The sequence below is a fragment of the Meriones unguiculatus genome, chromosome 17 (assembly GCF_030254825.1).
Source record: "Meriones unguiculatus strain TT.TT164.6M chromosome 17, Bangor_MerUng_6.1, whole genome shotgun sequence".
In the NCBI taxonomy this organism is placed as follows: domain Eukaryota; kingdom Metazoa; phylum Chordata; class Mammalia; order Rodentia; family Muridae; genus Meriones; species Meriones unguiculatus.
This window is the reverse complement of record NC_083364.1, coordinates 67963266-69116698: the sequence shown is the minus strand read 5'-3', so window position 1 is coordinate 69116698 and position 1153433 is coordinate 67963266. Positions and strand designations below refer to the sequence as shown.

The 1153433-nt window shown below is 36.1% G+C and overlaps 2 protein-coding genes, 1 long non-coding RNA gene, 1 other non-coding gene and 1 pseudogene across 5 annotated transcripts; 4 read left to right on the top strand and 1 right to left on the bottom strand.

The window, feature by feature from the left end:
- The first annotated feature begins 80207 nt into the window (after nt 1-80207).
- Nucleotides 80208-104647, top strand: LOC132648587 (uncharacterized). The gene is made up of 5 exons (XR_009587017.1): nt 80208-80308; nt 81229-81341; nt 96396-96522; nt 102825-102898; nt 104554-104647. It is a non-coding gene; the product is annotated as an uncharacterized LOC132648587 (long non-coding RNA).
- A 132570-nt stretch (nt 104648-237217) lies between these two features.
- Nucleotides 237218-1003682, top strand: Cadm2 (cell adhesion molecule 2). 2 transcript variants are annotated; one of them, XM_060370623.1, is made up of 12 exons: nt 237218-237899; nt 243340-243412; nt 488463-488504; nt 685992-686018; nt 766511-766660; nt 849195-849347; nt 852412-852549; nt 875263-875433; nt 886883-886973; nt 906572-906750; nt 994050-994175; nt 996009-1003682. In XM_060370623.1, exons 2-12 carry the CDS (start codon nt 243409-243411, stop codon nt 996125-996127), a joined length of 1200 nt encoding a protein of 399 aa, XP_060226606.1. In that variant the 5' UTR covers nt 237218-237899; nt 243340-243408; the 3' UTR covers nt 996128-1003682. The 2 variants fall into 2 exon arrangements, with proteins under 2 accessions (XP_060226606.1, XP_060226605.1); XM_060370622.1 differs by lacking the exons at nt 237218-237899; nt 243340-243412; nt 488463-488504 and adding an exon at nt 923152-923271.
- Nucleotides 366713-368347, top strand: LOC110554596 (actin, cytoplasmic 2-like; annotated as a pseudogene).
- On the bottom strand, nt 373099-373892 carry LOC110554590 (STING ER exit protein). Its single transcript, XM_021647264.2, has one exon. It carries the CDS (start codon nt 373765-373767, stop codon nt 373099-373101), a length of 669 nt encoding a protein of 222 aa, XP_021502939.1. The 5' UTR covers nt 373768-373892.
- Nucleotides 1003683-1089699: 86017 nt separating the features above from the next.
- On the top strand, nt 1089700-1089829 carry LOC132648844 (small nucleolar RNA SNORA17). Its single transcript, XR_009587245.1, has one exon. It is a non-coding gene; the product is annotated as a small nucleolar RNA SNORA17 (small nucleolar RNA).
- The last annotated feature ends 63604 nt before the right edge of the window (nt 1089830-1153433 follow it).

Genomic DNA, 1153433 nt, shown 5'->3' with positions numbered 1-1153433 from the left:
AAATGGTTTTAAGTGTTTTTGTAAAGAGTAAAGTGTCTTTACATGCAATGTAGATAGGATAGGTAGAATTTATTTTTATAGAGAGTGGTAAACGCTTTACTTTTGATATTAAGTTAAATTGGTTCACTGATGCATGCAGTTAGGCTATGAAGGTAAATAATGAGATCCATGAGTTCCTATCTTTCATAAGTAGTTCATAATCTTATACAAACCTCATTTGCATAAGAAGTGGTTTGTTTTTTGCAAGGTTATCAGCTATTTTGAAATTTCTTTAAACTGAGTATAAGAACAATATTTTCAGATACAGTATTTTCTGATACTAATCAAAAATATTTCCCATATTTTTACCTAGTTTTTAGATTGCCTCAAGATTTTTTTTTTTAATTTTAAAAGCTAGGTTACTCATTCAGGCTCTTGATTGGTAAATTGGTGCTGAAAATTTTCTATTTTGATACTTATATAGTTTTTTAACATCTTTATAAATTTGGTTGTTCATCTTATACACAAGACTTTCATTTCCTTCAATCGGGTGATTTTAGAAATGGCCAATTTGTCTAATATAAGTGTCTTTTTAATTACAATAACAAAGAAAATCTTTTACATGAAAAATACTTTAGCAATATCCCTTGTATAAGACTCACTCAATATGTTTGAAGAAAGCTCTGATTCTCAAAGCTTCCTTATAAAAAAACATTACATTAGTTGATAGGGAGAAAAAAGAGAGAACAATTAACTTCAAGAAAATGTTTAGAAGATACACATCTTGAAAAATATTGGAAACAGTATTAACTGTGTGTCAACACTGGCACCTCCCCCAGACAATGAGAGCAGTTTTCATAAACATCTTTGGATCACAGCACGACACTACCTCATAACTATGCAGCAGAATTCTGCCTTGGAATCAAAGACACAACATTTACAAATTCTTTTTATCTTCACAGTATTTAGAAGATGCTATATGCAGGGTGTTTGCTCAATAAAACTTCAAATTGCTTTACTGTCTCCTGGGATAGATTTGACATCTTGTAAGGAAATTCAGACTGATGTGCCCATGTTGAGATTTTGCACAATTAAAGGGTGTCATTCTCTCTCTCATCCTGAGAGTCAAATGATGCTGAGAAATCAGAATTCAAGCACATCATGATTTTTGCCTGATTTCCCCACTTGTTTATTTGTTATTTGATTACAAATTATTTTCTGTTCCATGTAGAATGTATTTGGAAATTGGAAAGTATTTTTCTTTTAAAAATATTTCTAATTTTATTTTTATATTTTGATATATTATTTTTACTTCTTAAAACATGTACTATATAAACTTTTACACCTTCCTCCTGGATATTAGAGAAACCATTGGTTATAGTATATAACAGAGAATGAGGAGTTTAAAATGTTTTTAAGCATATGAGCATGTTCCTCTGCATATGTTCTTTTGATATTATTCATGCTATATATGATTTTGAGGATTATATGGAAATAATTAGAATTTATATATATTAGTATCACATTCTATGGTTTTAGTTTCTATCAAATTAATTTTATATAATAGTATCAAATACCATTAGCAATAACAAGTGATATGAAAAATACCCCCATCATTATGCCTTTTAATGATAATGAAAAATGGATCATTCTTGGTTTATTTTCATTTGATAATGATAATCCCTGCTTCTGAGCAGTGGCTGGAGAGAGTGGCACTCCCAGCATGAGAAAGCTGCTGTTGACAATTAAGGCAAGCCTATTCTGAAACTCATTTCTTTGGTTGTCATTCTGATGAACCTCATGTTATATGACAGTGGAATTAATTTTTTCCCATGTAAAATTGAAAGCAAACATTTTACTTGATTTGTTGGGCTTGGTGCTTTTGTAAATGGGCCTTGTCTTCTTTTCTTTGTTCATGATATGAAATGTTGACATGTAGAATTCACAACAAAAATGAAATCTTACCATGTCGTGTTTTCCTGTTTTTCTTCATGAATGCTCATTTCTACTGTACTTGAGAACGCTTTTCTTTCTTTCTTTCTTTCTTTCTTTCTTTCTTTCTTTCTTTCTTTCTTTCTTTCTTTCTTTCCTTCCTTCCTTCCTTCCTTCCTTCCTTCCTTCCTTCCTTCCTTCTTTCTTTTCTTTCTTTTTTGTAAGATTCCAGTGACTAAATGGAGATGACTGTGATAATCAGTCATGTTCATGATAATAATTTTCTAAGAGTCATCTTTCCATTTTAGTGGCCTTGTAAATTTAGAGAAAATTTTGCATTTGTATTTTAAAATGATCTTTTAAGTTTATTATTAAAAAAAATCTGCTAGTAGTTGTAGTATAGAAAGTGTGTATTTTGGGCTCAGTGACTCCAAAACAATTTTAAGCCCTTCAGTTTTCCATGTTAATGTCTGTCCTTCACAACTACATTGCAAGCATTTGATGATAAGTGAAAATTTTAGAAGAACGTACCTTATTACTCTATAAGCATTGAATGAAATGCAGTGTGGAATGTTAGTGTTGTTTATAGCAGGAGTGTGGATTCCACTTGCTTGTAGCACAGTAAACATTTACAGCAATTTTGACTATTGGGAGTAATGCTGACAATCCTTTAGCAGCCCTTCGCATTTTGTAGGCTGGGTAACAGCAGTGTACAAAGTTTGGCTTAGAGGTTTCCAGGAACAGACGCAGAGAAGGGCATGTTTTCTCCTGTGATAGGGGGCATGCAGCCAGGGGCTCAGATTTGCTGTTTTCAGCTTGGCACTGGTAACTCTCCACCTGGTTGGCTGCTAGTTATATATTTCACCACACAGTAGTGAACACACACACAACTCCCAGAGGCTCTTCCCTGTAGAGCCAGATTATTTTTTTGTTTTCTTCTATATGCTTTTCTTCTCTCCCTCTTTCTTTCTGTGTTTCTTCTCTTCCTGTCTTTTTTCTCTCTGTTCTCTCTCCCTCTCTCCACACACACTTCCCTTTGCCCACACTTATGTCTCCTGCATGGGAGCTTCCATGGCCCTATTCCTATTCTGTGAACTGTTTTCAACAAGCCTGCATTTAAATGTTTTATCATGTCTTCAATTAGCAAATTTCACCTGTGGGAAGAAAGATAAAGTATAACCTTATATATTAATCAGTGGTCGAAATTAGTAACACTGAATAAATATGTTAATATGTTTCCAGTCTTAATTAATAATTTCTGTTTTAACCATTATGTTCTCTTTTTTCTTTAGCCCCCTATCAGAGGACTAGGGAAGGTTCACAGGGGGAAATGGGAAGGTTGGGTGGGAATGGGTGGAGATGGAAAGGGATACAGCCAAGATACAAAATGAATAAATTGTGATAAATAAATAATTAAAAATAATTTCATTTACAAAAAAAAAAAAAAGAAATTCTGTCTCTAGAAATTTCCCCAGCTATTTTCACTTAATATTGTGAATGTACGAAGTTGACAGTTCTATCAGAAGGGAGAAAAGATGTTTTCCTTCTCAGAGCTAGAACCCTTTGTAAGCATGAGTGCATTATCAGTGTTTCATAGGGAACATTCACAATAAGAACACCACGCCCAAAGGTTTCTTTTTGTGAAGCTAATTTGAACTTCAATCTATCCCTTTCTAATTGTGAGCAGTTATAGATAGTTGTAGGTGTTCATTATCATTAATGTTCTATGGTGAAATACAATCAATTCTTGCTGCATTCTAAAAAGTTTCTGGAATGCTGAAATGAGTTTTGGACAGCACAGAACATGGACTATTTTCCTGATGATTGTATTTATCAAAAATATATACTCTGTCAGTTCATATTGCCATCTTTCTTTTGCCTGTACCATGTTCTATCTGTCCTTTTGTGGGTACTCGTCTGTCTGTGTGATGTCTTGCTGTTAGGCCTTGGGTATTTCTCAGACTTGTATCTCCTGTTGCGCACTAGTATATGCATTTCTGTTGGTGAGTGACAGGAGAGAATTTCCTACAATCTTAATCTTGTTAGAGTCACTGTTACAAAGATCAGAATTAGAGTCAGTTTCACTTTCTGTCTATCACAGTCAGGAGCAAACACATTGCAAAGGCATACAGAGACACTCAGAGGTGTCAGGCTGGCCAACTCCAAGATCTGTTTTAAGGAGGTATTGTTTTCCAGAGATTGAAGGTTATTGTAGATCACCACCCTATGCTGTGTGTGGAATGTGTGTGTACGTGTGTGTGTGTTTCTTTTCACAAATCAGGATTTTTAACAACTTGGCAGTGGATATGTCATAGTTAGAAAGTGGAGAGTCATTTGGCAGAATGTTTAGGAATGTTTTTTTTTTTTCTTTTTTTCTCTAGTTTTATGGAGAAGGCTGTTGTCTCACTCCCCTCCCCCCCAAGATGGAACAAAGGAGCTAGAGACTAAAAAAATACTGAAGTTCTCAGAAAAATAGTTTCTTTCTACATTTAATTTTCTTCTGCTCTCAGTTACTTAGTATGAGATCACATGACTTCTAAAACATAAAGGAATCTCAATTTGTTCCTGAGGAGAAACAAATACAGCATCATACTGCAATGCTATTTAGATTATTGGAGTTTGCAAAGATGTGGGTTTTTTCCCCTTAGGATATTAATCATTTGAGGACTAGACATTATATGGGAAAACACCAGAATTATAGCTGAATGCATTAAACTATTAGATGACTAGGAAACAAAATTCACCATACTTGGTGAAAGATAAGGATCAGACAGAAGTGGAATCTATTTTTGTAAGCAGTCTTTTGTTGCAATCTGTTAGGCAGTAAGAGTTAGCACGTTTCATTATTACCATTCTGTTAAAATTTGACTACTTAGGGAGGAAAAAGCTGAGTTTTCTGCTGTGTTGTATATATTTTTATAAGTTATTATGCAATCATGAAGGACTTCCAAAGAAATCTTTGATGTATTTTTACAAAAAAAAATAGCTTCTTGTCTTATTGTTGAAAATTTAGACAGAAGATATAACTGAAACAAAATTTTAAGTGCTTGCCTTGGAAAGGAGTTTGGAATTCAGGCTTTAAAGTTTTTGTGTCTTAAGCTTTTGGCTTTGGAATCGATGGATTAATTTACCTGTGCATGTATGTTTTCTCATCTATAATAAACTATTCTGAGTAGATGAACTAAACTTATAGCTTCTAAGATATAAAACTGCTATTCTCTAGAAATATTAAGGTGATTTTTCTGTAAAGCATTTTTTTTTCCTTTTGGCTGTCATGTTTTAGTTTTGAGAGGTAATTGAGTTCCTATTGATGGTTTTTAACAATTTTATGTCTGGCAAACTAATATCTTATATAAGCGATTATTGATTGCTAAAAATTATGAATGAGACATTTTTAGCTGTTTTTTTTTGTTTTCTACTTAATATATTTTGAAAGTTTCTAAACTATTAAAATTTCAGGACTGAGAAGAAGAAAGTAAGAAAAGTTTGTCAGATAGCTAACAGAAGATGTGGAGAAGAATGAGTAGGTAATTCCAGTGTAAGGTCTTGGTGCTGTGATGGAGACAAAGAAAGAATGGTTCTGAGTCAGGGGAATGCCTGACATACCTCAGCCTATGTGAATGATATTTCTGTGGCTCTGAATCTTAGCTGGTATTTGAAACAGTGATTCTTTACACAGAGAAGGGTGAGAATATGAGCAAAGCGCTTGAAAGCCCTCAACAAGAAAGGAACTATGAGTAGCCATTGGAAGCGCTCAGGACTTGATCTCTCTCGTGAAGATCATTTCAGTCCTTGTTAAAGTAGTCTTATTTCATCTCAAAGTATAGTGATGTTGCTCACAAATTTTAAGTGATGGACAGACATGAATGATAAACTTTGTCTTTTACACCGCTATTTGGCAATGATGTGAAGGATTTCATATAGGGTCGTATTATGTGGTTTCTTTTGACTAACAGTCCCAGAATGTAGTGTTTTTCTGGTGGGTAAGTCATGGAAACCAGCTATTGAGGCAACTAGTCACTTTACATCAGGAAGCAGAGAAGCAGGAAGCAGAGAGAGATGAATGTCACAGTTCAGCTTGCTTAATAAAGTATTAAGTCTAGGACTCAGGAAACAGAATCCTACCCTACATATTTAAGGTGGACCTTTCCACTTCAGTTAAGCTAATCTAGGTGATCACTCACAGGCTTCCTGGCACCTCATCTCTTAGGTGGTTCTAGATCCTTTTCAGTTGATTGTCAACACTTAGCATCTTTATGTACAGAAGCCAAAGAACTTTTGATGTTTCGGTTTAGCCAACTTGAGCACTTGAGACTTAAAACTCATGAAATTGTTAATCAAGCAACATGAGAAACATTTTATACAGGTAGTAAATTTCAGACCTCTCCAATCTGGACTGATAAGTACGGTGAACTTCTATAACAGAACATCTGATGGGTGGCTGACACTCTAGGGTTTTGGAGTTGAGTTAGGTATAATAATTAAGTGACCACATAGGAATCATTTTAGGTGTCTTGGCTCTTCACTTTAAGTGAGTACTACTCAACTCATGTATTACAGTTGGAGGAAGACACGAATAATATGTGCAATAAATGGTGGGAACTTCTGTATTCCCATTAGACTCTATCCATAAAAGAGCGCAATGGACCTCTGACTATAGTTTTCTTCATGGAATATCTCTTGTAGAATTGAAATTGCATGGTTCATTTATCTCATAACATTCATTGGACATTTACGGGCATTTGACTTCACTACATATACTAATAAGAAGAAAAGCCTCCAGTATGCTGTATTTAATTACAAACAGCTTCATTGAGATTTACTCCATGAGTCATACAACTGCTCCATTTAAAATATATCATTCAGAGGGATGGAGGAAATTATGTAATTATATTTTAATTAAATTTAGAAATATGAAAATGTATCATCCATTGGTTCTCAGTATGCTCACAGAGCTATGCAATATTATCATAATCACTTTTGGATCATTTCACTACATCCAAAAGAAACTTCACCATCTTTACTACACATTCTGATTCCTCTTCTTGTTTTCCAAGTTCTCTTCCTCTCACAAATGATAGCACTAGATTACTCACTCACTTGTTTTCTGCTTTTTTATCTTTATATTTATCTATACCATACAAGTAATTAAATATATATAGCTTATATATCATGCACATAACTGTAATGATATATCTGTTGGTGAACATCCAATACCACAGCCTCAATAACTACCCACACATTTAGCTGCCACTGTTTACACTGTATTTTCTTTTAAGTTCATCTTAGTTAGATTTTATAAGTGAGTGAACTGTGGGGTTTTTCATTCTCTGTCTAGTTTTTTTTAAATAAATATAAATTTATCTAGGTTAATCCATGCCAACACACACACACACACACACACACACACACGTACAAACACACGCACACTCTCTCTTTCTCTGTCTCATTTTATTTTAAAGATTAAAATCACCTACCACATATACGTAGTATACAAGTGCTGCTTTACCCATCTATACTAAACAACATCTGCAGTCTGCTTGCCCATTAGGTTATATTCATATGCTCGTTGTTGAAAATAGAAGCACATTAAACAGTTTTACTGAAAATAGAAAAAGTCCATAATAAATGATGTTGATACAGGGCACAAATAGACAATATTGGACATAATGTGAAAACACGTCCAATATTATGACTCATAAGGGCAACACAAATGAAAAGTGCAATGTTAGAAAGTCTGTTACAAAGAAATTTTAGGAAAAGCCACAGATAACAAATGCTGGCAGAGATGTGAAGAAAAGGGAATCCCTGTACATTATTGTCAGAAACTTATATCAGGTAAACCAATGTGGCCAAAAAAAAAAAAAAAAAGAGTGGCAGTTCTTGAAATATTGAACATAGAACTTCAATTTGACTCATCCTACACACAAATAGAATTAATATTTTCAAAGATATGTTAAGACTATATACTTATCATGTCATGGTGTCCCATCATGCCAATATCAGTGGTAAGAATGAGCAATCATACCTTCAGTTGAAAGCTTAGAATAGTGACTGTAGTCATGATAGAGCGCTGGTTATCTCAACCTTTTGTGATGACACTCCTCTTCCACAGTCTGTGAGAACACTCTTTTCACGTCTGTTAATTCTTACAGGTGATTCTCCAAATATGGACATTTTGTAAATAATGTTTATAAGGCTGTATCTTCCCTTTCAGATCTGCCCATTTTTTTTTAGTCATTCATACATATTATGGTAATGGACTGGAATGATTGTTTATTTGGTTCAATTATCTGTACAAACAGCATGTTAGATATTTACCAGTTTTCTGTTACCATTTAACAAATAAAATTTATACCATTAAAACTTAAAAAAAGACTATATTCTGTTTTTCATATTATAATGGGACACAGTCAGTTTGAAGTATAGATAAAGAAATCAAGAAAAACCTGGAAAAATTAATAATGATAGATAGCATTTGGGAACTTATGTGGCTGAACTGTATGCTGATAAGTCTGCAAATACTAAATGCAGAGGTGGAATGAAAACTTTTATTTTTTAAACAAGAAATAAAACTAATAACAGTAAAATCTATAAGAAATTTGATTTTAAAATGTGAGTTTTTTTTGCTGTTGTTTTTATTCTTGTTTTGATTGTGTTTTTAAACAGATCTAGTTCTCACTTGCCTGAATTGCATTAGTTCATAGATGTGGGGATTTTTGTTATTTTCATGTCTTTCTAATGGTATTGTAGGCTTTATTTTTTTCAATTACCAACTCTGAGTGATTTAGCAAAGAAAAATTTAATTCCTCAACTTTAAAATGGGATTCAATTATGATTTTACCATTAAACTTCTTATGGGATTTTAACTGAGTAGGAGCCTGATATTAATTCTAATTGCAGTTCTATTAATAAAAAGGAAAGAATATGTTCTTCTAATAGAGCGTACAGATGTGTGGCCAGGAGTAACTGCAAACACTCACAGGCAAGGAAAGGCTTTTAAGACATTATCGGAGCACAGACACAAACAATGTGGCATAGCTGGATGGCAGCGCAATCGAAGCATAGAGCAGATCAGTGGTGCGAACAGCACTCAGGAATACCCTTGGCTTAAAAAAAAAAAAAGAAAGAAAAACTTAAAGCAGAGTCTGAGTCGAAAAGAGTTATGAACAGAGACAGGCCTTTGAGAAGGAGGCTGAAGATTAGAATCAAAGGGCATATTTTGTGTGTGCCCAGTGGGGAAAACACTTTGGAAACCACACTGACTGTTTGAGCCACACAACCTTAGATCACATTCACTGTCAGATTTTCTGAAAACCTGAAGGAAAACATCAAAAGAGTTCCTTTTCTCCCAGTGGCAGGTGAGAGAAGAAACAAATAGAACACTGAGAATGTTTTACTTGAAATCACAATTAAACATTTGAGGTATTCTAGTACAAAGAAAAATTGAAATTACTCCTGGCCTAACATTACGGAATATCCTTCCAGGATTTGGATCTTTGGTTATATCTAATAAAAGTATGGATGAAAAGAGAAAGTTTTGTTTGTTTTGGTGTCCTGGTTACCCTGCTCAATTAATATTTGTAACAATAATAGTTACTGAAATATATATATATACAAACACACACACACATACACACTCACATTGTAGATTATCTTCTCATTTTTGCTGCTGAATTTCAAGGTCAGTATTGATGAATTTTTTAGAAAGTATATTATATTAATATCATTTAGAAGATAAAATAAAAAAGCACTCATCGCTTTTTAATTATTCTTTATTTAGTTCATATGACCTAGTGAACCCTATGTTTCCATACTGAATAACTTATATTCTAACAATTGTTTCTCAATAAATTTTATTCAAATTTTTAAAAGTGTAATCAAATTATTAGTATTTATTTATGTCCTTAATTAATAAAACCTATGTATTAAAGTATTATATTCTATTTTTTCAAGAAAGTTAGCATAATATTAAATTAAATGTTTATATACATATATGGAAATATTAAAAAAATCAACCAAAATTTATTACCTTAATGACAGCATTAAAAGCCATACTCACATAGGAATCCATTTTGCTTATGTACAGAATAAATATGCCACATGATGTATAATTTAACTAGTCACCTTCTAATTCAGATTACAGTAACTTTTCTCTACAAAGGCAGAGAAAGAATCTATTTCAGAATGGCAAACCAGAAGCATTTTTGGAATTGTGTGATTCTTCTGCTATGTCATTCTGTTTTTCATAAACAATAATGTGGAAACAGACTATTGAGATACAGACTATTGAGATTGTTTTGTCCATTAATGCTCAGTTTCTGAGGATGTAGTTTTGATTTATCTGTGCAGAACTAGGAATTGTGAATGCATTCTTGGATGGGTGTGCAGAGATCAACAAGCTCAAGGAAAAAAAAATATTATGTTTAAAAAATCTGAAACAAACACTGAAAGGAGCAATGTTAACATAGACCTTCAATCTGCCGTTAGACCACAGGTTACATTTCTATTATGATTCATGCAATGCTGGGTTCTCCCAAAGATTCCTAAGACATACTGGGACCTCCTACAGATACCTAATGCACTTGCCATTCATTCATCGAGTAGCAGAAACATAGCTCTTGACATCAGTTGGTTCAGTCATTTAAAGATTGCCAGTCCAGCAGTCTGTTCTGTTTACTCATGGTACCAACTAATGCTTTTTTGAAAATATTTTTTATTTTAATTTTTATTAATTAAACTTAATTCACTTTGTATCTCCCCAAAACCCCACTCTCCTCCCCTCCCAATCCCACTCTCCCTCCCTCTTCTCCACGCATGCTCCTCCCCAAGTCCACTGATAGGGGAGGTCTTCCTCTCCTACCTTCTGATCCTAGTCTATCATATCTCATTAGGAGTGGCTGCATTGTCTTCCTCTGTGGCATGGCAAGGCTGCTACCCCCTCAAGGGGAGGTGATCAAAGAGCAGGCCAATCAGTTCATGTCAGAGTCAGTCCCTGTTCCCATTACTGTGGAACACACTTGGACACTGAACTGCCATGGGTTACATCTATGCAGGGGTTCTAGCTTATCTCCATGCATGGTACTTGGTTGGAGTATGACTCTCTGGAAAGACCCCTATGCTCACATTTTTGGGTTCTGTTGCTCTCCTTGTGGAGCTCCTGGCCTCTTCCGATCTTAATATTTCCCACTAATGCTTTCTACTAGCTTTCAGGTAACAGAATGTGATAAGGATGCCTCAGCTAACAACTTGCTAACTGTATATGACCTCTTGCTAGGAATTGTGTTCATGTAATATGAAAGTTTGTATTTCCTAACCTTAAATATGAAGGTGAGTGCACTAACCTTATTCCCTATTGCATATAATCTCATTTATTGATGATATATCCACCCTATTTTTAATTTAGATGCTGGATTATTTTGAATTGTCTGTTTAAATTTCCTTCCTTCATGTTTATTGTTGGGGTACTTATTGTTAAGCTAAAAGCTGGGACTATTTATTTTTGGTATCTTGTTGCATTATAATTTTTTAAGCCCCATTAAAAATTTTAAAGGCATTTTTATTAAACAGGTGGAAAAAAATAAAAAGATGAAAGGAGAACAGAAAGGGGCAGATGTCTAAACCAGAAGAAAAAGACGAAACATATACAGGTCATGTGGCAAAAGCAATAAAGTGATACCAATTGTTGAACATATAGGAGAGCATCAGCAAGCTTGGGTTTGAGTAACTCTCACTATAATGGTAAAAGAATGATGAGACAAGAAGAATTTTTTTAATTTTTTTTATTAATTACACTTTATTCATTTTGTATCCCCCCATAAGCCCCTCCCTCCTCCTCTCTGATCCCACCCTCCCTCCCCTTTCTGCATGCATGCCACTCCCCAAGTCCTTCTACAGAGGGCTTCTGAAAGCCAGAAGTAGAAAACAGAAACAAACTAGGAACCTACCACAGAGGGCCTCTGAAAGCCTCTGCCCTGCAGACTATCAAAGCAGATGCTGAGCCTGATGGCCAACTGTTGGGCAGAGTGAATGGAATTTTATGTAAGAAGTGGGAAATAGTAAGAGCTGGAGAGGACAGGGTCTCCACAAGGAGAGCAACAGAACAAGACAATTTGAACACAGGGAACTTCCCAGAGACTCATACTCCAACAAAGGACTACTCATGGAGATAACCTAGAACCCTTGCACAGATGTAGCCCAGGGCAGTTCAGAGTCCAATTGGGTTACATAGTAATGTGAAGAGGGACTGCCTCTGACATAATCTGATTGGTCTGCTATTTGACAAGAAGAATTTTAAGGAAAGTAATTGAAGGCTTTCTAAAAACGGAAATTTATGCAAATGATGATCACACATTTTAGAAAGTTAAGTAATGTGCTGAAATTTTATCAATAGAGAACCTAATCCCAGTATATCACCACATGAAAACTTAATGGAAGTTTGTCCCCTCAAAAACAAACTATGAACCATTGAGATAATACTAGAGTCAGATGGAAGGGGAGCAGGACCTCCCCTTTCAGGGGACCCAGGGAAGGGCATAGGAGAAGAATAGAGAGGAGGGGATAAGGGAAGGGGCTACAGCTGGGATACAAAGTGAATAAACTAATTAATATAAAATAAATTTAATAAAAAATAATAAATACCCTAAAAAATACAAAAAGATAACAGGACAGCAATAAAATTGAGATCCAATCAGACAGTAACTACAGTAATTAGTATGCATGAGCCAAAATTATATAACAACATATGTAGTGTTGTGCTCAAATGCCAACCCTAAGCTGAAATCCATTATTCTTCATGTTTGGGACTGAGACCATCCACCTGCAATATTCCATGATCTGCTGACAATATTCTCAGACTGTAGCTGAAAGAAAGTGATTTTGTAAGTATTGATTCTAGACATTTTAGAACCCTACTAATTCACATCATTAAATCTGCCTTTAAGATAATCTGCCCTTATGAGGCTTCAAAGTATCTTGCCTGAGTTTCACTTAAAACTCCTCACTTCTCACAGCCTATATCATGTGCTTAAGGATTATCACATATGTCTTGGGTAAGTGACACTTTCCTTTCTTAATGTGCTGGTTAAAACATTCTAGAAGACATTGAGGAATACATTTTTTTTCATAATTTTCCCAAATCACTTTTCCTATGATAAAACTTGGCACTCTGACTTAGTCTGAAAGTATGCTTTCACATTTAGATTGCTTCTCTGCCATCATTTATAAAGTGTATGGATTTATTCTTTCCTCTGTTTTTCTGTGCCACATAGGGGGAGGTTTTGGTTAAACAATGCATTTTAATGGTTACTTTTTATTAAAAATTTTACATGCTATACATTTTTTATTATATCCTTCCCATTCTTCCTTCCCAGATCCTTTCTAATGTCATGTTTAGTTTTCTCCTCCATGAATAAAAGAAAGTAAAATAAAAAAGAAAAGAAAACCACACTAAAAGAAAACCAACCAAAAAATCCAACCAATCAAAAAATAAAAACTAAAAAAATAAACTGGACCAATCAAAGCAACAAACATTAAGTTTGTTGTGTACTGTTCTTCCTGTTCATGGGGCCTTCTCCAGAATGTTCCTGTTATACCAGTGACAATTTAGTAGAGAAAATAGATTTTTTTTCTTTTCCCTGGAGGAATCAGTTGCAACAAGCTCTTTGCTAGGGTTGATACTGTGTCCATTTTTATTTCTCCATGCTGGCATTCCAATGCTTTTCTTTTCTTTTTTAATTTAGGTATCATGTGCGGTCTCCCACGATTGAGATTGATTTCTCCTCAGAAAAGTGTTCACAAAAAAAAAAAACAACATTCTTTTTCTAGACAAACTTTTGTACAAATTAAAGAATCTTAGTAAACTTATTTAGTGCAAAATCACATATAGTAAAATAATTCTTTAGATTCTTAAGAATAAAAATATTAACCCCACATAAACTATAAAATTTGTGAATTATTTAAAAATCAATATATGGAATAAAAATATAAATATTACACTTGTTTACCAAAGGGTTAATAGAATTTAGCAATCATCTAGTCATCAGAAGAGAAAAAGAAAAGTTTGAGAAATGAATATCTCGCAGGGTCTTCAGCTCTTTCAGCTCTTTCTAAAACAGTGTTTATATAAACACTTTTCTTGTCATTGCTTTGAGTCTGGGTTTTGACCCTACCAAGAAGATCCATTCAAACATTAAAGCACAAACAATAATTGCTTATTTTTTCTTTATAGTTTTAAGGATATTTTGCAAATCATTAAAATATTCAATAAGGGCACTATATCTTTGCAGTAGTCATTTTTAAAAGATAAAGAGGGAACTGTAGAGAGCTGCGGAATGCTATGCCTTAAAGATGGAGCTGGTTTCCGCCTTCCACCTTCCCGATGGTGAGTGCTCTCTGTCACAAACAACTCCACATTTGGCTAAGGCTGAGGATCTGGCTTGCTTCCATGTATGTGGACCTATCTGCATTGCCCACGTGGCACGCTGGGGTTGGCTACCCAGAGGCTATTTAAGCTGTGGGCTGGCTTTCTCCAGGGTCAGATGATTGTTCAAGGTTCCTGAATAAACTGCATTGAGAAGAAAAAAAAAAAAAAACAAAAAACGATATATTTGCTGAGTTCTTAGGTCTTTGCTTCTGACAACACTAACCCCCAGGGAGGAGGGAGGAACAGTCCTGCTAGGCCACAGAGGAGGACTTTGCAGCCAGTCCTGAAGACACCTGATAAACCAGTATCAGATATAAGGGGAGGAGGCTCTCCCTTATTACTGGACTTGGAAAGGGGCAGGGAAGAGATGATGGTGGAAGGGTGAGGTTGGGAGGGAAAGAGGGAGTGGGATACAGCAGGGATACAAACTTAACAAACTGTAACTAATATTAAAAAATAAAAATTAAAAAAACAAACAGAGAAACTGCCACATTTTCTAAAAGGTTAGGCCAGAGAGTGGCAAATTTTATTCATGTGAAACATAAACACTGAAAAAATAGAGGTCTGTCTCAATATAGGAGGGAATTCTGTCACCAGGATGGTGATAGTAAGAATTAGGCAATATTGGCAGACATCTGTGCCTGCAACCATTTGATTTCATTTTAAACTCTTAATTAAAACACAAAATATTTTTTAATGTAACAGGAGGAGAAGCGTTCAATGTTCCCTACTTTCTTGGGACTTTGAAAGTCTATCATAAGTGTGGATGGCATTACTACGCATGCCTCTTGGCATAAGAAGGTATGCTATGAAGGAGGCAGGAAAGGGCATTTCTGTTAATTACTTATTTTTACCATTAAATCATCATTCTTACTTCCTCAATATAAATATGCTTCTTGATTTTATAACAAAATTCAAGTTTCTTACTATCTGATCTACATTCACATAGAAGTTTTTATTTATCTATATGCAAACATTTGTAACATCATGCTTTGTTTTTAATAACTTAATATTCACAAATACATTTTTTGGAAAGTATAAAATATTCTCACCAGCTCTTACTATTATTTCCCACTTCTTTCATAAGATTCTCTGCATTCTGCCCAAAGTTTGGCCCTAAGTCTCAACATCTGCTTTGATAGTCTTCAGGGCAGAGCCTTTCAGAGGGCCTCTGTGGGAGGCTCCTAACTTGTTTCCTGTTTTCTTCTTCTTCTGGTGTCCATCCTCTTTGCCTTTTGGAGTGGGAATTGAACATTTTAGCCAGAGTTCTCCCTCTTGATTAGTTTCGTTAGGTGTACAGATTTTAGTAGGTTTATCCTATATTATATGTCGACATGAGCGAGTATATACCGTCTGTGTCTTTCTGCTTCTGGGAGAGCCACAAGGAGAGCAACAGAACCAAAAAAAATGAGCACAGGGGTCTTTCCTGAGACTCATACTCCAACCAAGTACCATGCATCGAGATAACCTAGAACCCCTGCATAGATGTAGCCCATGGCAGTTCAGTGTCCAAGTGGGTTCCATAATAATGGGAACAGGGACTGACATAAAGTGATAGGCCTACACTTTGATCACCACCCCCTGAGGGGGGAGCAGCCTTATCAGGCCACAGAGGAAGATAATGCAGCCACTCCTGATGAGACCTAACAGACTAGGATCAGAAGAAAGAAAAAGAAACCCTCCCCTACCAGTGGATTTGGGGAGGGTATGTATGGAGACAGAGGAGGAAGGGCGGGATCGGGAGGGAAGGAGGGAGAGAACTAGAGGGGTGATAATGTATAATTAAAAATGAAAAAAGAATAAAAGAAAAAAATATTCTCAGTTATTAAAGGAGAAAAAGATGATGAATATATTGCCAGTTCGCAAGATGTCATGAGTGTGTTTGGGAGAAAGAACTTACAGGAGTCTCCATTTATTCAACTTAGATAAGCATCAAAAACAAAATTGCAAAGACGTTGTCGTTTGTTTTAAGGAAGTGAGTCATCAAACATCCTTCAAAAAGAGAGAGAGGGAGCAGAAGAGAGAGAAAGAAAGGCATTTTTTCATTGATGCTCAAAGTGCTAAATAATGATTAAGGTTTCCAAAAGATACACTGTATAATTCAAGGTTGAGAGTTGAAGCATTAAGGCAAGCTCTAGTATATCTGTGTAATTCAAAACACTCTTACTTGGGAAATTAATAGTGATGTAATATAGAAATGTCTAGAGAATTATGTGAAATGATAGTTTGAAGAGTTACTACATAAGTGTAGAAGAGTTGGGAATACCTCTGGAACAACTGGAAGATAGCAACATGGTCTCTGTGTGATTAATTTCATATATTTGAATCTCAAATAAATTCCTATAAATTTATGCATTAAGGAAACTTAGACATAAGGGCAAATCAACAATTTAGAATTGAGGAAGAGAATATATAATTAGGGATGAATAGAAAAGAGATGAGACTGCATGGAGAGAGTTTAATGAGATATCTTCAAGGATTATCCAGGACCTGAATTCAGATTAGAGACAATAAAGAGTGAACTAGGACATTCCATGAAATAAATTATTTGTAACATAGCTGACATTAAATATAAGAACCAGAAATTTTAGAAGAATCATGTGATTAGAAATTATTAAACTGATTTAAAAAATTGATGATTTTAAAATTGTGAGAAAAAAGTGACCAATATAGACATAATTTGAAAATACAAGTAATGGGTTGTGAAGATCTGGTGAAGAAGAGTGCAGAGCATATGGATTTAAAGAAGAAATTTCTAGTGTGTAAATTGATTGTGGGCGCTATATGACTCTTGGAAGCAATGAAAGAAGAGAAAATGTGCCATCTAGGGACAGCATAGGGAGAAGACTTTAAAGTCAAAATTTGAATTTCATTTTGATGTTTCCAAATATGGGAGAAACTTATTTAACAATATTCCTAACTTGAAGCATATGAGGCTGGAGTTATGATGGGATGAGACAGTATATTGTACATTTTTTTTCTCTTTTATCCTCATGCTCAAGTAAATGTTTCCAAAGTTAAATTCTCATTTCAGCTATAGGAAAAAATAACTTTTATCCGGATGTAATTTTGCTAAATGTTAATTTTTAAACATTGAGATTCAGTTCTATATTTTTCTTGCTTCATTTTTACAACATCCTGCCAAACAAGTTTTCATATAGCTTTTCTCGCCTTGTCTTGCTTTTAAAACATATTATTACCACTATAACACTTTTTAAGTTATGAATATAATAAAGTTCTTCTTAAAACAAACTTGTTACCTCTCAGGCTTTCCCCTATGATATGAAAAAAGGAGTATTAGATTACTTGAGACTTACGTTACTGTAAACTGAATTTAAGTTCAGCGATAAACATACAACTATAATTAGCATTTGCAGTAACTCTCACTTAAGACCAAGAATCTGAAAAGCATAAAAGATTCATTTTTTTTTTTTTTTAGGAAACATTTTTGTTTAATTACATTTCCCTTTCATTTATAAAGACACGTGATTTTCCAATATAGCAGCAAGCAAATTGGCCTTGTAACACATTTCTTTTTTTTTAAATTAAAATGTTTAAAATTATAGTATAAGTACTTTATTTTCTCCCTCCCTTTCCTCCTACAAACGCTCCTATAAGCCACTCCTTGTTCTCTTTCAAATACATGATCTCTTTTCTTTCATTATTTGTTGTAATTCAAATGCTACGTAGTCAATCTACATAATGTTACTTGTATGTGTATTTTTTTCAGAGATGCGTATTTAGATTAGGTAATAAATTGGTATGTTCTCAGGGGAAAGTATTTCTCCTTTGCTTATATCCATTATTTGCATAGAGTTTTTTGTGTAAAGTTGAATCTTTTACTTTCCGCCATGCCAAATGTCTAATTTTGGCATCCTTGCTCAGTTCATGTTTAGGTACTCTTGTTGGTGACTATGTGTGCAACTCCCGAAATCCCTAAGGAATGCAATCTCAAATAAACTTGCTGTTTCTCTAGCTCTTACAGTATTTATTCCCCTTCTTCCACAATGATGCTTAAACCTGGGATGCCAAAATTATATTATAGATGTATCCTTTGCAACTGACTTCCACAACTCTGAATTTGATTGATTGTAGTTTCCTGTGCTGGCCTCCGTTTGTTGAATATTTCCTGTTTGTGCTGATAATGCCCTCTTAGAGCCATAGACCATCTAAGGAAAAAATAAATAAATAAAAACAGCAGAGGGCATGAAAAGCTCTCTTTTGGTCAGTGTTGCCCGAAAGACTCCAAAAACGTTACAGTTACTTGGTATTTCCCTTGGTTGCTTCCCAGAGGTGAAAATCATGTCAAACAAGATGTGACCTGACATATGTATTTTATCATGTATTTCATACACAGGGCCCAGATGCCCCTAAGCTTGAAGTGAAATGAAAGTCTCCACTCTAAGGTCCAGCTTTCATGGCATCATGAAAGCTTCCAAAAGAGAGGAGCAACCAACAGTCCTACCTAATTATGATTATGAATACCATGCCTATGAACAGTTATGCCTATGAACAACAACCATGATCATCACAATACAAATATCCTACAGTACTGCAGCAGCACACCTAAGTTGGTGGTAACAGCTCCCTAACTAAACTTAATATAACACGATGGAAATCATGTCTTGTACTGAAAAGCTAGCCTATTACCCAGGACTTGTGAAGTTCTGGGTATTAGTGGAGAATCGATATTTACCACTTTACCAAAACGGCATAATCCTATATTCCTTAAATTCAATCTAAGTATTTGTCTTTATACTCACAGATAAGTATATTCCCCACTATTCATCAATGAACGATCGTAATATAACTTGAATGCTCAGTGAATGTTCTAGAATACTTAATATTAGCAGAATGACTCTCTGTTTTTATTATTCTGCAGTAAATTTCTGGTGGATAGCTGGCACTATTACTTAAGGGCCTAACTGCCCAGTCAGCCTACATTCGTTACTTTGCATTGCAATCAAAGTGTTTTGCATGTGGCATACACATATTATTAAGCGTCTGAAAAGGAAGATACATTGGTGTATGTCAATGGCTGTTTCACATTGTATGTCAAATTTACTGTTTAGCATGCATTTATATGGACATTAGTAAAGTAAAGGATCCCCTAAAAATGGGGGAAAGGTTACTTCTTGACTGTTAAATTGAAATAAGACAAAACCTATGGGGAATGTGAAGTTTTGCATCCCTAACTGGCTTTTTCTTGCAGCAACTACTTCTAATGGCATTATACCCCTTTGTGGGTCTCATGTGTGCTGTTCTGGCTTGCACAACCCACAGATTACATTCGCTTCCACTGTTATTTTTTAAGTTATGTATTTTTATTTTAATTAAGATGTGTTAATTGGTACAACGAACAACTCCTATATATCAATGATTTAATGTGATGAAGTTAATTTTCACTCATTTCTCAGTCTGGAGAGATATGGAAGACTTTCCTCTGCACATTTGGGACACCAGGATACCTCCAGCTCTTTAAATTATCATGTGCCTTTCTTTAGGAGTCACATTGCCCATGCTTATCAGTAATGGATAAGAAGAGTTTGGGGAAATTTTTGAGTATATTTCATTACTTTGTTATGTTAACACATAATGCTACAAGCCAGGACATATTACAGGATCCTGCTATGATAAATTATGTTAGACATTTTGTTTCTGATTAAAATATGGTTATGGGAAATATAATTTGGCATTTATCACAAAATACCTGGCTTTTGGTCACACCCCGAACTCCTCACTTATCATTGAAAAATGCATCTTGGGTAATTCACTCAATCTTGAGTAACAAAGGAGAGTTGGTCGATGTAACATTTTAAACTAATGATACCACAGTTTGGAATGACTACTTTATGAATATATATTTGCTATATTTTTAATTATGTATCTATTTTTGATTATTATAATTTATTCACTTTGTATCCTAGCTGTAGCCCCTTACAGTCTTTGTTTTTAATTGCTGAGTAGTAATCCATTGTATAAATGTACAATTTCTTCTCTATCCATTGTGGGTCTTCCAGTCCCACCCACTGTCTCTCTTCTCCCCCTATGTCCCTTCCTAGTCCTCTGATAGGGGAGGATCTCCTCCCCTTCCATCTGACCTTAGCCTATCAGGTCTCATCAGGACTGGCTGCATTGTCTTCCTCTGTGGCCTGGTACAGATGTACTCCTCCCAGGAGGAGGTGATCAAAGAGTCAACCACTGAGTTCATGTCAGAGATAACCCCTGTTCCCCATTTGGAGACTGAGCTTCTATGGGCAATATGTGAGCAAGGGATTTAGGATATCGCTATGCATGGTCCTTCGTTGGAGTATCAGTCTCAGAAAAGACCCCTGAACCCAGATTTTTCAGTTTTGTTGGTCTCCTTGTGGAGCTTCTGTCCCTCCAGGTCATTCTACGTTCCCCTTTTTTCACAAGATTTTCTGCACTCTGCTCAAAGTTTGGCTATGAGTCTCAGCATATGCTTTGATACCCTGCTGGGTAGAGGCTTTCAGTGGTCTTCTGTAGTAGGCTCTTGTCTTGTTCCATGTTTTCTCCCGCTTCTGATGACTATCACATTTGCTTTCTGAGTGAGGATTGAACAACTTCCCTAGGGTTCTTCTTGTTTAGCTTCTTTAGGAGTATAGATTTTTGTATGTTTATCTTATATGACTAATATCTACTATAAACAAAACTAGGAAAACTAAGTCAAAATATTATCCAGGCAGCACAATTTAAACATGAAACCACCCTTACTATAGGAAATGATAGAAACAAATGTTTTAAAATTTGACAATAATATATGGCCAAGAGTAAGACATGGCAATTATAAAATATCACTTCACTAAGAATAAAACACTTTAAAGTAAGTAGAATGTTCCATTTAGATTTTAGAACCTGAAGTAGAAATGTCTTCTCCAAAATCACTTTGTGACTGAAAGTAGGAAAGATTTGTTTAAATCCACAAATGTTAGATAGTATTTTCATATAACTGATCTCCTGTGATACGTTATACACGAACAGTATGTGTAAATGCAAATCTGTGCACAAACACATACTTAAAATATATTTTATGTAGTGATTTAAGAACATATCAATATAGTTCCAGGAATATAGCTATAATTGTCTTCTAAGCAAAGATAAAATGTATTTGATAAAACATTTTTTGAGTTATAACTTTTTGTTTATTATTATATTTAACACTTAATTGGAATGAGTTCAGTTGTCTTCCTCAACCATACAACAAGAAAATTTGCTCAACAATGTTCAAAGCAGCTTTATCCATAACAGCCAGAATCTGGAAACAACAATCTTTAGTTGAGATGTCCCTCAACTAAAGAATGGATAGAAAAGAAATTGTACATTTATACAATGAATTACTACTCAGCAATTAAAAACAAGGAAATCATGAAATTTGCAAGCAAATGTTGGGATCTAGAAAAGATCATCCTGAGTGGGGTATCCCAGAAACAGAAAGACACACATGGTATATAAGCACTTATAAGTTGACTCTTAGCCTTATAATAGAGTATAAACATACTACAATCTATAGTTCTAAAGAAGCTAAATTACACTGAGGACCCTAGGGAAAAGGCTTAATCCTCATTCAGAAGGGCAAACAGTATGTAACAGGAGCCTTCCACAGGGGGCCTCTAAAAGACTCTACCCATCAGGGTCTGAAGGCAGATGCTTAGACTCATAGCCAAACTCTGGGCAGAGTGCAGGGAATCTTATGTAAAAATTGGGAAATAGAAAGAAATGGAGGGGACAGGAGCTCCACAAGGAGAGCAACAGAACCAATAACTCTGGGCTCAGGTGGTCCTGCCTAGAATGATGAATAAACCAAAGACCATGAATGGAGTGGACCTAGACCCCATGCTCTGATGTAGCCAATGGGCAGCTCAGTCTCCATGTGGGTTTCATAGTAAGGGGAACAGCGGTTGTCTTTGACATGGACTCAGTGGCTGGCTCTCCGTTCATGTGGTCTGCCACTCTTGTGTGGCAGTCAGCTACAACCTTGGGTGTTATTCCTCACATCTGCCCTTCTCAGGCAATATCTCTTAGTCACCACCTCAAATGCCACACTACTTCGCATGTGAGACACATGCTACAGAAAATAAATGAATAAAGATCAAACATATTTCACCTAACTATCTTTTAAAAATGACGTGTATCTTATATATAAATAAATGTGTAAAATTTATGTGTTTTTGAGCATGTGTGTGGGGATCACAGGCTGATCTCACATTCCCAGTAGCATGTGGCTGTCTTTGTTTTAGCCATTAGTAGTGGTAGCCTTAGTTCAAGTTCTTATGGGTGCACTTGAGCCATCACCCATAAACATTCATAATGACCCAAACTGTTACACCCTTCCCTTATCATATTATATAAAAGCATTTCAAAACCCAAAATATTATATACTATGTGGATGTATATCGCCTAAAATTTATATTTTAATCTCTTCCATGAAATTAACATTTAAATCTCTATAAAGTAAAAAAAATTCCTTTAGTTGCTTAATTTTTATAATAATTCCTATTCTAAGCAAAATAAAAGTATTTACTGAAGAGTTTGGGGCTCAGTACTATGATGCAAAAGAGAACTACTGAACTGCTGTATGCTAATATGGATCCAGATAAGATTGTAAGAAAAATAATATACCAAAGATTTTACTTAGGTTTCATTTTTGCTTCTTTGATTTTTTTTGTTGTTTTCTTTCTTCTGATCCTGTTTCAGCTAGGATCTGCTGTCAATCACCCGTCCTCATTACCTCAGTAGGACTGGGTTCTGGGCTTCTATGTCTTATATGTCTTCTATCTTATCAAGCATGCTTTTTGTTTGCGATTTCCTGGGCAATTTTTCTTTTTCTTCTCTTCCAGAAACAGGGTTTTAGAGATTGCACCAATTTTATGTTTTCTGGTTGCCTGCCCCACAAATTTTCCCACTAGGTTTATTACTGCTTTTATAGTTTGGATTTGTAGTCTCTTGAGTCCAGGAGAAAAAAGATGTCAACCTCTTTTCCTTTCCTTTTGTTGGAAGTTTTAAAAACCAAACCACTGAATGGAGAGGACCTAAAACCCAGGCTCAGATGTAGCCCATAGATACAGTCTCCAAAATGGGGTCCTTAGTAAGGAAAACAAGGGCTTTCTCCAGGATGAACTCAATGGCAGACTCTGATCATCTCCCCGTGGTGGTGGGGTGTGTGTGCAGTATTGCCAAGCCACAGAGGAAGACAGTGCAACCAGTCCCATTGAGACATGATAGGCTAGAGTCAGATATAAGGGGACCTCCTCTATCAGTGGTCTAGGGAAAGAGCATGGGAGTAAAAGATGGAGGGAGGGTTAGATTGGGAGGAGCCGAGATAGGGGGTCACAGCAAGGATACACATTGAATAAATTGCAATAAATGGTAATAAAATAAATCAAAGCACTATTCTTTTCAAACCAAGAATAGGAAGCATCTGTTACTAGGTAAAGTAATAGTCTACAGCTTGAACCTTTCAAGGTGCAGTGCAGATTGATATTCCAACATAGATTAAATTATTGTTTATTTTAAAAGAATGCATGTATTAAATCCTAAGTCATTTTTATTTACCTATTTTTATCATAACTCCGTACAATTAGTATTTTAAAATTAGAAGATTACGATAGGAACATTAAATTTTCTCTGTTACACTAAATTATTTTTATACTTAAGAACATTTTCACTCTCCCTTGCAGATTATCGTACACAGAAGCACTAGTCAGAGCTTGCTGTACTAGTCACATTACACACATGCAATGTTTTCAGATACTCTCCTGAAAACAATAAGCACTGCTGAATTATATATTTTGTGCATGGTAAATATGAAGGTAACAAAAACATCCATTTTCACCATTTTTATTATTCTTACATTTTAAGAATTTGGTTGTTCTCTTGGATGAGAGTAAAGACAATTTTTGTTGTATGAGCCACAAATATGTCATTATTTGTATTGATCAAAGGACAAGTACAAATAAAAATAACTCCTTTAGTGTTGCACACTGGCCTTAACACTGGCCTCTGCTGTCTCTCATTCTGTTTTCATATGATTTTTAGTATGCGTCATATTATATTTCCTGAATAATACATGATCAAGGGAAACATGGAGTTTAAGCTCACTTGCCTGAGACTATATAAATATTGACTGTAGGAAGTAGGACTCAACATTCAAGTGTGGTTTGGAAATAATCTCTTTAACCTTTTATCACATGCTTAAGACTCAACAAAAAATACAGAAATTTCTGATTGCTTATTTAGTGACAAAAGATTATACACAAATACCCATGTGTTGTATTCTCTGGTCAAAATTAAATTATCTTACATATATTTATATACACCTATACAGATATAATTATAAAATTATTTTGAGATGCTGATTACATTTAAATTTGTAATAAAGCACAGGAAAAAAGGGTGTGCTAAAGTAGTTTTATTTTGCTCTTTTTACTGATTTACACACAATCACATTCACATATCTCTGGAGAGAGAGAGAGAGAGAGAGAGAAAGAGAGAATTAGTCTTGAAATAAATTAATTCGGCCATTACTTTAAAAGAACTAAATCCTTGAATTAGAACATATGTGTTTCAAGGTTATATGAATGGTTATTAAGATAAATATTTGTTTGAGAAAGGAAACTTTATTACATGGTACAAAGTAGGTTTATTCAGATCATCTATATATTGTTAGATTGTGATCCTCAGTTCCCAAGAGCTATGGAATCCAATAATTATATTAACCTATCAGTATAATTTAGTGCAAACTTTCATTTTCCCGCTTTATTCATCATATAATATAAATTTTGTTAAATATCATTCAAACTGAAAACAGTGGTATTTAATCCAGTTCTTTAAAGAACTAATAAAAATAACTTTCTCTTTATCGTGAGACCAAATAAAAGTAATTATACCTTTTAATATTTCCTATTCAGCTATTCTTTTCAAAGTACAGAGATGCAGTGACCTGTAAAACCACGAAGTAATTTCTGTCCAAGTGAAATAAAGTTCTTTCACATTCCACTTGAGTCAGTTAAAATTATTTTTAGTTCATGCTATTTGTTATCTTACTTCCAACTGTGTTCCTATGGTTCCTGGGAGGTTCTTTGAGGACATCTTGAAGCAGTTATAATCAAGGAATTTGTTGCCTCAAATGTGAGTTTTTTAATCACATGGATGTTTATTGATAAACATGAAAAGATAAGGACTAGGGCAGTTTAGAACCCAACGTATTAGGATAATGTAATTTGTCTTTTTAAGACAGCTATATATTATTAAATACAGATAATATTTCTTAAACTTTAGTCATGGAAACAATCAAATGACTTCTGGTTCTATAAAAATAGGGTTTATTTGAACTTCCACTAAACAGTTAATTAAACTGAACAGACATCCTTCTCATTGGCTTTTTTAAGCACTGCTACACATACAGATTCAACAGCTTTATGAATTCTTTTCTGTAAACATGACAGGATTCTGTTTCTAACTGTGTTTGTTTCATGCCTGAGAGATGAGTCTCATATCCCATGAATTTACCAATTGTAAGCACTTTAACTTCATTATGTTTTATAAAAACCGCATTGTTCTAGAAATCCAGAAAGACAAAGCTTTGTAGCACTGACATCAAATCTCCTTTACTGGGTGAAAATAATGGGTCCATAAAAGTAAAGTGACTTGGCTCAAAGATCTAAATTTCTTCATCCCACAGTTCTCATCCAGCTTCTGCTCCCCATTCAACAGGACTCGGGGCCAATGAAGTGCTCTGAGGTTAGGGCAGTGAGCGAATGAGCACTAAATAAACTGCAAGGGACGTGGTTTTTATATCAGTCTCAGATCAGGAAGAGTATTAATTTGATAGTGAATAGTTTAACTGCTCTCTAGTTAAGTATTTTATAGCACATTAAAATTTCTTGTGAATTTTCTGTAATTACAATTTAAATATTTCCACCACCATCCAGTGTACAAAGGAAGTATCACATGTTGATGCACTTGGATAAATTTGTTATTTATAAAATATTTTATAGGCAGTTGGTCACTTGTTGAATTACAATATACTGTTTAAATATTAATGCATTTTTATAAATATATGCAGATAACAGAGCAATTTTCAATTGCATCCAGAATCATCTCAATGAATCCCCCAAAAAACAAGTTTTTCCAGCATTTTATTTATGCTTTTGCTGGGTAGTTTATCAAATATTGAAATTAATCCTCTAGTAGTTTTTTTTTTTCAAATTGTGTTAATTTTATCCTAGGTATGTACTACCAAACCCCATGATTCATTATAGTAATTTAAACTGTAAGAGAAATTGAAAACAACATGCCTGGCTGAAGCATGCCTTCTGTATACCCCAAAAGGCAATGTACCAAGAATTGTAACAGTCCTTGAAAACATCATTAATTGAGTAAAGAGGTTGCCTGAGGGGAAAGGAGCAATAAGTTTCTTATTGTCATAGTTGGCAACTCTTTTAAAATAACTGCTTTCTGAATCAGGTTGAGATTGTGACAGGAATAGAACTACAGTGCCTGCATTACCCTACTTTGTTGAAAACAGAGATATTTGATGCTCCTTTAAATAAATATGAATACTTTATAAAAACTTTTGGAAACAACTCTTTACTTTTTAAAAATCAGTTTATTTTGTATTGTTTTATTTTTGAGATTATAATGTAATTTACCTTTCTTCCTTTCCTCTCTCCAAACCTGCTCATTTACCTCTCCCTATTCTCCTTCAAATTAATAGTCTGTTTCTTTCACTAATTATTACATGTATATATGTATATACTATATATAACATATGTTTCTAAATATAACATTTCAGTCTATATAAATTTACTTGTAATTATGTTTTCTGTAATTATTTTTTGGCATTGAACAACCAGATGTGTGGTCTTCCCTAGGAGGGACCACCCTTCCTAGCTTTGCTTTGTAGCCCTGTAGTTCCTTGTGTAGTGTTGAGGTCTTGTGGGCAACTTTTTTCTGTACTACTGTGTTTTGGGGAATATTAATGAGAAACTAAAGAAATTGATACATCAGGGATTTTTGTAGGTACCTTTCCCTTAATGCATCCTCTTTTACTTAATGTCTCTATATTTTTTCAGATGGCACTTTCATTGTGCTATTATCAGCTCCCTTTAAAAGGAAGTAGGCAGCAGAATAGAAACGCCAACAGAATCATTTTCATGTTATAAATACATGACTGTTCTTTAATAACTACCATCCTTTTACATGACTTATGTTCTTTAGTAGTTCATAGTGTGTTGTAATTTAATATTTTAAAGTGTAAAAAATGAGTAAAAATAAATTCTTTATAATAGTCAATTTATTTTTATTTGAAAATCAGAATATCAGAATAATAGTTTAATATTTTGAAGTAAATTGCCTAAAGTGAGAGATTGTATAAAGATCTTTACCTAAAATGTTTTTACTTAATCCTTTAATGGAACATTGGGTAAATTTTATACACCAGCATAGTGAGCAGGATAAGTATGCCCATGGTTTGATCAGATCCTAGCACCAGAGAGGTGCACAGTGTTCAATGACATTTTGTCCAAATCATATTTAACCTTAATTTTAATATCAAACATAAATTATCTGCCTTAAGAATCATGTTATAAAATTGTCCTATTTATACATGAACAGACAGAGTTCAGTTACCTCTTTCAAAGCACTTTGCTGTTATAATTCCTAATCAAACCCTAAGTGTAAAACCACAGTTGCTGTTCTATGTTCTTGTGGTAAAAATATTTCCTGATACAGGCTAAGAGTCTGGTTCTCAAGGCTCTTCTTTAGAAAGGCTTTTACTTCTTAGTAAAATAGAGGCCAAGTTTCCTTTGCTTCATTTTGATTTACTCTGCTAAATTTAAGTGACCTAGGAGTGTGTGATGAGCATTTTACCCTGAAAGAAGCATAGATTCGAAGTAGCCAAGTGTCATAAGGTGGTGAATGATTGACTCCATCCAAACAATGGACAGTGAGTTTTTTACCATTGCAACTGGGAAATGTTATGCTCACTGTTCAAATTTGGTTTAAGAATTTTATTTTGAGTATTATAGTCCCAATCAATTCTATATTCTTTAGATCTGTTCTCAGCCTTCCCATCTCACGTAGAACAACCATCTCTTCTCTCAAAAGCTTCTGTTGCTCTCAGAGTAAATCTGCACATGAAAAATGATGGTTCAAGCTAATTCTTATAAATGAGATCTTTAATCCATATCTTCTTTTAGACTTTTTGCACCGAACAGCCGATAAAGCTGATGTATGAGTGTTTCTTTACTTCCCCTAGTTGAGTTCTTACTCCAAAGAACTTAGGCACTTCAGCAAACTAGATTTCAAGTTGTTAATCTTCAGTGACAAACTTTTCTTCTACTTGTGGCTACAATACACCTTGGCAATTGACAGCATCATCTATACTTCTCTGTTTTTTTCATCTCTCTCTCATTCTGCCTCTCTGTCTCTTTCTCTCTCATCTCTCAATCTCCCTCCCATTTTGTGCTGTTGTGGGTGCATGTGTGTATGTAGTAGTGTTTATTCCAGCATGCAGTAAAGGACGCTGCGTGTTTTCCTCCACCATTCTCCAACCTACTGGTTTAAGTCCCATTCTTTCAGCAAAGTAGAAACTGACAGGTGCTTCATTTTGGCAGGCAAGTCAGCACACTCTCAACACATGCCTATATTCAACCCAAAGGCCTGGCTTTTAATGCTAGTCATGCCTGGCATTTGACAGGGATGGTGAGAACTTTGGATTAGGTTCTCATGCTTTCAGAACAAGTGTTCTTGCTTGTCACTGAGCCATCTTACTAGCCTCTGAACTTAATATCCTGAGCTCCAAGACTCATGCTCCCACTGAGCTTCTCAGTCTTAGTATAATTGCTTCTCTTGTCTCAGCTCTTAGAACACGTAAGCTATTCATGTCTTCCTCCTGTTCTTATCCAAAACTGAAATCTCTCATACACTAAGTTCTTTTGCTAGGTCTCTTGTACTGTATGCTAGAAGAGTTCTCTCCCACAAGAAATTTCTGTTTTCTTTGTTCACTTTTTTTCATCCGTTTCTTCTGTCCCAGTAGCTAAATGGTAAAAATATTTGTAGAATCTGCAAGAGAAAGTAACAAGCTATATAAACAAGAATATTTATCTATGGATAACTTTTATCTTAGACTGACTTTTTTATCTTTATCATGGTTAATAATAGAGTTCATTTTTTATTGTTAATAACAATCATACTTATTTACTGTAAATATTTAGCCTATCATCTCTTCTCTAAATAGATCTAGTATTTCCAATCAGTCAAATAAATAAAACCATTCAAATGTCACTTTCTGTGAATTTCTTCATTTTTTTTTTCATTTTGTATATTGGTCAACAAATTATGTGAGCTTGGTTGATACAGGTAGCTTACTCACAGAGTAATTATCTCCAATTAATGCCCAGTACTCATGTCTTACTTTTTTAAAAATTTTTATTTCTATGTTTCTAGGGTTTCCATTGTAAATCCACCAATAAGGGAGAGACAAGCAAGGCTAAGGTGCCAAACTTGGAAACATTTAAAGAAATTAAGAGAATAAGAGAACTTGAATCTCATTGGACAAGTGAAAGCATTCACAAGATACAAAACTGTTTGCTTTTCATAAATTTCAACCCACTTGTAGAGCTTAAGTCACATTATGAATGGCTTCTTCTCCTTACAAAACATCCCAAACTATTATGAAATTAGTTTAATGTATTGTGACAATACATTTGGGAAAAAGAAAAATACAATATGTAACGAAGACTTTTTTCCAAATGATTTTTTTCATTATTATTATTATTATTTATTACAATTCACTTTGTCTCCTCACTGTAAATCCCTTTTCCATCTCTTCCTGGTCTCACCCTCCCTCTGTTGTCCTCCTACCCCATCCCTTCTCCCAGTCCACTGATAGGGGACGTTCTCCTCTTACTATCTGACCCTTGTCTATCAGGTTTCATTAGGACTGTCTGGATCCTCTTTCTGTGGCCTACAAAGGAAGTTTATGAAAAGCAAGCAACGGAGGTCATGGCAGTGACTGCCCCTGCTCTCCTTACTAGGTAAACCCGTAAAGAATGAGCTGCCCATGGGGTACATCTGAATAGGGGTGTAGGTCTTCTCCATGCATAGTCCTTGCTTGATTCATCAGTCCCTGAAGACTCCTGAGCCCAGATTTTTAGGTCTGTTTGTCTCTTTAGGAGCTCTTGCCTCTCCAGGTCTTTCTCTCTCCCCCTTTGTCTATAAGATTCCCTGTATTCTGCCCCAAGTTTAGCTATGAGTCTCAGCATTTGCTTCAGTACCCTCCTGGGTAGAGTCTTTCAGAGGCTCCTGTCCTGTTCCCTGTCTTCTCCTACTTCTGATTTCTATACTGTTTGCCCTTCTGAATGAGGCTTAATCACCTTTCCTAGGGTCTTCCTTGTTGCTTAGCTTCTTTAGGATTATAGATTTTAGTATGTTTATCCTATATGGCTAATACCCACTTATAGTGAATATAGACATAATAGCATCTATTAAATCATCTACTGTGATATGAAAAGATCTTCCTTTCTGTTAATTTAACTCAAGACACCCCATCCACTTTGTATTAATAAGTATGAGAAAATAGAAGCTCTTTTTTATTAATAAATATTACCTTGTTTTTTTGTTTTTTCGGTTTTTAATAGATATTCAAGTTTTGTAAAGATTAAGAAAAAAATCAGGAAACTTCTACTATAATTGAAGTGCATACTTTTTGATTTTGTTTTTATTCATGCCAAATAAAAATATGTTTATTTTTCATGCTATAATTATTTTTAGGTGATAAAGTCATTTTGTTTTAAGAAAATGTGAACCTAACTCCTCATTAGGATATTATATTCTACTCATAACAGTAATTAGACAGTGGTTTTATTCCCTAACCACACATTTCTTTTCATATGTCTGTTATTGGACTTTCACTCTCAAAGAGCTCACTGAATGGGAATTTAAAGTTTATTTTTAGGTCGTCCTTTGCGTTTGCACCATTTCCTTTCAAATTCGTAGAGACAGCTATAACTAAATACCATTGAAGAATTTCTGGCATTAATAGTAAAGTTGTTAGGTTATTGAAATATACCTGAGTTGAAGCAGTATTCTGTCTGTAGGGTGAAAAATACTTAACATTGAATTCCTATGATATCTTTTTTATACCGATCAAATTATCTTTATTTAATGGTGGGATTATAATGGGTGATAAAATATGGAGCATATGAGATTAGACAGGTGACAAGTCATGCAGAAAGTGGTCCTGTGTGCTAAAGACAGAAGAAAGACAAGAAGGTGTGGAACAAATAACAAACTGAGATTTCATGTAACTCTTCTGTGGACATTTCAAAGCCATGTTAATTTTAGTAGGGGAAAAGAGAATATAAGAACATGTCTGGATATGAGTCCTCTGTCAGATAAAGGGTTGGTGAAGATTCTTTCCCAATCTGTAGGTGGTCGCTTTGTTTTGATGACGGTGTCCTTTGCTTTACAGAAGCTTTTCAGTTTCATGAGGTCCCATTTATTGACTGTTGCTCTTAGAGCCTGTGCTGTTGGTGTTCTGTTCAGGAAGTTTTCCCCTGTACCAATGAGTTCTAGGGTATTTCCCACTTTTTTTTCAAGCCGATTTAATGTGTCTGGTTTTATGTTGAGGTCTTTGATCCACTTGGACTACAGTTTTGTGCAGGGTGACAAGTATGGATCTATTTTCATTTTTCTACATGTAGACATCCAGTTAGACCAGCACCATTTGTTGAAGATGCGATCTTTTTTCCATTGTATGATTTTGGCGTCTTTGTCAAAGATCAGGTGTCCATAAGTGTGTGGGTTTATTTCTGGGTCCTCTGTTCAGTTCCATTGATCCACCATTCTGTTTCTATGCCAGTACCATGCAGTTTTTAAAACTGTTGCTCTATAGTACAACTTAAGATCAGGGATGGAGATACCTCCGGAAGATCTTTTATTGTAGAGGATTGTTTTAGCAATTCTGGGTTTCTTGTTATTCCATATGAAGTTGAGAATTTTTCTTTCCAGGTCTGTAAAGAATTGTGTTGGTAATTTGATGGGCATTGCATTGAATCTGTAGATTGCTTTTGGTAAGATGGCCATTTTTACTATGTTAATCTTGCCAAGCCATGAGCATGGGAGATCTTTCCATCTTCTCATATCTTCTTCTAATTCTTTCTTCAGAGGTTTGAAATTTTTTTCATACAAGTCTTTGACTTCCTTGGTTAGGGTTACTCCGAGGTACCTTATGTCATTTGTGGCTATTGTGAAGGGTGTTGTTTCCCTAATTTCTTTCTCAGCCCTTTTGTCTTTTGTATACAGGAGGGCTACTGATTTTTTTGAGTTAATTTTGTATCCGGCCACTTTGCTGAAGGTGTTTATCAGCTGTAGGAGTTCCCTGGTAGAGTTTTTGGGGTCACTCACATATACTATCATATCATCTGCAAATAGTGATAATTTGACTTCTTCCTTTCCAATTTGTATCCCCTTGATCTCCTTCAACTGTCTTATTGCTCTAGCAAGGACTTCCAGCACTATGTTGAAGAGATATGGAGAGAGTGGGCAGCCTTGTCTTGTCCCTGATTTCAGTGGGATTGATTTAAGTTTCTCTCTGTTCAGTTTGATGTTGGCTATAGGCTTGCTGTATATCGCCTTTACTATGTTTAGATATGTGCCTTGTATCCCTGATCTCTCCAATACTTTGAACATGAATGGATGTTGGATTTTGTCAAAGGCTTTTTCAGCATCTAGGGATATTATCATGTGGTTTTTTTCTTTCAGTTTGTTAATATGGTGGATCACATTGATGGATTTCCGTATATTGAACCACCCCTGCATACCTGGGATGAAGCCTACTTGGTCATAGTGGATAATATCTTTGATGTGTTCTTGGATTCGGTTTGCAAGTATTTTATTAAGTATTTTTGCATCAATGTTCATAAGGGAGATTGGCCGGAAATTCTCTTTCTTTGTTGAGTCTTTGTGAGGTCTAGGTACCAAGGTGACTGTGGCTTCATAGAATGAATTTGGTAATATTCCTTCTGTTTCTATTTTGTGGAATAGTTTGAAGAGAATTGGTGTTAGCTCTTCTTTGAAGGTCTGGTAGAATTCTGCACTGAAGCCATCTGGTCCTGGGCTTTTTTTGGATGGGAGACTTTTGATGACCACTTCTATTTCTTTGGGGGATATAGGACTATTTAGTTGATTTACCTGGTCCTGATTCAGCTTTGGTAAGTCAAATCGATCAAGAAAATTGTCCATTTCATTTAGATTTTCAAATTTTGTGGCATATAGACTTTTGAAGTAAGTCCTAATGATGGTTTGGATTTCCTCAGTGTCTGTAGTTATATCCCCCTTTTCGTTTCTGATTTTGTTGATTTGGGTGGTGTCTCTCTGCCTTTTAGTTAGCCTGGCTAAGGGTTTGTCGATCTTGTTGATTTTCTCAAAGAACCAGCTCTTGGTTTCATTGATTCTTTGAATTGTTTTATTTGTTTCCAATTGATTGATTTCAGCCCTGAGTTTGATTATTTCCAGCCGTCTACTCCTTCTTGGTGTGTCTGCTTCTTCTTTTTCTAGGGTTTTTAAGTGAGCCATTAAGGTGCTTGAATGAGCTGTCTCGAATTTCTTCTCGAAGGCACTTAGTGCTATGAACTTTCCTCTTAGCACTGCTTTCATTGTGTCCAACAAGTTTGGGTATGTTGTGTCTTCATTTTCTTTGAGTTCTAGGAAGACTTTAATTTCTTTCTTTATTTCTTCCCTTATCCAGCTGTCACTTAGTAACAAGTTGTTCAGTTTCCATGTGTATGTAGGCTTTTTGCAATTTCTGTTGTTGTTTGAGGTCCAGCTTTATTCCACGGTGATCAGACAGGATACAAGGGATTATTTCAATCTTCTTGTATCTGTTGAGGCTCGATTTGTAACCAAGCATATGGTCTATTATGGAGAATGTTCCATGAAGTGCTAAGAAGAAGGTATATTCTTTGTGTTTGGGTGTAAGGTTCTGTAAATGACTGCTAGGTCCATTTTATTCATGACCTCTGTCAAAGACATTGTTTCTTTGTTTAATTTCTGTTTTGTTGATCTGTCCTTTGTTGAGAGTGCGGTGTTGAAGTCTCCCACTATTAATGTGTGGGGATCTATATGTGCTTTAAATTTTATCTATGTTTCTTTAACAAATGTGGGTGCCCTTGTATTTGGGGCATAGATGTTCAGGATTGTGATGTCTTCCTGGTGGAATTTTCCCTTGATGAGTATGAAGTGTCCTTCCCCATCTCTTTTGATTAATTTTGGTTGAAAGTCTATTTTATCAGATATTAGAATGACTACTCCTGCTTGCTTCTTGGGTCCGTTTGCTTGAAAAGTCGTCCTCCAACCCTTTACCCTCAGGTAATGTCTATCTTTGTGTCTTAGGTGTGTTTCTTGTATGCAACAGATTGCTGGGTTTTGTTTACGTATCCATTCTGTTAATCTGTGTCTTTTTATTGGAGAGTTGAGTCCATTGATGTTGAGAGAGATTAATGACCAGTGGCTGTTAGATCTCTTGATTTTGATGTTGGCTGTGGTCATCAGGTTGTGTGCTTGGTTGCTTTTTGTTTTACTGAAGTGAGGTTATTTATTTCCTGTGTTTTCTTGAATGTAGCTAGCTTTCTTGGGTTGTATTTTCCCTTCCAGTGTCTTCTGTAATGCTGCATTTGTTTGTAGGTATTGTTGAAATTTGTTTTTGTCATTGAATATCTTGTTTTCTCCATCTATGAGGACTGAGAGTTTTGCGGGGTATAGTAGCCTGGGCTGACATCTGTGTTCTCTTAGGGTCTGCATGATATCCGTCCAGGCCCTTCTGGCTTTCATAGTCTCTGTTGAAAAGTCAGGTGTGATTCTAATGGGTTTGCCATTATATGTTACTTGGCCTTTTTCCCTTGCAGCTTTTAGTATTTTTTCTTTGTTCTGTATACTTACTGTTTTGATTATTATTTGATTTTCTTTTCTGGTCAAATTTGTTGGGTGTTCTGTAGGCCTCATGTATTCTAATTGGCCTCTCCTTTAGCTTGGGGAAATTTTCTTCAATGATTTTGTTGAAAATATTTTCTGGGCCTTGGAGAAGGGAGTCTTCTTTTTCCTCTATACCTATTATTCTTAGGTTTTGTCTTTTCATATTGTCTTGCATTTCTTGGACGTTCTGTGTCAGGAATTTTTCGGATTTAACATTTTCTTTGACAGATACATCGATTGCTTCCATTGTATCTTCTACACCTGAGATTCTTTCTTCCATCTCTTGTAGTCTGTTGGTGATGCTTATCTCTGTAGTTCCTGTTTTCTTCCCTAGATTCTTCCTTTCCATTATTTCTTCCATTTGTGTTTTCTTTAATTTTTCCAATTCTACCTTCAGGTCTTGAGTTGTTTCGTTAACTTCCTTCACCTGTCTGATTGTACTTTCCTGTTTTTCTTTTAGTTCCTTCAACTCTGTTTCTATCATTTCATTCAGTGTTTTAAGCATTTCCTTTCTAAAGGCCAGAAACTGTTTGGCAGCAGCTTCCTCTATTTCTTTACGGATGGCAATATTCTGTTTGAGTTTCTGTCTTCCTCTATGTCTTTACGAATCTTATTTGTTTCCTCTGTTATCATCTTCATGAGCATACTTGTTAGGTCATCTTCTTGGATTTCAGTTATGGTGGGGTGTCCAGGGCTACTTGCCCCTGGGTAACTGGGTTCTGGAGATGCCATATTGCTCTGTCTTTTGTTGCTTGAGCTTTTACGCTGGCCTCTACCCATTGTGTTGTATTAGGTGTTTGGGGTTATTTTCTGGTGGTTCCTGGGGATCCTGTGGTGGAGAGAATCCCCTTTGCAGAAAGCTGGTTTTTCCTGAAGGATGTCTTCTCAGCTTTTTGGGTATAGTCCCTGGATGGCTGGTGTTTTTTCAGGAGTTGCTCACCTCAGGGATATAGACCTGAGTGGTAACTGTGGTCTTTGTTAGTCAAGAGGGTTCTCTCACCCAGGGAAGTCCTGAGGGCAGCTGCCCTGTTTCTGGGTTTCTTGTTGTAAATTTAATGATCAGCTGCTGTGACCCAGTTGGACATCAGGCGCGCCTCAACTGTTTGTGCTTGTGTCTGGAGCACAGCTGAGTGCTGGCGCCTCGGCCCCACTAGACTGCTAGACATTTTCTAGGGAAGGATTGGGTGATTTAGGTCAGTACAGTTTCCTTCCTTCCCCGTGGATTCTCTGGAGACAGGGACTCCCAGTGTCTTTTTTTGCCCTGGTGCACACTGCTCAGTGTCCGCCAGCTGACTGGCCACAGAAACTGCCTGTGCCTGGAGCACAGCTGTGTGATGGCGGCTCAGACTCTGCCAGCTGTCTGGTGTGCAGAAACTGCCTGTGTCTGCCTTTGCGGCTTTTGGGAGCCTGAGTGCCTCCCTAAGCTGGATAATTTTCCGCGACCTTTTCAGGTTGGGGGTGAGCTGAGTGCTCTGAGATCAGACCCGCCGTTTGCGCAGGCAGGCAGGTCTCTGTGCTGGAACCTGGATCCCCGGCTCTGGCTCCAGGCTGGCTCCTGGGGTGCCTGTGGAACCCGCCCGAGTCTTTTCCAGGGGATGTCTGGGTGACCTAAGGCCGGTCCCAATCGTTTCCTGTACCCTGGGGTTATCTCTCGACTGAAAATTCCAGTCTCTGATAGTGTGGTGCGCACGGTTCAGTCTGGGACCGTGACCAGAGACACTGGCTTGTGGCTCTGGGCTGGGGCTGGGGCTGGCGGCAGGCAGCCAAGCGTCTGGAGGAACCGGGATCTCTTCTGCGGTTTAGCCGGGTGAGTTAAAAGCTGATTGAATCCCCCACCTTGGGGTATCCTCTCACCTGGGAAACACAATGACTGTGTTTAATGGCCGAGAGTTCTGATTGCTGGTCACTGTGCTGATCCTGCTGTGCTGCTGCTCAGAATGAGAGTCCTCCTGGCGCCGCCATCTTGCCCCCCGACCATTAGTCAGCCTAAATATTTTTTAAAAGTAAGTTTTTTTTTTTTTTTTGAGTTTCAATGTATTTATTTAATGCTTTGCTTGTTGATGATCTTCCACCTTCAAAGATACTTCAGTCTTTCCTCAGGGGTGAATCTTCCCTAACAACCTGGCCTCGAGTCTTCTTCTTTCCTCAAATGAACAAGCTGAAGGACACAAGAGGGAAGAGTACAGGAGCTAGACCAAGAGTATGTATTAGCTTCAGACACATCACCATTTTCCTTAGCTATTATTTGTTACCATCTCAATAATTCTTTTAAGAATTGAATGGAGCTCCTGTCCTCTCCAGGTCATACTAACTCCCCCTTCTTTCATATGATTCCCTGCACTCTGCCCAAGTTTTGGTTATGAGTCTCAGCATCTGCTTTGATACACTGCTAGGTGGAGTCTTTCAGAGGCCCTCTGCGGTAGGCTCCTGTCCTGTTACTTGTTTTCTCCTACTTCCAAACGTCTATCCTGTTTGTCTTTCTAAGTGAAGATTGATGCTCTACAAGGACCAAATATATCTAGGCACAGGTGTCTTTCCTGAGACTCTATCTCCAACCAAGGACCATCCATGCATGAGATTACCTAGAATCCTTGCTTGGATATAGCCCATGGCAGCTCAGTATCCAAGGGGGTTCCATAGTAAGGGGAACAGAGACCATTTCTGACATGAACTCAATGGATGCATCTTTGACCCCCACCCCCTAGTAAGGAGCAGCCTTACTAGGTCACCAGAGGAGGACATTGTAGCCCTCCCAGATGTGACCCAATAAGCTAGGGTCAGGTGGAAGGGGAAGAGGACCTTCCCTATCAGTGGACTTAGGGGCAGAGTGGAGATGAGGGAGGGAGGGTGGGATTGGGAAATAATGAGGGAGGGGGCTACAGCTGGAATACAAAGTAAATAAACTATTATAAAAAAATAAAAATTTAATTTAAAAAAATATAAAAAAATTGAGTGTTTTCTTTGTTTTTTTTGTTTTTTGTTTTTGTTTTTGTTTTGTTTTGTTTTGTTTTGTTTTTCTACCCTCAAATGTGTGTACTGGAGCCCTAATCCTCCATGTGATGGATATTGAAAATAAATCCTAGAGAGGCAATTACATTTAGAGGAGGTCCTAAGAATGAAGTTTCCCCTTACAGGATTAATGTCCTCACAAGGAAATGCAGAGGAAGAGGAGTCAGGTAGATCAGTATTCTCTCTGTCTCTCCTTCTCTATTTCTCTGTTATCTTTGTCTCTGTGCCTTTCTATGTCTCTGTTTCTCTCTCCCACTCTGTTTATCTCTCTGTGTTCTGTCTCTCTGCTATGTGAGAACACAGAGAGAAAGGAGCTGTTTATTAGTAAGAAGAGGAACTTCAGCCAGGTATCTAGACACCTGACCTTGGCCTCCTTACCTTCAGAATCTTAAGAAATAAATTCCTGTTACTTTAGCACCCAGACATCCTTAGTTTACTGATACACTGTAAAGACACTGCAAATCAAACATCTGCCCTCAGCTCTGGTGCCTATCCACACAAGCCAGCAGGACAAAATCGGTACAAAATAGGCCCTTCCTTGCTTCCATTTCATCATTTGTCTTCTGCTTAGGAAATGCATGGAGGAGTGGGGGTTGATTTTGTAGGTTTGGGATCAAATTCATGCATCTGCTGAGACATCTGTCATTGAGCTACAACCATCAAATCCATCCCTCTGCAGCATACAACTCAGTGGCTCTTAGGTAGAGAGTCAAACATCTATCACCACAATAGAGTTTAGAACATTTTACCACCCCAAGAAGTTGTTTTAATGAAACTAGTTTTTGGCATTTCTTTGTTTTTTAACAAGGAAGCATTGCTGCCCATATCTGTGTTCTTTTGTATATGCTGTTATTTCTCTGATGCATCTAGGCATTATATTTATTTAATCTTTTCAAGTAAGTTTTCTCCAGTTATTCATTTCAGGAAATGTTTGTTGCTTTAAGCAGTCTAAAGTTATAGAATGACTAATAGTCTGCTATTCATATTATTTCACTACATGCAAGATAGAAAGAGTATGGGTCATTATTTCTGGCATAGATTATCTATCTCCTTACTGTTAAGGAGGATGTATCCCTAGTTTAGAAATCACACAGAAGACAAGTGATACAGCCAACATGGGAAGGTAAGATCACTTTCATATAGCTCTTTTGCAATACTTATTTTTATTTGCTGTGTAATCTATTTGTGTGTGTGTGTGTGTGTGTGTGTGTGTGTGTGTCTCCTTCTGTGGCTCAGAAGCGCTGTTGATAGCTACAGGATGAGACAGACACATTTCCCAGAAAAACCTGGAGGAAAAGCAATAGAATTCAAACTAAAGACCTATATGAGCAAAATGGTTGTTCAGAAAAGTGTTTGAGGGTTAAAGAATAACTGAAAAGGAATTAGGGTAAGGAATTGGCTCACATGCAAGGAGAGAAAACAGGACTTCAGCATGTCAGAGCTACTTAAAAGCATGAAGGTAGTAAGGAGACTTCTACCAAATGGGTCTTCAGGATTGTAGCTTAAAGGACACTTAGATTTTCTCACATCTTTCAGTTATTATTTTCATAATCTCAATTTAAATTAGGGCAATTTGAGACTGGTTCTACTTCCACTGTAGAACTGATTAAGGTGTTTCTCATAAAAGAAATCGTGTGTGGCCTTCATTGGGGCTTGGTCCTGCTTTATTGTCAATGGCAAGATGGCTGGAGACAGGAGTTCAGTGTGCTGTATGAATGGCTTCTCTTAGCCAGGCTCTTGCATGTTCCTGTTCCTGGTCTTCTGATTCACATTTTCCACTTCAGAGAATAGGCACGTACATTTGCCAGATGAATGCACGTGTGCTGAAGCTGTGAGGACGCTAAGTACTTCTGTGTGGAGTTGCCCCAAGTTCACTCTTAAAAGCAGAAGCCCTAGGCCTAGATTAGAGAGCACCGTCTATATATTACTGCTGCCTTTTCTATTTCTGTTCTTAGTTGCTTTGTACAAAAATGTTTTTTTTTATTCCTATTCAAGTGCTGCAGGAGGTGCAAGGATCCTTTGTCACCTTTTCAAATGATATCTGTGGTGGCCTAGAGGGCGGGAGTCTCCTTCTATGTCTCTCTTAGAGAACATCATCCGGTCAGACTGCATGGTAGCTCTTTTTCTCTTACTGAGAAGGCTTTCTAAAAAAAAAAAAAAGTTTTTTCTTTTATCATCATACATCATGTATGCCTTAGGACAGAGCCTTGCCTATGAGCCTTAGAGTTTAACATTTTAAAACACAAGACATGCACAGCCTTAGCATATACAGACATGATTCCATTGGCTCTCTCTTGGCTCTCTCTGCTGTTCTCTGTTCGTTCTTTCTTTGCAATCATTTTTTTTAATGGGTCAGCGTTTCTTTCCCTCATGATTTACTCCCGATTCTTAGTTTTGAAGATATTCCTTGGATTAATCTTCAATGATGGCCTCCAAAGTTGAAAACAATGACATTCTGTTGTTTAGATGTGAAAAACGGGGCATATGAAGTTCCTCGAGTTAGCAAGTTTAAAAAGCAGAAACATTACAGGTTGCTAGGTAACAGGTACTAAAGTTAGGGAGCCTCAGTCAGGCCTTCACGTTTAGGGCTTTAGGTAGCAGCCCCACGCAATCGCGTCTTGTAAAAGCGTGAAAACTCAGCTCAATTTCAGGTACCAAATATAAGTAGGAATGAGAAGGAACCCAAAGAAGACAAAAAATGGATGATGAGAGACTTTAATTTATGAAATCTGAGTCCTATTTTTCTTCATGTTGTTTCTTCAGATGCTAAGGGGAGAGTGTTTATACATAGGAACAGAAAGTATAAGTTATGTGGGCCTTGTTATTCTTGAAAAGAGCATTAAATCCATAGGTAGTTTGGCTACCTTAGTGTCTTATCGTTACTGTTTTTAGACCATTTGAGTATATATTATTAATACTGTTCCTAGAAATTATGAAATGAGCTCTCTAGGTCCGATGTGGAATCTATGGATAAGTATATTGGTCTCTCTTAGATCCCTTGTGACTGTGATGCTCATGGAAGACATACCTCAGGGATGAGCAGAATTGCCTTGGAGTGTGTGTGTATTCTTGTGTTCAAACTAATACTGCTTTTTCTTTTTGTCTGTTACAGTACTGGATTTTTTAATTTAATTTTATTTTAATATTAGTTACAGTTTATTAACTTTGTATACCAGGTGTAGCCCCTCCCTCATTCCCTCCCCATCCCACCCTCCCTCCTCTGCTCCCTGCCCCTCTCTAAGTCCACTGCTAGGGGAGGTCCTCCTCCCTTTCCATCTGACCCTAGCTTATCAGGTATGTTCAGGGCTGGCTGCAATGTCCTCCTCTGTGGCTTAGCAAGGCTGCTCCTCCCTTGTGGCAGGGGGGAAAGGAAGGGAAACAGGGACTATTTCTGACATGAACTCAATGGCTGGATAATATTGCTTTTTAGTAGCAAGAAAATGTCACTGAGTCACGTAAACATCATGTGTGCTTAATCTGACTGCCTGGCATACAATAAACTCTCAGCAAAGCTCAAACTTAGAATTCAATAATATTTCTGCACAAGAAAATAATTTCATGAGTTCTCTGGAGCTGATTTTATACAGAGATTAAAAGAGACATGATGTGTTGTCAGAGGATTTTCTATACTCAAGTGGAAATTTAATTACTTTTTATACCTACATCTTTATAAATCTACAGTGAAGTGAACAGAGATGTTTGCATCAAAGTTGTCATTTGAACATTCTTTCAAAATCCTCCATTATTTTGCACATTTAATATTGTTTTCAGTATTTTCCATAATACAAATAAATATGCACAAACAAGTTGCTGGGAAAGGGAAGACTAAAAACTAATTTCAAATGGAAGAAATATCTGAATAGTTTCATAGAACATTTCTAACGGTAAAGAAAGCATATACCAATAAGTAATGAAATATTTTTCTATGTATTTTTGTGTAATAGTCCAACAAGATGCTTTAGTTTCTAAATAAGCTACACAAGAAAACACTGAAGTCCAATGCCTGGGGACCCTCTAAAGGTCAAAGGAGAGAACATCGTCACTGTTACTTTTCTGTCAATTAGATGGGTATCATGGCATGAACATGACCCAGCTCATACAAATCACACACTCACACACACACACACTAATAATAATAGCAGTGATAATAAAGATAATATACTTTGAGTTGAAATATATAGTAGTGAATGAACTATTTTGATATATTTGCTCTACCTAATAATTCATTGTCCATATATCTGGTGAAAGAAATTGCTCCACCCTTAAGCTCAGAGTGATCCTTTCATTTGCAGCTATTCTTAGTGGATAATAATATCCCTCTCCCTCTCTCTCTCTCTCTCTAATGCTCTCTCTGTCTCTCTTTTTTTCTGTCTCTCTGTCTCTCTGTCTCTCTCTCTCTCTCTCTCTCACACACACACACACAAACACACACTAAGCAAAGGAGAGGAAGTAGGAGAGGGAAAGAGTGAGGAAGGTAGGGAGGAAGGAGAGTTTACCCAACAATAGCATTCACAACCAGAACTTTGTATCTCCTACAAGTTTAATAAAAAGAAGAGGATCCAAGAGCCACCCCATGAGTTCATGTCAGAGATGGCCCTGGTCCTATTATTGGGGGAGCAGCCTTGCCAGGCCACAAAAGAAGACAAAGAAGCCAGTTCTGGTGAGACCTGATAGACTATGATCAGATGGAAGGGGAGGAGGACCTCCTTTATCATTGGACTGGGGGAGGGGCATAGGAGAAGAGGGAGAGTGGGATGGGGGATGGGGGATGAGGGAGGAGGCTACAGCTGGGATACAAACTGAATAAACTGTAATTAATAAAATAAAAAAGTAAAAAACAAACAAACAACAACAACAACAAAAAACATCCCAGCACAGGCTGTATGCCCAGAAATAGCTGGCTAACACAAAATAGATCCTATGGTTTTTTTGAGGTGGGGGACTTTTGTTTCATTTTGTTTTGTTATTTTTTTATTAGTTTTTTGTTTGTGTTTTCACTGCTTTAAGAGAGAGGAAGAGGGAGAAGAGAAAGGGAGGGGAGGGAAAGAGAAAAAGGGGGAGGAAGAGGTTAGAAAGAGAGCATGGCATCCTTCCACAGCTCAGTTGGTAGAATGGAGGACTGTAGAAAGAGAGCATGCATGTATGAAGTTGGGTGGGTAGGGAAGAGGGAAGGATCTTGCAGGAATTGGGAGAGGAGAAATAATATGATCAAAGTATATTATATAGATTTTTTAAATAAAAAAGAGTGGCCCAGCTACTTTGAGCTATGCAAAAAAATACAAAACCAATGTATACTGAAAATATGATTAAATCTTGGAATAAAGTGGGGAAAAAAAGAACAGGATCCACATTGAACATAAAATTTCAAATGGCTGATCCCAAACTTTGGGGCATTTGGAATGTGCTGCCATGATCCTCAGTTCTACTAAGGTAAACTGTCAATAAAATTGGATTTGCTTTCACCTGACATATATACTTGCACATATTAAACCTCGCTATATAATAATGAATCCCATAGTAAAGAAACACTTCAGGAAAAATGCTTTAGGACAAATATAGGTTATCTCTGCAAGGATGAGACAACGTTTGGTTTTGCACTTTCTCTACGTTTCATTTACAACTGAGACGTTATTAAATGTATGAAATCTTTTTGGTTACGAAATATTTGGGTCTTGTAGCTTGTCAGAAAATCAAATATTCCTTTTGTGAAATATCTTTTTTTAAAGTAAGTCCTCTGTTTTTTTGCCCTTGTTAGCCACTGTGTCACCTAAAACTTGTTGAGTAGAGAGATTCATTGATGGAGATTAGAGTTTGAGAGTGTCACTTATGGAAATTCCCATTCTCCTTTTCAAATATTGTTTTGACTGAAGAAAAGCCACTAGGATAATGGCTAGGGGAGAATCAAGGCACCACATGCAAACATACCACAGGTGTAATCCTTCTATGGTCCTCGGTTGTAAGGGAGCTGACTATAGGTGATGGAATGGCTGTTCTTCAATGTTGCATTTTGATTACGGTAGATGCTAAGGGTAACACACAAGCAGAGTTCTTACATTTAACAAGAAATATGCATATTTTAGTTTTTTACAGAGAAAAATCATATATATATATATATATTTTTTTTAACCAGAGTCAGCATGTTAATAACTGTTGAGACAGCATACCTCTATCTAGAGGGAAAATATATAAATCACAATCAATGTGCTGAGAGATTTTGCTGCATGAACATTTTATTATATGATGGAAAAATAATTTTACAAAGGTTTGGCATGATGTCAAATCCCATTGTACAAAATCAGATTTAAATATAGTATCATATTTTAATCTAGTTTTGCTTTTGTCAAATTGACAGTCATCTTTTGTCATGTAATTAAATATCAATTTGGACCCTCAGGCCTCTGAGACAAATTGGTTGTATTTTTATATGTTAAACACTGACTTAATTCAGTTCAATCTTTTAATTCTTCTTTCTTTAATTACTTAGTAGCGAAAACTAATAACTGGTTTTGTTTCTTTAAACTTATTACATAGTCTTGCCAAAGCAAATTGCTATATCTGATTTCATGTGGATGCCAAGTTGCTTAGCAACTTAAATTTGCCTTATATTTCATCCTTTTTCTTTTTCTCAAATCTCAAAATCTTTATCAGGATGTAATTTTAGGTCCATGTCTATATTCAGATTATTTTTTATTCATACAATAAAGAATTTGCTCTCCTTTGAGTTTTCCATTGTATGTCTGTGTGTAACAAGTGGTGAGGGGAGAGAGATGGAGGAGGGGGAGAAAATTGTCCAAAATAGAAAACAAAGAGAATGAAGGAATGCGTTCATCATATCCTATTTTCTATATTGTTGACTTTAAAAATCTAACTACTTTCCCAATGCATGTGATTTAGTCTGCCTTGTTTCATCTTCCAGGTATCAGTGCTCTAGTTCTGAACCTCAAAGAATGAGGATTTAGGCATCTATAGCAGTTCCTGCACAATTTCATGCATAATTGGCATTCAGGCTCAGAAGACTTTTAAAACTGATCCTATTCAGAGCCCTGTATGGCTTTATCCCCAGAGAGAAATTATCCCTTTGGGAGGTTTGTCATCTTTGGCAGGAAGAAAATGGTGTTACTATTTTGTACTTTCATGTCCATGGCAGACAGGCAGTGACTTTTCAGCCAGGTCCATAAACTAATTGTAAAAGTGATGGAAAATGTCAGCATTTAAAGGGGGAAAAGTCTTAGAATAACTGACAGTTGTCACTTTGCTTATTTTCTGCTCTTTGCTGCAATAGGTACCAATCTGTAAAGGAGAATTTGAAGGAAGAAAAAGCTGTGTTTCACAGACGCATAATATTGAAAGTATATGTGTTTTGAATATTGGTCTACACCCCTTCAGCACGTAATTACTCTACCTTACCCTATCAATCACACTTATTCATCAGGGACCAAAAATAATTTTTAGTGGCTATTTATACCCATTCTCATATATACATAGTCAGAAATGTGCGGATCACAAATCAGGAAAACAAATGGTGACAAGAGAAGCATTCATACATTCATTTCATGCTTTCTTTCTTGGTAAATGCTTCAAGCTAGCTAGTATATCACTGATTATCTATTGAGGGGGTTTCATTTATCTGCATATATATAGTTTGTGAAATATAAAAATAATAGTCTCTTACTGCTTATGGTTTAGAGATGATGGCGTCTGAATATATGTTCCCTGTATATTAAACTAGGGTTCTAGAGTATTATCAGATGCCTCTTAACTTAATAACTTCCTAAGCCATCCATTCCCTGCTGATCTGAATAATTAGCTAAATGAAAGATGAAGATGGCCTTTACATTTACACTTCTGTTGTATGACATTTCCTAGTAAAACATGGTCAAGCGTCTATTCACCCCAGATAAGGCAGTAAACCAAATATTTTACTCTACCCAAATTTAAATTGCTGTAATAAAATTTTATTATAGGCTTTGTCCTCCAGCTTAGATCACTTAAAGCAACTACATCACCTAAAAAGCGACTCGAGCACGGGTTATAACAACAGATTAGTATCCCTGACCAACCTTATGGGGCCTGTACGAAGGCTTCTTCATTATATCTGAACATCCACGTGCCCTCCTTGCTCTTTTGGAAATCCACAGCCTCTTTTGTTCATTAAATGCTGTTTCATGCATATACCTAAGTACAACTAAGTGAGTCTATATTATATTACTTCTATGCATATTTTCAGGGATGACCATTTGTTGTTTATGAACAATAGAGTTCTCCTTCTTGGGGTGGACACTTATTCTTAGCAACAGTCACTGGTTATAAGTTTCTGTAGTAACCATCACCTATTGCAAAAATGAGTTCTCTTCCACAAGCAAGGTTGACTACAGCAGTAAACTGTGGTTATTTTGATGAACATACAGCATTTGATTAACAACAATAGCAGTGACCCTCCTACTGTAGCCTATGTCTTCCCCAGAAGAGACCTTTGCCCGCATTATAGTGCCACTCACTGCATTATATTACGCTATGCTATGCTCTACTGCACTATACCGTACTCACTCTTATGGACCATAGATTACTCATACAGTTGGTTGTACCTTTAATAATTATGACACTATTTCAAGCTACCCATCTACATACGTGTAAGGGGCCTAGGTAGAGTCCATACATCATCCTTGGATAGTGCTCTGTAAACCCACAACCCCAGGCCCAGGTTCACTGGCTCTATTAGTCTTCTTGTGGAGCTCCTGTCCCCTCTGAAGCCTTCTATTCTACCCTGGGATGGGTCTCAGGTTGGGCTAGAAAGGGGATTGGGGGCTGTCTCTAACATGGACTCTGTTGCCTGCTTTTCAGTCACTATTCCCTGGCTGGGCTGACTGGACAGGCCACAAGAAAAGAAGATGTGCTAAGTCCTGGTGCCACTAGATGTGTTAGTCTGAGTTGGTAGGAGGGGAGGCTCCCATTATCTGAGGAGTAAGGGAGGGGAGATAAGGAGAAGTGGGAGGGAGGATGGGAACAGGAAGAGAGGAGGGAGTAATAAATTAATTAATTAGTCAATAAAAAATACCAAAAATATAATATTAACTATGTCAGCAGCAAGCGAAATTTTCTGTCACATTGTATTTTCCAAAGCAGGGTTGTGAAAACTGGCCCCTAATAGCCTTTCATTACACCTCATGTCACTATGACACCAGTTAGGGCAGAACTTTTAGATTAAAGTCATCCTAATTTCTCTATATTCATTTGAATATAAAGAACAGTGAATCAGTGAACAGAAGAGCATGGATCTACTCAACAACAGTGGCAATAGTCTCTATGTTTTGTAGGGCCTCAAAGACAACTCTGGCTAACAGCATGTAGGGAGGCAATCTACCTCGACACTGGGATCTTTATTCATTCAATCATCTTAGGGCTTTTGAGAGTGAGAGTTCTGTTGTCTTTCCACCCACATATGGAACTTTCGTTAAAGCGCTTTACTTATCGTTGTTTTTATTCTACCAGAATTTTTTAAAAATCTGTAATAGAATCCTGGGTTAGCATTCTACTCTCTACGTAGTAAAGCTTTTTAGAGAAGGTGGAAAAAATGCCCTAAAATCCACAGCTTCTGCTCAGAGCAGATGCTATATGGTTGTGAGATTCTACTAAAAGTGAGACATTAAAAGGGTCGATATGTCATCAAAGAGTTCATCAGCTTTATTGTTTCATTAGAAGGAAAATGCCATGTATAGTGGAAAGAATCAGGTGCTGCTCTAAGCAGCTCTCTGTAATTCACATTGGTTCTCCATGTGCTACCTCATTTCCTCATTGTGAGGAGCTAGAGTCCTTTACACCATCCCACAGGGTCAAGGGGAAACTCTGTCAAGCCCTTCATTTCTGACAACACCTCAAGAGTCCTGATTCCATACCCAAACAAGAGGAGTATTTTCCTCTTAACTTTCTGCCATCCTATATACCTCAGCTTCTAAACCGTTCAGCATAAAGAGGTCTTCGCTAAGCCAACACAGAATTGTTTAGAATTTTGCCCACTTTACCTCAAATACTCACCACCAGAGAGTATGGTCAGGTTTCACCCCCATTTATTATCTTGCTCTATCTTATTTTCTTTGCTCATCCATTTTATACTGCAACATATTCTGAACCTCTTACCCAAGATGAGCAGATTCAAAGGTTTCTTCTGTGTTTCATAGAGATGAGGCCAGTGGTGTTTTCTTGTAGTAGCATCTGGTCAAAATTCAGCTGACTACAGGAATTTGTTCAGCAGTAAATGGAATTAATAAAGGAATGCTACAGATATATGAGACTTAAAATATAACCCCTAAGGGAGCTAAGGCTTTCTCTTTGCCCATTAGAGCACTGAGTGATGAAACTCAGTTTTGGCAAAGGATTTCAAGTTAGTTGGAAGGATTTGTCCTGTCCCCATTGTGAAGGGATACATTCCAGAAGAAATTACATGGGGTTGGCAGATCCACTTTCTAAAATTGTGACCTCTCCACAGTGAGGATATTTTCAATCTAAGATATTTTTCATTTTATAGATTCTGCCAAATCTTTTCTGAGCTATGATATTATATACTATTTTACCTTTTAGGAAAGACATACCAATGAGACAGGGAAGCTTCCAAGAAAGGCATTTGCCAAGAAAATCAGTGAAATTCTTAGGAAGATACTTGGCATCAATGTTAAGAATATCCCATTTGAAAAAAAAAATTAACAAGTTTTAGTGTCTCTATTTTGTGAAAGAAAAGCCAGTTAGTGAATGAATCTGCATAAGAAAAAAGTAACTCATCAAACTGATATATTTCTAAACCTTTTCAAAAGTGGACTCATACAATTATCCTTTAGCTCATTACAGCTGTTAGTGCATACAAAACCTGGTACTTTCTGAAATGCTGCCATGCCTCTATGCTATACATGGAATTTAATTCTTTCTCTCTCTCTCTTTTTAAGAGTTTTATGTGTTTATGTATTTTATTTTTTAATTAATTATTATTTTTTTATTTATTATACTTTATTCACTTTGCATCCCAGCTGTGGCCCCCTCCCTCATCCCCTCACAATCCCACCCTCCCATCCCTTCCTCTCTCCCTCTTCTCCTCCCATGTCCCTCCCCAAATCCACTAATAGAGGAGGTCCTCCTCCTCTTCCCTCTGACCCTAGCCTATCAGGTCTCATCAGGACTGGCTGCATTGTCTTTCTCTGTGGCCTGGTAAGACTGTCCCCCCTTGGAGTGGGGGGGTGATCAAAGAGCCAGCCACTGAGTTCATGTCAGACACAGTCCCTGTTCTCCTTACTAGGAAACCCACTTGGAGACTGAGCTGCCATGGGCTACATCTGTGCAAGGGTTCTAGGTTATCTAGGTTATTTCCATGTGTGGTCTGTGGTTGGAGTTTCAGTCTCAGAAAAGACCCCTGTGCCCAGATTTTTTGGTTTTGTTGCTTTCCTTGTGGAGTTTCTGTCGAAGCCACATAGCCATATCTCTCTCACTGCTAAAGTGGGTTACTTATATTACTTATATTTATTACTTATATTTAGTAAACATTTAATATTTACTAATATATTATATTATATTGTATTATATTATAAATATTTACTAAATATATAATATTTACTGAAATATTTAGTATTTCTTTAATCATTTGTGTATGTATCTTTATATCTGACTTCGATTATGTTAGGTTCACCCATGATACTCTAGCAGAAATATCATAGCTGGGTATATTTTTTTTTGCATGGGATGAGTATTATTTGCCCTAGGATTTGTAGGAACACGTGGCTGACGTTTAACCTAGAAATTTTATAGTAAATGTTTTCTATTATTGAACATTTTTTTAAAAATCAAAATTTTCTACCTACAGAACTCTTCAACATAGAACCATGTTTTTTTTCTAGCTTGTTTATAAACACACATTTCCCACTCTGTTTTTTTTTTTTTACTTCTGGATACTTGCATGTGATATTCTGCAATGTAGGTTGGGAACAATCTGTTATGGTGTGAAAAAGTTATTAGATTTCTTATTTTTACCACATCATAATTCAAATGAGATTATGCTTTACATTAAAGTGGTCCTAATGAATGAATAAGGTAGTATATTTTATAAATAAATGTGTTCATATGTAGGGAGGCTACATAATCCTCACCATTTTTATGAATGTATGTCCTAATTAATTGCATGTTCAGAGACATTTTACTGAGGGCATATGTTGAAAAAATTTTAGGTCTCACCAGATGCAAGAAAATAGGTTTTTAGTTTCATGAAATGTGAATGTTTTTCTTTTAAAATTATATACTAAAATTGTTGGCATACTGTAAATAAATACATGTGTCTATAATCTCTTGCGTGATTTTAGTATTGATCTACTCAGCAGCATTACTAAATAACCATCTAAGAAACCTATGATACTGTCTTTTTCTAGTTGAATGTCCCTTAAGGAGAGAAGGATATAAGGAACCAAGACAGGTGGTTGTGTTAATTAAGTGTATTATCTGCATGCTAATCATTGGTGGTAGTTTCTGCATTAGGAAACTAACAAGCGATCTTCAGAAATCTCATTCCTGAGAGGTCTAATTATTATTAAAGAAGTTTAATGATTGCCACTAAATTGTCTATCATGATTGTTGAAGATGGCTCTGGCATCGATTTGTGTAAAATAATCATAGGAATTCATTATGTTACATTATTCCAAAATACACACAAAGATTCACTGAACCAAAACTTCACTTATCCTTAGTTAATTGTCATACAGTTTCATTCATTATGACATAACGTAATGTTTTAAGAGATTGAGCCTTTAGTTCATTGTGACCAAAGAATCCAACAGGAAGTAAAAATCCTGGGGGGTCAATTATAGGTATTGATATTTTCTGTTGATTATGTCTTCTAAAGGGTAAAGTACAGTTTGTTACCTGCCTAAATTTTTTTAAATTATATTTTTAAAAAATTATATTTTTACCTTGAAGTTAGCAAAAGAATGCAAACTTGCTTTGTCTCCAAACTAACAAATCAAATAAATTTATACATTTAAAAGAGCCACAATATTAAAATAAAACGTTAAAATCCCCAAGCATCAAACAATTACAGATGTTTAAACATTGCAGAAAGTATTAAATTAATCTAAAGCTTTTGCTGTTGTATTTTAGCTGAGGTGACTCATTTGGGTAAGGAAATTTTCTAAAATGTTTTGGTAGGATTATATAAAATATTTAATAACATTAGCATAATTTGTGGTTAAGATGTATATTTACTTATGATATCTGCACCTCACTAACAGATGAGAATTTCTTCATGACATCAAATGTATGTTATTAAGTATAGACAAGAGCTTAGGGTAGATGGAGAACAAGAAGACAAGAGTTCTGGAAAGTTCTTTTTTTAATTAATTACACTTTATTAATTTTGTATCCCCCCATAAGCCTCTCCCTCCTCCCCTCCTGATCTCACCCTCCCTCCCGTTTCTGCATGCATGCCCCTCCCCAAGTCCACTGATAGGTGAGGTTCTCCTCTCCTTTCTGATCTTAGTCTATCAGTTCTAGTCAAAAGTGGCTGCATTGTCCTCTTCTGTGGCCTGGTAGGACTGCTCCCCCCTCAGGGGGAGGTGATCAAAGAGCAGGCCAATCAGATTATGTCAGAGGCAGTCCCTCTTCCCATTACTATAACATGGAGTCATTTATGTTATTTTGTTAGGGATGCTTAATGAACACTGGATGAGCAACAATTATTAGGCAGCATGTTGCCATGTTCCACATTTTGTGACTTTGTATGCTATAGTCCTTCTACAATAAAGTCTGTTTATGGTCTTTCACATTATGCTTTTGCTACAGCTCTTTCTTTGTATGTCACCAAAGGCACTGATGGAATTTACTTCTAAAGTAATGACGGTGTCTTTTCTGAAATCTCTCTGATCATATTTCTGTTAATTTTTTGTTTTGTTTTGTTTTTGTGAGCGATCAGTTTTTGATATACAAATGAAGTTAAAAAAAAAACGTTGCTAGGAAAAGATGCTTCTATGTGTTCAGTGTTACGAAATGGAAAATGCAATTCCAATCCTAATGATGGCTTTGTTAATTGTAGTGGTTTGCACTAAAGCTTTTCAAGAAAATTCGTAACACATTCTGAAAGTTCATGCATGAATTTGCCAATTATTATGTCAAAATTTGTGTAGCTGTGTATAGACCTTTTCCCCAATGGATGCAGATTTAAGAAACAGAAATCTACCATAAGAACTTAGATGAAAAAAACAATTTTAAAAATAAAACAATAAACTCATTGAAAATAAATTCTGTTACAGAAATTTCACTAGTATTTTATCCAAATTGTATATTTATACTTCATACATGTTTTAACAGCTAAGTAGAAAACTTTCCTTCTAGCTAAGTAGAAACCTAAGGCTTATTCATTTGCCAGAGAATATAAAATATTTTAACTGTTTATTAGAATTCCTACATTTCATCATTATAAATTAACTTGCATATAGTCAGTCATTACCATCTTTGATTTACCAAAATATGGCATGTAACTCTGGCAGATATCTCAAAATTAGCATGTTAAATCCTAAAAAATGCATAGAGAAGCAGTTTTTAGTATGCAAATGAAGAAATAAATACACAATACTATGGCAGTAAGAGGATTTTGTTTGTTTAGTTGAAGAATTCGAACATGATTCAAAAGATGAATCATAGTTGCTGGAAAAGAGGGTTGGAAATATTATTACAAAATATATGACAAATTCAAGAGGTATAATATATAGTTCCAAATCTTTCTTTGTATTTTGTAGTACATATGCTTACATTAGATATACTCTGAACATTCTTGGAATTTAGCATGCTGAACCCAAGTTACTTTAAATAATGAGTTAAGAGTTTCTGGAAAGAAATAAAATTTTTATTTCTATTTCCCTGTGAACAATTCTAGATGTAGTATATGAGTCTCATATGTATTTGTATGGTAGATTTTCATGAATGGAAATATGTGTGATAAGCTTCGAATGAAATATGAAACTCAGTAAAGCCAAATTTCTTAGAACTTTAATTTCATTGTAAAGCATTTGATCTATAGAATGAAGGTAAATTCATAACTTCTGCAATAAACAAATATTATTCAGAAAGTAAATATAAAAGCATATGTAAAATACAGCTTGAGAAAGTAAATAAAAATTAAATTAAAATTAAAAAGTAAATTAAAATTTTGTGCCTAAGGATGTGAGGTAAATAAGCCTTCTGTCAATTAAGTACAACCTAACACTGTAAGGACTTGAATTTGGACAACTGAAGTCAGTATGGATCAGAAAAATACAATGTTATTTAGAAATTTAAAGTGTATAATTATGAGAATTTATATGTGGAACAGGGAAGCAGAATTCATTGAGGTTGTACACAAGATTGCATAGGAAGATAAGGAGTTGTATTTGAGGTAGCTGATTTGGCCAGAAATGTGGCCTAAATTGTGGTACAGAGAGCAAAGAGACAGTTCAGATTTGACAGTGATGACCCTATGTTGGATTAAAGAGTTTTCAGAGAGAAGAGAAATAAAATGACTGTGGACTGAATATGTGGGAGTACAGATCTCTTAAGGATAAATGGGGGGCAGTGACAGGGAAAGATCCATGAGGTCCTAGTAAGAATGAAGGGATAGGATAAAATCAGTTTTGAGAGAAAGGAAATGGTTAAATGATGAGTGGGATAGTCAATCATTTTGATGAGGATAGTGGGTACATTGCTTACTGAATTTGGCATTAAGATCATCTTGTCACAGACCTTCATAGTAACTAAAAATTTCTGTGAAGCTGGAGTCATAACTCAGCTTCCAGAAATCTGAAGGGGAAAGAGTAATTTGGTAAGTGTAAACTGTCCTTTTAATAATCTGACAGGCGAAATGAGGATTGAATGTGCACAGGATGCGAGTTTAGTTCTCTGCTGTATTTGCTTCCTTGTGATCTGAGTGTGTTCTTTGAGATTATATGTGGAATCTTTATTTATATAGGAGAAAACAGCTTTAAAAAATACATATAAACACCTTGATGATGTGGTGTTCCCTTGTTCCCGAAGACTAATGATACTGTGAAAGTGAGCTAGATAATTAAATTTCCATCCAACTTTTTTGGCAGCCCACTTTTCGGTGATGTATGACGTGCTTTTCTCCTACTGTATTCATACATCTCAAAAAATTTAATTAAAGGGAGTGTTTCCATAACATAATTTTGCTTTTCCATTTTAACCTCTTAAGATAGTATCATCCTTTATATTAAAAATCTCATTCCAAAGTGAGAGAAAGTTCATCAGCTTCTAATGTGTATAATAAAGTCATGTATTGCAGCATGTATATAGTACTAGTCTATGAACTATTTTCAATAGGAGAGCGGAACATCATGTGTTATGCTTATCAGAAACCATGGTATTTTGATCCTGAATATTTGATAAATATCTTATTCAAATCCTGGATATTTCACAAAAAATATATACCCCTTATCAAGTACTCTCAACTCATTGTCCTTCAACCAAAATACGATATTAAATTAAAATTGTTTTAAACACACTTTCCAAGGTTAAATAAATATTTACGTGAAAGATCTACAGAGTTCCGGAAAATAATATAAGCTTCATTTTCTTTTATTTTTCTTTTACATCACAGCAAAACACTTGCATTCTAAATTACAATTGGTTCTTTTTTTAAAAAAAAAAAAGATTAATTTAAAGAAAACTGCTATTATAAGAGCCTTGAGACAATCATGCCATCTAATTTCTTTTTTTTTTTGCTTTGTCTTTTTATATTTGTCTAAAAATGCAAAAATAAAACATCAAAATGACAACTTACAAGAATACAAACATGCAACATTTTCTTTTTTATTTACTTTGTATATTAATTACAGCTTATTAGTAATTAGTCCACTGATAGGGGAGGTCCTCCTCCCCTTCCATCTGAAACCAGCCTGTCAGGTCTCATCAGGACTGGCTGCATTGTCTTCCTCTGTGGCCTAGTAAGGCTGCTCCCCTCGCAGGGGGAGGTGATCAGAGAGCCAGCCACTGAGTTCATGTCAGAGATAGTCTCTGTTCCCCTTACTAGGGAACCCACTTGGACACTGAGCTGCCATGGGCTACATCTGAGCAGGGGTTCTAGCTTATCTCCATGCATGGTCCTTGTTTGGAGTATCAGTCTCAGAAAAGAACCCTTGGCCCAGAATTCTCAATTTTGTTGCTCTCCTTGTGCTCTCCTGTTCTTGAGTTTTTGATCTTAGCCATTCTGACGGGTATAAGGTAAAATCTCAGGGCTGTTTTGATTTGCATTTCCCTCATGACTAAGGACGTTGAACATTTCTTTAGTCATGAGGGAAATGCCATCTAATTTCTAACAGAAGATGACAAAACATAAATTTTGAAGATATTAACTAAAACATTGTATCTCACATGTATCTCAATATGGGTTGAGTATATCTGATCTACACACAGAAGAAATACTATAAAACTAATAAATAAGAAATCCATAAAACCCTTCTGAAAATGCAGCTTGTAGATACATACATACATACATATATATATATATATATATATATATATATATATATATATCCATCCATCCATCTATACATGCATACATCCATATATAAGTACATACATATCAGAAATGTCAGGACTAAAAAAATTAACAAAATTTCAAAAATTAACTGAAATGAAAGGCAACTACTATAAGAGTTTTTCCCCATGAACTATTGAAATGGATGAAAAATCATATCCAGATTGGTTTTGTAATGATTTAGTCTTCTTAAATACAAACAACAATAAGGTAATACGAGAATTTAACAATTGTGGAAATAGAGAAAAGAAAGACAATTAAAAGAATAGTCCAGAAATTAAATGACTATTTAGAACATTTAAAAAAAAAAGTGTATGTAGCAGAGACACTTCTAGGATCTGGTTATCTAGCTAATCACAGTTTTTCAATGCATTTAGGCAAAAAGCTGTCACAATTTAACCATGCATCCACATACTTCAACTTAGTAATGAGGTATTCAAATATAGGAAACTATGGTTAATTTTCCTATTTGAATCTTCTTTCAAATTCTTCTAAAAATACAACTATCACATATAATGGCTGTCTGATGAGAAATGAGGGGGCACTTTGATTTCTCGAGGGTAATTATTTGCAGGTGTGCAAGGTGATAAAGACGTGCTGCTTCCTCGCTTCCTCATGTCTGTTTAGAGGTGGTGTACATTATCAGAACTTACTCCAGTCATGGTGAAAAGCTTGTCAGACTGTTCACATTCGGTTTAATGCAACAAAACTTTCCAAAGTTTATATGGAGTCTTTCCAGACTTCTGGGATTCAAAACGGCTTGACGTCTTCTTTCATCTGCCCTCACATTCAGAAACTTTGTGCAAGTCATTCTGTGTATGAAATTAAGGTCATTAAGTGACTCTAAATATGGTTTGAAAATTAAGGCATAGCGTGGTAATCTCCCCTACACAATCTATAATCTATCTTTCTTTTGTTTTTTATTCTTTTCTCTTTTCTTTTTCTTCTTTTCTTTTCTGTTCTTTTCTTTCTTTCTTCCTTTCCACTATGACTAGAGGCTTTTTATTCAATATGCATATTGAGACTATTTAATGGTATATGTCAGAACAGATATTTTCCTCATATAATTGTAACTTGCTTAAAAAGTTTGTCTTAAGGTATATGCATCTAGACAATTTGGTTGGAATAAAGCGCTATTGTTTATTATTATTATTTACTACAATTTATTCTCTTTGTATCCCAACTGTAGCCCCTTCCCTTGTCTCATCCCTGTACCACCCACCCTTCTTCTTATCCACCTATGCCCCTCCCTTACACGCTAAACAACAAGGAAGACCCTAGGGAAGATGCTCAATCCTCATTCAAAAGGGCAAATGCGATAGACATCAGAAGCAGGAGAAGCAAGGAACACAGAGGGCCTCTGAAAGACTCTCCTGATCAAGATATTGAAGCATAGGCTGAGACCCATAGCCAAACTTTGGGCAGAATGCTATTGTTTTTTTAAGATATGAAAATAATTTAGAGTGTCTCTATCTTTATTAAGAATCTCTATCTTTATGTCAAAAGTACATATGGGCAGGGAGTCTCCAAACCTCATATTGTCCAAAGGAAATGTTAGTGTCGTTTTGACATCTATTTAGAAAGGCCACTCACAGTAATATCACTACCATGGAATTCTTAAAATATCTGTAGATATATAACTTTGTCTGTGATTCGTTCTGAGCCTCCCGAGAACTAACAGTAGATGGCTGTGTCCTCTGTATCTTTCTTTTATTTCTCCTTGGGACAAAATTCAAGGAAATGTTTTTACAATGATGTCTTGTTTCTCTTTCATATTGCACTAAGTATTTGCTTTAATTTGATAGCCTTTTCAAGAAGATAAAGAAAGCAGGTGGTTCAGGATAAGGGAAGCAAGGCCATTATATTATTTCTGTGAGAGCCAGAGCATAAACTCCTTGAAATATTTTAATGAAATGGTTTTAATTTTTAACTGTACCATATACTTTCCATATCAGAATAAGGTCAAGTTGGGGAGGCTATGCTTTCCAGAATTTGAATGTAATTGGAACATATAAATTGGATCTGGAACTTCAGTATAACTGGCTAGCATATTCCAAACTGAGGACATGTCATTACCTGCAAGATAAGGGTCTCCATGCTAACTCAAATTTCCCCTCCACCAAAATTATACCAGTAATATAGATGTATGCAGTGAGATTCCACTTTTGGACCATATTTGGAACCCAAAAAGATTGAAAAGACTCCTTCTGTCCAGTCAGTTTTGAGCTTATATAGGAATGGTAATCTTCAGTAGCATGGATGGGACTCTGGCATGTTTCCAACTCCCAGCTCCCCCTCTCAGTTCAGCAATGGCTGACTCAAGTCAACTTTTGCCATTGATCTAAATACTTACTGTATTTTCATTATAACAGTCTACCGTAAATTCTATACAGGGGCTCTGAAAATATTTGCTTGAGAAAATTAAATCTGATAATTCTCAATCTCTTCTGGGAAAGATTGTTGACTTTAGCCATTCAGGTTCATTCTCTCTTTCAAAATATACGACACTTCTGGTACTCAGTGGCTCTCCATAATAGAATACAAATTTTATAGAATGTTGTTTTAAGTCAATGCTATTTTATTCCAATTGGAACTCAATTCATAATTTGAAATGACAGAGAAGTTTATATATATATATATATATATAAAATTTATTTATGTATAAATGTACACACACACACACACGCATATATATATGGAATTTTTGCCCCTGTGTAAACAATTATGGATTTTTCAGTCATTCTCTTGAATTTCTAATTCATATAACTTGTGATTTAGAAGCCATTTTACTTTTTTTTATCTGTTACATTTTATTAACTGTATCCCACCTGTATCCCAATCCTTCATTCCCTCCCAACCCCACCCTCCCTCCCTCATCTCCTCCCTGCCCCTTTCCAAGTCCACTGATTAGGGAGGACCTCCTCCCCTTTCATCTGACCCTGTTTTATCAGGTATCTTCAGGACTGGCTGCAAAGTCCTCCTCTGTGGCCTAGCAGGACTGCTCCTCCCTCGGGGGGGTGGGGAGGTCAAAGAGCCTGCCATTGAGTTCCTGTCAGAAATAGTCCCTGTTACCCTTACTAGGGAAATAACCAATTGGTTACTGAGTTACCATGGGCTACATCCAAGCAGAGGTTCTAGGTTATATCCATACACGGTCCTTGGTGGAGTATCAATCTCAGAAAAGACCCCTGTGACCAGATATATTTGGTCCTTTTGGAGCTCCTATCCTCTCCACATCATACTAACTCCCTCTTCTTTCATATGATTGCCTGCACTCTGCCGAAGATTTGGTTACACAATGGAATACTACTCAGCAATCAAAAGTGAGGAAATCATGAAATTTGCAGGCAAATGGTAGGATCTAGAAAAGATCATTCAGAATGAGGTATCCCAGAAGGAGAAAGATACACATGGTATATACTCACTTATATAGACCTATAAGATATGATAAATATAATGAAATCTATACACCTAAAGAAGATAAACAAGAAAGAAGCCCCGGGGTAAGATGATCAATCCTCACTTAGAAAGACAAATGGGATGGGCATTGGATGTAAGAGAAAACAGGTAACAGGACAGGAGCCTACCACAGAGGGCCTCTGAAAGACTCTACCTAGCAGTGTATCAAAGCAGATACTAAGACTCATAGCCATTTTACTTTTAACAATGTATTTCAGTTAGTTTAGATTTGCAGAATGTTTATGTTAAGTATACCCACCAATGTCTTTTATATTATTGAAACCATATAATTTCATTTTTAAGACATGAAAAATGAATTAGTTCTGTCATATAAGTGGTGACAATTTTTTTCTTGTTGGTTCTAATTTCACTAGCTACCATAAGCATCCTTACTTATACTTGCTCCTTTGACTATGAATAATGATAATAAAAACTTTCCTTAGTGTGAAAAGAGTGGGTCCTTGTGAGGGAAAAAATCCTCCTTTATGATTCTGAAGATAAACACTAGTGCTATGAGTTCAACAACTCCTATCCGCCTCCCTGCCAAACTGTTCTCCAAAAACCTAACAGCCCAAAGAGGAAGCCGTTGAAGGGAACTCTTAAAAATGCGATAAGGATGCTGAAGTTAGCTCTCCAAACTCATGGCTTCTGGTGGGGGTGCAGGAGAACAGTTCAGTTCTCATGAAGGGCCAGGCCACGGAGAGTTTGCCCATGCTCCAATGAGCATGAAAATAACGCAAACTGGACTTCTAAAATATTTTACGTTTTTATTTTTATGTGGGGGAGGGAGGCAGCACAAGGGTGGGAGGTGGACGTAGAATGACTGGGAAATAGGTGTGATGGAGTGCGCGATGTACAACTCCCAATGAACCAATACAAATATGATGTAAAAAAAGTTTTCTATAGAAATAGTTAATCATAGGTAACGTACAATCCTTGTAAATCTAGAAAATATATTTATTCTATATAATTCAGGCTAAATTTTTAGAGCTAAAGTCAAATTTGGTAATAGAAGAGGGATAAAAATGTAATATCTTTTCACCAAACTGAATATTGCCGACTTCTGTTTTGTTGTCTCTTGATTCGTGGATTCGTGACTGCTATTAGACTACTTTAACAATCATACTGATGAACTGGAAAACATTTTCAGGAAGTTGAAAAGACCAAATCAGAAAAATTAACTGTTATTATTAAAAAGGTTTAGTTAGGAGAAGATATAACTGATGAGGAACAAGACTACAGTCTTCAAAGATTAGAATGCTATTGAGAAAAAAGCAAATGAGTTGGTAACATACAAGATAATATTAGGGAAATGAATATTAGCATAGTTTACAAGGAAATAGTATATAGAAATTAAAGCTCTTTTTCAAATTAAGAAGGACAGTTTTGTAAGTGGAAGTTTCCAAGGCGAGGAGAAAACTCAGTGTAGTTTGAAATCATTTAATTGTTTGAAAAAGAAATGGTTCAAATATTGGCTTAAAGTCAATGAACTTAAATGTCCTTCCTTACACTGAAGTTCTCTGACTATGTAAAACTTTTTATAAATATGCCTTTACCATCTGGAATGGCTGCCACCCTCATGTTGAGTTAGTACAGCCAATCAAATCCTGAGGTCTCTGTTCAGATGGAAATGTTTTTAGTTAATTGAATTTCTTATTTTAACAGAACAGATTCCTTTAGTCCTCATGATTGCAATAAACCTTCTGTGATATTTCTTCTGTTAAAAGAGCTAAGTGAATTTCAAAATGCTTTGTCTGCTTATCACACTTGCCATGAACAGTAAGAGGCATAGTTATGTTTATTTGCCATCAGTATTAGCAAGATCTATGCACATGTAAGGGACATATAGTAAACATTTTTAAATTAGAAATAGTGGCTGAGTTGGTGGCTCACAATCCAAGCATGGGAGTTTGAAATAGGAGAACCCGAAATTCAGAATCATCTTCATCACAAAGGGATAAAAGGTCAGCTTGGGCCATGTGAATCTTCACTCTACAAAGGAAGCTGGGAACCCTGCCCTGCTGTCTAAGAACTTATCAAACTGGAGATCAGGAAAACCTTTACTGGTATCTAATGGAGAGTTGGTATAAAATGATCAGGATCCATGTATACTATTTGAATGGACAAAGACACAAGAGGCCTTCCAATTATCGGAAAGGTTGCAGGAAATGGAAGAGGAAAACATAAAGCCTGTAGAAGATTGTGACTTGAATAAACTGAGAAATAATTCTCAAGATATGACTTGAGGATGTAGGATGCGGTTTTAAAGCTTAGACATTTTGTACTTAATCTCACATGCAGCAAGGGATAAGCAAGGGCACTGGGAAGGCAAGCCAGAGTATTATCGTTAAGCAGGTTAATCTTATGAATTATGTAACAGGGAATAAAAAGGTGGCAATCCTAGACTTAGTATAACCAGTTACAAAGTTATTAGCATTGGCTGGTGTTACATGAAAAAGAGAAATGTGATCTTTTGTTCTTAAGTCATGTTTTGAAATTCTTGAGGCTTGTTGGTTAGAACCAGCCAGAAGAGCTCTCATAACTATTTGACAACCAAATATACAGATGTGGATTTTCACAGCAGAAGGATGTACAGGAACTCCTGATGAGAAATGACACTTGCTTAAAAACAAAAACATGCTCTTCTTTGTGATGCTTCATGTACTTGAGTAAATAGCCTCAAGTCTATTCAGATGGCGAGAAAGAAATATTTATTAAGTATCTGAGAGGCTTTAGTGCTGTGAACAATGATTACAAATACCTCAGCAAGCAGTGGAAGGGGCCCATAAAGAGAATGTTTAATGTACTTAACACCAAGTGCTGAAAGGGTTTTCATTTTGTCCCTAATGCATTGAAAGTGTTTTAAACTACTGAGTTTGATGGGGCCTGTCACTGTACCTCTGCCATGACCCCATAGGACAATCACACTGTTCATTTCCAGTCAATGCATTTCTACTTGAAATAATGAACTTGAAAGCAAGCAGAACAACTGGAGGTTCCTCTAAATGAAAAAGGACTGTGTACTTTTTAAAACTGAGAGTTCAATTGACTATTCACAGAACTATAAAAACTAATGTGACAATGTGCTTTAGGGCTTAATCACTGCACATGGATGAAGGACACAGAACTATTCATGTGGCATGCTTTTCATTCCAATAAAGCCCTCAGAAACTTTCTTCTCTAGGTCATGAGAAATCTGTTTTCAGACATATCAAGTTAATAAAATTAAATTGCATGCACGCCTTACTTTTTCCCCATCATCATCCACATTATTAGAAAGTGGGTTTCATCAAGTAGGATTTATTAAAAGCTTGCATGCACTAAGTGCTTTCATTTGAAATTCAACTGAGGAATCTCTTACATATTTTATATGCATATTTTGCCAGTATGTCCATTATTGAGCTTTTATGACAGATTTTAAGAGGCTGATGTATGTCCTGAATTACTCGCTTTCGTAGCATGCTGAGTCCATTGTGACAAAATGGTATAGCTTCTAGCACTTCAGATATGTGTTTGCATCCAATTGATAGCTTTACTTTTCTGTTAGAGAAAATTTTACAGGGACTTATAATGAATGTAAATGTGTACAAGGTTGGCATGCTTTTGTGTTTAGCACTGTGACATCTATAGTGCACACTTCTTTGAGTGCTCCTGGCATTCTTTGGATGCTTGTTAACTGGGCACTGTTCTGTCTCTTCCCTTATTTATTAGATTGGATTGTGTATTATCTAGAGCTCTATGTAACACTTACACATGATAGTTGTGAGAATACCACTACTCTGTAGGATTTGTGTATTTGGTTTTATTGAATCCTTCATTGAAATGAAATGATTTCATCAGTTTTATTAGCAAAAAGCCAAATAGGGGCCTTTCTGTGAATATAAAATAAAACTATGTCAATGTGAACTTAAGAATTGAGTATTTTAGGTGATTTTTTTGAGAAAATTAATTAATCCTTTTGTGATTGTTCCTGGGTACATATGTAGCACTATCTCCCCTAAATATCCTCTGAAGCTCTCATTTTTCAAATTGTTTTAAATAAGGTAATGTGTTAATCAGATGTAGTACTGATTCATTATAAAGAAAGGGGGTCATTACGGGACCACAGAAATTGTGGAGAGGATGGAGCAATGAGGTTTCATAGTCTTCATTCTGTATTTCATTATACACGAGTAATCAAACAAAATTTAAATATATTAGAATGTATCTCTGATTATTAGCTTTCAAGATAGGGAGTAGTTTGAAATACATCACATCTACAGCATGTTATTTTTTTCTGTTGCTGTTGATTTTGCTTACGGTTTCAGATAATTAATAATAGCAGGGACAGCATAGCAGAAGGCAGCAGGAATGGCAGCAGGGGCAGGAAGCTGTGGTCTCACATTTCCTAAACTGCAGCACAAAGAGACAACAAACTAGGAGTGGCATGAGTCAAACAACTTCCAAAGCCTACCTCCAGTGTCATATGTCATCCTTCCAGGTCATATGCCTCAACTGTCCCAACTAGCACCATCAACTGGGGATCAAGTTTTTAAATATATGAGTGTATTGGTGACAGTATTATTCAAATCACCACATCCACTATTGTCAATTATCGATGCTAAGAGAAATATTTTATTCATGTTTTATTTTCAATACTATCATTTTTCACGGTGTTTCACGGACACAGAAAGAGAAAAGATTTAAAGATACGACTTTAAGACATAGGCATACCTAGTCATAATACCCAATCCTGTCTCTTATGAAAACTTGCTTGACACAAAGCAACTTAGCAAACATTTTCACCTAATACCTACACAATGATGTGATGAGAATTAAATGACATAAAATTTGGTACATCGTGTTGTACAGGAGTATATGGGAGATAGAATTAGTGACTGGTTATTTTAATACTTCATAATTTAGCTGACTGAAATTGGAAAATCACAAAAAAGTAATTCTTAACATTGTTTTGTGTCTGCTATATGTGGCTTTCACTGCTTATATATCACAGCGTTATCATACATAAAACATAGCAGGAGTAAAGTACTTCATAGCTTATAGGAGAATAAAACATATACTTCAATATGTTGCATACACTGAGCATACCTATTTGATTTGACTTTTTCATAATTTATAGATTTTTTTGTGTTTCCAAGATAAGTAACTAAAAACAATGCATAGGTGTCTTGTTTTAAATATTGATTTCTTATTATCACCTGTAAAAGTTTTGAAATCATTCTTGAAGATTATACTTGCAGAGCTTCATAATAAACGAGTCTAGTGCAATTTCTACAAATCAGGTTTTAAAAACCTTAGTGTAGATTTAGTTTGCAACTGTGGTTACAAAAACATCTCCAGTCAGACAATTTCTCAGATTCCTTGCTGAAAAATGTTATAAATGAACAGAATATATTGACAGATTTCTTAAACAGATGAAATCCAAACGCTGTCAACAACTTATATGAGTACACTTATGCATAAACACATCCACTCATCAGCTCCAAGGAAATATTTGGTAAGACCTAAATACCATATTTGCAGTTAAAAAAATAACTATGCTACATCAGTGAAAGTCACTTAAGGATAATCATTAGAGGGAAACTCACCACTTCCTCAAATCCTTTACTGTTTTGCACTTGGTTCACAAGATGTTATAAAACCTTCATTTATCAACAGATATTTATACCATTTTCAGTCTTACACAAAATCAAAATTACTGATTGTATTAAATCATTTTATTGATGTAAAGTTTGATTACAGTTAATATTTAGAGAAACAGGTTTCTTAGATAGAATAACATTTTGTCTTTTGGACTTATGTTGTTATCAGCATGTGTTTTGTTGTCTATAATTGATTGTCTATACTTCAGTGTTCAGCACTGGACAAGATAATTTTGCTTACAAATAAGCATGTAGAAGAATCTGCTACATTTTTATTAAAATAACAAGGAGAATAAGGCAATTGTTCTATAGCAACATATTCTCACTACTGCCTTTTAAAGTGAAATAACTCAACCACCTCAGCCTGGGCAAACTGAGGACTATTGTGCATCATGAAGGTATTTCTTTTCGTTGCAGAAGACCTGTCATTTGTGTGTCTTCCAAAACATACAACTTGTATGTATGGTTTTAGAACTGACCATTTTTATTAGATAAATAATTGGTGTTCTCTTCCTGGGGAACACTTTGTTTTCCCTCGCCTAATATTTTTTTATTTGTCACTAGTTCTTCGTGTTGTGTTGAAGCCTCATTGTCATTCCCCTGTGGACATTGGCATGGCTACTGTTATCATTGCTCTAGCCATTTTTATGCAGTTATATTGGTAAGACGTTTACTAAAAAACACATTTTTCACAGCAAACTCTCTGTTTCTCTGGCTTTTATGATCTTCCTACCCCCACTTTAGAAATGTACCCTGAAAGAAAACAGGGAATAGGACAGGAGCCTACAACAGAGGGCCTCAGAAAGACTCTACCCATCAGGGTATCAAAGCAGATGCTGAGGCCCATAACCAAACTTTGGTCAAAGTACAGGGAATATTATGAAAGAAGGGGAAGATAGTGAGACCTGGAGGGCACAGGAGCTTCACAAGGAGAGCAACAGAACCAAAACATCTGGGCCCAGGAGTCTTTTCTAAGACTGATACTCCAACCAAGGACCATGCATAGAGATAACCTAGAACCCTTGCACAGATATAGCCCATTGCAGCTCAGTATCCAAGTGAGTGCCCTTGTAAGGGGAATAGGGGCTGTCTCTGACATGAACTCAGTGGCTGACTCTTTGATCACCCTACCCCACCCATGATGGGGGAGCAGCCTTACCAGGCTACAGAGGAAGGCAATGCAGCTAGTCCTGATGAGAGCTGATAGGCTAGGGTCAGATGGGAAGACTACCTCCCCTATTAGTGGTCTTGGAGAGAATTATGGGAGGAGATGAGGGAGGGAGGGTCAAATAAGTAGGGAATAAGGGAGGGGGCTACAGCTGGGGTACAAAGTGAATAAATGTAATTAATACAAAAAATGGAAAAGAAAGAAAGAGAGAGAGAAAGAAAGACAAGAAAAGAGAAGAAAAGAAAAAAAAAAAAAAAAGAAATGTACCCTGAGCATTAGGTGCAGGAATACAATTATGTGTGGATATAAGGACAAAAAAAAATTAACTAAGAGATTTTCTTACATAAATAGATACTGATCATTTTTCAAAAGAGTTCTTACTCTTCAAATTAAGATGAAACGATTAGTGTGAAATTGTTTCGGTAATATTAAATAAAAAGCAACTACAAGATAATTTAAAATAATCTGAATAATGTGTTTTCATGAACTTTCATGTATTAGTAGTAACAAATGTTAACAACACATCACAATTTATTAAATGTCATAATCATAATTTAACTGATTTTTTACTAAATAGTATTTTAATTTCAATTTATTATTTTTATTGAATAAAATAATTATATATAATACAAATTGAAAAGACTAATATACCATTTTTTAAAAATTCAAAACATGTTGGTTCTTTAAAGGGCTTTTAGTTCGTGATGTATTCTGAAACATTTAGTTAATATCATACCTGAAATCTAATGAGAAGCATTCTAAGTTTAAAATTTTACACCAGGTACATTATTTTATGTCCTCTCAGGCTTTGCTAATGAAGAATTTTAAATTGAAAATTAACCAGGGTTGCTATGACATGAAATTTCAGAAGTATTTCATACCCAATAATAATTGGCTGTTGATTGTAGGAAGATTTTAAAACTGAATATGAATAATATATTCATAGGTATTATTTGTGCATAACGGTCATTGTTAAATTGTTCTGAAATGATTAGACATTAATGGACTATTTACATTGATGTTGAAGTGTCATTAGTACATACATAGCATTAAAATTAAACATTTAAATCTGGTAAATAAATATATGAATTAATAATGAAAGGATATTAGAAAATATCTTGTTGACCTTATTTAACCTCCCAATATATTTTCAATCATAAACTACAATTGAATTTAGCATTGTACTATCAATCAATACTTTAATTTTTTTATGTGGTCACAATATTAATTAGCAAATGCTTTAAAAATATTTTGCCTTCTAGAGTAAACTAATGACACTGAGTCAAGGAAAAAAAATATATATATATATTTTAATAACATTCATTAGCCTTGGTGGAGATTCAATTACATTGAATTCCCTTAACTAATAATTTAGATCATTTTAGACAGTTTGATTTAAATTAAATTTGCTTTAAGTCAGGATACATGTTTCCTGATTTTAATCTCTAATGATCCAAAGACAAACCTTTTATAAGGCTTAAATAAAATCCTCAGCCACAGAGCAGATTACCAAACACTGAGCTGATGACATGCTAAATGTCATAGGCACGGGACATATGAACTGATGTAAGTCTCACTGGCTATGAAGCTTGTAAACTTTGAAACACCCAAGATTTGGATCATAAAACAAGAGATGCTCTAAATTTGAATAATGAGTGTGAATGAAAGCAAAGGGGTCTAATCATGTGACCATCTTGCACTTGGCTCCCTTATTTCAATCCTCTTTAGAAGGAAATTAATGAGAGCCCTTTAAGATAAAGGGAATTGTATTTGAAGTGGACTATTTTATTAATATTTTGAAATGGATTAAAGTTTTTTCCCCCTACAACTAGTCAATTATCAGAAAATGAGAACAGAGGTTCCACCTTGACAAGCAGAATGTCTTAAAATAAATACTGGGGGTGTATTAAAACTCATTAGAAAATGCTTGGGAAAAATTTCCCGGTTCACTTGACAGCTCACTCTAACGCATTAGCAGCTTCCTCCTGGGTGTTGGAATTAATTCTGCCACAAATATATTTAGTTCCTTTCAGGTCCCCTCCGCAGTAGGTTTCCACACTTCATTCTTCAAGACACTGCTTCCTTTCCTTCATCTCATGCTGTGCTGAGAAATGACAAGATATTGAAGGAAAACTGATGACTTTGGATAGTAGACATAATATCTTCAAATGTTTTGGGTACAGTTGTTTCTTTTTTTTTTCTTTTTTGTCAAAGGAATTCTGTGGGCCTTGCTTGCCTTTGTCAAGCTGGCTCTAGGCAGCAGATTTGTATCGAGTGTAAAGCACTGTTTACAGTGCCACATGCAGTTGTGCCACTCTTTGAAAAGGTGTTGCATACCAACATGGATAAAGCAAAGAGGAGCAGTCTTGCCAGGCCACAGAGGAGGACATTGCAGGCAGTCCTGAGAAGACTTGATAAACTAGGGTCAGATGAAAGAGGAGGAGGACCTCCCCTATCAGTGGACTTGGAGAAGGGTATGGGAGGAGATGAAGGAGGAAGAGTGGGATTGGGAAGGAATGAGGGGGGGACTACGACTGGGATACAAAGCGAATAAAATGTAATTAATGTAAAAAAATTAAAAATTAACTAAAAATGAATAGAATTATTCTTTAAACAAAAACATTTGTGCAAGCATTAATTTATTCATTATTATTTATTACAATTTAATTTATTACAATGTATTTATTTTGTATCTTGACTGTACCCGCCTCCCTCATCTTCTCCCAGTTTCAACCTCCCTCCCTATTCTCCCCCTATGTCCTTTCCCTAGTCCACTGATAAGGGAGGCCCTCCTTCCTTCTCTCTGACCCTAGCCTATCAGGTCTCATCATGCTGGCTGCATCATCTTCCTGTGTGGCCTGGCCAACATTTTTAAAGCAAGCAGGTTTCATAATTCACAGACAGACTTCTTTTCTCACCTTATGTTTTTGGGCCAAACTCATCAAATAATGTACGTTTCCCTGGTGGCCATCTATTATTTCCATGACAGGAATTTTTTGATTTATGCTTAGTGAAGAAAAATGGAATCTTTGTATACAAACGAATAAAGGAGGCTTTTTGATGTTATGCCGTGAACTATGATTTGTAGTTGCCAGATAGTGCTATATGTTTTTATAGGTTTGGAACATAGTCACCATTTTTCTTCATCTTGTGTCCTTTCATTTTTATTTTGTTTATAAGGAGGAAGGACAGTTTGTCTAAAAGAACAGATTTCTGCCTCAGAAACTTTAGAGAAATGGTAGTTTGTAAAAAGTGTTTCAAGCGAATGTGGATGGCAGATATTTGATTGCTCATTGCTCAGAGTGAGTACAACTCATTGAAACCACTACTTCATTCTTCACTCAATTCGGTAGGAGATGATGGCTGCTCTCCCGGAAAGGTGAATTTTACAAGTTTGCCTTTTAAATTATGATTGTCTTCTAAGAATTTAACAGACAGTGTATACATGTCCAATTCAGTACGGAACGTCATTTACTGCATGCTAGCCACTGACAGTGTGGTTGAAAGAACACCCATCTTTCTGCTCCGCAACACGGTATTATAATATTTCTACAAAATAGTAGAAGTGTGACTATTTTAGTAGAATGACCATTAACAGCGCATAAATATGGAGTTAAAAAACAAGACTATATCAACAATTTCCTTTTTAAGCCAAGTAAAGGTTTACTAATTTGTAGTTTCCTCCTCATGGATTGATGAATGAATTAATCTAACTTTTATTGTATCATGAAAACAAATAGGGCAGTGATGGCTACTGTTTAAAATGACCTTATCTTCTAATTTTGCTTGTGCTGCTTGCATTGAATATAGGTATTTCATTTTATTTACATATATCTAGCAAATGGAATCAAGCTGTCTTCATATTAGAATTCTTAAAAATACTCAGTGCTGAGTTAAATTGTTTCATTTTAAAACTTGATAGGTCTGTTCGTCATTTTAAATTTAAAGTTACTTTAAGTAGTTCTTGGAACAATCAATGTTTAACCATTATTTTTAAGCTTTGAAAATCATTGTTCTTTCTGGTTCTTAGAATCCTCATTTGTTCAGTAAATAGACTGATAAATATCTTAAATGTACCTTCCTAGTCTAAAATTCCTTGGTTATTATTGTGGTTATAAACTATATCAAACTCATAATTAGCATTTGTACTCTTTACTGAAGAAAAAGACTTCTAAATAGAGTTGGAGTTTTGATTTTTTTAAAATTTTGAATGTTTTAAACTGATCTTAAATTCTTTGTAAAATTGATGTTAATGTTTTTTTTTACCACTTAAAACTATAGGGATGTCACTGTACACTGTAGCTGTATATAATTAATTTTTCCCATTTTCCTAAAGGAATTATTTGCTCCGTATCAACCTTGATGGTTGTTACTGTGGAAGTGGACACAGAACTGTGGCCCAGATACTATATTCAATTTTAACATCAACAACAATTTCAAATTATTAAACTTTAGTAATAACTTAATATTCACTTGTGTTAGTGCTGTGTATTAATCTGAAGGAAAGTAAAATAAGCAGCAAAGAGAGTCAGCCTTTAAATTCCATTTAAGTACCTGTAGGTGTATCCCAGAGCAATAAATTGAGTAATCAAGAGATGAAGTAGTATAACTAAATAGAAAAATTTTGCTGGTGTATGACTCAGCGGATGGCAGTGTCACCAAGCCTAATAACCTGGGCACACATATGATTGCAGAACAGACCAGGTTCTGCAGGTTAAACTCTGATTCCATAAGTGTGCCATGGCTCGCAAACCAATACACCTGCCTACATATGTATAGATCAAACATACAAACACACCAGAAATAAATGAATAAATAAGCACAAATTTATTATAAAACACGCACACAAAATATTAGCTGTAATGTATGTAATAAATCTCTCTAATGAAACATATCAAAGCTTTGGCTAGGGAAGTCACTTAGTCAGTATGAGGACCTGCTTTGCAAGTGTAAGGACTTGGATTCAAATCTCCAGCGCCCTCCTGAAGGGTAGGCTGTACATGCATGCGTTCACTGTCTGTGTACTGGGACAGAAGGTGGTGGGCCTTTCTGGTTTCCAGACTTTCCCATCTCGAGAGTTGGGAGTGTGAAAGAGCCAGACAATGAATGTCTTACCTCTGCCTCCTCAAGCATGGGCATGTTGGTCACTCACTCTATACAAGATACATCTTACAAATATATGTATGTTAAAGTAAGAAGAAAATCTTATGGCAGGGACTAATCAGAAAATTCCTTAGGGTAAGGCAGTCTTGGAAGTCCTGAAGAAGTGTTTTAAGCTTTTTTTGTCAGATGCTTGGAAGGAAAAGATAATTGCAAGGTTTCTCAGACACGAGTGTAAGCTTACCAGGACAAGATTCTCATACACATACATACACACGGTATTTTCACTTTCTATTGATGAATGCCTGTATCAAGTGTTTACAAATTAATCCAATGGTAGGCGGAGTAACACTAATAGATTCCATGCTTGGGAAGAAACAGTGGAATCCATACGTAGAGAATTCTGAAAGAGAATCATAGTAAGGGCCAATATGGTGTGCAAATGGTTGAATGATGTCATGATTGCTCTCACCCCATTCATGGTTTCAGTACCACATAATATATATAGTACCCCTTTCCCACATGCACACCTTAGTGCCACGCAATACCAGCTACTAAGGTACGTCGACAGAGTACTTTTGTGACTTGTCTGTGATCTCATTGTAGGCACACTCCTCTCCTTCATCTCACCTAACTTCACTGCCCACGTGACCAGGTTGCTTTTCCTCCCTTTTCTCTTTTGTGGTATCTCATATGCAACCCAGAAATTAAAAATCCAAATTTGCTCCAAATCACATATTTTGTTGCATAAATTTTTATTAAAAGGTTTGTTTTCTATCATGTTAATTTAATTGATTCCTTGAATTAAGACAAATAAAATCTATTTAACTCAAACCTAAAGGCACCTCTACTGGAAACCATGACAGTACAGAGAAAAAAAATTTTTTTTTCTGGTGTGCTTTGAGAATAGCAACTTCAAAGACTTATAATACTCACAATGAGCTTTGGCACAAGAGGTTTATTTTACTAACTACAGATTATGGCAGAGCTCAATCACAACCACATCTAATTTTTACTTAATAGTTTCTGCCCATCTGCTCTAGTAACACAGTTGGGCAAGTAACCAATGTACTAGTAAGTCATTTCTTGAAAACAGGTAAATATAAAAAGTTTAATTAAAACAAATTAATGCATCATTTTATGCAATTTTATTATAAAGTTATTACTTGATATTTTGTATATGTTTAATAGGTTCCATAAGATTACCTACACTCATTTATTTAAGCTACAGAGAATGGCTGAATACTTCTTACCACCCAAAAAATGAGGCTACTTTTGCATTGCTATTCTTCAATGTAAAAGCCTATAATTTACATTTTCTGGCCAAAAGAATATTCTGCTGCACTGGCTTGTGAACAGCCCTTTTGGTACCTTTATTTGAAGTTAATTATGAAGTTAAATATTATAGCCTGTTTTTTCTTCTCAATCAAGTCAAGCTGGATTGTAGTCATTGGTTTATTTATTTAAAAATATATATATATATATATTTTTAAGGTAAATCACCTTGGCGTGTGTGCTGTAAATTTCCATAATCCACTTTTATCCTTGATCATGAAAGCTATTTTGCATATTAGGAATTCCTTTTTTTGATTGTTTTGTTTTGGCTCTCTTGAAATAGATTATAACTAATAAGTAATACAACTCAGGCTGACCTTTAACTCAAAATCCTCCTCTCTTTGCATCCCAGTCCTTGGGATTATTGGCGTACATCACCATGCTTTAATAGCTGTGCATTTCTGTGACAGCTCATTCTTGTTTCTTCTTGTTTGCTCTGATTCCTCTAAGACTGTGCATTATTATGGAACAAATTAATTTTAGTATCCAACAGTTTTTTTATCAGTAGAACCAACATATGTAAGATTATGCATTAAGCATTTGATTTGTGTTGATATACATGCTTCCTTAATAATGTTTAATTGAAATAATCAATTTTTTCATTAAAACATTAATTTATTTTGAAATTTTATCTACTGGAGCTGAAAAGATGGATCTGTGTTTAAGACCACAGGTTTAATTCTTCAGGGATCAGAGTCTGGTTCCTAATGCCAAAGTCTGAAGGCTACAATACCCTATAATTCCAGCTCCAGGAGTTCTGGCAGCTTTCTTCTGTTCTGCTGTGCACTTTCACTATGTGCAAATATCCCCAACACAAATACACATAAAATAAACACAAAATTAAAATTTAGTCTGTTTAGTTCCTTTAAATTTTCTTGAATTAACAACTGCTAATATTGTCGCTTTTGGGTTAATGTTTTATAAAACTTTTACTGTCATTAGGAAATTGTCACTGTCTTAGCTTCTTTTTCTGTTGAAATCAAAATGTAATCTTTCCTGGGAAGAGCAACATAAGACAATTTGCATTTATTTTGATTCATAGTTACAGTTACGGTTTATTCTTCATGGAAGTCACAGCATCAGTAGCTTGAGATGGCTTCACTGCATCCATAGTAAAGAATAAAAGACAGACTGTGACTCCTAGAAATGGTGAGAAAGTTTCACAAATGACTCCTCAATAATTTAACTATTTAAAAAAGACTTGATGAATAACAATATCAACAGACATGCTAATACAGAAGTAGGAAATCTGACAAGATCCCAGCCTTAGACAACAAGGAAAGAAAGAAAAAAAGAAGAAAGAAAGAAAGAAAGAAAGAAAGAAAGAAAGAAAGAAAGAAAGAAAGAAAGAAAGAAAGAAAGAAAGAAAGGCAAGCAGGCAGGAAGGCAGGAAAGAAGGAAGGAAGGAAGGAAGGAAGGAAGGAAGGAAGGAAGGAAGGAAGGAAGGGAAGGAAGGAAAAGAAAGATTATATGCAATTACTGACTGCAAACAGGGACAGAATGGGCCTATATGAATATAAGCCAATCTAAATAGACTCAACAGTGTGTGTGTGTGTGTGTATTTAAGCATATTATGTAACAGCATCAATTTGAAAAGGGGTGGGACATGGGAGGAAGGGACAAGGAAGGACAGGAAGTCATTTAATTATATTTAATTATAAATTAATTTAATTTAAACATATCTTTACACAAACATGTTTTCTCTGTGTGTGTGTTTGTGTGTATGAGGGAAGAGTGAGTAAGTAAGGAAGGAGGAGGAGAGAGAGAGAGTCGTAAAGCAGCAACTGTCTATTGCTACTCAGCTATCTTTCTTTACATAGACAGTCCAGTATAGTTGAAGTTGTGAAACAGCTCCACCCACAATGGATAGGTGTTTCCACCTGTATGAACACAACCTACATAATTTCCTATAGGCATGCCCAGGGGCTTATCAACAATATGATGCTAGCTTGATCTTATCACATTGAAAACACTAACCATTAAGGCAACAGATATTTACATAATGTGTGCTTAGAGGCAGGGTACGTGGCACTAGTTTTGTCTGCATGTGAGAGATATGCTAAGTGAGATCCACTCTGTGTATGTACTTTTGAGAGGAGAGTTTTTAAATGACTGCTAATTATAATTTGTATTGTATTATTAATCTAATTGTATGTTGATAGTTTTGATAGAAACCTCCCTACTTTGTGAATTTATTCATAATTTTAGCTTATCTTAATAAACATGTAAATAGCTTATTTATCCTAATTTTAGCTTATCTAAATGAACATGTGATTACGCTGACCACATGGAAGGCTGCTTAAGGTAGCTGTTATTACCTCTATAGACAGGAATGGCCAGTCACATGATAGTACCTTTTACATTGTTTTTCTTCAGCATGTTTGTTAATAATTTCCCGTTCTCACTTATCTCTTTTAGGATTTAGTACCAAATAATTCATCTCCATGTAGGAAAATGGTTCTGGGCAAACATTGTACATAAATAATATGGATTTCATTTGATTTTGAAGATGAAAAAGTTCTATAGTTTCTATATTAACAAGTTTAGTTATCATATTTAATGCAGTTGAAAGTAAATAAAATACATGTGGGCCATCTTTGGCTACATAGCAAGGTAATGTTTAAGATAGGTGTATTTATTTATTAAATCATTTATCAATCCTTTTATATTATGTATGAGTCATTTGTGTTTTCTTCTCTCTCTAGCCCCATCCCTCTGTCCCTTCATATTTTGTTTTTTTTTTTTTTATGAATGGGAACAGTGACTCAACTCAGCTTATAAGCAAACATAAAAATGATCACAGAAGCCTAGGGAAATAAAACACTTTCTTTGACTTCTTAATCAATATTTTTGAAATACAAAAAATATTTTCTCTACCTAGTTACTGAGCATGACATCAACTATTATATTTTCATTTCAACTTAACAGTGGAGGCATGTGACAGATTACCTATTCACACAGAACCCTTCTGTCAGCAAAAGTAGGATCACATTCAGACTCCTGTTCCTGTAATTCCTTGTTCCATCATTAAGACATCTATTATCTCCACTAAAAAGGTACTGAAGCCAAGGGAAAAGGGGAACAATACAGAAAAGGCTGTACCATAGACAGACAAACCTGGGACTTTAGTTCAAGGGATCCATCCATGTTGCTTATAGGTCTTAAAGTGAAGAATGTGATCTCTTGGTGGAAATCTAACCTTGCAAAGGTACACTTGGATCTAAAATACCAAAGAAATAAAATCTAATGCCAGAGCCAAAGTGAATTATGAAAACAACAAAAGGATGCTTATCTTTAGTTTTCCAGGTACTGAATGATCTTATTCAAATTCAAATTTTTTCTGGAAATGTGTGCTGTTAGTGATTCAGCCATTAGCCAACAGTCTCAGGACAGAACACCTTTTGTACCAGATTTATATTAAATATGTTCTGAATACTAATAATACAAAATGGATAGGGTAGATGTTTTATATAGTAGGTTTTTGATACACACACACACACACACACACACACACACACATTAGTTAAAAGGTTGCATGGACTTGCTCTCCAGCAGACAGTTCTCTGAAGATAGTTTTTTTTTCTGCTATATTTAAATTCATTTATTTTATAGGGGTTTGTTGATATTAGACATTATAATAATATACTCATATGATTCCAGAAGAAATATCCTCTAATAATTCCAGTCAGCAGAAAAAAAAAAAATGACCTGTAGAACAAAAGAACTTTCTTACTTCTTTTTTTTTTTTTAATTTTTCATCAATTACACTTTATTCATTCTGCATCCCCCTATAAGCCCCTCCCTCCTCCCATCCCAATCCCACCCTCCCTCCTCCCTCTGCTTGCATGCCACTCCCCAAGTCCACTAATAGGGGAGGTTCTCCTCTCCTTTCTGATCTTAGTCTGAAGATAGTTTTATGGTAATGAATTAGTCACTTTAAATGTAAGCTGTCCTCAAGTTAGTGATTTGCAGTAGCAAAGACTTTGTCTCATCAGTCTTATGAACCATTTAGTCCTCATCTGAAGTGCAGTTTTAAGTCTATTTCTGAATGTGTATTCTATTTTTATATTATGCCAATCAAATAGGCTCTCAAAGGGAAGCGGAGTGAATGGTTCAATTATGGCCGTGTATGCCTTTCCCCTCTATTTCAGAAACAGTGCTTCTAAATTACTGTGGGCAAAACTTGGATATTCCCTGTGGGGCAAAATAATGGAAAACGGGGAGTGAGGGGGTTGATACTTGAGACATAGAGTTCACTCTTTAAGTTCTAATCCTATTCCCCTGGCTATACTTACGGGGTTGTATTATTCATTTGTTACATGGTTACAATTTCAGGACATCTCGTGTGCCTTTTGCCCATTTAGAAGTTATGTATTTCCCTAGATAATATTTTTTGCCCCCAAATACACTGACACTCTAACATAATATATATATAAGTAAATATATTACATATCAAACATTGCATGATATTTCAAATGGTATTGTACACAGAAATCAACACACTGTTCTTAGCATAAAGAAAACATGACATGTTATCTATTAAATGATTTGAGGTTTTTCACAAACACCAAACATTGTCTTTGCTGATAGTTCCTAGAAAAAAAAATCCAGGAAGATTATCTATGAATGAACATATGTGGTTTTGTTTTTCAATTGAATCTTAGCACTTAGAATTTTCTTGGTATTTTCCTCTTAAACTTTCAATTTGTATTTCATGTATGCACACATGTTCCCAAGTGTGTGGGTATATACACATACATATATGTATATAAACAGATGCATATATGTGCATATATTCCAAAGTTTCATGTTCAGTGTCTTCCTCAGTGGCTGTCTAACTTAAATATTGATGCAATGTGTCTTTATGAAGCAAGAGCTGGCATTTAGATGAATACGAATAGCAAAGCATTCTCTGGAGATTCTTTACACCCAATCCTTACACACGTGGTTTACATCTTAGTTACTTTATACAGATACAGCTTTATTCATGGCTTCCAAGCTGTGGTCCTTATGCTTGATGAAAAGAGTTTTACCCACTGAGCCATCTCCTCATCCCTACCGATAATTAATATCCAATAAGTAATATACCAATAATTAATGATTCATAGCCTGAGAGTAAAACTACATATAAATGAGAAACCACACATGTGATTTTTCTAAATGATCAGACATGGAGTAGCTATTTTCATGTTACTTTACTTTCCTGGCAGGGACGGTGTGTTATGAGAAAATAGTATGATTTCCTTGTATTTTTATTGCTGAGTAATATTCCATTGTGTAGATATACCACAATTTGTGCATCCGTTCCTCCACTGAGGGGCATCCAGACTGTTTCCAGCTTCTAGCTATTACAAATAAGGCTGCTACAAACATGTTTGAGCAAATGTCCTTATTGTGTACTTGAGAATCTTTTGGATATATGCCTAGGAGTGGTATAGCTGGATCTTGAGGAAGCACTATTCATGAAATTTGCAGGTAAATGTTGGGATCTGGAAAAGATCAACCTGAGTGAGCTATCCCAGCAGCAAAGGGATGCACACAGTATATACTCACTCATATAGACATATAATATAGGATAAACCAACTAAAATCTGTACACCTAAAGAAACTAATCAAGAGGGAGGACTCTTGCTAAAGTGCTCAATTCCTATCCAGAAAGGCAAAGAGGCTGGACATCAGAAGAAGGAGAAAAGAGGGAACAAGTCAAGAGCCTGACACAGAGGACCTCTGAAAAGCTCTGCCCTGCAGACTATCAATGTAGATGCTGAGACTTATGGACAACCTTTGGGCAGAGTGCAGGGAATCTTAGGAAAGAAGTGGGAAAGAGTAAGATCTGGAGAGGACAGGAACTCCATAAGGAGAGCAACAGAACCAAAAAATCTGAGCACAGGGGTCTCTCCTGAGACTGATATTCCAACCAAGGACTGTGCATGGAGATAACCTAAGACCCCTGCACAGATGTAGTCCATGGCAGTTCAGTATCCAAGTGGGTTCCATTGTGATAGGAACAGGGACTGTCTCTGACATGAACTGATTGGCCTGCTCTTTAATTACCTCTCCCTGAGGGGGAAGCAACATTACCAGGCCACAAAAGAGGGCAAGGCAGCCACTCCTGATGAGACCTAATTGACTAGGATCAGAAGGAAGGAAAAGAAGTCCTCCCCTATCAGTGGACTTGGGGAGGGGCATGCATGCAGAGGGTGGAGGAAGGGAGGGATTGGGATGGGAGGAGGGAGGGAACTAAGGGGAGGAATACAAAGTGAGTAAAGTATAATTAATAAAGAAAAATAAAATAAAATAATAAAAAAGAGAAACTAGTATGATTATATTAACTTGACTATGTCTATTGTATTTTATCTGGGCTATGTGTTGCCAGAATTTTTATTTTATCAGCTATTTTAGGCTAAATTTAATAATTTCATACTTATTAGATGCTAGTATTCTCATAGAGTCACATGACATTTTTCATGTTTTTTAAAAACATTTTCCAAGTGTATATATTGCCAGTAGGCAATTGCCTCTAAACATATTTTGTGTTATGTAAATGATTATTACATGTTAAACACCAACATTTAATTATATATAAATATATTTTTCATTATACAGTCTACTGGTTTTATCCACCGGTTGTTTTTATTTTCTCATCTAAGCAATGGTGTTTAATATTAAAGTATGGTGGACAAAAATGTTTTCAGCATATGACAAAATGACTGAATTTGAACTGTGATGAAAAAAGAGAAAATCAGAATGAAAGTCTACTTTATGCACTTAACACATCTTCCAAAATATACTAGAGTAAATCAGTCTTTTCCAATTGTCTGGAAACCATTGCAATTTTAACAGAAAATTAAAGCAACAGTGCTCTGGCTTCCCTCTTTTAGGGATTGTGTATGCATCTCTGGGAAGGCTCTTAGTTCACAATCATTTCTGTTGGCAAAGATATATTCAATTAGCAAATATCACTCTTTGTCTAAAAGCATTTTTTGCTTGTTTGTTTTTTAATCACCATGGTATGAACACTCAGGTTTCTGTTTCCTTCAAGATTCCAATATTATAGTTATCCATAAAAATATAACTATATGCTATGATATGAATATTATATAGTGTCATTGTTAAAAAATTATAACAATTTAAAATCCATAAATTATGATCCACATTTGATAACCTGAAAATTTTGTTTTAATTTACAAATAGTCTTATTATAAAAGTAAAATATTACTTTTATATAGAATTATATTAAGTATAAAACTGTATTTTCAAGAGTTGGAAAAACCCTCCTGAATATTGAATGATTTATAACACCAAAGTGATATGTCTTTGAAAGATTAATATATTTTTTGTCCTCTATTTGTCTAATAGCTTACACTTATTAAATATTCTCTGATGAGAAATTACTGCTTTTACCGTCCAGGATCCTATTTTAAAAACTCTACATCTCAGATATTAGAGGAGATCTAAGTAAAAAATAAGCCTGCGAATGGCTGTTCAATTAGGGTGTAAAACCTTTTTAAGTGCCATTTCAAAAAGTCAGACTATGTTCTTGATCGAACTTAGCGGAGGTTGTGTGCCAAAGAATTACTCATAATGATTTAATTCCTTCATTTTATACATTACAGCTTCCGCTCTTCTATTGATGCACAATGGATTTATGTGTTTAACTCCCATTAACACTAATAGAAGCTTTGTGCATTAAACCAAAATACAGTTTTTAGCAGGTCTGTTTTCATATTTCTTCTCTGAGCATTCATAAAAATTCAAAATTAGATACATTTAAGAATTTCTATGATAAGGATATTTGAATTATGCATCATTTATTCAGAGGGATTTGTTTCTCGTGTAAAACCTTGTAAGAATGAGTGCTGTACAATCACAGAGTGGCATGTCATTTATTTGGGATTAATTTTGAAAGCTGATGTTGAATTACCATAGGGCTTGTAGGTCTTGGAACTGACAAGTACTCTACTTGTAAAAAAATATATTTTATCACTTGCCCTCTCAGCTTTCTATTGGTAAGCCATTTTGATGATTGTATTTTATCACTTGCCCTCTCAGCTTTCTATTGGTAAGCCATTTTGATGATTTTATGGGTTGATTCCAGATTGATAGTGGAATGCAGAATAGCTATGTAAAATGTCCAGGTTAATTTTATCTGATACATGGGTTTTCAAGGCAGGTTTTCAGGTTTTGACGTATGTTTGATGTTGGTATTTGGGAATCAGCATAGCATTTCTGAGTTTTATTTCTAGAGATAATAGGCATGTTTTGGAAAAAAAAAAAAAAAACTGAGTTACATAGCTCAATGGTGGGTTCCAGTGGTATAATTAGTAGGTTTCATGTAGTTTGTCCTTCTTGTCCTGTTTATGAATATGAATATTAGATGAAGCAGATTTGAAGAAAATGATTATTACATATCTGAGTAGTTAAATGATGCAGTTACGCTGCAGTACACATTGGGTGTACATATAGAGTGCATAATATATATTAATTTATAATGAAGACAATTGATAGCTACACAGCTACACAGAAATTCCTGAGAGAGAAAAAGCTGAGGCTCGTGACAGACTAATGAAACCAGCCTACCAAAATCCAGAACTAGCGATTTATGTTAGTCTTACTTACAATTGTCTGCCTAAAGGGGTACTTGCTGGAGCAAGAATGAAATCAACAAAAGGCCACCCCAATACAAGAAGCGACTTGCGAAAGTTGCCTACATCTCTCTGCATGAACCTACTTCAGGCTGCAAGCATGGTGAGTTTCCTGCAGTAGTTTGCTGCCCCCATCACATAGAGCATGTGCTCTAGAGAGTCTTGAATGTTTCAGCTTTCCTTGACAGTGAAGTACTTTTGTTTTCTGAGACTCTTGGGTCTTTCCCCTCTTACCTGGAGAGAAAAAAATTAATTCCATGGACTGCTATACCACAGCTATACACAAACCTATAGCATCAGTATTGTGAAGGACTGATGAGAACATCACTGGGGCTTGCTAGCTTCAAGTCTGTCTCTAGGCTCAGTAAGAGATTCATAGTTAAAAGGTGAGGAGTAGCACAGGAATCATAAAGTCCTCCTGTGGAGTGTCAGTCTCATAAAAGACCCCTGCGCCCATATATATTTGGTCCTTGTGGAGCTCTTATCCTTTCCACGTCATACTAACTCCCTGTTCTTTCATATGATTCCCTGCACTCTGTAGAAGGTTTGGTTATGAGTCTTAGTATCTGCTTTGATACACTGCTAGGTAGAGACTGACACTCCACCAAGGACCATGTATGGATAAAACCTAGAACCTCTGCTAGGATGTAGCCCGTATTGGCTCAGTAACCAATTGGTTTCCCATAGTAAGGGGAACAGAGACTATTTCTGACAGGAACTCAATGTCAGGCTCTTTGACCTCCCCACCCCACAAGGGAGGAGCAGTCCTGCTGGGCCACAGAGGAGGGCTTTGCAGCCAGTCCTGAAGATACCTGATAAAACAGGGTCAGATGAAAGGGGAGGTGGTCCTCTCCAATCAGTGGACTTTGAAAGGGGCAGGGAGGAGATGAGGGAAGGAGGGTAGGATTGGGAGGGAATGAGGGAGTGGGATACAGCTGGGATACAGAGTTAATAAAATGTAACTACTAATAAATAAAAATTAAAAAAAAAAGTCCTCTGTGGATTGTTATTTCCTCAGCATAAGTATGCAAAGAACTGTGCATCTGCACACACGTGGATACACACACCACACTCACAGGTGCACATAAACAAATAGAAATGTGTATGCATTTATACACACACACACGCACACGCCTGCGCATGCGCACACACACAGTGAAATTCAAACAACTCTACTTATAAAATTTACTTAAGAAATAAGAAATTGCAATCACTCTTGTTGATCTATCACTGAAAATCTTTCAATGAATTCTTATTTCTCTGATATCAATAAAATTTTAATCATCATTGCTTACGGCACCGCAGCTGAAATACAAGAAAAGACACCTGAAAAGAAGCATATTATTGTGGTTACCTTTATAAAGGGATAATTCAGCTTTATACTTTAATATGCTTTGCTATATTTTAATTAAGTCAATATATCCATGCATTATAGCTTTCATATATATTCAGTGAGATTCATCCATGCTTATTATTCAATTATGGATCCTTTTCACAATTATAATTACTACCAATTTCAAGTGTAGATTTTCATTGTAAAGAAATTAATAAATTAAAAAAAACAAAAAGAGAATAATTGATCTTTTGTTATAGTAAATCAAATTAACAATGTAACAAACTTTTTTGTTATTTTTCCTCACTTATTTATTTTATTCAATTTACATCCTTATAACCCCTTTCCCCTCCTCCCCTGCCAGTTCCACCCTTCATCCATGCCCCTCCCCCTATTCCTCTCCTCAGAAAAAGGGAGCTCCCTTTCCCATCCAGCCCAGCCCATTGAGTTGCTTGAGGTCTGAGCTTGCCCTCCTCCCCTGTGGCCCAGCAAGACAGTCCCATCAAGAAAGGGGCAAGGGGAATCTAAAACAAACTTTTATTCTAAAATTTCCCCAAAATGAATAATAGACTACAAATGCCCTTTAACATTGCCCTATAACATTGTACACACAGTAGTAAAATCCTCTGTGTTCCATTATCAAACTAAAAATCTTGAGGTTTAATTAAACAATTCTTAATTGTGTTATCTATATTGTCAGTGCTATGTGGAGTTTTGTTGCCATATTTCACAATGAAGTTCCCTTTAATCACCTCGCTTTGTTTTTCTCACCTGATTCTCATTTTTCTCCAGCCTCCTTGCTTACCTAACTCTAACATAAGCCTTGCCTAGACTCTTCAGTCACAGTCCTTTCCCTTTTTCTTTCTTTTCTTTCAGTTTGGACCTTGCTCCCTCCCAAAAACTCCTTCAAGTATTCGAAATTGTTATTCAGATTTAAGCCTCTCAATATGACTTGCCCCAACCCTGATTTTGAAAAATCATGCCACTATTTTTACATTTATCCTGTACCCTGGTGTGCTCTTGTTTTTCTTCTGAAATTTATCGTTTTCAAATATTATTTATATTCATTCTCAGACAATTTAACATCATCTTTATTCACTGATATATATCAAGCAGATAAATAGTATTTATTGGACACATAACTTATGATCAGTATTTTTGTTTAATATGTAATTTATTTTACTTTGGATTTTAACCTTCTTAGTTTTAAATATGTGATGTTTGTGTGTGTGTCTGTATGTGTGTTTATAGATTCAAGGACACACAGTAGCCATGGATGTCAGAAGAAGGTGTTGGATTCCCTAAACTTGATGATGAAAAATTGAGTTGTAGGCAGTTGAGAAACTCAAGAGTTCTGCAAGAGGAGTACATGTTCTTAATGGCTGAGCCATCTTTCCAGGCCCAGATTTGTAATCTAAGGTAACAGTCTGTGCCACAAAAAATGAGGCTATAGACCAGGAAATACTGCACAATCATTTAGTTTAAATCAGGAAGCTATCTCCAGTATTAAATGTCTATCAGAGAATAGAAAACCCCAAGACAGTGTTGAAAATAAAATTTGCAAACTGAATTTATGCTCTCTTCTCTGTCACATGTAAACAGAAAACAAGTCATATATGCAGTATTAAAAAAATTTTCTTCAGTATCATGAGAAAAGCAAAATAAGTACTTGTAAATTTCTTTCAATTTTTACAAAGCTATTCTTCTGAGAGAAAAAAACTAAAAAGAAAAACTATATCTGAAAAGATTTACAAAAAGAGTCTTAACAAATCAATCTCCTGGCTGCAAAGTGTAATTTAACAGAGCTTGGTGAGCAGTCTGATGCTGTACAGATTTACAAGGTTCTTCACTCCAGGGATCACCATAAAAGCAGAATCTGTAATGAAGAAACAATGAACAAATAAATGAGAAGGAACTGGCACAGCCAATACATAAGACTATAAACAGGGCATTCATGGTGCTGAGGCAGCTCATGTTTTAAGACCATGGGTGCAAAACCTCTTACCAGAAGTCTAATTCAGTCATCAGGCACTTTCGTTACATAATGAGGGATCATAAAATCCTTTGAATGGGCGTAAGCTTAGTTATGCCTGGGAATATGACTGTGGAAATAGATTTATGAAATATACAAATTTCTACAGCATTCAAAACTTTAAGAATATTCAAATAAAAAGAAAAAAGAGAAAAAGTTCACTTCAAGGACTTTGTCTAATTATTTATAATAGTGTGTTACATTTACTTAACATTCCAAATTACTTCTGTCCTCATTATTTTAATATTTCATCTAGTGTAAAGAATTAGAAGAATCTCTAAAATTTATGACTGAGGGACTAGAACCAACTTCTGGTTTTATAATTATAACTATATCTCATGTATGAACATTATATTCCACGTGTTTAAAAACACATATATTACATACAACCATGTGTTCCTTTCCCCTGTAATTTGTGCTCATAAACTGTCCTATATAAACTGACGATAAGCTAGAACTCTTATCTTTAAGCAAAAGATAGTTTAATGGTAGAGAATAGAGAAATGTAATAATTTATTGATTAATGAATCTTACTCTTTTGAAAACATGGTGGAATTAACAGGAAGATAATAGATTTAATACCTGACTTTAAATATTTTAACTTCTGAAAATAATCATCCATAAAAAACATGCTGTGTATTCTGTGTTTTGCAGTCCTTCCCAATATCACCAATATATGAAATGAAATATTCTTTGAAGATAATGGGTAGTGTCTGTCCCAGGCAAACCTTCAAGAGGGACAAATAGGCTACATTTTACAGTTGGCTTATTTGGTCATCTTTGATGTATTTTAACTTAATGTACAAAATGCTTGTTTTTTAATTTATGCTATCTTCAACTTATGGTATTTTCCACAGTATGTTCATTTTGATGCACTATAACTAGGCCAAGGATCATTTTTCTCAAGACACTGAAATTCATCTTTCCTCTAAAATAAGTTATGTGTGCTTTCAAGAGAAAAGCATGTTTCTAGGATGTAGTAGTTATTCTCAAGGCAATGCATATTTTCTGTTTTGAAAGCACTTCTATTTTTGTTTGTGATTCCAATTTCTAAATGCATACACGTTTTATTGTTTAAGTATCCACTATTCAAAATAATCGTATGTGTTGCTGTAAGGAAACACATCCTCTTACAGGTAGTTTTGTTTTGTCTACATATGTGAAGTACACTTTAAGTCAAGAATTTTAAGCCTGTTTAAACCTCAAAATAGTAATTATTTCTCAGCAGTATAGTAAACTGTTTTTGTCAAAATGATGTCTAGCAGTAATTAAGTTTTATTTTACATTTTGCACATCCACTGTATGCTTCCACATATTTCATTAATAGTATCACAGATACGTACAGAATGGTACTTTAATATAAAAGAGTTAAAACTGACTTTAATTATCTCAATAATAGTTACAAGTGCTTACAAAAAAAGGTGGAATGCAATGTTTAGCTGTTGCGCAACAACAACAATGAAATGTGACACAATCTCAGTGTTAAAAGAAGCCAAATGTACTGCCTCACACTTGTAATCTTGCAACACCTGAGAAGTAGAAGCTCTGTGAGTTTCAGACCAGCCAGGGATGCACAAGTTCCAGGCTGGCCTGGACTGTAGAGTAAAATCCCTAGCAGAGAAATAATTAAAATAAAGATTTTAAATTGATTCGTGCCACAGGTTTAGCCAACAGAGCATATAGAAGGGAAAAGTCTATGAAAATGGTATAACTTCTATGAGCAATTTCATCGAATGTTCTGTATGTCTTCCTGAGATTTCTTATATGAAAGACCTTAAGAAAACAAGAGTAAGCCACTTAATATAGCTTCTGCATCTATTCCCTATGCGACCCCTCAGAACAATGAATAGATCCAAAGGCTCCTTGTGAGGAAGTTGTTTATTGCATCTGGTTCAATGCTCAGTGATTAATAGCTTAGGATTGTTTGACACATTCTTCTATTATAAAGCTTTTCCTTTTGTTTGAAAAGAATTTATTGGAGAGAGTGAAAATACTAGTTTTCAGTAATCTGTAAAACATGTTTTTATTTTTGTTTGTTTCCTTTCTCATTGCCATATCTTGTATTTGGAGTCCAGATATTCATCTCAATCTCTCTTATTGTTTAGCTGTCATAACTGTCACAAAAAAGTGTAGGTTGTTTGGTGTTTATTATCTTACATATGCAGTGTGGTCTAATAATGATCATGAGTGGACACTGTGATGAATAGCCTTACAAGTCAACTTACATTACAAATTGTCCATTGATTTGTTCAGCAAATATGTATTACATAGCTATTAAACTTTTTAAAACAATCTCCCATAACCCCAACATACAATGATCGAGCATTTTCCTATGTATACATATATATATGCTTTCAGTGTAATCATTTAAAATGTATTCTCCAAGTAAAAATAAATGAAGTAAAGGGATTCTACTTTACATACATAAAAGGTATTTCAAGGCCTGCAAGATGGTTCTTTGTGAAAAAAAGAAATGAAAGAAAGAAAGAAATAAAGAAAGAGAGAGAGAGAAGGAGTGGCAGCTCATGACTGAGGAACTAATTTCAAGTCTTGGATACTAGCAAAGGAAGGAAAAACCAACTTCTGAAAGATGTCCTTTGGCCTTTACTTGTATGATATGTAAAAAAAAGCTTGGTCACATTCATGAGGATGCACACACACACACACACACACACACACACACACAGAAATAGAGAGAGAGAAAATAAAAATAAATTTAATTCAAGTACAACCTCAAAATTTACCCCCTCAAAAGTAGATGTTGGCTACATATACAAACTGTGTTTTCCTGTGATACATATGGATAGATAGATAGATAGATAGATATCAAGCACCATAACAATTATTTACTCAGAATGTGTGTAATCTTGAATGTTGTATGGAATCTAGAAATGTATGAAGGGTACAGGTGTATCTGAATAATAATATGCAAATGTTGATTATTTTTATGTTATAGATTCAAGCAACTATGAGGGCACCTTTATGCCCTCAGGGAATTCAGGAAGTAACCGCTGCTGATCAACTGTATGTGTCTAATGGAATTTAAATACAGTCATGGAAAGTTTAAAAGTTTAAATAAGGTGTAGTTCTTTAGTTGTCTTGCTCAAGGACCACTGGTTCTATGAGTCAAAATAAACAATTTTTTAGTATCTGACAAAAGGTATAATAAACAAAGTTACACAAAATAAATCTGCTCTAGAAAACACCACATATGTACATACTCTTGGTATATGATATATTTTGAATCATTCTACAAAAAAACCCAAAAAACTTTACCCCTCAAAAATAATTTATCTTCACAATTTCATACTTCATTTATGATGTTCAAAATTTCAATGCAGATACAGGCATCTTTACATCTGACATAGAAATGTTCTGTAAACATTGTTCACACTTGTGCTGCCAGTTATCTTACTTGCATAAAATTATTTAGCCAGGGATCTGTAGAGATGCCTTAAGTACTTTTAGTTTATTTTGCCAGTAGCTTTCTTCCAATGATCCTATTTTTATAGGCTGTCTTGCAGAAAGGGGGGGAAAAAACAACAACAATGAAACAAACAGAAAATCCATATTTAGTAGTCAACAAATAGCACAGCCTTCATGTTGTTGTATATCTTAGAAAACAAATCTTACTGAACTACCTGGCATTAATACAAATAGGCTCCCTTTTCCTTGCTGCAGCAAGAAGGCTGTGGCTGTGATTTAGGCTCACACATTATCCTTTCAGAGATATGAGGAAAGCAAAGATACTCAAGTTTTAATTAACGATGCCTGTGATGCATATACAGAGTGGATTTCCATGAAGCTGTATAGAAATTTAGGGTAAAGATGCTTTGTAGTGTTAGATCACCAGGGCGAAGTTTTACAGGAATCAATAAAACAAAGAGCATTCATATGCAGATTTTTTTTATCTGTTGAGAGGCCAAAGAGTCTTGTTCAGATTTACATTGCTAACTTTCACCCACAAGAACTTAGTAAATAAATGTTCTCTAAAAAGGGTCCCATTATTTCTCTGTTAAAGTGAGCCTTTTGCAATCTATTAGAGGAAGATATAGCCCCCCTCCCCCGGGCATGTTCAAGTGTATGCAGGTCATTACATAATGCTACTTGTAACCCTATGTTTTCCTTTTCTGTTAAAAGGATTTTCCTTTCAATTTTGTCAAGGGGCTTGAAAAATAAACTTCCTAGAGTCTGCACTTCTAGGGTGCCTAACATAACACAGAAATGTTAACAACTGAATTCACAGCAATCTATACAACAAGGCAATGTTCTAAGGGGTTTGATTTTGTAAAAAAAAAAAAAAAAAAGACTTATTTAATTGTTATATTGTACTACAGGTATTGAGAAAATGTAACAATTATAAATGAGGTGATTTTAAATTTGATTTTATGTCTTGCCTGATGCGTCTAAAACAAAAAGGGGGAACTGTAGAGAGCTGCGGAATGCTATGCCTTAAAGATGGAGCTGGTTTCCGCCTTCCACCTTCCCGATGGTGAGTGCTCTCTGTCACGAACAATTCCACATTTGGCTAAGGCCGAGGATTTGGCTTGCTTCCATGTATGTGGACCTATCTGCATTGCCCCCGTGGCACGCCTGGGTTGGCTACCCAGAGGCTATTTAAGCTGTGGGCTGGCTTTCCCCGGGGTCCGAGGATTGTTCAATGTTCCTGAATAAACTGCATTGAAAAAAAAATTTTGATTTTATGTTAAAATTAAATTTTTATTATCCACAAGAAAAAAATCCATTTTAGTGATAATAAAAATAAATCTTTTCTAAGTATATCTACTTAAAAGAATTCGTATACATTTATATTGAAACATTCTTAATTCAATAATTCAATAAGATAAGGTAATTTAATATACACTATACTACTTCATGTACAACAACATTCACAAAATCAAACTAAGATATTTTATGTCTTTCTTTGTCTCTGAGGCCTGTGTTTATTTTTTACAAGATTGATTTATTAACTATGGTACATATCACATAAAGCCTTTTCATTTTTTTAAAACACCATTCCCATTGAGACAATTGCAATACTTTTTAGCAAATATATGATTCTTTTTTTAAAATTTTTATTTTTTTCCCTTTTTTAAAAATTTTTCATCAATTACACTTTATTCATTCTGCATCCCCCCATAAGCCCCTCCCTCCTCCTCTCCCAATCCCACCCTCCCTCCTCCCTCTGCATGCATGCCACTCCCCAAGTCCACTGATAGGGGAGGTTCTCCTCTCCTTTCTGATCTTAGTCTATCAGTTCACATCAAAAGTGGCTGCATTGTCCTCTACTATGGCCTGGTAAGGCTGCTCCCCCCCAGGGGGAGGTGATCAAAGAGCAGGCCAATCAGATATATGATTCTTAAAGAAACACTCAACATCCTTAGTCATTCCAGAAATGCAAATCAAAACAACTCTGAGATTTCACCTCACACCCATCAGAATGGCTAAGATCAAAAACTCAAGGGATGATGCATGCTGGAGAGATTGTAGAGAAAGGGGAACCCTCCTCCATTGCTGGTGAGAATGTAAACTTGTACAACCACTTTGGAAATCAATCCAGCGCTTTCTCAGAAAATTAGGAATAGTGCTTCCTCAAGATCCAGTTATACAACTCCTGGGCATATACCCAAAATTTGCCCCACCATTCAATAAGGACTTTTGCTCAACTATGTTCATAACAGCTTTATTTGAAATAGCCAGAATCTGGAAACAACCCAGATGTTGCTCAACAGAGGAATGGATACAGAAATTGTGGTACATTTACATAATGGAATGCTACAGTCCTGAAAACACCTGACAAAAGGGAGTCATATGAAAGGGGAGGAGGTCCTCCCCTATTAGTGGTCTTGGAAAGGGGCAGGGAGGAGATGAAGGAGGGAGGGTGGGATTGGGGAGGGAATGAGGGATACAGCTGGGATACAGAATTAACAAAATGTAACTAATAAGAAAAATAAAATTATGGAGAAAAAAAACGAGGAAATCATTAATTTATTAGGCAAATGGTTAAAATAGAAAAGATAATTCTGAGTGAGGTAACCCAGGAGCAAAACGACACACATGATATATACTCACTTATAAATGGATATTAGCCATGTAATATAGCATAAACATACTAAAACCTATGTTCCTAAAGAAGTTAAACAACAAAGAGGTCCTTAGGGAAGATGCTTAATCTGCATTCAAAAGGGCAAACAGGATAGACATTGGAAGTTGGAGAAGACAAGGAACAGGACAGGAGCCTTCCACAGAGGACCTCTGAAAATTGTACCCACCAGGGCATTGCAGGAGATACTGAGACTCAGAGCTAAAGTTTGGACAGAGTGCCAGAATCCTTACGGAAGAAGGGGGAGATAAAAAGACCTGGAGGGGACAGGAACTCTGCAAAGAATAACAGAGCCAAAATACCTGGGCGCAGGGGTCTCTGCAGAGATTGATATTCCAACTTAGGACCATGTATGGAGAGGATCTAGACCCCTGTTTTGGGAAGCCCATAGGGGGCTCGGATTCCAAGTTGGTTTCCTAGTAAGGAATACAGGGTCTGTCTCTGACATGGACTCAGTGGCCAGCTCTTTGATCACCTTTTTTTCTGGGGAGTGCAGCCTTGCCTGGCCACAGAGGAAAACAATACAGCCAGCCTTGGTGAGACCTGATAAGTCAGGGTCAGATAGAAGGGGAGGAGGTACTTCCCTATCAGGGAAAGGGCATTGAAGGAGAAGAGGGAGGAGCTGCAGCAGGAATACAAAGTGGATAAATTGTAATAAATAAATATATAAATAAAAAAACATTCTCTCATCATGTCTCTCTGTTGATGTTTTCTAGTCCAATATTTAAAATTTTCAAGAAAATCCCTTTAAACTACTATCACAAAACAAAATTTAAAATTTTCTTAAAATTAAATATGCAATTTGAAACCCTACAGTTCAGATTCTCTTTATAACAAATCAATTGTAACAACATTTGGGGTAAATGTAATATCTGTGTAGTACAAAGAAATTGTTACGTTTTATCATACTAAGAAATGTTAAAAATGTTGTATTTAAAGAATATGAGTTTCTATCCACATTGTATTTGACATATAATATTTATAACTTTATAATTCTTTCCTTTCCTTACCTAAAATGACCACATTTGGAGCTAGACTGTTTATTTTGAGTGACAAAATCATTTTCATGCCCAGGGCCTCAGAATACAAATTCCCCAGTAAAGAATCAACGGGAAACAATTCAGTTTTTATTATGATAGATGAAAGTGTCACTAATGTTGATTAGGTTGCACTTTATGTTAGGACTGTTTCACCTATAGCCATTCATATTTCAATTAAGGCCTTATAAACATGAGTGGAAAAGCATCACTTGCAGCTATGTGGTAACAAATACTGCAGAAATTTTCTAGGACACGTTTCTTTATATCCAAAAGCAAAATGTGTTTCTTGTCGTCTCCAGGTCCTGACTGCTTCGCAGCTCTAGTCACCTGATGGGGAGGGAGTATGTTCTGCACTATACTGGGGCATTTCGTCTTGAACACTTCAAGCATTTGAAAGTACTCTTCGCTTATGCCAGCTGGAGAGCTTATCAAGTTTAGCACAGTTAGTTAACAAATATAATAATTACTGTAGAGAGCTGCGGAATGCCGCGCCTTAAAGATGGAGCTGGTTTCCGCCTTCCACCTTCCCGATGATGAGTGCTCTCTGTCACGAACAATTCCACATTTGACTAAGGCCGAGGATCTGGCTTGCTTCCATGTATGTGGACCTATCTGCATTGCCCACGTGGCACTCTGGGGTTGGCTACCCAGAGGCTAGTTAAGCTGTGGGCTGGCTTTCCCCGGGGTCCGAGGATTGTTCAAGGTTCCTGAATAAACTGCATTGAAAACAAAACAAAACAAAAACAAATATAATAATTACTTCTTATACTTTTCATTAAAGATTTCTTTCTTTTCTTTTCTTTCTTGCTTTTCAAAGAGAAAAACAGAATCATGAATCTACTCTTCCATACATAGCAATGTCATTGATTCCCTCTGTTTTGGGGAAAATAAGAAATCCTCCCACGGGTACAGAGAGAGTGATCTGGTGTAGCTTTGGCATAGTGGTTCTATCCTGAACAAGGATGAGGCTGGTAAACTACCTGCTCATCAATGTTGACAGTGACATATGATGGTGAAATATGACTCAGAGTGACTTTAACATATACCATTGTCCGCATCACAGATGTGATTTCTGGGTATAAATAGAAAATATTTTTCAAATATTTCTTAAATAAAAAAAATAAGCCAAGTACATAGAAAAATATATTTCACCTGTCACCTGTATCTTTGGAAAGAATTAACCAGCTGATGAAGGACAGCTATGAAATGTGAACGAACGTACATCAGAAAAAGTTACACATACATCTCATTATTTTTCCACAGATTCTGAGATTATCCACAATTAACAGAGCATAAAGAATAGGAGGGCTAAATTCTTTCTTCAACTTTGTCCAATCTGTAGAGAACAAATTGAGGTCACAACCAAGTCTTGTATCTGCTGTCAGCTATTTATCGCATGTTTCTATACACCAGGCAATTCTGTTAGGTTACTCTTGAGAATCTTGAGCAGAGCAGAAGCCTTGTGAAGTGTGAAATGGGAAAATAACGATGTTCAACAAGAATAACATACTTTGCTAAAGATGTTATTGAAAACCATGTGATATGTTTTTGCATAAGCGATTCTACTTTATGACCAATTTTTAAAGAATTTGAAAGATTTTCTTTGTACTCAGTGAGCACAACATATTATTTTGTGATACTCGGATATAAAGCAGCTCTTTATGAGGGATGGAGTTACTTCACAGTTGTAAAGGCCGTGGTCTTTCTTTAGAACAGTGACTACAGATTGAAAAATTCAAAACCCTTCACTCTCGATGGTTATTTTTCTTATCTATTAATGCCATAAGTCAGTGAACTTTCCTGAAACTGCTCTTGTTATTGACCTACAACATGGAGATGACTCCATAGCATGTTGTTTGGGTGTTTGAGTTTTTAACAATGATGATAGATAGATAGATATTACACACACACACACACACACACACACACACACACACGGACATGAAGGTGAGTAGTTATCTTTTCACAAGCACTAATCTCAAGTGCAGTAATTTTTCAGTAAAATCAGAAACAAGAGTACATTTCAATAAAATGGTCAGGAAAAAAAGAGTTTGAAAGAAAAAGCATATGTGAGTATAAGAATGTGTGTAGAAGTCTTGCAACAAAGAGAGCATTTCCTTCCCCTTTAATCTCTAGCCATTCAGAAGAATCCAACTAACTGAATACATTCTAAATATATTTTTTTAAATCTTTTCACACAAAAATTTCCAAGTTGGTGGTTTTGTTTTTAAATTATGATTTTATAACACCAAAAATTCTGCAGTTATTAAATTTTGGCTACCTATGTTTCCATGACCCTGGAATGAATACTTTTTTAAAGAAACATATATATTATTTTCTGAAAAACATATTAAATATATAAATTGCTGATAGATACTACATATTTACAACACAGTGTCTATCATCTAAGTATTGATGTTTTGTCAAACATGTAGATTACAAGCATCATTTCTCAACCTTGGTAAGGCTCAGAAGGAGCAATTTTATCATGGCATATGAAAATGCTTCTGGAGCAAGATTAAAAATGAGACTCCCATCTTTTATTTCTGTCTCCCTTGAGGGTATCTCAGACTGAATCAGGAACATAACATAAATAAATTCATTTCACTAGTAAATTAATTCCATTAGTAAAATGTTTTTTTCCTATCTAGTGTCTTTCCCCTAAACTTTGGTAAGGGCCACCTGCAAGGTCATGTGTTCTAGAACACTGTGTTCTTCACTTAATCTGTATAATCTTGAAAATCACATCATTATTTTTTAAAATGAAATTTATATTTCCATACCTTATTTTATGTGTGTGAGTTCTTTGCATACATGTATGGGTACCATGTGCATGCCTTGTGCCCAGAAAGGTTACAGGAATAGTCAGATACCCTAGTACTAGATTTACAAACTGAGTTAGGTAACATCTGGGTGCTGGAGTTTGAACCCAGGCCCTCTGCAAGAGGAACAGATGCTCTTAACCTTTCTACCAATTCTGCAATCTGAACTCAAATCCTTAAAAATAAAGAAAAAAGAAAGAAAGAAAGAAAAAGAAAAAGACAATTATAGGGACAAGGAGATGATTGAGCCTTTTATAGCCCCTGCTGTCAAGCCTGAGAACCTTTCTGATCCCTAAATTTCAGAAGAGACAAGGCAACTACAAGTTGTCCTGACTTTCACATGCTTGCCCTCATACCTGTCCACCTCACTCACATATATAAATAAATCAATATTATAAAATAATTCCAAAGAGAAAAAGAGACAGTAAGTGAGGACCTTCTTTCTTAGACACCCCTCCCCCCAATTTAGTGTCAGATAGCATAAAGATTTGCAGAAATCCAATTTGGTCGGCAACCAAAAAGAAGGATCAAAATGTAACTTTGTATTTTTTGTTTGTTTGTTTGTTTGCTATTTACATCCAGGAGAAGAAACGCTTTTTAGAAATTTTATTTTTCCCTTCCTTTATATTTCTCTTTTGATCCTCAACAGTCCAAGTAAACTATTAAGGAAGGAAAAATTAAGCATGTGAATGCAAACTTTCATGGGTGTATGTTATCCACTGGCACACAGTGGCACAGCATGTGTTCTGCAGAAACAGAGAACTGTGTTAGAATTCAATTTAGGATCCTATGAAAAGAACTAGCCTGTTAAAAATAAACCTATAATGATCGATCGGGTTTCTGCCTTCCTTAAATACTTTTGCTGTTGCAGTGGCTTAGTCATTAGCATGCAATGAAGTCCCCAATTATTATCTGCCCTGCTGTTCTCTACTCTCACCGATTGTCAGTTTTCAGTTTTGAAATGTACTGCATGATGTGAAAGGCGTCATTCTTTCCGCCACTGGTCTGCTGAGCTGCTACGCTCTGTGACTTCCTCAGGCTTTTCTTGTTACAAAGTTAATGCTAATAGCAAGGCTGTACTTTTGGTTTTCTAAGCATTCACACTGCGAAAGAATTCATTGAGGTCTTTCTTATGTGTACCAGAGTTTATTTCTTTCTGTTTTCTACTGAAGTTGTTGAAAATGCCTATATTAACATTTGCCTTTAGCCAAAAAGAAAATTACGTTTTGTTTTGTTTCTTGAAAATAGAGCTGCTTTTGTCCCTATTGAGACTCTTGACTGGCACTGATTTTTATTTCCCTTCATTATCCAACTAGCATCTTAAACAATTTATTTAAACTAAAGCAAAAGAACCTCAGGTTTTGAGCCTATAATTCAGGGCTCCGTGACACAGCAGCCACCAGTCACACAAGCCACTCAACTGTGGCCTTCCAAAGTTGGAATCTGATGGCTAAAACAAAACAAGAAAGTGAACCATCTTCTACAAAACTGCTATATTGATTATGTTATGGACTGATAAGATGCTGCAGTAGATTAAATACAATATGCTACTGAAAATCAATGGAGGTGTCATTTTATATGTTAAATTAGGACTCCAAGATAATTTCTAGTTAACATATGAAGCTTGTTAGAAAGGCTTGTGTGAATGTGTACTATGCATGAGAGAAATAGGGAGGAGTGCATTTTATTGGGTGTGTGTTATATCTGTGTTCAAATGCAAGTAGCCATAGATATATGCATTCTGTTCTTGAGAATCTGTGAAAAGAATGTTTCTTATCCATTCTCAATATTATCCTATGGAGTAGTGTTCTTTGTGTATTTGTGTAGGAGTCTGCAAGTAACAATGCATTCATGCTTGATCCTGGAGGACAGAGACAATGTCTGGTGTCTTTCTCAGGAGTTCTCCACCTTACTATTTAAGTCAGAACCCAGAGCAAGCAAGTATGACTGACATGTAAGTACCAGTGATTGTGATTTCTGGGCCCCTTAGCCCTGTACTGGAATTACAGACAGGAACTGGTCTGCCTTGCTTTTCTTTTTCTTTTCTTTTTATTTTTTTTAGGTGAAAATACATTTATTATTATCATTGTTATTATTATTATATTTACAATTTATTCACTTTGTATCCCAGTTGTAACCCCTCTCTCATCTCCTCCTGGTCCCACCCCAATCTTTCTCCCACTTTCTTCACTATTCTTCTTCCCTCGTCCACTGATAGTGAAAGTCCTCCTCCCTATTGTCTGACCTTACCCTATCAGGTCCACTCATGACTGCCTGGATCCTCTTCCTCTATGGGCTGGTTAGTTCGCCCCACGAGGGAGAAGTGATCAAGGAGCAGGTAACAGAGTTCATGCCAGAGATTGTTTCTTCTCCTCCTACTAGGGAACCCACAGAGAGACGGAGCTGTCTTTATACTACATGTGAGCAGGGGTCTAGGTCCTCTCTACATATTCTCTAAAGGTCTAGGTCCTCTCTACTTATGCTCTAAAGATCTCCCATGCTCATAGACTGATAGGATTAACACAGTAAAAATGGCTGTGTTACCAAAAGCAATCTACAGATTCAAAACAATTCCCGTCAAAACACCAACAAAATTATTCATGACCTTGAAAGAATATTTCTCATATTCACATGGAAAAACAAAAGAACCCAGAATAACTATACAGAATCCTGTATAGTAAAAGAACTTCTAGAGGTATCTCCATCCCTGATCTCAAGTTGTACTATAGAGTAACAGTAATAAAAACGGCATGGTAATGGCATAGAAACAGACTGGAGGATCAATGGAATCGAATCGAAGACATACAAATAAACCCACACACCTACGGACACCTGATTTTGACAAAGAAGCCAAGTCCATGTAATGGGAAAAAAAAAAAAAATTCACAGCACCTTCATCAAATGGTGCTGATCTAACTGGATGTCTACATGTAAAAAATGCAAATAGATCTATATTCACCATCCTGTATAAAAGTAAAGCCAAGTGGATCAAAGACCTCAACATGAAAACAGACATGCTAAATCTGTTAGAAGAAAAAGCAGGAAAGAGCATTGAACTATTATTCTCTTGCTTTTCAATGGGTCCTAGAGATCTTGACTCTGATCCTCATACATATAGGCAAACACTTTAGTGACTGAGCCACTTCTTCAGTCACAAAACAATGTGTATAATGTATATCTACCTGTCAGTAATATTTCTGTGACTTCTTAATATAAAATGATTAAACCAACCTAATTAATGTTCATTTCATTTATATATAAGTATTGATTAGCTTTATCAGATCTATGTAATTTTTAGATCACATGCATTTCACTTGATTAACTATAGTCACCAAGTTACATCATAGACCTCCAGGCTTAAGTGCCTTACTAAAACTGTGCCATTTGTCCACCATCTCCCCTTCCTACATCTCTTTGGCAACTTCCTGTTTTTATAAGCATGAATATGTTATGTAATGTGTGTGTGTATATATATATATATATGTGACATCTTGCAGTTAATTTTCTGCATATTTTATATATGTTATATGTTATATTAGTATTATGTTTCAGGTGCTACATCCAACTACGTTTTCTTTCAAACGCTGTAATTCTCTTACAACCCAATAACCACTTCTTACCTCTTTTTACACATTAGAGCTTTTCAAATGCATGTGTTTTAGGCTTTAATAAGAACCAGTCCAGGAGTTAGAGGAACAGTGGGTAAATACTTCTATCCAGTATTCTTACAATTAACTCCTCCTTATTTGTTAGGTTTAATGCCTTTGTCCCCATGTATTCATAGACTGCAGGTAACAACCCCTTCCCTCAAAGGTTTGGAGTAAAATCTCTGAAAATTGCAGTGTCAGTCTGTGACTGGTAAATGTTCAGATATCAAATTATTTTAGCTCAAAAATATTTTCAAAACATTCTTCTTTCTAAAGACAATTTTTTTTGCCATAATTAAGGTTTCAAAATAATAAAAAAAAACTATTAAATAAGAAAATACTAAAAAAGTATATGATACGTCTTTTTATTCTCTCAAGAATGGGCTTTTTGTCCGAGAAATAACTCAGAGACAAAATGTAAAATTTGTTACATATCTTATATGTATTTTTTCATCTAGAAGTCACTTATGCATTCTATGTTTCCCAGTAAACATATTTTTCGGTCTCAGAGAAATCCAGGAGCTCCTCTCATGGAATGAATTCAAATCCCCTTCCTGGTCTCCACTGGGTCTTTCCTAATTGGAGATCGGGATGATCTATGGTGTTCTTGATCAGTGAATTACATAATGTTTATTTCCAAAGAAAAACATGCACTCATTTCCAGTAATTAAGTATGAGGTCACTAAAGATATATTTCATTAAAATATCTTGAATAATCACTTTATGAAGAACTATATAAATAAGATTTTTATTGAGACATTGTTATATTTTGTAGCAGTTTTGATGTGTAGTTATAGTCAGAGTTCAGGGAATCTTACAAATGAAGGGGGAGATAGAAAGACAAGGAGGGAACAGGAGCTCCACAAGGAGAGCAACAAAACCAAAAAAGCTGGACACAGGAGTATTTTCTGAGACTGATATTCCAACCAAGGACCATTCATGGAGATAACTTGTAACCCCTGCACAGATGTAGCCCATGGCAGCTCAGTATCCAAATGGAAATCTGTAGTAAGGGAAACAGGGACTGTCTCTGACATGAACTTGGTGGCTAGCTCTTTGATCACTCCTCCCTGAGGGGGGAACAACCTTACCAGGCCACAGAGGAAGACAATGCAGCCAGGCGTGAGTAGACCAGATAGGCTAGGTCAGAGGGAAGGGGAGAAGGACCTCCCCTATCTGTGGGCTGGGAGAGGGGCATGGGAGGACATAAGGGAGGGAGGGAGGGTAAGATTGGGAGGGATCTAGGGAGGGGGCTACAGTTGGGATACAAAGTGAATAAGCTGTAATTAATGAAAAAGAAATAAATTAAAAAGAAACTAAATGAATATACAATCTTTGAGAGTCATAAAAATATAAAGTGTTTTCAAAACCAAGAGTAGGATGAAATATTGGTTTAAAAAGATTCTTTGCAACATATGCATGTAAAATATAAGATACAACTGGTATTCTAGAGCTGTTTCTCTACTGAAAAGCAGAAAGGTCAGATACTCCTCATGACAGGAGAAAAAGGTAATCCTTTCGTAAGATCTAAAAGATGACCCATACAACAAAAATTTCAATTAAGAGAAAGGTTAGGAGGAGGTTGATGTCTCGAAATTTTCAGTGACGTGAGGCCAAGAATCGCATTTCAGGAAATTTTAGATGATGGGCATTGAATAGGAAATCATTTATATTTAATAATGGAATATTTATCTTACATCTGGAGGAATTTGGCATATTGTAAACAATTATCATGTAGCATGCAGACATAGCAAAGCTATTCTATTTATATATTACCAAGGAAACAGAGGTATTCTGACTCAAAGGTTTGTGAGCTTTTTGTACATTTTAGGGAATCATCTGATAACGTATCAAAGAAATATTGGAAGTTTTTATTTGCCTAAAAAACTAGGATATTTTTGATTCTTGCCACAGAACTTAGTTTGAGATATAAAGGGATGTGTGAAGAGTAGGCTTCTTGAATATATTGCTTTGATGAAGAACTAATTATTTTCTAGCATTTGTGGACAATGTGTTTGCATCCTCTCTAGGTATTTGAAAATTTTCACATATTTTGTGAATAATTTAATGATATTCACCACCACCAAAGAAAAACTTTTCTTCAAATGAGTGATATCATCATATTTCTCTTACACATTTTCAGTATATAAAGAAGCCAACCACAGAGCGCTTCTGTACCCTCTGCAGCTTTTTCAGATTCTGCTTAACAGTTCTAAACAGTTCTGCCATGTCTGTGTAACTATGTTTTATTTATTGTTTATGCCTCTTTGACTGCAGAAATTGTGCTCTCTCGCTTTTTCTGTCTTCACTGCACACCATGTTTCTCAGCAAAAATATGCTTATTGAGTGATGATTATTCAGTGAAAAGACAGAAGAATTTCAAAAAGAGAATTGTTCTAGTGAGGGGGCAGATAGAGGAACAGAAATTTCTAGCTATTTTAGTGTAGCCGTGTCTAACTACAGTATATTTTATCCTAACAGTTTCATCTAATAATTCTGTGTACTTCCTTTATTTGATTTGCTTGCTTATCCAAATGTTGAATTTATACTAGTTCCTGACACATCCCTTTCCCTCTAAGAAATGACACAAATTAGCTGGGACACATTCATCCAAGGAATGAATAGCTTAATAAATGTTCAATTAAAATGTCCTTTAGGACATTAAGTGTACAAAATCAAAGTTGTTAATAAACACTGTTGAATAGTGTTAAACATAGTACTTGTGATGATCAAAAATGTTATGTAAATATTTGGAAACTCTAAAATGTGCAATTTTTTTCATAGTAGATAGTTTTTCAGAAATTTCCTGTATTTATGCCAGCACATAACGTCAAGGTCTCATCTAGAGAAGAGTAAGGGTAGAATTAATAGTCCTCCTAACTAGGTAGTAAATTCACAAATACAATTGCAAATGTGTCTGTATTTGGATTTAGGTTATGAGGTTCTATCCAAGACGCATGTTTAAAATTATAGCCAAGATGCATATAATATTAAATGTATGCAAGAAGGCACATTACGAAATATTAAAAAAAATGAAGGCATGGTGATTGGACTTTAAATTATCTTTCAACAGCATCTAGCCCTGCATTACATAGAGCTATGTGTCTATTAAGAGATAAAATTGACAGATAATTATTCTCTCCACTGACGATTTCATGATTAGTGGTATTTTAATTGGTACTCTCAACTGCATTACACTTGTGCTTCCATAGCATCTTAATCCCAAAGCCATCATTTGGAGATGTGTTTAGTAAGCACGGGAGATGCATAAGTCAGCCAGGGAAACTTGTCATGAGATGGAATCTGGTGGTGACAACTTTAAAAGGTGATTTATAATATAGAGCTCTTGACTACCTGAAGTGCCAACCATAAAACTGAATATTTTCTGTGTAATTACACTGAATAATTATTAATGACAGATTTATTTAGCAACAGTTAGGCTAGCCTTCTGGGTAATCTGACAACAAAGTGATGGAGGTTGTCTATAGTCTAAAGGAACCTGATCATACAGAATCTTAGAATCTGAAAATTAACTTAGTTCTCAAAGAATGGTTTTCCATGTTTTTAAGAGCTAATTTCTCTCCTCAAATTACAGACCTCTCTTGCTTCTCTGGAAAATTACCCCATTTTCCTCTCTTGGATATTTTGCAACAGCACCACAATGAAGTAATTTGAGCATTTAAAAACTTGATACAATGCCTCATTCCTCACATCCAAGTCATTTAAATTCTTTCCTCAGCGCTGTTTTCCCCCAAATTGTGTCCAAGTTTAGCAGTTGGGACCCAAAGTTCAGTGATCAGCTGAACTTTTGACTCACATAAATGGCTTTCAATAAATTTAATTAAATTTATATTAACAGATTAGACCTGGTCAGAACTATTTCCATTTCTGTTATTAGAAAATATTTCAAGTCTAAGGATGGAAACCATTTTTACCTTTAATTGGAACATGGTTTGCCTTAATTAGAGCCCAACTATTTACTTTTAGGCTTCCAGACTCTCGGTGCTGAAAACAAAGTTTGGGTTTGAATTTTTAATCCTCCAAAGAAAACCGAAAACGAGGACAGCATGAGTTGTTCTTGTCCACACTTCTTTTCTGCCTGTAACGTGTTTGTCTTCATATATTGAAAAGCATTCTCTTTTTGGCAATGAAATGTAGAAGGGCCAAACAGTTTGAATTTCTCATTCCTTTCACAACCTTTCTTGCCAAACCTAGAACTGTCTCTGAAATCTGTGTTGTAGTTGTTTATCAGGGTCTTTTTGTCTAGTGAAATGGTGTAGCATTGCTAAGCTGTAATAATTCTACCTAGTTTTATTTTATTTCAAGAAAATTTCAGTATATATATATATATATATAGTTGATTTATAGATAGATAAAGTAGCTTCTCAAGCATGTAAATAATGCTCTTTGTACTTCATTTCTGTATTTTGGAGATCACTGAAAATTGGAAGTACACACACACACGGATTGGGTTTATTTTTAGCAGGAATAATATGTGGACTTTCATTGAGCCAGTTTGTCTCTAAAACAGTTGGCATATTTAATTCTGTTAGTTAATAATTAAAAAAAAGACAAGAAACTTTTGCACTTTAACTTTTTATTCTTTTAGTCTTATGGATATTATGAAGTCATCATGGATATTTTCATTATCGTGAACAGTTTTCAATTGGCAAAATTATTTATGTAAGTATACTTAAAAGTCATTTGTTATTTTGTTATGCTGCATCAATAATTTCATGATTTTAACTAGGCAATGAAAGTGACCATGAACATTTACATATTTGAAATAATATGTGACAATGATAACATTCCCATGTTATTTTGTTTTTGTATTTTCTATGTTTATTAATTTAGAAGTAACATTATATGCTAACATATATACTAATGAGGGTTATGTGTGTTTAAGATAAAAACTGTAAGGGAAAAGAATGTTATCTGATTTGTAAATTTTATTTCCATAACATTTCTTCAACTATGGTCAAACATACACTTGCCATCAATTAAAATAACAGAACAACAACAACAAGCAAAACAAAACACTGTTTTTATCGGATTAAAGGATGGCTGTCTCATGACATAGTGGAAACAGAACTTTGCAAATGTGTCTGGGTCATCCTTAGCAGCCTAGGATGCCTGTCAAAATACATCCTGCAGGGAATAAAGGGGATCTATGCATGCTTTCTGCAGCTCCATTACAAAAGTACGCTCTTATCACTGACATTACCTGATAGGCTAGGGTCATATAGAAGGGGAGGAAGTCCTTTGCCATCAGGGGACTAGGGAAAAGGAAACAATATTTGCTATAATAATGACTAATAAATGTATTAATTAATTAATTTTTTAAAAAAAGAACACCAGTCTTCATGTATCTCATGGATGATACTGTCAATACTAGGGTACACAAGATCATAAAAACTAGTTGAACATTTGCTAGTACACCAAAGGCACCAAAAAGGTCAAGTAGCTGCAGGTATATTTCTTTAAGCTCATCACCAAAAAAGAAAGCATCTAGTTGTATGTAAATTGGGAAGAAACTTTTATCTGTTTGCCTGTCTTAAGTGTCCTTAGGGACTATATGTTACATTTAAAGCTAAATAATACATTTCATCATGTATTAGCACAAAAATTTAAAAGCATGCTAATTAAACGTTGCATACAAAGGGTATCATGAGAAAATATTTCAAAAATTGAGTGCTATTATGAATATTAAAATCTCTGTAATTCAAAAAATTGAAAGTAAAAATACCATTACGCTCTTTAAAATACGACCAGTAATTTGCCTATATTGCCTTAAAAGTCCTATTATTAACTGTACTGAAATTATTTTTAAATTCAAATATACTTAAACTATCTTTTGATAGTTCATCATAGCACAAAACAATATTCGCTATTTTAATGACTAAGAAATTCAATATACTGCATCCCAGCATTTTACTATGTTGTAACCAATGTTACAGTGCTTTTTAAAGATGTTTCCACATGAATGCTGATTGTAGATTTTACTTCAGCCAATAAGTTCCAGCTAATGAGCATGCATAAAAATATTTAAATACCAATTCAGAGAACTGATTGTGTCTTTTAATCTTAGGACGCAGTGATTATTGAGTAAATAGGAAATATATGTGAGAAGATTTTAAAAATCTGACCTGTTATTAGATCAATTTTTATGTTACTAGATATAAATGAGATCTCTGCTATAGTATTCAAAATAAATACACTATATCACAAATACATTCATGGTTATTAGAAGTTACTTTTATTGTTCTTATTGATTTGTGGCTTGATAAAGTCCTACATGCCATGATCATGTAAATAATGAAATCTTTGCTATATTTCAGTTTTTTGGTGATCGCTAAAAGATGAAAGTTCACCTGTGCATACCCAATCTCACATACTTTGCATGAGTGGCAGAGTGGCTGTGCATCTGTATGGGGTTAGTATACAAGTGTCTGTATAGCCAGACCTTGAGGCAGGCTCTCTCAGTGAATGTGATGTTTACTGTTTGGGCAAGGAAAACAAACCCAGAAATCCTCTTTTTTTTTTTTTTCATCCCCACAGCTTTGAGGTTACAGGTGTATTTGTCACAATGGTGACAAATGGTGTGGGGAATCTGATATTAGGTCTTCAAACTTCTGTAGCTTGTGTTGTTGCCAACAAATCCATCAATTCAGGCCTTTCAGGTTTTTGTTTTGTTTTGTTTTGTTTTAACTGAATAAGATTTTTTACATATAATATACTCTAAACATGTTTTTAATTATTTTCTCTATTTTTAGTATTCTCTCCAACTTTACGTTCTGACGGGAATTTCTCTGATCTATACAACCATAACACATATGTAGAGTACCCATGTCAAACCAATACAGAGCCCCTGATTATATATATTCAGTTTCTGTGAGCCCCGAGAGCCCTGCTTAGTTTATTTGGTGGACTATGTTCTTGTGGTGTCCTTGACCCCTCTGGATCATACCATCCTTCTTCCCTTTCTTCTGCAGAAGTCCCTGATCTCAATTTAATGTTTGGCTTTGAGTTTCTCCATATGCTCTTATCAAAAATGTAGTAGAACATTATTAAAAATCCATTCATAGACTTTTTTTTTCCCAGTCATATCTGGTTCTAGAATAGATCTCTGGGATATCCAGACTCTGGTTCCTTTCCCTCTAGGCAATGGAATGGGTCTCCCATTGGGAGATGGGAGTCATTGGCTGATGACTCCCACAAGTACTGTGCTACGTTTACCCCAGCACATCTTGCAGACAGAAAAAACTGTAGGTTGAATGTTTTGTGCTCAGTTTTTGTCCCAATTTCTGTACTGGAAGCAAGATGGAAGGTACATGCTCCATATCCATTACTAGTACTCTTCTCTAGGGTCACTCTAGTATAATCTTTGGAGTTTCCATTGCACCAGGTTTCTACTTGCCCCTGAAATGCTCTCCTGTTCCAGTTATCTATTCCAGTACTCTCTCATTCCATCTTCCTAAACCTTATCCCACCTGTTCCCATTCCCACCCATCACAATCCACCCACAAAATCTACACTATTTATGCTGTGAAGAGATGCGTGCATTCGTGTCATGAGCGCTCCTTGTTCCTTTGCCTTTCTAGACCTGTGGATGGTAGGATGATTATACTTTACATTTAATATCCAGTTTAAAATGAACACATGCTATGTTTGTTTTTCTGAGTCTGGGTTATCTCACTCAAGATGAGATTTTTTCTTTTTGTATTTTAATTTTAATTATTTATATTAATTACAGCTTATTCATTTTGTATCCCAGCTGTAGCCCCCTAACCCATTCCCTTCAATTCCCACCCTCCCTCCCTCATTTCCAAGTCCATTGATAGGGGAAGGCCTCCTCCCCCTCCTTCTGACCATAGCCTGTCAGATCTAAAATGATATTTTTCTAATTCCATCATTTGCCTGCACATTTCATGATATCATTGTTTTATCAGCTAAATAATACAGCATTGTGCAAATGTATCACATTTTCTTTAACCATTCTTCAGTTGAGGAATGTCTAGGGTTGGTTCCAGTGTCTGGCTATTAGGAATAAAGCTGCTGTGAACATACTTGAAAATGTATTCTTGGGATAAGATGGAGCATCCTTTGGGCACATCCAGGAAAGGTAGAGTTGAATATTGAGATAGATTAATTCCCATTTTTCTGAGAAAGCCAAGTTTGCAATCCTACCAGCAATGAAGGATGTCACTGTCTCCATAAGCTGTCACTTGAGTTTTTGATCTTAGTCATTTTGACAGATGTAAGATGGAATCTCAGTTATTCCTTGATGAATAAGGATGTTAAACATTTAAGTGTTTATTGGCCATTGAGATTCCTACTTGGAGAATTCCTGTACACCATTTTTAATTAGATTATTTGATTTGTTTATATCTTGTTTTTGGAGTTATTTGTATATTTTGAAAATCATTTCTCTGTCATTTGTGGAGTTAGTGGCATCTTATTTTGTATGCTATCTTATTTCTGTTTACTGATAGGCTTTGCCTTACAGAAGCTTTTCAGTTTCATGAAGTCTTATTTTTTGTTGATCTTAGTGCCTGCACTATTACTGTTCTGTTTATGTAGTTGTATTCTGTGCTAATGTGTTCAAGGCTATTATCCACATTCTTTTCTATCAGGTTCAGTGCATCCAATTTTATACTGAGGACTTCCGGCCACTTGGACTTGAATTTTGTGCAGAGTTATAGATATGGATCTATCTGCAGTTGCATTTTTCTACATGCTGACATCTAGCACCAGTTATTGAAGATGATTTCTTTGTTCCATTTTGTATTTCTTTTTTTTTCTCATTAGTTACATTTTGTTAATTCTGTATCCCAGCTGTATCCCTCATTCCCTCCCCAATCTCACCCTCCCTTCCTCATCTCCTCCCTGCCCCTTTCCAAGTCCACTGATAGGGGAGGACCTCCTCCCCTTTCATATGACTCCGTTTTGTCAGGTATTTTCAGGACTGGCTGTAAAGTCCTCCTCTGTGGCCTAACAGTACTGCTCCTCCCTTGGGAAGTGGGGAGGTCAAAGAGCCAGTCATTGAGTTCCTGTTAGCAATAGTCCTTGTTCCCCTTACTATGGGAAACCAATTGATTACTGAGCTATCACGGGTCACATCCGAGCAGAGGTTCTAGGTTTTATCCTCTCATGGTCTTTGGTTGAGTGTCCATCTCAGAAAAGACCCTGTGCCCAGATATGTTTGGTCCTTGTGGAGCTCCTATCCTTTCCACATCAAACTCTGCTTCTTTCATATGATTACCTGCACTCTGCCGAGGGTTTGGTTATGAGTCTTAGTATCTACTTTGGAACACTGCTAGGTAGAGTCTTTCTGATGCTTTCTGTGGTAGACTCCTGTCATACTTTCAATGCATATCCTATTTGTCTTTCTGAGTGTATTTCTTATTTATTAAAATTCTTGTGAATTTATGTCTCTTTCTTAAATTCAATTCCATTTCTCAACCAGTCTAGTTTATACTAATATCATGATGCTTTTATTACTATAACTCTGTGGTACAGCTTGAAATTAAGGATGGTGATACCTCTGAAAGTTCTTTTATTGTATATGATTATTTTAGCTACCTTAGGTTTTCTTGTTTTTACAAATGAAATTGAAGATTGTTCTTTCAAGTTCTGTAAAGAATTTTCTTGGTATTTTGATGGGGATTGCATTGATTCTGTAGATTGTTTTTGGTAAGATGATCATTTTTATTGTATTAATCCTACAGATCCAATGGCATGGGAGATTTTTAAGTCTCTGACAGATATATAATTTCTCTCCAATGCCTTTTCAGTAACCTGGCATTCTTATCTCCTCCCCTAATTAGATTGATGGACACATGTAATCAACTGGAAATATAGATATCAAAATTTAGGACCCTATTAAATTTCTATCCATCTTATCTAGTTATAAATTATGGTCAAATGGAAAGATATTTCAACTATAAATATTTGTTTACTGTGAGATGTTTACAACTCTTAAACACTAGATCATGCCAACTGTCCTATTGAGTCTATTGAGAAGGCTCACACATTTGTCCTTCATTTCATCATTTCTTTTATCATTCTCACATTTTTAGCAAAGTAAATATTTATCTAATTTTTGAACTCTTGTTATTTTCATCTTTCATTTGAATATGGTTGGAATATGTGTACATTTTACAAATAAAGAAAATATATTTTCAAAATTTTATAACATATTGATTGCCAACTAATTCATTGTTCTTTCCGTAATCTAGTACACTGTGATTAATAAAATGGCTACCAATGTAGGTAGTAATCCAAACATCTAAATATGAAGTTTACTACCCAGTTTTAGCTCCCTTGTTACAAGTTCCATAATGCTGGCATGCCCACAACTAAAAGATAGAAGCAATTTGGGGCTACACAGATGCATATGTGGTTATGTGCATTTAAAGGATCTTGGAGAGAACCAGTTTCAGTTGGTGACACAAACTGGTCTGGTCATCATTTTTTATATTTACAGTTCTGGGAGTTCTCACTCCTCCTTCTTGCTTTGTGGGCACCTCGTGAAAATGGTGTACATAGAAACATGCCTGCAAAATGTCTAACACATAATAAAAGTAAAATTATAAAAGAATAGACACAATTTGAAGAATATTTTATAATCACCCCTTCTCATATATAAATGTTTGGCCATATCTCTGTGTTGCAATCCTAGTACTATAGTTTAATTCTCACTTTTCTCTTGTTTTTGACATTCTAATTATTTTATGCTTTCAACAATCTTCATTTAGAAAGAAAAATGGGAGATGTATTGGATGGAGGAGAAAACAAGTAACAGGACAGGAGCTTAGTGCAGAGGGCCCCTGAAAGACTCTGCCTAGCAGTGTATCAAAGCAGATAGTAAAATTCATAACCAAACCTTCGGCAGAGTGCAGGGAACCATATGAAAGATGGGGGAATTTGTATGACATGGAAAGGATAGGAGCTTCACAAGGACCAAATATATCCGGGCACAGGGTCTTTTCTGAGACTGACACGCCACCAAGGACCATGTATGGATATAACCTAGAACCTCTGCTCGGATGTAGCCCGTGGTAGCTCAGTAACCAATTGGTTTTCCATAGTAAGGGGAATGGGCACTATCTCTGACAGGAAATAAATGGCAGGCTCTTTGACCTCCCCACCCCCCCGAGGGAGGAGCAGTACTGCTAGGCCACAGAGGAGGACTTTGTAGCCAGTCCTGAAGATACCTGATAAAACAGGGTCAGATGAAAGGGGAGGAGGTCCTCCCCAATCAGTGGACTTGGAAAGGGGCAGTGAGGAGAGGAGAGAAGGAGGGATGGTTTGGGAAGGAATGAGGGAGCAGGATACAGAGTTAATAAAATGTAACAAAAAAAAACCCTCATGAAATATATTCATATTGCTGTTGGGGAAAAAAAACCTTTGGAATAATCTCCCATTTTTCTAAATTCCATTGTCGTCTCTTTGTTTTGTGTATTGATTTCATCTTTCTTTGTACAGTACAGTGACTATACTTTTATCCTCCAAAGAATTTTTCCATGCAGTGTTTCTAATATCCACAGAAACAAATATTTAATAAAACTGATTACATAGTTCCATTTTTTAAAATGATTAAATTTCATTAAAATACCTTCCCTATAGGTATTTTTTAGGATTTTCAAAAGAATATCTCTTGTAAACTATGTATTGTAGTTACAGGGAGAGAGAGAGTCTCATCTAAACGTATGTGGAATCATGACACCTGTAAGTCTAAATATACATCCAGCTGAAACTCTACAGTGAATTTGAATTTTGGCCTCTCTCTGGGCTAGGAATACCTGTTGGTTTTGCTCTCTGACAAGTCATGTCATGACAGCTAGGTGCAACCCCGCGTCAAAGCATAGTCTTCAGGGTAAACAATGTGCTCGGAGTGCAGTGTTGCATAGCTCTCGGGTTGAGGTTTTGATAGCCATGCGTAGCCATGCTGTATTATGCAATATTCTGCATTTGGATGCTGTTCACTAACATTAGGTTAGTATAAGAATTTTCAATATGTTTCAGGTGTGCCAAGATAAACTGTCGGGTAGGTTAAGTGTAAATCTTCAATTTATGACATGGGCATGATATATTCAAATTTGGATGGGCTTATTGGGTTTATTTCTATCATAAGCCAAGGATCGAATGTATAATTTTATAAACGTAAATTAAACAACCCTTTATGTGAGACCTAGGTTGGCCTCAAATCATATGAATATAAGGATACGGTTGTGTTCAACTTCACATCATTAGCCTCTAACACTTATACTGAAACCTGGCATTAGGCAATGTCATCATCTCCCAAGATTTCAATTCATATGGGTCAATGAATGAAAGAATGTCAGAACTGTCACTTCAGATACACAGCTGATTCTGGACTGAGCTTCAGGTGTCATAGTATAATTTGGAGATTTAACCATCTAACTCAGATTTAACATGTTTTTCTAAAACATAACATGGACTCACACTCTTTATGTAGTAATAATTCAGTTTGTTTCCCTTAATTATGAATCAGTTATCTTCTCTAAAACCCCATTTTTAAAAAGCTGTAACCTTTACTATGTCATAATCATTCAAGTTTTCCTCTTGTCTTAAAAATTAACCTACTCAGATAATTTATCATGATGGCGATTTATCATTGACTTTCTTTAAAATCTACCTCTGTGACAGGCTATACCTTTGTGGTTCATGCAAACAATGTTCTTTTTGATACTAAAGAACTTTTTACAAACATTGTTAGTTTTATTATCATTACCTTAATATTTATCCCTCTATAAAGTTAAATTTTGCTATATTCTAAGATAATTTCTGTTGGAATTTTCTATTACCAGTCAGCATTATTTCTACTTTAATTATGATACTGAGTTTAATTTGACTAAGTCACTGTGTTGACAAAATTACAGAATTTTTAAGAACATTCATAGAAGGAAAAGAATCTTCACTTAGGCTATTGTGTTTTGTGAGGGTTTTAGTTACAAGCATAATTAATAAAAGGATATTACAAATTAGAGGAGAGAAAAAGAGTCATGGAATGTTTGGAAAAGCTATAGCTATCAAAAGGTTAAAATTTATAAAAGTTGGACTCTTTACAAAAAATAATATTTCTAAATCCTAGTTCAAAAGTATTCCTGTGATAGTTATTACAAATTCTATTAAATGGAATATTCAGCATGTGATATATTAAATCATGCACTTTATATATGGTGCTCATTTTTTTTTCTTCTGAAAGAAGCAAGAGCGTGTTTGTTAGTTTCTGTTTTTTTTTTTTAAAAAAAAAATATATATATATATATATATATATATATATATATATATATATATATATATACACTGTTCCTGACTAGGGTAAGCAATAGGAGAGTTGATTTTTTTGTGGGAGGAAGAAAAAGAGACACTTACTGTGGGAGTGCTGTCAGGTGAATGATTGAAGGTGAGGCAACCGGCAAGGCGCGGTGGGAGGACTGGTGCTTTCAGGACAGTTTCTCTGATGGATGTGTAACTGATATTACCATTTTTGCGATGGAATAAGTGGTTTCTATTTAAAATGAAATTAAAATATAATGAAGCAAATGTGACGGCTGTCAAGTTCATTAAAATAAAGTCCTAAATTTATTCACACTTCTCATCTTCTCTGATAAAATGCTTAACTGCATGATCAAGAGTGTGCTGGTATTTCTGGTCCCAATTTTAATAAAGACACATGTGTACATGTGTGTATACATGCATGTGGGTATATAAACTCATTCAGATCCAGTCTATGGAATCAAACATTTGCCCACATATAATAATAATCAGCTGAAAGTTCGTTTTAATGAATTCAAGTAGGTGAGTTAATGCCTACCTTCAGCATTATGATATGGTTCAATTATGCAAAGAAATTAAACCATTTCTAGCCAGTCTTTTTACCAATGTTTTCTTTAGTCACACGTATATAAAACCACACAATCTCATAGCTGCATATATACAACAGAAATGAAATGTGACAGAAATCAGTATTGCCATGGATTATTGCAAGACAAATATAAAGAACTATATAAGATGTTGTCTTTTTCTTTTTTATATTTATATTGAATTTTCTAAAAAATTATATTAGGCATGGAATCCACAAATGCACATAAAATATTATTAGTATGCCTAGGAACTTAATGCTCATTTGACTTCAGAAATTTATTTGAAAACCTATAATAAAGAAACTTGATCAAATTTGTTTAATTTGGATTTCCAAAGTAAGCAAACTTCTTTTGTCTAGACTGTTTTTGCCTTGGCATACAGCACCAAGTATCTCGGGCTCAGCTGGGAAGCCCTCCTGAGTAAGGCTAGTGGCATTAATTCCCTGGATTACAAAGACATCCAACATTCATTTAAAACCTCACCAACGCCACCATCAGCACATGTAAGATAGGGATGGAAACTTCCAAAGGCCCTCCCCAACTCAATTTTCCCAACATTTGAATCAGAGGGTGAGTAGGATTTCTACACTGCAGAGTTCAATAGATCTGGCAGAAGACAGGAGACTGTTAATGGCTGTCTACTCTGTATTGACTGCACAATGTTTAAAAAAAACAATATTTCTAACAGATACTGACTACTTTAACTTCTCTTCCTCTTTATCCTGCTGTTCTTTCCTTATCATCAGAAAATTTGGACTGTCTACCTTTTAGGATATTGATTCCACATTTTGTCTTTGTAGTAATAGGGTCTGTTTGGAGATGCTAAGTGTTTGGGCAGACTTGAATTTTAACGTGTTGTTGATGTGTCTTGATTGTATCTAGGGCTGTACTTGACAGATTTTCACTCATAGTAATCACTTCTCCCACCACTAGCACATTGTCATTTCTTCATTATCTGCTCTGTCAAATTGATATCACAGTGACAAAAATAAACATGAAATTGTCTAATTCTTTTTTCCTTTTGTCTCACCATTGATGGTGCCTCTTTTGTAATCTCCAGAAACCCAAAGTTATTAGACTATTAATTTTATTTTCTACCAAATTAAGGAAGGTGCATGATTATAGTGCTACTACCTAGACTTCAGTAGTAAAACTTCCCATTATTGATAGATAAATTATACTCCAGGTAACTGGAACAAGCATTTCCTTAAAAAAACATACATGGGTCAAAAGAAAATGATTTCTGCCCTTAAGAAACTATTTTGAACTTAGTGAGGCAGGATATGCCACAGTACCACTGAGGTAAACTCATTGACTTCTGATTACTTGAGGCTCAGCAACACTGTGTTCTATAGCAAACAGGAGGAAAAGCTATAACAAAATCACTCAATTCCTTGCCCCCCCCAAGGAACATCATCCACCATCAAAAGAGTAATTTTTAAAATCTTTTTCTTAAATTTATTTTTGTTTTTATTAATTATGGTGTATTCACTTTGTATCCCCCCTGTAGCTCCCTCCCGCCTACCCTCCCAATCCCATTCTCACTCCCTGCCTACCCCACCTGTGCCTCTCCCCCAGTTCACTGATAGGGAGGTCCTCCTCCCCTTCCCTCTGATCCTAGTCTTTCAGGTCTCATCAGGAGTGGCTGCATCCTCTTCCACTGTGGCCTGGTAAGGCTGCTCCCCCCTCAGGGACAGGTGATCAAAGCCAGGCCAATCAGTTCCTGTCAGAGACAGTTCCTGTCACCATTACTATGGAACCCACTTAGACACTGACCCGCCATGGGCTACCTCTGTGCAGGGGTTCTAGGTTATCTCCATGCATGGTCCTTGGCTGGTGTATGAGTCTCCGAAAAGATCCCTGTTTCCAAACTTTTTGGATCTGTTCCTCTCCTTGTGGAGTGCCTGTCCTCTCCAGGTCTTACTCTCTCTCACTTCTTTCATAAGATTCCCTGCACTCTACCCGAATTTTGGCTATGTGTCTCAGCATCTGCCTCAACACCCTGGAGGGTAGAGCCTTTCAGAGGCCCTCTCTTATACTCACTATAAACGAACTCTAAAAGTAAGAAGATATAAAGTAAAGAGCAAGGAGTCCTAGCATTTTCTCTCTAATCTGCCACCTAGAACACTTCATGTGTTAATGCTACTTTCAAATCTAATGAAGGGAATAGATGATTTAACCTCACACTCAATATACAATGAATTTGGAAGAGACATTACTTACTGAAAAATATTACTAATTTGATGAGTTCTACAACTACTCAAAATTTATGTTTCTCTGATTCTTTTTCAGTGAGCTATTGGCAAACATTTCATTATTATATACACAGTCTAGCTGCCTGAAACACTCTTCAGGTTATCACACCTTGGAATACTATATACATTTAAACAGATTATTAAAAATGTATGTTCAGAGTCTCACACTGTTGAATTAGAGGCCTATTCTGTTTTTGCTTTGTTTCAGCAGCCAATATACGATTCCATCATACAAAAATGACACTTAGAATATTGTTTTAAGATTTCATAGAAAAATTAGCATTGATTATTTTAAAATCAAACATTTATGGCTAATAATAAATATATAATAAAAGCCTCATAATTTTCCAAGAGTTTTTATTTTTATTTTGGCTTTGAGTGTTTTAGCTGACTCTCCTGTGCGCCATGTGAAAGTATTTTTAACCGTTGAACCATCTTCCAAGAAAATATGCCTCACACTTTTAACTGTAGGTGTTAGTTTACCCACATTTTGTGAGCTCTAGGACAGTTATTCATTTTATTCATCCAGGTAAGAATTGTGGATTTGATGAGAAATAGTTATTTTTAAAAGTGGCATTCCCCAGTAAACAACATGCTTATTGGTTGTCCATTGCAAAATTATCAGCCATGAAAATGTCTATAGAGTTAGCATTATGTGAACTAAGCAGGCTACCTGGATATGTGTGTGTGTGTGTGTCTGTAACAACAGTGAGTGCAAAAGGGGGCCATCATTTGAAGGAGGGTTCTGTATAAGGCAAGGTTTGGATGGAGGAAATGAAAGGGAGAAATGTTGTAATTATATTATAATCTCAAAAATTTACAAGAGAAAATAACTATTTTCAATTTGAGTGCTTTTATTAAAATATCTAATAATGACAAAGCTTCACTTTTATGATCATCTTATGATGTAGTACAATTTTAATTATTTAGGTTTATAAACATAAAGACTTATTTTATGCTCATTCTGCTTGTATTTATACACAGAAATAATTTTCAGTAAATTTACAACCTTAAATTAAGATTGATAAGGTATTAGGAATAATTGTGAAATTTTTATATTTATCTGTAGACTCATAAAATGACCTAGGTAGGAAATTATTGTTTGCCAAATAGAAATAACTTGGTATTTAAAACATGTGAGTTCACTCCTGTATACTCACAAACATAACCATATACTCACAGGCCTCTTACTCTGTCTAGACTTCATGCCTCAATGAACCTCAATCTAATATTGATAGGATGTTTCTCAGGGATAGTACAGTTATTTCTCACTAGCACAGTCTTTTTTTTTTTTTTCTCACTTGTGCTATCCTTGAAAAGTTTATGGCACTCTTTCTGAGAAGAATGTGTTAGTGAATGTTACTTTTATGAAAAAAAAAGGTTGTTTAATTTGCTTGTACTCATTAAGAAATGTTTTAAGATGACAAAACTACAAGTATTTGATTAGAAATGAAAGGGAAGAAATATTACTAGACAATGTGTTAGGACACAATAAAATGTGAATCAAGAAAAGATTCAGAATGTTATAAATTCCATTTCAGTCAGTTATTATTCTTTTCTTAATATTTTTTATTGTTTTAAGACTAGAACTCTGATGACAAATGATAGATCAAATATGATATTTCTTTGTATCCAAGGCCATATCCTGACATATCCTGACATAACTGGAAGACTTTGTCTCAAAAATGTTTACAAATTCAGATACTTTTTTTTTTTTTCTGAATGAGCTTCATTGAAGCCCATGGACTTATGCCTAGCAAAGTTATGTCTTGAAAATGAAGAGTAATAATTATTAGAAGATCCAAGCAGTCCTGATGGGAGCTGACAGGCTAGGGTTAGACAGTCCCCTATCAGTGGGCTGGGGAAGAGGGATAGGAGAGAAAGAGAGAGGGAGAGAGGGATTGAGAGGAGATGAGTGAGGGAGCTACAACTGGGATACAAAGTGAAAAATTGTAAAACATAATAGTAATAATATAAGTGTTTAAAAAGGTTTACTTTGAAATTTTATTATAGCAGAGAGACTAAATAAAATATAACTATTGTGTTTATAAAATAAATTTAAAAATAAATATTCAACATTTAAAATTTCATATTCTTGGTTATAACAGGATATAATTTTATGAAACATGAAAAAATTGCTCATTTTCTATTTTTCATCTTTATTTCCAGGTAAATAATTGTTTATCTTTGTTTTATAAAGACGTACATTTAATATTGTATATTTGAAGTTTCTTCAAATACTTGTGTGTATTTAGTACCTTAAATTAAATTGAAAGATTGAGAAATAATTTAATATCATTGATATGCAGTTTTATTGGAAATTTATAACAATGCTGATTCCTGTGTAGTTACTGTAGCCGTCATTTCTTAGCATAAACAAGACGGTGTGTGCACAAATGCGTTATTCTTTCGCCTTTACATATATATCTATTGAATGTTAGTCACAAGCAAATAAACCCTGTTTCATCTCTTCACTCTCTCACATTGTCACTCACTTTCTGCCTGAGAAGTTGGTCTCCTATATCCAGGCTATTGTTTTATTCTCTTTTATTTCATTCTCTTAAGAATCCTACGGTATTTATATTTTAATATTTATTTCCTTTTTGTAAATTATATTCACACATGTGCCCCTGGGTGAGTATATTTCTGAGTGTAAGTGCCTAATGAAGCCAGAAGAGAGCACTAGTTCTCATGGAGTGGAACAATATGACAAAAGTTTAAGCACCTTACTTTGAGGACTTTAGAAAAGCCCTTTGTGCTCTTAACTATTAACCATCTCTTCTGTATCACCCCCTGCTCAGAGGAAGCCATGGCAGCTCAGTTTCCAAGTGGGTTCCCTATTAAAGGGTGTAGGGCTTGTCTTTGACATGAACTCAGTCACAGGCCCTCTGATCACCTCCTCCTGGCAGGTGCAGCCTTGTCAGGCCACAGAAGAAGATGAAGCAGCCAGCCTTGATGAGACCTGATCAGCTAGCATAGAATATGAGGGGAGAAGGTCCTCCCCTTTCAGAAAACTAGGGAATGGGTATAGGGGGAGGAGAGAGAGAGAGTAGGTGGGACTAGGAGGAGAGGAGGGTGTGGGCTACAGCAGGAATAAAAAGTGAATAAATTATAATAAATAAAAGAAAAGGAAAGAAGAAAAGAAAAGAAAAGCACTTCCCTTCTTAACTATTGAACCATCTCTTCGAAATCACCTTCTACCTGAGTCTCAATTTTTTCTTAATTTTCTTTCGTTTCAAATGGGAAAACAGTCGTACTGTTAGATACTGACCAGTTTATGCATATAGTCTGCCTAAAACAATACAGTGCAATTACATAAGAATTCTAGAATAGTTTTCCTGCAGGCTAAATCTCATTCATGCTTTTAATAGCTCTACAATATTGTGAAATATAAAAAAATAATTATGATCCTGTTTTATGTAAGTTATTGCCAAATGCCATTCCTACTGTGTTCAGGTCAAAGTTATACTGCTTTATTTTCCATAAGAGCAAGTTAACATTACTGTATTAAATTCCCTCTTGCTCATCTGTGCCAGGCAATCCATTTATTTTCATTTTTATTCTGCAGTGTATTTCATAAACTAAAAATCATTCCTCTCATGAGTCTCATGTTACCCCCGAAATTGTATTAACCTCTTCTGTCTCACCTAAATTCCCTAATAATATTTCTTTCCAGCCTCGTTTCAATGAATTTTGTATATTCTTTCTCTCATCCAGTATCATTATTCAGGTTTCTTTTTTATATATATTTAACCCATTAACACATACCAACATTCCCTGATGCTCTACTTATCTGTTGCCTTCACTCCTCTTAAAATAATTTAAGAAAGAAATCATGAAATAAATTATAAAGATAATAGTTAGGGCCACTGCTTTCTTGTTTTATTTTAAAACTATCATAGTTGAACAAAATGGTAGGTTTAGTCCTGCTGTTTGTAATCCACTTATCTCATAGACTTTTTTTGATATTAGGCCCATTGGTCTTCAGTGTCCTCTCCAGCTCCAGTTCATCTTTTTCCCCTTCCCCAAATCAAGTTATCATAGCCTTCAGCCTTAATAATGTTTTAGAAGCTATTCTCACTGACTGACTGTTTCTCAGCCTAGGGTTCAAAATTTCTTACGAAACAGTGCAGGTTTAGTAGGCTGAGAATCATGGATGAAGCAAGCCAGAGCAATGGTGACTTTACATTAACACCTGTCTACCACGTCTCATCCTTGAGGCTCAAAATTGAATTGTGATTTATTCCATACTGTTTTTCTTCTTGCAGCTGATGCTCCTCTGCTTTAAGGCTGACTGAGGAAGCTTGAACTACTCTGATCTGGCACTGAGTTTAATGAATATTGTATTAGCTCTTTTAAGACATCTATTGTTGTTTATTTTACCCATGGCAATACACTATACTGTAATTTAAAAGAAAAGAAAAGAAAACAACAACAAAAGTCCAGTAGTAGCTCCATGGTTTTCTTGTAAACTCTATTATTCCATGTCAGGATGCAAATGTTCTTTCAAAATATAGCTGTAGTGCTAATGTGATTTTGTTGCTGCTTTAAATCCCATTTGTTCTGCATGTCTAAATAGGTTCTGCTTGTCTACACAACTGATCAGTTGTAGGTTACATGTTAAACAGGGCAAGCCACTCATTCACATTTGCAATAATTAATATAATTATGTTTTCTTCTTTTATAGTGCTTTTCTTTTTTATCTTGTTAATCATTAAAAACTTTCAAAATACATCGTATATGTCTTAACCACATTTAAAAAGTGGGGTTTAATTTTTTTTCTGAGTGTGACAGGTTAGGAAATAAATTAAATATTTTGGAGATATTCTTAGTTTTTTATAGCACATATTTTTCAGCACTACAGCATACATGTGAATACTCTATATAGCAGTATAGAAAAATATTTATTATTACTTCGTCACTTCAAGTTCTTTCATAGACAAATCAAGGTAAAGGAAACACCTGTACTATGTGACGATGCATTAGTTTTATATATAAGCCTTAACAAAGATAAGGAAATATAGACAAACCCTAACCAGACTTATTTAGATCAGCATTTTAAATGCTATAATTTGAATATTTAGAAATTACCTTATTCAGTCCTATCTACAGCAAATTGTTTTTACTTAAACAAGGTAATTATCATGGTCTCTGAAACACAATTAATTTGAACTGCTGAACAAAATTAAGAAAATTCTCAGACTTAGAAAAATATTATCTGGATTAACAACCACTGTTAAATGCTATTTTATTTTGCTTTTTTTAAAGCTATACATAAAATATTATTTGATGTCATTGTGTCAGGTTATTTTGTCCTAGCATATTGCTCTGTCAAGGTATGACATAAGATGTGCATTATTATGGAAAATGAAATTTTAATCTGTTCAGTTTCTTGAAGTTCAGCATGCTTCATTTTGAACCTAGATTTTCTCTTTTTGTGTGTGTTTTTTATTATTAATTAATTATTGCAATTCATTCACTTTGTATCCCCCTGTAAGCCCCTCCCTCATTTCCTCCAGGTCTCACCTTCCATCTCTCTGCCCTCCCTATGTCCCTCCCCTATTTCACTGATAGGGAAAGTTCTCCTCTGCTGCTACATGACTCATCAGGTATGTCTATATACTTTTTTTTTTCTGTGGCCTAGTAAGACTGCCTCGCCAAGGGAGGGGTTGATCAAAGAGCCAGCCACTGAGTCCATGTCAGAGACAGACCCTGCTCTCCTTACTAGGACACCCACTTGGAGACTGAGCTGTCTATAAGCTTTATCTGAGTAGGAGTCTAGGTCTATTCATGCATTGTCTTTGGTTGATCCATCAATCTCTTCAGGGACCCCTGAGCTCAGATTTTTTTGGCTCTGTTGGTCTCCTTTTGGAGCATCTGTCCTCTCCAGTTCTTTTATCTCCCCCTTCTTCCATAAGATTCCCTGCACTCTGCCCAAAGTTTGGTCATGAGTCTCAGCATCTGCTTCGAAACCCTGATCAGTAGAGTCTTTCAGAGGCCCCTTGTGGAAGGCTCCTGTCTTGTTCCCTCTCTTCTCCTACTTCTGATGTCTATGGTGTTTGCCCTTCTGTATGAGGATTAAGCCTCTCTCCTAGGGTCCTCCTTGTTGTTCATCTTCTTTAGGACTATAGATTTTAGAATTTAACATATTATTCTAATAATATTATTAAGTGCTTTTAACCTTAAATATATTATCCTATTAAATTATCAAAAATAATGAGTTATCATTTGTGAATTGTGTTTGTAAATGCATTTCTATTCAAAATAACTCAAAGACATGAGATATTAACTAAATATTAAAAATTACAGAATTTTATTTTAAGATCTTATCCAGTATTACAAAGAGAGATATTAACTGACAGATTTTAGATATACTTTTTCTTAAATCAATCTTCTAATTATTTTTTTTAAAAAAAACAATATCTTCTGATATGGTCAAGTCTTGAATTGAGGTATTGATCTCAAACAAGATCATATATCAGTCCACTAAATATCTGGGAACCCAATCATGCCCCCACTGTATTTGGTGTTAATACACTTAAATAAAATATTTCTGATTTAAAGGAATGTTTGTAGAAAGAAGAGAGAGTAAGAACATAGAGGAACATTTTTTTCCCTTTTTTTTGGAAAATAAATACCATCTGTGATCTTTTTATATTTTGGTATAAAAGCAAATAATGAAAAGATGTGATTTGTCAATATATACATAATAAGATGCACAGCTTTGCTAATCATTAAGAATATGCATAGCAATGAAAGCAGTGAGTGGTGATGCATGCTATGACAAAAAAACTCTGCTATCTGTCTCAGGTAGGAGGATCAGAATTACAGGGCTGTTCCAGCTACATGGTAATTGTATCAAGATCACACTTAGCGTCATAGAAAGTCCTGGTGTGAAAGAATAAATGAAGGAAAGAATATGCAGAGAAAACTCACAATGAGATGCCTTCTTAACCCTTGAAGATTATTATTGTAAGTTAACAGACGTTGTTGGGGAAGATGTTGAGAAATTCAAACCTTTAAACCTTGTTCATTAGCAGAATATGAATATAGCATAATCTCAGTGGAAAGCAGTATCACAATTCCTAGTCAATTAAATGCACAATTATCACAAAACTTAAAAATTCTACTTCTTAGGATATATGTAGAACATATCAAGTCAGAAGTCAGAAACATATTTATACATCTGTGTACTTGGATCATTATGTACATAACAAAATTTAGAAAATGACCTAAATATCCATGAAGGATTTGTTAAAATTACAATGTAGAAAAAATGAAATCTATATCCCCCTTCTTCCATAAGGTTCCCTGCACTCTTCCCAAAGTTTGGCTAAGAGTCTCAGCATCTCCTTCAATACCCTGAGGGGTAGAGTCTTTAAGAGGTCCCCTGTGGAAGGCTCCTGTCCTCTTCCCTGTCTTCTCCTACTACCCTTGTCTATCCTGTTTGCCCTTCTTATTTTTTAATTAATTTTTTGTAATTTTTTACATTAATTCCATTTTATTTGCTTTGCATCCCAGCTGTAGTCTTCTCTCTCCTTCCCTCCCAATCCCACTCTCCCTCTCTCTTCTCCTCCCATGCCCCTCTCCAAGTCCACCCATAGGGGAGGTCCACCTCCACTTCCATCTGACCTAGCTTATCCAGTCTCAACACGACTGGATGCAATGTCCTCCTTCTCCTTGCCAGGAGTCCTGGCAAGGCTCCTCCTCCCTCAGGGGAGAGAGGTGGTCAAAGAGCCAGCCATTGAGTTCATGTCAGAGTCAGTCCCTGTTCCCCTTACTAGGGAAACTCTCTTGGGTGCTGAGCTGCCATGGGCTAGGTTATATCCATGCACAGTCCTTGGTTAAAGTGTCAGTCTCAGAAAAGACCCTTGTGCCCAGATATATTTGGTCCTTGTGGTGTTCTTGTCGCTCCAAGTCTTACTACCCCTCCCTTCTTTCATATGATTCCCTGCACTTTGCCTAAGATTTGGTCATGAATTTCAGCATCTGCTTTGATACACTGCTAGGTAGAATCTTTCCAGAGGCCCTCTGTGGTATGCTCCTGTCCTGTTTCTTGTTTTCTCCTACTGCCAATGTCCATCCCACTTAGCTAAGTGATCATCTTACCCCCAGGACCTCCTTCTTATTTTGCTTCTTTAGGTGTATAGATTTTAGTATGTTCAACCTATCTTATAAGTCTAGTATCTACTTATAAGTGAGTATATATTGTGTGTGTCTTTCTGCTTCTGAGATACCTCACTCAGGATGATCTTTTCTAGATCCCACCATTTGCCTGCAAATTTCATGATTTCCTTAAGTGCTGAGTAGTATTCCATTGTGTAAATGTAACACAGTTTTGTAACTGTACAGAAATTGTTTGCCCTTATTGAGGAGCTTCCTAGGGTCCTTCTTGTTGTTTAGCTTCTTTAGGACTATAGATTTTACTATGTTTATCTTATATTATATGGCTAATATCCACTTATAAATGAGTATATACCATATGTGTCTTTCTGCTTCTGGATTACCTCACTCAGGATGGGGTCGGCAAGAGCTCTACAAAGAGTCCAACAAACAGAGTAAAAAAAAAAATGGGGCCAGGGATCCTGCAGATACAGATAATCCAAAGAAAGAACTATGAATGGAGAGGACCTAGACCTCCTGCTCAGATGAAACCCATTGACTGTTCAGTTTTTAAATGGGTACCCTAGTAAGGGTTACAGGAGCTCAGTGACATGAACTCAGTGGCAGGCTTTCTGATCATCTCCCCCTGGTGGATGCAGACTTGCCAGGCCACAGAGGAAGATGATGCATCAAGTCCTGATGAGACTTGATGGGCTGGGTCAGACAGAAGGGGAGGACTCCTCCTCTAACTGTGGACTAGGGGAGGGGCATAAGGGGACAAGATGGAGGGATCTACAGCTTGGATTACAAAATGAAAAATTTTGTAATAATAAGTAATCAATTAATTAATTAGAAAATAGAAAAACTGAAATCTAGTCTTAATTAGAATTACAGCTTAATGCCTAATACCACATTGATGAATCTTAAATATATTGTGATAAGCAAAATAAAGCAAATGCAAAAGTACAAATGTATGATACTTTTCAAATAAAGTAGCTAGAAGGGTGTAATTTATTTAGTTAGAATGCAGGCTATTATTATCAGGGGTCAGAAGGAGGGTAAAGAATTTCAGGTTCAGGATGAAAGCTTTAAGAAATGAATAGTGGAAGTGATTGTACAGTCATGAATGTGCCTCATGTCATTGAACTGTGCACTTAGAAATGACCAAATGAGTAACTCTGTATCATTCATTTTGTCACAGTGAAAAGAAATCAATTTAAAAATAAAATTTAGATAATGTAAATTTAGGAGGGGGATGTAATTCTTTTAATCCAAAGGAAAATGATATAGTTTTAAGGGAAATGATATTGTAAACACCCATTTGCACACATACAGAGAGAGAAATGGTGAGTTGTGTATCTGGAAGAAATCAAGTCACAACCAAGAAAGCATTGTTCAAGCCTTGCCTATTGGCGTCCTTTGTTGTTGTTTTGTTTTGTTTCAAGACAATTTCTGTCTGTGTAACTCTGGCTATCCTGGACTATATAAAGCAGGCTGGCCTCTAAGTCACAAAGATCCACCTGCCTCTGCCTCCCAGAGTGCTGTGATTAGAGACACTGCCACCACACCGCTGTATTGGTATTTTTCTCTTTTATTGAGACAAGCTTTGTATGTGTGGCCTTGGCTATCCTGGACTTGCTTCGTGGAGCAAGCTTGTCTCAAACTCACAGAGATCTGCTGGCCTCTGCCTCAGCAAGTGCTGCAATTACAGGCATGTGCCACCATGACATCTTCATTATTAGTATTCTTTTTATTAAGTTTTAATTTTTTTGAGTATTACAATTTATTCACTTTGTATCCCAACTGTAGCCATATCCCACATCCCCTCCCAATCCCAACATACCTCCCTTCTCCTCTCATGTCCTTCCCCCAGTTTACTGATAGGGAAGGTCCTCTTCTTCCAGCTGATTTAGCCTAACATGGCTCATCAGGACTGGCTGCACAGTTTTACTCTGTGGGCCAGGTAGAGCTGTTCTCCCCACAGGAGGAGGTGATCAAAGAGCCAGGCATTGCATTCATGTCAGAGATGGTCCCTGTTCCCCTTACTAGGGAACCCACTTTTAGCTGCCATGGGCTACATCTGAGCAAGGGGTTTAGGAGAAAACAGGGAACAGGATAGGAGCCTACCACAGAGGGCCTCTGAAAGACTCTACCCAATAGGTTATCAAAGTAGATATTGAGGCTCATAGCCAAACTTTGGGTCAAGTGCAGGGAATCTTATGAAAGAAGGGGGGATAGAAAGACCTGGTAGGGACAGGAGCTCTAGAAGGAGACCAAAGGAACCAAAAAGTTTCAGCCTAGGGGTCTTCGCAAAGACCAATACACCAACCAAGGACCATGCATTATTAGTATTCTGAAGGCAACGTGAATTTGATCCCTGGTACTTTTACACTGTAAGGAAGAACCAATTCCCTCAAGCTGCTCTGTGACCTCTATTTTCATGACTTCTACAAATGAATATTAAAAATACCAGTATTTAAATTGTGAAATTACATAATCACTCTTTAATGTTCTATATCAACCCTACTATGTATATATGTACATTTATATGTATATTGTATGTATATATGTATATTTATGCACATATTCATGTGTAATACATATATCTGTATATGCATCTACACATATATATGTATATTCACATATATGTAAAACATACATATATGTGTATAGGTACATTATATACACATTTATATAATTTTAGAAATCTTTATTTTATAAGATTTTAAGTTTATTATATATAAATATTTTAATATTATGGAGAAAAATACTAGAACTTTGGACACTGAATCACAGAAGGAACTGGAGAAAGGAAACATTAGGCAAATCAACTTTTATAAATAGCAATAAGAACAACAAATCCCTGAAGTCCTCATACTTCTGTGCAAACAAGTAATTTTTTAAGCTACCTTCACCAAATGTTATTCCTCAATTTGATAGCAATGTTGTAATTTCTTTATCCTCAATATCTAAAATACCTTTATAATTTCTTTTCTAATTAAAAAGTTACAGAGATTATGAGAGTGATACAGATACAACTACTACATACACACACAATGGAGCCACAAAGTATTTAAGTCTCTAAAAAATTAGATTCCATACTATGTGAGTCCTGTTTTGATTGCGTAAAATTTTAGAGGAAGAAATATTCAAAGGGATTTCTGCTTGAAAACTGTGGCCATGAATTAATTGATCCAACTTAGTGAATCCTACTGTGATTATGTAGGAAGAATGACTGCAATTGGAGTGCCACTCCGAACACAATAGGATCATTTAAATTTTTTGTTATGAACAGATTGAGTTCTAAGTAATTCTGATTTGTAGAAAAATATCAGGTTATTTTTAAATTTCTTTAAACATACATATAATTTTCAAATAAATACAATTTGCAATACAGTAGCATGATTGAGAACATGGTTTGACATCCATATTTGTATAATCAGTCAGTTTGAGTAGCTGAATAGGTCTTATAATGTGATTGATTATTATACTAGATTCTTAACCAAACTTTGGGTAGTTTACAGTTTATTCCCTTTGTATCCCAGCTGTAGCCCCTTCCCTCAACCCCTCCCTTATCTACTCCCATGCCCCTTTCCAAGTCCACTGATAGGAGCGTTTCTCCTTCCCTTCCATCTGACCCGAGCCTATCAGGTCTCATCAGGACTGACTGCATTGTCCTCCTCTGTGGTCTGGCAAGGCTGCTCCCCAGCAGTGTATCAAAGCAGATGCTGAGACTCATAAACAAACTTTGGGCAGAGTTCAGGGAATCTTATGAAAGAAGGGGGAGATAGTAAGACCTGGAGAGGACAGGAGCTCCATAAGGAGAGCAACAGAATCAATGTATCTGGGCACAGGGGTCTTTTCTGAGAATGATACTCCAACTAAGGACCATTCATGGAAATAACCTAGAACCTCTGCTCAGATGTAGCCCATGGCAGCTCAGTACACAAGTGAGTTTCCTAGTAAGGGGAACAGGGATTGTCTCTGACATGAGCTCAGTGGCTTGCTCATTTCTTAACTTGATGTGTCTGCAAGTCCTTTACAATTGTCAATTCCCTTTTCAAGAATACTTGCTGCTCTAAAATCAATGAGAAAGGCTCATAAAGAAGGAAATATATAAATTAATTAATGATGGGAAACAATGTAAAAATGGACATGGATCCTTTACAAAAGGTTTTATAAGTCATACTTTGCTTTAAAAGGTGGTGATGATGGTGTATCAAAAGAAAGACATGGTTAAGATAATTCAAAGAGATTTCTATGTTTAGTTTGAAAGACAGACATATGCCTTTTTAGATAAAAAAAAAAAATAGTCATCTGGGCTGAGGTATGGGAGCTAATTGCACAACTCATTATTTTGGTAGCACAACACTGGAAGCAGAAGGATATAATAGGAAGGAAAAAAAGAATAAGAAATACTTCAAAAGATATTTATTTTTAGATACTTTCTTAGAATGCCCCATATGGTACACTGTGTCTCTTCAGAGTTAATAGAGGATGATGAATAAGCTAGTTACCACATATAACTATTATTTATCTATATCAATCATATATTTCTAATACAGAAAATTCTAGGTATAATGAATATTTTTGTTGTTATTGTACCTGTATGTCTTTGTTATTGAGTTTCTGCTTTATATCTTGTTGATGGTTTGTGAATTGTGACGTGAAGTAAGCCCCTTTCTCGGTAAGGTACTTTTGGTTAATGAGTTTATTCATAGTAGCAGAAAAGCTGTTTAATGCAATACTAAAGCAACTGGAGTCACAAACGTCTTCATGTATTTTACTTACTTACTTAGCTTACTTAGTTTGGTAGCACAATTATGGTCTATAAATTATTTCATTTGAGGTCATCTTCCTGTGTTCTCTCAGAGGTAACACAAGGGGAATGAAGTAGATTTAACATTTTAAAGTGAATATCCTTTTTAGGTCATTTACTACTTCACTGTATGTTTCTTTTAAACCTTCAGACTTTCAGTTTTGCTAAATAATATGTGAGGATATGAGAAGAGACCAAAGTTCAATCCCAAATAGTTGGAGTGTTTTCTGCTCCAAGTAAGCTACTAAATAATGAAGTTTGAGATTAAAAGCAAGAAAACATGGAATTTATAGGCAAACGGTAGGAACTAGAAAAAACCATCTTGAGTGAGGTAACCCAGAAACAAAAAGACACACATGGTATATACTCACTCATAAGTGGATATTAGCCATATAATATAGGATAAACATACTAAAATCTATACTCCCCAAGAAATTAAACAAAAAGGAGGACCCTAGGGAACATGCTTAATCCTCATTCAGAAGGACAAATACGATAGACATTGGAAGTAGGAAAAGACATGGAACAGGACAGGAGTCTACCACAAAGGGCCTCTGAAAGACTTTACTGATCGAGGTATAGAAACAGATGTTGAGACTCATAGCCAAACTTCGGGCAGAGTGCAGGGAATCTTATGGAAGAAGGGGGAGATAGAAAAACCTGGAGAGAACAGGGGCTCGAAAAGAAGACCAACAGTGCCAAAAACAAAAACAAAACAAAACAAAAACAAAAACAAAACAAATAAAACACAGCTGAGCTCTGGGGGATCTGCCAAAACTTATACTCCAACCAAGGACCATTCATGGAGAGGACCTAAAATCCCTGCTCAGATGTAGCCCATAGATTCAGTTGTCAAGTGGGTTCCCCTATAAGGGGAGCAAGCTCCTGCCTCTAGTGTGAACTCAATGACAGGCTCTCTGATCACCTCAATGACAGGGGGTGATGAGAGCAGCTTTGCCAGGCCACAGAGGAAGTCATTGCAGAGAGTCCTGATGAGACTTGATTAGCTAGGGTCAGATGGAAGGAGAGGAGAAACTTCCATATCAGTGGACTAGGGGAGGGTCAAGGGAGAAGAAGAGGGAAGGAGGGTGGGATTGGGAGGAGATGAGGGAGGGGCTTCAGTTGGGATATAAAGTGAAAAAAATTGTAATAAATGATAATAATAATAAGAAAATTATTATAAAATAAAAACAAAAAATAGTTAAGCTTGATATGTGTGGAGAAATGGGTATATTTTGGGGTTAAAATCTCTCAGGTCTTTCCATAGTTAAGGTTATATACTTAGTGTGTGAAGAGGAGGACAGTGGTTGGTGACCATGGGAGGGTGCAACACCTAACTGATTGGTCAGATGTTTGGAACGTGCAGGTGATAGCCATCTAGATTACAAACAAACAAACAAAAAGATGTAAAACCTGGGAAGAGTTGGTTATGAATCAGGAAAAGTTAAGTTCCCCTGAACATTAAGTTTGTCTGGTCCTTCTACTCTGGCTTAGTGTATTAGAGAAGTTAAGTCATGGATGCAAAGTGTCTTCAAAGATGGATTCAGGACAAGGAAATTACAGGAAGAGTAATCAGCCAGGCCAGACAAGGCTCCTGAATTCTTCCTTCTGAAAATAACCTGGGTACAGTGTGATGAATTGGCTCTTACATTGTGGAGCTGTAGTGCTTGCTGTCGATAATTGGCCTAAGTAGCTCAGGGAGCAAAAAAGCTCCTGTGAGATAAATTTGTGTTTAAAAACCTGCTCTTCCACCTATTAACTGTGTGATCCCAGACAAATACTTTAACCTTTCCAAGACTCTGTTCTCTGATTTATGGGACTGGAATTGCAGTGATTTCTGGTTAATATACAGCTTGACATAGAAAGACACACCACTTGTTTTATACCCCAATACATTTTGTTTAGTTAGCAATGGATTGGAAGATCTAGATCTTGGATCATATAAAGAAATATTCACATGGAAGATAGTCACAAAATGAGATTCACATGATCATGATGGAACATTTTACATAATAACCTTTCACTATGTTTAAACATTCTGCAAGTGCTCAGTCAGTCTTAAATGCTATTTAATTTTTATCTACCTTGAATGCTTTAAATTTCAAGTGGGAGAACAGCCAATGATGAATTAATAGCCAATTTATTTCTGATAAATTTCAACTCCATCTTTAACTACTTGAATGTTTTTTTAAAAAATTTTTATGATGTCCCACTTTCTTGTACCCTGAAAGGTCTCATCTACCTTTTCTGGTAAATGACAGTCAGTCTGAGAAGGAAAATGCTTTCAGTTAATAAGCAGAATTTTAAAATGACCCTTGAGAGCAGAAGATGAATTGCTAATTAGAATTATCACTGTTGCCCTGATAATTTTGTTCGAAGGTCTGGATTCTTTTAGGACATTAAAGGTAGAAAGTTCATTAATGTTTTTAATGCATATCTATTATTTATGAAGCAAGAATGACCTAGGAGGATAAATATGAATACAGTGTATGTGTCTCCTTGCCTTGATGAGCCCTGATAGGCCAGGGTCAGATAGAAGGGGAGGAGGTCCTCCCCTATTAGTAGACTTGGAAAGGGGCAGAGGAGAGAAGAGGGATTCTCTCAACTTTGAATATATGTTTCAAAGTTGAATATGAATATACATATATGTTTCTTGCATATATATATATTCATATACATTTCTAAATATAACCTGCTCTGTCTGTATAATGTTACTTGTATGTTGTATGTTATTGTTGTTTCAGGGTTGACCATTAGGTATTGGATATTAGGTATGGTTCCCTGTGAAAGATTATTTCTCTCTCTGTCAACAGTTATGACTTTGGAGATATTTATGTATTATTGAAGCATTGTGAGATTTCTCCTAACCACTTTACCACTCTAGCATATCTATTGTTGGTGTCCTTTTTCAGGGTATATTTAGACAGTCAGGTTAGTGAGCCTCTATATGGGTGTAGCTTCTGACAGTCCTAGGAGACAATTTGTTTGTTATTGTTATTATTATTTACAATTTATTCACTTTGTATCCAGTTTCTAGCCCCCTCCCTTATCTCTTCCTGGTCCCACCCTCCCTCCCTCTTTCTCCCCTATCCCTCTCCCCTTAGTCCTCTAACAGGGGAATACCTCCTCCTCTATTATCTGACCCTAGCCTATCAAGACTCACCAGGACTGCCGGTTCCTCTTTCTTTGTAGCCCAGTATGGCCACCATTCAGCGGGGAGGTGATCAAAGAGCAAGCAACCCAGTTCATGCCAGAGACTGCCCCTGCTCCCCTTACTAGGGAATCCTATGGAGACTGGAAACTGAGCCGCCCATAGGCTATATCTGCGCAGAGGGACTAGGTCCTCTCCATGCATTGTCCTTAGTTGATGCATCAGTCTCTGCAGCACCCGACTTCCCTGTACCCAGATATTTTGGCTCTGTTGATCTCCTTATGGGGCTTCTGTCCCCTTAGGGTCTTTTTATCTCTCCTTTCTTTCATAAGACTTCCTGTGCTCTATCCAAAGTTTGGCTGTGAGTCTCTTCATCTGCTCTAATCACCTGCTGGGTGGAGTCTCCAGCAAACTCACTGATCTTCTGGATTTTACAGTCTTTCTCTCTCTTCTTCAATGTTCTCTGAGGCTTATGTATGGGCATTATTTTGTAGATATATGCAGTGGAGCTGAATTCTACAACTTTGTAATATTTTTGGTTGTGGTTTTCTATAATGGTCTTTTATTTTCTGTATTTTTTCTTGTTTGTAAAGCTGTAGTGTAATAGTACCTCATGTCTTTAATGTATCATTTTTCACAATATTAATCTACATTACAAAGGTCTAGATGATTAATATTCTTCATATGGTAATGAACTTCTGCTTGTTTCGGACAGTGCCTGATTTCTTTCTGAAGTATGTCATTTTTACTTTGTGGCTGAATGTACGAGAAAAGTGGTGTGTGTGTGTGTGTGCACGTGCCATGTGTCTGGATGCTGGTGGAAGCCAGAAAAGAGTGTTTAGCTCCCAGGAACTGGAATGACAGTCTAGTGAACTTACCAGCATTTAGATCTGATGGATGATTAGCAAGCACTCTTAACCACCCAGCTGTCTCTCTAGCTCCATGCTTTAACTTGATCTTAATCAAAATCTTCTCTTTCATACCAAGATAACGGTAAGGGCCTTGTTCAGCTGATGGTGATCACAGAAAATAGCCATGTGGGTGCTGCAAGCCAGTGATCATTTGTGAGCACAGTGGAAGCCACAACCCCTGAACTGAAGGAAGAGTAAGGTGGAAGGCACAGGCATCCCATGAGACAAGAGGTATGGGGACTCTGAGTGTAGGTGGATATTATGGCATGTTTGAGCAGAAATGAAATAGAGTGATGGAAAGAACAAGAGACATCGTATCCTGAACCAATATGACAAAAGCCCTTTGAACTTCATTTATGTGATTTTTTTTTTCCCCACAAGAACCAATCCAATCCACTGATGAACCTTGGCTGCATAACCCATAAACATGTTATTTCATAGTGGTTTTTTTATTTTATTCCAAACATGTAGATTAAATTTCAAGTTTCTGTTACCAGAGGTGTACTGATCTTCATAATCACCAGTAAAGAATCTGTGGAGATGGGAAGGCAGTTCAGATAAGAAAGGATACAAACATGATTAACTGACTTTGGAATTGGAAATCCATGTAAAAAGCTGGATGTGGTGGTGGGTGCTGTGTAGGTGGGACACATTATCCCTATGGCTGGCCAGCTTGCCAACTGGAATACTGGGAGAGCTTCACTGAGAGACCCTGTGTCTTAAAAAGAAATGTGGATGTTTCCTAAGACACCCAAGGCTGACATCTGCCTTACACACATACACACAAATAATAGAAGTCTTTATATCATATGAGTTTTAAAATAAATTAAAAGTAAGCAACAAAATAATTTACATCACAAAATGTATGACCTTTCCCTAGGCATTATTTTCTCATGAATGTTATAATATAAACATATTTTAGTACTGCAGGGCTAAAGATATCAGATTTCACAATGTTTCTCTTTGGCAAATTATGGCAGATCTGAGGTCACAATTACATTTTTGAAAATAAGAAAGCATGCCTTAAAATAGATATAAATGAAAAGAAGCTCAATAAACGTCATCAGCCTGGGAAAGAAAGCCAAATTACTCCTAAGTATGAATATGGCTAACTTAATTAAAACTCAATTAACATTGTTATTGTGTAACTAATGGCTTGAAAATGGTAATGTCATAAGTCATCAATTATAGATTAGTGTAAAAGAGAGTAGGTTCTGTATCCTGGAATGTCACAGTAGGCCTCAGGGTGCCTTTAAAAAAATAAATTTGTCTGAATTATATTTGTCAGATTATAGCATGGCATTGTATTTGATTAAAACTGACAAACATAATGTCACTAATGAATTATTTTCTTCCAAAAGTATGTTTGTAGAGTGCTAATAGTGATTAGGACACTTTTATCACTATATATCTTCTTAAGGAATTAAGTAAAGAATTAATTTCTTTAGCATAATTTTAGTAATTGGTTAAGGAGAAAATTTTAGTTAAACATCTTCAAATAATTACTAAAATATAATTTTAAACATTAAGAAATAATAGATAATAACTTTCCTTATTTTCCTTCTGTATGTGAAGTTAGTGGTTATATCCTTTAGTGTTAAGAAAATTATGTTTATATTCTGACATAATGTTTAATTTGGCTTCTTATGAACATTTTAGATAGCATTTCATGGTTCAAAATCTGCTATCTCTTTTCAAATTTGTTTTCTTTCCTTCCTACATCATTTTTCATTTCATCTTTGTGTCTGTAATCAGGAGTTTTTCTTGGTTGCATCTTTCTTCCCTAAAAATGATCCAAGCCCCCCCCTTTTTTTGGGAAATGCTGATATTTTAGTTTAGATAATTTTGTCTTTTCTTCTATTAATTATCATTTTCAAAGATTACTTATTAACCTATTTAGATCTGAATTTCCTTAATGTTATATGCCCATGAAAGTATAAAGCATATTCTCTTGAAGCTACACACTGAAATGTATTGCTTGAAAATTCATAATAATACAAAAGTATAGATTTTATATTACTTTTTTAAATTTGTGTTTTCTTTTTTCTAATTTTCTTTTCTAATTTTTAAATAATTTTATACATTCACTTGTATCCCAGCTGTAGCCCTCTCCCTCTTTCCCTCCCATTCCTCCCCTCCCTCCCTCATCTCCTCCCTGCCCCCTTCCGAGTCCACTGAGAGTGGCCGTCCTCCTCTCCTTCCATCTGGTCCTAGTTTATCAGGTATCTTCAGGATGGTTGCAATGTCCTTATCTGTGGCCTACAAGGCTGTTCCTCCCTCGGGGGAGAGGAAGCTCATGAGTACATGTCAGAAACAATTCCTGTCCCCCTTACTAGGGAACCCACTTGGATACTGAGCTGCCATGTGCTATGTCTGAGCAGGGGTTGTAGGTTGTATCCATGCATGGTCCTTGGTTGAATAAACAGTCTCATAGAAGCCCCCTGTGCTCAGATATATTTGGACCTTGTGGGGCTCCCTGTCCCCTCTAGGATATACTAATTTTTCCTTCCTTCATATGATTCCTTACACTCTGCCGAAGGCTTGGTTATGGGTCTCAGCATCTGCTTTGATACATTGGTAGGTAGAGTCTTTCAAGTGCCTTCTGTGGTAGGCTTCTGTCCTGTTATTTGTTTTCTCCTATTTCCAATGTCCATCCGCTTTGTCTTTCCAGATGAGGGTTGATCATCTTACCCCTGGACCTCTTTCTTGTTTATCTTCTTTAAGTGTACATATTTTAGTATGTTTATCCTATCTTATAGGTCTATATAAGTGAGTATATACCATATGTGTCTTTCTGCTTCTGGGATACCTCACTCAGGATGATTTTTTCTAGATCCCACAGATGCAAATCAAAATGACCCTGAGATTTCACCTTACACCCATCAGAATGGCTAAGATCAAAAACTCAAGAGATAACACATGCTGGAGAGGCTGTGGAGAAAGGAGAACCCTCCTCCATTGCTGGTGGGAATGTCAACTGGTATAACCACTATGGAAAACAATCTGGCACTTTCTCAGACAATTAGGAATAGTGCTTCCTCAAGATCCAGTTATACCACTCCTAGGCATAGATCCAAAAGATGTTCATGTACACAATAAGGATATTTGTTCAATCATGTTTGTAGCAACCTTATTTGTAATAGCCAGAACCTGGAAACAACCCAGATGTCCATCAACGGAGGAATGGGTATAGAAGTTCTGGTACTTTTACATAATGGAATACTACTCAGCAATTAAAAGAAAGGAAATCATGGATTTTATATTACTATCTTTATTTGTAGCGTTGAAACGTTATAATGGTGTCATTTCTTTACATGAATGAAAATAACCCTGGCCTGTTCTTGTAAATATATGGGGTGTTTTGTTTGTTTGTTTTGTTGTCCATGCCACCATGGCAGTACCAGTATTCAGTCATTTTATTCAGGAGAATTAAAAGTTCAAGTCCAGATTAGGCATCAGCGTGAGACTGTCTAAAAGGCAGAGGACCAACCAACTAACAAACAAAAAGAGAAACCAAAAATGTTTCTTGTTTAAAGTTTAGAGCCCTTTTGATGCTATTAGAATATTCATTCTTTTATATAAAACAAACCAATTTATAGCAACAGTGTTCTGTTAAATTGCCTTAATTTTTCGTTTTCAATATCATTTCTGTGAGAAGCTGAGTTCATTTGATTATTTACTTAAAGTTGATGCATTTGGGCTAAGAGGCTCCCTGGTGCAACCACAAAGCTGTGTAAGATGGATGGCCCTGCCTCTCCCAGAAATCTCAGCTGGGAACAGTCACTTGACAAATCTTTATAGTAATAAAGAGACAATTCTACTGAAACATACTGTGAAGCAAATTCCAAAGTGAATTTTCTGGGACGGTGTTTAAACCCCTTGAAGACATGTCCCCTAGAAGTCAGAGGCACTTGGAAATGCAAATATTCCACTTGAGACAAGGGAGCACCTGTTGTTCTGCTTGATTACGTCTTCAGGCCTCATTTTCAAGTAAATGGGAGAAAGGAAGAAGAAAAAAGATGTCCTTTTGGTGAGTAAGTTCTTCAGGAGAATAAGGCCCAGGGAGAAATGCTAGGTGGTACCCATTCATAACGTCTTCCTGGCCTGGAGTAATTATGAACCACTTACCATCATTTGTAGACGAGGGAAGTTACCATATGTTTTCTACTTTCCACAAAAAAAAAAAAGCAAAAAAACATATTTGTGTTTATTTGGAGGAAGCATCCATTGTACTTCCACTGACCATTGAACAAAGTTTTGTTTTTTGTTCTTTTGGTTTTTTTTACATGTGCCTCTAATAGTACCTATACAACAACAAATAAAATATTTTGATAATTTATTCTGCCAGTTAAGGATAGTTATTGAAGAAACACACAACTGTAATTACATGACTCAGTGTCTGGCAAAGACTGAAAATCTGTTTTAATCAATAAATGCTTATCAGACTGATTTTATGATACAGACTGTATCAAAGATCACATATTCAAAAGCTTTATTGTAGTAACTCTTAGACTGAAATTTAAAAATCCATAATATCCAAAGGAGAGAGTTTTTGTCAATAAATTAAAGGTCATATACATTATATTTGATGCAGTTCTTCAGTTTTTATTGGCAAAAATAAAATGTTTATATTAATTCTTATTTTTTAATATTAATCACGGTTTATTTACTTTGTACCCTAGCTTTAGTCCCCTTCCTCATTCTCTCCCAATCCCATCCTCCCTCTCTCATCTCTTTCCTGCCCCTTTCCAAGTCCACTGATGGGTCAAGTTTTATCTGACCCTAGCTTATCAGGTATCTTCAGGACTGGCTGCAATGTTCTCCTCTGTGGCCTAGCAAGGCTGTTCCTGGGGGGTGGGGGGAAGGTAAAGGAGCCAGTCACTGAGTTCATATCAGAAATAGTTCCTGTTCCCCTTTACATTTGAAAATTTTATATACATTATAATATTTATTGGTCAAGGTACTTTAATATCATTTATTTCTCTTTATCTTAAAACATCAATATAACAAATTCTACAAAAAGTAGTAGCTACAAAGAGATGACTCCCAAAGTAACGTGACTGTTTTCTGAAGAAATGGATCTATTTAGATAACTCAAAGTGACCAAAGTAATTACTAACAGGAATTTTAAAAATGTCATGAATTTTTAAGAAGAGTTTTACCTAAAACATGGAGAAGTTATCTTGTTTACTTCCTAGTGGAAATGACAAGGAATTTTGGAAGAAAGAAAACACATTCAAGAATGTAGAGAGATGGCTCAGACATTAAGAGCAAGGGCAAGATCTGGGGAGGCAGAGGAAGGTGGGTCTCCATGATTTCAGGGACAGCATGGTCTATAAAGACAGTCCAGAACAGCCAAGGCTACACAGAGAAACCCTGTTCAAAACAAAAACAAAACAAAAAAAAACACAACAAAAACCCAGCAACAACAACAAAAAATGTAGATAATGGTGAGCTGCTAGATCAGGCTGCCAAGAAAACTGGCGTTGTGTCCGTAGTAGATCTACGGTGGAACAATATTTTGTACCTTTGACACAGAGATTAAAGTGACAAAAAGAAATATTGCGCTAGATTGACTGGAATGACTTATGTTTTTTAAAGCACTTTCCTCTTTTTAAACTCCTTAAAAGTGTACTTCACAACAAGGCGACAGAAATATTAAAAGAAAATATAAAATTATCAGTTTGAGCTAGTATTCATGATCATACTTATACACAGTTTTGAATATAAGGGAGTGATATTGAATCACCATTAGTGTATTTTTTTTCTTTTTTTTGATATAATTCTATTTTAATTACAAACAAGTTTTAAAAGTTTTTAAAATAAGAAAAAAAATTAAGGTTATTTTTAGAAATGTAGAAACCATAGACATTTCTTTTACTGGTGGGAAAAATAGAGAAAACTATTTCACAAGTTTTATATTTTTATATAGATTCAACATGATTTACTTATGTAGAAGGTACACTATACAAAATGGCAAATAAGTGGCTTTGTGCCTGATAGAGAAAAAAACCTTCTTTCACCCTGATGGTATATAATTGCATTAGAACACAAAGTTTGCTGTGTGTCTTTTTTTTTTTTTTCAATGCAGTTTATTCAGGAACCTTGAACAATCATCTGAACCTGGGGAAAGCCAGCCCACAGCTTAAATAGCCTCTGGGTAGCTAACCCAGGCGTGCCACGTGGGCAATGCAGATAGGTCCACATACATGGAAGCAAGCCAGATCCTCAGCCTTAGCCAAATGTGGAATTGTTTGTGACAGAGAGCACTCACCATCGGGAAGGTGGAAGACAGAAACCAGCTCCATCTTTAAGGCGCAGCATTCTGCAGCTCTCTACAGTTCCCCCTTTTTGTTTTAGATGCATCAGGCAAGAGTAGAGGTCTGATCTCTGATATTAGAAATAAATTGGGACTTTGTACCGATGTTCATTTAGGTGTCATCCATCCAAAGAGCATCAGACCCGTCTGATACCTTTTTCTCAGAGGCGGGACCTGGGGCATCAACCCGCATGCAATCAGACATGCTCTTCTCTGGGTCCAAAGCGGCTGACCCTGAGTGGGGTGCTTAGCCTCGCATCCTGAGCATAACATTTTAGCTTTTTATGGTAGCCAACCATGCTTGGGGAGACTGTCCTGCTTCAATGGCTGTAAAGGCCTGAATGGTCATGGCTGCATTACTCTGTTGTGAGACTCTAATCTTGCATTTTTACCACAGGCAAACCAAGGAGACCAACACCAGAAGGCCTGCTAATGCTCCCATGCCCGCCCATTCCTTCAGATGATTCATGGCTGCAGCAATCCATGATGATAATCCTGTGGCTAGTCCTGCGTCCACTCTGGTAGAATTTACTGTGACAATGGCCACTCACAGCTGCTCCATCGTAGTATCGAATTCTCCAGTCCAATTACCTAAAATATAGCTAGACAATTGTTTAGACAGATTTGCAGCAGGGGAAAAATTCTCATATTGTATGCTAGTGACACAAAGTCCAGAATACTTCCATTGACAGCCAAGTTGAGCGATTTGCCATAGGATATCAATTTGCTCCTGCACGAGGTCATTCCTCTGATTGAACACCATCAAGCCTCCTTTTAGTTGAGCATTAATTCCTTTTTGTACATCAAAGGCATGAGCTACATTGGCTAAAAGATTATTCAGGGTCTGAGCAGTCTGCACAGTATGACTCCTGGCTAATGCCGCAGTGGTAGCTCCAACAGCCGCCAATGAGATGGCAGTAACAATGGTGGCTGTAGTTCCAAGATCCCTTTTCTGTCTGAAGAGAGTCATAGCGTGAGGGGCATCAACGGGCACAGGCATCCAGCGAGGCATGCAAGTAACTAGGGCATACCTAAATTCACTAGCATTCCAGCATTGGGCAAAAAAGCAAGTATCATTACCACAATTACTTGGTTGTATCTGGCTAATAATGAATAAAAATGGGGGATATAAACAAACAGGTGTGGGTTTATAGAAATATTATGAGAAGCCTTAACCCCCTCGTTGGAACATCCTGCATCAGTTCTAGAACTAGCAGTGGTGGAGTCCGAGGTCTGAGTAGGTTCAGGAGACCATTGCCCCCAGGGGCGAGACGTGCTCCATGTAAATTGACTAACTCCATGTTTTCCTCCACTTTTGAAAGTCCTTTAAGGTTCTTAATTATTTTTCCTTTTTTTTTAATTTTTCATCAATTACACTTTATTCATTCTGCATCCCCCCATAAGCCCCTCCCTCCTCCCCTCCCAATCCCACCCTCCCTCCTCCCTCTGCTTGCATGCCACTCCCCAAGTCCACTGATAGGGGAGGTTCTCCTCTCCTTTCTGATCTTAGTCTATCAGTTCACATCAAAAGTGGCTGCATTGTCCTCTACTATGGTCTGATAGGGCTGCTCCCCTCCAGGGGGAGGTGATCAAAGAGCAGGCCAATCAGATTATGTCAGAGGCAGTCCCTCTTCACATTACTATGTAACCCAATTGGACTCTGAACTTCCCTGGGCTACATCTGTGCAGGGGTTCTGGGTTATCTCTATGAATAGTCCTTGGTTGGAATATGAGTCTCTGGGAAGTTCCCTGTGTTCAAATTTTCTTGTTCTGTTGCTCTCCTTGTGGAGACCCTGTCCTCTCCAGTTCTTACTATTTCCCAGTTCTTACCTAAAATTCCATTCACTCTGCCCAACAGTTGCCCATCAGGCTCCGCATCTGCTTTGATAGTCTGTAGGACAGAGGCTTTCAGAGGCCCTCTGTGGTAGGTTCCTAGGTTGTTTCCTGTTTTCTTCTTCTGATGTCCATCCTCTTTGCCTTTCCGGATGGGGATTGGACATTTTAGTTAGGGTCCTCTCTCTTGCTTAGTTTCTTTAGATGCACAGGTTTTAGTGGGTTTTAAACATGTATGGGGAAGGAACTTAAAGACAAAAGAGGCCTTAAGAATTGTTTTAAAATATACGTTTTAAAATATGCATGTACATTTTAATATAAAATATATTTTATTTATTTATTTATTCATTCACTTTGCATCCCCTCTGTAGCCCCCTCCCTTGTCTCCTCCCAGTCTCACCCTTCCTCCCTTTCTTCTCTTATGCCCCTTCCCTAGTCCACTGATAGGTAAGGACTATGTGTGAGTCTTTGTTTAGGGAAAACTTCAGTGGTATATAGAGTGATTGATAGATGTAACATTTTGTGACTAGAGTATAAAAGAAAGGAGACTAAAGAAAAGCCATATTACATTTTAAGCTCTATGTCCAAGAGGATAGACAGGAGTTGGTAAAGGGTTCACTAGAAAGGATTTTAAAAATGAACATTAGAAAACACTTTCTGCTTTGAAGATTTATGTGGGACTTCTGTGTTTTGATTTTAATGTGGTCTTTATAGTATGGTAGAAAGTGTGCAGCAATTTTCATTCTCTTCAATTATCTGAATTTTGTTTTAATTATATTTACAGAATTACCTTTAAAAATTGCTGATATATTACATTTTCTTTATTTCTCTCTTAATTTTATAACATGAAACATCATCATATACTATGACAAAATTACATTGTTACTGGCACATTCGATACAAACAAAGCTGAGATTTATTAGTTATAATATTGTTCATTACAATATTCATTCAATATTGTGCTACTCTCAAATCTGTTGTTGTTTTTAGATGCTGATATCATACTGTTGTCAGATATTCTCGTAACGTTTTTCCTCTAGTGTAGAGAAAACACCTGGTTCCAGAAGTAAAAAAAAACTAATTTCATTATGCAAATGGTTACGTAGTATATGTAGGCATTGCTTGTTACTGGATAGTATCTGCCAAGAATATCATGGCTTCATTATGCAATTCATAGGAAGATTTAGAGAACATTATTTATAAAGTTGACTTTAGTAGGTCCATGATGAGTTATAAATGATATGAATTATTAACATGTTATACTTTTAAAAATGTGACAATAGTGATATTCATTATAATAAATCTATATCCAGTGCATATTATACCGCAGAAAGACAGCTGTATTTATTAAATATCTTTTGACTGGTAACACGAGTTGGGATAACTGACATATAATTGAAAATTTAAAACTAAGTTCATTTCATTAGAATTTTCATTCTCATAGGATGATCCTAAACTACTAGATATTTTAATACAAAATATTATGAGTATGTAAGAGATGCTTAAAAGTGTTTCTCCAAGTTGTCTATAGTCCAAACTTTTTTCTTGAATGAAAGAATCATGTGAGATGTTTGGCTACTCATGTTTTTTTTGTAGGAACATAGCTAGGGAAGAAGGCAGATTTTTATGCAAGCCTTGCTTTAAAAGTATGAAGACATAGCTATTAATTTTATATGAATGTAATTATTTACATATAATTATTGTGTTAAATTAAGCCAAACATCATCGTTTTTTATGAAAAAAAGAGCTTAGCTTTGACATACTATGGTTTTGTTTTCAAATTAATCCTTGTACCTAGTTTAGACTCATTTCCTCATGAACTAGGAATCTTTTTGGGGTCTATATAAACTTTAAGGTTGATACAGAGCTTTGCTTTCTCCTAATGTGTTCATTGATGTGAAATGTATTTCAAAAACTTACGACTACTTCATTATCCTAACTATTACCAGACTTTTAAAGTTCTTCAAAATGCAGTCAGAAACTATCTATTGATACTTGTACTATTTAAGAGAGTGTCAAAATGAGTATTTAAATTCATATTTGATTAGATACAACTGGATAGACAAATTTTTTCCCACTCACTCAAATCTCATTTCTAAATATAAAGTATTATAAGTAGTTTTTGATTCCATTGACATAAACAGGCATGCAATATTCCACTACTAAAGGAACTTCTGATGCAAATCACTTATTTTTATTGAATAATGTAATTCATTTTAATATAAAAGTTTGTCTAAATTCTTCACAGTGCTATTAAATAGCAAAGTTAAAGCTAGAGTCCACATTACTTAAGAATAAGTAACATCTTCCCTTTAGAATTCTGCTGCTCAGGGACCACAGACCTTCTAAAATGCTCAGCATTTTATCTATTGTTTTATTTTTCTTTCGTGAATGTTCTAACATGATTAAGGAAAGGGTTCAGTCAAGTTCATTTATAAAGGGATGATAATTAGAAGTTCCAGAAGTTACATCTAATTCTTGGATTTAAAAGCTGTGCATGTAGATTCCTCTATGTAGAGTTAATATTTAATGATGTTCCCTAAAATATCTGCATCATATAGTGTGTCTCACAAGCTTTGCGGTGCTAGTTAATAAGGTATGTAAGCAAAGTAGATCCAATTTGGGTTTAATGGACTTAGAGTATTCTTAGTAACCTCATGACTAGGCAGAAGCAGATGGCATTGTTTAAATACATCACTTGCAGCTCACAAATATGTACCACTGTATTCTTCTTCCAGTTTTCTTGTGAGTTAACTAATTCTTGTGGAATTAGTTTCTACAACGGTCAAATGACAAACACCTTAAGGATAAATACAGTAGAGGAAAATGTATTACCACTATAAAATGGAGAAAAACTTGAAATGTTCCTTTACATTGTGCATAAGTTTGTATTGGAGTGAGAAAGGGTATTTAATCAATTTACATATTCTCTTCCAAACTGTATGGTTTGAACATTATCATTTTCTGATATTGACTTAAAAATACATCAATACATCATTAGATATGGAATTCCTAATTTGCATGCTATTTTAGCCCTAAATTAACTTTTTCCCCTAATGCTTACAGTAGGATACATTTCCTTTTTTTTAAATTTATTTATATTTTTATGAATTACAGTTTTTTCACTTTATATCCCTGCTGTATTCCCTCCCTCATTCCCTCCCAATCCCACCTTATCTCCATCATCTCCTCCCATGACCCTCCCCAAGACCACTGATATGGGAGATCCTCTCTCATCAGGACTAGCTGCATTGATTTCCTCTGTAGCCTGATAAGGATGCTCCCCCATCAGGGGGTATAAGCAATGCAGTTGTGGCACTTGGATCTAAACTGTCTATTATACATTGTATTAAAGCTTTTATTCATGGGAGATTAAGTTGGGGGAACTTAAAGATATACAAGGAGAATGTGGCCTTTTGTGATTAATTTTCCTGGAAGTTATGTTACATCTTAGAATAACTTAGTTCAAATACTACACTAAGAAATAAGCCATGAAGCTTTCTGATATTGTAATCCATATTTTAACTATTTTCTCCTTTTTAACTTTTCTCTGACCATTTTAGACTATTTACTACTTGTTATTTTCTTTTGCTTTCACACTTTAATTTACTTTATTTATGCAGTTATAAATGTAAAGTAGCCAAATCACCTAAATTTCCTTAGAATTGTTGACTTTATTCATCTTTTCATCTTTCTTATAACTCTGCAAATTAATTTGGAAATATTCTAAAATAGTTTGTCATATTAGAACAGTAGTTTGATTCAAATCAAACATACCTTATCAGTCTTGTACTTTATTTCTCATTACTCAGTTCAAAAGTCTAATAATACTATTGGCTTGTGATCAACATATGCACCCTTATCCCCTGAAAACCATTATGAAATGGTGAGTGATTGTCTATTTACCCAGTACACTTAATAAATATATCCATGAAGTATGATTATAATTTTTCTTTGACTACTCTTTTCTAATTCTCTTAGTACACTATGTTTCCATAGTTGAAGCAATGTGGCCAAAGCACTGAAAACATTGCTAATCAATTACTTGCATACACATCCCTCTTCATGCTATATTTATTATGTATATATGCATCTATCATCTATCACTTTTCTATATTCCACTACTATCTATCTATCTATCTATCTATCTATCTATCTATCTGTCTGTCTACCATTTATCTATATCATCTACCTATCTCAATCATTTATCTCCCTTTCTGTGTTTTTCTATCTATCTATCTGTCCACCTATACTATCTGTCTGTCTGCTTCCCTGTCTGTGTATTTGCTGTATATGTTTGTGCTCCAACACCCCAACTATAACTAGTACTGGGGAAATTTCTCAAATAAATCATGGTTCTTGTTTCAAAAGTATGTAAAAGTGTTGCCGTCTTTCAGCTCTTGAGTACGTTTGTTACCAGGAACCAGGTTAAATAGAAAATGAAGCAGATCCTGCAAGTCTGATTTAAATGGGGTCCCTAGGCTCGTGCATATGGAAGCGTTCCTGGGTACTTATGAATCCTATCAACATTTTCACTAGTTCTGTGACATGCAGGACACAGTACTGTGTTGTTTGTTACAGGATTTATGGTCATCAGCCTTTAATTCTCAGTCTCAATGTGGTGTTGGTCAGGGATTCCCAGAATGCCTTTTATCTTCCAACTCAGATTGATTCCTTCATTCACAAGCTAAAAAAATCTAATTTTAAGTGGACTGCGTTTTATCAAGACAATTGTACAATGTATTAGCTTTTAAAATGCATAACATTAATTTCTTCTTTGTAAAAAAAACAATAAAAATATGACAAATTTAAAAAAAAAAAGAAAATGAAGGACAGCTGATATAGCAGAGTAAGCCATCAGGAAACATGTCTAAGTGTTATTTACTTATTCACTGCTCTAAGATTCTGTAGGTTAAGTAAAGAGCAAACTTACATTCAAAGACTAATTGAGTTGAGAATGATGTTTTATACTGATAGTCTTATAAGCACACACATCTTCCTTCATGACTCTTTGTCTATGAAGTAGCAGCAGGCAGGAAATATATTGAAAGAAAAGAAAAATTCACACCAGTGTATTAAGTATGCAGTTATATCAAGTCAAATTATCATTGTAAACAAATTATTTACATTTTATCAAATTTTTTATTTCTGACTTGCATGACACTTTTTTCCTTGCAGTGGCTGGCATGACACTGAATACTCTGTGTCATATATACTTTAGATAAAACTTATATAAACAATTTATTTTAAAAAGCTAAATGTTAGTTTCTCCAGTTTTACCAACATTTTACCTATGTTCAACAAACAACAAACTTATTGTCAGAAACATAAATTATCAGGTTCCAGAAAATTTGTGTAAATAGAAATAAAGGAGTCTTCAAATATCTTTAACAGAATGTCCAAAATCTCTAATTAAGGTCAGTTCCTAAGTAAAATGTAAATTTATTCAATCTAATATTGATGAAGTTAGATACAACAGTGATTTATTATGCAGAATTTCTACAAAGTTTTCAAGTTAAAGAGTGTAAGTGCTGCTGTATAAGTAATTGGTATGTGTACAAAAATAATTTATTTCAGCCTTAATAACTGAAGGAGTGATAAATTAATTATAAACTCACAAAGTCAATTGTTATCATAAGCATACATTTTTTTCTCTTCTTCTCGCTTACCTTAAATAGCCTATGGAAGTTCTTAGCAAATTTTTATGGATTATTAACCAATTTATAGAAAACCTATTATATCACCTTATTACTTTTCAATAATAATTTATTGTGATTTTAATCAGAAACTGTAGAACCTGGTTTAGATAAGTTTATATATTAAAATTATAAACAGCAATAACTCAGTGAATGTTTTAAAAAGTAGAACTTACTGTTAAGCCTTGGAAATTTTCGTTTCAATATAGAATGTGAGAATATATGACTGTGTTTATTGAGTCCAAACATTATATTTTTCTTTCTGACTCCATTAAATAACTGTCTACCTTATACTTATTGTATAAGGGCATTTTTCATTTATATTTTACAATTTATATTTAAAAATACTTAAACTATGCTCAAAATACTAGTGAGTGAAGAAAGCAACTATTGGGTAAAACAAGAAAATGACATCGGCACCCTTCTCCTTATTATCCAGCTAACAAACCTGATGAGACCTGATAGGCTAGGGTCAGAGGGAAGGGGAGGAAGAACACCCCTATCAGTGGACTAGGGGAGGGGCATGGGAGGAGAAGAGAGAGGAAGGATAGGATTGGGAGGGCATAAGGGAGGAGGCTACAGCTGGGATACAAAATGAGTAATTAATACAAAATAAATTAATTTAAAAAATGTAAAAATCTCAATATAAAATTACAAACAAATTAAGACATTATCACTGTGCTGGCCAGTTGCAGTCACCTGACAGAACCCAGAGTCACTTGGGAAGAGGGAACCTCAGAAGTGCTTCTATCATCTAGACTTCTGGGCATATCTGTGGAAGATGCTGCTGCCTGATGATTCATATAGGAGTACCTGGCCCATTGTCATCAGTGAAAACCTTGGATGCCTATAATATGGCTTGGGGCCCTGAGCCCTGCTTACCAGTGACTAAGGAATGAAGAACAAACAGATACATAGACACATTAACCGAAAATGTGTTTATGTACAATTTTCTAACTGCTGCAGTTACCTACTGCTATAGCCTGAAACCTCATCTTGTTCTTATTAGGTACAGCACAGTGAGAGGCCTAAGGTCTCTGTAGGCTATCAAATTAAGGCTAAGAAAATAAACATCTGGCAGGAGGAAGATGTAGGTTTTAGTCCTTTGTCCTACAAACTTTCATGAAAATGCATTTCTGAAATAAGAATTTGCTGCAATATTAATGGTTTAAATATCATTACATAACTATTTTTCAACATGATTATGAACAAGCTCAAATTGTATTTAACAATTTAGTAAAAATAAATAATTTCCAGGCTTTATTGAATTGATAAGATTATTTTTATTTTAATTTTTCTTCACAATTTATTCATTATATATCCCAATTGAAGCCCCCTTCCTCAACTACCTCCTGTCCCAATCTCCCTCCCTCTTCCCTTCGTCCCTTCCCCTGGTCCACTGAAAGGGGGAGTTCCCGACTACTACCATCTGCTCATAGCTTGTTAAGTCTCACAGGACTGCCTGGATCCTCTTCCTCCGTGGCCTGCCAAGGCTGCATCATCAGGAGTGAATAATCAAAGAATAGTCAACTGAGTTGATGATAGAGGCAGTCTCTGCTCCCCTCACTCAGAGCTCCACATGGAGACTGAACTGCCAATTGGCCACATCTGAGCAAGGGGTCTAGGTCCTCTCCATGCATGGTTCTCCATTGGTGCATCAGTCTCTCTCTGCAGGACGCACTGGGCTCAGATCTTTTAGTTTTATTGTTCTTCTTGTGGGGGTCCTATTCTCTCCCTGTCAATCTATTCCCACCCCTTTCTTTCTCCATAAGACTCCCTGCCTCTGCTCAAAGTTTGGCTATGAGTCTCAGCATCTGCTTAGATTCCTGTTGGGTAAATAATTTCAGAGGATCCTCTCTCATGGGCTTCCCTCTGGTTTCCTGTCTTCCACTGCTTCTGGTGTCTATCTTGTTTGCCAATCTGAATGACATTTATGCATCCTCCCTATTGTCCTCCTTGTTGTTTAGCTTCTTTAGGTGTGTAGATGGCTATCCTACATTATATGGCTAATATCCTCTTAAAAGTGAGTATATGCCATGCCTGCCTTTCTGTTTCTGGGTATGTCACTAAGGATTATCTCTACTAGTTCTATCAATATGCTTGCAAATTTTGTGATTTCCTTGTTTTTAAAGCTGAGTAGCAGTCCATTGTGTAGATGTACCACAGTTTCTGTGTCCATTCTTCAGTTGAGGGACATCTAGTTTGTTTCCAGATTCTGTCTATTAGAAGTAAAGCTGCTATAAACATAGTTGAGCAAGTGTCCTTATTGAATGGTGGTAGGGCATCTTTTGGGTATATGCCCATGAGAGGTATAGCCAATTCTTAATTTTATCTTCTTGCTTGTCTTTAGAAAACCTCTAATAGCACCTGATCCTCTAATATAAGAACAAAATGTTCTATCATTATCTAACAAAAAGTGAGAGCTGAAATCTATTCTAGTAGAATTATTGACTGATTTCATGGAGTTTTACACAGAGTCTTAAGTAAGTGTGTTCTGGTGGGCAAGCAAGGACCTGGGCTTGAGCTATCAGATTCTGTTTGTGGACATAGTCCATTATACACAGTTAGCTATGAAGTACACTGGATCTATGGGGAAGTATAATAATAATGGAGATTATCAAGTAGTTACAAGATAGTTAAAGAAACTATAAATTAGTAAATAAAAGCTAAAGAGGAATGAAAATACATTATTTAAATTAAGGATGAGTTAGTAAGATAATGTTTATTAAATAATACTTATTTAATACCAGAAAAAATTTGATCCTGAGGGACAATTGGAATTTTCTTTTTCTGAATAGCCAATGTTATTTGGTATATCAGGCTGTTTGCTTTCTGGGCTATGCTCAATATCAAGTGCTGTAAAGCTTCCATGGACTGATTTCCTTATAGAAAAATTCTCTTATAATCTTAAGAGAGGTACTTGAATATTATCAATATATTTATGTTTTGTAAATTAAAATAAAACCTTCATAAAACATAAAACCTTGGAATTTCAATTACTTGATTAAAGCCTTCCATTAAAGCCTCTTTTCTACATCTTATGAGTCTCTCTCTAGCTTCCTACCTTCCAGCATCACTCACACATGCACAAACATTCTTTCAAAACATGAGATTTTTTCACAAAACCTTCCATTGCCAATGAACCTTTAAAAAAATCATTGGTAATAACAATGTCTCTACTAGGCATCTGAAGATACTATATTTTGATTGCAAAGTGACAATTTTGTGTGAAGACAAGTGTTATTTAGGGGAATGTTAACTAATCCATAATTTATTATCATCTAGTAAACAATAACCCCATCTGTGATTTACTCCAATTAAGCTATAGATCTCATTTGGAATATGTAGGTAAATGTGCCATTTGCCATTTACCTACTGGTATATTTTACTGTACAAATTTTCCAAATATGTTGTTTGTGTATTTGAGTAACAGGAATTTAGATACAGGTAAGGAGAGAGTACTTTGACAGTGAGGAATGCTTTGTATCTTTCAGGAATTGTCTTTTGTTTAGTTAAAGATTTGGTGCATCATGAGGAGCCATTTATTCTAAAGGTTAAGGAAATAAGAAAACTAGATTGAGGCTAGAATTGATAGCAAAATGCACCCTCAAAATTAATTGTTTTTTTCTTATTAATTTAATAACAATTAGGTATAAATAGTGTTTGTGTACAGAATTATGTTTTCTTCCATGTTTTATGAGAGAAACTTGACTGTTTTGTAGACATTTAATTTAAGCTACACACTGTCAGTAAAACTTAAACTTATTTAAAATTGTGTTAGTCATATTGTACGAGTAATCTTATCATGTCTTTCCATGTCATTCCAGAACTATCCTTAGTATTGTCATTAGAAAAAAAATTATCCCTTAAGTCCAAATGAAAAAATCATAACCATATTATTTGTTCATACAACTCTTTAATAAAAACATTAATTTATTAATTTTTTTATTAATTTATTACATCTATTGTGTGTGATTGTGTCTGTAGTGAGTGTGTTTATGAGTGTGTATCTATGTGAAAGTGTGTGTATGTATGTAAGTATGTTTGCTATTGGCACATTCCTACCACAGCAAGTATGTGCAAATCAGTTGACAATTTGTAATACTCAGTTATCTCATTCTACATTGTGAATCCGAAGGATATAATTAAAGTCCTGGAAGGAGGGACTTTCACCCATTGATCCACCTCACTGTCCTCACGTCAACAAATTCATGCATTTTAAAGACTAATTAATATACAGGAACAATTTTATATTTTAATTGTAGACCAAATCCAAAACTCACTCTATTTCAACTTAGTTTCTTTCTATTAAGAAACCAAAATATTTATTTCAGTGTGCTACCTTTTGGCATTTTGTTACTTGTAAGAGTCTCTTCTAATGGTGGTAATATTAATATGCTGGCATGCTGCCACATTTTGTGTATTTTATAAATATTTTGTATGCAACATTTTGCATGTTTTCAAAATATGCAAATAAGACAGTTCCCAGTATTAAGTAAGAGCAATTAAAAAAATAAAATATTTCTTTTCTCCCAAAACCCAACTGTGGGTTCTGTTATCGTATCATAACTTATTAGCATGAATAATTAATCTAATCTACCCAGGATATCTTAGGATTAGTTTTGATTCTGCTTTCCTGGGGGTATGGTCCAGCATTAAAACATCCTTTCAATCAGTGAAGCAAGTTTCTTTCAAGGAAGTGAGTTTCTTTTAATCTATATGCTCAAAGAAATGACAATTGGGACTTGTTAGTTTCTGAAACTAAGAAATTTTAGGTATTTTTATTACACAATTACAAATAAACTTTATTATGGATATTTCGGGTTTTTACACTCTTGAGATTCTTAATTTTATTGTTGTCAACACATTATTCTAAATTTCATAAGAATATATTTGTTGGAAAAATATAATACAAATACTCAGAAACTGTTTTTATAGGTTGAATAGCATAAAATGTGTTTGCTCATCAATCAAGTGCTTCATAGAATTTGAGAGCAATTTTATTGGCATTTGAATATATTTTGTAAATACTAATTCTCCTTCTTAAGGAGTTAGTATGACCACTCATAATTATACTATATTAATATATGAATGCATGGAATTTTATGAAAGAAGGGGGAAATAGAAAGACCTGGATGGGACAGAAGCTCCAAAAGGAGACCAACAGAGCCAAAATAATAATAATAATAATAATAATAATAATAATAATAATAATAAAATCCAAACATGAATGCTGGGGGCCCTGAAGAGAATGATACCCCAACCAAGGACAATGCATGGAGAGGACCTAAAATGCCTGCTCAGATGTAGCCCATATAATCAGTCTCCAAGTGGGGTCCCTACTAAGGGGAGCAGAGGCTTTTTCTGGCATAAGCTCAGTGGCTGGCTCCCCGTGTGGGGGTACAGTCTTGCCAGGCCACAGAGGAAGACAATGCAACCCTATCAGGGGACTAAGGGAGGGGCATGGGGGGGAAGACAGAGTGAGGGTTGGTCTGAGGGAGGGGACCACAGCTGGGATACAAATTGAATAAATTGTAGTAAATGATAAAGAAACAAACAAAAAATATATTCCAATTCATACACCTTCCAGATTTTTTCATGTTTTGCCAAAGTTTTCTAAATGATTTAATATTTCTGAGTTTAATTGGCATAGCTCAAGTATACAACCTGAAATTTATTAACTGAAATAATTTATCTTATTGATTAATAAGGCATTTGAATTTAACACTTTCATAACTTTAGTCCTGGCAATATTTCAATATGATTTTTGAATACCAAGATAATTTTGGTTACTTCCATAACAAAATGATTAAAAATATTTGTGAACGTATTTGGTTAAATATATGTATTAATATTTTATTTCAGAATTTTGGGTTTTGGTATATATATTTAAAAGGCTTTCTTTGATAAAATGAAATAGCATAAAATTTTATAAAAATAGAAGGGACATTTGGCTTGTTGATCCTTTTCTATCTAAACATGGAGAGCAAGCAAAATTTAGCTTTATAATATACAGGACAGAGTATTATTTTTATTTCCATAACTTTGGCACCAGGGACCAGAATTCATCAATAATTCAGGCCACTGTAATTTTTTTGTTGTTGTATGTTTATCATCTATCTCTTAAGCCTTTTAGGGTCTTCCTAATCTCTTTTCTGTGGTGATATCTGAGTCTTAGGAGGGCAAGGTGTGTTACTTATCTTAGGCATATCTTAGCAAACTGGTCATTATTGTAGGTTGCAGGCTCCCAAGGTAGGTAAGAATGGTGATTACTTTTCTCCTTCAGTAGAATTAGAGCAACTTTGTCCTTTTACAGTAGTAAGCACATTTCCAAATGACTTTTCAAAAATTCTTCAGTGTTAGCTATTCCTCCTCATATTAGAAAAAGCAATATTTGAAAAAGTTAATAGTAAGTATCAAAAGTATCACACCATGAAGTTTATTTCCTTCATATTTTTCTGTGTAGTTGATTCTCTGTATCCATTAGCTGTGTATTGTTTAAATTTTTTTTATTAATTATTTCTTACAATTTATTCACTTTGTATCCAGCTGTGGCCTCCTCTGTCATCAACTCCTACTCCCTTCCTCCCTCCCTCTTCTCCTCTTATGCCCCTCAGCTAGTCCACTGATAGGGGAGATCCTCCTCCTCTTCTATCTGACCCTCAGCTATCAAGTCTCATCAGGACTAGCTGCAATGTTTTCCTCTGTAGCCTGGAAAGCCTGCACCCCTGAGAAGGAGATGATCAGAGAGCCTTCCCCTGAGTTCATGCTAGAGACAGTCCCTGCGCACCTAACTAGGGCACCCACTTGGAGACTGAGTCTGTGGGCTACAATCTGAGCTGGGGTTTTAGGTTCTTTCCATGCATGGCAGATAAACACTTAAATGTTCAACATCCCTAGTCATCAGGGAGATGCAAATCAAAACGACCCTGAGATTTCACCTTACACCCATCAGAATGACTAAGATCCAAAACTCAAGTGACAACACTTGCTGGAGAGGATATAGAGAAAGGGGAGCCCACCTCCATTGCAGGTGGGAAGGTAAACTTGTACAACTGCTTTGGAAATCAATCTGGCACTTTCTCAGAAAATTATGAATAGAGCTTCCTCAAGATCCAGCTATACCACTCCTAGGCATATTTCCAAAATATTATCTACTATGCAACAAGGACATTTGCTCAACCATGTTCATAGCAGCTCTGTTTGTAATAGCCAGGATATGAAAACAACCTACATGTCCCTCAGTGGAGGAATGGGTACAGAGAGTGTGGCACATTTAAACAATGGAATACTACTCAGCAATTTAAAACAAGGAAATCATGACATTTGCCGGCAAATGGTGGGAACTAGAAAAGATCATCTTGAGTCAGATAACCCAGAAGCAGAAAGACACACATGATATATACTCACTTGTAAGATGTTTTTAGACATATAATATATGTTAAACATACTAAAATCTATAGTACAATGGAAGCTAAACAACAAGGAAGACCCTAAGGAAGATGTTCAGCCTTCATACAGAAGGGCAAACGGGACAGACCTTAGAAGCAGGAGAAGATAGGGAATAGAACAGGAGCCTATCACAGATGGCCTCTAAAAGACTCTACTGATCAGGGTTTCAAAGCAGATGCTGAGACTCATAACAGAACTTTGGGCAGAATGCATGGAATTTTATGAAAGAAGGGGGAAATAAAAAGACCTGGAGGGGACAGGAGTTCCAAAAGGATACCAACAGATCTCTTACCCCCCCCAAAAAAAACTTAGTCCTGGGGTCCTGCAGATACTGATACCCCAACAAAGGACTAGGTCCTTCATATGAATCCAAAACTCCTAGGAGGTTGCACACCATGATAAAATGCCCAAGGAGTTCCTTCATAAAACAGATTCATATTCCATAGGCATTCATTGCTTATTTTTAGGTTCTAGGCAATTGGTACAATATAAGATTTAATTATTCTAAAGGCAGCCAAGCTGCCATTACTTTAGTCAGTATTTAGGAAGCTGAAGCATATAAGGAGAACTGAAAATAACATGGCAAGTTTCAGTTCTGCTCATGGCAACAAATGAATGTATGTTGGCCAAATATCTATGAATCTGACGCTAAGAGATAAAAACAGGATACAGAATAAAAAAAATGTTGCTAACAAATGTAGTAATGATATTCCTGTTGGTAAGGAGGAATGCTGCTCGATGCTATATTCCAGGAGTGAATCAGTCTTTGCAATCATGATCTCATAGCAACTGCAGTTACCTCTTCTAGGTCAGTCTTCAGTCAAGCACCAATTGATTAGAGGCTTATACAGGGTCACTAGTCCCTACTGGTTGATTCTAGAGGTTGGGTTACTATTGCCTTCAGTTGTACAGATATGTAATAGCCAGCCACACCCTAATGGGCTGTTTCTAACTTACAGAATCAGAAAGCTTTAGTTAAACTCAGTGGGTCACAACACAAAGCAAAGGACATGTATGTGAGAAAGTGACTTGCAGGGGAGAGAGGGGGACAAGAGAAATTTGGGGGAGGAGGAGAAAAAGTAACCAGAATGCATTCTATTCATGTGTAAAACTGTTAAAGAAAAAAAAAAACGTAACAAAATTATAATAGAAAATAGCCTAATAAATTTAGAAACCTCTTATAAAACACGAATTCACAAAAATAAAGAATTTCCATTTTAACTGTCACAAAGGAAATACACACACCTACACCCATACACATCTGTTTTCTCTTGTGAGTCAAGAGAATAGGATTCTTAGAATTCTGCTCAATTGTCAAATATCACACTCTAGAAATACATTAATATAATTTAGTTTGGGAAGAGTTTTCTTTTTTTTTTTTTGAGTGCCTAATTATGTATATTTTAATTAATTACACTTTATTCACTTTGTATCCCCCATAAGCTCCTCCCTCCTCTCCTCCCAACCCCACTCTCCCACCCCCTTCTTCATGCATGCCCCTTCCCAAGTCCACTGATAGGGGAGGTCCTCCTCTCCTTCCTTCTGATCTTAGTTTATCAGATCACATCAGGAGTGGCTGCATTGTCATCTTCTGTGGCCTGGTAAGGCTGTTCCCCCCTTAGGGGGAGGTGATCAAAGAGCAGGCCAATCAGATTATGTCAGAGGCAGTCCCTCTTCCCATTACTATGTAACCCACTTGGACACTGAACTGCCATGGGCTGCATCTGTGCAGGGTTTCTAGGTTATCTCCATGCATGGTACTTGGTTGGAGTATGAGTCTCTGGAAAGTTTCTGGTTCTGTTGCTCCCCTTGTGGAGTTCCGGTCCTCTCCAGATCTTACTATTTCCCACTTCTTACATAAGATTCTATGCACACTGCCCAACAGTTGGCCATAAGTCTTAGCATCTGCTTTGATTGTCTACAGGGAAAGGTTTTTCTTAAGTGCTAAATATCATCTAACGTTTGCTTTCTTATATTAGCCCATTTTTCATGATTTTGCAATTGTATTATGTACGTAGAACCTACTATGTTATTTGAATACACAGTTTCCCAAGGTAAACAATTAAGTAACTTACGCATTTATTTTGAATTTAATATTATGAGGTTTTCTTTACAAATTTGATTGTTTAGTTGCTACACAAATCTATTACTAAGAAAAAAAACTAAATTCTTGTCATAGAATAAAGCAACAGATGAGCTTAAGAACTTAAAAAATCCACATTGTAATAGATAATGAATATTTATTTGTCAGCTAAGTAAGCTGTCTAATATTAACAAATGAAGAATTGCCTTCATTTTTATGTGGTTTGAAAAATTTAATATAAAAGAGAGACAATGTAGGAATTCAGTATTTCCTCTGAAATGAGTGATGGTTAACATTTAGTTGCAAAAGGGTTTTCATACGGTTAACACACCTTGTGTTACTGAAGAATCCTCAGAAGGGATAGTAGGGTTGTGGGCAGGGTTAGCAGATGGTGACAGACACATAATTAGTAATAATGACATGCTATTAGCCAGGAGAGAGCTAAGATTCAAAAACTGGACAGAAAGAACAAGGCAGAAAGCATCAGAGGGTTATATTTCACCTTCCCCAGTTTTGCTGGGCCACGCACTCTAAATATAAATATATGTATGCAACATGAAACTTAACCCGATTCAGTTGAACTGAAAGTCACTAATTTCCTCTGAGAAGGAACAATTAGAAAATGTGTAGGTAGTAATTTCATATATATTATCATACATTACATTCATTATTAGCAAACACTACCCTTTTCTGTAGAAGATGCTAATAACAGATTAGATGTCTTTTTCTTTTTAATGGCTATTTAGTGGTCATAAGGAAACCAAAGGGCCAGTGGTAGTAACATGACTTTCAGAGCATGATTGGGATGCATTAAAGAAGCAGTATGACCCAGAATAGTATTTAACCACGGCTGCATTCTCAAGCGCCTTCTTAACAATATCCTGGTAAATCCTCTCATCACTAGTAACATGTTTGAAAATGCTCCCACTGCCACCATTATCTCACTTAATTCCACATTGATCCAGCAGTAGCATTATTGTCTGCAGTTGGAAGATCAGGTTTGGGTGTCTTAAAAGGTTAAGCAACTCACTCACACACAGCCAGTGAATGAAAAGTCATTTAACAGGTAAAACATGGACTTAGAGCCAACACGTTACTCTGGGTCTTATGATTTATAAAATCGTGGCTGCTTTTTCAGTGGCGTGTCAGCCTATCACAGCTTGTCTTGAACCTGGCAGGATTCTCAGTCTTGCTTTTAATTAGCTAATTATAGATTTTAGTTATCTAAATTAGCTGTTCTCATTCCTTAGGGGTGTGGAGCCCAGGGACTTGTCTAGACTCTGCTCCCGAGAAATCAGGTCCCTGCTGAAACCAACTCACAAAAAAAGTTTCAAGGCTCAGTCCTCACAGCCTTTTTCCTTCGACCACAGGTCATGGCAGCAAAGGGGCATTTGTGCTAGAACTAAATAAATACATGATTAATGGTGTGCAGTGTGTCACTATCCTATGTCCTGTTTTAGTTTCTGGGAAGCCCTGCAATTCATGTAAGAACAGATCACTTTATTTAGCACTTTGAAACACAATGTTGACAAGTACAGGGCAACTATGTTGTGTTAGAAAGCAGCAATTTCTGGTGTCCTATGTGTATGGCTCCGTGAGTAAATGTGTTTGTTGCGCAAGGGTTAGTACCAGAGTTTGACATGGAGCCATGACTTGTTAGCTCACAACTGTTAGCCCAATATTCCTATGGTAAAATGAAAGGCCTAGGTATTCCCAGGAGTTCATGCAATAACTACATGGCATATACATCAGCAGAACAAGAGACCCTGCTTTTTTTATATTGATCATAGTTTATTCACTTTGTAGCCCAGCTGTAACCCCCTCTTTCCTCCCATCCCATGCCCACCTTCCCTCCCTCATCTCCTTCTATGCCCCTCTCCAAGTCCATGGACAGAGGAGGTCCTCCTCTTCTTCCATCTGACCCTAGCTTATCAGGTTTCATTAGGACTATCTGCATTGTCCTCCTCTGTGGTCTAGCAAGGCTGCTCTCCCATTAGTGGGAGGCAGTCAAAGAGCTAGACACTGAGTTCATGTCAGAGACAGTCCCTGTTCCCTACACTGGGGAACCTACTTGGATATTGAGCTGCCATGGGCTACATCTGGGCAGGAGTTCTAGGTTATATCCATGAATGGTCCTTGGTTGGAGTATCTGTCTCAGAAAAGACACCTGTGCCCAGATATTTCAGTTCTGTTGCTCTCCTTGTGGAGCTCCTCTTCCCTCCATGGCACCAAGTTCATGTCAGAGACAGTCTCTGTTCCCTTTACTGGGGATCCTACTTGGATACTGAGCTGCCATGGGCTACATCTGGCCGGGGTTTCTAGGTTATACACATGAATGATCCATGGTTTGAGTATCAGTCTCAGCAAAGACACCTGTGCCCAGATATTTTGGTTCTATTGCTATCCTTGTAGAGCTCCTGTCCAGCACAGAGGAAGGTGAAGATCAATATCAGCTTTGCCTTGTGACCTTTACAGGTACTTCAAGGCTCACACAGACTACACTCACATGTAAACATGCTCACATACATACACATATGCACAAAGATTACAAATATCTATTGCAGTAATCTTACTGCCTCCATAACTCTGGGAAAAGTACATAAAAAATTTGATTAAACCCTTATTTCTTAGTATGCTGTATCAGAGTAATACCAGTTCACTCCAAGTGGAATAAAATTGTTGTGAATTAATTATTTAACATATGTAAATTGCTTTGTGTCGGATGCTGCACATTTTTAATGTAAGATGCATTAAAAATCATTCGTTCTATCACTAGCTAGGGAGGAGCAGCAACAAAAATCATTTCAATGATGCTAACAGAGACAAAAATGCTTTCTTAAGAACCACTGATAAGGGCCTGGAGAGATGGCTCAGAGGTTAAGAGCACTGGCTGTTCTTCTAAAAGTCCTTAGTTCAATTCCTAGCAACCACATGGTAACTCATAGCCATCTATAATGAGATCTGCTGCCCTCTTCTTGTCTTCATGTACAAATACAGGCAGCATACTATAAATAAATAAATAAATAAATAAATAAATAAATAAATAAATTTATTTTAGAGATCACTGATAAATGATCATCAGAATATTTTAATTGTTCCATTTCATTAAACATTATTAAATGTCCTATTTCAAATATAATCACTATTTTATCCAAACATTTCAATAAAATCTATAGTCAACTTCCAACTAGTTACTATCCCAGAATCCTCTTTATAATTATAGTTGAAAGGAAATATTGGAAATTCTAAGAATTTGGCATAGACCCAAATTATATTGCATTGTTTTCAACTTGTGTACTATCTTGACATATTGGCACATTTTTACAACTAACAGCACCTTTATTTTCTACTCCTGTTGCCACCGGCTTCTTCTATTTCATGATGTAGTTACTTGCCATCATTAAACCATTAGCCTTTGAAAATCCTAATGGCTCAACCAGTGTAGATGTAATTGCTGCTCATGATAGCCTGCCCAACAGTGTTCAGAAGTTGCCTTTCTTTCCAATTCAGTACCTGTCAGATTCCTGAAAATCTTCCAGGAGCTTCTCATTCAGAGCTAAAGAGTGGTGTTGATTGTGATACAGGTGAGGTTCCTAAAGCTAACCATGAGAATACAGCTCATGATACTCTACCTTTTTATTATGTTTTGGGCTGAAGAAAATCAGACTCACAAAATCCCATTTAGTGACAAAGAACTTCTCCACCCCCTCTCCTGCAAGCACCCATCATCACCTCACATGAGAAGTAAACCTTAGGTTACATTTTAAATTTTTTTTAAATTATTTACTTATTACACTTTATTCACTTGTATCCCAGCTGTACCCCCCTCCCTTGTCTCCTCCCAGTCTCTCCTTCCATCTCTCTTCTCCTCCTATGCCCCTCCCCCAGTCCACTGAAGGGGAGGTCCTCTTCCCCTTCCCTCTGACCCTAGCCTATCAGGTCTCATCAAGACTGGCTGTATTGTCTTCCTCTGTGGCCTGGCAAGGCTTCCCACCCCCCTCAGAGGGAGGTGATCAAAGAGCAGGCCACTGAGTTCATATCAGAGACAGTCCCTGTTCCCATTACTAGGGAACCCACTTGGAGACTGAATCTAACTTTAGGTTACTTTTAAAACTGTGGCATTAGCTACACAGCCACTGACCTTACCATAGTTATTTTTTTAATCAAATCCTAATTTGAATATGTAATGTTTGAAGTGCTCGGCTGACTGTTCCAAGCATGCTTAAAGTTGAATGATATGAAAATATAAATGAACAATGAAATATATCCAACATGATTTGGTTCTGGCAGAATTTTCGGCATCGTAAATGTGCATGAGTAACATTGAGTTACCCTTGTCTGTCGTATGTACATAATTACCATGGACGTTTGCAAATTATTATTTCATTGAAATAGTTTAAATGTTTATAGCCTTATAGATATTTTGAAGAAGAGAAGGAACTAATGATTCCCAATGATGCAAAATTAGTATAGGTTGCATCAAATTTAAGTAATGATCTACTTTTCATCCTTAAAAAATGAAGAATCACAAGCTCTGCACCTATTAACCAAGTCTCTTCATGGAAAATGAACAGGGCATGGCAGAGTCAATCTGTTAATTTCTGCCACATTAACCAGTCGAGAGACATCCTGTACAGTCTCTCAGTGTCACTCTGTATCGAGACAGCAGCTTCAAAGAATAATTTGTCTACCAGTGAGTGGTATTCACTGAGGCACAAAGGCAAAGCTTGTTGTTTTGAAAGTATCTTTCCAAATTGCATCGTTTCATAATGTATTGACATGCATTTGAAAATGCGCTTAGAAAATAGAAAATGCTCCTAGAAAAATAAAATATATATTTTATTTACATATGGGGTCAAGGAATCTTACTAATATTAAATAACAAAACAAAACAGGCAGGTGCTGATAAATATTAAACAACACTTTCAGTTGTTTTGTTATTATACAGTATCTTTGTGAAAATACATTCAGTGACCTTCCATTCTAATTACAAAAGTTATTGAATAAATTTTAACTGCTTAGTATCTGACAATTTTTTTTACATTAAAAGTAATCAAACGTTAAATTATTACTAGTTCCAAGAATAATTCAAAACACACTTTTACCTACTAGCTACATAATTTAAATGTTACATTATCAGTATTTCTGTTCTGGTGCAGAATTTCCCTAGCTTACTCCCAGTCTTAGTTTTACTGATGCCACTTGAACTTTAATCGCTAATATGTAGCTCATACTATGAGGGCTACCACAGCTTGCTTCCTGATCATCTTTTCCTTGGAGATGCAGCCTTGTCAGGCCACAGAGGAAGATTATGAGACCTGATAGGCTAGGGTCAAATAGAAGGAGAGGAGGTCCTCCCCTACCAGTGTACTAGGGAAAAGGTATAAGGGGAGAAGAAGGAAGGTGGGTAGGAGGTGGGAGGCTGGGGTAGGCAGGGGCTGCAGCTGGGATACAAAGTGAATAAATTGTGATAGATATAGATAGATAGATAGATAGATAGATAGATAGATAGATAAATAGATAAAATAGTGTAGCTCATGTTTCTGAAAACATAAGTCAGAAAAGCCCATTCCATAACTAAGGTCCAAAATCAAGCAAACACACTAAATAACTACAATTTTTTTGAATGCTTTCAGATGGTGTGCTCATGAATTATTGTAAATTTTGAGTACCGAATATCAATCAGAGGTCTTACAGGATCAAAGGCCAACATTAGAACCTTGAATTTTCAGGGGCCCTCTGCCATAGGCTCCTGTCCTGTTACTTGTTTTCTCCTATGTCCAGTGCACCTCCCATTTGTCTTTCTAAGAGAGGATTGATCCTCTTACCCCGGGTCCTCTTTCTTGTTTACTAGCAGTGTATCAAAGCAGATACTAAGACTCATAACCAAACCTTCGGCAGAGTGCAAGGAATCATATGAAAGAAGGGGGAGTTAGTCTGACGTGGAAAGAATTGGAGCTCCACAAGGACCAAATATATCTGGGCACAGGGGTCTTTTCTGAGACTGACACTCCACCAAGGACCATGTATGGATATAACCTAGAACCTCTGCTCGGATGTAGCCCGTGGTAACTCAGTAACCAATTGGTTTCCCATAGCAAGGGGAACAGGGACTATTTCTGACAGTAACTCAATGGCAGGCTCTTTGACCTCCCCAACCCCAAGGGAGGAGCATTCTGCTGGCCACAGAGGAGGACTTTGCAGCCAGTCCAGAAGATACCTGATAAAACAGGGTCAGATGAAAAAGGAGGAGGTCCTCCCCAATCAATGGACTTGGAAAGGGGCAGGGAGGAGATGAGGGAGGGAGGGAGGGTTTGGGACGGAATGAGTGAGTGGGATGCAGCTGGGATAGAGAGTTAATAAAATGTAACTAATAATAATAAAAAACACATTTTTTTAAAAAAGAACCTTAATTTTTTTATTATTATAATTTGTTACAATTTATTCAATTTGTATCGTGGCTGTGGCTCCCTCATCTCCTCCCAATCCCACCATCCCTCCCTTTTCTCCTCCTATGCCCCTCCTCTAATCCACTATTAGGGAGGTCCTCTTCCCCTTCTATTTGACCCTAGCCTATCAGTTCTCATCAGGACTGGTTGCATTGATGGCACATGAATTGGTGTGTAGTCTCGCTGGTTCTTTCTGATGTTGTCTGCAGCACCTCTCTATGTGAATTTCCTGACTTCTGCTGTGCTAGAAAAAAGCTTGTGCCTTTTTCTTATTTTTTTAAAGTTTTTAAAATAATTTATAAATTTGTTTTTAATTATTACAATTTATTCATTTTTTGTTACAGCTGTAGCCCTCTCCCTGTCCCCTCCCAATACTATCCTCCCTCCCTTTTCTCCTACCATGGCCCTTCCTCAGTCCACTGGCAGGGGAAGTCCTCTTTTCCTTCTATCTGACTCTATTCTATCAGGTCTCATCAGGACTGCCTGCATTATCTTCCTCTGTGGCCTGGTACAGCTGAATTATCCTTCTCCCCCCCCCCCAAGTGGGAGTGATCAAAGAGACAACCTCTGGTCACTTTACTATGGAACCCACTTGGAGGCTAAGCTGCCATGGGCTACATCTGATCAAGGGTCTAGGTTATCCCAATGCATGGTCCTTGGTTAGAGTATTGCTCTTTGCAAAGACCCCAGGGTCCAGATTATTTTGGATCTGTTGATCTCCTTGTGTACCTCCTGTCCCCTTCAGGTCTTTCTATCTTCCCCTTCTTTCGTAAGTTTCCCTACATTCTGCCCCAAGTTTGGCTATGTGTATCAGCATCTTCTTTGATACCCTGCTGGGTAGAGTCTTTCAGAGGCCCTTGGTGGTAGGTTCCTGTCATGTTCCTTGTTTTCTCCTGCTTCTGATGTCTATCATTTTTGCTTTCTGAGTGAGGATTGAGCAACTTTCCTAGGGTCCTCCTTGTTTAGCTTCTTTAGAAGTATACATTTTAGTATGTTTATCCTCTATTATTTTTCTAATATCCACTTATAAGTGAGGGTATACCATGTGTGACTTTCTGCTTCTGGGCCACCTCACTCAGAATGATCTTTTCTAATTCCCACCATTTGCCTACAAATTTCATGATTTCCTTGTTTTTAATTGTTGAGTAGTATTCCATTATTTAAATGTACCACACTTTCTGTATCAATTCCTTCCTTGAGGGACATCTGTGTGTTTCCAGATTCTGGCTATTGTGAATGAACATGGTTGAGCAAATATCCTCCTTGTATACTTGAGTCTATTTTGGATATATGTCTAGGGGTGGTATAGTTTGATCTCGAGGTAGCACTATTCCTAATTGTTTGAGAAAGCACCAGATTCATTTTGAAAGTGGTTGTACAAGTTTACATTTCCACCAGCAATGGTGGCTTCCAGAGGGCTAATATCTGGAATATATAAAGAATTCAAAAAGTTAAATAGCAATAAACCAGGTAATCCAATAAAAAATGTGGTACACAGATAAATAGAGAATTCTCAATAGAGGAATATGGAATGACAGACAAACACTCAAAGAAATGCTCAATGTCTTTGGTCATCAGTGAAATGCATATCAAAAGGACCCTGAGATTTCACCTTTTACCCATCAGAATGGCTAAGATCAAAAACTGAAGTGACAACACATGCTGGAGAGCATGTGGAGAAAGGTCTTATTTTTGGTTTTTTGTTTTGTTTTGTTTTGTTTTTGTTTTCCCCACGCATTCTCCTACCTTTCAAAATGCCTATTCATTTAGTTCTTCTAGACAATCTTCCCCCCTACCTCTTACTTGCCACCGTGTATTTGCTCTAGCTCACACACACACACACACACAGAGAGAGAGAGAGAGAGAGAGAGAGAGAGAGAGAGAGAGAGAGAGAGAGAGAGAGGGAGAGGGAGAGGGAGAAAGAGAGAGGAGAAACACATAAATGCACAAGTATTTTTACCGACTTGTCAGTATATAAGCTTCAAAGGAAAAAAAAATATGATGACCTGCTATGTTCAATCTTTCAGTCTCTTTTGAGAATATCTGTTATGCAGCTCATGCTGACTTTGCAGTGTCTCTCTCACCACTTCTGCCTCCAGCTCTCCTTCTGTGCCAGAGCATATTGTTTAGCACTGGTCATAAGTTCAAGTGTACTACTGAATAAGTGCTGTTCCTTGAGGAATCAATATTTAGGGATATTTTTATCAATTGTTTCAAGGCTTTATATTTTAACATACTTGAAAAATTAATTTCATACAGTAAAATACAAATAAAGTTAGAAGATAAATGTAAGGAAGATGGCTTTGGGGGTAAAGTTATGGTCATGAAAATATAAAAACACAATTTTGAATACCTAACCACATGTAAATGGTGGGTAGTTGAGGAAGGCGATGGAAGATCCTTGAAGAAGCTGCCAAGCTTGGTTGGATAAGTTCCCAAACTATGACTTCAAGTGAGGGAACTCAGCTGAGCTGATACTGAAAAATACTGGAGATACTGAAAGACACTGGATGTCAACATCTGTGTGCCCTCCCTCCAGGCTTTCTTCCTTCTTTCCTCCTCCTCAGTGCTCTAAAGTTTCTTGTAATAAATAAATAAATGAATCTAGTTTACAGTAATATTTAAATTGTTCTCTGAGTGAGAGAGCCAGACATTTTGTGCAGAAATCTGGACAAAGATTAAAGAAAGCAAAATTATTTTGGTCACATATTGACATCCAGTACAGTAATGCAGACATTTTTTTCTAGTTTGAATTCCTACTTTGTTACTTCAGCGTTAAGACTTTAGATAATATTTTTATCCCTTCTAACTCAGTTTCCTGATTTTTTTCAAATTAGATTAATATTCATATATATTTAAATTACTTCAATTAAAGGGTAAAAGTGTTTTGAATGGCATATACCATGTTAAGGCTGGACTTGACATTCATGGGTTAATATTCCTAAGAAATCAGATAGGGATTAATCTTGATCTTTTCTAAAATTATCAGTAATTGTATTATAGTGTTTCTGTGTTTTACATTGGGGTGAAAACACAGTTTTGTGATAGTTCTTGTTGACAGCTCACCTAAGAATCACCATTTTTTCTGATAACTTAATGAGGTTATATTATTATTTTTCAAAGGCAAATAAAATAAATATAAAAACCCATGCAAATTCTTTAATAAGTATTTTATATCTGTTACAATTCTTTTGGCTATTTATTTACATATAATTAAAACACTAATCTTATTTCAAGGATAATGTTAAATATTTTTCATAAAAGTAATTACTGATTTATAGATACGGAGATGACCATATTGTCACAGTAATTTATTGCACAAATTTCATTCACTTTGGGGAAAATATCTAAATAAAACTCAGACTTGTAACACTTCAAAAGTTCAAAATATGCCTTTTTTTTAGAGAATATGCTATTTTACAAATAGCTTGTGTGGGATCTTTTTTTTTCTACTATATAGACAAATAAAATGCAAACACTGAATTCAATGCATTATTTTATGGAGGATGGAAAAACAAATGTATTCATGACACTATAATTTATATTCACAAAGGTTTGATTTGTCAGTTGTTATTTCTTCTATACTATCCTGCAATAAAAGAATGGGAAGACTCTGAAAAAAGGAATTGAGTTTGAATAAGATAGTGTGATGGGAAGAAAGAAAACATGGGTAAGAGTTGCATGAAGTGCTATGTGTAGAGCAATAATAAATACTATTAGTGTGTGAGAGGACTGGTTACACTGTGACAAATATGTGTAGCAGTTGAAGCAAGAACCAGGGAATGTTTTAATGGAAGAGCTCTAGAGTGTTATCTTTGAAGTTAAACTCTTCTGACAATCAAAATTTATAGAGGAATATCACCTGGAAAACTACAGTCTTCTATAGATATTATTTAGAGTGTGCAGCAATTCTGAATATTATGGTAGTACTCTCTTTACATTAATGACCTCGATTTGCATTTGTTAGCATTCTCCTCTTTTGACAATGTTCCCTTTTCCTCCTCACTATGAAGGTCAGGCTGATCTCTAAATCTTGGCCCCTACCTCAGTCCTAAAGTATTCAGATCACAGATGTGCAAAGTAATTTTCTTATGATGCAGTTTTGAATTATTTGAAGCTTTCAGAGGTAACCTGTGCATTTGCCAAAATGAGAAGGCAATTCAATTAGACATATACGTAGCTTCAGTTTCTACCTTTTTATAAATTTGCTCATGGCATTAAATTATAAGAATTTCTTTTAAGGAGATACATAGTGAAAACCTATATAACTGAAATGGCCTTCATATATGTCTTATATATAAACCGTATCACAAAGTATAAGTTAATATGCGTATAAAAGTAAAATGGCACTGCTATTGAGGTGAACAAGCATCATATCTAGAAATTCTTCCCCTCTATATAGATGTTGTATTGCTTAAAACTCTATTGCTAGATACAAGAACAACACCAACCACATTTAGCAAATAGACAATCAAATTCCCGAAAGCATTACTTTAAAATTATTTCAACATAAGTTGATTCTATAAACTACACAGGCAGCGAATCTCTCTGCAAATAATATGTGAAAAACAGCAGATATCAGACAGTCCCATGCTACTAACCAGTAACTAAAAAAATTTCCATTCAACTTATAGAAGGAAAGTAACTATTTGCTTATCTCAAACTCGAAGAAAGTGATGAATAAACAGAATTTTAAGTACCCACGTTAAAAATTCCAACCTTCAGAAATATGTGAAGCATAATTTGGATATGCATATTTTTCTCAGGTAGCAAATATACATCTTAATTTTTGGCTACATGCCTACTGTTTAAGAAAATGCATACCATTTTGCATTAGAATAATGCAAATATAAAATATATGAATTTTCCTAAAATTGAAAGTTATTTTACCTGCCTACAACCACTGTCTCAGCGTCGTGTCTGAATGGTTCTTTCCCCTACTCAGCTGCTTGTGATCCTCAGGGATTCTTGTGTATGTTCCTCCTAGGGCTTCAACCTTGCTCAGGTGATCAGAACAAGTCCCAGACACAACAAAATCTAATCACTACAGCCAAGAAAGCCATCTGTTTTCAAATAGATTTATTTACCAAATAAAACACAAGTTTGATGTGTCCTTCTTGTTTCAAAAGCTGGAGTCACATGTCCATTCCATTCTTCTGTGTCACACAGGGCTAGAGAAAATATTGTGTTCTTGCAGGTACCCCCTTCTTTTTGTATCAGCAAAGCCTCAAAGAATGTTTCATGTACCTTCAGTTAACTATCCTGGAACATCTGATAAGCTTACTTAATGGAAATAAATATTCACATTCCAGATAATGCAATACTTAACATTATCTTTTTAAAATAATGCACATAAGAGTAAGTGTAATTAGTGGATTTAAAGATGTGTTTTATTTAAAAAAAAAAAACTCTTTGGCCCACCTTATTAAAATTACCTATATCTTGCTATTATTAATGATAGTCCCAGTGTGTTAAAATACCAAATCAATTCTTGAATCCACTTTATCAAAGGATCACAATTCTCTCAATCACACTATTTTTCTCCTTTACTTTCTGTGTTTTAACAACGAATACTGGTCAGCTGCATTTTTTGATAACTAGAAAGAAGCTAACATGGTCTTTTCTGTACCCTGGCGTGTATATCCAAGTGAAGGTTAAGGTTAACTTAATTTCTCACTTCAGTTGAAAATCAATTCTTCTACTCTTTTGTCATAATCCTATCAACTACACAGAGAAGCCACTCTGTTCTTGAGTTATATTTGAATTTGCACAGGGAATTAAATTTTAGCTTTCAGAAACTGAAAGGTTTTATAGGATGACAGGACCTTTTTGTCTGTATTTACCGTAGTAAGTAGTGACCCAGGAGCACTAAAGGGGTTTTCATCAGGGCCTTTCCAAAGAATAAAGAATATTTGAGTGAGGAAGGGGTGAATATCTGGGCTGCCTGCCTTCAGATAGATGGTGTACAAAAGCTACAGCCAAGCTTACAGAGAAAGAAACAACTGTAATTTAAGAAAAAAAAACATTAAAAATGTTAGCAATAAAATAATACTTTAAATTCTTATAGTAGTTTTCATGAGTAGGCAATGATTTTTCCATTTGAAAATCAAACATTCTTCTTATTAAGTTATAAAAGCCACATGTGAGTGACAAGAGAAATTGCCTTCCTTAATTCCCAAGTTTGGGTTTCAAATGGGTTTGTTTGCTAAAATTCACTCTACTGTAGCATGCCAATCAAATTGCAAAGGATCATTATAAAAGGTAACGTAGACATGCCCACCAAAGTGTATGAAAAGACAATGTGTTTCTTCGTGGACTGTTTCTCATTGGAACTGTGCTTCTGCTTTCCATGAGCCCAAACATGGCATACTTGGACATGGGAATATGATGAGCAAATGGTGTTTTGTACTCAGTTTCCACTTTATTGCAAAATTTATGTTGGTTTTGATTTTTGGAGTGCCACAGAAACTTCTTCGTTATTGGAAAAGTCCTCTAAACTGTGTATTGGGATTCTTGTACTCATGCATTGCTCTATCCACAATCTACCTTGTCTATAGATTATGTGGCAGAATCCATGTGTAACTCATGGATTTTTGTTTCACATTCCTCTTTTCACTGGTCATATCAATTGACATCTTTCTTCAAGCATTTCCCCTCTTATTATAACTAATCTTACCATTGATGAAAACTTAAGAGTTTCATTTAGTTAAGAATCCTTCATGATTTCAATGAAAACATAAGACAAATACAGTTGTTGTTGAGAAGTATTAAATTACATTCCATTACTAGACATTGTACCTTATCTTAATGCACTGAGGAAGAAAATAAAGGTCAATTTGAACTTCATGTTTAAAATTCTACACAATGACCCACTTATTTCTTTCTGTTGTCATCATTTTCTGTTATTTTTGAGACATATATTTAACTTTAGCCAAAGCTTGCCTCAAACTCATAATCTCTTTCATATGCTGCATTTGCTTGAAATATTTCATCTTGTTCTCCAGAGCATGCATTCATTCCGTATTTTCTTATAGAATAGGAACATTTTAAATTGTATACTCCTGTATATTGTTAGGTTCCATTTTATATGCCGGTAATGGTTTATCATTACTATAACTGAGTATCTTAGAATGAAAGGAAGATTTCAATTTAACTCATTTTTTTTTTGTGGTTATGTCTTTTTTTTTTTTTATCAGTTACATTTTATTAACTCTGTATCCCAGCCGTGTCCCGATCCCTCATTCCCTCCCAGTCCCTCCCTCCCTCCCTCCCTCCCTCATCTCCACCGTGCCCCTTTCCAAGTCCACTGATGGGGGGGGACCTCCTCCCCATTCATCTGATCCTGTTTTATCAGGTATCTTCAGGACTGGCTGCAAAGCCCTCCTCTGTGGCCTAACAGGACTGCTCCTCCCTTCGGGGGTGGAGAGACCAAAGAGCCAGTCATCGAGTTCCTGTTAGAAATAGTCCCTGTTCCCCTCACTTTGGGAAACCAATTGGTTACTGAGCTACCACAGGCTACATCTGAGTGGAGGTTCTAGGTTATGTCCATACATGGTCCTTGGTTGAATGTCAGTCTCAGAAAAGACCCTGTGCCCAGATATATTTGGTCCTTGTGGAGCTCCTATCCTTTCCCCATCAGACTAACTCCCCTTCTTTCTTATGATTCCCTGTACTCTGCCAAAGGTTTGGTCATGTTAACTCATATTTTTAAGATTTTTATTATTATCATTTATTCAATTTGTATCCTAGCTGTGGACCCTCCCTTGTCTTCTCCCAAACCCACCTTCCCCTCCTTCTTTGCCCCTATAACCCTCCCTCAGTACCCCCGTATACTGACAGAGGAGGTCCTCCTCCCTTTTTATCTGACCCTCACCTTCAGGTCTCATCAGGACTGGTTGCATTGTCTTCCTCTGTGGCCTGGTAAGGCTGCATCCACCAGAGGGAGGTGATCAGAGAGCCAGCCACTGAGTTCATGCCAGAGACAGCCTCTGCTCCCCTTATTAGGGAATCCACTTGAAGACTGAGTCTATTGGCTACATCTGAGCAGGGGGTTTTAGGTCTTCTACACGCACTGACCTTGGTTGGGGTATTATAGTAGCCGGAAGCTGGAAACAAGCTAGATGTCCCTCAATAGAAGAATTGATACAGAAATTGTGGTATATTTACACAGTGGAATACTAATCAGCCATTAAAAACAAGGAAATCATGAAATTTGCAGGCAAATTTTGGGAACTAGAGAAGATCCTCTTGAATGAGGTAACCCCAAAAGTGGTATACACTCACTCATAAGTTCAAATTAGCCATATAACATAGAATAAACATACTAAAATCTATACTCCTAAAGAAGCTAAATAACAAGGAAGATCCTAGGGAAGATGCTCAATCCTCATTCAGCAGGAAAAATGGGATGGATATTGAAGGCAGGAGAAGGCAGGAGAAGACAGGGAACAGGAGAGGAGCCTACCACTGAGGGCCTCTGAAAGACTCTAGTGATCAGGGCATCAAAGGAGAGGCTGACACTCAGCCCAACTTTTGGCAGACTGCAGGGAATCTTATGAAAGAAGGGGGTGATAGAAAGACCTGGAGGCAACAGGAGCTCCAAAAGGAGACCAACAGAGCCAACAAAACAAAACAAAACAAAACAAACAAACAAAACCTGAGCCCTGTGGGACCTGCAGAGAGGGATACCCTTAACTCATACTTTTAGAGGCTAAAATCTACAATCTGTGGTTTAGAGTCCCACAAGGTTCCTTCTTTGCTAAACTCGTTAAGGCTGAACTACCCCTGTATACCATTCTGATTTTATGAGGTGTCTGTTATCCTCTGCAAACCACCACAATTATTGTAGGAGCTATGGTCTCATCATTGATCTGATGCAGTTCAACATAGGGAGCCTTTTATGACATCACAAACCTTTAATTTCTAACCTAAGGACTTCATTAGCATAATCCTAAGAAGAAAGTAGAATGGTCAGCACCATCTATATTAAAACCACTGCATTTACCCAGAATCTATGTGTGTCTTTTTCATACACACACTACAGTTATTTCACTTTCATAAAGTACCAGGTTTTCCTTTCAATCTAGCATGAAAGTCTAGTTTAAAGTCTGTGTGTCACTCAGGCAAGCAGTCTCTTGTTCTTTCTGAAGTAGATAATTAGATTATTTTAAATATTCAATTAAAAACAGGAAGTGTTAAAATGTTGATCTCATAAATGTTGAGATGCTAGCAGTGCTGTAAAGGTTTCAAGTGGAAGTAAAAATTTGGACAAGTTGGTGTGTATGTAGAATTCTACAATTATAAAGGAGGAAGATAACAGAATAGTGACAGCACCATATATATATTTTTAACTGTTCAATGTCAACTATACACTTCAAAACAGCTAGAAAAAAATTCTGAAAGCTCTATACCAAAAAAACTTTTAAATACATATTTAAGGTGTTTGGAATATCCGTTATTCTGATTCTATGGTTAAATAGTGTATATATGTATCAAAATATATTGTATCTATATAAAATATTGTGCTTTCCTAAAATATCAATAAACTTAGGAAGTACAAAATTGATATTGTGTCTAAGCTTACTCAAATCTAATATAAATTTCATTGAATTGACATTTATATAATAATTAGTTTTCTCCTGTAGGACGGAGACTCTGGGGAATTGTACAATTAGCTAAGGAACTTAATAATTTGAGAGCTTCATATCTTATGGGACATGGAGGAAATAAATATTACTTCTGCTTCTGAATTTCAATGGTAAATGAGTGAATAATCTATATCCAATTTTTGACATGCACCCTAAATTATTTCGCAGTTGTCTGTTTCTGGGGAATAACACAAAGTGAGTCTGTAAAACAAAAGCATTTTTTAAATCCAGGTATGTTAAATATAATTAGAGTAAACTTCTCATCTGTTCTAAAAATGGTGTGCTATATTTTCTAATATTTATCACCTTAAGGGAACCAAAAAGCATTTTGTCACAGAACTTACTGGTTGAGTTTGCAACAATAAATTTCTGAATATTAAAGTTTTGAACATTCACTTTAGAAGCATCAAAGTTATGGAATAGTTTTATTGGGACACAAAGTAAGTAAACTGTAATCAATATAAACAAATAAAAAATAAACAAATTGGTAAATTTGGTGCCTGTGTTTGTGCTTGTGCATGTCTGTCTGTATCCATGTGTGTGTGTGAAATGTGAGTCAAACAGCTCATTCTTAGTTGTTGCTTTGTATTATGGAGACCAGTGACTTGTTTTCTCTTTCAGGGTCATACTATTATTCAGTTATATTCCAGATATTTTCAGTTGCAAAGCTTACAGGTAGAACAGCAACAAAAGCCTAGTTAATCTGCAGAGAACCTGATGCCAGTAAATTTCTTCTTACTATAAGACAGACAGAGAGACAGACAGATAGATAGATACCTCAGGAGGTGGATAATTGCATTCATTGTTTTCCCTGAAAGAGAAGACAAGACTCATGTTAAGGATACAGGTAGGAAAGCATAATGTTGATTTAGGATGTTGAGTGAAAATTAACACTGATATATATATATATGTGTGTGTATGTGTGTGTAACATACATTTATTTATAAAGCTGTATATTTATATATTTATAGCTATATATTTATAATTTAGGCATGTTTTAAGTTCTAGGTACTTCACATTCAATAGGCAAGGGTTCCAAAATACAGCCTACAATGTGAAGCATTTCTATTTTCTAGTCTGTTGATACATATCAAAATTTGTGTCAAAAGTGATAGATTAGTAAAGATTTTATATATATATGTATATATACATACACAGATGTACAGGTGACAGAAGAAAAACAAATCATTGATATATTGATAGATGAGTGATAAATGGCTAGCAATATAGTGATGATTGGTAAATGATATAGAGATGGAAAGCTAGACATATAATACATAGAGTAGATTACAGACAAGTAGACAGAGGCATAGTTTATACATAGGTAGATATGCAGTAAGTATATAAATGGATGATAGAGATAGAAAATAGATAATAATATAAGATTGTCACATTAAGAAAGAACACAATAACCTAGAATATTTATATATTTTGAAGACTTTCATGCCAATGTCAGTGTTTAAAATTGAGTCCTATTATTGTGTCATTTTACTCTAAGACAGCACTAATGTGAACTGAATATTCAGAATCCTTTTATACTTGGACTTCTTTGTTTTCTTATCCTGTTTCTCTCTAATCCTTTCCATATGGAATTTTGAGTTAGCATCTGAAGGCACACTCTCTTAAAATGAGAAAACCAAACCTTCATTAGAGGCTCCTACTTCTTTGAATTGTGATATTTAAAATATTTTCCATTTTTTTTTCTAAAGAAAGATTTAGGTATATGTCTCCTGAGACTTGCTCAGAATGCAATCAGGCATGTCTTGATTTGTACAGGCAAATCCCTACAAATGCTTTATTTCTTTTAGAGTGAGAACATGTCAACCAATGAACAGACACATTAAGATTTACTCGTATTGAGAATTTGTATTTCACATGTTTAAACATGATAAATTATTATTCTGTGAATTGGTAAATTCAATATAGGATATTATTTCCCATTTTTAAATTTAAATCTGTGTTTCAAGCTTCATAGAGCCATTGTGACTTTCTCAACAGATAATTTTATAGGAGTAGTCAACTTATATCTTTAAAGTTAAAAAATTCATTTAATTCATTTAGATGCATATATGTACACATATTATATATGAATAATATTTAGTCTGAGCAGCCATTTTTGTTTATTTTGTTTTGTTTTCCTTTTTATTGTTTATTATTATTAGTTACATTTTATTAACTCTGTATCACCGGTTGTATCCTGGTCCCTTATTCCCTCCCAACCCCACCCTCCCTCCCTCAGCTTCTTCCTTCCCCTTTCCAAGTCCACTGATTGGGGAGGACCTCCTCCCCCTTTGTCTGGCCCTATTTTATCAGGTATCTTCAGGACTGGCTGCAAAGTCCTCCTCTGTGGTCTAGCAGGACTGCTCCTCCTTTGGGGGGCGGGGAGTTCAAAGAGCCTGTCATTGAGTTCCTGTCAGAGATAGTCCCTGTTCCCCTTACTATGGGAAACCAATTGGTTATTGAGCTATCACGAGCTTCCTCCAAGCAAAGGTTCTAGGTTATATCCATACATGGTCCTTGGTTGGAGAAACAGTTTCAGAAAAAATCCCTGTGCCAAGATATTTGGTCCTTGTGGGGCTCCTATCCTTTCCATGTCATACTAACTCCCCTTCTGCCGAAGGTTTGGTTATGAGTTTTAGTATCTGTTTTGAAATGCTGCTTGGTAGAGTCTTTCAGATTACTTCTGCAGTAGACTCCTGTCATACGTCCAATGCACATCTCAGTTGTCTTTCTAAGTGAGGATTGATTATCTTACCCTGTGTCTGCTTTCTTGTTTATCTTCTTTAGGTGTATAGACTTCATTATGTTTATCATATCTTGTAGCTCTATATAAGTGAGTTTATACCATGTTTGTCTTTTTCCTTCTGGGACACTTCACTCAGAATGATCTTTTCTAGATCCCACCATTTGCCTGCAAATTTCATAATTTCCTCAGTTTTGATTGCTGAGTAGTATTCCATTGTGTAAAAACACCACAATTTCTGTATCCATTCCTCCGTTGATGGACATCTGGGTTGTTTCCAGGTTCTGGCTATTACAAATAAAGCTGCTACAAACATGGTTGAGCAAATGTCCTTGTTGTGTATTTGAGCAAATTTTGGGTATATACCTAGGAGGGGTATAGCTGGGTCTTGAGGAAGCATTATTCCTAATTGTCTGAGTAAGCACCAGATTGACTTCCAAAGTGGTTGTACCAGTTTACATTCCCACCAGCAATGGAGGAGTGTTCCCCTTTCTCCACAACCTCTCTGGTATGTGTTGTCACTTGAGTTTTCATCTTGGCCATTCTGATGGGTATAAGGTGAAATCTCAGGGTCGTTTTGATTTGCATTTCCCTATTGGCTAATGAGGTTGAGCATTTCCTTAAGTGTTTCTCTGCCATTACATATTCCTCCACAGAGAATTCTCTGTTTCACTCTGTTCCCGATTTTTTAATTGGATTACTTGGTTTGTTGCTCTTCAGCTTCTTTAGTTCTTTATATATACTGGATATTAGCCCTCTGACAGATAAAGGGTTGGTGAAGATTCTTTCTCATTCTGTAGGCAGTCGTTTTGTTTTGATCAAGACAATGTTCTCTGTGTAGTCTTGGCTGTCCTGGAATTCACTGAGTACAGTAGGCTGGCCTTAAACTCACAGAGAATCGCCTGCCTCTGCTTCGCGAATGCTGGGATTAAAGACATGCACCAGGACAACCTGGCTGAGCAACTGCTTATAATGGGGTATATTGCAAGTTCCCTAAATCCTGAGGCTGTCAATAGATGTAAAATGAAGTTAACCACAATAAAAAGAAATCTATGTTTTTGTATTAAGTATATCAAATTTGAACTGTACAAATATTTCAATTTCACAATGTAATTTCTGGTATATATATAATCTAGTTAGTAAGTTATATTGTACTTTCTAATACAGAATGCATGGAAATGATAGATGCCTAATTATTTCACCACTTTTATAAGATGATATCTATTCAATAAAGCAAAGATGTTTTTATCGGGAGATTGTGACGCTCTCATGGATGAGGAAGTAGCTCTTTGCAAGTTTAAGTGAGGGCAGCCTGCTCTGCAATGGACCAGATAGCCAGGTCTGCACAAGTCTGTTTAAAATATAAGCAAACAAAAGCAAACACATAAAACTTTCTTCTAGAAAAAAAATGGTAATTATAGTCACAATTTTATGGCACAATACTTAAGTTAATGAGCTTGGAATTAAAGAATTTAAGAAATAACTTAAGAAGTATTATTTTAGAAATTACATTTAATACTATTCTGCTTTAGGCTTCACTTAATAAATTTGCAAGAGGGAAATAAATGCTCTTTCATGCTGGTGTAATGTGTGCTTAGGGGTGTAGAACTATAATATGCATTTCTTCATAGTGACAAATTTCTAATACTAAAGATGAAAAACTTCTAAATATTTAAAGATCCATTAATATATTTTAGGGAGGGAATAGATGTGATGAGTTTCTGATAAAACATGTTCCTGAAGATATAGAAAAATTTTCTTCTTTTATTTAAAGAAAATATAGGGTCTATTATTAAAATGTCTGAATGATATTTAAAACCTTTTTTTTTCTAAGAAATTAAGTGATACAATGTTTACAAAAAATTGGATTAGTAACCAGGATTATTGTTCTATGCATGTAATATACTCAATGGACTTATATAAGTTATCTTGGTTTTGGCATGTTAGATACAGTACCAGAGATACACTGTGAAATAAATAAAAGTCAGTTTGATTGGGTTCATCTTGTCTACTGTCTTTGTATACATTTACTATGTTAATCTTTAATTTCAGTTCCATACAATGTATATTCTATTTACACAAAGTATAATTATTTAAGTGAAGAGAATTTTATAAAAAGTCCAAGATCATAGCATCATTTATAAAACAAAAATAAAATAAAATAAAATTTGCATTATATGTTCATTGAGCGTCATTCTTTCATATTGCAACTGCCTTTATTCTTGATAAACCAAACAGGAAGGTGACATAAATGAGAGGTGCTGATCTGAAAAGGTGTCTACTTTCACAGCACAACTGCAACTTATGCTACAAGTTTTATCTTTTCATATACTATTATCTTATACACTGAAGTATGAAATATTAATTAAAATATAATGAAAAATAAATCTAGTACTGTATCTAATATTTTATGATTCTTTTAGGAGATGTTATCTGAAAATCTAGACTGTGAGTTAAAATATTGAATTTATTTTGCACAGTTTAGATTAACAATGTTAGCACTTGAAAACTCATAAGCAATGAAATGCATATTTCTGTTGAATAATCTTTTATTTCGGTACAATATACCCAAGGAAGAATTTGTGTCTATGGAAAACAAGACAGCAATAGTCACAAATTACATTTAGTACTGGCTTTTGAAGGTTTAAATTAATATTTCAAATTCTGAATTTCTTTAAATTTTAGCAATTTGTAAATCTCGCGAAGTCAAGCTGTTGTTTGTCTACTTGTATCCACACCAATGTTGAAACAGTATTTTTAAATAATGCCTTCTTTACGGAAAGTCTTTGTTTTAACTTCTTGGGTTTTATTGGTAAATATATTGGTACTGGAATATATTTTAAGCAAAATATGTTTGCTTTGACTATATAGTTTTGTGTCTTTTCATATGGACATGTGAAAATAAAAGCATAACTCACCATATCTACTTAGTTCCATATGTTAAAATCATATTTTTTACTATTCATACATGTGCTTGCTTTTAAAACAAATAGAAATTGAATTATAAGATTAATTTACCTTCATAAAATTTTGTCAGTGTTTTCCAATTTGTAAGTAACTGTATTTTTTTTCTTTCTTTCTTTTTTTTCAATGCAGTTTATTCAGGAACCTTGAACAATCATCTGACCCTGGGGAAAGCCAGCCCACAGCTTAAATAGCCTCTGGGTAGCCAACCCCGGCGTGCCATGTGGGCAATGCAGATAGGTCCACATACTGTATTTTTATGAAAGTGTTTCTAAAAGAATATTTTTAAAGTTTCCAGAATTGAAGGTAACTCCAATTAAAATTTGAAGCCATTACGAAAACTGGTCATTCAACCATTAAGCAAAAAGTGGAAGATTACAATATAAAGTTGGAAAGATAGCTATAGTATTACATTTCTCTTAAATGTTGAGAAATATTTTAGTGTCAAAAATAATTATTGTTGTAATTAGTTTACCTTAATTAAAAATGAATGCAGTAAGATGTGCAGGAAGCATTGAAACATCTAACCATTTGTAGATAATTCATGTTACAAATCTGGCATTTTATCTTAATAATAAAACATTATCTGGATGGTTTAGAAACACATGGTAATCATTTCATGGGGAGTCATAATCTCCTCCCTAACTAGAAGAGAGTTGGACCTGAAATTCACACAGGTTTAGAAATACATGACAATCACTTCATAGTGATATGATCTCTTCACAGGGATATGATCTCTTCCCTAGCTAGAAGAAAGTTAGAACTGGAATTCAGACCCTGACCAGAAGAATTCAAAGTTACTTTAATATATATTTTATTCTGCACCTTTGCCCGATTTTACTAAATCATATTAAACTATGTGCATTTTCAAAGTTTTGTTTGTACCCAATAGTGCAGAACACCTTTCTTTTAAAAAGACTGTCCTTTTTATGGTATCCAACCATGCTTGGGGAGAATGTCCTGCTTCAATGGCTGTAAAGGCCTGAATGATCATGGCTGCATCACACTGTTGTGAGACTCTAATCTTGCATATATACCACAGGCAAACCAAGGAGACAAACACCAGAAGGCCTGCTAACACTCCCATGCCCGCCCATTCCTTCAGATGATTCATGGCTGCAGCAATCCATGTTGATAATCCTGTGGCTAGTCCTGCGTCCACTCTGGTAGAATTTACTGTGACAATGGCCACTCTCCGCTGCTCCATCGTAGTATCGAATTCTCCAGTCCAATTACCTAAAATATAGCTCGACAATTGTTTAGACAGATTTGCAGCACAGGAAAAATTCTCATATTGTATGCTAGTGACACAAAGTCCAGCATACTTTCATTGACAGCCAGGTTGAGCGATTTGCCATAGGGTATCAATTTGCTCCTGCAAGAGGTCAATCCTCTGATTGAACACCATCAAGCTTCCTTTTAGTTGAGCATTAATTCCTTTATGTACAACTAAGGCATGAGCTACATTGGCTAAATGATTATTCAGGGTCTGAGCAGTCTGCCCAGTATGACTCATGGCTAATGCCCTGGTGATACGCTCAGGATGCGAGGCTAAGCACTGCACTCAGGGTCAGCTGCTTTGGACCCAGAGAAGAGCATGTCTGATTGCATGCGGGTTGATGCCCCAGGTCCCGCCTCTGAGAAAAAGGTATTGGACGGGTCTGATGCTCTTTGGGTGGATGACACCTAAATGAACATCTGTACAAAGTCCCAATTTATTTCTAATATCAGAGATCAGACCTCTACTCTTGCCTGATGCGTCTAAAACAAAAAGGGGGAACTGTAGAGAGCTGCGGAATGCTATGCCTTAAAGATGGAGCTGGTTTCCGCCTTCCACCTTCCCGATGGTGAGTGCTCTCTGTCACTAACAACTCCACATTTGGCTAAGGCCGAGGATCTGGCTTGCTTCCATGTATGTGGACCTATCTGCATTGCCCCCGTGGCACGCCTGGGTTGGCTACCCAGAGGTTATTTAAGCTGTGGGCTGGCTTTCCCCGGGGTCCGAGGATTGTTCAATGTTCCTGAATAAACTGCATTGAAAAAAACAAAAAACAAAAAACAAACAAACAAAAAAAGACTGTCCTTTTCTTAATCATAAAAGAAGCGCAAACAATCACGTGTAAAGGCTGTTAGTGAAGAAGTTAATTGCAGTAGTCAATCTACTCTTTTTATTACTTATTTTCCGTACATTCAGTGGATATTCTAACTTACATAAACATACAGTTTGCCAGAGTAAGTAATGGATTTCTTGTGTTCTTCTGCCTTTACTTTGGGCGGCCTCCAACCTCCCCTAACTCGATTATTCTTCCTATATCCCGCCACACACCAACTTATCTCTCTGCTCATGTTCACATCTGTCCACCTTCGTGTCTGCTTGCTGAATCCCTTCTTCTCATATTTTCCCCAAATCCGTTTTTAATAGAAAATCCCACCTCCCACTTACTGCCCAGATATTGGCTGTCAGATTTTTATTAAAGCCAATCAGAGTATGCACTATGTAGTTGAGGAAGGACAGGGGCACGTCTTCACAGAGTCCACCCCGACATCTCCCCCTTTTAGTCCAATAAATGGCTTTTCTCTAACATCAATAAACTATACACAATAAAAACAATTATGAATACTAATCAGCTAAGAATGACATTTACAATGCTGTATTTGGCAACCATGGAGAAAATACTCCATTATCTGTCCTAGTCAAGCTTTTACATCCTCTAACTTTTAGAACTCCCATTTTTAATCTTTGAAAAATGAATAAAGTGTAATTAATAGTAAAAAAAAAAGAAAAACTTCCGAACTTCCAACCTTTTCTTTTCATTTACACTTTGTTTGAATATTAAAACATTATCAGTGTATGTTCATTAGAGGGGGCTTTCATAATAAAAAAAATAATCATAAAAAAGGAAAACTCTAAGACTATAACTATCTCGTCTTCAACTATCAAAGACCCAAAAAGGATAGATATTACTTGAGTGAACAGGAAGTGCAGAACAAACAGCTTCCGAATCTAAAGGAATGACAGAGACTGCTGCCTGCTGCCTGGACCATCACCAAAGTTCTCTGTGTCAGTTGGGCATGCAGTCTTCAGCCAACAGACTCAGAATATTTAACAGACTTATCTGTGAAGCGGGAATTTTGGAGGACTGGCCTAAATTGTCTCAGCAAGGTTGGACTGCCAGCATTCCTATGTCCTGCTTGTCCACAATTTGGACAGCATGCAGTCAGCAACAAAGGCAAGGAGGAGTTTTTTTGTTTTTCTTTCTTTCTTTCTTTCTTTCTTTCTTTCTTTCTTTCTTTCTTTCTTTCTTTCTTTTTTTGTTTTATTTTGTTTTGTTTTGTTTTCCCATTTGGAGCTTTGCCACATAAACTCCAGGTGGAAGTTCTTCAGTGCCCATCATCTTCTTTGGAGGAGCATGGTGGTTCTGCCAAGAGAAGACCTGTCTCTCTGTCAGCAAAATCTTTTATTCTTAGACTATCTTAAATGCCATACTGTGCAGATCTCTGAAGTATTTGAATACCGCCTATATCAGAAATACAAGTGACAACACGTGCTGGAGAGCATTATCAGTTTTGATCTGTAAAGGCTTCTCCTAGATAGCCATTATCTCCAGTAAACGTCCAATCTCAGAATCATCTTTTTCAGAACTCAAGGCAAAAGCCCATTGAAATCCTGAAGAGGTATCAGTTGTATGCTGTAATAACACATGTACATACTTTAATTTTCCAAACTCTACAAAACGAAACACAAGCTGCTGCAGGACATTGCTCTAAGGTGGCATTATCAAACAGAATCTGTATTCTTTTTTAATTAAATTTTTATTTTTCATACTAATTACATTTATTCACTTTGTATCCCAGCTGTAGCCCCCTACCTCATTCCATCCCAATCCCACCCACCTTCCCTCCCTCTTCTCCTTTCATGTCCCTTTCCAAGTCCACTGATAGCAGAGGTCCTCCTTCACTTCCATCATCCCTAGCCTATCAGGTCTCATCAGGACTGGCTGTAATGTCCTCCTCTGTGGCCTGGCAAGGCAGAATCTGTATTTTTTTTATTCTTTTTGTTTTTAAATTTTTTATTTAACTTTTATTAATTACTTTATTCATTTTGTATCCCCCCATAAGCCCCTCCCTCCTCCCCTCCCTGTCCCCCCCTTTCTGCATGCAAGCCGCTCCTCAAGTCCACTGATAGGGGAGGTCCTCCTCTCCTTCTTTCCGATCTTAGTCTATCAGTTCTCATCAGAAGTGGCTGCATTGTCAGGGTTCTAGGTTATGTCCATGAATAGTCCTTGGTTGGAATATGAGTCTCTGGGAAGTTCCCTGTGTTCAAATTTTCTTGTTCTGTTGCTCTCTTTGTGGAGATCCTGTCCTCTCCAGCTCTTACTATTTCCCACTTCTTACATAAAATTCCATTCACTCTGCCTGACAGTTGGCCATCAGGCTCAGCATCTGCTTTGACAGTCTGCACGGCAGAGGCTTTCAGAGGCCCTCTGTGGCAGGTTCCTAGGTTGTCTCCTGTTTTCTTCTTCTTCTGATGTCCATCCTCTTTGCCTTTCAGGATGGGGATTGAACATTTTAGTTAGGGTCCTCTCTTTTGCTTTGTTTAGATGTACAGATTTTAGTGGGTTTATCCTATGTTGTATGTTTATATGAGTAACTATATACTGTGTGTGTCTTTTTGCTTCTGGGACAACTCACTCAGGATGATCCTTTCCAGGTCCCACCATTTACCTGCAAATTTCATGATTTCCTTATTTTTCATTGCTGAGTAATACTACATTGTATAGATTTACCACAATTTCTGCATCCATTCTTCAGCTGAGGGGCATCTGGGCTGTTTCCAGCTTCTGGCTATTAAAAATAAAGCTGTTACAAACATGGTTGAGCAAATGTCCTTTTTGTGTACTTAAGCCACTTTTGGATATAGAATCTGTATTTTATTTTATTTTATTATTATTATTATTATTATTATTATTATCATTTTATCAGTTACATTTTATTAACTCTGTATCCCAGCCATGTCCCGATCCCTCATTCCCTCCCAGTCCCTCCCTCCCTCCCTCATCTCCACCGTGCCCCTTTCCAAGTCCACTGATGGGGGGACCTCCTCCCCATTCAACTGATCCTGTTTTATCAGGTATCTTCAGGACTGGCTGCAAAGCCCTCCTCTGTGGCCTAACAGGACTGCTCCTCCCTTCGGGGGTGGGGAGACCAAAGAGCCAGGCATTGAGTTCCTGTTAGAAATAGTCCCTGTTCCCCTCACTTTGGGAAACCAATTGGTTACTGAGCTACCACAGGCTACATCTGAGTGGAGGTTCTAGGTTATATCCATACATGGTCCTTGGTTGAATGTCAGTCTCAGAAAAGACCCTGTGTCCAGATATATTTGGTCCTTGTGGAGCTCCTATCCTTTCCCCATCAGACTAACTCCCCTTCTTTCTTATGATTCCCTGTACTCTGCCAAAGGTTTGGTCATGAGTCTTTGCTTTGAAAACACTGCTAGTTAGAGTCTTTCAGATGCGCTCAGTAGACTCCTGTCATACGTTCAATGCACATCCCATCTGTCTTTCTAAACGAGGATTGATCATCTTACCCCATGTCCGCTCAATTGATTATCTTTTTTTAGGTGTATATATTTCATTATGTTTATCATATCTTCTAGGTCTATATAAGTGAGTATATCCCGTGTTTGTCTTTCTCCTTCTGGGATATTTCATTCAGAATGATCTTTTCTAGATCCCACCATTTGCCTGCAAATTTCATGATTTCCTCCTTTTTGATTGCTGAGTAGTATTCCATTGTGTAAAAATACCACAATTTCTGTACCCATTCCACCGTTGAGGGGCATCTGGGTTGTTTCCAGGTTCTGGCTATTACAAATAGAGCTGCTATAAACATGGTTGAGCAAGTGTCCTTTTTGTGTACTTGAACAAACTTTGGGTATATACCTAGCAGTGGTATAGCTGGGTCTTGAGGAAGCACTATTCCTAATGGTCTTAGAAAGCGCCAGATAGCTTTCCAGAGTGGTTGTACCAGTTTACATTCCCACCAGCAGTGGAGGAGTGTTCCCCTTTCTCCACAACCTCTCCAGCATGTGTTATCGCTTGAGTATTTTCATCTTCGCCATTCTGATAGGTGTAAGGTGATATCTCAGGGTCGTTTTGATTTCCATTTCCCTGATGGCTATAACTTTTATTAATTACATTTAATTCATTTTGTATCCCCCATATGCCCCTCCCTCCTCCCCTCCCGGTCCCTAACTCAACATATAGCATCTCTATGGGTTGCTATTAAGCAGTTCACCTCAAGGTGGTATTTTACCTTCCATATGGGATTCTTCTGAAGATTCCTTTTTCTGATCCAAAGGATTAGTCAATAACTGTCTATTGCTTGTAAACTAGCATTCCATTTCTTTTCTTTTATCATTTATTACACGTTATTCAATTTGTATCCCAGCTGGGGGCTCTCTGGGCTGTCTCTTCCCAATCCCATCCTCCCTCCCTCCCTCTTCTCCTCCTCCTCCACTAATCCACTGATAGGGAAGGTCCTCCTCCTCTTCTAACTGACCCTAACCTATTAGGTCTCATCAAGACTGGATGCATTCCATCTCTTAATCCTTTCCTTATGTAAGTCCACTTTATTCTGATATTTCTTAAAGAGAATATATAAGATTGCAACACTAAAGATATAATTATTTCTGTGTTGACAGCTGATACAAAATTATACAGGATATACTTGCCCTCTGCCATTTTGCTTTCTGTGTATGAATACAGAAGACATTTTTGTTTTTAATCCCTCTAACAGTGTCTTTTCTTTAGAGACTTCATATTATTTTCAAAGTAAATATTTCTTCTTTCTTCAGCACATAAGCACATTTCAAAATGTTTCTATTTGTTCAAAGTTAATATAGTACAAGTTTTAGGAAGGTGCTCTTTACCTGTAGCTCTCTGTGAACTGCTCCACCTTTTTCCACTGTGGCTTCCTCTGCCTGCTGCCTTTCTTTGCTGCATGTGCCAAGCGTTGAAGGGCGGTACTGCCCAATGCAGACAACTGGATGGGAAGATGCTGGCCTCTGGCACTAGCCAGCCTTCCATAGGCTGGTGCTCTCATAGGCAGCAGTGGAAGTGTTCTGGACTTCTCCTTCCGGGCCACAGCAGCCCACCAGTCCACTGAGAGGCTTGGTCTGTAAGGGGTCAAACTTTCCAACACCAGGCTGACAGTGCTGTAGCAGTCTGCCAAGAATGATGCACCACTTGGGCAACCCTCACTGTGTTGGCTGCTCAAAGTCCACCACTCAAGTGCCCCTGGACTTTCATCCTACAGCCTAAGCTCAGATTGCATGCTCCATGTTGGCGCCAATTGTAGCTGAACTTTCATAGACTTGTCAGCTATAAATAAGCACAGGGAAACCTTCCTGTAGTTTAAAAGCTTAGGCCATAAATATGGGCTACCTCCCAGCGCCTCTAACCCCACTCTGTCCTGCCTGGTCAAGCTCTCTGCTCCTGTTCACAGCATGCACCTTCAAATCTGCTAGATAAATTCTGTCTTCTTACATTTTTTCCCTCTTGTCCCTTTCTCTCTACCAGGAAGTCCAGGCCTTCACTTTCTGCCCAGACATTGGTTGTCAGTTTTTTATTAAAGCCAATCGGAAAATGCCTTACATTGATGAGGCACACCTTCACAGTGTACCCTAAAATTGGTAGTTAGCTGCAATGAATATATGAATTTTCCCTTTAACGTTATACTGTATGTGGCTTTCAAATTTGTCACTTTTTTTTTCACCTTAATGACAATACCTATACGCTATTTAGGTAAATATGTAAGTTTTTAATAATGGTATTTCAATTTTCTATATCTATATGGTATATGGAGAAAATATTGCAGATAATTTAGAATCCCATTTTTATATAAAGCAAGATACAGTAATATATATGGTTGCATTTGTATTTGCCAAAGCAGTGCTTTTTTTTCTTAAATGGTAATCTGTACATTTGCATTTGTGACATTCATGCCAAAGCCAACATATTGTACTTTCTCACTAATATATTTATCAGTTTCCACATAAATATAGACTCTGATTTAACATTTCATGAATATTTCTCAGATTCATCCTAGATATTTCTTTCATAAAATAATTACATTCATAGTTTCCTTACATTTCTTTAAAAGTGCAGCCTATGGGGAAGCAAAATTTCACTCTAATTCTTGTAAAATAAAGCAAGCCCATGATATATGTGAAAAAAAAAATGAAAGAGTACAGTAGCATTTGAAAGTCTTCCTTATCTGTCACATTTTAGTATTTGTTTCAATTGACTGTTGTTTCTTGAGACATATGACCATACATTTACATTTATTTATATGGTTGTTTTTGAGGTCGTATCTTAGTTTAATTCAGTTTGATGAGTTAAATATATGATAAATAACCTTCATATTTGCAAATATATAAAAACATACATATTTACATTTGTAGATAGATATATATGTTAAAAATCTAGCAGTTATTTTTACACTTTTCACAAAAAATAATAAAGTATAAGTTTTCTGTTGGAAACAAAATGTACTAATATTCATATTTTTGTTTTTCTATAAAACACATCTAAAAATTTTTAAAATAACATCATTAGAAAATTCTAATGATTCCAAGTACCTTTAGAGTGTATTGGGAAAGATCATGAGAGCACAATTTATAGTGAAACTTTTGAGACAGAATTATCTCTTCACTGAAACTTCAGAAAATTAATTTTTCTTGCCATGGAGAACTAAAAAGATTTTTGTTTCCCCACACCCTCTGCTAATAGTGTGTTATTGTTGCAAATTAAGTGCTTTCAATAGAAAAATAGGCAACAAGCTACTGTCAGACATTATAATGTGAGATCAAGTATCTAAAAATTAAAAGGAATGTTTTTTTCAGCTTGTCTCTCTCTCATAATTGGAATCCACCCAAAAGCTCTAAATATAGTTCAAATTATTTACCTAGAAGTACTTTGAAATCAATTCATCCTGGAGCTTTCTAAAGTAAGTTGTGCTGCAGAGAATTAGGTGTCTCCAGGGTAAAGCATTGTAATGATCTCAATGACTATGATGAGAGATTGGTAGCATCTGTAAAAATTATTCACCTTTATCTGCAGTGCTGAATTTTGAGTGTTTGTGTGTTCAACCTACCTTAAGTTGGCTGAAGCTGGCCCAGGTGAATATTCAGAGAAAAACAAGTTGGCTCATGAAGCCATCTCTAAACCCATTGCCTGATTAAGGTGGAACTCAATCAAGAATTTCACTTATGTTCCTAAATAGAGAGGTAGATTTGAATGCTCTGTTGAGCTTTGAAGTATATATAGCATCATTTATGCCAAATATCAAAAACCTGAAAATTGTGTTCATTTAATTTCTGTAGCCTGTCAATATTTAGTTCTGAACCAAGCTAGAGATTAGATCAGTAAAAACATTTGAGGTTGGGCTGTAAAATATTTTTATATTTTTTATATATTGATAATATATAAAAGCAAACTTTTTTAAAAAAATCCAAACTTACAGAGGCCACTATTCCATCAAACTTATTTGAGTCACATATGTTTGTAGAATAATTTCCTTTACTCTATAGGGAAACAGTAGCATTTTTCTGTGAATAGTTTTTAGAGTAGCTGGGTTTGTGGTCTTAACTGCTGAGCCATCTCCCAAACTCCTGTATCTTCCTAAATATGTACTATCCTTAAATGACTTTTCCTAAAATGAAATTAGTATCAAACAGTCATTTTATTGATCAGACACAAAAGGATTACATACTTTTTATGCATAAATGTAGATTTGAACTTCAGATAACTCATCTTTGTTTTATTATGTGGTAGATAATATCACTTCTATCCATAGTTATTTATTCTATTATTAAATTTTACTAAGTATGTATATATTTATAATATTTAAAGATTTTTTTAAATTGATACCTGTTGGTCTAAAATTTATTCTGGTGGCCAGGGTAGTCTCAAACTTTTAGTAATCCACCTGCTTTCATTTTGTAGTGCTAGGATTATAGGTTTGTTCTTGGTTACTTTTGAGGCGAAATCAGTCTTCCATAATGTGGCCACTGGTAAGTTGCCCAAACTCCAGTAAATAGTCCTCATTGCATGCTCATGCAAGCAACTCCAATTAAACTCTTCAAGCCTCACCCTAACACATACAAGTCTGGGGAGTAGAGGGAGTGCTAAGAAGAGGGAGAGGAATAGGAGAAGACTTGGAAAGTAAGAGTATATATACAAAATGGTCAATGAACAAATAAAATGACCATTTTACAAATGTGCAGCAGAAACTGTTTGTTTGAAATTATTTAAAGCACAAAGATGGATATTTTACTCAAACATCTGGGCATATTCTTACAATAAAACAACACAGAACAACCTTGTAACTGAATATAACCATAACAATGACTACTAAAAATAAATTCTATATGTTCCACCAACATACATCCCTATATACTTGTAATTTGTCTGAATTCACATGCCAAAAAGAGCATATGATTAAGAAAATGAGTAATAAATTTCACTTAAAATTTAACAATATTCAATTATTACCCTACTAATGCAATTTGTAGAAATCTAAATAAAAATAACAGTCAAATGTATTAGCACAATAAATTAGTCTCATGTTGTCACATTAAGTTTTTATTTTTGTACTGCATTTGCGGTGAATTGCCTACTGTCAAAAAAAAATAGGGGAAGGATATTCACTAATGATGAGATTGTCAGACTGCAGACCTGGGTAAGACCCAGTTCTATTCCTGGAACCCATGGATAATACTCAGCTTAAACGTCTGCCTGTCTCCTTAACATTGAGTACTTTTATTTCTTCTTTTTTTTAAATCAGAGGCTAAGTCGATTCAAGATTTGTATTTAATCATTTGCCAGGGATTAATAAAGGAGCAATATGAGAGATACAAAAACAATGAAGTGGAATAATCCCTTTAAGAAATGAAGCATCTAGAGAAGACATCGCTAAGTAATTATTTTAATAAAATGTATTGCTTTTCCTTTGGGGGTAATGGTGATTGAACCTATACCCTCATGAAAGCTAAACAGATGCTCTACTACTGAGCTATATTCCAATCAAAATCACTGCATCTTAAACTTTACTCGGCAGTGATTTCTCTCAGCTGGTGAACTCTCAGGGGAGGTTTCTATTGGAGTCAGTGGGTGAGATGGTATTTAGAGTTCGAGTATGAGAATATAGTGAATAAGAGAGTGGTCCTAGTAAAACTGAGGGTTAGAAAGCCTGAAATATATGTACAAGGATGATGTATATGATATGAACAAGGATGCTATTCTGGACTTACTTTAAGAAGTAATGTACACTGATTACAAGTTGAATAATTATAATTTTATTGTTTGTGGTCAAAAAAAATCTTGTCTTGTACATTTGCCACATTTTTCTTCATCTTTTGATGGATATCTAGGTTATTATGAAACATGGACATTGTGCCCGGTGCTGCATTAAACACGCATGTGTCAGCATGTCTCTAATATGCTGCCTTAGATTTCTTTGAGATCCTCAAAGAAATCGTACACATATGTGCACAAAATGCAATTATTAAAAAAGCTATTTCTAACAGGAACTCAATGGCAAGTTCTTTGACCTACCCATCCCCCAAGGGAGGAGCAGTCCTGCTAGGCCACAGAGCAGCAAGTCCTGAAGATACCTGATAAAACAGGATCAGATGAATGGGGAGGAGGTCCCCCCCATCAGTGGACTTGGAAAGGGGCATGGTGGAGATGAGGGAGGAAGGGAGGGACTGGGAGGGAATGAGGGATCAGGACACGGCTGGGATACAGAGTTAATAAAATGTAACTGATAAAAAAATAAAATTAAAAAAAAGTACAATTATGTATTATTTAAAATAATTCTGTTGAAGCATAAGAATATGAGACATTTGATCCCTTCAGAGGTATGATCAATTCAAATTTTGAGGCTGTCATTATGCTTTGATTCTGTTTCCATTCCTTTTCATTCCTGATAATGCCTGATTCTTTTGAACAAAGCATCCAGGCCTATGTACTTTATCTGTGTTGCTGATAGCCATCATTTTGTTTACATCGTGATATCATTAGTTCCTGAGGATAAGACATTTGTGTATTACACACACACATACACACACACACACACACACACACACACACACACACACATATATATATATTCCAAATGATAGTTAGTAAAGCTCTGAAATCAAGAGAAATGCAAACATTTAGGGGAATCTAGAAGTTATCATTCACTATCACTATCCTCCTGTCCAGAGAGAACATATATGATGCCCTTAGTTTTTCACTGTTGGAATACACTTGAACTTCTCCAAGTGCCTCTCTTTCTTCAGTCTTCTCTCTTACCATACAGTAAGTGTCAGAATTAAAGAGTTCATCTTTAACTTGAGCTGAGAATTGCCTCTGCCTTAACATCTACACCTGTTTTATAGTTTTCAAAGAAGCAAGCAAATCAAATCATTCCTGCCTATAATAAATAAACTTTCAGTTATTCGATATATTCTATTGTTATCTGTAAGTGTAAATAATACATGAGCAAGTAAACTGTCAGATTTGTGTACTCTGTTTCTTGCTTATTTGTGTACTCTTAGACTTTCTTCTAACAATCCTTAGAAAACCAAGACTTCTTATTTCCTATGTTCACTATCTATTGTTTTCACTTGCAACTATTAGGATCAGCTGCTGACTCATCTCTTGACCATTTTTTTTTCAGTGTATCCCAGTTAAAACATGAGAGTAGACCCATTGTGCATGAACAAGAGAATACAGCTGTTACTCAGTTGCTTTGCTTTTTCATTGGTCTTAATTTAAAACTGGAATTTCAATAGAAATTTATCGACTGTTATAAGATATTTCATTATTAAGATTACATTTGAAGGTTATCTATCAGATCTTGTGATAAATTCTAAATTTAAGAGCTTTTAAAAATATGGAGAGACTGATATATGCACTTTGGAAATTCTATGCTGCTATGAGAATATTAAATATACAGTTACTATAGAATCAAACAATCCATAGCTGTATAAATGTATTCCCCAAATAAATTAAAATAAATATTTCATCACTGTTTGCTACCATGCAATTAATGATGACAAGAAGGTAGAAAAAAATTTTACTAAGTGCCAAAATTAATAAATATTTATATAAATATAATAAGGCCTTGGTCATCTTAGAAAATAAAGAAGCTTTGACAAACGCAATGTGGATGAATTGTGAACAAAAACTAACATAAAGATGATTGCCAGAAGCTGAAAGAAAAAGAAATGAGGAGTGATCAGTGGTGCATCATTTCGCTTTCAGTTGAGAAAAACAGTTATAGAGGTGAATGGTTGTGGTGATTGAACAACAAATTGATTTTTTAAAATTGCTTGATGGTTAATCTCATTTTTCAGTTGATACCCAGAATCAGATTGGAGAGAAACAAAGCCTCTGTGTTTGTATGTGGGAATGTTATGTTATGTTATGTTAATTGAGTTAGGAAACCCTGCCCACTTTTGGGCCTTGAATGCAATGTGGACAGTTGCTTCATGTATTTGCTACACTGAATACCAGATCTTGGTGAACTCTACCCTGAACTGTGAGCAAAAATCAACTTTTTTTTTCTCCTTTAAGTTGCTTTTGTCAGGGTTTCCCTAAAATACAGCTTCCAAATATATCAAGTTGGAAAATTTGTGTTGACTATATTTCAAAACAAAGAGAGATAATCAGTCATTTACATGTAACAGTGAATTAATACAATAAGAAGTGACATGAGAAAATAAACTAAATAAACTTCCTTTGGAAGTATGTATTCCGTGTGTCAAAATTATCAACAGTTACAAATACAACAATTTCCCTGAGTCATTAGTCTTCCTGTAATGAGGTATGGAACATTATGGTTAGAAAGAGAAATCAATAACATTTAATGGTACAGGCCAATGCAGGGCACCATCTTCCTTTAAAGCTTTTAGAAAGTATGCATCTCTAGAATGAGCATGTCTAGAATGGCTGTCTCCACTTCCTCAATAAACTACAGGCTATTCTGTCTTTTGTTATACTCCATGCTCCTCTTTGAGATCAGCATCTCAGCAGCTTGTGCATATAACCTACAGCATTTTACTGAGCTTCCTTGATTTTATTTTTTTCCTGCTACACAAGTATTGCGTTTATTTTCAGACTGAATGTGCTAAAGCAAAAATTAGGTCAATTCTATTAGGTGTAATTTAAAAAGTGATATCTTTGAAACATTTTCATTCAATGAGCTTCTCTTAGTTGAATGTCAGAAAGCTCACATTTTATTTTTTTCTATCAGAACTGTGCAGTTTGCTGTGGGGTTTTATAATTTTGTGAAACTGACGATTTGATAGCTTTGGGGAAATTCAGATGCAGATTTTTACCTTGAAGAGTCAAAAGCATCTCTAAATGATGGATCAAGTGTAATGGGATTAAGGATTTTTCCATCCTTTTTATATTAATTACCCATCCATAAAGAGGGAAACTAATCACCCTGTCCCTGACTAATGCTCTGTAGGCTTTTGATATCTGTTTGATGAAACTATTACAAAAGATAATGCTGGGGAAATTATTTTCTACTTTAGATACGCATAGAGCACTAGAATTGGCAGGGTTTAAGTTTCAGAGTCTAAATGAATATGAAGTCATAAAATTCCACTCCACATAGGGAAACAAAACTTAATAGCTATCTTTGATGTTAAAAACAAATGTGATGTGTGTATTAACATGCTAGCTGCCCATTATCCAAGCTATATAATGACAACACTGTTGCAAATTGAACTTTATTTATCTGGGGCTGCCCTAACAGTTCAGGGATAATGAAAAGGACTCATGCTCTGTCTTTGGCAGAAGTATGTTCATTTAGATCTTCCTAAGAAATAAGAATTACCTTAATTATCATTATGAAAGGAGTTCATCAGTTGTTAATACGCCCTATTTAACATGTCATTTAATTTTTCAGTTATTTATTTTTCTGAATAATACCCTTTTCCTAGAAATAAGTTAGTCAAATATAATAGGTACTGATGGAGAGAAAGTTGCATTCCACAGAAAAACAAAGAATCCATACTAACATATAGAAGCAGGTAACTAATTTTAAACCTCATTTGAAGAATATGATACTGCTAACCACAGACATACACACTATACAAGGATATATAAATAGGCAAATAAAATAGACGTTCTTTATATACCGATGAATAATTAAATGTATAAAACTGTCAAAGGCATATTTGTAAATAAATTAAGACTATTTACCTAGAAGGCTTTATTAAATTCAATTTGTAAAATACATTAAAATTTCTTTGAATTTTCGTAATTGATATATTATTTATAAGCTAATAAGGAACTATTATACAATGTCAATAGAAACCATCAGAAAAACACAAATTCAGACACCTGAAATAATTTGCTTGATCAATTCACTTTAAAAATAGCAAAGACATAAACACAGTGGCTGGCTCATTGACCACCGCCCCCCTGAGTGAGGAGCAGCCTTACCAGGCCACAGAGGAGGATAATGCAGCCAGTCCTGATGACACCTGATAAGCTAGGACCAGATGGAAGAGGAGGAGGATTTCCCCTATCAGTGGAGAGGGGAATGGGAGGAGATGAGGGAGGGAGAATGGGATTGGGAGGGAATGAGGAAGGGAGCTACAGCGGGGATACAAAGTTAATAAACTGTAATTAATATAAAAAAACAAAAATTTCATTAAAAATAAAGAATCAGAGATTAGAAGAAGATAACAAAATGGGGAAATTTGTCACTTTGTTACCTTTAAATTAGGAATAAAACAATTTTAATGATCATTTTACTATTATATTAGTATCTAACATAGAAACAGTATACACAATATAAGCAACCCATCTAAAATATCTTTTCATTTTTCTCTCTAGCCTAAAATTCTTTCTAAATAAAACATTTTCTATTGCCAGTTCTGTATTGTTAATTAGAATTGAGGTTATTTTATTTCAATTTTAATATTTTAAGGTTAAACAACATAATCCATCCCTATGCAAAAATCAAATGGATACAATTAAATTATGTAAATTATTACATGACGATGACTTTAAAATTATGCTATGTATAATTATAATTTACACAATATGCACTATGAGTACTGTTTTCCAGATGACATAAATAAACAAAATGATATTCTCAAAATAATTCTTAGCTCTCTAAGGTTGGCTCAGGGACATGGAGGAACAAATTAGGAGGTAGAACTAAGAACTACCAAGTATGGTTTTGCATGTTTGATTCATTTACTGAACCATAAGCATACTGCTTTTTTTATACCAAAGAAAAATCACCAGTATATATATCTGTTGCAAATGAGTACCAATACCAACATGGATATCGATAAATCCTGTTACAGTTAGAGATTCTACTTTTTTTTTTTTAGAGATTTCCTGAAGCATTAGAAGAAAACATGATCAGAAAATAATGCTGCAAGTTGATTTAAAGAAATCACAGATTAATCACAACACCATGCGATATTTTCTATCTCAATTTATTATGTACTCTAATGATGGCAGAAACCAGGTGATAGTAGTATTCTTACAAGAGATATTTACTACCCTGTTGCTGATGAGTCTCATCCAATGCCTTCAGAAAGTTCTGTATTCAATTATTATTTTGTTTTTATTTAGCTATGAAAACCTTTTTATAAATTATATACATATATAAATTTATGTATATGAGTATATATTATATTTATATATATATGTATATATGTTTATATATATATGTATATATATTTATATATATGTAATATTATATATTATATTTATATGTATATATGTCTAATATATTCCTCTTAACTATTGATAGTAACAATGTCATAAAAACTCAAATATCTGTTAGGTGAGTTGTAATTTGAAGAATGAATTCTAAAGTAAGAAACGGGTATTTTTCCCTATTTTTAATAACAAAATTGTGAAACTCAATGCAATTAATTGTATGAAAGTTTAGCCTCTTATATAAAATGTGTAAAGTAAAACATCTTGCGATTTAGAAAAAAGATTAAAATAGTTGAGTATTTTTATTTTTTATGTAGCAGTATCTTTACAAAATAGTAACTAAGATTTGAGGAATGACTTAAGCACATAAGATGCTAACGTCAAAGAACTTAACAATGAAAGTGACCTCTGGAGTGCATACATCAGTCTGTGTCTAACGTGGAAACTCACACAGAAATCCTGTTATATTTGTCTTTAAGAGGCTGTTACCTTTGATCCACAACTCTCAGTACCTTTATACATGGTTCTCAATTATCTGTTTTTTGTTTTGTTTTGTTTTTAATAAAAAAATATCTTTTCGTATAGAATGTCTTGTAAATGTGGTTTTTATTTCCTTCTATGGGAGAGATGAGAGAAGAGCCATACACAAGCTTTATGAATACATGCCTTGAGCTAAGCCCAGGGAATTTCTATCTAAGTGTCCCTAGGCCCAGGCCTGGAAGCTTCTAGCCTCCATACAATCTAGTCTCCTGCAAGTCAGACCTTGAAGGCTTAGCTTCCTGCCTCTGTCTACTCACCTACATCTAGAATGTTTTCAGCCTCTGAGACTTACTGCTGAATAAGCTCAATCTTTCTAGCTCTTTCTGAACTCTGGCTGTCTGGTTCAACCCAGCTGTTCAGGCTAAAATCTCCTCTCCAAACTGACTGATTCAAACTGGTTTCTCTTAGCTTCTGACTGAATTGCTCTGCTTGGAAAAACAGCCTCTGAACTCCATGAACAGAACTGCACTGACTGCACAAATGTAAAAAAAGAGAAGTGAATGGAACTGCAGGGACTGAATGAACTGCACCAAAGTCAACTCTTTTCCTGCCTTTCCCTGTACTGCTCTTAAGTAGCCTCTCCTTCCTGTCTGTTGTGGTGAGAGTTGGGGGTATCCTATCTCTGGTGTACTTTGTAAAAAATTTTTCTGATTCTTCACTTGTCTTCCCCTCAATTAAATGTCATTTTGGGGGGATGAAAGGTGTGTACTAAGAGTGTGTCTGTATTCTAGCCAAAGGGTTTAAAGGTGTGTCATTCCAGCCCCATCACACAGACACTAGGTTTTTGGATGTGATTTTTTGGGGGAGTGAAGGTACCTCAATCCAGAAGCTTGTTGCTTAAAAGCTTAAAATTTATTTGTGTTGTATGACTCTAGAGAACTATCAGCCATAAAAATAAAGACCTTTTAATATTTTAAATCTTAGGCCTTAGTTGTGCAGCCTCTCAGCATGCTCACCCATCTAGCCCCATCCTGCCATATGGCTAGCTATACTGTCCAGGCCCATAGTCAAGTCTTTTTCCTGTCCTGTCTCCTGGAGAAAAGACCCTCCTTTTTCTATTTTCCAGAGTCCCTTTCTCTGCCTGTAAATTAAATTAGGATTTACCAAACAGGAGGTGAGTAATGGGTCATAATAATGTAATGACAATTCCACACTCTGTTAGCATTTAGCTCACTCCTAGGCCAGCAATTAACAATTGAATATGCTGAGACAAATGTTAATACAATATGAATGAAAGTCACCTCTACACATTTACATATCATGACTACAGTTTTTTTTTCTTTTTTTTTTCTATATACTTCTCCTAGTTTTCCCCCACCTACACTTCCCTCTGATCCATTCTTCTTTCTCTCATTAGAAAAAAAAATCATAAATTTGGGTATGTTGTGCCAAACCTTCGGCAGAGTGCAGGGAATCATATGAAAGAAGGGGAGTTTGATGTGGAAAGGATAGGAGCTCCACAAGGACCAAACGTATCTGGGCACAGGGTTTTTTTCTGAGATGGACACTCAACCAAAGACCATGAGAGGATAAAACCTAGAACCTCTGCTCAGATGTGACCCGTGATAGCTCAGTAATAAATTGGTTTCCCTTAGTAAGGGGAACAAGGACTATTTCTAACAGGAACTCAATGACTGGCTCTTTGACCTCCCCACCTCCCAAGGGAGGAGCAGTCCTGTTAGTCCACAGTGGAGGACTTTGCAGCCAGTCCTGAAAATACCTGACAAAAGGGAGTCATATGAAAGGGGAGGAGGTCCTCCCCTATTAGTGGACTTGGAAAGGGGCAGGGAGGAGATGAGGGAGGGAGGGTGGGACTGGGGAGGGAATGAGGGATACACCTGGGATACAGAATTAACAAAATGTAACTAATGAGAAAAATAAAATTATGGAAAAAAATAAATAAATAAAAAAATAAAAATAAAAAAAGAAAACATGAGAACATAAAAAATAATTAGGATCAAGGGTTGAGGTCAAATATGGATTTTTATGAGTCTATAAGAAGCATAAATAAAAGCATAATATTTTAAAAAAAAAAAGAAAAAAAATCAGGCTTTTAAGAGAGAAGAACCAAACTTGGCATAATAAAATATAAAATAGAATGAAACAGAACATCAAATTGAGGATGGGCAGGGCAGCCCAACAGAAGAAAAAGAGCACCAAGAGCAGGAGTCCCATAAAAACTCTATATTGAAAATTAAAATACATATGCAAAGAACTAGGTTCAAACCCATGCAGGACCTGTTTTTGTTGCTTCAGTCTCTATGAGCTCAGATGAGTCTTCCTCAATTGATTTAGAGGACCTTCTTTTCCAAGTGTCTTCCATCCCCTTTGGCTTTTACACTCTTTCTGCTGCCTCTTCTTCAAGTGAACTGCTGTCAGTGGGGAGAGATTTGATGGATACATCAAGTTTAAAGCTGTATGTTCAAGGACTCTCTATCTGTATAATGTCTATCTGTGGATCTCTGTATAATATTCCTGTCTGCTGTAGGAGGAAGGTTCTCTGATGATAATTGAAGATGGCATTGTCTAGGAGTATAGCAGAATATCATTAGTAGGAATTTTTGATACTTTTTCTTTAATAACAGTAGAGAATATATAGGGCATTCTGCTGAGTCCTTACATGGGAAAAGCAGGACACATAAGTTTCCCTAGGGAAGTCCTCTCTCTCTCTTTCTGTCTCTCTGTTTTTCTCTGTGTGTTTCTCTGTGTCTCTCTCTGGGTCTCTCTGTCTCTGTCTCTGTCTCTGTCTCTCCCATGCCCACATACTCCCACACATGAGTTCTCCAAAGTAGAAAGACTGGTGTTCTTAGAAAGAATCATCTATATAATGATCCACAAACGGACTATTTATTTGAAGATTGGCTTCTAACTACTCTTTCTGCTCCTTAAGAAAAGGAGGGAAAACTATGCCCCATCCACCTTTAGAAATAGAAGCATATGTCTGAAATCATGGAGTAGACTTTTTAAAGACCATTTAATCCATTAAATAACTAAAATATAACAAACAAATCATATTCTCTTATTCTTCTAACAAGCATGCACTATGCATACAAGGATATATAGAATCATAAAGGTAAATCCACACAATCATATAAATATATAAATGAGCTTCTATAATTGATGGGCAGTGATTCATAATTAGAGACACTCAGCATACATCCTATCAATATAATATTGGTATTTTCTTGACAACATAAAAAGGGAACACATTAGCCTCTTTCATGTGTGATAGAACATGAATTTCTGCTGCAATGGAGCCTCTGAGGATTTGGTAAGAGCAATTGAAGAGCTGCAAACTGCACTCAAGCATCTTTAATAGGTCTCTAATAAATGGGAGTTGTTTTGCTTCTTCAGCTGCTCTTAAGGATAACAACCCATAAAAAAGATAAAAGAAGACTTAGTGGATGCTTAATAAATATTTGTTGAATTGAATTGAGTAATTGATTATTCTTTCACCACAATATAAATCTTAGAACTTTAGAAGGAGATACTGTTGTAAGTTAGCTTGATCTGAGCAATATGTACTAAGTGGATAGTAGCAGAAGGTCCTAACAATTGGGTAAGAGTTATTGGCATGAACCTGATGTAACAGGTTCATGTTTATATTTTAATATTGTGGGCAATAAGGAAGACTATAACTCTAGAATATATATATATATATATATATATTATAATTTACTCACTTTGTATCCCAGCTGTATCCCTTCCATCTCCACCCAGCCCCACTCTCCCTCTCTCTTCTTCCCCTAGTCCCCTGATAGGGGAGGACCTCCTCCCCTTCTATCTGATCCTAGCCTATCAAATCTCATCAGCGCTGGCTGCATCATCTTCCTCTTTGGCCTGGCTACACCCCACAGGGGAGCTGTTATGAACAGTCTTTCCATGATAAAAATCTTTGTCATTTTTAAGTAGCTATAATGACACACAGAAATATATTTTGTAAAGGAATCATCGTTGTGTGTTTATTAGAAGTTATACTTTATGTGGTACAATGGCTGGTAAGAAAAAGAGAAGTAAGCATGATTCTGTAAATAATGACTAGGAAGTGTGGCTAGGTAGTCCATTGTTCTGAAAGTCTACTATGCATCTTAGAAAGCTTGGCAACTTTCCTATCTGGCAAGGTAGATGCTTCTATGAAACCCTAATAGTTTAGACAATTAAAGCAGCTTCCAAAATTACAGTGCTCCCTGAGAAACAACGCTGCTTCTGACTAAGCAAAACTGGCTAGGCTGACTGACAAATTACATATATGAAGCTTTACTAAATTTTATAAATTTATACACTTATCTAAAAAGGACAGGTAATTTTCCTTGGACTATATTGATACTCATGTTTCAATATTTTAAACATTCTTTGAAAAGCTCAGTCAATCACTCTTCTGTTATCATTTATTAAACAACTACTTCAGGAGTTTTAAGAAATAAGACAAATTTCTTTTGGAAACACAGTTAACCTTTAGGTATTAAATTAGAATCCCTATATGATTGTTATTAATTAGCATTTCATATGTAAAAAACAGTATTCTGGAATCTATATCTCATGGTTAAAGCTAATCTTCATAGTTCTCAAATTGTCCACTCGAAACAAAAAACAACCCATTTAAAGGTTTCACTACAGAATTTTCCCACTGGTTTAGGAAGTTTAGAGAAAAAGGCTTTTTTTTTTATTGTTACATGTTGGAAGCTTCTGATATAAATGCAGATTCCTATATTTTTAAAATTTTTCCTTAATATGATATTTTCCACATGTTGATATGAACAAAATTAAAAGTTAAACAGAAATTATATCCTCTTCAAGTTCCTTTCTTAACCTTCAGAAACTTCTCTACTAAACTATTAAATTAGTGTACTTGAAGGAAAACACTGGATCTTATTAATAATCTTATCAATGTCTGCCTGTGGATCTCTGCTTCTATTCCCATCTGCTGACAGAGAATACTTTTCTGATGATGACTTGAGAATGCACTGATCTATGAGTATAACAGAATTTCATTAGGAATCACTTTATTTATTTATTTTTTTCACATTTAGTGTGGTTTTACCGTAGGTATCTGAGATATCTAGTCTCTTGATTTTGGGTACCCTAGCATTTCTCTGGGACTCCCAACTGTGAGAACCAGTGGGTCTCTTGACTCTTCTGCCTGCTTGTGGGACTCCTCTTGTTGGTTTGCCATGTTTAATTTCAACATTATAGTTTTTGTTTTTTCATTTCTGATTATTTTGTTGTGTTTTGTTGTTATTCTTTAGAAGCCTGTTCTTTATTAATGAGAGATAGAATTGGGGCATATTTGGAGGGGAAGTAAATTGGTAGCAACTAGGAAAATTAGAAGGAATAAAAATGTATTAAGAAGATGCCCCAGGTCCCGCCTCTGAGAAAAAGGTATCGGACGGGTCTGATGCTCTTTGGGTGGATGACACCTAAATGAACATCAGTACAAAGTCCCAATTTATTTCTAATATCAGAGATCAGACCTCTACTCTTGCCTTATGCGTCTAAAACAAAAAGGGGAAACTGTAGAGAGCTGCGGAATGCTATGCCTTAAAGATGGAGCTGGTTTCCGCCTTCCACCTTCCCGATGGTGAGTGCTCTCTGTCACGAACAATTCCACATTTGGCTAAGGCTGAGGATCTGGCTTGCTTCCATGTATGTGGACCTATCTGCATTGCACACGTGGCATGCCTGGGTTGGCTACCCAGAGGCTATTTAAGCTGTGGGCTGGCTTTCCCCAGGGTCAGATGATTGTTCAAGGTTCCTGAATAAACTGCATTGAAAAAAAAAAAAGAAAAATGAAATGATTTTCAATATAATAAAAAAGAAAACAAAAAAAATTTTTTTGATACTATATATTTTGTTCATGGATTCTCCTATCCTAACTCACATCAGATCCTTCCAGTCTCCCCACCCACTCAACAACAGACCCTTTCTTTTTCTCTCTCTCTTTAGGAAATGAACAGACAAACAAATAAACATCAATAACAATAAAAACAAAACAAAAAAAATTTAAAAATATAGAAAGCACAAGAAGCACACACACACACATACACACACACACACACACACACACACACACACCATAAAAACACAAATTCAGAAACCAGAATACACAATCAAAAGAATAGTAAGACAAAAAAATTCCTAATTTCCCAAAAGAAGCAAGCTAAGACAAAATCATCTACTAAAAATTCTACTGACTTTGTTTTCTGTTAGCCATTCACAAATGGGCATAGGGCCTACTCTTAAGAATGTTTCATATATCCAGTAAGACTCCACTCTAGAAAACTAATTTTTCTTTTAGAAATATAGATACTTGGAGATAGATTAGTGATAAGGGGTGAGAGCGCTTGTCCTTTTTATCTTCTCAGTGATAGGACCCTATGTGGCTTGGACGTGTGCAGGCCCTGGGCACTCTGCCACAGTCTCTGTCAGTCCAGATATGCAGCAGTTCTGTTGCGTCTGGAAGACAGTTTGGTAGATAGCATTTATCCACTCTGGCTCTTACAAGCTTTCTGTGTACTGTTCCTTGAAGTTCGCTGAGCTGTGATAGGAGGGGTTTGATGAAGATATCTTAGTTATGACTGAGTGAGTGTATTCTATATCAGATGTTAATTAGGATAAGTTTAGGTAGGTAGATAGATAGATAGATAGATATAACTAAATTCATGAAAGTTATAGATGATGATAACTTACATTAAATAATTTCAGAGATGTAGTATGAAAACATGCCAATGAATACAATTTTGATGCTATAAAATATCAATTATATAGTAAATATTTTATGACAGTAATAATTGATATTTTTCATGGTGTGATTTCTATGACAGAAACCCCATGGAAGACAGATAACTCTAAACTATTTTCAACTTGAATTTTAAATTGTCATTATTTAACATGTTCTTTGCTCCTTGTTTTTACTTGAATGTTATTTATCTACACAAATCTTTTTAAAAATGTATCAGACATGCCGTTCATAAGCAAATATCTAAGTGTCCAGAAAACTGATGTATTTATAGCAAATAAGCATTTATGTTCTAATACTTTTATTTGTAGTACCACATAGATAACTTAAATTATTACATTGAAAAACTAAAATTTCACATAAAATAACATAAATATGTTATGGATATTTTTGCCTAAGAAATATCTTTATCTTATAATCAACTACTAATTGAATAGTTTTGTAGTTTATCTCTCCTCAACTGCCTATAGCTCTTTGTCTGTGGTTGAATATTCTTAACCTTATTTCCTCGCTTGTCAGCAAGTATATTGGCATCCCTGCTCAGTTCAAGTTCAGGCAGCCATGTTGATGAGACTTTGTGTTTATAATTTGTGTTTGATGTTTGTTAATGACATAGTCACAAAGCAAAATCTCTGATTTTCATGCTCTTACAAATGATCTTTCTATGCTTTTTTCCAAAAATGATCCCTGAGCTTTAGGTGCAAGAGTTGGGTTGTAGATGTATCAGCTTGGACTGTGTTCCATAACTCTGCATTTGATAGGTTATGTTTTTCTGTGTGTTGCAAAGAGAAGTTTGTTTGACCAGGGGGTGAGACTTGAACTTATGTGTGGGTTTTAGGAAAGATCATTAGTTAAAAAATTATGCTGTCTTAGTAAATTTAAATAGTAGGTTCTCCAAGACCCGTGAATTCACTAGCCATACCAACTTCCAGTAACATGCATTTTCCTCTTATTGATTGGGTCTTAAGTTCAATTAGAGAGTTATTGGTTATACAAAATATGTGTACCACTGCTGTACTCTTAGGGTAATACATAAAATTATTTCTGTTGTTCATAGGCATCATAAATTGGTTGGATTGTTAGTCGCTGCCTTAAAAGAGAGATGTTCTACTCTAACAGTTTTCAAAAGTTTTGTTGTTAGCCTCTCACATGTTAAGTTGAAATTGTAATTTGTATATGAGGAGTAGAAAGAGTCTTAAATTTAAGTGACTAATTTTTATAACTTACAATGTAAAGCTAAAATGAAGCAAAGATTCAAAGAAATTACTCAAGTAAGTGAATTCAATTCTTCAGAGAGAGAGAGAGAGAGAGGGAGTGAGAGAGAGCAAGATCATGTAAGTGAACACATGGCATAGCAAAGTTGTGGAGGTCAAAAAATATAGCCCTTAGTGTTTGTCATTTCCTTCCACTTTGAAATAGAGTCTCTTAATTATGCAGTTACCTGTGAGCTTCCTAGGATTTTTTCTGTTTCTGCCTCCCTGTTGTCATAAGATTCTTTGAAATACATGCTAACATGGCCATCTTTAAAGGATTCTAGGAATTAGTATTCTACACCTCACTCTTCCTTGGCAGGCTGTTTACGCAATGAAGCAGTTCCACAGTTCACCAAAGCTCATTGTCACCGAAAGTTAAATCATTATGCTTTTGAAAAGAAGGCATTGAATTATGTACATACCTCTGAAAATACTCAATGCACAACACATAATGGGGATCAATGAACTAGCCTGTAGAATCTTACTGTCCTAACAGTCTGCCATGCTTTGGAAGAAGAGAGAGAGAGACAGAGAGAGACAGAGACAGAGACAGAGACAGAGAGACAGAGAGACACCACAGGCTGCAGAAGAGAAATTGTGATCCCTCTAAACAGGAAGGGCATAGTGACTCACAATTTGATCTATAGGAATCTAGAAAGGCTTTCAGAGGGTCCTCCAGTTCAGAGGTTCTCACAAAAGTGCACCACAATGTGTCTTCTGCCATCACCTAGGCTCCACTTCAAAGTTAAGACACTAGCAGTTGCCACCCTCAGACCTTCTCTGTCCAGAAATAGCAGTGGTTCTTTTCTACCTGAGAGCCTACCTGAGTAGCTAGAAATAGCAGGCATCTGGTGTCCCTCAGAACAACAAGAGAGAAAGAGGCACAAAGTATTTGCAATCCAATCTCAGAAGTGATATAAAATTATTTTGATGTAGTCTGTTTTTTTTTTCTTTTTTCTTCAAACAAGCCCTGAGTTCAGAACACAACCCAAAAGAAAAGACTACAAAGAAGATACAAAGCCTAAAGGAGCAAAGACCACTGGGGTTAGTTTTAAAGAAAGCTACTCATCTCCAGCTCTCCATGCAATGCATTTCTCTTTTTCAAACTTAGACAATTTTTTCTGCTTTGGACTGTGTCAGGCTACGACATGATAATCTCAATTTAGTTACCTTCACAATATCTACTTTACCATGTTATGGAACTTATATCACCACATCTCTCTAATGTACAGCTCAGTAGTTAATTCTCATTTTTGAAATGGATACTCTTGCTTGGCCTTGTGTGAGGAGAGGTAGTGCTTTCAAATGGTAAGGCTCCGTGGCAGCTGTACTTTAAAAGAACAGACAAAATTAATAAGTAAAATTTACCCATGCCATTATTATATTCCCTAAATTCACAGAATTAATACCTGCAGAGGTTTAAATGGAAGATGATAATGTTGAACAGGGCATATTTAGAGATGCCACGAAATAGGAAGTGATAAGAGTCTGTTAAGTCGCTAAACATTACATCAAATCTGAATCTCAGGGTACACCAGGCAAATGTGCTCTATCTGGCGCTGTCCTCCACATCCAGCTTTCAGTGGTTATTATGTCATAACATCTTCCAGAAGTTTTAATTTCCCTCGATAAACTAGGATTTTTTTATACTCATGAAGTTTTTCTAATAAATACAATTAGATTTGAAATTGTACCAATTAATTAGTCAACTACATACAAAACCCATATGTTGGCTTACTGTCATCTTTAAAAGGAATCAAAATATTAATATTTAAAGAAGCATAATGTGTAAAATGCTTTTAAAATAAAAAATCTTTAAAACTATGAAATATGTTAGTGTATTTTATTATCAGTTGGATAAATGATATTTAATACCAAAATATTTTATGAATACCCTCATAGCAAATAAGACTAGGATGCTAAGAATTGTCTTTGTAAAAAGTATTACCAATTACAATTACTTCCATTTTTAATTGCTTATTATTTACTTTAAATACAAACTAAAGCAAGTCCTACTTCTTGTTACTGTTCTATTCATTATTTTAATCTTGACTCATCAACATTAAATAACTCACTGTCATATTTAATATACATTATCCATAAAAATCTTAAGTATATTTAGTGAAAGAAAGTACAGCAGATTTTGATTTTGAGACAGATAATTTTCTAAATATTTTATTAATATTAATATTTTACCATTAGTACAGAGACTCCAACAAACTGTAATGGTATCATTACAAAATCTGGAAATCAAATACGAAATCTGAAAAATACAGATAAAAGACCCAGAAATAAACCCACACACCTATGAATACTCGATATTTGACAAAGAAGCTAAAACCATTCAATGGAAAAAAGACAACATCTTCAACAAATGGTGCTGGACCAACTGGATGTCTACATGCAGAAAAATGAAAATAGATCCATATTTATCACTCTGCACAAAACTAAAGTCCAAGTGGATCAAGGACCTCAACATAAAACCAGATACTCTAAATCAGTTGGAAAAAAAAAAATGAGGAACAGCCTAGAATTCTTGGCACAGGAGACAACTTCCTGAACAGAACACCAACAGCACAGGCTCTAAGAGCAAAAATCAATAAATGGGACCTCATGAAACTGAAAAGCTTCTGTAAAGCAAAAGACACCGTCATCAAAACAAAACAACTGCCTACAGATTGGGAAAGAATCTTCACCAACCCACTATCTGACAGAGGGCTAATATCCAGTATATATAAAGAACTAAAGAAGCAGAAAAGCAACAAACCAAGTAATCCAATTAAAAAATGGGGAACGGAGCTAAACAGAGAATTCTTGATAGTGGAACATCGAATGTCAGAGAAACACTTAAAGAAATGCTCAACCTCATTAGCCATTAGGGAAATGCAAATTAAAAAAAATACCCTGAGATTTCACCTTACACCCATGAAAATGGCCAAGATCAAAACCTCAAGTGACAACACATGCTGGAGAGGTTGTTGAGAAAGGGGAACCATCCTCCATTGCTGGTGGGAATGTAAACTGGTACAACCACTTTGGAAGTCAATCTGGTGCTTACTCAGACAATTAGGAGTAGTGCTACCTCAAGACCCAGCTATACCCCTCCTAGGTATATACCCAAAATTTGCTCAAGTACACAACAAGGACATTTCTTCAACCATGTTTGTAGCAGCTTTATTTGTAATAGCCAGAACCAGGAAACAACCCAGATGTCCATCAACGGAGGAATGGATACAGAAAGTATGGTATTTTTACATAATGGAATACTACTCAGCAATCAAAAAGGAGGAAATGATGAAATTTGCAGGCAAATGGTGGGATCTAGAAAAGATCATTCTGAGTGAAGTATCCCAGAAGGAGAAAGACAAACATGGTAGATACTCACTTATATAGAGCTACAAGATATGATAAACATAATGAAATCTACACACCTAAAGAAGATAAACAAGAAAGTGGACACAGGCAAAGATGATCAATCCTCATTTAGAAAGACAAATGGGATGTGCATTGAACGTATGACAGGAGTCTACTGCAGAAGGCATCTGAAAGACTCTACCTAGCAGTGTTTCAAAGCAGACACTAAGACTCATAACCAAACCCTCGGCAGAATGCAGGGAATCATATGAAAGAAGGGGAGTTAGTATGATATGGAAAGGATAGGAGCTCTACAAGGACCAAATATATCTGGGCACAGGGTCTTTTCTGAGACTGACACTCCACCAAGGACCATCTATGGATATAACCTAGAACTTTTGCTCGGATGTGGCTCGTGGTAGCTCAGTAACTAAGTAGTTTTCCAAAATAAGGAGAACAAGGACTATTTCTAACAGGATCTCAAGGGCAGGCTCTTTGACCTCCCCACCCCCCAGGGGAGGAGCAGTCCTGTTAGGCCACAGAGGAGGACTTTGCAGCCAGCCCTGAAGATACCTGATAAAACAGGGTCAAATGAAAGGGGCGGAGGTCCTCCCCTCTCAGTGGCCTTGGAAAGGGGCAGGGAGGAGACCAGGGAGGGAGTGTGGGGTTGGGGAGGGAATGAGAGAGCAGGATACAGCTGGGACATAGAGTTAACAAAATGTAACTAATAAGAAAAATAAAATTAAAAAAAAATTGTGATCTATCTTCATTACAGAATGTGAAGTTTTGAGGTGTGCAAACTGATTTTATTTGAAGTGGATGATGACTGAGTTGTACTTATGGCTCTTCGGTCATCAGCACATTAGGTGGAAGGGGTTTGTTATTTCCCAAAACATACTCATGAAAGTGCAGACACAAAAAGTGAGTGAGCACAGCAGCATGAGTCAGATCTATCAGTTCAGGGATAAATTGTCACTAAATGAAGGAAATGCAATAATGTTCTAATTTACTCAAATAACAGTCATCAGGAATCAATATCTTTAAATTTCTGGACATGGTTATTTTGAAATTCTTCAAATCCCCTATGATTTTGAGAATGCTAAGTTTTGAAAAGTCACTTTCTCCTTCTTATGAGAGAACAACATTTGAATGTGGAGGGAAAGGACACTAGCATTTTTGTGTAAAGTTATATATTTGTTAAAACTTGTCATGATTTATACAGAAAAATAAGACAACACATTGTACACACAGGAAGGCAGTGTTAGAAGCCCACCACATCAACTGTGCAGTGCCCTGAAAGCTCTTATTAAAAAAAAAAAATATGAAAATTGCAGGCAAATGGTGGGATCTAGAAAACATCATCCTGAGTGAGCTAACCCAGAAGCAGACACACATGGAATAAACTCACTTATAAGTGGATATTAGACACGTAATATAGGATAAACATACTAAAATCTGTACACCTAAAGAATGAGGAACCTGGGTAAGATGTTCAGTCCTCATTCAGAAAGGCAAAAGGATGGACATCCTAAAAGGGAGAAAACAGGGAACAGGACAGGAGCCTAGCACAGAGGGGCTCTGAAAGACTCTACACAGCACAGCAGGATATTAAAGCAGATGCTGAGACTCATAGCCAAACTTTGGGCAGACTGCAGGGAATCTTATCAAAGAAGGAGGAGATAGAAAGACCTGGAGGGGACAGGAGCTCCAAAAGGAGAGCAACAGAGCCAAGAAATCTGGGCCCAGGGTTCTTTTCTGAGACTGATAATCCAACCAAGGACAATGCATGGAGATAACCTAGAACCCCTAGAACCCCTGCACAAATGTAGCCCACGGCAGCTCAGGGTCCAAGTGAGTTCCCCAGTAAGGAGAAGAGGGACTATCTGTGACATGAACTCAGTGGCTGGCTCTTTGATTCCCCCCCCCCCATCCCCTGAAGGGGGAGCAGCCTTACCAGGCCAAAGAGGAAGACAATGCAGCCAGTTCTCATGAGATCTGATAGACTAGGGTTAGATAGAAGGGGAGGAGGACCTCCCCTATCAGTGGACTAGGGAAGGGGCATGGGAGGAGATAAGGGAGGGAGGGTGGGATTAGTAGGGGACTAGTAAGGGGCCTACAGCTGGGATACAAAGTGAATAATAAAAAAAGAAAAGAAAAGAAAGGAAAAGAAAAGAATAGAATAGAAAAGAAAAGGAAAGGAAAAAAGGACACATGGTTTAATTTTCAGGACATGAAGTAGTTCTTTGCTGGGAAATTCTAATGCTTCTCTCTACACTTAAATTTAAAGATCTTTTCTTATTCAATTATTTGGTAATCACAGTACTTACTCCTTTTTTTTACTCGGAACTGGATATCTATGTCTAATATTGATATTCAAATAAAAATCTGTTTGGCTTGCACTTAAATTTTTGTTTGTCTTTTCTTTCTTCATTTATATACTAGAGTATTTATAAATTATTCTCTTAGTCATCACTAAGTTAAAATTGCACATTCCTGACATATGTTAAGCACCTTACAATATGCCTTGCAAGATAACAAGAATCATAGAAGAAGGAAATCCAATGACATTAAAATGTGAAAAAAAACATATAAAAGTTTAAAAATAAGCGTGTTATGATAAATGAAAAAGTAAAGTTTAGTGCAAAATACAAAAAAGGTTAGATTGTTGAAGGAAAGAGCAATTCAGATTTTTCTCACACAGTTGAAAGACTAGGCTGACATGGAGATGTTTAATGTGTGAGTCCCAGTGAAGCTTCAGTATTAATAGTGCAACAGAGCCAGTCACTGAGTTTTTGTCAGAGACAGCCCCTTTTCCCCTTACTAGGAAGCCCATTTGGAGACAGCTGCCATGGGCTAACTCTGTAAAGGGGTTCTAGGTTATATCCATGAATAATGCTTGGTTGGAGAGAGGAACACTATGAAAGACAATCCTGATGAGACATGATAGGCTACGATCAGAAGGAAGGGGAGGAGGTCCTCCCCTATCAGTGGAATGGAGAGGGAGCATGGGGGATGAGGGAGGGAGGGAGGAAGGACAGGATTAGGAGAGGACAGGGGTAGGAGTTACAGCTGAGATACAAAGAGAATAAATAAAAATAATATTTAAAAAATTTAAAAAAATAGTGCAGCAGAAACCAGAGCCTTCAAACCAAAGCAACGCCTGCTTGCAATGAACATTTGCAAGTACAGATATATGGACAAAGGGCTATACTATGTGATACAATGTTACCCAGTAAAATTTCCACTGCGAGATGGGCTTTTGGGTGTGTGTGTGTTTATTTTAATTTAATTTTTATTATTATTATTTTTTTCATCAATTACACTTTATTCATTCTGCATCCCCCCATAAGCTGCTCTCTCCTCCCCTCCCAATCCCACCCTCCCTCTGCATGCATGCCACTCCCCAGGTCCACTGATAGGGGAGGTTCTCCTCTTCTTTTTGATCTTAGTCTATCAGTTCACATCAAAAGTGGCTGCATTGTCCTCTACTATGGCTTGGTAAGGCTGCTGCCCCCCAGGAGGAGGTGATCAAAGAGCAGGCCAATCAGATTATGTCAGAGGCAGTCCCTCTTCACATTACTATGTAACCCAATTGGACTCTGAACTGCCCTGGGCCACATCTGTGCAGGGGTTCTGGTTATCTCTATGAATAGTCCTTGGTTGGAATATGAGTCTCTGGGAAGTTCCCTGTGTTCAAATTTTCTGGTTCTGTTGCTCTCCTTGTGGAGGCCCTGTCCTCTCCAGCTCTTACTATTTCCCAGTTCTTACCTAAAATTCCATTCACTCTGCCCAACAGTTGCCCATCAGGCTCAGCATCTGCTTTGATAGTCTGTAGGGCAGAGGCTTTCAGAGGCCCTCTGTGGTAGGTTCCTAGTTTGTTTCCTGTTTTCTTCTTCTGGCTTTCAGAGGCCCTCTGTGGTAGGTTCCTAGGTTGTTTCCTGTTTTCTTCTTCTTCTGATGTCCCTCCTCTTTGCCTTTCCGGATGGGGATTGGACATTTTAGTTAGGCTCCTCTCTCTTGCTTAGTTTCTTTAGATGCACAGGTTTTAGTGGGTTTGTCCTATGTTGTATGTCTATATGAGTGAGTACATACCTTGTGTGTCTTTTAATTTGATTTAATTTATTACAGTTCTGCCTGCATACCAGCAGAGGGCACCAGATCTCATTATAGATGGTTATGATGCACCATTTGGTTGCTGGAAATTGAACTCAGAACAGAGCAGCCAGTGTTCTTAACCTCGGAGCCATCTCTCCAGCCCCTTATTTTTATTTTTATATATTTATGTATTTATTTATTGTTTCCTGGGGGGATGGTGGCAAGTATGGAAGGTAATTTGATGAGACAGGCAGATGATTGGGGTTTGGGTGCATGATGTTAAATTCACAAAGAATTGAATTTTAAGATATGTGTGAGGAAAAGATTGATATCATTCCTGATTGATGCCAGATAGTAGAACTAGGGTAGGTATATATCCTAGCATCATCAGAAAAATACACTTGATCTAAATGTGTATGACAATAGAGAACAATGTACACAGTCTATTATAATTAAAGAAGCATGTGAAGAGATTCATCTGGAAAGAGCATGAATGGCAGAAGAGCAGCAGGCACTTTCCAAACATGTGATGTTTCGACTTGTTATGGCTTAGGTGATGCTGGACTCAGATTCCAGGAATCGTTTTAAAAGTCATAAAAAACATGTGGCTCTGTTTCCTAGTATCTCCTGATATGGAAAAAAAGCAAGCCTTGAGATACAGGGTATTGCCAATAGTAATCATCAATTTTCTGTATGGATCCTTTATATAAATGATTTTCAACCTTCCTAATGCTGAGACATTTTAATAGAGTTTCTCACATTGCGGTAACCATTAACCATAAAATTATTTTCATTGGTAATTTATAACAATAATTTGATACTTTTATGAATCATAATATAAATCTCTGTGTTTTCTGATGGTCTTACATGACCCCTTTGAATGGATCATTTCACTTCCAAAGAGTTATGACCCACAGATTGAGAAGGACTTATTTAGATTAATGTGTGTAGGAGGCTGAAGAGATGGCTCAGCAGTTAAGAGAACTGTCTGCTCTTCCAGAGGTCCTGAGTTCAATTCCCAGCAACCACATAGTGGCTCACAACCATCTATACTGGGATCTGCTGCTCTCTTATGGTATGCAGGTGTACATGCAGAAAGAGCACATATATATATATATATATATATATATATATATATATATATCAACCAACAAACAAATAAGCTACTTTTAAAAATGTGTGGGTTTGTTTAGATCCATTAAAAATGGTTATGAGTCTCAGTATCTGCTTTGATACACTGAGAGGTAGAGACTTTCAGAGTCCCTCTGTGGTAGGCTCCTGTCCTGTTTCTTGTTTTCTCCAACTTCCAAAGTCCATCCCATTTGTCTTTCCAAGTGAGGGTTGATCATCTTACCCTGGGAACTCCTTCTTTTTTATCTTCTTTAGGTGTACAAATTTTAGTGTGTTTATCCTATCTTATAAGTCTAGTATCCACTGATAAATGAATATATACCGTGTGTGTCTTTCTGCTTCTGGGATACCTCATTCAGAATAATCTTTTCTAGATCCCACCATTTCCTGCGAATTTCATGATTTCCTTGTTTTTAATTACTGAGTAGTATTCCATTGTGTAAATGTATGACAGTATGTGTATCCATTACTCTGTTGATGGACATCTGGGTTGTTTCCAGGTTCTGGCTATTACGAATAAAGCTGCTACGAACATGATTGAATGAATGTCCTTGTTGTGTACTTGCGCATATTTTGGATATATGCCTAGGAGTGTTCTAGCTGGATCTTGAGAAAGCAGTATTCCTAATTGTCAGAGAAAATGCCAGATTGATTGCCAAAGTGGTTGTACAAGTTTATATTCCCACCAGGAATGGAGGAGTGTTCCCCTTTCTCCACAACCTCTCCAGCATGTGTTGTCACTTGAGTTTTTGATCTTAGCCATTCTGATGGGTGTAAGGTGAAATCTCAGGGATTTCAAAGTAAATAAACTGTGATTAATATAAAAAAATAAAAATTAAAAAAAAGAACAACCTAAAAATTGAGGTTATGGTAATTGTTTTTTCTCTAAAGGCCTATTTTTATTCTCTTGGTATTTGGTTTTGAGTAGCAGATTTTGCCATGAAAATTATCAAAGCTTCTTGGGGTTAAGTCATTCTTTCCATTCATGTGCATTGATATATATATATATATATATATATATATATATATTCGTTCCTAAGTTTGTTGCATTTTTAACTTCCATATCCATTTATGGATTAAGTATTCAACCATGTTAAACCTAGTTCTCAAAATACACCAGTGGATGGTCAACAGGAGAAATCTCAATTCTCCTAAGACATAACACAATCTTATATCATTTAATGTATCCAACATATGTAGGCACTAATGACTTTCAGTACATTACATGCTGATTTAGAGATTTCAAAGAGGTCAAAAGATGGTTTGTTCTGATCTTTGAAACTTAAAACATATTTGAAAAGACGGACAACAACCTAATCATTGCCTAAAATTTCAATGCTTTGGGAGTGTGAACATTTTATGAGGCTATGATGAGATTTTATGCATGTAACATGGTTGCAGGGGACCTGAATAAAGATAAACTGACAAAGGTAAGAAGGGTTACAGAGAAGACCACTGTATGTGTAAATGTGCTTGGAAAGAGTGAGCACCACAACCGGCAGATGTAGCCTGTGGTAGCTCAGTAACCAATTGGTTTCCCAAAGTGAGGGGAACAAGGACTATTTCTAAAAGGAACTCAATGACTGGCTCTTTGGCCTCCCCACCCCCAAAGGGAAGATAGTAGCAGTCCTGTTAGGCCACAGAGGAGGGCTTTGCAGCCAGTCCTGAAGATACCTGATAAAACAGGATCAGATGAATGGGGAGGAGGTCCCCCCTATCAGTGGACTTGGAAAGGGGCATGGTGGAGATGAGGGAGGGAGGGAGAGACTGGGAGGGAATGAGGGATCGGGACACGGCTGGGATACAGAGTTAATAAAATGTAACTGATAAAAAAATAAAAATAAAATAAAAAATAAAAAAAAAAAAAAGAAAGAGTGAGCACCCTGCTTGGTTTGTTCCTCAGAATATTTCGGAGAAATTTCAAGAGAAAGCACAAGTAAGGAAATAGAATATGCAGAGATTTCTTGACTATAGAGAAAGTATTGAACACATTGAGAAGCAATGGAAAATTGGTATAAAACTTTAAGTCAGAGGTCATTTTAATCAGAATACTTTTGGAAAGAGCATAGGAGGCAAATTGTTCAAAGATAAGACTAAGGTATTCCCCATAAACTACGCAAACTATATGGATAATACTGCTTTTCAGAGCAGTTATAATAATAGAAACGGTTGACCAAAGAAGGTGGAATAAATATTTAATGACTGAAATATTGTAGATGTCTATTTGTAGTAACGCTACCCATAAAGGAAAAATGTGGGTATAGAATTAAATATCAGCTATATTCACCCATGGGAAAAAAGGCTGAAGAGGCTATTGTGTTACACGTTTTGAGAAGCATGTGGCTCTGTTGCTTTTATTCTGGGTAGGGAAGCTGATGGCTGAGCATCACATGGAGCGTAGTTAGGAAGAAAAGAAGGAAGAGAGAGGGCATACAGTGTGCCATAGTCCATTCTATCCTTCACCCCTGGACCTCCTACAGGTTCCCATCTATTATAGGGCCATAGCACCTGTCAAAACTGACATTCTTGTTTGTAAGCTTTTAAAATGTGGACCTAGAGAGGTCATAATCAAATGGTGAACCAAGCAGACACCTGAAAATTTAAGTACTGGAACAAAAATGACAGCAGATGAATTGGAAGCAACAAGGTCATTAGAGACTATAATCAAAATGTATGACTATAGAAATTGAGGCTATTATAGTCAATATGCTTGCTAGGAAGAAACCACAGATTTCACAATAGTCTTATTCCATAGCTCAAGAAACAATATAATCCTATTAAACCAAGAGTGGGAATTATATTATATTTTCTAAATATTTTCTTGAGTTATATCTGAAGTGGAATCCCCAAATATCAAGAAAACTTGGAAAGGAGCAGGGAGAAGCTGAGGGAGGGAGGGTGGGATTGGGAGGGAATAAAGGAGCGGGATATAGCTGGGATACAGAGTTAATAAAATGTAACTAATAATAACAAACAATAAAAAATATTGTTTTAATTGGAACATAACCTGAACTTGCATTTTTTACAAGTACTGCTAGTTACTTCGGTAAAATCTGAATGATAAACAGTGAAAGCATATTGAAGTCTAGATTTAGTGTCACTGGTGCTCAGTAGTTTCACATGTTGCAATGCTCCTGTTTACTCCAGGTCAGGAGGAAGCTTGAAATATTTAAAAGTATCACCTATAAGGAAAAACAGATGGTTTATGTAACTTTTGAGTTGCTACATGACATGAGATTATGTTATTCAACCATTATAAATTCTAGTTAAAGATGCAGATGTCGGCTTTTTCTATAGTAGAGCTTAAGTTCAGAGATAGAGATACCTCCAGATCTTTTATTGTACAGGATAGTTTTAGCTATTCTGAGTTTTTTTGTTTTTTCATATGAAGTTGAGAATTATTCTTTCAAGGTCTTTAAAGAGTTGTGTTAGTATTTTGATGAGAATCACACTAAATCTGTAGATTGCTTTTGGTAGGATGGCCGTTTTTACTATGTTAATTCTACTGGGCCATGAGCATGGGAGATCTTTCCATCTTCTGATATCTTCTTCAATTTCTTTCTTCAGAGACTTGAAGTTTTGTCATATAAGTCTTTTACTTGCTTGGTTAGAATTACAGCAAGGTACTTTATGTTAAATGGGAGTTGTTTCTCTTCTTTCTGAGCCCTTTTGTCTATTGTATGCAGGAGTGCTACTGATCTTTTTGAGTTTATTTTGTATCTAGCCAAGTTGCTGAAAGCATTTATCACAGGTTTATACATAAATTTTCATGAAAAAATTTTGAGGTCTGTATTAATGAAATCTATAGATCTATGTGTAGCAGCAGCAGTTTGTAAATTTGCCTAAAATTCTGATGCTAACAAAGTTCACTTATTTTCTATTTGTGATAATAAATATGTATTATATATATGAAAAAGTAAAGTTATTGTTGCTAGGCTGTAACAGTGAATTGTTCAGTGCCTAACAGAATGTAGTGGAGAATGAAATACAATCTTGGTATGCTGAAAGAGTTGCAGTTTAAATGTAGCTATTGTAATACTTGGAAAAAAAGCAAAAAAATATTAATTTTATTTATGAAATTAATTAATAAGTTCAACAAAGTCACCTTGCTTACTCTTTTTTTCAAGAATGAAAATTCCATCTGAGACTAACAATTATGCACTTTGAGAAACTTTATGCTGGGTTAGAGTGTCCCCAGAAGGTGGTTTACTTACTTATGATTAATGATCTATAATTTCTGAATATTCACACTGGTAAATTTGCTGAAGATTTTTAATTGCCTATTCTTTCCAACCATCAGCCTGCCTTATGACAGCTTGCTTTTAATTTAACTTGTTGTTGTTGAACGTGATTTAAAATTAGTTCCAAACGTAAGAGATGGATGCCTGCAAACACCATGGACAAGTTTTTTTTTTTTTCCATGTTAACAAAAAATAAAAATAAATTATAGTTTTCAGTTAGCCTGCTCAGTGTACTCAGTTTTTGAAGAAAAGCAGTGACTACTGGCATATTGGATTTATTCCATCAATTTGTCATGAGTTATATCTCAAAATACATTTTAGTTTCTGTCTCACTGTAACCAACGGGAAGCCTATAATGTTAGAACTTATCCACAAGATAGTTTCATTTCATTATTTGGCCCAGCTTAAAAGTATGCAGATTATGGGTGAAGTTATATTTGTTTACTCTGGAAATGAAAAGGTAGTGGAGTTCTGAATTTCATTCAGATTACTTGAAGATTTGGTTTGGTTGATGGCGGCCATTAGAGACTACAGGCAGGCATGGTGTAGAACTATCATTAGAAAACCACCATGACTAAAACTTACCATTTTGGGAAAACGTTTTTAAATAACTATATTGCTTCCACTATCCTACCTTTTTTAATTTTTTTATTAATTACACTTTATTCACTTTGTATCCCCCCCCCCATGGTTCCCTCCCTTCTCCTGTCCCAAGGTCCCAAATCCCAATCCCTTCCTTCCTTCCTTCCCCCCTCTGCACGTATGCCCCTCCCCAAGTACACTGATAGGGGAGGTCCTCCTCCCCTACTGTCTGACCCTAGCCTTTCAGGTCCCATCAGGACTGCCTGGATCCTCTTCCTCTGTGGGAATTGTTTTATAGATTGTCATAAAAGGGGATATTTTTGTTTAGCCTAGAGAAAACATTCTCTTTCTTAAGACCATCATTATCTGTTACAGTGGTGATTGTAAAGTTTTTATTGATGGTGGTTTGATTTTTGTTTTCTTTTGTCTTGCAGAATGCATTAATTATCTGTTTCGTACATGGGACAGTTTTGGTTGTTAGTTTCTGAAAGTACAACAACAAACAAACAACAAAAACAGTAAGATATGGAATTTGTTCCTAGACAGAGATGGAGGAATGGAAATGTAAAACTATCCAAATAGGAAGTTACAATTCTGATGTAATTAATGTGCAGAGAGAGGTTGACATGATAACTAGTCACGTTTTAAATTTAAAAGCAATATATCAAGAATTTTTTGTTTTTTTATTAGCAAACTTTTATTAATTCCATACTTTCTCTTACTTTATTTGACAATACAATTATAAGCATAAACTTGAGCTGGAGAGTTAGATTAGGTAATAAGAGCACTTGTAACTATTCCAGAGGACCTGAGACAGGTTGCTAGCATTCGCAACCACTTTAACTCTAGTTCATGGGATCTGGCATGCTCCCATGGCCTTTACTGGCACTTTCAAACACATATACACTTATATATACTCAGGTATACAAATACACAGGCAAACAAAGTAAGCAGTCACTGTACGGTATCAATAACAAAACTCATTTAGTTTCCACTTATTTATCAAGAAATAAATGCTAAAAGCAGGTGTTTTCCTAGCATCATTCTCATGGTTAATTTCCTGGGACAGCATTCCAGGCATGCTTGAGTTTACTTAGCTGGTGTTTCTCGTTTATGCACACACACGTTGGGAGTGTTACTTATAGTCTCCTACATTTTAAGGATCAATATATATTTTGTAAACTATACAGGTCAGCCTATATACCTCTGAATTATATGCCTTTGTTTCTATGTTTTCTAACAATACTGTCTATTTATTTCCTAGTATACTATTGACTTATATTTCTTGTTTTATGTTGCTACACTTAACAGTACACATAATGTGTTATGGATTTAAAATTCTAATCTGCCCATGAGTCTGCTTTCCAGGCCTGATAAATCTGTTGTAGCCTGAAACATGTTTCAGATTCATCAACTTGAAATCTTTTTTCTTTCATTGTTGTTATTAGTATTTTTGTTATTAATTATAATTTATTCACATAGTATCCTGATTGTAGCCCACTCCCTCATCTGCTCCAGGTCCCACTCTCCCCCAAGTCCTTCCCCTAGAGCACTGGTAGAGGGGGACCTCTTCACCTACTATCTGACCCTAGCCTATCAGATCTCATCAGGACTGTCTGGATCCTCATTCTTTGTGCCCTAGTGAGGCCACCTTGCCAGGGGGAAGTCATCAAAGAGCAGGCAACTGAGTTCATGCCAGTGACTTCCCCTGTTCCCCTTACTAGGAAACCTCCATGGAGACTGAGCTGCCCATGGGCTACATCTAAGTAGGTTGTATAGGTCCTCTCTATGCATGATCCATGGTTGATACATCAGTGTCTGTAGGGGTCACCTAGGCTCTTTTTTTTTTTTTTTTTTTGCTATCTTAGGCTTATTGTGGAGCTCCTGACTCTCGAGTTCTTTCTGTCTGCCCCTTCTTCTATGAGATTCTCTGCACTCTGTCCAAAGTTTGGCTATGAGTCTCAACATATACTTTGATACCTTGCTGGATAGAGTCTTTCAGAGGCCCTCTTTGGAAGACTCCTGTCCAGTTCTCTGTCTTCTCCCACATCCAGTGTCTATCCTGTTTGTTCTTCTGAATGAGGATTAAACATCTTCTCTAGGTTATTCCTGTTGTTTAGCTTCTTTAGGACTATAAATTTTAGTATGTGTTCTCTATATTATATGACTAATATCTACTCATAAATGAGTATTTACCATGTGTGTCTTTCTGCTTCTGGGTTACCTCACTCAGGATGATCTTTTCTAGTTCCATCCACTTGCCTACAAATTTCATAGTTTCCTTGTTTTTAATTGCTAAGTAGTATCCATTGTGTAAATGTACCACATTTTCTGTATCCATTACTCCACTGAGAGACTTCTAGGTTGTTTCCAGATTCTGGCTATTATGAATAAAGCTGCTAGGAACATATTTGAGCAAATGTCCTTTTTGTATGGTTGAGCATCTTTTTGATATATATCCAAGAGTGGTATAGCTGGGCCTTGAGGTAGCCCTATTCCTAACTGTCTGAGAAAGCACCAGATTCAGTCAAGTAATCCAATTAAAGAATTGGGTACAAAGCTAAACAGGGAATTCTCAACAGAGGAATATCGGATGGCAGAGAAATACTTAGGAGCTCCACAAGGAGAGCAACAGAACCAAAAAATCTGGGCCGAGGGGTCTTTTCTGAGACTGATACTCCAAACAAGGACTATTCATGGAGAAAACCTGGACCCCTTGCACAGATGTAGCCAGTGGCAGCTCAGTCTCCAAAAGGGCTCCCTAATAAGGGGAACAGAGGCTGTCTCATACATGAACTCAGTGGCTGGCTCTTTGATCAACTCCTCCTGAGGGAGGTGACCAGCCACAGAGGAAGACTATGAAAGACAGTCCTGGTGAGACCTGATAGGCTAGGGTCAGAGGGAAGGGAAGGAGGACCTCCATTATCAGTGGATTGGGGAAGGGGCATGGGAGGAGATGAAGGAGGGAGGGAGGGCAGGATTGGGAGGGAAGGAGTTTGAGGCTACAGCTGGGATAAAAGTGGATAAATTGTAATAAATAAAAAATTATATTAAAAATTAAATTAAAATAAAAGAAATGCTCAAAGTCTTTAGTCACCCAAGAAAGGCAAATAAAAATGACCCTGAAATTCCACTTTACACATTTTGGAATGGCTGAGATCAAACACTCAAGTGACAACACATACTAGAGAGGTTGTGGAGAAAGGGGAACCCTCCTCCATTGCTGGTGGGAATATAAACTTGTTCAACTTGAAATCTTCTCTTTACATTATGACATTTTGTTTTTCCTCACAATGATCTTCATCTGAGACCACAGCAATGCTTACTTTTATAGTTATTTCCTGATAGTCACTGAGTTATTTAAAGCAGCTAATTACATATTTTATTTAATTCTGATTAGCATTTTGCTCGTCTTTTTTGTATTAGTATAGTGTGTTGAATAGAATACTTCCAATCAAAATATGTTGAAAATACTGGATTCATTCATAGAAACAGTGATTTTATAATTATCTGTCACTGCCAGTATTTAGGAAAGCCTTGATATCCTAAAATACCCAACCATTTCTAAACAAACATCTTGTATCTATTCACTGGCAAAACCTTTACATTAATTTTTAGTGTAGAAACTGTAGCTTGGAAGAATTTTTTGTAGGTAAAAATATACCTTCTTTTTATCTGTTGTTAATTTTCTTTAATTCTTACTTTATATGAGCAGTACTTATTTTTTTGTTGAAACAATATTTCTCAATAAATTTTACATGGAACTTCAGCTCAATTTAGCAGTTCACCATATGAATTAACTAACATAATGTGGAAAATCATAAGAAAGTAAGTTCATTTAAATATATGATTTATATTTTCATTATATTTCATGTCATGCTTGTATATTTAATGTACATTCATATATGTTTAACTGAGAATGCTAATCAATAGTCACACTTATAAACTGTGAACAACGTAATTAATATCCAATTTTCCTTTCTTCATTTTTGGTTTTCCACATCTGCTTTCCAGTATTAATTAGCAATTTTGGTGTTATCTACTTGCTACTTAGTGATTCCTTTCTCTTGCACTCTCAATAAGCCATTGTAAGAAAAATCACACAAATATTAGTTCAGGTATGTGGCAACAAGAAAATAATTATCTGTAATATACGTGCTCATGTAGATTTCATGATGTTTTATGCACTGAATTCCAAAACAAAATACTATGAGGAAAAAAGACAATGTGGTGGTAAGTAGTGTAAGACAATCTGTGTAATAACAAAGCAGCACATTACAGTGGATCCGTAATGATCAAGCAATGGAAAGCTAATAGCAGCAACATCTTTGAATAGGCTTCATGAAGTAAAGAATAAAAATATGCACATGGCAATCAAGGAAGGATGAAAGTGACATGTTATACACGTGTTGGGAAACAAGTGAACTCAGGACAGCCATGGCTATACAGCTATTTTTGTCAAAAAAAAGAACAAAACAAAAACAGAAAAAAACAAACAAACAAACAAAACCAACCAACCAAACAAACAAACCATGCCTAAAATGTATCTGAAGTTCTGGATACTGAGAACACTACAGAATCTTTTATTAAAGAATATCTGGCTTCCTGCTATTTATGTTGATTTTTATTAAAATAAGTGAGTATTACATTACTACTAACTGTAGAGGAGTTTTAACTCACAATGTGGTTGTTCTGGCAAGAGACACACGCAAAGACCTTCTAGGTTTGTGTTATCTGGCTGGAATACAAACATGATTATAATCCAAGAAACAGAGGCAAGGAGACCTGAGTTCAAGGCCAAGTTTCAGATAAAGAATAGCTTATTAGGTCCAGGCATGGTGATGCACACCTTTAATCATAAGCAATGAAAGTAAAGTCAGTTTGTGAAAGTTTGGAAGTGATGGAAGTGTTTGAAAGTGATGTTTAATTGAGTGACATTAAAAAAAAAAAGCGATGAATTAGAGATACATTTGAGAGACTGGGATACGCCCAGCTCTTATGAGGAGAAGTAAGGGAAGCTCCCTAAGGGAGAAAAACAGAGAGTAAGAGAGGAGCGAGGCAGTTTTACTCGGATAGCTTTACAGAGAAAGGCTGAATGTGAGACCAAGCTAAACACAGATGAAGACAGAATGAACCATAGAATGAGGAGCCAGAAGATTAGAAAAGATTAAAGAATGCTCAAGTTAGTTTGAGGCCATGCACAGCAATTCAGAGGCCCAGACAAACAAAAAACAAAAAACAAAAAGCATTGAATAAGTTAGCTGAGAGAGAAGCTTGAGCCAGAACAGCTGATGTTGAACCAGCCAGCTTTGAGACTAGAAAAAACAAAAAGGTGAGCTTTTTAGCAGTAAGTCTTAGAGGCTAAAAAGATTCTAGGCTTAGGTTAGTTTGTGTGGAGGCCAGAAGCTTTCAGGAATAAAACTAGGTTTGCAGACAGAAGCAGTAAGCCTCCAAGACAACAACTGAACCTAGTGAATAAAAGTTCTTTTTACAACTTACGATTTACAGTTAGTTATGCAACCATGTGCTCTAATATTTTATTTTTCAATATTCCTGTGATAGTAAATATATGTGTTCTTTTTGTGGCACTAGTGAAGGAATCTAAGGATGTTGGCAAGCTAGGCAAGGGTTCTGATATTATGCTAATAGTAGCATAAAGTCCTAATGCATGCATGAAATATAGAAAATATGTACTGTAAATACAATGGATGTAAACTATTACTGCCAGTACCTTGTTTCTTTTATTCTACGAGGTTCTAAAAATAATAAGGAAAAACTATTTCTGAGAATTGTATATCCGAACATATCAATGGTTTCTATCATAGCAATCACCTACAACAAGTGCTTGACTGCTAGTATTCATAATTTTATTAGCTCCAAAATGTAAAACAGGTTATAAAATGGTTAACTTATTAATTAATTTGAATATTCTTAAGAAGAATATAATTCTCTTTCTTAATCTGAGGTTGTCAATAAAATATCACATAATGCCCATTTACAATGTATTTTACTAGTTTTATTTAATTGCTGACATAATGGATAATGAGTGAGAAAAATCATCTTTATTAAATTAAAAATGTTTGTAACAGTTTTAATAATGTCATTAAAATTCAACAATATATTATTAAATAATTAAAAGTGATAGCTCCAGTAGATAGAAATGGCAAAGGATTTGTCTTGCATATTAAATCATGGGATGCTGAATATTAATTTTGAAAACTGTTTATTTCATATCATTCTAGGCACCCTTTTACATTTGGGCAATTGAAATCTCATTACGCTATTCAGAACGTTTATCAACATTTAGGAGACTGTATGAAATAATCTAAGACTTTTCTTCTTGATAGAGATGGTATTAGATTTTGATTTGGAAATAGATCGTGGTAATGGCAAATGACAACTGATTTATGAATAAAATAAAAATATAACATTAACACTGATGCTAGTAGTTTTTCTTATAAATATAAGCACGCTATTGAAAACTATTTCAAACATATTTCAGGAAAACTTCTTCAAAAATTCTTGCCTTCAGGTGAGCTGGTTAAGAACTTTCTGCCATGCCTAACAACCTGAACTCCTTCCCTGTGACACATAAAGTTGGAAGGAGAGAACCAATTTCCAAAAAGGTGGAAGAAACAATCAACTTCCACAAATCATCCTCATCTGAGTTCCTTGAATAATTTTTGGCACATACATACACACAGACACATTCACAACACAAATAAATTTATGTAATTTAAAAAAATTCTTATCTAGATCAGTAGCTACACATTACCACAAGAGGTAACCTAAGTCTTCTGTTTATCTAGTTGAATTGCACAAAGATTTGCATTAAATTTTATTGATGTACTGATAAATTAAAATATGAAGTAGCATAGTAAAATTGAAATATTTTCTTGTGCTGAAATGAGAAACCAAGGTTCCTTATAAAGATAATACCTTAATAAATTTAAAACAACAATTGAACAAATCAAAGAATATATATATGATTAAACCTAATAAAATAGTGATGTTTGTGTAAAAATATATTTACAAGCCCATGGATGTTAAAGGTATTACGTTTATTTGGGATATTTTACTACTTAAGCACTGGGTTTCGAGATCAGTTTGAATATGCCTACGATATTTCTCTAACACCTTTGTTCTTTCTGTCAGTAATAACTATGTAGATCCATGAAGTACAGTAATAACTATGTAGATCCATGAAGTACAGTTTTCATTGCATAGTTATTCGAACTAATAATAAGCAAACAAAATAAATATCTAAAATAAACAACAGCAGTAAAAAACAGTGATAGCAGCAGCAACAACAAAAAATTTATAGATCAGAAATGATTATAAATAAAACTGAGTAAAATAGTTTAGTGTTTTTACTCAGAACCATTTTGGATTTTAAGTCAGTCTCTTTTTAAGTTCTAGTGATTGTTTGTGGTTCAGAAAATTTTGCTTTGGTGTAATATGCGCTATTACTTATTTTTTATTAAATAATTTCCCCTTCCTCAACTATCAAAACGGATTTTTTTTGAACCCTAAAGTCTAAATTAACCTTGTTAAATCATAGAACCAAATCATACTAGAATACTTCTGGTTATAAACGGGTCTGATGCTCTTTGGGTGTATGACATCTAAATGAACATCGGTACAAAGTCCCAATTTATTTCTAATATCAGAGATCAGACTTTTACTCTTGCCTGATGCATCTAAAACAAAAAGGGGGAACTGCAGAGAGCTGCATAATGCCGTGCCTTAAAGATGGAGCTGGTTTCCGCCTTCCACCTTCCAGATGGTGAGTGCTCTCTGTCACAAACAACTCCATATTTGTCTAAGGCTGAGGATCTGGCTTGCTTCCATGTATGTGGACCTATCTGCATTGCCCACGTGGCACGCTGGGGTTGGCTACCCAGAGGCTATTTAAGCTGTGGGCTGGCTTTCCCCAGGGTCAGAAGATTGTTCAAGGTTCCGGAATAAACTGCATTGAGAAGAAAAATAAAAAATAAAATAAATAAATAATCTGAAAGAGATGTCTTTTTTTTTTATCCTGTTACAAGTTGGTAGAATTATTTTTCTTTTTTATATTAATTACAGTTTATTCAGTTTGTATCCTAGCTGTAGCCCCTCCCTTATTCTGTCCCAATCCTACCTTCCCTCCTTCATCATTCTTTTAAATTCACTTTTTTTCCTTTTAAAAAATTGAGAATATGTTATTTGCTTACTATGTCTCCTTTGATGTATGAAAATGCTTTTTAATAGCTTAGTTTCTTTTAAAACAGAACTATTAAATGCATGAATCACTGAAATACTGAGAGGCCCTTTCTGAGGCAATTCAGTGAGTTTCCAGGTGAAGTTGACTCCTTCAGTTTCTTGGCCTCTTCTAGGAGAACATCATAATCAAAAGCATACATTTTTTTGTTTGTTTGTTTCAAGACAAGGTTTGTCTACATATTCTTGTTTGTCCTCGGCTCCCTCTGGCACTGGCCATGAACTCACAGAGAACTGCCTGCCCCTGCTTCAGTCAGTGTCGGATTGAAGGCATGCACTATCACCCCTGGCTTGCAAGAGTGTACTTTTACAGTACCAGGATACTTCACAGTTCATAATCTTTAGTACCTGCAATTAAGTTCTCACATGAAACATCACTTTATGCAAACACAGGATGACCTGTCAGAGCAATGTTATCATTCTTTTTATAGGCTGCAGTATCAAATCAGTGTCTCTCTAGTCTGTTCTAATTTTCTCGCCATACTGAAAAATGGACAGGTTGTCTCTGGCTACTCTTTCACCCTCCCTCTTAATTTTCATTTTTAGATCTATTTCTGCTTTGCTCTTAGTAATTGCCCAACTAAAACACTATAATTCTCTTTCAACGTGTTTGATCTCTTAGAGTTCTTTTCTACTTATTTTTATTTTTTGTTTTATTTGGATCAATTTCCACAGAACAAACTTTTCTTCTTTTAGAAAAAAAAATATGTAATTAATGTCACAATTAGTTCTCTAGCCATTGGGTTAGTGGAATTCACTTGTAAATTATAACAATACGTTTCATTAACGTGTTGTTATCTGCTGGTTTAATGGGTTATTTAAACAATGAAGATTATAATTGTATTTTTGAAGTAGAGTCCGAAGAGCTTCCCGCACAGTTTAAAATGTGTAGTTCTCCTACAGAGGACCCAGGTTGATGTACAGCAGCCATGTAGGGTGGCTCACTATTGCCTGTAACTCTCAGCGATGTCACTCCTTCATCTGGCCTCCAGAAGGGTCCATACTCGTGAGCACAAACTCACACGTGAGCATCTGCACTTGGGAACAAATCTTCACACCAACACACATATATTTTTAAAAAATAACCTTATGGATTCAGATTATATTCAGAGCTTTTTTCAAAGCAAGATATGTAATTTCATAATTTGAAAATCGTTACAATGAAGGGATTAATCAAAATATAGTTAATGTCCTTTTTGATGTTATTTATGTTTTCAAAATAAAAACAATCATAAACCTGTACTATATTATAAACTCATGCAGTTCTTCTACCAGAATGTAGATTCTGTTTTATGATTTGTTATTTATTTTTTGATTTTCTTTTATTATTAATATAATTTATTACAATTTATCCAATCTGTATCCTGGCTGTGGCCCCCTCCCTCGTCTTCTCCCAATCCCACCCTCCCTCCCTCTTCTCCCCCTACACCTCTCCCCTAGTCCACTGATAGGGGAGGGCCAGTTGTGACATCTCAGGCTAGTAGGATTTGCCAAAGGAGGCAGAGGCAGGAGGAGAAACCAGACTCTTGTAAGGACTACTCTTATTCATTTTCTCCTGCTTTGGGATAGGTCACAAATAGGGAATTTCATATTGTTTGTAATGGAGTATTTGTATGAGTCAAATGTCATTCAAAAACATCAAATATTTTGATATCACAGAAGTGTAATGCCTTGTTCTTTTTTTTTTTTTTTTTCAATGCAGTTTATTCAGGAACATTGAACAATCCTCGGACCCCGGGGAAAGCCAGCCCACAGCTTAAATAGCCTCTGGGTAGCCAACCCAGGCGTGCCACGGGGGCAATGCAGATAGGTCCACATACATGGAAGCAAGCCAGATCCTCAGCCTTAGCCAAATGTGGAGTTGTTCGTGACAGAGAGCACTCACCATCGGGAAGGTGGAAGGCGGAAACCAGCTCCATCTTTAAGGCATAGCATTCTGCAGCTCTCTACAGTTCCCCCTTTTCGTTTTAGACGCATCACGCAAGAGTAGAGGTGCCTTGTTCTTTTTATAGGACTTCATTGAGTGTTCAGAGTTTTCTGTCTGTGATGTATGTTTTCCACATTGTTGATAATTTCACAGATCTTGCAAGCCAAAATTTAATTTTATTTTTCTAGAGATAGTTTGCATTAGCATCCTTTTAAATGACATTAATAGAAATATTTTCCTTTTTATATTTATTATTATTATTTTCAATTTATTCACTTTGTATTCCAGTTGTAACTCCCACCATCATCTCCTCCTGGTCCAACCCTCCTTTTCTCTTCCCCTCTCCTATCTCTCTTCCTGAGTTCAAGAGTACATTAGTTATACTATCACAGAAAAAATAACATTTGGCCTCAAGTAAATCTTACCATTAGGAAAAGCAGAGCATAAATACATACCTAGAGAGAAAATATGCAGAAATAAAATTGGAAAGTTTTTCTCACAAGGTGACCTGAGAAAAAGATACTCAGTTGAGGGGTGAGAATATTTCTGATTTTATAATAAGTAGGTATGTATAAATAATTGGTTTGTGACGGTTTTAACGACAACCCGGCCATGGAAGCCAGTGAATCTACATATTGAAGAAAGCAGTTAAAAATGTTGACTTGAAGAATGACAGAGGTAGGGAGGAAGCATTTATGTGGAGACAGGCAGCTTGTCTAAATATGGCTAATATTAAATACAGGTGATTATAGCATTTGAAATTGAAATTAAAAATAATCTCTGATTCACTTATTTTAAAATTGCAAAATCCTCTCAGCTGCAGATTTCCCCAGGTGCTGGTACAGTTGAAACAACAAGCACATCCAATGATTTAAAAATAACATCCACGGGTGTCACCTGATGTCACTCCAGACAAGAAGTGATGTTCCCAATCAGAGCGAACACTCCGGTATTCATCCCTACACCTCCTCAACCTGCGCTACACATTTATATCATGAATTTTAAAATCATCTTCTGGATCTTGAACATATTAAATAGATTAAACATTGCGAAGGTTGTAAACACAGAAGAGAACTGGAACCACTTTCATTTTAGGAACTGTATGCTTGCACACAGCTTCGTTCAAATGTGTTTAAAGAAAATAAGGTGCTTGGGATTTTTTTTTTTCTTCCAAAATACTACAAGCATGTTTTTATTCAAAAAAGGGGGGGGGGGATAGTAGCCATCCTTTCTTTATTTTATTTTATTTTGTTGAAAATAAATTCATCTCTCATATAATATATCCCAACCACACTTTTTCTCCCTCCACTCTTTTCACCTTCCTTGCCACTATATCCACTTTCCCTCTGGTTCCTGTTCAGAAAAGAGCAGGCCTTATTTAATATATACAATTCTAGGCTTCTCAAGTGCCGAGCCTCCTAAAATTCATTAGTCAGAGCAGTTGGGCAAGTGTATGTGTGCATTTATTTTGTCCAATAAAAATCCATGAGGGAGATATTAATCTATTCATGTATTACATAACTAACATTCTTAAAAGGTTCAGTTTGTTTTCTAAGATAAAAAAGCATCTCTAATTATCTACATGCCCAAGTATTTTTTTTTCCATTTGTAAGCTTAACTATATATTTGCAGAGATCATTTTTTAAAGTAGGTTTGGAATGAAACTGCAGGCTAACTTTAAAATGGGATGGTTTCACTTCCCATTCCCTGCCCCTCATTTGACAACACCACTGCATACAGAAAGCCCTTAGTCACACACACATTTACTTGTGTTAGTCCCCTCATAGATTGGATTCCCCTAAATGTCTAGACATAAAACTGCTTCCTTGAAATATATTTATTCGGACTGTCTTAACTCCCAACTAAAATCAAACAAATATCTCATTAGATCATAACAGGAAATGTCTAAAATTATCAGACTTGACTGTAATGAACTGCGGTTAATACAACATAAAACACAAAGGGAGAATAAATGCTAACAAACTATTGGAAAACCTATCATCACCTTTTCCAGATTTTCAACATTTTTCATGTATTAGCTTACGGAAGTTCAGGAGAGCTTGATGTGAACTAGAAATGGAAACGAGAGTAGATGGGTCAGCAGATTCACACACTGCTTTCAGTGGCTACATGGTCGTGCCACTCAGTGGAGTTGCATGCAGCCATATTATCCTGATGTGTGGAGAGTATTCTAGTTCATCTTCCCAGCAGATAGCACACAATTAGCCTGATTTTTCATTCATTATTAATATGTTAAACAATACAACTAATTGATCAATGATAAAAAAAAAAATCTTCAGAAGTCAGCCTCTCCATGAGTTGAGCTGTGTCCTGACAGTGGAATATCCTATGGTTGAATTCTTTGGGTTAAGTATATTTTTATATCAATTCATCCACACCCAAGGAATATATCTCCTAGTTTAGTAAACAGGTTTCCTAAAGAAGTGTTAAATGTATATCATTCTATCTCTGTATATTTATATCATCTATATCTATATATCTGCAAAAAACACAAAACTAAAGTATTTATCCGCTTAATCCTCTCACATTTGATTATTAATATTTGGATACTTCTTATAGGGAGAGAGAAAGAGAATGTATATGTATACACACATATACATATATATCTTTCCTGCAAAAAGGTGGAAAAACAGGAATAGGTAATTCATTACTGAACAAACACATAGAAATACTGAGAACTCAGTTCAACTTATATTCCATTAAGAACTGAAAAGGTTTCTATGATGCATTTACCGATCACTGAGATATTCTTGCGTTCTTAATTATCATACAGGAATTAAGTCCTTTTCAGAAAATCACCAATTATATATTTGTCCCATGGAAGACGTTAGATGGTTCTGTGTCTCTTGAGAAGGATACATGTCCTAGTGATATTTACAACTAATTTTCTGGAATGAGGTGTAAATGAGAAGAAATTGTGTTTATTATGTCATATAACCAAGAAAATTCTGAATGTTATTTTTCTGAACTCTTGTAGTCCTTTTAGTGATTGAAGTCTGAATTTTAAAGGTAACAATACAACTTAAACAGAGGTATCTGAAGTCATGAGAACCCTTCTACATTATTGTTTTAATGGGGAATTATTCGTTGGAACTCTATTGAATAGACCTGTGAATCATTTTAAATTCAAAGCTTGCCAATGTTTGGAATTTTTTTAAATTTCTTTTAATATTACTTACAGTTTATTAACTTTGTATTCCAGCTGTAGCCAGCTCCCTCATTCCCTCCGAATCCCACTCTCCCTCCCTCATCTCCTCCCTGCCCCTTTCTAAATCCACAGATAGGGGAGATCCTCCTCCCCTTCCATCTGAACCTAGCTTATCAGGTTTCTTCAGGACTGGCTGCAATGTCCTCCTCTGTGATCTCCCTCGGGGAGGGGGGAAAGGTCAAAGAGCCAGCCATTGGATTCATGTCAGAAATAACCTTACGTCCATCAGAATGGCTAAGATCAAAAACTCAAGTGACAACACATACTGGAGAGATTGTAGAGAAAGGGGAACACTCCTCCATTGCTGGTGGGAATGTTAACTTGTACAACCACTTTGGAAATCAATCTGGCGCTTTCTCAGACAGTTGGGAATAGTTCTTCCTCAAGTTTCAGATGTACCTCTCCTAGGCATATAACCGAAAGATGCTCAAGTACACAACAAGGGCATTTGCTCACCTATGTTTGTAGCATCTTTATTTGTAACAGCCAGAACCTGGAAACAACCCAGATGTCCATCAATGAAGGAATAGCTACGAAAATTGTGATACTTTTACCCAATGGAATACTACTCAGCAATTAAAAACACGGAAATCATGAAATTTGCAGTCAAAGTTTTTAAAACAATCCATATAAACATTTTCAATCTTTTTATTTTTTTTAATTTATTTATTACAATTTATTCCCTTTGTATCCCAGCTGTAGCCCCTTTCCTCATCTTATCTCATTCCTGCCCTCCCTCCCTCTTCTTCTCTCATTTTTTTTTTTCTTTTTAAACACAGTTTTTCTGTGTAGCCCTAGCTGTCCTAGGCTGGCCTCTAACTCACACAGATTTGCCTGCATCTTCCTTTGCCTCCCAAGGAAAGGATTGCATGATAACCATATAAAATTTAAATGACTACATGGAGCTTGAGAACAGCCCAGGGAAAGACTGATATGAGGACAGAATATAGATTTTGCTCTAAGTCCAGTGACTGCAAAAAAGGTTTCAGCAAATAAAATCCACGGAGCTATCAAATACTAATGCATTGCCAGTTATTTAAATTATGCATTAATTATTTTTTGTCCCAATATCTTTATTGCAAACCTTTATTAAACTACAAATATGTTCTTTCAGAAGATTTACTGAGCTTTTACTATGCAAATATTACTATTACAACTGTGAATTCTTAGCTTTTTTATACTATTATGCAATATAAAGATAGTTTTACAGGGGTGTTCAGCAGTAATTAATACATTTTATATACGTGTGAATGTATAGGAAAATTAGTAATAGTCATTATAATAATAATTTCTCCAAACTGCAGTTTTATATGTGTACTTGCTCCTTAAAGTTCTACTTTTTCTATGAAAAATATTAATAGAGATTAATTAGGAACATCTTATTTATTATAACACATTGATAATAGTAATAAATATTAGTGACCCGAGTTTAACATTATAATTATATAAAATATGGGATTGTTTTTTGTCAAATCAGTGTGTTTCTAAAACAGTAATAGAATCCCTTCTTAGGGAAAGGAAGTCACTTAGCTGTTCAGTTCTGTCCTTTTGACACCCATAACATTAACATAAATTGCAAAATGTTACAGCACTGTAGAAGTAACACTACTGATGCTCATTTGCACAAATTCATAAAATTAGCAAAGGAAGCTCCAAAAAGAGAGCAACAGAGCCAGAATAAATACCTGAGCCCTGGGTGCCTTGCAGAGACTGATACCCTAACAAAGGACAATGATTGGAGAGGACCTGAAACTCCTGCACAGATGTAGCCACAGACTGAGTATCCAAGTAGGTTCCCTAGTCAGGGGAGCAGGGGCTTTCTCTGGCATGAGCTCAGTGACAGGCTCCCTGATCACCTCCCCCTGGGGGGTACAGCCTTGCCAGGACACAGAGCAAGACAATGCAGCCATGATGAGAGGTGATAGGCTAGGGTCAGAGAGAAGGGGAGGAGGACTTGCCCTATCAGTGGACTGGGGGAGGAGTATAGAGGGATAAGATAGAGGGAGAGAGGAATGGGAGGAGATGAGGGGGGCACAGCTGGGATACAAATTGAATAAATTGTATTAAGTAACAGTTTAAAAAGTTTATAAAACAATAGCAAAATTAATTTTTTCAGTATAGTGAGAGAATTAAATTTAAAATGAAAATGTGTTAGAATGTATATAGCAGTACAAAATCATGTAAACCAGTACTTCCTACACTTATAGTTTTAAGACCTTGGCTACCTGAGGTCTGACTTTGGATCCTATTCCCTTAGCTGGGCTGCATTATCTGGCCTCAGTGTGAGAGGATGATTCTGTTCCTGTAGAGAATTAATGTGCCAGGGCTGGTCAATACCCATGTGAAGTCATTCCCTGCTGTGAGGAGGAGAGGGAAAAATGGGGGAAAGAGTGTATGAGGGGAGAGACTGGAGGATAATGGGAGGGCTTCTATCAGAATTTAAAATTAATAAATATATAAATTCATGGAGAAAAACTTATAGCTTATGTATAAAATTTATTTCAAGATTTCTAAAACTATTTTTTATACTTTCTATATCTCAGGATTTGTAAATTCTTTGTGTTTAGTTTAAAACTGTAAAATCATCAACAAAATTTGAGGTTAAAATTTGAAGAAAAGTTATTGATAGCTAAAAAACTACAGCATGCTTCTGTGTTTGTATTCATTTCATATGTAGAAAGCTAATCCTGTCAGAGCATAGTGTACATGTTACAGAAATACAATTTTTGTTTCTAGAAAATAGAACTTACTAACATCAAATGTTGGACCAAGGTTTAGAAATTCCTAAGGTCATAGGTGTCTATTCAGTTTAAGAGAAACTGACTTAGAGATGTATGTCTATGTTTATCAGTGTCTAAAAACCCACACATATCTCTACTAACTGTGGTCAACTCTAGGCTTCTTGAAAATCTTAGGTAAGGAACAGTGGATGGTTAATGACTAAGGTGTGTTTTATAAATTTGGTCTGTTGGAGGTTGTTCTGATGTGTGTTACTTGCCTTCAAGATCTGGTTACACCTATCTTTGTTTTGAAATCCTGCCTATGACAAAACTGATTGATTAAATGCCCTATACCTGGGCAGGGAAGAATGGGTTAGGCATGGCAAAAGTTCCTGAGCTTCTGGGACAGGAGAATTATGGGAGACAGATAGCAAGGAGGAAGAAGGATGCCATGAAGGGTTAGTGTGGAGAAGAGACCATGTGAGCTGAGGAAGGACTCTAATAATGATATGAAAAGGCTCAGATGAAGAATACTAGCTTGTACCATGGGATTATAGATGGAACGTGGAGCAGAGGAGGATTAAGTGGATGACATTGGATGGGGCCTGGGATGGTGATGTTATTGAGCCAGCAGAGGTGAAATATTTGTCTTGCCCAAAATAAATAAGGCAAGTAAAAAAAAAGAAATTCATTTTAAGCATATCTTACTTATACAATACATTAAATAATATATGCATATATTAAATGATGTCCATTTACTGCAATTTAATCCAGGAATACTTCGATTTGAAATTATTAATGTGTTTTCACCTTTATTTAGTATTACATCTGTTGGAACTGACTTGTGAATGGAAACAAACAAATTGTCTTTCTCTATTAATATTAGAGTCATTAGTAGCAACTTGATGTGTTCCAGGAGTTTAAAACATTGGAACAAATATCAAAAACATTTGGAAAGCCACCTGCGGCAAATTATTCATCTGTGTCCTTACAAATATTTTTGATTATTTCCTCTTTTTTATGATTATGTTCCACATATTTAAAGACCATGGCAAGCATAATTGGAAATTAAAATATAATTAAAGCATAATGACCACAGAATGTTGGAGTTGGCTCATTTCAAATCAATGACAAACTTATACTTTTTGTATTTTAATTCCTTTATTTTCTAACTTTTAATTTAATTTAATTTCATTCATTATTTATTACTATTTATTCTATTTATATACTATTTATTACTATTTATTCACTTTGTATCCTGGCTGTAGCCCCTCCCTTGTCTCCCTTGTCTCCCACTCCTACTTCTTCCCCTATGCCCCTCCTCTAGTCCACCGATAAAGGAGGTCCTCCTCCCCTTCTATCTAACCCTAGCCTACCAGGTCTCATCAGGACTGGCTGCATCATCTTCCTCTGTAGCCTGGTAAGGCTGCAGCCCCCCAGGGGGAGGTGATCAAGCCACTGAGTTCATGTCAGATACAATCCCTCCTCTCCTTACTAGGGAACCCACCTGGAGACTGAGCTCTCATGTGCTATATCTGAGTAAGTGTTCTAGGTTATCTCTATGCATGGCTGTTTGTTGGAGTATCAGTCACTGCAGGCCCCCCCCTGGGCCCAGGATTTTTGGCTCTGTTGATTTCCTTGTGGCACTCCTCTCCCATCCAAGTTTTCTATCTCCTTAAAAAATGATCATTTGTTTGATCCAGTGTTGTATATTTTAAGTTTGATGATTCAGATTCATTTCAAAATTCAAATTTTAAATATGTTCCTATGAAAACTGCTTTTAGAAGGCTGAGATTGCAATTTAGTCAGACAGTGCTTTTCTATAAGCCTGATGTCCTCATTTCAATCCCCAACACTGTCAAAAACTCAACCAACATAATGATGCTTTTGGAAATAAAATAATAGCTATTAAACTTTATCATTAAATAACAAAAAAGGTTAGTTCATATGTAATGTAGTTATTTGTTTATTAAATGACGCAATAGATTATAAATAGTTCAAAGTGTGATGTCAGCTAATTTGTTATAAATGTCGCTTGAAAGTTATTGAGTCAATTTCTAAGCCCAGACAAATCTACTATGAACCGCAGTATCACCTGAGTGACATAATTATTGAAATACTGTAACAGGCTGTAAGGATGCATTAACAAGGGAGCAGAAGATAGCCAATCACCTCAATGGTGCACCCAGCACTCTGCTTTCAAGGGGTGCACAAACACCTTGCTTTGAATTCTTTTCCCACATCCTCTGTCTACTGTACGCTACCACTGGTAATGATCAAGGATAATTGTCCTGATCTCACAGTAAGGCCTAAGAAGTTGGACATAGACAAAGATTATATATAGATATATAAATATAGATAGTGATATATAATATAGGTATTATATTATGTTATAGTGATCAATTTTCTAAATAATCTCTTCTCGATTTTCATTAATAACAAAATTTTAATTTTTTGTGTTAAAGAAGCCGAGTCTATTTATCTCATTTTTGAGACTTCTGCGCAACAAATGTATTTTTTTAATTGAGAAGGAATTACTGTCTTGAGTATATTTGATATTTTTGTTTGACATATAATATTGCTTTACATATATCTTGAATACTTAAGGAAATGTCATATTAGTGATTATTTTGAATATTTAATAAGAACAGTTATTTAATAGAAGAATTACAAAAAGTTAATAGTATTGTTGAGCATTCCGCTTTTAAACAACAAATGTGCTTACCTAATGGAGAAATGTTACTTACTAATCAAAGATTTCATATTTTTTTTTAAACTATCTTATATTTCAGTGAAAATTGAGTGAGTTGAAAATTCCAGCCGCTATTGCATGCAATGCCCTAGGAAACAAACTACAAAAATACACTGACCTTGTCACAACCTCCAATGCTCACTTCTAAACAGTTCAGCTAAACTGAACAGCACTTGCTATATCACAGAGGTACTAATAGTAATTTTAGGTAACTGTCACTTTAAAAGTAGCCATCAACTCTGCCTAAATGTACATTATTTTTATATAAAAACCCTAGTATCATCTTTCAACATATATTTCAAAGGGAGCTGATACGGCGAATAAGCCTTAAAAGCTACTACATTTTCTTGTTATGCTACTGTGAAAGAAAATTGTAGTCATTAGTCAAAATGTGAATAAAATTGGTTATATGCTACATAGTGACCTTGATATTGATTTTTAAAGAAATATTCTTATAACCTGCATGATACCAAAACAACTACTGTTTCACAACCTCACCTCTATAAAGGAATTATTTTCCATTTGAGAACATTATATGTTTGACAGTTAAAGAGAGAGCATATTGGCCAAAAACATTTTAGTAGATGGGAGTATAATGGAGGTAGAGAAATAATATTATGGTAATGTATTACATTACCATAATATTACAACTTGAGGTACATGGATTCTTGTACATTTATCTTAAGCTTTATGGAATATTGAATGAGTAGCCCTGCATATGAAATAGCATAACTAGCTTCAAGTATTAAAACCACTATTAGAGACTGATAATGTTTACACTGTAATAGGCTTGTTTGTTTTATTACATAGTTTTCAATTTATAGTTATTTATTTAAATGCATGCACCTGTTTTCCAAGTTCGTCAAATAAACTGCAAGTCTACTGTAGGTTTTCTAAGCAAGCATTAGTATTTTTGAAAGATAATACCCATGAGCCTCAGGCAATCTCTAGCTGGTTTTGGTACTGACAATTTCAACAGAGAAGAGTGTCAATTAGCTCCAATTTTGAGGATGACATTCATGAAGTGGCCTCTAATGTAACATAAAATATTGAGGGAATTTTGTGACATGTTTCCTCGGGATATGTATAGAGGCCAGTGTATGCAGCATTCTACACCACTGTCTAAGTGAGACAAAGACTGCCAATGCCAACGCATTTCAATAGAAAATGAAATCTCAATCTTTGAGTTTGGCTTCACATACATTTCCAATCTTTGGAAGGCTCTTGATGTCTGACTAGTTGAACACTTAGGTCTTTTATTTGTAAATTTCATGTGTGTGTGTGTGTGTGTTAGTTATTATTTACCAGCTATACTAATAAAAGTGATAGTTTTATACAATATTTTATGGAACAATTTATATATGCAAGTAATGTGTATTTTGATCAAATTCACCCACTGTCCACTTCCCACAACTCCTACTCTTTCTCCTCATATTGTTCCTTCCCAAATAAACGTTTGTTCTTTCTCTTGTTCGACTGGCCTCCCTCCTCATTCCCCTCCTGTTTTGTTTTTTTTTTTTTCTGTCCCGAAGGCCATTTAGTATTGTTACTATGTGCATAAGTGTGGAATCATGTAGTTTAGATGTGTAGACTCTCAAGTACCCAGCTCTGAAGACAAAAACAAAGCAAACAAACAAACTTAGATTTTCCTTCACTAATACCCATCAGATGCTGGACGAACTCCATCAGGCACTCTTTATTCCATGATAAGATTTCAGCCAAATTGATCTTGTAAATTATTATGCCTGCTGTCTCATGTACTATGAATTTATCTGTGTCAATGTGCTGTCATTTCCACACTCCTCTTCAGCTGTAGCTATATCCTCCTTTTGGTTCTTACATTATTCTCCCCCTGACCCATTTGTGATGTCCCTTGGGCACAGGGGAAAGGGTGAGTTTTAGATGTCCAATTTAGAAATAACATGCAGTTTCTTGTTCCCTGAATGTTGAACAATTGTGAGTATTTATATTGAATGTCATCTACTTCAAAAAATAATCTTCTAATTAAAGTTGAAGGATGGATTAATCACTGAATTTAAAGGTAAAAGGTTAGAGAGTAGGTTACTACTATGTCTGTTTACTAAAGTATAATAGTAGGCTATTCTCTATGGCCTATGACCTAGGTTATCCTAGAATTTTGCTCAGTTAACCAGATACACATTTCTTGGTAGAGTGGTCTTTTCATCCAAACAGAAAGTAGATGGTTACTACCTTAAAGTTTGTGTCACTATGACACTGGCATATCTGTTCAGGCAAGTTATTATTTCAGATTTTAACATTCACAGCTGAGAAGAACTGCTGATGAATTTCCTTTTCTTATCTAGTGTTATTCAGAGGACCTTCTACTTCTATGAAAACTACCCAGTAGTTTTCAATTTAAGCCTACACATGGGAGATGTGTTAATTATTGCTGTGAGTCATTCAACTAATGTATTAAGAAAAATACAAAAAAAAAAAAAAAAAAGACATACGCATAGGACCAATGACCAGAATAGTGAAGGGGGGGCAAGAATCCTATAAGAATTCAGGTCAAATTTACTGAAAAGTTCAAATTTAAAAGGAGCTTAGTTGTTTTAAATGTTGATATCATTGTCCTACAAATGATACTAAAACTTGATAATGATTGGATAAGATTTACTACCAATGTGCAAAGTTACTAAATGCATAACAGGGATTAAAGATTGTTAGAATTTGATAAGAATGTCCCTGTAGATTATGCTATTTTGATGTTCTGTGAATTTAAGATATAAAACATTAATTTTTTTTTTCTTTTTTGTTCTTTTTTTTTTTTTTTTTTTTTTAATGCAGTTTATTCAGGAACATTGAACAATCCTCGGACCCCGGGGAAAGCCAGCCCATAGCTTAAATAGCCTCTGGGTAGCCAACCCAGGCGTGCCACGGGGGCAATGCAGATAGGTCTACATACATGGAAGCAAGCCAGATCCTCGGCCTTAGCCAAATGTGGAGTTGTTCGTGACAAAGAGCACTCACCATCGGGAAGGTGGAAGGCAGAAACCAGCTCCATCTTTAAGGCATAGCATTCCGCAGCTCTCTACAGTTCCCCCTTTTTGTTTTAGACGCATCAGGCAAGAGTAGAGGTCTGATCTCTGATATTAGAAATAAATTGGGACTTTGTACAAAACATTAATTTTTTGAGATAAAAAATTCCCTCAAGTTTTTTAGCGTTCTAAGTATTCAAAACACAATCTTTTCAGACAGATTGTACAAAAATGTCAGTTAATCCAAGTTGGTTAAGGCACAGGAGTTTTATGTGTTTATCTTTGTACATAGCATCGTAAGACTCTACTGAAATGACAGAAATGAGGAGGAAAATTAATCTCTTTAGCCTACTCGGTGTGCATTTAAAATATAATTTAAGTTAGATGAAGGAGACTTTATATTTCCCATAATTAGTAGGGATGTATAAAAAATATAAAATGAAAAAAAGGGAACGCTAACTGGCATTGTGCTAGATTTCCTTTACCTACTTCATATGTTTGGGTCTATAGTAAAAATGAATAAAGACAGAAAGAAACAGAAAATAAAGAAAGAAAAGAAGAAAGAAAGAGAGAGAGAGAGAGAGAGAGAGAAAGAGAAAGAAAGAAAGAAAGGAAAGAAAGAGAGAAAGAAAGAAAGAGAGAGAGAGAGAGAGAGAGAGAGAGAAAGAAAGAAAGAAAGAAAGAAAGAAAGAAAGAAAGAAAGAAAGAAAGAAAGAAAGAAAGCAATCCATGGAACCAAATTCAGATGGTCTGATAATATGTGAGAATTCTATGAAGATCAAAATTGTCAAGTTGAAGAAGGTATGCTTATCTTTATAGATAGTAGTTTTATACAATTGTGAAAAGGATAAGACGTGTGAATTTGTAAAAGTAGTATAGAGTAAATACAACCAAATGAAAGGAAAAAGATGGTGATGTTATGGTGAAATATTGGCAAACATCAGTTTGAGTGTATGAATGGCGAAAGCAAATTTGGAAACCAAAGCTACTAATAGAATGGTTGTGTGGTAGGATCGATGTGCTGATAGTTGCTTTATTTTGATGTTTTAATTAAATAAATTGAATAAACTGGATTTGAAGGCCAGTTAAGCTTCATTTTAGGCTTGTTATTGTGGTGGCTTTTAGAACGGGCAAGTCTGATGGATCAATCTAACTGCCCCATGCTTGGAGTTCCCCTTATCTCTGTATCCAAAGCTGTGGATACAGTGATACATTTACTACTGTAAGTCAGTTGTTGATGGTGACAGGTATTTTATGAAAGATCTATTTACTCTTTGGATTGAAACACCATTGGCCCAGGCAAAATCTCTTCAGAATGTGCTGCATTTTGAAATACGTTTTTCTCCTTCCTTTCTTTCTGGGACAAGTCTGCCTCCCCGTCTCATTATTCCCTTTTCTAGTCTTCAATCTCTCTGACTGACATTTATTTCACTAATCAGTTTTTTCACATGTAATCTTATTATGGGTTTGCTATGTGTAAGAACTAGAATAAACTGACAAAAATCTCTCTTTATATTTGCCTTATTTGCTTATCTACAAATTGTGGATCATATATAACTTATTTGACAACTGTAAAATTAAAGGTTATAAATAGGGTTGAGTAAACTTATCAGATATATCTTGTATTCAATATTGTGGTGTGGATAAATAGGAAAAATTATCCAGTGCATTTTTGTTTCATCTTTTGTGTTCAAATTTCATCCATAATTTAAATATAATCTGTACATATAAAATTACTTCTCAAGTATTTGTTTTAATCATCATAAGAAGCATTTCCCTCATTGACCTTTTAAATATACTAAAAATTGCCAAGGACAGACATTCTTTCCTTTAAATAGTCAGTGTATTCCACTTTGATCTATTAGTATGATTGTACAAGATCTCTGTCTTACACATAACTATATACTTATGAATCTGGAATTCAGAAAATTCAATAAGCGGTAAAATGATCAAACAAAATTTAAGTTAATTTACCTCAGAATTCAGATAATGCATTAATTAGCCATTCGACATAGATAAAGCTCAGACAACAACCTTTTCTAGTAAAAAAGAAAATAACAAAATATGCTGAAACTTTAAAAACCTATTACAGTAGAATCTACTGAATAGATATTCTACATAGAAGATACTGTGACTAAGATTTAGAGTCTGTTCTACAGATAAACATTGCAACTGTTACACATACTATTGCTATGGCTTATAAGTGATGTGTTTTCCTATCTAGAAGTTAATCCATAAACTAATCTGTGATAAGACACATATGAGAAAAACGGTTAGATCTTAGGAAACCATGACCTTACTGGTACAGACTGAAGACCATTCTAATTGTAGAGAATCAATTGACTAGTCATTAACTGTGATGATGTAAGGCACATTTAATGATGAATACTTCATACCTGAGCTCAGTTGTGATTTTTCAAAACGGTATATACAATGCAAATAATGCAAATTTTATCTGTGTGAAATGAATAAATATTTCACTTGTTAAAAAAAAAGGTTTAGAATTTGCTTACTTCGGGTTACATGGTGTGAAGATCTTAGGCAAAGTTTATGGTGATAAGCTTTAGAGCTTGCATATTTGTTTTAAACATGATAGTTCAATTATTTGGATGGGTGCACGTTTTTACATTATCAATCATGAAAGAATGAGGACACAAAACATAATCCATTGTTAAACCTAAAGGACACTGTCTGTGATTATGAATGGCTCTTATTCACTCCATTAGTGCAAGTAATCGAGTATTTGAATTTCAAAGTGCACGTTTATCTCATTGATCCATTACAGGTAATAAAAGTGACCTATGTGAGGATGTTGGATTAGTGGCTTTACTTAGTGTTCACCTTATGTTTAGAAAGTGTGAAATTGTTGACTCACTCAAATTAAGTCTTCATCCAGTTATGTAACAAACAGATTTATGCTTAAAAGGCTTAACAGTGCAGGTGCAGAGAAGGGAGCACCTCCAGCAAGTGCCTCCAGAACCCTCTCCACTGCTGTTCTTTGTTTTTATGTCTCACTACCAGCTGAATTAACTATTATATGTTGAACACAGAGGAGAAATTAAGCACTCTGCATAATATTTGCATGCATTATGTGGCATATATTTGAGTATTTTTAAATAAAAGGTAGACTTCGGACCTGGCCATCACTGATCTATATGAGAAGCGAGATCTGTATTAGTTTTTTTTTTTTTTTTATCATTGTGTTCAGTAATATATGAAATATATCTAATAGTATGTAATAATATACTATTATTCCCATATGACTGACTTTTTTAGATTTTTTTACAATTACATGTAAAATTATTGTAATTAACAGCAACTGTGATCACAAAATATTTTCATCTAGTTTAGCATATCACAAAGTGAATACCTTTATTTTTCTCCTTTGTTTTCAGATCTAACTCAGTTTCCCAGTCAGGCTGGGCTTTATGATGCTCTTCCTTCAGCCCCTGATGTAGCCCTGATCTCTTACAGGTGGCACTACATACCCACCCTATTCTATATTCTCTGTCAGTTTTGTTTAATAAATTATCTACATTTATATTATTTTAATTTCTACAGTAGAAGAAATTACCTTTTTCTAGTTGAAGACATGTTTGATTGCTAACTATGAATCTGTAAGGGAATAAAATCTTATAATTTTGTTTTTTCCTGGAAGAACAATGTGTGTGTGTTTATTTATGTTTTTATCATACTCAACGATTATACCTGATAGAAGTTTTATTATACTATTTTTACGCACATGTACAATGTTTTATATTATAATCACCTACATATCCCTCTATGGTCCTCCTCTGACTTTTTTTGTTTGTTTGTTTTTTGTTTGTTTGTTTGTTTCTGACTTGCCCTTAGATTACTTTCACATCTTCTTTTAGTGATGGAGTGCATTTCACTGAATTGTTTTCCAGGGTGTGAGTGATGGTTGGTTTTCTGGTGTGAAGGCAACAGTGGCAACACCACTAAAGACAATGCCTCTCCTTCCTCTCTAGATATTAGGAACTACTAATAAATCTTCATGGAATGGCAGAGCTTCATGAATCCCCTGGTGCCTCTTGTGATAGGATTTTGATATGTGAAATCTTGTTTTCATTATATTTTCTGAAAGGTGTTTATATGAAGGTCTGGGTGGCCCATTTTCCATGGATCTCTGGGGGAAGGAGGGTTCTGAACACTTGCAGGACTCTGTTCTCTCCTTTCACCACGGGAGTCCTTGGAATCCAGTCTAGGTTATCAGCCTTACTGACAAGTGACTTTGACCCAGTGAGCCAACTACCATTCTACACATACATTGTTGTAAAGATTTTGTGCAGGTAGTAACAACTGCTGTGTGTTCATGAAAGCAAAGGGCATGCCACACTCTGAGGAGTGCACAGCACTCCTCCATTTTTTTTATTATTTTATTTTTGCTTATCAGTTACATTTTATTAACTCTGTATCCCAGCCGTGTGTGTCCAGATCCCTCATTTCCTCCCAGCCCCTCCCTCCCTCCCTCATCTCCACAGTGCCCCTTTCCAAGTCCACTGATAGGGAGGGACCTCCTCCCCATTCATCTGATCCTATTTTATCAGGTATCCTCAGGACTGGCTGCAAAGCCCTCCTCTGTGACCTAACAGGACTGCTCCTCCCTTAGGGGGTGGGGAGGCCAAAGAGCCAGTCATTGAGCTCCTGTTAGAAATAGTCCCTGTTCCCCTCACTTTGGGAAACCAATTGGTTACTGAGCTACCACAGGCTACATCTGAGCGGAGGTTCTAGGTTATATCCATACATGGTCCTTGGTTGAATGTCAGTCTCAGAAAAGACCCTGTGCCCAGATATATTTGGTCCTTGTGTAGCTCCTATCCTTTCTGTATCAGACTAACTCCCAATCTTTCTTATGATTTCCTGTACTCTGCCAAAGGTTTGGTCATGAGTCTTTGCTTTGAAAACACTGCTAGTTAGAGTCTTTCAGGTGTGCTCAGTAGACTCCTGTCATACGTTCAATGCACATCCCATCTGTCTTTCTAAACGAGGATTGATCCATCTTACCCCATGTCTGCTCTCTTGATTATCTTTTTTAGGTGTATAGATTTCCTTATGTTTATCATATCTTATAGGTCTATATAAGTGAGTATATACCGTGTTTGTCTTTCTCCTTCTGGGATATTTCACTCAGAATGATCTTTTCTAGATCCCAACATTTGCCTGCAAATTTCATGATTTTCTCCTTTTTGATTGCTGAGTAATATTCCATTGTGTAGAAATACCACAATTTCTGTACCCATTCTTCCGTTGATGGACATCTGGGTTGTTTCCAGATTCTGGCTATTACAAATAAAGCTGCTACAAACATGGTTGAACAAATGTCCTTGTTGTGTACTTGAGCAAATTTTGGGTATATACCTTAAATTATGTCTGTCTTCTTTTCCCCCAATGTGTCTTAAGCCTCAGAATTGGGGCTTTAGAGGTCCTGCTAATGTCTGAGGATTCAGCCTTGAGTTGTTTTCAATAGTTTGTCCATACATGAGTCTCTGATGTTGGTACTGCTCATTACAACAACAGCAAAAACTTCTTTCATCAAAATATTATTTTATCAGTTTGTTTTATTTTTTAAAAAAATTGTAATTTCAGCATCTTGATTGAGACCTATGCTTGGTAGGCAATTAAATCCATCACTAAGCTACATTATTATACCCTTGCAATCTTAATTTTATAACTACATGCTAAATTAAAATTTTCTTAATTTTCATTTTATGTCAGCTTTTTCTATTTTTCACTCTAAGTCAGTCTCATGACTCTAATACTTGTTTATAGCAATAAAAAATATGTAGGAAATAGTCTAGAAAGAAAGCTGTAGTCTCAGACCACTGAAGTATAGCAACTTCTACTGGTTCGTCTCCCAGAGGCTGGCAAAGTGAAGTTTTTGGTTCCCTTGGGATTACCTGTCTTTTCTCTGAAATCTTTGAACGTAGGAAAGAGCCCAAAGGGAACAGCCAACTAGCCATATCAACAGCTCAGATGACAGGGAACAAATGCCGGACTGTGACATTAGTTTTAATGAAGTTATTAAATAAAATACTTTATAATGTAGTGTACACACAGTATTAAAATGTTTTTCTCAGGTAGGAAGGTGGATTTCTCTGCTGATATGTTTTATAGTACTTACAAAGGAAATGTTCTTTATCTGTCTGTGTACAGTGTGACGCACAGGCATTTTTCAAATTAACAATGTACTTCTTTTCTCCCCCTGTTTTTGTCTTTGTAGGTGAGTAACTGAAGGTAAAAAAGCAGAAATCACGGATATAAATATTATATGCTCCTTTATTAATGCCCTATGGGTAAGTAAAGGAAAAATAAAAGAAAATTGTGTAAAGTAGCAGGATAAGCGCTGAACTTGCAAAGATACAAATTATCAACCTGTAGCATTCTAACATTAAAACTCTCTGGTATATTTTAAAGTGATTTGAATTTAGATACATAAGAATCAAGAATTTTTTCTCATTTGTTAATGCTTGTAATTGTCTCTTTCAAAATTTGTAAGAAAATGTGTCTGCTTCATACTTTAATACATACATTTAATTTCATACATTAAATAACTTAACACAGGTATTGTTAATGGATATCATTTTGAATAGGTTGTGTGGCAAATATGCATGGAGATATGATTTTAGTTATTTCAACGTTATTAACATTGAGACATTAAGATAGTAAATGACACAGTTGCTTTAAATATGGGGTATGTGGGCAGTAATTCCAATTTAGAATATTTTAAAAAGTAAAAATAAGAATTTTAATTTTTAGCCAAATTGAAATTTTGATACATATTGTCTTCGTCAGGGTTTCTGTTGCTGTGATAAATACCACAGCCAAAGCAAATTTGGTTTATTTCACTTACCCTGAACGTCCTAGTTCATTACTCAAGGAAGTGGTAGTAGAAACCGGAAGGCTGGAGCTGATACAGAAGCCACGGACAGGTGCTGATTACTGGGTTGCTTTTAGGGGTTTGCTGATCCTGTTGTCTTATAAAACCCAGGACCGGAGCCCAAACATTGGCACCATCCACAATGTACTGACCCTCCCACATCGATGACTTGTTAAAACAATGGCTGCAGGCTTTCCTGCATCCAGATCTCTGGAGGCATCATCTCGGTCAAGGTTTCCTCCTTTCAGATGGCGATAGCTTTTGTCAAGTTGCCCTAAAAACAGTCATTACAGATGACAAATGAAAATATTTAGTTTCATAACTAAATATAATTCATAATGCTGAATGCTTCATAACACAGTTTAGGATAGCATAGAATATCGTTATTAAAATTGTATTAGATAAGCTTTTATAGGTTTGTCTAAAGATATGTGTAACTAGCAAGGGAGTTCTTTTGTTTCATATTCTTTTAAATCAATCTTATTTTATGTATGTAAAAACAAGTGTTAGAAAATATTCTTAAATGCTTACTATAATGTATCATTGAGATTATACATTGATATTTATAACCTGAAATTTTCCTTAAAATTAAAATGAGAAAGTTCTCTTGTCTTTCTCTTTATTTTTTCAGGTTCATTATTCAAAGAGAGTTGTTCATTTTTAAAAGAGATGAGCATTGTACTGCTCATGCCACCAGAATATACTGTCAAATGATGACTGACATTTTAAATAATTCCATAATAACTTTACATTGTTTTTGCTTGACTGTGTTCGTGTGTGTGTGTGTGTGTGTGATGAATTGTCTCTAGGTTTATATTCATTACATTAAGGACTCTTAATTGGGCAAATATTTATATTTAAAAAAAAATGCAATATCTTGGCATTCTCTATTTGATCTAGAACTATGTGTTTATTTTAGCAAATGGAAAATATTTAAAGGTCATGGATACTATCATAACAAAGTTAGAATTGGTATTATATATTAATTTTGAAAACACTAGGCATAAAATGATTAATTAGGTTAATACCAATAATATTTTCAGTTTCATCAGAATACTCTAATGGCCTCTGTTTTGGAGATAATTAGTATGATGTGAATTCTTGGGGACAAATTCCTAGGAAATTCTCTTCTATGTTTGCTTTGACAATAGATATCAATATCAGTCATCAGTGTCGTGTTCATGCAGCATTTTATTCACTTCCTCAATTAGTAGAAAACACTGCAGAACAAGGGAGCATTTGTAATTTGATACGACTTTGTAATTTGTCCCCATCTCAGTATTATCAGAATGCCTATTCAGAGACATTTGTGATTCAAATCTGAACCTAAGAAAGTAGCATAAATTTTGAGTCCATAGAAGAGTAAATCATGTGTTAAAATCAATCTTTGTTTATTATTTGAGATTGAGATCCAGGGCAATCGTGTGTTTAATTTTATAACTAATAGATTTTACCTGCTCTTGACATTGGCAGAGGAGCTGCAGTAAACTTTTATTAAGCACCATAAACCAAAAGTATGACCTCTGGACATGGTATGTGAAGTCCAGCAACTGAAAAATTGACTGTACTACAAAGTCGATTAGCCAAGAGGTTGACTCTGTATTGCCTGTAGAGCAAATGTACCAGGGGGCTATGATTTCACAGCACTTTCTTGCCTATTGATGAGAAATAGCTTGAGGACTATAATTGTACAATAAGCATGTGTTTTCAAAAGAAAATTTGAAGAATAGATGGAAAAATTAGAAAAATTTAGATAATCCATGAAATGTAAGTGGATCATAATATTGGCTTATAGTATTAGAGGCTAACTTAATGTTTTTCATGGGGTAAAGTGAGAAGAAAATTATCATTTTAAATGATAATTTGATCAATGAGTAAAAATAATATGATAAGATAGTTAAAATTAAAACAGCAATTTATTATTTGATACAGAGCCATGACAGTTATTTGAATTTATACATATTACTTATAACAATGACAACCAGGAATTCTTCTAAGATAAAGATAATTTCTGCAGTTGTGTATTACTTATATTTAATATTTTTACAAATATATAAACAAGTAAAACTCATTTCATCAATATCTAAACAACAACAGCAATTCCTCAAAAGTATTTACAATACAAAAAAAATCACACACACACACACACACACACACACACACACAGTTTCATCTCCTTCTGTGGCTTTTCCCATCAGGAATCTTGTATGTAATAGATGCTACCCCCACCCCCACCCCTCAGAGGGAGGAGCAGCCTTGCCAGGCCACAGAGGAGAACATTGCAGCCAGTCCTGATGAGACCTGATAAGCTAGGTCAGATGGAAGGGGAGGAAAGGAAGGAGGACCTTCCCTATCAGTGGACTTGGAGAGGAGCAGGGAGGAGGTGAGGGAGGGAGGGTGGGATTGGGAGAGGATGAGGGAGGGGGCTACAGCTGGGATACAAAATTAATAAAATGTAATTAATGTAAAAAACTGAAAAAAAAAACAAAATTTAATTAAAATAACAAGATGCTATAGTTGGTATTTGTAGAGTGCCCCTGTGCCCACTAAGACAATCTGAATCAGAGCACATCAGTGATTAAACAATCAGAAATTCAATTTTTGACATTATTTATATTCAATTGAGAAATTAGATGTTTATATAATTACACCCAAGTGTTCTTATGAAGAACTACAATGTATTGGAATAAAAACAAAAGTTGCTTTATAGACCCTAAAATTACTTTAGGAAAATTAAAACCAAGACCATTTAATTTTTGTGTAATTTTGGAGAATTCTTAGACTTTTGAAAAGGCTTTATCACTCCATGTCTTCACTTTATAAACATCTTTGTGATTCTCCTGCATTATGACAACTTAGAAATGCATACATACCATACTTCTCTTTTTGGGTCTGAGTTACCTCATTTAAGGGGATGTCCTTTTCTAGGTCACCCCTTTTCTCTGTGAAATTCATGATTTTATTTTTTTTTAACACTGGAATAACATTCCATTGTGTATATGTATCACTTACTGTACATCCATTTTCTGTAGATGTACATCTCGTCTTTGTCCAAACTCTGGCTATTTTGAATATAGCAACAATGAACATGGTGGAGCAGGTGTCTCCATGGTGGGATGAACTGTCCTTTGGGCATATACCCAGAGTACTAGAGCTGGACTTTGAAGGTAGATCAATTCCCAGGATCTTGAGCTACTGACACAAAGATATCCAGAGTGGCTGTACAAGTTTGCACTTCCACCAGTGATGGTCGAACATTCCCCTTGCTCCACATCCTTCCCAGCAGGCTGTAGTTTATAGTACTAATCTTTACCATTCTGACAGGCGTAAGATGAACTTTCAAAGTAGTTTAATATACCCAGATTACAATGAAAAAAAAGGCAGAAAAGGTGAATCTTTTTAACTTGTTGTACCTTTTTCCAGAAAAAAAAATATTTTAAAAACTCATTAATTACACTTCCTCTCAGGCAACCTCTTTAACCCCAGTCTGCGAGTCTTTCAATTGTGTACCCTTGACAGCTTCACCTTAAATAATATTATATAGTATTTTAGTTCCATTGTTTCAGGCAATTTTATAAGCTTCTCTCATTCTCTCACATACACACACAAAGAAAAACAGAAAATGTGCTGTAAAAACAGTGTTTCTACAGCAACACTTTCAGTTGTCTGAACAATTTAACTATTATTTCTCATTAGCCATTATTTACTGTTTTCTAAGCTGTGATTTAGAGCGATAACCTAAGTGCAAATCTGCAGATACAATTCAATTCCTTTCCACTGGAAGCTGCTATCTGAAAGTACTGCTTTTATAGATCCCTAGGGATGTTGGGCAATTTTTAGGTCATTGATTCTATTATATCTATTTGTTGAATAAGTCCTCCACTCTGACCCTTAGCAAAACCCTGCAACCAAAGCATTAATTTGTTATAATCTGAAAAACTATAGAAAAATATTATGAAGCTCTGATTATTCTTTGTAAAGTGTAGCCACGAGTTAGAATTTGATAGACGCTAACAAATCATGATGATTTTTATCCTCCGCCCCCACACACAAAAAATGTACTGGATAAGAGACTATTATTTCATTTTTTTTTTACAAAAGACAAAAATGCTACCTGGAATAAAGTAGTGTTTTCAAATCATATAATAGCTTTCCACATGATTATTTCCAATCAGGACTCTTGCCAGGAAACCAGACAATCTGCTAAGAAGCTGGGGAAAGTCTCGGCAACAAAACTGAAGTTGCCATGTGTACCTTCAAAGGACAGAAAATCCCAGTATGCCTTTCATAAACCAGGGCCAGCGCTTTGTGGAAGTCAATAAAAAGCAATATTACCTAATTACTTGTACAGAAAGAGCACGAGTTAGTGGACAACTCGTGTGAGGCTATCCTTGCCAACTTTTTCCTTCACTATGTCCATAGGAGGTCTCTTACTGGAATTGACTACCTCATGCACCAAGTGACAGTATTTACTACCCAGTCACTACTTATCTAGTTTCCTTCCTTCAATATGATGTCATACAAATTCCTTACGTCTAAAGATTACTATTAATAATTGCAATAGTTATCACATAAATCACTACAGTGTAGAGAAGTGTGCTGTTCGCTTAGACTGCCTACTACTCAGAATCCTTTGAGTCAAATACAGTGATGTTATCACCTTGCTTAGAAGGATGATGACTTGTAGAAGTGCAGACAATGATACCTTTCTGTAGTAAGCTGCAACAAGAGAAAAAAAAATTCTGGTTTCCTACTTCTCATGTCCAAGCTTTCATCATACATCATAAATATGTCTAGTTGCTTAATGCACAAGTAGATATAGTGTGTGACTATGGCTGTTAAATCTTTTTTTAAAGCACTTTTAAACTCTTCATATACGTTGTTATTAATACAGATACACATTGAGTAAAATCAACAAAAAGTGCATTGTTACAGTTCATGGTCTCCAGACACTGCTTATTTGGTATGAAGAAATGCCCTTCAAAGAGATGAAAACATATTCATTTGAAATTATTGTTAATAAGCAATAAATGAGATTTAAAACAGTTACCCAGAATGTTAGTAAACATTCTTAATAAGAACTAAAATTACTGTGATTGAACTGGTTGTTTTAATTTCTCAAAACTATTTGTGAAGAAATAGACTTCGAAATCTTAACTCAGTAGTTTTTAGGCTCAAGGGAAAAAAAAGCGATTTAATGACTTTTACTCAGAATACTCTTCAGAGATCTAAAATTCTTTGTGGTTCAGAATTATGTTTAGGTGAGGGAGCTAACTTACAGCAACAACTTTCTTTCGGTTCATTTAACTTTGTGTTTTATAACTACATTATTAAAAATCATTTTAACATATTTTGATCTCTTTATGATACATTGAACTTTAGTCAAATCTAATAATTGATTACTATCACAAATTAATCAATATTATATTCAAAATTAGAATGATTTCATGATTACAGTGTTGTATATAATATTAAATACTATGAAATGAAGGTAAAGGCTGAAAACAAATTACAAGTCATACTGTAAAAAGTTTGTATTTGAGATAGAAACAATAATAGCTACCAATATTAATATAATTCACCCACAGAAAATAACTTACAGAAGAAGCTAGTGACAGATTTTCATAGACATACTCAAGAAGGCAAAAGAAAATAGCAAAGTAAAGAATAAAATTTCTAGCTATTACTATTATAAAATATATACACATGTAGTTTTTAAATATTAGTTACAGTTTATTAACTTTGTATTTCAGCTGTATCCTGCTCCCTCATTCTCTCCCACTCCCACCCTCCCTCCCTCATCTTATGACACTTTCAAACTTCCCTAATAATGCCCTGACAAGAAGAATTTTTTTAATTATAGAGTGGTCTATATGTTGATATGATTTTCAGAAGTATTATAAATATTTCCATTTTTTAATTTTTGAAAAAGTATTACCTATGAAAGACTAAATAGAAAAATTTTTGATTCTCATGTCATGAATTCCTTCATACTGGAATTAGAAAAGTAGTATAATGTGTACCTAGGGTTAGCTCTTAAGTATGACAAAGGATGGGATTAATAAAACATTAATAAGATTTTTTAATATATTTTAAATACAATAGTATCGTGTGTGATATTTTCTGCAAAAATTAAATATTTCTGTAAGTGCCTTAGACCAGTAATCTCCAATGATAATACAATTTTATTTTTATATAAATTAACCACTATGAAATTTATGAATTATGTTTACATTTTCATTACTTCCATTTTAAAAAAGCAGAATTGTATAAAAATATGAGTATAACCATTTTACTTAATCCTTTATCAAAAGAGGTAACAAAAATGTGGAATAAATTAATTTTGATTCAACCAAAAGATGTAGTACATGAATAACTATGTAAATGAAACTAGATATAATAATTGTTATTAGCTCATTGTCTTTTAAAAATTGCATAGATTATGACTGAGTATAGTTGATAATATATACTGGTTTTATTCACTAGAATTATTAAAATCATCCAATGTTCACTTTTTCTTATATTCGAAAAACCATCCTTGATGATACTTTTTCATTTTTCTTTTATAAATATGTTTTAATTAAATAATTTATTTGTTACAATTTATTCATTTTGTATCCCTGCTGTAGCCCCTTCCCTCATCTTCTCCTAGTAACACCCACATGCCTTCTTCTCCCCCTATGCCCTTGCAATAGTCCTTTCTTGGAGTATAGGTCTCTGAAGCCATGCTATTTGGCTCTGTGGTGTGCGTGTGGAGTTCCTTTCCCCTCTAGGTCTTTCTATCTCCTCCTTCTTCCATAAGTTTTCCTGCACTCTGCCCAAAGTTTGGCTATGAGTCTCAATACACCTATGGTGGGTAGAGTCTTTCAGAGGTCCCTTGTGGTAGGCTCCTGTTCTGTTCCTTGTCTTCTACTTCTTATGTCTATCCTGTTTGCCCTTCTGAGTGATGTACTTAGAATATCTACTCTTTTATTCTCAGTGAATGAGTAGTTATAGACTACTAATTTAATTTGGAAGGATCAACAATGAAATCAGGCAACCTATTTTATATGTAGTAGATATTGTAAGCATAATAAAGTACATAAAATACATTTCTATATTGAGTAATTATTTTATTTACACCATGAGAAATAATTATTATCCTGTACAGCTAATCTGTTTCTTTTTTTATTAGTTACATTTTATTAACTCTGTATCCCAACTGTATCCCCCTCCCTCACTCCCTCCCAAACCCTCATCTACTCCCTGCCCCTTTCCAAGTCCACTGATTGGGGAGGACTTCTTCCCTTTTCATCTGACCCTGTTTTATCAGGTATCTTCAGGACTGGCTGCAAAGTCCTCCTCTGTGGCCTAGCAGGACTGCTTCTCCCGGGGGGGGGGGGGAGGTCAAAGAGCCTGCAATTGAGTGAGTTCCTGTCAGAAATAGTCCCTGTTCCCCTTACTATGGGAAACCAATAGGTTACTGAGCTACCACAGGCTACATCCTAGCAGAGGTTCTAGGTTATATCCATACATGGTCCTTGGTGGAGTGTCAGTCTCAGAGAAGACCCCTATGCCCAGATATATTTGGTCCTTGTGGAGCTCCTATCCTTTACATGTTATACTAACTCCCCCTTCTTTCATATGATTCCCTGCACTCTGCCGAAGGTTTGGTTATGAGTTTTAGTATCTGCTTTGATACACTGCTAGGTAGAGTCTTTCAGGGGCCCTCTGTGGTAGGCTCCTGTCCTGTTACTTGTTTTCTCCTACATCCAGTGCACCTCCCATTTGTCTTTCTAAGTGAGGATTGATCATCTTACCCCAAGTCCTCTTTCATGTTTATCTTCTCTAGGTGTATAGATTTCATTATGTTCATCATATCTAATAGGACTATATGAGGGAGTATATACCATGTGTGTCTTTCTCCTTCTGGGATACCTCACTCAGAATGATCCTTTCTAGATCCCACCATTTGCCTACAGACTGGGAAAGGATCTTCACCAACCCTATATCTGACAGAGGGCTGATATCCAGCATATACAAAGAACTAAAGAAGTTAAAAACAATAAATCAAATAATCCAATTAAAAAATGGGGTACGGAGCTAAACAGAGAATTCTCTGTAGAGGAATATAGAATGGCAGAGAAACACTTAAAGAAATACTCAACATCTTTAGCCATCAGCGAGATGCAAATCAAAACGACCCTGAGATTTCACCTTACACCCATCAGAATGGCTAAGATGAATAACTCAAGTGACAACACATGCTGTAGAGGTTGTGGAGAAAGGGGAACCCTCCTCCACTGCTGGTGGGAATGTGAACTGGTACAACCACTTTGGCAGTCAATCTGGCATTTTCTCAGACAATTAGGAATAGTACTTCCTCAATACCCAGCTATACCACTCCTAGGCATATACCCAAAATTTGCAAAGACATTTGCTCAACATGTTTGTAGCAGCTTTATTTGTAATAGCCAGAACCTGGAAACAACCCAGATGTTGTTGGAGGAATGGATACAGAAATTGTGTTATTTTTACACAATGGAATACTACTCAGCAATCAAAAACGAGGAAATTTGCAAGCTAATCTCATTCTAATAATATAATGCAAAAAATTATTTATGTCAGACACTGAAAAAATAAACCTTTGGTAGGTAGTACTGTGTTTATGTGATTTTATTTTAGAAGTGTATTCATACTTGATTTAACTTAATTAACCAAATCTTCATCTAAGGATATTTTCTGTCATAAAACACATTCTGAAAATTTTACAATTTTTCAAATGTTTGTAATTGTTTCTATATAATATCTCATATGTTTGATAATATAGGCTGATAAAATATAGGAACTTAATAGCTAGGTCCCTTCTAATTTTATAAAATTAGCTGTTAACTTAGAATACATTTTCTTTCTGGAATCGCTCATAAATTTTGAACTGTTGGAAAAACAGAAAATTTCAGCACCTTAAGTTTCTGATGGCTTTCATGAGTTCAGCTGGAGCAAAGTCCATATTTACATGAGTGGGTGATAATTCACTCAGAATTAAAGTAACTCAGTATTCATTACTGTGACCAAAATATCATATCACCTTTTAGTTGGAAAATGTAAAACATATTTGAAACTCAAATAACTTATCTTAGGCCTTCTATAACTAGGGATAAAATTCAATTGCTGTATATCATATTTTTCTTCAAAAATTCTTGTAATTTAAATGTATTTAATGAATTTTTCTGACATCCTTAGCTCTGTCCCTCAATAAGTGCTCAAAAAGATAATTGAAAATTATTAATGCATTGTGTAGACAATCTTGATTAGTGTATTCAGAGTTATTAACTGCAGCACTCATTTAGATTGCTTACAAATGAAATAGAATAGCTAACTCTGTACAAAGAATCTTTGTGAAAATTTCCCATTAAATTTTAATGAATTCTACCAAAACCACATCAGCAGTAACATGAAATAGCACACATGAAATAAACTTGTTGTAGTTGAATGGTTCAAATCAATAGTATTTCATTTTATTCATATTTCATTAATAGTATTTATAAAGTAAATATGGCTCATATATCAAAGTATATAGTTTTTCTCCAATCAAACCCACCACTTCTTTATTTTTTTATATTAAAACAATATCATTGCCAGTGTTCTGTAAAAACTTTCTTTCAATGTTAATCACCAACTCCGGAAAAAATAACTCAACAATCCCTGGGGAAAGGAAATAATTATTTTAAACTGGTTCAAATATAAAAGGTATATACATATATCAACAATAATATCATATATTATTGTTGATGTCAATAAGTGACATCAACATGTCACTTATTTCACACAGAAAGTGTTAAAAGTCTAGTTCACATCCTGGAATTCTTTAAGGGACTTTTTTCATTAAATTATTCTCTGGGGAGGTCAAAGAATTACCCGGTCAAATTGAAAGGTCTTTTCTGCTTCCCTTGAGCATTTATTTTTCTTTTCATAGTACTTATACATCACCCAGCATAAGAACAATTTGTCATGTTAAATTCCATGCACCTCTCCTCACAGTACAATATGTCAATGATGTCAGATTCGGGAAATAATGTTACCAAAATCAACTCATAAGGAAACACTGTTCTCCAATCATATCATTGAAGAGAGTCTGATCTTTTAAAGGGCTATACTGCTCTCATCCTGTGTCATGTATCTCACCAGTGTCCCAACTTTTGCTAACCATGGTATGGTTATACAGTCAGACTGCTTTTAAAGACACAACATAGCCTTAAATTAATTACTTTATTATTATTGAAAATCTGTACAGGGTTAAAAGAATAAAGATACATTTTCTAAAATTTTATGTTAGTCAGCACAAGAATAAAATAATTATTTTACTTTTATAATACTGTAAAATGCTTTAGGTTACTATAGATTATAGCTAATCAAAAAAATAATATTAATCCCAGACATCAGAGGCAGATTGATTGCTATGAGTTTGAGGCCAGCATGATCTATACTGATTTTTATACCAGCTGGACCTACATGATGCAATCTTGTCTCAAAAACACAAAACAAAGAAAAATAAGAAACAGAGACAGGAAGCAAGCCAGCAAATAACCAAAACATCAAGATAAGAATGAAAAGAAAACACCAAGATAAGAATGTAAACACCTAGATATGAATGTAAAGAAACTCAGTCTATATTTAAAATATTGCTGCCATTCAAGCTTCTTGGCCCTGCACATTCTAACAGGATCATCATGTGCACTTAGCACAGTTACCTGCTACCATGTCCCTAATTGATACATATACAAAAGCTGCATGACTGCAGGGAAATGAATGCAGATGTGTGCATACATGCTACTCTCTTAGAAATCAACATTATTGTTTGATCATGATCTGTATTTGTGAAGACAGAAGTAAATTTTCTGCTCACGGAGAGTTATGCTCTTGGAATCCTTTCTCAATTTAGTTTCTTGATGACAGAAACTTTCTTGTCGTCACATGTCTTGCCGCATTTCCTACCGTTTTACCATTCCTGATTCCCTTAAAGTGGTAGCAAGTATCTATTTGTAGTTTCCTCACTTTCCTTTTCTTTTTTTCATTTTCTATTGCTTTTTCAGATGGCATCTTCTCTATTATGCTTTTCAGCTATATTGAGCTAAAGGCATCCTAAAATTCACAGGACACCTCTGTAAAACTTTCCATGTGCCCAATACTTGCTGTCTCCTCTTTTGCTTTGCCTCACATACATGACTGCACTCATCAAGTTGAGTAGTCCAGTTTCCAGAGGTGTATACTTGAAATAAGGAAAATGAACAAGCAAACCTTCTTTCCAGAGCCAGATACATTAGTTAGGACAATCCGTCTAATTTAATAACAATCTAACTAAACTTTTAATACAGCTCTTATTAGATATACTGTGGACAGTAACTGAGAATCCTATAATTCCATTATGACATATTAGTTGGAATACTCAATGACAGTATTAAAGCTCTGAAAATATTCTGTGCCATGTCCTAGGTTATGCCTACTTCAGACTGCACTGGAATATCAAAATCTCCTATGTTCAGTTAAACCATTGACTCTCCATGTTATAGTGTTATAGTGTTCTTTTTTTTGTGGTTAATTTGGTGCATGTTAGAGTTATAGGAAAGGAAAATCCCAAAAGAGAAAACTTCTCCATCAAATGGCCAGTAGGAAAGTCTGTGGGGGTAGTTTTTTTGTTTGTTTGTTTTGTTTTGTTTGTTTGTTTTTGATTGATTGCTGATGTGAAGAAACTAGGCAGTGTGGGCTGTGGGCTGTGTCAGCCTTGGGCAGGTGGTCCTGTAGTACATACACAAATGAAGCAGGCCACAATAAGCAACCTTGTAAGCAACATTTATTCTCGAGCTCTGTGTTAGTCCTGCCTCCAGATTCCTGGTAGACTTCCTGCCTGGATCTCCACAGTGGTTGTGAGTGACCCGAGAGCTGTACTTTGAAATAAACCCTTTCCTTCCCAAGTTACTTTCAACCATGGCAATTTATCACAGCAATAGAAAGAAAATGAAGATACATGGATATATTTTATTTACTTTTGTTTATTTTTATTAAAGCTATTGCAAAAGATGTACAATAAGCTGGTAAGGTGTGGACAAGAGTACAGGGTTACACAGTGGCTTTGAGTCTCTCTGGTGTTCAGTTAATAAATGATCGCTTTGCTATGTTCTTAGAAGCTTCATTAGTTAGGCATGGTTAATTACCATTCTTGACTCATAATTAGATCAACCTTCAGCCTGTCTGTCTATTATCCTTGGAGTTGGAGAACACTGTTTAACCCCCAAACTACCTTGCACTGGTTAGTCAAGTATGATAAGTACTCCCTAATCTGAAGTTATTTAATGCCATGTGTTATCTCATTTTGATAAAAAAAAAAATCCATGACTTCTAAGGTTGTGTTTTCTCCAAGAGCTATGTGTCAAGAAATAGAGGTAATGAAAAAATATATTTCAGAATATTGTAATTAACTTATAAATATAAAAAGGTTGTGATGAGATAAGGCAAAGAATGGCACAGTTAATAACAGTAGAGGTTCTGATCATTCCTTTGCTAAAAGGTGGAAGGATGGAGAATATACAGAACACAGACATGGAGGTGGACAGAGTCAAACCTGAGTCTTGAATTTTGATTAATGGAGATTCAACTACCTGAAAAAGGGACCGTCCCACCTCTCTGTGTCAGTCCTTTCTTTCTGCTCTCTACTAGTGCTTCCCATTAGCCAGTTTCTCCAAGAGTTACAGCCAATATCTGACATAATTCACACAGTAGGCCTCTCAGACCTAAAGCAAATATTTAAAGGTTGAAGGAATATTTGTACAACTAATTGTGAGAGCATCTTACTTATTAGTAACAATATAAACTATGTATAAGCCTCAAAAACATTTTGATTTATTCATCATAGCTAGTACATAACAGTAACATGGTATTTCCTTCTTTAGTAGGAATGTGGCAATCATTGTTGCCTGCTCACACTCTTCAACCCTCATATATGGTATATTTAGCATGACATTTAAAATACAGTCCAGTGTTAAACTCCCCAAGACCATACCAAACACTATTGTTATTATCCCAATAGATAATTTTGTGCTCTTAGGAGGAGGCTTCATTCACTGAAAGGTTAGGCACAGCATGACTCAGCTAGACCAGATCTGGCTTTCAGCTCCACTGACACTGCTGACCATTTCTCTGGGTAAGTGAGTGACAGACAGCTGTGCATGAAAGTTCTGAAGTTCCGGGTCCAACCCTTCTCAGCTAGGTGATTCAGCTTAGTTCCACGTTAAAACTACTTTCTGTGAAATCAAGGAAGTACCTCTCGCTGAAACCATGTGAGAACTGAACAAAATAAAGTCCTTGGCATTGATCTGACATGTAGAAGCTGTATAGATATCATTTCACAACCCAAATCTCACCCAAAATTTGGCCTCATCTTAACTGCTTGGAATAATTTTTTTTTTCTGTCAGTGAAGATAATTTCTTACTTTTTCCGTGTTCATTATTTTTTTAGATATTTAATCTACATGCCAATCACAGCTTCCCTTCCCATTTTTCTCCCAGTCTCTCTCTCTCACTTCCTTTCCTCCACACCTCCCTTTCTCCTCAGAGAATAGGAAGACTCCTATTTATATCAACCTGCCTTGACATATCAAGATGTAGTAGGATGAGGCAAGTCTTCTACTTAGCAGCCCAGTTAGGAGAAGGAAATTTTAAGGCAGACAACAGAGTCAGAGACATCCCCAGCTCCGGTTGTTAGGGGACCCACACGAAGACCAAGCTGAGCATCTGTTACAAATGTGCAAGGAGTCTTGGTTCATCCAATGCATGTTCTTTTGGTGGTCCACTCTCTATGAGTCCCTGTTAGTTGATTCTGCAGCATTTCTTGTGGTGTCCTTGACCTCTCTGGCTCCTTCATTCCTTCCTCTCCTTCTTCCACTAGATTTCTGGGATCTACCCAATGTTTGGCTGTGGGTTTCTGCATCTGTTTCCATCAATTGCTCAGTAAAGCATCTCAGAGAAGAGAGGCTTGTCTGCAAGTATAGCAGAATATGGCTAATAGTGTTAGGGGTTGGCTCTCTCTCATAGGATTGATCTCAAGTTGGGTGTGTCATTGGTTTTTAAATTTTAGCCATTCTGATGGGTGTAAGATGGAATCTAAGATTTGTTTTGATTTTCATCTCCCTGATGACTAAGGACACTGAATATTCTTTAAGTGCTTCTTAACTATTAGAAGTTCCTCTGCTGAGAATTCTCTGTTTAGCTCTGTTCCCCATTTTTATTTGGGTCATTTTGTTTGTTGGTGTCTAATTTCTTGAGTTCTTTATATATTATGAATATTAGATCTTTGTAGGATGTAGGGTTAGTTAAAATCTTTTTCCATTAAGTATGTTGCTTTATTATCCTATTGACTGTGTTCTTTATGTTATAGAAGCTTTTCAATTTCATGAGGTCCAATTATAAACTGTTGGTGCTAGAGGTGTTTGTGTTCTGTTCAGGCAATTGTCTCCTGTGCCAATGCATTCAAGGTTTTCCCCTCTTTCTTATCTATTAGATGTACTGTATATGACTTATATTTTCTATTATTTAACCCTTTGGCCTTTGACTGTAACCGTATAGTTAATTTCAATTAAGTAAGTAAGTAAGTTTGTACTGTAAGACAGTGTCTCACACTACCATTAATGTTGATCTACAAGCTCAACAGATAGTGCAGTATGGCCACAGACTTTGACATTCCTCCTGTCTTAACCTCCTGGGCTCTGAGTTTAGAAGAATGAGTCACCATAACCTGCTGTTTCTGCTCTGTGAATCCAAATTCCCTATACAGAGAATATTGTCCAAACTGTATCTATTTTTCATTATACACAATAAACATTCTAGAAAAAAAATCTCCTCATAACGTTTGAAATGCTGACAATATTTTTTGAATTAAGTTATTTTTTCTGAACCACTCAAGCTTGGCATGTGGAAATACCTAGACTGTTCTGAGAACTGATATGCATTATCAAAAGGACATCTAAACATAAAATGTGTGTCAACGTGTTTTCCTTTCCACTTGGGCTGCAATTTGATTTCTTTGCTCAGTTTTCTAGCTCAGCATCCCAAATCCTATGAATTCCGGCCCTGAGCCCTTCCTGCCCTTTAGCTCCTATTTAGCTACTCTCTCTTCTTCTATGGGCCTCTACTTCACAGTTTTTCCTACAGTCCTATTTTCATTTGAGTTTTTCTCTTGTGTCTTTGTACCATTGTTCTGTCATTTATACCAACACTTTCTTACAAGGGAAGTGTCATTTTCATCTTTCAGAAAGATAAAGTAAAGCTTCCTGATCATCAGTACCTGTAGGATTGAAAGTCTGCATTTATGAGCTACATAAAGCTTTTATGAGGAATATAAATCTGCCAGAGGTAATGCATCCGTGGAAGCTGTGAGTTCCTATTCTTGGAGTGGTACAACTCTGAGGCCAAAGGCCAATCTAAACAAATACTAAAAGAATTTTTAGATACTGACTTTTCCAAAGTTGTATGAAATAGTTTTGCTTCAAAAGGGAAAGCTTTGGATCTTCAGCACTCTCTCAATTATTTTTATCTCTCCCAGGAATCTCATTATTCTTTTAGTATTCAAAAGGTATATGTTTGATAAACACCAAATTTTAACAAATTGTTAAGTCTCATCACAAATGTATTAAGAGCTTACTTACATATTTATCACTCAACCAACTTTGTAAACATTCCTCATGCTCTATTGCTTTTCTGGTATTGAGCCAATATAAGTGGCATTTTACCACATTGTAAAAACCTGTTTTGTTTATTTTCTGTGGTTTGGTTTTGATTTTCCCTCTGCCACTTATCTTCTTGGGAAAATTAAAAACGGTGCATTGTGTCAGGGCTTATAAAATATCACCTGAAAATGCATTTTATTTATCCCACTTTTATTGGAGGTTTACCATATGTTAGATATTATTTTAACCATCTTCCATATATTGAATGGTATTTTTCTAGCTTCTGTAAGTGCCAGATACAACCAGTCACATTTTATTAATTAGAAAATTAAATAATTTCTCAAAGTTCATGCAGCCAGTCAATGGCAAGCTGGATTTTAATTACAGGAATTGTTCAGATTCAGTTTCTTAACTTTTCCTGTAAACTTAAAACATTAAACTAAATTTCAATTTTGGTTCTTATATTATTTGTGTAATAAATTAACTAATATATAATTAAATATTTTATATTTATATATATTATATATAATGTAATTAAATATTATACATAATTAAGTATTTCTGTTATTGTTATTTATTAAATGTTAATATGATTATGTACTTCTACAGCCTGAAATAATGCTACTTAGAAAAAAAGAGAAAAGGAGAATTTAGTCATTATTTTTCCCTTTTATTAATGCTATCATTCTTTTGTCAATTCTGTTAGGTTTGTAGGTAGTTGAGAATTATATGTAATATGTATATTATTTTGAATTGTTTTTTTTTTTCCTTTGCTTAGAAAATAAAATTGACATGTAGGTGTTCAAAGTGAATAGTCTGTATTAGCGTTCTTTCTTATTGCCTGATGGGTGTCCTAAAGGATGTGGAAGTGACTAGAGGGAACCTGTGTTTTCTGTTCAAATTTCTATCTAATTGTCTTCTTATGAAGTTCATTTCATTCTAAATCTTTATATATTGCAGTTTTGATAAAAATGAACAGAATGAATTGACAAACTACAGATAGTTTACAAGTATGTAACAAATGAAGTATTTACTGTAGGATTTAGAGAGTGCTCAGTCATATATTTGTCCTCAAAAATAATTTAATTCCATAGGTTCACTTATTATAAATATACATGGGTGTGTACAAGGAACATGAGACAGCAAATTTAGGCATTTCTTTATTTCTGATGGCATGGGTAAAAAAAAAAATCCATGAACGTCACTATCAGGTATAGGAGGGCACATATCTAGCGCCCTTCTCATGAGTGGGGTAGACTATTAATGACATGAAGGGGCTGGAGATACACTGAGCTTAAAATGTATTGTGCTTGCACTGGAAAACTTGCCACAGCACTTACCAATGCTTGGCAGACAAAACATAAATGACCTTTGCTGGTTATTAATGCCCTAGTAACGACCAGGGCCTATCTTGATATGGTGCTGCTGCTGTGGTTCAAAGGCGTTTCCTTCTGACACCTTTTTTTATTTTCTCAGAATCTTTCTTCTTCAAAGCATACTTACTGACTACCAAAATCAGGCCAGTTCACACCTTCACTTTTCCTGGCAAGCTTTACTGTTCCATAGAGAAAGACAATACTCTCAGAAAGAGTAGAAAAATGAAAGGAACAACATTAAGCCTTCCTCATTCAAAGTATGTATATATGGGGTGAAATTTTAGCCTCCTAGTTTGCAGCACAAAGCCAGAAGAAGTAGGGAAAATGTTATCAGATATGCCTTTGTAGAGTGAATAAACATACCTTACACAAAAGGATTTATAAGGGCTCAGAAATAGTGCCTTTGGCTTTTTTTTTTTCTTCTCCATAATAAAACACTGTTTCACCTAACGCTTTAAAATTTGAGCCATCCCAGCTTTGAAGTTTTCTTTGGCCACTCTGTTCTAAAGGTTTATACTCTGTGTGAGTTGGAACAACAATTAAAAGAAGAATGAAAGATGGCAGTTTGTGTGTGCCAACAAGAGGTTTTCTCCAGACTTTATTATTTTTCATTTTTCTTTCATATTAGAAACAGAGAGATACACAGAACACTGTTCCAAAGCAAAAGCAGTGGAGTGTGGAAATGCCTGGCCCTGTCAAAGTGATAGAGTGAAGATGCTGTAGAGATAATGGAAACTTTCTTCTCTTTGAATAAAGAAGCCATTGCTAGTCATTCATCAGCATTGATTGCCTTGGTGTTCGTGGTGTAGATAGGAACTTTGTTCTTTCAAAGGGAGAATGAACAAGCACAATGATCAACTTTAGGGAATTGCTTTAGCTTCTGTTTACTACTAATGCATAGCAAAAACATGTGGTGACCAAAACAGTTAAGTCACAAGTGTGATTCAGGAGGATGAGAGAAACTGTTATTCCTTCATGATTTTTTAGTTATGTAAAATGTAGTGACTGGAGTATTCACACAGTGAATATAGCTTTCATAAGTCATGATTAACTGATTAATGTAAAATATTTTTTTTTATTTTACTCCTAATCATTTGTGCTTATTAAAGAATAAGAATCATGGCATTCTCAGTAATAGTTTAGTGACAAATAACTTCACTGAAACACAATTTCCTGAACACTTGTGAGCCTGCATACTGTAATTTATTATTTTAAAGGTATTCAGAATATGTAAATGATGCTGCCAGTAGTTTCCCGTTTTATTTTCCCTTAAACATTTACAAATTTTATATGCCATAAAATATGTACATATTTTCATTGCTTTGAGTTATATGGGAGCTCAGATGTTTGCTTTGGAGAATTTATACAAGCAAGATGAAGTGGAGAACTGAGATAATTATCCAAATCACTCACACCAAAGGAGTACAGTGGCCCCAATCATTTAGATACAGAATTTCAAATCAAAGTGTTTCTTTGGCTTGAATGATATGGACAATTGCCTCAGTGCTCCATTACTGCTGACTATAGATTTCCAATCTGATTATGGGTTTAACATAAGATTGGCAAAATAATAACATGCATTTGTGCTTTGAGAGCTTGGCTCATTCTGAACTCATTGTCCCAATGTCCCCTACTGCAGACACAATCAAAAGGGTTAGTCATCCTTTGAAAAGGAGTGACTTCTTAAAGCCACTTGAATGTTATTCAGACATGAAGAGGAGAAACTTCTTTCTTGTTCATTTGTCTTTTCTAAAGTCCTTTTGCCTCAACGTATCTTGAATATTTTTCTCTCTTAAATCAACCATGTTGCTTTTGTCAGGGCAATGTAACAGTGTGATTTTCCCAAAAATGTGCAATATGATTTGACTTAAATTAATTTTGCATAAATGTGTGTGATTTGCCCCAGCTTTTTACTCTTTCTTCATCCTTTATGTAGCAAACCATAGTATTCACATAAAAATTGTTACGTTTAGTACTGACACAGGATAAAAAATATCCCCTCAAAATAAGAATCTATCACTTGTTTTGAAATTTGTAGAAAAGGTTCATGTTTGGCTGAAGAACATATTAATGCTTGTGTGCATATCTTCTTCTTAGAAAAAGAAAATTTAAAAAGCAATACACTTAAGTTTTTGGTGTGCTGATGGTTTTGGCCATTTTTTAAGTAATTGTGATTGCGTTGGTATCACTTCTAAATATTCCCATCAGATGGGCCTTCAGGTTACAGGAGTGGATGTGCCCATGGCTCCCTGTGATTTCCAGCCTTTGACATACCACATATAAACACCACACTTTTAAATAGAGTAAACCTACTACAACATATCTGAAGGTTATGTCCAATTGGTTGGGCACAGTCTTCTTTTCTTCCTCTTCCCTCATCAAAAAGCCCAAATGCAGGGTCACATAGAAGGGGAGGAGGTCCTACCCTATCAGGGGACTACAGAAGGGGTCCCACAGGAGGAGAAGCGGGAGGGACTGTGGGATTGGGAGGAGATGAAGGAGAGGACTGCAGCAAGGATACAAAGTAAGTAATTGTCATAATTAGGTAAGTAAGTAAATAAATAAATAAATAAAACAGCCCAATGAACACAGTGATATTTATGATCTTAAAGCTACTGAAATTGATGAAAAATTAAAAAAAAAAAAGCTACTGAAAGATCTGAATTAATCGAAAAAGTAAGCAATCAGCTAATTACAGGTTGCTGTTGTCGTTGTTTCCTGCAATTATTAGTAAAGAAATCCTTCCTAAGCCTATTGGTCCCAAATTTGTGGCAGTTGAATCCATTTGCTCAACCATATTTATAGCAGTTTCATATATAATAGCCAGAAGCTGAAAACAACTCAGATGCCCCTCAGTTGAGGAATAGATAAAGATGGAATATTACTCAGCAATAAAAACCAAGGAAATCATGAATTTTGCAGGCAAATGGTGGGAACTGGAAAAGATCATCCTTAGTGAGCTATCCCAGAAGCAAAAAGACACACAGAGTATATACTCACTTATGTGGATATTAGATATATAATATACAATAAACATACTAAAATCTGTACACCTAAAGAAACTAATCAAGGAGGAAAGAGGCTAAGATGCTCAATCTCCTTTCAGAAAGACAAACAGGATGGACATCAGAAGAAGGAGAAAACAGGGAACAGGACAGAAGCCTACCACAAAGGGCCTTTGAAAGGCTCTTCCCTGCAGGGTATCAAAGCAGACGCTGAGACTTATAACCAAACTTTGGACAGAATGCAGGGAATCTTATGAAAGAAGGGGGAGATAGTAAGACCTGGAGAAGACAGTGCCGGGAGCCAAAGCTATCTATGGAAGCCAAACTCAAAGCTATCTAGTGGAGACAAAGGTATCTGCTGAAGCCAAAGTCAATTAGTGAGCCAAAGCTATCTAGTGGAGACAAAGGTAGTTACTGAAGCCAAAGCCAAGTAGAGAGCAAAGGTCATTTAGTGGAGACCTAAAGCTATTTAGTGATAGAGTTATCTAAGACCCTAAATCATCGGTGATAGATTGTGAGGACATCCGTTTGTTACAGCATCTGTAAGATATTTTAAGAAAATATCCTTATGGTATCTTGCAGGTACAATATTTAACCCATGAAAGCACTCTTCCTTTCTCCTGCAGCAGTAAATTAACCTTCCCCCTTTCCTACCTTCTCCCTATATAAGTTGGGTAAAAATTTCTAATAAAGGAGGCTTGGATCAGACAAACAGACTTGGCCTTCATTTCTTGCGCTTCTCGTCCCCCCCCCCCATTTCCTTCCAATCTCCCCCTTAGGAAACCCGTTGAAGCCCCAAGGGTAAGGACAAGACAGGAGTTCCACAAGGAGAGCAACAGAACAAAAATATCTTGGCACAAGGGTCTTTTCTGAGACTGATACTCCAACCAAGGACCATTTATGGAGATAACCTAGAACCCCTGCACAGATGTAGCCCATGGCAGCTCAATGTCCAAGTGGGTTTCACAGCAAAGGGAACAGGGCCTGTCTCTGACATAAACTGATTGGCCTGCTTTTTGATCACCTACTCCTGAGGTAGGAGCAACCTTGCCAGGCCACAGAGGAAGACAATGCAGCTACTCCTGATGAGACCTGAGAGACTAGGATCAGAAGGAAGGAGAGGAAGAGCTTCCTTATCAGTGGACTTGAGGAAGAACATGGGTGGAAAAGAGGGAGGAAAGGTGGGACTGGGAGGGGAGGAGAGAGGGAGCTACAGGGGGGATACAAAGTGAATAAACTGTAATTAATTTTAAAAAGTTAAAAAAAGAAAAACAAAAAAAAAATAAATCTCTAATCAATGAGTTTGCAATCCATTCTCAGTGTTCTGACAACAGAATTATCACTTCAACTATTGAGTGAATTATGCTAAAAAATAGTTTTGGTAGGATTTTTGTTTCATTTTTATGAAGAATAGTGTGTCTTCTTTCTCTCCTACTATTTGGGTCATTTTAGTCATGTTTGTCATGACTGATTTCCTAAAGTTTATTCCTACATTAACTTGAATGTGATGACTCTTTTGAGTCATGGATTGTTTATCCATCTAACCAAAGTTGCCATATTGTAAAATGTCTACACATTCGGTATTAAACACTGTGTTGTATTTCCTATAACACAGTTAATTTAATGTTTACACACCCAGTGCTGTTATAGTTGCAGAGCTTAATAGAAAAAAATAATTGCAATATCCAAAGATGGCATTTATCTACAAAGAAGGTAGATGTTTTTGATTTTTATTAAATTCACTAACAGAGGAGTGCATAAATTTATTCAGCAATTCAAATACAACTGAAGACAGTTATTAAATATTCAGTTAGTTCAGTATGAAGTGGTTACATCAGTGATACCACAATCTTTTTATAAGATTTTTAAATTATCTTTTAAAATGTGCTAATATTTTTATTATTACATCATGATATAAGATATGATATTTTGAAAACAAAATTCAAGACACTTGTAAGAAATCACTTAATCAGTTCAAGCCTCACCAAAGCATAACAAATTATGAAAGAAGTTCACAATCACAGGTGTCTGTTTTCATTTTCTTCATGTAGCTCCGTGGCTTTATGAACATGACACACCTGCTATGTCCATAAATAAACAAATAAAGCATATGAGTGTATCTGTTTTTAGAGTCAGGATATTAAAATGTATCAGAGTTCAGTGAAATCAAGCTCCGTATATTCAAACCAAGTCAAATTACTCTCAACTGAAATGACACATTAAATGTCTAATATACTTTCAAATTTTAATATGATTCATCTTAGATATCATAATTTCCTATCAATAGCTGAGAAAACATTGAATTTTTGGTGTTGGCATCCAGCAGTCTAGACTCGTAATGACAGGTCTTTTCTGACATCTGTCAAATTATTGATTAAATATTCTGAGGAGAATAGACATCAAATTGACATAAATAGCTTGTTCAATGGCATTAAATTTTGTTTACTTCATGTAGCCAAATTTATCTTACTCTTGGAAAATTTCATAAGACAGCCATGATTAGTAAAAAATTATTACAATATTTTTGTAATAAAGTGTTTTGTAAAGAGGCTGTATAGTTTTTAGTTAGTATTTTTAAGAACTCCAAATCCAGATCTGAAGCACACATGTCAGTTATATGCATTGTTTGACACAGTCCAGATATTTGGAAATTATTAGTGAGACTTGCTCACACCTGAATTGCATTCATTCAATAATTTTTTTCATTCTAAAGGTCATTAGTCAGTCATACGATAAATTAAATGTTACTGCCTCATAGAGTGTATATGAATGAGTTGAAAATGTTGTACTTATAAAGCCATCAAACATGAAATAATCTCTCACTTCTATGAATATAATTCTCTGCTGACCCAAGTTAAGTTTTGGATTCTAGTTTGCTTTTAATCTTCAGGTTCTTCTCCTTTGGGAGTTCTAAATTTTTGACTTGTTTTGCTTGACAACTCATTTAAGAAGTGTTCATTTTCCATGATTAATTTTTAAACCGTCATTTTGTTGCTAGATATGTAATAGCTTCATGGCTTCTCATGGAGTTGTATATACAATCTCTCAATTACATTGAAAGGTTGTTACTGAACCAGAAAGTGGCAATGACTGTTTTTTTCTTATTCCATTATTAAAGCTTTAGTCATCCTTTGATGTAGTGGTTTCAAGTACAAACTAATAAACATTTTCTTCTCTTGACAGTCTACTAAAAATTCTAGTCTATTTGCCATATCGTTATCCATTTTAAGTCGGCCTACTGTTTTTGTTTTTGAACAAGTTACTGCAGCATTGTGAGAAGCATGGTCTTGAGGGAAAACAAAAATGTTTTAAACAACTACAACTGATCCTGTACAAACAATCTTTCTAGGGTTGGCAAGCATCTTGCCAGGTTCAGGCGTTTGAAACACTAACCCGCTGGCCTGAGATTAATCTCTGGAGCAATGGTAGATGGAGAAAACCAAGCCTGAACATTTCTCTCATATCTCTACATGTATGATATATACACATCTCCTCACTGTACACATACATTTTAAAGTTTAAAATGCATATTACAATTACTCCAGTGTCATATATTTACTGATACAGAAATTCCCTGAATATATTTTCAAACATTTGGTATGATATTATTTACTTTAAATTGTATAAAATCTATTGGTGTGTATAAAACTTCTATATTTTTTCTTATTCAATTTACTCTTATATTTTTATTTAAAACCTTCAAAATGATATTTCAGACTTGATTTATGTTTGCAGAATTTTGCAGTTGTCAACACACCCTGGTTAGCATATTTTAAAAGCCCCAGTAATGTTCCTAACTTCCAAATATGAAAGATTTACCCAAGGTCAAACAAACCTGTACTCTTTCAAACATCTGGCTATGATGGGGATATATAAGCCAATGCAAGAAACTGCATATTTCCATGATTATGTGAAAAGTAGCATTTACATTTTCCTAATGTAATTCAATATTAAAGAGCATCTACAATTTATAATAAATTAACTACATTTCTAAATGATAATTAGTTCAAATGAGCCTACATAACCTATTTTCAGTATATAACTAAATAGACTGAACCCTGCTAAGCATAATGTGAAATGTTATTTATTATATAATGTTATTATATAACTGTGTATTATGATGTACTTCATCAGTGCAAATTTGTTAAAGCTACACATGTAACACTGTCAGAAAACAATGAGAAATGAGACAGTACTGGCTGGCACATAAAATTTCAATGGATCTCAACTTTTTAAAAATACCTAACCTAGGTTAATCCATTCAAACTTTAAATTATATTATAGTTGCAAAGATACAATTTCAAATTGGTGGTATAATTTGAAAATATTTTTTTAAAATTATGCATGTTGTCTTATGTGAGCTATTTACTTCTATTTGATGCTTTCAAGAATTGTTAGTTTTTCTTACAAATGATATTTATGAACTTTTCCTATTGAAGCACTTTAAACTTCAATGCCTGAGAAGAAGATTCCAAATTATAGTGTATTGTGTAGAACACTCTGAAACTTTAAATGGGAAAAATAATTCTTATTCATAGCTTTCAGTTTTGCCAAACTACTTTCTTTGTATCATATAATAAATATATGTTTTCCCAGCCTTTTTTTTTCTGCCCTCCAGTATTAAGTCTAAAGAGACTTTATTATTCATTCACATGTTCGGAGGTAGATGTTTCTACCTTAATAGAGCCAAAATTGTCAACTTTTCAAACAGTAACTTGTTTTCTATGCCCTAAGGTTTGAAAGAAAATAGTCTCATAATGGAAAATAGTAAGCAGACTTTCTGAATGCATAAATTCTTCAATTCTTTACCAGGCTGTGCTGTGCTACCTGGTTCAGGTTGGTGAGTTGTTCTTCTGAGAATGGGGCATGTGGATGAATATCCATAAATAATCATATTTTTTCTCAGCAAGTTTTTTTTTTTCAATCCCAAAGCTGCCAATCAGTTACATATGTGTCAGGAGCCTAGGTCCAATCTATGCATGCACTTTGTTTGGTGCTTTAGTCTCTGTGCATCCTTATGAGCCTAGGCTAGTTGACTTTGTTGGTCTTCCTGTGGAGTTCTTGGTCCCTTTGGGACTGTCCATCCTCCCTCACCGCATTCCACAAGACTTACTGAGCCCTGCCTAATGTTTGGCTGTTAGTCCCTGCATTTGTTTCAATCCACTGCTGGGTAGAGCCTTTCAGAGGACAGTTATGCTAAGCCATTGTCTTTAAGCATAGTAAAGTATCATTAAAAGTTCCAGAAGCTGGCTCTCTCTGCTGCGGTGGGTCTCAGGTTGGGCCAGTCATTGGTTGGCCATTCCCTCATCCTGTTCTCCTTTCTTATCCCTGAACATCTTGTAGACAGGGTAAATTTTGGATTGAAGGTTTTGTGGGATTCATAATTCTGTAATGATTCCTTTCATGCTTCAGGTTTTCAGGGACAAAGGGAACTTTGAAAATATTATCTCTAAACACTATTATCAATAGCCAAGACTAACCTAGAACCTCCACTCAGATGTAGCCTGTGGTAGCTCAGTAACCAATTGGTTTCCCAAAGTGAGGGGAACAAGGACTATTTCTAACAGGAACTCAATGACTGGCTCTTTGGTCTCCCCACCCCCGAAGGGAGGAGCAGTCCTGTTAGGCCACAGAGGAGGGCTTTGCAGCCAGTCCTGAAGATACCTGATAAAACAGGATCAGATGAATGGAGAGGAGGTCCCCCCATCAGTGGACTTGGAAAGGGGCACGGTGGAGATGAGGGAGGGAAGGAGGGACTGGGAGGGAATGAGGGATCGGGACACGGCTGGGATACAGAGTTAATAAAATGTAACTGATAAAAAAAATAATAATAAAATAAAAAAGAAAAGAAAAAAAATAATTTTAAAAATAGCCAAGACTACCAGGTTAATGGTCTCTACAAATGTCTCAAAAACACCTGGATAAAAATATATTAACTTAGAAATAGAAGAGCAGGTATGAGGCATTTAATATTGAATTATAATTAATGATCTGTTTCCATGGCACTCCCTTGGGTCATCTGCAATTCTATTGCTCTTACAGTACAGCACTGTTAAGTTATTTTTGAAGAAGAAATAGAGGAGAAAGCAAATAATGGATCAATGACTTGACTTTGCCACTCAACCTAAAGTATGAACATTCTTTTAAAATGGAACTTGTTGTTCCTTATTAGTAACAAGCAATAACACTTTAATAATGTTTAAGAACTGTCTAAGTTATGAGGTAATATATCCTCACCAAGTAATGAGCATGTGGCGTTAACAATATAACCTAGTCAAAAGACCAAAGAAGATAAACACATCTATAGAACAATTCAAACTTTTAATTTTAAAAATGAATACAATATTTTATAAATGTATATCCTCGTGCTAAAACCTCACTCAGTAGTATCTGGAACATTACAAATAAAGTAACTTTAAAGAATAATAAATTCATCTACATCAAAATGTTTTGTAATTATCTCTTAATTTTGTACATAACACCCCCATGAATAATGGTCAATTAAATAGGTAAGCTTTTCCTAGGAGCTCTTGGAAGGCATCCCATACTTGTCACAGCAGGAACTGGACATTTCTGTTCATCACCAATCCTGAAATATATCAATATTACCTGCAGAATATACTTAAAATATATACTTAAAGTTTCTTTTGTGTACATGACTCCAGAGATGACCATTTGGTATTGGAGCAACAATTAGTGTTAAGTGAATTAGTAATTTGTGTGGTATAACCTGAGGAAGTTTTTTTTAATTTCTTTATTTTTGGTGGCATAGGTAAATATAGTTATCTCTCTATATCTCAATTTTTGCTCTTCTAGACCAAAGCTACTAAAGATTGGAAATAATTTTCAGAAGGCTTTATCTGTACAGATACTTGATTTTGTCAATATTCCTAAGACAACATATGGTATAACAACAATGCTAAAAAAGTACCAGGGGCATTAATATTTCACCCAACCAAGTTTATTCAGAGACTGCCTCTTCTCCTCTTATCCTTGATCACTTCTCCTTGGTAGGGCAACCTAGCCAGCCCACAGAGGAAGAGGATCCAGGCAATCCTGATGAGACCTGATAGGCTAGGGTCAGATAGTAGAGGAGCAGAACCTCCCCGGTAAGTGGACCAGGAGTGAGGGATAGGGAAGGAAGAGGGAGGGAAAATGGGACAGGTCAGAGATGAGGGAAGGGGCTACAACTGGGATACAAAATGGATAAATTGTAAATTATAACAATCATAAGAAGAATAAGAAGAAAAAAGAAAGTTATAACAAATGGTAGGCATATATATGACTGTGTTTGCACTATAAGCAAAAGCTTTCCTGAGAAGGTGATTATTGATCTGATATGGAAGATAATACTGGTTACCACTCCAAAGTAATGATTGATCTGGTATCTAGGAATTATTTGGTTACTTGAACAGGGAGAAAACACCAGGATAGAATAACAGTCAACAGGGAGGACATGTAAAATGCCAGTGACAACTTTGGAACAACTTAATACAAAGCATCATTCTTATGAATACACATAGGTTCATTGGATTTGAAATACATTTACATTCAAATTTTAGTAGTATTTAACTAATGTAATATTATTCCTTTTTATTAACAGTAATAAAAAACAGAGTACATATAGAATTCTTTATTCCAAATGGAAAACATTAAATAGCGAAAATTTTATTAAGTTAATGAATCTTGGTAAAGCAGAAATATATCCCCCACATGTTAATATCAATATTAAATTCTTCAATTTTTCTTTTTTAGTTTCTTTGAATGTACTTGATGAAAGCATCCCATTGAAGCAAGCTGCTGTATGTCTGTGATTCATTTAAAAATAAAGCTCAGAGTTATATATATTTATTGACTTGCAATCCTGAAACACAAAAATACAGTTGGTTATAGATTAATACTTAGATATCAGAGTGCTGTGATTATTTTGATGCAACTCCTTCCACGTGTACTTATAAACATCACTGAAGGTAAAGATGAAATTGTCTTGTCTAAACACCAGGACATTCTCTTTTCCCTTTTGCCAATTTTATTTTATGAAAAGTTTTAAATAACAACAAAGTTCTCTAAATGAGCACATCCAGGAAGAAAAAGAATGAAAGAAAAAAGTAATGAAGTTGATCATTGGTGTGCCTGACCTATGTATTCCGACTCTCATTTATGTTTTTCAATTTTCCATTTTAAGCTGGAGAGGTTAATTGCCTTTACCCTTGAATGTTTCTTTTTACACAATCACCCTGATTGAAACACCATATGAAGCTTTAGAACCTAGCAGTGTCGGGTTAAAAGTCACCATGTCTAAAGGGACGAATGATTAGCAGTTGGTCTTAGAAAAAAGAAAAAAAAAAAAAAAAACACTTTCCGAATAGAAAATAATTTCAAATGAGTTCATGCTCTGACTTGAATATTGCTCATTGTAAAACACTATGTACAGCATTCTGTTTTATGATAATATCATATTTAGGACTATGAATTTATTTAAAATATTTGTTTTTATAGAACAATATGAATTTTACTGTGCTGGTCAATGAACACATTTATGAAAGAATGTATCATCAAGATGACTTAGTAAATTTTCAAACATGAGAGTATAACTCAATAATTGTTGGAAACATCACATTAAAAGGCTATATGGTATGACTCAGTCATAAATTTTGAAAGTAAAGTCAAATTTAGGATCCTCTATTTTCTTGGTCATAGAAGCAAAATTAGAGTCACAGAAAATATAACTGTTTTTTTTTTTTTGGTTGGTTGGTTTGTTTGTTTTTTTAGTGCACAGTTGCTGAACCTAAAAAATAAAACCAAGGTGTTCAAAACTGGGATATCTTTTTTCTTAACTTTAAAAAATGTTTAATATTAATTACAGTTTATTAACTTTGTATTCCAGCTGTATCTCCCTCCTTTATTCCCTCCCAATCCCACCCCCCTCCATCCTCTCCTCCTTGCCCCTTTCCAAATCCACTGATTGGGGAGGACCTCCTCCCCTTTCATCTGACCCTGGTTTATCAGGTATCTTCAGGACTGGCTGCAAAGTCCTCCTCTGTGGCCTAGCCGGACTGCTCCTCCCTCTGGGGGGTGGGAAGGTCATAGAACCTGCCATTGAGTTCATGTCAGAAATAGTCCCTGTTCCCCTTACTAGGGTACCCACTTGAATACTGAGCTATCATGGGCTACATCCAAGCAGGGGTTCTAGGTTATATTCGTACATGGTCCTTGCTTGGAGAAACAGTCACATAAAAGACATCTGTGCCCAGATATATTTGGTCCTTGTGGAGCTCCTGTTCTCTTCGGGATATCTTATCTTTTTTCCCCCTAAGTCCTCCGTAGAATCTGAGACTTGATACTTTTGGAATAAATAAGTAAGTGAATGATTAAAACCTGGAATGTTAAATATACTTCTCACTTCTGTTTCACCTAAGATCAAACAAAGTGCTAATATGCAGAATACATAAAGAACACAACAAATTAAACACCAACAAATCGAGTAATTAAATTTAAGAGAATGGGATATAGAACTAACAGAATTCTCAACAGAGAAATCTTGAATGGTGGAGAAGCAGTTAAAGATAGTGCTTAGTCCTTAGTCATCAGAAAATGCACCCTCCTCCCACACTCCCAGAAAATGCAAATCGAAAGGACTCTGAGATTCCATCTCACACAAGTCAGAATGGATAACTTCAAATAGTCAAGTGACAACGCATTCTGGAGGGGATGTGAGAAAGGGGAATACTCCACCACTGATTGTGCATTGTAGTGTGTGCATGTAGTATGTAGTATGATTGTGCACTGTAGATGGGCATGTAAACTTCTACAACCTCTTTGGAAATCAATCTAGTGCTTTCTCAATAAAATGGAAATAGCTGTACCTCAAGACACAGCTATACCACTTCTGAGCATACACCCAAAAGATGCTCCACCATACAACCATAATATTTGCTCCACTATGTTCATAGCAGCCTTATTCATAATAGCCAGAAACTGAAAACAACTTAGATGTCCCTCAAACAAATAATGGATAAAGAAACTGTGGTTCATTTACACAATGGACTACTATTCAGTCATTAAAATCAAGGATATCATGACATTTGCAGGCAAATGAATGCAACTAGGAAAGATCATCCTGAGTGAGGTAACAGAAGCAGGTAACACACATGGTATATACTCAGTTAAAAGCTGATTATAGTTATATAGTACAGGATAGACACACTACAATGCAGAGACTTCAAGAAGATAAGCCTAATGGGCATCTTGGGCTTCATGTGGGTTCACTAGTCAGAGGAGTGGAGAATATCTCTCATACAGACTATGCTGCCTGTTTTGTTTGTTTTTTTTTTATCACTTGCCCCTGGTGGGACTTCCCTACACAGCCACAGGGTAGAAACTCAGTCCTCATGTGAATAGATTCACTGGGGTGTGTGAGCTGGGGGGTGCTCCCCTATTCTGAGAAACAGGGGAGAAGGGATGTGGCCAAGAGGGTGGGACTGGGTGGAGAGGAGGGAAGGGCCTGTGGCCCAGACATAAATTGATTTAATTAATTTAAAAAAAGCAAAAAAAATTAAAATAAAAAATAAAATAGAAAATAACCACATTCCACTGATTATCCTGCAGTACACACATGTGATTTCTGTAGAAACAGAAGGAAATGCACAACAGCCAATTAAAGAAAACCCCTTTAAATATATCACATATTATCCTAACAACACAAATCTTTTTTTTTTCACACTTGTACTCATACCTCTGCTTAATTCCCAATAACTGATAATGTGTTTTCAACATTCAAGAACTGTTTCTGAGTCATTTGACCTCAAAACTGATATTGAGAAATTTTTACCATGGGGCCCACGTTTTGCAGGTAAAAGATGTTTCAGTGAACAATCCAAGTAGCCAGGCAGAAGCTGTAGAGTAAGGCATAACATGACGGATTCTAAGTTAAAACCTAATGTTCTTTCCCGTGTATCAAAAAGCTTCACAAAGCAGAACAAAGTAAATAGCTTTCTCACTTTAACAGTAAAACTTTTTTTAAATGAGGAGAAAATATAATATAAAAAAGCAATCAGACATAAAGTCATCTTGGTAGTAAAGAGCTTATACAACGTGTGCACATTTTTCTTGATGAAAAAGAAGTATGTTATTATATACCATTTTAAATCACATTTACTTCTATGCTGAAAAATATTTAAAATCATGTTATTGTTAAGAAAAAAAGGCAGCTGGTTATGTGGTTCTATTCAAAAAGCTTTCTGTAAAAATGTTTTTCTCCCTCAAACTTTAGATAAAGGTTGAAAAGCTTATATTAAATGGAGAAACTTAAATTTATATCAGATTCATAATTATGTGGTGATACAAATGACATTTTGTCTCTTCAGTGCCTGAGCAGTAAAGGGAAACATCAGAATAAAAGTACCAACTGTCATGTGATTACACTTCACAGCTCTGCTTACAATTACAGATTCATAGCAGTTTACTAGTTGAGATGTGTGTCCTTTTCATTAAACAAAAAACAAGAGTTTCTCTTGGGCTCCCTCATTCACTTATTATTTCAAGAAGCATTCATCAGCCCTTTGTTGTTGTCCAGACTTTGGAGATAGCACTGTGAACAAAACACACACACACACACACACACACACACACAAATTCTCATGTTGCCTTCCTTTCAGCACAGAACTATTAATACTATTAAAGTAAATTAATGATTTTTAAAAATTAATTATGCCAAAAATATGATGACTACAATTATAAAAAATTATCAGGGATGATGTGAGGTGAAAAATTTTCAATTTAGAAATGGCCTTATTACACAGGAATACTTGAACCAAGGGTATGTGCTAGATTTGCATATATTTCTGATGAGATTGACATATTTTGCAAATATGTCCTCTACATTTAAATTTCTTGATTGGACATTGAATTATGTATATTTTTCTATCTGGCTTTAGCACTAAAATTATTTTATTTTTGTATATTTCTGTTTTCTGTTACCTATATGTGCTGGATTTTTTGGTGGTTTCTCTGAGAGTGAAGTCATAATTATATCATCTTCTGTTTCATTTTGGTTAACTTCAAGATATATTACAAAAATAAATTAACATAAAATTGACCCTAATTTTATAGTTTGAAAGCTACTTTTCTTTTTCAATCTCAAGTACAGGGCAGACTCACTTTTTTACAAATAACATTTAATGTAAAAGAATAAGCCTCAGGGTCATTACGTGTTTGCTATAGTATTATAAAAAAGCGAAAGCAATTATAGTTATTTCTGAATAATTTAAAATTTCTTTGTTAGTTAGTGTGACACTTGGCCTAATATTTTTGTCACTTAGTCAAAGCAGATCACTATATTAAAAAATAGGAAACAAGACACTTGTTTTCAATGAAATCAGACAAAACTGTTACTGTTACATGATGAACTAAAATGCTATGTAATTTACTTTCTCATCTGTCTCCTGTAAACAAGCATAATAATAGCAAACTGCACAAACACTCAAATGCCAACATAGATAACTCATTTCACCTTGATGTTCACTTGCGTTTTGTTTCTTCCTTGATTATACTTGAAACACCCATTACCAAATGACATAACACAGCACTTGATACCACTGTCTACCTTCAGCACTTTGTGATTCTACACATATGCAGTACAATGTAACTGGAAGTCACAGTTTAACATTATTTTTTAACTAATGCTTTGAATCAATCATGGCATGGTTTAACAGCTTCTGTCACATTTCTGTCAATTGTTCAGCCAAACCCAGTTTCAGCTTCTTGAAATTCAGAAGTTTTAATTATTGACCCTGCACCTTCAAATTTTTACATCATAGACATTTATCCTGTTACCTTTTGTCTATTTGTAATAGTTTTGCTGGTGACATAACATGATGCTTTGTTTTTAGGTCTCATCCCTTTTGGACTGTACAAAATTAACAATGCTGGGAACACGAATTTTGAAGTAACGTAACAAAAGCATGAGTAAATGCTGAGAGGTTCCAAAACAGTGTGATTTAAGATTGATTGTTGAAGTGAAAAAGCCTAGAGTGGTTTTTAATATAAATGTGAAGAATGTGTACTAAGGAGAAATAGTGGAATTTGCATAAACATGTGACTGGATTGTCTTTATCATTTGTCCAAGTGTGATGAGCAAGCCAACCTACTTCACCTCTTTAGAATGAGTTGGGGAGCAGTGTAGCATTAGCTTTGAAAATGAAGTTAAAGGGACATAGTGGACAACTGTTAACATTAGATGAAGCTTTGGAAATAAGTGCAGTGCAAGGTATAAATCCTATGAATAGATGCAGAGAGACATAATAATTACAGAAAAGGCACAAGGCTTACAGGAAAAAGAAGCACACACTGTTTAAAGCTGTAGAGATATAATTGAAATTAGAGTGAAATTGCTTCCTGTCACATGGCTTACAATACCTAACTCAGATCATCAGGTTTGGTGGTAAGTGCCTTAACCCACTGTGACTTCATTCCTGGTCCATAATAAGGTTCTTACCTCTGCTCTTGATAGTTTAAAAATTAGAAATGTTCTGCAGACTTAGAGAAAGCATCACATTTTCTATATCCATAATTTGTAACTAATTACACACAAATTGTTTAAGTAGCAAGCAATGGTGAAAATTCTGCTTATTATGTGTTCTAGGAGTGAAAAGTATGTTAACTTTGAAAACCTACAGGAAATGATTAGAACAGAATGTGTTCAGCTGGTTCTTGTCAGTTATGTAAACATTAACCCATGAAGTTGTGGTTGTAAATTACTCCAATAAGAGTGTTAAAAGGCATCTGGATTATCTTGTTGTACTAGTAACTTTTACACAGCATCATGTGAACCTGCTGCCAGAAACCTGTAAAAGAAAACCAACTGACTCTTCATACACTTAGGATATTATTATGTGTTCGAAGTGTTTGAGATGAAAAATCAAATCATCATATTACTGGGTTAAACACCTTTCAAAGGAATTCCATCAATATTTCTTAATATTTATACTTTGGAAATGCTTATTTTTATGCTTAGAGTATTTTAACTAGTTATCCCCAAAAAATATAATTAAAGCAATATATTTGAATGTAAGCCAATGTATTTTATTCGGACAAACCTCCCAACATTTTGCTTTTTTCTGTTCTTACCATCATATTCTGTGTCTGCTATTAATTTGCTGCTATTTATTTCCATCTATAGTTATTCTGCATATAAAACCCTTTTCTTTGGAAAGACACTAGAATAAGAAGTGAGTTTCCTTCTCCAAGTAAATATAGAATTTGTCTGCTGTGCTTCTTTTAAAGTGAATTTTATGTTTCCTGCACTATTATGCCTCTGTTCATTGTCCATTTGAGAAAGTCCCCTCAGCAATTCTCCTGTGTCTGACACAGTAATCTTCTCCTGCTGTCTTCAACATAATAAATCAGACATGTAACAGTATGAATATGACATTTTATGAGAAAACTTTTTTAAAAACTTATTTGAGATGTTCTAGGTTCCTGAGTCCCAGAATTAAAATGTTTTATGCATTTATACTTTTAATTTAAACGATGTTCTTTTCATATACATCTTCCTACTGAGGTTCCCCAAATGATAAATTGTTCTGAATTATTGTTGTCATTAGTTCATTAAGTTTACTTCATATTTTTACCTCCTTAGACTAAACACCTTACAATGAAATTTTAATGCACCTGCTACCGAGAACCTCTTGTCAAACTTAGTTCAGTTACCCAATTCTTCAGCTCCATGGAGTCTAATTGGTGGTTTTTAGTGTGTTCTTCCCCTGAAATTGTTTCTGTCAGGCATTGTTCTTCTGCTTTCGTGAGCAACTCTGATAGAAACTGCACAGTTCATACCAAGACATTTTGGTTTTTTTCTATTTCATTTGGAACATTCTCGGAGGAGCCTCCTCCTTACTGTAGGTGACATTTTACTCTTTCTTCATTAACTCACCAGGCTGGTGCTGCCACACTACAAATACCTGTCACTTCCTTTATCTTCATAGACTGTCTTCCTACAGAAGAGAGGTTTATAAAATTTTGAGAGATTATGGTGGGTTTTTTTTAAACCTTGTAGGAATCTGACTCAATTATTGTGGCTTCTGTGGCCTCCAGCAGTGTACAGTGGCTGGACCTTCTGGTTTTCTGCATCGGGTAAGACTATCGTGTCTCTGGAAAGGAAAACACCGTGTTTCTCACCATTATCCCTCTGAAAGTGCAAATAGTGTTTGGGATGTGTTGCCTTTAAATCCACATTGAACTCTTTGGGAAAAGTTGTGGCAAAGATAAATGTTAGATAAAACTACCTCTTAGGCCTCGGATAAATGGTGGCTAGAATGTTCTTTGTTTGGCTCATATTTGGAATTGACTTAGACATACATAGTTATTTGGAAATGTATTAAACACACAAACATGGTGTACATGATATTATGTTCTGTTTTCAAGGAGATGCATTACGGTGAGGATTATCTTCCTCTTGATCTGCAGGGTTCTGCTTGGTGGTAAATGCTAATCATCACCGTATACTTTGTGGTCCCCAAGATGTTGCCATGTACTGTGTTCTAACAGCTCCCTCGGTTAGGATGACAGGACCCAGGATCTTGTTAAAGATCCAGTTTTTCTGACAGGATGCTGCATGCGTAGCATAGCTATATAGTTCTTTGGGTGGAAGATAGAAATTTGAGGTTTCCTTTTGGTTGCATTGTGCTGAGCAGGGAGAGGGAGTTATTGCACAAGCCTGTGCTTCTTTTCATAGTAGCCCCAATATGTCTGGATTTACTATTGCCAGAATCCTTTCTGCTAGCTTATAGATTGCTCATAAAAGAAATTGACCTGCATGATACTCTTGAATTGGCATGTTTATGTCTGTGATGGGTAGAAAAGTACAGAGCCCTAACACATCCTTTTTTTATAGTATCGCTTACATTGGGAACGACTTTACCTTAAGTCACCTGACAATATAGCAACAAAAATTTAACAATGTCAATTAAATTATATATATATATATATATATATATATGTCTATTTGAATATTTGGTTGTATGACACTCGTCTACATATATATATATATCTACAAATCTAATTCTGAAAGGGAGGAAATCTCTACTACACCTTTAAAAGGTAAGGTTTCTGGTTTTCTGATAGTCCCAAGGAAATTTCTGATAACACAAGCTTTGTAAGACTGAGAGCATACAATTAATAGAAATCACATGAAGAGTAATGTAGAAAGTTTAAAAAGTGTAGTGCCAAGAGGATTAGTGTTGTCTAAAGGGGTTCTACAAAAATTTCATTACACAAGAAATAAAATTCAAAGATTTAGGGAAAAAAGTGCTTAATACCTAGACAAATGCATGGAACTTAATACCAAACTTACTGGAACATCTTCAAACCAAGTAATTGGGGGTTTTCCTTAGCCAATTTTAAACAAGAGTTGGCTTATTAGACTGAGGTAACATCTATATGATCTGTTTGTACTGTAAATGGTTTGTCATGGGATAGAGAGTCAGGCGCAAAGTGTTATAGTGATAGAGTATACATTCCAGGCTGGCCTCAATTTGCAACAATTCTTCTGCGTCATGTTCTTAGTTTTAAGGTTAGGGTCATGCGCTCCGTATTTGGCTTGAAATTCACAATTTCTTGTAAAAATTATCTGCATTAATACTTGTAAAAATGAAACAGTACAAGACACAAGCAAAAAGATTCACGAGCAAATAGACACGTTTTAAATAGAAATAAAATCGAAGGGGGAGATAGAAAGAACTGGAGGGGAAGGAAGCTTCAAAAGCAGACCAGCAGAGCTGTAAAAACTGGGCCCTGCAGGCCCTGCAGAGACTGATACTGCAGCCAAGGAGGATGCATGGAGAGGGCCTAAAACTCCTGCTCAGATGTTGCCCATTCACTCAGATTCAGTCTCCAAGTGGGTTTCCAGTAAAGAGAACAGGGGCTATCTGTGGCATGAACTCAGTGGCTCTCTGACCACCTCCCTCTCAAGGGGAGTTGCTTTACCAGGCCAGTGAGGAAGACAATGCAGCCAGTCCTGATTAAACCTTATAGGCTAGAGTGAGATAAAAGGGAAGGTTGACCTCTCCTGTCCGTGAACTAGGGTAGGGGAATGGGGAGAGAAGACAGAGGGAGGGTGAAACTGGTATGAGACAAGGGAAGGGGCACAATTGGGATACAAAGTGAATAAATTTTAATAAATAATAATAACTAAAATTAAAAAATCGTTACCATGGAAATACAGCAAATTTTAGCAACAAAATAAATTTAGTCAAACACAAATTCTAAAAGTAAGATTAAACTCAAACTTAAAGGAGACCATGAAATTCTCAAGGAAATATTTTTAATGACAACTTTAAAGACAGTTTTACTGTAAATTTACTTTCTTAAAAAAGAAAACAAACAAAATACCAAGACTTCTAAAAATCGTTGAATGACTGCAGATTCTGCATGGCAAAGCTCACGTGTCTAAAATCTTAGTCTCATTATGTGAAAAGTCATGAATAATCAGCTCAAGACAGTGCACAAAGAAAATTACCAGACTGTGAAAACTAAGGGAAAGGCCTACTAAGCACAGCTGCACACCTGTTTGCTCATTTCACATGCTAAATGGTTTGTCATTCTACCTATAAATCCCATTAAGCTGATGGCTCTCATTGAAGAAAAATAAAACAAATGGAAATAAGTTCTCCATAAAAGTAAGACATCTTCATCTAAATAAGTCATGGAATCTAACCTGTCCACAGGTCATGATGTATGTGAGATCTGATTGAATGTTTATATATGAAGATGAACTTTTAACACATATAATTAATATATATTAACATATTTATTTGAATAGTTTACCATTCAACATCATCACATAAACTAAAGCCCATGATCATCAAAATATTTATTCCTGCCTAACCATATATAACCTTCAAGCATCTTAATATTCTCAGCATAGATTTTAGAAGAAGTTTCCAGGAAATCCTACTGAATTTTTCAAAATACTTTAATTAAAATGTGTTTTGATAGGATAGTACTTAAAAATACAAATATTCTTTCTTTTGCTGCAAATTTCCAAATTATTGAAACGATATGAAATAAATGTTTGAAACTTTTGAACAGGTCCTGATGCGACTTGTTAGGCTGGGGTCAGAATGTATGGAAGGAGAGCTCCCCTTTTCAGTGGACAAGGGCAGAGAGAGAGGGGGAAAGAAAGAACAAGTGTGGGAATGGGAGGAGATGAGGGAGGTGCCTACAACAGGGATACAAAGCGAATAAATTTAAATAAATAAATATTTTAGAATTCATTTAATCAAAGAAGTTGAAACATATTATTTCATGGCCATGGGTTATCATTGTATATTTTATGCTTTACATGGTGTAGTCCTATTTTACATGAATATGCAAAAATTTGGTTGAATAAAGACACTTAACTGTAACTTTTCTTGAAAGCCTCTCTTGCACGTATCTGAAAGACTCTAACTAGCAGTGTTTTCAAAACAAAGACTCATAACCAAACCTTTGGCAGAGTACAGGGAATCATAAGAAAGAAGGGGAGTTAGTCTGATGGGGAAAGGATAGGAGCTCCACAAGGACCAAATATATCTGGGCACAGGGTCTTTTCTGAGACTGACATTCAACCAAGGACCATGTATGGATATAACCTAGAACCTCCGCTCAGATGTAGCCTGTGGTAGCTCAGTAACCAATTGGTTTCTCATAGTGAGGGGAACAAGGACAATTTCTAACAGGAACTCAATGATTGCCTCTTTGACCTCCCCACCCCCAAGGGAGGAGCAGTCCTGTTAGGCCACAGAGGAGGGCTTTGCAACCAGTCCTGAAGATACCTGATAAAACAGGATCAGATGAATGGATAGGGGCATGGTGGAGATGAGGGAGGGAGGGAGGGAGGGACTGGGAGGGAATGAGGGAGCGGGACATGGCTGGGATACAGAGTTAATAAAATGTAACTGATAAGAAAAAAATAAAATTAAATAATAAAAAAAGAAAAAAGGAAAAGAAAGCCTCTCTTGCAAATGCTGTGGCTCTTCTGAGACCTCCTCCTGAGGAAAATATTTAATGTATGTGTCTCAAAGCTCATCTGAATAAATCTACAGTGCATTGCTAGACAGATACAGTGAGGACTCTGTCCGTTTAAAACAAAATAGAATGGAGGACAATCAAAGATAATCTAGAAAAAAATCACCATACTTGTCAAGAGAGCCTGGACTTTGTAGAAGAAACTACATATATGTTATATCTACATAGCAAGTTCTAGGACAGCCAGAGCCACATAACAGAGACATCCTATCTAATATATATATATATATATATATATATATATATATATATATTTGATGAAAAAGAACTTTTTTTTAAACTTACTAAGCTTTTGGTACAATGAAAATGGAACAACATCATGACTATAGTAACTTAGCAAATTGTTCATCTAATGAAAAAAATAAACTTTCTGTAAAGCTAGAAAGCACTTCAACTCTATCTTAAAATCTATCATTTTGTTGTTAAAATCTAAATCACTTAATTGGTACTAATTAGCCTACTCTTGAAATCTTACTTTCTGAATACAAATTAACTTTTCTATTGCAAGGGGGTTCAGGCTAGAGATGGGGTATATTATCTGTGTTAATTAATGATTAAAGATAGCAATGCACACATTTTATAAATTCACAACTTGCAGTTAAGCATTATTTCATATTGGCGATTTGATGTCCTGGAAATTTGTTCTGATCAAATAGTTCAGAAAGATACAGATATATTCTCAGAAGCCTCATTGTACAAAATATAGTTTTAATTGGGCTGTTAAAATTCACTATTCATTACATATTTTGCATAGTGGAAATATAATATATAATTAGATAAATTCAGACTTAACATAATCTTTCAGTAGAGGTGGCAAAAATACTAAAGAAAAAAAGTGAAAATATAATTAAATCAACAAGGTATTAATTAAATTGGTGCTGCAATTAATTATTGAATTATTTTCCATCTATCCCTTAGAGATATTCAAAACTGTAAACTGTTTAACAATAAAATTTTGTCTACTCTGTCCTTTACAAACCATCTGATAATGACAGTTCCACAGAACAATACCATTTGATCTGAATAGATAATACAAACTTTATCTTAGTTATGGATAAAAGGTTATATTTATATTTTTCAATAAACCTAGATGGGTGCATTTTATATTCTACATTTCTCAACATTTATCTTCACCTAGAAATGAATTATTTAATTTGTTAACCCATACCTTAATAATATTTCAAAGTTCTCATGTTTTTCCCCTAAAACATATTCAACATGATTCAATAAAAACCCTTAGCTACAAAGTCAGTTATAGCTCAGTTGGTAAATTACTTGACTAGCAAATCTGAGGCTTTGATTTCTTCACATAGAATTGTATGTTTCTTCACCCTAAGCCTCACAAATCAGGGAAGATGGTACATGCCTGGAATCTGGTCATCCATTAATGTTTTATAACAAATAAAATAAATAAAACAGTGTCAACAACAAAACCATAATACATTTTGTCTATTAAAATATGCATATACTTCACTCTTTTGGATATTTTCCATCATTAACTGTTGGGAACTTCAGAACTAGGTATTTCACAATTAACAATTCTATGACATAGCTGCAAGAAATATTTAAATTATTTTTTAGGCACCTTAATAAAATTATTTTTATGTTATGAAAAATTATAAAATAATTAACCTTTAAACCACAAGTCAGGTTCTTAGAAGTAACAGGACTTAGTCAAAGCACAGAGAACTAAAATTCTGTTATCTTTGCTTTGAAATGGTTTGATTTTTCACCTTGGAAAGCACTATGAGAATTAGACACTTGCAAGAATGGACAGCACAAGCTGGGTTACAAGTAGAAGTGGCAATAAGTTAATCAGTAACCATGACTATTTTCAGCTCATGAAATATAATCTTATTTCTGTCTTTTTCATGTCTTACTTGCATTGGCTTGTTTTGTTTTATGGTGGACATTGTACTCAGCACCTCAAAAAGAAACTGTGTGAAAAGAGCATAGGCACTTTTAAACTTGGTAAAAATTGTAATTATTTTGGACAAATTGATTAATATTTTAAAATTAGAGAGATGTATTTTTCATGCTTGGCATCTAAGTTGCATCTGCAGAATTTGTAATATATTCAATTACATGCATATTTCAAGTAATTGCATGGTGAGACTGGGAAGCAAGCCGGTTTGTACCTGATGTATATGCACACACGCATAATTCAAAGATAAGATTATAAGGCAAATGTGACTGTGGCAGTTTAGGTGTCCGTTTCTTTGAGGATCCCATAATTAGAGTCAGTTTTATTTCCTCTAGGTCTCTGCTTTACATTTCATTCTTTTCTGTTATGGTTAATTTCCCAGAGATGGATTAAATTGACAACCCTGACCATTACTGTTTGCGGGATCATATATTTTGGTTCATTCTAAAACTTGCGTTCAGTATTTAAACAAACCTCTTTATATACTGGCACATCAGAAAATGAATACAGACCAAATTTTGATTGGTTATTTTTTTTGAAATTGTATTTCAATTACCACAGTTTTCTCTTCTCTTTTCTCCCTCTGCTTATTCTTCTTCATGGCCTACTTATTTACATTTTTATCAATTGTTTTTGAAGGTATCTCTATATTTTCATATACATATATATTCCTAAATATAACCTTATGAGTCTATAAAGTGTTTCCAGGGCTGCTTGTTGTGTTCAGACCCCTCATTCTCATGTATAAAGGTGGCACATTTGATTGTGTAAACAGTGGTCATATCTGTAGGTGGTAATGTAAACATTATCATGTCACCTAAGCATCTGCTAATATGACAACTTTTTTACTCTCTGGGGTGTTTACTTTATATCCTGAAACCTCTGTTTATTTGTACCAGCAGAAAAAAAAAAAAAAAAAAAAAAGCACTAAAAGTGCATGCTTATGAGTGTTAAGACAATAGGTGTAGTTCAGCTTCCATTCATGTGATAGCAGTCTGTCTCTCTGTTACTAACTACAGAGGGGAAAGCACACAGAGTGTATTTCCTTTTAATTATACCAAATCTCTATGGAGTTTCTTTTTTAAATGAGGTTAGTGACAGGAATGTCAATGGGTTAATGAAAGGGAAAACTACTGCACATTTTGCTTCAAATTCACTTTAGGTTTTAAATACTGTGTGGCACTTGAGTCTAGAACTTCATTCTAAGCTAACAATAAACTGTTAAGATAAGAAATGCCAATTATCACATTAATTTGTTAGTGTAGACAGCCAGTCGAGCCCCGACATGGACCTTCCTTATTGTGTATGATCTCAGTTAACTCTGGACACAGTCCAAATTGATTTGTTGACTGCCTACTTCCCCACCCCTTTTTTTCTGTACAGTTCACTCACAGAGAAGCTATAATTTCACTACAATATGCAGCTTGTTTTCTTTCTTTCTCTAATTATTGTCTGAAGTTTAAAGAATTATTCTCAAATTAAATTGGCCTTGGAGGTACCTTGGATACATAAACGAACACACTTCCTAGAAATTATTTTTCTACCCCAACATTCCAAATCCTGCAGCCATTAAATAACCACTCAGTTCTAATGCCCTTCAAAGTGATTTGCTTTTACTAACCCATTCAATTTTGCCATAAAGGCAATAGAACCATTTCCTTTTAAATATCAGGGGATAAGAGAAGTGAAATAAATGAACCAAATTATATATCTAGAAACTGGTAGGTCCAGAGTAGACTTCACAAAGCTTTGTGAAGGGAGTAGCTAAGGATAAGTATAGAATTCTGTATAAGATGTCGCTATTTGTGTATTTACTATAACTAATATCAAAGGTAGATCAAATATATTAAATATTTTAAAATCATAAAGTTCCTGAAATGTGTAATCAAGTTGGGTATATCAACATAAGCAGTAGTAAATACAATATTGGTCTTAAAAAAATAAACTCAAAGAAATATGTCAATAATATAAATTCATGACATTTTAGGTACAGCTAATACCTCAGTTATAATGCCTTAAAGAACAGCCAAACTTCATTTTGATATACTATGAATCATTTGTAAAACATAATGTATATCCCAACGTAATAAGTATAAAATCCGAAGAGTTAACCTCATTAAGAAGGAAACAACAAACATTCTAGGTTTATTTGTTGTAGGGAAAGTTCTCCAAAGTACGTATGTACATATATATATATATATATATGTATTCTGTACCTGAACAGTAACATGTTTTTAGTCAAATATTTGCACAAATTTATTTTTTCACTATGTTCTTTATTGATTCTTTGTTTCACGTCATGTACCCCTAAACTCCCCCGTGTTTTTGCATTCTGCCCTTCCAATGCCTCCCTCCCCCCAAATCCCCACACAAACAAAAATAAACAAAACAAAGCATGGAACATCTTTCAGCATGACACGGTAGTGTGCTTCAGTGTTTCTCACAATAAGCCCCTCTGTCCACACATCTTCACTTGCAAATGTCCATTGAAATTGAACCATTGCAGTGAGGGGAGGCTCTGGCTTCTGTGTCAGCATCAGTGTTGGCTTCTCACCGGGACGCCTCCAGGTGATTCCTTTGTTGCTCTGTGTGATGGAGATCCTGCAGCTTTGGATCAGCAGGACCTCAGTTCAGGCTCTCTCACATGTCTCAACATTTCACAGAAGATGTACATTTCCAGGTGGGCAAACTCAAAACCCCAAATCTGGGCCTGGGTAGTGGCAGAGTTGGTCAGCCTGCTGACTGTCTCTTATCTGCACCAGGGGGGCACTCTCTCCAGCATTGCTCTGGTTAGACCACCCAATGCTGCTGTCCGCAGGAGGTATGGTCAGCTTTTTTTACTACAAGCTTCCTATATACAGAAACATGATTCTAGCATTCAAAGATGCCTTCATCTGTTTAACTAAAAAGTGCAACATTTCTGCATTCCTATGGAAGAAAATTTGGTATTTTAGATTGATTTTTAAAATTCATTCCTTTAAGTGTTTTTACATAAATATGTGTTATATAATATGATTAAACTTTTCTCCAAAGCCTTCTAACCTCTAGATTTTCTTCCTTTTCCACAAGCCTAATTGTCTTTCTCTGCACTTTAATTTCTACTGTCATATTATATAATAATTTCCACCTCACATTATCCTCCATCCAATATCTCCAGTATTCTCTTCATTTTTCTTCAAATTAATGACCTCTTCTTTTTTGACAACTGATCTGAACTATTTGATATACCCAGTGTCATTCCATTGAAGAGAACTGATTTTCCTTCTCCAAGCAGGTAAATGATGGTCCTGTTATTAACCTTTACCTTAGTGGCTTGTTTACTTTAATTAATTTATTAATTAATCCTTTACAAATATAAAGATAAAACAAAAAACTATTATATCAAAGTTTGACAAGACATAAGAACAGAAAGAAAAGAGTACAAGAGAGGGTACAAGATTCAGAGACTTACACATATGTACACATAGTCATCCAATAAAAACACTAAACTGAAAGAAGTGATTCATATGCAGAAGACTTGGTGCAGAGTCCTGCAGCCCTGTGAATGTTGCTTCAGTCTCTATAAGTTCTTAAAGCTTTGCCCATGTTGATTTGGAGAGTCTTGTTTTATTGGTGTCCTCCATCATCTCTAGCTTATACATTCATTCAATCTCTCTTCAGTGGGGTTCCCTGAGTTCTGAGGGGAGGAATAGCCTTAACTCAAGACCCAGCTGTAACTTGGGTATACACTCAAAAGATGTTCCTCCATACAAGGAAGCTCCCTCAACTATGTTCATAGCGGATTTATTCACAATAACCAGAATCTGTAAAACAACCTCGATGCCCCTCAACCAAAGAGGGGATAATGGAACTGTGATACATTTACACAATGGAATACTACTCAGCTTTTAAAAACAAAGAAATCATGACATTTGCAGGCAAATGCATGGAACTAGAAAAGATCACCCTGAGTGAGGTAGCCCACACCAAGAAAGACAGACGTGGAATGAACTCACTTGTAAGTGGATTTTTAGCCATATAGTACAGGATAAGCATACTATGAGGCAATAACCCAAAGAAAATAAGTAACATAGATGATCCAAGGGATTATGCATAAATCTCACTAGGAAGGAGAGATAGAATAGAATTAGGTAGTGGCTGAAGAGAGAGAATAAGGTAGGAGAGGGGGCACAGTAAGTTAAGCAGGTGGAGATCAGACCTGGGGAGAGCTAGGGCAAGAGGACAGAAGGCCTGTAGAGAAAAAAGAAAAGGAGGGTCGGGTTATCTCTGTGGCAGCTGGAGACCTCAGTCAGCGTAGGCTCCTGGGAGGATATGAGGGAAACTCAAGCAGAGACTCCTTGTAGCAGAGACCTTGGAGAATGCAGAGGACTTTCTCTCCCTAGGCTATTCTTCTAGCAGAGGGAAGGGAACACTAACCTCCATAAAACTTCTACCCATATTTTTCCCTGCTTACAAGAAGTGCAAGGATAAAGATAGAACAGAGACTGAGCAAATGTCCAAACAATGCCTGACCCAACCAAAGACCCATCTCATCGGAGAGTGCCAGCTCCTGACACTTTGAATGATACTCTGATAAGCTTACAGACAGGAGCCTGGCAGAGTTGTCGTCTGAGGGACTCTACATAGCACCGCCTCAAAACAGATGGCAAGACTCAAAGCAAAACATTAAGGGATGCTTAGTGAGCACTGTAGAAAAGTGGGAGAAAAAAGAAAAAGAGGTGCAAGGAACTCTACAAGAAGACCAAGAGAGCCAACTAACCAGGGCCCAGAGGGACTTGCTGAGATGGAAGGATCAACCAAGGACCATTCATGAACTGGACTGAGGCTTCCTACAAAGATGTAGCAATTGGACAGCTTAGGCCACATGAGGGTTCTCTAGTAAGGGAAGCTGGGACTTCATGGGACAAGGACTCACGTGCTTGCTTTTTTATCACTTCCCCGTGGAATGACTGCGTTTCCAGACCACAGGGAAAGAAGACACAATCATTCCTGATGAGCAGAGGAATTTGAGAGACACATCCCATTAAGGACTGGGTGTTCCAAAGTCTCTCACTTTCTGTATAATGCCTAGGTATGGGTCTCTGTATTCATTCCCATCTACTGCAAGAGGAAGCTTATCAGGTGAAGGAGGACAAGGCGCTGATGATATTTGTCTTCTTTTCTCATCCCTGAGTGGTCATTTCTCCTGGAACTCCTCACTTCTTTCTCGCCCCCCGTCTCACTCACTTATAGGCTTGCATTCTTTCACACAATTGTTATCAAATCCCAATAGGATCCTTATGTCCTCTTTGCATTATGCAGTTTCCAGTGAAACAACTTACTCATTTGTTTCTCTTCATGAAAATTAAATAATTTTCTCAAATGTAATTCATACTTATGAAAACATGACTTCCCTATCACATATAAGCACATATTGTCCCTCTTTGTAAAATGCTGTTATGCATGCTAAATTTGATTGGTGGTTGCTTAAACATTTCATATGACATTGTCTTCTAGAAGCAGAGATTCCAAACTGAATGGGACATAGAAAATTGTTTAAGGGAACAAATAAAACTCCTTGGAGCCTCTTAAGACCAAAAAACTGAATTTCACCATCTAAATACATGATTAAATTGAACATGTGAAACAAACATAACATTTAGCCAAGAGTCCCACAAACAAGGAACTGCGCATGGCAAAAATAATTTTGAAACTTTATTTAATGAGATTATGTTGAAATAAGAAATCTTTGATTAGCTTCTGATGAAAAAGTTTAATAATTATAGATGGTGTTTGATGAATTATATGTCTAAAGAAGACATTTCAGTCTAACTACTTTATTTCAAATTCAGGATTAGAACTGTGTGTAAACTGTGAATGAATCAATGGTGTTTTGATTTTTTTAAAATTATCTCAGAGTAAAAATTTCCACATTTATGAAAATTGAGAGGATTGTTTCAATTTTATCCACCAGAAAACTCAATATAACATTATAATATTTTGGCACACTATAACAATTTTCATGCATCATTTACTCATTTTAAATCTATTCCTATTTCCCTTTCTTTTTGTATCTAAAGAACTTGGAGAGCAGTGGAATTTTATATTTCTTTATAGGAAAAAACTAATTACTATACGGTATATATAAAAACCATCTATAAACTCCATTTCTTAGAAAAGAATTAAATTGTGTGTGAGTTAACAAATGAGTATATAAATAGGCCAAAACATAATCTAATTATAACTTCTAGGATTTATTGCTTTTATGCTATTCTTTTAGATCAGATGGCATCACATAGAAATGTCAAATATACGCATAATTCTGGTTTCAAAATAAACTGGGATTCTTAAGCTTCTTTCTGTTCTGTGAGGCTAATATCTGCAACTAATAACATGCTGTATACTGAGATGCTCAATAATGGGTAGATCTAAGAGATTTACATATCGTGATACTTACCAGGGTTTGTCAATATTTGACTTTAAGCATCCTTGTCTATGTGGTTCTTTTGCGGTGTTTTCTCTATTACAGGGCAGTGCTAGCAGCTCTTCTAGCTTGTATTACTTTCAAGTTTGGGAGAAGGTGTTGTAGGATTGGAGGACTACTAATCCAGAGCAATCGCCTCACTGCTTTCGGTCTGGTCTGTGCTGTTGACTTATGATTGTTTCCAGAAGCCTATGGGAGCTATAGCTCACAAAACATTGGTTATTTTGAAAGATGGAAGAGCAAATAGTCACTGGGTTGTTCCCCTTTCTATGCAGCATTCCTATGACTGAAAGAGAGAGAACCTGAAGTAAAGAAAATAATTTCATACATTCTCTTCCAAATCAGCCCCAAAGCCACAAAACATGTATTTTTCAAACATAAATAACATCTTCATAAGTACCTAGAGATTGAAAGGTTGTTTATCTTAATTTTTTTCTTCTTTATTTGCTTTTCTTAAATGCATGCATATATTGTCTGCCTGTATCTCTGTGTACCATATACAGATAGAAAGTATGACTGATAGTAAATTAAATCCATTTTCAAATGAAAGGATAGATGTTCATGACTGAAGCATTTTGAGGTTTTCCTAGTTTCCATCTACCATACTATATAATATAACAGAATATATTTTCATTTAAATATTTTCCTGCTGTGTAAGTTTAACACTCTATATAAAACATGGTATCTGCAGAGTACTGTGGAAAATTACAAGTCACAGGTGTACTTGTACAGCAGTCTACAGCCTGGGATAACTGTTTTATATGGTACATTTACGGTATGCTGGTACTTTATTGAAAATTACATTTCTGCTTAATCTTCAGAAAATGAAGGTTATATGTGGTTCTTTGATATCCAGATTTTATGTGGTTCCTTTTCTTGGCCTGAGTGTTTCAAGAGATATTTTGTTCTTTCCATTTAAGTGCTTACTTAAACGTTTCTCTTGAAAATCAGGTGTGATGCAATTTCTGCCTGAACAGTGTATTTTATTATGTGTTATTGTCATGCACACAAATAAACTGCTTAACTAGAATTTGTATAGCACAACATGAATGGAGTCATTTGCTCTCTGCTCTGATCACTCTTTGTTCTGGTCATTCAAGTGTTTTTTCTTTCTGTGTTATTCTGACTATAGTTATACCAGAAATTACATCAAGCATTTTTCCAATATTTGTGTCAATTTTGTTTTCCATATTTTATACTGGTGCCAAAATGCCCACCGATTTTCTACTGCCCCAAACTTGTTATTAAAAAAAAATGATTCTTTCTATATATGTAAAAGGGATTAATGAACAAGGAGGCTGTGCATTTGAAAGAGAAAAAGGAAGGGCATATAGAAAGGTTTGTAAGGATGAAAAGGAAGGGATAATGATGTCATTATATCATAATCTCAAAAAAGAATAATTTAGGAATGACTGTACATATCACCACATTTTAATGAATTTTCTAAGAAAACAATGTGTTACTCAACATATATGTAATGTGTTTATTTTAAAATCCAATGTCCATTCTGGATAATATTATAGTTGAAATACTTACATTTTTTCATTTATATATGTGCTCATTAATCTCCCGACATGATTTTCAAACTTTCAATCCAAAGATTAAAATATGTGGAATAGATTTTGTTTGAACTATGTTTATGAAATATTTTAAGAATATGTGTAGAGAGATTGGCTTTTATACTAATGCTTTCCTGAACCGCATTCCACATTATTTGCAGATGTATATCTTGAAAAACAAGTGTTAACTTATTATGTATTAAGAAAGTAATTCATATTCTTTCACAAGAATCTATACAATTCTATGTAGAATCTGTATACTTCAATAGAGATACTGGATTTAAAGATCAGATGCAAGAACGTGGTTCCTGCTCAGTCCATCCCTACACAGACCTTGCAATTCTTTTCAGGGTCTTGTGTTTGCTAGGAAAGTGTTCTACCATAGAGATACATCTGTAACACCTTTAGAAAAGATTTTCCTGAGCAGACCAGGATAGCAATACATTCATGATATTCCTGCCCTGGCTTCCTCTGCAGCTGAGAGAACAGTTGTGTACCATCAGGTCTGCCTGTGATAAATGTTTTCATTCAAAACCAGACAGTTTTATGTTAGATTAATCATTGAAACATGTCAAGTTAAATTTAATAATGAGTCAGGTGGATCTTAGAGGTTTGTAAAATGAACTAAAAAGGGAAAGGGCCACCTAGTTCTTCAGTAGCTGTGGGCAGTTCTATAATCAAGCCTACCCTTGTCTCTTATTCATTGATTTCTGGAAAGCACTTCTCTGTGTTTGTATACATGTAAAAATACATTTCTCGTGGCTGCAACTGTGCATTGCCCAAAGGCTTCCACAGCATGACATTGTAGAACTCGACATGTACACTGGAGCTGTATACACTGCCAGGCAGGGAAATGTTCTTTCTACACAAGCATACATTTTATTTTTCTTTCTCTCTAGCTCTGCAGTGGTGTAAGTGTTAAAGCCTGAGAGGTTTCGAAAGCTTCAGCGAATGTGTTAAGACTGTTAATGAAGTTTCAGAATCTTAAGGACAAAATTAGCTCTCACACCCACACTGCGAAAGTACACCAACTGTCTGATAGAATTGCATCATGACTTTTACCTGGGGACACGGGTATTATATTCAGCTGAATTGATGAAATTGGGAAGACAGATGTGCCCAAAGGACATTTTAAGAATCTTGTACCTACATAAATTGCTTGTGAAAAAATCTCTAACATTTGAATAAGAAACCAATGTAAAATGTTTTCTGCCTGTAAACTTCAGGTCACACGATATGCATCATCTAGAATATTCTTTAAGAGGAGGGAGCATTTGACTTTCTCTTGGTAATAAGTGGACTATATAATTTCAAGTCCAGTGAATACCCCCTGTGTTTTATACATAGATGCTGAAGACAGCAGAGTTTGATGTATGGTTTTTATTCTGTACATTGTTTGAAAGCATTAAGTCCAGGTTTCTTTGCAGTGTCACTGGGATACAAAATGACGTGAACACTCTAATAACTTAGATAACTAATCACTTAGCACATACAGTCACAGACAATGAGCACCTATATCAATGAACACCTCCCAGTACAGTATAACAGACAGCTTCAGATGCTCAGACATTACTACTTGAGGGATAGAACATCATAATTGCCACTGATAAATCTTAACTGTTAATTAAAAATATATATTCCTAGGATTCTTACATATCATTTTTAAGGGCACTGATAATTCTTTCACACAATTAAGAAATATTTCATTTGCAGCTCTAAGTAAAAAGTTCTTGGTAATTTTCAACATAAATGATTATTTACATTTATTTGTTTTTAATAAAACCGATATCCAAAAATACAAATATTTTGGTTGCTAGCACTTAAATAAGGGGGATAGAAATAGTACATTGCTGTTCTCACCTTGTGCCTTTCCTGTCTTGGAAAGAAAATACATGTTCTTATATTTTGTTCAAATATTTCATAATTCATAATTTCAGAGAAAATCATTTTAGTTACTTGAAAAGTTCCAGATACTAAGATTCTGCCTACTCCAATGGTGTAAAACATAAGCCATTTAAAATTGTAACTAGTGACCTTTAAAATTAAAAAAAAATTATCTGACACAGCTGGTCTCTACTTCTAACGTTTGGTTACTGACATTATCATACATAGAGCATCTTGTTGGAAATTCATAAAGCAATCCTGTCCACAAGAGGGCTTGGGTATAGGAAGGCGGGGCTCATCGTTATAATGAGTGGCATGTTTTTTCATTGGTTACTGTCTTAACTTTGTTTATTATGATAGAGTAATTTTAAAATAGTGTCAGTGGCACACTTCATATTCATCATGACTACAAACTTCTTTTGTCTCCAGAGTGTATTACCTTCTCCCTTCCTTTGACAGTTCACGTATACAGCTCTCACTATGAGTCTTTCTTTTATATACTCTGTCTTCTTAATTATACTGTAAATCCTTGAAAGACCGAGAATCTTTTGCTTGTGGCGCTCCATGGCTATGTATAACATACCTTGTCCAAGACAGGTGACAAATGATTAATTGAAAATGAAAGGAATAATGGTTTAAAAGTAAAACAATTTATTATAGATACTGAAAAGTAATGTTACCATAAAAATTGGGAGTTTGCAACGTTTTTTTTTAATTTGTTATATTTAAAATTTCTAAATAAGTACTTTTCTAATTTCTATATTGGGCTTTAAGCATATTTTTATTTTATTTTCTGGTAGAAACATTATCTGTATTACATGAATTTTAAAATGGCTTTCAAGGACTACCAGAATGGCCCAGATTTAGGACAGCCCACGACTCTTGCAGAGAAGCTGAGTATGGTTCACTTGCACTGATGCTAGAGCTCAAAACTACCTGCAACTTTAGCTTCAGGGGTTCCAAACTCTCTGTCTTCCATAGGCATCTGCACTAATGTGCATTTGCCCACACATAGCATATAAGTAATAACAAACAAAAAGTCTTTCAAGATGAAATGTCTGTTACAAAATAGCAACCACCTACCTGATTCTGAGGGCAAAGTCCCTTTTATTATTATTATTATTATTATTATTATTATTATTATTAATTATTTACATTTTATTCACTTTGTATCTTTGTTGTAACTCCCTCTCTCATCTCCCCCTGATCTCACCCTCCCTTCCTCTTCCTCCCCTATCCCTTGTCCCCAGTCCACTGATAAAGGAAGTCCTCCACCCCTATGGTCTGAGTCTAACCTATAGGTCCTCTCAGGAGTGCCTGGATCCTCTTCCTCTGTGGGCTGGCTAGGTTGACACACCAGAGAGAAGTGGTCAAAGAGCAGGCAACTGAGTTCATGTCAGAGACTGTCTTTTCTCCCCTTACTAGGGAACTCACATGGAGACTGAACTCTCTATGGGCTACCTCTGAGCAGAGGGTCCGGGTCCTCTCTATACATGGTCTTTGATTGGTACATCAGTCTTAGCAGTCCTCCCTGAGCCAAGCTTTTTTCGCTTTGTTTAGTTCCTTGTGCAGCTCATGTCTCCTCCATACTCTTTTATATACCCCTTCTTCTGTAAGACTTCCTGTGCTCTGTCCAAATTTTGGCTGTGAGTCTCTGTATTAACTACATTCCCCTACTGGTTAGATTATTTTAGAGGCAATCAGGGGTAGGCTCCCATCCTGTTTTCCTTCTGAATTAGAACTAAGCATCTCCTGTACCAATGAGTTCTAGGGTATTTCCCACTTTTTTTTCAAGCCGATTTAATGTGTCTGGTTTTATGTTGAGGTCTTTGATCCACTTGGACTTCAGTTTTGTGCAGGGTGATAAGTATGGATCTATTTTCATTTTTCTACATGTAGACATCCAGTTGGACCAGCACCATTTGTTGAAGATGCTATCTTTTTTCCATTGAATGGTTTTGGCGTCTTTGTCAAAGATCAGGTGTCCATAAGTGTGTGGGTTTATTTCTGGGTCCTCTGTTCGGTTCCATTGATCCACAATTCTGTTTCTATGCCAGTACCATGCAGTTTTTAAAACTGTTACTTTATAGTACAACTTAAGATCAGGGATGGAGATACCTCCAGAAGATCTTTTATTGTAGAGGATAGTTTTAGCAATTCTGGGTTTCTTTTTTTTTTTCAATTACACTTTATTCATTCTGCATCCCCCCATAAGCCCCTCCCTCCTCCCCTCCCAATCCAACCCTCCCTCCTCCCTCTGCATGCATGCCACTCCCCAAGTCCACTGATAGGGGAGGTTCTCCTCTCCTTTCTGATCTTAGTCTATCAGTTCACATCAAAAGTGGCTGCATTGTCCTCTACTATGGCCTGGTAAGGCTGCTCCCCCCCCGGGGGAGGTGATAAAAGAGCAGGCCAAACAGATTATGTCAGAGGCAGTCCCTCTTCACATTACTATGTAACCCAATTGGACTCTGAACTGCCCTGGGCTACATCCAACATCCATTCATGTTCAAAGTATTGGAGAGATCAGGGATACAAGGCACATATCTAAACATAGTAAAGCTAATTCTGGGTTTCTTGTTATTCCATATGAAGTTGAGAATTTTTCTTTCTAGGTCTGTAAAGAATTGTGTTGGTAATTTGATGGGCATTGCATTGAATCTGTAGATTGCTTTTGGTAAGATGGCCATTTTTACTATGTTAATCTTTCCAAGCCATGAGCATGGGAGATCTTTCCATCTTCTCATATCTTCTTCTAATTCTTTCTTCAGAGATTTGAAATTTTTTTCATACAAGTCTTTGACTTCCTTGGTTAGGGTGACTCCGAGGTACCTTATGTCATTTGTGGCTATTGTGAAGGGTGTTGTTTCCCTAATTTCTTTCTCAGCATATATCCAAAAGAGGCTCAAGTACACAAAAAGGACATTTGCTCAACCATGCTTGTAGCAGCTTTATTTGTAATAGCCAGAAGCTGGAAACAACCCAGATGCCCCTCAACTGAAGAATGGATGCAGAAATTGTGGTACATCTACACAATGGAATATTACTCAGCAATGAAAAATAAGGAAATCATGAAATTTGCAGGTAAATGGTGGGATCTGGAAAGGATCATCCTGAGTGAGTTGTCTCAGTAGCAAAAAGACACACATGATATATACTCACTCATATAGACATACAACATAGGACAAACCCACTAAAACCTGTGCATCTAAAGAAACTAAGCAAGAGAGAGGACCCTAACTAAAATGTCCAATCCCCATCCGGAAAGGCAAAGAGGATGGACATCAGAAGAAGAAGAAAACAGGAAACAACCTAGGAACCTACCACAGAGGGCCTCTGAAAGCCTCTGCCCTACAGACTATCAAAGCAGATGCTGAGCCTGATGGGCAACTGTTGGGCAGAGTGAATGGAATCTTATGTAAAAACTGGGAAATAGTAAGAGCTGGAGAGGACAGGGTCTCCACAAGGAGAGCAACAGAACAAAACAATTTGAACACAGGGAACTTCCCAGAGACTCATACTCCAACCAAGGACTATTCATAGAGATAACCCAGAACCCCTGCACAGATGTAGCCCAGGGCAGTTCAGAGTCCAATTGGGTTACATAGTAATGTGAAGAGGGACTGCCTCTGACATAATCTGATTGGCCTGCTCTTTGATCACTTCCCTCTGGGGGGGAGCAGCCTTACCAGACCATAGTAGAGGACAATGCAGCCACTTTTGATGTGAACTAATAGACTAAGATCAGAAAGGAGAGGAGAACCTCCCCTATCAGTGGACTTGGGGAGTGGCATGCATGCAGAGGGAGGAGGGAGGGTGGGATTGGAAGGGGAGGAGGGAGGGGCTTATGGGGGGATGCAGAATGAATAAAGTGTAATTGATGAAAAATTAAAAAAGGGAAAAAATTTAAAAAAATGAAAAAAAAAAGAACTAAGCATCTTCCATATGGTCCTCCTTGTTGTTTAGCTTCTTTTAGTCTGTAGATTTAAGTATGTTTATCCTATATTATATGGCTAATATCTACGTTTAAGTGATAAGTATTATATATGTCTTTCTGCTTCTGGGATACCTCATTCAGGATGATCTTTTCTAGTTTCACCCATTTGGCTGCAAATTTCATAATTTCCTTGTTTTTGATAGCTGAGTACTAATCCATTGTGTAAATGTACAACAATTTTTGTATCCATTCTTCGCTTTAAGGGACTTCTAGGTTGTTTTCAGATTCTGGCTATTACTAATAAAGGTGCTATGAACATAGTTGAGCAAATGTCCTTGTTGTGCGGTTGATCATCTTTTGAATTTATGCTCAGGAGTGCTCTAGTCTACCTGTGTCTTGAGGTAGCACTTGTCTCAGTTTTCTGAGAAAGCACAAGCTTGATTTCCAAAGTAATGGTTGTGTAAATACACCATTTTTTTTCACTGTCATTTATCAGGTTATGGATGTCTTGCCTGCTTCCAATTTCTGACTGTTATGAATTGAGCACCAATGACCATAAATGAGCATGTGTCTGTGTGTAATAAGATGTAGAGTCCTTTCACATAGACTGTGACAGCATGCCGGAGTTTTTCAAGTTCAAGCCGGAGGAGGACTCAACACTGAGAGTTTGAAGTGGACATGAGGTCCAATCTTAAACAAAGCCATTTGACACCAGCTGGCAAAGTGGAAATCTGCCTTCCTTTGGAAATAATCTATTCATGTCACTAGTTATAGCAACCATGCTATAAAGGAGACTAATGCCAGGAATAGGTGACTAACACAAAACAATGACTATTTTATTAATAATTTGTTTTGTTTTATTCTGGGTATTTTTTTGCCAATTAGTTTTTTTTTTTTTTGCTTTGATTTTTTTTGTTTTTTATAGTGTTGAGAGAGAAGAGGGAGAGAGGGACAGAAAAGAGAGACAGAAATAGGATAGTGAGATACAAAGAGAGAAAAAATACAAAGAGAGAACATAAAGTTGGTAGAGAGCGAGGTAGGATTAGGATTAGGATTTGGGAGATATAAAAATGTACTATATGGAAAATAGTAAAATATCAAATAACAAAACATAGTCACGTTAAAGCCACAAACATATTGCTATATTGCTACAACAGTTCATGATTGTTTCACACAAGAATGTTTCCCCATGATCACTGGTCAGAAACAGAATTAAAGTACATGTACATTTCTGAAAGAAGGTGCATTTTCCATAGGTCTAATTTTTATCAAATATTGAGCAAAGGTAAATTAACATAGGTCAAAATTAGCATTTCAAATTGTATTAACATAAATAAGCATGACGGTTTCCCTCAAATACTTTGTAAACATTGGGAGGTAGAATATTTTAATTTGATTTTGATATAAAATTAGGCTCATTGAGAGTAAAATTATTTCTCCATTAGTGACATCTTTTTTTTTACATCGAAGATAAACTGTTGAGTAGGCTGTTCAAATCAATAGCATTGAGTCATTGCACTTTTCTGATGCTCAGCTGTACCTTAGAACCTGCAACTGCTCCTAAGTATCCTTGCTGAAATCTAAATAGATTGCAGGGGACAAAAAACAATGCTTTGATATGTGTATTTTATACACCGAATACTTACATTTCATTTTCCATACAATATAATTTCATACTCTAAACACCCAGCTTAATTTACTAACAAATCTCATAGCTGAGTAATTACAGACTCCATGTGCCAGCGCCATAATGCTGTCATACATAGACTTTCCTCATGAAGATATAATTAGTCTTCTATCCCAGTAGAAACATGGGCATTTTCCTATATTTCAGATAACAGTAATTATTTTTTAATTTCCTAATTTTACTGTTTTATTCAATCACATATCATATGAAACATTTAAGTATGTGACAGAAAAGATTCTGAGATTCTGACAAGGACTGCTGCACTTATATATGGGAAATGGTTTATTCTTTGTGTTCTAAAATTTTAAGAAATTAAATAACTTCAGAAAATGTAGCTATCCAGAAATTTTGGACACTATTGCGTGTAAATTCAAGTGGATTTATACTGATAATGGGAGAAAGTGAGTTGTTCAAGCAAATGCCACTGAAACACATGGTTTCTGATTCATAGTCTTGCAGTGAATACAAGACACTAGAAAACAGTTCTTTAAATTGTCTCTACACAGTCTATCCTGATCTGAAGAATAATTGCCATTATTATGTGGGGAAAAATCAATGCTTGCTTCTTGTAGAGATAGTGCTTTGTAATATAATAGTGAACCCTCTAGTTTACAAGGTCATGTAGTTGCTTTATTCTGCCCCATTGTGAGAAAAGATAGGTGACTTCCTATCATGAATTTTGCATGCATTTTGCAACTCACAAAAATAAGACACTTGTAGAAAAACATTAAAAATATGTCAATTTTTAAATTTGCCATTAGAATTTAATATGGCCTATTTATTATTAAAAAAATCTGACACTAAAATTGTTTTCTTGACTAAAACATGTATAAATATATGAACATTTCAATGTAACATATTTCTTCACTGTGTTAAAAATTCGTAAGTCTTACTTTTTTAACTTCAGTAACCTGCCTTCTCATTCTGAGCTCTTTGCTCCCAGCAACACCTACGTATATAAACTTTATACTACATTAATTTAGTAAGGAGGTTTAGTTTATATATTACTTGTACTCATAATTATCTTCATCCTACAATCTCCAACCTACTATTAAAGTCCTCTCAAAAACCATGAGAAGGCAAGACCTTCTTTTTGTAATTCTCATTTTTTTAAGAAATTATTATTTTTTATATTAATGACAGTTTATTTACTTTGTTACCCAGCTGTAGCCCCCTGCCTCATTCCTTCCCAATCCCACCCTCTCTCCCTTGTCTCCTCCCTGCCCCTCTCTAAGTTCACTGATAGGGGAGGACCTCTTCCCCTTCCATCTGACCCTCGCTCCTTAGTTCTCACCAGGGCTGCCTTCAATGTCCGCCTCTGTGGCCTAGCAAGGCTGCTCCTCTCTCAGCAGGGTGGGGGGAGGTCAAAGAGCCAGCCACTGAGTTCATGTCAGAAACAGTCCCCTTTCCACTTACTAGGGAAACCTACTTGGACGTTAAGCTTCCATGGGCTAAGTCTGAGCAGGTGTTCAAGATTATATCTATGCATGCATAGTCCTTGGTTGGAGAAACAGTCTCAGAAAAGACCCCTGTATAGTTGGTCCTTGTGTAGCTCCTGTCCTTTCCATGTCTTACTAACTCCCCCTTCTTTCATATGATTCTCTGCACTCTGCCCAAATTTTGGTTATGAGTATCAGCATCTGCTTTGATACACTGCTAGTTAGAGTCTTTCAGAGGACCTTGGTGGTAGACTCCTGTCCTGTATCTTGTTTTCTCCTTCTTCCAATATCCATCCCATCTGTCTTTCTAAGTGAGGGTTGATCATCTTAACCCAGGAACTCTTTCATGTTTATCTTCTTTAACTGTACAGATTTTAGTATGTTTATTCTGTATTATAGGTCTAGTATCCACTTATAAGTGAGTATACACCGTGTGTCTTTCTGCTTCTGGGATATGTCAGTCAGGATGATCTTTTCTAGATCCCACCATTTGCTTGCAAATTTCGTGATTTTCTTGTTTTTAATTGATGAGTAATATTCCATTGTGTAAATCTACCACAATTTCTATATGCATTCCTCCGTTGAGGGACATCTGGGTTATTTCCAGGTTCTGGGTGTTCAAATAAAGCTGCTACAACATGGTTAAGAAAATGTCCTTGTTGTGTATGTAAGCATCTTTTGGATATATGCCTTGGAGTGGTATAGCTGGATCTTGAGGAAGTAATATTCCTAATTATTTGAAAAAGTGTCAGATTGATTTCCAAAGTGGTTGTACAAGTTTACATTCCCACCAGCAATGGAGGAGGGTTCCCCTTTCTCCACAGCCTCTCCAGCATGTATTGTCATGTAAGTTATTCATCTTAGCCATTCTGATGGGTGTAAGGTGAAATCTCAGGGTCATTTTGATTTGCATCTCCCTGATGGCTAAAGACATTGAGCATTTCTTTTAAGTGTTTCCCTGCCATTCTATAGTCCTCTACAGAGAATTCTCTTTAACTCCATACCCCATTTTTTAATTGGATTACTTGATTTGTTGCTTTTTAACTTCTTTAGATCTTTATATTTTCTGGAAATTAGCCCTCTGTCAGATATAGGGTTGGTAAAGATACTTTCACCAACTTTCTGGCCCTGTTTTTATCGTTTTGTTCTGATGACAGTGTCCTATGCATTACAGAAGCTTTTTAGTTTCATGAGGTCCCATTTATTGATTGTTGATCTTAGAGCTTGTGCTGTTGGTGTTCTGTTCAGGAAATTGTCTCCTGTGCCAATAAGTTCTAAGCTCTGCCCCAATTTTTCTTCTAATCTATTTAGTGTGTCTGGTTTTACCTTGAGGTCTTTGATCCACTTGGACTTTAGTTTTGTGCAGGGTGACAAATATGGATCTATTCTCATTTTTCTGCATGTAGATATACAGTTGGACCGGCACCATTTGTTGAAGATGCTGTCTTTTTCCCATTGAATGGTTTTGGCTTCTTTGTGAAAAATCAATTATCCATGGGTGTGTGGGTTTCTTTCTGGGTCTTCTATTCAGTTCCATTGATCCTCCTTTCTGTTTCTATGCCAATACCATGCTGTTTTTATTACTATTGCTCTGTAGTACAGCTTGAGATCAGGGATGGAGATACCTCCATATGATCTGTTGTTGTTCAGGATCATTTTAGAAATGTTGGGGTTTTTTTGTTTTGTTTTTTCATAAGAAGTTGAGAATTTTTCTTTCAAGTTCTGTAAGAATTGTTTTGGTATTTTGATGGGAACTGCATTGAATCTTTAGATTGCTTTTGGCAGAATGACCATTTTCACTATGTTTATCCTACCGATCCATGAGGATGGGAGATCTTTCCATCTTCTCTTATCTTCTTCTAATTCTTTCTTCAGAGACTTGAAGTTTCTTTTCAAACAGGTCTTCCACCTGCTTGGTTAGAGTCACACCAAGGTACTTTATGTTTTTAGTGGATATTGTGAAGTGTGTTGTTTCCTTAATATCTTTCTTTTTGTCTTTGGTATACAGGAGGGCTTCTGATTTTTTTGTTTTGGTTTGGTTTGGTTTGGTCATCAGAGAGGTACCTTCTAGACATTTTTATGTAGCTTCCTTCATAGATGCCTTCACAGAATGATGATATGGCATTGTGCCCTTGGTTACTTATCAAAGGTCAGTGTAAGAAATGGCTGTATGAAGAATGCCTCTTTTCTTTCTGTTAAAACCGCTATTCAAGATACTGTCTGTTCCAGTATGTAATGTCTCCTAGACAAAGGCTCTTGCCATAAATTCTTCTTAGAGTTAACTTTGGTGATTTTGCTATATCTGTTCTCTTGTTTTAACGTATCCCATATTTTAAAGAAACAGGAAGGGCTACAGTAATAAAGAGAAAATTCCTTTCAACATGTGTAGTTCTAGAGAATGTTCTTAGCTGCTTTTCAGTCTCTTATCACTGAAGAGCAATGCTCTCTGAATTTTTTTTTCTTTAAACTTATAATGCTTCCTAGTAAAAAAAAATATTTGGATTAAAATGGTAGCTTCAGTTGGAGATAGTTGTATTGTTAATAAAATTTCTGAGCACAGATTCTGTGGAGGGCAAAAGGTTGCATAGTTTCTGTCAGTTCACACTTTGAAATCAAAAGCAAGGAAGTAGCAGACTTTGACAGTTATTTGGTATGCATAGCATTTTAAACAACACTGTGAGAGATGGGGATTTCATTTAGCTAGATGCAAGTATCCTAGCATATGTTGTTATACACATCATTTTCATGCTAAATTCATCTCTAGAATTGGGGTCAAATTTATAAATGGAACACTTTGACATTAATAGTTACTACTGCATTGCTTTAGGATGACTAGGAATCTCTCACACATTTACATAAAAGTTTGTAAACCTGGAGCAGGTACAAGATACGGGATTAAAGAGAGAATAGGGCACTAGATTATAAGCATCTTTTGATCCCTGGTGCTCACTTTCTCAAGAAAAAAAAATAATCTCCAGTTTTCCCTTCCTTTTACTTAAGTTTAATTTATTTTATGTATTTAGTATGATTTATTCACTTTGTATCCCCGCTGCAGCCTCCTCCCTGGTCTCCAACAAGTCCCACCCACCCTCTCTTTCCCTCTATGCCCTTTCCCTAGTTTCCTGATAGGGAAGGACCTCCTCCCCTTCTATCTGACCCTAGCCTATCAGGTCTCATCAGGACTGGCTGCACCACCTTCCTCTGTGTCCTAGAAAGGCTCCACTTCCCCTGGGGAGGTGCTCTAAGAGCCTGCCACTTAGTTCATGTTAGAGAATAGCCTTTGCCATCCTTACTAGGGAACCAACTCGGAATCTGAGCTTCCTCGGAGCAAGGGGTCGAGGTCCTCTCCATGCATGGTTCCAGGTTGGAATACTGGTCTCTGCAGGCCCCCTTGGACCCAAGATTTTTAGCTTTGTTCTTCTTGTGGAGGTTTCATTTCCATTTAGTATCACTGTGAGCCTGAGGATCATCCTTCCAAACACAGAGCATTACTCAGAACTGATTGTATCATCACTTCCTTCTTAGAAGCTGTTCTCTCCAACATGAAATGGGAGGGTTGATGAGCAATGTTCCTGCTAGCTTGTACATAGAATATATGTTCTGTATCACACTGGAATTATTATTTTTATGATGAAGGGAGACTTTTTAATTAATTTATTTTTTTACTTTTATTAATTACACTTTATTCACTTTGTATCCCCCCCATAAGCACCTCCCTCCTCCCCTCCCAATCCCACCCTCCCTCCCCCTTCTTCATGCATGCCCCTCCACAAGTCCACTGATAGGGGAGGTCCTCCTCTCCTTCCTTCTGATCTTAGTCTATCAGATATCATCAGGAATGGCTGCATTGTCATCTTCTGTGGCCTGGTATGGCTGCTTCCCCCTCAGGGGGATGTGATCAAAGAGCAGGCCTATCAGTTCATGTCAGAGGCAGTCCCTCTTCCCATTACTATGAAACTCACTTGGACACTAAATTGCCATGGGCTATATCTGTGCAGGGGTTCTAGGTTATCTCCATGCCTGGTACTTGGTTGGAGACTTTGGAGACCATGAATAAATAAATATTTTATAACTACACTGAAGGCATATACCGTGAACAAGCACAACCAGGTGCCTGCTAAAACTTTCAGGAGACAGGAGTATCCGAAAGAAATTTTCTTTTCATTTGCCTACCCATCTATTTTAGTTGTCCATTCCATAAAATTTATAATTAATAAGCATATACATAATAGCTATTAAATGTTTACAAAAATCATATACACAAAGAGATACAGTTAAATACCATGAATGATCATGGGCACAGTGATAAGTTAATCTAAAAAAAAATCTAAAACTTAAGCTGTATCTTAATTTTAAACATGCTACTTTGCCTTTTAACATCGTTCACTTACTCTTGATATAAACAGAATATATATTCCTGTATTTACACTTGCTTGATAAATGCTCCTGTTTTAACGTTTTTATTTACAATCAGATTTGGACTCTATTTCTAAAAAAAAAAAAAAAATACAAATCATTACAAATTCTTCTGCTCTATCACAATATACAGAGCATGATATCCTGTGGTTTTGATTCCCAGGAGGTATTTTAAATTTTAAATTATTTTCACCATAAATCTCCCTGCAGTGAACAGCTATACATGTTAAAAGTAGTAAAAGTTTCATGCTGTGTTTGTGACTTGAGGATTGAGACAATAGTCTACTTCACAAAGAGGCTATAGCAATGTATTTGTCACTAAAGGACACCAGAGATCTTGAGTTCTATTGCTTGAAACTGAATGATGTACAAATGCTGTATAAAAGAGGCAGTTGGCTCTCTTGGAGTTTAAGGCCACCATGGTCTACATAGTGAGTCATAGGCCAGCAATGGGAACATACATTGGACTCATCATTCATACATTCCTTTCCTCATTCATGCTTCATGAGGTGAAATGCTATCTTCAGCTTTAAATAGTGATAGTCTTACCTAGTGTCCTCCTTTCTTCTTCTTCTTCTTCTTCTTCTTCTTCTTCTTCTTCTTCTTCTTATTCTTATTCTTATTCTTATTCTTGTTCCTTTTTGTATGTGTGTATGTCTGTGTTTGGTAAAATTCCAATATTTTCCTGGACTAGTTTATACAATGGATAATGTTTTTTTCTGAAATTTAGTGGCTTATGACTTAATAATAGTAGTTGTTTTAAAAGTCAAATAAAGCCATTTTATTTAATTACTGTAATGCCATTTCATATTTAAATTCAGCTAATGGGTATTCATTGACCTATGTGTTAAATATGAAGCTTAAAACTGCATTAATTCCCATTCAGGGTCATAATTAACTACACTAATAAAGAATCCTCATCCTGGAAGCCCTAAGTTTTTCATTTTTACTTTCTGAAAAAGTGGGTAAATGTGAATGACATTAAACATGACTTGTCTTCATCATTCTACCTCTGTTGAATTATCCGAGTAATGCATTTTTAAAGATACTCCCTACATGTTCACGACGATGCTCAGGCTAACACAGGGAGCACATGCACGCTTCCAAGGTTTAAATTTTATAATGCTATGGATATCTAAGAGGAGGCTTGAATTAACATAATTATCAAGGATTTAAATAAAATCAGAACCTTGACAGGAACTTCAAACATCATGGGAAAGAAATCAATTTATAGCAACAGCTATTTTAGAAGAGATAAAATGAATTATAAGAGTACACACTGGCTCTAAAACCTCAGGACATTATTAATAAATATTGTCTCTATCCTAAGGTTTCAAGAGCTATGCAGCTAGTGCTAAATAGTATGTATTAAGAATTAATTTAGTTTTCAACCAGGATTCCTACAGGAGGAAGATTTATGAAATTGTTCTGACTGTGTCTTCCCCCTTATGATATTTGATCCCAGAGGCACATTTTAACTAAATTTGACAGCAGGAAAGAGCATCCAGAGCTAAAAAGCATCACACAAGGTTTTGAAACAGGTGACAGCTAATGGCCTAAACAGTTCCCATTAATAATCAAATGCTGGCTACCCTGTGGATCACAACCGCGTGCTAATGAGGAAAGCCTTGCTTTCTCTCTAGGCAAGCAGCTCTCCATGAAGGTTCTAACATTTCTAAAATCTGATGGAAATGTAGGAAGGGAAGGCCATGGCAGCTGCCAGTCACAGTGCTGATAGGAATAAAATTTGTTTGTGTACATGGCGCTTCATTTATATTATTTACTTAAAACACTTTGATAAGACTTCCTTTTTAAGTACTGAAAATTTTGAAATACCTTTCTGATTAGCTGTGGTAAATATTATAGCAGTTATTTCTTCCCTTGATCTCAGATTACTTTTTCGATTTTTTAAGTAGTTTTTCATTTATTATATGGGGTGAGCCAAACGTGGCACAATTGCATGTGTGCATGCCAGAGCACAACTTTGGTTTTCTCCTTCCACCCACTGTCACAGGGCTGGAAATGAGGCTATCATGCTTTTCAACAAGATTCTTGCTGAGCTCCGTCGCTGACCCTAGATTATTGTTTTGTTGTTGTTTTCTCCATTTTGCATCTTTCTATTTTTGTCGTTTTGAGAAGGGGTCTCACTCCAGAGCCCTGGATCTCCTGAAGCTTACTTACTATGTAGACCCGGAACTCCCACAGCTCTTCCTGCCTCTGCCTCTGCCTCCTAAGTGCTGGGATTAGGTGTGTGCCGCCGCCACACCCGCTGGTTTTTTTCTCCTCCTAAATGAAAAAGAGTTCACTGTTTTTTTTTTTTTTTTTGTTTGTTTGTTTGTTTGTTTTTTTAGGCCAGATGTGTCACTATGATGGCAATATACATAAGTATCCTGCTATCTTGATTGAAAGAGATGACTTTTCTAACATGGTATATACATGAAACAAAACATGCTACGGGTGAAATAGTGGTCACCTCCGAGCTTGGGTTGTGTCTCCATGGTTCAATGTACATGTGTGGCCTCACATTGAAGTATGATGGACCTGTTTCAGTCATAGGGCCAAAGGCATTTAATCCCAGCATTGCAGAGCAGAGGCAGTTGGATCTCTTGGAGTTCAAGGCCAGCATGGTCTACATATTGGGTTGTAGGGCAGCAAAGGGAACATAGTGAAGCATTATCTAAAAAACAAATAAACAAACAACAAACAAATAATAGCAAAACCTGATGGAATTTGTTCTTCATAAATCATAGTCACTGATGGATTTTCTTGGATGGCTTTCACTTCCCTGTCTCTCATAAAAGATAGCCAGTATCTTATGACAATAAAAGATATTGGCTGTAATTTTCTTGCAGCTTTCATACAGGTTTAGGACACTGCAATTTTCTATTCGTTCCTAAAAAAACCTAATTGTTCCTATACTACCATCATTACGAATTATTAACAACTGATGACTTTTGCTAATCTAAATGGCTGTTTTATAGCTACATTATAATAAATTGCCATTTGTATTGCTGGAGAGATAGCTCAGCAGTTAAGAGCATTTTTCATTCTTGCAGAGGGTAGACATCTGGTCCTTATAAGCATCCATAACACTAACTTTAAGTGATCTGTTCCCAAATCCTGAGCATTGTGTGAGCCACAAACATAGTATATATACATATATTCAAATGAAACACACATACTTAAAAATAAAAACAACAAAAATAACCCTAAAACTTAAAAAAAAAAAATCACCATTCAGACAGAACACCTAATAAAAGCAGTAGCTGACCAACCAGAAAGTTTCAACTATAAGGAGTAAATGGACAAATTATGGACAAATTGCTGATACAGCTGATAGCAGCTGGTAAATACTGCTACTATGTATTTGTATACTAAAAGTATATTTTTATTGATGTCTCTTAAAGGCTTTACATTTTTTTCAGGAAACATTTCTCCTATTGTTTCCTCACATTAAGTGCCACCTGTGATTACATGTAAACACTGCTGTTAAGTGACTTGGATTTAGGAGGGAACTGTACAGACCAACAATCAGCTGAAGATAAACACAACAATGCAAAAGTAAAGAATGACACATTCATTTATACCATTAATAAAAGCAGATGTGCAAATAATGTTCTCTTTCTCAATAGTGTCGCCTTACAATGCAAATAACCTTATAAGACAAATAAGATATATTCACTTTATCCTACTTTATTACCAATTTTTTGCTGAAAATTAATTAGAAAAAGAAAAAAATGGCACTAAAACCATACTGTTATGACTGATATTATATTAAAATCTGATAGTTAATTGATATTATCAGTATTTCACACATGGAATTTTCAAATCCGTACCATTACCTATCCTACACCAATTCTACAACATTATTTATTTCAAAATGGGAGTTGTGTGCACTGTGGCATTCAATAGGTTTAGCTGAGGATCCAGCTTTAATCCTGCAAAGTGTAAAAGGTGTCTGGATAAAAGTTGTTATCTGTTCTCCCATATCAATAGTGCTTCAGTTGATGATAATCTGACCTTGCGAGTTCTCTCAAATATTAAACACAACTGTGAATGTGGACCAGTGTCAGAGCATCTGCCTGGTGTATGCAAACTCATGGATTGGGTTCCCTGAACTGTTTCCTCGAACAGCCCCATAACAAGAACAACAGCAAACAAACATACAAAACAAACAGTAAAACACACAACCATTGGTCAAATAACAAAATCACAAATTACTTATTGTTGTACACATCAGTGAACCAAGGGTATAACGTTTCTTTCTCTACACTATTCTCTGAGCTTTGAAACCGACTGGCATTTTCTCGACACCGGGCAGCTCCTCGGAACAGAAGCTGAGGGTGACTTGTTCTCTGCAGGCAGTCTCCATAGAAGTATTTTCTGAAGTTGCTGGCAGTTGTCCCCGGAAATCAGTTTGGTTCAAGGAGACAGCCTTGACAAGGTAGCAGATGCACAACAGGCCAACAGATTTCACTTTGCTCTCTCTAGTCTCGGTTTCACATGCATTTAGAGAGAGACAAAAAATATAAAATATATTGACATGCTTCCCTTTAAGTATTAATGCCTGATGTTTTCCCATGTCAGCAATCCCTCAGTAATGAAGCTTGCTTGAGTGCTGATAAAGCATTTGCTATGTTTTCTATAACTTCCTTTTGGGGTCTAGCTCATTTATTTTTAATTCCCACTTTCCAGGATTTTTATCCCATTGATTCAGATACCAGTTATCATGGTCTCTATCTCTAAAATGAAGTGAAAGGAAAATGAAATTATGTTTCCTACACTGGCATTCATTTCCGTTCCTTTGCCTTCCAGTTCAGTCATCATTTGCTATGTTATCACTCTGTCTTAGGAATTCCCTATTTAAGTTGTGAGATGATAAAAACATGCCATTTCAATGAAAGATTATTTAACTAAGCCAGGCTAGATAAAAACCAAATTGTTTAAAGAGCATTCATGTTTTATCTTTAACCAGTATCATAGAGAGAGAAGAAGTTTAGATAACTTTCAATACAATGTTCCATATTTCATCTTTCATGTTTGGACAAAGACAGTACTGGAAACAATATGAACTGGCCCTATTAACATTTTATGAATTGGACTCATGACTCTGAAGATCTCTTTTTTTTTTCTGATATGAACTGTGCTACATATGAAGCTTTGATCAGTTCTTATATGAATAAGTAATGTTGCTTTCAGAATTAAGAGGAAAAGAAGCCTAAGAAGGTCCATTATAGAATAGTAAGTACTAAATAAATCTAAAAGTCTTGGTGTTTGATTTTCTATAAATGTTACGTAGCTTTCAACTGAAAAATTGTATTCTTAATTTCATTTTAGTTTAATTAACTATAATTACATACTTTCTTTTCTATTTGGCTCCAGCCCTTCCCCTAACCTCTGAAATCCTTTTCAAATATATACCCCCTTATTTTTTATAAACTTACAATTAAAAAATTAAATGTAGGAGGTTTTTTTTGCTTATGTATGATAACAGTGTTCCCCTAGAGAAATTTATTTTTTTTGTTTTTTTTCCCCTAGAGAAATTTAAAACACATTATCTCTACTATGAAATGATACTGCAGTTATAAACATATGAAATCAAATTATGTAAGTATCAAAGCCACATGTCATTGTACCTTGTAGTCCAAATCTAAAGGAAACTTGATTTTAGAAGTCTTGGAAATAATACATAGTACATTCCACATGCTATAAGAGACATGGCTCTTTAATTTATCCAGTGTTACCTGCCCTCCAGAGTTATCTGTCTAAAGTAGCATGCCTTGTTCTTTTTATGCCAAGCTGTCATTGTAGCTACTGTCATCTTTAATCAGAGCTGCCTCTTTCTGTGGGAAATTCAAGGCATGAATTTTGAGTTCTTGAGTTGAACACATGTTTATGCAGAGGAATGCTATTTAATTCACAGCCTGTAATGCTTCTCACAAGGAATCTCCACCTTTGGTGAAAAGTGTTTCATTTTTACCTGTTGGCAGCCTGATGACACAAAGTATTTGCTCATAATACCACAGTCCCCTGCCTGTGAATTTTCACTGGGCTCAGGAAATTGTTAGTAGAAATGTCCATCCTGGAAGTGTAAATAGACAACTATGCAAAGCCAATAGGAGATGATATTGTGTTGGTTTCTGTCCTGCATAAGATATACTCAGTTTTAAAAGAAAGATCTTTTTGTTTGTTTTTAATTCATTTCCTTTGAGAAGGGATTTCTGTCTTCAGCGGAATGCTCTATAAGAATTCCCTCTCCCTGACTAATTATTTGTGTTCTTTCTGTGTTATAGATAACCAGGTTAAGCCTAAGTCGAGTCACACTATCTTAGCCCCAGCTGGAAATTAAAAATAATAATAATAATAATAATAATAATAATAATAAAGTGTCCAGTAAGACTAATATGGACAAATAAAAAAAAAAGATAAGACAGGACCACTTGTTAGCCTGACCCAGTGCTTTTGAAACTAGTAACACTCAAAGTTGTCATTGTCCCATTGTGACGTGTTGCTTCCTAGTCACTTCTCTAAGTCCATGGATAGTAGCTACTCATAGATGCACTTTGGAAACTTTGCCAAAGCTCTTTAGCCCTTTTCCATCACCCTTTTAATCTTCTCATACTAATTTTTTCAAAGCTATGTTTTTATTTTTGGATATTTGTTCATACATTCTTATTTGCTCATAACTCTAAAATCTGGTGCAAACTGTCTTTTTAAATGCTCCCCAAAATTTAGATTTCATCAAGAATTTTCTCCTGGCTGAAAACAAATGAAATCTCCATAAACTTGGTCACACAAGAAATACTGAGTAGAAGTTTTTAAAGCGTATCTATGTGTCTTTCTTAAATCTCTCTCTTTTCAAATCTTTGTTTGCCAGATGTTTCCTTCCTCCTCTGACCACATTTACGAAGCACTGTCCTCTGCTTTGTTAGTGTTCCGTGAGATTGTGTCATAGCTGTCATTAACAATTACTCAGCACGTCAATCGTGCACAGCCTTATGTCACGCAGCCTGCTTGATAATCCTACCTGTACACATCATGAGGACCTTAGGGATATATTTCCAATAAAACACTCTGTTTCCATCTTTTCCTACATCTCATTATTATGTAACTTTGTGGTTCACGAGAATTTCTAAGATTTCCATAAAACTTCTCCATAAATTCTTCTCCTTAAATATTTCAATAGTTAGTCTTGTTTTGCACTATGGAGAAAAATAATCTCATGTCACATGCGTAAAACAAATTTAACATTATCTTCTTCATCCTACTATCTTATTCTGCAAATTTTGTATTTCTAAGAGTCAGTAATTTTTCTGAATTACATATCTAATGAGGCTAGCTTTTGTTTTTTTAAAACAATGTATGTATGGAAATAGAAAAATATTATTGGTAGTTAGGTAATAAGGTTACATGGAGTAAGTAAAATTATGAACATGGTAGTTAGCATAAACACGATGATTGATTCTACTGGCTCCAGTGTTCTCACATAAGTGATTAGAAAGCTCTTTCTCTCTGTACCCACTGTCATTCTGTACCAGGAAACCAAGGACTAGGCTATTGGATCCCTCTTGGCATCATGGTGATAAAACATAAATTAACACACTCTCTGTCTTCTGCCCTTATCCCTTTCCCTAGTCCCCTGATAGGGGAGGAGGTCCTCCCCTTCTTTCTGACCCTAGCTTATCAGGTCTCATCAAGGCTGACTGCATAATCTTCCTCTGTGGCCTGGCAAGGCTGCAACCCCCAGGTGGAGTTGATCAAAGAGCCAGCAACTGAGTTCATGTCAGAGACAGTCCTATACCCCTTACTAAGAAACCCACTTGGAAAATGAGCAGCCAAGGGGCTTCCTTTGAACAGGGGTAGGGTCTAGGTCCTCTCTATGCATGGACCTTATTTGGAATACCTGTCTCTGCTGGACACCCTGAGTCCAGGTATTTTGGCTCTGTTGTTCTCTTTGTGGAGTTCCTTACCACTCCAGGTCTTTCTAAGATAAACATACTAAAATATATAGCCCTAAAGAAGCTAAATATCAAAGAGGTCCTTAGGAAAGATATTAAGTCCTCCATCAGATGGGCAAACAGAATAGACATCACAAATAGGAGAAGACAAGAAATAGGACAGGAGTCTTCCATAGAGGACCTCTGAAAGATTCTACCCCCTAGGGTATCGAAGGAGGTACTGAGACTCATAGCCAAACTTTGGGCAGAGTGCCAGAATTCTTATGGAAAATTATCTTTCTAAGTACTCACTAATTAATAATGAGTCTCTCTTTAGATAGAGTATGGCTCAATGTCATGTGAAAAGTTCTGATATTTTATAAATAAATTTGCTGTAGCTATATGCAGTATTTTAGTTATTTCCCGGCATTCTTTTCCTTATTATACAATCAGGAAACTTTTACTTATTAAAATATTTGTTTACAAATTTATTTTAGGTTTTATTTACTGATTCCTTGTTGCAGACATGATCATGAGAAAATATCAGCATCAGCAAGAGGACAAGTGGCCATTTAGCTCTCAAAAGCAAATTATCACATTTTTATCTATTGTGAAAACATAAGGAAAGTGATTTATGAAAATTTAGGCTATGGGATCTACACATAGTAAATATTTATTATTGTTCCAAATGATGCTTAGGAAGAAATGATAAAGTTCCCTCTTGACCTCTCTGTCATTCTTGATCTCATCCATTTAAAACAAACTTGTAAGGATGAAATAGGTTTCAAAAAGAAAGATGCTTTTAACATTGAATAAACAGTCCTCATCTTCATTTTTACCTATTTATTTAAGTGATTATACAGACTACATTGTAGTACTAAAGAAAGTAATAATTTTAGAAACTAAAAAGTAGAAAGTTTTCACTTCTAAATGGTTATATTTGCGATAACACAACAAATATTCACAGAAATGCTGACTAAGAAGAGTCTCACAGACATTGGCACCTTATAATAGCTGTCTTTTATTAGAAAATATCACAGAGTTCTTTTTGAGTAAATTGAGTTTATTTCCAATAAAGTCACAGAAATGAAAGAATTGTTGAAATATAAAAAAATCTAGTTTTGTAAAGTAATTAACTAGTAATATCCCAAATACAATGATGATACTCAACCTTGAATTTTCTATCTTATTTATTCAAAATTGAGCAAACTGAAATATATATTAATCTCTTTCACTTATAAATAATTAAAGAAAAATATTAACGCCCATCTACTCATTTGAAACATCCCAGCATGATTAAAAATTGTAGGTGTGAATTTCTACATCAAAGCACTGAGATTTTAATATTCAAACTATGCATCCTCACCAAAGTCCAAATCACATTGTTTCTTCAATTGGTGGTAGTTTTAGTTAATTCTAACTTGTAGACTTAGTTATAGAAACATAACTTTCACTAAAATTCAGTGGAAATCGCAAATAATGGATGATTAAGCTTTCACAGAACAAGTAGCTTGATTCTTTTAGAAACAATATATTATTGTTGATACCTAAATATCTATTATTTTATTATGTCATTCCTAACTAATATCACAGGAAAATTGTCTTTTCACTTAAAATTTAATATGGTCTTGATGCAGACATTTTTTCCTCTTTTTTTCATTTTATTTTTTTCTTCAAAATTTATTCATAATATATCCTAAATAAAGTTCCCTCTTGACCTCTCTCAACTCCCCCAGTCCCTCCCTCTTTTCCTCATCCCTTCTACTAGTCCACTGAAAGGGATAGTTCACCACTATTGCCATCTGCCCATAGCTTGTTCAGTCTCAACAGGACTGACTGGATTTTTGAATCATGGCTTAACATTCTATGTTTCTACAATTTTGAGATCTACTAATTTTGATGTATACTAACATATAAGTGGATAATAGACATATAAAATAGAATAAACATACTAAAATCTGTACTCCTAAAGAAGTTAAACAAGAAGGAGAACCCTAGGGAATGACACTCAATCCTCATTCAGATGGGCAAACTTGACAGGACATCAGAAGGTTGAAAAGACAGTGAACAGGAAAGGAGCCTACCACAGAGGGCCTCTGAAAGACTACTCATCAGGGTATTGAAGCAGATGCTGAGACTCACAGCCAAACTTTGGGCAGAGTGCAGGGAGTCCTATGAAAGAAGGGGGAGATAGAAAGCCCTGGAGGAGACAGGAATTCCACAAGGAGAAAAACAAAGCTAAAAATATGGGCCCAGGGGAATCCTGCAGAGGCCAATGACCCAGCTGACGACCATTCATGGAGAGAACCTACCATCCCTGTTCACATGTAGCCCATAGGCACCTCAGTCTCCAAGTAGGTTTCCTAGTAAGGGGATGTTTCTGACATGAACTCAGTGGCTGGCTCTTTGATCACCACCCCCTGAGGGGTGCAGCTTTCCAGGCTACAGAGGAAGATGATGCAGCCAGCCCTAAAATGAGACTTGATAGGCTAGGGTCACATAGAAGGGGAGGAGGACCTCCCCTATCAGTGGACTAGGGGAGGGCACAGGCGGGGACTAAGGAACATGGGTGGGAATGGGAGAGTCCTACAGCAGTCATACAAAGTGAATAAATAATAAATAAGAAAAAAAACATTTAGCAATGGCAACAAAATCATGATCAGAAAATAAGTTTAAAATTACATTTTAGCAAATGACTTCAGAATCATTAATTTAAAATACTTATTAATTTAAATTATGTATGTATGTATATGACTGCATATGTCCCAGGAGACTTGAAGTGTCATATCCCGTGGAGATGGAGTTACAGGCTACTGTGAGAAACCACATGGTTTCTGAAAATGGAACTTCCTCCTGTGGAGTTGTAGCAAGGACTTGTAGCCATGGAGCTATTTCTCCCTCCTCAATTCAAAATTGTACAGTTCATACTTAAGCATGTATTAGTGGTATCTTTTTTGAACAAACGTATTAAATATGTATTTACAGCATTCCAATTGTTTTTAAAATTTATGAATGTGTTTGTTTCTCATTGAAATGTATCTTTCAATATATAAAATATTTGGAAGTTGTTAGAATAAACTTCGCGATTGTTGATTCTAAGTGAAGTGTTTCTGTACAATATCACACCACCATGACAGAGAGTAAAATACATCCTCCAGAATAAAAATAACGTTGAAACACTTCATTAAGATAAATATTAATAAGGAACTTAGAGGTAAACCTTTATTTCACCAGGAAGAGTCTTGAAAGTATTTTTTTTTTTTTACCTTTAAAATGAGCAAGTAGTCTTAACCTAACCTTCTGACACAGTCAATCTTTGGTTCTTAGTCTGCATTGATCACCACCACACACAGATGCACACCTACATTCATTTAAAAAAAAAAAAAAAAAGAAGAACCTTTTAAATTTAGATGAAAAAGTAGCAAACTTTTTACATTGTCTAATAACTTTTATTTTTCCTGTACTACAGGGAGAAGGAAGCACTCAAGTTAAAATATGGGTTGTTCTTGCGGGTTATGCTTAAGGATATCAGAGCCGATTAAACACATTTCAGAAGAAAGCATCAATGTGATGAGAGCCTCAGAAAACGATGGTGGCATGACCTATTTCAAGTAACGGTGTGACACCATATGGGAGACAGAAAATTAGTGTAACTCAGTTATCATAGCACCAGAGTCTCCGAAGTTATTTTCTTAGCATATTTAACTATATTACTTCATCTTTCTCTTTTACGAAAAAATAGGAGTGAAGCATACATAACTTATTAAAGTGAAAATCACACTTTCCAAGTAATTAAAGTCTGATATAAAATATGCACTCTGAAGTCTTATAAGCTGAGTTACAACATTCTGGGATTTTCTATTATAAGAATGAAAAAAAATCAAACTTCCTGGAAAAATTATTAAAGGTGGATAAAAGAATTGTTGCTAATTTTCAAGTTGATTCTTTAAGATGGTTTGACTCCAAACTCTGTAATTAATGCTCTTTAATTTTCGTTGATTCACAAATGATTGTTACATAGAAATTCATTGATAAAGATGTATAAATCATTGCATTAGTTAATGAATTATTCCTATGGTCTCATATATTTTCAAAACTTTGAGATTTTACTTTTATTTTTATTTATTACAATTTATTCACTTTGTATCCCAGCTGTAGCTCCCTCTCTCATCCCTCCCATATCCCTCCCCTAGTCCACTGATAGGGAGGTCCTCCTCCCCTTCCATCTGACACTAGCCTATCAGGTCTCATGAGAACTGGCTGCACTGTCTTCCTCTGTGGCCTGATAAGGCTTCTCCCCCATAAGGGGAAGGTGATCAAAGAGCCAGTCACTGAGTTCATGTCAAAGACAGTCCTATTCTCCTTACTAGGGAACCCACTTGGATACTGAGCTGCCATGGGCAAGGGTTCTAGGTTTTGGCCATGCATGTCCCTGGTTGGAGTATCAATCTCAGAAACGACCCCCTCGGCTAATAATTTTTGGTTCTTTTGGTCTCTTTGTGGAGCTCCTGTTCCCTCCAGGTCTTTCATTTCCAGGTCTTTAATAAGATTCCCTGCACTCTGCCCAAAGTTTGGCTATAATTCTCAGCATCTGCTTAGATACCCTGCTGGGCAGTCTTTCAGAGGCCCTCTGTGGTAGGCTCTTGTCCTGTTCCCTGTATTTAGGCACTTTAATTTTCTATTTCTTAAGCATCTTTAAATAATATAGACTTACATGTGTAAGTGATCCATGTGTAATCTATATTACTCTTCTGGTTCAGAACATATTTCTGTGAATTGTATAATTGCATTACACACAAGATAAATGCTTTGCTACACAGAGAACTCAACACTTAATGAATTCTTTATGACAAATAGAAATGGAAGATTGTATATATATAATATATATATTATATATATGAAATAATTATGGCCATACTATATTTGTTGTAGACATTATAACAATATTTCTAATGCCCTTTAACAATGATATCATTATTCCTACTGGTAGAATAATAATATATGGAAGTTGTAAATGGGGGAGCATTTTCAAGAAGACAATTAGGTGAGCATACATTCTATAGTTTGGTTACAGGCTTGATTTCTCATCTTTATTTTATATAAGAAGCTTAGGAGCAACTTTTTTAGGGATAAAATTTCGGTTATGTGCATGCAAATTGGGTAATCGTGTATCTAATTGGCCACTTAGTTTGTAGTTGTGTAATTATTGTCATCAACTGCCTGTTTGCACACTAAATGAAGACCAGGTGAAAATGTTAATCAGGTTAATGATTTTAAATATTTTTTGTTATTGAAGAAACATGTTTTCCTGCTCTAGCTGCAGTTTTTCAATTGCTAGTAAAAAAACAATTTCCCCTTGGCCTTTTGACATTGAAGCCCAAGATTACAAGATAAATTCAAACAGTTGATTGGGTCAGTAGCCCTCATTAAGAAAATCATTGCTTAAAGGCTCATCATTAATATGTAAAATACAATCTTGTATTGAGATAAGTTTGAGCTCATTATGTGAGACAAATGTCTATGATATATAGGAGACACTTGCTTGGTATAACCATTTGATTTGCATTTTTAGCCTGAAAATCTTGCCACATATATGAATTTTTTACAAGTATGCTTATCATCAAAAGGCATACTCAAATATATAATATAAAATATAAAACTATCTAAATAATATACTGAGAACTTTATTCTATGTTTAAAGTTGAGCAATTTTATATTAACAGTAGTAATACCAAATATTTACTTTTGAGACACACACACACAGTTAAAGGCCAAGCTCCCTCCATTTCTCTCCTAGGGTAGCAAAATGCTTTTGCATACAGGCTTGATTAGTAAACAAGTTGATATCACATCTCTCCTGGAGCAAATGCTAGTTCATCTTCTACCAGATTTTCAAGTTACCAAAACTGCCTCAGGTAATTGGGTCATTAAATAGCAAAAGGTATCAACAAAAGCATTTTCACATCATTAGTGCTAATGATGCCTCTCAACCACATCTAAATACCCACATAGGGATTTCTAGATAATTTAGGTTGGCTGAAATGAGAGGATTTAATCCATGGTAGTTTGCCTCTCAGCAGGTACCACCAGCTCATGGGAGAGGTATCTTAAAAAGGACTCAGCAAAGTTCTTGGATCCCAGTGTAAAAGACAGCTTTCATTGGCCAACTGACTTTCATGATGACGACAGCACATGACAGAACAACACACTCAGTGAATCACCAAACTGACCACGAGTACATAATTTATTGAGAAGCCTGGCAAAACGCCTGTAAAACTTAGCAAAATTTGTGACATTCTAAGAAGGATCAACTTCCATGTGTTAGTACTAAGTGTACATTCAAAGCCTTTCATTGCCTTATTATATGTACATCCAAAGAAATGGTTAGCATTTAATTTGCTTTAATTGTAACTCATATATATCTCTCAAATATGGCAACTGGATTGGAAACAAAGTATAAATAAACTGTTAGAGTGTGGTAGTCAGCCAATTCCCGGTATTGTCTAAACATGAAGAGGAATGAAAAAGTTCCCGTTTTTAATAGCAAACAAACAAAGATATAAAACCTCTATATTACATTTCTATGATACATGTTTTCAAATTTTAATGAACAAATTAACTAAAAATGGAAAGAGATTTAGCTGAAATTGGAAATCTGGAAAAATAGCTATTGTTATTTCTGAATTAACAAAAAGGCAGTAAATATTTTCTAGTTCACACCATTTGCCTGCAAATTTCATGATTTCCTTGTTTTTAATAGCTGAGTAGTATTCCATTGTGTAAATACAACACAATTTCTGTATCCATTCCTCCATTGAGGGACATCTAAGTAGTTTCCAGATTCTATCTATTAGGAATAGAGCTGCTACGTACATGTTTGAGCAAATATCCTTATTGTATAGCTGAGCATATTTTGGATATTTGTCTAGGAGTGGTAGAGTGGCAGGCTCTCTGATTACCTCCCCCTGGGGCATACAGCCTTGCCAGGCCACAGAGGAAGACAATGCAGCCAGTCCTGATGAGACCTGATAGGGTCAGATGGAAGGGGAATAGGTCCTCCCCTATTAGTGAGCTGGGGGAGGGGCATAAGAGGAGAAGAGGGAAGGAGGGTGGGATTGGGGGGACTGGGAGAGGGACCACAGTCAGGATACAAAGTGAATAAATTGTAATAAATAACAATAATTAATAAAAAAATTAAAAAGTCAATAAAATTGGAAAACATTTCCAAATCGTCAATTAATAAATAAGTAAATTTCTCTAAACAAAAAAAAATATTTATTCAATATTCTGTGCAAACAAGGTTCCCTTCCAATCCATTATCTATTTCAACTGCTGTGGTATATTCATTGTGATTGACAACTAATTGCATTTCAACTGGTCTTCTGTTCTTTAACTAATAAATAAATAAATAAATAAATAAATAAAATAAACTTTTCTCTAAGCTTTGTAATGATCTCCTGATTGTTAAAGCCATTGACCTCTTATTTAATATTCCATCAAAGCAAAAAATACAGCTCTCATCTCCAAGGTAGAAGAAAAAAACTCAGTTTTCCATGTAAAACCTTATATTTTATACCAGGTATGTGTAATAATACCTTTCTAGATAGCTTGTAACATTTTCCCAAAATTGTCCAAAATATAAGCAATTTCTTTCTACTGTGCTCTTACATTGTCACTTTTTATTTCTACACATAGCAATTGTAAAATAAAAAAATACTTATTTTTATTAAAATTTAATGTGTAATATATATTAGACTATGATAAACAAGTTGATTAAAATTTTGCAAATCACTAATTAGTTCTTTCTGATTTCAGTACTTAATAAACTATGATGGTTTATTAAAAGAGAAATGAAAATTTTTTTATTGTGAAATAGGAGTTCTCTGATGTAACTTAAACTTGAATTAACTAAATTTTAAACTTTACCTAAAGTTTATTCTATCAAACAATTAACATTACTTCTTTCTCATTCAGGGAAGATATGAATGTACTGAAAAGCCAAGTTTTATGTAAATGAAAGCTGAATAATTTTCCCGATTACTAATTCTTCATTATTTTTTTTCACTTTGCAATGGTATGGTTCTTGTTAATGTTTATTTTTACATTTTGAACCCTTAATTTTTAAATATTAAAATATTTATTTTGAGTGAGTTTTGGACACATGGTATTGGAAGTTTGGAGGTTAATCTTCCAGAACGAGTTCTTTATTTTACCATGTGTAGGTCTAGGGTCCACCTATGGTTGTTAGGTTTGACATCAAGACCGTATGTACCTTTCCTCCTCCTTTTATTTTTGTTTTTGCTTATTTATGTTTGTGTGACATGTATGGTCACATGAGTGATGGCTTGCGTTTAGGTAGACCCCTGTACAGGGAAGGAAGTTAATGTCAGGTGTTTTCTTTAGCTGTTCTTCCTTTTATTTATTGAGGTGTGAGTTATCAGGAACCTCAAACAGAACTTTGCATCGCCTCTTCCCATGAGCCAGCTTGCCCACAGATCCCAGGGACTGCCTCCTGATTGCTGAGAATGCAGGCGTGGCCCTGCCTCAAGGCTTTAAGTGTGTGTTGGAGACTGAAATGCTGGTCCTCACATTTCCATATTGTGCTTGTCATCCACTAGTCCATCTCCCTAGTCCTTACAGACACGATTTTAAATCTTAGAATTTTAAAATAATGAAAAATAACTATGGGTTATCTATATGCTTATGCATATCTTGTATGAGTATGAATTCATTCAAGTGCCATATCCAATTTGACAACTGAAGTGAAAACAGTCTTTTTTTCTTCTCTATTTTGTTCAACAACAAGCACAATTCTTTACTATGATAGTTAACTGTGATTTTTAAAATTTATTTTAAAGAATTTTTAAGTTTAAATTGTAATAAATTTATTACAATTTATTGACTTTGTGTACTGGCTGTAGCCCCCTCAGCTCTTCTCCTCCCAATCCTATCCACCCTTCTTCTTATCCCCCTTTGCCCTTTCCTAGTCCACTGATAGTGGAGCACCTCCTCCCCTTCTTTCTGACCCTAGATATGAAAAGTAAGAGAAGACAAGGAAAAAGACAGGAGCCTTCCACAGGGGGCCTCTGAAAGACTCTACCCACCAGGGTATCGAAGAAAATACCGAGATTCATAGCCAAACTTTGGGCAGAAGCCAGAAACCTTATGGAAGAAGAGGGAGATAGATCAGGAGGGGACAGGGATTGCACAAGGAAAACAACAGAGCCAAAAAACCTGGGCCCATGGGGGCCTGCAGAGACTGATACTCCAAGCAAGCACTATGCATGCAGAGGTCTTAGACCTCATAGGATGAGCTCATAGGATGCTCAGTTTCCACGTGGGTTTCCTAGTAAGGGGAACAGTGCCTGTCTTTGACATGAACTGCGTGCCTGGCTCTTTGATCACCTGCCCCTTTGGCATGCCGCCTTTCCAGGCCACAGAGGAAGATGAAGCAACCATCCCAAAAGAGACCTGATAGTAGGGTCAAATATATAATTTTTTTAAACCAAAACAACAGGCCAATTAGATTATGTCAGAGGCAGTCCCTCTTCCCATTACTATGTAACACACTTGGACACTAAACTGCCATGGGCTACATCTGTGCAGGGGTTCTAGGTTATCTCCATGCCTTGTACTTGGATGGAGTATGAGTCTCTGGGAAAACCCCTTTGATCACCTTCCCCTGAGGGGGGAGCAGCCTTACCAGGCCACAGAAGATGACAATGCAGCCACTCCTGATGTGATCTGATAGACTAAGATCAGAAGGAAGGAGAGGAGGACCTCCCCTATCAGTGGACTTGGGGAGGGGCATGCGTGAAGAAGGGGGAGGGAGGGTGGAACTGGGAGGGGAGGAGGGAGGGGCTTATTGGGATACAAAGTGAATAAAGTGTAATTAATAAAATTAAATTAAATTAAAAAACAACAAACAATGAAAAACAAGAACAAAACTTTGTAAAACTCAGATTAAGCAATATTTTCATAATTTAAGTGATGCTTTATTTGAATTCTAATGTGTGATAGTCTAATAATAATGCTTAAGTCTAATTTGTAGCATGTCTATGTTTAAGTAGTTTACAATATTAAATATCCTTCTAAATTTGCCAATTGTCTCAGGTACAAACACTCTAAGAAACAAGTCCGATATAATCGGAAATGTTGATATATAAGATGTAAGTAAATATATTTCCCCACATTGTGTTTAATAAGAATGAGAAGATAAGTCTTAAAGCCAAGGAACTAAGAGCTGTAATAGAGTCATGGTATTTGACTTCCACATAGCTATTTCTCACAGGATTCCTGCATTCAGATCAACCTAGATTTTGTATTTAGCAAGTGAATTAATTCCTGCTTGCTCTGAGTAAATACAGTTTGCCATTTTGTCGATTCAGACTTAGAGTAAGTAAATAAGTCAAGATCTAAGTATTTTTGACTTTTTTTTTTTTCAATGCAGTTTATTCAGGAACCTTGAACAATCCTCAGACCCTGGGGAAAGCCAGCCCACAGCTTAAATAGCCTCTGGGTAGCCAACCCAGGCGTGCCACGTGGGCAATGCAGATAGGTCCACATACATGGAAGCAAGCCAGATCCTCAGCCTTAGCCAAATGTGGAGTTGTTCATGACAGAGAGCACTCACCATCGGGAAGGTGGAAGGCGGAAACCAGCTCCATCTTTAAGGCACAGCATTCCGCAGCTCTCTACAGTTCCCCCTTTTTGTTTTAGACGCATCAGGCAAGAGTAGAGGTCTGATCTCTGATATTAGAAATAAATTGGGACTTTGTACCGATGTTCATTTAGGTGTCATCCACCCAAAGAGCATCAGACCCGTCCGATACCTTTTTCTCAGAGACGGGACCTGGGGCATCAACCCGCATGCAACCAGACATGCTCTTCTCTGGGTCCAAAGCGGCTGACCCTGAGTGCAGTGCTTAGCCTCGCATCCTGAGCGTAACATTTTAGCTTTTTATGGTATCCAACCATGCTTGGGGAGAATGTCCTGCTTCAATGGCTGTAAAGGCCTGAATGATCATGGCTGCATCACACTGTTGTGAGACTCTAATCTTGCATATATACCACAGGCAAACCAAGCAGGCCTTCTGGTGTTGGTATTTTTGACTTTTAATGAGGAATTTATAGACATGAAAAGTCGCAGTCTGCATCCTACCCCTCAGAGTGTTCTGTCTGACATGGATTATTTGTTTTAAAAGATTTTTTTTTTTTGCATTTAGTATTTTTCTTCTTTTGTAAATTTTTTTTGTCCCCACTGATAGTCTTTCTAGGCAATGCTGTGATGTTTATGTAGAATCCACATTTTTAAACTCTAGAAGCAATTTTCACATTAGTATCTAGACATTATACCGTAGGGACATATTTACACTGAAATATATTTCATTTTATTACAGTCATTTAGATTACTGACTTAAACATCATTGCCTACATCATACCCTCTGCATTTGCCAAATTCTGGAAAGGTCTGTTAGCAGATGCCTGTTTGCTCTAAAGTGATATTAACATTCCTTAGCAGGCTGAAGTAATTGATTAAGTAAAGAAGAGTGACTTTTCATAGAAGATGTAGTATGCCTGCAAGATCATAAAGCTTTATCAGTTACATATCAAATTTTTGCATTATACATGTGTTCCATCTCACAAGCAATCAGATCTAGTAGTCTTTACACGCAAAAAGTACTTATTAGACAGATATTTAAACATTTTCAAATTCAGTGGGAACACTTTGAGTATTTGCTTAACCCAAGCCATCTTTCTAGTAGATTTCTGAAAGTACAGTATATATTTATATTCATTTAGGCATAATATTGGATAGGTACAATCTCATATGAGGAAATATAATTAAAGGCCAAATAGGTAAATGGCACAGTGAAAACAGCAATCACTGGAACATATTTTAGTATTGCAATACCTTTTTTGTATATTCAATTTTATATTAGTTCAGTAAAAACATGGTGGGGTAGTAATACCTTCCTCTATAATAGTCATTTGAAAAATAACTTTCTATATCTTCATATAGATGTTCACTGGTATTTTATGTGTGTGCATGATATGTGTATGATATAGGCATATATATGTTTGTGCATATAACTATTTGTGAATAATTCCTGTGGCAGTAAGAGGAGAAATTCAGCTGTCAGTCTTCATTTCTTTCAGTTTGCAATCACTGTCTTTCTTTTGTTGTTCATAACTTCCTAAAGCAAACAAGCTGGGCTAGAATCTTCTGGGGATATGTACATATATAAACACACACATATATAGAAAGAACTAAATATATTTATGTATATGTATATTTGTAAACACACATTATATATACATAATGGGAAAGAGGAGAGAGAGAGAGAGAGAGAGAGAGAGAGAGAGAGAGAGAGAGAAAGAGATGAGAGGGACATCTGAGGCTGACCTCTGTCTTCCACACAAGAAAACAAAAGCTAGATCCTCTGTAACATGTATATACACACATACAAAGAGTTCACAGGAAATTTAAGTTTTTTAATTAGTGTAAGCAGATCAACTGGTCTGAAGATTATAGGTATTACCCATAGGTTGTACATAATCAGAACCAAAAGAGGTAGTAATTGTAAACCCTTGTTATAAATGATATTTTCTAAAAGTTTATTATTATATAAGGAAGTAGGAAAAGAAGTCCACATTTTTTCTTTCATTGTTCTCCTTTTTCTTTTTCTTCTTCTTCTTGGTAAATCAGAGCTAATTAAAAATATCCTTGTACTACTCTCAAAAGTATGAATTGAATAAGCATATGATAAAGAAATGAACATTATTAAGCTTTATGATTTTTACTAATTATAGATGTGCACAGTGGCGTTAATAACTCCATTTAATAATATATTTAGGAGACTATATACTTTTTTGATGAATTGTGATATCATGCATCTTAGTTGATATAAAAAACTAAAAATTGATTAAGCTAATGTATTTTAATGATAAATATGTCTGTAGCCCTAGCTAAAGCAAACTATACTGTGAGACATATCAATGAAGAATGTTGTGACTTTACAGAGCAAGGGTATTGCTTCTAACTCCATTTAAAAGAAAGAAACATGTCATTTGTTTACTTTCTTCTTTATTAGAAGGATGATCTTTTAAGTGCCCTTCTTGGTTTCTCATGAACTATTTCTATGGCCTTTCCTTCATTTCCTTTGATTTCACTCTCATTTCCTTTTATATTTTTTTTCTTGTTTCCTCTTTAGTCTTTTTTTTTCTGGTTTCTCATCCTTTCTTCGGGTATAAACACTCATTGACATTATCACAAGGAACAAAGTTGATTTCAAAGCAATGAGTTTCTACAGTCCCTATAGCAGCTACTGGGGTTCTTACTAAACGTGATCTTTTCAAAGGTCTCATCACATTTATCACTGTGGAAGGGATTATCTTCGTTATTGCTCCAGTAAAGTAATGGGAACACAACAAGATACAGAAAACTATAAGCAACATGTCATAAGCTTTCAAAATATATGGAGACGTGCATAAGCAAGGAGTCATGAGTTGTCAGTAAATATGGGTCCAACTGACAGACTATCCTGTCATTTTGTGTATTTCTGAAACCTTTCCTGATCATTTAAAACCCTATATTACAAACTAAAACACACATATAATATTTAACAATAAAATGGAGAAACACAATTTTCAGAGCTTAATAGTAAACACACAAGCTCATAAACATAACATGCATTTCAGTCTTTCTATAGACAACGAATGGAAGCAATACATGAGAAATAAGTAAGTTTGTAATTTTCACTGATTTATGCAAAAACTACAGTAAAATTACCTGGAATAACTAGGCCTTAATGTTATATGTCTGTTACAAAGATCTTCATGTAACTGAAAATTACTGAGGAAGTATTGATTTTCTTATTGTTAATCCATTTGGCAACAATTTTTCATAAAGAAATAAAACCACTAAAAATTAAAGTCTATGGTATGAAATGTTAAGCAGGAAATTTCATTACTGCATAATGCTTTCTGTAACTTCCCCAGGAAGATATTCTAGAGAATTTGAAGAACATCATTTTTCTTGTGATTGTTTATAGATTAAGTACTAATTCAAATGAAATTGATCTCTTCTTCATAGTTATGTGCAAAGATGATCTTGAACTTCCAATCATAATGTGTCCATCTCCAAGTGCTAGAATTGCTGGTTTATGCCACCTCATTCAGAGTGTGTGAGATGATGGGGATATAATCCACAACCACCAACTGAGACACATTGCCAGCCTTTAGGTTTAGTTAAATTAAAAAATATATAGAAAAAAAGAAAAACAGAATAACAGAACTTCTAATGTTTTAGACTGATAAAAATGAATAGAATAATATTTAGGTTTTACTATTTTTTTCTCAAACATTTTATTTAGTTTGTGTGTAGGGTATGTGGTCAAACGCTGATTTACAGATGAATTAAAGCCCCAATCCAATACCTCTAGAGTGACAACATTTCTAAGAGAATTACAGGTCTTAGTTATTTAAATGATATGATCACCATCAGAAATGTCTACTTACAGGGTCATTCTTATTTGAAAGCCAGTTTACTGGTTGTCTGAGGTGACTGAGTCTGCAATCCCTACTGAGTAACCATCGAGTTCTTTGGAGATTAATTATCCTGTCATTTCCTGTCATTAACTGAACTTCTGAACTTATACTGTGTATATTGTTTAAACAACCCCCCACTCTCAAATTATCTTAAGTGAAAAGCTCACAGTGAAAAAAAAAATCACAGAATTGATTTAGAAAGCTAGAAAGTTTCATGGTTGTGATTTTAATGTCTCCATCATTGTGTTGCAGGACTCATACTCCAAGTCATCTATGATAATGAGTATTTATTATTCTAGCTCCATTTTTAATACGGTTGATCTTGTTGGTACTTTTATATATTTGCTATTGGACTGCTTTTTGTGTGTATGTGAGGTGCTTGGGACTGACCCAAGGACCTTCCTCACTCTATGCAAACACTGAAATATAACTCTCCTTTACTTTCCATTTCTACTTTATATTTATCATCTTTTAAAAAATACTTGCCAGAAATAAAACTATGAATAGGTCAATGCAAATAAAAAATATGAATAAATTGATAGCATACCTAACCCAAGTCTGCTATGTGATAATTCTAAATAATAATAAAGAATATAAAATAATTCTTTTTTATTGATTTATTTTATTTTATTTTATTTTTCTTTATTAATTACACTTTACTCACTTTGTATCCTCCTCCCCCCCGTGGTTCCCTCCCTCCTCCCATCCCAAATCCTCCCTTCCTCCACCCTCTGCATGCATGCCCCTCCCCAAGTCCACTGATAGGGGAGGACTTCTTTTCCTTCCTTCTGATCCTAGTCAATTAGGTCTCATCAGAAGTGGCTGCCTTGTCCTCTTCTGTGGCCTGGTAATGCTGCTTCCCCCTCAGGGGGAGGTAATTAAAGAGCAAGCCAATCAGTTCATGTCAGAGACAGTCCCTGTTCCTATCACAGTGGATACTGAACTGCCATGGTTTCTCAAGTACCCAATAAGGACATTTGCTCAACCATGTTTGTAGCAGCCTTATTTGTAATAGCCAGAAGCTGGAAACAGCCCAGATGCCCCTCAGTGGAGGAATGGATGCACAAATTGTGGTATATCTACACAGTGGAATATTACTCAGCAATAAAAAACAAGGAAATCATGAAATTTGCAGGTAAATGGTAGGATCTGGAAAAGATCATCCTGAGTGAGCTCTCCCAGAAGCAGAAGGATGCACACGGTATATACTCATTCATACAGACATACAATATAGGATAAACCTACTAAAGTCTGTACACCTAAAGAAAATAATTCTTTTAGGAATAATTTTCAAACAAAATTTATAATTTGTTGGTAAATAGAAGAGAGTAGTGTAGAGGAAGTAAAACAGAAGTTCAAAGCTACTGTTAAACTTAATATTCAATGGGACAGAGAGATTCAGAAAACTATTAGTACAAAAGTTAGGCATTACTGAAAAAAAAAGTTAAAAAATTCAAATTCAAAAGTCTCCTAATGAGCTGTGTACATTGTTCTCATTGGAAGACAGGAGCCAAGCATGACAAGGAATTCATTTAATAGGAAAATAAAGAAGCTATCTGTCTAGAACAAAGTGCTCTGATAAGAATAATCATTAATGAAATATAAGATGAATGAAGGATATAGTATTGAATTGCATTAAACGAAAACACAGAAGGAAATGAATTTAGCACCAAAGGTGAGGCAGTATATCTGGAGAAATCAAATTTACCAGATGCTAAAAAATGCAAACAGTTATCTAAAACACAATTTTGAATTGTAATCTAAGTCCAAATTATTAATAAAAATCTGTCAAAGAAGTTTCAGAAAATGAATAGTACATTAGTTGTAAATTTCCTCCTCAAATTAGGCAATTTAAAGCTCCTTTACCTATTTTCCTTATATTTACCTTATGTTTCTAAGTTGTAAGGACAAATATGTGAAAAAAGTGAAGTTTGAGCTGTTAAAATAGTGAGAGATGAGGGCTGTAGATAGATAATTTATCTATAAGTAACCTGCCTGATAAGAGATGTATTGATATTCTCCTTTTGTACAAGGAACAGAGGGAAATAAAGAGAGACAGAGAGAGAAAGAGAGAGAGAGAAATATTAGTTGAAGTGATTTTGCATTGGAAGACCAGTGGTTGTATTTTGCATATACACAGGATCAAAAAATATTTTCAAGAACTGGAAGGAGTATATTTCAAATTTCTAAAAAAGGCATGATTCTGTGTATGTAGAACCAAGCATTTGACTTATAAGACTGATTCTACACTTTTCAGTTTGTCACTTAGTTCTTTTGTTGGGAAAGGTGTATGAACGGTTGATAATTACATGTGTTAAATCTGCTGACTGCTTGTTGAAACATATTACAGGGGCTTACTCAAATGATGTATTTCTAAACAGAACATCATTAAGTTGAGAAAAAGGAGTCATCCTTGTTGATTGAGCATGGATTATTTACATTTTAAGCTGGACTTCTCCAGAAAAAAATATATAACCAAATGGAGGAATCATTCACATTTTTGAAAGTAAAAGGTATTTACCCAGGAATGGGACTATCAAAGTGTCACATCAAAATTATCAGCAATGTAGACTGAAAGGAAATTGCTGGAGTGTCTTTAGGTTGTTCAGTAGGGTAACCAAGTACAGAGTTGTCACTTGGTTTTTACTCTAACTCCACAGTTTGGCGAACTACAATAAACCTTGTCCCTCAAGTGACCTTGAATATTTAACCACCTGCTCCACTTCATCAGGGGACACAGAGGCTCCAAAAGGCTGCTGCCAGAAGACCAGGAGAGGGTGTGCAGCTCACATATGTAAAGTTTACAGCTCAGCCTTAGGGAATGATGGAATTGCTCAGCTGCTTGAAAGGGCACAGATTCCTGAAATTTGGAAGAACACTTCCAAAAGCTAAAGGTGTCATGGCCTCTGCCTGGCTTTCCTTGGGTAGTGCCATTTTAAAGTAAGATTTAGAACATAGTTCCCTCACTGAAATTCTCTCATTCTCTCTCTCTCTCTCTCTCTCTCTCTCTCTCTCTCTCTCTCTCTGTGTGTGTGTGTGTGTGTGTGTGTCTTTGGTTTGAAATGGTTGAGTTTTATTTGCAACCCCTTTGTTGAAGAAACTTGAAAATATACTTAGATTCTAGGACAAAGTCTACTCCTTTTTGTAAATGGTGCAACAGGGATTGAACCAAGATACTTACTCAACTGATGTACACAGAACCATTTGGCTATATCCCCAGCCTACTGTTTTCTAGACTTGTAGTTGGGGTTGCTTATTCTTTTTCTTTAATTTTTTTAGAATTTAAATTATTATTATTGATTACAATTTATTCACTTTGTATCTTGGCTGTGACCCCCTGCCAACCCCACCCTCCTTCCCTCTTCTCCCCCTATGCATCTGTCTTTGTCCAATGATAGGGGAGGACTGCCTCCCCTTCTATCTGACCCTAAGGGAAACTGTGTGAGAATTTTAGAGAGGCAGGTTTAACCAACCTGGAAATACCTGATTTCTTTGTATTTGCTTTGCTCCCTAAACTAACTGACAAGAATGAATTTCGTGTGTGAGAAGCAAACAACACATGTGACCAGGCAAACACACACAAACACACAATATGTTGTATTTTCAAACATGGATGGCCAAAAATCCTGAAAATTATAAAATAAATCATTATTATGGATTAGCCACAATTTGAAGTTGTGTTCAATGCCTTGCATATTTTTATGTATAAAGTAGATAAAGACTGTGATATTTTATGCATTGGTTAAAATGTGCATATTTCATATCACCCACAATTTTGGGTGGGTTTTAACTCTTATTAGAAGATCAACTATTAGAAACCTACCTTTTACCTTATGAACATATCTTATTTTGTTTACATTTTCCCATACTATGTTTGATATAGTATTGAATTGCATTAGATGAAAACACAGAAGGAAATGAATCTGGCACCAAAGGTGAGGAAGTAAATCTGGAGAAATCGAATTTGGCAAATCAAATTTGCCCCCATCTCTCACTATTTTAACAGCTCAAACTTCACTTTTTTCACATATTTGTCCTTATAACTTAGAAATATAAGGTAAGTATTAGGGAAATAGGTAAAGGAGCTTTAAAAATCTTGTCAGGGGTTGGCTGTCTCCCATGTGGTGGAGTCAGGTTGGGCAAGTCATTGTTTGGACATTCCGTCTATCTGTGCTCTATTTTTGTCCCTGTACATCTTGTCGGTAGGTTAAGTTTGGGGCTGAGATTTTTGTGGGTTGGTTGATTTCCCTCTCTCCATTAGGTGCCCTGTATAGTTAGAGGGTGACCTCTTCAGTCTCCATGACCTCTGTTACTAGGAGTCTCAGCTAGAGTCACTCCCATATCATCCCAGGATCCTACCCTGTCATAGGCCTCTAATTTATCACAGAAGTCCTTCTCCAATATTTCTCTTCTCTCTGCCAGCCCAACCCCCTAACCCGCCCTCCTCAGGTCTGATATTGGCCCTTATTTCTGTCTTACCCTGTACCTTCTTTTCAACCATTTCTGCTGTCTATTTAATTTCTACTTCTGAGTGGGAGTTAAGCATCCTCCCTTGGGTCCTCCTTGTTACTTAGTTTTTTGGGAGGTCTGTGAGTTGTAATATGATTGTCTTGAACTGTGTGGCTAAAAAGCCAGTTTGAATTAATCAGCTTGGAAATGAGTTCGAGCCAGAACAACTGAGATGAACCAGCCAATCAGAGATGAGAAAGAACTCGAAAGGGCAAACTAATTCAACAGTTAAATTTTGTAGGCTGAAAACATTCTAGGCTGCCTAGTTTAGCATAAGCCTTCAAGGCCAAGGTTTACAGATTAGATTGCATGGAGGATAGAAACTTCCAGGATTTGGCCTTGGGTTATTTAGAAGGAAATGTTCTGTGCTTGGCTCAAGCCGTGCATTCATAAAGAGTATGGCTCACTCCTCATCCCCCACCCATTCTAAGAAAACTAAAACCACATTTACAGAACAATATATGTATTGTAAATAACACCAGATGAAATAAAAAGTTATAAAACATAAGTGTTTTACATTCAAGTAAGGTGTTCTGTCTTGCCAGCTAAAAGCATAGGAAAATAATGGTGATTATTCAAATTAACTAGTTAATATTGACGTTGTAGTTATGAACAGCTAACCAATTTCTAGCATGATGATCACATTGTGAAGTCATGGAAAAGTTGGATTTATTTTCAAATTTAGGTTTTACATACCTTCAAATTTCAATGTTTGAGGGAGGAAGTGTGTTGTTGTTGTTGTTGTTGTTTCTTTCTTAGTTGTTTCCAAGGTAGAGTTTTTGCTTTTTTAAAATATGATCTACATGTTACAGCGAGGGAATGGAGAATAGAATATCAAAGTTTGCCCCCACAATATCTAGAATAATGCATTGGTGTTCTTAATTTTATGTTTTTGAAGGGAAATCACTTTCTCAGATGATTGAATAACATGTCTACTCGCCATTAGCTTCTTTAATAAGGTTTCGTTCTCAGTGTGTACAGCACATGTGTAGTTTGAGCTACTAATGGACTGGAATGCTCCTCTTTTAAGGAGTCAGACACAACGATGTGCTGTTGTTCATATCTGAGATTTGGAGAGATTTATGTTTAATGCTAGGACATCCCTAAGTGGAGGTTTCTCAAGCCAGTCCACCATGAGTTATTTTACTTGTACCCAAGGCTGAATTTCATTTATCTGTATACGCTCTGCACATATTTGCTTGATATTCAAAAGACTAAGAAATGATCTGTTCCTTGGGCTCTTCTAATGAACTAATTGAATGCATTTGTCATTGTTTCTGTATAATAGTGTGAGGTTATTCCTTGTTTATGTTTCAGGACTTAGAATTTAAGTAAACAAAAATATTCCATTGAGGAAAATAACAAACCCTTAGGAAAGTTGAAAACAGTAGCTTTTACAACTGATAAGAGTGGAATAGATTCCCTGTACACTGCCAAAGGTTTGGTCATGAGTCTTTGCTTTGAAAACACTGCTAGTTAGAGTCTTTCAGATGCGCTCAGTAGACTCCTGTCATACGTTCAATGCACATCCCTTCTGTCTTTCTAAACGAGGATTGATCATCTTACCCCATGTCAGCTCAATTGATTATCTTTTTTAGGTGTATAGATTTCATTATGTTTATCATATCTTATAGGGAATCATAAGAAAGAAGGGGAGCTAGTCTGATGGGGAAAGGATAGGAGCTCCACAAGGACCAAATATATCTGGGCACAGGGTCTTTTCTGAGACTGACATTCAACCAAGGACCATGTATGGATATAACCTAGAACCTCCACTCAGATGTAGCCTGTGGTAGCTCAGTAACCAATTGGTTTCCCAAAGTGAGAGGAACAAGGACTATTTCCAACAGGAACTCAATGACTGGCTCTTTGGTCTCCCCACCCCTGAAGGGAGGAGCAGACCTGTTAGGCCACAGAGGAGGGCTTTGCAGCCAGTCCTGAAGATACCTGATAAAACAGGATCAGATGAATGGGGAGGAGGTCCCCCCTAACAGTGGACTTGGAAAGGGAAAGGGGCATGGTGGAGATGAGGGAGGGAGGGAGGGACTGGGAGGGAATGAGGGATAGGGACATGGCTGGGATACAGAGTTAATAAAATGTAACTGATAAAAATAATAATAATAAAAAAGAGTGGAATAGAAGCCCATTGTACTAGAACAGTTCACAAAAGAATTATAGATATCCCAAAATTTTGATGTAGGAAATCTAAAAAAATAATTACAAGTGGTGCTATGATTTTTCTGTTTCTTTCATCTCTTTGTTTTCCAACATTCTACATTTCTTCTTTTTTATTAATTTTTATTTTTATATTAATCACAGGTTATTTACTTTGTATCCCAGCTGTAGCCCCTCCCTCATTCCCTCCCTATCCCACCCTCCTTCCCTCATCTCCTTCCTGCCCCTTTCCAAAACCACTGCTAGGGGAGCTCCTCCTCCCCTTCCATCTGACCCTAGCTTGTCAGCTATCTTCAGGACTGGCTGCCGTGGCCTAGCAAGGCTGTTCCTTCCTTTTTTACATGTAAATTCACATCGCTTAAGAGATACAGGGGTTCATGTTGTATTTGATTTTTCCAGTTCAATGAATTACCTAAGGATTCCTCTTGTTAAAGTTTTGTTTCTGTGTTTGTGTTTTCAGTGATATATTTTTACTATAAATACATTATGTAAGGCTTCTTGTTAGTTTTCTCTTGGATACATTTGTCCTAAGTGCTCCTCAGTTCTTCTTGGTTATATAGTATTGCTCCAGAAATTGATTTCTCACTCAATAGTAAACACATATTCATTAGATACTGTGTTTTGTCTTCCACTCCACTCAACAGTTTCACATTCCCATTTCCAAAATCAATACACTTAAAATTCTTGAAGGATTAGATAATTATTTATCCCTGCTTTGTGAATTTTTGAGCATTTGAATTATACATGAACATTATCTGTTTAAAAAAAAGAAGAGAATAGTCTTCTTTTAATTTTAATCAGGTAAATTTTTGGCATTGAGGTATGCACACATAAATACCTATGTATATTTTTGCTAACTAAGTTTTAATCATGAATGTTATCTTTTACATGTTAACATAATTTTAGGGAGAAATTATGAATTAAGATTTTTTTAAGAGTACTAGTGTCTGGTATGATAACATTTATGTATATAAATTTTGTATCCAACCACTGGAAACAAATAAAATGTTTTTTTTTCTTTTAGGATGGATGACAAGATGATATATAGAATTATGTCACAATATTTATATGAATGAAGATATTGAAAATGATCAGCTATCATGTGAAATTTTAAAAAATCTGTATTCATCATTCAAAATACTATATATTGAACCCAAAATATATGTATATCTACATGAAGAATCATGCAATATATATTCCAATTCGTTATCTTAACTTTTACGGTACTGATATTCTGGCAGGATAATTTATTACAGAAGAGAACACTATCCATTAGACAACAAAAAGTTTATAGCCCTTAACTAACTAAATGACAATATCAACAGGTCCTTGCATAGGGAGAAACCAAATATGTGCAGAAAATGACAAATGCAATGAAAGCCATGGCTGTACACTATTCTAAAAGTGCTTTCTTCCAGTTTAATTCTAACCAACTCTTGGGCAAGCCAAGCCCAGGTTTACCTACTGGTGGGATGTTTCCAAAATAGCTAATATAATTCAGAACTATGGAGATGGCTTTTTTAGTGTGCAAATTCAGTTTCATTAAGTGAAGAACAGCAAACAAGGGAGATTATCTAGGAGTGCCATCACTAGGTGTGAGTGGGTCAATTAAAAGGATGTGAGCTGAATATGCATTTTTCTTTGCCTACTTATTTCTGAAATTTATTTGCTATGATGCATTAGACTAGGCAATCTAAAGAGTGATTGACCAAAAGAAATAAATTTCATAGCCAATAAAATTGATAACAAACTTGGGAGATTCAGAGAACCAGTCTTAGACAAGCTGTTTACTGTAGCATCTGCAAGAAATACTGATTAGCATGGCATATTCACTGCACACTGTTAGGTTAGTTTTAAATAAACAATATAATATGCATGTGGTCCAGAAACAAATAATAACACCAGCACTTTTTAGTGCCTGGTTAACCAAACATTGATTTTAGTGAAAACCACTGGAGCTTTAAATAATAAAGCAGTTGTATGTGTTATTCTATACTTAATATAAAATTGTGCAAAATCAACAACTTAGTAGCAATTGGTATTTTCTGAAACACTTTATAATGTGACAATAGTTTTGTGTAAACTCAAACAAATATAATCGTTGTCTGATGAATCCTAAGGGGCCTGGCACAGGCTTCTCACCAGCACATCTTTTACAGCCTCATTACACTTGCCAGTGATTCATGGGCGTTAGGCTTGGTTGAGAAGGGTAGAAGAGGCAAAGAACTCAGTATGCTCTACTTCAACCATGCAAATGAGCAGATTTCCCAGGGACAAGAAGGCAGATTGTCTAAAAGAAATTGATTAATCTCTGTCTACTCTTATTATTCTCTGGTTGAGCATCTCAAAATAATTCAAGCACACTGGAGAACATTCTCAGGAGAGTATTACATTGCACCTTTAAAGGTGGGGAGAACAATTTTAAAGACAATCAAGATATATTAAGATGAAGGGGAACATGTGGACAAAAGAGACAGGGAACCTGCTCTTGTATTATTGTATCAATTAAAGACACAATTTCATGGACAACAAAACTCTGCACAGATGTGTTTAGAGCAGAATCTTTGAACAAGTTATGAATCTGTGGTAGGATTTTTTTGTTGCTGTTGTTAAACTGGGACAGATCAAGGCACAAAAGTCAAGACCACTTGCATGTATTTCTGAAAAAGCTTGGGAAACACACTGTATTAGTCATGGTTACTATTATTGTGATGAAAAACCATGACCAAAGCAAGCTGTCAGGGAAAGGGTTTGTTTGACTTATATTTCCACATCACAGATTATCAACAAGGAAGTCAGGACAGGAACTCAAACAGGGCAGGAACTTGGAGGCAAGAACTGATGCAAAGCCGTGGAGGGGTGCTGCTTGCTCACTTGCTTCTTGTGGTCTGCTCTCCTATTTTTTAATAGAACCCAGGACCACAATCCTAGTGATGACATCACCCATAATTGCCTGGGGCCTCCTCCGTAAATCACTAATTAAATAAAATGCCCTAAGGATTTGCCTGCTGCCAGATATATGGAAGCGTTTTCTAAAATGTGACTTCTGTCTGTTTTTCAAAGATTTTTTTTTAATTTTAATTTCGACAGCTTATTTCCTCTAACTCGTGTGGACACCTTTTCTCTAGCCTTACTCCTACTCTCATATATTTTGTTGTTCACATCATGTAAAGGTAGATGAAGGTATTGTGTGCTCATGATTAAATTAGCCAAGAGGAGAGCATTTTGTAGCACTCTTCTTATCTTACTGCTGTAGAAATATTGGTATAACTTCTCTAAGCTGTTTCTTAGGTCCTTGATAGGTGAAGAGGTTTATATACGATTTTGGGTAGCACCAGACTTGGGAGGCTTTTGTTTGAACTTACAGAAAATTTCAAAACTTTCCCAATGAGATTAGGCATATGGAAAATCTTAGTTTTTCCTGTAGTAATTATGTCTCACCTTCTTACAACCAGATGTTCTTAGTACAGGGAGATCTGTGTGTTTGCTGAAGCAGGTAGCAGGTGGGGTGTCTCCAAATAATTCTACCTATCTATGTGAAAGGAAAAGGTCATATTTCTATCTTACAGGTTAGTCCTCAAAATTTGCTTATCAAACACATCTTCCTTTTGAGGAAACGACTAGATTTCTTCATGTGAAAAATAAATACCTATGACCGCAATTGCACAGTCTTCCCCACTTGAAGCAGCTGGAATTAAATGAAAAATGTGCTCAATGGAGACAGGCAGGTGCTATAATAACACATCTGTAGGTCATTTAGAAAGTACTCTCATCGCTCTTTTCATTAAAGTGACATGCATATATTTAGAAGCCACTTTTGAAAAGCCTAATGAAAGACTGTCCTTGATAACTTCTCTATATGTTCACCTATAAATCAGCATTAAACTCCTTTACATGATGAGTTCTGTTGGGAGAGGGAAGAAGTTTGCGTTATTATTTTTTTTTGTAATAAATGAAAGTTTCAACTTCGTCACATTTGCTTATAACATTTGTAATTTTGCTGTTTTTGCATGTGTTCAGCTGTTTTTCTCCACATGTTAATTTTATTTTATTTTTATTAATTACAGTTTATTCATCTTTGAATCTCTTCCATAGGTATTATCCTATATAATAGTACTGCTACCTCTAAGAGGATAATTTTATAGTGTAGAAAGGAAAGCATACAGACATGTCACAGTTAACAACTTTCATCTCTGATTGTAACTTTTTCATGGAATGAGTCTTTGTGAATCACTTATTGAGCCTGCTGCTTCATTCATTAAGTTGTTTATACCGACATGGTGTCCTGGGTGAATCTCACATTTAGAAAGTTACAGCCGTAGATTTCCGCCTAGAGCCTTTTTCCAGTTCTGTGTTCATGAATTCCTCAGGCTGTGAACCTGTGGGAAGGTGGGCACAAAATATTGTTATGGGAAGAATGTGTTCCTGTAATCAATACACAGTGACCAAACTCTGCTTACATACAGTTTTATGTGAGGTGGCTTTATATTGCATGTATATTAAGAATGATAATTGGTTTGTTTAATTTTCTGAAACAGACAGCTGTCAGTGATATCATTAAAGTTATTTCTATATAGAAATCTCTACACAAGTCCATTCAAACCAAATAAAATGCAGACAAAATAGCAGCTTCTGAATAAAACACCTGTGGATTCATTTCATAACATTTCACATCCAGCTACACTGAAATTAAAAGCCTAAAACACTCCAAGAAATTCTTTGTGTAAGAATGTCAACAGTTTCAGAACAGCATTAGAAAGGACAGTTAAAGTTTACATAAAGTATGAACATCTGAATACATTGGATTTTACTAATAATAGGGAAAATCTGTGTCTCTGGGCATCTACCCACCTGGCAAATAGCATAAACACTTGAACGACTTCATATGTTGTATCTTTGAAACATTTGCTCTATATTGCCTTATGCTTATATTTGAAATAATAAATAATGACAGATATATTAAAATGATTCTTAGAATGAACTCTAAGCTTTCTAACAAAATCAACATTAAAACATGGAGATTTATTTATGCTAAAATTCCTAAGGTACTTATGTCCAGTTCATTTTCAATATTTTAATTTCCTAGCTTTATTTTTTTTTCTCTGTATTTTGGACTTTGTCCTCTAAATCAGAGTGAAATCTACTGTTTCTTTAACTTTGGAGGGGTTTTTTTTGTTTGTTTTGTTTGGTTTGGTTTGGTTTGGTTTGGTTTTTTGTTTGTTTGTTTTGTTTTGTTTTTTGTTTTTTTTGTTTTGTTTTGTTTTGAGTTCTTAGGTTTAATATGGGCATCTGTCTGCTTGAATCTTTAATGATTTTTTAAGGTAAGACTATAAATTTTTTCTCAGATTTCAACTTTCTCATTCATTTTGGATTCTGTTTTAGGGGACTTGGTTTTGTTATGGGTAGAGGATATGTCCTGAGTTGGCCTCTTCTGAGTCTGTTGTTACCTCTGACTCTGCATGAGGCTTAGCAATGAGGGCTCAGAGAGAAATGTGGCGTTGCTGCTGATGTGACCCCTTGTTGTCTCTGTGTTAATAGGTTCTAGTAATAGGTGGGCTTCATGCTGAGTACTGGGGTTGTACACCCACATTCAAAGGAACTTTGTGTCACATGAGCTTAGATTCCTAGTTCTGCATTGACGAACAGGAACATCAAAAGTCAAAATCCTAACCACATACTGGCCTTTGAGACTCCTGGATCGTAAGTCCCAGTTTTGCAGGGGACCTTAGCTCCACTGGAGCTGAATATCAGTTGCAACCCTGACTTCTCAGGCCGCTTTGACTGAAGGTCCAGCACTGGAGGTCTCTGGTCTCACTGAGCAGGAGCTGGATGCCCAGACATGGTGCTTGTGGGAGTGTTCTCCGGCAGAATCTCTGCTGCAGTTCCCGTGCCCTCTCCAGTCAGTCCTCTCCATCTTCTGTCATTCATACTCTGCCCATGACCCATGTGCATTCACTCACTTCCATTCTGCTCATCCCCTATGCTAAGGCATTAGTTTTTTTTTTTTTTTTAGAATATTAGAGAATGTGTGAATTTTTTTCATTACGAAAACATCACTGTGACAAAAAGGATGGTTTTAAGAGTACATAGCCCATGTAAAATTCTACTGTATGAAGTCCTTTTTGTTCTATAAGCATTTTCATTTTTCCAAAATTGAATCTGGAAGTACAAAATGTTCAACACATGGGGGTTAAAATATGCGTTCATTTATTTTTGGTTGATATTTCTCTTATAAACTATACTAACTACGTTTGAAGGTGAAAGTACTAGCTGTTTTCAGGACATGATTTTCCTCAGTAGAATTATGTCATGGGAAAACTCTGTGAATATCCATCAAAGTGAACCCTGCAAGGACATGAGGGGCCATTATTAGGGAACATTGTTTGTAACCTTCAGATCGTTTCAGCACTTCTGTCACAGAATGGCAAGAGGAATGGGAGATTAAGGTACATCACCCCTCAGAATTAACATCACTATATAAATGATGGCTTCTTGTACAACCTAAAACAGTCTACTTCTTTCATTAAAACAGTGAGTTATTATAGCCTACCATCTTTGTACTAAAATGTCACAGCGGGTTCAAGGTCAGTCAGGTCAACACCCGCTTCAAGTTAACATTATTGATTGAAACTTGCTAAAGCATCCTGGCTGAGAGATGCCACGGCAACTTTGGTCAGGAAACTAGGCTGCTGAGCAGATCCAAGTGTTTCTTGTGCTGCATGTGGATTGCATACTGGTTCCCACAACAACAACAACAACAACAAAAGCTTCAAGAAATTAGTGATAAATGAATTTATGTCCACCAGCTTTTGCATATTGTGCCACAGTACTGCACAAGCATTCTTCAAATGTTGGTAGCACATTTCCAGTTATATCTTTTACACTTTAAGAATATTTCGTGACTCATTCATATCCTGAAGCAAACACTTTAAAATATTAAAGTTTGTTACTAGATTTAAAAGACAAATATTATTTACAGATTCTTTGTTGGTCAAGAATTGGGGCAAATGTTTCTTCTGTGTTTTTTTTTTCTTTTTAATTTTGTGTTTGTCACAATTACTTCTCCTTTTATAGTAATGTGTACATCTGTGACCCTATCTGTTTTCACCAAATATACCTTGGAATAATGAGAAACGATGCATCAGACAAAATATTATAGCAATAAAAGTCTTTGGCCTTTAAATTGGCTAAAAATAATAGCCCATTATTTGCTTTATTTCATTTCTGTTAGTAATGCAATGCTTGACAAATTAAAAAATATGAAAATAATTAAAGATTAAAGAAACAACCCACACCTCAGTGACTTCATGCACAACATAATATTTAGGAGATATTCCTTTTTGGTAGTTTGCTTGTTTGAAATGTTTATTTGTGGAACAGTAGATAGCATTGAGAAGTAGGTAAGTGGGTGACTGAAAAAAATGAGATAATTTGCATGGTATTCAAGCATGCATGGAGACATGAGTAACCACAAAAAGGGGAAAACTCACGTTTAAAAACTGAAATAGAACTATTGAACTTTCTCTGTGAATAGCTCACGGGAAAATGAACATTCCTATAATTGAAATGATCATGTGTTTTCTGACCCTACTTGGGTAAGTTTTATATTAGGTTCACATCAAGCAATCACTGAAGCAATTATGGCCACTTGTCCTGGGGCTGCCATGGCCACTAGCTGACACCTGATTGTCATTTGGTAATTACCTTGGCACTTCGCAGCAACTCCCCAGCTTCAGTTAAGCACTGCAGCAACTACAAGGGAAGTCTCCTTGGCAGTACAAGTAAATACCGACTACTCCACTGCTTCCAGTAGTTGCTGCCAGTACACCTGGAGTATAGAGATGTATGGCGAAAGTGGCTTCTGAAAGGCCCGCACAGAAGTCAAATTGGAGATGAAATCTTCTCAATTAGCCATTCTGTTCCCTTTGAAATCTTCAAAATAAAAATCACTAAGTAATTGTGTTGATAGAGGCATTGCCAACTTTTGGAATTTTTCAAGTCTTTGAAGTCTGACTTTGCAGAACAGATTGTAAGTCTCTGGCCCATTACACACCTGCAGAGATTCTGGAGTTTTATTCCTCTTGGGTGAAACTGCAGAGGCCCAAACTCTGTTAATCACTGTCAGAACCAGTTGTATAAAATGCCAAAATGCAGCGAACCAAGCGTTTTATAATAAATATGACAACACAGTCAGAATGTTGTTTTGTTGCGCTTGTTATTTGTGGTAATTTTTCATCTATAATCTTTGAAAGAAAAGCATTCCAGGGCTTTACTCAGAAAAATGTTAACCTTGAGGTGTGTAAAACACCATATTGTATAAATGAGACTTTAAATTCTTATATGAGACTTTAAATTCTTAGGAATGAATTTAGGCAGAGCTAACAAATTCAAAATTAATGGTGGAATTTACTTTCAATGCCCTTAAGATGGGTTATATAAAAAACTAATTTCAATGTCAATATTTCCACATCATTTTATGAATATATGATAAAGAATTACTATTATCATTTTATTATTTTGTATCATTGGTGTATTAACATTGTTTTTTTATTATTATAGTAACTTAGAATTTTTTTATTATTATCATCTTTTACCTTTTATTCAATTAGTATCCTGGCTGTGGCCCCTCTCTCATCTTCTCCCAACCCCATTCTTCCTCACTCTTCTCCCCCTAATCCCCTCCCATAGACTACTGATAGAGAAAGTCTCCACCCCCGTCTGTCTGATCCTAGCATATCAGGTCTCATCAGGACTGGCTGCATTGTCATCTTCTGTGGCCTGGTAAGGCTGTTTCCCCCTCAGGGGGAGGTGATCAAAGAGCAGGCCAATCAGATTATGTCAGAGGCAGTCCCTCTTCCCATTACTATGCAACCTACTTGGACACTGAACTGTCATGTGCTACATCTGTACAGGGGTTCTAGGTTATCTCCATGCATGGTACTTGGTTGGAGTATGACCCCTGTGTTCAAATTTTCTGGTTCGAATGGCAGAGAAACACTTAAAGGAATGCTCGTCATTAGCCATTAGAGAAATGCAAATCAAAAACACCCTGAGCAGGCACTCTGTTGTAGCCTCTATGGGCAGCAAGTGTGCACATACATACCAACAGCTATTTACTCACATATAAAACAAAAATTAATACTTAAACATCAGTAAAAAACTGTTATAGATAAGTATGTTACTTGCTGGCCTTATACTCCACTCAAACATGTATTTTCAATTAATTTCTGAAAGCAAACATGCTTGTCACAGGGAATAAATATACCATAAAATGAGTACTTTTGAGTATCTTTGTAGTCCCTCATGAAATAAACTATAGAATGTGTTAAAGAGCCAATTTTAAAAATCTAAAAACCTTCAAACTTACTTGAAGTAAACATTTATTTCTACTAACCAATTAATAAGAAATATATCTTATTATTTCAGGTCCAGAAATATTTATTTGCAACAATGTCACACTGAGGAAACACACAGAAGAGCTTCAAAATAAATAAAAGGCATTTTCAAGGTTGTAGAATTTGACACATCAATACAGTTATAACACAACTATGTGAAACCAACATTTCTATGTGCTCCATAATGTTCACACGGTACTAAAATAATCTGTTTCATAATTTTTCCTGTGGTGCCAAAATGGTGACCCTACATATTTGCAATTATATTATTTGTGCCTAGGCAGTTGCCTAGAATATACTATGGGATCAGTAAATTTGTATTCTGAGAGATATATAAGAGAGAAGATTGAAGAAGTAATTGAAATAAAAAACTCTAATATAAAATTAATTTATGTACCTTTCTCTACCTTCTTAGCAAAGGCACGTCTTCCATTCTTTTATTGCAACACTTAAAGCTATTATCACCTGAATTTTGTATGTGGCATGAACACCTGAAACTCATAACTTCTCAGTTCCATGCCTCTGGGTTGTAGATCACTAACAATTGTGCAATGGTGATACAGTGACATTGTGTCCTTCACAGACCACTGGCTGCTGCTGATCTGATTTCATCTTCGACAATAGTTACAAGGAAGGGTAAAAAGTACAGTGTTGGAGGTGGCACTTCAGATATTGGACACAACAATGATTACCGAGGACTGGGTTAGCACGGTGTGGATTTGTAGTATTTTCAGATAATTTCCTATAGTAAAGTTTTAATTTTTTGTGGTAATATGATAAGTAATTATATCTCATAGCTCATCTGATAGATGAGACACACATACAAGTTTGGAAGAGGGCAGCTACAATGAAGAACTTACATTTATATCGTCTACTCATACATTTCACAGATATATAGCCATGCATTATAAAAATACTAATTTAAAAATGCTTAGACATTGCTCTGATAAGGACAATATTGAGTGACTATTATACTTAATCTTTGTGACAATAAGATTTACCAAGATAACAAAAAAGTTGTCATTTATTTTTTTTAATACATACTTCCCCCATTTTAAGTCATTTTTATTAGTGTTTTTTTTTATTCTTTGTTTTTTTAAGGGTTGAATTTTTATTAAAATAAGGTAGAATTTTCAAATATTTTGATTCATCCCAAAGCCAACTCATGACAATAGAACCCTGAATACAATTAAATATAATATTCAAAGGGAAATGATGCCAAGTTAGACCCAGTGTTTATCAAATTATTTTTAAATGTGTGGATGTGTGTGTGTGTGTGTGTGTGTGTGTGTGTGTGTAGTGTGTACAATTAGCTATTTTGAAAAACACTACTCAAGTCTTTGAACTTAACTTTTTTTGTTTTCCCTATCTATGGAGCAGAAAATACTATTTTTTAAAGAGTCTGGGGAGGTATCTGCATAATCCAGAGATTTCCCCCCATAAATCTTTCACATTTATTACGTCACATTTTCAAGGAAAAAAATTCAAGCTCAGAGAAGCAGAGTTCTGCGACAGGCTCATACCAGACTACCAGACCCTGTAACAGAAGTGGGCTTTGCAACATAGTTTATGTGGTTATAATCAAAGTTTATAGTAAATAAAATAGATAATATAATATTATGTAAAATTATTATAAAATGTGATAATAAGGATAACAACAAACATTTCGAATCTGATATACCCTGAACTAATTTCTGGGTTACTATAATTGAATTTGGAAAACTTTCTACCTTTAGCAAGGTAAACAACAAATCTTGGTTTCTTAATTCTTTGCCCATATAATTTAGCACATTAACCCTCTGCACTATAAAATATTCAGTTTCTTATTTCCTAGACAATTAATTATGTGGCATTTATGTACTACATTTACAATAGCTGAAAAAAAGTGCTTCATAAATTTTCTTGTTATTTATTTTATATACTTCAATAACTAATTCTAAAGTGAGCCAATTAAATATAGGCCAATAACTGAATACATGTTTTCAGCTTTTATTCTAACAATCATATATATATATATATATATATATATATATGATTGTTTTCTGAGAAACAGACAGTACTCAAAACAAACCCAAGACTTCAGGACTGGATGATCCTCATCAGAGAGTCCAGTCTTAAAGGACATGGTCTCCTTAGTCACACATGTCTTCTGAACTGCATGCATGTTATCTAGCTGCACTTGAGATTTAAGATAGCGCTACCAACAGTGTCCGCATTGGGATGCAGAAACACAAGTCTCCATGCAAGATTTTGAAAGGATTGCACAGCAGGGACCACAAGACAAGGCTTTTGTATAATTAGTAGCTGAGTTAACTAATTGGTTGATTAATTTGAGCTTCTTGAAACATTATTTTATTAATCTCATTGGAAATTGTAGTAGAAGAAGGAAATTGCAGTAAAACAAGTTAGGATTGTTATCTAAAAAGAAAAACTCTAACAAGAAAATGAGGACATTTACATAATAGAATTACTGAAGGATTTTGGAAAGCAACAGATCTTAAAGAGCTAAAATGTAAATGAATATTACACAGTGTTCAGAATAATTTGTAGGCTTATTAAAAGTATACATTATTTTAAATTTATGTGATTCATTAAGACAATAGATATGGAATACTTGTAATGTTTTTAAGGGAACGTAAGTTTGTCATTCACCGTATAATATATAGAAGATTTTTTTTTCACATTTACCTGAATAATGTGGGACACACCCTAAAATTTACTCACTAATAAAATTTTCTTTTAGAAATTATAAGCATTTCATGAATGTTGGAAAACATGGTTTACAATGAAATAGAAAAAATATTTTTAATATAATATTTTTTACTATCCCATTATTTGTAAAAAAGCATCTTTTGATCAAATAAATACTTTCTAGTTTTAAAACATTAGCTGGATTTATATCTTTAGACAAGAGATACTTTCTAATAGAATCCACTCATGTTTCACTAAAGTTTCTGTTATTCTGCTTGGTTTTTTTTCCTTAGCTATAATAAAATTTTATAATAATGAACATGATATTTAATGAGGAATGCACCGAATATTTAGAGATCTACATATTTATGTGACCTTCTTTTGTTCATAAATGCTAATATTTATTGCTCTCTTGTTGAGATTTTGTTTTGTATTTTGTGACAAACAAAAGTGTGATTAGTGAAGCTGTAAAGTTCTCATGGTAGCTGCCTGCGTTCCCAAGATAGCAGCATTAGTGCCTACAGAAGCAGTTAATACTGTTTATCATTAGTGACACAGGCTGGGAAGGACCTTTGCTGGCTTTTATCTTTCACCTTGCCAACATTTAGTTGATGAGCATTCTGATTTAAATTCATGAGTGATGCTCCAGGATTTATATGCATTTCACATGAACAATCACACAGGTAAACCTATCCTGCTGATGGAGACTAATTAAAATCACCCTAATGTTCTAATACTGGACCTCCTCGGGTAAGCCATTGCTTTATATTTAATGTCAAAGCGCCCAATGAAAATCTGAACTGGAATGCAGCTTATTCCATTCTTGTGTTGGAAAATTCTTACTGCATTACTACGCAATTTGTCTAAAGCTTATAACAAATAACGAACATAAGGTACATACCTATGCATATTTAATTTTAAATTTTAAGTTCCTTGAAGTTTGAACCAAGACAACTCCAATGATGTAGCACAGATTAAATGAATTAATTACTTCTTCATACATATTTATTTTGGGAAAAGAGAATCCAGCAGAAGATGCCAAAAATATTAAACACCAAATTTTAGGTCAGATTTATTTGGGAATTTGAGTAAAAAACCTTGATCTGATTTTTGGTGTTGGAAGATGTTTTTTGTTATTTACAATATGTTGTGACTGCTATAAAGAACGACTAGGCTAGCCTAGTGTGCCTTGCCCAGGCATCGCAGAGAAGCTTCCTCATGCAGCTCATGGGGACAGAATCATAGGCCAACAGGTAGACAACGTGCAGAGAATGAGAGACCTTCGAACACTCACTAGTCCTAAGTGGAACTTCTCCATCAAATTCCATCCGTTAGGGTTCAGGGAAACCTGTAGAAAAGAAAATGGACCAATTATATGAGCCAGAGGGAATGTGAGACACCACAGAAAGAAGGCCCTCCAAGTCATCAGTGATAAAGCTTAAATAAACCCAAAGAGACTGAGCAGCATGTTCAGAGTCTGTTCAAATCTGCACCAGGTCCTTGGTGTATACTTGATTTCCAGCTTAGAGTTTTTATGGGATCCCTAAGTGTGCTACCTAGTGTGTCTCTGTTTCATGTGCCTTCTCTTGGGATTTTTTCTTCTCTGATTTCAATGTTTTAGTTTTTATATTTTATTTGTTTTGTTTTATTTAGTATGTTTTATTTTATTTTTATTTTATTTTTATCTCTTAGAAACATTTATTTTCTAATGACGGACAGAAAGGGAGTGGCTCCAGAAAGGGAGAAGAAGTGGGAGGAATTGAGAGGAGTAGAAAGAGGAAAACCATAATCCTGATATATTATGAAAAGAGTATTTTATTTCTTTTTTTATTATTGTTTATTATTATTAGTTACATTTTATTAATTCTGTATCCCAGCTGTATCCCGCTCCCTAATTCCTTCCCAATACCACCCTCCCTCCCTCAGCTTCTCCCTGCCCCTTTCCAAGTCCACGGATTGCAGAGGACCTCCTCCCCTTTGGTCTGGCCCTGTTTTGTCAGCTATCTTCAGGACTGGCTGCAAAGTCCTCCTCTGTGGCCTAGCAGGACTGCTCCTCCCTTGGGGGATGGGGACATCAGAGAGCCTGCCATTGAGTTCCTGTCAGAGATAGTCCTGTTCCCCTTCCTATGGGAAACCAACTGGTTATTGAGCTACCACGAGCTTCGTCTGAGCAAAGGTTCTAGGTTATATCCATACGTGGTCCTTGGTTGGAGAAACAGTTTCAGAAAAAAAAAAAAAAAAAAAAAAAAACTTGTGCCCAGATATATTTAAATACAAGGAAAAAAAAGAATAATGTGATATCTAGGACTTTAGAAATCTTTACATGATACCATTTTTTCAGAAATTATCCTGTGGGTATATTCCTAACATGTTCATGTTCAATCACACAGGATAATATTTTGTGAAATAAAAAAATAATAGCCATAAAATCATCCAATTCTTTTATAGGACAGATAGAGGAAAGATTGACAGAATCCCCAACCAATGCTTATCCAAAATAGACCCACCTTATGAAAGATTGCCAACCCCTGATACTATGAAGGATACTCTGCTAAGCCTGACAGTGTGATTCTCTGAGAAGCACTACCCAGCAGTGCCTCCAAACAAATGTTCAAACTCATTGCCAAACATTGGATGATGATTAGGGAATCTTGTGGCAAAGTAGGAGGAAAGAGAAAGTACCTGGAGGTGACCAGGAACTCTACAAGAAGATCAACCCAGTCAACTAACCAGAGCCCAGAGGGGTTTACTGAGACTGAAATATTAACCAAGAACCATGCAGGAACTGGACCTAGGCCCTCTGTAAAGATGGACAGATGAGCAGCTTAGCCTTCATGTGAGTCCTCTAGTAGGTGGGGACTGCATCTGACAAGGGTTCATTTTCTAGCTTTTTGATCACTTGCCCCTGGCAGGACTGCCTTGATGAGTCACCGAAGAAGAGAATAGGCTCAGTCCTTGTGCAACTTGATGAACTGGAGTGGATGGGAAAAGGACCTTCCCTTTTCTGAGAGATAATCAAGGAGGGAGAGAGGAAAGGGGATTGATGGAGGGTAGGACTGTGAGGGGAAGAGGGATGGGCTACAACAAGAATTAAAGTGTTTAAAAAATACAAACGAATTAGAGAGAAATAACAGCAATGATGGGCTACAACAAGGATTAAAGTGTTTAAAAAATACAAACGAATTAGAGAGAAATAACAGCAATCATTGAAATAACTGGATGATTCTTGTATTTCTCTGAAAATGGAGTCTGCACTCTAGACTATCCATTGTATTTTGTTAGTTTCTGTGTATAGAGTTATCACAGTTATCAATATGCATATGTTGTATATAATATTGTCCTGATTTGGACTCTATGTATTCATGGTAAATGATCTTTTAAACACTTCTGTTGTCTCATATTTGATGAGTGTTGAGAAGCTTATGTTTGGGTGAATTTAGCAGTGAGCGCAGTCTGCTTTTATGTTTATGTTAATTTATTTTAATGATTCAACAGTTACGTATTTTAACATTATTATCACTGAAGATTATAAAATACAACAAAGCAAAGGATTAAAGTATAGGTGTGTTGCCAAACAGTATAACTTACATATATTTATAATAATCCTAATGTAAATAGGTGCTTTGAATATCCAAATGTAAAAACAAAGTGACATTGTAAATTCATGTGTGTGTACCACATGCTATAAAGACTGCTTAAGTGTTTCTGACAAAAATAGTTTTTAGCTAAAATATATGGTAAAATTAATCACCCTAGGTAGCACTACACCCATCTAAAATTTATTTTTGAAGTAGTACATTCACCTAAATGGAATGCCGTTTGTTCTTTAGAGTAACTTAAAAATGAATGTTTTAAATTTTCCTAAATTACTTAAGAAAATACTCTTTGATAGTGAAGTCAGGTGTTTCATTTCCTTTTGAAAATTGATCTGCGTTTACTTAAAATATCTTCTAGGCTTGTGAAATTTACATGAGGGAGGCAAAATCATTGACTTTCATGTTCAACTCTCAAACACTGCATTTTAATGCAATTTTGTTCTTACTTTAATGATATCATCTGGATAATCTCATTTCTTTTTTTATGAAAGAAAAGCCTCATGGTGAAGGGAATAGCCTTTCTTAATAACAAGACACTTCATAAATCAATATAATAACCTTCAAAGAGATCTGAATTCACGGGATCAAAAGACTGTGACCCACAAGATTGTTTTCTTTTTTTTTTTTTTTTTCATCAACAGAAATGCATTTTATTCAAGTTGTTATTTTTGGGGGGCTCCATTAAATTTATTTTCTGTTCTACTGGCAACACTTAAACTATAAAGACAAAAACATTGGCTTTTATTCTGTAACTGGAATTGAGGCCATTTTCAGCTTTCATTCTTTACTGCCACCCATCCTATTCTCTGACATCTTTTGAAAAATGCACGTTCTATGCAAGAAAGCTTTGGCAAACATTTCTATTTTTCAATCTGTTTGCAGAAGTCAGTAACGGCTGAATGAATGCTCTCAGAAAATGTGTTCAATGACAAACAAGGTGTTCGATCCCTTTCCAAAAATAAAGAGTTAAAACTTCTTCCCATTTTACATGAAGTGTCTGTTATCATATGCAAATTAACTTAGAATAGCAAATATTGGTTATAACTGTCAGAAGTATTTCTGTTTAAAAGGAATAAAGATTTAATGAGTAAAAATAAGAGAGGGGAAATATACCAGATAATGTAGACACAAATATTTAGAATAAAGACTTATTTGCTTGAAATCATTAAAATGTAAAAGGTAACCACAGCATTCTCACACGTAATTTCATGTACAGTTTTTTATGCACAACACAAATTATTAGGCTTTATTCTTTGTTAATTTCATACAAACATAAAATTTGCTGAATTAAAACAATCTATATAACTTTGAACTAGAATATCAGCAACAGAAACAAGAATAACATGATCTGGCATTTACAATTTCAATTTTCAGTTTATTCTTCACATCATACAAGTATAGTTTTTCATCTCTAAATATTTATTAATTCACTTTTAAATTTTAAATTATTATGCTAATTAACGGGGTTACTTATGGCGTTTGCACGAATGCTGAGATGTGGTTGTGTGTGCCTCTTAACACGCTTGCCCCTTGCGCTTACATCCTTGGCCCATGTCTGCATTGTGGAATCCCACCTCAGTATTTCAACTCCACAGATAATCAAATGTGTCTCTTTACTCTCCTCATGGTTCAACCTTAAAGTTTCTTTTCTGCCATTTCATACCTATAAATATGCTATATATATAAATTTGCATTTATTGTATAGTTCATATATTATACATACCCATATATAAACATTGATCCAGAATAAATATTAACTCATTCAATAACTGACATTTATTCAAAGTACTGAATTTTCCTCATAGTTCAGTCCATAAGTCTATTTCACTTCTTTTAATAATAACTATTACTGAAATTGTCAGATGCTTATGTATTTGTTTTAAATACAAGTTTTGAAGACATTATATAGCTTTTAGTTTGCATACATACATCACTGTACACATTTTAGTACAAATTTACTTATGGGATCATTTTTCTTTCATGTTTTTTTTTCTTCATTCAAATGATCTCTAGAATTAAAATGTGTTTTTGACTAATTATTGAAACTTAGCACTTTTGTTTGACTATCATGTTTATTTAATAATTATTTCTATGTGTGTTTTTGTGCTCTTGTTCCCTTTCTATTATTGAACACCACCTCACTACAAAGCCTACTCGAGCCTTGTGATGCACATAAATATGGTGCTTCCGTACAAGCTAAAATGTGGATCAAAGACCTCAACATAAAACCAGACACACAAAATTTGTTAGAAGAAAAAGCATAGACGAGCTTTGACTTCATTGGCACAGGAGACAACTTCCTGAACAGAACACCAACAGCACAGGCTCTAAGATCAACAATCAATAAATGGGACCTCATGAAACTGAAAAGCTTCTGTAAAGCAAAGGACACTGTCATCAGAACAAAATGACAGCCTACAGACTGGGAAAAGACCTTCACCAACCCTATATCTGCCAGAGGACTAATTTCCAAAATATATAAGGAACTAAAGAATTTAAAAACCAACAAATCAAGTAATCCAATTAAAAAATGGGGTACAGAGCTAAACAGAATTCTCAATAGAGAACATCTAATGGTAGAGAAACACTTAAAGAAATGCTCAACATCCTTAGTCATCAGGGAAATGCTAATCAAAACAATCCTGAAATTTTACCTTACACCCATAGAATGGCTAAGATCAAAAACTCAAATGACAACACATGCTGGAGAGGATGTGGAGAAAGGGGAACCCTCCTCCATTGCTGGTGGGAATGTAAACTTGTACAACCACTTTGGAAATCAATCTGGCACTTTCTCAGACAATTAGGAATAGAGCTACCTCAAGATCCAGCTATACCACTCCTAGGCATATATCCAAAATAGGCTCAAATATACAACAAGGACATTTGCTCAACCGTGTTCGTAGCAGGTTTATTCATAACAGCCAGAATCTGGAAACGACTCATATGTCCCTCAACTGAGGAATGGATACAGAAATTGTAGTACATTTACGCAATGGAATACTACTCAGCAATTAAAAACAAGGAAATTTGCAGGCAAATGGTGCGATCTAAAAAAGATCATCCTGAGTTAGGTAACCCACAGGGTTACCTCATAGCATATACTCACTTATAAGTGGATATTAGACATATAAGATAGAATAAACATACTAAAATCTGTACACCTAAAGAAGCTAAGCAAAAAGGAGGAACCTGGGGTAAGATGCTCAACCCCTGCACAGATGTAGCCTATGGCAGCTCAATCTCCAAGTAGGTTCCATAGTAATGGAAACAGGGACTGTCTCTGACATGAACTCATTGGCTGGCTTTTTGATGACCTACACCTAGGGGAAGGCAGCCTTTCCAGGCCACAGAGAAAGACAGTGCAGCCAATCCTGATGAGACCAGATAGGCTAGGGTCAGAGGGAAGGAGAGGAGGACCTCCCTATCAGTAGAATTGGAGAGGGGGATGGGTAGAGAAGAAGGAGGAAGGATGCAGTCTGTTTTTCTTTTGACTATTCATAAACTTAAAGACCCAGATATAACTTAGCCTGTAATTTTATAAAGCATAGACATCTATTTTTGTCAGGGGTGTGGTTTCATTTTGTATTTTTAATAGATTTATAAGATATCCTTTGAGAAAAAGAAGTATTAAATTATATGTAGAAGATTTATCCATCTTTTTTCTGCAGGAAAAAGAAAGGCAGAAGGAAAAGGGGTATAGCAATATTTCCTGTGTTCTTTACATGAATCTTAAGGTTCTTACTATCATGAATGCTAAAAACTAAAAACAAACAAACAAACAAACAATGATATGCTGCCTATCCTAAAACTAAACATACTTTGCACACATTTGTGCTGAAAGTGAGCAGCAGGGAGTTTGCATACCTTCACTCACAGGAGAGAATCACAGACATGACCCATTAGACAATGTGTAAAGTGCACATTCTATGATTCTATGCAAATAAATATAACTTGATTGTGGATGTGTTTTTGTAAATAAGTTGTTCACCCATGGTTTATGGGTCTGGAGTACGATGTAATAAAATCTTTCAAATGAGTAATAGCACAGGAAAGAATTGATTCGGGGCCACTTTGTTATGAGCTATTTATTTAGGTGTTTCAATATTTTTTTAACCCATTGGAGAGAACAATTTCCTTAATTACATAAAATATTGAGGTTTTTATATAACTGAAAATATCTTTCAAGAAATACTTTAAAATTTTACAGGTATTTGCCATTATTTTCAGAGAACAACCTTGATATCTAGATGGCCTATAATTAAATAAAATGAAAAATTTTCTAATTCTGAGTTAAAAGTAGATATGTCTATTCTGAAAAGATTTCTACTGGGGTGATGTACATAACTGGCATAATGAAGATTTTTGTTGACGATGGGGGATACATAAGGACGTGACAGTGGAAAGTGCTGCTGTACTGGTTTAATGTACAACCTCATGGAAACTATTTTGACATATTTCACGTAAGTACAACCAATGAAAGCATGCTTCTTTATTTTCAGCCAAAATTTAAGAGGCAATATGAGAGAGGACGAAGTAGCCTCTACCAAATATGCAATAGAATACTTTCAGAATATCTAGAAATTCTTCATTTAGTTATCATCAACTTGGGCTCCACTCTATCAGCACAAATCGGCCTCTCTACAATCTGTTTTTTGGTTTTTTTTTTTGTTTTTTTTTTCAATGCAGTTTATTCAGGAACCTTGAACAATCATCTGACCCTGGGGAAAGCCAGCCCACAGCTTAACTAGCCTCTGGGTAGCCAACCCCAGCGTGCCACATGGGCAATGCAGATAGGTCCACATACATGGAAGCAAGCCAGATCCTCAGCCTTAGCCAAATATGGAGTTGTTTGTGACAGAGAGCACTCACCATTGGGAAGGTGAAAGGCGGAAACCAGCTCCATCTTTAAGGCATAGCATTCCGCAGCTCTCTACAGTTCCCCCTTTTTGTTTTAGACACATCAGGCAAGAGTAGAGGTCTGATCTCTGATATTAGAAATAAATTGGGACTTTGTACCGATGTTCATTTAGGTGTCATCCACCCAAAGAGCATCAGACCCATCCGATACCTCATAGACGGGACCTGGGGCATCAACCCGCATGCAATCAGACATGCTCTTCTCTGGGTCGAAAGTGGCTGACCCTGAGTACAGTGCTTAGCCTCGCATCCTGAGCAGTTGTTGCTTTTTTTAAACCTCTAAAGCAATTAAGAGTTTGTTCATTATAGGGCCAAATATTACTGACCACGGCCCAGGATCAAAAATGTAGGTTGCCTCCAATTCTATGTTTCTTATGGGGTCACAACTTCATGAAACCCCTTCTCTCTCTCTCTCTCTCTCTCTCTCTCTCTCTCTCTCTCTCTCTCTCTCTCTTTCTCTGTGTCTGTCTCTCTGTTGCTGTCTCCCTCCTACTTTTCATCTTTCTCCTCCTCCTTCTCCCTTTCCTGTTTATCCTCTTCTTATTCTATTTTTCTTTGTTGCAACTGCACAAAGGAAGTCATAAATGAACTCGTTTTCAAATACGTGAATGGGGATATCAGGTTGGCAGGTTACAAAAAATCAAGAAATTCCGTTCTGTAGATCTCAGGTGTTATATGATGAATGGTGGGTTAGTGAAAGGTAGGGGCCTGTTCACATACTCTAACATTTATTTGGGAGACACAGATTTTAGATCACAATAGAAATAGGCTGTGAATGGATATTCATGGAACTGAGTAAAATCTAAGGCACTTTGGTATTGTACACTCAGCATCCTAACCTCTATACATCTTTAAAGTTATACATAACCAGCCTTGTCACAGCTTCTTTTAGAAACTTTTGTTCATATAGTGTAGGTGTTTGGAAATATGCTTTACTATGAAATTACCCATTTTTATCTGATACCCCATTCTAACTGACTTTTTTTATTCTTAACTTTCTAAAGAGGAGATAATACATACAAACAATGTAAATTTGTATGAATAAGATACAAATCTAATGTATTTCTTTAATTCATGGTAAATTATCTACTATATTTTCTTTCCTAAACACATAATGCTGTTAAGTGATCAGTTTCATGGCTTATATTTAGCTACAAAATGTTTGTATGATTTTTAAGTAGTAAATACAAATCGTTTTCAATATAGGTTTGTCTTTTCCCTAATGGAAAAATGAATAATTGTTTAAAATATTAAGAACAATGTAAAACTTCAGTGCTCAGTGCTAATTAGGATATCTATATTAATCCCTCAAAAGTTCACAAACATGACATAAGAGTTTTATGACACTTTGTCTTCTGGACCTGCCACGGCCATTTCACTTATAACACATACAAGTCATGCACAAAACCAAGCCAGGAAGTATTTTCAGCATTAGCTGGAGAGGGACTCATGATGCTCCACCTCTAGATGAAGAGGTTCTGCAGATGATGAGTCTTTACATTACTTGTTGCTCACTACAAAAGAAGCTTCTTTGACAAAAAATAAAACAAACAGCACCAATCTAGGGCATAATTATAGGTACTTAGAAGACCAATGTACTTAACCAAATAGCAGTAAAAAGTTTGACTCTGGGGCCTGTGTTTTCCTTGGCCATCAGCTTTTGACTGGGTTTAGAATTTCCAGTGTGAATTCCCTATGTTAATCGGCTTCAGGTCCTATCAGAAGACAGTTGATTATCCAGGTAATAGTCATGACTCTATTTACTTGCCTGTACATCTTTCATGACAGGTTGGCATTGTACCAAGCAAAATCGACTATCAGATGAGTCAAACTGATAACTTTTTAAATTAAATTTTTATTTTTTATATTAACTACAGTTTATTTACTTTATATTCCAGCTGTAGCCCTCTCCCTCATTCCCTCCCAATCCCACCCTCCCTCTCTCATCTCCTCCCTGCCCCTCTCTAAGTCCACTGATAGGGGAGGACCTCCTCCCCTTCTATCTGACCCTAGCTTATCAGGTCTCATCCGGACTGACTGCAGTGTCCTCCTCTGTGGCCTAGCTAGGCTGCTCCTCCCACAGGGGGTAGGGAGGTCAAAGAGCTAGCCACAGAGTCCATGCCTGGTTACCTGCAACTTCCAGCACAATAAACAGTAAGTTTGGTCAGTAAAAAGGAAGTCTCTATGTCAGGCCAGCAACAATGTCTTACCATCTAATTACCATCTAATTGGGGTTGGTAAGCAACAATGGGAATAAACTGAGTTGTATTTTGTGGTTTCTAGCATGTACCTGGTTAATAAATCAGAGAGTTGTATCCCACATGCCATTGAGAATTCTATTTAATAGCACTGGTCTTCTAAGAGAAATACTGTCCACCAATTCAGGGTATGTCAATTCAAGCATCTTTTTAAAAATTATATAGTTTTAAATGAGCTTATAATATAATTGGTTTCAATAAAATATTCTCATGCATCCTTACTTGACCATTAACTCATTTCTGCACCTCCTCTTCTTTTCAGCCCTTGCTTCTATCCTTTATAAATCCTTTAACTCCTAGTATCTCCCCTCCTACTTTCTTATCATATTTATTTTACTATCATTTCTCCACCAAGAGCCTTTTATTCTTTCAGCTATTGTGGGCCCTTTCTTTCTTCTTGACCTGTAGAGACATTTCAAATTGAATACACAATTCTAAAAATGTTTAAGATCAAATGAAGATCTATGGCATTTCTCAATTTTATGATTATTTCTGTCAGAATGTTTGGTACAAGTTTTTACACTGCATTCTAACATTTTGACTAATAGATTTTAACTATAGTGGCTTGACATTGCTTATAAACATCTTAGATAACCAGTATTGGAGCGCTGTATCTGTATACCTGGAGAGCAGTGCTACATGCCTGGGCAGCATTTTAAGATAACACTATTTCTTTTTATATTTTTCATAAAGTTAAGGGAAGCTGTGTAATCTGCAAGGCATTCAATGGCTGATATGATCGGAAATACCATTTGTTAGTCTGATTGACATTTTACTCTCCCTCACTAAACCCACAACATTCTTGCCAATTAAGAAGGAAAGGGTAGAAATACCAACCAAAACAAACTGACAAGTACCCAAGTGCCATCATCAAAAGTAGAAAAATCATATATATTCATTTAGTCATATTTTTAAAGTAGCAAATGTAATGTTATTTTTTCCTATGCATCTAAATAAGAGTTAGGAAATATTTAACAGTAAATTACCTTCTATATAAGCAAGGTGTATATTTAAGTAAAGAACTTAACCATGACAGGAAGGAACTAGACAACCAAAGTTATGACTTGGAGAGGTGACACACTTCCCAGGTTATTGATGAATGTTCCTTCCCAAGTAGTATCCATACATCTATCTATCTATCTATCTATTTGTCTGTCTATCTATCCATCCTTCTTTCTTTCTTTCTTTCTTTCTTTCTTTCTCTTTCTTTCTTTCTTTCTTTCTTTCTTTCTACCTATCATCTATTTTTCATCTATCATCTATTTATATGTCTATAAAATGTCTATCTTTGTGTGTATATGATGTGCATGTGCAGAGTTTGTGTGTGTGTGTGTGTGTGGACATACATGCCATAACACACTTTGAAAGATCTGATTTTAATTCTATGGAGTTAATTTTCTGTTTAAACATTTAAAGAAATTCACGGAATCAAAATCAAATGGCTAGGCTTGGTAGGGAAGTGTCCTTACTTGTAAAGCCATCTCACAACTTCCTTATGTACTCGGTAGTGCTAAAAGGAATATCCACAAATTCACATTTATGCTGAAAGTTAAACTGTTAATTCCTTATTCAACATACAATGTGTCACTTAAGGGCATATGTCTGTGTGGTGATGGGTAGTAACCAAATATATCAATGATTCTGAAATAATACTACATGATATATTTTATGGTGAAGAACTATTCAATCAGAAGTCAAGAAGTAGTAGAAGTTACCGTTGCGTCAATAAATAATGTCATGCATAATATATGTGTATTATAACATGTGCAGTGTCTAGCAGGACTGGACAATAAACAATGATCTTCACATCTTAAAGCAGCTACTACCTGCAGCAATTATGAGTGAAACTTAAGACCTTGAAGGTTCAAGGCATTTAAGAGGCAGTGCATATAAACTGTCAAGCAGCAAGCTAGTAGTTTTTATACTTTAAAAGTATTTACTATGTTTCAGATTTCAGATATATACATATACATATATATATATATATACTCTAACATAGCCACCGTCACAGCACTTGTGCCCTGAAGTCTTCCTGTTACCAACATTTTTACAGTTTTTAAAGTCATTTTTTGAGCATTCTTAACATTTTTTCTAGTGAAATACTTCCTGTATGATTTATGCTGGATAAAATTCGAAATCTTTTGTAATGTGTGTGTGCAGTCAAATAGAAAAACAAAAGGTTGTCTTCAGAATTTCAAGGCCATGCATATAGCACTGACTACTCATTTGATATTTGCAAAGTACTTTGACAATAACTGCAATTCATGTTATTTCTGCTCTTCCTATTTAATGACTTTTTCTGGAGAAAGTAGTGGATAAAAGGGCAAGTAAATGTTAAAAACATATGCATGCTTTAAAAATTCTTGCAGAGGAAAAGTGTGAGTCAGCACCCAGCCAGGAAATCACAAGTGAAACAACGAGTCAAATATAAAAATAGATCTATATAAAGTGGCAAAAGAATGCTAGGTAATATATTACCTCAAAATGAATATAGCATTGGATTTGTATATTCATTCGTTAGGAATCTGTGCTGTGACAACTATACTTGATAATGTCATGATATGCTCTGAAAATGTGAAAGAAAATGTAGCATTCCTCTTCACTACCAAAACAACAAATATGGCATTTTAATGATGACTTGCTTTGCCAATGTCTTTTAAAAAACACTGCTCTCTCTCTGTCTCTCTGTCTCTCTGTCTCTCTGTCTCTCTCTCTCTCTCTCTCTCTGTGTGTGTGTGTGTGTGTGTGTGTGTAGGAGAGAGAGAGAGAGTCAGAGAGAGAAAGAGAGATGTGGGTACTTTTGTGAGGGAACACGCACGTGGCTGTAATGGTACATATGTGGATAATGGAAGGCAGCTTCAGGTGTCTGCCTTTGCTTGTACCTTGACAAAGTCTTTTTGTTGTTCTTAGTGCTGCTTGTGCCAAGCGAGCTGGCCAGAGAATTTCTGGTGTTTCTTAGTTTACACTGCCCATCTGGCCACAGGAAGACTGAGTTTGTAGACGCCTGCTAATTCTGCCTGGCTTTATATGGGCTCTGAGAAGCTGAACTCAGGTGATTACACTCACACAGCAGTGTTTACCCACTGACACGTCTACCTAGCTCATTTAACCAATCGAACAGCAATGAGGTACCACCCAACAGTATGATTTTTCCGTTCTAGTTTGTGCTAGAAAAACAAACAAACAACATTTTGAGTGTTTTCGTTATACTATCCATTAATCATCTTGGTTTTCGAGAAGTATAATACAATCTCCATTTATTTTTCATCTCTCTGATTATTCTACTTTATCCCAAATTTAATAGGTCATATATATATATGTATAATTTCTTATATCTAATATATATATAATTAAAGACTTTTATAATATATCATAATATATATAATGTTAAAGACTTTCTATGCCTATTCATGCTTAACTGTGTTGTGTAAGTTTACCTGGAAAGAGAGGATCAAGCAGGTATTCATCTTAGAGAGAACAAAGAAATGATAGAAAAAGTAAGGGGAACAGGGACTGTCTCTGACATGAACTCAGTGGTGGGGTCTTTGATCTCCTCCCCCCTCTGAGGAAGGAGCAGCTTTGCTAGGATACAAAGGAGGATATTACAGCCAGTCCTGATGAGACCTGATAAGCTAGGGTCAGATGGAAGGGGAGGGGGAACTCCCCTATCAGTGGACTTATAGAGGGGCATGGGAGGAGATGAGGGAGGATGGGATTGGTAGGGAATTAAGGAGGGGGCTATGGTTGGGATGCAAGGTGAATAAACTGTAATTAATATAAAAAATTAAAAAATTTAAAAAATTATGAAAAAAGAAATGATGCCACTAGTATCTATATTAATGAACTTAAAATTTTACTGGTGTTAAATGAAAGACTATTGTAGAGGTACTTACAGAAGCATGTGACTTAACAAAATCCATGTTAGCTGAGTGATGTCACACAAAAGTTTCAACCCTGGAGCTCCCTACATAACATTCCAGTCACTTAAACTTGGGAGATTCTTCTTTCTTGTAGCTGTTAATGCTTGTGCTTCCTCTGGGAGGATCTGCCTTCTGAATTTTTCAGGAACTTCCTGGTCCTTATCTGTTTTGTGAACTTCCTAAGCCTTGTCCATTCCTCCCTTCCTTCCTTCCTTCCTTCCTTCCTTCCTTCCTTCCTTCCTTCCTTCCTTCCTTCCTCCCTCCCTCCCTCCCTCCCTCCCTCCCTCCCTCCCTCCTTTCTTTCTTTCTTTCTTTCTTTCTTTCTTTCTTTCTTTCTTTCTTTCTTTCTTTCCTGAGCCTTACCAGTTATTTCTTTCTTCCAGTTGTTTGTTTCTTCTAAAGTGTACACCTTAAAGAAAATAGTTAAACAGCACCCTTTACACTTCCCAGGAATAATCCTTAATAAATATTTTCTGGATTTAATACTCTCTGTTAACTAATCTCTTCATCATTCCTAAAAAAAAAATAACCATTAACCAGAGGTAATATATATATATATATATATATATATATATATATATATATTATATATGCAACATTATACAATTTTTAAAAAAAACTTATTTTTTCATATATTTTTTTTAATTTATACTTAAAGTAATTGATAGTTAATCTTAATTGTCAATTCGAAACAGTCTTGATTTACCTCAGAAGGAAGTCTTAATGAGACATTGTCCACTTTAGGTTAGTATATGGGCATGTCTGTAATATATTAGCAGAATTACCCAACCACTTTGGCTAGCAACAGGTCCTGTTTAGGGGACCCTGGACTGTTTCCCCAATTCACTATTTTACCTAAACTGTTATTGTTTTGTAATTATGTTACTTTTCTATCCTGTTGCTATTTTAAAGTGCCCTGAATGTTGACAGACAAATCTTTACTTGACTCGGAATTCTAAAATACAACTGTCATTGTGGAAAATCTTTGTAGCAGGTACTTGAAATAACAAATCATTGTACACCCACATTAAAGAGCAGGGAATAGCGAGTTAATGCACATATTTTTCTTTTATTTTTGAGATTGTAAGTAAATCAGTTCTTCTTTCTCTTCTAAACCCTAACATATATCAAATTTCTTTCTTTTTAATTTGTGCTTTCTATATTATTATTATCATCATCATTAGTATATGCATATCTGTAATATATACATATATATATATATATATATATATATATATCCAGGTCATTTTGTATAATATTTTTGTATGGATGTTTTAGGACTGACAATTTGATATTGGAGAACCTGTAAGAAGTTATGTATGCATGGACTTTACTAGAAAAAATTAAATTAGGATACAGAATTTTAACTGAAGTTTTACAAAATGAGAAAAATGGCAGAAGACTTTTGAAATGAAATAAAAAAAAAACTACTGTCTCATTAGCAAATGGCAGGTGAAGTATTCTAGACTTGACAAGTCAAAAGATACCCAGAATTAGATTAGATCCCACACTTTAATCTTTGTTTTGATGAGAACACTAAAAGTTTCTTGGTGTCAATTCCACATTTATTTTATTCTTTGTCTGAGGATGAGAAATGTCCAGACCAGATCTTTCAGAATCCACATACTCAGGAGGAGGGAGATGATAATCTCTTCCTTAAAATTAGAGTAGCTGATTCAGTAGTGATCAAAACACTGAAAAGTTTATGCCAAATGCACCTCTATGGAAATAATCCCCTATGCAATGAATCCAAGAACACAAACAGCCTTCTCTGTCTGTATAACTGCAAATGACAAAGAGAATTTACCAGCTTCCCATCACATTTATAGTGGGAATTACATACTGGGAAACTTTTAGGAGATTAAAAAAATAGGAAAGAAAGAAAGAAAGAAAGAAAGAAAGAAAGAAAGAAAGAAAGAAAGAAAGAAAGAAAGAAAGAAAGAAAGAAAGAAAGAAAGAAGAAAAGGAAGGAAGGAAGGAAGGAAGGAAAAAGAAAGAAAGAAAGAAAGAAAGAAAGAAAGAAAGAAAGAAAGAAAGAAAGAAAGAAAGAAAGAAAGAAAGAAAGAAAGAACATGTTTAGTTAGAACATAGTGTTTTATTCCTAAAGATTTTAAAAAGAAAAACAAAGACCTCAGCATTTTGGAAGTTTTAAAAACTGATACGGGCTTAGGAAGTAAGCTAGTTAGGTTGCCTTGAAAGATTGTATTTTAACCTAAGAGGAAATGATATTGTATGAAGGATAAATCTCATTAGCTGCAGATTGAGGAAAGTGATTGCAAAAATCCTGTTCCCTCATGCCAATGCATGTCCTCCTGTCTGCTATAATTGAATTACTGTCCCCAATAGACATTTGCTGGAAACTTTTCTATCAACATAGCCATATAATTGTGTGACACCGGCTACAGAAACACTTAAAATTGCTAACAAAATTTATCTCATATTGTCACAAATATATTGCCAATATAATAGTATGTACTCTCTCAATCCTATCAGATAAATGTAATTTTCTTCTCCAGATAGCCTTTAAATATTTCAGCTGTCACTGTGAGTCCCTGTGTTTCTTTTGAGGCAAAACTTATATCATTCAGATTTTAATGCCACATCTACTGATGATCATCCATTATAATTAGATTTTTTCTTTTCTTTTTATCATTTATTACAATTAATTCAATTTGTATCCTGGCTGTTTCCCTCTCCCTCTTATGCTCCCAATCTCACCCTCCCTTTCTCATCTCCCCTAATTCCCATCCCCTAGTCCACTGATAGGGCAGGTCCACCTTCCCTTCTTTTTGCCCCTAGCCTATCAGATTCCATCACGTCTGGCTGCATTGTCTTCCTATGTGGGCTGGCAAGGCTGTACCCTCCAGGGGGAGGTGATCAAAGAGCCTGCCACTGAGTTCATGTCAGAGACAGCCCATGTTCCCCTTACTAGGGAACACAGTTGGAGACTGAATATATGGGATACATCTGAGCCAGGGTTTTAGATTTTTAAAATATATCCTCCAAATTTAAGGTAATCATCTGGATATATTCTGATCAGTACAGATAAGAAAAAAGTTATGCCCCTGGACATAGTGATTATATTAACCTCTCTGTGTGCCAGTTTTATTTTCAGGGATGCTTAACAAATTTAGAGTTAATCTGAATTGTAGGATATTTAACAAAGTAAGTGGGACAAATTGTGGGTTCTTCTTCAGCAAGGATCCATTTAGCTGAATTATTTTTTTTCATTTTTTATATTAATTACAGTTTATTCACTATGTACCCCAGCTGTAGCCCCCTTCCTCATTCACTCCCAATCCCACCCTCCCTCATCTCCTCCCATGCTCCTCTACAAATCCACTGATAGGAGAGGTCCTCCTCCCCCTCCCTCTGACCCTAGCTTATCATGTCTCATCAGGACTAGCTGCAATGTCCTCCTCTGTGGCCTAGCAAGTCTGCTTCTCCCTTGGGGTGGGGGTCGGGGGAGATGATCAGAGAGCCAACACTTGAGTTCATGACAGAGACAGTCCCTGTTCCCCTTACTAGGGAACGCACTTGGAGACTGAATTCTTACAGGTGATATTTTTCTCATCTGTATGGATTGTCCATATTTATCTTCCTTAGTTATTAAAGTTTTAAATTTTGCATCATCCTTGTATCTCCTTGCAGAATTGAATGTTCTGAACATTCCCAGGCATTTTAGGACAAAATGAATTGAAGTAGAGAAAATCTGGAAAAGTGTAGATCACTAGAACCCCTTTGGTTGAGTTGTAGTTGGCAGTGGTGGAGGAAACCATAACAGGATATTAAAACTATAATGGATTATTTTAAATATATTTAGCAGACCTGTCACTAAAGAAATTAGTTACAAAAAGGAATTCGTCAAAAAGTAATGACTTGAATGTGGGTTTTTAGAACTTGACACTAAATATGTAAGTATAATGCGGCCCTAGAGCAAAGGTAATTGGGAGAATCATGGTGGTTTTCTCATGGATATGTGATTTTTGCAGCAATGGTCACATAACCAATTATGAATTCTGAAGTGTATATTAACAATCACAGAGCACAGGTAAAGGTTAGAATTTTAACTGAAGTTTTACAAAATGAGAAATGATTAGTCAGTTGTGCAGAAATGATTATTAAAGACTCAACAGAGGATCAAAATGTTCTTTGAGACATAGTTTATCAGAAAATTATCAGTTCAGGGATAACAGATGCTGTACATTAGAATAATGAGAAAACACAAAAGAAAATCTTTGTGAAAGTGTTAACATTATAGGAAAAAAAATTAATTGTTTAAAATCAGAAAAGTTAGGCCTTGTATTTCCAATGTTCTTGTTAATGAAGTCTTCCAATGAGGATATAAAAGATTGGTAGGGTTTCTACACTGCAGGGCTGCTCAGTACATCTATTTTCTCAGTTGCCCTATGCTCCGCTGACCAAAAGTTTAGAAAAATAGCCCTGCTTATCCTTGACAATACCTCTGTCATATGCAAAGTTGGTGACAATGTTTCAGGGCCACACCCCTCTCGATTGTTTTGGCAACAATCATGATGGGCATGAGCTGGAAGGACTCCTACAAAGGCCATGAGGCCAATAGCAAGAGAAGCATGGTGATTCTGCAGTATCCAACCAAGCAAAGCTCTGTTTTCGATGGAATCACATGGAGAAGATATAGCATCACACTTTTTAAGATGAATTGTTTGGACCTGGAGTGCACCCGGCGCTTCTGATTAATGATACCCTGAATCCCCAGGTTCACAGCGAGAGGATGAAGCAGGTAATATTTGAAGCCTACAGCACCCTGCCATGTGTGTGACCATTCAGGTTATGCTAACTGTGTATGCTTCCTGGGGTACCACTGGCATTGACTCTACTAATAGTGTCACACATACAGCGCCTATATACAAACACTTGCACATGCCATCTTATGCCTGAACCTGGCTGACTGGGACCTCGCAGACTATTTCATGTTGACTGAGCCAGTCTACAGTTTTCCTACTACTTCTGAATATGAGTAGTAAGTGATATTAATGAAAAGTTCTTTTATGTTGCCCTGGATTTTGAGCAGGAATGGCCACTGCTGTAACCCCTTCCTCCTTGGAGAAGAGCTATGATCAAAACTACCGTCTGCCTGAACGGCTGGTGATCACCATTGGCAATGAGCAATTCCAGTGTCCAGAGGCGCTCTTATGCCCCTCCATGAGACCACCTAAATTCCATCATGAAGTGCGATGTGGATACCAGCAAGGACATGTATCCCAACACAGTGCTGTCTGAAGGCAACACCATGTATCCAGGCATTGCTGAGAGGAAGCAGGAGGAGACCACAGTCCTAGCAGACAGCACAGTGAAAATGAAGATCACTGCTCCCTTTGAGTACAAGTGCTCAGTATGGATTGGTGGCTCTATCCTGGACTCAGTCTCCATCTCCCAGCAGATGTGGATCAGCAGGCTACAGTATAACAAGTCTGGCTCCTCCACCTTCCACCTCAAATGCCTCTAGATGGACTGATCCTATGCAGAACATCAGCATCACGAGCCAATTCCAAAGTATCTGTTTTCCCTGGTGAATGCAAGCTTCATGAATCTGGAAAATACTAAAAATTTCCGTTGACTTTTATGACTGTTATTAGCAGTAGGTTGTGTAACTTGTTGCTGATTTTTGAAATTGAGCTCAGGTTAACTGTTCAGTTTGTTTATGTCTAAAGCCCTGTGATTTAACCATATAACCTGGTCACTTGGTGACTGCAAACATGCTAAAGAAGAGAAATTCCCAGGGGTGAGCACCATACAGTGATCTGTGCTGTCTTTTAACCAACAGCTGAGTTTTCCATGAAGCAAATCTTCATGACCCACCTACAAATTCTGTCTTTCCTTCTAACAGTGTGAGAAAGACCAAGTCTTCAGACCAAGTTTCTGTTCTGATATTTGTTTCCTCTCGATCATGGTGGGTTGTTGTTGCTTTGAGTTGGGAATGTTTTTATTTACACATATAAGTTTATTCCTCTTTTTTATTTAAGCTAGGGCTTTTGTTCTCAATTCTTTAAGAAATGACACATTGCTTTTCTTATTTTAAATGAGAAAATCAGGCTCCAGCAACTTGTACTTGTGCAAAGAAAAATAATAAAAAAGTGTTATAGTCATTGTGAAAAGAAAACAAAGACCCACGATAAACATAAACACTTATTATTAATGTCTCTATTTTAAACAATGTATTTTAAAGGAAGTATATTAAAGAATGTCCTACTTCTATATAGTCATTACTAGAATTTTTTTACTCAAATTATTTTTTTCATTTTTTTCAAGGAAATAGGAGAAATTAAGAAACAGGACAGGAGCCTACCATAGAGGGCCTCTGAAAGATTCTACCTAGCAGTGTATCAAAGCAGATGCTGAGACTCATAACCAAACTTTAGGCAGAGTGCAGGGAATCACATGAAAGAAGGGGGAGTTAGTAAGATCTGGAGAGGACAAAAGCTCTACAAGGACCAAATATATCTGGGCACAGGGGTCTTTTCTGAGACTGATTCTCCAACCAAGGACCATGCACAGATATAACCTAGAACCCCTGCTAGGACATAGCACAAGACAGCTCAGTGTCCAAGTTTGTTCCCTAATAAGGAAAACAGGGACTATCTCTGACCTGAACTCATTGGCTGGCTCTTTGACCTCCCCACCCGCCGTGGGAGGAGCAGCCTTGCTAGGCCACAAAGAAGAACATTGCAGCCAGTCCTGATGATACCTGATAAACTAGGGTCAGATGAAAGGGAAGGAGGTCTTCCCCTATCAGTGGACTTGGAAAGGGGCAGGGAGTAGATGAGGGAGGGAGGGTGGTATTGGGAGGGAATGAGAGAGGGGGGCTACAGCTGGGATACAAAGTAAATAAGCTGCAGTTAATATTAAAAATAAAAATAAAGAAAATAAAGCTTTTGTTTAAGTTAAAAATTAATTTAAAATGTAACACTTAAGAATTGCTGTACTGTGATAGCTAATATAAACTATGACAGTAATTTAAAAATTGTAATCTATCTTCAAAATGCATGCTTTATTTTAGTTTTAAATTTTATAAAGATTTATTTATTTGTTATTTATATAGTATTCTGCCTGCTTGAGTGCCTGCAGGGCACCAGATCACATAGATGGTTGTGAGCTATCATGTGGTTGCTAGGAACTGACCTTTGGAAGAACAGCCAATGCTCTTAACATCTGAGCCATCTCTCCAGCCTCCTAGTTTTAATTTTTTTTTAAATGTTCATTCTTGACTGAAATTTGTGCAATTCAGATATGGGCTTATTCACTATTCTCATATTCTTTCCTATAACTTCATTTAGCTATCGTAATTTACCTTTATCTCAATAAGCTATTTTATGTATCTGAGGGAAGGGAAGAGTTTCAGGGAAGACACAGAAAGGCTGAAGGTGCCTCTAACTAGTAGGCTGCTTAATTAGCAGCTGTGGAATGCTGGGTAAATACCCTTGTATCATAGTTAAAAGAAAATAAGACGGTGTAAGGTTGTTGATCAAGTCTTTATTCCTCTTCAGAATTTGTAGATGCTTACTGAAACAAAAATGTATAATTATAAGATTTTGTTCTAAGACCAAAATACAGTCTCTAGCTATCATTTTCCTATCCTAAATGTCACACCATTTCTTTCCTAAAGCTGTATCCTAAGAGACCTTAACATTTGGTGTATGACACACTGCTTTGACAATTCAGTGAAAAGACAATTGTGTTTGATTATTTTTCAATGTCACTTTGTTGCTAAAACTGAAATTATAAAAATAAAATGAATATATTAAGGGATACATGTATGGATATTGAAAGTCATGAAAAGTTATGTTTTTCATTGAAAAATAATCAACTCTAATATAAAATTACTATTTTAAATAGATTGATTTTAATACATATTTAAATAGAAAATTTAAAAGGCATACAGCAATTCAAAATTGATAAGTTATTTTTTTTTCATCTTATACAGGAAGATGATGGTCACCCTAAAATATTCTACATAGCCACAATGACATATTCTACATAAGGTGTGCCAAGTGCTGATGAGGTGGCTCATTGATTTGGCATACCTGATCATGACACTGACGATCTAGGTTCATGACCCAGAGTCCATGGTAAAACTGTACAACCAGCAAACAAAAACTGTTTTCTTAGTCTCTATATTTGCATCATGGGCACATTTATCCACACTTTGAAATCACACACACACATGCACACACACACACACACACACACACACACACACACACACACACTTATGAGCAGTAAATAAAATTTTAACAATTAAAATTAAAATATGTCAGTTTTATAAGTTCATGGATTCTTTTTCAGAAGAATAACAAGGTCATATGTAAACTTCAGAGTATTCAACTTGTAATTTTTCCATACCGGACAGAGAATTTTTATAGATGTTAATATTTCCAAAAGATTATAAGACTATGATATTTATACCCTGTATTGCAGATGTTATAAATAAATGATTTAAGGCAACTCTTAAACTTTCTTGTTAAATTTCAAATTATTTATGAGTATTCCACCATCTGTAATTCATTTCAGAAAGATAGACTATGGTGGATAAAACATGCAATATACACGGGAAGCCCATAGACAGCATATTGATTGATTTTAATCATGGTGCTGCAGCAGAGACAGAGCTCACCAAGATGTTAAGCCTTCAATGTCCAAAGGAGCAGAGGGGTTCAGCCTTGGAAGAGATTGACACCCAGCTAGCTCACTCCAGTTACTTTATTCAAACATTATATAAGGTTAGTTAGGACTGGGCAAGTTCCAACTGCCAAGTTATCTTGCCGTAGCAGATAAACCACCTAAATCTTGGTTCTTTTTTGACCATGGTTAGCCACAATCAAAAGTAAGAACTCCAGGTTTGTGAGAGTGTCTTAGAACCAAGGTCAGTGCAGCTTCAAGCCTTCACATAGCACCAAGTGCAAATTCTCTAGAAAGACAACATTTCTTCCGCGTTCAGACAGTCTGAAAACAATTTCTCAGCCTTTGCTGATTGACCCACCTATAATAAAGGCCCACTGAAACATTTCACCTAGAGCCAAACGAAGGTTTTACTGTACATTTCACCACATGTTCTTCCTTTCTGTTTTAAGTGGATTTGTTAGGGAAAACAATCAGAGGCCGTGGCCAGAGAATAGAAACCTAAATTTCCAAGGTGATGGAGGTTTATCTAAGCTGTACACATGGGAATGTAGAGATAAGTGGAGTACAGGTAGAGGTCATTGTGTGGTGGGCACAGCTGGTCATTCACACAGTGTTGATTCTGTCTCACAACCAGGACAGGGAATGATTTGGAGAAGAAATATCTATAGAAAGACCCTCTTGGCTGCAGAATAACTGGGCAGGTGGCAACATAACCCCACCCTTCCCATTCCCAGAATCCACAGTCCACTTTGGCCCAGTTCATGCTAGCCCAGTTAGTTACTCTAACCTACTTTCCCCTGAAAATTAGAAAATAACAGAAATTAGGAAGAAAAAAAAAAAAGGCAAATAAAACTATTTCCTGGCAACACCTCACAGGCAAGCCTTGAGTGATTAAAAAGTGCAATCTGTTACAGAAAACAGGAGGAGGGCAACACACTCCATGCTTCTTCATGCCTTGCAATACAAGCAAAGAGATACGACTATGGGAGCAGTCACGTGGATACTGACATAATTGAAGAAGAGTGACACACTTAAAATGTTCTTCTGCAAAATGCAAATGTAAACCAAGACACCCCACAGATAATGAAACCCACTATGGCCCCTCCTGTCTACTGAGCTGTGTACACAGCGGAGGGTATTCCCTCAGCTGACTGGCTAATCCTTTGGGTTACTTAGCAAGGCCACATTTTCATCCTGTCCTTCCCTACCCCTGCTTCTGCAATCTGGCTTCCTTTTATTTATCTATTTAGTACTAGAGATGTCCTCACACATGCTAGCATGTGCTCCTCTACACCCCCAGCCACATGGCTTTTCCTTCTTTAATTCTGAAGTCTGATATGGCATGGTTCACCTGTAACTTTAATACTTTAAGTAAAGAAATACTTCTGCAGGTTTGTGTTTCTACCTGATCTCCTTTGACAGTAACAGAATGATTCAAACCATAGTCAATTCTAAGAGCAGTTTGAAGATCGGAGACTAGAGTTTCTAAAAAGCCTCCACCTGGCTATAACTTTAAACTTAATTATTGCCACTCTCCTCCCATACCATATTATTTTTTAAAAAAAGAGAGATCTTTAAACAATGTATTAATTTTAAGGAAGAAATAAAAATCATCTATTTCAGACACGAGACACTCAGACACTTACTATTCCTAAATACATCGCAGAAGTAGTGTACTTCAAATGAAACGAGGACTGGTAGAGAAAGCAGGAACAGTGGTGCAGTCCTGTAATTACAGCACTGAAGAGGCAATGACAGGAGGATCACAAGTTCAAGGCCAGCCTCTGGTGTGTAACAAGACCGTGTCTCAAAGACAAAAAAAGACAGAAAACATAGATATATAAAAAAATTGAAAACAATCTATCTCTTAGAGCACAAGTGAAACAGAGTTAAGGACTTGAATGAAACAAAACAACTGCAATGTAGGAAAATGGGATGGTTTTCCTCTTGGGACATAAATAGAAACTAGACTGAAATCATGAAGTTATTCTTCCGTTCTAAGCGTCGGCCTCCTGTCAGCTCTCAGGAAGATCTTGATTATTTGAACTGGTTGTCAATCAGGGTCCCCTTCATTTTTGCTTTCTTGGCTTCCAATTCAGCCAGCTCTTGCAGTCGCCTCTTGCTCATGCCTTTGCGCTCCAACTGTATTTCAATCACCTTGGCATTCTGTGCGTAGGAGTCAGCAACTTCCCTTGCTTCTATCTCCTCTTCCTCTTCATCAATGGTAGACACAGTGACGGAGCTGAACTTGCCCATGTCTTTAGTCCGCTTGGTCATCATAACCTTCTTAGGAGGCTCTTGTTTCTGCGTGTATATGTTAGTTTTCCCAAAGCCTTGGCCGAATTTCACCACCGCTCCATCTACAATGAAGGTCACGGGAGCGTTCTTCGTCTGGGACTGGTAGAAAAGTGGCAGTCCACACTTTGAACACTTCTTCCTGTACTGGCGTTCAATGCCCTCAGGCCTCCGAAGGTAGGTGGTTTCCTCGTCTTCTGTGTTACAAAACTTGTGGGCATGTTTGGCCGCATCGATCACGCGAGACCGGTCCCGGGGCCTCATGGGTAATTTCTCTAACTGGCAATCCAGCACCAGGACCATCTGGCCGCACAAACAGTAGTAGACGTGGAGGGGCTTCTCGCCGTCATCGTACTCCTCGCGGTCCCGGGTGTCGGAGCAGACCACCGACCGGGACACGACTTTCGGCATAGTTCCGGTGGAGCAGCCGGAGGATACACCAGGACCGGGAGAGTCGGGCCAAGATGGCCGCAAACTACTTCTTAAATAGTGGAATGCTTTACTCTCGGGGAACCGATGGCAGGCCTTTAAACGTAGTTCCCCTTTGAAGTAATAAATAAACAAATAAATATAGCCCGTCAACAATCAAACAAAAACAATTACCACTTTGGGGATGCGGCCGTTTTCTTCTCTTCTTACCAAGCAGTGTCAGAATCATTACGTCCCACCTTAAAGAACTTTAAAGTCCTCCAGGGTGCTCTCGGGTGATTACTTTTATTTTTCTCAATAGGTGAAGACACTGGACTTGAGTCACCAAGGCAGAAACAGTCTTCAGTATAGAAAAGGAGCTCAGAGTCTCAGCTACAGTCTTAGGTACAGAATTAGCTTTAGGTGAAAGCATGGTGACTCCCACAGAATCCTAAGTCTGTTGGTGACTTGGATGATCATCTGGGTAGGCGTTTCATTTGTAGGCATATATTGAAGAAGAGAAGACTGCAGGGGTAAACAAACCAAGACCTTTTTATCTAGATCTGAGGAGTACCATCTCCATCCAGGAACACTTAGACGGAACAAGGACACACTCTGTACAGAGAAGATCCGTCAGCCTTAGGTGTTCAGGCTCTTTATGCATTTAAAGTAAAACTGTGCCCCATTACTGTTGAAAAACCTCACAGAAGAGAGAAAAAAATGTCAGAAGCATGAGACCTCTCTGACCAGTGACTCCACCCCAAGAAGGAGAAAGGAAACTGTGAAGGCTCAGAAATTCTGGGATCAGGCAGACTTGAAACAGCCTTCGCCATCACTGACCCGAGCAGACACAACTCCAGAAAGTCATTGTGTTAAAGTAACCAGTGCCTGAAGAGCGCTAAATCAACAAAGTGCTTACATTGCGAGCAACAGGACCTAAATATAAGCCTCAGAAATCGTATGTAAAGAAAAAACAAACAAACGAAAACCAAAAACAAACAAACAAACAAACAAAAACAAAAAAACGAATGGCATGTGTCTGTGACCCCAACTCCAAGAAGGCAGAGACAGACAGATACCTACTACAGCTTTATGTTGGCCAGTCTACCCTGTCTGGAAAACTGTGAGACATCCTGGCTCATAAAGGTAGCTGGCACCAGGGGTTGACCTCTAACCCCCACATGTTTATGCACACATACATACACAGGAGAACATACGACTTGTGCCTGCATATGTAATATACACTGACACACCTATATCATACACAAACAAAACAAAGGCAAATATATATATCTTTAGCTTAACCTCTGTCACTTAATTGTATTGTGAATGATTTTAACACTTTTTAGTGCCATAATACCTAATTTTTCAAATATAGACAATATAATTCTTGTAACGTGAGTGACAACAGTTTTGAAAAAAAAACAAACAAAACAAAACACTAGAGCGATGAAAATGGTAGTTGTTTCGATAGGCTTTAGTTCTGTTGCGATATTATATATGTGAGGGACAGATGTAGTACAATGTGCTGTATGTCTGCTTCCGAGTTTCAATATCTTCTCTGGGCAATGACACGGCACCGAAGGCAGCCATTTTGCAGGTGAAGTTAGATAGATTGTTGGTATCAATTAAAACATTTCCAGTAGCTTATAACATAATACTTGGAAGCCTGAATTTTGGAAACCTAGGTACTGTTAGTTGTAATCTTTGCAAATACTGTAAGTTCAGTCAAAATTTATAGTCCATTCAAAATTCTTAACTGTTACTTATGGCAATTTTCAACTATTATACAACAGCATACTTGATGGATAAATCTAGTACTATCTGCTGGTGATACAAGCACAGATTTAATTATATTTTCCTCTTCTTAAAATGTGCTGAAATGTTTGCATTACTATGTTCATTATTAACCCTACATTGCTTCTGAGATCTAGGCAACCATAGTGCCCCCTAGTGGTTGGAAAATAACTTGCCATCCAATGGCTCAAATTTAAATTGTTAATATTTTATAAGACTTCATTGACTCAGAGACCTGATAGGCTAGTGTCAAATAGATGTGTCCAATGATAGGGGAGGAGGACCTCCCTATTATTGGACTAGGGGAGGGGCAAAGGGGTAGAAGAGCAAGGGAAGTTGGTATTGGGAGGAGACAAGTGAGAGGGCCACAGTTGGGATACAAATTAAATATATTGTAATAAATGTTTTAATAAAAACGTATATTTAAAACATAGAACAAATCATCAAAAAATTCAAAAAGAAACTGACTAAAATACAATTAAGTCGAAAATTATTCAGCAAAATTCAAGAATCAATTATTCTTTACCCAATGTTGACTTTTCTCAAAAGTAATAAAGAAAGTAACATTCCTATAGAAATTATAAAGTTTGTAATGGTTATCAAGTAGAAGGAATAATCCTTAATGTTCTATATCAACTACTCCATCTTTCCATCTATCCTCTATTTATTATATATCACCCTCATATATGTCATTTCTCTCTACAAATCATATATATAAATGCAAATACATACAGAAAACTATATTTCATAAGTTTTCTATATAAAATGGAGACTTTTTCACAAGCAGAAATAATTACAACATGATTTCAGTACAAAAATTTCTACAAATAATTTTTAAAGTACTTAGTCCCCAGGCATAATTTTCTACTGTGTTAAATGTATCAAGTTTCAATTCTGGATTAAATATTTAAATGAAGCACATATTCAGGCTCCATCTTCTATGATTATTATTCTATGATTATGATTGAAATGTTAAACAGAAATATAGAAACTTATTTGATATAAAAAGGCAGTTATTGAAACAATTTTAGGGAAAATACAAGGACTAATATAGTCTGGGATAATCTTTTTTTCGAAAGGCTGTAATAATATAGTTTAATAATTTATATTTATGCTTGAATAACCCAAGACAATAAATGTAGTTACATGCAAACAACAAAATAAAAGCTAAAATTAAACATTCAACTTGATAAAATACATAGGACTATTGATACTAAAGCCAGTCCTGGAATAGAAAAGACATTAGTTATGGAATGAAAATCAAAGTTGTCATTATAAATGCAGAGCACTTTCACAGACACCAGTGGATCGATGACTTCAGAATTTATGTGTCTTTATATGGAGTTTACATGAGTCATAAAACATTGAAAGGGATATTTTCTACCATACAATCTTGACTTCCTTCAACCAACTTAGAAACAAATTGCCCACAATTCTTAGTCCCTAATATGTAAACAGTGAACATGTTTAGTTAATAGTTTTCCTTGACTAAACACTGTACTGAAGTGCCAGAAGATTGTCTGTAAGCAGAACACTAGACCTGTTTATATTTGATTTGCTTTCCCAGTTTTTCTTTTCTTATTATTTTGTTCTGTATTCCATAGAACTATATTAATTTTCACTTTTCATCCCCTCAGAAAGAGAAAACAGAATCAAAAAACACACATGAAAGAACCTCTGTCCAATAGTTGTTGCCATCTTTTTATTTGAGGAACCTAAAATATAAAAAAAAAACAGACAATATATTTTGGTTGAGTTTTAGAAGAACACAGAAAGGCTAGAGAAAGGGTTTAGCAGTTAAGAGCAATTTCTGCTCTTTCAGAGAACCTGGGTTAAGTTCCCAGCACCCGAATGAAGTCTCACAACCACCTGTAACTCCAAATCCAGGGTATTTAACAACAGTTTCTGGCCTCCAGCATTAGGGTTCAGCAGCAAAAGTACCTTAAAGGGTACCAAGGTGTGCTGAAAAAAGACTGCAAATTGCAACAGATCTCCCACGAGAGGTTAATTGGGGAGAGTATATAGGGGATGCCTCTGAATGAACGTGGAAAGGAAAAGAGGGTGAGAAGAGAAGGCACTGGCATTTTATAAGATGGTATGTTGCATTAAGGTGATATACCACATGCTCATAGGGAGATAGTGGAAATGTTTCACATATTGGCAGCTGCTGCTGCTGTACTACTGTAGCTAAGTTATTGAAGTGAGCTTAGTGGTAGGGTATTCCAATATCCCTCCCTTTTATTTATTATGAAATGTGAGGAAATATTTAGACTTGACTGGTGAGGCAGGGATGAGGGTGCTAGGCTCTAGACTGCTTCCTGCTTTCTAGGGTGTAGAAGGGCATTGTTGACTTTCACCTACAGGGCATATTCAGTAGTCATGAATCTCCCTGTCTGTAGCTAGTGGTTGATTGTCATGTAACAATAACTGATTAATCTATTGATTGGGTAGTTTTTCCACTTGTCTGTGGAGCAACATAGAGAAGAAATTGCTGAATCAGGATGAAATTAGTAAAAACAAAACAAACAAAAATGAGGGGGGATCAGAAAGGGCAGGATCCATTTCCATGTGGGGTTCTCAAAAGCCCAGAGGCTAGAGGCATTGAGTTGTTGCTTTATTTTCTGTAGGTCTATTTGAAGCTGATAGATTTTGTTGTTTACTATACCCAGTTTTTTGATACAGAAGCAGCATTCTTCTTGGAGAAAAAGACCAAGGCTATCTCTTTCAGCTGTACGAAGATCTACTCCTAGTTGACTTTGGAGTACTACTGCCAAGGAGTTAATTTCTTCTTGAAGGGTTAGTATAGTTTGGTCCACCGGCTAGAGGTTCTGGAGCTGGGAAGAAAACTGGTGATGCAAAGTCAGGGAGGTGATTAATCCTACTGTCTTGCTGGCATCAGCAGCAGTTATTCCTGTAACAGCTGGAAGGGGCAAGATTTGAACCTCACTTTTATTATGTTGGGTGGCTGTTGAGTCCACAATTGGGCTCAGCAGAGACTCTTTTTCCATGAGGTAGAGTGGTAAGTGTTAAGCTTTTGTTGCAGTCTAAGAACTATAATGCCCTGGATGCCTTAAAGTGCTTCGCCATGCCAAAGAGGGAAATATGAAAATGGTAGGAAATTGAAGCAATGCTAGTCTTAGGACAGTTAGTGAATGGCAAGGTAAGGTTTGATTACGTTACAGGGGAAACTGTAAGAGGCACTTGTGAGCAAGTCCAGTAGAAACATAGCCAATAATCTCCAAAGCAGCAAAGTTTGATGACATTAAGGAGCCAGTAGGCTGAGGTCAGAGTCTGAAGCAAGAAACAAAATGGCATTTTTATCTTACTTAGGAGAAGACATGTTAAAGAGATTCCTTGCCTTGGAGGGATGTTGAGTCACCTTCCCTATCTCTCCTCTCTAAGGGTTGAGTAATAGAGATATATTTTCTCTGCTTCTTAACAGTGCTCATGGGACACCAGGAGTTGAGGATTGAGCTTACGCACAATGCCCGTTTCTCACCTGAGATACCATGGGTCCATGATAGAGGTAGAGGGCCCCATCTTATTGATAGAGGAAATAACTAGAGTGAGGATGCACAGGTTGCAAATGGTACTAGTACGATCATTATGGGCAGCTTCCATATGTCTCCCTCCCTTAGTCTTCTTCTCTGGTTATCGAGGAAGCAGCTGAAAGGGTCAATGCATGAAAGAGGAGGATGGGTATAGGGGTAATGAAAATTTCATTTTGCTCCTGACAGCCTGCTATGGAAAAAATTCTCCACCCTATTTGGAGTGATTGTTTTTATGAGTGAGGATTTTTTGAACATAGACTTTACATATGTAAGAGTTAGCCTAGACAGAAGCAAGCAAAAGGGAAGGGAGAAAAAGTCTATATACAATCCAGTAAAGTTTAGCATGGCTGCCAGGGTGAAGCCTCATTCTTCTGTTGGTTGAATCCAACATTTTCTGAAACTTTCAAGGTGGAGGGTTCTGTTAGGGTTGATTTTTAGGAAGATAAGTTATCTTGTGGTAGAGGAGTAAAGGGCTTGAAGTCAGGTAGGTGAATATAGTGATGGAGACCTTCAAGCTAAGCAGCTGCAGGTGTTACAATAATTACTTTAAAAGAGCCCTGACATTTAGGGGAAAGGATTGAGGGATATTAGTCCAGAGGGCACAGTAGTACCTGATCTCCAATGTTGATTGGACACGGACAAAGTTGGCATATGACCAGGCAAGGCAGAAGTCTGTAAAGTTTCATTGGAAAGAGCAGAGATGAGAGTGTAAGGGGTGATCAAGTGATCAGGGAGAGATAAGGGTTTGGGTGAAAGATCAAGGCATAAGGTAAAACAGTAAGATGGAAAGAATTACCTTGAGGAGAGCCTATAGCCTGTGAAGGGCTAACATCAGGGGATTTGTTCAATCAAGGTGATGTTCTTGTAATAGTTTGATAAGGGTGATTTTTTAAGAAGAAGTTAGTTCATTCTATATTTCCTGAGGTCTGAGGACTGGGGATGGTATGGAATATAGAAATACCAAGGGGTGCTGAGGGCTGTGGATAGGGTTTGGGAAACCTGAGAGGTGAATTTAGGACCGTTGACCAACCGGAGGGAGGGGAGCATTCCAAAGTAGGGAACAATCTTCAAAAGAAGGATGTCAGAGACTGTCTAAACCCTTTTGTTGGTGATGGGAAATGCCTCGACCCACCCTGAGAAGGTGTCCACCAAGACAAGGAGGTAGCTAATTCATTTGACTGTGGTCAAGTCACCTGTGGGTTCCAGTGAGGGAGCCCCTGGCCTGGTGAGTAGGGAAAAGTATGCTGCGATAATTGGAGTTGGGGGTCTGACATTTGGAAGATTTTTACAAGCCAGTAATAGCCCTTAAGAAGCACAAATCCCCAGGGTTGGGCTGCAGGTGGGCCTTAATTAAGGGAGACAAGGCTTGGCTGTTAGGATGAAACAGCTTGTGGAAGGAGAGGATTTGTTGAGTGTTAGAGGGTGATAATGGGGGTGTGGGTTATGATGCAAGGATGTCCTGTGGTGGATGAGAGGGGTCTCAGGCTTCAAGGGCTGCAGCTTTAGCTGCCTCGTTGACTTGGTTATTTCCCTTAGAGATGATGAAATCATCAGTCTGGTGTGACTGACAGTGGACAATTCTTATAGTCAAGGGGAAATGGGAGGCTTTTAGAATGGTCATAATTTGGTCCGAGTAGGTTATTGATCTTCCTTTTGCTGCAAATAGTCTGCTCTCTTTCCAGATGGCAGGGTGGGACAGGAGGATATGAACGCCATATCTAGAGTCAGTATAGATGTTTAAGAATTGTCCCTGTGACAACTGAAACACACTGGTGAGAGCTATCAGCCTGCTGATTAGTAGTGTGGGCTGGGAAAATCTGTGCCTCGTCACACTGACACACTGACACTGTGACCTAGCTGCTTTCAATGCCTCCTGTAGAAAAAGAACCTGCTGTCTGTGTGCCAGGTATGGTAGGGCTGAGGCAGTGTGCCATCCTATATGTGAGGGTTGGACAAAAAAATAAAATCTTCTAAAGTTTCAATGCAAGAATGAGATGGGGAGTGGACTGTGTTTGGTCAGGAAGATTCAACATGTTGAGGGGTGGGAAAGTAAGTGTGGCATCTTCTACTAGTGCCACCTGGAGAAAGAGAACGAGAGAGGGAGGTATAATTTCATACATTAAGAGGTAGGAAGGATTGTGGGAGGAGAAGATAGTGGTAGTTGACCTAGAAGTTTTTTTTTTTGGATTTGCAACTGAGGAGTTTGGCAGCTGCATAAGCTCATATGCAGGCTGGCTATGCTTGGGTGGTAAGGTCCATTTTTTTTTAATGGTATGCTATGGGTACAAAGGAAAGTCCCAGTTTGTGGCTTAGTACCCCAAGAGCATTTCCCTCTTTTTCTGTTACATAGAGAAGAGACAGGTAAAGTTCAGGAGGTGTTGCTTTTGAAGAAGAATCAGTTGGAGCTTCTTAAAGCACTTGGGAATGAGTGTAAGAAAGTGTTCATGTGAGGGGTGAAGGGCTGCTTCATATAGCAGGTGGGTAAGGAGGGAAAAGGAGGAATGATAAAATGATAAAATCTCTTTGGTAGAGAAGAACACAAGGGACTGGATTAGGTGTTTTCTATCCATGGTAATGGCATTGTGGATCAGGGAAATACTTAATGGGATAATTAGTCACAAGCACATGACCTAGGGGTACACAGATAGACTTTAGATAATGAGATTCTATATCCTCAGATGGACAAGAAATTTAGTAAAGCAGCGGTGTTAGTCTGACTAATTTGTAGGGACAAATTACAAAGGACAAGTTTATCTACAGAGACAATGAAAGTAGATTAGAGGCCAGGACCTAGATACTAGGTGACTATCCTGGATCCCGTGGGGTAAGGTAGTCCAGCTGAGATGGGTAGAGAAGTCAAGTGTTGAGGGTAATAGAGAAAATGGTTTATTTGAGGTCTAGAACTGAGAAATGTGATGTTCCTGAAGAGTTAGTGGAAAGGAGTAAAGGAAGGGTTAGCTTTTCAGGGTAGAGCAGGACTACTGCAGAATTGACTACCTGGAAATCTTGAACCAGGTGGTAGGTCCCTTTGGCCTTTTAATTGCAAGTATAGGGGTGTTGAAGAAGGAAGATATGGGGTAAGGTAGAGCTTTTCATAGTAGGTCACAGATTCAGTCCCTGAGGCTCTGGAGTGTGAGTGGGTTCTCGCCTCGGGTGACATGCCTGCTAGGATCCTATAATTGATGATGATGTGGGACTGTATTTTGGCACTCCAGACTTGTGAGTCCATCTGTGAGACTGGCAAAGGGAACCACATGTTGGAACCAGGTTGGAGAGCAGGGAAAAGGAGGAGAGGGAATGCTGTTAAGCTTGGGATCAGACAAATGGGAAGAAGCAAAGGAAATAGAGGCTCCCACTTTGGCTAGAAGATCCCTTCCAAATGAGGGATGAGGCAGGATGGTACCACCAAGGAAAGATGAGTGAGAGAGAGGAGCACCCTAGAAAATGCAGTTGAATGGTGGGATCTGGCAAGACTGTCCCTCTATCCTGACAATTGGGAAACAGAGATGTGGATTTCCAAATATTCATCAGGACCAAGTAAGTGTCCCTAGTCGCCAAGAGGAAGAAAGTGGGTCACCTGAAACCCTATGACTACCCAGTGCTCTCTGTTGGAGATGACAGTAGTTGGGTCAAGGGAGGCCAGGTCTCCCCAGTCTTTCATGGTCAGACCTAAGAGATCAGCTTGAGGGCAAGCTGGGTTTGATGTCCCCATGCTCTGAGGCAGTCAACAGCCCAAAGTTCTTGATGGTACTTTGGATATGAGAGGGGTGACCTAATGGGGGTTAGGACAGGCCCAGGCCAGGTGATCCTCCTGACCACATTTGAGGCAGGAAGCCAGTGGTCCAAGAGCTGTAAGAGGCAAAGCATCCCAGGCACTTGCTGAAGCTGGTTGAATGGCCTTGGCCAGCTTCTGTTATTTTTGCTTATAGATTTTTCATTTTTCCCACAGTATACCTAAAAGGTCAGGATTAAGACTTCTGCCTGTAGGCTTAGGGTCACTTCCACAATTGCTTAGGCCCTAATGTTGGAGAAACTGTGGGAAAAAAAAATAAGTCACAAGAAGTTGTATATCATTTGGGTTTGGGGGCATCTAGATTGGTATATTATACCTTTGTGAGATGTTCTAGTAATTGAGATGGGTTTTCATGTTTGTCCTGAAAGACTTCGTGGAGTTTCTCATGCTTTACTCCTTTAAGGTCAGCCTTACAGATACTGGCTAGGAGGCAGTTTGCATATTGATCTCCAGCTAGAATGCCCCCTGTGATATTGTACTCCCACTGGGGATTCTAGTCAGGGACAACCTAGCCCCAGCCCTTTGGGTATGCTGTCTTACTTTGGTTTATTTCATCTGCATATACTCTAGCCTGCTCCCAAGCTACAGGGATCCTATCAGGGAAATAGATTGTTAGTTAGAGTCATATACCTGTCATGGAAGGTAAGACTATAGAATAGGTTAGCACATTGGAATTCTTCAATGAAAGTAAAGGAGTTAGAAGCTCATAGTAGCTCAATAACCAATTGGTTTTCCATAGTAAGGGGAACAGGGACTATTTCTGACAGGAACTCAATGGCAGGCTCTTTGACCTCCCCACCCCCCAAGGGAGGAACAGTCCTGCTAGGCCACAGAGGAGGACTTTGCAGCCAGTCCTGAAGATACCTGATAAAACAGGGCCAGACAAAAGGAGAGGAGATCCTCCCCAATCCGTGGACTTGGAAAGGGGCACGGAGGAGCTGAGGGAGGGAGGGTGGAATTGGGAGGGAATAAGGGAGCGAGATACAGCTGTGATACAGAGTTAATAAAATGTAAATAATAATAATGATAATAATAATTTTGAAAAAAAGAAGTATATGTCTCCCCCCCCGCCCCCTTGGAGAGACTTCACTTAACGAAAACAGGACATGTACCTTGTCCATGCTGTCCACTCTGGAAACTCCCATAAAAGGAGAATTGAGGTTGGGCTTTGCTGGGTGAGGAGAGAAAGAAGGGCATCTTGTGGAGCTAGAGTGAGTGGAGCCAGAGTGAGTATCCAGGGGACTAAAGGCTTCCGGTGGGGTGAAAGTGGGTAACAGGGTGGGATTGTTAGAGCAGTTTGTTGCTGGAGAGGAACAAGAGGACACTAAATAGGGTGGAGGAGGAGAAGATGCTGTGAGTGAGGCTGCTAAGTGGAGGTGAGTGCAGGGGCAGGACAGACGGTTGGGGAGGACTCTTTAGCAGTATTGAAAGATAAAATGTAATGGACTTTATAACAAGATGAAAGGTTTGGATCTAGATAAGAGACAACTTGGACATAGGGAACCTCCCTAATAATATAGGGATTTCTATAGTTACTAAATTATTAGGGATTTCTGGGTCCTATATTTTTATTCCTTATAAATTCCTCACATTCCATAGGAGTGGTCTCTGCAGCAACTTCTTTCTCTTTCCATTTGAATGATTTCTTCTTTCTGCATCTTCCCTGGTTCACTCATCACTGCTTGATGTATAAAATGGACAGAGACAAGGACTACATGGTACCAAGTTTGATCCAATGGATGAAGGACGCAGAGCACAGGCATCGCAATACACTTTCTGCTTTCAACCCCCTGCTAAAAGGATGAAGTCCATAAACATGTGCATTCATATGCATCCCACCCTTCAAGCACATCGTCCTCCACAGCTCATGCGTTGAAATTCTCACCACATGATTCTTAAAGAATATTTATTTATGCTTTTGCCAGGGTCATGCTAACCTAAAACGATGCTTATTAGCATTGGAGAAACATTTAGGTTAGACTACTGTGGAGCATTCTACATGACTTGAACTCATTTCTATTTTACACCTAACTCTTTTGTTTTGGCAAGACAATATATGCTGACATTTTATTTTACTCGCAGTTCATTTTGCATTTGCTATTGTTAGAAAATTTATGTATGTAATACTCTTAGACAAGCTTCAAAATTCACATTTTTATTTTAATTACACTTTTTATTTTAATTTCTAACTTTGGAATAGAAAATATATTTTAAAAAAACAAAGTCATTTGAAGTTTGAGTTTTTAAAACAGTTTAAAATGGTTAAAATCACTTGCATACAAAAAGCAATAGCCAACCATGCTGGCTACCTTCTGTTTTTAAATAAGGCTGATAGCTGAGCAAGGCAGAGCAAGCAAGCATGTAAGCAATTTTCCTCCATGGTCTTTACCTAAGTTTCTGCCTTAAGTTCTTTTCTGACTTTTCTGGAAGCGAGACTCTAACCTGTAAGATACAGTTATAATAAATTATAATCACAGTGAAACCACAGAGAATGACTGATCCATGGATAGGAGACACCATAAAATCTTTTTATTATGGATATAAGAGAGAGGGAGAGATGGGGCTACGGGGATAGCCAGAAGGATGTGGGAGAGTCCAGAGCAAACATGGCTACTTCTGGGAGGGGAAGGCAGAGAGGGGAGGTGACTGACCCATGCCAGGGCTATTCTCCTAAGTAGAGAGAAGAGCCAGATGAGGAAAAACCTCACAAACGACAGGTAGCTGCACATGGTGGGGTGCTGCTGAGGAAAGGGGGAGGAGTCGGGAGCTCGCATGGTAGAGAGAGAGGCAAGAAGGGCATGCACTTTAATATGCTGGGATATACTGCAGGTAAGTGTCAATAGAGAACCCTATACCCCTTTTGCAATAAGCAAGGGAAGATGATATAAATGGCTCCATCTGGAATTAACAATGATAATAACCCCGTTGTGCCCTAAGCTGTGTTCGGACACTGTATTATCATAGTAACAGGAAGCAAACTAGAACAACAACAACAAAAAAATAGTGTTATTCTGAATGAAGAAGAGAGAAAAAATATTTTAGAGATACTAAATTAAAATTTAAACTTTTTAAATGATATTAATAAACAAATAACTGCACAAAAGAAATAGAAGAACTATGTGTTAATCCCAAAGATTAAAGAAGAAAAAATACTGGTCCAAATCAAATGCTCAAATTAAGTAAAGCAAGCCATTAATGAAAGCATTTTTTTTCCTCATGTATATGAGCTGTTTCTGCATTAGGGGCAGGCAACTTTTGCACAGGAATAAATGGGGTTTATTTATTTATTTTTTAAAGATTTATTTGTTTGTTTGTTTGTTTATTAATTATTCAGACAGTGTTCTGCCTGCATGTGTGCCTGCAGGTCAGAAGAGGGCACCAGATCTCATTATAGATGGTTGTAAGCCACCATGTGGTTGCTGGGAATTCAACTCAGGAACTTTGGTAGAACAGCCAATGCTCTTAACCTCTGAGCCATCTCTCCAGCCCATAAATGGGGTTTATGATGTCAGTATTGGACTATATGTGAGGAAGACAAAGCTTTTATAGATCAGGGGTAAGGGATTTCCAATTGGGGATTTGGTGGGCAAAATGGGTGGGTTTACAGGAAGAGAACATAAGCATTACAGGTTAGTCCTACTCAGGCTCCTAAAACAAGACATGTTTGAAAGGTGGTCTTGGTCCTATAACCTTTTGCAATAAAATTACAGTTGCTAAATGGTTATAAACAATGCTTTGATATAAAGACATGATTGCCAACAGGAAGTACTGAAACATTTATAGCTAAATTTACAGGTGGGCATAGCCCAATTCATCAGAAGCAGAGGTTTAATTGTGGAAAGGAATGAATATAGTTTGTCCTTACTTTAAAGCCTAAGGTCAACTCAGGCTGGCTTTGCACTATAGGCCTGAAAAAATTTAGGAAAAAATGAGAATGAGTTCTAAGAAAGGTGGCCTCAAACAACATATCTCATACATATATTGGGCATATTCTAATGACAGGCAAGGTGAGGTAGGCCAAAGGACTGACAAAAAAAAAATCAGACTCATTCAGAGGATACAAGAGTGCCATTTTCAAGTAAACAAGTGTTCAAACAGTCTTTTGATAAGGGCACCATGAAATGTGCTAATGCACAATGTCGTTAAAAATGTGTTTTGACTTGGTATGAGGAAGACATGTTGTTGTAAACTGATGTATTGAGTAACAGTAAAAAAGATAAAATAAAATAAAATAAAAAATTGGAAAAGAGGTTGCTCTGTAGGTCTTACTAGATTATACAGGATTAGGGTGCTAACTTAACACTAGAAAAAGGATGAATTTGTACTCAGCTGCAGCAGAATTCACGAATACTCCTGAAAAAAAAAATCCAGAAAAGTTCGTATGCATTACCTAATGGACTGAATGTTCATAGAAATTTCAGTTATTTTTATACTACTCATGAAATTTGTTATGATACATAAAAGTTAAGTGAACTTTAACATGATAGTTCATGTGTTTAATTATAATATAACCAGTTAAATAGGGAGGATCACTCTTCCCAGGGAAAGTGCTCATCAGACTGCAGCTTGAGCTTAAATATGTAGGAAAACAAAGTGCCCTAGATTTCCCTACTGAACGGCATAACAAGCATAATATAGGTCAAATCCTAGCATTCTGTTAGGAAATTAGTATCAACTGGCTCTCTGGGAAAAGAAAGGTCTTCCTGTGCATCATATTCCTTTCTCTGTAGCTAAAGATCCATCAACTCTGACTGATCATGCATGAGTTAACAAATTGACCTTGCTGATGATGGAGCTGAGAACCAAATGCAAGCAGTAGGTTCTCTTAATGTCTCAGGTGCCAGACTTATTTGAGTGATGCCCTCTGGCTTATTTATGTAATAATATATGTTGGGTCAACAATTCCCTATTTCTGGAATGGATTATTATATAAAGTATATTTAATATAAACTATGATTATTATTATAAATAGTATTATTAATACTAATAAATTGTAATTTTCTCTTTTAAACATGCTTTCATACATTTTGTAATTGGAAAACCTGCATTGGTTCTATTGTCAGGCATCTGAAAATAATTAAAAAGCATATTGAAAATTTTATTAATTTTTAGATTTTTTTAACAATATCTGTATGTGAGTGTGTGGGGAATGTACATCTGGTAGTATATGTGACTAAAAAGAGGTGGTAGGGTCTCTTAGGGCTATAGTTAAACACAATTTTTTTCTTTTAATTTTATATTTATTTATTAATTATTATTATTATTTAATTTTTATTGTTATTATCATCTCTTACAATTTCTTCAATTTATATCCTGGCTGTGGCCCCTTTCCTCATCTCCTCCCAATCCCACTCTCCTACCCTCTTCTCTCCATATGCTCCTCCCCTACTCCACTAATAGGGGAGGAATTCTTCCCCTTCTATATGACCCTAGCCTATCAGGAATAGCTGTTGGAACCTGAACTCAGGTCCTTTACAAGAGTAGTATGTATTTTTAACATACAACTTTTCAGACCTGTGTAAATGATCTATAGAATATTAGAATTTGAGATTCTCTAAGGATAGATTATAAAAGCTGTAGGGTGAATTTTCTCACCCACATCAATCAATAATTAAAAAAGAAGGCACAGGCTTGCTTACAGGCTAATATGGTAGGTGCATTTTCCCAAATGAGGTTCCCTCTTCTCACATAACTCTAGTTTATGTCAAATTGACATAAGACTAGTGAGCATAGCTTGTAATAAAGGAATAAAGATAGATTTTATATAGGTAAGAAGTATCTATATAAATAAAGAAGGAATCACAATTAAGATAATAAAATAAAAGGTAATAAAATGTTCAAGTAACCTGCTCAAAGTACCTCACTTTATAATTGTGTACAATTTCGGGAAAAATAGGCACATTTTCAGAAATCTGTGGGGATTTTGTTTGTTTATTTGTTTTGTTGTTTTTATTCTGAATACTGATTTGAAAATATTTGTTTAAAACATCATTCTCTGAGTACAAAATTTACATGTAATGCTTAGTAGAACTAATAATTTACTCATTGGTAATAATAAGACATTAGCTAAAAGATAAATTTGTAGGAAAACAGACATGAACAAAGGTAATGAAAGCAATGACAGAGGATTCATTTTATGAATATTTTTGTTAGTGTAGAAATGCAAACCTTTGGGGCAAACAGGATAGATATCTAAAGTAGGAAAAATAAGAGACAGGACAGGAGCCTTCCACAGGGGCCCTTTGAAAGACTCTCCCCATCAATATATGGAAGGAGATACTGAGGCATATGTGTGTGTGTGTGTGTGTGTGTGTGTGTGTGCCTATATGTGTGCTTTTGTATTTATAATACACAGACACACACACACACACACATATATACACACACACACATACATAAATTAAACTAGCTCAGGGTTGGAGAGGAAGAGCAAATATGAAAGAGGCCAGTTGATAAAGGAGATCCACAGGAAACAATTTTTACTAAGAAGCTGTCAGCTTTCTGCTGAGGTGACAAACACCTAATTCTAACAACTTAAGATGAGGGACTGGTTTTGGCTCATAGTTTCAAGTCTCTGCCCTATTGTGATGGCCTGTGGAGAACAGTTTGTGATGAAACTACAAGGACCTAGAAGCATGTGTAAAGTCCAGAAAGCAAATTAAAAGAAAAATAGTTCCCAAGGTTCATATGTTGCATAGGTCACAGTGCTTTGTGAGACACTTCAGATCCAAATCCTAACATCACTTGCCTCTTCTTCCCATAAAAGAGATTTGTACACACACACACACACACACACACACACACACACATACGCGCCACATATGTTTTGCTATATGAATACTGTTCGAACCCCTCATTTCAGCTCTTTCTGCTGGCTAAGCAATCCAGAGGCAATGTTGATTTACATTCTTATCATGGAATTTTTTAACCTGATAATTCTAATAAGCACTTTACCAGTTCCCCTAGGGATTATTGCAACCACCGAAAGGTTTTTACATTTTTATTTAAACTTAACTTTACATTGCCTGCCATTTCTCATGAATTTCTGAAACTTTCCTCTTCCTATGTATGTGTTATTGAGGGAAAACCGGGAGTGGAAATGCTATTTCTTTTAAAGTATAAATTATTGGATTCAGATACTATAGCCTTAACCCTTTCATGAGAAACTATCCAATTGTTCTGGCTTTTTGAAATGAAGCTTTCAAAAACTCAAGAATTATAAATCCTGCATTAGATTGAAAAAAGATAAAGAATGAGTTTTGTAAGTCTGAAATAAGTTCAAATGTCTAATATTCTCAGATAGTGTGGGCAGGCCATTTTGATATGAAAATAATTTGAAGGAACATCAGTTTGAAATATTGATGAGTTTGTGTATGTAACATGTCCATATATCTCCTATCTACTGTATTTGCATGTTTAACAACAGCCTAATAAATCATGGTTTTCTCATCTAGGAATCCTTTACAAATATAGCCTAACAGTATTATTCTCTGATTATCACATGTGAAAATTAACAAGGATTTTGCATGAATGTATTTCCAGAAGCCTCCATTCAAAAATTTTGATTGAAGACTAAAAGGTCTTCATAATTAATATTTTCACTTTTAATATGTCCTCTGAGTGATTCTAATAGATGTGCAAAATTCTTCTAAAATAACAGCTTAGGAAAGAGTAAAAATAATAAATGTAAAAATGTATCAAATAAGCTATTGTACTATAAATAATTGCCAAACATGTAGTTGATAAGATTAACCCTTTGTAGAGATTCAAATACTTTTTTTTTGAGTTGCTTCTTAAATTAGTAGTGGGATATGTTAAGATATTTTAATAAAGTTACCTATATTTTATTATATTGAAAATTAATAACATAACTTGACAAGTTTTAAATGCATTTCTGATTATAAGACATCCACTACAAGCAAAGTTTTGGCCAAATGCATTAATTTTAATGTGATGATATATAAACAAATTGAATAATGACTGATTAGAAATAAAATCAAAACTTATATGGAACAATTTATGTTGTCAACATCAAACATTTTCTCCTAGGGATTAAGAAACAAGAATATTTAATTACTTGAAATTTGTAGGGGAGAAGTGTATAATATATTATTTATTGTGACATTTCACGCCAGATTAAGCAACATCATAGCAATGCCAATGTCATTCATAATGTACAAACTAATAGTTTTTACAGGATATTCATCAGAATCTTGTTTTCTGTCACAAAATATCTATAGAAATTTAACTTTTCCTATTATTTTGCCTAAAAAGTCCAAATAAACCATATGAGACAGTATGTTTTTTTCTTTCGTATTATGAAAGATATTCTAAGATCAGATATCTAAGATCTATATTTTTAATAAAAATACTCCTATAGTTCCAGATTTTCCCCTCTAAAATTGTACCTCTAGAAAAAGTGAAATTCTGCATGTCTACATTCTTTAATAGCATAGAGCATAGAGTGTTTGCTCAAAATTGGCACAGAATTCACTTGTCAAGCTCCTGTTTAGAAGTCAGGCATTTTAACACATTCTTGTTTATTCATTACTCACTCTATTTTCTAAGCTATTATTTTTATAGCTCTTGAAATACCAACTCAGTACAAGTGAGCACATACAAAAACATTTTAAAAATAAGGTAGATACAAAATACTAGCATTTTATCATCATCATTATTATTAAGTAAAATTTATTCAGTTTGTATGGGGCGATAGTGCCCTCCCTCATGTCCTACTGTTCTCACCCTCCCTCCCTCCTCCATCCCCATGACCCTCCCTTATCCCACTGATAGGGGAGGTCCTCCTCCCCTACTATCTGACCCTAGCCTATGAAGTCTCATCAGGACTGCCTGGATCCTTTCTCTGTGGCCTAGTAAGGCCACCTCAACAGGGGGATGGTGATCAAAAAGAAGGCAACCTAGTTTATGCCAGAGATTGCCCCTGCTACCTCACTAGGGAACCAACAAGGAGGCTGAGCTGCCTGTGGGCTGTTTATTAACAGGGAGTTTAAGTCCTCTCCATAGACGATCCTGGGTTGATTCACCAGTCTCTGCAGGCCCCTGTACCCAGGTTTTTTGGCTCTGTTGGTCTCCTTGTGGTGCTCCAGTCTCCTCTAGGACTTTCTTACTCCTTCTTCCACAAGATTTCCTGCACTCTTCCCAAAGTTTGGCTATCAGTCTCAGCATCTGCTTCAATACCCTGCTGGGTAGAGGCTTTCAGAAGCCCTCTATGGAAAGCTCCTCTCCTGTTACCTGCCTTCTCCCACTTCTTATGCTTATCTTGTTTTCTGTTCTGAATGAGAATTAATCATCTTTCCTAGAACTCTTCTTGTTGTTTAGCTTCTTTAGGACTATAGATTTTAATATGTTATCTTATATTGTATGGCTAATATCAACTTATAAGTGAATATATACCATGTGTGTCATTCTGCTTCTATGTTTCCACACCCAGGATGATCTTTTATAATTCTATCCATTTGCCTGCAAATTTCATGATTTCTTTGTTTTTAATTTCTGAGTAATATTCCATGTATAAATGTACCACAATTTCTGTATCCATTCCTCGGTGGAGGGACATCTAGGTTGTTTCCAGATTCTGTCTATTATGAATAAAGCTGCTATGACCATAGGTGAGTAAATGTCCTTGTTGTACGATGGAGCCTGGCAAGGCCGCATCACCATGAGTGTGTGAGCTAAGAGAATGCAACTGAGTTCATGTACAGGTATTTCCTGGTTCACTCACTCAGATATCCACATGGAGACTGAGCTGCGAATAGGCCACATCTGACCAGGGGCTCTAGGTCCCCTCCATGCATGATTCTTGGTTGGTGCAGCAGTCTTTGCAGGACCCCCTGTTCAGATCCTTTAGCTTTGTTTGTCTCCTTGTGCATCTCCTGTCCCTTCCATGTACCTCTGTCCCCACCTCTCTCTTCTTCCATAAGACTTCCTGTCCTCTGTCCAAAGTTTGGCCTTGAGTCTTTGCATCTGTGTCAATGCCATGTTGGGTGGAGCCTTTCAGAGCTCTTTAAATCTCATTCATAGGATAGAGACACCAAAAGAGTTGGAAGAGAGGAAACAGGATGGGAGCATACTATATAGAATTGTTCTTTCAAGGTCTGTAAAGAATTATGCTGGTATTTTGATGGGGATTGCACTGAATCTGTAGATTGCTGTTGGTAGGATGACATTTTCACTATGTTAATTCTATTGATTCATGAGCATGGGAGATCTTTCCATCTTCTGATATCTTCTTCAATTTTTTCAGAGGCTTGAAGTTTTCTTCATACAAGTCTTTCACTTGCTTTTCAATAGTTACACCAGCGTATTTTATGTTATTTGTGGTTATTATGAAAGGGGTTGGTTCCCTAATTTCTTTCTTAGTGCTTTTGTCTTTTGTATACAGAAGGGCTTCAGAATATTTTGAGTTAATTTTGTATCTAGCCACTTTGCTGAAGGTGTTTATTAGCTGAAGGAGTTTTCTGGTAGAATTTTTTGGGTCACTCATATACACTATCATATCATCTGTGAACAGTGATACTTAATGACACTTAGATAGGTCCTAAATCAGATGGACCTATAGATGTCTCAGAACTTTTCACCTAAACAAACAAACAAATAAAAAATGAGTATATCTTCTACTCAGCACCTCACAGACCCTTCTTCAAAACTGGCCATATAGTTGGGCACAAAGTAAGCATCATCAGATATTGAAACAATCCCTTGTATTATATCACACCGCCGTGAATTAAAACTAGTCCTTAACAATAATAAAAATAGCAAAAAACCTACACGTGCATGGAAAAAGAACAACTCTCTTCAATGACAGCTGGGTCAGGAAAGAAATAAAGAAAGAAATTGAAGACTTCCTAGAATTCAATGAAAATGAAGGCACAACTTACCCAAACATAAGGGACACAATAAAAGCAGTGCTAAGAAGAAAGTTTATAGCACTAAGTGCCTTCATAAAGAAATTTCATTCAACCAACTTAATGGCACACCTGAAAGAACTAAAAAAAATGCAGAAGCTGACACACCCAAGAGGAGTAGACAGCTGGAAATAATGAAACTAAGGACTGAAATCAATAAATTAGAAACAAAGAAAACAATTCAAAGAATCAACAAAACCAAGAGCTGGTTCTTTGAGAAAAATAAACAGGATAGAAAAAAAAACAAAACAAAACAAACAAACCTTACCAAACTAACTAAAAGGCAGAAAGACACTATATAAATCAAGATAATCAAAGAAATGAAAAAGGGGATATAAGGGCAGACACTGAGGAAATTTAAAAAAATCATTAGGTCCTACTTCTAAAGCCTATACCCAACAAAATTTGAAAATGTAAGTGAAACAGACAATTTTCTTGATAGATTCCATTTACCAAAGCTGAATCAAGATCAGATGAATAAATTCAATAGTCCTATATCCTTTCATGAAATAAAAGCAGTTATCAAAATCTCTCATTAAAAGAAAAAAAAAAAAAAAGCCCAGGGCCAGACAGTTTCAGTGCAGAATTCTACCAGACCTGCAATGAAGAGCTAATACCTAATAGCAATACTCTTCCAACTATGCCACAAAATAGAAACAGAAAGAACATTACCAAACCAATTCTATGAGGCCACAGTCACCTTGATACCTAAACTGCACAAAGACACCCTCCCCCCAAAAAAGAAAGGGAATTTCAGACAAATCTTGCTTATGAACATTTATGCAAAAATACTCAAGAAAATACCCACAAACCAAATCCAAGAATACGTCAAAGTTATGATCTACCATGACCAAGAAGGCTTTATCCCAGGCATGCGGAGGTGGTTCAATATACGGAAATCCATCAATGTAATAGTATAAACAAACTGAAAGAAAAAAACAAACACATGATCATTTCCTTAGATGCCAAAAAAGCACTTGACAAAATTCAAACCCATTCATTTTTGAAGTTTTGGAGAGTTCAGGGATTCAAGTCATGTACCTAAATATAGGAAAGGCAATATGCAGCAAGCCTATAGCCAATATCAAAATAAATGGAGGAAAACTCAAATCAACCCCACTGAAATCAGGGACCAGGCAAGACTGGCCACTCTCTGCTTATCTCAAGATAGTACTTGAAGTCCTACGTAGAGCAATAAGACAGCTAAAAGAGATCAAGGGGACACAAATTGGAAAGGAACATTTCTTTCTTATTTGGAATTTTCATCTATTCTACTTTAAAATAAATGATGATATTAAACCCTACCAGAAAACTCATAAAACCTAACCATATCTAGACTGGGTTTTATGGTTTAGACTGCTAAAGACTCTATACATCTGTTTTAGATTATCTGACTTTATCACTTCACCTTTACTCTTACTGTTCTCTAGTTGATTGTTTCTGGGTGCTAATCAGAAAAAGAAATATAGACCTGTTTATTTTCTCAAGGAGCTTTAAGTACATAACAACGTACACAATAAATAATGCCATAGTCATAAAACATGGACATATTTTTTTTATTTTTAAGACTTTTATATTTAGTTTTTATGGGAATACCAATTATGTGAATGCCTTTGCACTCATTTAGAAAAATGAAACATAGCTACTCAATGGAATTCTAAAGAATGGTTATACATTACATAACATATATTATTATGTATAATATATACAGGTATTATGCATTGTATTTGTATACATTGTAGTAATTGACACTAACACTTAGAACTCTGAAACCAGACATATTTTTTAATGTTCTCTGAAGCCTTGAAAAGTGTTTTTAATTCATATGCCTTCAATGCATACTTTCAACTATCTTAGAATTTAGAAAATCATGGCTATGATTGTAGTAAGTTATCTTTTAAACTTTTCGGAGTTTGCCTTAGCACAAAATTTCTTGTCCTATAACATGATTGAGGCAAAAATAAAGAAATTTATGTGAAAAAATGGAGCATTTGATGTTAAAAATGCTCATCGGTTATTGCTTTTTGCCTTCATGTATTTCTCTACACAAGTGTTTCTATTTTTAACAGTGTAGGCAATATTTAGGAGCTAATTTAAATTATGGTTGTCATCTCTTCATATTAATTATTTAACATGTAGAAATTAATTCATGCAGAATAATCATGTTTTCAAAGCTCCAGCAGGATGGGAAACATTTATTCTCTTACATTCTGTCTCAGGTTGAATATTGATTACTAAAAGTTACTCATTTGTACTAAGTTTGCCATATGTCTTAGAAATGTACATGCAAGCTAATTACCTATCACTGATGGTCCTGCAGCTTTTCTTTTTTGTGTGTCATTCATTGTAGTTGAAATTCGGGACACTGAGCACTGTTATTATGGCGTTTTGCTTCATTTACTGTACTTACTCTGGTATTGCTTACAATTGAATAATTACTTCATGTAGACTTTTGTATAGGTGAAGTTGAGCCGAACAGCTTACAATGCAAATAAAGAAAAGGATGACAACCAAATGAATAAACACAGCATGTGATTTCCTCTCTGTTTAACCAGTATTTAGGCATTAAGTATCAAAACAAAGACTTGTTTGATCTGTTTTCTGACTTCTCTGTTGGTCTGATATTACAGAAAAACAAGAGCAGAAAAAAACAAACAAAAATACCAATTAAGTTTGCTTATCACTTATTTGTGACAGAAGAAGTTTTGACTCATATTTCCCCCCCAAATCTGAAAGTATAAGTACATGTGAGTTTGTGTGCAAATAAGTAAATATGTATCATGTATAATATATATTATTTCTACCTTTAGACTAACAAGATTCTTTGATTTTTTTATGCAATAGAAAGAGGCATATTTGTGACACCACAAATAGAAAATTCCACACAGGTTCTACTGGGATGAGATACATTCAAGGGAGGGTGGAATTGGGAGGAGACAAGGGAGGGATACAAATTTAATAAATTGTAATAAATGATGATAATAAAGAAAAGACAATACCCAGAAGGTTATTAAAACAGATACTGATATTCATAGCCAAACTTTGGGCAGAGTGCAAGGAATATTATGAAAGACGGGAGAGATAGACTTGGTGGGGACTGGAGCTCCACAAGGAGAGACTCTATACCAAAAAATCTGGGCACTGGGGTCTTTTCTGAGACTGATATTCCAACAGAGGACTATGAATGGAGATAACCGAGAACCCCTAAACAGATGTAGCCCATGGCAGCTCAGTGTCCAAGTGGGTTCCCTAGTAAGAGGAACAAGGGACAAGAGACATCTGAGATGAACTCAGTAACTGGCTCTTTAATCACCTCCCCCTGAGGGGAGAGGGCAGCCTTACCAGGCCACAGAGGAAGACAATGCAGCCATTCCTGAAGAGACCTGATAGGCTAGGGTCAGATGGACAGGGAGGAGGACCTTTCCTATCAGTGGACAGGGGAAGAGGCATGGGAGAAGAGGGAGAAAGGGCAGGATTGGGAGGAGATAAGGGAGAGAGCTACAGCTGGGATGACAAGTGAATAAATTGTAATTAATTAAAAAATTAAAAAAGGGAAAAACACATCTATACTGGAAACATTGTATACATTTCTGAAGCTATGTGTCAGTTTTATGTGAAATGTAAATGAATAGTAATGCCTAGACTTGCATCCCATTCCCAAGTAATCATTGTATTATATGTATTTAAATGTTCCAAAAACCTTGAAACAATTACAAAGTCCTAAACACTTCTTGTCCCAAGACATTTAGAAAGGGATACTGAAGCTGAACTGTGATGTACACAAGCTTGGCACAAACTGCATTTACCAGACATGCTCTGTGGGTGTTCTCCACATTACTCACTTACTGTTTTGCCTTGGTTTGTTTTGTTATAGAAAAGTAGATCTCATTATTATTTTGAATGACAAGCTAAAAAAAAGTTATTAATAAACTCATATTTGATAATACTGTATAGGGTTTAATACACATGAGGCCCAATAAAAATATTTTCAGAACATAAAAAAAATCTAATCACATCTAAATGGGTATAAATGTGATTAAATTTGAGTAGTGTACTAACATAGATCTTTTGAACATTTGCATTAATTTTTCAGATAAAGAAACCCAGGCCTGGTTTAACCAGAGTTATATAAATTATCATGCCACTCCTGTCAAACATTGGTTATCCTCTTTAACTAAAAGTGCTCAATTTTTTTTTCTCTTTTGTACTGTAATTCTGAAGTTTCTTACTATTTTAAGAAAAAGAGTACAAGAACTTCAGGCTTCCCGTTATATAAAAATACACCAACATATATGTGAAATTATAGTAAGGCATCTTCCTGTGTTTCATTATTAGAGGAAACGTTCAGGAGATTAGGAGTTAAGATTCTTAATTAGCACCTGTGAAGACATTGCTGAGAAAGGCTCTAACATTTCTGACACATGCCCTAACTCCGTGTCCTTTGTTGGGCTATACCTGGTTTCCTGAATGCATTTTGACACCTTGTCTACTGTTCAAAAGAATGGTAGTATATCTTCTAGAATCCAATTATGATGAAATGGCTAGATACAATGGAAATGTTAAATTGTTAAATATACTAAAATGCATAACTTCTTTTTTAAACTGGAAATAAATATATTTTTTCTAAACCTACTAAAGTAGCTTGGCTTGCCTATTTTTTATACTATTTGAAATGCTTAATTTTTTGTGACTTAAATGTTAGTTGATAACTCATATATTTTAATAAATAATAAACATTTGATCAAAATTATTTCAAATATTATATATTTGTTAATATAGCATTGATTCTCTATGAGAGTGCTGATAAATTTGATAAATAATAAATTACTTATGATTCCATTAATAATATCTATTTCTACTTACATGTCTCAAAATAAAGGATATTTTGTGTATAATTAAGAAATAAAAGCAAGATGTTGCAGATACATTTACTTACTAATTTCAAGCAGGAGTGCATTTCTAATCTGAAACTCAGCCCTTTGGCCCACTTTGTCTATCTTGGATCCTTACAAAAATTAATTCTAAGAAGACAAAGTGATACAGAGGTCAAAAAAAGAAGGCCCAGCTAGAAATTACGAGACTTAATGATTCTCTCTTGGGGAGAGCAATGCCTCATATGCAGAGCCAAAACAATAAACTTCTTTTATCTTGTTCTTATGCACAATTTTGAGCTTGTGAAAATTACTAGGCACAGGCACAGTGCAGCAATGAGATCTTGCTATCAGATTATCTTTTATGAGTTCAGTGAAGTAGGATTTCTAGTAAGATAACTGCAGAGCAGAAGATGGCTGGAAAAATATCCAGAACTACCTACTGAATGAGGATATAAATATAGTTCTCAGAGAGAAGTTTATCACCATGTGAGGTTCATAAAAAATATGCTGGAGATCATGTTTTCAGTTGTGGTAGATTTTGTAACTTTATTCACAACATTGTTTAAATTTTTTTAAAGGGCCATGTCATTGAAATAACCCACCAGACTGCCTAAGTTATTTCTAAAGTGAAAGTGGGTGGTATATGGGGTATGTTCATGTGTATGATCATTAATGTATCAAAATTGATACAATAATTTATCATTAATCTAAATGTCTGTTCTAAAAACTATTTCAAATCTTAACTTTTGGCTTGTATGCAACAGTTGCATGAATTGCATGTTTTAATATAGTTTGACCAGTAAGAAAATTAAGAGGTAAAATACCTGTTTTGGTTTTGTATTGTTTATTAGATTTTAGATGTTCATTATCAAAACCTTTCAATGTAGATTTTATAAACTATGAAAGATAGCATCTTACTAAACAATCCATTAAACATTGCAAATGTGAACGTAATATATGATAAGCCCTTTATAAAGATAGTCAGTTTAAAAATCTTCAATTTCTGAGCTCATGATAAACTATTAAGTAATGATTTAGCAGGTATTGTCTATCTGCAATCCTTCATTTGGGATTCAGCAGCTGTATTTTCAAATCATCCTTGGAAAGTGCTTCTATCTTTCAGCAGTTTATGGAAGTTATAATAGCCCACCATTATCTCCAACAAAAATCATTCCATGCAAAAATATGTCTTTTTTTTAAATCATTTTAAACCTCCATATGAAGGATATTTAAAGCAACTTTCTTCTAGAAGTTAAGAGCCTTTTTCTTTGATGAATTCTAAATTTAAGTAAAACATCACTTTTCAGTTCTTAGGGATGCAACGTGGAAACCTTTGTCTTATTGTCTTGTTCTTCTAAAGTTTCGCTGGTATTGCAAGGTTTGTGATAAGCCTTTAAAATCAAAGCGATTTTGTCCCCATTTTTTCTCTGAGTTTGGATAGTTTTAACATTAGCCATATCCACATTACAGATGAACCCAATTATACTGTTCTCAGTGAGTAATTTCTAGGTTATCTTGTAAAATGTATTGTTATTAATATGGTAATTATCTGACTATAAAAACACGGAGGGCTTTCATCCAATGAATTATAAAGTTCATATTAGCCATAGATTTGTAGATCATTTATATATAAATAGAAATAAAAAGGTGCTAGAAACATGGTAAAAATAAGTAATGAAAATGTGTTCATATGTTTATTTTGCCATCACAGCTGAAGAATGATGCCATATACAGAATAATACAAAAGCGGAAAGTTATATATCAATCTTACTAAAGGAAAGGGTGTTCCAGCATAGTACCTAAAGGCATGTACTAAACTGTCTCCATTTTTCACTGACTTCTGTTTTCTTCAGTTCTAAGTTTCTCCATAGTGTTCTTTTGTTTCTTTAGATTATTTCGTTACTAACGATATTTTAACAAACCTAAAGCTTAGTCCTAGCAATTTTTCTACTTGCTGAGTTGAAAAGAAACTTCAGGGTTATTAACAGTAGTTAAGTTCTCTGATGAATACTTCAAACTATAACTGGGAGAAGAGTATTCCATGGGGAGGGTTCCTAAATTGCTTTTCATTTTAGCAGTAAAATGCCATTTAAATTTTGAAAGATCTTTATTTGGGAATTCAGTAGATGTCTAGTTTTGATATGGAAGAAAACGGTTTACAATGAGATCTGGTATCTGTGATCAGAAAATAGAGACAGTGTTCTGAGTGTCATGTTCTAACTTTGTTATCAGATAAGAGAAGTCACATTATTTTTCCAAGCTCAGTATTATAATCCATAATAAATCATTAATTTTACAATGACCTATTATATAATAACAAACTATAAAATAAATTATAAAATACAGTGACATAAAATTTGCAAGGAAGCATAAAACTCCTATCCGGCTCAAAGCAATAGCATATTTACATGTTATCTTTTGCAGGATGGGGTTTTAGACAAAGATAGGAACATATTTGCCTCATTAAGAAACCAATATATACAGTTTACAAAATAGTGCATTACTCTAACATAATTAAACAAAAGATATCATAGTTATACTTAGTATGAACTTTGGTAAGCCTCTTTAGTCTTTTTGTAATCTACCTTCTACCTAAAATGTTGGTTATTCTGATTGTTTGGACCAGAATTAAATATCATCTAGTTTTTCTTACTGTTAGTTCACAACTAGTAAATGGCTATTGTGTATCAAACATTGGAATAGTCACTAAAAATAAAAGAAGATCCAATATCTAGAGTCACATAATGAATAGGAGAGATAGAAGAATAATAAAAGAGGTATAATATTTAAAATCATTGCATGTAATGTTTCATGTGTCAAAACTGTGCTTCTGGTGTTTATTCCAAAATTCTAAGTATTTTATTAAATGTCAAATAATGAAATCATTGTTAACTATTTTGACATAAAAATAGACATGACTCTCCATCTAGGTGCTTAAATCTAAAGCACTATGTGTACTTTTGGAAAACTTTGATGAACTTTAACTGTGAAGTATTCACAATTTGCTTTTTTAAGAAGCAAAGTTCAATAAACTTATAATGAACATAATATTTTTATGAAATGTGAAAGATGTTACCTGAGATGGTATTGAGAAAGAGATAGAAATAAGAATATGACATAAACAATATATTCAGAAGCAAGAAGTTTTGATTTTGTACCTTTCAGACAATAAAAAGGCTGAATGTCAAGATTCTAGCTGGTCATAGTGCATGGGATATGAGAGCAAACAGGTATTAATAGTAGCTAATGATTTTAAGAATATGTTTATTCTGAGCTACCTCACTCAGGATGATCTTTTCTAGATCATATCATTTGTCTGTAAACTTCATGATTTTCTTGGTTTTAGTTGCTGAGTAGTATTCTATTGTGTAAATGTACCACAATTACTGCATCCATTCCTCCATTGAGGGACATCTGGGTTGATTCTAGGTTCTGGCTATTACGAATAAAGCTGCTACGAACATGGTTGAACAAATGTCCTTGAGCACATTTTGGATATATGCCTAGGAGTGGTATAGCTGGATCTTTTTTTTTAATATTTTTTAAAATTTTATTTTTTTCTTATCAGTTACATTTTATTAACTCTATATCCCAGCCATATCTCGCTCCCTCATTCCCTCCCAATCCCACCCTCCCTCCCTCATCTCCATGGTGCCCCTTTCCAAGTCCACTGATGGGGGGACCTCCTCCCCATTCATCTGATCCTGTTTTATCAGGTATCTTCAGGACTGGCTGCAAAGCCCTCCTCTGTGGCCTAATAGGACTGCTCCTCCCTTGGGGGGTGGGGAGGTCAAAGAGCCAGTCATTGAGTTCCTGTTAGAAATAGTCCTTGTTCCCATCACTATGGGATACCAATTGGTTACTGAGCTACCACAGGCTACATCTGAGCAAAGGTTCTAGGTTATATCCATACATGGTACTTGGTTGAATGTCAGTCTCAGAAAAGACCCTGTGGCCAGATATATTTGGTCCTTGTGGAGCTCCTATCATTTCCCCATCATACTAACTCCCCTTCTTTCATATGATTCCTTGTACTCTGCCAAAGGTTTGGTCATGAGTCTTTGTATCTGCTTTGAAAACACTGCTAGTTAGAGTCTTTCAGATGTGCTCAGTAGACTCCTGTCATACGTTCAATACACATCCCATCTGTCTTTCTAAACGAGGATTGATCATCTTACCCCATGTCCGCTCTCTTGATTATCTTTTTTAGGTGTATAGATTTCATTATGTTTATCATATCTTATAGGTCTATATAAGTGAGTATATCCCATGTTTGTCTTTTTCCTTCTGGGATATTTCACTCAGAATGATCTTTTCTAGCTCCCACCATTTGCCTGCAAATTTCATGATTTCCTCTTTTTTGATTGCTGAGTAGTATTCCATTGTGTAAAAATACCACAATTTCTGTACCCATTCCTCCATTGATGGACATCTGGATTGTTTCCAGGTCCTGGCTATTACAAATAAAGCTGCTATAATCATGGTTGAGCAAGTATCCCTTTTGTGTACTTGAGCAAAGTTTGGGTATATACCTAGCAGTGGTATAGCTGGGTCTTGAGGAAGCACTATTCCTAATTGTCTGAGAAAGCTCCAGATAGATTTCCAGAGTGGTTTACCAATTTACATTCCCACCAGCAGTGTAGGAGGGTTCCCCTTTCTCCACAACCTCTCCAGCATGTGTTGTCACTTGAGTTTTTCATCTTGGCCATTCTGATGGGTGTAAGGTGAAATCTCAGGGTCGTTTTGATTTGCATTTTTCTGATGGCTAATGAGGTTGAGCTTTTCTTTAAGTGTTTCTCTGCCATTCGATATTCCTCTATCGAGAATTCTCTGTTTAGCTCTGTTCCTCATTTTTTAATTGGATTACTTGGTTTGCTGCTTTTCAGCTTCTTTAGTTCTTTGTATATACTAGATATTATTCCTCTGTCTGATAAAGGGTTAGTGAAGATTCTTTCCCAATCTGTAGCCAGTCGTTTTGTTTTGATGATGGTATCCTTTGCTTTACAGAAGCTTTTCAGTTTCATGAGGTCCCATTTATTGATTGTTGCTCTTAGAGCCTGTGCTGTTGGTGTTCTGTTCAGAAAGTTGTCTCCTGTGCCAGTGAATTCTAGGCTGTTCCCCACTTTTTCTTCTAACAGATTTAGAGTATCTGGTTTTATGTTGAGGTCTTTGATCCACTTGGACCTTGAGGAAGCTGGATCTTGAGGAAGCACAATTGCTAATTATCTGAGCATTCTTCACTCAGAAAGGTGAATGGGATGGACATTGGAAGAGGGAGAAAACCCTGAACAGGACAGGAGCCTAACACAGAGGACCTCTGAAAGACTACCCAGTAGGGTATCAAAGCAGATGATGAGACACAGCTAAACTTTGGGCAGAATGCAGGGAATCTTCTGAATGAAGGGGGAAATAGAAAGACCTAGAGGGGACAGGAGCTCCGCAAGGAGAGCAACAGAACAGTGTCCAAGAAGGTTTCCCAGTAATAGGAAGAGGGACTGTCTCTGACATGAACTCATGGGCTGGCTCTTTGAGCACCTCCACCTGAGGGAGGAGCAGCCTTACCAGTCCACAGAGTAAGACAATGAAGCCATTCCTGATGAGACCTGATAGACTAGGATTAGATAGAAAGGAAGGAGGAACTCCCCTATCATTGTACTGGGGGAGGAGCATAAGAGAAGAAGAGGTAGGGAGTGGGGGATTGGGAGGGGATGGAGGAGGGGCTACAGCTTGGATACAAAGTGAATAAAGTATAATTAATAAAAATAAAAATAAAACAAAAAACACTGAAAAAAGAAAAACAAAATTGTTTACCTTTACTTCAAAATTATAATTATACCTACCACTAAAAATCATTAATAAATAAGACAATTCAATTTTGAAAATTGCTAAACTCTGTAATAGTATAATTGCTTCCTTTTATTTCAATGTATTTTGTTTGCAACACTCAAACTATTGTTTAAGGTACTGGAGATATAGCTAAATGTGGCTTCTTTGGGATGTAGAAGGCCCTGAGTTCATCCCCACCATTTAAAAGATGAAGAAAGTAAGAATAAAGAAAGACACACACACACACACACACACACACACACACACACAGAGAGAGAGAGAGAGAGAGAGAGAGAGAGAGAGAGAGAGAGAATTAGAATGTTTTGGAAAAAGAGCTGCAATTCCTCAGTCCTGGCAAAGTGATAAATACATTTAAAAGGGGAAATCAAGAACCAATTGCAGAGTAAGCCACTGGAAAAAATATATCTGTAATTGTTTTAATAAGAAGCATGTTTAGGCTTTCACAGACATGCATGTGAAGATGCTGTAAAAAGGTTGCTGCTCAATTATTGTAGCTAAAAATGTACTTGTTTACTGGAAGATATCAGAGACATGTTAGAGACATCTTTAATATTTAGAATGAACACTGAAGAAATGGAAGAATTCACTTCACCAGAGAAAACAAATAATGGCTTAAACTCAGACAGTGATGATAAGAGTTCATTAGTAGGTGATGAAGTTCACCTGTTTTCAGGTATGGGTGACTGTTTGTTGCTGAATCATTGAATATTAATGAGTGGGCAAAATACATGATAATACTTTTGATCAAGGTTCAGCTTACCTAAACATAGTAGATTTAAATTACTTTCTTAGCTTTTTTGTTCCATTCACCTTTTTTTTTTTTTCTGCATGCTCTTTCATATTTGCCTTGGGATGAAATAGGCAACTAAGAGACTGGGAATCTATGTGAATTTGAAAAACTTATTACTGACAAATTGAGGTGTGTAGGTATTTGTCCCAAGTGCTGGTGAATGACTCTAAAGACAACAGTAGAAGTTTCGGATTCATTCTGCCATCTGACAGATTTTTTTCAATTGTGTGTGTGTGTGTGTGTGTGTGTGTTTTAATTTGGTACAGAGCCACATAAAATTTTATATATATATTTGTGGAGAACTGTGACATTTGATACATGTACACATTGTGTAATATACAAGTAGGGTTAAATATATTTAAATTCTCAAAGATTTTATCACTTATTTATGGTAAAACTTTGAAAATCATTTCCTTCATATGTTTGGAATGTATAGCATACAATTGTTGTCTATAGTCATAGGCTGTTCAATAGCACACCTGGATTTCTTGCTTCTCTCTAATTAACCTTGTACCCATTCATCAACCCCCGCCCCCATGGCTCTCTGTCCTGACCTTCCCAGTTGTTAAAGTCTACTCCACACAAACAGAATTGGATCACATGCTGCTACTTGTCATTCTGTGGCTGGCAGATTTCATACAATGATCTCCAGTTCTCATTCATGTTGTCACAAATGATAGGGTTTCATTCTTTTATGGCTGAACAACGTTTTGTTTTGTGTATTTATAACATTTTCTTTATCCATTCATCAACTGATAGACACTTAGGTCTTTCTATTTCCTGGCCACAACGATTGTGAGTGAACAGCTATCCTTTTAACATATGGATTTCATTGAATTTGGGTGTGTCCCCACTACGAGGATTTCTCTGGGTCATAAAATAATTCCGTTTTTATATATCCCAAAAAACTTAAAACGTCTGAACAAATTTACTGACCCAGAACAATGGGTCCTCATTCCCTAGCCAATGCTTTAAGTACAGCCAAAGGTACCGTTTAGTGAGCTGTGCTGACAGAGGTATCAGGAACTGTGACAGAGGAAGGCAAGTGACTTGGGAATATCGGACTGAAAGATTTCATTTTGCAAAACAGTCAAAGATTAATTTCTGCAAAAATAATGCTCACTTCATGTATGCAAATTGAAATTTGAAGTGTATTCCTCCATCCACAAGTTATGGGATTGCAGTAATTAGTTGAAATCAATAGTCATTCCATGTTATAAGAGGCCTTGTATTATATTTCTAACCATGGCTTGTTATTATCATTCAGTGAGGGAACAGTTGATCACTAGGTAGGTTGTATGCTCAGATGATGGTAGAGTAGATGCGTAACTTTTAGGGTATGAGAATCAATATCTAACACGTATATTGAAATACAAATGACAGAGCATAGTCTTGATAGGGGCTTCAGTGTTTTGAAAGGACCCTAAAATATTTTTTAGAAATAATTTTTCATAGCAACTAATACATTCACAGATAATAATATTGAAAACAAATTGAGTCCTTAGATTGCTAATATAACATTCTGGTTTTTTTTTTTTTCCTTTCATTTTGTGTCCAAGGACAAAGTCACCCCTACTCTCCAGTATCATTTGACATGTGGTGAGAAAATGATCATTAAGTTCCAGTAATAGTATTTGCTGTTCCTTGTGAGAGACAAAAATCAGAAAATAATCAATGAATATATAGTAAATAGGTGATATATTTTATTGAAGTAAATTAGAAGAATTTGAGGATTTTAATTTTTATTTATCATGTGGAAATTATATATATATATATATATATCCAAATGCATTGAGATCATGTTTTAGAAATAAACCATACATTTTTATCTGAATAAATTCTTCCTTTACACAATAGTTTTTAAATTAATTATAATACATACATATATATGTGTGTATATATGTGTCTGTGTGTGACAGCAGTAACTCTTGAGGTCCACACTGAGCAAAGGTCTATTAACATATAAATGGCCTATACAGCTTTTTATTTAAGATGGTTCATGCACTGACTTTCTTTCAGAACAAGGGGTGAGTTTGTGTGTGTCCAGACATGTGTGTGTGTATATGCATGGGTGAGTGTGTTTGTGTGTGTGTGTGTGTTGTGTGTGTGTGTGTGCATACATTGAAAGTGTGTGCTTCTCCTTAGAACAGGCTGAAAGAGCACTTTTCCCGCTCTGATTGGAGAAGCAGCTCAGCTAGGAAAACTATTATGGATTGCCTCATTAGAGGACTACTGAAATTGCTTATTTGAGACTACCTGCTGGGAAAGCAACCTCTTCTCTTGGACCTTTGAAAGAGCCCTGGAGAAGTGAGGTTGTTGAACCCTCTGTCAAGTAAAGAGCTTGCAAATAAAGACAGGTTACACTGAAAGAAATCATAAAACTCCATTGTGAAGATGCATTCTGATTTGCATATTGCCCTCTAGACCCTGAATGGAATTGTTTTCTCCAATTACAAGTTACATAACAATTAGGGCTTGGACTACAAATCAGTTTCACTCAGAACAGTACTTTAGAGAGAGTTTAACTACTTCTCTGAGGATATCTGCTTCTTCTCTTCTTCTTCTTCTTCTTCTTCTTCTTCTTCTTCTTTTTCTTTTTCTTCTTCTTCTTCTTCTTCTTCTTCTTCTTCTTCTTCTTCTTTCTTCTTTTTTTTTATGAATCAAAAGAGAATTTCACTAGGAAATGATGCCTAGAATCATATCAGCACACAGAGAGCAAGTAACTTAGAGATTACAACTTGAGGAGAATCAAATTTATTCTCCTGCTAGAGGCAAAGTTGTTCCTGGGCACTGAGTTCATTCCTTATGTCCCCAAAGCCTGCCATAACCTTCATGCATATAGGTAATCTTTGAACACTTGCTTATAAACAGTGGTATGAAACAATGTATATGTTAATTTTATAATATTTCCTTCCCAATTTTACCTGAATCACACTTATGAAAATTTCTGCTATCTTCTCTAAGTGTCATTTTTTATTTTCTCCATCCCTGCAATCAAGACACATACCTTCTAGATATTTTTCATTTATTTGTCTATTCTTTCATTACTACTTATTATGAAAAACTTATTCCCATTACTTTCTTAAAATATTGATAATACTGCTATTGACTCGCAAAAAATTAGTGTTTAACTAGGTTAATTTTTACCTACATGTAAATTTTTAAATAACTTGTAAGACTTCTCTTAAACTAGCTTAAACTTTTTAATATACATATTTTATTCATTTCTTAGTTGCAAATCACATAAGTGGCAAAACCATGCATAGAGAAAATCTGGAACCCCTGCTCATGTAGCCCAGTACAGCTCAGTCTGCAAGTGTATTGCCTAGTAAGGGGAACAGAGGCTGTTGTTGGCATTAGCTCAGTTGCTGGCTCTTTGATCACCTCCCCCTGGAGGATGCAGCCTTGCAAGGCAGAGGAAAACAATGCAGTCTGCCCTAATGAGATGCGTTAGGCGAGGGTCATACTGAAGGAGAGGAGGTCCTCCCTTATCAGTGGACAAGGGGGAGGGTCATAGGGGGAGAAGAGGAAGGGAGGGTGGGACTGGGAGGAGAAAAAGGAGGGGACTACAGAAGGGATACAAAGTGAATAAATTGTAATAAAATAAATAAATAAATATAAAAAATTATGTCCCAGTGAGGACGATTTTTCAAACTTCAATATCATAGCTTAATTATCTGTGTACTCATCAATTTGAAGTAATAATCTAGATATATTAATTTTAGTGTTATGTTACACACATGAGAAATACAAAAATACATATAAAAACAAATTTATTGCCATTATTTATTGAACATCTACATTTTTACAGAAATTATCCAGTGTCCTATTTGTATATCACACTCCTTTGCTTGGGTCCATGTCTCTTGTTTTGTGTTTCTGTATGAAAAGAAAGTTTGTTATCCATATTATATACAGTCAAAAGTCACTTTGAAGTATAATTTTATATTATCTGAGATGCTAGACATTTTACTTAATTTAGCATCATCTAATAACAAAAATAAAACTGCTGAGCCAGGATCGCTGAGTGCTAGAAGTACTTGTTCATGTTAACGTGACCCATTTAATAGCTGAACAGGGTCTTATTGTTTTGCTGAGTCTGCATCCTGCCTGGTGACATTTTCTCCCCACTGAGTGCTCCAGATGATACATAGTGGAAATAAGATTCAGTAGGATACAGGGCTGTTGATAAGTAGACAGTAATGTCAGTTTGGAAATAATTCAAATATCTGAATTTTAAAAATCTAATTTTGAGTTCTTATTTTAACTCTGTTTTAAAAGTAAGAACCAGCAATTCAGCACTTAGTTTTCATATTAGTTCTTTATAAAATATGCCTGTTGTTCTTAAAGTCTTCACAACTGCTTTTGTTAGAATAAAGAATTAAGACCACATGTTATGAACAATTCTAACAATAATCTCTTTCTGGGTCTTGGTGTTTTTATCTGTATAAACTCTATCTGACACTTGCCCTCAGAGTGTCCTGAGAGTATGATTGTGTACTTTATTGTACTCACGATATGTCATTGGTAGAGGTGATATTTAGAGGAATCTTATTATCTTAAGCCTTGTAAATAATGTTTTGTAGGAAAATGGGGTTTTCAAACAAATAGTATGGTTAAAGATGGATTTTAACCTCACTTTGATTTAAAGTTATGAGATGATAATTTATAATTCAATAGAAACAAAGAATATACAACCTCGGTATCTCGGTATTTTCAGGGTTATACTGGACTAAACTATGAATATATGATGTGCTTTTATTTCACTAATTGAATATACAGATTCTGAAGTGTGATGGAATGGGATAGTTAAAGAGCAGTGATTGATTTAAAATGATGTTAGAAGACTAGAATGAAATTAAACAAATAAATTTAATAAACTGTATATCCACATGTTTTGTTTAGGTTGGTGTTGTTTTACCTTGGAAAATTTGAGATTCCTTTGCATACTTGTTTCATGCTTTCTGAATATTAATTTTAAAAAAGTTTGGTACTATCGTTCTTTCCATATTTTTTCCTTTCCTGCTCTCATTTTGTTATTCTTTGTTTTCTTTCTGTCCTTTATATTTTAAATGTAATTCAATATAAATTATATATATATATCATATGTGTATATGTATATATATAAACATATGTGTATGTATGTATATATGTACGTATAAGGCAACAATGCATGATGCAATTAGTATATTCTCATGTAATTTAGTAATTAGTTCATCTGTGGTTGAAACAGAAGCTGACAATAAATGTGTTATCATCTTTATGATTTACAAACAATTTATAAAAGACTGAAACTATGAAATTATTTGCCAAAAATGAATATTTATTAATAATTTAAACTTATTAAGCTACAGAAATTGAAGGTCATACATATACCTGAAAAAAATTTTATCAACCTATCTGTCATTGTGATCCACATGATTTCTTTTAAAATTTTAACAAATAATTATGCAAATAAAATATGAATGTTAAAAGAAGTAATTGCATTTTCAATTTGAAAGTCTTCCTATGTTTCTTTCCTTCTCTGTGCCTATTCAAATCAGATATAAGGGTTTACTATTCTGCTAAGGCTGAAATAAATCTTTTTGTTTCAGTTTATTTTAATGTACAACGAATTTTTCCTTTTTTTAATTTATTACAATGTATTCACTCTTTATCTCCACTGTAGCCCCCTCCCTCTTCTCTTCCTAGTCCCACCCACCATCCTTCTTCTCTCCCTCTTCCCCTTCCCTAGTTCACTGAGAAAAGACCTCCACCCTTCTACCTGACCTTAGCTTATATGTTCTCATCAGGGCTGGCTGCATTATCTTCTTCTGTGGCCTGACAAGGCTGCACCCCTCCCTAGTGGGAGGTGATCAGAGAGCCTGGTACTGAGTTCATGTCAGAGACAGCCCCTGATCCCCTTACTAAGAAGCCCACTTGGAAAGTGAGCGGCCTATGGGCTTTCTCTGAGCAAGGGGTCTAAATTCCCTCCTTACATAATCCTTGGTTGGAGTATCAGTCTCTGTAGGTGCCGTGCCCCTGAGCCCGGGGTTTTTGGCTCTGTTGGTCTCCTTGTGTAATTCCTGTCCCCTCCAGGTCCTCTATCTCTTCCGTTTTCTGTAAGGTTTTCTGTACTCTGCCAAATTCTGAGTATTAGTCACAGTATCTCCTTCAATATCTTTTAGGGTAGAATCTTTCAGAGATCCTCTGTGGAAAGCTCTTGTCCTGCTCCTTGTCTTCTCCTACTTAAATAACTAGGAGGACCCTCAGAAGCAACTGAAACCTTACTCAGAAGGGCAAAGAGGTTAGACATCAGAAGTTGCTTCAGTTTTTTTTTTTTTTTTTTTTTTTTGGGGGCAAGATTTACAGGTAGAAATTTTCTAATCAGAACATTCAGTTATAGGTTAAATAAAGCAGAAACCTATTTATAATTCTTTTTTGTTGTTGTTCTTTTTTATTTTTATTAATTATACTTTATTCACTTTGTATCCCTCCATAAGACCCTCCCTCCTCCCCTCCCGATCCCACCCTCCCACCCCCTTCTTCACGCATGCCCCTCCCCAAGTCCACTGATAGGGGAGGTCCTCCTCTCCTTCCTTCTGATCTTAGTCTATCAGATCTCATCAGGAGTGGCTGCATTGTCATCTATTTATAATTCTTAAAGTTAAGATTCGCAGTCATCTTCCCACTTACAAAATGTAAAAGCAAGAGTACCTTATTTAATGTAAAGCACTGTTATGAATCAAAGTAATTATTTCTTTTTAATATGTTACTTTTTGGGAACTTCTTCTAAGTAATGAAATTCCATTAGAAGAATTACTTATGTGCAATATAATTTAAGATTAAAGGACCAATTTGCTATTTTATATTTATGAGGGACATGCCATGGAGTAATGCATTTTCTTTAGATTTCTCAAATGCCCTTCATCCAGATATATGAATGAAAAAATACTAGAAACAATTGCAAATCATCACCTTGATTCTGAGTTGAAAGCAATTAATGGTTTCATTGATGAAAAGTACTGTGTTCATTTTAGCCACATTTGGAAATGTGGCTAAAGAAGACTGTAAAGGGCCAGTGATGACCACCAAGTAACTTAATTTTCAGTCTCTCTACCACTACAGAATATGCAGTCATTAGCATGTCCATGATCATAATGCACTTAGGTCAAACACCACTTCTCTCAGGAACATTTTTCTTAACTCTAAATAGCATACTGAGCAGGAAATTGCATTCAAATTTACCTAAAGGTAAAAAGATAAAAACAAATTAATTAAAAATATTATGACCTGATTAGAGTCCAGGATGCCTAACTCTGAAAATGAACTTTTGTGGCAAGAACATTTATAGTCTCCTCACAGTCTCTCAGTCTTATTCTTGCACTGGTTAGATAGTGCTGTCATTTGGTTCTAATAGAAAGAAAACAACTGCTTAAATGATTTGTCTTCTATTAATTGACATAACAAAAGTTTCTCTGATTTTCTTAAGAGCACTACTTAAAGAGTGCACACTTTAGCTTGGTGTTGCCTAGAACTTTTCATATTTCATGTTTTGCATGACTTCAATGCTATTTTCCTCTTCAGTTTTTAATATTTACACTTTTAAATTGCTCTGATAATCTTGTAATAATTAAATAATCTTAATATCCAATATCATGTCATTGCAATTTAATAGTATACAGAAAAATCTAATTTATAAAGCCATTTTACATGGTTATGAAGGCTCATGAATCAATGTATTTATCAATGTAGAGTCAAAGTATGAACTTCATTACAATTGAGATTTTTATCAATATTCTGAATGCAAATATACATAAACATTATGATTGAATTTGCTTCTAGATTTATACTGTCATTTAACAATATTAACACTCACTGAATATTTTGCATTTTTATGAACTTACTTAGATGGAGTTACGTTTGAAACATTGTCTACCATATTGAATTTCCATCATTATTTTTAATTTCACTGTTTTCAACCTTAAAGGTAAAAATTATACTCATTTACTCTTTATTTTCATTCAACATTACCGGTCAGTATAAAGTAGTTAAAATATGACAAAACAAATAAGTGTAAAAGATCAGATTTAGAAAAGAGGACAAATAATTAATTAAAAGTTACTTGGTTTCATTGAATACATTACTATATGTTGCTATTACATAGAATTTCATTGCAATAAATGCACCCTATACATTTGTTAAACTTTTATGAACATTAAACAATTCCTTCACTTTAATAACTAAAGGTGAGAACTGTACTCTAGATAGTAAATATAGTTAATCTTTATTTCATGAAAACATCTTTGTATTTAATCTTATTCTCTACAGTACCCTAAGGTCATTAATTCAGTTACTTCTACTGTTTAATTTGTGTGTGTGTATCTGAGTATTTGCTCACTATACAAGTTTTTAAACCTGTATTCAATGGTATCATATAACACTGATCTGGCAGAAAGTTAGACATCCACTCTGCTTTGAAGTTTCCTTATTTGTAAAGATATAGCATTAAAGATAAGGATGCTCTTACTATTTCCCACTTCTTACATAAGATTCCATGCACTCTGCCCAACAGTTGGCCATAAGTCTCAGCGTCTGCTTTGATAGTCTGCAGGGCAGAGGCTGGAGAGGATGGGAATCACACAAGGAGAGCAACAGAACCAGAAAATTTGAACACAGGGAACTTCCCAGAGACTCATACTCCAACCAAGGACTATTCATGGAGATAACCTAGAACCCCTGCACAGATGTAGCACATGACAGTTCAGTGTCCAAGTGGGTTCCATAGTAATGGGAAGAGGGACTGCCTCTGACATAATCTGATTGGCCTGCTCTTTACCAGGCCACAGAAGATGACAATGCAGCCACTCCTGATGAGATCTGATAGACTAAGATCAGAAGGAAGGAGAAGAGGACCTCCCCTATCAGTGGACTTGAGGAGGGGCATGCGTGAAGAAGGGGAAGGGACGGTGGGATTGGGAGGGGCCGAGGAAGGGGCTTATGGGAGGATACAAAGTGAATAAAGTGTAATTAATAATAAATAAATAATTTTTAAAAAGATAAGTATGCTTATTTTTGTATTTTAGAAAAGATTCTTCAGTACCTTTTCAGCAATATGTTTATACATTACTTCTCATAGCTAACTTTTTAGATAACTTAACATTTATATATATTTAGTCAGTTTCACACTTGTAATACAAAGACATTATAAAATATAAATTTTTTCTTGAGTTGATTTGTTTTTTTCATATTGTCATTTTGATCCTAAAGTAGCAGTTTTATGATTCAAGCAAAACATTTCAAATGTTCAGGACTGTTTTGGTTTAAAAAAAAAAAAAGAATCTACATTATCTTAAAAGCAATTTGGTTGCATTTTATTCTTCTGTGGCCTGGTAAGGTGGATCCCCCAGGGGGAGGTGATCAGAGAGCCAGCCACTGAATTCATGTCAGAGATAGTCCCTGCTCCCCTTACTAGGGAATCCACTTGGAGGCTGAGTCTATGGGCTACACCTGAGCTGGGGTTTTAGATCCTCTCCATGCATTGTCCTTGGTTGGGGTATCATTCTCCTCAGGGCCCCCAGGCTCAGGTTTTGTGCCTTTGTTGGTCTCCTTCTGGAGCTCCTGCCCCCCTTTCTTCCCCTTCTTTCATAAGATTCCATGCACTCTGCCCAATGTTTGGCTATGAGTCTCAGCATCTGCTTCGATATCTCCATTAGTAGAGTCTTTCAGAGGCCCTCTGTGGTAGGCTCCTCTCCTGTTGTCTGTCTTCTCCTGCTTCCTATGTCTATGATGACACCTGCTAGGATAGTTAGAAGGTGAGGAAGATCTCCCTATTAGTGGACTAGGGGAGGGGCATGGGGGAGAAGAGGGAGGGAGAGTGAGATTGGGAGGAAACAAGGAAGGGGGCCACAAATTGAATGAATTGTAATAAATGATCATAAGGAAAAGAAGAAGAAGAAACAATTTGGATGGCACCAAATGGAGTAGATGAGACAGGAGAGAAGAATTTAAAATCAGTTTTATCTATTTATCATTTATCCATCCATCTATCTATCATCTATCTATCTATCTATCTATCTATCTATCTATCTATTTTAATTTATTCATTTTCTATCCCTGCTGTGGCTCCCTCCATCCATTTTCTCCCAATATCACCCACCTGTCCTCTTCTCCCCCTCTGTCACTTTCCTAGTCCACTGATAGGGGAGGAGGACCTCCCTTTCTATTTGACTCTAGGCTATCAATTTTCATCAAAGCTGGCTGCATTATCTTCCTCTGTGACCTTGCAAGGTTGCACCCTCCATGGGGAGGTGATCAGAGAGCCAGCCACTGAGGTCATGTCAGAGACAGCCTCTGCTCTTTTTACTAGGGAACCCACTTGGAAACTAAGCAGGGGGTCTAGTTCCTCCCCATGCATGGTCTTGGTTGGAGTATCAGTTTCTGCAGGGTTCCTTGGGCCAGGTATTTTGGCTCTGTTGGTAAACATGTACAGTTCCTGTCCCATCCAGGTCTTTCTGTCTTCTCCCTCTTTTTCAATAAGGTTTCCTGCACTCTTCCCAACATTTGGCTATGAGTCTCAATATCGCCTTCCATACCCTGATGTGTAGAGTCTTTCAGAGTCCCCCTGTGGAAGGCTCCTGTCCTGTTCCTTGTCTTCTACTTCTGATATTTATCCTATTTGCCCTTCTGAGTGAGGTTTCAGCCTCTTCCTTAAGGTACTCTTTGTTGTTTAGCTTCTTTAGGTGTATATAGATTCCAGGTATATCACTCTGATAGATGCTAAACCATTCAACAGGACATTTGATCAACTCTTTTCATAGCAGCATTATTCATAATTGCCCGAATCACAACCTGGGTGTCCCTCAGTGGAAAATGGATACAGAAATTGTGGTACATTTACACAATGAAATACTACTCAGCAATTAAAAACAAAGAAAACATAAAATTTGCAAGCAACTGGTGGTAACCAGAAAAGATCACCCTGAGTGAGGTCACACAGAAGCAGAAAGACACATATGGAATATTCTCACTTGTAAGTGGATACTAGACCTATAATATAGGTTAAAGTCAGTTCTTACAATTTGCATTTTAGATATTGTAGGTCATGGCTCCCCCACTATAATGTTAATTCTATACATAGTGTTTGAGTTTAGTTTCCTTTAAGTATTTCCATTTACTAAGCTTTATGTTTAACTGATTTCTAATGGAGTTTTTAAAATATGATTGTGCTGTACAGAATAATAAAATAATAAAATTTTGGCCCTTATGCATAATAAACAATGGTTTCCTCTAGCCTACATGAAGAATGATAAATCAATGGTTACCCTTCACATCATTCATCTTGTTATTAAATATTGCATTCCATCCACAGCACAAATGGAGACCACACACACACACACACACACACACACACAAAGGCTGCTTAACCATTTGTATTTTTCAAATATGGTCATGGATTTTTTATTGCCTACATGCCCCTTTGCTGTGAATAACAAATGATATTCAGTACTATATCACAGGCTGTTTTGCTTAACTGAAAGCATTTCTGTTTCTTGAGTTTCTTTCTTTCTTTCTTTTTATTTTATTTTTTTATTATTTTTATTTTTTTTTATCAGTTACATTTTATTAACTCTGTATCCCAGCCATGTCCCGATCCCTCATTCCCTCCCAGTCCCTCTCTCCCTCCCTCATCTCCACCGTGCCCCTTTCCAAGTCCACTGATAGGGGGGAGCTCCTCCCCATTCATCTGATCCTGTTTTATCAGGTATCTTCAGGACTGGCTACAAAGCCCTCCTCTGTGGCCTAACAGGACTGCTCCTCCCTTCGGGGGTGGGGAGACCAAAGAGCCAGTCATTGAGTTCCTGTTAGAAATAGTCCCTGTTCCCCTCACTTTGGGAAACCAATTGGTTACTGAGCTACCACAGACTACATCTGAGTGGAGGTTCTAGGTTATATCCATACATGGTCCTTGGTTGAATGTCAGTCTCAGAAAAGACCCTGTGCCCAGATATATTTGGTCCTTGTGGAGCTCCTATCCTTTCCCCATCAGACTAACTCCCCTTCTTTCTTATGATTTCCTGTACTCTGCCAAAGGTTTAGTCATGAGTCTTTGCTTTGAAAACACTGCTAGTTAGAGTCTTTCAGATGCGCTCAGTAGACTCCTGTCATACGTTCAATGCACATCCCATCTGTCTTTCTAAATGAGGATTGATCATCTTACCCCATGTCCGCTCAATTGATTGTCTTTTTTAGGTGTATAGATTTCATTATGTTTATCATATCTTATAGGTCTATATAAGTGAGTATATCCCGTGTTTGTCTTTCTCCTTCTGGGATATTTCACTCAGAATGATCTTTTCTAGATCCCACCATTTGCCTGCAAATTTCATGATTTCCTCCTTTTTGATTGCTGAGTAGTATTCCATTGTATAAAAATACCACAATTTCTGTACCCATTCCACCGTTGATGGACATCCGGGTTGTTTCCAGGTTCTGGCTATTACAAATAGAGCTGCTATAAACATGGTTGAGCAAGTGTCCTTTTTGTGTACTTGAACAAACTTTGGGTATATACCTAGCAGTGGTATAGCTGAGTCTGGAGGAAGCACTATTCCTATTTGTTTTAGAAAGCGCCAGATAGCTTTCCAGAGTGGTTGTACCAGTTTACATTCCCACCAGCAGTGGAGGAGGGTTCCCCTTTCTCCACAACCTCTCCAGCATGTGTTATTCTTTCTTTCTTTATAAAGAGACAGGATGAATACTCTTTTGAGGATCTTAGGGAATGTCCTGTCAAGGCTAAATGCAGTAATTAATTATGCCAATACATGTCACAATGTGATGATTCATATTCATTATTAGTTAAGACAAAAACATGAACCTTTCTTTTTCATATATCATTTAAATTAGAAGATGACAAAATAAAATAACATAAATTACATAGTTCCTACTTAATTGTGCAGTATTCTAGTAAAAATATCTATGTCTGTTTCAACACATAAATGCCATTGTTATAGATAACTGTACGGATATTTATCTTGCTGAAAATGTAGTAGCATTACCTGACTTACTAGGTATACAAGAAAAAAAAATGTATTTCTTCCTAATAGAAAAAAAAAAGAAAGGATTTAATTTAAGTCTCAATCTATATGTGTTAACCTATGAAGTTTTCGGTTGTTGTTGTTACTGGAGAGCTGAAAATTCAAAAGTAACTGCTCCTTATTTACAAAGCCACACAACCCAGGAACCCTCCCACTTTATTGGTTATAAATTTGCTAAAGAACAGAACTTGAATATCTACTGACGGTATCAGATTTAGCAAAGAACAGGGCTTTTATATCTACTGAAGGTATCAGGTAGATTTCCTGAGTTTCAGGAGCCTTCCTCAGCTTTGTGAGGGAATATCAATTATCCTGATTTAGTGAGAATCTCATTCAGATAACCTCAACCGCTCTTTCAAGATGCTAATGGCTATGGCCAATATAAAAAGCACAACAAAGACAACCTATATTGTTTGAATACCATTATTATTTTAAATAGTTAGTTTTAAAAGTTTGAGATTGAACTGACATAATTCAAATTAACAAAATAAAATAGAAAATAGAAAATTTCCACATTTAACTTCTTCATTTTGTAAAAGTTAAGATTTTTTTTTTTTTTAAAATTATCCTAACATGTTAAGAAGAAGATTTGTTCCTGGGTGCTTTTTCCCTGGAAATGTTACTATGACTGTGGTATGTTGACATGTTATTTATATAAATCATACCCTAGGAAAAAAAAAAGTCAATAGTATAAATCAGTGTGACATTACTTACAGCCCAGCCAAATCTAAGACTGTCCCTTTGAAGTCCAGTCAGTGTCTGCCTGAGGAGCTCAAATGCTTGTGGTCTTGTCAGAGCTTCCTCAGTGCAGGCAACTTTCACCTCTTTTATAAAAACCGACTGAGTGCTCAAGATTCTCTTAGTCTATTAGGAAAGGAAACAGTGTGTGTGTGTGGGGGGGTAAGTTAGGCACAAGGGACATAGACATGATTAAAGCAAAATATTTTAACATAGCAATGTGATATAATGAAAGCCATTGGTTGGCATATATGGTGGATGCTAATAATTTTGCTGATAAATTATTGATAGAAACAAATTCTGCAATATTCTTTTCCACAGCATACTAACATGAACTTTTGCTGAAAATAGGTAAATTGTTTTTATCATTTATATATAACTTGTCATCAGTATTACCAAGTGCTATTAAAGAAAAAGTTACCTCAATAGTACAAGTATTTTATAATAAATAACATTGGTTTGTAAGGTCTAAATGATGAGAAAAGAGAAAAGATAGCTGTGAAATACTCCATAGTCTGATAGAAAACATCCCTTTTATTAGGTAAAATTGCATATACGATTTTAGAGTATCAGGAGAAGGATAAAACAGGGCCAGACGAAAGGGGAGGAGGTCCTCCCCAATACATGGACTTGGAAAGGGGCAGGGAGGAGCTGAGGGAGGGAGGGTGGGATTGGGAGGGAATAAGGGAGCAGGATACAGCTGGATACAGAGTTAATAAAATGTAACTAATAATAATAATAATATTTTATGTATAAAAATAGTCTTTAACACACATCATCTTGAAACTTTCCAATATCATTTCAGTCTCTCTGAGTTCTAAGCCTTACATAGCACATAGTGGAGTACTGTAACAGTCTTTTTGCTTCCTGAGTCAAAGATGTAAAAGAAATGTTGATTAAATACTAAATTTACGTTAATGTATGAAAAACAAAGTCTCAATGCCTAAAGTCATCCTATTTTCCAAGACCATTATAGAACCAAAGAAACTATAACCATCAAATATTACAGATGTTTCGGTTCACAAATCTAAGAAGAAAAAAAATGTATACAAGTAGATACCTGTATTATTCCATCTGGCTGGCAGTGAGATTGATAGCAGACACTTTTGTCCCAGTCCAGTGACCTGGCTATCCCTCCTAGGGCCTCACATCTGATACAAATTGGTTCTACTGGATTAATTTTTGAATGAATACTTGTCTTGTGGATGTCAGATAAAGGGATAGGAATTCATAGCAGGGTTAGGAAATGGTAAACGGAACAAGACTACAATGTTGTTCCCATCAAAATAAATGAGCTGTTCCCCTGGTTCCTCCGAAAAGGATGGAGGATTAGTCTTTCTGTTCAAGGAAACTGGAACACCTAATCAGTGAAGGATAACTGATCAAGCACGCACTACAGCTCTGCAAATCTGGATTCCATTTAATAAGGGACATAGCAATACATCTGGAGCAAGATTTAAAAACATATCACAGCATAATTTGCCTTATAAATATATTGATATCAACAAATAAAAAAAATACAAATCTACATAGTGGAATACAGGAAAAAGTTGTTTTAATTGACCCTGTGTATCAAAACACTGAAAAACAGTTTACATATGTGTACATGAAACATAAACATACATGTGAGTTTTAATCTCGGTTGCAAAAATGTATATTTAATATTAAATTTAGGTTTACTATAGATATTAGCAATTAATTTAGAATTTTGACTCAAAGGGGACAAAGAAGACAAATAAACTGAGCAAATGCAATGCATGAAATAAAAATATAACTATAAGTGAGATACAGAAAATTACTTCTAGAATAGATACAGATTTTAGTATATTCCATAAAATTATTATGTATTAAAATCATAATTAAAAAGCGGTATTACTTAGGATATTTGAAATATGAGTACATTAACATACCAGAAACCCTATAACATTCATTTTACTTTAATATATTAAAATCTTGTGACATAAATATATTAAGTTTAAATAAATGTCTTAATTTTTTGTAACCACAGAATTATTAAAATTTGATTTTATAAAACCATAAAGACACAGTATTATGAACATAAGAGTCAAACATATTGGGACTTGAATTAAGAGTATACCACCTGAAAAAATAACCTTCATTTTCTTCCCTAGGTGTATACAGATGTATGAATAAATGCCTGTGTGGATATGTATGTATTTATATATTCATGTGTGTACCATGTGTGTGAATATACACGTGTGGGTATGTGTGCAAACCAGAGGTAATCTTCTAGCATCCCTCCTCGGGGCATTATCTGCTCTGTTGTAAGACAGACTTTCTCACTGGCTTCATACGTTGTCTAGGCTTTACTACAAAGCCAACCACACACAGGGTTTCTCCGGTGATGGAATAACTACCATGAGACAGCGGGACCAACTTTTTAAATGGCTTCTGGAAATCAAACTTCTCACACTTACTCAGTGTATTAGTTACATTCCTTGTTGCTCTGGCAAAATACTCGATAAAAGCAGTTTAAAGAAGGACAAATTTATTTTGGCTCACAATTTGAAGCTAAAGTCTAGCATCCCTGGGAAAGCGTGTTAGCAGAAGTGTGTGGCAACTGGTCAAATTGAATCCAGTGTCACGAAGCTTGGAGAGATGAATGCTTGCTCTCAGCTTTTGGCTCTTAGTTAATGGAATCGGGCGGTCCATAAATATGTTCTTTCCTCCCACCTCAATTATCCCTTTAGAAACTGCCTCATGGATTTTGCTAGAGATTCTTCTCTTATTAATCCTAAATCCCAAGTTGAAAATCAAGATGAATTATTATATGCAGGAAATATTGATCTATGTCTCTAGCCAATGAATCACTAACAGATTTTTTCCTTTTTTTTTTTTTTTTGTTAATTGTTAGAATTAGGGTTGCTCATACTTGATAACTAAGTTGCATAATGATAAAAATCATTTAATTATTAATGAGTACTATTTCAGAAAAGGATGTTATGTAAGTCAGTTTCAGTGTGCCTTTTTATGAATGTTTTAGAGTGTAGTCCCTAATTCCCTGTTGATTCACAGGAGAAATAACAACTGACTTTCAGTCCTCAGAGTGATGTCTCAAGACATCTTCCTTAGAGTACCTCATTTGTTTGTTATACGATTGTGGGAAAATTCAGAGATCCTAGTACAGTATCTTCTACACTGTGGGTTTATGAAAATTTACTAAATGAATGAACTAATAGAATTTGTTATGTTCTATTCTATGCACAGAGTTGATGTCCTTAAAGTGACATTATATTTAAACTATTACCTAACAATGTTATTCTGAAAATTCTTTAAATCCTTTTTGTATTTAGGAGCACATTAACAGTGGTCAATAATTTAGCTGTTAATGTGAAGTGTCATTTCATTGGGGATCCATCCTGTGAACTGGATGATAGGGGAGCATTTATTTAGAGGAATTTTAAAGTACTTATATGCAGTCCAAAGCACTCAATTTCTGAATGAAATGCTTCAGTAGTTCAGTCCCTGGCAAGTCTATATGACTTCGGCTTTAAATAGAGAGCTATGCTTATTTCATTTCCAGCTTGAAATATCATTTACATTCTTCACCATTTCACATCAGACTTCATTCCTTAATAATATAAAGCTTTATCTTACCATGTGGCAGTTTCAAAGTTTACCTCAAGCACTGATTTCTGTAATTCTTAGAACATTGCAGATATTATTGGTACAAATTTAATGTCTGCTAAAATATTAAAATTCCAAGTCTCAGAGCATGTCATGTCATTTGTCCAGCTTTTCATATACTAAGTGACTGGCAGAATGTTGATTGGTACTTAAAACTTCGAATAACAACCCAAGTGTTTTGACCTTTCTTCTCTTCTCTGTGAAATGGTATCATAACAACACCATGGTAAGAGTAACAGCAAATGGATGATTAAATATAGAGTGCAAAAGGAATAGCTTGTATTGAAAAGGGAAACTTGACTCTCAAATGGAAAAATCTAGATTGTTCCAATTTCAGTAATTGTCTTTTTTACAATTACTGTGATTTATTGTACTTTTATTCTTAAACAATAAGCATTAAGAAAACTGTTCTTTGATCACCTCCCCCTGAGAGGGGAGCATCCTTACTAGGCTACAGAGGAAGACAATGTAGCCACTCCTGATGAGACCTAACAGACTTGGATCAGAAGGAAGAAAAAGAAACCCTCCCCTACTAGTGGACTTGGGGAGGGGAGTGTGTGGAAAAGGGGGAGAAAGGGAAGGGTTGGGAGGGGAGGAGGGAGGGAACTACAGGGGGATACAAAGTAAATAAAGTATAATTAAAAGAAAGAAAATTAATAGAGCAATCATAAAAAAAATTATCTGAGAACCATGACAGTGAAAGCCTGTTCACTTTTCTGAAACAAAGTCTCATGTTCTTGTCTGCGCATCTGAAGACATGCAGATTTCAAAGATATTAGATTTTTGTTAAAATAGTAATTTTCAACTGAAACTAAGCCAAAACAAAACTTAACATTTAAAGTTACCTCTTGTTTCACAGATTTTAAGAATGTCATTGTTCACAAAAGGTCAAATGGCTAACAGCTTTCTACTGTGAAACAATTGAAATAGTAGTAAGTAGATAAGTTAAATGTATGATTATATATATGAAAATATATAGGCATATCAATTTCAAATTTTATACAGTGTGTTCTGATTATATTCTTCCCAGATCCATCCAATTTTATATGACTATACCACTTTGTATCATTTTTTTTTAACAAATCAGGACAAATTTGTGATGCTCAAATTTTCTTGTCAACTTACCAGATGATACACTCTTATTAAAAAAAATAGTCTTCCTTCTTTCAAAAGCTAACAATTCAGATTTTGGCTGGTATGGTCTTCCATGGGCTTCCTGCAGGCTGTCACAATTATTGAGAGTTCAGGCATGCAGCGGCCCCAATGTACCTTGGAGATATTTTCAGGTATCAACCACATCAGGCTCTTCTTTTCACCCTTCTCCAAGAATCCTGCTACCTTAGAGGGGTGAAGAGGTATGTATGTTCCATTAGGGCTAAACACCCTGTAGTTTCTTACTTTCTGCATTTTGGAAGTTGTCACCATTCCAGTAATAAGCTTTTCAGAAATGTGCTCAAAGATACATGGACCTACTGGTAAAACAATGAGTATTTCTATTTCTTTTAGAAGTAATGCTACTGTTTGTTCTGTTGACAGTGTACTTTGCTTTACAAAAGCTTTTCAGTTTCATGAGGTCCCGTTTATTAATTGTTGTTCTTAGAGCCTGTGCTGTTGGTATTATATTCCGAAAGATGTTTCCTGTGCCAATGAGTTCAAGGCTTTTCCAAAATTTTTCTTCTAACAGATTTCGTGTGTCTGGTTTTATGTTGAGGTCTTGACCTTGAGATTTCTCTTCACATGCATCAGAATGGCTAAGATCAAAAATTCAAAGGATGATGCATGCTGGAGAGAATGTGGAGAAAGGGGGACCCTCCTCCATTGCTGATGGGAATTTGAACTTATACAACCACTTTGAAAATCAATCTGGTGCTTCCTCAGAAAATTAGGAATAGTGCTTCCTCAAGATCCAGCTATACCACTCCTAGGCATATACCCAAAAGTTGCCCCACCACTCAATAAGGACTTGTGCTCAACCACGTTTGTAGCAGCTCTTTTACTGATAGGCAAAATCTGGAACCAACCTAAATGTCCCTCAGTGGAGAAATGGATGCAGAATATTTGTTACATTTACACAATTGACGACTACTACTCAGCAATTAAAAAGAAGGAAATCATGAAATTTTCAGGCAAATGGTGGGACCTAGAAAAGATCATCCTGAGGTAACCCAGAAGCAGAAAGACACAAATAATATATACTCATTTATAAGTGGATATTAGCCATATAATATAGAATAAACATACTAAAATCTATAGCCCTAAGAAGCTAACAAAAAGGAGGACCTTAGGGAAGATGCTTAATCCTCATTCAGAAGGGCAAACAAGATAGACATCAGCAATAGGAGAGGACAGGGAACAGGACAGGAGCCTTCCACAGAGGACCTCTGAAAGACTCACCTCACCAGAGTATTGATGAAGACACTGAGACTCATAGCCAAACTTTGGGCAGAGTGCCAAAATCCTTATGAAAGAAGGGGGAGATAGAAAGACCTGGAGGGGACAGAATCTCCACAAGGAGACCAACAGATCCAAAATACCTGGGCCCAGCGGGGCCTGCAGGGACTGATACTCCAACTAAGGACCCTTCTTGGAGAGAACCTCAGCCCTCTGTTCAAAGGTAACCCATTGTCTGCTCATTTTCCAAGTGGGTTCCCTGGTAGGCTACAGTGGCTGTCACTGAGTGACATCCACTCAGTAGCAGGTTGTCTGATCACCTCTTCCTGGGGCATTCAGCCTTGCCAGTCTGTGGAGGAGGAAGTTGGAGCCAGCCTTGATAAGACCTGATAAGTTTAGGGTCAGACAGAAGAGAAGGAGGTCCTCTTGTATCAGGGACTTAGGGAAAAGGCATAGGGGGAGAAGAGGGAAGGGGGACTTGGAGGAGGCAAGGGAGGGAGCTGCAGAGAGGATACAAAGTGCATATATTGTAATAAATAAGTATATAAATAAAATTAAATTTTAAAAATGTAATGCTACTTTTTGAGTCCTTTAGACATTAATTTCTACACAGTAATTTTGACTTTCATGCTTTGTTCAGAGTACTCCATCTTTAACTCAATATGACATTTGCTGTATGTTATATCTATCTATCTATAAATCAAATATTTTATATGCATATTAAAATGAATTTTTGTGATTATCAAGTTAATACTTTGTATCATTTCATATTATGCTTTTATAAGGGCAGATTTTTAGGTTTGCATAAAATCACCATTACTATGTAAAGTTTTATTTAAAATAAAATCATTGCTTCTAAATTCACTTCCGAGTAATTTTAACTCAATACTTTTAGTTCAGTTTGTAGCACTCTAGTACCCGGGCACCGTCGGCAAATGCTCTAACACTGAGTCATGTTCTGTGTTCCAACCCCAATCTTTGGTGGGTAATCTTCAAATGATACTGAAAGCATGGAGAATGATAACATGTAGCTTAAAACAATGTAAAGTGCTTTAAACGCTCATTTTCTGAGGCTTTACATGGAGGATGTATTGAATGTGTAACTTTAGAAGTTGTTGGAAGTATGTAAATGAACTCAATTGAAGATTAGCAATTTGACCTTATAATACGAAGTGATTCTAGAGTATAAGAAATGTAGTTGTCATAATTTTTTTTGCATTGAATATTTACTCTGCTAATTCTGGTTATCGCTGTTTTCTGTATTTCATTATAACATTAAAGTCAGAAAAAAATTAACAAATGAAAACTGAAAAATATCAATACTTAACAGATTAAAGGTTGTCATACAATTATATAAAATTAAACATTTTAAAGAAAAAGAACAAGTGGTTAATAGAAATTACTATTAAAATAACACTAAGCATGATGATTTTATTTAAAAAATAAAAATCCAGTAATGAATTCTCCCATCAGCCATCATCCTACAAAACATACAGATAGTACCGTGAAGTAGCAATTGAAAAGAGGAGAGAGCCCTATAGGAAACATGAAGCAGCTACAGCTATTGTCATTCTAACCTGTGGAGGGCTATAATGTGATCTTTAAGTGAGCCTAATGCCTTATCACAAGAGCAGGACCTATAAGTAAAATGTCAAATCAGGTAACTATCAAGGCACAAAATTAAACATTGAATCAAAGTTATGTAGCCGGATTCTTCACCTTCAAACAGTGTTCAGTTTCAGTTGATGTATGGAAAGTTCTTTCTATGAAACATGACCATAAAGTCTCAGGCATATATGCAGCATGTACGTGGGCCAAGTTGGGGTGTTAGTGCTCCTGCAGCTGATGGTTTTGCCCTTCGTGAGTGTCTGATGTAATGAATATGCTCATCATCGAGACATTACAAATATATAGAAGTGTGTATAGATACTAGCAAACCTACGTACCTGCAGAATCACCAGATAGAAACCTCTTCAGTGCTGCAGTTGTAGTGCTCATGGGCCCCATTATGCCTCAGTGTCATGTCTCTGGTGGGTTCAGGGCTGGCATTAGTTTCTTTTAGACTATGCGGTACAGATTTTTAATCCAAACAATTTATCTCTTTGTAAAAACTATGTTTCAAAGCAAAGACTCATGACCAAACCTTTGGCAGAGTACAGGGAATCATAAGAAAGAAGGGGAGTTAGTCTGATGGGGAGAGGATAGGAGCTCCACAAGGACCAAATATATCTGGGCACAGGGTCTTTTCTGAGACTGACATTCAACCAAGGACCATGTATGGATATAACCTAGAACCTCCACTCAGATGTAGCCTGTGGTAGCTCAGTAACCAATTGGTTTCCCAAAGTGAGGGGAACAAGGACTATTTCTAACAGGAACTCAATGACTGGCTCTTTGGTCTCCCCACCCCCGAAGGGAGGAGCAGTCCTGTTAGGCCACAGAGGAGGGCTTTGCAGCCAGTCCTGAAGATACCTGATAAAACAGGATCAGATGAATGGGGAGGAGGTCCCCCCCATCAGTGGACTTGGAAAGGGGCACCACGGTGGAGATGAGGGAGGGAGGGAAGGACTGGGAGGGAATGAGGGATCGGGACACGGCTGGGATACAGAGTTAATAAAATGTAACTGATAAAAAAAAAAAAAAAACAACTATGCTCTGCTCAAATTGTATGTTCCAAATACTTATAATACTGATAATGATTAACACAAATTTTCAGACTTTGTCTTCTCCAAAGCATACTTTTTACATGAGGATAATCTTCTGCATTAAATTAAATTGGGGAAATTAAAAAAAAAAAACACCTTAAAAATTAAAGCCAAAGTAAAACATAAATTCAAAGCTGTAAAATTCCCTTTTAATTCAGAAGTAAAGGGTATTTAGGGAAACACTGCTAGGTAACTCAGTACATGTTGCTAATTGCACTAATTATTATTTTGTCACATTTATTACCTTCATCTTTCATATCAAGAGTAATTAAGTGACAAAAACAGGTTTTATATTGCGATCAAACAATATTCTGTTACAACTGCTCCACTGATGTCTTCAAAGAATGTGCTGTCACAATTTTCCCAGTAAAGAATTTGTAAGTTGATAAGTAGAAAAATGTCTCAGTTTAAAGAACATAAGCCTAAGGCCTGGATGGACTTGATAGCATGGGTAAAGATATGCAAAGAAAGACTTCCAACAGAAACTAATTTAACACAATTCATAGTGTCTGTGGCATATGGATGCTCTTTTATAGTCTGTCCATTGTAACTTTTACTTAATATCACAGGATCCTGTAGTTGCGAAGGGAAGCTTCACAAAGGCTCTTCTCAGCAGAGGGGGATTCTATTAATGACTGAGTTCTCTTTTAAGTGCTGGACCAAAGCCAGCAGACACACAAAGCCCATAAGCCTCAAACAATTTCATGATGGCCATTGACAGGGCCCAAAGTAGTGTGTGTGTGTGTGTGTGTGTGTGTGAGAGAGAGAGAGAGAGAGAGAGAGAGAGAGAGAGAGAGAGACAGAGACAGAGACAGAGACAGAGACAGAGAAAAAAGAGAGAAGAGTGTGCTTGTGCATGCATTTAAAATATATTAGCTAGTCTCTAATGATGCTTTGCTTCATGATAGATTTCTGTCTCTAAACTACCATGCCTGTCCTGGCCAACATCATTAAAGTGTATGGAACCAAAAATAATGATTGCACACACACAAAATCAGAAAGTACTATCAAATGACCTTGTTTCTATGTTCAATGGTGCAGAACTCTGTGTCTTTAATTTTTCATCCTTAGGAAGATCAAGCATTGCTTTTTAAAGGAGGGATTTTGGATTTCCCTGACAGCATCTGAGCATGTCTGTGCTGATACTGGCTGACTGCGATTTTAAATGTCTTCTAACAAAAAGCCAGTGTAGTCCGGTATCAGCAGACACCATTTTGAACCTCCATTATCCCGACAGCTTCATTGAGACAATTGATATGTGAGACTGATATTCTGTTTGGCAGCAATTCCGAGACAATGTCTGCGCTCTAACCCCTACACCTACTTAACTAAAGAGAAAGCTAGGTTTCTAGACCACACAGTATCACATCATGTTACAATTAGCTACTGAAAGTTCCATATATAAGTAAAAATGGCTATATAAAGAAAATTCATAGAAAAGACTAACAAAAATATTCATAAGTCTTTTGTAAACCTAATTAAGGCATTGCAAAAATATCACCAATGTTCACTGAATATTAAGAAAACAGCAGTGTGTCTGGGTGAATGATAGCTATGTTAACTTTATAAGATGTTCACTCCCCTTGGATTTTCAAGGTATGCAGGGATAGTTTTATACTAAATTGAATATTTTGTCTGGGTTTTCTTTCTATTTCATTGATTTCTAATATCTTATAATTCACATTGTTCTAACTTGAAGAAGTAAAACCCATTTGCTAGGCTATCTATCTATCTATCTATCTATCTATCTATCTATATATTATGAGAATAGATCTGATACTTAAACAAAACCCTATCTCTATTATAAATAATATCAATATATTATTTATTTATAATATATTGATAAATAATATGAATGTATTAATCTTCTAGTAAAAACTAAAGCTTGTTTTTAGTTGCTTTTTCTTACATTTCAATTTGAAAACATTTGCAAGGGATCATATCTTTTAAACCTTTGTATTAATAAAATTTTATTTTGTTATTTGTTATTTCTCAAATATAAATTCATTTTAATTTAATTTTTAATATCATTTTCAGTATTATGCTTTTTACAAACTTTAAAGTAAATAATCTGCTCTGAAGTCCACCTTTACTGAGATGGAGGACAAAGATGGAAGAGGTGGATAAAAGAAGTGAAAGACTGAGGAAATATAAAATCAAAGTATACATTATACATGTATGAAATTGCAGAAGAGCAAACTTCTTTTATCAAATTGCTTTTAAAGATAAATAAAAATCTCTTCAATTCTAATATTTGAATCTTATTATAAGTAAAACAATTGCAATATATTAGGATATCTTACCTTATCAATGTTGATATTTCTAGATTAATATCTTAACTTGGCCTATGCAAGCATGTACATAAGAGGATCATGATCTTTATTTTTTTATTTTTTTATTTTATTATTATTTTTTTATCAGTTACATTTTATTAACTCTGTATCCCAGCCATGTCCCGATCCCTCATTCCCTCCCAGTCCCTTCCTCCCTCCCTCATCTCCACCGTGCCCCTTTCCAAGTCCACTGATAGGGGGGACCTCCTCCCCATTCATCTGATCCTGGTTTTTTCAGGTATCTTCAGGACTGGCTGCAAAGCCCTCGGATCATGATCTTTAATTGTTTAAATATTTTATAATAGCAAAATTCTCAGCATCCTAGTTCTCGGTTAAGTTATTTTAATGTAAACAAACCTAATCTGTTTTCATTCTAGTTAGCCTTTTCTATATGGCGTTTAAGATTGACAATAGATGTCTTTGACAAGCCTAGTGTCTAATGCCAAATAAACTTTGTTTCTAGTAGTATCCATGTGAGAGAATAAAAGATTATTAGATGCTCCAGAGATTAACAACTAAAATAAGTTAAATATATGCTTGAATCTATCAAAACTTTAAATACATGGTGAATATGAACTGACTTTGAGAAAGCTTTGGCTAGGTTCCTAGTGCATTCAAAGATTTCCAACATATAATAACAAAATATGTTTCCATTCACTTCCTAAATTTCTTTATGTTTTAATGGTTAAAGAAAATCGAGGTACTTGAAATTGCTCAAAATCACTTGATTAACTTTTTAATCGACATAACTCTTGAGATCCACCCTTTCCATGCCTACCACTGCTGTCTCTTTTTCATTCTTCTCACTTCCTCACTACTTGTTTTGTTTTGGGTTTGAGATTCAAATGTACTTTTACTTACAAAGCATGTCCTATCTCTTTTGACTTTGGTTTTCTGCTGTCTTGTTGCCATGCATTTTACTACTCTGTCTCTCCCACTGAACAACTCTCATTCAGGCCAGAGACCAGATCATTGTTCTCGGCAATTGGCAGCCTCGATGCTTACTACAAGCATATGGAATCACTAACCACATGTTTTTATTTTGCTATATAACATCACTCCTCTACACCGAGGTAGACAGTTTTGCATGAAAGAAAATACTTGTGCAAACATAAGTAAGCAAGCAAGTAAATAAATAAATAAAAAGTAAAAGTAACCTAATCTAAAACAGAGTGCTCTAAAATTGTGTTCTTTTATCCCACTTTTATCTACTGTGGTTCTCTCTATATTATCTGAGCTAGAAAACAAGGACTTAGAAAAGGTCCTATTGACCTGAATTTTGCTGTTCTTTTTTAGGATATGCAGAAAAGATCAATCTTATTTTCCCTCTCCTTGCTTTTTTCTAGGAGAGGTTTTAAAGTGTTTTCCATGATGCTTTGTTTGTTTGTTATCTGTGTTCGTTTGTTTTTTCTGTTTGTTTATCTGAGGTGGGGTTTGCTATGTAGCTCTGATTAGCTTGGAATGCACTATGTAGAACAAACACCCTACCTTTAAATCTGTGTGGCAGATAACAGGGATAACATGCTTTTCTAGTCATCCTAGGAGTTTTAGAATCTACTGAACTAAAGAGGACATGAACCAACATGCAGACAGGATATTTATCCTTCGGCAACAAACTGGCTACATCAAGTTCCAAGCACTCTGCCTCTCCTGGCATTGTCCTGAATCAACAATAGAAATTTATCCTCTCCTCCTCTGGACAAAGTACTTCTACTCAAATTACACTGTTGAGCTGTTGATATCTGCCCTCGTTTTCACTATCGATGTGAAAATTAACAGCTGGGGTGCATTGTGTTTCCTATCTCCATACCTCTGTTAGCAAGAGGGAGGGAGAAATGTCTAGGAAGAAGGCTTTTCACAAATATGTGCTTTCAGAGACGCGCAATTAGTCTGAATATAAACAGAAGCTGAAAGAAACTATGCTTAAGGCAGTTATTTTGAATAAAAGTGCATTACTTTCAATTTACATTTTATTTGTGTTATGTAACATTGCAATTGATTTGTATCACTTGTTTTATTGCTGATTCATTTTCAGTTTCTTCATTTTTGAATTTTTGATTGTCGTTCATCACTTGGCCTTTTGAAGAGAGATTAAAAAGCAAGTCTTTTTGAACTCTGCATGCAGTTTTGAGTGTTGATGCCACTCACACACAATGTGAATTAAGATTTGCTAGTGCTGTTCTCTTCTTTGAAGCTTGTTTTCATGTCCACCAAGCATGACCCTTTATTACTTCATCTTTTCATGCCTTTATTTCTATGTTATATGTGCAAGAGAAGAAAAAAAGACTAATATATTTTAAAGAAGTTTACTTAACCAAAAATAGATCATTTTTAGATTTTGTATGAGAACATCTTAGAGTGGAAAATATTGTCATCTGTTTTGCCTCAACTGTTCTCTGTCATATATTAACCTTTAAGCTATAGAAAACCAGCTGGTAGAATTGCTACCTGAAATGTTCCTATGTTTCTTTTCTTGTTTAATGTTCACATTTCACAACTATGTGCTGAAGTTTTTCAACTAACACTGAGGTTCTTTATTTAGTTATCATTTCTGAACATAGTAAAATATTAGAAATAGTTCAGAAAAAAAAATGTTATCAGCTTAATATCTTATCCAAAATCATGCATTATTCTGCAGGCAGAAACCAACTTTATAAAATAAACCAATTTTTCCAGCTTACATAAATTAATAATTGATTTCTCACTCAGATGTACTTATTGATCTATAATTAAAAGACTTCCAAAAGCTATTTTTCATGTTGTCCTGCATTTCAAAATGTAGCTAAGGTTTTTAGAAGGAAAAAAAGTAATTTAAAGAATATGGGTATTCCTCAAACATTTTTTTAGGTTTTATATAAATGAGTTTGAATTTATGTTGTGATGTGTTATATTCATTTTACTGTCATGATTGTCCTAATGTAAAGAAAATGAAATCTCAGTAACTCAGGCACAACCTTACCTTCTTGTCACTTTTGGTGTGTGATGTGTGCATGTATCAGTCCCAAACCCAATTATTCACATTCTTTTGAGTGAATGGAATGTCTTTTCTAAGATTGCTGTTTTCCCCTATGATTCACTCACATTTACTATATGTGCTGTATTTAAAACAAACAAATAAATAGACATGTGAGGTCATATTTGGACAGCAAAAGTATAAAAGTTCATTTATAGAGAGAAAATAAGAAATTAGATAAATTCTCCTTGTTGAACTGAATTGGAGCTCCTTGACAAAAGACAAAAAAAAAAAAATGCAGATCTGGGTCTGGGTGAGAAAAGCTGCTCTCCCTTTATCCTTTGCATTCACTTTAAAATCCTATTTGACTTTTTAAATTAACATCCTGTTGGGGAGCCTTTTCAGTTTCATAGCAAAATTGAGCAGGAGGTGCAGAATGTATCAGGGCCCCTCCTCCACTGGCTATCAATTTAGATCAAAGGAACATTTGTTCCTGTTTCAGCAAGATGGGCCACACCCACATGTCTAGAAAGAGATGGAGTACAAGAGTTTAACAGATAAGAGAGGATCCCTCCCTTGCTGTCAACCCAGAAACTGTAATATTACACTTCGCAGTATAATCTTTGTGAGATTTCAGACACAAGTCAGCAAGTCTAACTAATGGTGAGCAGGTATTATATTAAGATAAAATAGAGCAAGAAGCACCTAAAAACCATCTGTAATTGTTTCTCTTCACATCTTTTTTTTCCCCCACTATTATTGTATATTATCCACTTTGGTTGAAATTTGTAATCAGTTTTTCATGTTTGTTCACTTTGCTAGAAATTTTAGCTCTAATGAAAATTATTTCAAAAAATCATTAAAGGATATCATAGGAAGAAACAGTTACATTTCTGACAACCAAATTGTGCTTGAGACCATTTTGGCTCTCACCGTATTTGAGCACAAATACAAATTACTAGTTTCTTCAGAAACATTATGCTTTCCATTCATGACACATACTTAATTTGCAGTACATATGTATCTTCATTTTATAAAATAGTAGACCCAACTGAATATCTGCAGAGGGAATATTAGATACTGGACTCTGGAGGAACTGAACTGGAGACAAGTCTGGGAACTTCACAGCACCGTGGCCCACATATTTGGAGAGAAACATCAGCAGAACGATGTTAGGAAGGGCAAATAATCAGGTTACCACTGTCTGATAAAATGATCCCTTAAGACCACCAACTCCCTGTGTTCTAATTCTGCGATCTCAAGAGAAACATCCAATCTATAATTTTGTCTCCTCTGAGATCCAACCTACCCAGCAGGGTATGCCCTTGCCAAAGACTTGTCCCAGTTGGCAGGCCCTAGAATATCCTTCCAATATAATTTGAAATATTGACAAACATCCGTATTAACTAGTCTCCCGTGAATTTAACTCTAGCGACTTTCTCACCCAGGACTCAGACACCTTAAGTAATCTGACAAAACCATGTATCTAACTCTACACCAATGCCATGATAATTCCATTAAAAATATTTCTTGAGGCATATACTGATGAAGTAACTTAACTTTCAAACATAATTTAGTGAAAAAGTAGTTTGTCAGGAACTGCTAAGTATTCACCTAATTTTTTCCATAAGGGTTCTTTTTTTTTTGTTTGTTTTGTTTTTATTTTTTTTTTAATTTTTCATCAATTACACTTTATTCATTCTGCATCCCCCCATAAGCCCCTCCTTCCTCCCCTCCCAATCCCACCCTCCCTCCTCCCTCTGCTTGCATGCCACTCCCCAAGTCCACTAATAGGGGAGGTTCTCCTCTCCTTTCTGATCTTAGTCTGTCAGTTCACATCAAAAGTGGCTGTATTGTCCTCTACTATGGCCTAGCCCAGGGCAGTTCAGAGTCCAATTGGGTTACATAGTAATGGGAAGAGGGATTGCCTCTGACATAATCCATAAGGGTTCTTAGTTGAAGTTTTTGTTGGAACTTGTATTATGCTAACTTCAAACATCTTGTTTTTCTGGCACCAAAAACTACTTTTAACTTCATTCTCACTAGCTATTAGTTATTTCCATTAGCCAAGATGTGATTATATTACACTAATTAGTAGATTTAACATTAAAATTTCAAAAATTATTCCATACATTTTAATTTTTATAAAATAGCTTCTAGTTTACTAAACTGTTGGCCTATAATATTGTTGAAGAGTATACAAAACATAAATTATACTAAGTTTTGTGTTTGCTCTGTTTTCAAATTTTTTAAAACACTATGTTGATAGCTCATAGAGTTTTTTGGGACACAGCATCTGACACAAGTTTAAATCTCTATGACTTTTGTAGAATTACCTTTACAGCTTTCCTCACTATATATATATATATATTTTTTTTTTTTTTTCCAAGATTCAATGTGTGAACCTAAGGTTACAATTTTACCTTCCCCTAATATAAAGCTTGTTCAGAATATGAAGCTCTGAGAATTTTAGTGAGTAATGAGACCTAGTTACTTAAGCTTTTCATATATTTATAAAAATTGATTTTACTACACTATCTCTTTTATTTATACACAGAGCATTAGAGTTACTGTTATATTTTCACTTTCAAACACTATTATTTTCATTGTCATTCGGATCTAAAACCAATCCCTTCACATCAAGCTCCTAATGCTTTCTTTCTTTCTCTCTCTCTTTCTTTATTTTTTTTTTTCTCTCTCCATCTTGAACTTTTTGCTTGGAGACATATAATGAATAGGACAAAAAAAAATATCTATGTGTCTCTTTAGAAATTCAAGCTTCTTGAAGATCAGGGACAGTGCTCAATAGATCCTCAGCGTTTAAACTTTCTGAATATGACATGATTTGTAATATAGAAGTAAAGACACTTCAAAGTTGGCCATTCAAAAATGTGACCTGTCTATTGTACTTAGCTTTCTGGTGAGTTCATGAGTGTCTCCCTGCTGTGTCTCTTCCTGTCCCATTTTAGGAGGTTGGAAGAATAATAGAAATGATATGATAGCTCTGTGTTTAAGCTGCACAGTTTATACAAGCACATTATTAACTTCATTATCTTTTAGTCCGTGCTATTTTAAATTGAAAATATTCTTGTAATTTAGTTAAAATTTTTAATGGAAAAAAATAAAATTTTCATCCAGAGTGCGTTTCTTTAGTTTGGTGATAAGTTGTCACACTGAAATCTTTTTTTTTTCCTTCACTAGTATGTACTTCATGTAAATGACCAATTCTCTATATAACTTGTGTGTATAAACTTCTCATTTCTTGTATGTATTCATGAGCTGACATTAACAAGCAAATCGTTCGTTGTCACATAAGAGATGAAATGCATTTTTACTAAATTCTGAACTTGGAAAAAAAACTATGATTGAAAAATAAACAAGCAGTCAAATAATACATAGCAGTCAAAAAATATGTATAGTATATAGCTAAATAAGTTTTAGTTTTATAACACTTTTTCCCCAACTGAGTTTAAAGTCTCATCTCATTTCTTTTATATGTTTTATATTCACCTGAATGAAAAGCAGTGTTTGGATACTTTATATTTAACATTGTGACAAGTAAGAATACCTTTGCACAGAGTTTAGTTTTGCACTAATGTATAGCCTCAAAGGTTAAGAACTAACCAAATGCTTTGTGTAACTAGTTATAATGAGAGTCACATATATTATTAAGAAGCATGAACTTAAAGAGTCAAGTGGGCACACTATCCCAGTATAATACACATACATAGCCCATGTGTCTGTTGATTTCTTGAAAGTTGTCTAAATGCATGACGCTTATTTGGAGGCCATCACATGTGAATTGATATTTCTATAAGCACAGAATTGCTCAGAGATGATGCGACTGTGTTCATTTGATAAATCAAGTGATGCCACATTCCCTAGAGCACAGTACCTTTCATCTTCCCTCAACTATCTCACATCCTTCTGGGTAAATCATTTTCTGTATGAATAGATATAATTCTAAATACCGTGTGCCTGTCAGATCCATGAAGTGACTTCCAGAAGGCCTTATTTTCAAAATTATCTTGTCAATTTCATTGTGACAGCAGTAGAGGCAGGTAGCAGCAGTTTTCTTCTGATTATGTTAAAATCTCATCTATTATTTAGTTCAAAGCTGACAGCATATATTAAGGCTTAATGAAGGCCTTCCGTAATTTCAGACTAAATTTATCTTGCCCGATTTTATATGTTTTTTTTTCTTATTAAAGGGTCATAATTTCATCAAAGGTTAATTTCAGGAGGAGATTTTCCAAATGATTTCAATACTAAAGAAGCAGAGCATGACTTGCAGGGGGTGGAAAACATAGCATATGAAATCATTTTTAGCATAAGAAAGAAGACACCACATGTATGAAAACATGCTTGGAGGTTTGTTGGTAGATGTGTGGGCTACTGCACATTTCTGTTCACAGAGTACTTCTAGCGATCATCAACTGTGGCTTGTGTCCTGCACAACCGTGCCAGGCACCTTAATTCATAGACTAGAAGTAGCTTTCTTTTTTTTTTTTTTCTTTTTTTTTTTTTTTTTTTATTGGTCAAGTGCTTTCTTTTTTTTTTTCAATGCAGTTTATTCAGGAACCTTGAAAAATCATCTGACCCTGGGGAAAGTCAGCCCACAACTTAAATAGCCTCTGGGTAGCCAACCCAGCGATGGAGCAGCTGAGAGTGGCCATTGTCACAGTAAATTCTACCAGAGTGGATGCAGGACTAGCCACAGGATTATCATCATGGATTGCTGCAGCCATGAATCATCTGAAGGAATGGGCAGGCATGGGAGCGTTAGCAGGCCTTCTGGTGTTGGTCTCCTTGGTTTGCCTGTGGTATATATGCAAGATTAGAGTCTCACAACAGTGTGATGCAGCCATGATCATTCAGGCCTTTACAGCCATTGAAGCAGGACATTCTCCCCAAGCATGGTTGGATACCATGGAGTGGCATGCAAGCAGAGGGAGGAGGGAGAGTGGGATTGGGAGGGGAGGAGGGAGGGGCTTATGGGGGGATGCAGAATGAATAAAGTGTAATTGATGAAAAATTTAAAAAAAAGGGGGGGGGAAAGCTAAAATGTTATGCTCAGGATGCGAGGCTAAGCACTGCACTCAGGGTCAGCCGCTTTGGACCCAGAGAAGAGCATGTCTGATTGCATGCGGGTTGATACCCCAGGTCCCGCCTCTGAGAAAAAGGTATCAGACGGGTCTGATGTTCTTTGGGTAGAAGTAGCTTTCTTGATGGCTGTCTTTGCTCTTCACTTACACAGGTAAATGCAAGAAGCCAGATGTTTAGGTCATTACAGATATAGGAGATTAAACACACACACACACACACACACACACACACACACACACTTGGCTAATCAATGATGAAGAATAAGACTTCTTCATTATAAAACAGAATTTTTGTTACTTTCTTTAAGTACTTTTCCCCAGCAATTTGTTGTTGTTGTTGTTGGGTTTTAGCTGTTGATAATTTTTTTCAGCAACTCATGGAAAATGTAAATTTCAGGAGCTCATGGGTGATTGGGGGGAAGGAGGGAGGGAGGGAGGGAGAGAGAGAGAAAGAGAGAGAGAGAGAGAGAGAGAGAGAGAGAGAGAGAGAGAGAGATTGCTTTTACTTTCCTCTGACTTTCTCTCTTGGAACTAGCTTTACTTTAATACAGCAGAGAATTGGTCTCCCCTAGCCAGGACTGTGAAGAACTACCAGGTTCAGTGCTTTTTCAGAATTCACTAAATGTTTTGTGGACAACAATGTCACAGTGTACATGTTGAGGTGAAGTTTCTCCCAGACTGGAGCGCCACATAAATTCTCACCAACAGCTTCTGTTGGCAAGAAGATATGGTGTCTCACATATACAGAGTATTTTAGCAACCTAAAACTAGCGAGATTTAAAATCCCTGAACTCCATGACAAATGATAGAGGTTTGAATATTTATAACTGATTGGTTAGTAATGTAATTTATTATTTAGTATGGCATGATTATGAAATGATTCAAACAATTATCGTAGAGTTTACAACTTTGATATTTTGTATTCATTAAAAGTTTTTTTGTCAAGTCATCACTTGACATAGCCCAGATATGTTGCTGATATTGATTGCTATACATAAAATTATATCTTAGATATGTTTAAAAAATTGGAAATTTAAGGAGATGGTTGATAACTTAAGAAAGCTAATTTGTAAATTATAATTTAATTTCTGGTTCATAATACCTAAAAATACATTCAGGAAACATGTTAGATATTTAAGGAAAATCGAGCATAGGTAATAGTATCACACAAGATGAGAAATGGGGCTTCACTATATTTGGGAACAGTGTTTGAAGTTCTTTAAGAAGTATTGATTGCTTTAGGAAAATTATAGTTACATAAATAAATATTTATGTCATATAATAGATATATCGAGGGGAATAAAAGAATGACTAAGATGCTTTCACATGCAAGTACTTTTATTTTCAACAGTAACTTAGTTTGGATTTTACATGAACTTACCCTGATATGTAAATATGTGTCAATGTTTAGATAAGGATGTGGTAGTCTCAGACCCAAAAGTCAATCTGGTACACACCAAGCATATGCATGAGCAGATTGTTGCCACGGAGGGTGGCTGGGGCTCCTACAGTGACCTGTGGGCAAGATCTGGGGCTGTGCAGAGCCCATTCCTGGGGGAAGAAACTGGGTGTTGATGGATATATGTCCATGTGTTATTGGTTAAAATTTTCTCATAGTTCATTGGATTCTAGCCTCTACCACTTGGTGGATTAGTCATAGCCCCCTACAGGAAGATAACATTATAACAAACACCTACTAAAAATGGATTTACTGGATTGGTTAACACAATATGATTGGAGTAGTCAACAATGGCTATTTTGACGTGGCAAAAAAACAAGAAAAAAGTAAATACTCCATCCACCAGTTTAAATGACTCAGCATTCCCAATGTGGTACAGATGGCCTGACAGATTGCCTGAGGTAATTGGTCTACCTCAGTATGATAGGTTGTAATGTCAGTATTAACTATGGCAGCAAAAGCAGCAGCAGTGGCAGTAGCAGCAACAAACTAGATGCATTGACCAGCAAGAGGTGGAGAAAAACAAACAGAAACCTTCCTTTCAGACATCTTAACATCTTGGCCCCAGTTAAAGACTCGCTCACTCTGGAGTGTGGCTTTTGCTTTCTGTTAATCTTCCAGGGAAAAGCATTACAGACTCTTCAAGAATTATGTCTCTTAGTTGAACCCTGATCCCATTGATTTGGTAATCAAGATTAGCCACCACCCATGAAATACATGGAATATTTTAGGCATATTAAAGTCAAAGATAGATTTTGTCTTAACGTTGTCAGAGATGCCAGTAAAACAAAACCAACCAAACAACACAACAATAGCAGCATAGAGACCCAGTTGCATGTCACAAACAGGGCATCAAGGCTGAAGCTAAAATGAAATATGGAAGTATTTCATGAATGATTAAGCAGAGTAATAATAATTTATAAAACTACACATTTAGCAAAAATTCAGCAAGAAAGTGATTTGCAGTGTTTAGTGGAAGTGGATATAATGGCATATTTCAAATTCAGTTTCTACACGGACACTTCCAATACATGTTTATTCAAAATGGGGCAGAGTTGGGGTAATGAGCAAGCTACATAACAGTACCAATATAGGTACAGAGCAGCAAAAAAGGACAGTCCTTTGAGGTTTTCCTGTCATGCAGAAACAGCTTCTAAATATACTGACCATTTAAAGTCAAATAATGTAGCTGAATAAGGCTAGATTAACTCATGTGTTATTATTAAACAAGAGCCACGGGTAATCACCTGGGAATACACACCACTCTAGGGATTTTATAATGAAGAGCAAAGGGGAAAAAAAAACAAAATAAAAAAACAAAACAACCTACAAATCCAGTAAAATAAGCACCCGAAATCTAACAGATGAGCTCTGATGCAGAGAAGAACTAAAGTTCTCAAAGACATAGAAAACATGGTGTTTTGCAACATCACCAGTAAGAACTAAAGAGAAATATCTGGAATCAGCAAGGAAGCTCCACATATGAATTGCAACCGTAATCACAAAAGCTGTGCAGGCCCAATCCAGATCAAATCCCAGCAAAGATAGAACTGAACACACAATCCTACATCTAGCTGTAGATGGAATAGCAATTTTTAGTTGCTGGGAAGGGGAGAGACAGGTTTCCTTAAGAGTGTAGACCCTGTCAAAGACAGCCCCTACCCCATAACTAGGGAACCCACTTGGAAACTGTGCATTCTGTGGGTTTCTTCTGAGTAGTGGGTCTAGGTTCTCTTCACGCATGGTCCTTGGTTGGAGTATGGTCTCTGCAGGCAGCTCTGGTCCCAGGTTTTTTTGCCTCTGTTGGTCTCCTTGTGGAGCTCCTGACCCCTCCAGGTCTTTCTATCTCCCCTTTCTTCCATATGGTCTTCTGCACTCTGCCCAAAATTTGGATATGAACCTCAGGATCTGCTTTGATACCCTGCATTGTAGAATCTTTCAGAGGCCCTCGGTGAAAAGCTCCTTGATCACCTGTCCCTGGGGATTGCAGTCTTGCCTGCAGAAGATGATGCAATTGGCTCTGATGAGACCTGATAGGCTAGGGTCAATTAGAAAGCCAGGAGGTCTTCCCCTATCAATGGGCTAGGGAAGGAGCATAGGGGGAGAAGAGGGATGGTGGGTGGGTCTAGGAGGAGATGAGGCAGGGGGCTACAGACAGGATACAAAGTGAATAAACTGTAATAAATAAATAAATAGAAAGCTAGATAGATGAACAAAAGAATACAGACCTTAATAGGTTGTTTACACTGCAGTGAGAGCTCACACATTCAAGAATATTTGGACAGCACAAATTGGTTTTAAAATATTAAACATGATAGGGGTGGGAGAGTGTGAATATAGGAAGACATAGAGTAGGGACTGCATATAGTCAAAGCATGTGTTACAAACCTCAAAATTCTCAAAGAATTAAAACAAATTTAAAAAACAAAAATCTTCACTAAATCCCATACACTGTATAATATATGGGCATAACAGAGAGATGACAATGTATTATTATAGCTTAAAATGCTAATGGTGTCTACATGCTCATGCAATTTATGTATGCAGACCTATATCTTGCATGTAAAATGTGTTTAGCTGGGTCTTGAGGAAGCACTATTCCTAACTGTCTGAGAAAGCACCAGATTGATTTCCAAAGTGGTTGTACCAGTTTACATTCCCACCAGCAATGGTGGAGGGTTCCCCTTTCTCCACAACCTCTCCAGCATGTGTTGTCATGTGAGTTATTCATCTTAGCCATTCTGATGGGTGTAAGGTGAAATCTCAGGGTTGTTTTGATTTGCATCTCCCTGATGGCTAAGGATATTGAGCATCTCTTCAAGTGTTTTTCTGCCATTCTATATTCTTCTACAGAGAAATCTCTGTTTAGCATCGTACCCCATTTTTTAAATTGGATTACTTGATTAATTGCTTTTTAACTTCTTTAGTTCTTTATATATTCTGGATATCAGCCCTCTGTCAGATATAGGGTTGGTAAAGATCCTTTCCCACTCGGTAGGCTGTCGTTTTGTTCTGACAACAGTGTCTTTTGCTTTACAGAAACTTTTCAGTTTCATGAAAAGCTTTCAGGTCCCATTTATTGATTGTTGCTCTTAGAGCCTGTGCTGTTGGTGTTCTGTTCAGGAAGCTGTCTCCTGTGCCAATGAGTTCTAGGCTCATCCCCACTTTTTCTTCTAACAGATTTAGAGTAGCTGGTTGAGGTCTTTGATCCACTTGGACTTTAGTTTTGTGCAGGGTGATAAATATGGATCTATTTTCATTTTTCTGCATGTAGACATCTAGTTGGACCAGCACCATTTGTTGAAGATGCTGTCTTTTTTCCATTGAATGGTTTTGGCTTCTTTGTTGAAAATCAAGGATTCGTAGTTGTTTGTGTTTATTTCTGGGTTTCTATTCGGTTCCATTGATCTACTTTTCAGATTCTATGCCAATACAATGACATTTTTATTACTATTGCTCAGTAGTATAGCTTGAGATCAATCCTCACTTAGATGGACAGATGGGATGTGCATTGGATGTAGGAAAAAACAAGTAACAGGACAGGAGCCTACCTTAGAGGGCCTCTGAAAGACTCTACCTAGCTTTGTATCAAAGCAGATACTAAGACTTATAACCAAACCTTCCGCAGAGTGCAGGGAATCATATGAAAGAAGGGGGAGTTAGTATAACTTGGAGAGTATAGGAGCTCCACAAGGACCAAATATATCTGGGCACAGGGGTCTTTTCTGAAACTGATACTCCACCAAGGACCATGTATGGATATAACCTAGAACCTCTGCTCAGATGTAGCCTGCAGTAGCTCAGTAACCAATTGGTTTCCCCATAGTAAGGGGAACAGAGACTATTTCTGACAGGAGCTCAATGGTAGGCTCTTTGACCTCTCCATCCCCCAAGGGAGGAGCAGTCCTGCCAGGCCACAGAGGAGGACTTTACAGCCAGTCCTGAGGATACCTGATAAAATAGGTATGGATAAAAGGGGAGGAGGGCATCCCCAATCAATGGACTTGGGAAGGAGCAGGGAGGAGATGAAGGAGAGATAGTGGAATTGGGAAGGAATGAGGGAGTGGGATACAGAGCTAATAAAATGTAACTAATAATAAAAATAAAAAATAAACAAAAAATTAAATTAAATTAAAATAATGTGTTTAGCAAGTACTATGTAGAACCAAAGAGAGGTTCTACAACGTGTTTCTTCATATATTGGTCTCTGCTTTTTATATGCAATGAGTTAGGCAAGGAACAATTTTGAATGGCTAGGCAATATTTGAGGAGCATATTAGGAACTTAAATGAATCACTCATCCTTTTCTACTCATACAAAAAGTTATCTCTATCAAAATAAAGGATAGAAATAATAGCATCTATTTATATTTAAATTGCTTATATGCTTTACTTTATAGATCAAAGGGAAACTCTTAATATCTTGAATTTTCACACCCACCTCAGAAAATTGTATATTATTATTTGTGTCTTCCAATGAATCTCAAAACTTTGTGGATGCAAATCATGTATTTTATCACTCAAAAATGCAAGAGATATGTAAATTGTGAAATTATAAAATAAAACTACATGATGATTTACAATGAACCACTAGTCTGGAGTCATGCTGTAGGAATGGAAATGAAATAGTAAGATGGTTGGGCAAGTCTCACCATTATAAAACTATGTCTGTTTGCTGAGATATAAATAAATAAAAGCCTCCCTTGTTTTGAGAGGCTTTAGTATATATCAGTTCTGTAAAGATTTGTAGAGCTTCATAGTCTAAAAATTAAAAAAATATATATGAATAATTGGTAAACTTCATGTTGCAGACATATTCTAAGTAGGCCTGTAATTAAACAATATTGATTTAAAAATCAATTATGGAACATTTTATATTTCTTCAAGGGTATGTGGAATGTAAAAGGCACTTCTCAAAGATACAATGTATGTATTATTAGATTTCAGATAACCAAACATGAAGGAAAGATGTGCAGATATAATTCAAGAAAGTGAGAGATAAACAGAGAACAAAAGATATTTATTTATACCAACAATAATATTTCTCATTCAAAATTAAACTCCATATGAATTTTATTGGGGAAATTAAAATGTTTTCCCATTATTACTATTTTTTAAAGTTAACTTATAATTTAATGTATTTTATTTTAATGCTTAAATAAACATGTGCCATTATACATTTTTTTCTAAGTCACCCACCTCATGCTATTCCATGTACCTTCTCATCCCTTCTGGTAATTTTTTTCCCGTCCTTCAACTGATTGCTTAATTTTGGATGTACTAAAAGGCAAATATAAAGGAGATAAAAATTGCACAGCTACATACTATATTAGTGGTTCTTCATCTGTAGGTTCCCACTGCCTTTGCAGTCAAAGGACACTTTCACAGGGGTTACCGGAGGCCATAAGAAAACACATGTATTCACTTTAAACTCCCTAACAGTAGAAAAAAATAAAAACAAAGTTTGAAGTATCAGCAAAGTAGTAGACATATGTGTCCATTAACATGGAAGCAGAAAATATATTATTTTATTTTATGCTATTATATTTATTTTATCATTACCACTCACATACACAGGCCTTATATCCTATTATAAATGCAGTCATATTTTATTGCAATAATCAATCTAAGTTAAAAGATTGAGAGTGAACTACAAAGCATATTTTAAATGATAATTATTTTTCTGTTGGCAAAGGTTGGTATCTATTCCAAGATAAATGAATTACATTTATTGATACTTACTGTGCTCCATTTACACTGATATATCTTTTTTATGCTCACTAAAACATGAAATTTAAGATACTGTTGTTCTTTCCCTTATCTTTCTTTTCTCTCTTCTTTGCATCACTTCTTTTGATTTCTCTCCTTTTGAAAAGAATCAGTCTTAAGGGATATAAATTATCTTGAAAATATTATTGTATTAGCAAGGGCAGAATAACTGTGTTGGAAGATTAAACCCTTCTATCACAGTGTGTGTAAGTCATTTATACAATGATGCTAAATTTTCATTTGTATGTTGAACCATCAATTTCTTACACAAAATGATAATTATTGTATCAATTCTGTCTCTTGTTCATATATATGTAATTAATATTGTGTATATTTCATATATTCAGAAAGAAATTGACCAATAAACAGAATAGTTAACTTGATTAACTATACAATTACGTTATTGGATTTCTAAATTGCTAGTTGCTACAAAGACTGCTACAATTCCACTGAAAATGAATGTTTTTCTTTAAAGCTTCTGCTGTTTCAAATGGAACTTTGATGAGTGACTATATTCATTATTTTACTAGGCACACTTAGAGATAATGAAGGAGGTAACAATAATGGCAGGAACGCATTAATATTAAATATTTACTGCATAACTCATCCTTATTGGACACAGCTGTCGATAAAATATGCCCTCACTACTGACAAGTTTCTCGTGTGTTTTGGTTGTAGATTAGCTTGCAGCCCTGCTCTGTATTCTTTATCTTTATCACTGCACCAGTACTTTAATTAGGCAGTGCAATCTTCTGCATAGTGATTAGGAAATCACAGTTAAGAAGGTGTTACAAAAGAGATTTTTTTTTTTTTTTCCTGGAAGCTACACAAAATTGCTCCTGGGTTTGGAAATTTTTCCATGTACAGTATCAAGGACACATATTTGGATTTCAAAAGCAAGTAACAACTGGCCATGGGTCTGTCAGCTTTACTAAACATAAAATTTTGGAGAAAATTGGCTAAAACTCTAAAGTCTTGCGCACTGGTTGTCAAATATAGCTACTCCATTTCTTCATCGGTGGGGAGTCTGGGCAAAGAATATCTTTGTTCAAGTCTCAAATGATTTTAAAGCCCCAAAAGTACATTGAAGGAAACACTTTTGTCACCATTGTAAGGTAACACATTGAAAATATGTTTCAGCAAATGATAAACTGATCCATTTCCCTAATTATCTTATTATGATCATTTAAGTAGTATTTCCAAAGATTTCATGTATTTTTTGTGACTTCAGAATGAGATATATAACGCAAAACGGTAAATATAATTTGATAATACCTCCAGGGTTGGAAAGCTCAAGATACAGGTCACATCCACAGATAGTTTTGTCACTAGAGAGACTATTTTCATTACTACATGAAGTGTGACATTCAAAGTTATTACTTCTACAAAAACCAAAGTATAAGAAATATTGATTTCATGAAAAAGATGTTCAAGACATTAAACATTAATATTGGCAAGGAAAACCAAGACACCCTTGGCACATTAATTAATGTTATTGATATTTTTCATCATTTCTTTTGTTCAGGTTTATATTGGAGATGACTTTTTTTCAAAGTTCACCTTCTGTACTTCAAATGAGATTTCTATAGTTGTTAAAGTATATTTATGTGGTGATAAGATATTAACGTGACTTTTTCACATTAATAACATCATTTCACTGACATTGCCAATAAATTGAAAATGTGACTTTTGAATTCACTATGCATATATACAATTTATGAACGATAAATATACACATATTGATTAAAATACTGTGTAGCTTATTTTACATATAAAATGCACAGATAAGAATGTTAGTATGAAGATCCAGAGAAGAATCACAGTTTAATTGCAGTTTTGTTTTGATTTGTTTTCAGTGTCTTCCAAGCAGTCCTGGTTGGTCTCAGACTTACGGTTCTTTCACAGCTTGTAGATTATGTGCATAATCCACCAGGCTAAGCCCTCAGTACAATTTTTCCCTAATAATAACTTCATCAGTAATAATTTATTGATGAATGACAGTTTGCTTTACAGTTAGTTATCCGGCTTCTACCCCCTAAAGTACTTTCAGTAATAAAGTCAGTTAATTCTAAATCTTTGTTTCTTGTGTAGTTTTATGCTTAATGTGATTCTAGGCATATATATATATATATATATATATATTGTGTGTGTGTGTGAGAGAGAGAGAGAGAGAGAGAGAGAAAATGTATGGATAAGTTTGCAGCATACAGGTCATGCATCGAATTGCCCTGGTTAAAATATAGACCACTCCTATTTAAAGAAACTGTATTTCTCTCTGGCCTATATTTTTTTCCACTGGAAAGTTAAATAGTATTTCATGCTTCATTCATTAGTGAAAAGAAAATTGATTAATATATACTTATGTCTTAGAACAGTTCATGCTATTGGCAGATACTTGTGCCCGCGGTATTGTTTCTAAACCCGGAGAGCTAGCTGAAGGGTTGCTTTCACATACTTTTCTGATTATTTTTTTTAAACATAATTAGTCACCACCTAGCAACATATATAAAAATGTGTAAAAGAACATGCATGGTTTGGACCTAGGCCCCCTATAAAGATGTAGCTGATAGACAGCTAGCCTTCATGTGTGTTTCCCTAGTAAAGGGATCTGAGACTGTCTCTGACATGGACTCTCTTGCCTGCTTTTCGATCTCTTCCTCCTGGCAAAGCCACCTCTCCAGTATACAGGGGAAGAGGATGTGCTCAGTCCTGTTATATCTTGATGCACTTGGGTGGTTTGAGGCAGTGCTCCCCTTTTCTGTGGAGAGGGTAGGGGATAGAAGGAAGAGGGAGGAAGGGTGGAAGGGTGTATGACTGGGATGTAAAGTGAATAAATAAAAGAGTGAGCCCACATTGGATGATCAGCTAAACCTTTCACTCTAGCCCTGGACACTCATAAATTGCTTCACATTAACTGTCCTCTGCCATTTCACAACTTGTCTAGTTCAAATTTTCGAATTTTCTAGAGAATAAAATTTAGTTATTCCTTGTTTTACTGTTTTGGTTTGATGTGTGTATGTGTGTGTGTGTGTATGTTTTGGTTGTGATGGTAGTTGTGATAGTGACAATGGTGGTATAATGGTGATGGTATATTTGTTTCTGTTAGATCATGATTTAATTATGTGGCTATTTAGAATAGACCACAGTCCCTGTCACTCCTTTTGTAAGCATGACAATTCCTCATGTGTTCAAACTTTAGAGACATTTGCTTTGCACTTCTGTTTTCTGTCTTTCCAACTTCTAGAGTCTACCTGTGTGAATTTCTTTAAGTTCTCTGCCATTTGATAGTCCTCTGTTGAGAATTCTCTGTTCAGCTCTATATCCCATTTTAAAATTGGAATTTTTTGTTTTTTGGTGTTTAATTTCTTTATATATACTGGATATTAGCCCTTTGTCAGTATCAATGAAGGTCTTTTCCCCCAACCTATAGACTGCCATTTTGTTCTATTGATAGTGCCCTTTGCTTTATAGAAGCTTTTAAGATTCAAGAGGTCCTATTTATTAATTGCAGATATTAGAGCTTGAACTTTAGGTGCTCTGCTCCAGCACACAACATAGACATTTGCTCAACCATGTTCATAGCAGCTTTATTCATATTGTTCAGAAACTAGAAACAACTTAGATGTCCCTCAACTGAAGAATCAATAAAGAAACTGTGGTACAGTTACACAAGGGAATACTATTCAGACATTAAAAACAGAAATATAATGAAATTTGTAGGCAAATGGATGGAACTAGGAAAGCTAATCCTGACTGAGTTAACACAGACACAGAAAGACACACATAGTGTGTACTCACTTATAAGCAGATTTTAGTCATATAGTACAGGATAGACATACTACAATGTACAGACCCCAAGAAGTTAATTCCAATGGATATCTTAACTTCATGTGGGCTCACTAGTTAGGGGAGTGGGTGATATCTATGACAAGGACTATGTTGCCTGCTTTTTGATCACTTCCCCCTAATGGGACTTCTCTACATGGCCACAGGGGAAGAAGATGCACTCAGTCCTCATGTGAATAGATGAGTTTGGTTTTTTGGGTGGGTGGGGGGCTCCTTTAATCTTAGAAATGAGGGAGAGAGGATGTGGGAGGGGAATGGGCCTGGGAGGAGAGGAAGGGGAGGACTATAACCAAGATATAAATTGAATTAGCTAATAATAATAAATGAAAAAAGAAAATATTTCTCTTCACCATTTTCTTCTTCCCTGACTTCACCGAGACTCATGAAAGAGCTACAGTCTTTACTAATTTTAGATAAATCCTTAGAAAATAGTCATTGCATACAAAATAAATTTAATATTTTGTTATTATATCATTTCTTTTATATTGTAATTCATTAGATAATGAATAAAAAACTGCATAAATAAGGAAAGTCCTCAAGCTATTTATAAATATTTTGAAAGAAGTAGGATACATTTATCTACCCACCTAAAATGAATGGAAATTTATGACTACAAAGGAAAATTGAATGAGACTGTGTTTAGGGGTGCAATATTTCTAATAAATTACTATTACTTCGTTATTTTAGTTAAAGTCAACTGAGAGACTTTATTTTCTTTGATAAGTGGAAACATTAAAATATGAAAATGATAATGTAGCCTATTAATTTCATACAAGTACTTAAGGATAAAAAGAGCCACAAAAAAAAATAGTTCATGCCTATTATTTAAATCAGATGAAGAATGGATCAGTACAGAACACTGTCTGCAAGTTGTCTGTGTGTCAGTCTAATGGCACACTACTTCAAGTGATTCACCATTCCTTTGGGAGGTCTGTTTTTTCTCACAAGGCAATTTGCCTCAACAGAACTGAAAAACTGATAAATAAATTGCATCTACAGTTTTGAGCACTGTTACAATAGAGCTTCTTTATACACCTTGACAAACTCTGGAAGACATACATTACCACTGTTTAAACCACTGGTTTTTCTTTTAGCCATACAGATACACCTAAACATTTTCTCAGTGTTAACCTCTATATGTTAGAGCTTAATCCCCCTACCTCATCTACATTTCTCAACAATATACACATTGAAGTAAAATTTTTCCAGTTAAAAATGATAGTTTATGACAAGGTATACAGGACAGCAACCAAAGAAAATGAAAAAAAAATGTATTGAAGAGAGCAGAAGAATAAACTCTGCTTCTATTTAATTTGCTATTCATGCCTTTTATGTGCTTTTCGTGTACATGCACACTGCCTATCTCAGCCCAAGGTCAGGTCTTTGTTGGTGTTCTATAAAGACAGGAGAGGGAAGGCAATCCTACAAGGCAGTCAGCCTTCTGAAATCTATCCTTTCATTTTTAATAATCAGTTTTCATATACAGCATACACTGATCTCCAATGCATGTCTTGTAAAATAATTTAGATCCATAGCAGCAGAGTGCACTTCTATTTCCTGCTTCCTAGAAAAACAGACTATGCTAATTTGACCAACAACATTATCACTATGCTTACATCAAAAATACTTTAGATGTTTGGATATAGTTTTATAATAGTTGCAGTTTATAAGTGTCTTTTTTTTCTGTGAAGACATTACATTCTGATAATCATTTTCTTTCTTTGCCATAGTCAAAATAATCATATATTAAACTTCTTTAATAAGCTGATTTTATCTGCTGTGTTTTGAAGAAGGTTATCATGGACAACATATTAGTAACTTCATTATTTAAGACTTTTGCCATTAGGCATATCCATTAATGTGTGTTTTTAAAACCCCAAGAGGGAAGATTAACCTGCTGTCAAAAACTATGGTTCTTTTCTCATAATGACTACAAAACTTTAAAAGTTTGCTCATTGGTGGCTAACTGGTATCTGATTTTCTGTTTTATACATGGGTGTTAGTTATCTGCAGTTAATTCGCTATTAGTAACCCTTCACTTCAGTGACTGCTCTATCAGCATTCTTATGTATTTGGAGAGTTGAGATTTCATAAAGAGATGATTATAAGAATATGTTGAATTTTAAAAAGTAGCGCTAAATATTGAGAATTAAAGCTAAAGTTAGTTTACATGTGATATAAAGAGAGCTTCTTAGATTGCAGAAGCAGAGAGTAGATCCTTGGACTGGTACTTCATTTTTCCTGCTCTAATAAAGTTTACATTCTAGCAAAAGGTAAAGCAAGATTGTGTATTTTAATGTCATTATCTATAAGGATGTAATCCAGTGGGTCTTTGTGTAGCTCTTATCTATGTGTGACAATTTTGTTTTAGCAGTTTTTTTTTTAAGGACTTCTGTGTTGTACCTGCTTTTCTTCATGCTCTCTATGGGGCTGATGAGAGAACAGTGCACTAGGTATCCAATACAGATGTCAGATGTTATGACTCTAATCAGTTTAACAGGAATTTCTTTTCTTTTTTTTTTAATTTTATTTTTCTTATTAGTTACATTTTGTTAACTCTGTGTCCCAGCTGTATCCCCTCCCTCATTCCCTCCCCAACCCCATACTCCCTCCCTGGTCTCCTCCCTGCCCCTTTCCAAGTCCACTGATAGGGGAGGACCTCCTCCCCCTTCATTTGACCCTGTTTTATCAGGTATCTTCGGGACTGGCTGCAAAGTCCTCCTCTGTGGCCTAACAGGACTGCTCCTCCCCTGTGTGTGTGGGGGGGGGAGGTCAAAGAGCCTGCCCTTGAGATCCTGTTAGAAATAGTCCTTGTTCCCCTCACTTTGGGAAACTACTTGGTTACTGAGCTACCACAGGCCACATCCGAGCAGAAGTTCTAGGTTATATTCATAGATGGTCCTTGGTTGAGTGTCAGTCTCAGAAAAGACCCTGTGCCCAGATATATTTGGTCCTTGTGGAGCTCCTATCCTTTCCATATCATATTAACTCCCCTTCTTTCATATGATTCCCTGCACTCTGCCGAAGGTTTGGTTATGAGTCTCAGTGTCTGCTTTGAAACACTGCTAGGTAGAGTCTTTCAGATGCCTTCTGCGGTAGACTCCTGTCATACGTTCAATGCACATCCCATTTGTCTTTCTAAATGAGGATTGATCATCTTCGCCCATGTCTGCTTTCTTGATTATCTTCTTTAGGTGTGTAGATTTCATTATATTTATCATATCTTGTAGGTCTATATAAGCGAGTATATACCGTGTTTGTCTTTCTCCTTCTGGGATACTTCACTCAGAATAATCTTTTCTAGATCCCACCATTTACCTGCAAATTTCATGATTTCCTCCTTTTTGATTACTGAGTACTATTCCATTGTGTAAAAATACCACAATTTCTGTAATTTCAGTGTGTGTGCTTCATAAGCTACCCCTGTGCAGCTTGTAATTCAAATATTAAAATGTGGATTTTTTCAAAATATCATAGTAGTGTGAAATTATCAGCAAACCTCACTTGGATATAAGAGTTTCCCTGTTTTTCTTGTGTGTGTGTGTGTGTTTACAAATGTTATAATGTTAAACACTAATATGATTTTTATAAGAATATCTTGGAGTCATTTTAATCATACACAACATCAAATGAAAGCTCAATTGAATGTATGAGAATCAGCTCATGCCCATGTGAATCCTATAGATGTGATGTATATTATATTATATATATAACTGTTATCTTACATTCTTACACTGTTGCTGTGATAAAATGCCCAGAAAATAACATGTAAGAGAGAAAAAATTCACTTTATCTTTCAGTTCAAAGTACAATCCATCATGAGGAAGTGAGAACACTAGGGCCTTTCAGCAAGTAATAAATAATATCCACAGTCAGAAAAGTGAAATGGATTGTGATGCTAATGCTCAGATTGCTTTTTCCATTCACTAATGTCCCATGACCCTCTACTTAAGGCTTGGCACTAGAAGCCGAAGGTGCCTTCACACCTCAATCAATTGAACCGAGATGATCCCCTAGAAAGGAAAGCCTAGAGGTCTATCTCCCGTGTCATTCTGGAATCTGGGAAATTGGGACACTAACACTCACAAATATCCTTTTTACTAAATAGAATGTGACATTCAAAAGACAAACACTTTCTGTGATCTGAGGTTCTCTATTTTGATATCATGACAGAATGCAAAAGACTTGCAATACATTAAAACTTTCAAAAATTCAACAACCATAAAAAACCACAAAACAAAACAAAGCAAACAAACTTCAACAACCCTAACAACAAAGCACTCCAAGCAGCATTCTTTCCTGACATAGTCAGAGAGGATGGATCCTTTCTACTTCTAATTTTTTTTAGAACCCTGAGTTGTCTCCATGTTGTCTCTGAAAATAAAAGCATACCGTTTTCATAATTGAAAACTCAGACACTCTTGGTGATAATGAAGTTATGTTGGACTAAATCACAGTTGTTCAAAAGGATCAATCAGATGTGAACTAAACTTCTGAATTGATGGGAACTTACACATTTCCAGGCTGCAGAGCAAACCAGAAAACGGAATTTTTGTAGAAACAGCTTTAAATAAAGGATGAGCCCTATAATGTTTTATTGAAAACTCTAGTTTTCCAACAGCTCGAAACTTATATTGGACTAGAGTAAATTTATATCTGGAGAGACAGATTGATAAGAAATGAGAAAAAGAATGAGAAAGAAAATGTGTACATTGCTGAGGGTTGTAGAAAATTGCATCTTGTTATGGTTGAAGGTATAAAAGACATCCTATTAGCCATGCCCTACACTGTGACTTTTTCAACCATTTTTCATGCCTTAGGCTAGTTCATTTTTATGGTTTCTAGTGCCTCTGCACAATGGTAAAGGTAACTATTTCTTTAAGAACCTCCTTTCACAAAGATAAGCATCAGAAAAAAAAAGTTCAAGGAAGGTGTGTCCTTAAGGAGGACTCACCACCTCTATCACCTACAGGGGAATCTGTACTTTCATTATATATATATATATATATATAATATTATATATAATATATAAAATATATATATATATTTGTTATGATATCCCTGTGACAGCCTATGCTTGTGCTATTGAGTATTTAGTGTACGATGGAGGAGTAAATTCTGTACCACCTAGCTATAGCACATCATTTTTTGTTTGTTTCTTTCTTTTTTTTTTTTTTTTCTTCATTTTACTTTTATTTTGAGACAAGATCTTTCTAAATGACCCAGACTGGCTTTGTAGCGCAGGCAAACAAGAAGTTGCCATCTCCCTGCTTCAGTCTTCTGAGTGATTGCTATCACAGGTCACCAGGCCTGCCTAACCTTCCAAAGGTAGTGTTTTCTCTTTCTGATATATCTTTTCATGGAACGCAAGGTCTCATATGCTAAGCAAGCCCTTTGCCATTCAGCTATGACCGGGGCCCTGATCTTTTTAGGAATAGAATATAAAAATAATAGGTTCACAGAACTTAAATGACTTTTTACTAAGCCATAAACCAAGACTCTACTGAGAAGGATTCAAATCCTGATTTTTTTTTTCTGCTGTGAAATGTGATGCAATGTCATGACAGATGAATATATTTCCATCAGGTCTCCTCCCTTGAATTGATTCTCCCTTGAATTGATATGTTGGGTTTCAAGCTTAGAATTCACACGGACGCAAAGACTTGTTAAAAAAGCTCACTCTGTATTATAAATTGTCCTAAGTACTTAGATAAATAGGTTATATTTGCCCTTAAGTAAACTCAAGTGTTCTCATGGTCAGGACACGGGTGTGTGTTCATATCTGCTACTTCTGATTGGTTAGTGTGCTAGTCAGTTTGTTTTTCATATATTCTCAATTTATTTCCGGTGAAATGACAGAATAACAACAATTAATGAGGTTGAGTGAACAGATATTAAAGGAGCAAAAACCTGTGTACATTACACAGGCATACCTTTCCCATATGACCTCTTTGTAAGGCAAAATTGTGAACTTTAAATTCTCCTAGGAGATTGAGATGTAATACTGTATTGTATCCTGTAACGTGTACTAATTTCTCTGCATATCTTTTTGAGCAATGTGTTTTTGTGTTGCAGAGAGAAATAACTCCAGGAACAGGTCCTAAAGACTATTTATTGAATACCATAAAAATGCATGATGAGGAAAACTAGAACAGCAGTTGTTTAAGAAAAATAATACAACCATAAAAAGGAAGAGCCACAAGTCACCTACCAGGCTTTATATCATGTAGAGTTTCTTTTGTTTTTAAATTATGTCTCAGTTACATGTATATTTACAGATAGATGCCTATGTGTATGAGTATACATATACATATCTAACAAAGCTCATCTATGTTTAGTAAGGTTGCTTTTTTATTTTCATTAGGCAAAAATCTTGAATGTTTTCTCTCAGCACAGTGTGTTACGAATGCTCAACATCTTTCATCTTAAACCAGAGAATGTATTTGCATATGAAAAAAACTTTCAGAACAGAAATCTAATTGTGTATTCAATTATCATTTTGCTCTTTATTTAATGTGGACTTTAGATTTGTTATATATAGTGGTATCTATAAGACCCATAGCCATTACTTGTATATAACATATATATATGTAATGATTTGTATGTGAAATAAAATTAACGCAGACACTTTAATATGTAGATATATGACATAAATTAGCTAACATTCACATAGAATTTATCAAGATTCTGGGAATATGTACCTCTATTAGCTAGAAAGTTGTTCTATTACATTTGCTAAGCTTTTTATATGAATGCCACAAGAATGAATAGATTCTCATTTAAATGAAAAACTTTCGTAGTTAGATACATTATACTCACATCATCCCTACAAAAAAAAAAAACAGAAAAACTTGAATGGTTTTATTAATAAGCCTGAAAGAGAATTTTGATTTATTTGCAACTTGGTAGGGCTTTTGTGATTCCCATTCAGAAACAAGGGCATGGGTGGGAGGGTCAGAAGAGATGTCATCAAAATAATGACAAAAAACACTGTGGATTCAGAGGCAAATGTTCATCTCCAAGGAAAATCTCAAGTTCTTTCAAGCAAATTTAAATTATGTTAGAATTTCTGCCAGCACAAGGTAGCAGTCAACAAAAACTTTTTTTTTTATCAGATTCTCAAAAGACCTTCCCCTCTTCTCTGTACTACACTGCAATATTAAATAGCCACAGGACACTCTGCTGAAATTATTACTTTTGTGAGTTTTTTTTTTTTTAATTGTGGAGACTAGGACTCTACTAAGGAGCCACAAAAAACTGAAAACAACAAGCTAATGAACAAAAATGTTTGTGGTTTTACTGACTTCACTAAGCAAAATTTCACTAGGATTTGTCATATTATGATATATTAGAAGGGGGGAATATTTTAAAAATATTTAATGAAATTCAACTTTTTCCATCTTAGTATCTATTTAGTATTCAGCATTTCTGAATCTGTAGCTTCTCAGTGCATATGGGAAATTTTTTATAGACCTCCTACCAGGAAATCCCCTAGCACAAGCTCCCTTCTACACTGAAAGATGAAAATCAGGTACTTTGAAGTTCCTAGTTAATGTTTAATTGAACACCTTGGGCTTATGTTACAATCTACATCTAGGCTCTGGATATTCTACAAAAATTCCAGAGTAGTCAAGGATTATAAGGAATAATGGAATAATTAAGTTCATTTTTAATCTCTCCTTTCTAAGTTAATTTTAAAGACCATGATATATGGGGCTGGATTCTAGACTTCTGTCTCATGGTGGGCAAAGCTGGTTGTCATATTCCTGAGCTGGATGTGTGAGTAGAGTAAGTGTGCCAGTGGGTACTCTGCCACATCAGTCATTGCTGTAGCTCGAGGTGCTTTATTTATATTGGGACAGCTTATATCACTGAAACTATGACACCCAAGTTGCTTAAGCTGGCCGACCAATGACGCGCTGGGTTCTTTGTGTCCTTTAACTAATGCTGAAATTAAAAGAGCGTGCTGTCATACCGACCTGATGACTTGGACAATGGATAAGCAGATTCAAGACTTAATCCTGTAGATGTACCACAATTTCTGCATCCATTCTTCAGTTGAGGGGCATCTGGGTTGTTTCCAGCTTCTGGCTATTACAAATAAAGCTGCTACAAACATGGTTGAGCAAATGTCCTTTTTGTGTACTTGAGCCTCTTTTGGATATATGCCCAGGAGTGGTATGGCTGGATCTTGAGGAAGCGCTATTCCTAGTTGTCTGAGAAAGCGCCAGATTGATTTCCAGAGTGGTTGTACAAGTTTACATTCCCACCAGCAATAGAGAAGGGTTCCCCTTTCTCCACAACCTCTCCAGCATGTGTTGTCACTTGAGTTTTTGATCTTGGCCATTCTGATGGGTGTAAGGTGAAATCTCAGGGTTGTTTTGATTTGCATTTCCCTAATGGCTAGTGAGGTTGAACATTTCTTTAAGTGCTTCTCTGCCATTCGGTATTCCTCTACAGAGAATTCTCTGTTTAGCTCTGTTCCCCATTTCTTAAGTGGATTACTTGGTTTGCTGCTTTTTGGAATATTACTCAGCAATGAAAAATAAGGAAATCATGAAATTTGCAGGTAAATAGTGGGATCTGGAAAGGATCATCCTGAGTGAGTTGTCCCAGAAGCAAAAAGACACACATGGTATATACTCACTCATATAGACATACAACATAGGACAAACCGACTAAAACCTCTGCATCTAAAGAAACTAAGCAAGAGAGAGGACCCTAACTAAAATGTCCAATCCCCATCCAGAAAGGCAAAGAGGATGGATATCAGAAGAAGAAGAAAACAGGAAACAACCTAGGAACCTACCACAGAGGGCCTCTGAAAGCCTGTGCCCTACAGACTATCAAAGCAGTTGCTGAGCCTGATGGGCAACTGTTGGGCAGAGTGAATGGAATTTTAGGTAAGAACTGGGAAATAGTAAGAGCTGGAGAGGACAGGGTCTCCACAAGGAGAGCAACAGAACCAGAAAATTTGAACACAGGGAACTTCCCAGAGACTCATACTCCAACCAAGGACTATTCATAGAGATAACCCAGAACCCCTGCACAGATGTAGCCCAGGGCAGTTCAGAGTCCAATTGGGTTACATAGTAATGTGAAGAGGGATTGCCTCTGACATAATCTGATTGGCCTGCTCTTTGATCACCTCCCCCTGGGGGGGGAGCAGCCTTACCAGGCCACAGTAGAGGACAATGCAGCCACTTTTGATGTGAACTGATAGACTAAGATCAGAAAGGAGAGGAGAACCTCCCCTCTCAGTGGACTTGGGGAGTGGCATGCATGCAGAGGGAGGAGGGAGGGTGGGATTGGGAGGGGAGGAGGGAGGGGCTTATGGGGGGATGCAGAATGAATAAAGTGTAATTGATGAAAAAAAAAAAAAGACTTAATCCTGAATAGCAAGCGTTTAACTAACTGAATCAAATCCCCAGCCCTAGTGTACATATTTTTGTAAGAAATTAGAAATAATTTATTTATACTAAAATTTTTATAATTCTATGATCCAGCAGACTATATCAGTAAAATAAACATGGTTATTAAAAACTTCAATAACCACAGCTATTGAACTTATAATGTACTTATTTTGAATTGTATTTTCATGTAATATATATATATATATTTGATTATACTTAACATAAAAGGAAGTAATATATCATAATGGAAACTAACAATATTCTTTTTTTTACATAAATATCATTGTTCTTTTCAAATGACTCTCAGAATTACTATTTTCTAAGTAATTAAAAGATGTTACCATCTGGGAGGGAATGAGGGATCGGGACATGGCTGGGATACAGAGTTAATAAAATGTAACTGTTAAAAAAAATTTAAAAAAAAGATGTTACCATTATCTTACTTAGTTTTCTGGCATCTAATTTCTTAGGAAATTGAACTACTAAGTTTTTCTAAATCTTATTTCAGGTTTAATGAATTTTATTTTAAAACTTTCAGAGCTCTTGGATTTCCTTTTTTCTTTTTCTTTCACTAAAATAACCACGTTGATCTTAGCCATTCTAATGGGTGTGACCCAAATATACCTCTCCTGGGTATATACCCAAAAGATACTGTGCCATACACAAGGACGCTTGCTCAGCTATGAACTATGTTCACAGCAGCTTTATTCATAATATCCAGAATCTGGAAATAAAAACCAGATGTCCCTCAACCAAATAACGAATAAAGAAACTATGGCACATTTACACAATAAAACATTAGTCAGCTATTAAAAAAACAAAGAAATCATGAATTTTGCAAGAATGGATGGAACTAGAAAAGATCATCCGGAGGTAACCCAGACCCAGAAAGACACACATGGTATGTAGTCACTTATAAGTGGATTTTAGCTATATAGTACAAGAGAGGCATACTACAGGCATAGACCCAAAGAAGATAAGCAAGAAGAAGGACCCAAGTGAGGATGCATAAATCTCACTCAAAAGGGAAGGGAGAATAGTGGCTGAACAAGACGGAGTTCCTGTAACTAAAAGAGAAACTTAAGGTGGGTCCATCTCTGTGACAAGCTGGAGACCTAAGTCAGGGTAGGCTCCTGGGAGGGTATGAGGGGGATTTAAGCAGAGACTATTAGTAGCAGAAAACATAGAGACTGAAGAGGACACACTCTAACTAGACTAGTCTTCTAGTAAAGGGCAGGGAACACCTATGTACTGACAAAAACTTTGACCCAAAATATATACTGCATACAAGATGTTCAGGAATAAAGATAGAGCAGAAATTGAAGTAATGCCTAGCTAATGCATGGCCCAATCAAAGATCCATCCTCTCAGAAAGTACCAGTCTCTGACATTATGAATGAAACTCTGCCAAGCTTGCCAACAGGGGCCTGTCAGAGTTGTCCTCTGAGAGGCTCTATCCATCAGCTCCTCAAAAAAGATGCTGAGAATCACAGCCAAACACCGGGCAATACATAGGGAACCTTTGGTGAATAGTGGAAGTAAAGAGAAAAGGTCACAAAAGTGACAGGAACTCCACAAGAAGATCAACAGAGTCTTCAACTAGGGCCCAGAGGGGTTTTCAGAGACTGAAGCATCAACCAAGGACCATGCAGGAGCTAGACCTAGGACCCCTACAAAGATATAGCAGATGGCAGCTTAAGCTTCAAGTGGGTACTCTAGCAAGCGAAGTGGGGCCTGCATTGGACTCACTTGCTAGATTTTTGATCACTTTTTTTTGATCAGTTTCCCCTGGCGGGACTGCCTTTACAGGGCACAGGATTAGAGGACACCTTCAACCCTGATGCAACTTGTGAGCTTGGGTGGATAAGAATGGGAGCTCCCCTTTTCTAGCGCATAGAAAAAGGGGAGGGGAGAATGGGGAAGAAGAGAGCGAGGGACTAGGAAGAGAGGAAGGAAAAAGGTTACAAGGATGTAAAGTGAATAAAAAAATTGAGAAAAAAATAATTTAAAAACAAAATCAAAGAACTAACTACATTGAAAATAAACGTATGACAGGAGTCTACTGAGCGCATCTGAAAGACTCTAACTAGCAGTGTTTTCAAAGCAAAGACTCATGACCAAACCTTTGGCAGAGTACAGGGAATCATAAGAAAGAAGGGGAGTTAGTCTGATGGGGAAAGGATAGGAGCTCCACAAGGACCAAATATATCTGGATACAGGGTCTTTTCTGAGACTGACATTCAACCAAGGACCATGTATGGATATAACCTAGAACCTCCACTCGTGTAGCCTGTGGTAGCTCAGTAACCAATTGGTTTCCCAAAGTGAGAGGAACAAGGACTATTTCTAACAGGAACTCAATGACTGGCTCTTTGGTCTCGGGAGGAGCAGTTCTGTTAGGCCACAGAGGAGGGCTTTGCAGCCAGTCCTGAAGATACCTGATAAAACAGGATCAGATGAATAGGGAGGAGGTCCCCCCTATCAGTGGACTTGGAAAGGGGCACGGTGAAGATGAGGGAGGGAGGGAGGGAATGAGGTATCGGGACACGGCTGGGATACAGAGTTAATAAAATGTAACTGATAAAAAAAATAAAAATAAAAGGAAACAGGACTCCTTAAAAAATAAATAAATAAATAAGAAAATAACTATTTCATCACCGGAGTTTTACAGTAGTTTGAAAATCATTTATTATTTATATGATGTAAAGATTTCCTCGTTGCATTAACAAGGTCATTTTACAGAAAGTATCAGGCAAAAATCTTCTATTCCCCTGGAGGTGTTAAGGCAGATCCTGTGAATGGGTTATGTACCAGATCTACTGCGACACCTCCTACTGTTCTTAAACTGACAGTAATCTTAGCATGGAGACTGTAGCTGATGCTAAGGTACAATCGTAAGAGTGAAGCTTTCAATTTTACATTATATTAATCTATTAGCAATACATTTTATTGACTTAAATATGGCTTTTGGATATGATGAGGAATTTCATTTTGAAGGTATCACAAAAAAGGTTGTCAAAATTTTACAAGGTGAAAACACTATTGCAGATGAATTTTATTCAACTTTTTATTTCTTGTAGAAGAAAGGCTTATTTTGTAAACAGCTCTCAGCAACAGACATGTTGGCAGTTTTAGTAGTTAAAAACTCAGGTAAAGTCTCAAGATAAAAGTACAAAGAGCATTGTCTTTTCTTATATATAGATATAGATATTACACTTAATATTACACAGAAAATCCTGTTTCACACACAAATCCTGTGTAACTACATCTTTGTCTCTGTATAACCATGAAATTTACCAAAATATTGACAATAATTTTATATCAGTTAGTTACAATTCAACTGCTCCAGAATTACTGTCCCTATCCTTATTTATATTATTACTTTCATTGGTCTCAGGGATAGCTTTGTAAAACATTATGTTAAAAATAAATTTTGATCCAGTAAGAGAGGTCAGTCAGGAACGTATTTGCTCTGCAAGCATAGGGACCTGAGGTGAGCTCCAGAACTCTGTGAAAATGCCATAGGCAGCTCCTGGTGGAAGAGAGATAGGGGCTCTCTAGCCAGCTAGTCAAGCTTAATTTGTGAACTCCAGGCAAATGAGTGATCTTGTTTCAAAAGAGTAGACAGTATTTTTGAGAAAGATGCTTGAGGTGGTCCTCTGACTTCCACACACTTGCCAATATATGTGAAAACACACACATTAATGAAAACAAACACAACATAAATTAAAAAAAAAAAACAAAATTTAATCTAACTCTTATTCACATAAGTGACATTTTATTTCTGGTTAATTTATGGAGATGGAAACTCGTTATCATTCATATGATTTTCCAATGCTATAGATATAGATATAGGTATATATTATATTTGAAAAACCATGATCTTTGTACAAATAGTAAGATATTTAAAAGTAATCTTACACATAAAAGTTGCATAAGCTTTAAAAAGCTATAACATACCATAACAACAGTTACTAGGTTATAACATTATCAAATTCAAAATTTAATTGTTCTTCAATGTTCTATATATGGCTTCTTAACAATAAAAAATACATTTTTTTCCTCTGAGGTCTAATAGTTCACATTGGAGTGCATAATTAATTCCTTGTGCATAACCTCTGTCAACATAACTATATTTTTCTAACCTGAAAAGTAATTGTTTATTACATTGAATAAAACCTCTAAATTACCATTCTTTTTGAAAACTTTTTCTCCTTCTGTAAGAGTCATTATAAAAAAGAGAAGTGTAAAGTTTCACCTCAGGAGGCACTTTTAACTCTGTTTCTATGGGCAATTCGTTAGAAATTCTGTAATGTGTATGGAGAAAAAAGATGATGAGAATGTATCAATACAAAACCTCATAATGTACCGTTTCAGAGTTCAGCGGCTCGGCTACAGCCAAGAAAAACATTTTCCATTCATTACAGTCAGTTCATACCTAAAATTAATAATGACCTTCAAAACTTGTTTTTATTTATTGCTGCTGAGTTAAAAACAGGGTAACAGAGTGGAAAATGGTGACATCAGGGTCACAGCAGGTAATTCATTCATTTGAAGTAAAACTCATTTGCTACTCAGTGAAATGTACAATTTATATTTTTATATGGTAATGCATTTGAATGATCTAGACATTAAAGAACCATCTCCAGAAAATAACTTGCTGAAGTCATACTTTTATCTCTAAAACTTCATATAATGAAAGATAGTTTAACTTTTATACTGTACATAGTTAATATTACAAAAAATACTTGTTGAAGGCAGTTATTGTAGGAAAAATTTGAACAGTGGAAAGCATTTTAAGACTAATAAGAGTAATCTCTTATGAAAAATAAAACCATTAACATGCAATATCTTTATTTAAATTACTAGCTTTAATTGTTATGTTGTAAATGCATTGCTATAGACTGGCGTCAACAGCATATGAACACTTAGCAATGTAACTTTTTCTGTTGTTTCTAAATAGAAAATTGTAATTGTTATACGTGAAAACCTATTTTCCTATTTTCAAAATCTTTGATGTCAAATCATGTGCCTGAATTGATTATAAAACTGTAAACATTTTCCAAAAGTTTGTTTTGTAAACAGGCTTGATCACTCTGTAAATAAATTGTATGATGTGAAGGATGTGTGTGTGTGGGGGGGTGTATATTGAAGTTATCTCATTAACCACTCAGTAGCTTTTTATTTAAACTGGTCTTAATTCTAGGGAGTTTGCTCCATTCTAAAATAACAAAAAATAGTGAAGTCCTGAATCTCAAATAAGAATTTCTATGAAATATATCAAATGCAGAGTAATATAAATTTGGAATGTAGTCTCCTTTCCATATTTAAATATTTGCTTTAAAAACAAACAATTAAAGCAAGAATTCTATTTATAACTCAGGCTTATCCATCTTTACTCTGTAATTGAATGGATGGTTGATGGGGAGAGGAGATTGGATCAGTTTGTAATAGATTTCTAGGGCTGAAACTCTCTTCTAAAATACCCGAACATTTAGTAAGTACAACCATTCCTGCAACCCTTGTTTATATTTTTTTACATGAGGTGCATTTTTCACTGTAAGCTACAAGCTTCAGCTTCCAAAACTATAGTGAATTTCTCTCATTTCACCAGAACTGTATTTGAACAAGTCAATTCCCCTTTGTAACAGAAGACACAAGAGAGAACGTAAATTGGATAACTGCGTGAATAAGGGCAGCATTGTGTGTGTACAATGTAAGTATTAAAGGAAGAGGAGAATATGCTATCAGAGAACAGGCAGCTCATACTTAACACAAGCTGTCTGACAAAGGACACTATTTGTGTTTCTTCAGTCATCAATGCTAAAGTATAAGTCGTGTCTTTAGTCCCCTTTTTCAGTTAATACAAATGATCTGTTCTTCTCTCAGCAAATTTCATTCCCAAGTTCTCACATTCTTTTTACTTTACTTCCTTTTACTTCATGTTTTTGTTTATCCATTTAAAAAGGTTTTTCCCAGAATCTCATCCACATACATTTAAAAATATTTATTGATTTTTCATGGGCACACATAAATTTATGTAAACCAGATACACACAGTACCTTCAGGTGCCAGAAACACTCACTGAGCCTTTTTTTCCAGACTCACATAATAAAACAAAAAACTAGCAGAATGAAGTGGATGGAAAATTCTCAAGAAATAATGAAGAAACACCATTTTCCTGTATTATTATAATATTATTTTATGCTGGTCAGGGCAAGGATGGTTAGTCTTGTCATGGGAGTATAACATTGGTATCTTCTAGTTCATATTGACTATGATTCATGAAGAGACTATGAACCCATCAATAAGTTAGTGTCGCACATATAAAAATTATACAATGGATACCAATACAAAAGTAATTATTTTTATTCATATTGCTTGAGAATTTTTCACAGGTATACAAAATATTTTGATCAAATCTATAACCATTTTTCTTCCCTGCAATTATTACATAAAGAAAATTTAATCATTTACTTTCTTAAATATAAAATACAAATTTTAAAGGAGACTATGGAACATATTTAGATGTTTCTAATTAGAGTGGTCACATTCTATTTGTTTTGCTGGACAGTTTCCTATCTGCATATAATTTTAATGCTGTTAGGAGTATCTGGATGGATGAATAGAAAGCCCATCCTGAACTGGTTGAAATGACTGTGATTTCTGTCTGGGTGAGATTTCTTCATGACTTCCTCCAGCTGCACTGAGTCTGAGGTAGCATCCTGTCAGTAAGGTGTAAGTCAATAACAAAAATGGCATGGGTTTTAATGAGTCACTGCTACATTTATTCAACATTTTGAGAATGGTACTACTATTTATTTCTAGCTCTCTATTGGTTGAGTCTCAAAGTCTTGTTCGATTATTACTCATTTAATATGTATTTGACAAGTTATAGTCTACTTTCACCTCTGTCATTTTAGAATAAGAAAACAACTACAGTTTTAAAGAAAATGATCATAAATTTCTTTCTACATAAAACTTAATATAATTTTTTAACTTGGAATTTAGAGCCAGACGCCTCTGTTTTCAGGAAAACACAGCAATTAGTTTATAGTTTGTCTAAATGTGAATGAAAAATTAATTATGTTTCTATGTGGTCAGACCAAAGGGAAGAAGAGATTCCAGAAGCAAGAAGACTCATGTGTTTTTATTATGTTTACCTTATGACCACTATCATGACAATATTGTAGTTTTATTTTGCAAATTGGAAAGTATATATGATAACACAATTCTGTAAGCCCAACATTTTCCATCATTCCTCTTCATGGAAACACAAGGTCTAAAATTGTTTGTTTGTTTCTTCGAGACAGGATTTTTTTTCATGTAGCTCTGGCTGTCCTCAAACTCCCTTTGTAGACCAGGCTAGCACTAAAAGCACCACCACCACCTAGCTGAGGTCTTAGATTTTGAGGCCAGTCTAGTTTACCTGGCAAGCTCAAAGTTATATAAGCCATATAGACAATCTCTCAAAAATCAGTGTTTGCAGCTGTAGATAAGTTGTAGCATATGAAGTCTCCAAGTTCAATTTAAACACAGCAACAATATTCGTTAACTTAAAGATTATGGTGGGGTGTTAAATGTTTTATTTTAGTACTGTCATAAAAATAAATGAACTTTGTGTTTACTTAAATAGTTTAAGTGTTACCTTGTGAATTTTAAGCATTAATTAATAAATGTTCATTAATACCTTAGAAGAAAAACAGAGATGTTGAGTAGTAACTCTCTAAAAACTTATTTTTTCCTAGTGAAGATAAAATAGACATATGGATAATTGTCAAATCCAACCTGATTTAGAGATTTCATTTAAAAGAATAATGCCAAGGAATTGTTCTTTATGTAAGGACATAACTTTAAAATCCATATAGTTTATATTTATTAGCGGTATACATAGGCTGAACAGTACTGTCACTCATCATTTAAACAGATGGCGTACCTTAAACAATTTAAATAAATCAGTAAAATAGTCATATCTTACTTTCCAAATGTAATTTGGTTTTACTATCATTTCGTATTGCCTTATTTCAGTTACAGAAACATATGTCTTTTTACACAGAAGACAAAACTGAACTAATTTACTCTATAATGTTTGTATGGAGCCATAGTACCAGTATCATCTCTATAGCTAAAGACTGAAAATCAAATAATTCTGATTCAAATTGAAAGTTATTTTTTTCTGTTAGAACTATGTTTTCAACTTTAAAAAAAAAGTCAAAATGGGTTTCATTTAAAGTGAATTTGAGAAGTAGGGACTAAAATATTTCTTTAACTCAGTAATTTGCTTAACAAAATGTCAGCTCTATTGGAATGACATGCTCTCCTTTCTGGCCAGTGTGTCAATGGGCTTTCCAAATGAATAGCTCGCAAGGATCAACTGCTTTTCAGAGGCTTAAATTTTGAACATGCAGCTTGGGTTTTCTAGGGAAAAGAAAAATAAAACAAACTAACTAAAATAAAAACAAACAAAGCAACTTTAAGTTTGAGGAAAAGACCAAAATAGTGCTCAGTACAATTTAAGTATCTGAAAACACACACACACACACACACTAATATATATTCTTTTCAGGTCACACATGAATATGCACAACTTGCTTTCATCACCACCATCACCAAACATACAATTTTAGATAATGAAATTGAAATATCATTTTTCTTTCATTGAAATTTCCCTCAAGTACACAGATTGCTTTGTAAGCACTTCAAATCAAAAGATACTTCTTCTCTAAATGGTAAAGTTTTGGAAACAAACTACTTCACCCAGGTCTCTGAAGCTTGCTAAGTGTCCTTCACAAAGGATCAGGGTACTTCAAATTGTAATAGTTTGCTCTTTTTACAATGAGTGTGGAATGCCCTTGTCAGGTATCAAACAAATAAATGAGAGTGTAGAATCAGAATATTCTTACAGCACTTGAGAGGTAAGGCCAAGCCACTCTGGAAGGAATTGGTACATGAGTGCTGTTTAAGTTTAGTAAAAAACAAAAGAAAACAAAAAAATAAAATAAAACAAAAAAACATTTAATCTGAGTAAATGTTGAAAAAAAAATACTACAATGTAATGATAATGCCAAAGACAGACATTTTAATTAGAACTTTCGACTTAAATGGCTCATAGAATCTTTTTTTTTTAATCCATAAAATCCTAAGAATGCAAGATCTCATCAGGAGAGGGCGCATGACATCAATAACTTGTGAAGTTACATTGGAAAACTCTTCAGGAAGCTCATTTAAATTGTGTGAAAATCATAATTATATAGCCTCCTTGGCTTCATCTGTTCTTGGCACTACACCAACTGAAGTTGCTGATCTAATTTTTCAGATTTATAGGATGCTGAGGCAAAATTCCACTGTTGTCATCTATAAAAGCACCAGGTCACATCTCAGAGGGCGAAGAGTGTTGCACGTTTATTTGAAGGTCATGTTTAATCCTTAATCTTTGCACTTTGATTTTTGAGAAAAGCTTTTAAAACAAACATATTTTTCCTTTCACTTTCAAAGCAAGACGATCCCATGCATTTCACAAACATAATTAAGAGAAATATATATTAAAACTTAATCCAAGAGATTTCATCTTATTAAAAAATGTATTTAGGCAGCATTTTCATTTCCATTTCTTCTATAGAAACTTTATTGGTTTTATTTACAATGCTTCCTTCTGTACTTATAAGTAGAATATTAGCCAAAAAGTCTGAAGACTATTTTACAAACATTAGAGTATATTAAGGTAATGTTCCTCAGTGAAGATTGCTCTGTGTCAAATATGGCATCAATATTCAGTTATAGGGAGAACTAAGTTTAAATTAGTATGCCAAAAAGGTTATTTATGATAACTAAATCATCATAAAAATTAAGTAAGCAACTGGATAAGATAGAGTAGATGATAAGAAAATATTAGAGACAGACAGGAAGAGAGGAAGAAGGAAGACGCCATGATGGGTTAGGTGGAGAGGCAACCACCTGGACTGGAAGGAAGAACTCTAAAAGTGGCATGAAAAGGCCCAGATGAAGAATACAAGCAAGTATATTGGGATTGTGGATGGAAGGCAGACCACATGAGGATGACTAAGGCAGATGGCATTGGATGGTGAGGTTAATGAGACAGTGTAGGTGAAATATATGCCTGGCCTAAGGTAAATAAGGCAATTATAAAATAAAAAAAAAATAAATCTCAGAATATTAGCATTAGTTCTTCAGGTATTTTGTTACAGGTTTTCTATATTTGTATATCATATGGATTATTGTACCTGAAATTGCCCTTAGGACCGCCAGTAAAACCAACTCCAGACAAGAAAATATCAGAATCACTATTTTGTTTTGTTTTATTTATTTTTCTGATTGTTATTTGATATAGTAACATGCATTCTTGTTAGTGCTTTGATCACATTCATGAATATTAATTCTTTCAGTATAATTCAAGAAATATTTTCACCTAATGAGGATGGAACAAAGTTATCAGATTTATTTCAAAAAGCTTTATGAAATTTTAGTTTATTCAAAGAGAATCTTAGTAACTATCACTTAAAACTTACAGTGCTCTTCTTTTAATATATGCAATGTCATATTAGATTTAAGTACCTTTAGGCTGTTTTCAGTTGTCCTGAATTAAGTATTAACTATTTCGTCCAGAAAGTGACTCTTAAAGTAATATGAATAACCTTAAGCCACTTGTAATACTGAAACACATATGTGTTTTAGAGCTGTGCATTCTCTTGCAATAATTTTCTTGGCATTATTTATGAAAGAGCTTTGTCTCTGTTGAAGCAGAACTTTTGTCCCCACCACCGAACAAAGCACAGGTGTGAAGTTGTCAATCAAAATGAAGCAACTGTCAGACAAAACATTTTAATTGTGCTTTCGCTTCTGACATTATGTCTTTTTAATTCCACTGGAGCTCCAACAACATCAGCTTAGGCAAGCTCTTCTGAATGATTCAGCCTCAGAGTTCCCCGAGGATTCTAAGTTATTCACTTGTTTTCAAGATTGTGGTCACTTCAGGCAGGTTTACTGGTTTACTGGTAAGACAAAATTAAACATTTAGATGGCTTGTCAGTCCTAATTTTGTGATTTTGGCATGACTGAAAGAAAAAAAAAATAAAACACCCAAGTATGAAGCTGCAAAAAAAAAAAAAGTACCATTTAAAGAGTTATAACAAAGTTTATCTCATTGAGAGGTATATCTTCCATTTAATAACAACTTGTAAGATGTCATGCTTATCACTTAGATACGACATGAGATTTTTAGGTTGAGTACACACAAAAACTTGTGAAATGCAATGAAAATCAAGCTTACTTTATAAAAATAATTTACTAAAATGTGTTGCCTCCGTTAGGTAATAATCAGTTTCATTAAACATTAAAAGATAGTACATTGAGTTCCTGTCAGAAATACTCCCTGTTCCCCTTACTATGGGAAACCAGTTGGTTACTGAGCTACCACGGGCTTCATCTGCGCAGAGGTTCTAGGTTATATCCATACATGGTCCTTGGTTGAGTGTCTATTTCTGACAGGAACTCAATGGCAAGCTCTTTGACCTCCCCAACTCCCAAGGGAGGAGCAGTCCTGCTAGGCCACAGAGAAGGACTTTGTAGCCAGTTCTGAAGATACCCGATAAAACAGGATCAGATGAAAGGGGAGGAGGTCCTCCCCAATCAGTGGACTTGGAAAGGGGCAGGGAGGAGATGAGGGAGGGAGGGTTTGGGAGGGAATGAGGGAGTAGATACAGCTGGGATACAGAGTTAATAAAATGTAACTAATAATAAAAAAAATTAAAAAATGAGGGGGAAAAAGATAGTACATGTTTTTAGTCCTAATACTTGGGTGTAGAGGCAGGCAGATCTCTGTGAGTTTGAGGTCAGCATGGTTACCAGACTAGGCAAGGTGATGTAGCAGAAAAAAAGAAGGAGAAAGAGAAGAAAAAACAGGAGAAGGAGAAAGAAGAAGAGGAGGAGGAAGAAAAGGAACAAATAGAAGAAGAGTTGGGGGAGGAATTAGGTGGGTTTCATTTGAAAAGGAAAATTTAAGTTATCTATCTGCTCCTTAATGTTAAATGAAAAAAATATAACATCATCTGAATCATTTAAATGATTTTATCCACATATATCTGTTTTATTATGTGCTTAGAAACTATTTGCTTTATACTATGTTAAGTTCATAGAGGATTCTTAATTTTATCAGCAAAATAATGGGTTACCTAAAATATGTACACATGTCCCTTAACTGCAGAATCAAATATTTTACATTTCTAATGTGTTTTAGAAAAAGCGTTTGCACTGTTTACACTAATTGTCTCAAGCATAAATTTGATCCCATAGTGTCTTTGTAGTTTATAAATGGGAAATGTAAAAAAAGAAAGAAAAGCAAAGCAAACAGAAGACATGGCTGTATTACACAGACATGAAAATGAGGAGACACATTAAGCCATCAATCCCACTGAGGACTGTATTGACATACTGAATTATTTTAATCTTAATTAAAAATGATTGTGCTGTGTGTGTGCTTTCTTAGCCCTTAATTAACATAAGCACTTCAAAAACCAAAGTGGCAGCATAATAGTACATTCATAATTTATAGTGTAAATGGTAGCCCTAGGGAATATGCATTGCCATAATTCCCTTGTAGGTCGGCTGATGTCATGTTGCTGATGAGAGTGCCAATCAGTTAGAAGATGAACCTAAAGGACAGCATAAGGCACAATATATACTTTTTGAATTACTGTATTTTCATGTGTCATGTGTATAAATTAGTGAATAATGGTGCATTCTTTTCAAATGGTTTCAGAAATTTTCTTTTCTTTCTGCGTGGTATGTACTGGCATGTCTCCTAATCAGTAAATCTAAGGGTGACCGATGAGTGCATTTAGTTTAACACTGAGTCTTATAATTTCTACTAAATATACTAATGTAAATTTTCTCCCCTGAGACTATATTCACTCGTTTCTTGCATGATAATCTACATGATTGTTCAAGATCAGTGAGGCAAATAATTTAAAACAACACACAGAACCTAAAGTATATATATATATACTTTATAATATATATATTTGGATATAATATATATATCCAAATGTGTTAAGATTTGTGGTCTTTATAAAGAAGACTCATAAATGGATTCATTTGGTCGAAAGAACATTACGAAGTAGTGCAAGAAAATCCAAAGACAAAAGGAATGTCTTAGTATCAACGATTTGTTTTATTATGCTAATTTATCTAACTGTAAAAAAATTTGCCAGGCCATAGAGGAAGAGGATGCAGCCAGTCCTGATGAGACCTGATAGGCTAGGGTCAGGGGAGGAGGACCTTCCATATCAGTGGACTAGGGGTGGTGTATAGGGGAAGAAGAGTGAGGGAGGATGGGATTGGGAGGAGACAAGGGAGGGGACACAGCCTAGATACAAAGTGAATAAATTGTAATAAATACTAAAAAAATAAGTTTGCTCTCTATTATTTTTTCATATCCTGAATAGATGATTCTAGACCAGGAAATCAAGGGCCATCAACATGCAAACTGTAGATCAATTTTATGTGCACTACAACAAGACAGACAAAAATATCCATTAAAAGACTCAACATTTTTTTCTCTCTAAATAAACAAACAAACATGGAAATCATATTTCTCTTCAATTTGTCAGTAGTGCTGGGTTATTTTGAAACCATATCCGATATGCTTTTACAAAATGTCCTATGGAAAGTAGGCCCAACTTTACTGTTATTTAATGGAAACAAGCAAAGTAGTTAAAAAAAAAATCAGGTAATTGAAGGAATAACTTCATTCTGTCACTTATAATTTCAAGAAGTAAGTTATTTTGAATGAACGAAAGTGTTTTCTTGGATTTACTTTATTCTCAGTGCTTATTTTAATATATCAAGTTCTATGAGAGAATGGAAATATTATTTGATTATGGATCATCCACTAGAAAAATATAGAGAATTTTTCCTGCGTGTTTATGAAATGAAATACTAATGTATAAGTTCTGAAAAATGATATTTTCTAGTTAATTCTTTCTTAATTAGAAAATGCATTTGGCTATATTTCACATGGATTTAGATGTATTATATTTAGACTCCTAATTTGAAATAAATATGGAAAAATACCATAAAATTTGTGTTTTTTGCAAACCAGCCACCACAAATTATTTTATTATTAATGTAATTAATAAGATAGAAAATATTATCATTATTTAATCATGGGTTATTATCAATTTGCTTCTAAAAGTAATTTACAGTATAAAGTATTGAGTCATAATAAAATGACATTTATTAAACAATAAAAATTGCCATATATATATCTTGATGGGTGATTTGGTTATTAGACTATGCAACCAAAAAATATCGCCAGAAGCTGCAGCAAATATTGTCTTCTGTTTTAAGGCTCGTGTCTATGTCCAGAATTATCCAGCTCAGGGTTGAACAGTTTGCACAGGAGCAAAAGCCTTATCAACATGTAAACAGGAATGGTATTAAACAGCCCGCTTGTTCAGGATGGGTTCCTGCCATGCAAAAGTCGCCGACTGAACCTCCTTCCAATTTTCATTTTAATTTTTTCATTTTTATTTGTTCTTTGAGAATTTCATACAAAGTGTTTTTATAATATTTATTTTGTATTCATCTGTTTTTGTCTTGAAAACATTCAAGAATAAATCTGACTTAAAGGTGCTTGTCCAATGCATAGCCACTGTTTATCTTCTTGGAAAATTATATGTTATTTAGTTTAACTTTTTTACATCACAGAAGGACTGGTGGTCTTGAGAATTATATCTTATTTTAGAGCTACTGGATTGTTTTCTTTTAATTTTTTAAAAAGTTTTTTGCACTTTATTTTTTCTTTGTGATTAAGAAAAGAAGAGTATATGCAACCCTTTTATTATTTCTGTCAAAACTTGGTCTATATACATAATGCTTATTTGGCCAATATGAGAAACAGTATTACCACATAAGTAATCACTGATAAATTATTCATAAATTTTGTGGAGAGAATGGAATATAATTCACATTATCAGAGCATCAAAAATCCACATACACATGAGTATGAATTAAACACAGGTAGAATTCATAGCACCTACCTTTTGAGCAGCTTTGGAAGATCAACTGGCCAAAAATTAAAAAAAAAAAAAAGAAATTCTGACATTAAATCCCAAGTATTAACATTTATTTGTTTGTTTTGCACAGCTTTACACTATAACTCATGTGGCCTCAAACTCATGATCTTTTTACTTCTCATGAGTGCTAGGATATGAAAATCACCACCAGAAAACTTCTACAGCTGATTAATACTTTCAGAAATCTCATCTGGTATATGAAAGTAATAGTAGGTGTCTATGAGTATACAATAAAACAATGAGCCCTCATTCCAATAAAAGATAGAAATACAGACATATTTTGAAATATTTAATTTTAGAAAATACAAAGCCTGCAAAATCAAAGTTTTTCAAAAGCTTTCAACATCTTTAAAAGCCTTAAAACATAATTGTTCATTGTTACATATTGAATTAGAATATTTTTAATCACTGATGTATTTAATGAAGAATAAGGAGGATTTACTAAAAGTGGATTTTTTTCATAATTTGTTAATTTGACTTAGAAGCAAGACAGATTTTCAGAGGAATGTGGGTAGGGGAACAGAAAAGAAGACTAAAGGGAAGGGAGATGGCTCAGCCAGTAGGCAGCTTCTTGTGCGCACATTAGGACCTTAATGAGGACCCCTAGCAACCACACAGGTTTGGTCCTGTTACTGCACATCTGTAATGGCAGAAGTGGGGGGTAGGGATGGTATAACACACATGGATCCTTGTAGCTCTTTGGCTAGATAATCTAGCCATGTTGATGGGCTTCAGGTTCACAAGTAGCAAATATAATTATTATTGTGTGTAGTGATGTGCATGCACACACACGCACACATATACACACAAAGTTGGACATATATAGGAACAAATACATAATACGTATATAAATAAAATAAAGCTAAAAGAGACCAGCTAAGGAAGACCTCTACACACACACAAACACAAACACAGACACACAAACACACACACTTTATATTTCTACAACAGTGAATATTCATATTCATGAATACCACTTACAAAATACAGAATCAGAGCAAACAAAGCTCACATGGACAATGACAAAATTTGATCAAAATTACAACAACAAAAATATTTTAGCTCTCAATTATAAACACATATTTTTTATTTTAAAAATATTATACACTTTAATTGAAATAAAATTGCATCACTTTCAGCGCTCCAGCCTTTTCAAGGTCTACTCCTCCAAACCCGAAGGGACTAGAGATGCCAACATAGACTCCTATACCTAGCAAAACTCTCAATCAAAATAGATGTAGAAACCAAGATGTTTGATAACAAAACCATTTAAAAACTTTTATACACAAATCCAACCCTACAAAAGATATTACAGTAATACTTCAACCCAACGAGTTTAACTACATCCAAGACTAGGAAGGCCCAAAGGTGGAAATGTGAATCTCACTGAGAAGAGTAAATAGAAATAGAATAGGCAGCGGGGGAGGGGGATGTAGATGGAAGGAGGAATGTGGGTAAATGTAGGAGGTAGGAGGAGGATAAAGGGAGAGAGTAGTGAGAGAGACAACTGGTTTGGAGGTGGGCATCTCTGAGACAAGCAAAAACCTAAGGCAATGGACACTCCCAGAAATTTATGAGGGTAACCCTGGCTAAGGCTGCTAGCGATGAAGGATCTGGAGCCTGAACTGGCCATCTCCTGTAACTGGCAAGACTTCCAGTGGAGTGTTAGGGACACCAAATCAGCCACAAAAGCTTAGACCCACAATTCATACTGCCTATAAGATGTGCAGTGGTAAAAGATGGAGCAGAATTGGAGGAACCGGCCAACCAATGAAAGGCCTAGCTCGAGACTCATGCCATGATAAGGGAGACCACCCCTGACATTATTAATAATATCCTGCTGTATTTGCAGACAGTGCCTAAAATAAAGGTTGTCAGAGAGGCTTCACCCAGTCACTGTTAGAAACTGATGCGTAGAACTACAGCCAAACATTAAGTAGAACTTGGAGAATCCTCTGGAAGAAGGGATGGAAGGATTGAAGGGGCCAGAGAGGTCAAGGACACTCCAAGGAAACCTGAAGAATCACCTAACCTGGGCCCATAGGGACTCATAGAGACTGTACTGCCAACCAGAGAGCATGAATGCGATGGACCGAGGTCCTTTGCACATTTGTAGCAGTTGTATAGCTGAATCTTCACATGGGCCATCTTTGACTACATTTCTTGCCTTTGGATCCTTTTCCTCTAACTGGGTTACCTGGTCTAACCTCAATAGAAGATGTGCCTAACGTTACTGCAACTTGCTATGTCAAGGCTGGTTTATAGCCATAGAAGGCCTTCACTTTTCGGAGGAGAAGGGAGGAGTGATAGACAGGGGAAAGTGAGGTGATAGGGAAGTAATGAGAGGAAAGGAAGGAGGGTAAGCTGTAACGTGGATGTAAAGTAAGTAAATAATTTAATTAAAACATTAAAAATGATTCTCATAAAGTTACATTAATGTATGCCTTTAAATTAAGTATTTTTTATTCAATATTTTAAAGAGAAGTTTAATGTTTCTTTCTTACTACTATCAAAGTTTACCAATCAGTTTAACCCCTTTTCTTGTTAACCAAGTAATAATATAAACAAACTTGAAAGAAATACGTAAGGAAAATATGGGAACTAGCTACACACCTCTACACCGTCAACACGGTCTTCTACAGACAATGATGTAATTATTTTGTATCGCATGCCATTAAAAGACCCCAATAACGCGTAAATTACCAATAATTTGAGTTACAGGATTTTAAAATATAATTGTAATATTGAATAAGAAAAAAGCTTGTGTCCATGTAATTATTTATTAAAAATTTTATATCATAAAAAAACTGCTTTGAGAAATCAGAAGGAAATGATGACTCAAATATGTTCATTTATTATTTAGTCATTTACTGGGCATCTGGGCATTGAACCTTGGGACTTGTCACTGTTGAGCATACACCGTAACATTAAACTCTTTCCCCAACAAGTTTTCTTTTCTCCTTTCTTTTGCTTTTCCTCCCTGTACTTTTTTTGGTTCCTTCCTTCTTTTCTCCAAACCCAACTCCCTACATTCTCAAATTGATAGCTTTTCTTTTTTTTGGCGGGGGAGATTATTGTTGTTACATACATTAGTGTGTGTGTACACACAAAAGAGAAAAAGAATACAAACTACCAATTCATTTTTTGCTTGTATATATACTATGTCATGAAAATATGTTTTTTAATTTATTTACTTTTATTTTATGTGCATTACTGTGAAGGTATCAGATTCCTTGGAATTGGTGGTACAGATAGGTGTGAGCTGCCATGTGAGAGCTGGAAATTGAACCTGGGTCCTTTGGAGGAGCAGACAGTGCTCTTAGCCACCGAGCAATAAGAAACACTAGGTGTCTTTGTCGGTTTCATTGTTGCCAATTTCTTTGCTAAAAAAAAAAAAAAAAAAAAAAAATGATTCCCAGCATTATTTTGAATAGCCATCTAGTATTTCTGTCTTTAACCAAGTTGTGACTTCTATTGTGAAAGAAAAACTTGTTAAATAATATGGGGTGAAGCTGGAAAGGAACCAAAATTTCTGAATTAGACTGAAAGACTGAATAAAATCTAGCATGACGACTGACTGTGAAGTTGAAAGCCGTAGGAGGGTCTAGTAAAGTGACTCAAAAATCAGTAAAATGCTATTTCTTCCACAGCTAGAGATTTATTATAAATAAATACTGAATGTAAATATTTAAAGACATAGCTGTTATATAAGATGGATTTTAACAGAAACACATGAAAGAAGGTCATACACCTCCAGACTGACCAAAAAAAAAAAAAGAAAAAAGAAAAAAGAAAAATGTGCTCTGAGCATCACAGAATTCTTAGCTTGTATTTTGTTATTTTTTTTTAATATTAGTTACAATTTATTAACTTTGAATCCCAGCTGTATCTTGCTCCTTCATGTACTTAACCAAATAGCAGTAAAAAGTTTGACTCAGGGGCCTGTGTTTTCCTTAGCCATTGGCTTTTAACTGGGTTTAGAATTTCCAGTGTGAATTCCCTATGTTAATCGGCTTCAGGTCCTATCAGAAGACAGTTGATTATCCAGGTTATAGTCATGACTCTGTTTACTTGCCTGTACATCTTTCATGACAGGTTGGCATTGTACCAAGCAGAATCGACTATCAGATGAGTGAAACTGATAACTTTTTAAATTAAATTTTTATTTTTTATATTAACTACAGTTTATTTACTTTATATTCCAGCTGTAGATCTCTCCCTCATTCCCTCCCAATCCCACCCTCCTTCTCTCATCTCCTCTCTGCCCCTTTCCAAGTCCACTGATAGGGGAGGACCTCTTCTCCTTTCATCTGACCCAGGTTTATCAGGTATCTTCAGGATTAGCTTGCATTTTGTCAATGAGCACTGACTCAGTGAATCTTAATTCAGTGTTTCAAGAGGACTTATATAACTACAGTGAATATAAATTGATTAGATATAGTTTTTCAGCTACAGATTGATTTAAAAATGTTTCCACGGTAACAGATGCAGGACCCATGTTGATAGACACATTCAAGGTGAGCTTCAGCCCTGGATTCATAATTATATAATCAGGGTGTAGTTAGGGAATAAAATTTTATCACAGTTTATATTAAACACGTTTGATTTCTTGAGCCTTTATCAGAAAACCTTGATGGTATTCCTCTCGTGTCCATGCTCCCCTCCTGTGCTCACCCCCTTCCCTAAACACAGTTGACATCCTCTCCATGTTATTTTACTTCCCACTTCACATCACCTAGATCCTGTTCTTTTCCTCTCCAGCATCCTCCCTGACCCGTGTCCTCTGCACATGCCCCTATGATTTTATCTTACTTACCTGATTTATGTGGTTATTTCCATTGTATCTTGGGACTGGGAGCTAGGAAATGCCAAAATGAAAGAATGTAAGACATTATTCTTTCTGGGTCTGCATAATCTCACTCAATATAATCTTTTCTAGGTCCATCCATTTTATTATTTCGTTTTTATTTACATTTGAATAGCACCTAATTGTGTAAATGTAGCACATTTTTGTAAAATTATCATATTACAGACATGGGGTGTGGGTATACCTAAAATACACTAAGCTTGGGAGAACAAGACAGAAGTATCTAGCAAATGCAAGGTTAAGGCAGATTTTATAGGTAATCCTAAAACTTCCTAGGCTACAGAGTGGAACCATAACTTAGAAAACTAAGCAAAAATTATAATTTAAAGATGGTAAGATAGAGGAAATATGAAAGACAGAATGGGAGGAAGGTGACTTAGGATTTATAATATGGTAAAGTATAGTCAGAATAAATGTTGCAAGCGGTTTCAAGTAAATAAAACACATGGAGTAATTGCCTGAGTAGGCAAAGAGAATGACAAGATACATTACTGAAATGAAAACAGTATAAACACATAGTTTATAGCCTTTTCTTTTTCAGAAACCTTTCCTCTAATTTGATTCATTATAAATACCATATCTTGCAGTCTTAGTGAGTAAAGTTCAGAATGTAGTGGATTTTTAGACTTCTGAAGAAAACCAAATTGCTCACTTTAGACATTTGTTAAAGGTGTTTTTTTTTTTTTTTTTTTTTTTTTTTCATTTTGAGTGATTTTGGACACTGGCCAATCCTAAGTTGAAAAGGGGACAGGAACAAAGGATTGTATTCTGTGAGGAGGCCACACTACACTCTTAAGATGAATTGCTGATGTCATACATATCATAGGAAAAAACAAATACAAGAAAGAAAGAGTAAAAAGCTTCAATAGCTGAAAACTTAATTATATGCCACTATCAGTTTAGAAGGGCTTTTAAACATGTCCAAAATGTCTACCAAATTTACAGCAGGAGTGACAGCAGATTTTTAAGTGAGGCTAAAAAAGCAGCATTCTTTCCAGAGCAAAAGTCTGACGGACTATGATGAATCACCTTATTACCGTGGCTCACATGACAAATGTACTTGATCAGTCTTTCTTCCTGGGAATAGTTGAGCTTATCCAGAGGCAAAAGTTGAAAGGAAATGGAAAGTAACTAGTAATCCTAAGTGTAATACATCAGTATTTATTTAAAAGTATTCAAGAGAACCTTATCAATTATTGTTTATGTCAACAGAAAACACTAGCTATTCCCTCAAATGTAACCTTTTTTCAAGATTTATTTCAGTGACTTTTTTAGAGAAACGTGATATAGATCAAAGAGAAGAAATTTTAGCCTTTCTTTTTAAGTCCCACCAGTTACGTATCTCAGACTCTCAGATATAGCATCAATGGCAATTTTTCATAATGCAGTTGCTAACCATATATAATTCTATTTCCTGTATAATGGGTTCTCCATATTCATATAGTTTTATATAAAAATGGCATTGGAAGTCAATGGAATGAAGGCAAAGGAGAGGATTTTTTAATATACTTAAATCACTAAATAATAAATTTTCTAAGCTTATATAAAGAAATAAAAACAGTTTATATCATTTCTTCATTTATGTAATATTACTTCGGTTGAAAAAATATACTTAGAAACAAAGTAACTGCCAAAATAATTGTGTTAATTTTAATGTTACTATGTAGGACAAGTTCTAAATATGCGTTGTTTCATAGTTTGAAATAAAGCACCACTGACCACTAAGGTTTTGTAGCCATTATTTATTACTTAAACATGGAAGGTTAGCTATTACAAGGAGGTTTACTTATATTTGCTTAACATGGATAGAATGTTAACAAGATTATTTTCCTATGGAGATGTTCTGATTTCAGTGATACATTTTTACTTTATCATTATGTGATATGTTATCATTTTTGCATTTCTAAAACCACTCTGTGTAATTCTCAGTATACTTGCTTGAATAGCCAGAGTTATTCAGAATTTTCTATGTCCTGTCACTTCTGAATCACAAACTGTGTGATATGTCTTGTTTTATCATAGAGTCATCTGTCTCTGACACTGTCGTTGCAAGCAGGTCAGCACACTTTCTCACTCAGGGTTGACTGTGAAATGTTGTGATGTATGTACATAAGGAATGAATGACTATAAACACGTCTGAATTTTACAAATTTTGATAAGCTTACTAAATTCTGTTAGAACAGAATTGGTATATATGTGTACAGTTATACATTTTTAATAATGAATGTTTTTTTCAAATATAGGCTGTAAGTAAAACTTCTGGCAAAGTTACTAAGACAAGAGTCCATGATTAACACAAACAAGAAAGGAAACAATGAAAATATGGAACCTTTAGAATGAACCATCTCCCTAATATTATGTGAGAAAGGTTTGAAAAGCACAGAGGAGTTATATAATCAGACAATTAATTGACAACCGATGAATGTGTGCCAATCTTGTCCTCATTTGTTTGTTTCTAGAATATTTTAATTATCTAGGGCATATGGTCTAGTTAGAGAACCTCTGCCATAGAGAAATAATTATGATTATATATATATTTTTTGTTTTCCTTGCATTTCTGATGTGATTTTTTAGAGCATGTCTTATAAGAAAAGAGGATATGTGTCAGCCATAAGTGAGATATTGGAGACCTAGTATAAAAACAAACTTGATTATATATTATATATAATTTTATGTATTATATTACATATGCTTATTAACTTTTGCTGCTCTATAAGTCACAGAAGAAAACCATCATAAAATAAGTAATTCTATAACATAAAGAATGTAACTGTTGCCAGGCGGTTGTTGCATGTGCCTTTATTTCCCAGCACTCAAGAGGCAGAGGCAGGCAGATCTCTATGAATTTGAAGGCATCCTAGTTTACTTATTTAGTTCCAGCCCAGCCAGGGCTACATAATGAAACCTAGTGTCAAAATAACTAAACAAAACAAAAATAAAGTAACTAGTAATAAATCTGTATTGTATCTATTAACTGACTGTCCAGTCTCTCTTAACAAGTTATCTTAAATCTAATATGTTGTTATTTTGTTTTGTTTTATTTTGTTGGTTCTTTTTATTTGATATAGAATTTCTCTCTGAAGCCTTGAATTTTAATTTCTTTTCCCCAGCTTCAGAGTGGTGGGATTACAGGACTATACCACAGTTATTTTTTGATATAGATACATATGTATGTGCATATACAATTTGAATTTGTAATTTCAGATCTATAAATCAGCATTTTTTCTTTATTCACATATCTCTATTCTCTCTTTTTATTATTATAATTTCTCCATCAGTTTTCATTTACGGTGAATGATTTGTTTGTTGCAATTGTCATGGAGCTCATCGTACCACTGCAGAAGTGTGAAGTGAAGTAACCCCACTTACATTATTCATGACCAGTTCTGTCCTGTACCAATTATTTTGAGCATCTGGTATCTAACATAGTCAGCGAAGAACAAAATTTGACAAATGAACAAGTTGTCTTGGACTCCAGTCCTTCATTTCTTTAGTGTGCTTGCATGTTCTGCTTAGTTTAGCTGCTCTTTAGTGTGTAACTTTCGAAGTTAGTGAAAAGTCAAACTCACAGAAGATGCAAATGGAATAGGCAGGGTTGGACAGGGCTGGTGATGTGAGTAAGTTTGACAACTATTAGGATTTAAGTTGGAGCAATATGCACAGAACTAGTTTCCCAGCTTTATTCCAATGCTTTCCAGAACAGAACTTCAACGTAGTACATCTGGAAATATAAAACAGCATAGCAGGGACTTGGAAAGAAAAGAGTTCAAGTTTGTATTTTAGTTTATAAAAATAAAACTTCTGGTTACTTAATCTACATTATTCTTTGGCTTGTTTTTGGATAAATGTTAATTATACTTGGATTGACATTCACTTCATGAAAGATGAACTATTGGTATATGTTTCAATAATTAGTGCACTATATATCAATATATATCATAATGAACATAAAATCACCAGTATATAATTAAGTAGCAAAATATAATTTTATAACACAACAGATGTAAGCATAGGTAAAACACTGAAAGTATTTGAATTAATTCACTTTACCACACAATAATTGATTATGAAAAATTTGTAAGTTTTAAATACATTAATTATACTAGTAAGATAAATGCATAAATGTAAACCATGAGGATGTATTTCTAAGCTTTTAATTCAATCATGCTCTGCTGGTATAATTGTAACTTATTTATTATTTCTGTGTAAAAAGACATGCATCTAATTTTTAATTGGAACAGGAGAAATAAAAACTTTGTTGTGAAGAATATTTTACACCCCAAAATCATTATCTTTATATTAATTACAGTTTATTTACTTTGTTTCCAAGCTATAGTCCCCTCTCTCATTCCCTCCCAATCTCACCCTCCCTCTCTCATCTCCTCCCTAACCCTCTTTAAGTCCACTGATAGCTGAGGTCCTCCTCCCTGCCATCTGACCCTAGCTTATCAGGTCTCACCAGGACTGACTACAATGTCCTCCTCTCTGGCCTAGCTAGGCTGCTCCTCCCATGTGGGGTGGGAAGGTCAAAGAGCCAGCCACTGAGTTCATGTCAGAGACAGTCCATGTTCCGTTTACTAGGGTACCCCCTTGGATACTGAGCTTCCATGGGCTACATCTGAGCAGGGATTTTGGGTTATATCCATGTATGGTCCTTGGTTAGAGAAACAGTCTCATAAAAGACCCTTTATCTGGATGTTCCCACTTGGTGGACATGTTATCATGGAGTGATTGTCCTTGAGGTTTTGCTGCCTCTGGAATCAAGGTTACTGCAGGTTTAAGACAATTACAGGAGACTTCTAGGCATTTTACGAGAGTTGGAAGAAGACATTGGTGGGAAATAACAGTAGGAAGCCATAGTTACTCTAATGTTAGTGCTTTTAGGTATGGGATAATGTTGGCTAAGCATCATGCATTTTAATCAGATTTTATTTGCATAATTACCATGCCTGCTTGCAGAGTAAAGGAGGGAAAAGAGTAAAGTATGTACCCCAACGTGAAGGCTGCGATTCAATTTCTGGCTTGTCTTTAAGCTACCTTGTGGGCAAAAGTGAAAGGGTCAGTGCTTTTCTACAGAACCAGTTTCTAAGTACCCAGTAATTGGACTTAAGAGGCATGAGAGTGACCTTACAAGCCTTAATTGGAGTTAAAGAGAAGATTGCAGGACAGAAGAATTCAAAAGAGAAAAAATAAAACAATAGGGTTTGATTGAGGCTGGGATACTGCTGGTAAAGCCTTGCCTGAGACTCTAAGTCCTATTGAAAGAAGATAAAGATGCACATAAAAGTCGTTGAGCTCGTCAAGTCGTTAAGAACTGACTTCATTTTCATTGTTTAGATACTAGAAATTCAAACTTAAGGATGCAAAGTAAAGAAGGAGTTACATAGGTGAGAAGATTAACTCTCTTTGACCCTAATACAATGTGTATGTGTGCGACTGTGTACATGTGCGTTTGGATATGGATGTGTGTGTGTTGTGTGTCTACATTCACAGGTTCAGCAATGAAAGTAGCTTCAGACCAATATCGAAAATCAAGCCAAATCATTCTGGGTTAAATTATAACATGAGATTTGCATATATTGTAAGTGAAAGAATCAGCATAAACACTCAAGTTCTTAGGAAAGAGGAAATTTATTTTCCCCAGAGGGTAAAGAGCAGGGAATAAGAAACAAAGAAAGGAAATATAGAACAAGGTTGAAGCGAAATGGACTAATGAGAAGAGGAGGGGAAAGGATATTTGTCCCAAAGGGACAAAGAACTTCCTCTGTATAGGAACAAGACATGTTCCAAGGCAAATGACATTTTATTGAAGGAAACAAAGGAATCCCAGTGTTAGGATGAGTTGGTTTGTTTTGATTGGGCATGTTAATTAGGGTAGCCAAAAGGGGGCTTTTGACTGTAGTAATTTGATAGCTGGACCTTGGTGATCAGCCTCATGGAGAGAAGGTAGACAATAAGAGATCAGACCTTGGCCCTTGTCCTTGGTCACTAGCTTTAGAAATGTAATCTAACCTTTATCAAGGTAAAGGATATGGGGGAAGGGCAAGGCCACCAGATCCTTGTTTTCCATTGTTGAGCCTGATAGAGTTTTCCCCTAAGGATGTTATAAATGTATTAAATCACATTTTAGTTGATGTTATCATAAAGATTCTGGTTCTTTGGAAAGAGAATAAAAAAGACTGATCACTCCAAAGTAAAAAGGATCATTAGTAGAATGTAACAACTATTTGATCCAAATTAAATCATTCTAAATTTCATCTAATGACACTCAAATGTAGGTTGAAGACCCCTAAACTTTCTCCCCATCCTTCACCCCTCCCCACATCTTAATCTTATAAATGAAAGCACTGAGGAATGACAGTGTAGACGTTAGGGATTTATGTAAATGAACACTAATGAAAGGGACTAACAATAACTACAAATTTGAGCCAAACTTTCTCTCAAAGCCAAGACACATCATGATGGAGATATCACTGCTCATGATTTCACTACAATAGTCCAATTAGCACTGAGGATTGTTTTTTGAGAGGCTCAGGAGGTCTGTTGAGAAACATGATATTCTGTTCTGCTGAGGAATACATATCCAATCTTAGGTTAAACACTCAATAAATGTGGCATGTTTAACAAATTCAAGTTGCAACTACTGTTTAGTATTGTAGCTTATGTATATAATTTTGATTTAATTCTGCTTTTCTTCAACCCATGTACTCTAAGTGTGTCCTGCGTTAAAAGTGATGGTTTTTTAGCATCATCCTATTTTATGCACATCATGGAATGTGAGGCATTAATGAACAAACTGAAAATGAGCTAAAGCCTGTCTTTAAATAGATTTCTGATTATGAGCAAAGGCAGACACGGTTTAAAATGATGCCATGTCCTGAACATGATCTTGATATTTAGGCAATGCTGAAAATAAAATACTTTATCCATATAATGAAGTACTCCAAATATACAGTAGTCTGTTTATTATAAAATAATGACAATCTTCTTGTGTTAAAGTCACAGAGTGCCAATCTCCCCATAATTATGGTAATAACTTACAATGTGCCCTCTCACAAGAATCTAGGACAGTCTACAAATAAACAACAACAACAAAATGAAGCAATCTGGGCTCAGTGCCCAGATTATCTCAAATATATATAATGGAGCAAAGAATGAACATAAATACTTATAAGCACATTTGAGTTCATGGAGGGGGTTGAAATAATATGGGTCAAAACCAATGTAACAAATAACAATAGGCTGCTCATAAATCTCCTCTCGGAAAGCATTGTATATCTGAAGTTTTTTTCTCCTTCTGAAGACTCTTACAGAGGTTACAAAGGAAAATATGTTTTCCATTTGTGTGCATGTAGGACATGTACAACTCAAAGAAACTGAAATTTACCTAAATTGTGCAGATCTGCCTTAACCATGTTAATTAGAAAATCAGCATATTCCAATTAGAAATTCTACCTCTCAAAAGAGACATTATGTAAAATGAATTACAGTTTTATTGGTAAATAGCAGTATAGAATTGTTGTGTTACATGCCCAAAATTGCCAAAAATTGCTCCTTAATGTCCTATTGATGTAGCGTTCCAGTTTATTGAACTACAAAACACTGTTGCTCTCTTCCAGTTTTAATTTTAAAAAAGTTTAGTAAATTTTTTGAGCTTTGCCAAGAAAAAAAAACATAATAACCAATCATCCAAACAAAACAATACATCCTGTATTTTCAACACACAGCTCCTCTGGATTTTATTGGACATCACTTTCAGTAATAGTTTTTCATTTTATATTATTAGCTTAATTATTTATTTACATATTAATTTTTTATAATCTTATTTAATTTCTACTACTTATACATACCTTTCTCCAGACACAATAGGACTGCTGCACATATGAACTCACTCGGACTGTGACAGCATGCAGAAAACCTGCACAGGTTCAAGCCTAATGGGTCACAGTGCCAAGAGGGAGTAATGGATACTGGCTTCCACATCTAATGCTAACTGCAATTGATGCTACCAAGGGAAAACTAGTCTCCTCCAATGGAGTCTCACCGAGCATGTTCTGTGTACCTCTGTGTAGGCAGGGCCCATGCCTAAATGTAGGTGGACAGCACCAAGGGAACTCAATAGTATTATACATTTTTTGTCTTGTCTTATCAGACTTTTGCTTGTTTATTTCTCTCTCTCACACACTCTCTCTGTATGTGTGAGAGAGAGAGAGAGAGGAGAGAGAAGGGAGAGAGATTGTTAGTTTCTTAAGGTTTTATTATTTGGGTTTTGCTTGTTTTCTTACAAAGAAAGAAAACAAAGGATATGAGTTAGGTGGTTAGAAAAAGTAAGATCTGTAAGGAGCTGGGAGTAGGCATGAACAGGGGAATAGATGTAGGTGTTTGCTTTAAGACACAAAAAAGCTAAAACGTGCAATCCATAGACTCTAAGGGATACTTCCTCATGACCTGTAATTTGAAATATTCAGTACAAAACACTAAGAAATGCATAATAATAAACAATGAAAATATTCATGAGTTAAATTACAATAGACTTTACCAAGGTAATTTTCCATTTATAACCCTCTTGAGGCATTATTGGGATACTTCCTTTGAGATTTGGAATGTCTAACCTCAACCTTCAGATAACATATGTGTTTTCATCTGTATGTGCTCACTCAGGAGGAGTAGAGTTCTTTCCCTGTATGTATGAGCCCCTGAGTTCAAGTTCCAACAACAGAAAAGGGTTAAGAACAAAAACAAAAAAGTACACAACACCAACTTGTACACGTTACCCTAAATATTTCATCTATTTTCTCCAATTTGGAAGTGAACTGGCAAAGCAGAAAATTTACATTTTAAGCACAGTGGATGTTCAGTAATAAGATGTCAATAATTTAATTGCTCAGCTATACTTTTTACCATTCTAATATGAAATGTAAATAGTAGGATTTCCAGACCTCCTCTATGTTTTTGGATTTCCATCTGATTCACAGCATAGTTTCAGACACTTCAGTTTTTATCCTCGATTCTAAACACACCTGTACTGCCAAGTAGCCAAGCTAATGCACTTAGAATATCTCATTGATTCTGGAGGGTAAGGTGGTGTTTAGATCTTTAAGGAAATAATATAATCCCACCAACTATTTTGCCAATATCTTGTATCTGATTGATTGTATGCTAATGGTAGGAAAGAATTGATGAAAATAACCATCTTCAACTCAATATAAATATAGGCAGACCTGAACTCAGTGGCTGGCTCTTTGACTGCCTACCCTGGATGGGAGAGCAGCCTTGCCAGGCCGCAGAGGAGGACAATGCAGCCAGTCCTGATGAGACCTGACAGGCTAGGGTCAGAGGGAAGGGGAGGCGGACCTCCCCTATCCATGGACTTGGAAAGGGGCATAGGAGAAGACAAGGGAAGGAGTGTGGGGTTGGGAGAGGAGGCGGGAGGGGGATACAACTGGGATACAAAGTGAATAAACTGTAATTAATATAAAAACAAAAATAAATAAAAATATAGACATAAATGGAAAAACTTTTCCCTTTGTGGTTTTGAATACAGCTTGCCCTATTTGATTTGGTCATATCCATAAAGATCTCTGGGAAGAATAGGAAACTGGTACTTGCAAGGACAGCTGTAGTTTTTGTCCACCTGTCTTATTTTGTCCATTGAAAGCGTTGAAATAGTATCTCTTTGAAAGTAACATCTTGTTTTTTGTTTTTGTCTTGTTTCTTTTTCTTTTAGGTAAGCATATTATTCATTCCTGTATAATCAGACTGCATCAAGGTAAAGCAAAAAGTAATATGTTATATATGGATATATATCACAAGTATTATATGGAATCAATTCTTAATATGTAAATTCATGAAAGCATAGGAAAAGTGCTAAAAAGTCAGAATTGTTTGCTTTAGAAAACCGAGGCCTGACTATATAAATAGAACAATCATTATTCAAGTTTTTGTTGTTCTTTTGTGCTACTGAGACTCAAAACTTACAATATTTGAAAGTCTTTTATTACATATCCCTTAAGAAATTTATAACTTTGTACATTCTTAGGACACTGCCCATTCTAATCTCTATCCTATCAGTTTTAAATATAAAATTATTTGTTATCAATATAATATTTAGCAGCAAATTTGAAGTGAAATATAAAGTGAAATATAACAAAGAATATGATTTCACATTTGAATATTTTTCTTCCACACATTATGTATAAAGGATTGAGTTTGAGTAATATTAAGAGTAATATTAATTGGTATTATTTATCATTATCAAGATTACTTATCAACATATATAAAATAAGTCTCTCAGGGAAAGAATTAATCATATTCTTAGAAGAAATATGATCAGCCTTTAATATTACTTTCCCTAAAATAAATCAAATTCATAATTAATATTTTGTTGGTATGTCCAAAGTAAGAGAAAGAGCCAATGTAATCATATTCCTGACAGGGCACCTGTTCTAAGAGGTATATATAATATTTAAGATAGTCTAGGGAATTTTTGTACTCCATAGTAAAGGAGATCTTTTATCCTGATTCGCTCATGTGGAATAGAAATCTAGGAGAAAACTCAAGTTTGCAAGGCCCTGTTTGTTCATATTTTGTGCACTATAGGTAAACTTTTCATAAAACTTTATCTATTTGGAACAAAGGCAACAATCAGATGTTTAAATAACATATGCAGCTTCAGAATTTAGTACACTTGAGCACTTGCCTTGCAGAAGGGGAGGTAGAAACTCATTATCTCAAAAGAAATAAAAAGCACTTTTATTTAGAAGAAGAACCTCCATCATCATTTATAAGTCTATGAAAGTAAATAATCTTCTGATTGATGTGACAAAGGAGTATTTTTTTCTCCCAACATATGATTAATGAGCAGAATATTTAAATTTTACTTCCATGTAAAATGATTTTGTTTAAGGGGGGAAGGTTATTTTTATAAATGTGATAACAGTTTTAGATTCAAGATTCTATGTACATTTGGCATGCCTAAGTATTTATAGTACGTCAGAGAGAGTGGAAAACAGTTTGTCTGTCACTGTACTTGTTCCTTGTATGTTTGCCTTTCCTTCATATTGAGAGACACTGGGATTCTGTTAAAGTGATTGTTTTGTTGTTGCTGTTTTGTTTTAAATTGGGAATTAATGCTGTTTATTGAATATACTCTACTTCCATCATCATCGATAGGAGTTTACAATTTAAGCAGAAATGTGCCAAGGCCTAAATATTTTGTCTCGACTTTATGAAGAAACCTTAACAACATCTATCTTGTTTGACTTAGATAGACAAATGCCACATGGTCTCTCTTATTTGTGGATCCAAGCTTCAGATCTTCAGAGTTGAAACTTTTATAAACTTTCTGTTAGTTTTATGTTAATAGTTTAATATTAGTTTTCCATAACTTAACAGTCTATCAGATGAAAGACTCGAAGACTCGTGGTGAATTACGCCTTGTAATATGATTATTGTTATTACACAGTCTCACAAATATCCACTATGTATTCTGTCCCTGACCCTGACAACTGGCTCACTCCTATCACAGATTCGTTTTCCCTTTCAATATCTCTTCCTATTTATTAGTTTTGATGAGAGCATATGGGTGATTTAATGTTTTAAACTACATGTTGGAATTCGGTGAACTCACCTGTGTGAGTTCATGGCTCCCACTGTCCCATAGTCTTTCAGTTACAAATAGATCACAAGTATCTGGCTCTATCAGTCCTTTTTATCAAACATAGCTGACCAGTAGAATGGACTGACTTCTGTGGACTCAGTGCCTGTTGCTGTGCACAGTTGCTGTGTGTCCAAGATTGCCATGGCCATGTCATGCTTAGAAGGTGACATGTTTTGGTCCCTTCCCTCATCCTCTGTATCTTACCTTCTTCCTATTTTTCTATACCTGACCTTCTTACTATTCTGCAATATTCATGGATTTTTAAAACTATGTTAAAATGTTTTCCATTATCTTTTATCTTCAACATTTTATGCAGCCATGAGTATTTGAATTTTCCTCCAGTCAAAACTAGAAGAGGCTTCCTGGTTTAGGAATCATACTGGCCCTTACATTTTAGTGTAAATACAGGTATCTAGGGGATATGTTGTCAGTTTATCTAAGCAGCCATATGCACCAAAGTGTTGAAACCAGAAAATAAATATATAACTTGAGTTAAAAAAAAAATCAGGCCTACAAAGGTAAATGCTACATGTCTAATTAATATGTGTATCTTTCCTTAAAGGTTCAGATGCCTTCCTTGAAGTACTTTAGGGTCAAAAAAACTAGAAGGGTTAGTGCAGGGTGAAGTAGGGATTACCTTAAAGAAGGAAAGAAAAAACTCAAAAATTAAACAAGGGTGAATAGACTAGGTTGGGGTTGGAAATGTTAGGAAAAGGTAGAGCACTAGAGGATGAAGGAGAAGGAGGAATTTGGAGGTGGGTCAAAGAAAGCAAAGAGTGCATGAGAAAAATCTCAGTAGTCTACTTTTAGGTAACACAGTTTAAAAACACGAAAGAGAATTTGAAGGCAAAATCCTGAATGAATTGACCTCACAGCTTCTAAACGCAATGAATCATTAAACAAAATTATTCCATGCTGTGTGTGTGACACCTACATAGGAGTTCTTGGTTTGGAAAGCCCCAAAGGCTCGCAAAAACAAAAACAAAAACAAACAAACACAAAACAAAAAACAACAAGCTTAGGAAATGATGTAGAGTGATTAACCTGGAAATGATCTGTAATATTTTCACTGCTTGGTAGTTCTCATGGTGCCTCCACAGGATGTTGTGGAGTAAATTATATTCAGGTCTACATCAGCAAGTGATGAACTATAATGCAGTTAGGCAAATATAGGTATATTTCTTGAACTACTGTATGGGGGTAACCAATCACTCACTTCCTGACTGGACTTGGGTCTTGTGCTGTGGGAGAGAATCCTTGCTGTTCTCTAAACATGGTCCCAAATTCATGACTGATGTCATCTTTGTCAATTTCTAATTGTGTGTTGGTGTGTGTATACATGTTTGAAACCAATTTTGCTAATAATTTTGTCTCGTATCACATTGTATATTTTAAGTAAAAATTTCACTGTATCTCCTCAGTAAGAGGAGATACTGTATGTCCTCAGTAAGAATGATATAAATTTCAGAGAGTGTCATAAAATATGAACTAACAGTTAAATAATTTGAACTTACTATCCTTTTGTGGAAACATTCAAAAGAAGTCACTGAGAAGTTTTTAGAATGTTTGTTGCAAGTAATATTTTAAAATTTCATTGCCTAACCTTGTTTAACAGAATTTGGAAATTACTTTAATTATATTCTGATAATCTTGAGATATACCTAGAGTTGGGTTTCATCCCATGATATAATCTAACAAAACATCCTGAAAGTGGATTATAAGAATCTCTTCCCCAAAAGAAATGGACATATAAACAGGGGGGGGGGGGAAGAGTAAAATCTCAGTAACAAGGAAGAATTCATCACCTCCTTGTGCATCAGCTTCTTGTATTGTCCCATGACATTTTCTCCTGAGGAGCACAACAAACACCTTGGCATTAAATGTTATTCGGATCCTGGTGCAGAAACTTGAGTTAATTCAAGTATCAGAGAGTAAATGATGTACATGCTTTGTCCATTTGCAGCAAACTTTGCAAGTGAACACCAGCAATGACGCTATGAGTCTGAGATTGATGGCTATTTGATTTAGCAACATATGTTGTTTGATGTGCCACAAGCAGATGTTCTTTCTTGAAATTGCACATGCAACTTGATTTACTCTCCTGACATGTAACCTTGGCAGATGAATACTATTGCTTTTTAGGTAGAGGAATTAGAATTAACAGTTGTATATGTCTTTGTTCAAACAAATGTCTGTTGACCGGGCCAGACATCATTAACTTTTATAATGATGACAATGAGCGAACTCTTTGAATCACTTGCTCTGTAAACACAGAGTGCTTTCATTGTGCAAGCCATCTAGAGTCAGTTTTTTTTTCAATTAGCAGTTCTTTCTTTTAATGTTATAGGAGAATTAATGAAAACACAACAAACCACATTCTCAGACTCTTCTTTCCTATGCATGCTACTGCATTTCAAACCTGTCACAGTATACAAAGAGTTGAAATGAGAAAAATACTTAGAGACACCATTGTTTATTTTCGTCCCTATTCACATATGGTAATGTGCTCCAATTCACACAAAAACAAGCATACACATGTACCAAAAAACAACGTGATTACATGGACACAAGGTTGCATGGTTTAAGGGTACACAATGAGATATAGTGCAAATTTGAGGAAACAGACTCCTCAGTATTAGAGCATTGTGATCAATGATTTTTCTCAGTGGAAATGATCAATGAAACTTAATTAAACTTATGTGTTTATTTTAAAGGTTATAGAATTATTTCATATCATAGATGATTACATTTATTGCAAGTCCAGGAAAATCAGGATGTCCAGGAATGACATATGCTTCTTCAAGGAAATCTCTTCTGTGTTAACAATCTGGTGCTGTCTAGTGACCTTTTCTATGCAAATATGAGCAATTTGAGGTTATCATGATCTTTCATGCATTGCTCCTTAAAGGGGAAACTTTAATTGCTTTTATAGTTTCAGTTCTATTTTAACCTCCATTACCTATAATATCTTCTTTGAAGCTTGAAATTAACTTTTTTCCTTCTCAATTTTATCCCTTTATTTTGGTAAGCAATGATTTTTTTTTTTCTGTCACCAAAATTCTGATGGGTTTCATGAAGCATAGACATGACAAATCAGTATGATAAAGTACATCTTTATTACCTTAGTCCATTCATCACTCTCACTGAAAGAGAATTATATTCATTTTTTGTAGAGATCATCCAAAGATAAACTGTCCTTTGCATATAGAAGCAAAACTATTATTAGAATTGTACAATGTACACTCTTTAGACATTGTTGGTGATGAAACCTTTCTTGTGCCATTGCTTCTAGTTTCTTGTAAAACACAGATCCCTTTTGATTAGCTGATGGTCATCTATGAAAGCTATGACTTAGACATTAAGGCTGCCACTTTAGTGTACTTAGCATGTTGTACAATAAGTATGTGTAACTAAACAAATTTAGGTTATAGAAACAGACAGAACGAGGTCAGTTTACAATACCTAAATTAACTTTGGATTTTCTCTCTCTACCAAGCTGTGTCAGTGGGACAACCTGAACACACAATGCTTTATTTAAGAGTTAAATTATTTGTTCTGTGACAAACTCATGTCATCTCTGAGTTATGAGGCAATGCAAATGTGCACTCCCTCACTCTAAAAATAATGCAACAAACACTTTAGCTTTGTGTCCCTCTAATTGAAAATGGTCACAGTCTTAATGTTTAGACAACATGAACTTGTCATACTCATTATGGAGAGGAAAAGTAATTGTAATAACAGGTGATTAAGTGTTTTATGCTCACAGATGGATAATGGGTGATCATGCGCCGAACAAACTTTCGGGAGCACTTATGAGCATTCTCTGACCTGGACATTATGTGACTAAGCAGTCCGTGACCTGCTGTAGATCATTGTCTACATGTCATTGAAGGGTCAGGTCTGTGAGTGTAAGCCTGTGACCCACTTCTGTAAACTCCCTTTACTCTGTGTATACTTGCATATCTCTAAGGAAATTATAAATGCTGTTATTGCTACTAACATTTTCATTTAGTCGAGTATTTTACAGGGAAAAATCGTATATTAGCTACATATCAAATGCATATGATAAAAATTGATGTGGTTTGATTAATTTTCTTCTATGAGAGAAGGCAACATGGCTAGTTTAGTAAAAAAAAAATAAAGAGAGAAATAGAAAAAATATGCTTTATTTTTAAAATAATTGTTTAGCATTACAATTTGTTAGGTTATTAGGGATTTAAAAATACAAGCATTAATATCCTATATTAATCTTCTTTTAAAAACCATTTTCTCTTTCAGAATCTGAAAACTTTTAGATATACACGAGGATAATATGAAAACTGTTCTGTTAATAGTCACAGGGTGACTTAGAACTATTATTTTAAGTTTCAAGAAACATAAGCCAAATATAAAAATAAATTCAAATGAAGAAACACATCTCAAAAACATATTTTCCTTAATTGTGTATTTAATACCCACCTCTATACCTTGATGTTGGTTACTGAGACAAAGAATCAAATTTTGTTTTGATTCTGTTTACATGTTCGCCATTTTCCCACCACTGTTATTATGAATCTGTTAAATGTCGCATTTATTTGAACAATTTCCCAGGTAAAATATGTGCAATAACATTAATCGAGTATGAATTTAATATTTAAAAGAATATGCAACTTTTCAATATTTAAAAATATGTTCATTTTAAATAAAATTGAATTATATCACATTCCTCCCTTCCTTTCTTCTGTCAAGCATCTCCTAGGTCTCTTGCTCATAATTCTTCTGGAAACCATATGAATACAAACAACAAAAGCATATTCAGCATGGTCAATTTATATGTTTGTGAATATATAAATATATTATATATATTATATATTTGTGAATTCATATATGTATATATCTACACATACAGATACACATACATATACATATGTATTTATGTAACAATAATGAAAAGAGACTATGTTCTTGAGTTCTTACTAGTCTAATACAAAAGCAATAATAACTCCAAAGTCAAATCAACATTCTGTTTTAAAATGAACTGTTTCCTTTGCCTAGTCACCATTATAAATCTCTTCAAACTGCTTCCAAACTTCCACATCCTATGTTATCCTCCCATCCTTCTTTGAAACAGCTGCACCTCACTTCTAGTTGCAGGGAAGAAAAAGTAACACAAATTTGTTACAAAACACCAAGAATATTATTTTCTACACTTCTATCCCTAGAAGTCTAAGTACATATAGACTTTTCCCTCCGCAACCTCTGCTGATTATCTGTATGTTCCTGTTTCTTCCATTTGTTGTGGCTGCCTGTTTTCCTTAGTTTCAACTTCCTGGTTCATGCAAGCTTGGATGCTCATACTCCCTCCTGCTCTGCTCCAGGTCTTCCCTCATTCTCCTCAGAACAACCTCAAAATTCAGGGCTGTTAAGATAATCTGAACATCTCTCTCAACTCTAAATTCTCAGTTTACTCACCTCAAGCAGAAGCTTTTGATTTACCCTACCAAACTATTTTTTTTATAAGAAAGCATATAAGTTCAAGGAATTCAGTCCTGATTAATCACTTAGAACATTGTTCACACAACTACTGGACTATTGTGTAATTCGTCTGCTATATACCTATACCCAAGCAGATTAGGATTTTTCACATTCTCTTTATTAGTTTTACAATTACCGAGTATAATCAGAATATATTGAACCATAGCATTATATAATAATTGGTAGTAGCAATAGAAAATTCTTCATATCCTAAATAGGACTACACAATAAAAATTATCTGAAGAAGGCATTTCAAATTTACATCCAGGATTAATTGAAAAATGTAGTACTGAGAATGAAAATACTTCTCATTCTGTGTTTGTCTTTCATAATCAATAGTACTAGTGAAAGATATTTAACAGTTATATAAAAATAACACTAAATACACATTCATTTAAGCAATATATATTTTCTTTGTCTTAATAGTTGATCATTTCCTCTTGAATCTCACACTCTAAAAACTATGCTAGAATTGTTCATTACCTAATAATTACTCATTTGTCGTTTTTTAGTGTTAAATCAGATTCATTATTGCATAATCTGGATCTTCTGTTATCCAGATCTGTGGTCTCAGTTCTTTCGTTTCTATGAGTATAACCATCTCACATAGTTAATATTGTATAACATACTTTATTAGCTTATTGCATATTTTATGTTGTGCTTTCTCATTCCTTATTAATAAGAATGACCTCAAATTTCCCTCTATTTTGAAGGTTGAAGACTATTGTAGATTTAACACAGAGCCAACACTGAGTCAAATGTAAGATCACCTCATATACCCCTTCAGTTTTGATTCAAGGAAAGTACTAAACTTTTGGCCAAGTTCTTGCTACTATTTTAAATTTATTGAATAATTTTGGAAAAAATCCATTGTATGAGAATTTGTAGAATAAGTAGCCTCTTCTACAGGTTCTGTTGTCTGACTTTACAGATAGTTATCTTTATTAGTGTACATTAGCTATACAATGAAATGAGATCTTCAGTGTGACTGCACTATTTGTATAGCAGAATTTGTGTATACTTTTCCATCATCGCCTTTAACTTCTGCTCTTTCTCCTCACAGTATTTATCTCCCCAATGGCAGGCCACTTAATTTCATGCCTTATTATTTTGGTTTTCTTATATGAGTGAAAACATAGTTATCTTTCTAAAATGAAATTATACAATTTCTTTAAAATTGCATGTATATCAATAAATGTGAGTATGTGAATAACAATATAAGAAAAGATGTTTATCTGGCAGTTATCAAAATGTTAGTCATTATTCTGCATGTCTAATTATAGTAACAATTGCAGTATCTATGTGTCATGGTAGGTGTAAACTACTCTGATATAAACATTGATATATGAAATTTCTGAGCTGTTTTCTTTTCTTTTTTGTGAGGGTGCTATAAATTGAACCTCAGATACCCATTAAGTGCTATTTAAACACTGTTCCACTGAACTATATATTTAGGCATGAAATCTTTCAATATACCCTGTAGTCATATGTTAATGCAATCAAGCACAATTTTCTAATTGACTCAGTTGGAAAACAATGAAAATTAGTATATTCACATAAACTGACCCTCAACCAAAGAATGGATACCGAAATTGTGGTACATTTGCATAATGGAATACTACTCAATAATTTTGAAGAAGGAAATCATGAAATTTGTAGGCAAATTGGTGGAATTAGAAAAATATCCTGAGTGAGGTAACCCAGAAGCAGAAAGACACCCATGGTATATTCTCACTTATAATGGTATATACTCACTAATATATGGTATTAGCCATATAATATAGGATAATCATACTAAAATCTATAATCTTAAAGAAGCTAAACAACAAGGAGGACCTTAGCAAAGAGACTTAATCCTCATTCAGAAAGGCAAGCAGGATAGTCACCAGAAGTAGGAGAAGACAGAGTACAGGACAGAAGCCTTCCACCGGGGGCCTCTGAAAGACTCTACCCATCAGGGTTTCGAAGCAGATGCTGAAATTCATAGCCAAACTTTGGATAGTGTGCAGGGAATCTTAGGGAAGAAGGGGGAGTTAGAAAGACCTGGACTGGAAAGGAACTCGACAAGGGGACCAACAGACCCCCAAAAATCTGGGCTCAGGGTGTCCTACACAGACTGACTAATCAACCAAGGACCATGAATGGAAAGGACCTAGACCCCTTGTTCATATGTATGGGCTCAGTCTCCAAGTGTGTTCCCTAGTAAGGGACCAGGGGCTGTGTCTGACATAGAATGGGTGACAGGCTCATTGATCACCTCCCCCTAGTGAGGTGACTTAACTAGGCCACAGAGAAAGAGGATCCAGACAGTCCTGATGAGACCTGATAGGCTAGGGTCAGATAGTAGGTTAGTGGACCTCCCCTATCAGTGGACTAGGGGAGGGACATACGGGGGGATAAGGTGGGAGGGGAGACAGGAGGAGATGACGGAGGGGACTACAGTTGGGATACAAGTGAATAGATTGTAATAAATAATAATAAAGAAAAATAAATTAAAAAAAATAACTATTCCATCCGAGAGTGCCAACCCCTTACACTATATAAGACACTCCGCTAAGCCTGTAGACAGGAGCCCGAGAGAGTTGTCCTTTGAAAGGCTGTACCCAGCAGAGCATCAAGATAGATGCTAAGACTCACAGCCAAACATTGGTCTAGCCATAGGGAGTCCTCTCGAATTGTGGAAGGAAATAGAAAAGGACCTGAAAGTAACCGGAGCTCCACAAGAAAAATAACAGAACCAATTAACCACGGCCAACAGGGATTTGCTGAGACTGAAGCAACAAAGGACCTACACCACCTACAAAGATGTAGCAGATGGGCATATTAGGCTTCAACTGGGTCCTCTAGGAAGGGAAGTGGTTACTGCATTGGACACAGCCTCACTTGTCAGCTTTCTGATCACTTTCCCTTGGCAAGGCTGCCTTGTCAGGCCACAGAGGAAGAGGACACATTCAGTCCTGATGCAACTTCATCAAACTGGTGTGGATGGGAAAGGGTGCTCCCCTTTTCTGAGGAAAAGGTGAGGGAGGAGGGAGAGAGAAAGAGGGAGGAAATGGGAGGAGAGGAGGGAAGGGTCTACAAGGATGTAAAGTGAATAAAATAAATAAATGAAAAAAAAAAGAAAATTAAAAAAAATAATTATAGTTTTGAGTTCTAGTAGTGCAACTATTCCAAAATCTACTTTACCTAAAATTAAGTTGCTTCGTGATTATTTCTATCCTTTCCATAATAAATTTTTACAGAAAAACCTAGAAATTATTTTAATTAAAATTTTGTTGTGTAAGTTTGTAGAAAAATATAGAATATATATGTGGAATTCTTATCCTCTTTATCTTGAGTCATTTTCACAATTTATGTCTGTCACCCACACGACTCTCTACCGTGGCTTGTTATTTGACTTTGAGAAAAGAGCCTCACAACTGCATGTTTTCATTTCAACCTTTGAGCTAGTATCGCCACACATTTTTTCTTTACATATTTACTAACCTTATACTCTACTGTGTTTAAGTTTGGAAATACAATTAGCTCTTTCCTAGACATTCTGTCCTGAGATCTGTAAAGGCCTCAGAAACAAGCTAGGCTTCAATGCAGCCCCCTAGCCTTGCAGATGAAATGGTAGTATTTTAGACTGTCTGCATTTGTCTCCTACTTTTTCATGCCCACTGTCCTTTATTACCTAGTAAACAATGTTTTGCAAGCTGGCACCGCTTGTATTTTACTTGTTTCCATGGAAAGATAAATCTTGTCACTTTTATTACCATTTGGTCTTCTAGAATAAATTTAGGATAGAACAGTTTTCTCCGTCAATAGAGATTATTTTTTTACGTTTCTAACAGGACTTTGGAATGTCATAGGAATATATCCTAGAAAAAGAGACAGAAAGACTGAAAGAAAAAAAGGAGAGTCAGAGAGACAGAGACAAAGGAATTGTGGATGAGTCTGTGTGAGTGTATGTGTGTGAATAGGGAAAAAGAGAGAGGGAGAGAGAAAAGAATAAACAGGGTTAGTTATTCAAATCTCAACCCTCCTTATGCTAGGAATAATAGAAGAGAAGGGATTTTGTTGTTTTTGTTTCTTTCTGGTTTTTTTTTTTTTTTTTTTTAACAAAAGATGCCATGTTATGAGGCAATGAGATACTGTGATACTGTGAGAAAAACCCCAGGCATGGAATCATATAAACTGAATGAAAATCCATACCTGCAATGCTGCATGAAAACCATTATTCATTTGAGCGTGTTTTCATGTGATATGCGGAGAAATGGTTCTAACATTTCTCTTTATACTGAAGACCATATAGCGAGACTTGCCGTTTTTCTCAAACTAAACCCTTGACAGTGCATGCTTTATTCTGTAAAGGCCTCAGAAACAAGCTAGGATTCTACGCAGTCCCCCAGTCTTCATTCTTCATTAAAACTTCCCTCACATTTTGTTGCTGTTTAAACGACAAAATTTCTACTATGTAGCGATCCCAACTGGATTGTTATTTGCCACGTTAAAGCTATTAGCTGGAACTACTAGATTTCTTTGTTGTTAAAGTTACCGAGTCAGTGTTAACAAACTGAATATGAAAAAAAAAAATTGAATATGGAGTTTCCACAGGATCTCTATTTGAATTTTCATATACATGCTTTTATACAGTCTATGCCTCTTTTTTAGATTCTATTACTGTAACAATTTTAGAATTTTTATTTTTGTTTCTTTTATTTTTAGGGAGAAATAGTTAATATTCAGCCTTTTAGACACAACGCATTACTGGAAGTACCAAGTGCCGCTCAGTCCTTAACAGTATGTTGCTAACTGTGTACACTACGGCACAGCAGAGATACAAATTGCATTCTGATTGAGTGTAGTTAATTTTAAACAGAAAGTATATGTGACACAGTTCTCATTTAAGACAGTTTTTAGAGTTGAGCTCTCAAAATATTTATGTTGCTAAAAATATCAAAATTTGGCTGTCAAGGGCAAAGAGCCACCACTACTTTTGCCACCATTTATAATATAACTTAAATTTTAGTCAGACCTGCTTTTTGTCGGCACTGTCAAAAAAGCAGTATTGCAAAGTCCTGGCAAATATCGTCACCGTCCTGAAAGTAGTGAGCCACATTCTTGCGGTAGTATTTTAGACCGTTTTACACCGGCAGTGCTTTACCCGTTATAGCCTGGGTTACAGTTTTTCCTTCCCAAACCGTACCATTCCCTGCTCTTTCAGTGCGACCTTTTCTTCTAGTCTATTTTGGGTTGATCTCGCTTCCTGTCAAATATTTCTTAATATTTCTTTGCTAAAAATGTTGTAAACGGTCCGTTTCTCTTCTGTGATCTTTCAGGCAGGACTTCTCAGCCTCAGTCCTTGTTTTGTTTATTTATTTGCCCTCACTCGGGCACAGGACCCTTGGCAGGAGGTCACAGGCACACAAATCCCTCCGTTTTGTCTTGGTGGGCTGTATGCTTTACACCCAGCAGGTCCTGGGGATTCACCCTGTTTCTTCTCCCTCAGGAAATGACTCCCGCTGTGCGCTAGCAATTGTCACAGTTACCCTCAGCGCAATAAAACAGTTTTCCTGTGAGGTTTCCTGAGAAGAAAATCCCGAAAGAGCTTAGTTCTGGGTGAACAGGTGGAAGTGTGAGTGTAGCTTTGTGCTGGTTGGTTTTCTCTAAAGGGAATACAACAATAAATATCTGGAAGGAGGACACCTTACCTGAGGAACTGCCTCCACGGACTGCCCTGCGAGAATGTCTTTGAGGCTTTTTCTTAATTGATAATTGAGGTTAAGAGATGTCAAATCTTTGTGGGTGATGCCAGTCCTAGGCAGGTGTGCATGAGTGTGTGCTTCACGTCCTGCCTCGAGGTTCCTGCGTTGAATTTCTGCCCTGATTCCCTAGACTATTAACTATGATACAAAACTATAAACCAAATAAAACTTTTACTTATCCCAGTTTGGTTTGATTTGGTCAAACGACAACATCCCGCAAATACACATGCATATACAGTTTTATTGATTTCCTGCTATTACTGGCTTACAAACATACAATTTGAATTAAGTGTCTAAGATGATCACTGCTTCAGTAAATGCCTGACTGGAACTGATAAATTGTTTAACCTCTGCATTTCAGTCTCCCTGCCAATAAAACAGAGGTCATTAGTATCCTTTTCTATGATTACAGATGTGCTTGGAAGAGGACCCAACATATAATATGATGCAGATTTGCTGGGCTATTGCAAAGAGAGCAGTCAGGATAGTTTACAGCTATGTATTTTCTCAGCAACTGCTTGTGTAAGACATCATTGATCTTTTTTGTCTTGATGTTCACAAATATGACTTTCTTGGAAGAACTGTTTGTGTGTATGTGTGTGTTACAGCCTTTGATAGCCTTGAATTTTCAAGCTTTGCAGTGACTATTTATTAATTTAAAATCTGTCCCTTCTTGCTCTCCGGGCTGCTAACATTGCAACCCCCTATGGAGGTCACTGTCTGACCCTTCAAACTACTTGGAACATATGTCAACCGCAGGTCTTCATGTATAAGTGTTCAGCCTGTGACCCACTATCATGGCTGATTGTTCTTCAGATCCCTGCACAGATGTTAACTCTTAGACATATCACTTTTGATTTTAAATATACTGTGGATTTTAAAATGTATTAAATATTCTACTTCAGACTTTTTCTCATCTAACCAAATATGTGGCTGCAAATTTGATTGAATTTTCTCGTATACTGATTTGTTTTTTATCTCACCTGTCAGAGACAATGCATTTCTTATTTATTATAACATAATCGAAAACTTGCAAAGCATGGTATTTATCAGGCATTTAATTTATGATTATTAACAAATTGGTACATAATAAATGTAAGCATTCCGTATGAGAAAGTGGAATTTTAAATAAGCTGGTTTACATTAAAAGTAAAACTGAAACATAGCAATAACATGCGAACCCGTGAGGATTCATTCATATGCTTGAAACTTTTTTTTTTTTTTTTAATTTATAACACAATGAGCCTCTTCATCAGAACAAAAGATGCTTTCACTAAAGCTTCTGGCTCTTCCTTCCTTTCTTTCCTTTGATTTTCTTTTCTTTCTTTTTTTTTTTTTTCTAATAAGCCATACTCTTTTCCACTTACAAGGAATTAGGTTTCATTGTTGCTCTGTGTTTTGTCCTCTCCATCTCTTTTTCTACTGCTCCTTCTCATCTTATACCTCACCTTAACCTGTTTTCTGCTGTCACGTCACATGTGACCCCCTTGTTCACACCTACCTTGAATATCTCTCATTTCTCATGATCTCCTGTCTGGTATCATGGTCAAAATCTGTGGGACAACACTTATTTCTAAACAGGTATGTGTGTGTGTTCATTGTTGTTACAAAATTCTTGATACAAACAATCCATAATGAGGAAGATACTTTCCATTCATAATTTCAGAGGTTTTAAACCATGGTCACCAGGCACCCTGTGTGCTGATACTGTTTGCTCACCCTGTTTGCTGAGGTGAGGCAAAGAGCATGACGTGGATATAGAGACAGAAAAATAAACTTACTTCATAGTGTGTAGAAAGTAAAAATAAAAAAAATGAAAAAAGAAGTTCTCCCCTATCAGTGGACTTGGGGAGGGGCATGAATGCAGAGGGTGGAGGAAGGGAGGGATTGGGAAGGGAGGAGGGAGGGAACCACGGGGGGGGGGGATACAAAGTGAGTAAAGTGTAATTAGTAAGGAAAAATAAAAAAAGAAACAGATGTAAAATTTCTCTTTTAGAAATGCATTGCCAGTGACCTAGTTTCTTCAGTCTTTCTTCAATGACTATGCACTGCAGTGAATTAAACACTGTTCCTTCTCTTTAGGCCCTCTTCTCTCTTCTCAGGCATGGATTTGTTAATGTATTAATGTATTTGTTACTGTGGCAGTATCATAACACAGTCACTTCTCAGAAGTGTCCTTAGCTGAAGATGAAGCCCTGACCTTAGTGCCTTTTGGGCTATTCTCCCAACACTAATCATCATATACTGCCACTTTATCTTTCCACTGCTGCCTTGGTACCAGTTTTCACATGGAGAACCTGCTGGATGGACTTCTCTCTGCCAAAATCATAATGGCCTGGAAGAGCAGATCTTCCGGTTTCCTCTGTCTAGTCACTGTTCTGATTCACTTATTCCCCTCCACCCCAGCAAGCGAGTGACTAGATATGCTGTTAATTTCCTGATTTCAGCACACTGTGGAATGATTATAAATGTTTTCCCACAGCTCTGACTATGCCCCAGGAAGGCATAATTAAGCTTCTTCGGTGGTTGTTCCTCTTTTAAGTAGTTTACTCTTTTTGGCAGTCTGAACTCTGAGAAGCTATTTGGAGACAGTAGCGTTTTTGCAATCGTAGGAAGATTTACCACTTGAAGAACAGCAGCTCCATAGGCATAAAGGAAAGAGATTAAGAGGTTGTAAATTAGTGCATATTAGCTCTGTGGTTTTACTCAGGAGGATTCTTTTATTTTAAGTAACTCTTTTAACAGTTACAAGAATATGCTTACCACTGTTCCTACTGTGCGTTTAAACTTATTTAATTTTTTTTATTCTTACTTTATATTTTGATCACGTTTTTTTTTCCCCAAACACCTCAGAGAGAATTGGACACATGCAAGGCCAGCGAACATTCAAACCAGACTTAATCTCAGCACTGAGAAGTGGACAAAGGATCCCAGTCCTTAGCCAAGAAGCTATTTGCAATTGATACCGTCAGGGAAAGGGAATATCAGTTATTCCATTGGTGTATCACTAATTAACAGCACTCCAGCATAAGCCCCAACCCAAGGACAGCTTAAAATAGACTCCAATATTGTGTGTCTCTGTGTGTGCATGTGTATTCTTTCTCTCTTTGATACTTTTTGTCCTATTCACTTTATTTGTTTTAATTTGTCTGTGTTGGTCTTTGGTAATTTTGTTTGGTTGGTTGGTTGATTTTTACTCTATTTTGTTTTGGTTTGGGGCATTATTGTTTTCTTGTATATTTTTGTGATTGGATTTTCTGGTCTGTTTCAATGGTTTCCTCTTGTCACTATGATAGCACCAACTCTCTCTCTCTCATACCATGACCCCACCCAATCTAAAAATTTATACATGATTTCATTAAAGAATAAAATATAGAGATAGCAGGAAACCATGTATACAATGAACATATTATATTAAACAATGTAATTTAGGAATAGTTGGAAACAATGTAACTGGTCTCCACATGAGTCAGTCATCTATTGCTTATAATTATCATCACTTCATCACTTTTAAATGTTGCATGATTGTGTTTAAATATTTTATAAATGACAAGATTAAAAATAGGCATGGTAGAGGCAGGAATGCCAGAAGTATTTTGATGCTAAAACTGAAGAAACTGCAGGGGGTATTTTCTTCTTTTGGATTTACTTGCAAAGTGTTGGATTGAAGTTTATGAGATGGAAGAGAGCAACAGCAACAATAGTCACATGGGTTTTATTCTAGACCTCCAAAGCAAAAGCCCATCGTTTTCTCATTCTTCAAATTCAGTGACCCTTACAGATCATCTGTTCTTAAAATAACTTGAAGTACCATGGTAGAACAAAATATCAGTTTTAAACAGTTTTTGGTTATGCCCAGGGCACTCTACCTTCTCAAATATGTGAATATGCATTTATGTAAAGATAGCACAGTAAGAAAACAAAACAAGCAAGCAAACAAACAAAAATGCCATCATTTTGTGGCTAATAGCGGGAGGAATGGACTAGACTGGTCACATAGTGTTTAGCCTAACATTATGCCTGATGGGCGATTGAACGACTCACCATGTAGTCTCCTTTATGAAAGCAAACTGATAGCATTTCCTGCTCTAGGACATAAGAGGATGGAGGTAGGTTTTACTGAGAAAATACCTGATAAATGACTCATATAAGACAAATATACACAATTACAAAAACCCACCCCTTGTACTTAAATAAAAACTAATTTAAAAAAAAAACATTTTATTTGAAAATCCAAATACAGCAGAATATAGATTTTTAAAAGGTTTTCCCATGAAAATTTGTCTAGATTTCCAAAGTGGTTGTGCAAGTTTACAATGGAGGAAGGTTCCCTTTTCTCCACATCCTTTCCAGTATGTGTTGTCACATGAGTTTTTGATCTTAGTCATTTTATGGGTGTGAGGTGAAATCTCAGGGTTTTGGTTTGTATCTCCCTGATGACTAAGAACATTGAGCATTTCTTTAATTGTTTCTCTCCATTCGATATTCCTCTATTGAGGCTTCTCTGTTTAGCTCTGTACCCAATTTTTTAATTGGATTATTTGGTTTGTTGATATTTAACTTCTTGAGTTCTTTATATATTCTGGATATTAGACCTCTGTCAGAAATAGGATTAGTGAAAGTATTTTCCCGGTCTGGTCTGTAGCCTGTCATTTTGTTCTGGGGACAGTGTCATTTGCTTTACAGAGCTTTTAAGGTTCATGAGGTCCCATTTATTGATTGCTGATCTTAGAGCCTGTGCTGTTGGTGTTCTGTTCAGGAAGTTTGTCTCCTGTGCCAATGAGGTCAAGTCTCTTCCCAACTTTTTCTCCTAACAGATTAAGTGTGTCTGGTTTTATGTTGAGGTCTTTAGTCCACTTGTACTTTAGTTTTGTGCAGGGTGACAAATATGGATATAGTTGCATTTTTATTCATGTAGCCATCCAGTTAGTTCAGAACCATTTGTTGAAGATATTGCTCAGACAATTAGGAACAGTCCTACCTCAAGTTCCAGCTATACCATTCATAGGCATGTATCCAAAATATGCTGAAGTATACAACAAGGACATTTGTACAACCATGTTCATAGAAGCTTTATTCATAATAGCCAGAATCTGGAAACAACCCAGATCTCCCTTAAGGGAGGAATGGATGCAGAAATTGTGGTACATTAACAAAATGGAATACTACTCAGCAATTAAAAACAAGGAAATCATGAAATTTGCATGCAAATGATGGGAACTAGAAAAGATCATCATCAGTGAGGTATAAGAGAAGCAGAAAGACACACATGGCATACACTCACTAATAAGTGGATATTGGACATATAATATTGGATAAACATACTAAAACCTATATACCTAAAGAAGCTAAGCAAGAAGGAGGTACCTGGGTAAGATGATCAATCCTCACTCAGAAAGGCAAACGGAATGGACATCAGAGAGGGAGAAAACAGGGAACATGACAGGAGCCTACCACAGAGGGCCTCTGAAAGACTCTCCTCAGCAGGGTATCATAGCAGATCCTAAGGCTCATAGCCAAACTTTGGACAGAGTACAGGGAATCCTATGAAATAAGGGGAATATAGAAAGAACTGGAGGGAACAGGAGCTCCAATTGGAGAGAAACAAAACAAACAAACAAACAAAACAAAAACAAAAATGAAATCTGGGAAAAGGGGTCTTTCCTGAGATTGATATTCCAACCAAGGACCATGCATGGAGATAACCTAGAACCCAGGCACAAATGTAGCCCATGGCATCTCAGTGTCCAAATAGATTCCCTATTAATGAGAACAGGGTTTGATTATGAGTCTTAGTGTCTGCTTTGAAACACTGCTAGGTAGAGTCTTTCAGATGCCACCCTTGGCAGAGTGCAGGGAATCATATGAAAGAAGGGGAGTTAGTATGATATGGAAAGGATAGGAGCTCTACAAGGACCAAATATATCTGGGCACAGGGTCTTTTCTGAGACTGACACTCGACCAAGGACCATTTATGGATATAACCTAGAACTTCTGCTCAGATGTGGCCCGTGGTAGCTCAGTAACCAAGTAGTTTTCCAAAGTAAGGGGAACAAGGACTATTTCTAACAGGATCTCAAGGGCAGGCTCTTTGACACCCGCCCCCCCAGGGGAGGAGCAGTCCTGTTAGGCCACAGAGGAGGACTTTGCAGCCAACCCTGAAGATACCTGATAAAACAGGGTCAAATGAAAGGGGAGGAGGTCCTCCCCTATCAGTGGACTTGGAAAGGGGCAGGGAGGAGACCAGGGAGGGAGTGTGCGGTTGGGGAGGGAATGAGGGAGCGGGATACAGCTGGGACACAGAGTTAACAAAATGAAACTAAAAAGAAAAACAAAACAAACAAATAAATAAATAAATAAATAAATAAATGAAAAAATAATGAGAACAGGGACTGTCTCTGACATGACCTCAGTGGCTGGCTCTTTGATCACTTCCCCCTGAGGGGGGTATCAGCCTTTCCAGGACACAGAGGAAGACAGTGTAGGATTGGGAGGGGACAAGAGAGGGAGTGACAGCTGGGATACCAAGTGAATAAAGTGTAATTATTAAAAAATAAATTAATAAAAAAGAAAAAAATATCTTATATAGACTTTATTCAGAAGACCAGTGGCATTAGGCAAAACATCTTACATTTTTCTCTAAGGAAAAAAAATTTGAGAATATTTTTAAGTCATTTTGGTAAGTGCTTTTCTTCATATAAAGCCCTGTGAGACAAGGCAGCAGAGAGACTAAGAATAGTGCAGTGAGGAATCATGACAATGGAGGGTCGGTCATTAGCTGTAATCAAGGCTAGCTTAGCTATAGTACAGGAAGCAGAAGGAGGGTTTGAACTTTAGCCAGATGAAGAGCCACATACTGCAGAGGCCATCTGGATGCCTGAAGTCAGCCTGAATCCCGGTCAATGCCTTTTATTTAATTTAGGATGTCTTTAAATTCATATCCAGGAAGAAATCTTACTACACAAAGACTGGGAATATCTCTCCAAATATCTTGTTGTAAAATATTCTAAGCCTATCATTTCGGAAATGCCACTGTCCAAGAAGCTAGCCTGCGGAACGACACTGCTGCTCCACGGCAGCAGAGCTGAAATCTCCGCATTCACTTTGATGTGCACCATATGTTGATGCTTCCCTTTTTGTCTTCAGAACAAAGAAGTTCACCATCCACTTAAGAATGTGCCAAATTTATTATACTTAACAGTATTTGTTGAAATCTGTGATGTCTGATTCCCTAAATGCAATCTGTCTCTTGGGATATCAGTGTTTCCAATAACTCTTGTCATTTGCTACTTGCTGTCATAAAGAACAATCTTTGCATTCACTGTAACAGGGTAATGATTGCCCTTGAGTTGATAAATTTAAATTTAAGTTATTTCAATAAAATATATTTCACACACATTTCCCACAGTAAACTTGCCCTGTTTTAAATCCGTAGCAGCCACTAGACCATGTACATGGACAGAGTATTTTTGTTATCAAATACAATATAGGACAATCCTATTGTTGGATAAGTGTTCAGAACATATATCTTTTGCTCAGATCCATCACACTACCTGCTATTGTGCATAAAGATTAACTGGAATGCAGTCATGCTTCTTTGTGAAGAATTCACTGTGACTGCTTCATTCCACAGAGGCAAATTTCTGTTTTTATACTAAAACAGGATAAAAGTCTTTCTTAGAAATCTAAACTATTTAGAATATAGATAGATTATAGATAAATAAATATAGATATATAGGTAGACAGACAAACAGGTGATAAATAGATGATAGATAATAGATAGTAGTGATAGATAGATAGATAGATAGATAGATAGATAGATAGATAGATGACAGGTCAATAAATAGGTAGAAAGATATAGACATAGATTGATAGGTAGAATCTCTTACATCAAAACTCCTAATTATTCTCCACAAAACATTTTTGTAGCTCTTACATAGAGTTCACTTTTTCTTTTACTTCTCATTATTTAATTTTTCAAGTAATCAATATGTTTGGATACATTTGTTTCGAAGTCCCTGCCTTTTGCCTTGGGCTTTTCTCTCAGTGTGATAGCCTTAAGTGCCCTATTCAAGCCAGGAAACATTTGTCATGAGTAGTTACCATTGTTGTTTCAGTCAAATTGAAGTCATACATTTTATTCTATGTACAATGGTGAGTAGTAAAGTCTCTGAGGTTGAACTTCCAGCCAAAAGTGTATCATAAATCAATTTGGAGAAGAGAATATTGACAGTCTTTTCTTTAGGACTGTTTATAATAATATATAACCAACCACGTTCCCTGTGCTCCTCAGTATTTTAAAGTTCATTATACATTTACAGACTCAATTGTACTTTATATGCAAATGGCTCATTATGCTTTAGAAAAGCAATATGTTAATTTGATTAATTTTTATCTTAATTTAATCTTTTGAAATGTCACCTGCCATTCAACCTACTAACCAGCTATAACAAAACAACAAACATTACAAAGAACTGAATATTTACATTTCTTCTCAGATGACAGATATGACAGGACTCATTTCATGCACACATGAATACTGAACAGTTTTGAGACATAGTTCGTTTTCTGCCTCCAATCCCTTTATGAGCTCTAAATAATGAATTCTTTACAATAAAACTGTTCATTTAAATTAAACACCTGGGAATGTTGATTTCACTTTCCTATGTGTTGTGCAGTCATTTTTTGAGTTAGGCGATTTCTTTGTGAAATGAGGAGGTTCACCATAAATAAATCATAGCTTCTCAAGTACCTTTTGTAGGAACTCCTTGTATCTAACATGATGCCACCCCTTTGAAGGAGTTTGTTTCCTCTTGTCATTGCCTCTGGTCATGGGGAATGATAAGGATAATTATGCTGTCTACCCCTGTGATATTTGGTGTTGTCTGTGTCCTGGTAGGATGCCATATTTCCTCCTTTCAAAGCAGTTTCCGCCCCTTCTGTCTACTGATTCTTTAGGGGAAGGAAAATGTACTGCATGAAACTGAAGGCGAGAATTTATTCCTGAAGGCACAGAAGGGAAATTAGCATGGTTAGCTGGAAAAAAAAAAAAAAAAAAAAAAAAAAAAAAAAAAAAAAAACCAAGGAACAGGGCAACCATATAGATCAGGTGCCTGTCATTCTCCAGTGCTGGTTGTATAGATATTTTATGTTGTGTCCTCTTGTGATCCATTAGCCACACAAGATGCCTTATTATAGAAACACTTGGGGCTTTTGTATGTCCCACTAAGGCCTTGAAAAATAGTTGCATATAAGAAAGTTATGAGTGTGGAGGGAATTGCTAGCCTGTAGGAAGTCCAAAGAGTATTTAGAAAAGAAGAAACAGAAAGAAAAGAAACAATTATGTTTATCATTTAAGAGATTAATTGTTAGCAATGAAACAATATTTTGAAGGCAAATGTAAAAGCTTATGAAAATTAAAAACATTAGCAAAGCAGATTGATATTGGGCATCTGATAACATACACCTGAGTTTCATCAACAAAGGGACAGTCCAACAAACAAACAAACAACAACAAAACATAAAATAAATAAACCCTAACTACTAAAAATAATGCTGATTGGTTTAATGATACTTTAGCTATTAAATATTCCTCTAATTTTAACTGATATTCATGTTAAACATTGGGTTTTGCAGTAATTATAACTAATACTTTTTTGTTGTTGTTGTTTTTGAGGCAGAGTATCTGTGTGTGGTATAGCTTTGGCTGTCCTGGAACTCACTCTGTAGATAGAACACACTGGCCTGGAACTCAGAGAGAGCCGCCTGCCTGTGCCTCCCAAATGCTGGGCTTAAAGGTGTACCCTAGTATTTTTTTTGAATATAGCATTATGTGTTTTTCTTAGTGTTTGTTCCCTGTGTTTTGCACGGCTTACTTGGAAATGGCTCTAGCTGGCATGTTTTTCTCACTGCTTAATGAGGACCCTTAGCTGTATTTTCACAGAGAAGCTGTCCATTGACCTTGCATGATCTGCAAGATATTGGGAGATCTTGCTGTTTTTATATAAAAATAATGAAGTTATTTACTAAATCTGAGAGATATGTACGACCAGATTAGTTGAATATTATTAATGAGTTTTGACTACAGTATATCTTTTAATTGATGTTTATAAATAGCCACATTCCCTGTGGTTTTGTAATATAACATTTACTAAACTTCTTTTTTGATGGAATTTACATATGGCACATCAGGATGATTAAAAGCCAGCAGTCTTTTCACAGCATGGCAAAAAATAGGATTTGATTTATCTCCATGCCTCACCTACCACTTGCTGCGACAGAACTTTTGAAATTTTAATATTCTCATTTCTCATAAGGAGTTTCTTATGTAAAGTATTATGTAAATAAGTTTTTTCTTTACATTTCTAAGTGTTGTCTCTAGTATCTTTATTTAATAAAATATTTGTGTGATGAAACTAAATTTATGTTTAATTCTCTGAATCAGTAATATTTTCTCAAGGGGCACCATTTGCTTTAAATTAAACAGGCTTATATCTGTTCTAATATTTTGGGATGTTGAAATTACATGGAAATGGCCATGAAAATATTATGAGTTTTACAGTATTTGGTGTGTGTAGAATAACCTACTATGCTGTGTGTAGTCTCACATTATTGAAACATCAATTATTTCACGTTATTGAAATTGTAACAAACTCAGGTGTATGGGATAACAAACATTTCATATGTTAAACAATTACAATGTGTATTGGTGAGAGTGCAGATATGCGTATCTACCTGTGTGAGACAGTGTCTGTGTGCAAGGGCTTGTCTACCGATGCCTTCATGTGAGTGTGCGCTAGTGTCTGTGTGGTGACTGTATGACGCAGTTTCTTTGTATGTGATCGCCTGTATGAGGTGCTGTTTGTGTGTGACTACCTCCATCTCAGTGCCTGCATGTGACTGCGTGTGTGAGGGGTTCTTCTGTGTGAGGGCCGGTGCACGAAGGTGCAAATCTGCACGTGTCCGTGAAAGTAACATCCACGTGTGACCACCTGTGTGTGAGTTTCAGTGCATGACTGTCTGTGGAAAGTAGGACTTTTGTGTGAGTGCCTGTGTGAGTGCCTGTGTGTGAGTGCCTTGTGTGAGGATCTGTGTGGAGTAGCACTTCCCTGGGATGGCCTGTTTGAGGGACTGTGTATTCACGTGACAAGACATGTGTGTCCATGTGCTTTCTTCACATGGAAAGTTCTATTAGGTTGGTATTCACATTTTAACACATCAGAATTATTAATAATTTAAATAGATTGAGAATAAAATTTAGGTAACGTAGACTATAAATAGTTGTAATAATTTTCTTTCAAATTCAACAGAAAATATTACTGGTAGCTGTGAAGTAGGAGCTAATTTTCAGGAGAAATTTTATGCTATCATACGTTAGGCTTATCACAGATAAGTTTATATTCTATAACTGAAAAAATTAAACTAAGGGAATTTATTAATGGGCCAGTAATTACACAACTAGAACTGGTATTAAATTGTGACTATATATTTATATACTTGATATGCACTTATATATTATAAATTTTATTCAAGCTTTTTGTATTATGAATGAAAATACAGATATAATAGTCAAATATTTTCCCATGTGCTATGGTGTTGTCATAAACGGCATCATGATGATGTCACTAGCATTAAGAGAAGTGATTCCTTTAAATTCCAGAAGGCACGATTCTAATGAGAACTCTGGCACACAATGTGACTTTCCTAGTGAACCGGGGACCCATTTTATTTATAGAGTTTAAACCGCTTTCATTGTCAAGGTTCTGTTTTCATCCCATAACTTGATGAGAGCTCTGTGAAAAGACAGCCTTGGAGGCACAGCACAGGGAAGATGCTGCTGCTCCTTGTGAAGGGCACCATGCGCTGAGGCGCAGCTTTAGCCTTATCCTTTCACTTTGACCTAGCTGCTTCCCTCACTGAAAGAAAAAAAAAGAAAAGCCTTCTTTTTCATGTTTGTTTTGTTTCATGGTGGGGGAAGGGTACAGAATTCTTGAGATGTTGGTAGATGCTAAAATTAACAGCCATGGTTGGACATCAGGGCCAGATAGACAGTGGGTGATATGAAAGTCTTATAAAGAATACTGTTGTCGTACCATTGTCGTTGTGAGTTACGATCTGTTCACAAGAAAAATGTGGCAATGCAGATCACTCCAGGTTCATTGTTACTGTGGATGATGTCATCCCATTGGACTTCTCGGGCTTCCGCCTTGTAAGTCTGATGTGGGAAGAGAGTGGTGATAGCTGGGATGTGGGAACAAGTGCTTAATCAGCTACAATGACCTTTAAGGGCTGTAATGTCATGAGCTGAATACATTATATTGTAGAACTATATATAACATTGTGTAGAAGAGATAAAAGCATCCGAAATGTATGCTTTCTTTTAAGACTGGAAGTATTTGTGAAGTGGATCATCTTCCTAACACAACAGAAAATTTTGAGTGACTTTGCCTACTTCAGAGAAGTCCGTCTTAAGGAGATAATGGGAATTAAATGTTCTTTGAGGGATTTACAACTCACATCATTGATGGAATTAACATTTAGGAGTTTATATGATTATAACAGTAGAAGTCAAAATTATTGGGATTGCATTTTTTTGGTATATTTGTTTCACATTAAGTGTGTGTGTGTGTGTGTGTGCTCTTGTTGTCATCCCTGTTATATAATGTACATGTGGTAGTCAGAGGACGACTTGCAAGAATAAGTTCTCCTGCCATCATATGGTTTTGGATAATCAAATCAGATTAGTCAGGCTTGGCAAAATGCATCTTTATTTGTTGCATCATCTCAGGGGCCCAAGATTAGATAATAAAAATATTTTTAAGATCCATCCAATTCTTCAATAAATATAATGTCATACCTTTACTAAGTCTGATCTTGCATAAGGATGCGATAGATCAATATGAATGAGTAATCATAAGACAAATATGCAAATGCATTTCAGAGGTTCAAAATCTAATTTTATCAGTAAAATAGAGCATTTTAAAATGATACTAAAACTTCTATTTCCATTAAATATTTTCAAAACACCTGAAACGCTTGAAGTTTTGAGAACATTCTAAAGTTCTTTTGAATTATTTAAAACACCATTTACAATTCCTAGCTTTTACCGCCCTTGCCTTAAACAAGGTTATGTGCTTTTATTCTATAACTTCTAATTTTTTTTCTTTTCTTTTAATATGCTTTCCTCCAGTACAATTGTTGGGGAGCTACTTCATTAAATTTTAATCAAATCCTCATGAATAGTTCAAGCTCTTGTCAATATCAGATATTTTGTCACACTATTTCTTTATTAAAGCATTTTATTATTGCATAAGAGAGGAAAATCAGAAAAAGATAGGTTATGATTTGGATTAATCAACTAGGGGGTATAAAATATAGTGTCTAAGATAGGTGAATTTAAGTAAATATCGGTAAAGTTGGATAAAAATGAAGATTTCTTCTTTATAAATCTTAAATTTCAATTTCTTTCGTGACTTCAGCGTGGGAATGCCACACACACACACACACACAAACAAACAAACACACACAAAGATAAATATAAAAATATAAAGTTAGAGTGGAATTGGGATGGACCTGTTCATACCTGATTAATGGAACGGATGTGACTATTGTGAAACAGAGGAATATAGAGATCAACACCTTGTACCCGACCCAGAGGATTTTTGTCAGGACACCTGTATCTTCCAATTAAGTAGGTGTTCATGGAGACCTTCCTTGTATACTTCATGTTGGCATAATCTTCACATTATGATAAATTACAAGTTACGTTTCTAAGGATTTCATATAATTTTTTCATGCAACTCATCAGGGTATGCGTGTCCTGAACCACTAATTGTAGGTGGCCCCCGGATCCTAAGAGCCAACAAAGTCCAGCTTCTTCCTGCACCTGCACGATACCCTGTAGAACTTTGTGGAACGGAGCAGCTTACAGAAATCATGAAAGTTCTCTATCATTATCATTGTGGACCCATTCTTTTCATGAGAGACTTAGGACATTTCAAAGCGCACTGACTGTAAACCTAAGTAACCGTGTCTCTTACTTACACTCATGCTGCCGTCCTCAACTTTCGTGTTAGGAATAACTTTACTGACTTTTACGGCACTGCATTCTGATTCTAGTCACAATTTCTAGCTCCTCCCGGGGTTTTCAAAATTTTTATATTTATACTTTTGGTAAAGCTGATGCCATTTATCATCCTTGGTTTAATATTCTGGAATTATCAAATATTTCTAAAAGTCTGTATTTTATAGAAACCATTCATTACAGTTGGCACTATAATGTTGTGCTTGATATGAAGAAATAAATATGGCAAAACTTTATTTACCACAAACCTAAGACCAAGGTGCAGGTACTTGTGGCATCTCTGCTTTAAGGATGGCAGTCCTTTTGAATAGGACCTACTCTGATTAACATTCAACCCAAATGTTATCTTTAGTGACTGATCTGTTTATGCTATGATACAGAACTTTGTTTTGTAGAACATCCTGACATTGAGCCTGTCAGCCTCATGAGGGCTGGAACGATAGATGATCCTGAAAGAATTGCTTTTTCAGTAATGACCCTAGTGTGCACAATTACCAGTGTGTACCAACAGAGCTACCTTCAAGTTTATAACTTCTGTATATTAATTTTAAGTGGCAGGGAAACAAAGCTTAATCTATCCCTCAAATAAAAATAGTATGACAAATATGTTAAACTTTTAATAATTTTAAGTAAATTCCATCGATACATCAATATATTTGTTCATTTACTTAAGTGATTACATGTATGATATATTATTATTAGAAAAATGTGATATATTTGCATGAATACAAATAGACAAACACACACATATACACAAAAATGACTCATTTCCCAGACAGGTATATGTATTATATTTTTAAGAATGACAGACCTTTGGCAGAGTACAGGAAATCATATGAAAGAGGAGGGAGTTAGTATGACCTGGAGAGGACAGGAGCTCCACATGGACCAACTATATCTGGGCACAGAGGTCCTTTGTGAGACTGTATCTCCAACCAAGGAACATGTATGGATATAACCTAGAACTCTTGCTCCGATGTAGCCCATGGTAGCTTAGTATCTAAGTGGGTACCCTAGTAAGGGGAACAGGGACTATTTCTGACATGAACTCTATGGCAGGCTCTTTGACTTCCCACCCACTGGAAGGAGGAGCAGTCCTGCTAGGCCACAGAGGAGGACGTTGCAGCCAGTCCTGAAGATACCTGATAAGCTAGGGTCAGATGAAAGGGGAGGAGGTCCTCCCCTATCAGTGGACTTGGAAAGGGGTAGTGAGAAGATGAGGGAGGGAAGGTGGGTTTGGGAGGGAATGAGGGAGCGGAATACAGCTGGGCTACAAAGTTAATATGCTGTAACTAATATTAAAAAATAAAAATTTAATTAAAAAAGGATGACAAGTTGAAATGTTATAATTTCTTCATTGTAAGTTTCAAGTACAAGCAGACTATCTAAAATCTTGTGAACACTATATCTTTCAAGTAGATTCAGAGAGCTTAGAGGAGAAAGTGCACTATGTGTTATATCATGAATGGGCATAATATTCCATCATGATAAGTGCCAGGCTCCAAAATTGGATACATTCAGTATTTACTCTAAGCAAGAGAGTTATTCAGCCAGCCCAATTAAAATTTATAAACCAAACAATGACAGAGAAAGATGGAGAGAAAAGAAAAAAGAAGGAAGAAAGTAAAGGAACATAATCTCAATCCTTGAACTGTTGATATATGTACAATATGTTCAGGTCAAGGTAAAATGTTAAACACGAAGGCTGGAATGTGACAAGAAGGGCCTAAGTATCCCTTATGATATTATTTAAAGTAAATAAAAATTAAAAAGTCAGAAAACATGACACAATGTCTATTTTAATGTTCTAAAATAATCTTTTTAATTGCTGTCTTTCTGAATATTCCATTGGAGTGTTTTGACCATCATTCAGTCCCCTTAACTGAGATATAATATAACATTTATAAGAGAGGCTGATTGCCTTTCACCTATTCTGATTTGCTTGTATAAAGGCAGTTTATAAATTTTGCTGCTTTCAAAGAAATCCGGGGAAGGCTTCAAGCATGTCTCTCAGGTTTTAGAGCTGCTTTTCACTTACTGAGCTACAGTAATTTCACCTCACACACTAGTGCCCAGGAAAAACAAGATCGCTGGACCTCCAAATGAGGAATGAGGAGACAAAAAGACTTTTACTGAAAAGTTCATGAATTTATACCTCCAGTAATAAGTCCCATATCCCAGCTAACAGCTCACCTTGTTGGTAATGGAATTTCTTTCTTTTTACTTTTAATTGTATTTTTTATTTATTTTAAAATAAATACATATAAGATAAAACAAAAACTGATACATTGGAAATGCACAGTACAAATAAACAGAAGGAAATAAGCCCAAGAGAAGATACAAGAAACATTGACCCACTTGTTTACACTCAGGAATCCCATAAACAAACAAACAAACAAACAAAAAACTAAACCTGGAACCATCCTACGAATACAAAGAATGTGTAGAAAAAAAGAGAAGGAAAAACCCGTAAATAAAATAAAACCTCTCCTGAATGCAGGAGCAACCTTGCCAAGCCGCCACAGAGGAAGACAATGCAGCCAGTTAGGATGAGGCCTGATAACCTAGTGTCATATGGAAGGTGAGGAGGACCTCCCCACCCATCCTTATTCTTCCCTCCCCCGTGTCCCTTCCCTAGTCCACTGATAGAGGAGGACCTCCTCCCCTTTTATATGACCCTAGCCTATCTGGTTTCAACAGGGCTGGCTGCATCATCTTTATCCCAGGCATGTAGAAGTGGTTCAACATACAAAAATCCAACAATGTAATCGACTATATAAACAAAGTAAAAGAAAACACACACACAACACACACACACACACACACACACACACACACACACAGGATCATCTCCTTAGATGCTGAAAAAACATTTGACAAAATTCAACACTTGTTCATTCATTTTTAAAGTTTTGGAGAGATCAGGGATGGAAGGCATATACCTAAACGTAGTAAAAGTAATATACAGCAAGCCTATAGTCAACATCAAACTAAATGGAGAGAAATTAAAATCAATCCCACTGAAATCAGGGTCAAGACAAGGTTGTCAACTCTCTCTTTATCTCATCAATATAGTTCTTGAAGTCCTAGCTAGAGCAATAAGACAACTAAAGAACATCAAGTGGACACAAATTGGAAAGGAAGAAGTCAAAGTGTCACTATTTCCAGATGGTATGATAGTATACATGAGTGACCCCAAAAATTCTACCAGAGAACTCCTTCAGCTGATAAACAGATTCAGCAAAGTGGCTGGATACAAAATTAACTAAAAAAAAAAAAAATTTCAGTAGATCAGTAGCCTTCCTGTATACAAAAGACAAATGGGCTGAGAAAAAATATAGGGAAGCAACACCCTTCACAATAGCCACAAACAACATAAAGTACCTTGCTGTGACTCTCGCCAAGTGAAAATGGAATGTTTAAAGAGAAAGAAAGATGTTGATAACAATTTTAGCTTGTTCTGTTTATTCTTAGAAACCTTTAAGTGGGAAGCGCATAACAATTCATTATCCAGTTCCTAATAGACAACCTGAAAACATATACAGTCATACAGGTAGCATTATATGTAATGAGCAGGCTGTAATTATTTCACATACAACCAAAAATTAAAGAAAAAGAAGCCATGAATTTAAGAGAAAAAAGTGGTAGCTATAAGGGAGGGTTTTCCAGGAGGAATAAAAGTGGAAAATGATGCAATTATAATCCTAAAAAAATCTTTTAGTTTTTTTCTACTTCCCAGCTTTAGGTAACAGACCTGTAAAGAATCCTTAAATCTTTTAACACCACTGTTAAAAAAGAAACATAAGAAGAGTAACTTGAACAGTTTCTGTACTAGTTCTCACTTTGTATATATTAAAATTTATTAAGTTAGCTATTAGAATTGGTTTCCTGGTCCCCCAGCCTTTTTAGAAAAGGAGAAATGTCCTCTTATTACTGTTACGATTATAAATCTAATAATAATTGATATAATAATTGAGCTCTAATAAATATTGGTCCTACAAGTCACTGAAACTTGTTAGTAATGTTTTAACAAAATAAAAACTTTAAAATTAGACTCATTAAACCTAACATCGGCAGAAGCTTACACTCCATTGAAATGAGTTCTATTTAAGTCTTCATCTAATAATTTACATTATTGAACTGTTAAAGAGTATATACTCTAGCTACCCCATGGTAAAGGACAATGAAGACAGAACACTTAAGTCATGTTCTATCATTGTTTAAATCCCTCAATTTCATTATTGTGTGTTTTTACTGTGTAATAAGACAGAGTATTTAGAGATATGAAAAACTTGTACTTTTTTAGCCAATCCATACTCAGTGGGTATAAGTGACATGGAATTTCATCTGAACATAATAAAGAATAAGCAGCTTATAAAATATACTTAAAAGGGTCTACTTTCTCCTAGATCCACTGCTAACTTACAGCCTTCTGACTTTATGCCTCTTGTCAAAATATTATATACTGGGTAGCTTATGCTATATGAAAAAAAAAAAAACAACAACAAAACACATTGACTTGCAGTTGTTGTGGATTAAACTCAAACATTCAAACAGCAGAACGCAGCAATGATTTTCTTGCTATAGCACCACAGGCTGGAAATCAGAAGGTCAAGAGCCAACTCAGTTTCTGTAGTGTTTTCTATAATGTTATTCTACTACACAGCTTCCATCAGGCCAACCTCCCAGTGCTGTCACCACAAATATTGTGCAAACACTTTCTAGGGCATACTCTCACATCATAGCATGCGTAAGTGAGGTTCCTCACAATCACTAAGAATTTGCTGCAACTTATTAGTGTGTGTGTGTGTGTGCGTGTTTGTGTGTGTCTCTGTGCATCTCTATATTAATTCTCATCCTTGTTAAATGTTTACACTTAGTTTTTTTAATTGTTTAACATTTTCGGATTGGAGAAGATAATTGAATACACAATATTAACAATTACATCACTGACTATGAGAAAACAGTTTCTGACAATTACAGGTGAGTAATTAGCTGTTTATTTTGAGATGGTGAAATGTTGAAGAGAGGGAAAAATATGGAGTAGAGTCAATATGGAAAAGCAAAGCACAAGAAGATGCTGAAGAATAAGAGAAACAAACAAGTTACATATTCCTTGATTGGAGACTTTTAAAATTTTATGATTTTTAAGATCTAGATTTGAAAAAAAAATATTCCATGAGAGAGAAAGAAAGATAGAGGAAACAAAATTAAATGGCTTTGGTAATTTACCTACTGAGTGGAATTCATAGAATTCTGTAAGTCATGGCTAAAGGGAAACTTGTTGATGATATTTTATTCATCGATTAAAGTGAGAAAAGAAATAAAATTTTAAAAGTGAAGGAAAATTTAAAAAAAAGGAAGCTAACAGAGGAAGCAAAAAATACTGAAAGGAAGAAGGGAAAGAATGTTGAAAGAACCCAGAGCGGATATGGTAAAATGATTCAGAAAATGAGGAAAATGAAATGGGAGGAGAATATAGGTAGGGGAAGGAAAGAAATAAGAAGGCACAAAAAGAAAAAGTCCTGTGCTCCTGGTGGGAGATTGGTCATGTTCACCCACTTCTATATCTCTACAGTTATTCTTTCCTGAATCGTCCAGCTTTTTCCCAGATCTGTTTTTAATCAAAGCCTCCACAAGGGCCTTCCCCTTTTCTTCCACTTTCAATAAATATTATTTCTCAATTATTTGTCTTTAAGTTGAGATTGTCCCACAGAAGAAGGCATAATGCTATGTTCTTTGGTAGCCTAGTAATGAACTAATTTTTTATAAAGTTATGCCTATTTGAGATGTTTCATTACGTGTTCTGGAAAGTCTGTTTTTATATTCCCAAACTAGGAAATTCAAAGATAGAACAAAGAAACAATTTTAATCAAGTATAGCACAATGAAGCGATGAGTTTAGTTAAAGTTAATAACAGAAATAAGGGCAGCTGACAGACAGCTATACCAGTGAGGCAGTATTTGTTATCCTACCGTATACCTGTAGGGAGAGATGCCATTTATCCCAAGCCTCCACCCTGCTAGAAGAGAATAGTAATACCTCAAATCTTGTGAAGATCACCTGAAGACAATCACAGTTGCTGTTTTAAAGTCAGGAAAGGTAGTCATGCCTGAAGCATAGCCTTCCATAGCACAAGCAAATAGTAAATGTGGCATTTTTGCTTTCTAGGTAGTATGACTACAGGAAATGCCAAATTATTTAGTGCTATTGTTGTGTTGCATAAGCTTGAGTAAAGATAGAAATGAAAGTATATTCCATGCAAAATAACTTTAAATTTTAGCAACACTAGAATATAGAAATTAGAATATCTTTTTTCTAAATTGGAAATAAATGGCTTAAAATATATTGAGTTATATATATGCTTAATTCTAAAATCAATGATATTAAGACAAATTCTATAAGTGTACATAATCTCAAATTCAAGCCTCTAAACTGTTTTCAAGACAGTCTCTTGCATGAAATATACACAATCACTGCTAATCTCTGGTCTATGCCCCAATAGTAAATAAGAACTGTGTCTGAGGACCTCTGTGAGAGCTGGTTTCCAAGGTTTATTTCCTACCCACACTCAACTCAAAGAAGAAGAAGGAGGAGGAGGAGGAGAGGAAGATTAGGAGGAAGATGACGAGGAGGAGGAAGGAAGAGAAGGAAAAGGAAGCTATCTAGGAGGATGGAAAGGGTACTGTGAAATGATGTCTGTGCATGACACAGACATTGCACTCAGAAACTCACAACAGATATATGATTTGCAAAAGATTTAGCCCTTTAATAGTCTATTCATGGATGAGGGAGGGATTCAAGAATACCTACACTGAGGAGCTATTGGCTGTTGATGGTTGCACGGGCAGGGTGATGTTGGTGTAGGTCTTTTTCTGAGCAGTTACAGCCACTGATGCATTAATATCTCCTCTAGTTAATATTTTTCCACCTATAATCTTTGCAGGCAAATGGTGGGATCTAGAAAAGATCATCCTGCATGAGGTATCCCAGAAGCAGAAATACACACACAGTATATACTCACTTATTAAGTGGATACTAGACATATAATATAGGATAAACATACTAAAATTTGTACACCTAAAGAAGCTAAGGAAGAAGGAGGACCCTGGGTAAGATGGTCAATTCTCACTTAGAAAGACAAATGGAATGGACATTGGAAGAAGGAGAAAACAAATAACAGGACAGGAACCTATGATAGAGGGCCTATGAAAGACTCTACCTAGCAGTGTATCAAAGCAAATGCTGAGACTCATGACCAAACCTTGGGCAGAGTGCAGGGAATCATATGAAAGAAGGTGGGGGGAGCAAGACTTGGAGAGACAGGAACACCACAAGGACCAAATATATCTGGGCACAGGAATCTTTTCTGAGACTGATACTCCAACCAAGGACCGTGCATGGATATAACCTAGAACCACTGCTCAGTGGTAGCCCATGGCAGCTCAACATCCAAGAGGGTTTCCCTAGTAAGGGGAACAGGGACTGTCTCTGACATAAACTCAGTGGCTGGCTATTTGACCACCTCTCTCTCCTGAGGGAAGAGGAGCCTTGCCAGGACACAGAGGAGGACATTGCAGCCAGTGGTGATGAGACCTGATAAGCTAGGGTCAGTGGAAGGGGAGGAGGACCTCCCCTCTCAGTGGACTTGGTGAGGGGCATGGAAGGAGATGAGGGAGGCAGGGTGGGAGTCGGAGGAGCTACAGTTAGGATACAAAGTGAATAAACTGTACTTAATATAAAAAATAAAAACAGAAAAAAAGAAATCCTAATAAAATTAAGTGGATCAGACAAACAAAATGCAGAGAACAAATCATCATGAAAGTAGTAGAGGAACTATTTCAGAAAAAAAGAGATTCAGTGGGAGCAAGAAATTGATAAGGAAGAAAAAATGGGATGAATAACATCAAAATACAATATATCCATGGTTGAAGTGCAAAATAAATAATTGAATAAATAAATATAAATAAATAATATTTAAAGAAATCTCGAAGCTCAACTTTTTCATCTATTACCTTAAACAAGCCAACACTAGGACCTCCATTCAATCCATAACCAACCCATTTTAATTCATAATCTTAGAATGAGAATTACTTTTCATCAAGTTCCCAGTTCTGGAAGCAACTCATGGTTCCTAGGAGAAGTTTTTGCTTTCTTTAAATTGAAAGAGATTATACTATAGATTTTCCTAACATGATTATGTGAACCACTCACCAGTAGCAATGGCTCTTAGGGGCCCTGCTGCTCTACCTTTGTGCTCAAGTCCCAAAGATACAGATTTTTCCATACGTAAGCAGGTGATCTGATGAGAATGTTCTTCCAAACTGTAGCATCCTGCTGAGCAAATCTCTGGTGCACATTGTTTTTCAATCCTGACAATTCTTTCATTTTTTTTTTTAGGGCAATTAATCACCTGCAGAGTTATTGAGGTTTGGATAGAACGTTTACATTTTCAGCTGTTTTTACTGATTTTATTTAAATGGAAATTCAAACAAACAATTAAAACATCTAGTCATGGCATTTCAATTTATTTCCCTTAGTGAGAGATGGAATGATGTAGACAAATGGCTCAGTGGTTAAAACACTTACTGTACTGGCAGAGCACCTGAATTAGGTCCCAATACCCGAATCAGTCCTATCTCTAATTCCACCTCAAAGGAATCCAATGTTCCATTCTGGCAACTATGGATCACCACACACAGGCACACAAACCTCACACACACACACACACACACACACACACACACACACAATTAAAATGAAACATTTTAAATGAAAAAGACACAGGAAGATTTATTCTCTCCTGTCATTCTCATTCTCCCATTTCTGTATGTTTAAAGATGACGAAGTTATAACCTACCCTAAGTATTTTTACAAGCGAAATAACATTCATGAACATGTATATAAATAAAAAAGAACAATAAATGACACATAAAGATGAAGATAACTAAATACAAGACAAAGATGATAGGGATCACAGGTATTCTCTGAAGTTCCGTATATATCAGAGTACTAAGGCAAGACCTGCTTCAGTGACATTATTTCTACATCATGACTGTCCTATCTAAGTGAAACAAAGAGCTCTTTACAGTGAAAAGGAAAAAAAAGTAAATGAGGTCAACAAATTTGAAGGAATTGTATATAATTCAAGGAATATTAAATAGAAAAATATCCCAAGACATGTAAGTCAAGACTCTTCATATCAGTAGAATGAAATCTGTCAAATAATACCTTCAATGCATTTTAAATACTTGATATTTTTGGTATACACTATGTATTTATTTATAATTTTGCAGAGTTTTGATGGTTAAAAATACGATATAAAATTAATTTTTCTTTAATTTTTCAATTTAGAAGCATCCAGTCAAATAACTGAGAGTACATATTTTTTTGATGAGCATATGTAGATCAAAATGACTTATCTCAGTAGAAGTATGTTTTGCTATATCAGGGCAAAACTTCATTTGACAAATGCCCTTGCTTCAAGCTAGTGATACCAGATCTGTAATATAATATCTGACAAATGGGTAGTTCTTTGCAAATATTTGTTTAGTGCTAAGCACTTAGAAATTTTGGCATGGTGATTTCATAAAATTCAAGCTGCTATTTATGATTGTTTGAATTATACAGTGCAATGGATGGCGGCAATTAACCGAAAAAATATGAAGTGAATTATCCAAATAATTAAATCAGAGGCTAAGCTGTAATTACATAGTGGAAATCCACTTGCAACATTTAATAATCCAAGTGAGCCTCCCTTTATTTTTATCATCAAAAGCACTCTGATGTTAGGGAAGGGAAGCTGAGCTGGTGGTCAGGAATGCTGCGCTCTTCTATCCCTTCAGAGCTCACCCACAAAGCGAATGTCTTTAAGATATGTGTTTTGACTTTAATAATAGAAAGTAAATTGGTGTGTGTTTATGTCTTTTCCTGATCACAACAATCCCAGGAGTATTTATGGCAGTTGTTACAGTTTCCGGGACAGGGACAGTCTCCTTAAAAAGTTCTGCCACTGTAAGGTTGGCCGAGGTGGAGAGGAAGGGCACACATTTCTGAATATATATGCACAACAAAAAGTTGATGTGGTGGGAGATAAAGTAAAAGAGAACACAAAGTCATGGGAGGGAAACTGAGGGATGTCGAACTTGGAGGAGTTGAGTTGGGGATGGGATAGGGGTAGGGGGCTGTCAATAGAACAAAAATTACTGTGTGAAATTCTCAAAGAACTAAAAGGGGAAAAACTGAATACAGTAAGGAATCAAAGGACAAGTTGAATAAACACTTTAACCATTTTCTTGTGCTGTATGTGTCTTTTTGCAAGAAATTACTAATACCAAATACGATTTGGAAAGTTCATCTTGATACATATTAAAACACACAACAAAACCATTAATATGGAGATCTGAGATGGTGTAGCTCTTAATTCATTGTTCTGGCTCCTAAAACATGTTAACCAAACCAAATAGCATCTGATAGCCCACACCTTTCAGTAGGAAAAACTGGGAGAGTTGAATCACCACATAATGTAAAAATTAAAATAGACAGTGCTTTTATTCTGTTTGTGATCCAGATGTTTGCTGCCATTCCTGAGTAGTAGACTAGTTCCTAATACTATGCTATAAGGAAATGCCTACCTTACTATTCTAGACATTGTTTCTCTATCAAAATGGTTAGAGCATAATAAAAAAAAAATAAACGATGCGTCTCATCATAGTGTATTTAAGAGCATGCTTTGCCAGGCATGCTGAATATTAGAATACATTATTATTTTTATGAGGATGTTGCTTATGAAGTTTAAACATGCTAAAAGATAAGGGGTGCATGACGTGGATAAATTAATCCAAATGAGCTCTCCTCATATCCTCTAAATGATTTATTTGCTAAGGAGCTAAATCCCCGGAGTTTCTAGTGGTTTTGTTTGTTTGTTTCCCACAGGGAATTGGCATAATTCCATTTGTTTGCCTTTTGTGCTTTTACAAATATTCAAGAGTAAACTCTTAGACTCTGGTAGGTGTGTGCTTGCTCAAGCTTCATGCTTTCTTTTTAAGTGAAACCAAACAGCTTATCTTTGTTTCACAGAACAGCACACAGAACATAGAGTGCAGACTAATACAGAGAAAGCCTCCAGTGCTGCTTGGGAAGATTAAGACAGTGCTGGAAAATGAACCCTTTGTCTAAACACAGACCAGAGTGAGCAAGTGCTAGAAAATCCCCTCCCTGCTGTCTTTGCCATCACTCCACGGCCTGCCCGAAGGGCACTGCCACTCGCTTAGCGTCAAATGCTGCTCTGGTATAGTCTCTGAAGCAGCACTGCAGTATGACTGATAATGCTCTACTATTGCAAAGGTAGGGGAGCATCCCACTGCACTTACCTGCCCAAGACAGTCCATACAGCCAATAGGATAGAAGATGGAGCTTCATTTTAGGAACCCTCTACAGAACTTTAATTTGTTTTTAAGATTACAAAAGGTCCACAATGGACATTTCTAAGATTCAGAGAATGAGATTTTAATATAAGATTATTGTAATATTTGCTTCATTGCAACAGTATAGGCAATGGATTATGTGAGCCTACAGGCCTCAGACCTCTGTATCACTGTGAAAATAAACAAGTATCACCTTGTAAAAATCATAAGATTTAGATTTCAACATGCTGACAGCTTTCTTGGAAAGCCCCATTTACTCTTCACAGTTATCCTAAAGCTCTGCAGATTCCATTGGCTTTCATTGGCTTTGGCAATGTCATGTTATGACCTCAGAGATAAAATGCTATTGTCTAAGATACTTAACTAACAGGAAACATGTAGCCTATGGCTCTGCCTAAGGATAAGCATGAGCCACCCTGGCCAACATGAAGGGGAAATTTGCAGCAGTGAGAGTTAGGCAGTCTAATTTATTATTTAGAAGGTTTGAGGGGAAAAGAAGTCTGGAGTCCCAGTTTTCCCATTTGCAATACATTAAACAATCAGAATAATAAGGAAAGCAGACAGTGACTGTCTTGTCTGCCTGGGGTATGTAGGATGTAATTTGAAGGCCCACATTAGAAATAACCTAGGATCTTACAGACAATTCTAAAGCTGAAGGTTACAGGAAGACACAAGAATTGCAGACCTATTTTTTGCTCCTTTGTCTTTATTTTTGTATCTTTAAATGTCGATGGAGCTTTGCTTCCTTGCTTCCTAAATTGCCTTCATGTATTAAAAGTCTTTGGCTGAGCATATAATTAAGAGAGTCCAAATGTGAGCACTGAGGAGAAAGGTGTCTAATAAAGTAAGTGGCAAATGTGAATTTATTAAAAGTAGGTCACGTCATACATTGTAATAACCTTCCTTGGCATATCTCCTAATGTGGAAGATAAAAGTAATGAAAGCACACTGCACACTTAAGCCTCAGAAAGGAATTCCTTGTAGTTCTGCATAAGAGGAGCTTATAAATTAATTGGATAAACACCTGGACAAAATGCTGGTCATATAAATCAAATAGGCATAATCGATAAGTGTGTAGACTCTAAGTGGAAGGACAAGGGAGGTCAGTATAAGCATGTTCTAAGTATTTTGCTAATAGCATCATCATACTTGTGGAATTCATATTATGATACATAAATAAAATTACAGGGAGGAGGAGCAAACAACCTGCAGAGGTAACAGCAGCGGGATCAAAGTGCTGGTGAATACCAATTAATGTGGATATAGAACACGTGGAAGATATCACAATCATAAAGGCCAGTCTGTAAAATGCTAACTTGGAAATACATTCATGACATACACGGGTATTGCCTTTTAATTTTAACTGTTCTTTTAATTAAAAGCAAAGAACTGTAGTTATGTGCATATAATCATCTGCTATGCTTTGCAATATAATTTACCATCTCTGAGCAGATGCAAGATACAAATCAAAAAAGCTGAGGCAATATTTAATGTATATATATATGTATATATATATTTATATGATGAGAAAGAAAACAAAATACCTAATAATCATTTTTTTTTCATTTTTATACCCTTGTTTATTGAAGAAACTGAAAGATCTTTTATTGAACCATAACAAGATGGAAAAGGATAGAAAACAACAACAGCAAAAACCTTTATTATAATGCTAGGTGTGAGCTAAGTGAAATGATACATTTGCTTATTTCATAAAGAATATGTACATTTAGCTATTCATGAAAGATTAAGTCAAACTTTTACTGAAGTAGTGAGGAAGTAGTAGTAGGAAGTAGTGAGTAAATATTTTAAATACATAAGCCAAATTTCTGTTATGTGCAATCCACAATTCTCTATGTGTGGTCAGGGAAACACAAGCATGGAAGCAAGAAGAATTTGAAGAAACAGATATCTCCCTCCCCATCTCAGACAGTTTGCTTTGGAAAAATGAGTGTGGGGCCCCTAAAATCTGTTGCTCTGGATGATGGAGATACATCATCAACTTTGGGTATCTCTGTTGCAGACAAGTGGTTAATTGTGCACTGTTGAAGTAAAGGCTATTTTTTCTTAAGTTTGTGTACAGATTTTACAACTAACTAATTGTGTTTCTCCTTTTATATGTCATATCCCTAACTTTAATGATGTCTTTGTTTTATGCTGTCTTGACTTGACCTAAAAGGTTTAATTTTTTCATCTTCCTAATTTCCTCTCAGGCCCTAACAGTGAGTTAAAAAACAAACAAACAAACAAACAAACAAACCGATCACCATTAATTCTATGTTTCACCTATACACTGCTCAAATTCTTGTGGCCACAAAGTTTAATCTATAGCATTTCTTTATCTGTCCTTACTGAGCTGGAAAATAATTTGAATTTTTCTAATAAACCTCAACTCAATCTCAACACTTGAACTAAATGACCATTTCTGTAAAAATCCTACAGTTTTAAAGATTTCTAAGTTGAATACTGCTCTCCAATTTTACTTACATAATTATTGGTGAAATTAATGTCTCTGGTCCTGCTCGATTGTGCTCCATTTAGGAAGATCATCTTACCCTATGATCACATGGTAATTTGCTGAATCAATGAATCTTTTTCTTCAAGTTCATTTCTTCACAGTTCCACAGCATGATTTCACATGAATTTGAAATCCCATGTATTTTTAAGACTGAGTTGAGAGACTGTCTACCCAAAGAATGTTTTGCTATCCCTTTTAAGCACAACTGTATTCTCCTATTCATATACTAAATTATTGCATAGTTACTATTCACAATGTAGATCCAAAAGCTTAAAAAACTATCCACTCTGTTGTTGTACAGGATTGTTTCAACAATTCTGTTTTTTTGTTTTGTTTTGTTTTTCCATATAAAACTGAAAATTGTTCCTTCAAGTTCAGTAAAGTATTATGTTGGTATTTTGATGGGAATTGCACTGAATTTGAGGATTGCTTTTGGCAGAATGGTCATTTTCACTGTTAATCCTACCAATCCATGAGCATGGGAGATCTTTCCATCTTCTGATATCTTCTTTAATTTCTTTCTTCAGAGACTTGAAGGATTTTTTTTTCCAATAAGGTCTTTTACTTGCTTGGTTAGAGTCACATCAAAGTACTTTATGTTTTCAGTGGCTATCATGAAGGGTGTTGTTTCCTTAATTTCTTTCTCAGCCCTTATGCCTTTCCTATACAGGATTGCTTCTGATTTTTTTTTTTTAATTAATTTTGTATCCAGTTACTTTGCTGAAGGTGTTTACTAGCTGAAGTAGAATTTTGGGGGTCACTCATGTATACGATCATGTCATCTGCAAATAGTGATACTTTGCCTTCTTCCTTTCCAATTTGTATCCCCTTGATGTCCTTTAGTTGCCTTATTGCTCTAGCTAGGACTTCAAGTACTATGTTGATGAGATAAGGAGAGAGTAGGCAGCCCTACCTTGTCCCTGATTTCAATAGGATTGATTTCTTTCCATTTAGTTTGATGTTGGCTATCAATTTGCTGTCTATTGTTTTTACTATGTTCAGGTATGAGCCTTGTATTCATGTCTAAGACTTTAAACATGAATGGGTGTTCAATTTTGTCAAAAGTTTTTCAGCATCTAAGAATATAATCATGTGGTTTTTCTCCTTCAGTTTGTTTATATGGTGGATTACATTGATGGATTTCCATATATTGAACAACCCCTGCATGCCAGGAATGAAGCCTACTGGGTCATGGTGAATGATTTCTTTTATATGTTCTTGGAATTGGTTTGCAAATATTTTGTTGAGTATTTTGTATCAATGTTCATAAGAGAGATAGGTCTGAAGTTCTCTTTTTTCTGTTGGGTCTTTATGTGGTTTAGGCAATAAGTGACTGTGGCTTCATAGAATGAGTTTGGTAGTTTTCCTTCTGTTTATATTTTGTGGAGTATTTTGAAGAGAATTGGAGTTAGCTCTTCTTTGAAGGTCTGGAAGAATTCTGCTATGAAACCATCTGGCCCTGGGCTTTGGAAGGATAACTTTTGAGAAGGGCTTCTATTTCCTTGGAGAATACAGGACTATATAATCTATTTATCTGAACTTGATTTAATTTTGGTAAATGGAATCTATCAAGAAAATTGTCCATTTCATTTTGATTTTCAAATTTTGTGGTGCTTTCGCACAATGGAATACTATTCAGCAATTAAGAAGGAAATCATGAAATTTGCAGGCAAATGGATGGATCTAGAACAGATCATCCTGAGTGAGGTATCCCAGAAGCAGAAAGACATATATAGCATAATATCTACTTATAAGAGTTATAAGTGGATATTAGCCAGGTAATATAAGATAAACATACTAAAATTTGTACACCTAAAGAAGCTAAGTAAGAAGGAGGAGGACCCTCTGTAAGATGCTCAATCCTCATTCAGAAATGCAAACTGGATAGACATCAGAACAAGAAGAAAATAGGGAACAGAACAGGAGCTTACCACAGAGGGCCTCTGAAAGACTTTACCCAACAAGGTATCTAAGCAGATGCTGAAACTCATAACAACTTCTTGATCAGAGTGCAGGGAATCTTATGAAAGAAGGGGAATATAGAAAGTCCCAGAGGAGGCAGGAGCTCCACAAAGAAAGAAAAAGAACCAAAAAATCTGGGCACAGGTGTCTTTTCTGAGACTGATAATCCAATCAAGGACCATGCATGAAGATAATGTAAAACCCCTGCACAGATGCACTCCATGGCAACTCAGCCTTAAGTGGGTTTCCTAGCAAAATGAACAGGGACTGTATCTGACATGAACTCAGTGGCTGTCTCTTTGATCACCTCTCCCTTTAAGGGGGTGGGGAGGGCAGCCTTACCAGGCCACAGAGGAACACAATGTAGCCAGTCTTGATGAGACCTGATAGGCTAGGGTCAGAAGGAAGGGGAGGAGGACCTCCTCTATCAGTGGTCTGGGGGAGGGGCATGGGAGGCAAAAAGGGAGGAAGGGTGGGATTGGGATGGGATCAGGGAGGGGACTACAGCTGGGATACAAAATGAATAAATTGTAATATATAAAAACAAACAAACAAATGAATAAATAAAGGAAAGAACAACTTTCCACTCAGGTATTTTAGTCAGAAAACTACAGAGTATTAGTTCTAAGGGAAAAGGTAGGCCATAGCATACCATCCACTTTGGTTAGTATGTATATATTCACTGACTACTCCCATGAGTTGTTCATATTTGTGACCTAACATGGCATTTGACACATCTTAGCAGAATTTAGCATCTGAGAAAATCAATATACCAAAACTGAATGAGAAAATCTTAACACAATTTGGAAGAGCTTTATATATATATAAATTAGCATTACATTTGGGTTATGGAATGAGAACTGTCATATGCTTGCTAAAACATGTATCTGGATAAAAGGGCAAATGAGGACTTTCTCATCTAATTTGCTTCAAACTGTAGACAATTTTATTCGTCCTCTATTTGTCTTTCAAACTATCATTGCTGGTACTGTTATTCAAGTCGGACTCTGGAACTCTATTTTCAGGTTTTAAGTGTGCAACTCTTTTCACTTGCATTAAAATTTCAAAGTAGGAAGAGTGACTACAGTGTAACAATTATACCAACTGCACTAGTCTTGTACGCTAAAAAATAATTATAAATGTATTGCCCTATACTGAGTTTGTGTCAGCTGTCTTAGGTAACTGTCAGTACATTAGAAGCTTTCCAACAATTTAAAGTGCTACATGATGCTTCCATCACACTCTTGTACACTGGCATTTGCAATGCAAAATAAGACTTTTCTACAAAAAAATGAGATGCTTTTGTTTGTGATTTAAATTAGGTATCTTAGGATACTGACAAAAAATAGTACCAAGGCGAAGAAGATGAATAGATATCAGTATTCCTTGTCTTTCTGTAGATAGAATCAACTGATTTAGCTAAAACATACAATCCAAAGCAATACTGTTGTGAAGTGAGGAGAATAAAAGCAAGCAAGAAATGAATCTACTTTGAAATATGGACTTGACTTGTACTCTAATTCTGCCTCTGCCTTTTAAATTGTTCAATGTATTTCCTAGGAGAAAAAAAAATATTACATTATAGGGGACATAGAAATTTTTTATAATTTCCTTTTAAATATGCCCTCGGGTTGCCATTTGATTTGAGAGATCTTTCAAACTATTCCTCTAAAGTTTCATTTTAGACAGGTTTAATACAGTGACATTAAAGTTTAATTCATCTGCTGGTGGAAGGTTTCAGTGGGTAATGCAGTTGCCATGTGAGAATAAAGAGCCGAGTTCAGGTTGCTGGAACCCAGGAATAACTGGGCATGTGGCAAGCATCTTATACTGCTGTTTCAATGGCATGGCAAGAGGAAAGCAAGCTGATAAACTGAAGGCTATCCATTTTGGCATACACGGTAGTGAAAAAGAGACAAGGTGGAAGGCAAGAACTGGCAGCTTAGGCTGTTCCGTGTTCTACGTGCACACAGTGGCATATGTGTGCCGTTACTCTCAGAAGAACACACACATATATGCACACTGACATAAGCATTCACACAAAAACAAAAATATATCCCTTCGTCAATAAACTGTATATTTATGCAAAAATGGTCTAAGTATGTATACACACAAATGTACTCACAAAGTCACGTTTGTTAATAGATCATAGTGTTTTTTTTATTTCAGAAACGAAAAGAACATTTTAAGTGTATAGAACTAAAAACAAGTGTGCAGTAAAATATAACCTAAATAAGTTATCTGGATGTATTTCAGATTTAGTCACATTCTTAAGATTTCATACTAACTGATTTAAAATTAGTCAGAAATATTGTGCCACTTTCAAATATTCATAGAACTTCTAAATTCACCTGAGACCAGGTTACTGTTCAGATAATACTGTCTTAAAGTAAATTAAAAGAACTATTAATAAATGAGTAAATAGTTAAGTTCTCTGTATTTTACGGTGAAATCATTGAAAATTAGTTTTAGAATCAAAGGGACCCAAGACTTATTTATAAAGAGCATTACATTTTTTATCAACTCAGTAGAGAGAGACCACTGTTTGCTCTAGGTCAGAAAAGAAATGATTTATTACACAATCATAGCCCTCTAAATAGCTTTATAGTCTCTCATTAAGTGTGACAGTACAGAGAATCATTTACTGATCATTTTACAAAGCTTAAAACATCCTGCAACTGCTTAGGCAGCTATATAGCGACTTACAAATCAGGACAGGCATCAAAATTACTGAACGTAGAAAACAATTCACAATGTCAATGTGAATAAATGTTTTAGATTTTGACAATATATTTAGTCAAATAAAATAAGGTTCTTTATTCATGAACAAATTTGAAAGGTATTCAAGCAGGACTCCAAACCCATTTATTCTGAATTATTTGCCTTATTATTTTAATAACATTTTCATGTCCCTTTTTAGTAACCTTGTGATGGCATAACCAAACAAGAATAAGTGACCATTCAAGGGCAGGATGAGTAGCACAAATCAACAAATATATTTCTCTTTTAGGAGTTGATAGATAAGATTTGGTGGAACATGCCTGTAGTGGATTCTAAGCCACTGTGATCTACACAATGAGATGCTGTCTTTAAAAAGAAATGATTCACATTAAAAAAAATTCACATTAAATCTGATTTTCAGGCTATGAATATAAAAAACATATGTAATGGTATAAATTCTTGAAGTGATTTAAGTAAATGGTAGAATATTTAGATGGTCTATGCTACATCTCACATAAGAGTCTTAAGAATACATGCATCCTGATATCCTTGTGCAGAGGATTGACTTGGATCCAAATTTCATGAAATCCAAAAGACTCCTCTCATTCATTCTATTCAAAATGAAAGTTATATGTGATACTGGTAAATATAAGATAACAAAACCAGAGAGGAAAAGCATGCTAAAAACAGCAAAAGAGCAAACTAACATTCATTGAAAGAACAAACTTTTTTTTTCAAAATTATAAAAAAGCAGATGTTTAACCTGCTATATGTATCCTTTAATTATTTCCCTGTTAGAACAAAAATTCCTGAAAAAAGCAAAGAAAATTAAACATATATTTTTATTATGAAAATTGTTTTGCTTTCTAAGAATAACAGTAATTAAATTAATTGTGTGATATACAGTGTAAAATGTACTTCTTTTCTCACTGACTTTCAAATTATCAGTCTAGTGTGTGGATATTATGGTATTTAATTTGCATCCTGAGACTATGTATAATGCACATAATGAGTTAATGCAGAATACTAAAAAAATTAATTCACAGCTTTTAATCATGCCAAAAGTTTCCTAAAGTAATGTTTTCAGAGTTATTTTCTATGCTAATGAATGAATATTTGTGCATTATAATCCAACAGTTACATGATAAAAATAACTGAGCTTTCATTACCCGACTTAGAACCTATTTCTACTCTTCAGTTTGGAGAAGTGTTGATTGAAAAGTGATCCCAGTATTTAGTATGTATGAGGTTCCATGCAGGGTGCAGATGACATCTTAACTCCATGCATATGTTTAAATCATCTCCTTCATTAGGAAGTTTTACAGGCACCAAAATATCATGGAGAGAAGTGGTCTTTACATTTTAATTTTATTAAAATAAACCAAATATCTTGCGTATAAAACTTTGCCAAGTACAGATTTTCTTTGAGACACACCAAGCCAAGCACACTCATAAAGGCCAAGAAAAGACTGATATGTATGCATTTAATCACAGGAGAGTGCGGGTAAATTATCTCTGTTTGGGTTGTAATACTTCTGTTGAGACGTTTTGCTTCTAGACTATTTGGATACTTTTCATAAAACTTCAGCCTGTTTTCTAAAAGTATTTTGATCTTACTTTGTATTTAATATCGATGTGGTATTTATTACACATTTTAAATTCGTGAACATATCTTGAATAAATATGTACTTTTAAGTATATATATATTTCTGTATATGTCTTAAGTATGCATATGACATATAATTACCGACATATGTGGAAATTTATAGCCTTTACTGGCCTGGATCAGGCTGCCTACAAAGGCTGGATTTAAACTTGCAGACTCCTGCCTTCCTCTGCTTCTCGTTTTCTGAGACTAGTGGCATCCACCACCATGAAAAACTCTAATAAACTTTGTAAAAGGGAGGTTCTGAGTCATAGCCTGCCCTTTCTTATTAAAATCCTTAGTGAGGATCTTTGTCATTACTCCTTTCCTTGCGTACTTTATCAGAACCCAGTCTACATTTTGGGGTGACATGAACAACAGTTTCACTAAATTCCTAATTGTACATAGATTAGTAAGCCTGAACCCATGAAAATGAGGCTGGATAAGGACGTACATATCAAATACAGTTAGTGGAGATTCTCTTGAAGTGAGTATAAATCATTCAGATTGCGCACATAACTCCAAAAAATAAAACATTTAAAAATTTTCCGAAGTGAATAAATTTCAAAAAATAAAAAATTATATTAAAAAAAGGAAAAAAATACTCCAAAGCCACAATTCACAACTGACAAATCAAACTTCATCTATCTGCAATTTGAGAAACCGGAAAATGTTAAAACCCTAAGGGGTAACACTATTTGGTGATTGGCAAATTGTTTATTATGTTAATTTATATATCTAGTTCAAGAAAAAGGAGACACTGATAAGTCTAGAGTTTAATATCTTGAAAAAATTATGCCACAAACACTTTAATAGGTTCTCCTAAAGGAATTAATATTAAGAGCCTGGTATTGAATCATGAGAAGGGCCTGGTTTTTGTTGTTTGTTTGTTTGTTTGTTTTTGTTTTTGTTTTTGGTGTTTTTATTTTTGTTGTTGTTTGAGTCATAGTTTCAGATTCTGGAATTAACACAGCCGTATCAAGTTCTTAAATGCATAAAAGCGAGTGTTTGCAGATTAGAAGAATGTAAAAGAGTTGTAGGCAGGAAGAATTATGCCTAGAGATATCTTTTACTCTTGCCATGAATTATTCCTTCTTGCCTCAGGTATTTTTCATAGCTAAACTAGTGAAGCATGAAGAGATTATGGTTTTATCAACAGCCTGATTCTGCATCAGCAGCAGGTACTCCGGCTAGATGACCTGCCAGGCCACGGAAGCCATGGGACTCGCGTTCCTGGCAGTGGACACTATGTTAACACCATTATTGATGGCAGTCCAAGCAAGACAGAAATTGCCAAAGAATGCGCTGAAGTGCCTGATGTCGCTTTAAAAACACGGAGGAAAGCAATGAGTGAATGAAAGAAAGAAAATGGATTCTGACACTGGGCTTATTTCTTATGTTCCTACTGCCAAGTACAGCCACACTGGCCATGCGAGCTGGCAACAATGGAGAGGAAGCCAGGCTTACGAAGGCGATTGGAGGAAGGAAGAGACAAGGTTTGAAAGGAAAAAACAGACAGCCAAGGCTAATGGTGAACTGTGCAAGAGGCTGCACCTTTGTTTTTCCTAACTTTTCTTTCTTTAAACCATAATTCTTATTTATTTACTTACTTACCAACTCATTATAATTTATTTGCTTTGAATCCCCTCTGAAGCTCCCTCCCTCATCTCCTCTAAGTCCCAGCCACCTTTCCTCTTCTCCCCTTATGCCCTTCCCCTAGTTCCTTGATGGGGACTACCTCCTCCCCTTCTATCTGACAATAGCCTATCAGGTCTCATCAAGGCTGGCTGCATCATCTTCCTTTGTGGCCTGGCAAGGCTGCACTCCCCAGGTGGTGGTGAACAAAGAGCCAGCCACTGAGTTCACTTCAGAGACAGCCCCTAACCCCCTTACTAGGGAGCCCACTTGGAAACCGAGCAGCCTATCTGCTTCCTCTGAGCAAGGCTTCTAAGTCCTCTCCATGCCGAGTACATGGTTGGAATCTCAGTCTCTGCAGGACCCCTGGGCCCAGGTGTTTGGTTCTGTTGGTCTCCTTGTGTAGTTCCTGTCCCATCCAGGTCTTTCTATCTCCAACTTCTTCCATAAGGTTTCCTGCATTCTACCCAAAGTTTGGCTATGAGTCTCAGTATCTCCGATACTTTGGTGGGTAGAGTCTTTCAGAGGTCCTCTGTGGAAGGCTCCTGTTCTGAGCATCCTACTTACGATGTCTATCCTGTTTGCCCTTCTGAGTAGGGTTTTAGCTTTTTTGGGACTATAGATTTTAGTATATGTATCCTACATTACATGGTTGCTATCCACTTATAAGTAAGAATGTATCATATGTGTCTTTCTGCTTCTGGGTTACCTCACTCAGGCTGATCTTTTCTAGTTCCATCCATTTGCCTGAAAATTTCATGATTTCTTTGTTTTTAATTGCTGAGTAATATTTCCATTGTGTAAATATACCACAACTTCTGTATCCATTCCTTGGTTGAAACATATTTAGGTTGTTTCCAGATTCTGGCTATTACCAATAAAGCTGCTATGAACATAGTTGAACAAATGTCCTTATTGAATGGTGGGGCATCATTTGTGTATATACCAGGAGTTATACCAGCAGTGGTATAACTAAATCCTGAGGTAACACTATTCCTAATTTTCTGAGAAAACACTAGATTAGTTTCCCAACTGGTTATACAAGGTTACTTTCCTACCAGCAATGGAGGAGGGTTCCCCTTTCTTGACAACCTCTACAGCATGCATCATCCCTTGAGTTTTTGATCTTAGCCATTGTGATGAGTGTAAGGTGGAATTTCACATGTGAAGGTGCACATGTCACTCTGTCAACCTGAGTGTGACTCCTGGAACCCACCTAAGGGAGGAGAAACCAACTCCACAAAGTTCTTCTCTGATTGCCTCATACCCAATGATGTGAATGATAATAAATGTTTTTAAAGTTATTCATTGAATCTAATGAAACTTTGCTTTGTTTTCGTTATGCTCAATGCATAAATTGAAAGAGATGTGCTAATATTACATGAAACAATAAAATTTCCCTTAAAAGGAAGTTATTAAACAGTACAACTGTACTTAGAGGTGAAAGCCACCTACTAAGTGACATTAATTATTTAAAACATAAAATTATGGGAAACTCTGAGGACAATGCTAAGTTAAATCTTTTCACAGCTGAAGCAAATCTGGCCTAGTATCTAATATAAATATGCCTATTTTGTTAGTAATTTTGAGGAGAGGAATGAATGGAGCGAAGTGAGGGCTAGACAGGAGCTCAGTTACCCACCCACCTTGAGCACTTCGTGACTTAAAAGAGTATACTACATGTTGCACAAACAGAACAATTGATACCAAGTAAAGTCACTGCAACAAAACTGGATAATGGAACTGAGCAAATTCATCGATACTGTGCAATTTTAAGAAAGTAAGCATAGAAATACAAGTTACACCGCTATTTCATATCCAATGATATAAAAATGTGTATTTATTGTCAAAAAAAACTTTTATGAATAAGCCAAGTGCTTGAAAACTACATATAATTATAACTATGTTAAAAGATGAATATATTTAAGCTAATTAAATATAAAATTAAATCATTGAAATGAAAACATGAAGGATTTATTCAGACATAGCATTTTACAGTCAGAGTGCCTGATCAATATTTTATTTGAGTTACTGTGTAGTACATATTTTAGGTAAGGTATAAACCACTGGTTTCTCTTCACCTTAATATATAAGTAAAGTAGTGGGGCTGGAGAGATGGCTCAGAGGTTAAGAGCACTGGTTGTTCTTCCAAAGGTCCTGAGTTCAATTATAAGCAACCACATGGTGGCTTATAACCATCTACAGTAAGATCTGGTGTACAGGCAGAATGTTGTATTAATAATAAATAAAAATCTTAAAAAAAGAAGTAAAGTAGTAACATAGGATCAATAAAAAGTTCTATATTAGATATAAGTATTACTATCCATTTTCTGCAAGTATTGTGTAGGTTAATTTGACTTCTTAAAGAAAAGTCCAGATATATACATATCACCAGAAATAATGGTATTTCTCACTTTTCTTGGAATTTAAAAGTAGTAGTATAATTTTAAAACTATGAGTCAGTTTCCTTGCTTACTGTGAAACCGCAAAAGACAGAGACAGTCATTAAAACACGGTAGTAAAATGGAGAAGTACAGAGTATTCCCAATTCACACAGTTGGCAGTTAGTAACAGAAAATGAAGCAAAGAAGCTAAAGTGTTTTGCATTAGTGATTAATCTCTCCCAAAGGACGGGTATGCATGGTGATTGATATAACAATATACAATTAGCCACAAGTCTAAAGCAAAGGGACTATTTCCAATTCTTCCGAATGTGTTTTCTGTACCCATCGAAAATAATATTAGATGAATCACAGATTCATTACATATATTCAAATATTAAATTTGTTCAAGAATATATTAACACTGTACTCTTAGTTCCTTTTATTTTCTTTTCATATTTATTTATTTATTCTTTTATTTCAATTTATTTACTTTGTATCCTGGCTGTAGCCCCCTCCATCTCCTTCCAGTCCCACCAGTCCTCCCTCTTTTTCCCTTATGACCTTCCCCAGGTCCTCTGATAGGGAAGGACTTCCTTCCCCTCTGTCTGACCCTAGCCTATCATGTTTCATCAGGGCTGCCTGCAATTTCCTCCTCTGTGGCCTGGCAAGGCTACACCACCCAGGGAAAGGTGATCAGAGAGCCAACCACCTGGTTCCTGTCAGAGACAGCCCCTTCCCCTGTTACTAGGGACCCCACTTGGAAACTGATCACACACACACACACACACACACACACACACACACATATATATATGTGTATATGTTAATTTCATACATAGTTACTGTATTTCCATCATGCCCCCAGTATGGTCTAGACTCTTCTCATTTCCAAATTTCTTCTTCTTCTTTAATTGTTATTGTTTTGTAAACATACATTATCCATGTTCAATTTGTTTATCTCTATCTACCATCTATCTATCTAAAATCTATTTATTTTTCTATCTTCTCTATTTAGTCTATTAGATACTACGCCAATGTATACATTTTAAGGGTAATCATTTGAGATTGTATAGCCTGTTCTTTTCTGGAGAAAATGTATCTCCTTCTCTCATCAGCTGTAGATTTCCTGTAGCTCTCATCTAATGTTGTGGACCTTGTGAAACTTGCCCCATCCATGATGACAGGTAAATTGCTAATCATTCATACAGGTCTTGTTTAGGCGACCATATTGTGGAGACTACGGCTGCATCTTCTCAGTCATGACTAGATGATGCTCTCTAGTACTGGGGTCTAGGTCCACTAGCTATCATTTCTCTTAGTAATATTTAAAACTTTAATTATTGTACCTTCCCAATAAAATATTATGTAAACTTAGGACTAACATTATTGTTTCTTAATATTTACATTGTTCATCCAGCTTAAACAGACTTTAAAAATTAGATGGGTTTTCATTTGAGTGATTAGCAGCACAAAGGACTCCCATCCCCTTATAGCATTTAAATTTTTGGAAGGAAAACATAATATAAAGTTATGATTTTTATTACTGTTAAGCAAGCAATTCTAAGGTATTGAGAAAAATGCACATTGCCATGCAATTTATTCTTTGTAAACATCTAAGTTTTAATTCTAATAGATACAAGCCAGCAATACTGGACATGAAATATATAAGAAGAAACATTTCTAGGAAGAGACCCCATGGCTGCTCCCATGGTCCACCAAAGGGGTAGTGGAGAAAACTTAGTTAGCTTTTAGTTCTAACACTACTGAGCTCTCGACACTTACTCAAACTCTCAGCGCATGTTGCTAAATTTTAAAACTTACTAAATCTTTTCTTCTACACTTTAACTACACGGTTTGATTATTTTCACGGAATTGTATTGATATGTCTATTTCTAGTGTGTTTGCTTCCTAGAAATTTTAATGCATACTTATTTTTTACCTCGCTATTTTTATACACCAGAGAAACATATTGGCGGATCTTTTATAAAAATGTAGTATGAAATGCTGAATTACTAAAAATTATAGGGGAATGTAAGAAAACGCATGAGTTGTATTCAGTACTAGTTCATAAATATAAAATGAAAATGACCTTTGGATACTAAAATGTCACTCATATGCTGTTTAAGATGGTTCAATGGGTAAGAAGTGTTTGGCACAAAATCATGAAGTCCCGAATTTAATCCAAAACATTAATTTAAAAAAACTGACTATGGTGGAGCACTCTAATAATCCCATCTTTGTGACAATGAAGAAGAAAAGAGGATTCGAATGTATCTCTGACTAACTATTCTAACTGAATTCATGAACTTCAAATTCAGATTCCTATTAAAAAAGCCCTGTAAATTTGAAGTAATTGAGACATTTGTGCTTCCAAATAAAGTTTACTTGGACACACTTGAAAAACACATTTATAGATAAACACCACAGCTATACAAAGATTAAAAAAAAAGCCTATCTAACAAATAAATACAAATATAGATTTTGATATTTGAAAACTCTATATCAAATGAATAATTAATTTAAAAGCAGTGAATTATAGTGTAGAAAAAAACCTTAAATGTTCTGTACAGATGCAAGGCATGTAGCATATATTTAATACATGCAAATTGGTAGGATCTCTGTAGTTTTTAAGAGCTAACCACTACAAGTAAAACCAATTATCCATCTTATAGTATTTCTAATTCCAGATGGTATTAGGCCAGTTTGATCATATGTCACCGAGTTCTTCCATTTAGGTTCACGGATAGCAATGTTTACAGCTGCTCTCAGAGATGTTCGACTTCATAGATTGTTCTTGAGTCTAGCAACTTGTTGGTCTGAGCAAGAAAGAAGCACTGTGGAATAAAATGTAAAGACCAGTTTAGGCTATTTATATTAACGATCTAAAGAAGGTTTTAGATTATTTTAGGAGACATTTAGAGTGCTTTCTTCCGTGTAAGAAGTTTCATGTCTGTCTCCTGAGGCTTCTGTTTACATACAAGAAAAAAAAATGCAATGTGATATTTGCTAATAGTGTCTGTCAAAGAAACGCAGTATCTGTAGGGTAAATCTACTTTATAAATTATGTCAATTATTAATTATATAAGCTATTCCACCTTAGAGCACAAAACCATCTTTTATTTTAAGGATATTTGCTACATTTGATGGATGTCAACTTCTCACCTGAAAAATAACTGTTTTAGCTTTTACAAATCTTCATCAGGCTTTGTAAATCAGATCCTATGTTACACAAATAGATAAAAAAATAATGTAGGTTATTACCAACTAGTAGAGGCACAAACTTGTAGATTTATATACTTTTAAAATCCTTGAATATTTATATGTCACATCATCTTCCAGTGAAAATATACTAAAGCTTGTATGTGAGTCTCATCAGATGTGTGATGGCATACTAAGGTGGCTATTAAGAAAAGCAGAGTTATCTCAAGATTCTAAGTTTACCTAGTACTATTTTATTATCACACAACTAAATATTAAGGATTAATGGCAGAATTGTTGTTGTTACTATCCTTATTCACTATGGATACTGGGTAATGTATAGGCTTATAGACATACAAATGCTGCTGAGACATTCCTTGTTCCTGCCTTGTTTTTTTTTTTGTTTTTTTTTTTTGTTTTGTTTTGTTTTGTTTTCATCTACAGTATTAGTCATCTATTATCTGAGTGTGGTTGAATCATTCTTTGTTTGGATTGTTCTTTGAACTAATTAGGCACAAAATTCATTATTAGACATAAAATTCTCCTTTTAGATTCAAATCTGCACGGTAAGATAAAACTGGTAAATTACTTTTCAGAATGTATTTTCAAGGTATTCTTATTTTATATAAATACCTTTCCTCGTTTATTCAGTTGAGTCATAAAACTTATAAAAATAAAATCAGAGCCTTAGTGTATGAGATATATGAAATTTTGATTTATATTTCTTCAAACTTTATTTTTGTTTCTGCTGAAAGGTTTTTAGATCCCTTATCTGTGGAACTGTTATATGTTTGTGTGTCTGTGTGTGTGCATAACATGCATTAGACACAAAGACAGGATATCCGAATCTTAAAACTACAAGGCAATTAACTTAAAATTGTTTAATGCTTTGTTTTTAATTATTGGTGATTCTTTGTACATAATTCTCTGTTGTAAATTTATGGATAAACAGCCATAGCACATAAAACTCTTGTATCAGTGTTGATTATTTATTTTCATACTTTGTTGCAAAATGGTGGTGATGAGTTCATATCATGTCGCTCCACTAACAGCAAGATCACCCGTGATCAGACCTGAGGCCTGAGAGAGAAAACAAAGCAGGAATGGGGGGGGGGTATAGAGACAATGGGTAGCAGATTTCTCATGAGGCCATTTTCATTAAGGGACAGAGGAGGGGGCAGTGGGTATTGAAACCTTTGGGGAGTGGGTAAAAGCTTTCAGGGGAAGTTTACAGTATTCACTGGAGCCAGGCAGCTGGGAAAGCCTTATTTGCATGAAGGGGAATCCCAGGTGCCTGCTGGGAATGGCCTTATGAGAGAGGAAGTTTAACCGGCCAACCAGGGCACCAGGCTGCATGGCCACCTTTAAGGTGGCAGAGTTGGGGGCCAAAAGGCTATGTGGTACAGGACATGCAGTCCTAGGGTCCTTCATTTCTAAGACTCTCAAGATGTGACTTCCAGAACTGGACAGGACCCGATCCCACTCCAGCTCTGGACCAGTACCTGCAGGCTCCAGAGTGCCCAGTCTAAGGATACCATGGTTATCTGCCTTATTGGACTTACTGTAGCTTGAATGAAGACGTTTGTAAGCTACGGATAACTTCTACTCTACACTGGAAAATAATCAGTTTCATAGTATGTTAGTTATGCAACTAAATTCAAGCCCGGTTTATGAGAACAGTGTTAAAAACTGTTATAAGAAAGTTTCCAATAAAATAAGAATATAAAAGCATTTAAATTTATGTAAACAAGCACACACATATTTAAATGTAGCTACATTTAATGATTATGAATACAGTAGAATCATTTCTGTTAAGGAAATATGTTTATTTATTTTTCTGATGCTTAGGGCTGAACTTTCTTCCACTGACCTAAATCCACAGTCTCAGTAAAATATTTTAACAGGAAATAGCTTATTGCAGAAATGGAAAAGTTATCACTTTTAACCTAAACCAACAATGGCTTGTTTGAATATCTAAATATCCACAACAATGTAACATATAAATGTATGTGTGTGTGTGTGTGAGAGAGAGAGAGAGAGAGAGAACTCTTAAAAAATTCTATTGAGAAAACCTCTCCCTTTATATCCAAGACAGTTTTCAAACTTTGGAAACTTCCTTCATCAGTTATCAGAATGCTGATTGTAGCTATTTGCAACTAAGTCTATGTGATTTTATTGGATGCATTTATATTATCTGTATTTATATTATGATAACACGAAAGCCAGATTAGCAATATATTGACTATTAATCCACACTTTCTATCTAGAGTAGTAGCGTTTCTTTGGCCTGTTATTTATTATAAAACGAAGTCTCCAGATCAATGTTCCGAGCTAAGATACTTAAGATACACTACATTTTTGATAGCTTCAAGACATTCTCTAAGTCCACGTTACATTATCCCTTGGCTTATTCTATTTGGAATGTCTGTGCCTACTCGTATTTAATAGCTTTAGATTGGTTACCATTCATATATGCCATATCTACTGACAAGGACTAGTTTTCAATATTTTCACCACGTCATAGGTATATAAGTCCATTGTACAAATATATATGGAAATATGGAAAATACTTATTTGTTTAAACCTTTTCTACTATTCTCAACTACCCATGAGGACAGAGGATTATTTAAGATTATAGTGTCCATCAATGGCTACCATGCATTTCTCCACTCATTCCTCTGCATATTGTTTTCCTTAATTCTCCAAGCCAGGAATGATATCACTTTGTTTAGGGAAAAATCTTGCCTTTGAAACAGCATTTTTTTTTTTTTTTTTTTTTTTTTTTTTGTCCTTCATCTGGGCAAGTGTGTTAGGTCTGGACAGCCTTTATATCTTACCAGTAGAGAGGGGACATTTTTCCTTGCTTCTCACTGCTGACACTCAAAGGTTAGTCATAAACAGGTGAGTTTTCTTTGGCAACCCAGTTCATGTCTGTGTCTAATTAATGCATCCATCCTTGCTGAAATGCTATTAAGGTAAGTAAAAATTTGGCTCTTAGTTACTAATGAGAATTTTAGTCAGGAAGTATACTTTGACTGATTCAAACTACATTTTCTTTATTTTCAGTGCACTTGTTCTCAGTGCAGTAGAGCTTTCCAGTTCTGAGAAGTAGTGCATAACCACGAGGAAGTCTTCCTGTTGTGTCTTTAAGAACTGATCACACAAATATGTTGCGTGACTGGACCATGCAATGATCCACAATCTGTTATCTCACTGTGGCATTACTAGTCCTTAAAGACCTATTTATTTATCTTCTTAGAAAGCATGGAAATGTTCAACTATAGTCAGATTAGACAAACAGACAAAAAATATCCAACTTGGTATAATATGTGTTAGAAATCACTTAGAAGATACATTTACAAGTTCAATTTTCTTCTCTTTTATTCTGGATGGGTCCTGGGAAATTGTCCCTCTTTTACATATTTTATTCAAAGGAAGTGGTAACTTATATCAAACCAGATGAGTTCAAGCCTATTTCTTCAACAGAAATTTACAGCTGAAGCTGGCTAAGGCTAATCACACAGGATAGCATGACTTTCAGGTTTTAAATGACACCCAAACATAGCCAGAGGTCAAAATACAAAGAGCTCTAAACACCTGCAACTTTAGATGTCTCACTTCTAGTGCTCAATTTTAAATTCCGTCAGAGCTTTGAGGTTTTAATATAATCTATAGGAAATGACTACATAAAAACAAACAAACAAACAAACAACAACAACAAAAAACCCCTGCATTTGCCAGTATGGCTTTGTGTGATTGAGTTGATAATAAATCATGTGAAACCAAATAATGAAACTTTGCACATTATCAACTTTTAAAATCCTAAGGTGGATGTTACTGAGACCACTTATGTGAGCACAAACATAATTTTTTTCACCAATTATTATTATTTATTTTTTTTTGAGAAACGATCTTAACTGGTTTTAATAATTATCTGTGCCAAGACACAGACAAGGCTGTCATCTAGTGTCTGGACGTCAGAACTGCAGGCATATAGTCCTCAAACATGAGAAAAAGTGTAACTACTATAGACAAAACAAATGGATCTAGGAACTAAAAAACAATTGGGAATTACTGGGCATCATGAATGTGAATACTTTTTTAATGTCCTGTTGTGCTTCCGAACCTGCCACATTTTCAAAGATGAGTTTAAAGTTCTTCCCAGACTCACTTTAAATGTTGCTATGAGAATACAAACACACACACACACACACACACACACACACACATACACATCAAGGCACTGAGACATGTTACTCATTACCAGGGACTAATTTTTCTTTAGTTAAGTTCAATTTAAAAAAAAATGAGTGCCATTATTAGCTTTTAAATTTACCCTGCTAGGTTTTCAAATTCATAAGTTACCAACACTGTTCTGTGTCATATTTTCTTCCAATGTTATATATATATATTCTGTGTATATCAACATTTTGAGAGAATTTGGTTTAAAAATATTCATTCTTACAGGCCACAGAGGAAGACAATGCAGCCAGTCCTGATGATACCTGATAGAATAGGATCAGAAGGAAGGGGAGGAGGACCTCCCACATCGTGGACTTGGGGAGGGACATGGGTGGAGAAGGCGAAGGGAAGATGGAATTGGGAGGGGAGGAGGGAGAAAGCTACAGGGGGTATACAAAGTGAATAAACTGTAATTATTAAAAATATAGAAATGAAAAAGCCATTCATTCAGCTCTCAGAAAACTGTTAGCTTCAGCTGGCAGTCAAGTATTAAAGTAGGTTACACCACTCTCTGTTCTATTGTCTCTTCATTCGGAAAAGAGCCCCCACTATATTTTAAAATACATGATTAGTATTCATCAAGAACTACTAAGAGGAGACACCACTGAAAGGAAAATATTGAATATATTTTAGTTAATCAAATTGTTCACAAAGACAGAATTTTGTTAGATAAAATAACTAGGGAAGGTACCTGTCCTTATCACTGACATGGTTTGTAATAAAATAAAATGAACCTAATCAGAGTACTTAGTCAATTGCCCCTCTGTTTTTGACAGAGTGAGCTACATAATTTACATTGTTGATTACCTCTTCATAAACTACTTATAATAAGGAGTAGTTCAGCTATCTGTAAAAGATAATTTTTTTAAAAAATATGTTAAGTTTAGACATCTGAGATGTGGATTCTATTTTTAAATAAAATTTCAAGTTATTTTAATAATCACATGCTGTCTTAGATAATTTTGTCATTGCTATGACAAATTCTTGACAGAAGGAGTTTACTAAAGGGAAAAAAGAAAGAGAGAGACTTTTAAGTCTTATAGTTTGAGAGCGTAGTTTCCATCATGGGAGGAGAAAATATGGTGGCTGGATTAGGAACTCAGCATCTCCTCACAATGTCTCTCAGTCAGGAAACAGAATGATAGGAAGTATGGCCAGGCTATCAAGCCTCAAGATCTGCCCACAATGATCCTCCTCTTCTAGTCAAGTTCCATCTTTTAAAGGATTCAGAACCTTCCCACACAGAGCTAACAGCTGAGTCTGTGGTTAGCATTTTACGTTCAAACCACAATACCTATACTGTACCCATTCTTTCATTAAATCTAGTGTGAGACCTGATCAGTAAAGGACACGTGTAGGGAATCCATGTATATTCTGCGTAGGAATTATTCTTATTCTTGCCCAGCCAAATCTTCTGAGTCACTGACAAATCCTTCTCAAGCATGGTAGGATCAGAACAAACTTCTCTTTTCAACTCCACATTTTTCAACTTATTTTTAGATTCCATGCATGGAAAGTAACCAAGATAGCACATTTTCTGTTGCATATGTGTTTTTTTTATCACATCAAAGCTTAAAAACATCAACAAGAACACGAAAGGATGTTCTAAATGATAAGTCAGATGGTATCATAGTCACCCCTTACCCTGTGCCATGGCAATGAATATATAGTTGGCAATCTCATATTCAAGTTAAGCATTTGTTTTTCCTTTAAAATAGGTTTTCAATCTGGTATGCTGGAGATGTATGGTAAGGGGGTTAAAATGAGGTTAAAAACAGGACAGAGGTACTGCTTTTTCCTTCTTCTTTTTCTTTATTTAATACTCTAAATAGATCAAGACTCTGGAGTTCCTATCTCAATAGCATTTCCAGAAGGTAAATTTATATTCAGCTCAAGTATTTGAATGGGTAATTTATTCATCAGCATCACTTTCTCAAGCTATTCTTCATAAAATAGCATCGTGATACTCTGCAGTGGAATTTGATTGTGCAAACTGATATTACTCGCCTGCACTGATAAAGGAGGAAGTGATGATTGTATTCTTACTCTATTGCATAATATGAATTTAAATTTCAATTACATCAGATTACATATTCAGTTATATGCCATCTTTATTTAACATTATTTCTGATTAGTTTCTAATTTCTGTTGCTATTGATAACAGCTTCATACCTTCCCATCTGTGGTTGTGTAGTGGAGACATTCACACATTTTCAATCTATTTATTTGTATTTTGAATTTAACAGAGTTTTGAAACTCTTAAAAGTTAACTAAGTGTGAAGCATTTCAAATTAAGAATCACAGTTTTATAAGTATTAAAGAACAAACTGTCTTACAGAAATCTACAGTTGATAATAGTGTGAGGAGAATCTTAGTCTAGTTTTATTCTTCTTAAAAACTAAACGTTTTGTAGTTTAGTAATTTAAAGTAGTGTTCCATTGTGTAAATGTACCACAGTTTCTGTATCCATTCTTTCATTGAGGGACATCTGGGTTTTTTCCAGGTTCTGGATATTATAAATAAAGCTGCTATGAATATGGTTGAACAAATGCCCTTGATGTGTACTTGAGCATATACTACTCAGCAATTAAAAAGAAAGAAATCATAAAAATTTCAGGGAAATGGTGGGATCTAGGAAAAAATCATTCTGAGTAAGGTATCCCAGAAGCAGAAAGACACACAGGGTATATACTCACTTATAAATGTACACTAGACCTATAAGATAGGATAAACAAACTAAAATCTGTACCCCTAAAGAAGCTAAACAAGAAGGAGGTCTTGGGTAAGATGATCAACCCTCACTTACAAAGACAAATGGGGTTGACATTGGCAATAGGAGAAAACATGAAACAGCACATGAGCCTACCACAGAGGGCCTCTGAAAGACTCTACCTGTCAGTGTGTCAAAGCAGATACTGAGACTCATAACCAAACCTTAGGCACAGTGCAGGTAATCATATATAAGAAGGGCGTGTTAATAAGACATGGAGAGGACAGGAGCCCCACAAGGACCAAATATATCTGGCTATAAGGATCTTTTCTGAGACTGATTCTCAAACCAAGGACCATTCATGGATATAACCTAGAACCACTGCTCAGACGTAGCCCATGGAAGCTTAGCATCCAAGGGGGGTTCCCTAATAAGGAGAACAGGGACTGTCTCTGACATGAACTCAGTGGCAGGATCTTTGCCTTTCTCCCCCCCCCCCCAGGAGGGAACAGCCTTGCTGGGCCACAGAGAAGGACATTGCAGCCAGTACTGAAGATACCTGTTAAAATAGGTTCAGATGGAAGGGGAAGAGGACCTCCCATCAGTGGAACTTAGAGAGGGGCAGAGAGGAGATGTTGGAGAGAGAATGGGATTGAGAGGGAATGAGGGAGGGGGCTACAGCTGGGATACAAAGTAAATAAACTGTTACTAATATAAAAAATAAAAATTAAAAAAAGAAAGAAACAAACAAACAAAAAACTAAATGAGAAGAGAGTTGTATCTGCAGATAAACTACTTGCCACACTGGCACAAGGAATGGAGTCCTCATTCAATCTACACAGAACTGTGTTCATTTGTTATTATTATTATTATTATGCAGCTGGCCTGTAATTCCAGCAGTTGGAAAAAGTCTGAAGAAGGAAGCATAAGGTCCCACAAATAAACTCTCTAGACTAGCAGTATAAAAAAGAGCAGGGTTAACATAAGACAACCACACTCATTGAATGAGGTGGAAGCGATAAAAAACCTCCTATGTCAGCTTCAGGAGTATCATACACACACACACACACACACACACACACACACATACACACACACACACACACACAGGTTCACATACATATATGTGTTCATAGCATGAGAACACAGACACATACCACAGAGGGATACACACAAAATAATAAATAAGAAAATTCATTAAAGATTCCCTAGGTACCTTTTGATGGACAGTATCAAAAGGAACTTATTCACGGGTCCTTAAAAATTTTAAACAACGACATTTGGGTGATGGATTTACTTCATAATCAAACAATTCTTTAACAGCTCAATATCCTGGAAGTGCCAGTCCTCTTCATTTGTTTATATTTATTTTTCTCATCTTTTAGCATTTCAAATTCCAGTTCTCCACTGACCCAAGACTGTGTCCTCACATATCTTCCATTCTTCCCTTAGTTATATTTTGTCTCAAGATGCTGTTATAGACTGGATTTCTCTTTCTGTGCCCGATAGTGGCTTTCTTGGTAGTCTTTGTTCCCAGCAATCTCATTCTTTCAAAGAATTTTATACTATTGTGTCTAAAGTGTAAATTTAGTTGATTCATTTCATGGTTTCTTGTTGCTTAATGGTTAGTGTCAAGTTTGTTAATAAGTAATAGACCAGCTATTGATTAATTATGGATAATTAAACTTTTGATTTTTTTCTTAGGATAATGGTAAAATCAACTGCCTAAATTTTACACAGTGAAACTGATAATACAAACTATTTCTTACAAAAGAAATTTAAGATAACGGATAGTCTTGTCTTAAAGACTATAGGCTCAGTATTTCTATTAATATACATATACACATAAATTAATATGTATGTGTTAATAAAAGTATTTAGATGTTGTAGTGTATGTATCTGTTTTTGTACACATAAAGGATTCAAGATATAGACTGATGGTAAATGCCTCAAACAGGCTAATATTTTCACTCATCTAAATAATCATTAGTGGCTATATATTACACTTTTAGAAATTCCAGTAAGTCTGTTCCATAACATATTACACTTCTATCACTTGTTTTGGATTAAAATTATTCATACCATTCATAATTGTTAGGTTTTTAACCTATACTATTTTTGGCAGGTTATTTTTAAGTCATGATTTAAAATAAAAACTATACTTAAGTTACAATTTGCTCCACATTTTATACATGAGAAAAATGTGTATAAGTGAGTATATACAACATTTTTCTGTCACTTGTGCTAAGTACTTCCTTTATTTCCACGGAAGAAAAGGGTAAAAAAAAATCTTTTTCGTCCATCCTGGTCTGTGGAAAACTGTGGGTGGTTGTTTAAAGGGTGGTTTGAAAATTATTCCCTAAGGAAATTTTAGGTTAAACAACTTTCAGACTATGATTGCAACTAACCCGAAGGCACTGCAACGAAAGGTTGATGTGGGTGGTGAAAGGTGGCTTGTGGCTAAAAACTAATTAGCATTGCATAAATGACTAATCAAATTTCCTTTTTCAAATATAGATATGATTTATTCCAGGGAGGGTCTTGGTATAATTGACCTAAATATTGACCTATTTTTGCTATCTATCTTGGTATCAAATAGAAGACATTTGATAAATGGGAATTTGTCAAGGGACATTTACAGTTTATTTCATTAAGAAATTCTCAATTTTGGCAACTATAATGCAGAATGAATCCAATGACAACATCTTGCCAAATAATCTTCAAAATTTAAAATTGTCGTTGGGTATATCACATCATGAAGCATCTTAAAACAAGGTATGTCAAAATCTACATACTCAGAATATATTCATTATTATTTTTATAACTTTATTCCAGTGTTCTAAGATATACATTTGTGGTCACATAGACTTTAAAAGTGTAGACGTTTATTGGAACCCAGCATGGCTTTTCTTTGTTCTTGTTTATTTTCCTTAATTTTAATTTATTGCTGAGATTATTGAACATAAATTATCAATAATCAGATATTTTAGGCATACTTTCTTTTCACGTTATTCAAGAATTATTCATTTTGTGATACAATTCCAATCACGTGAATTTATATTGTATATGAATCTTTTGAAGGTAATTAATATTTGTATTTGAATGTTTTTAAAAAACATTTTAAAATACTGTTTCAATTTTAGACCAGCTAGTAAACAGCTAACCCCCTCCATCTTAGAAACTGGATCTTTGCTCAAATGAACTTAACATCCCTTCTGGCCAGAACACTGATATCAACAATTCAATTCAAAGAATAAAATGAATCATTCTCTTCTGCTTAAGTGTTAAAAGTAGACAAGTTAATACTAAAGTAAAACCTGAGGAAGTTTACGTGTGTCAAAAAAAAAAAAAAGGTATTACTGGATGGATGCAAATTTTTGAAATAGGAAAATTAAAGACTCTTTAGTGGGAAAAGCAAACAAGATAACAAACCATTAAGAACAGGAACCTTTCCCTCTCTCTTTGTATTCGTAAAAATTAAAAAAAAATCAACTCTATGTTAAATTTTCTTTAACTTAGTAAGGTACTGAAATTGAAAACCACAACACTTGAAAGAGCTGGCCTGGAGATGAATAAACTTGCTTCCACAAAGATAGCTGGGCTCCCATGTCAGTGTCAACAAGAGTGTTTACAATTACTCAAGAAATTTCTACAAGCGTAAAAACATGCAAATAAAAATATAATATTGTGGATTCTGACATAGTTTTTAAGCCAAAGGCCTTAACTGTACAGACTCCAATAATACATTTTAAATCTTGTTATTTAATCCTGAGTGATTCCTACATAATTATTCAGTATTCTGGGAGAAAAAAAGAAACGAAATGAAACGAAACAAACTAGTAAGATGAAAACTCAAAGCATGAAAACTCACAATGGGCCTGAAATTATAATTAAGTGAATCAAATACACTTTTAAAAAGTTGTTCAAGCAAACTATAATTGATTAATTAGTCCCTTTGTTAACAGTGGATACTTACAGTGATTCACAGCAACGGGAATCTGTGTGCATCTTCTCAGATAGCTCATATTAATGCCTAACTAGAAGAAATTCTCTCTCACAGTGGATATTTTTTTTCCATGTTCTGGTATGAAGATGATGTTTTGATGGGGATCCTGTCCAGGCTTGTAGACAGCTGTGGTCTCACAGGCAGTTGATGAATGAATAAAAGCCCTGTTTCTGATATTTTTAAGGGTACTGAACCATCATGGTGTGTTTATCCATGTAAACCTAGATTGAAAGTTCTCTGAAAGATTCCCTGCGCTCTGCCCAAGGTTTGGCTATGAGACTCAGCATCTGCTTTGATACCCTGCTGGGTAGAGTCTTGTAGTGGCCCTCTGTGGTAGGCTCCTTTCCTGTTCTCTGTCTTCTGTTTCTGTTATCTATATTGTTTGCCCTTCTAAATGAGGATTAAACGTCTTCCCTAGGGTCCTCTTTCTTTAGCTTCTTGACCTCCTCCTACTGTGGGGGCGGGGGGGCAACTTTTCCAGGACACAGAGGAGGACAATGTAGTCAGTCCCCAATGAGACCTGATTTGTAGGGTCAGATAGTACGGGAGGAGGACTTTGGGGGAGAAGAAGGAGGGAGGTTGGGATTGGGAAGAGAGTAGGAAGAGGAATACAGCCAGGATAAAAAGTGAATAAATTGTAATCAATAACAAATTTAAAAAAAATGAAGTTTGTCTCTGTGAAGGCCATCATGATTTCCACACAAATTGGGGAGCCACAATTCACATAATTAAAAAGTGTTTTCAGTAGGGTCATCAATTAGTTTTCATGGAAAGAATATGGGCAAATTCTGAGAATTTGATCGAAACTACAGTTTGTAGATTTTCAACCTTTCTATATTCTTTCTGGATCTATTGATGGATCATTTTTCCATCTCCATTGAATATATCTTCCCTCATCTGTAAAGTCATAGTGATGGTGCTAGCATGCAACATGTTTAGGGGAGGGCCAAGGAAATGCTGAATAAAAACCTGGGAGTTCTATTTATGACTGTATTGACTTGACAACACGTGAAGACTCACATGATAATTTCTGAATGTTGGACTCCTGGCCGTTTCTTGGTCCTGTGTGTCTCTAGCATAGCCATTGCAGTTGATGCAAAAGCTTTACATGTGTGAGGTATGTGTGTCTCAGCATAATGAAGGCTCTACTGGCTTCATGGAGTCTTTGTATTAGTGTTCTTGAAGAGCAAGATTTTAAATGAACTTTTACAATGAAATGCTTGCAAAGGCTACATCAACACTATTGTGCATAATTGAACATTTCAAAGTTAAGGACTTTTATATATACAGTGACTTTTTCACTAAACGTGACCAAAATAAGTGACCAAAAGTGGGAGAACATTAAATTACTTTTACATATTTTTAAGGATTATCATCATAAAAACAATAAAGAAAGATTAAAGCCTTAGAGAAAGTAAAACTTTTGCAAAGGTCCGTATTTCAGAATCATTATAGTTGACTGAAATTAAAGTTTCAAGCCTTAAATCTTTTAAGTCTTATAATCTTCGGATTATAGCAAAAGGTATTTATTTTAGAAGATAATTATTAAATGTAAAAATATATAAACTTTTAAATGACACATAAAGGAACAGCCAAAATTCTCATAAAGGGTCATATATCAATGGGTAGCAGAATTTCTAATCATTTTCATATATCAAGGGTCAGTTGTAATTTACATGTTTTAGAGTAGTGTTCTTTGAGAGAGACAAAGTAAGATGGAAAGAAAGGGTGCACGTAATTATAGTATATCATATAATTAAAGAATTTTAAAATATTATATTAAAATGAATTTAATTTGAAATATTCACATATTTTCTAATGTATTGGCTGTCCTCGTTTTTAAAAATATGTATTCATTTAGATAAGAGCCTATTCGTATGGACATCTTAGATATCTCATATATACTTTCTTGCTCCATACTGGTAATTTTATCCAGTTTATGCTTGAAATTATACAAAGTATCATTTTTATTTCTTGATTTTTTCTTTTTTTAAAAAAATATTAGTTACATTTTATTAACTTTGTATTGTAGCTGTATGCCTGCTCCCTCATTCCCTCCTAATCCCATCTTCCATCCCTCACCTTCTCACTGCCCCTTTCCAAGTCCAATGATAGGGGAGGACCTCTTGCCCTTTCATCTGACCCTAGCTCATCAGGTATCTTCAGGACTGGCTGCAATGTCCTCTTCTGTGGCCTAGTAAGGCTGCTCCTACCTTGGGAAGGAGGGGGGGAGGTCAAAGAGCCAGCCATTGAGTACATGTCAAAAGTAGTCCCTGTTCCCTTTACTAGGGAACCCACTTGGATACTGAGCTACCATAGGCTACATACGAGCAGGGGTTCTAGGTTCTATCCATACATGGTTCTTGGTTAGAGACACAAACTTTGGGCAGAGTGCAGGGAATCATATGAAAGAAGGGTGAGTTAGTATGACCTAGAGAGGACAGGAGCTCCACAGGAACAAATATATCTGGGCACAGGGGTCTTTTATGAGACTGTATCTCCAACCACAAAATGACATTTTAATTGTATGAATCAATAACTATTTATGTTTAGAATAAACTTAGCCAAATTATCATCTAGGTTTCACAAGCACAAACTAACACACACACACTGGAATAAACATGTGTATCAGTCACGTGTTTAGTATATTATTCCTTTTGTTTTGCTTTGTTTTCTGATGCAGGCTCTTATTATATGCTTTGACAGGACTGAATCTTGCTTAGTAGTCCAAGCTATCCTTGAAAATACAGATATCCAGCTGTCTCTGTCTCCTGAGTGTTTGGATTAAAAGCATGCACCACCATACCTGGTTTGGTGCATTAATCTTAAAGATCTTATGTTTAAATTGAAAATATGTTGTATGCAATATATTCTAATACTGGTTTCCCTTCTCTTATATCAGTCTATATTCTACCCACCTCTTTCTTTCTTTTCAGAAAACTAAAAATAAAAGGAAACAAATTAGAGTTTAAAAAGAAAGAATGAATAACACACATACTTCACAAAAACACAAACTTAGAAAACCTATTACATGAGCAAAAGACCAGTAAGGTACAATAGATAGATAGACAAACAAAGAGATAGAGATAGGCAGATGGAGAGAGAGAGAGAGAGAGAGAGAGAGAGAGAGAGAGATACCCAAACATAGAAATATGAGACAAAATCTATCTCCAAAAATACTATTGACTAAGTTTTGTGTTGAGCATCTAATAAGGCTGGGTATGAGGTATGCCCTTAAATACAGTCTTCATATCCAGTTAGATCCATAGGAGAAAACTACGTTTTCTTGCAAGCAGTTGTAGGTGATAATGTTCACTTCCCCCTCTCAGTTCTGGGACACTAACTTCTTGAACATGACCAGGCCCTGTGCATACTTCTTCAGTCTCTGCGAATTAACATGTGCTTCAGTCCTGTTATGTCTGAAAGGCATTGTTTTCATGTTGCTCTCAATCCCTTCTGGCTCTTACAATCTTTCTGCCTCTTCCAGGGTGCCCTGAGCACTGGGTGGAGGAATGTAATAAATGCATCCTGTTGAAGACTGAGTATTTCAAGGTCTCTCACTCAATGCTCATTGTCCAGTTGTGGATCTCTGTATTATTTTCCATCAACAGAAGAAGGAAGCTTCTCTGATGATGGCTGAGCATGACACTGAACTACAGTCATAACACAATGTCATCAGGGGTCATTCTGTTGGTTCTTCCTTTTATTACAGCATTAGTATTGCCTTTTCCCCTAGCATCATGGCTATCTAGTCTCAGGTTGCTGGCCATTGAGCACTGTTAAGAATGAGTTTTTTAATTAATTAATTTATTTATTAATTACAGTTTATTCACTTTTTATCCCAGCTTTAATCTCCTCCCTCATTCCCTCCCAATCCCACCCTCCCTCCCTCATCTCCTCCCATTCCCTTCCTAAAGTCCGCTAATAAGGGAGGTCCTCCTCCCCTTTTGTCTGACCCTAGTCTATCAGGTCTCATCACGACTGGCTTCATTGCCTTCCTCTGTGTCTTGCCTCATGCTTAAAGGAAAAGTGTCAAGAAAACAGTCTATACAACATAGATAATATGATCCTGGGCACATTTTCTACACTGCAGTCTTTGGAATTAATCTATCTACCTTACTTGTGTCTATTTTAGATCCTTTTGGCAATAAGTTATACATTTTTAAAGTGAAATACAAGTAGTATGCCAAAAAACCCTGCCAATCATTTATCTAAACATGAGTGAAGTAATTATAGAGCTCAAGCTCTATATATGTTATTGGCATGCTCAATGTTACAGTACCTGATAACTGAAGAGGATAAGAGAGATGATTTTCCAGGTTTTCTTTCTTTCTTTTCCTTTTTTAAAGATTTATTTATTTATTATGTATACAGTGTTCTGACGGCATGTACACCTGCATGTCAAAAGAAGGCACCAGATGTCATTAGAGTGAGCCATTGTTTGGCTGCAGGGAATTGAACTCAGGACTTCTGGAAGAGCAGCCAGTGCCATCAAGTTTTCTAAAGATATGATATTGAAGCCATAACTAGCTGACAGTACTTGATAACATTTGTGTGAAAAGGAAAATGTTCTCTTTTTTACTAATATGTGTTCGTATAAGTGCAATTTGAAGAAGAAAAAAAAAGGCAGAATGAGCGAAAGGACCAAAGACCATAAATATTATTGAAATGTGCTGTGTTTTTTGAGGTCAGAGCATTATTTTTAATTTCATTTTATGCATAACACAAAGCAGGTGAGCAAATGTGTGGTGATGTTCACTGGTGTCCATAGCACCCACTGGGAAACAGGACAACCGCATGTTGATTCCTTCCTCTGCTTTGCTCTTGGAGGTGGCTGTTTGCATCGTGTGTTCTTGTATTAGAGCCCCAGAGATTGTCCGGACTTTACTTTCCATGTCACCATTGGAGCTCTGTGACTACATGCTCACGCTACTGAACCTGGCATTTTATCAGTTTGTGAACTCGAACTCAGAACCTCCCTACCTGAATGGCAAGCACTTTACACAGTGACATTTCCACTCTTCTATGTTGGATGTTGTAAAGGATCTGGAAGACACTGATGCTTCCTTACTCTCTGAAAACTTCAACTCAGAAAGTTCCTAACATTACAGCAATCTGTGATTTTATATCATTATTTCTGGCATTCAATGTTGGAGCTGCTTCTCAGCTATGCTCTTGTAAGAATCCTACATCTCTTAATCAATCCCATTTGATCTTTATTAGAGAATGAATTTAAGAAAAAGGCTTACAAATCAAGCATAATTGGTTTTATGTAGTTATCAAAATCTGGGGTGTAGAATATCTTGAAATGGAATAAAATTATTTTTAAAATGACATTATAAACAAAATATTGGAAAGATTTGAAGTCTCAAGCATGAGTTTGGTACCTTAGTCTCAATTACCCTGTTGGAAAAGTCGCTTAACCCAGCTGAGCCTTATGATCTTATAATATGGGGGGGAAATAAATGCCTCATTTATCCTGCAGTGCTGTTGTTAAGATCAAATGAAATAATGCATGTGTGAGAGCTCAGTAAAGCTTCACCCATGGAAACATAAGCGTTATCACTTGTTTTGTAGATATGATACTACCTAATGAATCCTATCTAAAATGATGTTAAAACCGGCCATCCTTCCTTGCAGAGCCCGATAGGTGGTTTTCTTTACTGGGAAGCCACTGCTAAGTGCAGCTGGTTGATGTTCATGCTGTTCACATTTGTCCAGCCTTTCCGCCTACCAACTACTCTGAGTAATTCGCCAACCTCTGAAATGGGCAGAGGCAGTTTGCCACAGAGCGGCCTATCTCTCAGCTCCCTGCCTCACGCCGGGCTTTCACAATGGAGCCTGCTGAGACAAAACAGTTTCACAGTCTTCTCAGGGTGAATTACTCTCCGTTTATTCTGGGTAAACCAAATTTTCAGCAATTCATTGAAAAAGCCTAGCTTAAAAAAAAAATGGAAAACATAAAATAAACAAAATCAACCAAATAACCCACAGCACAGAAATTTTCTCTGGAAAAATTTTCTTTCTCCATTTCTCATAGAGTAAATGAGGAGATATAAAGGTAAAACAAAAGAAAATTACAAATGTAACATGTTTTATAATACCCACTTGCAAACATGAGTTCATGAGGTAAAAGAGATTCAAACACTAAATAGATTCGTATAAATGCATGCACACAGCTCCATCTTGTTGCAATACAGGTAATAATTTTGGGGCATGTCATTATCATAAAAGGAACATACACAGAAGATCAATTAAAGTGTTATATATCAAATCTAAAGGAATACAAGGAATCTTGGAAGCATCCATAATTTTAGTCACTAAACCTTAAAAATCAAATATGATATTGTTTTAAGATATAAGTGTCTTTTTGGATAACCATTTTGCTTTATTATAAAATGCATTACTAAAAAGATTTTAACAGCAAATGCCCTGAGCCAACCCTATATTATTTGAACTACTTCTTCCTTTTTCATGGGTCAGAACTTTAAAGTTATGGATGATCAGGAAAATGCCTCCATGACAGGCAGTGCACTTGCTACATGAATACTTAGTACAGAGAATGTAGCATGAACAATCACGAGTAACAGTAAGAGTCGTGTACTATATTAGTGGACACTCTGATTTTATATCCCTAGCCTTGCTTCTAGTTTTATAATAGTCACTTGAAGATTTTAGGAGACACAATGGCTGATATCTTTTAGAAAATAAGCAGTCAACAGGATGTACAAGAGGTGTGTGTCTGTGAAAATATAGGATGTTTGACGTAAACTAAATCCGGGGCCTCATGAGATGACTAAGTTCTTGATTTGTAACATGAGAACATGGCGTCAGCTATTCGGCATCCACAGCTGGTAAGAAGTGGATGGCTGTAGCAACCTACGTGTAATGCCAGTGCAGGGGAGGAAAATCAGCGGATCTTTGGAGCAAGGTGAATACGTAGCCTCGCCAAGTCAGTGAACTTTGAGAGCACGGGAGAGAACCTGCCTCAATAAAAAGTGGTCATGGGTCAAGGAAGAAACCTAATATCAATGTCGGGTTACTTCTCATGTGCGTGTAGATACATGTGCCCTCGCACACATACAAACATGCACATTCACATGCACTGACACTGCACACATGCACAAACACACACTAAATGAACGAATCGCTGAAGGACCAATAAAAAGAAAGTAAAATTTCAGAGTCAAACTATCAGTATCAAAATATCAGCCGATATTATTTCACTGTTTAAAAAATGAATATGTATTCAGGAAAAAACTTATGTATTTCTACAAAATTAGTGCAAATACAAATGTATTAGAATCACATTCTTGTCCTAAATGGTGTGACTTATGAACAGAAATTAAATGGCATATTATCAGGCAGATAGCTCTCTCTGTGTGTGTTTCTCTCAGTCTGTATGTGTGTTAGAGTTCTTGGTGAATAACCAAATACTCAAGACCTTCACCTCAGCTGTGTAGAACTTTGATCATCCTTTAAGCCAATCTGTTAGCAAATGGCTGTCTCCACCCCATGTGATTACTTTATGTTCACCAAGTGCTTCTTCTAGGATATATTCACAATGTCAAGAGGAAATAGCGTTGCAGCACAAATAGATGAGTGGAATACAGGTCAAAACAAAATTTTAAGAATGGGGGAATTTGTGAACACTGTACACTGAAACTGCTCACAAAATGAACCACAGAAAATGATGACTCTATCGCAAATAAAAACCGTCTGGAGATTATGTTGAGAGAAAAATGCAGATCTAAGTAACAAAAAAAGAAGCACTGGTTAAAAATCTGATCATCGTGACAATTCACAGAGAAAAAAAAAAAAAAACATTATTCCAAAACTCCAGTTTTTATTTAGTAGAGCTGGATAGTGACCGGAATGTGGTTAAGGATGCAGAAATGATGTCTAAAAAGCATGCCTTCTAGTTGATTGGAGAAAGAATGCACATCCCACACTGACAGTTAAGTTTATGATTCCAATATTGCAAAAGGGAAGAACGCAGGCAAGCGTCAGTAACGCCGGTGGGTCTGCATTAACATTTTATATGCTGGATTTAATAATGTATTCTTCATGCTAAATAACTTTCTGAAACTTATTTCATTTGATTTGAGATGTGATTTGAGAACTGCCAATATGTTAGGCAATCTGCTGCAGAATTGTCTGTTTTCATCTGAATATTTCTGCATCATCCTTAGCTGCATTTCTTTTTTTTTTTTTTTTTTTTTTTTTTAATGCAGCCCAACTCAGCAAGTTGGAGAGCTTAAAGCTGTGCTTCAAGTAAAAACAGTAAGCTATGAGTGTTGTTTTGAGGTGCACTTGAGGTCGCTAAGAATATGTCAATAACAGTATCAGGCTGCATTCTGGAATTTGTTCAAATGTGTTGCCTGCCCAGATAGCTGATTAGATTCAACTGTTGAAACATGAATGTCGGGGGACCACAGTTGAATTTCTAGAGTCTAGGGAACCTCTCTTCAGTCCACTTACTGTTGCCTGATGCACTGATAGCTTTTACTGGCAAAAAAAAAAAAAAAAAAAAAAAAGAATGTATTCATTTTATCTTACATTCTAAACAGGAGTTCAGTTCATGGAGATTTCGGAAAAAGCAGTGAACAGAAGGTAGGCTAAATGAGAGAAGCATATTTAGAAAGAAGAGAGGATATGATTTAATAAACATTTACATGTACTACTCCCCCATTTGTTTGACTAACTTCACAAAAGAGTTGAGCCCTTATGTATGAATTCCCATGTGCATCTACTTCTCTACCAATCTGTGTGTTACTAAATTTAAATTATGAGTTATTTAGGCCCAATGGCTAAGTTGATCACTTTTGCTCTGGAAAACAATGGTAGAACAATACAATGTGCAAGAAGTACTATCTCTGTGTTGACTAGATTTAGGAACACCAAGACTTAACAAGATTTAGTTTCCTGCATGGAATTTCCAAATGTCCCACGTGTTCAGCCACATGTACTGAGGTTGCGTGTACACTGATACATTACATGTTAGTCAGCCACTGATCGAGTACATTGTATAAATATAATAGCAATCGAAAATACAGACTTACAGTCCAGAAAAAGCATGATGAAACACCTAGTAAACTGATATGCAAATACATTTTAATATAAAATCATAAGTGATTTTAAATACTAGTATTTTTAAACAATTGTACTCATGAGCTTTATGGGGACAAAGTCAAATCAAAAGAAGGCTCAGCTGGTTTCTGCCTTCCACCTTCCCGATGGTGAGTGCTCTCTGTCACGAACAATTCCACATTTGGCTAAGGCTGAGGATCTGGCTTGCTTCCATGTATGTGGACCTATCTGCATTGCCCACGTGGCACACCTGGGTTGGCTACCCAGAGGCTATTTAAGCTGTGGGCTGGCTTTCCCCATGGTCAGATGATTGTTCAAGGTTCCTGAATAAACTGCATTGAAAAAAAAAAAAAAAAAAAAAAAAAAAAAGAAGGCTCAGAACTGAAGATGACTTAAATGCAGTGAAGATAAATAAGTGAGAAAATCTTATCAAAAGTATGTTTATTACAGGCATGAGCAAAATGTACCAATGTAACCACACTGATGTAGCTGATGGAAGACAGCTTTGCTCATTAATTATTTTTTAAACTTACACAGGATAAGGGGAAATCCCAGTAGTTATTAGGTTAGACTCAGATAGAGAACTAGGACCTGTGAGTATTTTCTTTTTGGGGAGGGAATTTTTTTTTATTAATTACAGTTTATTCACTTTGTATCCCCCCCCGTACTACCCTCCCTCCACCCCTCCCAATCCTACCCTCCCTCTTCCCTACTCATATCCCTTTTCCAATCCACTGAAAAGAGAGGTCCTCCTCCCCTTCCCTCTTATCTAAGCTATGAGATTGAAAGCAAAAGTGACTTAAAGTAAGACCTTCAGAGTTTCATGAAATAAGCACATGAAAATAAACCACAGGCTCCATATTATGCTTAGATGAGAAGAAATAGAATAAGAAACCATTAGATTTCTGGCCATTGGCCAATCATATACAAGGACATCATTCTATAGAGTTTACCAGATCCACTGAAAACAAGTCAAAGAGATGACTGGAATGACATCCAGGGGAATTTAATTTGTTAGTTACTTTTACATAAATTATTTTTTGGTGTATACACAATGACCATGTTAAGATCCAATGTGGTTTTGTTTTTGTTTTTGTCTTTGTTTTTGTTTTCAATCCTGAGAGAATTGCTGAGGCAACAGGTGTGGGGTGGTAAGAAGGTGAAAGCTTCCCCCTGTACACAGAGATCCATTCCCTAAATAATTCAGAACTTTAGACTGAAAGCCAGAAAATCACCCAGACAGGTAAATGGACCAGAAAAGTAAACACACAGAATATAAGAATAAGTTATACAGGTTGCACTTTATCTAAGAGTGTATGCTTTTAGAAGAATTACAGAAAGAAAATGTACATGTGGGGACAAGAATTTTGGGAAAAGGTACTGAGAATTAACAGGTGAATAGGGTCTGGAAGTCAGGTGATAAGAAGTTATTTGTGAAACAGAAGAAAAACTGTACCATATGAAATAAAAAAAAAAAAGGCCTGCTAGGAACAGTGTCCTGGAGAGCTAAAATAATTATATTCAACAGTAATGAAATTGAAAAATTGAAGCATCTTTATTGTGTAGAGAGACATAAAAAATTTTTTATGCTATGTGGGGGCATCTTACAAAATAAAATACTTGGAGATACAAATTTCTTTTGTTTATCTGCTTCTTTGTGTTGCTCAATATTTTGCAGCTTTAGGACAGGTATTTTTAGTGAGAACACAGTAGCTGTGTGTGAGGTGACATCGCACTGGCTCAGTACTCCTTTAATATCTCTTTTTACTGAAAACCAGCCTTCTAACGTGAGATACTTGGCTCTGTTTTCATGTTTTAGAGGTACTGAATGTGCTGTTTCAATGTGTTTCTTTTGCTTTTAATCCCAAAGAAACTAAACCTTTTCTATTGCTAAATTTGTATACTTTATATATCTGTGAAAATTAAAAAGAGTTGAGATTATCCATTTTCTTAGAGTATGTAATTTTGAAAGAATGGGCAAGGAAGGTATATTTAAAATGCAAATATTATACTGGAGATGTTGAAATAACTTGCATTCTGAGACTCCAGCTTAAATAGAATTGTCTTACATTAAAGTGCAGTTGGGTTGATTGTGTCATAAAAACTTGGTTTATTTTTTGCAGATTTATGTGACTAGAATTTTGTTTTGATCTTGTGGTATATACGGAAGTTTCACAATCATCTTTATAATTTCTGAAGCTTTTGCAGCAACATTTGTAAACACAAGGGGATGTTTTCACTTTTTAGTAGGGGAAGAGCAGATGGTTGGGACTGAGGGAATCGCTCCTTCGTGTTTAATAATGCAGCAGGGAAGGCAATGTCAAGCTAAGTTTTCACCAGGAGAGGATCATTGTTGAGAGCATCATGGGGTCTCTTAAACCAGAATGGAGCTCCTTCAGATGTGTGCCATCTGCATGGAGGCAAGGCTCCACAAAATATATAATGATACCCAAGAAAGGCACTTAGTCCCTGGGAAAGTCTACAAGTGGAAAGAAATTCACCTAATAGATGGAGAGCAGAAAATAGGTACAGGACTGATGGATGAAATTTCAGTAACACTGGAGAAAGATAGACAACAGTTAAATCACAGAAAAAAAGATTCAAATGAAAAAAAAAAGTTTTGATCTCATTAAACTGAATAATTTTGTTAACTTCACACAACCAGAGTCAAATGAGAGGAGAGAAGCTCAATTGAAAAAACACCTGTATATTATTGTGATGTAGGATAGCTGGTACAGCGGAGGTTCTCAACCCTTTTGTTATTTTAATATAGTTCTCCAGGGGGTGGTGACCCCAACCATGAAATGATTTTCATTGTTACTTTATGTCTTTAATTTTCTAGTGTTATGAAATATAACATCAAAAATTTTGGAAATAGAGGTTCGCCAAAAGAGGTATGACCCACAGGTTAAGAGCTACTAAGACATTTTCTTTCTTTCTTTCTTTCTTTCTTTCTTTCTTTCTTTCTTTCTTTCTTTCTTTCTTTTTTAAAAAAGGTCTCTGTTTGTTTCTTTATTTTATTATTATTATTTATTACAGTTTATTCACTTTGTATCCCCCAAGAAGGCCCTCTCTCCCCCTTCTTCACGCATGCCCCTCCCCAAGTCCACTGATAGGGGAGGCCCTCTTCTCCTTCCTTCTGATCTTAGTCTATCAGATCACATCAGGAATGGCTGCATTGTCATTTTCTGTGGCTTAAGGCTGCTCTCCCCTCAGGGGGAGGTGATCAAAGAACAGGCCTATCAAAGATTATGTCAGAGGCAGTCCCTCTTCCCATTACTATGTAACCCACTTGGACACCACACTGCCATGGGCTACATTTGTGAAGGGGTTCTAGGTTATTTCCATGCATGGTACTTGGTTGGAGTATGAGTCTCTGGGAAGAGACATTTTCTTAATTAATGACTGATGTGAGAGGGCCTACCCATGTGGGTGCGGCCATCATTGGGCTACTCCTCCTAGAGTAGCAAGATTAACAAGAGAGCACTCAGAGCAAGCCAGGAAGCAAGGCAGTGAGCAGCTTACCTCTGTGGCATGCGAAACAGCTTCTGCCTCCAGTTTCTACCCTGACTCCATTCAGGGATGCACTATGATGTAGATTTGTAAGCCTAATAAACCCTTTCCTTCCCAACTTACCTTTAGTCAGGGTGTTTTATCATCACAATGAAAACACTAGCCCAGACACCATTGTCATACATAACAAAAATGAATATGAAAGAATTATGGTATTAAGGGTATTTTATTTTATTTATTTATTTTTTGTTTTTGTAAACAGTATTGTTTTGTTTTCTTAAGGAAAAGAAATAAACTTAATTTATTTTTTTAGAGATCAGGGAGGGGGGTGTGATTGTGAGGGGAGGAGGGAGGGAGCTACAAGTGGGATACAAAGTGAATAAATTGTAATTAACTTTAAAAAATATTCTTTTCTCATACAATATAATCTGAATACTAGTTCCCCTTCCTCTGCTTCTCCCAGTGCTTTCCCACTTCTCCTCCCATCTAGCTCAACTTCCTTTCTATCTCTTATTAGAAAAGAACAGGTTTCTAAGAGATAACAAAACAATTGTTAAGATTAAACAACAAAAAAAAAAAAAAGAAAAAAACATCATATCAAATTTGGACAAGCCAAGCCAACAGAAAAATAGAAGAACCTCAAGAGAAGGCACAAGAATGTGAGACCCATTCATTTTACACATTCAGGAGACCCATAAATTCTAAACTGAAAGGTATACTATATATGACAAGGACATGGTGTGTACCTGTCTAGGCCCTTTGCTTGCTGCTTCTGTGAGTTCATATGATTTTTGCCCAGTTGTTCTAGAAGAACGTCTTTTCCTGGTGCTTCCCATCCCCTCTGTGACTCCAATCATTTGACATCCTCTTCTTTGGTGTTCCTGAGCTCTGAAGGTAGAGCAGGATATCATTTTCTTTTTTTGAAGACTAGAATTTGGTTTTACCCTAGATCTCTGTGCTATCTAGACTCTGGTTCTTGCTCACTCAAGCAGGGTTAGGTATTGGGTCCATATCATGGAGTAGGCCTTAAGACAAATTGGACATTGGTTGATTACTCCTGTAAGGTTTTTTGCCACCATTGCCCTGACATAATTTATAGCCAGGAAGATAATAGGTAAAATATTTTGTGGAGTTTACTTTTCTGTTTTGTTGGTCTGTGATGTACCTTCCTGTGACAAAGGCACTGGAACTTAAGGGCAAAGGTTCTATGTAGGTGCTAGCTTTACGTCTCCATGTTCAATGAATTTTATAAGGGTTATCTTCAGCAATGGCACCTTTTAATATTTAATTATGTCTAGTCTTGGTCTCTATATGTAGACCAATCTGGTCTTGAATTTTTAAATTGCAGATTGACTGTGACTCAACAATGCTGGGAGTTGTTACCATATCCAACACAGGAAATGTTCTTCTAATGGGGAAGGCAAGATAGCTCACCATGTGCCTGTATGGCTGAGTCTAAGGACCAGAGTCCTCCCCATGGATCCCACATTTTGTTTTTTTTTAATTCAATTTTTATATTAATTACAGTTTATTCGCTTTGTATTCCAGCTGTATTCCCCTCTCTCCTCTCCTCTAATCCCACCCTCCCTCCTTCATCTCCTATGATCCCACATTTTGAATGAGGAGAATCTACGTCCACAAATTGTTTTCTGACTACCTAATGACTTTCTTTCCAAATATATAAAATTATTTAAAATGCTTTAAATGAATTTTATTTATATATAGTGTTAAAGTATTCATTAAATTGCTATGCATTAACATTTTGCAGAGGAAATTCATTATTTGATTCATGACATATTTAGTATAATTATATACGACACAATAAAATATAGTATTATTAGCTGCTGATACATTAGAGAAAAGTTGTAGAGATATGGTACCATTTGTTGTAGCTGATCTACAATACAATCAATTTTCTACAGTGACAATCACTAATCTTTCTCAGAGTAGGCTCACATCAAATTCTCATAGAAAAGTGAACACAGTTTGATGATCAGCCCAGATGCAGAACATCAAATTCTTCAGGACCTGCTTTTAAACCATCAGTGATAAGATTACTAGGGAGAATGTAAGAACAGAGTCATATATTGAATAGAAACTTATCTGTATAAATTATAGGCCCTCTAAAAGGTATTGAAATTTTTTATATCTAGGCAGACACACACAGAGAGAGAAACACAGACACACACACACACACACACAGACACACACACAGAGAGAGAGAGAGAGAGAGAGAGAGAGAGAGGGAGAGAGAGAGGGAGAGAGAGAGAGCATGCATACTACTGAGGGCGATAGTCCTATAAGTATATATTTACACAGGACAATAGCTATAGAAATTACCTTAATAAGAATTTCATGAGCCAGGCATGGTGGCACGTGCCTTTTATACCTGCACTCAGGGAGACAAAGGCAGATGTATCGCTCACTGTGAGCTCAAGGCCTGCTCTGTAAAGATAGTCTAGGACACCCAAGCCTACACAGAGAAACCCTGTCTGGAAGAGGAGGAGGTCCTCCCCTATCAGTGGACTTGTAAAGGGCCAGAGAGGAGAAGAGGGAAGGAGGATGAGACTGGGAGGGAATGAGGGAGCGGGCTACAGATAGGATACAAAGTTAATAAACTGTAACTAATATTAAAAAAATAAACATTTAATTAAAAAACAAAACAAACAAAATATAATTTTATGACCCATAGATTTCTAAAGAATACCATATTCCCTCTCTTCTGTCTACCTTCAGGTACCTTACTGTCCTTTACTATAATCTAATTTTCGTTTGCTTCAACTGACTGCTATCCGATCACTCACCCCTGATGATGCAGCTTTGCTAGGCAACTGATGAAGAGAATCCAGACAGTCCTGATGAGACTTAACAAGCTATGGGCAGATGGCAATAGTGGAGAATTCACCCTTTCAGTGGACTAGGGGAGAGGGATAGGAGGGAAGAGGTAGGGAGGGTGTGACTGACTTGAGGGAGGGATATATAATTAAAAATTGTAAAAAAAAAAAAAGCAATACAAATTAAATTTTAAAAAAGATTCTAGAGACTTGATTTTTGTGTCTACAAAGGGCATAGCAAGAGGTAACTGTTAGCATTCCCAACATTCCCACCTTTATAAAGCTGTGATTTTGACCTTCAGGAGAAATGCTTGTAGAGTTTAAAGTATTTGTTTAAAATTGTTATATGTGCCAGAGAATTGTAAATGATCTGCACATACAAATATGCAAGAGGCATTATCTCTAAGCAGAACAAAGAGCTGCACGAATATAAAGCCATTGATGGTGGTGTGATTAATAAAATATATTACTATTTCTTAAAATATATGATATCTGGGGGCTTCTCACATATTTTATGTTCAGATAGAGTCTTTACACACACACACACACACACACACACACACACACACACACACACAAATACTTTTGCCTTATCCATTTGGAGTGCAAAACAGGAGGGATAAAATGAGAGAATATATATTATCTGTTAACTAGGTCAAGGACTCTTCCCAAATACTTGAAACATTTCTCATTGTTGCCCATTTCCCTCCATAAGCACAGGGAGGCAGAACTGCAGAAACACAATGGGGATTATTTCTGTTAATCATTAGACAGATTAATATAGGTTAATTGACGATTAACACTGGAGTTGTATCAGTTCAATACAGTGCAGAGAAGAAATGCAAAGCAGATTAATGTTAAACATCCCAAGGATGTATTTTATACCTCTGCTCTCACTTCCTACATATTTATTTATGTAAATTCTCAAAATAATAATTATGTCAGAGCTCTTAGCTTTTTGCTTTAAAGTGTATACTCTTTAGAATATTTTCATTATTAATATGAGAACACTGCAAATGTGACCCCCAATAAACAACATTATTATTAGACAAATTCTGCATGTATTTTAAGGACTTCCTTTGCCTTAAAAATAGTAATTTTAGGCCAGGGTTGGTAGTGCATTGTTTTAAGTTCACATGGGAATTAGAAGCAGGTGGATCTCTAAGAGTTCTAGGACAACCAGGATAACATATAGGGAAACTATCCCCAAAAAACAAAACAAAACAAAACACCCCCCAAAAAAGTCAAACAAACAAACAAACAAACCCAGAAACCAGAAAACAAAATAGTGTCATAGTGTCACATGTTAGGATACAATAAGTTTGTCTCAAAAAAACAAAACAAAACATTAAATAGCCTAAAATGATATAAGATTAATTTTCTAAAATCATGTAATTGTTTCATGTAAGATATAAAAGAGGATATGTAAGTGGATTCCCTTGACACCTTAACTGTATAATCACATATATCATGTTTTAGAAAGCTGTTGTGTTTCATTGTCCCCTCCCTACATGTACCAGGCTGGCATGTGACTAACTAAAATCAGGAATGGTTTTGAAAATTAGAAGGTAATGACATCCTCTGGGTATCTCCATTTTATTGAAAAAAAAAAAAAAAGAATATGAAAGAGAAGGCAATTGCATAAAATCTCTACTTGCTCTACATAAAGAAAATAGGTGTCTAACAAGTAAATACATAACTAGAAATGAAATGGAATATACAATGATATAGTTATCTTTATGTTATTAGTGAGAGTATGTATATGTGTATATATATGTATATATATATAAATTGTTGTATAAGTATGAACCGTTAAAATATCTTGTTCATTAAATGTGTGACAAAGAAGATAGTTGCTGAACTCTGTTGTATTTGAAATATCATAACTGGGGCTGTTGGTTTGTCCATTAGCTATGCTTAAAGTACGCTTGTTACTACTTGGCACCGTCATTTTTAATGCAGCTTTTGTTGGCTTTAAACACTGAAACAAATAGAAAACAATCAGGCTCTGGTGGCTCAGAAACCTGGATGGCAGCCCAGCTCTCATTTATTAGGACCCTGGGAAAATAAATTTGAAAGGAGAACATTTCAAGTCTGCTTTCAGGTTACATTTAACAAGTACGTCTCCCAAGGATCTCCAAGCCCCTTCTACATGCATTTATTCTGCTAGCTATAACATAAATACTACTTGGAACTACTTTTGAAGTGCTTATCAAATTGTTTTGAGCCTGAACAGAGTACTAGTAGATTACAGTGGAAATCATAGGGATTGAATTATGTGAGAAGCTCCAGCAGGCTGTGGAGCGTCCTAGGATTTACCATTAAAAGTCTTTGTATTATTTAAATTTAGCTTCACTGGCCCACTCAAAATTATTTTGAGGAGTCAGTTTTATTCAGCTGAAGGTAATGATAAGTTGGTAAAATATGCAAACACCTTGAAATAGGTTTAAAATTGTATTATTATTATCATTTTTATGTCACTAGTATTAGTACTGTTTGAAATAAATTTTTCATTCTGAAAAAAAGCAGATTGGCTTTGAATATATGGCATTTCTGCCTCAGCCCAAAAATGAATTGAATTACAAAGGTGAGTCACCACACTTTGGCTTAAGTATCATGTTTAATTATTGGATTATTTCCTTAATTATGTGATGATTTGAATGTACATTATCTTTTCGTTTTCTGTGCGGTCTCTGGTAAAATGGCTCATGAGAGAGTAATGCTGAGCGAAGAAGCTGAAAGAATAAGCTATTGAGCATTAAATCACAGGAGCTGTGGAATATGAAATCATCCTCTTCATCCTTCAGATCCTAGAAGGATCCTTCAGATCCTTGTCATAAATCTTATGACAAGCTCATGTAATGTAGTCTACAGTAAAGGATAATGGAAAGTGTAAGTGCAATAGCTTGCTAGTCTGTCTTCTTTCAGTAATTTTCATAAACGTGTGTATATTTACAAATGAGATTTCTTAATTTGCATTTTTCTAGAAGGAGCTAACATTTTTTTCTATAATTATGTGAATCATTAAGAAAATATTAAATACTAAAGCAATTTGTGTATTTCCTATCACTGGGTGTGAAAACAGAATGCTTAATATTGCTTGCATTGTCTTCTCATCTTACAGTAAACTTTGCTGTTTTTTTTTTTTTAAGCATTTGCTTTATGATTTCCCTTGGGACAATTACTTGATATGTTTTGCCTTCAGTATATTCATTCATTTATTTGAAAAATAAATATGCTTTTGGGATACCTCACTCAGTATTATCTTTTCTAGATTTCACCATTTGCCTGCAAATTTCAAATTTCATGATTTCCTTGTTTTTAATTGCAGAGTAGTACTCCATTGTATAAATGTACCACAATTTCTGTATCAATTCCTCTGTTGAGGGACATCTGGGTTCTTACAGGTTCTGGCTATTATGAATAAAGCTGTTATGAACATGGTTTAGCAAATGTCCTTGTTGTGTACTTGAGCATCTTTTGGATATATGCCTAGGAGTGGTATAGCTGGATCTTGAGGAAGCGCTATTCCTAATTGTCTGAGAAAGTGCCAGATTGATTTCCAAATGATAAATACTCACTTATAAGTGGATACTAGACATATATTATAGGATAAACTGCCGGGGCCAGCCGGGCAGAGTCGAACGGTTCTTGAGTTGGGTGTGAGGATTAAAATTAATAAAATAAACACACAGCACACAGGAAACTTTTTAAAGGTCCAGACTGGACAGCTTTTGCAAAAGGCAAACTGCTGCAGTAAGCAGCAAGTCTCAAGACTCTGCCTCCTCCTCTGCCTCCAGCCTTCTGACCACTTTATTCTTTGAGGAGTTACTTTAGCCAGTAAAACTTCTCAGAATAATAGGTTAATTTGCACAAGGAGCCTGAGGAAGAGGTGTGACCCTCACAAGCTATCCCACCTGTTGTCACAAACAAAAGAAGATGGATTTGCAAGTTCTCCTCTGCTAAAAGCCATCTCTCTGCCGAGATTTAAATATCAAAGCAGGCCACTGAGTCACAGCTCCCAACAATAAACATACTGAAATCTCAGCAAGAAGGAGGACCCTGGATGAGAGGATCAATCCTCACTCAGAAAGACAAAAGGAATGGACATTGGAAGACGAATAAAACTGGAAACAGGACAGGAGCCTACCACAGAAAGCTTCTGAAAGACTCTACCCAGCAGTGTATAAAAGCTGATGCTGAGACTCATAACCAAACTTTGGGCAGAGTGCAGGGAATCTCATGAAAGAAAGGGAAGACAGTAAGACCTGAAGAGGGCAGAAGCTCCACAAAGAGAGCAACAGAACCAAAGTATATGGGCACAGGGGTCTTTTCTGAGACTGATACTCCAACCAAAGACCATTCATTTATATATCCTAGAACCCCTGCTCAGATGTAGCCCATGGCAGCTCAGTATCTAAGTGTGTGCCTTAGTAAGGGGAACAGAGACTGTCTCTGACATGAACTCAGTGGTGGGCTCTTTGACCACTGTCCCACCCCCGAGGGGGAGCAGCCTTGCCAGGCCACAGAGGAGGATAATGAAGTCAGTCCTAATGAGACCTGATAAGCTAGGGTCAGATGGAAGGGGAGGAGGACCTCCCCTATCAGTGCACTTAGAGAGGGGAAAGGAGGAGATGAGGGAGGAAGGGTGGGATTGGAAGTGAATGAGGGAGGGGGCTACAGCTGAGATACAAAGTAAATAAATTATAATGAGCATAAAAAAATAAAAATTTAATTTAAAAAAGAGACAAGAAAGGAAAAAGAAATATATAATTTTAGTATGACTATGACTTTATCTTTCTGTGGGCTTAAATAGATATTTTATCTACTACATTATTCATTTAAATTTTAGACAAAAAGGTCCAATTATGAATACTCTTTATTTTAAGACAGTGTCTTGTAAGCTTAGATTTTTTTCACCTAACCTACTTTATTTAGGGTTCTTAAATGCTTATACCTTCCTTCCACCCACTGACCAGAGGTAGGGGGAAATGTTATTAACTACAGAGGGTTGTAGGTCTTTTCAGAAGTAGTTCCTGGAGAGGAGTCCACTCCTCATCCTCTGGATACCAGCAGTCCAATCCAAAGGCCAACACCAACACTACTTAGCGCTATTCAGAAGATGGGGACAAGTCAGCAAGAGCTACAATACTCAGTTGAATAGCCCTGAGAAGCTCTCTGGAAGATTTCTCTTTGCAAAGTCAACTGTCAAGGCACAAAGACCAGCCCAGCCATGTCGATCCAAATAGTGATGTCCTGTCCGTGAGCTTCTATATATCTCTTCTCCTCGAAGTCTACCCACAAATGTGCTCAGCTGGCAAATCACCCCCCTCACACAAGATAACTCAGAGCAAAACATCACAGACCCTCTCACAAGGTAGCATCTAGCAAAAAATCACATGACTCAACTGATTATTCAAAGAAACCAGAAATTTCCACTTCAGTGTCTCAATATAAACCCCTAGGTAGACTGGAATCACAATGGACCAGGGATGATTCAAATAACAGAGATCCTCCTACTTCTGTCTAATTTTGGGGAATGAAAGTGTGCACCACTCTGCCACCTGAGACTAATTTTTTATTTTAGTGTCTTTTATAAATTACATAAACCCATCTTAATCTGTGTTTATCACTCAGGAAAAAAAAAACAACAAAAAACAAAGAAGAATCCCTATTTAATATTTTCAGTTAAATTAGGACCATCAATGTTATATACTCATTTTCATAATTCTTTGAATAAGGAAGAATAGTTTTCAGTAACAATTCAGTTACATGTATATATATATAGGTAATTTTTTTTTCAAAATTATTGCTGAAGGCATGCAACAGAGTAATTGAGATGTGGTCAATCTATAAATTGCATTAAATATATAAACATGGGTGAATTTGGAATTTATGTTTATTCATGGAAATGTCACAAGTAATAAACATATTCATCAATGAGTCCATTATTTTCTTAGTGTTGCTTTCCCTGTGTGACTCTGTAATAATCTGAGTGAAGAGTAGACTTCCATAGAGGAAGCAAGAAAGCAAACAGATGAAATTAAACCCACTCTGTAGCAAACCATTGTCACAGTCACTAAAGTAGGGCCATGAGAGCATAACATAAAAGCAAAACATTCATTCTTGTGACCATTCCCACCATCTGTCTTGAGGATCTAATTCCCAGCATAGAAACATTTGGGAGACTAACCACATCCAAATTCTCTATGTTGCACAGCAGATCTCTAGAACTCTGTCCGTCTATACAACTGAAACATTTTAGCCATTGAATAAAACTTAGACCATCCACCAGCCATGTGCTTGGCAAGTATAGCAGCACCATGGTAATCCAGGTTCAGAGACGTTCAAACAAGATCATTGTGAGCTTGAGGGTCACTTATGCTACACAGTTAAGTTCCAGATAAGCCTGAGAAATATAACAAGACTCTGTTTCTGTCTCTTTCTCGGTGTCTCTGTCTCTCTCACACACAAACAACAGTAACAATATTGATAATAATACTTGTTATGAAACAGGAATAATATAGGCTTTCACTTTGTTAACAGAAATGTTTAATTGTAAATTTCTGTTGTCCAGATTTTCATGTTATATCATCAGTGTTATGATAATTTTGAGAAGAAAGAAAATGAAAAATAATTTATAACTAAATGAAAGTAATTTATAAAACATTTCTAAGAGATTAAAAGTTACCTTATAGAAGAAGCAATTCAATATAGGAATTTCTCAACCCACACAGCACTTGAAAGGTTAGATACAATTGCAAATTCACTTAACTCCACGTGAAAGTACAGTCATGCTATATCTTCATGCACCTGCCTGAGATAGGTGCACATCTCAGTCATTATATATAATACAAATCTGTATATAACGCACACATCTTTCTCTTTGTTAATCTGTTATCCTGCATCTTGTCTGTGTACATTGTCTATGCAATTCTGTTATTTTAGTTTCCTACTCTCCAGAGATTACAAGATAGTGGGAAACAAATTATCAAAGCAATTAAAATGTTTTCATACCTACAAGAGCTTGAAATCTGTGCTTTTAAAATTAATTATTAGTTTCAAATCTTGAAATGAAGATACGGCTCCAGGTACTCAATCAAGCTGTTAAAATGTGCTATTTTAAATCATAATGAAAGACCTTTTTGTCAAAAGTGTATCTTTATATGTGAAGCTATCAGAAAGATTTATTGGACTTCAATTAAAAACATAAAAACAGCAAGAGTGATTAGACACTTTTTTTTCTTTGATAATAACAGCACTCACATAATCACTATCTAGCAAAAGCGCAAATAATATGACATCTAGTAAGTTTATATTCCTAAAGCCATCTAACTTTGGGTTATATGCTTTGGAAAGGAATGGGTGTAAAACAAGTGAACTCCAAACATTTATCAGAAAATTCATGAAGAGATAGGTTACTTAGTGAGATAAACTTGTGATGCCATTTTTATATTTATCTGTTTGTTCTGCAGCATTATTTTTGTTATTTGTTCTATAAATGCCATTATATCCTGTCTCTGTCCTTATGGATTCCTTGTAACTTTACTCACTTAACAAACAAGACAACACTGGTAGATATCCATTGCTAATATTTTTGTTACATTGAAACCTTTCTGTAAGAAGGAAAAACAAACAAACAAAAAACAGCTACTAACTTGATCACTTTTCTGAAAAAAGCTTTATTTTTAGGTTTCAGATTGGATTTTATCTTGCTTACAGGCTCACATATTTTACCATGTTGTCAAACAACATACCAGAGACCTCAAGACTTGCAGTAGCATGGAAAAGTAACTTTCTCCTCAGAGACTGAAATCTCTGAAGTCAATAATATTCTTAATGTTTATGATGTTCACATAGTTCTTATTTCTGCATTTTCTTTTCACTAATAGTTCTCCTGCTGGATCCTATTACAAAAAATAGGTTTCTTAGAGTCTTCCTACAGAGAAAAAATCCATTTCATAAAAGTTCCCTTCAAAATGAGTTTGAAATTATAGGGGAATAGACTTTGTTCCTGTGTTTTTGATAAACAAAACTGTTAAGAGTCTATTCACTTACATTCAATCTGTCCAAAACTCAATGTTTTGTAATGATACAAGAGAATAAATACCTACTAGCCTTTCATTTGGCAGGTCAACATACTAGTAACTATCTATATTCTTTATTCACTTATATATGTGTAAGAATGCACACATTTATGTATATGCTTCTTATCAATGGTACTTTCAGTACAGATCTAGGCTGTCTATAATACCAAAAGAATAAGTCAATGTCTTTGCCGGCTTTGGCAGAGAAAATCATTTCCTACCATAAGAGTCGCATTGAATTCCTATTTCAATTACTGACTTGCACAATGGAGAACTATTGTCTTCCAATTTTCTGTTGTTGTATATCTCACAATGGCAGTGACCTTTCTGTACTGCCATATGGCATTTAGGAAAGACACCTGATTTGTAGACCGCCTTTGGCAATGTAACCTACTCATTTTATTTCCTTTTAGTTTTCATGCTTCTTCCTGTTAGAATTACCAGATATAAAAGTTACATGGCTTCAGAGCAAAGGTTAGCAATTAGAAAAGAGAGGCCACTGTTAGGAATTGGCTGTATTTTAAGGTCAGAGTTATAACTTTATATTACAATTACAGTGAGAACTACAGTCTTTGAACCTGCAATGGATCTTTAGGATTATCAGATTCTAACTTATCATTTTACTGAGTGTTCAACCACCTAACACAGGATCTCAAATTGTTGGTATTAAAACTGAAATTTTGTACATAGTCCAAACTGCTTTCTGCATTATATCCATTTACAAATATTTCTTTTATAGGAAACATCACTGTTCCGTCCTCTATCTTCCTACTCTTAATTAAGTATTTTGTGAATGTGTTTATTTAATTTGAAGCACTGAATTGCATAAGGGTGTCTTTCTATGCCAGCTATTTGAAAATAGCTTTTATGATCTTCACTTGTTCTTTATTTTCATTGATGAATATTTGTATTTAGATATCAAAAATTTTATTCATTTTACTTTTTATTTTCAAATATTTTGTTCTCTCTCCCTGTGGTGTGTGTGTGTGTGTGTGTGTGTGTGTGTGTGTGTGTGTGTGTGTGTGCGTGCACGCGTGTGTGTACCCACAGACCCTGAGAGCGTGTGTTGGATGCTCTGGGAGTTAAAGGAAATTTTAAAAAGCTGGATGTACGTGCTGGAACCTGAAATTGGGTCCTCTGAGACTTCAATGCTGATCCCAGAAGGGCTTGGTCCAGGAACCCTGTCAGGATAGGAAAAGGAATGAAGAACGGACCAACATACAGACACACATACAGCCAAGTTGCGGTTGAGTGGCCTATGCTGACTCTGCTGGATACCTGCTATTATGCAACAGCTTGTAGCAGGCTGTATCCCTCAGCAGGTTTATTATGGTACAAGGAGTAGGAGTGTGCAAGTCTCAGTAGGAAGTGTCTAGAAGAAAACAGTCTCAGGATGAAAATTTTCAGAAGAGGAGGCTGAGGTCCATGTTTTTTGTATACTCTGTCAACCATCTCATACAGGACAAGGTGAAGGCCATGACAATTCCCTTGATTCTGAGGCTCTGGGGTGACTGTCAATAAAACACATTTTCTCAGAACTTCTTCCACTCCATACACATTAATTCAAAGATTCCTCCCACAAATCAGTGAATGCTCTAAACCTATGAGCCATCCCTCAAGCCTCCTTCTCCAAACTACTCACACACTCTTTTTTAAATTATGTACATGTGTATGTGTGTGTGAGGATATGCATTAAACATGTGAGAGGTGATACCACAGGAGAACAGAGACATATCATCACATGGAAGTGAAATTTCAAGAGGCAGTGAGCTCAAGGTCGGCGATAGCAACTGACCTCAGGTCCTCTATCCGTACAGTATGCCCTCTTAACTGCTGAGATATCATTTTGTCTTAAAAAACATACCTCATCCTATTACATCAGTAACACATTTAATTCAAGATAACCTGGTCTATGACTTTAATGACATGTCACTTTGTTCTGTATAAAACTATTCTTTTTTCATAATACGAATCATTCTACTCCATAATGAGGAAGAGTAGCACATATAATCTAAGAAATTGGGAGGCAGAGGAAGGAGGAAAATAAGTTTCATGTCGCTCTAGTTATACAGCAGAGTATGATGCCTTCCTGAGCTACATGACAGCTTGTCTTGAATGGAAACAAAGATAATTTTACTTATTGATTTCCTTACAGATACCACTTAAAATACACATTTAGACAATGTAATTGTCACTCATCTTTCCCGCTTACTTCAAGTTGTTATAATTCTTATTTAGTTCTTCATTCTATCTTTAGGGTTCATCTTCTTAGTTTTTTTTTTCCCTGTTTCTGTCTTAGAATTCTTCTTGTATTCATTCATTTACTATGTATTTGACTCAATGATTTTCGTGAGCCTGTTTGTTTGTTATTTTTTTCTCCTTACTTGTTTGAAGTTTTCCATTACTATTTTGTTCATCATTATCCTCACATCTTTGTTTGTGTATTTAAGTTTGTTTAAGCAGAGATGTGACATAAAATTGATGCATTGTCAGCTGAAACTTGAGTGTGTCCAGAAAAAATTCAAAGGTACTCAAATTAAAACTGCCAGCAGGAAACAAATTCAAATATGTTCTATTTAGTTGCTACTATTGTAATTCAAACTTTCAGTTTAAATTAATAGCACTTGTGATTAAAGGCTTTCAATTTTGATTTTCTCTTTTTTTTTTTTTTCCTTATTGAAATGAGTCACTGCCAGTCTGTTAATGCTACAAAGGTAAATTTGTTTAAGGGTGTGCAGTTAGGGATTCAAATAAAGTGTGGTTATTTAAAACCCTTTTAATCTATGTTCTTATGCTCCCTGCTGTTAGAATCTGATTCAGAACTTAATTATCTGCATGACTACTATAAAATTCTGTGACAAATTACCCTAGGAAATACAAGAACATTATTTAGGACAAAAAGATTTTAAATTAGCAAGCTATTGCTCAATGGAGTTATACCAGGTAACCTTTGAAACATAATTTTGATCAAGGGAGAGGTAGAAAATATTATAGAAATCATTAGTCTTTAATGATAAGTGATGAGAGCCCACCTCCCATATCTAATAATAAATCCTATAAATCCTTTAAAAATGATAAAAAGAAAGATGTAGTGAAAGCAGGTTACCTAGATTATATGAATTTATGATAAAATAATATAAACTGTACTCTTTCTAATCTTGCCCTGTAATATATATATATATATATATCCCTCCACCTTAGATGTAAGTGAAATCTCTTACCACTTGATGACTCATGCTTTATAGTATTACTCATATCTTGGAAATCAGATAGAGAATATTTTTATAGATAACTAATAACATGCTTCCATATTAATATAACCATATATCCATAACAAGTTATTGTTATCATAGGTCACTAGAGAAAGAACTCTGGATTGCTTTGAAAGAGTTTAAAATAGTAGTGGAAACCTTGGTTTGGACTCTTTAATAATTAATAAATTATAATAAAATAACAGTTCTTAACAAAAGTGATCGTGTGCAATCATGAAAAGAATGGGGCTCTCAAAGTTACAGTTTCTGACATGTTCAAAATCGTGGTATTTCAATTCTCCGGGACACATTTTGCTTGGTTGAACTAATAGGTTTCAGAGTCTCTCATTTTTCAGGTGAGGCTGGAAATGTCAGATCTGAGCTGGCACCACAGCCTTCCACGGAGACAGGACGGCACTGGCCTAGGTATTCTTAGGGGCTGTGTACAGAGAATCCAAGGAGTCTCTTTCAGAGGAGAGAACAGCAGGACAAGAAGTGGTCCTCTTTGCAGCTACCACTCCTCCCTATACTGGATGAGCAAATAAAGAAAACAGCTCTCACTAGAGATACAGGATGAGAAGATGCCATTAACCTAGACCCAATGCCCCAAACTTATTGAATCACTGGCTTAGTCATAGGACTACCAAGGGGCTACAGGAGTCAAGGTACTTTTGTCATCAGATGCAGCTCTTTCTCACTTATGGCAGTTATTATAATGGGGAAAATTTAATTCCTCAGCCTCCAATGTCCTGTGTTACAAAGTGGGATTGGTAGCACCTAGATCAGCTTGTGGCCATTGTTTAGTAAGTATATGTGAAGACTTAAAATGAGAGGACCAAGCAAGGAGTAATCACAAGAGGCAGGCCAGAAAAACAAAAGACTAAATAAGCATGCTTTGACAGCAGGGATGCATGGAGGGAAAGCAGTGACTGGAGGGGGGAATAGTAAAGGCAGCTTTGCTTTCATGAGCAGATGAGGACAGCACTTTCACCTGAGCTAATCCTCTGGGCAGAGGGAGCATTACATCTAAACCAGGAGTGAAAAGCAAGGGAAAGATGTGTCATCAGCAGAGCTCTGAGTCCGCACCAGTGCAAGCAATTTAAAGTGGTCTACTCACTCTGCTCCTTGCTGAAACACAAGCCTGAATCCAGATCAAGTGTGCCCCGAGTCATACAGGTGATTTCGGGGGACAGGCAACTATGTGCACATCATGGCCATGGCGTCCACTGACTGGCTCTTGTTGAGGTGCAGGGCAAGTTCAAGGTGCATATCATTTTCGGGAGGAAACTTGGTAAACATGCTATTTTAAAATGTCTGTTTTTTTTGTTGCTGTTGTTTCTTTGATGGTTTGTTTTTTGGCATAGTTGGGATATACATCAGAAATGATCACCATGTTTCACAGCCATTTGAGTTAAAAACTGATTAGTGTTTTTGAAAAAAATAAAAATAGAGTTCTGTTAAAAAAAAAAGAAAAAGAACAAGGCACTTTTTTTCCTTAAACTTAGTATTTTCTCTAGAGTTTTCCATTATATCATATGTAAAGTTCAATAACAACATGGCCTTTCAGCTTGGTGCTTGAATATACACAATTTATAATGGGATATGTATAATATAATGTTCATATTTGACTCTCATGAACCAAATTAATCTGATTTCAATAGTTGAAATTGAAAAGTAAGCTTGTATTTGTGTCAGTAACAGTAGCATCAAGATCAGCAAAGGCACTTTTAGAGGTGATATTTTGTAATTAATTCTGGCAAAGGTGTTCAGCTGCTTTATCCCTTCAGTAAAATTTACATTTGACCTTTGACAGCACTCTTTTCTTACATTTCTATTTCAGGGTTTCCAAGAAAGTGTTTTCTTTTCATCCTTCCAGATTACTGGTCTCAACTTTACAGTATTTGTTTGTTTGTGGTCTTGTTATTTCTTTAAACTTCACACAGGCAAAGTTAAAGAAAAAAACCTTTTATGCTACAAGGTATAATGTCTAGTAAAACAATAGTCTTGTTATTTAAATATTAGGTCCTTGTTCTTTGTCCTTTTCCCCACTATTCACCTGAGAAGCCAAGGAGCTTTTCTTTTCTTTTCTTTCTTTTTTTTTTTTTTTATGAGTGTGTGTTTAGCACTAAACATAATGCCTCCTAAAGCAATGCCTCCTACTTAAGGATCTCATATATTTTGAAACCCTAAACACATGACAGAGTTGAAGAGTCACTTAGGCTTTTGTCATCATGAAGAATCTCAGCACTCAGTGAATCTTACTACAGAGTATGTAAAATGGGCAGTTACATGGTAGCTACAGTGATGCCTTTCTGCATCCATTTCACAACCTTGCTTTTCAAATAAAACATTTTTTAATTTTTTTAATATTAATTACAGGTTATTTACTTTGTATCCCAGCTGTAGCCCCCTCCCTCATTCCCTCCCAATCGCACCTTCCCTCCCTCATCTCCTCCCTTCCCCTCTCTAAGTCCACTGATGGGGGAGGTCCTCCTCCCCTTCCATCTGATCCTAGTTTATCAAGTCTCAATAGGACTGGCTGCAATGTCCTCCTCTGTGGCCTAGTAAGGCTGCTCCTCCCTCAGGGGTGGGAGGGGGTGGTCAAAGAGCCCGCCAATGAGCAAACAAAACATTTTAAGTCACTTCTTTTTATTTTATTTTTATTTTTGTCTTCCCAAGTTCTCTGATATAAACTGTTGTGTTGCACCAGGTTTAAAAACAAACTCATATGTCAGCTTACAAGCGTCTGTCAGCCTTTGTGAATAATTCCCTTAGGAGCTCTCTTGCTGTTACTGAACTAAACATTTTTGTTTTTTGGGGGGAAAAAAAGAGTTGTGCATTGTTATCCAGTGACCTCTTTGTACTGGCTCAGCACCTTTTCCCAAGCAGATCAATTATACTTTTATTAGTACTTTCTGTGTTTCCTCTTACTTTGGTTTGACTCTGTGTAGTTATTGTGGTGATGGGTTTTTTTAAGTTTGTTTGTTTTTCCAACATCCAGCAGCTGAATTTTCAATAATATACCTAAAGAGATGCTTGAAAACATTTCTATATATTTTCCAGTGTGCTATTCCAAATTCATCAGCACAACCAAAACTAAACTATGCTTCTATATACATTTAATTAACATCTGAAATAACTATGGTATTAAAATTGTTTTAATAATTTTCATCATTCTTATTTATTTTTGAATTTTTAGTTTTGAAAAGACTGATATTTAGAAAATATTTTCACAAATACAATTTGTTATTAAGTTTAGAGAAATTAGAAATTTAAACTGAGATTTTTGTTGTTGGTGGTCTCCTTTTGCAGCCCTGAGTTATTTTGTGCCACTATCCTAATCAACATGCATGATAAACATTGCATAATATGCACAAACTAAATTTGCATAGTGTTTACATATATTATAATTTTGAAACATTATTTAATTCAGGAATCATGATTATTCAGGAAAATAGGCTCAGCTGATGACAATGTCAACAGTGGAGATCAATGTCAGAAGTTGTCTGGATGTCTTGAACTTCTGAGGCTTGATCTTACCAGGTCTCATATCAAACCACATTTGTTCCTATATGAAAATATATTCATAGATGGACGTGGTGGAGCATGCCTTTAATCCTAGCACTCAGGAGGCAGAGGCAGACAGATCTCTGTGAGTTAGAGGTCATCCTCTAACTCAGGAAAGAGAGTCCAGAACAAGGGGACACAGAGAAATCCTGTCTCAGAAAAAAAAAAGGACTAAAGAAAGAAATCTATTCATTACAAGATCTTTTGATTTCTTCATTCATGTAGCTTCATTTCTGAACACAAAAACAATGTAGATTTTGAAATTTAATTCTAGGAATGCTATATTAGTTTAATTGTCTGCAATCATTGTGGGAGTGTGTTTCTGACACTAGACAGCAATATAAATTTTATTCTTAACTTTAAAAAATCTAGATAGAATTGAACAAAATACTCAGATAAATGTCTAATCATTTATACTTTCAGGAAGTTTATTGGATATTTTTTCCATTTTCTTGTATTAATTTCATGTCATAGCAAAGATCAATGCTAGTGTCCTTTTTGCTGTGATGTTAATTAATTTCTGCTGAGGTTCTGCAATTCTTATATATCCTCCTAAGGTAATCCATTATCATTCGAAAGCAAGGGGAATTCAATCCATCACTTCTGGATTCTGATAGAGGTCTTAGGCAGACCCAACTCATCTTCCCAGAAGTAATCAAACAGCTGTGATACATGCCACTTTACGCCTATATCGTCATATAATAGATGGCTTTCCTGTTCATGGAAGCTGGCCTGAAATTTTTCAGACAGATGGACTCTGAGGCAAAGGTTTCACTTTGTGGAATTTAAGGCTGTGAACTAGTTATTGACAAATACTACATCATCAGTTCCAGTTGAAGACGCAGCCTAATAAGTAGAACATTGGCACTAATCCTTATTTAATCAGCCTTAAAATGGTAATTTCAAATTGATGAGGGCACAGGGAATAGATTCTGAACTCATAAAGTGCTTCTAAAAATACCAGTAATATGTGTATACAACCCAAGGATGAAATTAAAGAGCCCCCAGCACATATAAGAAGAAGAATAAATTATAGGGAGCACGACCAAAGTACAGCTGAAGGACTTCATGAAAACCCAGAGAAGCAAATTCCTCTGGTCTTTCCAGTAGCACATATCCATGTTTATATTCTCAAAATTAATCCATGAAGCAAATATTCATAGGATTAAACGAGAAGGGTCTTCTAAATGAGGTATAAGTACCGTTAAGAACTGTCACTGAAGACAGTGTAATCATACAGTGAACAAGTTTTAATGCTGAAAGGAGTTTTAGAGCACTTATTTTCCAATTCTAGCATTTGATGGATGAACAGAATAAACTGTTAAATTACACACAGTGTGCAGTGACAGGGGGAAGACTAGAACACACTTCTCTATCCCTTCAGCCCTTTTTGTTTCTATACTTCCTTGGTAAAAATAAATGAATAAATAAATTAAATAAAAAAATAATAATAAAAAGAAAGAAACTTCACTGTGCCTACCTGGCAGGACTGAACCAACTCCTTCCTTTCATTCTCAGCAAAGCAATTAGACACAATGCTGTGAGGCGTAGAGATGTGTGTTGTAATAGTTTTCCAGTATTCCCCAACCTCTATGCATGGCATTTCATGACACACATACTGACATCTTCAATGGTCTGTCCACTTTCAAATAACATAGATAGAAGTGAATTCTAAATATTGTCTGATTAAGCCTTATTTCAAAAATTAAATAAAGATTGTGAATAACAAAGTTCACAAGGCATATTTTATATAAGTAGCTTGGACTTGAAGTGGTGTTTTATTGGACAAAGGCGAAGACACCCTTCAGCCAATACTTCGGCGATGAAGTGAAGGTTTATGGTGGGATCAGCTCATAATTTTAGCTTACTGGTAAAATGTTTTTTATCTCATTACCACCTATCTCTGGTTTAAATTTGTAGAACATGAATATTTCCTGGTTCTTAAAACTCTAGTGCTGACAATTAAGTCAACTATAATCTCAGATCAATGTGTATTCAGGATATGCACTTGAATGGCCTTACGAAATGAACAGAATAAAGAATCCCATCACAGCACCTACTTCAGCTGAGAAAGTCAAGGTAATTCAGTTGTATGTTATTATTTAACAGACTTCAAGGCTTTTTGTATTCTGAGCAAACTAATTATACTCTATAGAATACTCTCTAGGATAATTGAAGGTCTTTCTTATCATTTTTCTCTTGCCCTGTGTTTGGATAATTGTTAAATCTAATTAGAAGTTACTTTAGGGTAAGTAATAATCTCATAAACAAAAATGCCCCAAATGAGTGAGGGGATAAAAAAGAGAAAATTGTAGAGCTATGCATTTAAATATTTTCTTAGTTTAAATAAAATATCAATATTTTCCAGAAAACATATTAAATTAGTGTGCATTGTATAATTCATTTTATTTCAATGCAATTGTTTCACTACATACACCACATACCAAAATTCTTTTATGCTGTCACAACTGTCTTTCTTTTTGGTTTATTACTGTTTGTGTGTCGGTGCTGTGGATGTATGGGTATGCATATTTGCATGTGTGTAACTGCAGGTATTGTCTGTGCATGTGTAGGTGTATAAGTGTGTGTATATATGTGATTATTCCTTGCTTCAGATATGAAACACACTCTTCCTGTATTGCTCTGGCATCTTAGTCACTGCAGTAAGGACTCTCAATGAACGCTAGAGGTTGCCCATGGTTGCTAGTGTCGCTATCCACGTTGCTCTAGAGATTTCCTACCGCTGTTTGAAAAGAATTATAGTTTGCTCTAAATCTCCATCCAACTGGCATTTAGGTACCATATATGTATATATATGTTATGAGATATGAATTTCAGTCTTCTTCATCATGTAACAAGTGCCTTGGTCCGGTTTCTGTCATTGTGAAGCATGACTCTTAACCATTTGTTTTAAGACATAACTACTCTTGCATCCATTCCTCTGCTGAGGGACATCAAGCAGAGAGTGATGCACCAACCAAGGGCCATGCACAGAGAGGACCTAGCCTCCTGCTCAGATGTAGCTGACTGGCAGCTCAGTCTCCATTTGGGTTCCAGAGTAAAGGGAGCAGAGGTGCTTCTGTCATAAACTCAATTGCCTGCTCTTTGATCACTTGCCCCTGGCCATACAGTCTTGCTAGGCCACAGAGATAGGATCCAGGCAGTCCTGATGAGACTTGATAAGCTATGGGCAGATGGCAGAGGAGGACACCTCCCCCTTTCAGTGGATTAGGGGAAAGGGATAGGGAGAAGAGGGAGAGAGAGTAGAACTGAGAGGAGTAGAGGCAGGAGGCTTTAATCAGATATTTAAAAAATGTGAAACAAAAAAAAGCATTATAGCACTGAAAGTGAGCTACTACAAGTTCCATGGAAAGAACTCCCTATATAGGAACAACAACAGCAACAACAGAATTAATTAAAAAGTGTTTTTGGTCTGTACTAAACAACAACAACAAAAAAAACATAACTATTCTTTTTGGTGTATTGTATGCTGAGACTATTTCAGACTGTGACATCCATGTGCATAGCCCTTGTAACTATTTAATAATATCTTGAATTTGTATTAATTTACAAAATTATTAAAGTTAAAAAATTATTTGTCTTTTCTGTTTATGTCAGTCAAAATATCACACATTGTAATAAGAAAGCAGCTTAACAGAACCTGATAAGACTTGGCAGCACAATGAAGTTATCATGAGGCATGTTCACAGAGGATAAAAGCTATGAACTCTTTTAAAATGTTAAAAAGAGATGTGTCAGCAACAAAGTCATGTTTGCTCGACTCTTAATTCTCAGGCAATGTATTAACCACATATTGATATGTGTTTATCATAAAAATAACTGGCTGATTAAATTGAAATCGTTTCTTTTTAAGATTCTCAATTTGCACTGTGGCCAGTGTTCCCGTAGATTATATGTTTAAAGGCAACCCTAATTGATCACGGCATCTCTTACTATAAACTACAGAGAGGGAATGATAGATTTCACAGGTTGGTTGGGGCTTAATGATAGATTTCACAGTGTGAATAGAAAAAGGATATAAACACACACAGGAATAAGGTAGTTACATGGATTCATGATGCGAAAGTTCTCTAATGCATTCAGATGCATTGATAAATCGAATGTGTGAACACAAAGAGAATATTAAGTATAGAGAAAGTCAAAGAGTTTATCAACTCCAGCATCTATCCAAACTTCTTGTACAAAGAAGATATGGGCAGGTATGATTTAAGTTTAACAATTAAAGCATATCTTAATAAATGATTGTTGGCAAATTTGGTTAAATACAAACTTGAATTTACATGAAGCTTATAGTACATATTTCACATATGTGCAGACATTTCATACTGGTGTTTTTTCTTTTTTTTTTTCTGTTTTGTGTTGGTAAGTTGGTAAGTTTTTATGCATAATACTGCCTGCATCCTATTCCTCTGTGGCCTGGCATGATGCATCACCAGGAGCAAGTGATCACAGAGCAGGCAACTGAGTTCATGACAGAGGCAGTCCCTGCTCTACTTACTTGGGAATCCACATGGAGAGGATCTAGAACCCCTGCTCAGATTAGTCGATTGGACTCTTAGACTCCATTTAGAATTTTCAAAGCAAAATTCTGTTTTGCTTTTGATACAGGGTTTCACTTTGTATCCCTGGTTGTTTATATATATATACAGACAGACAGATAGAGGGAGTAAGGGAAGGAGATGAAGGGAAGAGAGGTCAAAGTGAAAAAAGGTGAATGAGAGACAGAAAGAAACAGAAAAAGAGAAGCAGAGAATGCTAATGCCATGTTGTAATTAATGAGTGAAAAAAGAAGCTCATTTTCTTTTAATATTTGAAGACAGAAACTTGTTCTCATTCTTTTTTTTATTTCTGATTTATTGTGTTTACCCATTCTTTCTTGAAGAAAACTGTCCTCAAATGCAGGAATTAATTTTATAAAATAAGACTAAATTATAAACAACATGATAAAGTCATGAAATCATTTTTAGTGTTTGATGAGTATACCCAATTATATTTATGCTATAATTTACAAGATGAGATTTTGAGACATTCTGTAGGCAGTGTTACTAACAAAGCTTTCCTGAAGTAAGCCTTAATGACAACACATGAATAGAATCAAATACAGTATTTCAAAATACAATGGGAAGCAGTAGTGATGTGACCCTTCTGAACTTTTATTAAGCAAAGTTATATGACAGCTGAGACATTGAAATAACTCACATAACAAATGTGCAACAAATATGTATTTGTTTAGTTTTTGAGGTATTTATTGATAAATTACTATTTCTATAGTTTTTCTATGTACAAATTTCATACCATTGCTTAAAACACTTATCTTTATAAATATTACTCTTTGTTTTATAGAATTGATTTATATTTTTAATTAAAATTTTTATTTCTTTATATTAGTTAACAGTTTATTAACTTTGTATCCCACCTGTAGTCCCTTCCTTCATTCCCTCCTAATCCTACCCTCCCTCCCTCCCTCCCTCATCTCCTTCCTGCCCCTTTCCAACTCCACTGATAGGTGAGGTCCTCCTCCCCTTTCATCTGACCCTAGCTTATCAGGTATCTTCAGGACTGGTGGCAATGTCCTCCTCTGTGGCCTAGCAAGGCTGTTCCTCCCTTTGCGGGGGATGTCAAAGAGCCAGACATTGAGTTCATGTCAGAAACAGTCCCTATTCCCCTTACTAGGGTACCCACTTGGATACTGAGCTGCCATGATTTCTAAAAATAGTCCCAAGCCAAAGGCTGGCTCAACTGATAGAGGAGGTCCTCCTCCCCTTCCATCTGACTCTCACCTATCAGATCTCATCAGGATTGGCTGCACTGTCTTCCTCTGTGGCCTGGTAAGGCTGCATGTTTGCTATGTCTGTAGATTTATACTTTGATTATAGAAAGTGTGTGTTTTTGTTTTTGTATGTGTATGGTTGTTTTGGTTGTGCTTGAGTAAAAGATACCTAAAAACATAAGTGTTAATATATATCTTCACTATTTTATATGCATGATTTGTTTCCATAGCTATTTTATTTTCAATTGAACATCTATTCATCCCCATATATATAAGAAAAGTGCTCATTTTTAAATCTATTTTTACTTGATTAATGCTTCCTGTCACAAGAGACAGGAATCTGAGAGCTTACACATTTTTATTTAAAAAAGTAAATTCTTGCTATTACAAATAAAGCTAGCAAATATCTGTGTTGTATACTTGATCATATTTTGGATATATGCCTCGGAATGACATAGCTTGATCTTGAGCTAGCACTATTCCTATTTTTCTGAGAAAGCATTAGATTGATTTACAAAGTTTACATTCCCACCAGCAATTGAGGAGTTTTCCCCTTTCTCTACATCTTCTCCAGCATGTGTTGTCAATTGAGTTTTTGATCTTAGTTATTCTGATGGTGTAAGGTGAAATCTCAGGGACTATTCGATTTGAATTTCCCTGATGACTAAGGACATTGAACATTTCATTAAGGGTTTCTATGTCATTCTAGATTCCTCTATTGAAAATTATTTGTTTAGTTCTGTACCCCATTTTTCAATTGGATTACTTGATTTGTTGGTGTTTAATATCTCAAGTTCTTTATATATGCTGGATAGTAGCTGCCTGTTAGATATACTGTTGGTGAAGATCCTTTCCAGTCTGTCATTTCCCAGGCTGTCATTTTGTTCTGATGACCATGTCCTTTACTTTACAGAAGTTTTTAGTTCATGAGGTCCAAGTTATTAATTGTTGATCTTAGAACCTGTGATGTTGGTGTTCTGTTAAGGAAATTTTCTCCTGTGAAAATGAGGTCAAGGCTCTTCCCCACTTTTTCTTTTTCTTTCTTTTTCTTATGATGTATTTTTCATTATATTTATTTTTTATATTAATTACACTTTATTCACTTTGTATCTCAGGCGAAGCCCCCCTCCTTTGTCCCCTCCCAATCCCATCCTCACTCCCTCTTCTCCTCTCTTTTGCCTACCCCTGTCCACTGATAGGGGAGGTCCTACTCCCCTTCCATCTGACTCTCACCTATCAGATCTCATCAGGATTGGCTGCACTGTCTTCCTCTGTGGCCTGGTAAGGCTGCATGTTTGCTATGTCTGTTTTTATGTTGAGGTCTTTGATCCTCTTGGGCTTTGGTTGATGCACAGAGATAAATATGCATTTATTTGCATTTTCTACATGTAGATGTTCAGTTAGAATAGGACTATTTGTTGAAGATGCTATCTTTTTTCCATCATATGATTTTGGTTTCTTTGTCAATAATCAAATATCTATATGTTTATGGAGTATTTCTGGAATGGATTCAGAAACTGTGGTACATTTTCACAACAGAACACTACTGAGCAATTAAAAATGAGGAAATCATGAAAGTTGCAGGCAAATGGATGGAACTAGAAAAGATCATCCTGAGTGAGGTAGCCCAGAAGCAGAAAGGCACACATGGTATATACTCACTTATAAGTGGATATTTGACATATAATATAGGATAAACACACTAAAATCTGTACACCTACCGAAGCTAAGCAATAAGGACAACCCTAGGGAAGATGCTTAATCCTCAGTCTGAAAGGCAAATGGGATGGACATTGGAAGAGGGAAAAAACAGGGAAAAGGACAGGAACCTACCTCAGATGGTCTCTGGAAAGCTCTACCCAGCAGTGTATCCAAGCAGATGTTGAAACTCATAGCCAAACTTTGGGCATAGTGCAGGGAATCTTATGTAAGAAGCGGGAGAAAGAAAGACCTGGAGTGTACAGGAGCTCACCAGGACACCAACAAGACCAAAACTTCTGGACCAGGGGTTTTTGCAAAGACAGATATTACCACCAAGGACCATGCATGGAGATAACATAGAACCACTGCTCAGATATAGTCCATGGCATGTCAGTCTCCAAGTAGGCTACTTAGTAAGCAGAGCAGGGGCTTTCTCTCTCATGAACTCAGTGGCAGGCTCTCTGATCACCTCCCCCTGCAAGGTACAACTTTGCCAGGCCACAAAGGAGGACAATTCAGCCAGTCTTGATGAGACCTGATAGGCTAGGGTCAGATGCAAAGGGAGGAAGGCTAGGGGAAGGGCATAGAAGAAGAGCGAGGGAGCATGTGATTTGGAGGAGATGAGGGAGGGGGCCACAGTTGGGATACAAAGTGAATAAATTGTAATAAATAAAATAAATAAATAAAAGAAAAAAGCAACCTTCACACAAACACACACAAAAATAAACATAAACAAAAACAAACAAAAATCCTGCATCTGCTGGTAAATCTCTTTGTATCTTGTTTTAAAAAAAAATAAGAAAAAAAAAGTAAGTTCTCAATTCTAAAACTTTTCATTTTTTATAAACAACTAAATTCTCAAATTGCTTGCTATCACTTTAAACTTTGGAATGTTGTGTGTATGTAATACTTTGACATGTAGGGTGGAAGTATGATATATCATTTTAGTGTTGCTGGAATTTCTAAGGCTGTCACCATGTAGAGTCCTGTGAAACTGCTCCATCATTCCTACCTTGTGCTGACATCATTCAGTGAATTACACTGTTGTTCACAATATCCCAGAGGCAAGAGTCACACCCAAACTTGCATACATGAACTTGTTTGCAAGTTTTACATGAATTATAACAAATTTACCTATTATTTATGAATTTGTTTTCTAGACCATGAGGGTAATTTATCTTTTATATTCTCTTTAAAAATTAATACACAAAATACTTCATTGATATTATTATGGTTTTAAAAATGTATGTATTATATAACAATTGTTAACATAAACATTGCAAAATTTTCTAATAGTTTCCATGAAAATTGTTGAATGTAAAATAGCTTCAACATTTTTTTAAAAGGAGAAAACGGAACACTTAAATATTCTTCAATAAGAATATTTATCACCTACATGTTTTAGATATAGTAATTTAAAACATCCAGTATCAGTAAAATTTAAAGTCTCAAGTTCTGAAACTAGAAGTTTCAAATTCCTGCAACATTTGATAATAGACATTGGAGATGTATCTTTGTATTTCTAACTTCCATTAAGTGTTAAATAACAAATACCAGTGGCCGGGACACACTTAATAAAATTTCATGTAAGGAAATCATTCATGGACACTGCCCTTGTCATCATTTCTCATTGATGGTGGAGTCTTTCTTTTTGAAGAGTAAGGACTCAGCTAATGTTCTTGCATTTGTTGGTAAAGCACTCAGCCACTAGTGACACCCACACGAAGATGACCCATTACTTTTACAAAAAAAGCAGTTTGAATCAATTGAATTTTTTTTTTAGACAGTGGGAATTATTGTTATAAAAGCAACTTCCCACTGCCATAATTTGTATAAATATCTTCGACACGCCTTTGCCTAGCTTTTGTTCCTCACCACCAGAATGAAGACTGAAACAGTTACATGTAAGTAGTATGTGAGTGAGATAGTCTGGCACCCACTGTCAGAACCAGTTTCCTCTGACATTCATATTTCCCTCTTTATTGTGCAATAAAACCATCACTTGTCATTTTCTGTGGTGTATGATGTGAACCAAGCCACTCATTAAATTATACCCTTTAGTGTTTAACACAGCCATTAAAAGCCTGCAATCCAGTAATTATGACTGAGTCCTAATCCATTCATACATTGTTAATTTTAGGTAATTTATTTAACCTTTTTCTGTTTTAACATCCTGCTTGGTAAGATAATGATAGGAATGGTGTCAGATGTGTGTCTAATACATTGTAAGTGCTCAGTAAGGTTATCTATGACTGTTTACCACACATATGTTTGCACCTTATTACATAAATACTAAGTGGATGAAAATAAACCAGACTCCAATTGCTAAACATAGCAGATATCATACTAAGTTGTAAATGAGGGGAAAAAAAGACGTAATAAAAATTGAATTGAGTGTCATGACTCAATAAGGACACACAAATGCCTCTTAGAAATATCAAAACATGGGGTCATTTTGATTTGCATTTCTGGAATTACTAAGGGAGTATTTCTTTAAGTGTTTCTCTGCCATTTGATATTTCTCTTTAGAAAATTCTCTGATTAGCTCTGTACCTCATTTTTAATTGGATTACATGGTTTGTTAGAATTTAACTTCTTCAGTTTTTTTTATGTATTCTGGATATTAGCCATTAGTCACATACAGGATTGGTGAAGATCCTTTCCCATTCTGTAGGCTGTGCTTTTGTTCTGATGACAGGGTCCTTTGCTTTACAGAAGCTTTTCAGTTTCATGAGGTCCCATTAATTAATTGTTGCTCTTAGAGCCTGTGCTTTTAGTATTCTGTTCAGGAAGTTGTCTCCTGTACCAATGAGGTCAAGGCTTTTCCACACTTTTTTTTTTTCACATTTAGTATGTCTGGTTTTATGTACAGGTCTTGACCCTGAGACTTTTTTATTTTATTTTATTTTATTTTTTTATCAGTTACATTTTATTAACTCTGTATCCCAGCCGTGTCCCCATCCCTCAGTCCCTCCCTCCCTCCCTCATCTCCACCATGCCCCTTTCCAAGTCCACTGATGGGGGGACCTCCTCCCCATTCATCTGATCCTGTTTCCCATTCTGATCCCCATTCATCTGACCCTGAGACTTAACTTCAGAATTTCTAAGATCAAAAACTCAAGGGATGATGTGTACTGGAGAGGGTGTGGAGAAAGGGGAGTCCTCCTCCATTGCGGGTGGGAATGTAAACTTGTACAACCACTTTGGAACTCAATCTGGTGCTTCCTCAGAAAATTAGGAATAGTGCCACCTCAAGATCCAGCTATACCACTCCTAGGCATATACGCAAAAGATGCCCTACCATTTAATAAGGACATTTTCTCAACAGTGTCTGTAGTAGCTTTATTCGTAATAGAAAGAATCTGGAAACAACCCAGATGTCCCTCAACAGATGAATGGATAAAGAAAGGAGGCGATGAGGGAGGGGAGGATTAGGAGAAGGAGGGCGATATAGCTAGGATACAAAGTGAATAAACTATAATTAATATAAAAATAAAAATTAAAAAGAAAGTGTGGTTCATTTATACAATGGAATACTACTCAGCAATTAAAAACAAGGAAATCATGAAATTGGCAGGCAAATGCTGGCAACTATAAAAGAGCATCCTGAATGGGTAACTCAGAAGCAGAAAGACACAAGAAATATATACTCACTTATAAGTGAATATTAGCCATATAATAATAGGATAAACTTATTAAAATCTACAGCCCTAAAGAAGCTAAACAACAAGGAGGACCCTAGGGAAGATGCTTAATCCTTATTCAGAAGGGCAGAGAGGATAGGCATTGTAAGTAGGAGAAAACAAGGAACAGGACAGGAGCCTTCCACAGAAGACCTCTGAATGATTCTACCCACAAGGGTATCAAAGGAGATAGAGACTCATAGGCAAACTTTGGGCAGAGTGCCTTACAGAAGAAGAGGGACCTAGGAAGACCTGGAGGAGACAAGAACTCCACAAGGATAAAAACAGAGCCAAAAAAATCTCAGTATGGGTGGCCTGTAGAGACAAATACTTCAACTAGGGACCATGCATGGAGAGGACCTATACCCCCTATAAAAAGGAAGCCCATTGCTGTTCAGTTTCCAAGTGGGTACCCTCGTAAGTAGTACAGGGGCTGTCTCTGACATGAACTCAGTGGCCAGCTCTTTAATCACCTTTCCCTAGGAGGTGCCGCCTTGCCAGGCCACATAGGAAGATGATACAGCCAACCTTGATGAAATCAGATAAGCTATCATCAGATAGAAGAGGAGGAGGTCCTTCCACTCATGGGAGTAGGGAAAGGGTATAGGCTGAGAAGAGGGGGGGCAGGTAGGACAGGGTGGAGAGAAGGAAGAGGGCTGTAGCAGCAATACAAATTGAATAAATTCTTATAAATAAATATATAAGTAAAATTAAATAAAAATAAAATAAACATCAAAAGATGAGCAATGCTTTCTGTTCTATCAATGTGTAATATTACTTTAGTCATGAAGAGTTCATGGTCACGTTGATAAAAATGTAAGTATCCTCTTTGGCAGCATTTTTCTTGAAATTAAAGGATGGAACATAAAACCATCCGTATTACCAAGGCTTTTTAAAATAGATATTTTCTCAGTGAAAATTAATTTTCTTTGTAATGAAATATTGACCTTTAAATTGCCAAGCAGGAAAGAAATTAAGAAGTCAGGGAAGATAAAATCTGGTAATGAAAGAATTAAAGAGAATTTTCAACCCAGCTATGACATTATCTATCTCCATTTTAAACCCATCTTGCTGGTTGACTCATCTAACTACCTGTGCTTTGGAGGTCACAGCCTATCACACCAACTATTATCAGATATGTTCACCTCAGGTCTTTTGCTCTCTGAGGTGAGAACCTAACTTATCTAGATCTGACCCCTAAGTGTTATTTCCGGAGTTGGTACCCAAAGACTTGTGTGCATTAAGATGGCCTGAAGATGCTTTTGCCTTTTCTAAATGTGTTCTTTATCCTCAAGAGGAGGATATCAGACATGAAAGACAGATTCAGAGAGTAGATCTGTGCACCTTATCTCCAAAGAAGAATTCTAACACAATTACCTTTCTCTTCTGATAACATGACATTGAGTCACAAAGCCCCAGCAATGCTTATATGGAAATCAAAGCAAATTTATATGAATCTTCAAATCCCAGGCTGTCAAAATTGTAGAGACAAATGCAATCTAGCCCTCAAATCTACAAAACTAATTTTGCAAACTTTTATTCCAATTAAAGTATGATTAAATATAACTTCATGAAAGTTTTGATTATGCTGAGGCATAAAAAAGATATTGTGAGAAGAAGGCCAATACTTCAAGCTGTTGGCAAGTCATCTTGATGTGTCTGGTAGCCCAAAATCCTCTTCTTTATCAAGTTGCTGGATACTGGAAATATGGATTCACATGAATTGGAATAAGCTAAATTAAAAAAAAATACTAGAATGAAAAATTAAAGTGCTTATATCATATATTTACTGTTTTTCAACAAAGAATAAAAAGTGGTCAATTTAATATCAAAGATTTATTATTTTGCTTTCATTTCACTGTGAAATGTGTATAATAAAATTAGTAATTAAACATTTCTTTAAGTGCTTCTCTGCCATTTGATATTCCACTATTGAGAATTCTCTGTTTAGCTCTGTGCCCCATTTTTTAATTGGATAACTTGATTTGTTGCTGTTTAACTTCTTGAGTTCTTTATATATACTAGATATTACCCCTCTGTCAGATACAGGGTTGGTGAAGATCTTTTCTCAATCTGTAAGAGTTCTCTGTTTAGCTCTGCTCCCCATTTTTTAATTGGATTACTTGGTTTGCTGCTTTTCAGCTTCTTTAGTTCTTTATATATACTGGATATGAGTCTTCTGTCAGATAAAGGGTTGGTAAAGATTCTTTCCCAATCTGTAGGCAGTCGTTTTGTTTTGATGATGGTGTCCTTTGCTTTACAGAAGCTTGTCAGTTCCATGAGGTCCCATTTATTGATTGTTGATCTTAGAGCCTATGCTGTTGGTGTTCTGTTCAAGAAGTTGTCTCCTGTGCCAATGAGTTCAAGGTTCTTCCCCACTTTTTCTTCTAACAGAGTTAGTGTGTCTGGTTTTATATTGAGGTCTTTGATCTACTTGGATTTTAGTTTTGTGCAGGGTGATAAGTATCTGACAGGAACTGATTGGCCTGTTCTTTGGTCACCTCTCAGCCTGAGAAAGGAGGAGCAACATCAGGCCACAGAAGGAAACAATGCAGTCACTCCTGATGAGACCTGATAGACTAGGATCAGAGAGAAGGGGAGGAGGACCTTATCAGTGGACTGGGAGAGGGACACTGGAAGAGGGAGAGTGGGATTAGGAGGGGAGGATGGAGGGAGGTACAGGGGGGTACAAAGTGAATAAAATGTAATTAATAAAAATGAAAATAATTAAGTAACAATTAGTAAAGAAATAAAATAAAGCTCATTAAACAGTAATAATGTAATCCATAAATCCAACAAAAAAATAAACCTAGCTTTAACTATGATCAATAGAATGTAGAGATATTATTAGGCTGATTCTAAAGAAAAAATAAAATTCATGAAAATATCTTTAAGAAATATCGTAACCTCTCAGTCCAAAGTTTGGCAGTGAGTCTCTGCTTCCATCCTCTGCTGGGTAGAGTCTTTAAGTCTGTGGTAGATTCCTGTCCTGTTCCCTCTTGTCTACGGCTTCCAGCATCTATCCTGTTTTTTCCTGTGAATGAGAATTAAGCATCTTCCCTAGGATCCTCTTGTTGTTTAGCTTCTTTAGGTCTGTAGATTTTACTATGTTTATCCATTTATAAGTGAGTGCATGCAATGTGTGTCTTTCTGCTTCTGGAATACTTCACTCCACTTATAAGTGAGTGCATGCAATGTGTGCCTTTCTGCTTCTGGAATAATTCACTCAGGATGCTCTTTTATAGTTCCTTCCATTTGCCAGCAAATTTTATGATTTCCTTGTTTTTAGTAGCTGACTAGTATTCCATTTTGTAAATTTACCACAATTTCTCTATCTATTCTTTGGTTGAGGTTGTTTTCAGATTCTGGCTGTTACCAATAAAGCATATGAACATATTTGAGCAAATGTCCTTGTTGTATGGTCGAGCAGCTTTCAGATATATGCCCATGGAAGAAGGGAGATATAAAAGGACCTGGAGGGGACAGAAACCCCACAAGAAGAATAAGAATGCCAGAAAAGCAGGTCCATGGGGGACTACAGAGACTGATACAACAACCAAAGATCATGCATACAGAGGACCTAGACTCTCTGCTTAGATGTAGCCCACAGACAACTCAGTCTCTGTGTGGGTTTCCTAGTAAGAGGAGAAGAGACAGTCTCTGACATGAACTTGGTTGCCTGCTTCTTGGTCACTTCTCCCTGGTGGAGCAACCTAGCCATCCCACAGAGGAAGAGGATCCAGGCAGTCCTGATGGGACCTGATGGGTTAGGGTCAAGCCATAGGGGAGCATTTTCATGTCCACGTGATTGACAGACCTATATGAATCATGTTGTATAGGAAGGGACAATGATGTGTTTATTCCATTTTTTAGAAAATTATTCTTTTTATTTTTTATATTAATTACAGTTTATTCACTTTGTATCCCAGCTGTAGTGCCCTCCCTCATTCCCTCCCAAGCCCACCCTCCTACCCTTGGTATGTTTATTCTAAAAAAGAATAGTGTATCAGAAAACTAATTGCTAGATAGTGATCTATAATAAGTACAATCAGCGCTGCCATGTGTTCATGAAGAGGGCTCTGGGGCATAGACAACTTACTGGTGCCAAGCCCCAAAAGAAGAGCTACTCTGCCTTTAGCAGCAATCATCAGCTGGTCATACCTTTTTAACTAGAAGGGAGCCTACTGAGAAACTATGAAATTTCTGCTAGAATTTTGGCTGGCTTCAACATTTTACAAACCCAAGACAATTAAACATAGTGGTATGTATAGCTTTCTGTTTCTTTCTTTTCTATTGTTTATAATGTAAAATGTGAGATAAATTGTTCTGTCTTGCATTTATCAAAATTAACTGTTATCCATATATGTGTGTGTGCGAATGTATGGCATTAGTCTTTAAAATTACACCATATTAAACCATAAGTCAAAATAATGACTACCAGTATTGCATATTAGCATGAATGTGTCTTTGTACACTCTAACACACTTAGAAATTAATCATTTATTTTTAATTGACCTACAACAAAGGCTGAATAATGAACTATTATTTTCACAGTGCAAGACATTTGAAGTTTGGAATTGTTTTGTGCTTTGTAGTTAAGCTAAAAGGTCATAATGAGGAAAAAAAGGATTAAATAATATCAACGTAACAGCTCACCTCATGATAATTACAAACATCCCATTTAATATAAATATAGATGATCTATCAACTTCCTGTTAGTCATCACTGATATCTGTTCAGCTCCAGGTAGTGCTGGAAATATTAAATTAAACAGTTTAATTTACAATGAATGAAATGAATCTCAGTAGAATAAATCAAATGTCTCACCCATGAAGGGTAATTATCCTTTTCTCTCAAAGAAAAAAAAATTAAGACATTCATGACTGACTTGTGTCTTGTCTTTCTTAAAAAGTAATGGAAGGTATTTCAAGATATACTTTTCTATGTCTTACCTGACTTTAAAATACTGTCAATAAAATAGTAATTAGCCTGTCAGTCACTATTGACAGCAGGTGGTGTAGTGTATAATTGAAAAATATCAATTATTACCTCAAAATGTGTAAACTGCAGGGGTTGTAATTATCACAATGAATACTTTTCTTCTAACCTTTAGCACTGTGAATTCTATGGTTAATGATACTACATTTTTCAACCTTTCTTTTCTTGAACTCGGCGAGTTGTACCTAAAGGGGAAGTTGAAAGTGCCTGCTGGCAGAGCTGTCACGGTGTAGCCTGGCTTCAGTCACACAGGGCAGCAAGGAAAACCATTGTGGTAGATGAACATTTAAGTGTCACAGTGAAAGGCGGTGGTCATTCGAATGACTTGCAGAGACCCTGGAGTCAAACTGGAGCTTTTCTTTAAACGGCATGCAGAAATTTTATTAAAATTGTTTCATTGGCATTAGTAAAAGCTTTGTTATAGCTTTTCAGATCTTGGAAACAATTGGAATGAAATAATTTTCATTAAGATACTTTTTGTTAAATATTCCTTCATTATTTTGTGTTTAAAAACTTCATATGCAGAAAGCCACTGCTCGGGTACGCCTATTGACTATAGCTTCATTTAAAAATGAATAATAGCTTTTGCTTTCAGATTCTAGCCTTGTCATTCTCATATCTTTCAAAAAGCACTTTGCCTTCCAAAAGGCATCTTATGTTTCCAAAAAGAGTACACAGTAATGAGAACTGACTTCCAATTAGTCAGTGTAGTTTCTCTTCTTTGTGACTCTGACTGTGTAGATGTATATATATGTACACACACACACACACACAGACACACACACACACATATAGATATAGATATATACATACATACATACATATGTTTATAACCAAACACACACAAAGTACATGTGGGTACATATACATTCTTATACTTAATGGTATTTTATATATAAACACTGTGAAATAATTTACTGTTAGATAAAAATGTAAATTAACTAATTATAAAAAAAGAACTCCACTCCAGATCACAATGATTTAACCACTAGTGCATTTTATACCCTGAGGCTGTGAAATGGCCAACTTCATACCCCAATGTTTTAAATTTAATTTCTGCAACCACTCTGAAATAAAAATTACTATGTCTTTTTTCATAGAGTAGTCATGCATTCTGTTATATTTTATCAGATATATAAAACAGAATGTGAAATACAAACTCCATAGCAAAAGAAAGCAAAACAAAATTATAAAATTTCAAAAAGTAGAATATACAGCAAAGAAAATGTCAGCCCACCAACAGTTCATTTCTCACTTTAGATTGGAGTGAATTTTAAAATTTTCACTGACAATTTGAGCTGGTTAGAAAATGAGACAATTGTGAGCAATCAAATCTGGTAACGGTACAGCAAACCCACAGCACGTTTGTAGGACTCTTGCTCTGTTCTGTTTTCTCTTCCTTGATGAGATTCTGTGCTCTATTTCAAAATAAGCACTTCCTAACGCTTCCCCAAGCACTGGAGTTGTTTGAGTGTGGGGCCGAACAGTATGAATCGGTAGTAATAAAAGCATCAGCAGGATTCATTTGCAGCCTCCTGCCGGGAGACACTTTACCTTAGCAGCTCAAATTATATTGAATTGTAATGAATGAAGAAGTGGATCCCTGCCAGGGAATAGTTTGTAACTTGGAAAAGTGGATATAATTACACAATAATTCTGCCTTTGCGGAAGGTGCCTCTGCTTCAGGAGTACCTGATGTTATTTACAGCTGTTACTCACAAGCCTGTTTAGTCATCCTGTTGGTACATCAATCAAACCCAAGGCTTTTATGTTCTTTTTTATTTCTGCTTTACTGCTAATCCCAAAATACAGTGACATTTATTTCACTCCTAAAACCTATCGAGGATTTCTGCACCCTAACTTCTACTACCCCACTGCAGGTTATATTTACAGATCACAGAACTCTATATTGCTAAGGTATTTTTATAGTCTCTCTTCACTTCCCCCAACATTTTCTATACGTATTTGTTTATTATGAGATATTTCTATGGGTTAAATCCATCAATGCCTATGAAGTTATACCATTCGGGTAAATTCTGGAACAAGAAATAGTAAAAGCTCCTCAAAGAATGGCTTCATAGTAGAACCATTCTAGTTTCATCCTATTACCATGAAAAGTTGTTCTGCCCAAAAGCAGTTTAGGGAGGTAAAAAGTTTTTTCAGCTTACAGGGTAAGATCCATCACTAAAGAAGTGGGAGAAGGGACTTAAGCAGGTACTTGAAGAAAAAACCATAGAAGAATGTTGCTGATGGCTCACTCACAGACGTAATCTTAGCTAGACTTCTTTCAAGGTCCTACATGAGGCATTTTGACACCCACATGGGCTGGACTTTTGTAATAAACATGTTAACACTTAAAATAATCCCACATAGGCCAATCTAAAGTTGGCGTTCTTTTCTTAGCTAATTCTGTGCTGTGCAAATTGGCAGTTAAAGATAACAAGAAAAAATATCATAACTGAATCCACACAACAGTTTAAAAAAATATTTCCAAATTACTTTTGACCTTTTTTTGTATTATTTTTCTAACTTTATTAAACTTATGCATCACAGTGATATCATATATCTTGTATATATTTTACACAAGATATATCATATATCTTGTAATAAGTACAAGAACTTATTTTCATTATTATTTATTTCATTTTTGAGATTATAATTACATCATTTGCTTTAATGTCTCAAAGTAATTTAATATTATATCAATTAGTATTATAACATAATGAAGTGTTTATTTGAAATAATATGTTCTATTTTAGACTTAAAAGTATAAATTTTTAAATAAAATCTGCAGTTTATTTTAATAAAAACAAATCCAATCTCATATAATAAATAACCTCCTTCCAAGTACTGGTGAACACTGAACAACAAATGGTATATTAAATAAACAAGTTGTGTATAGAATTATATATGAATTATTAAGTAATGTTTTCTTGAGAATATTTTAAAGATTGTAATCACACAGAAGATAATGAAGTAGAATTACTTTCTGATATGTAACTTTCTGATATGTTTCTGCTCCAGAGGTGTAGCACCATTTTTTCCAAAACAATGGTTAAAGTGTTAAAAAAAAAATGGAGACAGTGCCAGAGGGAAGAAAACTGATAAACAAACAAACAAACAAACAAACAAAAGAGAAATGAACTGAACAGTAGCACTGAAATCAACTTTTTAATGATGAAATTTTATACCTAGATTGATATGAATTATTTTCACCTAATAATAAAGACACAGTTGAAACTAGTAGTGATTACTAGTAGCTTTGTTAGTATTAGGTATATTGAAAAGCTTACAGATATATTTTATTGTTTAATCCTTACCAAAACAAACAAAAGAAAAGAAAATCAAACAAATAAACAAAAAACTCCCCAATGGATTAAGGCATTTCACAATAGTTTCACGTAGACACAGAGTGCAGAAACAATCTTACCTAGGCAGACTTCTAAACATGTAGAACATAAGACGTTTTTTTCAGACTAGCTAATATAAAAGCCGCCATTTGAGATCTGCTTACAGCAGACAGAGTAAATGTTTCCCAAAACTGATTAGAAGTGAGCTGGTTTGTTACACAACTGTTCTTTATTAAGCTTCTCTTATTTCCACGCATACTATTGGCGTAATGAAGGAACCCACTTCCCAGAAGAGCTAGGGCATTTAAGGGAAGTATTTATTTCAAGCGCTCACCATTCATCCTAACTGCCTAGTCTCTGCAGGGATTGGTTCATTACCTGAAGTAACCGTGGAATGAAATAGATAAAAAGATCTGGATATACTCCAGTTTCATGTCACGCCCTTTCCCTGCAATATTTTATCCTTTATTACTTATGGGAGCATGGATCAGGTATGAATCAGAAAACTGATTCCTGCACTCTGCAAAGTCATGCTTCTTGGTGAGTTAATTCTAGGTTAATCTCTTTCACCTGCTTCATAACACCTCCTCTACTGTGCCCTAAGAACACAATGGTTAATTTCTATCTGACCTGCGCTTACAGTCTTTAATCACAAGTCTTGTTGCATGGGAATGAATTGACCTACCCTCTTTCTGATGGCACACACCTACTTCTCCTTGTAGTTCTCATCACGTTTCTCCATCTGTGGGTAGCTGTCCTTGGGACCACTAATGCCCTGATTGTGCCGATGCTTTTCCTTGGAACAATGATTCTCAAAAGTTCATATGGATAAAAATCAACTTCCTGGGGGGACAAGATGGCAGCGCCAGGAGAATACTGTATCTGAGGAGCAGGACATTTTCCATACAGCAAGCAAGAGACTGAATTCTGGGCCCTAAAACAACAGCGATCATGTTTTTCCAGGTGAGAGGAAACCCCCACGGTATGGGAATCAGTTGGGTCCACTCTCCGGTCACCCAGCCAGAACCCGGGAGAGATCCCGGGTCTCACAGGCACTAGGTCGCCAGACCAGAGCCACATGCTTGCTTGTCCTGATCACCTTACCAGGCTGATCAGTGGGCACAAAACCCACCAGAGACTGGGAGTCCCAGTCACGAGAAAAATTCACAGGGAAGGAAGGAAACAGTACTGACTTGTGTCACCCAGTCTTTCCCTGGAAAAAGTCTCGCAGACCAGCAGGTAGGAGCTGCAGGCACAGACAGTTGCTGCGTGCCCAGCTCTCCAGCACAGACAGAGTTGTGTGCCCCAGGGCACCAGAGACTGGGAGTCCCTGTCAGGAGAAATCCTCAAAGGGAACGAAGCAAAGGGGACTGACTTAGACCACACAGTATATCCCTGGAAAAGGTCCCATAGACGAGCCCAACCCAGGGACCTGCTGTGCACTAGATAGCCTGCTGTTACCAGGATAGTGGTACCTACCCGCCACAGATTACCACTTGGGTACTGGAGCACAGAGCCCAACCTCTGACATACAAAAGCCCGGAATCCCCAAGATCAACCCCCAGATACTGCTCCAAGGGGCAACCAGTTATCCCTAACAAAACTGAACAAACCACGGGACACACAGGTTAGAGCAGCAGATCACTAAATTTACAGCAAGAAACCCAGAAGGAGGGCAGCTGTCTCCAGGACTTCTCCCGGTGAGAGGAGAGCCCTCTTGACTAATCAGGTCCACAATTACGACCCAGGTCTCTATGTCTGAGGTGAGCAGTGGCAACTCCTGAAAAACACCGGCCATCCAGTGACTATACCCAAAAAGCTGAGAAGGCTTCCTTCAGGAAAAACCATCTTCCTGCCAAGGGGATTCTTTCCACCACAAGATTCCAGGAACCACCAGAAACTAACTCCAAACATCTAAGATAGTCAAATGGGTAGAGGCCAGTGTAAAAGCTCAACCAACAAAAGACAGAGCAATATGGCATCTCCAGAACCCCATTATCCAGGGGCAAGGAGCCCTGGACACCCCAGCATAATTGAAATTCAAGAACATGACCTAACATCTATGCTCATGAAGAGGATAACAGAGGAAACAAATAAAATGCGTAAAGACCTAGAGGAAGATAAACTCAAACAGATTATGGCCATCGTAAACAAATAGAGGAAGATAAAAACAAACAGATTATGGCTATCCATAAAGAAATAGAGGAAGATAAAAACAAAGAGATTACGGCCATCCTTAAAGAAACACAGAAAGTTGCAGCCAAACAGTTTGTGGCCTTTAGAGAGGAAATGCTTAAATCACTGAAAGAAATCAAAGAAACAGAGGATTGTTCAAACAAACAGCTGAAGGAATTGAAGGAAAAACAGGAAAATACAGTCAGACAGGTGAAGGAAATCAACAAAATGGCTCAAGATCTGAAGATAGAATTGGAAAAATTAAAGAAAACACAAATGGAGGAAATTGTGGAGAGAAAGAAGTTAGGGAAGAAAACAGGACCTACAGAGGTTAGCATAACCAATAGAGTATAAGAGATGGAAGAAAGAATCTCAGGTGTGGAAGATACAATGGAAGAAATAGATGTACCTGTCAAACAAAATGTTAAATTTAAAAAATTCCTGACACAGACCATCCAAGAAATTCAAGACAACATAAAAAGACAAAACCAAAGAATAATAGGGATAGAGGAAAAATAAGATTCCCTGCTCCAAGGCCCAGAAAATATTTTCAAAAAAATCATTGAAGAAAATTTCCCCAACTTAAAGGAGAGGCCAATAAGAATACAAGAGGCCTACAGGACACCCAGTAAATTAGATCAGAAAAGAAAATCTTCCCGCCACATAATAATCAAAACACTAAGTATACAGAACAAAGAAAAAATACTAAAAGCTGCAAAGGAAAAAGGCCAAGTAATATATAATGGCAAACCCATTAGAATCACACCTGACTTCTCAACAGAGACTATGAAAGCCAGAAGGGCCTGGATGGATATCATGCAGACCCTAAGAGAACACAGATGTCAGCCCAGGCTACTATATGCTGCAAAACTCTCAATCCTCATAGACGGAGAAAATAAGATAGTCAATGACAAAAACAAATTCCAACAATACCTACACACAAATCCAGCATTACAGAAGACACTAGAAGGGAAAATACAACCAAAGAAAACTAGCAATTTTCAAGAAAACACAGGAAATAATTAACCTTACTACAGTAAAACAAAAAGCAACCAAGCACACAACGTTATGACCACAGCCAAAATCAAAATCAAAGGATCTAACAGCCACTGGTCATTAATCTCTCTCAACATCAATGGATTCAATTCTCCAATAAAAAGACACAGACTAACAGAATGGATACGTAAACAAAACCCAGCAACCTGTGGCATACAAGAAACACACCTAAGTCACAAAGACAGACATTACCTGAGGGTAAAGGGATGGAAGACAGCTTTCCAAGCAAATGGACCCAAGAAGGAAGCAGGAGTAGCCATTCTAAAATCTGATAAAATAGACTTTCAACCAAAATTAATCAAAAGAGATGGGGAAGGACACTTCATACTCATCAAGGGAAAATTCCACCAGGAAGACATCACAATCCTGAATATCTATGCCCCAAATACAAAGGCACAAACATTTGTAAAAGAAACATTGATAACATTTAAACCACACATAGATCCCCACACATTAATAGTGGGAGACTTCAACAGCCCACGCTCAACAAAGGACAGGTCAACAAAACAGAAATTAAACAAAGAAATAATAACTCTGAAGGAGGTCATGAATCAAATGGACCTCACAGACATTTACAGAACTTTAAACCCAAACACAAAAGAATTTACCTTCTCAGCACCTCATGGAACCTTCTCCAAAATATACCACATAGTTGGTCACAAAGCAAGCTTTAACAGATACAAGAAGATTGGAATAATCTCTTGTATCCTGTCTGATCACCATGGACTAAAGCTAGACTTCAACAACAGAAATAGCAAAAAGCCTACACATACATGGAAACTCAACAACTTGCTACTAAATGACAACTGGGTCAGGGAAGAAATAAAGAAAGAAAATAGAGTCTTCCTAGAACTCAATGAAAATGAAGACACAACATACCCAAACTTGTGGGACACAATGAAAGCAGTAGTAAGAGGAAAGTTCATAGCACTAAGTGCCTTCAAGAAGAAATTTGAGGCAGCTCATTCAAGGAACTTAACGCCTCACCTAAAAACCCTAGAAAAAGAAGAAGCAGACACACCAAAAAGGAGTAGATGTCTGGAAATAATAAAACTCAGGGCTGAAATCAATCAATTAGAAACAAATAAAACAATTCAAAGAATCAATGAAACCAAGAGCTGGTTCTTTGAGAAAATCAACAAGATCGACAAGCCCTTAGCGAAGATAACTAAAAAGCAGAGAGACACCATCCAAATCAACAAAATCAGAAATGAAAAGGAGGACATTGAGGAAATCCAAACAATCATTAGGGCTTACTTCAAAAGTCACTGTGCCACAAAATTTGAAAATCTAAATGAAATGGACAATTTTCTTGATCCATTCGACTTACCAAAGCTAAATTAGGACCAGGTAAATTAATTAAAAGTCCTATATCCCCCAAGGAAATAGAAGCAGTCATCAAAAGTCTCTCATCAGAAAAAAGCCCAGGACCAGATGGTTTCAGTGCGGAATTCTACCATACCTTCAAAGAAGATCTGACTCAGTTCTTTTCAAACTATTCCACAAAATAGAAACAGAAGAAATACTACCAAACTCATTCTATGAAGCCACAGTCACCTTTGTACCAAAACCTCACAAAGACCCAACAAAGAAAGAGAATTTCAGGCCAATCTCCCTTATGAACATTGATGCAAAAATACTCAACAAAATACTTGCAAACCGAATACAAGAACACATCAAAGATATCATCCACTATGACCAAGTAGGCTTCATCCCAGGTATGCAGGGGTGGTTCAATATAGGGAAATCCTTCAATGTGATCCACCACATTAACAAACTGTAAGAAAAAAAAAAAAACACATGATAATCTCCCTAGATGCTGAAAAAGCATTTGACAAAATCCAATATCCATTCATGTTTAAAGTATTGGAGAGATCAGGGATACAAGGCACATATCTAAATATAGTAAATGTGATATACAGCAAGCCTATAGCCAACATCAAACTGAATGGAGAGAAACTTAAAGCAATCCCACTGAAATCAGGGGCAAGACAAGGCTGCCCACTCTCTCCCTATCTCTTCAACATAGTTCTGGAAGTCCTTGCTAGAGCAATAAGACAGTTGAAGGATATCAAGGGGATACAAATTGTAAAGGAAGAAGTCAAATTATCATTATTTGCAGATGATATGATGGTATACGTGAGTGATCCCAAAAACTCTACCAGGCAACTCCTACAGCTGATAAACACCTTCAGCAAAGTGGCTGGATACAAAATTAACTCAAAAGAATCAGTAGCTCTCCTGTTAGAAAAGACAAAAGGGCTGAGAAAGAAATTAGGGAAACAACACCCTTCATAATAGCCACAAATGACATAAAGTACCTTTGTGTAACCCTAACCAAGCAAGTCAAAGACTTGTATGAAAAAAAAACTTCAAGTCTCTAAGAAAGAATTAGAAGAAGATATCAGAAGATGGAAAGATCTCCCATGCTCATGGCTTGGCAGGATTAACATAGTAAAAATGGCCATCTTACCAAAAGCCATCTACAGATTCAATGCAATTCCCATCAAATTGCCAACACAATTCTTTACAGACCTGGAAAGAAAAATTCTCAACTTCATATGGATCAACAAGCAACCCAGAATTGCTAAAACAATCCTCTATAGTAAAAGATCTTTTGGAGGTATCTCCATCCCTGATCTTAAGCTATACTATAGAATAACAGTAATAAAAACTGCATGGTACTGGCATAGAAACAGAATGGTGGATCAATGGAACTGAACAGAGGACCCAGAAATAAACCCACACACGTATGGACACCTGATCTTTGACAAAGATTCCAAAACTATACAATGGAGAAAAGATAGCATCTTCAACAAATGGTGCTGCTCTAACTGGATGTCTACATGTAGAAAAATGAAAATAGATCCATACTTATCACCCTGCACAAAACTGAAGTCCAAGTGGATCAAAGACCTCAACATAAAACCAGACACATTAAATCGGCTAGAAAAAAAAGTGGGGAATACCCTTGAACTCATTGGCAAAGGAGACAACCTCTTGAACAGAACACCAAGAGCACAGGCTCTAAGAGCAACAATCAATAAATGGGACTTCATGAAACTGACAAGCTTCTGTAAAGCAAAGGACACCATCATCAAAACAAAACGACTGCCTACAGATTGGGAAAGAATCTTTACCAACCCTTTATCTGACAGAAGACTCATATCCAGTATATATAAAGAACTAAAGAAGCTGAAAAGCAGCAAACCAAGTAATCCAATTAAAAAATGGGGAACAGAGCTAAACAGAGAACTCTCTGTAGAGGAATATCGAATGGCAGAGAAACACTTAAAGAAATGCTCAATGTCATTAGCCATTGGGGAAATGCAAATCAAAAAGACCCTGAGATTTCACCTTACACCCATCAGAATGGCCAAGATGAAAAGCTCAAGTGACAACACATGCTGGAGAGATTGTGAAGAAAGGGGAACCCTTCTCCACTGCTGGTGAGAACTTAGATTTCTTTAGGACAGACTTGAAAATTTATGTTGCAGTCTTCATTATGTTTTATTTTTTCTCTAAATCTCTTAGGTGACTTCAGATATGAATATGTAAATCAGCAACAGTACCAAAGTCAGAACCATGGGTCATTCTTCGCACGGTTTTGAGCATAGTTACTCAATGGAAATAGGTTTATGATGACACAAAGGCATTTTGGCCAGTTTCTTAATATATGGCAAACTGTCTTATCACCATATGGTTTGAAACTTTAAGCATAGTGCATAAATTATGAAGTGCTAAATTTAGTCTGCCATCATGACAATACCCATTGATAGATTCCCATGAGGTAAATGTCTAGATTCCATTTTTCTCATGGCATGCTTTTGTGAGTAATTTGGAAATTTTCCAGTGTTTATAATAAGCCCATGTTCACAGTCAATTTGTTTAGAATCACAGTAGGAATACGACTTTATCTTCAAAATTATATGTCTTGAAAATATAATGCACTTTTTATATGGAAATGTAATGTGAGCGATCATGCCATTTCGAATAAAAACCTAACAGAAGATAGAATAACTTGAGTATTGTTTTTATTTTAAGGCTGTGTTAATCCAGTGGAAGTGTGCAGATACTTAGTGTGGAAGTTTAGAAATTTGATGTAGTAAATAATCTGAAGCACATATGCTATCCTTCAAATGTATGATAACATCTCTGTAATATTCAGACAGGGACAGCATAAAAGAAATTCACTGTTTTTCTTCATAAGAAAATTCTGATAAAACATGGCTAGGTTTATGTGCTTGTTTTATATTGTTTACTTGCTTGATAGTTATAAATGTTTAAATGAAAAGAGAATTTTACAACTTCACTTAACTTTGAGGTTACACGTTAGATTAACACACTTTTTGGCAATTACCATAGCCCTGGTTTTAGCAAGCCTGCTCAAGATAATACTTTGATGGCACTTAGGGTTTTAAAATCGGATAGTGCTGGTTTGTGATCACATTACCTAGTATGAGGATCAAGTCATTGATACCCACATTCTACATTTATCCTATTGCTCTACTCATTACTTGTTTTGTTTTTGTTGTTGTTTAATTTTTGAGATTGAGAGTCTCACTGAAACTCGAGTTTGCTGGTTGTGCCTGCTGCAAGATTAGTGAGATACAGGGGGTCTTCCTGGCTCTCCCTCAAGAGTCTGGGTTTACAGTTATGTTGCTGAGCTATGCTCTCATATTTGAGGATCCTAATTTCCATCCAGTCTAGGCATGGAAGGCAAAGTGCTTATCAGTCTAAGCACTCTTTGACTTCATAAATGATTTTCAGTTATATTGTTTCTTTTCTATATCATTGATATAAGCACAGGCATAATTGTACATAGTTCTGTTTACAATTTGTATTTTCAGGAAGACTTATCTCTGCCATCCTATACATAAAACTTACTGGAAAATAATTATAAAAAGGAAGATAATAATGTTATATGGTCATATTATGTGGCCAGATTTTCAATCCACTGCATCCTATAAATGAAAATATTATGACTAACTAAATAGATTTTCATCGTTGGTGTTGTGATTATATATGCATGCTTGTATATGTCACACACACATGAATCTTCCATAATCTCTATTTTGTATATAAACCCAATCAAAGTGACTATAAACATATGTAAGTAAACATTCTCACTTTTAAAGAAAAAAGATTAAAACTACTTTAAAAGTTGTGTAATATGAAGGCTGAGGAGAGGGCTCAGTTGGTAAAATGCTTGTAGCCAAGCCTGATAAATCTATTTGATCACAAGAACACATGTTAGAAGGAAAAACCTGACTTCTGAAAGTTGTCCTTTGACCTTTGACGTGTGCTGAGTGGCATCCATCCCCTCCAACAAAATAAGAAAATATGAAATAAAATTTTAAAAAAGGTGCTATTATAGGCAGGAATATATATATTTAATGAATTAAATTAAAATTATATTACAGGTCCTCATAATCTTGAAAAGTTATAATTCTATACTGGAAGTGTTATTAAAATCCAATCACTTAGTTTATGAGAATTGGTACACATAGTAACAATAGAATTTTGAGAACAAATTACAACAGATGGCCTTTGAAAGACTCTACTGATCCAGGTATTGAAGCAGAAGCGAAGATTCACAGAGTTCATGGAATTATATGAAAGAGGGTGAAGACAGAAAGACCTGGAGGAGACAGAAGCTCCAAAAGGAGAACAACAGAGAGAAAACAACAACAACAACAAACAAACAGGCACTGGGGCCCTGCAGAGACTGATACCCCAACAAAGGATCATCATGGGAGAGAACCCAAATCCCCTGCTCAGATGTAGACCATAGACTGTCTCCAAGTGAGTTCTCTAGTAAGGGGAGCAGGGACTGTCTCTGGCATGAACTCAGTGGCTGGCTCTCTGATTACTTCGCCCTGGCAGGTGCAGCCTTGCAAAACCACAGAGGAAGACAATGTAGCCAGTTCTGATGAGACCTGATAGGCTAGGGACAGATGGAAAGGGAGGAGGACCTCCCATATCAGTGGACCAAGGGACGGGCATTGGAGAAGAAGAGGGATGGAAGGAGGGGCCACAGCCAGAATACAAAGTGAATAAATTGTAATAAATAATTAATAAAAATATTAAATAAAATGAATTAATACTACTTGACAAAACTAGCTGTGGGTATTTTTAAATTCTCTTACTTTAGATATTTTTCTAAAAATTAATTCATGTATTTCCTCCATTTTAAAATGTTGTGAATAAAATTGAAAATTCTGCCATACCCATTGTTATACCCATACAATTTTTTTGCAGTAATAACAGATTGAGGTTCCAAGAATAGAACCTCAGATCTTACAGATTTTTATATAAATTTAATAAAATCTGTTATATCACATTGCCTCTTAGATTCCAAACAATAAAATCATGTATAGTTGTGTAAAAGCTATTATTACAAAAATAAGTATAACTTTTCCTTGGTCAATCTCTGTAATGGCCCAAAATAATTTGAAACTCGTTTTTCCAATGTTAGGTTTGAAGACTATTAAAAATTTTTAACATGTGTTTGTCAGTCTTATTTAATGATTTTCACATTGTAAATATTGCATCTAAAAAGAACAAAGAATTTTCTTTCAACTAACATGTTTTTGCCATTTTAATTTCATTACTGTCTTGATGAAAAAATTGGTAACCATTCAGAAATTAAATATAAAGCAAAAGAAATAAGTGCCCTTCTAGTGTGATCAATAATATATGAAATAGTGTGCAATAATTATTTTCATTTGAACCTGAAAAAGTGTGTTACTTAAAATACATTTCTATGTGCTGGTTCATTCAAAAGGTAATGGTGAAATGTTTGATACATGCTTTTAAAAATCATTACCAGGTAAAACAACCAAGAATTATCTTCAAAGGTAAACATTAACATGAAACTCAGCCATTTAATGCATAGCTCCATCTTAAAGCTATGGCCAATAGTTGAATTGTACATTTATCTCCTTTCAGTAAAATATAGTTATACATGTACAAAATGATGTATATTCTGAAATGCAAAGATAAACTCTCATATTAAGAATAAATAGTGTATTATATCTAAGTTTTTGTAGCACTCAGGCAGAATTTCTTGCTAATGGAATTGAAATTGTACTTGTGTATTATGTTCTTGGCCTTGAAATATTGCACTATTTCCTTTTCACACACACAGGGAAATTTTACTGTTAAATTTACCTCTTCTAATAAGAGAAATAAATTGCAAAGTAAGTATAACTTAGCCAAGAGCACCCAGTAACAGTGCTCAGATATGTCCCTTCAGATTTCAGAGCTGGTGATCTTGATACCACTCCAGAGTGCTTCCTCACAAAATAATACAAATAATACATGGAGAAAGAGAAATCTGTCACAAACCCGTAAGTGAAAATGAGATCAAAGCAAATTCACCAGGTCCATACAATCCAGTATTATCAATGACTTGGAAACTTTCTCGTAGTTACTACATGTCATAGTTACAAGGCTGGATAGTGCCAATGTTATTTTATGCTCATTAATACTCAATAACTTCATTTTAAATGGAAATATGTAATTTATAACTTTATTTGAATTGAACAGAATTTATTTGAAATATAATGAAAAAAATACCTTGAATGAGTATATGACTCTAAAGTAGATATTTACATTTGAGCAGTTCCTAAATTAGTAATTTTTCATTTCTGTATTTCCTAAATTATTTTATCACAAAATGACCTACATAAAATGTACTCAATTAAAGTTATAGAAGATATAAACTGAATTATTACATGGCCAATATTTAAAAAAATATTTTTGTGGCATTCATATGGTGAGGGAATTCTTTTCCAGCAATTATTATCATTATTATTACAATGTATTCATTTTGTATCCCAGTTACAGCCCTCTCCCTCCATCATCTCCTCCTAGTCCTGCTTCCTTTCCTCTTCCTCTCAATCCTTCTTTCTTAGTTCACTGATAGGGGAAGTCCTTCTCCCCTACTATCTGACCCTAGCCTGTCAGGTCCCATCAGGACTGCCTGGGTCCTCTTTCTCTGTGTGCTGTGTAGGTCGACCCACCAGGGAGAAATAAGCAAGGAGCAGGCAATCCAGTTCAGGTCAGAGACTGTCTCTTCTCCTCCTGCTAGAGATTTCCCTCCTGAACAATATTTTACATGGTTTAATAGAACCAATTTAAAGGTGAGTTTCAAAAAGATCACAGAGTATTTTAGCAATGTTCAAGTAGCATTTTATTAAAAGGAACAAAAAATGACCAAGATAGATGGTTGTTTTTTTTTTTTTTTTTTTTTTTTTTTTTAGGGTACCACTTAAATATATCATTGGGAAGTGACTTTGAAAGATGTTTTTCTCTAAATTAGTACCAAGTCATCAGACTGTTTTTTCTCTTTATGCTTCATCTCAGCGTCTTTCTCATTTAATTTCAACAATTAAAGCATTATTTTTTTTCCTACTTTAGAGCATTTTTCAAAGAGATCTTCTGTTAGCTACATTAATAATACTTAAATGTGTTGTAAAAGTTGGCTTTAATTGTAATAAACAATTTCACTGATCTTTCATGGTTCTATTTTCTGGAAGATATTTCCACTGCAAGAAACCATTGCCCATAAAAGTGAAATTGTGATCTGAATTATATTGTGATTGTTTAATGTAGCATGTACTCTTTTTTGGCTTAATATTGGCTCTTTCACAAAATTATAAATTTGGCTTGCTGTTCATCCTCTAGGATAGGATAGTACTGCATGCATTATTCGGCTTGGTATAACATCCCAGAATTTTCTATTTATTGTTAAAATTGTGGCAACAAGTAGAAATTAATTATCTGTTACCACACAAAGAACTTTCATGTTATATTTCCAATTTTATTCTACATTGAAGACTTGATTTGCAAATGTGAGTGAAAGATTGACTTTAAACTTCCACAGATGATTAGCTGCCAGCTTTAATCAAATTGAGAAGTAATTAGCAAATCAAAACTTGATTAGCTCTTTGCTTGATTTACTAAAATTATAGTTTATGCTGTTTAAATAATGGGGGAGGGGATTGACTATACTTCAGATGCAGCACTGAGTCAGGGCTGGAGGGAAGTCCATTCCTGGAAGTTTTGAGACCTGACAATTTTGTTTTCTTTTTCTGTAACCCCTAGTTAATTGTTAAACAATATCGTTCTACTTTTCTTCACTGAGAGAAAATCACTCTATACATTTATGTAAACAATGTATACAGTTACTATCTCTCTGTGTGTCTTTATGCCCATACACACTAGCACAAACAGTTTTATGTGTCTCAGTTTGCTCATGTTTGTTGAGGAGCTACTTCAGTATCAGATATAGTCCTCAATCATTCATTCTTCATGTTATTTCTTAAGTTTCTCACTAAACCTAGGAGTTCACCCAGTTGGTGTGGATGGCTTCCCAGCAAACATCAAAAAATCACTTTCCAATACTAGAATCATATATATTAATCAACCTCCAGTGAGCTTTACACAGGTGCTAGGGATCCAATTTTAAGGCCTCATGTTTGTATGACAATGACTACATAGAATGATTCACCTTCTTATCTTCTAAATGTACCTTTAGAAGAACTGTTTCAAATACATCAGAGGCAGCATCTAATAATTGGTGTCAGTTGTGTCCAGGATATTTTTCAATGCTTAGTTATATGGCTCCAAGATCTATGAGTTAAATTCTTATGTATTAAGATCACAGTTCAGTATCCAAGTGGGTTCCATTGTAATAGGAACAGGGACTGTCTCTGACATGAACTGATTGGCCTGCTCTTTAATTACCTCCCCCTGAGGGGAAAGCAGCATTACCAGGCCACAGAAGAAGACAATGCAGCCACTCCTGATGAGACCTAATTGACTAGAATCAGAAGGAAGGAAAAGAAGACCTCCCTTATCAGTGGACTTGGGGAGGGGCATGCATGCAGAAGGTGGAGGAAGGGAGGGACTGGGATGGGAGGAGGGTGAGAACCACAGGGGGATACAAAGTGAATAAAGTGTAATTAATAAAGAATTTAAAAAAAATCACAGAAAGACTGAGGTTGAAGTTCATGGATAGAAGATATGGTAGTGTGAATAAAAACCGACCCCTAGTTTCATAGCTTGTGGCATTATTAGGAGGTGTGGCCTTTTGGAGTAAGTGTCGAATTTTTGGAGAGTGTCACTAGGGGGTGTTCTTTGGGGTCTCAGATACTCAAGCCATACCTAGTGTGGCAGTCTTCCTTCCTGCTGCCTGTTTGTCTGGATGATAACATAATAAATATCTGAAACTGTAAGCCAAGGCTCAGTAAATATTTTTCTTTTAAGAGTTGCTGTGGTGGTGGTGTCTCTTCACAGCAATAAAACCCTAAGACAGAAGGCATGCTTGGTTTTCTTCAAGTTTACTTGGTGCATTTGAATTCAGTCTACCACAACCAATGTGTTTCTGTTCAAATCAAATGTAGCAGAACTAGGAACTGCTGTAGAAAAAGCAAATGTTTTTGTCCACAACCACCACTGCCTAGGGTCTGTTGGGAAGTGTGTAACCTAGTAAAAAGAAACAGAACCTAAAGTGTGCCTAGCAACCCTGGTACAAAAATCTGAGGTAACCACAATAGAACTTTTATAACCCAGCATTATGGACCGGGTATTTTGTTTGCTGACACCAATCCTTTGTTCAAAGTATTGCAATGGAAAACGTTTAGTGTTGGATATTGATTTGATTACACCATGCATTCCTATAACTCCTATGAAGAATCACACATGCGCAGGGCCAGATTATAAGAAATGAATAACTGAGTGATTTTTGTTACTGTCTGGTTATCAGTAGCTACTTTAATGTTACGAGTCTTATGTCTGTAATATCATTCCTTTGGGAAATTTTGGGGACACACATTTTATCTCTAGGTCTATAACTTTGTCACATTTAAAAGTGTCAAGCCAGCAATTTTATTGCCTTTTAACTGGTTTGTTTGTTTGCTTGTTTGTTTTTTGTTTTTTTTTTTACTTTTTTTTGCATATTACCTTGCTTCTTTTTTTTTTTTCAATGCAGTTTATTCAGGAACCTTGAACAATCATCTGACCCTGGGGAAAGCCAGCCCACAGCTTAAATAGCCTCTGGGTAGCCAACCCAGGCATGCCACGTGGGCAATGCAGATAGGTCCACATACATGGAAGCAAGCCAGATCCTCAGCCTTAGCCAAATGTGGAATTGTTCGTGACAGAGAGCACTCACCATCGGGAAGGTGGAAGGCGGAAACCAGCTCCATCTTTAAGGCATAGCATTCCACAGCTCTCTACAGTTCCCCCTTTTTGTTTTAGATGCATCAGGCAAGAGTAGAGGTCTGATCTCTGATATTAGAAATAAATTGGGACTTTGTAACAAGAAACCCAGAAACAGGGCAGCTGCCCTCAGGACTTCCCTGGGTGAGAGGAGAACCCTCTCGACTAACAAAGACCACAGTTACCACTCAGGTCTATATCCCTGAGGTGAGCAACTCCTGAAAAAACACCAGCCATCCAGGGACTATACCCAAAAAGCTGAGAAGACATCCTTCAGGAAAAACCAGCTTTCTGCAAAGGGGATTCTCTCCACCACAGGATCCCCAGGAACCACCAGAAAATAACCCCAAACACCTAAGATAACACAATGGGTAGAGGCCAGCGTAAAAGCTCAAGCAACAAAAGACAGAGCAATATGGCATCTCCAGAACCCAGTTACCCAGGGGCAAGTAGCCCTGGATACCCCACCATAACTGAAATCCAAGAAGATGACCTAACAAGTATGCTCATGAAGATGATAACAGAGGAAACAAATAAGATTCGTAAAGACATAGAGGAAGATAAACTCAAACAGAATATTGCCATCCGTAAAGAAATAGAGGAAGCTGCAGCCAAACAGTTTATGGCCTTTAGAAAGGAAATGCTTAAAACACTGAATGAAATGATAGAAACAGAGTTTGTTTATTTTTAGTAGCTTAGTTAGTCTTCTCCTTCCAGGCAAAGACCAGAGGTTCCATATATCCATAAAATCTATTCTCTGGTACCCAGATGTAACACAGACCATTGAGGAACTATTTCCTGTAAAGAATTTTTAAAATTATTATTTGGTTTTGGTTATGTTTTCAGCATTCTAACCTTTGAGGTACATTATTATGTTTTTGTTTTAAAAAATAGTAATAAGCATAAATCATCTCAATCTTTCAGGTAGAAAGAACTTTGTAAAATATTGTGAGACAACATTTTCTAGATATACTAAAATTCTAATTTGCAGATAAAATGATAAGGCATTCTTGGTTAATGCTCAAAATTCTACTTTTCATACATGTTTTAGATTATCTCAAAAATAAAACCATTTAAAATACCCATCAGTTTTGGAAATGACAAAACTGGTTGAAGCAGTTAGAAACAGCTGCATTTAAAATTAATTTAAACAGCTGTCTTTATTTGAGGCAAAGTAATAAAATCATAAGAATCTCTAAGAAGCAAATGAAGTTTTTTAAAAGTAATGCTTTCTACAAATCAGATGTTGAAGCAAACGTTAAATATCTGATGAAAGAATAATAAATAATGTCAAAATAATGTATTTGAGTCAGCTGGCATGGAGTTAACAAATAGTCTTAACTTTGATAAAATATATGTATTCCCATCCTAAAAATGAAACATTAAAATACTATGAATAATATAAATAAATGCTTTCACAATATATATTTTTAATTTTATGAACAAAACATTACACAATAGCCTTGAAATAAAAAATATTAAGATACAAAAAAATAAAAATTAAGATGTTAAAGAATGAAAGAAAATATTTATTTTGAATAGTTGAATCTTGTGAGAGAGTAAAGAAAGTATGTTAGAAAATAAATTATCAAGCAATATCAGTGTTCTTATCCATTATTTTACTACATCTGAAGTGACTTCTACATTGTGTTGGAACTTACTATCAACTCTCATAGGTTAAAAATGTGGACTATCAAGTTCAGTATTATTTTCCTTTCTACATTTCTGTGTTTGGTTGCAGGACTTGCTCTAGGCTCCACTCTAATTCATTGTTCTCTGTCATCAGCATTGGTACCTGTGATAAAAATTTCATTAAGTGTCTTTGTCATAACTGTTCTATTCCCATGAAGAGACAGCAGGAACAAGGTAATTTTTTTCTGAATGAAAAATTTTGTGAATTTTTTTATGAATGGGGGCTTGTTTAAAGTCTCAGAAGTTTAGTTCATGGTCATCATGGCTGGAAGTAGACAGGCATGGGACTGGAACACTAGCTCAGAGCTCTATATCCTGACCTGCCAGAAACAGGCACGTGCACACACATACCACCCCCACACGCACACACAAGAGAGAAAGAGAGAGATGAAGAAGGATTTTACTGAACTTTACTTTTAATTTTTTAATTTAATTTTATTTACATATTTTTGTTACAATTTATTCCCTTTGTATTCCCACTGCAGCCCTGTCTCTCATCTCCCCCCAGTCCCATCCACTCTCCCTCTTCTCCCCCTATGCCTTTTTCTTAGGCCCCTGATAGGGCAGGTCCTCCTCCCCTTCCCTCTGACCCTAGCCTCATCTCATCAGGACTGGCTGCATTGTCTTCTCTGTGGCCTGGTAAGGCTGCTCCCTGAGGAAGTGATCAAAGAGCCAGCCACTGAGTTCATGGTAGAGACAGCCCCTGTTCCCCTTACTAGAGGACCCACTTGGACACTGAAATCTTTTTAAATCTCAAAACCCACCTCAGCTGACTCACTTCCTCTAACAAGACTCTCAACTCCAAAGAGGCCACACTTTCCCGTCCTTCTCAAATAGTGTCGTTTACTTAGAACCAAACATTCAGGTGTATGAGCCTATTTGGGCTATTCTCATTCAAACCACCATGTTTAGTGCCATACTTAGATTTCTCACTATCACTGCCTTCTCCTATAAGGTTTAACAATCATATAAAACCTACAGATCCTGACCTCATAATCTCATTTGCTTAGTAGGAGCTTGACAAAATAGTTACATTTACAATTGTTTACAGAGTTGATATCACATGAACTATTTAGTAACTTGTCAAAATAGACCTTTTATAAATATGTATAGTTTTTAAAAGATTTGCTCAGGAACTTCTTAAATTATAACTAGGTAACTGGAAATACCTAGTAAATTATGATAGCAGTCAAAAAGATATGTGAAAATGAATCTAGGTTTACCTAATTTACAGTTGATCACAATTGTAGAATTTATACCTAACCTTTAGTTCAGCACCATCTACAAACTGTGGAGGAAATAAATTTTACCCCTTCTTCCATACATTTAGATGTTCAATATATTATTAAGTACTTGTTAATGAACCATGTTTACACACACAAGCACAATTACACTTTTAAGAATAAATGGTACACATTACCTATAAATGACACTGAAGAGGCAATATGAGAAGTAAAATTTTCATGCGGAGAAAACATTTGGAGTATTACAGTTCCATTCATACTTCAAAATACAACAGAGAACAGACCTGTAGCTAAAAGACATGGAGAGATTCAGAAAGCTGCAGGGTAATCTAGTCTCAACACATTTTTTTCAAACTCATTTCCAGCAGGCCTCTTTTGCTCTAAGAATTTTTTTTTTTTTTTTTTTTGGTCAAAATAAGAAGTATAAAACTAGGTAAACCATTTCTTTGGAATGCAGGTACATCCTTTGCCAATGTTAATCACATACTTTGTAGATTGACTACCTATTTGTTTCATGTGTCTAATTTATCTGTAAGGTTGTATTTTTAAAAATACCTTATGTATTTGAGTGCTCTATTTGCATGACAAAAGAGGGCACCAGATTTCTTTATAGATGATTGTGAGACACTCTGTGTCTGTGATTGCTGGGAATTGAACTGAGAACTTCTGGAGGAGTAGCCAACCCTCTTAAAAAAACTGAGCCATCTCTCCAGCCCTATGCATGTTTTTATTTCACTAATTTATCACTATCAGTCAGTGTAATAAACTATAGGGAATTTTGTTTTAAACCATGTCAGATGTTAATCTTGAGATTTTTAAAAATTCAGATTCCCGTATTATCCCCTCTATTATGAGCTCATTGAATGAAATCACAGTTGGCAAAACAAGAAAGAAAATGCTCAAAATAGACTAATCAACAAATAGAGAAGAAGACATGAATATTACTTTTCATATAGTCTTGTTTTTTCTCAAAGCAAGGAACATTCCTCCAGAAGTGTATCAGATTTTTATTGTCTACAGCTCGAGATTTGAAGACTTTGTATAATTTGAAAACTAGATATAACCAAAGTTTTGTCTATTCATCTTTTTTATTATTCATATTATTTTTTAAATTTAGTTTTATTTTTATATTTATTTATTGCAATTTATTCACTTTTTATCTCCACTGCAGCCTCCTCCCTCTTCTCTTCCCAGTCCCACCCACACTTCCTCTTCTCCCCCTATGCCCTTTTCCTAGTCCCTTGATAGGGGAGGTCCTCCTCCCCTTCCATCTGACCTTAGCTTATCAGATCTCATCAAGGCTGGCTACCTCATCTTTCCTCTGTGACCTGGTAAGACATCACACCCCAAGCTAACCAAAGAGCCAGCCACTGAGTTCATGTCAGAGACAGGCCCTGTACCCCTTACTAGGGTACCCACTTGGAAATTGAGCAAGTAATGGACTTCCTTTGAAAAGGGGGTCTAAGTCCTCTCCATGCACGGTCCTTGGTTGGAGTATCAGTCTCTGCACTACCCCCTCCCCCAGGCCCAGGTATTTTGTGTCTGTTGTTCTCCTTGTGGAGTTCTTGTTCCCTCCAGGTCCTTCTGTCTCCTCTTTCTTCCATAAGGATTCTGGCACTTTGCCCAAAGTTTAGCTATTAGTCTCAGTATCTCCTTTGATACACTGGTGGGTAGAGTTTTTTCAGAGGTCCTTTGTGGAAGGTGACTGTCCTGTTCCTTGTTTTCTCCTACTTCTGATGTCTATCTTGTTTGCCCTTCTGAATGAGGATTATGCATCTTCCCTAGGGTCCTCCTTGTGGTTTAGCTTCTTTAGTACTTTTTTCTTTAGAATTTTACTATGTTTTTCCTATGTTATATGACTAATATCCACTTTTATGTGAGAACATATGCCATATGTGTCTTTCTGCTTCTGGGTTACCTCACTCAGGATGATCTTTTCTACTTCCATCTATTTGCCTGAAAATTTTATGATTTCCTTGTTTTCAATTGCTGAGTAGATGGGAATTGCATTTACTCTGTAGATTCCTTTTGTTAGGATAGCCATTTTCACTATGTTAATCCTACCAATCCATGAGCATGGGAAATTTTTCATCTTCTGATATCATCTTTAATTTCTGTCTTCTGACCTGAAGGGTTTTTTTTTTTTGTTTTTGTTTTTGTTTTTCTTTTCCTTTTTTTTCCATATAGGTCTTTCACTTGCTTGGTTAGAGTTACATCAAGGTACTTTATTTTATTTGTGGCTATTGTGAAGGGTGTTTTTTCCCTAATTTCCTTGAAGAAGCTGGCTAGCTAGGTTGGATACATTTCCAAATCCTGCCTTCAAGTGAGGGAACTTAGGTCAGTATATTTCCTAAAGATGTTGATGACACTTGATGTCAACATCTTTATATATTTGCAATGATTTTCCTCTTATTCACTATGGAATCATTTCACATCATTCAGTCTGAACTTGAACACAGATTTTTGCCCATATTTTTCTATGGTGCAATTGAAGTAATTGTCAGAGACAAAGACAGTTCACAAAGTTAATTAAAATTTTCCATCACTTCACTTTTAATTAGTTTCATTGATACAATACACTTTTTCTTATTTAATATCTTACCATTATTACCATACAGTGCACAGGTTATGCTAGTTTGTCAAATATGTAGTGATTATTAATATAGTCTTTGAGTAGACACTATTTTGATGTTCTAATTGTCCTCTTGTCTTTAAACAGCTGTGTTGTAATTAGTGTTTACTCAGTTTTGCAGCCATTTAAATTCATTCTTGAAGCTATCCTTTAATTTTCCTTTCTTAGAACTGGAAAGGTTTTAATACCATGCAAATGAGAGAAAGATGATAGTACAGTGTCTTAATATAGAGTCCCAGTGGAATTAAGAGTGTAAAACCCTAGAGTTCTTAAGTTAAGCTTAATTCTGAACATGACTTCATGTTTAAGACATGCTTCATGTATGATTTCAGGGCTAACCATTTTGGTATTTGGTAAACAAATTGTGTGCTCTTCCATGGGGAAGATAATTTCTCCCGTTCTCAGCATTCTTAGTCGTCTATAGTTTGTTGTGTGTTGTGAAGCCTCCTGGGCTTTCCCCAGCCATACTTTCATGGGTGCCTTAAAACCTACTACAAAACAAACTAAGTATGCTTACTTATTTAGGAACATGTGTGTGTTTAATATCAAATGATAAGGAAGGGATATAGGGCAGAATTTAGAGGGAGGAATGTGAAGGGATAAATAATTAAGTTTTATACTCTAATCTCAAAAATGAGGTTTTTTTAAATTTTTTTAAATGATCTATGGTATAAGAGTATACATTTTTTTAATCTGTTTAAAACTTGTGGAATTGTTATAGTAATTCAGTTAAAGAAATCATATGGAAATTTCAGCTGGAAAACTTAGTTTTGCACAGATATATACAAAGAAAAGAATACATGTGTATTGTAAAAGTGGTATTGTATTTTCTTTTGCTTTCTTTCATTCTTTATTTTTCCTTGAGACATTGTTTATCTGTATCCTTGGCTGTACTGGAACTTATTTTTTAGACAAGTCTGACCTCAAACTGGTCTCCTTCTGCCTTTGCCTTCCAAGTGCTGTGGTTAAAGATGTGTGCTACCACAGCCCTGCTATATTTTATTTTGATGTATTTTGAGTTTGGGTTTTTATAAAGCCATGTAATATTTATTAAAATGAACCAGCTGTCAAAAATAATAGCTTTGGTTTTATATATTTACTCATAAATTCAAAATCATCAAAAGCTTTCTCTGAATTTTCTCTCCATTGTTGTATTTGATGTTACATAAGATGAGGCAGTTGTTTGCATGTTTGTATTTATGCATATTTCACCTGTCCTGAACTCAGAAAGTAACATTAAACAAACTAGGCAGACAAACTATTTTATAGTATATCTTTCATCATGGATATAAAGATCACTTCAAAGAAATTTAATTTTAAAGCAATAACAAACACAAGTTAGATGATAAGTGCATTACAAAATATGCTCTTTCAATTTAGATACTTCACCAGGTTCCGTATCAATTCAATTTAGAACATTTCAACTCCATAAAAAAGAATCTCATTTCACTTAAAAAAATAAAATGGACATTTCAACAATAATCTCTTTTTTTCTTATATTTCATATTTTAATAATAATCACATGTATTCATCAGTTAATAGAATTTTGATAGAGTGCTTTGATTATAACTGTATTTTGCAGAATAGCAAAAGCTAATTCAATAGCCTCATGATCTGTCTGAATAGGCATTGAGTCTGGATCTTAATCTGTTTCCTGGAAGAACTAACCTCTATGGTTTTAGATGCAGGTGAAAATAATCTCCAGTAATAAATAATGCTTAGATTTTATATACTCACATTGATACAGTACAAAGTATCTCTAGTTTGTAGGATTTTTATTATATTGGGAAAAAATATTTGAAAATTGAAAAAGTAAACCCAGTTAATAAAACTATGGATGACATGTGAATAAAGCAACTTCACTTTTTTGCTCAACAAAGACATAAATTTTCTACTGTCTATAGAAAATTCTTCCTACTGGTGTATCTGAGTTCTGAACTCATATTCAACCATCAAAATTGGCCTATAACTAAACAGAAATCCACCCCTGTCCGTTAGCTGTCTGTCTTCACTTACAAATTTTCTCTCATTTGGACAACTCTAGCCAATTGAGACTCTGGCACATCATAGAATCAGAGAAGCAAACCTATAGGTGAGAGACATGTGGGACGGGGTTAAACCAAAGTGAGTAAAATAAGGACAACAAGGAACGAATTAATAATACCCAATATATAATCCGCACACTAAGGTCTTCCTGGCTTGTTGAAAGTGATGTGAGTTTTCTGAGTGCCCCTAATTGCTCCTCAAATCTCTTTGTAATTTCATATAGCTCTGAATTATTTTTTAATTTAATTTATATATTCATTTATTACAATTTATTCACTTTGTATCCCCCTGCAGCACCTTTCCTTGTCTCCTCCCACTCCCACTCACCCTTCCTCTTTCCTAGCGCCCTGATAAGGGAAGACCTCCTTCCCTTTTATCTGATCCTAGCTTATCAGGTCTCATCAAGGCTGGCTGCCTCATCTTCCACTGTGGCCTGGCAAGGCTGTATACCCGAGGGGGAGGTGATCAAAGAGCCAGCCGCTGAGTTCATGTCAGAGACAACCCCTGTACCCTTTACTAGGGAACCCACTTGGCTTCCTTTGAACAGAGGTCTAGGTCCTCTCCATGCATGTAGCACTGAATTCTATATCTAGGAGTTTGGGAAGGTAGCTCACTGATTAAGAACCAGGGATACAAAGTGAATGCATTGTAATAACTAAATAAATAAAAACATTTTTAAAAAGAATACAAAAAAGTGAACATTTTCTATTATTACAGAAGAATTAGATTTGCTTTCCAGAATTCACATATTTCATGCCTTAAATCCCAGAACATAGAGTGTAGAGGCAGCTGGATTTCTGTTGATATGCAGGCCAGCCAGTGCTGTAGGATGAATCCTTGTTGAAAACCATGAATGAATGAATGTGAGAAAATTAAAGTTCTGTATCTAATAAACAGATGATGCTATGTGTTTTGGTATAGGGTATTTATGTTGCTTTTTTCTCTGACAATGTTCATGTAGTTGAATGTCCTGGCAATGAGAGAAGGCAGTATCTGTCTATAAATATTTTCTGTTCCTTGATAAAGGAAGAAGCCTTGTCAAAATTTCTTCCAGAATTTATTCTCTATCAGTAAGCTCATTTCATTGGAGAGGAGGTAAAGAATAAACCTTTATATGGAAAATGCTACTAAGAGAAGCTTTCATAATTGTAATTGATTTAACAAGAAAATTATTGTGTGACATTGGTAGAAGTACTTGTAACTACTTTTATGCTAAGACTTTAAGAAATTTCCAAGATGAGGCAAAACCATCAAACAAGAAAAACTACTACATTTGGAAAAAGAATAATATATCATACATGTCAAGTGCCAAGTGAAAATAAATGCTTTAAATGCAAAGGTAAGATCACTGCTCTGAAATATCGTTGTAACATTAGTAACAAGTGAACCATGAACTGCGATCATGTCCATCAGCAAAATCTGGTGATGTCACTATTTGCAGCTTTAGATTCTTCTGTGTATCTTCAAAAGAGCACCTTCCTTGATGGAGCAGTGTTGGTCAGTAGGTGACAGAGGAGGAGGGTTCTTTTAATAATACTTCTTCTGATGAGACCTGATAGGCTAGGGTCAGATGGAAGTGGAGGAGGACCTCCCCTATCCATGGACTTGGAGAGGGGCATGGAGGAGATGAGGGATGGAGGGTGGGATTGGGAAGGGATGAAGGAGGGGGCTACAGCTGGGATACAAAGTCAATAAAATGTAATTAATATAAAAATTTTTAATTTAAAATATAGTACCTCTTCATTGAGTGGAAGCTTCTTTCAGGGTAGGAGCTGCAGAGAAATTTTAATCTAGCAACATCACTACTCTGGCTGGAATACAGACATACCTTTAATCCCAGGAGACATACACAAGCAGCTATCTGAGTTCAAGGCCAATCTGGGACAGAGCAAGTTCCTGGTACAAAAAAAGCCTAGGTCCAGGTGTAAGAATACACACCTTTAATTCCAGAATTTAGGGGACAGAGGACAGAGATCTCTGGCTTCTGTTCAGGCAGCTCAGTGGAGTCATTGAGTTGGGAGACAGTACAGTGGAGTTGAGTTATTGACAGTTCAGTTGGTTGAATCCCGAAGCAGTTTTTACTGGGAGAGAGTTTAAAGAGAGAACGAGCTAGACATAGGTGAAGACAGAATGAACCAGAGAATGAGAGGAAGCCAAAAGAGTACAATAGACATCTAGTTAGTTTGAACCCAAACAAAGTAATTCAGTCAGAAACTTAGAAAAACAAGTTTAAATCAACCAGCTTGGAGAGAAATTTGATCCAGAAGAGCAGAATTGAACCAGCCAGCCAGAGTTCATAAAGAACTAGAAAGGGTGAGCTTATTCAGCAGTGAGTCTCAGAAGCTAAAAACATTCTAGGCCTTGATTAGATTGGGAGTTAAAAGATTCCAGGACTAGTGCTATGTTAGCAGACAGAGGTCTCCAAAAAGACAAGTATATCAGGTAAATAAAAATCACTCTAATAAGGAGCTTCTTGAGCATAGTGTCCACAATCTAGCCCATGACCAAGCACACTACTATCTTAGCCATATTGAGATTGTTGGCTTCCTTCTTCTTTTTTTTTTAATTTTAATTTTTTTCCTTCACAATTTATTGATTATATATCCCATTGAAAACCCCTCCTTCAACTCCCCAAGTCCCACTCTCTCTCCCTCTTCCTAACAATCCTCTTCTCCTAGTCCACTGAAAGGAGGAGTTCTCCCACTGTTGCCATCTGCTCATAGCTTGTTAAGTCTCATCAGGACTGTCTGGATGCTCTTCCTCTGTGACCTACCAAGGCTGCATTATCAGGGGTGTGTGATCAAATGGCAGTCAACTGAGTTCATGGTAGAGTCAGCCCCTGCTCCCCTCACTCAGAGATCCACATGGAAAATGAGCTGTCAATCAGCCACATCTGACAGGGGGTCTAGGTCCTCTTCATGCATGGTCCTCCGTTGGTGCATCAGTCTTTGCAGGACCCCTGGGGCTCAGAGCTTTTAGTTTTGCTGGTCTCCTTGTGGGTATCCTCTTCCTTCCATGTCCTTCTATTCCCACCCCTCTCTTTTTCCATAGACTTTCTGCACTCTGCCCAAAGTTTGATCATGACTCTCAGCATCTGCTTTGATCTGCTGTTGGTGGATCCTTTCAGAGGACCCCCTAGTAGGGTCCATCCTGTTTCTTGTCTTCAACCTCTTCTGGTGTCTATCCTGTTTGCTATTCTCAATGAGATTTAAGCATTCTCCCTAGCTTCCTCCTTAGTATTTAGGTCTGTAGATGGCTGCCCTATGTTATATGGCTAATATCTGCTTATAAGTGAATGTATACCATGCCTATCTTTCTGTTTCTCAGTTACCTCACTCAGGATGATCTCTTCTAGTTCCATCCATTTGTAGGTCAGTACTGGGCACACTGGGACTTAGTTACTCACTATGTATTTCATAAGGTCTAGCAGACAATGTGTATCAATGAATTCATCACTAGTACAGGGCACGGTTTGGACAGGGGCAAAGAGTACAACTATAAAGTACTGGTCAGTGGGGTAAGTTAGGTACTTGTGTAAGAGGAAGTGGCAACAATATTTTGAAGACACAGGAACTGGACAGTGGAGAAAGGGACAGACAGTCATAAGCAGAGAGAGATCCATTAGATTGAAGTAAGGGAATGGAAATGGGCAAACTGTGGAATGAATAATTAGTAATTATTTTACAGAATTCTGTGATAAAGGAAAGAAGCCATGCTTTCATCTAAAGGGAATACAGTAAAAAGGGGGGATTTTTTTTTAAGGGAAGGTTCAAATGTGTTTACAAACTGATGGAGTGTACCCTGTTGCAAGGAAAGTGTGGTTACTGCAGTGATGAAAGAAGTTAATTACTGAATGACAGCCTTAAACAGTGGAAAAGGAGAACACATGCCCTCGGAAAGGACACAGAAAGTTCATTTATTCTCACTTTTTCAAGCACAGTTAAGCAATGCATACTGTTAAAATCATAAACGGGTGTGTGTTAAGAGGACGGGAAAGTTCTCTTCTGGTTGTTTCTCATTCTGAGTCATTAGTTATAATGACATAAAAGAGTCAAACAGGCAATAGAGGAGTATGAGAAGTTCATCTAGTTTTCAATAAAATGGATGACCTAGGAAAAATGAAATGGAGTTCAATTATTTCAATTATTTGTAATGGTTTTCATTGCTGACAAGTTGGAACTTGCCAAAAGGCCTCCGCTTAGAACCTGCTTTCTGAGTTTGTACCATTCTTTGTTCATATAGCTTTTCCATATAGCATGAGGAGTAACTTGTCCTATTCTCATAGCTACAAAGTTCAAATATCTGTCTCTAATGGGTCTTTGAAACGTTTTGATTCACTGGCACACTAAACTGTCTCACAAGCACTCCATAATAGTTTGTATATTAATAAATGAAAGTTACATCTGCCAGTCATAAAATAAACTGTCACCTTGATATTTTTATATATGTACATTTTAGTTGGTTTCTTTGTTGGGGTATGAAGATTTTCTTGGTGTTTCAAAAACAATAAAAGTAAACCGAGAATAAATAAAACCATTGGACACCTCCCAGAATCTTCCAGCATAATAGTTTATTCAAATCTTTAGAATATTTTAGAAAAGATTATTATTAAACTTTTATATGTTTATATGAATGATTACTGTGCTGTTTCACCCATGGATTCTGTGTTTACTCTGTTCCTACACATACCCACATATCTACTCTCTTACAGTCAATTGCTCTAAATTAAAACTTTCATCAAATTGTGGATCACCTTACGATTTTTCAACGATTCTCCTTACCTTATAAATTAATCAAAACTGAATGCTATAATAGTTAGATATAGAAACTGTAATCAATTAGTAGGCTTAATGTGATTTCCAATTCATTTTCAAAACCAGTTTTTTTAAATATATCCATTAAACCATTATGTATACAACAATGTTAGTTTTTCTTGAAGTTGTGGCTCTTTGGAAATTGTATTATTTCATTTGATAAATAATACAAACATTCTTTGCGAGTGCATTTTTGAACTAGTCCATAGCTGCATATTCTTAGTCTTGATTTTTTAGAGAAATGCTAGTTTTTACTCATTGAATTCACATGGTGACAAGGCTAGAGACAACACAAACAGAAATGCAATCTAAATGTGGATCTCAATAATTATTTTTACTTATATAATCCCTCCTTGTTGATTTCTCTTTTTTAAAAAGATTTTTTAAAGATTGTATTTATTATTTTATATATGAATGCTCTATCTGCAGCATGCCAGAAGAGGCCATCGGGTCCCATACTCAGTTGTGATCCACCATGAAGTTGCTGGGAATTGAACTCAGGACCTATGGTAGAGCAGACAGTATTCTTAACCCCTGAGTCATCTCTTCAGCACCTGATTTTCATTTTTTAAAAGAAGAGATAAATAGTTCAAACATAGAGATTAAAATTAGTAGCATATTAACAGAGCACACCATACTCAATTCTGATAACTATCAACAATTGTCAATTTTTATAATATAGAAATGTCACTAAAAAAAAAATAATGCTCAAGTAACTTGCAGAAATGGATCCATTTTTGAAAGGCCTGGATTCAAGTTTGTTTTATTATTATCAGGTTTATTTTATTATATTATTCAAGTTTATTTTATTCTATTTTCTTTGAATTGTTTATCTTTGTTTTATCTAACTGGCTTTGTTGTGGATGGACGCTTCATTTTGGTTTTGTTAGTTTTTGATTGATTTCACCTAAAAAGCTCAGGGCAGCATCAAACTTGTCATAGTCTTGTTTTAACCTCCTGAGTTCCTTGGGTTAAATGACTGCCCTTCTCTGTATGGAGGCTTTTATTTATGACTTGGTGATATTTATGTTCCTATAAATACATAGTTTCAATAAGGTTAGCCCTGAAGATCCCTGGTGGATTATTGTTCTGGGGCAGTACACCAATGTACTGACTTGGTCTTGTGACTCTCCTGACTGGGTTATATGTGCTGCTGAAATGTTTGTGTGTGTCTGTGGGTATGAGCTTGTGTGCATGTGTGTGCGTGTGTGTGGGGGCGCATGTATGTCTTTGTGTGCATTCCAGTGTGTGTGATGTGTGCATGTGTGTCTCTGTGTGTGTGGCCTTCACATAGTCTAGACAAGTGCCATACTACAGAGCAATCTATTGACTCCAAAGTTTAAGAATGAAATGCCTACTCACAGATCCTCTCATTCATGAAATGACCTGTGTCTGCTGTGATGGTTACCAGGAGCAACTTTTCCTGAGACCCACCTCTCTTGGAAAGGCAAAGGATTAGGGAGTGCTGAATTTTTACTCAAATACATTTGAGTACCTTCAGATCTTACTCTAATCTTTGCTGGTAGTTTTTATTTTGCCAACATGAATAGATATATAAATAGCACATTAGGGTAGTAGGTAGGAGGGAGGCAAAATGGGAGGTGATGGATATTTTGATTCTAATTTTCAGAGAACAGCAGACAGTCTACCACCTTTTATACATCCTCTTTAAGAACTTGCCATGTCCAGATCAAAGGAATTTATTAAGCTTTTAGCTTTCCTGTTTTTCTTTTCTTTTTTTTTAATAGCTAAAAATGAACAAATTTCCAAGTACAAAAGAAATGCTTTAAAAGTGTTCTTTTGGTCTGTATTTGAAATCTCCTGCTCTTCTTCAGTTCACAGATATGTCCTACACTGGATGTAGGAATCAGACTACTATGCTTTGATCATTTCACTATCTTGTTTGATTAGTGTTTTCAAACTATGGAGTTTATCAGCAGGGGGCAGGTTGATCCCTATGGCTTATAATGGGCAAAGTATGAGGGAAAATAGGTTTTTAGAAGTTGTTTAAGATCAATCAGTTTCCTCCTTCTTCAAGGTTTAAAAATAACATCACGGACAGGCAGAGTTTGACACAGAATAAGATCAGATGTTTCCAAAGGGGAAACTGGCCAGCATGTGTGACACATGTTTCTCTTCCTCTTTCCAGTCTCTGGGTTATTATAAACTATATTCAAACTCCTTTTCAAGTAGGAAAAATAAAAAAGGGAGCATGAGGTACAGCTACACAATTTTAACTTTCATTTACTGTGCAAACAGAACCTTCAGAAAGAAGGTTAAGGTTATTAAATGAGATTTTAAGAATTCAGCTCTTTGGGGGAAAGTCCTGGGCTATGTTGAGTGCAGCAGTTTTAACTATTGCTGTGAACCGAGTTATTCATTCTTCCCTAGGCGATGGGCAATTTGCAGTTCCACAGCCTAATTCCAGTCTAAAAGAAAAGCTACTGTTGCTTCTGATCTAATGAATGCACACGGACACAGGGACCACCTTGATTTTTACTGGCTTTCAAGATGTCCTGGTTGGCAATGTGCTGCAGGTTGTCAGCTGGTTGTATTTTTTTAGTATCTAGCAGTGTATATGTCAGTGCTGGTTTCCACTTTTACATCTGGGGAATTCTTTCTGAGTTGGATTATTTCAATTTTTGTGTAAGTTAGATAATGAGTCACTTCAATTTAAATATGTTTACTAGTTTACTATATGACATGAAATTTTAAGCACAGAGGAGAAAAAGACAATGAAGCCAGGGAGCCAAGCCCAGTCTAGATTAAAGTACATCATACCAATCCATGCCTCCTGAGCTTTGATTCTGAGGAAGCCTGTTTGCTTTCATTCAGAGGTATTCAACATATCAAATTCTATACTATACTCACACACCCTAATTTAATTTCCCAAAGTGTTAAAACATTTTAATCTTAAAAAAGAAAAAAAATATATATACCTTTTTGTACATATATGTATATAATTCAAAATTGTTTGTATTACTCTTTTTAAAACCTTTTATATCACTGCCCCAGCTCTCATCAACTTCCTGAAGGCTTGGATTTTGCAAACATGTACTTTACTTAATGTTCTTATACCCTTCTCCTTTTCTTAAGGAGATTGGTAGCGAAAGGGTCTCTAGACCTTTTTTAGGTACTTCCTGCTGATTAGGGTCTTTGAGTTCTGTGGGGATATACCAATCTCAGAGGTCAGCACACAGGATACCAGAAGTCCAGCGAAACAGCAAAGTAGTAAATCCCTGAAGCAGCAGCAAACAGCAACCAACAGGTAAAACAGCAGGACCACTCAGGAAAATGGCTAGACTCGACCAAAGCAGCAGGAAACCTCTGGAGGGTTTCTCTCTGTGAAAACCAACAAATAGGAACCATTGCCAAGAACAGCAATGCAAAAATATTTGTCTGACTATCTGTGGGCTTCTACTTATATCTTCTCAGAGTACACACAAGGATGTTTTCCAGCTGACAAACATCATCTGCCCTTTCACAGGGCAGTTTTTCACAGGGGAGGAAGCAGAGGGTGAGGAAGGGCTGGGGAGTGGGGAACATTCCCACATCCCATACTTGGAACCAAAACAAAAAATGTATTCACATGACACAACTGAGTTTCCAAAAAAACTCAGAAACTTACACTTCAACTTCCTCTCCAAGTTTTTACTTACATTCATGTCTTGATTTTTTGACTTGTGAGCCATTTATGGATTTATGTGTGACTTTGAATTTCAAACTATTCATTTGAGATGATGTTCTCATCTATGGATACACAAATGAAGACAATGATTACCTGTTACCCAGAATGTAGTAGTAGCGCAAAGTCTATGAGCTGTGAGTATGGTGCCTTGAGTCCCTTTGTCCATGCTTACCTAATGAAATGCCTAGCCTTGTGGAGATCCAGTGCAGGCAACCTTAAACCTCTGAGATTGTGATACAAATGGCTGTGTCGTGCCAGAATAGAAAATTGCACAGCCTTTCTTTCTGCTGTCCACTCTTGAAGTCTTTATGTTTTCCGTCGACAATGTTCTCTGACCCTTTTAGTAGGTGGTATACTTAACATGTTTAGAGCTAAGCATTCAATTGTCTTTTGTTTTCAGCACTTGAGAAGCCAAAAGTATCTGTTCTTTTGTTTTTGTACATTCAGATACCAGTAAATAGTTACAAAGAAGTTTACTAAACAGAATACTTCATATTTAAGTGTAAATAATATACATATTTAATGGTCAAGTTAACAGAATGTTAATTAAGGAAAATTTCTAGGAAGCTTTGAAAAATAAACCAAATAGAATCCTTTTATTAGTTATTTTTTTCATAACTGTGACAGAATACCTGACCAAATCAACATAAAAAGGTTCATCTAATGAACTCAGTGGGTGGCTCTTTGATCACCACCCCTGGGGGGGGAGGAGGCAGTCTTACCATGCCACAGAGGAGGACATTGCAGCCTGTTCTGATTATACCATGATAGGCTAGGGTCAGATGGATGGGGAGGAGGATCACCCTATCAGTGAACTTGGGGAAGGGCATGAAAGGAGATGAGGGAGGGAGGGTGGAACTGGGAGGGAATGAAGGAGGGAGCTACAGCTGGGATAAAAAGTGAATAAACTGTAATTAATATAAAATATAAAATTTAAATTAAAAAGTTTGTCTAACAAATGGTTTAAGGATAAACAGTTCATTATGCATACATACATACTTGTTCATACATGTTTGTACTCAGGAATCAGAAGAAGATGGATGCTGGTCTCATGCTGTCTCCATTTTCCCCTTTTGTTCTGTCTGAGACTGTGGCCAAGGAATTTACCAACCCACATTCAAGGTGGATCTCTCTTCCTTAGATATACCTCTCTAGAAACAACTACAGAGATGCCAAAATAAATGTGTATTTTTAGGGGTTTCTAAATCCAGTCACACTAACAGTGACCACCATTAACTTCCTTAAGATTTTTAGGAGGTATTTTTCTGTTGTTTGTTTGTTTGTTTGCCTTTATATTCATTCCAAAAGCCAGTTTCAGTTTATTAAAACAGTCAATGGCATATTTCTTTTTTGTTGTGTACATGTGTATAGAATGCATGCATATATGCATGTATTTTGGGATGTGTGGGCATACATATATATGCCTGTACATCTCTGTACTTGCACATATACATATATGTGTGTTTATGTGCTTATGGAGACCTGAGTTTTATGTTGACGTCTTTCTCAATTACTCTACACTGAAGTATAATCTCTCAGTTTAACTCAGACCTTGTTGACACATTTAGTTGGATAACCTATCCTGGTTTGGGGAATCCCCTGTCTTTTATTTTCAAGCTCTAGAAAGGCTAACTGCCTTTCTCATTTGGTATTTCCATGTATTCTGGGGGTAAAAAATCTGGCTTTCATACGTTTGTGGCAACTGCTTTGACTACTGAGTCACCTCAACTCCAAAACAATAAGTTAAATAGTAAATATAAATATATGTATTATTGTTTTTTGTATTATTATTTATGCTATTTGTACCTTGTGGTAAAACATACATTAAATGCATACTTACATTTTAATGTGTTTATACAGATACATCTACCTTTATTCATAAATGATTTGATATATTTGATTTCTTTAAGGACATTTAAAATGATGGTTAGCATAAATAGGTACCAAATTTTTATGAGTTAATTCTTCAAAATGGAAGTTTTACTCTTAAACGTATAATAATTTGATAGAGGAGTTTAATATGTGTTCACTGATTATTGGTAAATACTACTTTTGCTTTTACTTTATAAATTTTTGAGACTCAAAGTAATCATTTTTGAGCACAAGATATACCAAGAAAAAAAATGCTGTGGTAAAATTTGAAATAGAAATTCTGGATCTTTCTGCTCGTTAGGAATTTGCCTCTTCCATGTCTTTGCTGTTGCTCCTGCATACTCGAGTACTAACAATCGCTAAAACAGTCTCTTTGCTTCAATATTACCTCCCACTCCTGTTCCAACACGTCCTCCGAATTGAGTGCAATGGTTGCTCCACAAGTGCAAATCAGCTCCTGCCACTCCCCTTCTCTGACTTTTAAATAACTCCCCAGCTGTTCTCACCCCACCTTTCCTCTGTGCTTCAGCCTTGCCCCAGATGGAGCATGTTTACACCTTTTCAAATATTTTTTTTTAATCCATTTGTACAAGCTGTTCTTAGCCTCAGGTCTTTGTTTCCTTTCTTTAAGAATTTGTCTGACTGTTGTACCATCTGGGAATGTTTGTGGACACCAATCCATCCCACCTTCCCCGAGAATCTCTAACACCACCTCCTCTATTATTCCCTGAGCATCAGTTGGATGACTTGCCCTGGCATACTGTGATTGTTATGCTGCCTCTTTCTCTGTTGAAATATGAATATTGTGAAATTTAGAGCAATGTTTTATTTCTGGAAAAATCACAAGTCTCATCTCTCTCCACAAGCTGAAGAAAATCACAATAATTGCCTACTTCTTTTGTTACTGTTTAGGAACACTCTTACATTTGAAGTTTGCTTTGTGGAAAATGGTACTAAGGTTATTTTACTGCCCTAAACAGATATTTTGTTAATTCATAGGATATGAAATTCAAAGGAACGATAAAAGTAATGGTATAAGCTATGCATAGATTTGAATCCAGATTAAGTCTTAGTAATAATCGTACTTCATTTTATTAGGCTTCAATGTCCCTGGGAATTTTAGCTATAAAATGGGAATGTCAATAGTATTAATACTTATGTTATATAAGGCTATTGTTAAGAGTACTGCTTATTCCCATCAAGCAAAACAAGCATAAAAATTCATAGAAATCTTGTTACCTGCAGCATTATTAAAGCCTGACGATTTGTAGAAAGCAAGCTGCATCCCTAACCTGCTTGCCTTTTCATTCTTCAATTACTTCCACTCCAATGAAAGTCCCATTTCTTTCTATCACTTATTAGACATTATTTATCTTTAATAAATTCATCTAAGTTTTTGTTTCTTCTGCTTACTAATGTTTAAGTTCAATGAAAATGATTTTTTTTTGTTTTGTTACAGATAATTCTCAGAATCAAAGAGGGTGTCTAGGTTGTAGGGAGCTATTGAACGTTTAAATGAACAAACATTGTCTGATGTACAGATGGTTCAGAGGTCCAGGGCTCTGTCATCTCCTGCAGAGGACACAGCTTTGATTTCTGTCATCTACATGGTGGCTCACAGTCATCGGAAACTCTAGTTCCAGGGAAACTCATGTCCTCTTCAGACTCCATGGCCACCAGGAATGCAAGGTGTATGTGGATATGCAGGTAGCTAAAATACAGATACACATAACATAAAATTGATTAACTAGTTTACACTTAAACAAGAACTTGTTATTATTTTTAATGTGGATGCTGCCTTATTATAAATGACATATTCTACCTGCTCAGTGGTTACATGAGCCATCAGTATAAACATGCATGAAATGGTGATACCTGAAACCTTAAGATAAATTTTACTCAATATTTTTGCTAAATATGACCCTTGATAACACTAAAAGCATTTATTTTGAATGTTGTGGTGTCTTGGAATCAATATTATACAGAAATAAATATGTATTTTCCTTTCATCTTTATTGTCATTATATATTATATATTCATACATGTACTATTATATGTAGTAGAAGTTATTTGCTTCATAAAATGGATTTATAATGGTTAATTCTGGCTTTAAATTACTTTTTTTCAAAAGGAAGGAGGAGGCAGAAACTTACTTCTAACATCTGAACTCTGCCATTGCATTACTGTGCTGCCAATAGTTGTTAATGAAAACAGAAGGACCCTTTAACCAAGTGATTTTATTCCTTTATAAGGTCATTTGAGTTTTTTTTTAAAGTTGCCTGTCTTGTAAATCACCATTTCTCATTGTTTCAATAACAGATATATTTCAATTTAAACTTTTATTTATGTTGTACCTCTCATCTCAACTTTTGACAAGAGTGCCATAGTTCTTTTTAATGAAGAACATAACACATTTTAATACTCATATTCTCCTACTTTATGCGTACTTTTAAAATCATGACTCTTAAGCAATTATACTGAAGATTTTTCTCCCATAAAAAATGAAATTTGTTAGAAGTACCACATTTCAATAAGTATTTAAAAACCAATATTCAAGTGGTTGAGCATTGGTTATCCCACCTATTTTTATGTTCTAATATGATCCTTTCTAAAAGGCTATCTATCTATCTATCTATCTATCTATCTATCTATCTATCATCTATCATCTATCTGTATATCTATTTTATGTTAGCTATCATATACCTACCTACATATAAAAGAGAAAGAACGCCATCTGTTTTTTCTTAATTATTGCAAAGTTCCTACTGAGACACCTAAAAGAAACCAGGAGAGCCCCACAAGAAAATTCTAGCTAAATCTGAATCTCCCTGTTGGCTTTTTCTCTGAAATGTTCATATAGAATTATTGGTTAGCAAATTTTAGGTCTTATGTATACTTCTAGGCTATTTAAGTACAGCAATACTAACAAGGCTGACTTATTACTGAACTGTAATCAACTGGGCTTCAGAAGTACAGGTGCACTGTAAATAGCAAGTATTTTTGTCTTACTTCCTAACTTTTTGAGACAAAAGTCTTAGTCTATAAGACAGGGATGGCCTGAAATTGGCTATGTGTGTGTCCCAGTTTGCCTTAAAATTATGGAGATCCTCCTGCTCCTCCTTTGGGGTTTGGGGAGATCAAAGAGCCTGCCATTGATTTCATGTCAGAAATAGTCCTTGTTCCCCTTACTAGGGAAAAACCAATTGGTTACTGAGCTACTGGGGGCTACATCTGAGCAGAGGTTCTAGGTTATATCAATACATGGCCCTTGGTTGAGTGTCAGTCTCAGAAAAGACCCTGTGCCCAGATATATTTGGTCCTTGTGGAGCTCCTATCCTTTCCCCATCATACTAACTCCCCTTCTTTCATATGATTCCCTGCACTCTGCTGAAGGTTTGGTTATGAGTCTTAGTATCTGCTTTGATACACTTCTAGGTAGAGTCTCTCAGAGGCCCTATGCAGTAGGCTCCTGTCCTGGTCCTTGTTTTCTCCTACTTCCAATGCCCATCCCATTTGTCTTTCTAAGTGAGAATTCATCATCTTTCCTGGGGTCCTTCTTTCTTGTTTATCTTCTTTAGGTGTGTAGATTATGCAAGTTGATGTTTTCATGGTTTTAGGACCTTTGGAAATCAACATATAAATGGTGGTATTGTGGCTATGTTTTTTTTTTCTTTAATTCTTTAATTTTCTGATATAAAAAATAATAAAATGACAAATACTAACAGCAAAGCAAACAAACAAACAAACATTTCAGGCACCCAGATTTACTGTTTTCTGTACTGACTAAATGAGAAAATGATCACTTTTTTGATGCTCATCTAAAAACTAGCAAGAATAAGCAAAACCTATGTTAAGAAATAGATTATTGAAAATGCTGCTTTTAAAATAATGAACATAGCAGTTTATGGCTTATCTTTGAATGTGAATGTACTTGACATGTGATTTTTATCTTTGTATTCTGTGTTACTTTTGGTTCTCCTCTTTGTTATAATAGCCATACACTTTTTTTCCAGAAAGAAATTAATGGGGAATTAAAAAAATTATAAACTTAGCTCAGCTTTTATTTTTTATAATAAAATTCAATTTTCCTTTTATATTTTAATACCATAAACACTTTCATCTATTAAAATGTAAATGTAAGTAAAACTTTGCCTGTTCCTGTCTCACTTATTAAAGAGCTTGATGCCTTCAAACTTCTTTACTGTACTCATTCTTACCCACAAAATCATTCCTTGTTTTTCTTGTAATTTTGTATTCTCCTTGTGCTCATGAGAGTTTCTTTCTTCAATAATTGATAATATAAAGGAATCTAAGACTTCAAGTCTCATTCAATTTTTACTAAAATGATTCTACAGCCATCACCTGCATGGAGAGTGCATTTTTTCCCCAAGGCCCAAACAATTATTTCTGACTTCATAAAGAACTTCAGCTAGGGCATGGGAAAATATGTTGATACACTTCATGCAATCAAAGAGCAGAGAAAGGCTAAGGATCATTTGTAATTAGTATAAAGAGTATAAAGAATATCCACCTACATCTGTGCAGGGTTCTAGGTTATCTCCATGGATGGTCCTTGGTTGGAGTCTCAGTCTCAGAAAAAATCTGGGCCCACAGTTTTTGGTTCTATTGCTCTCCTTGTGGAGCTCCTGTCCCCTCCAGGTCTTTCATTTCCCCCTTCTTTCATAAGATTCCTTGAACTCTGCCCTAAGTTTGGCTGTGAGTCTCTGCATCTGCTTCTATATCCTGCTGGTTGGAGTCTTTGAGAGGTCCTCTGTGGTAGGCTCCTGCCCTGTTTCCCGTTTTCTGCCTCTTCAGATGTCTATCCCCATTACCTTTTTAAATGAGGATTGAAAATTTTACCTAGGGTCTTTCTTCTTGCTTAGCTACTTTAGTTGTACAGATTTAAGTATGTTTATCCTATATTGTATGCATAATGTCCACTTATAAGTGAGTTTATACCACAGATGCAGCCCATGGCAGCTCAGTCTCCAACTGGGTACTCTAGTAATGGGAACAGGGGCTGTCTGACATGAACTCAGCAGCTGACTCTTTGATCACCTACCCTTGAGGAGAGATCAGCCTTTCTAGGCCACAGAGGAAGACAATACAGCCAGTCCTGATGAGATCTGATATACTAGGGTCAGATGTAAGGGAAGGAGGACCTCCCCTATCAGTGGACTGGGGGAGGGTCATGGGAGAAAAAGAGTAAGGGGGGAATGAGGGAGGGGACTATAGCTGGGATACAAAGTGAATAAATAATAATAAAAATAACCATCTATAATGTATAGACATACCATTTTTAGAAAGAGAACACTAATTTACCTGGATTTTAAAATCTGAGCAGTGGTGAGTCTAAGGGCATGCAGGAGCTGCAGAAATAAGAATGTTGTACTATTTCTCCTGTGAAGAATCTAACCATAATATGAATAAAGTCTCTTAGAAATTCTCAAAGAACAGAGAGACACATGGCCCAAACAATGATACCTCAAAGGCAAATAGATTGGTTTTTATAAAGGTGGGAACCTTTTCTTATATGCAGTCTTAGTATTATCAATCTTTAAGGCAAGAAAAGTTATAAATATAACAAATGCATGAATTATTGATTGTTAGAAAAATGCAGAAGCGAATTAACATGGCAATTTAAGTTTGGGCAAAATATGTGTTATTTTTATTATTTAATGCATAGCTTAATTCTTATTATTTTCTTTTCTGCATTTCTCTTTGGTGAAGTAAGCATAAAGGAAGCATTGCCCTGGAACTGAGTAGTTCAAGATCCTGTTCTCTGCTGGGCAACTGCTGTGTGATCTCAATCCACTCAGTTTCTCTCCCAGGATTTCAGTCTCCTTATCTATAAATTGAAAGAATTGGACTGTGTGCTCAGTAACGTCTCTTCCAGCTCAAGCTTCCCCAAAGCTTTCTTGCTCTGAACTTACTGTGGTCCCAGTGGAAAGAACTTAAAACCTACCATCCATTACGAGAGGCCAATAAATGAGCAGAGCTGTTCACAGGCTTTCTCTGTCTTCTGTTCTGGTATGAATTATCTTTCTAATTAAACATGAAACTCTATTGTTCTGTTGTTTAGCAGAGCATAGCTAAATAGAAGTGAATCACATAGTAACTACTATAATCTTTTCATTCAACTAACAAGTAGGAAATGTGCCTTAAGTGTCCCTTCTTATTGCAATCTCAAGAAGCCCAGACATTTATTATGAAACAATGTTACTCAGGGTCCATTAACCATGATTTTAAAATTTCTTCTCCTTCTGCTCATGGAACTGTCTCACTATCCCAACCTTTCTAAATGCTGTTGTTGAATTTTCTGTAATCCATCTTTTCTTCAAGTTCAAGTAAATCAAATTAAGTAGCTTTGTAATTTCCACTACAAAGCACTAATGTCATAAACGAATGCCAATAAAGGATAGATTTTTGAGGTTAGTGCAAACAGAGGGAAATGTGATGCTGATGTGTAATCTGAAATTTTGTGCTGTATTCACTCTGAGGCTCCGGTATGGTCCATAGAAAGACAGCTGACATGACGGCCCCATTGTGCTCTGAATTTATAGCAGCTGTGACAACTTACTCGGTTACTAAGAGCTGAGTAAGGTCAGGAGAGTCAATAGTTCAGTATGGAGAAGGGAGAGGCCCAGGATTTCTCAACATTGATGTGCTACTGACAGTTGATGACATCCAAGAGAAGGAGACTCAGTCTTCTCTGAGGGTAAGGCCCCTTGCTGGTAGACTATGCTCCAGTGAATGACTCTACATTCATAAGTATATTTGCATCACAAATTGTACTCAGTGGATTATCAAGCAGCAACAAAAAAAGAGGACACCCAGTTTGAAGTGCATGGGAGATTGGAAGCAGACCTTAGAGAAGCTGATGTAGGGGTAGGTATAGATGACCATGATAAAAATGCTTTGTATGAAATTCTCAAAGAATTAATCGAAATATTATTTTTAAACCACTGATTAATATACTGTATAGACAAGGAACTGCTCTTTTTAGCAGACAAGGGAGTGGCTATAGTACAGGCTCTACTGTAGGCCCTGCTCTTTGCTTTATATCCTCTGTTCATGACCTTTCCAAATTAAGTGCTTTGAGCTGTCTTCACTCACAGACAGATCATCTCTCTCAGCCTGTCTCATATGGAGCTGAAGGTCAGTAAAATGTGATTTATTGTGATACTCAGTGATCTCTTTGCCCACATATCAGCATTTACGTTAAGTTGCTGGAAGATTTGGCCTTTCATAGCTAAAGTAAGTATTGAAGGGTTTTGTTGAACAAAGGACATACGTTTTTGGAGCTGAATAATGCTTCACCCATGGAGGCAAGAACCTTTGGTGTTTCTATTAAATTGGATTTTTTCTGCCTCTCCACATACAATAAATCTCTCATCACTTGGAGCAATACAACTAAACTCTGTAGCATGTATCCACACAGACAGATGGGAGGCATGAATAAATGGTGCTGGTTTCACAGGCTGTGTGTTTTGGGATGGAGGGTGTGGAAGAAATAGGATAGATAATTCTTCCCTAGATGATTCTCATAGTTTGAGCACTATAGAAGCATAGTGATTCTACTTCCTAACAGTAAACTGGTTGTCATTTGTAGTAGGTCTATATGTCTGTTTTCTAGACAGTTGCTTCTGCTTCAAACATCAATATGACAAACAGCAATCAAATGAGTAAAATTAAGAATAAATCTTTGAAGAAATAACGTCTGGCATTTTCTTTTCCACTGGGGACTACTGTTCTTTACACTGGGACATGTGGCATGATGCTGGTTTTCTCTTCTCAGCATCCCTCCACTCTCCAAAACACACCTGGTTTTCTTTATATAACTTGAAAATACCAAATGATTCTTTAGCTCATGAGCCTTTCCTCTTCCTATGAATTATGCTTGGAAAATTTCCCTTAAATAAATATTGTTAACTCTTAATGTGTCTATGGTTCTCACTAAAATCTATTTTTATACTTTATATTTTATTTTATTTTTCAGATTTATTCATTTGATATCCCAATTGAAGCCCCTTCCCTCAACTCCCCCAGTCCCACTGTCCTTACCGCTTTTCCAAGTCCACTGAAAGGGAGAGTTCTCCACTTTTGCCATATGCCCATAGCTTATTAAGTCTCATCAGGACTACCTGGAGCCTCTTATTCCATAGCCTGGCAAGGGTGCATCATCAAGGGAAAGTGATCAGAGAGGAGCCATCATCCTGAGTGAGGTAACCCAGAAACAGAAAGACAGGCATGGTATACAATCACTAATAAGCAGATATTAGCCATATAATATAGACTAACCATCTATAGACCTAAAGAAGCTAAACACTAAGGAGGACCTTAGGAAGGATGCGTAAATCTCATTCAAAATAGCAAACATGATAGACACCAGAATAGGTGGAAGAGAGGAAACAGCATGGGAGCCTACTATAAAGGCTCCTCTGAAGGGATTCACCCAACAAGGTATCAAAGCAGATGCTAAAAGTCATGACCAAACTTTGAACAGAGTGCAGGGGGATCTTACAGAGGAAGAGAGGGGTGGGATTAGAGGAACATGGAGTATATAGGAACCCTACAAGGAGACCAACAAAACTAAAAGATCTGAGCCCAAGGGGTCCTGCAGAGACTGGTGCTTCTCTTCAGGCTGTAATTCATTTACTTTTAAAATTCCACTCATGAGGTCTGTATTTATATCACTACCACCCCTTGCCCTCCCCATACAAATCCCCTGTGACCCTGTTACACTCTCTCAAATTCATGATATCTTTTTTAATTGTGATAAATATAGACACAAATAATAAATCATAAATAATAGACCATTTTTTGTTGTTCACATGTATATGTGTTTAGTGCTGACCACTTGGGAATGGAATTTCTATTAGAGAAGCTAGTCCCTGTAACTGACCAAATTACCCTCACTCTGCAGCCATTTATTGTCTGTAGCTCTTATGATTCTTAAAGTAGCATCACATTAAGATCAATAAAAAGAAAATGGTAAACTACTTATATTAATTTCTCATAGTTTTCACAAATCTAATATATTATGATATTTTATATTATGATAACTATAGCTCGGTGGTACAACATGTGGCTAGCAAGAACGAAGACCTGGAATCAACAAATAATATAAAATATTACTTTTAAAAACTACTTACCTTCTACTGGTTTGATTTTTTTTCAAAATCATATGAAAGCATGTAATAAACACAAAAAATTATTAAATACATATCCTTTTTAGAAGTAGTAGCAGAATTTTTATGAACACACAGAAATGTAAAATCAACGTTATAGCGCTGAATTTACAGAGTACAGATTCTTATTCTTTATTTAATCCTTTACAGTCTGTGAGATTTCACAAATAAATACTAGTGGCAGTCTGAAAGTCTAGTAAAAACAGATTGATTAGAAAATGTTATGATACCTTATGTTGCTATAGTATTTCCCTTGACTTCATGCAAAATTGTACTAAGTAATTTGAGTCTGCCTGTTTATCAAAACATAGGAAAATCAGGATTTCGTGGGGTAAACTGGTAGCCCTTGACTACATGAAGTGCCAGTAAATAGATGTAAGTTATCTGGCTCCTGAGTTAAGGTCTCAGAAATAGCAGTGAAGGACTAATGTTCCGCAAACCCAGGCCCATACCAAGAAACCCTCTACCTGTGTCCAGAGACAGGAAGGTTCAGTAGCACTCAAGAAGCCAAACATGTCAGTCACTAAATCACAACTTCTTACTCAAGTGTGAAATAACGCACTTGGTGAGCCAATATAATTCTGCTTCCAGTTCTGTCTGCTCTATTCAAAACTGTTGGCTATCCACCTAAAAGTTTGATTAAGAAGGGAAAATGGCATAGTCTCTAGGGGCATACTAATTCCAAGCTTATGTGAGTGTTCCCATAGATAAATTTGCCAAGGTTACAATGTGCTTGACTGGCAATTTATCTAGATTACAAAGAAAGGAGGACTGAATAAAAAAAATTCCCTGAAAGCTAAGATAATCTTTTCCATTAGATATGAAAAAAAAGAGTAACTTATGAAATACCAATTTTAACAGAGTCATTGAATGTAGAAGATGGTACCACTGTTTAGCCTGGTCTAAGGTGGTTATCAGAGATGGAAGAAATGTAAAATTAAAGGTCAAAGCAAAAAAAAAAAAAAAAGGGAAAAAGGCTGGGATACAGAGAGAGAGAGAGAGAGAAACAGAGAAACAGAGACAGACAGAGAGAGAAAGGGAAAGACAGACAAAGAGACAGAGACAGAAACAGACAAAGAGACAGCATAAAGAAGGGGGATGGAAGGAGGGAAAAAAAAGGAAGACAATGCAGCCAGTCCTGAGGAGGTCAGATAGAAGGGGAGAAGAACCTCTCCTATCAGAGAACTGGGGGAGGAGCATAGGAGGAAGAGTGGGATTGGGAGGGATGAGGGAGGTTGCTACAGGGCTACAAATGGGATTCAAAGTGAATAAAATGTAACTAATAAAAAAATAAATGAATATAAAAAAACACAAAAACAATAAACGCACCAGCTCTGGAACAAAGGCCCTTGATTTTGAAACAAAACAAAACAAAAAACAAAAAAAGAAAACCCACAACAATAACAACATAAAAAAAAAAAAACAGAACAAGCTTAGGTTACTAGGTCATGACTCATTCACACTCACACACAATGGTGTGCTATATATTTCTAGTTTTGGATAATGTGATTTCTGAGGAAGAGGACATTAAATTATATCTTAATTAATTTAAGGTTTGCCATCCAAAGTTTTTTGTTTGTTTGTTTCTTGTACAGAAAACTGATACATGAAAAGATCCAGGGATTATTTTCCATGAAAGAATCATCAGTTAATATAGATGCCAAGTTTACCATTCTGATTCTCATGGTCATCCTAGTGGAGGGAAGGAAGCTATTAGGTCTGGCAAGCAGTAGTCCACCATAGTGGACAGGTGCTTTTGTTTGTGAAGATTATGTTTCATTAGGACCTTTAGAAATTAACGAAAATTTATTTCTCTCTGGCTCTGCTTCTGTCTCTTTTTATCCCTGTCTCTATCTCTGTCTCTGTCTCTTTTCTCTCAGTTTATTTTTCTGTCTCTCTCACTCTCTCTCTTTGTCTCTGTCTTTCTGTCTCTGTCTCTCTCTCACACAGATACATTCACCAATAAATGCAAATAGACACATAATTAAATCTATACTTAAAAAGCACCTGCAATTTAAATGACAGAGATCTCCATGATTAAGTACATTTCGGTTAAAAATCAGGGAAAGACTTAACTGTTATTCATGAAAGGAGAAAACAGGAAGGAAAAGAAGACATGATCAAAGGACAGCAGGAGAGTGAGAGAAGATTGCACAGACGTAAACTAGGAAGAGTTTGTGTGTATGTATAATCTGTATCCCAAAGCATGGAAGTCTGGTGGTAGATAAGGGTAGAGAGCACCCACCACCACTGGGATCAGAGCAGTTTCTTTCCCCTCAAAACATGAATGCTGCAGGAGAATTTGAAAATCAAATATACAGATTCCACAGTGAAGTTTTGCCAAAATAATTTTAAAATTGTAATAGTAACCATGCTCTCAAGTTCCTAAAACATGCATCACTTCAGAGTAAGAAAATAGTGCATTACCAATAATTACTTGCAAAAAAGTTTTTTGAATTTGAGATATTTTTTTACTGATACTAAAACTGTATAAATTCAAATGATCAGCAATTGAATTTCAAGAGCAAACATTTTGTAAAATGCAATGTATTTTCATTTTGTATCTTGCAACTCTACATATGTTTTGGATTAAAATAGACTCACAGACATTATCTTATTTACCTGATATTCTTCTTTTTATCTTTTTATAAATATATTTAGTTTTTTAATAATTACAACTTATTCACTTTGTATCCCAGCTCCTCATCTTCTTCCAATGCCACCTTCCCTCCCTCATCTCCTCCCATTCCCCTCCCAAAGTACAATGATAGGAGAGGTCCTCTTCCTCTCCCCTCTGATCGTAGCCTGTCAGGGCTAGCTGCACTGACTTCCTTTGTGGCCTGGTAAAGCTGCTCTCCCTCAGGGGGAAGTAATCAAAGAGCCGGCCCAGAGTTCATGTCAGAGACAGTCTTTGTTCCCATTGCTAGGGAACCCACTTGGAGACTTAGCTGCCATGGGCTACCTCTGTGCAGGGGTTCTAGATTATGCATGGTCCTTGTTTGGAGTATCAGTCTCAGAAAAGACCCAGCTTTTTGGGTTCTGTTGCTTTCCTTGTGAATCTCTTGTCCCCTCAGGTTTTTCTATCTCTCCCTTCTTTCGTAAGATTCCAAGTCTAGTGAATGAATTATTTGTTTTAAAATATTTGATGTTTTTCAAGTAGTGACCTGAAATAAAAACAAGAGGAAAATTGTTATGTAAAAAACTGTGTCCCAGAGAGCTTAATAGTTTTATATTTAACTTATCTTCCCTCCTATGGTGTCAAAGATGTAAAATCTTAAAATGAGATCATTTGAATAGATGAATTCCAAATTCCAAATTTGTGTGTGATGCAGGTATAACTCATATCTGTAAGTTGCAAGTATGTCCAAGAGTGATGTTACCAGGTTGGTAAGACTGTTCCTTCATTGATTTGTCTTGATGGAGTAATGCAGTCCTTCCTCACTGGCATCTTACCCTGACTTAGCAGGATCTTATCCATGCTGCCTAAGATACTTGCCTGCTATACTTCAGAACTGGCAGATTCTAAGGCCTTTATGTGAGCAGTATACTTGAACTGAATGTCAGTTCCAATTTTGTTCTGATTGATTATTGATCTTAATGTATTTGGTCTCACTTTGAATCTACTCTTTAGAACTCTTACTCTCAGGTAACATTTATACAAAGTTAGATATATCTCCTCAAAGTATTAATCTTGAAGGTGAGCATGCCAGAAATCTTAGGACTTTGGAGAGGCCGGGAGGAGAGGGAGAAGTTCTTGACCTTCGGGGTGTATATAGAAAGTCCCATGCCAACTTGGGATATACCACAAGACACTGATCCAAGCATCCAATATACAGTAAAATGTTCTACGTTCCTTCTCATTTTTCTAGTGGACAATCTGTAATAGGGCTATACTCTATATCTATTGAATATAACCTGAAAGTAATGCTTATACTGAATTAAGGATTTATATATATTATACTGAAATTGATCTAAATGTGCCTACATATCTTTTCACTTAATACATAGATAAATTATGACCTTGATAATTTAAGATTGACACACTAGGTGTAAAATGAGCACAGTGATACCTACTATCAGTTCACTTATCAATTACTTCCTACTAATATGATGCCTCAAATGAGCAGAGAGTTACTGATCTTAAATAAGGGAAAATTTTGCCTCTTAAAAACATTTAGTGTTTTATGGAGACATTTATGGTTGTTCTATGTAAGTCACATAGCTCACATCTTTGTTTCAGGAGGTATCAGCAGTACTAGCAAACATCCTGCTTTTCAGAGTGTAATCTAGCACACATAGGAAAGGGTTATGTAGTCTTCGTTGTCAATGGGACTGATGCTGAGAAATAATGATATAAGGTAAAGGGACAGAATGTCTAACAAACCAGATGGCCTCTGTCCTCTAGTGTTCTTGTCATCAACTTAGATGGCAAATATTAAGCAAATGACTTCAAAACACAGGCACTAAATGTGACAACTTGAAGAAAAAAAAATACATGATTCTACAAAAGAGTAAAGCTGAAAAGATTATTGTAGCTTCCATTAAATGGAAGTGCCTGGGAAGTTCCTTGAGAAGGCAGCATTTACAAAGAAAGCTAATAGAAAAATTGGAGTTCTCAAGGCTAAGTGTGTTCATGGGGTCTGATCATTGTGCTATCCAAGAATAGAAGAAAAGCTGATGGGAATAGAGCACAGTGAACCGGCCTGTGTGGAGGGAGCCATGAGGCTGAGCTCTGATTGTCTTATGTATATAGGTCTTTTCTCTCTAATAAGAATGCAGACTCCCATGAGAAAAACATGACAAATACAGTACTCATTTTCTTTCTCGTGAAAGGCTTTCAACAATATTGAGACATAATAGGTTCACAATAACGTCTTGCTAACCTGACTTATGAATTTCTTTTTATGAAATTCAATTTCTAGATTCTATTATGCTTTATTCCAGTACAGGGGAATGGTAGAAGGCTTAAAAGTCTTTCTGATTAATTCAGGGATTGCCTCTAATCTCAGACCTAGCTTGTGTTATGCCATTTGTGAGTCTGTAGCTGTGTCTGCAGGTTGCCTAGGGCCTACACTGCACTTTTTACATAAGCATTCCTAGTAAACCAGTTGTCAGCTCTGGAATTTGGATAAAAATCATAGATGTTATTCTAGCTGAAAATTTTCACCTGCCCACTCTGTTTTCCTCTATTGGGTATCTATAAATTGTTTACCTCATACTTAAAACAGTCATGCTGCTTTATAAAGAGTCTGATTATTTTGATACCCTGAGTTAATATTTATTTAATACCAAGATTAATGTAACATAAATATTAATAAAGTATTAAAATATACCATGAAGAAATAAATAACCTTTAAATTTTGAGGTTTCCTCTGGAAAACATTTTAATTTTTATTAGTACTTGAATATACATTCTCAAATATCTTGTTAGGTATAAGGATATTATTTATACTTCTGTTTATTAAAATTGAAAATTCTTGTTATCTTTTATAAATTAAAAATGCTCTCTTAGGTCAGTGACATTTTTTCTTTTTAATAACCACAATAAATGTTTATAATTTTTTTTGATAATTAAAATAAAGAGGATCGTTTCTATTTTAGTTGGTAGTATTCTGATTATGTTTACAGAAAAAAATAAAATATTGGAATTTTACAATCAAATCAAAACAAAATATCCATATGAGTGATTATTTAACCTATACACAATCGTCTTTGTATTAAATATACTGCGGTTAATATATTCGTAGTTGTACTCATCAATTTTTCTTACTGTGCTTAACATATAATGGGTTATCTATATGTTCCATAAATGATTATTGAAGGACACTTATTGGCAGGATGAATAAATAAATATTAGACTACTTGTGTGATATTCCCTAGAATAAAAAGTGACATTGAGGCTATAAATAAATACAATATGTTTAAGTATGTGCACATAGAGAGGCTTTTCATAGTCTTGCAATAGAGATTTGCCTTAAGCAATATTTAAATTAAGGAGAATTCAAAAATACCTTCCTAATTAGCACTTTGCTCTTTCTCTGTTCTCTCTATTCACAAATCACTTTCTTTCTGAAGCTAGCTTTCTCTTCTTCCAGTATGGCTGCAAAATGGCACAATCAAACTTATCAAAAGGTCAGCTCAAGCTCATGTTTCTTTGGCCTCTTGCCACCCAGGGAATAAAGTTCTTGATAGAAGACTGTGTAATCACTTTAGAGAATGTTGGTGTTTAGAGGACTGAAAAAGAACAAAATATATGAAAAATTCATGGCCTTCATTGACATGCATACTGTTCTTCGATTTTCATCAGACAGTAAATGAGAAGAACCCGAAGTCTTGTTTGTGTTAACAGAGCCCTTTTCGATGCTGGACAGATCCGGTAAATAAATGCTCAGCCTGTCAGGGAAAATCTCAGCGCTGCATACAAGAATAGACTTTGTCACATCGGGGCCTAAAGGTAGACAGTGATTTTCCTAACCAATCACTATATTTAAATGATTTCTATCAATAATGAAATGCACAGAAGGGAGATGCATCATGATATGAGGTTAGCATGTAGTATGCAGAGGCAGGTGTGAGCTTTACCGTTCATTAGGCATGCTGATTGCATCCAGGATTAAATTTGTACAAAGAGAGAAGAGGAAGGATATTACTTTGTGTGTACAGTGTAAGAAACACTTTCTGCTTAACCTCTATGCTGTGTGCTCCCAGTAAAGTTAAATTTCTCCTTCTTTAAAACAGAATGTAATGAGTATGCTGAATTTCACTGGGGAGTCAGCGGCTCTCCTTAAGCTTCCTGTTTAAGAAGTCATGTATGTGTGAGTTAGAGACACTGTGTGATTTAGGATCTAAGAGAAGCACACCTTGTTGGAACTGAAAGTGACCTCAGAAATCACCAAAAAGTATCTGCTTTTAAAAATTATTATTATTATTATTATTATTATTATTAGTTACATTTTATTAACTCTGTATCCCAGCTGTATCCCACTCCCTTATTCCGTCCCAATCCCACCCTCCCTCCCTCAGCTACTCCCTGCCCCTTTCCAAGTCCACGGATTGGGGAGGACCTCCTCCCCTTTCCTCTGGCCCTGTTTTATCAGGTATCTTCAGGGCTGGCTGCAAAGTCCTCCTCTGTGGCCAGCAGGACTGCTCCCCCCTTGGGAGGTGGACCTCTCCACCCCTGCTTTTGCAGGTGATGAAACTCACACTAGTGGAGTCAACTGATGTTTATAGTTTTCATGCTAGGAACTTGAAAGGTTTCAGCACTGTTTTCTCTGCCAAATCTACTTAGCATTTTATTATCAGAGAAAGAAAAAAAAAGGTAAATATGTAATTGGCAATTGAGTTTTAGTTTATGACTTTGAATCAGTTATTTAGTAAGTAATTTCCAGGTTAAAATATGTCGATCAGATCGTTTTGATTAAGATAACTACAGACCTGACTGGTTGATGCAAAACACCTGATCTATTTCCTGCAGGTGGTAGCTTGTTTGGGGGAAATGATAAAAACAGGCTGAAAGGCTCAACATGCATTTTGCGATGCCTAGGAGCCAGACGTTTTTATTTAGCTGTTGATCCGTTGCTTTTAGCCATGAAGAAATGAATGCACTTTGCTTTGCTGTTCTCAGAGCATCATTCCTCATGTGTCGCAAAGTGACACAAATAGACAGGCTGGCAGCAGATTTATTACATAAAGCTCTGCTGAAAAATTAAATGATATAGCACAGTGCCATAGTGGGCCTCAGCTGTTTGTCATAACAGGAGTGAATGAGCACTAAAACCCAGAACATTAAAGTGCTGAGATATATGTGAGAAACAGAGGGTAGTACCTCACTAATCTCATCAGTGTTAATGAAAGTACAGGGAAACACACTGAAAATATCTAAATTCTTTGCCTTCCTAAACATAAAACTCTAGTCTTTTCTAGGAATATTAGTTTATATCGTTTTGTTTTTTCCCATATTATAAAGCTCTCTCTCTTTTTTTTTAAAGAAAAAGGTTTATTTTCAGTGGGATATGTGCATTTTCTTTGATTATTGTTATTATAATTTATTGCAACTTATTCAATTTGTATCCAAGCTAAGGCCCCTCCTTCATTTCAACCCAAACCCACCCTGCCTCTCTCTTGCCCCTATGCCCTTCTGCTAATCCACTGATAGGGGAGGTTCTTCTCCACTTCTATGTAACCCTAGTCTATCAGTTCTCATCAGGACTGGCTGCATTGTCTTCCTCTAAGGACTGGCAAAGCTGCCTCCCCACCTCAGGGGGAGGTGATCAGAGAGCTTCCACTGAGATCATGACTGAGAAAGTCCCCACTCCCCTTACTAGGGACCCCACTTGGAGATCTAGCTATACCACTCCTAGGTATATATCCAAAATGTGCTCAACTATACAAGGACATTTGCTCAACCCTGTTTGTAGCAGCTCTATTTGTAATAGCCAGAAGCTGGAAACAACCTAGATGTCCCTCAATGGAGGAATGGATACAGAAATTGTGGTACATTTACACCATGGAATACTACTCAGACGTTAAACACAAGGAAATCATGGAATTTGCAGGCAAATGTTGGGATCTAGAAAAGATCATCTTGATTGAGGTAACTCAAAAGCAGAAAGACACACATGGTATATACCCCCTCGTAAGTGGATATTAGCCACATAATATAGGATAAACATATTAAAATCTATAATCCTAAAGAAGCTAAAGAACAAGGAAGACCCTAGGAAAGTTGCTCAATCCCAGTGCAGAAAGAATAACATGATAGACATCAGAAGCAAGAGAAGACAGGGAACTGGACAAGAGCCTACCACAGTCAGCCTCTGAAAGATTCTACTGATTGAAGTATCAAAGTAGAGGCTGAGACTCATAGCCAAACTTTGGGAAGAGTGCAGGGAATCTTAGGAAAAAAGAGGGAGATAGAAAGACCTGGAGGGGATAGGAGCTTCACAAGGAGAGCAACAGAGCCATAAAACTAGCCCTGGGGCCCTGAAGAGAATGATACCCCAACCACTTACCATGCATGGAGAGGACCTAAAACTAGTTCAGATGTAGGCCATAGACTCAGTCTCCTAGTGATAAAGTTCTTCATTGGAACTTTCCCATACTTTTTTTTTTATTATTATCTTTTTAGTTTCTAGACAAAAGCATTTGAAGATGTTCAGAAAGCTTAAACTTTGACACATGAAACACCCAGGAGCCATGAGTGATCAGGAACACTCCATAAAGATTAATTAAAAAATAGTGTAGAAAAACAAACAAACAAACAAAATCCCAAACAAAACAACAGCAAAACATTCTTGCTGAAAAAAACTTTGAATTTTTAAAATTTGTATTTTATATCATAACAATTTATGAAATAGATTTACTTGAAACATTTCTTTTTTTTTCTTTTCCATAATTTTATTTTTCTCATTATTTACATTTTGTTAATTCTGTATCCCAGCTGTATCCCTCATTCCCTCCCCAATCCCACCTTCCCTCCCTCATCTCCTCCCTGCCCCTTTCCAAGTCCACTAGTAGGGGAGGACCTCCTCTCCTTTCATATGACTCCCTTTTGTCAGGTATTTTCAAGACTGGCTGCAAAGTCCTCCTCTGTGGCCTAACAGTACTGCTCCTCCCTTGGGAGGTAGGGAGGTCAAAGAGCCAGTCATTGAGATCCTGTTAGTAATAGTCCTTGTTCCCCTTACTATGGGAAACCAATTGATTACTGAGCTATCACGGGTCACATCCGAGCAGAGGTTCTAGGTTTTATCCTCTCATGGACTTTGGTTGAGTGTCCATCTCAGAAAAGACCCTGTGCCCAGATACGTTTGGTCCTTGTGGAGCTCCCATCCTTTCCACATCAAACTCTCCTTCTTTCATATGATTCCCTGCACTCTGCCGAAGGTTTGGTTGTGAGTCTTAGTATCTATTTTGGAGCACTGCTAGGTAGAGTCTTTCAGGTGCTTTCTGCGGTAGACTCCTGTCATACGTTCAATGCATATCCCGTTTGTCTTTCTAAATGAGGATAGATCATCATACCCCGTGTCCGCTTTCTTGATTATCTTCTTTAGGTGTATAGATTTCATTATGAAACATTTCTTAAAAATAAAAGCAAAATTAGTATATTCTATCGAATACTTACAGAGAACTAGATTCTACCTTACCGAAGTCAGTTTTGTATGTCCACTCTTATGATTGTTTCAAGCAGATGATATAATGACTCCTTTTTTTTTTCCTTTTCTAAAATGAGAGCAGAATAATAGGGAAATAAACAATAATCACATCTTCAGAGTCTTTGGTAGGCATGAATATGAATACCATGTCTAAAGGTAAACTCATCTAATTTCATATTGAATGTGTGCTAATGCTTTCTCTCCTTTATGTATAAGGAAGGAGTTATTACAAAAGGGTTACATGGTTTGTTATCTAAGCATACTTATGCAGTGAAGTAAAATATTATGAAGATAATAAAATATTGTTATTGTGAGAAATCCCTAAATAACATGTTTGTAAGATCATGAACATACACTACGAAGAGTTATATCCTGTCTTTTTTTTTTTTCTCAAAAGAGAAAAGTGGGGAGAGAATGACTTGATGGGTTATTATTTATCCAAAGGCCTCAATGTTCTCTGGTGTGTTAACTCAGATTACGGAAACATGGCATTGCTCTTTATAGTTGTCTGATTTGCTTATATAATGCTGTCTCTACCTTAACAGGTAGAAAAATAATTAATGTAACAGAATTAGGCAAGTCTTATTTGATAAATAGAAACCCCGGTGAAAATCTAGTAACTTCACATATAAAATATTGATCCTGCCCTACTTATTTGTCACATATGCTTTTAATTGTATAGCATCTAAGGTCTTCATAATTGTGTAAAAAGTAGTGCATATAGATTTGTGCTACAAAGTATTACTGATCTACTCGTTTTAACGCTGAAGGTCAAATAATTTTGACTGGATAACTATAGTAGCATTTAATGTGACAGTATGTTCAAATTACCAAAGATAACACATCTCTCTAGTACCCAAAAGAAAATTGGCCATACTCTACTAAGTATCTTTATGTTACTGTTAAGTAAAAAAAGAAAGATAGGATGAAAGAAAGAAAAGAAAAGAAGGAAAGAAGGAAGGAAGGAAGGAAGGAAGGAAGGAAGGAAGGAAGGAAGGAAGGAAGGAAGGAAGGGCAGGATTAGCACAGATCACACATTCTGCTCCGAGGTCTTCCCATGCCCCACCCAGTCAATAGATGACCTTCAGTAAATAAGTCTCTTAAATAAGTAATCATTAAGACCATTCAAATGGTGAAACTTTAGGTGGGCCAAGATAAATTGCTTCTGTAATTTGTGTGCCCAAAAAACAATCCAGATAGTTCTGCACTTTCCAAGACCCACAATCCACCCCCACCTCACTAAACCTTAGCAATAACATGTCCTGAAGACTGTCAGACCTAAATGGTTTAATATGTTCATTCCATACTGGGAAAATCAGTAAAGTCATATGCAAAATATAGAAGAAAAGTAATAGAAGTTCACAAATGTTATCTATTAGTGTATAATATTATTAAATATCCTCCACCTAGAAAATATGTCCAAGTACATTACTTTGACAAATATAGCTTGCCAGTGCCAGAGAAATTTGGCTTAAGGTTAATGCCAGATTGCCAGCCACACTCTCAAACTTTATTGGTGAGTATTAATATTTGAAACCCAGAGGTCCAGAACACAGAAGTGTGGATGCTACTGATGCTAAACATCTCATTAAACTGTCAAACTCCTCTCTCAATGATGTCACAAATGTAGGCAGAAAAGTATTTTTCTTAGTATTTTACCATTACAACTGTTTTTGAATGAAAATGTATTGTAAAGATATGTTCAAGTGGAAGAGGTTGGTAATGAATGATCACATTCTCATCTGGGGCAGAGATCACACTGAAATTCTACCTTCCATTCAGTAAAACCAAAACTTTACAAAATCATCCTTAATGAAAGGAACAGTCTAATACTATGCTTTCAGTGACTGTGCTATCGGCACATCTTAGTACTCAAGTGAAGGATGAGTCCCAATTTAAACGTTTACATGATTTTGTTTTACTATGGAGATTTTAACATAAACTTAGCAATATTTATGCTTAAAGGCATCAGCAAGTACAATTATGTTCATGTAAATACACATTTTTATTTTTATTTCTTTTTTTTAGATACAAGCATCTGTTGACTGTAGCCCAGGAACTAGCTGAATAAATATAGACACAGTTCCTTCTGTTATCAATTAATCGTATTTTTAACACTGAAAAGATGATGTTTTTGTCTTAGCCCATTATTGTTTAAATATTCTTTAGATCCTGTCAGTGTTAAACATGTATATAATGAAATGAAAAGCTACATTTAGTACTTCACTTACTTTATATGTACTTTTTATAATTATTAGCCAGGTATAATGAAGCTTGAAATGCTGGATTCATTGTAGCCTAATGCAGGAGGGTCAGAGGTTCAAGGCCACCTGGTTTACAGAGTTTAGTGTCAGCATTGGCAATGCAATTTAGTAAAAACATTTCTCAAAATAGAAGTGAAAAATGGTCTACACATATAGTTTTAGCTGTAATCATTGCCTTATGGGTGAAGTCCTAGGTTCCATTTTTCCCTCTGTAAAATTAATGCTTTTATAGACACATACATACATACATACTAATATGTACAAAAATACATATGTAATAAAATGAAAGACGATCTAACACGTATTGTGCTTTAGTTTATGTCAGCCATGTTCAAGGCCATGGCTTAAATTCAGGCCACATACACGTTCACACACTGGTTGATATTCTAAAATGGTATTTGAAGAAAAAAAAATATATATATATTGAAAAATAATCTTCTAAGTTTATGTACTTGGTGACAGTCTGTTTTATAAAAATAAAAAATGGTTAAAAGCTAAAGATGGATTAATATTAAGTCAAGTATTTTTTAGCCTAAAATCGTATACTGTCATTTTAGAGTGTAAAATACTTAGTGTCTTCATTTTATATTATGTAACATGACAAAATTTTAAATATAACAATTATGTTTAACAAGTCCGTACAATGCTTAACTCAGATTCGGTTGTTCGTGATTACAGTTAGGAAGCATAAACTGCCATTACTTATAAATATTTAATAAAAATTATATGTAATAACTAGTAATAGTCAATAAGAAAAAATAATTAGTTAATGATAAATATTTAATGGAATGGAGTTATGCATCAAATAATAATGGGTATTTTCTTTAAAAATTAATTCAAGAAATGAAAGAAAAGAAATGAAAGCTGTCAAATTTTAGAACGAAATAAGTATAGGAACATTATGGTCAGGCCATAAGCGATAAGGGATGCATTTAGTTTTTTCTGCTTGATATTAAAAGACAAGGAAATATATTTTGTTGTGTCTCTGTGAGAATGTAATATGTCATATATGGAGGGTATGTAGCCAACATAAGTCTCTTTTGTAAAAATAGCTTTTGTAATTATCATCTGGGAAGCCTACTGCTGAGTAAGCACAGCTGTTTCTAGTTCTTTTGAACTATGGCTGGCTGGTTCAATTAGCTGTTCTGGCTCAAATTCTTCTCCAAGTTGACAGATTTAATCTGGCTTCATTCTGTTTCTGACTGAAATGCTATGTTTGGCCTCAAATTAACTCTGGCAATGTGTTCCAGTCTTCTGGCTCCTTCTCATTCTCTTCCTGGTCTGTCTTCACCTGTGTCTAGCTTGTTCTCTCTACAGCCTTTCTCTGTAAAACTGTTCTGGAAGAAATGCTTTTCCTCTGAAATGAACACAGCAAGGAACTCAACTTCACTCTACTGACTTCAACTGACTGAACTGATTCTCTCTCTCTCATTCATTTATTTATCTTCACTGCTCTCTCTCTCTCTCATTCATTTATCTTCGAAAAATGAGTTTATCTGGGTTACTTACAGAAGTATAGATAAGTGCTTACCTACAAGAACATGGGTAGCACAAAAGTATCTGACTCAGTGAAAACTCTAGTCTGTTGGTCAACTCATGAGAGCTGCATGCCTGGAACTCCAGAAAATATTTTTTTTTTATCAGTTACATTTTATTAACTCTGTATCCCAGCCGTGTCCCGATCCCTCATTCCTTCCCAGTCCCTCCCTCCCTCCCTCATCTCCACCGTGCCCCTTTCCAAGTCCACTGATAGGGGGGACCTCCTCCCCATTCATCTGACCCTGTTTTATCAGGTATCTTCAGGACTGGCTGCAAAGCCCTCCTCTGTGGCCTAACAGGACTGCTCCTCCCTTTGGGGGTGGGGAGACCAAAGAGCCAGTCATTGAGTTCCTGTTAGAAATAGTCCTTGTTCCCCTCACTTTGGGAAACCAATTGGTTACTGAGCTACCACAGGCTACATCTGAGTGGAGGTTCTAGGTTATATCCATACATGGTCCTTGGTTGAATGTCAGTCTCAGAAAAGACCTTGTGCCCAGATATATTTGGTCCTTGTGGAGCTCCTATCCTTTCCCCATCAGACTAACTCCCCTTCTTTCTTATGATTCCCTGTACTCTGCCAAAGGTTTGGTCATGAGTCTTTGCTTTGAAAACACTGCTAGTTAGAGTCTTTCAGATGCGCTCAGTAGACTCCTGAGATACGTTCAATGCACATCCCATCTGTCTTTCTAAACGAGGATTGATCATCTTCCAGAAAATATTTTAAAGCAGCTAAGCTGCGTAATTCTTTCACGATACTGCTTTAAAAAATATTTATTTATTTATTTATTTTTGTTAATTAGTTTGTTCACATTGGATCCCAACTGTGGCCTCCTCCCTCATCCCCTCCAGTCCCACCCACCCTCTTCATATCCTCCCATGCCTCTCTTCAAGTCCACTGATAGGGGAGATCCTCCTCCCCTTCCATCTGACATCAGCCTACCAGGACTCCTCAGGACTGGCTGCATTGTCTTCCTATATGGCCTGGTAAGGTTACTCCCCTGCTCAGGGGGAGGTGATCAAAGAGCCAGCTCCTGAGTTCATGTCAGAGACAGTCCTGTTCCCCATACTATAAAAACCACTTGGAGGCTGAGCTGCCATGTATGCAGGGGTTCTAGGTTATCTCCATGCATGGTCCTTTGTTGGAGTATCAGTCTCAGAAAAGACCCCTGGGTCTAGATTTTTTGTTTCTGTTGCTCTCCTTGTGGACCTCCTGTCCACTCAAGGTCTTTCTATCTCCCCCTTCTTTCATAAGAATCCCTGCACTTTGCTCAAGTCTATGAGTCTTAGCATCTGCTTTGATACCCTGCTGGGTAGAGTCTTTCAGAAGCCTTCTGTGGTAGGCCCCTGTCCTGTTTCCTGTTTTCTTCCTCTTCAGACGGCCATCCTGTTTGCATTTTTGAGTGAGGATTGATCATCTTATCCTGGATCCTCCTTCTTGATTAGTTTCTTCAGGTGTACAGATTTTAGTATGCTTATTCTACATGATGTCTAATGTCCACTTATGTCAGTATATACCATGTGTGTCTTTCTGCTTCAGACATTCCTCACTCGGTATGATCTTTTCTAGTTCCCACAGTTTGCCTCCAAATTTCATGGTTTCCTTGTTTTTAACTGAGCAGTGTTCCTGAGTAGTATTATAGTGTGTAAATGTTTTAGAGTTGGGTATATCCTATTCTGTCAAATCTTTCTCTGAGTCATTAGTTTGTCTGTCACTTTCAAACATGGCTGCTTCCTTTTACAAATTAACCTTATTATATTGTTTGGGATTAAAGTTGTGTATTAAGGGCTTGTCTGTATTGCAGGCAGATCACACTGTAATCCAAGGCATGTCTGCATTTCAGCAAGATCACATAGACCTAGAAGGTCTTTGGATGTGATCAGAGTAGCCATGTTGCTAGATTAAAATTTCCATTTCCTCTTTCTTCAATAAATCTATACCTAAAGACTTCAAGTTGCTAGAATTTATTTTTCGGGCTGATTTCACCAAGAACAAATAGCGAATTGCAGTCATGTGCTCCAGGAATATATCTAACAAGGACTGAACACTTTACAATAAAACTATACTCTGTTTTTGAAAATATAGAAAAGTAATGATCAGTTGGTTTATCAACAAAATATGAGTATGAGAAAAGAAGGAAATGCATAAATGTTTCACAATATTACTGTGGATAAAAGTACAAGTTAAAACCACAATAAGATAGTATTGCATGTTTAAAATATCTCAATTGAAAGATGTTGATCATAGTGATTATTTATGAAAACAGAAAATCTACCAGTAATAATATAAAATGATATGGCCACCATGGAAAATTCCTGTACAACTTCTTAAAATTTTAACTATCTGTTACCATGTGACACAAAAGCTATTTGTTTATCAAAACATAGATAAACAAATATGATAAACTTATGCAGTACATTGCTACTTGGCAATGCACAGGAGAATACTATCAATATGCAGCAACACTGATATTTCTAAACTTATGAAGGCAATGGATCAAGGGAAAAAACAACAAATATGCTAGTTCTCTAGTATTCTAGAGACATTGCCTGAAATATAATTGATAGCTTTGAATATAAATGTTAGTAAGAAGAGAGAGGAAGATGTGTGATACAATTGTATATTTTAAGCATATATGATATAGTGAGTGTTATTTAATCTTCATGAAGCTAGGTTTCAAGAACTATGGTGATGAAAGAATAAAATATTGAAAACATAAGAAAAATTCAGCAAACACACACTTATATACATTCATTCTGAAATTAAATGTTGTGCATTTGTGTATTGCAGTACAAAAAAAATGCCTAGAATATTTACAGGAGCAAGTGTTATAAAAGATTATTGATGGATGAACTGAATTGTAGTAGAAGACAGAATAAATTAGAAAGCAACATGGATTTTTATATTGAAAATAAAAGGGAATAGCTGGGCTATGACATGTTTAGAGCCATTCTTCAGGAATTTCTAAGACATGTTTTATAGACTTGATTATAAATGATAGTAGACATGAGAACGTCATTTATTGAGAAATTATTAAAATACAGGAAAACCTAGTAAAATCAAATGGGCTTTAAGGGTAACAACCAAGGACAGTATTTTAAAAAAAGTTGTCTTATTTTTTTTCTTGAAGGAACACATGAAATATGTCACTAGTGAATTACTAGAAGTTTAATAGTATGGTGCAATAGAAACAAATAAAGAAAATAATGCTTAGCCTAAAAATAATTGGAAAGTACAAATTTAGGTTTCAGACTTTATCTATGTTAAAAAAAATAGGGTATGGATCAAGGTCTTTGAAGCCCCATGCTGAAAGTCACATCAGAATGATTCTGGAGAAAAGCAATAGGCTATTGATAAGATTTACACTTCTTCATGATTGCGTGTCATGGGAAAGGTGATAACATAGTTTTCTTAGGTTTCAGATTGATAAATGAGTGATGGATAGAGTAGGAAGGCTTGTGACTTGCAAGTGAACCTCACAAACATGCTTGCCTGGGAGATATAGATTGAATGTTGTAGGATGTACTACTACTGTAAGCAAAGCATCTTCTGTAAAATGAAAATTAAAGAATTTCAAGGAAGGTAAACAACATACAATATTTAGCATACTACTTGAGAAACCAATGGATTATAATAAATGGAGTTGCAAGCATAACAGGATGTTACAAAGCCCAGTAAACACCATGAACAGGTGTCAAAGACATAATGATGGGGGAAGTTAAAAGTGAATTGAATGCAAACAGTGAAAACATATATATAGAGAGAACAGGGTGGCAGAGTGATAATCAATACCACAGCATCTTAGCTTAGGAGCAGCAAGGCTTTCTATATAAAAGATAAAAATTGAAACCATACCCTACCTATCTTCTTTTTTGCCTATGAGTAGATTTTATAGCTGATTGTCAGGAGAGACAAATTTTCCTGGAACGTTGGGTCATGATCCTGATGACCAGTTTTCACAAAACCTGTGCTGAGTGTGTCATTTATGCAGAATAGTATTTGATGGCCAATTACAGTCTAAGTCTTCTTAGGTCCAACAGGTTCTTAGGGATTGTTCTTCAATAAGAAATTTGGGCTTTGGGGGAAAAACAAGCAGTCCTTCACAGGCTCTTCAAATCCCAGGGCCAACACTCTGTTTTTCAGATTATGTACATGCTGTCCTTCAGCCCAACATGAATTCTGCAGGTCCTTGAGGCTGTATTAATTGATTTCATTTCACGCACCAGTTATATATCATCTTGAATTTATGATACCAAAAGAAATGTTTAGCCACTAAAGAAATGAAGATTGCTATGAAGTCAAGTAGGAAGACGATGAAAATATTGAAAGTCATTAAGCGTGTAACAATTGTTTGAATAGATTTTTACTATTTCAGACGCCAGTAATTCCATTTTAAATGAATCTGCTTACAGTTTTAAACATCCTTTTATTTTATTAAATTTTCTGTTTTTAAATTTGCTTTGGTGAAATTGTAAATTTAACTCACAACTAATAAAAAATCTATTGATAAATAATATATTAATATATATTCAGTTATTAAAATTATTTTGTTTAGTTACTAATATCTTCTTATTTGCTTTTTTAATTCTAGAAGAAAAGTGTGTAGTCTTGCCACAACATTGACCCAGTTGTAATTCACTTTTACTGGAATGAAGCTCATTGGGCATACATGAGAATCCAAGATAAGACTGTGCCTCCCACCACTCTGAGACACATAGCCAAACTTTGGGCAGAGTGCAGGGAATCTTATGAAAGAAGGGGGAGATAAAAAGACCTGGACGGGACAGGAGCTCTGCAAGGAGAGAAACAACCAAAAAAACTGGACCCAGGGATTTTTGCAGAGACCAATACTCCAACCAAAGAACATGCATGAAGATAACCTAGAACCCCTGCATAGATGTAGTCTATGGCAGCTCAGCCTCCAAGTGGTTTTCCTAGTATGGGGAACAGGAGCTGTCTCTGACATGAACTCAGTGGCTGGCTCTTTGATCACCTCCCCTGAGGGGGGGAGTAGTCTTATCAGGCCATATAGGAAGACAATGCAGCCAGTCCTGAGGAGTCCTGGTAGGCTGATGTCAGATGGAAGGGGAGGAGGATCTCCTCTATCAGTGGACTTGGAGAGAAGCATGGGAGGAGAAGGGGAAGGAAGGGTGGGATTGGGAGGGGTCAAGGCCCAGGAGAAACCACTGTAATTGTTACCTTCATCTTCACTAATCAGTCTGCAGATCATTTGGCATAAAAATCAATTTTACTTAAGCTTCTCCATATTTGGTATGATGTATTTGTAACATGGCTAACTGTCGTACGGCATACATTTAAAGTTATTTAACATGAATATACCTATGAACATACTAAAATACTATTTTTTTTTTATTTTGCTCCTTTGGCTGTCTTTGTTTTAAGGCTTGTAATATATTACATATTTATAAAACATCTAAAAATCAAACGTGTAAACATAGTATTTGATGGCCATCACAATAAAATGCCCTTGCTTTCATATTTATATTTTCCCTGACATAATTTATTTTAGGACTTCATGATGTTAGGGTACATGTTCAATGCCATTGAAGTAATCTATTCACTACGTTTCCTCATTTTTAATCATATGTGTGATCAGTATTTTTACGTAATAACACCAAAAATGAGTGGTATGTGAATATATGAAAACAACACACAAACAGTTAACAAGAATAAAGGAAATTCAGGCTTTGTTATGTTTTCTTGCTTTTAACTCTTAAGCTCCGTGGTCTGTGGCCTTGTGCATTGACAGTGTGATGCTAAGTAGATATTTGCACAGGCTCTGCTTTTCCTGGTGGTGTAAATATGATGGAGATGAGCATGTAGGCTAGGTGGGAAACATGTAGTTAGATCTGATTTAGTGCTCTGTTCTGTTATTGAAATGCTTCTGGATCCCTCTTAATTATTATATATATATATATATATATATATTAGCTAATATGCATGAGTTCATATGTTTCACCTAGCTACAAATATTATGTTTTAATACCTATGAAGTAGGAAAAGACAGTGAGATGAAAAGTGTTTTTTCTTTTACCCTGCAACAGTCACTACACTAAGAGCATATGCATTACTGAGGAACTAGCTGTGTGTTAGGAATCTCCTTTTACCCCATCATTCATATTATTTTTGAATTACCCAAATATACACTAAAATTATTTCAAGATGAATTGGATTCATACTGTCATTCCAAACTTATAACTGAATTATTTTAATTTTATTTTTATGTGAGGGCATTTTGCCTGTGGGTATGCAAGTGAATTGTGTGTATACTTAGTACTCAAGATTGTCAAAAGAGGGTGTTGGTACCAGACACCCTGGACTGGGAGTTATAAGTGGTTATGAGTCACTCCTGGGTGCTTTAAATCAAATTCGGTCCTCTGCTAGAACATCAAGTCCTCCTAACCACCAACACGTCTCTATAGGCCTCAAACAAGTAGTTTTGCCCATTTTAGCAATGTACTGAAAACCAAGAGGTCTGAAACAAGTGTTTCATTGCATTCCAAAGATTACGAGTGCTGCAATGTCATTCAGACCAACTGCTTCATAATTCTGATTGATTTTGGATTAATGGAAGTTACATATTAGTATCCAGTTGGTGCAAGGACACTGTATATAGGTTAAGGAGGTTTCATTCACAAATGAAAGGCATGCTACATTAAGGAATCAGCAGTGTATTTAAAAGGAGAATGTGCAGTGCGAATTCTGGGGAAGCTTCCTTGTGGTCAAGGGCAGAAATGCATAGTATTTCCAGCCTCAGGCATTGTATGACATTTTCTTTCTTTTATACATTGACTGAAGAAGACATAAGTCCGCACTTGCAGGAAGGCGTATAGACACATGATAGTGCACAGCTGTATTCTAGAGCCAGCACATTCAATAAGTATGTTTGCTATCAATTTATTCCATTACTATATAAATCCACATACCCACAATCATCTTGTAACATTTTTCCTTGAATTCTCTGTATTTCAGTCCCTGATATAGTAAGTTCAACAGGGAGTCGTGGAGCTTGAAACACGTTTGTCCTTTACTCTTTGTATTCATTTTATTTGTGTGTAATGCCCACCCTCAAGGTTCCTCCATTTGTGCAGAGGACTGTTTTCTATCATAGATCAAGAGACAATATCTGACTCTTGATCTATACCTGACTATCTCTGCCATTAGCTGAGCTTAATTAAGCCTACACTTAAGTGCAATGATCGGTACTGCCTGCTTTGTTTTTCTTTTCCTTTTTTTTTCCTGAAATTCTTCCCTAGCCATGCAGTCACTCCTTACCTTTATCTATTCTTTGTTTCCTGACATCTTTATTCAAAACTCTGTTATAGTGAAAAAGCAACTAAGAATATTTCTGAATATCTTGTTTTGTTCTTTTGTTTATTTTAAAATTATTTTTATTTAGGCTAATACCACATTGGGCTATTCTTCATTGCCTTTTCTTCACTCACACTTCCCATATCTTCTGAAAAATAAGTTTATAAAATACTACTAAAATATGAATTGAATTCATAAGATATCATATCTTAGCGTTAGTTATCTTATCATTTTCAAATACTTTTTCAAAATGTTTGTTTTATTTGTGTTCATTTGAAGCAAGCTATGACATGCTTTATTTCATAGTTTTTTTCCACTTATAAAAATAAATGCAAGATGGGGAGGAACTTACATGAATCCTCAAAAAGCATGTAAAGGAAGATATGACATCACATATGGATTTCACACCATATTATCCATATGGGAAATAGAAACAGAGGAGTCCCTGGTCTTTAAGGTCAAGTATTGGAAGATACTTAGGAGCAAACAAGAGGCTTTTACCTTAACAAGATGAATGCAGTGACCCTCTGACATTCACCTGAGCCCTTTCACACACACACACACACACACACACACACACACACACACACACACACGAAGAAACACATACAAATGTAGAAGAATGATTAATGAAATAAAAAGTGCTTAATTTTTTTCTGCATTTCATTGTTTCTTTGTCCACTTTTGACCATGCAACATGCGTACAGAATCAGTTCTTAATTACAAACATGTAGGACCTTCACATAAGTTTTTTTAAACTTTGCATGTTGAGCCATTTAACGAGACCTTGCTTTAATGGCCCTTCTTCCATTTGTGAGCTATCATTCTTTATCCAGCAGAAGACTGGGATGCAGAGTAAGGATTCTGTTTCTCTCAGGAAATGGCTAGAGCCCTTTAGGGAGAGGCCCTTGCACCAGGCCAGGGTGTGGAAAGAGTTTTCCTGGGAGTGTTATACTTAGTTAGCAATCTCTTTAGAATGAGATTGTCGGTATTAGATGCAGTGGAAATTCAACGTTCAAGAAGCCTGTGATCATACCAAAGTATTACAGCTTTCTGGTTAAGCTACTGTGTTAACGGCAGAGATGTGGGGGGAAAAAAAAAACCTTTCCTGTCAGACTTGCAGCTTGAAAATGGGGCTTTCTAGGCCGAGGCTCAGCGGGCTGGAAGGCAGGTATGATGAGATGCAGACCAGGTGGTGCTTGCTGTGGTCAGTAGCAAACCCCAAGTGATCAAGAAACATTAGGTTGGGCAGGCTCCAGCCAGCCTAGCTGGCAGCCAAGTGGTGGGAGTTCAGCCGAATCCCCATGGAGGAGAGTGCCCTCCCTCCCCAGAAAAGATAACATACCTCAGGCAGGCCAGGTGGAAGGCTTGGGGATCGTGCAGCACATAGCACATTTATTTCATGTGAAATCAGTGACTTATAACCCATGGGCAGTGGGAGGAGTTTTGAAGGTGAGTGTGTTGGATTTGCTGGGGCTAGAAATGCTAAGGACACCTGATTTATATGTTGTGGTGTGGTACAGCGGTTACATACAAAAGCATATACGCAGAAGCACTGTCTTATCACAAGAAGCAGAACAAGTACCTAATTATCCTAGGTGTGGGGGGAAAAGCTTCAAGTACACTTGAAGCTCACTGCTAAAACCTAAGACTTCCTTAACATAGGGTGGACTGTTTTCAGGAATCCTCAGGAGCTTGCTTGTCAGGAAAGGGTCGGGCCTGTGACCTTTTTCTGAGGGCACTGTGCTGCTCCTTACAAGAACTGGGGTACCCAGTTCAGGTGGAGAGAGAACCCCACTGAGAAGAGATTAAGCACAGAGGCTATCCAGAAATGTCAGACTTCAGTCTTATCCAGGAGAGTGCAACAGTGAGCATAGCTTATTAAATGTTTATTAACAATTTGAAAAGTTTAGTATCTGATCCCTAAACTTCCCAGTCAAAAGTCCTAACAGGAAATGAGCAAATTAGAATATAATTTGAATATGGAAAAACTAATTTTCCCCTCATGGTTAATTCTTCATTAATTCTAGTGAACAGCTTCTCATTCATATAATGTGTTCATTGCGACACAAACCCAGATAGTTTCCGTGAAATATGTACATGACCTGTTATGATGACCTCATATTTCTCAAGAGTGCTAGTCCATGTGTTTCATACAAATAAGTTCCTCTTTGTCATTTTATTTTCTGCAGTAAATCTAATAATATGATTAGAATTGCACAGATAATCTTCCATCTCAAGGTTTTATTCATTTCTGATTCATTGTGTCTATTATTAAACCCAGCTGTTGATGTTTTTGAACAAACCGATTTCCGAATTATCTCTACATTGTGTTCTATAATAACCCCACTTCAGTATTACCATGGGTTGCTCCCAATTTACTTTTAGATAATTAAAGCCTCTCTTTATTTCTATCCAACTTGTCTGTTTTATTTCCCTGAACACAAGGATGTGATTTCATTCATGTTGCTCCAGGGGTCTAAAGTTGATAATCATTTCTCTACATCTGCCCTCATGGTGTTTTCTTGCAATATACATCCCTATATCCTCACCCTTCAGCTTCTTCTCATTTGCATTCACTTTCCTACCGATGTATCATGGTTTTGCCACAAGCCATTCCTTGTTTTCCTATAGAGCAGGTCCTTTTGCACGAAAATTGTCCTAAACTCCTAGCATATTAGACATTTCCCATATACTGACTTGTTTATGATGATCGTTTACATATGAATGCATCTGGTTCAGAGATGATGACATCTATAACTGAAATACAAAAACCAGTTATATTTCCCAATACCTAAAAAAGCAGTTTACATGTGTAGTGAGACAAAGAAATCTAGGTCATCATGCAAACATCCATACTTACTTATTTTTATGTTTAAAAACTCTTCAGACCTATTGTAAAGTTGTGCATTCTTTTTAAATAAAACCATAGAAGACATTTTTTGGATTATTTATACTATGTAGTATATTCGAATGGAGATTTGTATTAGATTCACCTACGTATGATCATACATATGTATCCGAATTTATCCATATAAATGCACTTCAAATTCTATCGTTTGTTAGTTTACTTTATGTTCCAAATAATTTTTATTCATAGTTATACACTATCGGGTTTCTTACCAGATGTCTAACTCGAAGAGTAAGTTTTTGAAAAAAAAATATGAAAATTTTAGGCTCCTGTTTCTTAATAACTCTGATTTGCTTCATAAAGTTCCATAGATGTAATACATTTTTAAAAAGACAATGTGTCATGGGATAAGCAACTATCCTTGAAATATTGAATAATATTTATGATTTATTATGAAAAAAGCTTTGGAAAAAATTGTCAGATAAATTTTTATTAAATGTAATTCATTATCTGTTATGTTTTCATGCTGTTTGTTTTAAACAATGTTTTCTTTTTACTTAATTGTGCTTTCTATGATGTAACAAATAGAAAGAAAAGTTATTTCCTTTGGAAAAATCCATATTTTGAGACTGTATTCAGTGATGTACAAAACTTCAGTTTTACCACTAGGTCTTCTCACAGTCCTCAACGTGCAAACATGTATTGTATAACATAGCATTCTTTAAAATTTTACTACTATGATTCACTGTTTAAAATTATAGGATTTCCATTGTGTCCTAAAACTTCCTGGTGGCATGCACTCTGAAGAATTAGATTTTTGGTAAATTCAGGTTTTCCTCTCCCCTGCTAATTCTTCCTAGCATGTGAAATATATCAGAGGCATTTCTAGTACTCTCACATTCTGAGGACACGTTTTTATTTCTCGACATTGAAAGAATGAAAAATCATTCCTTAAATTTTCATGGCTCCTTTTACCAGCTCGAAGACTAAGGCAGCCAGAGAAGTGTCTCTGCATTTGCAGTCTCAAGCTGCTAAGGAGTCTGAGTTTGTGAAAAGAATTTGAATTCTGGCATTGGCTATCTATATGTTTTAATGTCAAGCACCAGAGTACAACACATGTCTCTTGCTAGAAGCATCTGAACTCTAGTATATAAGGAAGATGTGGATACAAAAGCAAACAGCTTTTATAGTCACCACCAAAACATTTCTCACTCAATATGCAAACTAGAATGTTTTCATGAAAATGCAATCATACCAAAAATTATTTAAAGAAAACTAATTAGATTCACCTAAGTGTAAATGTATAATATTCACAATCTGAATATAAGGCACACACTTATAATCCCAGTACTCTGAGAGCAGGGGCATGTGGATCTCTGAATTCGAGGTTAGCCTGGTCTACAGAGCAAATTACAGGACAGCCAGAGCTACATGGAGAAAGAACCTTGTCTCAAAAAAACAAAAGGGGAAAAGAAAAAAAAATTAAAAGTACATGTACGGTTAAATTTTTAAAATACCGATTCCATTTTTTGTTCAGTTATTGTTTACTGGTGTTTAACGCACCTCCCTGCATTCTCTGAATTCTTGCCCTTTGGTGAATGCAGTTATCAATTTAATTTCAATCAGCAAGAAGGAAAAATTTAGCAATAACGATCTGTTTAGAATCTTTAGTAATAACAGAAATGTCTAAACCCGGAGGTTCTTCAGAGGCATGTGTCGTTTTGCCAAGTGTCTGAGTTTCTGTCTCTGGTTCTACCCCTCTGCTGGATTCTTACTCCAAAGAGGCAGGAATCGGTCATGAGTTAAGCAGACAAGTGGCTCTCTTTAACTCGGCATTCACAATCCTGTTCTGAAACCCAATTTGTGCTTTAAATTTTAAGCGAAAAGTCATGTTTGACCATTTCTCTGTGCACCGAAATGGGTTAAAATGTTTCCTGTGCTCTTCTGTAAATGTCAGTTAAAAATGTCAACTTTGAACCGCAGCTCGATGTTTGTTTGTGTACTTTGTTGCTTTACACACTAGGCTTTCCTCTTAGTTTATTTCTCCCGAAAAGGCAGCACTTTGTTAATATGGCTGTGTACAATTTCCTGACAAGTGCTGAACCTATGTGAACAAAAAAATGGTTCTTATTTATGGCGTGTCAAATTACTGTTCTGAGAGTAGACCTTTTAGGTTGCATTCAGCCTTTAATTTGACTGAATTTAAATGACATAAAATGCCTTTTAGTTGGGCCTTGGCTGGCATATTATATATCTCATTTCAATGAAAAACATTCACATGCAAATATGGTTTGTTTGGAGTGAGGACAAATGCAACTATCATGACTGATGAAGGCTTTTGATCACAGTGCTACAAACTGAAGCCTTGAAAAAGAAGAGGCTATTTGGACAGGCATCTGCAAGCCCATGAATTATTTAGTTCACATTATTCATAAATCTCTTTGAAGAGGAGGTCTTACGAGGTTTTCAGGAGAAGAAATCATAGTTGTGTTGCCAACTTCAGTGCATGCTGTAATGGCTGCCTACACAGGAACACTTACTTTAAATGTTAAGTCCACATAAGCCTTGGAAGTGTGTCACACACCTGGACCAGCAAGTTGATCTTGTAGCTCCTTGGAACTTCAATCAGGTTTCTCATCTACTTCTTATTTCTTCTCTGAGAGTGCACTGGGCTGTGTGGCAAAGTAAAATAGCATATGATGGGGTAGGGTCCACAGAAGATGTATACAAGTAGGCAGAACATATCTATAGAATAAGCAGTTGCTATTTCAACTTCATAGCAGAACAAGCTAAACACGTGGCAATCATCCAACCCCAGCATGTTCCTTTCCACACTGGCTCTTCATACTAGAGTTTAGGTCCAGAAAAATAATTCCTCTTGCCTATGCTGTCCACTGAGCATTGACATTCTCAGAAGTAGACTTTCAAAAATGCAAGAGCCTGTTGGTCAGACAGATCTAGTTTTACATTTGACTTATTTGCTTGTGATTTTTTTTTCTGTTAGCTGATAAAATTTCTGAAAATGGGACTAATGGTAAGTCATTGTTCCTGCATTTCGCAGTGAATGTCAGTAAGCTGTCAGATTATCTTCAATCACTCTCACACTCTCAGTTTTTGTCCCTTACACAGAACAGTGTTGTGTATTGTATCCAGTACTATATATATATATATATCAGAATCATTTTTGTCTTCTCTCATTTAACCCCTTGCCAAAAGTTCACTACTGTATTTCTAAGAAAACCTTTCTTGTATACAGTTTTTCATTGTCTTTTGGCTGGCACGGTGGGTGACTCAGGTTCATTCCTGGTTTTCAAGGAGTGGGTGGGACTTTTCAATTATAACTTGTTCACAAGAACCTCTAAGTAATAGTGTAAGCTTTAAAATTAGTGAACAGCTGCACTTTATGTTGACAAATTGCTCTGCCTGTTTCATCTCCAGTTTCATCTGAGTGGTATTAGATAATCAATGCTGGGAAGGAAGTTAGACAAGATAGTCTTTAGCAATAGCTTGTATTTCTAGAATTCTGTGATTCTCTGTAATCATTCCCTGAAGGAATTTTGGGCTTAGCATAAAATTCAAATGCAAAGAACCTAAGTAAGTTCAGTCTGGGTTTGACTATTTAAAATTTCTGAGACTTTGTTATATCTTCATTTTCTCCTTAGATATATATTTATTTTTTTGCCAAACCATTGAGACTTCAATAATATTTAATTTATTCACATAAAATGTTTTATACAATTAGGAAGAATAACACTGTTACCCAAATATCATACTTTGTTAGATATGTTGTTGATCCATTAGTCTGATGAACCAGAACATGGATTCTGGAAAGCAAGAGGTATGTGAGAGAGGAGGTCCATTTTTAAGTGACACCGAAGGTTTGAGATCCCTGTGGACCTATTCTCAATGCCATGGTAACAGATTTTCTTAGTAGCTCTCTGGTCTCAATTTCTGCATACGTAGTTTGGAATCTAGGGTTTTGGAGCTCAGAGTTCATATGAATGCTTATTCACTCATTTACAGGCTTGGGAATAAAAAAAAAAAAAAAGAAGCAAGAAGTTATCAATTTACCCGTGAGGTCGGTTGATGTTATCTTATACACTCTACGATATGAAATTATCTATAAAGGAAGGTTGTTTATATTAAGAATTTATTTTCTATTTGATTAGTGAAGTTATTAGTTATTCTGGCCTTGTTATCATTGGAATGCACATTCTATATCATGCAGGGTAATCATCATGCAATAGCTTAGAAAAGTAGAGCAAAACATATTATTAGCATCATTCTATTTTCAGACTCATCTTAAAATAGAATGGAGGAGATATGTCTTAGCAACAAAACTAAAAAAAGAAATGAAAGTAACAAAAGTATAGTAATGAATTATAGTCTTTATTTTATGTATTTAATGAGAATGCACATTATTTATTTTTCAGACTTATCTGAGAAATCCTCTCTTGTGAACTTAACATATGTAGAATGTTATAGAAAAAGGATATAAAGGCTTTATTTCATGAAATGAGCATTTGAGTAACTCATAGAACAGAGTATATAATATCCTCAACTGTGTGCAGCTCTAAGAGGTCTTGGGAATATGAGAACACACAATTTGTCTCTATATAATTTACTTGTATTGATCAAATAATGTCCTGTTACTTTCTTTCATGATAAAGTGCATTCACAATAGCTTTTTAACTCTGATTTCAGTTATCTGAATAAAATACAAACATACAATTTGTGACATTTGTTCTCACAAGGAAATCATGATTGCTTTGTGTTCGTAATTGTTTTTGTATTGCTTTTATTCCAAATAATTTGTACTATTCTAAAGATGAAAAACCTTCTATTTCAAGCTTACTCAAGGTATTTGTAACCGAATTTGCTTCCATATGTAAATGTTAGGGCCTTGTTAATTACATTATAATCATGCTATGTGTAATTGCAAGAGCTTTTAGCTGTTTCCGCAAACTACTGTGTGTTTTGTAATGGACTTGTAATAATGGACGCTATTTGAAATAACTTCTCCCAAGTAGACATTCAACCTGGTTTAGTGATACAGTCTGAAAGAAATTTCCCACTAAGATGGTGTACAGTGATTCAGTTTGGACAAATGTATTTTCTGAAAGTAATCTCTGAAGTCTGTTCTCCTTCATTCTGTATTACCCAATTAATATTCCCTGCTGCCATTTTACCAACCAGAGATAGATGTTTGGAAGCTCCTTATCCGCAGTTATTTACAATAATAATAATGTTCCACGTAGAGAAGATAATACTCATATGACCATATGAATCCCCAACCATGTTAATTATTTATGTTGACAAAAATTATATTTGTCATGGGAATCTACATCATTTTGGTCATTGACTTATTTTTATATCACTTTTGTACCAAAAAAAAAAACCCTCTCATGTTGCTGGAGGATCTGATTCTATTATATTTAACTAATATCTGTATGTGTTTTGAAATCCAGTAGTTACCTTTATTGTATCACTGTATGTATAACACAGTAACTATATTGTGTTTCATAGAGAAGATGTAGTTATAAGGATTCCCTAGTTGTCTGAGATAGTATACTTATAATAAATTTTTGCCCATAACTATTATAACATAATAATACCCTAAAGATAAAATTAAAAGCAGTATTATGTCTAATTGCTCAAGCCACAGTAATTCCTACTTACTGAGTGCTATGTAACACACAGAGCTAGAAAGTAGAAGGTAACTAAAACATTACTTATCATTACAGATCATCAGCATAAAATAATGGTGTAAATACAAAGTAGAACACATGGGGGAAGATGATACCAAGGAGACTCTTTAGAAGAAAGTTACCCACTAGAAACCAAATACTAATAGCTCAGTACTTACCCATTTAAAACCGAGTTAGTGGTGTGATTTCTTTTCCTGTCATTTTCAATAATTTCAAATAAGTCCATACATCTGTGTTATGAAAACTTAGCTATTTTCTATTACAACAGAAACCAGCTGACTTCTTGATTGGATGGTCTAGAGAACTATTCAATTTTTAAGTCATTTCTAAGTGAACCTTCCATTTGCATTCTGGAAGAAGTGAAAAAAAAATAGGCGTGTAAATGCTTCGTGGATTAGGAAATCTTGGGAAATATATAAGTACTCGTGTCCCTTATTCCTGAGCTGTTTTACTGTGGGTGACTTAGTTTCAGAGGGTCATGGCCCTAACTGAAGTGTAAATCGGGAAGACATTCGAGAAATGACAGTGGAGAGCTCAACCATTGGTCTTGCTCAGACTCTTTTTTGGGAAGAACTGCCACAGGGCACAGAAACAGTTGAATATGTGCTTAGGCATGGAAGAACATGACCTTGCCTGCTAAAATGATTACCTTTTAATGTCCTGGGATTTAAATGGGTTACCTGAAACCACATGGAGGCAGATCAAACAGAGCCCTTTAACTTATTCCTAACCATGTAACTCATTTGCACAAATTTTGTAGGATTAGGTCATTATCTAGTAATTAGAAGTTAGGGAACATCTACTCTATGTTCTTTGCGTGATTATTTACCTAAACAGAGTTGGCCCATTCAGTACATGTTCCTAAGCTTCCTATATCTCCCAATCTAGTTGTACTTTCTACAAAACTTATACTTCTCTCAAAAACCATCCAATAACTCACTTTTTTGTCTGTTTTATATTTTTTTAAGAAACATTTTTTTTTCTTGCCACCAGTTTTATCACAACCTTCCTTGCACTGATGCTGTAAGCTTTATTTTAAGCCTCACGTAGATATCTCAAAGATCCTTAAGTATTTATTTATTATTATTATTTATGTTCTGACTCAATGTCTGTCTGTGTGATGGTGTCCGATCCCTTGGAACTAGAATTGCAGACAGTTGTGAGCTTCCATGTTGGTGCTGGGAATTGAACCAGGATACTTTGGAAGAACACACAGTGCTCTTGACCACCGGGACATCTCATCACCTCAAAAAAGGGACTTTTTAAAATCATGCCTAGACACTTAGGTTCTTCCTCTGAGCAACACTCAAATCAGGATTGTCTAAGTAATTAACTGATCAAATAGACAAATCACCATAAACATGTTCGATGTTTGTATTCACTTGGCATAATTTCTGCCTCCTGTTTTATTAAATATACAAAGTTGAGTCTAGAAGCTTCATCCCATTAAAATCCCTTAGTCAGTCTCCTACCTGAAGCATGATAGACACAGCTAACGGTTGAGCATACTTTGACTAATGATTTAAAGGGATGGTCAACGGGAACACAGCTTTATGGCTGGTCCTATGCAGAAGGAGCTAGATAATGCTGGCTCCATCACTGCTGTAGACAGGAAACAGGGAGCTAAGGCAGAACCAGAAGCAGATCTAAATAGCAAGGCTCACTGCCAGCCAACCATTTCTGCTAAGTACACTTAAGCTCCTGAATGTCCTGCAGCCTCCCAAACAGAGTCTGTGGCCAAATTTTCAAATATGTAAGCCTGTTTTGGAAATTTAACATCATTTTTTAAAATTTTTTTCAAAGAAATATGTCTATTTATTTATTTTTCACTTATTTACTTATTTATTACAATTTATTGACTTTGTATCCCAGCTCTAGACCCCTCCCACTCTTGCCCTCCCTCATCTCCTCCCGTGTTCTTCCCCCAGTCCACTGATAGAGGAGGTCCTCCTCCCCTTCCCTCTGACCCTAGCCTATCAGGTCTCATCAGGCTTGGGTGCATTGTCTTCCTCTGTGGCCTAGCAAGGCTGCTCCCCCCTTAGGGGAGGTGATCAACAAGCCAGCCACTGAGTTCATGTCAGAGACAGTCCCTGTTCCCCTTATTAGGGTATCCACTTAGACACTGAGCTGCCATGGGCTATGTCTGTGCAGGGGTTCTAAAGGTTATCTCCATGCATGGTCCTTGGCTAATTTTACAATACAGAAAAAAAATATTGATATTATAGTTTAAAATGTAAAATAAATTATATTTTTTGTCTGAATTTAAGCAAGCACAACAAGAACCAATTGAATAATATCATTAAACCATTATTAAAGTTAAAGGTAATTTTTAAACATGCTTAACTAATGCAAAATAAATTGGGCAGAATGTGGGGATAGCTAGTATGGATTACCATAGCTTTAAATGTTTTAGTCTGCAGGGATGCTCTTACTTAAGGACATTTGTAATTGTCACCTGTAAAAATTACAAAAAAAAATGAGCTATTAAACTTGTTGAATATCTACTACTGAGTTGAAACATTCCCTCTAGAAGAGAGTAGGGAAGCTTATAAAAATTAAGAAGGTAATAAATCTTACCTGACTGAAGAATTACAAAACCTAAAGCATTTCTCAAGGCATTTCTTCAAAATTGCAAATGCTCCTAACATGAAATCCTTTAGTCCAAGGATATCCTTCATTTTGAGGATAGAACATCAAAGAAAGAGACTTTGTAATTCATCACCCATTCTACAGTAGCCTTGCTGGTGAAATGCCTGCCTTTGAGTGACATACCATAAGGAGAAAAGTAACCATGTTGCAGTTGCCTCCACAGACAATAGGTCTTCAGAAAAATCAGTTTTAATGGCCTGTCTCATCACTGGTTGCTCAAGATACCAACTGGTCCTTTCCAACTCATTTGGATTTTATTGATCCCTGTTTGGGTATCATTTGTGTTTTATGATATATTCTGGGATATAAACACCTGTTTATCTCTAATAGTATAAATATGATAAAATTAAGGCATTATTTCACACACCTATATTAGAAAACCAAAGAGTGTATTATGGTTAGTTAGAGGAGCACTGATTATCATCAAATTTTAATACCAAGTTTGATTAGTTTGACTCATAATCAAATAAAATTTACTTATTCCACGATGTTCTGTTCTTCTAGGAGAAAGCAAATGTGTTTGCTATTTTCTCTTGTACAAACTAGTACAAGAGAGTCTGTCTTGTCTAATTTATACACTGAGTAAGATTGTGGAATGTTGGTTTCCCAATTCTATTATTTCCTGTATACTTCTTTAAAAAGTATTTTCGATACCTAATTAAAGTTTTAGTTCCTAGGGGTTATAACTTATAAAGTATGTATTTCTTCATAAAACAATTTCAACATCATTTTCATATTTTTTTTTGAAAAATGTTGTTACTAAGAAATAAAAAAAATATGAAATGACTGAGCCTGGTATTTTATTTTCATGTATTAAGAGGTGGTTAGGATACATAGTTCACAAGCCTGACAAGTCTCATCTAAGTATGTTTGCTTCATTATTAATCTTAATTCAATTGAATTAAAATTGATTGCATGTAAAAAAATACTGATTTCAAAGCATTGTTTTAAGAACCCTTAAGACTGTAATAAATAATATAAAAACAAATTTAGCCATTCTGATGTATGTGAGGTGGAACTTCAGGATCGTTTTGATTTTCATTTCCCTGATGACTAAGGACGTGGAACGTTTCTCTTTTTTATTTTTCTTTCTTTTTTTCCAATTTATTTATTTATTTATTTCAATTTATTTATTTTGTACCCCAGCTGTAGCCCTCTCCCAGTCCACTGGTAGCAGAGGTCCTGCTCCCCTTCCATCTGAACCTAGCCTATCAGGTCTCATCAGGACTGGCTGCATTGATATTCCTGTGTTGAGAATTCTCTCTTTAGCTCTGAACCCATTTTTTTAATTGGATAACATGGTTTGTTGGTGTTTAACTTCTTGAGTTCTGTATATATGCTAGATATGAGCTTTCTCTCAGATGTACAGTTGGTGAATACCTTTTTCCAGTCTGTAGGCTGTTGTTTTGTTCTGTTGACAGTGTCCTTTGCTTTACACATGAGGTCCCATTTATTGTTGCTCTTAGAGCCTGTGTTATTGGTGTTCTGTTCAGGAAGTTGTCAACTGTGCCAGAGTTCTAGCCTCTTCTCCACGTTCTTCTAACAAATTTAATGTGTCTGGTTTTATGTTGAGGTCTTTGATCCGCTTGGACTTTACGTTTGTCCAGAAGGATCTATATGAATATATCTTTATTTTTCTGCATGTAGACATCCAGTTAGATGAGCACCATTTGTTGAAGATGCTATCTTTTTACCATTGTATGGCTTTGGCTTTTTTATCAAAAATCAAGTGTCCATATCTGTGTGGGTTTGTTTCAGGATCTTTGCTGCAAGTCCATTGATCCACTAGTTTGTTTCTATGTCAATACCATGTCATTTTTATCACTGTTGCTCTATAGTACAACTTGAGATCAGGGATGGAGATAATCCAGAACTTTTGTTGTACAGAATTGTTTTAGCTATTCTGGGTTTTCTGTTTTTCCATACGAAATTGAGAATTGTTCTTTCAACATCTGTTAAAAAAAAATAGGGACATGGGAGGGGAAGAGACAGGGTGGCTGGGACTGGGAGAATAGGAGGGAGGCTACATCTTAGATACAAAGTGAATAAATCATAATAATTAATTAATAAATTAAAAGAAATAGTTAAAAAAAGAAAAACAAATTTAGTTTTCAGAAAACAATTATTTTTAAAAAGGCACTAAAAGGAAAAGTTATATTAAAGGTGACTAAGATAAAAAAATGTTTTATTTTATGTTAGTTAAGAGGGAAGAGAGACAACAAAAGAAGGGGAGAAGGTATCTCTATAATACAAATTGAAATTTAGTGTCTTGAGAGAATGTACTACGGTATTTACTTTTCATCTTTTTGATAAATTAGCTGTATTTGTACTTCCTTTTCTCAACTTTGCACTTTTTTCTTCATTGCGCTTTTCACATCTTTGAGACAGCGTCTTGCTCTTTGCCTAAATGTAGACTTGAACTCATGGCAAGCCTAAGCCTCTTGAGTACAGGGATTACAAGTGTGCACCACTATGTTTTACTGGAGTTATTTTACTATTCATAAAAGCAAATAAAATCACTGGCTATAGATGAGAAGTAGTGAGTTACATAATAAAATTAATCTGACTTAATGGTTTTAAAGTATATCTGAGAGGCCATGTGGAGTTTTGGTTATGAATTTGCAGTTGAAAGTTTTGAATTTAATTTTATTTATTTATTAATTCATTATAATTTATTCAATTTAATATCCCTTCTGCAGACCCCTCCCTAGTCTACTCCCAGTCCCACCTACCCTCCTTTTCTCCCTCTATACTCTTTCCCTAGTCTCTGATAAGGTTGAACCTCCTTCCCTTCTATCTGTCCTTAGCCTATCAGGTCTCATCAAGTCTTGATGAGAAATTGAAAGTTTTAAAGCAAACCCCAAATCATTTCTACTTTCTCTTTTCCCGGTTTTTATAGTGCTTTGGAAATTTCATTTTCTTGTTTTTCCTTAGAATTAAAGTCTTTATCATCATTACATATTTTCATAATATACAGTATATATCTTTTTATTTTATTGTAATTTTATAATTAGTTATATTTTATTAACTCAGTATCCCAGCTGTATCCCGCTCCCTCATTTCCTCCCAATCCCACCCTCCCTTCCTCATCTCCTCCCTGCCCCTTTCCAAGTCCACTGATTGGGGAGGACCTCCTCCCCTTTCATCTGACCCTGTTTTATCAGGTATCTTCAGGATGGCCTGCAAAGTCCTCCTCTGTGGCCTAGCAGGACTGCTTCTCTCTAGAACCTCTGCTTAGATGTAGCCTGTGGTAGCTCAGTAACCAATTGGTTTCCCATATTAAGGGGAACAGGGACTATTTCTGACAGGAACTCAATGGCAGTATATGTCTTAAAATGGTATTTCTGAACATTATATTGTACAAGATTTACAAAAATCAATGGTTTTTATTTATTTTATTTATTTTTTATTCTGCCAATATGGTTATATTGGGGAATGGAGAAACAACAAACAACTTCAGAACTTCCTTTTTAAGAAACAGTCTATGTACTAATTTAAACATGGAAGGAAGAATTTAATATACAAGACAAAACCTATCAAAATATTTCAATACCATCACTCAGTTGCTCAATAGAAGGATCAATAGTTCTTAACCAACAGCTTTGAATGAACACGAGTCATCATATTTCACTTACTAAACTTTACCTTAATAATTTTAACAGGCTCTCTCAATGCATCAATACATTCAATTAATATTATCCACATATTACTAGTAAAATATGTCCACGAATGAGAATAGAATAATTGGAAGAATACAATAACTGCAGTTAAGCATTCCAGGTATAAAGATGCAAAGTAGTCTCTCTACTCTTGCCTTGATAGCATTTTAATAGTCTCTTTAATACCCTTTGAGTGATTTGTTTTAGAGTCTACATTTCCTTAAACAATTATTAGATAATACATTGTCATAGGGACCGACTATGTGGCTGTTTCAGTGGAAATAATAAATCAAATGAATAACATACTGTATTACTATTTACTTGTTAATTATTATGTTCTAAGTTGGAGGGCTTCACCTTCCCAATTAGTGCAACCCCTCTTAATTATTTTTTGGACTTATATAGGAAGCTATGTTTGTCCATATTACATTTAAAATTCTATGCATGTTTTTCATTACTCATAAATTTAATTAACAAATATAGTGTGACTATCCTTACATGAAAACTACTGTGAACAACTGCAATGGAGTAGTTATAACTTCTACATTGTTATAGGAGTGAGGGACTTCCATGCCATATCTAAAACTTTTCTCTGGTCAAACACCTTTAATTCTTTCTTTTCCTTTTAACTATGCACAACTAAAATTGCACTTTAAGGTAATTTTCAGTCTCTTTTGGGTGGTGTACAGTATGCACTTTACAATTGACTTATAATTGGGCTGTGCTGACAGTGGAAAATCTTACAAGTATTGAACATGACAGTTATGACAGTATTGCTGTCATCTTGGCTTCTTTTATTGAAAATGCAGAGAATTATAATTGGGCTAACAAGCCTGGTAGCCTGGCCTCTTTCCAATTATACTAACCAGGCTGGTCTAGTATTAGCTGCCTGAACAACCCATCGAAACAGACATTTGTTTTCTTTTCTGTTTTATTTGGGTATTTTCCCAAGAACCTAAGAAATAAATCCTCTGTACCTTTGTATAATGAGAAATGTTGTTAATTTAATTCTACCAAGAATTATAAACCTTTCTTTATATATAATTTTCTTAATTGTAGCAAAATTATTTCTTATAACAAAATGTTACTTTTACATCGTAGATGCTCATTTTCTCAATAATTTCTGATTTGGAGATATCACTTTATTTGAATTCTTGCTAAAGTGATGATTTTACGTTTTAAGTAAATTTTATCTTCTCATAACCTAATTGATATATATATATATATATATATATATATATATATGTGTGTGTGTGTGTGTGTGTGTGTGTGTGTGCGTGTGTGTGTGTGTGTGTATAGATATTGTATTGGATTTATCATGTCCCTCTGGCAGGACTGCCTTACCAGACTTGGGTAAGAAGACACAGTCCTGATGCAACTTGATAATCTGGGAATGGGAGCTCCCCTTTTCTGAGGAAAAAGGGAGGGGTGGGGAGGAGTGAGGGTGGGGCTGGAAGGAGAGGAGGGATGATACTACAAAGATGTAAACTGAATTAAAAATAAATAAGAAGTTGAGCAAAGACTTGGGTCATTCTATGGCATATAAAAGTACTTTGGAATATTTTAAAGTGAATTCCCAGCATATGTAAAGAGAATGACTTCCATAAATCTGTTTCAGAAGTATGTCTTCTTACATATGACATTCATAATGTTATTTGTAGATGAGTAGCCACAGAACAAAAGTTAAGGAGCTCATAATTTCCATGTTTAAGTTTTTTATCCCCTTAACAGATAGTATTAACATTAATTGTAAAATTTTCTCATTGAATTGTGATGCTTTGTTATAAAAAAAAAAGAAAGAAAGGACATTGTATAAAAATGACAGAAAACAAGAATCCTTCAGTAATAAAATGCAGAAAAGGAAAAAAAAAGAAGTTAAGCAAAATTTTATCATGACATAAAATATTAAATGTTTAATTTTAAATATAAAGAAAACGTAATCAGATGGCAATATTCCTTAGTTATCATAATTTAACAACATACTAAAATCCAACCAATGAGTTAAAACCCAGTTTGTTATTGAAAATAAACTGTAAGAAATGCTAGTATCTCCTAACTTTCCAACCTATGAATTTAAGATTGAATCTTTGCTAGTTATTTTATGTATGAAAATAAACCTAGAATTTGTCCTATGAAAGTAAAATGTCACTACTTTTACATACGTATCTCTTTTGTAGTATATCTAAAACTTTTAAAATTAACTAATTTTTAAAATTTTTTATACTTACATTTATTATTTATATTTTTTATATCCACTTTGTATCCCAGCTGTAGCCCCCTCCCTCATTCCCTCCCAATCCCACTCTCCCTCCCTCATCTCCTCCCATGCCTATCTCAAAGTCCACTGATAGGGGAATTAACTAATTTATTTATTTATTACAATTTATTCATTTTGTATCCCTGCTGTAGCCTCCTCCTTCTCCCCCTATGCCCTTTCCCTAGTCCACTGACAGGGAAAGTCCTTTTCCCCTTCTAGCTAATCCTAGCCTGTCAGGTCTCATCAGGGCTGGCTGCATCATCTTCCTCTGTGGCCTGGCCAGGCTGCACACCCCCCCGGAGGGGGGCTATCAATGAGCCAGCCAGAGAACCTAGACCTCCTGCTCAGAGGAAGCCCATTGGCTGCTCAGTTTACAAGTGGGTTCCCTAATAAGGGAGGCAGCATCTGTCTCTGAGTAGATCTAAAAGTTAATGCTCAGAAATGGTCTATCCACTGAACTGGAGACTATGTTTCTTCAAATCAGAAAATGACTGCTTCCTTTCACATTAATGGACAGTACAAATTCACCCCTCCTCTTTAAATATCCATTTCTGAGTCACATCTCAGGAATTAAAATAATGGAATTTTCAAGTTTCACAGTTATGCAGACAACCAGCTGCCCAGATGAGTTGCACAAGATGTATAATGTGAGGTGGACTGAGTTTTGTTGTCAAGTGAGCACTAGCAGTTTAACTCCTGCCTGAGGGTTTTAAGTCCCATCAGGGCAATGCATCCTCTTAGAAACAATTTTTAACATTGGATTTAACACATAGTTACATTATTTCCCCATTTCCCCCCTCTTCTCCCTCCCCCTCAAGTGAGTCCTGCCACTTTGCTCCACCTCAAATGCATGTTCTCTTTTTCATTAATTGTAATTTTTACATATAGACACTTATACACAAACACCACTTCCTTGATCTGTTTAATGCATATGATTTCAGGAGGACCAATTTCATTGAATAACCAGTTATGGGACTCCTGGCCTATCCCTCTGGAAGACTATTTTTACCAATCTTAGTAGTCCTTAGATCCCTATAGTTCTTTTCTATAAGTATGATGAAATGCGCATTCTTCTTTCCATTTTATCATGTCCGTTTTGTTAAACTGGTTCAGGTTTCTTTAGGCAGCCATATTGTTGAATTGTCATCTGTGAAACTCCCAGCCATCCATAGAGATTTCATCTTCCAACACCTATTATGTCTCCTCTTCTGAAATGTTCTATGAATCTTGATGCAATTCTGATGTAGACCTAACAACTGGGGTTGAATACTCAATGGTCAGTTACTCTTGACATTTTGAGCAACTGTGATTTTCTGTAATAATTTGTGTTGCAATTTTAAGTCACAAATTCTGAGGCTAAAGTAATAATGTTTGTTCTTGCAGCACGGTTACTTAATAACGTAATTAGAGCTGTACGAGTTCAAATCTCTACATTGGCAATGCATGGACAAGCAACGGATGTCTTCCATAATATGTTCAGCATAAGACTGGAGTAAAGAAAGTGCTCAAATTACACACTTGTGAATTACTCTTGATGAGTAGTCTGCTTGTTGTTAAACAGCAATAAATATGTGTAAGCCTTTTTATGAGTATTCTTTAAACGATATTTAACTAAATTATAAAATTAAAAGTATAGATAAAGAAAAACAGTTACTCCTTAAAGGAAATTGGTGACTTGTGCTTGGAATTTCCACAAGGCTCCTTTCTCTTTCATGATTACTCAAGAATTGTAATCCTATACTAACAATATATAACAATTAAGTTTCTTTTTCATATTACATAGTCTTTCACAAAACTGACTAATGATAAAAACATCTCTGTCTTTCTCCCTGTGGTCTGCCTCACATCTAATGTGTCTCTTTCTTCCTCTTGTGCATCCTTTCCTTGGCACCAGCGGCTGCTTCAAAAAGTAAAGTCAAAGGTGAGCTTTAGCGCTTTCTGCATGATGGCAAATGTTCTTATTTCTGCTGTATCTTCTATTGTCTTTTTAATGATGAAAACTCTTCTGTTGGTAATAGTATTCTTTTGCTTAGTGTATTGTTATACATTTTTACAAACATAAATACCTCATTTAAGGATTTAGTTTCTGATGCATGTCTGTGTTTGCATGGTTGTTAGAGTATTATCTTTTCTTATTTTATTTTATGGATTCAAGTACTTTGGTTCAGTAACATTTGATTTGATAAATTTTTGTTTCCTTGATAAAATTGAGAAGTAGGTGAAATATACCATAGAATAACATTAATAGAATTTTGAAAATAATAGTGTGTGACTTCACAGAAATAAGTTAAAAGGGAGTATTCTAAAAATTATGTGGTATTAACTCTGGGGTTCTATTTATTAGTTTTCTTTTATTTTATGACTGCATTAAGTTTCCATCTAAGATATGTATGAAATACAATATCGTACGCTAGATAAAATTAGTCAATAGCTAAAATTTTTCCTTGAAAGAACAAAGGAAAAAATGACTTAATATTTTTAGTCATTAATGAGTTTGAAAGAGGCCAAATATGTGAATCATAGAAGAGAATGAATATTATATGTACTTTTTTATTTTAATATTTCCCAGAATAATCTATAATATCTAAAATGCTGTATGGTCTGGACTATTGCTCCTTGCCAGAGTGCTTCTCTCGTAGGCACAACGCCCTCCATCCAATTCCAAGTGTACATACACAGCAAACCGAATCAAACAAAAAACTTTTACTTTCTTAAATGCTCAAACTAGTTTATCTAAATTTTGTATTTGGGTTCTAATTCTCTAGTGTAGCAGTTAGGTGTAACACTATAATACCTGTTTTCTATGTCTTAGGTCAATTATCTTTGCAACTATTTTTCTAAACACTCATTTGTTTATGGAATCCTATAAATATGAAAGGCAAATGATTGTATATCTTGTCACCTAAGACTTAGCCTACTTTCTTGTCCCAATGAATGTGGCAGAATAATTAATGGTGTTACCTACGTGATTTTCTGGTGTGTTGGTTAATAATAACAACAAACATTCACAATTTAATAAAGAAAATGTTTGAAACTAATTTATGTTTATATATTTATTAACATGATGCATTTATGTAACAAAAGGCTGCAAAGAGTGGCTTTTAAGAATGAGTTATAAAAGCAACTATGGAAATGTGTTAATTGTATAGCATTGCACATAAGTATAGGTGGTGTTGGTTATTGAGAATTCTGTTTAGTCCTGTACCCCATTTTTAAATTAGATTGTTTGGTTAGATGGTGTTTACTTTCTTGAGTTCTTTATATATTATGGATATTAGCCCTCTATTGAATGTAGGGTTGATGAAGATATTTTCCAGTCTGTAGGCTGTCATTTTGTTCTGTTGACACTGTCCTTTGTTTTATAAAAGCTTTTCAGTTTCAAGAGGTCCCATTTATTAATTGTTGATCTTAGAGCCTAAGCTGTTGGTGTTTTGTTCAAGAAGTTGTCTTCTGTGTCAATGAGATCAAGGCTCTTACCCACTTTTTCTTCTAACAGCTTCAGTGTGTATGGTTTTATAATGAGGTCTTTGATCCACTTGGACTTTAGTTTAGTGCTGGGTGTTAAATATGAGTCTATTTGCATTTTTGTACATGTAGATACCCAGTTAGATCAGCACCATTTGTTGAAGATGCTATTTTTTTTTTTCGATTATACAGTTGTGGCTTCTTTGTCAAAAGTTAAGCGTCCATAGGTGTGTGGGTTTATTTCTGGCTCTTCAACTTGATTCCATTGATCCACCAGTCTATTTCTATGCCAGTACCATACAGTTTTTATTATTTTTGCTGTATAGTTACAGCTTGAGATTAGGTATGGAGACACCTCCAGAAGATCTTTATTGTACAGGATTATTTTAAAAAGCAATTCTGTTTTTTGTTTGTTTGTTTGTTTGTCCTTGTGAGTATGAGAATTGTTCTTTCAAGGTCTCTAAAGAATAGTACTGTTTCCCTATTTTTTCTTAGTTTAATTGTCTTTTGTATACAGGGGGGCTACTGATTTTTTTTGAATTAATCTTTTACTGAGAAACTTTACTGAAGGTGTTTATCAGCTGTAGGACTTCCTTTGTGGAATTTTTGGCATCGCCTATGTCTACTATCATGTCATCTGTGAATAGTGATACTATGATTTCTTCCTTGCCAATTTGTATTCCCTTGATCTCCTTTAGTTGTCTTACTGCTTTAGCTAGAACTTCAAGTATTATGTTTCAGAGAAACTGAGAGAGTGGGAAGCATTGTCCTGTTCCTGATTATAGTGGAACTGGTTTAATATTCACTTCATTTAATTTAATGTTGAATATAGTCTTGTTGTATATTGCCTTTACTATGTTTGGGCCTTTAGTAGGTATGTGCTTTGTATCTCTCATTACTCCAAGACTTTAAACATGAATGGGTGTTTGATTTTCTCAGCTGCTTTTATAGCATCTAAAGAGATGCCCAAGGGTTTATATATATATATTTTTTTTCAGTTTGTTTCTATGGCAGATTACATTGATGAGTTTCCATATGTTGAATGAGCTTTGCTTGTTTGGGATAAAGCTTATTTAGTCATGGTGTATGATATTTTTGATATGTTCTTGGATTTGGTTTGTGAGTATGTTATTAAGTATCTTTGAATCAATATTCATAAGGAAAATTGGTCTGAGATTCATTTTATTTGTTGGGACTTTGTGTGGTTTGGCTATCACAGTGACTATGGTCTCATAGAATGAGTTTGATAGTGTTCCTTATGTTTCTATGGTGTGGAATAGTTTGAAGAGTATTGGTATTAGCACTTCTTTGAAAGTCTGGTAGAATTCTGTGTTGAAACTATCTGGCCCTGGGCTTTTCTTGGATATAAGACTTTTGATGATTTTTTACCTATTTCCTTAGGGCATTTAGGATGATGTAATTTGTTTAGCTGATCTCAGTTCAACTATGTTAATTGGAATCTATCAATAAAACTGTTCATTTCTTTTAGATTTTCAAATTTTTGGCATATAGGCTTTTGATTAGTAAGATCTAATTATTCTTTGGATATCCTCAGTGTCTATCATTATATCCCCCTATTTATTTCTGACTTTGCTGATTTTGCTAGTGTCTCTCTGCCTTTTAGTTAATTTGACCAAAGGTTTAACTATTTTGTTGATTTTCTCAAAGATCTGGACTTCACTGCTTCTTTTAAATGTTCTCTTTGTTTCAAATTTCTTGATTTTAGCCCTGAGTTTGATTATTTCCAGCTGTCTCCTCCTCTTGGGAGTGTCTGCTTCTTTTTCCCACCTTACAACATTCAGGTGTGCCATTAAGTTGCTTGTATGAGATGTTTCCAATTTCATTATGAAGGCACTTAGTGCTATGAAAATTCCTGTTAACACTGCTTCACTCTATGCATATTTGGGTTTGTTATGCCTTCATTTTCATTGAATTCCAGGAAGTCTTCATTTATTTTTGTTTATTTCTTTCCTGATGCAGATGTTATTCAGTAGAGAGTTGTTTAATTTCCATGTGTGTGTAGGATTTTTGCTACTTCTGTTGTTCTTGAGGTCCAGCTTTAATCCACGGTAATCTGATAGGATACAAGTAGTGTGTTTGTATGCATGTCTACTTTTGGTTGCTGTAGTTATTTGTATCCTGCGTTATTTTTGTGTGTAGCTAATTTCCTCGGATGGGAGTTTCCCTTCTAATATCTTCAGTAGGGCTGAATTTAGGGCATAGATATTGTTTTAATTTGATTTTGTTGTGGAATAACTTATTTTCTCCATCTTTTGATTGAAAGTTTTGCTGGGTATAGTAGTCTGGACTGGCATCTCTGTTCTCTTAGGGATTGCCAGATATCTGCCCAAGCCGCTCTGGCTTTTGCAGTTTCTGCTGAGAAGTCAGGTATGATTCTGATTGGTTTGATATGTTACTTGGGCTCCTTGCAGCTTGTAGTGTATTTTTAATTTATCCTGTATATTTACTGTTTCTGTTATTATGTGGCTGGAGGATTTTATTTTCTGGTCTAATCTATTACGTATTCAGTAGCACTCTTGCATGCTTATAGGCACGTCTTTCTTAAGTTTGGGAAAATTTTATTCTATGATTTTGTTGAAAATATTTTCTGGACCTTGGAGACAGAAATCTTCTCTTTCTTTTCTTCCAATTATTCCTAAGGTTTTTTTGTTTGTTTGTTTTTTGTTTTTTGTTTTTATGTCCTTGATTTCTTGGATGATTTGTGTCAGGAATATTTTGGATTTAATAATTTTTTTAATGGATGCATTGATTTCTTCCATTGTGTCTTCCACACTTGAGTTTCTTTCCTCCATCTCTTGTATTCTGTTTGTTATGCTTACTTCTGTAGTGCCTCTTTTCTTTTTTTTAATTTAATTTAATTTTTTTATTATTAGTTACATTTTATTAACTCTGTATTCCAGGTGTATCCTGCTTCCTTATTCCCTCCCAATCCCATCCCTCCTCCCTTATCTCCTCCCTGCCCCTTTCCAAGTCCACTGATTGGGAAGGACCTCCTCCCCTTTCATCTGACCCTGTTTTATCAGGTTCTCCAGAGTCCTCCTCTATGGCCTAGCAGGACTGCTCCTCCCTTGGAGGGTGGGGAAGTCAAAGAGCCTGCCAATGAGTTCCTGTCAGAAATAGTCCCTTTTCCCCTTACTATGGGAAACCAATTGGTTTCTGAGCTACTGTGGGCTTCATCAGAGCAAAGGTTTGGCAGAAGGGGAGTTAGTATGATGTGGAAGGGACAGGAGCTCCACAAGGACCAAATATATCTGGCACAGGGGTCTTTTCTGAGACTGACACTCCAACAAGGACCGTGAATGGATGTAACCTAGTTCCTCTTTTCTTACCTAAGTTCTCCCTCTCCAGGATGTCTTCAGTTTGTGCTTTCTTTAAGGTTTCTATTTTAATCTTCAGATCCTGTACCATTTTGTTTATTTCCTTCACTTATTTGTCTGTATTTTTCTGCCTTTCATTGAATGATTTAATTCCTTCACCTGTTTGTTTGAAATTTCCCGTTTTAATTTCAGTGATTTATTTATTTCCTCTCTAAAGGGCTCAATCTGTTTGATTGTACATTCCTGCATTTCTTAATGGAATTTATTCATTTCCTCCATTATCATCTCCATTAACATAGATTTAAGACCACTTTCTTGTGTTTCAGTTGTGTTAGATTATCCACGACTGTTTGACTTGGAATAACTGGGTTCTAGAGATACCACGGTGTTTGGGCTAATTTTCATTCTGTTTTTATACATACACAAGATAGTCTATAAACTAAAGTTTAGAATAATTAAAGCTACAGAAAAAGAGATGAGAACTGAATATTTTATTTTTTTATTTTTTTATTTTTTTTTAAATTAATTTATTTTTTATTAATTACAGTTTATTCAGTTTGTATACCAGCTGTAGCCCCATCCCTTGTCCCTTCCCAATCCCACCCTCCTTATCTCCTTCCACGCTCCTCCCCTAGTCCATTGATAGGGGAGGTTCTCCTCCCCTTTCCTCTGACCCTAGCTTATCAAGTCTCATCTGGACTGGATGCATTGTCTTCCTCTGTGGCCTGGTAAGGCTCTTCCCCCTCAGGGGGAGGTGATCAAAGAGCCAGCCACTGAGTCCATGTCAAAGGCAGTCCCTGTTCCCATTACTAGGGAACCCACTTGGAGACTGTGCTGCCATGGCCTACATCTGTGCAGGGGTTCTAGGTTATCTACATGCATAGCCCTTTGTTGGAGTATCAGTATCAGAAAAAAACCCTGTGCCCAGATTTTTTGGTTCTATTGCTCTCCTTGTGGAGCTCCTGTCTTCTCCAGGTCTTTCTATCTCCTACTTCTTTCATAAGATCATCCTGAGTGAGGTATCCCCAAAGCAGAAAGATACACATGGTATATACTCACTTATAAGCGGACATGGGGTAAGATGATCAATCCTCATTTAGAAAGACAGATGGGATGTGCATTGAACGAATGACAGGAGTCTACTGAGCGCATCTGAAAGACTCTAACTAGCAGTGTTTTCAAAGCAAAGACTCATGACCAAACCTTTGGCAGAGTACAGGGAATCATAAGAAAGATTGGGAGTTAGTATGATGAGGAAAGGATAGGAGCTCCACAAGGACCAAATATATCTGGGCACAGGGTCTTTTCTGAGACTGACATTCAACCAAGGACCATGTATGGATATAACCTAGAACCTCCACTCAGATGTAACCTGTGGTAGCTCAGTAACCAATTGGTTTCCCAAAGTGAGGGGAACAGGGACTATTTCTAACAGGAACTCAATGACTGGCTCTTTGGTCTCCCCACCCCCGAAGGGAGGAGCAGTCCTGTTAGGCCACAGAGGAGGGCTTTGCAGCCAGTCCTGAAGATACCTGATAAAACAGGATCAGATGAATGGGGAGGAGGTCCCCCCTATCAGTGGACTTGGAAAGGGGCACGGTGGAGATGAGGGAGGGAGGGAGGGAGGGACTGGGAGGGAATGAGGGATGGGGACATGGCTGGGATACAGAGTTAATAAAATGTAACTGATAAAAAAAAAAAAGAAAAAAAAAGAAAGAAATAATTGTCCAGAAAAAAAAAAAAAAAAAGATTCCCTGAACTCTGCCCAAAGTTTGGCTATGAGTCTCAGCATCTGCTCTGAAGACCTGCTGGGTAGAGTCTTTCAGAGGACCTCTGTGGTAGGCTCCTGTCCTATCTGTTTTCTCCCTCTTCCAATGTCCATCCTGTTTGCCTTTGATCATCTTACCTAGGTCCTCCTTCTTGCTTAACTTCTTTAGGTGTGCAGATTTTAGTAGTTTTTTCCTATATTGGAGAACTGAATATTTTAGTACAGAGAAACTCATTTTGAATTGAACATTGTGTGATGTTAAGAAAATACAAAAACAAATTTGAAGGCAATACAATAGGAAATACACTGATAGTTAACAATCATTGCTATATATCATTACCAAAATCCTGTAGTGCTAATTACCTCTATAATGATTAATAAATCTCAAGAATATCTGAATCTATAAAACAAAAAATAGAAAGCTTAAATATAATAAAATAAAGTTGTGGCTGAGAAACACGACTCTACATCATACTATACACTCCCTGGAGTAGGGTAATTCAGGAATATTTCTGTGCTTAATTGTGTAAACATTACCACCATTTCTGTATTCCTTTTACAGCTGAAGGACATCTGGATTGTTTCCAGCTTCTGGCTATTACAAATAATGCTGCTAAAAACACGGTTGAGCAAATGTCCTTGTATGCTTGAGCATCTTTTGAATATATGCCTAGAAGTGGTATAGCTGGATCTTGAGCTAGCACAATTCCTAATTGTCTGAGAAAGCTACAGACTTATTTCCAAAGTGGTTGTACAAGTTTACATTCTCACAGGCAATGGAGGAGGGTTCCCCTTTCTCCACATCCTCTCCAGCATGTGTTGTCACTTGAGTTTTTGATCTTAGCCATTCTGATGGGTATAAAGTGAAATCTCAGGATTCCTTTGATTTGTATCTCCCTGGTAGCTAAGGATGTTGAGCATTTCCTTAAGTGTTTCTCTGCCATTTGTAATACCTCTATTGAGAATTCTCTGTATAGTTCTGTAACCCCATTTTTTTTAATTGGATTACTTACTTGTTGCTGTTTAACTTCTTGAGTTCTTTATATATTCTGGATATTAGACTTTTCTCAATAAGTAGACTGTTGTTTTGTTTTGATGACAAGCCTCCTTTGCTTTACAGATGCTTTTCAATTTCATGAGATTCTATTTATTGATTGTTGATCTTAGAGCCTGTTGGTGTTCTGTTCAGGAAGTTGTCTCCTGTGACAATGAGTTCAAGGCTCTTCCCCACTTTTTATTTTAACAGGTTTAGTGTGTCTGGTTTTATATTGAGGTCTTTGATACGCTTGAACTTTAGTTTTGTGCAGGGTGATAAATGTGGATCTATTTGCATTTTCTACATGTAGATAGCCAGTTAGACCTGCACCATTTGATGAAGATATTTTCTTTTTCCCTTCCTCCTTCTATAACTCTGCATGGAATTTTATGTAATTTATCCTGTGCCCATTATTTGCATGTACAAGATGCTGTAAATGACAAAAATAATACCTTCTGATAATAGAAATTTACTTCTAATAATTGTTAAGGAAGATTAAGTAATGTAAATATTTTGTATGTCTTGTATAGCTTTATATCTTCCATTTATATTAATAAAACACACAACAATAAAAATGGAAAACTTCCAATTCCTACTATCTGTCCTCTATTTTATCCACCAGCAATCATATACTTAGTACCTTTTGACCTCATAGGGGGAAAAAGCTCTAATATTCAGTGCTTCTAATAACAGGAAGAAGAGGAAAATATTTTTGAGAATGAACTATTTCCCCTATTAGTGGAGTCTTAAATAGGACCTCCATGTATGTAGCATGCTAGTTGGGTATCTTTTGGCATAATTGTTACACATTTGGTATGGAGAACACACAGATTGGTGTCTTCAAAAAGTCCAACCAGGTCAGCCTCACTCCTGTGAAGCACCAATACGACACTCTGGAACTGCACACTGCTTTGAAGTCCTGAGCATTTTCTCTCATCAGAAGCTGGAAAAGGAGCTTGAGAAACAGAAGGTCAGTGACCTCTGAGAACCTCTGTTTTTACAGAGTGCCACAATACCACCATTTAAGGATGATTTTTTTTCTACAGTTAACCGTTATAATATTGATTTTTTTAAACATTTTTTAACATTTTCTTATTATTTTTAATTACACTTTATTAATTTTGTATCCTCCCATAAGCCCCTCCCTCCTCCCCTCCCCAACCCACCCTTCCTCCCCTTTCTGCATGCATGCTTCTCCCCAAGTCCACTGATAGGGGAGGTCCTCCTCTCCTTCCTTCTGATCTTAGTCTATCAGATCACATCAGGAGTGGCTGCATTGTCTTCTTCTGTGGCCTGGTAAGGCTGCTCACCCCTTAGAGGGAGGTGATCAAAGAGGAGGCCAATCATACTGATTTTAAAAAACTGTCTAATTGTCTGGACAATGCCAGCCTTTGGACTTAAAAAAAAAAAGTTCCTAATTGTTAGCAACTAAGTCGTGTTTGTAGCATTTTTATCATACATTTGATTCCATACGTTCATTATACTTTTTTGAGTTGTTCTACATGCAAGTAAATATTTTTAATGTTCTCTGTGCTGTTCTTGTAAGTTTGCTATTAAAGTACAGTAAGCCATAAATATAAAAAAAATTAAAAAATAAGATGTACATTAAAGGATGATATCTGAAAGAACTGTTTCTAAAAGATAGCATGCTTGAGGAAACCATACAAAGCTGTCCTCTGTCCTACCTGCACATGAACACATCCCTGCATACATTTGATCATCTGCACAAACTATAACACACACTTATACACATGTACATGTATAAACATGTGTACAAACTAAAACATACAAACAGAATGACAGGGAGAGAGAGAAAGAGAGAGAATAAATAGAACTGGAAATAGGCAACAAAGATGCAAGTAACAGAGGATGTAAGACTAAAGAGACTCAGTTACTTGGTTGTGTTTATTTTTATAGCCATATTTTTATATGTTGATTTGATACAAAATGTCTAAGAAAAGACAAAAAATTGAGGCATGAAGTTTCAAAGTCAGAAACTGGGAAGACACTAATGACATTAGGTCCTGTGTCAATACATTTCTATGGCTGTATTTTATTATTAAGATAGATATGACTCTTTTATTTAAGCTTTCCAGAAATGTTTCTCCTGTTTTCAGTCACAGGTGCCAATTAATACAATCATTGTCTTTAAATATCTTAAAATTCTCTTTTCTGATATCTCCATCTCTGTGTTGATTATTTTCATTACAAGATTAAAAACGTCTTAATTTTATCTTGCAAAACATAATTTGCCACACCTTCCTACAACATCAGTATCTGCCTGTTTTTTTCAATTTCGAATGATTTAAAGTATCTTTCACTTCCCCTCCCCTATAGCCCTCAAAGGCACTTAGTTATCAAATTGTCCTGATTCTGTCCCAACAGTAGCTTTTATGTGAGTCTCTCATCTTCAAAACATCCATTCCTCTGAGCTTGCCTGAAGTAGTTTTTAACTAGTTTCCTGCTTAATTCTCGGCCCAGTACAATCTATGCTGCATTTGTATATCATACTGAATTTTAAATAAGATTATCAATGTGTTCCCACTTAGGAACATAGAGAAAAACAGCATCCCGGAGTACTTCTGAAAAGTTTTTGTGTAAAATAATTTGCACCTTATTATTGAGTTATAAAATTTACTAAATTTATCTTAAATTAATATTTCAAATTTTGCAATTTTTAAATAGTCTTAATCTAGCAAAAATATGTTTTGTCTCTGAGTTTCATCTCTTTTATTTTTTTTTCTATTCAAAATTTGGCAACAATAGGAATGACTTTATGCCATTTCTGTCAGATCAATGTTTAGGTATTGTTAAAGCAAGGTATTTTTAAAGTTGACCCTAGGATTCATATTACCTTCATATTATAAAATGAATGTTCAAGTGAAAATTAACATAATTCTTATGAATTTGCATAAGAATTAAAAGATAAAGCAGGGCTCTTAATTACCTAAATTATAATGTATATATTGTTTGAAGGGAAAAGAAGAATAAACTTTTAAATTTGCTTTATTTTAGAATTTTCATACTGAAGAAAATTTGATCTTAGTCTATGAATGTGTTTGAATATAATGTGCAAATAACATATAATAATTAAAGCTAAACTGAAGTTGAGACAAGAGAAGTCAAAGTTTAGACTTTGCTTTGATACTCTCATTGTTTAGCTTCGATGGTGTACCAGTGGCTTACTTTGTGTTATAAGGAGATTCTAGAGCTTAAGACTTTCATTTCAAGGCAGACAAAGGCTGAATCTAGGTTTACAATGCACAATATATTTTGACCTGGTAAATTTTCTAACATTTTACAATAGTAAGTTGCAAAAATTATCTTGAGTCATCTACTAAAATGTATTGACACTGGGTACTACAATGGCACTCAAAATATTATTTGTTATTTTTATTTATTTTTTCTTATTATTTTTACTTCTCAAATGGCACATCTGTTAAAAGATTTTCTTTGAGCATTGGTTGAATTTCATTGTCATGACAATACTCATATTATTATGATCACTATAAATAAAGACAAGTACAAAACCTATAATGTGAATGGGCCATTAGATAAACAGCCTTTCTTATTTTTATTGCTAATTAAGTAAATCGTATAAATATTATAATGACTAATTTTAACTTGAATAAAAGAAAAGTTAACTATTAAGAAAGCTATTACATAGTGATTTATATAACACTGAAAATATAAAATAAACTTATTTTCATTATCAGTGCAAAAAACATTGAGGAAAAATATATTGGGGAGAGAAAGATCATCTACCTCTGCAGAAGCTCTGCTTAATTTTAATTTACATGTACTCTTACAGAGATTCAAAATAATCAAAAAGTACTAATAAAAAAAAACCCTGAAGCTTATGTTTATTTATCCAACATAAGTCTGAACTAGAAGAGCAAATAAAGAAGGCAAAGACATGTAAGAGAGTGATAAGACATCTCATATTTCTGGAACGTATATTGACCTAAGACTCTAGGTGGAAGTCATTGTAGTGGTACCTCCTAAATCATTATTTTTCTTATTTATATTCCAGTGCATCATGCTTCTCTACAATAATTATTAAAGAAAGCAGTACACACAATGGAGAAATGACTTATATAGAGATGTAATTGTTACTGAATATTAAATTAATTAATAATAATTATAAGAACTAATTTTTTTGGATCATAATATGGGTCTTCCACTAAACACTTTTATCTTTTTGCTAAGTCAACCTCAAAACCCTACTGAGATAAGCGGTAAGCTTACATTATATATATATATATATATATATTATATATATATATATATTTTTGAGCTGCTCTGTGGTTGCTGAAAATCAAATGTGTCCTCTGGAATTACAGCAAGTCCTTTTAACCACTGAGCTATCTCTCTAATTCTTTCATATATATATATATATACATGCATATATACATATATAAGAATATATGTATATATGAATATGTTAGATATATCTATCTCTTTCCTATATTATATATATATATAATCACTCTGTTTTTATTATATTTTCTAGATGTCTCATTCTTTATGTTAACTATGTTGGGAAATTAAAAGGTAATTTTACAATTAGATGAGAAATATTCTAGAAACACTTCAAGCCTGGATAATTTGATATGATAAGCTCAGAGCATCAAAAGTGTATACACATGACAATTTAATCAGAGGTTGACTCAAAGGATCAAAGAATAGACTATTCCAGTTGATTCTAAAGTGCAGCTTCATTCAATTTGGTTTGTTTTGATTTCTTGCTGTGTGGAGATTTTGACGTGTGTTTCTTCTCTGGTGTTTCTCATTTATTTCTGATGTGTCAGTGTACTGCTCATGTTGCTCAATACAAATTAGTCTGGATACTGAATGATAGAGCCCTCCAGGTAGTCATTCCATTTGCAAGTCAAAAACAATATTATATTTTACAGGAGTTAATGGAGCTGTAATTCCTCATCTTTTCTGTCTTCTTGAAAACAAATACAGGCCTGAGCTTCCCTGTAAGGTGGATGAAGAAACTGAATATGACACAAACTAGGGCATAAGGTTATATAGCAATTATAAGTTAGTTTAAGCATTTGTAGTTCATAATCTCACATAAGCCATAAACAAATCGTTATAAAACCTTTTGATAGAGTCTAAACAGGTCTCTATTTAAAAGACCCGATGTGCTACTGTTCAATTTCAGCTGGTTCATGCCATTCAATTATGCTAATAAAATTGGTATTTGCTTACTTTACAGCTACTCTGTGCAGGTTTAGAGAGTCTTTAATTAAAATCCTGTGCTTTGTGAGGTTTATATGTTTCTAAGCAGAAATAATCTATAATGAGAAGAGACACAAGTGATCAGTCTACAGCAGTTAGTTTGGTATTTTACCAACATCTTGTAAATAAAGTTGTAAGTTCAAAAGTTAAATTACACACGCATACACACACACAAACACAAAATAAATGCTGCTCTATACTTTAAATTCAAAAAAGGTAATCATTCTATATTTGAGGGGAAAATATTTTACAAGATATCATAATATATTTATTACTAGTAAGGTACCTGGCACAGCACTAGTAAATCTATGTGCAAAGTTGTTCTGCCTGGCTTCTACTACTTGACCATTTATTTACTCTTCTTTAGCCATCTGTAAAAATAGAGATAAACTTATCAATATTCTTCACTTTATAGATTTATATTGCTGAAGAAGAATGCATGAAAATATTTAGCAACTATCTAGACAAAAATCAATGGGGCACAATTACTGAGACAAGTACCTGAGGCTCAGTATTATATAAAATATGGCCACTGAATTGTGTCCATATCAAAGGCTCATATACATGGTTGCATTTATAATAATGAAATACTATTCATGTTTTACTTATTAAATACCGTTACCAAGAGAGTTAATATGTTATTTCATTTGGTTACTTTGTAATGAAATATTACTCAATGCATTTTGTCTATTCATGTTAACACATGGAAATTTCATAAATTCTAATAAACAGTCATTTATATCGCACAATAATAAGCATAGAAAAGCTTGTTAAATTCTTAACTAGGTCTTGCAGAAAGATCAAAAAGCTAGTAAAGAGCCAGAAAAGAATCATAAAGCAAACAAAGAAAGCATTTCCTATTAATACAAAAGTATTAGTCACCAGTCTACAGTTATTGAAAGATAACAAAACATTTAGGAAGTGAGACAATAGAACAGTAGAAGGAAGGAAGGTCGAAAGATGAGTTTGGTAATCTGGCCTCTCTCTCTCTCTCTCTCTCTCTCTCTCTCTCTCTCTCTCTCTCTCTCATTTTTCCACTCACCATGATGTGTTCAGCCAGTTCATCCCAGACATGAGGTTCAGTCTTACAGGCTCAGAGTGACAGAGTGACAGATGAAAGTTTCCTGATATGGACACTTTTGAAAATGTAAGCTAAAATGGCGTAAGGGGAGAAGAGACAGTATCTGACATGAACTAGGTTGACTGTTCCTTGATCACTTCTCTCTGGTGGGGCAATGTTTCCAGCACACAGAGGAAAAAGCTCCAAGCTATCCTGATGGGACAGACAGTAGGGGAGGAGTATACCCCATATCAGTGGACTATGGAAGAGGGATAGGGGCAGAAGAGGGAGGGAGGGTGGGACCTGGAGGAGACAATGGAGGGGCCTACAACCAGGATATAAGGCAAATACACTGTAAATAATAATAATAATAATAATAATAATAATAATAATCCTCAAAAAAACTAGGAGGAATAATATATATTTGCAGGCTATAAAGATCATCAAGAGTGAGGTATCCCAGAAGCAGAAAGACACACATGGTACATACTCACTTATAAGTGAATATTAGACATATAATATAGGAAATCATACTAAAATCTGTACACCTAAAAAAGCTAAGCAAGAAGGAGGACCCTGGTAAGATGATCATTTCTCACTCAAAAAGGCAAATGGGATGGACATCTGCAGAGGGAGAAAACATGGAACAGCATAGGAGTATACCACAAAGGGCCTCTGAATGACTCTACCCACAGGGTATTAAAGGAGATGCTAAGACTCATAGCCAAACTTTGGGAAGAGTGCAGGAAATCTTATGAAAAAAGGGGGAGATAGAAAGACCTGGAGAGGACAGGAGCTCCATAAGGAGAGCAACAGAACCAAAAAAGCTGGGCACAGTGGTCTTTTCTGAAACTGATACTCCAACCAAGGATCATGCATGGATATAACGTGAACCTCTACATAGATGTAATAACATATAGTAGTTCAGTCTCCAAGTGGGTTCCCTAGAAATGGGAACAGGGACTGGCCTTTGATCACCTCCCCCTGAGTGGGGAGCAGCCTTACCAGGCCACAGAGGAAGAAAATGCGCTCAGCCCTGATGAGACCTGATAGGCTAAGAGAACCTCCCCTATCAGTGGACTTGAGGAGGGGCATGGGAGAATATGAGGGAGGCAGGATGTGAAAGAGGGGGCTACAGCTGAGGTACAAAGTGAATAAACTGTAATTAATAAAAAATAAATAAATTTTAAAGTGGTATCATTTATAAGTTAGAATCATTCTATTTAACAATAACTACAGGAAATGCATCTGGTGACACAGCAACTGACTCACATCTAATTATATCTTTAGTTTCCCAACTAACTATTGACTTTAGCTCCTAGTTGAAACTGGAGACTGTATATTTTATATTTTGTAATCTGATTCAAAACCTTAATGGTCATATCAGTCTCAGTCATTCTAGAAAAAAAGAGAAAACACAAAACTTGATGTTGCTTCTAACATGAATATGCATTCAAAATCTAACTAAAACAGTATATAAAAATTTTCCATAAACTCATTCCAAGGTAATAAGAATTACCACATCACTGTCCTTAAACCTTCTACTATCGAGTTTTTAAAGCATAATCAAATGAAGGTAATATTATTAATCTTATATTGTGCTATTAAATTTTGACCTGTTCCCATACATATTAACATATATTGAAAAATGATCATGGTCCTTTGGGGATTGAAAACTATCCTTAGACCAGCATATGTTTTTTGGTAGAGTTTCCCAAGAATATTAGGTACCAAAAAATAATCAGAAGTTTTTAATGTGGCAAGTAGATGAACACTGAAATGCATCAGGTTGATAGAGTTTAGAGAAATTCACCATGATTTCTTTCTTTAAATGTTGTCTGACTCTTTCATCCCCATAAAAGGTTGTATAAGTATTGATATAAAATTAACCCTGATATATGATTGAGAAGAGAAAAATAAGGCAATTTTGTTTGTTTTGTCCAATTCTGATGTGTTAGTTTTGTTCTATTTTATTTTATTATTATTTCTTAGAAGCCTGTTTCTTCTCAAATGAGGCTAATTGGAATGGATCTGGATCGGAAAGGAGGTGGTGACAAACTTGTAGTAGAGGGAAGGGAAACTGAAATCCAGATATATTATTTGAAAATAAAATCTATTTTCAATTATTGGTTAAAAATTTTAAAATGAAAGCAAATGACTTGTGAAGGAATAAAATAATACAACTGCTGATAATTTGCATAATATGAAAGTTGAATTTATTGCAATAAATGCATTGTTAAACAATGCTTTTATTTTGAAAAAATCAAACTTGTAATTTTAATATAAAAGCATTATCCAGTAATAAAACACTTGAAAAAGGTTTAATAATTATTTAAATATAAATAAAAATATTGACTGCAATGTGAGGCATAATCTATTATTGGTGGTTTTACAAACAACAAAGCAAGGCCATAAAACAAAAAATTTAAAATATGGCTTTTTACAATCCACTATTGTGACATATCATATTCCAGTCTATATTTATAACAATTACTGTTTTCCCTTGGGTTGCTGAGAATATTATGCAAAGGACAGATGCAAGATGCGGTATTGAACAGTTAGCCTGTGAAAATGATCAAGCATTTCAGCCAGTCTTAAGTCAGAAACAAATGCATTAAAAATTACATTGTTACATGAAATGGAGTAGACAAATATAATTGATGTCAGAGCTCAATAACGGAAAGGCACCCCATTAATTACAAGTACGTTTTAGTTTATAACATTTAATTTCCTAAGGCATTTGATAAACAAGTATGCAGCCGTTGATATCTATAAATAGAGTTAGTTTTTTTATTAATATTATTCACTTGGCATCATGGAATAGTTTCATCTTCAATGGCTAACGTGACTTAGATTCTCTCCACTGGCATGCTTTAGCCTGTGAATTCTGTAATAAAACTCAGTGTGATAGCTACAGCGCAATATAAGAAACAAAGTACTCTTTTTTTTTTTTTTTACATTATAGAGATGAAGTAACTTACGTTTTCAACATTAGTTCCAAATCTTGCTTAAGTGAGCCAATATTTCAATCTAATGTCAACAATGGCTGATTTTTTTTTTCTATAATGGGGACTTCAGGTCTTGGTTTACATTGATAACAAACATTATCATTCTTCTTCCTCCTGTCTCTCCTAAGGGACCATACACACTAACCATCCTCTTCACTGCAGAGTGATATGTTTCCCAATAGTTAACTCAGGTTTTTATTTTACTTAAAGAACTCTCACCTAAATGAACATCGGTACAAAGTCCCAATTTATTTCTAATATCAGAGATCAGACCTCTACTCTTGCCTGATGCGTCTAAAACAAAAAGGGGGAACTGTAGAGAGCTGCTTAATGCTGCGCCTTAAAGATGGAGCTGGTTTCCGCTTCCACCTTCCCGACGGTGAGTGCTCTCTGTCACAAACAACTCCACATTTGGCTAAGGCTGAGGATCTGGCTTGCTTCCATGTATGTGGACCTATCTGCATTGCCCACGTAGCACACTGGGGTTGGCTACCCAGAGACTATTTAAGCTGTGGGCTGGCTTTCCCCAGGGTCAGAGGATTGTTCAAGGTTCCTGAATAAACTGCATTGAAAAAAAAAAAAAAAAAGAAAGAAAAAAAAAAGAAGTCTCACACTCAACTCACGGTTTCAACCCTGCAACATCAGACACTGCTATTTGCTGTTCTTTGCACAAAGAACCTAATTGCACTGCTTACATCAGGAAACCTCCAATTGAGTCTCCAATTGAGTCCTCACATCAATACTAACAAATAAGCTCCCATTTTAAATAGTTTCTTCATTTAGAACTCAGCTCTATACTTATATGATCCAGCGTCATTACCCTCAACAGTCCAAATAAGCATTGGGCCGTTCCTATCCAGAAAAGCATTCTCTACCTAAGTGGACAGACATGTCTGTTCCCAGGAACCTCTAAACACTTTACTTGCTGAGATCCAAAGTTTACTGATGTGATTAAAGTGAATCATGCTATGAACGTTAGATGGGCACAGATGTAGGAATGTTTAGAGTACTTGAAAATGAAAATATTGAAATTCTATACCCACTTGACTTTCACATCTAAGATACTTTGATATCATCCTCTATTTCAGGTAGCGAGATTTATCTTTAACCAACGGTAGTCCTGTTTGTTTGTGAAACCTCTGTGTAATTGCGAAGTACATTAGGGCAATGTCACTTGTTCCTGTCTTGGATGATTTATTTCTCCCCAGGAGAAAAACAAAAATAGAATGACTCTTGTCATTTCATTGCCAAATAAGAAATTATGCCACATATAAAAAATTCCCTATCTCTACCACTACTATGTTATATTATATAGTATCAGATTAAAAATTTACTACTCTTTAATTTGGGTTGATTTTTTTTTCTTTTTTATTCTCTTAAAAATTAAATTGAGACCAAAGTATACGCAACATAACAAAATTATTTATTATTATAATCATTTATTGCAACTTATTCAGTTTGTATCATGGCTGTGGCCCCCTCCCTTGTCTCCTCCCAATCCCACCCTCCTCCCTCTTCTCCCCTTATGCCCCTCCCCTAGTCCACTGATAGGGAAGATCCTTCTTCCCTTCTATTTGACCCTAGCCTCTCAGGTCACATAAGGATTGATTGCATTGTCTTCCTCTGTGCCCTAGCACTGTAGCACCGCCCCCCCCCCCCCCCCGAGGGGGAGATGATCAGAGAGCCAGCCACTGAGTTCATGCCAGAGACAGACTGCTCCCCTTACTGGGGAACTCACTTGGAGACTTGAATCTATTGGCTACTTCTGAGCCTGGGTTTTATAATTAAAATTATTGATTAATACACTATTTACATAACATATAGTGAACATGTGTAAAACATAATAAATTGGTTAATATATGCGAATATATTTGTAAATTATTGCCATTGAATTTCTAGAAGGGTTTAAATTACATCTGTATTAAGTACCTTTGTTAAACATAGCCAGGCTACTGCATTTGATTTTCTTAGAAGTACCCAGCAATTCACTGTGTGTTTCTAGATTCCAGAATACGTATATTCATTGTCATTTTTACAACTTAAAATAAATCTCAGTTTATTCTGTCATTGTCTTTTCCTTCTTAGAGGCCCTAAACATTTACTAGAATTAACATGAGTGTGGTTCCTATGCCAAGTTACAGCCAGTTACCTGCAGCCATCAGCTTTTACATTCACTGAGTGGATTTCACCTCATAAAATGTGCTATAGATTTCATGCAGCCATGTCTCTCTGCATACATTAACCTTTCCTTAGACCTGATGTCGGAAGTTACCACAAAACAATATTCTACATAGGTCAGTGACTTCAGTAATCAGGATGTTGCTAACTCCTCAGTCCTTCTCACCTAAGAGCACATTAAAATCAAACACAAGATAAATGATGAATTAAACAGAATTTGGTTTACTGATCTGTCACTGACTTCAATCATAAAGCTTGTCATATTATTTTAATGAGAGTATCATTGAGAATAATGATTTGTAAACAAATTAAAAGCATAAACAGAGAACTCATGAAATATATTTTTACAAACAGATCTATTGGAATGATATTAATTCATTTTAATAACTATGTATGACTTAGTTATCTTATACAGATTTTACCTTTTCTATATTAAAAAATTACTGACTAATAGAACTCTGTTGATTCAGTTAATAGTCTTGTGGTAGTCTTTTTTAAAGGTAAATGGATATCTGTGGTAAATACATAAACCTTCTAGATGATATTATTAGGGCATATTTTCTTTTTTTTTGAATTTTATTTTTTTCTTATCAGTTACATTTTATTAACTCTGTATCCCAGCCGTGTCCCGCTCCCTCATTCCCTCCCAGGCCCTCCCTCCCTCCCTCCCTCATCTCCACCATGCCCCTTTCCAAGTCCACTGATGGGGGGGGGGACCTCCTCCCCATTCATCTGATCCTGTTTTATCAGGTATCTTCAGGACTAGCCAGTCTGTGGCTCCTCCTCTGTGGCCTAACAGGACTGCTCCTCCCTTGGGGGGTGGGAAGGCCAAAGAGCCAGTCATCAAGTTCCTGTTAGAAATAGTCCTTGTTCCCCTCACTTTGGGAAACCAATTGGTTACTGAGCTACCACAGGCTACATCTGAGCAGAGGTTCTAGGTTATATCCATACATGGTCCTTGGTTGAATGTCAGTCTCAGAAAAGACCCTGTGTAGGGCATATTTTCTGAATCATTTTTGCATTGTATACCTACCTAGCCTGCTATTTGTTCTGCAGTCCAGGCTGGCCTTGAACTCACAGGAGTCTTCCCACCTCATGTGCCTGAGTGCTAGGATTCCAAGTTTGTGCCACCATGCTTCACTAAAACACTTCTTCAGTTCCTAACCAACACCTACATTTTATCATTTGTTTTATTTAAAAGAGGATATACTTTTTCTGAGATTTTTTGAACCAGACTACTCATTATACCAGTATTTCATTAAGTTAGTTTTTTTCTATAGTGCAATTGTACTTTTCTTTGTACAAGTCTACCTATTTCTGCAAAGTTATAGACTGAACATGTCATATTACTCACTGGGTGGCTTATGTAAATAACAATAATAAAAAACAGTGAAGCTTCATCCCTTTTCCCAGTGGCATCCCACTGACCTCTTTTCAGCTTGAAAAGGTTCTATCTATTGCTGACATTTTTTCCCTTCCTACTGGCAATATTTCAGCCTACTGTGCTTTTTCATCTGATTTACTGACTCTTTCTTGACTTAAGGATTAATTATTGAAATGTATCTGAGGCACTCTGAACATGTCAGTGTACTTGCTTGGATTTTGTAAGTGGGGCTTTGCAGCCAACTCGATGTTGGAGCTGAATTATAAGCAGTGTGCTTTCCACACATCCTTCATATGGGTAACTTAGAAACCTAATGCAGGTGATCTCCACTATCTCTGAAAAGGCACAAGCTGTATAAAGCCATTTGTCTCTATCATTTTCAAGCAGAATGTTTACCTTTGCTTTCAGAGCTCCTTTTCCCCCCTCTCTTTGAAACTTTAACAAACAGTTTTTTGCAGAACTACAAGAGACTCATGGAAGCTGTCTTTATACTACTGCTTCCAAAATGGCCCATGGCTAATTTAATCTGTCCAATTCAGATGGTTATTGATTTTGGTATAAAAAGATCTCACATGATCTTTGTGTTTGCTAGAATATTCTACTAGCCTTATCCGAACAAACTCAGACACAAAAATTCACACACTGAATAGTAAATGTCAGGTTAAGAGTAGAAGCAATTTAAACACATAGATCAAAATACTCTGAAAGGAGATTTGAAAACATTTCTTCATGAGATTTATGAAGAAAAGAGAGGATATCTGTCACCATATATGATTTTAAGAGGCTAGTAAAGAATGCTAGAATATCTGAGTTTCTAGGGTGACTCACTAACTTGGAAAGAATTAGGAGACTTGTATTGTGTCCAAGCTCTGCTTCAGGTCTTTCTAGTTCATTTATGAGCACAAGCAATGAAAGAAATCAAAATCTCCACATTAATGAACACAAGGCAGCACAGCTAGGGGAAAGTGGTCCAAAGGCAGACAACAGCGAGCTTCTACTCCTGTTGTCAGGGAACTTAGATGATGACCAAGCTGCACATCTGCTACATATGTGTAGGAGGTCTAGCTTCAGTCTGTCCATGGTTCAGTTTCTATGAGCCCCCATGGGCCCAGTTTAGTTGATTCTATAGGTCTTCCTGAGGTGTCCCTGACTCTTCCAGCTCACTCAATCCTTCCTCCCAATGTTCTGCGAAACTCCCCTTGCTCAGCTTATGTTTGGCTGTGGGTCTCTGCATCTGTTTCCATCAGCTGCTGGGTGAAGCCTCTCAGAAGACAACTATGCTAGGCTCCTGTCTGCAAGCCTAGCAGAGTTTCATTAATAGTGTCAGGTGTTATCTCTCTCCCATTGGTTGGGTCTCAAGTTGGGCTACTCACTGATTTGCATTGCCTTAATCTCTGCTCCATCTTTATCCCTACACTTCTTGTAGCTGAGACAAATTTTGGGTCCAAGGATTTATGGGTTGGTTTGGTGTCATCCTCCCTCTACTGGAATACCACCAGGCTACACAAAGTGTAGCTGTATATCCCTACTTTGGTGAGTCTCAGCTAGTGTCACCGGAGAGTCCTCTTTCTCAGAAAGTCCCCCTTCAACCCAAGGCACTGTTGTCTCTTGGATATTCCCTCTCTGACTCGGTCCACTCTGCCCACATCTGATTTCCACCCCCTCTCCCACTCCGTTCCATCCGTTCATTAGTTCAGATGTCCATTTTATTTCTCCTTTTTACTGACCTTCAAGTTTCTTCCCTTGGGCCCTCCTTGGCTTCTTTGGGTCGGTGGATTGAAGCATGACTATCCTGTACTTTTTGGCTAATATATACTTACAAGTGAGTACATTCCATGTGTGTCTTTCTAGGTCTGGAAAAGGGATGTGAGGGATGGACTGGGAGGAGAGGAAGGAGCAGGGGGCTGAGATCAGGCTGTATAATGATTAAAATAAAATTTTTAAAAGTTTAATAATAATAATAAATAGGTACTGAACTCAAGTTCACAGAGGTTCAGTCCTTACTGGCTTTTTTGTTGTTTTCCTTTCTTTTTTTAAATTTACTACAATTTATTCACCTTTTATCCCAGTTGTAGCCCCTTCCTTTGTCCTCTCCCAATCCTACCCTCTCTCCTTCTCCTCTCATGCCCCTACCCCAGTCCACTAATAGGGAAGGTACTGACTTAAAAAAAAATGTTAAAAAGAAAAGAAAAGTTATAGGTGCTGGTTGGAAATAGAAAAGATTTTGTTTGCAAACATACATGCCCACGCACAAATATGGGGATGTTTATCTTGACTTTTAATCACGTGCTTCTGTAGATTTGGTGAGATGAAACTTCAGTTGATGTGAGTGGATGACCAATGAAACATTATTGCAGAATTGTGGCTGCAAGCAGAGAAGCAAAAGAGTCAACCACTTCGCTGAGATTTTGGCCTATACCAAATGACATATCCCCCAAAGGCATGCCATTTTCCATTAAGGTAGAGAATACTGTAAAAAAAAATAAAATAAAATAAAGAACAGGGCCAAATATAGCTGAACAGTAGAGTATAATGAGTTCTTCACACATTCTCAGAATGCCTCTACTCACAAAAGATATAATGTACAAATACATTAGACAACTCAACCTTTATATGCAATCTCTACAGCCAATTTAAAAACCTACATTTATAAATATGTATTTAAAATGCAATATATATGATATTCATCTTAGAATACAATTTGGATACTTCATAAATTAGTTAAAAATATTTTCAACTCAGATGAAAATGTTTTAATTTTATTTCCTCAACAATTATTTTAATTTTAATTAAATTATAATATTATGATTTTTTCTGTTTTATTATCATTTGTTACAATTTATTCAGTTTATATACTGGCTGTGGCCCCCTCTCTCATCTCCTCCCAATCCCACCTTCTCTCTCTCTTCTCCCACTATACCCCTCCCCTAGTCCACTGACAGGGGAGGTTCTCCTCCCCTTCTATTTGAAAGGGATAGGAGCTCCAAAAGGAGACCAACAGAGCCAAAGAAAAAAAAAAACCTGAGCTCTGGGGGCCTAGCCAAGACTGATTCCCCAACCAAGGACAATGCATGGAGAGGACCTACAGCCCCAGCTCAGATGTAGCCCATAGATTCAGTATCTAAGTGAGTTTCCCTAGTAAGGGGAGCAGGGGCTGTCTCTGGCATGAACTCAGTGACAGGTGTCCACTTCCTCCTGAGGTGTGTAGCCTTGCCAGGCCACAGAAGAAGATAATATTATAACTTTTATTCAATAAAATTATCATGAATTTAGAATGAAGGACCAAATGACAGAGATCTAGTAAAATGTTCATTTACAATGCGCAAGATAATGTACAAATAAAATTATGGAAAGAAAACAATATTGATCAATGCATATGAACACTCAAAAATTCACTTTAAAATCATATCACTTCCCCAAGTTATAGCCATTATCACATAACTTACCTCCCTCTGGGTGGTGCAGCATTGCCAGGCCACAGAGGAATATGATATAAACAGCCCTGATGAGACCTGCTGGGGTAGGGTCAGTTAGAAGGGAAGGAGGTCCTCCCCTATCAAGGGACTAGGGAAAAGGCATAGCAGGAGATGAAGGAAGGTGGGTGAGACTGGGAGATGAGGGAGGGGACTACAGCTTGTATACAAAGTGAATAAACTGTAATAAATAGTAAATAAATAAAAACAAAAAAAGAAAAAAGGACACTCCCCGCAAAAAAAAAAAGCTAATACTTTATGTGCTAGTGGATGATATTGAAAGGGCACGATATCAGTAGGTAAAACAATAGCAATAATTAAAATATCTTACATGAACTGGTTTTCTTTACAGTCTGATTCAAACAGCATTTTAATAAAAGTAATCTAAACCAATTTTTTGACATTTTGCTATAATCTGAAACGTCTTTTCTGTACTTGAAAAGTGTGTGTGCATGAAACGCCTTATCAACTACTTCAGAACTCTCCACTTCTCTACAACTACAGCAGAATATTTTTTTACGTTCTTTATTTTCTCTATCAAACAATTCAGAAAATTGACTTCTACATATGAAAATTTTGTCTTGTTATATTATTATATTATTATTAAAAAGTCTCAATATTGGTATATTTTAAAGAAAAAGGCACTGCATAGTTCATTTATATTCTTATAGTCAATTTTATCTTATCTAGACAGTCACTGGGGAGAAACAATAGGGCAGCATTGCCAAATAGATATCCAGGCATGCAGTGTAGCCTAAATTGCCCTTGTGTCTCCTTTCCAGTCAATTTACTTCTCTACCCAGGTTTCTGATGGGTATTTCTGTTTGTGGAGCAATGCCACTTCTGCTGACTGCTCACTTATCAGAGTCCAACAAAATCAGAGCCCTGGATGCAAATTGAGCAGTGGAGATGAGAAGAGCAAGATTGTATTAGATAAACTACACATGGCTGAGTTTTGTGTAATTTAACAAACTTCCCTGGCACATTTTAGTCATCCTGTACCACAGAGGTTTTCACCCTAAAGGTCCACTGAAATGGCTTTCCCTTGTTCAGTCTATAAGTGACCAGAGATAGCCAATCTCTTAACTTTTACAGGATGTGATTAGCTTTGATTGGATGCCTATTTATTTCCCCAAGCTGTTAAGAACGTCACTAGTGTATAATTTCAGTATGTTTATCATATCTTATAGGTCAATATAAATGTATACACCTAAATAAGATAAACAAGAAAGAGAACCTAGGGAAAAATGATCAATCCTCACGTAGAAAGACAAATGGGATGGACATTGGATGTAGGAGAAAAGAAGTAACAGGACAGGAGCCTACCACAAAGGGCCTCTGAGAGACTCTACCTAGTAGTGTACCAAAACAGATACTGAGACTCATAACCAAACCTTCGGGAGGGTACAGGGAATCCTTTGAAAGAAGGGGGAGTTAGTATGACCTAGAGAAGACAGGAGCTCCACAAGGACCAAATATATCTAGGCACAAGGGTCTTTTATGAGCCTGTTTCTCCAACCAAGGACCATTTATGGATATAACCTAGAAAGAACCCCTGCTCAGATGTAGCCAATGGTAGCTCAGTATCCAAGTGGGTACCCTAGTAAGGGGAACAGGGACTATTTCTGACATGAACTCAACGGCTGGCTCTTTTACACACACACACACACACACACACACACACACACACACACACACACCAGCCTCCGAGGGAGGAGCAACCCTGCTAGGCCACAGGGGAGGACATTGCAGTCAGTCCTGAAGATACCTGATAAACCAGGGTCAGATGAAAAAGGAGGAGGACCTCCCCCATCAGTGGACTTGGAAAGGGGCAAGGAGGAGTGAGAGAGGGAGGGTGGAATTGGGAGGGAATAAGGGAGGGGATACAGCTGGGATACAAAGTTAGTAAACTGTAACTAATATTAAAAAAAAAGAACTTTACTAGTATCTAAACATACACCAGTCCTTGATGTTTCATACATGTCTGTGAAATAAATGAAATAATTTTAAAATATTTTATGCCATGGACAAAAATAAAGGCAACTCAATATATGCTGTAAGAGAAAATTGATAACAATAATGTAAAAACAAATGCAGTTTTATTATGTTTATGTGTAAAGGTGGTTTTTCAAAACACATTTTACTTTTTGTCTCATTTCACATTTCTTAGTCCTAGAGAAAATACAGTTGTTACATGTTTTATTTCCACAAAAAATAGCTTACATTGTAATTACTTTTTTTGATAGTTTCCTTTCCTAATCTTTTCTTATCTTTAGACTGTTAAATTCTTTAGTGAAGTGTAGATTAGCATTTTATAAATTACCAATCTCAAATGAGTGTAGTGTGCTCTGCAATAAACACAATTTTGTTTGCCTCTGTATGTCAACACCTTTTATGAAATGCTACATGTACAAAATGCCAATGGGGAATCCATGTTATGAAAAGTCAACATGTATTTTGCATTTGTGTTGTGTGGATACACATGTAGAAGACATGCTCTAGTGGTATCAGCTATCACTCTGCCTCCAATGTTTTCATACAGAGGTTATTTATGATTTAATTAGGTTATCTATAAATCATAGTTACTATTTTATTCATATTCAAGTTCAAATACTCCTTATTTTGCTTATTTTTATTTAAAGATACACTTTATATTAGTTTTATAGTGTTGTTGTAACTGTTTGCATACTTTGTGTATTGTTTTAGATTATTTGATTTTAGTTTTATATGCCTGCTTAGAAATAGTGTTTTCGAATGTTCAAAGAAGAGTGCAAGTCTGTACTATTCAATTGGTAGAAAATTTCCTATGATCGATAGTATTATTTTGCATTATATATTTCTTGTAAGCAGTATTAAACAATAGTCTACGTATATTCTAAGACAATTTGTAAATAAGATTTCATTGTGTAGAACTTAAGAGTCTGCAACTTGCTGGGTAGTCAAAAGTGGCCTTGATAAAACAGTTCTCTTTGCCTCTTGGCATCATATGGTATGTCAGACCACAGACAGCTGACCACATATTTACACACTGCAAAAATGTCAAATGATTTATTTTTCAAAAAATTAAATGCCTTGGTTTATTTTTTTTTCTTTTAAATGAGTTTAGTCTGACATTCAGTTCAGAAATTTACAGAAATTTGAATATTTCACACTCTGCTATTTGATTCGCTGAGCTTATCCCTCTGGCTTTGGAAAGTTTGATTCGTTTATCTTTCCTCAATATGAACTAGAGATTTTAGAAAGTTTGATTTTATAGATGGTAGAAAACACTATTACTCTTCCTTTCCACATCTGTCATATTTGAAACACTGTGAAATTCACTAAGGAATTCTTCAAATGAAAACACTGGTGGTTTGGTGAGTCTGCTATTATCAATTCTTAATTAATTACTTAATTCTAAAAATCAGATAAATGAGTAATTTTAATATTTATTTTTCTTATGGTAAAAGTAGACTCTCCAATGAGAACTTTTTACTAACATCAGTTTAAAAATACCAATTGTCATGGAAAAGAATCATTAACATTTTGAAAGTCTGATGCTATAACATGCAAAGAAATGGTTACAGTATTATTAATAATATTATTTTTCTATTAGCTTTCCAGTCTTGGGTCCTTCGTGCTACCCATGAGCAAACCCAAGTAGCAAAAAATAAAACTTCATGTGAAATACCACTTATCTCATTTTAGACTTCAAGGAGTTTCATAAGAACTTGATTTATGAAAAGTAAACATTCATAACTTTCCTTCTCAGAAGATTAAACATTGGATTTAAGACTTAAATAAAGGAATAGTTCAATATTAACTAAAATAAGCATGAAAGATCGTTCTGATCATTGCCAGAAGTAATTAGCAAGGAGCCTTGAGACTAGGAAAGATTGAAAACAGATTGAGCTAAAGGAAGTGGCACATAGGGGCATCTGCTGGAAAGAGGCCATGGGACACAGGTGGAGACAGGGCGGTGGCCGTGGCCCTGATGGTAGATGTCGTGGAAGGATGTCTAAGACAAAAACACAATGCATGAAAAGTTCTCAAAGAAACATTTGTGCAAAGAAAGGAATACCATACGCATGAAAAGGAGAGATGCAAATTGAGTTTCATTTTCTCAAGGAAATAATTTTTAATATGTTTTCAAGATTTTGAAATGAATCCTTTGAAGAATATTTTATTGTTGCAACTTTGTTATCATTTTGATAAGAAACGTATTTAACTTAGTATAGCTCATAAGATGTATCAGTTGATGCATGGTATTTATTTCTAGTCTCATAATTTAGAAAAGTTTTATTCAAAATTCTCACATGTGTTCTTTGACAATGGAGTCCTGCTTTGTAAAACCAGTTTTGAAACATTTAACACATTTGCAGGGAATACATTCACTTTAAGTTATCTGAGATAATATAAACTTGGTTCGTCCTCATACTAGAAGTAAAATTTTATTGCAAGCCTAGCATATTTATTCATTACCCACAATCTATAAAAATAGCTACATGACACATTTCTTTTATACAATATATTATTATTTTATTTTATGAATATAAATGTTCTGTCTGCTTATATATCTGTACACCAGATGTATGCTTCATACTAATACAAATCAGAAGACAGCATCATATCTCATGGAACTGAATTTATCTATGATTGTTAGCTGTCTTGTGGGTGCTGAAAAGTGAATCTAGGTCCTATGCAAGAACAAGTGCTATTAATTGCTGAGCAGTTTATTTATCTCCCTAATACAATTCTTTAATAATCTTTGGAACACATGGAAGCCAATACTTGAAAACATCAAAGCCTATGCTATAGATAAACCCTGCCTACATATCACTAAAAACAAACTTCTTAGTAAATGTATATTGTTGCAATAATTGTGTCAGATCAATCATGAAGGTCAGTCTCTACAGTTAATGCTTATAAAAATGATTTTAAGTGTAATATGCCAACCAGGGATCCAACAGGAATAATATCATTTGAAAAGAATTTAACAGAAATACTATGTAATATGTAGGATATAGTAAGGTCATAGAGACAGAGCACGTAAATGCATAGATAGATAGATAGATAGATAGATAGATAGATAGATAGATAGAGTGTGTTTGTGTGTTTAAGAAAGAGAGAAGAGTGAGAGATGGGGAGAGACAGAGACATACTGAAAGAGAGAGAGAAACTGAGGCACACAGAGAGCACAGAGTGAAACAGAGATACAGAGACTGATTTACAGAGAAAATGCTACCTTCAAGTGTGAAATTTGAGCACTTCAGTGTGATATCCATCATCTCATGGTCTGTAAAACTTAGACTCTAAAACATGATACTTATTAGGTAAGTCAGACTGCCAGGTATTGGAGTTACTTCATAGCACTATTTTATTTATGTTCCTTAATATTTCTTCCTCCCTTCCCCACCCCAATCCCTTCAAACACCCAATTACCATTAGGAGAGAAAGACTAGTGGGTGAGGGGGCATAGTTTTCTTAGGCTACCTCCTGCTGTTAGGGTCCTAAGATTCCTTGGGGAAAGATCAATCCTCATTTCAGGATATCTCCAACTTCTTATCACACTGCATCAAGAACAACCAGGGATGAACATTGGAAGAGGAAGAAAACAGGGAACAGGACAGACTACCACAGAGGGCCTTTGAAAAACTCTACCCAGCAGGATATCAAAGCAGATGCTGAGACTCATAGCCTAACTTTGGACAGAGTGCAAGGAATCTTATGAAAGAAGGGGGAAGATTGAAAGATATGGGGGGACAGAAGCTCCACAAGGAGAGCAAGAGAACCAAAATATCTGTGCCCAGGGGTCTTTTCTGAGACTGATACTCCAACCAAGAACCATGAAAGGAGGTAACCTAGACCTTTTGCTCAGATGTAGCCCATGGCATCTCAGTGCCCAAGTGGTTTCCCTTGTAAGGGGAACAGGGGCTGTCTCTGACATGAACTCTTTGATCACCTTACTCTGGGCGGGGGTGGGGGAGGGGGAGGTACAGCCTTGCCAGGCCACAGAGAAAGACAATGCAGCCAGTCCTGATGAAACTCGGTAGGGCAGGGTCACAGGGAAGGGGAGGAGGACCTTCCCTAACAGTGGACTTGGGAGGAGATGACTGGAAGGTGGGATTGAGAAGGGTTGAGGGAAGGATCTATAGTTGGGATACAAAGTGAATAAACCGTAATTAATAATAAATAAATAAAAATTTAAAAAGAAAATAAAAAGAATTGCCACAATTAAAAAAAAAAGAAAAAATAAGAAAGAAAGCAACCAGGAAGAGCAGCCTTCTTCGTAGCTGTCTCTCAACACTCTCTGGGCTCTGTTGTTTGTTCCCTCTCCCTCAGATTTAAACTCTCTGCAGCTGGCAAGGAGCCCCTGTGAGAGCCTGCGGGAGACAAACAGTATAATGCTGTGGACAATCTGAATCAGTCCCACATCCCACACTTGGGATTAAAACAAAACCCTGTTTACATGCCATAAACCAAATGCCCACAACAGTTAGGGCTAAAGTAATAGAAGGATTTAGAGTGTGATATGTATCTTCTCAGAAGGCTAGCAGATAACCAGCTTAGTTGGGAAGGTTTTTATTTATCTGTCCTCTCCTCTTTCTTATACGGACATAGACACACAAACACACAGACACACACATATGCACACACTAAGGATTTTTTAAAAATCTATGAACATGTAGGTTTAAGTGTAGACTGTGTTTAAAGGGCTGAACTTTTGTCTTATTGCCCAGGAAGAGTGAAGATAAAAAATTCTTTGTAGAGAATATCATCTACCAATGTCACCGATCAACTGAGTCACCTAAACCTGCTAACCAAACTTAGACAATAACATAAAATTCTTCCATCTTTGGTCGGGGGGGGAGAAGATAGCCTTATATATTTTTGAAACTATAAGTAATTGCTAAATATTATTCATGAAAATGTAGAATTAAAATGATAAAATAATTTCATAAGAATTTAGGCCTTAATTCATTGAGTAAAAACAACAACCTGGAAAACATTGGAAAATTAAGGCATATTCAAAAAATGAATAACTAAAACAGAAGCTTACAAACAATAGAAAGTAGAACCTTCAGGAGCCGTTGTTAACTAGCTTCTGCCTTGGTATATACAAATCACAATGTTTGGAGAGATATTTTTGTAGTGCAGCTGCAAAGGTAGGCATATCTGCTTCTCATGATTGATGACATTGTTTTACATTTTAACACGACAGAATTTGTTTAAAAAAAGAAACAAAAGCAAAATAAACGACAGTGCTTGCCAATATATTGGAAGCTGTTCTTCACACACCAGATGAATGGTGTTTGTACAATAGTCATATGTGTTTTTTTTTAAAAACAAAAAACAAAAAAAAAACAAACAAAAAACAAAAAACTTGAGTGCTGTATTTATTAGAACAGAATGAAAGCAGCCCTGTATTGAAAGAAGAGACCACTATAAAGTATCACTGTGGAGACAAAAATTGCAAGAGGAAGGAGACATGTCTGATACTTCACCGTGAAGAGATGATTTTCAGACAGAGCATAAAATGAGAGGAAAAAAAAAAGATTCATTTGCAATAGTGAAAAAGAAATATCAGGACCCCGATATACTGCCTCACTGTAATTACACTAGTAAGGGGTAACTGCAGTTCTCTTTTCATGATGCCCAATATCGACATTCACACACACAAAGCCTGTGTATTTGTTGAAGATTATTAAAAGCCAGTCTCTTTCAGAGCTCATCCCTCAATTATTGAGCACCTCTTACGTAGGGCTAGTCTGGGGCTAGGTAGAACAACTTAAAGGGGATCTGGAAGGAGGTGTCCAGCATGCATATTCTGGGATACAGCACAACTTCATATCATGGTTTCATAAATATCTCTCATGTGCCTCTCACTGTCTAAAACAGAGTTTGCCCCAAGGATCATTTTATGTTTTCTTACTCTTTCATGTATACTAGCATTTACAGAATCCAAGAAAATTCATGTGTACATTTTGCTAAATTTACCAGTGTGTTTCCCCGAGATAACAAAAGACTAAAAAAGTAAGCTCCTCCCACTATTTTCTGAAACTGTATTAATTTGGGGGCCGGGGTGTAGAAGGACAATGAGTGTGCTCCCTGCCTATTTTGGGAAGCCAGAGCCAACACAGAGCCAACACAGTTGTTTTCCTCTGTGGCTCTCCATCTTTCTTTTTATTGTGAATTGAAACTAACCAGTTTGAATGGACTGAGCCGACAGTAACGCCCAGGATCTCCTTGTCTCTGACTCTCAGAGCTAAGGTTATGCAGTCAAACCTGCCTTTTACCTGAGTGCTTAGGATACAAACTTAGACATCATTCTTGTGGCAGGCACTTAACGCACTGAAAAATCTCTCTAGCCCCTATCTTTGGAATTTTTTTAGTAAAATAAACTTACTGCTATTGCTACACCTCTCCCAATGTGCATTTAAAAAGTTAATATTTAACAAATGCAATAATAAAATATTGATAATTTAATTACTACACAGTTTTAATGTGATTGCTTATTACAAAATGTAAAATTGATGGGAGGCAAAAATGTTAATAAAAATTAACAGTAAATTTTAATTGGACAAAGGACAATTTTTATACCAAATCTGATGCTCAATTCTAGTAGATTAGTCAAACAAGGTGTTTTTAATACCTATTATCTGATATCAGCTGAATACCTGGTTATTGAAAATTATTTCAGGTGTTATCTGAAATTGGCACAAGCACACATTAGGGTTTGGTCGATCACACTGCCTCTCTTGTAGATGCATGTCTGGTGTATTTAACATGTGTACGTCACCTAAGCTATGTGGCTAAATATTCAAGGCACCCCATAACGTTACTACTTACAAAACTATTTGCAAGTACTCATATAATTTAGAAAAAAGGCAAGGATTATAGTCTTAGTTATGACACATAAATGGCAGGATTTCATGAAGGGAAGAGAAGGCAAAACTGTATAATTATATTGCATATTCATATATACATATATATATATATATATATATATATATATATCCAAACTCCTTGGCAAAGTAGCTTGTATGATTTAAAGGGTCTCACTTAAAATAAAATAAAATAAAATAAAATAAAATAATGACTTCTTGTTGTTGGTAAAACTTCAAGAGAATTAGAATTTAGAACCTGTCAGCAAACCAGACAAAACTTTGAATATAATTTGATTCTATGTCTCAATGTCATCATGTTTTGTTTTGTTTTCCCCTAAGTCGGTTCTATTCTTAGATCATCTTTGACCAGGAGGAAATAAGTAATTTTAATCTTAAATTCTCATTGCTCCAGATCTTCATCTTCATATGCATACCATCCTTCAATCTCTCTCTAATCACGTGTTCTATGCGTGTGAGTGGTGTGGGCCAGAGGTTAGTGGGTGTGTATGAGGATGTGTGAGTTTAAAGCATCATTTGAAGGCCAGATGGGATCATTTTGGACTATATTACTATTTCAGGGTAATCTTCATTTCTGAGGAATTGTCTATTCTGCATTTGGAGTATGAATCATATGTCCATCCACCTGTATGAAGAATGGATCAGAACCAAACAAAATATTGGTTTCCCACTGTAATCTCTCTTCTACTTACATAAAAGTATCCAATTCTCAAAAACCTTCACGGTTGGCAGTTAGCAGAAGCAGATGTCTACTACAAGACTTTCGGTGCTATTTCTCTTAAAGATCATTTTTCATAAAGAAAAGAACATAATAACGTACTGAGCACAGTGTAGATCCTGAGCACTAAAGAAACAAAGTAAAGCCTGAAGTGTCAAAGTTAGGCATTAAATATTACTGAGAATAAATATTTCAGCATCCTTGCTTATTTTTTTTTTCAAATTTATGTTTTCTTGAGTATATTTTTTTTGTTGCCTGAGGATGTCATACATAAGTATATATATATATTTTTAAATCAAATTCAACCTCCCATTCTTTCAATTCCAATGCCTCCTATATGTCTCACCACAGTTTTTTCACCCAAGTGTATGTGTTTCCTTTTAAACTCACTGAGTCAGTTACTACAGTGGGCACATGATGTAGAAACATCTACTAGAGCATGGACAGCCTCTCTGGAACTGCATCTCTGAACAAAATTGACCCTCCTTACCCTAGCAGGCATCAGTTGACAATGGCTTCTAAGATAGAGGTGGGATTTGTGACCCCTTCTCTCATCCATGCTGGGATTTACACTGGCTTAATCTTGTGCAGGTCTGTCTCATGCAGTCACAACTGCTGTGAGTTCATGTGTGCAATGGCCCTGTCAAGTCCAGCAGATGCCTGAAGAAACCCACTACTTCTAGCCCTCACAATGCACTTAATAAATTTCTGACTGGTTTTGTTTGTTTTGTATTTTTAAAACAACATAAAGTTGCATCTATTGCTTCTAAAGTCGAATTGTCCTGAAATTTTTAAATGTCTTTAAATAAATATGCATGATACTAAACATACACTTCCTTCATTTTAAAATTAAGGCAAATTTTTCTTAAGACTTTGATTTTAAAATAAAATAATTTTCCATATTATAAGGTAAGTAATAATATCTTCCTAACAGTTAAGTGATGGTAGAGAAGCATCATCAGTTCTGTCTTTGTGGTTTCTTTTTGGTTAACTGTAAGAAATTTTGACAAAGTTGATGTGTTATGATAAAAATGGATGAATCCCTAGGTGTATAAATGGGGACAGGAGCTCCACAAGGAGAGCAACAGAACCAAGAAATCTGGGTCCAGGGGTCTTATTTGAGACTGATGCCCCAACCAAGGACCATGCATGGAGATAACCTAGAACCCCTGCGCAGATGTTCCCAATGGCAGCTCAGTGCCCAGCTGGTTCCCTAATAAGGGGAACAGGGGCTGTCTCTGACATGAACTCAGTGGCTTGTTCTCTGATCACCTCCCCCTGACAGGAGAGCAGCCTTACCAGGCCACAGAGAAAAACAAAGTAGCCAGTCCTGATGACACATGATAGGCTAGGGTCAGATGGAATGAGAGGAGGATCTCCCCGATCAGTGGACTTGGAGAGGGCACAGGTGATGAGGGAGGGAGGGTGGGATTGGAAAGGAATGAGGGAGGGGGCTACAGCTGGGATACAAAGTGAATAAACTGTAATTAATATAAAAAGTAAAAATTTAATTTAAAAAATTGATATCCATAAAATTTGCTTAGAGAATAGAACAGATAGCTGTGATATTATATGTGTTATAATTACTCTATAAGCTCCAGCCATTTCATATAGAGAGCATTGTCATAATAGACAATACATTTCATTTGAAGACTTTACATTTTAAATAATTAATTTAATTTTTAACTGCAATTTATTCATTTTGTATCCCAGCTGTAGCTTCCTCCCTCATTCCTTCCCAATCTCATCCTCCCTCCCTCATCTTCTCCCATACCCCTTCCCCAGTCCACTGATGGGGAGGTCCTCCTCCCCTTCCATCTGACCCTAGCCCATCAGGTCTCCTCAGGACTGGCTGCATTGTCTTCCTCTGCTGCCCCCTCATGAGAAGGTGATCAAAGAGCCAGCCACTGTGTTCATAAGACTTTACAGTTTGAATCAACATATTAAAAGATGTTTACCAGACTCTATATGTCATGTGACACTTATGTGTCATTCATGCCAGAAATACTACTTTCGAATGATGGATATGTGCCACCCTTACCACCCCAAACCAACCATAAAAAATTAAGGCTTCTAATGGTTTTGGTAGGTTATAAGAAAGAAATAAAGATTAGATTTTGCCTCGTGCATTTTTGTTCATTCTTTTATTCTTTAATGAATTCATTCAAACATGATGAAAACAAAAACTTTAAAATTATTTCATGAAAAATGGAATTTATCATTTATGTATGTTAGAAGCTTGCAGTTGAGGAGATACAAACACCTTTATTCTTGTTTTATAAAACACATAGTGTGGCTTAACAATAGTGAACTCTCGGTACTTCTCTGCCTGTTTTAAATGTTCTCCTCCACTGCATACTCAATATAGATATTGATCTGAAAAAAAGGTATGTCCAGAACTACCTTTCTGTCTGTCTGTGTCTGGTTGTCTATCTATTTATCATATAGAAAGTTGAGGGACAAAGTTTTTTCTTTTTTTTTTTTTTTCATTTTTTGTTTTCTTTTTTTCATCATGGATTACAGTTGACAGTCCTGTAACAAAAGGCAGATGAACGAGAAGAAAGCATAAAAAATATTTATTAATGTTTTCCTAAAAAGATACTAAAATGGGCATTTTATTTTCAATTATGTAATGTACAGCAAGACTGTTAAAAGTTTCATTATGACCTATTCCTGTCCAGAAAACCATGGGGGGGAAAGTAAGATTGTTTTTCATTTTGACGTAAATTTGGTAACCACAACTCATCCTCAGAAAGCTTTCTCTTGTTCATAGTCTCCTCCCCTGCATCTCCTCTTTTACTGTTGTCAAGGTGAATCATGATTTGCGGTCTGTTCTCCAGGGTATCATTTTCTGAGTCACAGAAGATCAGTTGAGGTGATTTTTATGAACTGAAGAAGAGAAGTAACTCTGTCCATTGGCTGAAAATTAATAGAAACCGACTCAGATATTTCAGGGAAGGTTGATTGCTCAAGAATGCAATGACGGGAAACAGACTTACAAGCTTTAGAAACTTAACAGTTTTATTATGTAAACACATTGTAAAGAGAATGGAGTGATTGGGAGATGATGAGTCAGGAGAGGGAAAGGTGAGTCATATACTGATGGAGAATTCAAAATTTAATCTTTTGACTTTTTGGAGATTCCTCAGTAACCTTTTCAAAATTGTGATTTAATAGACTTTATTTCCTGAGCAGTGGTATTTCTCTCACCTAGGATGACTTAACTTATTGAATGGAAGTTTTATATATCTCACCAGGGTGTACAGATGATGTAAAGCACTGCAGACCAACAGATGGAAAAGTGTGCCATTGATTTGCTTCATGTGCTCTTAATTACTATGAGTATATTACTGGCTTGGCAGTGCTCACTTGGAGACAAGGGGAAGTAGAAAAACAAAGGAACAGGAATATTTATATAAACTAGGACTTTTTTTGTTGTTGGTAGCACAGAGAACAGAGTTCAGTAAATTAGCACCAGGTTGGTACTGTCACATAATTTGCTGGTAGGAGCATAGCAGAGCAGCTTGTAAGAACAGATGAGGCTGGGCACACATGAAGCAATGAATATAAATCAGAGAAACTTAATTTAGCGTTGGACATCTAGATGGCGGTCAGTGATGCTGATCATCATCACCATACCACCGTGCACAGAGGAGACACAAAAAATATTTGTTGATGCTAATTACGAACTCAATAAGAAACATGACTAGCATTTATTTTTCTCCTCATAGGCCATCCCAGAAAAAAAAAATTATATGTTTATCATTCCTAGTCAAAGTCTCATAAGATTATTTTGACCATGATCTTGTCACTCAAATACTTTAAAGCATTATATTTAATTCCAAAAGAGAGGTAAATTTACTTACATATGTATTCTATTTCCAGTGTGATATCTCATGTATGACTGCTGTTAATAATTTCATATTTAGCTTGGATTTATTAGAGATGGAAGGTTAAGTCGTCAGTAAATTTAAGGATAGATATTGTTAAATATTTATCTTTTTGTGTTTGTAGAAATGTTTTTTCCTCTGAAAATAATAGGCCCTGTCTTCTAAGCTTGATGATAGTCATTCCTATGTAGTTGCTTTATGCATCCTCCCAATTTTCCTACAACAGGTTTCTTTAAGATACTTAAAGAATATCTTTAAGATATTTAAAATTTCTTTAAGATACTTAAAATTTTGATCCATAGTTCCAGTTTACTTTCTACTGTTGTAATGAATACCGAGGCTAAAAACACTTTGGGGATTGCAGGGTAGGGCCATTTGACTAGTGGCTTAGAGTCCATCACTGAGAAAAGCCAAGCTAGTATGTTGGAGGCAGGAAGTGAAGTACAGACCACAAAAGGAATACTGTGGTATGGCTTATTTCCTTTGTCTGTTTAGCTATCCTTCTGATTACCAGGCCCACCTTACAGGATTGGCACCAATCACTATGAGATAGGTGTCCTCCATCTTTAAACAACAACGATGACAACGATGATGATAGTCTCCATAAATAGAATCACAAGCTCTGGTAGAAGCAATTTCTCCTAAGGGTGTCAAATTCACAACCAAGATTAAGGATCATAGACATAAAGAATAAGCGAAGAGAAATTAAAAGGCTTAATATTCTAAGGTAGGGAATCAAATGAAGTAAATGATAGTTGTATATTTCACACATTAGGGAATTCATTCTCATCAGAGACAGTCCATGATCCCCTTAATAGAGCACCCACTTGGAAACTAATAGGCTAGGGTCATGTAGAAGGGAGGAGGTCCTCTGCTAGCAGGGGAATAGGCATAGGGGGAGAAAAGGGTGGGTGGGACTAGGAGGGGGTGAGGGAGGGGACTACAGTGGGGATACAAAATAAATAAATAGAGATAGATGGATGAATGGATAGATAGATAGATAGATAGATAGATAGATAGATAGATAGATAGATGGATAGATAGAAAATGCATTCTCTCTGGTACCTGATTCTTTGAGGATAACAAAGAAACCTTTCTTTACTTTATCCTTTTTCTACTTTGATAGCCATTCCCTAATGTTAAGCAATAAAATAAAAAAATCAACAATTCTCCCAAAACACCTAGTTCTGCTATAAATACATTCTTTGAGAATGATAGACTTTGATTTTATTTTTATGATAAATGAATGCACAGAGAACACATATAGACTTAAATAATAATATGCACATTTATGAAATGAAGAACACACTACTTATTTTTATTGTGTTACAGTCTATAAAATACTGAATGGATCTTTAATGGTCTCTGAGTATTTTTGTAGCCTAATTTTTATACAGTATTCATCCACCATAATTTATACCATATAGAAACATAAAGTTTTTTTTTAACTCTCACCACTTTGAAAGAACTGCGTTTTTTTTTCACTAAAAATAAAATTTCTATGTTGAGAAAATGTTCAAATCAATATACTAGCTATTCCATTCAAATCCCATTATTGTTAATGAGATTTAAGGAATATCTTCCAGAGCAGGTAACTCCTGGTTTTTTTTTTTTTTTTTGTCTGTGTCTTAGAAACAAGGATACTGATTTTGTCTCTAAGAAAATATTTTTTTCTGAGCTTTCAATCCAGCCAATTGTGCATTCAATGACATTTATATTACTCTACACAAAATTTGGGCTTCTGTGTAAAGGAAAAAATAAGTATTTGCCCACTACATCTGTATGAGTCACAAACAACTCACAGACATGAACCTTTAGCACCTTAGCATGGTTCTGCAATGGAACTTCTGCATAATTCATCATAAGGAACATGAGGCATTCAGAAGCCACTGCTCATTCACAGATTCTGCAGGATGAGCAGCACAGGAAATATGCCTTCTCTATACATAATTCACCTGAACAAACGGAAATGATCTGAATCATAATAAAGTTGATTGATCCATCTATAATTATGTGAAAGAGAATATTTTTAAATTTATACATTCAGTTACATCATAATAGATTTTCTATTTCCCTAAAATTAGTTATTAGTAGCTATAACCTCATTTTTAAAAAAAGAAAGAAAAAAGAATTGTCAATACATTAACATTCAACAAAACAGTAAAACTGTGTGAAAAGTATGTAAGAAATGTTAATAGATTTTTTCCTGATTTTCCCCTATACCAGACAGACTCTACTTCATAAAAAAATAGAAAATTAATTTACATCATGGACAACCTCTCCTGGCAATATATGGTTTTTTTATTATCAGTATTGTTGCCTTTGGCCGTAATTTTAGTCAGAGTCTGCATGAGACGGGGGTGAGGGGAGAAAGAGAGAGAGAAACTGGTAGTATCTACAATGGGAACTTTGGAGAAAGATCCTTGACCCCACTCACTCCCCAAGCTGTGAGTACTGTGGTTGAAATTTTCCTTTTTTTTAAGCCTTTGTCCATGAAAAGAAGTAGAAATTTCTTTTTAGAACCAAAACCATGGTTTAAATTTTAATGTAAAACTAAATGAGCCTCTTAAGGAGATCTTCTATATCATTTCCCAAATACATTGCTATATCAAGATTCCAAATAATACCAAGTTGAACTTAAATGCTTTGTGAATAGTATGCTTTATTATTTGGGTGATAATGAAAAGAAAATGTCTGTGTTTGCTTGTTAAAGGTGCTTCTTTTTATGTTCAGTTGATTTTTATCTGGGAATATTGAGCCAGTGGATATGGTAGAATAATATGAAAAGATAGATAATAAATGATGGTGGTGCTAGAACTGGAGGTGTTAGGATAGATAGATAGATGATAGATAGATAGATAGATAGATAGATAGATAGATAGATAGATAGACAGACAGACAGAAACAGAGAGACAGAGAAATGAGAGACATAGTTGATATACAGAATGGATGATATAAATAGCAGGGCAGTACTCAAGGAAAAGACTGTGTCACTGGCACGGTGGGTTTCCCTGAAGAACAGAAGAGCACAGCTGAAATGTGGAAGTGGTCTAACAGCTATTTGGTCCTGAAGTAGAAATACCTCTGCTCTCATTCTGTCTTCATTAAGGCTGATAGGTTTTGTGTACATTCAGTGGGTTTTGTGGAAGCACTGAATAAAACAAGTTGTTTATCTTGGTTTTGGTTAGTGTGGCTGCGCAGATGACTTGGTCATAATTTCAACATGATGGAAGTCTGTTACATAGTTAAAGAACTGTAATACAATGATAGGTGATTGAAGATAGAATTAAATTACAATTTGAGATCTCCATTGCGTCAAGCAGGTAGGAAGACTTATGGAAACCCTGACAATAACCAGGTTATAACCTCTTGTTGCTTGAGGCCATCCATGTGTCCCCACCATATCAGCTCCTTATTTGTTTTGGCAAAATTCCTAGCTTTCTGCCAATTTCAAATTTACTAGCTTTATAAACTTGAAATTGTTCTCATTATGCTTTCCTATTTCTCCCTACTGCATTGGATGATTCTCTTTTACCGTCAAGCCCTCACTCAATCCCAAATTCCCCCTTAAGCCACCTCTAATTATCTGCACTTACAGCCTTGCTTTTCTATGAGACTTTTTACACACTCCCTTTGCAACTGACTACCTTGCTCATCTTCCCTCTCTCCTCTAATTCTCCCTCAAGATGTGCTAGTTTCTCTTCTCTCTCCACTGACTTCTACTTCTCGCTGTCTCCTATCTTTATTACTCATAACTCTTTGCTATGTTTACTTTAAGATGTCTTACATTTTATATATTGATTGATTGTGAGTGTGCATGTGTGGCCATGCTTGAACACATACATACATACATGTGGAAGTCCAAAGACAAGTTGAGCTACTCAGTTCTTTCCCACCATCCGGGTCATGAGGCTAGAACTCAAAAAATGAAGCTTCAGAGCAAGTACCTTTACCAGATAGCCATCTCAGCAGCGTTCTATTTTCACTTTTTCTAATTAGAGCATAAGCAATATAAGATATATGTTTTCTAAACAACAATGTGTGTGCCCCATAAAAACAATGTTTACAATGTAATTTGTAAATATATTTATTTTTTATTATTTATTTTATTATTACACATATGTATTTATAATTATATGATTTATTATGATAAATTATATTCAAGTGGCAGTGTTAATATTTTCTCTCCTCTCATTTACTACAACATCTTATAAAACATATTCACATGGATCATTAATGGGGGGTTATTTATTCAGGAAATGCTTTATTATATAACAGCTGTTTTAAGGATATTGTATCGAGGTATTCTATATCTCTAAAAAATGGTCATTTGTTCTTCTTCAGATGTCCATCCTCTTCGTCTTTCAGGATGGGTATTGAACATTTTAGTTAGGGTCCTCTCTTTTGCTTAGTATGTTTAGATGTACAGATTTTAGTGGATTTATTCTATGTTGTATGTTTATATGAGTGAGTATATACCGTGTGTGTCTTTTTGCTTCTGGGACAACTCACTCAGGATGATCCTTTCCATGTCCCACCATTTACCTGCAAATTTCATGATTTCCTTATATCAGGCAGAGTGAATGGAATTTTATGTAAGAAGTGGGAAATAGTAAGAGCTGGAGAGGACAGGAACTCCACAAGGAGAGCAACAGAACAAGAAAATTTGAACACAGGGAACTTCCCAGAGACTCATACTCCAACCATGGAGATAACCTAGAACTCTGACAATGCAGCCACTTCTGATGAGAACTGATAGACTAAGATCAGAAAGGAGAGGAGGACCTCCCCTATCAGTGGACTTGGGGAGGGGCATGCATGCAGAAAAGGGGGGGAGGGTGAGACCAGGAGGGGAGGAGGGAGGGGCATATGGGGGGATACAAAATGAATAAAGTGTAATTAATAAAAGTTAAAAAAAAGTGGTCATTTGGTTTGTGGGGTTTTTTTTTCTTTTCTTTTCTTTTCTTTTTTTTTTTTTTTTCTGCCTGAGCTGAGCCGGAAACTATCTGTATAGCTCAGACCTGTCTAGAACTTGCAATTCTTCTGCCCTTATCACCTGATTTCTGGGATTATATGATATGCAGATATCACCACTCTGAGCTTTCCTCTTTTCATTATGAGAATATGTACTTGGACATTACTGCCAAGAATCCTTTTAAACTTAGTACTTAAGGCTGTGAGTGTCCAGATGGAAAAACAAAACAAAATACAAAACTTTATGCTTCTTGTGATACTAGTCAAAAGTGAATAGATCGTTTGGACAGGAAGAGAAACCCTGGATCTGGAAATAAGAGCGTCTCTCTTGTTTGTAGTTAGAAACTTCTATGCAGAAAGTGATTCAAGATACAGCTATTTACCACCACATACTACTAATTCATTACACAAGTTAAAACAAGGAGGGTGATGGTGCATTCTTCTTTCTTTGTGTAGGACTTACTCTGTGACATTTTATTTAACTGGTGTATGCCATTTACCTGAATATTTATCATGCTCTAATGGGATGGAAATAATTATGTCTTAATCTATACGAAAGTAGCCTTATAGTAATCTCTGTTCCAAGAACTCGTTTGTAGAAGTTGATTCATTGCCATCTTGGCAATTGATTACAAGAGAGGAAAGTATCCTTTCATTCAACTGTGTCTCCCTGAAAACACTTTACTTAGCAGTTCTGTGGTGTGGCCATCTCTCATTCTGACCATCACACAATCCTTCCTTGATATTCCTGCTATAAAAAAGTGTCTTTCTTTAATCAATTGCCAGTCTGAAGCTGTCACAATGATCCTTGACTCTCATTGACTTGACTATGATTCTTTTCTCATCTATGTCTTCCCATGGTTTAATAATCTAGACATCATGCTGGAAAAAATGTCATTGCCCATCCCAATCTTTCCATCCAAGTTCTCTTCATTTGTTTTCTCCCATCCTAACACATATTCCTCTCATAAATATTATTTGGGAATGGCAATTAACGTGTACTCCTTTAAATCAGCTTATTTGCCTTCCTTTTCTATAGGAAATGTCTAAATGTTTAGTTCTTTATTCCTTAACAGATACCACAATATCAGGAGCAGGGTTATTCCCAGAAAGGAATGTGGACAGTACAGTTCCTTCCAATGTAATTACTACAAGACCCCTAGATGAAAAATAAGATCTGCACACTTGTAGAACAAAAGCACTATAAGATCACTTGCAACTTAATCATCTCCTTTTTGTTCACAACAGTGCTATGAGGTTCCTAACGTAGTCATTCTTTTTACAAATGGACAAACTAAGGCCAGTGAAAGTAAGTGATACATTAAAAGGTACACATAGCAGATATTGCACACCTGAGCTTCTGAGTCATTGTTTGATTATTTCCTTTAAATAAATATGTAATAATAATATTTATATGAATATTTGCAGGGTTTGTTATGTGGATTTGTGTGTGCATATGTGTGTGTACAATATGTGTATGAGAGAGGCACATACATGGTGTGGCATATGCTTAGTACAATACACGTATGTATAGTATGTATATATATGTGTGTGTGTGTGTGTTTGTGTGTGTATGAAAGTGAGAATAACTTTACGGAGTCAAATCTCATCTTTTACTTTGGATTAAGGGCTCAAACTCAAATCAGATTTTTACTGGTGCCTTTTTGTTTGTTTTTGTTTTTGTTTTTCTAATAATGCTAGAAAATTAAGCTTTTTTAGTGCTGACAGATGTTTAGAAGCTCAGTTTTTAATATTTATTATATTTTGATGCTGGGTATTGTTCTTGCAATGAATGCGGAATATATCCTTTCTAAGTCTTCACAAAGAAGTAATGCCCTTAAGTACTGAATGTCTCCTTAGTTCAGAGCTGTTTAGTTTGATTCTCTGTGAACAATTGCAGTTGAAAAGGGGTCCTAAATGTTTGCATGTTTTGAGAATGATCTACATGGATATTATTATGTGTTTAAAATATACTCTTTCAGAGGTCCTCTGTGGAAGGCTTCTGTCCAATTCCTTGTCTTCTCCTACTTCAGATATCTATCCTGTTTGTCTTTCTGAATGAGGATTAAACATCTCCCCTAGTGTCCTCCTTGTTGTTTAGCGTCTTTAGAGCTATAGATTTTAGCATGTTTATCCTATATTACATGGCTAACAGCCACTTGTAAGTGAATATATAACATATGTGTCTTTCTATTCTACCCACCAGGGTATTGAAGGACATACTGAGACTCATAGCCAAACCAGCTCCCATATTTCCTCATAGTTGCACCAACCTAATTAACTGTTACTTGTGCTTGAGGCTAGCATGGGGTGGTATGATTGGCCTTTCAATTATATAAAGGCCATTACACTGGATAATATAGTTAGATCTGAACCTTTGAGTCTGATCTCTGGATTCAGATTTTGGGAATTCTGTGTGGGCTCCGTTGCCTTTCACCACCCTCCCCTTTTCCCCTTGTTTCTGATCCCCACAAGCGTAACTCAACTAAGGTTTTTCATTTCTAGTTGCATTTTTATGGTTTCCTGTTTCTTTCTTTTACAGAATTTTTTTACAGTAATTGTGCATTTGTGTGTATCTTTGTGTGTGTCTGCTTCTGTGTGTCTTTTTCTCATAATTTTCATCCTTATATTTACATTGGGACAGTGTTACTTTCATCCTACTGCATATATTAAGAAACTCTCATAATTATTCATGTCAAGGTCTTCCCTATGCATTTCTTATCTTTCTTTATTCATATATTAAGGGATTTTTTATTCTATTTGTGCTTTCCAACAAAGTGCTAAGATTTGATAGAGTCTACCCTCTGTCATTATTACAATTAATTGTATGTTCCTTACACCAAAGTGAGAGAGCAAATAACAGGTACACCTGAACCAAATCATGATTCTTAGGTAGTAGGCAACCAATGTATATATGTCAGCACAAGAGACAAATTTCTGTATTCAACTTCCTTTGTCATATTATTCTGAATGGTCATGGAATAAAAAAAAAGAGTAATATTCAACCATCAGAGGGATAATATCCAAATCAATTATCTGTATCTTACATTAAAATGTCCTCATTTCCATTCAGGAGCTGTAACCCATTGCTATTTTCCTTTACAGTGCAGTGTGTAATGTTTCCAGAGCCTATACATTCTAGGCAGGACAGAAATAATAAACAATGACCTGAAAAGAAAACTCGAGATTGGAAGGGAAACAGGTGCAAACTAGGATTGTCCCAACAAACCAAGAAGTATGGTCAAACACATCGCAGAGAATGACAGAGGATGTAGTAATCATCCATATTCACGAATGGGATTGATGCAGCACATTGCTGTTCTTTGGCGGCCACTTAAGCATAGGATGGTGGACAATGTATTTTCACAGTGGCAAATACTTGGCATATTCAGAGTAAAGAAAATGTCTTTACTGTTTCCATTCTGTGATGACAAAAATTGTTTTCACAATTACACAAGAACAAATCAAACAACTCATTATGCCATTTTTTTATTACATTTCTTTTTCTTTTAGATCATGAGCATTATTCTGAAATGCTCATGCTATACTGACAAGTTTCAGTTTCTGTGGGTGATGACATTTCTTTTTCTCTGTGTCTTCATATTAACCTCTTTGAATACTAAGAGAAAGTGAGTCAGACTGCTATAGCCAAAATTTATTTAAATTTCCATTTCTATTCTACTCTATCTAATAATACACATCCTTAATCATGTGTTAAAATCTAATGCACATTAAATTTTAATGGATTGCATTTAATGCATATGTATTGAATATTGTCCATCACTCTTTGTCATAGATTAGCAACTCATACAGGACATTGAATAACAAATTGATTCAATAAATATTTATAGTGAATACCTACCAAAGGACTATAATTTCTTAACTTGTTTGGAATGTTTTCAACATTACCTTACAGAGTACCTACAAGATACTTCCCTGTAGTGAAAATATACACTATAAAATAAAGCAATTCTGATTATTCTACTAGCATCTGTGAATAAGCAATGGGATGCACTCTATTATCGAATATATTATCCAATGAACCTAGACTTACACCCCTAACTTCTTGATGGATGAATGTCAGTACCAGAAAATACGATCATATTTCTAATATATCTGGGATGTGGGCACCTGCCCTGGCTGGATTTAGTGAGTATGTAAAGCCTATGAAGCAAAAGGAGCTATCAAGATGTAAAACTGCACTTTCATCATAGTGATTGACTGCTAAGTAAAATGTTTTCAGACAGTGCAAACCCTTGCTTGTCTTTTTTTATATTTAGAAAACAAATTACACAGTGAAAATTTTCTTCTGTCTTTGAACCCATGGATAACTGAAATATTCTCTAGCAGATTACAATTTGTAATCCTACATTTACACATAGCATCAGATCCTCTGCCTCCCTGTCGTTGTACATCTACACACACCAAGAAGTAAATCATTGTATTTTTTGATACTGTTGCTCATGATCCATTTTATTGTGGAGGAGCAAGTTCCCTATTATGCTCTGTCTTACATGGATAAGCTTCCTTGGTAACTATGCGAATAAGGTTCTTAGTCACTGATTTACCAGAAGCTCATTAATAAGATTTTTAAGTTGTATGGATGCATTTAAAATGCCTTGAATCACTAAGGTACATAGTCCTCATTAATGTGCCATTTAAACCAGTAAAGCATCATTATCTGAAAACTGACCTAAGATGAAAGACATTAACTATAAACTAAAATAAAAAAAACTAACTCTAGTTGCACTTGGAGTTAAAAAATATTTATTATTGCTAACTGGGAGCAGCTTCTATGGAAGAAAACCTTGTGTTTTAAACGATGAACAAATATTTAAATCACTATTATAACCAAGCATAAGTATTACATTTTTATCTTTATTTCTACACTGGAGATTTGTCAAGACAGCTATATCATATTTGTGGAAATTGACAAATAATTTTATTTGTTGCCAATCTCCCATGTGACTAGGTAATATTATGTTAGAAATTTCACAGTCCTGAAATATGTATTAAATTCGTATTGGAAATATGACTTTGGGGATGGAAAGATGCTCAGTGATTCACAGAACCTGTGGCTCTTCCCGAGTATGTGAGTTCTCTGAGAGGCACGTGGTGGCTCTCAACCCTACTGGACTCCAGTTTTAGAGGATCTGAGAACGTGTGAACTCGGTGGGCACCAGGCATGCTCATGATGCAAGGAAAACAGTTACACACATAAAATAAAGACATGAAAAATAAAAAAAGAAAATGCCTTTTTATGATCATTTTGTTCTACATGTTATAAATTTGTTTATATTTATTTTCAAAGGTGGTAATTGCTAGCTTTATATATCTTTTACTATAAATTGAAAAGTTGGTAGTAGGAGACATTTGTGTTTCAGTGCAGTACCAGATTTTAGCAAAAACAAACAAGAACAAGTAGTGAGTAACTCTTGTTTTTAAGCATTTTGATGTGGAAAGAATATATAATAGTAAGGACTCATTTGAAAAATAGTGGAAGCAAAGTATGCTGACACATTAAATCTTTTTCTCTTTTTTAATTAAATTTTATTTTTTATATTAATTACATTTTATTCATTTTGCATCTCAGCTGTAGCCATTTCAATGGGTTGTTATGGAATTGGTCACTGCATTGGGACCACATAAATCCCAAATTTCCTGTAACTCATTGGGTACCTAGCTGCTCAATCAATGATGACTGTTATGTCATCAGGTCATTTCAAATTTCTCCATGGATTCCTGTATACATAAATAGGTAATATATCTTAACCTTTAATATCAACCACAGATGAAAGACCTTACTTTAGGTAGGTAGGTGAGAAAGCTAAATAAACTTCAAATATTTTGTTATGCTGTAAAATACATTCATGGTAAAGCACAAAAACAGTCAGATATGAGGATTTTATATGACAAGAAGGTAAACGATGAAGATGGCCTTGTGCTTTCAATTCTAGAAATGTGTGAGGGTACTGTGCAGGTTCAAGTAGGTGAAAATACTGGGAAAAGAATAGTTTTTAGTCTTGTATTTTCTGATATACTCTTTCTAATTAAAGTAACTTTAGCCCATCAGGCGTATGCCATCCATTGTATTCGACTAGCACATGCTTCTCCATTATTTTATTTTATTTTATTTTTCAATGCAGTTTATTCAGGAACCTTGAACAATCCTCTGACCCTGGGGAAAGCCAGCCCACAGCTTAACTAGCCTCTGGGTAGCCAACCCCAGCGTGCCATGTGGGCAATGCAGATAGGTCCACATACATGGAAGCATCCCTTTCCATATGCACACCAAGGGCAGATATACTATGTCCTGAACTTCACACTGAGTCCTGTAGTGATGTATGGTGTAGATTCATGCTCTGTGAAAGATGTCACTTATGATGTGTCCATTAACTGATATAATTTACAAGGTGTCTCACTTTGACTTTGTTAACCTTTTTCTCATATGGATTATGACACCCATCTTATTTTTATGAATAAGAAAACAATTATTCTCCTAGTAATGCTGTTTTAGCCCTGGAAGTCAGCACTTTATCAATCTAAATTAGACTGCAAGCCTTTTGTTCAGTGAGGCATGCGCTACAGTTCACTGATTCAATAACATTAAATAATTATCATGTTAGAATCACAGCACTCCCTGAACTTCTTAATGCATTGGTCAATCCAAAATGCAATCCATGGCTTTCTTTGAAGATGGGAAATGAAAATTTAGTGTTTCTAAGGAGGCAATAACTGGGAGTAAATTTACTAATGAAAATTAGATTGAACACAAAAGGTTTTCAGGAAAAAATTTAAAATTCAGTATTTTTCTACTATCTGGTGGAGATACATCTAGCTTGATTATAGGGCATCATAAATTGTTTAATCAAAATGCACATATAATTTACATCTTGACATTTAATTTTTTTCCTCAACTTTTCATTGTTCACCTTCATGTGTGCATTTTAAATAATTACTCATATAATGGGAGTATTTATGAAAATCGCTGAAGACATTTAGATGAAGATGAACAAAGAAAACATTTTAATTGCAATAAAGTACTTTTAAAGGAATGATACAGGGCATGGTAAATTATTATGACATATGGACCGAATCGCTGTTTTTAAACATGGTATGTGACATTGTCTAGATGGATCAGTCTGCATTGAACCAAGAAAAGGATTTTTATTTTCTCAGAGCTCAGAAAAAAATTGCTAGAATTGCTCCCATTTCTTTCTATGTTGAACCAATAATGTCACAAATGAAGACATGATTTTCTTTTGTCTCTTCAGGGGGAATATTAACTGCACAGGGCCTTTATAAGCCATTGTGGTACTGTATTTTGTGGTATGTATATAAAATGTATTGGTAAAAGAGTTTATGCACCTCAGACACTATTGGAGACAGATGGAAACCCAGTGTGGAGAATTAGGTTAAGACTCACTCTCAACCAAAGCATTTATGAAAATAGTTAAACCAGCTTTGGAATAATACAGACAAGATTCCAGGACTAATTCAAAGAACAAAGAACACTCACTTGCAGTTTTACATATTTTCTTTAAAGGAGTCTTAATAATTTTAAGATTTGGACAGTTTTTAATTCAACTTTTTACTGATTCTTTGCATGAGTATTATTTCGTGCACCCCAATCCCACTCACCACCCCCATCCCTTTGTACCCATCCTCCACATTTTTAACCTTACCCCAAAGAGGCAGGGGGAATCTCGCTGTGGAATCTGTAGTGTGTCACAGTGTGTCCCACAGTGTACCCTTTCGTCTACACTTCTTCATTGGTAAATGTTCATTGCAATGAGTCATTGGCCTGGATCTAGGCCCCTGGCTTCTGCTACTCTATTAATACTGGATTGTCACGGGGAGTCCTCTTAGATATCCTGTTGTTGCCCTGTGTCATAGAGATCCTAGAGCTTTGGATCTGTAGGATCTTTCTCCTCAGGGGCTCCAGCAGTTTACCATTCAAAGCCCTGGATCTGTTCCTGGGTAGTAGTTGAGCTAGTCGGCCTGCCAGCTTGCCTGCACTCAAACCACTAGTGTGTGTGTGTGTGTGTGGGGGGGCTCTCCAACACTGGCTAGCTCACCCAATGATGCAGCCTGCAAGGAACTAGCCATTTTTCCTTGCTGTCATGCCCTCAGGGCTGGCTTACTGGGGCCCATGATAGCAGAATCAGTTCTATTGTGCTGCACAGGTGATATGCAGGCTCTGATCTCTGGAATACTGCAGTGGGTGAGTTCTCCTAGCTCATGACTTTGTGGACCAGCTCTCCTACCTGCAATAGGTGGTCAGGGGAAGGGGGAAGGGAGCAGGGGATGTGAAGTTTCGAAAGTTTTACCTACTTACTTCTGTGTTTAAATGTATCCACTTTCATTGTCTTTATCTTCATGTTTGCTATTAAGGAGGATGCAGTGAATGATTTCATTTTTTTCTATGTAGTCCTTAAATTAAGATACATAATCATGCAGACAAATATTTGTATAATTCCAACCTAGTTACATTTTCATGATGGTGGTCAATAAATTAAGTATAATGGTTTATATAATTCCAAAATATAAATTAATTTCTGTCTCCAGTAATCACTGTCAAGGATTAAATCAAGAGTTCAGAGTGTAGGGCAGATAGAAAACAAAGTCCACACTTCAAAATGTTAGTGATCATCAGAAAATGTCATCTACATCACGTGTTTATGTTGGGCTACTCTGGAGAAAAATTTTGCTTTCACTTAAAATTTTCTGAGTGTAATCTTTATTATTCAGCAACTTGGGTCCTGCTGTCCTTTGTTTTTAATTTTAGTTTTCATTTATTCTGTAAGATTACTTTTTTCTCTCCATTATTTGTATCAGTTTCGTTGTGATTAACATATAAAAACACTAGCTTCCACAATTTCTGTACCCATTCCACCGTTGATGGACATCTGGGTTGTTTCCAGGTTCTGGCTATTACAAATAGAGCTGCTATAAACATGGTTGAGCAAGTGTCCTTTTTGTGTACTTGAACAAACTTTGGGTATATACCTAGCAGTGGTATAGCTGGGTCTGGAGGAAGCACTATTCCTATTTGTCTTAGAAAGCACCAGATAGCTTTCCAGAGTGGTTGTACCAGTTTACATTCCCACCAGCAGTGGAGGAGGGTTCCCCTTTCTCCACAACCTCTCCAGCATGTGTTATCGCTTGAGTTTTTCATCTTGGCTATTCTGATGGGTGTAAGGTGATATCTTAGGGTCGTTTTGATTTGCATTTCCCTGATGGCTAATGAGGATGAGCATTTCTTTAAGTGTTTTTCTGCCATTCGATATTCCTCTGTCGAGAATTCTCTGTTTAGCTCTGTTCCCCATTTTTTAATTGGATTACTTGGATTGCTGCTTTTCAGCTTCTTTAGTTCTTTGTATATACTGGATATTAGTCCTCTGTCAGATAAAGGGTTAGTGAAGATTCTTTCCCAAGCTGTAGGCAGTCGTTTTGTTTTGATGATGGTATCCTTTGCTTTACAGAAAATTTTCAGTTTCATGAGGTCCCATTTATTGATTGTTGCTCTTAGAGCCTGTGCTGTTGGTGTTCTGTTCAGTAAGTTGTCTCCTGTGCCAATGGAATACAATGGAATTTTATACAATGGAATACTACTCAGCAATCAAAAAGGAGGAAATCACGAAATTTGCAGGCAAATGGTGGGATCTAGAAAAGATAATTCTGAGTGAAATATCCCAGAAGGAGAAAGACAAACATGGGATATACTCACTTATATAGACCTATAAGATATGATAAACATAATGAAATCTATACACCTAAAAAAGATAATCAATTGAGCGGACATGGGGTAAGATGATCAATCCTCATTTAGAAAGACAGATGGGATGTGCATTGAACGTATGACAGGAGTCTACTGAGCGCATCTGAAAGACTCTAACTAGCAGTGTTTTCAAAGCAAAGACTCATGACTAAACCTTTGGCAGAGTACAGGGAATCATAAGAAAGAAGGGGAGTTAGTCTGATGGGGAAAGGATAGGAGCTCCACAAGGACCAAATATATCTAGGCACAGGGTCTTTTCTGAGACTGACATTCAACCAAGGACCATGTATGGATATAACCTAGAACCTCCACTCAGATGTAGCCTGTGGTAGCTCAGTAACCAATTGGTTTCCCAAAGTGAGGGGAACAGGGACTATTTCTAACAGGAACTCAATGACTGGCTCTTTGGTCTCCCCACCCCCGAAGGGAGGAGCAGTCCTGTTAGGCCACAGAGGAGGGCTTTGCAGCCAGTCCTGAAGATACCTGATAAAACAGGATCAGATGAATGGGGAGGAGGTCCCCCCTATCAGTGGACTTGGAAAGGGGCACGGTGGAGATGAGGGAGGAAGGGAGGGACTGGGAGGGAATGAGGGATCGGGACACGGCTGGGGTACAGAGTTAATAAAATGTAACTGATAAAAAAAAACAAAACAAAACAAAAAAAAAAACTGCTAGCTTCTATAACATATCAAACATAGATTTCATGTTGTTTCAAAATGAAAGCCTTGCATTTTTCTTTTTGTTAACATACTGATCTTAAAGTTGATATTTCTCCTCAAATAATTTCACAGAAACTGGTTGACAAAGAAATTTGTCATTTTTTTTTTCTAAATCTGTGTTAAAATAACATTCTGGCAAACATGAAGGGATAAGATTGTATGAAACGTTTTTGTTGTTGATGATCAGGGCTTCAAAATAAATAATTCCTTTATTTCTGTCCCTTGATCTTTTAGCTACATCTCAGTGAAAATTAAGGTGAGCAATGCAAACCAGCTATGAGAAAAAGAAAGTGCAAAAACTAATTTTTATGAAAAGCAATATTTCTCTCTGAAGGAAGCTTGACACTTGTAATAATACTTCATTTAACTCTGTCCCCAAATATCTATTTTCCTAAACCTGTGTATTCAATGAGAAAAATGTCCACTTAAATTCTTAATAATTTACACACTCAACACAGTAATGTTTGAAATTGTGCTTACCTGTTCTGTGATTTTTTTTTTTTACAAGAACACAAATGACTCAGAGACAGTTGCATCAGCAAAGCCCATCCCAGCAGAGACAACAGCTCCCAACGCTGGGAAACTGAGGCACACTGAACAGCCTGCATGCAGCTCAACAGGCTGAAGAATGCTCTTTCTAGGTGCCTCTGTTGGTATAGTTGTTTTGGTGTAAAAGCCTTCTCTGCAGCTCTCCTCTTCCCAAACAATCTTTTTGACATTCAGCTCCTTTCTGTTTGAAATGGGGACTCTCAGCTTTTATTTTCTCTGGCAGGAAGAGATCTGGTGAGATTGGTCAGTTTCAGGAACTTAAGAAACTATGTGGACTTGTTTACCTTCCAGTTTAAGGAGCTACCTGTAGGATAGCTCCAAGCTTCAATCTCCAAGCTTCAATCTTGGAGAAAACGATTACACTACATTAGCACATAGCCACTTGGAGGGTTGAATATTGAATATTTAGTGCATTATAACATTTGAATGTACACATACCCATCTATTAAATGTCAACCAGTTCTTTACTATGTGACTTTAATGTGATTTTTTTAAAGTCATATCAAATATGTGATGTGGATGAAAGCAAAAAGAGTAAATACAATGTTTAATGTACCTGGCCAGCCGTACTGAGAATCTATATTGAGCAGTAAGACTCTTTATACCAAACACAAGTTAAAACCTAAATCTTTAAAAGTGAATCCAAATGGCTGGTTTTATAAAGTTTAAAATCATTTCAAATCTTAAACTGTGTAGTTCATTGAAGCAATTTTATTTATTCTAGCTTACAAACTTTTGCCACTGAATAGTATTTTAATGTTACTACTATAATCATTGCTCTTATCAATACAGGAATTAATATTGTATAGATATGTAAATAAGATACTAAAGATACATGATTCAAGAAATTTGCATTAACAGTCAGCATGTTTTCCTATCCATGTTGTACCTATATAGCCAAAAAGTGTATTGTCTGCCAAATGATTTCATTATTTTCAGTCAGATTCTTGTAATTTGCATCTCATATTTGCTGATAATGATATGTTGATACCTACATATCTCTGTATCTTGTAAATTCAGGCCTATCAAATAGATTTGGTGCTACACTCATTGCATTTGTGTTTTACAAGAGCATGAGAGACTGATCTTCTATTATTTCAGTTTCATGCAATCTGATAAAATAAGCATATTCACTGACATGCAAAGCGAATTATGCTCTCCTTTATGAGAAAACCATGCTCCAACACACAGTTGCTATTCAGATAAATCCACTCATGGCTACATGTTATTAGGTACTAAATTATCTTTAAAATAATTCAGTAATATAAAAAGTAGATGATTTTTATGAAAAGATTTTTAGAGCAAAAAAAAAAAAGAAATATACACTTAGTACAAGAAATCACTTCTAACATGAATTCACTGGTTTAGAAAATTACTTTAATGCACATATCAATATCCATGCCAGATGCTTCTATTTCAGCAATTAAAAAAAGTCTCTAAGTCCCCTTCTTCTGTGTATAATGAAAATACACAAGCATTTTGTAGGGCAAATTTATACTTATTTTTTCATTGTTGCTATTAAGTAAAATAAATTTATAGATAATAAAAAGGTAAAAATGGGGAGAATAAGGCACATTTTATGCATTACTTAGATGTCATATGTTGGGAGAAAAAAATGTAATGATTGATAAATGCATGCTTGATCTTTAATGACAGGAGGTTTAGTAGACATATAACTTGAGAGTGAAAAAATAGGATATTCAATATTAAAGAGAATGTCAAAAGCCTAGAAGAGAGAGAGACAAGGAAATGGGAAAAGGTAGACACAGAGACATAGAGAGGCTAGGAGGAATCTATTTATGATTCAAATGTACATAAATGAAGCTAAATTATTTTAATTTTATTAAAATTTTAAACTCTTGCTTATAGTGTGATTTGTTATGGGCAATACATATATTTTCCAGGTTTACACTGGAAAATATTTCAACATAACATAATATAAGATAAATATAGCTAACTATCTTTTAATTCCTTAGCTATTTACTTTTCAAATTATTGTTTGTATTTATATTATTGATGAACAAAATAAATACCATGAGGTTGCTACTGCTATTTAATTGTAATTGATTATATTTTTATTCACCAGAGAAATCTAAAGTCTTGATATGATGGTAACATATCTCTGATTAAATATTTGATTTCCAATAATTTTTAAATGTTAGAATTGAATCCTAATTATTTTTATTACCCAGTCAAATGACGATGAGGGTATAACCAAAGATACCAAAGGGGAAAGGAAAATTAAATTTTGTACAAGTTCAGTTTTCTATGATTGGGGGAAAAACATGTCCGTGAAATGTCAGAAAGTTTTACTGACTAATATGAATTGATTGAATATAATCTTTGAATGACAATTTAATCTATTCCTGTTTTTTTCCTCTAGTATCAATAAATATATTATCTACTCAGATTTTTGTTAAAATATCTCAAATTCAAGTTTTGTTAATTTTCTAAAATATTCATGAGCATTCATGTTTCTTTTTTCATCTATTTATGCAACTGTATCATTTTATAATTCAGAATTATTATTTTCATAAACATTCTACGTGTGGACTTTTTCTTATGACAGTCTAACATATTTATTCAGAATATATTTGAAGGCTTCAGATCATGTTTAGTTGGTTTTTCTCACCCTTTTCCCCATAACCTTCTGTTATTATTTTTTGCTATTTTTTCCAATATGCCTAAATTCAAACAAATTTTTCATAAACATTCTACGTGTGGATTTTTTCTTATGACAGTCTAACATATTTATTCAGAATATATTTGAAGACTTCAGATCATGTTTAGTTGGTTTTTCTCACCCTTTTCCCCATAACCTTCTGTTATTATTTTTTGCTATTTTTTTCCAATATGCCTAAATTCAAACAAATTCCATTTCTAAAGATTTTTCCCAAATCATACATCTTTTAGTAGAAGCATATTATCTCAATTTTCAGTAAGTTCTCTCAAATTGATAGCAGTAAGTTACAGAAAAGCTATCAAATGCATCAAGTTATTGCAGAAATAGAAACCTCTCTGGACCATCAGACATGGTCATTCTTCCTGAAGCAAATTTTAAACTGAAAGATGAATTCGTGGCCACAGATAGCACTGCCTCATTTTAATATGCATAGCTGAGGGAGATATATGTGAATAGATGCTGTTCTCTTCACTTGACTAGGAAATTCTGTGCTGATACCTATGAGAGAGCAAAGAAAGGTGCTCTAATATATACCTATAGACTGTGTCTAACTTTCTTTTTGCCTTAAATAAGTGTAACAGGAAGAAAAAAATTGAATGGTTAGTTGAAGAAAGAATAAAGGCCCAGTTACTGCATTCACATTATTTCGGCATTTTAATTTTTCTTACATTTTTTTCTCTTCTGATAGATATGTTGGTACATGCCTATGTACACTGCTCAAAATATGAAAGGTTATTACTTTTAGGGATACATAACTGTTTTTAGCCAGTTCTTGTTGTTGCTATGCTAAATCATCAATCACTTTCATTCTTTTTCCTCTTAAGGCTGCTTTGTTTTTTTCCTGTGTCTTTCTATCTGAACAGAAGCTTTCACATACATCCTAACAATACATTCTTCATGGATTTTATTCATATAGTTAACTCACACACAGCTGTTGGATATCGGTCATGATGAGCAAAGAACATCACCATGTCAGATGCCAGCGATGAGGCTTACTTTCTTTCACGAGAGAGCTAAGATAGCCAACCTTGATTGTCACCTTGATCAGATTTGTGAAGACTGTAGGAGATCAGTAAAGAGACATGGGGGTGTGTGGCTTGGGGAACATCTGCAGAGAGGATTAGCTGTGGAGGGAGAAGCTCACACTAAATGAATGCAGCAACATTCTATGGGCCAGGTCAGTGGACACTCAGTGCAAGAAGGAACTACTGCAGTCCCTAGTCCATTCAATGGTGTGTTATTATGTGATCTTTAACTGGTAAGGCTACCGTCAGAAATAATCATGTCTTGCCTTATTCCTTGCAGTGTTAATCTGACTATGTTTTTATTGCTCTGTATTGGTTGCATGCCTTACACATAAGGTTTCTATTGCATGTGCAACAACAACAACAAAAATCAAACATTAGTTGCACTTTAGTAGGATTGTTCATTAATGGTAAGCTAAAGATCTTATTTTTCCTTTCTTATCTGTTAGATTTGCTTAATTTTTTAATTGGTTCATATATAAATAAAAATAGTAAGTGTAACTTAAAATGTTTGTGCTGGTATTGAGTAAGTTATGTCAACATACCATAAAAAGGGTGTTTCTTCACTTCCCACAGATCTTAAAACTTTGGAATAAAGATTATGCTGATTCCTTAAGAAATGCATCTCTTTGAAAGCAAGTGATAGAGATTATTTAGTAAAAATCTTCAACCTCAGCTGAGGAATACACTATTTTACTCATGTTATACCTTGTTTTATTTGTTCATTTTGTTTTTTGTTTATTTACTTTATTAATTTTGTTAACGATACCATTGGAACAATAAAAATGTGGCCATGAGTTCACCCCTGTTCCCTGAAGAGGACTGTGGTGAGGGAGGCTCACCAAGTTAGCACACCTGGTAAAAGGCACTTTCCGGAAGTGTCAAACACTGTACGATTTGTTCCCACAATTTTTCTCCATCCTGCTTATAGATCAAAGAAAATGTTTGTGGGAAAATTGTTCATAGAATAGACAGAAGCCATCTGCGTCATGGGGAGATGTAACATTATCAGTTCAGATACCTACTATGAAAACAAGGCAGTAAAATAAAATATAAAATAAATATAATATATAAAAATATAAAATGAAATTTTGGGATTATACATTCTTCAGTTGATAAAGTTTTTGAGAAGAGTTAGTTACAGGAGATACATATTTAATGATTTCTCATTTGCACCTTAAAATATTACATTCTGCTCTTTTTATTTTCTTTTTTGCTCAACTAATCCCCATAACAAAGTCCTTGGGCCACAATTTCATTAGTTCACTAGGATATATTTTGTAATTTTTGTAAACATAATTTTTCTGCAACATATAAACTATGAAAAATCTTTTGGATTTTCTTGCTTCGGGATACATTGATTAATCTTTCTCCAATAATCTAATAATTAGGTCTTTTCAATATGCAACTTTGTTTCTGTTTTCTTACATTTTTTTTTCCTATGACAAATACTTTTTCTATAGACTTTGGGCTTAAGAATGGAACTTGTTTGGGCTAATAGGACAACTGCAAATATAAAGCAGGGACAGATCCTCAGGGAAACGGTTTATCTTTGGGTCAGGCACTGTATGTCAAGTTCAATAATGACCAGTTACCCTAGCTGAAGGTCAACCATCCCAAAATGTAGATCCACTAACCAGATGGCTGAGAACAGACTACTGGATACTAGGAAGAACAGACAAGATCAAAACTGTATTGGAGCCACAACTGCATCCCAAAGAATGGAGAAATGCTGGAAGGTTGATGGTGTCTGCCACTGTATTTTGGATGATTTGCTAAGCAACACAATGTAACAAAGTACAGTCCCTGCTATATCCAGATGTTATTTAGCAATACTGCCATCCATTCCATCATCTTGCTGGAATATTCTTGAGTTTCCTGCTCAATTTGTCCTTCATTGAACCATATTAATCTGTTGCTTTTAAGCTCTGAATTATCTCCACTATGTATTAACTTTTTTTCTTACTAAGCATAAATTATACTTATTACACTAATAATTAGGCATGAAGTGAAGTATTCATTTACATTCTATAATCTACTCTTATTTTATCTTGTATAGTAATTTTATTATCTGTGTACCAGACCATAGATAGTTGATGAACTGATAATCATTTTATTTACTACCTAACACGATTCTTCTAAAAGTCTCTCATAGTCCTTTTAATGAAAGATAACAAACAAAATGCAAGATCTATTTGTGGAGGGATTTTTTTCCTCATTACTTTATAATAAAAAATAATGAGCCAGTCCTGATGAGACCTGATAGGCTAAGGTTAGATAGAAATGGAGGAGGACCTCCCCTATCTATCTGTGGACTGGGGGAGGGGCATAGGGGGAGAAGAAGGAGGGAGGGTGAGTTTGGGAGGAGAAAAGGGAGGGGGCCAGAGCTGACATACAAAGTGAATAAATAATAATCATTAAAAATTTAAAAAGTGAAAAAAGAATAATTTATTTTACAGAAAAGCAAAATCATCATCAACTTGATTCCTTATTGAACCACAGATCGAAGTTTGCTAAGAATGCTTTTGAGGAAATTAAGTCTTTGTTGTGCTTCTGTGTCATGGCTAGCTTTTTGGACAAGGATTTCTATTCCCACTCAGAAAGCTCAGTCATGTCCACATGGTCTTTGAAGATTTCCACTTAATTTTCTGGCAATAGGAATGCATGGAAGGAAAACTACGAAAATTTTGGCATTCAGAATACATATGAGTGAGTGTCTTGTCTCCACACCTTTCACAAATGTTATAAGCATAACACATCTCAGAGACTGCCAGCATTTTTAGTCACTTATGCTGTTCTTCTTTGCTCAAATGACATGCCCTTTCCAAAGTAATCATGGAAACAAATGAAAAACAGGCTTCTGCCCAGCAGACACTTACTGAAGCTCTTGGAATGGATTGAACACTGTTAATGTTGTTATAGAACATGACTAACACTAACCTTATTAAAACAGCTCCTAACAATGATCATGTGGCATATGCTGGTTTGTAGATACTGCTGCTTCTTTGCTTTTGACCTGAGTATGCCTCACTCAGAGTAGTTGCTCATCAGATACTGTTAGAAGAAATGAAGATTTAACAAACACAAAGGTGTTGAAGTTGGCTTGATTTCCTTCACCTTTTTGCACCTTGCTTTCAGAAAAGTTTATCCCATGGGTCCATTATATATTTCAGAGTCAAAGGAATACACTCTACCTCCTTCCAGATGGTTTCCCTTCCTGTAAGTTAGTTGTGGGTCAGAGGAGAAATCTGGCTGCAAGTAACACAGTAAAAACCAAACAGACCAAGTACCATGCATGGAGATAACCTAGAACCCCTGCACAGATGTAGCCCATGGCAGTTCACTGTCCAAGTGGGTTCCATAGTAATGGGAACAGGGACTGTCTCTGACATGAACTGATTGGCCTGCTCTCTGATCACCTCCCCCTGAGTGGGGAGCAGCCTTACCAGGCCACAGAAGAAGACAATGCAGCCACTCCTGATGAGACCTAACAGACTAGGATCAGAAGGAAGAAAAAGAAACCCTCCCCTACCAGTGGACTTGGGGAGGGGAGTGTGTGGAGAAGGTGGAGGAAGGGAAGGATTGGGAAGGGAGGAGGGAGGGAACTAGAGGGGGGATACAAAGTAAATAAAGTGTAATTAAAAATAATAAAAAAAGAATAAAAGAAAAAAACAAAGAAACAGAATTTGGATACAAGTGATTAGGAGAATCTTGTAAAATCAGTGATCATTCCAATGCACCAGTATAGTTGAGGGCAAGAAAATGGAGGAAGAGATAAGGAATAGCCAAATTCAAGCAGTCAAATATATTTTTCAGAAAATATGTTTAAAATTCAACTAAATACAAATAATATATAGTAAAGGGAGATGACTACATTTAATTATAATAATTATACATATAATTATAATAATTAAAATCCTTGATTTTAAAAATTCTGATTCTAATACTGTTATTTTAACAAAGTATATATGAAGTCTGATATTCATTTCAAATGAGTGGATAGGCGCACTTTATTTATTAGAAAAAAATGCCAGAAGTAAACAGTTTTCATATTTTATACCCTCAGATTTTTTTTGTTTATACCAAGAAATAACTAGTATATTCAAAAATTGTTTTTATATGGCTTAGATAAGTGCTATCAAAAACCAGAAATTATACAAATTTGGTAAATGAAGTAGCAAATGCACAAATATAACCGTTGAAAATGGCTTCGTCGTCAATCCAAACCACTGATGACCACTATTTATGGAAAAGAACATACCCCACTTTCTCATCGACCCTTCTGTTTCTCATTTGGCACGCCTCCAAATTTCTGCTGCCTCAACATTTGCTCCTGGGAGGAGATGAAGGAAAAAAAAAGTTCCATAAGGTTTCCATTGGCCCAAAGAGGAGAAACATCTGCTGGATTCACAAGCAGCTTGCTAGCCCAAGTCCGCGGGGACATTTGACGATGATCGACCCTGCAACATGAGTCAGTATTTCCTATGCTCTGAGGCTATACTAGCCAATTTTTAAAAAGCAAGGCTGTATATTCCATGCCAAAATCCATTCATTAAATAAATAAGTATTCTATAGTGAAAGCAACTCTCATGATATTAAGTTTTGTGAGCTTAATAATAGCAAAATGCCAACTTTAATGAATGGCAGTTATGTTATATTGATTATTGATTGATCCTTTGAATTTGTAAATGTACTTGTAGAGATTACTTTTAAAAATAATTAGCCATTGTTTCCTTTGTCAGAAATATATCTACCACTTTTTCCATAAATTCCTTTATGTGCTCATATCTACATCCAAGTTATGTTTGGTAAAATTCTGTGTTAGCCTCAGCAAGAGAGCTCCTCTAACCTACAACTAACTTCTGTGAAGGAAAATTATCTGAAAGAGGTAGAATGGGTTGCTCAGACTCTGAAATTTATAATGGAACCACAGGATCTATTGCCTGTAATTTATGATTTTTATAGAACCATAAGATACATTTCCATAACACATAGTATCTTTTCAGTAGACTGCTTTCATATTAGCTGGAAGATTTTTCAATAGTGAAATGTGATATTACAGCAACAAACATGAGATGAACAAATTACTATGCTTACCAAGCTTTAAGTATGTAATTTTGTTTATTGCATGTGTGCTTATCTGTGTATGTCTGTGAAGCTTGCGTGTGTATGCACATTTGCTTGCACTTGCATGCACATGCAGAGGCAAGAGGTTACTGCATCTTCCAACAAATTCCATCTTAATTTTGAGACAGGTCTTCCACTGGACCCTCGATTTTCCTTGTTTGTCTATTCTGGCTTGCTATTGAAAACTTGCCCCTCACTGTCCTGGTGTCACAGGACTGCATCACTCTTCACATCTTTTATGTCAAGCTATGGATTTAAACTCAGCCACTTAGGCTTGTACAGCCGGCATTTTCTTGCTGGGCCATCTCTCCAGGCAACTGTTGATTTGAACCCGTGGAGTCTACTCATTTCCTCTGAAAGTACTCTGACTCTCATATTTCTGCCTGAGTGTACATACAAGACATACTGTGTCTAAATATTAGATCATTCTAAGTACTTCACTCAGTTACTAAAATTGGAAAATGTATCCTTTTCAGTAATTCACTTAATATTTTTTTAGAAACAACTAAAAAGCATTTGAAAAAAACACATAGGATGCATTTTTTGAAAGTTAGAAACAAGAGGAAATTAAACAGTAAAATGATTTTCTATTAGAATTATGTTTAAAACATATTTATTAATTCTTTGAGAATTTGATTTTCACCCACTGAGATCCTTTCATGTCTATGCCTACTTCTCAGCCCACTCAACTACGTGTATTTTATTTTAAATGCAAGTCCAAATATTCTCAGTGATGTGTTCTTCCTTTGGAGTGTGGCTGACTTACCAGGACTATACCCTTACAGAAAACCAACTCTTTTCCTCCCGGCTGCTGTCAATTCCCTATCATGCTTCTCCAAGTGGAGAAACTTCATGCTCAATTCTCTACTCTAAGAGGTGATTCAGCCTGGGTTGACTTGGGCATGTCTGTGTCTGTTGTTTCAACCACTCTGAGTTCCTATGTGCAGTTTCCCATCTATGTCAAGAAGATATTGCTTCCTTGCAGTTACCCATCACCTTGGCTCTTTAACTTTTCTGCCCCCTTTTCTGCAATGATGCCTGAACCTTGCAGGGGCATGAAATATTTATGTTCTGTTTAGGTATGAGCATTCAGCAATCTCCTATTCTCTATACCTTGGTCAATTGTAGATTTCCGTGTTAATCACCATTTATTGCAAATAAAAGCTTTTCTTTTTTTTTTACTTTTTTATTTTATTAATTACAGTTTATTCACTTTGTATCCCAGTTGTAGCCCTTTTCCCCATCCCCTCCCAATCTCACTCTCCCTCCCTCTTCTTCTTCTATGCCCCTCCCCCAGTCCAATGATAGGGGAAGTATTCCTCCCTTTCCATCTGACCATAGTCTATCAGGTCTTATCAGGACTGGCTTCTTTGTTTTCCTCTGTGGCCTGGCAAGACTGTCCCTCTTCAGGCTGAGGTGATCCAAGAACCAGCTCATGAGTTCATGTCAGAGATGGTCCCTGGTCCTATTATCTGGGATTCCTCTTGGACACTGAACTGCTTAGGCTACTTCTGTACAGGGGTTCTAAGTTATCTCCATGCATGGTCCTTGTTTGTAGTACCTGTCTCAGAAAACACCTGTGTGCCCAGATTTTTTGGTTCTGTTCCTCCCTTTGTGGAGCTCCTGTTCCTTCTAAGTCTTTCTGTCTCTCCCTTCTTTCCTAAGATTCCCTGCACTCTGCCCAAAGTTTGCATCTCAGCTTATGTTTTGATACCCTATTGGGTGAAGTCTTTCAGAGGCCATCTGTATTAGGCTCTTGTCCTGTTCCCTGAAAACAGGGAATAAAAGCTTTTCTGATGAAGACTGAGATATGTATTATCTATGCATAGAACAATAAGCCATTAGGAGTCTACTTAATATCAAATACATCAGGAATAGTAGCAATATGTTTTCCACTAGGAACTAAGACATCTTTAGCCAAGGGTTTCTGGTACAATAATAGTTCTGAATATGGGTTTCATCTTGTTGAGCATGCCTTAAATACAAGTAGTTGATGACTCCCTCGTGTTTGTGCCTTAACTATATATGTCTTCCCAGGCCAGTAGTTATAGTGTAGATCACAAGGTTTGCAACTAGGTAAGACTAAAGATTGCTTATCAACTCTGGAAGCTTGCATGCCACCCTTCAGCACTAGCAAAGCTACTCAAATGTTGCAGTTTCCAGGTACTACCAGGGTAATGTTTCAATGACTCCAGTATGTGACATCACAGGAACAGGGTTTGGTTGTCTGTTGTTTGATTGTTTTTTTGTTTGTTGTTTGTTTTTGTAGTAACTTGCTTTTTTATTTTAATTTTTATTAATTACACTTTATTTACTTTGTATGCCCCTTGTAGACCTTCCTCTCCAAATCCCACCCTCCCTCCTTCTTCTCATGCATGCCCCTTCACAAGTCCACTGATAGGGAAGGTCTTCCTCTCCTTCCTTCTGATCCTGGTCTATCAGGTCTCATCAGGAGTGGCTGCATTGTCTTCCTCTGTGGCCTGGTAAGGCTGCTCCCCCATCGGGGGAGGTGATCAAAGAGCAGGCCAATCACTTTATGTCAGCAACAGTCCCTGTTCCCATTATTATGGAACCCATTTGGGCACTGAACTGCCATGGGCTACATCTGTGCAGGGGTCCTAGGTTATTTCCATGAGTGGTCCTTGGTTGGAATATCAATCTCAGTAAGACCTCTGTGCCCAGATATTTTGTTTCTGTTTCTCTTCTAATGGAGCTTCTGTCCTCTCCAGGTCTTACTATTGCCCACTTCTTTCATAAGATTTCCTGCACTCTGCCCGAAGGTTGCCCAAAAGTTTCAGCATCTGCTTTGATACCCTGAAGGGTAGAGCCTTTCAGAGGTCCTCTGTTGCAGGCCCCTGTCTTGTTCTCTGTTTTCTCCCTCTTCTGATGTCCATCCTCTTTGCCTTTCTGAATGGGAATTGAACATTTTAGCTATTGTCCTCATTTTTTATTAGTTTCTTTAGATGTACAGATTTTAGTAGGTTTATCCTATACTATATGTCTAATATCCACTTATAAGTGAGTATATACCCTGTGTGTCTTTCTGCTTCTGGGATACCTCACTAGGGATATTTTTTTTCCAGTTCCTACCATTTACCTACAAATTTCATGATTTCCTTGATTTCACCTTACACCCATTGGAATGGCTAAGATCAAAAACTCAAGTGACAACACATGCTAGAGAGGTTGTGGAGAATTGATTCCACAGCTGGTGGGAATGTAAACTTGTACAACCACTCTGGAAATAAATCTGGCACTTTCTCACACAATTAGGAATAATGCTTCCTCAAGATCCAGCCATAGCACTCCTAGGCATATATCCAAAAGAGGCTCAAGTACACAATAAGGACATTTGCTCAACCATGTTTGTAGCAGCTTTATTTGTAATACTCAGAAGATGGAAACAACCCAGATGCCCCTCAAAGGAAGAATGGATACAGAAATTGTGGTACATCTGCACAGTGGAATATTACTCAGGAATAAAAAAAAAAAAAGGAAATCATGTTTGATTGTTTTGAGAAAGATTTTTCTGTGAATCTCTTGCTAACCTAGAAATTGTTATGCAGACCTGGCTGGTTTTGAACTTTCAGAGATACAAAACAGTATCTGAAGATTAGTCAAAAGCACTACCAACAGCCCATAGTCCTACCAACAATACCACAGTCACAACAGTGAGTTTGGGACAGGAGGTATGGTACTTTAATAGCTAACATCTCTCAAAGAAGTAACCAATTTCTGACATTGGGATTTGTTGTTGTTGTTATCATGTAGTATCTAGTAGAGACATTATAATCCGGTTTTAGTAGGACTTCATTTTAACTTTTCTATCTATGTACGTAAGTAGAATTTCTTTGAGAGAAGACTTCTGTGGATGACAATTTAGTTGATATTATATTTTTTTCTTTTCTAATGGACTAATGGGCAAATCCAAACATTAACTACATGTCTTAATTTGAGCAATATGTGTTAACTATTGTCTTAGTCACTGCTCTATTGCTGTGAAGAGGCAGCATGGCCAATATAACTTTTATAAAAGAAAGCATTTAAATGAAGGCTTGTTTAGAGTTTTAGAGAATTATTCCATGATTATGGCAGGAAGCAGACAGGCATGGTATTAGAGCAGGAGCTGGGAGCTTTACATTCTGATCTAAGGAAGTTAAATACACCATGGATTTCAATAAGCCATCATCAGAGGTAAAATTTAAGTTTTTCTTCTAGTTCCCAAATAATGACATGGAGACAATTATATTTATTAAAAGCTTCAGGCATTATAGCTGGGCAGATATTGAGGTATTTTAACCTGATTATGCTGGCCTGGCCTACTTCCTAGCCATTGGTGTGTACCTGCCATTTTACTGGTGTCCTGTCTTCATGGCAATTCTTAGAAGGTTCCAACCTGAGACCATCTCTGTTTTTTTCTCTCTCTCTTCCTCTCCCTCTTCTTGTCCTTGCGGCCTCAAAGTCAGCCTTATTCTCTCCTGCCCAGCTATTGGCTGGTCAGCTCTTCATTAACCAATCAGAAGTTATGGAGATTAACTTGTGATTGAGACAGGAGATGCTTCATAATAATGACAATGCCAATCTTTGCACTGTAAATAGATATTGGGGTACAGAAACCGGCATTTGAAAACAAGTTTACAAAAAACATCCTCCAACATTCAGATGTGCATCTCTGAAATGTTTTTAAATGTGTGCAGTTATGCATCAACCTATAGGAGACCTCCCAGAAGTGGTGGATTACCTCAGTCACTGTATATCAGCCAGACAACAGCTCCAGAAAGCTTCCTACTCCCTGTCTCTCCAGCTTTTATTTTTCACTTATTTAATGAGTTTAATGATCCATTTTTCTGGTACAACTACTTGTAATCTATCCTGGCACTTTACTTTTTAATAAACGGTGTCAACAATAACATTTGGGAATTTAATCCAGTACCTTAAAGCCACCGTGTTTCCTACTTATTTATGATCCACTATACAGCTATGAATTCTCTGATGTACAAATGGCCTAATGTTGTTACTATTTCTGAGAGCAGAGTAAGGACAGCTGGGATTGCTTTCTTTCCAGTTTTAGTGTTTGCCAGCAGAAGGTCTCAAAACAAATGCATTTTGTCTAGTCCCTATATTATTACTATTCTCTATAATTCAGTTTTCAAATTTAAAACAAAATCAAGTGATTGCAAAATATCTTACATTTTCAGTAAGATTTATTTCATTTGTTTCCTTATAAATATTTCACTCTGTTAAAATTATCTAACCAAATAGAGATCCAATAATCACCATGAATGCAGACATTGGTCTCCCTTTGTTTTTCTTATCTTCAAAAGTATAATTCTTCAGGCTGGCTTGTCTATGCAATTCTACACAAAGTATCAACTTCCATTTTAATATTTCCCCACAGCACTTTGCACTTGCTCTAGAAGGGTAATGTTCCCCTAGATCTAATATGGCACTACAAAGGGCTTGTACATCAAAGGACGTAAACATGGACAAGATGGGTGAAATCAACATTAATGAAATCTTTGTGCATTCAGAAATGATCAAACAGCTAAAAACACACCCTATTAACCACTGTGCTATTACACATTTTTTTTTTCAAAAGGAAGATTGTTCCTCGGGGATGATTCTGTTGATTCATATGTTCCTACATATTGATCTCCTCTATAAATAATTAAACTGATATCATCTGAACACAATGTTCATGTGTTTAGAATTGTGTTGCCTATGATTTGTAAGAGACAACTGTATGCCTCTCAGGAAATGAAAAGTAAAGTGTATGTAGAATTTTTTTAATCAATAATTTTGTGCATGCCTCAGATTTACTACCAGTTAATGTCAGTTACTCCATTATGGACTAGAATTCCATACTTAGAAAATATTTAATGCTATATTATGCAGAAGATGAATCATATTTATGGGGGTTACACGATAAAAAAAATCAAATTTTTTTTCTTTTTTTATATTTTTTATGTTTGCATTAAAAAAAAAACCGCATTGTTCCTCTGAGCTGCTATTCTGTTTAGCCACCAAGAGAAAAATTCTGAATATAGAAAATTGTTTTAAACACTAAATTAAAGCAATTATTTTCCTTTTTCCCTAATAACTAATGCATCCTTAAAAGTAACTGGCAGGGTAGTTCAGTCAGTTAAGGTGCTTGCCTTTTTTGCTTAAGGATTTTTTTTCCAACCAAACCCCAGGACCTAAATTCAATTCCTGGAACCCACAGAGTAGGAGGACAGAACAAACTCCTGCGAGTTTCACTCTGGACCCATAATTAAAGTGTGCTACACGAATCCTCCCATTCCCACAATCCATCCCCCAAATGTAAGACAGACAGTCATGTTTTAGTAAAAATGCAAGTCAATAAAATGTATCTGAGCATTGAGCAGAAAGTTGTTTTATCATGTAAATTTAAACAAAACAAAACACAACCAGAAAATGAACACCTTTGCAAAAACTTAAATAACTCTCTGATATAATTCAACAAAGTTTTGTTTTCTTTTTTATTATTATGCTTAACATTCACAATGATTCAAGTGCAAAGTCAAAACATTTTATACGGAGTTAATATTAACCAGAAAAACTATTCTGGAAATGTTACTGAGTCATTTGACTTCTCTTGGTAGCTTTGCATTACATAAAAGCTGCATGAGTAAATGTGAGATCATTATTTCATGAAAAGATCTGTGTGCTCTGGCTTGGCCGCCCTTACTGTCTCACCTTGACCAACCCCAGCTGCCTCTCAGGCTTCAATCTCATTGCTTTTCTTTCCTTTTCCTGCGAGTGTGTGAGTTTCCTTTAAGTTCCTTCAAGCACCAACCCTTTTCTGGCTCTGATTTACAGACCTTTAGTTACAGCTGCTGGGGAACACTGCTGCCTCTTTACCATCATTGCCCTAAAGCTATTTTGAAATTGCTGGCTTTTTCTTGAAAGCAGATAATAGTTGAAATGTTACCATTTCTCAACTGGGTATTTTTTCTTTTTTTTTAGTATTTGTCTTTCTCTTTTTTAGTATTTTGCTTCCTCTTTTTTATTCTAAGTTTTGAATAGACAACTGTCATTTCTAGCTGATCCATTCAAGTCATACCCACAGGAGGTATACTCTTAGCATCAATCACGGACTTTCCAAATAAATTCATCTAATTGAAGTACATTTTATTGAAAAAATTCATTAAAACATAAGTTCAGAAAACATTGCTTTATAGTTGCATTATAGATGCATCACATGAATTGAAATTATTCATTTAAACATGTACATTTGATGTTTTATAAATACTTTATTATTATTTCAAATTTTCCACAATTCATAGTTTACAAGAATATTAGTCAAACACAAACGTAAATGCTCTTTCAAACATAAATGGGTATATTGGTTGCATAAATGAAATTATTTTTATTTTCTACAGAGTAATAAAAACAGTATGAACTGGAGTCTCTGTCAACATTACCTCATATTTTTCATGTATGCAATACATGATAATTTTACAGAATAATAATTTCCAAAATTAGATTCTAAAGAAAGCAATAACTAGTGCTTAAAACTCAGGTTATGATTAATTTGAGTTTATAAACATGATTTTCCATTTTCATAAAATTAAGAAAAACAGCATTGAAGCCAGATTAAAAACCTAGTATAATTATATTCATATTTTGCCTCGTTATATGTATCTTATTTAGCTAAATCCTATTTTATGTACCTGTATATTATTAATTAATATTTTAATAATACTGGAATTTTTTTAACTTTTTATATTTCTTCTAGAAGTATAACTAGTGATGCCAATTTGCATTGTATTTAATTTTTAAAATAAATTTAGTATTATTTTCTATTTTTTAATAAATGAAACTTCTGAGAGTTACCTTAGCAAACAAATGTGTATGTGAGTTTAACCACTCTAAGTTCTAATTGAATATTCTGCCAAGGAATCGCAATTTTAAATGATTACAGCACAACCATCTTTTTCCTCCACAAGCTTACTCTGCTCTTTCCACTCCATCACTCACCCTGCCTAGAGTATAACCCCAGTATCAGTGTCTCCCTTCCAGAGTACTTCTTCCAGGGTGACATGTTTATTTTGACATAGCTACATGACTGAGCTTCACGGTGAAGCAGCCAGTGATGGTGGCCATACATTTCTTCTCTCTAGAAAGTGCCTCTTGGAGATTCATCAGTTAGCACGAGAACTGTAACTGTAAGCTGTAACTCCAGCTCATTTTACATGAATCAGTATTCCCTAAAATAACTGTGAGGACTTATCAGACTACTCTTTGTTTGAAAAATCAAATGCACTCATTTACTTAATTATGGTTTGCATAGGAGAGATAACTCAAAAACATTTGAGAAAGCCAGCTAACCATGTATAAATTAATAAAAATAAAATCGAGTATAAGGTTATTAAACTCATACTATTCTTAGGTCTGTGGTTATATATATATATATATTTTTTTTCTGAGAAACACTAAATTTGTTTGTATGTAATCTAGTTTGTATTTGTTTTGAACTTGGACAAGCTAATAATCAGAAAAACACAAACTAAAACTAGAAAAAAATTGTCTTTACATAGATATAACAAAAAAATTCTAAAGTTTTAAATAGTCAAATAATATTAAAATATAGGCTAATGAACTTCAGTCTATATGCAAGAACATAAAGTATTTACTTAATAGGTTCCTTGAAAATCCATAAATACCCTGTAAAAATTAAAAATTTCTAAGAGTATATGGATTTAGTGATAACATTGAATAAAATAAAATTAATGAAACAAGATAAAAAAATCATATCATATAGACCAAACAACTTTGCTGGAAGTATTCTAATACAAAGAATTGCAGTATATAATATGTACATAATATATAATACAGTATATAATATAATACAGTATATAACATATATATAATAATACAGTATATAATATGGATCACCTAGTCAGAGTCATTTGTGTGGTTAAATTGGAGACATGTCTTTCAATAAGTCCTGAAGTTTGTTATGAATGACCTAGAAAACTCATTTGACATTCTGGAAAAGAGAAAAACAGGCAGTTTCTGGAGGAGAATTATGATTCTGTGGGTCAGGAGCTGCGGGTGCCACTGTAAATCTGAAAGGGCCTTTTGTCATGGATCAGAAGCCAACAAAGGCTGAGGGCCAAGCTCTGGGTATGCAAGAGCTTCTGCTCTCTGGGTTGGTTTCAGAGTGCGTTGCTCACAATGGCCACCATAAGCAGCAGGATCTGGTCTACAGGATTGTAACTCCCGAAGCTGCCAGTTTGGCACTGCTCTACTTCGATCTCAGGAAGAGAAAGCCCTTCCAACCTTTCCTGGCCTTGCAAGACCCACTGCCCGCCAGCTTTGTCTCTTCCCGGCTTTGGTCTGGCAGTTGTAGCGGAACACGGGTCTCTGATGTGCATCCTGTCTCTATGGAAACTGGCAGGCAGCATCGGTCTGATGGCCATGCTCCACAGTGGCTGGGCTGAGGGATGGCACAGAAGGTGGAGAGCAGGTGTTATATTCTAAAAGAAAAGTAGAATCCAGAAAACAAAAAAAGTAGTACACGCAGAGAAAAATAAAATTATTTGGTACAGCCAATAGATTTTAGGAAATTCTTAAAATCTAGAATGTAGAAAAGAAAACAGAAAACAAGATGACTAGTAAATTGTATGTGAAAGAACAGAGGGTTTTTCCAGAAGTGGGACCAATTTGCACTTAGTTATCAGTCTTAATTTTGCCTCCAATTTCCCTTCCCACATGATAGAGCATTCATTGCGGTTCTCTTGAGAATTGTAAGCCTGCATTAATGACATCTGCGTTTTGCAATCTAATAGGCTTTAGTATGCAATACGTGTTTCATTCCACACAACTACTGAGCCACAACTTTCACATTAGAAGGTTATTTGTTTAGAATGCCTTTGGTAATTTAGTGGAAGTAATAACATGCTGTGTGTGCACTTAGATATATTTTTAGACTCTAATTTAGGCGACATGAATGATCCTAAACTTTGTGAGATGCATGTTCTTTATTTATATAGCCCAAACTCTTTGATAGAAGAGATAATAGAGACAGAGAGACAAAAAGAGGAGGAAGAGAAGGTAAAAGGAGTGAGGGAGGAAAAGAGAGTAGAGAGATCCTGAGAGCTGAGAGTAGCACAAAGGAAAAAGCTAAGTAAGCAATGGTAGATCTTCCTTGTACATCATTTTAAAATGTACCGTCTATTTCTTTCAATTTTTGTTGGCTTTATATTTCAAAACAATTAAGTGTATTTCATATCTACTCATTCTCTTGGCATTTGTGATCTTTGAATCCAATAAATAAGAACCTCAACACAAGGAATGTTGTTTGCATTTAAATACTGTTCCTGAGAGAAAACAAAACAAAAAAATTACACCAACGTTATATGTGCTATTTGACTCAGGTGGCAGTACCTTTTTGGAATTAGATAAATGTACAGATAAATTCAGCAACTTTAACATGTAACCACACTCCCAAATGAAGGGTTAAATTACATGCCCTTGTATAACTCTGGGGATTTTGACACATGCTTGTTGAAAAGCTGTACATTCCCATTTTCTCCTGTCTCTTATGTTTTCTGTTATTAATTTTTAAGTGTGGATCTTTCTTTCAAAGAGTCTTCCTCATTTTCAGGAAGTGAAGTATAAAGAGAGACCCTTTATTGCTGTTAATTTGCCCACAAAATTTGACCATTTGTCCTTTAAAATTACTGCCTGTTATGTATCACCCTCTCAGCAGTACAGGGCCCCAGCCTCTGTCTGTCTGTCTAGGACTGTATCAGGTGGCCATTGCTCTCAGAGAGGAAGCAGTCATGCACGGCATACACTGCTGCCCTTTTGCGGGCTATGCTTTAGCTCAGGAAGGGCTAGAGAAGCCATGGTTTCCATTCATGTATTGAAAAGATAGTAAAGCTTAAAATGCATTGTTTGTGGAAGTACACCGTGTTTGGAGATCAGCATTTGAAAAAATACATCTTTTATTGCCCACTTGATAATTCTACTCCTGGTTTTCCTTATGCTTCTTTGTTCTCACGGTCTGTCAAAACCTCTCAACCAAGTTTTAGTGGTGTCCATTATTTTAGAATTGGTTTCTTTGTATCCTGCGTGGTGGTGTGTTAGATGTTTTGTGGTTTAACAGTAAAGGCAGGGGCAAACTTCTGAGTGCTAGACAGCTTTTAAGTAATTCAAGTTAATGGGAGAAAAGGGTTTGATTGTTTCCCTTTTAATTTTAGGTTCCTTATACAACAGATGGAAACACTGGAGAAATAAAAACCTGGAGAAGCTACTTGTTTACTATGTAAAGAATTGAAATAAATTTAGCAGCTCTGTATATGAATTATTCCCGTTCTTTCTTAGCTATACATTAGCAAGTTGTATTTGTATAACACAGGTGATAGATTGACATAAATTGGACAGTGTAGAAAAATCTAGTACTTCAACCTCAGTAGACAAGAAGTAGGGGGCAATTGGAAGCTGTTTCAAAAAATTTTATTAGAGTGATCATGGATCAGAAGAAGAAAAAAATAAGCTAAAAACCTATGCAGTTGTTGTAACAGAGACATCAATGATGACTTTCAGTGGTGCACTGTAAATATTTAACAACTTTCTGTGTGGGGAAAATCATTGGCCTGTAGTTCTTGCCAATTTCTATGGTGAAAATATTCCCTCTGTGGTCAAGTTCTAGCTACCAACTTAGGTCACTGAGTATGGGGTGGTGGGAGTACCAACCCATGGAATCTCAGAAGCTGCCCTGAGCCAGTTCACACGTTATCCTTGAAGGGGATTACAAATATGTTTTCACTTGTTAAAAAGAGGTGTGAGCATCAGCGTCTGTCTTCAAAATGCTTGACTATATACTATACTCTTTTAAAATCATGGTTACAGAAGCACACTTATTTTCAGTCTATTTTTTTAACCAGCCTATGGAGAAGCAAATAGCATTTAAAAGAAAAGAATTGAAAAATTTGCTTCTGTCTTTTCTGGCTATATGAGTGGTCACATGTTATGAGGTTTTGAAGCAACAGTCCTCTAGTCTTCAAGGTGGAGATGATGACAAGATGACCTCTGCAGACTAAATCATTAATATGCCAGACACCTAGAAATGTGTCTAGCTTCATTGTACAATGAGAAGAGACCATTAAATCCGCCGCAACTTTCTATATCTACTGGCAGTGCTTGAAAGGTGAAATGAACACAGCAAAGAAAACGAATTAAAATTGGTATTGACATAGAGAAAATAAAATAAATTCATAATCCACTTGGACTTTAGTTTTGTGCAAGGTAATAGACATGGATCAAATTGCATTCTTCTTCTACGTGCAGACACTCAGTTTGACAAGTGCCATTTGCTGAAGATATTATCTTTTTTCCAGTGTGTATGCTTAGCTTTTTTATAAAAAACAAACAAAAAATCCCTAAGATGTCTAACATGTCTGAATCTTCAGTTATAGTCCATTGTGTCTTTTTGTGCTAATATGATGCTGTTTTTATTGCTATAGTTCTACTGTACATCTTGAAATCAGGAAAGATGAGACCTCTAACAGTTTTGTTTTTGTTTGTTTGTTTTTATTGTTTACAATTGTTTTAGCTAACCTGTTTTTTTTTTGTTTTTCTTTATGAAGTTGAGATTATCCTTTCAAGATCTATAAAGAATTATGTTAGAATTTTGATGGGGGATGCATTGAATGTGTAGATTGTTTTTGGTAGGATAGCCAGTTTTACTATGTTAATCATACTTATCCATGAACATGGGAGAGCTTTCTGTCTTCTGATATCTTTAATTTCTTTCTTCAATGACTTGCAAGCTTTTTTTTTATCATAGAAGTCTTTCAATTGCTTTGTTAGAGTTACCCCAATATATTTTATATTGAGATTACTATGAAATGTGTTATTTCCTTAATTTCTTTCTCGGTGTTTTTGCTTTTGTTAGAGGACTACTGATTTCTGTGAGTTATTTTTGTGTCCAGCTACTTTGCTGAAAGTGTTTATCAGCTATAGTAGTTTCAGCTATAGTAGTTTCCTGGTAAAGATTTTAAGGTCACTTATATATACTATCATACCTTCTGCAAATAATTATACTTTGACTTCTTTCTTTCCACTTTGTATCCACTTTATCTCCTTCAGTAGTTGTTTTATTGGTCAGTTAAAACTTAAAATACTATACTGAATTAAAATCTTGTTTCATTAAAATCTTGTTCCTAGTTTTAATGAAATTTCTTTGAATTTCTAACCATTTAATTTGATGTTTGTTATAGGCTTACTGTAAACTGCCTTTATTTTGTTTATGTATGTACCTTGTATCCTTAATATCTCAAGGACTTTTATCATGAAGGTCTGTTGGGTTTTGTTTCTTATTTTCTGTTTCCTCTCTGGATTTTTGAAGAGTGTGGTGTCTGTGTTGACTGTTCCTGGCCTGCTCTGTTGGTGTGTTCTCTGGGTATTCCTGCTGGGGATACTGTAAGCAAGGAAAGTGGCATGAGTTGGGAGAAGGAATGTTGGAAGAGAATGTCTTTGTGATCCCTTGGGGGTGGGATCAGTCAAGGAGATCACCGGCAGGTTTCCAGCTCCAGAGCTGGCAGTGACACTGGGAGATTGAATCTCCCCAGTAGGAGTGGTTTGAGTCTGCCTACTTGTTTCCCTGGGAGGAGCAGGTCTTCAGTTAGCAAGGGGTGCCTGCTGGAGTTGCAGGATGGGAAGGAGCCACAAGTTGAGGGTAGGGGGGAAAAGTTAGGAGACAATGGTCTTTGGGATCCACAGGTATGTGGTCAGGCAGGACAGACAACTGTGTTAACAGACAACACACTTAGCAGGTGTTCTGTGGCAATGATAGGCTTGAGACTTGGGGATTGAGTCTGGAGGAACAGAGAGATAAATGAGTATCTACAAGCTACTTGATTTTATGGCAGGCATGGCCTGTGGCTACCAAACTCTGAATTAGTTTAGAATTAAGGAAGCAAATAGATACTTGCACAAATAACAATATGAATTCAGTACAAAAAAAAAAAAAAAAAAAAAGCTATCCATAAAAGTATCCTGGAAAACTAGTTTGCTTCCAAGCTTGTTGAGTAAATCAAAACTAGTAATGCCTGAACCAGGTTTCTTTTTCTTTTCCATCAGTTTTTCTCAGGTTTGAGGTTACCTTGCTGGTTCATTAGCAAACTTCCTTTTCTCTATCTATCCCGCAAATGTGTGTTCATGAAAGGTAAGGAAGTACATAATAAGAGCACCGAGGATGCATTCTTAACTTGACATGATATTAAGTTTTCCAATTGAGAAAACTCCTTCGGAAAGATGTCCTGAAATTGAAAGGCAAAACTGAGTCATGAAGAGTTAAAAGGGGAAAGTCAAAGTGACTCAGTGTTTGTCTTGATTATAAGAAGGAAATGGCAATTCAGAACTCTTAGAAGAAGCTTGACTGCCTGCCACACAGGCTTTTAAATTGATTTTGGAAACCACATATCCTAAGGGTATTTAGGATTAGTTGATTCTCCACATGAGTTTGCTCTTTATTGGGAAAACTAAATTATTTGACTTCAAGAATTTTATGCAGCAAGAGTTAGAGAACTGAAATCATACCTGTAGCAGGGCTTTTGGCTGCTTTATTGGGTTCTTTTTCTTACCTCCATAAACTAATCATATCTCTTCCTAGCACCCAACACTAGGTAGGAAAGAAAGAAGGATATCTGACTTCGATCCCCAGAACCCAGATGGTCAAAGTAGAGAAGCAGCTCCTTCAGGTTGTTCCCTGACCTCCATCTACTCACCATGGTACGCATTTATGTGGCCAAGCAGATACACACTAAATAAAGTTTAAAAAAATTTCACCCAATTCAATCCTAAACAAGACATTTATACCATTCTTTCCAAGGCTCTGGGAACACTGCAGAAGAGTAGAAACAAGAGCTAGAACATACGACATCATCTGGGCAAGATATAGCCATCATAATTGTAATTCTCAATAACTATATCTATACTATGTCATTACAAGACAGGGAGGGGCTTGGGGCCTCCACCCCTCAGTGCAGAACTAGTTTGATGACAGATTCAGAAAAAGAGGGAGGAATCACTACCTTCAGTTGCGTACCTACCAATGATCCCTCTGGGCTCCAGTGGAAGTTTCAAACTCAGTCACAGGTAGCGGTATTTAAATGTGCAGCAAAGCAAAATCAAAATGAGAGGAGGGATGGAAGTGGGGAGCACAACAGCATCGAGTTCCTTGGGGCAAATTTGATCTTTGTCCTCAGGATATCTTCAACCAGCAATCTAGCAAACAGAAAGCAGCAACATCAATACCAGCAGCAGTGCCAGCTGCAGGGAAAGCAGCGGCCACTGCAGGACCTCTCAGGGCCCTTGCATTCATACAAGAGTCTCCAGAATTCCAAATGTAAACTATCCTCAGATGGCAAAATCACACCCCTGCCAGGGCAGCCTGAAAGTCATAGTTAGCTACTGGGGACTAATCTGTAGCAGCCGTATATCCAAGACAAGGGATTAAAATAAACAAAAATTCACATAACATAGCTGGCTTTTTAATGAAAACAAAATTCTAGCTATACATAGTTAGGTGTTGAGAAATGTTGGAAGAACACAGTCCATATTCCACCCTTGGAAGGGTTGCCAATGTACATAAATACCTAGCATGGAGATACCTTTCTCTTTCTTTCTTTCTTTCGTTCGTTCGTTCTTTCTTTCTTCCTTCCTTCCTTCCTTCCTTCCTTCCTTCCTTCCTTCGTTCCTTTCTCTCTCTCTCTTTCTTTCTTTCTTTCTGGAACAGAAATTAAATACTGAAATAGTGAATTAGTTTCTTGTATTACCACAGAAGACTTAAGTACAACAAATACTGACATTTATCCGATTTTACAATTTCAATTTCATTGTAAAAAATGATTGCTGATTTTTTTTCCCCTTTTGTTGTTGAATTCACATTTCATCAAATGGTAACACAGCTATTATGACCCAGCAGCTCCTGTGGAAAAAAAAATGTGGAACTTTCAGAATAAACTTCAAATGGTTCATTGACTTTGTTTCACCAAGGGAAAGGAAAAAAAATCACTTAACCTCCCAGTGTCAGTTTACCCATCTGTGAAATGAGAAGGATAATATTTTCTTATGGGGATGTTTTGAAAATTATTTTGCAAATATAGTAGATAAAATTGTTGCAGGCATCACTGCCTTTCCCCCCTGAATTCTTTAAAGAGAAAGACAGTGTTATCGATGCACTTGTTGATGGTTAAAATGTCGTTTAGATTGAACCTGTTTATTTATTAGCAGTTGTGACCTTTATGAGATTTGGAGAATCACCTCTGGATTGCTCAATTTATACATGATATTAACAACAGGGAGTCCAAGAAATGCACCTTAGAATCATACTGAGCTCCATATTTTTTAGCTGATAATCCTAAGCAAGTATTCCCTCTTGTGTCTGAGCTGATGTTTGCCTGGGTGTGTTTTGGTTTTTGCCCCACATCACTTGACAAGACCCATAGTCCTCTGAGCTCCCCGCTAGAGGTCATCTATGAGCTGAAGGCAAGACACACCCCAATATGGTCCTGTTGAATTTCAAGTAAACTATCAAAGGATATTTTACTAAAAACTCCAATGTTAATTTTAAAATTCATATTAGATTAAAAGGAGGTATCCTGGGGAGTTGTCATGGTGACTTGAAGGAGCTGGCATTGAGAAGGTAAAAGGTCCTGAAAGTCTTAATTATATAAGGTGGTCATGAACCTCTGTGCTTGGGTCATTTAAGCCTTGAAAGAAATGTTTCCCTTCAGGCCCTTTTGTCTCTTCTGGTGCCAATCAACAAGCTTCTTGGTAATAAACTTCTTTATGCCAACGGCTCAAGTGGTGCTTGGAGTAATGAGAGAATCATTACAAACTAAAGAAGAAAAGAGAAATAAATTTCATGGGTGTGATTAAGGCACCCTAATGTCCTTGACTATGTAAATTGTTTTTGACTTAATGATCTACCATGCTCACATAATAGTAGTTTCACCTGGTTCTGGTACATAATTTTTATCACTGTGGATCTTTGTTATCAGATTGGGCAGACTTGGTCTCCAGATCATTCCAGAAATGGAAAGTATATGTTACATTCCTATACCCAGTAACCTTGTTTAAATTATTTGGGGTGTGATTGCTAAGTACATTTATTACATAGATTGCATTAATCATTAATATAATACAAGTGAAAACAGAAAAAAAAATAGCTTATATGCTGGCATTACCTAAATTGATGATTCATTTAAGAACTTAAAAAGATGTATTATCTTGAATACAGAGAAAGGTAATTATTACAGAAATGCAGGCAAGGCAGTTATAAATATATTCTTGGATGAAAATTGTGTGGGCATGTGCACACATGTGAGGGGGGGTAGAGTTGTTGCTGTTGTTCTGGAGAAAATATGTTGCTATTGGTAATAAGGCTGGCCTCAAATTCCTGGAATGCAGGGGCTCCTTGTTCAGCTTCCTGAGTAGCTAAGACTACAGGTGTATGTCACTTTTGAAATCTTTCAAGAAATATTCTAAAGCATGAATATTCTTTATAGAGTACACATATTGTTTTGCTGACATTGTGTATATCAGAAGAGGCTCTATAAAGTTTCCCAATAAGGTGGGGTTCAGTTATCATTTCTTTTATCATAAATTAACTCTAAACGTATAGTTTTTATATATTATGAGCTTTGTTCTACATTACAAAAAGCTACCGGGAAGTGTTTTATGAGTTTTCTATGTTCCTGCAGAGAGCTTAATTCATGCAACATCACTCCCTGCCTTATCTTCAGCAGTGACTCCATCTAACACCACATAACCAATTCTAGTCCAAGGAAAATGAAAGATTATTGTATTACTATTGGAATATAACTTCATGTGTGCCTTGGAGAGGTACTTTTTCTGAGAAATAGAAGGAAATATACAGGAGCCCTAATGGTGCACAGAAGGGTTGACTTAATGGATCTAAATTGCTTTTCTATATTTTGTAATGTATAATTTTGTTGTTCTAAATTTTATTTTGTGTAAATCCCGATGTGCAATGTAGTTTTGGGGGGAGTTAATTATTTTATAACTTTCATTTAATCAACATTTTCTTTAATCTTCTTTTAGGCAGCCAAGGGCAGTTTCCACTAACTCAAAATGTAACGGTTGTTGAAGGCGGAACTGCAATTTTGACCTGCAGAGTTGATCAAAATGATAACACCTCCCTCCAGTGGTCAAATCCAGCTCAACAGACTCTGTACTTCGATGACAAGAAAGGTGAATATATTTTCTCAGAAATGTTTTAAACATGTTCTGAAATATCCTAATTATAATGAATTTATTTTCATAAGATGATTCAAATTATTCCTTTTGATTACTAAACTGCTGCTGCTTGTATTTAAACATGATAAATATTAAATACTTTAGTTTGCAAGTCATAAACACCAAGGATAACCTGTGTCAACTTTCTAATAAAATAAACAGCCTCAGTTCTGTTTGAAAATGATTTTCCTGCCTGCTTCTCACACCCATCTTTATGCTGCATCCTTTCATTTTTAGGGCTTTCTTGTTTGTACAGTAAATTTTTTTCTCATCTCAGGTAATGTACTATTATTTTATAATTCTGATTTTACTTATTTAAAAGATGCTTTCAATAGGAAAGCTTTTTTTTATAGCTTTATCCTCATCAATTGGATCAGCAAGAAAAAAACCATAGAATTTATTTATCTATTCATAAACATATTAAAAACCCTGAAATTAACTTTGAAACTGTATTAATGTGTGTCTAAATAGGAGGTAGATTTGGTCTCCATTAATTAACGCTTCTAATTAGATAAAACACAAGTTGTGATTTAAGTGTTTTAGTAGTGCAGAAATCTATACTCTACAGCTTAAGCAAACATCTAATAATTATATGTCAAATTGTTGATTTTCCATCTATTATTATAACAGTAGATGGAATTGTGAGTTCAGGAAATGTAATAAATAGTGGAAATATTTATAAGTAATTTTTTATTATACAAAATAGAACATATGATTCACATATTATATGTTAAAAATGTTTACATTTGCTATTCACATGGAATGTTCTAGATAATAATAAGACAACCTAAAATAAGCTTAATTCTTAGCTATGAAAAGTTTGACCAAGCAAACTGTAATAAAGATGCATATTACATATATTATATACTAGTAAATAAAATTCCCATTAATGTTAACAACTGAAAATTATTTTTCAGGTTTTCAACTTTTTTAATTAATATTTTTACCTTAATTACATTTTATTCACTTTGTATCCCAGATGTAGCTCCTCCCAATCCTCCCCCTCCCCCCCTCATCTCCTCCCTGCCTCTCTCTAAATCCACTGGTACTGGTACATAGGGTAGGTCCTCCTCCCTGTCCATCGTCCATCTGACCCTAGCTTATCAGGTATCTTCAGGACTGGCTGCAATATCCTCCTCTGTAGCCTGGTAAGGCTTCTCCTCCCTCAGCAGTGGAGGGGGGGTGTCAAAGAGCCAGCCACTGAGTTCATGTCAGGGACATTCCCTGTTCCCCTTAGTAGGAAACCCACTCGGATACTGGACAACTTTTTTAATATATCATGAAACACTGGTTAAATATGTAATTGAGTAAGTTCAAATATATTGAAGGTCTCTTTGTACTACCAGTGGAAAAGAACAAAGAAGAGTCTCTGCCCTCATACCTAGTCAGTAGTGCGGATGACAAATAAACAAAAGAACAAAACATGTTAGAAGGTAAAGGACAAGTGTTTAAAAAACCATGGATGTGGATTATAGATTCTTTGAAGGGTGGCTGGAAATGTGGCTCAGTGACAACAGTGCACACTGTTCTTTCAAAGAGCCCAATCTGAGAATCCTCAGAGGATGAGAAATAATAGGATAAAAGAATAGATATTTTGACTTTTGTCTTGAGACACTAGCTCATATGGTTATGGAAATAGATGGGCTTAAAATATTTACAGAAGGCTATGGCGCTAAAGACACAAGGAATTGTCCCCTGATAGTCTGTACCTAAAACAGGGGTCATCATGATTTCTCTCAAGGTCTTCAACAGATTGAATGAAACCCACTCACAACAATATTGTACTTTAATGAAAAGTCTAAACAGTGCAATACTGTCTTTTAAGCAATAGTTTACAAATTTTCACCAGACATTTGAGAACAATAACTTCCTCTTTCCCATGAGACATGTATTCCAGTACAATCAATGCATGGGACTAGCTGTGACTACTGATGAATGTGACATTTGCCACTCCCTTGCTAATCACAGTTTTGCTTCCCGAGATTAGGATTATAGGAACTCTTATTTGTGTATGCCTTTATGAAGTATATTTTGTTATAATCATACTTTACATTTCATTTTTGTGTACAAACAAAGGTAAAGTATATTAATTTAGCAATATTTCCTTTTCTTCTATCACTGCACCGAATCAAATATTGCCTTGTAGTACATTTGTATATGTATATCACAAAGTGCATGTTTACACTTGCCTGTGTGTATGTGTGTTTGTGCACATGTGAACATGTTTGAGGGCCACACAACAGCTTCAAGGGAGTGTCACTCTCATCTTATTTTGAGACATGGTCTTTCAGTGGCCTAGAGCACACAAAGTAGATTAAGCTGGCTCGCTAGTGAACCAGTGGCTTATACTTCTCTCTGTCTCTCCAGCTTAGGGGTTGCAGGAAGAGCACCTTCACATCAGGTTTTTTAGATTCTTTCTAGTGATAAAACACAGACCATTTTGATAGCAAGGGAAGCAACCACTTTATCAAGTTAGCCACAGAGAGTATTTTTTTTTTAATATATAAAATACTACAAACGAGAAATTTGTCACGGTTGCCAACCACCAATAATATAACATTAATCCACTCCATTGTTGTTGCTTATTAATCACACTGTTGGTGGTAACAAGCTCCACTTTAATGGATCCTGTACTTTCTCAGGAAGAAGAGTATGCTTATAGTTGACATCTACAATTGAGAGGTCACATCCTCAGGCACGAAGATAAAATCTATATTAACTGCCCTTGCCTCCCTTTCTGTGGTTCTATAAGTTATCCTTTACAGAGAGTCTAAGACTGGAATTGATTCTGAGTATTTCAAGCTAATGCATTTTTCCTGTCGTAAATAGAGCAACTTGTAATACAATATCTGCCAAGAGTTGCAAGTAGGCAACTTTTATTCTGAAGGATAATTATGCAATGAGGAAAACTCAAACTACATTTACAATATCTGCCTGTATGTTCTTGTGTCTTTGAACTTTCATAAAAACCTAATGCATGTAATCATATTAATTCTTGAAGTATACACTGGTTTCACCATTCCTTTGACAAATGAGAGCTTACAGTTACATTGCAAAACTCAGCTCACTAATTCCTCCTCCCCATCATATACCTCCCTGATTGTAGGTTTCTGGCTACTCTATCAATTAAGTTACCAACTGCAATGCTATAGTAGAAAAATGTTCACAGATAAACACCTCTATGAATACTAGTCAAATGTGGTTATCCCCTCACCTGTCAATTACTCAGTTCTTATTATATCTGAACTGAATGACTATCTAGCAGTAATGACCCTCAAATATAAGTATTTGACAATGAAGGCTACTTAGAAAAGTAAATCTTTAAGTGTTCCCAGATGTGATGAATGAACAGCTCAGTAAGGTAGAGAAAACTTGCTTCCTTAGAGTTAAAAGCTACAACAGAGCATGGATGATATTGGGCAGGTGATGATCAGCTGAAAGAGAATAAAGCTAGGAATTCTCTGAAGAGAGCATCTGTCAAGCATGAGAAGCCAACAACATAGCTATGGAGGCACAACTGGCAATTTAGGGCATTGGTTAACGTAAGACTTACCTAGCATCATTTCTTATCAAAGTTAAATGAAAACTATGATCTCATCCACATTTTGGCATGTTTGTTGTAATAGGTAACTTGTAGTTGTTAAAGTGACAGTTATTAACAGTTATTAATAGAAACAAGATATTCAAAATCTAAGGAATGTTGTTTTCAAACCCACAGCAAAGGAGAGCAGTGAAGGGATTTTAAACCTGACATTTTGCCTTGGTTATAACTAGGATGTCCACCTAGTGAAGAAAACAAAGCAAAACAAAAACATAAACATAAAAAAAACAAACAAAAACCTCCAGCACCTGTATCCTTAGCTGTTTTTGTTTGATTGTCTGAAACCTATATCCTGGGCTGATCTGAAATTCCCAGTGGGGATGAGGATGGCCTTGAACTCCTGGTCCTCCTGTTTCGACCTTTCAAGTCTGAGATTACAAGTAGATAACAGCATATCCCACATTCTGTTATTGATTTCTTTTGTCACCTACTTCTTTCTTAAAGAGCAGATCCTCCTTTCACAATGTTGAAAATACACATAGAGTAAGACAAAGGGACACATTGCCAGTGATTTATAGAGAACACTTACATGGTAAGGGAAATGCCATGTGCCTGGTCTGAACAATTCAGTAGCCACATCCACTTATCTGCTCTTACACACTTTTAAAATAAATGGACACTTAGAATTCTGCTGCTTAAGCACACATATTACACACCAAGTGCTGCCCAGCTGACAGTTACTCTTTGGAAACATGGTTCTGGATGTAGAATTGTCTTTCACCTGGCATAGAAACCTTGATGAATATAAAGCTGGTAAGCAAGAATCACGTGGATGTCACCAAACAGGCGTCAAATATTAAACAAATGAAAATTTGTTGTTGAAGTAATAGGCACTGGGTCAGATATGACTTTTGATACTAAAACTGATTCCAGCATTCCACTAATAAAAGACGATTATTGACACATCCCCAAATCAGGTGGTCTGGTGGTTCGATTGGAGCAGCATTTTTAATAGATTCCTACCTGTCTCGTGCATACCCGAAGACAAGAAGTCATTAACGTTTGAATTGGTTTATGGGGAAGTCATTTTGTTTAATACTTAATTTAAAAAAAGACTATGTATAAAAGAAAATCAAGATGAGTCAATGAGTTATCCATGAGGTTTAAAGAAAGCTTGGCTCATGTTGCTTAGGGAGCATTTACTTGTTAGAATCCTCTTCCTTCGATTTCCACAAGCCTCATCATCCCCACTGTTCTAAATGGCTGGTAAGCAGGTGGAACTGTGTGGGTATGTGAAGACAGAGAGAACAGGTAGCAGAGGTCATTATAACTCCACAGGAATGCTGTGTGGTATTTGACAATAGAAATAAAAAAATCAATTAGATCATAGTTTCTTTTCCTGTGCAGACAAAGGATAAAACAATTGAAGTAGCAAGAACCGATCACTTAATTCTCAGAAAAGAACACTTCAGTGCTCCCTTATTGACAAATACTTCAGCGAGCATCTCCATGAGCACACAGTGTGCGCATCCAACAGCTGCATCTCTATGTGCTCAGACTTTACTTCATATAAAAATGTAAAATGTGTTGCTCTGTGTATTTTACTTTATCAGATTTTGGATGAGGGAATGGCTTTGCTTGCCCTGTGAGCCTGAACACTGGAGTCTAGAACTCCAGTACTCTTGCAAAATACCAGGTATGTGTGGAGGCTTCCTAAAGTTCCATTATTTGGGGGGCAGATACAGGGGATCCATGGACAAAGCCATCAAATCAGCAGTCTCAGGGCTTAGCAAGAGACTCTGTAATGTAGGAAGACACCCAAAACAACCTCTTCACACTCATGCACAAAAGAAGTGTTCTTTACGTACATGCATACATAGAGCCATGCACATTTTATACACAACACATGCAAAAATATTGCCCAGTACCTTCACAAGTTTCCTAAAGGAGTGAAAGCAAATAACTCCCCCAAACAAAGCCCCATGTCACTAGTGTTAATTAACTACTTATTCTGCTGATAAGTTTACATTAATATTGAGAATAATGGAAAAGAATGAACATGGATGTGGCTTCCTAAAACAAGACTGATAAAAAAGAGAAGAAAAATGAGATGAATTTTAAATGGCTCTATACCAATCAATGATGCTTCACAGTGTCTATCTGTGTACCTGGTATCAATCACTTTGACAAGGTTTAAAATATTAAAGATGAACAGAGCAAAAGATGTATCAAGGTGGACCATATTAAAATTCCTTTTGCTTTCTTCCAAAATGCCCATGCATCCTCCTTATTCAGAGTAATGTAAAATTAATATTGTTGTCTTATATTTACAAGTTATTTTATTTAACTGCTAGATAGCCTTCAAAATCTTTACCTTTTCATACTGAATCTTTAGCCATAGGTTCAGAAGACCTTCCCATGTTTTACACAAACAAACCCTTCAAGATTTGAAGATTATGAATAGTAACCTTATGTGAGAAGACAGACATCTATGTTTACTATGCATGATATGGTGTTTTGGAAAAGACTTCCCTTTGTTGCTTTCATTTACTTAGTTTTTAGAATTTTCATTTTTCTTGCAGAGAAATAGCAACTTATTCCAGGATACTGTTCCAAAGATACCTTCTTGTCATTGATCTCATCAGTGATATTTTCTCCTCAACCTTACCACACTACACAAACTTTACACTAATTAGGAAATCCAGTGGCAAATTATGTATATTATATATATATATTATACTATATATATGTATGTATATATATTAAACAAAAGGAATCAAGTTACCATTGGAAATCAATGTTACAATTGAATTAAATAGAATGTGAAAACTAAGTATAAAGAGACAGACATACTCAGAGTAATCACCAAAGATGATTAAACACCAAGGTCCTAGGAACAGGGGAAAGATGACCTGACCGTGGGCCTAAAGAAGAAACAAAGGGACCCCCACCTTCAATTCTGGCTAGGAACTGAAACAGTGATAAGAGGACATTGTGTGGAAATATGCAATTTGTGTGTCTTTCTTCTTATGTTCTGATCATCTGTCAGTGTCTTCCCTGGGATGAACACAATTGGAAACTATATATCAAGGTTTACTGAATATATTAGTTCCTCAAGGCAAAGAACAGGAAGAATAAACAGAAAGTAACATACCCAATATGTAACACACATAAATCCCTAAAACTTTGTATCATGCTGTGTTCACCATTGCCTTCATTTGCACTGATTCTATGGAGGGAGAATCAAGTTTCAGCAGCAATTTCATTTTGAAAAATCAATTTGTTGAAACATCATTTTTTTTCCAAAAAGATAATGTAAATGTTCAGCATCAATTTCTGTTATGATAAAGTCATTTTATTTATTTTTTCTCTTGATTTTTTATTTTATTTTTATTTTTATTAATTACACTACATGATCAAATGTTTTACGTATTATGGGTGAAAACCAAATTATTCCCAAGAACCCATATACATTTGTAACTAAGCAACTTATTACATGTTTAAAAAGTGTAAGCAGGCAAGGTAATTTTTTTTTTTTTTTTGTGGTTGAGAACAATTAAAAGCTTTATTTTATAAGTTGCCTTTGTCACAGTATTTTATCACAACAATGATAAGGTCAAGAGGGAGAGGCCTTCATATATAAGATTAGCACCACTATAAAAGGATGCAAGAGAGATCCTTCCCTCATTTGTCATGTGAACAAATAAGAAGAAATGTCTGTCAGCTATACTACAAATATTTGTTTAAGTAAGTTTGATTGGCAACGTAAGTTTTTTTCAGCTAGTTTCTCTTTACTGGCAGGCTGCAATTTGAAATTGCAAAGAAAGAATCAATTATTTTGAACAGTAATCTTATAAAAAATCTTAAAAGATTCACAAACCTAAACTTTTGTATAGAAAACAATCAGCCATTTCTACTTTAAATATTCAAGGTGCACATCTACTTATTAACAGTTTTTGTTAAATCATATCAGAAAGCTGAGGGCAAAAGTGGGTACAAGAAATTAATCACAAAATCACTAATGCAGCTTCAGGGAGAGAGTCATCTCAACCAGTGGGAATTCAGGCTATTGTTCTTGCTCCCTAACCTCAAGAAGTCCCAAGTGCAACTCTTAAGAATGTACTTCTCCACATTTAGGAACGTGTCCTGGTGCCTCAGCTTCTGATGTATCAGGAGTTCTCCACCTTCAACCCAGAGGCATTTAATCACAGAGGCAGCCTGACATCAGGAGACACAACTATGGAGATGCAGCCATTAAGACAGGAAAAGCAGGCAGGGTGGCACAGGCCCACAGTCTCAGAACACTACAGGTACAGGCAAGAGACGCATGAGTTCGTGAACAGCTTGGGCTGCAAAATACAACTCATTGGGGGAAAAAAAAAGAATGTACATCTCTGATGGTTCTGTTTGTAAAATCTGTGCAGTTTAACCTTTTATGATAGAGTAAATTCTTTATGAAAAGGACACAAAGTGCACAATGGGAAGAGTACATTTAAAATATTGTTGCTTTAGTAACCCTCTAATTTTCTACAGCTCTTTTGAAACCCAATGAGATTCTTTTTTTTTAAATTTCTTTCTTAATTTTTCTTTATTATTATTATTTATTACAGTTCATTCACTTTGTATCCAGTCTGTAGCTCTTTCCCTCCTTTTCTCCGTGTCCCACCTTCCCCCTCTCCTTCCCCATGTCCCTCCCCTAGTTCACTATTAGGGGAGGAATACCTCCCCTACTATCTGACTGTTCCCTCCCAGGTTTCATCATGACTGTCTGGATCCTCTTTCTCTGTGGCCTAGTTAGGCCACCTTGCCAGAGGGAGGTGATCAAAGAACTGACCACTGAGTCCATGCCCGATATAAGCCCTGCTCTCTCCTTACTGGGGAACCCACATGGAGACTTAGCTTCTCATGGGTTACATCTGAGCAGGTCTAGGTCCTTTCTACACATGGTCCTGGGTTGATTTATCAGCCTTTGCAGGACCCCGGGAGCCCAGAATTTTTTGGCTTGTTGGTATCTTTGTGGAGCTCCACAAAGACCCTCCAGGTCTTTCTTTCTCCCCCTTCTACCATAAGATTCCCTGCCCTCTGCTCAAAGTTTGGCTATGAGTCTCAACATCTATTTCAATACCCTGATGGATAGAGACGTTCAGAGGTCTCCTCTGGAATGCTCTGTCTTCTTTCCTGTCTTCTACTTCCAATGTCTATCCTGTTTGCCCTTCTGAGTGAGGTTTCAGCTTCTTTCCTAGGGTCCTCCTTGTTGTTTAACTTATTTAGGACTATAAATTTTAGTATGTTTATCTTATATTATATGCCCAATATCCATTTATAAGTGAGTATTTATCATGTGTCATTCTGCTTCTGGATTACCTCACTCAGGATGATCTTTTCTAGTTCCATGTATTTGCCATCCATCATGATTTCCTTGTTTTTAATTGCTGAGTAGTATTCCATGAGATTCTTATATATGAACTGAGAAGTGTAGGCTTGAGAACACAAAGTAAATATAAACAAAAACAAATACAGGATGTACATAGTTACTGGTTATTGTTACTGGTTATTTATAAATGTATGAAGCTGTAACTTTGTTATGGTTAAACATTTGTGAATATGGTGATCTACTTGTCAGTTTATTCACATTATTTTTTTGGAAATTTTATAAATTCAAAAATATCAAGTTTTTGCTCACATTGCACCTACATAAATATTTTCTAATGTCCATGCAAAATAATAATTTAGAATTTCTCTTATTTTAATTTATTTTAACTTTGAGTATGAGAAATAGATTAATATTGGTACTTTGCTTTTATTAGTTTATTTCTGTAGTCCCAGCAGGCTCTGTAGAATGATCCTAGGAAACAGCAATGAAGTATTAATTAGTTAGTAGTGAAATATTACTAACGGTGTTTGAGTGAGCTATGGGAAGTGGTACTATGTTAATCTCAAAATGTTTGTGAATATAAGAATTAAAATTCCTGATGTCAGTTGAGCACTCTGTGAACTGAAGCTGAACTGGAGTGTTATACTGGGGCTTGCTAATCATGTTGAGTCTCTTATTCCTTATTCCTCTGTTTGAAAATGTTCAATGTTGGTTTTAGGAAAATTGATATCTAGATACAGTGCATTGAAGTAGAACTTTTGAAGCCACTGCCAACAGGGTATATCTTTTATTTGTGAAAAAAGACATAGTCATGTTCAATGGACTTTTTCTCTTTTACTGAACTTTTGGACTGGCTCATTATTTTTGTTTGTTTTGTTCACTTTTGGATTTTTCTTTGTTCTGTGTATGTCATTTTTTTCTTCACTGCAATATGTTTTATTATTTTTGTATTTTTTGAGACAAGATTTCATGTAGTCTAGGATGGCCTCAAGATTGCTACATAACAAACATTACCCTTGAACTCCTGGTCTGCTTCCATTTCACAAGAGCAGCAGTTGTAGGTCTGAAACACCACACTTGCTAAATGGACTAATGGTAGGCCTGTCTGTGAGCCAAGCAGTGAAGCATTCTGGAATAGATTCTGTCTAATTGTGTTGGAAGAAAAAATAAGCTCCCTAGTCCATCTCAGAGCACACACAAAGAGGTATATAAGGCAGTGAATTGCCCTGGATAGACTGCAGACTGGGCTTGGACAACCATCGAAGATCATGTTCTTTTCAAGAAACAAACCTGCTGGAGGTTGTAAGTCAAGAAGTGAGGCAATGTTTAAATGTCACCCCAGCATATATGTGTGATTGCCATAGAGATAATCAACACTGAAGAAGGAAGAAAGATCAGAAGCAAAATGAATCTGTGTGCGCAGTTGTACACCCAACCCCCAGAAAAAGAGTGTAATTTTTTTTTTTTGTTACAGACACTTGTGAGGTGCCATGTAGGTGCTGGGACTTGAACACATGTCCTCTGGAAGATCCAATGCCCTTAAAAGCTGAGCCATATCTTCAGCCCTGGAGCATTTTTCAAAGCCCTGAATCTCTGAGAGCCATAGATTTTTCCATGAAGCACAAAATATGTCCATAATTATAACTGGGATGAATTATTTAATAACCAAATGAAGAAGCACTAAAATAATTCACAATATTTCATTAGCAGTTTCTACATCCATAACATGTGCAAAAGCAAAGCTACACACCAAGACAAATATAGGGAAGTATTATTAAACTGGTAAATTTTTTTTATTGTTTTAAAATGACAAATAAATGATAAGTGATGTGATAATAATTGTTAACATTCCCGTGGTTTAAATTTCAGTGTGTCATATGTGTTTCTAGCTTGTCCATTTATCTAAGCTCTTTGGATTGATATCATTTGTGACAGAAAATAAGGTCTGAGTTAAATTATTTCTATGCCTTATAATAATGCCAGTTATAGTAGAAAAATGAGTCTCAGACAAATGCATCAACAGGAATGGAAAAGGAGATTTTGAAGCAATTTCAGTGAGCTTAAGTTTCTCATTTTAAACTTTTATATAAAATGAGGCAAATTTTGCTACATTTTCAAAATTTATCTTCAATCTGGTGTTAGTAGCCATTGCCAGTATTTATCCTATAAACATAAGAAGAAATGGAGTTTTGTATGAAAGGATCCAATTCAAGATTCATAGGTTTCTTTGTGCATAACTTTTATAGGAAACATAAAATTCAAGGTGTCCTATCAGTGTTGTAGTATGTTACAGGATAATATTTTGCAAATGGGTAAAGAGATAACCACCAACCTCAGTAATAAATACACTTTATTTATAGCTATTCTATGATAAATAATTATAGAAATCCTATTACTCCAAGTTTCCTAGTTTGGCCTTTGATCCTACCATTGTAAAATGTACTATATACTTTTTTGCAAAAAAAAAAATAAGGTTTTTTTGGAGATACCAAATATATCAGAATATAAGAAGGCTGCAAGTCTACATATGTACAAGTGCAAAAATAGGCTGGTGGGTATTTGATTAAAACAGCTTCGAAAATCAATATGCTGTTTACGTTGTTTTAAGCCAACATTGTAGCAAAGGAAATAAACAAAGTGTTTGAACTGAAAAACTGGACAGCCTTGTATAAAACTACCCTATTTTTAGGTTTTATACTTAAGCGAAGATACAGATACGCAATTGTAATAAATAGTTCTTATCAGAAAGACTAACAAACTGCTGGAAAATGATGAATCCATATGGAAAAACTTGCAACAAATTGGAATCATCAATTCAAAATAGAAAGAGGTATTTGAGATTGAGTTTAAAGAGCTGGCAGAACAATTTGCTGTAGTTTTAGGCAGTGTTGGAAGATTTCTATACATTTTGTTCTTAAACTCCCACCTGACACTTTTTCATTCAACAGAATGATCTGGGAAATAACAACTGGTGTATTTTAGTTAAGAGGCTCAGGAAGTTTTAACTCATAGGATTGACAATGGTAGAATTGTTCCATGCATTTTCATATATGGATACTGAAGGAAAGGAACCTATTAACTGACTTGACTCGACAATGTCTGAGGTAGTGGAAGGGTATGGTGGCTTTGCTAATGCCTTTAATAGTGTATCATGAGATGGTCATTCATTGTCTGTCTGTCTGAACAGTCAGGCAAGGAACTACTGGAGTACGTTTTGTTTGTTGTCAGCTTATCAGATCATAGAATAAACTATAGGAGTAGCTGCAGTGAAAACGTTAAGATGTATTACAACTAGGATGAATGACAAATGTGTTTAAAGGATCATTTTAAAGGATTATCTATAGGGTTTATAACAATCCTACCACTTCACTTTCTTAAAGTTTAATGTTACTGCATACAGACACTAATTACTAAGTCAGTTATTGAAGATTACATTCAATGTTGCATATGTATATATATATGTATATATATCTTTTCAGAAATGTGTATAATATTAAAACCAATTTTCCTTGAAAATTAATTTAATTAATAACTGCTGTACTCTACAATTTCAATAATATATTTTGCAAGTAAAATAATATACCTGAGATTAGTTTTGAAATCATATCATGACAGCATAATTACTTACCCTTTTATTATCACCTACTTACAGAAATTCAGAATAATTATCAAAAACTTTGTATTTCTATGTGACTCACTTGTTATATTTTTTCAAGTACCTTATCAATCACTTTACTTGGAACCTTGTGCAATGCCAATGATTTAATTATTAGATTTGTGTAATTATTTGCAAGCTGACTCTACTTTGTGCAAAGTGCTGCCACTGTACTCTTTAATGAACAAATGCTCTTAGACTTAATCATTACTTTGCATTCTGCTTCTGCTAAAATAACTACAAATCACATGCTCACATTTTAATCATTAAAACAAGTATAATGAAATGAATAGATTTTCCTGATTGTAGTATTCTGTGACTTTTTGTTGCAAGAAATTTAATAACATTTATTCTTTCATAGTTAGTAAAATGCAAAACATAAAAGGATTGTTTTAAAGGGCAAATTGTTAAGAAGTTAAAAACTTCCTGTTTCTTAAATACCCCAAAAAAGATTCCTGCTACAGTTTGAAAATGAGAGTTAAGAATGGAAGAAAAAAGAAACAGTCTCTTGAAAGACCCCTGTTCCCTGATATATTTGGTCCTTGTGGAGCTCCTGTCCTCTCCAGGTCTTACTAACACCCCCTTCTTCATATGCTTCCATGCACTCTGCCGATGGTTTGGTTATGAGCCTTAATATCTGCTTAGATACACTGCTAGGTAGAGTCTTTCAGAGGCCGTCTGTTTCTCCAACCAAGGACCATGTATGGACATAACCTAGAACCCCTGCTCGGATATAGCCCATGGTAGCTCAGTGTCCAAATGGGTTCTCTAATAAGGGAAACTGGGACTATTTCTGACACGAACTCAACCGCGAGCTCCTCCACTCCCCTCCCCGAGGGAAGAGAAGCCTGGCTAGGCAACAGAAGAGGACATTGCAGCCAGTCCTGAGAAGACCTGATAAGCTAAGGTCAGATGGAGGGGGACGAGGTTCCTCCCTGTTAGTGGACTTGGAAAGGGGCAGGGAGAAGACGAGGAAGGGAGGGTGGGATTAGGAGGGAATGAAGGAGGGGGCTACAGCTGGGATAGAAAGTAAATAACCTGTGATTAATATAAAAAATTAAAAAAAATGTAACTAATAAAAAAAGAAATTAAAAAAAAGAATGGAAGAAAAGATGGGAGGCAAAGAATAAACATTTGTCTTTGAATTGAACCAAGGGGAATTTGCAGAAGATTCACAGCCATGTCAGCTCACTGATTATTCAGGTGGTGGAAAGATACTCTCAGTGTGTGCTCTTCTATCTTAATGAAAAAGACAACCCACCTCAAAATGAATATTATTATTTTTTTTTAAATAGAGAACTCTGTTTAACCTATTTGGAGAACTGAGGCTCTGTGTGGCATTTGGAAGCACTTTTGAAGGAATATCACTACAATTATCAATCAAGGGGAAGAGAGAATTGCCAAAACGTTATATTTTGATTGCATGATAAATGTGGTTAGGATCCACTGAAGTCTTTGTCCAGAGATTATGAAACTTAATTTCACTACATTACTCAAATAAATTGACCTTAGAATGGAAGGTCATGAATTCAAGCTAGAATTTGATCAAGGATACTTATGATAGAAGTGTAGTGTTTCCATTTTCAATGACCTTAAAGAGAGGGTCTTAAGGAATTCACAATAGGTTTTATTGAGACCATTTAATATTGAATAAAATCACACAGTTAAGTAAATGAATAATCATTTTTGGAAAACATAATATGAAAATGTGTGGCCATAGAAAGTGAATAGCCCTCCAGCAGTTCTTGTGGAAATTGGAATCTCTTGCAAAAGATGAAGTAGGTGGTAAATTGGGAGAAAATTATTAAGGCTGTGCAAATTCTAGTACATTTTGTAAAATAGGCTTTTTCTTACTTTTTGTCTGTACAGTAATATAAGTGTGACGTACTGCATGGTGGGTCATGATCTCTACTATTAATATACTTTCTTTTGTATCACATAATTTGATAAGGAAGTCAAACTATGGGTCTGCAAATGATTCTCAGTGAATTTAGCTAGGGAAATTATGCTTTTTATAGAACTATTCATTATTATCTTTTTAAAAAATTTTCAATTCTCTAATTGTGTAGGAATCAATCCAACAACTTCAAAGGGAACAATTGATGAGAAAAATTAACACAAAGTTTTCCAAAGGACAATTCTTTGTGATTTATTTTAAGTGTTTAAAAAAGGCTACTCAGTTTCCAAGTGGGTTCCTTAGTAAGAGAAACAGGGGCTGTCTCTGACATGAACTCAGTGATTGTCTCTCTAATCACCTTCCCCTGGGGGTTGGGGGGGGGTGCAGCCTTTCCAGGCCACAGAGAGACATGATGCAGCCAGCCTTAATGAGACCTGGTATGCTAGAGTCAGATAGAAGGGGAAGAGGACTTCTCCTATCAGGGGATGAGGGAAAAGGCATAGGGGGAGAAGTGGCAGGGTGGGTGGGAGAGTGAGGAATTGAGGAAGAAGTCTGCAGCTGGATACAATGTGAATAAAATGTAATAAATAAATAAATAATTTAACAACAAAGTAAATAAATTATAATAATAATAAAGAAAATTATTAAAAATTCTGTGCCTACATTAAAAAAAGATAATGCTGTATTGTATTTTTCCAAAATATATTTAAACGTAGGAATAAACCTACATATGTAACTGATGGAATTTTTAAAAACTAAAGTAGACTCTGTAGTAATGGGAACAGGGCCTGTCTCTGACATGAACTCAGTGGCTGACTTTTTGATTGCCTCCCCCTGAGGGGGGTACAGCCTTACCAGTCCACAGAGGAAGACAATGAAGCCAGTCCTGATGAGACCTGATAGGCTAGGGTCAGATGGAAGGGGAGGAGGAACTCCCCTATCACTGTACTTGGGGAGGGGCATGGGAGGATATGAGGGAGGGAAGATGCTATTAGGAAGGTATCCAGGAGGGGGCTACGGCTGGGATACAAAGTGAATAAGCTGTAATCAATAAAAAAATAAATAAATTTTTAAAAAGATATATTTTCAACAGAATCATTTCACATATACATACCATGCAATGTTTGTAACAATTAAACTTCTTATCATATCTACTGTCAACCATATTATGGTAAAATAGCAGAACTTTGTTTTATATGTTAAAGCATATATTCTTGACAATATACCAGCTGCTTCCTTATCATCCTAGCCCTTGGTAAATCACTTTTCATTTTGTGATTTTCTTTTTTTTAATTTATTTATCTATTATTTATTATAATTTATTCACTTTGTATCTCGGCTATGGCCCCTCCCTCTTCTCCACCCAATCCCACTCTCCCCCCCTCTTCTCCCTCATGCCCCTCCCAAGTCCACTGATAGGGGTCCTCCTCCCCTTCCATCTGACCCTAGCCTATCAGGTCTCATCAGGAGTGGCAGCATTGTCTTCTTCTGTGGCCTGATAAGGCAGCTCCCCCATCAGGAGATGATCAGAGAGCCTGCCGCTGAGTTCACGTCAGAGACAGTCCCTGTTCCCCTTAATAGGGAACCCAATCGGAGACTGAGTTTATGGGCTATATCTGCACAGGGGTTGCTTTTCTCAGTTTAAAGAATTTAGATATCACATATGAGGTCATGCAGTGTTTTTATTTGTTGGTTTGTTTGTTTATAATATGTTCACACTCATATATTTGTGAGGCCAGAGGATAATGACTTTCCATTGTTTCTCACTTTATTTGCCATCTATCTGTCTCTCTCATCTATCTATCTATCTATCTGTCTGTCTGTCTAATCTATCTATCATCTATCTATCTATCATCTATCATCTATCTATCTCATCTATCTATCATCTATCTATCTATCTATCTGTCTGTCTAATCTATCTATCATCTATCTATCTAACTATCATCTATCATCTATCTATCTATCTCTTCTATCGATCTATCTATCTATCTATATATCATCTATCTGTCTAATCTATCTATCTATCATCTATCTATCGTTCAATAATCTATCATACATCTATGGATCTTTCTTGAGAAAGGTTGTCCCATTGACTCAGGTGCTCAAGGAATAGAAAGTAAGGCTTTGGCATTCTCCTGTATCTTCTCCACATCACTAAGACTATGAGCACATTATCTCTGCACACGGCTTTTTATCTCGAGGTTGGATCTTTGAATCTCAAGATCTCAAAATTTCCCAGCAAATATTTTACCGACTGTGCTTTTTCTATCTAGCTCACATCTGTCTTTTGATGTTTGGCCTATTTCACTTAGTATGTGCTCAACAGAAATTAAAGTTGTGACAAATGGAAGATTCACTTTTTATTAATATAAACAGTATTTATCTTTGTTTACATACCATATATTTCTATCCCTCCCCATTTTGGTTATTTGTTTAACTCCCATTTTGTGAGTAATGCTGTAAGAAGCATGGGTGTACAGGAATCTCTGCCACCTACTGATTACCTTCCTTTTGGTTGTATTTCTAGGAAGGTACAAATAGATGTTTTTATGATGTACCAATTTCCTCAATGGCAGTCACCACCTTCTATTTTTTCACTGATAGTCTCACCAGTATTCTATCCTGTAAACAATTATTACTTATCTTTGTTATGATCATCTTAGTGATTGTGAAGTGATCTCCTTTTGGGTTTGATTTCTACATTATCATTGTTTAGTGATGTTTAAAAAGTTTGAAAAGGTTTGGTCATTTTTAAGTTCTTAAATTCAATTTAAGTATATTTTAAGATATTTTTAAAAATATGTTGAGGACCTTTCTCTCTCATCGAGTCTGTAATTTTTGATATTTGGGTACTAGAATGGCACAGGACTTGTGATATTTTCTCCTTTGCTTCTGTGCCACACCTTGTTGGCTTCCTTTACTCTGAAAAATAATAACTTGATACATCCTTTGTTTATCTTCTGCTTCTTTGTTGGAACTTTTTATGTCATTCATTTCCAATACTGATGTGTTTTTTTCTACAAACTTTTGTCATTTTAGATGTTACCTGTGAGCCTTTACTATTTTGCAATGTATTTTCTTGAACATGCCGTGTGATGTGTGTCCAAGTCCATTGTTTTGCCTATAGATAACTTGTTCATACAACACGATTTGCTGAGAAAAGTTCTGTGTTGTCCATTCTGAGAATTCTACAAAATTAGTTGAATACATAAGTATAGACTATATTTTGCTCTCTATTTCTTTCCATTTGTTTATTTGCCTCTTTAAATTGTTCTGATTACTAAAGTGCTATTATAGGAAAATGGTATCTATAGTTCTCAGCACTGTATACTATTGTAATGCAGTGTTGTGCTTTGTATGCATGTGTGCATGTTGAGAACTGTGTGTGTGTTTCCACGTGAAATTTTAAAAATTATGCTATATGCCTGAATGATGACACTTAAATTTTGATAGAGATTATAATGACCTATGCATATGGCTATCCTTCAAGTTATTGGTTATTATTACATTTTATTGTTGTTAAAAAACAATAATCAAAAATTCAAATTTACTAGTAAAATTAATGCCTAAAATTAGAATTATTTTTTTTTCCAAGACTGGTTTTCTCTGTGTAGCATTGTCTATCCTGTACTTGCTTTGTAGACCTAGGATTCTCATGATTACCAAATGTATAATTAATTGAAACAAACAACTTCATGGACCTAGTATTTATTTAATTATATTCCATTTGACTTGGTTTATAATAAAGTAAATTTGCATCACACAGTTAAGATAAATCCTTAAATCTTTGTAGGAACGATTTTATGAGCCCTTAGTAATTGTAAAAATAATATGGAAATCAAACATTTCCATGGATTTTATTAATTGGCTAGTAAACAAAAAAAGTCTAAGAACATTAAAATAAATGGTGTATGTTTGTATATTTGTGTGTTTATATGTATATATTTCAATTATCAAATAATAATATATATTTGGGAATGCAGAGAAAATCTACTTTCCATATCTCAATACAATTTCAATTATAGATTAAGATTATATTGAGATATTTAAATAATCTTCTGATCCTGTGTTGAACATCTATTTTTCTAGATATAAAAATATTGATACATAATCATTTTGGTGCTATAGAGCCAAGTTCCAGATGTGACTTATAGTTATACCTCTTAAAGAAATATGACATGCTGAATCAGCAAGAAAATATTCACTAGTTTCTCATGAGAAGGCTTTGATACTTACTGTTTAATTCTAGGATATGACTTAGGAAAAGACATGCCAGTCTGTATACACACCAATGGAATGTGTATTCATCAAGCGTTGTTGTCATTACTACACAAGGGGCTGAAAGAGATGGGCTGGGAGGAATAGAAGGAGGTGAAGCTGTGATCAAGATGTAAAGAACATAAATAAATAAATTTTTTTTATTAGACATTTTTCCTCATATGAAGGCTGAAGGAGGTAACCCAGTAAGAGACTTGCTCAGTGGTTAAGAGCCCTGGTGCCTCCCCAGAGGTCCTGGGATAATTCCCAGCAACCACATGGTGGCTCACCTTTACCTCCTTAAAGGTTGCTAAACTACTAGTGAACAGTTAACAAACAGAAGTGCATTACAAACACCTTCCTGTGCCTGTCTCTCTAATCATTTGGCATGGGTTACCTTATATTTTTACTTCAATACCTATGACAAATACTCCCACATATGTATTTTGATAGGTTTTAAAACTTGGTCTTTTAGTGATGTGTGAGCAATCACTAAATCGAAGAATGGTTTCAGTTTTATTTGTTTTGTAAACGTGTTGGTCTTGTGTTGATCACTGTTTATTCTAAGGCCAAGGAAATAATCAAGACTGTGTGGCAGTAGAGCTCACGGGGGCATTTTTCATCTAGAAAATTTTGAGAAGCTGTGCCTGGTTCTGTAAGCTAATCAGAATTACAAAACTTCTTAGTTTGAATTCTCAGCAAGGTTTGCTTCCCATGTTTGTCAACGGTATTAGAAAGAATCAGGAAACTTTTTGTTCCTTTACTTAATTGCTGATATTTTCCCTAATGTATCCCACATGCTTGTGATTTATTGCTTTTCCTGCAAAAGAAATTTGCAATTTAATTCCCAAAGTGAATCAAAGAGACCTTGTCCTTGTTCATAATAAATATCACATATAACAATAACTTATTACCAATGTCAGTATAGAGATTTGTTGCTGTAGTCACATTCCCTCTCCCACTGATGTACCTTAAACCATCAAGTCTAACTTTAATTAGGTCTTTTCATATTCTTTTCCTATTTTTTTTCTGCAAGTCATTGTATTTCTATTTAATTTCTGGCAATAAAGTGCTCTATGTGTTAAAATAAATAAATAAATAAATAAATAAATAAATACACACACAAATACAAAAATCCTCAGTGACAAAAAACATATGTTTCTTTAGAGTTACTCATTTTAATTTCAAATGTCATGACTGAAAGCAAATTGTCCCTGGTATTGTCTTGTAACAAAGGGACTTAAGCATGTTGTTTACACCTGCTATTGTATTATCACATATTTAAAAAAGTTTCAAAGATGTTTTTTACTGTTGTTGTGGTGGTGGTTGGTAGTCATATTGTTTTGTTTTGTTTTTACCCAGCAAAATGAAGTGAGCATAAGCAGTCAGAAAATTCCAATAGAAATGATTGTACATATGACTATTTACTACTGATATAGACAATCTTTTATTCTCATGAAAGAAATATTGTGCTCACATGGGACCTCAGGTTCCAATTTTCGTACTTTCTGCTGACTGCTAACAATAATAAGAGACTTTTAAAGGCCAACTGATCAAGACTTATTAGGTCAGGCCCCTTTATCAAGAGTCAATAGTGGAGGTCAGAATTAATTTTGTTGCTTTAAAACGTGGAAATTACTCTCCGTATCTGAGAGCAGTTGTGTGGCAATGCTTAACTATATGATAAAAAGGGCCTTGAAATTCACTGTATGTGTGTGACATAAACGATATATATTTGGAAAAACTTAATGGGCCTGGAATAGAGGGTAATAGAAATTGAATTGGAGTAATTTATGTTGTACACCAACTAAGATATTTGGAGAAACTTCAAAAAACATCCCTGCTGCATGATTCAAAATGAATAAGCATGTTAAAGCTATCTCCCTCTAACATGAAACTCAGCACCAAGGCATTGGGTCCAACGTTTACATATATAAATTTTAGTTACACACAAAGCAGCATCAATATTTTTATGTTAGTAGCCAGATAAATATATGCAAAAAAATACAGTTCAGTAATAGGCAAAGTCAGTTCAGGTGACATCTAACTAAATGCTTAAAAATTTGAACTTAATGAGTATGTTCATCACTGGAGAAATTGTCAACTGATTTCACTATAAGCGAAGCTCTCATTAGCTACAATGTAACTTCAATAAACTTTTAAATGACAATAATTTAGAACTTATTGGGCTAAATTATAAGGAACATTTTATGTTCTGAAAATGATTAAGAATATTCTTGTTTTAAGTGATAAGTTGAACATGGCATACACTTTTATGTATATGTAGTCATATTTGTAGAATCTGCACTGTCTGAAAAAAAAACACTAAAATAAGGGGTTAAATATGTAAATGAGTAGGGAAGTATGTTCTTGATTTTAAAATAGAAGCTCACCTAAGCACTTTTCACTCATCTTCTGATACTAAAACATTAAAAATATATTCCTCCTTTTGTCTGAAATTCTACTAGAAAACAGACTAACTTACAGAAAATTCTACAATTTTCAGAAACATAAATTTACATCATGCATTTAATGTATTAGAATTTGGGAATATAGTTAAGATACGTTCTTCCAAGAGAGCTTCAGTTTGGCATTTTTATGTGTCAAACGTGTTCATTGGAACTGACTAGTGTGCTCTGCAGTTGTTTTTGACTTTCTACACACGAGAATATTGGTCTTGAGCAAGAATTTTTTCTTTAATATATCTAATAGAATTCTAATATGAAAGCACTTTCCAATAAGTGTTCTCTGCTGGTAATTTGTAGGCTTATTATCACCTATTTTCACCAACACTTAACCTTTATAAAATTAAAATCCATTGCCAAATCAAAACCACTGTATAAGTAACAACATTATAATGAATCTCCAAATATTAGTAACATATCTTAAGTTATATTAGTAAACTACCAGAGATACTGTGGTGAAACAATGTTATTGCAGTATGTTGTCTTCATGATGCCTTAATATCAGTGTATCCCTTTCCTATAGTTGTTATAACATGTGGTTATATACACAAACACCAATCATTTAAATAATTTTACTATTCTCTCTGTCTCTCTCTCTTTCCCCTTCTCTTCCCACCCCTTCTATCTCTATTTCTATTTCTCCATCTGTGTCTATTCTGTTATAAAAATAGTGCCTGAGCCACTCATTATTGCAAAATAAATAAAGACCAAATGCAAAATAATTAAAAATAATGTATACATTAATAGTAGAAGAGACAATATAGACAGATAAAATGTATTTAAAAGTTTAAGAAAGGGGGTCAGACATTTTTATATTTGTTTCAGATAACTCACCATTGGGCTATGGTCTTAGCCTAAATCACCCTTTCTCATAGAAGAAGCCATATATAATAAGTGCATCTACTGTAAAAGTAGAAAACCTGCATTAAACTCCAAAAGGAAGCTATAGAAGAGCAGAGTAAGATTTCAGGTGATGTCTCCTCAGAAGCTCACCTCTTTAAAGAGCTGCTCACATGTCTTACCATCTTCTGATGACTAAAGGATCCCAGGTGACATAGCCATGTCTCTTCTTCCTATTACATTAAAAACAGTACACTGGCGATCAAAAGGACAGAGATGTAAGTCCTACTCCAGTTCAAGAAGTATAAGAAAATATCTCCTCTAGAGATGGAAAATAGAAATCCTTTCTCTAGCACAACTGCAAAGTTGGACAGAGTCACACTTAGGGTATGATTCTGTAAATGGCAGAAGAGGCTAGTAAGGACTAGATGGATCTCAGTAATACTGCTTCTATACCATGGGCACCTGTTGGACATATTTTCTACCCATCATCATGCATAGGTATTTGTAGAAGTTTTAATTCAGCAGAAGCAAGCATCACATTTACCAAGTCTGCCACTATGCATATTATAATTCAGGTCGCAAGGATGAAAGAGAACAAGAAATTTCTCAAGGTAGTAAAAAAAGATAGGAATAATGTATAATTGGGAGCAATTAGCCAGACAGCAGACTTTTCTGCATAGCCCTTACAAGCTAGGTGAAAGTGCCATGATGTTTTCGCAGTAATGAAGCTCAGAAACTGCCAAACCCAAATACTATGCCCAGCAAAAACTGTTCATGAGAAGGAAAGGAGATATAAAGATATCTTGAGCCAAAGTTTAGAGAATGAATCACTATCAGACCTGATCTACAAGAAGTGCTACATGAAGTCTTCAAACTGAAGAAAAGATACTAATGAGAAAGAAGAAAATATGTGAGAGTAAAACACACATAGTGAAACTCAGTGTGCTCTCTTAGAATAATCAAGTTTGCCAACCACTTGTAACTTCAGAATGAAGACTAAGTCCATCACCACACTTCTTCAACAAGGCTACACCCACTCCAAAACGGGCACACTCCCAAATAGTGTAACCCTCTATGAGCGAGGTATTCTAAAACATGATCTGTTAGAGTCATTCCTACTCACATTATCACAAATACCTTTCCTATTTAGTATTATTTTGAATGTAGATTAATGACATTCTCTAATTATTTAGTCATTGAATGGTGTAATAACAGAAAAAATATTCATTATTTATACTCATCTATGTGTCTAATAAAAATAGGGTGGAGGAAGGGAGGGATTGGGACAGGAGGAGGGAGGAAACCACTGGGGAGATACAAAGTGAATAGTGTAATTAATAAAGAAAAAAATTAAAAATATATTACTACACCTCTGATAACACATTTATGAAAGAGAAAGGTTAAAACAAGTTGTCCAAACATGACTGCTTCCCCAAGTCCCCCCAAAATGACAACAGCATTATTTCAATAAGTTAAAAGCAATATGTGATCATTAGCAGAGAGATAAAGAAGGTCACTGTATAGTGATGACATGTGGGAGAGTAAAACAACACATTTCAATATAGATGCTCCTGACATCAAGCAGCCAAACAGAAAAAGGAAATATCCATGGACCTAGACAGAGAGAGGAGAGAGAGAGTGAGAGATCAAGAGAGAGAGACAGGGACAGAGAAAGATAGGCAGGAAGACTGACTTACTGAAAGACAGACAGAAAAAGGGAGTAGGAAACATTTAACAATGTGTCAGCAAACCTCAGGTCACTGGGACAGAAAACACAAAGAGAACAGCAGGGATATCACACAGTAGACCACAGTGATCCGACTGACGTCTGCAAGGCTTTCTGTGCAGTAATTGAAGAGCCCACATTCTTCTCAACAAGACCTGACAGACTGTATACCATTAAGCAATACTTTTTGAGCGACTGATGGATCAAGAAAGACACAGGAGAAGAGACTGATCACAAGACACTAAATTAGAGTTAAGTAGGAGCCAGAGGATCTCATGCCTTTTTGTACAATAGGGTGGATAATTATACACTATGCATTTCAAAACTCTAGAAGACAATCCTTTGTTGTTGTTTTTTTTATCAGAAGTTGTATTTAACACAATGATAAAGGCTTAATCTGGTAAAAACATTGCATAATATTCACTATCTAAATTACATGGTATACCTTAAGTATGTGGCGTTTTTGTTCTTTTTGTATCAGTTAAAACAAATTCACATGAACCAAAAAAATCAACAAAGATCTCAGAAGTAAAGTGATTTTTTTCCACAAACTTTCAATAACAGTTGTACCACACTTAGTAAAAAATTATTCAAGCCTACTGTTATAACCTATTCAAGAGGAAGAGTATTGGAGAAATATCTTCTAGTAATCAAGTGTATCCAAAACCTCAACATTTCTTACTGGAAGATTAAAATCAGTGATGAATTGCTCAAGGCATTATACTACAGATCAGCTTCTGCTGTGCCTTAGTATCACCTGTGGAGAGCTTAAACAATACAGAGGGCTAGGAAGGAAGGCCACAGTATAACACTTACCTTGCAAACATGGGAACTTGAGTCCAATGCCCAGAACCCACTTGAAAAATAAATAAATAGAGCCAGGTATGGCGGCCCATGCTTGCAGTTCCAGTGATGTGGAGCTGGAATAAGTTGATCATGGGATCTAGTGCTGTCTTGGTGGCCTCGTCAGTTTAATTCCTGAGTTCCAGGTCCTGTAAGAAACCCTATGTCAAAAACAGAAGGCAGATGCCACCAAAGCAAGATTTCCAAGACTGTCCTTTTACTTCCATTTAAATATTCACACACATGCATTTGTACCTGCACACACACACACACACACACACACACATGCACATAAAACTCGCAGACACAAAGCTCAGACATGAGATTAATTTAAAAGTCTTTGCATTCTGGCTTCTGCAGTAATATTTGAAAAAAAGCCCATGGTAAGTTTGAAATATTAGCCAAGAATGAAAATCATTAATAGTTTACTAAGTTATTTCTTATCAGCTCTGAGGAATATTTATATACATTTCCAATACATAAAATTATATCTAATGGCTTGTTTACTCATTAACTTTTACCTAGTCATACTAACAGAAAAGGAAAAGGATTATTGCTGTGACTGAAGTGTCATAGTTGAGCCAGAGGTGAATAAACCATTCTTGCCTGTAACAAGTGTTAACAGCCCACAGATCACAATGGAGTTGAAAGACTCTCACAGAACATTTACTTGTTTGTTTAAATTTCAGATGCCCCAGACTCACCCTGCTCTTCAAAATCAGAACTACTGGGGCAGGCCCCAAGCATGCATTTGACCAGTCTCTGCTTTGGAGCATATGCACATGGACCTATTGGAGCCAAGGTCTAGTCCCAGGCCTTCCTCACAGCTCTTTCTCCCGAAAGCAAATGTAACAGCAAAGTAACACTGCTCCGGACTTGGTCACTGTGATTCACACTGCAACATTTCTATGGACATCAAAGCTATCTATCTATCTATCTATCTATCTATCCATCCATCCGTCCATCCATCTATCTATCTATTTACTATCTATCCATCAATCTACCTCTCTATCTATTTATATATCATCGATCTATATATCATCTATCTACCTCTATCTCTACATCTCTCTATCTCTATCATCATCTCCATCTCTGTTTGCTTTTATATTCTCTTTCCTCTTTGCTGTGCTAGCAGCTTCCGCCCTCATTCATTTCTAAAATCGTGCCACTCCTTCCATGTTCAGTTAAAGACAATCGTTCTTTCATTAAGCATAAACTACTATTGTATATAACCTTGTCTCCTTCCCCGTTTGCATTGCTTTTATTATTTTTATTGTAAATTAATTTTTCTCCCCCATGCGTAGGTCACATAAAAAGACAATACACAATAATAGGCCATAAAAGTAAATGTTGTAATTTTTGTCCTACCCCACTCCCTGTGCCCTTCCCTTACCCTGAGGTTTTTTTATTTTTATTTTATTTTTTTTTCTGTGATTCTTTCTACTCTCTGTGTTGGATAACAATGCATCCATGTTACATATGTGCCTTAAACACACCATTCAACTTTTCTGTTTTATTGCCTGTGAAGATGAAGGAGCTAAAAGTTAAAGAGAAGAAGGCGATGATATCCCATAGTGGCAAATGTGGACAGTAAAGTCACTATCTTTAACTAAAAGGAAAACATCAGTATCCTAAGTCCTTTTGTTACTCACTCTGGAAAAACACTCAATTTAGTTTCTCTGTCTTATATTAAGTAATTATCTATATATTCTTACAGATTTTATAAAATAGTTCATTTAACTAATAATAATTATTGCAACATTGTCCCTTGGGAGCTATACATAATTGTGGGTAATAATGGAGGAACAATGAGATGGCATCACTCTAATAATCTTAATTGATCATGTAGCTATTCTCATTAACTGGAAGTGAGATGACATTAGGAATTACACATTTCAAATAGTTCTCACTTCAAAGAAATAAAATGTTTTTTTTTTGTTCTTTTTTTTTGTTTTTGTTTTTTGTTTTTTCTGGAACACACAGTAGTAAATGTAACCCAAGGACATACATGTAGGTTTCCCAAATGTAAAACTCCAACATGGATGCAGTTTCATGGAGTTTTATAATAGCAGAACAAAGAAAGTCATAGGTCAAAGTAACTTTCAAATACATTGGTGGGTACTTCAGAGATAGTGATGCAAGATGGGAAAATCTCTCCTGGAGGCCTCAATGCTGTCTTAGGGCACTGATAGATTTTTAGTTGGCGGAAGCTAATGATATGCTAAGTTAATAGACCAAGTTTTTATATACTGAATACAGTATCTCATTATTACTGTGGATGTGAGCAAGGAATGACTGTGGGTAGGATGGTGGATAAAACTAGCCCAAGACCAGGTTATGACGCTCTGTACCAACCAGCATCATCCCAACCTTTCCAAACCACTGCAATTCTTATCACTCAATTAGTGTTTGCAGGCACAGCTGACTTCCAGGAATTCTGATTTTTAATTTACTTATAATATACAATCACTTCCCCTCTCAGCCTTTTCCCTTTAATTATGTGAATTTTATGCCACACGTGTCCTTCTCTGACAGGCATGTCTTTTCAGTTCAATAAATGTTATCAAGAATTCTTTGACTGTTCCTATTGCATCAACCTTAATTAGCTTTTGATTACTGTTAATTTCACAGCATTTTCCCCTTTAATAAGTTGCACCAAAAATGCTTTCATTTCTGTAGCAGCAAGTTTAATTAGTTTTTGAGGCTTGTTTCTCTTTTGCTTCCCATTTTTAGGAAAAAATGTCAACACCCCTCTCTTTGTTTCTGTAAGAATCAACACTACTTACAATTTACTGTTAAGCAGACCCCCTCAGACCTCTAATTCTGGGTTCTAGTTTCTTGCAGCCTGCTCATTTGCAAGGGGAATGTGGTCATGTTTTCAAGTAATTATATTCATTTTGATTATTTAAAATACATGGAATAATTAAATTTTATTTTTAGAGAGGCCAAATGACTTACTTAACCAATGAGGATTCTAACAGGTCAATCAATCCAATTTTAGTGACTACTTTGAACTCTGTGTTCTCAATGATGCGTCACATGTTTGCACTTGTTTTCAGGGAGCTCCGTGAGACCTCGGTACAGATTAGCCTGGCAAACAAATGGTGATTCTCAATATCTCTTAAGAGGAAATGTTACCCAAAATCTGTTGTAAACTTCAAAATAAATAACCACAATTGTTAGACATACAATACAGTTATTGTTTTATTTATACTTAGAATTAAGATGATTATGATCACTGTATTATATAAAAATGGAATGCCAGCTCTAAGTCAATGTTTATTATAGAAATTATTAACCAGTATAACATTTATATGATAAAAGTTAACTGACATTTATTTATGTGGGATGACCTATAGACAGCATACATAAAGATTTAAAACTTTCAATTTCTTAGCACCAGAAAAAAAATAATGATTAACTTTAAACGAATGGGTACATTCATATATGCATATACATATATGCATATATGTATAGCATATATATAGCATATATATAGCATATATATAGCATATATATATGGATATATATATGCATATATACATATATGCTAGTGATAAGTGTCATTTAGGTACCAGGGATTATAAATGTGTTCATAATAGCCGGTACTACATGTCACGTTGTGACATGATAACAGAATACCCAATATGTCAGAAGGATTGGCCCTCAGCTGAAGAAAAGTAAATGCTTACTTAAAAGAGTGCGTTAAATTCAATATTATTGTTCTCACTTGATTAATACAAATGCTTCAGAAATAATACTGACCATTAAAAAAACCCAGAACTGAGTTTTGCAGGCGATGACTCAGACTTGAAAGCAATTTCATGTTCCCCTCTAAAACACAAAGGGTGGTGTGGAGGACGGAGAGAACCAGCGACTAAAAGATGTGACTAGAGAGAAGAGAGGAAGGACAAGCTCAAAGCTACATGGATTTTTGGGTGCTTTTAAAAAATGTGAGTCTTGGCAGCAAAAGGAAATGAAGTTTACCTAGACATTTTTTTTTTCCTGATGCTGTCTCCTTGACCTTGAATCTTTTCAAATGTTTATCCATAATTTCGTAATTGGTAATATCTTTTTATGTGGAAGGGAGGGGCATGCTCTCTCCACTTGGTCCTGAAGCAGCTTTGAACCTGGAGCCTGTCAACTTGATAACATCACCCTCATGCTCTAAGCGTATCCAATCACTGCACTGGTTGATGAGGTGAGACAATATATAACTTAGGAGGCTCAAATGCCTAAGTGAGATTTAAATAATATGTAATTGTTTAGACTAACATCTTTATTTATCATTACACAGCCATAAAGATACTATACAGTCACAGAGGTGCCTGCATCTAAACACTTTCCCTGTTTCATACTAAGACAGGGAGTTATAAAATTTATCATGCCTTTCTTTTTAAAATGCCTACACTGTCTTAATTCACTAATACATATTTATTAAGAAGCCCACATATTATTGTCAGGAAAATTTCAGGGCTTCTTGTTTGTGAAATCACAGTGTCAGCCTTGTAGCTAATTTTAATGTATGTTTATTTTCCGTAATAAACCCTATCAAGCACACATTGCTAGTATGTTATGCCTCTTACATTTTTTTCACATTTAATTGCTTTAATGCATACATTTTACAATCCTGCAGCTGCAGCAGAGGTTAAAACTCTACCAAGAAAACATTCGCGATGCACCCTCATGATTAGTTCCTCTGCGTATTGCTCCAGAGAAAAACAAATTAGCGGGAGAAGGAAAATCTGTTCTGGGAAGTCCCTCACTGCTGGTGTAATGACCTAGCCCCACAAGAGGATTGAATAGAATAGATCCATTGTGACTTCCCAAACGGCTGTAGCTGTGAGCCTCTGGAGATGAGGAAACACAGTCGGAGCGGCAGAGAAAATAAAATGTTCTGCTTGAATGCAAGCTATATTTGCCTGCTTTCCTCAACCTTCTTTTTTAAAAATGCTGCCATTTCATACCAGGACACCTGCTATTTTTTGTCAGTGCTTTCTGGGAAAACTAGACTTGAATCAATGAGCTCTGTGTTCTTGGGTCAACTAATTTCTCCCTGCTCACGTAAATTCCTCTGAAATCCAAATTTTCTTCAGAAAGCTATCCTAGATATCAGGTGCTGATATCTGTCTTTTGGCAAAGATTAGGAAGGTACATTCTCTCATGCTCTTTCTCCCGGCAGAGCACACTAAAGAGCAGAGGAAAAAGAGAGGACACACCATGTGTTTTTATTCAGCCTCTCCTCAAGTTACCAGATCTGGGCTTCTGTTTTTCTGTTAACATGACTCAGCCTTTACAGTTAATGTCTTGGAGGAGTGATGCCTGTGATTCACAAATAATTAAAAATTAATACATTTATGTATAAGATTTAAAAGTTTATAGACTATACACAAGAATTATTCAGCCTTGATATTGGTAATAAATAACAGATTAAAAATAGAGAATAAATACCAAATATGGGTGTTTATTCATATTATAGCCACTTTACAGGTGTTATCTGCAATAGGGAAACTAAGTGGATAATATATTACCTTAGTATCTGTATATGTTTGTATTAGAAATTGTAAAAGTAATTTATGAAGCTGTGATTAAATTTTTAGCATTATGGGAGCTTAAACCACAGTAGGAGTATCTTTGAAGAAACTGATTTGGAAAAAGCATGGCAAAATAAGCAAAACAGTGCACTCTGGAATCGTTTAAATCATAGTTTTGATATTGAGAAACATTTTCCTCTGTATAGAAATTATTATTTTTGATTTGAGGTAGTTTTTCTATATCTTTCCTTGTTGATCTCAAAGTCATTGTAATCCTCCTGCTTCAGACCTCATTTTATATTTTTTAACTAACTTGAGTATATCATCGTAATAGTAGATTCACTGATTTTAGATCCAAAATTAACCATGCATATCTATTTGTTTGTTACAAAATAGAATGACAGTTATCCATGTAAAATTAGTAGGTTCTTGTCATATTTAAAATGAAATTCAACAAATATACCTTGTTTCTATTCATTATTTTTTTTGTTTCCTAAGCATTCTATTACTTTCATTTTCCAAAGTAATATATGTAGATGGTCACTATTCTCGTCAGTCTAATTAAATGAACATGAGCTAACCTGAATACTTTTAAAGAGGAGGAAGTGTTAACTGTGCATGAGATTATCATTAAAGGATGCTTAAGCTCAGTCTCCTCCCTGTCTTGGCAGTATACGTGAGGATCACTTCAATGCCACTGGTAAACCCCAAACTACCAGCGGGGAGGAAGGGTCTCTGAAGCCAAAGTTCTCCCTCACCTACCAAATATGACCCCAGGGGAAAGTTGCTATTAAAAATCATTGTTAAAATGCGATATCAAGTGTGCATGAGTGTAGAGAGTGTGCGTGAGTTTGTGTGTGTCTGTGTAGCTAATAGAAGTAAGATTAATTCTGCTGTTGTCGGTGTATAAGTATTCAGAAACTGAAGCTTGTTTAAAAACTCAGATTCTGCATAGAGATCCCATGATTCATCTCAGACTCAGACATAGTAGCAAATCACTGGGCAAATAGTAAAGATTTTGAAAGTGAACTTTGGTTCATTTTAACTATTCTACTTTATTTTTATATCTTAGGAATGCATATAAATGCAATTTATTTAAAAAATAATGGGAGCTACAAACTATAAATGATATCTTGACGGCCTAGCTTAATGGATTCATAACACACATCTGAAATAAAAGTATATTGAAAGGAAAATGAAGTGTTGCATTGAAAACAAGTAAACCTTTCTGATCAAAATATTCCTGATGCACAATATACTGATGTGCTTTGTGAATTATAAATTCTATTTTCCAATGGTTAAGACCACGATTAATTTATAATATACTGCTATAAAATAACAGTATGTTATAAACAAATACGAATTATATGCATTAAACTTAAACAGTTTAATACTTTTGTGTTATTAGCATAATAATTATTCAAAATATACATGCTGTATATAATTGTAACATCTGAATGTGTGTGTGTTACTGTCATGTGAAAGTTTGGAGTAGTTTTGCTTTATTTTTTTTATCTGGATTGATTTGTAGCAAACATGAGTCAGAGACCATTTGACGCTTAGAACTTTACTCTAGAAACTATTCACTAATGTGAAGAGCAGAAATAAAGAGGAAGGATGAGATACTTCATCAGAGATCAAATGACATCCTGAAAAGTATGTTCTTTGCTTGTACTCTATTCTTAGAGTTGGGATTCTTCTTTCCTCTTTCTCCTACTATATGCACTGTAGGTCCACTACTAGCCTCTCCTTCCTTAAAGGGCTTTGAGCTATTCTTGAAGAATCTGGACTCAGTGCCCAGCTCTTTGATCACTAGGCCACATAGAAAGAGGATCCAGACAGTCCTGATGAGACCTGATAGGCTAGAGTCAGATAGTAGGGGAGGAGGTCCTCCCCTATCAGTGAACTAGGGGAAGGGCATAGGGTGGAAGAGGGAGGGAGGGTAGGACCAGGTGGAGATGAGGGAAGTGGCTACAGCTGTGGTTCAAAATGAATAAATTGTAATAAATAATAAAATAAAGAAAAATTTAGAAAAGTGTATTTATGTCTAAGTGGCTTGTTACTAGGGAAACTAGAAATTTTTGTCTCATTATTAAAGTGACCAGGTAATTTCCAAAGTTGCATTAGAGTTTTTAATAATTTATTTATTTTTTATTAATAACAGTTTATTCACTTGTATCCCAGCTGTAGCTCCCTCCCTCTTCCCTTCCCAATTCCATTCTCCCTCCCTCATTTCCTCCCATGTCCCTCCCCAAGTCCACTGATAGAGGAGGTCCTCCTCCCCTTTCATCTAATCCTTGTCTATCAGGTCTCATCAGGACTGGCTGCATTGTCTTCCTCTGTGGCCTGGTAAGGCTGCTCACTCCTCCAGGGTAGATGATCAAAGAGCCAGACACTGAGTTCACTAGAATTTTTTGGGGGGGAAGGGGAGAGAACTGTAAGATTTATTATCCAACCATATTCAAAGTGATAAATACAACTAACTTTATTTTTTATTTTTACTATTAATTACATTTTATTATCTCTGTATCCCAGCTGTATTCCTATTCCGCTCCCTCATTCCCTCTCAATCCCACCCTCTCTCCCTCATCTCCTCCCTGCCCCTTTCCAAGTCCACTGATAGGGGAGGACCTCCTCCCCTTTCATCTGACCCTGGTTTATCAGGTATCTTCAGGACTGGCTACAAAGTCCTCCTCTGTGGCCTAGCAGAATTGCTCCTCCCTTGGCAGGTAAGGAGGTCAAAGAGCCAGCCACTGAGTTCATGTCAGAAAATTTTAAAGTCAAGTTAACACCATAACATAGTGACATTTTGTGTAGGTCTCATGAGATATTTAAAGCAGATCAACAGCTGTTATTATTGTTTTTGCCATTCATAATCCAGCACTGATGGTATATGACAAAAATATGCATAATGAGAGATAGTTTATAAAAATATTAAGAAACATAATTGTTTTTAAATCTTCATGGGATACACTGAGATGCATCATTTCTTGTGTCTTAGATTCATGCTGATCTCTCTGGGTATAGCATAGTAATGAGAGTGGAAACATGTCTAACAAGACACCATCAGTTTCTACTTCTAGTTCACTGGTTGGAGGATTTAATAATAGGAGACATTTCTTGGGAAGAGTCAGCTCAAACAACAAATTATTTAATGTGGCTACCATTGTTATTTCATTATGAATAAGATGCCAAGTTCTAGCACATATGACAAGAAAAATAGAAAGCTTCTCTAATAGAGGTTTTACTTCCTGGCTGGTTCAAAACAGAATTTCTTAAAATTCTTATTTTCTTTTACTTTCAACTTCAACTTCTTAGTTTAGAAATGTGAGCATCTGGTCACTTATTGAGTCACTGCAAAGTATACAAACATGGACAACACTCTAAGTACATAAACATATTCTGTGTCAGTACTTTGCATGTCATTGCAAGACTGTCTAAACTGAATATATCAAAAGTATATGGCTATCACATGAACTTCACAAGAAGACAGAGACAACTAACCAGGCCATGAAGGGCTTGCTGAGACTGAAGCACCAGCCAAGAACTTTGCATGATCTGGACCTAACCCTGCTACAAAGATGAGAGTGATGGGCAGCTCAGGCTTAATGTGTGTTCCCTAGTAACGGGAGTGAGTGCTTTTTCTGACATGGACTCTCTTGCCAGCTTTTCAAATACTTCCTTTTGGAGGGACTGCCTTGCCAGGCCACAGGGGAAGAGAGCACACTTAGCTATGATAGGCCTTGATGAGCTAGGGTGAATGGGAAGGGGATCTCCTTTTTTCTGAGAAATAGACAACAGGGAGAGGGAAAGAGAAGGAGGGAGGGATTGAGAGGTGAGGAGGATTTATGAACAGGATTTAAAAAAACTATTTGGCTATGTAACTTAGGAAACAGGCTATGAGGGGGATAGTATGATTGTACTTCAGTCATACATCAATACTGTCAAAAAAGCAAAAATGAAAACAAAACTAAAGATTATGTGTATATTTTCACTTGAGCCATGGTCTTCTCAAAAGAGGCGGCAACACAGGTCGTACTCCAGTTCACCTGAGTTCATGGTTATGATCAAATCCTCAAGGGCCATAGAACTCAATTCTGGCGCCATAGTTTTAGGGATAAGAATATTTTGGCTTTCCAACTCAGAGTATATTTTATCCCTATACAGTAATATTCAGAACTATTCTTCCATAATGTTAGAAAAGGGTAATGCTATTGATGATAGCCTTGCACCCACCTGTGAAGAACTGCCCTCTGGCATACTTACTTATACATGATTTAACTTGCAAACACACTTTCACTGAGAAAGTGGGAAATCACTTCAGAAGCATTTTAAACCTTTTAAGTAACAACAGTAACATCAAAAAATGGTTAGTGATATGCTTCCCAACAATCTGGTAATCTTGTGTCTTTACGAATCTCAGACAATGCAATGTTTTCATTGAGATAGCACAAGAAGGACATATACTCTGCCACACAGGAAGATTTCAGAAAAGTAAGGACTTGGGGAAGGAAGAGTTAAAATTTAGAAGATACAGTGTTTAAAATACACTTTTTTGTTTACACATAAACAAACAAACACTAGACTTCCCATATACTCATCTCAGATCTTGTACAGTCTTTCATGAGGATGGTTTAATGCATGGATATTTCAGTATGGGATTCAGGAATTTATATCTGTTTGATAGGAAACAATTTCAATTCAAGATACCATTAAGAAATATTAAAAGTCACTAAACCAATAAAAATAAACAAAAAGGAAGTATATTTTACTGTGCATCCTCTCAGTGATTCCCAGGTGTCTCTTTGTTTAGTAAACATAAAACACAGAGTGTCAAATGCAGAGAAGGCAGATTAGGAAGGGATGGTAGGATAGAAAGATCCAAGTTCTGAGGCTTTATTTGCCTTAAGAGGGCTGACTGGATCACTGTGTCCATCAGTCACAGTAGAACAAGTTATAAAACAGAAGTGTGTCAAGGTAATGCCAAGCACTGGACACTTGGCTGCTCTGACTTCTGGTCTATTTGAATGTCACAATTTGGGCCCTCCTCTGTTGCTCCAAGGACATTTATCTTATGTTTTGTTTTGGCAATCATTAACTCTGAATAATTTGATTTGCAGAAAGTTTTTACACATTGCTCTTCAAATGCTTCAAGGTTTATTTGCAGTACCCTTTACTACAATGTTTTGGGAAACCATTGTGGAGGCAAATATTTCTGGGCAGACGTTTTCTCCTTGGTTGACCTGCTGTAAATCCATAGAATTAGGTTTGGTCACTAAAGTTTTCATGCTAGTCTGAACTAAGAATTTAAAGTTGGTTTTGTTGTTGTTTATGTTTGTTTATTTATTTCTGAAACCCCGTATAGAGGAAAGAAAGGGGCATTAACAATGTTTTGTGAAGCCAGGCGTAGTAGCACTTGCCTGTAATTCCAGCCCTTGGGGTGGCAAAGACAGGCAGATATCAAGGAGTTCAAGGGCAGCCTGTCTACAAAGTTAGTCCAGTATAGCTAAGGCTACACAGGGAAACACTGTATCAAAAAACAAAACAAAACAAAACAAACAACAAAAAAGAATTTTCTGTGGGTGGTGCTTCTTTTTTTTCCCATTCATTGTGCTCTGTTCATTTACTTTTATTTATTTCTTTAACTAAATTTTTATTTTTATTTATTACAATTTATTCACTTTGTTCCTTAGTTGTAGCCCCTCCCTCATCTCCTCCCATGCCCCTTCCCTAGTACACTGATAGGGGAGGTCCTGCTCCCCTAGTATCTAACACTAGCTTATCTGGTCTCTTCAGGACTGGCTGCAATGTCTTCCTCTCTGGCCTGGCAAGGCTTCCCCCATCCTCCCACACACACAGTGAGATGTGAGCCAAGAGCCTGCCACTGGTTTGATTCTCTTTCATCTCCCCAATCAGTTTTTGTTTCTACATATTGTTAATATTGATCAAAAATACTGTTTAAAATTTATAAACAAACATGGCTAATTTCAAATGATGTATGATTTTTACTGACATGATGAAAACGTGTGATCTTCTCTATCCCTCACAGGAAATAAACTATTTATTTGTTCATAGTAGCCCCACCATAGTGTACATCGTTTATCAATGGCATCATAATCACTATCATTGCACACTGATGTAGCTATCACTATATATCAGTTAATCATTGGCAGCTGCCTCAGTTTCTGGGGACTGAAGAATTGCATAGTTTGCCTTCCAGGAGCTGTGGATAATAACCCTAGGAATAAGAGAACATTTAGGCAGTAGAGATATGCCAAAAAGAAGCTATAAACTTCTTTTAAATGAAAGAGTGAATGTTATTAATGAGGAAAAATGTTTATGATATCGCTATGATCTACAGTTAAACATAAGTAGGGAATCAGTCCCTAGATGTAGGGATCCACGCTAGGCGTAGTTCCAGATATCCCATTAGAGATTAGCAGGTACCTTTTCAATCAGATTTTCATTGCTGTTTTGAAATATTTCAGACAAACAACTTAAAAGATATCTTTTGGCTCATGGTTGTGGATGCCAGTGCAATTTCATCTGCATGTGTTGCTTTATGAGTGAGGTTAAGATTAGTATCTTTGGTAACAGGAATGTCGGATAGATGGTGTTTACTTTTTGGTTGCTGGAAAACTGAGACAGAAGAGGGAGCTCGCATAAGATGCCATTCAGAGGCATGAGCTGTGAAGTCAGTGACTGACTTCAAGATGTTTCGCAGCTCCCAATAATGATATATGCTTATTACCTCACCCATGGACCAATCTACTAATCTAGTTAAGTGTAAAATAATTCAACCATCTTTCAATAATTGGAAGACCAAAGACCTTCACCATAACAGTATTTGGGGATGAGACAGCCACTTCAAATACAAACCATGTCAAAGACATCATTTATTGATAAGGGAGAGTATTGTATGCTTTTATTAAACAGGAATTACGCATATAGTTCTTACAGCGTAAGCCTCAAAGTATTCCGCTTCCCTGTATTTTTCTATTTTATAATCAGTATTTTATAGACAAAGCATAAACATTTGGGCAGGTCTGATAAAAAAAAATTATGTTCAGACTAATTTATGTAAAAAATTAAGACTGAGTTGCCTACTCCCTGTTACAGTTCCAGTCTGGGGGGACAGCTGTGATAGTTTAAAATTGTTTTTCATGATGAATTGAAATAGGTGTAGAAACACAAGGATTCCTTCCAGCGACACCTCCTCAGACAGAGTGAGCTTGCTTACACTGTTCACAATTGTTCTGGTCTTTGTCATTTAATGTAAAATCCTTAATAAACAGGATGAAAATTCAGCCACTTCCCATGTATCCAAATGGGAAAATTATTTATGTATCCTCTTCAGAACTAGATAGTTTTTGCTACTAAATTTTATTTTACTTTACTTTAAAAAGTATGAAAATGTGTATTTTTATTCTACTATCATAGATACTTTGTATCTTTTGTAAATTTAATGTTTGCAGTAAGCACAAAGTAGCATGGGTTATTGAAAATCAATATGGTACTATCAAAGTTTTCATCAGACTGGATGGTTTCCTCAGGGTGGGGTTGTATCTCTGCAAGAGGAAATTTAACTGAGACCAGAAAGAGAGACACATTACAGCTGAATTCGAAGCATGGCAGTGTCAGGCTGAGTAATAAACAGAATTAAACAGAATTGAAAGAGATTTTGGAGATAGACTCCATAAAATTTATATTGACAAGAGATGAAAAAAAAGATATCAAGAATTTCTATTTAGAGCCAAATAGAAGCATAGGAGTTGCAACTGGGTCAGATAATGAAAAATGGAAGGAAACAGATGTGTGCAGAGAAGGGGGCTGGGTGTAGACAAAGCTGGGCGGGAAAGTCATTTACTTTGGGTGTCTAAATTTAAGATTCCTGGCAATTTCATGTAGCGACATAAGTGTGACTCTCACATGCACAGATACAGTGGCCTTAAAATGACCATTCTTTCTGTTTATATGTAATTTTTCTGACCTCCTGCAATAAGTTGGATTTTCATTTTCTTTATCCACAGAGCAGTGACTGTTTGCCATATTGGCTTACTTATTAAATATAATATTCTTTGTTGTCTTTAGTGGAAATAAAATATGGTTCCCACAACAGCCCTAAGCACATATGAGGCACTGAGTAAATGTTCTTTGCATGCATGAATGAATGAATGGATAAATGGATTACAGACTTCAATGAGACATGTATACTGTGTTTTCTCTCTTGCAAAGACTGATAACATATTTCACACAAGGATCTCATTTTAATCTTTTACCTATCTTTTAACAATGTGTAATAGTCTAATGGACAGTAGATAAATACTAATTGATTCATGGATATTAAGAGAAACATATGGCTTTGACTGAACATTTACAGAAGTCATTTCCAAAAATATATTTTAAAAGTAAAAGGGAAGAGGGACTGCCTCTGACATAATCTGATTGGCCTGCTCTTTGATCACCTCCCCCTGAGGGGGGAGCAGCCTTACCAGGCCATAGTAGAGCACAATGCAGCCACTTTTGATGTGAACTGATAGACTAAGATCAGAAGGAAGGAGAAGAGGACCTCCCTATCAGTGGACTTGGGGAGGGGCATGCATGCAGAAAGGGGAAGGAGAGTGGGATCAGAAGGGGAGAAGGAAGGGGCTTTTTGGGGGGATACAAAATGAATAAATTGTAATTAATAAAAGTTAAATAAAAATAAAAAATACTCAAAAAAAAGTAAAAGTCTTTCAGGAATGTTAGAAATGCTGGGGAATAGTCATAGGGAGACAAGAGGGCGGGTGACTAGGACTGGGAGGATACGAGGAAGGGGGCTGCAGAGGGGATACAAAGTGAATATATTGATATCGTAATAGATAGATACATAAGTAAAGTTTTGAAAACTTTGAAAAAGTGTATCAATATACAGATATAGGACAATGCGACAGGGTAGGGAAGGGAGCACAAACGCAGAGCGCGACCTTGTCAAGGCGTTTGAAAAGGAACAGGCTGTGGTAAGCTCTCTGCATAAAACTGTGATTTGTGACACCTGTTATAGCTCAAATAACTTAATTTCCATTGCAGGGTTTATGTAAAACTTTATGTAATTTAGACAGAACCAAACACTGTGTATTATGCTTGTTTTTACACATAATTTATTTTTGTCGCTGTGTCCCCTCCTTTAATCTACTTGGTACCCAGCATCCAAATAATCCTTTTATTTTCTTTTTTTACTAGTTTTTCTCTTTTATTTTTGTGTGCTTGTGTGTGAGTGTGTGTGTGTGTGCACTGTGGTTGAGTAAGTTTGTGGCTGTATAATGCCAATAATAATTATTTTCTGATTCAGAAAAACACATTTCTATAAATCAAAATTTTAAAATTTGTAGGAGATTTTAAAAGGTTGCTCTCCTTGTGGAGCTCCTGACTTGGGGAATGGCAGGAGAGGAGAAAAGGGAGGGAGGGTAGAATTGTGAGGGGATGAGAGAGGCTATTAAGGCTGGGATAGAAAGTAAATAAATTGTAATAAATAAGGAAAAATGTATAAAACTTATAAACATAGTGTAAATACCTAGATAAAGATAGCAATTCTTTGAAAACCCCAGGTAGAGCCAGTAACTTTACTTAAAAAATAAAATAAAATCTTTTTTTAAATGTTTTTGCTCTCCTAGCATTGTCATTAACACATTAATAGTAATTAAAACCATAAGTAAAAGTTTTAGATGATTGTGCAGCTGAAAAAGAGCAATTAACCATCCAGGGCACAAAGGAATATACATGTTCTACATAATAAATTGAGTAGGTAATAAAAGAGGCATAGGAGACCATAGAGAGAAATAGCATTAGCAACAAAAATAAATAGTAAAGGAGACAGAAATAAAATAAGGATGAAAAGGACATTTATCCATTTCAGCATTTCTACTTTTACATTTCTCATGAATAAAAGACCATAAGTAATTCAGGAAATATATTAAAGACTTAATCTTAAAAATTTTAAGATTATAATTATAAATTATAATTTTTATAAAATTATAAAACATAAACTAGATAATTCCTTTAAACTCATGGTTTATTAAATTGCCAGAATGACTTGATTAAAAAAATGGTCTTGACATGAATGGTTGCTTCCTTTTCATCTTTTCATCCCACTTCTGAAAATATGTAATGTGCTCAATTAAAAATGAAAACAATAAAAAAGTAAGTAATTTGAAACATAAAACACTTTCTCAATGAAACCTAAGTCTAAGTTTTGATTTTTTATGTTTAAAACACACACACACACACATACACACACACACACACACACACACACACACACATATATATATATATATAGAGAGAGAGAGAGAGAGAGAGGATTACACACATGAGGAGATGCATAGCCATTTATCTATTCAATTTTTAATAGAATGTTAAAAATGAAAGGAACGGTAAAACAATGCATGGTGTTGTGATTAATCAGAAATATAAGGCCTGGAATAAATATGGATATGTTATATAATTTATTATACATCAATTATATATTAATCACTGCAAATGCACTTCCTCTCATATTTATTGTAGCTCTTCTATAAGTTAAAATTTCTTCAAAACCACCTTCAAAGGCACCATATTACATTAACCCTCTAAATGTGTCTTATGGCAACTCTAACAAATGTTTATCTGACATCCTTGGAGGTTTTGTCATTTATGATCATTCTTATCTGTAGTCAACATTAATGAGACTTTGGAAACTCTCACCACTGACCTAGAACACTCTCCCTTTGACTACACCTGAGTTTGCTGAATACTTTTCAGCATGAGGAAAAGTAAATGCTCTACATCCACAGGAAAGATTTTATCAGCCTCTGTTAGGGATTATTTATTGTTCTTCATTCTACAACCATCACTTATTACATGGATTTGTAGTTATGTTCCTTTGACTATTTTCTCACTCAGGAAATTTTTTGCCTAGTAAATAGCCATACGGCAGGGAGAGAACATCCTCGTTAGAATACAGCAAAATTGTCACATAGTGCTTGAAAGTTTTTCCTTGGGTCCCTATTTTTATCTCAAACTGCTGGCCAAACTGTCCCTTGAGAATGTTTGGTTTTTGTCTCAGAGTAGCTAGGGAAATTAAATATGTACCTGTCACTGCATGCCAATTCAATTACCTCTTTCTCTTAGAATTTGAAAATTTTTATTGTTACAGAATTTTTTCAGTGTGTGTGTTTTAGTGTGTGTATGTGTGACTTTGTATAATCTTCCATTTTTGATGAGAGTTATGTCAAAACATACTTTTATTTCTGTACATGCTCAAGTTTTTTGAACTTTTCTATTAGCTTTAATTAATTATATAACATTTGTAAGTTGTTTAGGAGACAGCAATAAAACCTCACTTTATGCTTAAATTCTTATTCTTTTTAGAATTCATAGACATTTCCATATAGTAATAAAAGCTGTCTTTTATGTACTTATTAGTTATTTAAAACAGAAATATTGATTACTTTCAGTTGAATAAATATTGTAAAAAATTAACATCTCTCTTTTTCAATGTCATAGGAGCCTACCATCTTATCAGTATTTGAGGCTGATTCAGTGTGGAAATCCATGGATCATGTATATCTCTGAACCACCATGTGCTAATCCAAAATGTCACTCTTATTATAAAGGAATTTAACTCTAACACATATTTGGTAAAATATTGCCCCATCCTTTGATGATGTGCGATTGAGAAACAGGATCATCAGAAAACAATGGGTAATAGAGGAGGGCAATTAACATAACCTGATTTGCTTGTATTTTCTAGGGCACACTGTTGCTTGCCTACCACAGTACAAGAAATACAAGTTAACTTGCTTTCTTTTCTAGCCATTCAGTCTTCACTTCTTCTAAATGTTATTTACAATGGAGCTCTCTTCATGTTCGCAAACTGCTGTTTTATGTTTTTTTGTTTTTTTTTTAATTTTTGTTTTTGTTTTTCTCACATGGTAAGCAAGAGAACTAAGATCTTCTTTACAAGGACAACCATCTCATCAGGAGCTCCCATTCTATGACCCATCCCTTTCCAGGGATAACCTTTCTGAATCATCATCAAAGATTCATCTTTAAATATGTAAATTCAAGGGGACACAAACATTCAGTTCATTGCAGAAAGTGAGCTGAAAGTGAGCAACATAAACACATGTAGAGGTCAAATGACTGGGAGTTAAGATCATGGGCAGAATCTGGCAAAAGTGTCTATATCACCTAGTCTTTAATAAACACCTTTCTGCAAAATGTTTCAGCATGGCACCTCAGTGTCTCTATGAGCCCCTCTTTAGTCCTTGACTACCAGGTACACTTAGCTGTGTGGGTATGCTGAGTTTACAAAAAGCAGAAAATAATCCAAAGGAGACTGGCAAAATACTTCTTATCACAGCATTGTCACACTTGGATCCTTAGAAAACGGTGTTTACCAAATGCACTTGGTATCACTTTCTTCATTATGAAAATACATTAAATCTAATTACATTCATCTTTATCACCACCAGGTTAAAATAATTTCAAAAATAGAATAAATAACATTTTTTACTATCATTTGAACTTTTAACCAACCAAAACAAGATTATACCTAAATTTAGTGTCTTTATTTTGGTATTTGTAAGTAGTGTGTTACAAAAGGCAAAGAATTACCAGTGGATCATTAACCTTACTTCCTCATGACTGCCAAATTTGGTGTTACCGGTGAAAAATAGCATGAGAACTTATTGATTATAAATAAACTTATTTCAATTGTGTAGTTGTAGTGTAGTCTCGTGTGACTCTTCTCTTCTTCACCATCCCAGGCTAAAGTGAAACTATCCTAGGCTTTGAAATGTAGTACTTAACTGCTGAGCAATAGAACCTGATGTTTCTTGAAGTTGCATGAACTACTCATGTTAAAATAAATCGTCCCTTATTATTTGAAAGATGCTAACTTCTAAGAATTGTAATATATCACACATTTAAAATTTTCCTATTGTCCAATGACACTTGAGTATCCAATTGAATAAGACCACTGCTGGATAAGAATTTGGAATGATTGAAGGCTTTCCACGATCAACTACTACTGCAGAATTAGTTGTCATAAACATGTAAATTAATTGTGATGCAATCCATAATAGAAAAAGAGGATAAAACTTAATCAAGTCACGTATTTCATTCACATATTTTGCTTGTATACTGCCCGGAGGAAGCCCAGATGGCTGAAATGTTGGCAGATTTTTGCACCTGCGATGTTAATAAACTGTTCTGTTATTACCTGTGGTACATGAGTTGAATATTGTGATGATTCACTCAGCACTAAATTCAATGATGAGTTCACAGATCATACTGTGGGTTTTAGGACTAGTAAATGAATCTCACTAGATTCTGCAGTGTTCACTTTTAGAAAAAAATGCCGGACACCACAGAAATCTCTCCATCCTGACAGATCATGTGTCTAAGCTTGATGCAGAGTAGCTGTGATAAATAATATACATATATACATAGATACATTCATACATACTGGCAACTCGATAGTCCAATAGATAAATGGACAAGTCTGACACAATAAGACTTGTCTAGAGGTGATACTTTTTTTTCAGTTAAAAACATCTGAATACAGAAAAAAACCCACAAAGAATGGATTTGAAAGTCTCAGGAAAGAGCTTTCTAATTTATTACACTACTTCAGTGAAAAATAAAGAACAAACTCTTTTGTTACATATTTTAGAGATATTGAGATGATGGAAAAGGAAATACTCATCAACTACAGTAACAATATCATACTTTCAGGATAGTGAGTTTTCCCTACATGTAGATAAATTGGAGATGAACATTTGTGTTGTATTTTCCCTAAGTGACATGCAGATTTACTTATGCTGTTAAATGTCTGCAAATTCTTCCCACTTAGTACCCACCCATCCTGCATGTCTGTGGTGGTTTAAATGAGGGGTCCCCATAACTGAATTTATGAACCTTTGGACGCCAGTTTCCCAGTTGGTGAAACTGTTTGTTGGAGGCTTAGGAGACCTGGTCTTGCTGGAGGAAGTGTGTCACTGGAGGTAGACGTTGACGTGTCGAAATCCATACTCCATCTCTGGTTTGGCTCCCTCAGTCTGCAGCTTGTGGTGGCTGTTGTAAACTCTCAGCTGTTCCTGATGCTATGCCTGCCTGCTGCCATGTTTCCCTGTCATGATGGTGATAGACTCTTATCCCCCTGGAACCATAACCCCAAAATAAACTTCTCAGGAAGTTGCTTTAGTCATGATGTTTTATCACTGAAATGGAGAAGTAACTAATCCAACTCCCAAAGAGTTTCACCCTTTTGGCTCTTAATCTTCCTTCTCTCAATTGCAATATCACTGTCTCGGGAGAGTGCTTCTAGACTTCCTGAGCTGGGGAAGGTTCATTGATTAAATGGCCTCACAGCACTTCAAACATTATCTTCATAGAGTTTACATTGTGTGTGTGTGTGTGTGTGTGTGTGTGTGTTTGTGTGTTCTCAAATACATTCATTTTAGAACTGAATCTATTGTGCTTTGTCTGGAAATACATTAAACACACATTAATTAAGACATTATTGCCATGTTTGTCATAGTAACTGTATCTACTAGAAAATGAAAATTTCAATTAAAATTTTATTTAAAATTTATTTAATACAAACTCATTTAAATTTTAAATTTTATTAGGGTTAACAACTTTTGAATAATTAGATGGTAGGTACCTTAGGTATTATTATTTTGTTATGGTTCATACTGTTATACTGTAAGTTTAATGCCATTTGGAAGTTTTATTTTTCAGTGTTCAAAAGTGGCTGAATGCAATGTAATTTTAAAAGTTTCTAATAGTACCAATGTAACTTAGAAACAAACTCACTCATTCCAAAATGATTAGTGATTTCTCATATGTGCTCTACATATTCTGTTTGGAAGTTAGGAAATAAAGGAATAAAGTCAATTCTCAGAGATGAAGAGATAGCACAGTGGCTAAGAAAACTTGCTATTCTTCCAGAGTACACAAGTTTGGTTTCCAACACCCAAATCTGACAGTTTGCATCCAATTAACTGTAGTTTCATAGTATTATATGTGTTCTTCTGGCCTCCTTGAGTATAGAAACATATGGGACTCATTCACATGGTTACACCATATAAACATAACATGAAAACAATACACTAGAAAATGTAAAGACCTAATATTTATTGATTAACAAAGTCAATATTTTAAAAATGAAAGCATGATTAGCATGATCTGCAAATTTGATATAATTTATCAAAATGCTAAGGAAATTGGACACAAATGCAGAAAAAAAATAAGTGACATTTCATGTGGAAACATAGAAGACCCACAAGAGTCAAAGCAATAGTAAACATGATGAGTAACACTTGGGGTTTTGCAGTATCTGATTAATGTCAAATTATAGTGTAAAGCCATAAGTAACAAAAACCTACCCTCTGGCATATATTATATGCACACATATAATAGCTCTAGCAAGATGGGATGTGTGATAAATGTCATAAAAACTATGTTAAAATGGGGGCAAATTGTGTAAATCGTGATGCACCACTGTAAGTTTTAGCAACTAGGAAGAAGGCACTGGATGCATCTCTTGACTTACATGTATAACTTGTCCTGATGGGGCAGGATGACTCTCACACTTATATTAAAACTAAGCTATAAAAGATAACGTAGAGATCAGAGACATTGTGGTGCTCAAAGAAGACACTTTAAGCTTAAAGTAGGATATTAGAATTAGAGGTTGTGAGAAGTGCTTAAATTGCTAACATATAATAAGAACCAGAGCATGTGTTGAGTGTTGTATGCTGATATAAAGTGGATTAAGACCAGAGCAATGGAAAAATTGGGCATGAAATGAGATGGGAATTTCTTTGGAGGAAAAATTTGCTGAGAACCATCAGGAATTTTATTTTGAACATGGTAGGTTATAGTGTTTGAATACACAAGAGGAACCAGGACAGGAGCCTACCACAGAAGGCCTCTGAATGACTCTACACAACAAGGTATCAGAGCAGATGCTGAAGCTCATGACTAAATTTGGGCAGAGTGCAGGGAATCTTACGAAAGAAGGGAGAGATAGTAAGACCTGGAGGGGACAGGAGCTCCGCAAGGAGAGCAACAGAACCAAAAACTCTGGGCCCGTGGTTTTTTTTGAGACTGATACTCCAACCAAGGTCCATGCATGGAGGTAACCTAGTACCCGTGCACAGATGTGGCCCATGGCAGCTCAGTCTCCAAGTGCTCTCCCTAGAAAAGGGAACAGGGACTGTGGCTGACAAGAACTCAGTGGCTGGCTCTTTGATCATCTCCCTCTGATGGAGGAGCAGCCTTACCAGGCAACAGAGGAGGACAATGCAGCCAATCCTAATGAGACCTGACAAGTGGAAGGGGAGGAGGGTCTGCCCTATCAGTAGACTTGGATGGTGGCATGGAAGGAAATGAGGGAGGGAAAGTGAGGTTAGGAGGGAATGAGAGAGGGGACTACAGCTGGGATACAAAGTGAATAAACTGTAATTAAAATTAAAAAAAATTTAAAAAAAAAGAAAAAAGAAATAAAACTGAAATTCTAAACTAAAAAAAAAAAGGTTTGTGCAGGAGTTGTGCAAGTCTCTAGGACAGATGGTATGTACAGGCTACCAATAAAAATTCTTAGCAAATAGTTGCATATTTTCAGTATATTAACTGAAGAATTACTTACATATATCTGTGTGTGTGTGTGTGTGTGTGTAATAATAATGAAAGAAATTCAGTTAATGGGTATCTTATTCATCTGGTGTGGATATGCATGGATTATTGAGAAATATTCAGCCTCTTACCTATTCTACCTGTAAATATATTGGGACATAGGGAATGGTTCACATTTCCCATTATCTTATTTATTCAAATAAATGATAATAACTCAAAGCTGACAATACCACAAAAAAAACAAAACAAAAAAAACCCAAACAAACTGAGAATAGCTGGAAAGAAAACGCAATTTAAAAAGCCCTGTATTTTATGGAAAAAAATCATATTCACCTTCATCTCTTACACCATTTTACATTGTTTTAATCTGTCAACTCAATAGACTATAAAGTGTATTACTGTAGTAGTTTTCACTAATGTAATAATCAGTAATATTATGATATGTAATTATTTGTTTGTCAGAACTATTTCTTTTTTTAATTTTTTATTTTTTATTATCAGTAACATTTTATTAACTCTGTATCCCAGCCGTGTCCCGATCCCTCATTCCCTCCCAGTCCCTCCCTCCCTCCCTCATCTCCACCGTGCCCCTTTCCAAGTCCACTGATAGGGGGGACCTCCTCCCCATTCATCTGATCCTGTTTTATCAGGTATCTTCAGGACTGGCTGCAAAGCCCTCCTCTGTGGCCTAACAGGACTGCTCCTCCCTTCGGGGGTGGGGAGACCAAAGAGCCAGTCATTGAGTTCCTGTTAGAAATAGTCCCTGTTCCCCTCACTTTGGGAAACCAATTGGTTACTGAGCTACCACAGGCTACATCTGAGTGGAGGTTCTAGGTTATATCCATACATGGTCCTTGGTTGAATGTCAGTCTCAGAAAAGACCCTGTGCCCAGATATATTTGGTCCTTGTGGAGCTCCTATCCTTTCCCCATCAGACTAACTCCCCTTCTTTCTTATGATTCCCTGTACTCTGCCAAAGGTTTGGTCATGAGTCTTTGCTTTGAAAACACTGCTAGTTAGAGTCTTTCAGATGCGCTCAGTAGACTCCTGTCATACGTTCAATGCACATCCCATCTGTCTTTCTAAATAAGGATTGATCATCTTACCCCATGTCCGCTCAATTGATTATCTTTTTTAGGTGTATAGATTTAATTATGTTTATCATATCTTATAGGTCTATATAAGTGAGCATATCCCATGTTTGTCTTTCTCCTTCTGGGATATTTCACTCAGAATGATCTTTTCTAGATCCCACCATTTGCCTGCAAATTTCATGATTTCCTCCTTTTTGATTGCTGAGTAGTATTCCATTGTATAAAAATACCACAATTTCTGTACCCATTCCACCGTTGATGGACATCTGGGTTGTTTCCAGGTTCTGGCTATTACAAACAGAGCTGCTATAAACATGGTTGAGCAAGTGTCGTTTTTGTTTACTTGAACAAACTTTGGGTATATACCTAGCAGTGGTATAGCTGGGTCTGGAGGAAGCACCAGATAGCTTTCCAGAGTGGTTGTACCAGTTTACATTCCCACCAGCAGTGGAGGAGGGTTCCCCTTTCTCCACAACCTCTCCAGCATGTGTTATCGCTTGAGTTTTTCATCTTGGCCATTCTGATGGGTGTAAGGTGATATCTCAGGGTCGTTTTGATTTGCATTTCCCTGATGGCTAATGAGGTTGAACATTTCTTTAAGTGTTTTTCTGCCATTCGATATTCCTCTGTCGAGAATTCTCTGTTTAGCTCTGTTCCCCATTTTTTAATTGGATTCCTTGGATTGCTGCTTTTCAGCTTCTTTAGTTCTTTGTATATACTGGATATTAGTCCTCTGTCAGATAAAGGGTTAGTGAAGATTCTTTCCCAATCTGTAGGCAGTCGTTTTGTTTTGATGACGGTATCCTTTGCTTTACAGAAACTTTTCAGTTTCATGAGGTCCCATTTATTGATTGTTGCTCTTAGAGCCTGTGCTGTTGGTGTTCTGTTCAGGAAGTTGTCTCCTGTGCCAATGAGTTCTAGGCTGTTCCCCACTTTTTTTCCAATTGATTTAGGGTATCTGGTTTTATGTTGAGGTCCTTGATCCACTTTGACTTTAGTTTTGTGCAGGGTGATAAATATGGATCTATTTTCATTTTTCTGCATGTAGACATCCAGTTGGTCCAGCACCATTTGTTGAAGATGTCTTTTTTCCATTGAATGGAATTGGCTTCTTTGTCGAATATCGAGTATTCATAGGTGTGTGGGTTTATTTCTGGGTCTTCTATGCGGTTCCATTGATCCTCCTTTCTGTTTCTATGCCAATACCATGTTGTTTTTATTACTGTTGCCCTGTAGTACAGCTTGAGATCAGGAATGGAGATACCTCCAGATGATCTGTTGTCGTACAGGATCGTTTTGGAGATTCTGGGTTTTTTGTTTCTCCATATGAAGCTGAGAATCTTTTTTTCAAGGTCTGTAAAGAATTGAGTTGGTATTTTGATGAGAATTGCATTGAATCTGTAGATTGCTTTTGGCAGGATGGCCATTTTCACAATGTTAATCCTACCAATCCATGAGCACGGGAGATCTTTCCATCTTCTGATATCTTTTTCGATTTCTTTGTCAGAACTATTTCAATTGGATCAGACAAATGAGTCTTTTTTATGATTCTGAGTAATTTATTCTTAAAACTTTTGGTAGCTATGACTTCTCATATAATTTCAATGAATTTTCTTCCATATTCTCTTTTAATCCTCCCACAACTATGTCTTTCCAAGGGCTAATAAGTATAATTGTATAAAAGCTTATATGAGCAGTATACAAAATTGTCAAATTTGATTACTATAATCAGTTTGCCAAACTGCTCATAGTATATTAAAGATAAATCTTAAAAATAGTTTTGAGTCTCTGTTTATTGAATCATATTGCTGTAATATTTCTAGTCTCTTCTAACTTTGATAAGATTCTCTTCCAAGAGGAAAACAAAATAATTTTACATTAACATTTACCAGACCACATTTTTGTTTTAGGTGATTATCTTCAGCTAATTTATTGCTCTATATAAATAATACCAAATTCCTAATGTACATAATGTTTTTTGAAAATATGGAGCACGAGGCTACTGACACAATATTAAAATGTGTTTAATAAACCAAGTGAGACAGGAAGATGGATTGTTTTCTAAGTGAAAACAGTGGAGGAAGTGATGTGCTGACCATGGGAAATATTTTATGTAGACCAGGGCTAACTTTTGTTGATTTCTGCCTGACTAGTACAAGGGGAAAAAGTAAGAAAATGTTAATTTTTCTTCTGGAGTGACAAAGCTGTGTATAACTGTGTATAACAGAATAACTGTTGGAGGGCCAGGGGTTGGTACCAAGACTGCTGCTTTGCCAATACCATTTTCAGTATGTGGTGGTTTGAGTAAGAATGGACACAAAAGTTCATACATTTAAATGCTAACTGTATGTTCGTATATATAAATGCTTATTGCATGTTAATATGTTTAAAAGCTGATAGAGTGGCACTATTTGAATGGATTAAAAGCTGTGGCCTGTGTCGTTGAAATTTCAAAAGGCTAAGCTCAGTCCAGGGTACCAATCTTCCTGCTGCTTAGGGATCCCATGTAGGACTCTCTCTTCGATGCTTCTCCTGGGTCATGTTTGTCTGTGCACTTCCATGTTTCCCACCATGCTGATAATGGACTAAATCTGTTAAACTATAGGCAAGCCCCAATCAAATACTTTCCTTTTTAAGAGTTGCTCTGATCATGGTGTCGCTTCACAACAACAAAACACTGACTCAGGTATCTCTTAGACAATCAGTAGATCAAGTAATTAAATTCATAGGGCATGAATCCAGTAAGTGTCATTGTTAGAGAAATGGATAGGGAAATTATCAATATTTTAAAGGCATTAAATCTATGTGGAGGAATGTAATGGTTTTATATGCACTTTTTTAAACTTTTATTAGTTACACTTTATTCACTTTGTACCCGCCCATAAACCCCTCCCTCCTCCCCTCTTAATCCCACCTTCCCTCTCCCTTCTTCACACATGCCCCTCCCCAAGTCCACTGATAGGGAGGTCCCCTTCTCCTTCCTTCTCATCTTATTTTATCAAATCTCATCAGGAGTGGCTGCATTGTCATCTTCTGTGGCCTGGTAGGGTAAAACAGGAATGGGGTCTAAATTCGATTTTACTCAGAATGATCTTATAGTGAGTATATTGACGTAATAAGAGGTAAAAAACTTAGGGGTGAATACAGAACGCAATCTCCCTTGCAGATATGACAAAGGGACACAGAAAGGTCTTAGCTACACATATCTAGTGCTTCAATGAACTTCGCAAACTGACCATGCAACCCAAGCTGAGTGCAATGCTACAGGTACCCTGATGTCAATAAAATGCAGCACCATCAAAGGATAATAGCTCTGGATAGATTAAAGGAGTCTCAGAGAGTGGACTGAGATTTGAGTTGGTGATCAGAAAAAAAGTGTATAGAGTATAGAACATGAAGGCCTGTAAGTGCTGCCTATGATAAAGAGCACCTTAGCCCTAAAGAGGCCATGAGAATGGAAGTGAACTCTAAGAAAAGAAAGCTAAGGAAATCAGAACACAAGAAAGTTATCAGTTACTCTTCTTTTGTAAGTTAGCTAAGTTATTTATTGTGGTGGCTAGTAATTTTTAAAAAAATCTATGCACATATTTTGAAAAGAATTACAGAATTTTCCATCTTTGAAAAATTTATGGATTGATTTTTAATTAAGTATAAACTATACTTTTTTTTAATGATTTATTTATTTATTTATTTATTTATTTATTTATTTTTTCAATACAGTTTATTCAGGAACCTTGAACAATCCTCGGACCCTGGGGAAAGCCAGCCCACAGCTTAAATAGCCTCTGGGTAGCCAACCCAGGTGTGCCACGTAGGCATTGCAGATAGGTCCACGTACATGGAAGCAAGCCAGATCCTCAGCCTTAGCCAAATGTGGAATTGTTCGTGACAGAGAGCACTCACCATCGGGAAGGTGGAAGGCAGAAACCAGCTCCATCTTTAAGGCATAGCATTCCGCAGCTCTCTACAGTTCCCCCTTTTTGTTTTAGACGCATCAGGCAAGAGTAGAGGTCTGATCTCTGATATTAGAAATAAATTGGGACTTTGTACCAATGTTCATTTAGGTGTCATCCACCCAAAGAGCATCAGACCCGTCCGATACCTTTTTCTCAGAGGCGGGACCTGGGGCATCAACCCGCATGCAATCAGACATGCTCTTCTCTGGGTCCAAAGCGGCTGACCCTGAGTGCAGTGCTTAGCCTCACATCCTGAGCGTAACATTTTAGCTTTTTATGGTATCCAACCATGCTTGGGGAGAATGTCCTGCTTCAATGGCTGTAAAGGCCTGAATGATCATGGCTGCATCACACTGTTGTGAGACTCTAATCTTGCATATATACCACAGGCAAACCAAGGAGACCAACACCAGAAGGCCTGCTAACACTCCCATGCCCGCCCATTCCTTCAGATGATTCATGGTTGCAGAAATCCATGATGATAATCCTGTGGCTAGTCCTGCGTCCACTCTGGTAGAATTTACTGTGACCATGGCCACTCTCAGCTGCTCCATCGTAGTATCGAATTCTCCAGTCCAATTACCTAAAATATAGCTCGACAATTGTTTAGACAGATTTGCAGCACAGGAAAAATTCTCATGTTATATGCTAGTGACTCAAAGTCCAGCATATTTTCATTGACAGCCAAGTTGAGCGATTTGCCATAGGGTATCAATTTGCTCCTGCACGAGGTCAATCCTCTGATTGAACACCATCAAGCTTCCTTTTAGTTGAGCATTAATTCCTTTATGTACAACTAAGGCATGAGCTACATTGGGTAAATGATTATTCAGGGTCTGAGCAGTCTGCCCAGTATGACTCATGGCTAATGCCGCGGTGGTAGCTCCAACAGCCGCCAATGAGATGGTAGTAACAATGGTGGTTGTAGTTCCAAGATCCCTTTTCTGTCTGAAGAGAGTCATAGCGTGAGGGGCATCAACGGGCACAGGCACCCAGTGAGGCATGCGAGTAACCAGGGCATACCTAAATTTACTAGCATTCCAGCATTGGGTAAAAAAGCAAGTATCATTACCACAATTACTTGGCTCTATTTGGCTAATAATGAATAGAAATGGGGGATATAAACAAAGCAGGTGTGGGCTTATAGGAAATATTATGAGAAGCCTTAACCCCCTCATTGGAACATCCTGTGTCAGTTCTAGAACTAGCAGTGGTGGTGTCCGAGGTCTGAGTAGGTTCAGGAGACCATTGACCCCAGGGGCGAGACGTGCTCCATGCCAATTGACTAACTCCATGTTTTCCTCCACTTTTGAAAGTCATTTAAGGGTCTTAAATTATTTTTTCCCTTTTTTTTTAAATTTTTCATCAATTACACTTTATTCATTCTGCATCCCCCCATAAGCCCCTTCCTCCTCCCCTCCCAATCCCACCCTCCCTCCTCCCTCTGCTTGCATGCCACTCCCCAAGTCCACTAATAGGGGAGGTTCTCCTCTCCTTTCTGATCTTAGTCTATCAGTTCACATCAAAAGTGGCTGCATTGTCCTCTACTATGGCCTAGTAAGGCTGTTCCCCCCCAGAGGGAGGTGATCAAAGAGCAGGCCAATCAGATTATGTCAGAGGCAGTCCCTCTTCACATTACTATTTAACCCAATTGGACTCTGATCTGCCCTGGGCTACATCTGTACAGGGGTTCTGGGTTATCTCCACGAATAGTCCTTGGTTGGAGTATGAGTCTCTGGGAAGTTCCCTGTGTTCAAATTTTCTTGTTCTGTTGCTCTCCTTGTGGAGACCCTGTCCTCTCCAGCTCTTACTATTTCCCAGTTCTTACCTAAAATTCCGTTCACTCTGCCCAACAGTTGCCCATCCGGCTCAGCATCTGCTTTGATAGTCTGAAGGGCAGAGGCTTTCAGAGGCCCTCTGTGGTAGGTTCCTAGGTTGTTTCCTGTTTTCTTCTTCTTCTGATGTCCATCCTCTTTGCCTTTCCGGATGGGGATTGGACATTTTAGTTAGGGTCCTCTCTCTTGCTTAGTTTCTTTAGATGCACAGGTTTTAGTGGGTTTGTCCTATGTTGTATGTCTATATGAGTGAGTATATACCATGTGTGTCTTTTTGCTTCTGGGACAACTCACTCAGGATGATCCTTTCCAGATCCCACCATTTACCTGCAAATTTCATGATTTCCTTATTTTTCATTGCTGAGTAATATTCCATTGTGTAGATGTACCACAATTTCTGCATCCATTCTTCAGTTGAGGGGCATCTGGGTTGTTTCCAGCTTCTGGCTATTACAAATAAAGCTGCTACAAACATGGTTGAACAAATGTCCTTTTTGTGTACTTGAGCCTCTTTTGGATATATGCCCAGTAGTGGTATGGCTGGATCTTGAGGAAGCGCTATTCCTAGTTGTCTGAGAAAGTGCCAGATTGATTTCCAGAGTGATTGTACAAGTTTACATTCCCACCAGCAGTGGAGAAGGGTTCCCCTTTCTCCACAACCTCTCCAGCATGTGTTGTCACTTGAGTTTTTGATCTTGGCCATTCTCATGGGTGTAAGGTGAAATCTCAGGGTTGTTTTGATTTGCATTTCCCTAATGGCTAGTGAGGTTGAGCATTTCTTTAAGTGCTTCTCTGCCATTCGGTATTCCTCTACAGAGAATTCTCTGTTTAGCTCTCTCTCTCTCTGTGTATATCAAAGGTATGAGTGAAAGTCAGAGGTGGGCATTGAATGTTTTCCTTATATATGTATTTTTTCTATTTCTGGTTTTGTATACATGTATGCTCAGTGCCTACCAAGATCAGAAATAATGAAATTTACAAACATATAGTGGGGACTAAAAAAGATCATCCTGAGTGAGTTATCCCAGAAGCCAAAAGACACACATGGTATATACTCACTTATGAGCAGATATGAGACATATAATATAGGATAAACATACTAAAATCTGTAAACTTAAAGAAGCTAAGCAAGAAAGAGAACTCTGGGTAAGATGATCAGTCCTCACTGAGGCAAACAGGATGGAAGAGAGATAAAGACGGAAATAGGACAGGATCCTAACACAGAGGGCCTTTCAATGACTCTACTCAGCAAGGTATCAAAGCAGATGCTGAGATTCATAGCCAATCTTGGGCAGAGTGCAGGGAAACCTATGAAAGGAGGGGGACATAGAATGACCTGGAGGGGACAGAAGCTCCACAACGAGAGCAACAGAACCAAAAACTCTAAGCCCGGGGATCTTTTCTGAGACTGATATTCCAATCAAGGGCCATACATGGAGTTAACCTAGAAGCCCTGCCCAGATGTAGCCTATGGCAGCTCAGTCTCCAAGTGGGCTCCCTAGTAATGGAAACAGGGACTCTCTCTGTCATGAACTCAGTGGCTGGCTCTTTGATCACCCCCTCTGAGGGGGGAGCAGCCTTACCAGGCCACAGAGGAAGACAATACAGCCAGTCCTGATGAGACCTGATAGGCTAGGGTCAGAGGGAAAGGAAGGAGGACCTCTCCTATCAGCGAACTTGAGGAGAAATGGAAAGAGATGAAGGAAGAAGGATGGAATTGGGAGGAGACAAAGAAGGGGCTACAGCTGGAATACAAAGTGAATAGACTGTAATTAATAAAGTAAAATAAACAAATAAAAATTGTAAAAAAGGACATAAAAATAGATAAGAACCACTGGATCCCATTGAGCTTAAGTTTCTCGTATCTGTGAGGTGTTCGACACAGTTTCTGAGAAACAAACTCAAGGGCTCAGCAAGAGCAGTTAAGTACAAACTTTTAACCACTGAGCCATTTCTTTAACTTTCCCAGTATTTTGGAAACTGGATTTCTTACTTAATCAGGAGATTGCCATTTTAACAAGACTTAGTTGCTAGCTAGCCCCCAGGGTGCTACTGTCCTCATTTTCCCAACAGGATTTATAGAAATGGCCCTAGGATGTGATGTTTATGTAGACGGGAATGCACACTCTGGTCCTTTGAGTTCAGTCTCCAGCACTCTTCTGAATGAACCAGCTCCCTAGCTCCAGGTCCAGGTAGGTGTCTTGAGTCTGGCTTCTCTACCACATACCTGTAAGCTACATGAAACAACAGCTCACATGAAGATTTTTATTTTTAGCTTTCTTCAAAGAGTTAGAAACCTGTACTGCCAGCTCTGACTTCAGGAACTTAGTCTCCCTGTTTCTGCTCTTTGTCTAACAGCATTTCAGTCCTTTATCTTTGTCAGGATGAAGTTCAGATGTGAGGCTAGGCAGGGCTGCAGTTGTGAATGTCTCCATCTCCTCATTTGGTTCTTCTCTGCTTCTTTTTATTACGAAGATAAGCTTGTCTGTGTGTGTTTGTAATATTTAGTTTTAAATTTTTATGTGTTTGTAAATATTTTTGTCAGAGAATCAACATTGCATCTCTTTTGAAATATTTGTCATATTTGAATGAGGTTTTCTCGAATGTTTATTTGAATAATGTAAAACGGAATAAAACTTGGCCTTCTCAGTGTAGTTTTATTTTTTAATTTATGTTTGGAATTCAGCATATAAAGTTATTATTCCTAAAAATATTTGTAATGGTAATTTTTCATTATTTTTAGTTAAGCTTTGAGATATGTACCCATACATCAGTACTGCCACTCTTACGTAAAATATAAATGCTATGAATCACGTGAGAAAATGAAATATAAATCATAGAGATTGACAAATTGCAATTGAAAATTGTATTTAACAAATTCAGAAAATAGAATATTGAAATGAAGCATAATTTCTATATAAATTTTTGGAGATAAATTGGTTTAGGTAGTAGTAGATTTCTAAACAGAACACCACAGACAAAGGCAAAAAAAAATACATTTGATCTTCTCCAGAAATACCATGTATTTTGCATAGTAAAAGCTAAAATAAATAAGGGTAAATAAATATGTGTGCATATGGAAATGATCTGTTTCCTTCTGAGCCTACCTACTGTATTACTACCTACTGTCCATCTCTTCTTCTGCTGGAACTTATTATCTGATCCTTAATATCTTTCCAATATTCTCAGTCAATCAATGGCCTAGCTTCACCTCAGTTATCAAAGCAAGTCTGTTGACTCATTAGGTGTTTATTCAATTGCTTTCTATCTTTGGTGCTGATCTATGAATTTTGTGCTGAATTATCAGTCACTTGTCCAATTGTGGCTTTGCAGTTTTCACCTACATATTTTATATCGCTTCGTATAATTTTATATCTCTTCATATAATGTATTTGAAATGTGAGGAAATCAGCAGAGACATTTACCTTCAAGCTTTCTCTATACCTCGTCAGTGTTTTGAGTGAAGGTTATTAGTCATTTATGCGCCTGGGAGAAATATATGCTAAGAAAACAAATTCTTAATTTAGGCATTGTTGCTTTCTTTTTTTTTTTCTCTTAACTTTGCCTTGTTTTCTTCTGCCTATTTTCACTAGAAATCTCTTACATTCTCTCTGTGAATATATTGACACTTACAAAAATGCAATTTAGTATCTTTTTTTAATTTTAATTTTTATTTTTTTATTTTTATTTTATTTTTTTATCAGTTACATTTTATTAACTCTGTATCCCAGCCGTGTCCCGATCCCTCATTCCCTCCCAGTCCCTCCCTTCCTCCCTCATCTCCACCGTGCCCCTTTCCAAGTCCACTGATAGGGGGGACCTCCTCCCCATTCATCTGATCCTGTTTTATCAGGTATCTTTAGGACTGGCTGCAAAGCCCTCCTCTGTGGCCTAACAGGACTGCTCCTCCCTTCGGGGGTGGGGAGACCAAAGAACCAGTCATTGAGTTCCTGTTAGATATAGTCCTTGTTCCCCTCACTTTGGGAAACCAATTGGTTACTGAGCTACCACAGGCTACATCTGAGTGGACGTTCTAGGTTATATCCATACATGGTCCTTGGTTGAATGTCAGTCTCAGAAAAGACCCTGTGCCCAGATATATTTGGTCCTTGTGGAGCTCCTATCCTTTCCCCATCAGACTAACTCCCCTTCTTTCTTATGATTCCCTGTACTCTGCCAAAGGTTTGGTCATGAGTCTTTGCTTTGAAAACACTGCTAGTTAGAGTCTTTCAGATGTGCTAGTAGACTCCTGTCATACGTTCAATGCACATCCCATCTGTCTTTCTAAACGAGGATTGATTATCTTACCCCATGTCCGCTCAATTGATTATCTTTTTTAGGTGTATAGATTTCATTATGTTTATCATATCTTATAGGTCTGATGAATGCCATAAAAATATCACATCAAAACTAGTTATTTCCAGATAGATAATGTATATTCTTCAATAGGCAACCTATAAAATACTTACTTCTTTGAGCAATGACAGCATTTTAAAAATGTTGAAAGGAAATGTTTGGTCCATAGCTACAATCCAGTTACGTAGGTGTAGAAGGTAACAGGTGTATGTCTAAGACAGTGTCGGAGTTGATGTGCTGTCTGTTATATTCCTGCTTTTATTAGTCACAGATAGAAGATAAACAACAAGACCGGCAGTTCTGTCTCCTTTGCTGTTCTGTGTCTTCATCACAGAAAAGAGAGTATTATGTCATCACTCAAGACTGTCACGTTTGCTGTATGCACCCAAGTCTCTTAGAGTCACATTCACTTCCAATCCCCATCAATAAATACAGATACTACATATTGATTACATATTATTCTCTCATGAAAATATGTTCCCATTTATAATACCATTCAGTTTAGACAAGGACCTTTATGCTATTCTCAAATCCTACAGAATATTGAGTGTCTTTGTTTTATAGAGGAGCTCTTTTAAAATGAATGATAAATATTTTATTGTGTTTCTTTCAAAACACAAAAAGAATCTCTGCATCTATGTGGCATATACATCAAAAGGTATATTTAATTTTAGTAAGAGTATTTTTATTTACATACTTGAAGCTTTGAGTGTTAAAAAAAGACATATTTCTAACAATTTAATTATGGTTACTTTATAACTGCTGATTCTCTCCAATAATGTGGTATAATAGCTCTGACACCTGAGCTTTAAAAATTATAACAATTGAGATAGAAAAACATAAGAATACTTTAACATGAAGAATATCTTAATTAAAATTCCTTATTGTTATGTTACTTATATTTCTTATTATTTAATCTCTTTTCATACTGTCTAACTGTCTAATTTTACAATTATTTGTGAGTAGTGATACATTTATGGATAAAATTTATCCTATATAAGTGAAATAGTTATGTACCCAACAAGCAGTCAATTTTGATATCCTAGTAAAATACCAACAGGATAACATTTCAACCTTAGTCTTTATATTCTCCAGTTTCATACTTGAAAATTGGTATGATGTAATTGAATTCATAAGAATTAGAGAGCTCAGGTTCAAAGACTCAGGTGTAAAATTCTTAATTCTAGGTCATAGGCTAGGGTCAGATAGAAGGGGAGGATGACTTCCCCTATGGGTGGACTAGGGGAAAACAAGGGGCATAGGAGGAAAACAAGAAGGAAGGGTGAGATTGGGAGAAGAGAGAGAGGTCACATTAGGGATACAAATTGAATAAATTGTAATAAATAATAATAATAATAAAATAAGAAAAAATATAAAAAATCTAATTCTAAAACCCATGAGATTGCTTGAATACTATTATAAGGATTAGGTTATTGAATCCCTTATATTCCTTTGTTTTCAAGTAAGGTCATATCTTCTACCTGAAGTAAAGTACATGCTTTAATCATGAAGTCTTTGTAGAATGGCATGAGAGATGCTTTCTTTGTCATTTATTAAATTTATTTGCTGATTTTTTCAGCTCCCCCATGACCAGGTTATATACCTTATTTATTTATTTATATTTTTATTAATTTCAATTTATTCAATTAAATAAATTGTATCCCCCTCCCTCATCTCTTCACCTTCATCTCTCTGTCCTAGTCCAATGAAAGGGGGAGACCTTCTCCCTTACTATCTGACTGCAGCCTATCAGCTCCCGTCAAAACTGCCTGGATCCTCTTCCTCTGTGGCCTGGTAAGGCCACCCAACCAGATGGAAGTGAAAGAAGACAACTGAGTTCATGTCAGAGACTGTCTCTTTGCCCCTTACTAGGAACATACATTGAAACTGAGCTGCCTATGGGCTACTTCTGAGCAGGGGATCTAGGTCCTCACTATGAATGGTCCTTGGTTGATACATTAGTCACTGCAAGGTCCCCTGGGCCTTGAATTGTTGGCTTTGTTGCTTTCCTCATGGAGCTCTTGCCCCTTCTAGTTCCTTCTATCCCTCCATTCTTCCATAATACAATCTGTGTTCTGCCAAAAAGTTTGGCTTTGAGTCTCTGCATCTGCTTTGATCCCCTACTGGATGGAGTCTTTCAGAGGACATCTGTGATAGGCTCCTGTCCTGTTCTCTTACTTCCATTGCTTCTGGTGTCTATGTGATTTTCCCATCTGAATGAGAATTAAGCATCCTCCCTAAGGTTGTTCTTGTTGTTTAGCTTCTTTAGGCATGTAGATTTTAGGATGTTTATCCTATACATATGTTTATGATATCGCAGAGTGTCTTTCTGCTTCTGGGATAACTTACTCAGTATGAACATTTCTAGTTCTATCCATTTGCCTTCGAATTTCATGATTTCCTTATTTTTAATAGCTGAGTAGTATTCCGTTGTGTAAATGTACCACAATTTCTGTATCCATTCTTCAGCTGAGTGACATCTAAGTTGTTTCCAGAGTCTGGCAATAATAAATAAAGCTGCAGTGAACATAGTTGAACAAATGTCCCTGTTGTATCGTGTGTGTCTTTCAGATATGTGCTGAGGAGTGGTATAGTTGGGTCTTGAGGTAGTGCTATTCCCAGTTTTCTGAGAAAGTGCCAAACTGATTTTCAAAGTGATTGTGAAAGTTTGCACTCCCAACAGAAATGGAGGAGGGTTCCTCTTTCTCCATATCCTCTCCAGCATTTGTTATCACTTGAGTTTTTCATCTAAGCCATTCTGATGGGTAAAATATGGAATCACAGTTGTTTTGATTTGCATTTTCCTGATTACTAAGGATGTTGTGCATTTCTTTATGTATTTCTCTACCATTTGTTATTCTCCTGTTGAGCATTCTCTGTTTAGCTGTACCTCATTTTTAAATTGAATTATTTGGTTTGTTGGTGTATGATTTATTGAGTTCTTTTTACATTCTAGATATTAGCCTTCTATCAAATATAGGGTTGGTGAAGATAAAGATCTTTTTTGAGTCTGTAGGCTGTCATTTTGTTCTCTTGACCATGTCCTTTGTTTTACAGAAGCTTTCTGTTTCATGAGGTCCCATTTATTAATTGCTTATTTTAGAGACCGGGCTGTTGGTGTTCTGTTCAGGAAGTTGTCTCCTGTGCTAATGAAGTCAAGATGCTTTCCCACGTAGTCTTCTAACAGATTTAGTGAGATCTCCCATGCTCATGGATTGGTTGGATTAACATAGTAAAAATGGCTATCTACAAAAAGAAATCTACAGATTCAACACAGTTCCTATCAAAATACCAACACAATTCCTTACAGAACTTGAAAGAGCAATTCTGAACCTCATAGAGAAAAACAAAACAAAACAAAGCAACAACAACAACAGCAACAGAAAGAGAATAACTAAAATAATCATGTAAAATAAAAGATCTTCTGGAGATGTCTCCATCCCTGACATCAAGCTGTTCTATAAAACAACAGTAATAAAAACTGCATGGTACTGGCATAGAAACAGACTGGTGGATCAGTGGAATCTAGTGGAAGACCCAAAAATAAACCCACACACCTACGGACACCTGAGTGTTGACAAAAAAAAAAAAAAAAAAAAAAAAAAAAAAAAGCCTAAAGACAGCATCTTCAACAAATGATACTATTCTAACTGGATGTCTACATGTAGATAAATCCAAATAGATCTGTATTTATCACTCTGCACAAAACTAAAGTCCAAGTGGATCAAAGACCTCAACATAAAACCAGTTTTTCTCCCATAAGTAATACTATGAATATATTTTTTTTTGTCTGCAATTCTTGGTAAAAACTGAAGTGTCTTCTATTAGGATGAGAGAACTAAACCAATATTTTCTTGTAATTGACAGTCAAATTATTTTTATTTTCCTCTATTCTACAGTACTTTTAAATGATTCTCTCAAGACAGCGCACAACACACGCCCAAGGCTTCAGATACTATTCAATTTCCTTCTCTGGAAACATTATGATAAAAAGTAAATTGGATTTTACTTCCCCTCCCCCCTTATTACCTTTCTTTTCCAAATTTGTGACTGAAATTCTCCTTTGGCGGATTTAATAACTTACACAATGGAAACCGAAGTTAATTATAGCAGTTAAAATTATGCTACTAGTCTGACTTCAATTGCAGTTATCATCGTACTATTCTTTTCAGTAAATTCTTTGTGTGGGTATGTAATCATTTGTTTCTCCTGTTCCTACCATTTTTTCCCTTTTTTATAGAGGTCTAAAGCTGGTCACTTGTATCCTAACTTTCATTTAATACTGTATTTTTGTGGCTGCGAATTCTTTTAGTTTGCTGTTGAATTCTTTTGTATACTTTGTCTATCTTCATATCATGTTGTTGTTTATTTTTTATATTAATGTTATATTTTCTTTGGTTTCATGATATTAGTAAAAGTAAAGTTTATATATCTTGAATTTTAAACATTTTAACTGTTTTTCTAGTTTCTATAGCATTTCCTCGGATCACTTAGCATTATATCCTTTTATTTTGAAAAGTAATATTTTGAAAAGATCCATTTTACTATCTTCCAAAAAAGACCACTAAACTTCAAAATTTTGAATTATTAGGCCATGGGTTGTTCATTCTTTTTTGGACATATGATGGCCTATTGGTAATGGGAATTCTATGTCACATGGACATGTAATAACCTCTACTTCCAAAGAAAAGAGAAGAGAGTTGAAAGATTGCCACCAGCAACCATTCAACACTCAGCACTGACATGACTTGTTTAACCACCTAACTGTTCACTTGACAACACTTCACAGGAAACCTCTGCTGAATAAATATATGAATATTGAGTTTTTTTCTCTTTCTCTCTGTATGTGTGGGTGTATGTATGTGTGTTCTCTCTGGATTTATGTATATATTTTTAAACACACAAATATGGCAATATATATCCATTTCTTTGTATAAATCATCTCATTAAAGGAAAACATTATATTTTCTATCCTTTTAGCATGGGGTTAGGTGAATCTAACTTTCTGACATTTGTTCTTTTTGCTAGATGACTGCTTGGTTCAACTAGATTTAACCTTTTTTTTTTTTTATGTCTTCAATAGCTTGGAATGATAGGCCCTTACCCAGAACAAAGGTAGATCATATGCTCTTGACCAGGCAGAAATAGCTTTCCCCTGGAAGTTTTTAAGAGCGCCCAGGTGAAAGTAACTGAAACAGTCCCTTCTCTTATGATGTAACCCTAACATCATTCAGGAGACAGACTGAAAATATGAAATAGATATCACAGACTTCTACCATGAAAATGGTGATCCCTAAACTGTTCGCTTGAATAGATTACAGAGACTATACTAGACTTCATTTCCACTCTTCAGTAGCCTGTGGGGAAGGGAGTTCATTTAGGAGGAGATAATCAAGCAGAGATCTTTTACCCATTCCTGGGTGAAAAACAAGAACATTCATAAACATGCTATCCAGATACTATTTCCTGTAATTATCAGTGTATTAAAAGAAAGTTTTCCCCCAAATCAATCAGCAATGATACTAAATGTGCCTCTTCATCTTATCTAATTATATTGTACAATTCAACAGCAAACGATGTTAAATTCCATACAAAGGTACCTAAACATTTCCACCAGGGTCTCAACTCTTCTAATATTTCTGGGTACTCGTAACAGGTTTCTGTGTCACTTATGTTCTGAGTGTTTTCAAATGTTTACCTGTTTTCCACATCTGCCTAAATTTTACTTGAAAATCCTGAACTCCCTTGTATGCAGCATAATGTGTCAGTCTCAGAGCCAATTCAGATGCCAAAATATTACCTTTATAATGGCAGCTTTCATACTACAACATAAGCACTCAGGAGCTGGCTGGTGATAGAGTTCCAGTTGCTTCCTCAAAAAATTTATCTTGGAATTCTCTGGCTCATCAGTTTCTCAGCAAGTACTTTTGAGATCTGCAAACAAAGAAGCATTAGCTTGCTTTTGGATGGTCTGAGTTGTATCGTTATTTTAATAATAATGGGAAGCATTTAAATATTTACTGCAGAAAATTATGATTCTTTTAGTAATCATTAAATTAGAAGTCACTTGAATGTAAATGTTTTTAAGGGTCCATAAGTTCTATAGACAGTCTACCTGAATACCCATCTGTGTCCTGCTATGTACTAGTAAAGTGACATTACTGTTCCCTAAACTGTTTGTTGCTTAGGAATTTTAACTTTGGAAAAAATAATATTAATATCTATAAAATGCTGTATTGTAATATATTTGCAGTCCCAGAAACTGAGTCAAGAGTTTGAGGACACTTTGTTCAACAGAGGGAAATAAAAAATAATAATAATCATAGCTGACACATGCCTCTTAAAGCTACCATGACATATATTCATTTATAAGCATATATTAGCACATAATATAGGATAAACATACTAAAATCTGAGCTCAACAAGGAGGACCCTGGGGAAGATGCTTAATTCTCACTTTGAGAGAAAACAGGATAGACACTGGAAATAGTTGAAATAAGGGAACAGGATAGGAGCCTACCGCAAATGTCCTCCAAAATACTCCACCCAGCAGGAAATCAAAGCAGATGCAGAGTCTCAGAGTCAAACTTTGGGCAGAGTGCAAGAAGTCTTATGGAAAAAGGGAGGGATAGAAAAACACAGAGGGGACAAGGAGCAACGCAAGAAGACCAACAAAGCCAAAAATCCTGGCCCCAGGGGGCCTGTAGAGACTGATATAGCAACTAAAGACCATGCATGGAGAGTTCTTAGACCCTCTGCTCAGATGTTGTCCATAGGCAGCTCAGTCTCCAAATGGGTTCCCTAGTAAAAGGAGCAGGGGCTGTCTATGACATGAACTCAGTTGTCTGCTTTTTGATCACTTCTCTCTGGTGGGGTGTCCTTATCAGGCCACAGAGGAAGAGGATCGAGGCAGTCCTGATGATACTTGATAAGCTAGGGTCGGATAGTAGAAGAGGAGGAATATGGGGTGGGGAGAGAAAAGGAGGAATGGTGGGACTAGAACCTAGAGGAGATGAGGGAGGGGGGTATAATTGAGATACAAAGTAAATAAGTATAAAAATAATAAAAAGGTACAGTTTAAAGATAACAAATTCTACTAGTTGGTTTTCTTGTATTTATATAAGCAGTTATTTTTCAAATAGTGAATAGCACATAATTGCTGAGCCAATAAACAACAACCTGTCATCATCATCATCATTAACAACATTGTCTTCATTGTGATGTAATTTTATTATCTCTGTGAGAGATCATAAATGTAACAACCTTTGATAAGGCATGTCTACTGCTCCTTTTTAAAGATGTGGTTGGTAGTTTACCTGGCTCTCTAAGAAGCTCTTTATTTGATTCCAATAACTTGATTTAAAGACTATTTTATTCTTTGTCAAGAAATTCTAGAAAGCATTTGCTTGAGGATCTTAATATGCTTTCGAATGCACAAAGAAACAATGTCTGACATACGCATCTGTCTTACCAGTCTCTGAATAAAAGGGTATCTTACCTCCTTTCCTTTCATGCAGCCTTTATTATCTTAAGGAACACACGCAAAGGGAGAGCTAGGATTTATTCCACAATGTAGGATGGATGACTGTTAAGCTGCTGATATATCCAAAGGCAAGCCAATCTCAAAGGCTTCGAGTCCAATCTCAAAGCATCAAGGGAAAGCTATGGAGTCAGCAAGGTCAAGAGCCTTTGAAGCAGCCCACACACCACAGTATAGATTTTCCTCTTGAGAATTAGTAAGAGAAGTGTGTGTTCAGAGCTTTCCTTCTGGGTTTCAGAAGTCCTCTCTTCAGTAGGTCTCACTTCAACCTAAATACAAAGTAGAAAGTCAAGGTAGCTGCTGAATCATCATACTTAATGCAATGAAATGTAATGTGTGCTTTACATTGTGTCAAGGATTTAACTCCATGCAAATTTCTCATTTTAAAAATTTATTTTCTATTTATATTTTACTCTGCAAATGGATTTTTCTCTCATACAATGCATCCTTAGTAGAGTTTCTTCTCCCTTTACCCCTGCCAGCTTGCCCCCCCTAACTCCTTGCTCCCTTCCCCATCCTTTCTCCTCTCCATTTCCCCTTCAGAAAAGATCAGGTTCCCAAGCAACAGCCACAAAATGGAACAAGTAACAATGAACAAAGAGAGAGCCCTTGTATCTAGGCTGGACAAGATAACCCCATAGGGGGAAAAGAGTCCACAAAGCAGGCTGAAGAGTCAGAGTCCACACAAACACCAAGCTGACAGCTACGGCATGTATGCAGAGGACCTAGCACAGACCCATGCAGACACCATGCTTGCGGAGACTGTCTTACTTGGTTCAATAGACCATGTTCTTGTGTCCTCCATCCACGGGATACCTGAGCTTCCAGGGGATGATGCAGTTGGAAACTACCAATGTAGACTCTCTTTCTACATATTGTCTGGCTGTGGGTCTCAGCACCTGCTCAGGTCTGCTCCTTGATGAAGCCTCTCCCATAATGACTGGACAAAGGGCTGGTCTATGAAGTTCTGTGTGGACTTCTAAAAATACTGGAAACTAAAGTAGGATCTAAAATCACCAACCTTGAAGCTTCAACAGACAGTCCTCATGGTAAATCCATACTATACTCACACTCAAAAGACTTTTATAAAATTAGCTTCCTTCCAACAGTTATTCATGTGTTCTTGGATCACATCCATTCACTGCAAACCTGGATTTTCTCCTCTTTAAATTATTGCTATAGGTGATTGTTTGTAATCTCATACAATGGTTATATAAAAATATACTGTGAATATGGATACATAATTTAAATAATAATATACACTAAAATTACATAAGATGTTTAGAATATCAAAAATTAATGGTAGTATTACTTAAAGAATTCTGCCTCTTCTGTTTGTTCACTTAATGTATTTCCATTTTGCTTAAATGTTATAGTTAAAGTTTGAAAGCTATAGACCTTTTATCCATTAAGAATTTATTCCATTGTATGGTTTTGGCTTCCTTGTCAAAAATTAAACTTCCATAGATGTGTGGGTTTGTTTCTGGTCTCCATTGACCCACCAGTCTGTTTCTATGCCAGTGCCAGGCCATTTTTCTTACTGTTGCTCTATAGTACATCTTGAGATTGGGGATGGAGATACCTCCAGAAGATCTTTTATTGTACAGGATTGTTTTAGCTTTTCTGAGATTTTTGGTTTCCCAAATGAAGGTGAGAATTGTTCTTTCAAGATCTATAAATACTTGTACTGATATTTTGATGGAAATTGCATTGAATCTGTGCACCTGAATGGGTGCAGGTGCTGACTCTGACATGAACTCAGTACCTGGCTCTTTGATCACCTCACCTTGGGGGGCGGTTCAGCCTTGCTAGGCCACAAATGAAGATGATGCAGACAGTTCTGATGATACTTGATAAGCTAGGGTCAGATAGAAGGAGAGAACGACCTCCCCATCAGTGGACTAGAGAAGGGGCATAGGGGGACTAAAAGGATGGTGGGTGTGACTGAGAGGAAATGAGGGAGGGGGTTACAGCCAGGTCACAAAGTGAATAAATTATAATCAAGCAAAAAAAATTTTAGATAGCATAGAATATAGTGTATTAGAGTTTTGGAAAAATAATTAAGTTTACTGAGCCAAACTAAAAATTGTAATATTTACTATTTAAAAAAATTAAAGCATGTTTAGAAAAAATTTCAAATGACTCATAAAAAGTAGCCAATCAGCTTTAAAATTCTATTTAGTAAATTGTGAATTTCGTGAGTTTCATCCTTACATTTATCACTCTCTTTGAATTTAAGTATATCATTTCTAATCAGTATTCACTATAGTTAGTAACCAGCTTGTTGTTAACAAAAAGGTTTTAATTAATTAATTTATTTTATTTATAACAATTTATTCACTTTATCCCAGCTGTAGCCCCCTTCCTTGTCCCCCCTCAATCCCACCCTCTCTCTTTCTTCTCCTCCCATGCTCCTCCCCTTGTCCACTGATAGGGGGGTTTATTTTTTTGATGTATGAAATGTTTGCCTCCCTTGTCTAATGATAGAAAAAAAAGTAAAGTAACAAAAAAAAATGAAGAAAGAAGGCAAGCACAATAGTTATTTGAACATTTAGTGACAAATCCATATGGAAAATGAAAACTATTATAAACATTAGATAGAAATATATGATTCATTGATTAAAAGTCTGTTTGCAATATTCTTTAATTTAGAATGTGTAAAAGTGAGAAAATCTACTTTCTTAACTCTAAAACATGTTCTTAGATTACCAATTTCCACAGAACTACGAGTGAACTATAAAATTTTATTCAGTAATTACACTTTCCCTTAACAAGCACAGAACCAAAATATTTAAAACACAGTCAAAATTCTAGGAAGTCCAAGTTGGGGAACTCTTGGTATCTTACAGGACATAAATCTAAAGTAGGCTTTTCTTCCAAATTTGCAAATACAGAATGTGGTTGCCACAGTTTCAAGATAACAAATTCTACGAGTTGGTTTTCTTGTTCAATGAAAGGAGATGGATTTCTTCCCAAAACACCGTTTTATATGCATTCCAACTTTAGCATGGCATATAATCTTCTTGTCCTTTTGATATAAATGCTCTATGAAAGTTATATTTCATGGTTGATTATGGTAGATACAAAAAGAGCTATAGCACACCAATTTCTTATGTCTATGAGAAGACCACTGTATTGCAGGATAGTTCAAAAACAGGCACTTACAAACTCTTCACTTCAAATATCACATCTTTTTTTATTCTACGATTTTAGACCAATAAAGAAATATATCGAATTCGAAGTGCATCAAGTGTAGAAAAAATCTTTTCTCAAGGAAAATAAGAATATGACAAACACCTAGGAAAGTACTGCTTTGAGATATCAAACAAAATATATATGATCACTTGTGAAGAATAGAATATAATGTCATCTTTGTATACAGCCTGAAATGTATAAAATTTTTCCCCTACCTTTGGTGATTTTTCTATCACCAGTCTTTCCTAATAAAATTACTCATATTAAGTATAGAAAGCTATAGGTTAAATACAATTATGCAGCATTCATCCTAAGAGAATGCTGCAGGTAAACATGATCTTTATCCAGCAAATGTAACTGTGGTTGCACATATTGCAGCATTTGGGTATTTGGCAGACATAATAAATCATAATTGATGTTTCATGCTTATGAGTTATTTAAGCTTTAAGGCTTAAAAGATACTCTGAAGTCTAAGGATGCCAAAATTATAGTTTCCCACGTTATCTGTGTTGCATATTTTTAGTCACACTCAGTATAGATGCCTCCATTTTTTTACTTCAAATACAGAGTGTTTGAAATAAGCAGATAATTGAATGTTTCTCATTGCAGGTCAGAATTTCATAGAGTTGGCTGCTGTATTTTCATGTCAAAGTACATATTCTTTTCTTCTTGACACAAAGATGTTTTTGTTTTGTTTTGTCTTTTTGTTTTGATTTGGTTTGTTTTTTGTTTTCTTGTTTTTCAAGATAGGGTTTGTCTGTATAGTCTTGGCTGTCCTTCACATGCTCTGTAGACCAAGCTGGCCTTGAACTCACAGAGTGTCTTCCTGCCTCTGTCTCCAGGGTGCTGGGATTAAAGGTGTACACTACTACATCCATTTCACAAAAAAAAAAATTATACCAAGAAAAAAACCCTATACAATTAATAGAAACATAGTTTATCTTATCTTCAACAACAGAACACAATATTGAAGAAAATGGTCATCTGAGATAAAATATTTTTATTTTGAAGCTTTATGTGCATATATGTATGTCTATTGCTATAACTGATGAACTGAAATATAAAAAAAAATACTCTCCATTTTCTCCAACTTGTTCAAAACTGATAAAATTGATTTTGTCACACAACATTCTGCTTCATTCTTCCTCTCACAAATTTAATTTGAAATCTAATGCATGATGAAGCATGTGTTTCTGGCAGTTTCCATGGCTGAGATGCATGACTTTACCACCTCTTTGGTTTGAACCCTATGCACTCTTTGAAGTGCTTATGTTCAGACTATGCAAAGCTACTGGGTTCTCTTTGGAATAGTTGAACTCTGATTTGACATCATTATACAATTTTTTGCTTTTCCATACTTGCAAGGATTTCTGCTCATATGGAAATATGATGATTTCATTTTGGAAAACAAATATTTCCAATACTATCCTGAAATCATTTGTTAGAATTTAGGTATCGAGTTAGCGTGCTTTTTCATTGTGTTATTCAAATGTTTGAATTTTTAACTGATGGTTGAGTTGCTGACTTGAGTTTCATTTATAAAAACGAAATAAATTTTGGACTAGAATTAGAATAGATTTAAGAAAAATATTCACAAAACAGCCTTAAACATACGTTTCCTGTGTTGTACTATGTATTTACATAGAACAACATTGTCTTCAATGACAACTGTAAAATCAATGTAGAAATCTGATAATGACAAATTTTCAACATTCTTTATGTCCTGCCATATGAAATATCCCCCAAATATTTAATCCTTTATGTAAAACTTATATATCACCAGCTAATCAGTATATATGAGTGTGCTACCAAATTTCCTAAATAATGAAATTATATGTAAGACAGTTTTTAAAAATGTCTTTATGAATTATTATTGTTAAATATTTGATTGGTATATGTATTATATAGTCCTATGTACTTTTGGTATATCTATTATATAGTCCTATGTACTTGGAGTAACATCATAATGTCTTGAACTAAAAGAAATCATGAATACACTGACTCCTACAATCTTTTCTACCCCACTTCAGTGGGGATTCCTGATCTTTGAGGGGAGAGACCCGATAGAGATCTCCAATTTAGACTTTCAATGTTTGGCTGTGAGTTCCTGCACCTGCTCCCATCTGCTGGTGGACTGACTGCTAGACAAGACATAAATCTCCAACGTATGAGTATACCAGAACATCTTTAGAACTTTTTCCTTTCCTTTCCTTTCCTTTCCTTTCCTTTCCTTTCCTTTCCTTTCCTTTCCTTTCCTTTCCTTTCCTTTCCTTTCCTTTCCTTTCCTTTCCTTTCCTTTCTTTTCTCTTGTCAATCATGTTTTATTCTGCCTAGGTCACCAGCTATCTCTGGTTCTTGGTCAGTCAGAAAGTAGAGGGCAAGAGCTCTCACTTGTGGTGTGGGTCACAAATTAAACCAAATGTCGCTTTGCCACCATTGCCCCAGCACATCCTGCAGGAAGGAGAGATTGTAGGTGGGTGTGTATATGGCTGGGTTGGTGTCCAGGTTGTTTCATCCATACCCTGGAGAGTATCTTCTCACTGCAAAGAGAGGATACCAAGAGTTCATGCCTCACTGAATCAACTAAGGGTGGCTCACATGGGCTCACAGGCCCTGTAGCAGCACGCTCGGGGCCTGCATGGTTCTTCACATGGTCCTATGTGTATATGTTATGTCTGTTAGCTTGGTGTTTTTATGGGACACCTAGCAGTGGTGTTGGGTGTATCTCTGACTCTTTTGCCTGATTTTGGGGACTCTTTTCCTCCTACTGTGTTCCCTTGTCCAACCTTGATATGAGAGTCTTTTCCTTGTTGTATTGTAATTTGTCTCACCCTGTTTTGTTGTTTGTCTCTTGGAGGCCTGCTCTTTTCTGAAGAAAAAACTGGAAAGGGAGCAGACTTGGGGAGAGTATAGGTGGCGGTGGATGCCTGGTAGAAGTGGAGGGAAGGGGAAACTGTGGTAGTTGATGTATTGTGAGAGAAGAATATTTTTAATTATTTTTTATTTTTATATTAATTACAGTTATTCATTTTGTATCCCATCTGTAGCCCCCCTCCCTCATTCCTTTCCAATTCCAACCCTCTTTCCTCTTCTCCTCTCATGTCCCTCCCCTAGTCCACCAATAGGGGAAGACCTCCTCCCATTCCATCTGACCCTAGTCTATCAGGTCTCATCAGGACTGGCTGCACTGTCTTCTTCTGTGGCCTGGTAAGGCTGTTCTCCCCTCAGGAGGAGCTTATCAAAGAGTCAGCCACTGAGTTCATGTCAGAGGCAGTCCTTGTTCCTCTTATTAGGGAACCCACATGGATACTGAGCTGCCATGGGCTACATCTGAGCAGGGGTTCTAGTTTATATCCAGAAATGGTACTTGGTCGGAGTATTTAAAAAAAAATTAAAAATATAAAAGAATCATGACCATACTATCTTTTAGTAGCCCTAATCTAGATGGTTACGTTAACAGAACAAAAAAGATTAAGATTTGTGTATGAATAGTTCTTTTCCCACATGTCGTCATGAGAGAAGTGGTAAAACAACCTTATTTATTTTCTTTTGGAAGAGTTACAATATCTGAATCCATGTATTTGAAGACTTCTAAATGTAGGTCAGAATAAAATAACAGGGTTTCATGCTCTCTTCTATTTTCAGTTAAATGAATAGAATTACGTTTAGATATTTAAAGACATTTAAATATAGTCTAATAAAATTAAACTTTAAGATGATGCATTCTTGTATTTTGTTTTATTTCTGCTGATTGTATTCACTATTATGTAAGTAAAAATAGTTAAATATTTAAAACCTAAAACCAAAAAAGTATCAAACTTTTTTAAGTCTAGATTCATAAATTAAAAAAATAGATTAAGATCTAAATTACTTAATGTAGTTTCCAGGGACTGTCACTTGCAAATGTGTCATTCATCCCTGAGTATGTTTTTATTGCTATTTTATACTATGGGGTGATTTAGTCAATGACACTGCCATCTTATTTACTCATTTGTACTGTCACTTTTATGCAGTCACTTATTAAATAGAGAAAATGGGAATTATACTTAGTGAACTGTGTTAATCGCTCAGGGCAGTTGGAGGTTTCTCCTACACAGCTAAGATGCTTGAAGTTTATCATGCCATAAAGCATTAGGAGATGCATGTAAGCATGCAAATAATGGACCAGGGAAGGCTGACCTTTCACCTCTCACTGCCATAACTCTTGGAACCTGATAGAAGATATGAATCTGCTTTGAAGTCAACAGGAAAGAAGGATTCATTAGAAAAGGACAATAATTAAGTGGAAAACTATTTGTGAACTGAGAACATCAAAAAGATATTATGCATCTTTTCAAAAGGCACTTAAAACGGATTTTTTTAAGCTACTTTAAATAAGCCTGGGAAAGCAGACAAAGAAAGTGAGCACTGTTCACAGCTCTTGGACTGCATGCTATATGACAAGCAGCTTAGAGCTGACCTTGCAGAGTGAGATTATATGAATGTGCTACAGCAGCTGTTGGTATTTACAATGTTATAAATTTGAGTATGAAAGTAGAGGAGTTTCGTTAGGACTAGTCCTGAAGGCAAGGGGCAAAGGAGCAGGCTTTTAGCAAAAGCAAGAAGGCTGAACAATAGAAAGTAGCATAGATTTTACAGTCATTCTTCAAACACACTACCTTTTTTCAACATAAGTTTATTTGTGTCTAGTACATTTTGTGTTTGGCAACATTTTGCTTTTTCAAATGTTTAATAATGAGAGATTATAAGTTCTGGAGTGTGACTGCCTCTGATTTCATACACCTGCAACAAGAAAGGCTAACGTTTAAAACTTAAGATCTACTCTGAAAACCTTCCTTCGAATAGCTACATACTTCCCAGATTTATTGCTGAAGCTCAGTTCACATTTCTACTCAAAACTTCATTTACTCTGGTTTCAGTAAGGATTCAGCACAGCCTAAAATGTCATATACCAAATAGTAGTTCTGAAGTAATGGTTGTTTTTACCAATTTTCCAGAAGATTGATTTAGATTGTTTTATGTTCTCTGGCTGCAAGAGAACAGAACAAAAAAGGAATCACTAGCTTGATCTTTCATCTGTGTACTTTAGACAAAACTCTGTGGTTGTGCTGCAAAAGAGAGAAACATTTTAATATAACAAACATGATTGTTGAGCTAAACAAAACAAAAAAAAAACACCAATAAGACTATGAGTAAGTAGATTTTCTTCCTTACTTTACAATTATTTTTACTTCATTTATTCCTGAAATATAATGTGATTACATCATTTTCCCTTCTCTGTCCTCTCTCCAAATCTTTTCATATAATCCTCCCTACTCTCTTTCAAAGTCACGGCATCTAAATCAATTGGCACTTTCTCAGAAAATTAAGAATAGTGCTACCACAAGATCCAGCTATACCACTCCTAGACATATATCCAAAATATGCTCAAGTATACAACAAGGACATTTGCTCAATCATGTTCATAGCAGCTCTACTCGTAATAGCCAGAATCTGGAAACAATCCAGATATCCCTCAATGGAGGAATGGGTACAGAAATTGTGGTACATTTACACAAAGGAATACTCAGCAATTAAAAAAAAGGAAATCATGAAATTTGCAGGCAAATGGTGGGAACTAGAAAAGCTCATCCTGAGTGAGGTATCCGAGAAGCAGAAAGACACACATGGTATATTCTCAGTTATAGGTGGATATTCGACATAAAATATAGGATAAACATATTAAAATCTGTACATCTAAAGAGGCTAAAAATGGGTAAAATGGGTAAAATGATAAATCCACATTCAGAAAGGCAAATGGGATAGACATCGGAAGAGGGAAAAAACAACAGGACAGGAAGGAGCCTATCACAAAGGGCAATTCAAAAACCAGCAGGGTATTGAAGCAGGTGCTGAGACTCTTAGTCAAACTTTGGGCAGAGTGCAGGGAATCTTATGAAAGAAGGGGGAGATAGAAAGACTTGGAGGGGACAGGAGCTCTACAAGGAAAGCAACAGAACCAAAAATATGGGCACAAGTGTCTTTACTGAGAATTATACTCCAACCAAGGACCATGTATGGAGATAACCTAGAACTCTTGCACAGAATTAACCTATGGCAGCTCAGTCTCCAAATGGGTGTCCTATTAAGGGGAACAGGGACTGTCTCTGACATGAACTCAGTGGTTGCCTCTTTGATCACCTCCCCCTGATGGAGAAGCATCCTTGCCAGGTCACAGAGGAAGATAACGCAAACAGTCCTGATGAGAACTGATAGGCTAGGGTCAGGTGGAAGGGAAGGAAGTCCTCCTCTATCAGTGGACAGGGGGAGAGGCATGGAGGGAGAAGACGAAAGTGAGGTGGGATTGGAAGTGGACAAGGGAGAGGTCTAAAACTGGGATACAAAGTGAATAAAGTTTAGTTAATAAAAATATAACTACAAAAATTCATGGCATCTGTTTTTTTTATTAATTACTGTTACATGCATATTTCAGATACGCATATACATATATCATCCTAAATAAAACCTGCTAAGGCTACATAATGTTACTTGAATGTATGCTTTCAACACTGACCATTTGATATTAGATAATCAGTTGGTGTATTCTTACAGAGAAAAACTATTTCTTTCACTCTCAGCATTTCTTGATCTCTTGTTCTTTGTATAGGATGAAGGCTTCTAAATTATAACCCTTAACAACACTCTAAACTCCTCACAAACAACTCCTCTTTCACAAATCGACCATTGGTGTCGTTGTTCAGCTCCTGTTTAGACAGTCATGTAGGTGAGACTGTATGGGTGAGATTTCTCATATTACTAGGAGACAAAAGCTCATAGCAAACCCCTTGGTTTCCGGCTTTTACAATGTCTCCTCCTTGCCCCCTTTCACAGTAATCCCTGAGTCCTAGTTGCAATAGTTAATTTGTATTCTACGGGAATGGCCTTCAATAGTCTGCATTTTGACAAGGACAACAAAAATAGACAGGCTAACGTGGATGGGGCAAAAGTTCATGAGACCTCCATTCTATACAAAGAATTACATGCAACTAAAGAATGCTGAGTGTGAGAAATAGCCTTACCCAGGGAAGAGCTCACCATTTGGTAATCCAAAACCAAATGGTCAGCCTTAAACACATACATAAAAAAATGACATCATACAACCTGAATTATTATGCAATTATACAATCTCTGAATATTTGTATATTTAGGAATATATATGTTATATGTATATATCAACAATTAATGAAAAAAAAAAGGCCAGGAAGTTGAAGGACTTGAAAGAAGGGTATATAGAAGCATTTTGAAGGGAGGAGCTAGAAGGGAGGGGAAAATATATAATGGTATTATAATCTCAAAAAGTAAACTTTTTTTTAAATGTATGTGATCACTTATATTAAGCATAACATTAAAGGAGAGAGAACTTAAAATATTTGCAAATTGAAGGATGCTTCTTCTTTGCTAGTTTTTGTATTTGTCTTTTTAAAATAATGTTGGTTGTGGTACTGGGGATTCAGCCTAGGCAGGAACTTTATACTGAGATAGCCAATGAGCTTTCTTCTTTTTGGTTGAACTAAATTCTTGGCAGAATAATGCAGATAATGAATTCAGTAGTATCACTGTTACATCAATTTGGTTCGAGATTAGTTAATATATAAATTGCTAAAGATGCAAGTAACTTTCTTATCAATGGTGGGGTGGGGGAAATAGGATTCTCCAATTCTAAATATCTTAGGAATTTTATTTTACTAAGCATGAAACCTAAATATGCATTTGTATAACTGATGAACCATTTAGACTAGTGGTATATTGGGGAAATAATTTTATCCGAAGTCAAGCACTATTTAATAGATTCTTACTTATTGGTCAGCGATTATTTGCAGCTAAGATTACATTCTTCAGAACTTGGAGCTCTGAACCATTTAATCACATTCCTCGAGGATGGCAGGCACCTAAAGGTTGATGAGGCGTGACCTGAGAATGCTTTACTTAACCTATTAGCTCATTTTTAATCTCTGGAAAGAGTTTTTTTTTTTCTTTCTTTTACTACAAACGCCTATTTCTACTTCTCACATAATTGTTCCTAAAGGACAATTTAAATATTTTCAAGCTAAATATTTGAGTTCTTTAAGAACATATATATATATATATATATATATATATATATATATATATATCCTAGATGATGTTTTCAAAGGATTTTTTTAAAGACTGAATTTACTTCAACCAATAACATTACAATTCTTTCATCACTTTGTATTTGAAACTTACTATCCACTAAGGGTAACTAATTATTATGATATCTGGTTACTTACCACCATTTGTAATCAATTGGAAACTGTGGTAAACATGGCAACATTTTTAGAGATCACTTATTTGACATTATAAGCACTTCCCAGCAAACGATAACCTCGTTAGACATTTACTTAGCATGATGCTTCTAGATCTTTATGCTCAACACTGTCTAAAGGGAAAATGGAAATTTTATTTTAGCTCTGGTCCCATGGGGATCCTGTGGAGAGATACTGAAGAGGACTTCACAGCTCAGTTCTTTTTCACTCTGTTCTTATCATATAGAGGCAGAGTTTAGTTCTCAGTGTCAATTCAATAGCCACTCACTGAATGCCTACTGCGCTGATAGCTCTGACTCGGGGTGCGGAGATAGTGAGACAAGCTTCCTGCTCATGGGGAAGCCATTCAGTTGGAGTGCATCCCTCTTTGGACTACTGTGGGCCTTTCTTTATTCTCCCACACTTCATATGCTGTTTGAAAAGTAAGTTGTAGATGACATCATAGAATTTATGTACTTGAAAAGATAACACAGTGGAGGTAGGGTTTATAATGAAAATCTCATTAGTCAGCTTTATTGCTTAGCAAATTAAGCTCACAGAGAGATGTGCACAGAGAGATGGCGGTTCAATGTTCCCAACCAGAGAGCCTGGGGACATGTCACATGTTCCAGGCCAGCCTAATCTGCAGAGTGAGACCCTATAAGAGTGCTGCAGAAAGTAGCAGTCTTAGTTGTGAGTATTTGTACATTTTTCAGTGGATATATATCTATGCATGTCAGTTTTGAAGTCCTAAAACATTTATTTTATTCTCTTCAGTATCATAGTCTCATTAGTTTCAGTTAACACAATACAGACAAAAAGTATTGTTGAGAATTAACTGTTCAGGTTTATTGATAAATAACAAAATTGAAATTAAATTTCTATTGTTACTTTTTGGAGATAAGTTGTCAAAGGTAGTAAAAGTTTTGTACAGCAAATAGTGTCAAAGCATTGGAATGCTAAGCATGCTCAGTAAATGAACTGATTAAAGCATTGTATAAATTAAAATATTCGCTTTGTCACCAAGATTCAAAACCCAAAATATTTTCAAATTGTCACTGTAAACTGAAACATTTGATTCCACATGAAGATGCAAGACATGAAGACCAGTTATCAGCCTCTATAAGTGTGTGCATTCAGGGTCCAGCTACGTGTTTCCCAGTAGTTTGGGGTTAAGCCAAGCACGTGGTTGAACTATGCAGATTTGTATATGTATGCATGGAACAATTTCTTCCAAATATTTTTAAACTCCAGAAGTTTAATTTTAATGTATATTGGACTGGATTGTTGATTTTTCTTCTTTCTTATACCTCAGTGTCTTTATTCTGAATATTTATGCTTTTTGCCCATTTGAGAAACATTTGTTATCCTTTTCACTAGTTTTTCTTTTTTTTTTCTGCTTGACTAATCTTTTTTAAATTTTTTTAAATTTTTTATTATTAGTTACATTTTATTAACTCTGTATCCCAGCTGTATCCCGCTCCCTCATTTGCTCCCAACCCCACCCTCCCTCCCTCATCTCCTCTCTGCCCCTTTCCAAGTCACTGATTGGGGAGGACCTCCTCCCCTTTCACTTGACTCTGGTTTATCAGGTATCTTCAGGACTGGCAGCAAAGTTCTCCTCTGTGGCCTAGCAGGACTGTTCCTCCCTTGAGGGGTGGGGAGGTCAAAGAGCCAGCCATTGAGTTTCTGTCAGAAATAGTCCCTGTTCCCCTTACTACGGGAAACCAATTGGTTACTGAGCTACCACAGGCTACATGTGAGCGGAGGTTCTAGGTTATATCCATACATGGTCCTTGGTGGAGTGTCAGTCTCAGAAAAGACCCCTGTGCCCAGATATATTTAGTCCTTGTGGAGCTCCTTTACTTTCCATGTCATACTAACTCCCCCTTCTTTCATATGATTCCCTGCACTCTGCCGAAGGTTTGGTCATGAGTCTTAGTATCTGCTTTGATACAATGCTAGGTAGAGTCGTTCAGATGCCTTCTGTGGTAGGCTACTGTCCTCTTATTTGTTTTTTCCTATGTCCAATGCCCATTCCATTTGTCTTTCTAAGTGAGGATTGATCATCTTACCCCAGGTCCTTTTTCTTGTTTATCTTCTTTAGGTGTATAGATTTCATTATGTTTATCCTATCTTATAGGTCTATATAAGTGAGTTTCACTAGTTTTTCAATCTTGTTTTCTTTCTTCTCTCCAGAGAGCATAATGGCACCTATATGTGATGTATCACAGGGTCACTAAAGTGTTCTGTTTATTCCTTTCCAGTGAGCTCCCCATTTTGTTTTCTTATTACATGCATTTCACTAACCTATTCATTTCTGCCTTCCTTAATGTCTCCTCTCTACTCCCTCCTTCCCTCCCTCCCTCTTTCATGCTTTCCTTTTAAGTTTTAAACATACAAACACCCATGTAAATGCACTATGTTTATAATTTTATAGATTGTGCCTTTTAGAGAAAACATAAAGACTGTCTATCTTAATGTGGCTTTTTCTAGAGTATAATGATTTGTAACTGTGCTCATGTTCCTGAAAATGTTATAATTTCATTTATTTTTACGTCTACATAAAATTAGATTGTATATATGTACTATGTTTTCTTGTATACTATGTTTTCAGTCATGTGGTGCTGGACTTATAGGCTGGTTTCAGTCTGGCTATTGTGATTTGTTTTTAATAACCCCATTTTCTTACTCACTTTTCTATTTTCTTACTTGTTCTATCATAATTAGTAACTGCTTTTTGAGGTTTTTTAGAGTCATGATGGCTGTTTCAAAGTCCTTATCAGAAACTTCTAGTATCTGATTCTTCTCAGCGTTGGCTCCTTGGTTATTCTCCTAATCAACAAGGATGATGTTTCTAGTACTTGCTATGGCCAGTGTCTTAGTTCCTTACTTTCTAAAAAAAATAACACCCAACAAAAGCAACTTGTGGAAGGAAGTGTTTGACTTTCAACTCGAGGGAATATTGTACCTCACAGCAGGTGAACAACAACGGCAGCAGAAATAAAAGACAACAGGCACATTGAATCACAGTAAGTCAGATAAATTGTCAGCTGCCTTTCTCCTTTTTATTCAGCACAGAACATCAGCCCAAGGGATGGTATCACCCACAGTAGATGTGGGTCTTCCAATATCAACTATCCATCATAGTCATGTGCTGAGATTTCTCTCCGAGGTGATTCTAAATCCTGTGAAGGTTTTAATCAGTAACCATAGCAGTAAGTGACTACTTAATGAATTCTACCCTCGAATGTTTGTTTGCTACATCAAGGCTGAATACCATTAGAACAGATATCACTTGTAGGTATGTTCAGCATGTTTTTAAGGTCCTGGTTTGTGTTTATATATTCTGCATATGTCTCAGTAGAGTCCAGTATTGTGAGAGTTTGTTGTATTTTCTGGTCCAACTGACTTATTTAGTTACACATGAGTTGACACTGATTTCTACCTTAGACTTGTTACTGAAAAGAACAGATACACCCTCGTCAAGACTGCCTGGTGGTGAAGGTGATTCAAGGGATGCCAGCTTTGTACTGATGATATTCCTTTGTCTCTAATGGAAATAAGTGAAAAAGCACAGTGGAAATTTAGATGCTTTATGGTTCTGGTTGTCAGTGAGAAAACTTATAGCTAGATGTTTTTACTATTCTTTTAAAAAAAATAATTTACTATTTATTTCTATTTTATGTGCATTGGCGTTTCGCCTGCATGTATGTCATTGTGAAGGCATCAGGTCTCCTGAAACTAGACTTACAGGCAGGTGTGAGCTGTTATGTGGGTGCTGGGAACTGAATCCATGTTCTCTGGACGAACAGTCAGTGTTTTTAACCATTGAGCCATCTCTCCTGCACCCTTTATTTATTGCTATTCTCTTTTATTTTTTAATTCTTTATTAATTACACTTTATTCACTTTGTATCCCCCCTGTGGTTCCCACCCTCCTTCCATCCCAATCCCTCCCTTCCTCCCTCCTCTGCAGGCATGCCCCTCCCCAAGTCCACTGATAGGGGAGGTTTTCTTTTCTTTCCTTCTGATCCTAGTCAATTAGGTCTCATCAGGAGTGGCTGCATTGTCTTCCTCTCTGGCCTGATAAGGCTGCTCCCCCCTCAGGGGGAGGTGATTAAAGAGCAGGCCAATCAGTTCATGTCAGAGACAGCCCCTGTTCCTATTACTGTGGAACCCACTTGGACACTGAACTGCCATGGGCTACATTTGTGCAGGGGTCCTAGGTTATCTCCAGGCATGGTCTTGGTTGGAGTATGAGTCTCAGGAAAGACCCCTGTGCTCAGATTTTTTGGTTCTGTTGCTCTCCTTGTGGAGTTCCTGTCCTCTCCAGATCTTTCTGTTTCCCACTTCTTTCATAAGATTCCCTGCACTCTGCCCACAGTTTGGCCATAACTCTCAGCATCTCCTTTGATAGTCTTTAGGGGAAAAGCCTTTCAGAGGTCCTCTGTGGCAGGCTCCTGACTTGTTCCCTCTTTTCTCCTTCTTCTGATGTCCATCCTCTTTGCCTTTCTGGATAAGGATTGAGCATTCTTAATGAAGTGCATAACACATTTTCATTTTCATTTTCCTTCCACAATTGAGTGAAAAGGAACAAAATTTTGTAAGATTCCAGTAGATTCTCTAAAAGGAGATGTAGTGGAAAAGTAATTTTCAAATTTCTTTACATTTTAATTATTATTATTTATTACAATTTATTCACTTTGTATACTGTCTGTGGTTCCACCCTTGTCTCCTCTCAATCACACCCTCCTTCCCTCTTCTCCCCCTATGCCCCTCCCCCAGTTCACCCAGAGAATGGCAATGCAGCTAGTCCTGATGAGACTAGATAGGATAGGGTCAGATAGAAGGAGTGGGGTGGTGATTTTTAACCTGAGAGTATATTATCATAATACAATACCCAATCAGTGCAAATGTATGCAGTAGGCAATTAACAGGTACTTTTCACCTGTCAGTTCTGGGATAAATAATGTTTAACAAGTGTTTCTATGACAGTAACTTTTTTAATACACAAAAATTGTTTGTTGGTATCTTAGAGGAGTGTTAGCAATTTCATTCCCCAGATGTATCTGTCTATCATTTTCAAAATATTTTTGCCACTGGCATTCATTCTATAAAATTGCTGTGAATGGAAACCATTTTAATCACCATCAACTTCTTCCTCATTCAAAATATTATACTGGATTTGACTACATAATTAAGTGGATATTCAATGATTAAGGAGCTCCAAATTGTTCTTTGTTTTTAAAAATATATATTTAAAATATTCGTTAATGTGTCTCAGGAACTAAAAGTTCAACAGATGGTTAAATAAAATATCTATTGTATTGTGTCCTAAATCTATCATTTAAATACACTTACTGTATCTGATGTTATTCATAATTTCAGTATTCCTCTCTTTCCAGCTTTAAGAGACAATCGGATCGAGCTGGTTCGCGCTTCTTGGCATGAATTGAGCATCAGTGTCAGTGATGTGTCTCTCTCTGACGAAGGGCAGTACACTTGCTCCTTATTTACAATGCCTGTCAAAACTTCCAAGGCCTATCTCACTGTTCTGGGTAAGTGCTAGGGAGCCACTCCATGTAATCACCCTCAGAGCGTTGTGCACTGCGACAGCACGGTTCAGTCGCAACATATTCATCGAACATCAGATCAATAGACATAATTTAATTCATTGCTGCCCCAAAGAAAAAGACATTTAGGAATCACTTAGTTGCTTTAATTCTAGAAAAGGGCAAAGGGAGAAACAAAGGTTAAAGGGAATGGCAGAAAGCATGAAGCCATTTCGTTTCTTAGGTAGTAACTTGTTTTTCTTCCATGTGATTTTATATCAAAATCGTGCATATGCAGTGTGATCTGGAGTTGTTTAAAAAGTGATAGAGAACTGATCACGAAAGTCTAACTTCTGTGCAAAGTATGTTCTTTATCTTATTGTCTAAGTCACCTGATAGGGGCTTGCCCTAATAACCCATGGCTTTCAAAAATGGCCTCTTTGTGTACTCTAAATGCATCTAAATGGCCTTGACATTTCCATGTGTCTCTATTAAAAAAAAGAAAAATGTATATTTTTTTTAGATTCCTAAATGAAGAGCATAATGTCACTTGTGCATGCAGCTTGTAGCTTCCTTGTGCTTTTATTCTCTAAGTATCAGGCCATTTTTTCAAAGGTTAAAGTGACATGAAAAAGCAATGCATTCATAGAGATTCAGAGGAAATAAAGCTGCAGCTCAGAGCTCATCGACTCCACCGTGCCCCAGTCAGCTGAAATTGCTGCAGTTCACTGAAACGCACCTGTGTACTGAACAAGTTTGAGAAATTTAAAGATTGATTTTTTTTTCTTTTTGCCCCTAGCTTGCCTTCCTTTTTAGATAGATAAAGGCACAGCATTGCATTTAAAATAGCCAATGCATAACGTCCTTTTGAGTAGGAATATTAAAGTTAATCCAGCTAGCGAATTGGTTCTGTGCTTTGGATGTGAAATACGTTTCATTGCAAGTCCCACTGGAACTATTTCATAAAAATCTTCACAAGTTTGCCGTTAAGGACAAGATACATCCACTACAGTGGAAAGTTCCAAGATAACAATTGCCTAAGGTTAATACATTGTTCTGTAGAGCCAACTCAAGACTCAAAAAATAAATGACTGCAGAGTGCAGTTTATTAAACAGCAGTATGACATTGATTTTTTTTAAAGGGTATAAAGGTGAGTGCACACAGACCAAGTAGCTAGTTTAAAAAAGCCAGTTTATCTCTCTTTTATCTTTGTTGTCATTTTACTTTGTGTTTTTTTCATACTAAAGCTTTCTAATATTCTTGCTTTTTAATATTCTCAGAAATTAGGTTAAGGTAGTGCATACAATAATGATAACTCCACAGCACATTTGTTATGGAATAATGTTGCATGATATTTTAGCAATGCTCCAAGGAAATAATTGAATAATACAGCGTAGGAATTGTGAGCTATCCCGGCCATGGAGGCGGCCCCGCAGGTAAAAGCACATCTTGAAGAAGCTGTATTACCCGAGTTCAGATACTTGGGACTCACATAAAAACCTGGCATTGTAGTGCGAGTCTGTATCCATAGCTGCATTCCAGCAGCTAAATAGGAGGCAGTGATGAAGAATTCTTAGGAAGCACATGGAACAGCTTTCCTGGAAAAGCCATCACACTGGCTAAGACCAGGAATGAACCTGCCTCAGACAAAACATAGGGTGAGGCCCAGTCCATGAGTTTTCCTGTGACTTCCACATGCCAACCATGGCCTTAGTGTAACCTCTCACATGAACATGTACACATTCCTTCATACATGCACACACACACACACACACACACACACACACACACACATAATAAAATCTATTTTAAACATATAATATTCTGTTTTTAGATTACTCTCATCTATTTTTAGGTATCAATTATTTACCTAAGGTGATTTGAAATAGAGAAAAATGAGAAAAAATAAAAGTGATTAGAGTAGTAGGTAGATATCATGATTCTCCAAACACAATTGAATTTCTAGTGAAAATTTTGAGATGAATTCTATATTTTAACTTTAAAGAATCAATAGTCACTCTTGATGTAAATGTACATGAATCCCTATTCAAAAACTAATGTTCTTGAATAAAATACAGGGCATATAATAATATCTTTTGGGGTTTAAGAATTATAAAATCAGGTAAACACACAGAATCACACACCAACTTAAGGCAGCTGTTTTTTTTTTTTTTTTGATTTACCACACATTCTGTGAATTTTTTTTCAATGCAGTTTATTCAGGAACCTTGAACAATCATCTGACCCTGGGTAAAGCCAGCCCACTTTAAATAGCCTCTGGGTAGCCAACCTCAGCATGCCACGTGGGCAATGCAGATAGGTCCACATACATGGAAGCAAGCCAGATCCTCAGCCTTAGCCAAATGTGGAGTTGTTTGTGACAGAAGCACTCACCATTGGGAAGGTGGAAGGCGGTAATACCTAAATCTGGTAGTAATACATGCTTCTATTGAAGTAAATTGACAGAAAACTATGAATAAAAAATTAGTACTTTCCCCCTGATGGGGGAGCAGCATTACCAGGCCACAGAAGAAGACAATGCAGCCTCTCCGGATGAGTCCTAATTGACTAGGATCAGAAGGAAGGAAAAGAAGTCCTCCCCTATCAGTGGACTTGGGGAGGGGCATGCATGAAGAGGGTGGAGGAAGGGAGGGATTGGGACGGGAGGAGGGAGGGAACCACAGGGGGGATACAAAGTGAATAAAGTGTAATTAATAAAGAATTAAAAAAAGAATTATAAAATCAAGAGTGTAAGGTTCTAGTTTAGTTAAATTATAATGCTGACAAAGGAGAAAAATGTTTTATGAATTTTTTTTCCATTACAGTCTACTTCCTTAGATTTCCACACAGGCATTTGAATGGCTGTGTGTTAAAGCTTACAAAGACATTTTGAAGGTGAAATTTTATAATTTTTATTTAAAAACCACTTTCAAGTGACTATACTTTAAACTTCTCTCTGGATGCTGTGTATACATATTTAGCATATCTGTAAAGGTGCATTTTATCACACAGTAGTTTAGGCCATCCCTGGAGACTGATGCTCACTGTCCTTATTTGATCGAATTTCAGGTGTTCCAGAGAAGCCTCAGATTAGTGGATTTTCATCACCAGTCATGGAAGGAGACCTGATGCAGCTGACCTGTAAGACATCTGGCAGTAAACCTGCAGCTGATATAAGATGGTTCAAAAATGACAAAGAAATTAAAGGTAAGGCATGGGGAAGTCCTCAAGTCAATGCTAACCCATGCAAACTGTTATGCCTCATTAAAACAGAGAATTTCTGTATTTTTCAGACCACACCATTACTTACTATTAAATACAGTTTTAATGAGCTTTGCTAATTTCTTGTTATGTAATTTCATGAAGTGTGTTCATATCATGACTGTGGAGCGGCAAGATGGCTCAGGAAGTGGAATGGCCTGATGCTAAGTCTGCTGACTTGAATTTCATGGGAGTCTCATGGTGGAATGAGAGAACCCGCTCCTGCAAGCGGTCCTCTGAACTCTAAACACTCACATGCATGCTTCACTCTGAAACACACACAACATAAACAAATAAAAAGCTTTAATATAATCACTGTGTACTTCATTTTCTGCTTATAAAAAACAAGTCTGATATGAATATATACTTCATCGAAGACCAGAATATAAGTTAATACAAGGAAAAAAACCACATAAATTTATACTTGAAAATTTAGAGCAGTAAGCACACCATTATTCAAACTCCACAGATATAATGTATATTATAGTCAAGATGTCATGAGTTATATTTTCATTTTTTTAGGCTTCTGGAACTATAAAGTTTTGAAAGGAAAACCTAAATATTATAGTTGATTTCTAGTGGTTCTGCTAATGTAAAAGATTTGTTGTGTTTCGGTAAAAATTTATAATAACTTAGAAGTTTTGTGCAGATTCCAGCCTTTCCTGACACACATAAAACACAGAGTCTGAGGTTTTTAAAGAAGAGAAGTTTCAGTAGTAAGTGGCTAGTATACAAATGAATGAAATCGTTCATACAAAGATGATTAGGATCTTTAACCCCATATGAAGATGTTAGGTCTGATATTACATACACATTAGTAATAGTGTGACATTTGTTTGTGGTGATTATTCAAACAAGTTACCTGTGATATGGTAATGGTATAATTCTTGGCCCAATCTTCTATAAGAAATTTTATGCCAACCATTCTGATTACTGTTACATGAAGTTCTTACATTGTATCCAGTTATTTGATTCTGAGTCGTGAAAACACAGTCCCAGCATGTGAGTTTGCTTATCATACCAAGATTATAATCTGTAAAATTATTTTCATCTGTTTTTTACCTTACTTTCTCTTATATGGTCTCATAATAGTATCTTCTCAATAATTTTAATCTTAATGACCGTCTTTGCCTACTTACTAAATATATTTTAGTCTATATATTCTAAGAGAAATGTAAAATACAAGATGGAAACTGGACACTTTATCATTCTAAAGTCAACATTCAGATTTCTATGTACCCTGAATCTTGTATTTAGCAGGCTCAATGATAGCCATCCTAATAGTGACTCTAGCATATATTTGGTATATTTTTCTGGACCTAGTCAGACCTTTCCTAAGCTAATCCTCTTCTGTGTCCCTGGTTATCTGACTTTGGCAAGCATTTGTTCCAGACAGTTTAATATTAGCCCCTTCTAATGGAAAATATAATGCAAGGGTATATATAATTCCTGCCCTAGCTTACAAGAGTGCTCTGGGCAGCAAATTCTTAAGCTTCTCAATAGTCTTTTTCTGTGACAGAGTTGTTTTAGGATTGAAAGCATTTCTTAAACATTATGTCAATGATTTTAAAACACTATCTATGTTTATGTCCATATCTATTTCCATGTGCATATGTAGGTGTATGTATGTGTCAAGTAAAAAGCACATATTTTAGGATGTGTGTGAAGACCAGAAAGGGGTGACAGAATTGCAGGTCATTGTAACTACTTGCTGTCTATAATTGCAATTGAAGCTAGGTCCTCTGAAAGAAGAGAAAGTGCTTGTAAAGCCTGAGCTGATTATTTTGTAACTGGTATCCCTTCTCTGTGACATAGTGAACCAGTTCGTTGAATGCAAGTTTGCGTTATTTTCTTGATGTTCTAACGGCCATTTTTTTCCTATCTCCCCAGGGTAGTTAAAGAGGTAACATATTAGATAGTTCATTAATGTTGATTGACTGTACTTAATATCATAACCTCATCAAAACCGGTAATATAATGAATTTTATACAATAGATTATTTCTAAACACATCTGGCTTCTGCTTTGGATAACAAATAACACTGAATATATGTGAAGGGAGGTGGTATTCTTATGTTTATCTGTAAAACTGTGAAAAGATTGGTTCCATAAAACACTGAACATTAATGACATCTGGATCAAGATCTGAACAAACACTATGACAAAGAAATATACAGACTCAGCATATGATTCTACTCCATATTCTGAAGCTATGAAGCCTCCTTTTCTTCTCCTCTCCAATGCATTAGTTTATAGAAATGTTACGGCCCCCACCCTTTAATTCATCGTTATGCCATTTTTGTTTGTTTATAGCTCTTCTGCATGTGTGGGTGGTTTGTCTCCCCAATCAGATGGTCAGCTTCCTGAGTGGTGTGAACTCTATGTGCACATGTAAACAAGATTAGTGTAGTAGTCTACACAGAATGAACATTCGTTTCGCTTGATGTTCTGTGCATTTGCTATGTGCTATTTTACAGAATTGCTATTTTAGCCAATACCACACAGGACAAGGAATGCTCGATCATCACCTTGCACTACCTTGTCTTTCTAGAGATTATATATATATATATATATATATATATATATATATATATATATGACTTCTATTACTGTTTAGCAGAATTTATTTGTAACTTTGAGCACAGATAAGCTTTAGCGTAACATAGAAGGGAAAGGGAGGCTACTAGAATCCAATTCAGGTCAATAGGAATTTTCCAGTGTATCAAGGCATGGAAGAGAAGTGGCAAATAAAGGATCCAAGACCCATGACCTGGAGATGTTTAAGGCGACTATAGTAATTAAAATAATTATTAATAGAATTATATTCTATAAAGAGGAATTTGTAAAAAAAATAGTTATCCTTAGAATAATCTGTCATGTGTTCCTGGGTGAATTTTTTTTTTCTAGAAAGCATTACTTGATCACATTCATCTGTAGAGGACTGCATTCACTTACAGGCTGACATAAATATCAATTTTTCTGAAATTTTTGTCTTCTCATCTGCTAAACCATCCTATCTCTCATTGATACTGCTTCTGCAAGCAACATACCAGGATGGATGTGTAGAAACTGCTGCCAGGCACAAAGAAGCACAAGGAATATTTTATATATTTAGCATTTGTTATTACTTCTTTATCCAACAAATAATGATTGTTGAGGTGTGAGAATATATCAATTAAAATTATAAATAAAACAGAAAAGGCAGTGGCCTACTAGTACAGTCACAAATCCAGGCACAAATATATGAATTAGCTGCAGTGTTTGTGCAAAGGAAGCAGAGTCCTGTTTTATGGAAAAGCAAGACCCCTTACGTGCTCATTTATAAACCACATTTGGTAAATTATATAAATTATATATATTGAATATAGGTCTTAATAAATACATCATTTGCCTTGGGGCTAGAAGTAAGTTGCAGGAAATTCTACAGAAAGAAATTTTATTTATTTCTGTAGTGAAGGCAAGTCATTTGAATAATGGTGAATTTTTATATGTGGTATGGTTAGGAAAGGCAAGCAAGAACGCAGAGTTCAGATCTGCTGTGGGAAATAGGAAGACTCGTTTTTTTTCTCTAAAAGCTTTCAAGGATAGAATGAAACTATCACAATTCCAGCTAATTCTGTGTTCCCTGTCCTTCCATGCACTGACTCAGACATCCTTTTGGTGCCTCTGGGAAGCTCTACATCCTAACCACAGGTGTTTCACTGCAGCCTTTAATCTTCTGGGAAGTAAGGAAGTCTGAGTCTCTGCCATTTACTGTGAAAAAGGATGTGCATTGCCTTCCTAAATCATTCAGCACCCTGAGAGCTGGCAGCTGCATTAAAGTTTTCATTCTATTTATATGCTTGGTAATTTGCAGTTTGAGCATTTCTTATTACCAAATCTTGAAATTTTCCTTTCTAGATAACTAGCTTTTACTTTAACATATTAAGCAAAATTTGTGATAACCCTCAAGGACCCAGCATCCTTATGTGACCCTCTCACCTCACGTGTGTGTGGGGGGATCTTGGATATGAAGTGGGTTTCTGCTTGATTATTTTACCTCATATGGTAAAAGGAGTTTTGCATACATAACCATAGATACCTTTTGCAATCATGGAAGGGAAATTATCAAAAGTCTATCCGGTATAATAAATTAAGATCTTTAACAGTAAAAGAGTCAGAAAGGCTCTCTCCTATGTAACTTGAGAAAATTCAATAGCTGTTTAAACAGGTTGTAGGAGACTTGTGCCAGAGAAGCTTTAGTAAATTCTGGGAGCATAGATAAATCCCTTCAGCAGCAAGAGAACTGAAATCTTAGATTCGGAAAAACCAACTGCTAAAAACCAGTGAATTTGAAGAGGCCTGAAAGGTTTACATGGGAACTTTAATCTTCAATGAAGACCTCTATTTAGTAATGGGAAGATAGCATAACCCACAAGATAACAAATGTGTGTTGTTTTCATTCACTAAGTTGGTGGTAATTTATTGCACTGCAGAGGAGGAAAAGATCTATAGAAGAATGACTTTGCTTTTTTACAAACTGGAAGTTAGGGTGCTCTGAGATTTAGCACTAGAATTTGGAGTTTGGAGCAGGAATATGAATGCTAGAAGAGTGGGAGATAGTTCAAGTATGAACTGACAATGTCCTAGAGAGATAATAATGTAATAATTTTTCATAGTGATAGATTCAGAAGACAAGACACTTCAAAGGATCCTAAATAGAGGAAAACTGATGATCAAAAGTTATAAAATTGAGGTTCCTGAATTTTTGGACAATAAGCATTTGCCCCTAAAATAAGAGCAGAATTAGAAATTAGTTCCGTAATTAGTCACATTTATTTAATTTATTTTTTTATTAATTAAAATTTATTCAATTTGTATCTCAGCTGAGGCCCCCTCCTTTGATCCCTCCCAAGCCCACCCTCCCTTCCTCTTCTCCTCCCTGCCCCTCCCTCAGTCCCCTAATAGGGGAGGTCCTCCTCCCCTTCCATCTGACCCTAGCCTATCCGGTCTCTTCATGACTGGCTTCATTGTTCTATTTATTTTAAATCTGAGGTTAAATTAATTGAAATGCATGCCCATCAGAGCTTGGCCTTGCGGGGTGTTCTTGAACTTTACCTGTGCCTAAACGCATTCATTATAGTGCAAGTATCACTTCATGCCTTTCAGATATTCACCCAAGGAGTTTAAGGAAATATTAGCTATAATATTATCTTGTAAAACAGACAAATCAAGGATATTGGTGCAGCCAAGTTTCAAGTTGGCTAAATACATCCTAATTTTACTCTATACTTCTTAGTTGTCATTGGTTAGAAAAGTAACAGTGGACCTTTCTAAAGGTGTCTATTTGACCATTCAGCTTAACAGAGTGATTATTTTATGGTTTTGTTGTTTTAACTCTCCAACATTGATTGACTCAGGACAGATATACTAAACCTAAATCTTGCTATTCTTCAAATATCATTGATTATTTTTTATGATTTTAAATTACATTTATCAAATCCATAGGCTCGGACTAAAAAAAAAAAAACAATGTCTTAGCAGGTATTTAAGAAAGCTAAGGGGGTTCCCTAAATCCCTCGGTTTAGAAGGTGTCCCTGCTCTTCTTTAACCTTTAAAATCTGCTCTTAAAGAGCTATTATCTAAAATTAAATCACAGTGCACTTCAGTATTTTAATGTTTCTAGGATCTATGCTTTAACCTACATCTTAGCAATTTCTTTGATCATATAATTACTTCCCTTTCCTCCTTATTTCTTCATTAAACACATGGACAACTTTGACAAATGGTGGATTATGCATTAATATTCACATTGATTTTGCAAACTGGTTATCATATAATGAGTCATTTAAATATTGGTTACCTAAAATCCTGAATAAAATATTAAGCTGATGAGCCAGGAATTGTGGTTTTATAAAGAAAAGAACTGATGAAAGACCTGGAGGAGACAGGAGCTCCACAAGGAGAGCAACAGAGTTTTGTCTTCTCTTGAGTGAACAGTTCTCTAGCAGCCCAAGTCAAAGCCCATGAAATATTCCTCCCATCCTTCAGACAGCCTTTGCCCTAAGCTCAGTTTCTTCTTCAGTGTAGTGGTTAGTGCTAATGCTGTTTTATAACAAAATGTCTCTACGGTATGAATTACCCTCTGTGCAGCTCTCTTCTTTCATCCTGTTCCTGTAAAGGTGACTTGGTTCTCCCAGAAGCTCCAAGGCTTTAACTCACATCCAGCTGGTCAAATGTAGACTCCTGGCATGCAATACATCCTGCCCAGCTTTCAATTCACAAACCTAATGATGCTCAGCTCAGCTGGGTTTTGTTCATTTGTTTGGTTTTGTTTGTTTTGGTCTTTGGGTATTTTTTTTCTTTTACTTTTCTTTCTTTTTTTTTTCGGGGGCGGGGGGGGGAGGCTCTCTTGTGACAGGGTTTCTTTGTAGCCCTGGCTGTCTTAGAACTTGCTTTATAGACCAACCTGCCCTCAAACTTACAGAAATCCACCTGTCTCTGCCTCCCAAGTGCTGTAATTAAAGGCCACACCACTGCCTGGCTAGCTCAGTTGCTGTTATTGTTTGTTTGTTTGTTTGTTTGTTTGTTTGTTTCAAAATTTTATCACTAATAGGGGAGGACCTCTTCCCCTTCTATCTAACCCTAGCCTATCAGGTCTCATCAGGACTGGCTGCATTTTAGCCTGGCAAGGCTGCACCCACCAGGGGGAGGTGATCAAAGCCACTGCCATCGAATTTATGTCAGAGGCAGCCCCTGCTCCCATTACTAGGAAACCCACTTAGAGACTGAGTCTATGGGCTACATCTTAGCAGGGGTTTTAGGTCCTCTCCATGCATTGTCTTTGCTTGCGGTATCAGTGGATACAGAAATTGTGGTACATTTAGACAATGGAATACTACTCATTTCTCCCTTTTTAACAGTTAAATATATTAGACATCTCAGTCACCCAATGAGGGTAGGGAGCATTTACATTATATGATATGAATGGACAATAAAAAGAATATAGGAGCAAAAGAGATAACTCAGTAAATAATAAAGTGATTGCTATACAAATGTAAAGGGCAGATCTCAGTATCCTGGAGTAAAATAGGAGGTGAAGTCACAAAAATCCCCTAAAAGTCCCCAGGAAGCTAGCCTGGCATTCCAGCAGCAAATAGGTGAAAAATAGGACTAGTACCTAAACATTTCCTCATCTGACACTCACCCATGATCACATAACATGCACACACACACACACACACACACACACACACACACACGACTCAGGCTTGCACACACTTACTCAAAACAATATGACCCTCCAATCACACAAGAATAACTTAGTCAAAGGAGTAAAGCTGACAGTTATTACAGGGTAAAAATGGGGTCGGGGAGGACTAAAATAAAAGATGGACCAAATATTGACCAAGATGGGAGGAAAATAACCAACACTAACCAAAACTAACAGAATAAAATTATAACGAAATAGAGCTGTATTCTGTAAAACTTACCCGTGTGCACTTGATCTACAGATACACCCACACTTATTCATCTCTGTATTTTGTACTCTGCTAAAATAGAATACGATCATTTATTTAGAGTTTCAACTAATGGCATCTTCGGTTTTTCAAGAGATTGATAATTAGGAGATCTAGTATAATGAAGGAAAATGGCAATGAGCTGTTTCCAAATCACTCCCAGACATAGAGTAACTTATCACAGGGAAGACATGCTTTACCTGACAGAGTATGCTTATTATTTCAATTAATTCAAAAGGTATATTGTAAGCATCTGTGATATACTAGATAGTGTCCTCAATTCTCAATAAGCAAATTACATGGAAGTCTGAAAACTGGTAATGTTCAAAAAACAAAGATCTGAAGGGAGAAGAAAATGTGAAAGAAAAACACAAACAAAATATTGAGAAGGGAACCAAAATTCAAATTTCATTATAAACTTAATTTTTGAATCTAGGAATTGTAATTACTTTAAACCTATCAATTGTCCTGGAGTTAATTACAATATTAGAATTATATACATAGTTCAGAAAATATTATAACTTGTTGGAAAATAATTGAACTTAATGAGACAAATTTTTAAAGCCCATTAGTAATACATGTGTGTTTGTAAACATTGTACATATTGAAAAAGCTGAATCTCACTACAGAAGTCTTATGAATTGAAATGACACATGTTTTATGTTGGGTAGATAAGATGTAGGTTAATTACTCTTGCATATGCTTAACAGTGTGTTTTATTAAAAAGTATGCTTTCACTAGAGGATACTGTTATTAAAGACTTTCAAATAAGTTCTACATAGCTGTCATTTATACATTTGCTCAAATGCATAGACTTTTATTTACTTGTCAAATATATTCTAATGAATGAAATATACTTTACTACTGTATTTTATAATTTTGGGGACTTGCTATAAATTATTTTCAATATAACTAAAACAACAGGTGATCCTAATATAGACAAACAATGTTTACCCTAAGGTAAACAGCAGTCTAATGGTGTAAGTTTTCTATTCAATATCAAAGAGGAGCACAGAAAATCTAGAATCTTCTCTTGAAACAAATGGCAAGTGAAAGCTCATGCTTCATGATCAGCTTATTGGTTAATGGTTTCAAAGTTACTGCGAAGTTGAACTGGTTCTTCAGACTGACTGAAGCAAAGGGAACCTAATTACAACCACAAAGATCATCCTTAAATATAAGGAATCCATGAACCTAAAATACTCATGGTATTTGGCTCCTTTCAATGTCTGCAGCTGGTAGGCATTAAATAGGTGGTTTCTCCTGTTTTAGTCATTTGTTCTTTACTTGTTGAGTCACACTTCTTCATTACATTGACACGTACAGAGCATAGATGTGCACATGAGTTCAAGAATGTTCTAAGTTTCAGTTTCTTTAAATCCTCAAATTCTTCAATAAACATTAAGGTGTATGATGATAGAAAATTGGATACAAGCTAGTTAATTAACATTGTTTATACTTCATAGTAAGATTAGATTTTCTTGGCCAGAGTCTCTACAGTAGAAATTCTAACTGCTTACAATGAAACCCAACAAGCTATGTGCAAAGTGTGCCTGAAAAATAAACTATTAAAGAACATCCCTCCTATGCATGTTAGGCAGTATGAAATTAAATTCATTGAGTGTACACATGACAGTGCAAAAAGAAACCCAGTTTTCACTTAAGAACTGTTTTTATTTATATTTCTGTCTTTTTTTTGGATTCTTTTGGATATTAGAGGTTAAGAGGTCCTAAATAACATATTTTGTTCTTAAAATTTATTTCTCTTTTTATCCCCACTTTTTGAGACCTTGTATTTGGAAAATATTGCTAAACAATAAACTGAGCAGCATATAGCTTCATAGACTGTAAATCACAACTTCAAAAATATGTACAAGTACAGATAGTGTCACTGTTTCTACGGTATATTTTTTTAAGAAACGGTTTTATTTTATAAAATAGTTTATCCTGAGGGAATGCCAATCTGTCTCCTGGATAATCCTAACTAATTATTGAAGAATTTATAAATTAACATTTCCCTCATATTATCTATATTTCCTGCTGCTTTGAAAGACTTTTTGCATGTATTTAATGAACTGCATAGACAAACAGAGTCTGAGGCATTACTTTAAGGGGAGGAGGATATCCCCTATCAATGGACTTGGAAGGGGCAGGGAGGAGATGAGGGAGGGAGGATGGGATTGGGAGGGAATAGGGAGGGGGCTACAGCTGGGATACAAGTGAATGACCTGTGGTTAAAATAAAGAAGAAATAATAATTAAAAATATTTTTTAAAAATAAATGTTTTATTTTACAGATCTTAGTAAATTTACTCCATGTTAAGTTTTAGAGTTTAAGAACACCAAAAATATTATAGTTTATTTAGCAATTATTCAAGCGAAGGTCTAAAATATACTGGTACTGCTATTGAAAAGCACACATAATATTAAAAATTAAAATCTTTCTGGAATAGTACCCAAATAGTAATATGAAAAGAATAATATAGGTTGTTATACTATATTCTATTCTATTTTATTCTATTATTTTATTATTATATAATTATATGTTATAGATAGACAGACAGATAGATAGATAGATAGATACTGTCTGCCAGCAGAATGAAAATATAATTTCTTTAAATTTACACCTTCCTTCGGTATTTCAATTTATCCATAAATAGATATAACTAATAAGTAATTTTTAAAAACATTAACTGCTTACTCGATGCTCTTCTAAATTGGGCAAACAGTTCTTAATCATCTAACAAACTGAGAACTCAATATAAGTTAAAGAAATTGAAATATGCCATTATGTTACTGGAAAAACTGAGGTTCCTAATTATGGTTCTTAGTCTCATTAGTAATACTATATAATAAAGGACACAAAGCTGGGCATGGTAGACACTTGGGAGGCAGCAGCAGAGAGACATCCATTTTGAGGCCAGCCTTGTCTAAAGAGCAAATTTAGGACAGTTAAGGTCACACAGAGAAACTGTCTCAATAAATAAATAAATGAGTAAATAAATAAATGATAGATAGTTGATAGATAGATAGATAGATAGATAGATAGATAGATAAAAATAAAAAATGGACTAAGAAGAAAGCTCTAGAACAGTGTGTAAGAATTTAAAACAAAGATGCCAGATGAAGCAAGCTATAACTATAGGCAAGAATCTGTTGGAGGAATGTGGAAGAAAGAAGGAGCCATTTGTGTGAACTAAGATGGCAGAGATGTGGATAGATGCATCAGGGCAGGTGGGAGGCAGAAAGAGCAGAGTACCATGGGAAAATATTCTCACATATAAACAAACAACTGAAGAAAGAAAAGAAATAATAAGAAAGTTGTTGTTTTCTAAGTAGAGAAAAGTTGGATTTCTGGAAAGGCAATGAACATTATCTTAATAAAGGCACAATCACTCCTCTGTGTTTACCTTGGCTTTTGCTCAATAAGCCTTAGTGGCGATTGTTTTTTACCTCATTGACAGGTTAATCTGAATTAACATTTCTATTTTGTGTAGCATGAATGTTAGGTCTTAGCCCAGGACAGAGATAGAATTTAGATTCTATTTCTTTTGACCAGAAGAAAATAGCTCTTCCTTATTTGATCTCAGTAAGACCCAGGTATCCTCCAAGATTACTGTAACATTCACACACCCTAAAGATATAATCATTACATCTTAGATGATGTAATGTATATTGTATTGGTGAATGGAATCTCATTCCTACCATAAAAATACAATGATCTAATTCATAAGCAATTTACTAGAAAATATAAGTGTCTACACTGAAGTTTAAGTCACATCTTCAAATTCAGCCTCTAGGCAAGGATGCTCATTCAAGAGATGATTAACCCTGTTGCACAAATAGGGTTGGTGAAGAACCTTTCCCAGTCTATAGGCAGTCATTTTGTTCTAAAGACAGGGTCCTTTGCTTTATAGAAACTTTTCAGTTTCATGAGGTCCCATTTATTGATTGTTGCTCTTAGAGCCTGTGCTGTTGGTGTTCTGTTTAGGAAGTCATCTCCTGTGCCAATGAGTTCAAGGCTCTTCCTCATTTTTTCTCCTAACAGGTTTAGTGTATCTGGTTTTATTGTTGAGGTCTTTGATCCACTTGGACTTTAGTTTTGTGCAGGGAGATAAATACGGGTCTATTTGCATTTTTCTACATGTAGACACCCCATTAGACCAGCACCACTTGTTGAAGATGGTTTCTTTTTTCTGTTGTATGATTTTGGCTTCTTTGGCAAAAAATCAAGTATTCGTAGGTGTGTCAGCTTATTTTTGGTGTTCTGTTCAGTTCCTAGATCCACCATTCTGTTTCTAAGCCAGAACCATGCAGTTTTCATTTATTACTGTTGCCCTGTAGCACAGCTTGAGATCAAGGATGGAGATAGCTCCAGAAGATCTGTTGTACAGGATTATTTTTCTTTCTTTCTTTCTTTCTTTCTTTCTTTCTTTCTTTCTTTCTTTCTTTCTTTCTTAGCAATTCTGGGTGTTTTGTTTTTCCATATGAAATCGAGAATTGTTACTTCAAGTTCTGTAAAGATTTGTGTTGGTATTTTAATGGGAATTTCACTGAATCTGTAGATTGCTTTTGGCAAATGGCCATTTTCACTATGTTAATCCTACTTATCCATGAGCATGGATGATCTTTCTATCTCCCGATATCTTCTTCAATTTCTTTCTTCAGAGACTTGAAGATTTTTTTCAAGTTTCACTTGCTTGATTAGAGTCACCCCAAGGACACTGGGGAAGATGTTCAATCCTCATTTGAAAAGAAAACAGAATAGACATCAGAAGAGGGAGAAAACAGGGAACAGGATAGGAACCTACCACATAGAGCCTCTGAAAGATTCTGCTCAGGAGGGTATTGAAGCATCTGCTGAGATTCACAGAAACCTTTGGGCAGAGTGCAGGGAATATTATGGAAAAAAGGGAAGATAGAAAGACCTGGGGGGGGGGACAGGAGCTCCACAAGGAGACCAACAGAACCAAAAATTCTGGGCCAAGAGTCTTTGCTGAGACTGATACCAAGGACCATACATAGAGATAACCTAGAACCCCTGCACAGATGTATCCCATGGCAGCTCAGTGTCCAAATGGGTTCCCTAGCAAGAGGAGCTGGGGCTGTCTCTTACATGAACTCAGTGCTGGCTCTTTGATCACCTCCCCCTGAGTGGGGACCAGAGTTACCACAGAGGAAGACGATGCATCCAGGCCTGATGAAACTTGATAGACTAGGGTCAAAAGGAAGGGGAGGAGGACCTCCCCTATCAGTGGACTAGGGAGGAGAAAGGGAGAAGAAGAGGGAAGGAGGGTGGGATTGGGAGGTGACAAGGGAGGGGACTACAGCTGGGATACAAAATGAACACATTTTATAGATAAAAAATAAGGGAAAAAAAACCAACACACAAAAAAGGGATGATTAAAAACAAAAGTGTCTTTCTAACATTTCTGAACTCCAGAAAAGACATTTTGAAACTACTTTTGTGTTTCCTTTCCCTAAACTACCTATTCAATTCAGAGGTACCATCCTTATCAATTAGAAACAGAAAGTGGCATAGAGTTGAAGTGGTAAATTTCAAAGATGACTTTAATCCTGACAGTGTTACCTAAACTGAGCTATACAACTCTTAGTGGTCCCCTAGAATCGTACATCTCAACAATTATTTAAATGTTACTGTTTTTTACACTAGCCAGAAAACAAGCTAGGTGTGATATCTTTGAAGGAGTCTCACTTACAGTACATTTTTGTCCTCAAAGGATTTACGCACATCCAAAAATAGCATAAAACATAATAGCATTAGAAATGTAAGTTGACAAACTATTGTAGAAAAACAAGATGAAATCTAAAATGTGATTATTAGCAGATTGCTTACATAAATATTTTCACATTTAACAGTGGCAAATCACCACCAGCTTTTGTTTGTACTTCTCTTGTTGGCCTACCTACTTTTACCTCCTACTTCAGGGGAGCTGTTATCAGTTAATTAACATGGGCATGAACCAGTTGGGTTTTAAGATTTAATATTTTCTGTCCCAGAGGCAAAAAGAGTTTCCAAGTCCTCACTTTTAAACGCAATGATTATACTGAATGCAGCCATACTCTGTTTCCAAACCAAAATTCATATAACTGGTACTTATAGCACTCATATTACTAATACAATTTCTTCTATAACAATTTCATACAAAAATATATATTCTGGTTATCACCCCCACTCATGCTTTTCTTATTTCCCTCCTATCTATGCAAATGCCGCTTTCTTCCTTGTAAATATTTCTCTTGAATTTATCAGTTTTTTGTTTTGTTTAGTGTTCTAAGCACTTTAACTAAGACCGTCTGTGTCATCCAGAATTTGGAATAACCATAAGAGCCTGATGCACTCACCAGTGGCTGTACAAATAGATACTATGCCTCAATTACACTAGGAATCTGCTAGTTTCCAACAGAGCAACTGCAAGTGGGAAAGGCACATAAGCCCCTTCTCTGGATATAAATGACTGTTAGGATAACGCAACTGGTGCTTCCTGCCTATAAAACAACTTTGTAAGCAATAATTGATATGGCGATACCAGGCATAGAATATAACATTTCTCAGCTCTCCTCCCTACCTTCTGGCTATTGCATACATAGTTTGCCCTATTCCGTAAAGTCCCTGAGTCTTAACAGGTCAGCGTTAATGTCTTATATAGAACTGAGCACTGAATCCTTCTGTCTTCTCAGCATCCTGAAGGGTCTTTGTATTCACCTCCATTTGCTGCAAGAAACCGGGAGAAATTAGACAAACATGTATTAACTTTCCACTACTCAAGATAAATTGGAAGCAAAAATTCAAAATAAATAGAAAAGATCATTTCCCTATGAGCCCTCTCTGGAACTCCCTCTAACCTAATATTTTAAGCTATTTTATTAACAGTTGAGTTTCAGAAGTATATCTTGCTCAAAAGAACATTTAATCCCTGCTGCTAGTGCTGGGTCCATCCATTTATGACTCTGTCAAGAATCAGGATTATTATCGGCCCCTTTGCAGAAGTTGAATCTTATAGAATGGATATGAATTAAGCATTGCTAATGTGCTTTTTCTGGAGAATTCCTTTTCAAATATTTTCAACTACATTAGAGAAAGTAGTTTAATTTTGAAATTGTGTTATGGGAGACTTGGTCTCACTGTGTTTGGTTTAGAGAGGGTTTGAAGCAGATTTAAAATGAAAAGCTTCTTTGGAACAATAAAATGTAAAGGGTTTTTTTTTTAATTACTTAACGTTAATGTAAAAAGAAAGCAAGTTTTGATAGTCCTGGTTTCATATTTTAAACTGTATTTGTACAGTTAGTTTTTTTTCAAAGGTCTGTTAGCAATTAATGACTGCGTTAATAACGGTGTCATTTTCTTCAATTGTGTAACCACTAATAAGTTGCCCATGCTCAAGTAAGTAACCTTTCACCCACTCATGGGCAGGAAAATCCAATTACTTTCAGTGGATTACACAGCATAAAAATAAAAGAAGTGAAAGTGTTTCAGTGAGAGAGGAAGGAGAATGAGAGAGCAGGAGAGGTATAGCTGGGTCTTAAAATAGAACTATGCCTAATTTTCTGAGAAGCACCAGACCAATTTGCAGAGTGGTTGTACAAGTTTGCGCTCCTACCAGCAATGGAGGAGGGTTCCCCTTGCTCCGCATCCTTATCAGCATGTATTGTCACTTGAGTTTTTGATTTTTGCCATTCTTGTGAGTGTGAAATGGAATCTCAGAGTTGTTTTGATTTGCATTTCCCTGATGACTAAGGATGCTAAACACTTCTTTAAGTTCTTCTCAGTCATTAGAGATTCCTCTCTTGAGCATTCTCTGTTTAGCTCAGTAACCCATTTTTTTAACTATATAATTTGGTTTAATGTCTACTTTCTGTGTTCTTTATGTATTTTGGATATTAACCCTCTGTCTTTACAGTTGGTAAAGACTTTTTCTATTCTTTAGTTTGGCATTTTGTCTTACCCACATTGTCCTTTTCCTTACAGAAGCTTTTAAGTTTCATAAGGTCCCATTTATTAATTACTGATCTTACTGTCTGAGCTGTTGGTGTTCTGTTCAAGATTGTCACTGATTCCAACGTGTACAAAATTCTTTTCCATTTTTCTTCTAATAGACTTAGTGTATCCAATTTTATGTTGAGGTCTTTGATTTACTTTCTTTTTTTTTTTGTGCTGAGTGATAAATATGGACCTCTGTGCATTCTTCTACATGCAGATATCCAGCTATACCAGCATCATTTGCTGATGATGCTTTCTTTTTATCGGTGAACGGTTTTGGCTTCTTTGTCAAAAATCAATTGATTCTATTCCATTGATCAACTTGTTTGTTTTAATGCCAATACCATGTGGTTTTTATTACTATTGCTCTGTAGTACAGCTTGAAATCAGGGTTGGTGATAACTCCAGAAATTCTTTTATTGTAAAGGATTATTTTTGCTATTTTTTGTTGTTTGTTTGTATTTTTGTGATTTTTTTCTTTTCTTTCCATGTGAGGTTGAGAATTGCTCTTTCAAGGTCTATAAAGAATTGTTTTGGAATTTTTATGGGAATCACATTGGATCTGTAGAAATGGCCATTTATGTTAAGCCTAAGCCTACAGATTCATGACAAAGGGAGGTCTTTTCATCTTCTGTTGTCTTCTTCAGTTTCTTTAAGAGACTTGAAATTCTTGACACACAGTTTTTGTTTTGGGTTTTTTGTTTGTTTGTTTGTTTTGTTTTTGGCTTGTTTAGAGTTACACCAAGATATTTTATATTATTTGTGGCTATTATGAAGGGTGTTAGTTAATTTCCTTCTCAGCCCATTTAACAATTACATAAAGGAGACTTACTAATATTTTTGATTTAATTTTGTTTCTAGCCACTTTGCTGAAGGTTTTTCATTTGTGAGTATTCTTTGGTAGAATTTTTTTGAGTGCCTTATGTAGACTATCATATCATCTGCAAAAAGTGATACTTTTACTTCTTCCTTTCCTATTTGTATCCTCTTGATTTCCCTTAGTTGACTTATTTCTTTAGTTAGAACATCAAGTTCTATGTTGAACAGCTACGGAGAGAGCAGGCAGCCTCATCTTGTCTTTGATTTTACTGGTATTGTTTTAAATTTCTCTCCATCTAATTTGATGTTTGCTATTGGCTTGCCGCATTTTGTCTTTATTGTGTTTAATTATTTTCCTTGTATCACTGATCTCTTTCAGACTTTTAACATGAATTACCCCTTCATTTTCCTAATGGTGATTATCATCTAATCTGTAGTAGGGTGTGTATTTTTTTCTCCCAAGCCCAGACTCCCAGAATAATGACGCATGAGACACAAAATATATTTACGAATAACTTATTATATATTAGGCCATATAGCTAGGCTTGTCTCTGACTATCTCATACTTTAAAATAACCCATTTATACCAATATACATTCTGCCACATGGTGTCTGTCTTCCTCACATCTGGGCAAATGTCCACACCTGGTTATTTTCCAGACCCCTTTCTGCCTGCTTTTTATAGGCCATGGATGTTTTTAATTGACAGACAGTACCTCCATACAAAACACAAGATAGTCTTTCTATAATCAATTGAAAATTACATTTACAAATCCTATAGATGATTTAATAAAATTTATGTATAAAATGTAGTGATACACGGGGTTCACAATATATCTTTGCTGATCTCCTTATTACTAGAGAATGTAAGGCTCAAACAAAAGAGCTTGTCTCACATTATACACAATTCGGAAGGTGGAAAAGATAACACTTTCCATGTGGAGAGGCTATTTAGGAACCACCTTGCTCTCAGTGTGACCTATTAGCTTTGCAGTGGATGATAAAGAGACTTGTCCTATCCATGTGCCCAGCTGGTATGGAGATCTACTTCAGAATTCTTCACAAAAGTAGAACTATCTCCTTTTCATGTCTGTCTGAATGACATCAAAACCACAAAAATGAATTGAGCAAATGAATGAGAACAGTTCAGAAGAAACTGCATTGGGTGTGTTTGAAATACTGCTGGGACAAGGCTACTTCCCAGGAACTTCCCTCGAGAGGTGTTTCCTTCGAAATTTCAGTGTTAATGATCAGGCACAGAGGCAATACGGTAAGCCAAAGAAAGATGGATATGGAGATATCTCTTGAAAATTGCTACTTTGTGGGGGAAATGAATGTTTAAAATACAAGTGAGTCTTTGATTTGTTTTCTAGATAATATAACTCAGGTTATAAAAAATGCATCTATTTTTTGCTCATATTTTCTAAGTGACTTTCATTTGTGGTTCTGTCCTATCTTTATTCTTATTCAGAAGATCTTACTTTCTGAATATATGAGTCCCATTCCACAGTCAATGGTCTAAGGGTATTTTCACAATATGTGATGGTCATGTATCTACTATCCTTTTACTCTTCAAAATTTTGTCTCTGAACCATCAGACAACCATCAGGCTCAACACTGCCTTTGATGAGGTTGAGAATCTGCATTGCAATAGGATGGGAAGGGATTGTTGTGCACATTACATTTTGAGATAAGGGAATGGAAACTCTAAAGAAAGTATGAAACAAAATGACTTGTAGAAAAAAAAACTAACCTGTACAGTGAAAAGAAAATTTACATAAGCTCTATAATTCTGTAACTTATCACTTATTTGAAAACAAGCAATATGAAGGGTTAGGGAGAGGGCACAATAGATTAAGAATTGAGCTCGTGTTCTCAGTACCCATGCAAAAAGTCAGGCTTTATTGCCTGTAACTACAGCATGGAGGAGTGGAGACCAGGGAGCTTGCTGGCCATCCAATACAGTTTAAATAGCAAGTTTTTAGAAGAGTGAGAAATCCTATTTAAGGCTATACCTTTGAGAGTGACAGAGGAAAAGAGCAAACGTCCTAGTGTGAGCTCAGTTGGCTTTTGTACCAACACATTCATGTGTGTGCAACACACTACTCAGAGAAAAAGAGGAGAGAGAGAAAATAAAACTCGAAATATATTTTATACTTTAAATACTCTTTGTTTTAGCAGGTAAGCACCTAATAAGGAAAAAGTGTAACTGGCTTATCTAAGTGATTATACCTGTTTACACTGGAGGCCTGAATTAACCTGATATATTAATATATAAGATTATAAAATCCACAAATTATATAGTGCCTGTTTTATTTGAATTATTATTAAAATTTTATGCTATGTGCAATTACTTTCAAATTTTATTATAAAATTAATATTACCTTACTAATATTTTTAAAGAAAGCAACTAAATGAAGCAGGTGTGTGAATTTTTAAAATGCTCAAGTAAAATACTGCTTAAGACCAATTTCTTCAAGTACTGTATAATGTAATTATAAAAGTTTTTAAGAAGTCTAAATTGTCTTACTTTTCTACTACTTAGAGCTAGAAATAAGTAACCACTGGATATAGACTGACAGGATAAAAATAAAATCTGAAAGTAGGTGACATTCTCTTGAAAGAACACAAGTAATTAAAACCAAAAGTGCCTCTTAAAATTTTAATAGAACTAAATAGCCACAAACACATCTGTACACATCTGTATTATGCTGATAAAACTTATACTTACAGGTGGTCAGTTCATTTTTTCTCATATTTTAACTGAAGTTGTGTTAGTTTTAAAATGCAAAGATATCAACTAATGACTTCAACAGAAGCAGAAATGGTATTCATGAGATTCATTTATGAAAAATAATTCACGTGCCATGGTGTCCTAGAATTTATAATTAAAAGAGAGAGTTATACCACTTTCAAACTGTTAGATATTTTTTTTATTTTCCACACTTGTCTAGGGGCCATAAGACTTTCGAGTGTGTGTATGTGTATGTGAGAGAGAGAGAGAGAGAGAATGTGTGTTAAAAATCTTGAGTATTCTCATATAAACAGAATAAAAATAATAAGTTTTTATAACTTTAAAAACAAAATATTTAGGAGTTATATACCTCTAGCATATACAAACATATCTGTGGCGTTTTATTTTGAAATTAAGCAATAAAATAAATTTATGATTCCTCATATATAAATAGACTCAAAAGATAATGCACATAGCACATAATATCTGGTGCAATTTACAAGTAAAATGTTTTCAGAAGTTTGAATCATGAAGAAACTAAACCTGTTGCTTGTTACCAACATATTTTGCGTATTTGAAAAGTAATTGTTAATATGTAGTAACAGGTTATACTGCAAGAGAATATCTCTGAGCAGGAGCTAGAAGTCCTTACGAAACACCCCGAAATAAATGTCCTTCGGTTTCTTGTCCCATGAATTAAAAGAATGAAATTTGCAGACCACAAGACCACAGAGGTTACATTTTAGATGATGTTTATTATGAGTTCATAGGTAGGAGCTTAAGAGAGATGTAGAACCATGCCCCTTGGGTTAACTAGGCCTGCAGGTCTGCCACCAGGTGGGTCAATAGCCTAGGCAGGGAAGGGAGAATCAGAGAAAGAGTGAAATAGCTCAAAGTACCAGAGAAGCTGATTTAGGCTTTTGCAAGTATCAGAAAGAGAGGGGTGGGGCGCAGAGGCACAGAGAGGCTGAAGAGAAGAAAAAATTATTCTGACCAAAGTTTCAGAATGGTGGGCAAACAATAGATTCAGGGCAACTCATAGGAAGTGTGCTATGGAACAGAAATTCTGGGAAAGAAAAATTATTTCACCTATAACTTTAGCATGACTTAAGCTGAACCTGCGTTGGTGAGAAGTGGTCCCTTGGCCCAATAACTGAGCAGCCCAATTGGATTAACTCTTCAGGGAAAAGGCAATGACATTTCTCCACCAGACATAAATGTCATTCTTTTGGCTAGAAGGCAACAGCTTTCCCTTAATAAGCTTTCTGTTACTGTAACTTAAATATCTTTAGTGATGAACTTGATTCCCAAAAGTACCATTGTTTATTAGATGCTGAGAGACGGGACAACAGGGAAGAGAGAACATGGAGCAAATTGTGCTTTCAACGACAATAAGGTCTTCCTCTAACGGCATATTACGACAATAAGGTCTTCCTCTAACGGCATATTACGACAATAAGGTCTTCCTCTAACGGCATATTACGACAATAAGGTCTTCCTCTAACGGCATATTACGACAATAAGGTCTTCCTCTAACGGCATATTAACCTTAGCCAATTGTATAATTTCTTTTTTAAATATATTTTTTGTTTATTACAATTTATTCACTTTTCAACCTCACCTCCATCTCCTCCCAATCCCGCCCTCCAACCTGCCCTCATCTCCTCCCATGCCCCTTCCCCAGTCCATTGATACCTCCCCTTCCCTCTAAACATAGCCTATCAGGTCTCATCAGGACTGTCTTTCACAATTTTCCTCTGTGGACTGGTAAAACTGCACCTCTCCCCCGCAGGGGGAGGTGATCAAAGAGCCAGCCACTGAGTTCATGTCAGAGACAGCCTCTGTCCCCCTTACTAGGGAACCCACTTGGGACTGAGCTGCCATGGGCTACCTCTGTGCAAGGGTTCTAGATTATCTCTGTAAAAATTGTCCTATTCTTATCAACTCCTTCAAACCTAAGAAATTATGAATTAATCCCAAAGTGGCCATTATACAATGACTCAGACGTCATATAAATATAAGCTTCAAAAACAATAAATGAATTCACATCTTAAGAAAAATAATTTCATTTATGTTGAATGAATTCTTCAACCTAGGGAGGAACAGTATCTCTGCATAAATTTCAAAGCAAGTATGTGTTAAATATATCTAGTATTCAAGTGTTTTCTTTTCTATCTAAAGCTGGCCACCTTTCTCTGTTAAAAATTTTTAGGCCACAGAGGAGGACTTTGCAGCCAGTCCTGAAAATACCTGACAAAAGGGAGTCATATGAAAGGGGAGGAGGTCCTCTCCTCTCAGTGGACTTGGAAAGGGGCAGGGAGGAGATGAGGAAGGGAGGGTGGGATTGGGGAGGGAATGAGGGAGAAAGCTGGAATACAGAATTAACAAAATGTAACTAATGAGAAAAATAAAATTATGGAAAAAAATTTTAGGGTTTATTTTTTTTCTTGTGTTGTTGAAGTTGTTAGGCCCAAAAGGGGGAACCCCTAGGGGACCTTAACTTTCCGAGGGGGATAAAGAGAACTCAGGAGACCAATCATCAATGCAATAGCAAGAGTGTTAATTCAGCCATCCTATGATGGGGCTGCCCCCCCGCCCCCCCCACAAAACCAGCAAGGAACAGCCAGGAGAGACAGAAGTCTGAGGGTTTTAAAGGAAGGAGCGCGGGAATCGTGGAAGTTGCGAACTTGGTGACACTGGATTGGGTAGTTGACTTTTTAAATGATTGGTTCATTTTAGGCGCCAAGTCTATCTGGTCCTAGGCGCCAAGTCTATCTGGTCCTAGGCGCCAAGTCTATCTGGTCCTGCCGGGATCTGAGTTGGGGAACTGGTGACATCTGGAATGGTTACTAAGCAACGTTATCTCGTACTGCAGATCTGGACACTCCTCCACAGCAGGGAGGAGACCTTTCCCATTCCTTTGCAAAGGGTCTTCTCTCAATTTATCCACTCCTCCTCCTGCCTTCTGTAAAAGTGCTGGGAAAATTTAATTTACCATGGAGTATAGAATTTATAAAGAAACCTGTAAAGCTAGCCTGTTCCTTTCAAAGTGAAAATCAGAGTGCACAGGCATTTCACACCCTAAGTCATAAACAGATACTAATAGACATACTCTTTCCAAGTGTGCTTACAGCTCAGAGAATTTACATAATGTTTTTAGAGAAATGTAAACATAAACTGGAGGAGAGATTTGTGTCTCTAAAGGGACTGTAGGTTGAGGACAGATAAAAAAAAAGCTGATGAGAGTCTGGTTAAGTTGGAAGTACTAATAAAAATGGTATTTGGCACACCCTTTCAATTTGACTTCTCTATTTAACTTCTTGAATTCAGTTTGGGAGTTGTGTTTCTTATTATCAAATTGAGATACATTTGCGTCTGTGTCTCAAATTATAAACACATTCGTAACATCTATTTTGAAGAACAACATACAGAGCGTCCTTCTAGTGTTACTCCTAACTATTGTGGCCTTAAAAATTCTACCAGTAAATTCACAGATTTCCTCTTCAAAACCTGACAACAGTCGAAGGTGCTTTTTAAGTTACTTATGAATGAAGTGTTATGGGTTGTGGAAACTGTCATAGAAGTTTTCTATAACTTGTATTTTCAGATGTAAAGTATTTGAAAGAGGAGGATGCTAACCGAAAGACCTTCACCGTTAGCAGCACACTGGATTTCCGAGTGGACCGCAGCGATGATGGAGTCGCCGTCATCTGCAGGGTAGACCACGAGTCTCTCAATGCCACCCCTCAGGTAGCCATGCAGGTGCTAGAAATACACTGTAAGTAAAGAGCCCCAACCCCTTTATGTATACTACTGGTTTCTTTATTTGTTTTTAAAATAATTTTTTTTTATTTTTTAAATTTATCACAATTTATTTATTTTGTATCCCAGCTGTAACCCCCTCTCTCATTCCCTCCAAATCTCACCTTCCCTCATCTCCTCCCATGCTCTTCTCCAAGTCCAGTGATACCTGAGATCCTCCTTCCCCACCCCACCCTCATCTGACCCTAGCCTATCAGGTCTCATCAGGACTGGCTGTTTTGTCTTCCTCTGTGGCCTGGCAAGGCTGCTCCCCTATCAGGGGGAGGTGATCAAAGAGACAGTCACTGAGTTCATATCAGAGACAACCCCTTTTCCCCTTACTAGGGAACCCAGTTGGGCACTGAGCTGCCATCATTTTTAAAATCACATGAAATCGCAGCAAATGGGCACAAACCTTTCCTCATTGGTCTCAATTACATTCAAAGGGAAGAATCCTTTATCCCAGTGTGGGTCCAAACCATGAAGTAAATACAAGACATTTCAGAGTTTAAAGCTGTTTATTACAGTTGGAGCTGTAGCTTGGCATACATGTATGCAGGAGAGGGTGGGTGAGAGGAATGGAGTTACATCAAAATAACTTAGTTGCTTACAACTTTTTCCCTTGTTTTTATCCTCTGAAAGATATAGTTTAGTCTCTGAATGCAGGGGCACCTCCCCCACATCTATAGAAATAACTTCCTTTGCAGTCATGATGCCCAGTGAGGGACGCTCACACATGAGCAGCACTGCTGAAGCTTTGGAGGCATGGACTCACACAGCTTAATGTGCACGTAATGCCCTCTGTTCCAAGGTGTGCAGGTTCAGGGGGAGAAGTCAATCGCTAGCAAATAGTAGACTTATAATGTCTTACTTACGAAAATCAAAGGCATACACATATTTACAAAAATGAGGCCGAGTGAATTGAATAAGTAAGCCAAATTAAAAGGACAATAAGATTTAAAAAATGTATTTTCTTATTTGCACGATTTGATCTTTTGATATAGTAAAGTGATATTCTTGGTTGTTTTTCTGGGATGAAATTAAAGCTTGAACTCGGAATTGTGAGGAAGCCATAGTAACATTAAATCCTAAAATGCTGAACCTTGAACACACTATTCTAATATGCTTCATTGTATTTTGTTTTCATTTATTAGCCAATGATGCATTGGCGTTTATTAAAGAGCAGCATGGTTTAGAATACTGAATTTCCAAATAAATAAATAAATAAATAAATAAATAGATAAAGGCTATGATCAGATAGTAGGGGAGGAGGACCTTCCTTATCAGACTAGGGGAGGGGCATAAAGGGATAAGAGGGGGAGGGTAAGATTGGGAAAAAATGAGGGAAGGGCCTACAGCTGGGATACAAAGTGAATAAATTGTAGTAAATAATAATAACTATAATTTTTAAAATTTAAAAAAAGATAAGAACAAGAACAAAACAAACCTACTTGTCCCAATTTTTATCACCACTACAATCACAATAGACAGGTTAATCTCACAAAAGTTATTCTAGATGTAAATGAAAGGAAAAGTAAATGATCTCTGCATGCAACATGGTAATGAATGACAATTACTATTCGAGAAAAATATGCCAAATGAGAGGGTGGAAGATGAAGACAAAAGTAAAATCATTGTTTTGATGAGCTTATCCAATTGTAATGCTTAGGAATGAATGACACAAAGCCCTGAATTAGTAGCACACCTGTTATATTTAATTCTAGAAAAATCAAGGCAATCAAAAAGACCATAGTAGAACTCACTAGTAAAGAATAAAGAACATTAGAAGAAAATACCAGAAATGTGTCTGAAACCATTACAATGTCTCAGCAATTTGCATTGTATTAGATTAGTTTTACTAGGTTTTCTTCTGCTGTCCTTGAAGCAGGTTCTGACACAAGCACACATAGAGACCATATGAATATTATTTCTAGTTTCAACATTTATATAAAAATGACTTTTTGAAGGTCACTGAAAGTGCTTAGATTGATAATAAACAAGAGAATCAATTCCTATGCTGATTTGGTGATAAACTAGATAATTAATCCCTATGAGCTAGAGACAATTTAAGTCAAATTAGTGACATTTAAAAGAATTCAAATGAATGTCAATGACCCATCTTTTTATATTGCTTATTTTGATCGGTGAATCTTCCTCTTACAGGAAATAGAACAAATCGATACTGTTAGAGGACCTGTATTGCCATGGCAATAGTTAGAACTTTTCAGTATACTTGTACTGTTTGAGGTAATAGAATTTGGAATGATATTTGTCATTTACTTAACTATAATTCCAAAATATGATGAACAAAATTAGTGGAAAACGAGTCATAATAATTATTTAGAATGTCCATCAGTGCAAGGTCCTTCAGATAGTGAAACAGTATTTATTCCGTATTCTGTGCTGATGGGAGAGAAGACCCAGCAGATGTCCTGTTGGGTTTAGTAACTAAAGAGGAGAATATTTAGAATGAAATCAGGCTTGTGGGTCTAGGTTATCTTCCTGGGTGGATGTTTGGTACACAAGCAGACAAGCAGAGTGGGATCCACCTGCCACTAGTGCTGAGAAAGAAAACAGAGGTGGGCAGTGCACGCTAGCTGTCTAGCTCAGGAAGATTAATCAGAGAGTTTCAGCAAGAGACCTCATCCCCAAAAACCAAGGTAAAGAGTGAGAGACATAGAGATGTCTGCCTCTAGCTTCCCCACGATCACTCACAGGTAAGAATTCCTCCAAGCACACAGACACACAAACACACACAAATAATTAAATAAGACACGGAGAATCACATTGCTTATATGAAAAACAAAGGCAGGTATTTTCTCTATGTTTGGAAGAAGGTTCAGGATTTGGTGTTGTCAAGAATACAATTAGGTCACTGATGGGAATTTCAGTAACTTGACTTTGAAAACAAAATTATTAAAGCAGAACAAAATTTGTTTTTATAAGACACCCTAATCAGGTTAAGGTTTCATTAGCTGAGGATTCTGGCTTCTCAAGTCACTTTGGTTTTACTCCATGACCTCTCCTATCCCATAGTTAAAGAACAAATTCACTGCCCATAATTTAAAGAATATGATAGCTATAAATGTTTCAGTTTAGATGTTATTTCCAAACATCTACTGCCAAGCTCATGCTTCCTTCCTTTGAACTTCAGAATGGTGATCTACATCCTTTGTCAGTTATTTGTTCTTTTGTTATTTTCAGTATTTTAACTTAATAATATGAATTGTTTTGCAAAATTTTTAAGGAAAACAGTAACTGAATTCTTTAACTTTCCCAAAGTTTTATATGAAATATTTCGTACTCACACTGACTGATGAATTAAAAACATCATCCTATTCTATCATGGATTAGTACATAAGTGTCCAGAAGGTAGAAATTAGATCAATTTAAATTATTTTTTTAGCATTTAACATACCATCATTGATGTATATGGACTTAATTAAAAACAACTGATGGTAATGCTAAATGATCCTTTAAGGCTGCAGATATATTTCCCAGATATGAAACAAATACAGTGATTTGAGAGAGCTACAGTAAGTATTAAAATTTGAAGAAAAAAGATATCTAATGATGCAATCTTTATAAACTCCCAAAGCCAATGTAAAAGAATGTCAGTATTTTCCACCTAAAAATGGGAGAAAAAAATTCCACACAGGTGCACATGTGTAATACATATGATGTAAAAAATTGCTATGGACTCAAATAGAGGAAGGTAGAAAACAGTTTTGGAAAAGGGGACAAAATGGAGTGATTTGTAAATTTAGGCTGTTCCAATGGCTTAATAATATCCTTAGTATGAATGACAAAAGGAGAAACACTTAGAAGAGTTATCCATGCTTTCTCTGGTGCATAAAAAGAGAACATATGCATTTATTTAATGATGTACATGATAATAAGTGCACGAAGTACAAAAATCTTGTTGCCAGATTAGAAGGCAATTGGAGCACACACACCAAGAAACATAATGAAAATACATAGTTAAATAAGTTAGATAAAGGTGTTTCAACTCTGTACACTTATGGTGAATAATTTTTACAGAACTTATCCTATGAATTATAGCAGAGCAACTTTTAGTTTTTATGAAGTAATAATTATTAATTGAAATACCACCACTTTGATGAAAGGGACCTTTTAAACTGGAATTTAAAAATGGAAAAAAACATTATTAATTTCTGTCAACCACAAATAGTTTCAAATTTTACATATCAGGTAAGAGAATACTTCTCAAATGAACAGCATAAAAAGCCACTCATTTTTTATGGATGAAAACTCTTATTTATTTTTCTATCTTTACCCATGTCTTTGAAACAAAGGTTTTCATTTGTATGATTTGATTTTTAGAAATATATATTGTATGAGTCAGACTTTTTTCAATGCTTAGCAGAAATAATGTATGTGCACCAACAGAAAACCCAGCGTACTGCACAGACTAGAAGAAAAACAAAACAGCTATTTTCTGTACATGACATTGCATTTCCATAATTATACTAAAATGTATCTCTTATTGAAAAAGAAAAATATGAGAAAAAATAGGAAAATGTCAGAGTAATGTTATTTTTCTGTGAATGCAGTATAACATTTTAGAGTGAGATGAAAATAAGTGTTGGAAGTTTTAAAAGTTTTGCCTGTGTTTCAAAATGCATTATGCACTTTCCCTCTCAAATAAAAATCATTAACATTTTTGTATTTGTATTTGAGTATAATGTTTAATCCTATAGATATTAGTAACCATTTAATATTTAAGCAGTAGATAAAATAATTAAAATTGCTTGTAAAATAGATTCTCCAATTGAGCGAAACATTTTATCTGAGTGATAATGGAGGGTGGTAAGTAAAAGGAAGAGAAGAGATGGGAAGAAAAGAGAAGGGAGGAGTTAAGGGGAGAGGGGAGAAAAGAAGAGAGGGGAGGAGAAGGTAAGAGCAGAGAAAGGAAGGGAGGGTAGAGAAGGGAAGGGGAGGAGAGGCAGAGGTGGAGAAGAGAAGAGAGGAGAAGAAAGGAAGGGAGAGGAGAGGAGGAGAGGAGAGGAGGGGAAGGAAGAGGATAGGATAGGAGAGGAAGAGAGGAGAGGAAAGGAAAGGAGAGGAGAGGAGAGAAAAGGAGAGGAGAAGAAAGGAAAGGAGAGGAGGGAAGGAAAAGTGAGATAAAGGATTGGGAAAGGGTGGGATTTAGAAGAGAAGGGAAGGCAAAAAAGGAGCTTCAGGCTTAGGTACAACACTAATTTAAATGAGATCAGTTAAGTTGGTGATAAATAAAAATATATGCATAAATCCATTAAAATAGCATAAAGAACACATTATCATTTTTAAATGAAATACATCTACAATGGATTAATGGTCAATTTTATTCTTGACCTAAACATTTTGATTCTTGTATTTCCAAACTAGTTAGCTGAACAAAGAATGATGAAAATATTCTATTTCCCCTAAAACTTTTACATGTATACCACTGTTTCTATGGTGATTCTCTTATTGTTTAAACTCATTTATAGAATTACCTTGGGCTAGAGAAAGCAAACTCACTGTTATAAACTTTTGGTACATTTATCAATTATATAATCAACTTCAGCATTTATTCTCATGAATTGATTTAAATACAGTTCTGATTATTATAGAAGAGATTCAGTGTTTGTGTGCTTGGGGTTTAACAACTCTGTTGTTTATACTTTGTTTCTTGCAGGTATTTGGTATACAGAACAAAAATATTCCACCTGAACACACAGACTTTTTTCACTCAATATGTTTTTCCATTGATTCTTGTCTTTGAGATTAAAAACAACGTTAAAGAAGTATAGACTGAGAGGCATCTCAGTGATTAAGACCGCTTGATGTTCATGTGGTCTAAGTTCAGTTCCAAGCACCCACACCAGTTAGCTCAAAGCTCCCCAGTAACCTCAGGGACACAATGCTTTCTTCTGCCTCTGTGAAAACTCACATACATACGTAGAGACATATACATAAAAATAAAAAAGAAGCAAATATTCTGAGCAAATCAAGGTCAAGTGACAGCAGTGATTGATGTCACTCTTGCTCTATCATGATGATAATGTGTTGTATGTATCCTCAAATTGCAGTCAACAACCAGCTCCTGGTATGGCTACTCAGCAGCTGGAATGTGCAGCTTGAGACTAGAAATCTAACTTAGGATTTATTCTTAACGGATTTACATTAAATTTAAATAACGACATATGTACTGGCAGTTCTTGATGACTCCATCCTACTTCCCTCTTCTAATTCTGTTATTAGTTCTTTTAATCATGGTAGGATACATAATTGATGAGTTAATGGTGCAGTGATTCCTAGGATGCTGAGGTAGCAGGACTCTGTATAATATGGAAAGCATAGCAAAAGCATACATTTGTAATGCATAATAGATTTTTAAAAGGGTTTAATGTTTTTATAGTGTAAGTGCAAGATAGTACTGTCTAAATCTATTTTTTCTTTAATTAAATTTTGGCTTTGTTTGGGAGGACCATTCAGGAAAATACAAATAATATATTGTTTTTTAAAAAGTAGTATTTTGACAAAGTACTTGTAATCATATGCTGCAGAGTTTATAAGTGTAAAATGTCTGAATTATAAGGAATAAAGTATCAATGCATTCATTGTCCTGTACTTCTACTGTTTCCCTTGTTTCTCATTCAGATCTCCCTCTTGACTCAGCTTCATGACAAAAGCATGCTGCTCCTAATGTTTCCTTAGTCTCCTCAGTCTTGCCCACTTACAAGCATGACTTCCTGAATCTTGGTTCTGAGCCTAATGCTCACTTAAATATGTAAGATGATTCCTTCCTATATCATGCAGAATGCCCAGATTCCCTAGCCTGACATATGACATTTAGGATACATAGTCACCTAGAATTTATTTGTAACATTCTTTTTATCAGAAATTATGTAGTCAATAATTTCCAGTTGCCTCAGTCAAATCCATCTCTCTCTCTCTCTCTCTCTCTCTTTTTTTTCCATATGGGGGCTCTTAACAATCTTTCACTCCAATTCCAGAGGCTCCAATGCCCTCTTCTGGTTTCAAGAATCATGTGTCACACACATTTGCTACTCACATATACATACAGGGAAAACACACATATACATGAAATACAAACAAGTGAACCATTTTATAAAAGTTTCAGGAAAAGTGCTTTTCTAATTAATGAGAAAAGGGGATACAGTTTAAAAGACATTTTTCATTTTTCCATGAAAACTAGTGACAAGAAAGGGAAGCAATGAGAAAATAGAAAAGAAGACCCACAGAACAACTGTGCACATAGTTCATCAATATCAACTGATTAGAACACACAAATAACAGAGGGCCGAGGCACGCCTTAAACTGTGTTCTAATTGAACTATAGGGATAATTAGCTGATTTCAAAGAAGAGTAAATGACCCAGAACAAAAGACAAAGCATTGGCAGAAGTATCTCAATCCCTAGTGTTATCTAAGAGACAACAGAAATACCAATTTATTCCAGCACTTGGTTTTACATCAGGGAAGAGAGCCATTGAGTTTATTGTGGAACTCTGGTGGAGCACTCCTTCCAAGCCTTTGTTTCATAAAAAAACAAAAACAAAAACAGAACTTTCCTTGAATGCTGTTGGGAGTTGTTGATTCTAGAAATTGGACCCAGTGATCTCCACTGAAATGCATTTCCAGCCTTCCAGTGTGCTTTCTAAAAGATTCTAGAGAACCATTGTATATGGAATATTTAAATCAAGGAGAATTATGCACCAAGCATTTGATCAGTGGTTTTATTATTATAAGAAGATACTTTAATAAGATGTTGATGCTATAACATAAAAGTGATCCCAAATATTAATTGAAAAAAGAACATTACAAAACCTTGTTAATTTACTGGGAAGACACCTAAATGAGGTATAGGAACTACATTCACCCTGATAATACACTTATAAGTAAGAAAGAAATGATCTCTGATGTCATTAGCATTGTTTCTGAAAGCCATGCCCAACATCCTATAGCATCATTTCTGAAAGCTAGGGCTAAAATTGAAAACTGAAAATAAGACGTTACAATGCATGCTGATATTATGTTACATTGTAATAATTAACTGATAAAAAAGTTAACACCACACCTTCTAAATTTTAGGAACTATGTAAATGTTTATTTCATAAATAAATAATTTGTGCATAGTCAGAGGATATATGTTTGTCAACAAGTAGCATAAAAATATTTTATTTTTACCAAAGACCAGAAGATTTAGAACAATGCAATTGACTCAGGCTCTACATTATAGATTATCTTTTTTTCACTCAATATATTCAATGCTGTGGATTGACATGTTAGGAGTTTCTTTTGTGGTTGGCCAACATCCCTAACAAGAAAATGTTACCTACATATAAACTCAAATTTTTATTTTATTTTTTTAAATACAGAAGAAATAAGGTAGGGATTCACAGGTAAAACATTTGATTCAAAGGGTCCCCTTGTTAACCTGCAGAACTGTCAGTAATGGACAGATGTTGTTGGATCCCTAGTACTAAATGCTTCAAGAGTTGTGCTTTGAGGCTGCCCATTTTGTGGTTTCATAGTAGTTTCAAAACAGCTGTTTTGTAAGTTCTTTGTTACAGATACAGAAAATCCATTCTGCTGGATCAATGTTTTCTCTTTGATTTTTTATTTTATATTTTTATAAAGTAGTACATAAAGTACCCTTACTGCACAAGTTAAAATTTTTATTCCAAAATGAGTGACCTTTTCATGATTCCATTTTAACATTGCAATTATATTCTTCATGAATGAACCACAGAATTGTTCAAATAAAAACAAAAGAAATAATATGCAAGGAAAAATATTTTCCTACATATTCACACACCTTAAATTATACCTAACATTGCTTTAAAAAAAAAAAAAGAAAAACAATGTATTGCATTCGGAACTGATACTTCTACCTGTCCGTTTGTTATCAGACAGAATAGTCAACCAAACTCTTAATTGAATTGGCAAATATTCTGCAAATATGTTGTACTTTGTCCTTTGTTCTGTGTAGCTCTGAGGAAGATACATGATGTTTGTACTTTTAGTTTGAGTGTCTTTCTCTAAAATGCCTAAGAAACAAACACTAAAAACAAACTAGGACTAGCCTTACCAGGCCTTACCAGAAGATGACAATGCAGCCACTCCTGATGAGATCTGATAGACTAAGATCAGAAGAAAGGAGAAGAGGACCTCCCCTATCCGTGGACTTGGGAAGGGGCATGCATGAGGAAGGGGGAGGGAAGGTGGGATCGGGAGGGGAGGAGGGAGGGGTTTATGGGGGAATACAAAATGAATAAAGTGTAATTAATAGTAAAATAATAATAATAATAATAATAAAACAACAAACTAGCAAATAGAAAAAGGGCAGTAGAAAAACATACACACACTATCAGACAAGGAAATGACAACATGTGGTATTGAAGACTAAAGTCATGTGATTGAGTGTGTGAACAAAAAGGCAAGGACAGCCAACTTGGTTCTTACAAACATCCAACAGAAATCAACTGGTAAAGTTGAGGCACTCTGTAGGAATTCCCAGTTCAATATGTGAACCTGAGCCACCTGGAGAATCGGGATTACTTATATATAAATGTAAAAACAGATCCATTTTAGAGAATTTTTCCTGAAATTGTTGAAAGCCGTGAGTCCAAGATGACAGAAACTGAGCCAGGAATGTGCAGCCTGGAGGGCCATTGACATGTTTGCCTTCTGCCGAGTTGTAATGGCCTGAGGACCAAATGTTTCTCATTTCCTCTGCTTCAACATACGTAGGTTTAGGATTTAGAAAAAGCCTGAGTGGTGTCTTTTTTGAGACTGATTCTCCAACCAAGGACCATGCATGGACATAACCTAGAATCCCTGCTCAGATGTAGCCCATGGCAGCTCAGTATCCAAGTGGGTACCTAGTAAGGGGAACTGGGACAGTCCCTGCCATGAACTCAGTGTCTAGCTCTTTGACCTCCCCCCTCCCCCAGGGGAGGAACAACCTAGCTAGGCCACAGAGGAAGACATTGCAGCTTGTCCGGGTGAGATCTGATAAACTAAGGTCAGATGGAAGGGGAGGCGTCCTGGTGGACTAAGAGAGGGGCAGGGAGGAGAAGAGGAAGAGAGGGTGGGATTGGGAGGGAATGACGGAGGGGGCTACAGCTGGGATACAAAGTAAATAAACTGTAATTAATATGAAAAAATAAAAATAAAGTAAGAAGCCTGTGTTAATTCCATTTCTGAGATACTAGTCATTTTTTATACCCAAATAATTATAATATTTGTCCCCTTCAGGGTAGCCAGTAAGCAGACAAGTATGGGAGGAGGGTGTGTCCATCTGATCAGGGGTTCTGGGATCCTCTCAGGGTCCTTGGTTGGGGTATCAGTCTCTTCAGCGACCCCTGGGCCTAGTTTTTGGGGCTCAATACTGATCAAGGTATTGAAGCAGAGGCTGGGAAATTTCAATACTATGTCATTAAGGAAAATAACTAACTTAAAAATTACAGACTTGATTGACGCTTCCTGAAATTGTTTCCAAGACAGTCCACTATTATGACCTCATATGGGTTCCTTTCTTCTATTAAGCTTGAGGGGAAAGGAAAAATGAGTGAGTCTGAGAGTTCATAGCTATTGTGTTTATTGTACAGTGTATAGAGATATGAGAGAAAGAACTGGACAACATAGTTCTATACAGACTATAAAGAAATTACTCTGCGTATTTTGTTCCTCCTTAAACTGTATTTTCCATTTCTTCTCTGAAACTTGTACTTTCCTGTTAATTAAAGGATATTACATACCATGTGATTTTTAAACCTTGGTGTCCTAGGGTTGTTTTTAATTTATTTCCACAAGGATTGATTTTATTAAATAGAAACAATTACATATTTGACAATTTTATTGTTGCATATGAAATCAAATTTTACCTTTCAGGACTATTATAAGCAGAAATTTGATGTGTTTTGTCCAGTGTACTGTAAGGAAAGCAGCATGTGCACAGAGCTGCAGGGCTGCCTCTTCAAAAGGATTCTGCATAATGCTTCAGAGAAAGTAGTTTATCTTGAGTTCATTGGGGGTTCCTTATTGTGAGTCCCTGGTAGTTCTGTGACAATGAAAGTGTTGTTATTCAAATGCACATGAATGCATTCAGTCCACAATAATAGTATTCATAGCTATCTATAAATAGTTGAAGAAACAATTGTGTTGAATACTTGATATTCATCTGAACCTTTTTTTTATTTTTTGCAATGTCACATTTAAATTCAGATTTCAGAGGTACTCCTAAGATATTCAGATATTTTTAAATTACACAGATGGGTAAAAAGCAGCCTTTCATATGTATGTGTGTGCGTGTGTCTTTGTGTGTGAAACATAAGAGATGCTGAACACATGTTTTAATTAAAAAACGTATCCATAAAATATGACTAATGATTTTTCTATTCTTTTATTTTCTAGATACACCATCAGTTAAGATTATACCATCCACTCCTTTTCCACAAGAAGGACAGGCTTTAACTTTGACATGTGAATCAAAAGGAAAACCACTGTAAGTGAATTAATGAATAGTAAAATTTTTACATCTGTCTTTAATGCAGTTTGTAAATGTAGACATTGCATTTTAACCTTCTCTTGTCAAACACAGGAGCTCTTTTGTGTTTACTGTTTCTTCTTCAGAGTTCTCTAAAATGAGTTTGTATAAATTTAGAGTCCACACATAAGGTACACAATAAAATGACCTGTTGATGTTCAAGCTGATATCTGAAATGCTTAGAAATGTATGCACGTTTGCTCAAATGGAATACAATATTCTTTGTTCTTTATATCTTTTACCATGCCATCTCTGTCTTCCAATGGTAGAGCCATTTTTTAAAATAGCACTAATGAACTGTGGAGGTTATACAACTGTTATTTTAAGAAATGTGCATCACTTCCCTTAGATATGATTCAGCAATTGTGCCTCAGTGAACCTCTGGGATTCAGTTATGTAGAGATAAGCTTAGAAGTATAATATCCATCCTTGCATTAAAGATGACTCCAAAGTACAATAATCTTCTATTTTTATTGAAAGTTTAACAAATTGAAATTTCTATCTTTCTCAGAAGATACTGACTAATCCTTCCCAGAGGAGACTGATGAATGGCAGCACGTAAAGAGAAAAAGGAAATAAAAAGTTTGTTTATGTTACAGGAGAGAAATTTTAATCCCAGAAATGTGAGCGATTTTTCCCCTCTATTCACAAAGGTTTAAGATTGGTAAGGCAGGATTTACACACACTTCACTCCTGTCAAAAACTTAAAAGACTTTCACCTACTGTCTGCTGCTCCTTCAGTTGCTGAATCTAAATTGCCACTCTGTTATCCGGATTTACTTTGTAAATTCAAGAATGAGGCTCAGGATGATTTCAGGACTGGAGCTGAAACCACAGTTGTTCAGAGAGGAATGACTCAGGCTCAGGAAAGAGTCACAGTTTTCATCCTAGTCAGGCTTGCTACTCGATTTAGACTTTAATATTCACCGAAATACGATTCCACTAACATTTGTCACAGGATTTATTGCCCAAATTTTTAATAATATCTCATTTCATGTAGCATATGTGAATATTAATTCATAGATAGGTAATGGGTCAAAACAATCATATTTTGCATTCATCGTTATTGTTTGCAAGGTTATAGCAAAACTACTATTACAATTTTACACATGATATGTTCTAATTTATTCACCAGTGTTTCTTATTTCATTTTTCTTTGAACTCCCAGGACACTATCAGTAAAGTTACCAGCAATTTCCTTTATTTGTTCTTTGGCTTAGACGGCTGCTTTGTTTGTTCTTCCTGATTGTCTTGAAATCTATGCACTCCTTCCCATTTTCAAAGTATCATTTCCAGTAGATGAGGGCATTAACCTGTTTCAAAAGGATTGAACTTGTAGATCTCTCTGGTTTCTACCACATCCACAGCTGTGTCAGATGAGGCAGACAGGACACAAAACAAAGGAAGACTGGAAAGAAGCCATTTGATGTTTGTCACACGAAATCTTCATGTTCATAATGAGAAAGGTCTTTACTGGAGCACAGAGAACAGACAGACACCTGAAGAGGATTAATCAGGAAGTCCATCCTGGAGAAAGAATAGAATCACTCATGTGAAGACCATCCTTTTCCAAAGAGGAAACCTAACAAGTGGGAATGGTCGATGATTAATACATTTGAAAACAATTTCAAAATAAGGAGTAAATTAAAGACCAATAGAGGGACCAGGCTTTTTTGGCAAGATGCGGAGTGTGGCATCACATAAGCCCACTGGGCAGGGTGAAATTGTATCATTTATTCTGGTAATCACCACCAAAGTTCCGCTCCATTTCTCGGCAGCTATTGCACCTGATTCCCCACTTCATTATTTTGGCATCACTGTTTCCCAAGATGGTTAATTCCCATTATCTTTTCTATTTACCTGATCCACATCTAATGAGCAAGTGAGAATCGAAAATATATAACAGATAACATTCATTTCGTCTCATATGCAACCTGAACAGCACCCTTAGTTCTTGTTCGAATCTCCATTGTTTCTTTCAAGCGTATGTCTGACCAACATATGATTTCCTAAAGAACGAGCAATTCATCATTTATTATGTGCGTGGTTTGTGTTAAAGTGGCACCACTATCTGTGGTGTAAATCATGAAACGGCGGCGTGGCTCAGGTTGCAGTGAGACTCCTGTTTGTAGCCTGCCCTCCAGAATGCTAATGTTGTTTTCCTTGTTCTAAATGTGAGGGCCCCAGTGACTGTTTATGAACAATCATGCCTTATTTGCCTGCTTTGGACAGGAGCCTTTTGCCATTTTCCTGTAGAACAGCTGCAATTCTTGGGCCAGTACCAAATTGTTCCACTTGACATTACTATAGAGGCATTCTATTCTTTCCTTAAAAGAGAGATTACTGTACATGTCTATTGTTTTAATTTTTGTCTAAAGTGGGGACCAAGCTAATGCCAGCCACTTCTCTTTCAACTCCCTAGAGTCTCGGCAACCCTTTTCTCTCTTTGGCTGAATTCCCAGACAGCTTTTAAGCATCACATTCTCCATTTATAAAAGTGGAAGAAGAAAAATCCCCTTTATATTACATTAAAGTCATGACCTTAGAAGATGCAGGGTGGCCTGTGAATGCTGTGACAAGCGAATCAGCATTCATTTTAACGCAATGTTTAGAACATTGTGAATTTCCGTTAAAAAGAAAGAAAGCAATGAAACATTTTTCTAGTGCAATAAGCGTGCATTTGACAGTTATTCTATAAGAAGAAAATAATTACAGGATCTGATGAATTTTTCTGTGTACACAGCACAATGTTTGTGTTGTAGTTACTATTTTACCTTCTAGTAATTATAATTTTTCTTTTTGTCTTGGCAGAAATCTAGTTTGCATAATTGCACAGAGACAAACATCTATTCCTTGTAAGAAGAAAGACTTTAATCTTTCAAAAGACAGATCACATGCCACCGAGCAACTAGTGAGGTGTTGGAAGGGAACAATTACACATACATTGTGGATATGATTAAAAATTAAGGGAGAAATCTGATATGTGCATACAAATGCATTTCCCTAGGGGCATAATAGAACTGTTTCTTCAAAAGACACAAAAGTGCAGGCAAAACAACTCAATACCAGTCGGTTTCTTCAGTCTAATGTGAGCTATTCTTACTAACCACAAAAATCACAAGTCATTTGCCAATTGTTACACAATCCAATTATTGAGAAGAAGTTGCAGAATAAACCAGGAGTTAATGAAGGCACGTTATCATCCACAGTGATACATTGTTCACCAAACAGGGAAGATGTGATATTGTAACAGTATAAGTCTATTCTCCCAGCAATTTTAAATCATTCCATCTAACGCTTAAGAGACGTATTAACCAACGTTTGTACTTCTTCTGCTATTCGGAAATCCTTCTGATTAATCAGCATACTACTAATAGTGTCCAGGTTCGATGTTTGCAGTACAATATTCTGAGTCTCTGTGGTAGTGTAAAAGTAGAAGGTTAGGCTTGGACCTATATAATAAATTGATAAAGATCCATTGCCTTAGTTGTCATGAGTCAGATTTGACTTAACATGCTTTTTTATGTTAATAAACTCTGGTCTTAGAACAATTTTGGATTCACAGCTAAGCTGAGCAGAAAGTGTACAATATTTCTGTATGCCGTTGCTCTGTATGCCACATGAGAGAGATGGTGTTTCTCATGGTTCACACCAGTGTTTGACTGAGGCATGCTGGCCAGTCATCGCGGCAGCGTAGTCTGTCCTCTTAAACAAGGTTCACTCTTTTTTCTAGACATATTTTTAATCACGAAAATTACGTAATCTGTATACATAAGTGAATTTTGTAAGGACTGATAATTATATATATACATATATGTATATGTAATGCATGTATGCATATGTGTGTGTGTGTGTGTACTTCCTCCCTCCAAATGACACCAAAATAAATAATGACCATGAGACTGTAAAGTGTCTTTTGGTAAAGTGATTAACTACAAATCACCATGCTAAACTTCATTATCAGAAGCCTGAAACGTATTTAGTATTGAATTGTTGGCAAGATAGCATAGTAGCTCCAGAAAGTGCATTATGATCATAGATTCTTCCAATATCTCAAATGCAAGATTTTGACCAAAATAAACACATTTCAGGGTAATGCTTCACATGTTAAAAAAAAAATCTAGGCGACAAATAAACCAATATAGAGACAAATCAATGCTGACATCAAATAAAACCTGTTAAAGCACTCAAATTATTAAGGTTTAAATAATAATAATAATAATAGTGCTAATAATAAATGATATTCATATACAGAGAATACAGAAGCAAGAGGTCCTTTTAAGATAAAGTGTAAAATAATAAATGGTGACTGGCAAATTTGAATCACAGGTACCTGAGAGTTCGCCTAGATGATATTTTAGTAGACTTGACAAAAAAAAAAAAAAATTAGGAAGAGAAAAATATTAATTCTAGTTCCAGAAGTGTGGAAGTGGCTGTCCTTCCAGGCACTATTATTGGGATGAAATGAACAGTTTATCAGTTAACAGCTTTCCACAGCAAGCAGATATAAAAGAAATCATATGATTCAAACTTACATAATGTCATGTCCAGTGAGTCCTTAAAAACCCAAGGCTCTCTGATTCTGTTGACTGCCTTTGGATCCCTGGCCCCCAGATGGAGTGCCTTGTCTGATGGGTGGATTACAACCCAGAGAGGTCCACCCTTCTCTGAGAAGAAGGGAAAAGGAGAGGGGAAAGGGCACAAGTGGAATGGAGAGGAGAAGAAAGAGAGGTCTGCAATCAGGCTGTAAAGTGATTAAATAAGTGGAAAGCTGGGTGTGGTTGTGCTCACCTGTAATTCAAGAATCTAGGGAGGCAGAGGCAGGAAGATCTTTGTGAGTCCAGGACAGCCAAGCTTACACAGAGAAATCCTGTCTCATAAAAACAGAAAAAGAAATAAATAAAATAAAATAAAATAAAATAAAATAAAATAAAATAAAATGAAGCAATAAGTAACTGGAAAAAAAATCCAAGGTCTGTTAAATGTAAGGCATTGTTTTGTCAGTACTTTTCAAAATTGCTCTTTCATTTTTAATTTGTTAATTTAAGAACACTTGAGCCAAGCAGTGGTGGTGGATGCCTTTAATCCCAGAGATAGAAAGGTCACCAAGTTCGAGGTCAGCCCAGTCTGACCTCTACAAGGCTAGTTCCAGGATAGCCAGGGCTATATAGAGAAAACGTGTCTCGCAAAACCAAGAGACCTGAATTATATGTACTAAGTGGAGAGAGAGAGAGAGAGAGAGAGAGAGAGAGAGAGAGAGAGAGAGAGAGAGAGAGAGTGCTAGAGTTCAGAGGCTTTGGATCTCCGTGGATCCAAATTATAGGTAATTACAGGTAGTTGTGAGCTGAGAATATAAGTGCAGGGTATTGAACTCCAGTTCTGTGTAAGCGCAATGCATGCTCAGATATCTCTCTAGCCCCAAACATTCTTCCACTTAGTTGTCAGAGTTAAATCATACAACTACCTTGTTGTAAAGGTTTACAAATTTTACATTCGTGTGTTATGGATTAAAAGCACTTGTCTTTCAGGGACCCTCCTTGGTAGGCTCCTGTCCTTTTTCCTGTCTTCTCCTTCTTCCAATGTCCGTCCCATTTGCCTTTCTGAGTGAAGATTGATCATCTCATCCAGGGTCCTCCTTCTAGTTCACCTTCTTTAGGTACAGATTTTTGTAGGTTTATCCTATATCAGTTTGGATGAGACCAAATAAGCTACGGTCATATGGAAGGGTCCCCTATCAGTGGACTTGGAGAGGAGCATAGGAGGAGATGAGGGAGGGAGGGTGAGATTGGGAGAGGAGGAGAGAGAGCTACAGTTGGGATACAAAGTGAATAAACTGTAATTAATATAAAAAATAAAATTTAATTAAAAAGCACTTGTCTTGTACTATCCCCAGCTAATACTAAAATTGAGACTACCTTCTACATTAACAACACTGATGGCTGTATTGTCTTGATCGTTCAGTGTTTTGAGCTTGGCAAGAAATAGAGAGCATTCATAAACTATCAACCAAAATTTTAATCAAATAGCTAAAAAAGTAGTAATGTAAACTCAATATTGTCTTAGATATTTGATACCTAGGATAGATAGCTGATAGATAGAGATATATATAGCTACGTAGATATGTACACAGAGAACTTGTACATAGACCTAGATGATATTACCAATGTAATATAAAACAATGGAATGTCAGAGAGCCTTGAGAATACAGTCTTCATGAGTCTATCTTTCATATTATATGTTATATAAATGTCTCTGAAGTAAATGGCAGATAAAACATGATATAAGTATATCTGTCATATAGATATTCCTATAGAAAAAAATCTCTTAATATCAAAAGTCACATAATGTCTAGATATTGACCTTTGATTGGAACCTAGGATACTATGACACTATTATAATTAATTAACTCAAATTTAATGCACTACAGCCACTTTATCTTATGGTTATTTCAAAGGTGTAATGCTAGGAAATTAGTGCTAAATCTCCATAATAAAGATGAAACCACATCCTGTCCTTCCTTTGCAGTAGCTAATATGGTTCTTTGCTTCCATCTCATGGCTTCCAATTTTAATCACGCATTCACTCTCTGGAAGCACACAAGTGGTTATCTTGGAAATGAGACTGAATATTTTGGTTTTGTTTGTAAAACATGAGGCTGACTCTTGGTAATCTCCACGGCTGTTATTTAGGCTGGGCATCTGTGGTGTGCTGGGCACTCAATCATTTTCAATTAAATGTTCCAGTGTCTTGTGAAAGACCCATCAGAGTCTGCAGAACCATGGTTATAGATCCACAGAGAATATGCACTTCTTGAACATTTTCCAGGAAGGCAGTTTTCTTGCAAAAAGCCAATTATTTTGAGGGATTATGTAAATGTTTAGCTGGAAAGCTAACTCAGAATGTCTCAATATTTAAGACACCATCCTGGAAAAAATAGACCATAGCATTCATGGGTGAGACTCTCAAAAAGATTACCTCTTTGCTCTTATGTTTAAAGTATCTGCCATGTGTGAATATATCAGCTGTGAGATTACATAACTTTTTATTTTTACCTACATATTAGTATAGAAATTTCCTTTGTGTTTTTGTAGTAACATAATCATCCATGTTGTGATTTTAGCAAGATACTAGAAACAAAAATAACACTTATTCTTCTTACCCTGATGTGTATGTTAAAGAAAACAGAAATCATTTCAACTGTCCGCTAAGAAATAAGCTAGTTTGTTCTTTTAAAAGTTCTACTCAATACAATGTTTTGTTTTCTCTCTCAGCCTTTTTTTTTTCTATAATACTTGGAGCTATTATTCCTCTAGAACTCACCAATATAATTTACAAAGAACTATATAATTCACTGCCAGTTAAATATTTTGACTATCACTTCTGCAAAAAGTATATGAGGAAACAAAATGTATAAACATAATTAATGCTAAATTTCTATAGAGTATAGGGATTTTAATCTGTTATATAAGAGAAATTTTGAGTCCTAGAGGGGGAAAAATTATTCAATGAAAACATGTAAAACAAAGTTTCTTGCATGAGTATTGGGTCACATATATACATACTACATACAAACTCAGTTCCTAAAGACAGACATCTTAATGTTTCAAGTCAAGAAAAGAATCAAACGCAAATATTGCCCCAAGTTCTCAGAAATAAGAACATTTACAAATAGCCCCAATATAGTAGGCAGAATTGTTCCAGGATTGGGAAGGGCTTAGAGATCCAACTCCTCCAAACGTAGTGTGCTGGACATATCCGGGACCTTGAAGTACTAAATGAAGAAGAGAGGAAGGTACATTTTTAAAAGCAGAGGATTAGAGCAGCAATGGCCTTGACTAGGGGTCAGCAGAATATAACACCCCTTCAAAGTGCAAGCAAAGACTGCAGAGTGACCTGGTCTCAGAGACGGCAGAGGAAGAATATAAGCTGAGCGGCAGGGAAGCAACAGAGGTGCCTGATAACGCAGGAGCACTGCCACATGTTAGAAATGCTTCTCAGATTGCTTTCACTGCTCATTACTGTGTTATCAAATCAATTTACTTGATCCTTCTTTATAAAACCAAACCCAGAAAATAATATGCAAGAAAAGACAGTATAAATATGGGGGAAATGGACAAGTAATGAAAAATTAAAGGCATAAGTAGAGCGACTTTTTCCTGCTGATGTGTTTTCCAAATTTTTTTTAATGTAAAACATAAATAATTTGAAAATCATTGTATTTAAACCTGATATTTACAGTCAGTCAGAATGTTGGAACACAGAATGAAAATGTTAAATTTTTGTCATTTTAACTCATTACAGAAATAAAAAATGTTTCAACTGAAGAAATTTTAGTTCTAGGAAAAAAAAATAACAGTGCCACAAGGAGGTTCTGTTTAATAATGCAAAAAGTATATTCCTTTGAGAAGAATTTCATTGAAATGATTAAAACATACTTTCAAAGTTTTAAGTTTCAGATTCAATTATCTTCAGTCTTTACAGACATAAAGCATTTAATTCCCAGCTACCATATAGCTGAGTTATATCTCACTATTACTTTCCCAAGACCATCAGTTTTAATATTAGAGAAGAAGCAAGCCATGGAAGAAAATAAGTTAATAGTGTGAAGTGATTACAATGAAGCAGAGTGACAAATTTAATTAGCGCTTTTGCATAGTACTGGAAACAATGGACTTAACGTTTTTTAGGGAGAGAGAAGCCTATCATTTCTACCTAGCTGTGAAATGAATGGCTTTGAAAGCAAGAACACATTCTGATGCTTGAAATATGTTCTCTGGAATCATTTTGTCCCAACACTCTACACAGCTTGAGAAGAGCTGGCATGGTCTGAAATATTCAAAATCACAGATTTTGATGGAAAAATTAAAATTTAAAAATATTCCAGAGGAAAAATTTAGGAGATTATGTTTATTTTTAAACAAGCTGAGAAAACTCCTTATTGAAAAATGATCCTTGCTAAACATATCAAAGAGAGTTTATGCTTAATTCAAACACATAGCTAGTTATATCATATAAAGGAATGACTATTGATTCAAGGCTTGTTGAATTTGTAATTAGAAATTAATATTCTATGCTTATCAAAGTGAGAAATGGTGAATGTAGATAAGGCCTTGCTAATATTTTCCTCCATCAGAAATCTGTACTTGAATAGTTTAAGCGTTTTTCAAACTTTGAATAATTTAACTTCAGAACCAATTTCTGTCTTTCCTTTAGGATCATAGAATCTTATCTTTTCTCGGGATAATCTTCTGTTTGTTGTGGCATAAATTGGTTTTAGTTATACAATGCGAAGTATGATTACTTTATATCTCAGTACTTTAAAATAATCATCAGTAAATAAAACAATCAGTGAAAACGGGCCAGGACTTCTCAGTCACTCTAAAATTATGCCATTAGGATCTAACCTCTAAAGGGTACTTTCCACTTGCATATAGGTAATTTCCCATTTCAACCATAAATCTTGGAACTCAGAGACAAGAATAGTCTTAGAAAATAAGACTCATGTACCGTATGATGAGATTGATTATAAAAGGCTATAGCTTGTTTACTACTTAAGTCTTCTTGATTTTATTACCGTAATCAAGTATAAGCAAGTTCAACCTGACTTTATTTATAACTGTTTTAAGATGTTCTTGGCTCTACCACGTAGAAGTAAAAAATGGTGAATTTTAAGTAGGTGCTTTCAGTGTTGAGCTTTTCAATAAGAATCTTTGGGAGGATGACACTTATAGAAAGATTAAGCAGAACAACACTTTCATAAAACGGTGGCTCATATATAAAAAAATTCAAATATAAAAAATCCAAATTACACAGTGATCAGCAAGAAGAGTAACATGGTCTTACTGAGTCATATTTGAATGTGTTTGCTCTATGCTATAGGAGCAGAAGTGACTAGAGAATCCAGAAGCATTCCTTCTACAATAAAATAGGAGAGTGCTTATCAAAGAAATCAAAGAACCATTAGATTTTATTGGCCACACAGTGACCCTTTATTATTTTATTTCGTTATTTATTTTTTGAGACATGGTCTTACCATGTAGCTAGTTCAGGACTAATTATAACAAGTTAAGAAAGGAATAGAATGTACAAATTTAGAGGTGATGTTATTTAAGAATGTTCATTACCTTTATTATTATTTCAAACTTGTCATTCTTTCCCTTTATTTTAATTTATACTAAAAATTCAAATTATGAGAACAGAGTTCTTAGGCTTTGAAATGTTCTAAGTAGAAGAACCCTTGACACTCATATCATGATGGGAATAAACTTATTTTCTGTTTTCAGAGTTTTCTGTCTATCATAAAGAGAATTTTGATTGAGCACGACATCTGGATCATATTACTATGGAGAAAAGCAAAATGCACTTGTGTGTGTATAGTTTCCCAAGGCATGGGAGGTAAAGAAATAAGAATTTCTGAGGCTTGCTAGATAATTGGCAATCTCAAGTTTAGTGAGAGACCTTGTCTCTAAAAATTACGAGGAGCTGATGAGATGGCTCAGTGGATAAAGGTGCTTGCCACTTACGCCAGGAATCCATGCAAATGTAGAAAGGAAAAAGAAAACAGAAGAACTAACTCCAGGAAGCGGTCTTTGCTTCTAATATGTTTGCAAGACATTCATCGTACTTACTTGCCCTGTATATTCCATGTACACTTAACAGCAATACCACCGCTACCATGAACATCAGCAGGAAAAACAACAATAACAGAAGAGCAAAAACAACAAGAATAATATTTTTTAAAAGTTGTCCAACTACAGAGAGAGGAAACTGAAGTTGGAAACCTGTACATGTGTGGCTTTCCTGTGCACATGTGTACCTACACACGTAAATATACGTAAACATAAAAAAGACATGTGGATTGAACACAGGGGTCTTCCCAGAGACTCATACTCCAACCAAGTACCAGGCATGGAGATAACCTAGAACCCCTGCACAGATGTAGCCCATGGCAGTTTAGTGTCCAAGTGGGTTACATAGTAATGGGAAGAGGGACTGCCTCTGACATAATCTGATTAGCCTGCTCTTTGATCACCTTCCCCTGAGTGGGGAGCAACCTTACCAGGCCACAGAAGATGGCAGTGCAGCCACTCCTGATGAGATCTGATAGACTAAGATCAGAAGGAAGGAGAGGAGGACCTCCCTTATCAGTGCACTTGGGGAGGGGCATGAGTGAAGAAGGGGGAGGGAGGGTGGGACTAGGAGGGGAGGAGTGAGGAGCTTATGGGGGGGATACAAAGTGAATAAAGTGTAATTAATAAAATAAAATTAAATTAAAAAAAGACACGTGGAAAACTTTTTTAACCGTTAAATAATATAGTAGTTAAATCTGAAAAAGAGATGAACCTTGATATTTACTCAAAATACAGAGCAATATTTTACAATAATTTGCATACATGTAGAATATTTGAACATCAGTAACAAATGAATGAATGTTTTACATTTAAGATGATCAACGTGAGAAACAGCTTTGAAATATTTTTTTTTCTTTCCCTCCCTACCGTCTTTAACTTCCAACAGATGAAAAGTACAAACTGATTCTCTGAATAAGTTTCAGCCTTTAAAGAATCGTTTTGGTGAACCTAGAATCTTCTGATCCGTAGTCAGGCGTGTTATATCAAAGCTGAGGCTGAGGCTCATAGACAAACTTTGGGCAGAATGTATGCAATTTTATGAAAGAAGGGGAAGAAGAAAAAAAAAAAAACATATGGGCCCTCGGGGCCCGGCACAGACTGGTACCCCAACAAAGGACCATGCATGGAGAAGACCTCAGATGCAGCCCATAGACTCAAGTCTCCAAGTGAGTTCCCTAGTAAAGGGAGCAGGGGCCTGAACTCAGTGGCAGGCTCTCTCATCACCTCCCCCTGCGGGGGAGGAGGAATGCAGCATTACCAGGCCACAGAGGAAGACAATGCAACCAGTTCTGCTGAGACCTGATAGGCTAGGGTCAGAGGGAAGGGGAGGAGGACCTCCGCCATTAGTGGACTTGGGGATGAGCATGGGGGGAGTTGAGGGAGGGTAGGATTGGAAGGAGATGAGGGAGGGGGCCACAGCCGGGATACAAAGTGAATAAATTGTAATAAATAATAATAATAATAAAGAGAGAAAGATTTGAAAGAACTTCAAAACGGCTTAACCCAACCTTTACATACTTTAGCGATAAAAAGAACCATTTTGTCTTCAACATTTTTGGATTTGTTATTAAATTTTTAAAATACTAAACAACTTCATCTTTTATTCTTTCTCTTCTCTCTGTGTCTTGTCTCTCTCCTTCTTTCTTTTCCCCCTCTCCTGTTTTCTGTCATTTAAATTTGTCACTTGAGTTTAAGAAACACTCTTAGTCTATTCAGTGGTAAAGGTATAGGAAACAGTCCTCACAGGTTCTTTCTCTTTTGAAAATATAAAAATTAAAAATTTTCTTCATGTATCAATTACAAACTTATTTTTAATTCACATTCTTTTCATATTCATTAGGGTTTCTAAAAACAGTTAATATCATTAGTAACAGATTTTCCCATGACTTTATAAAATAATTTCATAATCTAGAACATTTTGCTTAATTCATAAAATGGAATCATATCCTTATGAAAATGACATTTTTTAATATCCTGTGGAAATATTATAGATAGTAAAGAGAAAATATGTTTTAAAACATCCCTGACAATTAAAACCTCAGTCAAATCCACTGACTCACTGTAAGATTTCTTTTTTGTTTTGTTTTGTTTTTTTATTTAAATTGTTTCTTTTTATTTAACCAAAGGAGTATAGTTTTCACATGGAAATATCACTTTTATTTATTTTTTATTAAATTTTTATTTTTTATATTAATTACAGTTTCTTCATTTAGTATTCCAGTTGTAGCTCCCACCCTCATTCGCTCCCAATCCCACACTCCCTTCCTCATCTCCTCCTTGCCCCTCTCCAAGGCCATTGATAGGGGAAGTATTCCTCCCCTTCCATCTGACCCTAGCCTATCAGCTCTCATCAGAAGTGGCTGCATTGTCTTCTTCTGTGGTCTGGTAATGCTGTTTCCCCCTCAGGGGGAGGTGATCAAAGAGCAGGCCAATCAGTTCATGTCAGAGACAGTCCCTGTTTCCCTCACTAGGGAACCCAATAAACTGACATGAAGTCAGTTGGCATGCCTTGTGGTTGTGCTTTGTCATCAAGGAAACATCAGATATAAATGTTCCTAAATGTCTTTCTTTTCCCTTGTGATCCAGAACATGGTGCTTCCTTAAATGCTATTACACTGAGTGCTTTTCATCTAGGAAAAAAAATGTTTAAATTTCCTAAGGATTTTAGTGTTAGATCCCAACATATATGACTGTAACTTAGAATTTCAGTACTCGGGGAAGTTTGTAAGTTTTGGCAAAGAGAATCAGCCTGGACAGAATTCCAAACTATAAAAACTGTAGAGGAAACTTTTGGTGGCCTGAATCATGTGACTCAGTACTGTGTAGCTAAATTGCTTATTGATTCTTTATTCTTCTCCCAAAACATATGCCTAAAGCAGAGGCAAACGGCAAAGTCCAAGGAAATTTTTCTGTCCACAGAGCGTACTGAGTACAGCAGGGAGATCTTCACGTAGAGGTGGAAGGATTAGAAGAACTGATACTTATACCAAAGGTCGCTGAAAACCTCTCAGATTCGTACAGTTCAGATATTACACACATAAAACCTCATCATCATGACTGTACAAATGGGAGCTGAACAGGATGGTACCACTGGATATGACAAAGTGGATAGGGAAAACCCCCATGGCAAGGAACTATAGGCAAGTGAGAAAAGCTAGGAGTGGGAGAGATGGTCTTTCCCAGTGAAGGGCACATTAATTAGTCAGTTGTCTAGTGCAAAACTATAATCTTTGAAAATCTATTTAAATTTTCTGGTAAATTAAATAAATATATTGTTATATAAATTATACAAGTAAATTATATAAATTATAAGTAAATTGCTATATAAATTATAAGTAAAACTATACAGACTGAACAGATTATGTTCTGGAATAGGTTTATATATACACATATATGCATTCTATAACAATTAGTGGCATGGGGGAAGGCCATGAATTTGAAGGAAACTAGGGAGGTGTGTTTTTTTTCACTTTTTAAAAATTTATTTATATTTTTATAAATTACAGTTTATTCTCATTGTATACCTGCTGTAACCCCCTCTCTCATCCCCTCCCAAACCCCTTCCCCCTCATCTTCTCCCAAGCCCCTCTCCAAGTACTGATAAGGAGGTCTTCCTTCCCTTCCATATGACCCTAGTTCATCAGGCCTCATCAGTACTGGCTGCATTGTTTTCCTCTGTGGCCTGGTAAGGCTGCTCCTCTCTCGGGGAAAAATGATCAAAGAGCCAGTCACTGAGTTCCTGTCAGAGACAGTCCCTGTTCCCATTACTATGGAGCTCACTTGGACACTGAGCTGCCATGGGCTATATCCATTCAGGGTTCCAGGTTATCTCCATGCATGGTCCTTGGTTGGAGTATCAATCTCAGAAAAGTCCCCTGGGCACAGATTTTTTGGTTCTGCTGCTCTCCTTGTGGAGCTCCTCAGCGTTATTTTTTTCCCCCTCAGTCGTTTGTTTTCTCCTTGTTCTGATACTTACACCCTCTCAGAGCTCACAGAGCCCTCGGAATTCCACTAATTCCAGCTGCCAAGACAACACTGCTCTGTGGATAAACTAAGGCAGCCATAGCAACATAGCACTGAGATTAAAATAAAACATTTTACGTGACATAACTGAGTTTTTAAAGAAACCAAAACTTCTACTGCAGGGAGGGGCATATAGAAGTGTTTAGAGGGAGGAAAGGAAAAAGAGAATTTTCATTAAATTATCATTTAAAAATGTGATCATGATGAGAAAAGAAAGTAGTGAGCTAACTTTTTTTTTTTTTTTAATCTGGTAAGATTACAAACTATTGCTCTAAGACTTTAAAATGTGAGAAAGAATCTTTCAGATGCTTGGATACTATTTTTATTTTCGTAACATCTTAGAAGAACTTGTTGGAAAATGTCATACTTATACCCCCTTATAAAATCATCTTTATGAGACTGTAGATTGAATAGACAAAAGTAAAAAGAAATTTTGTCTCACACTGGTACTCTCAAAATTCTAATAATCTTGTAACATAAACGTGGGAGCCATTCTGTTTTGACTATGTTAATGTTCTCACTGTACAGCGGGTTCCTGGCATATCAGTTCTGCTGTTCTCTCGGGAACATGTGTAGGCTGTTTATAATCTATGAATAAACCCTAACCTCCATTTCACGAAACATTTTGTGACGTGAACATTTTTATCACTTTGAAGATTTACCTCCCAGAGTAGGATCCTGAAAAATTAAGTTTGATGTAATCCAGACTTCAATCACAGTCTCCTGTCACCACATGGGCAAAGATTTTTTTATTCTGTTTTATATATTCTGTTTTGTTTTTCTTTGCTCATTTTTGTCATTTTTATAGTCTATTAATTTACTACATTCAACAGAATAAAGTTGTTTTGTTTAGAAAAGAATTCAAATATAGACTGAACACCTAAATTTCAACACATTCTTTCCATCATTGTGTTTCTACACAATTTCAAAATACATGTCTAAACTTAATTATGTATTTATAGAACCATGTGCCTAAGAGGTAATTGAGAACATATTAAACCAATTAGGAAAATGTCATCACAATTTAGACTTGTGTTAATTCTGAGTATATGAACAGTTTTATTCTGGGTTTACCAATCTCAACTTGTGCATCAAGGAAGTACTGCCTTTTTATTATAAGTACTTCATTTAAGAAGAACTACAAAAGCATAGTGACATCAAATAAAAACTTTTCACATTTTTATTGTTGGTTTTGTATGGCTTTGTGAAAAACACAAAGTATACTATTCTAGTTGTGATACAAATATTAGTTTTATTTGATCTGTTTTACTGTTTCCAAGGGATGCTGGGGATATGCACATATAAAATCATACAGGGTGTTACAAAATCCAAATTATTAAATTCTAATGGCAAGTAGTGTAAGTAGGATATATAGAACAAGTAAAGTTTTATTAGTATTTGGCTTCTTTTTTTTTAGATATCTTATTAAAATTAAAATTATGGGAAAATAGTGTTTTCCCATAATCCTATATGTTTAGTTTTTTCATTTTTCATAGTTTAGAAATACCATGGGTATAATTCATGTGAAATTTCATTGATTCCTGCGCTTTATTTTTCTGAAGAGCTAGGAAGAAAGCAAAGCGCTTACCGTACGCACGGCAATATTTCACCCTGCTCACAAAAATGTATGTGCCAGCCGGTCAGTCCTTCCAGGGACATCCACAAAGAAACCTGTAATTCACTTCACTTCTGACTCCATGTAGCTGGAGATAGTGTCAAATCCCACAGCAGGAAGGTTCAATCCCAGGAAACCGCTACTCTGTCTTAGGCCAATTACACATAGCAGACTGTAAACCATCCTTCTGATCAACACACTATGAACCAGTATTGCCATGACTCCCTCCCTGGGCTCAATTAATTTGCTGGAGTGCCTCTGAGAAGCATTCTACTTCTCTCTTTGTTACAAAGGGTATTGCAAAGAGTATAGAGGAGCAACTAAATGAAGAGATGCACAGGGGAACAGTTAGAGGATAAAAACAAGCCAGAGGCCCTCGATCTGGGGGAAAAACTTCCCTGTTTGTACATAAATATATTTGTGTACATATATACATATGTATATATATAATTTATTGATTTTATATATATATATATAATTTAGTGATTGTCCTTCTATAATTTCATACATGTTTATAACATAGCCTATCATACTACCTCTTTTTATCCACTCCCTCTTTTTATCTCTCTGCCATTTCCATTAACTCTCCTTCATTTCTTACCAATCCCCTTTCCAGATTCATAACTTTCATTTTGTGATGCATTCAATTTGACCTGGGCTATGTGTGTAAGACTGGATTGGAACTATCCTTTGCACCCTGGTAGTGTCATCAGTCAGAGCTCAACTAAAGGCAATGACTACTTTCTCTCTGAAACTAACATGAAACAAATTGTTCAGCATTGAGGTGTAAGGAACATCAGAGCACTTCTTCAGTATTCCATTGGTGCCTCCATTCCTGTGTAGACCCCGTGCAGGTGTCTGTGCTGCTGTGTGCCTGTGACTGTGATGGCTATGTCTTCCCCAGAAGATGCCATTTTACAGTCCTTCTCCCCATTTTCAGTGTCTTACTTTTTTTTTTCCTGCCCATTCTTTTGTAATGTTATCTGAGGTTTTCTGTGGGACCTAAGACTCATCCATCATTTATTATGGGGCATCTTAAGAAGTCTCTGCCTCCACTATCATTCACTGGGGGAAAAAAAAAAGAAAAAGTTTTTCTGATTTAGGGTGAGAGAAGCATTTCTCTAAGGATAAAAATATAAACATTTAGAAGACAAATTGATGGTAACTCGATTTAATTAAGTGACAGTATTCAGGCTTCTAAGAGCAGTTTTTCCACTAATCAGTTTTCCACAAGATACCAGTTCTTTGAGTTTTCATGGAGGTTACATATTATAAGCCTGACTGATCACATCATTGGACATTGGTTACCAACTCAACTTTTGACTTCCGTCTCCTCATGGAAGGTGAGAAGATAGGAAGTCTCTACTCTGTAAGAAAGCAGCCCTCTTCTGAAGCTCTCCAGGAACCCTTGGAGAGTATGTGTTTGTAGCATGTCATAGGTGAGCTTGATTTAAACAAAAGAAATTTTTATTATACAAATAGTTGCAATAAATTTAGGAACATTACCAAAACTTCTGTCAAAGACTACTTCAGCAGTACTTCTAACTAAAAGGCCTTCAAAAGGACAATCTCAGGGACTTGGGCAGAAATAAATACATATATTTCATATTTATCAATTCTGAAAACATTGAAAAGTACCTGTTATTTCATATAGAACACATCTCACAGTCATAGATATCAATGATGAAGAACTGTCATAGTGTCCAACTATATTCTATAAAGATTAAAAATATATGAAATGTTATATATGTATAATATTTAAATATGCTTTATGTATGTAATATCTGTGTGAGTCTCCCACAGTAATGTGTTAGGAGCAATGTTCAAGACTTACTTCCTTTCTACCATGCTTTCCAGGCATGAAATTCATACTGTCAGGGTTGAATAGCAAGTGCTCTATGTGCGAAGACATCTCCCTGGTCCTCTCAATCAGTTTTCTTAAAGAAATACTTCTAAGCAAATTCTTTATGAGAGTCGAAACAGTGGTAAACATAAGAGGGTGAAGGGTAACTTCAATACACATCATGCCAGAGTGCTGGGCCAGTGTTATAAAAATATCATTTCAAGTAAATCTGAGGAAGAATCATTACTTTTTTAAAATATTTATTTATTACCTTTATTCACATTGTATCCCAGCTCTAGGCCCCTCCCTCATCTCTTCCCAGTCCCACCCACCCTCTTTCTTCTCCCCCTATACCCTCCCTAGTCCACTGGTAGGGGAGGTCCTCCTCCCCTTCGATCTGACTCTAGCCTATCTGGTCTCATCAGAACTGGTTGCATTGTCTTCCTCTGTGGCCTGGCAAGGTTGCATTCTCCCCTCCCCAGGGGGAGGTGATCAAAGAGCCAGCCACATAGTTCATGTCAGAGACAGCCCCCGCTCCCCTTATTAGGGAACACACTTGGAAACTGAGCAGCCTATGGGCTTCCTCTGAACAGGAGGTTTAGTTCCTCTCCATGCGTGGTCCTTGGAGAATAGGTCTCTGTAGGCCCCACTGGGCCCAGGTTTTTTTTGGCTCTGTAGGTTTCCTTATGGAGTTCCTGTCCTCTATCCTCCAGGTCTTTCTATCTCCCTTTTTTTCCATAAAGTTTCCTACACTCTGCCCAAAGTTTGGCTATGAGTTTCAGTATCTCCTTCCATACCCTGATAAGTAGAGTCTTTCAGATGCCCCCTGTGGAAGGCTCCTGTCCTGTCCCTTGTCTTCTATTTCCAATGTCTATCCTGTTTGCCCTTCTGATTGAGGTTTCATCCTCTTTGCTAGGGTCCTCCTTGTTGTTTAGCTTCTTCAGGACTATAGATTTTAGTATGTTTTTCCTATATTATATGAATAATATCCACTTATGAGTGAGTATATACCACGTGTGTCTTTCTGCTTCTGGGTCACCTCACTCAGGATGATCTTTTCTAGTTCCCACCATTTGCCAGCAGATTTCATGATTTCCTTATTTCTAATTGCTGAGTAGCATTATTTCAATAGCGCAGAGAAAATAGCTCATTGTGTGAAACTTGTCTTTAGCAGCAGCTGGACTCTGAACTGACATAAGCAGATCACCAGAAGTGACAGCTACAGAGCCTCAACAAATTCATGCCTTAACACATGTCTTATTAGTTAAGTTGAACAAAATTAAATTGTATTTATCTTTCCGCTAACTCTTCTGATTTCTGTTTAGTGTACAGAAAACCCAACACATAGGTATAAAAAGGTTTCTATCTAAATTGTTTTATTTCGTGCGCAGAACAGTCAACGTTTCTTACTCTTTCTCTCTACATGCATGCTTGTATCCAATAGGCCAGAACCTGTTTTGTGGACAAAGGATGGTGCAGAATTGCCAGATCCTGATCGAATGGTCGTGAGTGGTAGGGAACTCAACATTCTTTTCCTGAACAAAACGGACAATGGCACATATCGATGCGAAGCCACTAACACCATTGGCCAAAGCAGCGCAGAGTATGTTCTCATTGTACACGGTAAGTCCCTTTGGGGAACGTTACAAGTGAGAGGGAAAAAGTGGTTGACAACTGTTAAGATCTTTAAAAATTGTTAGAAAACCGAGTTACATAGGTATTGTATTTCTTTCAGAAGGACTTCTCATGAGTATATGTATCCACAAGATACACACTTAATATGTTTCAGGTTTGACTAATAAGAAAAATTTGAAGCAAATATAAAAATAATTTTGAGAAAAGACTATATAAGTAATTTAATTTGATATTCGTTAGTGACTGGTAAATTATATTGGTGGTTATCTTTAAATTTACTATATATGACTATTAGTTATAATCCAGAGCATTGGAAAATATTTATCTTAAGCTAACTTTATTGTACTATTATCAAAGTGTGCTTTCTAAATACCGAATTGAGCCATACAAAAGATAATAATGCCATTGAAATTTAGTAAGGACAAAAGCTTGTAATAGCAATGAAGAATTTCCTATGAGTAATAATTTGAAATTACTTTCTTCTGACTGTGCTGAATAAAAGTTGGTTTGAACACAAAAAGTGCAGAAACAGATATGAGTAAAGAAAATGACTGTTTTACTCAAATTCCAAACACCGTGGTTTCTTCATCAGGTACCTTTAATGTATGACTAAAAGGGGAAGCTTTCTTATAACATGTAAAAGACACTGTAATAAATCCAGGTAGCTTTCTTAATAGACAAGCCTCTGCCCATTTCTCATGGATGCCAGAATGTGTCATCAATCTCCAGGGGAAAGAATTAGCAGCAGATGGAATGCTCCTTCATATATTTCAACAAGAAATATTTTCTGATTATTTTATTTTATCCATTAGATTAGTACAAAAATGAGCTACTATTATGTAAAACAAAATACAGTAATAAATTTAATGGACTTTAAGATTCATAGGAAATGTGTTTACGGTCTTTCATCTAAATCTAAATATAAAATACTGCTAGAAACATGGATGAGGCATATAGCTTTGAATAAAAAAATCAAACAAAATATTTGTTTAACTCTAATTCTTTGAAAGATATTTAACTTTCTGGAAAAAAAACTTGTTTGTATCATATTTCCAGGTATTCTTTTGTTGTAATACAATAAAGAATCATGAAAATATTAGAGTTTATAATTCTCCTATTTCCGAAATTGTTGACAAAATCTCTCTTCTTAACTTTACCTTGCTATAATAAAACAGTGAAGATATGTAATGAAGAGACTTTTCTCAAATAAGGACCCTGGAAATGACAGAGTTCTGTGTTCTATATTTAATATATTGAGAACAGTAAAAGAAAACTCAACCTCGAGAAAGATCCCCGGTCTAACAGGAATAATTAAGCTGAAATTACATGTGGTGAATTTATGAGAGGTTAAAAGTCCGCCTTCGTTACCAGACAGAATGTAAGCACTACGGCTTTAGTTGCAAAAATTCCTCAGACCTTAAGATCAGGATCCAAGAGGACATATGTGTGTACAACATGGGTCCACACCTTAAGAGTCTAGTATAGCTGATTCCTGTTAAGTTTTGTAAGTGATTCTCTCAAAGAAGTGAGATTCCTGCCTGCATGTTGCGTGGCATGGCACAGTTTGTTCACAGCAATTCACCTTAAAACTGTGGAGAACTGTGAGAGAAGTGACTGAAGATATAATATACCCAAAAGAAATCATGTCACATGTTTCTTTAAAGCAATGCAAGCAGGGGGAAATTCATGTCTCGGCGTTTGCAAGCTGGCAACAGCATGATTTTGCTAAGAGCCAAGGTATCTTTAGGTTGTTGGCAGTTGGGGTATTTCTAATAAATCCTTTCCTAAGCACTTTTTCAGAATTCATTTTGGGCTTTGCTTTTGAACTCCAATTCATCAAAAGCACCCCATAGATTAATGCTCTTCATGCTGCTAGATAAATGCTGTGAAGCTCACCAGCACTTTACCTAGTGCTATTGACACAGGTAACGAAAGGCTCGGTGAAACAGTGAACCTTATTGCACTGTGTTTAAAGGAGGTTCCAATTGGGTTCATTACAAAATAAAGGCTATTTTTCCCCTTTGCACACTGGATATAATGTTTCATTAGGCACTGGTTGTAGACTTGTAAAAGTGACACTCTTATGTTAATAGTTTGGCTGTTTCAAAATCCTAGTAAATGATGAAATTTGAGTGGCATTTTGATCTATAATGAATGCTTAATGTGATCATCTGTGATAACTTTACCTATTATATTTTACACCAAGGTCTATTTTTTCATCAGCTGTGATGATTTAACAGAGTCCTAGTATGGAAGGGTTTTTTTTTTTTTTTCTTTGTTTTGTTTTGTTTTGTTTTCTAAATCAGGACTCATGTCTGACTCTACCCACAGTCCACTGATAGGGGAGGTCCTCCTCCCCTTCTATCTCACCCTAGCATATCAGATCTCTTCAGGAGTGGCTGTATTGTCTTCCTCTGTGGCCTGGTAAAGCTGCAACCCCCCATCAGGGAGAGGTGATCAAAGAGACAGACACTGAGTTCATGTTAGAGACAGTCCCTTTTCCCATTACTAGAGAACCCAGTTAGAGACTAAATTGCCATGGGCTACATCTGTGCAGGGTTCTAGGTTATCTCCATGCATGATCCTTGTTTAGAGTATCAGTGTCAGAAAAGACCCCTGAGCCCAGATTTTTTTGGTTCTGCTGCTCTCCTGTGGAACTCCAGTCCCATTCAGGTCTTTCTATCTCCCCCTTCTTTCATAAGATTCCCTGCACCCAGCCCAAAGTTTGGTTATAAGTCTCAGCATCTGCTTTGATACCCTTCTGGGCATAGTCTTCATTTGCTTATTCAAATTTGCCTTTCATTTCACCAGAGCAACATTTACATGTGAGTTAAATTTCTTTTACTGTTGTTTACTTTATTCTACTGTGTCCTTATTTTCTTCTACAAATGAGATTTTAAAGATTTAATCTCTCTATTATCTTAATTTACACTGTACTGTTTTTGAATGAAATTATAAACTAAATACTTTTCTGTTTTAACTTTACAGAAATACATATTTTTTCTAAAAATTTTAATTTCTACATCCACATATAATGATTATTTTGATAACACAGATTAAAATAGAACTGCTATTTGCTTTTATTTTTATTCTACCAATCAAGGTATCACAGTTGGTGATTTAATAGCTCTAAAATATCACTATGAATTTTTAGTTTATTTGTTTCTGTATTTATTGAAATAAGTACTGATAAAATGATATTGTCACTGTTTGCAAGATATTTACTTTAATGATCATATATTTAAATAACTTACATATGTATAATACGTGATCAGTCACATTTTATTATTAGTTTGTAAGAGCCATTAATTTCAAAGGGCATATTTAGCAGAGTGTTTCTGATCTCTGTGAGTTCAAGACCAGCCTGGTTTATAAGTAAGTCCCTCTCCCCGCCCCCCAAAAGAGCATATTTTACAAACTTAAAAGTAAAAGAATATTTCTGTTTTACAGTCTATATGTTTTAGTTTAATGAACAGTATCAAGATATTAAGCATACCTTTGCAGTTTCAAAAATCAATTACAATTGCTATTTTACTCAATATTTATTGTTAATAATAAATATAAAAACATTTTAACACAAAGTGCTGTACAAATAGATATTACAGAACATCACAATAGGCCTAACCTCTGCTCTCTGTGGCTTAATGTACCTCTTCAGATTTCAGGGGAGACAGAGCCTTTCTACCTGGGGGCTCAGTACCCAAAGCAAATGACTTGCTCACTGTCTTAAAAAGCAAATAAAAGTGAGGAAAAATTGTTTTCAAGAAACATTTCTAGTGTATCACTACTTTCAAATATTTGCCCAATGTACAGGAAATAAATACAAACATTAGTTTATTATTTTTTGATGATAAATAAAATAACACAGATATAATTGAATGATATGATATATTTTCAAACAGAATGATCATAATAATTTTATATCTTAAAATTCCTATTTAACACGTACCATAGATTTAAACAATATTATTATGATATGCTCATACCCACTGTGGGAGTATAAATTTTACAAGTCATATCAAGAATAGCAGTGATTACTACGTAAGTTTGTGATCTTAACACAATAAAATGAAAAGAATACTTCTAGTCATCGTAGAAGTTAAGCAAAAGGTTAATAATATTTTTGACACATAGTTACAATTGCCAGAAAGAAAATATTTAGAAGGATTAGAATATTATATGTGTGTGTGTATGTGTCTGTATGTATTTACTTCCCCAGTCACATTCCTAGTGGATTCTAATACATGAAGATGATGGCACCTAGAGAGGGAAATTTGTGTTGAGTATGAAAGAAAAGACTGGGTTGTGAACAGATGTAGAGCCTAGAAAACATTAAAGAGTGATTCAACTAAAACATGTTCTCTCACAGACAGACAGACCTTACCAGCTGGTAAATTAATTATGTGTGCTAATAATGAGCATTTTTCCTGGAAAAGCTTTCTTTGGAAATATAAATGGAAAATACATGGTGTAGAATAAAAAGGATAGAAAAGACATCCCTCTGCAACAACAAACGCTGTGCTCATAATAAAAAGCTCTGTAGTTGCTGCTCTCGGCAATACTGGCTGAGATCTGCCTACACAGTCACTGGTTGGATGATTCTTTAATCTTTGAGGTAACACATCACTTCCAGACATGTAAAAGAAGAAAGATTTCTGATGCTTGCAGGAAACACATGCCTCTGGCTGTTTAAATATGCTGCCAAACTCTGCAGAGACAACTGGAGAGGACAGTACTGTGTTTGTTTAAAAACATTTAAAAGTGTGTGTTGGTGTGTGTGCTTTGGATAGATCACTCAACAAAAGTGAACCAAATTCCATCTTTTTAAGATGAAAACGCAGTGGATAAATTGAGTTTTCAGTTGTCATAGTATAAAATCCATGCATATATATCACACTAATGTAAATGTTCTTCCAGATCGAGATAGATAACTGCACAAATGTCAAAGAAAAAGAAATCTTTATTCACAATCTATCCTTCAAATCCTTCAACATTAATAATGTGTCTGCTCTACTACTGTATAACCTTTCTTCCATTTGCAGTCTATACAAATGTAAACACAATGATGAAATCAATTGCACTCAAGTCTTCTTGGTTTGTTTATGTGGAAATCTACTTAGGCTACAGTTTTCCATATGTATACATATTTCTTTTACCCAAACACATGGACCTTGGTTAGCTAATTCATTAGAGAATTCAAGGTGTATGTCATGGCCCTTGGAGGAGAATTTTGGCTCAGGTTTTCATAAACTACGGGGTTTTTCTTAACATATGCTTTGCAGCTTAATGCATTGTAGTTTCTACCAATGTGATACAAAACACATCATAGACATTTTACGTAGAATCTAAAAATAACTGTTGCCTCATTTGTACTTTTCTCCCACTAGAAACCCGTGAACACTACTTACAAGTGAGGCTCTCAGCCTGTCATTGTCTTTTCGCTGTCCTCTCTACACAGGGCATGGAAACATTTTCCAATAAGCAGCCTAAAATTATGTATATGAAAGAAGGAATTCGCTAAGGGGAACAGGGCCTGTCTCTGACATGAACTCAGTGGCTGGCTCTTGGATCACCTCACCCTGAAGGGGAGTATCCTTAAAAGGCCACAGAAGAAGATGATGCATCCAGCCCTGATGAGAACTGATAGGCTAAGGTCAGATAGAAGGGAAGGAGGTCCTCCCCTATCAGTGAACTGGGAAAGAGGCATGGGAGGAGATGATGGAAGGAGGGTAGGATTTGGAAGGGATGAGGGAGGGCTACAGCTGGGATACAAAGTGAATAAATTGTAATAAGTAAAAATTAAAATTAAAAATGTAACTGATAGTTCAGTTTAGTTACATATTTTCAACTCTTTTGGAAACTCAACTGCTCTTAAATTTAAAAACAATTATCAAATAAGTAACTTCTTATTTGTAGTGTGCTAACAAAACTGGTAACCTTTCCAGACTAATTTGTGTAAAATAGGTTTCTGTATGAGTGTGAGAAATAGTCACTTCGCCAATGCAAACACTTTTAATTGTGAAGTATAAGACTTTGGAAAGCTAGCCCAGCATTCACCAATTCCTGGGTTAGTGCTTATAATCATAGATAAGTAGACAATGGATAGATAGATAAATAGATAGATAGATAGATAGATACATAGATACATAGATACATAGATAGATAGATAGATAGATACATAGATAGATAGATAGATAGATAGATAGATAGATAGATAGATGGATGGATGGATGTAAAATTGGGTATGATGTCATATATCTGTGATCTAAGAACCCAGGCAGTGGAGGCAACATATTAGAAGTTCATGGTCATCTTTAGGTACTTGCAAATTCCAGGCCAGCCTGGTCCATATAATACCTTGTCTCAGAAATACAAAACAAACAGACAAGCACACACACACATACACACACACACACACACACACACACTCACACACACACACACACACTCACACACACACACACAAAATAAACAATTAAAACAACAACAACCTCCAAAACAAAACAAACAACAACAAAACCCTAAAGTGTAGATTTCAACTCAAATAAGGAAACATATCTAGGAAATTCATTGCCAGAAATCTGTAGAAATAGATATAGCACTCACCAAGAATTGAGCAACCATTATGGCCAATGGATACAGTGGAAAACACCACTCAAGCAAGAGGATTAAAGAGAAGTTTAAACCTCAGGTTTGTTATACTGAAACATATGTGTTTTAGTAAGAACAGTCAGTTTTCTACCCTAAGAGTTTCAATTGATATTAGCATTTTATTACATTAACTTTTTCAAGTACGTAAAACATTTTCTTGAAGTTTACAGATCGATGTGATTTGCATTATAAGATACCATGTGAATTTGCTTCATTTCACTTCAAATGCAGACCAAAATTCTTAGGGATAGTATGTCATTTTTTAAATTTATTCACTTGTATCTACTTTGTAGTCCCCTCTGTCATCTCCTCCCGACTCCACCCTCTTTCACTCCCTCACCCCTATTCCTCTCTCCAAAACCACTGATAGGAGAAGACCCCCTCCCCTACTGTCTGACCCTAACCTATTAGGTCCCATAAGGACTGCCTGGATCCTCTTCCTCTAGATTGCCCCACCAGGGAGAAGTGATCAAGGAACAGGCAAATGAGTTCATGTCAGAGTTCACTGTTTCTTGGTGGAGCTTAAGGAAGATGCTTAATTCTCATTCAGAAGGGAAAATGAGATAGACATCAGAAGCAGTTGAAGAGAGGGAACAGGACAATAGCCTATTACAGATGTCCTCTAAAACACTCCACCCGGCAGAGGATTGAAGCAGATGCAGAAACTCACAGCCAGACTTTGGACAGAGCACCACAGGGAGTCTTATGAATGAAGGTGGATATAGAAGGACCCAGAGAGGACAGGAGCCCCCAAAAGATATCAACAAAGACAAAAAGCAGGGCCTAGGGGAGACTGCAGAGACTTATATAGCAATGAAAGACTTTGCATAGAAAGGACCTAGACCTCCTGCTCAGATGTAGCCCAAAGACAGTTCAGTCTCCATGTGGGATGCTATGCCTTAAAATTACACGCAAATTGTTAAATTTGTGGTGGTCAGAACACCTTCCTTTTAGATCAGTTTGATTTATCAAAATCAAGAATCAGGTTTAACAGGAATTAAATAAATTTCCAGATCAAACTATCCATTTTTGATAAAATAATTACAAGTGGTTAAATTAAATATTAATGCAAAATACCACTTGATTCCTTTATCATAGAATATACATGGAAAACAATTGCTGGTTTCTCATTATTAGACTTTCTCCTTGTTTCTCTTTATTTAATTTGTTAAAATTTGGTAGTAATGTGCTCATATAGAATCAGGTGACTTACTTTTGGTATAATGCTTCCAGGAAAGAAGAGCTTAATGTGGAGGTAAATGATATAGGACCCAGTAAGCTGAAGGCATTTTTTATCTTTCTTTAAGTTTTACATTACTCGTGTCAATTTGGAATATTATTACAATGTGTTTTAAAGAGAGAAATGCATATTGCTATTCTTCAGATAAGACATCCATTTTATTCATAAACTTTTCATGTAATTACTTAGAACTGTTGGCTACCACCTACAGTTTGAAATTGCAGCACTTTCCAATTTTCAGGAGTGGCTCTTTGTGTAAGGATTCCACTTAGCGTGAGAAGCCAGTGGAAGCTACTAGAAAGATGTTAAGAGAATCATTTCAATCTAATTTTGAGAAGGATCCTTTTTATGAAGCAGATGGGGCTATGACAGCTCTTCTAGGCATAGGTCACAATAGTGGGTTGAGGTCCGGTCAGCCCGATGTCTGCCAATTCAATGAGAGGTCTATAGTTGTCATCATTTTATGCTATGACTTAAATAGGCTGTTACTTGTGGCTGAATATAATGGGGGCAGATAAATGCTCTCTTTACAAAACCAAAACCAGTAAACATGCCACTTGCCATTGCTCCCAGTGACAGCAGAATGAACAGTACCATATTAGGGATTCAATATTATTTTTAAGTCAGAGAACATGAACGCTTTCTAGCATAGTAATAACTCTTACCCTAATTCTGTTATTTTCAAAGTCCTAACCCTTCCTGTGAGTGTCCTTTAATAGCTGTTAAAGTGAACTGATTACTCTGACCCTCTAGAATGGGAAGATTAGTACCATCAAGCAGGAAGAATGTAGATATACAGACTGAGGTCTAAGTGATAACAGTTTTTCTCCCTATTTGGGAAATAGTCTTTGGAGAGAAACAAGCAGCTTGGGCTTCTGGGGCTCTTTATACTTAATTTTGTTTCGAAAATCCATTCCACATGCCATTTTTAAAAAGAGAAAGTGCCACAAAATCAAACAAGTTGACAAGTTAGAAATTATGCACCACATTTATAGAAAGCAGAACATACCTTTAACCTGAAAAACTCCTTACCAGGAAAAAAGGGAGGGTGTTGAATTTCTGTGGTTTACTGTGTGCCCTGTCTGCTGGAAGTGACTTCCTTCTGACAGGGATGTTGTAGGATCTGCTGTGCTCTAATAAGTCCCCCGTAACAAGACCCGGTTCCCATGTCTTCTAATTCCGTTGTTAACATAAGAGGTGCAGGACACATTCCCATCATTTTGATTGGCATTTACGATTTAGAATTCTAACAAATTTGAAATGCTGACAGCTGCATTCAGAGCTGAAGCTCCTTCAGGATGTCGTACTTTTATGCTATAGGCTAATCTTTCAGATTTGTACACTTTTAGTGGGAATTGCTACAAGATTTTGTGCAAAACCTGAAAGTTTCACACATATAAATTGTGTTTAAATATTGGTTACATATTTGGACCCTAAGAAGTGATATGTTGCTTATTTTCATTATCATTTTTATTATCATCCATTAAGTATGTAACTAAGAAAGAACTCCAAAATGACACCATTAAGTAAATTATCAATTTTTTAAAAAAGTTTTGTATCATAAAAAAATACAATGAAGGGTAAATGCCAGATGAATACTATATACTATCCAGAATTCAGATTGGGTCCAGTGTACTTGTCCCAGGTGAGAGGAAAAAAAAACAAACAAAAAACAAAACTGTATTTGCAAATAACAAAGACATGCTTTTTTTGTAAGTCTGTGCTGATTGCTTAATGAGTGAGCTGGAAAACAAAACAGAAGGTAACATGAAGTAATCATATATAGAGTACCTGTAAAGTGTTTGCAAATACAGAGAAGGATCATGGACAAGTTTCAGAACAAGAGGGTGCTTTACAAATGCGATCACACACAAGGACATGAAAGATAGACATGGGAGAAATAATGCTATGAAGCAGGCTGTGACTGTGAGAGGAGGACAGCACAGAGAGTAGAGATAGTTGGGTTTAGAACTTAAAGAAGCACCCGTAGCAGGGGCAAACTCTTTTTGTGTGCCCAACTCAGAGATTATTTTGCTGTTGTTTTGTTTTGTGTTATTTGTTTAATCTGAAACAGGCATAATGGGAAGTGAAGTCAAGACACCAGGCATGCATGATAGCGTCACTCCTGTCCTTGATAGAGGGTGTCTATACTCTGGCTGCCTCAAAGCAGTGGGGGCATGGTGTAGAGTTCTTAGCAGCTGTTGGAGCCAAGAAGGAATGGCAATAGACTGATGGATTTACCATAAAACAAGCCTCACAGTGCTCTTCCACACAGAACTCCTTAGTACAAGATCTTTATACCTGAGCTGAAGTGGTTCTTCATGTGAGTAGTTTGTAATAGAATTATTGTGAATTAGAGTACATTTATTTGTAACTCAACATTGGCTTCATTAGTAACACTTGGCACTTGCTTCAAAAGTGTCTGCACTACTGCTCAGTTGCCCAGATGTAGGGATTTGTCTGACACTCTTAAAATGCTTTATAGTTTTTATTTTATGCAGTATGATTATTTTATATTTTCCAAAAGAAATAGCTCAGGCACACAAACTCATCAAACATTTTTTTTTATGACTAGGAACTTTTACTCAGTTTCCTATCAATAAAAATGTTATAATATTCCTTTAAAGGAAACCTCTGTATTCACTTGTATTATATGCATGTTTAATTATAGACACCCATACTTAATTATTTAAGTTTTAAATATTTATGTAATAGTACATAGCACATCATATTGTATAGTATTGAAATATATGAATACTATTATTCAACAAACTTTGTATTTTTAAATTTTAATGATTCATGGAATTCAATGAATTCTAAAATTGAAAAGCAAGTTTTATGCACTTTAGAATGTGGAAACATATAGTATTTTATATAATGGCCTTTAGTCTGTTAGCCGAAGATTTTAAAATTCAATCATGTTTTCAGAAAAATTGAGTGTTCTGTGTTTCTATATATTATAATCAAAACTAAAGTTTTAGAAATTGCCATCCACTGATGTGGCATTCAAATAAATTCACTCATAAGCTTGTCTTATGATTGGTTATTAAGACAATAAATGAGGTGTCTCATTTGAATTAAAAATGAGCTTGATAATTTCTGTAAAATTACTAATTTCTATTATAAGATCTACATAATATATAATTACTTTTATTTGGCCCAGTTTCTTTTTAAAAGTTTATTTATGCCCCACTGCAGCCGCCTCCCTCATCTCCCAGACTCACCCACCCTCCCTCTTTTCCCCCTATGCCCTTGCCCAAGTCCACTGATAAGGGAGGCCCACCTCCTTCTATCTAACTCTAGCCTATCAGGTCTCATCAGGGCTGGATACATCATCTTCCTATGGCTGCTCCCCGCAGGGGGAAGTGAACAAAGAGCCAGCTACTGAGTTCATGCCAGAGAAAGTCCCTGTTCCCCTTACTAGGACACCCACTTGGGAAAGCAGAACAACAGAACCAAAATTTCTGGGCCCAGAAGGCCCTGCAGAGACAAATACTCCAACCAAGGACCTTGCATGGAGAGGATTAGACCCCATGGTCCAGTTTTTTAAGTATATTTTTTAAACGTCTAAATATTTTCAAAATGTTAACTATCCTTTATTTTGATATAGCTTCTGGAAGAATATATAACCTACATACTTCATTTCTTTTTAAATTACAAATGCTCAACTTACTATTCTATCGTATTTATATTTTATTTAATTAATATATTGTGTATGTACCTATACCAACACAAATATGCAGAGTCAGAAAAGAATTTACCAGAGTTTTTTGTTTGTTTCTTTCTTTTCTTCCACTTGTGTTGTGGGTATTGAACTCAGAACTTCAGTGTTGGCATCTGCTGAGTCGTGTGGCTCTATAGTTTCTGTTTTACACAAATATCTCAACTTATTTAGTTAGTATGTAATATATTCTCTTTTTTGTTTGTTGGTTGTTTGGTTTCTTTATTTCATTTTTGTTTTTGTATTTTGAGATGGGATTTCTATGTATACCCTTGGGTACCCTGAACTCTGTAGACCAGGCCAGCCTCAAACTCACAGAATTCCACCCTGCTTCTGCCTCCCTTAGTGCTGTAATTAAAGGCTTGAGCCACCGTGCTCAGCTCATAGTACGTTTTTCAAAGGAACAATACTTAAGACAAAGTTGAATTAAGCCTGACATTGTAAAAACTAGAGATGAAGGATTATGGAAATGTGTGTAGTTTAGTTGTCATTTTTACAATTTGACTATTTATAAATTACAGTTATATATCATCAATTTGACTATAGCATCACATAAATTGATATGGTGTCTATGTTCCAATATCCTACAAATAATCATGGAATGTTAGCACATAAGGATTATGTGTTTGAGTATGTATATATTTGTGTGTCAGAATCTTCTGAAATGAACATTATATTCAGCATATAATATGACAGATTACTTATATTGTAGATTGGAATTAAAATTTTTACAAATATTTCATTTTAGATCATGTGTGCATGTGAATAACTCGTACATAAATAATTGTGTTATTACTTGAGAAAATCAGACAGATAAATGCTAAAAGAGAAATATGGCTATGTTTTATAACTTGAGGTTCTATTTGATTATTTCTTGGTATAGTGGTATGATGGTTTTTAAGATACATCTGATTCTTGATACATCAAAAATATGTGGTTTGGACTTGTGCCAGTTGTGAGACAGAGACAGAGTGGTCCTCATAGGGAGGCTCAGGCTAGCCAGGACTACTTAGTAAGAACTTGTCTTAAAAATGAAAGAAAACTAAGAGAACATATAAAGGCCTTTTTACAGTTATTAACAAAAATTTTTAATGCTCTTAGGTGCATAAGATTAAAGATGTGAACATGTAATTTACAAACAGGACAGACAGAAATTACCAATGCACAGGGATCTATGTTCAAGTTCTCCAACATTGAAAGAAACAAAAACTGCAAATAAATATATAATATGGGTGAACAGTAGTTTCAGGTCTTGTATTTCTGTAAGAAAATATAAATCCACTTTTGTGATCTTTCTCTAAAGTGCCAAAATAAGCAATCACCACTCAGATGTTTGCTAAGTTTTAGAAATTTTGCTGCTCATTTATGGGAGCAAGACTTTTCAAAAACAGGGATGAATTTTATAAATTGGGAAAGAATATTTAAACTTAGGAAGAGTTAGAGTCATTTGATAATGTCTGATTTCCAGGTGTTAATCAAGCCACACATGTTCAATAACCCTGAGCTGTCAGGAGAGCAATCCCTCAAACCAGTGCCACTAACAAATCATCTTTAAGTCATATAATTCATATAGCGTAATCTAAAATAATGAGTCACTCATGCATTTGTAAATATTTGTTTATGATAGCGTTGTTTCTGTTATCTGTTTTTACTGAAAATGAAAAAAAAGTACAATATAGTGCTAAAAAGTGCCCTTTAAAAAACATTTTTTCCCCTGTTTGAAGATGTAGATGTTTTGGGGAGAAGTAATTTACTGTTTTAATTCTATTATAAATTCAGTCTGCCATACATGGTCTTTTTTCTAGTCCTTTTAAGTGGTTACATGGAGCAGTACCCTGGGCAGTAACTCTGAGTTCTTTCTTTCAAGATGTATTATCACCTGAGAAAGGACAAGAATAAAATAAGATCAAACAGAAAGTTTAAGTATTGGCCAGAAGATTCACTCAATTTTTCTCATCTTTCTGACATTTCTTACTAATTCTACCTAATCTTTTACCACTTAATTTTACCTGTTTCTAATTATCTTCTGGAACTGAGCGTTTTAGGTTAATTCAACTTCTACTATTCCTGAAAAGAGTTGAAATAACTTAAAAACAGATATGAGTGATGAACACAAGACCAGGGTGAGGAATAATGGAAAATAATCATAGCGAATTGGCTAGTGACAGTTAAAAACATGCGATGATGACTGGGAAAGATTTCTTTTTGCCATGTTTTTTTTCTTTTTCACACAATTGTCATCAGATTATTCCCAACCACACATGATTCTTGAAGGAAGGATGGAAAAATATGGTGAGAAATAATTGAGAACCAGCCTCGGTTCTAGAACGTGCTACACTTTCTCATCTACACATTTCACAAGGCTTTCATAAGGTTTCTTAAATTGTACTGGTAGGTATTAAAATTACTAGTTTATTAAAGACTAGATAATGATTAAAGATTCTATATTTATTATATTAAACACTTGTAAGAGATTAGATTGCTTTATTCCAGAATGATTAGTGTGGGTTCTTGTGGCGAATGCCTTTAATCCCAGCACTCAGGAAGCAGAAGCAAATGTACCTCTGTAAGTTTGAGGCCAGCATGGTTTAGAAAATGAGGTTAGGACAGACAGGACTACACAGAATGTCTCAAAAACAGCAACAACAAAAAATAGTTAAAATAAACAGGCTTAGATAACATGAATATATATATATATATATATATGCTCCTAAATAATCCAGGATTTCTTTCATTGCTGAGATGGGAAAAATAAAAGTTAAATCTATAAATAGTTTATTTGGATAAACCCAACTGAACAAATGTTTAGTGTGTTATAGGGACCAGCTTTTATAATAATAATAAAAAATAAAGCTAATTTTGAAGGCTTCTTTGTTCCTAGAATAAAGGTTAATAGAATGTTTTTGTTTGCTACTGTATAATAACAAAAACGTTCTGTAGTAAATTTAGTAGTATGCGATTCCATAAATGGACTTCTAAATATGAAGTATTCTTTGTTCTTAAAATACTGTAGTACTAGAAGATGTTGACTTTGTGCTTACTTTTTCTTGAGAAATGCATTTGAGGCCCTAAATGAGACAATGATCTTTCTAATAAAAATGTATTGTATTTTAGGTAGGCATGAAAGTTAACTGTTTTTTTTTTTTTTTTCTCTCTTAAGTACGTCTCCTTTTACTTCTGTGTGAAATCGTTTAAAATGCCTACTAAGCAGTAAGAACAAATGATAAAAAGCAACAAAGAAGAATCCTATGGGCACAAATACGCAATCTTTATTCATTCACAGTATTCTTCCTAAAGCCAGTGCCACCTTGTGATCATGACAAATTGCTCTCCCGGCAATGCCCATTTTCCCTAGTGATTAATGTAACACCATTGAGTTTTCAGAGGTTGTTTTCTTAATTTGACTGGCCAGGAAGCATTTTCCCTGTTGAAAAACAGGTGTAAACATCAATACTCAAGATAAGAGTGACCTCATGCTGGTTTCGGGGTCCCCAGTGTGGGGGATTCAGCAGGCAGAGCTAGCTGGCTGATTGAGCACTGCAATTTATCAGAGCAAAGCACTAGAAAAATGTTTGCTGTGACTCAAAGACTTTTACTGAAAGAATGACAAGAAACCTTTCAACAGCCAAATAAATTGTCAAGCATTGGGAATATCAGGGTTGTGTGACAAACATATGAAATCAAACCCTAGTACAGTAATTACAGGTAATTGAGGAAATGTTCCTAATTCCCTTGCTGTGTAAATTATATGCCTATCTGCTGGGAACAAAATTTCTCTGCAAGGATTTTCCTGAGGCTTCTCATAGCTTGACACTGGAAGCATTGCTTGAGGTCTCTCTTTGCTTCTCTGAATACTTTAGACTGGTTTTAATGAAATGAGGGAAGATTTGGTTATTGAAGAGTAATCTGTTCTTTCTGTTTGATGTCATCCCTGAATTTGAATCAAATATTAGTATATGACAGCTTGACTAATTATGGATTGGAGACTGAAATGTATAGTTCAAATCTTTATTCGGTAACTTCACTTTGATGTCCTGTATTCAGTCATAAACCTGTCAGAACATCCCATTTTGTTCCATACTAGTTGACCCAATATTTGCTAAAGACTCCTAGGTACTACAAATTTGTTAGAAGGCGTTACCAGCTAATTGGGGTAAGAATTGCAAGACTTTAAACTGTACATTAACATCGTTTGTGAAAACAGGAGGAGCAAAATAACAATTATAATAACAATTGGCTTCTTTTGTTTGTTTGTTCCTAAATATTTCTCTCATCCTATTTCCTATAATTTTCTTTAAAGGAAAAACAAAGTCATTTAACATGCATACACATACTCATCGTTAACACTTCTTTAATCATATATGGTGATATTTGTGTTTATTTCTGTATGTGTTGTTTTTTTGTTTACTTCTTTGACAAAGCATGTCATTTTTATTTTGCATAAATGTATTTTGCTGCTGCATGTGAGATTTTTCAAACGACTCAAAGAACAAGCCAATTCTTGTCATTTTAAATTTCACTCAAAATGTTGCAAATGATTTACGTATTCTCAAACATAGCTCCCAGATTTTCCTTCTGCTGGAGCATGAAAGAGAAGTGAAAGAAAAATGACAGAACCTGTGTGCTGCAATTGTTTTGTACCTGTGATTCCGTTTCAGCTTAAAAAAAAAAATAAGCATAATTAAGATGTGTGTGTTTATAATTTGAATCATTCGTGTTTCTCGTCTGTTTGCATGATACGATTTTATTTTATATTTTGTTTCTTTCCACTCACCAGATGTCCCCACCACTTTCCTTCCCACTACCATCATCCCCTCCCTTACCACCGCACCAGTAACAGCCACTGTAGCCATAACAACCAGCCCAAGCACATCTGCATCAAGCAGCAGCAGAAGAGGTACAGTATGCTTCTTTGTTTTAGCCTCAGAAGCCCAGGAAGCTGGGCTGCGTAGAAGAGTGTTGTTCAGAATAAAATAACGAGACCCTACTGACATATTTGTGTTATTTTTGACTATACTATATAATTAGGTCAACATTCAGTATGAAGTAGAATTACTAAAGGAGGATATGAGTCAAATGAAATATTTTAAATTTAGTGTCACTTAGGACTAGTCTCCAGATATTACAGGGTGTTGTTTAAAAAGATATGCATCTCCACTACATTGAGCACACTTGAAATGTGAAGATAGGATGCATATTTTGACTTGCCTTGAAATGTAAAGAAATAACATGCTCAGTGATGCGGAGATAGCATTTGGCTGTAAATATCCTACATCAATGTTGTAGGCTTGATATTCCTCTACAAATTGAAAGTTTGCACGTTGTTGAATTTTTCTAAAATGAACAGTCATATGTGACTCAGCACTTGGAACTTTCAAGTAAATACTCAAAATATATGTCATCATAAAGTGATTCTGCTAATAGAATATTCTAGAGTTTTATGACCTAATGTGAATTTGTTATTAGCTTGAATACTCCATGATTAGTATTTAAATAAGTACTTTATTTCAAACCGAAGAGAGCAACCTTACTTAAAGAAATTGAAATATACTTAAAAGCAAAAAATATGAAAATTATAGGAATTATGAAAAGAAAATGTGCTTTTAATTTAATATATTCACAACAAAGTGCCGAGAAAATTTCTCATTTAACCATCTGCTTTCCCTGCTTACATGCATTTTGTGTTTAGAGCTATACTAACATATTAAGTGTAATGATTTAACTGGATGTTCATGGAGATTTATGGTTCTACGGGTATTTAAATTGCAACAAGATTGGTTTACTTTTGTCTCTATTTTATATCTTCCCTTATATGACATTTCTGGCACAGTTTATGTTTCTCCTCAAAATCTTATTCATTCTTGATAAGAAAATCAGTTGTAGCTTTCAAAACAGTTTTAAAAACTTGTTTTTCTCTTGGTGAAAAAAAAAAACACGTTTGGTAACTGTTAATTATTTATTACCATAGCCAGCTATATTATAACATGTTAATTTGTGGTGAAAAACTAATTTGATGTCAGTAGCAATAAGAGTTCCTGAGAAATATCTTGTTTATTTGTGTCTGATGAATGAATTTATTTTCAGCGGTATTTGTTAATTTTTGTTAGAAAAATTTAGGGGTTTTCTTGTTTGTTGAATTAAGAGGAATTTTAAAAATAACAGAAAACTTATGCCTTAAATACTTCTATTTATAACATCGAGCTAAATTTCTTCTCTTTGTTTCAAATATCCTTAAAATATTATATAAATTTTATGATACTAAAAGTAAGGGGATTAGTTTTATTCTTACGCAAACATATGAGTAAACAAGAAAAGTCAAGCGTCTGTGGTCATGATGGTGAGTCTTTACGGGCCTAGCAATATGACTGTCCAAATGCGAACAAGGATGATGACAATGGACGTGTGAAGTTACATGGGGAAAAACTCAGCGCTCTTCACCCCTTCACAAAGAATTACAGGCAACTGAGAAAACAGCAGGAGAAGTGGTCCTCCCCAGGATTAAAGGTAACTGATGCAACTGAGACCAGGAGAAGCGCCCTTCCCTAGGGAAGATATCTAGTACTAGTCAGCCCTGAAATCATATATACAAGTGACATTATATGGACCGAATAAGTTATATACTGTCATATATGAGCATAGGAACTCATATGTACATGCAGTAATAGCTAATGAAACTGATGCCATAAATTTGAAGGAGAACATGGTAGGAAGTATGTGTGAGAGTTTGGAAAGTGCAAACAAAAGGGAGAAATGTTATAATTAAAACACTATCTCAAAAGTAATAAAAAAATAAACTGACATGCATCCACAAAACATAAAATAGACTCCTTTTATTTTCCTGTTTAAACATAGAAATAAACATTTAGAAGGCAGTAAGTTGTAAAAAAATTGAATATTTACCTTAGTATTACATGTTATTTTTTTGTGTTTAGTAAAAATAGAAGACAGTGAATGTCAGCCCAATCCCCATTTTTTTTTTCTCTTTTCAGCTAACATCAGGAGATTAGAAAAAGTAGCCAACGTCACCTAGACCACTAATATTCTAGTTCATATTTGGCGGGGGTTATTTAGATAATTCAGTCAGTCTGAAGCTGCGGATGTCTTCCTATGCAAGTTTTATGATGCGGAGGTTTTGCACACTGCCAATCAGATTTGAGGTTTTATACAAATATGTTTGGGGATAATTTGTTATTAAAATTTTATGAAATATTTCAATATTGTGATTAACAGGATTGACTATGAAACCATATTGACTTAGAAAAACATGAGAAGCAAAGGGAAAAAAGTTTGTTTTGTAAAATTTATCCTTCTTTGTATCTGAATTCCTTTTTCTGAGTATAAATATGAAATAACCCGAATGGATATGATTTTATTAGGATTAAACAGAGTTTCTTGAAATTTCATAAATCTTAACATTTATCTCTGCATGTATAAGAAGTTATATCAAGTGAATCATGGGTAATATCTTCACATACAATTCATATTGTTATACATTGTTCTACCCCATAAATGACACACATTGAATTTAGCTCTATCCAAATCAGAAGGTGAAGTGAAACATAGCAACATAAACTGCTCCAAGTCATCTAAGTCACAACCTTGGGATCTTTGTATCTCCTTTTGTGTCCAGTGCATTTCTTGTGGGATATAATACAAGGAAAAACTTTTGTTAGATCATATACCAGAAAAACGTTAAAAAAGAAATGAATCTCTTTGAGTACCTGTGGAAGAAACAGGGAATAAACAAATACTGGAGTTGTCTTTTAGGCTTAGTGGTGTATCTTTCTTTGAAGAAGTTTTGGGCAGTGAAAGGAGAACCAAACAGAGTTTGAACATTTTCATTAAAGGAAACAAACACAAAACAAAAAAAGCATTTAATTACAAATACCTTTCAGAAATATATATATTAGTAGTGGCCTATATTCAGAAAAGAATTGAAAGTTTCCCACTCAGCCATATTTCCTGGTTATATTTATGAGAGGAGGTAATATACAGAAACAATCATATTGTCAAACTATCATTTTCATTATGACTGTGATATGAAGACACACTTGGATTCTACTTTTGGTCAGTTGGTAGCCTTGCTTGGCTTGGCTGTGACTACTGTATTGTCTTACATTCAGTTTTCTGTTAGTAAAATATATTAAAATTACCAGGGTTTTTTTTTGTGTTTGTTTGTTTTAACTAACTCAGGTTACAGTTCCCTTCTTACTTCTCAAACTAACTCTCAACAGAATTCTATGACCCTCCAAGCTTCACAACTCTGGGTAGATGTCTAAGTTTCTGGTACCAAGCATGATTTTTCTTTCATTATGTCAGAAGCTACCATAAACTCTCAACAGTGTCACTGCCCAAACATGCAACAGTCATGCAAGTGAAGACAATAGAATGCCCAAGAGGAGTAAGATCTATGCAACTAAAGGCGAATAAAGGAATATGGAGAGCCAGAAAGTGTCTTAAACACTGAAGACTGATTATCTGATACCAATAGTCAGTCCTGAAGCCATATATGCAAGAAACACCATACAAACCAAACAGATTGCATGTATATATTTAGAAATACATATACATGAAGATATGCAGCAACAATTAATGAAAAACAGAAGTCATGAATTTCAAAAAGAGGAAGGAGGGGTTCGTGGGAGGATTTGGAGGAGCAAAGGGGAGTTTAATCTTTAATTATAGTATCAAAATTAAAATAAATAATTTTAAAAGTTCTATCACCAAGAAAAGATATAAGGTCAGAGTTACCCACTTAATGGGTAATTATCAAAGTAGAATTTGAAAAAGTAAATCTTAGAAGTGTATGTATAATTATTCAGTTAATAATGAAATGGAAGATTTTATTTTCAAGGACACATTGCATTTTGGATTCTTCGGGATTTTTTTAGTGTTAATTTATTAATTGATTTTTATTTTCAAACTACTTTGATTCTGTTCTTGAAGAAAACTATTGTGTGAAAATGATGATAGAGAATACTAAAGTTGTCAAGTTCCTGATCATTATGTGTCTTTTGACAGATATCTGTTTTCCATGACATCCAAAGAATTAGTGATTTATCGTATATACCTAAATTCTGAAAGTTTTATAGATTAAATACTTTCATTACAAAAGACAATTGGTATAACACATTTTAAATTTTGCTTTTGGAGTTTCTTGTTTGTTTTTTAACTCATTGGCCTAAGAAACCATTGTACTTTGCAACATATATATATATATATATATATATATATATATATATATATATATGTATATAATGACAACTTACATTCTCCTTTATATTCAATCTATTACACATACATATATGTATGTCTATATATTCGTTTATGAGTGTTGTCTCTTTGAGTCACAGACCTAACTCTCAGTGAGTTAAATATAACTATTTATGAAAATGGTTATGAGTGGGTTGATCTGATTTTAACATTACCTTACCATGACATAGTAAGGAAGAAACTGGCAATCATGATTAAGATACACTTTTCACTTCATAATAACCTTGTGAAGTTCTAGTAGACACTAATGGCACCATTGTTTTATAAATGGTGATTTGAATTTAATTGCAATTCAGCTGTTTTATTTTAGAAAACATAAGTTATATGATCATTGTATACATTTACTGTGGTATTTTAAATGAAAATCATAATTGACTCTTCATGTTTAAGACAAAAGTATTATTTAATATTGATATATCTTTTTATAAAATGTCCTATAAGTATAGGAATGACCTGATCATGAAGACATTTATGTCCAATTGAATTTGTTCAAACTATCATATGTTTCAAATGTAGAATGGTAACAAAATTGTTTATCTGATCAATGTAAACATCAGAATTTTCTATTTTGTTCTATCCTATTCTAGAAAATTCGTATCAAATTTTGTAGTAGTTCTATGTAAAAAGTCTCAAAATATGGACATTATAGACACTTATCACAGAATGTAATAGAATAGCTCAGATGTTCCATGATCAATGTTTATTTCTTATGTTTCTCAAGGTAACATCATACATAAAACATAGATTTGGTATATGGTCAGGACCTACTCCTTATTTAGTGGCTTCTACTTCTGTCACCACATGGTTGAAGGGTGAGAGCATACATTCCGATTAAGGACTCATACTCATCAGCTGATGACTTCTCAAGTGTGTCTCTAGATCTAACATAATAGTAGTTGTTTCAAACATATCAATTTGGGTGAGACAAACATCTTCAGACAAAATCCATATGTGTGTATGTATGTCTTCGTTAAGTGTTCTATTGCTGTGAAAAGACATGACCACAGAAACTCTTATACAGGAAAATATTACAGTTTTCCTGTGCATATAGGAATATACAGGGCTGGATTACAGTTTCAGAGGCTCAGTCCATTATCCTCATGGCTGAAAGCATGGCAGTGTGCAGGCAGACATAGCGCTAGAGAAGGATCTGAGAGTTCCATATCTTGATTGGCGGCAGCAGAAGGAGACTGAGACACACTGGCCAGACTTGAGCGTCTTAGACCTCAAAGGCCACCCCCAGGGATTCACTTCCTCCAGAAAGGCCACACCTACCCCATAATTCCTAACACATGAGTCTGTTGGTGCCATTCTTATTTAAATCTCTACCAATAACAACACACAAACAGATATGTCAAACTTTATATCTAAAAAAAAAAAAACAAAAACAACAACAAAAAAAAACTTTACCATGCATCTAAAATTAAAGAGCTTCATTGTGGACATTTTTAAACCTCAATGATAAAATTTATGATCTTGAGATTTGTAGAAAAAAAACTTAATCTATTAAGTATAGCTGTATGTAGAGAACCGTTTAAGTGAACACCGTCTCCAAATATTAATTTTAAAAGATTTTAATAAATGATGAGTTTTTCTCTCTGAAGACACTGAAACAATCAGTGAAAATTCACTTTAGCAAAATTGAGCGGTGTATTTTGAAGATAAAAATTACCTCAGTATTTACTTTGTTCCAGCACAGAGAATTTGAAATGTGTTATCAAATTTTACCTATATTACTATAAACCTTCTATACCTGTGGTTCACAACCCTCTGTGTGGACAAAAGACACTTTCACAGTGGTCACCTCAGACCATTGGAATACACAGATATTACATTGTAATTCATAACAATAGCAAAACTACAGCTGTGAAGTAGCAACGAAAACAAGTTTGTCTGGGGGTCAACACAACATAAGGACAGGCACCAGGAAGGTTGAGAGCCACTGATATAGATGATTTTAATGATCACCAAATGTCTAAAAGGAATTTCCTAAAAGAGTATTATTTGTCTGCATAGTCTTTCATTTTAATTGTTTCAAGATAAAGAAGTTCAAGTACAATTATCAGAAAAATGATATGTGAGCTTGAAACTACCACCAGAAAAGCATCTATTCAATTCAAATTGGCTTAAATCAATTATGTTATTGTATTTTCTATCATTCCTATATGCATATGCTATATCTAAAATGTATCTGTGTATGTGTGTTGGTGGGTGTGCATGGTTTGTAGAACTGTCTATACATTTAATTAATTTATATTTGTTTTCATAAGTATCTACTCTTCTCTCTTTTATATAGATGGCTTTAAATAGAAGAATACAAAGAGATAAACATCTGTCAGGATAAGAGAAAAGAGATTGAGTCATAACAAAGAATGATTGTAGCATAATCATGACTATTCTGAGTTAGTCAGAATAAACTCACTCAAACAGAGTATTAAGAAAAGTCCTAAGAATATATCACTTCGACACATTTAAGTTCCAAAGTGTGCAAATCAAGAAGTTGTTTATGAGTTTTTATTAGGAATGTTTAGCTATTAAAATGTTTCTGTTTTATGGGAGTAATAAAACACAATTTGCATGGTGTTGTAGGCTTTTAAAAATTAAGTGCCAATATGTTGGTTTTTTAATTTTTTTCTTGATAAAAATTAAGTAATAATTTCTTATCCAAGCAGCCTGTATTCAGAAAACTGTTTATGGCAAAAGACAGGTTTTGAAGTTTAGTCTAATATAAAACATGATGTTGCTCCTTCACTCTTTTCAAAAACCTCTATAATATGAATTTGTTTCATTTTTTGAATATTAATACAAAGATATTTGCACATTTTGTTTGTAGCAATACAACACAATGGCATATTTTACTTCTCAAGTAAAACATATATTTAATTAACTCTTGCCTTAATGGTAAGAAAAGTTAAGTTTGGAGGCAGAAGGTGTTTCTGTGACACTGAGCAAATCATTTAAATTCTTTGAAATTCTGTATTCTCACCAATAAATTAAGATACCTGCTCATTTTTTTTAACTCCTCGGTCATGGTAATGAAAACACATTCATCTGTAACCTTGAAAGAAATTTCTTTTTAGTCTACTACTGCATTATAATATACATGATATGAATATATGTTATATTATACATATTATATATAGACAACAGAATTTGTTTCCTTTTTATAATTAAGTATATGAAATGCAGTTCATAATGGAAGCAAAATACCATGAATATATATATATATATGTATATATATATACATATATATATGTATATATATGTATATATATATATGTATGTATGTATACATATGTATATATATATATATTCTAATTTCTAACTTGGAATGAAAAAACAGTACATGTATTCTATGATTGGAAGTACTTTTAGTGTCAGCATGGGCCACATTTCCACTGTAGCTACTACATGGATTAATAGGACTTCTGGTTGAGAATTTAGTTAGAGCAATCAGGTATAACCAAATTTTGGAATAAGTGTGAGTCAGATAAATTAAGGCAGGCTAGCACAAAATGGTGTGTTTTGTAGCAAATCTCATATGGAAGAGAAATGCACATCACTGATTTATACATACATATATATACATACATATATAATTTCTAAAATAAAATGAAGAGTTTACTTCTGATTCATCTGAACTTGTCTTCTAACAAAAATTGAAAGTTTTCAATATTTGCCAGCTTTTTAAAAAATTTTTATTATTAGTTACATTTTATTAACTCTGTATTCGGCTATATCTTGCTTCCTCGTTCCCTCCCAACCCCACCACCATCCCTCCCTCATCTCCTCCCTGCCCCTTTCCAAGTCCACTGACTGGGAGGAAATTCCTCCCCTTTCATCTGACCTTGTTTCATCAGGTATCTTCACGACTGGCTGCAAAGCCCTCCTCTGTGGCCTAGCAGGACTGCTCCTCCCTTGGGGGGGTGGGGAGGTCAAAGAGCCTGCCATTGAGTTCCTGTCGGAAATAGTCCCTCTTCCCCTTACTATGGGAAACCAATTGGTTACTGAGCTACTATGGGCTACATCTGAGCAGAGGTTTTAGGTTATATCCATGCATGGTCCTTGGTGGAGTATCAGTCTCAGAAAAGACCCCTGTGCCCAGATATATTTGGTCCTTGTGGAGCTCCTATCCTCTCCATGTCATACTAACTCCCCATTCTTTCATATAATTCCCTGCACTCTGCCAAAGGTTTGGTTATGAGTCTCAGCATCTGCTTTGATACACTGCTAGGTAGTCTTTCAGAGGCCCTCTGTGGTAGGCTCCTGTCCTGTTACTTGTTTGCTCCTACATCCAATGCACATGACGTATAAGGAAGTTCTGTGTTTAAGTTTTTTCTCAGTATCACTCCATGAGGTCAGTGAACAGAAAAGCTATATTGTATTTTCTTAGAACATTCTTTTTGGCTGCCTAATGTAAGACAGCAAATGCTTTAAGACATTTTATTTTAACCTCACCTTTTTGTTTGACTTACATCAATTAAAACCAATTCCAGCTATCCTAGTTTTTGTATTTTAAGTTATAGGACTATTTTTTTTTATTTTCATGCACGTAAGTTTAAGAACATCCTAAGTGATTGTAGGGTAGTAAATTTCTTGATTTAATACAGTATAGTAATGTACAAGTATTTCTTATAATACAACCTCTCAGAAACAAACGATTCCTTAATTAATATTCATGAGTTCAGTTCAGGTATAAATTTTATATATATTCTTATTCATTTAAATATTAAATTAAAACTGCCACAATTATTTTCAGAAAGCATATTGATTTTAAAGCACTAGCACTAAAAGGACTTATATGTGATCCACAGTTCCATATTTGAAATGCATGACTCACATATGAATAAATATTTCGAGAACATCTCTGAAATTACTTTTAAAGTCATTAATAAACTATACAGGCTGCGTATTTCTTGCTAACGGATGAATTAAATTAGGAGCTGTGCCTTTGAAGCTAGAGAGATTGGCAGTGTTGCCCTTGTTGCTTTGACATTTCATGAAACATAGTTAATAACCCCAATGTAAGCTCAGTGAGACACTGAATTGATACTAATTACACCAACTTTGGGATAGATGATGACCTTGACTTCAGCTGAGACTTTTAGCCAGGACAACAAATAAATCCACATGTCACAAAGCATGACTTCTGAAAAGGGTCTAATAAAGTCTATTAACTTTGGGGAGTTTGTGGAATTGCAATAAGTGCTCAGATAATTGTAGTACTTTTAACATCTTTCGCTTCGATAATACAGCAGTTTCCCGTTTCTCTACATCTCAAATAAGCTCCTATTTGCTTTTGATCTTCATTTAAGTTAGTCTGTACTCAGAAAACTAAAGGCTTCTTAAGCTAGTTGGTGTGAAGTATGTGTAATGTGATTATAGGGTGAAGAGACAGAATTTTTCTGACTTCAGAAAAATGGAAATAATGTTTATGCAATTTTAGTCTCATCGATTCTTATAGAGAAATTCTGAAAATGCTGATTCTTACATATATAAATACTTTTATAAAATGATTAAAAATAGTTTACTAAATACATGGGGAGAAAGCAGAAGAGAATTTCCAATAAAAAAATAATTACTAAAGTTTTTGAGGTAAATATAACTGAATTATAGTGCTTCTCCCTTCTTTCTTGCCCTAATCTCCCCTATAACCCACTTTCAATTCCCTTCAAATACATATATTCCTAATACACAAATACTCTTAATTATAACCTTCTCAGTCCATATAATGTTATTTCTGTGCTCATTCTCAGGGCTCAGCCTACACAAAGAACTACAGGCAACTGAGAAAAGCAGAGGTCAGGAGAGGTGGTCTTCTCCAGGGAAGAACACACCAATTGATTGTCCAGTGCCAAACAGCCTGGAAGTTACTTGTTTTCAGCAAAAAATGTGCTCCTAATTTGGAGAAGTAGTACCGGATATACAAGTAACAGCGAAACATTTTCAGAGGTACATCAAAATGACCAAAGGAAATGATTCCAGTTGCTCTGAGAGAGCTGGAGCCAGAAGAGGTCCAGTTTGAATAGCACAGCGGTTACCAGAGGCCACAGACAATGTCAGAATCTTATCATGAAATAAGTGAGACTGAAATATGACTTTTGTTCTGCTTTCAAGTACATCTGCATTTACTGGACTCCTGTGAATATCAGAGGAATCTAAGTAGAGCAATGTAGAGACTACATGGGGAAATCCCGATACACTGTAGGTTTCCAGATTCCACTAGGTATCAAAAACAAAGACATGATCAGAAGTTATGCCTTTGTATATCAAAGGGTAAGACGTCAACCTCTAGTCTTAGGTTTTATTTCACTCCAGATCTTTTTTTTTTTTTTCAATGCAGTTTATTCAGGAACCTTGAACAATCATCTGACCCTGGGGAAAGCCAGCCCACAGCTTAAATAGCCTCTGGGTAACCAACCCCAGCGTGCCACGTGGGCAATGCAGATAGGTCCACATACATGGAAGCAAGCCAGATCCTCAGCCTTAGCCAAATGTGGAGTTGTTTGTGACAGAGAGCACTCACCATCGGGAAGGTGGAAGGCAGAAACCAGCTCCATCTTTAAGGCGCGGCATTACGCAGCTCTCTGCAGTTCCCCCTTTTTGTTTTAGACGCATCAGGCAAGAGTAGAGTTCTGATCTCTGATATTAGAAATAAATTGGGACTTTGTACCTATGTTCATTTAGGTGTCATCCACCCAAAGAGCATCAGACCCGTCCCATACCTTTTTCTCAGAGGCGGGACCTGGGACATCAACCCGCATGCAATCAGACATGCTCTTCTTTGGGTCGAAAGCTGCTGACCCTGAGTGCAGTGCTTAGCCTCGCATCCTGAGTGTAACATTTTAGCTTTTTATGGTAGCCAACCATGCTTGGGGAGACTGTCCTGCTTCAATGGCTGTAAAGGCCTGACCACTCCAAATCTTAAAAGTAAGCAATAGAAAAGTAGTAATTGGCTAATAATGGTAGAAAGTAACTGTTTTCATAGTTCACCAAAACATGTTTTTGTTTTTGTTTTTGTTTTCCTATGCACCCTTTAATTGTGAAGTCCAAACACTCTAGAGGGTAGTACGTTGAAGACAAAAATTCATAGTACTGGCTTTGTTATTAAGCAGAGAGACATTAAAAACAAACAAACAAATATATCTTTTGTCATTTTAGTAGTTCACTTTCCAAAAGAGAGAATAATGTGACTCCTGTTGCATACAGGGTTCCATGAGTAGAAAAAGCATTGTCAGTAAAGTATCTTCAAATCTCCCTGGATGAGAACAAAGCCTGAAGCCTCTGCTTCTCGTTTTGTTTATTTAATTTTTTATTCACCTATATGGAGTAAATGGTTGCTAAATCTTGGTTACAGGGAGAGAAAGTATCTGAAAATTAATTATCAGTAAATTAATACAAAAACATGCAAATGTTTTATCTGTTTCTTTTTCATTAAGAGAATTTCAACATCACATAGACAAACAATTTTTAGTTCCTGAAATAATAGCTTTTCAGAAAATGTAGTCATTCTCTTAAAAGATCTTAGCTACAGCACTCATAGCCCTTAGTGTACAGTCTGATGTTTTCTTTGCTGATGTTAAAGTATGCACATGCTACGAATTCAGACATGTTGCCCAGTAATAGCCTGTAAATAAAAAACTATTCTGTTTTTTTTTTTTTTTCTTTGCAGTTTATCTGTTTGCTCTAAACTGTGACTGTGGCATTTAACCTTTGAAAACCACAAATGGCTTTATCCAGAATAGAATTTTAAGAATGTTTTTAGAAAGACTAAGAATAAAATCTAATTTTCTGATACTTTTGCTCTTCTGATACTAAAAAATTTAATAATCATTGTAATATGATTAGATATTTAATAAATTAAATTTAATCTTTAATTGAATATGTAATAATCATAATAAATAAGTTTACCTGGATATAATCATTATATCTGAAATTATTTGAGGAACTGTATTGGATGGTTGACACAATATATCAACACAAGTTGACATAATCATCTGAGAAGAGGGAAACTCATTTAAGAAAATGTGCCCATAAAAAAAACAATAATTTTTAAAAAGGAATCCCATAAAACACTGAACTGGAAGCATAAAAAAAGATCAGGCTGTAGGCAGGCTTGTAGAGTATTTTTCTTAATTACTGACAGAGTGGAGAGGGCCCAGCCATTTGTGAGCGGTGCTGTCACTAGGCTGTTAGTCATGAGTTCTATTAGAAAGCAGACTGAGCAAGCTGTGAGGAGCAAGCCAGAAAGCAGCACTCCTCCATGGCCTCTGCATTTGCTTCTGCCTCCCAGTGCCTGTCCTGTATGAATTCTGGGCCTGACTTCCACCCATGATGAGAACTGACGTGGGCTTGTAAGCCAAATAAACCTTTCCCAGGTTGCTTTTGGTTATGGTATTTCCTCAAAGCAATAGTTAAACCTAAGTAAGACAGGAACTACAAAAACAAAGCCTTATCTCTTAATCTTGCCAGGTTGCCTGCCTTAAGTTAAAATACTCTTCTACCCTGTTCATTTTCCTACCTCATAATTATGCTTTTTGAATTTTTTCTTATTCTGGCTGTGCCCCCTCCCTCATCTCCTTAAGTGACACCCTCTCTTGCTCTTCTTTCTCTATGCCCCTCCACTAGTCTACTGTTAGGGAAGGTCCTGCTCCCCTTCTATTTGACCCTAGCCTATCAGGTCTCATCAAGACTGGCTGCATTGTCTTTCTCTGTGGCCTGACAAGGCTGCCCCTCCCTGAGGGAGGTAATTTTTAAATAGTTTATTTTAGTTTTAATTATGTGTATCAATGTGTGTCTCCGTCTGAGTGTATGTACTTGAGCACAGATGTCTAAGGAGGCCAGCTGTGTTAAATTCTCCTGAGGCCAAACTTATTCTCCACCAAGTCAGTGCAAAAAACTGATGTCTTCTGCAAAAGCAGTATTTGTTACAAACCACTAATACTTCTCTCAAGCCTGCCTTGTCCCTTTCAATCAGTTATCTCTTCACTGTAAATAAGGAGTATTGGGGCTCCTAGTGAGCATAGAGACTTAGTGCACTGGGATGGGGTGTTACGGTGGTAGGAGATACTCAAGCTGTGGAACCAGAGTGAAAGTCTTCTGGCTACACTGCATCTCAGTAAGGAAGCAGGGAGGAGGCTCTTTGTGCTCAGCTTGCTCCCTTTTGTTCTTCTTTTGTCCGGTCTTGGACTTCAACACATGGAGTCTTGTCAGAAAACTTTGGGGTCTTCCTCCTCTTGTGAGGTGTACAACTCTGTTGGCACTCCTTCGACAGCCATCAATTCTAGAATTCTATGAAACGTGACCTGCCTCCCATTTTCATATCTGAGTTTCCTTCAATTTCAGGGACCGGAATATTTCAGTTGAATATTTCAGCTGGTAGTTTGGGATCCAGTCTTTCTGCCACATGAAAGAATTTGAAGAATTTCTATAACATTATTCTACACAGGAAAGTCTAAAAGTCAAAATGAGTGAAAACTGGATTGTTGTAAGCTAACTTCATTGTCTGATTGTTTTTGCTTGCTTATTGTTGTCTATTTTTTTTTTTATTTAACTGTTTCCCGTTGTTTTTCCTCTTGCTACCATTTGTGTACTTATTTTTCCAGTTGTTTGTTCTCACAATTATATGCATTTAAACACTCTGTTAAACATCACTTATGGGTAATACAAATATTGAGTTCCAGATGTGATGCCAAAGCACATGCGAACTACTCTCAGATTTTCATACTAAATTCTGGTCTTCCAGATTAGTAGTAATTTACCATGGATAAATCAAAGTTTAAATCTTTAACAAACATTATCATCCAGTCTTGTTTAAATTCAGAATTGACCCACTTTTATAGAATATTTCTAATAAGTCCATGCACACATACAATGTATTTTGTTCGTATCAATCAACTAACTCCCCTTTTATACTTTCTTATACCTCTCTAATACTTTCCCTTTCCAATCTTCATGTCTTTTTTTCTTTCTTTATTTTTTTTTCTGTATCCAACATAGTCCAATTAATGCTGGTGGCATGTGCTTCAGTGAAATATGTCTACTAAAACAGGCACAGCCTATCAGTAGCCACATCCTAAAGAAAGCTTCTTCTCATAAAGATATCAGTTGCCAGTAACTCCTGAGAACTGAGTGAAGCCATTTAGACTTTAATGTTGACTGGCCTGAGTGCATACAGGTCTTATATATTTCTCACAGTAACTACAGTGACTTTATGGAGGCCACTGCCATTGCATGTCCAGAATATAACGATTTACTCCATCCCTTCTCTTACATTCTTTCTGCTCTCTTCTAAGATGTTTCTTAAGATATATGTGTATGTAATTTATGAATGACCACCCAAAATAACTTATTTTAGGCACTTTGGCTAGTTAGGAGTTTCTGTATTGAACACTGACCACTGCAAAGACAGTCTACTCTGACTATGTTGAAGGAAGTAGTAATCTATTGATATAAAAAATATTTATAGGCAGTTTGATGAATTCATTTTGGAAAACAGCAGGAGTAGATTTAGATTCTCCCTGGGATTCTTTTTTTTTTTTCAGCAAAGGATTGTTAAACAGGTTTCCATTACCAGGCATGAGTTATTTTCTGTGGAGGAGAGTTCAGCTGCAATCAGAAAGCAGTTACCCCCACAACAATCACACCACTATTGCAGCATTTAGAATATCTTTTCTGGCAGGTTAGTTCTGTTACATGCAGCATGAACTGCTGAGTAAGCATGTTGATGACATTTGTTCTTTAACGACCTCCATAGATCCTTCTAGTATAACAAAATGAAGCGAATGGGAAAGAAATTTTCAGGACATAGAAAATTTTTTTTGACTGGATAAAATGGCTAAAAGTAATAAATAAAATGATTAGAGGCATGACTACTGACCTACTATTATCTGAAATTATAGTTATTTGGCCACTTATTGAAATATAATGTTACCCAAATTACAAAAATGGCAATGGCTACAAAGTGGCCCAACACAATACTATAAATTTACTTCAAGCATTATAAGGTTTACCTTTGTGTGGACTGTTTTGTCAGTTCTCCCACAAAATTTGTAGATGCGAGTATTGTGTTATAATGTCAAAGGTTAAATTCACTTGAGTAAAATATAATAATACCAACCTTGTAATTATTAAAATTAGCTGTAGTAACACTTTCAAATAACTTAAAATAAAAGCACACTCACAAGAAGCATTCAGTTTTATAAGATTTCTTACAAAATATTTAGAATTATCCAAATGCTGCACAATAGAAATGAGTTTGTTATTTTATGCTACCTGTGAGATAGCTGGCAATTGTTAGATCGGAGTCCTATTCTACAGTGGCTTGACCATTTATTTTTGATAAATAAGTGAAAATTCCTGTAATATAACTATATCATTATTAAGCACAGTCCCAAAGAAAGTATAATCTACAACAGAGATACTAGCATGAATGTTTTCAATCCTTGTCTGTTCACAATAACAAGGAGATAAAAACAGCCTTAATGTCACGCAACAGATAAATGTCAATCAGTGGATGAAGAGATAGTGTAACTATGGTTCACATACACAAGGTATTTTTATTTATCTGAAAAGAAATATGAAATTAAGGAATTTTCAGATACAATTGAGAAAGTCTAGAACGATAGTATTGGCAGATGATCCCAATTTATATTTACAATGATTAAGTGTAATCTGTGTCATACACAGTTCCTAACCCTATAAAATGTATGTGTGTGTGTAAAAATGAACGTAAATTTGAACAAAGTCATTTCTATCCTACATTATTTGGATAATTCTAAGATATGAATATTAATAATGCCTAAACAGTTGGGAAGAAAATCAGGAGATAATCTCAAGTACTAAGTACATGCCTAGTAATGGCAGGTGAAGGGCAAAAGACTACATGTGACATGAAAAAGAAAAGCCACTGAGAGAAAGCTTACAAATGGGAATGAGTGGATACTGAGCTCTATGAAATAAGAAAGGAAAGTATCTACTAAAACATAATTACTCGCAAATACCATGATGATATCCAAAACTCTGTATGCTAATTTTAAAATGGTTAAATACATTTCTGTCATTTTAATAATCTAAGATATTTTGTAAAACTATGTAGCTCTTGTTATAAAAGTTGTTGACACTCTGCATTTACCTTTGATGATTTTAGCTTTTAAAACAAGTGACTCGCCCTCATTTTTATTAAACATGTTTAATCATTTGCTGTTTTTATTAAGTACAATTCCATATTCATGTTTGATATACTCACCTATGAAGCTGCTTAATGATTATAAAATTCACTTGATTAAAATATATTTAAAATCATCTGCTAAATTAAACAGCTATGTGAAACATTTGATAAAGTTTCTTAATACATTCAAGATAAGATAAACATTGATTATTATTACTATCACAATAGGTGAATGTGCCCAACTCCATTAGGCATCCCTTGCATTTAAATAATCTTCCTGAAAACACAACTTTCCAAATTTGTAAGAATACAATTTCCATATTCTTTATGTAATATGATACGGTTGAAACTATAAGTGGTACAGTACAACATAGCCACTTTATGTCTCCACCTGTTTATTTAAAACACAGACAGATGGCAGAAGAAATATCTTGGTGGTGCTTTACTGAGAGAGCATGCCATTATGTCTCTTAAGCTGGCATGGAAGGCACTCCTAGCCCAGACTCTCCTGGAATTCAGAGTGATCCACCTGCCTTACCCTTGAACATATACATTTTTTCTTTAACTTTTTAAGAATTAAGGCATATAATGATGCCATGCTATATACTTAGTGAATTTAAGCAAAATTTCATAGTTAAAAATCTAAATATTTAAATAATTAATTTTAGTAACAAACTGTAATTATGTTTGTTAAAACCATTTCACCATTGAATTAAAATTAGGTAGCTCTGCATAATAATAATCAAATACAGGAAATTTGGTATATGATCTACACAGAGCTAAGGTTCTTATCTTTTTTTGCTTTATTTATTTAAATGGATTTACTTCATTTTAATTTACCTACTAATAAAAAAAACATAATAAATATGGTTTAAGGAAGACATTTAAATGCTTGCAGGTCCCCAAAGTTTACTTCTCAGTGGACTTCTACACAGTCAGAATTGACATTCTGATGACTTTGCACTTCAGCAAGGGTTTATACCTTCACTATCAGTTATATTTTTATTCCCTAATCTGTCAAAAACAGGTACACAATGAGCTATAATGACTTTTCAACTAGGAAAGAAAATAGCTTTACATGCTTTTATGTGCCAAACTATCAGAATTTTGTTCCTCCTCATCTTAAAACAATAATAAAACAATTAATATACGCTCTAAGCTTTATTGTTGCATCGGTCAGATACTAACCTGATTTACAGAAATAGTCTTGGTTTTACGTTTATTTGGAGTTTTAAAATAATAGCAGTTTAGAGTGATGAAAGCAAAACTCCCAAGGAGTGTGACCTAGTCCTGACCTGTGTTCCATGTGAGAACACGAGGTACCAGAGGAAAGGCCTGCTGTGCTGATGACCAGCCATCACTCAGAAGGTGTGAAACAGCACCCAGCCACCCCGCTTTCCTCAGTAAATTTTGCGGCAGGTGTTCTTTTCAGCTGTAAGTAAATAGCAGCTTGTGATTGCTAATTTTGTACTAATTAAAATTACAGGATTGAGAAACAATAATGGAGAAAACAAAAAGGTTTTCTTGAAATATTTTAAGATTCTGTTAATTGGAAACATTGGAGGATAATAGCATATACCTTAGAGATGTGAAGATGAAGTTCTTTGAATTCACTTTTCGTAGTTGCCAATATGCATTGTTCTTTATAGATAGAAGATATTATAGACAGTTGAAAGTTAGAACTAAAATTCACAAATGTGTAATGTACTTTCCAAAACCTGCTTATATCTATGCAGTACAAACCCAAGCCTTCATAAATCCTGGTGACCTGAGTTTGATACCTAGGACCCAAGTGGAAGGAAAGATCCAACTCCTGAAAGTTGTTCTCTGACCTCCATTCATGTGTCCGTAGGCAAATGTGCACACACACACATTAAAATGTTTAAAAATGCAAGTAAATAAAATTAGGAAAGGTAAAAATACACGTTCTTCGTGGAGACAAGCAGACATCTTCAGATGCCATCCTCACACTCATAAAAGCACAGACACTGGAGGACCGAGTTTAAGTTATTCTGTAAGTATTCTGAGAAACTTCTTATTTCATTGTTATAAAATCCAGAAAATGGTTTATACCTTATATTTATGCACCTCACTGATGCATAGCTAGAGACTCGTTTTTATTTTTAATACATATGTATAAACATAGTATGTATATTTATATACTCTATATATAGTGAGAGATAGTATCCTTTTTACAGGGTTTTCTTATGTAACCAAGAAGGCTACCTTTAAATTTGTGTTCTGATTGAACCAGCCTTTCTTGAACTGAGAGGGACTACAGGCTCTTGGGAATATATATTTTTTTTTTCAATGCAGTTTATTCAGGAACATTGAACAATCCTCGGACCCCGGGGAAAGCCAGCCCACAGCTTAAATAGCCTCTGGGTAGCCAACCCAGGCGTGCCACGGGGGCAATGCAGATAGGTCCACATACATGGAAGCAAGCCAGATCCTCGGCCTTAGCCAAATGTGGAGTTGTTCGTGACAGAGAGCACTCACCATCGGGAAGGTGGAAGGCGGAAACCAGCTCCATCTTTAAGGCATAGCATTCCGCAGCTCTCTACAGTTCCCCCTTTTTGTTTTAGATGCATCAGGCAAGAGTAGAGGTCTGATCTCTGATATTAGAAATAAATTGGGACTTTGTACAGATGGTTTGCCTGTGGTATATATGCAAGATTAGAGTCTCACAACAGTGTGATACAGCCATGATCATTCAGGCCTTTACAGCCATTGAAGCAGGACATTCTCCCCAAGCATGGTTGGATACCATAAAAAGCTAAAATGATACGCTCAGGATGCGAGGCTAAGCACTGCACTCAGGGTCAGCCGCTTTGGACCCAGAGAAGAGCATGTCTGATTGCATGCGGGTTGATGCCCCAGGTCCCGCCTCTGAGAAAAAGGGAATATTTTTAAATAAAAAAGACATCTATAGTGATTGGTTCTTTTAATGGCTTTTTCTACATATCTGTTTTTAGTAATTCATTAGACAAGTCATAAAGCCAATGACTTCTCAATTCGCTGTCTTTAAAATCCTTTCTTAATTTGTCAACGATGCTTCCTTGCTTAGAAACTTTCTTACAGCCTCATACCCAAGCACTAAGAGCCTCATCACAGAGGAGAATTACTGCATCATGCATGGTCAGTGTGGAGCTATGCCAGCTTTGCCCTCCATAAACTGCTCTTCTGAGATGATTCAAGGTCGAAGTTGTCACATTCTTCTTCTCATGCAGGCTGACTTTACAATGAGCCCATTTTGTTTAAGTTGCAGCTGTAGTCTTAGGTCTTCAAAATACTGAATCCATGTGACACAAAATATATAGGGCAACATAAACTTTATTACCTGAACATAGATGAATATTAAGACTTTGAGAATAATGTCTCAGTGAAAGCTCTTCAAATCATTTGCACAACAATATCTTAGTTTTGTTAAAAGAAACATGAAGCTTAGTATTATCCCTTTGTTCATTTATTCTTTTTTTTTAATTTTATTTAGACCCTACTGACTGCAGTTCCCCCTCCCTCCTTTCCTCCCAGAGCCCCAGCCTTTCTGGCCCCCATCCACTAAACCTCGGTTTCTCTTCAGAAAAGGGCCAGTCTCAGTGAATATAGACCAGCCATAGCATATCTAGTTGCAGTAAGACTAGACACCTCCTCTTCTATTGTGTTTAAATAAGGTAACCCATCAGGTGCAAAGGGTACCAAGGGCAGGCACCAGACTCAGAGACAGCTCCTGTTCCTTCTGTTAGGATTCTCACAAGAACACAAAGATACACAACTGTATCATATGTGCAGAAGGCCTAGGTCCTATGTGCAGACTCCCTGGCTGAGGGTTCACTCATCTTCTTTAGGACTGCATTTGTGGGTAGATATTGTTTAAATTGGTTTGTCATAGAATTTCTCATCTTCTCCATCTATGGTGATTGAAACTTTTGCTGGGTTTAGTATTCTAGGATGACATCTATGGTCTCTTACAGTCTGCAATATATCTCTGAATACTAGAATTTTCTAGGGGGCTTACAGGACTTGATGAACCTGATAGCAATTAGGTTGAAAACATGAATAAACAGTAATATAAGTCACTAATAAGAACTTAGAAGAGGAATCACAAATAGATATATATGGTGATATCTTAATTCAAACTATGACACTTCCTTCTTGATCTGAAAGTAACTAGAATAATAGATTTTAGTAAAGATCTATATATAAAGAAATGAAATATATAAGTGTGAGGTATATATGTCTTATCATGTACACTGTTTTCCTGCAGTGTGTATGCCTTTCAAGTAAGCAACTCTACCACATTTTAATGTCTTTCAAACAAGCAAACTTGTGAATCCATAGAGTCAATGTTGCTGCTTGTTAGCTTCTTAATTAATGTGCAAGCTTTTCATTCTTTGACCTCCCTACCACTGCTGTCTATTTAGCATACTAAGATTTTTTTTTAAAACACCATATTCACAGATTAGAAAGCTGTATTGAATTCATGCTTTTTAAATTACAAACACAATTGTTTTGTGGACCCACAGAAGTATTACAATCTCTTTGATTTAAGTCTAGTTACTGTGAAGAGAATTACCAACCTGTCAGGCTCCTGTCTGCAAGCTTAGCAGAGTATCATTCATATTGTCCGGGCTTGGCACTCTCCCAAAGGGAAGGTCATCAGTTGGGCCAGGCATTGGTTGGGCAGACCCTCAATCTCTGCTCTATCTGCTCTTTCTCTATCCCTGTCTTTATCTCTATCTTTGTCTTATAGGCAGATTAAATTGGGGTTGATGTTTTTGTGGATGGATTGGAGTTCCTTTCCCTCTACTAGTTGTCTAATAGTTAGAAGGTGTCCTCTTCAGTCTCTATTGCCTCTTCTCCTAGGAGTAGCTGCTTGAACAGAGTAGTCTTCTGAGAGACTCTACCCAGCAGTGCCTCTAAACAGATGCTAAGATTCACAGCTAAACATTGGGCAATGCTTAGGGAGTCTTGTGGAAAAGTGGGAGGAAAGAGAAAAGGACCTGAATGTGACAGGAGCTCCACAGAAAGACCAACAGAGCTAACTAACTAAGGCCCAGAGGGTCTTGCTAAGACTGAAGCACCAACCAATGCGTGAACTGGACCTAGATCCTCTACGAAGATGTTGCAAATAGACAGCTTAGGTCTCATGTGGGTCCTCTAGTAAGGAAAGTGGGGACTGCATAGGACATAGACTCACTTGTCAGCATTTTGATCATCTCACCCTGGCAGGACTGCCTTGATAGGCCACAGGGGAAGAGGACATGCTTGGTCCTGATGCAAGTTGATGAGCTGGGAAGGATGGGAAAAGGAGTTGCCCTTTCTGAGAAATAGGGCAAGGAGAAAGGGAGAGGGAAGGAAGGTTGTTCAGGGAGGGAAGGATTGGCGGGATTACTACCAGCATGTAAGGTGGAAAAAAAATTAATTAAAAAAAGAATTATCAACCTACCTAAAGAGCACCCTTCTGAGTTATGTGATTGCTATGCTTTTTTAACCAAAGCAGACGATCAGACACAATGAGAGCAATCAAAAATTATTCATTAGCCAAATATTTCAGCTAGTTAAATTGCCTATCTCCAAGACTGATAACATGAATTCAATCTGTGAGATATACATAGGAGAAAAACTAAACTCATTCCTGAAAATTGTTCTTGGACTTCTACATGTGGCCCTTCCACACAGAAACACAAAACTCACACACACACACACACACACACACACACACATACACACAAACACATACACACAAACACATACAGAGATAAAGAGATACAGAGACAGATACAGAGAGACAGACACACACTAAGTAAATAAAATATTATTAATTTTAAAAAATAAGCTTGCAGGACATAGAGGCTACGCTCAGAAATTCATATTCAATGCTGTAAGACTGACATTAAAGGCCTGAGGTCCCAAATCCTCTGAAACAAAAAGGCTTGAAAACCTTGGGCTCCATGTTGGTAAGTAGTATATTTAATAACAGCATCTCAATATTTTCTACTTCAGTCTCAGGGTTTAAATTGTTCATGGTTTATTATTATCCTTAATCTTTTAAACTGTCAATTTCTTTCTTTTCATTATTATTATCACTTATTATAATTTATTCAGTTTATATCCTGACTGCAGCCCTCTCCCTCATCTTCTCCCAATCTAACCTTCCCTCCCTTTTCTCCTCCTATGCTCCTACCCTAGTCTGCTGATAGAGGAGATCCTCTTCCCTTTCTATCTGACCATAGCTTATAAGGTCTCATCAGGACTGGCTGTATTCTTTTCTCAGTGACTTGACAAGGCCACAGCCCCTAGAGGGAGCCCCTGTTCCCCTTACTAGGGAACCTAATTGGAGACTGAGTCTATGGGCTACATCTGAGTAGGGGATTTATATCCTCTCCGTGCAAGGTACTTGGTTGGGGTATCAGTCTCTTCAGGGCCCACAGGACTCAGTATTTTTGGCCTTGTTGGTCTCCTTAGGGAGCTCCTATCGTCTCCAGGTTTTCCTATCTCTCCCTTGTTTCATAAAATTCCATGCATTCTGCCCAAAATTTGGCTATGAGTAACAGCCTCTGCTTCAATACCTTGATTAATAGTGTCTTTCAGAGGCCATCTGTGGTAGGCTCCTGTCCTGTTTCCTATCTTCTCGTGCTTCAGATATCTATCATGTTTGCACTTCTGAATGAGGATTGAGCGTCTTCCCTAGGGTCTTCCTTGTTGTTCAGCTTCTTTTTTTTTTTTTTTGTGGCTTGGTGGATCATTTATTTATTTATTTATTTATTTATTTATTTATTGTGAAAGAAATTATTTTTTATTTTAATTTTAATTTTTTTTTAATTTTTCATCAATTACACTTTATTCATCCTGCATCCCCCCATAAGCCCCTCCCTCCTCCCCTCCCAATCCCACCCTCCCTCCTCCCTCTGCTTGCATGCCACTCCCCAAGTCCACTGATAGGGGAGGTTCTCCTCTCCTTTCTGATCTTAGTCTATCAGTTCACATCAAAAGTGGCTTCATTGTCCTCTACTATGGCCTGGTAAGGCTGCTCCCCCCCCAGGGGGAGGTGATCAAAGAGCAGGCCAATCAGATTATGTCAGAGGCAGTCCCTCTTCACATTACTATGTAACCCACTTGGACACTGGACTGCCATGGGCTACATCTGTGCCGGGGTTCTGGGTTATCTCCATGAATAGTCCTTGGTTGGAGTATGAGTCTCTGGGAAGTTCCCTGTGTTCAAATTTTCTTGTTCTGTTGCTCTCCTTGTGGAGACCCTGAAATAGTAAGAGTTGTTCAGCTTCTTTAGGAGTATAAATTTTAGTATGCTTATCCTATATTAAATGTCTAATAACAACTAATGAGTGTGTGTCTTTCTGCTTCTGGGATACCTTACTCAAGATAATCTTGTCCAGTTCCCACTGTTTGCCTATAAATTTCATGATTTCCTTGTTTTTAATAGCTGAGTAGTATTCCATTGTGTAAATGTACCACAGTTTCTTTATTCCATTCCTCCGTTGAAGGATACCTAGGTTGTGTCCAGATTCTGGTTATTACAAATAGAGTTGCTACTAATCAGAAAGACCAAGACCAAAACCTCAAGTGACAGCACATGCTGGAGAGGTTGTGGAGAAAGTGGAACCCTCCTCCATTGCTGGTGGGAATGTAAACTTTTACAACTGCTTTGGAAAACATTCTGGAGCTTTATCAGAAAATTAGGAATAGTGCTACCTCAAGATCTGGCTATACCACTCCTAGGCATATATCCAAAATATGTGCAAGTATACAACAAGAACATTTGTTGAACCATGTCCATAGCATCTCTATTCATAAATTGTCTATTAAAGTTCTTTCAATTAATATTTTATTTTTATGTTTATTTGTATATTTTTATAACAAAATATGAGTTTATGAGTTTATATTTATTGTAACAAACAAGTGATTTTTGAGAATAATTTTTAAAGTCAAAGAGTCTTATCAACATATCCCTTCTATTCAGTTCAGTTGGCTGTGAAATGTAAAACACTTGCTCCTTTTTTCTCTCCTCCTCCTCACACTCTCTTATGGTCCTATTTCTCCACTTCCCCATCCTCCTTCTTTTTTTTTCAGACCCTTGTTTGGCAACCCTCAGGAATTTCTGCTAGTAACCGTGCTTTTAACAAGTTAGGGTTCCAACTTGGATCAGATTCTGATGTTTGGCTCAACACCAAGTTAAACTATTCCTTAGGAAATACCTATTTTAATGATTTTATTTTCATTTTTATAATGTTAATATTTTAATTTTATTTTTATATTAATTAAAGTTTGTTCACTTTGTATCCCAGCTGTGGCCCTGCCCAATCTCGCCCAATCTCACCTTCTCTCCCTCATCTCCCATGCTCCTCCCCAAGTCCACTGATAGGGGTAGTCCTCTTCCCCTTCCATCTGACCCTAGCCTATCAGGTCTCATCAGGACTGGCTGCACTGTTTTCCTCTGTGATCTGGGAAGGGTGCTTCCCCATCAGGGGGAGGTGATCAAAGAGACAGCCATTGAGTTCATGTCAGAGACAATTCCTGTTCCCATTACTAGGGAACTCATTTGAACACTGAGCTGCCATGGGCTACATCTGTGCAGGGGTTCTTGGTTATCTCCATGCATGGTCCTTGGTTGGAGTACCAGTCTCAGAAAAGACCCCTGTACCCAGATTTTTTTTGATCTGTTACTCTCCTTGTGGAGCTCCTGCCCCCTCCAGGTCTTCCTATCTCCCCCTTCTTTCATAAGATTCCCTGCACTCTAGCCAATGTTTGGCTATGAGTCTCAGCATCTCCTTCGATACCTTGCTGGGTAAATTCTGTCAACTGCCCTCTGTGGTAGGCTCTGACCTGTTCCCTGTTTTCTCCTGCTTCCGATGTCCATCCCATTTGCCTTTCTGAATGAGGATTGATCATCTTACCCAGGGTCCTCCTTCTTGCTTAGCTTCTTTAGGTGTACAGATCATAGTATGTTTATCCTATATTATATGTCTAATATCCACTTATAAGTGAGTATATACCATGAGTGTCTTTCTGCTTCTGGGATAACTCCTCAGGAAGATTTTTTTTTCTATTCCCCATCATTTGCCTGCAAATTTCATGATTTCCTTGTTTTTATTCGCTGAGTAGTATTCCAATGTGTAAATGTACCACAATTTCTGTATCCATTCCTCAGATGAGGGACATCTGTGCTGTTTTCAGCTTCTGGCTAATACAAATAAAGCTGTTACAAACATTGTTGAGCAAATGTCCTTATTGTATACTTAATCATGTTTGGATATATGCCTGAGTGTTATAGCTGGATCTTGAGGAAGCACTATTAACTGTCATTGTTCCAAAGTTTCCTCAAACAGTAGTTTTCTCAGAACATTAACATTGTATTTGGGATTAGCGTGAGGTGGTGCTCTGTCTAAATGATATCCATAAGAGAAGCCACCCAAAGCTTTTCACATTTTTGGCAAGATTTTCAGATGAGATAGTTGTTGTTAATCAATCAGTTATTCTCTGGCAGGTCAGCTCTGATGAAGGATGGTTAGAACCTGGTTTGTTGAGAGATTGAATTTCTATGCTGGAGGTTAATAAATGAGAATAGAATGAGTATTTAAAAATATCTAAGGATGGTTATTTTGTTCTTGATTTTTTCCATTATATATAGGGTAGCAGGTAAGAAGTAAAACTTCAGACTCATGCTTAGGAACTATCGCCACCTCTTGCAGTACTGAGAAGGGAATTTTGAGGATCATTGTTCCTCAAGCCATCATTGGAATCATCTTTCGAGAACTTTTAATTTGAGACTGCGGACAAAGACGATTTTGTAGGGGTCTTCTCTCTACTGTACTCCACCTCACCCTCACATTCTTTATGTTCATGTGGCTGGCCAGGACTGATTTCTTGGAATACCTAATTCAGCAATCAAATTGGTGTTTAACGCTACCAAATTAAAGATGAATTAGCCTGGATTTGCCAAAATGCACACAGCAAAATAAAAGAATACATAACGAAGATAAAACAAATTGACAAATCTAGGGCAAGAGAAAGGACAGAAAGAAGAAAATGTCATTGTTATATGTTAAGATTCCTCTTTGTTTCAAAAAGTTGTGAACTGTGAGTCATGAAGTATATATTTAAATGAAATTCTCAGCATACAAGACAATGAGCGAAATATCCATAGAGTTGTAATAGAAAGAATGCCTATCCAATTGTTCTGTCACATCCAATTGTGTATGGCTAGAACTACCTTTTTATTTTCCTGAACAAATACTAATCTTTTGCTAAACAAATTGCAGTGAAAATCAATGGGAACTCTCTTAAATAGCAAGTGAAAGATTTGAAGATGATAAAACTGTTTGGGTATAGTGTTTCAATTTTTTTAACCCCTCATATAATCCTAAAGAATAATAGTTCTAAAAAATGAAATACTAAATTACTTCAGAAAAAAAATAATTCTTTAAAGACTTGACTTTAATGTTATATCATCAGCTTGTGAAAATATAACTCACGACCACCAAAACCACAATCAGGTTCTTCACAGCAACATCCCACTCTCCAGTATCAACTTCTACATGACTTCCATCTCTGATGACATAAGATGACCAAAAATGTCTTAATGAAGAATGTATTTTCTCCAGTGAGAAGTCCATAATGGTGTGGGAGAGATGGCAGGAGGCATTTAGGGCAGGAAGTTGAGCCATCACATCTTCAACCCAAAAAAGGAAGCACAGAGAGTGGCAAGAAGGCAAGAAAGGCTATAAGCTTTCAGAACCAGCATTCTATGAAACACTTCCTCCAACAAGGCCACACCTGCCCAGAATTCTACATCCTTCACAAACAGAGGATCCTCACCAGCTGAGGATCAAGAATTCAAATATGTGAACTGTGTGGAGGATTCATCATTCAAACTACACCATAAGTACCCTGCCAGCAGCTTCACACACTTGGATAAAAATAAACCCCTCTCCTCCAGCACCTATCTATAGTCAATATTTCTTCATTTAGTGATTAAGGCTCATGAACCTCTCTTATCTTGTCTTCATTGTGAATTTGGAACAGATTGATCTTGTGTAGGTAACAGCTGTAAATTTATGAGTACAACATTAAGAAGATATAGAATTCATCCATCTCTTACAGTCTTCTGCCATTTCTCTTCTGATGTTCCCTGTGTCTGAGCAGAAGAGTTGATATAAATGTCCCACTTAAGGCTGAACACTTACGTAACAGGCACTAATTCTCTATACACTTTTTAAAAACTCAACATTTTCAAAATGAATTGGAATTATTTCACTTTCTCTCCTCTCTCTCTTCCTCTAACTATATTTTACTACCATTTCTCAAACCATTTTCAATCCTTACCACAATCTCAAGTTAGTAGACTCTTTTTCTTGTATTTTGTGTGTGTTTGTGTATGTTTACTTACACACACACACACACAAATATATATATATATATATATATATATATATATATATATATATACTCAATTATATATTAAGTCTATTTTTGTTAGTGGTATGCATTTAGTTTCATGGCCAAATACTGTTCATTGGACAATGCATAAGTCATCTCATACTTGGGAGATATGCTTTTAGTAACTCGTAGTTCTATCCATGGCATTATGTACCCCAACACACTGGAAACATAAAGCAAGTTAAAGTCTTCTATAAGTTACTTTTGGTGATGAAATATCATCATAGCAATAGAAAAGTAACTATTACACCTATGCTCATTGGCTTTGTGTCCTCTGAAAGCCTCTCTCTCACCAGAAAAGAAATGGTTGTCTAGGCACACACCAGGCCAAAAAATACTGTTTCTTAACATTGCAGCTTCAATGTAACAATTTACTGAGCCATTATTTTATGAAACTCTGGACCTTTTGAGTTTTAGTTAGTTTTATCATCCTTTGATACTCTTGAGTTGACTAAAAGCTGGATTCCTAAGCACATTTTTTTTCTTCTTCTATTTTAACCTAATTTACAATGAGTTTCCTCTCTCACTTATAACTATCATTCCCTGTACTAAGATAAAACTTACATAGGTTGAGTAGTTAAGCTACATTAATTTATGAATATGAATTGGGGTCTCATTTTCTTCAAACAGCTTTAGTGGTAGTAGCCTTCAGGAATCAATGCCCACTTTTTATTATCTAGTTTAAATTAGTATAGTAGGTAGGCCCTGTGACAGATCCAAAAGTTGTTAAAACAAGCTCAAACTATTTTCCCTTCATACAGAGCATATCTGGTCTGTTCTCTGCTTTTTCTACCTCAGTGAATATTCATATCCAAGCTTTGTGGCTTATCTTAGAACACTGGAGACTAAGACAGAAGGGTTTCTTCAAATTATTGATCAACCTGTGCTATCTAGTGAATTCAAGGCAAGCCTGAGCAACATACTCAATTATAGGTGTTTATTAGCTATATAACACAGAATAAACATACTAAAACCTATAGCCTGAAAGAAGCTAAACAACAAGGGGGAACCTAGGGAAGATGTTTAATCCTTGTTTACAAGGGCAAGCAGTATAGACATCAGAAGTAGGAGAAGACAGAGGACAGGAGAGGAATCTTCAACTGGGGGCCTCAAAAAGACTCTAACCAGCAGGGTAACGACACAGATGCTGAGACTCATAACCAAACTCTGGGCAGAGTGCAGGGAATGTTATGGAAGAAGGGGGAGCTAGAAAGACCTGGAGGGGACAAGAGTTTCACAAAGAGAAAAACAGAGCCAAAAATCTGGGGCCAGGTGAATCTGCAGAGACAGATGCTTCAACCAATCACCATTCATGGAGATAAACTAGAACCCCTGCACAGATGTAGTCCATGGCAACTCAGTCTCCAAGTGGGTTGGTTCCCTAGTAAGGGAAACAGGGGTAGTCTCTGACATAGACTCAGTGTTCAACTATTTGACCACCTTCCCCTGGTGAGGTAGCCTAACTAGGCCAGGCAGAAAGAAGATCCAGACAGTCCTGATGAGACCTGATAGGCTAGGATCAGATAGCAGGTGAGGAGAACCTCCCTATCAGTTGCCTATAAGAGAGACATGCAGTGGGAGACAGAGGGAGTTTAGGTTGGCCCTGGAAAAGATGATGGAGGGGGCCATAGCTGGGATACAAAGTGAATCAATTGTAATAAATAATAATAATAACAGAAATAGTAATTATAGTAATAAAAAATGAAAAACAAAACAACAGCAACAAATAGAAAACAAAATATTCAACATTAAAAAATAAAACAAGACAAAACTAAATGCATATTTTGAACTTTACTTTTCACTTTTTCTTGTTCAGAGCATCAAGTCAAATCTCCCTCTCTGTCTTTTTTATACTATTGTTCTCAATGTGTTCAGGAATTACCACAAGCAGACCAACAGAGCCAAAATATCTGGGCTGGAGGGGGGGAAGGGGCTGCAGAGACTGATCAATCAACCAAGGAGCATTCATGGAGAGAACTGAGACCCCTGCTCAAATGTAGTGTATGGGCAGTTCAGTCTCTATGTGGGTCCCTGAGTAAGGGGAGCAGAGGTAGTCTCTGTCATGAACTAGGTTGCCTACTTTTGATCACCTCATCACCTGCCCCTGGTGAGGTGATCTTATTAGGTCACAGAAAAAGAGGATGCAGCCAGTACTGATGAGACCTGATAGGCTAGGGTCAGACAGTAGGAAAGGAGGACCTCCCCATTCAGTGGACTGGGGGAGCATTGGAGGAGAAAAGGGAGTGAGGGTGGGACCAGGAAGAGATGAGAGAAGGGGCTACAACCTGTATAAATAAACGAAATAAACTGTAATAGTAATAATAATAATTTTAAAAAGATAATAAAGCAACATTTCCCTTTTCAAAGATGTGATTCATAGTGCCTTAGTATATTACATCTTCAAGTACAAATAATGTGTCTCCTGTCTGTGGTCTTTGCAAACTAGGACACAATGAATAATTGTGGCAATTATGTTTTGCATTGCCTTTAATGCATTAACTTCACAGTTATTCATGGTATGAAATAGTAAATCTGTAACAATATAAAAATAGTTAATGGCTTAAATTAGATAGTAGAAAAAAATCTTATTAGTTTGATGCTTTTATGAAGATTGTTTGCTAGAAAATGTATTAAAGACACTTTGGAGGATGACGTAATTTGACTTCATGGGTAGAAGGTAAAACAAAAATGGAAGAAATTCTGCTTGTTTTGGCTTTCTTAATATTGGTCTGGAATAAATACTTCAAATAAGAGCTTACATATGCATCTTTTCATTTAGGTAAACGGGTGACCAGAATCAAAGTAAATATTTAGTATTTTCTAAGGATTTTAAGATATAAATATTTTCTAGGGATGTTAAGAACATTTCATTATAATTTCTTAGGCACCTGAACTTGAAGATCTTTCTTTTTACACATGCTGCATGGTTGCCTCCTATCTTCTTTTCAGATCATTTTGTTTTATTAACCTTTTCCACATCGCAGAGACAGATATTTTATTCTATTATGGCACTATGCTCTAATTTGCATATTTAGGTCACCAGCAAACCTTGCTTTTTATGCTCATGAAGTAGTTAATCATCTAAGTCAACACCTGTGGGTTATATTGCATGGTTGTTATGGAATAACCATTTAGTTTTCTCAAGCTTATTTTTCTTTTTTGAAATAACCATGGAACTAAACAGCTCAAGAAATTGCAGAAATAAATGATTATTTACAACCAAGGAACCCAAGGATTCATGAAAGAATGGGAAAATTAACCTGATTAGGTAATCTAATCTTGAATGGCTTGAAGGAGGTTTCAAATTTTTAAACCTGGTCCTAAAAATAAACTAAGTGATTGGTATTAATACGTTCAAGTTAAATAAAAAATAATATTGATACTTCTAATCAAATGCCAAGTCCCATTCAGTGAGTAATTATCGTGTATCTGGGAATGACTGTTTTCTGTGATTATAAATCATGGATATGCATCAACTGTGTAGAAATAGAGTTTGCAGGAAATAAAGAAAGTTTTTATCATTCTGTTAACTAAGGTAAAAACAGCAAATAAAACACAGGTACCATTCCAGAATTTTCTTTTTTCCCCATTACAATAAATGTTTGTTTCTTCATTTGAAATATGTAAGGCTCTAGCAGTGAACTTTGTTGGGTCTGACAGATGGCTAGGAAATTCATGTTTTAGCCATCACTGTAGTGACTGTATGTTGTATGACACTGGCACAGTTGTTTTTTGTTTTGTTTTCTTTTTTTTTTTTTCGGGCTTTTAAAGTAAAGTAAATTTCTGTACCCGAGCACTGTGTGAAAAATGGTTTAGAAATGGACCCAAATAGAAATTATTGTCCTCTCCAAACTAAGCTCACAACACTACCCAATAGGTACATTTCACTGGCAATTTATTAAACATGTCATTGTTTGTCACACCCTACCGTTGCTTAGCTCTTTACCATGTCAATGCTGCTTATCCCTCAAGGCCTTAGAAGTGGGAGACCCTGTACAAGGGTTCTCTATCATCATCTGTTCATTCATTTCACTTATTGAAGAAAGAAATACACACCTTAACTACACTTTTTTATTCTTTTTTAAATTAAAATTTATTCACTTTGTATCCCTGCTGCAGCCCCGTCCCTCGTCTCCTCCCAATCCCTCCAATCCTCCCTCTTCTCCCCCTATGTCCCTTCCCCAGTCCACTGATAGAAAAGGTCCTCATCCCCTTCGATCTGACCCTAGTCTATCAGGTCTCATCAGTACTGGCTGCATTGTCCTCCTCTGTAGCCTGACAAGACTGTACCCCCAGAAGGAGGTAATCAAAGAGCCTGCCAATGAGTTCTTGTCAGAAACAGCCCCTTATTCCCTTACTAGGGAAGCCACTTAAACTGAGAAGCCTATGGGCTTACTCTGAGAAGGGAGTCTAGGTCCTCTCCATGCATGGTCCTTAGTTAGAGTATTTGTCTCTGCAGGGCCCCCTGTGCCCAGATATTTTACCTCTGTTGTTCACCTTGTGGTGTTCCTGTCCCCTACAGGCCTTTCTGTCTCCCTTTTCTTCAATAAGGTTTCCTTCACTCTGCCCAACGTTTGGCTATTAGTCTCAGTATCTTCTTCTATACCCTGATGCATAGAGTCCCCCTTTGGAAGGCTCCTGTCCCATTCCTTGTCTCCTCCTACTTCTGATGTTCATCTTGTTTGCCCTGCTGGGTGAGGATTCAGCCTCTTCCTAAGGGTCCTCTTTGTTGTTTATCTTCTCGAGAATTATAGATTTTAGTATGATTATCCTATATTATATGGTTAATTTCCACTTAAAAGTGGTTACATGTAATATGTGTTTTTCTGGGTGAGGGTTACCTCACTCAGGATGATCTTTTCTAGTGCCTACAAATTTCATGATTTTCTTGTTTTTAATTGCTGAGTAGTATTCCATTGTGTGACTGTACCACAATTTCTGCATCCATTCTTCAGTTGAGGGACATTTGGGTTATTTCCAGATTCTGGTTATTATGAATAATGCTGCTATGAACATGGTTGAGCAAATATCCTTCTTGTATACTTGTGTATATTTTGGATCTATTATGCCCAGGAATGGTATAGCTGGATCTTGAGGTAGCACTACTCTTAATTTTCAGAGAAAGCGCCAGACTGATTTCCGAAGTGGTTGTACAAGGTTGCATTCCCAGCAGCAGTGGAAAAGGGTTCCCCTTTCTCCACAACCTCTCCAGCATGCATCATCCCTTGAGTTTTTTATTTTAACCATTCTGATGGTGTGAGGTAGACTCTCGTGGTAAGAGTGATTTGCATTTCTGTAATGAATAAAGATGTTGAGCTTTTCTTTAAGTGTTTCTCTGCCATTCGATATTCCTCTGTTGAGAATTCTTTGTATAGTTCTGTACCCCATTTTTTATTTGGCTTACTTGATTTAACTTCTTCAGTTCTGTATATATTCTGGATATTAGCCCTCTGTCAAATGTAGGGTTGGTGAAGATCTTTTTCCAGTCTGTAGGCTCTCATTTTGTTCTGATGACAGTGTCCTTTGCTTTACAGAAAGTTTTTGGTAAAGTTGCTTTACAGAAACAATTTTATTGACTGTTGATCTTAGAGCCTGTGCTGTTGGCATTCTGTTCAGGAAGTTGTCTCCTGTGCCAATGTGCTCAAGAGTGTTCCCCACGTCATCGTCTTCTTCTTCTTCTTCTTCTTCTTCTTCTTCTTCTTCTTCTTCTTCTTCTTCTTCTTCTTCTTCTTCTTCTTCTTCTTCTTTCTCCTCCTCCTCCTCCTCCTCCTCCTCTTCTTCTTAAGATTTATTTATTTTATTATGTACATAGTATTTTGCATGCATGCCAGAAAAGGGAACCAGATCTCATTATAGATGATTGTGAGCCACCCTGTGGTTGCTGGGATTTGAACTCAGGACCTCTGGAAGAGCAGCCAGTGTTCTTAACTTCTTAGCCATCACTCCAGCCCAATTTTTCTCTGAACATATTTAATGTGTCTGATTTAATTTTAAGGTCTTTGATCCATTTGGTCTTTAGTTTTGTGTAGGGTGATAAATGTGGACTATTTGCATTTTTCTACATGTAGACATCCAGTTAGACCAGCACCATTTGCTGAAGATGTTGTCTGTTTTCCATTGTATGGCTATGGCTTCTTTGTCAAAATTTAAGTTTCCATAGGTGTGTAGGATTTATTTCTGGGTTTTCAATTCTGTTGACAAACCTTTCTGTTTTTATGCCAGTACCATACTGTTTTTCTGTAGCACAGCTTGATATCAAGGATGGAGATACCTCCAGAAGATCTGTTATTGTACAGGATTGTTTTAGCTATTCTGGGTTTTTGTTTTTTTCATATGAAATTGAGAATTTTTCTTTCAAGGTCTGTAAAAATAATTTGTGTTGGTATTTTGATGGGAATTGCATTGAATCTGTAGATTGCTTTTGGAAGGATATTTTCACTATGTTAATTCTACCAATGCATGAGCATGGGAGATCTTTCTATCTTCTGATATCTTCTTCAATATCTTTCTTCAGACACTTGAAGTTTTCTTTTGTTTTTTTCATACAAGTCTTTCACTTTTTTAGTTTTTAGAGTTACACCAAGGTACTTTATGTTATTTGTGGATGTTATTTAAGATATCTTTTTAATTTTCCAATATATTCCTGCCACTTTGTTCTCACTTTGTGCTCCACTTCACAAGTGTGTACTAATGCTTTCTTTGGTAACTCTTTATAGACCTTTATCTGCTGAATTCCTAGCATCTTACTAGAACTACATGCCACATAGAACACAAGAATATTTACAATACTATATGTAATATCTTTGCAAAACAGGTAGAACAACAGTTACAAACAAATATCTCAGCCACACTAGAGAGAAAGAGATGACATTTTTAAAAATCTATTCTTTTTGTGTAGTTCACCGTAAGGGATTGTATGACACCCTGTTTCAATGCCTAGCTGCTGTTAATTAGATCCGCACAGACAGGGGACGTTTGGGTTTCCTTTTGAGTGTTGCTGCCAGCTGCAAAACATCCATTTCCTCATAATTGATTCTCAAGTTTATTTGCAATGTTCCATGAGGCATAACCTGCTGAAATGACTCATCATGTTTATGGGAACAACGTAAGGATAAAAGTTATGTTTGAATGATTTTACCATATTGAATTTAGACTAAAAACATAGTTTCTTGGAAGTTATTTTAAGCCAGCTTTTAGATATACAAATTTAATTAGATTTCAAGTTTAAAATTACTTTTCTTTATGAGAAGTAGTCAATTTCAAATTTCTTAAAAGGAGGGACTTCTCAAGATAAATAATGCTTGAGATTTTAGGAAGAGGGAGATAAACTAAAGTCTACCTTCCCTCTCAGAAGCATCCCTAAAAAGTCCTGAGATTTGAAGTGTGTCTTTACCGTTATTAAAGTAGGAAACATATTGAACTCAGTTTTAACAGCAGACTATTATTTTATGACTGCCATTTTAACATGTGTGTTTAGAAACAAATGATTATACAAAGTTTCCAAAGAACTGCAATTCTGACATCCACTTGTAGATTGTTTTAGAAAGCTTATGTCCTTTGATCAATGATTTATGGGAAATTATCATTTAACTGCCAAATGTTTTATATATAGAGAGATATTGTATATGCTAAAGAATTGCATTATAATTGCACAGACATGTGTGTGTGCATGTGTGCTTATGCCTGTATAAATGCATACACAGTATGGGTGACAATGTCAGATGTTCTATTACTCTTCACCCTATTTCCTTGAGGCAAGATCTCTCACTAAACCAAAAGCTCACCGTATTAACTACAATTCTTGTTCCATGAGTTCCTAGGATCTACCTTTTTCTGAGGTAACAAATGGTTATCCAGATTTTACGTGGAATCTGAACTGAGGGTCTCATTCCTGAGCAATTAATTCTCCTATCCACTGAGCAATCACCTCAGCTCCTTAACTGCCACATTTTAATACAGGGAATCTCTTTCCTAGAGACATTATGGGGTTATAAAAGTTTAGATCTGTGTCTTTAACTTGTTAAAGTAAGGTTTATATTGTCATCAGTTTGAGCACCAGAATAATATTTTATGTTTGGCATTTGTAAATTTATGCTGAGGAGCAAACTACAGAACTACATGAGAAAAATAAATGGATACTAAGCTTTTGCTTACATATACCTCTCATGTAATATTGTATTACATACAGAAGCAAATTCATATAATAAATAGTGAGTTGCCAGTATTCGGAACAGCATAAAATCTAGTAAGCCATTTTAATTGTTTGTTTGTTTGTTTACCAACTGAAGAATAAAAAGAGATGCCTAGAAAGTGCTACAAACTTATATCAACTTTTATAAGAAAAATGTTTGCAAAGTGTATCATCAAACTATGTAAGTTTTTAAGTTCTTTTGTAAGGTCTTCCTCAAATATACTTTCCTTTATATACTCCCCCCCCTTTTTTTTTTTCAGAGAATAGCTTCACTACAGAACTGTATTAATGACTTACAACCTGAATAATTTCTTCCTTCCTGTTTTTGTTGTTGTTGTTGTTGTTTGTTTGCCTAAATCGTGATTTTAAATATTTGAATAGTTTAGAAATAGCCATTTTACAGCCCAGTAGAGCTGGCCCAGGAAATGTGTATTGTAGGTGATCTGGTTCAACCACCCCCCTACTCCCTCACCAGCAAGGAAGAGCTGGCCCTGCCTCTTGTCTGCTGCCTTGCCCCTTATCTGCTAGGTGGTGGTACCTTCCTCCCCTCTCTCATCCACTGCCACCTATAGCAGGCAGAAGAGCTAGCCCTGGGGTCATGAGACTGGGAGAACTGGCCATGTCCTTCACCAGTTATACCATTGGGAGAGTGGGCCCTTGACCTCACCTAAGCAGCAAGGTAGAGCTGGTTATGGTAGTTGCTAGTAAGCTAGCCCCATGAGAACAGGGAAGCCAGTGGGCTGACCAGCTCAGATATCTCTCAGACATGGATCCAGAGCCTTGAATTAATCAGCCGCAACATCTATCCCATCTCTGAACTGCTGCAGTGCATGAAGCAGCCAGTCCTATAGATCCAAAGCTACAGAATCTCCATGACATAGGGCAACATCAGGATACAGGAGAGGAGTCCTGGTTATGTTCCACTATCAATAAAGTAACAGAAACCAGAGGCTTTATATCAGACCAATAAGTTATTGCTGTGAACATTTGCAAACAAAAAAAAGTGTAGATAAAAGGATATACTGTGGAGCACACTACATCTTGCACAACAAGATTTTTTTTTCCTGTTGGGAAAGAGGTTGCAAGTGTGGTGGTCGGTTATGAGAGGAGGTGGAGATGAATGAAATTAGGGTGCATATGTGAAATTCACAAAACATCAACAAACAGTTAACAAAAAAAAAGAGAAAGAAATGGCCATTTTTAAGTGACACCCATCAACTTTGGTTTTTGAGTATCCACATCAACTTTGAAGATATGGATATTTAAACTTCTTCTTTAACTTTAATTTATAGATGAATGAATCAGCTATATAATTTTATTACTTCTTCGCTATCACACTTGTAAAATGATCTATCTGAAATAATCATACTTAGTTTAGTGCTGATCATCATACCTAATGCATGTTCATATCCTAACAAAATGTCCAGTATGTTAACATGTTCCCTTTTATAACATTGGTTCCACATGCAGAAATGAACAATTGAGTAATAATATATTTACAAGTACATCAAGGTAAGATACAGATGAATGATTAGAGATACAATGAGTTGTGAATGCTTGTGGTGACATCCAGGAGATCAAAGAATACAGGAAATTCTTCATGCTATACTTTAACTAGAAGACAAAACAATGGTTTATGAGGAAAATGCAGCCAGTGAACAGCTGTTAAAACATTCCTGAGATATACTTTAAATGCCAAGCTGAAGAGATCCTTTTGCAACCATGGAGAACTACTGAACAATGTGGAGGGAATGGTGCCTTGAGGATTAGTGTCCTTTAAAATTATTAAAATGAAAGCACAGCTTTGAATGAAAAATGGTAAATAGACTCTTAAGCATGTCTTAATTTAATTGATGGACATTCAAGTCCAAGATAGAGAGGATTTGTTTGAGATTGGGGATTCCCAAAGAGAGAAAAGGAAAAGGTGGGGATGTGTCAGAGCATTTACATGTTATCTTTTGGGGATAGCAGAGGAAAAAATAATAGATTTGGTAAAGGCATGATACAGGCTTCAGAAAAGAGGTGATAGACAGTTGAATATGTATTAGACAAGAATTTAGTTTTGGAAAAAATATAGCAATCGTATCTTGTGTTTTTGAACATTTTCATCTAATTTACTGGCCTTTGGTAAAGAGACTGGAAAACATTCTTTGTAATAATTTCTGATTCAATTATGAGTCATGGGAGTTAAAATGATGAGTGAGTTATCCATGCTTCTTCAGCTAAGAATATAAATTTAAATGTTTGGCTCTAGGATTACAATCCTATTAGCTATACTGTGTTGGATATTTGATCATCAGGGAAGATCTTGGAAGATGCCCAGACCTACTACTCTTAAGATGAATACTGGGAATTGGGAGGGGTAAAGCATTATAAGAGTCAGCAACCTCAAATCCATGGCAGCAGAAATGAGCACGAAGAATAAAGTAATTTGAAGTTGGATTCTACAGGAATAATTATGTGTTTCTAGAAGGTGCTCCTGCCCCTTCCCACCCCAAACAAAAAACAAAGTGTTACACTAAATGTCAAAGGGAAGTTTACAATTATCCTCATGTGTATAGATTGAAAGAGAAAATAAATAAAAGAAAGAGAGAAATTTGTACAAATAAAGCATTGCTACAGGCAGGTTTACTAATAAAGTTGCCTTGTTTTAAAAACTAATCCTTGAACTTCTTTGTGATTATCTGAAGATTCAAGAAGGCAGGACTACTCAGTTCTGAGAAGTTATTCTCATTTTTCTGTCTTTAATCCAGTAAAGTTCAAATATTGTCATCAATTAAAACTCTACACTGATCATTTCCATTGAAAATGAAAACTGACCAGATTAAAAGAACAATTTTCAATACTAAATCTTTATACCCTGTATGGATAGGGTTCACGTATGTGTATGAACATAATCAAGAAAGAATAACACATTAGGTGTGTAAGTGTAATCACAAACACTGTAAATAGAAATAACAAAAATTATACATAATTTGACTAGAAAATTTTAAATTCATTACTCCAAAACTATTGTTCACAAAACTATTGTTAACTATTTCTAAATGGATAAAGGGAATATAATTAATACATAGAGATGGGAGTGTTCAGCTGATACAAAAAGGAATTTAATATATCTTGATTTTCCTGCTCTACATACAAATAATAGATCACCCCTCTATTGATTTTACTTTTGATTGCAACTATCAATTTTAGTTGAACTCTAATCAAAATCTATCAATGACTATGTTGGTCTTCTTGTTGACAAGGACCATGCATGGAGAGGACCTAAAACCCCTGCTCACATGTAGTCCATCGACTCGGTCTACAAGTGGGTTCCCTAGTAAGGGGAGAAGCAGCTGTCTCTGGCATTAGCTCAGTAACATCCCCCTGGTGGGTGCAGCCTGCCAGGCCACAGAGGAAGACAATGCAGCCAATCCTGATGAGACCTGATAGGCTAGGGTCAGATAGAAGGGAAGGAGGACCTCTCCTATCAGTGGACTAGGGAAGGGGCATATGTAGAGAAGAGGGAGGGAGGGAGGGAGTGGGATTGAAAAGAGATGAGGGAGGGGGCTACAGCCAGGAAACAAAGTGAATAAATTGTAATAAATGATGAATGAAAAAAATTACCAATGAATTAAGAAACATATTGATCTATTACATTACAGTTCTCATGCATTACACCAGGAAAACTGAATATCCAAACCAATTGAGACACTCAAGCAATTTTTTTTCCTTAATAAAGCTCCTTATGAGGTAAACAAGAAGGAGGACCCAGGATAAGATGATCAATCCTCACTTAAAAAGACAAATGGGATGTACATTGGAAGTAGGAGGAAACAAGAAACAGGACAGGAGCCTACCATAAAGGCCTCTGAAAGACTCTACCTAGCAGTGTATCAAAGCAGATACTGAGACTCATAACCAAACCTTGGGCAGAGTGCAGGGAATTTTATGAAAGAAGGGGGAGTTAGTAAGACCTGGAGAGGACAGGTGCTCCACGAGTACCAAATATATCTGGTCCAAGGGGTCTTTCCTGAAACTAATTCCCCAACCAAGGACCACGCATAGATATAACCTAGAACCTCTACTCAGACGTAGCTGATGGCAGCTCAGTATCCAAGTGGCTACCCTAGTAAGGAGAACTGTATCTGACATGAACTCAGTGGCTGGCTCTTTGACCTCTCTCTCCAACCCCTAGGGAGGAGCAGCTTTACCAGGCCACAGAGGAGAACATTGCAGCTAGTCCTAAAGAGACGTGATAAGCTAGGGTCAGATGGAAGGGGAGGAGGACCTCCCCTATCAGTGGACTAAGAGAGGGGCAGGTAGGAGATGAAGAGGGAGGCTGTGGTTGGGAGGGAATGAGTGAGGGGGCTACAGCTGAAATACAAAGTAAATAAACTGTAATTAACATAAAAACAAAAATTTAATACAGATATTAAAAAATAAAGCTCCTTATAATTTGTCAGTTATAATATGTACATAAAGATTAAAAAGAGATGTAATTTCAAAAGACATTTGTATTATAGCAAAAATAGACACAGTTCATTTAGAAAGCAAAGGTGCAAAATATAAAATAAACTTTCAGAGAAGAAATCATTCTTTGTCTTATAATAACAAAATACACCTCAGAACAGCGGCTGAAAAGAAACAGTTTAATGCATCTCATGTGTATTTCTCATGTAACAACAGATATTAACAGCTTTGGAGAAATTAAAGTCAACAAATTATTCATACACCCTTAAAATAAAAGTATAAGGTGCAATTGCTTCGACTCTGTACTTGTATATTTAATAGGCAAATTTTTATTATCAGATAATTCAGGTATGATCAAAAAGTTATATTGGTACTAATTACTGTTTGAAATTACAATTTGAAATAAAATCCCTGTGCAAGTTGGTTTAAGAGTTACAACTTGGAATCTGACAGAAAACTAACAAACAAATTAAAGCTATGTAAATATTTAATGAACCATTTGTGCAGAGCTACCTGCTTTCAACGAAATTTTCTTTTGCCTTTCAAGTCCCTTGAAACCACTCCTGCCTTTCTCATTCTCTCCAGATTACCTTAGTTTTCTGAAAATATTTCAAATTTAACTTTCTTTCTATTTTAAAGATCATTCTGTATCAACATCTTTCTACTCATTTTCCTTTACATCTTATTGGAATATTAATACATCCTCCACAATTATAAGTTCTAACTCACTGATCCTCTGCATTATGTTGCTAATAATGTATTTATTCACAGTCAATTTACTTCATCAGTTGCTGTACCCTTGTTCCTGAAATCAGAAGATGAAAGGCTTCCATGCCACCCCAGAAAACCACTTCACTAATCAAATGCATTAAGTCACCTGCAGCAATGAATGTTAGGGTCCTTACACTAATGATCTTACCTTTCTCTAAGGATGTGCAAACTTCTGTTGAGTTATATATAGGCTAAATCTTCTCTTCCAAGACCAACATATATTTCCTTACCGTTGTGTATACGCCTTGTATATGCTGATCTGTTGTGTATGAATGGGCTCATTCAAGTACATATTGTATGGTGAGAAAATTCTCTTCATATCTCTTGCCCTGTCCTTTCTCGCCAATCTCTCCCTGTTATTAGTTCTCTTTGCTTCCCTTTGCTTCTACTTTGATGTAATATATACTATTTATAGATGGATTTAGGGACATTGAGAAAGTTTAAGAATACAAATGCGTGAAAACATACAATATTTGTCTTTCTGGGACTAGTGTAACTCAATATGACTGTATTCAGACGTACACTCTTTCAAAGAGGAAAAAAGTGCTTGCCGGGCACTGTCTCCTCCATCCACTTGATCCCAGAGGTTATAATCTTCAGACTTTTAGAAACAAATTTCTGCTGTTTGTAAGTTGCTAAGTTCTTGGTATTAGGTCTATCAGCAGTGACGCAATTTTCCTCTCTCACTAAAGTTCAACTATCTTTTTAGTTTTCTTGTGTGTGTGTGTGTGTGTGTGTGTGTGTGTGTACTTGTAGTATGTGTTGTATATCTGTCTGTATGTAGATACATGTGTACAGTAAGACTAGGTGCATCATCTCCTGCTGAGGCTAGACATGGCAGCCCAGTTAGTGGAAAAGGATCCAAAGGCAGGCAACAGAGACAGAGGCTGCCCTTGATCCAGTTGTTAGGGTACCCACATGAAGACCAAACTGCACATCTCTTGTTACATATGTGTAGGGAGCCTAGATCCATCTCATGCTTGCTTTTTTAGTTGTTGGTTTAGTCTCTGTAGTTCCTATGCATCCAGATTAGTTGATTCTGTAGGTTTATTTTGGTATTCTTGACCTCTCTAGCTCCTTCAATACTTCTTCCTCTTCTTTCACAAGGTTCCTTGAGTTCCACCTAATGTCCTGCCTTGGGTCTTTGCTTCTGTTTCCAACAGCTGCTGGGTGAAGCTTCTCAGAGAACATTTATGCTCAACTCCTGTCTGAAAGTGTGGCAGAATATCATTAATAGTGTCAGAGATAGGCTTGCTGTCAAGGCATGAGTCATGGCATGTCAAGTTGGGCCAGCCATTGGTTGTCCCTTTCTGTAATTTCTGCTCTATCTTCATCTCTGCACCTCTTCCTTGTAGGCAGGACAACACTTGCGTTAAAGGTTTTTTAAGTGGATTGGTGTCCCCATCCCTCCATTGGAAGATTTGCCTGGTTACAGGAGGTGGCCATTTTAGGTTAAGTATCCCCTGTTGCTAGGAATCTCAGCTAGGGTCACCCTCATAGGTTCCTGGAAGTTTCCCTTGTCCTAGCTTTCTGGCTGGTCCCAGAGATGCCCTCCCCCCCAACACCTATTATCTATTTTCTTTCTTACTCCCAGTTCTTTCTCCTTGCGATCTCTCGATCTCTCAGAGTTAATCCCCCATTCCCCTCCCAAGCCTTTCTCCCATCCAGTTTCCTCTCTCCATCGACCACTGATGTCTAGTTTATTACCCTTTCTGAGTTAAATTCAAGCATTCTCCCCTTGACACTCTTTGTTACTCAGCTTTTTTTTTTTTTTTGTATATGAATTGTAGCATGGCTATCCTGTACTTTGTGGCTAATATCTACTTTTAAGTGTGTACATACCATATATGTCTTTCTGGGTCTGGGTTACCTCACTCAGAATGATATTGTCTAGTTCCATTCATTTGTCTTCAAATTTCATGATGTGTTGTTTTTAATAGCTGAGTGGTATTTCACTGTGTAAATGCACAACTTTTTTCTTCATCCATTCTTCAGTTGAGAGGCATCCAAATTGTTTCCAGATTCTGGCTATTACAAATAAAGCTGCTGTGAACATAGTTGAGCAACCTATGGCAGAGCATCTTTTGGGTATACGCCTAAGAGTTGGGTATAGATGGGTTTTAAGATAGATCTATTCCCAATTTTTTGAGAAAATGTCAAATTAATTTCCAGAGTAGTTGTGCAAGTTTGTACTCCCACAAGCAATGGAGAAGTTTTTATTCCTCTTGCTCTACATCCTCACCAGCATGTGCTGTCACTTGAGTTTTTAATCTTAGCCATTCTGATGGGTTTAAGATGGAATCTCAATCATTTTGATTGCATTTCCCTTACCAGTAAGAATGTAGAACATTTCTTTAAGTGCTTCTCGACCATTCGAAATTCCTCTGCTGAGAAATGTTGGTTTAGCTCTCTACCTTATTTTTCAATTGGGTTATTTGGTTTGTTGGTATCTACCTTCTTGAGTTCATTATATATTTTAGATATTAGCCCTCTGCTAAATGTAGTGTTGGTGAAGAACATTTCCTATTCTATGGGCTGCTCTTTTGTCCTTTTGATGATGTCCTTTGCCTTACTGAAGATTTTTAATTTCATGAGGTCACATTTATTTATTGTACATCTTAGTGTCTGAGCTGTTGGTGTCTATTCTGGAAGTTGTCTCCTGTAACAGTGTGTTTAAAGCTATTGTCCTGGCTCTTGTTGATTGCATTCTTATGCTGGCATTTAGTCATCTGTTTGTCCCTGGTGTTGGCTGGATTGTCCTGATGCTGGCAGGATCCATTGGGAAGGCAGGCAGAGCTGTGGGCCTGATAAGGGAGGTCAGAAGACAGCAGGCATTTCACACCTGCTGTCTGTTCTCCTGGGGACCCAGTAGACATATGATGGCTCTGAAAGATCTAATCTGGATGTTCCTCGGGCATGGCAGGCCTCCTCTGGAAGGCTGGCAGAGATATGGGCTGTGGGCTGAACAGCGTGTAGATCACCTCTCAAAGATTATTATTTTATGCTGTAGATATTTTAGGCTGTATGATTTCTTCCACAAAGATACGTCATGATTTTTCTTGAATGAGATTTTCATATTTGATCATCTTTGATACTCATTATACTACCCTTTATGCTTTATGTATTCTCTTTCTTCTTTCCTTCAAAATTTTACTTCAAATATGAATGATGCATTTTGATGATGCTAATGTTGATTCTTCTTCTTCTTCTTCTTCTTCTTCTTCTTCTTCTTCTTCTTCTTCTTCTTCTTCTTCTTCTTCTTCTTCCTCTTCTTCTTCTTCTTCTTCTTCTTCTTCTTCTTCTCCTGTTTACCTCACAGACATTTGTTGGTTACTTCACTTTTTCCTGTATAATTATCACTCTGAGTTCAAATGTTCCATCTGTGAAATAAGGATACTAAAATATTTTATACTTTCTATTTTTTAATTTAATATGTGTGTGCATTTGTGTGTGTGTGTGTGTGTGTGTGTGTGTGTGTGTTTGTGTGTGTGTCTATGTGAGTGTATGCCAAATGTGAGTGGGTTCCAAAATGCCCATGAGAGGGTGTCTGGCTTTAGCTCTGACTTACAATTGGTGTGAGTGCTGGAAACAGTCATGGAGTCTTCTGGAATAGCAGGAACAAGTGCCCACAAATGTTTAGCCTACTTTACAGCCTGCTACATTTGCCTATTTTCATGAATATTGTATGTAGAATATTGTATGTACCATTTGACAAATATTTTTTCCTATAATTTAAACCTGACTTCTCTGCTCCTTTTACCATTGTATTGAAAATTCTTCCTCTGACTCCTTTTCTTTCTGTCTCTGTCTCTGTCTCTCTCCCTCTTTCCTCCCTCCCTCCCTCTCTCTCTCACACACACATTATTCACCACTTTACTGTTATCTCTTCCAGGTTTCATGATGATCAGATCAATTGTTGTTAGTCCCAAATTATCTTCTGGTTTCTGCTATTCCAAAATGTTTCCTGAAGCAATCAGCTCAAGATATTATACCCGAATTCTGTGCACTAGTACTTATACTATTACTTATACTACAAGTACTAGTTTCTTACAGTCATAGAGGCTGGGAATATGTATATACAATAAATGTATCCAAAGGTTCAGTTTTTAGTGAACACTCTTTTTACTTCTCTCTCATAACAAAGAGAGAATATTTGGTATCTGTCCCCCTACTAGTGTAGACACTAACCTCATTTTGGGGCTTCCTCGGTTTCTATTATAAAGTTGATTACCCACTAAAAGCATTACTTCTCAATATGAACAATGACATTGTGGGTTAGAATTTCAATATATGAATTGGGAGGGTTGGGCATGTACATTCAGGGTTAACACATCCTGTATTTGCCATGTCCTTGTTAAGGATCAACATTAAAATAATGGTTAATTTATAATGTCAGCTGGATTTTAAACGTCTGAACAATTAAGCTCAATTCTGAATGCATCAGTGTTTACATTTCCAGACATGAGCAGATATTGGGAACTATGAACTAATAATTGGATTAGTAGATTCTGAATATTATGACATTTTGACAGGTGCTCAAAGGTAGGGAGGTGGGCCTAATTGGAAGAAGTACATCACAGAGACAAATATTGCCCTAGCCCCTTTTTTAAAAAACTACCTTTTCATGTTTCCCAGATGTTACTGGCTGAGCAGCTCTGTTCCCAAAAGCACTGCTGGCTCCATAGTTGATACATAGGAACCTAAGCCAAAATAAGTATTTCCTCCTTTAAATTGCTTATCGTTGCTATTGTCCAAATGAAACAAAGGCATACCTATTTTAGAAAACTAACACACTGTTTAGGATTTTTGCACTAATTAAATGTGACCATGTGGTTGTTAGGACTGGAGTGATATAAATTTGGAAAACTTTGGTATGTGTCTATGAAGCATGCTACAATCAGTCTTTTAGACAACTCTTAAATGGATGTAGAAAACTAGACTACTGTTGGATCATCATGATGGTTTTATGTGACAGAAATTTCATGATATGGACTAGATATTATGCATGTTACCTCTGGCAGATAACTTTTACACCTTCTCTATGTAGTGAGATTTTGAGTGATGTTTAGTTAAAAAGTGATAGTTTTGTGGAGAAATTTGGAAAGCAGCATAACATTTGAGCTATAACTTGGTTGTTGCTGGCTATATTTAGCCAGATTAACAGTGATAATTCAAAGGCGATAATAGAGAAAAGAGGTTCAAAACATGTGGTATCTGATTTGAAAAAAAAGTTGAAAACTCCAATGAAGGTATTCTTTTTTAATTATTTATTTCTTTATATTAGTTACAGTTTATTAACTTTGTATCTCAGCTGTAAGCCCCCTCCCTCATTCCCTCCCAATCCCACCCTCCCTCCTTCATCTCCTCCCTGCCCCTCTCTAAGTCCACTGATAAAGGGAGGCCCTCCTCCCCTTCCATCTGACCCTAGTTTATCAGGTCTCTTCAGGACTGACTGAAATGTCCTCCTCTGTGGTCTAACAAGGCTACTCCTCCCTCAGAGGGAGGAGAAGGTCAAAGAGCCAGCCATTGAGTTCATGTCCTGAAACAGTCCCTGTTCCCCTTACTGGGGAACCCGCTTGGATACTGAGCTGCCATGGGCTACATCCGAACAGGGGTTCCAGGTTATATCCATGCATGGTCCTTGGTTGGAGAAACCAAGGGTAAGATAATCAATCCTCACTTAGAAAGACAAATGGGATGGGCATTGGAAGTAGGAGAAAACAAGTAACAGGACAGGAGCCTACCATAAAGGCCTCTGAAAGACTCTACCTAGCAGTGTATCAAAGCTGATGCTGAGACTCATAACCAATCCTTGGGTAGAGTGCAGGGAATCATATGAAAGAAGGGGAGTTAGAATGACCTGGAAAGGACAGGAGTTCCACAGGGACCAAATATATCTGGTCACAGGGGTCTTTTCTGAAGGTATTCTTGGAAAGGAAATTGGAACTATTAAAGAAAGAAAAATAGAAAAGATGCCTTGAGTGCATTTTTAGAACCTGTCACATCTCACTCACTTTACACCCAATGTTTGAATATTTCCCCTTAAGGGACAAAAGTCTTTGGATATACTGCTTCTTCATGCTGCCTATAGCAATATGATTTCCTAGATCTAGTCTTCCACACATTTAGGGACACACACTACTTGGACCAAGAGTTTATAGACTGTACCTGCAATAATGGACAACTTTGATATCATATGTGTAATGTTAGTTTTGGAGACATGTAGAATCTAAAAGTCAAAGGAACAAAGAAACCCCCACCAACATTTCAGAGGAAAGCATGAGAAACCAGTTCAGCTATAGTTGGGTCAGTATCACAGTAAGCAGCTTCTGAGGGATTGATACATTAACTTGTGAAAGTGAAAACAATGATGCACTAAAACCCGCATCCCATCATAGTTTTCTACTGCATCCACTTGTCTTTCATACTGTTTGAAATGTCTTTCTGTTTTGTGCCACTCAGTTGTACTGTAAACATCATTTTAAAATCTCTTTTCCTTTCCTGTCTGTGTTTTCACATTTGGTTACAACCATCAAAAATAAGTAATTTTTATTCATATTGATAATATCCCTAAGAAGTTAGATAAATGATCTCCAGGACTTCAAATTTAGAGTCTGTCAGTTGCATAGGTAATATTTACATCTCTATGATATTTTTTTTGTAGTTTGCTGCCACTGGTAACAGATATAACAGTCAATGTAGGAAAGAACATTTGAACTAAAAATCCAGAAGGCAGAATAGTAATGTTGCACTTTCCTTTTTTCTGTAATTTCCATTCTTTAAAGACTACCATTGCATTAAGATAATGTCCAAACAAGGATGTGAATGCTGCAAATGTACTAAGTTGCACAGAAGCAGTATTACAAGGAGAGGAGAGGGGAAGGGATCCAGTTAGCCTTGCATTTTCCTTAATGGTATTAGTTGCTTATTGCTCCAAAAGTCATCCTGGAAGCTGATAATGACTCATTTATTTTGGTTGTAATGTCCAGGATTGTCCTGTTTCACTCCTCTTCAAATTGACAGGCATGGCCCAGAATTCTTTACAGCTAAGTTACTGGACCACTTGCTGAGAACATTATTAAACTAATCCCCAAACCCTCTGGAACACATCTCTGTGTGACTGATGTTAAATTGGACAACAAAGCAAAATAAACTTTTGAAAAAAAAATTTCTCTTTTGTTCATTAAGACTTGTTCTTAGCCATAGCTTTCTTCCAGAAAATACATATTTTTAGGCTTCTGCCTTGGTTAGATATAAGTTGAATTATTTGACATGTAAGCTTTTTCTTGCTTTGACCAATACTTGATTTCAAGTATTTTTTCTCAAATAACAAAAACAGCAATATTAACAATAGTAAAATATTGTTATTATTAAGTAATTTAACCATGCTAAGGCCTTTAAATGCTGTCATTAAGCCAGTAGAGTAAATACTGTTATTACTTTCATTTTATTCAGAGGAAGTAAGGTCTTTACTGTCAGTTGCATTAGAAATATGGGCTGGAGAAATGGCTCTGCAGGTAAAGACACTTGATACAGCCTAATAAGCTGTGCTCAATCCCCATAATCGACATGGTCTAAGTAGAGAAATGATTTCTGCAAGCTCTCCTCTGACCTCCATATGAACGCTGTAGTACTGATCACACTGCCAAAATAAGGAATAAATAAAAAAGTAAGCACAAAAAAAAAAATCCAAGTCTGAACACTATATTATCAACAACACAGTTCTGTCCAGATTGATTTTCTTGTTCAAAGTCCAATTTGTTGCACAGAAATTCAGTTCAATACTGAGTAGAAACTGAGCAAGACAAAATGAATACAGTTTGGTTAAGAATATTTATCAGAGAGCCTTATGTTAAAAACATTTAAGAATTCACTTTGATTTCATAATATCCTATGTTTTAAGTACTAGCTAACTCAGGCAATACTTTTGTTTTGTCTTTTAAACTCCTACACGAATATACTTAAAAAATTCTGCATCTGACCTTTGTAAGTGTATTTCCCTAAAATTTAGTAAGGTTTTCAACTGATACTATTCATTTTAGCAGGTATAAACACTATTGGGTTTTACCATTTTATTTTCATACAAATGTGTCATTCAATATTCTTTTTATTTGCCCTCTCCACTTTTCCTTTCAACCCCTTCCTTACTAATTTGTACCATTCTGTCCCCTTATGATTTCTTGTCACACCCATTCTGTTCCCCCCCTTGCTCTGCTCCCCATCCCTTTATTTCCTCCTTCCTTTCTCCTTCTTTTCACCCTTCCTGTAATATGCACACATAAATAAATATGAATCTGTTTCATCGTATGAGAGACAACATGAAATTCCTATCTTTTGAGTCAAAATTATCTAATGTACATCATGTTACAAAAGCTTTGTTATCCTCTCCCATTATTAAGCAGATTTATTTGGATGAATAATAGCAGGCTAAGATTTGGAGTCCTAAGAGAATTAGCACTTTGCAAAGTAATTCCTCATGAGTCACTATCAAAGAGTTGGTATGCTGGCAGGTCATGAGCGAGGTGGAGATGCTCTTAAACCTCCTGCATGCCTAGGACAACACTCAGGACAAATTAAAAGAAAAAAAAATTCCTACCTAAAAATGTATTAGTCCTGCCAATAGAGCCACATTCCCTGCCTAGGTGACCTTAGGCGAACTGGCATCAACATGACAATGGCTGCTGAGTGGGTTTTCTTTTCAGCAGAGCTTTCTTGACTTTGTCATTTCCCTACTAGTATCCAGTTTCTTCTGCCATACTCATTGGCATTGCAAATAGAAATTGATATATTAAGCTTACTTATTTTTTAAACCCTAAAATGGTGATAATGGCAGTGACTGACAGAACACTTAGGAAATTTTCAACCAAGTATTTCTTACTTTTCAGTGCCCTCATTATACTGTTGGCGTTTTCTTGGTAAAATAAGTATCCCGACTACATTTGTCAAAATTTGAGGACTGTATAATATAAGAAAACATCTATGTGCTATCTTAATTTCCAGTCCCTTTGAATGTAGTTTTCTGTCATCAAGAACAAGTTACTGGCTGATGTGAAATTGAGTTTGCCTTCTTCAAATAGTTTGAGCACAATAGTCATTTAGTAAAATAAACTCAGCTCCACAATTTCTTAATGTCTTCCTTAACAACTATAAGATTAGACCATGTCTCGCAAATTCCCACTGGGTAGCACTTAAGAAGTGAGTGATATTTCTGTCTGCCTAAGTCAAGTAATCCCAAATGTAAGTAATTTACAGGACTACATCAGGGACTGTTGGAATAGACATATTGCAATATGTCACTGGAAATCAGCATCTCCCCACATGTTTGATCAACAGCCAGATGGAAGCTTTTATCACATTTATTTAATCTGAAATACACATGGTAATTACTGTGGACCTTTGATTCAAGGCGTTATTAGTGTCTCAGGAGAAGTCAGAAAATGAGTTTGTCAGTTGCAGACGGTTGTAGTCATGACCCTCTGGGTAGAATTTACGTCTATCACTGCCTAGAGGAAAGTGCTACTGCAAATCACTTGTACCTCCAGGATGGAGAGTAAAACCGAAGCTTAGTTAGCTTGTATGAGAGGAGAATGAGCCCATATAGGGTTCATGCTGTTCGAGAAGTGCTCTCTCCCATGCATGGCAAATGAGAGAAGAGTGGAAACTGTATACAGAATGTCTCAAGAACTAAATGTAGACAAAAAATTAATGAAGGTTTACAGAGATTCTCAATCTTTCAGATGTCCATCAAAGCACTGTGACCTGCCCCAATTATATTAGTGAAAATTAATGGAAGCAATTTCCCGTGTCAGTGCTAAGTCTGCTCTTCAGAATTTTCTAAGAATATGCATAAAAATATTGAAAAAACATGCTCATTAAAAATAAATATGAATGATTGCTGGAGAAGAAAGGGAAGGGAAAGCCTCAATGCATGTGTGCAGATGCAAAATGTAAAACTATTAAATTTCTCTCTTATATTAATGCTATTCAATTTGAAAGATAGCTAAAGAACATATATACATTTTCTTTATGTATATGTTCAGAACGTATATATATATATATATATGTATGTGTTCTGATATTTTGTTGACATTTTCAAGGAAATACTTAAGTCTTACTGGAAAGGAAAGATAACAGGTTTCTCTTAGGAGACCTTAAGAATCATTCCATGGCCCTGGACAAATGGCTTAGTGATTAAGGATACATGTTGCTCTTCAAAGGACACATCTTTTCTGCGATTCTGGGAAGTTCATAATCTCCTATAACTCCGTCTCCAAGGCATGTGACTCCCTATGATGGCTTCTGTGGGCAATAGCACTCACAAGTGGGCACACAGATACACACATAATTTAAAAACGAAGTAAATAGAAGATAATTTTACTAATGAGAAGTAGTCAAGTGGTAATACATTCTTAAATGACTTCAAATGTTATCACTTGATTAAAATTATATTAGTGGCTATTAATATTGTCCTAATTGAATTGCTTGGGATTTTACTCTATTATATAAAATAATAAATTAATTAGATAAAATAATATCCATTAAATTAAATTATGTTAAATTTGAAAGACTAATTCAAGAGCATAACATCATTCTGCCAATAACATATGTTACTTCTTTATTTGTTTGTTTTAGTGTGCTTGTGTTTGAGATAGAGTGAGAGCATACAAAAGAGAGCAAGCCCGCATACACATCCCATAGTGCCTCTGCAGCTGAGAGGGCAATGCTCAGGTCAGGTTTTTCCTACTTCCTTACAGGGCTTTGGTATTGAAAAAAGTGATTGTTCATGTATTAATGTAAGAAAAAAATAGAAAAGGTGACAAATTATGATTTTACAGACAAGAATGAATAGGTGTAAAGACATGAATGAAAATGAATACATAATGAATTTTGGGTGATTTTGGCTTTTTTTTTCTCCAAAGCATATACGTGCAAATTATAGGACAAGTGTGAGATCTTAGGGTTCTCTTTTTCTAATTTTTTTTTTTATAAAATTAAGATCATCAGGATAGTTAGTGAGTACGTTTACTTACCTACAGAGCCACATTGCTGGTCTTACTAAATGGGTTTCCAAGTTACAGATTTTATAACCTACCTGTTTCTTGCATGAAGTCTTCTCCCCTAGACAGCATTTATATTAAGCACATAAAAGATAAAGGATTTTATCATCCAAATGCTGCAGCATTCTTATTAGGTATCACATCAAAAAGGCTTTGCAGCTTGAGAAAATAGTTACTAACATCATGCAGAGTTATTTCAGTGTTGCCTGTTAACATTTTCATTTGGTGTATTTTAAATGCTCCCATTCAGTTATGACCTTTAATTTCAATATTTGGTCTATAAAGTGCTGTGTGACAAACATTAAAACTAAATTATTAAATTTTATTTATATTAGGAATTTAGATCTATTGCTGTTTAATAGTGATGTAAGACAAAATATTAACTGCCTCCTTGTAAAGGCAGAATTATAAAGAGGAATTAATTTATTGGCATGTCTGTGACTTATCAATGTTTAATGCCATTTCCTACTAAGCAAGAGTTTTTTACAGAGTTAAATGGCTTTATTTGGCATACTTTGTTCCTTTTTAAATTTTACTTCATTTTTGTTTTATGTCTATGAGTGTTCTGCATGAACACACACATGCATCATGTGCATGTCTGGTGCTCAGGGAGGCCAGAAAGAGGAATTAGATTCCCTGGAACTGAAGTTACAGAGGATTGTGACTTGCCAGGTGCATGCTGGGAACCAAACCAGCATCCTCTCACAGAGCAGCCAGTGCTCTGAACTTCTTGGCTGCCTTTTCAGCCTTCACATTTTACTTGTGACTTTTTTTTTTGAAAATCACATACTATTAATTTATGAAGTATGCAAATGTTTTTTATACTTAAATAGAAAGCACTGTCATAATTTAAGTATAGTATATTTCTCATGAATGTTGATTTGTTTGGACAGTTATGTGGATTATTATACTCTCATCAATGTGTGCACAGCTATTGTTACAGACTGTGCCACTTGAATAACCATCCAGATATGAAGTTTTATTGTTAAAGATACTACGGGTTCTAACATTAAATGTCTAACATAGTAAATAACTAAATAACATAAACGAAGTTAGATTTCTGAACACGACCTTGACTTAAATTTTAAACTCAGAATTTGCTTGGGAACTCATGTTATAAATATTACTGTATTCAATAATTCCTCCATCTTTTCCATAGTCAAGTAAATTAACGTACTTTATAGCCTGAAGAATACCATATCTTCTTATATTTCTTACCAACACAATTGCATCAGTCCATTTTAATTGCATAACAAAATGCCTGAGGATGGATAACATTATAAGAAAAATATGTATGATTTGTTCATAATTCTGGAAGTATAATCTATGGGAGTCCTATCTGAGATAACCTCTTTTTAAATTAAATTATTTTTTATATTAATTTCAGTTTATTCACTTTGTATCCCAGCTGTAGCCCCCTCCCTCATTTCCACCCAATCCCACTCTTAATGCCATCAGATACTCATTCAATCACAGAGTATCACATGACAGGAAACTACAAGCTCACATGCGCATGCTGATGTGTCCGTTTTATGTCCCTTTTCTTACAAAACTGCTGGGATCCAATCATAGTGACACGTCATTACAGACCTTACCTAAACTTCAGCACTTCCCAAAGAACTCATGCCTAAATCCCTTCAATCGGTTAAATTCTCATCCTTTACTAACAACTGACTTTGAGGAATGAAGTAGGACATTACTCTTAAGGCTCGATCCATAACAATGATATGTGGAAATTTAGATGTTTGCGGGACTTACTAAGAGAACATACACAGTGGATTTAAGATGAGTGAGTAAAGAGAATTCAAACAAACTTCCTGTCTGGTGTTCTACTGTAAGTTCTCCAGTAAACTTCAAAGGTATCACAATCCAGAGGCTAGCACACAATCCAACGAGGGAATCCTCATTTGGAATATTTATTCTCTGCTACCTGCTAGGCAAGCAGTTACATTTCAATGCACAGTAATGATTGCCTTTCCTGCTAATAGCATTTCCTTTCATGAAAATATGCTTATTCCAGATTAACTCAAGGTTTGATTTTTTTTTACTTGTTTTGTTTTGATTTTAAGGCATGGTTTCCCTATATAGCTCTGGCTATATAGACTTATTGGCCTTAAACTCAGAGCAATCTGCCTGCCTCTACCTTTGCTTTCTGAATGCTGTAATTAAAAGTTGTGTTATCACATGGCCAACTTCAAATTTTAACTTGAGAACTTGTAGGCTAATGTATGATAAGGAACCATTTGCTAGTAACTTATATATCTCACTAAATACGTTATTAAACTAGTAAATATGTCTCATCGCTACTATATTTGATTGATGAGTTCCTATTCATTTAAAAAATTTATTCACTCTTTGAGAATTTTGTGCATGCATAGAATGAGTTTTGATCATATCTACCACTGACTTCATTTCAGTCCCCTAGATTCACTAGGAGCAGCCTTCTCTCACTCATCTTTATGCCCTCTTTTAGTTGCACACTGAGTTGAGTCATTGCTGTCCTTATGGGCTTACGTGTAAGGTCACCTATGGGAGCATGGGCAACCAAATGGAGCCCCTTCAATTGATAAGGATGCTATTATTATTAAATACATATTACCAATTTTATAGGACATGTGTTGAATGATACTTGGGATATACTACCTTATCTGACATTTCATAAGATTCACACTTAAGTTTCTTGTGATACACTATGTTATTCTGTTTCATATGAGAATAAAATGAGGTAGAAAGAGAACACATAACTTATTGGGGGGGACAGCTGGCATAAAGAAGTCTAGACAGGACAAAATGGGCAAAATTTGATTTCCATATGAAGAATATTCTGCAAATAATAAAAGATGTAAGATTTTTTAATTTAAGACTTTAATGTTTTAAAAATTTAAATTTAAATATTATGTGTGACCTCTCCATAATGGTGTATAGATTATATGTATATATGTACATATATGTATAAATTAAATAGATATCTTAATAGGCCATTCAAAATGATTTACTTTTTAATGTAGTCAATATTACTTGTTATCAAAATGAACCACTTAATAAATATAATTTCATTTACTCGGCTGAATCAACAGTATACATCTCAAGGATGACTGGTTTTAAAAAGATGACATTTTATTTAAATGGTTGTTTCTAGCTTATTCATCTATTAAAATAAATATGTTTCCAACAGATGACCTTTTCCTACATTTCAATGATTTTACTTTTCAACGATAATCATTTTTGCTAATTCACAGGCATGAAAATCCATTGGCAAAAACAAGCTTTTGGGTAATTCGAGGTCTGAAAACTTAGCCTGTTCTTAAATATTTATATTCTTGTCATCATTTTTAAGCATTTTTTAAACTCAGCCTTATTACTGCTGTTTACTTGAAAAGGCTTCTTAATTTAATATAATTATTCATGTTTCTTTGTGCATTTTTGTTGAGTACAGAAATGTACTTTGTCCCACATTATATGGTTTTTAGAATTACTGTGTTTAATTTATTTAGCCTACACTTTGCTTATAAGTACATTCATTTTCTATTTAAACTTGCATAGAATTTGTTGCCAAAGTAGGCATATGCCAGTGTCATTAGTTTGCCATTTGTCTTCCTTCTCAAAGGTTGTTTGCATTAATTCATTTTCTGTTGTAAGCAGAGGCTAGTAATAAACAAAGGGTAAGCTCCTGTTGATTTCAAAGGCAAAAGAGTTTCTAGTCAAGAAAAAAAAGGAGGAAACACAGTAAATATTGTTGAAAGGTAAAATAATTTCTAACAGTAAAATAAATTATTAATGTAGAAAGTAAGTTTGAGCATTGTTTTTCCTCACAAAGCCAGGCAGTGCTACTAATACAGGGATCCCAATAAATTCTGATGGTAAGAAAATCCGTATTTTATTCATGCTTTTCACTGAGTATCTATGAGATAAGATATATGCATAGATACTGTCTAAATCCATTCAGACTCCAATAACAATGTAATATTTTGCTTTTTGTTTTCCTATTTAAAATGGGAATACATTGTTACAACTCTGCAGCCTGACAGGAAGCCTGGAAAGAAGGCAATGGAGGACTTGCTATAGTACCCTTGCTGTTGGGTAACTGGGACATTCTCATGGGGGAGCACTGAGAGTTTTGTGACTTCATTTTATAAGGGTGCTGAGTCCATGAATAAAGCAACAACCTTGGTGATGTAAAAACCTCCAAATTTTTCTCCTCCAAATTTCTCCACCTCCTAATATCATCATCATAAGACTTTGAAATTTCAGCACCTGCGTTTTAAGAGGACACAAACATTCATATTATAGCAGATTCCATGTAAACTATTTTTAAAATAACTCTTCCAGGAAAGGCAGAGCAGATATATTCCATTTATAAATAAGGAAACTGAAGAAATGTCAGATTTAAACTGGAATTTGGATCCAGTTCTGAGTGAGAAGTCTTTTCAGATCTGCTTTTTAAGAGTACTAGTGTTTAATTCAGGAAAATTAGACTTGGGTCAGGGGCTTAAAGGATAGTTTATCTGCCCTCTCCCAACAGCAAAACTTCGTTGCCTTGATCACCTAGGTAATCCGAAATGCATTCCTGTCTTTGACACAGGCAATCTTCTGGCAGGTTCTCTTCCTTTCTGGATGACAGTGCTAAAGGAGGTGAACCATTCTGTGAAGGGCTCTTGGCACTAATGGCTGCACTACTCTGCAAGTTAAGAGTCCTTGCTGGAGCTGTACAGTTCTTCAAAGCTGAGACATTTCCTCCCTTACAGGAAAAAAAAAAAAAATAGAACAGCTAGAGTTTACTCAAGAGAAAGAGCAATGAAATGAAAGGAATTATGCTTAAACATTTTTTTTACAGATACAAATATTGTTTGATGAAACATGTTTCATGTAAATTTTTATACTTATGGACAAATCGAGTCTATATTTCATCCATGCTGCAGAATGTTATTGCATTGTATAGTGAGAAAGTTAACCAAGTAAATTGCCGTACAATTAAGATAACAACTCATTGGGAAAATATTAAGAAACTGCCATTCTTAGAAGGAAAGAACAAATACCAGAGTGTGAGATATTAGTATAGATTGTAGTAACATCATTTCTAAATTTCAGTAGATTAAAAAATACAAATTGGATCATATATAAGCTAAGCAGGCTGGCATTTTAAAGTGTGATATTAATAATAATAATAGTGAATGTATAATAACTGTCAAAATCCCTCTGGATAAGAAGTCTCATAGGGAAAAGTGCATAGATGTGCACCATTTTGGGTGCTGAACACCTCAAAGTGTCTGTATGTAGATTTGGTGCTTAGGGAAGCACTACCCAGGAGGGCTGTACCGCTTCAAGCTTTCATAAGGACAGGGCTCCATTTCCACCCCACATGTCTGTCATTGCCATTGTTCTGGCACCACAGCCAGAACAGCAAATCTGCTTCAACTTGGATTAGAACTTTTAAAACATGCTCCAGAATTAACCTTTTGTCTTCATGAATTAAGTATCTCAGCTATTTTCTATAGTGAAGGAATACTGAGTAACACTGGACACTTGTCTCCTATTAGTTTGACGCAGAAATGAGGTTGTAATAATAACATCTGGAAAAGGAAGGCTATGCGTGCCTGCAGTCTCAGCACGTGGGAGGCAGATGCAGAGGGATCTTTGGTGAGTTTGAGGACAGCCTGGTCTACAAAGCAAGTTGAGGACAGCCAAGGCTGCACAGAGAAACTGTATCTAGAAAAACAGAAAAAATAAAAATAAAAACAAAAGAAAGGAAGGCTGGTGTTTCTATTCCTAAAATTTACTTTGTTTAATAGTGAAAAATCTGTTGGATGATAAAGTCTTAATGTAGAACTCATAAATTTAAAGTCATGTATAGTTACATTTTATTTTATTGTTTATTTTTTAATTTTTAAAACACATGCTGCTTTTGCAGTCTAGTAAACCTCCTGCTTTAGCCTTCTAGCTACTCAAATTATAAAGCATATGGCAAAAGATACTTGAGTCAATGTTTTGAGTGTGATTTTTAAAAAGATTTGTTTATTTATTGTTTATACAGTATTCTGCTTACATGTATGACTACATGACAGAAGATGGAACCAGATATCACTATAAATGGTTATAAGCCTCCATGTAGGTACTGGGAATTGATCTCAGGACCTTCGAAATAACAGCCAGTTCTCTTAACCTCTGAGCCGTCACTCTAGCCCCCATATTTTGCAACATGAAAGACTGGTTGATGTGTGAGACAAGAGTGGTGTATTTATAACAGAGAACAGCTGAAGAAAAACTCTTTGGAACTCTGAAAAATAGGGGAAGGGTATGAAGGAGGAATGGAAGGCGAGACTGGGAAGAGATGGGGGAAGGGGCTACAGTCAGTATACAAAGTGAATAAATTGTAATAAATGAGGTAAACAAGAAGGAGGACCTGGGATAAGATGATCAATCCTCACTTATAAAGACAAATGGGATAGACATTGGAAGTAGGAGAAAACAAGAAACAGACAGGAGCCTACCATAGAGGGCCTCTGAAAGACTCTACCTAGCAGAGCATCAAAGCAGATGCTGAGACTGATAACCTAACCGTGGGCAGAGTGCAAGGAATCATATGAAAGAGGGGGGAGTTAGTAAGACCTGGAAAGGACAGGAGCTCCACAATGACCAAATATATCTGGGCACAGGGGTCTTCTATGAGACTGATTCCCCAACCAAGGACCATTCATGGAGATAACCTACAACCCCTGCTCAGATGTAGCCCATGGCAGCTCCGTATCCAAGTGGGTTTCCCAAGTAAGGGGAACAGGGACTGTCTCTGACATGCACACAGTGGCTAGCTCTTTGACCTTCCCCCACCCCCGAGGGAGAAGCAGCCTTGCTAGACCACAGAAGAGGACATTGCAGCCAGTCCTGATGATACCTGATAAGCTAGGGTCAGATGGAAGGGGAGGAAGACCTCCTCTATCAGTGGACTTAGAGAGGGACAGGGAGGAGTTGAGGGAAGGAGGGTCGGATTGGGAGGGAATAAGAGAGAGCGCTACAGCTGGAATACAAAGTAAGTAAACTGTAATTAATTAAAAAAAAATTGAGAAAAAAAAACAGTTGAAAATATAATTTTAGACACCAGAGAACAGAGTTCCAAAAGATTTTTCATTCAGCTGCTCTCAGCATAAGAATTTAAAGCTATTCCTTCCATTTACTTGATTTGCTTGGTTCTTGCAAGTGGGTGAAAGTGTCGAGGCTGTGTTATAAATGCACAGCACAACCTTTATATTCATGAAAATTTACATATTTGAGGATGATCAAGTTTGGGAATTAATCCATGTAGATAAGCTCTTGAATTAAATGATTTTTTTGAAAGTGGCAGGGTTGAAGTAATCACTTAGGCCTGGCATTTGCCTATGGAGGCGAGAGAATGTGGTACGGGATGAAGCAACACTAGCTGGTGGTAGCCAAGGATGCACAGACATCTGAAGATGTGGTTACGAGGGAGGATGCGAAGCCACACAAGACCCCTGTCAGGCCTTTTCTTAAAGTGGCACAATCTGTCTGAGAGACTGAATCGAATCATTGCTTGTCGACTCACCACAGGAAGTTTCATAAAGTTGTTCCACAGTTTACCCAGTTTCGTATATTAAACTACTATCAATATTTGAGTCAGCCCTTTTGTGCACTGAACAAAACATACATTTGTAACATAAAGACTGATTTAAAGCTCTACAAAATACTCTCTTGTTTCACCCTAACTCATCAAATTTCCATGAGGTTATTTTCAACAATCTCATAATCTTCCAATATTAATGCTTTCCTGACCTTTCAACTCTTTAGCCATTTACCATGGTTCTCAGTTGCCATCACGGTAAGTCAAAGTGTTAAGTGACTCTTTTTTTTTTTTTTTCAATGCAGTTTATTCAGGAACATTGAACAATCCTCAGACCCCGGGGAAAGCCAGCCCACAGCTTAAATAGCCTCTGGGTAGCCAACCCAGGCGTGCCACGGGGGCAATGCAGATAGGTCCACATACATGGAAGCAAGCCAGATCCTCAGCCTTAGCCAAATGTGGAATTGTTCATGACAGAGAGCACTCACCATCGGGAAGGTGGAAGGCGGAAACCAGCTCCATCTTTAAGGCATAGCATTCCAAAAAAGGGAAAGCTATTATATTTTTACTCAGCATCTTATTCCATCATTTCTTGCGGCACAGTTCTAACACTTAGGTAACGTTTATTTTTTGAGATGCTTTTATATTGCTTCATGGGCAGTCATACATTTATCTTAGTTAATCTTGTATGATTAGAATTATTCACATTCTAAAGATGAGATTTTAAAAATCCAACTCACACAGACTGGGAAATGGTGCAAGAGCCTCCTCTCCTAGCTGCAGAACCTCAGAGATCTGATGACTTCTGGGAAAAGGGGAAATGGGTTTCCTTAGATATGGCTCCTGATAAGTTGACCACACTCCACTGGTTGTCCCCTCCACTAAGAATATAAAATCAACACAAACTGGACTCTGTTATAAAAACAAAACAAAACAAAACAAAACAACAGCAACAACAAAAAACTTAAAAAGAAAACAGGGATTTGGAAGAAATTAGGGAGCTGATCTGGAGAAGACCTGAGAAGAGGTAAAAAGAATGAATATATTCACAGTTCTTTGTATAAAGTTCTCAAAAACTATATTTCAAAACTTGTAGAAAGACATCTAGAGAATAGTAAATGGCTTAGTAATTAGAATAAATAATTTATAAATCATTTCTTTAGTTAATAGTATCATCTACTTTACAAATTACTGTGCTTTATGTTAATCAAAATTTTCTGTTTAAAAGTTATTTTTTTTAATTTTTAATAATGATTTGCTTTTTTTAAACAGAAGTAATCATGCCATTTTAAATTATTTTGTATAAAGATGTGTAATTTTAATTCTTAGTAATTTTTCAGACTTAAAATATAGAAAAATATCATTAAATTCCTTTCATATAATGATCATAACAATGGAGGGCTCAATTACTTAGTATTCATACTTTTCCTGACCTTTAAGAGAAACTGAAACAAAAAAATTAATTAGAAACAAAGAGTAATTACTTACACCACATAGAAGAATTTCAACAGAGAAATTATAGCTAACTTGAGTGTGGACTCCAGGACCTTAGAGATTTCAAACAGGATTTGAAATCCACAAGTGGAGGAAAGAATTCTATTATCTGTTTTTTTTGTCTAAAATTTAGACTGACCCAGGGAGGGCAGCAAATTATCTTGTAATTAAGTGACGTGATTAGTTACTATAAGAACTTAGAAAGACCAGTTATCAGAAACTGACAGAAAGAAGAGACAGAATCAAAATTTGCGCAAAAGGAGGAAGAATAGCTTCTATGGTAATCTAATCACCGAAATAACCTTGCCGTAAGGAAAGACTGGCTCTCCGCACAGAAAGTAGCTGACTGGATCTGGGAGGATTCAGGGTATCCAGCATAGGACCCAATATCGTCTGAAGCAAAGACACATGAAGCCTAGCCTTCCACATCCTCTTGAGCTAATGTTTTAGACCTACCTTAGACTGTAATTCAATTTTAATTTCTTTAGTATAATTCTATCATTACATTTTTCAGTATCAGGACTTAGTAATTGTACATATCATTTTGTATAACTTTCTCTCTAGAATATGGTATTAAGAGTCAAGAAAAAAAACCCTTTAAGCAAATGATGCTAAGCTCCAAAGCTTAAACTTATAGCTTCCATTTTCCTGTCATCTATGCATTGCCAGGTGGAAAAGAATAATGGTACTACATGTCAAAGTCTAGAGGAGTTTAATTACTCCCAACTGCAGACCAACTGCAGAAAGTCAGGAGCTAACACTTGTGAATAAATAATGATCTTTAAGGGTAGGTGGTGTATTTATTTGAATAATAATGTAAATTTCACTATCTGTAAAGAACTTAAGAAGGCTACACTTCATCTTTTATTTCCCTGACTGTAGGAGACGAATGGAAGTTTATATAAGACATTCTTGCTAGGATTTAGCCATTTAAATTATGCATTATCTGTGAACTGTTCAGATAATACTTATCTGATACTCAATCACTCATTTTAGTTGCTAAGAATAGAAATTAAGGAAAGACATTTAGTTCTAACACATGATAGTGAAATAAAAGCACACCCAACAATACATAATGAACATCAATTTTTAAAGATATTTTTGCCAGTAGAGGTGAAAACATATCAGTTCCCTATCACATCTGCTCATTATGCCTGGAACCCAAGCCCCAGAGTATGTTTGGGTTGGAACTAATCAAACAACAGTCTCCACTTCCAACCCTAACAGTTGTAAATGGACTTAATCTCACCCTGGGGGACCTCCAAATGAAAGGTACCTGCTTAATGCCACCAAGATACCTGCTAGATAGTCTCCCCTACTCCAGTAGCCATACAGAGCAGGTTAAGTCTATAAATGGTGCATTCAGATTCCTGTAGCCTTACAAAGCAGGTTAATTCTGCTGTAAGAATGGTGGTTAAGTGTTTTCACAGACGCCAGAGACTACCTGGCATTTGTAAATTGATTGCTTAGCCAAGTGTGCATCCTCTGAGTTGCTTGGACTGGAGAAGAATCCCTTTTGCAACCTTCTACTACAGGTAGGCCATAACATTTATAGTACTGGTTCTCAACCTGTGAGTTGCACCTCCTTTGAGGCAGGGAGTCAATAAATCCTTTCACAGGGGTAGCCTAAGATCATCAGAGAACATAGACATTTACATTTTGATTCATAACAGCAGCAATGAATGAAGCAATATGAAGTAGCAATGAAGATAAATTTTATGTTTGGAGGACCACAGCATGAGAAACTGTATTAGGAAGGTTGAGAACCACTGTTCTATGGAGATGGAATTGCATTGCCCAAAACCATGAAGAGGTAGTGATGGTTTCCTTTCTAGGACTTTGGAGGGATCCGTGTGCTCCCAGGAAGACTTGGTTTTACCATTGAGCACAATGGTATTCCCCTAACTTCTGGCAGCTTAGGGAGTTGTCAACCAGGCAGACATAGTGCTGGATAGATCAGAGCTCCTTCTCTTTCTTGTTGAACGTACAGCCTATGGGGGGCATGCTCCTTTACAGGAGCAGGTGAACCATCCCCTAGTAGTCTCTGGATTCAATAATTTAAAGAAGCTTACATGAAAAGTAGGTTGAGTATCAGTGAGTAAATTGGCTATGGGCTCTCCAATTTTGGTCTTTCTTAATTCCCATACCAGAGGTCCTGGTTTAAGAGTGGTTGGACCCTTTCCTATCAGGAGACAAAAAGACAAAAATAGGATAGCTGTCATTATGGAGTTTATATCAATCTTATATTTAGGAATTCAGAGGACCTGGTGATGACCCATCTCTCATGATCTTCTTTAGCATCCTTCAGCTGGGTGTGATGGATACAGAGGGTAACACTACTGACCTCTGCTGTAGGCATGGTGAAGACCACAGGGTGTGGGCCTTTCCATATTGTCTCCAGGATCTGCATTACCAGGGTAAAACTTAAAGGCATGCTCACACATGGGTGAGGGGGCAAGCTCTGAGCCATTTGATGACTAGTCCTCTGAGTTTGTTGCAGGGGTTATAAGGTCTTGAGAATGAAATGGTTAGTAGTTTTTGCCTTATGGAACTTTTCAATATGGGGTACACCTGGTAAAAGGTAAGAGGTTGGCCCAAATTTCAGTAGTCTCAAAGATGTATTTGATTAGTTTCCTTCCTATTCATCCTAAGAACTTAGGGCAACTTTGGCCTTGAAGTCAAGGGCCATTTTTGAACCCCAGAGAGAGGAGCAGCTCAAATCGAGGAATTAATTCTTTGGGGGCATTTCTTGGTGATGATTGAGGCTATCTCAATTCAGATGAGGAAGGTTTCCACCTATCCAGAGAAGGTGTGGATGAAAATATGCATACACTTATACACAAGAATTCAGAGTTTGACTGTAAAATCCTCTTTCCAGTTATTTCTGGGATTGATTTCTTGGGTACATATTCCTTCCAGGGCTTTTCTTCCATTTGGGGGGTTCCTTTGTACACAAGGGGGCACATCTAGGCGTAATGAACTTGACAAGATTATCTGAGAGCTGTAATAGCTGGACCTGAGTAACTCAGCATTTTTAGTTGTTGCCAGATTGGTGGCCTGGTGGAGTTGGATGACCATCTGTCTTCCAGTACCAACAAGGGGTATGGATCTCTTGTCTGCCAAGAACCACCTCCCATTTGTCTCATGTTTGGCATCTTTTTGCTCACTTTCTCCCCTGGGTATAGGTTGGGTGCTGGAGCAACTCAGGTTCAGACATGGTAACCAAGATCTAGAGAGGCCACAAGGATTCTAGGGCCACCTTGTAGATGGCCAAGTCTGCTGCCCTGTTCTCTTGAGTCTCTGGGGATTCCTTCTTTGATGCACTTTGCAGTGACAATGGACACCTCTCTTGGCAGCCATATGGCCATTTGTAGGGACAGGATTTCTTCTGTGACTTTGTTTTCCTTTCTGAATGTAGGCCGTGGCAAATGAGTATGAACTGTCCATGTACACAGTAATGATCGTTTGCTCCCCACAGTGAAATGCCAGGGATAATGGCATAAATTCACCCCTTTGTGCTGAAGCCCCTCGCTGAGGGACTGGGCCCACACTGTCTTGCCCAAGGTGGCAACTGTGACACTGGCATACTTGATTCCATCTAGAATAAAACTGATCTCATCAGTGTACAGTACTTCCCTTACTTGTTGTAGTGGGACATCTGTTAGGTCAGGGCTGATATATTGGACTTCATCAGTTACTTTCAGGCAACCATGGAGAAGCTTTATTGGGTTATCATCTAACACACAGATGGCTAGGTCAATGGCTAAAGTTTTGTAGAATCAGATACTGGCATGGTCCAGGAAAAGTGTCTAATAATAAACTATTGGGTGTTTTATATCCACCTCTCCAGCATACCTCTCAAGAGGGCCTCTACTGAGTGCAAGGCAGGGAGGAGAGTTCCTGGCCCAAAGTTAGTTTGACAGCTTCTTTAATCGCATGACTAGTGTCAACTGTTTGCAAACAAGCCTGGGAAATGGTAGAAACTGGATCAAGGTTTTTTGGACAGATAAGCTATTTGCCTCTTCCAGCATCCCAGTGCTTAGACAGGGAACCTCTTTGCAGTCACTTATGTAGAATGGAGTATTCTCTCTTCCTTCTTCTAGTGTCTCTGAGCTCAAGTGATAAAGCAGTCAGAGCAAGGAACAAGCACTCCAGGTGTGGGAAAGAAAAGGTCAATTTCATGTGGTGTGGCTGAGAGAACCTGTGGAGGTTTTGGGTTTCTCTGGGCAGTACTGCCAAGCCAAAATATCCATGTCACCAACAAAAGTGCAAAAGTCTTAAGCCGGAGGAGGTCTCACACCAAAGTAAGCCACTGCCCAGTGCAAGCAAACTCGTTATGGTGGCTGAGGTATACCAAGATGGCTTGAACCAAAACTGGACCACTGAACTCCAAATATGAGCCAATGGCTTTTTACAGACTATCCAGATGTTTCCTTGGATATCAGAACTGTCCTCATCTGCCAAACTCTCCTTAGGATGTGGGAAGCTACCCCCACCTTGCCACCTGGAAATCTCTTCTGGCTTCATCACACCAATGACAACTGTAGCAGCCTGATGGGACTGGGAACAGGCAGCCTGGTGTAAGCCTGCAAGAAGTCTTATGCCATCTCAAGGGGAACAAATGACACAGTCCTGGGATGCCCCCCTCCATTTGAGATCTGCTCTCCAACCAGCAGAACCAAGAGAGACACACAGTGACACATAGTAAATAATTGGCCACCATCCGTACAGACTTAAACTGGGGGTCTGGTGATTGCAGGTGAGCCTAAGACAACAGAAGTTGGGTTGTGTCCAGTGTTTCCTAAGTGTCTTTTGCAGAAAGCACCATAAACACAGTTCCAAGGACACAGATCCAGGTGACTTTCTGTAATGAGGCGTGGGTTCTCAGAGTTGACAGAGCAGATTTCTCAGAGCAAGAGAAGTTCCTGAGGCCCTGCAAGATCTTAGGGTATGCACCTCTTGGGAATTATTCATTCAGCGAACTATTGGCCCAGGGATCTGTCTCCTTTGCTATCTTTGGGAGTCTCACTGGAGCCTCCAGAGTATTGCAAGGTGACTTCTTCAGAGAATACTTACAGCAAATAGAAAGTCTTTATTTGCCAGCTTGTGAGCTACACAGGGAACTTGCCAAAATCATTTAGTCTCCTCATTCTGTGTCTTTTATGCACAAAAAATAACATATTCTGGATGAGACACTTCAGTTAGCAAGAATAGTTAGAGAAAACCAAAATTATGGGAACTAAAAAGCAAGGTTAGTGCCTCTAAGGACTTCCCCAGATCCTGAAAGTATAGACTAAGTCTTTGATGGATTAAGCTTTTGTTCCCAGTTCAGTGCACACACACACACACACACACACACACACACACATATATATATATATATTGGGGCCTACAACAGGCTCTAAAAATGGTACCACTAACATGGCATCAATTGTGTTAAGGTCTCTGTTTCTATTAAGGTCTGGAGCCTGTTAAAAATATTTTATAAAAATGTCTTATCATATTGTTTATGTAAACAGTTAAAATGATAATATAGGTCAAAATGGATATATTTTGTTATGGTATAGTATTTTACATTGTTACCCATAAGTCTTTATGATATCATGGAAAAATTAGACTTGATTATATAAAATTTTAAGATTTACCTATGTTCGAGAAGACTACAAATGAAAGACAACTGAAGTGAAATTATTTAAAAATTATAAAGTGAGCTTTCCAAACAAAAAAATCTGAATGTTAAAGGCTTTGCCATTGTTGGCTGCAACCAAGAATAAAGGCTTCAAAGATTAATTTTTGAGCTCACAACAAAAGCTAAGCACCTGCCCAGCTGACACATTACAGCTCATTGGAACGAAAAGCTAGATATTCTCCACCAAAAGGTACTAAATAAAATGGGGAAAGCCACCCACTAATACATGATGTGTGAATGTCTGTAAAGTGATATAAGAAACATGAAAAATGAAGGATAAGATAGATCTCCAAGGGAAAGTGAGCCAAGTATAAAAATAGCTTAAGGTAATAAATGAAGTTTCTGAAAAGATTTCAAAGAATGATTGTAAGATAGCTCAAGGATGCAAGAGAAAGTAACAAGACCATACAATAAAGTGAAGAAAGAGCAATTCTTAATATAAAGGAAAAATCAAAAAATGAAATCATACAAAACCTTAATAAGGAATCTTGAAGCCCCAAAGATCTAACAGTGGAATAGAGGGTCAGAGTGGGTAAAATAAAACACCTCTCTTCTCTTTCTTTTCCTTTGGAGGTGAATGGACATGGCTGCAAATATATAGATATTCAGACTTGTATAAAATGCTAAAGGTAACTACTATAGCACATTAAGGTTCTATGCCTACTGTCTTTAAAAGTTGAGTTTTTTGAGCCTTCATGTGTGTTCTTTCAAGCACTTCAAGGCATGTAGGCTTAGGCTACTGTGTTTCCATTCATAAAGGACTGACAATATCATTTAGGCCTATGGATTTTCAAGTTAAATATATCTCATTAGTTCACCTGGTTAGGTTATCGTAGGAACCATCTATTATCTGGGTTTTGTTCCTTATTTTAAACGTATATCATCTGATTCTGCCCAACATCAGGAGAGCCTGGACAACACTAGCTCTACGAATTCAAAGCAAAGGAAATAAGTGTTGTCAAAAATCTCTGACCTAATGTGGCCTTCTGATTACCAGTAGAGGTAACCTTTGTTTACACACACGCACACACACACACACACACACACACACACACACATGCACACACACACACACACACATCTGCTATCTGTTCACTAGGGCAATCTAAAATTCCACAAAGCCAATATTGTCAACTGAGAATCTAAGATATTTAAGCATGCCTAGTTTTACCATAATGGCTACATTATCTGTGGGGAAGGGCATAAATAAGACAAGCTATACAATAGCACTTTTCTACTCCATGAACTAGAGTACATGAATACATTTCATTCTCCATATGCAGATGTGGTATCCACTCTTTATCATTGCTCTCACTTGAAGATAAGAGGTAGATGGAAACCACTCATGACAACATGTTGGACTAGTATCAGAAGATCCTTCAGCTTCGACGATACTATTACCTCTTTACTTTCAATCTGTAAGGTCCTGTTTCATGATGGCATTAGAACTAGGTACTGGAAAATATGAGCTCCATCAGTGCTACACAGCTTTTATATTCCATTTCTTCCCTTTACAAGCTTTAGGGCTCTATAAGTTGTTTGAAGTTTTAAACACAGGCTGTTATTTTTGTCTGGATGCAATTCTTTGACAGGACACTGGTTCCATTAAATATCACACTTCCAAATCTATTTGTCAGATACATGTCTCTACAACCACTCTTCGAGATTCTGAAAGCATTAGTGCCAGCCATAACTTATTTGTTGCATCTCTTCTTCCACTGGACCCTGTCTCTAAAGTATAAAACCTACGTGAGGACCTTTGCAAGAAAACAGTTGGGAGAAGGGTCTGGTACACTTATTTCATATCTGCCATAGAGCTGAGCTTTAATGTAGTTTCTTTCTAAAAGTTTCATTGATTTTTGTTCCTTGTCATGTGAATTTCACAAGTGACAATTTTCAAACATTTGTGTATCTAAACATCTGGAATTTTTTGATCTTTTCATTCTTTACTGATTTATCTCTTTCCAATAAAATCCTATTAACAACAGAATGTAAAGGGTTCTTGATAATCTTTTCCAATCATTTTTTGAAAACTATAAATCTAATGAACATTCAATTCTCAATGGTGTTTATTTATCTTTCACCTTCTGTCAACATTTCACAGGAGAGTAACCCTGTCACCAAACTGTATTACCCTCATTCATCAAACACACAGTGTCTTCTCCAAAATCTTTCTGTTTTCTCCTTTTCAGTTTTCTCTGATGAAATTATGTTATGACTATCTGGATTTTAAAAGTTGAGTTCCCCAAAGTATTGCTGTCAGATTTCTCTTAAGACTTCTTTAGAGTATGCATCAGTTTTCATAGCTTTGATAAAATAGGATTAGATGAATGGGGAGGAGGTCCCCCCCATCAGTGGACTTGGAAAGGGGCACGGGGGAGATGAGGGAGGGAGGGAGGGGCTGGGAGGGAATGAGGGATCGGGACACGGCTGGGATACAGAGTTAATAAAATGTAACTGATGAGAAAAAATAAAATTAAAAAAAAAATTTATTTGTATAATGTTATATCACTATAATGTATCTATATATAATATCAAATTACAATATTAATCCCCAGATTTTCTATTGTTATATTATTTTAAACTGATATATTTTACATTTTTTTAAATTTGTTATTGTTTTTACAATTTATTCATTATATATTCTGATTGAAGCCTCCTCCCTCAACTCTTCCCAGTCCCACCCTTCCTCCCTTTTCCCTATGTCCCCTTTCCCTAGTCCCCTGAAAGGGGAAGTTTTCCTCCTTTGCCATCTGCCCATAGCTTATCAAGTTTTATCAGGACTACCTGGATCCTCTTCCTCTGTGGCCAGGCAAACCCACATCTCCAGGAACAAGTGATTAAACAGCAGGCAATCCAGTTCATGACAGGGAAAGCCCCTGCCCAGCTTACATGGAGACTGAGCTGCCAGTTGGCTACATCTGAGCAGGGGGTCTAGCTCCTCTCCATGCATAGCCCTTTGTTGGTACATCTGTCTTTGCAAGATTCCCTAAGCTCAGTTGTTTTAGCTTTGTTGGTCTCTTGTGGGACTCCTGACCCCTCATGTCCTTCTATCCTTCCTCCCCAACCCCCAACCCTTCATCCCTGCCTCTTCCATAAGACTCTCTGAGCTCTCCCCAAAGTTTGTTGTGAGTCTCAGCATCTGCTTTGAGTCGTCGTTGGATTTTCTACGTCATGTATAAATGTTTTATATATATTTATATATTACATAAATTCACATATAAATAAAATCTTCCAAATGTGAATACTAAGTAAAAAACATGTAACTTCAAAGAATGCACATGCATATTTGATTCATGCTGTCTTTTCCTTAAAATATAGGGTCAATGGTAAAAAGTTATTTACACGTTCAATATTACATCCCCAGGTGTTTTGTGTGCTGTAGCGACACAACCAATATTTTTGACTGAAAGACTGACAAAATATACATCAATGCAATTTCATATTAATACTAATATGCTATTTCAAAATGATTCATTCTAGTTACAGTTATGTATTTAAGGAGAAAGTGACAGACTGACTAAAACAGGGTTCTTCGCTGTCTTCCAGATCCCAATTCTCTGGCTGGCCAGAATGGCCCTGACCATGCCCTCATCGGAGGAATAGTGGCTGTAGTTGTATTCGTCACACTGTGCTCCATATTTCTACTTGGCCGATACCTGGCAAGACATAAAGGTGAGTAATAGTTAAGGAAAGCTCTCTAGCTTTGAGGAAAATCTTGCAAACACTAATTCATTCTAAAATATTATAGGTGTATGTGTTTGTCCAGTGAGTGGAGGCAGGGTTAGAGAAAGGAAGAGGGTTTGGAGATGTAAATCTTAAAGTATTTGACGAAAGTGATGATAAATGTTATTATCATCAAATGGTTTAAGAAAATTGACTTTATTAAGTCTACTTTAAGATAAATGGCATGCTACCTTTAACAGTGGAAAAGCAATTTACAGGTTTCTATAAACAAAAGCATGAACCACCAAACAGATATTTATAGTTGGATTTTTAGTGCTAGAGAAAAGTGGGCACTTCATATTTGTCCTCCTAGTCACTGGCTCACTCTGGTGACTTTGGCCATTGTTCTGAATGTTGCTTTATTACACCAACCTAATTCTGAGGAAAAAAAAATTGAATGAGAACTAAAATAGAAGGACTATTTTGGAGAAATAAGATTCAACTCTTAAGCATTTGGTTAAACATTTTGTTTATACATATTCCCTTATGAGTCAGAAAATGATTTTCAAGAAAAATATTATTTCTTAAAATACTAGAAATTTTATTTTTACTTTTAATAACGGTCAAATGTAAACATTGTTGACAGAGCTAGTGTGAATTTTCATGCCCAGCATTATTTGGCTAATTCTGAGACTGATACTCCAAACAAGGACCATGCATTGAGATAACCTAAAACATCTGCACAGAAGTAGTCCATGGCACCTCAGTGTCCAAGTGGGTTCCATAGTAAGGGGAACAGGGGCTGGATCTGACATGAACTCAGTGGCTGGCCCTTTGATCACTTCCACCTGAGGGGAGAGCAGCCTTACCTGGCCACAGAGGAAGACAATGCAGGCAGTCCTGATGAGACCTGATTGGCTAGGGTAAGATGGAAGGGGAGGAGGACCTCGCCTATCAAGACTTAATATAAAGAGATCAGACCTCTACTCTTGCCTGATGCGTCTAAAACAAAAAGGGGGAACTGTAGAGAGCTGCGGAATGCTATGCCTTAAAGATGGAGCTGGTTTCTGCCTTCCACCTTCCCGATGGTGAGTGCTCTCTGTCACGAACAACTCCACATTTGGCTAAGGCCGAGGATCTGGCTTGCTTCCATGTATGTGGACCTATCTGCATTGCCCCCGTGGCACGCCTGGGTTGGCTACCCAGAGGCTATTTAAGCTGTGGGCTGGCTTTCCCCGGGGTCCGAGGATTGTTCAATGTTCCTGAATAAACTGCATTGAAAAAAAAAAATAGTCTTAGGGAAAGAACTTTTTACCTTAAGAATATTTCCATCAAAATAACCATAACTGGCCATGTAAGTGTTGTGCTTTCTTATTTTCTTAGCTGTATTCAAATCTTTAATTTAACCTTTACAAAACTGAAAGTGAACCTACAGTAATGTTTAATAACAAGTTTATTGAATGTTAAAATTTAGAAAAACATTAAAAAAAAAAAAAGACTTAATATAAGATCCTGATTGTTTCAACTGAGTTTCCTTTAGGGTCTTACCAATCAAACAGTCAATGATTACAGAAGTGAAAATGGCATAGTCATTCAGTCTCATTCTTGTCTTTAGATAATTGTACCACAGTTTCACTTGAAATACATCTTTTATAATGAAAACAAAAAAGGATAGAATTTTAGATGTTGAATTTTTAGATGTTGAATAGTGTGGCTTCTCAGAATATTGTCCAATATACAAAAACAAACAATGAACAAAAGCATCTGCCGAAATCTATTCTTAATGCTAGTTGTTTTGTTAGACACTCAGAACTAACATTCATCTTCTCCCCGTGCCCACAGGAACATATCTAACAAACGAAGCTAAAGGAGCTGAAGATGCACCAGATGCTGACACGGCTATTATCAATGCTGAAGGCAGCCAAGTCAACGCCGAAGAGAAAAAAGAGTATTTCATTTAAAATTCAGGCCACACGTTTTACCTACCAGGCTGACTGCTGGAGAAAACTGGCAATCATCTTTCAGAAATCATTCCAACCACCTTCTACTACTTTAATTAACACCCATACTGTACTGCTCTCAGTAGCCAGTGTGTACCAACAATCAGCAGTTGAAAGCATCATTCTTTAATTACTGTACCATCCATAATGCAGGACATTTCTTATTGCCTAAATTTTACACCATTGCTCTTTTAACATACAGTGCTTGAATATACAGCCTTAACAATGTTAATCATCTCACTGGACCATGAAATTGAGTTGTTTTTACACATTGAAGAAATGTATGCAGAGCCCCACCCTTACATCTGTTTTCCTTTAAATCATAGACTTTATTTGGTTTGCATTGGACAGTTTTCACAAGCCACACAATTAGGTGATGACCTAATGTGCTTACGTTTAATCGAAGATTAGAGGTTTACAAACAATGTTTTCTACCTGTCTATCTTCAAAGATAACATGTTGCGGAAACATATGCCCTAGAAAACACAAACTGAAAACACTGTAGTGTAGTTTCTGGAATGTTTGAGATTATACTGGTAATACTGTATCAAGTTGCTATTTTAAAATTTAGTGTTTGATACAGGCGCCATGTGTATGGATTATAATCATGACATGACACCTTATATTATTATATAGATCCTACCATTAGGTTATTGTAGCTTCATTTACCAATAAATTATTACAAACACTTAACTGCTTTGGGAATCATAAAGATTTCATTCATTTCTCTATTTGATTCTATAATTTATTTGTTCCATAAGGATTCATCTGCCTAAAAAAAAGAAAAAAAAACTGAAGTAGGGCACAATTTTGAGACATTTTAGTATCTGTATATAGTGCATATAATAAATCCAATTAAACATTATTTGATACATATTTAACTTTTTTGGCTGTAGGTTATTCAGTCATAAGTACGCATTTTCTAACGTCCATTATATCCCTTAGATATTACTTAAACTGATATTATAAGTAGATAACATGTATTAGTATTTTTGTCTGTATGTCCTAGCACTGTCAACAACAAATTTTTCTAGTTCTTGTTAATTTTTGTTATAAAATGGAAGCACAATGTTACAAGGAAAGGTAATTTTAAGCTAACAACCAGTGCACAGCCTCAGGTTTTAAATCACAACCACAGTTGAATAATAACCTAAAAATAAACTCTTAGTTTTATTTAAAAATCACACATACACATTTTAATTTGGCAGTTTCAGGGCTGCTTAACTATGTTGATTTACCAAAAAGGAAGTGTTTAAGATATTTTTTCTGTATAAATGAACTAATATTCCTTATATTAAATTACTGTCTATGCATTCTGTGAGGTACAAACTTATGAAACAGTGAGTGATAGAAAATCCCTGCCATGCACTTAACTCCAAGGTGAAAGTCTCTTTCTCTGGATTATTTTGAAATTTTGGTGTATTGAACTATTATAAACTTCTGTAATGTTAAATATGACACAGAGTCAATATAAAGTCTTATTTCTTTGAGTGAAATATAATATTGATAGAATAGTTTTTCTTAAACTTATTAGAAGCTAAAAAATAAAAATCCAGTTAGATTAACAATTACTTTCCCATTTACAAGCATTGCACCTTTAAGAATAAAACAAATATTCCAATATGGTAGCCGTACTAGTGATGTCTAACAGCATGGTGGCCTAGAGTTTTAAAAATACCTTGGAATTTATTTGTGGGGAACAAGAATGGTTGAATACAACATCCTTTGTTAATAACAAATGAAAGACAAGGGTGCTGTACATTAGATTATTTATCAGAAAAGTATCGAACATTTAATGACAATGTTAGAATTTTTAAGTTTTTTTTTTAATTGTGTAGCATTTATCTTGTTGATTTCTTACAAAAGACAAAAGGACGATGTCAGTCAAGCAGCACTTTTCAAAATATTCAGAACATAAATAATATGATGTGGTTGAGTGTTAACATAATAAATCATATACAGTATGACATTTTAAGGAAATAAGTCTGCATTGATGTGATTGCATGCTTGTTTTTACAGTTCACTCCATACCATCTGTGGAAAAATGCAATAATATGTTAATATAGTATGGTAGTTTGAGAGAATCAGGTAGGTGCCTCTAGACACATTGAAACTAGAATAGGTCTATAAACTGCTCATATCTTTCAATGCATAATCTTTAGAAAGACTCCACACAGCAGAAAATCATCCTGTTAGTACAAAATGGAAAGGTTCTTATTGCTAAGTATGTTGTGTAACTGCATCATCGATTACTATTTAAAGCCTAATTTCAGGATACATTTACAAAATTGCTACTCTTCATCGATGCTGTATTTATATCCTCCTTCATCTATATTCTACTTGGCTTCAACAGCTAAAATTGTTGCCTAAATAACACAAACCTTATTTATAGCACTGTAAAATTAGAAGTCCAAAAATGTTTGCATTTCAAGACTTTTGACTCTTTTAACCCTTCCAAAAAATACACAAATCCATTAGAACTTGTAAAAAGAAAATCACCGGCAGATAAAAATTTGTGGGCTCTAATCAAATGGTTTTCAGTTAAAGGTAGCTAGTTTTGATTGAATAACATTTCCTGTCATAGAAAAAAGTGATGGAGTTATACTTTCCTGTATTGAATGGTTATTTGATTTTCACTAAAGGAAATAAGTTACAAGAATTCTGGATATTCCCCATTCCAAACAATAAAAAAAGATAAGATTTCTAAATTGGACTCATGTCAACTGAGAAGCCTGAAATATGCACAGTCGTATGCACATGGAGCCACTTTCTCTCTCTCTCTCTCTCTCTCTCTCTCTCTCTCTCTCTGATAAGGGAATTAAGTAGGTAGGGGACACAGTGGAAGGAGTGTGTGCAGACACTCCTCAAAGACTATGAGCATCATTTGTTACAAAAAGACATTCCTCTCTGCCAGAAATGTTTACAGTGTACATTGATTGTCCTCCATCAGAAATATCTAATCAACATTCTTCTTGTCTTCTTTTCCTTTTTTGAAAATCTTGGGAAGAATGGTGACCAAAAGTATAAAAAAAGAGGAAACGTTTATGAGTGCAATAGTAAAGACAAAACAACCATTGGAATATTGGTGTGTGTGTGTGTGTGTGTGTGTGTGTGTGTGTGTGTGTGCATATATTTAAGAGAAGAGAGATTAAAACAAACACAGCGAAAGAGTTCCAACTTGTTTTATTTTACCAGAACTTGCAAGAAGCAATTTAAGGAACCTGATATTGGGATTTAATCTAGAACCTGGATAATCTCGTTAAAGATGTTAGTCTTTCATAGAAACTCTATAATTGAAATAACAAATAGAGAAATAAAAACAACTTTCCTGATTATGGCAAAGAAGCTAACACCTCATTTATTTTGTTTGGGTTTTCTTGTTTGTTTGTTTTCTGTAAAAATATAAATATTCAATTAAAAACACAAGCTCACTTGTAATTATGTATTCATGACTGTAAGAGCGTTGAGATTCCACATAGGCACATGTACAGCAGCTGTTTGACCGCAATGGCTCTTCCATGTAACATAGCAGTTATCGTGTGAGTTAGTGCCACTTATTGCAAAGTGTTACCAAGGGGCACACTGAAAATGCTTTTCGTTCTCCACCCTTTGGACATAAGGATAATTTAAAAGATAAAAATATGAGATTTCACACTTTTTCCAATTGTGGAAAAAAAACAAAGAAACAAGAATCTTCCTGTTGTCCCGCCTCCTTTACCACAATGTCTAAGTCCCAGGAAACTTGAAAATGAAAATACCCAGTTCTATGTTCTTTAACAAGCGGTAATCTGTGATGGATACAGAAAATGAAATGCTTAATCAGTGGTCACAAGCGAAATTAGTGAAAAACTGAAAGAAAATAATTGACGAGTAATGCTTTTTGTTAAGTGGCACAAAGTACACACTAAAAACTATGCAAAATATAGGTAACTACAGTGTATGTACATGTAAGTATCTTGTACTAGCTGTGTATGGATGTTGGAAACCCATGTAATTATAATATGCATTTTGAATTCTGGGAAAGAGGAAATCTTAGTGTAGATAATATATTTGTTTTGAAAAACACATTGGCAATATTGAAATATACTCAGTGCAATATCTCTAATTCTATTGCTGGATACTTACTGCAAAGGGATATACAATACTCTTGAAGAAGATCCAAGAGTTTGCTCATTCATCTCTCATGTGAATTAAATCACTAACAACAAGTTGCATTTTTTTCTTACTTAAGTACTGAGGTAACAAAGGAAATTTATTTGGTTAAGTGCTTAACATTGCTGCAGAGAATGCAATGACACAGATTTGAATCTTTAATTTATATCTAATCAAATTTGACATTCTTAAACCTTTTTTGAAATGTATGTGCTTTAATAGACTTAAGTACTTTGATTATGAGTACAAATTTATTCAAAGAACATAGGATATTTTTAGTAGTTTAAGTCACTTATATTTTAATGGGGAAATTTTCTTTTCTGTTGCTTTTCTTTGTCTCCCAATCACAACCCAAACATGCCCTTTGCACTGCTATATACCCTTCCAAAGGCAGTGGATTGAAGTAACAAGATAATAAAGAGTTTAAGGATACATGAATGGGTTCAAAAATCATCAGCATTTTTATGTATTGAGATTACTATTGAATGCAATAGTTATTGGATATAGCTGGTAATTTCTCTGCCATGCATACTTACAATAATTCTTCTACCTCTCACTTTTAACATGGGCTATGATACTTCAGTATAAATAGAGGAAGTAAATATTTACAAGATATCCCAGGAAGCATCATTTTGGGACTTTCATAACAATGCACTCCCCACTCCCTGGGAAATCTCAAAAGCCAACTTCTTGTAGTGTACTCTATGGTGTGTGGATATGCGTTTCTTTAGCTCTCTATCATTAGCTGCATATAGGTAAAATATGAAAAAGGTGAGGACAGTTCTTTCCATGCCTGGTTAATATTTTGCTGTTATGTAATTGTAACTTTTTAAAAGTGATTTGATGGCAACATTTTGCAATCCACTATGATATTTCATTTCATTCTTAAAGCATAGCAATTTCTTCAAATTCAATGGTGTATTTTAAGTACAAATCATGTAAATGATTTAATTTCTAGAGAAGTGTTATCTATATAAACAAAATTAAGTATTTTAAAACTGCCTCCTGAACAAATAACCCCATTAATTCAAAATATTGCATCCAAAGCCCACTTTGTCTGCCTAGGCATGATATGAACTTTTCAATAATGTAATTTAAATATGTTGAAATAAAATGCCATTTATGAGAGTATTTTCCTTTAGGAAAAAAATAGATTACAAAAATTTATCAAATTATCATGGTGAATCTATAAAATACGCTTAAAATTAAATAAGTTGTTTCATATTATGTGGTTTTGTTATAAATATTATTTGGTTTACTTTTTACCATCTTTTCCATATATAATATATATAATATAAATATATATTATATATATATATATATATATATAAAATGTGTGATTATTTTGGAGAAAATGGGCCCAAATGTGAAAAAAGATGTAAAGCAAACATTATACACCCTTGGAACAATGCTGTATTTTTCAAAGATGTTAAGTTAAAAGATAAGTGACAATTGCAGGGGCACAAGAAAAAACTACCAGGGCTCAGCACTTAAGCACTTTTCCCACATCCAGGGTCAAAGCAGTAATGACTCCTACATGGACTTTTAAGTGCAGCATGAAATGCAGCATTACACGAATACACAGTACTGTCAAACCTCAAATACTTTCTTTCTTTAAATGTTTTTTCCTTGTACATGACCCTAGTAGACATGTTTTTATATTTGCTGATAGTGAAAGTCACGCGCAATAAAATATAACGGTTGAAAGCAGTAGTCACTAACTGGTTAAAGACAAGTACAAAATGTAAACAGTTGTTATCTTTCTCTTTTGCTTTTCTCTGTGGTTCTGTTGTGTTGACTGAATGTCATAAGTAGAAAGAAAAGCAATCTAGACGTTTTTCAAAGCTCGTAATATTGCTCCTTATAAATATGTAACATTTTAACCTTTTTACAAACTTACTTCGCTGTGCTCACTGTACGTGTTGTAGATTCAATGATGCAACTGAGTAGTGACCCAAGGAGTTCTGAGTTTGGAATGGCATCTCGTTTCTTCATATTCAGTTCACATCAATATTTGTGAATTGGTTGTTTAGCTTTTTATTCAACCATAAATATTCCTTAAAGAAAGCTCCGTTCTTATAATAAATATTTCAGTGTGAACAACCTTGCAACAAGTTTGCCGTGTTAAAAAAAAAATTTAAAGACTTATCTCTGAAAACAGTGTCCAGAAATGCAGGTGTTCTCAGTAATGTAGCTTCAAAAATGAAATGTTCTATTTATATGACATGAAATCCATATCTTTTGGAAGGGTATACTTATAACAGTATTCAAATATATCCTGTGCTATAAAGAAGATCCGCCAAAATGAAACATATAGCACAGAAAACAAACACAATTATTGAATCTACTCTTATCATGAACATTTTCACAAAACAAAATGCATATTGTAATATTAAGCACATGACACTTGCATGTTGATATGCCTATATACTTACAAAGTATTCAATGTGTACTGAGTGGCGCTTCAAATATGTCATGTACAACACTTATAAACATGCCTACAGGGTTCCCATCGGCACTCCATTCTCTCAGAAAAGTCTCCTCAGAAAAAAAAATGTCTGATAAATATGGAAAAATAAAATTTGAATTTCAGTTATCTGTTGGACATTACTGAACTTTTTCTTCATGTAGTGTATTTTAGGCTTGAACTCAGACACTGAAAAATAAACTTTTCCTTTCTCCAGTGAAAGCATATAAAAGATGTTGTGAAACATCCTCTGTTATGCCAAACACATTATTTTGAATACATTTTCTCAACTGCATATCATATCCATCTATTTTAAGTTTTCTAAATATTGTACAATTTCCTTGTACATTTCTAAAGGGAACTTTTTTAAGAAAATGAGAACTACTAAAAAAATAAATGTTATCTTACTGATACAATATTTAATCATTATTCCTTGAAATGTATGAACCTTGTAATACGCTGGGTTAAAAAGTGTCGCTGACGTAAAGAATTTTGCTTGAGATTGCCAACATTCAAAACTTTGTAAAAGTAATTTTACATACACTTATTTGTGTTTATTAATGTTGACTAGGAACAGAAGCAAAAATATCTAAAACAATTTCTTTTTGTTTCCACACTAACCAATAAATTTCAACTACCTAAGATAATGAAATTAACCATATATACATCCTGAGATTATAACAATAAGAATTTGAGATAAGCTTTTAAATTTATGGAAGATTTTCTTTGTGTCTTTGAAAGTTCACTTACCATGAGGTGTTTTGTAGTCTACTTTAAATAACAGATTTTGTTATACAGGGTAAGCCAAAGGCTGTACAAGAATTAGTGCCATTGGGTCTGATATTTGTGTTGGACCATGAAATATTCCATTAAAATTTGTCTGTAAATACAAGGCAAGATTCTGTATCTGGTTTATTTTTATTAAATAACATCTTATATTATTTCTAGTTATATTTTTCTAGCAAAAGAAGGCATGCAATATTTGGAAATTTGAAACATTATTTATATTTTCACTTACATTTACAGGGAAATATTTTAAAAGGGATTTTTTAATGTGATACCAAGCATGACCATCCGTGTAAGCTCCAAACAAAAAAAGGTACATAACAATCATGAAACATGCCAAAATGAAAAATTTAATTCTGATAAATTCATGGCATTATTAATTCCAGTTTTCCAACTACCAATATATAATATAATTCACAGAGAATATTTATTGATTCATATGTCTAACTCCATACTGGTTTTCATATATAAGAGCATACGTTGCTGTATAAACAATTCACAGATAATATAGGTGTATACACACATGTATATATAGTAAGACATGCTTTAAAACCAAAACAGTCTAAGAATTGTTTAAATCCTGAGAAGTATTTCAACCATCCTGCTTTCTAAAAGTTTCGATATTTACATGTCCCTAGTGTTTTGAAAACTAAACCTAAAACTAAAAGGGGAAACCCAATTCTACAATTGCATTTAAATATCATTCAGGACTATTTTGGATTGCATATTATTTAACCGAAAGCTTACCTAAGAACTCTTTCTATAGGCCAAATTAGTTGACACCGTATGCCAAAAAACTGAATAGAATACTTTATGCCTTGATCTCCAAAAATCATTAATACAATAAGATTATCATTCTAAATGATAGTTTTGCACATTTTTATATTCTTATGTTGGATGGAAAAAATATATTCAGCAGTAAAAATATATATTTTGAAATAGTTCTCATAATTTAAGAAAACCAAGAGCCAAAAATATATTTATCTTTCAAATATTATGTGTAACCTTAAATATAAGTAGCATTTTCTTGCTGGTTTCTTATGAAACTCTTTAATTTTTTTAAAGTCTTTTTGGAACTTCTTTTTTTTTTCTTTTACTAATTTTATTTTTTAATTTTAATTTTATTTTTATATTAATCACAGGTTGTTAACTTTGTATCCCAGCCATAGGCCCTACCCTCATTCCCTCCCAGTCCCACCCTCTCTCCCTTATCTTCTCCTTGCCCCTTTCCAAGTCCACTGCCAGAGGAGGTCCTCCTCCCCTTCCATCTGACCCTAGCTTATCAGGTATCTCCAGGACTGGCTGCCATGTCCTCCCCTGTGGCCTAGCAAGACTTTTCCTCCCCTGTGGGCACGGGGAGGTAAAGGAGCCAGTTGTTGAGTTCATGTCAGAAATAGTTCCTGTTCCCCTTCCTAGGGAGCCCAGTTGGATACTGAGCTACCATGGGCTACATGTGAGCAGGGATTTTTTTTCTAACTTCTTAAATAGATTGTATTAATAAAGACTTCATGGTAGTAATACTATATGAACTTTAGTCATCTTCTAAAGGGTGTTCATTACCACAATGATATTCAAGATATTACTGAAAACCTGAACGCATGCATCTGAACATAACTACAAAAATGTTATTTGTACTGATGTAGGTCTTTACATATGAAGTGTTCATATGTATATATATTCATATGTATATCAAATAGGAGAAGGATTTCAGAAATACAGAAATACATTGTCTTTTGGAGTGGTACATACCTGCTCTAAAGATGGAGGATAGGTCACCTAGACTTTAAGTACAACCCAGGCAGCTGGTGTTTTAAATCCTATCTTACTATGTAGGTTTCCTTGTTAAACTGATGGAAAGGAAGGGGGAAAAAAAAGCAGACAGTATTTTATATGAAACTGAGACAAAACCATAAGGCTCCTAAGAACTTCAGGATAAAGCTCGTCCTTGACCTTGCATTAAACTCAAATTCCAAAGCTCTGGAAACATTTTTTTCTCCCTCTCTGTACCTGGCTATCATCTTGATCTTCACGCTAGGTATTGATTTCTGTCTCCTTCAAATATCTACTGCTTTCCCAAAGACAAATTAGAAATATAATTTTCCCATTTGAAGATAATTTTGAAAAGTTCCTTGAAGTGAATATCACATTTTACAAACAAGCAGACTTATATTAAATGTCAGAATGGTTTCAAGTGGAGATTGATTAGAGAGGTAAAACATGAATCCACCTGCTCAAGCCCACCACCTCTGTACTGTGTAATTTGTACCACTGGAAGCATTATCTCATTCTCCTTCACCTGCTGTTGTTTATAGAATGTTCTTAGCAGAATTGATCAAAGATAGAATTAATCTGTGGTACTGGAATTTGAGAGTGACAACTTTTAATAGTTTTATGTTCCTGTTCTAAGTTGTTATTGCTAATGAATGAGTAAAAAGCCATTGTGGCACACTTTGAATGAGTCTTTGAGAAAGAAAAAAGGGGCATTTTGAGAGTAGCATAATTTATTAAGCTGATAGATAAATGACTGAGATGAGGAAGTTTTAGAAAATGTTATGCTATGAAACTTCAAGGAGTTCATTTGTATTATGACCTTGAGACAGGGTATTACTTAGTTGCCCAAGATAATATTGAACTTGCTATCTAATTCTTCAGCTTTAAATACCTGTGATATAGACTGGTTCTAGTAGGGCTTTCTAAAACTTTAGTTCTGCATGTAGAAAGATTCATTAATTAGAGTCTACGATCTAGTACTTATCATCTGAGTTAATTTCATAGTCAGTGATTAGAAATATTCACAAGATCTCATGATCTGAGTGAAACTTCACTTATGGGCTTCATGTGTGCCAGAGGCCCTTTTGAAAATTGTAATTTCATCTCTTGACTTTGTGTTTAGTAATACAAGTCTGATCAGCCCACAAGGCCTGCTCGTGGATCTTCCATTCAAGTGTCATTGTGCTTCTCACCACGTCTTTTTCATGTGTGCGTACTCTATCCATGCCTAGAAAACACAGGGAATTCTGCTTAAATATGAGAGATTTTGTATCAATATAAGTTGTCCCCTGCAAAAAAAAAAAAAAAGTCTTTTTCTGATTTTTGAAGAAAGTATATCACAGTTTCATTCCGCATTGACCTCACAGGTATGTTTATAGCCATTTTTCCCAGTGCAACAACAAGACAGCAATCTATGTTTTCAAATTTGCATTTGAATATTTATCTATTGTTGCCTTGATTCAGTAGATGTGGGGCAGGGCATGAAATAATAGCTTCCTTTTCCTCCTTCTCCTCTTCTTCTTGGTTTGTTTGATTGTTGGTGGTGTTGATTTGCTCAGCATTTTGTAGCTATTTCCTCATCTCTAGTTAGCAAAAGTCACCCACATTATATTATTGATTCAAGACATCAAGACAAGAGTTACTTGCACATTTCAACTTTATTTTTTTTTCTTCTATGTGATAACCGTATTATATGCCACAAAACAACTAAAGAAATGAGCGGTGAACAATACATTTCTCCTTTTAGAAGTAGATAATCAAAATTGCACATAAATATTCTAATAGTATTTAGTACAGTTCATATAAGTGGCTGTTAGAAATTTCAGAATATTTTATGAGAAAATCAGTTTAATGTATCACTCTTGACAAAGTCAACTAAAAGAAAATTAGCAATGTAGGAATAATAAATTTAAAAACTACAGATCAGGCCAGCAAGATATCTCAGCAGAAAGAGGACCTGACACCAAGTTTGACAACCAAAGTACAATCTACAAAGATACTACAAAATCAAGGGGAAAAGAATCTCATACATATTATTATCTGATCTCTACACAAAAGCCACACACACACACAGTAAATGAAAATTTAACTTTTTTTAAATGCATGCTATAATTCTGAAAAAACTTTTAAAATAAACACATAAATAATAAATAGGACTCCAGTTAGGGTTACACCTTTGTATGAAAAAGTTTCTGATCTGGATTTCATCACTGAAAATAGAACGGTTATAAAATTTAGTTTAAAAATTGAATAACATAGATTAGGAAAAACATGACTGTTTTCCTTTATCATTGAAGTCAGTTCTTACAGGCTTATGATATACCCTGTGTCGAGTAACTGATATTATTAGGATCTATTTTAAGGAAATGTTAAGATTTCATTCATTTCCATGTAACTTCACTAATTCCTAATATTTTCAGAATGAAGCACACGAATGAAGCTTTGTAATTTGCACTGCTTAACCTTTTTCTTTCTTCCATATCATACAGTATTCTTAAAATATTGCAGCCTATGAATACCTCATGCTACTTTCTCTCCTTTTTTGTTTATACGAGATCATTAAAGTATTAAAATTATCCAGGTCAATCTCTGGACTCAATGACCCTTAAGTAAAGATTAAGTTTTCTAGATTTTATAGAGTAGACAGAGCAGAAGAGAAAAGAAAACTCACAAAAATTTATATATAATTGTCGGTTCTAACGAGTGCCATTGACACTTATACAAAGGAAAGGAATGATAAAAATAAAACTTCTAGCCTTTTGGAGATGACATGTTCTTGGGTGGAAATATTGGAGTAGATACTTTAACGAATTAACAGATATTAGCCCAGTAAGCATGCATGAAAACACAGCTGAACCAGAGGAGACACCAAATGTCAGGGGCTGAGGCCACCTACCAACCTGAAACAGCAGGAATGATGCCAGGCGAAGGAACTTGGACATTTATCCGTATTTGTTTTATCACAGGCATGACTTGTGAAATATTAGTAAATGTATTTAAGGAACCGGAAGGCAAAGTCTTTGCACAAAAGAGGAATCATTCTGAATTTTGAGGGAGCAGTAGATATCCGGGTGAGAACTCCAGCAGAGTGGTGGGACAGCGTGGGAACTACACCAATTTCATGAAGATGTTACCACGTTCTGGCTTGAGAGAAGCCAGCCTCTCTGGCTGGCTCACTGGGCACACTCAGTACATCCCGCTCACTCAGCTGACTGGTGTCGAGAACTAAATTAATGACAAGCTAGCGTTCAGCAACCCTTGTGGACAAATTCCCTGTGTGATGACCCCACTGTGAAGCCCCCTTCAGAATCTGGTCCTGAGAATAAAGGAGTCCCAACTGCTGGGCTTCTGAGTAAAGAAAACGATAAAGACATCCGAGATGAAGAGAGGTGCTTTAATCTGTTCAGATCAGAGTAACAATATTGTTTAGATGGAGATGCTTGCAAATAGTGTATTGGCTATGCACAGTCTGGAGAGCGTGAAGTTCAGATCAAAGCTTAAGCGCATTCGCTGTGGGATGAGAGCTCACCCTGATTCAAACGTGCTGAATTCTTGCTGTGTTTTCATACAAAGCAGGAAGAGGTGAAGGAGCTCTTCTAGCTGCCTCGATGAGGGCACTAATCCTACTTCTTAAGGGATCTACCCTTGTGTTTTGTGAGCTTCCCCAAAGATTAATTTCATACTGCTATCTAGAAGGAGTATCAGGCACAAAGAAGAGAGCCACAGTCTGCAACCTCCTGTTTCCCTGTACCATTTGGGACAAACTCATGCCAATATGTCCCCATCCGTTGGCACAAATGGTGTGATCTGTGGCCAAGTAACACCTCTGTGATGTAGATGCAGACTAGGTGCACGTTTCCTATCCAGGCAAGACTGGGAAACACCTTTTGAGTAAGAGTCGTCCTTCATTAAAGAGGGTATCTGCTTCACAGCTGAAAGCAGACCAGTCTAAGCCAAAATGCTGAAAGAAATATGACACACATGAGCCAAGATAAGGAAATAGGAAAACAACTATCTCCACAATGACACAAACACTCAGATCTTGAAGGCTCCCCTGGCTTCCCATGACAACAGTTCCCACATATTCCATGCTGTGTCTGTGTCAGCCTGTGTTGTGCCTTCAAACTCAGGAGGTATCACTTCCCCCCCCCTTCCTTTTTCATCTCTTTCCTCCTTATCAGTATCAGCATTGTAAGCATACCTTCCTTCTCCAGTTTAAATTCTCTCTTTGACTCCAAAAAATTCCCTTCCTGTTTTGTTTTTAGAATCTTTAAGGTAGGAGAGAAATAATTAGGAATGATATTCCATTCTGCTAAGAACCAGCCACACCACTGGACTAGGGAATCAACTTTAAGATATTAATTTAAAGGTGCATGTGCTTTCAGATTGTAGCAAATGGAAGCAGCTTGCTTTCTCTCCTCTGCTTTTTTTTTTTTTTTAATATTGGAGCCAGAGATAAGAAAGCTGTGTTTGACATAGCAAACAAGGACTAAGAGCAGAGAGAAAATAACAATAATAATGATGATGATGATAATTGTGATTGGATGATGTTTCTAGAAAATAAGAAAAATCAGCCAGAAGACATTTGAGTACAATTAAGAGTGTAGAAAAATAGAAGGTAAAAATACTTCCCAAGTTGAAGAAATGGCAAACTCAGAGAAGATTGAGACTCTGAAATGATTTACTGTCAAGCAGAAGAGTTGTATCATAGTTTTGTGAAGTACTTGAGGAAAGTAAAACTAATGAGGGACTCTGGATTCATTCTTTGTAATAATAAAATGCTGAATTTTAATGTACAGAGCAATGAAACTGTTGCTACTTTGGATATGGAAATGCCATGGACTGCTTTTTCTTATTATTCATGATCTGTTTGCCACCTTCAACTTCACAGGATCTATTAGAATGCTTTGCAACATATTATTGAGTCATTAAATAGTAAATGCAAAAGATTCATAATGTCTTAAGAAAGAAAAGTTTCATAGGAGCAGAGAAGATAAAGGAAGATAACTTCTTTACTATGCACTGTGTTTCATCCTTAGAGGGGAAAAATATGTATCATTGAGCTACATCACAAGTATTGAGGACAGAAAAACGCTTCATACTTTCTTTTTGTCTGCAATGACACTGCTTAGGGATTAGAATGTAAATTTTAGTACTGACAACCTCAATAGTTTTGTAGCGTTTTACACATTTTGTAGGTTATTGTTTGAGGATTTAAAGATATACTTATAATTGTGTATGTTCACACAAGCACTCATGCACATGTGTGTACATGTGAGTTAATATGCCTTTCGAGGGTAAAAGAGGACATGGGGTGCACTGCAATTGGATGATAGGCAGTTCTTTGTGAGCCCTCCGACATGGTACTGGAATCAAATTTATTGGAAACTTCTGCAAAAACAATGCAGTCTCTTCACTGCTGAGCCACCTCTGTGGCCCCTGCTCCGAGTTTTGAGAGACAAGGTTTTGCTCTGGAGCTTAGGCAAGCCTGGAACCTCCTATCTCCTCTACCTCTGCAGGTTAGGTCTTGCAGGCATTTTGCAATACTCCAGGATATATGTTTTGTATTTGTTTGTTTGTTTTCATGTGGGCATTATTTGATAAAGGGAAGCATAAACTAAGCTCAAATACATAGAAAGAACAGAAGTAGATGTGCCCAACACTTCTCTCACTGTTTATCTGCCTTTGATAAACATAATCTAACCTCCAAAGCAGCATTCCATAAGCATTAATCATCTATTAGTTATTAAATACATTCCTTGCCAAAACCTATAGCCATCCTCAGTGGAACTTCTGTTACCCTCACATAAGTAATATGTTATTTTTATGAATTCTCAGTGCACTCTTCTGTGACTGTGGGAGTAACTGAAAATTTTATTAGATATGAAATTATTTACATGAAAATAGAGCGGACTTCCATGCAAGAGTGTAGCAAAAACTGAGTATCTAACTTCAAAGCAGAAATTATGAGTATCAAAAAACTTGAGAGATGCTCAATAAATATTTAACATTGGTTAAGGACTTTAAAAATTAGTTCCAGTAGTTATTATGGACAGAATGCTAATAATCCATTCATTCAGGAGTCACTGAACATCTACTGCATGCCAGACACTTTTGTGCATTTATAATGCCATAATAATTATTTTTAGAAGATAAGCCTCACTTTCATAGTGACAAGATAAAAATGTTATAAAAATAAAACACATTTTCATCAGATTATGATAAGATTTACAGATAAGATATACACATAAACCACAAAGTACTTCTTTCATTGGGTCTGCAGGGTTGGAGAGAGTGTGTGTATTTTAGAACCTTGCTATTTATAATAGGTTCTGTTTCCACATTGTATAATCCAAACTGGTTTTGAACTTGTAATATTCCTGCCTCATTCTATCAAGTACCGAGACCTCAAGTGTGAATCCTCACACCAGATGGAGATCAATTGTTGATTGACTATTTATTAATTAAGGGGAGACACTGAATATGTGGCTTTAGAACAGACAGGAAGTACAAAGAATGACATGGCAGTGGGTAGAGGCAAGGTTGTTCAATCTGAGTGAACTGCCAAGTCAATGCTTCAAATATAAAATCTTTGCTGTATTTGAAGACAAATAGGACTTGAGAGAACAAAGAAAGATACAGAGTAAGTGAGGTCAGAGACGTGAGAAGGTGTTAAAAGAAAAACTAGAGCAGATCCCCACCCTCACTCGGAGGTAAGGTTTGTCTGTGTAGCCTTTGCTGTCTTGGAATTCACTCTGTAAACCAGGCTGGTCTCACAGAGATCCACCTGCCTCTGCCTCCCTAGTGAGTATTGGAATTAACGGTGTGCACCACCACCTCCAGGCCTTTTCTACAGGCTCTTGCAGGCAGTTTTCAATCTTTAGTTCTGAGTATGAGCAAAATCAAAACCATAGAACACTTTTGAGCAGATGATTGCATGTCACAACATACATGAACAGAATTATCTTAAATAAGTAGAACAAACCATGGATAGGAAAAGACAAATGCAGCTACAGTGGATAAAAGATTAATCCAGGGAGTGAGATGTCTCTGTCAGCAACACTTCTGCCACAGGCAAAAGTACCAGAATTCAGATACAGAGCACACATTTAAAACTCCGGGTGTAGGATGAACTTCTGGAACTTCAGCGGTGATGTGTAGGGAACGGGAGGAGTCAAGTGGATCCTCTGAGACCATTGGCCAGACAGTCTCTCTAAACTCCAGATTTGGTGAAAACCCTGTCTCAAAATTAAGGTGGATGCATTGTCTTCCTCTGTGACCTGGCAAGGCTGCACCCCGCCAGGGAGAGGTAGTCAGAGAGCCAGCCACTGAGTACATACCAGAGAAAACCCCTGTTCTCCTTACTAGTGGAAGACAACGCAACCAGTCCTGATAAGACCTGATAGGCTAGGGTCAAATAGAAGGGAGGAGGACCTCACCTATCAGTGGGCTAGGGGAGGGGCATAGGAAGAGAAGAGGGAGGGAGAATGGGCTTGGGAGAGGATGACGGAGGGGCCACATCAGAGATACAAATTGAATAAATTGTAATAAATTATAATAATAATAATGAAGAAGAAAAAATAAGGTGGATGGCCTGAGAGATGGCTCAAATGTTAAGTGCAGTTTCTGCCCCTTCAGACAACCTAAATTCAGTTCTCAGTACACAGGTCAAGCTGTTCACAACCGCTAATCTATCTCCAAGGTATACAAATGCCCCCTTCTGGTCAACTTAGGCAATCACACTCACATGCACATACTCACATACAAACACATAATAAAAATTAAGATGAATCTCAAATAATATAAGGTGGTGAACAAATGAATACAAATGACATCAACCTCTGGTCTCTACGCTCACAGGGATAAATACATGCACACACATCCATGTACACCAGAACATATACCAGCACACTCATGTACACATATCCATATAAATATGTACACATACACACACATACACACACATTACTAAAATGGTTCTCATTAAACATGAAGTTGATTCATTTAATTGTAATATTCCATTCATATCTTGACAAGGATTTTCAATAAAAAGGGAAGTTTCATCTATTTGTATCCTTTTTAGAAAATATTCACGAATTTGAGGATTACTGTATGACTCAGAGAGCCCGACAGAAGTGTGCCTGTCCAAGAAGTATTAAAACACATGTCTATACAAATACACGAATATTTGAATGGAAGATTAATTCATATAACTAAAAACTGGAAATAATACAATTTTATTAGTTATCAAAATTTTAAAAACAAAACCATAAAATAAAAAATACTTGCAAAATATAGTGATACAACTAATACCATTCAAAAAATACAAAATTTTTGATACAGTATACCATTAGTGGATACATATTAAAAGCTTTTTAGTAAACATAAGAAGCTTTTAAATATACAGTATTCATTTTGTAATTCCTCTTAAGTGAAGTGATAAAAACATAGTGTTAGAAAGCACATTATGAAATATACAAACCACAAATCAACAAGTTCTCAGGAATAAAAAGAGAAGGAATATAAATAAAATATTACAAAAGGAAAAAACTTAGAGTAATATATGTGGCCTACATCATAATTATTATGAAGGTCACATAACCAACTAAATTTGCAAATACAAATCAAATTGATAAGCTCTGCCTTTTCAGATCAACATAATATGGATTAAAATGTAAGAGGTAAGATGCAGTAGATGATTATTTAGGTTGGCATAATATTTGCCTTTATAGAAATAATCCTAAATTCTATTATTCACAAACAAGTATATTAAAGACAAGAAGACAATGAAACTTGAGAGGAATCCTAAAAATCAAACAAACAAACAAAAAAAAATGATTGAAAGTAAAATGAGTGACAAAAAGATCAGGAAAATATCAAAAGCACATTTCTGACACGTAAACATCTCTCACAAAGTATGCACCATAAGCTGTTGATTTGTGATTGCTAATATAAAAACCGAATAATAGCCTTACAGAGTGATAGAGGCAGATGGTTCAATTACATAGGTGTTTGAAAATAATAGAAATTACGATTACCTAAAAAGAACATTGATAATCAAAAGAAAAAAAAAAAGAATAGTAGCTTTCTATTCTCAAACAATCTTTCCTGATGGTCAAATATAGAGAGGTACCCTGATTTCATTTGCTTTGTCAACAAGTGTTAAGAAAACAAGGTAAGTGTACTAGGAAAGACTGTCTTCAGAGGACATCCACGCATCTTTCAAGGGTGCTGTATGTAACTTCATGGGAAAAGTGAGCAGCCTCCTTCCCTGAGTCATGGCCATGAGAAAAGGAAAATCAAACCAAAACTAACAAGTTTTCATACCTTAGGTTTTTCTTTTAGTTTGTTTTTTGAACATTTGAAAGTTGTCCATATATATAGTGTTCCGGATGTTTATATCCACATGTATTGTACAACATTCAAACCAGAGCAAGGCTTTTTTTAAAAAAAAATGCATCATTTCTCATGTGTTATTTTTCTGTCAGTGTATGCTTACATGTTCAATATCATCATATTGAGATTGATTTTCACTAGTTCATTTGTAACCTCAAGATAACTAAAAATGATAAAAGTAAAACCTGAATTCAAATGACTGTATTGATTTATTCTCCCTCTGCAAAAAAAAAAATGTTTTAAAATTTGTATTTCTTTTTTTAGATGTTATAAGAGAACTAAAGCCCATAAATGATAAGTAACTGCCAAGTTAGTAGCCTCCACATAAACATTCAAGAAGATCAGAAAGAACTGATCTTGTAATAGATAGATAGATAGATAGATTAAGAGAGATAGAGAAAGAAAGAAGAGACAGAGAGAGAAAGACAAAGAGAAAGAAACATGGTCAGCAGATAGGTATATAAATTTATAAATGACAAACATGAGACATTTCAATGAAAATTAAGTTAATAGGAACATAAATGAATATGGCAATTATCACTAAAATATAGTGGTATTTGTCTACAGTCAATGAAGACGGTATGTTTTGATGCTAAGGTTATACAATCCAAGAGAAATTTTAGACATAGAACCCTGAAACATGCACACAACTAAAGAAATATAACTGGTGAACCAAATGTAATCAAATTTACTTTAATAAACATAGATACTCACTCCAGGGTAAGAACACAGGATTATATGCGTAAAAATGGCTTTGGACTTATTTAGTATATAGTTTATATTAAAATAAAACAATGTGGAGAATTATTCTCTATATTAAGTATATAGTTATCTCAAATTTAAAATATAAATTAAAAGTCAGGCATAATGCCTCACTGGGTGCCTGTGCTCATTGATGCCCCTCACGCTATGACTCTCTTCAGACAGAAAAGGGATCTTGGAACTACAGCCACCATTGTTACTACCATCTCTTTGGCGGCTGTTGGAGCTACCACCGGGGCATTAGCCATGAGTCATACCGGGCAGACTGCTCAGACCCTGAATAATCATTTACCCAATGTAGCTCATGCCTTAGTTGTACATAAAGGAATTAATGCTCAACTAAAAGGAAGCTTGATGGTGTTCAATCAGAGGATTGACCTCGTGCAGGAGCAAATTGATACCCTATGGCAAATCGCTCAACTTGGCTGTCAATGAAAATATGCTGGACTTTGAGTCACTAGCATATAACATGAGAATTTTTCCTGTACTGCAAAACTGTCTAAACAATTGTCGAGCTATATTTTAGGTAATTGGACTGGAGAATTCGATATTACGATGGAGCAGCTGAGAGTGGCCATTGTCACAGTAAATTCTCCCAGAGTGGACGCAGGACTAGCCACAGGATTATCATCATGGATTGCTGCAACCATGAATCATCTGAAGGAATGGGCGGGCATGGGAGCGTTAGCAGGCCTTCTGGTGTTGGTCTCCTTGGTTTGCCTGTGGTATATATGCAAGATTAGAGTCTCACAACAGTGTGATGCAGCCATGATCATTCAGGCCTTTACAGCCATTGAAGCAGGACATTCTCCCCAAGCATGGTTGGATACCATAAAAAGCTAAAATGTTACGCTCAGGATGCGAGGCTAAGCACTGCACTCAGGGTCAGCTGCTTTGGACCCAGAGAAGAGCATGTCTGATTGCATGCGGGTTGATGCCCCAGGTCCCGCCTCTGAGAAAAAGGTATCGGATGGGTCTGATGCTCTTTGGGTGGATGACACCTAAATGAACATCGGTACAAAGTCCCAATTTATTTCTAATATCAGAGATCAGACCTCTACTCTTGCCTGATGCGTCTAAAACAAAAAGGGGGAACTGTAGAGAGCTGCGGAATGCTATGCCTTAAAGATGGAGCTGGTTTCTGCCTTCCACCTTCCCGATGGTGAGTGCTCTCTGTCACGAACAATTCCACCTTTGGCTAACGCTGAGGATCTGGCTTGCTTCCATGTATGTGGACCTATCTGCATTGCCCACGTGGCACGCCTGGGTTGGCTACCCAGAGGCTATTTAAGCTGTGGGCTGGCTTTCCCCAGGGTCCGAGGATTGTTCAGGGTTCCTGAATAAACTGCATTGAAAAAAAAAAAGTCAGGCATAGTAGCTTGTAATCCCAATGCTGGAGAAACTGAGTCAGAAGAATTACTGCAATTTTGAGGTCCCTCTAAGTTACAAAGTAAGACCTTGTGGTGGCTTGATTAAGAATGCCCCACCCCCTGTGGGCTTATATATCTGAATGCTTATTCACCAGGGTGAGGAACTGTTTGATTACACTATCAGGATAAGAATGTGCAATCTTGTTATAGGAAGTTGTGTCACTGGAGAGGTAGGCATTGAGATTTCAAATGCCCACCTCTCTCTCTCTTTATCTGTGCGTGTGTGTACACATGCACGTGTCTCTGTTTTTCTCTGTGTGACTCTGTGTCTTTCTCTGCTTCTTTCTCTGTCTCTCTCTGTGTCTCTGTCTTTCTCTGTCTCTGTCTCTTCTCTCTCCTTTTTTTGCTTGTGGATCAGGATGTCTATCTGTCAGCTACTTCTTTTATTTTTTTTTTCCTTCTTATTGCCACCATTTTTCCTCCTTCTTATTATTATCATTTGTTAAAGTGTATTAAATTTGTATCCCTGCTGTGGCCCCCTGCCTCATCTTTTCCCTCCATGTCTTCTTTTTGTATGCCCCTCCCTTAGTCCACTGATAGGGGAAGCTCCTCCTCTCCTTCTATTTGATCCTAGCCTATGAGGTCTCACAGGGATAGAGGAACCCCACCCCCAGAGGGAGGTGATCAGAGAACCTACCCCTATTTCTTAAGCACTGTGTCTACCAGTGTGCTGCTATTCTCCCTGCCATGATGATAATGGAATAAGCTTCTGAAAGTGTAAGCAAACCTCAAATTAAATGGCTTTTTTTTTTTATATCAGTTGCCTTGGTCATGGTATCTCTTCACAGTAATAGAACAGTGACTAAGTCAAAAGTTAGTACCAAAAGTAGGATATTGTTCTGATAGGTCTGATCATGCTGCATGAAAGCAAAATGTGGACTTTGAGACTTGGACTAGAAAAGCAGCTGAACATTTAAAGTGAGGCTTAATGGGACATCCAAGTAGGAGTGAAGCTATAGTGAAGAGGGCAATGTGGGCAATGGGGGGCCAGAGCAAAAAGTGTCAGAGAGGAAGACTATCTCAAAAAGAAAGTAAGCCTTGTTTATTTCTTTTACAAGTTTGTGGAATAAGTCGAATAGTATTTCTGATAGAAATCTGAAGTGAATATATTTGCTCCTGGGTTGTTTGTTTGTTAGTTGTTCTTGAGAGTCTTTCATTACCAGATCAATTTCATTGTTAGTTATGAAATCTTTTAAATTATTTTCTTTCAGTATGTTTTAACTTAGGAATTTTAGGTGCATCTAGAAATGCTTTTGAAATTGGCTTTCCAATCGCGTGTGATAGGTTTTAAAATGTCTTTACACTTTTCTGAATTTCACTGGTATTTGTTGAAATGACCCCCTCTTCTCTAATTTTGTTAACTTGGTCTTTGTTCTTCCTTAGGCTAACTTGGATACAGACATGTCAATCTTGTTTTTAAATAACTGACTTTTCATTGATTCTTTATGTTATTTTCCCAGTTTATGTTATTAACTTAAGCCCTGATTTTGATTATCTCTTCCTTTCTACTGCTTTGCTAGTTTTTGAAGTGCAGAAAGCAACTATAATTGCTGCAGGGGAGAAAAGACAAGAATGAACTTATCCAGCAAAAGACTTTGTATGCTGCAGTATCAATGTGTCAAACAAGATGTGCCTACAGGTGCAGTAGTGGCATGGGGGTTTATTGGGGTAACCAACTGCTCTCATAAGGATTTGAGGCCTGCTTCCCAGAAGGGTACTGTACATATAGCCAACACACATGGCTAGAGAAGTCATAAACCCCGAGGGAGAATCTATTAAGTTTTGTTTCTCTAAGTACACAAGTTGTCAAACTACCTTTTAAATAGTTGTTTATTTTCATAAACATGGGCCTTTCCCAACCTTAGTCATACAAGGTTCTTATTTCAGTGGCTAGAGTTTAATGAAGAGATTCATTACTATTCAAAATGCCAAACATACAGGACTATGAGCATTTTGATGTAGATGGGACAATTATAGCCTCCTCCTGCAAGTCTCAGAGAACATCTTGGAATATGGGATAAAGATGTATACATATATACTAGAAGTTGGGGCATAAGAAGTGATATGACATGCTGTCTCCAGGATATGACAAGGGACATAGGTGTTGTACACATGATCACCCACTAGCTGAATTTACCTGTAGGCAGGACATATTCTAGATCAAACAATTATCAAATTTCTGCAAGAAATAGAGGCCCCAAGGCACATCTGTCTGAGAAACTACTAGCAGTTGATGAGAGCTGAGGAAACTTTTCTTTAGGAGGGTGGCAACTGTAAGACCCCATGGCTGGTGGATGACATGACTGTGTGTACATGTGCAGCAATAATTGGACTCAGTGGATTAAAAGTAAAGTCAGGGTAGGCTTTAGGGAGGATATGAAGGGGACTTGAGCAGAGACTCTTAGTAGCAGAGGTCACAGAGACTGAAGAAGACACCATCTAACTAAACTGGTCTCCTAGTAGAAGGAGGGGAACACCAAACCATTCACAAAAATCTTCAGCCCTAAATTTACCCTGCCTACAAGATGCAAAGAGATAAAGATAAAGAAAATAGAACAGAGATTGAGGGAATATCCATCTAATGCCTGGCCCAAACAAAGATCCACCCTGATCCACCCTATCAGAGAATGCCAATGCCTGACACTATGAATGATACTCTGCTAAGCTTGCAGACAGGAGCCTGACAGAGTTGTCCTCTGAGAGACTCTACCCAGCAGTGCCTCAAGACAGATGCTGAGACCCACAGCCAAACTTTGGGTGATGAGTAGGAAGTCATGTGGAAAAGTGTGAAGAAAGAGAAAAGGACCTAAAGGTGACAAGAGCTCCACAAGAAGACCAAAAGAGACAAATAACCACAGTGCAGAAGGCTTGCTGAGACTGAAGCATCAACCAAGGACCATGCACAAACTGGACCTAATTCATCTACAAAGAAGTAGCAATGGCCACAAAGGTGGACATTGCAGCCAGTCCTGAAGAAACCTGATAAGCTGGGGTCAGATGGAAGGGGAGGAGGTCCTCCCTTATCTGTGGACTTGGAAAGGGGCAGGGAGGAGATGAGGGAGGCAGAGTAGGATTGGGAGGGAATGAGGGAGCGGGCTACAGCTGGGATACAAAGTTAATAAACTGTAACTAATATTTTAAAAAAATAAAAGAAAGAAAAAAGATGTAGCAGATGGGCAGCTTAGGTTTCATGTGGGTTCTCTGGTAAGGGAAGTGAGGACTGAACAGGACATGGATTCACTTAATAGCTTTTTGATCACCTCCCCCTGGCAGGGCTGCCTTACCAGGCCACAGGACTAGAGAACAGGCTCAGTCCTGATGCAACTTGATGAGCTGGAATGGACGGAAAAAAGAGTTCTCCTTTTCTGAGGAAGAGGCAAGGGAGAGGGGAGAGGGAGAGAGGGAAGAAGGGAAGGAGGAGGCAGGAAGGGTGAGACTTGGAGGGGAAGAGGAATGGAGCTACCACCAAGAGGTAAAGTGAATAAATAATAAATAAATTTAAAAAATGAATAAATATACAAAAAGATATATAAAGGAGGATATGACATTGGGAGAGATGTGATGGAAAGACTTGGGGAGGAGTTGGAGGCAGGAAATGAGAAGTGAATATGATCAAAACACATTGCATTCATATATGAACTTTTCCAATAAATAAATCAATGAAAAGCAAAACAAAGCAAAACAAAAAACAATTGCAAATACAATTTTTATGAATATAACTAAAATGTGGAATGTGTAGGAAAACTCAAACTGAGAGTTAAAAAATTACCTTTAATAATTTTATTAATTCCTTATTTTTAAAATAAAGTCTGAAGGTTTTAGATATGTATTCATTACAGAGTAAGGGTTTCAGATCACTGTATTATAGGTAGTAAGGATTTCATCTTTTCTCCTAGGTGATAAAATAATAAATATAACAATAAACAGAAATAATAATAAGATAAAATAAACATACAATCAAAAAACTGTATTTTACAAATAATTGTGAAGCATTAATCTATGAAGCTGCACATACATACATACATACATACATACAGTATGTGTGGGGAAAGTACATAAGATGTTGGTAAGATAAAACAGGACCACATGAGGCACAGAACAAAGTGTGGACACCTGCCTTCTGACCAGTGTTGAAGCTGATTGCAGGAACCTCATAAAAGTGGTTTGACAGCAGTTTGGTTAGAAAAACACAAGAAATTGTGCAGGTATCCCATGTTGCAAATAGCCATATGGTTGTCAGTCTTTATCAACCAAAGTTAAGTAAAACTTGTTTTCACACGTGTGCAAGCATGTGCGTGCACACACACATGTCATTCTGAGCACTGGTTTTACATTTAAGCATATTTATTGAAATATGCTTATTTTTTGTTCTGAAAGTGACTTCTTTTGCATACATCATATTTCATCTTTTTAATTTTACTTGTAGCCTAGTGATTTATGAAGAGCTTATTGTAGTCTTGGTTCTATAAGCTGAAATGACCCATCACTATTTCACTGATATTGTTTTAGTTTAGGAATGAGCCTGTAAGATATTGAAGTGATTAAAGCCGAATGCCAGGAACTTTTAATATGAACTTTAGGAAGGAAAATTATTTCTTTTTTCTTCGTCTCTTTCTTCCTCTTCGCCCTCCATTCTCCCTCTTTTCATTATTTCTTCTTTTTTTTTCCCTAAATTTGATGAGTTTTAGTTAACATTTTATATATTCAACTTCTGGCTTTTAGCAAGTAATTTTTAATTTTCTTTTAAAACTCACAGCAAGGGCGGGGGTGGAGCAAAGATGGTGACTAGCACACAGTTTCTGAGCTGCAGAAGAACTGAATGCCTGAGTTAGTGAGTGGAAGGACTCCTGAAGCCAGGGAAACAAAGAGAGTGAGGCTTTCTAAACGACAGGGAACATCACATGAGGTGAGAACTTTGGTCTCAGTTCACCCATGGACTAGTTTGGGGGAAGGAGAGAAATGATCCTTTGATCTCCCTGCACTCTCCTTTCTCAGACAACCCTCCTCCTCTGCACAGCTGACTCACCGAGATTCTCAACTCAGAGCTCACTGCCTGGGGTCTGCAGTGTCTGAGGCAGAGATCCTAGCCCCTTAGCAGCAACTGCCAGCTGTACCTGTCTTGGAGTTAAAGACCTGCTGCACCATCATCCCAGGGTCCCAGGTCTGCTAGTCGCCATACTGGCTCTACAGGGTAGCCCAGCCACTGATTGTATGGTCCGCCCAAACCCTCATTAACAGAAAATTCGCTATATACCTACCAAAGCCCAGCAAACCCACCATACAAGCTAGGCCTCCCAGACGCTGAGCCTCCCAGGCCTGGAGAGCACAGTGAAGGGCCCCCAAGACTTCCCAGAAGGCAATCGGAACAACATTCCAGTCTCCAGCTGCAGCTGGACTTCCTAACCTGGCAACTGCAGCACTGAGCTGGTGGAGCACGTCAGTCCTCCTGCAGACCAAGCAGGGCTACAGAGAGCAGAGAGCCGGGATACCCCATCTCTGCCGATATGACCTGCTTGAGAGTGAGTGTGCCCGTGAGTGTCTGCAGAGTCCCAGGTCCAGGGTCCTTCTAAAATAGAAGCCAGGCATTGGAACCCTCTCACCCACAGAGCCACCGGGGGAAACAGAGGGTCATTTGGGACATTGAAGCCCCTGCTCTGTGGGTCCAACTGAGGAGTTAAGGCAGGTATTGCCAGAAACTACACAGCAAACATCACCTGTGCCTGCTACATGTACAGTGCAGAGCCCCTCCCACACACTCAAGGGTTCAACATTCTCTATCGCTCTGTCCCTCGAGACACATTTCCACGCACACTTAAACACACACACACACACACACACACACACACACACACCTGCATTTGCCCTTTTGCACCTGCATACTTTCCTCTCAAAGGTACAGATAGTGCACCTACGCACAAGCTGAGGCCATGAGCCCTCTCTCAGCTTACTGAAGAACTCTCCAGGTGCCAGAGAGAGACAGTACCAGTCTGAACTGAAGAATCCAGAAACAAACAGGGAAGGTTTCAGATAAGCCAATGGCCAGGAGTAGGCGAAAGAAAATATCCAACATAAATCAGGACATCATGACTTCACCAGCAAACCCCCAAATTGATGGATACTCCAATTCTTTAGCACAGGAAAAAGGCTTTAAAGATATGCTTACCCAATTATTTGAGGTTCATAAAGAGGAAAGAAACAATTCTCTCAGAGCAATACCCATGCAAATTCACAGTTAAAGAGGAAATGAACAAATCTATTAAAGATTTGGCCAGTGAATTGGAGGCAAAGAAAGAGGAAATGGACAAAATTCTTAAAGAAACACAGGCAAATATGGCCAAACAAATGGAGGCACAAGTAGAGATATAATTATTGGTATATAGAGAGGAAATGAGCAAAAAATAGAGACCATCGTAGAGAAACAGGAATCCACATTCAAACAGATGAAGGAAATAGTGCAAGGCATGAAAACAGAATTAGAATCAATAAAGAAAACACAAATTGAGAAAACCCGGGAGCTGGAGAACTTGGAGAAAAGATCAGGAACCACAAAAGTAAGCATCACCAACAGAATACAAGAGATGGAAGAGAGAATCTCTGGAACTGAAGATACACTCGCAGAAATTGATACTTTTCTCAAAGAAAAAGTAAAATCAGAAAACTCCCAAACACAAATTATCCAAGAAATCAAGGACACCATGAAAAGACAAAATTTAAGATTAATAGGAATTGATGAAAAAGAAGACTCCAGGCTCCAAGGTCCAGAAAATATTTTCAAGGATCATAGAAGAAAATTTTCCCAACATAAAGAAAGAGATATCCATAAATATACAAGATTCCTACAGAAAACCAAATAGACTACACCAGAAAAGAAATACACATCGTAGTCAAAACAATAAATCTACAGAACAAAGAAAAGATTTTAAAAGCAGCAAAGGAAAAAGGCCAAGTAATATATGAAGGTAGACCTATCAGAATCACACTGGACTTCTCATCAAAAACTATGAAAGCCAGAGGGGTCTGGGCAGGTGTCATGCAGAATCTAAAAGACCACAGATGCCAACTCAGACTACTATACCCTGCAAAGCTTTCAATCAACATAGATGGAGAAAACAAAACATTCCATGACAAAACTAAATTTATGCAATATCTACACAGCAAACCAGCCCTACAGAAGATAATAGAAGGAAAACTCCAAACCAATGAAAACAACTTCACACAAGAAAACATAGCATACAGATAATATCCCAACAAAAATTAAAAGAAACAAGCAATGGAACACAGTAAGACCACCGACTCCAATATAAAAGGAACTAACATTCATTGGTCACTATTATCTATCAACATCAATGGACTCAACTCTCCAATAAAAAGACACAGACTAACAGAATGGGTACAGAAACAGGATCCAACAATCTGCTGCATCCAAGAAATGCACCTCTGCGACAAGGATAAACACTACCTCAGAGTAAATGGCTGGAAAAGTGTCTTTCAAGCAAACCGACTGAGAAAACAAGCTGGGGTAGCTATCTTAATATCTAATAAAATAGACTTTCAACCAAAATTAATCAAAAAAGATAAAGAGGGGCACTACATTCTCATCAAAGGAAAAATCCACCAAGAGGACATCACAATTCTGAACATCTATGCTCCAAATACAAGAGCGCCTACATTCATAAATGAAACATTATTAAAGATTAAATCACACATCGATCCCAACACCTTAATAGTGGGAGACTTCAACACCCCACTTTCACCAAGGGACAGATCATCTAGACAGAAGCCTAATAAGGAAATAAAGGCACTTACAGAGGTCCTAATTCAAATGGACCTAGTAGATGTCTACAAAACTTTCCACCCAAACTCAAAAGCATATACCTTCTTTTCAGCACCTCATGGAACCTTCTCCAAAATAGACCATATAGTTGGTCACAAAAAAAGCCTCAACAGATACAAGAGGATTGAAATAATCTCCTGTATTCTATGGGACTACCATGGACTAAAGCTGGACCTCAACAACAATGGAATTAGAAAAAAACCTACAAGCGCATGGAAACTGAACAACTTGCTGCTCAATGACAGCTGGGTTAAGGAAGAAATAAAGAAAGAAATTAAAGAATTCCTAGAATTCAATGAAAATGAAGGTACAACATACCCTAATTTATGGGATACAATGAAAGCAGTGCTCAGAGGAAAATTCATAGAAATAAGTGCCTCCAAGAAGAAATTTGTGACATCTCATACAAGCAACTCAATGGCCCAACTGAAAGACCTAAGGAAAAAAAAAAAGAAGAAGAAGCGGAGATACCCAAGAGGAGCAGAGGTCTGGAAATAATCAAACTGAGGGCAGAAATCAATCAATTAGAAACAAATAAAACTATTCAAAGAATCAATGAAACCAAGAGATGGTTCTTTGAGAAAATCAACAAGACAGACAAACCCTTAGCCAAACTAACTAAAAGGCAGAGAGAAACTATCCAAATCAGCAAAATCAGAAATAAAAATGGGGACATAACTACAGACACAGAGGAAATCCAAACAATCATTAGGTCATACTACAAAATCCTATATGCCACAAAATTCAAAAATCTAAAAGAAATGGACGATTTTCTTGATAGAGTCCAACTACCAAAATTAAGTCAAGATCAGGTAGAAAGATTGAATAGTCCTATATCTCCCAAAGAAATAAAAACAGTCATCAACAGTCTCCCTTCCAAAAAAAAGCCTTGGGCCAGATGGATTCAGTGCAGAATTGTACCAGACCTTCAAAGAATTGCTAACTCCAATTCTCTCCAAAATATTCCACAAAATAGAAACAGAAGGAACACTACCAAACTCATTCTATGAGACCACAGTCACCTTGATACCTAAACCACACAAAGACCAAACAACAACAACAACAACAAAAACAAACAGAGAACTTCAAACCTATCTCTCTTATGAACATTGATGCAAAAATACTCAATAAAATCCTTGCAAACCGAATGCAAGAACACATCAAAATATAATCCATCATGACCAAGTAGGCTTCATCCCAGTCATGCAAGGGTGGTTCAACATATGGAAATCCATCAATGTAACCCACCACATAAACAAACTGAAGAAGAAAAACCAGATGATCATCTCCTTAGATCCTGAAAAAGCATTTGACAAAGTCCAACACTCATTCATGCTTAAAGTCTTGGAGAGATCACGGATACAAGGCACATACTTAAACATAGTAAAGGCAATATACAGCAAGCCTACAGCCAACATCAAACTAAACGGAGAGAAACTCAAATCAATCCCACTGAAATCAGAGACAAGACAAAGCTGCTCACTCTCTCCATATCTCTTCAACATAGTAATTGATGTCCTAGCTAAAGCTATAAGATAACTAAAGGAGATCAAGGGGATACAAATCGGAAAGGAAGAGGTCAAAGTGTCACTATTCAGAGATGATATGATAGTACACATGAGCGACCCCAAAAATTCAATCAGAGAACTCCTTCAGCTAATAAACGCCTTCAGCAAAGTGGCTGGATGCAAAATCAACTCAAAAAAAAATCAAAAGGCCTCCTGTATACCAAAGACAAAAGGGCCAAGAAAGAAATCAGAGAAACAACACCCTTTACAGTAGCCATACAGTAACATAAAGTACCTTGGGGTGACTCTAACCAAGCAAGTGAAAGACCTATTTGAAAAAAAAAAAAAAAAAACTTTAAGTCTCTGAAGAAAGAAATTGAAAAAGATATCAAAAGATGGAAAGATCTCCCATGCTAATGGATTGGTAGGATTAACATTGTGAAAATGGCTATCTTGCCAACAGCAATCTACAAATTCAACGCAATTCTTATCAAAATACCAACTCAATTCTTTAAAGACCTTGAAAGAAAGATTCTCAGCTTCATGTGGAGAAACAAAAAACCCAGAATCCCCAAAACGATACTGAACAACAGATCATCTGGAGGTATCTCCATCCCTGATCTCAAGCTGTACTACAGAGAAATAGTAATAAAAACTGCATGGTGTTGGCATAAAAACAGAAAAGAGGATCTATGGAACTGAATAGAAGACCCAGAAATAAACCCACAAACCTATGAATACTTGATTTTGACAAAGAAGCCAAAACCATTCAAAGGAAAAAAGACAGCATCTTCAACTAATGGTGCTGGTCCTACTGGATGTCTACATGTAGAAAAATGAAAATAGACCCATATTTATCACCCTGCACAAAACTAAAGTCCAAGTGGATCAAAGACCTCAACATGAAACCAGATACTCTAAATCAGTTAGAAGAAAAAGTGGGAATGAGCCTAGAACTCATTGGCACAGGAGACAACTTCCTGAACAGAACTCCAACAGCACAGGCTCTAAGAACAACAATCAATAAATGGGACCTCATGAAACTGAAAAGCATCTGTAAAGCAAAAGACACTGTTGTCAGAACAAAACAACAGCCTACAGATTGGGAAAGAATCTTCACCAACCCTATATCTGACAGAGGACTGATATCCAGAATATATAAATAAATAAAGAATTTAAAAAGCAATAAATCAAGTAATCCAATTTAAAAAAATGGGGTATGGGGCTAAACAGAGAATTCTCAATAGAGGAATATCAAATGGCAGAGAAACACATAAAGAGATGCTCAACATCCTTAGCCATCACGGAGAGGCAAATCAAAACGACCCAGAGATTTCACCTTACACCCATCAAAATGGCAAAAATCAAAATCTCAAATGACAACACATCCTGGAGAGGTTGTGGAGAAAGGGGAACGCTCCTCCATTGCTGGTGGGCATGTAAACTGGTACAACCACTTTGGAAGTCAATCTGGTGCTTTCTCAGGCAATTAGGAATAGTGCTTCCTCAAGATCCAGCTATACCATTCCTAGGCATATACCCAAGATTTGCTTAAGTACACAACAAGGACATTTGCTCAACCATGTTTTTAGCAGCTTTATTTGTAATAGCCAGAACCTGGAAACAACCCACATGTCCCTCAATGGAGGAATGGATACAGAACTTGTGGTTTTTTTACACAATGGAATACTACTCAGCAATCAAAAACGAGGAAATCGTGAAATTTGCAGGCAAATGGTGGGATCTAGAAAAGATCATTCTGAATGAGGTATCCCAGAAGGAGAAAGACACACATAGTATATACTCACTTATATAGACCTATAAGATATGATAAACATACTGAAATCTATACACCTAAAAAAGATAAAGAAAGAGAAAACCCAGGGTTAGATGATCTATCCTCACTTAGAAAGACAAATGGGATGTGCATTGGAAGTAAGAGAAAACAATTAACAGGACAGGAGCCTACCACAGAAGGCCTCTGAAAGACTCTACCTAGCAGTGTATTAAAGCAGGTACTAAGACTCATAACCAAACCTTTGGCAGAGTGCAGGGAATCATATGAAAGAAGGGGAGTTAATATGACTTGGAAAGGATACTGACACTCCACCAAAGACCATGTATGGATATAACCTAGAACCTCTGCTCAGATGAAGCCCATGGTAGCTCAGTAACAAATTGGTTTCACATAGTAAGGGGAACAGGGACTATTTCTGACAGGAACTCAATGGCAGGCTCTTTGACCTCCACATCCCCCAAGGGATGAGCAGTCCTGCTGGGCCACAGAGGAAGACTTTGCAGCCTGTCCTGAAGATACCTGATAAAACAGGGTCAGATGAAAGGGGAGGAGGTCCTCCCCAAGCAGTAGACTTGGAAAGTCACAGGGAGAAGTTGAGGGAGGGAGGGTCGGATTGGGAAGGAATGAAGGAGTGGGGTACAGCTGGAATACAGAGTTAATAAAATGTAACTAATAATAAAAATTAAAAAACCAGATGTACCACAGTTTCTGCATCCATTCTTCAGTTGAGGGGCATCTGGGCTGTTTCCAGCTTCTGGCTATTACAAATAAAGCTACTACAAACATGGTTGAGCAAATGTCCTTTTTGTGTACTTGAGCCTCTTTTGGATATATGCCTAATAGAGGTATGGCTGGATCTTGGGGAAGCGCTATTCCTAGTTGTCTGAGAAAGCGCCAGATTGATTTCCAGAGTGGTTGTACAAATTTACATTCCCACCAGCAGTGGAGAAGGGTTCCCCTTTCTCCACAACCGCTCCAGCATGTGTTGTCACTTGAGTTTTTGATCTTGGCCATTCTCATGAGTGTAAGGTGAAATCTCAGGGTTGTTTTGATTTGCATTTCCCTAATGGCTAATGAGGTTGAACATTTCTTTAAGTGCTCCTCTGCCATTCGATATTCCTCTCCAGAGAATTCTCTGTTTAGCTCTGTCCCCCATTTTTTAAGTGGATTACTTGGTTTGCTGCTTTTCAGCCTCTTTAGTTCTTTATATATACTGGATATGAGTCCTCTATCAGATAAAGTGTTAGTGAAGATTCTTTCCCAATCTATAGGCAGTCGTTTTGTTTTGATGACGGTGTCCTTTGCTTTGCAGAAGCTTTTCAGTTTCATGAGGTCCCATTTATTGATTGTTGCTCTTAAAGCCTGTGCTGTTCGTGTTCTGTTCAGGAAGTTTTCTCCTGGACTAGGGTATTCCCCACTTTTTTTTCTAGCCGATTTAATGTGTCTGGTTTTATGTTGAGGTCTTTGATCCACTTGGACTTTAGTTTTGTGCAGGGTGATAAGTATGGATCTATTTGCATTTTTCTACATGTAGACATCCAGTTGGACCAGCACCATTTGTTGAAGATGCTGTCTTTTTTTTCATTGAATGGTTTTGGCATCTTTGTCAAAAATCAGGTGTCCATAAGTGTGTGGGTTTATTTCTGGGTCCTCTGTTCGGTTCCATTGATCCACAATTCTGTTTCTATGCCAGTACCATGCAGTTTTTAAAACTGTTGCTCTATAGTACAACTTAAGATCAGGGATGGAAATACCTCCAGAAGATCTTTTATTGTAGAGGATTGTTTTAGCAATTCTGGGTTTCTTGTTATTCCATATGAAGTTGAGAATTTTTCTTTCCAGGTCTGTAAAGAATTGTGTTGGTAATTTGATGGGAATTGCATTGAAGCTGTACATTGCTTTTGGTAAGATGGCCATTTTTAATATGTTAATCCTGCCAAGCCATGAGCATGGGAGATCTTTCCATCTTCTCATATCTTCTTCTAATTCTTTCTTCAGAGACTTGAATCTTTTTTCATACAAATCTTTGACTTCCTTGGTTAGGGTTACTCCGAGGTACCTTATGTCATTTGTGGCTATTTTGAAGGGTGTTGTTTCTCTAATTTCTTTCTCAGCCCTTTTGTCTTTTGTATACAGGAGAGCTACTGATTTTTTTGAGTTAATTTTCTATCCAGACACTTTGCTGAAGGTGTTTATCAGCTGTACGAGTTCCCTGGTAGAGTTTTTGGGGTCACTCACGTATACTATCATATCATCTGCAGAAACTGTGGTACATCTATACAATGGAGTATTACTCAGCAATGAAAAATAAGGAAATCATGAAATTTGCAGGTAAATGGTGGGACCTGGAAAGGATCATCCTGAGTGAGTTGTCCCAGAAGCAAAAAGACACACACGGTATATACTCACTCATATAGACATACAACATAGGACAAACCCACTAAAATCTGTGCATCTAAAGAAACTAAGCAAGAGAGAGGACCCTAACTAAAACGGTCAATCCCCATCCTGAAAGGCAAAGAGGATGGACATCGGAAGAAGAAAACAGGAAACAAACTAGGAACCTACCACAGAGGGCCTCTGAAAGCCTCTGCCCTACAGACTATCAAAGCAGATGCTGAGCCTGATGGGCAACTGTTGGGCAGAGTGAATGGAATTTTATGTAAGCAGTGGAAAATAGTAAGAGCTGGAGAGGACAGGGTCTCCACAAGGAGAGCAACAGAACAGGAAAATTTGAACACAGGGAACTTCCCAGAGACTCATACTCTAACCAAGGACTATTCATAGAGATAACCTAGAACCCCTGCACAGATGTAGCCCATGGCAGTTCAGTGTCCAAGTGGGTTCTATAGTAATGGGAAGAGGGACTGCCTCTGACATAATCTGATTGGCCTGCTCTTTGATCACCTCCCCCTGAGGGGGAAGGAGCCTTACCAGGCCACAGTAGAGGACAATGCAACCTCTTTTGATGTGAACTGATAGACTAAGATCAGAAAGGAGAGGAGAACCTCCCCTATCAGCAGACTTGGGGAGTTGAATACATGCAGAAAGGAGAGGGAGGGTAGGATCGGGAATGGAGGAGGGAGGGGCTTATGGGGGGACACAAAATGAATAAAGTGTAATTAATACAATAAAATAAAATAAGGAAAAATATTAAAAAAAGAGAAACAAAGGCCACAAGCAGCCATTGGAAACAATCACAAAAACAGGCATACATCCTGTCCTTCCTCTTACCTATCTCGTGTAAAAAGTGACTACCTTTCTTAAGCAGAAGAGAGAATGTGTACAGAGTAGCATCAATGGTCATCTCAATCTGATGTGTCATTTTCAGAAAGTGGCATCAATCTTGATCCACATACATTAGAAATCTTTCATTTCATTTCAAGATCTGTTTCATATATTCACATATTTCCTGATGCATTCTGGAAACATGAATATTGTATAAGTGGACATATTGCCTTTTAATACCAAACTGTATTTTGTTATTAAAGATGAATAGGAACTTGATAGTGGAGAGTTAGCTAGTATTTTCTTCCAGGTTTTCTGAGGTAAGTATTAAAGCATAGAATGAAAGTTAAAAAGAAGAGAAGAAAAATGGACCAAATAACCTTGAACTTTAAGACATCTCTGTGGTCATGTTTGAAGTTCTGCCTCCTGTTGACTATGAGTACTATCTAAATTTTTCAAATTTGAATACTAGAAATGATTATAATCACTTAACAGAGATTCTTTCTTCCTGACTCTCTCTCTTCTAATTCTTTCTCGTTCTGTGTGTCTCTCTCTGACTCTATCTCTTTGTCTCTGTGTTTCTGTCTCTCTGTTGCTCTCTCTCTGTCTTTATCTCTTTCTCAGTATGTGTGTGTGTGTGTGTGTGTGTGTGTGTGTACGAACATTCCATTGAACAGGCTCACACATTAATCTCCTGTGAACATCCAGCAATCTCACAGTTGCTTACCTAGTGCCATAGGAAGATGTTCCTGAGAAAATAACAAGGGACTAAAATCTAACCTAGTAGGTCTAAATCTGTGTTAACTGTTACCAAAATTCTCAATTCTACATGTTTCTTTTTTTAACACTAAAATTTTAGCAAAAAAATAATAAGTCACTCCTTAAATTTATATATAATTATATATTTACATGTAAATATATATAACATCTAGTCAAGCACACTCACTGAAAATGAAATGTGAACGTTGGTTTGATATTTGAAAGTATTTTCTGAACATTCTAGAAACAAAGCCGAAAAGCCATAGAAAATAAATGACACTTCTCTATATATCTTAGTATACGAAGGAAGTTGAGATAAATGCCATCAGCATAAACAAGAGAGAGTCGTGGTGTATGAAAACTCAAACAAAATTAAGTTAGTGAATTTTTTAAATTGTCAGAATTTTTGTACATTTCTACAAAAATAGAAAGTATAATCATAAAAATAAAGAAAATAGAGTTAATTTGTTAAAGGAAAATCAAGAAAATTCAGCAAAGCAAAAGCTAAATGAAATCAAACAGGTCACCCTTCGGAGGTGAATAGAACTACCTATGATTTAAAAAAATATGATCCCATATGTGAATTATCTCATTTCCCCATAAAGTTAAACAAGACCAGTTGATTGGGATACATGAGAGTAGGAATAAGCAGGAAAGATTTAACTTGTTAAATAACACTTGTTATTTATCACTTAAATAACACTTGTTACTTAGGAAAAAATATGTAGGCGAACTAGCACAAGTATCCTTTAAAAAGTAATAATTCTAAATTCTCTATGAGAAAATTCACCGTTTACAATGTACAACAGATAAGTCTCATTTCAGAAGCTGGCTATTGCCTCAAAGCTAGAGAACACTGAAAAAATACTGTCACAAAATCATCTGCATGTAAGGGTGACTTAAACTTTTTAATTAAGCCAAGTCTTATTCAGCTATGAAAGAAACAAAGGATGTGTTTGAACTCTGGAAGCAAAATTGAATCAACCAACTTAAAGGTTAGACTCATTCAAAGTAATAAATGGGATAACTTGGCAAATCTATTAGTTTCTAAAATCTTTGTAAACTCCAATTAGACAATAGAACTCTCCAGTTAACTCTCATGTTAGAGAGTGCAGAACTAAAACTTTGATATACAACTTGATAGCGTGAAAATTATAAATCCAAAACCCAGTTTTTCAGGTTGGAAAAATGTATTAAAATTCTATGTAGGTATATATAAATTTGCACGTACTTATGTATATTATATATAATTTTAGATAAGTGTAATATGATCATTTGTGACTTTTTTAAACATCCATGTTGTTTTTTAATCCTCTACTCTCCATTTTCTTCTGCACTGATGCCCTTCCCATTTTTCCCATTCTGTTTTCAAATCACTTTTGTACAGCTCTCCCCTTACCCCTTGCTGCCTTTCCCTTTCTCAATGATTCCTTCTTTATAAAGTGTCTTCAGAAATTGCTCTTGTATGCTTACATCTGGAGATTTGGAGTAGAAGCTGTGAAAAAGAGAAAATGTGATATATGTCTCTCTAGGTCTGTTTAACCTCACAAAGTATGATCTTTCCTATTTCCATGTATTCTTCTAACATTTCATTATCTTTTCAGCTGAATATTATTCCATATGGATGACATTTTATTATCAATTTATCTGTTAAAAGATAATTGGGTTGTTTTTATTTTCTAGCTATCATGAATGGAGTGACAATAAATATTACTGAACAAGTACATGTGTGATAGTCAGAGATTCAGTCCTGAAATCATATACATAAAATTTATATTATACAGACTCAGCAGGTCCATGAATTTCCCTGAGAGTAAATGGATACATGGGAGGAGATGGAGAGAATAAAGGAAAGTGGAGTAATGACATTAATTTCCAAAATTAAAAAAACAGATTATTTCTGTATGTAAAACATAAGATAGGTTTGGGAATGGGTTCACGGGAATCTGATTGGACAAAGTAATGCAGTGGTTTTGAATACAGTAATTAAGGACAGAGGTAGGTACCAATCTCCTGTGTGAAATACTGGCTTTGTGTCATTCTAGTTCTGTAATCATGAGCAGAATGCCTCCTTGTGGCTATAATCTTTAATGACATAAAATGTTACCTCTCTATCTTCAACTTCTTTCTTCAGAGAGTTGAAGTTTTTTCATAAAGGTCTTTCACTTGCTTGGTTAGAGTTACACCAAGATACTTTTTCATTTGTGGCTGATGTGAAGGGTGTTGTTGTGTTCCTAATTTGTTTCTCAGCCTGTTTGTCTTTTGTATACAGGAGGGCTTCGGATTTTTTTTTTTTTGAGTTAATTTTGTATCCAGTCACTTTGCTGAAGATGTTTATCAGCTGGTAGAATTTTTTAGTTCACTCATGTATACTATCATATCATGGTGATAATTTGACACCTTCCTTTTTGATTTCTATCCCTTTTATCTGCTTTAGTTGTCTTATCGTTCTAGCTAGAACTTCACGAACTATGTTGAAGAGATAGGGAGAGAGTGGGCAGCCTTGCCTTGTCTCTGATTTCAGTGGGATTGATTTAAGAAGCTAAACGACAAGGAGGACCTTAGGTAAGATGCCAAATCCTCATTCAGAAGGGCAAACAGGATAGACATTGGAAGAAGTGAAAAAGAAACAAGACAGGAGCCTTCCACACTGGACCTCTGAAAGACTATCTACCAGAGTATGGAAGGAGATACGAAGACTCATAGCCAAACTTTAGGCAGAGTGCAAGAAACTTTATGAAAGAAAAGGGAGATAGAAAGACCTGGAGGGGACAGGAACTCTACAGAGACCAACAGAACCAAAAAACCTGGGCCCAGGTAGACCCTGCAGAGACCGATATTCTAACCAAGGACCATGCATGGAGAGGACCTAGACAACCCTGCTTAGACGTGGCCCATAGGCTGCTCAGTCTCCAAGTGGGCTCCCTAGTAAGGGGAGCAGGGGGGGTCTCTGACATGAACTCAGTGGCTGGCTCTTTGATCACCTCCCCATGAGCGGGGAGCAGCCTTGCCAGGCCACGGAGGAAGATGATGCAGCCAGCCCTGATGAGACCTAATATGCAAGGGTCAGATAGATGTGGAGGAGGTCCTCCTCTATCAGGGGACTAGGGAAAGGGCACAGGGAGAGAAGAAGGAGGGTGGGTGGGACTGGGAGGAGATGAGGGAGGGAGTTGCAACAGGGATACAAGGTGAATAAATTGTAATTAATTAATTAAAATTTTAAAAAGATTTGCTCAAGTGCTACCTTTAAATCTGATTGCCAAGAATGTCAGGGTAAATTAGTATGCCCTGGTAGACTGATCCAAGCACACTGATACATATTAATACATATTAGTAACCAGAAAAAAAATGCTTTTTTTTTAAGAAAAGATTTGGAGTTCTGTATTTGTACTGAAATATCGATTTCATATTCAGTGCTTCTGAAAGATAAACTAAAATTCCACTTTTACCCTTTCACAAACTTTTGGAAGCTAAAAAAAAGGGTGTGGGGGATAATCAGTTTTCCTCATTATTAAAAACTCATCATTCACAATTTTAAATAAAAAGGCAGCTGTAGTATTCTTTTATAAATAGTATGAATGTACAAGCACACTGTTTTGTTTCCAAAAATGTATATAGTATGTAGGTATTTACCTTACATTCATTTGAAATATGTCCATGCATCTTTCAATGGCAGGTCATGTTCTCCTGAATTCATTACTAGTATTATTTTACCAATGCCTTCTTTTGAGAATTCCAGTTTTTTATTTAAATAAAGATAATTTATTTAAATAATCTTTTGGTCATTTAACAAAAACTACAAAATATTTCACTTATACTAAAATATCCTTTCAAATAGAGAAACGATTCATTTATATATATTTACAAGTACAATCTAGGATAAACTAAAAAATATGATCAACTGTATTACATTAATTAATAACATAAGTTTTGTTATATTCTTCCTGATAAATATGAGTGAGTTTTAGTGCTGGCTCTTTGATCACCTCTCCCTGGCAAAGAATAGAGGAGAAGGACCTTCTCTGTCAGTGGACTAGGGGCGGGGCATAGGGGGAAAAAGGGAGGGGAGGTGGGATCCGGAGGATCTTTGGAAGAGTGCAGGGAATGATATGAAAGAACAGGGAGTTAGTATGATGTGGAAAGGTTAGGAGCTCCACAAGGACCAAATATATCTGGGCAGAGGGGTCTTTTCTGAGACTGACACTCCACCAAGGACCATGTAAAAATAAATTAAAAAATAAAAATATATCCTGCATGAAATATACAAAGGATACTTTAATGACTTTAACTATTTTGAATACACAATTTTAAGGCATATTCCTGAGCATTTGTTTGTAAATGTAAAGACTAAAGAAGATAATAAAGAAAGTGGACACGGGCAAAGATGATCAATCCTCATTTAGAAAGACAAATGGGATGTGCATTGAAGGTATGACAGGAATCTACCGCAAAAGATCTGAAAGACTCTACCTAGCAGTGTTTCAAAGCAGACACTAAGACTCATAACCAAAGCCTCGGCAGAGTGCAGGGAATCATATGAAAAAGGGGGAGTTATTATGATATGGAAAGGATAGGAGCTCTACAAGGACCAAATATATCCGGGCACAGGGTCTTTTCTGAGACTGACACTCAACCAAGGACCATCTATGGATATAACCTAGAACACATCTGCTCGGATGTGGCCCGTGGTAACTCAGTAACCAAGTAGTTTTCCAAAGTAAGGGGAACAAGGACTATTTCTAACAGGATCTCAAGGTCAGGCTCCTTGACTTCCGCCCCCCCCCAGGGGAGGAGCAGTCCTGTTAGGTCACAGAGGAGGAATCTACAGCCAGCCCTGAAGATACCTGATAAAACAGGGTCAAATGGGGGGGGGCGGAGCCAAGATGGCGACTAGCACACACAGTTTCTGAGCGGTGGGATACCTGATCTTCTGAGTTGGAGAATGGAAGGACCCCCAACCCAGGAAAACCACAGCGAGGCTTTCTGAACACCAGAGAACATCGCAGGAGGTGAAAACTTTGGCCTCCGGTCACCCGGAGACTTGCTTGGGGAAGGAGAGAAACGATCCTTTGTTCTTGCGGCACTCCCTTCCCCCAGACCTCCTTCCTCCTCGGCACAGCGGCACAGCGGACTCCTCTTTCTCAGCGCAGACCTAACTGCCTGGGGTATACAACTGCTGAGACGGAGCCCCAACCACTTTAGCGGCAGACAAAAGCCAGCAGTACGTACCCCGGACTCCCAGATTCGCGCAGCGGCTGCACCATCCTCCCAGGGCACGAATCTGCTAGACACCATACTAGCTCCACAGGATCGCCATCACTGACGGTGCGGCCCGCCCAATCCCACAGTGACAGAGAATACGCTATATACTCACCGAAACCAGGCAGAAACGTCATACAACCTGGACACACCAGGCGCTGGGCCTCCCAAGCTTGGAGAGCACAACGAAGAGATCCCAGGACTTCCCAGAAAGCATTGGGACTAGCAACCCAGTCTCCAGTTACAGGGGGACGTGGAGGCGGAGCAGCACTGAACTGGCGGGGCACCACAGCCCTCCAGTTTAAGACTAACCAGGGCCAAACCAGAGAACAGAGAGCCTGGTTACCCCATCCCTGCTGAAGTGACCACCCTGAAATCTCCAGTTGCAGCAAGACCTCAGAACCTGGCAGTGACAGCAGCACAGAACTGGCGGAACACATCAAAGAAGCAGGGCCAAACCAGAGAGCAGAGAGCCCCGGATACCACGATCTCGGCCAAGAGACCTGCCTGTAAGTGAGTGCATCCTTGAGAATCTGCAGTTCCCCAGATCCTGGGTCCTTCTAAATCAGAAGCCAGGCATCGAACCCCCCTCCCACCCACATACCCACTTTGGGAAACAGAGGGGCACTAGGGGCATTGAAGTTCCTGCCCTGTGGGCCTGATTGAGGAGCTAAGACAGTTAATGCCAGAAATTGCGCTGCGATCATCATTAGCACCTGCGACATATACAGTACATATACATATACCCCCTCCCACACACTCAAGGGTTTAACATTAGCCATCACTCTGTCCCTCGAGAAACTCATCCACGCACACTTACACACACAGACACGCACGCGCGTGCGCGCGCGCATACACACACGCTTGCATTTGCCCCGTTTGCGCTTGCGTACTTTCCTCCCACAGGTACAGCTAGTCCTCAGCACACGCTGAGAGTGCTCAGCTTCCTGAAGAACTCTCCAGACACCAGAGAGAGACAGCACCAGTCTGATCTGCAGAATCCAAAAACAAACAGGGAAGGTTTCAGATAAGCCAATGGCCAGAGGTAGGCGAAAGAACACTTCCAACATAAATCAGGACATCATGACTTCACCAGCAAACCCCAAAATCGGTGGATACACCAATTCAGCAGAAGCACAGGAAAATGATTTTAAAGCCATGCTTGCCCAATTATTTGAGGCTCATAAGGAGGAAATGAACAAGTCTTTCAAAGAGATGGCCAGTCAATTGGAGGCAAAGAAAGAAGAAATAGACAATATCCTTAAAGAAACACAGGCAAACATAGCCAAACAAATAGATACACAAGTAGAGGAAAAATTAGTGGCATATAAGAAGGAAATGAAAAAAGAAATAGAGGCCATCGTAGAGAGACAGGAATCCAAATTCAAACACATGAAAGAAATGGTGCAAGGCATGAAAACAGAATTAGAATCAATAAAGAAAACACAAAATGAGAAAGCCCTTGAGCTGGAGAACTTGGAGAAAAGATCAGGAACCACAAAAGTAAGCATCACCAACAGAATACAAGAGATGGAAGAGAGAATCTCTGGAGCTGAAGACACACTTGCAGAAATGGATACTTCTCTCAAAGAAAAAGTAAAATCAGAAAAGTTCCAATCACAAAATATCCAAGAAATCAAGGATGCTATGAAAAGACAAAATCTAAGAATAATAGGAATTCACGAAAAAGAAGACTCCAGACTCCAAGGTCCAGAAAATATTTTCAAGAAAATCATAGAAGAAAATTTTCCCAACTTAAAGAAAGAGATGTCCATAAATATACAAGAGGCCTACAGAACTCCAAATAGACTAGACCAGAAAAGAAACACATCACGTCACATCATAGTCAAAACACTAAATCTACAGAACAAAGAAAAGATATTAAAAGCAGCAAGGGAAAAAGGCCAAGTAACATATGAAGGTAGACCTATCAGAATCACGCCGGACTTCTCATCAGAAACTATGAAAGCCAGAAGGGCCTGGGCAAGTATCATGGAGACTCTAAGAGATCACAAATGTCAACCCAGACTACTATACCCTGCAAAGCTCTCAATCAACATAGATGGAGAAAAAAAAATATTCCATGACAAAACTAAATTTATACAATATCTACACAGCAAACCATCCCTACAGAAGATACTAGAAGGAAAACTCCAATCCAATGAAAACAAATTCACCCAAGAAAACAGGGCATACAGATAATGTCCCAACAAAAATGAAAAGAAAACAAGCAATGAATCAGGGTTAGATCATCGACTCCATTACAAAAGGAACTAACATGCATTGGTCACTATTATCTATCAATATCAATGGACTCAACTCACCAATAAAAAGACACAGGCTAACAGAATGGTTAAGGAAACAGGATCCAACATTCTGTTGCATCCAAGAAACACACCTATGCAACAAAGACAAACACTACCTCAGAGTAAAGGGCTGGAAAACTGTTTTTCAAGCAAACGGTTCCAGAAAACAAGCTGGAGTAGCCATCCTAATATCTAATAAAATAGACTTTCAACCCAAGTTAATCAAAAAAGATAAGGAGGGCCACTATATTCTCATCAAAGGAAAAATCCACCAAGAGGACATCACAATCTTGAATATCTATGACCCAAATACAAGAGCACCGACATTCGTAAATGAAACATTATTAAAGCTTAAATCATACATTGATCCTAATACCTTAATAGTGGGAGACTTCAACACTCCACTCTCACCAAGGGACAGATCAACTAGACAGACACCAAATAGGGAAATAAAAGCACTCACAGAATCCCTAAATCAAATGGACCTAATAGACGTCTACAGATCATTTCACCCAAACTCAAAAGAGTACACCTTCTTTTCAGCACCCCATGGAACCTTTTCCAAAATAGACCATATAGTGGGCCACAAAGCAAGCCTCAACAGATACAAAAGGATTGAAATAATCCCTTGTATACTATCTGACCACCATGGACTAAAGCTCGACCTCAACAACAACAGAAACAACAAAAAGCCGACACGCACATGGAAACTGAACAACTTACTACTCAATGACAGCTGGGTTAAGGAAGAAATAAAGAAAGAAATTAAAGACTTCCTAGAATTCAATGAAAAGGAAGGCACAACATACCCAAATTTATGGGACACATTGAAAGCAGTGCTCAGAGGAAAATTTATAGCACTAAGTGCCTGCAAGAAGAAATTCGTAACATCACATACAAACAACTTAATGGCCCAACTGAAAACCCTAGAAAAAAAAGAAGCAGATACACCCAAGAGGAGCAGACGGCTGGAAATAATCAAACTAAGGGCTGAAATCAATCAACTAGAAACAAATAAAACTATCCAAAGAATCAATGAAACAAAAAGCTGGTTCTTTGAGAAAATCAACAAGATAGACAAACCCTTAGCCAAACTAACTAAAAAGCAGAGAGAAACTATCCAGATCAGCAAAATCAGAAATGAAAATGGGAACATAACCACAGACATTGAGGAAATCCAAACAATTATTAGGTCATACTACAAAAGCCTATATGCCACAAAATTTGAGAATCTGAATGAAATGGATAATTTTCTTGAAAGATTCCATCTACCAAAACTAAGTCAAGATCAGGTAGAAAGACTGAATAGCCCTATATCTCCCAAGGAAATCAAAGCAGTTATTAACAGTCTCCCCTCCAAAAAAAGCCCTGGACCAGATGGCTTCAGCACAGAATTCTACAAGACCTTCAAAGAAGTGCTAACTCCAATTCTCCTCAAGCTATTCCACAAAATAGAAACAGAAGGAACACTACCAAACTCATTCTATGAAGCCACAGTCACCTTAATACCTAAACCACACAAAGACCCAACAAAAAAAGAGAACTTTAGGCCTATCTCTCTTATGAACATTGACGCAAAAATACTTAATAAAATACTTGCAAACCGAATCCAAGAACACATCAAAGATATCATCCACCATGACCAAGTAGGCTTCATCCCAGGCATGCAAGGGTGGTTCAACATACGGAAATCCATCAATGTAATCCACCACATAAACAAACTGAAGGAGAAAAACCACATGATCATCTCCTTAGACGCCGAAAAAGCATTTGACAAAGTCCAACACCCATTCATGTTTAAAGTCTTGGAGAGATCAGGGATACAAGGCACATACCTAAACATAGTAAAGGCAATATATAGCAAGCCTATAGCTAACATCAAACTCAATGGAGAGAAACTTAAATCAATCCCACTGAAATCAGGGACAAGACAAGGCTGTCCATTGTCCCCATATCTCTTCAACATAGTACTTGAAGTCCTAGCCAGAGCAATAAGACAGTTGAAGGAGATCAAGGGGATACAAATCGGAAAGGAAGAGGTCAAAGTGTCACTATTTGCAGATGATATGATAGTATACACGAGCGACCCCAAAAATTCAACCAGAGAACTCCTTCAGCTGATAAACACTTTCAGCAAAGTGGCAGGATACAAAATCAACTCAAAAAAATCAGAAGCCCTCCTATATACCAAAGACAAAAAGGCTGAGAAAGAAATTAGGGAAACAACACCCTTCACAATAGCCACTAATAACATAAAGTACCTTGGTGTGACTCTAACCAAGCAAGTGAAAGACCTGTTTGAGAAAAACTTCAAGTCTCTGAAGAAAGAAATCGAAGAAGATATCAGAAGATGGAAAGATCTCCCGTGCTCATGGATTGGTAGGATTAACATTGTGAAAATGGCCATACTGCCAAAAGCAATCTACAGATTCAATGCAATTCCCATCAAAATACCAACTCAATTCTTTACAGACCTTGAAAAAAAGATTCTCAGCTTCATATGGAGAAACAAAAAACCCAGAATCTCCAAAACGATCCTGTACAACAACAGATCATCTGGAGGTATCTCCATTCCTGATCTCAAGCTGTACTACAGGGCAACAGTAATAAAAACTGCATGGTATTGGCATAGAAACAGAAAGGAGGATCAATGGAACCGCATAGAAGACCCAGAACTAAATCCACACACCTATGAATACTCGATATTCGACAAAGAAGACAATTCCATTCAATGGAAAAAAGACAGCATCTTCAACAAATGGTGCTGGACCAACTGGATGTCTACATGCAGAAAAATGAAAATAGATCCATATTTATCACCCTGCACAAAACTAAAGTCAAAGTGGATCAAGGACCTCAACATAAAACCAGATACCCTAAATCAATTGGAAAAAAAAGTGGGGAACAGCCTAGAACTCATTGGCACAGGAGACAACTTCCTGAACAGAACACCAACAGCACAGGCTCTAAGAGCAACAATCAATGAATGGGACCTCATGAAACTGAAAAGTTTCTGTAAAGCAAAGGATACCGTCATCAAAACAAAACGACTGCCTACAGATTGGGAAAGAATCTTCACTAACCCTTTATCTGACAGAGGACTAATATCCAGTATATACAAAGAACTAAAGAAGCTGAAAAGCAGCAAACCAAGTAATCCAATTAAAAAATGGGGAACAGAGCTAAACAGAGAATTCTCGACAGAGGAATATCGAATGGCAGAAAAACACTTAAAGAAATGCTCATCCTCATTAGCCATCAGGGAAATGCAAATCAAAACGACCCTGAGATATCACCTTACACCCATCAGAATGGCCAAGATGAAAAACTCAAGCGATAACACATGCTGGAGAGGTTGTGGAGAAAGGGGAACCCTCCTCCACTGCTGGTGGGAATGTAAACTGGTACAACCACTCTGGAAAGATATCTGGTGCTTTCTAAGACAAATAGGAATAGTGCTTCCTCCAGACCCAGCTATACCACTGCTAGGTATATACCCAAAGTTTGTTCAAGTACACAAAAAGGACACTTGCTCAATCATGTTTATAGCAGCTCTATTTGTAATAGCCAGAACCTGGAAACAACCCAGATGTCCATCAATGGAGGAATGGGTACAGAAATTGTGGTATTTTTATACAATGGAATACTACTCAGCAATCAAAAAGGAGGAAATCATGAAATTTGCAGGCAAATGGTGGGATCTAGAAAAGATCATTCTGAGTGAAATATCCCAGAAGGAGAAAGACAAACATGGGATATACTCACTTATATAGATCTATAAGATATGATAAACGTAATGAAATCTATACACCTAAAAAAGATAATCAATTGAGTGGACATGGGGTAAGATGATCAATCCTCATTTAGAAAGACAGATGGGATGTGCATTGAACGTATGACAGGAGTCTACTGAGCGCATCTGAAAGACTCTAACTAGCAGTGTTTTCAAAGCAAAGACTCATGACCAAACCTTTGGCAGAGTACAGGGAATCATAAGAAAGAAGGGGAGTTAGTCTGATGGGGAAAGGATAGGAGCTCCACAAGGACCAAATTTATATCTGGGCACAGGGTCTTTTCTGAGACTGACATTCAACCAAGGACCATGTATGGATATAACCTAGAACCTCCACTCAGATGTAGCCTGTGGTAGCTCAGTAACCAATTGGTTTCCCAAAGTGAGGGGAACAGGGACTATTTCTAACAGGAACTCGATGACTGGCTCTTTGGTCTCCCCACCCCCGAAGGGAGGAGCAGTCCTGTTAGGCCACAGAGGAGGGCTTTGCAGCCAGTCCTGAAGATACCTGATAAAACAGGATCAGATGAATGGGGAGGAGGTCCCCCCTATCAGTGGACTTGGAAAGGGGCACGGTGGAGATGAGGGAGGGAGGGAGGGACTGGGAGGGAATGAGGGATCGGGACATGGCTGGGATACAGAGTTAATAAAATGTAACTGATAAAAAATAAATTAAAAAAATAAAAAAAAAAACAGGGTCAAATGAAAGGGGAGGAGGTCCTTCCCTATCAGTGGACTTGGAAAGGGGCAGGGAGGAGACCAGGCAGGGAGTGTGGGGTTGGGGAGGGAATGAGGGAGCGGGATACAGCGGGGACACAGAGTTAACAAAATGAGACTAAAAAGAAAAATAAAATAAAATAAAATTTTGATAATTTAAGGTGCATAAAAATAAAATGTCTACATAAATGTTTTTGTTTTAATGTCTATAAAGGAGATTAACTGAAGAAAATCTTAAAAAACATATATACATACATATACAGATACATGTATTTGTATATAATATTTAATTTCTAAAAAACATGAAAAATATAAACAAACAACTAGAAGTGGTTTATTTCTGTTTTCTCTCTATTGTATCTCTGTAAAGTCTCTGTACGTGTATTTCTCACTGATAGACATTTTCAGGGGCATGCTGCACCTGGCACTTTGTTATACGTTGTGTTGTGTTTGGTTTGGTGCTCACCCCACAACTGAAAAGTACAGAATACATCTCTAACAGAAGGACATTCTTTTTGTAATTCTAATAAACACAAAGACAAGCATCAACGAATTTTAGCCAATACAACGCACAGTTAAACAGAGAACATGAAAAGGTTCAGACGTAATAGCTTCTGTATATTTTCTTTCAACTTATTTTTAAACACAAAATAACTAAATAGACCATTTGAAGAATTCATGTCATTTTCTCTCTTTTAGGGGAAAATCCACATGAAGTTGGCAAGGCAAATATTTATAAGTGTTGATTTTTAAAATATATTTGCTAAATTAGTTTTGGGTAAGACAGCAATTTATTCAGCAAGTCTTCGAAGAGAGACGTGTGTCAGAATCGCAATCTATGAAACAGTAACCTATACTGACTAGGAATACTTATTAGCCAGTTAGATGACATACAGATGGAGCCAGATGGAAAATAGCAGGAAAAAAATTCATGGTTGCCTTTCCCCAGACTTCAGAATTGCAGGGAGGAAAGAGAGATTGTGACCTTGTGAAAAAGGAAGGGAAGGGTATGGTAGGTGCAGATGTTGAAAATGATAACCACTGTTTGGCACTGAGAATTAGCAGTTTTCCAAAATAGCATTCCTGTAAGCTACAGGGCAGGAACAGCCACACCTGGAGAGTAGGCAGATGATGCGCCAATTCCCTGGAGGTGAATTTGTACGTAACAGTTCTCCAGCTAGTAAGTATGGGTTCTGCCAAAAGAGCAAAGACATGAAAGATGTTCATTTGAGCAACTCCAATGCTTTATGAAACTATAAGCAAGTTACTAATAACAGAAAACAAAAAAGTCTAATGAGAATTAGATATTAGTAGTGATTTTCAAACTATGATGTGCATGTGACTGTCAACTGAACTGATTGTGTCTCAGTAAGTCTGGATTATAGATAGGATCAATCATTTCATGCTTTGATTTGAACACTGCAATAGGTCTATTACTTGTTTTTATTCCTATTTCTAAGTCTTATATATCAACTGTGATTTCATCTTTTCGTTTAGGTAAGTTGATACATAGTACAGATACTTTGAGTTACTGTGAATTAGAAATATTTTCATACAAAAGGAGGTAAAGTCAGAGTGTTCAACACCTGCTTCTATAAGCTTTCCTGTGTGCTAAAGTGAATGTCATGAGTACAGGTAATTCACTTGCTTTATGCACCAAAGGTCGTGAAATCCAATCAGTCTTGTATGAAAGGAAGGTAAGAATAACTGAAAACAGTTAGGACTTGACTTAAAATGTTTGTTTTGCTAATTATATATGTGCTCAGGATCAATATTTTAAATGTTTCTAACTCACCATCACACCGAATTGTGTATATACATTATAGACATTGCTTCAAAGAATTGACTATATTTAACAGTGATTAGTAGCAGATAATTTGTAGAGCATCTAGACTTTTGTGAAATTCTTGACACTAAAAGTCATTAAATATAGACTCTTGTGAATATTATAGATATTCTGAACTCTTCAATTTCCTTTGCAGTCAAGAGTACTAATCATCTTTATGGTAGAGTTGTATTAAAATTGTTCAACAAGCTAATTCTGTTGGACACAAAGAAAATTTGTAAACTAAAAAGTATCTATAATCATATAGACCTCTAAAAGAGGATATGTTTATATTATTTATTTCTCTTTATACAGGATGGTCCAATAATTTGAGGTAAGGACCTCTGGATTGTTCTGGTTGTTGATCTGCTATTTCTAGCTATATTTAAATACCACTTCTAAGCTTTCATCTTTCTTTGGGGTCATCATATTAGATTAAATGAAGCTTGTAAAAGAGTTTAGAAAACTCTAAAGTGATGGACAATATGATTAGATAAAAAAATAAAATTATATTTATAACATTTACAAGACTGGTATTGAACACTAATCCCATTCAAGGCTTTGGCTAGATCCTGGAGAATAAAATAGGCTCTACATTGCAAGCTGTCAGAAATTATATAGCACAATCATATGTACTGCATTTGCAGAAGACCGAAGTATTCATTTTAAAACTAATCATAGTATAATTAATGATTCATAATGTAGTATCAAAGTCCATTTACAGATTTTTTCCATTAAAATGTGTATACCCAGAGTTCACCAGGCAATACTCTGTATCTGTCAGTTTCTGAATAGAGCAAACACTTAAATTGGTTTATTGAGCAATGTATACGGTTCTTATACAATCTTCTAAATACCTAACAAGCACAAAAATCTAAAAGAGAAAAAAAAAATCTGTCTAGACTCTTAATTTAGAAGGCTGATCTTCAAGTTGGTTGCACACCAGCTTTCTTTGGGTTTGGAGTCTGACATTCTCGTCTTCATTCTCAGCCTTGACATTCTCATCTCTCATTCTCTACATGGTGGGTACTTGGAACCTGATTTTAACACAGCTCAACTGCTGTAACATTGTGATACAGTTTTTTATGAGAACTTTTCCCGCAAACAGACAGGTAAGCGATCTTCAAGCCTTCCCTGTTATATTCTTACCCCTCCAACATAAGGCCAGATCACTCTATATAAATCAATTATAGAAAAATTGTTAGTTCAATGATAACATGCTTGCATGCAATGCATAAGACTGTAGGTTCAACCCCATAAAATTTACAAAAGCTGATAGATGATAAATACATTTTTAAAATATTGACAGTTCAAAAATATTTTCCCTAAGCAGGTATGAACTTTTAGAAGAATGTAGAACATAACAATGTGTTTAATGTTAGAACATATTTGTCCACATATTTTCTTTCTTTCAACAAACGCCTCGAGGCTCTAGGCTATTCTCAGCAGTCCTGGTATCTTGTAATTTGTCCTTTCATCTATTCCTGTAGAGAAAATGATGATCTTTTATTTTTAACTTCAAAAAACATATTCCTAACATAGCTATCCCCAGGTAAAAATTACACAAAATCTGTTAGCCTATTACTGGTGAGAGAAACACTGATGAAAAAGCCATTAGCTTTTTAAGCAGATCCTTTTGTTATTGTGTCCATATTCATAGTTCAAAAGATGCCAAACACAAGTTTACAGCCGTGGCAGACACAGAGATTATTTGCCAACAGCAAAATGGTTCAAGTGAGTTGTAAAATCTGCATGGTGAAATTGAATTCAGAGAAGTCTGGCTTAGTCCTAGAGGCAATGATTAATTCTGTTAGGAAGAAAAATGCCACGAGCTTAGTCTGTCAGATATTTGGTAATTTCATTGAAATGCTTAAAACATTATAAGATACAAAGTTTGATTCAGTGTGAATTCTCAAATAAGATAATGGTACTAGAAAACAAAGCATGTCCTGGCACTTAACTGCATCTAGAGGACGCATTACGAATTTTAGTTTTATCCAAGCAAATGTTGTCTAGACTTAACCACTAAACAAAATTTTCAAAGAGTTCTCCCTGGAGGCTAATGTCTACAGGAATGCATCCAACACACATCTTTTCTTAAATAATATATGATGTTTTTGAACATTAGCTGAGCTTGGAGTTTTGAATCACTGTCAAACACTGAGAAGAACTAATTATGTAAAACTAATATTGAGTAAAACAAAGAAAAAAGGGTAAAGTGGTGGGAAGATCATTTACTTAATTTTTGTGTTTTACTTTTAACCGTTCATTTTGTCTGTGTATTGGCTAAACACACAAAGCACACTGGCTGGAAAATGCTGGAGGGGAGAACTTTGGAAATACTTTGTCAATATCACTGCATTACTGATATCTGATATCGTAGGAATTCCAGTATTCCTGATACCTCAGAAATTCTTATTGTTTTTAGTATATAGAACTTTATTAAAGTAGAAGGAGCAGTGCTTGCAGTTTTTACTTAGAATGTCTAATATCAAATAGTTATTTATATAAAAGAGTTATTCTTGACTTAATGAATGAAGTCCATAAAACCACTGTCAGCTGTATGTGTATTTCTGTCATGAGTTCATAAGCATATTTGTAACAAAAGCTTAACTATAAATACAAAATCTCTATATGATTATATTTATGACACTAGCTGCCTTCAAAAACTCAGAGAGACATTTTTCCAGTCTTATATAGATTGAATTACATTTATCTATTTAACCTACTCATGGATTAAGTTTAGACTGTATTTGGTCATTTTATTTGGAAACATGGAATAAAGAGTGAGAAATATCAAGCTGAGAAATATTTTCTTATCTCTTATTCTAATACGAACTAAACAGTTCAAGTAGAAACATAAAACATGTCTAGCAAAATAATGTGTAACTAGGCTGCAGAGATGGATCAAAGGTGGATGCTGCCTCGCTTGCTCTCTGAACCTAACATGATGGAAGGAAAGCCCCAGCTGCTTCAGCTCTTCTGAGCTGCACATGAGCACTACGACACACATGTTCACACCACAAATACACATGCACGCCTACACGTGGGCGCACATGCGCACGCACACACACACACACACACACACACACATGCACACACACTTTCAATTTAAAAAAGGAAAAAACATGATTGTATGTGTTTGTATTATAGTTGAAATTACAAAAAAAATCAGGTACAAAATGAGAAAGAATTTTTCAATCTAAAACTAAATGTCTGTTTTTTTATTGTTTTTTGAGCTCTGGTAGCATTATTAATTTACTTCTGTCTTACCTTCTACTGGGCATTGTTTAATTTTTTCCTTTTTATTGATTTGTTTATTACAATTTATTCATTTTGTATCTCAGCTATAGTCCCCTTCCTTATCCCCTCACAACCCACCCTTCCTCCTTCTTCTCCTCCCATTCCCCTCCCCAATTCCACTGATAGAGGAGGTCCTCCTCCCCTCCATCTGACCTAGCCTATCATGTCTCATCAGGAGTAGCTACATTGTCCTCTGTGGCCTGGTAAGGCTGCTCCCCCATCAGGTGGAGGTGATCACATTATGTTCATGTCAGAGGCAGTCCCTGTTCCCCTTAATAGGGTACCCACTTGGATACTGAGCTGCCTTGGGCTACATCTGAGCAGGAGTTCAAGGTTATCTCCATACATGATCCTTGGTTGGAATATCAGTCTCAGAAAAGACTGCTGGGTCCAGATATTTTGGTTCTGTTGCTCTCCTTCTGGAGTTCCTGTCCCCTCCAGGTCTATCTCCCCTTCTTTCATAAGATTCCTTTCACTCTGCCCAAAGTTCAGCTATGAGTCTCAGCATCTACTTTGATACCCTGCCAGGTAGAGTCTTTAGTGGTAGAGCTCTCTCTGTGTTTAATTTTCTTTTTTTTTTTTTTATTTATTTTATTTTTTTTATCAGTTACATTTTATTAACTCTGTATCCCAGCCGTGTCCCGATCCCTCATTCCCTCCCAGTCCCTCCCTCCCTCCCTCCCTCATCTCCACCGTGCCCCTTTCCAAGTCCACTGATGGGGGGGACCTCCTCCCCATTCATCTGATCCTGTTCTATCAGGTATCTTCAGGACTGGCTGCAAAGCCCTCCTCTGTGGCCTAACAGGACTGCTCCTCCCTTCGGGGGTGGGGAGACCAAAGAGCCAGTCATTGAGTTCCTGTTAGAAATAGTCCCTGTTCCCCTCACTTTGGGAAACCAATTGGTTACTGAGCTACCACAGGCTACATCTGAGTGGAGGTTCTAGGTTATATCCATACATGGTCCTTGGTTGAATGTCAGTCTCAGAAAAGACCCTGTGCCCAGATATATTTGGTCCTTGTGGAGCTCCTATCCTTTCCCCATCAGACTAACTCCCCTTCTTTCTTATGATTCCCTGTACTCTGCCAAAGGTTTGGTCATGAGTCTTTGCTTTGAAAACACTGCTAGTTAGAGTCTTTCAGATGCGCTAGTAGACTCCTGTCATACGTTCAATGCACATCCCATCTGTCTTTCTAAATGAGGATTGATCATCTTACCCCATGTCCGCTCAATTGATTATCTTTTTTAGGTGTATAGATTTCATTATGTTTATCATATCTTATAGGTCTATATAAGTGAGTATATCCCATGTTTGTCTTTCTCCTTCTGGGATATTTCACTCAGAATGATCTTTTCTAGATCCCACCATTTGCCTGCAAATTTCATGATTTCCTCCTTTTTGATTGCTGAGTAGTATTCCATTGTACAAAAATACCACAATTTCTGTACCCATTCCACCGTTGATGGACATCTGGGTTGTTTCCAGGTTCTGGCTATTACAAATAGAGCTGCTATAAACATGGTTGAGCAAGTGTCCTTTTTGTGTACTTGAACAAACTTTGGGTATATACCTAGCAGTGGTATAGCTGGGTCTGGAGGAAGCACTATTCCTATTTGTCTTAGAAAGCGACAGATAGCTTTCCAGAGTGGTTGTACCAGTTTACATTCTCACCAGCAGTGGAGGAGGGTTTCCCTTTCTCCACAACCTCTCCAGCATGTGTTATCGCTTGAGTTTTTCATCTTGGCCATTCTGATGGGTGTAAGGTGATATCTCAGGGTCGTTTTGATTTGCATTTCCCTGATGGCTAATGAGGTTGAACATTTCTTTAAGTGTTTTTCTGCCATTCGATATTCCTCTGTCGAGAATTCTCTGTTTAGCTCTGTTCCCCATTTTTTAATTGGATTACTTGGATTGCTGCTTTTCAGCTTCTTTAGTTCTTTGTATATACTGGATATTAGTCCTCTGTCAGATAAAGGGTTAGTGAAGATTCTTTCCCAATCTGTAGGCAGTCGTTTTGTTTTGATGACGGTATCCTTTGCTTTACAGAAACTTTTCAGTTTCATGAGGTCCCATTTATTGATTGTTGCTCTTAGAGCAAGTGAAAGACCTGTTTGAGAAAAACTTCAAGTCTCTGAAGAAAGAAATCGAAGAAGATATCAGAAGATGGAAAGATCTCCCGTGCTCATGGATTGGTAGGATTAACATTGTGAAAATGGCCATCCTGCCAAAAGCAATCTACAGATTCAATGCAATTCCCATCAAAATACCAACTCAATTCTTTACAGACCTTGAAAAAAAGATTCTCAGCTTCATATGGAGAAACAAAAAACCCAGAATCTCCAAAACGATCCTGTACGACAACAGATCATCTGGAGGTATCTCCATTCCTGATCTCAAGCTGTACTACAGGGCAACAGTAATAAAAACTGCATGGTATTGGCATAGAAACAGAAAGGAGGATCAATGGAACCGCATAGAAGACCCAGAAATAAATCCACACACCTATAAATACTCGATATTCGACAAAGAAGCCAATTCCATTCAATGGAAAAAAGACAGCATCTTCAACAAATGGTGCTGGACCAACTGGATGTCTACAAGCAGAAAAATGAAAATAGATCCATATTTATCACCCTGCACAAAACTAAAGTCAAAGTGGATCAAGGACCTCAACATAAAACCAGATACCCTAAATCAATTGGAAAAAAAAGTGGGGAACAGCCTAGAACTCATTGGCACAGGAGTGATGCTATTTTAAAAAATCTTTTGTGTTCTCAAAATTATGTAGCTTTCTTTGCTAGTAAACAAAAATACAAAACAGAAAAAGATATTTGAATAAAATTTATTTTCTTTTAATTGATTCTTTCATACAATACATTCTGAGCACAGTTTCTTCTCCTGACATTCCTCCTAGATTTTTCCTACCTCCTCTTTTGCCCCAGATCGACTCTCCCTCCCTCCATTTGCCTTCAGAAAAGAACTTCCAAGAGACAAAACCAAACACAACAAAACAAGGCAATAAAGTAGGAGGAAAAGGGTCACAAAAGCAGGCAAAAGAGTCAAGATATATTAGCTCCCACTGTGAGGAGCCCCTCAGAAACACGAAGCTAATAGCCAGAATTTGTGCAGAGGACCTGGTAGAGATCCATGCTGGCCTGGGCTTGCAGATTCCGTTTTTGTGAGTACACGTGAACTTTACTTAGTTGATTCTGTGTGCCACATTCTCCTGGTGTCCTTCCTCCCCTGCGGCTCTGACTTCTGTGGAGGGCTGGGACCTGAGGAAAACCTCCAAATTAGACTCTCTTTCCACATAATATATGATTGTGCGTCATAACAACCACCCCCTCTTCTGTAGGAAGAAGCCTCTCTGGTGATAACTGCACAAGGCACCATCTATGACTACAACAGAATATCGTTAGGAATGACTTCATTGATTTCTTTTTTTCTGCTGGCTGTTGTATTTGGTTCTCCCCGGGGTTTCTAGGCTATCTAGTCTCCTGTTCTCAGTCATGCAGGCAAATCCTGACCACGGACTCTTTCTCCTGGCATGGTCCTCAGATTAAACAGATGATGGATGGCCGCTCCCGTAAACTCTTACACAACCATTTCCCCAGCATGTCTTGCAGTCAGGACAGATTGTAGGTATAGGGTTTTATGGCTAGGTTGATGTCCATATATCTCTTTCTTTAGCCTGCATTCTTCTAAAGCAAAAACACATTAAGTTTATTTTAATAGAATTTTATTTACTTCTTAGGATATGAAAATACATGGCTTGGGCTGAGCCCAGAGCATTTTTACCTAACTATCCCTAGGCCTAGTACTGGATACTTCTAGCCTCCATACAGTCGAATCTTCTGCAAGCCTAGACCTTAAAGGCTTCAACTTCCAGCCTTTATCTGCTAACATAGGCCTAGATATTTTTTAGCTTCTGAGACTTACTGCTGAATAAGCTCACCTTTCTAGTTCTTTCAGAACTCCAACTGGCTGGTTCAGCTCCTCTGTCTGGCTCAAAACTTCTCTGCAAGTTGAATGATTCTAACTAGCTTCTATTGGCTTCTCACTGAATTGCTCAAAAAAACCAAACCAAAACAAAACAACAACAACAACAGCAAAACCTGCCTCTGAACTCCAGGAACTGAACTCCACTGATTGCAAGAGCTCACATGTGCTCCCGTGAATTCCACTGACTCTCTCCCTGCTCTTTAGTGACCTCTCTTTCTAGCACTTTTCTCGTTAGAGTAGGGAGTATCCTGTCTCTGACTCATTCTGTCAAAACTTTATCTGATTTCTCTGCTCCTAAATTAGGGATCATTGTTTTGGATTAAAGTTGTGTACAAATGGTGTTTCATTATTTCAGCCAGATCACATAGACTTAGAAGGTCTTTGGTTGTGAAACCTTGCCAGAGCAGCCATGCTGCTGGATTAAAATTCCTATTCATGGTCACACTTATCCTTCCACACTCTCTTATACTCCTCTCACCCTTGAAACCTTCCCACCATCTGCCACCAAGTTCCCTTCTTACATCCATGTCTTTTTGCTTTTTGTTTGCTTGCTTTGCTTGCTTTGCTTTGTGACCCACTACGCTTAGCCAGGCTCATTCATATGAGTACAGGCATAAATAAAGCTGTACACTGGAGCATGAATAACTCATCAGTGGCTCCAATACAAAGGACAGTAACTTTCTCTTTACCAGAAGCCATGAACTGCCATCGACTACTTTGGGTTAAAAAAGGCCCTGAAATACCCTCCTCCATCAATGACTAAATGTTAGTGGTCTCAGGTTGTATGGGATTTGTGCAGGCACACTTAACCGTTTGAGCTCATGTATGTTGTGACCATGTCATACTCATAAAATACTGTTTCACTGCCCTCATCATTAGCACGTAGCTTTTGTGTTCTTACCACATCTTCTTTTGACACCTTTCTTGAGACTCGAAAAAGGTGAAATGACATCACATTTAATGCTAAACACTCAATAATCACTTGTTCTAAGTACCATGACCAAACGTGAATCCTCACTACTGTTTCCTGCAAAGAGAAGATTATTTGACATAAGCAAAAACAGCCCTAGTTCATGGGTATACACACAAGTATTTCAGAGGCCATTTGACAAGGCAGTTCATCAAAACAAAAGTAGTAGTTCCATTTTTATTATCTGCAGCCTCTCAGCCATGGCTTTAATTAGCAAAACATAAACCTTCTTCTACATACCCACACTCAAAGACAATAAAGTCTGCTAGGTCAAGTCTGGGGAATCATTTCTGACTTATCTCCCACAAATATTTGCACATTCATGCCCAGCAGTTTCAAGGCTAGCCAGCAAAGAGGGATCTCCTAGCTCTGGTCAATACGCAACAAAGATGTGTGTATTCTAAGAGTTTTACCAAATGAGGGCAATGGCCATAACCTTATACTATTTTGAATGCCTCTGAGAACTTCTTGGCTAACAACTCCTGAGAAAGTGTTCAAACCTTGAACTAGAATTGTTTGTTTAATAAGCTCTGACTTCTGGGAAAGGCATTTAAATCTCTCTTCAGAGTAATTTTTAATTACGATTTTAAATAGCTTATTTTATTTTCTGTGTATTTATTTATTAGAATTTTAATAACCTCACCCCTGATAGTATAATGTGGATCACCTTTTTTACACTGTCTCTTAATTCTGTCTTTGCACTGGAGTGTATAGACTATTTTTACTTACCATAATTATTCAGAAAAAAATTATGCCAAACATTAGCATTTTTGTTTCTGTTTTTAATTATAGCTTCGTTTTTGGTAATAGACATTTTATAATATTCTTGCTTATCTTTTTATCATTTAACATAAAGTTTTCAGTTGTAACTTTTAATATCAGTAATGGTGAATAAAATTACCGTTGTAATTTAAAATTTAGAAGAAAGAGTTCTTATTTTCTAGCTTAGGAATTAATATAAAATGGCAGTTCTGTATGTCACATACCACTTTCTTGTAGAGTACGTTGATTACTGCTGCCTCTGCCTGCTTCTGTTCTATGTTGTTACCTTTCTAGGCTCTTGATATGAACTGTGTCCTAACTTATACAAAGAGCTCCCTTGGCTATGTAAAATCCCAGGCAAGAACTGGACAGATTTTGATAAATCTTTGGATCATGGTTCCTGAACCTTGCTTAGAAGCTCTCTGTGTGTGCTGGAGCATGTGCTCTGTGGCCATCATTTTAATTTACAGCACTGCCTTTGTCTAGATTGATTTTGAGCAGTCCACTCGTGACTTAGAAGAGAAAAAATAGAACTTTGGTGGCAGGCGGTCTAGAGCATTCACACAGTGCTTATTTGTATGCCTTTTCAATTTCTGTAAGTACATTGGAAGAACATGACATTTTCCTGTTTTTTTTTTCTTGTTTGTTTGTTTAAGATTTATTAAGCATCTAGTAAGTTACAATTACTAATAACAACCATCTTAGGTATCAGCTAGCTGCAATTCTTTGCTATAATTGCTTAGGGCTATTTACAGAGTGGACATCTAAAGACAAATCATGACATGACAGCATTCTATTGGAGGTAAGTCTTTGGAAAACTCTAAATATTTTCTTCTTCCTCCAGTAGCTTCTAGGCTGTTGGTCCTTTTATGGGTCTCATGGTTACACAATGTCAATTTTTAAAACAGTGAGGAATGAGATTAGAGCTGATGTAGGACAGAGCTCACTAGTCTTTCTAAAATTGTGCTACCTTCCTGTCTTTTCATCTCCGGTAACTTAAAGCATGTATTAATACCTGGAGGTTGAGAAGAGGTTTTATTAGAGTTCTTATTGCTTTAAGAAAAACTCAGGTTTTCAAAGATCTTTATTCCATCATTCTGAACCATTCTGCCTTTATAGGTTCTGAAAAACATTTGGCTCAAGAACACATAATACCAGGCATGGAGCTGCACAACTGTAATCCCAAAACTCTACATGATGAAGCAGTGCCTTCACATGTTTGAGTGCAAGCTGAGCCCACCCTGGGAAAATTAGCAAGGAGTCTACATGTTTTTAGAGTTAAACAAAACCTTTCTAAATACAATATACACAAATACAGGTTGACAGCTGAGGATGGCATTACAGTGCGCACTCAGCTGATTAAGGAGGGATGTGGCAGGGCTGGAGAGATGACTCAGCGATTAAGAGCACTGGCTCGTGCTCCTCCAGAAGATCAGAGTTCAATTCTCAGCACCTACATGGCAGCTCACAACTGTCTGTAGCTCCAGTTCCAGGGGATCCAACACCCTTCACAGATAAGTATGCAAGCGGAACACCAAAACATATGAAATAAAAAGTAAATAAAATAAGAGATGTGGCATTATGTTCAAAGACATGGTAACATATTTCTGGACAGAGACTTAGAGTTCATCACTAACGGCTATGTACAAACATTTGTGATAATAAAAGACAGTGTTTTATATAAATTTTATATTAAAAAGTAGAAATGTTGAGTAATTTGTTTAAAATAGCCTGGGGCAAATGCATTTGTGGCTGCAACTTACTCTGAAGGAGTAATTCAAAGTATTTCAGTGACTAAGAGGGATTAAAAATTTTAGGCCACAGAGAAAGAAGATCCAGACAGTCCTGAGGAGACCTGATAGACTAAGATCAGATAGCTGGGGAGGAGGTCCTCCCCTAACAGTGGACTAGGAGAGAGGCATAGGGAGGAAAGAGGGACGGATAGGGGTGATAGCCAGGATAAAAAGTGAATAAATTGTAATAAATAATAATAATGAAGATAATTTTAAAAATACAGACACAAGAACAGGAGGTTTTTTAATTGAACACAGCAAATAATATACATATTTGATATGTTTTCTGTAGAATGTTCTCAATAATTTTTATTTTTACATAATTTTGTAATAAACTAATACTAATAAGAAAAGCCAAGTTTAAAAAAAAAGAACATAATTTTAAAGCATTCTTTTTAAAAAATCCAATATCTTAATGAGTAGTATCTTTTTTCAGAGTTAAAAAATATCCTAGTGTTATTGGTTGAAAGTTAAAGAAATAAAAGTCAATACTTGCCAAAAGGATATAGTAAAAAATCTTTCCGAAATTGAGAAAGTATTAAAAAAATAGATAAAGCTACATGTCTTCTAATCTCTGCATAGAGAAATTAGTATCATTTTCATCTCCATAGAGGTGCCATTTTAGAAGGTTTTTCTGTGATAGAATAAGAACATGAAACACTACTTTTCATCTTTTAGTACCTATTCTGTAAAAATAAGCGAAGTAACAGACGAACCAGACATCAAACTTTTATGAACACAGCAGTTTGGTTCAAAGCCGTCTAAGGCTAAAATTTCCTCACAGAATCTCATGAGGTGAATGTTGTACACAACAACATCTAAATGGAATCAAATTGGCCTATACAAGAGGTGTCTTTCCTTCCTCAGAAACTTAATTAGCCCATAGTTTAAAATCTAACTTGAAGTAGAATGCTTTGTCATCTAGACTGGCTTATTTGCCAGTCTTCGGCTGAACTGAACTGCTGGATTGTTATTTAACGTGATTGTTAAGATATGAAGCTCGGCTATACATAGTAAAAGAAGTATCAGCAGTTGCCACAACAGTAAGATCTATTACACAATTGGAAGCACAAAGTAGTGCCTTTGGAGTTGAGGGGAAGAAATTGAATAGCTGGCTCATCATGCTGTTTAACAAAGCAGAAATCAGGACTGCAGGCAGTAGCAAACCGACATCACAGGTCATCCAGGCTGTGTGGATCTCTTTACCTGAGAGAGCAAATGGAGCTCAGATACACGGGTTGTCTGAGTGCTATTTAATCACCTTAGGAGATGTCTGTACTGTGTTTATCTTGCTCTCTTTTATGGACAAATAGGAGCTGTTAGCACAATAAATGTACTGATTCTCTGCCTATAGCAGAGGAAAGAAAAGAACTTTGTGATAACCAGAACAGACATTTTAATTCTTAGTATCTAGTGCACAGGCCATGGTATGGTGGAAGCCAGGCAATGTTTGTGAATTAAATAAAACATGAATGGATTAATGTTTTAGAATGCCCGGCTGCTTGATTTCCATCCAATATCTTTCTAACATTTTGAATTTCCAGTATTTCAAAAGCTCTACACATACAGTAAAACTGCAATTTGGTTTCTGTAGTTTTATCTTTTCCCAGACTGGCAATAGGAAATATTGCTGTGATGTAATTCTAATTATGAGCAGTGAGCCACAGTTCCCAGTCAGCCATGGGATACTGCGGGTAACTAAACAGTACTCTACAGTGCTGCTAAGCACTGGTGTTTGATATGTTAGGTCACTCAATCCATTGTAAGCTTACTATTTCCAACTAATTTGGACTTAGCATTAGATACCATATGTCAAGGGAGATGTAATTATAGTATATTCAAATTTCTAGTTTAAATCACATTCTGGCTCGAGGTCTCAAGAAGTCTGTCCTCTACCAGTAAGGGTGAATTCTGAAGCAAATCTAATCCACAAGTCACAAAATGATAAGACCTGTATGAGAAACTTAATTAGAATGCCTAGGAAAGTATAAATAAGAAATCACATTGATTTAGATGCATCTGAAATCACGCTAAGCTCTATTCCTATTATTCTTAGGTTTTGTCTTTTTCATGTTGTCTTGGATTTCTTGAATTGCTTGTGTCAGACAATTCTTAGATTTAACATTTTCTTTGATGGACACACTGATTTCTTCCATTGTATCTTCAACACCTGAGATTCTCTTCCATCTCTTGAAGTCTGTTGGATATGCTTACCTCTGCCGCTCTTGTTTCCTTCTCTAAGGTCTTCTTCTCCATGACTTCCTCCGTTTGTGTTTTCTTTAATTTTTCCACTTCTATCTTCAGATCTTGAGCCATTTTGTTGATTTCCTTCACCTGCTTTTCCTTCAATTCCTTCACCTGCTTATTTAAACTTTCCTCTATTTCTTTTATTTTTTTCAGTGATTATCTCTTTTGTAAAGACCACAAAGTGGCTGTATCTTTCTGAATTTTTTTACGGATGGCGATAATCTGTTTGTCTTTATCTTCTTCTATTTCTTTCCACATTTTATTCATTTCCTCTATTTTCCTCTTCTTTTTTGAGAATTGTTTCTTTTTATTATTTATTATTATAATTTATTACAATTTATTCAATTTGTATATCAGCTGTGGGACCCTCCCTTGTCTCCTTCCAATCCCACTTTCCCTCCCTCCTCTCTCATAATTAAACTTTGGGCAGAGTGCAGGGAGTCTTACAAAAGAAAGGGGGAGACAGAAAGACCTGAAGTGGACAGGAGCTCCAACACAACCAAAAACAAACAAATAAACAAAACAAAACAAAAACTGAGCTCTGGGTCCTGCAGAGACTGATATCCCAAGAAAGGACAATGCAAGGAGAAGACATAAAACCCAGACTCAGATGTAGCCAATAAACTCATTTTACAAGTGGGGCCCTTAATACGGAGAGCAGGGGCTGTCTCTGGCATGAACACAGTGGCAGGCTCTCTGATCATCTTCCCTTGGATGTTGCAGCCTTGCCAGGCCACAGAGAACGACAATGCAGCCAGTCCTGATGAGACCTGATAGGCTAATGTCAGAGTGAAGGGAAGGAAGACTCCCCTATTATACTCTTCTTAAGCATAGATTCAAGGTCATCTTCTTGAATTTAACTTCTCTTAGGAGTATCCAGGGATACTTGCGCTAGGATAACTGGGTTCCAATAATATAGGAGATGTCATATTATTTTGGCCTTTGTTCGTTGTGCTTTCACCCTGGCGACTACCCACCTGGCTGTCTCAGGTGTTGGCTGTTAATTCCTAGTGCCTGCTGGAATCATGGGGTGTGGGGAATCCCCTTGATAAGAAAATGTTTGCTCATGAAGGAGCCCTCGTCAGCTTTTTGGTTATGGGCACCAAACAGCCTGTGCTTCTAAGGGAATTGCCACAGCTCTCTTCAGGTGGGTGGTCCTGTGGGGTAAATGGGTTCTTTTGGAGTTCAGAGGCTCTTCTGTCAGCAGGAGAAGTCCTGGATCTAAGCAGATGCTAAGAGTCATGGCAAAATTTTGGGCAGAACACAGGCAGTCTTATGAAAGAAGAGAGTTGTGGAGATAGAGGGACATGAAGGGGACAAGAGACCAACAAAGCTAAAGGATATGAGAGCAGGGGTTCCTGCAGAGACTGATGGACCAACTGAGGACCATGCATGGCAAGGACCAAGACCCCCTGCTCAGATGTGGCCGATTGGCATATCAGTCTCCATGTAGATCTCTGAGTGAGGGGAGCAGGAGCTGCCTATATCATGAAGTCAGTTGCCTGTTCTTGATCACTGGAACCTGGTAAGGCTGCCTTGCTAGGCATTGGAAGAGGAGGATCCAGGAAGTCCTGATAGACTGAGCAAGCTATGGACAGATGGCAATGGTGGAGAACTCCCCATTTTAATGGACTAATGGAAGAAGATTGAGGGGAAGAGGGAGGGAGGATGGGACTGGACAGAGTTGACAGAAGAGGCTTCAATTGGGATATATGATGAATAAATTGTAAAAAAATAAAATTTAAAAAGTATAAAAAAGATGCTAAGCTAAAAGTGAAAATAAATATTTGGTATGGAAAAATAGAATATAAACAATAAATATAGGAAAAACAGAATATAGCAATATTAATTTTTTAAATTTATTTTTTCAGTTTTTTAAAAATTATTTTTATTAATTATGGTTTATTCACTTTGTATCCCCCCCTGTAGCTCCCACCCACCTCTCCTCCCAAACCCACCATCCTTCCCCTTTCTCCACCCATGCTCCTCCCCCAGTCCACTGATAGGGGAGGTCTTCCTCCCCTTCCTTCTGATCCTAGTCTATCAGGTTCCATCAGGAGTGGCTGCATTGTCTTCCTCTGTGGCATAGTAAGGCTGCTCCCCCCTCAGGGGGAAGTGTTTAAAGAGCAGGCCAATCAGTTCATGTCAGAGACAGTCCAATTACTATGGAATCCACATGGGCACTGAACTGCCATGGGCTACATCGGTGCAGGGGTTCTAGTTTATCTCCACGAATGGGCCTTGGTTGGAGTATCAGTCTCAGAAAAGACCCCTGTGACCAGATATGTTGGTTCTTTTGCTCTCCTTGTGAAGCTCCTGTCCTCTCCAGGTCTTACTATCTCCTCCTTCTTTCAGAAGATTCCCTGAACTCCGCCCAATGTTTGGCTATAAGTTTCAACATCTGCTCTAATACCCTGAAGGGTAAGGGTTTCAGAGGCCCTCTGTGATAGGCTCCTGTGCAGTTCCCTGTTTTCTTCCTCTTCCGATGTCCATCCTCTTTGCCTTTCTGAATGAGGATTGAGCATCTTAGCCAGAGTCCTCCGTCATGATTAGTTTCTTTAGGTGTACAGATTTTAGTATGTTTATCCTATATTATATGACTAATATCCACTTATAAGTAAGTATATACCATGTGTGTCTTTCTACTTCTGGAATATCTCACTCAGGATGATCTCTTCCAGTTCCCTCCATTTGCCTGCAAATTTTATGATGTCCTTGTGTTTTTATTGCTGAGTAATATTCCATTGCGTAGATGTGTCACAATTTGTATCCATTCCTCGAATAAGAAACATATGGGTTGTTTTCAGCTTCTGGCTATTACAAATAAAGCTGCTACAAACATGGTTGAGCAAATGTCCTTGTTGTATACTTGAGCATCTTTTGAATATATGCGTAGGAGTGGTATACCTGGATCTTGAGGAAGCACTATTCCTAATTGTCTGAGAAAGCACCAAATTGATTTTCAAAATGGTTGTACAAGTTGACATTCCCACCAGCAGTGGAGGAGGATTCCCCTTTCTCCACATCCTCTCCAGCATGTATTGTCACATGAGTTTTTTATCTTAGCCATTCTGATGGTTGTAAGCTGAAATCTCAGAGTCATTTTGATTTGCATTTTCCTGATGACTAAGGATGTTGAGCATTTCTTTAAGTGCTTCTCTGCCATTTGATCTTCCTCTAAAGAGAATTCTCTGTTTAGCTCTGTACCCTATTTTTTAAATTGGATTACTTGATTTTTTTGCTTTTTAACTTCCTGAGTTCTTTATGCATTCTGGATATTAGCCCTCTATCAGATATAGGATAGGTGAAGATCCTTTTCCAATCTGTAGGCAGTTGTTTAGTTCTGATGACAGTGTCATTTGCTTTACAGAAGCTTTTTAGTTTTATGAGATCCCATTTATTGATTGTTGATCTTAGACCCTGTGCTGCTGGTGTTCTGTTCAGGAAGTTGTCTCCTGTGCCAATGAGTTCAAGGCTCTGCCTCACTTTCTCTTCTAACAGATTTAGTGAAATAACTCAATAAAATGTTTGCAAACCAAATCCAAGAGCACATAAAAGATATCCAACATGACCAATAAGCTTTGTCTTAGGCATGCAGTGGTGGTTCAATATATGGGAATCCATCAATGTAATCCACCATAAAAACAAACTGAAGGGAAAAAAAAACACACGATCATATCCTTAGATGCTGAAAAGCTTTTATAAAATCCAAGACCAATTAATATTTAAAATCTTGGAGAGATCAGGGATACAAGGTACATACCTTAACATCTCTGTAGAAGAATATAGAATGGCATCCTGACAAAAGGAAACTACAGATTCAATGAAATTCCCAATAAAATACCAGCACAAGTCTTTACAGACATTGTAAGAACGATTCTCAACTTCATATGTAAAAACAAAAAACCCAGAATTACAAAACAATCCTGTACAACAACAGATGGTCTGGAGGAATCTCCATCCCTCCATTCCTGGTAGGAATGTAAACTTGTACAACCACTATGGAAGTCAGTCTGGCACTTTCTCAGACAATTAGGAACAGTGCTTCCTCAAGATCCAGCTATACCCACTCCTAGGCATGTTTCCAAAATATGCTCAAGTATTCAACAAGGACATTTGCTCAACCATGTTTTTGGCAGCTTTATTTGTAATAGCCAGAAGCTGGAAACAACCCAAATGTCCCTCAACTGAGGAATGGATACAGAAATTGTGGTACCTTTACTCAATGGAATACTACTCAGCAATTAAAAACAAGGACATCATGAAATTTGCAGGCAAATGGTGGGATCTAGAAAATATCATCCTGAGTGAGGTATCACAGAAGCAGAAAGACACACACAGGCTATACTCACTTTTAAGTTGATATTAGACATATAATATAGGATAAACATACTAAAATATGCACATCTAAAGAAACCAAGCAAGAAGGAGGACCCCTGGGTAAGATGATCAATCCTCACTTAGAAAGACAAACAGGATGGACATTGGAAGAAGGAGAAAACAGGAACTACAACAGGAGCCTACAACAGGGGCCTTCTGAAAGACTCTACTTAGCAGTGTATCAAAGCAGATGGTGAGACTCAGAACCAAAATTTGGGCAGAGTGCAGGGAATCTTATGAAAGAAGGGGGAAATGGAAAGACCTGGAGGGGACAGGAGCTCCACAAGGAGAGCAACAGAACCAACATATCTAGTCACAGGGGTCTTTTCTGAGACTGATACTCCAACCAAGGACCATTCATGGAGATAACCTAGAACCCCTGCACAGATGGAGCCCATGGCAACTCTGTATCTAAGTAACTTCCCTAATAATGGGAAGAGGGACTGTCTCTGACATGATCTCAGTGGCTGGCTCTTTGATCATCCTTCCCTGATGGGGAGCAGCCTTACCAGGCCAAAGAGGAGGACAATACAACCAGTCCTGATGAGACCTGATAAGCTAGGGTCAGATGGAAGAGGAGGAGGACCTCCTCTATCAGTGGACTTGGAACAGGTCTTGGGAGGAGATGAAGGAGGAAGGGTAGGATTGGGAGGGAATAAAGGAAGGGGCTCCAGCTGGGATACAAAGTGAATAAACTGCAATTAATATAAAATAAATAAATATATAGACAAATAAATATATAAGAAAAGCCAAATTACCTATAATGGAAAAAAAGAAAGGGGGGATAATAAGACCTGGAGAAGACAGGAGCTCCACAAGGAGAGCAACAGATCCCAAATATCTGGTCATAGGAGTCTTTTCTGAGACTGATACTCTAGCCAAGGACCATTCATAGGTATAACCTAGAACCCCTGCACATATGTAGCCCATTACAGCTCACTATCAAAGTGGGTACCCTAGTAAAGGGAACAGGGACTATCTCTGACATGAACTCAGTGGCTGGCTCTTTGACCATCTCCCCCTGAGCAGGGAGCATCCTTTCCAGGCCACTGAGGAGGACAATGCAGCCAGTCCTGATGAGACCTGATAAGCTAGTGTCAGCTATCAATGGACTTGGAGAGAGGCATGGGAGGAGATGTGGGAGGCATGATGGGATTGGGAAGGAATGAGGGAGGGGGCTACAACTAAGATACAAATTGAATAAACTGTAAGTAATTTAAAAATAAAAATTTAATTAAATAAAAAAGGGTGATTGTAGAATTTACTTGTTATATGATTAGAATATTTAATCAGTTATTTCTTCATTGTTATTTTAAAATAGAATGGCTAAGACAAACTAGACATGAAAGAGTTTATTTGTTTTGGGCTTATGGTTTCAAAGGAGTAACTGACAGCCATGATGGAAAGCATGGCAGCAAGCAGGCATGACAGTCAGATCAGGAAATAGAATGATTATATTCTCAACCCCAAGAACAAAGCATAGATAATGAAGTGGAAGTAGGGTGATACCATATACTCACAAAGATGTCTCCTTAGTCACATATTTCCTCCAACAAGGCTCACCAAACAGCACTACTTACTGTGGACCAAATGTTCAATTGCCTTCACACATGAGAATATTTCTCATTCACACCACCATGTTACATTCCATGGCTCCTAAAGACTCATGGTCATATCATTGTGTAAAATGTGCTTGTTCAAACACCAAAAGTTTCTATAGACTTTAACTTGTTTAACATTGTCAAAAATCCAAGGTCTAAAGTCTCTTCTGAGATTTAGGGAAATCTCCTTACTGTAAGCCCATGTAAAGTCTAAAAAGCAATCTACATACTTTCACCAAACAATGACACAGTGTGTGTGTGTGTGTGTGTATGTGTGTAGGAATATGGACAATGAAGGAATACTGGACCAGATCAAAAGAAAATCTATGAGTACAAACACTAAATTCTGTAGCTCTCTGTCTGGTTGTCGAGGACTTAGAGACTCTGCCCTCCTGGCCTTACTGCCTACTATGCACAAGCCTCCCTTGGCCTGCTACTAGTCCTTGTATATAACTCTGGCAGATGTTCCATGGTTCTGCAATGTCCAAGATCTTGGAGTCTCTGCTGAATCCCTGGTTTACTTTCTCAATTTCTTAGGGAAAGTATATGTTACTTTCAAATTTTGGACTGAGTGGCCTAGAAACTTGTATATATGACCAGGAGGAGAGGCATGCTGCCCCTGGAATGTCTGCCACAGCTTTTAAGTAAAGGTTTTAGCATATACTCAGGAATATGACAGGAACATTTGTTGTTTGGGGACTGTCACTGTTGCATAAGCAATTTCCCCTATCATTTCCTTTATTCAAATCCTAGTGATTACAACTAATAAGAAATATAGCAGAAATTTTATTTGTCATGTATATCTCCAACTTGTAGCTATCAGAAAATAAGACTTCTCACACTCATAAGCATCTTTATTTGTATCTATATTATATATATTATTTCTTATATGTACTATGGCATAAAATATACTGTACTTTATTGCTGTGACATAATATATGATATTTATATAAGCTATAAACATACTGAAGTATATACAGTATATATTGTGGTATGTTTTACAGAAACATTTTATTTTATATGATGTGTTACATTTTATATATATATATATATATATATATATATATATATATACATGCTATTTTGCTATGATTCCATCATTTCTGTTCCTATAGTATGCTGGCAGCAATAATGATTCTAGAAGACTAGAATGGCAACATTGTCTTTCTAGATCTTTTTTTGCACATTTCATGAAATTGATTCTCTAAAAAGACCAGTTTTTAAAAATAGCTAATAACACTTCCAGTACTATAGAAAGAACTAATTCTCCATGGCATGCCTCACAGTATAACATGCAGAATACTTGCATTGAATACTTTCAATTCAGCACTTTTAAGAACGAAGAATATGGTTTAGATCCATGATATTTAATTTTAGAAAATATTTGCCAGAGTGGTGGACACTGAGTGAAAGGAGCAGTGAACTATTTCAAAGACTCTGGATGTTGCCTCTGAGCTGACATTAGGTTACAGAAGATGGGATTAACTGGTTGTTCTTAATGTAGCAGGGAAAATCAGTCCAAGAAAACATGAATCTCAGGCATTACTCTGGCTCTCTCCAGAAGCATCTGGGATGAAGTAGCAGTTCCTATAAATGCCTGGAGGAGTCCTTTATCTTTTGCAGCAGCATAGCTGACCTTGCTCAAACAGACTTCCTGAGGCTTCCTGAATTAGGACGGATCGTACATTTCTTCATATCATCAAGTGTCTACTAGTCGAGTGAAATGCTGAGAAGTAATGCCTCCCTTAAAATTTAAATGAAGTCCTGTGGAATGTTTCATCAATCTGTAGACTTAAGGTCCAATTTTTTTTTTTAATTTGAATTATTTTCTAGAGGAGGAAGGGTCCGGTAAAATTGGCCTAGTCATCCCTAACTGAAGCAGCACCCTCTCCTACTTTTCGTGGTACTAAATAACCTACTTCTGAGGTGTACAACTCTATTTCCTGTCAGAAGGGATAAATCTCACATAGCCTGAGGAAACTGCAATGAGCAAATGGGAACAGTTGCCATTCAAGGTACGATGGAGTTTCCTCAAAAAAAGCTCCAACAGTACCTTTTAGCTTTCTAATGTACTTAAGTTGCTTCTGCTCTCTAAGTATGACTTGGTGTCCCAAAAGAACTATTTAAATTTTCTAATTTCTATACATAGAAACAATGAGATGGTGTGTGAAAAGTAATGCTAAGCATCTAAAAATAGAAAAAAGGTATATAAATTAATCAGATTGTATTTAAATAACTATTCATAAAATATATACTTTGTATCATCTCATTAACCAGGATTACACTTTTAACATTCTCGTTATAGGAGTTGTCATGGGCCCTTGGTTTGCTTGTGTTTATTGCATACACTGAAAAATTGTAGGGCAAAATGAGCAACCTTACAATTCTTGATCATTCTTGGTTCAACATAGAAGGTGATGATATCTCACAGGCAGGATGAGTTTTAGGTCAAAATTTCTGTGGATGGGTTGGTGTTCCCTACCCTAAAGACTAAAAGACTAGTCTAGGATGTCCTCTTCAGTCTCTGTGTTCTCTGCTACTAGGAGTCTCTGCTTCAGTCCCCCTTATATCCACCCAGGAGCCTACCCTTACTTAGGTCTTTAGCATGTCACAGAAAAAATGTCCCCATCCTCAGTTTCTCTTTTCTCTACAGGCCTTCTGTCTTCTTGCCCTTGCTCTTCTCAGGTATGATCTTCACCCTCTTAACTCTCTAAGCCCTGTGTTCTACCTTATTCCCTCTCTTCAGCCTTTACCTTTGTTTACTCTATCTGCCTGTCCAAGTGAGATTTATGCATCCTCCATTTGGTCCTCCTTATTACTTATATTATTTGGGCCTGTGCTTTGTAGTATGTTTATCCTGCACTATATGGTTAAAATCCACTTATAAATGAGTACATACCATGTGTGTCGTTCTGTTTCTGGGTTACCTCACTCAGGATGATCTTTTCTAGATCCCACCATTCGCCTGCAAATTTTATGATTTCTTTGTTTTTAATAGCTGAGTAGTGTTCCATTTGTAACTGCACCATAGTTCCTTTATCCATTCTTCAGCTGAGGGACACCTAGGTTTTTTTTTTTCTAGATTCTGGCTATTTCTAATAAAGCTGCTATGAATATAGTTGAATAAGTGTCCTTGTTGTATGGTGGAGCATCTTTTGGGTACATACCCAGAAGAGGTATAGCTGGGTCTTGAGGTAAAGTTATTCCCAATTTTTGAGAAAGCAACAGATTAATTTCCAAAGTGGTTGTACAAGTTTACATTCCTACCAGCAACTGATGAGAGTTCTCCTTTCTCCACAACCTTGTCAGCAAATTCTGTCATTTGAGATTTTGATCTTAACCATTCTGACTGGTGTGAGATGGCATCTCAGAGTCATTTTGATTTGCATTTCCCTTATTACTAAGGAAGTGAGCATTTCCTTAAGTGATTCTCAGTCATTCGAGATTCCTCTGTTAAGAATTTTCTGTTATATCTGTGCCCCATTTTTTTTTAATTTGGGATATTTTGTTTGTTGGTGTTTGATTTCAGGAATATAGAGCAGACAGAGCAGAAATTGAAGATTCCTTCAAGCTCATCCAATGCCTGACTCAACCAAAGACCTACCATGTCAGAGAGTGCCAACCCAACACTATGAATGATACTCTGCTAAGTCTGCACACAAGAGCCTGTCAGAGTTGTACTGTGAGAGGTTCTACCCAGCAGCATCTCAAAACAGATGCTGAGACTCACAGCCAAACATTGGTTGATGCATAGGAAGTCTTGGAATAGTGGGTGGAAAGAGAAAAGGACCCAGAAGTAACAGGAACCCCCCCCCACACACACACATACAAACAGCAAAGCCAACTAACCAGGGCCCAAAGAGTTTTGCTGAGACTGAAGCATCAACCAAGGACCATGTATGAAATAGACCTAGACACCCTACAAATATGTAGCAGATGGTCAGCTTAGGCTTCAAATAAGACCTCTAGTAAGGGAAATGGGAACTACATTGGACAGGCATTCACTTGCTGGCTTTTTGATCACTTTCCCCTGGACAGATTGCCTAGCCAGGCCACAGGGGAAGAGGACAGCCTCAGTCATGATGCAACTAGATGAACTGGGGTGGATGGGAAAGGGAGCTCACCTTTTCTGAGGAAAAGAGAAGGGGTAAGGGAGAAAGTGTAGGACTAGGAGGGGAAGAGTGGAGGAGCTACAAGGGTGTAAAGTGAATAAAATAAATAAGCGAGGACAAAGATAGGAGGAAATTGATTTCTTAAGGTGATATGGTCACTTAACAACAACAACAAAAATCGTATTTGTGAGCAGAGCTCCAGTACTGGAGTCATTCTTTGCTGTGGTCAGACCTCAGAGTAGGATGTGAAGATGCTCAGTAAGAGCGTTAAAATTCATTGGAAGTAGGAGGAAAACAAGAAACAGGACAGGAGTCTACCACAGAGTGCCTCTGAAAGACTCTACCTAGAAGTATATCAAAGCAGATGCTGAGATTCACAACCAAACCTTGGGCAGAGTGCAGGGAATTATAAGAAAGAAAGAGGAGTAAGTAAGACCTGGAGAGGACAAGAGCTCCAAAATTATCAAATATATCTGGGCACAGGGGTCTTTTCTGAGGCTGATTCCCCAACCAAGGTACACATGGATATAACCTAGAACCCCTGCTCAGATGTAGCACATGGCAGCTCAGTATCCAAGTGGGTACCCTAGTAGTGGGAACAGGGACTGTCTCTGACATGAACTAATTGGCTGGCTCTTTGACCCCCCCACACCCACCCCTGAGGGAGGAGCAGCCTTGCTAGGCCACAGAGGAGGTCATTGCAGCCAGTCCTGATGAGACCTGAAAAGCTAGGGTCAGATGGAAGGAGAGGAGGACCTCCCCTACAGTGGATTTGGAGAGAGGCAGGGGGGAGATAAGGGGGGGAGAGTGGGATTGAGAAGGAATGAGGGAGGGGGCTACAGCTGGGATACAAAGTAAATAAACTGTAATTAATATAAAAAATAAAAAATTTGGGGGGCCAAGATGGCGGCGCCGGGAAAACACTGTGTCTGTGAAGCGGGACAACACACTCCATGCAGCGACCAGGAGACTGAACTCTGGGCCCTAAAACTGCAGCGATCATGTTTCCCAGGTGAGGGGAGGCTCCCACGGCGTGGGAATCTGTCGGGTCCACTCTCAGCTGCCCAGCCAGAACCCTGAAAAGAACCCGGCTAACACGGGCTTTGGGTCTCCTGGCTGGTGCCACCGCTGGGATACAGAGTTAATAAAATGTAACTGATAAGAAAAAAAATAAAATTCAAAAATAAAAAATAAAAAAATAAATTAATTAACAAATATCAAAACACCTACCAGGAAGCATAACATTTAAGAGCTTTTTGCTTCTGGAGATCCAACGATGGATGATAAGAGAAACTTCAAATCATCTGGTTTTATTTATTTATTTATGTAACAGTACATGAAGAAACATGCCTGTAATTTTTGAGTCAGGTTTTAACCTGGGATATGAGAATGATAATGTTTATTGCTGATCCTGTAGCTATTAATCCAAATTTTGGTTTCATACAACTGTTCCATTTACTGATCACCTCTCAAAAAATAAACCTTGTATCTTCATTTTTTTGGTAGGAAAGCAAAACTGAAACTTACAGTATAAGGAGTGTAAGGGTCCGAGAATCTCTGAAGGAAGACCCCAGAATCAAATAGTATGTAAAAGCAAAGAACATTTATGCTACAGAAACAGCCAGCATGCAGGGGTTGGTCGTTCATACAAAACAGAGACCAAGAAGTGGATTCATAGGCTCCTTTTAAATGTTTTAACTGAGTTTTAACTGTGACATCTGACTTTAATGGGGAATAGCCAGTGCCCACAGAGGGATGTATTTGTACGATTTTTGCTGGTCTTTATTTTGAGGAGAGAGAGGATTACTTTGAAGGGACTTTTCTTTGTTTGACTGACTTAGTTTCTGGCTAGACACTGTACAGTCTCTGATTGGTTGCCCCTCCTGTGGTATCATGGAACTATCAAGCATGAAAGGGGAAGGGTGGCAAGAACATTGACCCAGCTTTGGGCCCAGTCTCAAAAGGGAGGTGGTCAGGTCCTCTCAACACTACTAGGAACATGTAGGTTATAAATATACAGTGTAATCTAAGAGATAGTTTCCAATGTCAGGTGATATTTCTGTGGATTATTTAAATTATATAAAAATCTATATCAATGCTTTCAACTCAGTCAAAGTTAGTACTCCCAACAAAGAAAAACTATTATTATTATTATTAGGCATGCTGTATTAATAAATTTCTGGAGGAAAGCACTGTATAAGAAAAACTTAGCACCAATCAGAAGAAGCAGTGGCTTTGTGGTATGTGTCCCAGACATTCCGCTGTCACCACTCAGAATAAAGGTCACATTTACTGTGTAGAAAACAGCAACAGAGTTTAAATGAGAAAATATAGCAAACTCTTTTTAGTTCAGGAGACAAAATTTGAAACTCAAGATTGTCAAATAACAGATTTTAAAGAAATAAAAGCCCAGATATTACTCTGAAAAAAAAATAAAATAAAAAATTTAATTGAACAAATAAAAAATAAATAAAATTTAATGGAAGTACCTTGATCTTGCATTGACAAAGAAGGAAAACAGGTAACTAGACACCGGTCCAAGTGGGAATCAGAACATTCACAGCATAATCACTCTAGATCAAGTTTTTTAAAAGTCAAATTCAATTAATCAAAGTTCTTCTTAAAGATGAGACAGTTTGTTAAACCTAAATTTTATGTATCTGGTGTCTGATTTTCTTCAAGAACAAGGTTACACATTACTTGAAATTTATACTGTTAATCTATCCCCAAACTTTCAACAGTTGGACCTTCTACCAGGACAGCCGCACCTTGGAGGAAAGGAATTCTTTTTTCTTTTCTTTTCTTTTTTTTATTTAATAATTTTATTTTTTTCTTATCAGTTACATTTTATTAACTCTGTATCCCAGGTGTATCCCTCTCCCTCATTTCCGCCCACTCTCACCCTCCCTCCCATATCTCCACCCTGCCCCCTTTCCAAGTCCACTGATGGGGGGACCTCCTCCCCATTCATCTGATCCTGTTTTATCGGGTATCTTCAGGACTGGCTGCAAAGCCCTCCTCTGTGGCCTAACAGGACTGCTCTTCCCTTGGGGGTGGGGAGGTCAAAGAGCCAGTCATTGAGTTCCTGTTAGAAATAGTCCCTGTTCCCCTTACTATGGGAAACCAATTGGTTACTGAGCTACCACGGGCTACATCCAAGCAGAGGTTCTAGGTTATATCCATGCATGGTCCTTGGTGGAGTGTCAGTCTCAGAAAAAACCCTGTGCCCATATATATTTGGTCCTTGTGGAGCTCCTATCCTTTCCCCATCATACTAACTCCCCTTCTTTCATATGATTCCCTATACTCTGCCAAAGGTGTGGTTATAAGTCTTTGTATCTGCTTTGAAAACACTGTTAGTTAGAGTTTTTCAGATGCCTTCAGTAGACTCCTGTCATACGTTCAATGCACAACCTATCTGTCTTTCTAAATGAGGATTGATCATCTTACCCCATGTCCACTCTCTTGATTATCTTTTTTAGGTGTATAGATTTCATTATGTTTATCATATCATATAGGTCTGTATAAGCGAGTATATACTGTTTGTCTTTCTCCTTCTGTGATATTTCACTCAGAATGATCTTTTCTAGATCCCACCATTTGCCTGCAAATTTCATGATTTCCTCTTTTTTGATGGCTGAGTAGTATTCCATTGTGTAAAAATACCACAATTTATGTATCCATTCCTCCATTGATGGACATCTGGGTTGTTTCCAGGTTCTGGCTATTACAAATAAAGCTGCTATAAACATGGTTGAGCAAATATCCCTTTTGTGTACTTGAGCTAAGTTTGGGTATATACCTAGCAGTGGTATAGCTGGGTTTTGAGGAAGCCCTACTCCTAATTGTCTGAGAAAGTGCCAGATAGATTTCCAAAGTGGTTGTACCAGTTTACATTCCCACCAGCAATGGAGGAGGGTTCCCCTTTCTCCACAACCTCTCCAGCATGTGTTGTCATTTGAGTTTTTCATCTTGGCCATTCTGATGGGTGTGAGGTGAAATCTCAGGGTCGTTTTAATTTGCATTTCCTTGACGGCTAATGAGGTTGAGCATTTCTTTAAGTGTTTTTCTGCCATTCGGTATTCCTCTGTCGAGAATTCTCTGTTTAGCTCTGTTCCCCATTTTTTAATTGGATTACTTGGTTTGCTGCTTTTCAGCTTCTTTAGTTCTTTGTATATAGTAGATATTAGTCCTCTGTCAGATAAAGGGTTAGTGAAGATTCTTTCCCAATCTATAGGCAGTCGTTTTGTTTTGATGACGGTGTTCTTTGCTTTGCAGAAGCTTTTCAGTTTCATGAGGTCCCATTTATTGATTGTTGCTCTTAGAGCCTGTGCTGTTGGTGTTCTTTTCAGGAAGTTATCTCCTGTGCCAATGAGTTCTAGGCTGTTCCCCACTTTTTCTTCTAACAGATTTAGAGTATCTGGTTTTATGTTGAGGTCTTTGATCCACTTGGACTTTAGTTTTGTGCAGTGTGATAAATATGGATCTATTTTCATTTTTCTGCATGTAGACATCCAATCGGACCAGCACCATTTGTTGAAGATGCTGTCTTTTTTCCATTGAATGGTTTTGGCTTCTTCGTCAAAAATCGAGTATTCATAGGTGTGTGGGTTTATTTCTGGGTCTTCTATTTGGTCCATTGAGGAGGAAAGGAATTCTAAGGCCACTTATAGACTACTTGATGTTAGCTTCAAACTTACATTGATTTGAAGAGAAGCAAAGCATCACTAACCCATCAGCTAGAGTAAAGAAATAGATTTCAAGTGATCAATACAGTATGAGTCCTGTCCATCTTATAATGTGCATAGTGAGTACCTGAAGTCATTGTGTGGTTTTAATTCAAGACCTATGGTACATAATGAGAATATACAATAGCTGACAGAATTTTTATATTGGTTCCCTGAATAATAAACTCAAGGTAATCCTATTTTTTATGAAGACCTAGTACAAAATTCTGTAACTGTTTCTTCCTAATAAAATAGTAAACTAAGCAATAACACATTCTTGGAAAGATGAGTCTACCTAATCATATGTGAAGACTGTAGCAGTGGTTATTTTCATTCATAACCATACTCAATTCTTTTTGTTTGTTAACTCTGGAAAAGACAGAGATCTTGAAGAATGATAGGTTTTTCTAGGCGAGAGTTTATTCTAGCCACAATACCAGGAATAGTTTCATTCCTTGAGAATATTAAGAGCACTATTCATCTGCCAAATGCACCCAAACATGGCGGCCCATGTGTGGTCCTGACTACCTCATGTTCTTAGGTGCGAAGATTACTTGAACTCATAATTTTAAATCATTCCGAATAATGTAATGAGTCTCTTTCTCAAAATAAAATAAAGGTCATAAAATGATTTATAAACTAGAATTCTACATGGAAAAAGACTGAACCACAAGTAAGCAGCAAATGTAGAAGTGTTAAATCCATTTGGTGTGATAAATATACTGAACACATCATATAGATCCCTGTTTTACACGGCAGAAATTAACTTCGATGTTTTGATAAGGTAAGATAAAGCAAAATAAAATACCAACCTTCAGGTTGTTTTCAAAATTCTCTTTTATTAGGCAATCTCAAGGCAGATAGTAAGAGTCTAGCTTCATGGTAGTGTTTTGAATATTGTCTTTTATCCTACCAGGGTTTAAGTTAATAGCTTGGTGCATGCTGCTCAGCTATGTCCTGAGCCCTTCACTCTCAATTTGGCATTATTAGGACACATGATCTGCTACATTTTCAGTTCATGGCACACTGGTTTCCATCTGTAGCCCATCTTTTCCTATTTGTCTATTAATATGGCAGAAACTAGGCCTCCCCCCATTTTTGTTCTTCTCCCTTCACCCCATGTCATTGTTTCTTACACATGGGAAAGTGGTCCTGCCTTTTTCAGACACAGATTGCGACTTAGTGAAATTCCTTATCTTCACAGATAATCTATGTAATCCCAGAGCTGTTAAGTGACCTTATTGGTCCCATCAATTCTGCATAGACATGGAATATAAAGGGGGCTGCTGAGGTGCCCCCTGTGGAGTGACAGGCTGTGGCTGATAAGGGGACCATGAAGAGTCATAGCTCTCAAAGAAAGAGAAACACATCATTTATCAGAGATAAATGTGTTTCCCTCTAACACATACAAGCAGGAATAGGAAAATGAGCTCCCATTCAACTATTAACAAGTAAATTAATAAAGTTTTACTCTCTCTTCCTAATTTTGCCAGTGTTGCATGGTGAGCTCTTTTTCCAACATGCTTTCCAAAGAAAAGAAACACTTTGAGCTCACATGCTATGCCAGCATTTCTCTAACACAGCGTTACTGCATTTGAGTTCTGTGTTTCTGCACTGGGGTTGAATTAAAATACAAAGAATAATGATTCTTCAAGGATAAATCACATGTTTTTCTGTTATAAGAGGGGATTACTAAATATGTCTCAAAAGGAGCTTTGAATGATGTTTTTAACCTTTTGTAATATTATGATTACCTTATCTATGAAAAGAAGGACACAAATGAAAGCTTTTGGAAAGGTTGCATCTGTATGTGGCTTGAAGGTTCAAGGTGAAATTTGAAAAGAATCCTTCGGTAGGCAATTATTGGATAAAAAAACCACAGTATTTCATACTGATAAGATTTTATAAAAATAAATTCATATGAGAGGAGTGATGAATTTTCAGAATATTGTGTAAACAATACTAAGAGAATTGTTTTTATTTAGCTGTATGATTGGCAGTGTATAGTTTATAATTAATACAGATTCCAGTAAATTATCAATAAAGACTATACAAAATATTAACTTGAATCATAGTTTTCAATAAACTGTAGTGTAAAATAAGACTAATGAAATGCTAAAATAAACTACAAAAAGTAACAAATGTGGAGATATTAAATCCATTTGTGGGATGGATATCCTAAATATATCACATAGATCCCACCATTTTCTGAAAACTCATCACAAAGTAGAAATAAACTTCAAATAGTATTAATAGAATAAAGTAAAACCTTCAGATTCTATTTAAAAAATGCTATTTGATTAGGCAAACCCAAGGCAGATAGGAAAAAAAAAACAGCTTTATGATAATCTTTGGACTTTTGTCTGTCTTTTATCCTGCCGGGGTTTCACTCAAAATTGATTATTTGAGAATAGATTCATATGCAGTTATCTACAAAGTTTGAGTTGTGGCATGACAAGGGTTCATCGATGTTGTCTACTCTAAGAATTTTATTCTCATAAGGAATGATAGTGGTGCATCCCAATGTCAAAGTGTCATTATTACACTAATCATGTTTTTGTTACTTCAACAAACTTTCTGAGATTGTCAGCTCCCCAAAATAAGAGATGTGTTTGGTCTCAGGTTTGGAGTTAGAATTAGTTGACCCTGTCACTTTTTCCTGTGCTGACGCAGCAAATAACGGTGGTAGTACTTTGGACAGTTGCTTCTCTCTATATAGCAATGGAGGATAGAAAGGACAGAGAAATAGCTTGGCCCACAAAGATCCTACAATGTTTCTGCACCTCTCTCAAATCATGTGCCCAATAGCCTACAGACATTCTACTAAGCCACATCAAAGAATGGCTTTTCAACCCATGAAAACTGCTATGACATAGGAACAACCTTTTAATAACTGATAGTTTGATAAGTAGGTATCTAAACTATAGCAATTATAGTGTATAAAGAAGAGATTTTTGTCAAGAGGCTGTTAAAATTATAAAACTTACTGTTTTCAATTCTTTTTAAAATTTTTTTATAATTTATTCATTTTCCATCCCTATTATAGCCCCCTCCCTGGTCTCCTCCCAGTCCCACCCTCCCTCTCTCTTTCCGCTTATTCCCCTCCTGTATTTCTCAGAAAGAGGGAGACCTCCCCTACCATCTGACCCCAGCCTATCAAGTCTCATAAGGAATGCCTGCATCTTCTTCCTCTGTGGCCTGGCATGACCCCCCCCCACACACACACACACACTAGGGGGAAATGATCAGAGAGCAGGCAACAGCTAGATATGAAAGCTTAAAGTGTCAGTATAAGTGACAAAGATACTATTTGGGGCATTTCTTTCATCCTGATCTTATTTGAAGCACTTGAATCTCATTTCATTTTAACATCTAACACTTTTATTAATTTTTCTATGTATTCTCCATATAGCAACAGAAAATAATTTTTGCATATTACTCAATGATGCCTTCCTAATATATTTTCTTCCCTGAGTGATGACTTATGTATCATTAATGCAGTAGACCTGGAATAGTGTTCAGGAAGGTGTCATAAAAGAAGCCATATTTAGTATGGGATCCAAAGTTGAAGAAATTAAATTAATTAAATATGAAATTAAATATATATATATTCCTATAAAGCTTTTATGTTAATAATTTAATGCTTCCCCAATAAAAGGAAATAATATTTTAGAAGGTGATAATATCCTGTTGGATTGTTTATGAATAGGATCAGTGTTAGCCTGCCAAGGGAGGTGTTCCCATCTACAAAATAGTGGCCCAGTTGCCATGAGGTTACTAGTAAGTGTCTGCTTGGATTTTAGACAAACTTCACAGGAAGAAATCCACGTTTGGTACTATAAACCTAGTCAAAAAACCCATGACTGGGAAGATCACAAGCCCGAACAGAGAAACAAATACTACTGTTTAGCTCAACTAGCACAAATAAATAGCATATTACTAGGAACTGCAGGGAAGGTGATTGATCTTGTTATGAAAAGGCTAAGAAGCATGTCAAGAGGTGACAACCTATCACCCTTTTAAGAGGCCAGATTTGAGTAAGGTCAAACAAAGTATGTGGGAAGAACATATCCAACAGTTTTGAAGCTGTAGCTTAGACTCTCTTGAGTGCTGATAGTAAAATATGTGATGGAAGAAATAACTCCAAGAGAGGACTTTCAGCAAAATCTAAAGTTTTGTGAAATTCTAAATGTTTGCTGTCATATATTATAGCAAATGGCAGAGCCTGTTTTGGGGAGAATACCAAGTGGAGTCAAATGATCTTCTAGGAGCATGTGTTGCTCTGCCAGCTGCTATTGCAAAGAGTCCACAGACACTTCAGAAATTAAGAGTTCCAATTCTCTTTTCATTTTTTTTCCAGTAACACAGACTTGAGATCAGAATTATTCCAGAAGAAGGACTCAGGTTGCTTTTCATTCTTGGTGTTATTCACTCCCTATGGCTTCCTCAAGCACTGCTTTTTTATATTTCTGCACATTTATCTTCAGTCACACCAACTGCAATTCCTGTGAATATGAAACCAGATCCTGCAGAGAGGACTGTGCCAGCTTTTTAGAAAGAACAGCTAGTAAAATGTGGGGCAGCTACATTGTCCCACACTGTCCTGGGTTTTAGGGTTTCAGCTGAAAACTCTGATGTTATTCTTGTATGCCTTTCTTTGTAAGTTGGCTTTTTCTTCTTAGAGCAATTAAATTGCTTATTTGTGCTGTAGTCTGCATTATCGTTATAATGTGTTATATCAAGGACATCCTTTGAACATAATGTTTGGGTTTAAAATGTCTCTCAAATGTTTTCTGCTTTCCCTATAATTTTCTATGACACTTTCATTGAATATATTTTCTGTGCTTTTAGTTTTTAATCTTAGATCTTTGCACTTACCTTGAATTTCTGGATATGGCCCCCTTTTTTTATCATTTCCCAGAGATCTTGAGAAATGTGCTATCATTTTTAGTTTATTTTTTAATGTTTAAATGCAATGTTCCCTTTAGGTTGATCCAGGGCATTGGTCAAAATTTCCATTGTGCTTTTTATTGGAACCATTGAGTCATTTATTTTTAATATTTCTATTATATATTCAAATCTCAGTTTTTCTTGCGTAATTTCTCAACCATGTTGCTTACTCTCTGCTCAAGGTCCTGAACTAACTTTCTTTCTACTTTTTCATATTCTATTTTTCACTTTTTACCTAAATCATCTCACTTTAATTCAGTAATAGAGGAGTTGTGACCTTGTAGGAGTCTTGAACTACCTGGTTTGCACATATTTCTTGTGTTTCTATATTGTGATTTGGGTACCTGTTCGGAGGATACCAACAGTCCATTGAAATTTCTAAAGCTTCTTGTTTCTAGCCCTCTCATCTCCCATACCCATTCTCCCCACGTCTAATCCCCACCCTTACTTCCCTGCCCATTCCATCTCCTGTCCAGTTCCCTCTCTTCATCTACTTCTGCTTTTTATTCTATTTCCCCCTTCTGAATAACATTCCAGCACCCTCCCTTGGGCCCCCCTTGTTACTTAGCTTCTTTAAGTCTGTGGATTGTAGTATGATTATCCTGTACTATATATAGGTCTAATATCCACTTTAATATGTACCATATAAGTACATATCTGGTTTACCTCAGTCAGGATGATCTTTTCTAGTTCCATCCATTTGGCCATAAATTTCATGATTTCCTTGTTTTTGTAATTGCTGAGTAATATTCCATTCTATAAATGCACCACAATTTCTGTATCCATTCTTCTGTTGAGAGACATCTAGGTTTTCTAGATTCTGGCTACTATAAATAAGCCACTATGAACATAGTTGAGCAAATGTCCTTGGTGTATGCTTGAGAATCTTTCAGATATATGCCTAGGAGTGATTTAGCTGGATCTTGAGGCAACACTATTCCCAGTTTTCTGACAAAGTCTGAGTTTTATTTCCAAAGACGTTGTACAGTTTGCATTCCCACCAGCAATGGAGGAGAGTTCCCCTTTCTCCACATCCTCCCCAGCATGTGTTGCCAGGTTAGATTTTGATCTTAACCATTCTGACCTGTATAAGAGGGAATCTTAGAATCCTTTTGATTTGCATTTCCTGGATGGCTAAGGACATTGAAGATTTCTTTAAGTAATTCTCAGCCATTTGATATTGTTCTGTTGTGAATTCTTGAATTAGCTCTGTACTCCATTTTTTAATTGGATTATTTGATTTGTTGGTGTTTAATTTATGTTCTTTGTATATTTTAGATATCAGCCCTCTGGGAAGGGGGCATCGCTTTGTCAAGCTGGAGGCCTGGAACAGGGTAGGCTCCTGGGAGGATATGGGTGTGATGCTAACTGAGACTCCTGAAAGGGGTGTGGGGACATGCAGAGTCAAGTGACTGCCTCCTACCCAGGCAGGACTAGTGGAAGGAGAGGAGAAACAACCCACCAACGAAACCTGTGATCCAAAAATTACCCTGCCTAGGAAAAGTGCAGGGATAATGAGGGAACAAAGTTTGAGGGAAAGTCCAAACAATAATTGGCCCAAATTGGTCTAATCTGAGACCCACCACATGGTAGAGAACCAGTGTGTGACATTAATAATTATACTTTGCTATGCTTTCATACGGGAGCCTAACATGACTGTTGTTGGGGAGGCTCCGGCAAGCATCTTTTTTATTTATTTTATTTTATTTTTTAAATTTATTTATGTACATCAATGTGAAGGTGTCAGATACCTTGGAGCTGTAGTTCCAGACAGTTGTGAGCTTCCATGTAGGTGCTGGAAATTAAACCTGGGTCCTTTGGAAGAGCAGCCAGTGCTCTTAACCACTGAGCCATCTCTCCAGCCCCCTCCAGCCAGCATCAAATTGAGACAGATACTAGGACTTGCAGCCAAGCATGGGGCAGAACTCTGGGGGTCCTGTGGAAGTGATAGGGAAATGATAGAAGAACATGGAGGGAACAAGAACCCCACAAGAAGACCAACAGAGACAACTAACCCAGTCCCATGTAGGCTTTCAGAGACTGAGACATCAACTAAGGAGTATGCATGATCTGGACCTAGGCACCTGCACACATGTAGGGACAGGCAGCTTGGTATTCATATCGGGTATCTGACAAGTTATGGAGGCTGTTTCTAACATGGACTCTATTGCCTGTTTTTGGATCTCTTTCCCCTAGCAGCACTACCTTGCCTGGCCTTAGGTGATGAATGTATGTTCAGTCCTGATGTGACATGATGTGCTGGGGAAGGTTAATATGGGAAAAGGCTTGCTCCCTTTTTCCGGGGTGAAAGGGAAAGGGGAAAGGGGAAGGAGATAAAGTGGAGGGGGACTTGGAGGAAAAGAAGGTGGGAATCACGATGTAAAGTAAATAAACTAATATAATTTTTTTAAAGGAAGGATAAAAAGAAAAAGAAAGAAATTATAATGTGCTACTTCGGATATCAGGACTGAGCCTGGAGTGTCTGGGTACTCAGCTATGCTGCAGTCATTTCCAGTAATTTTCCATTATTTGTGCATCACAAAGTGTCCGGCCTTGGTATTTTGAAACCTGTGTTTGAGCCGTTTCTCACCCACTTCACCCTGTGTATCCACTTTTGGTGACCACTGTCTTGGCTAAGGTGTTTTCCCAATATACCGTGAGGAGAGGAGCTACGTAGAACACTGAGCTCTGTTACTGGGCTTCTAATCTTAGTACTCTGCGTTAAACACTGTACAGGATGGTGGAGAATATGGAGCAGAGCTTCAGCTACTGACCTCACAGCGCATACACACACCAAAAAATCCACAAATGCAGAGAGCTTCTTCCTGACCCCTGGATCAAGGTGACAAGGATGAGAAGTTATTCTGTTTCTGTGCTGCTGCCCCAAAGCTTATAGCTGCCAAAGTCTTCTTCATTTGATCTTCAGAGAGCAGCTACCTCCAGCACTCCCTCGGTCCATGATTGCTTTGATAAACTGTTTCCTACTCAGGGTCTATGGCTGTATACCTCCAGGCTGCTTAAGTTGTAATCATTCATTGTTCCCAAGCCTCCACAATAGCTCAGTCTGAAGAAGATATTGCTCTCCAATCTGTCAAAATGCCAATATAGACCTTAGATATCTCCATTACTGACTTGATATGCATGACTATGGTCATAATAAATGCTCCATGAATGTAAGGTTATGAAAACTATGGACTTTTCCAGTGCTAGGACTGATTGCTTATCCCGCTTTAAAACATGGACACTGGCTTACCCATGGAAGTCTTCTGATTTTCATTATTGTGCTTTTCTAAGTTTTTTTTTAAGTGTCCTGTAAATGCTTCTGTCCTTTTTTTATACTCTTCCTTTCTTCAGTAGGTATTCTTCTCCTAATGTTTCTTATTCCTGGTGTCATAGTTACTTCTAAATCTTGCCTTATGTTTTTCTCACGTATATAATTAAATTGGGAGAGGCAACGGACATAGACACAGAGTTTAAAGTTTTGTATTTCTCCTGAACTCATATAATAAAACCATAACATCCAAGAAGATGATAGACTAGAAAACAATAATAATTATTATTTTTTTATTTTTGTTATTATGAAAAGGTTTATTCTGTCTTACAGAATTAGAGGTTTCCTAACGTTAGTAATGTTAGAGAAGTAATGGCTGCAGGAGCTTCAGGTGGCTGACTCCTTTGTGTCCAGAGTCAGGAAGCAGAGAGGAATGAGGGCTTAGACACAGCTTACTTGCTGCTTTTTAACTAATCCATAACCATAGTCTATGGAACTTTGCCACACAAAGGTTAGATGGATTATCCCATTAACCTAACTACAAATCATTTTTCATGGGCATGCTTGCTCAGAGGGTTGTCCTCCTGGATTCTATCAAGAGACTGACCCTCTAGACTAGTTTCCTAATAAAGGAAGCCCTAAGTAGTTGACTTTCTTCTACAGAGTGAGAGCACAGAAGAGAGTTTCCCTGTACAATAAGAGAAAAACACCCAACAGCGCTTCAAGTCTTCCAGTGTCTTCATATTGGAATTCTCAACTTCCTGGACCATGAGAAAGAATTCCATCATTTTAGAAACTGTCTCCTTTGAGCTATGTTGCCCTAATATCCTGATTGTTGTGAATGAGAATTCCTGAAAAGAAGCTAAGTCTCCAAAAGCTGGATGATTAAAGTTCCAAAGGCTGTTCAAAGAGAACTTGGAATGTTCCGTGTCCAGTAACCTAGTTTCAATTTCTCCTAGGCTATCCTAAAAGAAATAGTCCTTGTCCATCTCAGTGTAAGATCTAGCACCTTGATAAACAAATAAGAACCTTTGTAATGTGTTAACAAAATATTATTCTCCACCAATGAAAGGGCCAAGAATGCTATCAATTAACATCTGACACTTATACACACACACAACACACACACACACACACACACTTCCCCCAAATCTTGCTGTAGCCTGATTCTTTCACATTTCTACAATATATGTTTTAAAACATCTTGATTTAGAACTCTTTTTTCCCCTGTTAACATAAAAACACCATTAAGCTTCTTGCACACTGGAACACCCTATTTGTGGAGACCTAAAATTATGTTCCTTGACTACAAGCTTATTTGTATCATTAGCAAGAACAGTTACAGCAAATATTATATATAATAACTAAAATACAATTAGATTCAATACATAAACTAGAATCATACATTGTGGTGTGTGATTTGATAGGTATTCTGTTTTTATATGAGTGCACTAACACAATAAAATTTCAGAAAGCTTTCATTGTAGAATTTTAGTCCTGCCATGACAAAAATCAGGCAACACAACAGAGCAATGGCTGGAGTTGCCTGTAGTCTCTGTGAGCAATTGACATGGGAGCATCTAGTCTATATTCTCTCTCTCTCTCTCTCTTCCATAATTTCTACTATTTTAATTCTAAGAAACATAAAAGATACTGATTTTTTTCTCAAAAAATAGAAATTTTATCATTATTGGGAAAAATTGTACAAAATTGTATGGTACTCAGGAGCTGGGATTAGAACTCATGCCTGAACCTGTGATCCTATTTACTAGACAGAATGGATAACAGATATAGCATCTTCTGTGGACAAAAATGGTTGTTAAGAGAAGGAGTTACTATAAACGGTGAAGAGGAAATCATTGCACTGAGCCCTGTTAATGCCTCTTACTTTTTTCAACCAATTAGTGAAAATCTATTATCTAGGATTCATGCATTGCAAAGGTTCAGACTCAGAACAGCATGGTGCATACATTTAAGAAGCAAGTGACAGTAGATGATCATGGGGCGAGTTTTAAGAGACCAGCTGCTTAAGCTGAAAGTGAATAGTTGCTTCACCGGTAATTAGGAAAACATTTAGCAGGGTTTAGGGACCGCAGTGAAACCATCACTATAATTCTGAAAATGCAAATTTCTTTATATAGTATACACGGGTCAGATGAGTAGGAGTAATCAAGAATTCTCAATCCACATACTTAATGTTACAGCTTTTTCTTTGTTTAATTAACCTTCTTAACAATATGTAACTAGCTCATCTATTTCAGGAATGTCTAAGGTTACTTGGAGAGAGGAACATAACATATTATGATCCCACCCAACTAATTAGTGGGAAGAATCCATAAAAAATTTTGAAGGAATTGCTGTAATGTGTAATGAAGCCATTACTATGTATTCAATGTCAACTTGGCAAAAGATTCTTTACTAATGGTTCTACAAAACAGTATACAAATCTTAACTGAAATGACAATTAAGTATAGTAGGAGATAAAGTTACCTATAAAAATAACTAAAATGCCAAGCATTTAAAGTGGTAAAATTGACTGCCATTGTAGCCAGAATAAATATTTTCAGTAATAAAAAGGATAGAGAGTTAATAAAATAAGAATTCTGTTGTTCAAGGGTAGGGAAGCAAAACAAATTATTAAGGCATTTTGGCAAGATGATTAGTGACATGATACAGTTTTGTAGCAAAACCAATTTGACCTTTTAGAAATTAAAACTGCATTTTCCTAATAGGACAGAAAATATCAGATGAAAAATTAATTATCAGTCCATGTCTAGTGCCAACAACTCTAGTGTGTACATTAAGAGTACACTCCCTAATATAGTGCAAGGACTCTTACCAGACCACAGAGCTTGGAGGCATTAAAGAGCACTTACTGCTTAAAAACATTATGTATTGACAGACATGTGTCAAACTCTAACTCATAGAAATACTCTGTCTTTAAAACTCACTCACTACTATACAGAAAAATACACAAGGTTAATTTGTGATGTGCTGTCTTTGATGTATAATAAGTATTTCATATCTTTCTCAAAAATTGTTTAATACCACCTGGTATGCTAATTTAAATAGGTGGGCATTAAATGAATATATAACAGCTTACTATGCGGTCCTTATTTGTTTTTAAAAACGAAATCATTTTTACCACAAGAACATTTTCATCTTTTTCTAGTTTTTAAACAACTACAAGGTTTGGAAAAATACCACGTGGTTAAGATAATTTGCTGTCACTCTTGCAGAAGACAGGGATTCATTTCCCAGGACCCATGTGGTGGACAGCAACTATCCATGACTCCGGTTCCAGTGGCTCCATTGCCCTCTTTTAACCTCTCTGGGCACTGGAAACATCTGGTGCATCTAGAGACTCATATACATAAAATACATCTAATATAAATATTCAAAATGATATTTTAAAATACTCTAATTTAGACTTAGGGTATAGGTTGGCACTGGTCTAGCATAAGTGCCTGAATAGTTAGATCCCATTTTAAATGCCTGCAGAGCAACAACAACCACCACCACAACACACAGCTAATCATGATAATCTATAACCTAAACATGATTGTAAGCTACAGAAATGACTGAATGCCCCTCCCCTCCTTTGTTCATCCCTTTGTTCATAAGGCTTTGCATATGTCAGACAAGCTCTCCTCCCAACCTCTATGGCCAGCTGGTAAATCTGATTACTTTTTAAAAGTCTATTTAAACCTTCATTGAAGTATCACTTCTTATTTCATTGTAATGATGTATTTTAAAGCTAAAATACTTTAAGATAAGCTGATTGTGTATATTTTTCTCTCAATACAGAATTAATTGTTCCTAAAGTTTATCTTATCAGAATTTGAAAATCATAGCTTTGATAAGTAATAAAATCTAACCAAAGCCAATGTACTTATAAAAAAAAAACAATAACATATTTTCTTAACAGTGTGAAACTGGTATTTCAGAAAATAAGTGTTAAGAACTTTTTCTTTGTTCTATCTGCTGTCTTCACTAACAGCACCTTAGCTTTAAAATTTATCTTGTTTTTGAGTATGTAAGAGAATTTCAGTATCTAAATCCCATAGTTCTTACTAATTTCATCAATGAATTTATTAATACTCAAAAAGTTGAATGGTTTGTTCAAGACAAAATATTTGTTACATGCAACCAGTCCTGATGAGACCTGATAGGCTAGGGTCAAATAGAAGGGGAGGAGGACCTCCCTTATCAGTGGACTAGCGAAGGGGCATAGGAAGAAGGAGGGTGTGATTGGGAAGAGATGATGGAGGGAGCCACAGCAGGATAAAAATTGAATAAATTGTAATAAATGATAGTAATAAAAATATATTAACATAAAAATGTCTGTTACTACTTGGGACTTTGGGCTTATGTTCACTTAAATGCCACAATTCCCTTGGTATGAATTACTTATTTTACTACACAATTTAATTTTAAATTATCCTATTATTCTTAATGAGAATTGACAAATATTAATAATTATTTACTAGCTTTAATATCCTTTTCTAAAGCATTTTAAGATTGATAGCATAGTATATGCTTGGAATCTTGTCTTTCTTTGCTGCTGATAATGATCAGAGTTATTGAATACATTTTATTCAGTTGTCAGGATCACTGAGCATGACTAAATCTGACAACGATCAGTTGGTAATACTGAGATTGACCTTGTCACTACTGATGTAACTTATTAAAATGAAAGATTCACTGTTTTGCTGGAGCTACTTACAAGAAGAACAAGAAGTCCTAGTGAGTGTGTCTGATTAGTGCAAAAATCTTAGTACAGAAGATTGAGGATCAAACCAGGAACCTCAGATATGTATCCCTAAACACAGAAACACAGCCTGATCAGTCTTTGTCTGTATAATTTAACATGTACATACATGTTTTCAGGGCTGACTATTTAGTATGAATAATCAAGGGGTGTGCTGTTTTCTGGGAAAATCTCCTTCTCTTCCTTTCAGCATTGCTCAGTTGCCTACAATGTTTTGCATAGAATTGCGGCTTTCTATACATTCCTCTTTCTACATTCACATGATTATTGTTGTCATCCTTGTTCAGGCATTGTTTAGAAAGGCATGTTGGTAAGATTTCATGGGGGTATATAGTTCTCTTACATTTCTGGGAGGCACAATATCATCACAGAAAACTCTCTGTTCCTCTGACTCTTACAGTTCTTCTACCCCCTCTTCCACAATAATTCCTGAACATTAGTGATAGGAGTTGTTCTGTAGATGTATCCACTGGAACTGGGACCCACATTCTCCATTTTAAGAAGTTGTGGTTTCTCCATGCTTACACATTAGTCCAAGAAAACTCCCTAGGGTGTTGCCAGAATGAAGAAATGGCAGATGCAATCAAACAGAAGAGCTGGGACTGTGTAGAATTGGCTTTCTTATGGAGAAGCCACAGCACTTCAGAAGCTCAGCATGTCTACTTTATGTAGTTGAACAGGAGGCAGGGTTATTACATACAGATAAACAAGTAGGTGAGCTATTACATATAAATAAAAAAGAAGGCACGGTATTATATACAGGTGACCAGGGAGGTGTGTTCAGATCATCTCAACAGGAACAGTCTCTGCAGGTAGCAGCCACCGGGTCTTAAGTGAAAGAGTTATGGTGGGCATTTTCTGCACCGACTATCAACATTTGTATTAGGACCTCAGGAAAAGTTTGGTTTCTACAGAGGTTTTCTGTGATGTTTTCTGTCTGTTTAAAAGAGAAGCTTCTGCAGTGAAGAGTGAGAATGAGAATACTTAGAATGTCATTAAAGATTAAGCTGTTTTAATACAGTGGTAGTTGTAGGTTCTCTTCCAAGATCCGTGACTTTACTACCCTTGAGTAGCTGTCTAGATTTTCCCGTACCAGGCATGATTTCCATCTTGCTGAGAAGACACTAAGTCCAAGTAGAAAGCTGTTATAGCTTAGGTATGTGTGATACTATTGAACACAAAGGGTTATTGTACCATTCTGGTAGTTGTTCCAACCTGGGTAGGACCACTGGTTATTTCCCTCCTTTAGAGGGAGATATTTATATTATATAAAATACCTTAATTTCCTTCAATATAATTTTCTACTATTTCTTCAGTGACCCCACAGACTATTGTCAGGTCTTAATGTATTCCCGTTTATATTTAGAGACTGTTTCAACTTTTCTCCCAATTTTTTTTCTCTCCATCACAAATGGTTATGCCTGCCCCCATTTTATTTATTGCTCATTCTTTTACATAAATCTGGACTTCCAAAATATGTCATAGTCTTTAAGAAATCCCTTTTCCTTTGTGGATGCATTGGTCTCTATAGGCACCCATGAGTCCAGGTTTTTGGGCTTTGTTGATCAGTCATTCCTGCCTCCTCCTGGTCCTGCGCTCTGCCCAAAGTTTGGCTATGAGTCTCTGCATTGGCTTCCATCCCCTACTGTCCTAGACCTCCTGCTCACATGTAGCCCATAGGTAGCTCAGTCTCCATGTAGGTTCTCTTGTAAGAGGATCAGGGCTGTCTCTGATGTGAATTTAATTGCCTGCTCTTTGATCACTTCTCCTTGGCAGGGTGGGGTGTACAGGGAGGGGCCTTGCCAGCACACAAAGCAAGAGGATACAGGGAGTACTGATGAGACTTCATAGACTAGGGTCAGGTAGTAGGGGAGGAGGGGGCCTCATTTCAGTGGACTAGGGAGGGGAATGGGGGGAAGAGAGAGAGGGTGCACCTGGGAGGAGATGAGGAAGGGGGCTACAATCTGGATATAAAGTGAATAAATTGTAAAAAATAAAATATAAAAAGATAGAAATCCCTATTGATTTTAGTGTTCTGCTTTGACTCTATTACTTTATTAGCTTATGTTCCTGTATTCTGTGTATTTTCTTCACAACATTTGTCACATTACTTAAATTACTCATTTTCTACTTTCCAAAAAGAATTTAGCTAGCAAAAGGAAGAACTATTGTGTTTCATTAAATGTCAAATCCTGATGTTATGAAACTGGTACTTAATGTTTTTTGGTTTTTGTTTTTTTTAATATTTGAGTGAATTTAGTACTCTTGGTAGGAGATATTTTGGAAGTAAAAGAACATTTTTGAGGGTAAATAAATATTAATTGTAATAGAAGTAAACAAATGAAATTAGTTTGAGAAGATTGGTTGATTCTTATAAAAATAAGAAATAATAAATGAAGTATTTACTTCTTTATTCTTTACTAAATTAAATAATAACATTAATTAAACTTTTCTGACAATTTGTGTCATGCTATTGAGTAATTTTAAGAATTTTTTAAAAATCATAGATTCTAAGTCTAAGAAATATTATAAATAATTACCAGCCACAGAGGAGAACATATATCTCTCTGTATCTTTCCATATAATATATCACATTATATAATATATAGATATGATATATCATACATATGATATATAGTATATTGAGAGATACGATGATGGAATTTTAAAAGTAGAAAACATCACTGATAAATATAAATCCATATAAACATAAGAGAACAAAAGAATAAAATATCTAAGTTCAGGAGAATCCATAAAAAACAAAGAGTTATCATTTTTCATATATGCACATTTGCAAATACAACTAGAACAAATGTACTTTAGTCATAATTATTAAAACATGGAAGTCAGAGTTGTCTGTTCATAGAGGCATTGTAGGCGTGGTTTCTGTGTCACATGTACATCAGTAGGTGGCAGAGGAGAGAGGCTATGTCTAGGCTAAACGTTCTGAACTATGAACGTCTGAGTTATTAGTAGCCTAACATCCCCTGAGAGAAGCAAGCCTGAGACAACCACCAGCCTGATTCCAGAGAGCCTGAACAAGGCAGCTCCCTTGAGACTGCAACAAGCCCTGGGCCAGGAAAGCCCAGATGCGCTCCCAGGACTGGGAACAAGCCAAAGGAGACTCGAAGAACCCTCCCTGGGGCCCCAGGCCCTGAGCTGGAGTGAGCCTCAGACAGATGGTCCTCCCAGGGGGCCACTTAGCAACCAGTGGAGTTAATCCAAGAGGACTACCAGTCCAGCACTGGGCAGGATTTAGGGGGCCGGACTATGCTGGTGATGACCTCTGCCAGGTACCATAATGCACAAGTGTTCCCCAGATCACACCAGACATGCAGAGACTCCAGGCTCCACTAAGAGGAGCAAATAGGTGGTGGAGAAATGGACGAGAAAGAGAAACAGAAGGGTGTGGGCATAATGCAGAGAGGCAGAACTGGAGCCTTTTGGGCTAGTGAGAAACAGCCTGAAGTGATTGGCTGGTGATGCCACCGGGTACCATGGTTGGGTCGTGGCCTGTGCTACCATCAGGGGCCACATCTGAGTCCATGGACCTATAGCAGCAGGGGTCTGGTACCACCAGAAGCCAGGCAGAGTCCCTGATCTTGGCTGCCTCTTGGGGCCATGTTGATATCTGAGGGGTGTGCAGAACTGACCCTATTGGACACACAGGCATCATGGGAGCACTGACTGTTGGGGCCTGAGAGCAGAAGTGACCCCATCCTTAGCCAGGTGCAGCAATCTAGTGAGCAGACTCCACACGTTGTGGGAGTTGCTGGGGAGCTGGCCCCCATACAAGTGAGGATGGGAGAGCTGGACCTAGCACTCATCACTGGTGGGCTGGCATGAACAAGAGAGAGATACCCTCCCCCCATGTTTCCCCTGATCACCTGCCTCAGGCAGGAGACCTGGCTTCAGGGTTATGAGAGCAGAAGAACTGACCCTATACCTCACCAGCTGCAGCACTTGAGAGAGCAGGCCCCACACCTTTCCTGGGCAGCACAGTAGAGCTGACCATGGTGGCAGGTGTGAGGGTGAGCTGCCCAGAGAGCCTGAGTGTGTGAGAGCTGGCTCCACCCCTTGTCTGCCCCATGTCATGGGCGAGAGTGAGATGTACCACTCCAGGCAGAAGAGCCAGCCACAAAATCATCAGAGCATGAGAGCTGTCCCTGCCTCTCATCTGATACAGCACTCAGAAAACCAGGCCCTGCCCTCACCTGGGCAGCACAGTAGACCTGGCCCTAGATGAGGGGTTACAGGTTGAGCCAACCCTGAGGACATAAGTGTGGGAGAGCTGGCCTTGCAACCTGTTCGCCTTGAATCAGAGTGGTCAAGAGAGAGATATCCTTCCTTCACCATTACCCCTTGCCACCTACAGTCGGCAGAGGACATGGCCCTGGGGTCATAAAAGCAGGGGAGATGACCCTGCCCCTCATCTGCAGCAGTACTTGGGAAAGCAGGTCCTGTACCTTGCTTGGGTAGCACAGTATATCTGACCCTGGGTGTAAGTTACAGGTGAGCTGGCTGGCTCCAAGGGCAAGAGAGTAGACCCTGCCTCTTGTTTGCTGGGCAATGGTATGGCCAAGTGAGAAACACACTCTTCTCTCTCTTCCCTAGAGCTGACCAGCTCAATACCTCTCAGGCCTAGATCAAGGGCTTTCAATTGGCCAAACCCAACATCTACCACATTGATGAACTGCTGGAGTGCATGAAGATGCCAAGCCTACAGATCATAAATTACAGAATCTCCATGTCACAGGGCAACAACAAGATATCCAAGAGAAGTCCCAGTGAGGCTCCAGTATTGACAGAGTAGCAAAAGCCAAAGGCCTCATACCAGACCAATGAGTCATTACAATGAGCATTTGCAAGCAAAGAAATGTGGACAAAAGGGTATATTATGGGGTAAACTGTGACACACTACAGCTTTCACAATGAGATTATTTTTTTCTGTTGTGGCGAGGTTGTAAGGATGAAGGGTGGGTACTAAGGTTAGAGGGGTATGAGTGGAATTGGAACGCATGATGTGAAATTTACAACGACCCAATAAAAAAGAAAAAGAAAAGAAAGGAAGGAAAGAAGCAAGCAAAGAAGGGAGGGAGGAAGGAAGAAAGAAGAAAAGATAGTCCTAGGTTTTTGGATGAACAGCATAAGTGATTTGGAATTAAAGAAGCAAATAGACATGTGATGTCCATGATCCATGCTGCTGCTAGGGAACAGGCGGAAGTCTTGTTTTCTCAGCTGCCACTGGAAACCATGTTGTACTCCACAATCTGTGCTGCTGCCTGAAACCATGTGCAAGTGAATGGTCTGTGCTCTGCCTGGCTGCTATTGGCAAGAAAGCTTCTTTTGCAAGTGTATCAACGACTGCAGACTCATAAATGAGAAGAAGAGACATGGAAGGCTTCTGTGACAACCCTGCCCCTCAAAAAGAAACAGTTCACAGAAGAAGCTATTGAAGAGAAACCTTAAGAACTGAAATAACGAAGTTACAGTATAAATCTTCACTGGTGATATTGGCTGGCAGGGTGGTAAGGGAGGTCTCAGCTTCTTTAAGATGCTGACCAATGGGAGTTTGACCAGCCTCCAGTAGGTATGAGGCCAACATAAATTGAACTTCGTGAGTTTTTTTTTTTGTTGTTTGTTTAGTTTTTGTGTTTTTGGTGGGGAGTGAAGTATGGAAGTGGTAAAAGAGTAGGAAGGTGGACCTGGGAAGAATGGAAAGCAAGTATGATTGGAGTGCATTGTACAAAATTTCCAAATAGTTAATAACAATGTTTTATTGGTAAAAAAACAAAAACAAAAACAGAACAACCAAATAAGCCTAAAATATTAAAAACGTTTGAGGTAATTTACAGATAAAGCAGCTACTAAATGCTTTCCTTACTCTGTAAGTGCGTGCTTAGGTTCCAAATCCATTGGTTCTGCTTGATTTTGTGTACTTTGTAAATTTTGCTCTCTGGGGATAGACGCTTTTTGATAAAATTTACTGTTTCTCCTCTAACAGTTTAGGCAAAGGGGTTCTTAGTTCTGACCAGTCAAAAATACAATTAGCTACTTCTCCACAAAAGTAGAAGCAATCAAGGATACTGGTCATTCTCAAGTAAGAAGCCTGCACTGCAAATATTATGGTATCACTTCCATAATTCTGTCCAGCAAATTGTAATGACTTTTATTAGCTTCTTGTCATGGATTAACTTCATGTAGGTACAAAAATTTATAGTCATTACTTATCAAGCATATACCCTCATCATTAAGTTTTCAAAACTTCAGCTGTCAGGACACCACACTCTCAGGCTTTCATTGAGTTCTCCCACCAATAACACTTATTTTAAAGAATATATTAATCATGCAGTTGAGGTTACTCAACAAATATTCAGAGCAACTACCACTTGCCAAATTCTAAACATTCAGTAATTGGTCAAGGCTACTGGCTGATGAACCAGTCTCCTAAATATTAATTGATTAATATAATAAGTGAATAAAGTGTTATAGAAATAGTAGCCAAGTTTTGACACATGGGTGACAAATGGATAGGTAAGATTAAAATGACATCTAGCCATCTGTTTACACTATCAATGATCTGTGGACTGATCTCAGATTTGGTGATAGACTACTATTTCTTCAGAGATATAGTTGTGTTCTATAAGGTTAAATATTTGCTGTTATAAAGGGATATATACTACAAAATTATAAGTCATTCTATGGCATTTTACAATGTAGTCAAGTAGAATCATACCCTCCCCTTATATAAATTAAAGAACAAATCTGATTCAAAACTTATTTAGCACGTAGTACATTTTTAGAGTCTTAAATTTGTTGCCATTTTCTTATGCTTTGCAGTTTGCAAATATTACTTCTTAATAAAGCACAACAATTATTTCTTTTGAGTCTGAATGAACTGCCTAATAGGCATAAATCAGATAAATGCTTTTTTATCCCAGAGCCCTCTTCAGGGGATACCTATCGATGAAGATCTGAGACAATGGACACACTCCAGTAGCTCATGAATCTTATCTGCTAAATATAGTAGGCAACGAAGTCAAAGATCAATAAAAAGATTAATGGTTTTAATTACCCCTCTGTAACCAGTTGCAGATAAAATTTTACTTGCTGCTTTCACTGAGGGTAAAACGCCACAGTCGTCTGCCCAGGTAAGCTAATTTGACTTTCTTTCTGGTAAAGTGCTCATCGACAATCATGTAATGAGTCTTCTCTGTGTGTGACTGAGTACTGAGCATACTTCTTTTCAAATCTAAAGAAAAAAAAGGCTATAAAACTGATGAATGACACATAAATGTTTCCTTTATGAAAAAAAAAAATCCTAGGAAATAAGACAATTTCCAAGCAAAAGTTTCTCAGCTTGAGCCATATGGAGCAAGTTAAAAAGTACCAAATGGATGCTGTATTTATGGAGTTGCATGAACAATGGTAATAAATACTGACAAGTGCCTTCTGAAGATATATGGAATGACTGAAGAAATTATTTTTCTCTATGGCAAAAGAAAGATAAAAACAAGAAGTTTAGTCTACATGAATAGCTCATGATTATTAATCTTTCAGAAGAAAACTAGTTAATAGCATGCACATATATTTTAATTCATATTAAAGAATAATTGGAACTCGGAACATTTTGTAATGTTTCTTTCAAAATTATGCCCTGGTATGTGACCACATTAATCAGAATTTGTTGCAATTAGCACTTCTATAGAATGAATCAAGACACTACACAATAACCAGAATTTATCAAAGAAAAATTATTGACACATAGGCATAACATTTTATTACTTAAGTTTTAATTTAATTTTGGTGGTGAAAAGGACAATGTTTCTTGCATTTACTTAAAAGTAACCTTAAAGTTATTCATTTTATTACATTTGTCTGACTATAATTTGTGTTATTTGTCCTCTTCTCTATTAGCATGATTAGAAGGTCATCAACATAACACTAAATTGGTTTGTTACTGTCAAATGTTAATATGCTCTGAATACTAATAACTATCAAGGTCTTTGTTAAGGGCATAAGTTCAGAGGGCCACTCAGACCAAGAAAGATGAAATTCCAATGAATTATGTGAACCAAATGCATATATAATCATTTTTATACTGCCTTAGGGGGAAACAAAGACATTCCACACAGCAGCTTAATGATTTTCCAAACTGTTGCTTTATTTGCTTGATGAACTGTCTCTGATGTCTCCGAAACTCTCTTTTGTTGTCTTAAAACAGGAAACAACTATCTTGAGTGTCATTCTCTCTAAAAGCAAATTTTTAATTAGGGCTCAGGTACAAAATATTTACCAAGGCTTAATTCTCATATGAATAACGAAAAATGTCACAACTGATAAGAAGAAAACACACAACTGCAAAGCCAAGCCTTCAAAACTAACTGCAGCTGTGGGAAGATTTGTGACAATCATTTTATTCCATTTTTTTTTTCTATCTTATAGACTGGTTTTCTTCAATCATCAATGTGTGCTTTCCAAGGAAGTGCCTACCCTTGGGTTGTAGACCATGAAGGATCTAAAGAATGGTAATAGTCTCTTGATAGTACTTCCACCAGGTGGGTAAACCGTCTTTACTTGAGAATCTGAGTGGCACATCTTACACAGTCCACAACCTGTAATTCCCAAATGTATTTTCATCAGCATCCCAGTGGATTGGCAATGTTGAAGGGAAACAGAAAGGAAGAACAGCTCAAGATGGATGACAGCCATAATTGCTAAAATTGGTTTTGTCACTACAATGGGTTCTTATCCCTGTATGAGTTCTAGATTTTCTTACTGTCAGCTATCAGGCTCATTTATTAAAGAGAGAGAGGGAGTCAGAGACAGATGAACAGGCAGAGATAGAGAGAATGTAACAGACATGCATGATTATGATGGCTTATAATTCTTATTTTATGCCATCTATAAACTGAAAAATAAGGAGTACTCATGGTCCACAAATCTGAAAGTTCAATAATCAGAAATTCTAATAAGCAAAGGGAAGAAGATCGATGCCCTAGCTTAGAGAAAGAGAATCTTTCACTCTTACCTCTTGTTCTGACTTAACCCTCTGTGGATTAAATGGTGCACATTTCATGCCATTCAAGGCGTATTTTGCATATTCAGTCTATTAATCAAAATGCTAATGTCTTTTGGAAGCTTTTCACAGACATCCATAGAATTGATGTGCTTCTCTTTTCATCTGTTTAAGCATCCCAGTAAACTTGACATGGAAAATTGACCATCTCAAATAAGAAAATTGTAATCTTCCTTCCCATGTGATCTGAGCCTTCGTGTCCTCAGGAATTCCTTTCTCAAACTGTTGTTCTCAGCATGGCAAGCGAATACCAAACTTGCTAACCATATTATACCTACTTGTCAATATCTTATTTTAAAGGTTTAAATAGTCAATAGTATTAGCACTGAAAATTAATATAAATTCATATGTAAGTGAATATATATTTAGTAATATATAGTAGCCTAGATAAATTTTATATTTTTATCCACTTGCCTCTGCCCCTGAGAGTTCTGGGATTATAGCCATGCACCACTGCACCTGGCTCAACCAACAGTCTTAAGAAAATAAAAATTTTAAAAAGAAAAGACAAATACACACATGGTCAGGTTTTAAATAAGAGCACCTTGTGAAACTATGATCACCACTTTTCCCTGGGCTCATTTGCGGTGGTTTAACTTAGGAAATGGCAGGGGGAGCTGAATGCCTGATTATATATTCACTGTCATTTGGCAATTGACTTTTTCATTTTGGTGTCTGACAGTGGGGTTTCTACAAGCATGGCTGACAGAAGTAACTGTCCATCTCATTGTTCAGTTAGGTTGACGACATAAATAGGAGGAGATCATCCCTCTTATACTTTCAAATGACTGGATATGGACAACTTACATTATGAAGTATTTTTCATCCTCCCTAGTCACAGGTTAGTTGCATTCAATAATAACTTCTTGGGGAGATCTAAGTGAATATTTGATCACATGTCTTCAAACCATGCCACCCCCCAAAAAATGGAAGCAAAATTATACACACAGATTTCCTATCTACCAAAAACCAAGAAACCTCCTCAGTCTGACCTAGATGCCACCCATCCATAAGAGAAGGTAAGAGTGTAGGAGCAGGAAAGTGTGTACCCATTCTTTTGATGATGCAGCAAAGAATGCTAAAGAATTCAACATTATATTAATGTTCTGAAGTAGGACAAGAGGATAAATGTAAGGATGGACAAAGAAGATACTTTGAGACTATATATTTTCCTATGTCTGAGTGACATATATGATGTTTCTTGTCTTACACATTTTTCTCAAGATGTATATACATTACTATGAATATAATCATACATATATATAGATATAGATATATATAACATGTATGTTTGCTATCTTTTCCTTATACTACAGAAACATTACCTGTACCTGTGGTAAAATAAACATGGCTACTTCATATACTAAAGCCTTATAAGGCTTTAATGCAATTAAATATCATCCCACTTCAAGTATCAGATGCAAGTTTTGTATTTTTTTTAAATAATTCATATCATATTCAGAGACCCTGTTTTCAAGCCAAATCCAACAGTGAGAAGTGAGAAAAGTTTGCTTTAACCTGGACAGCCTCTAAACCAACAGGAGCACTCATATGCATGTGTTGCTAACATTCCAGGTTACTGTATTTCAATGAAACATTTAAAATATTTTCCCAGAGATACCATCTTTACGAATTAGATGACAGGTGTACAGTCACATTTCATAACAAGAAACATGGTCTTACTAATTATTTCTTGTTTGAAACAAGCATAGCATCTAATTTCCTCTCTAATAAAAAATACTTCTGCTGTGTATAGCAAGATATTTACAATCCTATAGAATCCTATAGAATTAATTATAGAATTACAATCCTATAGAATTTAAGACCTAATTGCTACATGTATATTTACATAATTGTAGATAATTATTCATTTGAATCTGCTCTTGATCTATCTATCACACACATTCTCAAAGGGAGTGGCTATACAAGCAACGGGAGCTGGGAAGGAACTCGGGGGAGGAGAAGGGAGACTATAATCAGGAGAAAATAATCTATGCTCAAGAAAAAAAAATTTAAAAATTAACAAAGAAATAATCTTTCGAATACTTTGCTTTTCTTCAAACTATTTAAATGCAACAGAGATCAAAACAAAACATGTGTACATGTTTGCGTTCTATATTATAATCATAGTTTCATGGTGGGTTTTTGTTTTAGTAGATGAATAATTGCATGCTCTCTGTTTGCCTTCTATTTGCAACCTATAAGCCCTATTCTGGCAAAGTAAGTTATTTTGTGCCTTCACCTCTGTACAAGAAAATATATATTTTAAAAACAATTTGAATTAGTCTTTGTAAAAGTACAGTTTATCATTGAGGCAGTAGTATGGCTCAACAAGTAAAGGCATTTGCAGCCAAGCCTAATAATGCAAGTTCAATGCCAAGCACTCATACAACAGAACAGATCCGCCTGCAGTGAACGGATCTGTCAACATGCCTGGCCACATGCACATGCACACACACACACACACACACACACACACACACACACACAAATGGCATAGCAGGTTCATATGAACTGAAATACTACTGTGCACATGTGCCATTCACAAGCTACTAATACCAATATTAAAATAAAATGTCAACAAAATGTCGGAGACATAAACCCTGCGGGCTGCTTTGGAAGTAAATAGAGCACAATCCTATGCAGTAGGTAAGAATTTGGATACCACAGTAAAATTATCATTCTAACACATGATACAGTGACTTAAAGGTAGCACACAGAATGAACATTATGGTAGCACCTTGTTAATATGTAAACCAAAAGTATTTAAATATAGTTATTTTTGTTAGAATATATTAAATATTTGTTCTTATTTATTCTGTTTTAATGCCTGCAGATGCAAACATCTGTGCAATGTGTACATACGTTATGTTATAGAAATGTTGCTCATTATTGCAAGCATGATCTAAAATGAGGGTTCTTTGTCAATATGTGAGTTGACTCCAAACAGGAAGTTTGCTTGCTTCCTTTTCATTATTTCATATCACCTGGAGAAAATGTGAATTAATAGACTAGTCTGTCAAATAAAGCATTTTGTTCACAGACCCAGTCACAGAGATTTGCATCTGCTTGAGACACATTTGAAGAGTAATCTCAAGGGTCAGTGACGAAGGTCAAACAGGGAAAAAGATAGTGGGTGACCCCTGCACACTGCCACTTGCATGATATTAAACACTGTGAGTGACAAAGAACTAAGCTCTTTAATATTTATTGAAAATGTAGTAGATATTCCCTAACATTTCAGATTTCTTGATGGCGATGAAGCTGCAGCTGAGAGTTTAAAGGGAGGTATCACAGAGGAAAAATGTAAAAGAAACTATTAGATATTTCAGACAATTGTAAGGCACAGGAAAGTCAGCAGATTTCTGGACATACATTCGGATTGATAATGGGAGTGTTGTAATCAATAATTATTAGAATACTAAGTACTTCGGGGAGCAGGACTTGGTGTGAGCCAATGTGCATTAAGTGTGTTTCTCCTTTGAAGCACTGGTAGAGAACAGCAAGGAGCATGTGTTATGACAGATCCACATTAAAAATCAGGTCAGAAAATGCTGAAGCACGTAGGGCAAGAATTTAACCTCACTGCTTATCCAAAGCTAAGGATGGAGGCAACACCCTCTACTTTGTTGAGAAGAGACGTCATGAGTGTTTATTTTAAGGTGGCACCAGGGTCAATAGCTGTCAAAACAGTGCATGCAGCATGAGAGCTAAATATCTAGACTATGAATACAGCAATTTGTACTAAGAATTTTAAAATTTCTACAAAATTAGGCAAAATCGTCCAGTTTTTGTTTTGTCTTGCTTTGTTTGTTAGATAACATATTTAAATCTACGTCTGTACTCTTCCTGAGGCATTTTCTGTATCTTCCGAAAGTATAGACAAATACATAACTTTATCCATAAGCAAATTTTTAGAACAATGGAATGATATACAAGTAATCATTATCTCAAATAATATCTATACAATATACACAGATTTTCATCACAGACAGGTGAAATAGACTTCTGATTTTGCTGCCAGCAAAATCACAACACAGATTTTGGCCGACCACTCCTGAACTTCAGAAGCCTCTTTTCCAAATTCAATACCCTGGGCGATTTCAAGCTGAAAATTTGAATATATGTAAATTTATTTATAATTTGAATATGGAAGTGTTCACAGAAGAAAGCAGTAGAAATGGAAGGAGAAGATTTTCTTTAAGTTAGGCCCTGGGTGTGCAAAGCCTCAGAGAATGGATACGGGAGATTTATTGAGCAGGGGAATGTGCTCAGAAAGTGGGAAAAATAAAAGCAGGAAAGGACAGAGAAATAAAAGCCTGGCAAAGACAAAATATTTTCTAGGTAGATCTTGCTTCTGCCTTATCCTCTAAGTGTCTTGGTGAGTAAATTGTATGACATATTCCTTCACAAACTGATTCATTCATGTCATAATCTGTATCAATCAGCCATGGATTTCTCAGAGCCTCCTTCCATAAGCAAACTACTTCAGAAATGAGTGCAGAAGGGAGATTAGTAACCCCACTTGGGGAGATAATGGTGAGACATCAAAATTATTCACTATGAGGCACTAACTTTGGGAAACCATAATGTTTTGTGTTGTTGAAAGAAAAACAATAACCAGGGAAAAATTCCATGTTTTGTTATAGAGGAAAGAATGCATCCTGTTGAATTGATTTTAATGGGAAGATAAAAAACCATTCTATTCCTTGCAAAAAAAACATTCTGATCACTAACCTTTAATAATATCCAATTGTAAGAAGGATGTAATGATGTCATTTAATGAGTAGCAAGTGCTATTTACATGAATTTCTAAAATACCTTGGTAGTGGCTTTAATATCCTAGGAGCTCAGTAAGTTGCTGATTTTCACACTTAATACTTTCATTAAAGCTGTTATAGCTTATTTTGGTAGATTGTTTTGGTCGATTGGTAGATTTGTTTACTAACTTCTTCTGTAAACATCATATGACTTGAATATTACAAAAAATAGTTATTGAAACTAGATGTGGTGATAACACACCTGTAATCTTATACCTGGGAGGCAGAGGCATGGAGATTAGGAATTCAACCCTCAACTTCATAGTGAGTTTGATACTGGCTATGAGTACATGAAACTCTATCTGAGGAATCAAACACACACACAGACACAGAGAGAGAGAAAGAGAAAGAGAGATAGAGAAGCAACAGAACCAGAAAATTTGAACACAGGGGTCTTTCCAGAGACTCATACTCTAACCAAGTACCATGCATGGAGATAACCTAGAACTCCTGCACAGTTGTAGCCCATGTCCAAGTGGGTTACATGGTAATGGGAAGAGGGACTGCCCCGGACGTAATCTGATTGGCCTGCTCTTTGATCACCTCCCCCTGAGTGGGGGAGCAGCCTTACCAGGCCACAGAAGATGACAATGCAGCCACTCCTGATGTGATCTGATAGACTAAGATCAGAAGAAAGGAAAGGAGGACCTCCCTTATCAGTGGACTTAGAAGGGGCATGCATGAAGAAGGAGGAGAAAGAGTGGGACTGGGAGAGGAAGAGGAAGGGGCTTATGGGAGGATACAAAGTGAATAAAATGTAATTAATAAAATTAAATTAAATTAAAAAAAGAAACAAAAAACATAAATAAAAAAAGGGAGATAGAGACATAGATGCACAAACAACAACATGATATTGTTTGTTTCTTTGTTTCATCTTTTGTAAGTCACCAAAACTGAATTTAAAAAAAAGTAAAAAAAAAAAAAAGGACTACAGGTAATGAACTGTATTAACTGAGTATGTCAAAGAAACTAGTTAACCCCAACTACAGCTGCTTGTGGCAAGCTTCCTGATCACCTCCTCCTGGGGGTGTGCAGCCTTACCAGGCCACAGAGGAAAACAATGCAACCAGTCTTGATGAGACCTGATAGGCTAGGGTCAGGTAGAAGGGGAGAAGGACCTCCCTATCAGTGGACTAGGGGAGGGGCATAGGAGAAGATGAGGGAGGAGAGTGGGGTTGGGAGGAATCAATGGAGGTAAGCACTGCCTGGATACAGATTGAAAAATTGTAATAACTAATAATAATAATTTTTAAAATGACTGGAAAAAACATATTTAGTATCCTACAATTTCTGTGTGCCCTGGTCCTGATCAACTGGATTTTCTTCTTCAGGGTTTCTTAGAAAATTGAAAACATGAACTTGGCCCAAGACTATGACAAAGCTGCTATTTAGGTGTTGGGAAGAGAAATTGTCTCAAGGTTCATCACTGGCCAAACCACTTCAAACTGACTCTGTATTTCTTGTTTGGGGAGGGAGATAATTTTGGTTTTGATACATTCATACCCCCAACATCACCAAAAACAACGATGAGAGACAGGAAAAAGAGAGGGAGGAATTGTAGAAGGAAGAAAGTACTTGTAAGTCTTTGTAACCAAGTTATTGAAGTGATAGTTTCACTTTTACTCTATCTTATTCCTGAAATAGAATTTTCTCTGTTCAGCAAATACTACGTAGGAGATATTTAAGATGGTGGGTTTTCCCGAAGGAGACAATTATTGTGGAGCATGTCAAAAGCTGCCTGCAATAATAAAGACTATCAACAAAAACATCAACATCAAAAAGGGGTTTGCTTCTTTTTCCCATTTACTGTGTCTAAAATTATGTTAACATGATATAATGAACACCTTACTACAGAGAAATCACTACTATTCTTTCTTTCTTTCTTTCTTTCTTTCTTTCTTTCTTTCTTTCTTTCTTTCTTTTACAAAATGGAGAATATCGTTTTACATGGAACTTCACTACATCTCTAGCATGCAGGAAACCTGTGTGCAGATTGTATTTTACAAATTGCAAGTAACCATGCTATGATGTCTGAAAACCACTTGACCTCTTTGTGTTCTGCAGAATCCTGCTTGACAAAGTCAGCCTTTGTATTAGAATACTTACATGATACGAAATGTTACTCAGAAGTAAATTCTTCTTCATCTTCTTCATTAGACTTATTGAATATCTAAAGCAAACTTTGCCAGACATGCATAGCAAGTAGCAAAATTCTGTTAAATATTAGTTATCCTTATTGTTCCTCCTAACTTTCCATATGCTTTGGGAAATCTTTGCCTTGTAGCCATAGAGTAACTGCATTTGCTCAGTTTGTCAGTGCTTGGCATTTCCTTATAAGGTAAGCAGATGTCACTAATAACTTCTCAGATTTAAATTACTGTGTTAATTTCCATAAATAGACAATGCAGGGTGCATTAGTTTAAAGGCATCTAATCTTATTTTCTAAGTTAGATAAGAAACAATCAACACTTTAAAATGAAAGCAATACCCCTGAGCAGCAAAGTGAGGGCCTAACAATGTTATCTAGACTAATCACCATTAACTATAACAATCATCATACTTGCAAAATAGAAACACTGGTTTAATTAATTATAACACCTGCAGGGATTGAGAATCTGCCTCCTTATGGAAAAGCAGAGGCTGGCAGAATGCATCTCTGCCTTCATTCAACAGATATACATTAATCAAAACAGTACATCAAGAGTGAATTTAAATGTCATTGTAATCATGAATTCTATTAAGCTTTATCTTTTCTTCTGGAAGCAAATGAATGGCTTTTGTTGTCGATGTTGTTTGTTAGGTTTTTTTTTTTTTTTTTTTTTTTTTTTTGCTGTTTTTTAACTTTCTTTTTTGATACAACTTTAATGTAAATTTAAATTCAAGTGTTCTGTCAACCACTCATTTCACCACAGGTGGCCACGTATTCATTAATATTTAAGAAAACAACAGGGGTAAATACATTAAAATGTAAACTTTTTTGTTTAATTTGGAATCCTGTGATGCCTACCTAATATTTTGCCAAAAGCCATTTAATGTGTGACTACACATCTACATTTCAATCTGAGTTGACTATTTGAAAGTAGGGAATGAGTCTTTTTAATTTGCTTTGCTCAAAGCATCATACTTAAAAGCTTCATCTCGAAGTCAGGAAACTAAAAATATTAAATAAAATGTATTCTGTCCCAGGTAAAAAGCTGATAGTAAACAATAAAAACTTGTAGTAAACAATAACAAAATAAGTAGATACAATCAACACAAGAAGAGTAAAATGACCTTGAAGTTTCAGATGTCATATATAAGACAGTCATAAGAAAATAATTTTCTATATTCTTTTTTCCCTTGTGTGTATGTGGTTTACATATGTGTTTAAATGTGAATTTGCATGCATGAGGCTACACTTGTGTGTGGATGTGCACACACGTATGTGCCTATTCATATGGTGCTGAGAGTCTTCCTCAGTTGCTCTCCTTCATATTTAGTGAGTCACGTTCCCTCCCTTTTAACCACAACTCTCCCAACAGCTACTCTTGCTAGTCAGCTTGCTACAGGATCTCTTCTCTCTGCCTCTGGGCACTGGACTTACAGTTGAGCCACCAGACTTTCTGGCTTTTGTATCAGTTCTGAAGATCTGAATGCTAGCACTCACGCTTGCAAGACAAGTGCTTTAACCAGTAAGCAGTTTCTTAAGCCCTACAAACAAAAGGGTTGATCCACATGAATGCCTTTACATAGAAAGTATATGGTTATATACTTGGATTTCAGCTAATATTTCTGAAAGTTCCTCTGCAGCTTTTAGAATAATTAATTATTCATTTGTAATGGCTAACAAACATTTTAAAATACACTATCTCAGTAATAATTTAAAAATACAAGTTAAGATAATAACATTTTACATCTACAAAATTAACATTTTAACTGCAAAAATTCAGTTAAAAAACGAAAAAAAATCACACTTACTCACAAGCACATGGTTAGCTACATGCTACCCAAAAGTTACATAGGGCATGAATTCACAAAATATTTACCCATGCTTTTATAATGTAATGAAGAAATTTCAGAGATGAATTTTTAATATTTGGGAAATACTTTTTGTATCTTTGTTAAAAATTCAAAATAAGCAGTTTATCAATATGTTTTAATTGTTAAAATTATAGGATAATCTAAAAATTATCAAAATTGAGTCAAGATGATAATATGAAGTTCTGGTATTCATGCATTGATGATTTTACTAAATGATATGAAATCATTTATGATCGAAAATTATTTTAATATTGGATAATGGAAATATAACAAGGGAAAACTCAGACAGTATATAGTTATGTTAAGGAAGTTGTTCATTATATGTTATTGAAATAAGTTTAGTACTGACCATTCTCAGTTGCACTTCTAAAAATCTTATAAATTGTGGAAAGTAAACTAGCGTGGTAACAGACAAGTAAAAACTGTGATATTTTACAGGAGAAATTGGTATATAGCATCATACTTATGACTAAAATGAGGGATGTCTATAAAACCTGCTGAAAAGGAAGTGTGGAAATGAGTTTCTAAGAACTAAAATAATGGTTGGAAGATGAATCACCTCAATGACAAAAATAAACTAAGTGTGAGGTATAAGACTCAGCTCCTATACTCCCTTCAATGTTGCATGATGAAACCACAGAGTTCCTGCAATTTTATAGTGAATTCTTCTGGAACATTTATTTGGAAGTTCCTTTCTAAATAGTATTTTTCTCATCCCAATCATGCCCTCCCTCCCTCTTCTTCTCCCCTGCCCCTCCCCCAGTCCACTAATAGGGTAGGTTCTACTTCCCTTCCATCTGACTAGTCTATCAGGTCTCATCTGGACTGGCTGCATTTTCTGTCACTGTGTCCTAGTAAGGCTGCTCCTCTCTCAGAGAGAGGTGATTAAAAAGCTAGCCACTGAGTTCATGTCAGAGATAGTCCCTGTTTCCCTTACTAGGGTACTAACTTGGGGAATAAGCTGCAAAGGGCTTCCACTGAGCAGGGGGTCTAGGTCCTCTCCATGCATGGTCCTTGGTTAAAGTATCAGTCTCAGAAAAGATCCCTGGGCCCAGAAATTTTGGTTCTGTTGCTCTCCCTACAGCTGGGATACAAATGAATAAATTGTAATAAATTAAAAAAATAAAAAAGAATAAAAATAGTATTTTTCTATAATTTCAATGTTATAAACTCATTAAAAATATTAACATGTTTTTTATTAAGAGCAATGTTTATTTACCTTTCTCTAATTTCTATAGTTGAAATAATTGAAGGTATTAATTCATTTGCTCTTTTAACTAATCCATCTGAATGTTCTATCCTTGAAAATAAATGGCATTTATGGAAACAAGAGGATGGAAAGGAAAATCAGAATATTTGAGCAGAAGGAAAAGGACAACCGATTGCTGATTTATACATGCTTTTGTACTTCATTGTTTTCCCAAGGAAACCCTCCTCTTTAACACTGTCAGAATCTCTGACAGGTGTTGTCTGGCTTCCACATGTGGACATGGAACCTGTTCACAAAATTAGGTTGTGCTATTTGTTGACCTTTGGTTAAGCAATGATTGGTCCAGGTAAGTAACCAAATAGGTGCATAAGGAGACTTACTACAGGTTATTGTTTGTTTCTTCACAAATTGATATGTCACAAGAGGAGAGAAGGAGTGTTTTTTTTTTTTTTTTTTTTTTTTATGGTGATGCTATAGCTCATGAGTAAGATGTCATGCAAGGCAGCCAGCAATGAAAAATCGCACCATTTAGAGTGATAATGATGTACATGGAAACTTCTGTAGATAGATAGATAGATAGATAGATAGATAGATAGATAGATAGATAGATAGAGATAGATGATAGTTATATATCTTAGTATCTGAACTGTGAATCACAAAGATCACTATATAGACATTAGAAGCTTAATTTAGCTTAGCCATTTTAAACAAGAAAGAGGAGCATATTCAAATCTACACCTGATCTGAAAGCAAGAACAGAAAGGGAAGTCTACATTTTTCTTTTCCCACTAGTACCTCAGGTAGATTTAAATTTTAAGGTATAAAGCAAAATTTATAAAGACATGTTAAGTTGCATGGTCATGGTTTTCACAAGTGTTTCCTTCTTCCCTTCCTCCCTCCTTCCTGGCTTCTTTCCTTTCTTTCTTTCTCTGTTTTCTTTCTTTCTTTCTTTCTTTCTTTCTTTCTTTCTTTCTTTCTTTCTTTCTTTCTTTCTTCCTTCCTTCCTTCCTTCCTTCCTTTCTTTCTTTCTTTCTTTCTTTCTTTTCTTCTTCCTTTCTCTCTGTTTGTATTGCCTTCTTTTCTTTCCCCACCCTTTTTTGTGAGGGCACAGAGGACAGAACGGTCTCTTACAGCTCAGGATGGCCTTGAGCTTGATATGCACCAAGTATTACCTTGAACTTCTGATCTTCATGCTTTTACCTTCTTGTTTGTAGTGCTGAGGTTATAGGTGTGGGCTTCATTCACTTTATGCTGTAGAGTACTAGACGTCATACTTACATACTTACTAGTGGACAAAAGAAAAATGATCAAATTTGGGATTCAGTAACAGATATGTGTGGAGATTACCTGCTCCTACTATAAATCTTTCATTTGTTACCTTTCAGTAGCTAGATAAATGAACAAAGAGTTCCTATAAATTCACATTTTTCACGTACTTATGCCCATGGCAATGGTTATATATTTAAATAAGGTACCCCAAAATATATGCTTGAAACACTATCAAAGGCTCCTTTCTTAAGGCACCAAAAACATTTGTAAAGGACTTTAAAAGTCTATAGACTGGTGAATGTATGTTGTCATTGCATAGAAAGCCTTAATCATTTACTGTAGTGATTGAAGTTAGGCTTCAGTTAAAATATGCTAAGATTGTACAGTGTGGTGGTTTGAATAATAATAGAACCAAAAAATTATTTATTTGAAGGTTTAGTCACCAGGGAATGACACTATTTGAAAGATTAGGAGATGTGGCCTTGTTGAAGAAAGCGTGTCACTGTGGGTGGTCTCTGAGATTTCAGAAGCCTGTAGTCTCACTACCTGATACAAATAACAACCCAAAACTTCTTCTCCCATACCATGTCTGCCTGTGTACTTCCATGCTCCCCACCATGATAATAATGGACTAAGCCCCTAAAATTGCAAAGAAGTCCCCTATTAAATAATTATTTTTAGTAATTTCTGTGAGCAAGGCTCACAGAAAAAAAAAAAAGAAAGAAAGAAAACAGTGATTAAGACATATAGTATCAGTCATGCTTGCTTGACTTTTTGTAGAGGAATTTTAATCCAGCAACATGGCTGCTTTGATCAAATCCAAAGAACTCTTAGGTCTGTATGATCTGGCTGGAATACAAACATGCCACACCTTTAATCCTTCTTGGCTGGAATACAGATATACTTCCATACATGCCTTTAATCTCAAACAATGGCATCTAATTGAGGGACAGACAAAGTCATGAATCAGAGAAAGATTTGCCAGAATGAGTCAGAGAGAGAATACCCCCAACTCTCACAGGAACAGCACAGGAAAGAGAAGTAACTTAAGAGAGCAGCATAGACAGTAGAAAAGAGAAAAAAACAACAACAAAATAAAACAGAGAGTACAAACAGACAGACAGTACAAGAGAAAGACAGTGCAGTACAGGAATATAATAGTTTGTGGATATAATACAATGCCAGGATAACAGGACCCTCAGAGACCACCAGGAGACAACCTGAAGCAAGAGCAAGAGAGTTTTATTACGAGAGTGATTGAACTCAGGACCCAAGTCTCACTGACACAGCAGTAGAGAAGTGGGAACCTGAGCCCTGAGTAAGCAGCATTTTTAAGGGGAAAGACTGTAAGCAGGGGGTTTCCATGACAACAAGTAGGAGGGTACATATTTCCATGAAAGAAAGCAGAGGGGTTCATGCCTTGACATTACAGATTTGGGTAAAAGCCATAGGGAAGAGGTGACTGTATACAGAATCACAATTGCCAGGGAGATTGTCTCTATTTTTTTTTTTTTTTTTTTTTTTTTTTACTAAACATTTATTCTGTGATGTTTCCTGGAGGCCATTGCTTGGAGAGCTAACTTTGTTTTCTGCCATGTGCACATTCTGGATATTTCCTGGCACCTGAGTTCAGCTCCCGGTCAAGATGGCTCCTTATTTCAAAATGGAGTTACCCAGCTAACTTAAACTCTTCAATAGTTCAGTAGAATTTGGAAGTACAGTTGGGTATGGGCGGTTTAGTTTGTGAAATTCAGAGACACTTTTTTCCAAGAAGAGTAATTCAGTGAGAAGCAGACAGAGCCAGATAGAATAAATCAGCTTGGTGAGTACTTTGGGCCAGAACACGTGAGTTGAACCAGCCAGCCAAGGATCAGAAAGTGCTAGAAAGGGTGAGCTATTCAACAGTAAGCCTCCAAGAAGACAATTACATTAGACAAATAAAAGCAACTTTTTCAACTTTTACATGTCAAGTTATCATTTTCATTGGAGAGAATTTATTTTGTAGCAAGAAACTATAGCTCAATGGTCATATGGTCCCGTTCTGTACATACTGCTCTATGGTGACCTCACACTTGCACCGAAGTCAGTATATGTCCTCTACACTGGGATGTCACCTACAGAATAAGGTATTTAAAGGACGAATGCCTTTACTATGGACATGTTCATTGTATTACTCAAAAAAAGAAGAAGAAGAAAAAAAAAACTAAGTGGACTGACTCACTGAAATTTTAGAACTATTTATTCAACAACTATTTAAAAATTTGCAATTTGAAAATTATAATGCTTGAGATGATGATAGTTGATGACTATGTAAATCTCTTTATTTGCTTTTTTTGTTTGGGTTTTTGGGGGGAGAGTTGTGAAGTCTGTTTTTATTTAATTTCCATATATAAACAATCATAGGTAACATTGGTCAAGTTCACTTTTTTTTCTGAGGTCTTTTAATGAAAATCTGAATATATTTTGGGGCTCATGCTCTTGGTGTTTTCTATGAATGTATTTATTCTTTCACAAATATTGTACACATTCTTGGTTTGTTGCAGCTTTGCTGTAAGTACAGAAGTCACATTGTACCAATATGCATGATATTTCATAACCCTATTGAGCATTCTAAGTTTTTCACATGTCACATAGCTTTTGAATCAGCTTTCCAGTTATACATTGTAAAAAAAAAATCTTTGGATTGCATTGAATTTATGCTGCAAATTGAATACAGTCAACATATTTTTTTTTATTTTTTGAAAATATATCACTTAAATGGTGTTGGTTACAGCTGTATAAAAGCATAAAAGATATCATTCTACATGATCACTTAGCAAACTACAGTAAGTTCTTGAAACTAAAACTGATATGAAATAATATACAAAGCTATAGACAGAGGACATAAGTATAGAGTTTAGTGACAATGAATACATTGTTATGATTACATAAGAACTATCCCACTTAATATAATTTAACTAAGAATCAAAAAGAGTGAAAATAAAACATGTTCCAGAAGTTAACAATGAATCTGAATGTGACATGGGATTGTACATTAGCATACAGAATAAACCCTGAGAGCAGTAGGTTGGGATTTTCCACAGCTATCAACTAAAATTGGCTCAAAACTATGTTGAATTGTTATACTTGATGTAAAATTGCACATATTCAGTGTGTGTATTCTGATGCATTTGGCTCTATTATCTACACCCAACCAAACCCAACAGAGTAAACAACAGAGTAAACCATGTTCCCCACACATTCTTTGAGAATGCTTTAAGAAATATCAAACTTCTTATGTTCATTGCGGTTTTATTCATGGTGTCCTAAATTTCAAAACAAAGTCAATGTTCATTTGTTGAAGACAATCTGGGTGCCTCAGGAGGAAAATGTGCTGGGGAACACAATCACTGGTATTTTGGGGCCCACAGTTCTGTCTGTTGGTCGCTGGGCAGTCACTTTGCCCTGCTGTTTAGACACAGTAAGCTATTGAGCCTCCATCTTGGATCCTACTGATTTTCTTTTTTTTTTTTCTGTGCTGGTTGCTTAAACCTTAAATCATCCAATCTTAAGTACAATGGTTAAACTTTATTGGATTTAGAATTATTATGGACACACACATTACTGTATTCATAAGACTTTTCCAGTTGTATAAGGAAGAATATCCTGAGTGTGAGTGGTACCATTATATGAACTGAGGTTCTACATGGAAAGAAAAAAAAATGTAAATGCCTGAACACTAGCAATCATCTCTGCTCTTTGACAGCAGATATATTAAAACCTGTTGACTCATTCCCTGCCACCATGGCTTCCCCATTATCATGAGGGACTGTGCCTTCAAACATTGAGACAAAATAATACTGTTCTTGTTAAGTTGCTTTTAACAGGTAATTTGTCATAGCAATAACAAAAGTAACAAAGATGTATATTTTGGTATTTATGGATTTCTTTTGGCATTTATGCATTTCTTTTCAGCACTAGTTGGTGGAAAAGTTTTGCCAATGAGTAGCAGTAGACCCACCCTTCCCATTTATAGTGATGTTCTTATTAAATTATTCAATTATTTCTTTAGAAGATAAGATGTTTCTGCACAATGAAGTCCCTTGATTTGAGTGTAAATTGAAAACACTGACTATTTGATGCAAATCTCCAGACAATCCAAGAAACTATTAACAAAATATACAGTTACCTACCTTACCTCGTCTTGAGTTTAGTGTAAAATTACATTCAATGGTTAAATATTACATATGATAATATTCACACTAGTAGTCTTATTTTTCTTTTGTGTAAATATTGGAAGGTGAGTGTGCTAAGTAATTGACTGCTCATGGAGATATTACATCATATGTAGTATATATGTAAGCCATCATTGTTAACAAGTATTTCAAGTAAGAGATTTCAGTCTTATATTTTTGTTTAATTCTCATTTATTTATTTTTATTACTTGCTGAAAGTTTTGCTGTCATGGAATCCTAACCTTTTGTTTAGAAATTACCAAAGTATTTTTATTGAGATATATGTTGATATAGTTATAATGTATATATTCATAAACATCAGAATTTTAATTATTAAACTAAATATTGCCTCAATACTGCTGCTATTTGTTTACTTTATGCAATGGTTTTTGGTTTTCATATGATTTGATTTGAAGTATTTTAAAGAAAATGCACAGTCTGCTATTTTGTGGTATTTACTTTAGAAGTCAGTGTTCTGAGATCATAAGGTCTTTTGCCCTCTTAAATAACCAGTCTTTCAATATTTTAAGTTGTCATAAAAGTATTTTTCCCACTAACATGGGCAACATACAGTGAAATTGCAAAATAACTGGTGAAATTTTAAGCACTTTTTAACCAGTCTTAGTAATGCTTTCTTGTTATTAAATGTATTATTTTCACTGGAAATTATATGCTTTTTTTTGTATTTAAAGCAACATAAGTGTGCTTACCTGAATATTTTGTCTGCGATACATTTGATCACATTGCTAGGCAAAAATTCACTGAAATAAACACAAACAAACAAACAGAAAAGAAGCCTTCCTTCTCCCTATGTAAAAATGGTCTCTGTATTGATTCTTCTCTGATCTGTCCCAAGGAGCACTATGTCTGTGAGGTCACCTCTGAGCTCTGTGGTTGTCAGTTCCTCCTGTAACAAAGTAGATAAGTGTGAACATGACCTGGTGCTCTCCCATCACCTCAATATCTTGCTCTCTTTGTCACTGAGGTAAGGCTCTTAGAGCACACAGTCATTGCCTCTCACCTCTTCCCAGCTTCCTGCTTCTGCCTATGAAAGCTTTCATGCTTTTCCTGGTGTTTGATTTCCCATCTAGCAGACCAGAAAATTGTAAAATTGATGTAGGGTTATTCGTAGTGAGGTGAGCCTGTAGGGTGTCCGTAGGGTTTCATCTCTGTCTCATAAGAAATACGGACTTTGCATAGAATGTCTCTCTTTTGGAAAAGTTGAGTGTGAATGAAGAGTAACCTGGAGAAATTAGTCCACTCTCTGCATCCATATATTTCAGCATCTCTAACTGTTCATTGTCCATCAGTGGTTGCCTATATACATGTGATGGGCCTATATACCCATATATATTTATATATACCTTTATAAGTAAGGTTTCCTGCTAATTACTGAATGTAGTTAATGTCCAAACTCAGCAAGTCATTCATATTTTGGGGGTAGGGGGGATGGAGAATTTCATTCTCTTCAATGGCTAATCTGAATACTAAAGAACACCTTTTGTTATATTTCATCATCTTCACATCATCTCCCATTTTGTCCTAAACACAGCAGTAGTTGAAAATTTCTTTTAATTAAATATTATTTTTCTACATTAATTACATTTCATTCTCTTTGCATCCCAGCTGTAGCCCCCTCCCTCATTCCCTCGCAATCCTACCATCCATCTGTCATCCTTACCCCTCTCCAAGTCCACCAATAGGGGAGGTCAACCTCCCCTTCCATCTGACTAGCTATCAGGTCTCATCAGGACTGGGTGTAATGTCCTCCTCTTTGTCCTGGCAAGGCTGCTCCTAAAGCTTCTGTAAAGCAAAGGACACTGTCATCAGAACAAAACGACAGCCTACAGACTTGAAAAGGATCTTCACCAACCCTATATCTGACAGAGGGCTAATATCCAGAATATATAAAGAACTAAAGAAGTTAAAAGCAACAAATCAAGCAATCCAATTAAAGAATGGGGTATGGAGCTAAACAGAGAATTCTCTTTAAAGGAATATAGAATGACAGAGAAACACTTAAAGAACTTCTCAACGTCCCTAGCCATCAGAGAGATGACAATTTTATAAATCTCCTGAAGTTTGTTTACTTTATTCTTATAATTACACAAACACATACACACATACATTCTATTAAAAGTCTACATCAATAAAAAGCCTTTCTAGGTCAAAAGCTTTACCCTACTTCCTGCCTACAATTGTTTTTCATCTTTAGGTATCCATTATCAAGCAAGTGATGCAAGCAGAGAGGCATTGAACACACAGCAGGAGGAATGTTTACTTGGTTTCTCATTTACAAGCTAGACTGCATGGGGTAGAGTGCAGAATGGCCAGGGCTCTTGCTGTCCAGCATTCAAGACCTGTGAGACAGTGTGCTCCTGTTGAATTCAGTTGCATAACTCTACAGAATTTCACAGTATTTAGAGATGTGTTAAATATTTTTAGTTCAAAGTAGAGAGGGGCTGTCCCTAGAAACGGGCTGATCGCTGTGCAAGGAGTAATCAGTTTTGACCTAGATTTCTGAGTTGGAAGAGATTCCTGCAACACGCAGTCTATTAGCAGTGCCCATGGGGAAAACAGCACAAGCAACACCTGAGGTTCAAAGAAAGGCTCTAAGCTTAGACATTTACATCCCAGAAATCTTCATTTTAAAAATCCTTTTACTGAAGTTAGGAGTAAATGTACTGCAGCCTGAACAGGAGAGGTCCTATTAGCACTTTCAAAGGGATGTCAGTCCTGATGGAAAGAAGAAAACACAGAACATTTTCTCTCTAGGAATTCCTAATGAGCCATGGGTCTGTGGAGATACAGCCACAGAGATTTGCATTTCTATTTTCTTACTAATGTGAGAATCAAAAAGAGACAGAAATGGGAATAAACTGGTTGATTTTCCAGGTGGCATTGACTCTGTTCCTTTTCTGAGGGCAGAAGAGGGAGGCAGGAGGTTGTATAATAAATCTAGTCTTGCTCCGTCAACTGGGAGACAATATTACTATGCTAAGAGTTTTGAAGGCACAATCCCATAATTCAGTGGTTTCACTCCAATGAGTGTTCTACTTCTTTTCCCACTGAGCTCATTTGCAGTCCCAAACAGTTTCTTCCTGTCACCTCCCATTTGTGCTGCCTCTTTCCATGCTTTTTCTCTCATTTAGAGATAGGCCCTGTCACAACCCATCTTACTTCTGCCTTGTTGTCATCTTTCCTTAAACTATTCCAACCCTTTTTTTTCCTGTTGTCTCCTTGGTCCTGGTCACCTAAAGGTTAGTGAGGCCACCCTTCTCCCTTGTGGAATGTTTTTAGGGGCTTTCTCTACTTTGCAGATCATGGCCATTTTCCTTTTCGCTGTTTATCAGAGCACTACAGCATCAGGCGTTGGGAGCAGACTGAGCTTTTCCTTTAGTTACACTTAAGAAAACTGAAGCTAGGTTTTGAAAAATCTAACTATTCACAGATGTCCTTCAGGAATACTCTTGCTTTTTTATTTATTTTCTATAGTGGAATCGATGGTAGTTGAGCTTGAATATGCTCAAGGGTCAACAGTTGAAGAATGACTAGAAGCAGCCAATGCTCCTGTCAAAATCACTTAACATGTATTCAGGAATGGTTTAAGAATAGCTAATGTCATATACTTTAGGTATGTATGCATTTGAGGAAATAAAGATTTTACAAATTCTGATTTGTTCTTGATCTACCAGGATGTTAATTAGGGATAAATTAGGGTCATAGTATTGCTATTACTGTTATACTCTCAATTCCTAAAAACAAATTATAAAACACTGTTAATGTGGTAAGGGAAAACAATAGTAGGTTAGAAAAGGACCCTTTAGACTGGAGTAGAAAAGAAAAAGTAAAAGTAAAAGAAAATCAAGCAAGCAAATAGACAGAACAGACTCCCATAAGTAGACTACAAAGGAAGTAATAGAAGAACCAGCAGTGTGTTTTGATGGGCTCTGAGGTCATCTATTTAGGTGAACTACTTTCCAGGCAGCTTCTCAGTATGGAATTCCTGTCCAATAGATGGGGGCAGACTAGATTCTCAGTGTTCAGCACTGGAATTTTAGCTTGGGCCTCCGTGCAGATTTACAGCTCTGAAAACTCCACTATGTAAATGAAGGCCATGCAAACAGGGCAGTAGGGACTCACCAGCGGTGAGTTCTCAGCTCAGTTTACAGGACTACAAGACAGTATCATTACTGTGCCAAATTCTATGGCTCCAGTTAGACTACAGGGTAGATCTCTCTATTTGGGGAATTTCCAGCCACATTTTGGAAAGTGCATTATTCAGTGTTTGAGTGGCAGATTTATTACCAGAAGAAGGTGTTGTTCTTTAAGATAGTTATCCTGAAACACATATGGGTCAATTATATTTTAGATGTAGATTACTACATATGTTCTCATAATTTGAAAGATAGTAATAATTGTGGAAATAAAAACATCAATGTTTTCAAAACTGTGATGATTAAGATTGAAGAACTGGTTCAGTACTTAGGAGGACCAAACCTCCATCATCTACAAGAGCAACAAGCCTTGGGAGGGGTGCTCACAGCTGTCTATATAACTCCAATTCCAGGGTATCTGACCTGCTCTTCAGGGCTCCACAGGCACTGTGCACACAAGGTGCACACACATACATGCAGGAAAAATACACATAAACATAAAATCTCAAAAAAATTGTGGCAATTATGGTTGGGCATAATTATTAACAAATGTATGTGCAGCCATGTAACATATGTGTGTTTATGGTTATGCACGCATGCATATTGCTTCAATACATCTTTAAAATACCATGTGCTGATTTTAAAGAATTCTACATAGATGTTAAAAAGATGCTTACTGCTCTTTCTTTCTTTCTGTATTACCTTAGAATTTCCCGAGAGGTTATGATGTTCATATAACACTATAATTAAAAGTCTTGAAGGTGCACTCTCAGGCCCAACTCCTTCCACTGATTAGCTTTGAAGTTGTTCTATACCTCTTTGCTTGAGTCTTTTTATCTAAAAATAGTAAATTGCCAGTCACTTTCACTGCTTAGGAACATCATGAATCGAATGTTTACTGATATTAAAATACTAAGCCTAATTCTTCATAAAAAGTAAGCGCCCTGTGGGAAAGTGACCTATTTTACTATCATTTTTGCTCTCATTGTTGCTAAAAGTAAGCCTCATTAGTATTTACAAGGCCTCGTTTATTTTCTTTTATTGTTGTTTGCATAAGAGTGTGTGTTCCCTTTTGTTAGATATTAGTCGCAGACAGGTGTTACAGTTGGCACTTTAAGTCATTCTCCTGGGTTTGAAAAATGATACACAGTTTCTGGACCAGTCTTCCATCTATTTTAGAAAAGTGAACTCTGTCATAGACCTCCCAAGAAGTGTCTCTCAGTCCATTACTATCTCTAATGGCAAAAATTTTCCAGACATAATGGTGTCATAAATGTGCCCACTGGAAAGAGGGTCCAGTAAGTTAACAAATGATCATTATCTGTTCACTACCAGCAACATGGAGAATGGGTGCAGAAACATGGGGGGATCATTAGCTCAGTGGAATCATCCCTCCTGGTGTTGATAAACAAATTCTATTCTATTATTTTCCTCCAAGGTAGACAAAACTAATTTCGGAGCAGTGGATTATAACAATGTCATTGGGGCCTCAGCAAAGATCTCTCACAGAAAGAGGCTAAAAGGAAAAGCATCTCATTTCCTGTAATAGCTTTTGTTTATTCTGGTCTCTCCCCTCGCCTTTTCAAACCTCTCTAAAAGAAGCCTTGCAAATAGAAGTTTGAAGCAAATGGAAATCGGCTTTTTAATTCTCCCTTTTTATGATTCTGAGGCTCCAACTGACCCTCCTCAATCTGGTCTTCCTTTTTAACATTAATTACCTTGTTATCTGAGAGATGCAGCAGCTCCCCTGTCTGCTTAGGAAGAGTGCCAGCAGGGCAACAGTTGGAAGTGAATTACTATGATTGTTTGGGGCTTTAGAAAGCCTGTGCTGCTATCTTCTTAGACTCCAGCTAGAGTCACTTGGGTATGTTTTCTAATTCAGTATCTCTGTGTCCACTGTCCAGTAAACCTCTGTTTATACAGTATGTATATAGCCAATTATACTGTGGCTTGGGGCAATGTCTCTTCTGGATTCTTCACATGCCAATGATTAGAACACCTGGTGTAAGGCTACTGGGCATGCCCTCAGTCAAGAGGTAAGGGAGGTTTATTCCATTTGCCTTCTTACTCGTGTGATTACCTATGACCATTGGACTGATCAGTGATCTTACTCTGTGTTGCCTATTCGCAACATTTCTCCACTTAGCAGAGAATAGCGCTTCATGAGCAAGCACTTTAAGATTCAGAAGCATTAGAAGGGTAGTGAAGTGCACACACCCAGTCTATTTACTTAGCTTGATTATTTTGACTGCATCCATTTGTCACTTCAGCTTAGGGCCAGTTTGGCCAATTTGATTAAATTGACTGGTTCTTTCACTGAAGTGACCAGTCAATGCTAACAAATTGTTTGTGTTTGTGAAAACTCATTAGGCTTTATCTCTTGCATTGTGTCTGCAATAGATACAGAATCGAGAATTTGATACAGACTTTTTTTTTTTTAGCTTATATGACAAGGAGTGTAGAAGAAGGGGTGTTTAGAGTTTTATGAGATGAGAAAAATAATCGTTATTGACTTGGACTATTGGCTTGCCCCAGCTATTAATTACCAGCAAGGCAATCAAGTTCATAATAACTTCGTGCTTTCTTGGAAGTGTGCTTTTTTTTTCCTTTTAATTTGTTTGTTTGTTTTGCACTTGGTTTTACTCTCTGTACTCTGATAGTACCTGGATAGTCAATTAGTGTATGACCAGGAAGAAATGTCAACACCAATTTTGTCATGCAAATTTTTTTTCGAAGAAAAAAAACTGCCTTCTTGCTAAAGAAGTGGTGCTGACCATCAGGATAACTCAGTATTTAACTTTTATTTATTTCAAACTTCTTGTTTGCATTCCCAGGGGTCTTGTGTTTTCAAAGCTTCTTCTGTACCTCAGCTGTGTAATCGCTGTAATCATAATCTGGTATAAGAGGAAATAGCCAGAAAAATTAGGTTTTCATGTTGGGACCAAGAACCAGTTTCAAATGCTAGCTGCATTCATCACCAGGGATAATTTATAAGAATAAATTAAAGGATGAGTTCCATACCATTCCTGTGCTATTTTCTATTTAACATAAATTACTCTCTCCCTGGTGCTTATTTCCTGAGAGTATAAGGCATGGTGCATCTATTCAGCATCCCTGGAGGAAAACTGATGCACACTGACTTGAGCACAGGAAACTTTCATGAGCTGGGGTACAGTGCTCACTGAATAATGGAATACTGAGACTAAATAATCAGGTAAATTCCAGGTAGGGTTCTAGGTAACCAGACATAGTGAACTGCTGCTAAGGTTTACAGTGCTGTAATAAATCTGTGATGGGATTTTCCAGGGGTGTTTAGATCTTGATTTTACCAAAATATTGTATCAGAAGGAAATAATCCTCCAGCACCATGATGGGATGGTTACAAAAAGAATACAAGAATAGAATTTGACTATTGGATAGAAAAAGGTAATAAATTCCCTTTCTATATGGAAATAGTCTAAACTCTTGAATGGATACATTTCAACATTATCTAAATAGAACCTGATTCTCTCTATCTCCTTATGTACATAAAAATTTAATTACATTTTACTTTGACCTCACAGTTTGCTAAGAGTAAATATCCCAAAGTCCCAAACAAGGTTTCTTAACAGTGCAAAGTCTAGGTTGAGGCTACAGTTTGAGAGAAAAAAAATCTCAATATCTGTCTTTAGAAGACTCAGAGTGTTCATATGCCCCACATCCTGCCCTTAAGAAAGCAACTATCACATGATAGTTACAACATGTGATGTTCGATATACGATACTAATGTATTTGGAGATGTAGGCACTTGAACATTATGTCTGATTGAAAAACAAAAGAATCATTTTTGTCTTAAGCATTTTTCTTTTGCTATAAGTAGACACTATGTCCAAGGCAACTATTATAAGAGAAAGCATTTACTTGGAGGCTGAGGTTTAGTCCCTTGTGAATATGTGAGGGAGCATGACAGCATGCAGGTAGGCACTGGAGAAGTTGTTGAGAGCTACTTCCTCATCCATAGAGAGAGATAGACTCTGTAATTTAGCATGGGTTATTGAAACTTCAAAGCCTACCCCCAGGGACACATTTTTCCCTCAAAGGGCCACACCTCCCAATCCCCTTTAATCCTTTCAAATAGTGCCACTCCCTGCTAACAAAGCTAACTTTTATATGAGCCTATGGGGGCACTCCTATTCAAACTACCACACCTCCCAAAGAACAAATACGTCATTAACAAAATAGTAAGCCCTTGTTATAGCATTGTTATGCATTAGCATGAGATTGGAACTTTGATTTATCTTAGTGAAGCTGTGAAGAGATTTTCCAAGGAGCTTAAGATGACCCCGGGGCTTGTCTTATTCTCACTAATGAAAAGTGATGCTACCCGTGTCTGCTGATGTGCTGCAGTTTTATTCTCTAGTCACTAACTTTATTAGGGGTCATGTGACTGCAAGAAGTGGGGCATAGTTGATGGCCTTCCAGTCACTGGAGGAATAGCAGAAGCCCATCCTCCCCTCTTCAATCAATTTTTCATGTTAGCCCCAAGGTGTACAGTTTTCTCATGCAGAGCTGCTATCATGTTCCACTTGTCCAATAGCAAAGGTCCTGACCACTCCTGGACTGAAAGCTTAAAGGACCTGTTCCTTTCTTAAATTGTGCATTGCAAAAACAGAAAACGGATAAAGCAACTATAATGACTGTATGAGAAGCACTAGGATGGAAGAGGAAGAAAGTATTAGGAAGAGTCCTGAGGGACCAACATTTGTCTTCACTGAGTTTCCTTAATTACCAAAATTCTGACTTTTTTTTTTTTTTGTCTTTTTTCCTTAGTTTTATTTTGTCTTTTTTCCTTATTGTTTTATTTTGTTTTGGTTTGGTTAGATTTTTAAGACAAGGTTTCTCTCTGTAGTCTTGGCTGTCCTAGAAGTCATCTGTAGACCCTTTAGAATTCACTGACTTAGTGACACACTTCGGCAGGTCTGCACAATATTTTTCTTTCCATCAGGTATGGAATTACAAATAAGTTCTTGTAAGAATGGGAATGCATAGAATTTGCTGAAGAAAATGTTGGTGGTAAAATCTAAAACTTCATTTTCAAAATATGTTTTACAGTAAAATTCATGGCAAAACCAGGACGTTTTATGGTGGTTTGAATGAAAATGCCCCCCTTAGAAATTCATATGTTTGAATACTTGTTCCCCGTTTAGTGAGAAGATTTGGAGTGTCACTTGGATTAGGATTTAAGGTTCTGAAGGACTCATTTTGAGTTAAATATCATCCTTTTTCTTGTGGATCAGAATGTAAGCTTTCTGCTGATTTTTCCATCATGCCTTCTTGCTTCCATTGTGGGCTCTTTCTCTAAAACCATAAGCACAATCATGTGTTCTCTTTTATAAGTTATCTCCATCATGGTGTTTTATCAAGCAGTAGAAAAGTGATTAATCCCTTTCCCAACAAATGTATTCTCATACTGCTTTTTTTTTTAGTTTTTTTCTTGTTCTGAACCTGTTAGAAATTCAAAAGGAACATTTTGCCTCAAAAAAACACGTTTATTCATTTTTCATTATATTTTAAAAGAACAGTTTATCAAAGGCATAGTTTCAGTACTTATGGTATACTAACATGCATGTATAGCCTTGTTTATTTCATGGAGCTTTTTCATCATAAAGTTATGTTGTTCTAACAATAAGGGGTCAATCCCAGGTCTGTCTGCTGAAATGAAATTTTACCCAATCTATCAACTAGTGTTTACTGAGTTTGTGATGCTCAATTGTAGAACAATCAATAAAGAATCCAAACTTCACTCTAGCCTCAGAAGGATTCTCAAGAATCTATTTGCTACACATAATGGAATGTTCTCCATAATAAAATTTTGCTCCATACTGCCTTCAGTTGTAGGTTCTTTATTTTGTTCTCATTCATCCTGAATCATTTTTATTAGAATTCAAATTAGTTATTTAAAACTAAAAGATAAAGGAAAATCCCCCTTAGATTCTTATAAATGAAGTGATCACATGATTTATTCTGGGTATAAGAATATTTTGTTAGAAAGCAGATAATACAGCATATTCAAAACAAAAAGCTAATAAACTAGCATTTACAGTGGCTGATTAGAATGTGTCACCTAACTCTAGCAAAAATGACTACAACGGAATTGAGTTGTTTTTAAATTTCATACAATATATTTTAATCATATATATTCTCATTAACCTTCCACTTTTACTCATTAACAAACTCTTCCCCCTGCTCTATACCCAACCAACTTCGAGTTTTTTTCTGTCTCAAAACAACAATAAAAAACTAATTCACACAGAAACCAATTCAAAACTTTAGAGTTTATCTTCTGTTACATGAATATTCTGGAGTCCTGCTCTGGCGTGTGGTTGATAGAAACAGTGATAGCTGCTGGGAGGAAAAAAAAATGTTCTCTACTTGGGATGTTTCATAAACAATGACTCTCATTTATGCTCTAGCATACTCAAGTAACATCTCCCTTCAGATCCCTAGTTGGTTCTTGACGCTGACTCAAGCACCCAATTCAGGCTTCTAAACCCTCTTCAATAAGCTTCAGCTACCCATATATAGGAAAACATCATAGCCTGTTTCATCATGTAGAGTTGACTCTTATTTCCAATGTTTGCCTGGTGAGCTTAGGCTCACTATTACCTGGCAACTAAATGCTGGATCTTTAGTTAGGTGCTACATATATGAACTATTTACTGTATGGAAATATAAATATGAATTTAATTAAATTAAATTGTTTTGAACGATTCATTTTATTTGTACTTAGGTGTATGTTTGTGTATCTGTGCAAGTGTACGCCAGGTTGTGTGGCTCCCCCAGAGGCCTTGAGCAGGAGTTACACTCAGCTATTAGTGTTGCTATGTGAGGCTGGCAACTAAACATTAGTCCTCTACAAGAGTGGTGTATGCTTTTCTCTGCAGAGCCATCTCTCTAGAACTCAACTGTTGTTTTTCTATCATGACTTTAGTCTGAAACTGTAAAACATGGACTGATGAAGCCCACAAAGTTTGAAATTGTAATTTAACTATATATATATTTTTTTTAAATCACAAGATTTTGGGACAGTATATTAACAAAACATATTAATCCATTTAACTAGACAAGCATAAAGTAGGTGGAATGCTTATTACAAAATTCAATAATTAAAACGTTGTCATTAAATTTGGCTCTTAGGCATCTATAGTGAATTTCCTGAGGCTCCTCATCTTTGGGTGTTGGTCCTCCTCCCTAGAGTCCAAACTGTGGGTGAGGACAGGGGGTCTAGGCCAAGAGGATGAGAGGTGCCATAGTCACTACACAGACACTGGAGTCAGGTGAATGCAATCCAAGGGCAAGCAGAAGCAGAATGATTTATTCCTAGAAGAGAGAACAGCTTTGTGGGACCAATAGGGTTCTTCCAAACCATCTCCAAGCCTGCCATTGATTGTTGGTCTCTGGGCAGGATACACAAGAACAGGCCAAGCACTCTCTGACCAACTACTTCCACAGTCACATCAGTGGAAGTCTCCCCAGGCCTTGACCTCCAATGGTCGGTCTCTTGCCAGGAATGTCCATATTGGCGTAGAGTTTTGTGAAATCTTCCCAATCTCTGTTGTCATGTCTTCTGCTGTGGTCATTAGGCAGATACTATTTTGGTTACTATTTTGCTGAGAATCCATGGATACATCTTGCCATATCTAGAATACACTGTCTCACAGCAGATGTCCTCTTGGTCTGCTAGGCAATTCACTCTTATAATCCTTTTTCCCCCTGTTAGGTGTTTCCTTAAACTTTCCTTGTAGGTGCTGTGTTATTTATTCATGTACCAAATTGAGGTGTGCATTCCATGGCCACTTATGTCAAACAGTTGTAGATCTTTGTAACCTTTCTCATCTGCTGCGAAGAGATGCAAGCCGTTCACTTACATGTGAATAAATGCATGCATATTTTGAATAGAGTTAAAAATTAGACTGGTTTAGGAAAATGTGAATAGTAAGTTCTCCTTTTAAGTCTATCAATGTACCTTTTTCTTATGCCTGTAAATTATTGATGAGGAATTAAAATATATTAATTAAAAAATATCTTAAAGAACCCAGAAATCAAGTAATGATAAGTGTTCCAGAGTCTAGAGTAGTAGAATTGCTTGTTATCAGCTTTTTATAAAAATCAATTATATAAGAGTGCCATTTGAGCATAAAAATGGCTGAATGAAACAAAAAGAGCATAGGAAAATTGGATTTTCAGCATTTTACCATCGCTGATGAGCCACCTGAACAAATCAGTTCCAGACATCTTCATCTCAGTATCTTAGATGTCCCTGGGATCCCCCAGAGTTCAAATGGATTCAAGGTTTTGTTTGCTGTAAACATGAATTAAGTGCTGCTCAGCCATGACTGAAATCACTACCTGATTGATCTATAATGTGCGCAACTACTTCTCTCAATCTTGCTTTACTACAGCCTCCTTCTTCTTCATTCAAAAAGTTGGATTATTGTGATTTTTGCATTAACTGCCTTGAATAAAAATAGAGCCAAATCGATTTTGTTCACTATTAGAATACCAGCAATTAAGAACATATAGCAGAAGCATATTAAACAGAGATTAAGAAAATTCATGAGTTAATGGGCATGTGAGTAAAATCACAAAGGAACACATATTTTATTTTGCTTTCTATTCAAACCACAGGAAAAGAAATCAGAAATTCGGGTAGTACACAAAATATCAACTCTGAGGGACTTCTGACAACTTACAAATATTACTCCTTCCCCTATAAACTAAATCTATTTCTCAGGCTTACTTGCTTGCTTGCTTTCATACTCACACACAAACAATTGGATTTTCTTGATTTCTGACTCCAATAGAATCAGGTCAGCAGTGAGGACAGAAGCAATAAATCTCTTTATCTCTGTTGACTTTTATAGAACTGACATCTCTTAAAATATTTTTCTTGACTTTGGTGCTTCTTTACTGACTGATTAGGCAGTAGAGCACAGCAGTCAATTGAATCTCCCCAAATCTAATATTAAAAGCGGAAAAGGAAAGACCTGAGGGGCAACAGAAAATGTGAACAGTGATGAAGAAGGTCCAATAATTCCTTTTCCCAAAATCAGAAATTGCATTGAAGTGTCAGCCTTTCTGTCTGCCCAAGTTACTGTCTTTTCTGCTCTGGCATTCTCTGCTTTCCATCCAGACAGCAGTCTGCTGTTTTTAGGTTGGTAAGACATTTGAAGGTAGGGAACTGATTGATAAGTGTTTTACAAAGCAAAATGTGCATACCTAATGCCAGGTTGGAAAGAAAACATTTTTTTCCTTTGCTATGGAACCTAAAAGTTAGCTAAGATAATGGAAAATATACAGCAGAAATTTGTGTTTGGTTGTTAGGGTAGTTTGAGATTGGGGCATACTAGTATTGGCATGAATGAATAATGAGTGGAACAGAGAGCATGAAGTTGTAGAAAAGCATTGCAAGAACTGTCACTTCCAACTCCCTGGAAGTATGGATTCAGATGGTACCAAGGGCAGTCACTAAGTTTTATTCATAGTTGAAGTTACAATTAAATTTTCAAATGCTACAGGGGAATTTTTGCTAAACTGTTCTTGACACATGGCCATATCTTTATAAATTACTTCCAAAATAGTCTTATTTAAATTTCTGGAGAATACAACAAACAAAACCTTCAAATGAAAAACAAGGAAAACTACATTTTGTAAATATTATAAGAAAATAGCTTATCTTCTGTTGGCTTAATAGGCCCTCAGCATTGGTACCAAGACATAAATACTGCATAATATATAAAAATATGATAGGTGCATCTTGAGAACTCTTAGAACTTCTAATTTCTTATTCTATCCAACCAGTTATTTACTCTGATGCCTTTAAATAAGGCTTATTTAAAGTGGAAGGCTGTCAAAGCAGTTCTTACTTTTTTGTTTAACTCATAAATGTCCAAGGAGGCTTACAGATGAACCATTCAATTTCACTTTCTGTGCCTCTTGTTCAATCGGCATTCCAAGTTACATCCAGTAGGTGTACATCTATGAAGAAAGACTGAGGCAAGAGTGTAGATGAGAGACTTGTTCAGAAAGCATTGCACAAAGCTTTGCAAACACATTACAAAATTCAGTGTGCAAAGAGGAGTACTGGAAACTGCCGCAGCCAAGGCCAGCTAACTCTTGGAACTAGTGCGGGAGCAGATGCTCCCTATCATGTCTGAAGGTGACTTTTGTTTCTTTATAGAAGTGTACTATTGGCTTCTGAGTGGAGATTTAAGATTCAAATGAGACATAATGTACTCAAACTTTCATATAGGACTCAATGCAACACAGAGAGCATGCACAGAAAAATCTGCTATGTAGACAAGTCTGAAAAACGTATGCTGTGTGTTGATATTTCAGCAGCATTTAGTTGATAAATTCTCCATTTCCTCTGGCATACTTCTACCCATAGAAGGATATATTTTACCAACCAAGTGTATTCTTGTGTTCAAACTGAGGCTCTGTTCAAGACTTTTTGCTCTGCCAAAAGACTCTGGAATCACTCTAGATATACCCAGAAAACCCTGTTACGAACTGATATCCAGAGAGTTAAGAAGCAAGATTCCTGTATGAAAATAACTTGTATTTTACATATTTTTTACTACCATAGGAAAGTGTTCAGTATCACAAATCTTCCCAGATTCAACTTTAACAGGAAACATGTACATCATGTAAGAGATTCCAAGTCGCCAGACTTAAACCAAGGTTGTCTAGGTCAGTAAATAAACTTACTCTAAGCTGGCTGTCTTAGAATAGGATTTAGGTGATAGAATTTCCTTTCCCCTGAGATTTTTTACAGAAGGGATTTTTAATGTTTGATAATTCCAATGGCAAAGAGAATTTGCTAGCAAATTACAAGTGTTTCAAAAATATTTTCTTTATACTTGTGTCACTTACATTTGGGTCTATAGACTGTAGTGTGGTTTGTGCTTGGGAAAGAAAACTAACTCAAAAGAAGGATTAAACCTAGAAAGACCTAGGAGAATCCAGGAAGACAAAACAGAAAACCAGCTCTTGCTTCAAAGGAAAAAAAAAAAAAAAAGAGTTGTTATTGGTTTTTTCTTTGTTTGTTTGTTTTTCTGCTGTTTTTTTTGTTTTTTTTTTTGTTTTTTTTTTTTTTTCTGGAGCCAATTTTGAGTGAACATGTCCTTGGAAACACAGGGCTAGGTTACTTCAGTTTCCATGTTCTGATACGGAAGTGCTGCCATTGAGTTTTCATTGTAATGAAACAATGAACGCTTTGAATCAAGGTAGTTTAAAAGTACATTGATGGAAACATTACATGAGCAGTCACAGCAGATAGAGAAATCTTAGCTCTTCTCTCAGATGCTGTATGATAGCATTCTTAGCCATTCTATTGGATAGAGCATAGGGATCCATTAAGTTATTACATTCCAAAGGTTTTATCTGTTTATCAGGATCTTAGTCTGATACAGAGGTGGGCAAGAAGATGAGCAAGATACCCAGGTGGTAAGATATCCTGGGGATAGTTTCTTCAACATTTCTGGGAGACATAATCTCACAGGAGACTCCCTCTTCCTCTGAATTTTACAGTCTTCCACCCCTCTCTTCCACAATGACCCCTGACCTGTAGGTACAGGAGTTGTGCTGTTGATGTATCAGCTTTGACTGGGCTTCACAACTGCCTTTTGATCAGCTGTGGTCATATTTAAGTGGAACTTAATGCCTTCAAGATTTTGAGGGTGCCTTGCATTCTTCTAACTTGCCTTGCTATCCAGGCAGTTTCCTATTTAAACACCAGTAACCTAAAGAGTTTTACCTCATAGACCTTGCTTAAGTCACCAGGAAAAGGCAGGATTTGCAATACAGAATTTTTGTATTTCACTCTATGCGTGGATTTAAAGTTGAACACAACTGTACTTTAAAAATTACATTGGTTCTTGCTGATTTCTATTTTTTCTCTAAAACTGTGATAAAGAAATGAATTTAAGAAAAATATCCGAATATCATTTTACAGAAGGCTATCTATAGAAATGTCAAAAATATTTGAATTCTAGACTACTGTCTAAAAATTACTTTCTAGCCATTTTTTCAGCTTTCTCAGTCTCTAATTTCTAATATTTTGTTCTGTCCCTTCAATTTTATATTATCATTGCAATTTTAAATTAACTGCAAGGAATTGTTTATGATAAAATAATTACAATGATAATATTAAATGTTAATAAGCATCACACTGTAGACAGTCATATTCCTTGGACATTTACATATGCATTTGAATAATAGACGTATCCCATGTTCCATTGAGAAACAGGGCATAATTGTCAAATTATAGATTATAATCTTGGGAGGAAAAGTTATACAATATAAATTACTGGTGTCAATTGTTGTTTAAACTCATGACAAATGTTACCATTGAGGTACAGGTAAGCAATATTATACTTGTTTAGTTTTTAAACTGATAAAAACAGTTTAGCTGTTACTGATCTGCTTTTATTGATACTATATTTTACAACAATTAGAAGGATTTATACTACTGAAATGATCCTTACCACTTATCAGATTGTATATGCCATCAAAGCAAATATCCAATTTCCTTTTCTTGACAGATGAACTCTATTATACCAGATTCTTCCCCTAGCAATGCTCACAATTGTTGTTAATTTTAGCCTGGTAGCAATTAAGAATGCTAGTTTCTCACCATCTGCAGAAGAGCTATTCATTAGATCGGCCACCAGGAGAAACAGACAAGTGTCTAAGGATGGATAATTGAAAGTCACTGCAATTCCACTCAAATACTCGGCCCACCTGCCAGGATCCTTGGCATAACAAAATTATCTTTTCTGTCAATTTTTACCTTTCCAGTAGCTCAGGAGATTCTGAGGCTTTATCAGACTCTTAAACTCTCACAAAATAAGTCTGAGCACATGCAAGTGCTCTGTTTCTCAGAAAATAAATAAATAATGAAACAGCTTGTTTGCAAAATATAAATAAAAATCAAATTTGCCTGACTTGTTGGAATGTCTTAAAGTAAATAAGTAAATTGGAAGCTTCTCTTTCACAGGAGTTGCTTTTTAAATGACTGGAAAGTTTCAAACGAGTAGAAGCTGTGAGCCTAGAGCCATTTAAATGAGTTCCTCTTATGTGGGACCCTGGCAACAGCATCAACCCCTTTCTCCTCTTTCTTCTCTCCCCTTCAACCTCTCTCTCTATGAGTTCAGAGCCTTGAAGCATACTATTATTGTCTCATCTCTTATCTCTCCTTGGCTGCAGTGCCTTTCCATCGCCTTTTTATTACAGTCTAGGGAAAGGTGTGTTCATGGTTGACCCACAGGTGTTCAGGATTATACTTCTGATTTGGTAGCCTGGTAATTGGAAATGGGATACAATGAATATTGATAAAAGTTGCATTCATAGATTCTTTATTGCAGTAGAGATTTATATTATTCCACAGCAATTTATTGTAACTGCAAATTTGTTTCTACTTTCCAATTTAGCTTTGACCAAAAAGTAGAATTTTTGTACTAATTCTAGCCTAACATTTTCTGTGAAAAATTATACTATCTCTGGCCTTATTCTTAATTGCTTTCATCTAAACTACTTAATTTGGTTTGCACACTCATGTGTATTTACCATGTTCTCTGCTGGTCATTCAGGATGGAGGCTAGCCTCAACATGGGCACAAACGAGCATTGCGCAAAAGTTATCTTACCCCTTTTCCTTGTCTGTCTGGATTCCGTTCTTTACTGAGTTTTAATTCCATTACAACTAAGTTTCCTATTATATGCACAACTATTACTCTGCATACACCTTTGTTGTACTTTCACAACTGAATATTTTAAATAAAAGATAAAACTTTGTGACATTTTAGTTAGTTTTAAGCCTTTGTTTTTTGTACTAGCCATTTTAACTTGATGAGAGAATTTTACATCTGATTTTTTCATTGACCACCTTTTCTAGCTACACAGTATACAAAATATTAGGTTTCCATTCTCTATATTAAGCCAGTTATTATATTTTATGCAAAGAATAAAAGCAACAACAAAAACCTTCATCAATAGACAAGAGCTGTCACTCAGTGACCGTGTGCTTGCCAATAAAGTCCCAATAAAGTTCCCAATAAAGTCAGGAGACAAAGAACAAGAAGTTTAAACAGAAAGAAAGAAAAAAGGAAGGAAGGAAGGAAGGAAGGAAGGAAGGAAGGAAGGAAGGAAGGAAGGAAGGAAGGAAGGATAGAAGATGAACACACAAAAAAATCATCAAACAACAAGAAGCCTGTAGAGTCTGGTAAGCATTAATAAACATATTTTCCACATTATTCTACAAGTTATAAATTCAGTTATGATGCTCAAATGTATAAAGAAATCAAATATTTCACCAGTGTTAAAATACGCTATATGGCATTTTCTAGACGTATAATATCAGCAAACTGCTGAGAAGCAAGACAACTTCCATGAGAACCTGTTTTGATATTAGTTTTCCTGCTTTTCCATTATTTTGTGTTTGTTTTCTGTTTTAATTTTTATTTTTTATATTAATTACAGTTTATTTACTTTGTATCCCAGCTGTAGCCCCCTCCCTCATTCCCTCCCAATCCTACCATCCCTCCCTCATCTCCTCCCTGCCCTTCTCTAAATCCACTGATAGGGGAGGTCATCCTCCCCTTCCATCTGACCCTAGCTTATCAGGTCTCATCAGGACTGGCTGAAATGTCCTCCTCTGTGACCTCGCAAGACTACTCCTCCCTCGGGGGAGGGGGGTATCAAAGAGCCAGCCACTGAGTTCATGTAAGAGACAGTCCCTGTTCCCCTTACTAGAGTACCCACTTGGATGCTGAGCTGCCATGGGCTATGTTTGAGCAGGGATTCTAGGTTATATCCATACATGGTCCTTGGTTGGAGAATCAGTCTCAGAAATACGCCTGTGCCCAGATGTATTTGGTCCTCATGGAGCTCCTGTCCTTTCCACATCATACTAACTCCCCCTTCTTTCATATGATTCATTGCACTCTGCCCAAGGTTTGGTTATGAGTCTTAACATCTGCTTTGATACACTGTAGGTAGAGTCTTTCAGAGGCCCTCTATGTAGGTTTCGAAGAGTCAATAAAATGTTGTTTTAAAATACTGTTATCCTAATGTCCATGTGACCATTATTTTAATTGTTCCACATTAGAGACGTTTAAGAGAGTCTGTTAAAGGCTGTTTGATTTGGAAACAAATCTCTGTATAATGGAAATCATGTAGCAAAAAGATTCCATATTACAATTTGATTACCACAAATGCATCCAATATGCTAAGTGAGGAAGGATGAACAAATGTATTAAAATATAATAGGCAATGTACAATCAAATTTAGTAGAGAGCAATAGATACTTTATAAATTGACTGTTTCCTTTCTTACCCAGAATGAAAATATCAACAAAATGACTACTATTCTTTCACTTCTCTGTACTAGAGAAGAAAAAGAATGGCATTTATAAATTCAGTACATTTAAGGGAGTGGTCATGCCAACAAATTAATAGTAAGACTATATTTAGAAATTCTTGTTCATATTCTCACTGCTTGAGTGAGGCATAGTTGAAATCTGAAAGGTATAACACACAGGGGAAACTGACGAAAGAGAAAACCCAGAAATAAAAAGATTTACTTTATTCTATTTGTCTTATTTGACCAGAAAGTTGCATAGAAAAGTTAAGACATACTTCTGTTATCAGGCCTAAAATTTAGAACTAATATTATAGGCCATCTGCAGGGCCTTGAAGGGCATAACTGTTATGTTCCTTCCCCATCTCATTTCTACACAACATTACATAAACAATTTTGCTTATCAGGGCAATCGCATTTCTTGCTCATTGTTAAACCTCCAGCTGTACTTCCCTGTCTTCTCATAGGACTATTAAAGGAACCAATCATGTATTCTGTGGTAACAATAAAGTTCTGCATTCAAAGGAAGCTGCAAAGCCCACCATCCATAGACTTTTTCCTGTGTTCCTGAGGACGATAATATTTTTGCATATTCATACTAGCACAACTACTGAACTCTAGAAGAGCAATCCTAACTACATTTTTCCTCCTGAAGCTAGTTCGCAGTATGCTAGCTAGAGTGCTTGAGCTGCAGGCTGGAAAACATTTCAAGTGGGGAGTCCTGCAGTGGTCATTCTATCCTCATTCTCAAAAAAGGGTATTTGACTAAATAAAATATTTTTTTTTTTGGAACTGGTCATATCAAGTCCATTCATTTCCATAATACCAGGGCAGAAATAATTCAAGAATAGGGTGATTAGGAGAGTTGGAAAATACCATTTATTCATTTATTCCAAATCTGGAAGTTGTATCAACCAAAAGAAGTTATTTTATATGAAATCACAAGCCAAGACTGGAGGTAGCCATGGGATGATGCATTTACTGGACAAGTACAGAATTGTCCCACAAGCACTAAACGGTGTTTTCTATGAGTAAATTCATTTAAATAGTTGTCTTGTACTACAATAATCATTCCAAGAATCTGGTTGAAAGCAATGTGTTGTTATTATTTTGCAAAATATTTAGAATGAAACATACTTGAACATTAAAAATTTGTTAGCCAAGAGGTTGGAGAGATGGCTCAGTGGTTAAGAACTCAGACAAAAAAAAAAAAAAAAAAAACAACTCAGGCTAATCTTGCAGAGGACTCAGGTTTGATTCTTAGTATCCACGTGGTGTCTCACAACTATCTCTAACTCCAATTCCAGGAAATTTGGTATTAGTACTTCAAAAGCAAAGCTCAAAGGCTATCTCTTGGATGGACTCTGCTGACCTCCACTGGCAGTTCAAACATGTGTAAATACATACATGCAGATAACCCACTCGTAAAAGAAAATAGATAAATCTTTTAAATGTTTGGAAAGGAGAAAGCCATACAAATTTCTAGAATATTAGGCATTTTAGTTCTGTGTTCCATTTAGGGCTACAATATCTACAGAATATCTTCCTGTTACAGAATCATGCCAAATCAAATACACTCAGATTTTCAGCATTTTATAATAGAAGGTGTTCTTAACTTACAAAATAAAATATATATATTTTAAATATAGAAATATAAAATATATATATATATATATATATTTCAGAGCCTGGAGATTTGGTTTGGTTAGTACAGTCTTTGCTGTACAATAAGGAGGTCCTGAGACTATTTCTGACATGAACTCAATGGCGAGCTCTTCAAACCCCCCCACCCCCAAGGGAGGAGCAGCCTTGCTAGGCTACAGAAGAGGACATTGCAGCCAGTCCTGAAGAGACCTGATAAGCTAGGGTCAGATAGAAAGGGAGGTGGACCTCCCCTATCAGTGGACTTGGAAAGGGGCAGGGAAGAGATGAGGGAGGGAGAGTGGGATTGGGAGGGATTGAAGGAGGGGGCTACTGCTGGGAATCAAAGTAAATAACTTGTGATTAATATTTAAAAAGAAAACAAAAAATGAAATAAAATAAAATGAAATAAAATGAAAGGAGGTCCTGAATTGGAACTCCAGCACTTGCGCTAAAGCCAGGCACCATGGTGTATACCTGTGTAGCTTCAGCATTGGCAGATGGATACAGACAGATCCCGCTATCTCATCAGCCATCCAGTCTAGCTGTGTCTCTGAGCTCCACATTTACCGAGAGATTGTCTCAAAAAACAACTTATTTAAGGACTGAGGAGACAGTCATTGTCAAATTCTGCCCTCTGTGTGCATAGGTACATTATACATGCATATATATTCATAAGACCACAAGAGCACATATTTGTACACAGAGTGCAAACACACACACACACACACACACACACACACACACACACACACACACGCACACAATTTATCTGAAAGCATGTATATCTTGGTATATGTATATCATGTATATATATTTGTAACTATTGAAATCTAGAAAAGAAAGCTTAATATTCCACTTCTTTCTTGTTTATTGTTTGTTTGTTTGTTTTGTTTCAAGACAGGATTTCTTTGTGTAGCCTTCGCTGTCCTGGTTTCATTTTGTAGAGCAGTCTTGACTCAAACTCAGAGCCACCCACTTGCTTCTGGCTTCCTGAATGCTGGTATTAAAGGCATGTGCCATTACCCCTGGCTTATTTGGTTTGGTATTTAAAAAATCATGTTTTGAAGTGAGAACCTAAATTGGACAACTTAGTTGTTTAACATTATTGAGGGTGAAAAAGAGATGATAACCACTTGATTTTTTTTTCTAAGTCAGACTCCTTGTAATACACTCCTGCTGTCACTGACATGAAGAAAGAAATTCTAAAATTACCTTTTCCAAGGGAAAAAATGGGATCTAGCTTTATACTGAGTGAAGCTTAAAGTAAAATGACTCTGTGGGTATCACCTTTCCATGTGCCAGTTCTGAGTCTTGCCTTATAACTTTCTGATTTTGACCATTTGGAAGGGTATAAAGACAAAAGTAATTACTGCTGTTGACCTAAGAAGGCTACCCTCTGTCTGTTTTGAAATAATTATCATATGAGGGGTTTTGTAAAGAACGGCCTTCCTATCCAAAGGGGCTTTATTGAGCCATATGACTATACAAAGCATCTCTGCATTAGCCAAATGCTTAGGAGTGTACATGCATCTACGGGCTTTCAAGCTCTTCGTGTCTCCAGACATCTGTTATAATTGTTTATCAGTAGATACCAGTATAATTTCCAACACCTATAAAACTTCACGTCAAAATTCAGTAGATACCAGTATAATTTCCAACACCTATAAAACTTCACGTCAAAATTCAGGCGCTGTATCTGTCATTTGAGAAGGTTGGTTGGATGTCTGTTTTGTGCTTTTTTTGTTGTTGTTGTTAGTGTTATTTGGTGTGGATAAGCACAGCCGTTGTCATAAATCAGGCACCCTGGCATATGAAAAGGCATCTACCTTTTTTCTTTCTTCATTTGAAAGATGACTTTATAGGTTGTGATGTCGAATATATTTTGGTAGGTATTTAAGTGCAATCTATCTGTTTTCTTTCCGTCTATACCAGAATCATAAAGTTGAATATCACATTAAGGTCTGCATTAGTTATTCAGGTGATATGATTTTTTTTTACACCGAAATGCCTGGGAGCATTAAATCTTTTCTGTATTCATCTTAGTAACTGAAAAAAGGAACTTTGTAGTGGTTACTTGAAAATGAAAACTGCTGAGAACTGAGGGAGAGTAGATCCGTGCAAATCTTTGTCCTTAGTCTCAGCTTGTGGGGCACACAATTCTGCCATGAAGAATGAGTTCTGTGGGATTTTTGTTCCTTTATTATAGAAAATAGAAGTTTGAACTTGGGGATATTTTCCCCTTTTTATGACATTGTAATGTTCTGGACAGATAAATTCTGAACTCTAAGGAACAATCTGAAACCTTTGAAACATGAAGACTGAAAGTAACAATAAGTTACAAACAAAAGGAGCTTTTTTACCCTCGACAGTGGGAAGGTAGTTCATCACATTGCCTTTCAAATTTATCTTCAAAGCAGGAAAATCTTCCCAGTCAGAGTGTACTGTTAATAAATTATAGCTCCAATTCCCGTGACAATTTATTGAACTCTACTTGCCTTCTGTTAAACTTGCCTTCAAGAACCTTCAAACCCAGATGTCACATGCTCTTGCAGGTGGGTGGGGAGGACGTAAATAAGAGAGAGACTGCAATATATGGACACAGGTAGGAACTAAATACAAGTTTTAACTAAGGACATGAAAGATGACATTCACAAGTGAATATTGCACGGATGGGCACATTCGAAATAGGAAGTTGAGCCAACCACTCAGTCCAACCTGTTAAAATATTCCTACATCTTTTGATATATTACTGATTGGTGTTTAAGTATGTTTCTACAATTGTCCTGGAGACATAAAAGACTAATCAGTGGGAGAATAAACATCTACTTTTCTGTTGGGCGAGATAAAATGTTTTCAAAGCATTTAGAAAGAGCTCATGTTTTTGTTGTAAATTGTTAATAATGTTAGGGACTCTAGAAAGCATCTTTGGTGGCACACTTGCCTTCACACAAGGCTGTCACTGAACAGTGGAAACTCACTGAAAATTTGGCTGGAAATAAATGCTAACCATGCAGCACAGGCAGCAAAGAAAATCAAAGCCAATGCCTCTGGAGATGGTTTTTCCACATGGTTTGTTAAAAATAGAAAGCACCATTTTGGAATGCTCAGATTTAACATAATCAGACTTATGTTTAATGAATCACAATGGCCTTGGGCTTTAAAGGTCCAGGAATAGAAGAAAGATGAGTTAAAATTCCAATCCAATGTCCTTTTGCCACAATTAGCAGCATAGTACAGATTGGCATAGAAGAAGAAAGGCACTAATGCATAGGTTTACCACGAATTTGAACATACATTTATTCTGATTGCCTATGGGATCAGTATGGGGTATCAAAGAAAGAAAAGACCAATAATAACTAACATTTTAGATCTTAACAGCTGGTCAAATGGAGGCACCCAAATGCAATAGGGGTTGGGGTACTCTGTATGAATGGATTTGAGATTTAAAAAAAAAACATAATATTTAGATTTAGACACACATAATACAAGATTTCAATTAGAGGGCCCAGAGAAGATGTAAAATAATGGTACTATAAATGTCCCAATGATCTCTGAAGATTGAAAGGAATTGAAACTCACCCATAAGAAGATGTTTTAATATGTTACACTAAATTAAGACCAATAAGGTAGACACAGAAAACATTAAGGAGAGTTTTCTTTTTTGTTGTTTTGTTTGTTTCCAAAATGAAACCCTCAGCCAGAGAACATTGATGGTAGAATTTAGGAGTAGACACTGCAGTGAGAACTTCCACCATAATCTGAAACATTGTTTATTTGTTTACTTTTACATTACTTAGCAGGTGGGGGCCAAGGGAGTAGGAGATTTGGGCATGCCATGGCACTCCTGGTGGTCAGAGGCAACTTATGGTGTTTTTGTTTTGTTTTGTTTTGTTTTTCTCGCTCTCTCTTCTTACATATGGATTTTACATCTGTCATCAGTCTTAGCAGTGAGCACCTTTCTCTGTTTAGCCATCTTGCTGGCCTTGTTGTTAATTATTTCTACTACTTCTATCTTCTAATTTTCAATAGCATATTTTTTGTTTTTCTTTATCAAATGAAGTTTTTATTTTGTTCTGTTGTTTACACAAAACATTTACAGAGAAAACAAAAAGACAGCCAGTTCTTGCTCAGGTAAGATTGCACTTGCAGAAGTCAGTTATTTGATTTACAGTCTTTGAAAAATAGACACGTGGCCTTTCTAAGACAGAAGCATGTTGAAAAATTCACACATTTTTTATGCGGTGGCATCTGATATTTCTCTCAAGTAAGGTTTACTTACAGGTCTGTATCATTTATTCACAGACAGTCGGTTGCTAGACAATAGTTGCTTAGTTCTCCATGCTATACCTATGAAGGTTAAGGCAGAATGAGAAGCTAAGACATTTAAGCCTTAATGTCAAAGACCACTTCCTAATGAATGCAAGCATAATGTCTTTTATCATGAGTAATTACCCGACTTTGTTCCTTTTTAGTCTCTGAATGGTCCCACATAAAGAAACATATTTTGAGCAGTATTTGTTTTTCTTTCTTCGAATTGAGCTTTCTTCTATCAATTTGGCTTATATATCTACTATGTTGAGAGAAATTTCTCTGGATATCTTACCATGACTCCTGAGAAGGATTTACCTCTGGATTGTGGCACACTTATCACAAAGTATATTTTGTGATATTGAACTTCAATATTCTAATAACTAGAGCTCATGGTAAACATTTTCCTGGTTTTATACTGTTGTATGGTTAATGCCACACAGTCTACCTACTAAGAAAATAAATTTTTATAGAATCTAAGTATCCTGAGAATTCAGTGTTTCAGAAGTTTGAAAAGCGTCTTGTTATTTGAATCTGAAAACCACCCCATAGAATCACATTTGAATATGTGGTCCACGGTTGCTAGTGTTGTTTTGGACGATAGTTGGGCAGTCAGAGCCTTCCTGAAAGAGTGGACCAGTCAGGACAAACTTTGAGATTTTATAGTCTAGGTTCTCTTACTGTTAATCCCCTGCTTCTTGTTTTTTCAAGATAAAAGGGATGAGGTGTTATAGAATCAAAATACAGTGCCAACATGGAGACACCAGTTATCAGCCCTTATTTCTCATAGATAAGACTCTTTCATGAGCATGTAAAGTTGTCTTTTACTCACAGGCACACACACACACACACACACACACACACACATACATACACACACAGAGGCACACTTTGGTTGTTTTATCTTCCTTTTATACAATTATACAACAATAATTTCCTACCCCTCTTATTCACTTATCTTTGTGTAAGTACACTAGGCCTTCTCTTGTTCTGCTAGGCTATTTAGATCTTTGTACCCTTTCCCCATTTGTCCTGTCTGATCTGATCTCTTGTATCATTCCATCATTTTGTTCTCATCAGAAATCTTGACTAATTAAAGAGCTGTTCTTATATGCATTCTATATCAACATTCAATTCCTTTAATACCTCCACACAGTTTCTACATTATATTTGATGGCATTCTGAAGTCAATGTATTGTGTACAGAACTATTCCATGTTATCTTCCTAATAAAATTAGGCTGTATTGGACCAAGAGCCTAGTCTTTTACAATATATTCTATAAATAAAAAGTTTATTAAAATGGACAAAAAACTGTTAATTTTGAGTAATATTGGATAGCATATGGAAATTTGATAAAGAAAAAGTATTTATAAAATAAGTTTTCTATGAACCCATTAAATATTCTTTTTGGTAGGAGAGATCATTTAGGATAAGCTAAAGCCATAACAATTGGACATAGTTTTTCAATTCATGTGAAAGGAGGAAGATAACGTATTTACTTTTAGGTAGTGTCGGAATTATTTTTCTATTCTCCTAGTAAGACACCATGACTGAGGTGACTTATAAAAGAAATAATTTCCTTGGGGCTTACACTTTCCGAGAGTTGAGAGTCCATAACTATCATGGTTGGTAGCACAGCAACATTAGATGAGTAGACAGGCATGATACAGTAGCAATATTTCAAAGCTCACATCTTGATCCAGAAGCATGAAACAGAGAGAGATTAATAGGAATGACACAACTCTTATGAAACTTCAAGCCCTGCCCACAGTGGCATGCCTCCTCCAACAATGCCACACTCTCCACTATTTTCCAAATGATTGTACTCACTGAGAACTAAGTACTCAAATAGATGAGCTTATGAGTGCCATTCTCATTCAAAACATCCCACATAGTAAGTTTCAAAAGAATTTAGAGGTATCTGCACACAATAAGAAAGGATGAATGGACATTAGGTTCTTATACACTGAATATTCTCTTGTGTACAAAATAAATTGATGCCATGAAGTGAATAAAATCTTTTAGATAGAGAATGTAGAGAAAGTAAAATATATTAAGAAAAAAAACTTTGTTAGAGTCTATTTTAAATGCCAGGACAAGTACAACTTTTCACCAAATGAGACTTAAGAGTGGCCAGATATATTAGAAAGCCATTAGCATAAGTGAGTGGCAGCAGTATTTTGAGAAGGAAGTATCAAGCAAGTATATCCAAGAAACAAATACTGGAAAAGGTAAACAAATAAATCAAACATTCATTTCAAAATTTATTTATACTTTTTAATAATTTTTTATATTAATCACAGGTTATTTATTTTGTATCCCAGCCGTAGCCTCCTCCCACATTCCTTTCCAATCCCACCCTCCTTCCTCATCTCCTCCCTGCCCCTTTCCAAGTCCACTGCTAAGGGAGGTCCTCCTCCTCTTCCATCTGACCCTAGCTTATCAGGTCTCTTCAGAACTGGCTGCAATGTCCTCCTCTGTGGCCCAGCAAGGCTGTTCCTCCCTCGGGGGTAGGAGGGAAGTCAAAGAGCCTGCCATTGAGTTCATGTCAGAACTAGTCCCTGTTCCCCTTCCAAGGGTACCCACTTGGGTACTGAGTTACCATGGGCTATATCTGAGCAAGGGTTCTAGGTTATATCCATACAAGGTCCTTGGTTGGAGAAACAGTCTCATAGAGGACACCGTGCCCTGATATATTATTGAACTCTTTTCATTTATGAGTGTGTGTGTGTGTGTGTGTGTGTGTGTGTATGTGTGTGTGTTATGCACATGTGGAGTTCAGAGGACGTTTTGGGATTCAGTTTTCTTCCCCTGGGCACTGGAGTTCAAACTCTCACTGTCAGGATTTGGCAGCAAACATATTTATCCACCATACCATCTCTTTGGCTCTGAAATTGTAATGAAAATATTTCTGTGAAATGAGAAGAAAGTAAAAGTAAGGACTCACGGGATTTGAGGAGTGAATGGGAAACAGAGAGAAGCAAGATAAAGCACCTGAGTTAAGTAGAGATCAACTTGTCGGTGGTAACAATGCTTTTTTGTATGATTTATGGAAGCCTTTTACAGAGAGAGGAAGTGTGAACATTTTGTTTAATCTCCATATGCTTGAAGTAAATTCAAGCTTTGATGTATATTTTCATCTAAATTCTTTTCTTTCTTTGCATGTTCTTTGTTTCATAACATCTGTTTTTTTCTTCGAGGTGCTTCAGTAACAGGGTGAGAGTGATAAGAGTCATCCAGGGACTGACACTGCTGGATGACTGAACTCAAGCTGGATTGAGGCTCCAGATTTGCCTTTAATTTGAACTAGCTGTGTCCTTCTGAAGAAGTTGATGACCTGTACCATAAGCAGATATTACAGACTCTAAGCAACCACCAGTGCTTCCAAATTCCTTGTATTTTTTTTTAATTTTAATTTTTTTATTTTTAATTACACTTTATTTACTTGGCATCCCCCCTCTAGTTCTCTCCCTCCTCCCCTCTCAATCCCTCCCTTTCTCACTTTCTCCACTCATGCCCCTCCCCAAGTCCACTGGTAGGGTAGGGTTTCTTTTTCTTCCTTCTGATCCTAGTCTGTTGAATCTCATCAGGAGTGCATGCATTGTCATCCTCTGTCGTCTGGTAAGGCCTGGTGAGATCAAAGAGCAGGCCAATCAGTTCATTTCAGAGACAGTCCCTGTTCCCATTATTATGAAACCAACTTGGACACTGAACTGCCATGGGCTACATCTGTGCAGGGGTTCCAGGTTATCTCTATGCATGTACTTGGTTGGAGTATGAGTCTCAGGAAAGAACCCTCTGCTCAAATTTTTTTGGTTCTGTTGCTCTCCTTGTGGAGCTCCTGTCCTCTCCAGATCTTACTATTTCCCACTTCTTTCATAAGATTCCCCGCATTCTGCCCAAAGTTTGGCCCTAAGTCTCAACAGCTGCTTTGATAGTCTGCAGGTCAGAGCCTTTCAGAGGCCCTCTGTGGGAGGTTCCTACTTGTTTCCTGTTTTCTTCTTCTTCTGATGTCCATCCTCTTTGCCTTTCGGGGTGGGGATTGAGCATTTTAGCCAGAGTCCTCCCTCCAGATTAGTTACTTTAGGTGTACAGATTTTAGTAGGTTTATCCTATATGATCTGTTTATATGAGTGAGTATATACCCTGTGTGTCTTTCTACTTCTGGGATAGCTCACTCAGGATGATCCTTTCCAGGTCCCACCATTTACCTGCAAATTTTATGATTTCCTTGTTTTTTATTGCTGAGTAATATTCCATTGTGTAGATGCACCACAATTTCTGCATCCATTCTTCAGTTGAGGGGCATCTGGGTTGTTTCCAGCTTCTGGCTATTACAAATAAAGCTGCTACAAACATGGTTGAGCAAATGTCCTTATTGTGTACTTGAGCCTCTTTTGGATATATGCCTAGGAGTGATATAGCTCAATCTTGCGCTATTCCTATTTGTCTGAGAAAGCACCAGATTGATTTCCAGAGTGGTTGTACAAGTTTACATTCCCTCCAGCAATGGAGGAGGGTTCCCCTTTCTCCACAACCTCTCCAGCATGTGTTATCACTTCCGTTTCTTATCTTGGCCATTTTGATGGGTGTAAGGTGAAATCTCAGGATCATTTTGATTTGCATTTCCCTTATGGCTAATGACGTTGAGAATTTCTTTAAGTGCTTCTCTGCCATTCGATAGTCCTCTATTGAGAATTCTCTGTTTAGGTCTGTACCTCATTTTTTAATTGGATTACTTGATTTGTTGTTTTTCAACTTCTTTAGTTCTTTATATATACTGGATATTAGCCCTCTGTCAGAGAGAGGGTTGGTGAAGATTATTTCCCAATCTGTAGGCATTTGTTTTGTTTTGATGACGGTGCCCTTTGCTTTACAGAAGTTTTTCAGTTTCATGAGGTCAAAAGGACTGAGAAAGAAATTAGGGAAACAACACCCTTCACAATAGCCACAAAAGACATAAAGTACCTTGGTGTAACCCTAACCAAACAACTCAAAGTTTTGTATGAAAAAAATTTCAAGTCTCTGAAGAAAGTATTTGAAGAAGATATTAGAAGACGGAAAGATCTCCCATGCTCATGGCTTGGCAAGATTAACATAGTAAAAATGACCATCTTACATAAAGCAATCTACAGATTCAATGCAATTCCCATCAAAATACCAACACAATTCTTTACAGACCGAAAGAAAAATTCTCAACTTCATTTGGAATAACAAGAAGCCCAGAGTTGCTAAAACAATCTTCTATAATAAAAGATCTTCTGGAGGCATCTCCATCCCTGATCTCAAGCTGTACTATAGAGCAACAGTAATAAAAACTGCATGGTACTGACATAGAAACAGAATGGTGGATCAATGGAACCAAACAGAAGACCCAGAAATAAACCCACACACTTATAGACACCTGATTTTTGACAAAGATGCCAAAACCATACAATGGAAAAAAGATAGCATCTTCAACAAATGGTGCTGGTCTAACTGGATGTCTACATGTAGAAAAATGAAAATAGATCCATACTTATCACCCTGCACAAAACTAAAGTACAAGTGGATCAAAGACCTCAACATAAAACCAGACACATTAAATTGGTTAGAAGAAAAAGTGGGAAGGACCCTAGAATTCATTGGTACAGGAGACAACTTCCTGAACAAAATGCCAACAGCACAGGCTCTAAAAGCAACAATCAATAAATGGGACCTCCTTGTGAGTATTTTAAGCCTGCCTGCCTTATGTACAGCTGCCCTGAGTGTTCTGCATTCTTTATTTTTTTATTTGAAAACATGACATAGATAAACAATTAACCAACCTTTTAGGGAGCTGTATAATTTAATTATTAGAAATTTATTTATTTAGGATTTAACATTACAGCAAATAACTAGCAGACTCTAAATTTCTTAGCTAGATTCAATGTTCTTCAAAGAAGTTGACTTTTTTATTCAGAGAAGCACCATAGTTAGATGAAAGTAGATTGATTCAAGCAAAACCAGATAAGAATATATTGCCTTCTTAAACAAATCTATCATTTTCTATGTTCAATGTTCACAATACTACAAAAGGCTGCCATTGTACTTTCCATATAAGAAAAAAACACAGTTATACTGACATTCAGCTGAGACTCTATCCTTAATTATAAGTTTCATAACAAGAATGATTTTCTTCTGTGATGAATAGAGACAAAGAAAGACTTCTGTGGAAACCGCAGTTTGATTCTTTTTTCAAGCTGTAATTTGAATTCTCCAACATATCAAAAATAAATATACCTGGTATGAGATAAGAAGAACAATACAGCCACCACTTTTTCTGATGTCAATAGAGTTCTTCAAACGACGATATTTTTTTTCTCCTTGCTTCTTGCTTTATCAAAGAAATAACAGTTGAGTTCAGGAAGGTCTCATTCGGTCATATCATCTGTAGTTCCCATGAGACCAAACTAAAGCCAGGAATATCTACGTTAGAAATTTGTTACATGACTCAAAGTTTATTTTTATGGACTCAATGATACTGCTTAAAGGCTACATTATATAAGCAAGCATATCCATTACAATAATAAACATATATAGATTTTTCCCATGTGAAATTAAAGATAATGACAAACAAAATCTAAGAAATTTTGCCACCGGAGTCAGATGGAACCATCATCTTGACAGCTATGTGTGCACAGTATGTTTATTATAAGTCAAGAAGTTACATTGAGAAAAGTGAACTATACTTCTGGTGAACATTTAGCCATCCCTCCTCATTTTATCCACATAGAAGGAAATGAGGGCATATATTTTTAATACCTTGGTTAGGAGCACCCCATTTTAAAGATCCCAGACAGGACTAGCATCTGACCTAACTCTTCACTCAGTCATATCGTCCCAGTAAGTATCTGCAGCAATGAGTCAACTAAGTCATGTTTCTGCTTCACAATACAAATGTAGACAGAGTTCCCTGGGCTCTATTCAGTAGGCCAGGGAAGTGTTATAACTGCCTACAATGAAAAGGATGGCGTGGAGGATAATTTTTCACTGGTCACTCACTTTTTTTTTAATTCTTTATTAATTACACTCTATTCACTTTGTATCCCCCTGTGGTTCCCTCCCTCCTCCCCTCCCAATCCTTCCATCCTCCACTCTCTGCATGCATGCCCCTCCCAAGTCCACTGATGGGGAGGTCTTCTTTTCCTTCCTTCTGATCCTAGTCAATTAGGTCTCATCAGGAGTGGCTGCATTGTCTTCTTCTGTGGCCTGGTAATGCTGCTTCCCCTTCAGGGAGAGGTAATTAAAGAGCAGGCCAGATAGTAGTCTTTCTTGGAGTGGGTTTGTTTAGTTCTTCCCAGAACTAAACAGGGCATTCTGTACAGGGCATGGTATTCTCATATTATCTTTAAGGGTTGTTACTGTTTGTTTGTTTATTATAGCTTTTACTAAACATAGCTATAGCTACTAAAAAGTGAATACCTAGACAGAAAATTTTAGTGTAGTATGAGATGTAATTTATATATATATGAGGTTTTTTTTTTTCAGTATCAGTGTTTACACTGAGAAAAGCTTTAACACATCAAGATCATCTTTTCTTAAAAATACAAACTGCAAATATCCGAGCCCCTTTCGACAGCAAGTAGAAAGCAGAATTGCCATGCATTTTCTGCATTAAATAACCCAATCCAAACTCTGGAGAAATATTTTATATTCTCTACAAATTGATATTGTGAGGGAAATAATAAACATAAGGATACAGTATAGCATGTGTTCTGTGGAACACCTTAATATACACATATATACACATTAGAATTATGAATACATATGTGTGTATTTGAGTGATATCAGTGTTTTTATTTCAGCAGAAATCATAGGTTGGAGGACACTCACAAAAATAATAATGATGAAATTAAAAGGTAGACCACTGAGAGTTATTCTCACTGCTCTCACTGAGGTACTAGGAATCTTTTCAAAGAAGTGGTTTCACTAAGCAAGCATATGGCTCAAAATCATCTATAAACCAGGACGAGGGCTTCTATAAAGCTAACAGTTTGTGGCACTCTGACTTTGAACTTCTCAGGATCTAGATCTATGAGAAATAAATATAAGTGGTTTATAATTTACCTAGTATGTACTATTTTGTTAGAAATAAAAATATTATGCATGAGTATGTGTGAAATAAAAACATATCTAAAATATACATATTTTTTGTCTACAGCTTTCTTACCTCAGAAGCATAGGTTTCCCGCTTTTGATTTTCACTGAAGACTTTATTCAATTTTCTTATATTATACATCTTCATTTTTTAATGTATGAAATTGCAATGTTACTTTACAGATATCGTAAACTTTAAATGAAAAAAGAGGAAAAATATTGGTCTGATTTTAGGACAATTCTCTATAATTATTATTAATTGGTAAATGATTTTTCATTTTTATCTGAATTAAGGCAATAATTGAGGAGAATCATTACATTAGGCATCTACTAAATTACAGAAGCAAGTACTAGTGAGAATAGCCTGAGCCATGAGATCGTGAAAACTGCCTTGTCTTCTCAAAAAGCTAATAACAACCTTTGGGGTTTTATGGTTGAGGTTTTGTTTTGTTTTCAGTATTTTATCTGAATAACTTTAATACATTAATGGGGACAAGAAAAAAGGAGAGAGAAGGAACATACAGAGTAGATTTATATCCATGGGGCACACAATAAGGTGAGGACTGCTCCAACAAGGAAAACTTTTAAACTATTGTAATAAGGGGAGTGAGAGTATGGTTATAAAAGAAGATCGACAGTATCAGTCTCTAGTTTGTGGAGGTTAAAACACATTCCGACATCTGCGTTGTTTCCAGATTCTGGCTACTACAAATAAAGCTGCTATGAACATGGTTGAGCAAATGTCCTTGTATAGTTGATCATATTTTGGATACACACCTAGGAGTGATATAGCTAGATGTAGAGAAAGCACTATTCCTTTGTCACACACACACAAATACACACACAAGTGTCCCGAGAGTAGCCATCTCACATATTTCCTGAATCACCACCTTACTAACTGTTGCAATGAAACATTTCTAGATCTATTTCTATGTCAAGCCTGTAGTGTTATTTCAGTTCTTTTATGGATGGCATGATACTAACTTCTTTTCTAAAGGATTATCTCCCTAATCTAGTTAAGACAGGATGCTAACATAGTATGGACAAGAAAACAACCAAATCATGATCTTCAATTGTATTTTTCTAGGTCCTTCTACAATTATCTCATTGTCCTTTGTTGTTCTTTTATTACTATGAAACAATCTAGCAAACACCTGCTTCTTTAATTTGCTCAGTGTTATAAAATATCCATAATAACCAATTCTTGAACCAGGGAAGTACTATTATTTAATCACCTAAGAGGAGATGTTTATCCTTCAGTGTATTAGCATTCCATCATTGTGTCAAAATCCTTGAAATTAAAAAGAAAGAAAAAGACAAGCGATTACGCTTCCAATTTCAAATTTTCATTTGCTTTGCTCTGTTGTTTCGGTCCTGCGACAGCACAGTAAATAGTGGTAGCAATGTATTACAGAGAAAGCTTATTTATCTATATATATATTCCATAAACAGAAAAAGAAACAGGAACACACTGGAGTTACAATGATCTTTCAACAATATAGCCCTAATGACATAACTGGCTCTCAATAAATGCCACCTTCTAAATATCCCCGTACCTCCCAATGCACCACACCCAAACATTTACTCACTGGGCCTTTGGGAGACATTTCCTAAACAAAACATCTTTTCTCTGGATCCGAAAAGTATAAGTCATCCTCTCAATATGAAATGAATATTAATCTACCACTAAAAGTCTTACCTGTGTGACATTTTACAGATGTACCTTTTGAAGCTAGAGTTAAACTGGGCTGTGAGCCACCTTTTATTTTTTTGAGTAGGAATTTGTTTTTATTATTTTTTTCTTAATTGCAGTTTATTCATTTTGTATCCCCACTGTAGCTCCCTCCCTTCTCCCCTCCCAATCCACTGTCTCTCCCCCTTCTCCACCCATGTCCCTCCCCAAGTCACTGATAGGGGAGGTCCTCCTCCCCTTCATTCTGATCCTAGCCTATCAGGTCTCATCAGGAGTGGCTGTATTGTCTTCCTCTGTGACCTGGTAAGGCTGCTCCCCCCTCAGGGGATGGTGATTAAAGAGCAGGCCAATCAGTTCATTTCAGAGACAGTCTCTGTTCCCATTACTATGGAACCCACTTGGACACTGAACTGCCATGGGCTACATCTATGCAGAGGTTCTAGGTTATCTCCACCAATGGTCCTTGGTTGGAGTATCAGTCTCAGAAAAGATCCCTGGGCCCAGATTTTTGGTTCTGTTGCTCTCCTTGTAGAGTTCCTGTCCTCTCCAGGTCTTACTATCTCCCTCCTCTTTCATAAGATTCCCTGCGCTCTGCCCAAAGTTTGGCTCTGAGTCTCAGCATCTGTTCTGATACCCTGCAAGGCAGAGCCTTTCAGAGGCCCTCTGTGGCAGGCTCCTGTTACCTGTTTTCTTCCTCTTCTGATGTCCATCCTCTTTGCCTTTCTGAATGGGGATTGAGCATCTTAGCCAGAGTCCTCCTTCTTGAGGTGTACAGATTTTAGTATGTTTGCCCTATATTTTATACCTAATATCCACTTATGAGTGAGTATATACCCTGTGTGTCTTTCTGCTTTGGGTTACTTCACTCAGGATGATGTTTTCTGGTTCCCACCATTTGCCTGCAAATTTCACGATTTCCTTGTTTTTTATTGCTGAGTAGTATTCCGTTGTGTAAAAATACCACAATTTCTATATCCATTCCTCAGTTGAGGGACATCTGGGTTGTTTCCAGCTTCTGGCTATTACAAATAAAGCTGCCAAAAACATGGTTGAGCAAATCCTTGTTGTGTACTTGAGCATCTTTTGGATATATGCCTAGGAGTAGTATAGCTAGATCTTGAGGAAGTGCTATTCTTAATTGTCTGAGAAAGAGCAAGATTGATTTTCAGAGTGGTTGTACCAGTTCACATTCCCACCAGCAGTGGAGTAGGGTTCCCCTTTCTCCACAACCTCTCCAGCAAAAACTGTCATGAACTTTTGAGGCAGCACAGGATAAACATTCCCAATTCAAAAAGAAAGGACAATAGGACAATAATCAGTATAAATGAGCACAGCAAAACCACAGAGCTAGATCACTCTGTGAGTAGAAAAATGGTTTGTTGTGGGACAGTTTGCTGAGCTGTCCCATGAGACTAGAAAACAGCAGTTCTATAGGAAAACAAGGAGATTTTATATGATTATCAGCAGCGCGCTCATGTGTGTGTGTGCGTGTGTGTGTGTGTGTGTGGTTGTCTTTGAGCTAGTGCAGTCTAAATTAACTGGGAACTACATGCACTTTGCCCTCATCAGTTGACTGTCAGGGACACAAAATAGAAGTAGTGGTTTTACTCACAGATAGAAACCCACATTACAAGTTTTTTGAGGAATGCTGAGTTTTGGTTTCGGCTTCCCAACAATAATCCTTTGTTTTATCCTGTAAGAATCCAGCTTGAGTTGGTGTTCCCCTCCATCCACTAGGAGTCCTGTCTAGTTAGAGGATTTCCTCTTCAGTCTCCATGTCCCCCACTACTAGGGCTCTCAGCTAAAATAACCTCCATATCTTCCCAGGAGTCTACCCTTTTGTAGGTCTCCCACTTAGCTCAGAGATGCCCCACCCATGGTTTCTGTTCTCCCTGCAAGCCCTCAGTCCTCCATGATCCACTTCCCACCCTCATTTCCCTCAGCACTCCCTCTCCTATCCTGTTCTCTCTCTTCAAGTCCTTCCTTTGTTTATTCTATTTCCTCTTCTAAGTGAGGTTCAAACATTCATCCATTGTTTCAGTCGGAGCCTTGGACCCTTGAGCCCTCCTTGTTACTTAGCTTCTTTGGGCTTATGGTTTGTAGTACGGTTATCCTGTACTATATGGCTAAGATCCACTTATAAGCAAGTACATACCATGTGTGTCTCTGCTTCTGGGTTACCTCACTCAGGATTATTTTTTTCTAGTTCCACCCATTTGCCTGCAAGTTTTATGATTTCTTTATTTTTAATTGCTGAGTCATAGTCTGTTGTGAAAATGTACCACAATTTTTTTTTTAATCCAATTTTTGGTTGAGTGACATTTGGGTTGTTTCCAGTTCCTGGCTACAATAAAAACTTTGACCTGGGCACCCAGTGAGGCATGCGAGTAACCAGCTAGTAAATTTACTAGCATTACAGCATTGGGCAAAAAAGCAAGTGTCATCACCACAATTACTTGGCTCTATCTGGCTAATAATGAATAAAAATGGGGGATATAAACAAACAGGTGTGGGCTTATAGGAAATATTATGAGAAGCCTTAACCCCCTCGTTGGAACATCCTGCTTCAGTTCTAGAACTAGCAGTGGTGGTGTCGGAGGTCTGAGTAGGTTCAGGAGACCATTGCCCCCAGGGGAGAGACGTGCTCCATGTAAATTGACTAACTCCATGTTTTCCTCCACTTTTAAAAGTCATTTAAGGTTCTTAAATTATTTTTTCCTTTTTTTTAAAATTTTTCATCAATTACACTTTATTCATTCTGCATCCCCCCATAAGCCCCTCCCTCCCCTTCCAATCCCACCCTCCCTCTTCCCTCTGCATGCATGCCACTCCACAAGTCCACTGATAGGGGAGGTTCTCCTCTCCTTTGTGATCTTAGTCTATTCTATCAGTTCACATCAAAAGTGGCTGCATTGTCCTCTACTATGGCCTGGTAAGGCTGCTCTCCCCCAGGGGGAGGTGATCAAAGAGCAGGCCAATCAGATTATGTCAGAGGCAGTCCCTCTTCACATTACTATGTAACCCAATTGGACTCTGAACTGCCCTGGATGCCCTCACGCTATGACTCTCTTCAGACAGAAAAGGGATCTTGGAATTACAGCTGCCATTGTTACTGCCATCTCATTGGTGGCCATTGGAGCTACCACCACGGCATTAGCCATGAGTCATACTGGGCAGACTGCTCAGACCCTGAATAACCTTTTAGCCAATGTAGCTCATGCCTTAGATGTACAAAAAGGAATTAATGCTCAACTAAAAGGAGGTTTGATGGTGTTCAATCAGAGGATTGACCTCGTGCAGGAGCAAATTGATACCCTATGGCAAATCGCTCAATTTGGCTATCAATGAAAGTATGCTGGACTTTGAGTCACTAGCTTACAACATGAGAATTTTCCCTGTGCTGCAAATCTGTCTAAACAATTGTCTAGCTATATTTTAGGTAATTGGACTGGAGAATTCTATAGTACGATGGAACAGCTGTGAGTGGCCATTGTCATGGAAAATTCTACCAGAGTGGATGCAGGACTAGCCACAGGATTATCATCATGGATTGCTGCAGCCATGAATCATCTGAAGGAATGGGCGGGCATGGGAGCATTAGCAGGCCTTCTTGTGTTGGTCACCTTGGTTTGCCTGTGGTATATATGCAAGATTAGAGTCTCACAACAGCCTAATGCAGCCATGACCATTCAGGCCTTTACAGCCATTGAAGCAGGACATTCTCCCCAAGCATGGTTGGCTACCATAAAAAGCCAAAATGTTACGCTCAGGATGCGAGGCTAAGCACTGCACTCAGGGTCAGCTGCTTTGGACCCAGAGAAGAGCATGTCTGATTGCATGCGGGTTGATGCCCCAGGTCCCACCTCTGAGAAAAAGGTATCGGACGGGTCTGATGCTCTTTGGGTGGATGACACCTAAATGAACATCAGTACAAAGTCCCAATTTATTTCTAATATCAGAGATCAGACCTCTACTCTTGCCTGATGCGTCTAAAACAAAAAGGGGGAACTGTAGAGAGCTACGTAATGCCGCGCCTGAAAGATGGAGCTCGTTTCCGCCTTCCACCTTCCCTATCGATAGTGAGTGCTCTTTGTCACAAACAACTCCACATTTGGCTAAGGCTGAGGATCTGGCTTGCTTCCATGTATGTGGACCAATCTGCATTGCCCAGGTGGCATGCTGAGGTTGGCTACCCAGAGGCTATTTAAAGTGGGCTGGCTTTCCCCAGGGTCAGATGATTGTTCAAGGTTCCTGAATAAACTGCATTGAAAAAAAAACAAAAAACAAAAAACAAAAAAAAAAACTTTGACCCAAAATTTACCCTGCTTAAAAGATATGCAGGGATAATGATTGAGCAGAGATTGAGGGATGCCAACCGATGCCTGTACACACCATAGGAGAGAGACAACCCCTGACACTATTAATAACATTCCACTGCTCTGCTTGCAAAGGAGAACCTAGCATAGATATCATCTGAGAGGCCCCACCAAGCAAGGGCCTGAAATAGATGCTAAGTCTCACAGCCAAACATTGGGTTGAGCTCAGGTAGCCTTTCAGAAGAATGTGTGTGTGGTGGAGTGTGAATATAAGTAACTGGAGAGGAGAGGAACTCTACAAGAAGACTAGCAGATTCAGCTAACCTGGTTCCCAGAGCAAGAGAGAGGGAGGAAGGATGTTGCTTGAATCCAGGCCCAGGACCCTTGGGGGTAGGGGAGGGGGATGAAGCTGGGGGCAGAGTCAATGACACAGGTTCTGGGAATCAGGCAAGTGGCATTCTTTCCCCAACCACTAGAGATACAGTTGCTAGGAAACCGGCCCAGGTGATCAGGCCAGAACCATTTACGGTTTTGGTGCCTAAAATAAACCATTCATTTCAAAAGTCAATTTCCCTTACCCAGTCATGTACTGCCAAAGCATGTAAGTCCCTGCTTGCAGTTTTGCCCTTTAAAAACCTTTTTCCCCTAGACCATGGGCCACATTCCTCTCCTTCATCCACAGGAAGTTTGAGGCCTGTGTTGGAACATGTATACAATAAACCCTCATGTATTTGCAGGGAGTCGATTCCTGGTGGTCTGTGGAGGTCTCACAAACTGGGCATAACACCCCTTTACAGCCTCCACCCAGCGCTCCATTGGTTCTTGGACTGAAGGCTGGTGCTATGGGATTCCTCCTTGTCTCATTACCTAGTTGGCCATCATCAGTCTCTGCACATGTCCGGGCAGGTCTCAGGTTGGCTCCATGTGGAAGCCCAGCCAAGCATGCCTGTTGTTTAGCAGCAGGCCTTATTCCTGCTCAACGGCAGTCCTTTTTACTCCTTGAGGTATATGACTGGGATGTAACGTGACTAAATTTTTAAAAAAATTATTAAAAAGAAAAAAAAAATCCAACCTGGGTTTAGCTTGGATTATCATCTTAGGACAATATCAGCAGCACTGTCATTTATAAACTGCTTAGTGACCTAACAATCAGGAGAAAAGTACCAAAGCAGAACTGAAACCAAATATCTAACAATAAATCTAGGATCCAGGGAACATGAGAGTGTATTGAGCTAAAGGGCTTGGGAAACACTCCTCCTGTGGCTTTGGAGGTTACAGCACACACAGTGACTGTGTTAAACTGGTTTTATTCACTGCCTAGAGCTTTTAGCTGCCATGTTCCTAAATATGTCATCTATAATTTCCTGGGGTCTTTTTCGCAACTTCAGCTTCATTCTTACAGCTTCACATATCACCCTGTCAGAAGCTGATTGTTGGCTCCCTAAAACACATTGCCTGAGGACTGGAGAGATGTTTCAGCAGTTAAGAGCACTGACTGCTCTTCCAAAGGATCTCAGTTCAATTCCCAGCACCCACAAGGCCGCTCAAAACTGTCCGTAACTCCTGTTCCAGAGGATCTAACACCCTCACATAGACTCTACATGTAGTCAAACACCAATGCACATAAAATATAAAATATAAAAATAAATGTTAAAAAAATAAACACACATTGCCTGGTTTCCCAAGCTTACTTTTGGAAGCTCTGTGTAAACTCCCAGGAACCCCTAAGTTTAGCCTTTTTGCATACTTGAAAAAACAGTATTATGCCACAGACGATCATGCCAGTTGTGTGAGCTGCAAGAGGCCTGCTGGAAATATGCTTATACCTGCTTCTGAGTGCCTTTACAGCTGAATGTGGATAACAAATTCTAGAAAAACAAATCTCAAGGATGTTTCTATGGAGTAGCATGCCCTGGGGCTTTCTTATCAAATGAAAGTACTTGAAATGAGTTTAAAGCTTTGTACCTGTGAGCTTGCAATGGAAAACAACCTACTGAGCCCATAGATGACCTCCAGCTATCTTTTTTCTTGTCCTGGTATAAAGTCTGCTTCCTTCAATGGAGCTAATCTATAGCAACTGCTAATGTGCTTTTCTTCTCACCAAACAGCACACTTTGTTATCCAGTATTTTCTGCTCAGCACTTTTTCACTCCTTGCTATCCATTGGATATGAAACATCATCCCATAAAAGACTCAAGTGTTGACAGCTTGTTTATCCAGCAAAAGGATCCAATTCTTGAAACATCATGAGGGCTCTGACTACAGCAATGGCTTAATATAATGATGGATCCATAATATAATCTCATTATAGGAGGACAGGACTAGTGAGAAAAAGGCAGCCC

Bases quoted from the DNA above. Each gene is read 5' to 3' on its own strand.
- Cadm2 (XM_060370623.1), top strand. The intron at 686,019-766,510 runs GTGAGCTTTAGC...ATCTTCTTTTAG, and splicing joins TTCAAAAAGTAAAGTCAAAG to GCAGCCAAGGGCAGTTTCCA. The intron at 886,974-906,571 runs GTAAGTGAATTA...TGTATCCAATAG, and splicing joins GAATCAAAAGGAAAACCACT to GCCAGAACCTGTTTTGTGGA.
- LOC110554590 (XM_021647264.2), bottom strand. From the start codon at position 373,767: ATGCCGAAAGTCGTGTCCCGGTCGGTGGTCTGCTCCGACACCCGGGAC.